Raw genomic sequence first — 962942 nt, 5'->3', positions numbered from 1 at the left:
AAAAAAAACAAGCTTATTTGCTCTTTTCTGACGATCGGCACTGCGTAACTGGGTGTGATCGACCCCATATTCTTTCTGGGTGGCAAGGTACCTACGCGTATTGGCCGAGAGAGATGTGGATGTGTATAGGTACCTCTCATAGGAAGGTAGGTATGCGCCCGGGCTCGATGGAGGGCCGATATTTCTGCACCCATATCCGCCTACAGCTGCGCCCGACACCTCTAGCTGGTGGCGTCCCGTATTTGATATGCACGAGCACAGGACGAAGACATGCTCTCTGCTCGTAGTTGGGCGACGAAGACGATAGATAAGTGATGTGCGGAAATTGCCGCCAGGTACCTACGCCGCTACCCCGGCGGCTGTCCTCCTATCCGCACCATCGGGTGCCAGCGAATCCTTCGGCGCCCCTCCATTGGTCGCGCGCGAGGAGCCCTCCGCTGCACGTCGACGGCTTGCCTCTCTCGCCCTCCAACAGTTCGACTTGGAACCGGGATGGGGGCAAGGCGGCCACCGACAACTCTGCAGCTGGGATACCCATCTACCTAAGTATATGTAGGCACATTAGGTGCGCGCCCCAATCCTTGGTGCCGAAGTCCTGCTCTGCCCTCCATCCTATAAGGGCTCGAAGCAGGCAAAGCACTCTACGGCGAGGGGGCGCCGTGGCGTCCGGAGTTTCTACGCGTATAGATTACCTGCGTATTCGAGAGACGTAGGTACGCGCATCCTCGCCAACTCCGTACGTCCAACGGTGACCGCCTTTCCCTCCCTTCCCCCTGGCTCCAAACGTAGCAATCGGGAGACCGAGATATCCAAAGTCGGGAAGCGCATCGTCATCCACCCTCGCCGCCCCCTAGACAACATGGCACCGGCACGGGCAGAGGTGGGCAAGTAGACAACCCGGCTAATGGCCTACCTAGCTGGCTGGCAACCAGTCGTCCGGAACGGTAAGCACGTGCAGGTCTATACCTACGTAGGTATCTGCCCGTGGTCTGTCACCGTCGCACATGAACCACCAGCTTTCCGCCGTTAGCGTAACCTAGTCCCCTCGAACTCCGGACTGTGTGTGGCAGTGCGGCGCGGCGCGGCGGCGGCTATCTACATGCATGGCCAACTTCGTCGACCTTGTCCTCCCCCCCCAAGGCGTTCGGTGAAGCGCACGCAGAACGGCGTGGGCCGTTTTATCCCTTCCCCTACGGGCCGCCTGCCTGCTGCACGTAGCCGGCTCAGCCAGGCAGCCAGGCGTGCCGCTGTTCGCGCCGTGCGGCCGTCCGAGACTAAACCCCCTTTCTCATCGCCGCCATCCAAGCTCGGGAATCTGTGCTGTCGTGTTAGGTATGCACATACGTCGCAATTCGCTGGCTAGCGCAGAGGGGAGTTGCGTATTACCGTCGGCATAACCGGAAAAACGTAAATGAGTACTTAAGAAACGAAACCGAAGGGTCCGGGCCTCGACCGATGGTATCCCGGACGTCAGGAGCGGCCGAGGCGTCGGGACCTGCGAGATACGGGCCGAGGCCGAAGTCGATTTTCGCTCCACCCCGGCCCGCTCCGCTCCTCGTAGCCGCGTCTGATCATGTCGCGTTTGAATTTCTCCCTCGAATTCGCGACGGCTCCTCAACCAAGACGTCGCCGAAAGGCACCCGGCGAGTAATGTAATGACTAGAAGTACGTCTCTGGGCGAATTCAGTACCATTTGCGCTGATATACCTAGGTAGGTAAGTATCCGGCTTGCTTTCGTATGCCTATCATACCTAGGTACCACGCTCGCTCTTGGCCATTGGTTGGAAAGATTGTGCAGTTGCGATTCATTGAATGCGCCGCTGGTTCTCCGGCCTAACCTAAAGGCTCGGCGTCCCTTATATTCAGCCCGCAAGAACCTTTCTGCCTTCCCACGGCGCCTGCAGGGAACCTCGGTCGTATTCTATCCCGTTCCGCATTCCAAGCCGGCGCGCGGACCAAGCTGACAGTCTCTCCTCTAACGAAAATCGGGGTTGGAACAACAGTTCACCTGGGACACTGCTCACAGTTTATATTTTTTTTGTATTCTTCCTTTATTTGTTGATGCTAGACGCAAGGCTGAAGCCGTGATCCTTGCCTAACCCAGATGCAGCCAATCATGAGAACCGTTCACACTACCAACTCCGGCCCAAACCCATCTTATATCGATGAAGGGTACAGCATGATACGAACAGAGGCGCCGAAAGACTTAGAGGGAAGGGGGTGAGCGAACTTTGCTCGGACGACGCCAGAATTGCCTGGAACGAGGGGTGCCTGTCAGCTAGCCATTCGACTCTGTCCTTGGGATGACCCTCAGGGCTGTCGCTGAAGTTGCGGGTGTAGAAACACTGTATGCGTACCGTGGGGTCGGGTGACCTTGCCCCAGATCACTCGGATTTTGGTTCCTCGGATCTCCTTCTGGCCCTTGTAGACATACGCGACCTTCTTGCCTAGGTAGAAGCTGTATCCACGCGGTTAGAATCTTGCGGGATCACAATCGGCATCCGAAAACACATACTTGGCAGCGTTGGTGTCGTCGACGCCCTCGATCTTGATTAGGCTTGTTCGGGGGTGGGTGTTGTGTCGGCTCCGCTGGTAGCTCAAGTGACGACCCCTAAAATGTAGACCTCTGGTTAGCCCCTGCTCCGTCCTCGAAAGCAGCCCGGCTGTTTAATCGTCTGCTCCCGTTGCTAGTGTCGGTAAAGGGGCGCGTAGGCATATCCCTTCGGAGCGATTTGGTGCATTATAACGACTGGCCGGGTTCGGATGTTCGTGGTTTGAGGGCTTGCTTACTTGACGTATACTAAAAACGGGAGGGTCAGTAAGAGCTTGGGAGAGGCCGCGAAAATACAGCTATGCCAAACAGTACGGGGTATGGAAGAGACCAGACGCGGACGATGATGCAGAACGCGAACACGGTGAAATTGGACTCACATCTGTGACCAGATTCGGAAGGCATCTTGACTATATGTTTCCAAGGTTCTCAGGAATGAGGAGGGGTGCTGGAAACCCGGAGTCGTCTTGTGATGAAGAAGGCCTTTGTGCACTGGGCAGGTTGTGTCGTCGATTGTTGGTGATGGGCCAAATCGAGGTGGATTCAGCTTGGTGATGAGGTTAGTTGAATGATGGAGGTGGATTGGTGTGAAGGTGCTAAGCGAGCCCTGCTGCTGGACCACAGAAAAAAACCTGGGATTTTTTTTTTTCCTTTCACATTGCGGTACAGTGGCGGATGCAAACCCAGCCACATGTGGCTTTCCATGGGTATATCGCTGAGTGGGGCAGCTTAAGGTACCTGGTGTACCCTACCTTGTACGTATAGAGTAAGCTTATCTATGAGCTCCTATCAGGCATTAGAATCCCCACCTCTTTATGTACCTACCTCCCAAGGGTTTTCTCGTCATGATTAGGCACTTACTCTGCAATGCTGGAAAGCTGGTTGAAAATGGATATCGCGGAGAAAGAATACCTACATGTGTCCGTCCAAAGCCCGTTCTCAATTGCCTGTCCTATAGATGCCTACCTAGAGGATGTCTAACATCCCCTTAAATAAGCATCATGTGTTGACAAGGTACCCTGTTAAAGTACCTTTCCGCTTGGCTTGCCCGATTGTTGAATCCGGAGCTGACTTAGATACCTGACTAACTCTTAGCTTTGTCTTCAGTGCGATCTCTATAGACCTTAGGTACTTTCCCACAAACCGGGCCGCAAGCAGAAACTATTACGTGCAGACAACAGGTAGGTAGGTATACAGAACATGAGAGAACAACGTAAGTATTTGATCTTTGTTGGGCACATATTGTCCGTGTTCCCTGTAGGTATAGGTAGGAAATTCTAACTCACAAGCTTCTCGTTAGTGTGCAGGCTACCAGCACGGAGTGGCTTCGAACCGGACTTTACTCATAATTATAAATCAACTTTCTTCGTCCACCTTATCTCTACCACAATCTTGGTAGGTAAGCCGGGTGGTGGTTAGATCCATGTGACGCCTAAATACCTCGCTCCCTGGTCGTGGGAAAATCACTCTCTTATTCCGATAACCGGGCGAGGAGTGTGTCGGTACGGTGCAGAGGCAGCGCTTGCAGTCGGCTTTTAGCTACCTCCGAACATGGAGCTATTTCCGTATGGCTACAGTGCCGCCGCAGCATTATGGAGATTGGTATGGTTACCTTGCAGCGGGCGTAAGCCGCTCCGGCCAAGTGCTGATGCCGCTCAGGAAACGACGCCAACACCAATGCCAGATATAACCTCGTAGCCTCATTTCCTGTTGCTTCACAGACAACTATGCCGCTGCCACTTGGCGGGGTAGTTTCGCCAGCCAGGACACGTAGGCACCTCAGAACCCCGAGACAAGCACCTACGGCATTAGCAAACGCAAACACGACGTGGACTTTGAGGCCCTTACAGTGTCAGTGAATGACCAGGTAAACTTGGCGCTGCGGCCATGTCGTGCGATGTACCTGTCTAATGACACTCCGATCCTTCTAGTCATTCTCATTACTAGTCTATCAATAATCCCTCAGGCATCATGAAAATTGGTGTAGTAGCGTGGCGAGGGACACATCCTCCTACGTAGCAGGCATACACCAACCAACGTTGTAACCGTACCTAGACTCCGTGACTTCACATCCTCGCCTCTGGCCGGTAATAAGAAAAAAAAAATTAAAAAGAGCCTGCAGAACAACATAGCGGTAAGAGTGAGGTTTCCCTGTGTTTTAAAGTGAGAATGTAGCCTGTTTACCTGACAATTTCTACGACCACCTGGGCGGGTAGGTAGGTAGGTAACCATGTGAACTGCAGGGCACGGGATTCCGTGAGAAGCGAGCGCGCGTTTGGCTTGGCTAAGCACCCCGCGGTCGGCACAACATGGAGGCAACTTGCCCGAGCTATACACTCTTAGGTACCTCTATAAGGCGGCTGTGAGGGGGACCCCTGAGTAAGCTGGGATCCCACCGAGGAATGCGTGGTAATCACGACAGGGTCGCTATGAAAACAGTCGGCCCCTCCATACCTAGTCGCATAGGTCACAGGGGGCCCTCAGGCACCGTAACGGCGTTACCCACTGGGACGAGTTCGGATTGAGCACACCACACGCTCGCTCTGCTTTCCTAGCTCCTTCGACGGACCACATACAAATCGGCGATAGATTGGCGGTCTCTTACCAAATTAGGTACTAATCAGTTCAACCCGGCCTGGCGCGAAACAGGCACTGTGGGCAGTTCCGGGAGCGCCCTTACGTGGATGACCGTAAGGAGGCACTGGGTATTTGAAGAGAATGCAGAAACAGGCTCTCCTCTTCCCACCACGCTGATGGAATCTGGCCTAGCACAGCTTGCTCCTCCTGGTAAGGGATCGTGAAGTTCAGCTTTGCCTCCGTGCGTTTGACGCAGTAAAGTAGAAGTGTGGATGAATTGGGCAAAGAAAACAGAGAAATAATCTAGTGTTCAACCTCAACAGCAGCCAAAACGGGCTATCGGCGCTGTGGTGAATAAAAGGCATAGGAATGGAGAGGGAGTATATCTGTGCTTGCCTACACGTACGTAGGTAAATATTAATTAATACTTAAGAACGTGTAGTAAACCTATCGCACTGCAGAGGAACACCAAGAAAAAACACGTCCCAAAGCCAACCCGACTTTACCTACCACCTCCTACGTCCAGCTCCAGCCTTCAATGGCAGCTCAGCCACTCCGCCGCATTCTGCATGGCGGGCTACGGAGGGTGTGCTCGACGGCAAGATGCATGTACCCAAGTACCTCCTGGTTAGGAGAGAATTTTCCCCCGCCAAACATCCCACCTTTCGCATCGCTAAGTATGACTCTTATCGACCCCTCTACGACCTCCGACTTCCAATAACCTCTGGTTTCCTTTTGGGTCTCTCGAGGGCGCCCTCTAGTCACACTTGCTTCTCTGTAGATATTTACGGCGGGGACTAACAGTAAACAAGCATACACGATGCCTACAGTCATTCACCTGAGGGCTGAGACGAAGCCTTTGGAGCGTCGTTCGCCGCGTATGTTACGTCGAAGGAAGAGAGAGCTGTGTGTCCCCGAGCTGCTAACGGTTCGGTATAGTATCACCGGAGTCGGCCAAGGCTCTCCTTCAGGCCGGGTATGTCGTCCGCGTCGAGCGGTCTTCTGACCGCATCTACAAAGATGCCGAGTTCGAGGCTGTCGGCGCAGAGCTAGTTCCTGGCGGGTCGTGGTTGAAGGCTCCGCAGCAGGACATCATCCTAGGCTTGAAGGAGCTTCCTGACGACGATATTCCCTTCCCCCACGCGTACATCCATTTCCAGCATGTTTTCAAAAAACAGCAAGGGTGGGCTGCGTCGCTCTCGCGCTTTTCGCGGGGTGGTGGCACCTTGTACGATCTCGAGTTCTTAACCGATCCAGACGGGCGCCGAGTGGCTGCGTTCGGCTACTGGGCCGGGTATGCTGGAACCGCCATCGCCCTCTTGTCCTGGGCTCATCAGTTCTCCAACCCAGGAACTCCACAGGGTCCAGTGCCGGTCTTCGACTCGGCGCCTGCTCTGACCGACTATGTTAAATCGGCGATCGAGGCTCCGGTGCGCGCCAACGGCGGCCAGCTCCCTCGCGTCATCGTCATCGGCGCCCTCGGCCGCTGCGGGAAAGGCGCAGTAGACTTCTGCACTGCTGCCGGCATCCCTGACGAATCTGTACTCAAATGGGATCTCGCCGAGACCGCTCGCGGTGGCCCATTCTCAGAGTGTGCCGAGTCTGACATACTTGTCAACTGCGTTTATCTCGGGCCGAAGAAAATTCCCCCCTTCGTCACCTTCGAATCTCTTTCCGTACCCGGGAGGCGGCTGCGCGTGATCTGCGACGTTAGTTGCGATCCCAACAGCGAAAACAACCCGATTCCCATATATTCCACTCACAGCTCATTCAACAATCCTACCACGTTTCCCTCGCAGAAGATTGACGCACCGGAACTCCGGATCATCGCCATTGATCATCTTCCGACCTTGGTAGCTCGCGAATCCAGCGATGAATATTCCCGCTTGCTTCTGCCGAGCTTGCTCACTCTGGACCGCCGAGAGAGCGAAGGTGTCTGGACGAGGGCAGAACAGACCTACAAGGAAAGGGTTGCGGAATTGCCCTAACCGTGTATCAAGTGCGGCGCAAGGGCGGACGTAATGGGCAGTTAGCAGGAGCCGTGGCCGTTCCACAACCTACCCGCCCGCGTTTCTACTGTTGATGGAGAACATCTGGCGGTCAACGATAACTGCTGCAGGCAGACCGTAATATTAGTGATGGCCGAATAGGGGGAGGGGGCCCAAGGCAATAGAGAAAAGTCAAGTGTGACGTGAAGACAAGACTGATGCATATTGGCCGATTTAAATACCGAAATTGCGCGCTGCTCTACCTGCCTAGCTGACATATCGGTGCGTAGTACGCCGCCCACAGACACGTGCGCCCCTTGCGCCTCGTTTAGGGGGGCGGATGAACCCCCTAGCTTCCACCGCTGCCCTAGCCGTGAAAACCTCCCACTAGCCGCACCAGTTCTGAGGTAGCCTAGGAGAAAGTAACCGCGGCAGTCTGTTGACCAGGTTAATGTTAAGGTAGTAAGGAGGTGTAAAGTCGAGGGAGCGGCCTTTGAGCCTCCTCTACGCGCGTTGCCTCGGCTTTCGCGTTGGCAGGGCGTGGAAATATCATCAAGCACGCGCGGCACATGCGCGAAATAAGAAGTAGGGTATACGTTGCTGACTGCAAGGATCGACGACAGGTTGGGATCTCCAATTTATACTACCTCTGGGAAATTGGTGTCGGGTTATAAAAGCAGCGTGGCCTAGGTACGTAGGTACCTATACTATAGATACCTAATCGACAGGTATGGTGATTCACTAGGGGGCACTTTACGTGTAGAGTAATACGGGAAGTGAGAAATGCATTTTCGGTAGGTATCTGGCCGAGGCACATGAGCTGGGCTGGAGAGGTACCTAAGGTAGCGAGTGCTACTGTACTAGTAATACCTACCACCTACCGACCTGTAGGCTGTACCTAAGGTAATAGAGTACCTAAAGTAGGTACCTAGGTAAGTCATATTGTAGGCTGGATGGAGTAGGTAACAGCTTCACTCACTGACTGTACGGATAACGCGTTACCGGCGTTACCGGCGATATCCCCACTACCCTCGATCTCCCCCCCCACTCCCCAGGTCCAGGTCTAGCACGCCCCCGGCCAATGGTAGCTCGCGGGCAAGGTACCTAGGGCATTTCGCCGTCGGCCTTTACGTTATTACCTCCTACCGCGACAGCAACTGTCACCGCAACTGCAACTGCCAGCCAGATCCTGCCCGCCCGTCCCGCCTGGTCAGACCCCCCCCAGGACGTCCAAATCCATCCACCATCCCTCCCGTCTCGCTCTCACACCCTCATCCCTCGGCCTCTCCCATATCCACCGCATCTCCCGAGTCTTGCTCTCCTCCATCGTCGACATCTTTCTTTCCTTTCTCTCTTCATCCCCCACCTAATCCTTCCTCCGCCAGTTCATCAGCAAGCTTGATACAATGGAGTCCATAAGGTGAGCTCCCGGATACCCCGCGCCCCGCCCCGCTATTGCTATCGCCCGTTGCTGCGAACCTCGCAGCTCGTCCTTCTTCGTTCGGCGTATTTTCCGATATGCATTCACCTACTTTGCCCTTTTGGGAGAGGCGCGGAGCTCCTCGGGGAAATTTGCCGCAGTGTCCTCTTTGGCCTTGGTGCGCGATGCTGACGAAACCCGCCCTGGCAGTTCCATGGAGCTGAAGGACAACACGGTCATCGTGGTCCTGGGAGCTTCGGGAGATCTTGCAAAGAAGAAGACAGTACGTGTTCACCGGTGCCACCTCGGAAGGTTTCGCAACTAACCATCGGCTCGCAGTTCCCCGCCCTCTTCGGCCTCGTGAGTTTCCCGTTGAATGCCGGTACGTTGAGCCGACCAAATTAACCTGCTTGGGCAGTACCGCAACCAATTCCTGCCGAAGGATGTCAAGATTGTTGGATATGCGCGAACGAAGATGGACCATGAGGAGTACCTCAAACGGGTCAAGTCCTACATCAAGACTCCTACCAAGGATATGGAGAAGCAGCTGGCAGAGTTCTGTGAGCACTGTAGCTACGTCTCTGGCCAATACGACCAAGACGAGTCGTTCCTCAACCTCAACGCGCATCTAGAGCAGCTAGAGGATGGCCGGAGAGAAACGCACCGTCTCTTCTACATGGCCCTGCCCCCTAGCGTCTTTACTATTGTCTCCCAGCGCCTCAAGAAATGCTGCTACCCACCCAAGGGCATCGCGCGTGTTATTGTAAGGATGCCTGTGATCGGCAACGTTGCGGATGTGGATACTGATCTTGGTTTCTTTTCCCGCAGGTCGAGAAACCGTTTGGCAAGGATCTGGCTAGCTCGCGCGAGCTTCAGAAATCGCTAGAACCCGACTGGAAGGAGGACGAGCTTTTCCGCATCGACCACTACCTTGGAAAGGAGATGGTGAAGAATATTCTTATCCTCCGATTCGGTAATGAGTTCTTCGGCGCTACCTGGAATCGACACCACATAGATAACGTCCAGATTACCTTTAAAGAGCCGTTTGGTACCGAGGGTCGGGGCGGATACTTCGACGAATTCGGAATTATTCGAGACGTCATGCAAAACCATCTGCTCCAAGTCTTGACCCTGTTGGCTATGGAGCGGCCGATCTCCTTCTCGGCGGAAGATATTCGTGACGAGAAGGTGCGAGTTTTGCGAGGTATCCCGGCTATCGAGCCGAAGAACGTTATCATCGGCCAGTACGGCAAGTCCCTCGATGGTAGCAAACCTTCCTACAAAGAGGATGACACCGTCCCGAAGGACTCGCGCTGCCCGACATTTTGCGCCCTAGTCGCATACATAAAAAATGAGCGGTGGGATGGCGTTCCTTTCATTATGAAGGCCGGCAAGGCCCTGAACGAGCAGAAGACGGAGATTCGAATCCAATTTAAGGACGTTACTAGTGGTATCTTCAAGGACATTCCCCGGAACGAGCTTGTCATGCGAATCCAGCCGAACGAGAGCGTGTACATCAAGATGAACTCCAAGTTGCCCGGATTGAGCATGCAGACAGTCGTGACTGAACTCGACCTAACCTACCGGCGACGATTCTCCGACCTGAAGATTCCGGAGGCGTACGAATCGCTGATCCTAGATGCGCTCAAGGGCGACCACTCCAACTTCGTTAGAGACGACGAGCTCGACGCCAGTTGGAGGATCTTCACGCCCCTGCTGCACTACCTTGACGACAACAAGGAGATCGTCCCGATGGAGTACCCGTACGGTGAGTGAAGGAAATTCCCTCGAGCCAGTCGCGATGGAATACGCGCTAATATAATTCTTGTAGGTTCTCGAGGGCCTGCCGTCCTGGACGACTTCACGTCGTCGTATGGGTACAAGTTCAGCGACGCCGCGGGCTACCAGTGGCCCATGACGTCAGCGGCACCCCCCAACAAGTTGTAAGTAGAAGTCGACGCAGTGTTTCGGCTATAGATGTCAGGCAGCCTTTGCAGATCTATCGTCATGGGTAACCACTGATTCCGCGGGGCGTAGTTAATTTTTTGATGCTACATCGACGGTCTCGGTCGCGTTAAAACTTCTTAGACTAAGTATCGACGAAGGCCCCGGGAGGACGTCGGGCTACTTCTATTAGGCAAATGGAATGGAAAACATGAGACGCGTTGGTTTTTCCTTTGTCTCTTTCATGCTCCTCGTTGCTGGCGGGACGAGGGTAAGGTGGTGCGTAGATCTATTGTCTCGAGTTCTGTGGTGCCGAGACGATAGAAAAGCAATAGGGATTTTTGCTTAACCAAACCCGATGGCGACGACATATTCCCGGCCTGAGGTGGTAGGGAGCTATGCCTATATACCTGCCTATACCTGCCTACCTTACAGATACCGTGGTCCGTTATGTAGTAGTAGTAGGTTGCGCCCGGAACACCTCGTCCGGCACTCCGTATCTCCACACGCATAGCTGTGCTTATATAGGTAGGTACCTACCTCGATATAGGTAACATATATGGTGGTTGCCTGGATTTGCGATGTGTATCGTGATCATGATAGGTATCGGTGTAGGGCACCAGCCAGCAGGTAGGCGGGCCAACGGTTAGGTGGCATAGCGGCAACCCGTCGGATTCTTGGCAGATCTACTGGCACTTACCCACGACGGTAGGAGGTAGCACGCTGCTATGATTACTCTGTTGCCTTGCCTACGTGTATATACCTTTGGCAGCTCACCTCCTCACCATGTCTAGCCTCATCTACGTAGGTAGATACCTTAGGCTGGTTAAATAGTCTCCTCAACTCATCCTACCAACCACGCAGGCATCGCTCAGCCCCCATTCTGCAAGCCCGGGGACTTCATCCCGAGGGAAGAGAGAGCCTAGATCTCTATACGGCGTATTCCGGTCGGTGCGATGCGGAAGGGTGGGGTGACTAGGTACTGGGAGGCGGCTGCGGTGAAGGCCGGTCGTAGGACTGGGCACAGGGCTGGCTCGAAGTGGTGACGATAGCTCACCAGTCCAGGATGAAATGAAATGAGAGGAATGCAGACTTAAATGAGTCATGTCGTGTATAATATAACGCGGTAGTTACATCGATTCGTGGTCGGGTCAACCGACACACCGATCTGGCCAGCCTTACGGGGCTAGAGATGGCTGCTAGGGACGATCTAACGACGAACGGGATGCTGCTCGCTCACGATAGTGCTGCCTCTATATTTACAAGTTATTATTTTGCCTACGTGATTTGCCTCGTGGGTGGGCGAATGGTAGGCTCGTCTTGTTTCGTTTTAATTTATTTTAAAAATCTCCAAAAATTACAGGGTTAAGTCAAATGCCGAGGACGGGAGGGAAGAGAAACAGGGAAGGATAAATAGAGCTACGTACATGGGATATATGTAGTACGTAGTATATTCTTAACGGAATCCTCTTCTCCGCCCGATGGGAGAAATAATGAATCGGCGTATTACATATTAACGATGGATGATTGTACGAGGGAGTACGATGCTGATGGCATCTCTCGGCAGGTTCTCTCCCCCCTGCGCCCCCATCCTGGCCTTGTCCACTAACATCCATCGCGACTAGGTTGCCTGGACCGGGTCCACGGCACCCGAGTCTTTCCCAGACCCCGAACGATGAGTCGGGTGTCTTCCCGTCCCTGTCGTATTCGAGAATTTGTATACGAGCGGCCGCTGATTGGCCCAGCTGCAGCTATCGGGCTGGCCCTGGTCGTGTATGCAATACATGCCTAGGTATAGTAGATCGTGGATCACACTCCACCAGTTGGCCGGCTCTGGTGTAGGCCAGCGTCTCTCCACACATAGGCCGTAAGCGGCAGCGCTGCTGTGCTCTGTGTTGCAAGGATGGATATTTGTGTAGGTATATGTGGGCAAAGTTGCACGCGTGGATACTACGTAGTAGCCACACACGAACACATGTACGAGCCGACATACGAGGCCCAGTAAGGAGGCGAGATGAGATCTACCCTCCTGTAGGATGGCGACCAACCCATTTACGGCTTCTATCATCGTCAGTTCACCGGTGTCGTGACTCGAACGCGTAGCAGCCTGCGTCCGACGAGCTGAAGAAGAGATAATCAGACAAAGAAAGAAGGCGGCCGAGCCAGGTAAGGCGAGAGGCAACTGGATACTTACCTATGCTATAGGCCTGATGTTGGCCTCGCTGGGCAACACGTTTCATCGCGTCTAGGGGTTGCATGCCAAGTATTGGCTCCCTTTCCATCTATAGTATATTCGTTATACAGACCTGCCTTTGTAGGTATTTAAACTCCTGAGCTCCCTCCCCGTCGAGGAACCGGGCCTGATCTCTATATGGCAGGCTATTCGCTATGGAGTCGGAATCGATAGAAAAGAAGGCGGCGCCCGCTTCAGCCGGTGCCGCCACCAGCGAGCGGCTACCTACGTCCGCTCCTGACGCGCCCACCGGCGGAGAGGAGGACCAGGCGCATCTCGACGCCAAACTGCGCCCGGAGAGGGAAGCAGCTTTTGGCGACTACCTCGTTAGTATATATCCTCGACTTTCATTAGGCCCTGCCATCTGGACTCGTCGCGGATGTCGGGAACGCGAAACTAAAAACAAATCTAGAGAATCTTTTCGTATGCCCAGAAATGGGATTTCGTCCTCCTAGTCGCTGCCGTACTGGCGTCGGGGGGATCTGGTGTCGTATGTCTAAATCCCTTGTACCTAGCCCTCGTGAGCGACGTAAAGAAACTGATAGTGCGTCTTGATTCTAGACTCTCCCGTTGATGAACGTAGTTTTCGGTAAGGGGCACCTATAAGGCGGCGGTTGGGTCGCTACCGTCGAAGGCTTATCCGTCCCAACAGGCGCACTGGTCGGCGACTTCAGTGGTTACTTTCTTCCCGTCCCGACTCAGACAGAAGCTCAGTTCAGGGCTTCTTTCAACAGGAATGCGTAAGCCCCGTGTCCATTGCTCTCGCGCCGGCAGCGTGCTGATGGTCCCGACCCAAGGCTGTACATCTTCATCCTCTTCCTTGGAAGATTCATCCTGACCTACATCAATAAGGTAGGTGTCCCCCCCCCCCCCCCCAAATCCTCCCGTCAGCCACTATCAGCACGCGTGGAGAGAAATAAGAATGCTGAAGTACAGTAGTTTTGCTATCGGTTGATCGGCATTCGAATGTCTGCCGCCATCAGACTCGACTACCTTCGCTGTCTTTTCGGCCAGACGATCCACGTCCTGGATTCGATGCCCCCCGGCGCCGCCGCGGGGACGATCACGGCAACGGCAAACACGTTACAGCTGGGAATCTCGGAGAAGCTTGGTGTCTTTGTCGAGTTTGTGGTTACCATCATCGCCGCCACCGTCATCGCTTTCGTCTACAGCTGGTCTCTGGCCCTTGTCACCTGTTCCGTCCTCCTCTTCACCGTTCTCACCGTGTCCATCATCATCCCGTTTTACGTCAAGGGTACGACCAGGGTGACCCGGGCCGAGGCCAAATCATCCTCGGTGGCTAGCGAAGCCTTCTCCGCCATTCGCATGGTAACCGCGTGCGGCGCCGAATCCCAAATTTCCAAACGATTCAACGTCTGGGTTGAGTCGGCCAGGAGACACGGCCAGAGGACATCGCCTCTGATCGCTCTCCAGTTCGGCCTGATCTTCTTCGCCTTCAACGGTGCATTTGGGCTGGCATTCTGGTTTGGGGCCAAGTCGTTCCTCGACGGCACTCTCAACGGCAATGTGGGCACTATCGTCGTCGTGCTTATGTCGGTCATGATGATGGTTATATCTCTCGAACGAATCTCGACACCGCTCATTGCAGTCGGCAAGGCGACGGTAGCTGCTTGCGAGTTCTTCACTGTTATCGACGCACCCCGACCAGAAACCGGCGAGCTCAAGGAGCCTGAAGTCTCGGCGACCAGCGACATTATATTCAAGGGTGTCGACTTTGCCTACCCTAGCCGACCGCATGTCAAGGTCTTGGATCAACTGGACCTTCGGATCGAGACGGGGAAAATCACTGCGATCGTTGGACCTTCGGGATCGGGTAAGAGCACGATAGTCGGCCTTGTCGAGCGGTGGTATACCCTTCATGATCAATACATAATCGCAAAGGCTATCGAAAAGGACGTCGCCAAGGAGAAAAACGCGAAGAAGAAGGGTAAGGGAAAGAAGAAAGATGGCGATTCGGACGACGAGAAACCAGTCCCTGACCTTGAAGAAACCGGGCCGCCTGTCGAGCTGAAAGGTTCTATATCCACGTGCGGGCACGAGCTGAACGAGATCGACTTGAATTGGTGGCGGTCTCAGATTGGGCTCGTGCAGCAGGAACCATTCCTGTTCAACGATACTGTTTACAATAATGTTGCGCACGGATTGGTGGGCTCAGCCTTCGAGAACGAGAGCGAAGAGCGGAAGAGGGAGCTTGTAAAAGAGGCTTGCAAGGAGGCCTTTGCGGACGAATTCATCGACCGTCTCCCCGACGGCTACGAAACCCTCGTCGGCGACAGCGGCACGAAACTCTCGGGCGGACAGCGACAGCGGCTCTGCATCGCCCGCGCCGTCATCAAGCGGCCGAAGATTCTGATCCTCGACGAGGCCACGTCGGCGATCGACGTGCGCGGCGAGCGTATCGTCCAGGCCGCACTCGACAAGGTATCGCAGGGACGGACCACCATCACCATTGCGCACCGGCTCTCGACAATCAAGAAGGCCGACACGATAGTAGTCCTGAAGAAGGGCCGGGTGGTCGAGCAGGGGACGCACGAATCCCTCCTGCGGGATGAGGCCGGCATCTACTATGGCCTTGTTCACGCCCAGCAGCTCTCGCTCGGCGAGTCTGGTGACGATGACTCCGACGGCCACGAGGAGGAGGATCTGGGCTCGGGCCTCGACCATAAGAAGAGCGCCGCGCTGTCCGACACCGCGAATCTGCCGCAGTCGGCCGGATGGGAGAACAAGGGCTTGTTCGGGAGCTTCGGGCGGCTGCTGCACGAGCAACGATCCCGCTTCCCGCTCTACGCGATCACGATAGCTTCCGCCATGGCTAGTGCTGGTACGTATCAATCTCTCCTGCTACCTCGTCTTGGGGACCGATTCGGGTATGTCATGAAGGAGAGCTAACCGGTCGCGACACGTCATCAGCCTCGACCCCTCTTCAAGCGTTCCTCTTCTCGAAGATCATCGTGGTCTTCTTGTTTGTGGACGACCCGCCCAGGTTCACGTCCGAGGCGAACTTCTGGTCCTTGATGTGGCTCGTCCTCGCCATCTGCACCGGCTTCGCGTACTTCGTCCTCGGCTTCGCGTCGAACCATCTCGCTCACGTAAGTGGTATTCCCTCGCCCGTCGCACTAAATGGGTGGACAGATAGAGAGTCCTAAGAAGTGCGACATGACTAACTCCACGATGCGCCCCAGTTCATCTCCGCGACGTACCGACAGCAGTACTTCGAGGGCATGCTGCACCAGCGGATCGCCTTCTTCGACAACGAGGAGAATTCGCCGGGCTCTCTGACGGCGCGCGTCGGCGGTGACCCCAAGCAGCTGGAGGAACTTCTCGGCATGAACATGGCCATGGCCTATAATGCGTGCGTATACACCCATCCGTCTATCCCTCCCTTGCCTTCTCTTAAGCCACGATGGGACTGTCCTTCGCCACACCCTCCCCTGCCCCGCCGACACTAACGAATATGTCTCGGATAGACTCTTCACGGTTATCGGCGCGCTTATAATCGCGTTCATATTTGGGTGGAAGCTTGCGCTCGTGGCGATGTGCGTGACGATGCCGTTGGGTTTGCTGGCGGGGTATCTGCGGCTGCAGTACGAGCTGGAGTTCGAGGCGATGAACGCGGCCGTGTTCGCCGAGTCGTCCAAGTTCGCGGCCGAGTCGATCTCCGCGTTCCGCACCGTCGCGTCGCTGACGCTCGAGGGCGCCATCGGCGCCCGCTACGCCGCCCTCCTCCAGGGCCACGTCGCCTCCGCGGGCCGCAAGGCCCGCCTCCGCACCCTCGTCTTTGCCTTCTCCGAGAGCATCGGCCTCGGCTGCCAGGCCCTCATCTTCTGGTATGGCGGCATCCTCCTCGCCACCCGCGAGTACGACGCGTATCGCTTCTTCCTCTGCTACATGGCGGGTAAGTTTCCCAGCGCTCTGTTGCTTTTGCCAGCCCCTTGCCGCTCAGGTTTCCTACCTACCAAGATTGGGGCCGGGGAGGGGGACGGGGCTCGTGTCGAAACCTCGGAATAACGGTGTTGCTAACTGGCATTTCCCGCGCGCATCTAGTCATCCAAGGCGCCGAGTCCGCGGGCCAGGGCTTCGCGTTCGGGCCCAACGCGGCGCAGGCGGCGGCGGCGGCGAACCGGATCCTGAGCATCCGGGAGTCGCGCGAGAAGGGGCGGCGGCAGGACGGAGCGGCGCCGGACCGGATCCCGGACACGGAGGGCGGGGTGCGGATCGAGCTGCGGGACGTGCACTTCCGGTACCCGACGCGCGACGTGCCGATCTTCCGGGGGCTCAGCCTGACAATCGAGAAGGGCCAGTTCGCGGCGCTGGTGGGGGCGTCGGGGTGCGGCAAGACGAGCATCGTGTCGCTGCTGGAGCGCTTCTATGACGTGCAGCGGGGCCAGATCCTGGCCAACGGGCGGGACATCGCGACGCTGGACGTGCGCGACTACCGGCGGCACCTGTCGCTGGTGGCGCAGGAGCCGAACCTGTTCTCGGGCACGCTGCGCGAGAACATCCTGCTCGGCGCCGCGGTCAGCGACGACGCGCTGCACGCCGCCTGCCGCGACGCCAGCATCCACGACTTCGTCGCGTCGCTGCCCGACGGCTACGACACCGAGGTCGGCAGCCGCGGCGTGTCGCTGTCCGGCGGCCAGAAGCAGCGCGTCGCCATCGCCCGCGCCCTCGTCCGCCGCCCCGACGTGCTCCTCCTCGACGAGGCCACCAGCAGCCTCGACTCCGAGAGCGAGCGCCTCGTCCAGCGCGCGTTCGAGCGCGCCGCCCGCGGCCGCACCATGGTCGTCGTCGCGCACCGCCTCGCCACCGTGCAGAACGCCGACGTCATCTTCGTCCTCGGCGAGGGCCGCGTGCTCGAGAAGGGCTCCCACGCCGAGCTGCTGCGCCGCAAGGGCGTGTACTGGAATATGGTGAGTTGGGCACCCTTCCCCACCCCCTTTTGTCGGACTTACGAGTCACCCGCTAATCACCTCACGTTGCCCTGCAGTGCCAGAGCCAGGCCCTCGACAGGTGAGAGAGAGCGTCGGCGTGTAGTAAGCACCTACTTGTCACGTACGGGGCACGGAGTGCCTATATACGAATCGAGGCTAGAAATAGAGGCTGGGAGAGCGGAGCCGGGAAACGGGAGACGGCTGTGCATAAACAATATAGGGATAGGACGTGGGTTAATTTGACGTGATTTCTTTCGGCGTTCTGGTGGAATACCCATCCAGCTCTGATTACTATTAGCCAGCTCTAGTCTTGATGTACCATAGAGACTCATCACTCTAAAAATACTAGAAGACCCCTACGAAATCCAGTGGCCAAATTTTGGAAGGAAAAAAAAAAACCCCTTCCGGTTGCAAAGTCCCATCGCGGTTTGTCCTGATTCGCCCAGTTCGCCCAGTTCGCCCTGTGCTGGATAGAATCCCGCCAGCACGGTTATGTGTCCATGCATCCATTCTCTAGGTCTAGGCCGGGGACAAGTGGTGACCACGTCCTGCCTCCCATTCTAGGTATTTTAAGAGACCATGTTCCTACTCCCTACTCATTCTATTAATTATCCCTTCGCGTAGCCGATGCGTTTGGCCTCAGACCACGCGGGGGCGGGCTCCCTCTCTGTCGACGTACGGGCCCAAACGGTCGAGGGCGGCCAAGGCGGAAACCCCGTCTGAAATAGAAATAGCATCCCGGGAGATTCGTTCCTTGCAGCGGTCTCGTCCTCAGCCGAGCCTGTTCCCGCTCGCGCGCTGGCCCCTCCCCAGCCCTCTCTCCACGAAGGCCGCTGTCCCTCTAGACGCCGCCGGCCACGCTCTCGGACTTGAGCAAGCGATGACGGCGTTTCCTGGCCTTCTTCTGGCGGCGGGGGCGGGCGGCGAGCGGGTTGCGGCACGGCTCCGGCGGGCCGGCGGCGGCGACCGCGAAGTTCTGCAGGACCTTCTGCTTCGCGTCCTCAGCGAGACGCGCGGCCTCGAGGGTCGCGGCGGCGGCACGGTTCGCGGCGGCGGCGACGAGGCGCGCGCGCGTGGCGACCGCGGCTGCCTTGTCCGCTGCCTGGCTCGCGGCCCTGGCCTCCCGTTCAGCCCGGTCCGCCGCCTCCCGGATCAGCCCCAGGTACTTGGAGGCCTGCTCCTCGGGCGGTAGGGTGCCCCAACGCCTGCTCACGCTGCGCAAGGGCGAGGGAGAAGGCGAGGACGAGGACGAGGACGAGAGGCTGCTGGAGTCGGCGTCACTACTAATAATGTACGGCTGGTACGGGATCCCGGCCCGAGACATGTTGGGACGAAAAGGAGACATGAGAAGAGGATTCTTGCTGATGTCTTCGAGGAAAGGGGAACGATAGATGCTAGCGTGGAGGGGAGGATACGCGATCGAGAGTGGCACCGCGAGTAGCTAAGCATCCAGGCTCACGTCGGTTGCGTCAATAAAACATTTGTTCGTGTTTGCAGGCAGCTTGGGTGAGCGGGGGAGAAATGGAAAGGTGCTTCCTTGCTGGTAGGGAAACGAAAAAAAAAAAGACAATGGGTTGCAGGTGGTAGGTGTGGACGGGGCAACGCGCTATGATACCTCTTATTCTGGTGCAGGTTGGCCTTAAGGCGGACGCTGACTGAAGCTGAGATTCTGGGTTGGAGTTGAGCTCCCTGTAGAAGTGTGCTTAGGTACCTTAAGGACCCCTGGCATTAATGGGACATGGTTGGTGGCGGTAGTGGGCGTTATAGGGGTCAAGTACCTGTCAAACAGAAGGGTAGGCCAGTCGCCTCAAAACAGGTAGCAATGCTGGCGATTTGAATTGAGGATCGGCATAATATTCATAGCTATTACCCACCTGTTTTGTCTAGCAACCAACCTAGTCCCCGTTAACCCTCTTACATACTAACCACGATGTCCCATGCTCAAGTTGAAGAGAAGAGGGACGAAATGTTGACATGCATACCCCTCTTCACAGAGCAGCGAATTACAAGCTAAATCGAGTTTCCTCTCGTAGGTATATCCTCGCCAGCCGGCATGGCTATGGTTCGTTGGCTTTACGTGAGCCTCCGCTGGCAGCTCTGGCGACCTGAACAGCAGCTTCTTTGCGCCCGACGTAGACTGCATCGACCAGCATGGCTATGTGAGCACAGTCATCCCGGAGAGTGTCTATGCGCTTGCTGATCTTCTCTTCGCAATCTATGCGCTTTTCCACCGCTGCCACCAGTCGCTCGAGCTGTTGCTTGTTGTGGTCGGATCTGAAAAATCCGATGTTAGGCCTGGCCGTCGCTGCGGCTGGAGACGACGGGAAAATCGAGTCGCCAACTTACACCTTCCGCATCTCTTCCTCGTGGTGCGCGTTTATCTTGTCTTTGAGAGCCGCCAGCGTGTTCGCGTAGTCCTCGCCGATGCTTTTTCGGACCTCAGTTCGCTTCCCCTTCCATTTTTCCTGTGCGAGCAACGAGAAGAGACGTCAGTCTGGCACGTAGAATGTGTCAAATTTTCACCTGTGAGCAGGGTAACATGAGTAGGTAACGGATGAGCATACGATGCTTGCCATAGCCTGTCCTATGCTGGCCCCTGGCTTACGGTCCGGGTCCGAGGCCAGCTCTATATCGGCTGCACTAATGGTGGCTGGATCGACGTCTGCTGGGGCGCGTTTGTTGCGGCGAGGCGGCATGACTAAACACGGTTGTCGGGATCCAGCAGTCGTAGGGTGAGACCACCGCACATCTAGCCCGAGACAAAGAACTGTTCTCTCGGGGTGATATATGGGTATAGATAGTACTCATATGCTTCGCGACGGGTTGCGACTACGCGATACCGGAGATCGAGCAGCAGGTTGCCTAGATAGCGGACTGGGGACGAGGATAGAGAGATTCCTGGCTTCAGTCCCTACTTGATGAGACATGGCTGCAAGTGTCTTAGGTACCTTGGCAATTTATACACATGGGCAATCGCGTCTCGATCGACACGTTGGTTTGCACAGGATCCAAGGTCGGGCTGCACTTGCCATGATAATATTCTCATAATTCCTGCCCGTTAACTTGAAGTAGAATGATCCTTCCTCAAGGTAGGTACCTAGATACCTAAGTACCTAAGGTACCTAACAGAGTGGAAGGCAAGGTTCTAACAAGGTTATTAGGTGGTGCTCCGGACTTTCGTTTGCCCGTGTCCCCAGGTTCTGCTTACTCATACTGATAGGTATCTGGCCTGCCCTTCTCAGGGCCCCAGTCTTATCAACCAACTGAAAAATACAAAAAATAAAAATAAAAAAGAACAAAAACGACACAGGACCCCCCACAGGGGTCAAGTCGAAATGCAACTTTTTTTCATGACTTTCTGGCCGTCGCGACACCGGCCGGCTCAATTACAATGGGTCTCGCAGGACGAAAGAAGTACGGCTACTCAATTCACAATACTGTAGTGAATCGTTGCTAACATGCCCTTTTTTACAGCCGCCGGAAGCTTGAGTACGATCCTAACAATCTGAGATGGAGTCGCGACGAGACCACCTTCGGGCACAAGATCATGCGAACCCAGGGCTGGGAACCGGGGAAGCTGCTAGGGGTACAGGATTCAGCGCATGCTCATCTGCACACAGCAGCAAGCTCTGCCCCCATCAAAGTCTTCGTGAAGGACGATACCTCGGGCCTAGGGGCAAAACCCCGTCAAAAACAGAGCGATGAGTGCACCGGCCTCGACAGTTTTAAGGATCTTATCGGGAGGCTGAACGGGAAGTCCGAGGAGACCATTCAGAAGGAGCAGCAAGTCCGATTGGATTTCAAGACGAGCTTGTTTGTAGAACGGAGATACGGGCCCATGCGATTTGTTAGCGGTGGACTTCTGGTCGGGGAGCAGATCAAGGAGCTGGCGATCACCGTTTCGAACCCGACAATCCCCCGAAAGACGAGTGAAGAGGAACCAGCCACCACGCCGGAGGGGGATACCGCCTTCTGCATAAAAAAAGAGAAGAGAGAAAAGAAATCGAAGAAGCGGAAGGCGGAGGAGGGTGGTCTTACCGACGAAGCCGATGTTACTCGCGAGAAGAGGAGGAAGAAGCGCTCCACAAGTGACGGCACTCCGGATGGCTTCTCTGGCGATTTGGGCGTGGAGAAGTCCAGTAAGAAGAAGTCTAAGAAGCTGAAGCAGGAAGAGGGAGAGGAAGAGGAAAAGGAGCTAGGCGATAATCTGGAGACAACGCGAAGAAGGAAGAAGTCCAGGGGCGAGTCAAAAGAGGGCCCCAAGCAAGATACCGAAGCCGGCGCCTCTATATTACTTGGAGATATGGAGGTCGAGGTCAAGAAAGCAAAGTCGAAGAAGGCGAAGAAGGAAAAGGGAAGGAAGGGGAAGGAAGAAAGACAAACGAGCGTGTCAGGCCTGTTAGCAGAAAACCTTGTATCAACCGAGTCGTCGACCCCCTCTCAGACTGGCACCCCCCAGGAAAGCGGCGTGGCAACACCAACACCAACCGGGACCGGCACATCAACCCCCCAATCGCTTTCTACGAGGCATTACGTCCGATCACGCAACATCGCGTCAAAACGGATGGCCATGGCCGACCTGCAGGCGTTGAACCAGGTGAGAACTATCCGAGGTCGGAAATCCTTGTAAGCTGCGCCGATGCTGATTCTGAACAGATCTTCATGGTGAAGTCAGTTGCCTAGAAATACGCAAATGGCTCTGTAACTTATACGAGTTTTGTGAAACGATGTCCTTTTGGTAGATCTTGGCCTGCTTAATCGCTTGATACCCGATAAATGAAACAATGCGGTTTGCACATGGATGGCCACATTCTTCGCATTTTCGCTTTCTTGGTATGTCGGCGTAACGACTTGGGGTTAAGAAGTAGGAGCCATGGCTGCTTTTTTATCATCGGTTAAACCCTCGCCTTATACCTAGGTAGTCTCACGTTCAGATGGCCGTCGGCCATCATGGGCACATTGCGGAAAGGAGGGATTAGTACGCAGCAAACATCAAGAGGGGGATCTGGGGAGAGCTACGATAGATAAAGCCATGACTCTGGACGGCAAAAAAAAAAAGGGATACTTAACGATAACTGCGAAAGGATGTGCCCGTGCTCCGTTGAGTCTGGGCGGCATCTAGGTATGGGAAATCGTTATTAGAATGGGCAAGGTTGAAATTGGAGGCTAGGCTATTTACAACTATTCCCAGCGACCTTACTCCCTGTGCCCCCTCCCCCTTCCAATTAATACGTGTAAGGGCAGTTCCCAGTCTTGTTTCGTTGTTTTGCCGTTTCTCATCCAGTGGCGTGTGTCTCCCCCTCCGGCCTCGCCATCTGGCTCAACCCCTGTATCTCGCGGAGCATGTCTGTCTCGGCGCCACACAGGAAAGGTACTTAGATGAGGCGTTAGGTGGTAATAAAGGCATCCGCTACACCCCTTGGAAGCCCTCCGAACTGCTGAACTCCTACATAAAAATTTTTTTAAATGCAGTGTGTAACCTCTTTTGTTTTAATAACGTATGTAACCTCGTTTTCTAATAAAGGACTGAAAGTGATGGGAAACTTCTAGGAGTAGACAAAACGGAACATTTACTCATACATGATATGTGCTAAATGAGGGTTCCTCCTAATGTGGCTATGCGACTCTGTAGCCTGGCCGGGTACCTATAAAATGCCACCGGTGAGAGTTTAGATGTCAGCATAGACTTCCTCATCACAACCTCAGCCGAAAATAAGAGTTGGTAGTAATTGCATTGACAACATATTAATGCCTGCGGCTCTGGCAGTCTCGAAAACGGGTCGGAATTCTCACGGCAGTGAAGCATGGAGGATGTGCCATCAACCCCGTTGCACCTGGCCGGTTCAGGCCCGCGTCAAGGTCAATCTTCACCGCCACAACCGCCTCCCCGAGGTGTACAAGATCACCCATCAGAGCGTGGCAATGTACAATTTGTGATGGAGCCCGAAGAACTTGACCCAGTATGTTTTCTTTCCCTCCACCCAACCTTGGCTGGAGCGTTTTCAGCTTAACATGAGTTAGTATGAGGATATACCATCTCCCCTCCAACTACCGGGTGCGCCAGTAGATAGCCGTCAGCATGAGGCGTATCGCCCCCTTCACCCTAGATATTCTGTACCCGGTCCCCGGTATCAAGATCCCGAGATAACAACACCTTCGTGGGAGCGGAGACCCTACCGGCGCTCTACCACAGACTCGTCTGAGTCAAATCGCAGCCAGCTCGGGGGTGGCCCAGGCCGGGTCCGGTTCACCGAACCGGAGCGCCGCCCAAAGCCCCCATATAGGGGTCCTACCGAGGATGACTGGCTGCCTTCTAGCTTAGAAGGTATGAGCGATAGACGCTATAGGTCTATACCGACCTCGTATCGGAGCCGATCCCGCTCAAGATCGAGGCCGGTGCATCGTCCGCAAATCATTCGGGGCCCATATGGCGGTGACCTCGACGACGACGTCGATGGCTACAGCGAGGACGGCTTCGACGAGCTAATAGGAGGAAGAGTGTTCCAATTTGTCCCTTCGAGAAATTCAGGAGCACTTTCCAACAAAGGTTATAGTGTCGATACCGATGCTTCTTCCGAGAAGCCCGATGATGGAATATCAAATGCGAACGATGGCCAAAGCATCTCCCGTGCTGGTAAAATCCTTCACGTCTTCGAGTCTCGGTATACTGGAGACGCAGTCCCAGATGGAATTCACACTACGGAGTTAACCGTGGTTCACGACCCTAAAAAGCAAAGGCAACCCCTTTTCAGGTGGATGTAAGAGTTACGACAATTCGAATTGATAATCAACCTTGCTATATTAATATCTACTAACGTGGCCCAAGGCACCTGGAACAGCCGATGATGAACCTGGAGGAGCTCTCGGTAGGTTAATTAATGGTTTCGCGTCTCTCTCTTCTTCTTCTTCAGAGGTCTCACCAAAGGAATCATAACAGGCCGAGGTCTCGCAAATCCCAGCTATCACCGACTCCGAAAGGAATGGCTTCGCACGGCTCCTCTCAGGTGTGAAAAAAAGCTGTGTCAAGTCCCGACCGACTTCTAAAGGGAGCAGCGCACGCCATATGGATCCACGCCAAATTTGCATGATGATCCCGCCTGACGGGCGGTCCAAAAATCAAGCTCCGAACTCATTTACGTGGCTGTGCATTCCATACTTCTCTCTAGAGAAGTACTCAGGGCTCCTCTCCGCAAGCACGGCTTCCTCCTTTCCGATCGAGACCCTACTGCAATCGGAATATTCTCGCACAACGCGAGAGCGCGAGATGCAGCAAGTAGTATGTCAGAATGGGGAAGCGCCCTCGGGCACATGCTTCCATATTGCACAGCTATGGTGTATCGTGCTGAACAATTGTAAGCATATATCTGGCGTCTGATATAAAAGTCGGCTTCAAACTTACCACTATTAAACTAGCCTTACTCATCACATGCGGTCGAATGTCAGCTTCAACATTACGGAGCGATCTCGTGCGTGTCGTCACGGTACCTCCCAAGGAGCCACAGGGAAGATGGAAAACGATATACGTGAAATATTCCGATGCCGTCCTGTGGGCATTTCCTCTAGAGGCTTGTTCAACCTGGTTTGTGAGTGAGCCTAATAACATTGACGGTAAATTGTTAATAACTTTAGGATTTCATCATGCATTTCCGTGAGTTTTGGCCGCGTCCAGTAAAGATATACCACCGTGATCACATCCTTGTTGCAAGCGATTGGCCACGTATCGCCAACCTGGTGAAAACTGTGAACAGTAAGGTTACGCTTGAGCTACGGTTATGGTGTGCTCCCTCACAACTCCATAAGTAATAACATCACTAATGTTGTGGCAAGCCCCTATCCACGTCCGCCAGCTGCTGGTATATTGCGGTCGCTTGAGCGAGACGCAGAGGTACCAGAAAACCAAAAGCCTAACGACAACGAACCTAGGACCCGGGACCCGGGACCCGGCTTCGTCCTCGACGACAGCTTTCACGTCTTCTCGTGGCTCGAAATGGCCCAAGCTGAATCCAATAATAGGAAATTAGACACTGAAGCTCTAGTAGCACATCTACGAGAAGCGGAGGAATTTTTACTGAGCTCAATACCGAAGAGAGATAGGAACGCGTACCGCACTTGCGACCCCTCTTCTCAGAGACTTGTCTACATGTGTTTGAGGGAGGAAGAACCGAGTTTTGATGACATGGAAGAAGAGACACGAGAAAAGAGCGAGTATGAGGGCAAGGTCGAGATATACAATGCAGCCGACATCATCCACTCTTTCTTCCTGCCACGATCATCGAGTAAACATATCCCGACTGTAGGGAAGTTCTGGGGCGCGATTCGGGGTTTAGTAGAGGTAAATAGGCATCTTACATGGGGCCTAACTACTCGGGATGACAGATGCTTATTTACAATGGGAACTGATAGGTATCGAATTCGGATGCCGATTATGCGGACGACATCCGCTCTCAGCGGTCGAGGCTGTCTCGCCGAGTTATTACTATGCGCCGTGATGTTTTTCTCCTTGGACAACACCTCAGATATATTGCGAGAGAAACGCAGTATTTTCAGGACATCATGTTGCATGCATCAGATGCAATCCGAAGTCGGGCTGAGATTCCTGACAGCCTCGTACGCGCATGGCTCCACCTAGTCATGGGTCTTGTCCAGGCGTCGCTCGCCGACGAGGCCTGGACCGAGAACCTAAACATCGCAGGAGCTCTAATACGAAGAGGAATGGATGATATAAGTAAGTTGAAATAATGTCTATCTTATTTGTACCCCGTTTGTTGGCTCTGAAAACCCCTAAGACGGATATTCGTTCTTAGGATTCTACTAATGCATATGTTGATAATAGTGAACGGGCTGTCTTCAGAGAATTTATTGTATAGCTCGGTTGTTCAACCAATGGATCTCGTATCCCTAGTTAGTTTCAGCTTGCTTCGAGACTCTACAGAGAGATATTCGAGCATTAACGACACATACTCTGACTATCTAAAAGGCTTAGTAAGTTCGCTAACCCTCTTCCCCTTCACTTAAACGGGAGGTTCTGAGAAGACAAAACTTAGGAGAACGAGATTACGGCGAACAACTCGGACCGTTCGCACCAGTTCCGCCTCGCGCTTTTTAAACAAGAAGTCGTAGTCATCCAGCGGGTAGTCTCAGCGCAGCTGGCTATGGTCGAGGGGATGAGTCTCCCGTCGAGATCCGGTTACCGCTATCAGACCTGGTGGGATAAGGAAATTCTAGAGAGGGAGATGGGAAAACCGAAAGTCGACGCTACGGTGACGCGGTCCTACGAAAGGCAAGGCGCTGTATACGTGGACGGGCGTAATGCGCACGAGAGCCATAACCTTCAGTACCGCAGGAGCGCCAGCGAGAATAAGGTCATTAGCTATGCTGCCAACCACAACGTGGCTCCGCTCTGGAATGTGGAATCGTTCTCTAGGTTATCCTCGACGGACCGCGGCGGCTTTCGCGAGCTCCTGAGCCGCGAATGTAGGGCCTTGTTGGAGCGTCGGGATTTCGAATTCAATGAACTCCAACGCAAGGCCTCGGGGCTCGAGGAAATGGTATGTTTCTTCTTCCCTTCGACAACCCCCCCCCCCCCTTGCATGATACGTGTGGCGAACGCCAAGCAGCTGGCTCGCTAGGTAATACCTGATGAGCGAGTTCTAGGGCTAACTCACTTTACCCCCCTTCGTGTCCAGAACGCCAACATGATCGAATTCAGGAAAGATCGGCAAGAGGCGGCCGTGTACGCCTTCACGATGGTGACCATCATATTTTTGCCACTCAGCACGATTAGCTCCATCTTCGGGATGAACTCGAGCGATCTGCGCGACATGGAGCTGGGCCAGTGGGCGTACTGGGCGGTTGCTCTGCCCACGACCGTCGCCGTGATCGTCACGGGTCTGTGGTGGATGGGGGAGCTACACAACATCGTGAGCTGGGTGGGTAGGCTGCTGCTATACCGCCAGCCGAGGAATTTTACGGGCGGTGGTTATTATGCGGAAGCGGGTGGGAGTGCGAACGAAAGAGCAGCGCCGCGCCGCGCCCGCCATCTATAGAGAGTGGCGACAGCACCGTCTACCTCCGAGACGACATAAATCTAAGGGCAGACCTTAGGCCGCCGCGGATAATACATTGCATGTCTCGACGAACTCGCTCATCCCCCCGCCCTCACTTGGCCTCTCTTTTTTTGTCGGATCAGACTCTGTACATCCTGGACCACCTCCCTAACCTGGATGAGAGATCCCAATCTGCGACATGCTGCGCCAGCCACGTCGCTCACCGGGCATCCTCGCCAGCGAACTATGCCACGGTAGCCTCACTGTACGTAACCACGGGCGGGTTATGTACGTAATTTAGCGTTTCGTGAGCTACCTCACGCTCCCCCCTCTCCTCTACGGTGGGTGGCGGACGGCGGCGGCAACTTGGGGTCGTTTCCGCCATTACACAGCGCCAGACACCTACATGGTACGGGAGATGTGTGCACGCGTCCTCCCTGCACGCCATGCAGATAATCCTACCCTGGTGGTGCGCGCCCTCGCATGCCGTGGCCCTGGCCCTATCGAATTGTGCCACTGGTCCTCCGTCCGCGACGCTGGACCCTTAATTCGTCAATGGTCGCCTGGCTTGATTAGCTCGGAAGCGGTCAAAGACCCCAAACGCCCGCGGCGCACGGTTGGGCAGACAGCCCACACTCCTTGGCAAGTTCCGGGCCTATGGTGCCTACAGCTCGAGCTCGGTTTGGGGGAGGGAGGTTCTCCGGCCATGATTTGTCCAACTCACTTGCATAACCATGTAACGAGCATTCAGGTAATCCCCCCTTCCTCTTTGTCCCTGTTCTCCGCCCTTCTCTCGTGCTGTCCTTGGCTGGGACGCAAATCAAGTTAGGGAAAAGGGAGGGGAGGGGGAGGGGGAGGGGGAGGGGGGGTTGTTGGGGCATCCTTCAGCCTTGAGAAGCTGTGGAACTTGCTGCCTACTTCCGGAGGGAGGGAGACCGTCCATATGCAGAAAGGGTCGGCGAATTGAGTTGTGAGCATCTGCGAGACCGATGTCCGTAAGGGGGTCTGGGGTTGGGACGGTGCTCCAAGGTCCCTAATACCACTGTGGACTCCCTCACACCCAACGCGACGTCATCGGATCTCGACTCTCGCGACCGAGAGAGTCTGAGATATTATCTCATTACCGACTGTCGTCATGTATCGACTTCTAATTACGGAAGGCATCTCGATGGCAGCGTTTCATTGATAGATTAAGCTGCGGTCGGACGGTCTTTCATGTGATGCCCCTCTCCCGATGCGCGATGTTCATAGGTTGATTATACAGAGATGCCGCTGAAAGTGCAGAGTCGAATGATGATATCGCTTCGGGCTCCAGGTGCCCCCCCAAATTCTAGCTCCACGCATCGGCGCAGTTTGTGGCGAGTTGCGGCTGGCCAGTATTAACACCGGGCTCTTATACCTCACCTCGGTGACGTAGCATGGCTATTCTTTGCCCAGCAACTATAATACAAGGCAAATACCCGAACAGGTGGGCTTATTGTCGTATTATACCAATAAAACCCATGTAGGGAGTATTTATCGTCTACCGACCTATAGAATGAGGTAAGTAGTGACGAGACGTTGTGAAATGACGTAATATCGTTACCGCACCGAAGGATCAGTGTTATACTGTTTTTGGCAGTCGTCTCTACCCCAAACTCCTGAGCAACTTTGTCTTGCACGCCTATCAGGTAGCAAAACATGGTATATGAATGATACTAGGATCAAAGTGAGATGAGTATACCCATCTGACGCCGCCGGATTCATTTGACTAGGGTGTAGTTACATCTTTGGCGGTGTTATAGTAACTCGGCGAGTATTAATGGGCCATGGGCGTCGAAGGAAAACTCGGGCTTATCTCTTCCTCAGCTAACCGGACGTGTCGTCGACCTGCCCCTTGGTCCGGGACAATTAGGACCGTACTGTGATTGATTGATTATGCCGTGATTTCCAACGAACCGTTTAGATCGTCTCCTTGAATAGTTGGTAAACGGGATGATCGCGTAAACCTTTCGCCGAATGATTGTTGGCCAACGTTCTTCCAAGTGTAATAATCCGCCAAGCCTAAGCTTCTCCTGTACGTCTTTGTCGCCTAAGCGTTTTCTTTCCTCGGCATTCCCTGGAGCTATACTTATGCCATCCAGATGGACATGGACATCTTTGAATTCGCAGTGTGGGTATACAGTATGCCTCAAGACCTTGGTGTCCTTCTCTCCTACAAGAGGTAGCGGGAGGGAAATTTCAGGTTTCTTAACATCGTGACCGGTAACGAGAAGCGCCCTAACCCCCAGGCTCATAACCCGTTGTAGTTGCTGCTGCGCAAGAGGTGAAAAAGTTATCGTATGGGGTCCAACCGGATCAACTACCGCGGGTGAGGTTATTCTCTTATATGCTGGCTATTCATAGGTGTATCTTTTGGTGAATAGGCCATGAGTAACGAAGGGTTCTGCTATTTTCTTGCGCTTATCCTGGCTGCGCAACGGCAATTTAACACCACAAAGCCCAATTCTATGCTTGAGTAACTGACTTCTTGCCGGACCTTGAGACATTAAGGAGTATTGTAGCCATCCACTTCTACAGTATTGCAGTGGCCCCCCTACCTTTATTGGCCAATGCGACACCCCACGAACATGATACAAGCAGCGCTTCACACCTTGTGTTTAAGCATCTGTCGGGTTACCTTACACCGGGAAGGGTGGAGATAAAATTAAACACCCGGAACCCGATCGGCAACTTGCTGGTTGACACGGGAGTAAGCAGCCTGGGTGTTTCAAGCTGCAACAATGCCCGACAAGCAACGCGCTTTAGCCAGCGAGACAACACCCAAGGGAGGGTAAAATCGACCGCGCCGACCCCGAAGGAGCGGCAAAATGGAGCGGCGAATGAGGAATTCTTCTTGATCATGCTTCGGCTTCCGGCTCTCCCTTACCCCTGGACAGCTCCTGATCACCCGTAGCCGGACACATTTAGGGGTCGGGGATGCCAGCCCCTATTAGCCCAACGCAAGCGCGGCGACGAATCCTCCTCTTTGGCGGCGGCTCGCTCTGGCCCATCGCTGTGGCCCCAACGGGTATGTCTTGCTGGCGCGAACGGCGGGTACGATGTAGAGCGGATACTCGCCGCCTGCCAGTTCTGACGGGGCGAGTCACCCGCCCGCTGTCCGTACTAAGCCGAGGGGGAAACTTTGAGGAGGCGTGCGTTGGCCGCTCCCCCTTCGAGAGCGCTGCAGAACCCACCCGCCTCACCACGGCGCTGCGTGCTATCAGGAGAGGAGGGGAGGCGCTCGGCCCAAGGGGGGGGGGGAACATACACGTAGGGTAGTCTTGCGTAGGTGGAGGCGAAGGCCGATGTAGGCAGGTAGGAGGTAAGTTATGTAGGCAGAAGGTGGGAATACATACAGACATACGCGTACCTATAGCTCGCCCCTCCTTTGGCAGATGCAAGCCCCCGCCCGCTTCCCCCTCTCGAAGTTCCCCTCTCGAAGCCCGAAATGGAGTCGGGTTGCGTGTTATTCACGGCAGCTAGGTCTTGTCGTCTCCCGATTCAGCCTCGATCCGCCCACGGGCCTAGGGAGGGGAGGGGGCCCCGAAGAAACCTACGGCACAGCATGGCATGGAAGAGAATGGCACAGGGCGCGGGGGCCGTCGTTCGGGGTATCTACATGCGTACGACCAGCGTGTGCGCGCAGGAGACAGCAACGACATCGTGTGTTTCTTTTTTTTTTTTCTCACGAGCCGGAGAACGTTGGGTAGGTGGGTAGGGAGGCAGACAGTGGCATCGGCTTGGATACCCACCTACCTCATGGTTGGGAGGGATCAGCGCTGCCGGGGAGTAAGCCGGTAGTATGTACCGATTGGGTGGTGTGCGTGCGCATATGTGTGTGGCGTAGGAGTTTGGAGTTAGCGCGAGCGACAGCTGTACGTAAATATGGAGGCTAATATCGAGAAGCGGTGGATTGGGCGTGTGTGTATGTGTCGGCGTTGTTGTTGTTGTCGTGGCTGCTGTATCCGTGATCCGCGACGGTGATGCTAGGTAGGTATATTGCTATACCCGGTGTACCCGTCGGCTGCATTCGCAGCACATACTTGCATACGCGTACGTGTATGTGCATACGTGTATGGGCATATCCGTGTATGCATGCACGCATGTACTAGGTATATTGTACACACCCACAGAGAAAGCCACTCCATCCCCTACTTCTGCAATAGGTAATAACAGGCGGGCATTTGTAGGCGGAACATACTACGGACGTGAATGCAAGGACACGAATGTACGTTCGCCCTGGCCGGCCTCTAGGGCTTATCGACGGAGGCAACGCGAGAACGGGCGCCGGCCTAGGTACGCCAGCAGAGCCCTACCGAAGAGCAGATGCGTACCGAAGCAGGTTGTGCGCAGGTGTGCAGGGCTTACCCGTGATACCGTCAGGGTGGTTGTGCGACACGAGCCAACTCGGCTTTATGACCACGGTCTCACAGCAGGCGGGAATATCTGATTGTGGCAAAGGGTGTGGGAACTCGGGTTGATCATGATGATGCTGTCACGGGTGTGGGCTGCTGGACTTGGGCTCGTGTTTACGGCTAGTGTTGTTGTTGTATGTAGCGCCGGTGTTTGGAAGGTAGGCATTGGCGTCGTATCGGGCCTTGTATTGGCGTGCCGAGGTGGTAGATGGGTGGTATAATGGGTGGAAGTGGGCGTTGCAGACACGACAAGTGCCGGAATGGCCTCGAATACTTAACACCGCGCCCCTTTCCCACCCCGTCAGCAGCCGGCTCCCCCAAGCTCTCTCTCTCTCCTCCTACCTACCTAGGTAACGAAGACGATTCTCTCGAAGCCCAGCTTGCCGGAAGTTCTAGAACCGCCCGTTCGACTGCGTGGTGGAACACAGCATTTGTCCCGGCCCCGCTCTCATCCACAGCGTCAGTTGTGTATTGCGTGTGGTGTCTGTCCTATCGACCACTACCTCGAGCGAATCCAGTCGGCGTCGTCTTCTCATGCCTATTGTCTGAATTGCTGTTGTTGTTGTCACTAGTATTTGGATATTAATTGTTTTTTCTTGATGTTTATTGTTATTATTCACCCCCCCCCCCCCCCCCAATAGTTAATAGGTAACGCAACACACACAATTACTATATATCCACCTGTCGAATCAAAAGGACCGGGACCGACCCCTCGCGTTGCTGCTGGCCTCTGACGCGCGCGCCTCAGCCACTGTTCCGCCTCTCTTCTCTTCCGAAATTCCCCATCGCCTACATCGACCCGTTCAGAATCCGGTTTATGCCAATCTCTCGCTCGCTCGCGTGAGTGACGTAAGAGCCGACGCCATCGCGGGTATCGTGACACCTCAAGCGTTCATAAAGCACCCATTCCCCGCAATGTGGTTTTACGCATCGACAGGTTAGCCTTTATCTTTTTCTTGAACTTCACGCTCAAGTTGTCACCACATTGATTAATTACTACCTACTATCCCCGGCACCGCCGCCACTACCACTACCACTACTACTGCCACCACCACAGCCAGAAATCACCATCACCATCACACCAACGACTGCCATAAGCTGACAACATGCCCTCTTACCACTTAGCGCCCCGCGAGAAGCGCTACCACAAATACAAAAAGGTCCTCTACCTCGAGCCGCCTACCAACGGCTGCAAGACCGTCCGCACGCGGATCACCACCATCGTGCCTCCTCCTGCCCCAGCTCCTGCGCCGTGCCCGTACCCGGAGGTGACACCAGCGCCGTGTCTCCCCGAGCCCGTCCCTCAGCCGCCGCCACCCCCTGTCATCGTCGAGCCGGTGCCTCCTCCGCCACCGCCGCCGCCGCCGGTCGTCGACTACCCGGAGCCGCGGCCGGAGCGGGAGCAGACGGAGATCGAGGTGATCGCCGTGGACGTGGACCCGGACCAGTCGTCGCCGTCACGGGGCTCCAGGTCGTCGGGCTCGTCCTCGAGCTCGTCCTCGTCCTCGTCGCGGAGCGACCGCCGCGGGCACGGGCACGGCCGCTCGCGCGAGCGCGAGCGCGAGGTCTACGTCGAGCGCGAGCGGCTCGTCCCCGTGCGCGTCCCGGTGCCCTACCACGTGCACCACGTCGAGCAGGCAGCGCCGCCGCCGCCCGCCCAGGACTCGTTCCGGTACATCGAGGCCCCGCGCCGCTACGAGGCGCCCCGCCGCCGGAGCACCCCCGACCACGAGATCGTCATCGAGGACCGCAGGCATCGCAAGTACATCCGCGACGGCTGAGCGCTGCCCGCGAGCCTACGCACCTCCTTAGCGGGGCGGGCGGCGCCTCCTGAACAATACAAACTTGCCTACCCGACACCCGCTTACGCTTCGTACCTTGTGTTTTCCCCAAAAATACCTTATTTATTTTTCATACTGCTCCTATCATTGGTGTTCCTTTCACGGGGCTGCATCGGCCTTTCGCTACGATGATTGCTATTACTATTACCTTCCTATTATTTTCCCCTTGCTGTCGCCGAGACTGATGACGCTGCCTACGTCTACGACTACGAATTTCCTACGTAACGATATAAACACGATAACGCCGGCCGATGATGTACTACCACGTACTGTAATGACATAATAAACAGGTCTAGGGGAGAGGGTGTGGTTAAGGGTCTCTTTTGATTATCATATGTAAAGGGAACTACCGGGTACTTACTACGCTGTCTGAGTTAAGACTGTCACGAGATGCATGGAGTCATGGGCGAAAGCGCACGGAGATCACGCGCATCATGACGGAGAGTGGCGAGTATATAGAATGTATTGTCACGGGCATGAAGTTAGGAAGCTGGAAGGGACTGGTATAGGTCGACGATAGGGACGTGGAGATGGAGAAGCGTCCGAGAGATAGGTACATAATAGCACCTCGGAGAGACTTCAATCTACTTCATACGTACCCACGCCGACTTTTTTGGTATTATTACCCGGTGCGAGATTTGCCTCCGGATTTGCGTGAATCCCATGATCGTCTCCACGATCGTCTCCTAATATGTCCTTTTCTGGTAATTTCAATACTATAGCTGCTGATAACTTGGAGCCGCATAGATGCTATTACACGCTGCAACTGCTCTGCCCTGCTCTTCGACGAAGAGAAGAATCTCTTTCTTTCTCTCCCTCTATCTCATTAACCACCTGACGTCATTCCGGCTGGGCAGCTTACCATTATCGTCGATGGCAAGTCTTGGTATACGCGCTAGTCAGCCTTGCCGGTAGGCAAGTATTGAACTTGAGCCTGACGGCGGTGATAGGATGAGACGGGCAGGCTAGGTATAGCTTCTGCTCCACTAGATGTCGTCATCTCCTGGCCTGGAGAGAGTCGGCTGTAAGGAGCGTGTGGCGGCGGGATCTGTCCTAGAGGGAGAACAGGATCACTACGACGCTAAGCACGCAAACGAGGCAGGCTGGCGCCCTCTGCCTCGCTAACCCATGTCCGTTTCTTCCGGCTTCATTTTACGACGCCCGCGGGGCTAGGGACGTTGCGCTAACGTTCCGGGAGGACACCTTGGATGGAGCGAGCCGGTTGTGGAAACACCGAGAACAAACGAGCGAGTGAATGGAGAACCACACCCTCCATCGCCCGTCTCGCCTCAAATCGCCAGAACAGGGGCCCGCGTTGTCCTTGCCTAGCTTGCTGCCCGACACAGGTCCCGCCGAGCCCCGTCTCGCCCTTCTCGGGCTACGCGTCAACGTCATAGTGCCATCTACCAAGTCCAGGTAACCGTCACTTCGGCACTACCGCATTCCCCGAAGCAGGACGAGCTGGCCGGGGGGGGGGGAGCGCAACGGTAGATTCGACAGCCTCGTCTGCGATCACGTCATCGGTGCCGTAGCCGTAAACTAGGGCTGCGATTACGAGCGGCTGGTCGGACCACGCGGACACGACAGATTCCCGCAAGGGGATAGCTTCGTTGACACGTGCGACCATGTATCGGTTGGATGCCTTTCGGAACAGCTCGCTTTCGCGGAAGCCGTTCCTAGCGGTGTCGCCGTAGGGCCTTAGCAGGGTCGTGGACATTGCGCAAGAGAAATAGTTGGCGAGAGGTTTTAAAGGGGGGAGTGCCGAATAAAGGAGCCGAGGGGCCTGCCCAGATACGCACCTCCACGTACCGAGGGGTGCCTTGGTACTAGTGCTAGTACCCTGGGTACCTATAGACAGGTGCCCAAGGTAGGTAGTAATACATACAGGTGCTGTTGACCCCCCTACCGATATCCTATCTTCTGGTAGTAATGATAAACCATCCCCTTGACATCCACAAGAAACCAACTCGACTCCATGTTTACGAATACCAAAACGTGTATCTAGATTTTAGTTGACTCAGCCCGACATCAACCGAACCAGCCCAACTTGGATCCAGTCATAACAAGCTAGTTACTAGCAACGTTTCTCCCTGATTCGAGAAAATCCCACAAAGACTCCCCGAGAACAACACGCCGATGACTCTAGAATGAAGCTGCGTCGAAAATCAGTAAATATTTACCTATAAACAGCCGGCCGTGGTTGTGCTGGTATAAGAGCTGCATAGCTTACCTCGGTGAATCCCCCTGGTTTCTCCGTAAAGATAAATACATAGCTACACCATAGACAGAAATTTCTTTTTACTATATATTATCGTTAATAAGGGCATCTAGATGTGACCGCTAGTACTAACACTCCACTTACAAAGAGGGACTTGCGTGAGCTCCAGCAAGATTGATGAGTGAGAACTAACCTAGGCACGTATACACTTGGACGGTTTCGTATCTAAGCAACATGCCTAAGCTATTATCTACGGAAATTGAAAAAGCCCAAAGTGAAGGAATAGTAATGCTTGTCTAATTTAAAACAACGCAAGCTCAAGGTCGTTTCAAGCGGAGCCTCGTGCGTTCCTTTTTTCGATATACTACATACCCTCCCCATCTTTCGATTATAGAGAGCCTGAGATAAGCTAAGTATCATTATGTAGTCAGCAGTACCGGAAGTGGCAAAAAATCATACTGTTGCAACCGGAAACCACGATCCCTACAGTCCGGACTATGAGGCAGCATCGATACGAGACAGTTACATTAAGAGGCCGCTCCGGTTGAAGACTTCCGGTTGGCCCTCTGATGCGAAGAATGTCTGTCTCTATAGTCAGAGTAGCGGGTTAGCTCACCGTGCAACTCGGTCACAACAAAGGTGGCTGTGCTGAGTGGTAATGTTATATAGGGATTTATTTGGAGACTAGTCGGCTCATTGTATGTTGCGCAAATGAACAGTGGTTGTAGTACAAGTTGAGTTTAGAACTAGCCAGAAGAGAAACGAGTAAATCCCCACTGGAATATCAGGTTTCGTCTATTATTATTAGACGCACTTCACATAATTGCCAATTTTTCCCCCTCTCTACGTTCTGATCGTAAGGTCATTGCCTTCTCCCACTTTCCTACGCTTTCGGCATGTTACTCTCCATGGCGGCGATATTGTGGGAGTGGCTGCAGTTATCCAATCCCGCCGGCACGCGGGATCTCTTCTTCTGCATAATATCCCGGACGGTGCTTGCTCTAAAGGCTGCCTTCTGCATCCCGTCGATCTTCATCGTCAACTTATCTTGCGGGCCGGCCAAGAAGCATTAGACACCTCGAATAGAACACTTGTCAGCTGTCCCGTACTCGCCCTAGCAGTGAAGTCCTTCTGGGTCAGTTCGTGTATTAAATAGGATTTTAGGCGGACGGAGCGAGGCTTGGATGTGTATGTGTATGACGAAATAAGGGTCGGCTGAGGGCTAACGGGCTAAATACGCTGTCATCGAGCCACAAGGTTAACCGTCCGCTTTCCAGACATAACACGCCAGATGGCAGCTATACGACAAGTAGCTTCAAGAGATTGAGTAAAATTGCTATAAAACTGCCAGGTCAATCATAAAAGTCTTGCCTCTATGGACTTCCTCGTAGGGTCTTCATACTACGGCTGTATCTCTTTCTCGATAGGATTATGAGACGCTGGCATACCTAAATCCCCAGTTAGATGGGCAATGCCGCTTTCCTAGGTACATTTTCCATAGAAATCTAACCCTCTGCAATTGGTCATCTAGAAGAATATCTATTTCCATTCATGGTGGAGAAGGGGGGCGACCGATTATTAATAATATCTCCCTAGAATGTGTCTCTATAGCGCTATGTGTCACGACGTTAGTGCGGACCCGCAAAGGCCGCATCTTTAATTCCAACGTCAACCGCAGTTGCGGGATCAGTTAACAGTCCCGGTCCAGATAGCCATCCAGAGACACGCGTCGTCTTAGTTGACAAGGAGGGGGAACACTGTCAACCGATGACCAGGGGGGCATCCCGTTCAACATTTAAGAGGAACGCATTTACTCACGTGTTACATTCCGTATCTCGACCCTTCGAATGTCAAATCCCGGTATGTCACCTCTCACGGACCTACCCGTCACCGCCTACCATTCCCCAGGGGGTTCCCCCCAGGTCCGATATCGTTGTCAACACTCTGTCAGCAGCAAGCCCCGGTTGATAATCGATAGCATCAATAGACTAGCCCTAGGTACCTATATTCCGCTGACCACTAATGCCTCCCAAATCCCCTCCCACCCAACGGCAAAGACAGCGCTTACGCAAGCATAGTTATTTACGCCGGGCGTACTGCGGAAACGACGCTTTATCATCTCGCATGCCTGACTTCGAATCCGACTCTGCAGCAAGTTCCAAAAACCAAACCAACGCCTACCCTAACGCTATCTAACCAAGCAGACCGCAAGGCGGCTCCGCCAGGGGACGCGCCAGACGCGTATGCGACTCGTCTATGCCAACTCTGCCCATTCCTACTCAGGGGAGAGCGAAATAACTGCTGAGGTGGCACAAGTTCGTGTCTTGGCGCCCCGTGCGATGGTTTGAAGGTAATCCCGTGATGGAATGCGTGGGCTTGCATTCTGAACCTGCCAGACGCCGAGAACTCCAGTGAAGGAGGGGAAGAGCGAATCTACACATTGACGCAAAACCCGTCCCTATGCAACCGGCCCGTTAACGATACCAATATCTCCTGTTCCCTCCCCCTCTGTCTTTGTTTTCTTTTTGCCCCTTTTCCGTGCGCCGTGCGGCTTCGTCTCCCTGGAGCCTCCTAGGAACGGCAAAAGCCACCAGTGCTTGTCGAGGAATGGGGGCGTGGCGAGGGAGGAAAGAAACTACAAAAGAGAGCCGCCGGTGTAAGTGTAGGATTACGACGCATAACGTAAATTTAGACCCTGGCCGGAATTTCTCACCCATTCCTTGCCCCCATTCTCCTCGACCACATTCCCAACCGCGGCCCTGCGCTCCCTTCGAAATCAACATCCTCACTCACTCCTTGGCGCCCGCGTCTGGGCTCATCTGCAGGAAGATCTGCCAGTTCTCGCTTCCGGGGTCCTCGTGGTGCTGGTCTTCGGCGCCGTCGCTCTTGAGCTGGTGCTGGTGCAGGACCTGCTGGGGCTGCGCCGCGCCCTGCGGGCTCGTCGCCGCCGCGGCGGGGTGTCCGACCGGCAGGGCGGCGAAGGGGGGGCCGCCGCCCTGCGCCTGGGCCGGGAACGGGAAGGGCGCGGGGCCGGCGAAGCGCTGGCGCTGGGGCAGGGGGCGCTGGGGCAGGTGCTGGTGCTGGTGCTGGTGCTGGTGCTGGTGGTGGCTCTCGGCGTCGGCGACGCGCGCGCCGAGGGCGGCGTTGCGCGCGCGCAGGTCGACGTAGGCGCGGCGCAGCTGCGCGTTCTCCGCGACGAGCTGGCGGCCGACGGCGCGGAGCTGGGAGCCGTGGGCGCGCAGCGCCCCGACGTCGGCCTCGGCCGCGTCCAGCCGGTCCTGCTTCGCCCGCCGGCTGCGCCGCGCCGACAGCCGGTTCAGGTGCCGGTTGCGCTCCCGCTTCTCCCGCGCCACCCCGTTGTTGTACTCCACCACCGCCGCCCGCTCCGCCTCCGTCATGTCCGCCATGATCGGCCGCGGCTTGAACGGCGGCCCGAACTCGGACCGAGGCGGCGCCGCCGCAGGCGAACACTTCGAGCTGCCGCCTACCGAGAAGGACCGCGCCTGGCGCTTCTGGTCGCAGTCCTCTCCGTCGTCGTCGGCATCGTCGTGGTCGGGGTTTCCCGCGTCCGATTGGTCGGTGCCCTTCTTCTTGTTGCCGGTATTGACGCCTGCCGCTGAAGGGCTCGACAGCTTCGGCGAGTGGCTGAATAGGTTCGCCGCGTACGCTATCGATCCTGGGTGCATCAGGCCGGGTATGTTAAACGGTTCGCGGAATGGGTTGTGGTCGGCCCCGCCCAACAGCGCCGGGTCCTGGAAGTTTAGCGGGACGGCCGCGACGTTCAAAGCTGAATGGATTGGTTAACAGCCAACGAGTCAGTCACTACGATTCCCGTCGGGATCTTAAAAGGGCTGTTTTATACACGCACGATGCTGTTGCTGGTGGCCGAAGCTGGTTGGTATTGAGAACGTGAATGCCTCCGGGCCGAGATCGCCTGTCCAGTCGCTATAATCGGGAAACAAGGGCTGGAATCCCGGAGATCCCGTCGTCGACATGGGCGCGATAGAACTTGGTGGAACAACCGTGGACGGCGTACGAATAATGTCGTTCTGGTCTCTAGCAGGCTGGCCGCGATGGGGGTTCGGAGGAGCCATGGCGATCGGCTGATACGAGCCCCGGTTGGCGGATTGGGACGGCTGAGGCACTCTGTGGTGTGTTAAAACTTCTCCAGCACAACATATCTTCGTTGAGGTATATTTACTGACTTTCCCTCCTTCTGGTAAACCTGGGTCATAGTAACGCGAGTGCTTATGATAGCTGGTTCGCCGTCTCTTATGTGTAAGCCGGTGCTCACGATGCTTGCTTGAAAGGCATGTCTAGTTTGGATCGTTTCGTGAGGCGAGCGGATGCTGTCGATGATGGGGAAAGGAGAAGAATGGGAGGCGCTCCAATCCGTTTATATGAATGAAGCGAAGTCTAGACGTTCCGATTAAAGGATCGTTTCTCTCCGAATTGCTGAATAGCACAGCGCGTGCGCAAACAGGCCAAGTCCAGAACACTAAAAAATCGGATATGACTCTAGCAGGTTACGAGGAGATTCAGCCACTGCTCGGACGAACAATATGGATCAGAGCGGGACAATATATTATCATCCTTCTAAAAGCGTCCCCTAAAACTGCCGAACCGCACCTAGAGTCAGATGTTCTTGACGAATATACAGCAAACATTTTAGGGCATAGCGCCGAGTAGCGGCGACTATTCTAAACTGAACGTGTTTGAGTCCCGTCGTTGCGAAGCGGGCATACATCACGCATGGAGGGGGCCTACCTTGCGATATGGTTAATATTGGTATCAAGATTCGTAGAATGGACACCTGTCTTCGAAGAGGCTTGTTTATCGAATCTAAAAATGTCGCTGTGTCCGAAGTAGCCGAATCTGGAGTCTTATCGGTGTCATGTGCCAAATCCAGGGTGTGTAGCCGCCCCGTTGACGAGATCTCATAATACTAGGAGGCTCTAGTCTTTGGGGGTTAGCTAAGGGACACAGGATCACGAGAGGTTCATATACATTCAATCCATTCCGTAGTCAGAGATCTTTGTAGCTTCTTTCCTCAGGTTCCACGGGTTGGGTAGGACATGGAGTCAGAGACACGAACTACTAAGTGCAATCGACTTGGTCATTCAAATGGCGAGTAGATATCGAGTCAATCCTTGACTAACGGTCCTTTGCCCTCTGGTTAATCCAAATCCCGTGACTTTCCTGGGATGATTGCTTAACAACTCCTTGACGGAGCTTGAGTTGATCACAGCAGTAGAAGTGATAGCATCATGCGTTATCATCACTTTGTAAGACACGCACAGGAGGGGTGGTACCTTATTTTTATGCAGTATTACTGAATTACCGCTCATATGATGCCTCTTATGACCATGACTTTGGATGGTTAGTGACAAGCTATCCAATTAATGTTACATGGTTGTAGGGCTCATGGTGTACGGGAAGCTTGCTCACTACCGGCTTATGTCCGTGTGACCACTGCTCCGTCTCTTCATCCCCGGGCCATCCCGTAAAACAGGTACCTGCGTAAACCTTCCGATTTCTCATTGTCCTCTCATTCACGTTCCCATAGCTTACCCACACTACGAGAGAGCATCGAAGTTTGGCGAAGGAAGAATAGAAGACATACTATCGCCCATAATACCCATTGATACTTTCTCCGAAATGACATTGGAAGACCCGGGCTAGCCGCTGTAGTGGATCTCTGACACCAATATACCTCATAATAACCCTGGACGGTAGTCCTTGTGTAAGCGGTCGACGCGCCTCTTCTCCACTGGCAGGCTTCCAACTTCCAATTTCGAACTCCGGCCGGATTAGGTGTAAGTAAGTTGAGAGCAAGACGAAGTTACGGCGTTGTGGGAATACCATACAGATATCTGTAGGCTGATATTTTCACATGCCTTTTCATGCTTTTACACACGATAAGGCTCGTTAGAATCTCCGCGATAAGAAGACTGTTAAGATGTATGGATTGCATCTAACTCATAACAAACTTAGTCGAGACTGCGGTATCAGAGTTGATGGGCGTTGAAAAGTGGTGGCCTCTCAGCCTCTTTTACTCTTCATCTTTAGATGTCTTTTTTTGGTTTACCGATCTCACGCACACATCGCATACATCCTGCAGGTAGTGTTACTATATTATGGTAAATCGAGGCTCACATGATTCATTCAGCTCACAATATTCGTCGTAGGTAAATACGTCCCGAAAAAAAAGAACGCCTGCTTGCATCTCTCTTCGTCCGCGTTGCCTCCTCTTAGGTGTAATTGCTGCCGTTGATAGACGCCACAGTCTCCTTCCTTAAGAGGCCTTCATTATTGGCAGGGGTGTATTTGAAGGAAATATCCGTCAAGTGCCACGGGCGACGAAACCTCCAAAACCGCGGAGAGAAACGCGGCATGGCTTGTGACTAGGTTTTATCTTTTTTGTCCCTGCTCTCGGTGAAGCGAGGAGGGGAGAATAATATAGGGGTGCGCTAATGACCTTTAAAATGTCGTGACGGCGATGGCGATAGACTGCGTCTCTGAATGCGAGATGGAGACGCTGATCTCTTTCACACCTGCCTTTTTCGCGGCATCTTGCGCGTCACCGTGAAGCTACGATCCGTCAGCAACCGTCCGAGGGGGGAGTCTCGGTAATGTGTAACTTACAGTAACGATAGGAGCGCCGTTCTCGTTAGGAAGAATCTCAATCTCCTTCAAGGCTGCGCCGGCGCCCTTACTTTGGACGCCAAGGCTCTTGAAGATGGCCTCTTTCGCGCTCCAGCGCCCGGCAAAGGAACTCTGCGGGCTGGGAGTCCTTTGGCAATATGCAATCTCCTTCTCCGTGAAATTACGTTCGATAAAGGTCGGATTGTCGATGTTGATGGCGGCTATGTCCTCGACGTCGACTCCAATCTTATTATTCTTGCCGGTCTGTAGACTTTGGGCTAAGCTTTCCACCATTTCCTTCGTGGATCTGGCCTTCTTCGCATGGGGCTCAGCAGCTTGGGCCGCGAAGTCGGCAGCGTAGGTTAGCGCGGCAGTCTTGTCCTCCGTTACTCTGGCATCCGGGTTCAACAGCACCGAAGAGAGCTGATCTTCAGAGTATGGCGCGTGGTCCTTCGCTCGGAAGATGGTATTGTTGATCATACCATTGTGCATGTAGCGGTAAGCCTTCTTCTGACGGGCAGTCACCTTGGTGCAATATGCGGCATATGTCTCCTTATCGAGCACAGCATACAGGTATCTAGGATGAACACCAACGACCTGGACGCCCTTTTGACCAAACCCGAAAGAGGTGACCGAGAAAGCCTTCACACCGTCGGTCTGGATGCTTCGGCTAGGGTATACGATTAGGTCGAACTTCTCCATATCTTGGTCAACGTTGTCGGCGTTGCGGTTACCGGGGACGAGACCACTGTTCAGGACTTGCAAGCAGCCGTTAAACATCCAAGCGCCGGCAGCGCCCTTAGGGTGGCCTGTGAGATATTTTTGGAAGATACCCATAAGAGCGTTGCCCTTCTTTCGGCCAAGGTGCCGTAGCTGCTGGCAGACGACCGAGGATTCATTCTTGTCGTTGGCCTTGGTGGAGGTGCCGTGGAAGGAAGCGACATCGAGGTCGTCGATTGTGAGGCCCCACGTCGCAAGGGAGCCCCGGAGGGGGGCGATGGAGTTGTCTTGCTTCCAGAAGTTGTTCCCGAGGCTTCGCAAGGCCTCCTTCTCCTGTCGTGCAGCCTCCTTCTCAATATGGATAGCACGAGCTTGGGTGTATTCCTCCTCGTTAAATTTGTGGCCTTGGGCTTGCATAGCTGCTGCCTCCTCGTATAGATATTCTAGTTCGGATTCTTTCCAATTGCGAATCTGTCTCTTCCGTAGCTCAATCTGTCGGCGGCGGTATTTGAGGTCAAGCAGAGGCGATGGGAATTTGCTGGGCGCCTCCCGAGCAGTAGTTAACAAGCCCTGGCCAGGTGCTGGTACCGATCGTCCGATCTTGTCACTAGCAGTAGTAGTGAGAGCGACAACGCCATAGATCGGCACACCCATATCGAGCGCTAGCCTAGCGGTCATGATGATCTGTATACCGCAACCCTGTGATTCCACGAATCCGCTTCTCGTCGTCGTCGTCGGGCGCGACATCTCTTGAGGTGTACGACCGTGGGCAAATTCATCTGCGCTGTTGCTCGTTGCCTTCATGTTGGCAAACTCGTACGAACCCTCCTCGCCGAAATCGTCGAAGCCGCCCACGAGGCATATGCGTGCCTTGCCTTCCATGATGGCCTCATAACCACTATCGATAGATTCTACGGCCGTGGCACAGGCCCCGACAGGAGTTTTGATAGGGCCAGAGGAGGACAACAAGAGCATGTTAACCCAGGCAGACATGGTATTGATGAAAGACTCCTGTAAAATGTCTTTCTGGATATCATGGTCCATCTTACGCTTGGTATACATCCCGTTTAGCGCATTCATACCACCCTGGCCAGAACCGATACAGTTGCCCACTTCGGATACGTGAACGTACTTGTAAAACTCGTACGGGTCGGTGATGCCGGAGGCCAGGAGAGCTTCGGCAACGGCAACGAGGACATAGAGCGTGACGCGATCGACTTGAGAAATGATGTCGTCGGGAACACCGTACTTCTTGGCATCCCAACCGGTGGGGATCTGTCCGGCGACGAGACGGTCGAACCGGAGGGCCTTGGGAATCCATAGAGTCGCACCTCTACGGAGGCGGATGGTGTACTCGCCGGTCTCTGGAATCTCGAAGATTTCGCATTTATCGCCGTGCTGTCTCTTGAACTCTTCGGCCGTCTCCTTCGATCCCTCAAAGGGCTCGAGATCTTCCTCGAGCTGAATCTCGTGCAACATCATCTTCTTGTTGGGGTCGTACCCGTCAAAGAGCTCCGGCTCGATGAGACGAATGCCCGAGTGTTCCAGGATATGCTTTTCATACCTATGCTTGATATCCTTATCCTCGACCGGCTCCTCGGTCTTAGCGTCGACCCAACCTGAGTAGGGTTGCCCTTTGAGAGGGCCATTGTGGTTCTTGATAAGCCCCATGATCCACGCCATCTCGACGCACCCTTCGATTGAGAACTCGCCGTACGCTTCCATCTCCCAACGCGTCCTCGAATTTCCCCAGGGTCCTATTTCGGCAAACCCGGTGACCACCACCACCTTCTCCAAATCAACCATGCCTTTAAGGCCGTCGTTAAGCGGTTCGACCTCTTTCTGCCAGTCTGGAAGAGGGGGGAAGTCAAATTTGATGTTGGCGCGCGGCTCAATGAGCTTCTTCCTGTATAGGGCTTCCGAGTTCTCGCCGTTGATTATCTTGTTCTCGATTGCGGTCTCTTTGGTGACAGCTCGGCGGACTTCGCTAGTCTCCATGATGTCCTTGCGCAATCGCGTCATGGTATCGTTCAGGTTGGGGATGAGCTGCAGACCGCCGTTCAGGTCGGCAAATACGGGCTCAGTCTGGCAGAGATCCACGATCGCAGGCGACATCAACCCAAGAAGGTTGAAAGCCATCTCTTGCTGAGAGAATGTGCGTACTCCAAATTGCTCGACACCTTCGGCGACAATGTTGTTGCCAGACATGAGACCAGTGCCGCGGGTCCAGCCGATGACGGCGCCACAGATGGTGAGATAGTTGGCCCAATCCTCGGAGTGCCAGCGGTTGAAAAGGGTCTCGAGGCCGAGCTTCGACTCCGAATAGAGGCCATCGCTACCGAATGTGCCGTGGTTGGGAGACAACGGCAACACAACTTGAGCAGGGCGAGTCTCGAAGCCGCGGCTCGACTTCTGTGCCTTGACATAGCCCAAAAGACGGACTAGATTTGTCAACATGATGCGGTGAGCGAGTTCAGACTTCGAATCAATGCCATCGATCTGCCGGCCAGTCTCAGAAATGGCCGCAAACGGCACAATATAGTCTAGATCCCACCCCAATCCACTCTTAGGGTCGTAGATGTAAGATACGAGGTCTTCCACGTCTTTCTTACTGCCTTGGTTGAAGGGGACGACGATAAGCTGGGACCCGCGGGCACCGTATCTTGCGTACATGGACTGATAATATTCGGTCACCTGCCGCGAGAATCGACTGGTGGTTACGATGACCCTGGCACCTCCGCTAATTAACCCTTGGAGAACTTCGGCACCGATAGAACCGGCGCCGGCACCGGTCATGAGCACATATTTGTCCTGGTAAGTGACACCAGACTTTGCGGCCTCTTCTAGGCAGTCTAGATAAATACCGGTGAGTCGTTTGCTGTACTCCCATCCGTGTAAGTTGTGACGTTTGAGATGCAAGAACGGGATGGTTTCCATCTTGCCCTTGTTGCTCTGGCCGTTGGCCTTCAAGGAAGGTTTCTTGGCGAAGCCATTCGCTTTCCCGCCGTCTTTGGGTACTATCTGGCTCTCATTCATGGCGAGGGAACGAAGTACGTTTCCGTAGAGGTTTTTAAATTCAAGCTTTGCGGTTTTAGACATCTTGTGTTGCTCCTTGATAAGCTTCACAAGGCGTCCGAGGTCGTTTTGTACCTTCGTCCTGTTGCCGTACTCGGATATCTTGCCGCCCTCCGCCATCTGCTGGACATAATGCTCAAGTTTTCGACAGCTCTGCCGCGGAACCTCTTGGTAATTCAGATTACCACGAACATCGATTGAAGTATGGGGCCCCGTCGGAATAGCCACATCCTTGTAGACTGGAGGAACGTTCAGGACATCTTTGCAATTCTCGATCAGCTGTTGACCCAGCTCCTTAGCGAGCTTATATGTCTCCCCGCGCTCCGTCGGGCAGTTGTCGATATGATACTGCATGAACTCGAGCAGCAGCGGATTCGATTTGCTCATAATGCGGATGCACTGGCTGACGATTTCTCGATCGACAGCTTGTAGTCGCCCGAAGATGACGTCGTAAAACATGCTAAGGGCATCTTGACGTGCCCAGTTCCACGAAGAGTCGTACGTGCGAGCTTTTAACGGGCTAAAAATCGGCTCAATTCCGGCCGCGTAGAAATCACCGTGCTCGGAGGTCCAAAGATCAAGCTGCGCCTGCAGCACTTGTTGAGACTCTTGTGATGTCTGGGCAGCTTTGTCGCCGGCTCGGAGGTCCATTTTCAGGTATCTCGCTAACAGCTCCAGCTGCTGCTTAAATAGAGCACGTTGGTCCTTCGTGAGGGCATCGATAGCGGCAGGGTCCATCATCATACCGCCAGACCCGCCGGCGGCCGGGCCGGCGGTGGTAGCGGTAGACAGGCTGATTCCGGCGTTGGAAGCGTACTTCCGCGTAACATCGTCTAGGTATGCCTTGGCGTCGTTCTCGGAGCCCAGGCGAGACGGAGGCTCCATAGTGAGGGCTAGTATGAGAGCCCCGTCCTGTCTCCCAGGGCCGAGGCCCCATCTGGTCTCCAGATACTTGCGTGCTGATGTCATGTTGAATCCGCCAGGCATTTTCGAGGAGATCAAACGCGCGATGAGCGACTGTGACTGCTTCCCGAGCTGGCCGTTAAATGTAGTTTGCATTAACGCCGAGAGCTCGTCGATGGGAGTATCCTCAGGCTTCTCGGGGGTTGAGCCAAACTCCTTCCCCAAATCACCGAGTATCTCGTTCTGAAGAGTAGATTTTCCTGTAAGTCTGTTAGCTTCCAAGGCACGACGTTTGCTGGACGACTTTTACTAGCCTCCGACGAGGTCCTTGATCGCCTTGCTTAGAGGGACTTCCAAGAACGGCTTCTTCAGCTTCTGCGCAATTAAGGCCCTGACAATCTCGAGCGCAGACACGGGAGCATCGTCGACGGCGGCAGCGGGGCCGGCACTAGGCGCGGGTGCGGAAGCAACAGCAGCGGGAGCAGCGGCTACTGCTGGTGCTGCCGACGAGCCTGACGGAGGTTCCGGAGCATTGGCGGTGGGTTCTGGCTCGTCCTCGGCGGGGTCTACGTCGTAGTAGATTTCTTTCGCATCCTTGTTATAGCATAAAATCTGCCGTTGAATCGATTTGGCAGCGTCAAAGGCTTCGTATTTAGATGCCAACGTCTTTTTTGCCATCCCACCCAGGGTATCTGCCGGGCCGACTTCGACAATGCGCTCGGCTGTTTTCTCGCCAAGAAAGACGTCTTGTGTTTCGATCCATCGTACCGGAGAGGCAAATTGGTACGCGAGAAGCTCGACGAGCAAGGTGTGGGCAAGTTCCTGCTCGACTTCGGGACGCATCTTGGCGGCAGTGTCGGGATAAGGGGGGAGGGAGGCAGGATGGACCGAGATTGAGGAGCGAGGCGTCGATAGAACCAACGGGTATCTCCAGCTTGTCTGTGCGGCGGGGGTTCTCGACTATGGAGAAGAAATGAGCGTAGTCGATCGTTCGTGATGCACTCTTCCTCTTCGTGTCAGTCGACCTTCAGCTTGACCTCACCAAGTAGAGACCAAAAGAAAAAGGGGAGGCGAGGACGTAGAACAGGTAGGTGGGAAATGGGCGTGTTACCGACAGCGTGTGCACCCAACCCAAGCTCGATTAGCAGCCGGTCCAGCGTTGAACTCGGCGGAGGGAAAGGGTCAAGAGTAGGCACGAAGGACTGCTACTGAGCCAGCAGAGAGTATTGAGGACTCGGTTCATTAAATCAAGCCTCCTAAAGGTTGTAGAGTCGCCGCTGTTGCTGTGAGGTTGACGACCACTTTCGACCCAAGGTTTTTGTCCTTTTTGGAACTTTTTCTTTCGGTTTTTTTTCCGTCGTCCTGGGGTTTTACGCTGCAAGAGCGGATCCGGACGAATCGCAGGCCAGGTAGATAGAAAGGGCCTCGAGAGGTAGGGTATGAGACACCGATCTGGTTAGACTGATGATGTATGCAATATAGGTCTGCAGGATGGAGGTGGTCTGTAAGGTCTGTCGGATTGATGTGGGTGGGAGTGCAGGGTGCAGGTAGGGGAGGGCAGCGGGATGGAACAGAGCCTTTCCCAAATGTTGAACTGGCCAGGCCTGCGAGTGGCGGGACTATGGAATTTTGGCGGGCGCAAGAGGGTGTAGCAGTTCCCGGGTTTCCGGACCAACGGCTTATGTAGGTACATGAGGTACCCAGGTGCCTCCTTAGGTACCTGACCTAGCCTAGGTGCCTCGTACGGTCCTAACAACAACAGTAATATGTACCTACCGCTGCCACAGGTAGCCGCTGTATTGGCATGGCATCGGCGCCCCCCCAAGATGGGTGCTTCTGCGCGCCTCGACCGATATGCGCGGCTGGTCGGATGGGGAGCTAAAGGCGCCCAGCTTATTTATTGCCCAAGCTTTAGGACCGACCGAAGGGTCCTGTGGTGCCGTCCTAGCTTGCTGTAGCTCGTGGGATAGGGTACATTAGGGAAATCATGTCCGTTAGAGAGAGGTACCTGGTACATGCACGGCTGTGCTGGGAGAGGTGTCCAGCAATTTTGAAATCCCTTGGGGGCGCTAACATATCGATCTGTGAGGACGTATCAAGGCCGACCAGGCTGCCACCCCCTTACGAACGTAGGTAGGTAGTTAGGGATACCCCTCCGGCAAGTGGTTCTACCAAGAGGTGCCTGCCTAGTAGTACTGCACGAGTTATGGCACCGGATATTGTGCAATATCTCATGTATCGTGATTTGCTCCGGAAAATCCAATCTTGTTTTTAAAGGTCCTTAACCACGTCTCTGACATCCTGACGTTGGCATCCTCCACCATAACCTTGGGTGCCGTAGGTAGTCTTCTACGAGGTGCTGTATCTGTCCTGATAGAGACTGCTGGCCGAAAATGCGCGGGTTAGGGGGTCGTCCACACTTAGTAACCTACCTACCTAGGTACCCTAAGGCAGCCCAGCGGATATTGTATTGTACGAGCCTGCCTCAGCTATACACATATACCCAACGTGCGTAGGGCCGCGAGACACCTTAGCGATAGGTATTGCATTGGATAGCACCTGCATCAGGCACACAGCGTCACCAAGAGCCTTTAATATTGTAACGGCGGGCGCCAATGGCAAGGTAGGTATACTCATACAATCCTGTTTCGTGATGCCCCAGTTCCCCCCCATACACCCCACCACCAGGTCTGGTCGGGATCGCTGACCCAGGTAGGTACCCGCTACCCTGTGGTTGCTACTGGCTGGCCTTGGCGGGAATTTACATGGGGTCCACGGGTCCCGTGGGGTGGCATTGCCGCAGCACAAGTACCGATACCTCCTAGGGTTGCAGAAGAGGTGGCTGACGAACTGAGCATGCACATTGTCTGTCGTGCTTTGTAGTATGCGGGCAGCACGCGTTGCATGCACGCATATCCATACCTACATCCAGACATTCGAAGATGACCGGCCGACAATAGACGGCTGTGAAAACGCAGCTATGCAGATCTGCACACCCGGTCTTCGTCCGATCGCAATACGATCATCTCGGCGAACGACATGCCTCGGTATATATGTACTCAGTAGGCATTTCCTATTGCATGACGCACTTGATAATGATGAGACCTGGCGACGGGTCACTGCGCAGACGGCTAGCTTACTACTATTGGTCACCCCGTCATCTCAATCTTCTACGTACATCGCCTGCCTCCACATTGCATCATCTCCCCGAGAGGGCGAGACCCATCGGCGACGACATCGACTGAGACATGGCACAAGGGGAACCCTATCCTCCTTTCGAGGCCGCCGAGCCGAGGCCGAATCCGTTAATATTTTCCCATCAGCTTCACTGCACAGCTCCTGTCTGTCCTTTGCCGCTCTTACTATGCAGCATTACTCGACCTGCGAACCAGCTGACGATGGCGACGAGGAAATAAGACACCAGTCCAGAAGCCTGCTTTGAGACACTCTTACTGGTCGGGGTCGCGAAGCTCATTTCCGCGAGACAACGAGAGCTACTGCCTCAGCCACACATATGCACGTAGACGCGAAGGAGACGCGTAGTTCATATAAGAGGTAATATCTAACGTACGTAGAGAGCAAGGCGACCTGAGACAGCTACTACACGGATACGAGCCGGAGGCCACACAGTAATGTATGCACGAGTTGGTAGGCGAGCACCAAATGCGCCCTAGTATGGCAAGTACCGGTACTTTTTCAGGCTTATCACAACATCGTCTCTACGGGCTTGAATTCTCGTGGATTCGTGGATTGGTGGGATGGAATGGTGAGGACCGGCGTGCGTATGCATTTACATTGATGATACACAGGTTGGCTAGAGGGAGCTGTCACCCCTCCTCCACGGTAGATGGGTGCAACACCTTAACGTGCCTAGCGTAAAACAACTCCCAACAAGATGTTGACTAATTTTTTTTTTCCTTCTTTCATTCCTTCGCACCCCCCCCCTTTTTTTTTTTTTGTTGGCGAGCGCCGTTGTGGCCGCAACATGGCAAGGTACCCAGGTACCGTGCAGTACGTAGGTACCTAACCTGATGCTTTGAGCGTGTGCGTTGGGTGGAACTCGCTCTCGAGTCCCGCCCCGACAGGGGGTAGGTGCACACAACGAGCCGTGAGTGGCAGCAGCAACTTCTTGCATGTCGGCGATGCCACCGGGAGGAAATTTGTCTAGAATTCAGACCCGCTCTGCCCAACCCAAAATCAGACCTACTCTCACCCTCCTCCATCGTGAAGCTGTGAAATAGAACGTCTTCTCGAGGGTCCTACACTCCTCTAAATCCGTCTCCCCGTACTGTCATTACCGCGGCAGAGGACTCCTCGGTCTTCGCCCGCCCAGCCCGTCTTGTTGTCTGCGAGGTTCCTCGTCCTGATCCTGAATTAGGATCCTCCCTGCCGCCCTCCTGCGAGCTCTCTCTCTCTCCTCGAGAAAAAAAGGCGTCCCGCATCCCCTCGAAGAAACTAGACAGCAAAACCGCTGCCTTGGCTACGAAATCGACATCTTCTGCTCTTCATTGAGTTTACGGAGGTAATCATAAGTAGGTGGGAACGATATCTACTTCCCACGGCGTGCTCGAATGCCTCTTCTCGTGGCTAATATATCGCGGGGGCCTCGCTGCTCTAGGTATACCTGTCCCTCACCCGCGCTCGTGGGGCGCGCCGAATTATGTACGGTACTGGCACCGCCGGCACAGGCCCCCAGACGGGGGTCTCGACTCCCCGATCTTCGTCATCCCTCCGACCTCTTACGCTCGGGCATGGATCCCTCGATGCCTCGTTTCTCGTCCCTACTGGCCTCCATTTTCATGCGTCGCAGCTCAGAGACCGATTCACCGCCGGCCTGCCAGCGCCGACGGACGAATTGGCCCTAGACGACGAGCCCTCCTCGGTGCCCGAGCTGGTCGCGAGATACATGGGGTTTGTCGCCAACGAGGTTGAGGAAGGGGAGGATGACGCTCAGGGTTCGTACGAAGAGGTCTTGAAGCTCGTTCTCAACGAGTTCGAGCGCATGTTCCTTCGCGGGAATGATGTCCACACTCTAGCAAAGAACCTACCCGGCATCCTCGCGAAACAAGTCAACGTTGTCCGGTGCTATTTTGCGGCTCGCTCGGTGGCGAACCGTGCCATCAGACCGCATGAATCCGCACTCTTGAGAGCGGCCGATGAGGGGAATGCTACACTATACAGCATATTTGGTGGCCAGGGAAACATCATTGAGTATTTCGACGAGCTCCGCGAGGTGTACCGGACCTATCCTTCGTTCGTCGGCGAGCTTGTCGTAGCGTCCGCGGATCTGCTTCACAACCTCGCCATGGACCCCCGAGCAGACAAGTTGTACGCCAAGGGGCTCGATGTGATGGAATGGTTGCGCTCACCAGACACCACTCCCGACCCCCAGTATCTCATATCTGCCCCCGTGAGCCTGCCTCTCATCGGATTGGTGCAGCTATGCCACTACCAAGTTCTCGGGAAGGGCCTTGGCGTCCATCCGGGTATACTACGAGAGCGCATACGCGGCGCGACTGGCCATTCCCAGGGCATCATCGTCGCAGCAGCTACCGCTGCCGCAGATTCGTGGGAGTCCTACGACAAGCTGGCAAAGGATGCCCTTACCATTCTCTTCTGGATCGGCGCCCGTAGTCAGCAAGTGTTCCCTAGGACATCCCTAACTCCCGTTATGCTGCAAGACTCGATCGATAATGGCGAAGGTGATCCGACACCCATGTTAAGCATTCGAGACTTGGCACAAAGCGAGGTCCAGAAACATGTAGATGCGACGAACCAATACCTCCCCGAAGATCGTCACATCGCCATATCCCTTGTCAACAGCCCTAGAAATATGGTTGTTACCGGGCCGCCCATTTCTCTGTATGGGCTGAACCTGCAGCTGCGAAAGGTTAAAGCGCCTACTGGCCTCGATCAGACTAGAATTCCTTACACGGAGCGTAAAGTACGATTTGTCAACCGCTTCTTGCCTATCACCGCGCCCTTCCACAGCCAATATCTTACCGACGCAACAACACTCATCGACGAGGACCTCAAGGATATCAACATTGACTCGTCGTCCCTGGGAGTGGCCGTGTACAACACTTGTACTGGCGCGGACCTCAGGGATGAAGTTACTGGCAATATCGTCCCCTCCTTGGTTCGCATGATCACCCGAGATCCCGTCAACTGGGAAAAGGCAACCATATTCCCGGGGGCGACCCACGTGCTAGATTTTGGACCCGGTGGCATATCGGGTCTTGGAATTTTGACGAGTCGCAACAAGGAGGGAACCGGTGTGCGTGTCATTCTAGCTGGAACCATCGACGGGGCAGTCCAGGAAGTAGGCTACAAGTCCGAGCTCTTCGACAGGGACGAGGAGCATGCAGTGGTGTACGCCAATGACTGGGTTAAAGAATACGGCCCGCGGCTAGTTAAGACGTCAAGCGGTCAAACCTATGTCGACACGAAGATGAGCAGATTACTTGGCGTACCGCCGATCATGGTTGCTGGTATGACACCATCTACCGTGGCGTGGGATTTTGTCGCCGCAACAATGAACGCCGGATATCACATCGAATTAGCTGGTGGCGGTTATTATAACGGCAAGACGTTAACCAATGCCTTATCCAAGATTGAGAAGGAAATCCCTGCTGGACGAGGAATTACCATTAACCTGATCTATGTCAACCCTAGGGCCATGGCGTGGCAGATTCCCCTTCTCGGCCGTCTTCGAGCCGAGGGCGTCCCTATTGAGGGCCTCACTATCGGCGCCGGCGTGCCCTCTATTGAGGTCGCTCAGGAATACATAGAGACCCTCGGCCTGAAGCACATTGCCTTCAAGCCAGGCTCTATAGAAGCAATTCAAGCTGTTATTAATATCGCCAAGGCGAACCCGACATTCCCCGTAATATTACAGTGGACTGGTGGTCGAGGAGGTGGCCACCACTCATTCGAGGACTTCCACCAACCGATCCTGCAAATGTATGCACGCATCCGACGGTCGGATAACATCATATTGGTTGCCGGTAGCGGTTTCGGCGGCGCCGAAGACACGTATCCGTACCTCACGGGCGAGTGGTCTAAGAAGTACGGCTATCCGCCTATGCCCTACGACGGCTGCCTGTTCGGCAGTCGCATGATGGTCGCCAAGGAAGCGCACACAAGCAGAGCTGCTAAACAGGCCATCGTAGACGCCGAGGGGCTCGGCGATGATCAATGGGAGAGGACATACAAGGGGCCGGCCGGTGGAGTTATCACCGTCCGATCGGAGATGGGTGAGCCCATCCACAAACTCGCAACGCGAGGCGTCCGCTTCTGGGCAGAAATGGACCAAAAAATATTCAGCTTGCCAAAGGAGAAACGCGTCGCCGAGCTCAAGAAAAACCGTGACTATATCATCACGAAGTTGAACGACGACTTCCAGAAAGTCTGGTTTGGTCGAAACAAAGCTGGGCAGACCGTCGACCTTGAGGATATGACTTACGGAGAGGTCATAAGGAGAATGGTTGATCTTCTCTACGTCAAACATGAGGCACGATGGATCGATCCGTCATTCGCGAGGCTAACGGGAGACCTCATTCACCGTGTCGAAGAACGCTTCACCTCCAGCGCCGGCCAGGCGTCCCATCTACAGAGTTATTCCGAGCTCAACGAGCCGTTTTCTACCGTGGAAAGAGTGCTTTCTCAGTATCCCGAGGCCGAGACCCAGATCATCAATGCACAGGACGTTCAGCACTTTCTGCTTCTCTGCCGGCGCCGCGGCCAGAAGCCAGTAACTTTTGTCCCGTCTCTGGACGAAAACTTCGAGTTCTTTTTCAAGAAAGATTCGCTATGGCAATCTGAGGATCTCGCAGCAGTCATCGGTCAAGACGTCGGCCGTACTTGTATTCTACAGGGCCCCACCGCAGTCAAATACTCAACCGTCCTTGACGAGCCCATTAAAGACATACTGGATGGCATACACAACACCCACATAGCCAACCTGACACGGGATGTCTATGCAGATAAACCTGAATCGATCCCGACCATTGAGTACTTTGGCGGCAAACTTATCGATACCGAGATGCCGTTGGATATCGATAGCCTCACGGTATCGTACGACCAACACAAGAACACATACCGCCTCTCGTCATCTCCCGGTGTCGCGCTTCCCTCCCTCGACAGTTGGCTGGCGCTTCTAGCGGGACCTAACCGCAATTGGCGCCACGCCTTGTTCACCTCGGAGGTCTTTGTGCAGGGCAATAAGTACCAGACAAACCCGATGAAGAGGATCTTCGCGCCTGTTCGTGGCCTGTTTGTCGAAATTCTGTATCCTAATGATCCAACCAAAACGTCGATCGTTGTTCGTGAACAGCCGCGACATAATCATTACGTCGACGTAATTGAGGTCAAGCTAGACGGCCAGAGCGAGATAGTCGTCAGTATGATCAAGGACACGTCGGCTCTGGGGAAGCCAGTATCGCTGCCACTCCGATTTACCTACCACCCTGAAGCAGGATACGCGCCAATCCACGAGGTAATGGAAGGTCGAAATGACCGGATCAAGGAATTCTACTGGCGGGCGTGGTTTGGGGAGGAGGAACTCGACCTCGATGCTCCTGTCACCAGCAAATTTGACGGGGGCCGGACTACTATCACCAAGGAAGACATAAACGATTTCGTGCACGCCGTCGGCAACACTGGCGAAGCGTTCGTCGATCGCCCTGGTAAGGTAACGTTTGCCCCAATGGACTTCGCTATCGTTGTCGGATGGAAAGCCATTACCAAACCCATATTCCCCCGGAAGATCGACGGCGACCTCCTGAAGCTCGTGCACCTCTCCAACGGCTTCCGAATGATGCCGGGCGCCGACCCCCTAAAGAAAGGAGACGAAGTTAAGACGACAGCTCAAATCAACGCCGTAATCAACCAGGATTCCGGCAAGATGGTTGAAGTTTGTGGCACGATCTACAGAGATGGCAAGGCCGTCATGGAGGTCACATCTCAGTTCTTATACCGTGGCGTCTACACTGACTACGAGAATACTTTCCAACGAAAACTGGAAACGCCGATGCAAATCCACCTTGAAACCTCGAAGGACGTAGCCGTGTTGAAGTCTAAGGACTGGATCCAATTCGACAGAAACGACATCGAACTACTTGGTCAGACGTTGACGTTCCGTCTGCAAAGTTTCTACAAGTTCAAGAACAAGACGGTCTTCAGCAGCGTCGAGACCCGCGGCCAAGTTCTTCTCGAGCTTCCCACCAAGGAGGTCATTCAAGTCGCGAGCGTCGACTACGAAGCTGGCTCGTCTCACGGCAACCCTGTTGTCGATTACCTCGAACGTCATGGTTCCTCTATCGAGCAGCCCATCAACTTCGAGAATCCCATCCCTCTTAGTGGAAAGACCCCCTTGCAGCTTAAGGCGCCGGCGTCGAACGAGACTTACGCGAAGGTATCCGGCGACTTCAATCCCATACACGTGTCTCGTGTTTTCTCCAGTTACGCCAACCTTCCTGGCACCATTACCCATGGCATGTACACCAGCGCCGCGGTGCGTAGCCTAGTAGAAACGTGGGCTGCCGAGAACAACATCGGCCGTGTCCGCAGCTACCACGCTTCCCTAGTCGGCATGGTTCTTCCCAACGACGACATTCAAGTCAAGCTTCAGCACGTCGGCATGGTTGGCGGCCGCAAAATCATCAAGGTCGAGGCCATCAATGAGGAGACTGAGGAAAATGTGCTCTTGGGAGAAGCTGAAGTCGAGCAGCCCGTCACAGCATATGTATTCACTGGTCAGGGTTCTCAAGAACAGGGCATGGGTATGGATCTGTACAATACCAGCCCTGTAGCCAAGGAGGTGTGGGACAGGGCAGATAAGTATCTCTTAGATACATATGGTAAGTTGGATCCGCCATTCCTCGTGATATCCACTAACGATTCGTCAGGTTTCTCCATCTTAAACATCGTGAAAAATAACCCGAAGGAGCTGACTATTCACTTCGGCGGCCCGCGCGGGAAAATCATCCGCGAGAACTATATGCAGATGAACTTCGAAACTGTCGCTGCAGACGGCACCATCAAGTCGGAACGCATTTTCAAGGAGATCGATGAGAAGACAACGATGTACACGTATCGATCGCCTACGGGCCTGCTTTCGGCAACACAGTTCACGCAGCCTTCCCTTACTCTCATGGAGAAGGCTAGTTTCGAGGATATGAACGCCAAGGGTCTTGTGCCGCGAGATAGTACCTTTGCTGGCCATTCTCTTGGCGAGTACTCTGCCTTGGCAGCCTTGGCAGATGTATTGCCTATCGAATCTCTGGTTTCGGTCGTTTTCTACCGCGGACTAACCATGCAAGTTGCAGTCGAACGAGACGTCCAAGGCCGTTCAAACTATTCGATGTGTGCCGTTAACCCTAGCCGAATTTCTAATACCTTTGGTGAAGGGGCCCTCCGTTTCGTCGTCAGTAACATTGCCGAAGAGACCGGTTGGCTTCTGGAGATTGTCAACTACAACATCGCTAATTTACAGTATGTTTGCGCTGGCGATCTGCGCGCACTGGACACGCTCACCGGTGTGACGAATTTCTTGAAGATCCAGAAGGTGGATATCAACCAGTTCCGCCAGGACCTGAGCATCGACGAGGTGAAGGCCCACCTTGTAGAGATCATCAAGAACTGTGCCCAGAAAACGTTGGAGAAACCCAAACCGCTCGAACTACAGAGGGGGTTTGCCACGATCCCTCTCAAAGGCATCGACGTGCCATTCCACTCCACCTTCTTGCGGTCAGGTGTAAAGCCTTTCAGAAACATCCTCCTGAAGAAGATCCACAAGACCTCGATCGATCCGGCCAAACTGGTCGGAAAGTATATTCCTAACGTGACTGCTCGGCCCTTCGAGCTCACGAAGGAGTACTTCCAGAACGTGTACGATCTGACGGGCTCTCCCAAGATCGCACAGATCCTACAAGATTGGGACAGCTACCAAGACGATAGTAACGGTGTCAATGGCATCAGCACGCCCCCCGTTCAGGTCAACGGCAGCTCATGAGTGCGCTCAGTCAACCGCCCAAGTGTCTAGATGGCGGGAGGTGCGTGTATTTAGCTCGAGATTTCGTCCCGTACTTTCCTAGGACCCTAATGCGCTATGTTGTTAATAACGGCGGAAGAGCGGCGGGGGGGAGCAGCGGTTGTCTTGGGGCATCTTTTTTGTACTTAAGTCTCGATATAAACCAAAGGCATACTCGATGGATCTGGCCCCCCCGAGCAGATAATGGACTTTCAAAACAAGGGTTTCTCGATTTTTTTCATCACTCGGGACTTCTATGCCGAATAATGATCAACGTAGAGAAAGATGTCACGTCAGGCACGGGGAGATTTAGGTGAAGCTGTGCCAACATATCGGGCATTCTACAACAAGTCTAAACCGAGGTGTGAGGTGTGAGCCCCCTCACCCCGTGCTCCGTATGTGCGTGTGTGTATGTGTATGTGTATGTGCACGTGTAGCGAAAGGCCTGCAAAGGCTCTTCGTCGAACAGTACCTACATATATGTACCTAAGGTACGTGAATAATCCCTCGTATCGGACGAGCCTGTCTGTGTACGTGTTGTGCGCGTAGCGCATGTGTATAGGTATGTATGGCGCGTATTGTATCCGGTGCCTCACGTGGGGGGGGGGGAGGGGAGGGGGGGACGGACACGAGGAGCAGTGGTATGTATCCTTCCCAGCACACGCCCCGTCTCACCTCACGACGGCGACCGCGAGTGCACCAGCCGTCCGCGCACCCAGACCTTGCGGACGTTGCGGTCGTCGCCGCCGAACACCCACTTGGCCACGCGGTCCTCCCACGTCTCCCAGCCGAAGACGTCGACATTTCCCTCGTCCGCCGCCCCCGCCCCCGCTCGGCCCCCGTCCTCCTCGCCGCCGCCGTCGGGCACCGCCGCGAGGCCGATCAGCTGCGCGTCCCACTCCTTGCCCGCCTCGAACCCGCCGACCCGGTCGCTCAGCCCGACCACCTCGGCGCCGCCCCGCGTCGCCAGGTGCAGCACCTCTTCGACGCTAAGCTTAGCCCTCGCACGCTCGTTATCGTCGGGCGGCTGGCGGTGGCTGTCCGGCGCTCTCTCGACTCCGGCGGCGGCGGCCGGCATGGCGAGGTGGTTCGACACGAGGACGGTCTGCCGCGCGGCCTCGAGCACGCTGGGGCTGTAGCCGCCGCTCATGTCGGTGCCGAGGCCGACGGCGATGCCCTTGTCCAGCAGCCAGCGCACGGGGGCCTCGCCGCTCGTCAGGGCCGTGTTGCTGCAGGGGCAGTGGGCGACGCCGGCGCGGCGGCGCGCGACGAGGTCGGCCTCGGCGTCGGTGAGGTGGACGGCGTGGGCGAGGATAGTGCGGCCGCCCTCGAGCAGGCCGTGGGCGTCGTACACCTCCGCGTAGGACGCGTGCCCGGGGAACAGGCGCGCCACGAGCGCGACCTCGTCCGCGTTCTCCGAGACGTGCGTCTGGACGGGCAGGCCGGTCTCGCGGCGGAGCGCGCCGAGCTCCGCAAGCGCGGCCGCGCTGCAGGCGGGCGCGAACCGCGGCGTCAGCACGGGGCTGACGAGCGCGAACCCCGGGTCGATGGTGCGGATGTGGTCGATGCTGGCGCGCGCGGCGGCGGCCGCCGCCGCCGGCGACGCGTCGAGGTAGTACTCCGGCCCGAGGCGGTCCATGCACACGCGGCCGACGAAGGCGCGCTGTCCCGCGGCGAGGCACAGGTCCGCGAGCAGGTTCGTCGCGGCCACGTCTATGGTCGCGAAGTAGGCGGCCGTCGTGGTCCCGTGGGCCAGCGTGCGCCGGACGCAGCGCGCGTACACCCGCCGCGCGCGAGGCAGCTCCGCCATCGAGGCCTCCATCGGGAAGGTGTAGGTGTTCAGCCAGTCGAGCAGCGTCGACTTGCCGAATATGCCTACGTTCGGGTACTGCGGCGCATGGAGGTGCGTGTCTAGTTGCCGGTTAGCAGGGTTGGCAAAGGGGGGAGGTGGCGGCCGAGGTATTAGGAGGACGAGGTCGCGGAGTCGGTCGATCTCGATTGCGTACCTACGAAGCCGGGGAAGAAGAACTGGCCGTCCTTTGCGGCGGTGACGAGCACGTCGCCAGGCGTCCAGCCTAGCGAGGGATACAGCTTATCCTCGGCTTTCTCCTGATCGCACGGAAGCTCGACGGCAACGATCTTGCCACCCTTGTCGACGCAGACCGCAGCATCGTGCAGGTATTGCAGCTCGCCGAGCCTGATACTGTGTATGAACAGGCCCAGGAACAGCTGGTTCTTCTGACTCGGCGAAGCAGCCATGGTGGGCCTGGTAGTCCCGCTGCGCCCCCTCGGTCCTCTTCAGACAAGCCCGGATGCAGAAGAGACGAGGTCTCTCATAAGGCCTCGAGTGTAGGTCTCCCGACTTCACCGCCGACCCCTCAGGTGCGGATTTGGTGAGACGTCACCAACGCGAGGCGAAAGCAAGCTGCTCGAGTCCAATGGCTTGGTCTCGCACCCTCCTGCTTCGGGCCCAGCTGCCACAAGGTTCCCGCACCCGACGGCGGTGCGAAGGAGGTGTTTCCACGCAGAGTTGCCGGCTACCGGGAGAGATGTCTGGGTAGTCGATGGGGACCACCGGCTTTGGTGGCGAGAGCGAGGTTAGTGGGAGATTGCAGGAAGAGGGGAGCGGGAGGAAGCGATATAGAGAGGGTAGATAGACGCGAGTTGCTGGGAGGTTGTATAGAGATACGGATACGTAGGAGGTATGTACGCATCTATGGGATACCTCAGGTACCTCTAGTTATAGAATAAATACACAGGACATACAATGAGGTACGATGCTAGAACTACTTTAGGTAGGTACCTCCTAGCAACGGCGGTGGAGTCCTACACCGTTTTGCATGCAGGTACCCACTAACCTGCGCAGTCTGCAGGTGACAGATAAGACAAACGGACGCTTTCCAAGGTACCTCGGGAGTTGTTACTTGAAGGTATCTGCTACGTAGCTGACCCGTATGTACCTACCCCTCTACCTACCGTAGGCTAGGGGGCCCAGATGCCCGTATCGGCCCCTATTTCCTTGCTGGAGAGACGTGAGGATACTGATATTCGTGCCTAAGTAGGTACCTACCTACCTAGGTGGGGACCGCTGGGCCGTGGCCAAGTCCGTACGTGGCGCTCAGGCGGGGAGGCGCCAGGATCCCACCGGCAGCGCGGTGATAAGGCCGTCGGACGGCAACCGGCCAGCGCCGGCGCCCGACGCAGAGGCGTCCCCCTCCAAGCTGGACGATGTATACCTACATATACATGGACTTGCCTGTGCGGCGGGAGGTACAGAGGTAGCACGTGCGCTGGCGGGGTACCTAGGGTTTCCCCCTCGGGGCATTCCAATCGGTGGTCTCCCCAGCCAGGCTACAGACCAGGGCCCTCAACCTCTCTGCTACATGCCACACTGCCTACTTCTCCAGCTTATATAATAGGTAGGTATACAAGATACTAGGCAGATAGCGCACGGGATATCACCGCCGTAGACTCTCCAACCGTGTAGACAGGCCAGTATAACGTAGGTATGCGTTCGCCAGCGAGGAAACAGTCGCATACAGGATGCTTGCCACGTCACCCGCCTGCTGTTTGCATCTCATACCACCGTAGCGAGACCATACCCTCTAGGTATAATACGCACGCCCTCTCACATGCCCTCCCAGCTACACTGGTCGACCCTGAGCGATTTCGACGCGTTGCTCCGTGCCATGCTTGTGGTGCGAGCGGCTCAGAATCCGTTGATTGCTTCTCGACATTTGCCACAACCAACATCGTACGCTTGTCAGAGTCGGACACCCCAGTTTCGACTTCGTTAAACGTACCTAGGTCTACTAATACCTGCTACCTACCTACGCATGCGTGTGGCAGCAGGAAGCTTGGTTACTCAGGAAGGCTGGAGAGCCACGAGATGCTCAACCCATAGGTAAAGGCACGACCGACGAAACATCAAAAGCCCTCTTCCCCCGCCCCGAATCCCTTCTAAACTAACAGCTAGGGGGCAATTCGCTTGCTTGTACGCTTCTGGCAACTACTACAGTCTTATATTCGGTTCCAGTCCACATGAAAGATGTGAAGAATCACTCAGTCCCTTGCTGCCACCAGAGTTACCGTCCCACGCGCAAGATCAAAAGCCTTACCTGGCACGTGTATTCTGTTTTTTTCCCCCCATTATTCTACTACGAGATCATACGGAGTATGCAAATAGAAGGGTGGCGTAGGTAAGTGACCGGATGCATGCACTCTGGGGATCAAGACCGACATTTATGCCCCCCTCCGTCTGAGGGAAGTTGCCGCGTAACCGAGCACATTGCTAATAGATACCTATGATTCCCTAGTCCATCTCTGCACCATTGAGCCCGGCGGCACGAAGACGAACTACAGGATCTCGTCTCTGAGATACATGTGTTATTATAGAGTTGCCCTCTTCCCGCGCAACTAGCCAGACAAGGCTTTATTATACGCATGATGAGAACAACGGATCGATAATAGGCCGGTAGTGAAATCATAAGGCTGACCGACTGGCTGCCCGGGCAGTCATTTACAAGGCTACGACCCGACGGGAACCTGATGTGATAAACTCTGCGTTTTGCTGCATCGCCAGCCGGTACCATCTCATGACCGCTCGCCAAAAGCCGCACAACCTCCGCCAAGACCGGGCGCTCGCACGCAGGTAGGCAATTGCACGCAATTCCGCGCTCACGAGACGTCCGGTCTCTCTCTGCCTCGGATCAGCCTTGGCCGGATACGAGATAAGCGTTCCGCATCACGCGTAGGTCCTGGCGCAATTGCAGAGCGAGGCTGGGAGCAATCTCGTCTCTCTCTCGGGCTATGACCGCGTCTGCTGGATGGGCGCCGAGAACAAAGGCAGAGGAAGCGTGCGTAGAAAGGGCAGGTCTCGCCATCTTCCTACGTGGGACCTGTTTTACCCTTGGTCCCGCTGGCCCTCCCGCGCTGAGCCCAAGCCTTCGTTAAGAGGGCTTGGAAACAACCTCTCGTGACAGCTGTCTTCAACCGCATCCCGTGGGCACCATTACGCTGGCAAGCAATTCTGCTAACGCCTACGCCTCGTAGCGGTGTGTGGGCCTTGGGTGGCTTGCGAAGTCGACGCCGCGTTTCCTCCGATTGGCCCTGGCTCGGGACGCGGCAATCCAACCGAGGGGTTGGGAATGGGGTCTAGGCTTCGAAGAGGAGGGGGGGCACGCGAGTGATGGTGGATATCAGAGACTAAGTAACACTTCACCACATGCGGCAACCGACCACAATTAAAAAAAAAACCCCCGAAACCCGACCTCGTCTGCCGTCAGCAGCCCGGCAGCTATAAGTTGCCGGGGATCGTCGTCTCAATCCTACGTGTAAGCCGCTGCTGGTCCTACCTACTACCACTACTACCGCCTCTCTTATATATCGAAACCGATCATTCTTTTATATCGAAATCGAGCAATAGAGAAATACAAGACAGAAGATAAGAAAGGGGTTTTTCCTTTTATTCCTTTTTTTTTGGTTCTGCCGCGGCTGTAGTCGAGGAGAAGAAACGGCCGAGGTAGAAAACCCTGGTCTGGTCTATGCGCCTTTGTAAACCGCTTCTCCTTCTCCCGTCCCTCGCCGGCACCGGATCCTGCGCGCCAGGCGCATCCCGTCTCCTGCGGACGCACACCTCTCCTCCGCCTTCCCCTCCCGCCCGCCGCGCCGCCGCGCTCGCCGCCATGTCGACCCCGCGGCGCCTGCACATCGCGAGCATGGGCTCGTCGTTCGCGGCGGGGCCCAGCATCGCGCCGGTCGAGAACGAGGCGGCGGGGCGGTCGGCCGCGAACTACGCGCACCTGGTGGCGCAGCGCATCGGGGCCGCGTCGGCTGCCGCCGCCGCCGCCGCCGCCGCCGTCGACGTGCAGCTGACCGACATCGCCGTCTCGGGCGCGACGCTGCCCAACCTGATGACCGAGCCGCAGGACCGCGGCGGCGGCCACGTGTTCCCGCCGCAGATGGAGTCGCTGCCGCCCGACGCCGACGTCGTGCTCGTGCTCGGCGGCGGCAACGACATCGGGTACATCGGGGGGCTGTTCGCCGACACGCTGGACGCGTCGTGGGTCGGCGCGCTGGTGCGGCGCTTCTGGGGCACCGGCGGCGCGCCGCTCGCCGACCCGCCCGCTACCCCCGCCGCCCGCGCCGCCCAGGACGACTGGCTCGCGGCGCGCTACGCCGACGTGCTCGACCGCGTGCGCGCGCGCGCGCCCCGCGCCCGCGTCCTCGTCGTCGAGTACCTCACCATGCTCGGCCCCGACGTCCGCCCCGGCGCCGACGTCCCCTTCGCCGCCGACCGCGTCGCCCACCACCGCGACGTCGCCGCCCGCCTCCTCGCCGCCACCGCCCGCGCCGTCGAGGGCCGCCAGGACTGGTGCCACCTCGTCCCCGCCGCCGCCGCCAGCGAGCCCCACGCCATCGGCTCCCCCCGCCCCTGGGTCTCCGCCTTCACCTGGCAGCTCTACCGCGCCGGCGGCGCCTACCACCCCCGCGCGGAGGGCATGGCCGCCGTCGCCGACCTCGTCTACCGCAAGCTCGTAGAGCTCGGCATCGTCGAGGACGACGGCAACGGCGACAGCGAGCTGTGAGCGTGGGGATAGATAGATGGAGATGAGAAGGCGGGAGGGATGCGGTTTCTGTTTTCTTGGGTTGTTGACTTGGAGTTATGGCGTCCCGCGGGTAGTTTTTGGTTCCCACCACCCTCGTTGTTAGTGACGACGGTGTTCTCCTGTTTTGGTGTTCTGTTTTGCATAGAAGCACACGTTTTCTTGGCCTTTGGCGCAGCGAGGACTCGCGCTCGTGAGGGAGGGAGAGACGGCGGGGAACGGTGAGAGACGACGAAATCGAACCCCAATGCTAAGCTTAGTTCGCGACCATGTACGTATAGTAAATACGCATTTACGTACCCCGACGAATAAATGACCAAAGCGAGTATTATATAAGTGATACACATATCATACACACTTCGGCGATGAATCGGCGGTTTGAAAAAGCAGACCAGCGCCGCAACGCAGTCATCGCCGTGCCCTTGACCCTTTCCTCTATGCGCCGCCACTTACTCAGACAGGGGAGTAAGAAACATCCTGAATTCATAAACGACGCCACCGAAACCCCTGTTCACAATAATCCTATTGCAGTTCCCTCACTGTACACGTAGACGTTGTCGTGCGCGCGCATGGTTACTACTTGACCGAACAAATCCGGGATCGGCCTTAGTGTGTAGAGCCGCTGGCCCTGAGGAGATCGTAAAGAGACTGATCATCGGAGCCGGCGCTGTACCCTTGGTTTGGGTATCCGGACACATTGGACCTGTGGCCGCTGTACGACGTGGCGTGGTTCGAGTTTGCCGTACCGCTGTAACCGCTGTTCCGGCTATTACTATAGTTGCTCTGGGTTCCGTTGGCATTGTTATTGGAAGGGTTGAAACCATACCAGTTTTGTTGGGCTTGCTGATTGGTAGTTTGCTGCTGTGTTGAGTAGGACCCGTAGGACTGGGCCGGGTGCTGACTGTAGGCAGTGCCCTGATGCGAGGTTCGCGCGTCGGCAGGGCTGGCCACGTAGCTGTGGGAGGCGGAAGAGGTAGTCGGTGGCATAGAGTAATGATTCGTGGTTTGCGGTTGGGCGTGTGGTTGAGAGCCTCGAGTCTGCGAAGTCGACCATTGGCCGGTGCTAGGGTTGTTATTGGTAGTGCCATATCCGGACGGTTTCAGGGCTTGCGTGAGGGGGTTAGCCGTACTAGTGCTCCGCGAGTAGTCATATGCTGGCACCGACGAGTAGGAGGCCGACGTTGTGGTGGCTGCATTCGGATAGGAGCCAGGTTCATACGCGATCCGAGTTGTAGCATGATCTGTGCTCGCATTGGAGTACTGATCGTGAGCAGGGTTGTTGTAACGGGCGTAAGGATCGTAGCTTGGAATCGAAGAGGACGGGGTGCCGTCATAGGACGTAGCGGCGGCGGTTTGGGGCGTCTGCGACGAGGGTCGCGGAGCAGATGCGACAGGGGTGCTCGTCTGCGATCTACGACCTTGTTGAGACATTGTCTGGGCCGTAGCTTGGTATGCTGATCCCATTACCGGTGACGGCTGGCCTTGAGGTTGAGTGGCAGCTTGCGACAGCGCGGCAGCTTGTGCGATACCATCGTGTGTTTTCAGGCTCGACTCTGTAGCAGACTTACGCGACTTTGACCACCTTGATGCGGGCGTCTGAGATAGGGTTGGCGACGCGGTGGCGGCGTGTCTTGCCGTAGGCGAACCGTTCCAATTGGGCGTGTTGGCTGGCGCGACTGATGACGCGGGCGTGTGCTTATTCTGACCGGTCGGGAGACTGCGGCGGCTAGAAGTTGAGTTGCTTTTCGTTTTCTGTGTGGTTGTTGCCGAGCTCGGTTGTGCGACGGCCAGCCCAGGGGAATGCTCTGGTGCAGTTGACGTCGAGGAGAACGTGGCGGCGGGAGAGGCTTCGGGTTGGGTTACGTAGGCTTGAGGTTGCGAGAACGTCAGCGCGGATGTTGCCATATGCTCGGACGATGGCTGCGGGTTCTGTGGGTATGTGAACACGGTGTTATTCGGGTGATAGTAGTCGGTCGCTGGAGATTGCGTCGCCGAAGGCTGGCTCTCGACGGACCCTGTCAGAATGTTGGGATCGGGGAGGAAATCTTCATGGCTATCAGGACTCGTGTGCGCCGGAGCAGCAGCATCGTCTGTCGGTTGTGGTGCTGGAGCTGAGACAGGGACTGTGCCTTGATTCTGGGCTTGGTAATCCCCCTCTCCAGCCGCTTCAGGCACGTCCGAGTCTTGATCGACCACCACTTCATCTGCTTTTTTCGACTTCCTCCGCGGCTTTGGGGGCAAGTATACGCATTGCACAGCGGCATCTATGCAGACCTTACAACTAGGGTGTTCCTTCGTACACTGTATGATAATATTAGCATGAGCATCGTGGCCGATAACCAGCGCACACGTATGCTTACCTGGACTTTCCTCTCCTTGCAAGTCTTGCAATTACCCCGCGTTTTCCTACTCTTCGGTGCCAGAGTGGAGGACGCTGTTCCAATCTCGCTATCCCGTTGCAAAGAAGCTGCCGCGCCATCACCGCCTAAGATTTGGCTCGGTGTCGCCTCGGATTTCTTCCTGGAACGCTTCTTCTTGGGTGTCTCGGTTGGTCCAGAGTTGGCCGTATGGCCTAGCCCATGGGCAGGATCACCGTCGGTAGGTTGTCCATCAGCAGACGGGGAATCCGAAGACCGCGTGTTACCTGGATGGACGATCCGTAGCCGTTCCGCGCCGTACTTAGCCAACATGTCAAGAGAAACGGTCTGCAGACTCGGGGCCTGATTCGCAAATATATTAAATTGCTCCACCGACAGTGTGGCCGGGTCAATACCCCTTCCGGTGAGTAGTCCGATCGCCGTCTGTCTGCGTCGTTCGGCTTCGGCCGGGGGTACGTTGAGCACCGACACATTCGGAGCGCCACTCGAATCCACATTCTCAGATGCGACCTCGTTTTGGACCGCCTGATCAACCGCGGCCGGCGCATCCCCCAGAGGTGCACCCCCAATGGACGCGTCTCCCGTAGGCGCTTCTCCTGTAGGCGCGCCTGCTCCTGCCTTGTCCTTCTTCCTCGAACGCTTCTTCTTGCTTCCTTCTTCACCCTCGGTCGGCGGTGGTCTCTTGGCCCTTGGCGTTCTCTGGCTAACACCATTGCTCGTGCTCACCGGCTCTGGAGGCGGAGACGGCACGAGGAGCTCAATCAGTTGGGCAACGGTCCTGTGCAGGGATGTGTGATTATATTTCACAACGATGCCTCGAGCCGCTTTCGAGAAGGCGATGGAGAGGGTTCCTCGGCAATCAAACGCGGGACGAGCTACAGAGTGGTCAGAGTCTTCTGTTGTAGCAGTATGGCAGAGTGCGATCGGGCTTACAGGTATTGGCCGGATCATCCAAACCGCCCGGGCCGCTGTAGCTACCGATGGCTGATTTATCCTTGCTTGGGTTTGCGCGATTCCAGGCCTGGAGGGAGTCCTTGCAGATGTACTTAAATGTCCACCCCTGCGAGTCGTTGGAAACCTGTCCAGCCACCCAAGAGCTGTTATCAACTGCGCCGATCGCGTCGACTATATGCTTGGCGACAGCTTGCTGGACCACAGGGTCACGGTTAGGCTGGTCGTGTACGGCGTCGAAGGAATTCACTTCTTGCGCAACGGGTTGATGTGGCTGCAGCGCGGGATCGACGACGCCATCAGCAGGGGGATTTGGGGCATCGTTAGCGAGATGGAATATAGTGTTATACGGAAACTCGAAGGCGGAGGAGGCATGTTCGGCGCGCGTCTCGGACGACTTGGATGCGAGAAGGCCGTGCAGTCTATCCTGGAGATCCTGGACTGAGTTGCATGCTAGGTTGCCCCTGTGCGAGTCCAGGAGGTCCATGAACCCATCCATCTCTGCGACCACTCGAGCGCGCTGTCGGCAGCTCTTCGTGTTGTCGACGTTATGCAGGGCGGCAGTCCCGGTCGCGTAATGCGGAGGGGTGCTGGTCCGGAGAGGAGGAGATGGAGGTGGATGGACGGAGATAGGAAACGCGTTGTAGAAAGATCAAGGAATAGTTCAGTCGGAAGCGCGGCTACTGGACTCAATGGAAAGAAAAACCCAAGCCTGGGGCTGCCTTTGCCCAGTTGGGAGGGGGGGAGAAACTGGTGTGGCTGGGGCCGGCTGCACGCGGTTGCGGGTCTCGCCTGTAGGTACCCTACCTAAGGTTGGGTACCTACCGGTACCTCCCTACCTCTCGGTACCTAGGGTGCCCTATCTACCTCCCAGGTACCTACACCGGGGTCACTTGCAACCGGGTACGTAGCAGGCAAGGGAAGCATTAGGTAGGTTAGGTACCTAGGTACCTACCTATCATCATTTCAATGCGATTTTCGAATCCTGCCAGGCTACTGTGCACCACCGAAAAGCGTGAAAATGTGAATACCGGCCCTGTGAATGACAGTTGATAGATTGCGATGCAACGTAGGTAAGTCTGTGTATGTAGTAGATACCTAGGTACCTACCTCCTCACGCATTCCCCGCGAATCGGACCTCGAGATCCCTTGCTGCCAGGCACTATACCTTAGGTACCTTAGGTACATTACGTGCATACCGTAAGCAAGCAGGCAACTCTTACTGGCTGTCTTTGATAGGCACCTAATGTCAATTACCAAGTGCCTAGGGTACCTTGGGTAGGGGCTACGACGTAGGTAGGTACAATACCGTAGAAGGCAACACCAGCACCGTGTAAAGTCTCCGTAACGCACTGGAGATATTCGTGGAAGCATCTCACAACTTAGGTCCTCGTTCCCCTCCCCCAGTCTCTCACACATTCTCTTCTATCCACTCGTCGAGCCTCTCGAGAAGCGCCTTTTTCAACCCCTTGGCATCGATCCCGCGTTCTTCAAGAATCGGTCTCAGTTCGGCTACCGTCAGCTTCGACAGGCTACCCGCGTTACTTCTCCTCTTTAGCTCGGCATTGCTCAATTTGGCACTGGATGACGGCCCCGTTGTTGGCACCACAATCCTCGACCTCTTTATCGGCGGTCTCGACTCCTCGTTTCCGCTGCTATCTTGCATTTCTCGTTTGATGACCTTCGTATCTCTGACCAAGCCCAAGACCTCGTCTGCCGCTTTTGACCACTCCTGGAGATACCCCCCGCATCGGTTATGGATGGCCTTGTATTTGGGCGTGGTCGCGTCGTGGGGTCGCGTAGGTACCTCTTCATCTAACGCTAGCGCTTGGAGAATCTTGTAATGCCACTGAAGCGCCGGGTTGGGATATTTGAATGGGTTGTACGTAGCGCCCGGCAGCTGCAGCTGTCCGACGATCTTGTTCATACGGTCCGTGAGTTCACCCGTCGTCCGGATCACGTTGCCCTTCTCCGGACCCTCGCGCACGTCGTCGGCGTACGGGATCGGGTAGAGCCACAAGCCGGCAGGTACGAAATCCGCACCGGACTTGTGGTCCGACTGGGCCTCGGAGGGGATGATGGCGACTAGGATGGGGTTGCCATTCGCCCGAGCGACGTGCCATGCGATGCCGATCTTCTTAGATCTCAGCAACTTCTGCCACAATGCCGCATACACGCGTGTGGATCCGACGTAGCCCTCTTCGCTCGGGAAGATGAAGGTGGATTTCTTGATAGACGCCCAAAACGCTAGGTGCGACCTATCCTTGAAACCGATGACCCTGATGACCGGTCCCCCAAACTGCTTGATCGACTTCCGCCCCTCTTCGCTGAAATATACGTATTCGCCGCCGAACTTGTAGGCTTTCTTCACCTCGCCCACCTGGACCGCTCGGGCACTGTCTTCGGCGACGTGAGCAGTCTCGCCCACGGCAATTTGTGCCCTCTCGTCATCCAACCAAATGTAACAACTGCGCGCAGGAGTTTGCTTCTGGATGACGTTGTACCCCTTGACCGAAATCTGGAATCCGGGACCCAGCTCGAACGACATGTTGCTAAAATATGCTCGCTTTGGCGTCTGCCTTGAGTTGATGTTGGAAATCAGCGAGTTGAGCAGCGTTAAGCCGTCGCCGGACTTAGATGTGGAGACCCTCCCCAGCTGTGCCTCCTCAACCGCCGGGTCTCGGTAGATGATATCCTATACACAAAGTCATTACTCGGTCTAGATAGACAGTCGGGTGCGGTCGGAATTTACGTCGTAGAATTTGCTGAAGTCAAAGGTTTTATCGCCGCGAGCAATCGCAAAGAGCTCGATGGTGACGCCCAGATCGTACAGGTCTTTCGCACGACACGCTGCGTTTTCTTTGAGCTGCTTATTATCGCTATGGGGGTCATCATTGTCGGTAATAATGAACAATCTTCGGGACCCGAAGTTCGGCGCCTTGGTAGTGAGCAAGATGTTTGCGAGGAAGAGCAAGTTAGACATCTGGACCTCCTCGCTAGATGGCACGAGCAATTCATCGGCGCCCTCGCCCTCTTCGACGAGGAGCTTCAAGTCCTTCACATCCTCGGCCGCAGGAATGTCGAGGTCGGTATAGACGTAGCAATGCGGATAGGGCGACTTCTGGTCGTCACGATACTTGGTCTTCTCGGTGCCGAAGAGGATGATTCCCATCATGTCCTTCGGGCTGGATATAATCCGCTGTTGCATCACTTGGTAGGCACACTTGAGAGCGGCATAGGCAGGGGGGTCCTTATCGGCCTTCCTATCATCCGACTCAGGAGGCAGCTGGAGCATGGACTTGCTGACATCAATAGCAAATATGACAGCATCCTTCTGGGCTTTGAAGTCCTGAGCGAGAGTCAGCTCGGGGAGAGGTCGCTAGAGAAGCGGATCAAAGTACCTGTTCGCCGATCTCATCCTCCTCCTCCTCTGCTTCCCTGCTGTCGTAGTAATCTCCCATCGCGGATTCTGGGCCTCCGTTCAGATCGCCTTGGAAGAAAAACAGGGCGACAAGCGGTGGTTTGAGAAAGCTGAGGGTGTGCCCATCAGACGGTTTGGCTTTTATCAGAAGGTGCCGGGTGTTTGTTGCGCTCTCGCATTTAGTAGTGGTTTGCGTTCGGCGCACCGTCACTGCTGCTAGGCAGCCCTACCGAACTACCTCTTTACTACGGTAGGCGTTTAGGCAGATATCGCGGTCGAGCGCGCAGCGCAAGGTCCAGCGGGTCCACTCGACTCCGACCAGCCTCACGGTCTCAGATGACTCTGGTAAGAGGTACCTAGGTACCTAAGGTACCCCACAACCAGGAGGTAGGTACGGTAGGTACCCACGAGAAGATACCTGTGGGTACTTCCATGCAGTACATTAGGTGCTGTAGGCATCGCACCTAGAGGAGATGTACCTTGCCCGCGACCTGTTGGAATCCATGTCTGCCTGTCTAATGGTACCTAGGTACCTACTTGATGCAGCTTCTGATCGACCTGCTAGTCAATTGAGTGCCCTTCATTGGTTCTCTCATATTTGTTGGGGTTAGGGAGCGCAGCTTCCAGAGATAGCGCGGATGTAGTAATCGGACCCGACACTCCGATAACTGAGTCGGATGGGAGAGAGCCTTGGCACGTGTAGCTATACCTGCCTACCTGCATTATATCGCCTCTAAATCGCAATGGACGGGCGCCGTTAGCAACCCCGTCCAGAAAACATCTCTCGGATTTTCTTCTTCATCTTCTTACCTCACCCACGCTTACTCTTTTTTAACATATTAGCACCCTACGATCAGGGGGGGGGCAATGGCGGCGCGGCACTCCGTCGTCCAACTCTCGCGCAGAGCAGCTGGGACTGCTGCCGCTAATCCTATATACCTCGGGGCCCGGCTATCGAAGAACAACGCAACGCAGAAAAGGCCTCTGGCCACTCTGGTGCCGCCAGTTACGCAGGATGCGACTGGATCGAAAGGCCCGACCGCCATGGTCTTCTTGAACATGGGCGGCCCCTCGACGGTGGATGAGGTTGGCGACTTTCTCAGCCGTCTCTTTGTAAGTGCTATGCGCTTTTCACCCATGCATGCTCTCCCCTAGTTCTGACGGACAAGTAGGCAGACAGCGATCTGATACCACTAGGTCGCCTGCAAAATTACCTCGGGCCCCTTATCTCGCACCGAAGAACGCCGAAGATCCAGAAACAATACGCCGAGATTGGGGGCGGCTCCCCCATTCGAAAATGGTCCGAGTATCAGAATAGAGAGATGTGCAAGATTCTGGACCGTATATCGCCCGAGACGGCGCCCCATAAGCCTTACGTCGCGTTCCGCTACGCCAATCCCCTGACGGAAGATACGTACAAGGAGATGCTCGCCGACGGCTTCGGCAACGGCAGAGGGGGAAGGGCAGTAGCATTCACGCAATACCCGCAATACTCCTGCTCCACGACGGGCAGCAGTCTAAACGAGCTGTGGAAGTGGCGGCAGCGATTAGAAGGAAAAGCCGGGCCTGGCGCCATCCAATGGAGCGTCATCGACAGGTGGCCGGTTCATCCGGGCCTAGTTAACGCATTTGCTAGCAACATCGAGAAGACCCTCGCCGAGTACCCGCAGGACCGACGCGGCCAGGTTGTCCTACTCTTCTCCGCTCACAGCCTGCCCATGTCGGTTGTAAACCGAGGTAAGAACCAGCTATCAAAATCCCAGGCGAGCTGTCAGACTCGGGAGCTAATACTATGGCAAGGGGACCCCTATCCGGCCGAAGTTGCCGCGACAGTATACGCTGTCATGCAACGGCTGAAATTCTGCAACCCGTATAGACTATGCTGGCAATCGCAGGTCGGGCCGCAGCCGTGGCTCGGGCCCCAAACCCAGATGTCTGTGGAGGAATACATCGCGAAGGGACAGAAAGACCTCATACTCATCCCCGTAGCATTTACCTCGGACCACATCGAGACGCTTTTCGAGCTTGACAAGGAGGTGATTGGGGAGTCGGGCCACGGAGACACAATCAAGCGGGTGGAGAGCCTCAACGGCAGCCCGATCTTTATAGATGGCCTTGCGGATATTGCCAAAGCCCACCTGGACAGCGGCATCGCATGCTCGTACCAGATGGGCCTGAGATGCCCCGGCTGCAAGAGCCAGCGGTGCGTCGAGTCGAAGAAATTCTTTATCGGACAGGAGAACGCGCTTGTGATGTAGGATGGGGGGGATTTTTTATTAGGCTTTCCTCTCCACTAGACTTAGGTTCTACAGCACGGGCCTGAGAGGTCGTCTACACGCACAGTGTATATATGGTTACGAGATTAAAAAAATGGACACGCGATTAGGGGGGGTAGGGGACTGGGAAGGAGTGTCGTACGGGAATTACATGTTTTGGTATTTAATATCTCTACCAACTTCACTCCTGTGATTGACGGGCTCGACCGTAAGCTTGCCGATCACATTTCGATGATCAACCTTGTCTACAATCTGTCCCTCATCCACACTCGATCGGCTCATACGACCGACTGGGATGGGCCTGGTGACAACCCAGGCGGGGCTTGCAGGTAGGTCTCGGAAGGCAGCTAGAAAGCAAGGAGAAAGCTTCCGGGCGCATGATGTTATACCGATCTAGAGACTAGGAAGTAATTTGCGTAGAGGGCCCATGACCTAGGATGGTTCTGCGGTCCCGAAGCCTTGGGCCGTGAATCGAGGCGCACAGCATGTACAAGATGCCAAGGGGCGGGCGTGTATATAAATGGCACGAGGGTAGATATCGAGGTGGCAGGCAAATGGCGTTGGGTGGAATGGAAGCCAGGTGAAGGTATCGAGGTTCGGAAGGCCGTCAACGCCGGCTACAGAATGTAGGTAGAACTTCTCCCGTCCTTCCCCGGTCCCATCCCACGCTGCCGGCCCAACCGTTCCTAAGTACCGGTGCCTATCCCCCACCTTCCACAGCAGGCCTGGATAGGGGGATGCGTCATGGGCGATGCGCTGGCGACGGCTGCGACAGTCCCAGCCTGTCTCTCATCGCAGCACAATTCCACCGTGTGGGAGTACTTGCTCGCAGGTCTGTCTCAGGGCGGTCCATCCGAGATGTCCGTATTCCTTGATCCTTGCCAAATGCCGAGGGGCTTTCCGTTCCTTTCCTTCCTCCCATTTTATTTTTTTCTTCTTTTTCAAAGGCTAATAGGAGGTTTCCGTCGCTTCATCCTCGCCCCGCCGTCCTTATCTTCTCGCATCGTGGCAAAGATCCGATACGCGCTGGAAGAAGTGGCGTGCGTGTGTGCGGACGGGGAATATCTACCTACCTAGGTAGTTATCCTACTTGCATCCTAGGTGCGTACCTAATACGAGCTTGCGTGCCGAGGGAAGACTTGAGACGCGCGACGGAAAATGGTAAGATTACCAATGACGGGCATCTAGGTACCTAGGCGAGGCCAGGCACGATGCCGACGCGGCCTGATTAGATCGCACCCCAGTCATCTTTACGTACACGCCCAACCTGGCCGGGTTCTACAGGTGCGTGGGTGGCAGAGGTAGGGGGTGCGCGCTCGTGTGAGTGTGTTGTGTGAGAGTATGGTGTGTTGTGTGAGCCTGGGGATGTTCCGGGTCGGATACAACTAAAGCTAGATGATCTCCAGTGACACATTGATTCCATCTAGAGAGCTGAGCAGGCGTTGACGTCTCCCTTCCAGGTCCCATACGTGATAATGCAGAAGATGACACAATGTATTGGACCCGTAGCTGTCGTGCTTCGGCGTCTACCTACCTCGGGCACATCTTAGGTGTCGAATCTACCTAGCATATCCTCCACTACCTACCTACATCCTATAGTAGACGCAGTAGACCACCGTACCCGGCACATCTGATTCCGGAATCGTGGATGGGAATACCTGTATGCACGCAGTTACCCGATGGAGCAAGTGGATGGACGGGCAGGATAAGATGGCATGGCATAGCATCTAGCATGGGTGCGACGCGACCGGATTCGACGATCAACCCCAGTACATCCATACTTCTCCCCTCACTTTTTCGTTCCCAATCACCCCCAGTCGGGCCAGCCAACAATTTGCCTGCTACGTTGCTAATTGCTTCATAGTCGCAGCATCTGGTTAGCACTGTCGGCAGCTCGCCCAATGTCGGGTCCGCCTGGGCAAAGTGAAGCACAATCCAACGCACCACAACTGCTACCGCCACTGCTACGGCATTATCACTTGCAACGCCTCGCCGGACGCTATCGGCCATTAAACACCCCCCGCCCTGCGCCAATGGCTCGTGTCTCAAGACTGCTATAAACATTGAGCTTCGGGTATGTAGCGAGCCCTCTTCTTTCCGCCCTACATTCGGTGTTTTTCCTCATCTTCGTCTTCGGCATCCCTTCTCTCCAAGTCACACCTAGGTATATTTTAACCCGCTGTAGGATTTTCTCGTCGGCCCGGGCGACGGAACCCACGCCGGAGCATCCGGTTGCCAATATCCACAACTTGTAAGCTACCGTGATATGCCTATATACCGCCACAAGCGCCGTCGCTCGAGAACTGACCAAAAAAAAAGGACTCGACTAAGCGCATCGGCGTGTTCCACCTGGGATTTATGCTCTGGCCCTCGCTTTCCTCTTGGAGAACGCGGGTGGCGGCATTAGCCGAAGCGTTGTAAGCAATTCTTAGATAAAACGCCGGGTGACTTCGCCGATTCGGCGCCGCGTCAGAATGGCGAGCAACACGCAGCCGTCCACCAAGAATGGTAGCCAGGTCACCGTCGTCGACGCCGGCAGCGACCGATGGGACGGCGCGACAGAGACCAGCCCGCTAGTCAGCGACAGGATCGCGAGACGTGCCGCCGCAGGTGACGGTGGGAGCGGCGAGATAAGACAAGATACCTGGTTAGGCTATGTGTATTTCGCCGACCTCTCCTGGTGGCGGAAGCCCTCCGTACGTTCTATGCCACCAAGTACCCAAATCAGCAACCTAATAGCTGACTCCTTACCACCACCAAGGTCTATTGGCTTCTCCCTCCGTATTGCCTATTCACGCTCGCGTTCGGCGGCATCATCGTGCCGAAGCTGAATTTGTAAGTGCTCATCCCAAGCCCGGCGCCTTCGCACGCGGAAGCTCGTCGCTTATTCGCTGACGCGGCCGTCCCTAGAATCCTCGACCTAGTATGTCGCAATTACTTCGCAGAGTGCCAGCTGCTCGATCCGAATTTCACTTTTGACCCGGTCATCATGGGCGCCGAGAACCGCCAATGCAACATCCCCCCTGTCCACAAGATCGTCGCCGCCTTCACCCTCATCATGAGCGCCCTCACCGGCGCCCTGAGCGCGCTCACGGCCCCGAGGCTAGGCGCGCTGTCCGATCGCTACGGCCGGAAGCGCCTGATGGTGATCTCGTCGTGCGGCGGCCTCGTCAGCGAGGTCATCACCATCCTGGCCGCCAAGTTCCCTGACACCGTCGACTACCGCTGGCTGATCCTCGGGTGCTTCTTCGACGGCGTCACGGGCTCGTTCACCGCCGGCACCGTCCTGGCCAACTCGTACACGAGCGACTGCACGCCTCCCTCGAAGCGCGGCGTGCACATCGCCTACCTCCACTCGTGCCTGTTCATCGGGCTCGCGTTCGGCCCCCTGCTGGCCGGCTACTTCGTCGAGTGGACCGGGACCCTGGTAACGCTGTTCTACGTCGTCCTCGGCTGCCACACCGTCGTCATCCTGTGGTTCCGGTTCGTGCTGCCCGAGTCGATGCCCGCGGGGCGCCAGGCGGCCGCGCGCGCGAAGCACCGCGCCCAGCGCGAGGCCGCCGGCTCGCTGCTCCTCGACGACGACCCGGCCGCGCGCTGGCTGCCGGCGCTGCTGCGCGCGAACCCGCTCGCGCCGCTCCGGATCCTCGTCCCGAGGGGGCGCGCGAACGGCGCGCTGCGGCGGAACCTGGTCGTGCTCGCGCTCATCGACACGCTGTTCCTGTCGGCCGCGATCGGCGCCGGCACCGTCGTCGTGCTGTACTCCGAGTACACGTTCGGCTGGGACACGGCCCAGGCGTCGCGCTTCGTTTCCGTCGTCAGCATGCTGCGAGTCGTCATCCTGCTCGTCCTGCTGCCCGCCGTCAACTACGTCGTGCGCGTGCGGCCGCAGCGCCGGCGCGAGCGGCTCGGCGGCTCCGCCGCCCCCGTCATCGTCGAGAAGAACGCCGGCTCCGACGCCCTCGACGTCTGGATGCTGCGCCTCGCGCTCGCCATGGACGCCGCCGGCACCGCCGGCTATGTCTTCGTGCGCCGCGAGGGCCTGTTCGTCGCCTGCGGCCTCGCCACCGCCTTCGGCGGCCTCGCCAGCGCCACCACCCAGAGCGCCCTCACCAAGCACGTCCCCGCCGAGCGCGTCGGCGCCCTGCTCGGCGCCATCGGCCTGCTGCACTCGCTCGGCCGCGTCGTCGCCCCGGCCCTCTTCAACGGCATCTACGCCGCCACCATCGAGTCCTTCCCGCAAGCCTTCTTCGTCGTCCTGGCCTCCCTCTTCGGCCTCGCCGTCCTCGGCAGCTTCTTCGTCAGGCCCCACGGTACGTGTCCCCCCCCGCCTTTTATAATAAATATGCGTCTTGCCGGATGATGGTGGCAGACAGGGCTAACTGGTTCCCCGTTTCTAGTCCACATCGGTGATGACGACGACGCCGGCGCCGGCTACGACCGGGTCCCCGCGCTGAGCACCCCCGACGACGACGAGACGGCGAGGGCCCGCGATATTTTAGCCGACGAGGAGATCCCCGGCGAGACGCTGCCGCGGCTCTGAGGCGGTGCCCCGTGGCAAAGACTGACGTCTGCGCGTAGGAAATACCTGCGACGCGGCCACGGTACCGTCGGCATACTGACGTCAGCGTCATTGCCTTGAAGGAGTTCGCTAATCGTTTTAGGACCTCGAGACATCGTATAAGCTTTGCATTTCAAGGGTGCGTCTATACCATCCTCTATCCGGCGGGAAGGAAATACGTATACGTGGATGCGCACCTGGGTGTATTTTACGGTTATTGTTCTGCACATAAGGAGATACGGTGTCTGAGCACTCGCGTCGACGCCAAGGGGGGAGAGCAAGTCAACCGGCGACATGGATTTTTTTGGTTACGACATAGATTACCTGCCTTTGTATTGGGGGAGCGGCACAAGCTACATGGCGGATATGTTCGATTAGGAGAGGGTTCGTATTTATGATTATAGAGAGGTGCTGGTGTTGGGTATAGAAATGGACGCGCGAGTGCCGGCACCTCTCTGCCTGTGACGATATATGAGACGTACCTACTGGTCGCACTGGACTTGGGAATAAGACAGGCAGACCTGAGGAGACATGAGCGGAGCGGTCGATTGGATATACGCTAGGGATACGGAGTGTTGTCTGGTCTGACGAGACACTCGTTCACGTGCGGAATTTATCTTCGCTTTCCTGTCTTCTTCTGTTCTCGTCGTCCATCACCTCATCATTGCATACACGTTTAAATCGGTCGATAATAATATGTAAACGTCCAAGATCACATTCCGTGGCAAGACCGAGGTGAGAACAAAACCCCCAGAAGCGGACATCCCTCCTCCCGGTTTTCCCCCATGCCGTCCATATCTGCCTCACTACCCCTAGACGTGACAAACTATCCGGGTACATTCCGTCCTTCGTCCTTCGTCCCACGCCCCCGTCCCTGCCTCTCTCACGTACGCCTGGCCTATCAGTAGACCTCCTTGACCCTCCAGCTGACGGCGAGGACGCGCACGCCGAGGAAGCAGCTCATGGCGATGGCGTACGAGAGGGCGGCGAAGAGGATGAGGGCGAGCCAGCCCTGGTCGCTGGCGGCCCCGCCGCCGATGCCGAGCAGGGCGCCGGCGATGGGCAGGCTGGTGAGGGTGCCGAAGCTGCCGACCATGAGCGTGGTGGAGTAGAAGCGGCCGTAGTCGCGCGAGTCGCACAGCTGGCCGACGCAGACGGGGTACAGGCCGAGGTTGCTGCCGCTGGCGAAGCCGAACGCGACGGCGAACGCGATCAGCATCGCGCGCGAGTCGCCCGCCGGCAGCCACAGGCACAGGATCGCCGCCACGCACAGGCCGTTCGTCAGCGTGATCACGTTGAACCGGCCGAGCCGGTCGGCGAGGAAGCCCGGCAGGAACCGCCCGAAGAAGGACCCGGCGTTGAGCAGCGCGAGCAGCGTGTACGCGTCCGTGGCCGCGCTGGCGCCCTCGCCGCCCTGCCCGTGGGCCACCGCGTACGATACGATGTACGTCAGCGGGGTGAAGATGCCCCACTCCATGAACCACACGCCGACGCAGCACAGCAAGAACTTGAGGTCGCGGAACAGCGACCAGTCGGGCAGCACCGTCACCGGCCGCGGGCTCGGCGGGAGCCGCGCGCGGACGAGCAGCGTGGCGATGGCCGAAAGCAGGAGCAGGACGAAGCCGACGGCCCGTGTGCTCCAGCCGAAGCCGAGGCGCGGCAGCGCCCACTGCAGGTAGACGGGCAGCACGATGCCGCCGATCGAGCCGGCAGTGGAGGCGATCCCCGTGGCGAGGCCCCGGCGGACGCGGAAGAAGTGCGCGATCACGCCGTAGGCTGGCACGTTGAGCAAGGCGCCGCCGAGGCCGCCAAGGATGGAGTAGGTAAGGAGGATTTGGTAGTACTCTGCGTTGCGTTGAGGTTTCGTCCACTGTTAGTAATTCACCCCAAGATACCATACAAAGGGACATTGGCTTTACAGATAGGTGAAGCTCTAACAAGGGGCGGTGCGACAGGGGAGGGGAAAGAAAGAAAAGAGCCCGAGAGGACAGGCAGGACACAACTCACCTTTGCACAATCCGAGCAGCAGCTGGCTCGCGACTACAAGCACGCCGCCAACCGTGACGAGGACGCGGGGCCCGTGGCGGTCGAAGATGGGGCCGACCTGGACGCCGGCGAAGAAGACGACGAACAGGTAGACGCTGAAAATCCAGCCGATGGCGGAGGGGTTGTAGCCGGCGAGCTGGTGCGTCGAGAAGTAGGATTCGAAGACGGCCGCGCTGTTGATCAGCCCGTACACCGACAGCATCGCGCAGAAGGAGCCCAGCACGACGAGCCAGGCTCGCAGGCCGCCCTCGGGGAAGTCGTCGTCGTCGTCGTCGTCGTCGTACTCATTGTCACCACCGCCGCCGCCGCCAGCGTTGGCATCGGCATCGGCATCGGCACGGGCGTGAACGCTGTCGCCGGCTACGACACTCTCCCTGGACGAGGTCGGCGCGGCTTCGGCTGCTGCCGTAGATTTGTCGGCGACGTGGTCGCCATGCTTCTCGTCTTCCTCCGCGGAGGGACACGAGACGGGCGCGCCCGGCTCGGGATGAGGCGGGTTGGCGCCGGCGGGATGGGGATTGGGAAGTTGACTCTTCTCGTCGTGTACCGACGGAGACGACGCTACGCCGACCGCCGGGACAGTTTGATTTATGAGGCAGCTGTCATCTGCATTGTGGAGCGCGAGGGTCATTAACGGCAAATGTGCCCTCTATTTAGAACTGCATATGAGTATCGTATCGGGACGACGGGATGAGAGAGATGAACGCCCTCCTCCTCTTCTCTTCTTCTCCCTTCTCGATTCTTCTCCTCTGCCACTCTCTCGGCCGTGCTATTGTACTACTACACACTGGGCAAGTAATACGTTGCGATGCTCGCTGCCATACGAGGAGAGAGATGGAGAAAGAAAAAAAAGTTGAGAGTTTTACGGGAGGGACTGAGAGGAGCCTAGTCGGCAATTTTAAATACCTATGAAATAATACCTGCCTACTTTTTCTCGTCTCGGGCTGTTTCCCTGCCGCTGGCTTTCACGACAAGCCCGGCTAACCGGGTTACCATATCATTACCTAACGGATTTCCCGGTTAGGCGTTAGAGGCAACGTCGGAGGATGCCGGCAACCTCCTGGAGGGTTCGCAGCTCACCGACAGAGCGGTACGGACCAGGTCAAGTCCGTAGGCGGTAGGTGGGCGGCGGGACGCCTGCGTATGGCGTGCGAGGCGCGTGGGGCGGGTATTTTTTACCTGGTAGCCGGCCCCTAACCACAGCACGGTGACGAGCCGTCATGCATCGCATCGGCCTGTACTCATATATATATATACCTTGGGCATTCAGCTAGGTAACCCACCTACCTAGGTAGTCAGTTGCGGCAAGGCGATCGAGCAACCAGCGATCAAGCGACGAGGCAAGCGACGAAGCAAGCGAGGAAGCAAGCAGCTGAGTCCCGTCTGGGAAGCAACAGGAATCCATCTACCGAACACCCCCGACACCCTTCGTCGGTGCCAAGACAGGCTACCTAGTATACTAGGCATGCTGGGATGCGCGTATAGACCCGGCAGCGAACCCTACATAGAGAAACCGATGATCCCCGGAATTACCTGGCAGGGGAATATGCACACCGCCGGTTATGCGCCTGATGAATATATATCCTCCGGGGCAGAGCGAAGTAGCGGTTCCTTTAGAGCTATCTACCCCACCGGGGGCACCGGGGTTGATCCGTAGATTCATGTTGTCGCATTTTCCTATAGTACGAGGCAGCAAATAGCATTTGTTATGTTGACCTAATAGCAACAAGTCAACAAACAATCCCCCCCAACCGACAGCCATATAACCCAATCACTGCGTTCTTGAACTGACAGCTTACCTGCAGCACGCCACCATGCACTCCCCGGATTGCCTCATTCGTTCTCGCAGCCTGATACCATTGGCCCCCGTGGTCTCTCTTAAGGTGTCGTGTTGAGTAGTCATTGCTGCTGTTTTGCCTGCCTGCCATGCGGATTGCCGTTCTGTACTTACAGGTGTGCGATCGAACCACCGCCGCGCAGTTTCGTCCTAGCAACAACCCTACCTCGGATACAGCGGCCTTGCCTTCGTCTGTGCCTGATGAGCATATCGAATTCCCTAAACCTACTCATCCGACAGTACGACGGAGCACGGCGCGGTGCCGGCGTCGGCTCATCGGAATTTAGCGTCTCGTCCTCCGACTGTGCGTTGTTGATCCATCCCCCCACGGACCCCCCGAAGATACCCGCCATCCGGCGTCGGTTGCTAACGGTCGTCGCCCTTTCGTGTTGGACGACAGAGGTGAAAGGAGGACCAGGATTGGGGGTGGGAAATGCAGATAGGCCTAGTCGCTGGCCCCATATAGGCTAAAGTTAGCTAATGAGATCAACTCTCTGTAATGAGACTGGGTGATAGAGCTATGGTGGCGTACGTCGTTCACTGGGGGTTGCCGCGGATATGCGTGCGAATGGAGGCCAACCTTGGACGAGACACAGCTGTTGGGCCTGGGAAAGACAGAAGGTTTTCTCACCGAGAACAGCACGTCGGGGATCTCGTGGCATCAAGCTTCTTCGTGACGTGTTGGCTGGCCATACAAGGTGTTCGAACAGAGCTTATAGCAGAGTTGACGGCCGTTTTTCTGCGTACGGTTTGGATATGGGACGTAGAGTTCTTTTGGGCGGCAGGCATGCGGTTTCGGCCCACGGCGTCACCATCAATAGGGGTTGCCGCCGACTTAGGGCGACACGGCCCGTGAGCACCTCCCGTACTCCCGCTTACTAGATTGACGTCATCGAGCTAGGTACCTTGGGTGCCTCCCCTCCCTCCCTCTGCGGGACGCAGGCGTGGAGTTAGGCCACGAAGAGGTACCCGTTAAGGCGTGCTGCTCAGCAAATTATACCTACCTGCGTACTTATGCAGGAGAATTACAGTAATTACGAGGTACCTCTCGAACCGGACAGCCTTGCCCCCTTTGCTATAGGCAGGTACTTATGGATGCTACCTAAGGTGCTTAAGGTACCTATAGGTACCTGGCCTCCCAACGATCTTTCAACCGCCACGTTCGTGAATGCGCGAGGAGATGGCGAGGTACCCCCACTTGCCGCCGAGCCCTCACTTGACGTCGAAGTAGGCACCTAATCTACTTTATTATACCTACCCACCTCGAGCAGAGTGCATACATCCCGTGTTCCTCATCGTAGGCGAGCGCGTGGACGACATCTTCCGGTGATGATACGAAGCCGTCGTTCCTCCACGATACCCTCTCTATCTGCTTCCGCCGCGGCTGCGAAGCGCGTCATGAGTTCCCAGCCGGCTGGGCGCGTCTACTTCGGGCCCTTCGAGGTCACGTCTCATGTGAGCCCGCGCGGCCGCCGGTCCAGTCCAGCCTTCTATATCGATAGCTAGGCTAATTCGAGGCTAGGTCTTCCTCAGGACCCCGCACTCCTTCGCCCTCGTTAACCTGAAGCCCTTGCTGCCGGGACACGTCCTCGTGTGTCCGCTGAAGCCGCACCTGCGGCTGACCGACCTGACCGCCCCCGAGCTGACGGACCTCTTCCAGGCCGTCCAGCGCGTCCAGCGCATGTTGGCGCGCTACTACTTCACCGCGCCTGGCCCCGCAAGCCCCGACACGTCGGAGCCCAACCCCCGCTTCCGAGCCCCGCGCCCTGGGAGCACCGACGCTGGCGCCTTCAACATCGCCATCCAGGACGGCGCCGACGCCGGCCAGACCGTCTCCCACGTCCACGTCCACATCATCCCCCGCATACGCGGCGCCACCGCCAAGGCCGCCGGTCCCGGCGACCAGATCTACGAGTCCATGGCTTCTGAGGAAGGGAACATCGGCGGCTCCCTGTAGGTTTTGTCCCCCCTCCCCCGACCCCTCCCCCTTCTCCTTTCGTCTTTTCTCGTCGTTTCCCCTTCCCCGTTCCCGAGGCAGGGGTTGGTGGTTTTTGGAGGCTAGGTGGGTGTGGCAGCATGTTAATTGCGACGTGCTGAGCGTTTAGGTGGGATCGTGAGTTCAAGAAGCTTCGGGAGCAGATCGGCGACCGACCCGTGCCTGGTGGCGGATTCCCTATGATCGAGGACGCCGAGCGACACCCCCGATCGGCGGAGGCGATGGAGACCGAGGCGAAGATGTTCCGGAGCGTCCTGGAGCAGATGGGGGAGGGTGACGAGTCGATATGACGACAGAAATAAGTAACAACGCCCTCGGTAAAGCGAAGATAGCCCCGGCTGACGGGGTCCGAGACACTAATATGTAAGACGTAAATTAATCTTCATTATATCATGGGAAACGATGGGTCTGCGTTATTATCGCCCGTGGGCAGATACTGTTGCGCCTGCGTCGACCTAGGACGCCGTGGACATGATAAGTACAATGTGCTCCCCCATCCCTTACTCTACAACCATGCGTCGGTTGATCACCCGCACCCACGCTATCGACGTAGGTGGGCAGTCGAGTCAACGTAAAAGACATCCTGCGCGGCCCTTACGCGCACGCCCGCCCCGATTCACAATCCTCTCAGGAGCTCGTCGAGCGTGATCGGCTTCCGGACCGCATTGTTCAAGCCCTCGTGGAACGTGACCCATACCTTGGCCCCGGCCTTTCCCTCGTCGGCGCGGGCGCTGCTCCCGGGCCTGCCGTTCCCGTCAGTCTCGCGGAGCGCCACGTTCGTCGGGATGATGCGCCCGAAGAAGTCCTTCTTGACCCCGCTGAGCGCCGGCAGCACCGGCAGCCCCTTCGCCGGCGTCGCGACCGCGTTCTTCTTGTCCCTGAGGGCGAGCGCCGCATCGTCGCCGGCGTGGAACCGCGCCTGCGCCGCCTGCCGCTCGCGCTGGAGCTTCGTCTTTTGCAGCTCCTGGTCGAGTACCTGGCGCACGGCGTACCGCGTCGGCGCCAGCGTCCCGTGGGCGACGGCCGCCAGGGTGTCGAACGTGGCGAGGATGTCGAGGTCGCTGCGCGATCGTTAGTTAGTTTCGCAGGCGCGAGCACGGCAGAGTGCCAACGGGAGAGGAGGAGAGAGAAGAAAAGAGAGACGGATCCTGGGGGAATAGTCATAGGCACAATACATGTGAGTTCGGGCGAAACTTACGGTTCCATGCGGTACACCCACTGCGACCCCCTGCTGAACGGGGACTCGCTCTCGATCTTGCCGCGCTGGAGCTCGATGCCGACCTCGGCGAGGATGTCGGCGGCGCGGCGCACCATAGCCTTCTCGGTGTCGCGACGAACGCTCGCTGTTCCCCACTGGTCCCCACTGCCTCCGACGACGACCGGCTTCACGTCCGGCGACACGAGGCGCACGAGGAATGGTAGGAACTCGGCCGAGATGTCCTCGGGGCTGCGCAGGGACCGCATCAGCGTCGGTGGCAGCTGCGCCTGCATCGCCTGCAGCACTGCTCGGTTCTCTTTCTCGGTCTCGCGCGCCAGGAAGTCCGCCCGCGGTCCCGAGAAGGGTAAAGGCGGCGCGGCGTCCTCGGCGTCACCGCCGCCCCATCTCCTGTCGTAGCCCGCGTTGGCGCGCCGGACGGGCGACGCGAACAGGTGGTGGCAGGCGAGCACGGGCAGGCAGAGATAGGGCGCCAGCTCCCACGCCTGGCTGCCGAACAGCCGCGCCGAGCACGCGTCGTGGAAGTGCATCCACTCGTACGCGCTGTCGGGCTTGGTGAGGAAGGAGTCGTCGTTGAACTCGTGATTCGGGTACTGGAGGAAGACCTCGGTCAGCACCCGGTCCGCGTCGCCGCTGGTCTCGATCATCTCCCGCAGCCGCTCCGTGCCGTATTTCTTCTGCTGCTCCGAGAACCCTAGTTGCGCCTGCGGCTGCTCGTTCCGGAAAATCGTAGTCGACGGCGCCGCGATGTGCAGGTTATCCTTCGGAAATCCGGCGCCGTCCTGGAAGACCCGCGTGACGATGTCCTTGACGTTGCCCCGTCCCACGCCCCTGGCGCCACCGCCGCCGTGCGACAGATCACGGACGACGTTCTTTTCAACCCATTGCCGGGTTAGACAGGGCGTGCCTCGAGGGGTTGCGGATCGGATGCGGCCGGCGACCCATTCGCCGACGACCATGACGCCTCGCAAGTCTCCCTCCGCCGTGCTCTCGGCGCCCTTCTTCGCGTCGATCCCGCTGCTCATACCCCACGCCGCTTCACACAGCTTCCGGGCCGCGTCCATTTCGCAGGGAATCCCTTCCTTCTCGAAAACGGTCTTGAGGCGGGTCACGACCGCGTCGATGGTGGGCTTACCGACGTGGATGATCTCGGCCAGGTTCGACTGGCGGAGTGGTCGCAGCGACGGGTGGTAAAGGTCGTTGCAGATTAAGATGAGCGGCCGCATCTGGCGGAAGTCGTCAGACTTCCGCTTACGCCGCCCGGCGCTTTGAGCCGCTGCCTCTTGCCCTGACGCGTTCTTTTCTCCGATCGTAATTAGGTCTACTAGCGCTTTGATAAAGCCGCCCTCTCCGGTTCCGCCAGAGCCGGTCACGACGCCGTCAACCTCATCTACGACCACGCACACCGGGCGTGCGACTTTCTGCCGATGTTCTCCCTGGGTCTTCTGGTGCTGCTGCACTGTCTTGACGTTCTCCGTGCCCAAGCTGGTACGGATCCGGTTGTGTACGACGTCTCGGCCCCGGTCGTCGCTGGCGTTGATCTCCATCACCTCGTAGCCGGCTTGCCTCGCGCAGACGTGCGCGAGCGTGGTCTTCCCCAACCCAGGCGGGCCGGCGAGCATTAATATCTTCCGGTGCGGCTTCTCCTCTTCGTTCGGGCCCGTGTGCCTTGCCATTGACCTGGACTTCGCCTGTCCTGGGAAGACGACCGGGTCCCATCTCTTCAGCCACCGCAACACCTGGCGATTTGTGAGGTCGTCGCCGACGAGGTCGACGAAATTCTTGGCTCGGTACTTCTCGGTCCACAGGAGCGTCTTCTTCGGCTTCTTCCCTACTTCTACGGAAGGCATCGGCTCGTCGGGCACAGGGTCGGGATTTTGGGGTGGATTGGCGAGCTCCTTGGAAGCACCCTGGATTAGTTGGTGGATGTCGATGCCGTAGTAGCTTTTCCTCGCCCGACCTTCCTTCGTCTTCGACCTGGCCGCAATCATCTGCTCGTAGGGGACATGGGTGGTCGCCTTCCGTTGTCTTATGTCAATGGTCTTGCCTGAACATGTCGTAATCTTTAAGTTGTTTGGCCCATGGCGACAAGGCAGCTTGTCGAATATTGACGCCGCGTTGCTGGAACTAAACAGAAAATCCAATGCAGATGACTGGGTTTCATTCCCTTCACCCGTACTCCGGGTGGCATCGTTAAGCAAGATCGAGCTTATCTTTTGTGGTGATGTCGGTCGGGCAGGTTCTACGGCGGCATGTTCCTCGGGGGTGCTGAGCATTCGCCTCTTGGCCGCAGGCTCTTCTACTACCTCCTCATCTTCAGAGTCGTCGTCGAGAAGAAAGCCAGATTTTGTACGAGGCCGGGGATTCGGATTGACGTGTGGCTTTGCGCGTTTTGCTGGTCCCGGCGGGGGAGAGGAGCTGGCTGGGTAGAGCACAGGGGACGAAGCGGACAGCATCGTGGCAGCGCCAATTGTGGTGTTCAAGGGGATACGGACTCTAAAACGCGAGAACACTTGATTTCTCGAGTGTAGTGTGCGATAAGTATGGCTCTTGGCGGAGAATTACATGACATCGCTCTGTGTAATAAGTGACAGATGCGAAGACGCGCCTGGATGAATGCGAAGCGCGTTTCGCGGGGCGGAGGAGGACCCATTTTAAATGAAGGGCTCTTAAGTGGTGGGTACCTAGGTACATGTGTATGCCCACCGTGGTGGAGGTACCGAGGTACATGAGTCAGGGTTTTCCCGGCATTTTCCCGGCTCCGACAGCTTAAGTAAGATTCCATCCAGCAACTTTCGCGCTCCATACCTTCTTATCTTTTTATCGCAGCTCTTGTTCGATTGTCTCCGAACAACAAGACAAAAAGTCCAGCGTCTTGGCAATTTGCTACTTCAGCGGATGCTACTGTCAACAATTTCCCACCGAAGCGCGTGACCGCAGACGCAGACGCAGCCAACATGCCCGTCGTAAAGGGAGGAGTGTGGACCAACATCGAGGATGAAATCCTCAAGGCTTCCGTCTCCAAGTATGGCCTGAACCAGTGGGCGCGTGTCTCGTCGCTGCTACCGCGAAAGACGCCGAAGCAATGCAAGGCGAGATGGAACGAATGGCTGGATCCGAGCATCAAGAAGATAGAATGGAGCAAGGAAGAGGACGAGAAGCTGCTGCACCTAGCCAAGTTGATGCCTACTCAGTGGCGAACGATAGCTCCCATCGTCGGTCGCACCGCGAATCAGTGCCTCGAACGCTACCAGAAGCTCCTCGACGAAGCCGAGCAGCGCGAAGCCGCGGGGCTCGGGTTGACCGGCCCTGAGGGAGGCGAGACCCAAGCGCCCACCGCCGACGATGTGCGAAGACTGCGCCCCGGCGAGGTCGACCCAGATCCCGAGAGCAAGCCGGCGAAGCCTGATACCATCGACCTCGATGAAGACGAGAAGGAAATGCTAAGCGAAGCGCGTGCTCGCTTGGCGAATACACAGGGAAAGAAGGCGAAGCGGAAAGCTCGAGAACGTCAGCAAGAGGAATCGCGCCGACTCGCTGCTCTCCAGAAACGTCGGGAGCTGAAAACTGCCGGTATTAATATTAAGGTGGTAACACGTAAGAAGGGACAGATGGATTACAATGCCGACATCCCCTTCGAAAAAGCACCCGCTCTGGGTTTCTACGATACTACCGAGGAACAGACGCGGAACGAAAAGCAACGAGCGGCGTTCGACCCTCGAAAACAACAACTTGCGAGCAAGCGTAAAGGAGAGCCTGATGACGATGCGGACAGGAAGAGGCGGAAGAATGACAAAGATGCGCCGTCAACCTCTATGCAGGCTGCCCTCAAGGCTGGCCAGATGCAGAGGATCCGGGAGGCAGAGCAAAGTAGCAAGAGGCGATCCCTTGTCCTCCCGGCTCCGCAAGTCAGCGATGGAGAACTCGAGGATATTGTGAAAATGGGAATGATGGGCGAGCGGGCGAACAGGCTTGCCCAGGCGAGCGAGAACGACGCCACCCGTGGCCTGGTAAACACATACTCAACCCTCAATGCGCAAACCCCAATTAGGACACCAATGGCTCCTCCCCAGGAAGATCGGGTTGCGAATGAGATTAGAAACATCCGGGCACTCACAGAAAACCAATCCGCCCTTCTTGGAGGCGAAAATGCCGACTTACAGGAAGGTACCGGGTCAACAGGTTTCGAAGGGGCAACTCCTCGTCAGAAAGTCATGTCAACCCCTAACCCCCTGGCCACGCCCCTGCGGAGTGGCATGAACGGGGCTGGCGCGACACCGCTACGACCGGGTCAGACGCCGCTACGGACGCCTCGAGACAGTTTCGCGCTCAACACGGGTGACAAGGAGATGTCTCTGGTGGGTGGGACGCCTAACGATGCGCGACTTCGGGAATTATCCATACGGCACCAGCTCAAGCAGAATCTGGCTTCCCTGCCGAAACCAAAAGAGACGGAATGGGAGCTCGAGATACCCGAGGACCAGCAGGAAAGCATGGTTACGAGCGAACTCGAAGAAGACGCAGAAGTGCGGGATAGGCGAGAGCGAGCGCTGAGAGAGGCTCAGGAGCAGCTAGAAAGAAAGAGGCGGACCCAGGTCATGCAGAAAGGGCTGCCCCGACCAGCGTCCGTTAATATCGAAGCCCTCGTGCGGCAAGCTTCTGAGATCTCGGACCCGATAGAGGCGCAAATTGCCAAGGAGGCGGCCTTGCTCATCGCCAACGACGCGGCCAGGTTTCCGGTTCCCGGAACCGCAGCTCGCGGCAAGCCTATCCAGCTGCAGCAGATCGACGACGCGTCGCTAGCCGAAGCGCGCCTGCAGATCCTCGTGGAAGCCAAGGACAAACCGACTCGAGAAGAAGCCCTGGCACTCTGGGAGCCAGAGGGCACCAGCTCGCTCCTGCTGGGCCTGGGCTGCTACGAGGACGAGGACGAGGACGAGAAGCTGGCCGCCATGAAGGCAGCGTTCGAGGTAAGTAACCAACCCACTCTCCCCCCCCTCCCCCCCCCTCCCCTTTCCCTCCCTCTTAGGCCTTGCAACCCATGCTCACAACCGCATTCAACAGGCCGTCCAAGCGTCGACCGCGGCCACGGTGGAGCAGTGCGCGAAGCTGGAGAAGAAGCTGGCGCTGCACCTGGGGGGCTACCAGCAGCGGGCGAAGGCGCTGCGGGCGAAGGCGGGCGAGGCGCACGAGGCGCTCGAGAAGGCGGCCTTCGCGCGCGGCGCGTTCGCGACGCTGGCCGCGTCCGAGGAGATCGCCGTCGCGAGCCGCCTCGCGGCCCTGCGCGACGAGGTCGGCCTCGTCACGCGCCGCGAGCGCGAGGCCCAGGAGGCCTACCGCCAGGCCCGCGACGAGCTCGACGCCCTGGCCGGCGGCGCCGACGGGTACCGCTGAGGTTGGAGGTGGCAGAGGCCGGAAAGGAGGGCGCGCCGATGCGGACAGAGATTGTACATGTACACTACCGGTGCTCTTTTTTTTTGTTTTAGAGAGAGATTAATTACGACTACTCCCCGCGCCCGCGTGTACTGCAAAAAAGATATACTTACTATTAGAGAACGAGGGAGAGGGGGAGGGCAGGGCAGGGGAGGGGAGGGAAACGGAATCAACCGAAGACAGCAGCAACCAACAAGTTTTTTTTCTTTTTCGCTGCTCCTACTATGAGATGCCAACCTAGCCTACCGCGCTGTGGTGTGGAGAAAAAAAAGTGTCACAAAGATAACAGGAAAAGCTACTCTGGGAAGAGGGGAGGGGAGAGGAGGAAGAGAGACGAACGGCCCGAGTAGAGCTCCATCTAAGATCCAAAAACAGCTGTCGGGTTGAGCAATGCGATACAACCCCCTCTAGCTAAATCATATATCATATTCCATACACCGTGATACTAGACGTAAAACCCTAAGCCATCGACTAACCATGTGCGCTCTCTGGGTTGCACCCCACGGCAGCACTTCTTACCCCATCCCTTTTTATTTTTATTTTTATTTTTTATAACCTACTCCCCTTTCCCCCCGTTGTTTCCCTACCGCTCCCCCCTCCTCTTTTCTCCTCCTGGCTCCCCTGCTCGCTCGCTCAGTCGGGCCGGCGGCTCACGTGCGGCTTCCGAGGCGGGGGAGGCGTATGGGGAGGACGAGGAGGACGTTGACGGCGGCGAAGGCGACGCAGCAGAGGAAGGTGAGGCGGATGGCGGCCTCGTAGCTGGCGACGACCTGGGCGCGGAGGGGGCTGGCGGGGGGCAGGGCGGCGACGGCCTCGACGCTCTGGCGGACGCGGGCGATGAGGCGGGCCTTGGCGGCCGGGTCGGGCGCGTCGACGACGAGGCGCTCGAGGTAGCGCAGCAGCGCGTTCTGCAGCACCAGGCTCGACCCGGACACGCCCAGCACCGACCCCAGCGCCCGCCACAGCACCAGCGTGCTCGTCACCACCGCCTGCTCCCGGTGCGCCGACACCGCCAGCACCGCCATGAACGTCCCCGGGAACTGGAACCCCTGCCCCACGCTCGCCGGCGCCAGGCACGCCAGGTACACCCACGTCGGCCCCGTCCCCCGCCGCAGCGCCCCCGCCAGCACCCCCGTCCCCACCAGGTACCCCGTCGCCCCCAGCGTCAGCGGCCACTTGAGCCGCCGCGTCCGCGAGATCAGGAACCCCGTCAGCGTCCCCGTCGCGCTCGCCGCCATCGTCGGCACCACCAGGTACAGGCCCGACTTCGTCGCGCTCGTCAGCAGCACGGCTTGGAAGAAGAGTGGCCTGTTTGTTGTCGTCACGTTAGAAACAGAGTAAGTACTGGGCTCCTAAGTCTTCTTGACTGCATGTGTGTTTGTATGTGGCCGGGGGGGAAGGGGGTGTAGTTGATTGGTTGTCACATGCTATTCTTTTCATTGATTTGTCTACTCCCGGCATTTCTAAACGGGAGTTTTCCCTGTCCCCGCAGATGGATAGACACTATAGGTGTGATGGATACCGAGAGGGGAAAAAAGGGGGGGTAGGGTCAGGGGAGGTACAGGGAAGAAGAATAGCGGACGACTTACGTATTGAAGAGAATAGCATTGAGCAGAAACGAGGCGATAAAGTTGGAGAAGATGAGGTTGGCCCGCGGCGCATTGTGCAGCAGGGCCAGGGGCATGATGGGCCGCTCGTGTCGCGACTCGACGTATAGGAACAGCGGGAAGCAGACGGCGAAAGTGACGAGAGCACCTATGACAAACGGATGCGACCCTGTGATGTGTGAACAGTTTAGTCTGCATGAACTCCCTAAACCGAACCTATAGGGAGAAGGGCGGAGGGGCCAGTAGTAGTCACTTACACGACAGCACATTTCCTCCCAGGTTCTGGAGCACGACTTCAGTTAGCAAGCATGTTTCTTCTGCCGTGTATAAGACAGTGTCCAACGCACCAAGCCTAGGATAAGGAACGCCGTCGACGTGGTCAGGAGCGCGGAGCCGCCGAAGTCGAAGCCCTTCATGGCCTGGACGAAACTTCGGTGCTTGTCGTGCTTGCCCAGGTCGCCCGGGATGCAAAGAGACGCGATGAAGAAACAGAGGATGAGCGGCGGCACCTGCACACCAAACTCCCAGCGCCAGCCGAGGGTGTCTGCCATCAGTCCGCCTAGGGCCGCGCCCGCTGCCGCGGCGAGCCCATAGACGATGTTGATGTAGCTCTGGTACGCACCTCGGCGTCTTTTTTGGTATTGGGATCTTTGTTAGCATCAAAAAGTCTTTTTGAAAAAAAAAAAAAAAAAAAGGAAAACGAGATCAGAGGGGAAGGAAGAGGGGGAGAGAGGGACAGAACATACTCAATGGGAACCAGGTCACTGACGATGATGTTCCCGAGCCCCATCGTCCCCCCTGCCCCGAGCCCGCAGGCGGCCCGAGCGAGGATGAAGGAGGTCATGCTGTTAGCGAGGGCGCACCAGAGCGTAGCGAGACTAAATATGACGATGGTGACGAGGTACGGCACTTTGCGGCCGAGAGTGTCGGACAGGCGGCCGACGATGGGCTGGAAGGCGGTGCTGGTCAACAGGAAGGCGGTCGAGAGCCAGGAGGCGCTGTTGGAACTGCGGAAGTAGGACGTGATGACCGGGTGGCTCGAAGCCATGATGGTGCCGTCGAAGCAGGCGATGAAGTGCGTGAGCATGATGCTGAGGAAGACGATCCAGAACTGTCGGTTGTCTGTCTCGATCAGGAATGACGGTACCTTGGCGCCGTTCTCGCCGTTGACCTCCAAATCGACGTCGACATCGACATCGATGGGGTGCTCCCCGTCGCTAGCGAGCGTCGACGAGGACGACGTGTCGGGATGTTGGCGCCCCTCCCGCGTTATGGGCCGCGGCGACACGGAAGCGATACTGCGTACGCCTAGCGACGGCTGCCGCATCGTGCTTCGCGACCGGCGACGACCCCTGAGCATGGCCGACTGAAATGACTCGGGCGCGAGGCCGGAGGCCCCGGAGGTGAAACTGCGCGCGACTAGCATGTCTGACTCGTTCGGGTCGAGGTCGGCGTCGCTCGAATACCCGTCATCATATTCGTCTCCGTCCCCGCGACGAATCGCGATAGGAGCCAAGCCATCATTCTCGCTACGCTGTCCGGCCTGGCGGGTGGCAGAGGGACCCCGCAGCAGCGCCGTCCACTCGGTCACGGACTCACCATCGTGACGCCGCACTTGGTCGCCGCCGCCGCCGAAACTCGCCATATACGGCGTATTATATATAATATATGCGAAGATGTGCTAGAGGGCCTCTTCGATATTTATATACACCCATCAGCAGCCGTAAAGGAGAGGATTCAGAATAAAGGGGAACGAGATCTCCCAGTTTTTATAGAGGCAAGGAGCAGATGCCTCCGGTGCGAGGAAGGAAGAAGAGGGTCGATTTCTCTCCCACCCTCCGTTTCTCTTTTTTTCTACCGCCGTGGGCCTGCTGGACAACCCATCATCTGGGTCCCGATGGGGATGAGCACGTCCCGCGTGTTACTGCATACATACACACACAGAATCTGTAGGGTTTCACCGCTACGAACGACGAGAGGATTGGACGGATCACAGCGAGATAGGAAGGGTAGGAAAAGGAGCAAAGGAAATGGTAATTACCCACTGCACGCTCGGCTGGGGTTGGAGAAGGCAAGGTTCTGGTTTCCTTTCTCGTCAGAGACTTGCTGGCTCGCATGTGTGTATATGTATGTCATGCTCGAACGTGCCGCGAGAGGAGGGGGCGAGGATAAATAAATGGTGGGCTGAGGGAAAACACAGACAGCGGCCCATAGCTTAGCTGGCGGGCGGGCGGGGAGCGGTCACGGAGGCGACGGATGGAGGAGCGATGGGAGCGAAATAGGAGGAGGGACGGCGTGCACGGAGATAACGACGGCAGCCAGCGACGGCAGCAAGCGACGGCAGTACCAGCGACGGCAGCGAGTAAGGACGTAGGTAGCGCACCGTAACGCTCTGGACTGCGCTGCGCTGCGCGATGCGCGTGTGGTGGCGTCGACGGCGTGCAGACAACCAACCCGCCAACCAGCTGACCTCTCGTTCCCTCGCACACATGCTGGCTCTCTCGCCCTTCTCCCCTCTCCCCTCTGCTGGGTGCTACCCACGATCGAGCCCGAGTTAGTTAGCACCACGTACGCGCTTGTGTCGGTCATACCTCGTTACCAGGTTGCTCCGTAGCTCTACACCTAGTACCCATCTTTGCCACGGCTGTGCTCGTCCTCGCGCTTGACTAGGTAGGGAGGGAGGCGAGGCCATAGGTCCCACTTCGTATCGGTAGAGCAGGGCCCAAGTTGCTGTGCGGACGCAATCTCGCTGTATGCGTAGACGTACGTTACTACGCTGTAGGAGGTGAAGGAGTCATGCGGGGAACCGCTAAGCGCCCGAGAAGAGGGAAAAGAAGGGGTCGGTTAGGCAGGTTTCGGTGTAAGCATTGCAAGGGTGCCTGCGCCCTGATGCCTAAGGTACTCTCTCCCCCGTCGACGGTCCGAAGAGGACCGCCGCATTCGGAACAGCTCGATGGGGTGGAGGTTGCTGGCGTTGGCGTGTGGGCGGGTCAGCGTACGAAGGTGTATAGTAGTAAGTAGGGGTATGTGGTGAGTGGGGAGGGAGGCGGAGACCTGTATAGGTAGGTAGGTAGGTAGGTAGGTATAGGTAGGGGTCGAGTGTGTAGGTACCCTACCTACCTATAGAGACCACCCCACCCGTCTCCGCCGCACACCGACGACGCAGGGGAGAGGGAACGGCCCCCGCACTAGCAACTGACAGGAAATCCGTCTTCTTCCCTGCGTATTCTCGGTGCATCGTGAGGATGACAGTAACAATAAACACAGCGGTCGATGGTTGCAGTCGCAGTAGCAGCACCCGCCAGCAGCCGAGGGTGGTTAGAGTGAGCAGAATGCGGATAACACCACTCGTTAGCGCTCGATGGGTGCTCGCTGCCCATGTGCGTGATCTCGATGTCAGGGAGGGGGATCGATTTCACTAGAGAAAATCTTCGTGATACATCGTATGACGGGTTATCGATGCTGAATTGCGTTACCCGATCCGACACGTTTTCCAGCCGGGCTGTGCTTGGGCGAGAACGCGAATTAATTTCTCTGCGCCGAGGCCAGCGGCTGTCAACCTCGAAGAGCCCTCCCGATTCCCGCAGCGACCCCAATCTACTCACACCCCCCCCAGTATCTTCTCTGCGCCCCCTCGGGTGCGTGCACGCATATTAATAAGCCAAGGTGTTGCTGCGAGTACAAAACAGGAAACGGCTTCAGCATTAGATATATAAGGGTCATGTTTCACCGCGCCAAACCTGCCCCTATCATCATAGAGCAGATGCAGGAGAGACCGCCACCATGTTCTCTCTCTCCTCTTCCTCTGCGTCCCTCTACCTATAATCCTGACATGGCCATATACATCCCGCTCTGAAACTCCGGAACCGCCCGTATCCTGTCTATTCCCTACTCTCCGCGGCGAAGGCTGCTCATCCCCCGACTGTCTAGACTCGCGTGATCACGTCTCTAGACTTGGCCTGCGAGGAACCGCACAGCACACCTGCGCCGGTGATGCCCCCGTCGTGGCACGGGCTCAGCACCACCCTCACGGGGGCGTCGTCGCCGAACTCGGCTCGGATTATCGCGTCGAGCAGGTTCTGGCAGTCGGCCAGGTAGTCCTGGAAGTGGACGATGCAACCGCCTGTATACCCAACGATCAAGTCCACCTTGGGCCGCCGTTCCGCCCCCTTAGCCGCGGCGCCGACGTCGGCCACCTCTGACGCCGGCACTCGGAAGGGGATGTCGCCGGCGCATGCGAGCAGCCCGACGGTGGCTGCCGCGATGATCCCGGCCGCCCTTACTTCGATGGCTTTGGCTATCCCATATAAAACCGCTGCCATATCCTCCGTCCACCGAAATGCCCCTCGCGCGGTCGACTGAGGAAACTCGGCCTCCAGCTTTTCTCGAAGTGACACCACGTTCGGGGGCCGGAAATGGCTGAGAAAGGTGGTGGTGAGGCCGAATCGTGTTAGGAGCTGCGGGGGTACAGAGTCCGCGGGTATATGTAAGTAGCGTTCGAGGTAGTCCAATAGCATCAACCGTCCTAGTTCGCCTAGATACCTGCCCGCCGTCATGTACTCGAGCGGCTGAAACCCGGGCGCCTCACCTTGGGCGTCGAGCTTGGCATCCCACTCGCTGATCAGGCCGAACTTGCGCAAGGCTGGTGCGGTCCCGTTAATGCTCCACTCGGTGTTGACGGCTATCTTCATGTCGTCGGTCGAGTCGTCGTCTAGAACCTTGACTTTTCCGGGTTGTTTATTTTTGTGGAGCGTACTTTTCCTCAGTGGTATCGTCGCGTTGCTACCGGTACCGCAGATCAGTCCCATCGCCGCTTTACGGCAGCTATCCTCCTTGGATTGGTATATAAACGATACCAATGTCGCAACGGCGTCGTTTAAGATGGCCGTGATTTTGATCGGGGGCAAGTCTGGACCCTTGGACCTCTCATACCCGTTGATTAAATGGGTTCCCAGATCGAGGCGCGACGTGATCGCGAAGCCCTTTCCCATCGCCATCAGGGTCGCGTCGGCTAAAGTCTCCTGCACCATGGGGAAGCTGAATGTAACCCCCATGGGAAGCTCGCGGTCTCGAGGGAGGCCGAATTCTTCGCAACCTTGCCGCACAACTTCGGCGATGCATTTTCCGATCCACTTGAAGAGCGAATCGGCGTTCTCAATTTTGAGAACATCTGAGATGGGCCACTCTCTCTCGAGAACTCGACGTAGGTTCGGTGGCGATTCCGGCTGAGAGAGCTCGCCGCCGCCACCGACCCCGTTGACAAGTACGGCATTCGCACCTTGCTCGTTCCCCAGGAGCTCGATAAAGCCGACCCTCAAGTTGGTACCACCGCTGTCGGGTGTTAGCTTCGAGCGACACTAGCGATAGTTTCTGTTTACTTAGGTGGGCGCGTACATGTCGATGGCTAGATACCTTTATATGCGTAAACGCAACCGTGACGAAGTTAGCTCTCCGGCGGCTTAAACAGGGGTAACGATCCCAACAAGGCAGAGTCGCTGACGAGGGTCGAATAAGCAGTAGCAGTAAGAAATTGGAAAAACCATACCGTCCCTTTTCCTTGCCTTCGGTCGGCCGTAATATTGATTCAGAGATTGGAGTTGGGAGGAACTGGTTCAAGGAGTGGGCAGACAGCTGCCGAAATGTCTCGTACAGCTCGCGGGACAACGCGTGCGCCTTGGCCGCGTCCATGTAAAGGGGTCGGAGGAATTCTTCGAGGTTGGACCCCATGGTCGCGTCTGCAGTATCCGGCCTGCCGACCAGTAGTTCAAGAGGGCTCACCGGGCGATGTCAGAGGCTTATTATGTCAGCAACGAAGTGCGGATCATGTCGACCCCGAGTGCTAGAATGCGTAAGATGGGGCAACGAGATAGGGGGAGAGGCGAGGTTCTCTATGAAGGCTGGGAAGTCCGGTCATAGGTATACCTAGGTTAGGCAAGATCCATGAAGGCGCAATTCTGACGGGAGCAGGCGAGGGTTCTGCCGCGTGGGTAGGTAGGTATAGTAGGCGTCTGCAAGAGATAGGTTAGGTACCTGTGTAAGAGGTGTATATGCTGGCGAGGTATGTGATAATCCAGATCTACAGGTGTGCGATCGGGTCAGGGCGAACTGCCGAATCTAGAAACGTTACAACGACAGGGATGCCGACATTGCTACTGCTGGGGTTTGCATGTACGCACGCGCGTGTGTGCGTGTGTGTGTGTGTGGTGTGTGTGTGTGTGCGTGTGCGTGTGTGCGCGCATGTGTATATAGCCTGGGCGTATTGTACCTACATCACATGCGGAAGCGTGTGCTTGCGTGAATGTCACGCTTCCCGGGCCTGTCGAGTCTAGATGCGTAGACGGGCAGGTTGACAGGATGGCAGGAAAGCCTTGTTCTGTCTATCAACGGCGAGAGGGTCGGGTGTGGGAGCGGAGCGGGAGTTGGGATGTAGACGGTAGCGAAGTGGTGGCATGTATGGGTAGGGTTGTTCCCGTCAGGTACGTGTGCAAGTATTAATACTTACCCGCTCGTCGACACCTCAGGTATCCGCGAGACAACCACACGTCGATGCGCGTCTCTATGCTGATATTTATAGACGGCTTAGGCCATCCCGCGTCGGCACGTCAGGCAATTGCCCTCGACTTATATACGGCTGGGTTCTCACTTATAACAACGTTGAACCACTCGTCCGCCCCGACTCGGATTCTCGACAATGTGGGCTCATGGTGCAATGCGTAATAGCAACCTGTTTCGATTCCGCGTCCAGTCAGCGTGCGTGCTCTTCCCTCTCTCCGCCGCGGAGGTTCTGCGTGCCAATGCCTTTCCCGGAGGTGCATATGTAAGGTAGGTATGCACCTCTACCTCTCTGACGTCGGCAGCCTGGACGCCCGTTTCCATGCTTGCAAGCCTAGCCAGGTCGTATCGTACGTGCCCCAGCCCCTGTAGCCCTACGTATGTACCTACCGACTTACCTACTTAGGTACCTCCTCCTAGCCCTGCACCGACCTGGGGGGGGCCGGCTTTACACACCTCGGCACCCCCAGACTGTACCCCCACTCCTCGCATTGTAGGTCTGGGGCGCCTGCGCGACGTCTCCTGGAGAGGGCCATAGGGAGGTTTCTACCTGGTTAACGCAGGCACTTTGGATAGCGCTCGACATAATTAGGTACAGGTAGGTAGATATATATATCCGTGCGGTTCGAATGATGGGGGGACTGGCTGTGCGAGGGCTCACCGACCTGCGGTACCTACGGAGGCAACCCTGGGACCACCAGGTACCTGATAGGAGGGAGGTAGGTATCGGCCTTGTGGTAATGGTAAGGCAGGGCGCATCCATCCATCCTCCTTCGTCCTCATGTTGTAGATACCACACACCTGCCAGCCGTCACGTCGATGTCTCTGAAGCCGGATTCGAAGGCAACTGGGACGCTAAAGGGCGGTGCACCTGATCTTCAAGTACCTGCTACGTACGTGTGTACATACCGAAGGTAGGTACCTCTTCTCAATCCAGGCGGCACCCCGGCGCCCAGCAGCAGCGCCTGGCCTGCCATCACGTATCAATGGATCAAATTGTCTGTCTCTCTCTCTTACGGTATAGCACCTGCGAGAGGGTGGAGAGCAAGGTGCGTTACCGTACGTAGGTAGTTAACGTAGCCGGACAGGGGATCGCTCTCTGTCGTATCGCGGTGGATATACTACGTAGCATGAATACATGTACACCGGGGTCGGGCACGTAGCGTCCAACATTCATGGCAGCGTATCTTTACCCATATATCCGACAGTATGTAGGTATTAGGGTTATGCTTGAAAAGTATGCGGCTATGTAAGTGGAAGTTGTTGCGTTTAGCCCATGCCAGATCCGCTTGGCGACCTCCTATGATTAGGTACGTGCCTACCTACATACAAACAACACCCTTCCCCCCCCCCTTCTCGGTATCCCATGTCGTGATCGCCTCTCCTTCTGTGTTTCATTTACACCACGCTCCTCGCTTTCCTCCGTCTTGCATCTTCTTCCAAGGCGACTTTAGTTTCTAGAATTCGCTACTTCTTCGTACATATTCTTGGTTATATATGTAGACTCGACATGCGTCAGTGAGCCAACTCGATCCCGACACCGAACAACCACCCTCGGAGCCCTAGGCCGATAAGGAGCTCGCGCGCGCAAACGACAACATGGCTGCTAAGATCAGCCTCCCGGCAGATGAAACACGCGCGCTGCGGACGCGTGCTCGGCGTCGATTTCGGCCGCTGCTTACGATCTCCCTCGTCGCCCTAGCTCTGTACGCGCTCTGTGCCGTCCTGCCCTTCTCACCATCCTATGGCCCATTCTTCGGCCGCGAGGGACAGCAATCGTCCCTATCCTCGGAGAACTCCGACGTGCTCGCCTCCCCCGCTGGCAAGCTCGTACCTCTCGAGGCCCATATCATGAGCAAGTGTCCCGACGCCAAGGACTGCCTCAAGGACCTTGTTCTCCCGACTATGATGCGCATCAGCGATAAGGTTAACTTCACGCTGTCGTACATCGGCAGGCCGACCGAGAACGACGGCATAGAGTGCCGGCACGGCCCGAACGAGTGCATGGGCAATATTATCGAGCTATGCGCCCACCACCTATACCCGGACCCCAAGATCTATCTCGGCTTCACCATGTGCCTGACGAGGGACTATAAGCTGATCCCGCAGCGGGAGCTGGTCGAGGATTGCGCGCTAGAACACGCCATCGATTTCGACAAGATAAACGAGTGCGCTACGAGGGACGACGGTGCCTTCGGTCTAGCCTTGCTGCGGGACAGCGTGAAACGAACCGAGGACGTATGTCCTACTATGCGATGCCCTTCACGAAGCTATTGGCTAAGCTAACTCGTCCTGCAGGCCGGGGTTACCAAGAGTTGCACAGTCCGACTTGACGAAAATATTTATTGCATTCGAGACGGCGGGGAGTGGGTGAACTGCCCTAGCGGACCCGCTGTCAACGACCTCGTCATTGCGATTGAGAAGCTATTTCGTAGTTCTTAAGGGTTCAAATACTTCAGTCCACAGGTCTGACGCTTCTCCCAGCGTATAACTTAGCGAAATTGAATCCATGCCAGTCTCATCGTCGCCCGACATGGACTGAAGCTGCTCAATGATGCTGTCTAAACCGATCGCTTTCCCGATCGATTGAGTTGCGGTCACTTCTAGCATGACGTGCACGACGTGGATGTGGAAATGATAGTAGGTCGGATGATAATGACAGAACAGCTTGAGCTGGTCTTTGTCGATCTGCGGATACGTCTCGACCGTAGCGTCTACCAGCTTGTCTCTCATGTGTCTAAGCCAGGGGATGTGCTTCTTCCTCAGGTCTCTCAGGCTCCATATGTCCCGCCGCTCGACTATTCCAAGCAGGTGTAGCGCTTCAATCGTCTTGCGGTCCCAGTGGAGGTTGGGAAGCATCAAGAAGCCCTCGTCGCCGTCCCGTCCTAGTGGTGTTCTGTAGATAACATCCTCCACCTCCTTCCTCCCCTCGATGATGTTGTAGACCCAGTTGAGACGACCCTCTTCCCGGTTCGCCTGCATGAATGGCCGGATGTTGTCGCGGTATATTTCAGGTGTCTCCACCACGAAGCGTAGCCCCTGCTTGCTGTGCTTCTTCACGTGTTTGTCCGTGCAGGGCCATATCATGGACATCTTAATGTCGGCAAACTTGTCGCCCTCGTTTTCGTGCGGAATCGGCCCGCCGGTGGCCAAGAACCAGGAGTATATGTCGTTGTTTCCAAGGTTCGTAACGCTCCGCAGGCTGGTCGGTAGGACGGAGAGATACCGTTCGGAATCGGGGAAGGGCGCACGCTCCAGTATCAAGAGTGCGGGTTCCGAGTCGACATGTCCGTACAGCGTAAGGCGTCGCCCTGCGTCGTCTTCACTCGCACGCTCCATCAGCTACCGTACGACCCCGACCTACCTCAAAGAAGACACTCGTTCCCTGCACAGTCAACTCCAGCAAGGCGGTTCTACATCGTATCGTACCTTGATTAAGCACACGTTCGAACTTGAACTTGGGGACTAGCGCCTCGGCGCGGCGCTTGCCTTCTTCAGTCGTCATAGCTCGAGGTCCGAGGCGAGGGAGGGGACGGTATTGAGGGGATTGCTTGCTTCGGAGAGATGCCTATTTGACGGTATTTGCTAAATTCCGGGAGACAAGGCTGGGAAAACGAAGAGGATGGAGGGAAATGTTTGGACGTCGGTGGTTTCCACTAGACACCGATAATCGGTACGAGAGCAACACCTTGATAACGCCCTTATCGGAGCTACCCCTCAGTCGGAGTAATACTCTCCCTGGGATGTTGTCCTCCTGCTCGACGTGTGGTAAAAATAACTCTTATAGGTATCTTATAGGCTCATCCAGACAAGTAGCTTTGGAGATGGTGTTCCTCGCGAAGTTTGGTTGGGATCGCGATAATGAGGATACTCAAGTTGTCATGCCAACAGCGAAAGCGAAATCTATAGGTCTTCTTCCCCTTCCGGTCTCGGTATGGATGCAACCTTGAGGGGGATACGTCTGAGATACAGCGTCTCGAAAGAAAACAATAACGTCACGTGCTTTTAACAATGGGAAAGCCGGCGGAAACACCATCTACCTATGTCCTGGAGGCCGCGTGAACCGCACTGTCGTGGCCTTGATTATCCCGAGATCCGGGATGAAACACGATAGGAGGAAGCGCAGAAGCAGAGTAGCAACTAGGAGAGGGAGGGTTATGTCAACTTGATAGGTACCTAGGTAGGTATATGGTAGCGTATACAGACGTACCTACAAATGTATGTAGTTCGCTGCCTATCTGAATGGACACCAGACGTCGCCGTCGTTGTTTACATTGTGGATCAAGCTAAGGTGCTTGTCGTCGCCGGTTCGCAACATCGTGGCACGTAGAACAGCATACTGTGGCGTACGTTAATATGCATTTACCTGGCTCACCTCGCTAACTTACCGTCTGGTCATCATCGCCGTCGCCCACACCACCTCACGACGTCCCTACGTGCAGGTCCGGGGAATGCCCACCATACCCATCAATTTAGGTTCTGACAGTTTCCGACCAGATACACGTAAGATGTAAGTCTATGCCGGGAACGATCAAGGGGGGCGGCTCGAGGACGGGCGCGGTAGTATATACGGACTCGAATCAAGTTATCTCGGCAACTACCACATTTATATACACCTGTACATACATCCCGCCCCCCGTATCGCCGCGCACCAACCCTTCCCCCTTAGAACTCCACGCTTCCGTACGGCCTTCGCCCTCGTGCAAATGGAAAGAAAGTATATATATATATAAGCAAGAGACCTCGACACGCTACTAAAAGAGAGGAAGGGATAAGCAAGCCCAAAACCCCTCGAAAGGGGGAAAAAACGCAAGGAGAATGGAAAAGGGGCTAACAAAGAGTACCGCCTTACTCGAAACAACTGTGTCGGGCACTCGCTGTGTGCCAGAGAGGGGGGGAGCTGATCCGCGCTCTCTCAAAACTCCCTTGTCGATCCTTGATAACAGTTCGACGGCACGACTACTCGAGTCTCAAAAAGAAAATGAAAACGCTGGTCCTTTTTTTCGTTCATCCCATTGCCGCCCAGAGGAAGGAAGGAAAACCGAAACAGGAAAAGTTGCGACAGAAGGCCGTCCCAAAGCCGCCTCATTAATTCCTTTTTGTACCGCTCCGAAATCAGAATCGCAGAAACGCCCGACGTTACCACCTCCCCCGGTGTCTACAGAACAGCCGAAATAATGATAATGGTAATGAGAATAAACGTCAAATTTGGTGGGGCATCTTTCGTCACAAGGCCAGCCCGGTGCCGTCGCCGGTCCACCGGTACAGCGCGAGGAGCTCTCGGCGGCGCTGATGCTGCTCGCCGATGTCTTCTGGCACCCGCCCGCGCACCTGTGCGAGAGCACTGCGCATAACCTTGCTGAAATTCCGCTGAGAAGCAAGTTAGCACGCGCGGTCCGGCACGTCAGTTTTTTCTGGGGGGGAGGGGGGAGGGGGCGGGGTTATCACTTGCTGACTTACCTGGTACTCGGTGTTGAGCGTAACCACGCACGCCTCGTGGGCGCGGATGATGGTCTCGCAGGCCCGGACGACGCTAGCCGAGGCCTCTAATTGTAGCTTGTCGGCGATGAGCAGGAGCAGGAAAGACCCCTGCAGCAGGTAGATCCCAAAGAAGAAGGGCATGAACTCGAGACCCGGGTCGTACTCGAGGATATTGCTGATAGCCTCCGCCGCCGACACGGCATGCCCGGTAGCGGTGATGAAGCCCTGGGACGAGATCCACAAGTCGTTGTCGTCGAGGAGGTTTATGGGATCCCATTTTCCCGTGAGGAGGATGTGCAGTACGTGCATGACGTGTGTGCCGTATGACATGACGATGCGGGTTTGGATATCGGACTCGGTCATGCGCGAAGAGCTCGTGTGCACTGATCGCCCCGACGGCGAGCCGATCTGATCTAGCTCGCTCGGCATTTCCAAGGTAGCAGATTGCTCATTCTTATCCTCCGAGCTAGCGTTGAAGTGCCGCTGTTCGAACTTCTTCAAGCTCTGCTCGTACGCCTCCAAGTGCCGAACGATTTCAGCTTGCTGGTCGTCCCATTCCCTAGCCGAGCGGAACCCGATGCCGAACCGCGGGTGATTGCGTGCGTGGTGAAGGTCAACGATCTCTCCCAGGACTGTCATAAGCGGCAAGAAGTAACCGAATATACTGTGGCCGGTGCATTCGAAGTGCGGACCGCGCACCCGCCTTCCGTCGGGTCCCGATTGCTCCGCTAAGGCTGGATCCGTCGTGTGGGAATTGAAATTCCCGTTCTGCCATTCGGTGTCGTCCATGGGTTGGAGAAGACCCTCGCATTCGATATCTAGCAAGAAGAGTGGCCGATTGTAGCAGAGCGCTAGATGACGGTCAACAATGTATGTGAGCCACCATATACGTCTCCGCTCTTCGCGTTCCTCTTCACTAGCGGCTCCAGGGGCTGTGTTGTGACCGAGCCCATCCTCGATTTCGCCTTCAGCATCAACATCGCTGGTATTATTTCCTTGCACCATCGAAGAGGCGCTCGGGGGAAGTTCTCGTCCGAGCTTTAACTCTCTCGCGAGCGACCATGCTGCGTTCCACCATCTGAGACTAGCACCTTTGTACTCGCTTGCAGAGACCACTGTAGCTAGATGGATATAGGTTACTACATCATCCAGCGTCCCGGCAGCACCAAATGCCCCTGATTCTCCCGTCATATTTTCCATATTCATCGAGCCAGGGAGGGCAACACCCAACCCGCCCAAGGCAACGCCGTCGATCACTGGGCTGGAAACAGGCGAGGCTTCCCCGGATGGCGTATGGATCAGCGGCTTTAGGAGGCTGACCGTAAGTTCGAGCAGCTTCTGACAGATTTTCCCTCGTGCGGACGGAACTCCGGTCAAGAAGGGAGCATCGCTTGTCTGCGCCGCCACCCATAATATACTCGCTAATAGAGCTGGCTGGCACTGGCGAGGCTTGCTCGGATGAAGGAATGATCGTTTCCGAAAGACGAAGCCGAGGACATAGGGCGACATGGGATGAGCATGAGCAGAAGACGAACTAGCAAAGTACAAATCAACCAGGTCACATGCGAGAGAAACCGGGATGATATTTCCTAAATGGGGTATCAGTGGGTTGAGGACCGGGTACCGCAATTGGTGGTGGTAGTTGTTTTGGGGAATATGCGACTGGAACTGTGGAGGCGGCGATGACATTGACATCCATCCCGGCGAGGTAGGCTCTCCACCCATTGGGTATGCGCTGAGAGGGCTGGTACCTATACGGAATGTCGTCTGGGGGTTGGCTGAGTAGTTGGTAGGACTTTGAGTCTGCAGTGCGTAAGGAATCTCTGGATAGTTTGAGGAGAGGTTTCCCTGGTTCGAGCCGTACGTGGCATGCGCCGTCCCACCCATCAGGTGGCCCATTCCTTGTCTATCATATGGATTCTGAACATTGCCATACCCATTGAGGTCTAGAGAGGGAGGACTGTCAAGTTGGTCCCTGTCCAAAGCTCCGGGGTGGCCGGCCAGGTGAGCCTGATGAGGGTTCAGGTCTGCCAAACTATCGAGGCTTCCTGTCCTTTGACTGCGCTGTATAGATTCCTCGCTGATTTCGTTAAGCGCTTTTTCGCTAGAGCTCGACTGTTGTTCTGGCTTGCCGGAGGATGCGTTTTCCACTTGCTGTTCCGCAGAGGGCTCGCTGTCGTCATTATGGTTCGGGGATTTCTGGCCGCCCTGGGCCGCCTGAGCCGCGGCCTGGGCCGCAGCCTGTTGAGCGAGGTCCTTCCGGGAGGCTTTACCTCGCTTCTTTCGTTCTCGAATATACTCACAACCCAAGCCAAATTCTGCATCTATTAGCCCGTCGCTTCTACCCTGGAGTAACTCAGTACAATCTACCAACCTATACAATGGGCGCAAGGGTGTTGACCATCACACTTGGTCCTAAGCTGGTTGCATTGATCGCAGGCCCTGCTTATTCTCCTCCTGATAGGACCAGCTGCGCCTGCGGCCCTCGTGCTTGGCCCTCCATAAGGGTGTTGTCGATGTTTCGGTTGCGGTGCTCGAGCTAGATGAGGGGCATGAACTCCTACATGCTGCTGGAGATGCTGAAGAGCATATTGCGACCCGTGGCCGAAAGTATCGAGGCCAGAGGCGTGGAGGTGGCCCCCGGGAATGTGAGCATTTGAGAGCAGTGTGTTAGACGGTAACGCGTGGTACGGCGAGAACCGTTGGAGTGGGTTAGACAACATGTTTGAGTAATCCGTGATGGCGAACTTCACTCGTGATGTCTAAAATCCGTCGACGATCTGGTATAGCCTTGAGGTGTCATGAACGATAGGCGACTTCGAACGAGTGCAGGTAGTTGGGTGAAGCATGAATGCGTCTAAACTGGAGGGAAGTTGGACTTGGACCGAGAAGAGCGAGACAGCTTAAGCTATATGCTTGTCGAGTAGCGGTTGTATTTCGCAGCTCTTGGCAGAGAGTAACCTTTCTTGACAGCGGCACTTGGACGGACCGAAAACCTTTCTACTGTGGGGATCTAGAGGCATGAGCATGATGCTATTATGTTCGACAGCATTAATAGACCCCAAAACAAGACAGAACAGATCGTCGCGGTACTATGGTGGTATGAGGACGGCACTGATTTGCAGGGCACGGGTACTAATGAAGCATGTGGCGGGGTTGGGTTGCGTACAGGGGTGTGAATACATACATAATTGAGCGTGGATATACGGGATATGAGAGCGTTCGACAACTCGAAACGAACTGGTAGACCGCCTACCGCTCTGCCCGAGTCCTTAACGACGCTGGTAGTCCACGTTAAGGGGCCGCTGGAGAGGGCGGAAGGACGGTGGACCAAAGGAAGCGTAGAAAAGGTCTGGTCTAACCAAGGTAACCTCTCTTTGGGCCTGGAGTACTCTCCTGGATGAGGGCAAATAAAGTCTGCGTCCTTGGCATGCAGAGGGGGAGAGGGTTCCTGCTTTCGACTGTGAACACGATTGGAGAATGGCCACTCCTTTTCATCGGAGCAATATATACAAGCGCAGGTAGATTGACGATGTAATATACAGCGGCGGAATAGGTTCAAGAGGATGGGGTAACGAGATGCGGATATGAGATGTGATTTTTTTTTTCCCTCGACGATTTTTGAGCCGTACCACACGTACCATCCCAGACTAGACAAGACCAGATGAGTCTTCCCTCGGCGCTTTCTGCTATACGACCCGCTTCCTTGAGTGAGAGGACAGGGGGTTTGGTTGGCTTGTACAGGATAGGTGCAGGGGTTAGAACCGACGTACAGACGACGGTACTTAACATACAGGTAGATTCGGTTGACGAGGTCGACGTAGGACCGAGTTGAGGTAGCGGGCTCGTGAGCAGGCTTGTGGAGGGTAGACTCGAGTTGGGGAGGCCAACACACAACACCTCTAGGACACACCCCAATTCAGAATGGCCCACCTCGGTGAAATCCTCGTGAAGAGTCTTTTGGGAGAAAGATGGGCGTAGCAGGGGTATAGCGGTAATATCACGGCGGCCAGCCAGCCAGCCCATCGCGCATATTGCACAGAGGGTCTAGTCGCGCCGTTTGTCATGACAGGTTTGGCGAGCAGCACATCCAGCAACATCACCTCCACGTAGCGAGGTGGATTCGTTGCGTTTACCGATGGGTTCCTCGCTTGCGAGCAGAGGTAAAGGCCGGCTCGTTCCCATTGCCCAAGCACGATTCACACTCGAGGATCGAGAGGCACTGGAGGAGGGACGTGGAGTGCGAGCAGCAACCCAGGATGTGGCATGACTGGACGAATGCTCTCCCCTGATACCCGGCAGGCCCAGTCACGGTTGGTCTTGGCGAACATGGAGGCCCGCAAAGTTCCCCAAGGTGGATAGAATGCAGTCTCGTTCGGCCAGCATGTCGCCGAGGCATCACTATCGATTTTCGGCGCGATTCTGTTAGCAATTGGGGAGGCAAATCCTCCAATGTGCCATCCACTTCCCGCATCCCTTTGCTCGTCTAAGGTTCCCTGGGTCGCCTAGCGGCCAGATATATTCCCACCTCCCCATCTGCCATAGCGCGACGTCTTCCTTCCCTCCAGTTCATTCCCAGGTCAAGCTAAATGCATTTGCCAGATGGTGCAGAACTTGTGCGTGCCTGGAAGACCGCTGGTGATGTTATCCCACGGATGTCTATGTCTGGGGCTGCAAATCCTGAGGACGCCCGCCCCCAACCCTCCCGGGCAGATCAGTGGTTCTGGCCCTGTCTTCCCCGCGATCTCTCTGATATTGAGGACGGGTGATCATACAGGGAATGATACGACGGGCTTTCGGTCTGCCACTGTCTCGTAGATTGGCCCACCACATTACGGCCCGCGATCAGTAGCCGGCACTATAACCAACAGGTAGTTGCCAGACTCGACCACCAGATTAAGGGTCTGGAGTGGCAGCCGTGTGCGTTCGATGCTTTAAACGATGCTTGCCTAGGGCGTTAGATGTTGTTGCTAACGACGATGTAGGGTTGCAACGGCGTTATGGCGCTTCATGTCCATCCTGGCTGGGGCGTGGTCGCTCGCTGGTGGGTGTTCCGAGAACTGCCACGAGCTCGGGATGAATGAGGAAGAAGGGCACGGACGTGGGCGGAGGGGGATGCGGTCTCAAGACCTGGGGTAATCAACCCACGGGGAGTACCTTAGGTACCTAGGTCCTTACCTAATGTACCTAATACAGTCCCCGGCGGGCCGTTACCGATTAGGTACTTCCCTATGTACCTTAGGTACCGCTCTGCAAGCGCCAACTTTTACCGAGAAACGACACAATAAATGAATATTGGCGTGGCGGACTATTCGTATATCGGCATCTTCACCACACTGGCGAGGCTTTCTCCCCAGATCACCACCCAGCGCTCGAAGGCCGTCGTCACCCCTAGGTATTCCCGCTACGTCCGTCTGCGACGACACCGACACACAGCCTGCCTACTACATTGCCTATGCCGCGAGGTCGCATCCAATCTTTGCCTAGGACAAGGTCGAGGATGCGAGTTGGCGCAGATTGGACCAAGGTCGTAGGACCAAGCTCTCTCCAGCTTCCCGCGCAAGGTCAGGTCCCGAGGGCCGTGAGTCTCCTCCCCGGCCGCGTCTAGAGGCCATCTATGACGCGAAAGCGGCTCGGTACGCGTAGGTGCCGTACTTTGTTACGCGATTGTGCAAATCAGGGTTCATGGTACCCCAGAACTAGGGGTCTCCCGCAACCGACTTTGACGACTTCACACCACTCTGCCGTACCCGCGGCCCACACGGCAAACTAGACACGGCAGACCGCCCAAGCCCCCAAATCGCGGCCCGTCGTCGTCCTGTCATGCGATGGCGGCTTTAGTTGCTCTTCAAGCGCCACTATAGACAGGTACACGAGCACCCAGGTAGTGCGGCCTCGTCGTGTGTGCACCATTCTTAGTCGACCTGTGTTAACGGCCGAGATAGGAACGAACCCGTGCCGAGGCCGGGTCTTATAACTAGACATCCAGCGAGACCTTCGAGAAACAAAACGCCCCCCTCTCATTTTCCCCAGAATCGGCGCCGTTGATTCTGGATCGGACTTGTTTCGCATAACAATCTATGTCTACATCAGACGACGAACTATCCGCCCCCCAGGAAATTCCCCCAGAAAGTTTCCCTGCGATTCATCGTCGTGAGAGCCATACTCTAGAGGGCTGCCAAGCCACCCTGCCGCGTGTAGACGGGGATGTCAGTCACTCACTACCTCTTGTAACGGTCCTTTTATAGGGCCAAGCTCGAGGCACATCTTATTAGGTCTCCTACAAGGCCAGTACCGGGAAGAGTGAGCAGTATGTGGGTAGCATGCTGTATACCTACCTTTATTTTCACTCTGACATCAAATCACTCAGTAGTCTCACTGGGTTGACGAGGTCCCCTATTTGCTGATGACTGCAGTCCCTGCCGCGTCCGGCATTTAGACATAGGCAGTAGGTGCTGGGTGGGATGTCGTCGTAGCGCACCGATGACCACACCCCCCTCCAAGCCCTGTCACCTATTAGGTGAATAAGCGCCACTGTCGGCGTATTCGGATAGGCGTATGGATAGGGAGGGATCTTGGGTGTGTGCTGATTCGGCACGCCCTGCGCGTAGACAGGCTCTCGCTTGTCCCGACGGCGCTGTCTACCACGCATCGTGTAGGACTTTACACGCGCACACGCAGACACTATATGCATATTTACTTGGTGCTTGTTGCTGCAGGACACATTTAAGGTATCATTCTCCGCATTTGGTATTTGACTGGGGCGTTTTTCGGGGTATACAGGCCGGTGCTAGATACCAACTCAGAGAAGACCAAACCTGACTCCCAGCGGCCACAGTATTCGATACGACTGATTTCCTGGCGCTGCTGCTACTCATCAATATCACCTACCTACCACAACGTGCTCTAGGTCGTATCGTCGAAGGTCGCCTTGATGAGAGCACTGATACCTAGAGGGGGTCGATGGACTCCTGGCTGTAGATTCGACCCGAATCTCGGCCCCTGTTCACCAAGGGTGGCCGGACCGAATTTCCCATTCGCGCAATAAAACTGCATGAAGCGGTCGCAAGAGCTTCCTATTGGCGGTTTTCGGTCGAGGCCCGGATGTCTCTGTGTTCGAATCCCGTTTTTATTCCACGAACCAATCGAAGCGGCGAATTCTCTGTAAAAACCATATGTAGAGAAGCGATGCTCCTACTTAACTCTGCCAGGAAGATGGTTTTGTAGAGCTCAGCATTCGACTTACTTGCCAGAGAGCCGGGGGACGAAGTGATGAAGTCGAGAGCCGGAAATACGACACGCCCAATAGCTTGGTCCATCCGGGCTGCACGATCGTCAGCGAAGTGAGAAGCCTCGTGAAGCTCTTCCGGAGAGGATGCCACTCATCAGCAGCACGGAAGACACGACAACGGCAGATACGCCTTACTATACCCCTAAAATTCCTAAACGGGTATGGAAGGATATGCGTCCCACGTATTCCTAGGACTCCGTCGCAGACAACATGTAGACGCAGCCCGCGGTTGGCGCAGCAGCAGCACACCTACTACCGCCAGTACCACGCGACGAAGGGTGATCGGTCGGCTATTCCCATAAGACTAAAACCCGCTCCGAATTCCCCCAGGACGTAACGAGCGCCTACGAGTACAACGAAACGAGGAAAAGGAAATAAAGAAGAAAAGCCACCAGAAAAGGTCACCGTGTTCAAAGTACCGTGTCGTCAGTCGTGTTTAAGCTGGACAGTCGAGCTAGCATCGAGGAGGATCGGAGTAGTGCCGGGGCTAAGGGGTAAAAATATCCGACTGGCTTACAGGGAATAGTATGGACAACACCGTAGTAGGAACCTCACTCGACATACCGCGACCACGAGTGGGAGCTCGAGAGGCTCTCCTGCAGCACCAATCTACAACCATGTGTTGCTCTGCAGCTCCAGCCATTTGGGCCGATTCCACTGGTCGGTGGCTGCGAACTTATTACGTTCGTACCCCCCCTAGCTGGGGAATGGTTGTGCGGATTCCGTGCCAAGATAGTCGGGGTACGATCCAATGGACGCCGCAATTTGCGGCCCTGGGACTCGAAGCGGAACGAGGACCGACTTTCCACTGGAGTCGAACGAGGACCTGGTAGCTCCCGCATACGGAATTCCGCTTGGGCTCCCAGCGGGCTCCTTTTTTTTTTTTTTTTCTCTTCCTTCTTTTTACTGAAGGAGGGGAAGTGATTTTTTGGTATTTCGAGTGCAACACAAGACGCGACCGGAGAGAACGAACACGACAGATAGCGTAATACATTCCCAGTAGCTATCGATGCCCTCTCGGTCAAGTCAGGCCTGGACTTCTTCATCGGGAGCGGCCCCTGGCCTACAGCATTCTAGTTATGGCCCCGATGCCGTCGGGTTATATTACTGGGCTTCCCATATCAGTAACAAATCCCCCTCCAAAGCTCCCCAGGTAGATTGTACTACGATATACGTGCCTTACAGAACGCCGCGAGTTCCTGGGCAATTTCAGGCACGTCTAATGGAAACCGGGGTGGTGAGACTGCGGAAGCCGTATCGACAAGATTAGATTACCTCGACGATTAAGGGCCGCCCTCTGTTATGTGACCGACACGCCGCAGTCTCAGATGTTGTTGCCTCCCTCAATGCCCTTGCGGCATCTCTCCCGTGACGATCAAGTCGGGGGAAAGGAACAAAATAGATTGATACCACGTGTCGGTCTCCTTTTTGGGGTTGGTTGGGGTGTGCGTCCATGCTGGCACGGACTGGTGCTGATGGACCGGACCGTCAGCGCTCAGGGGTCTCTATTCGCACGACTTCGTCCCAATAGGGACGGATTCGTCAAAGACGTCTCCCGAAGGCTTCGGTGGTTGCTCGCGCCCTCCCCCCTTCAGACCCAGCACCTCCAAATAACTGAAAGTCTATAGCCCAGGCTTTAAGTACTGAAACTACACAAGTAAAGGCTCGTGTAGGAAGTGATCTGCGGCCTCTGGGTGATCTAGGTTAATGGCAAGCACCCAATATGTATGATTGACGGCCGCATGTGCTGTCAACTCGGCGGTACCGCATCTAAAAGATGCAGCGGAAGAGCAGACTGGCGCATGGGAGCTCCATCAGAACTTGAGACACGCCCAGGATACGTAGATGGGACGGCATCTCGACGTACATGCTAGCTAGCACTCGTGCCTGCAGCCATGTACGGCGTTTGTTAGGCCACGTCCAAAGCCTCCCCAGATTGTACGAGTGCGACGTGGTGTGGTATGCTCGCAGACCCTCCACAGGGCTTCACGTTCCCGATGTTCCGTTCGGTATTTCGTAGGATGGGCGGGCTCAGAGGCACGCCAGCCCTTCGCAGAAGCCGATCTACAAACGGAATGTTACCCTAGGAATGGTTGGCCTGCTCCCAAATCGGACTGTCCCTCCGAGGTGATCCATGCTGGTGCCATTCGATAGGCAGCGATCCAGGGCGGAACATGCAAGAAAGAAGAAGCGATTTGCATTGCAATATACCAAATGCCGTAGGCGTACAGCGGCCTTCCCCAGATTGCAATCGAGCTCGACGAGAGATTGAGGCTATCCGGCCTATTAGTTGTACGAGAGCGCGGCCTTTGCCAATCCGGAGCGGTCCTCCACCCTTCGATCCGGGGTCGCCCTTTATAAGACGCCCCGACAACCGACCCCTTTCGAGAAAAGATTGCCGTTGGATGATTGCACCCTGGTGGCTGGCAGGATCTTGGCCGCCCTCATTTGGTGAAACTCGGAGCTTTCCAGGCCCCGAACCGTAGAAAAAAGAAGAGATGATGAAAATAAAGAGTTCTCTTCAACGTGTTTACCTGCCTAACCTAGGTACTCTAGACGAAATAAGCGCCCCCGCAGCTAGGGTCCCTTCCTCCATAACGTAATGCCCCGGATACAGACGATACCGTGATGCGTTCCCTCCCATTCCCTTCTCCAGAGGTTGAGCTTGGCGGTCATGTGGCGATGTGCTGAAGCGCGCGGTGGAGAACGGTGCGTGCCACATCCACCGCAACCGACCCGGCGGCGGCGTGCCTCCGCGTCTGAATCCTAGATCATCGGCAATCACTATCTCTCGACTATCGTGGCGACTCACCTGCCCCTCCCCCCTCCTTTCTTTTCTTTCCCTAAACACTCTCTTCTGGGTGCCCCGGTCAGTATCGACAGCGGTCTATCGCTTGCCGCTGTCATGCCCTCGATGGGGTGGCCTAGGTATTAGTCTCCACAAGCGTATTAAGCCAGTCAGTCGATTGATGGATGAGCCAGGGAAAGCCGAAGTAGTGAAACTTCTTCCGTCCCCTCCTCCTGTCCCAGTCTCCCCTCCCGGTTTTCTGCCTCCCTCCCAGGCTCTGACTCACGGAGTCCCCCCCCCCCCTAAAAAGAGCATTGGTAGATGCCATCATAAGATAGACGCGGCCCGGTCCAGACCTGTCGTGATAGTCGAGCATCGCGCCACCCGCTACCCCCAAGTCCGCGCCTACGTCTGTCGGTAACACGTAGGCAGACAGGCCATATCTTTCCCGCCTTCTGCCTACCCGCTCGGAAAATTCCAGGTTGGAGAAACCTAGTCCCTCTTTGTCATGTGGCCGTGTTCCTCCGTGAGTAGTACTAATACCGTACGACCGAGAGTAAATCTGACTACGCCAACTATCCCCTGAATCCGTCCGTCCGTCCGTCCGTCCCTCCCAGTATTCACATCCCCTCCCCATATATCAAGCCGTTCAAAGAAGCTTTCGTCTCCTTAGCCCTTGACCTCTTTCCGCATGTCGAGACCCACCGCGTTCCTTTGCTTAACCCCCGCCCCCCCCCCCGGGTGTTCATGGATTGCCGAAAATCCGGGGGTGGAGCTCGGTTGTATTGGGCGCTCTTATGCCGCTCCTGGGCGGTCTTGGACTTCTTGGTTGTCACGACTCTTTTTTTCCACCTTCATATGCGACTGAAGCAGATGCACTCGGACGCCGCCATCGCCTTGGCGCTAGAGCGATGGCCGTGGTTTGCAGAATCTCAGATGTTGACCTGTTGGTCAACACGAGGATGAAATGCAGGTGCTTCTATCAGTGTATCTATGCATTGGCTGTTCTTTATATAATATGTAAGACTTGGGTTAACTATCTTATTACGCTTCTTAAAGCTGTTATGATATGTAATCGCTGTACCTACATATTTTGGTTAGAGCACTGCTTGGCCTGTTTCACTAGCATAAAACTTCACGTCGCTGCCGTGAATTAAGGCTCATTAAAAATTACTTTTTCCTTTTCTGCTGCTATTTTACTTTTTGGTATCTATACTGACGGGAATCATTTCGAGCATGGCCTCTGTTTGATGGACACATTGGAGTCAATTGTTACGAACTATACGAAATGACTCGCTTTATGCAAAGCACCAATGGTCTGGCGTAGCGATAAACCTCGCACTTTCGTCCCGTATCGCAACTACAGGCCTCTTCCCTGATCTCGGTATCTGATCTGTCACTTAGCATACCACGGGAGTGGTCTATGAAGTCTGGGGTAGCCGTTACCACATGCAACGGCGGAAAACGTGGCTTTATGCCTGTGCTTCTTGTAGGTCGATGTTCTGATTTAGCCGCATCCTCACTCGTGGTAACTGCCCTGCACGGTTCCGCGACTCCGTGTCTGATCTACAACGCACGCAACAGGATACGAGTAGTAACTCCATAGCTCTTCTGAGAATCCGCGTATCCACCACTGAGGTTGTTCGGACGAAACGTGGACGATTATATAAAGCGGCAACTACGACGATCCACACTACATCGAGCCTAGCCATAACCTGGAGTTCTACGATGGTAAATAGGGGTCAGGGGTAACGGGTTCGAGAACCGAGTCGATTTCTAACTACTGCTGGAGACTGTGTCGGGATTGTGTAATACTTGGTTAGAAATCAGCTCGATACAAGCCCGGGGATAGCTGTTTCATAGGTATCCAAGGTGGTCATTCACTCTACTTGTGACGCTTAAATATTATAATGTACGAATGGAATCCAGGATTCATTCTATCATCAACCATCTTGGCCTACTCTGGGTACCGGGTAAAGAAGGTAGGACTTCGCAGAGAGTCATTCGAACTACGAGCATGGCTTTCTCGTCGATCGAAGGGGATGGTAGCTGACACAATATCGTGAAGTAAGCGTCAGTTATAGCTGTACTAGACGTGGTCAAACTGAGGCGCGGTGAGAATGATAATCGTTGGTGGTGAGTGAAGCAGTGTAGAAATGGGTAAAGGTGCTCCTCTCGACAATACCATAGTATCGTTCTTCTATAGTGTATCGTAATGGCCGAGCCAACTACTCGGCTTCATCTTCTCGGCTACTTCCACCAAAAAATAGGACGGGCAGCATCCCTACTCCACTCAATACACGCATATCAATGTCACGTATCACGTATGGCTCTAGCGAGTCCGTAAGGCTAACCATTTATGGGAGCAGAGAGGGAGGCATATCAGGCGTCCAGAAAATAATGTCTAATAAATCATGGTGATTTAGATGCTCAAACGAGGCCGGTAATACGCACCAGAGCCGTTATATACGCCGTATTTTCCCATGACTCTAATTCCTACGCATGCCAACCTTCCTTACCCTTAGTGTCCCTAGAGCTGACTGTAAATGGTCCTGCGCACAGTCGATAGCGCTGTCGAAGAAAAGAGCCTGTAGAGCGTAGAATGGGCGATTCGGTATACATAGAACATCGATCCGTTGGGGCTACTACTCCAAATGAGGTAGGTCCCATCCGTCCACGGAGGTGTTCAGGTTGCCCAGAGACTCGAAGTTAAAGTCCATGGGAGCAGGTAGAGGGCGTCCAGCATTGTTTGGCTGCGCGTTGGACGTGAATATGAACATAGATGGGTCGGATACGTTTATCCCGGAAGCACCGTTTCCCATATTCCACGCGTCAAAACTCGACTGCCAGTTGACGCCGTCTTTGAGGTACCAGTCTTGGCCGTCTACCGCATAGGTCGTCGGGTTAGACCCTCGGCTTCGCCCGACGTTATGTGGCGAGCGGTTAGGCCTCGTGGCGGGTGTCGAGGCGTAACTCCGGGGATAGTTGAGGATCGTTGGGGTTCTCTGAGGCTGCTGCCACTCGGGGGTAGTGAGCCCAGAGTCCGTGTCCAGTGGTATTGTATTGCTCATGATGGTTACGTTGTCGATTAACGATTGTGTGTCAGGCTGGAAATCGGAGGGGGATGGGGCGACGCTATCGATTATGCAAGAAGAAACGATTGACGCCGAAGCAGCCATCGAGGGCGCAGTGGGGGCAGTACTTTCAGTAGCGAGGGCAGCATTGCTGGGCTGTTCAGTGTTCGTATGCGGCGGTGTTGATGTGATATTGGTTAGGGGTGACGAGGATGCAGTTGTATGAGACCGGGGAGAGGGGACATCAGATGTCTTGAAAGTGCCCCATTTCTCATCCGTACGTCGTAGAACATGGGAAGCTTCGTCTGGAAGCTCGACGTTCCACTTGCGGGCGAGGACGCTGATGATGCTGAGGGTCCGCCGCCCACAGAGCCAATCTTCGGCGATCTCTTCAAGGTGTTTCACGCCGTGGATGATGTCCCGCCTCGCCGTTTTCTCGGGGAGGTTTAAGATATGTATGGTACATGCGGAATGTAGCATGTATACCGCAATATTGCAAATCTGGCGCAAGTTATACAACTTCTTATACAGACGCATCAGTTTAGAGATGGCGCCCGCGTTTGCGGTGCATATTCTCCGCGGAGACACATGAAGTGGTAAGGGCGACGTCGTGGGGGAGTATTTGAGGAAAGGCCGGAACAGATGGATGTATTGAAGATGGAAGAACATACTATAGCAGTTAGTCGGCCTATTAGTAACGGGTTATACATGAGAAGAAACGAGACAACGCACTGCACGAGGATGACATTGGGTAATTGTCCCTCCTTGGGCTCGAGCTCCTTGGGCAACTCTTTCCGCCAGTCCTCGAGGCGTCTGTGTAGTTCGCTAAGCTTCTTCAGCTCGACCGACTTGCCGCTTGACCGGCCTATGTGGTTTGGGTGGTAAAAGAACAGCAGGAGATCGCTGCTGATCTCACACAGCTTAGACAGCTGGAGGCCAACAGTGCGAGTCCGTGATGGCTGCCTCGCAGACTCGTCGAAGCCAGCGTCGGTGTACGGACACCAGGCCTCGGAATCCTCGTCTGGGAAGACGTCGTACTTGGGGACGCTATAGGAATTCTTCGGTATCTGCGGAAGTCGACCAAGGTAATTCGACCAGCACTTGTCGAACAGGAAGCAACCCCAGAACGTGACTCTGCGCGCGTCGATCTCTTGCTCATCCAGGTTCTCATTGTCGCTCCTGATGCCACCGATATCGAGGTTGAGCCCCAGGTCCTGCGCCATCCTGAAGCTCATCCCGCTATAAACCCATCCCTTGGCCTCCCGACCGCAGCCGGCCTCTCGAACGGACATCAGAGCCAAGGCCTGGACCGTCGCCAGTCGCGGCTTTTCGTACTCGTCGTTGTCGACGATCAGCCTCTTGGCTTCCGCGAAGAAGTGGTCGCCCTTGGTCCAGCTGTCTCCGACAGTGGCGTAGGCGCAAGGGGCGTCACTGAAATGACACCCCAGGGCAAGCATGGCGTTGACCAGCAACGGCGAGCAATACGCGGTCTTGTTGGGCCCGATGTTAGATCGCCCGCTGAGGAAATCTCGATAGAACAGCTTCCGGGACAGGGTCGTAAAGTAAGGGTAGTGCCAGTTGAAGTACATAGTGAGGAGATGCTTCACATCTTCCGCGCTTGTTGTTACTCCAGACCAACTGGTTACAGGGTCAGCATCGGCGGCGGAGGGACTTTGGGGCACAAATTCCGGATTGGGAGCACCGTGAATGTCCCAATGTATGAGGTGCGACGTGCCGCCGATGAAGCGCGTCGACCCGTTCTCGACGCGCAGTTCGCCCATCTTCCGAGCGAGATCCCTCTCGCCTTCGACGGGCATATCGGTGGTGTAGTCGCCGTCTACCTGGTCCCCATCCTCGGCCGCCTCGTCGGCGAAGTCTTGTTTGAGTATCGACTCCGCTACGGCGTCCAAGCTATCACACGTCCGTATCCGCCTGACGATATCGGGGACATCGTCCTCTTCCGCGTTGAGTATGGCTTCGATGAGGATTTGGAGGGTGGAGGTTCGCGCCTTCATGCTGTCGATCTTCTCTCGGTAGACGCCCTTTCGCCGATGGTCCGAATTGGGGTCGTAGACGCACTCGGTGCCGTAGACGCTCGCGCACGCAGCGCAACTCGGGAGGGCGCCGTCGCATTTCGATTTCCGCCGCCGGCAGGCTATACAGGCACTGGAGAAACCGTATCAGCCTCGGTCCTCTCTCCACCGGCAAACAGACAGAGAGACTGGCGGGGGAAGATTTGCACATACGTACTAACGCACCGACGCTTCTGAATGGAGGCGTCTCCGCCCCTCCTTTGTTTCTTCTTGACAGGGGGCAGAGGAGCGGCGCGATCTGATTTCTGGGACTGCAAGTCGGATAGATCGGACCCGTCCATAGCAATTTATCTGTTGCGGCGCCCGCCCAGGTGGCACAGGCTCTAGAATAGATGTGTATAGTGGAAAGGCGAGCGTAATAAAAACAAGCGAGAGGGCGGGACTTTTTAAGGCGCATGCAGGCTAAGGATTCGTGAACATGGATCTGACCTAAGAACAGCGATCCCCGGGAACTGCCGCGGAGTGGACCGACCCTACCGATCTCTAGGAATTTAGATCAGTCCAGGTAGACGCAGAATCGACCAATTGGCAGGTCGAAGGGCGTTGACGAGGGTGCTAAGTTACGTAGGGGCGTAGACACGCACGGATGGAGGCGTGTAGACGACGTAGATGGCGATATAAGTTGACGGTTGGCATGCTGTGGAGAGAGAGAGAGATGGAGGGAGAGAGGTCGCAAGCCGGTTCCCCCTTATTAGTGGCTCCATGAATCACGACGCCTCCTCTTGGTAAAAGCGACGTGATGGCGCACACATGGCAATGACCTAGCGCTCATTGGCCCGCCACAGGGCCGACGAGCTCGATAACATCCTGGGAATGGGTCCATGATCCCGTCGTGGGGCTCAAGCGAAAATCTGGGGCTTGCAGGCTCGAGATAAGCATCGTTCGCTGCGCCGTCAGGGGTCGGGGACTGCGCGCCAACTGCGTATGGCTCTGAGGCACTCTTATCTACTATATCCACTCACACCAGACGGCTACTTTCGAAGAACGAACCAACGCCCAGACGCTCTTATAAACGCCTACTTAGATGGGTCTGCATGCGCACGGATAGGCGTGCGCGGATTATAAGCCGCACGGGAAGAGAGAAGAGGGAGCAGAACCCGAAGGGACTCGAGGTTGGTTGCTCAACTGCTCTAGTCAGCTTACCGCAGAAGACGACAGAAGAGAGATGAGACGTCCTGGTGAAACCCGAAGCTGCTCCCGCCTATCACGCAACAACAACTCTCGAGACATGGAGGATGAGTGCATATACATACGCGGGATGAGAAACGATAGGTATACAAGGCAGATAGTTGAGAAATTGAAGCGCTGAGCTAGGAGTGTGTAATGCGGAATTGCCGGGCTCTTCTTCTACCAGTCCATAAATATCCCAAAACGGCCGTCCATCTAAGTATTCGAAAACACAACACGCCGTGAGTGTGGAACTTGCCAAACCGCCCCCTGAGGATGCCAAGTGTGAGAACCCGCGCTACTGATACAGAGACCTTACAAATTCATACACGATCATACAAATACGACGAGCCCGCCCTGGGGAAAAGAAGAGGGCCAAACTGCGAGGTAAAACAAACAGGGAAAAAAGATGCACGATCCACGTCCGCTCATGCTTGCGCCTGCATGCCAGACACAGGTGCATAAGCGCGCGCCACGATGCTTATCATCTCAGCTCGGGGCAGTTCCTCGAGATGTCGCAAGCGATCTTTTCCGCCAAGGCATCTGAACGAGCGGTCCCGTTAGCACAGATCTAAGGAAGCAATCGTGGCTTATGTGACGATACGAAAAAGAATTTTCCAAAAAAAAAGGAAAAGAAAAAAAAAAGCACTTACAGACCGTGGCCAACGGGTGGCCGGGCGGCAAGAACGGGAAGGCCGATGCGTCGACGACGCGCAGGCCCTCGACGCCGTACACGCGGGCGCGGGGGTCGACGACGGCCATGGGGTCGGTGGGCTTGCCCATGGCGCAGGTGCTGGCGCCGTGGAAGATGGTGTTGAAGTTCTTGCGGATGGCGTCCTCGATCTGGCGGTCGGTCGCGACGCGGGGGCCGGGGAAGGCCTCGTCGGCGGCGCCGGGGCGGCGGCCGACGGCGAGGCGGCGCATGGCGTCGGTCTGCCAGAACTCGCGGGCGCGCTTGAAGCCGGCGACGGCGACGTCGACGTCGGCGCGGTCGACGAGGAAGTTGGGGTTGATGGCGGGCGCGACGGCGGTGTCGCGCGAGGTGATGGCGACGGACCCGCGCGAGCGCGGCGCCCCCAGCACCACCGCCAGCGACGCGTAGTTGAACCCGTCGTGCGGGTCCGCGCCCCGCGAGTGGTTGCCCTCGCCCAGGTAGCTCCCCAGCGTCACGTACTCGACGTCGGGCCAGTCGGCCGGGTGCGCGTCGAGCGCGCGCACCGTCGCCGGCGCCATCCCCCGCCGCAGCCGCTCCGGCAGCTTCTCGAACCCGAGCATGTCCGTGTTCGGGTTCGTCAGCATCCCCGCCGCCCCGTTCACGAACAGCTCCGTCTGCGCCGCGTAGAACCCCGGGTCCAGCAGCGACGACGTCGTCAGCACGTTGACCCGGTGCGTCACCCCGAAGTAGATGTGGTCCTGCATGTTCTGCCCAACGCCGGGTCGGTCCGCGACGACGGGGATCTGCGAGAGTCATCGTTAGTACCCAGCGCCAGGTGGGAGATAAGTACTTCTCTTCGCGAACGAGCGTATATAGGTATAGATAGCTGCGTCGTGGAAGTACGCTTTGTACTTACTGTCGGAAGGTTAGCACAAACGGGTTACTTTCGTGTAGGCAGAGACTTCAGACCGAGCTGGGTGCAGTGCCTTCTGGGGAGGGGTATGAATGCGAACCTTTTAACCCCTTGAGTAGTTTTGCTGGGCCAACACCAGAAGCTTGCAGTAATTGTGGCGATCCGAAGACTCCGCTTGATACGATGACCTCCTTGCGTGCAGATAGCGTGTATTGCGTCCCCATAGTATCAACCCGAACGCCAGCAGCCTTTTTTCCTTTGAATAGAATTTGCTTGCCCTGAGTTAGGTGGTAGACGGTCAATTCAGGGTATTCGAGGCCCTTTTGAAGAAAGGACGTCTCCGAGGAGTCTCGCAGCATAGTATCGGCGTTGATCGTGAATATGTTGTAAGAGTGCCCCAGAAGCTCGCCGCTCTGGAACCCATCTCGCGGGTTAATACCGATTTGTTTAAGTCCTTGGCTCGCCCACGTAGCGAACGCATGCACGTAGTTGGCAAACGATAGAGAAAGGGGACCGTTTCGGTTGTTCTCGGCTAACACCTGGGCGTCGTACTGGAGTGTTACGTTGTCGAATTGTAGGCGGTTCCTGGGAGGAGTGAAGTTCCCGCTCTTCCGGTAATAAGGGAGGAACTTTTGGAACTCGTAGCTACTGTCGCCAACAGCATCCGCCCACATCTTGCTAGCCTGTTTATTGGGGCGTTGGTACACCATATAGTTGCGACCTGAACACCCGCCGAGCATCTTGCCTCTACCGTAGTGTATAGAGACACCGTAGGCACCCTATGTGACAACCCGAACAGTTAGATTCGTCACGGCTTGTGTGTGTGTTAGACAACTGCCACTTACAGCTTGAGGAGTTGTCACGTATCCCCAGTCGGCCAACGGCTGCCAGTCGTCGGGACTCTTGCCAACATACACATAGTCGGTAGCCGGCACCTGGCTGAGATTTCCGTTGCCGAGTTCGTAGAATGTGCCCGCTTCGACGACGGCGACACTGCCGGCCTTTTGCTCGACTAGCCGTGTGGCTATAGTGAGACCAGCGGTTCCGCCACCAACAACGACGTAGTCGTAGGTGGCGTCGTCTCCAGGAATGCCAAAGGATGATCCGGTAAGTCCTTGTGTATCGAATTTTATCGGGCCGCCGAGCGCCCAGCTCACGAAGAGAGCCGTAAGAAAGGCGGGTTTGAGCATGATGCCGACTCAAAGCTTCGCAAACGAGTGAAGATATTGGCTATGGGTACAAATGAAATGGGTAGCAAGGAAATAAACGGGAAAGCAGAAGAGTACAAATGAATGACTATTCTGTGATGACGGTGGTTCCCTGACTCTAGAATGATGATTAGAACGTCTGAAAGCCTCCTTTTATAATCTTTCTACTGAAGCTTAATAGGGGGCGATCACGATTCCATACATAATAGTCCGAAGTGGTAATCACACCCAACTACTATTGGGAAGCCTCCAACTCTTCGCCTCGTTTCGATAATGGGAGGGATCGTTAACTGAGGGAGACACGCCAGCTCTCTCGTCCTATGTTTCCTCAACTCGGCCTTGCCTTAGACTAGCAATAGCTTCCGTAAACGTAAGACTCTAGGGCCTCTGTTGACTCACCTGGCCCCTAGGTGGCTGTAAAAACCATAGCCGACCTGCTCGCACCCGCGGAGACGCAATCCCGCCGCGTCAACAAGGGGTGTGAAGGACGATGATGTGACTTCATAATTCTGAGAACGCGATGCCCTATCCGCTGCTGAACGTCGAGAGGATTGTCGTATAGACCGGGCCGTGTCTGACTTCTTCTCAGCTGGGGCTTAACGTCGTTTAGCTGAGGCTGTCGCGAATCATGCGCAGCGTTCAGCCCTATTTCGGAGGCTGAATATGGAGGGCACCAGACTTTTTGGCGTTGGCATGGCAGGATTCCTCGTCCATCACGCGAGGAGGCGAGACACGAAAAAATCAACTATGCTGCCCCCTAGGTCACGCATGTAATACACGCCGACGGTAGATCCCGTGGTACAGCAACTGGGCCATGTTCAAAGCCATCGTTGATGGCGCATTCCTGACAACGAAGATTACTAGGATGTATCTTGTAAAGTGCAAACGCAAGTCCTCGATAGCAGGTTGGGCTATGGAAGGAAGGATAATCGTGCCATGTTAAGTCTAGAGGCCAATAGTTGGTGGTGATGGCCTCCTACTATTCATAGAACTACTACCAGCCCTCAGGAACAGACTATTTATGCGGCGCGTGCTTTCTACGCCATGCGGGATGGGCATGGGGTAAGATAGGCGAGGTGTCAAATAGGAGAAGCAAGAACTCGGACTACCGCATTCAGTATAGATTTGAGCTATTTGACATATTATTGCGCCCCGAATCCTCCTTGGGATAACATGAGCGGCGTAGTTAACACCCTTTTCCTTGGAGCACGGCATCTAGGACTACTCGTCCGTCCCCGGGGCCGAATCTCAACTACTAATACTTCAACTACTAATACTTACCCTTGGTGGATCCCTCCCCGGCAGGCAGCGTGGCAGGGTCAGGGCTATATACACCCGGCAAGCTGGTAATACGGATAATTGCGAGCCGATAGGACGGGGACCGGCACTAGATTCCCGAATTCATGGTCCTCGAATCTAGACTCCCACTCTCCCTCTCTCTCTGGCCTTCATCTCGTCAGCGCACCCAATGGGAAGCCAGAGAGGTAGACGCGGGCTGGGCAAAAAGGGTAAGCATATCGAGACTCGACGTGCAGCTGCGCTTCTAGAAGCACTCCCATCCCTGACTGCCATGCGCCCAGCATTACCAATCCAGGGGTCCGGGAAAGGGGGGAGAGGGCGCCCAGCCGATCGCAAGCGAGGTAGGTTACCTCTGTTGCACGACGCATGCGGCGCTGGCGAACGACAGGCTTAACCCCATGGCGTTGCCGCCTTCATCTTACATGCGTCGGGTAGATTCTCGTAGTGACAATCGCGTGGGTTCTGCGTCGCGTGCCTTGCACACACAGGTCTCGAAACAGCCGTGAAAACCCGAGAGGAGACTAGGAATAACAATGGGGCATGTTCGTCCGTAACAAGGTTGACGTGGTGGAAGATATATATACAGGGCTTGAAATGCAATACATATACACATATATATACAGTTTATCCCTTTCCTTCTATATACCCAACCCTCCCTGTAGTGTCATCCGGCTCGTGATAGTAAAAATAAGTCGTACAAGAAACGGCGACCCGCCCGTTCCACCAGCGAGAGCACTCTATGCCTCGGATACGTATGACCTTAGACTCGTCCGCCTGGGACCTCTACGCCTTGGGCCTCTACGCCTTAGGCTTCTTGGTCTTGGGCTTCTTAGTCTTGGGCTTGGTGGGTTGGGGCTTAGCCGGCTTGGGGGCTGGCTTCGGCTTCGGCTTGGACTTGGCCGGGCTCTTGGTCTTAAACTCGCAGTTGTGCGGGTTGCCGAGACCCTCGCGGGTGGGCTTGCTGCCGATGCCGCAGAACTTGAGGTCCTTAGTGTAGTAGACGCGCAGGGGCCCGGGGCGGTTGCCCGCCTTCTTCGAGTTGAAGGCGTAGGGCTTGTTGGTTGAGAGCAGGGGAAGCTCCCAGACGTCCTTGGTGCAGCCCTTGGCGAACTTCATGACCTTGCCTTTGTTGTCGAACTCCTTAGGGTAGCCGCTGGCGCCGGTATTGGTCTTCGCATTGCGGAAGAAGCCGATGGCGCGGTCCTGGCTGACTTCGCCAAAGAGCTCGCCCTTGTTGGTGAGGCCACCACGGCAGATATAGGACTAGGCGTCGGCGCACGTTAGTACGGAGACCGGAAGGGGCGTCGCCGCCGAGGGGAGCCTCGGGCGGTTGAGGCGGCACCGTACCTGACCAGCGCGGGCTTCGAGGGAGAACTCCTCGTTAGGCACGGGGGTGGCGATGACGGCGGTAGCCGCCAGGAGGGTGAGGATGTTAGTAACGCCGACCATGGTGACTCAAGTTCTTGGGTTGAGAAGCGAGGGTATGCTGTCTAGCAGTATAAACGAAAGTAAGAAGTGACTATGCACTTGGATAAAGGAGTGTGAGGTCAAGAGGAAAGGACTGTAGATTGACTCGAAGGTCAAGTTGGTTTGTGAGTTGTGCTTGGTCGTTCTCCGGGTCTCATATGAAGGCGATCGGGATGGATAGATATATACCTGTCGCCGGGCCCTCGAAGCCCCTTCAAGGACCGACCGGTCGTTCCTAGGTTTTCCATCCTAGCAATGAGTACGGAGAGTAGCGATGTTTCGTCTCTGTATGGACTTGCAGTCAGCGTGGCCGTGTAGGCTACCCGAGATGGTCAATGAAGGGAATCTCCTATCCATCTATCGGCGACCGGAGACCCTGTTTCTACAAAGCCGTCACGAGAGAGACGGGGGTTCCGGCCGAGCAAAGAGAGTGCACATAGAACGTCGGGGCGGATACCTCTAGGCTCCAAGGGGTGGCGGGCGAGGTGAAGGATCCGATGATCTCGAGGCCTGAAACGGGCGTGCGGCCGCAAACCGACGCTAGCAGGATTCGAGGGCAAGAGAGAGGGCGAGAGATGGATTCCGTGCCACCACGCCGCCTGTGTCCTGGGCGTACCTATTTGCATCAGCTGTTAGTCCCTGAGGTGGGCGTAGGTGAGATCTATCGACAAGAGCACGCAAGCAGGCAGACATAAACTGACAATCAGTTATCAATACCTACCAACCTACCACCCCTTACCGACAAGGCCGTAAATTATCGTGCATCTCCCTCGTCATCTCGCCGTCCCTCCTTAGGTACATACCTACCTACCTGCGGGAGGTACCTCTTCTTAACATGTCCGCTGCCTGGAGCTACGATATCTGCGTCCCGAATCCATGAGAGACGTGTGAACTCGGAGTGAGCAGGGAGGTATGTCTAGGTAGGTAGGTACGCAGAGGTTTGCCGTGTCGAGGAAGAGGTACCTAACCAGACCTAGGTTACAGACCTGATAGCGCCAAGCAACAGGTAGATTAGGTCCCTCTTCCTACCTGTAGGCACCGAGGTTAGGCGCCTCCTTTTAACGTCTTGCAACGAATACGTTGGTAGGTATTTAGGCGCGTACCTTAGGTACTTAGGTAGGTAGTCGACTCCAAGTAGCCCCTCGAGATACCTACCTATGTACCTACCGTACCTTGGAATGAGGACTTCAGGTAGGTGAGTAATCCGAGGGGCAAAGGCCCAGGGGTTCGGTACTGAACCCTACCTGTAACTGGGAATTTAGGCAACGAAATTCGACGGTTCGCGTTCGTGGCACCGCCCGGGATGCGAAGCTCGAAATACAACGGGTAGGTATAAGCATAAGAGATACTCATAAGGCTCGTATGGTGGCGCGGTTTCGAAGTGGCACCCTGGGCTTTTAATAGACAACCCGCTCACCTTCGCCTCGTGTCTTCGGGGCAGGCCAGGAAATTGTGCGCCTCAGGTAGGTGGACGGCACGGCGAGCTGTTGTTTTGCCCATATTGAATAGCGTCCGCCAGCACCCAACTGGTCGGCGCACCACGTCATTGGCGCGGCCGGGAATGGAGGATATTTTTAGACGTTGGCCTCTTTCTTTACTCCCATGCATGCCGCCCATTAACCATTGCACTTCTGCTAGGTCTCCTTGATCGTGTGTGACATTGGATTCAACGGGAGATGAGAGCGAAAGGGAGACAGCAACTCTTTTCTTCTTCATCTCTTTCTCTTTTTTTCTCATCATCTTTTTGCCTGTGTTGCAACGATCTTCTCCCACATCCGCCCCAGGCCGAATCCCAATCCAGCCCACGAGAGCATTCGTCTTCGAAGTGGCCGACAGAGGGTCATCGCCTTTCTGCTTCTCTTGCTTACCGTATCCGCCCCGTAGTGCTAGGGAGCAGAGAGAAGAAAGGACGAGAGAATAGAATAGAACGCAGAACAGATTGATCAAACCATGCCGCACGTGCAACTCAAGATCGAAGACGAAGCCGCACCAGACTTCGCGCCTGGCGTGGTTGAGATTCTCAACTCAGCCTTCGCACCGGAGAATCCGACACCGGCCCGCGAAGCCGCCCAGGCCATCGACGCTCTCTGCATCGAGGATTATGAGAAGAACGGCACGGCAAGCTCGACCCTGTGGTGGTTCTGGGATCTCATTCACGACCTGGCTCGCCAGGTCCCCTACGACAGCCCCGAGCAGGACCGGCTAGCGGCGGTCATCCAGGCGCTGCACGACCTGCCGCCGAAGACGGTGAACCTGGGCGAGGACTGGGGCCTCGGCAGCCAGAACCCCGTCGAGATATGGACCAAATTCCCCATGTTCGGCAACACGCTCTACGACAAGCTCAACGGCGACAACGACTCGCGGGCGCCCGGGGAGGTGCAGAAGAAAGAGCGCCGCGTCAACATGCAGGCGTACGCGGCGAGGGTCGCGGGCCTGGGTCTCGTCCCCTTCGAAACGTATGCGATCTGGGCGCTCGTCGACGCTCTCGAGGGCACCATGACGCCGATCCGGGGCGCGCCGGATGAGGTGAACGAGGACCCCGCCGCGGTCGAGGACATCTCGTACAAGGTCAAGGCGGCCGCGATGTGGATCATCCACGGCGGGCACTTGTTGTACGGGCGCGACGAGGAGGTGACTGGCGCGACGGCCGGCCCGCTGTGGAGGCTCCCCAAGAAGGAAGCGAACAAGCTGCGCCGCAAGTTCAGAGGGACCGACGGACTATGCCCGCTGCGATGGCAGCTGTGGAAGGAGAGGTTCGCCGTCATCCGGGACACGGACGCGCTGGACGCGGTGACGCGAAAGCAGGCCGGCGATGCGTACGCGGCGATGGACAAGGTCGAGAAGAGCCAGGGGGCATGAAGCATGGACGCGAAGAGGAGGATGGTGCTTTTTAGCAATTGTTCTTCATTTAGATCTGGTAACGATAACGAGTAACAGGCCGAACCCGCTAATTCCGCCATCACGTACCTGTTGTGTATGTACGGGTGTTGGAGACGAGAGCCCTGGTCAGCTGCTCGATTTTTTGCACAGGTATCGCTTATAGGTACCTGGTGTAGGCGTATATGCGCTATCCCTAGTCCCGTCCGGTCGAGATACCGTAGGCAGGTAAACACGTAAAAGACAGGGGATGCGAGGGAACCCAGCACCGACCTAGGTGCTAGGTATGTACCTAGCAGTAGGCAGTAAGACACGTAGTGAGGTGCGTGGTGGGTTGCTGGGACCGGGGAACGATCCCGACAGGGAGCACATCCTCCAAAACTACCCAACCCCGCTGCCCTCATTCCTCCCGCAAAACATACCAGGGGATTGCTGCTGTCGGTTCTGCAATATCGCGGTATCTGGTAGGTGCGAAAATCCGGGGAAGATTAACGGGACAGTATTATGTGCCGGGGCCTAGCAGTAGCAGGTAGGGGACTTACACACGGTCGTCTTGGAGTTGGGCGGGAGGGTTGTCACTTGGGTACGAGTAACACATCTGCTCTCGTTCTGGTTTTAGCGAACAGATAACTTTTATTTGGATTCTTTTTACACTTGGTATCTGCAAACGAGCCGTTATCTGGGGGGACATTCGTCTAGTAACTGCGAGATCAAGGGAGCTTGTGCTCGTTGGCCGAGCTCGCCCAACACGAAAACAAAAATAGGTGGACACACGATAACACCCACATCCATACTCTACATCTCACCAACACACTTCACCCATACACTACCCCCGTACACCGACACACACAAACACACAAACCTCTACATCTCTCAACTCCTATCGCCATATCATGCCGTACTTATTTTCACAACTGTATGCAGTGTCTTCTTTTGTCGTAGGCCCCCTTAGATGGTAATGACGGCTCGGAAGCGAACGTTGCCGCTCAACATGGCATCTTTCGGAGAAACTCGAGTCAGCAGGGGGGGGATTCGTATGTAGAGACAGTGCGGACGTATGCTTACCGTAGGCTTCTTGGGCCTTGTCTAGAGGGAATTCCTGCACGACGGTCTCGATGTTGTGGCTGTTGGCAAAGGCGATGGCCTCGGCCGAGTCGCCCGAGTGACCGCCGGGCCAGCACTGGACCGAGACGCCGTACTTGAGCATGACGAAGGTGTCGACGGGGACCTCGCCGGGGACGCTGAGGATGAGCAGCTTGCCGAGGATGCCCGCGCCCTTGAGCAGCGGCGTGATGGCCTCGGCCGTCCGGGCCGTGCTCACGATGAGCGACGCGCCGCCCAGGTTCTTGAGCGCCTCGCCCGGGTCGCCCTTGGACGCGTCGATGTACTCGGCCGCTCCCAGCTCGCGCGCCGCCCTCTCCTTGTCCGCCCCGCGCGAGATTGCGATGACGTGGTAGCCCATCTGCCTCGCGTACTGGATCGCGAGATGGCCGAGCCCACCTAGGCCCTGCACCGCTACCGTCGCGCCCGGCTTGAGGCCCATGTTGCGTATCGAGTTGAACACGGTGACGCCGGCGCAGACGAGGGGCGCCGTCTTCGCCGCGTCAACGTTGGCGGGAATCGGGATGGCCGACTCGGACCGGATCAGACAGTACTCTGCGTCTGCGATGCGCGCCAGCCGAGTTAGTCTTCCGCGGATACGCGCGACGGGTTAGGTAGAGGAGTGGTTCACACAGGAAGCACGGTCACTTACAGCCGCCGTTCTTGTTCTCCCCGTTGATGATAGGCGCGTCGCACATCTGGAAATACCCTTGCTTGCAAGCCCTGCAGGTGCCGTCGTGGCCGCCATGCCAGCCGGAACCGATGCGGTCACCCTCTTTCCAGCCGGTCACGCCCTCGCCAACGGCGGCGACCTTTCCGATGATCTCGTGGCCAGGAACAAGAGGGAATCCTCCGCCCATCCCATTGTATTGAGCGTACACTGTAAAAGGCCGAGTTAGTAATAGATCTGCCGAAGGACATGTCCAGTGACCGCGTGCTGGCTCCTGCGTGATCCTAGGACTACATGGCGAACAAGGAGGAGCGAGAGGAATAGGAGGAGCGGGAGGAATAGGCAAACGGCTAACTCGTAAGCCGAACCCCGAGTCCGAATATACGAGACGGAAGGCCACGTACTATCGGAGTAGCACACGCCACAAGCGTCAACCTTCACGAGGATCTCCCCCTTGCTCGGAAGCTTTAATTCGGTCTGCTCGATGGTCAAAGGCTGACCCTGAGCCTTGAACACAGCCTGCTTGTAGGTCTTGGGGAGAGACATGTTGTCTGTCTTGATCTCGGGCTTGGTACTGCTAAGGTTGGTGCTGCCGTTGGTTGTGGGTGTTTTTGGGGATGGTGCTTCGGTCTTGGGAGAATTCGAAGAATGACTTAGGAGGCGCTTAAGCTTTCCCCTGAGTTTGGATTCTGGCATTGGCGACTTGCTGCGGGATAGGGTACAACAGGACGACTCTTATCAACGGAAGAACGGAAGAACAGAGGTGATATATATATATATATGTGTATGTATGTATGTGTGTATATACTATACAATATCAAGACATCTAGACAGGAGACAAAATCGGGAAGTTGTACAAGGGCGGAGCGGAGGAGTTTCGCGATGCCTACCATCATGGAGCATTGCTTTGCAATCTCGCATCCGGAGCTGCTTAGTGATTTGATTTGATTTTTCCAATTCTTTTCCTGTTACGAGCAAACACATGCAGGAAACGCGGAGCGCGGCATAGATGGAAGAAGCATTAACAAAGAGCTGAGTCCTAGAGTTGTACAACACTATCTGCAGTCATATTTGATCCAACATATCAGCCTACTGGCCTGGTCCAAGTAAGGGGGGGTAAGGGAGAGCGGGAGTTACCGAAACAGGCTGGAACATAACATCATGGTAAGGATCGCTCTCTTTGTGTCGCGCATACCGCATCCCCAAAGCAAGACATGGAGGAGAAGCAGGTGATCCAGCCGGAGCTCTGGAGTCTTAGTAATTGGTTCCCTGACCAATTCTCGTCACGGGAGATGCTTGATTGGTGCAGGGCAACTCCGGGGATACTGGGAGGGGAGGGGAATCCAAAGGAGTTTTCAGCTCCTCCTCCTCTCACCCCGGGCGGCCTGGCCCAGGATCGTATGGCGTGCAAAGTAGAAGGATTCAGCGGTTGCGGTCATAATAGGCGGAGTTGGTTAGCCGGCTGCTTCAAGGATATAATATGGAGGAAGCGGCCCCTCCCCGTCAGCAACAAGTACCGTCGCGATCTACAAGGGGCCCTCGTTGGATCACAATGCTGAATCAACCCGAAGGCAGACGCATTTGCCTGCACATAAGCGAAGGCCTGGGCCATGTACAAAATCCTAAGGAAAGCCGGGAACGCCCCACTGGAAGGTATTTCATGAGAGGGGGGTGGGTAGGACGTACGAATGGCGGGAGAGGAGATGGAGGTCGTATTGGCCCGGCCGAGTCGTCGAATGGTGGGCAGAGGACCTGGTGAGGCTGATCGGCAACCCAAGGGACGGAAAGAATTCTTTGTGTCTGGGGCGATTCGCTTATTAATTGTGCTTCTTACAGCCAAATTTCTGTCTCGTCACCGTAGAGAGAGAGCGCGCGCGATCGAGAGAGAGAAGGAAGAGAGACACGGAAGAGAGTGCGCGCGATAGAGAGAAGATATCCAATTCTAAACAACACGCACTCACACACACACACACCACTGACAGGCGCGCCACACACCCAAACGCGCGTACACACATACACACACACTTACACAGTCTCTCTCATTCTCTCTCAGAGCGAAGAGCGGCAGGAAGAACAAGATGTTTATCACTCTCAAAAACCCCAACCGCCCGAATGACACGGCGATGGAGCAGGTCGCCGCCAGGAATGCGAGCAGCGCATCGGTCCCATCTCGATCGATCCGCAAGGCGGCCTGTATTGCCTGTCAAGCTAAGAAGGTAGTCCTCTCCGCATCACCACATCTGCGAACGCCCGCGCATTAATAAGCGCCTCTATCTATCCCTCTTCTTCTTCCCTCCATCGCTTCCTCTTCCTGGATTCCCCTATCTATCTGCCCGTCTACCTACCTTGCTTGCCCGTCCCTCTCTCCCGCACGCGCTCATACCTTACCCGCACTCTCCTTTTACGGCATGACAGCCTCCGCTTGCAACCCTCCCCGTCGAGCCGACATATTCCTATCTCGGCCGAGCTGAGCAGTAGTATCTAATCATCCATTCTTCCCCAGCTTCGGTGCACTGGCCGCGGACGTTCATGCGACCGATGCAAGAGTAGGTTGATAGCATGCATCTTCCCAGACAGCCCGGCGAAACCCCGTGCCAGCGCAGCAGCAGCAGCAGCAGCACCGCCATCAGCGCAAGGGCCGCCCACACGAACCAATGGCGGCGGCGGTGAGACCCTCGAACCGAGCAACCATCCCCTGGAGACGGAGGATGAAGGGGGTAGGGATAGGTCACCGAGCTTCGCACAACTACACCAGACCGTCATGTCGGCTCTGGACGTGACGACGGAGGGCGGCTTTATGGCTGGGGACTTTACCGACTGTGCGTCACTATCGCTACTCCCTCCTGGCCCCTCGGGGTAACTTACCTCGCGAGCGTCACCCTAACGTCGTGATACAGTAAACAAGGGAATGGACTTTGACTTCGACCTCCTGAGCCAAGACCAAGGCAATACTCCCTCGCACGCCAGTGCCCTGATGTCGATATCCGCGAACGGCGCAGGAGTTGACACCAACCAGGACAGCGCGTCGCATTGTAAGTCTGCAACACTACCTGTATCTACTACTACCCTCGACAGGCATATCTATATATACGATCCCTCTTACCCTTCTCGCCCCTCTCCGCCTCTCCCCCCCCTCCCCCTTCTCAGCCCACCGCGATGCTCTACATCGGCGTATCTATCTATCTATATATCCCCACCTTCTAACGCGAGCACACGCAGTCCTCAGCATACAGAGCCAGGCGCTGATAACCCCGCCCCGGAGCGATCCGGGGCGGGACGTCGGCGACGACGCGGTCTCGCTGCACAACAACAACAACAACAACAGCGTCGGCCACCAGCACCGCGGCAGCGGCAGCGGCAGCTCCAGCTCGCCGCCGGCGTGCGCCTGCATCCACGAGACGGTGCGCGTGGTGCAGCAGCTGGACGACGACGAGTTCCACATCACGACGCTGTCGCTGGACCAGGTGCTGCAGCTGCAGAAGTGGCTGATCGCGCAGTGCTGCAAGCCGCTCGACTGCGGGGGCTGCGCGACGCAGCCGTCGGTGCACACGGTGCTGCTCATCATCTGCGACCGGCTGACGGAGATGTTCGAGTGCATCCACAAGCGCATCCGGCGGGTCAGCAGCAGCGGCGGCGCGGGCGCGGCCCCGGGCCTCGTCGCCTCGCCGCCGCCGCCGCCGCCGCGGCGCCCCCAGCCCCAGAGCCTGACGCCGCCGTCGGACGGCGACGACCCGCTGCTGCTGCTGCGGCCGGGGCGCGCGCGCTCGCGCTCCCAGCCGGCGGCCGACGCGCGCGCGCAGCTCTTCGACAGCTCGTCGGGCCGCGCCGCCGGCGCCGCGCTCTGCAACCCCGACCTCTTCTCCCTCGACTTCCGCAACCAGTACTCCGACGAGGAGCAGGTCCACATGATCCGCGTGCTGCTGCGCCTCCAGGTGCGCAACTTCCGCCAGCTCCTCGCCCGCGTCGACGGCGGCGGCGCCATCCGCCACGTCGCCGGCAGCCAGGCCCGCCGCTCCAAGCTCGGCGCCATGGCCGCCCGCCTCGAGGCCGCCGCCTCCGACATCGAGGACGCGCTGCAGGACGTGCTGAAGATGCTCATCGGTTCGTGAGCTTTTTTTTCTTTCTTTTTTTGCTGTTGTTGGCGCTGTCTGTTTATAGGTACGTGTATATGGCGACGACGAGGTTGGCGATGCGTGGTCGACATGTTGCTGTTACCCAAATGTTAACCACTTTCCTGTTTTTTTTTGTTATCACTCTCCGCGTAGGCAATGTTATTTTTATTTATCCCCGTTTCTATCGTTGTTGGCCTCGTCCTGGGCTTCATGTTTCCGTGCATCTGCGTACCGATTTTCCACCCACACTCTCTCTGTCTATAGCATTGTCGGGTCTTACAACCGTAGCCCCCCTCCAAAAATAAAATACAGCGGGATGCATCAAGGGAAATAGATAACCCATGCTACACACAGGTCGTATCCGTGTCGGCAGAAAGAAAATATACGAAGAGTTACACGCAGCGGATTTCTCTATGCATGTTATATGTATTTTCCTCTCTGGGCTCGTCCATCCTTCGCCCCCACCTGCGCCCCTTCATCCCTTCGGTCCCCTTGCATGTCGCACATGTATTATCTCACAAGGCCCCGCTCGCGATGTCCCTCTGGGCCTGCAGGGTCAGGTTGACGATCTCGATGACCATGTGGCGGCGCTCCTGGTCGAGGTAGACGTCCTGGGCGCCGTCGGGGTACCAGACGGTGGCGTAGATCTCGAAGCCGACGCCGGGCTGGCCGTAGTCGGGGCCGGGGACGGGGCGGAGGGAGATGTGCAGGATGCCGAAGGTGGTGCCGTCGCGCAGGACCTTGGCGCCGGCCTGCTGGACGGGGAACTCGGGGAGGTCGCGGAGGAAGGGGTACTTGGCGCGGTCGGGGGGGCCGAAGCTGGGGATCGAGAAGTTGGTCGTGACGCCGCCCCAGCCCTCGAGGATGCGCGACGACAGCCCGCCGTCGGCGTTCTGCACCGTCTCCTTCGAGTAGTGCTCCGGGTTCGCCGCCAGGTTCGCCGCGTCCGCCAGCGGCGACGCGTACCACCGCGCGAACCCGTCGAACGTCACGTTCGGCAGGAACACGACGCCCCGCGCGTCCGCCGACACCCACGCCTCCGACGAGTTGCTCACCACCTCGTGCCACACCCGGTCCGCCGCGTCCTCGTCCGGCGCGAGGAGCTCCTTCAGCGCGTCGACGCCGAGGTACTGTTTCAGCTGCAGCACGGCCTCGACGTTGTCGTCTGGCAGGGACGGGATAGGCCTGTATCCGAGCCGCTCCCGGAGGAGCGACAACGCCGTGATCGCGGCCGCGTGCTCGTACTCGGATTTTGTCTGCTCCAGCCTGGGGCCCAATAGGAAGTAGCTGTACCCGTCGATGGTTTCGTTCAGAGCTGCGGCCCCGAGGGCGAGCACAGACAGCGGGATGATTTGCTTCAACATGGTGACTGTGCAGGAGGAAGGGATATAGGTAGTGGCAGCGATCTCGATTGTCTATGTCTCTCGCTCTCTCTCGGTTCGCGAGGGGTGCGTCGCTGAATTTCTCCGAATTGGTGGCGAAAGGGGGTGAGGAGTGAAGATATTATTAGCACTGCGTTTCTAGGAAATCCCGCACCTTTTATACTACGGACGTGCGCACACGGGACTCGGTCGTACTGGCCACAATAAGACCAGCATACGATCTACCTACGGGATACGAGTAGAAGTGAAAACAATATAGAGCAAGCGCGGCCCCTGAGAGAGCCGGGTTGTCGACGCCATTTACCGGGAAGGGCGACGACGGGGTTCGCGAAAGGGTCTCGCACGGGGGCAGCATGAAAATCAATCTCCACCCAGCAAACATCACCGTATGTTGGCGAATCGGTTGTCGCCGTTGGCGGCCGCGAAGGATCTTTAGCACGGTGTTCTAGAGCCGATCCCAGCACGGTCCAATTTCAACATTCGAGCGCCCCTCGCCCTTGGCGCCGTCGTGACAACAATTAAGACAACAGCACCTAGGCATGTTGGAGCGAGCGAGCATATAGGCAGGTATATATTTTTAACGATTCCAGTTTCACTAACCCGATGGCTGACCGTTGCTGCTGCGTTTGCTCTTCTCCCTAGCCTCAACGCCCTCGCTCCCGCTCCCTCTTCTGGCCCTGCCGGCGACGGGGCCCAGGGTTCATAGTTCGGCAGGGTTCTTTTGCCATCGTGTATCGCCGGTCCGGATTGCGCGGCCTGCGTCCGTCCTCTCTGTTGAAGCCCAAGAACGACGAGGTAGGGGTTGACCAGGAACCAACCCCTTACGCGCCCCCCCCAACCCTCCTCCCATCTCGATCTCGCCCACGTGTTAATTCCTCGGCTTCAGCAGCACCTTGACGTTCGACTGGGGCGTGAACCAATGGCCGAGCACCTTCCATTCGTCGTCGCTGGCCAGCACGATGTCGAAGTTGCGGTACAGCTCGAACACGACTTTCCACATCTCCAGGATCGAGATGTTCTTGCCGATGCAGCTGCGCGGGCCGTGGCCGAACTAGACAGCGACGGATTCTCTCAGTTAGCTTTCTCCCTCCTTCGTGAACCCCCTTGACTTCTGCCCGGCCCCTTCTTTTTGATTTTATGCTGCCTTCTTCCCCCTTTTCCGTGCAATCGTGTAGGGGCTTGGATGCACTCACCGAGAATAGGTTGCGCCGCATCTCCTTGATCTTCTCCGGGTCGCCTTCGGTCCATCGCTCGGGACGGAAGGTGTGGGCGTCCTCGCCGAATACCTCCTTGTTGCGGTGCAAGACCCATCCGTTCACCCCCACGATCGTGTTCTCGGGGAGGTAGACGCCGTGCAGCGTGATGCCGTTCTTGGGGACGACGCGCTCGAGGATGAAGCCCGTGGCGGAATGCATGCGCATCGCTTCGTCGATCACGGCCGATCTTGCAAGGTTGCCCGAAAGGTTACTCGTTTGTCCCTGCATCCGCGCGCATGCAAGGGGAGAGAGAGAAAAGTTGACTTACAGGTACGGTAGCTTGATTGCTTCGGCGTACGTAATGGGATTCGAGGCGAGGCCTTCGCGCTCTGCGTGTTCAATCTCCTGCACCAGCTTCTTCTTGGTCTCCGGATACTTGCTCAGGTGGTACATAACCGAAGACAGAGAGACGGCCGTGGTGTCGGATCCAGCGATGCTGTAAGCGCGATAGGAGGTGGTCAGTCGGCGTCGGCTCTCTGGCTCTCCCCGTTCTCCTATCGCACAACAGGGAGGGGAAGAGGGGTAGGGGAGGAGGGGAGTAGGGGAGGGAGGGGAGGGAGGGGGGGGGGGGGGGGGACAGAGCCTATGCACATACACGTTTGTCGTCGTGATGGCGATGATCTCGCTCATAGTTAAGCTCTCCGGGTCATTCTTGTGCGTCTCGAGGAGCTGGCTGAGGATGTCCTTTCGATCCACGGGATTCCGTTGCCGCTCTTCCACCTGCTGCAGGGAGAACTGCAAGACTTGGTTCGTCTTCTCAATACCGGGGAAGAACTTGGCGAGAAGAGGATTCCCGAGAAGAAACTTGTGAAGTCGCGGTATCTGCCCAATCTGATGCGAGGTGTTAACAGGGTAAAGGGGGGCGGGGCGGATGTTGTCGTCGTTACCGTTGTTGCGGATAAAGGGGGAAGGGTGGGGGATGAGGACTACTAACCAGAGAGACGTAAACAAGGATGCCGCCGATGGCAGCGATGATGTTGTCGACATCTTTGCCGTTCTCCAGAAACCCCAGGTCTTTGGAGAAGTTGATCTCGCCGAGGACGTCGAAAGCGAAGTATTGCATCCACTCGACGGGGTTGATGCCCTGCTTGCCGTTCTGCGAAACCTCCCGGAGGCGCTCGAGTAGCAGGGAGATGCACTTATCAACAAACGGCTCCAGCCCAACGACGGTGTCCATGGCAAAGGCCCGCGTGGACCCGCGCTTGAGCCTCATATGGTATTCATTGCTCTCGGTGGTGAACAAGGTGGGCAAGAACTTGCCCTGGTAGATGGCCTCTGCAAGGGGGTAGAAGGCCGACTACAGAAAGGGTGAGCCGAGTTAGGCACCCGGCGCACGATCGATTAGTCAACCGGGTCCGTCTCTCTCTCTCTCTCGGTACGAGACATATACGGGCGTGCCGTACCTTGCGAAAGACGTTCTGTACGCCGTATATCAACTTCATGCTCTGGGGGTCTGCCACTGAGACATGGTTGGGCCCAATGCGGACAATCGGACCGTAATCTTCGTGAACCCGCACGTTTTCGCGATGCATGTTCTTGTTCCATACGGCGCGCAGCTTCCACAGGTTCGAGAAGCTCGCGAGGAACGGGCCGGGTATCTCCCGCAGTCCCTTGCGGTTCCGCGTCAGTACCAGGTTAACAAGTAGAATCGCGCCGCAAATCCCCCAAGGGTGAGACCGCACCCAGGCCAGACCGAGGGCGACGGCCGCACCAACGACGCTGCTGTTGGTTGCGTCGGCCATGATGGTCGCGGCTGTAGTTGGTTTCGGCGGCGCAGTGTTGTTGCTTTCGGCGGCGCAGTAGTGTTGGTAACGGGTTTTCTCAGACCTAATCGGATTCCGAGCAGGGCAGGCCGAGTATAGCGACTGTATTCTCTCACTATCTACGTTTATATCTATACCTATCTCTCTCATATTCTTACCCGAAGAGGTCCCCCAGCATCGACCTGGCAAGCCCGTCATGCGATACCTCTCTCCAGCTATGGAGGTGCCATCGCACATGAATCCTTTAGCAGCCTGCCCGCACCAGGCTAGCAGGACTCTGTAGAGAGCTATGTCCGGGTGGCCAAGGGTGTAGCCGGTACACCGCCCGTAATGCTGAGGTTGCAACTCGACCCAGTGGGACAGTTCCTCCGGGATACCGTAATCTTTCGCTCCCGGATGTCAGAAGATTTTCCGTTAGTAGATCGCGCCCCTACCGGACCTGGGATCGCGAGGTTAGGTTCCTGTTGCGGCGTAGGCGCTAGATAGATACCATCGGAAGTACCCGGCTACGCTGCCCTCGTGGCGCAAGTCTAGCACCATTGCCTCATATGGTTATGGGCTTACCTAGAGCCGTTGGATTTACGATGCCCTCTCAACTTACTACTGATAGTGTGTAACCGTAAGACGGCCTCCATAGACATCCTACAAGCAGACATTATATGAAACTTCAGCTTAAGGTTCCCATATAGGGAACGGAACACCAAAGTGGTCTTCGAGGAGGCACTGTGCCCGAAACCTGCCCTCCTTTCAGTCATCTCCACTGCTAAAATTCCCAGACGGGATTGTACCCTATTTGGAAGCCTGTGTGCCCTACCGGGAAAGAATGAGACTGATGACATTGTCTCAGTCCATTAGTCATTTTCCACTTCCGCATAGAGGTTGCCAGCGTCGACGACAACTGCAAAGAGGGAGAAGACTTCGAGGCACCCCAAGTGAGACAGACGGCGGGTTGGTAAGCAGAATTCGGGCACTTCCTAAAATGGAAGGTGGGGTTTCCGTATTAGGGATATTCCTCGGGGAACCGAAAAAGGGAAAAGAGACACAATGAACAACGCGTCTCTCCAACATGCCGCAATCGAATGTCTGTCTCGACCTCCTATTGCGGTAACCCTCGCCAGAAGATGACAATTCTCACCAGCAGACTTACTATCCAACCTAGTCCTAGCACACTCCGGGTACACGACTTAGACCATTCCTGTGTCTACGTAAGCGTAAGCCAGGGGCCCCCAGGCCGGGCCTACATGGCCACCGCCGCTACATCCACCTACTTACCTACGCGGCGATGCTGCAGATCGATCCTGCTCTGTAGATCGAATAACCCTATCCCCGCCTGAGGGTTCGTAGACTCGTGAAGAAGACGCGCATGGGCAGACAGGAAGGATTCCGAGAACTCGTAGCTGGGAAGCCGGCTTATGGGAGCACCGACGCGCTACAAAAAGTACTGGTCCACGCTTCTTAGTCGTTCGGTAGGTGTAGATGCCACCTCGTAGCCGTCCGTACGTTGTTCTTCTCGATTTTGGAACCGTCGCGCGCCCGTCATGGCCAAAGAACAGAACTGCCTGGTGCCGTACCTCGAGTTGGAGGATGCCCCTCCCGAGGTCGCGGCCGCCATCACGCACCTCCCCTATCGACGCAACATCTTCCATCTCCTGGGTCATTCCCATGGGTCCTTCCCGCGCCTGATGGGCGTCTACGCCTCCTTCTTCGACGGCAGCAGACGCATCCTGCCCCTTCTCGAGTGGCAGCTGGTCGTCCTCCGCATCTCCGCCGTCTTGGACGCCGAGTACGAATGGGATGTCAACGCGCCGGTCGCCCGGATCAACGGCATGCCCGAAGAGAAGCTGACGGCGCTCAAGCGCACGGCTGGCAAGGGACCGGCGGCTGTCGAGGCGGAGCCGCTGTTCTCGGCCCGCGACCGGGCCATCCTCGGGATCGTGGACGAGCAGCTCGCGACGTATAACAACACCGTGGAGACGGTCAACCAGGCCAAGGCCGTGCTCAGCGTGGAGGACATCGTCGAGGTTTACGTCGTGCTGGGGGTGTATGTGCTGATCGCGCGCATCACGAAAGGGCTACGGATTGACTTGGACGGCGAGATAGCGGGCTTGGACGGGCACCTCAAGGGGGTGGTTACTGGAAACTGACGCCGGCATGTCGGGTGTATCTCTTGGCTGTATAGGATTCATAATCTAACTCTATGCATCGGCCGACGATCCTAAACCTGCTAATTTCATGTGACACGAGAGGCCAGAGAAGGAAAGAAAATAAAACAGAGGAAAGGGATGACATAAAAAGAAGTATCATGGGAGAAACACATGTTATAGGATCTGCCATCATAATCACGGTCTAGCGTGTAGCCCGTCGGCCGGCGTTGGGACGGAGGGGTCGAGAGCGGGAAGACAGAGGATGAGAACCTCCCAACACGTCTCCGTCATCCCGTCGAGCGGAGGCGAGGAGCAGGAACAGGAGAGAAGGAAACCCCTTCATCGAACGTTAGTAATTGGCTCTTGGCCCCAAGGCGTTGGTATAGGCAATTGCATTCTCCGTTATACACAAAGGGAAGAAGAGAAGCGGGGAGAATCTACAGACGCAACCGGGTGGGACGGTGATATCTAATAAAACAAATAAAGTGGTGAAATAAGCAGCCCAGAACTGGCGGCTTTGTGAGACCCTGTCTTGCTCCCCCATCCGACCCAGAACGTATGTCCTTACCAATTTGCTGCATTTCCCTTTTCGGAATTAGCCAGGCACCTGGGATGGAACAGTAGGGATAAGTGCCGGTCAGTGCATTCTCCATTATTCATGGGCGAGTTTCTGATGCTGTGCCCGCCCGAGCCTACCCCTAGGGCATACAGAGAGCAGATAGCCCACACTGAATAACCCATCCCTGGCAAGACCAGATGGCAAACGGACGGGACGCCCGATTTCTAAGCGGTAATTGTCTAGCGTCTAGAGGCTATCTACGTGCCTCGATAGCAAGGGGTTTTGCAGCCGACCTACATGGGTTTCATAAGTATTGGGCCTCACTGCGTTTGACACTAGAGACTTCTCCCCCTACACGCCACACAGTAGTCGTCTATCAACGACTATTTCTTGAGCTATAGGAAGTGCCGCATCCTTTGCTTCCTTTTTTTCTTTCTTTTTTTCTCTTTCGTGTCTTCTTCCCATTATCCTAGTCGGCTGCCCAACCTAGCATCTCTGGTGCCTCGAGAGCCTCGAGCGACGCTGCGAACACACCAAAACAACACGCGCGCACGTCGTCCCCCCGAGAAACGGCAATGTCTTCAGCGACTTCGACCATAGAAAAGGCCGTAGAGGCGGGCGTCTCGGACCGGACGCCCACCGGCAGCGGCCTCTTCGATTCGAAAGCAGAAGCAGGCGTGCCCGCCGGCACCACCGTGGCCGAGACCGAGGCTGATCCGTCTCCGCGCAAAATCCACGGCATCATCGTAAGTCAGACTAGCGCTTCGCGACGGAAAAGATTACCCTCTGACAACGCCGATAGTGGGCTCTAGTCGTCATCTCGATCCTATCCAGTATCTTCCTCTACTCTCTCGACAACACCATCGTCGCCGATGTAACACCGGTTAGTTCCCCACGGGCGGCGACATGCCAACCCCGACTTGAGTAATGCTTACCCGTACGCTAGGCCGTCGTCAACACGTTCGCGGACAGCTTCAAGCTGCCGTGGCTCTCCGTCGGGTAAGTACACACGCGCCTAGTCTGCGTCCGCGCGCCCGCCACGTAAACGGCTCCCTGACAGTGCGATACGCTACTAGCTTCCAACTCGGCGGCACGGCCTTCGTGTTCCCCTTCGGCAAGCTCTACGGCCTGTATGACGCGAAATGGCTCTACATCCTCTCCTCGATCATCTTCAACGTCGGGTCCGCCGTGTGCGGCGCCGCCCCCAACATGGACGCCCTCATCGTCGGCCGAGTCCTCGCCGGCATGGGCGGCAACGGCATGTACCTGGGCGTCATGACCCTCCTCTCAGTCAATACGTCCGACCGTGAGCGGCCCGGATATCTAAGCTTCGTGTAGGCGTCTTCCTCCCCCCTCCCCTCTCCGTTCTGAGGCATCGACGTGTGCTGACGTGGTATCGCAGCGGTCTGGTTTGGGGTATCGGCACGGTCCTGGGCCCCGTCGTGGGCGGCGCCTTCGTCGAGAGCCCGGCTACGTGGCGTTGGGCATTCTACATCAACCTCTGCGTCGCGGGGCTCTTCGCGCCGGTCTACCTGTTCTGGATCCCGTCCTTCAAGCCCCGGCCCGAGACCAAGTTCCTGCCGCTGCTCCGAGAGTTCGACGTGGTCGGCGCCGTGCTCGTCGTCGCCCTCCTGATGACGCTCATCATGGGCATCAATTTCGGCGGGACCCTGTACGCGTGGAACAGCGGCTCGATCATCGCCCTCTTCGTCGTCTTCGCCGTCATCGCCATCTCGTTCGCGGTCCAGCAGACCTTCAGCATCTTCACCAGCGAGAAGAACCGCATGTTCCCCGTCCATTTCCTGCGCAACTGGAACGCCGTCCTCCTCTTTCTCTGCGCCGCAGCCATCAACACCGCCGGTTTCATCCCGATCTATTATATCCCCCTCTACTTCCAGCTGACCCGGGGCGACTCGGCCATCGAAGCGGCCGTCCGGCTGCTCCCGCTAATCATTATCCTCAGCGCAGCCATTCTCGCCAACGGGCATCTTATGTCCCGTCTTAGCTACTTCCAGCCCTGGTACATTATAGGGAGCGCATTGGCTTTGGTTGGTGGTGTCTTGCTATGTAAGCTATCACTTCTGCCGGAGTAGCGCCGTTTTTGTGTGGTATTAACGTTAAGAACAGCGCTCATCGAGGCCGACACGCCCCAAGCTCAGATTTACGGTTTTGAGGTATTGGTCGGGATCGGCTCGGGTTGTCTCATTCAGGCCGGTTATGCCGTTATCCAGGCCGTGGTTGATCCAGCCGACATGGCATACGCCATCAGCTACATGATGATGGGTACGTGGTCAGCTCTCGTGAAAATGTCTCGGCCTAGCCACTAACGAAGGTCCAGGGCAACTCAGTGGTATCGGAATCGGCTTGTCCATTTCCGGCGCCGTCTTCCTCAACGAGGCGATTCAAAACTTGCGCGCTCTGTTCCCCGACGCTCCGTACGAACAGATCCAGCTTGTCCTGGCCGGAACCAGCAGTGGCTACTTCAGCTCGCTCACCCCCGAACTTCAGGGACTGGCCACGAATATCATCGTCGTCGCGCTGCGAAAAGTCTTTATCCCGGTCTATGTGGGCGGAGCTCTCGCGTTGGTATTGTCTGTCTGCTTCACGGTACGTCCCTTGTCCGATTTCTGAATTAGATATATCCTGAACAACCCGCTGATTGAATTTGCCATGCTTAGCAACGGAAAATGTTCGGAGATATAGTCGCCATCGCTGCTTGAATGAATGTAAGATGCTACCACTTCGAAGGACGGTGCTAGTCGCATGGCGGGGGTGGCTTGATTGATTTCCCTCCCAGGATCCTGCATATCGAGCACGGAGTTAGGTGGTCTATTATCACTGCGCATACATGTGAGGATATCAATCAAAAGTCGTGCCGTATTTCGAAACTTCATGGTTACTTTTATTACAATTTAATTCCCTTGTGGCTTCTGCTCGTTCTGTCTTTCGTGTCACTGCGATCGCAGACTCGCGAGGAAAGCAGTGCTATTTTGGAGGAAACATCCCTATACAAATCTCCCACTTCTTTCTCTGGCCAGTGGCTCGGCTGGTCTAATCATCAGATGCTGAGCCGGCTGGAAAGTAACCGACAACTTATTTAAATGTATATAATATCACTCAGAATGGTTGCGAACCTCGTCGTGGTTACCGTGGAGATTCCCAGTGAGAATGTGCGGCTGGCGTGGATGGTAAGTCAAGTGGGCCGTGTGTTGAAGCCTCCCCGCACGTTGTAAGCAAGTAGGCATGGTCTGGTTCTGTAAAGAGTAGGTAGTTAGTTGTCTCCACGCCTCGGGGTAAGTCTCTCTAGCTCTCTAGTGGGGCCACAGGGGCTCAGTTCCAGCAGGAGTGTTGTGTGTCTTTATAGAATGATAACCAAATAGCGAGCGTGAACCCGAATCAGTTCACACGGCATACTAATTCAGAACGTATTATTATGTACCAGCTAACCGGCAATAATAAACATTCGTTGCGTACTGTAGGCGACATGCCTTTGAGTTATGTCTATCTTCATGTGTGCTTGGATTGAGGTTAAGGTAAAGAATAGCTCAGCCGAACGAACTTGCCAATAGCACGAAAATGTTGCGTATAATAGAGGAATACATGAAACTGTTACACGTAATGGAAGAATATATGTAGAAAAGGGTCGTTGAAATAGGGCAGGTGGTCCTATAGACCCTAATGAACCGTACACTCCGGTGTCTGTTGGACGGTGTCAAAACAAGATGCGGAACCCTTAACTTCTCAGGACTGTGATGTATGCCCATAGTATGATGCGACAGGGATCTACAGAAGCCACACTGTCTTCTTATATCCCGCTTGCTTGCTTTGCGCCATTTCGGTAGCTTGCCTTAAAGCCTCTTCGATTTCATCCTTCCCACGATCGTCCCAAGACACGGCACGGAGTTCGGGAGTTTTCAAGCTTCCATCAATAAAGAAACCAGCAATCTTTGCCACCAACCGTTCTACCTCGTCACCACCCATGCTTTTCAGGATCTCGGAGCTCCGGAACGGGACAAAGGATAACTGCTTATAGAACAGGTGCGTCGTATCGACCGTAATACTAGCCGCTGGCCCCGCTAACATGCCAACCAATGCATATTTTCCCCCGGGTGAGAGCGAGTGAGCTAGGTGCTGGCCGACCGTGCCAAACACAGAATCCAGAGCCAGCACCACCTTGCCTGGGAAGCGAGCGTTTCCCTCGGTTGCCAGCTCAGTCTCGGTCAGCACTAGAGCGGCGCCGAGATTCAGCAGTTTGGTCTTGACCGCGTCGATATCCTCGCGATCCCTGATGACGAGTATCACGTTGACACCCTTGCGAGTCGCCAACTGAACTAGGAATTGGGCTACGCAGCTCGTCCCTGCCGACACAATGACAGAATCTCCCCGTGATAAGGGTGCAACTTCTTCCAGCAGCAACCAAGAGACAAGCGCCCCTGAACGCAGCAACGCGGCGTCCAGGGGCCGTACGCCGCGAGGAAGTTTCATGAGCGTTGTGTCGGGTAAGACAGCATGGGTTCGCCATGTACCGATGCCTAGTTCCCGAGGGAGCACCAGATCTCCTTCCCCGAATTTAGACGACCTAGACTCCAACACAATCCCACAACCGTCAAAACCAGGCACCAGTTTGCCTTCGACGGCATAGCGGGGTTTCACTGGGTATTTCCCAGACAGGACTAGGTGGTCTACCCGGTTGACAGGAGCTGAGAGGAATCGGATAAGAACTTGGCCGTCTTCAGCAGGTAAGGACGGGATGTCGTGATCGACTAACTGTGCTGGAAGGTGGTGTGAGAAGGGGTCGTGTACGAAGCTTCGTGCCATGGCTTACGCGTCTTATCCGAGATCGCGTATGCGGCGTGCTGTGGGGGTGGCAGGTAGGTATTTGGAAGAATCGACGCTAGGAGGGACGACAACGGCAGCTTTAAGCACATATGGCGAGGCCAGTAAAGAATACGAGCAACCCTTACCCTTCCATGCACGTCTTATAAGCCACGGGTACGAAGTCTGCATGCAGGAAGGCCAAAACGGACATCGATTCTCCAGCCTCAATCAGTCCGGTAAACGGCGTGTATAAGCGGCATATGCACGGAGGGTCTAGAAGTGAGCGGGCTGCACAAATCTGATTACTAAAGCTACCCGAATGTGTCTACAGACAAGACTGAGGTATATAGCGGCTGGAATGACCTGCATGGAGGTGGTCAGTTCGGGGTGCGACTATTTGGGGGCGTCCCGAGAGTTGGGATCCTTCCATTTGATGTAGGTGATGCCATCGAAGACGGGCATAATGAGAACGTCGACGCGGGGATCCTTCACGATATTACTGTTGAAGATATCGAGGGCCTGGCCACACCCGGCCCAGTACGGCCGCACATGGTCGTTGAGCCACGGCGCGCAATCTAACCCCACAGACAGTCCGCGGGCGAAAACTGTCTAGTGTTAGCATTGCTTCGGCACGAACGTGACGAGAGCAGGGACCGGGATATTACCATTATCACAGAGAATAACACCATTGGGCGAGAGGAGCTTGCGGTCCAGGATTGTCTTGACGTAAGCCGCATAGCCATCCTTGTTCGCGTCGACGAAAATCAGATCGAATTCCCCCTCGAGAGTTTGCAGGCTACGCGGCGTAAGTGAGTGTCAATCCTAACCGAGTCTGAGAGGGTTATGCCCGAGGAAGGAAGGAAAACGGCTACTCACGACTGATCTGCAGGACCTTCTACCAACTTGATGCGGTCTTCAACCCCGTACTTCTTAAAGGCCTTTCGCGAAGCGGCAATCATCTTCGGGCTTAGCTCCAGGGTGACGATCTCGGCCTGAGTGTCCTTCGTCCCCTCATACCAGGCAAGGGCGCTATAGCCGCTGTAGCATCCGATCTCCAGAACTGATATTGGGGCGTGGCAGTTAGTCACCGAGCACGCTACGCGGACAGACATCTTCCTTACTTCGCTTGGGCTTGCGGTCCTTGGCCGTGAAGATCATCCAGGAGCCCTGAAGGCGGCTCGACATCTTGTCGGCGTCGGTGAAACTGGACTGCGTCTCCAACCAATGCTCCTTCAGGCCATCGGGAATGGCAGTGGAGCGGAGCTCGCAGTACTCGCTAACGCGGTCTGCGGTGTCCTCGCTGAACGGAAGTACGCTGCCGAGCATGATTATTATTGTCACAGATGAACCGGTTAAAACGATGGTGGCGTGAACTGTTCACGGACAACGATGATGATGATGGTGGTGATGGTGATGATGATGATTGATCGATCCTACACCAAGCCACGATACTTATACACAAGAATCAGACATTGACGGCCGGCGCACTTCTCGCGATGCTATAGGAAGTCGTAGATTCCATAGGCTTTCCCGAGAGTGTATAGCATGCAAATGCCGAACGAGTCCTTTGCTATGCAGGCTGCCCTGCCGAAATCTCCCGTTCTCGAATCCTGACGGCACGGTCCGCCACGGCCGGGAGAATAGGGCAATTCATTCGGTTTGCCAAAACAAGACAACTTTTATTCCCTTCGAGTTGTCTTCGCTAGGAAGATTCAGCTGCAATACAGGGCTCAGCCGATCCTGCAGGATTATAGGCCAGTTCTTCATCTAAATGACATGTTGGCCTGCCTTTGGGTTGGTGGCATGGATGCACAAAGCTGCAGGGCAGAATCCCCTCGTGATCCCTGAGATGACTGTGTTGCGTATTTTCACTGTCTAGAGCTTACAGACCCAGCCACGGGATTTCACCAATAGCGGAGAGCGCGTCTCACCGCTTTTTAATTCCCTGGTGTTGTGGTAAATATTATCTAGGCATAGTGTCAAGTTACACCAAGTTGAGGCGGCGGCACCGTCGCCGATCCTCCGCTGGGCCGGAAGGGGGCAGAGACCCTTTCGAGACCCAGACCCTCGTTTGCCCGCCCGTGGCATTTCCAGATATACAGGGGATGGCAGCCATGTTTCTCTTCTAACCGCGGAGCTGGGCTTTTCTCAACCCCCAAGGTCTTAAGAAAATTCTGCTAGTGGGATTCGGACCACGGTCACGCTACAAGTCATACGGGTGACGAAATTCATCCTCTACCTCACGTATGGATCAGAAGATCGTATAACCGTTGGCATAGCCGGTCGGCCAGTTAGTAATCATTAGAGCATCGAAACCTATGTTTAGAACACCGTCGTATATTGTTGCGTGGAATCAGAATCCCCCGAGTAGAGAATTTATTGCAATAGGATCGTTGGTTAGTAAAAGTGGTTTAGCTTTTACTATGTCTTTAAGCGCCCCCAAACTGGCAACCGAGGGAATTCGTCCGTCTGACACCAACAATTACTTCTTTTGGGCTTCTCTGAATGTTACGGAAATCGACTATGACTGTTGCTCGGTAATCCTCGTTACGGACTTTGAAGAGAGATCGCGGGCGGGCATACTTTGTTGGTGGATGAGAGTTTTTAGAGTGGTATATAGTCCGAACAGAACTTCAAAACAATTACGTACAATACATTGTACGTGGGGATCAACTATTGTCTGTGCAGATGCTGCGATAGCGAGCAAATCATCCTCGTCGTTTCCAGCGACCATCGTCACAGAAACTAGAAGAGACAATACCAAGCTTCGACTAAGTTTTATTTCCGTCTCTCACGATGCGCATCCAACCGTTATGGCAGGAGCCTTTCATAGCCGAACAGCACTCAACTAAATCTTTCAAAGACTCTGTGTCTATACACATCACCCAGAAGGAGATAACAACCGCCCTCCTATCTCTGGACGAGCCAGAAGTTGAATATGAGGCAGATTGTCCTCCGGTGCAGCAAGAGGCTTTCCGACGTGAGCCGGGGACGTTACAGCCTTGGATTATACGTCTAGACTTGCTGCCTGAAATAGCCAAGAGCCCCAGCAAACTCACCCGGGCATGGAATGCCCTTTGTATTCGTCACCATGTTCTCAGGACAGTCATCATCAAGGATGACTCTGGCGAACAAGTCAAGTTCAGACAGAGGGTCCTAAAGCACCCGAAGTATATCTCCCATGCTTCTGTCGAAGAGCTCGAGCTTCTCCGGGAGGAGAACGAGCCCGCGTGCTTGGTAGTTGAGTGGGTGGAGGAGGTACCGGTTGTCTATCTCTACCTCCCATATGCAATTACCGATCGGGCGTCTCTCGGCCACATATGGAAAGATTTCCTGAGCCTACTTACTGGCGTTACCCCTATACCAAGGCTATCCTGGTCTGAATACTGTGAGAATATCCGCGGACGCAGTGTAGTGAAGGCCAGGGAGTTCTGGTCCAATACGCTGGATGGGATACCAGCCCCCACGATCCATTCTGTCCCCCTCGAGCGCAGTAATACGATGCGTACGATCGAATTAGACAGTTCCGTGGCCATTAGCGGTCCGTCAATCAGAAGATTAGCCAAGGCTCTCGGTGTATCAACAAACGCCTTACTGTACACGGCATTCGGTATAACATTGGGTCGACACTCACAAGCCTCAAATGAAGTTGCTGTCTTCGCGGTAGAAGGTAGAAACAGAACGATTGAGAATCACGAAACTGTTGTCGGCTTTGTGGACCAGGAATATCCCCTGAGAGTGCGACTGGACTTGGGAAAAGCCACGGCCCAAGTAATTCAGGAGACGGAGCAATTCAACAATGTATCATCATCACATGCCTTTATCGGCTATGGGGAATTGAAGTCATCTTACGAAGCGGCGGGAAACGACTTCAAAGTCTGTATCTCCGAAAATGATTCTCTCCCCTATATGGATAACCGCTTCGCCATATCAATCGGCGTACATCTAGGCCGATCAATCTCGGTTGCAGCCCGTCACGATACTGCCATACCTTCGGGGAAGGTCAAGGTTCTCCTCGACCATTTCATGGCTGCGCTCATTAGTATTGTGAGCGATCCAACGATCCCTGTGGACAAGGTCAACATTATTTCTCCCGATGAGCGCTCCCTTATCCACGAGATGGGCAAGCCCCTAACCCGCCCCGTCTATGACAATGTCCACAAACTATTCGAACGCCAAGTCAAACTGACGCCGAATGAGCCAGCCGTGCAATTTGAAGGAGACAGGCCCTTATCATATGATGAACTGAACCGGCTAGCGAATCGCGTTGCACGACAGCTTCCCGTAGGCCGGGGATCGTTCGTGCCCGTATGTCTACAAAGATCTGTCAACCTCATCGTTTCTCTCGTCGCTATTCTCAAGACGGGAGCGGCCTACGTGACGTTGGATCCAGACACTCCTCACGAGAGAAACAAATTCATTGTTGAGGATGTCAGCGCAAGTGTCGTGATTGTGGACAAAACAACGGCTGGCCGCTTTTCTAACGAGGTTATCATCGAAGACATAATCGAAAAGTCACAATTCGTTGATGACGCCAACCTGTTCCGAGATTATGAACCCTCGGATCCAGTATACGTTATTTACACATCAGGGTCGACCGGAAAGCCCAAAGGTGTCCTTCATGTACGCTGAACCGACCGATGATTAAAAAACTTGTGCAGAGCGCTAACAGTAAACAGAGGCACTCTTCTGCCACGTCTGGGTTGGCTGCGTTTCCAACCTTGCCGGACCTCCGCCAGCTCCTGTTCCACAACCCGGTGTTCTCAGCTGCTCAGCGTTCGGTATGGTCGACTCTCAAGCAAGGTGGCTGTCTATGCTTAGCCAGCAAGGAGAACCTGACAGTCCACATCGGACGTACTATCAACCAAATGCAGATCAATGTTATCGACGTAACACCCTCGACCGCTCTACTCCTGACCCCTGGCACTGTCCCGTGCTTGCGAAGAATGACTGTGGCGGGCGAGCTGATCAACCCGGCATTAATACCCATGTGGGTGAACGAGCTCGAACTTCTTAACGCGTACGGCTTAAGCGAAAACACCCAGGTGAATTGGCGCCGAGAAATGGTGTTGGGCCAGAATCCGCAGAACATTGGCCGCCCGAGTGATACCACGACCTCGTTCGTGTTAAACCCGGGAACGACCGAGCTGAGCCCATTACTCATCCCGGGAGAGTTATGCCTCGGAGGAGACCAGCTTGCCGTCCACTACATTAACCGCCCGGAAAAGACGGCCGAGGCATTCATGGACAACCCGTTCGGCCCGGGTCGTCTTTATAGAACCGGGGACATGGTTATCGCTCACGAAGACGGGTCCATTGAGATGGTCGGCAGAATCGACTTCCAAGTCAAGATCAACGACCAGAGAGTCGAACCTGGAGACTCCAACACAATCATTCAGACTCACTCTAGCGTGCTGAATTCCAGCGTTGTTGCCGCATCTCTAGATGGGAAGAAGGCTCTCGTGGCTGTCATCATCACCAAGTCAAACGAGCTTGAGTGGTCCGATCTGAGGAATCAGCTCAAGGAACTCCTGAAGAAGCATATACCCAGTTACATGGTGCCGACATACTGGTTGCGGCAAGAGGGCCTTCCTCTGAACGTGAATGGAAAAGTAGACATCCCACGCCTAGTGAGGCATGTTCAGGACCTTGGGCGAGATTATCTCCTCAACTTCTCCACGGGCAGCTCCACCCACCAGTCCCTCCCGAACGGACAGTTAAACGGTCATTCAATCCCCAGCGAGACAGAATACCGCGGTAGTAAACTCCGGGATATACTGGCCGAAGTTCTCTCCCTTCCTCCCTCGCGCATTTCCTCCGATGACACATTTCAAGAGCTGGGGGGTTCGTCGTTAGATGCGATCCGGGTGTCTTCGAAAGCCCACGAGCACAATCTAGAAATCAGCGTCGCGGACATCCTCAAACTCTCGCTACGTGACCTTCTCAATCAGACGAAGCCTCGAGAGACGGCTCTCTCGGGACTGAGCACGGAGCCATTTTCATTGTTACCGCCAACCGCCAAACTTGACCGGACAGGAGTGGAAGACGCATACCCGACAACACCGTTGCAAGACACATTCCTGGCAAATACACTGCAGGGTAATACCACGTATATCTATCGCCGATACTATCGTGTCAAGGGCCACCACATTAACGTCGTCAAAAATGGCTTAGAGAATCTCTTAGAACAGCACCCAATTCTCCGGACCACTTTCGTGTTAAACAAGACGTCTTTCCTGCAGGTAGTTAAGAAGGACGTCCCGCTTTCTTGGGAGACTCTCGATATAACTGTGGAGGAGTTTTCCTCTGCTAAAAAACGGCCGATGGAACTTGGAGGCCCCTTTGTCCATTTCACCAGTCTCCGAGACGGAGTCCTTGCGGTTACCATGCATCACGCCTTGTTTGATTACTGGTCCAACAGCTTTTACCTCGACGACCTGGCGGCCGTACTCGCCGGCAAGTCGTTGCAGGAGAGGCCCAGCCACGCGCACTTCGTGCAACACTTGCTGCGACAGAACAAGGATGAGTTGCAAAGCTTCTGGAAGAGCAGGCTGGAAGGCTCTTACCCTTGTATATTGGGCCACATGACCGAGGATAACACACTGGTCTCTGCTGAACTCCATGAGGACGTCCAAACGTTCGCCTCCGCCAACAAAGTGTCTCTCGGATCTCTGATATACGCGGCGTGGGCGATCGTTCTCTCTCTTCACACAAACCAGAGCGATGTCGTCTTCGCCGCCACCTTCTCCGGAAGGGACACACCGGTTCCTGGGATTCTGAAGATGGCCGGCCCGACTATTACGACTGTGCCATTCCAGGCGCGAGTTGACCCGGACATTTCTTTGCTCGACTTAGCGCGCTCAATCCAGGGCGACATGTGGGAATGTGCACCGCATGCTCAACTCGGACTGCGAAACATTCTTAAGTCCTCGGGTCATAGCTCTGCGCCATTCGACACTATGGTCAACGTCCTGATTAAAGATAGCGAAGGTGGCGCTGCCAAGAGTATCGACATCCTGGAGCAATGTGCCCCTTTCGAGCCGAATCATGTAGAGTACACCATGCTCGAAGCAGAGCCCACTGAAGGAGTGTTGAAGCTGCGCCTCTTGGGATCTCTAACCCGGATAAAGGCGAACCTGTTACTCGGGAACGTGTTAGAAACCATCAAGGCCATTCTAGAGAAACCCTCTTCATTCGTAGGACAACTTTCTCCTACGTCCGCGGAAGAAGAAGTCTTTCTCAACTCCATATCCATCGAGCATCCCACTACGCCTAACCTATTTGCTTATTCTCTGACTGAGCACATGATCGCTAGATACCCAGAGAAGACAGCTCTCGAGGACATTTCGGGTGCGAAGCTGAGTTATAGAGACTTTGGGATTGCGACAAACCAATTGGCGCGCTATCTGGGGGCAAGGGGCGTCGGAAAGGGGGATATTATCCCGATATGTATGAGGAAGTCGATCAGCACCCTCGTCGCCGTATTCGGTATCCTCAAATCTGGTGCGGCATTCACCCCCTTGGATCCGCAGAATCCGAAGGATCGCAACGAATTTATCACCAAAGACGTCGGAGCAAAAGTGACCATCACCGACAGTATCCATTCGGGCGTCTTTGACGCCTTCTCTGGCGAAGTCATTAACTTCGATACTCTCGACACGAGCAGCCTAGACAACAGTAAGGTTGTCCTCCACAATCACTCCCCTCAAGACCTCGCTTATGTCATTTATACGAGCGGGTCGACCGGTCTGCCGAAGGGCGTCCAGGTATCGCACGGGGCCGTAGCAGCGTCAACGGAAGGCATGATCGAGGCGTGCAGAGTTGACCATCAATGGCACGTCCTCTGGTTCCTGAACTATGTATTCGATGCCTCCTATTTCGACGTGTTTACCGTGCTCAGTTCGGGCGGCACCATCTCTGTTGCCGACCAGGATACGCTGATTGCAGACCTGGCTTCGTGCGTCAACAGATTCGGCGTCACGCAAATGATGCTGACCCCGACCATCTCGAAGCTGATAGCTCCCGATGATGTCCCAACCCTGAAGACCCTTCTTGTCTGTGGTGAGCCGATCACGCCCGAGGTCGTGGAAACGTGGGCCACTCGGATGGACGTGTATAACGGATATGGTATGTGTCACTCCCTGAGTTCTTCCATTTTTAAGCGTGCCATTTAGAACAATACCCTGCTTACACACACGTGAACTATAGGTCCAACTGAGGCAACCATCCTCATGACTGTTTCAAAGGTTGTCCCCGGTGGCAATCTTAAAAGTGTGGGCTATCCGCTTAAAGCCGTCAAGGCCTCCATCCTCCATCCTAATGGGATGAAGCCTGTACCATACGGAGCTGTTGGCGAGCTCTGCGTCAGCGGTGCCCAAGTGGCCATCGGCTACTTAAACCGTCCAGAGATCACAGCAGCCGCCTTCCAAACCGCAGAGGATGGCTCCGTAGTGTACAGGACGGGCGATTACGCACGCTGGCTTCCGAATGGTGAGATCGAATGTCTGGGACGCAAAGATAACCAGGTCAAGATCAACGGCTTCCGCATCGAACTCGGCGAGATCGAAAACGCAGTGCTGTCGCATGCTGGAGACTTAATCCATAGCTGCGTCGTGGGTGTCGCGCAAGTCCAGCGCAAGAAGCAGATCGTGGTTTATTACGTGCCTCAAGACAATCAGCCGACGGAGGATATGAACGAGGGCGACTTATTGTACCCCGCGGCCGTGGTCGACCCGGCAGCTATACTCGAGCGCCTCACGTCGCTTGCTCATTACATGGCTCCCAAGGTATTCCTGCCATTCTTGAAGTTCCCGCTGCTTCCGTCAGGGAAAATCAACAGAAAGGTGCTGGGTGCATTGGCCGAGCAATTAAGCCCGAGCAGTCTCGCCCAATATTCTGGGATGGTGAATACACAGCCGGCAGATTATTCAGAAGTGCTCTCAGATACAGAGAAGATTCTCCGGGACGCATGGGCGGACCTCTTCGATGTCGTTCCCGAAAGCATTATCCCCTCTGACCTCTTCTACACGTACGGTGGTGACTCTATCGCGGCCATCAACCTCGTCAGCATGCTTAGACGTCAGAACTTTTCTCTTTCTGTGAACGACGCCGTCACGTACCCTACACTAAGGGAGCAAGCGACTCGGCTGAAGCCTATCAAGGCGGCCGCTACGCAAACCGTCGAGTTCGTGGTCCGCCCTTCGGTCCACCAGAGGCTGCGAGACGCCGGCGTCGCGCCCGAGGATGTAGAGGAAATTTACCAATGCGCTCCGGGACAGGTAGAGTTCCTCACCCAGGGCCACACAGAAAGCCAGTTCTGGCAGCTCATGACGGTGCGGCCACTACCGCACGGCTTCGACTTCGACAGGTGGGTGGGTCTCACAACGAAACTCACCGAGATCAACCAGATCCTGCGAGCCATGTACCTGAAGCAGGATGAGTCGGACCCGCTCAGCTGGGTTCAGGTTATCCTGAAGAAGCCGGTCCTCGATCTGGCCATCGTTGAGTGCGCGGACGAGAGCCAGAAGACGACGCTGGTCAAGCAGCACTGGGACCGCATGTTCGAGCTCGGCCGGCCCTTCGTCCGGTATCTGCTCCTCAAGCATCCGGACGGCAGCATGGACCTATGCACGAAGCTCGACCACGCCATGTACGACGGGACGCTGCTACGCATCTTCGACGACCAGTTCGCGGCGCTGCGCGACGGCCGGCCCGTGCCGAAGCCGACGCCGTTCAAGACCTTTGTCCAGTACACGCACCAGAACCGGGAGGAAGTGCTGTCGTTCTGGAGGGAGTACCTCGACGGCTGCAGCTTCACGTTCCCGACGCAGCTGTCGGAGCCGCGCGTCAGCAGCGTGGTGGGTGCGACGATCGACGTGCCGGTCAACGGGTTCGCGCAGCGGGCGGGCGTGACGGCGTCGATCGCATTCCAGACGGCGTACAGCGTGCTGCTATCGCGACTCAGCGGCGGCGGGGCCGATGTCGCGTACGACTACCTGCTGACAGGGCGCAACGTGGACCTCGACGAGCCGCAGCTGATCAACGGCACGTGCGCCAACTTCCTGCCGTTCCGGTCGCGGCACGAGCCCGGCGTCACGACGGTGGCGGCGCTGCTCCGCGACACGCAATCGCGCTTCTGGCAGATCACGGAGAACGGCGTTGCCGGGCTCGGCGACATCTACCACGCGCTCGGCGCGGACCGGCAGGCGCGCGCGGCCAAGACCCTCTTCCTCTTCCAGCCGTTCGAGCCGGCCGTCGGCAAGCAGGACACGATGCGCTGGATCGTCATGGCGATGAGCAAGGTCACCATGTTCGTCAACTACGCCATCATGCTCGAGGTCTTCAAGGACGTCTCGGGCGGCCACAGGCTCAAGATGGGATACGACGACCGCGTCTTCAGCAAGGAGCAGGCGGCCGAGGTCCTCGACCTCTACATCCGCATCGTCAAGACCATGGTGGCCGGCCAGGCGGAGAAGGTGAGCGAGCTCTTGTAAACAGGAGGGGATACAGCTGCGCTGCGAAACGCGGGTACATAGTGTCTAGATTCCCGGGGTGTCGGTCGGTGTTTTTGGTATGTTTCTCATCGTATATTTCATTGATTTTTTTTGTAGATGTGAGCCACACATGAACAAACACCTACCTACCTTACAGGTAAACACGTATAGGTACATATAAGGGGAGAGTATTCGATTTTTTCCTCGGCAGGGAGTCGTCGGCGCAGGCAGGTGAATATGATTTGATTACCTGGCAGCAGATCTATGGCAAGGATTTGTGACCATTTGCTGTTCTTTGGTTTCGGGACGGGTGATGTTGCTGCGGACTTGGCATGCTGTACTTCTTAGTCTTTTAACGACCTGTAGAGATAGCCGGGGCTTCTGTGTGGTATTGAACTCGGTGTCGAAAAAGGAATAAAAACGACCTCGCTCCCAGGCATCTGGTGTTGTTGTTTGTGGAAAAAAAAGTGTAGCGTTCTGAAATGCTGCCGTTCCATTACGCGCCCCTTATTTGAACCCACCCGCGTTGGTATATACCATTAGGTACCGAAGGTAACATGCCCGTCACCAGGGTATTATTTCGGCGTGATCCAACCCTAGGAGGTTCCCCCCTGGAATACCCACCTAGGTACCTCTGTATAGAGCCCAAATTGCCCTACCGAATAGTGGTGAAGTACCTACTAGGTTGATAAGTTGGACCCTGCCACATAGCTTGCCTACCTCCGCGATGCCGCCGTGTAGCAACATCAACACCTCAGCATCTCGTGACCGAGTACGCGTCCTATTTATCCTATTTACTACGTGCCGTGTGCTGTTCCGTTCGATCCCACGAGTTCCATCGAATTCAATTTCGTATACCCATCTATTATACCGGGGCAGTGCACCCATCCACATATAATACAGACCTTAACCAGGCGGGTATGCCTCGGCTGCCCTACCGAGGCTCATGCGCGAATCCGAATCCCGTCTCTTTTCTCGTTTCCCTTGCGGCGCTCCCGGACGACCGTCTCGTTCCTAGAACGCCCGCCGCACCCGTCTGGGCAGGCATGTTACCTCACGATAGGCAAGTAAGGGGAAGGGGTGCGTCGGGCTTCGGGCGTCGGCGTCCAACGCGCGTTTCTTGCCTCGGACGCGAGGATGGGCAGAGCGGGGGGCGACAGCTGGATGCAACCCGCTGTGCCTAGGCTGGCCACCGCGAGACCAGCCTGTAACCTGGCCTGGGGTATGCTCTTGCACCTGGTCGACATCCAATAGCGGCAGGCGGTGAAGAGCATTCTGCCATCATCCTGCGTCATCCTTCTTCAAGCTGTGTGTGCGCTGGGCCTGCTTTGCTCGGTGCCACAGCCTTTTTGCTCCTCTCTCAAGTGGCCTCGGCCAGCCCGGTTGGATCTTGTATCGTCAGTCTTTCTGCATCCTCGCCTATCACATGAACGCCAGGCGAGACATCCGTCACTGGGCCACGGCAAGGTTGTTGAGCGGCTATAAATTGACTGAGATACGTCCCGCACCCCTCGCCTACTCCCCAATTCATGCCAATTTTGTGTCGTTTGAGATACCCTCGTGCTGCCTCTTCCCGATTCTCCGCGCCCGCTCGGATCCCCGTGACGTTGCTATTGTATCGCAACCCCCTTAGCTGTGCTAGACGGACGTATTCTCGAATTTCTACCATGGCTCCGGCACTGCTCGGCGTGCAAGGCAGGAAGCACAAGGTCACCGTCATTGGTTCCGGCAATTGGTGGGTGGTCCAATCTCTGTCTCGTGACTTGGCGGGCTAATTGCAACGTAACCCAGGGGATCGACCATATCCAAGATCATTGCCGAGAATACCCTGGAACACCCCGACCTGTTCGAGCCCGATGTTCACATGTGGGTGTACGAGGAGGAGGTGACGTACGAGGGGCAGCCGCGAAAACTCACCTCCATCATCAACCAACACCACGAGAATGTCAAGTACCTCCCCAATATCAAGCTACCCACCAACATCATCGCGAACCCCTCACTTGAAGATGCCGTGCGCGACTCCTCCATCCTCATCTTCAACTTGCCCCACCAGTTCATCCACAGGATCTGCAGCCAGCTGAAGGGCAAGATCGTGCCCTTCGCCCGAGGAATTTCCTGCATCAAGGGCGTTAACGTCACCGATGAGGGCATCTCGCTGTTCTCGGAATGGATTGGCGAGGGCCTCGGCATCTACTGTGGCGCCTTGTCGGGCGCCAACATTGCGTCGGAGATCGCGGCCGAGAAGTGGTCTGAGACCACGATCGCCTACGACCCCCCGTTGATGGACAACTCGCGTAACCCGTCCCAGACCGCGACGCCCCGGTCCGCGACACCGAACCGCCAGTCGCCGCGAGCCACGGCGGCCGAGCTTAGCATCACGCCGCTAGCGAATCTGCCGCACCGAGACGTCCGAGGTCGCATTAGCAAGACCAAGCTGACGCCCGTGCCGCCCGAGTACCCGCCGCTCGACCATGAAACCTTCAAGGCGCTCTTCCACCGTCACTACTTCCACGTGCGCATGGTGTCAGACGTCGCGGGCGTCTCGCTCGGCGGCGCGCTGAAGAACATCGTCGCGCTCGCCGCCGGCTTCGTCGACGGGCGGGGCTGGGGCGACAATGCGAAGGCGGCCATCATGCGTGTCGGACTGCTCGAGATGGTCAAGTTCGGGCACGAATTCTTCGGCGAGACAATCTTGACGGGCACCTTCACCGAAGAGAGTGCCGGGGTGGCTGATCTCATCACGAGCTGCAGCGGCGGCCGTAACTTCCGCTGCGCTAAGAAGGCCATCGAGAAAGGTATTACGGTCCAAGAGGTCGAGCGCACCGAGCTCAATGGCCAGAAGCTCCAGGGTACCAGCACTGCCGCCGAGGTCAATTCCTTCCTCAAGCGCCGCGGCCTCGAACACGAGTACCCCCTCTTCACCGCCGTCCACGACATCCTCGAGGGTCGCAACACCGTTGACGAGATCCCTGATCTCGTCGCGAGGACCGAGTCCTAAGTGTCGACGTGCCAATAGAGACAAAAGAAAGTCTACGAAAGAACTCAAAGGGCCGTCTACACCATAAGATTTAATGGATCCGAAAGCCCGTATACGATGCAAGGGTTAACCGTGATAGCCGCCTGAGCGATTGACACGGAATTTCCACAGCCTAATCTAGGGGGCGGAAAGGGGGTGGGAGGACCAGAAGCGGTAAAGTAATAGGCTACGTAAACAGACAAAGTGAACATGATGTGATATCCTATGCCCGAAAAAGAGATACTCGTGAATTTACCTCCCTGCTGTTATCTGAATTCCCGCGTAAACATTGCTGCTCTCGTAGTGATTCCGTATAATTCTACCAATCGGCCAGCAGCGCGCTCTTCTCGCTGCCCCTCGCACTCCCAGCACCCACGATATCGCTCCGTCTCCAGGCCCTCGTCCCCCGCTGCCCCGCGCCGTCGCCGCCGCCGTCTTCGTCGTCTATCGTGTGCTCCCCGTCGCCAAATGACTGCTTGAAAAGCCGGTCGTACACGATCCACACGAGGTTGAGCAGGACGGTCTCGGCGGCGGCGAGCCAGCGGGGCACGGTGCCGGCGCCGTCGGCCAGCAGGGCGCCGAGCGCGAGCAGCAGGGCGACGGGCGGGGCGACGGCGAGCAGCAGCAGCCAGCGCCCGAGCCGCTGGCGGCGCGTCGTGGCGGCGTAGGCGGCCAGCCGCGCGAGGTGCGCCTGGTAGTCGTCGGGGAGGCAGTGCTCGCGGGCGCCGTCGCGGATGTGGCCGAGGTATCGCGGGCTAGGCTGCGCGTAGTCCGGGTCGGGGCGCCGGATGGGGAGCAGGAGCCGGGTCCACCAGCTGCGGCGAGAGGCGCCGCGGCCGTCGTCGTCGTCGTCGTCGGGTGGCGCGGGCAGACGCGGCGCGAGGAGCGTGTGCGCGACGAAGGGCGGCGCCGGCGGCTCCGGGATCGGCGGCTTCTCGGGAATGCGGAGCGCCGGCGGCAGCGCGATGCACGGCGTCAGCACGTCGAGGTACGCGGCCCCGCCGCCCTCCGTGCGCATGATGGTCGCGTAATCGGCCGCCGTGACCTCGTACACGACGCCGTACAGGCCCTTGTGCCACACCGGGGGCGCCGGCGGGAGCGCCGGGAGCAGTGTCGATGGGGGCTGTCTTCCGCCCTGGACCTCCCCCCCGTCTCCAGCCCAGCCGACGCCTGTGTGCGGGAGCGGCGGATGTACGTGCGGCAGGTTGCCGGGAAGAGAAGGGGGAGAGGGGCGAGCAGGGGGAGCGGGGGGGAGGGGCAGCTTCGGCGGGTCGCCCGGGATCGGGAGCGGCGGCTTGGGCAGCTTGCGCGGGACGACGTTGGCGAAGCACGGCTCCCAATACGGCAGGCCCGGCAGGTCGAAGGACAGGTCGAGGCCGGGCGCCGACACGTTGACCTGGCTGATGGGCCGGATGCCGCGGAAGCGGAGGAAGGTCGAGGACGACAGGTTTGAGCCGTACGCCAAGTACAGGACAGTGAGCTCGGAGTTGCTGTCGGGCGTGCCGACGGCCGCGCGCGCGAGCCGCTCGGGGGAGGTTCGTGGGACGTCTGAGAGAAAAGAGTTAGGGGCAGAGTGCGGCTGGGCGGAACCGTGATGGTTCCATCGACCGATGAAGCTGCGGGCGATGTGTCGAAGTAAATTGTGCGTTTGCTGGTACGGGTCGAGGCTCTCCGAGGCCGCGCGGCCCTCCTCGACGTCTTCTAGATTCATACTTAAGGCGTTTGTGCTTAATATTCGGACTGGGAGCGTTTAGGTAGATAGGTGAGGCGACGAGAGAAGGTTACCGATGGGGTTTCTTGCCCATCTTCCGAATATCTTCTGACACTCATCGACGGGTTTTTCGGTGTTGGCATAGATGACTTCACGTATCATCGAACCCGGAGTGATGAATATCTCGCCAAGCACCTCCTTCCCGCAGCTCCTGTCAGGTGCTTCCTCCACACTAGCCGGATCACGGAACTCAATTCGCCCCGGTTGCCGACATCTGTTAGTCAGCGTGTTATTCCTTGCATTGACTTCATATATATGGCTAGCATTATGACTTGTTCCGGACATCACCTTACCTTCACCACCTGTTCCTCCTATCCTTCATGAATTAATGAAGCACAACGGATGCGTACCCAGGGTACCCAGCCAAGATATCCTTGTTCGGTTCGTTATTACTGATGAGGTTATGAGTTTGATTTCACATACCAAGTCCGCACCGTCAGATCCATCGCGGACAATACATTTCTCCCGAGTCAGGTCGACATGGCCTGTATCCAAATCGGCGATCGCACGAGGCACGTCAGATGTCCGAAGCTCATATCCATTCTCCCTATCGTCCGAGATATACGGCTACGCCTAGAGTCTATCAAACAGAGAGAGATGGTTGGGTTGGGCTCATGAAATTAATAGTATATTACCCCTCTGAACCCGCAACCCAGAAACGACTCAGCATTTAGATTTCCCGCTCACAACATGATGATCCCCTTCTGTGCTGGACAGCGAGCCCATTTACGCAGGCGACGTCTGTGCTGGTGATTTACGAGCCATGGGGCAGTCGCCCAATAAGAGGCCGGGTGGTTGGGGCCAATGCCACGTCCACCAAACCGTGGTGCTCCTCCATACGGCTCTCCTCTCTCGAACGGACGCCTCGGTACGGTCCAATACTCACGAGGCATCGAACGAGGTGTTGAGGGCCTTGGTGGTGACATCCTACGCTGAAGGCCCATATCCAGGCTGCATATATACCTCACCAGTAAATCCGAGAATGAGCCCGGGTAGGATACCTCATTTTGGTAATACACGCACCCCCGTCCATCGCGTTGTGCGGCATCGTGGCGGTGCCCATGCCTAACAGACTAACCGTCTCAAGAGCATTGCCAGGGCATGCTAGTCGACAAGCCGACGTTGACGTCGTTGAAGGCGTAGTTTTCGTCGATCTGACAACTGCACGGCGCTGTACGTTGGTGTCAAGAATGCATGCAGCGGTGGCGGCCCGCGCCGAAATGCCACGCCAGCTCAACCCATACCGGAGGCACCGTGACCCCTTTTCACAAGGAATGCCTTTGATGCCTTGGCGTCCCAAGTAAAAGCCGGACGGCTCAACCCATGTGCAGAACACCCATATACTAACCATGTACGTCAGTAGCCAATTCTCGGAATAGCCTGCATACAACATCGCCAGTCACACACCAAAAGAGCACTTCGAGGTGATTACGCGGAGAGCCATTATAGATTCCCAGAACGGAATGTGGATTCTCCATTCCCCCCTCGTGATTTGCTCATGCCCAGCGAGAGCCTTCATGAGGCATTCATAACAGTGTAGACAGCAGGTGTTCCCAACCGGGGTCGCCTCGATCAACGTCAGACTGCCATCGAAATGCCTACAGCCAAGTGGGCCAATAAACCTCAACTTTGCCAAAGGATGGGCTCTAACCAAAGCCTCCCCGAGTGGGACGCCAGGCTCCAAACCATCTTTCAATACAGCCAGGCTATGTCCACCGGTTTTTCGTCATGCAGTTTCTCGTCTCCATTCGCGTCCTGGCCTGTGACATAGCTGCCCAATGCCCCTCAGAGGCATATTTCGCTTTTATGCAGCATGGGCTCCTAAAGGGGGTGCAGATTTTCGTACCGTCCCACGCGAAAAGGGGGGTCTTGGCAACAGCAACTCGGGTTCGCTCGTAGTCGGTGGTGTAGCCGGCATTGGCGACTGGGCAGTGTCCACTGGCATATCTCCAAGTAGCGCTACGACGTACGAATATACGGGATACCACCAACCCGTCACCTTTCACATTCACTTGGCCATTCTTTCGTTGAATCCCCTACTCCTCCTCTTGCATTTCGTATAGCCCCATCAGCCGCATCGCCGAGAAGGGCTCCACGATCCATAGCGAGGAATAGGCAGGGTGTTCCGGCGCCTCTGCATTGGCTACTTGGTGACTCCATATATCCCCTTTACCACGATGTATAGGTTTAGACAGGAATGCAAGTCACAGGGCATCGAATCAAATTGCGCTCGCAAAATCCGCAGACAGCAAAGACCATACCGTACCGTTCATTCGCATTTCCTGGACTCCCGCACCCTCATCACTTGGCACGTAACTTCGCAGGTACCCAGTTCGTTGTCTGCTCAAGCGACGGTCAATAGCTCCTTCGCTGCGAGGACGACTGGTGCAGCGTTAAAGCGGCTGGTGACGCCGATCAGCAACAACTCGGCTGCCCGTTATACAACTCTTTGAGGCTTCCACTAAGATGGGCTAAAATTGAAATCACGACAACAAGCATCGTGCGGTACGTATGTTGTGCTTAAAACACATCCCGTATTGCCGGCTTCCGTACTGCCGACTAGCCTGTTCCAATCCGCGGTTCGTGATCCTGGCGTTATATTGTGTTTATCGTGTGGTTCGGCTCAGCCAGCGGGGAGAGGAACGATACCATGGGGTCCTTCATCCGCTCGGCTTCCCGGCTAATCATCAGACGGGTGCCTCGAGAAGGTCGCATAGACGAAGAACAATTTCTAGGGCACGGGGCCGAGACGGCAGCTCCGGACCCGGCAACCACGGCACAGTCGGCACAGTCGACACAGGGAACACCAGCGGTGGAAGTGCCAGAGGCTGTCACACATGCACCACCCCTTCACAACTGGACCTACCGCGTTCCCGAAGATGATCCGTTAACGCTCTACCGCCTTATGGTGGGCATCAGCACGTCACCATACCTAGGCTACAGCGTAAAAAGCCCGGTGGGGACACGCCCAGCGGCCAATATCGGTATATACACGCGCGTCGTCTCGTCGGAGCAGAAAGCGAAGGACAGCTTCAAGGTCTACTCGGTAGTCATCAACGCGTGCTACTTCTTCCAGATCGTGGTAGCGGCGTCGCTGACGGCCATGGGCGCGGCGGGGGCCAACAACGGCGTGATCACGGCGTTCGGAGCCATCAACACCATAATCGCAGGCTTCCTGACCTTCCTCAAAGGGTCGGGGCTGCCGTCGCGGCTCAAGTACTACGGCGACGAGTGGAAGAAGATCCGCGAGTATATTGAGCAGCGGGAGCGCGACTTCTCACGCGCCGGCTGCTCGCTCGACGTTCACGAGGTCGTCGCCACCATCGACCGCATGTACAACAACACGAAGCGGGAGATCGAGATGAACACACCCGACAGCTACACCTCGGTCACGGGCAACGTGCGCACCCACCTCCACCGCCACCACCAACACGTGCACAAGGACGCAAGCCTAGACGACAGCGACGACGGGAACATCACCGACCGCGCTCCCGGCGCCGACGCCGCGCGGCTCGAGAGCGTGGCCGCGAAGCTGCGCGGCATCGACGAGCGCATCGCGGCCGGCTTCGCGCGCGAGATCGACGAGGAGATCCGCAGGATCGAGCACGCCATCGCGCGCGGCGTCGAGGACCGTGCCGCCCTCCTCGAGCGCGAAGCCCGCGAGCTCCGCGCCCAGGCCGCCGCCGGCTGTGCACGCGAGGAGGCGCCGCACACTGACGGCGTGCCGGCCGCCGACGGCGAGGAGGAGGCGCCGCGTAGTCGAGATCCGGGAGAAGAAATGCGACGGGCCCAGCCACAGGGGCAACAACGACATCAGCAGCAGTAGCAGTAGGCGCGAGGATAGATGCTACCGCGGCAGGGCGCTCCAAGGGGAGGGGAATAGGGTAGAAGCTCGAAGTCGGGCTCCGGGATCGCTTGGTGTGCGCGAGGTCACACGGCCGTCAGCGCTTGATTTATTGGGTTGTTTATTAGACATTGCGACGGATGCAGCGTTCAGAGATACCAGGGGGGGGAAGACTGGGGGGAAGGGGGGGGGGAGGGGTTCCCGGTTATGGGAAGACTCGGCCACACACATGCGGACGGACGAGAAATGGCATGTAACCTACCTACCTACCTACCTAGGTACCTACCTACTTGCATCTACACACACCACCGCCGCCACCACTGCATTTACACACGTGAACATACACATGCTGTGTAGTAGCAGTCGGCTCGTGGCGCCCGGGCAATGCACACGCGCCTCGCCTACCTGATCGGCCGTCTGGCTCGTCACAATAGGCCGAAAAGGGGGAGGGAGGGGAGGGGAGTGGAGGGTAGCATGCGTCCGCTGCATCCGTGAGAGGGCGCGTGGCACGGACCGCCACCGAGAAATATAGGTAGGTAATACCTAGGGGAGGGGGGGTCATGGTGGTGGTGGTGAGCTTGTTTGACCTTGGGTAACGCCGACCTGCCGTGCGAATTAACAGGTTCGAGCACATCGCGAGCCACGCATACCTCTGCTAGCACAGCTCCGAATCCCACGCGGCACCTACCTACCTACCTTACCTATAGAACAATGCCTGTCCTTGCAGGAACCGAGCGTGCTGCTCGACGGCCGAACGAACGAAGGATTCACTAGCAGCATCTCGGCGCAGCGTCCCAGCGTAAATAAACAATTAATACCGCAGTTGAGCTCTGCGAAACGCGCAAGACCGATCCGATCTCAACATCTACACGTAAAATCTGCGGGCTGGCGAGTCGCACAAGCTACCGCTTCTCAATACATAACATGCGCCGTTAGACCCCAGGGGTATCAGAGAGCGTTTGGGCCCTTCCTTCCCGCCGCGCCTTTGCCTTTCCGTGATCGTGAGACTCTCGTGTGTTTATACTCCGTTTTTTTTTTTCTTTTACCCTTCCCCCCTCACCCTTTCCTCGACACCTTATACTTGAAACCACGTTACCCCCTTGTATGCTGAGACATCTACTACCTCCCTCCGTGAATGAGACAACTATGCCGCGTGTACCAAGGTGTCGATGAGCGTCTGTGCGTCGGAGCGAAGCTTCCCTAGGATCGCCGTCTGCTTCGGCGAAGACCTTTCCGGAATGACTGATTGGGTCGTCTTTTTGGTGTACGCTGCGAAAACTATGCCTCGATTTGTCGACACGTCTGGCGTCACATTTCCGCCGGTTCGCTTCGTTGGCACCCGGTCGCCGTAGAACGAACAAGTCCACCCACGCGCTATCATCCCCGGCGACGCGAGGTCGTCACGATACTCTTGCCACCCTTGAAACCCGAGCATCTTTGCGTGGAATTCGGTGTGTATGCGGAACGGTGACCCGAATTCGTTGAGCCCGTAGGCAGCAAGCAAGCGACCTGCCATCCCCGATTTTGGATTGGCAACAATGGCGCACCGAGAAGCGGCGTAGTCCGCGTTCCAGCATTTGCCTTGACGGTCCTCCGGAGGCGAGCGAAGTGAGGGGTCGAAGCTTTCGCCCTTCATCTCGGGCCAGAGGCTGATGACGTAAATGAGGTCGAATTGGTACTTGTTGGCAATGTTCGCTGCCCATATCGCACCCAGTGCTCCCGATGCAAAAGTAGGCGAGTAACTCAAGGAGAGGAACTGAGAGTCCGTTGGTGTGCAGGGCGGAGTGAACTCTCCAGAAGTGGGGTTGATCGCAGTCGTCGGCACAATCGGCTTCACAGATTTATATCGAATAGACGCGACTCGGTCAACAGCCTTCGGCCAGTCCTTCGGAGGTGGCGTCGGAGGCTCGTCGGAATCTGTTTCGGGTTCAGTTGGCAGGCTTTCGGCCAGATCGTCGTCACGAAGCGCATAAAAGTCGCCAATCGTAGGCTCTGTGATACTGCCGCAGATTGCGCTGTGTTTTATGACGGTCGAAAAGGATGCTATACTGGCCGCCACTCGTATCGCTTGTGACTGGAAACTGTGTGCAGTTTCGTTGGGTGGAACTTCATCCGACGCAATGCCTGTTGTTGCGGGATCTTGTACTCTAACGCCCCAAGACTCCCGATAGGACAGCTTACGAGCTAGGCCTTCTACTGCAATTTGAGAAGCACAGTCGAGCGATGTGCGTGGTGTGATCTCGCCCAGGGGAGGCAGACCGTCGAGTGATATTGACCGGGCCAGCGAGCTGCGTGAATGCTCTTCCTCCCCATCTGATATCGGCGGTGAATCCGGGTGTGGTCCCGAGAGCGGAGACGGCGATTGATACCTGGGGGATAATGGCGGCCCCTGGCTCGGGTGATTTCTTGATTCCATGTGCGACCAGCTGGGAGACGTGAAAACGGCGTCCGTTTTCATAGCAGGCGATGAAGGGTCAGGTGAGGTAGAGGGCGATGTCGGTGATGCCATGACATCTCCCGGTAATATGGCACCGAGATCACTAGTGAGGGTGTCCAATCCGAGAGTATCCAGCAGTGATGAAACGCGCTTTGGAGACCAATCTAGAAAGTTCACTGCCTCCTGTCCACGAGTGAGGAATTCGTACGCCGACTCTTCTATAATACTTGCTCTCGAAGGGGCCCCGCCCGTGGGCCCCTCCGAGTGAATATTCTCAGGAAAATTGTATTTGGATAGTTGTATGGTGTCGAGAGAATCCCTGGCGCGATTGATGGACAATGATATCGGTCGCTTAGGACTACCCGGGTAAAATTGCTCGTTGACGACAGTGCTCGAGCCGGTCGAGGATCGCCTTTTTAGCGCCGCTTGCGATTCAGGTAAACTTTGAGAGCGTTCCTTTACGGCTTTGGTCCGTCGATTCGGCTCTTCACGAGGTCTCATGGGCGTTGACGTTGGCCGCATGAAGGGAGGTGACGGGAAATAGGCGCCATCTTTAGGCTGCGAGGATCGGGGTAAATCAGAAGCGTCTCGGCGTCCGGCCTCTCTTCCTTTTTCCTTCTTCCTAGGGCCACCGAAGAGCCTCTCTAACCTTTCTAACCCACCGACCATTTTTTTTTTCTTCTCTAACAAATCTCGAGATCTTAAGTAGGTCTCCTGGAAATTGTGTCAGTGATCTCCTCGTATCGCGAGGTTAGAGGTGAGGTCAAGTCAAAAAAAATTGCACACCTCAAAAAACTACAATGTCACAGACGACGGGTACACCCTTAGCAAGCTGGCAACGACAACAACGCGTACCAAGTCTTCTATCGAATAGCTGTGCTGAGAGAGATCAAGTTAGCAAGAGAATACTTGTCCGGGAATACAATTTGTGTAGGAGACAATACCGGCTTGAGACCTGCAGGACAACTCCAGCGAACGGACAATGTTCACGAGGAATCCGTGACAGGCACGAGGAGAAGATGGGATAGGTTTGGGCGTCACAAGACACAAGGGGTGGGCGATGCAGTGCGGATCATCTCCGGGTTGACCACATCGAAATTACACAATGGTCAGGCTCGATTCTCGGTGCTAGATGGCACAACAGGCAAATTAGCGCGCTGTCAAACAGACTCGAGATTGAAGGGAAGCAGGTGAAGATATCACAAACCCCTGTGGTGCTGCCAGAGTGTCTTCAGTATCGAGCACTCCTCCTCTTGACTGGCCTACACGGGGCCGGATGTACGAGAGAGGGGGATGTCTCAATTATAGGTCGGGGGGCTTGACACACAGCTCGACACCAATCTACACAGGGATGACGAGGGAAGATAATGGCGAACTCGGCCAACACGGACCGCGGTGGCGTCTGGGGCCGCCTAATGATCGTATAAGCCAGCCTCGATGCGGGAGCGGGTCGAATCGCAGAGCGAATCGAACACAGTGACTGGAGACAGTGCGTGGTCGAAGTAGATGGTATCCTCGGTCAGAGAGTACTGGACGCCGTAGCTGAACACGGGAAAATGGTGAAGGTGATGTGTATCTTGGTGGCTGGACAAGGGAATGGTTGGTATTCGGACTTGCAGTGTGTGTGTATTTGTCGGGTACCCGCAAGCAGGCGGATAGATGGGATGGAGGAGGCGGTAGATGGAGAGCGTGGGCGATGCTTGTTTTGGGGGTGGATACGCTTGGTGGCTCAGTGGGTGATGAACCGTAGAATCATGGCCAGCCCGACATGCGATGGACATGAATGCCGACTCCTGGAATTCCCCTTCATCTCAACCCTGTGACATGTGGTTGACCGGGAGGGTGGGCAAGCTTCGGCCACTTGTCTCCTCAGGTAGGCTTGGTATCGTTGGCCCGAACGTCTGGTAGAGCACGACCAAGTTAGGAATGCGGATTTGTTGGCAGGAGAGTCGTATTCGAGCTCTTTGCTACAGGCGTCGTCGAGGGCAGGGTGTGGGAGAAGGGAGGGACAGGGAGGCCGGTGAAGTACCTAGGTCGGTAAGGTAGGATGCACCTAATCGTGTAGACGGCTTAGGTACCCCAGGTACCGCGTACCTTAGGTGCCTGTGCCACTGCCAGGTACCTCCCTGCCCCCCCCCTCCCCCTCCCCCCCACGGGCACCCACGACAACCGTTCAACCTTGCTTGTCCCCTTACCTTGGGTACATACCTACCTCCGCCCTCCAGGCCATCCCAGTGTTGAGCCACCCGGTTCCCGCAACGCAGGCACGTAGCCACCTCGAGATCCATTCCCGGCGGCCGCTGCGCGCAGATAGCCGACACACCCATGGCCGGTATATCTTCCCGGCCCTGTTCTTTCTCCGAGCGGAAAGGTCTGAGAGGTCGTCGAGCCGGAGCCAGGGACATACAGGCCCTCAGCGAGTGTGAGGCGGGTAACTAGGAAGCTAGGTGCCGAGCTGTGGGAGGCATCTGAGGTTGGCTGTCGCAGAACGAACGACCTAGCTACGAGGAGGTAGCACGGAGCTGTCCGCTACCCGTTTGGACTAGTAGCCAATAGACCGAGGGCCTATATTTCGCGCGATGGCGACCCGTCCACCCGCCACGGCACCGTGACATTCTCTCGTCGTGAAAAGGAATGGTGGGTTGCGCAAGCCACGGAAGCCGCCCGAAGCAGAGGATAGGCCGACCCTGTCCCAATCGCGGAAACACTGGAAAGGGGAAATGAAGACACACGCCCGGCTGTGCCGTATGGCGAAAGCCACGCCACATTTCAAGCTGCCCTCTTTCCCTTCTCCTGTCGGTTGTGGGTCGGCCGAGGCGTCCTACGCCTGCGCCATAGCGACCATTGGAGGCGGATTGTGGGCGTCGGGGCCTGATTCTCTCACGTCTGAAACTAGAGGGAGAGGTTGTGCTAAGGGGGATTTCACTCGTGATGCGTGATAAGGGGTCAGGGCTGTTATCGGGCAAACGACGACGTTGGCTGTGGAGGCTGACATGGTGGACGCCGTCACCACAAGGTGCGAATAGCTGCCGGGGAGAAGACCTACCTAGGTAGGTACCTAGTTAAGCTCCGATCAGGGACCGGCTCTTCCCTCGGCCCCTGGGCTTAGCGGGCGGCCTGCCCTAAGATAGCTCGGTCTCAGCTACGGCCCTTCAGGCTTAACTCAATCTAGCGGGCTAACCTCCACTCGCTATTCACGGCAACGGACGCCAGTGCCAGGATCTCCCCTCCCTGCGTTGCGCGATGCCCAATGCTCCAAGCTTCGACTGGTGCGTAGCCTAATAGGGAGAAGTGCGGCCTCAAGAAGCTTCAGTCAACATCCCTTCTCTCGCTCCCTGGCAAATGCCTACCTCTATCTTGCTCTTTAGTACCTCCTACCTAAGGTGCCCGATGGCTCCTCATGCTTTCTGTGGCGAGCGTAGAGCTTCACATGCTAGGCAAGTCTCCGACCGAGATCGAGAACGAAATGGGCTCGTCGTCACCTCGGGCCTCCCGGCGCTATAAAGTAGGGGTTTACGTGGACATAGGTACATACGTGCGGCCGACCTTGCCTCGTTGCTCGCTCGACGCACCGCTCCAAGGGAGGCGAGCACGGCATCCAAGTCTCGACTGTTGTCTTAAACCAGAGCCTGCTTCTCCCCCATATCCACCTTCACTACCTCCTAGATACCCTTAGAGGTAGGTATTACCGGCGCTGTCTTTTATTTCTTTTTCGCTTTTCCTCCGCTCAGACCCCAAAAGCGCCAGACTTCGATTGGTCTCTGAACGAAACGCGCGCATTTAGTCAGACATGGCCCCGTACCAAGCCAGGCAAGACTTCGTGATGGTCCTACGCCCATTTTAAGATCCGCCGCCTGCCGCCCGCCGCCGCCGCCCGTCGCCCGTCCGTCGCGTACGTAGGCGGACAAGTCCTGTCTCCCAACTCCGCATCCACTGCGTCAACCACATAGCGGGTGCGGATGGCAAGGGTTCCCACAGATGCTGTTAGTGTACCCGCGCTATCATCTTTCCCTTCACCGTAACGTGCCGTGTCTAGTGCGACAAGCCGATATCGATGCCATATGTTCATAAATGCTATAGGAGCCAGACCCGGGTGCTTGAAATCACCCAACTGAATGGTCCGTTGCGACTATTCCTGCCTTCGCAAACTATCAGTTCGATTATCCGTCCTGCCCGCAACATCGAGAGTCAGAATCGGCCAGTAATATCATGGGCTCCCATCCCAACGTGAGTCCTGCATATGCAGGTCTCGCTTGTGCCCGCTTAGCGACTCTAGGTTCGCAATAGCTCGGGGCCCTGGGAACCGCATCACGAGAACCCATTGCTACTATTCCGGACTTTTGATCCAAGTGACGTGAGCAATGCAGTTAATCCGACGGCGCATCCTTCATTGTCTCCACTGATCATCCCTTTAGTTACAGTTGACATATCATACTACGCGCGAAACAAGTCGCAGTTAGGTGGCGTTGATTTCCGTCTGTCAAGAAGACGTCCAGATGCTTATCTATCCTAGCTATCCCGCGCAGCTAGGTTGCGTTGAGCGCGAGAACCGCCCTCGGCAGAGCGTCTTCCGCAGTGCTGGTGCCGATTAGATCAAGTTGGTGATCGGCCGTCGGCAAATGGTAAACTATCTCCTACTATTGATGGCATTTTATTTCGGCAACTCTTTTGGAAGTACAAGCTAAGAATTGCGAGTAGGATTTCGTGTTCAGGGAATGGCGTAGGACGTCGCTAACGTTGCAAACTATGCCCTTTCCCCTCTCCTCGTCCTCTTGCCCAGTTGAAGCAATTCTGTCTCCCGTGGCGTCTGCAGTGCAGCCTTCTGCTATGCATCTTCCAGATCGTATTCCGGTATTTTTGTGGCAATTCAGTGCCCGTACCGCAAGTCATGAGTGATGAGTCTTGTTGCATGGAAGCGAGAGAGGGTCGGCCCGGCAGGCACCGTGGCGTTACGCCCTTCGACTTCGAGGCTTCGACTTTCTATGCAGCGCCCCGTCGCATTCGCGCCGAGATCGTGTAGCTTAAATATCAGCCCACAGGCGCCATCCTCGCCTCGACCGGGATAGGGGCTACCTTATTCTCGGAACTGGGTTTCGGCCCCAGGCGGAGCTTTTCCAGCTGTTCCTGGGTTGATGTCTTGCAAGATACTGCTCGTTAGTTCCAGGACTTCGCTCGGATTCCTACAGGGGGGCAGGTCTTCCTGCGGCTTCGTCGATCCACTCGCTCAATTGTCCTTAATATCGACTTTGTGCAGGCGAGTCGGCATGTGCAGGAAGGTCTTCCGGCCGGGCTTGCGTTTTCTTCTTCCGCATTCCATGAAGGGGCATGGGAAACTGTTACTAGATAGGACGAGTAACCAAATTCTGCAGAAACGCCAACAGCAATTGGCATGCTACTATACAGTCGACCCTCAGGTTTTCAACCTTAGACGCCACCAGCCGATGTAGGTAGGTATTTGCGACAACGTCTCACACGCAGAGTAGTCATCCCACAGAGGTTTATCTGCACTGGACCCTTCTTAGTAGATATGCATATTACCTGTTATAGTCGTCCCTTTTGAGATCTAGATAGGCACCGTGATTCTTACGGGTGAGATGCAAAAGAGGTATTTGTCCGTGTTCGATCTGTGTTCGATGCTCCCGTGAATGCGCATTTTTCGAGATAATACCACATCCGCCTAATGTTCCTGATGTTTGTAACGATTCCCTCCCCTCACGGATGCGAACAAATTAATCACACCCTTATTATTGTCTCGATCGTGTGTATTTCCATTGTCCGTTGTCAGTCAGGCTCTACCTAGCGCACCCAATCCGCAGGACCCGTCAGTCGATAATCGCATTGTTGATTCTAAAGGTAGGCAATACAATCGTAATACGGGGGGATATTACTTTCCGTGATTGCGCGAGTAAGCGGGCCGAAGTTGGATCCTAGACACTATTAACGGCCCCGAAGCTGCCTTCTACAGCCTTGAGTGTGTCATCTCGGGGCTACGAATTTCACTAGCTGAGATGTATAGTAAGTATCATGACTATTATAGTAAGACTCTGACAGACATAACGGATTTGCAGAGACTGCCATTGCGGTAGACCCACGGGCGGAGGAAAAAAAAACGTAAGGGGAGGGAGATGACACCCATCTCGCACGCACGCACCGTTCGCTCTCAGGTTCTCCTATTAGATTGAGGAACGCGATATGGACTTCGTCCGTCAGGTCGCTGGCTTGCAGGCTCCTGCCCTTTTTCTTGAAGGCGAGCCGCGAGCATTCCTATCGTTTTAAGCAGCGCAGTCGTCGTCGTTAGCACGCCTCCCGCCTTATCTTATCCCACCAATGCCAGAGAATATCTCACCGGGCCAGGTTAGACTCACCCGAGTGATAGCGGCGCCCCCGAACACGGCAAGCCCTAATGTCTCCGCCTCCTGTAGGCCTCCCCCGTGGTCCCACAGGCCGTCGTGGTAGGCCTTGCGCCAGGCAAGGAAGGTCGCGATACTCCCCGTCAGGGTATCGCCCTGGCCGCCGCTGCGCTTGAGCCCCCCTGGCTGATCCACCGTCAGTGTCGTCTTGCCGTTGCTGATCAAGTCCTGCTCCCCTTTCTGAACGATCGTAACCCCTCCGAGCGCCCGCGCCAACTCTTCCACTTCGGCCGAGGAGTCCGCACCACTGCCAACGGCGGCGGAATCGTCGCCTCTTATGCCCTTCCATAGGCGCCCGAACTCGACGACGTTAGGTGTGAGAACGACCTCGTGCCAGCCCTTAACAAGCTCGGGAGTATTGGTGACCAGGGCCAGCGCGTCAGCATCCAGGACGACGGGCATCCGACGCTCGCGGGCGGCGGTCAGCACCTTCGCGCAGGTCTCCTGCATGAGCGGATCGCGGCCAAGCCCCGGCCCGATAACGAGGACGTGCAGACGCGGTAGCATGTCGATGATGCGGTTCGCTACATGCGCTAGATCCTCGGCATCGGGGGGATTACGGCCCGTCGGCGATTGTCGCATCAACGGGTGTACCATCAGGTTCGGGCTGTAGGTCTTGATTACGGCGGCGGCGTTGGGTGTACATATAACGTGGGACTATGTTTGACGCCAAGAGAAGAGAGAAGTTGTTAGCGGGCTGTTGTGAATGTCCCTCTTACTCTTTCATATCGACTCTCATCGCCACCAACGACGCGCCGGGGGAAAGGGGATGGAAGGCCGAACCATATCGCATCCTAGACGCGCGCTCGCCATTGCGGAGAAGTACGGTGCGCCCGTATAGTCTTCGCTACCGCCGATGACGGCGACGCGGCCTAATTGACCTGTGACGAGTGAGGGTGCACGCAGCTGGTTAGCTCGTAGCTTCAACTACGGTAGGTGTGCGCTGTTCCGGTCCTCGATCTTCCCTTTTTCTCTCCGGCTCCAGCTCAAATCCGATCCTGCTTCTCTTTCCCCTTTCTTTCTTACTACTCAAAGCATACCGAACACAGAGCGCTGGTGTGTAGACAGGCAGACGAACCCAGTGTTTACCAACCTTTGTGGAATTTTTCAAGCATCGGCGGCACTATCTGGCGCACCTTGGCTAGGATCTCGCGGGTGGTCGGCGACATATGGGCTTCGAGGGCTGCGGGGCCCATTCTCTTCTCTCTCTCCCTTTCTCTCTGTCTTCCTGTTCTCCTTCCTCTTTCCTTTGCCACCCCTTACTGTACGCTCTTCCCTCTTCGATCGCCCGAGGAGAGAGAGAATCAACGGCCTTAATCGGTCGGTCGGTCGGGTGGTTGGCGGAGATCTTTTTTCAGGTCGGCACCCCGCGGACAATTCGAGTTCGAGTCGGTAGGCGATCAATTGGAGACGCCAAAAGAATCAACGTTTGCCGTGTCTCGCATAAAGATCGATGGAGAAGGTTTTATCGTTGCGAGATATGGGGGATGAGTAGAAGGCGGGTTTTTCCAACATGGGTTCTAGTGATTTGAAGAAATTCGCGGTTTATCGGAGCTATGGGATGATGGGAGGGGCACCACCTGGAACTCGCCACCCTAGCCTACTCCTAGCATTGTGATGTCATCATCTAGCAGATCCACGGTGCCTCCCGAATAGCTTCTCTTAACCACCTGGGTATCCGTGCCGTTTTCCAATAGTTGGATGATTCTGTAGTCCAGCAATCCCACATGTTCCTTTTATCATGCCGAACCCAGTCAAGGCGGCAATAAATATTACTCGAAAAAGAAAAAAAACCAAGATCACGGCTAGTTTTCTGGACAACGGAACCGAGTGCTCTTGAGTTTTTGGCTCTATTTTTACAAGGGTCAATGGGAACAGAATGCTTTCGCTCCCAACCCGTTTCCTTACTTAGTTAAGCACCCTTTTAAGTGCACCCTCTCACCCTCTCTAACAAGATCCGCCATCACGGGCCCCTTAGGTATAGACAGTCCCCGTCTCCTCTCTGCGGTTTTAAGCTTTCTAGTCGCCTATTTAGGCAATAAAGCTCTTGGTGAAGGTCGTGATGACGTCTCGCAACCTTTGCTCGAGGTCCTTGCTGAGAGCGCCCTCCTTGTCGATCGTGGCTAGGAGGTCCGACTCGTTCGTCTTCAGGTGGGCGAGGAAGTCCGACTCCCATTGTAGAACCTTGGCGACGGGTACTTGGTCGAGGAAACCGTTGACGCCAGCAAAGATGAGCGGAACCATCTCGTTGACAGCCATGGGGGAGTATTGCTTCTGCTTCAGGAGCTCGGTCAACTGTAGAGATATCATGTCAGTCTAGGGCTACACTAATAAAAAAAGACCACTGAATACTTACACGTTCACCACGGTTAAGAGTCTGCTTGGTAGCGGCATCCAAATCGGAACCAAACTGAGCGAAGGCGGCGACTTCACGGTACTGGGCCAAGAAGAGCTTGAGCGAACCGGCAACTTGCTTCATGGCCTTGAGCTGAGCGGCGGAGCCGACACGGGACACGGACAGACCGACGTTGATGGCAGGTCGGACACCCTTGTAAAACAGTTCGGCCTCCAAGAAGATCTGGCCGTCGGTGATGGAGATGACGTTGGTGGGAATGTAAGCAGACACATCGCCGCCCTGGGTCTCGATGATGGGCAGTGCAGTCATGGAGCCGCCACCGTGCTTGTCGTTCATCTTGGCGGCACGCTCCAGCAGACGCGAGTGCAGGTAGAAGACGTCACCGGGGTAAGCCTCACGACCGGGGGGGCGGCGGAGCAGTAGAGACATTTGACGGTAGGCGACGGCCTGCTTGGACAGATCGTCATAGATAACGAGGGAATGCTTGCCGTTGTCACGGAACCACTCGCCAATCGAGGCGCCGGTGAAGGGGGCGATGTACTGCAGGGGTGCGGCCTCAGAAGCAGTGGCAGCGACCACGATGGAGTACTTCATGGCATCGTTCTCCTCAAGAGTCTTAACGAGCTGGGCAACAGTTGATCGCTTCTGGCCAACGGCAACATAGATGCAGTAAAGCTTCTTGGTCTCGTCGTTGGTGTTGTTCCATCGCTTCTGGTTCAGGATAGCATCGAGGGCGACGGCAGTCTTTCCAGTCTGGCGATCACCGATGATCAACTCACGCTGGCCACGGCCGATGGGAACCATGGCGTCGACGGACTTAAGACCGGTCTGGACGGGTTGGTTGACGGATCGTCGCGGCAAAATACCAGGAGCCTTGAGCTGCGCTCGGCGCTTCTCCTTAGTCTTGATGGGGCCCTTACCATCGATGGGGTTACCGAGAGCGTCGACAACGCGGCCGAGCAGCTCCGGGCCAACGGGGACATCGACCTGACGGCAGTTAGTAGTGTTGATCATCCAAGGGCACTATGGCAAAAGCAAACTCACAATTTCTCCGGTACGCTTGACGGTCTCGCCCTCCTTGACGAGACGGTCAGAACCAAAAAGCACAACACCAACCTGGCCAGCTTCCAAGTTCATGCACATCCCCTTCACACCAGAAGCGAACCTGTACATAAAAATCAATGGCGCGTCCCGTCCCGAGCATCCGAAAAATTGTGCACGTACTCGACAAGCTCCTCGGCCTGGACATTGGCCATACCGTGCACGCGGGCGATACCATCACTACGCGAACCGCGGGTTAGCAAACAGAAACCAATTGATCAAAAGTCGCATTCGCCTGAAGCAACAGCCGCAGCGATAGGGCGATCGAGCGACAACGAGAATGGAATTTTAGGCATAATGAAGATTGCATGCGTAGGACGGCAGATGGATTGCGGATAGGCTGGCAGCGGATTGAAAAATCTCTCGCTTTGACGGGGTCCACACACGTACCCGACGGAGAGGACACGGCCAGTCTCGGCCAGGCTGGATTCTTCGGATACGCCTCGGATTCGCTGCTCGAGGATGGAAGAGACCTCGGTGGGAGAAGCCTTCGCATCGGAGGCGTAGGCTCGGGCGTGGACGTTGAGGGCGGCGGGTGCGGCATTTCGCGCCTGGGAACATCCAGTCAGTTACGGGTTAACGGAGAGTCCCAAAATAGCCTGGGTATTTTGTGGTGTTGACAGTCCGGTAGGAGCTCCCGCAAGCTCGGCCAGCTCTGCAAGCTCTCCCGGCTACCCCGACCGAAATCGTACAAGAAACAGGCTCGGATCGAGGCTCGCGGGCGCTCCGGGGATGCATTGGAGCGGACGGCACGCATCCTCGGTTCGAAGTGGGATGGGTATCCGGACGGGTCAAGTGGTGGTAGGACCTACTGCAACGACTCTGCCCGAAGCAGAGATTGCGCTCACGGCGCGGGTGGACTGTCTGAGGGCGTTGCGGAACATATTAGAGAGGTCTGTCTAGTCCTCCGAACTAAATAGGAAGAAAGAGAGAGGTCAATTGCAATCAGATGCAGATTGCAATCGAGGGGAGGGGAGATTGCAGAGGGTGGGTTGTATTTTTTTTCTCTCGATTTTTGGTGGATGAGGCTTGCAAAACGGGGACAAGATGGAGGAGGCTTTTTCCTGGGAGGAGTGCGAAAGGGCTACACACAGTTGGGCGGGAGAGGAAAAGAACGCTGGCGCTAGACGAAGTACCTTGGCTGATGCTCTACTCACTGTTGTGTGCTCTCATGGGAAATCGTACCCGGCGATACCTGTCCGCGCTAGCCCACCAGATGTAGCCCGGCATCGAGGTACATGCAGAGGTGTTGACCCGAAAGGTCCCGACCGCGGGAATCGTGTGGTCCGTGCACAATCTTCTCCCCTCCCTCCGGCGGCCGTGGCCTTGCTTCGACTACGTACGTACCTAACTAGCGTAAGCAGTAGGTAGCAGTACATCGATGTATGCTCATAACTCCCAATCCACCACAGAACATCGACAACCTGCTTAGCTAACCCCCACGCTTGGCTTCAACGAGTTCATCCAAGTATCCCGTAAACTCTTCTCCACCAAAGGCAGGGCGAATCAATCAATGTGATTAACTAGGTACAACTACTCGTTTTATGTCTCGCCGGCCGTTTAAATCCGAAAACCTGAACGGATTTGCCTAGAGAACCCAATTTTGCGCATGGCCCTTTGGTAAATCCGCCCGAGCTGCCCAGGCAGGCTTTCCGACGTCGGCGTAACCCTAGCGGAGACGTTACGGACAGAAAACATAGACAGGGAGACATGTGTAAGTGTTGTTACACTTTCTTGCACTCGACAACCCCCATGGTCTGCCCCTCCACCTTGTGGACCTTAACCACATCAAGGCCAGCCCGACGGACCACCGTCGCGAACTGCTCCTCCGTCCGCTCGAGGGAGGACCAGGCGAGCATCGTGATGTCCATGGTCGCGACCCACCGATCGGGGGGGTCCGTCATGATCTGGTCGTTGATCAAGATCCGCGCCCGGGGCTCGTCCTCCGGGAGCGCGGCCGCCAGGATCTTCAGCATGCCGACGCAGTCGTCGTCGTCGTAGTCGTGGAGGCAACGCCTGATGAAGTAGATGAGAGCTCCTACACAGGCATTGTTAGCAGGTACACCTGTCTCAGGCCGCGCAACCGGGGCCTGAGATGCCCTCGATAGTAGGCAGGTTGGGAGGGGGGCGCTGCTTGCCCTTGACCGACTGCTCCGCGTGGAAGTCGCACGCGATCTTCTGCACGTCCCGCATCACCGGATCGTCCGCGTGCGCCTTTTCGATGCTCGCGATCATCTCGGGCCGGTCCTCGACCACGCACCGGGCCGGCGGAATGCCGGGGTACTTAACAAGGTTGGCGCGCAGCGCGTGTCCGTAACTGCCGCCGACATCGACAATGAGCGGGCGCTCGGCGGCGCCTGCTGCGTACTCCTCGACCCACGCGAAGTCGTAGACGCCTGTGTACGGCCACGCGAAGTCGATCATGCCCTGCATTGAGAGACCGAACTGTTCCAGGTGAGTTGGGCCCCGCTGTTCGAGGACCTCCCAGTGCGTGAGGCGGCCATCGACGCCGGCGGCGAAGGTTACGGGGGTGTAAGTCTTGCCCCGCGGCAGCCGTGGCTCGTACTTGTTAAAGAAGCCCGGTAGGCTCACGAGCGCCGGTTGAAGGGTATCGTAGGCCGTGAAGAACAAGGCGCCGTTGCAGTCGCCACTCCGGTACGCCAGTGATAGGCGCGAGTGCGCGACTCGTCCCGGCGCCGGCTGCCTGAGCCCACCGGTTGATACTAGCATGCGACCGAGCCGGGCTGTAGCCAAGCCGGTAAGCTGGGGTAGCTATAGGGAGGGCCATGTAGTTTGCGGGCTTACACACGAGTTCTTCCTGGACGCCCACTGAGGCTGCGAGTTCTCTCCACGATACATTCCCGTCTAAGGGGATCAAGTCAAAGATTTTCCACTCTATAAACATACGTATGCTTGCCCACTCGCTCATCTGTTCGAATTACGGTCAGACACTTGCGAGAGGAGCATATTTTGGGCACGAACGTACAGTAACCATCTGTTCAGCAGCCACTTCGTCAGGGTGAACCAACTCGGTGTACAACTTTCTCGCAACAGCCGTAGCCTTGCGCCTCGCTGAGAGATCATTGTTTTCGTCAGCATTGTTAAGTTCCTGGATCTTGGCCGAGAGCTCTTGGCAAAGCAGCTCTAAGTCGCCAACAGATGAAGTTTTCATTTCTTGGTAGGTATATTTTCGCTTTCCAATATAATTTGATCGCATCATTTATGATTTATGTGAGTCGGTGGACGTAAACCAAGACCTTGCTACTTTTGTAGACATGTCAGGAGTAATATCCACGCATCAGGTATCGTGGTATAGCAGGCCACAAAACGCGCAGGTCAACAGTTTCCTACACCATCGGTTAGCACCACACATAGACCAGGCGCACAACTCTGCTCGCGATGACATCACACACTACTTCGTTCCGTTATGACACTGGTCAGAATGCAATCATAACTGGTAAAGGGTGCGCGATCAGTTACCTGATCTGGCTTGAGTAATATTAAATCCAAGCAACCATTCCCACTCCGGCAATCCGAGCGGAATCTTAGGAAAGGTGAGAGAAGATCATAGTAAGGAAGGTATTGGGGCATTCTTAAGAACAGGACAGAGTGAGACATAGGCATTATCAGCCGGAGTCTGCGTGTATTCATTGGATATTACCTATCTAACGTTACGGCCGGGCTCATGTGGACATTGACCATAATATCGCAGAATCTTGCCCGCAGAGAGAGCACCGATATCCGAATCGGGTTTCGAGGATACAACCCCGCCAAGAGCGGTAGAAGGGAGGTGACGCCAACTGATCTTGATACAAGTTGGTGGTTTCTTACCGACGATATGATCGATTTGGTTTCTACTCTTCTCCCCCCTAAGGGATAACAGCCGCGTGCTCTATATAAATGATGCGTGGCTGAATCGTGCAAGAAAACGTAGGCGCTTACACTTCCTAGTCCGCTTTCTAGGCTTGTGTGTTAGGCGAAAACGTATTAGACGTCTTACCTCTCCCTCGTGGGTTATGGGGGCTTATTGTAGGTAAGGTAGCGTTCGTTACATGACAACCGTAGGTAGCATTACCTATGTATTTTGCTACGCAGCATATTAATTGAAGTTGCTGGGATATCAATTTCGCCTTTTACCCAGTTAAGCTTTGGGTGGGACATTCATTTTGTTCTCATCAAACGAGATTTTCCTGTTACCACTCTCTCAACTCGTTGCCTGGGCCTATGAAGACTGGGCTCACCCAAGCCTTCGAGTCCTTCGAAAGGGCCCGCACCTGGACCTCGTCGACGTCGATCCCGAGGCCAGGCCCGCGGAACAGGTCAATGTACCCATCCGTGACCTTCCACACCTCTGGGTTTGTCGTGTAGTTGGTCAGATCCTGCCCGCCAACGTTGTAGTGGATGCCGAGGCTCATCTCCTGGATGACGAAGTTGGGGCTCGCGGCGTCGACCTGGACGTTAGCGGCGAGGGCGATCGGGCCGAGAGGGCAGTGCGGTGCGAGCGCGACGTCGTACGTCTCGCAGGCCGACGCGATCCGGCGCATCTCCGAGATGCCCCCGACGTGGGCGATGTCCGGCTGAAGGATGTCGACGCACCCGCTTTCGAGGAACGGCCGCACGTCCCACCTGCTGTGCAGGCGCTCGCCGAGCGCGATCGGCACGTGCGTGCGGGCGGCGATGTCCTTGATGCCGCCGATGTTCTCGCTCAGCAGCGGCTCCTCGACGAACAGCGGGTCATACGGCTCCAGCTTGGCGACGAGCTGCTTGGCCATCGGCTTATGCACGCGCCCGTGAAAATCGACGCCGGCGTCGAGGCCCAGCGACTTCACGGCCTTGACGCGCTCGACGCATTCGTCGAGCTTGCGCGGGGTGTCGAGCCATCCGAGGTCTTCAGTGGCGTTCATCTTCACCGCATTGAATCCCTGGGCCTTTCGAGCATTCCTGTTCGCCGTGAGTATACCAATATGGCTACCTATACCTATGGCAAGGGCAGGGCGAGAATACTGACGCTTGCGCTACGACGTCGCTTGGTCGGTCACCCCCTATCCACGCATACACGCGCAGCTTATCCCGGACCTTTCCGCCGAGCAACTGATAAATTGGGACATTCAGTTTCCTAGCTGGCGGTATTATCAGTCTCATCGTCGGTCCGAACCTGTAGCCACGGTCTACACACCTTTCAGGTCCCATAATGCTATATCTATCCCGCTCAGCGCGCTCATCAGGACCGGCCCCCCTCGATAAAAGTTGCCTCGATATGACAACTGCCATATGTGCTCGATATCGCTATTCTCATAATTAGCAGGTATTATTACCAACGGGCACGAAATTAATCACGTATCCTTACTCAGCTTCGAACCCCAAGTATTTCTCCGCCCACGCATCCAGGCATCCCTCCACCGATTGCGTATGGCCCTCGAGCGATGCCTCGCCCCACCCTACGTTGCCGGTGTCGTCAGTGATCTTCACGAACAACCAACGCGGTGGCACGCGGAAGTACTCTATCTTTGCTATCTTGCCCATGGTTTGTTTTGTCGCCGGCCCGGCTCGCGCTTTTGTTCTTCAGAGCCGGGTCCATCGTAACCTAGTGCTAATATCGAGTCGTCGTCTTCCTTTTCTGGGCCGGGCCTTAGCCAACCTGGCTCGCGTCTACGAGGGACCGAAGAGGGGCGCCGCCGAAGGGGTTTATGAGGGGATTGCGGGGTTACCGGCCAATCGCTCGCCTGCCCATCCTGGATCGTCGCTGAATCCGTCGGAATTTGGTCTCATTGGTCGCTTTCTTCGGCATGATGTTGTGTCGGATTCGGGACTCCCTCACCCGCTTTGATGGTATCATCCCACGCTTATTACGTTTCTTCTCTCGGAATTCAAGAGGGAACGAGAATCGTCGTGATTGCCTACAGGACTTTGCACGGCACGCGAGGGCAGCTAGAGGAATGGCCAGATCGAATATACCTCCCTGTGTTAGGCATGTTTTCAGATGACTCGCCTTCCTCCGAATAGGTTTATTTTGTATGTGTTTTGAGCCCTCGTAAAATCCGTTCGTATATTCTATAAAATCCCGAGCGTGTTTTCCAGTCTAGGGAATACCGTTAATGTCGAGTATGCATGCCTCCAACTCAGTGACGAGACTTTATTGCTTTTGCGCCGACGCTTTCAATTTGCGCTGTGCTTCCACCCAATCCTGCACACTCTTGCGTAACTCCTCCTCCGTCTTCTCGCCGAATATGTTTACCCCCAATCTTGCCGGGAAGTTGTAACGGTGATTCTTGTCGAGGGAGTTAATCGCCGCAACGGCGTCGTCGGGGAGCACAAAGGCTATGAGGTGAATGATTAGCAATTGGACAGTCCGCTATAAGGGGCTCGGATTCTTGTCCCACTCTCAAAGTTCGCAACGACCCGCTCGGGGGTGACGCTCTTCGGCAGCACAACGAGGCCATTCTGCACGACCCAGTTGATGATAACTTGGGCGGGCTGCTTGCCTAGGCGGGAGGCAACTTCATGGACCTTGGGATCGTCAACGGCTCTACAGACGCCTTGTTAGCCATCTGGCTAAAACGAGACAATACTACTGCATGACGGAGCTTTGTACCTCGGTAGGTCGTAGATGTTGTTGCCCAAGGGGCTGTATGCTTCTACCACGATGTCCTAGCTCCTTTATTAGCAGCCGGTACGATAATCTGAGGGCCTATTACCACCCACATTATTCTTCATCCACTCGATGAAAGTGGGTTGCTGAAAGTAGGGATGAATCTCTATCTGGTTGACTGCCGGCTTGATGGTTGCCCTAGAAACGGGCCGTTAGCAGCGCACGACATCTGTCATCGGAAACGACTCGCTCACGTCTTCCATAACTCTTCGATCCTCTCCTGGGTGAAATTGCTGACTCCTATCGTCCGAACTTTGCCTTTTTTAACTAAGCCTTCCATGGCTCTCCAGGTGTTCTCGATCGGCACGTCGATTACGTGCACCTGCTCATTCTCCGGGTTGATCGGGAACCGCTCTCTCTCGTCCGCGCTCTTCTGGAACGAGACAGGCCAGTGGATCTGAGGAGATATATCAGGATATGATGTAGCAAAATAGCATCGTTGATAGATCCAGAGCAGTGTCTTACTAGGTACAGGTCAAGGTAATCTAATTGAAGATCCTTTAACGTGGTATCCACGGCAGCCTCTACATCTTCGGGCTTGTGATGCGTATTCCAGAGCTTGGATGTAACCTTGAGGTATTACAGCCATTAGGACGACAGCAGGTTCATCGAGTGAGGGGGGGTAGCACCCACGAATATTTCGGAACGGTCAACTCCGGATGCTTTGATACCCCTTCCCACTTCGTCCTCATTGTCGTAAATGGCGGCGGCGTCGATATGTCTGTAGCCTGCCTTGAGAGCGCTCTCGACGGCAAGGGCTACTTCATTGGGTTTCGATAGCTTATATATTAATATACCGGTTCAAGATTAGCCAGGGGCTGACCTCCATTCGTGCACGTTCGAGGCTATTCGTGTAGGGCTAGAACGGGAACATCAAGGCGTTTGCTTACCCATGTGCCCAAGCCAACAGCTGGGATTGAATAGCCCGTATTTAGTTTGTACGTCTTGCTCGCCATCTTATGGGATATCGAGGGCTATAGTCCTGTGTACGTCTACTAGGAGGCGTTGAGGTTAGCACAGACTATGCCTCGATGATATAGACTATTAGAGATTATTATAGGCCCTCTTCTACACGCTTCGGGTTGAATTACCGAGCTTGCGTCGGTGCTGGCGACGAATAACTCCACAAACCCCAAATGTCGGGGTATAATTGTCTGTATGACCCCCACGCCAGCTGATAGTCCCCTCCTTAGCGGCCCCGAGCTCGGCTGTCGTCCGAAGGCCCCTTAAACGGTGTTATTTCTCGACCACAAAGGAATCCGAGAAACCCTTATTTGTTCCTTTCTCATTGCCTTGCCCGTACCCGTTCGAGAAGGAGACATCCAGCACTCGAAAATCCTGTCACCATGGCCCTAATCCCTCCTCCTGGCGTCTACGTCCCGTCGCCGACCTTTTTCAAACCCATCGCTCCCGGAGCTCACCAGGCCGAGGTCGACGTCGAGACTCAGTCCGAGCACAGCGTATTCTTAGCGAAGAATGGAATCCACGGTCTTGTCTTGCTCGGTTCGACGGGAGAGGCCGTCCACCTTTCTCGCGCCGAGCGGATAGCTCTCCTCGGCGGGGTTCGTAAATCACTCGACGCTGCCGGTTTTCCCGACTACCCGATCATGGCCGGCGTCCTCGTCAACGCTGTAGATGAGGCTCTAGAATGGATCCAAGATTCGAAGGATGCCGGGTGCCAGTGGGGATTGGTCCTGGCGCCCGGGTACTTCGGCGGCGCCGCATCGCAGCAGGGTCTGATAGAGTGGTACACGACCGTTGCGGATAAGAGCCCGCTTCCTATCTTGATGTGAGTAGCATGCGAGCATTGAGCTCTCATATTGGCTACACACTGCGATTGACAATATTCGAGGCATCTCTTACATCGCCTTGCATCGATGGACTAAAACTAATATTGCACCAGTTACAACTACCCCGGAGTGACCAACGGTCTCACCGTGACACCGGAGACGTACGAGAAACTTGCGCAGCACCCAAATATCGTGGGCTGCAAGATGTAAGTCGGCCTACGCGCGGATGGAACTGGGGAGATCGGCTAATAGAAATAGGTCTCACGGTAACGTATCATACCACGTTCAGGTATCGACATCGCCCGTGATCGATCACGATACCTTCCGCGTCTATAGCGGCTTTGGCCAACAGCTCGGACCCATTGTCACGTTTAATGCTGCCGGCGTGATCGACGGGCTATCAGCGATCTTCCCTAAGACGGTAGTGCGCTTGTTTGAGCTATCTAGTAAACGGCCTATCGACGATGCAGCTGTTAAGGAGGCCAGGGTCCTCCAGTACCGAGTCAGTCGCGCAGAGGAATTCATTGGCCGCTGGGGTATCCTGGGAATCCGGGAAGCAATCTACCGTGTCGTCGGCCTGGGCAATCTCGAGGGTGGACGCGCACCCCTAAGAGGGAAGATCCCCGATGGTGCGTGGGAAGAGTGGACTGAGGTCATGACGGCTGTGGCAGAACCATGATCGATATACAGTTGATTCGAGGCTATCGCATGCATTTGTTAAAGAACAAGAAACAGCCCATGTATTTCATTTACGCATAGAATTGACAGCCCTACGAAGCTAGCATCTGACAAGGAGTCGCTTTTGTTATTGTCCTATCCGCATCTCTAGGATCGTTGTAATATTATCCCTGTGCAACTAGAGCGGGGACCTAAAATCACATCCTGAATATCGAAGCCGTCCCGGGTTAGAAAAGAAAGAAGAGATGAAACACATTCATTCCGGCATTCAAGTCGTCGTCTCGTTGTCTCGTCGTAAATCCAATCAGGCGACAAATTAGTGGACGTAGAAGTTCGATGCCGCCGGGTCATCTCGGCGGATTCTGTTATTCAATCTGATCAGCGCGATCTTCAGACACCAAGCGCAGATGATGACTCCCGCCGAGAAGCCGATCGACCCCGACATGGCCTTGACAAACTGGGGCGCGTCAGTGTCGGGCCACAGGTACGGCGTATAAACCGACGCCAAGTTGCCGAAGGTGTTGCACATCGCAATCGCGACAGCTTTCTTCTCGTCCGACTGGCCCAGAACACTGGAAGTCCAACCGAGGATGATATTGTGAACACCATGTGTAGCGCCTACAAGTAGCATAATTCCTACGTAGCGGGCGGCCGTGTTGAGCGTCGCCAAGCTGATGGCAAATCCAACGATGGCAACCGCTTTGGATAGAGTAATATGCCAAGTTCGCTCATTGAATCTTCCACTGGACCATGAGAGGATGATGGCAACAAAGGCCGCAAAGATGTAGGGCGGACAAGTGAGAACCAGAGCCGTGGTGGTGTCTAACCCGAGGCTCTTAACGACAGTCGGCAAGAAATTCTTGAAGCCGCTCGCACTGATATGAAGGTTGTCCATCAGACAGAATATCCACGTTCGATAGTCGACGACGGCCTCTTTCAACCCCTTCATCACGCTTGTTCCTCCCTCTCGTCTTCCGGTAGTATCCCTGGCAATACGATCGTGTGCAAGATGCCGTTCCTCGGGAGTAAGCCACTGAGTTTTCAGGGGTGCATCGGGCAAGAGGAAGAAGCCAGCGATTGCTACCACCATGGACAGCGCCCCCTGGATTATAAACATCCTGCCAAAGTACTTGGTTAGTATCACAAAATACTCTTCCGCGTGTAAGTCGTTGTTGGGATTTGCCCACCATTTCCAACCCGGGAGGCCCCGCGCACCCCCTAACCCCGAGAAAATGGGAGCGGATATCAATCCAGAGAATGCACTTGCAGCCAAATTTCCAGTATAGAAAATGGACATCCGTGTAGCGATCTCCTTTCGTGTGTAGAACAAGCTCAGCATGTACAACGCACCAGGATAGAACTAGTATTAATAAATAGTAAGCCTACGTCCAACCAAGCATTCGGGCTATCGGATCATCTCACCGGGGACTCAACAATACCCAAGATCAATCGGGCGATCAACATCGAAGTATAATCATGTACGAGAAAAGTGCACAGCGTCGTAATAGACCAAGCTGTCATGAACCCTGCAAAGACGAATGTCAGTTAGAGTCTAATATACTATAAGTTATTGATGCACGGGTGCTTATTCGGGTTATGTGACGCACCAGCCATGAAGAGCGACGGGCGTACGCGGTTGAGGAGCATGTTAGATGGAACCTGTCCCGTTAGATAGCCCACGAACAAAATAGACACGCAAGTGTTATATTCGTATCCCTTCATATTAAGGTCCCTGTCTAGGCCATCGAGTTTTCCGTTTATCATGGCATTTCGGTCCAGGAAGTTGAAGAAGTACATTAACCATAACGTGGGCTGTCGAAGGAGCAACCGTTAGTCAACGGACATAGATATATAGAAGGGAGAGAATTTCTATGAGATACTCACTAAGATGTACAGGTCCAGCTTTCTCACCAGTTTGATCTCAACTGGGTCGGTTTTCGCATGGGCTCCAAACTGGTCTACCTTTTCGTTGAGGAGAACGTCATCAGCGACTTGTTCGATGTGTTCGGGCTTTCCGCTCTTCTGGCGATCAAGGTCCAGGACGGCCGCCATTTTCTCACAGGTCAGAGCGACAAGAGAAGTCAACTATCCACACCAATGGGCGTGGGTGAAGAAGACAAATGATGCTTTTAAGAGCCGGCCCTCACGTATTTCAACGGCATCCGCTGTCTTAAGTAAACTACGAAACGGTTCACCCAGCTTGCATCTGAGTATGTCCATCGACTCACCTTGCGGGGACCCCGCAAAAGCCGAGTCTCGTGCCCCTACTATTAAGTCGCTACCGGGCAGAGAATCACAATCATCTTGGATCACGAGTCTTGAAGCAAAGGTTATCGAGTTGCTTCTAATGCTTCCTGCCGCCCGTCGCTTGACGTACCGGCCTAATGATCCCCGGACTCCACTTTCCCCTCTCCAACTTGCCCGCCCGTGTACGAACAATACATATTTTCCCACCAGCCTTTGGCTTGATAGAACGCCCTAGATCCCATCACATCATCCCTGTGATTCCAAATAAAGGCGATAAGGTCCTGCAGAACAAGGATCATAAACCCCAAGCCGAAGTGTGCTTTCGCTACCAGAATAGGAGTCGGTGGTGTGTGCTTCGGCGCGCCTCCCCGGTTCGAATAATAGGCCCTTCTCGGGAAACAGACGCGGGAATACACCGAAAATAACAGAGTCGTTTCATTGCGGAGAATTCCGTGGAGACATAATGGCCATTTATCTTAACGACCTGCTCAAGAGAGAGACATGAGCCCATAAACACAACTCTCTACGTTGTGCGTAACTAGCAGAGCCACGATGTCCCTTATTACAGCAACACCACAGGCGCCGCCTGGTATCGGTAGCCAAGAGTCTGCTCCCAAAACAGAGATCAACTCGGTTGACAGCATTGATGGCTTAATCGTCAACCGCGCCGTTGCCGCCCCATTCAAGCCCTTACTTGCATATCCCGGGACAGACGGCAAGTATGTCTACTACACCGCTAGAGAGTTGGACCTCTTCGTGGACCAAGTTGCAAAGTATTATGCGCAATCTGGCTTTGTCCCACAGGTATGTGATTCACCAACGGCCAAGCGAGCAATCCTCCCGCACCGGGACATATCACCCCTGACTAGAGAGACCCGTAGTCCGGCCGAGGCGAATCGGAAGTAGTAGCTCTTCTTGGCCCGTCGGACCTCGACTACATCATTACGATGCTAGCTCTGACCCGAATCGGGTTTTCCGTCCTCCTCCTCTCAATTCGATTGTCTATAGACGCCCACACGGCTCTCCTCGACCAGACGGGATGTCGCAGGATCATACCCGCCTCGAGCTTCGCAGAGACTGTTGGCGAAATTGCCGAAAGATATAGCATTACGCAGGTCCCCATGATAGACAGCTCCGTCTATAGCAAAACAGACACAGCAGGTGGTCGCTTTCAACGACCCGTTGAAATTGAAGATGAGTCGCAAAAAATTGCATTCATCGTCCATTCGTCCGGCTCTACCGGACTTCCGAAACCGATATATCATAACCACCGATGCTGTCTCACGAACTTCTCCGTCGGCAGCGGCATGAGAGCATTTGTCACATTGCCCCTGTACCACAATCACGGACTGGCGACGTTCTTTCGGGGCGTCACATACTCTGTTCCGACCGCATTCTTTAACGCAAATCTGCCGATGACACACGATCATCTCGTAGCCGCCATAGAGCAATTCGGCCCCCAGAGCCTCCACTGCGTCCCGTATGCGATCAAGCTTCTCGCAGAGAGCGAGCGCGGCATCGGCCTGATGAAGCGATGCAAGCTTGTCTCGTTCGGCGGAAGCGGGTGTCCCGACGAGCTCGGGGACAGGCTAGTCAAGGCTGGAGTCTACCTAGTCAGTCATTACGGCGCGTAAGTCAAGCAGAGACACTCAGAACGAACTAGAAAACCAAAGGCTTATCAATGGAAGTACCGAGATGGGGCAACTCATGATATCTTTCCGAAACGAAGACGACAAGGAGTGGAATTATTTGCGACCCCTCCCCAAGGTTGCACCATATCTCCGCTTCGTCCCTACGGGCGAGGGCCTATATGAGTGCGTCGTTCTCGACGGCCTGCCGACGAAAGTCTGCTCGAACTCGGACGAACCACCGAACTCGTTCCATACGAGAGACACGTTCATCCCTCACCCGACAATCCCCAACGCCTGGAAGTACATCGGCCGCTTGGACGACCGCGTCACGCTCGTCAACGGCGAGAAGGTCCTGCCGATTCCGTTCGAACACCGGCTCCGACAGAACGAGCTCGTCGAGGAGGCGCTCATCTTCGGCGTGGGGAAGGCGTTTCCCGGCCTGCTGATATTCCCGAGCGAGAGGGCCCGGGCCATGAGCCGCGGCGAGCTCCTGGACGCGCTCCAGCCTGCGCTCGCGGCGGGCAACGAGGCCGCGGAGAAATTCGGGCGGATCCCGCGGGACATGGTGGAGGTTCTGCCGTGCGGCACGGCGTACCCGCGCACGGATAAGGGCACAATCATCCGAGCAGCGGCGTACAAGGCCTTCGAGGCCATCATCGAGGCCGTCTACGTGCGGTTCGAGACGCACGACGACGCCCGCGACGGCGCCCGCAAGGCTCTCGATCACCCTGCGCTCGTTGCGTACCTGCTCGATATCTTCTCCCGCGAGATCGGCGTCAAGGGGCTGGCTGAGGATACCGACTTCTTCGAGCGCGGCACTGATAGCCTCATGGCCGTAGCGGCCCGGGCTAGGATCATGCGCGAGATCGATATCGGCGGCTCGACCTTGAGCAACAACGTCGTCTTTGAACATCCGTCCGTGAGGAAGCTCGCGTCTCATCTATATTCGCTGAGGACAGGAAAGGAGTTGGCTCAAGTTGACGAGATCTCGTTGATGTCCCGCTTAATCGCTAAATACTCGGGCTTCCCCCAGTTTGCTCCTAGTAATTCGAAGCCTGACGGCGAGGTCGTGGTACGTGGTTTAATACATTCCTCCAGCATACATTGGCGGTCACTGACAACAGTCACTTTTAGTTGCTCACCGGAGCAACCGGATCACTTGGGGCGCATATCCTATCACAGGTTGTATCGCTGCAGCATGTTAGAAAGGTATACTGCTTGGTCCGGTCGAGAACACCAGAGGAGGCCCAGTCCCGTGTCGTGTCAAGCCTCGAATCTCGAGGGGTTTTCGTCCCCACTATCCTGGATAAAGCTGTCTGTCTACCTAGCGATTTCAGTCAGGAGTCTCTCGGCCTCGATCCGTCAGCCTTAGAGGACATCCGGTCCACTTTGACGACTGTGATCCACAGCGCATGGATGGTAAACTTCAACGTCAGCCTTGGTAGCTTCGAGCGTTCGTGCATAGCTGGCGTGCACAACATAATCAGACTCTGCCTCCAAGTCCCTTTTGAGAAACCAGCCCGGTTCTTCTTCGTCTCCTCTATATCGGCTGCCGCGGGCACGCCTCTCCCAGCCACTATCCGTGAAGCTCACATAGAGGACGTACGCCATGCTCAGAATATGGGATATGCGAGGTCAAAATTGGTCACGGAGCATATTATCCGAGCAGCGACAAAGAGTACAGGCATACACGCAAGGGTCCTGCGGACCGGTCAGTTGATGGGAGACGCGCAGAATGGCCTTTGGAACCAGACCGAGGCAATCCCTCTCATGATTCAAAGTGCTACGACGATGGGGGTTCTTCCGACCCTAGACGAGGCAAGAATACTCCAAGTGATGAACTATCGTGTATCCGTTGGCTGATGAACTCCGTAGACTCCTTCCTGGCTACCAGTAGACAAGTGCGCTTCGGCGATCCTCGAGCTCTCTGGCCTTAGCATCACAGCGAGGGACGAGCTGTCCGAGAACTTCGATGAGGTCTACCACGTGCTGAACCCGACACTGTTCTCATGGAGCAGCGAGCTACTGCCCGCGCTGAGGGCCGCCGGGCTCAAGTTCGAGATCGTACCACAGCGCGAATGGGTCCGGCGGCTGCGCGAGGACGATCAGGGCCCCCAGAAGAATCCGACCGTCAAGCTGCTCGACTACTACGTGGAAAAGTACGACAACGACGCGGCGGGCCGGAGCGCCCTTGCGTTTGAGACGCAGACTACCGCCAAGTACTCTGAGACCATTAAACAGGGGTTCGATATCATCGGCAGCGGTATCTTGCAGAAGTGCTTGGATAATTGGCAACTGTCATGGGGCAAACAGTAGGCAAGTTGCCGTACAGCGGGCACCTGAGTCCGTCTTTCATACCTTTTATGATGTGCACCCAAGCGGCCGCAACTACGATGGGTATGTAAGCTTGAAATAGGAGAGTGCGAACTTTTCAAGAGGTATGAGAAGTCTTTGTGAACACGTGCAATTTAAATCAACCGGCTCTTACACCTCGTGCGTGCTCTTATAGTGAGCACTGAACTTGATATATCCATTGCCGAGAGCCATGACGGGCCACGATACTCTAGGGAAACCGACCAAGGCTTGAGGACCGCCCACGTCGATCCAGACATTGATGGACTCCTAGCTAGGCATCGTATCGAGATCTGCCTATTATTACGGTAGCTTTGGGGGTCTCGCGTGGCCCCATACAGGGCCCCCCAAATTTTCTGATATGTTTGTTTTGCAACATCAGCAAGACAGACGACACGAGATATTACAGCAAACCAAGACATCACAAACTGTGCCGTTTGTCGGGGAGCAGGGCATTGGCAGAGCCATATCACACCATCACAGCCTGCATTGCAACGCTCCCGGCCAATCTCGTTTCCGACCCATGCTTAACCTTGCCGCCTAACAGTGCTCCAATGTCCCGATATATATAGCTCTTGCCCGACCAACTCTACGTCCCATACGCATCTTCTCTATTATCTTGCAGGATCGAAATAGCAATGGCCTCAGTCGACTCATCGCGCGAGCTCGTGTGCGCAAATAACGCCGTGGACAACCCGGAATGCACCCGGGTCGGGAAGTTCTCGTGCACGTATTGCCTCTTAGTGCTAGTAAGCAGGCAGTTAATATGATCCAACTCTGCCAACTACGGCCACTTGCTGACGGTTAGCTCCTGGTTCGCCAATAGTACTGCGGTCCAGCCTGTCAGAAAAGTCATTGGAAGAGGCACAGAGCGGAGTGCCGCGATAACCCGCTATTGAAGGCAAACTGGAGGCCGCAATGGGAAGCGCAGAAGGATTATGTGCCAAGGTTCATAGGAGGAGAGCATGTCCAACCCTTTAACCACCGTATGAAGTTTCTGTGGGGAAACATGCCGGCGTTCGACTTGCTGAAGCTTGCGTCAAACGAAGGTGTTGAGTATAACAAGAAGCTGGATCTCCTATTCGCAGGTAAGCCTCGCATGCCATCGTATTTCAGCCTGCCTCCGATTCTATAAGCTCATCATTCTGTCTTGTAGCTTCTGGAGATATCCGAAATGTTGCTCTATCCGTGGTTTCCATCCCAGATAGTTTCAAAAGCCCTGTTCATATTTGCATGAACGATAGGGATATGGACGTCGTCGGTAGAAACGTCATCATGCTCCTCCTAGCACTGACGGAGGATGACGCCGCCGTGGCAGCTGACAATATCCTTCATCTGTGGTACTCGTCATTTATCACCCAGCCCCTCCACGACACGCTCAGGGGAAAGATCCTCCCGCTAGTACAAGCTGTCTGCGCAAAGATAAACAACCGGGATTCCGAAGCCCCGCTTGGAAAAACCTGGACTTTCGGCAGATTATCATTGCGGCTCGTATTGCTCAAGAAGAGCTGGTTCGAGCTGCGGGCAAGCCTAGAAGTCCCCGCTGGCCTCACGCTCGAGGGGGCGCAGAAGATTCGCCAGAGCGTCACGATCGCCCCCGAGAGGGTAGACTATAGAGAACGCGTTTACTTTGGCCTGTCACCTGGTCACCGCTCCGGGGCTCAGAAGTTCCGAGAGAGCGGAGTTCTGCTCTCATTCGGTGCGCCGCGAGATCTATACACGATACCTAACCCGTATGTATCCCCTTTTACTATTTACCATGTTTCGATATTTGTTTGACATCTACTGAGGGCCTCACATTGTGATCTAGGACCATTTTCCGAGATACGACGATTTGGCCGATGAAGGACGACGCTGATCCGATCAGCGGTTGGGATATAGCGGAGGTGATGAAAGTCCGATACGGCCCAGCAACTAACGATATCTACGGAAAGATATGTTCCTTCATTAGAGACGTTCTTCTCCGTTTCCATCAGCGGTTGAAGAATCTGGACCTCTCATTTGAACTATTTAACGTCGATGCCAGGGATCTATCTAACTATACAGGGTCACGCTTATTCGATCGTATAGAGGTGCGTTATATCAGCCCTACCGTCCTCTTTCTGGGTCAAGACTAACATTCCTTCCGATTGGCAGGTGTCGAATATATCCGACAAGGGTTACCTGGGGACAGCCCAAACCCTCTATTACATTGGGCGTCTCCTCAAGCATCCCTCGGAAAATCCCCACGCCACTCTCGTCACCCTCTTCCTCAACGCGGTGGACGAGATCTTCGACGATGACGAGAAGCGTAAGGTTCTCGTGTCGGAGATGCGCGAGGTGTGCAAGTACATTACACCGTCGACGCCGAGGGCGAAGTACGACGCCAATCTAATATTGTGCGACTTTGCATTGCCGCAAATCCGCGACGTCGACAAGTACTTCGACAGGTTTGTTCGCCAGAAATCTTTCGTTTTTGACCCTAACAAGTAGCACAGATACATGAAGACCAGTAATTTCGACTCCATTTGTCAACTTTCCGGCATGAGTTTCAAGAAGAAACACACTATCATTGATCCCTGGCCGTTGAGGTTGAAGAAGAAGCATTACCAGAAAGGCGCCAAGGAAGACTTTTTCAATCTCCTTGCGTCAACCCATTCAGGTTGCGAAAGGTATATGGAGTGGACGTTCAACGTGTAATTGCTTATACATTATGAAACCCATGCAGGATAAGGGCCGGGGGAGAGGACGGTGCACTCGTTCTTGATGCGTGAGTATGTAAAAAAGGAGTGAACCAACCTGGGTTACAACGTTTCCTTTCTAGCTAGAACTACCTATCACAAGGCCGAGTAAACCAAGCAGATACGTCCCGTCTAGCTGCTCGCTCTACCACCTCAGTAATTACACTGATGATTGTTCCAGAGCTAAGCCGAACGGCCCTGCTCGCGAAGAAGGCACCTTAAATAGCGCATTGTCCAAGTTCGTATGCTCTAAAGTTGTTTTGTGTATAACCAGGGGGCAGTATTGTCAAGCCATCTGGTTACGATACAGATCCGATCAGTATCTATCTAGTTGGCTCTCTAAGCAAGCCCACATCAGAATCCGGTATGGAGGGCCAACGAACAGATGAGCGTCACGTCTTAGACAAGGCTAGGCACGCCTGGATTCGAATAGTCTAGCTTATCAAAAGAAACGCCGTGATACTACATTGAGTATGTAGAAAATATATACCTTGATCGCTCATATACCGTGAGGGAGAACTACCCAACTAGTCTCGAAGGCGAAAGAAGGACCATGAGAGCTTGGCGTACGAGGACGGTAGCGAGGTCAACAGCCACCGCAGCCCGCACTCATCGAATGCCTATTATATCATGGAAGTAAGGCGATAGTACAGTGTACGCACGCATGTAGTCGACGCATATACGCCTCGTCGATCCCGCCATGCCCCTATCCCCCTATTCACCCCGCAGATCCTACCGAACCTTACAACCAACCCAGAAGACAAACAAAAAAAAGACACTTCCAGCGCGGCCTTCAATACCGCCAGTACCGCCTCTGCCGTCGTTGCGACCACAACATCGCGGCTGGCCGACAAAATCACGCGTTCTCGGGCTTCCGCGCGTAGACGACACGCTGCGGCAGGTAGGCGTGGATCGAGCGCGAGCGGAGCTCCTTGCGGTACGCCGCGAGGAATACCTGCATCTCCTCGAGCGAGCGGTTGAGCACCTTGTTCCACATGAACATGACGTAGCCTGCAGAGGCGGTGGGAAAAGAACAGCGCCCCCAAATCGTCAGCCCATCGTTTTGGACGTGAAGGAAGAGAAGGGGGTTGGAAGACGCAAAAAGCGGGGGACAGGGAGAGAGGCGTGGGAATATGAGAACGAATCACCTTCGAGGTCCTGCTCGAAAATGTACTGGGCCCACTGCCCAAGCTCCTTGAGCTTCGGATTCGCGGGCCAGGGGCCCATGGGGACCTGCGACGACAGTCAGATAAGATAGATCTACGACCAGGAGCCACAGCAGGTAGGGCCCCGACGAAGGCGGGTGGGCAACGTAGGTACTTTAAGGTCGCGGACGCTGATGTCGACGAAGCCGGCGTCCTGCATCCCTTTGCGCTGGAGGTCGTCGGTGATGACGTTGAAGGGGCAGCCGAGCTTGGCGCCGCCCTCGTTGAAGAGGTCGCGCCAGGCGTACATGGCGGAGTCGGCGGCGAGGGTGCCGTCGTCGGAGCGGTAGTCGGCCTCGACCTCGAAGCTCTCGACCCAGCCGCCCGGCTTGAGCGCGGCGTACGCCTGCCGGAAGAACCGCGGCCAGTCCGAGATGCCCCCGATCATGTACCGCGCGTGCACGAAGTCGAAGCTCCCCGCCGCGAACGTCCACGTCTGCTCCGCGTCGTCGATCTCGAACCGCACGTTCGGCGGGCACCACGACGGCTGGATCGGCGACAGGTCCGTCCCGATCACCTCGCAGTTCGGGTACGCGTCTCCCATGTCTCTATTCCCCCGTCGCCGTGGTGCACAGGCGCGCTCGTTAGCAGGCTGCTCTTGGTGGCCTTAGAAAAAAGGGGGAGGGGGGGAGAGGGAGAGCGAGAAACGGGCCTATATGATTATTACATTGGCCATAAGCCTAGTTTGGGAGCGGTTAGCGAACCGACACAAAGGTATATATCGTTACGGGCTTATCACCTGTTCCAGTGCCGATGTCGAGCACTTTCTAGGGAGCACCGTTAGTCTGCGGTTCTTTTCATCGTAGGGGCGGCTGAAAATTTCGGGTGTGGCATACTTGTATATCATCCTTCAGCGGCGAGAGAAAAAGCTTGCCGTTGAGGCAGAGAGTCAAGAAGTGGTGGCTGGCGCAAGAAGAAGAAAAGACGTTAGAGGATCCAAGAGAAAAAATGCACGAGCTCTTCAAGATGTACGCATCGCTCACTTCATGTCCATGGCCTCGTTCTGCCGCTCGTCGTTAGGCCCCCAGTACTTGTCTGTCCCAAGTCTACTGCTGTGATACGTGCGGCCGTTCAGCGTGCGGTACTGCATTATGCTCTCGGTCAAGGATGCCGTCGAGCTCGCGCTGAAGAAATACCCGGCCTTGCGTTAGATTTCCCAGTTCTAGCAAGCCAGGGAGAAGACGAGAGAAGTAACGGAATGAGTCGACTCGAGGTAGCTTGTCGTGGCTTCGAGTCTGTCAATGAAATGGCGGCAACCCGTACTTATCGCCGTCCCCAAGAGCAGAATCTACGTCGTCACCGTACCCGTCGCCTTCCTTCGTCGAACGGCCATCGTCAGTTACGTGGGGCAATTTAATACGTTACGGTGTTGCGTCCCTTTCTATCTCAATCTTCTCGTACTGGGACGCAGCACAGGTCGTGGACTCCTTACTTCGAGCGGCGCCGCCTCGATTGCGGCATCTATATCACCGGGACCAACCGCCGCGGAGGTAACATATTCTGCGGCTGAGGCGGTTGCTGGCGCTGTCAGCGTCCCCACAACTGGTTGGCCCGAGGTTTCGGGTGCTCCGGCGGCGGTGGTGGTACCTCGTTCTTCGTGGCTCGCCATGCTTAGGGGCTAGTCGGTGACGATGGGTGAGGACGTCAGACGATATTTCCGTAGGATGCTTTACGGCGAGCAGAATGAGGAGGCGAGGTGGAGGGAGAAGTCGGTCGAGAAGGCAATAGCTTCTAAGGTAGCATCGAGTGCTGGTTGTCAGTTAGCTGAACGAGGGATTCGGGTAGCCGGCCGACTCCACAATATTAGGAGAAGACCGGATCGAATTAATGCAACCGGCTAAGCCAGGTCTGGAATGGTATTTCTCTTTCATTTTATCATTTTTTTTGCCTCTGTTTGTTCTCCTCTTCAGTATCAGTTTACCTTGCAATGATCGTGAACCGTCGTACTAATAGTATGAAGAGTGAGACAGTCTGGGAGTTGCCGTGGTTTTATTGTACCGATATTTTTTTAACTCAGCCCTTAATGTCACTTAGGACTATGCAGAGCCGTGTACAAACAACTCCAACAAGCCTGTCCCGTAGTGACGGAGGTGATGACGACGACAATTACGATGACATCGGATTTTCTTGCTGGGGGGGAAAAAAATAAGCGAATTGAAATCTCGTTGTTAAATCGGAGACGGGTTGCTTATGCCTCTAGCGCACCCCTTAACGAATGATAATCAGGAGAATGGCACTCAGAACAAGCCTCGAACAAGTAGGCAGGCTATGAATCTTGTCCCATCCTTCCCCGGAATCCCTCTTCGCAAAAGGCCGTTAACCGAATCGTCACCAAACAAGAATCAAAATAGAGAGCTATCAAGCGGTCTAGTTAGATTGCACGCCGACCCTCTCGGCCTGATGGCCATAGCACGAAAACCTTCCCGGCTCGGTGTACTCAAGAGGGCTTTTTAAATCGCCGCTCGTGTCTGTTATAAGCATGTTAGCAGATAAATCCCATGTTCTGTTGTATGCTAGTTGTGTCGACATACAATACCAGCCGGAAGATGTCTTCGAGCCCCCTTTGCCGTCCCCGCAATCACAAGTGAACTGGTTCGGAACGTGGCTCTGGCCGCAGTCTGAGCAAGAGGCAGCGAACCATCCATCCTTCCTGCCGATGATGCGGCCTCCGTCGTTCGTGAAACAGCTACGCAAGCCAATTTGTCAGTATCACCTCTCGTGCTGCTGCTCAGGCAGGCTCGCGAACATCACTCGACTTACTGGTTGAGGTCAAGCTGGTAAGTATACGACGGGGTGCAGGGATCGCCTCCCGGGATGCACACGACGCCGTTCTTGTCGAAGTCCGCATTCAGGTTGAAAGTCTTATCCCCTTTCGTGAAGTAGTATGGGTATTGCTCGAAAGGAGAGCAGATAGCCAATGGCAGGAAGGCAAGTGCCACGACAGGGAAGAGCATGATTGCAGAAGTAGGGTGGTCGAATTCTGCGTTCTAATACCAGTTGCATTCTCGCCTCCATCACCGCCGTCGAGCAGCAGGGCGAGTGTATTTGTATTCGAGGCCATAGACTTGAGAATTCGTCAGCATCGACCGAGAGTTCCTTGGGTAGAAAGTGTTAACCAACGTTGGCCCTTATTCTAAGGGCGAAAAGCGACAGAACGCAAGTCATGTTTGCTGGGTAAGATTAGATGGCTGAATAGGGCAGTATCACTCTATGAGGCAATAAATTAAGGAGTCAGTATATTTCTAGCCCTTGCTCCCTTGGAGACGAGGGTACGGCCGTGTGTTGGTGCAGGTTGTCTACGTGTTAGTGGTGAAGGCTGAAGTATCTAACCGCGACGGAAACTGACAGATCAGGTATGAAAATGTGTAGTAACATACACTCAATTCCGGTTGTCTCCTTCAACTCGACCAACTGCATACAGAGGTAACCATCATTAATCGCATAATATTAATTGGAAGCAATATGCCACCGGGAGAGCCCCGTTCCTAGTCTATACATTTCTACTGTTATCGAACTCGGCATCAGAGCTAGGTTTACCGTCTAGGATAACCGCGGAATGCTAAGATGGTGGCAATTATGGCGACTGTCATATTGCTCCCCCGTGCTATTACCCCTTAGTAACCAGTGATAGACCTGCATCCAAGCTGGTCCGGCGTACCCGAGAGACTGTCATAGGCGCCGGTAGACAGGGGCAATCTTGATCTACCGGTTCCCTTCGTATAGTATGGAGAGGGAGAGTCAAGGCAACCGGGGACATGAATAGATTGTAAGCGGGGTTCCCAATCGAAGCCGATGAGCCATGTATGAACAAGGGTGCAACAGCCTCGGAGTTCAATATTGACAAACCTGCATAGCCTTGTTGCTCTGTCGCTCACGTTGCTTGAGGGGGGTTGGGAGCACCTCGTAGCAAAATTTGTTCGACTCGTCCCAAGTAATCAGTCGTTCCGCCAACAGAACATATGAGACATCCAGTCTCGACTTACACTAATACTGTCTAGCATCGTATACAACCTAGGAATGCACCGGAAGCCATCCCTGGGAAGAGTTTCGGCACAAGTGGCTTCATAGATAGCTTGCCGCCAGAAAGCAGAGACTCTAGGGATCATAGACTCTCTCTTCAAACCCAGAAGTCCGGCGGTCTGACTTTGCAGTTAGCCACTAGGTATTATAACCTTGAGACTGTCGTATCTTATGTTGGTATCAGGATCACTCTTCGGAAACTTTCTGGAAGGCGACTGGAAATGTCAGCCTAGGAATTGCTAAATGCCGCTTCTCGTTGCCCTGTTGATTCTCCGTTCTTCCCTCGGAACCCGGGACAGTAAGGAAGAGGTACGCGCCTATAGGCAGTTAGCATCCTACATTTCTCTTACGAGCTCGCCCTTCCACCTTTCGTCGTCCGTTCTCTTGTTAGAAGTCCTATGGCGGTTGGCTGAGTAGCTCCGCGATCGACGCGGTCCCATAGATGGGCAAGAGTGGGAAGGACGCCATGTGAGAGCACCTTGGCCTAGTTCAGGCGTCGCCAGTGGAGGGGTATTTTTGGGGGGGTTGGGGCTAGAGTCGATTCGAAAACCGGACTGACGAGCATCCTATTACTCTACGCCCAGAGATTCCACTGCCCTACGATCCGTATGCCCTGTGACGATGGAGATAGCCTTGCGTGCCTACTGGGCTTAGATATGCTAAAGGAGTGTAATAGTTATACGTCACCGGCATGACCTCCATACATGTATACATATGTATACGCGCGAAATAAGGGAGAGAATGGGTTCTAAGCCCGGAAATCCGATCCCGTCGTGGTAGGTCGCTACGCTTAATAAGTCACATCGACGCCAAACCTTTCAGATTGACAACAGTACCTTCCATAATGACGTGGCTAGAACGCTTCTCATCTGATAGTTTCGTAGGTGTTGTCCCTAGCATATATATCCCGCAAGAGGGCTCTGCGTGGTCGTCAATCTCTTCCTGCCCGTCCGTCAACCTGCCTTTCCCTTCAGGCATCAGCCTGGGCGACCAGCCTCCCGACCACGAGGTACTTGCTCTCAAACCTCTCCTCCCAGCCCTGGAGATTGTCCATCTCTTCGTGGCCGAGGCCGTCGAGCTTGTCGAGGGGCCCGTCGAGGTCCTTTGTGAGCATCTCCTCGTCGAAGCTCTGGCAGGCGAGGCCGCGGGAGGCATCGCGGCCAGCGAAGTTCTCGTAGGGCCCTCCGGGGCCGTAGAAGTTGCGACCGCTCGTCACGTCAAAGACGCGGCCCCGCACGGCCAGGTACACGGGCATCCCGTTGAGCCCATTGTACGGGAGTAGCGTGCGCGGCGTGAAGGTGCGGAAGACGATGGCGGGTGGCTCGCGCGGCAACGAGGCCGGGGGTGTCGGCTTGTACAGGAGGTACGTCGTGTATAGTGTGATGACGAGCAGGATCGCATTGAGCGGCGTAGCGAGGCCGACGCTGGTAGTTGGCGAGGTAGCAGTTCATTAGCCGGACGTTCCGAGGCCACGAGGATGGATAGGGGATACGCCCATTGGTAGCGGAGGCGGGTAGGGGGAACTCACTAGACTGTGGGAGCCTTTGCGGCCTCTTGGGCCACACGCTGGTTGACGTACTCCATACCTACCTGCTGCTGTCTTGTATCTTCGACTCGCCTATCCGCTAGTGTTTTAGATAATCTGCAGCGGGGTATACTCGGGAGGGTGAGTAGGAGGGTGATGGCCTGGGAGCGAGGGGGGAAGATGGGATAGAGTGTTACCTTGTCTTTTAGCCAACCTGGGCGAGAGAGCAACGGAGAGAGGTTTGGTCAGCATGGCGGGGTGTAACTATTGCGTGAGGCGGGCGAGTTGTTGGGATGGGAGGTACTTTTGTGCATACTTCCGCCTGAGCAGTCCAGGTGGCCCCCGCGCGTTGGCACCTGCGAGCCAGTCCGGACAAGTTATCCAACCATTTTAGCTGTGGGTTTTCCTGTCCTCCTTCGCAAGACTAACTGAGATTCAATCTGCAACGGCACTCTCACCCTTGGTCTTGATGCAAACGCAACTTGCTCTCCGAAATCGTGCGATATCCCCGGGTCCCTCTCGAGGCATACCTACAATGTGTACGCCTCGTCCTATCTTAGCAGGATTTTCAATTATGTCTCACAGCAGCTACCACAGTGCTCTGAGACGCTTAGGAGGGATCTGGACAGGAGGGATGTGCAGGCCGCAGATCCCGCATCCCACGTCGAAGGATGTGCCCCATTTGCGAGTCTGACATGGTGTGGGAGAAGCATGTTGCCGGCAGGTATGCGTACATACGAGTAGGGACATGGTGGGCAACTACTCATAAAATCTGGCTGTGTTCCGTTTAGGAACCTCTCTAACTCGGTATCTACACGAGTAGACGGGCAGTTGAGGTAAATATATCGTATGCGCGCAGCCGACGGATCCGCATAAGCCGGTAATCCCACCCACGGGTAGGAGGCAGGTTAGGTACTCAATATACACTTTGTTGGATTACCATCGCAACCACAACGCTTGGTTCGGTAGTGGGAGGCAGGGAGGGTGGTCAGCCTTGTCGATGTTTAAAGTAGATGCCCACATCCATCATGTATGCATGATACACACATCCTCTACGTGGCTGCAGCCGTGCCCAGCAGGATCCGGGTTGTTTCTCTCTGACCTGTTGACGTAAGTAACGCGGGCAGAGGGTAAACAGGGCAGGGTTGAGAGGGCGGTGCGGTATGTTCCATTGCGTCACAGCACGACGCAACGCAACACAACGCAACGTAAACTACCTCCCTTCGTCCCGGGACGCTGACAGCATGGCCAGGTTAATCCCCTTCAATACTGCATATCCGTAACCTACCGACGAAACCGAGCCGAGCCTCTGGCTGAAACTCTCCCGTCGACGTCCATAGGGCCGAGGTGCCAAATAGAGGAATATGAACACTAGGTAGTTACGCAAGATGATCGAAGAAAAAGACCACAGGGCGTGCTCATATACTCCGCTACAAGTGTCACCAACACTTGCGTGGTAGGTACATAATCATTACCTATAGCGGAGGTAGTTGTAGTCGGAAGGGCAGATGGCACCCTCTCAAAAACCACTCTCGAGACGAAAACATCGACCACCTCTCGTCCGCAAATCCACCTAACCCAGAATACTACCCCCGTACATCGCGAATACGTCGTGACGTCTACAAGACCATCCAGACGAGAACCAGCATCAAAGTCGTCGGCGCGCATCCCTCCATCAAGAGACGGAAACAGAAGAGGTACCAACGGAACAAAAGCAAGCACGTGCCTTACCCTCTCCACTTCGCTCTCTTTCTCTCCCCCCCCAGGCCTTCTCCCCAGTCCGACACTTCCTCACCGACAGTTTACGCTTCAAAAGTCCTGTCCAGGCTGGGATCATGGATCAGTAAGATGAGAGATTCTGGTATTCCTTTGACTCCAATCCCCACGTGTCGCGTTGCACCCCCGTTCCGTGCGGCTCAGCCCTCGACCAATTGCCTCGCAACATCGAAACCGCCTGCCAGCGTCGCCTCCCCGTCCTCTTCTCTCCTGTAGCCTGGCGATCTCTCGGGGACAAAACACATAGCCAAGCTGAGGGCCCGGCACACTTCTCACCCTCTTCGCTCCCCGTCCATTCCTTTGCTGCCTCGTTCTTTTTTTGGCCAGCGCTCTGTCTCGTCGGCAGAGTCTTATGTTCTCGTGCTCCTTCTTGCCCATTCCTCCCCCTGTCCTGCCTTTCCGAAATTCCCTGTTTCGCGTAGGCCAATCACTCGCGTGCCGGTTATCGATACCCTTCATCTTCCCGACTCTCTGTGCAGTTCGCCCGAACACAACACGCGAGATACCCTTCTATCATGTTTTGAAGAGGGCACGAGGACTGGCACACTCCCCCCTCCCTCCCTCTCCCTCCCCCTCCCCCTAATATCATGTTGCGACGGATAATACGGCCCGCGCGACGGCTGCCGGTCTGGCTCCTGCTCTCCGTCGCCTCCCCCTTTATCCTCGAAGCCGTTCTGCACGCGTGGCGGTACGCGGTGCCCCGACCCGCCAGCGAACTCGACACTCCCTTCTTCACCACGTGCCAAGAGCCCGACGTCGCTGCGAAGCGCGAGAATGCCGCCCTGGTTATGCTTGCGCGAAACCACGAGCTCACAAAAGCCAACAAGACCATCACCTCCATCGAGAAGCATTTCAACAAGTGGTTCAACTACCCCATCATCTTTCTAAACGACGATCCCTGGGATCCGAGGTTCATCGAGGTCCTCAACGAGACGTCTCGAGGACTCGCCACCTTCGAGGTCATACCGAAGCAGCAATGGACCTTTCCCGAAGGCGTCGACGTGGCGGCGGCGAAGGAGAATATCAGAGACCAGGGCCAGAGAGGGATCCCCCATGCCGGGGAGGAGGGATACCATCACATGTGCCGTTTTTATTCGGGGTAGGTTGACCGGGTTGTGCCGTCGCGGCTCAGAAGGCAGCGGCAGCTTTAGCGGCCGCCGCACCTCGTGGACAGATCAGACTAACATACGTGACAGCAAATTCTACCAGCTCGACGTCCTGAAAAAATACAAGTGGTACTGGCGGTTAGAACCTGACGTAGATTTTACCTGCGCCATCACATACGACCCCTTTGTGCAGATGGCGCGGCACAAGAAGGTGTACGGGTTTACGATCGCGCTATGGGAGGTGGGAAAGTCGTGTCCCGGCCTGTTCCGCTCCGTCTCCGACTGGAAGGAGATGATGGGCATACCCTCGACAAACCTATGGAAGGCTACGATCTCGGCCTCGTGGGTGCCGTTCCCCTTCCGACGATTTCTCAGCTGGCTACCTCACCGCGACGCCTACGGCGACGAATGGAGCCTATGCCACTATTGGAGCAACTTCGAGATTGCCGATATGGATTTCTTCCGGACCAGAGCGTACCAGGACTTGTTCGATTACCTAGACAAGAAGGGCGGTTTCTACTTTGAACGGGTAAGCCTTGGCGTCGTAAAACGATGTTCCTATCCGAGTCAGCAGCTAACGAACATTCTTATAGTGGGGTGACGCAGCGGTGCACTCGCTCGCTGTGGCGATGCTTCTGGACCCCCGGAAGGTCCACCATTTCGAGGACTTCGGATACCGACACGCCCTCCTATACCAATGTCCAGCCAACGCGCCAGGGGGCCAGCTCCCCGATTCCCCGTTGCTGGGAAGCGGTGCTTGGGCGCCGGAGATGGATCACGGAGTCGGATGCCGCTGCGAATGTGACGGTCGGACGACGTTGAATTTCCCGCCCTACTGCTTGAATAAGCTCAAGCAGCCTACCACCGTGAAGCGGCCGTGGTTCTCTTGGCTCTAGCGCCATGTTTGAACGGCCGCCGATCGGCTACACGGCGGTCAGCGCTCTCTGGCCGTCTTCCGCGTATTATCGCCTCTACTGCCTACGGCGCGCGACGCCGGCGTTGGGTAGCTGGAGCCACGAGTTGAGCCAGAACCTCAAACCCAAATTAGGGAAATAGAAGAGCATAACAGCATCGGCGCCGCCTCGCGGGGCGTTTGCGTCTTGTTTCATGCCGACGGCGTACACGTACCATGTACATACATACATATATATATAATACCCACCACCACCGTCATCGTCGTCATCGTCACCACACCTTGTCTTCATATTCAATCACATCGGGAAAAGGCGGGGGGCGGGGGCATTGGATACCCACGGGATGGCGACTTCATAGACCAGGCGAAATCAACAAGTCCGAATTATACATTTAGAGAGAGGACCAGTCCTAGCTGGTGTCTATGCGGTGCGTCGACGCGCGCAGCGCTTACACCGGGACCGTATACTACTACACACGTCTATATACCTAATCATACCCCTTTTTCGAGGAATGGGAATAGGAAACTCGATGAGTGATCATATGTCTGGTAGCCAATACCCCCGAGACGGACACGTGCAATTCTAGAATCCTACGTAAGGAAAGACCCCAATGGGATGATACAGAATCAATTCCCCCACATGCACCCGGAGACGCATGGACAGACAGGAGCTTGCATGATAGACAAGCCCGCCATCTACCCAGCGCTATCCCTGAGCCTTCTTCATGCGGCGGCCCCTAGGTGATAATGTCTATAACCGTCGCTACGTGACGCGTCCCTCTATACATAACAATAAGCCCCCCTGCCTCTCTCGGTTTGTCTTCCTCGCGCTGTTCCCCGTACGTATCCGTACGTATGTACATACACGTGTGTACGATATAAGTATATAACCGTGTTGCGCTCACGTGCGCTCAAACGCACACAATATACGCGCGCACAGCAATAGGTGTGGAGTCTAGGGGAGGAAAGGAAAGGAATGGATGTGGAAAGGAAGGGAAGAAGTGAGCATGAGAAGAAGAAATACCCGTAATGCGAATCAACGACATCGGACTATGTTGCCGAGATCGTGTTGCTGTTTTGTTTTGTGTCCGTGAATGCGCCCGAGTCTATCGCATTTATGATCCCCCCCACCCTTTTGATCCTCCATCCCCCGTTGTCGTGATTCTATCTGAGCCCATGCCCTTGCCCTTAGGCTACACACCGAGAAAAAAAACCCCCGGTTGGCTACCTGCCAATTCTCTCTTTCATATGCCTCCTAACTCCTGCTATCTTCAGTGGAGGACGTGGAGGACGGGAGGGGACGGGGCGGATGTGGAGGACGGGGGGGGAAAGGGGGGACGAGGAGGACTCTAGGAGGTAGGCACCCCCTGCCTCCTGCCTCCTAAGCGTCGTCATGATACCCCGGGGCCGGGGCATTATAATTACTATTATGATTACTGTAGTTGTCGTACTGGAAGTCGGGTAGCATGATGTCGCCGCCGGCACCCCCAGCCTCGAGCGCGCCCGTTCCTCCCCCGCCAGCGCCCGGAGACGTGCTGCGGATCCACTCGGTCTCGACGCGGAAGAAGATCCAGACCCAGCGGCGGAATACCTCGAGGACCTGGATCACGAAGATGGACCCTTCCCAGTCTGCCAAGCGCCCGAGGTGCGGGCTCAACTTCAGGCTCCACGTGCACCGCAGCGCCAGGTCCATCGCGATCACGACGTAGTATAGCCCCGCCGGCCCGACGTGTAGGCGCCGGCGTAGACCAAACGGCTTCTCTGCCCCAGCCATCGCTCGGGCCGGGCCTTCGCGCGCCGCCGCAGCGACGTCCTCGAATAGCATCAGGTCCCAGTCCTTGGCCACATCCCAGTAGAAGCTGTAGAGAGAATTGACGAGGCAAGCAACCACCCAGGCGCGGTAGTAGCCGCTGGCAACTACGGGCGGCGACAGGGATGGGTCGGCGGTGGCGGCGCTCCGCTGCTGTAGCGCGCTGAAGATGACGACGGGGAAGGCGGTCGCGTACTTGAGCGCGTTGGCGAGGTGCTGGCCGCCCCAGCCGGAGGAAGAGGGCGACGCGTCGCCGGAGCGGCCGCGACGCACGCGGACGTACTCGATGAGGCACTGGCGGAAGCGGATGAGGTAGGGCAGGGCGAGGACGCAGGGTACGGCGAGGGAGCCGCCGCAGGCGCGGTCGGGGCGGGCGGAGGCGGAGCGGCCGTCGGGGCGGAAGAACATGCAGAGCGCGACGAAGAAGTCGGCGAGGACCTTGGCGTAGCTCGTGAGCACGTCGGCGAGGAGGATGTCGCCGAACTTGCCGTCCTTGGTCTCCGCGAGGCCGCCGACGGCGATGCGGCGGAGCATCGAGCGGAGGCGCGACCGCCCCGAGTGCGAGAAGCGGCGGAGGAAGAAGGGCGCGAGGAAGAGCAGCACGGGCAGCGCGAGCAGGTACGCGATCGGCAGCCAGCCCCAAGCAAGCACGCGCCCCGAGTCGCCGTGCGTGAAGGCCCAGAAGACGAGCAGGGAGAAGGCGAACAGGGCCGAGAGGGCGGTGGCGAGGCGGTAGGTTGACAGGTGGTGCGACGGATGGTGCGCCGAGGGCCGGCCGGGGTACCGAATCAGCGCGGGCACGTCGATGCCGATGAAGTCGAGGTAGTGAAGGTTGACGCCCCAGGCCCAGACGGCTGTTGCAGAAGTAGAAGTTGGTCAGAATTTCAAACTCCATATATACATACACGGTCACCGATATGGGCGAAGGATAGACTACATACCTAGCACGACGATGAGGGCGACGCGGTACGGCAGAGGAAAAGCCAAGCTGAGGGAGTCGAGCTCCGGCTCAACAGCTGGGTCACCGTCCATGGTCTAGTAGGGGGCCCGGGATAGGCATCGAGAACTCCGTCTTGACGAGTGAAGCCGACGAGCGGCGGAATCTTGGTTGCGAATTGGGTTGTGGGTGGGCAGCCGGGAATGGCATGTGTAACTACTCTTTCATCGAGCGACAGACGGAGTGGGATAGAAGGAGGGAGCTGGATGGTGCGCGTTGCAAATTGTTGCAGGTGCAAGTTATGGTGAGGATTGTCGGGATAGAACAATTCACGAGTTGGAACAGGGGTTGCGTACATGCCAGATTATACGTGATACGCAGCACCGCATAGACAGATACTACACTCTATGCCATACAAGTGCAATATCGCAGCCAAGGATATTATTCCACTGAATCGCGTAGTGGACTAACAGATTTTGTGTATTTGGCACACCAACGACGTCACCCCGGTCACGGACACTGCAGAGGGAACAATACTGTAACCACCAGCTGGCACCACCCCCTGGGCAGCCGACATCCCCTGGCCCTCATTGGCAGGCCGGCAGAGCTGGGGTGGGGCGCATTCATCTAACCGCTAATGGCAACTGCCAGCCCGGTCGCCGAGGTCCAAGCTAGAAATGGGCGGGAACTTCTGACCCTCGTATATTTTGGTCCTTGCTCTCGTCTTCAACAACCGAGATCACGACTCCGGTACTCCATCGCGCGTGAGTTCTGCATACGATTCTGTCTCGGCAATCAAATATCCAGAAACGAAACAATAAATCTCGATACTATGGACATGTAAAGCCAGCCGAGTTCTGGCGTGCCATTCCGGCTTCGAGCAACACGACCAACCACCGACCTAGCTAACTGCCCACGCCTTAACCTACCCGTCTGCCGATCCGTCTGCTTCGCCTCGACCGCAACCATGGCGTCGTCCGACAGTCCCGCGCCCCTCCCCTCCCCCGTTGCCTCCTCCTCCCTCGCTCCATCCGCCTCGGACGCGCCGTCAACCGCCCCGACATCCTCGCCGTACCCGTACGCCTTCGCGCCGGACGTGATCCGCGCGCACCAGAAGGACGCCTATTTCCAGGGGCTCCTGACGAGCCAGCTGTCGGACCTGCACCGGCGGCTGCTCGGGGCGCGGTCGGCGCACGCCTGGGCCGCCGAGTCGCGCAGCCTCGCCGACCTGCTGTACCTGTGCCTGACGACGCTGCCGGGGAACCGCACGCTCGGCGAGGAGTACTGCGACCTGGTGCAGGTGGAGGCGCACCGCGCGCCGCGCCGCGGCCGCGACGACCGCGACGGCGACGGCCCGGCCGGCGTCGCCACCCCGCTGCCCTCGCTCCGCCGCCGCGCCGCCTACATCGCCGGCAGCATCCTCGTGCCCTACGGGCTCGCGCGCCTCCTGCCCCGCATCCGGGCCCGCATACGCGCGCGCCTGCAGCGGAACCTGGGGCTCTCGCCGGCGGGCCAGGCCGAGCCCGACGACGGGGACGCCGACGCGGCGGCGTCGCCGACGTCGTCGTCGTCCACGCTCAAGTGCCAGCCCTCGTGGCGCGTCGCCCGCGCGTCGACCTCGACCTGGTCGTACCGCGTGCAGTCGTACCTGCTGGCGAACCTGGCCTCGCTCACGTCCGAGGCGCACGTGCACGCGGCCGGGCTCGCGCTCTTCTACTTCACCGGCTCCTACTACGAGCTCGCGAAGCGGCTCACCGGCCTGCGCTACGTCTTCGCCAGCCGGCCCGACGCCGCCGCCGCCGACGCCGCCCACCCGGCCGCCGACCGCGCCGGCTACGAGCTGCTCGGCCTCCTGCTCGTCGTCCAGATGGCCGTCCAGGGCTACCTCCACGTGCGCTCGACGCTCGCCTCCTTCTCCTCCTCCTCCCTGTCCGTCCCGCCCTCGCCCACCGCCGCCGGCCGCAGCCGCGCCGGCAGCGTCGTCCAGCTCCCGCTCGACGACGCCTCCAACACCCTCCTCCTCGCTCCCTCCTCCGCCCCCGGCTCCGCCTCGGCCCGCCTCAGCCTGCCCCAGCTCACCCACACCCCGCCCTTGCCGCCGCCCCCCATGGGCTCGGGCGGCGCCGGCCGCAGCCGCGCGCGCTACGACCTCGCCGACGCCGAGGCGCTGCGCTGGATCCACGGCGCCCAGCAGCGCCGCTGCACCCTCTGCCTCGAGGACCTCCGCGACCCCGCGGCCACCCCCTGCGGCCACGTCTTCTGCTGGACCTGCATCGCCGACTGGGTCCGCGAGAAGCCCGAATGCCCCCTATGTCGTCGAGGCGCCCTCGTCCAACACGTCCTCCCGCTACGGGCCGTGCGGTAGAGTGGCGCCCCGACTGCTGTCTCATGACGAGGAGTAGATGTGGGGAGAGGAGAGGATGTCGCTTGGGACGCTGACTGGGTCGTAGGATGCTGTTTTGGTATGCTGCTATTGATATAGGAGGATGGCAGAAGTTGCGGATGAGATTAGTGTGCTACTATCCATACATCATTAGAAAGCTCGTGGAAGGGAAGGCGTGAAAGGAGTCACGACTTCCTATAAGATAGTCGGATATTGTAGAACTGTGTATGTACCTAACGAAGATAGAATGACATATAGCATCACGGCGTTGGGCGGGGGGGGGGGGGGGTTGATGAGGATTTCACCGAAGTAATTCATCTTGTTCCAGCTAAATTATCTAGATCCCATCATCCTAGATACAATTCATGTTCCGTCAGCCAAGGAAACATATTAGCAAGGAAGCCCATTACCCGCCCTCGAGCCCCCCATATCCCCCCAACCTTTCCTAAGCATACAGATAAACAAGACATAGCGTTCGGGAATGATACACATCTAAAAAGCGTACACAAGGCGGGTTAGCTAGACGAGTGCGGTAAGTGCGTGAGCGCGTAACCGACACGGCCGACAACAGAAACCCCAACCATATCCGACCAGCCGAAAAGACAAGACACTATTGGAAACACTTCGCTGCTCTATGAAGCTCCAAGTCCAGCTCAGAAGCAGCAAAATATTAGGGGGGAAACAAAAGAGAGAGAGATGAGGTAGTGAACGGAAGAAAAGTCAAAGTGTGTCCCGCCTCACGCCCCTACCACCAACAGATCAGATATCCATGTTTCTTTTTTACCTGTCTTTCTGTCCGTCCCTTCCCGCGTCCCACGCCTGAGGTATCATGTTCCCGAATGCAACCCGTTATCACGAACGCCATCCCTTTTACTACACTTGATTGGCTCCAGGACTTGATCCCATTCCAACGGCTCGAGACGCTTCGATGCTTTCCTTCGATGTGTTTGTGTGTTTCTTTTTTTGTTTTTTTTTTTTCGTGTGCCTCGGGTATTAGGCGTCGGCGTCCACATCGATAGAGAATAAGACGATCTCTCCCCGGTCGTTACGACGCATCCGCAGTGATCGCCATAACTCCTTCTCCTCCGTTACCTTACCCAAGCTAGTACCGGAAGAGGATCGCTCCCGATGGTATTTCTTCAGAGCCTTGTTGACACTGCAACCGCGTTCACTCTCCGGTCCTTTGTTGCAGAGACTCAGGAAGAGATCGGACCGAGGCCGGTAAAGGATCATCTGGCCGGATTCTCCATCCTTCTCGTCGCCGGATTTCGCTCGATACTCTATCAGTTTTGGTGCCTTCTCGGAGCTGGACCGATGGTGATGCCGGCTCTTCTTTTCTTTCTTCTCCTTATCCGACGAATGCCTTCGCTTCTTGGAGACCTTGGACTTCGATGCGCCCGACAGGAAAGCCTTTAGGCCGCCGCTCAGGGAAGTGTCTGATTCCCTAGGCTTCGGTGCTTTGGTATGTTTTGTCTTCTTAATGGGGCTCACGGGCGAGTTCTCTCGAGCGTCGCCTCCCGAATAATCAGGGGACGGAGGGAACTGAGGCGGGCGCATGAGACGGTTGAGGCCACCGGTCAAGCCCGAATGCAGGACAGCCGGCGCATCAGTCATCACTTGATCTCCGGGTGTCGCCTCAATGTTTAGCGTTCCGGGTGTCGAGATGTGTAGTCGCTTACGCTTCTTATCCTTCTTTACTTGGCGATCGGTATCGTCGGTACTTCTTCGCTGACTTTTGGGGGCCGGTGTCTTGAATCCGGCAGCGGGAAGAGGAGCGGGATCGTGGGCCATGGCCCCATTGTCCACCATATACCCAGTCGGGTCCACGTAATCGTCACCAGCATCCTCATCCTGGTCGAATCGAATAAGCCGCCGACCGCCACTAGGTGGCGGCACCGGACTGAAGTACTGTTGCACGTCGACGGTAGATGCGGCCGGTGTCTGATCCACCAAGAAGTCGAAAACATTGACATTCACATCGTCGACAGCGGGCGGAGGAGTGGGCGCTTCCGGTGGCAGATGAGCGGCCTCCTGGTCGTGGTCGTCCGAGTCATGAATCTGATACTTGTAGGCCTCGTACTCCTCGGTTACGTCCTCGACGTATGCGTTGCGTGCCATGGTGTTCGATCTAGCCGGCGGCTCAGGGTTGTTTGGTTTCTTCCTCTTCGGATTATAGAGCGAACCCTGGTATTTTTGCTCTTCTGTTATGCAGCTCTAAGTCGCGGGTGTTGTTAGATCAACGGACTTGACTTGCCACGGCGGTCAGATGGGGGTTTTTTTTGGCGACCTACAGTATGCGCGCGGTACTCTGTTCCGGGGAAGTGGACCATACAATCAATGCAGGTGAAGGTAGCGCCGCGACAACGATTTCTGTGTGGGTCAAGTTTCTTCTTGGTTAAAACATCATCGCATATCTGTGGGTGGAAAGCGGTAGAAGGTTAGATGGCCATAGTCCGATGCAAGAAGAAGGGGACCGTCGATTAAGAAATGCAAGAAGAGAGCGCGGGCGAAGGTCATTGGGTTTCAGGGGGCGTGTGTTTTATCTGGTTGGAGGGGCAGAGGGGTGAAGAGAGATCAGGAGACGAGAATTGGGGAGCATCGGGATCCAATAGCATCAATGGTATGGGAGGGGAGGGCAGATATGAACAGGGGTTCGGTCGTTGGGTGTGAAGGATGGTGGATGGTCAATGCCAAGCAGAGGTGTGTGGATTGTGGGTGGTGACCAGAGGATGGCGCAAGGAATCTGAAGGGGTAGCGCAACGCGAAGCGTCGTGTGTTGCGCCGAGTCGAGATACGACTTGCGGAAGGGAGGGTTGGGGTCGAGAGGGCGTGACGACGGGCAGCCCTGGCCGCGACGCCAGGCACATCGGAATGGACATCTCTTTTTATTTTTTAATTATAGAGGAAATTGGAACATCGCGTACCTCACACGAGAAGGAGACCATTGTCTCTGACTGGTCTAAATCGCGATGCGCTGTCGGATAGCAGGGGATGCCGATTGGCGTAACTGCACGATTACTTGCGTATCTGCCGCTATGAGTGGTCGAGTGCTATTATTGTTGATATTTGTTTTCCTTGTGTTTTTGATCTTTGGCTCGATCTTGATAGACTCCTTCGCCTCTGGGGGGTTGCAGATAGCAGTGTGTTCGCGTAAGCAGGCAGAGTCGGGATACGAATAGGATCAACAAGAGCCGATGGGAGCAAAGAGGGGGGGCGGACGGCCGGGAGTTTCTGTAGAATTGCCTAGATAAGAACGAGACAGTACCACGCAGTGCACCGTTGTATATGGTCGTATATGGTGTGGTAGGAGTAAGTAATAATAGATCGATGGGGATAGAGACGCCCTTGATTGGTGCGGCGGTATCACTATTAGCGTCTGGAATGACAGCCAGGCTCCCCGAGAGGATTTTGTCTTCGAGAGATGAACACAAAATGCGCAGTGATGGCTGTTATTGTTGTCGTAGAAACGCCCGTATGTCCTGACGCAGGTCGCCTCGTGCAGCAATGCGACTGTTGTGCAACTCGGCCACGGTCACGGTCTAGGGAGCACAGAGAGAGAGAGGGAAGCAGGTGAGCTAGGTGGTAATGGTATCGTAACGATGGATGCGTGTGTGCGTGTGTGCGTGCGTGTGCGTGTACGTATGCGGGATATGCGGTTTGTGCACGTCCGGAGAGGGTGAGGAATAAGCACCTAGTTCAAAACCCCGTCCGCCGGGGTGGCTGAGTATGGAGAGACAAGAGCAGGTCTGCTGGTTGCTCGCTGCCCCGAGTCAAGTCGAGGATGGAGAGGCCCCAAGATTCTTCAGTTTTTATTATTAGATGTGCTGGTTTCAGGAACCCGCAGAGGAGGGGGGGGTCGATAGTCGATCACACCTGGGGTAATTCGACCGTCGGCTGCGCAGGATGCCGTCAAGCTATGGGTATCCCAGCGATAGCGGGTCGGAAGGGAAGAGTCGAGGGGAGGGGCTGAGCTGAGCTGAGATGAATTGGGTCTGCCGAGGAGGAGACAAGGCACGGCCGAGTCTTTTAAGGACAGAATTGACGAGGTGGATATGGAAGAGTGACAGACCAGACAGAGTCGAGGACGGCCGACGACGGTCAGAACGAGCGCGAGTGGGAGGCTGAGAGCGGCGGAGGAGAGTGAGATGTTGAGTTGTCCAGCAGGATGAGTCAGTGCGTGATCTCGTTGCAAACGGACCGCTGAATGAGTGGTGGTGGATAGACGCCCGTGATGCTCGTCGTGCTTGAATTTTTTTTTCTTTCCTGTTATTCCATTTGAAAATAAGCGAAGCTGGATTTAAACGAGTAAGGCGCGCGCAATGTGCGACTATGCACCTGCCTTGCTGGTTGTTTTTCTTTTTCTTGCTTACTCTCTCTCTCCCTCTCTTTTTTTTCCGTCTCGGCTGGACCAGACCAATAGTGGAGGGGCAGGCTGACCTTGCTCTGGCTGCGAGGTTCGGCTTGCCCCCAACTATACCCCCAATTATGCGCGCGCGTTCAGGGCTTTACTATAGGTGTGGGGTTTCCACGCGTACCTGACGTGCCTAACTTACTACCCAAGGTACCTAGCCCGGGCCCAGGCAGCGAACCCTGCGTTATGCGCCAACAACATCGTGAGGCATTACGCATGTGGCTGATACTCATAGGCGTCAACAGCCAGTCGCCAAAAAAAGAAAAGAAATACCTGAGCAGGAGCAGCAGAAGCAGCAATAATCAAATATGTCGTCCTGGCGGATACCCGTGCAATAAAGCAGAGAACCGGTAGTAGCCTCCATATCAGTTCTAGATCCCTGCCGTACCATCATGACGCGATTTGACAAGGAGAGGAGAAAAGTCGAGTAGACTAAGCACCTGAAAGTATAGTATTCCACCGGGGAAGACAGGCCGGTATCTCTCGGACCGACAAGAACGGGCATAGCGTTGTCGTCTATTTGGCTCTCCCAACCGGGCTCAGCCACCCGGCTAGCGACTTCATCAACCTGACATGTCTAGGTTTATATAGCTGTAGAGATACCCGAAACACCCCGGCACAGAAAACTACCAGGTACCTACCTCATACGTGTTAGGGTGGCGGAAGCTACCTAAATCAACGAAACCTTTCGCTATCGGAGGTATTTAGGTACAACAGAAGGACTCAAGTATGGCCTAAGGGGGTTCAGGTACCTCTTCTTAGCCTGCCCCTCAGCTCTATGACGAGACCGCCACACGACCCAGACCGGTAAGAACAACACACGATAAACGTCGGGTACGAATGTATGTGTGCATCCATCCATCTACCTGTAGGTAGTTACCTATATGCGTAAGTACCTCCCGTGCATGCATACAGGCAGACAACCAGGTTATTAGGCGGGCAGGAATGAGGCAAGAGGCGCCCGTAGGCAGGAGATAGAAGTACCTAACATTGGGAGGTTACCTAGGTGGGTACATCCGCTAGGAGAGGTAGCTATTAGAAGGCACCTAGGTACCTTCTAAGGTAGAAGGGATGTCTACAACGGGGGGAAGGAAAAGGAAAGGGGGTGGTCAAGTCTCGGAGAGGGGCAACTGGACCTCGCGTGGGCGACTGCGGTTTCTGCCAGATCCAATCCGGGTGCGATTCGAGCTTCATCCAACCGCGATCCCAAATCCGACGCACAATCTCGTCCAGTCTCTTGCCGTCGCAAACCCTCGGCCTACCACCGCCTATATCTGTAGCCATCGTATCGTCCGCCAGCGCCCACCACAGCCTACCACCGCTATCCACCAAGACCGCCCAGAATCCACCACATCTCATAGGTGGGTAAGTCTACCCGAATCCGCCCACGGCTGGATCGCCAGGGCTGCGCAGTGTAGCGCGGTACGTAACGGTGCGTGTGTGCAGATTCCGCCTCACGGAAATAGGTGCATCCATATTTGCACACGCACCAATGCCTGTACGTGCGCGTGCGTATGTGTTAGCTACGTGTGTGTAGGCAGGCAGGTGAGAAATCCTACGACAGCTCTTCTATACCTACACATACACCATCCGACCACCGCCTATATACGCTTACATCTGTGGTGTGCTGGATGCTAGAGTCGAGACGACAGCGGAAGCGGAAGAAGAGAGAGACGGACGACCGCCTGAGAAGTACGTCTACCAATGGACGGCCTGAAGCTGCTCTCCACCCTCCTGGACGCCCATGCACGTCTCCTGACCAGCTACCAAAACAGACGAGAACTACGTGCGAATTCGAATGGAACTACCTAAACCGGTCACCTACTAGTCTCGTACTATCCTCCCTCGTCCGTACTCCTTCTCCTATCCCCCCAACTGTTTCATGTTCGTGTATGGATCTGACAGCATAACCAGTACCAATATATCCATACCCATACCCTTACCTTGTTGAGGTTGATCCCGAAGAACCCTTAGCAACACTCCGCTAGTCCACGCCCATACATATCTATCCTTTTTGCTCGCTTCCTTCCCTTCCTTTACCGAGGAGAGGGAAAAAAAAGTAATAAATAATAATCGAGACGGCAGAATTGCTCTTCTAGGCCATGTCTCCTCCCGGAGCATCATTGCCACAACCAAGCTACCTGGAGCAAACCGTCTCGCTCCTCAGCACCGTGGCCGCTTATATGCGCTTGCCTGCTCTGGCCTCCACGGTATGCCTTCGCGCTCATCCTCCTTCGGTTCTTCAGCCTCATCTGCCAGCTCGATCTTCGCTCGCGCATGTCGACACACACAAATCGCCATCTCCAAACGCTGCCGGGCCGCAGCCGAGCTAACAAATGCTACCCAGGGTGTTGCCGCCGTCTTGACCACCCTGCTCTACTTCAAGCAGAAGTGAGTGCCCAGCGCCACCCCCCCTTTACACACCTCCCCGGCCCCCATTTGAGCCATCGTCCGTTGCAACAGCTAACCACCACAACCCTCACCCCACTTTGCAGAGCCCTGATCTACCCGTCGCACATGCCCCCAAATTCTCGGACAGACGTGCCTCGACCTTCGCAATACGGCATCAAGGACTTCGAAGAGCTGGTCATACCCACCGACGATGGCGAGAAACTGTCGGCCTTCTATATTCGAGCGCCGAAACGCGGCCTCCACTCTAACTGTACCATTCTGATGTTCCACGGCAATGCCGGCAACATTGGGCACCGACTGCCGATCGCGCGTATGCTGCTCAACTACATCGGCTGCAATGTCTTCATGCTCGAGTATCGAGGCTATGGCTTGTCGACGGGCGAGCCCGACGAGAAGGGGATCACGCTTGACGCTCAGACTGCCCTGACGTACCTACGAGAGCGAGCCGAAACGAGAGACCATAAGCTTATCGTCTATGGGCAAAGCTTGGGAGGCGCCGTCAGCATCAAGTTGGTCTCTAAAAACCAGAACGCGGGGGACATCGTCGGCCTGGTCCTCGAGAACACCTTTCTCTCCATGCGATCATTAATTCCTTCGGTCATACCCCCAGCCAAGTACTTGACTATGCTGTGCCATCAAGTCTGGTCGAGCGAGACCACGCTGCCATCCATCACCGAGGTTCCCATCCTGTTCTTAAGCGGTCTCCAAGACGAGATAGTCCCGTAAGCAAACCCCACCATATCCACCACCCATCCATCCCCTCTCGAGAGACCGCGCATGTGATGATTTTAAACAACCATCCACAAAACATGAGCTCGGATTCGAGCGCGGATTTACACTGTTCCCTGATATCACGCGGCCTCTGGGGCTTGGCATGTCTTACCCGTGCACGTTCGGCCAACGTGTAAGCTAACTCGATCTTGTCTCAGACCCTCCCACATGCGAAGGCTGTTCGAATTAGCCACTACACCTACCAAGATATGGAAGCCTCTCCCCGGTGGCGATCACAATTCCAGTGTACTAGAAGAAGGATACTTCGAAGCCATATCGGATTTTGTGTCCGACGTTGCCGGAGACGAGAAACGATGAGGTTAGGAACTGCCGAAGGGTCGGCGCCACGCTCGCAACCCTCTGCCCAGGACAATACCGTCATCGCCACATCACAAGCTCCCTTAATCCTACGAGATACCCCCCATCCCCTCGCGCCGCGTTGCGTAAAGGGTTCTACTATAGACCATTAGTTAGTATAATGACGAGTGTACATATAATGAACTATTGGCTTTCTGCTGACTGTGAAACGTACCTATATTTCTGTGAGGGAAGTTAAATCATTTGTCCCCTGTCGCGCTCTAGAACCGGTTCTCCACCTCCTCTCGATCCCAGGGAGGTGGTAACGTGTTTCTAAGGTCGTGTCAATGGTGAAACTGGCGGCTAAATGCATCGGGCACGAGCGAGTTCAGGCAAGTCCTTAATCAACGAGAAGTCACCTCCGTCAGTGTGTTGGGCTCTAACGTTTATCACGGAGCTCTATTCGGACTCACACTTGTCGGGCGTTCTATTCCCTCCCACCGGAGCTCCGCTTCCGAAAAGGGTTCGTAAGTAAACTGTCACGGCAAAGGCCATCATAAGATTGGTCAAGCCAGACCAACGCGAGTGAACTTCCTTCGGAGCCCAAGTCCGATTTCCTTCCTCGGCAGTATACGCACTAACCGGCGGGTAGCTTTCGACACTAACCGCCCCGCCCCCATGCGAGTAGCCGAAATGTGATGCTTATGAGGCCAATTGCTACTGATGCGCGACAAGTTGTGAATGCTGTTGGGGCTTCGAGGGCACACCGACCCGCCCGAGTAGAGTCGTGTGGCATGGCTATGCCCCATCGCAATGTGGCCGTGCAACCCATTGCCTACGGACAAAGGCGTAGCATATTCATCACCAGTTATCCGCAAATAATTATGGCTAAGACAGTTTCCATGAGGGTGATAGCGAGATCCCGTATGTCAGCTACCAAGATTACACTGGAATGCAGTGGCCTACAATCTTCAGGCCATATCGGGTCGCCTAGAACTCCTCTACGCCGAACTTCGTTGCCATCGTCACCCCTAGCTAGCAGGAAGAGGCCCAGAACGAGCACCTTGGAAGCTCCTATATAGACAACCGCCCAACCCTGTCCCCGGACCCTCGGGTAGAACATAACAGTGTTAGTATTAGCAACTTGCGATTCTCCTCACAACGTGAAAGTGTGAGCCCTTTATAGTTCGAAATCGATCACCGTGGCGAAGACCCAAGTTACATACTTATCCGATCGTAGCAAATTAAGAAAGATAAGGAAGCTAGGCAGCGACTGTTCGAGCACATTATGCCGGCTCAGAGGGTTAAAGGCTTAGGGTTTTAAGAGATGGGGCATTTCAAGCATTGGCATTCTGCGTTGGATAAACTTGAGGCCTGCTGACATATATGACTACTGCCAGCAAGTCAGCAATCTCTTACGATTTCTTTGCCTGCCCCGTCATGTACGCCAAGCATAGCAAAAACGGCGGTATGTTCAGACCACCCACTCAGAATGTGATACCGATCAACATTAATGACTATAGTGACTATGACTGTGGATGACTACGGTCCACCGTGAAGCTCAAGTCGTGCAAGCCGTGCGAGAAGCCCGACAAGAGGAACAGTATCGTAACTACAGTGCAGTATCTGAAAGAATCGTGAACCAAGCAATCCGGCGTTTGATCTTCTGACGCCGGAGCTTGCGTTGGCGAGCCGGCTCTTGAGTAGCATCAGACGGTAGAGCGTCGAGCCTAGAACGCAGTTTTCGAGCGGAGAGTCATAAAGTTCGTCTGAGAGGGATGGTTCGGCGATTTTGACAAGTGAAATACAACCAGTCCGACATTGGTGATCAGGAAGCCAAGAGAAATTCCGTGGCCAAGACAGCACGATCTATCGTCAATGGCCACCAAGCAGTGAACCCACCTTCGAGGTAAGAACTCAGACAGCTTCTTAACAACCAACCGGAATATGGTGCCCATGGCTCGTTAGAGATCGAATGCATACGGCGCATCACGTTCGGTTCGGCCGTGAGAACCGCCCAGAGTAAATCCGAGTTTCCTTATGTACCCAGCAAAATCCTGGTGCTGACAGGGACCGGGAACTGGCCAACTAGCATTTGGTTAAGGAACAACCTGGACCGTCTCCATCCAGCCAGCCGTCCTATTCCTATAGGAGGATCTTGGCTCGTCTGATTTATCACGTACGGCACTGGGTTGGCCGAGTTAGCTGGACCGACCTACTGCGTAGTACGAATATCTAGCTCAAGAGTTAAGTGCCTATTATATTAATATCAGACTCGTCTACCCGCCACTAAGCTGAGTCTACAATGGAAACGCCCAACGTCCGATCGGTGCTCTAAGAAATCGACTGCCTCTCTCTTTGATCAACCACGTGAGCAATTGAGACAATCACATCTTGCTCCTAAAAGGCATATCCTTGAGAGGTTGGGTCAACTCCACTTGATATTCCGAAACTACCGGCACCGCCATCTTTAGCAAACTAAGTATTCCTCCCCCCCCCGGGCCGGAGCCCGCAATGACCTCTCTTTTGAGAGCCAACTTGGGTCCTTGACTAACGATAACAATAGGGGGGGCAGAAAAGAAGGAGATGACTTTCCAGCCCTTAGACGAGATTATTAGAAGCCCGGCCTTCCCAACGGCTATTTGGCAGCTAGAGCCGCACCAGAGCGGACTCCTGCCCGTCGCCGCCGGCCGGGGCGGGCCGCTCAACATCAGCTGGGAGGTGCACGGCGACGGGCCAGTCAAGCTTGTCGTAAGCTCCGTCCCCCTTTCGTTTCCTTCCCCCGGGACCCCATACATATAGATATATATCCCCTTCGTTCCTTTCTTACCCTAGCCTTATTATACCTACTTCAAGCCCTACCCCGTAGCTAACAACCGTCCTCTCCCCTACCCCCCCTCCCTTTCCTTCCCGGGGCCGGGGAAGGAAGGAGAGGGTGTGGGAGGGGAGACCACCGCTCAGGGCGCGCACAGCTCATCGGCGGCATCGGTCTGACGAAGACGGACTGGCAGTCGCAAACGCTGTACTTCGGGCACGAGCGCGGGCGGCGGTATTCGGTGCTCGTGTTCGACAACCGCGGCGCCGGCGCGTCGGGGAAGCCGCTCCTGCGCTATAGCACCTCCGAGATGGCGCGCGACCTGCTCGAGCTGCTCGACCACCTCGGCTGGACGGCGCCGCGGCAGGTCCACGTGTCGGGAGGTAGCCGTGCGTCCTCCTCTCTGTATCTCTGTCTCCTCTCCTCGTCGATGTGCACTTCCCTTTCTCCCTACTGCCCCCTCCTCCTCCTCCCTCCTCGTTCCCCTCGCACCTTATCCCGGCCCCTCCCCTCTTTTAAAAAAAAAAAAAGAAAAAAATCCGAACAGTACCGACGATGACAACGCGCTGACCGAACCGCGCCGCCCGGACGGGACTAGTGGGCGGGATGATCGCGCAAGAGCTCGCGGTGCTGGCGCCGGACCGCATCGCGAGCCTGAACCTGCACAGCACGGCGGCGCGGCTGGAGAACGCAGCGGGCAGCTCGCTGGCGGAGGTGGCGGACCGGCTGGGGGCGCTGCTGCCGCGGCCGGCGGAGGCGGCGATCCGGGCGACGGCGCGGGGGTGCTTCCCGGAGGCGTGGCTGGCGGCGGCGGACGGGGAGGAGCTGCCGCGGCGCGGGACGCCGCGGTGCGCGGTAGCAGCAGCAGGCGGGTACGGCGGCGGCGACGGCGCGGGCGAGCTCCGGTTCGGCAGCAACTACGCGCGGTTCGCGGCGCGCGAGGCGCAGATCCCGCGCGACCGCGGCGGGCTCGCGCTGCAGGCGGTGGCCGGCGCGTTCCACTGCAAGACGCCGGCGCAGCTGCGCGCGCTCGCCGACCGCGTAGGCCGCGCCCGCATCGCCGTGCTGCACGGCGCCGCCGACCGCATGATCCCCGTCGCCCACGGCCGCCGCCTCGCCGCGCTACTGCGCCCCGCCGCCGCCGTGTTCGAGGACGGCCTCGGCCACGCCCCCATCCACCAGCGCCCCCGCTGGTTCAACGAGTTCCTCGAGGCGCGCTGCGAGGCTGCTGAGAAGCTGAGCGGGCGGTGATGAGGGGATAAGGGGGGCAGGGGATGGGGGGAGAGGGGGAGGAGGCGATAGAGAGATAGAGAGAGCTTTACGTCGGGTTGGGAGAGACTTGGGCCTGTGTGAGAACATCGCATTTCTTTATTCATGGCGCGGGTTAAGGGGGACACGTGGTGCTGGTTTCGAGATGGCATCGGACGTGCTTTGTAGTATTACGAACTCGACACCACTCTGGATGGCGAAAAGCGCATCGCCCCGAACGTACGGAATATATATACATAGACATGCCGGGGGTCTCGACCGCAGCCAAATGAAGAATACTCATACAAGGGAACATCGAGATCCCGAATAGACGCAACGGGCCATGCCATGACCCGGGGTGGGATTTCCGACCAGCCCTTTTTCTCTAATGCCGCCCAAGAGCATCGGGATGCGAGGCTGAAAATGACGGCCCCCTTCTTGAACCAGTCGCTTCTTCCCAGACGTATTGTGAATGGTAACATCGCTATGTGCAAATGGGTATCTGTCTATAACGCCTGCGCCGGCCGACGCTGTATGAACCGCACCACGCGCCCGTTTCCGACCGCCTCGCTCGCGCATCACGGGTACACCCTGCCGGCGAGGGCGAACTTGGACGGGTCCGCGGCGTCGATGGTGTACTCCCAGATCTGGTCGTCGGCGATGCCGTAGAAGACGGTGTCCGCCGTGGTCGCGATGGCGGAGAAGTTGGTCGGCTTGCCGCCGGCGAACTCGATGTCCGCCACGGCGTCGTACGTCTCGCCGTCGTACCGGGTCGCCCGCAGCCCGCCGTCGGCCCCCAGCGCCAGGAACAGGTTGTCGTTCCAGTCGCCCAGCTTCGTCGCCGCGAACTGCCGCGTCTGCAGCGGGTCGAGGCCGCCCATGATCGTACCGTCTGCCCCCCCCAATCCACAAGGTTAGCGCGCGATGAAACACGACTCGCGACGCGAATGCGCGCCCGAGATGAAGAAGGCGTCTCTGCCCGCCCACTCACCGTCTCCTTCCCATTCCCAGTTGCCCTTGAACGACGACCGGCCCATCGAGTCGGGGCGCCGCTGGGTCGCGAGGATGACGCCGTCCGGGCTGCCCCGGTCGGAGGTCGCGATGAGGGCCATGCTGGCGCCGGCGGAGGCGGCGCTGGCGCTGACGATGGGCTTCGTCTCGCGCGTCCACTGGCTGCCGTTGGCGAAGCCGATGGCGCCGTCGGGGCCCTGGTACGCGAGGACGTAGAAGCCGTTGCAGCTCGGCTTCCAGCAGCGCTGCCAGACGGCCGCGAGCTGCGAGCCGTCCCACGTCGGCAGCTCGTGGTCGCCGTACGTCCAGTAGTCCGCCTGCGCCTTCGGCGCCTTCGACGACAGCCGGCTGATGCTGCTGCTGCTGCTGCTGCTGCCCGTGCCGTTGCCCCCCCGCTCCAGGAACCACACGTGCACCTCGTGCAGCCTCCGCGGCTCCTGCTCGTCCCGGTTCACCGACGTGCTCGCCAGCGACGTCCCCGGGATCGGGTCGATCGCCCCCCACGTCGACGACCGCATCAGCTGGCTCAGGTTCCGAGTCACCCACGACGTGTTCTGCGAGTCCCAGTGCCGCACGATGATGCTGTTGTACGGGTCCTGGAAGAACACGTTCCGGTGCGTGAAGCCCTCCATGTCCGTCCAGTTCGAGGCCGCGAGCTGCGAGCTGCTCAGGATGTTGACGTTCGCGTTCTCGGTCGGCGGCGCCCCTCCCGAGTCCTCCGTTTCCCCTGGGCCTTCCGTGCCAGCTGAGCCCTCTACGCTCCCTGCGCTCTGTCCGATCTCTGCTGGCGACGCTGGGGACTGTTCGGTTTTCCTGTTTGCTAACCCGCCAGCGACGCCTCCGGCGACGGCGCCGATGACGGCCAAGACTACGACGGTTAGGATGATGTAGAAGTGGCGTCTTCGCAGCCCACATATCCTGGTATCTGCTGGGCTGTCGTTATAGGCGCTTTCCCGTTCCACGCGATCCGGTTCCACGCGGTCCGCCTCCATGCGATCCGCCTCCATGCGATCCGCCTCCACGATATCCGCCTCTATGCGATACGCCTCTATGCCACATGGTATCGCCTTGGGAATATAATAGTTATGAATTGTCTGGAGATATTTTTCGCCATGATCCACCACTTCCTTGTGGGACTCTATATCGCGAACCTCGAGTGTGCTGTATGGCTCGTCGTCGTACGAAGCGCGTTCCGAAGCGCGTCCCGAAGCCATTGATACATGGCAATCCGGGTCAGGATTTCAAGTGGGAAAGAAGGTGAGAGACCTTGCTCCCTAGAAACGAAGCCATGCTCGCATACTTAGTCTGGGCTGGTTTGGTATTTAAAAGGAGTCGCCACTTAGCGGCACGGTTCCTCTTCTTCTCGCCCCCATCACAGCAAGTGGATCATGATGCCCCTGTCCTCTACTACGAATATGCATAAGGCGCGACGAGATGGGCCGGGGGGGGCTCCCTCTCGGCGATGGTTACCACGGGCTCTCATTGAGCGGCAGAGTGGGCTAGCTCATATGTAGCCCGAAATATCGTTATCGCCACTCATTGTATAGGCAATATTCAGCCAGCAGTAATATGAATACATAGGTAATCGTAGGAAAATATAGGTAAGATTATCTCTCTCTCTGTCTCTCTCTGGCTTCTTTAATGTTGTCTGGCTACTAACAGGGCTGGGTAATGGTCGGCTGGGACTCGACCTATACATAGCATTTCTCTGTGTTACGTGCCGTTTTGTACGCCGATCCTTCAGGAACAGGGAAAAAAAACCAGCAGGTGTTTTCTTGGCTCGAAGTCCTACCTATTCGAGCTTCTCCGTCCGGGATAAGGGCGCTGCGACCAAGCTTCTTCTCTTGGCAGACCCCATAACGGATCCATAGGGAGCGCGGTATCGTAGTAATATGGGGACTAGTCTTTCGCGTTCACGAGTTGTTTTACAATAGTTAATAGGAGTGCGGGTAGCAGATACACCAAGGACAGGGTATAGCTTCCTGCTTCTAAGCTTGACCTCTGTCTTTCCCCCATCGAGCTTGTCGACGGGACTGTGTCCTACTTAGGTAAGACAAGAGCGGACACTAAATCCGATATCCAGACTTATCATACGAGCAAGGTATATACCTGTATCCATACCTATGTATGTGATCCAGTTGACGCTGTAGAGTGGTGAAGAGAGTTATTAGTCCGCCTAACACGGTAAGTATAGCTGCCGGACTGGATTAGAGGCTCGAGTGACTGCATATACATACCCGTGGTAGGTGTCGCACATCTGTAGTTTCCAGCAGAGTTTTCCTCTCCATTTTCAATAGGCCGATCATATAAGGAAAATAGGTTCGGATCAGTGCGTTCGTTTCGAGTAGGGTTACTGTCAATACATGCAAGTAAAAATTCGCATGGCCATCCATTCTGGAACCGAGCCTCTTTACAGCAGAAGGGATGGATGTCCGCCACGATATACATCCGGCTCAGGCTCCCACATCAGAACTAGGTTTTGGGGATAAGATCAGAGTATAAACGTACTCTTGATGCTTCTTGATATACCTACATCGTACTCAGCGCCCACGGTAGCCTTTGCTGTACAGGGACAGAATGAATCCGCCCCTTATGACAATAAATGAACGACGTGGTGTTTGGGCGATTCAAAATAAGAGCAGAGGCCTTACAGCGCGTTGTCAAGTCTCGGAGGAAAGAAGAAAAGAGGAATTAGACGCCTACCGATATGCTGGTGCTAGCTAGTGCTAGTGCTGCTTAGAGTCGCGATTCCGTCAAGCCGTTTGTTTCTTTCTCTCCTTTTAACCTCTCCGCTAGCCGGTAAACCCCATTCAGGGTTGTCTGTGATTTATGTCCGTGCCGTGGGCTCCCCCCCCCCCTTTTTTGGCGTTTGTAGGGATGTATGGGGATATGTACATATTTGACAGTTCAGTGCGTCCCCTCGATCCTACGTAGGTGCCATCTCTCGCCTGGGCATCTGACCGGCCCGTCATACCATACCGTCCTATCTGTCCAGTTTCCGAACCCAGCCTCGAGCCCCCCCTCTCCTTATGCAGAAAGGATCGCTCGCTCACTTTCGTTTCCGTTCAGCGGCGTCTATCTTCTCCTCGAGGTTCTGAACGTGCGTGCTCAGCCGCTGGCAAGCCGTCTGTAGTGCCTGTAGTTTTGCAAGCCGCACACAGACGAAGTCAGCCACGCTGATAGAACATCTTCAGGTTTTCTCTCGTCTCGTCGGAAGGAAAGGGGACGGGGGGCGAATAGGGAGGCAGGATTCTTTACTAGGGAACAAGAAGCATCGTTGTAGCAAAGAGCAGAGGGACAGCCGCCTCCTCCTCCCCGGAACCCTCTCACAAATCGTATCAAGGGGGGACGAGACGCGGAAATCAATCAGATGCAGAAACGCACATAGATGTCCTCCGTGAGCAACTCGTTCGACGCCTTGTACTCTCTCCTGTCGATTAGGAAAAAAAAAAAGACTTTGTCAGCCAGCATTCTCACTCTCTTCTCGCCTCCATATGGCGCGTAGCGCACCGCGCGCAGAATCCTGCCGACGCGGAGGCTAGTCGGGTGGCCATGCTTAGGAGACAAGGACTAGATCGCAAGACTCACAGCACATAACTGTACACTCCGGCGCCCGCGGCCGTCGCGCCGAGCAGGAACCCGAAGAGCCTATGGAGGTCGCCCACAGCTCCCGTTAGCCCATGTATCTTTCCACGTTTGCCGTTGGCCCTTCCCCCTTTTCTCTTTCCAATACTTGGCAGGTCTGTCTCCATTCGTATGCACATCTCTTGCTGCCGCCCCTCGCTGCATCAACCGCTATTTCCCGCGTTCGCCCGCAGACATACGTAAAGGAAGGGGGGCATCTCACCCGCCGCGGAATGCGCCGATAGGCTTGCGGGCGGGTAGCGGCGCCGCAGTATCGGCGAGCGCGCGCGCCGTCGCGTGGAGGGCGCGGGGGGCCCCCGCGTGGCGGAGGAGAGGAAGGATATTTCGAGGGCCGGTCGTGAGGATGCGGGATGCCATCGTAACCTTTATTCGTCGCCTGTTCGTGGGTTCGTCTGTCTTCTTCTTTTGTCTGGCAGGTGGGGCAATCTCGGATTGCGGCTCGCGTCGTGCCTCGCACGTTCGGGTAGGTAGTATTTTTCACGACGTAGGTATCTCGGATGCCATAAAAGGAGAGGTCTCGGATAGGAGGTAGAAAGACGGCCGTGGCGGAACAGGAGAGAGATTCCCCGCTGAGGGAGAGGTAGGTAGGTAGGCAGGTAGGTTGGATTTGTTTGGATTTGTTTGGCTGGGGCTCAACTGAAGCACCTCTAACCTTCCATCAGGTACCTTGATGCTCGAGTTGCAGAGGCGGCGATATATCCAGGTACGTTACCTGACGGTGGATATAACCTTAGGGTACTACGGCCATCTCTTCCCACCACAATCATACCACTCAGGAACGACGCGGTTATTCTTCGGCTACACTTCCACTCTGCTCTCGCACCTCTCATCTCGTACCGTACAGATGCATGCGATCCACAATCCAGGTACGGGACCGAGTTGCATGCCAGTAAACAGCCGTATTTCCTGGCCTGGGAATCCTCGTCGTCAAGGTCATGTACATTTATTCAGTACCGTCTTCACGTTGGCTACAGGCATTCTATCCGCCGCTGGCAAATTTACCTCAATTGGTACCCGAGTTTGTAGTATAAGATCAAGTCAAGCAGTACGTAAATACATACTATATACCTACATACCTCTCAGCCACGTGACCGTCACCGTTATCCGTTACCTCGGCGGGACGAACTACACGTAAAGTAGGTACCGAAACAGAGCGTCGTGTGACGGGGTGCGTACGCCTGCATTCACAATAAAAAAATCATTTCACAAGGACATCGACAGAGGAATTGCGCAGACGTTTATCAAACAAGCAAAGCGAAAATTCGTGAATCTCATGCTGAACTACCTAGGCCAGCATTTATCCTAATCCCAGAGCGACCCAGTGCGATGGCTGATTCGGTGGTCCGGTCCACATGTTGAGAGAGTAACTGTACAGAGAGGTTTGGTTGACTTCGTTTTTCTTATTTTGCCTTCACGCGGCTCATAGCTCGTCGTGCGTCTCCTCGGCAGCCTCGCTGCTGCTGGATTCCGTGGCAGCGGGGGCCACAGGAGTCTCTTCTTCCTTCTTCTCCTCAACGCTGGCCTTGTACTTGCCATTCTCCTTGATGAACTTGATCAGGTCCTGGACCGATCGGGAGCCGCTGTAGGTAGCCGGCTCGCCCTTGGCGCCGGCAGGGTAGAGTTTGATGGTGGGGAAGCCTGAGATGTCATCGGGGACGTCGTTGGCAGTGGCATCAACCTTAGCAATGACAACCTTGTCCTTCCACTCGCTCTTGCTGTATAGCGAGGCTAGGTCTTCGTACTTAGGGGCCAGAGCCTTGCAGTGACCACACCACGGGGCGTAGAACTCGATCAGCACGTCCTTGGAGTCATCCAGGACGATATCTTCGTAGGTCTTGCCAACGACAACCGTCACCGGTCCCTCCTGGGCTTCGGGGATAGGCTCAGACTTGAGGCTGGGCTCGATCTTGCCGGCAACGAAGTCCTCTACGAAGGTGCTGATGGCGTCGTGCGTGATCTCCTTCTCCTGGTCATACGGGAATTTCTGGTTCTTGACCGTCTCCTGGATGGCAAAGGCTGGGAACTTGTCGGTCTTCAGGTTCAGGTTGCCAGCGTGGGCACCGAACGACTTGGCGTCAATGGTGGCAAAGTTGATCTTGCCACGGTACTTCTCAGCAACGGGCTTCAGGGCATCGCCGAGCTCCTTGCGCTCCTCGGCACTTTCAGCGAAAATGTACGCCAAGGGGATGCCGGCGGACATGTAGTCGGAGTAAGTATCGGGGCCAACCTCGCCGATCAAAGGAGTCGAGGCGACCTTGGTGAACTTCTCGATGGCCTCCTCCTCGAACTTCTCGGCGAAGGTGGCCTTGCCCTCGTCAAATTGCTTGTAGAGGACGATGGCCGGCGCAGTAACGCCCTCAGACTCGGCCAATGCTGCATCGTTGGTCGCGCCAAAGAGGTAAGAGTCTCGAAGCTTCTCGGCAATCTTGGTATAGGTTTCATTAGAGGCTTTGTCAGAGGCCTCGATGTAAGCCACGAGGACGACCTTGTCAGCAGTCTTGAAGTCCCCGATGGTCTCCGAGGTTAGGATCGACACTGCAGGTAAGGATTGTTTGATCATGTACGAGGTAATACTGTCAGGATCCATTAGCAACAAGAAGATAGCTAGGGCCCACCCACAACGGGTTGCTTACGCGGCTGCCTTCCTTTGGCCAGAGTAGGGGGTGATATTGTCCGGGCCACGGAAGATCTTCAACGTCGGGTAGCCCTCGACGCCGTATGATTGGCAGAGCTCAGACTCCTCTGTGCAATCGACCTTTGCCAACTTGATCGACTTCTCCTTCAGCGTAGTTGCCGCCTCCTCATACTCTGGGGCGAGAGCTTTGCAGTGACCACACCACGGAGCAAAGACTGTGGGCAACGAGATCAGCATCAATCAGCTCTTACACGGGGTTTGTGTGGTTGGCCGGTTGGTATCGGCCACGAGAAGGAGAACGTACACTCTGCTAGGACGAGGTCATTGCTCTTGATGAAGTCACCGAATGTGTCCTTAGTCAACTGGGTGACGTCGGAAGGGGCATCTGCTGCAGACGCAACAGTGGCGGCTGCGAACAGGCCGAAGGCAACTTTCCGAGCCGAGTACATGATGAAGCGACCACTGTGTAGACTGCTCGAAGAGAAAGACGGTTAGCTACCTCAGACACGGGAGGTTGTTGGCGGAACAGCATATGTAGAACGGCCAACGTGGAGATGGAACGGCGAGGGGGAGAGCAATAGACATATGCGATGTTAAAGGTGACGGACGCAATACAAAAGGTTGGTGTGGTTGACGAAATTCATGGACATACCTCTGCTATGGCACTGGCTGGCTGGGTGGAATGGGAGCAATGGATTAGGAGGAAAGTAGACGAGTGAGCGAAGGCGAAACCACAGATGAGGATGTTTTGTAGCCTTCCTATATGGTATATGTGTCCCCTCGAGTATTGGATTGGAGAAGATTGACAAGATGGGATCAAAGGCTGAATGGTTCCGAATATCTGGCCTTAGTAGGTAAGTACAGGTTGACTAATCCGCCTCCCACCTGTACAACCTGGTGATGTAGGTACTTGGCATTTAGCATATATAGACAACCCACCGGAGGTACCTACATCTCGATGCGAGGGCAACCTTCCTCCCTTTCCACCCTACCTAGGTACCAAAAGCCAGGCAGGTACCTACCTACCTAGGTACCTCCCTTAGGTGCATGGTACCTGAAGTAGCCTGCTTATGAAGGTACTTAACCTAAGGTACCTACCTGTAACGAAGCGGTAGAGAGAGGTACCTCTAGGCACCTACAACGGAACCGCCAGTTGCCCGCCTCTCCTCCCCTTGTAACCCGCTCATGTGGGAGGAGGTCTCAGCACGTAAATTGCCCAGCGCTGACATCCAGCTAGATGGGTAAGTACCTATGTACAGATCGGTGGGAGTCCGAAGGGGGGCGGGTACCTTTCAATGGCATGTATCTTTCAATGGCATCCTCCCCCCTCCAAATCCCAATTTAGCTCAGGCGGAAGAGAGAGGGGCGGGGAAAAGCTCCACCGCTCTATCTTAGGCAGGTTTACAAATGGCAAGGTGTTCTCTTTTTTTTTTTTTCTCGTGACCCCTCGCTCTCCCCTCCCTGCCACAGCCTACGGGTAGGTATTGTAATAGGTACATAATAATAGCAGGTTTAACCCCTCCAACCCCCTCTCTTCCGCCGCCAAGCACGGCCAAGCGCAGATGCACCGCCACCACCACCGACTAAACTATTCAATGCAGGTTCCGCATTCCAAATGCATCACACCAGGGCCAGTTCATAACACGCAGGTACATTGCCCACATAGGTAACGTTGGTATACCAGAGGCACGGAAGTGTTTCCAGGGACCCGCACAACAATCTACCGCTTGGATACACGCCTCGACAAGTGCGGTGTTGTGTTGCGTTATCGCTAGGTACTCACACCATACCTACGTGCTGCCTCTTCTCTCCCCATCCCTGCTCTCCCCGGGTGCGGAAAACTCGCACTGCATTGATATTGACGTCTCACACTCCCAGTGGTCTCGTCGTAAGCCAATATACATCTGCCAATCTAGATTTACCTACTCCATGGTTGTGCCGCCAAATTCTTGGCCGGGTACCGCCTCAATGACCACAGTTTCTTTCTGCGTCCTACCGCTAAACATCCAACAGTGTTTATACGCTACCTTGGTAATATACCTATCCACGTACACGCACCACATACCCGGCAATGGATGCTATCGGTGTCTATGCCAATATGATCGGGCAGGTATGTGAAAGTTCCCAAATGGCGGCTTTCTCACCTTCCTCCCCCAGACGACAGGAACGTGTCACATAGGTACCTATTGCGCAACTGATGCTAGCACTACTCTCCCCGTCAAGCTCCCCGGACGTGTTCCGGCATCGGTGAGCATCTTGTAGCACCTACGTAGGAGGTCCGCTGCCCAGTTGCAGGTCCCTAGATGCAGCGGATTGGTTGGTCGATGAACCAGTTAACTGCGCAATAAATCGCGGCAAATCGTACCGTCAACCTGAATCCTTGTCAGGGGGCAATGAGGCTCAAATAGACCCCTGCCAAGCCTACATCGCAGGACAGGAAGCAATATACGCAGTTTCTCCATTTTGCGACTTTTGCAATACCTACGAATCATACCTCTGGGTCTGCATATTTTAGCACGTAGAAAAACGCAACAACCATGGGAATCTAGCGTTATCGAATGCTCGCATTTGCAAATGGCATTACGTGCTGTGTCGACCCTGGCATCGCGTAACGGGATAAGAGCGGTACTCTTACTATCTAGGGTAGATTTACGATTGTTAGGCGGCAAATCGTCCTACAATGCCGTCTCGTTGGTTAGCACGTGGTCCAATCCAGTAAAGAATATCGGCATGCAAAGTGCGCCCTGGTAGGTATAAAAGGTCGTCCCAGGCATCTCTTGTTTTCTGGACGGCTAGGGACATCTTGACGTATGAACATGCTAAGGCGACTGCTTTCGGAGCTGGAGGCCCGTCGTTCGATTCAGCCTATCTCAAATCGTATAGTCGGGAACTCACTCCGGCCACAAGAACCACCAACTACAAGGACGACCGTGAGGTGGAAACTTGGGGAGGCGGAGGAAGCTAGAAATATATCACATGATTACACGTAGAGTCTAATATTCTGTTATCCAGTCTATACCAGCAGGACTCACAAGGAAATTTCACTCGCATCTAAACTTGGAGTGGTTGGAAGCAATCGAGTTGTTGGCATCGGTCTCAAGACGGCAACCGAGGACACCCTCCAAGGCATCTGTGTTATCGCATGAAACACGATACCGGGAGCAACTTTGTGTAACAGATCCTTCACATCATGCCCGGCGCGTGGAGAGGCCCACGCTTCCGAGAGCCAACACGGTCACTGTCCAGTTTATAGGTATGAGATGCATAGGTGCCCGAGAGAGGCACCTGAGGTAACATTAGGAGGTATTCGGTGGCCAGGTACCTAATCTAGTATACATCTACTATGCTCAGACGGGCCTTCCCTCTGTCGGAGAGTCGCACCAGACGCTCTCACAGGGGCAATTTCCGTTTCCGCCGTATGAGCGATGATGTATCAGGTCACCACCTCGGTGCTGTAGATATCCCCATCCCGTGGGAGCGTCTGTCCCTCGCTTTTTCCCCTCGTCAAGCCCGCCTATCCTGGGCTCATGGCCACCAGCGCCTCGCCTGTCCTGCTCCAGCCTTCGTCCGGTAGCACGACCTTACACACATCGTTTCCATCTCATAATACCACCGCCGTGTATGACTAACCCGCCATCTACCTGTTTCATTCCCTACGACAGAATTTAAAGCCTGGCCCGTCCGACGACCTGTCAGGCCGTCGGTCTCTCTCGTCCTGCTGGGCCTACCATACCGATTTGATGTCGGCCGAGGGCCAGTCAGTTAGATAGCCGCTTCTTCCCAACTCACGCGCCAAATAATACGTTTTCACTATATCATAGTTTCGTGTCGGGTGTGTTAAACCCCTGCGCCGCCGTCTCGCTTGCATCGTGTCCGCGGCCACGCCGATCCCCGATGGACTACACTCGGCCCCCTGGGTACCGTCCTTACGGTAGGCCCCCTCGCCATCATTATTTCGATGGGCGGCCGAGCCGTGACCTGTCCCCGGTACGCCCGTTCCACAAGCCTCTCCGGAATTCGAACCAGAACTCTATCCTGCTCCCTTCGCCTGGTGCTCTAGAGAGCATGCTGAAAACCACGACAGAGACGGGTGACATCGGACCTTTTACTATTAAGCCTATTCCTCCGTTACCAGACCGAATCAATTCGTTGTCAGAAATTGGCCGGTCACAGTCGCCCCTACGCCCATCCGCCCACAAGGTTCGGCGTCAAAACTATACCGGGAGGCTGTCTTTCCGCGGGAGCTCCGCTTCTGACATTGTGTCTGTGTCCGAGTCGAAGGGCTGTAAATCAACCGTAAGCACACTGTCCCCAGCGTCTACGGAAGGCCTCAGACAGCGATCGTATTCTGCGAATGCAGGGAGGCTCGGATACCCCTACAGCGCTAAACCGAGGCTCGCCTGCCTACAAAGACCCGGAGGGTCTTCCACATTGCAAGAAAACATAAATGGCCGGCGAGTTTCAAGTTACCAGGAGAGAGGGACTAGTAAGATTCAATACGTGAGTAATATTATGGACCCGCGTATGCTGTTCCTTTTACCTCTCGCTAAAGGAGTCTAGAGAGTGGCGCGTAACCTTTCTCACGTCCAGATAACGCAGAGGTCCCCTCCATTCGGCCCCCCGGGAATCTCGAGCCTAGTTCCGGCCGTGAATAAATACCGGCAGAGGCCACATAACTGTAGTGCTAATTCAAATAGACAGTCGGAAACTACTCCATATTACTACGACTATACTGAAGAATTCGAAGCCAAGGAAGGTCACGCTACAACCCCGGCTCAGCCATTGGCTCCGATTCCTACTCACTCCCAGCGCCCGCAGGTACTATTATATGAGCCTGGCGATCGCCTGGCCGATGCTCATAGTGAACGAGACTCGTCCTGTTTCGAACCCGTAATCGGGGTAGGTGGTGGTATAGAGATGGACCGAATCTCGCCAGAAAGCACGAAACCGTTTACCGGTCTTTCGAACAATCAGGAGAGCACTCCATTTCGCCAGTACACTAGCGCCAGCTGCCCCCCAAAAGGAGACAGTGGGCTTAGCATCTCGGGGACATCCAGAAAGCTTGCGCAACAGAATGATATCGATCTTCTACCGTCTCAAACGTGTAGAGACCCCATGGACACACACAAGCCAAGACACATCAACAGATCCTTGCCGAAGGCAAAGGCGTGCACAGTCCGGAGTCAGGCACACCATGGGACCGTTCCCACTCGGGCGGAGCGAGGAAGTACGTCGGAAAACTACGAGTTGGATAGGATGTCCACCTCGACGCGATTGACCCGTCCCGGCAATGTAACTGTTCTAGAAGTGCGCCAAGCTGAAGAGGCCGCTGTGACTAGCCCGAGTTACCTACGCTACGGTAGCGACGACAAGACTCTACATACCAAGAACGGAGAAACCATATCCGATAAGCGCAGCGTATCTACTATGGCAACTTCGGCAAACCGAACAACAAGGACCTGGAAAATATCGAGACTCCAGAATGCAGGAATATGCCCGCCGGTCCCTGAAATAAACAATACAATAGGGGTACAGACAAGTATTGACGCAGACTCCTCAATCACTCTCTCAATCTGTTCTACGGTAACCATTGTCGAGCCAAAGCCGATTTCTCCTGCATGCCAATTCAAGCTGAAGAATAGCATCCCTCGACTTATGAAGGCGCTGCAACCTCTCCAGGGGGATCCAGAATACATCCAGCCACCGACGCCAGGTATACCAGACATGATGAACGACGAAGACGACGTTGATCATATTTATAATTCACCCCAGGCCCTTCCTAGCCTTACACATAAACGTCACAAGAATATAGACGTCGAAGACTCGACTGCAGGCCTTCGTAGCGACCAGACTTCGACAGTACGGAGGGGTATCCTGAAATTGAAGTTAAAGCTGGGGGCAAAGATACCTAACGGCACGGGGGGAACGTCGCCTTCGGGCGTCGAGGTTCGCGACTTGAATAATGACAAGCCGTTGGCACCCAAAGTCCCGAGTCGGGAATATAAAACACGTCCCGAAAAGCGCAACCAAATGAGGCTGACACTGGGGCATTCCAGGAGGTCCACTACTGACACTCCTCCACGAAGTCCAAGCCCTGTCGCAAACATTGGAAATTGCCAGCCAAAAGATTTGACTCGATTCCCGTCTGGAATAAGTCCGCCCGTTCGTCGCGCGAGGAGGAAATCTCCATACTTAATAGGCGTTAACGGTTCTTCTACAAGTTGCGCATCCAACACAGCTACGCCCAACCAGGAGGCTTTTCACACAGGCGACCAGAGGCCGCCTGGTAATAAAGACACCCCGGGGACTCATCTAGGTAACAATACAAGACAGCCTCGCAGTTTGAAGAAAGGCCTCTCAAAATTCCGTTGCTTACTATTGCGATCACCAAATTCAGCGCTAGTTGCTTCGTATGGTAAAGGGGTAACCAAACCGGCTCAAGATGCTGGTTTTCCTATCGATCACTTCGCCACCGACGATGGGCGCCAAACTCCAGGAGAAAATGACGGAGATAAGACTAGCAAACGGCGCGTTGGGACTAAACTTACGGAATGGGCTCGAGGCGCAAGAATGGTGGTGAGAGGGTGTTCAAGAAGGAATCAGGAATACTGCGTTGAAGAAGCCAGAGTATCGCATCTCATCTGAGCATCCGACCAGAGGCGGACTTCTAGCGTGTCATCTTCGCCAAATTCTACCGGCGGCAAGCTCTGAGAGATATTCCTGGCGGAGCCAAATTTTAGAGCAAAATCTGTATCTAGGGACCTGCTCTGACGTTTCGATGGAGGCTCGCCCTGTTGCCTTGGCATATTAACTTGAAAGTAGGCTCTCTCTGGGTCGGGGTAACAAAGCTGGGACTGGTAGACAGCACATCAAATAACGTTGCCGCTTGAGAATCATGATGGGAGCAGCTCCAAGTGCCGAGGAAGCTTGGTTGCAGAACTCCATAGAACCTCCTCCTGGGAGATCGATACCACAGGGCAGCGGGCAAGCGGCAGCATTCCGCGCTCAGGAACAAAACCCCCCTTTTCAATATACGTACTTAGTAATAGGTAATGAATTGTATGATTCCGCTATAAGTATTGGTACAGGTGTCCTGTAAGTTTGGAAATAAGCTATTAAAACAGCATGTGACTCGAGTCTGGTATTGGCGGAAGGCTTGTGAAATTGATTTCAGATGCCACCGTACTGGTGTTTCGTCCACGTAACCCCTCGGCCGCTTCATCCATCCACGACAATGAGCACCACCGGTAGGCTAAACACAGTACTCGGAATGAGGAGGGGTCTCACCGTAAGCTCTGGCGGCTCGTATGTATGTATTGGTATCAAGTAAACCTACCGGGGCCCGAGTCTTCCGGCACCGGGACAGGAAGCGAAGTTAATTTCTTTTTACCTCGGGGAAGAGGGGTTTGTTCGATTCCGCCGCGTTCTCGAAGAAACACGAACGGAACTCTTTTTCTCCGAGCTAATAACTAGAAACTTGGGCTCCATTCCCATATGAGTAACCGGGTCTGCTTTCGCTCCCATTCTTCTTCCCTTTCCCTCGCTATCCCGTACCGGTATTCGAGCCCTACTGTGATCGCAATCGTTCTCACTGTCCACCTGCCGCACCAGAAGAAGCAGCAGTACACTACCGTGACCGGAGTGAAATTAAAATCCAACATTCGACACTACAGTAGGGAAGCAGAGCCAAAGGCCCTCCGTGAGAAATAGCATACCTCACAGAACGCCGGATCTCTTCCCCACTTCCTCTCTTTCACAGAACGGTAGATCCGTTTTCTAGGGCCCTCATCTAAAGCCCCCGACACTGTCATTCACAGACGACCATCATAACCTTTCGGCTTTCGAAAGACTCATCATTCTCACGTCCATTGTTTTGCGTGTCGTCACTAGCCACCGGCGAGGACACCCGGGGGACACCCAAGACACTTGTGTTCGGCATCCAAATGAACTTCCTAAACAACATCGCTCAGCCTTTAGTGGAGAAGGAGGCTGAGGCTATCGTATCTCAAGGGCAGACACGAAGGACCAAAGTCCTATACCATCGCCTAAGCTTGATCCGGCCGTGGAAGTGAGCGCAGGGAGGGCAACTATCGCCCTCGACGCGCAGAGACAGCGGAGAGATCACTGCAAACGACCTGTACGCCGAAAACCCGCTCGCTCCGGGGTTTAGCACTAACACATCGCAGAGCGGCGTACCAGAGCCCGGGCACAGCCATATACACGGAGACAAAGAACAGAGACCACCAACATGGCGGCGAGACGCAACCGCTGCAGCCAGTTCAGCCAGAGCGCCGGATGCGGAGATTCAGCATGCCGCTTTTCGACTTCCCGGGACGTTGGGGGACGGCGCGAGGAGCGCGCGTCGAGGGGAACGGGGCGGTTCGCAAGGGCGAGCCAGGAGGACGACGCGGGGGGTTGGCGGGGCCGAGGGCATGGGGCACGGCGCCGCGGCGGTCCGAGGCACATAGAGCCGTTCAGCATAGAAGCACTGTGCAGGATAGAGACCGGCGAGGACCCCGACACCCAAGAGGGGCCCAAGCAGTCGGGCTCGTGGCGCCGGCTGTGGAAGCGGGCCCGAGACGCGGCCAGGCGCCTGCTCAGCTGCGACCGAGACGCGGCCCACGACTCGACCGCCCCGCGCCCCAAAGCGGCCTAAGCGGTGCATTGGACGCCGGGAGGTAGGGGGAAGTGCCCCGTGCCCGTGCTCGCGGGGCCGCATGTGGAGGAATATGAACCCAAAGGAAAGAATCTCGGAGAATACGGCGAGGATATTTACGATTGTGTGGGGTTTTTGGGAGTGCCCGCGTGCGAAATCGCCCGATGGGCACATCGCCGGCGTGGGCTGGGATCAGCCGGCGATCTTTGCGGGGGAGACACAACTGGACGATTAGCGAAGGAAGAGCTGCTAGGGATGGAGTGCACCATGATATAGAGATGCTGAATATTGACTCCGTGGTCCTGTTGCTGCCACCACGCTTGACATACACCAATGCAGATGCCCGTATGTGATTTGCTTGCAGGAGGGCTGGGAAACATCAGGTTTCTTCGGCTTGGGTGAGATGCGTAGACTTGAAAATTGGGTTATGATTATGCTGTGTAATTTGGTAGAGGCATGTCATCGCTCAAAACACGCCTCCGCCTATAATAAAGAGCCGTTCCTCTTCCCGTTTGGCCCACTGAATGATCTTGTTTGCCCCTTGCGTGATAAAGGCCCGGGAGGCGTTGGGCCCGGCGACACAGTAGAACTCGAAGATGGGTGTGATCCACGCGAGCGAGGTTGTGTCCTCACCAACGCAGTGAAGGACCTTCACGTGGCTATGCTTCGCGTGGATAGTCGCGTGTAGATGGTGGTAGAGCGACATGAGCCTCCGACGCGCCACGAGACTGCTGAACGTCGGTTCCCAAGATGGCATGCAAAACTGGACATTCGCTCTGGACTTGAACAGAAAATGGCTGACGTGAGACCGGGGTGCGATCTCGCTCATGGTTGCGCGTCCGTGTTGCGCGGCTGACTTGATGAGGTCTAGATGTCCCTTCTTCTTCAGCTCGGCTACGACGTGGTCCCGCATTTGTTGTAGGTCGAAGAAGCTCTCCTTATCCGGACTTATCAAAATTATGGCGATCTCTTCGCCGCCGGTGCTCGGGCCCCTCTCCGGCACGACCTCATCCGGCTGCCCGTCCAAGAAGCTGACATACATGTACAGATAACCTCTATTATTGAAGGCCGGCAAGCACAGGGGGACCCAGTTCTCGCCACCGCCGGCCTTGATGCCTCCGGATTCGAAAAGCATGTTGAAAATAAGCTGTAGGTCGCTGGGGTGGAGGGAATGGCGACGCGGCCTAATCACGCTGACGAGCTTCCCACCAGCCACTATGAGGCCGTAGAGTAACTTTTCACACCTGGTCCTCAAGAACGCATTCGTGATGGCATGCCGATGAGACTTCCTGATTTTAAGGCACTCCAGCGCTCCTAGAAGCGCGGACGGAGACCCTCTCGTAAAGCTATCGGCTAGAGACGAAAGAAGCGTCTCCGTCCCTTGCAGGGGTTTGCGGAGATCGGTGGACGGCCGATTCGCGAAGATGCTGGTCAAAGTTGGGAGCGTTAAGGTGGAGAGGATTTGCATATAGAGCGCGTCAAGTTGAGCCCTCAGTTGGGCATCACTCTCCCCAAGCCGACTGATGGCCACAAAATAGAGCGGGCCCTCCGTTACGATGACGAAGCGTGTGTTCCCAGCAGTGAAGCCGAACAGGGGGTTCTTGGCGCCCTCGTAGAATGATATGATGGTCTGCACGACGCCCATGGAAGAATTGATCAAGCCCAGGTCTCCATGTCGACTGTAGATGGGCTTGCCCGCGGAGGAGAGAATCATGAAATGCTTCAGCTTGGACTTCCAAAGTCTTACTCTATCCTCGTCGCTCCAGTTCTTCTCCGACTCGTCCGGTATATCCTCGAACTCGGCCGCGAAATCAGCCAGAGCCGAAGCCTCATCGGCCCTGATGGTCTCGAACGGCAGCACTTGGGCCGACTGTGAGCGCAAGAGCGCCCAAGCAGCGCTTCTCTTACCCATGTCCCCGACAAGCAGGCTCTCCAGGTCTCCGGGCGGCCGCAGAGTGGGTGCGAAGCTCATGACGCTCATGGACTCGTCGAAATCATTCCCGGTGGGGTTGAAGCCCAGGCTGGGCGGTGTAGAGGAGGACGGCTCGATGTCGGCAACGCGATCAGCGCTGGTAGTGGAAAAGGTGCCGCGAGAGCCGTCGGGAAAGGAAAGTGTCTGTATGCTCATGGAAGAAAGCGCAGTCGTCGGTTTCGATTGCAGATGAGGGGCTCTTTCAGCGCTGGAGGTCGAGGAGGGTCTCGGGGGCAAAGGAGGAGGTCGTTCATCGGCTTGGGTAGAGGCGGCCGCGGCAGCTGATGGGTCAGGCTCTCCCGTGCCCATCTTCGCTCGGACTCGACAGCAGTCGGTCGTATCATCCTTCTCATAGGGTATCTACTGCTGTGAAGCGGCGCCTGCCATGTGGCGCACAGCATTCGCGATTTGCGACGAGGTGCAGGCGTGTAAGCCGTTTAGTCGTTGTGATCAGACAGAGTTGTTGACGGATGGAGGTGCTGTACCTCTCCTATGAGAATTCGAAGTTGCCCCGCCACATAGGTACATAGGTACCTGTAACATCCTGCAAGGACCGCGGCCAATGATAGACCAGCCGTCTTCGCAGTGGCGTTTTAGGCACGGTTATTAGCATCGTCAGGTACCCGTGAGGGAGGAATTACCTAATCTCTCTGGAAGCAGGGTCTCATTCTACACGTAATGTACCTATACAGTAGGTACCTACCTACCTGCAACGTGCTACGTAACCCATACACACCACCCACAAAGCACACTCCGGATCGCTATATATCGATAAGTTATACATAGCTCTCGCGCGCTCTCGCTCCACCATCGAGATCCACGAACCTCACAATTACATGCGCCTCGGCAAAGCGATGCGCCCCCCAACTCTTCCGACCTTCAAAGCGACCCGATGGTCCTTCGGCCAGTGCCTCCTTAGCATTACCTACCCTCCCACACCATGACTCTCGAGCCGGGGCCTCGTCGTTCCACCTCTCCAGAGAGCTCTGGCCGGAATACGCCTACGATCCAGAGACAATGGAGGAATCAACTAAGCGCAGGTATACATCCGCATCCACATATACGTATACATATACGCATACGCATATACGCGCCCGCCAGGTTCGGAGCTGTAGTTCCCTGCTGACACGATAGTGCCGTAGAGGATTCTCCGGGCAAAGACAAGCACTACCGCAAATATGCGTCGGGCGTCGAGCGAGCTCTATCGCTATTCGATACAGCGTTGGAAGAATGGGCAGATTACATATCGTTCCTCAGTAGGCTCTTGAAGGTGGGAATCACATCCAACCATATACTCGAAGCGATCCGCCTTCCCGCTCTCCCCTGTTTACTAAGAAATTCCTACTTCATAGGCATTGCAAGCACGCCAGTCGAACACGACCACCATCCCCTCCAAAGCCCTCGTCGCAAAGCGCCTTTCCCAATGTCTCAACCCTTCACTACCGTCTGGCGTCCACCAGAAAGCGCTCGAGGTTTACAATCATGTGTTTTCTATAATAGGAAGAGATGGACTATCCAGAGATCTCCCTCTATATCTCCCCGGTCTGGCCTCGACGCTGTCGTTCGCATCCCTGACCGTGAGAGCCCCGTTCCTCGGTCTCCTCGAAAGCCATGTTCTGCGTGTAGATCCTGTGGTGCTGCGGCCAGCGATGAAGAGCATCATCTTGGCCCTCCTTCCCGGGCTGGAGGAAGAATCGAGCGAGGAATTCGACCGGACATTGAGCATCCTAGAAAAATTCAAAGCTGCCATCCGACAACCAGGTTGCAGAGAACTCACAGCAACGGATTCGGCCGGCGATGACTTCTTTTGGCAATGCTTTTTCTTGGCTACAATCACCAGCCAGAGCCGGCGATCTGGCGCTCTCGCCTATCTCGTTCGCAGACTGCCGAAACTGGGGCACGATCTCACAGAGGAGGAACATCCGAATAAAGCTCGAGACGCCGAGGCCGAAACTCTCTCGTCCGAGCTTGCGGATATTGTCACTCGCCCTGAGCCAGGCCTACTCTTGAGATGTTTTGCTTCCGGGCTAGGCGATGAACAACTTCTTATACAGCGTGGCTTTCTAGATCTGTTAGTCTCGCACCTGCCGCTGCACTCCAGGGTATTGCAGAAAAAAATCAAGAGCGACGATATGGAGCTTCTCCTTCGCGCTGCGGCCGGCGTGGTCACCCGGAGGGAAATGAGTCTGAATCGGCGACTATGGACATGGTTCCTGGGCCCCGACCCCCCCGGTCAAGAGCAGGAGAACGGCCTAGAGTCGCCCTCTTCGCTATCTGAAAACCATGGGTTTTCCAAGACGAGTTATTTTGAGGAGTACGGCCTGCAATCTCTCACCCAAGCATTACTATCAATGATCAATTCTGCGCCTAGCAGCAATCCTACGGAAAGGGCTCGCCCGTATCGAATATGCCTGTCTCTCATGGATAGGTGGGAGGTAGGCGGCCTCGTGGTGCCCGAGATCTTTCTTCCGGTTATTGCTAGCGTTAAACGCTTCAAGGCCAAGGCTTCGAGCAAAGCCGAATTCGGCGAAGTGTTACGCAGTGCGAGCGTCTTCTTCGATGGCGTCGAGAGCGGTCTCATATACGGCGAGATGATGGAGCTTGTGGCCCAGGCTGTCAACCCCGGGAAGGCGACAAATACGGAGCGCATTGAAAAGCTAGAGCTCGTTCAGTTCATCATGGCTCACTTCAACATACGGGAAGAGGAAATGATCTCTACCCACGCCCCTCTGGCCGTTCTATACATTTTAGCGACGCTCGAGAACCTCAAAGAGCGCAAAGACCGGTCCAGGTCCACCAGCCAGAGCGGAGATGCTGGTATTTCATTCCGATCGTTTGAAATTGCCCAGAATCTGCTGGAGCTTGTCCCGCAACGTGCATTCCCGGCCCAAGCCGGAGAGCGAGACCTAGTTGGGCCCGTAGAAGACTCGGCAGCAGTGACCATGTCTAACAGCGAGTTACTAAAGAAGATCAAGCACTTTTACCTAACAGACCAAGGGAATCTTGACGTCACGCCGACGCCCTTTTCCGCGCGAACCGTCGGGCTTCTTCTAGTCGAAAAAGCGTGCAGCCTAACTTGCAATGCCCTCGCAACGGCCGACCAGGGGGCAGCAATGTCTGTTCGGGGCCGAGTCCTCGCGCTCCTCCTGTCGAAAATCCCTCTCGAATATTCTCTAGACACTGGAAGATTGCTCACCGCGATGCGCACGCGGCTGTCAGCGTCTGATATCGCTTTCCTCTCTTTCAAATCCATTATTTCCCTGTCAACGCAGCTTTACAATGCCGAACGGATACCGGAAGCCTATCTCTCGGACTTAGTAGAGCCAGTAGTGACCCATGTGTGGAATTTCCTGTCTCCGTCGGAACCCAAATACCATGTTGAGGCGGTGAGATGTCTCTGGCAGTTCCAGACGGCCCTCACAACCTCGAACCGCGATATCGAAGCCGTGATCGCCGCTCTAATGTTGAAGGATAGCACGACAGGTACGTTTGCCATTCGGTCAGCCGACCCGGGTCGTAGCTTTACAATCCTCTGGTCCCACACATTGCAGGACAATGCCTCACACTCTGACCGAAGAGGTCCCAAGACGCCCATAAGCGAGTCGAGGTCGAAAACCCGGCTATCGGGGATGGATTACTATGAAGTTATGCTCACCAGACCCCTATTTCTAATGCTTGACTCTCTGCTCGACGAGCGAACTCAGCTCTTTATGATGGTTAAAAACTGGCTGAACACCACGGTCGGAATCGATAAGTAGGTTCGACCCTCGTAAAACCAGCACCAGATGTCGTGGCTCTAAGATGTGAATTCTCTCTAGGCTTTTTCTGATCTTTGTAACAAAGATATCTCAACTGCAGTTCCTCGGTTCCTTTCCCCAGACGACTAACGCTGTCTCATCGAACCAATCCGTCGAGTTCTCCGCAGAAGACGACCTTGACCTCGCGTTATACTATCTTCGTACCCTGTCCAATGTATTTCGGTGGGCACCAGATGCATTCTGGGGGGTTTTGGCAACAAGGACAATCGAGGAACCAGGTCAAGTTTTGATAAACATCGGTGAGTCTTGGTATTCCCACATCTGGATTCCAACCCGTCTGCTAATCATTCTCAGCCGGCACTGAGGGCCCCTTCTCCCTACAGGAATTCTTCCTGCGCGTCTGCATGCGGTGCATTGCTGGGAACCAATTTCCAAGCGACAGCAAATTGCAGCTCCGAGCCACTCAGCTCCATCGCTGCGCCTTAAGTTTCCTTCATCAGATCCTACTCAATCCGTACGCGGAGGGGTTGTCGCGTCTAAAACTAGAAGACACCTTGGTCGACAGACTTGCCCAATCTCTTGATGGACCGGACCCGTATGTTCAAGTCTTACTTCTAGATGTCGTGTTCGCCTCACTGCGGCTGCGGAATACGTCACTCCCGGAACTGCCATCATCGCCGATCGGAGAGAAGCGGTCGCTAAACCACCCGTCCGGGACCGCGAGGCTGTCTGCTGGTTCGGTAGACCGCGCCCCGGACGCCGCGACGCCTCCAACGCTGCTCAAATGTATCCAAGCCGGCCTCAGCTCCCACAGTAGCCGGCCCGTACTGGACAGTTGGGTGGGCTTCCTTGCGGAGTGTCTGCCCCTGTATTCGGATTCCATTTTCCAAATTCTCATACCTCTGGTAGAAACCCTCTGCAGCCAAATTGCCGCCGCGTTCGGCAACCTCCAGACCACGTTCAAGGATAACGGAAAGCCGTCAGAGAAACTAAACGCCCCAGAGTCCACATTGATATCGTTGCTCAATGCCCTCGAGCAAGTTCTTGCCAAGGCGCATGACCAATTGATCATTACAGAGGCGAAGGCTCAGGTGACTAAGAGCCCCGAGCAGCCTCAGGGATTCTTCGGGAACATGGTGTCGGGAGTATTCAATTCGGACACCCCGCAATCTCGGAGCGCGACCGCAAACGACCGGCTAACTGTCCTACTCGCCTTCCAAGACGCGGTCCGCATGTGCTTCAAGATCTGGTCCTGGGGACAGGGTGGCGAAGCTAATAGTCAGGATGCCGATTCGGTTTCCTCGTTCAACTACACGTCGCTGCGTATGAGAAATCGTGCTAGGCGCCTGTTGGAGCACGTATTTGCCGCCGAAGCTCTCGAGTGTTTAGAAACGGTGGTCGACATATGGAGAGCCTCTCTTGCCGACCCGGATACGACGAAGCGCTCCGAAATATTCAATTTATTACCCGCCCTAGACGGTTCCCGGCCAAAGCACACCATCCCTGCCATCTTCAATGCCATATATAGTCGTACTAACCCTGGCGCACTAGACCCGTCTAGAAAGTCGACATTAACTATCTCGTTGCAGGACACCGACCTAGTGACTTTCCTAGTAGATTATGCCCGTTCCCTCGAGGATGATGCCATGGATGAGATTTGGCAAGATTGCATGACCTTCCTCAAAGACCTGTTGGGCAACCCCTTCCCGCACAGGCAAACGCTCCCGAGTCTCCTGGAATTCGCGGCGATTCTAGGCGAGAAGGTGGACAATACCAATTTCGGGGAGCAGAAGAGGATGCGTAGGGAGCTCGGGGTATGTATTCCGTGATTCCTGCCTGCCTCACCAATCGCTAATTCTCGGTCAGGATCTCTTTCTGCGTCTGCTCACTGCGCTCTTCACCACTCGGCCGGCGTCCTTCACGGATACGTACTCGTCGCAATCTGAGAAACCCAAATCACTGGGCAACCTCTCGTCGGCGGATAGAGCGGACGATGTCGTCGGTATTCTTGCAAACATGGCCCCTGATCTGCCCAAAATCCTCGTCGAGTCAGATCGCGTCCTAGCCGCTGCAGGGGCGATTTCGGCCAACGTCATCGGACCAGCAATCCGCTCGAAAGCCTTCCCCGAGACTTTCTCAATAAGTATGGTGACTCTCCTTCAGGAGTTAACAAGGCTTCCCAACAACCAGAAGACTTGGAAGAAGGATATCGGGGATGTCTTCAACGACTCGAGGTTCTTTAGCTCTCCTGTTGCTTTAGTGGAGAGCCACTGGTTACCTTTGTTAAAACTTTGGACGATTACGGACAAGGACCGAATGCAGGAGATCCTAAGCAGATTGACGCCGCCTACGACAGCTGGCATCGTATTTGGAGTCGGCGCCACCTCGGCAAGGCTGGAAGCAGACCGCAAAACACAGCTCAACCTCCGCCGCGTCGCGGTGCTAGTTCTCGCGTGCGACTCGGACACTTTCGTCACAGATCTCCCACCTATCCTAGAGCGCATCGTCGAGCTCTTGGCAGCGACCTCTACCTCGTCGCCGTCATCGACCACTCGCGGGGACATATATATGGTCATCCGCGCCCTAATTCTCCGCACATCGGCCATCCACCTCGCACCCCTGTGGCCGACCGTGGACGCGGAACTTCACGCGGCCATATCTTCCGTCGCCGCGCCAGACGATAGCCCCGCTGTAGATACCTTTAACAACACATCCATCCTCCAAGCCTGCAAGCTCCTAGACGTGCTAATCGCGGCAGCGCCGGACGACTTCCAGCTGCATCAGTGGCTCTTCGTGACGGACACCATCGACGCCATCTACCGATCGTCGAGCTACCAACCGATCGCTCTCGTCGACGAGCTGTCCGAGGAGCTCGGGAACGCCAGGCTCGTGTCGGACTCGGGGGCTCTCCAGACCGAGTCAGCAGCGTCCGCATCGGCGCTGGCGGCCGCCAGCGGGTCGTCGTCGCCGTCGTCGGCGGCGGCGGCGGCGCCTTCGTCGGACGCACCACCGCAGCGAAAACCCCTCCTCGGCGGCCCGGGCGGGATCGACGACGAGCTCGCGGCCGACCGCCGGGACGAGCTCGTGCGCAAAGTCCTGCGGCCCTTCTTCGGGCAGCTGAGCATCCACGCGTTCGAGTCGACGTACGCGATGGGCGCGCTCGACGCCGAGACGTGCGTCGCGGACCTGCTGAGGGACCTGTTCGACGAGCGCACCATCGTCAAGGCGCTGTAGCGGGGGGAGTAAGAGGGAGAAGGAAGAGAGAGAGAGAGAAAAAAGGGGTGGGGGAGGGGAGGGGAGGAGAGGGGGGCGATGAGAAGATAAGAAAAGGTAACGGAACGTGACGGAACGTAGACGAGGTTTTTCGCGACGGAGAAAGATAGGTCGGATGGGCGAGTACACAAGGAAGCAGGCTGGCTGGCAACCCCGGCCCGGAGACTGGGCGGGGAGGTACGAGGATAGAGCTAGCGCAGCACGGGCACGCGTGCTGACGTTCCCAGCGGGCAAATGCCGTCCGCTTGCCAAAATATAAGATGAATCCCTAGACGACGAAGCCGTCTTGTGCGTGTGTGTGATGCGGTGACGATCGGAACTCGAGGCTGGTTACGAAGGCGGTAGGGGGAGCAGACTGCTGCTCTCCGGACATACCTACCACAAACACGGCGAAACCTCGAGCGGCGAACAGGAAAGTAGGTACATATACACACATATATATACGCGTGCGGGCCCGGCGGCCTCTACCAGCCGCCGTAAGCCTCGCAGTGCTACCTCTCCGAGGCTACGCCGGTATCTTAGGGGGGCCCATCTGTCTCTACTCTACAGGTATGAACCTCCCTAGTACGTGCAGCAGCAGCCTACTGCGCCTCTCGACGCGCGCGGCGGTTCACCACCCCCCGGCGGCAGCGACGGCGGCGCCGGCGCTCTTGGGCGGCGGCCTGGGCCGGCCGAGCACGCGCAGCACGGCGTCCTCGAAGGCGGAGCGGGCGACGGCGGCGCCGAAGTGGGGGCACGTGACGCGGGGCGCGAGCTGCGCGCGCAGCGCGTCCATGCGCGCCGCGTCCGCCACCGCCGCGCCGCCGTACCGCCGCGCCACCTCGAACCACGCCTGCACCGGCGCCAGCTCCTCCTCGCCCTCCCCCCCCTCTTCCTCCGGGTCCCACACGTCCTCCATCTCTGCGTCGTCGTCGTCGTCGTCGTCGAGATCGTCGCCCGCTAGCGAGGCCGAGGCTGGCGCGCCCTGCTGCCCGTCGCTCAGGGTGTGCGCGTGTCCGAGAGGATGGCGGGGGTAGGGGTGGGGGTTGGGGTTGTCCCAGGTTTGGCTCCTGCCCCTCAGCTGCTGCTGGTGGTGCTGGTGCTGGTGGGCCTTGCTGCTGCCCCGGCGCCGCGGGTTCAGCGCCGACGCGAGCCCGTACAGGTTCGCGAGCGTGAGGCCCGGGTCGCCGGCGGGCGTCTGCCAGGAGGCGAGCACGTTTTCGCTGCCGTCGGCGTTGAGGAGCGTGTGGCCGCCGCCCGTTCGTAGCCCTTGCTTGGCCGTGTCTATGCGCGCGAACGCGGCCGGGGGCGCGCTCTGCAGCGCGATCGCGCTCGCCATGAGCGCGTGCCCGTGGGCCGGCGCCGACGCGTCGTAGTCCTGATATGCGAAGTACGAGGGCCCGAAGTGTTCCCAGCAGACGTGCTCGAGCCTGGGGATCCTATTAGTGCGGAGGCGTAGGGGGGGGCAAGCTTGCGTGTATGTGCGAATTGGGTATGCGGAGAGCGCTGGGGAAAGAGGGGGGAGAAAGGAGGTAAGAGGATAGGTAGATAGGGGAAACTGGAAGCCGCAGAAAATTGAATAGAAACTAGACTCGTACCCTAGAATGAAATTGATAGCATGGTCGACCTGCGCCTCTGACAGAGACGTTACCTCGCCTAGATCCACGCCTACATCGAACCCGGCCCCACTCCAGGACGGTGGTAACGACGACGGCGCCGGTGACGGGCCCCGCGCCGCCGCCCCCACGTGTGCGGGCGTCCTCGTCACCTTGAACGACGGCGTGACCATGCCCGGGGATACGCTGAGTCGGACGGTGTAACCTGGCGCGTGTTGAGGCGAGGCTATAGGCGCGTCCGCCGTCGGGAAACTGAAGGTTCCGCTGGCAAAAGCGCTTGTCGTCGCAGCAGCCGCGGTAGCCGCAGTGCTGGCAGAAGCAGTCGGGATGGGAGGCAGGGGCATCGACGGGGGGGGAAGTGCCGAGGGGAGGTAGGAGGATGAGGAAGGCGAAGCGCCGGCGAGCCGCGCGGTCGCGAGGCGGCGACGGATGGCGTCGTTCTCGGCCTTGAGCGCGAGGGTGTCGCGCTCGGCAACGTCGATCAGGTCGCGCAGCCTGACGACGTCCATCTCGAGCTGCTTCGTGTAGTTGGCCTTGCGCTGGCGGTGCTGGGCTTGGGCCTTGCGGACCTGGGCCCGGCGCGCCTGGACCCGGGCCTGCGCGCTGCTGCTGTTGTTGCCGCTGCTGCTGTTGCCACCGCCTGCGCTGAGGTCCGCCTCCTCGTCTTCCTCGACCGCCTCTTCGCTCTCAGCCGACTTCTGCCGGTTGCGACGGTGTCTCCGGCCGTCCTTGCTCCCAAGGCCTAGACACACGACCCAAGTATTAGTTTTTTCGCGGTTGTCTGGAGGGGAGAGAGCGGAGGGAAGAAGTGCGAAGAAAGACGCCAGTAGTTAGCTGGATAGTCAGGCGATAGGGCAGCGCACGGGGAAAAAGACGCGAGGAGGGAAGGGGAAGCGCAAGCGTATCGCGGCACGAGCGAAATGGCTGAGCTCGCGGTTGGGACTGGGCTCGACGGGACGAGCGATCATGCCCGTTCTAATGGCCGATGCCGACGGTGTCGCTAGCCACGTCCCGCGCGGGGCGCAAGGATGAGGCGTCCACAACCAACTTGTGCTCGTTTCACGTCGCCCATCTGAGCTCAATGATTCCTCATGATGCAATTTCTCGTTGCCTAACCGATACCACGGTGGCCGCTTGGCACGCCGCCCTTCAGCCCTACCCTACCCTACCACTGCGACGAGCGACTCCAGGGCGCCAGCTTCAGCCGAGGAAAGGCGAAGCGCACGGCAGGCGGGTGTCTCAATCGGGGAAGAGGTGGTGCTCCCGGTCTTGGGCATGACAGGTAGCCATCGGCATCGCATCACATACCTAGGTGTCCCTGATTGCTCGACACAAATGTGATTCGCCGCGTGGCCGCCTCCTTGGTGCGCTTCCAATAGTCGGTAAAGGAGGGCCGCGAGCTTCCGCTTCCGGCGTTGGGGTCGTCTGCAGCAGCCGAGGTGCCATTCGCCGGCTCGCCCTCCAATGAAGAGTCGGCCATGCTTGTTTTAAGTGTTCCGGTGCGAGCAACGGGCGGGCCGGGTAGGCGGGTTAAGCCAGCTAGCAGTCGGTTGGTATGCGAGCACGCCTCGAAAGAGTTGGCGACATGGTAACGACAGATGTAACGACAGATAGGCAATATTTTTTACCCGGGGTAGGGATGCGAGTTATACGATGGGGCGGTACGCTAAGGTAGCAGTGGATGAGCGAAGGAAACGGGGGGGCAGACAACAGCCCCCCGGGCCCAGGGCTTATCGACTCCTTCGTCGATGCTGGCGCAGACGCTGGGTGCCGTGCGGCTGTGAGCGAGTCAGAAGCAGAAGACGACGAGCGCGCGGTGATCCGCCGGTGCTGCAGCAGCATCGACAATTTGAAATCGCGCCGCCCCATTTTAGCGCATACCTCCTTATAGAGATTAGGAAGAGTTACCTAGGGTAAGTTAGTTACCCTCGACAAAACTTACTGCCCGCAAGTCCCTACACTAGGCACCCCCATATAATGGGTACCTCCGCCCTCTCGAAGCCGCATGTCCCCCATGTGACAATCCCTCTCGAGTTACCCACTTAACGTGGGTAGGTACCTGAGCGGAGAGAAGAGGCTGGGGACAAGAGGCCGGAGAGAGATACAGACTCGCCTACACAGCTCAATACAAGGGGCAGGGCGCCGGCGTGAGATCCCCGGTGATTATTGCGTTGGTTCTGCAAAAAGTCTTCATTCAGCAGATAAACACCTACGCCATGCCAGAATCCCCCCCCAAAACACAGCTATCCCCCCCTTCCCTTCTTCTTGCTTTTGTGCCAACCACCAAAACCTCGACGCCAGTTCCATGCAGGGATGAAGAAAGGGAGAAAAGCAAATACGTCTTCGTCCGGCTGCTCATTCATCTTCTCCGTTCTCGCTGTCCGTGGCCGTGCCCTCTTCGACATCCGCCTCCTCGTCATCTTGATCGTCTCCGCCGCTGTCCGAGTCCTGCTCGTCCTGGTTGAGGCCCGGTATCGGCCGCCACACGAGGTAGTCCTCTTCCACCCACCGCTTGCTCAGGGGGAGCTGGTACGGGTCGAATGGGAAGAAGGACCCGAGCCGCTGCCAGCTCTCGTCGTTCATGTCGAACGACAGGTCCCGCAGCGCCCCTCCGCTCGAGTACGTCCCGGCCGAGAACTGAGACAGCCGGAGGCGCTTATTCGACTCTATGAGCGGGTACACGTACATGAACCGGAACCGGTGCGCCAGCCTCGCGAACTGGTCGACGATGACGGGAGAGCACACCTTGAGTGGGTTCAGTTTCGAATAGATGTTGCGTCTCATGATGTCCTTGATTTCCGGTTCCCACTCGATCTCCTGATCCAAATACGACGCGAGGTCGTCCTCGTCAACCTCGTCCGGCACCGAGCTGATGAGGTCCTGCCACCGAAAGCAGAAGATGTACATCAGCGCCTGCATCAGCGCGTAAAACGGCGCGTATCTGCACACGTCCGGGCCGCGGCACGATGTCTCGTACAGGGACCGCATTCGGTCCAGGTGATACCCGAGCACCTCGAAAATCTTGATGACGATGTGGCCAGGCACGTGGGCTCCGCGGGCGACGAAACTCGCGAGGTAGGCGGAGGCCGCTTGCTGTAGAATCAGAGGGCGGTGCGACTCGAAAGCGATGTTGATGCAGGTACCGCAGAACGCGTCCATGAGCCGCTCAGATTTTTGGCCAAAGTGGAATATGAGGAACTGCGTGTGTCGCGACTTGATCGTGGGCAAGATGAAGTCTGAAAATTCCGATAGCAGGTCTCGGAATGCCTCGAGAGCCTCGTCCGACTGTGGGTCGGCGAATGTGGGTGTGTAGAGCTCGAAAAGGGTATCTAGAATCGAATCCATCTTCTCAATATTATCCCTGGCTAGTTTGACGCGCGTGTTCTCTTCCTCCGAGTCGCCGCTATGCACCGATTCCGTGTCGCTTTCAGACAGGTCCTCTTCATCATCGTCACCATTAGCACGAGAAGACTTCAAGGAAATCGCAACCATTGCAGTGAGTCTATCGTCCATGTCGTCGAGGTCCATCTGCATTTCCACGTCTATCTTGACCAGCCGGCTGATGATCAGATCCATTATGTCGGTCGCCAGATCGGGACAATAACTTCGTAACCTCAAGAGGTTGTCGACATAGGCCAGGTGCATCCGCTTGGACTCGTCGTGGAAAGGATATTTGGTGCCGATAAGGTGTTCGAGGACGGATTTAGCCGCAGGAAATAATTGTAATATGTATCGCAATGCAACGTGCAACCTCTCCTGCACCACTTCCCGGCTGACGTCCGGATAGCTAGGCACGGCCCAGTCGGATGGGCGAGAGTCGACGAATCTTTCAGTGATGGACGACAGAACCTGCGTGAGGCGGGCACCTTGCGCGCTGACGAGAGCGGCGAGAAACTGAACGTAAATCTTGGCGAAACTTTCGTCTCGGCCGAGCCACCGGCACTGGAGGACGCTCTTGACAAGGCCGTCGCATGACCTTCCGAGACGAGGTGAAAAGGTACCGAGCGACATCAAGGAGATCTTAAGTTCTTGGCATTGCTTCGTCGGGAGGGCAGGATCCGCGTCCTCGTCCTCGTCGTCCTCGTATGACGGTTCCTTCCCAGATAGCGTCTCTTTCAACATGTCATAATCCTCATCGTCGCCGCGGTCGTGGCGGTCCAAGGCTCTCCTAATCTCGCGCTTGATCTCCTCGACGGATCGCGTGCCGACCTCGTGAATCTCGGTGATGTTTAGATCGAACTCAACCCTCTGGCGCTTGCGCGGGCTCTGCGGGGTGCCCATATTGCCGTCGAGGTCGAGGCCAGCATCTTGACTGGATCTTGCGGTGCCGACCAAAGCCGACGATGACGACGACTTGAGGATGGGTCTGAGTGGTGTGGAGGCCTTCGCCGCGGCCCGAGAGAGTTGCGGGGTGGAGCTTGTAACTGGGGACATCGGTGTGTCGTCAGATGTCGGCAAGCGCAGATGTCTACAAGTCCGCCGTATTCCGTATCCAGGTGGAGGTTAACTTAATTAAACAATGCCGCCGCATGCTGTGATGAGCGTTGCGGTGAAGAGTCTACGAGCTACGATGACAGCCGGGCGCGAAGGAGGGACGAGGATCGAGCGGATGGAGAGGCAGAGAAGAAAAATCACAACGTGCAAAAATTCGCAACGCATCCCAATGAATGATGTCCCACGTCCCCCCTTAAAACAACAGGGGTCTCCCCACAATCCGAAAAGGCTGGCCCCAGCAACCACTCATATTACCTAATAGCCCTCGCTACGTACTTGCGTCATAGACCCGTTCTATTAATAAGCTCCCACGACCTCACCTCACCTTGCCTCACCTCACCTCACCTAATCTCACCTGGCCTAACCTAACCCAACCTGACCCAACCCAACCCCGATGCTGCAGGAGGTCATGTGCGTGACGTACCCGACCAGGAGGTGGATTAGATAAGGTCAGGTACGTCACCTATATTACCTACCCGAGGTCCTTGGGAGGCGCCTTAGCTTCGTCACATCAGGTACCTCCCACCTCGCACTCGTGATAGTTCACTTCATTTTTAAACGTGCCAGAGACACCTAAGGTATTTATCAGCAATTCCATCGCCGTACAGGTACCTACCTTGGTGGGCTTCCAAGAGGTCCCGCTCTAAGAGGTACCTACATCTACAAAAGACAGAGAGAAGACACATTCAACTCTACCTCAGCTCGGAGCTCGAAGGGATGTAGGTGGTGTAGGCACGATTCTTGGACTCGATGAGATGGTGCTGTATAATGTGTGTGCTAGACTGCTCTAGGCATTGGACTGGTCGCCGATGCTGATGAAGAGAGAACATAACTGCCGAACTGTATATAAAATTTAATAAAAAAAAACTCAACGCGTCGTCTCGGGACTGAATAAAGGGATGAACGCCTCGGGGAATCTATCAAAGGCAAAAGTGCAGAACCAATTCCCTTTTCTCAATGTTCTTAAATGTCCTCCATCGCCATCCGTCTCGGGTCTGTCATATACAGGCGCGGGCAGGGGAAAACTCAAATCAAAACAATAACCCGTGTTCATCCCTGGCCCGAAAAAGGTTTCCGTCTTTGGTCCGCCCCGCTCACTGCTTGCGTCCTCGTAATCCCAATACTTATACATACTTGAATGTAGTATGAAACACCGCATAATATCGCCACTAGCCCCCCCCCCCCCCTCTTGCGCCAGCCAGGCTGCTGTCAGTTCGGCTCTGCCATCGCGCCTACGGCCGGCGGGTGGGACACTCTCAGTAGGTCTCGCCGGCGGCGCCGTTGTGGCTGGGCTGAGAGTAAATGTAACCTTCACCTGGTTCGCTGATGCCGCCGGCCCCGTCGCCTGCTTGGAAGCCCGAGGTTCCCACGGCACCCGATCCGCCAGGCGCGCCAGCTCCGTACCCCTGGCTATTGGGTCGGTTCTGCTGGTTTTCACCCCGGTTCGACTGGGACTGCTGTGACTAGTTAGCACGGCCCGTGTGCGAGACGAGGACCCGGCCGGCCAGAGAGCAGACGATATACGGGTCTAGGGGGGAGCAAGCAAGAGGTGGGGGGAGGGGGGGTTGTGACGAGAGAGTTATGCGAATACGCAAAAAGATTAAAAATTAATAAAAGATAAATAAAACCCGTACTTCTCGGTACTTGGACAAGTAGATCTTGAGGGCTTCGGCGTAGTTCTCGAACCCCAGGGACGTCATCGCGAACAGGATGTCCTCGCCATTAACAGTCTTCCTCTTCTCTTGGTGGCATTTCTCCGACGCTGTGCACGGTGTCAGCCTTCGCCTATCCTCGGGGAACCGGAGGATCAGCAGCTGGCGGAATTACCGGCTGGGGAGGGGGGATCGTCTCTCACCTTCGCTCGTGATAAAGGAGATGAACTCGCTCACGCATTCCTGCATGCACTCCTTGGCCTCCTTTGCGATCTTCGCATTCTCGGGCAAGGCCGTCTTCATGATCCGGGCAACTGGAGCAAAGTTCCGTATGTTAGCATCATAGAGATCAAACTTGTCAGCCTTGGAGGCGCGAGGCGCTCCCGGCGACCGGGACGACGAATCGTGGGACATGGGCGCCTTCGGCCGATGCGCGGCTGACTCGAGCTAGGAGGGCATCAAGCACCAATTGACGGACGCGCGGCGCGCTCAGCAGCAGCAGCAGCAGCAGCAGCAGCAGCAGCAGCAGCAGCAGCAGCTCCGCCGAGCCGATGCCCTCTCTCTCTCGCTCTGGCTCCGGCTCTGGCTCTCGCTCTCTCTCGCTGTCTCTCTCGACCGATCGAAGCTTGCGGCGCAGGACCCAGAAGCGGACTTGGGGCGCACCAAATCAGAGACAAGAGCCTGGAGAGGGTCTCTACTCACCATTGGCTATGGGCAACCACCGGTCCTGCTCTTTTACCTCGAATTCATAGGCGAGGCCAGAGGCGTGTGGGTCCTGAGGGTCGTTCATTTGTGCTTCATCGTCGGGTGACTGTACACCTGGCTCGACGTCCTTTGGAGGGGATTGGGGGGAATCCGACATATTTGGCTACCTGCAGCGGGTGGTAGCTTCTTGTAAAATTTTCTTGGACTGCCAGCTCGCACAGCTGGTTACAAGGTAGAGAGATGATGTGTCCCTGCCTCTGACACGTTGCAAGTGGTAGGGCTTGCAAGTGAGCGCGGCTTAGCTGCAGACGGATGCGTCAATCCTGCCCTATCGCGCGGGTCCCGGAATTACGACCTGGAGCTATTTACTACGCGCGGGTCGAGCGTCCCGTCGGTAAGCCCTGTCGAGACGGCCGGGCTATGACGGAATCTGCAGCGGTGGCAGCGATAGCGTGTGAGCGAGCGAGAGAGCGTGTGCGTGTGTGTGCGTGTGTGAGTGTGAGTGTGCGAGTGTGCGAGGATGTGTGTGTGTATGCGTGTGCGTGGGCGTGTGTGCGTGTGTGCGTGCGTGGGCGTGGGCGTGTCCTGGGATGGGATGGGATGGGATGGGATGGGATGACACGGGATAGGATAGGACGGGATGCGTATGCAGCGAGCCCTGGGTTCTGGGTAGAGTGCAGAGCAACCGTAGCGGGGTGCACAGTAGTAGCAGCGCGCGTAGTGTTGCGTGTGTGCGCGAAGTTGTAGTTCGGCTGGGTTGTTGGTGTTGACCGTGTTATTGGGTGGTGTATGCTATTCCCGAATATGGCGGACGGTACAAGGCGGACGTGACTTGGGTGTGGAGGGAGACGAGTGGACGGATGGGAGGTGGGAGGATTGGGACAGGATGGGAACAGCGAGAGTGGATTCCGCGATCTGGGTAGACATGTACAGAGGTACCCCTGCCTGGGTACCTACAGGCAGGTACCTACCTGGTACTTCAGGTACCTCTCACTGATCTGTCCCGGGTCCAGAGTACGAGGGTACGTACGGCTGACGCTGGATGTCGGTCGAGGCTAAGAGCGGGCATTTTTCTACGGGGGCCCTCGCTTGACTTTCTCTTTCTCTTTCTCCTTTTTATTTATTTATCTTTTCAATTTTAAATTTGTAATATTTAAATAATTTTATAAATTCAAGGTATCTTATTAGTTAGCTTTCTATTAACTCATAACTGCCGTAATACTTGTTTATTTACTTATCATAATATATATTTTTTTATACTTATTATAACGTTTACCTTTTTACCTATTAGATAACCTGTTTATTTACCTATAAAAGAACTATATAAAAGCTTGTTATTTCGCAGTTCTAGAACCTAGACCTCCTCATAATTAATCAGAAGTTTAAGTTTAGTTTTTAATACTTTATATACCTTTAAATAACTAATTATAAAGCAACAGAAGTGAGCTTTACTAAAACGCATAACCTTTTAAAAAATTAACTGTTTTTTATAAGTCCTTTTCTATTTTTTTTTCCGTTAAAAATTTTTTTTTCAACGAAGAATGTGAAGAGGCTGTAAATCCTGAACGCCATCAAGGATTGTGTTATCAGGGATGGCAGGGGGAGAACCGCTGCCTCCTCCTCGATTCCTCTCCTCTGTCTCTATGTACCTTCTAGTAAGAGGTAATCGGCAACCCCCCCGTCTCGTCCTCGTCCCCTCTAGCGCACCGGACGGCGGCTACGCTGCCAGTCTACAGCGAGATCGCCTTGCTGCAGTGTGATTTAAGCCATGTAGGTACCTGTACGAGACCGGATGGGATAAGATGAGACGCCGGTACTGTATAGCATTCCCACAGGGAGGTAGCATCGGTACGTGGGGAGCGGGAGGATGGCATCTCCTCCCCGTCCGCAATTCGGGATACCTGAGATATGTGCCCAGCCGGCGACGGCAATGGACAACTGCAGCCGCCCTATCGACTCTGCTACTTGTTGCTTGTTCGAGGGTCTGTCGTGTGGATGGCCCGTACGAGGGAGGGCGTGTGCCTAGCGACCAGCACCGGGTTACACCGGCGGATTCGACTGCACCGGCAGCGCTGTTGTCTCGATGTGGCTGAACCGATGGGGGAGTTGGCGACTCGGAGAGCTCGACTTGCCATCGACGAACAACAATTCAGACACCGACTGGGGGCCGTTTTCTGGAAAAATCCAGCTCGATGCACGAAAGTGGGTATCGTCTGGCTGGCTGCATAACGTGTTATCAGCACGGCATGCAAATTTGATGGCATTCACATCACGAGCCTCTTAGGCCGAGTCCCTGCGGTGCCCGGGCCTGCTATAACCAGCCAAGCTATACTGCCATTCTTGCCATGACCGCGCCGCTTCCCAGATCTTCGGCCCGTTGGAGAAGTCGATACGTAGCTACCTCCCACCCAACGTCTGCAGGAGGTAGATGAAGGATGAAGAGTACGCGTTTGGTCTTTTCCCGGTACCTATCCGAGGGTTGCTGCAATAGTAGGTATTTACCTGCCAGGAGTGAGGTTAACTCCCGCGCTGTCTCGAGTATGTGGCGAGTTGAAATACGCACCAACAAAGCATCCACGGTTGAGCTGGTACGCAGCATCGATTCGACAACTTGCCACGGAAAATCTGTAAAATTTGCTCTAGGTACCTTCTTCTCTTCCCGGGTCGAGACAGCGGAAGGCCTACTACAGGGGACAAGAATAAGCACACGTCTCGGTATGCAGGGTCTCTGCAACCCAAGTCAGGCGGCCACCCAGAAATAGGCAGAGCCGATGAATCGACATGCTGGCTAGATGACATGTAAGTATCTGGTTAGGGAGGCATGGATGGAGGTAGTGCGGTAGGGCAGTAGGGCGACAGGCAACCCATGCAGAGTGACGGGCAGACTGGGAAGACGGGAGAGAAGCAGAGACAGGCCAGGTAGGGAGAGAGGCGGCCAACTGCCCCTTCATCGAGCCTGCAGTCCCGACTTGCCGCCTACCTCGCAGTCACGTGAGGGGTAACGGGCAAATCGCCTACGTAAATGAAGACCGGTCAGGATAGCATGGCAGAATATTGGCTGTTTAATAATAGATTGAAATTTGGGTTATTTCCTGCGTTAATGAGAGCTGGCTGGGCATGGATCTATGCCTGTCGATTCGAGGTAACCATATTGGTGGCAGCAACCTCCACGAGCAACCGGCCCCCTTTACGACATTACCTGCGTAACAACCTCCATCCCCGACGTCCTTAGGCGCCGGGCCTGTTTAGGTCGACTCGGTACGGGGGAAAGGCAGCACGCAGGGTGTCTCCCTCTCTAATACACACCCTACCTGCAACCGTAGACACCCTGGCTCTACATACCTTCTAACCTACCCACCTACGTACGCACGTCACTCCTTCTCGAGGCCGTTATTAAATGAACATCCGCGGATAATCTTAAAATTGGGAGTTGGGTTAGGTGAAATAGGCGTCGCGATATACAAGTGCTGTTAGTTATTCGTATTCCCGCGCTTCCGGACCCCCTTGCCCGCGAGTTAGGCCCCGAAATGCCAAAATGGAGGTCCAGTCATCTATAACAGTGAAGAGAACAGGATAGACGCCCCTCGCCCCTCTTAGATTCACATACGGGGATCGCTACCGCCCGCCAGATTGCTAGAGTCATGCCCCGTTGGTATCTAATTACACGGTCATCTTCTGCTCTCTTGTATCGTGGCCGTGAAAGCGGAGAGTGATACGACGTTGGGTATGAGTACACTCTTCTTGTAAGGCATTGGTCCGTCTAGAGAGGTGGGCTACGATAACGCCAGCTGGTCGAACCCGCTCCCCAAGCACGACAAAGCATCCTGCGGCGCCTCCTTTCACCGGTATGTTATAAAACTACACACCGACTAGGCTGAACTGCGTGCCCGAGCCAAGTGCCCAAAGACGGGGATTCCGCAGTTACTGCCACTCGCTCGTGTCCTCGTCCGTTCGGCCCCAACACCCTCGGCAACCACCACATCTTCATCACTGCCCAAGCCTTCCCACCGCCGTGGTCGGCACGGCAGGCACCCGTGGAAGTATGCTCACCTACCACAGAAGAACGACTCTGGATGGAGGGGGACGGAGTGGAAGGGGGTTGACAGATAATCTGACAAGTCTTGGATAAGATAACCGGCTAGCGTCTGTGTCTACCCGTAAGGAACAGGGAGAGCAGCCTAGTCAATGGTTCCCGCTGTAGGAAAACTACGGCGTACGTTTGGGTGACGACCAAGGCATATACGACAGCCTAGGTGATGACTGGTCCCCAGACCTCGCACTAGGTTCGTATTAACATGCTAGATCGGCCAATTGTGGAATTCAGTTGGCGGTTGCGGCCGTGATTGGAACTCGGGTCTAGAATTCTACTCAAAGGGCTCTTCTCCCTTCACCCCCCTCCCTCCCGTGGGTGGAGAAGAAATCGAAAGATTTCCAGTGACTCTCGCCCCTATATCGCTGCCATCCTTCCTCCTATCCTAGTCAGCTGTCGAGCCGAGCTCTTTATTTTTGCTTGGCTGGCCAATCCTTCAATGTCTGGCGTGACATATGACTTTACGACCGCGGCCGCAACCCGTACACCTGAGGCCTCTCGTACCAAACTCGCATTGAGACCTGCCGGCATGCATGTTGTATGCGGCCCAACTATGTCCCACGAACCTACGTACATGGATCATGATACATTCAGACCCCGTGGGTGCCCAATCGTCGGAAGCATACCGGAAGCTTTAGCCGTCACATCTGCTACTCTCGATGATATCTCGCCCCTTGCCTCTCCAAAGCTCACTCTAGGAGGCACTAGTATGAGAGTTACCACTACCGTGGGAAAGCAATCCATTGGCGATCTACACGTACCTCAACTGTTAGCTCTAAAGCTTGCCATACTGTCCGGCTCAGAACGGGAGAGAGAGGGGGGGGATACTTCCCCTCCCTACGTGATCCCAGATCAATGCTCCTGCGGACACTTTTGGGCAGAAGTGCAGCCGCGGAGGCCTACAAGTACTGGTAGGAAGCCCCCAAGACCGGTCGCTTCAAGATCTACCCCCTTTCGCTTTACTAGGCCGCCCAGGAATCCTGTACACACCATACTAACGCATCATGGAGCCTGCTGCAGACGGCGAGGAGCCGGCCTAGATTTGTGACTGGGATCGCAATACATAGTCTATCCTCACTCCCCTCCATGAACCGATGATATGCATGCCCCGGTTGTATGAATGGCAGTCTACTTATCAGTTGAGCAGGTCGGCCGATGCTCCTGTTTCAGGCAGGCTGATCGCTGTCATCAAAGACACGTTGTCACTCAACCCCGAACATCGCCGGCTGCTCCATGAAGGTCGTCATGTGGCAGGTGGAGCTAGAAACGCGCGCTCGAGACCCCGCCCTCCCTTCGGAACAACTGCCGACAAACGAAGTTGACGGTCGCTCACGATCCTTTCTCCATTTTGGGCTGTTTAGCACGGTGCGAGGAGGCGATGCCAACAGAAAGATTTTCTTTTCATCAAAGAGCGCCTCACGGGCACATAGACAACGTAAGCCGCCCTACTCGATCGGATCACCGACAGCCAGTCAGACCAGCCACTCGCTTCCGCGGGTCGTCCTCGAATGAGTACCGCCGGCAGGTCGTGGACTCTGACGACCTCGATGAAAGTCTGCCGTTGGGCACTGAGACGCCCTTGACGACGCTGGGCTCCACTGCCTGCAGCTGCGATTTTGTACAACGCATCAATAGCATCATCCCCCCCCTTTCCCTTTCTCTCTTGATATTGTTCTGCCTTGCCAGCAGCAGGAGGCGAGGGCCATATGGTACCATCTCGTCATCTTGATGCCGTGCAACAAAGTGATTTCGGTCTGATCTCGATCGTGTGTCTCTAAACAAGAATCACGACGTCCAAACGCAAATTCCCGCAGACAAGCCGTACTCGGATACCTTCTAACACGAAAATCATCAAACGGGCTACCTTGAGATATCTGTTCTTCGAGAGCATCGAGGGCCCTTGCCCGCTGTGCTGTAAATATAACGAAAATCCCAGGATCCACATCCCTTTGGGCTTCGGGCGTTCGAGTTGCGTCATGACTGAACCACCTGAATATTGTTCTTCTTCTGCATGGGCGATAGTATGTAAGTTGCCCATTTTTGTGATCGGAGATGGGTGGGGTAAGTAAAGGGGAGAGGGGTTGTGAGGTTCGAATTTCTCTCTCGGCAACCACAACCTACCTTCCACTTTTCTAGATCGTCTTGTTTCATTTTATACTGCTTGACCAGGTCGTCGAGGACTTTTTTCAAGCCCTCGGCGTTCGTCCGCAAAGCAGGAATCACGTCCTGGACGGTCCGCTCCACCAACACGCCGTTGACCATGCGGAAGCACTTGCGGTCCCCTGGGAGTGGTTCCAGGGTGTCGAGGACAAGCCTAGCATGACGAACTTGTCAGTGCATGGGCGGTGAGGGTTACAAAGCGAAGCGGTGAGGTTTGAGAGCAGATCTAGCCTATCCGCTAGAGAAGAAAGCCCCAGCACGGCTGAGGTACTCGGGGTGGGATGTCCGTTGCAGGGGTAATGTAAGGAGCACGAGACGATGCGACGGGAGAGGGTTGACGGACTTGTGCTCTTCAGCTTCTTGCTCGACATCGCCGATTTTCTGCGCCAGCTGCTGGAGCGTATTCTTGTAGTTCGAATACGTCGTCTGCAGCTCTAGGCCGGACATACCCAGACGGCCAGGTCAGTTGACGCTCTCCTTAGTGCCAAGGGGTGGTGGCGGGGGATCATCTCGATCGAGGACTCGCTCACCTTGTTGTTTCTTGGCCGATACGGTCTTAGACGCCATGGCGAGGGCGGGGGAGCGGGACGGCTAAGGAGGCAGGAGGTGAGATAGGACGAGGCCTTCAATCGAGACGGCCCAAAATTTGTGCGGCTTCGATGAGATGGACGTTGACTGGCGGTTTTCTGAAAAGCGACCAGATGTCAAGTCGGGGGCAGTAGGAAACTGGCGAATCCACCTACTACGTAGTGTGAATTCATTTAGTGGGGCCTCGCAGGGAGGCGGGAGCAACAAGGTGGTCCATGCGTCAGAAGTACCTCCCTCGCATAAATTGCCGGGGAAACTAGGACGAGGAACCTTTCGGCTGGGCTCGTCCCAAGTCGCCGCCGAGAGTGGGCCTGGGTCTTGTACATGTCGATTTTCCATGCGATAGGCGAAAAAGATCGTCAGTTCATCTTCCGCACCCGGTTGAACGCGGACTCGTTACCCATTGCTCGGATAGCGAACGCAGTTTCGTTTCGGCAACGTTCAATATGCATCCGCACTTACATACCAAGGACAACATCGGTACACATTCTCCCATTGCACGCCCGCCTACCTGCCCGTTTATCCCGCGTCCCTCGTATGCTAACGGATGCGATGGTTTGTAGCCTGCGAGGAGGTCATGACCGCCCTCGAAGAATGCCACGCCAGGGGTTTTCTTTGGAAGTCGCTGGGCATGTGCAGCGACGCCAAAAACCAAGTTACGCTATGCCTACGAGCGGAGCGACTGAAGCGCATTGCGCTGAACCGAGAGGCCGCCAAGGCCAAGCGCGAAAAGATCAAGAAGACTTGGGCGGATATTGACGAGAACTCGTGAGCAGGCCAAGGCATCTGCCGTTGGCCGGCGGCGGCGGCCTTCCTACCTATCTCCGATCTCTGGTAGTATAACGGCAAGGACCCGAGGAGCGCACGATATCGCATGGTATGGCGTTTCGAGAAGCATCAAAGTCTTCGGGGGGTTCGGGTTGGTCTGCAATGACGAGTACTTTCCAGAGCACACAGTCTGGTAACATTGACTTCATATTTCTATTCCTCTCCGACCACAACCCTGAGCTCAGCGTTACGAGACTTGCTCTGATCAGCGGCGGTGAGCCGCCAAGGAGTTTTGAGAGAAGTTTGCGACACCCATCCAAGCGATCTCGCCTACCACAAATAGGTCCCAAGTCGTCTTCATCTACGCCCTCCAGCCGGCTGGTCCCCCGCCGTCCTACGCCGAAAAACTCTTCCTGAACGCGTTGCCGAATGTGATCAGACCGAAGATGGAAACCAGGCTCAGTATGGTAGGAACCGGCTTTCCGCTGCGGAGGGCACGGGGGATCGACGCGCCGCCGAGCACGACTGAGGCGAGAAGGGCAAACTCTATGCCGTAGGGTTGGCGCGATTGCAGGCGGTATCCCCCGAGGCCGTCTGGCAAGCATCAGAATTAGCGCATAGACGGCACAAGACGCGAGCTGGGTAATAGTCTGCTGCAAGAAAGCCGTTACTTACATAGGACACCAACTGTCAACCCGGCCGCGATGGACGGCACCGAACCCGTCCTGACGTAGCCTATGGTCCCGCCGCTGGCGGTCAGGGCACCGAGGACATACGCGATTATTTCCAGAGACTGGGCGAAAGGGGGAGGTTAGCTGCGGATGCTATGACCGAACGCGCTGAGCGGATGACCTACCATTCTTTCTTGCTTTGGGAGGGGGCCAATTGGCTTTCTTTTATAAGACGTCGAGGGCTGCTGGCACTAGATTGAATCAAATCTCTATGGGCTTTCTCCGAGGTGATGTAGAGCGACAGGTGCAATAATTGAGAAGATGCCAGCCGCATGTCCTAGATATGTAGACGAATTCGGAGCACCGGTGGTCTCAAGCCGCGAGAAGGCCGAGGTGGGGCCTCAGGCAGTCCATGGCGATGACGCTAGACGTCTGTGCGGTGCAACCTCTTGGAAGCTGATTTGGTAAGCGCCTGGCTTTCGTTGCTGGAGTTGCTACGCGAATTTGTAATGTGGCTGAGGTACCATTTTCACGCCACAGAGGTACTCCAAAGTTCCTCCGTAGCTCTGTAGCTCCCGTCTGTAGCGTACCCCAGATGCTGTGAGCCTTCTGATTGGCCACGGCGTCGCAGCGATTAATTGGGCTTTTTGAAGCTTTCGTGTCCCTTTTTGCATACGCAATTCAGAGGGGAGAGAGAGAGAGAGCTCCCCAAACCTGCAACAACCCACCAGTCATTCTCGCGACGACTCCAGACCCAACCACCAGCAGCCCTCATCTTCTCCAATTCGCTGGCTGTGGCGCCAGACTATATATTGTGACGATGCCGCCCAAGAAGCCTGCTTCTGCCGCCGCCACTGCTTCTGCTTCTGCAGCTAGCACGACTGCTTCAACACCTACGTCTGCAGCAGCTCCTACTGCACCTCCTACCACCGGCAGTTCAGGGAAGGAGAAGTGGCTCTACACCGACCTTTACAACACTTACAGAGACAATACACCGCAGCGCACAAAGCTCGTTGACTTATTCATGATCTTCCTCGTTATTGTGGGCGCCTTGCAGTTTGTGTACTGCTTTGTCGGAGGCAATTATGTAGGTGGACCTGCCCGCTGACCCCAGGGGGTGAAGGACTGCCGCCCCAGATGGAATGCGCCATAAGCACCTGCTAACCTTTGTTCCTTCGGTCGATATCTACAGCCGTTCAATGCTTTCCTCTCAGGCTTCTCAGCTACCGTCGGCCAATTCGTCCTCACTGGTGTGTACCATATCTCATGTCCACCTCCGCTTTCCGTCCACTCTATCCACTACCTGTATGCGTGCGCAAGCGAGTATGGCGGAAGAGAGCCGGGCGTACCGCCAGGCAAATTACAGATCGCTGACTGTGGAGGGGAATAGCATCCCTGCGCGTCCAGACTGCCGAATCGAATAAGGACCAATTCCCATCTGTGTCACCAGAGAGGTAACGTCCCTACGCACCCTGCGAGGCCATGCCATATACAACGACACGACAAGACAGAACGGGCTGACAGATATCCATAGAGCTTTTGCCGATTATGTCGTCGGCAGCTTGATCCTGCACTTCTTCTGCGTCAACTTCATAAACTAGGCGAGCAAGGGGTATGTGGAGGGATCGAGATTTCCTAGGAGGAGAGGCAAAAGGCGCCCAGTCTGTGTATTTAGGAAGAAAAAAGGAATTCACGGCAAAATAGAGCCGGTACAAGGTAGCAAAAAGGCGTTCTCAGCCCCGGTGGTATATTGACGTAAAATCTATGCCCTCTCCAATGTGATGAACTCCAACTAGTCTACTTCGTCCTCTTCGTCGTCGTCGTCGTCATCCTCCTCATCGCTGACAGCTTTCTGCTCCTGAGCCTTCGGGGGGGGCGGCCCTGATGGTGGTGCCTTCGGAGGACCGCCGGTAGCCTTAGGGGGAGGCGGCGGTGGCGTCTTGGCAGTGGTTATATTCCCGTCTAGCTCCCTGCTCTTCTTCTCCTCTTCCGCCAAGTAATCGTCCATGAGCCTGTTAGGGGTGTGGCCGTGCCTATCTTTCTTCCTGCTGCGCGCCGGCGCGCCGGTCGGTGGAGGGGGGGTGTTGACCATCTGCGCGGGGACAAGGAACGGGGACCCGGATCGAGCGGCGCTGCTAGCCGCCTCAGCGGGGACGAACATGTGGGAAGGGTCGCTGGGGGATTGGGGAGCGACAGTGGTGAAGTGATCGGGTGAGGCGCCGAGGGCGTCCCCACCGTCGAACATGGTCTCGCCGGGGGCGTGGACGGGCTCGCTGAGGGGCGGGGGAAGGCGGTGGAGGGCGCCGTAGCCGAGGACGCAGCCGAGGGCCCCCTCGCCGCCCCAGTCGCGGCTGGGGACGATCTCGACCTCGCGGGTGACGTCGTACTCGTGGTTGTAGACCCAGAGCTTGAGGGGGCGGCCGATGTAGTCGTCGACGAGCTCGCCAAGGCCGGCCTCGCCGTGCAGCGTGCCGTCCGGGGTGCCCAGTATGTAGTCGCTGTACGGCAGCAGCCCCGCGCGGTCCGCCGGCGAGTTCGCCGCCACGTCCAGCACATGCCACACGTTCGACGCGACGCCCAGCGTCGTCCACTGCAGCGATAGCCCCAGCGACCGTGTGTCCGCCGGCACCGCCACGCGTATCAGCCGCGTTCGCTGGCCCTGTGAGGAGAGCGGATCAGGTTAGGGCCTCTTCTCTCTCCCTCTTCTCCCCCTCCCCCTCCCCTCTCTTTTGCACACCCCTCGGAGAAAGGGCGCCTCCAGATTAAGAAGCCGCAGGTTGGGCAGGGTCAGGTAAAGCAAGGCGGTACGACGTACCTTTGCGCTCCAAATTCCTAGGGCGACGCTCCCGCCGGCGCAATTGCGCACCTCCTGTGCGAAGAGTCGCGGGTCTGGGTTGTCCTAGCGATCACCAAATTCGTATCAGCTCTTCGCTCCCTTGTCCCGCTGGTCTCGCTTGCCCTGCCTCCGTGCGGGGATAGCTGATCGTACAATGACGCGCCCATTGATGCCGACGACGAAGTCGAACCAGGGCTCGACGCCGAGCTCGAGGTTCGTATTGCGCAGGACCTGAAAGCCGTGTCCGGGGCCGTCCCGCTGCTGCGGCCGTGCGTCGCCGTCGAGGCGGGACAGGTAGCGGTTCAGAGCGTTGAACATTATCTACCTCTCTGTCGCTCGGTCGGGGGGGGAGGCATGCAGGTAGTCTAATGCAAGGAGTAGGTTCTTTAGTTGTCAGCTCAAGATCGTGGACGCCTACGTGGAGGGGAAAGCTTGCGATGGCCTCCGGCGTCACCTAGCGTTTATGTACATATCCACGGGTATCGAGGTACAGGTACCTCCTATACTTCGTTGGGAGGTACCTCTACCTTTAGGTAGCCCAATCTACAGTACATACATCCCTCTTTCTATACGCGTTAATTCGCCCAACTTCGCGCTAATCACGTCCTATAGTCCAAGCTTTCACAAGGTGCCTCAGAGGTGGCCCACAAGCTTAAAGTACGTACCGTGGACATGGGTGCAGAAATCATGTTTACCTAAGAGAGGCTAGGTACCTAAGTATCTAAGGTGGGATTAGGGGATTGACAGCGACCTGCTCTTCCCTGCCATTCAAGAAATCTCCCTCGAAGCCTCCGAGTCTCAACTACCTATCCACACACCTACAGTCGGGCATATGCCGCGGAGCCGTTCGTCTCTATTCAACTTTGTTCTTCAATCCGACGCTCCGTCTTACTAGATACTGATCTGCCTCTGCTGTTGGCTCATGGAGCCGTTGGATTGATCAATCCTTCGCCTCTGCTAAGTCCAAATTTCCGGCCATGCACGTCGATTTCGTCCTCTGAAGATTGAAGATGAAACAGGCGAAGAAGCTCCCTCTGACCAGCCAATGTCACCACTGGACTCGCCTGGCTGAGGTGCCATGGGATCTGCAGAAGTGAGTCGCGCTAGCATTCCCATTGCTACTCAATGTTCGATCTTGCTCATCCTATTCTCTCTAGGTACTGGCAACAGAGATATACCATATTCCCCTATTACAACGATGGCATCTACATGACCGAAGCCGCATGGTATGGTGTCACACCCGAGCCAGTTGCCACGTAAGTTCCTCTTCCCAGCATCCTTCGAGCCACCGTTGCCATTCCCCGCTAGGGCTAACTTTCCCCCAGCCGGATTGCACACGACCTGGCTTCTGTCGTTAGTCCGTCTAAGGCTACTGTCGTCGATCTATTCGGTGGTGTGGGAGCGAACGCCATAAGCCTAGCGTTGGCGACATGTGAAGATGGTGAAACTCCTCGATGGAGTAAGGTGATTGCCATCGAGTTAGACGCGCCTACGCTTGCCTGTGCGCAACATAATGCTTCACTATACGGTGTGGCCGAGGACATCGTATGGGTTCTAGGTGATAGCTTCAAATATCTACAGCTTCTACTCAACGATCCGGACAAACTCGGTCCCGAGTTGCGGGTCGATACAGCATCCACTGTCCTGTTTGCATCACCACCCTGGGGCGGTCCCGGATACAAGACTGACGAGATATTTGATCTGAACACCATGGAGCCCTACAATTTGACCCAATTGCACAGAGCCTACAGAGCTATGGATCACGCGCTTTACCTGCCGCGTACCAGCGACCTGAGGCAAATCGCCAAGCTTGCACCAGCCGGGACGAAGATCGAAGTCGTGCAATATTGCGTCGAGGGCGCGAGCAAAGCGATGGTTGCGTATATTCCTGCCGCCAAAGACGAAGATGATAACCAGGACACGTAGCCCATGCCAGCGCTATAAGGCTGGATTTCCCCGTCAATTGGGTGCGCTTAATTCGACTGGGCAATCAGGTCTACATAACGAGACACAGACCTCACGGGAGTTCTGCGAATAGCGGATCACAAAAGCCTGTCAAGTCCATATTGCCAAAGCCGTGAAGAGAGATTCATACGGAACTGGGCGGCGTTTGCCTTGGGCCAGTGCTTTGTTCGTCGGCTGAGGGAGAACAATAACCCTCTATCCTATACGGACTCGTCCTCTCCTTCGCAAGATCCGGATCGCTACCACTGCCTAACTTTTTTTCTATTCCGTTCCGTAGGAATATCACGGGATGCGCAATCATCAATCCGATGGCGGCCTCCGCGACAAGGAAGCCGTCGAAACCTGCGAAGAGCGCCTGGTTCTTTGCATTCCAGCTCTTCAGCCCAGAAGCCAGTATTAACGTCTGATAGATAGCCCTTGCAAATAAGCACATGACAGAAATCAGGAGCATCGTGACGAAAAACTTGAACCTATGCGCCATAGGTACGAATCCATGCACCGAATGGAATGTCGTGTGCCCGAACTTGGCTTGAGCCACGGCAGCTCGAAACAATACAATGCCAAAAAGGGCTATAAAGCTGATCAAGGAGAGGGCTTGCAATGCGAGGCCGCCGGCGATAATGGGGTTGCCGATCAGGGCCCTAGGCCCGAGACCAGTGTGCGCGGAAATATCCGAGAAGGAGACGACGATACCACCAGCTTGGATGATGAACCCCACCGCGTCGATCCAGATCAGACGAGGATAGTGTTTAGTGTCTATGGGCGAATGTTCGACACCCAGGATGGCAATAGTTTCGGGGACGGTGAGGTAGACGCTTTCGGATCTGTCAGCACCTTGCTCAAGAAGGGGAATGGGAAATCGGGACTTCAAATAGGAGATAACATCACACTAACCCTACTGAGACAAAGGCCGGGGCAACAATTATAAATGAGGTTGAGGTCGCGTATAAAAAAACATTCCACGGATCAGACACGCTCGCTAACCGGACGCCGTATCCTGCGATTTCGAAGAGGCAAGCTATCGAAACGGATGTGCTGAAACGTAACCATCTCCTCGTTTGAAGCGTGTAGGACAGGCAGGCGATCAAGGCCCCAATGTGGATGATGAGGAATAGAGCGCTCGCCGCCGAGCTTGGTGGATAACCGTAGGGCGACGCTGCCACCGGGCACGTATCCCAGTCGCACGAAGCAATCGACTTCATCGTAGGCGATATTAGTCCGATGGTTAGCCCCTATAATGGCAGCGATGATACCGGTGATATTCGGGTAAACGACGAAAGACATGAAAAAGCGAGGCGTCTCGTGCAGATCGAGTAGACGAGGAGCTCGATCATATATCCTCCTTACCAGTACCGTTCGTCCCGATACCAACTACGTCGGGCGATGTATCCATCTTGTTGCCAGGCCGATTCGCCGATGCAGCGTTGGAACGATATCTTGATCATGCAAAACCTCCGAAACCCAACGTCACAGGGCGGCTCCCCGAGTGGGAAAGGTCGAAATGTGCCCGTCTATCCGAAACAGCCCCCCTTATCGAGCCCCAGACCGTGATCCCACCTACATACTGCAACGCGGTCGAACGAGCGGGAACTAGACCTGCGAGTCATGTTCGCGGCGCCGCTGCGACCTGTCAACCCCCCTACCCCTGTCGCCCACGAGGCGGCTGCGCACGCCGCTGAAAACGGCACCCGTGAGAATTAGATTGGCTCGCCTACATAGCGGTGCCTTTATCTTACAAATATCATCCTCACATAGACTTGCTTTCTAAACTTAGAGTCCATCGTGCGATAGGTCTGCGCAATAAGTGATCGGCTAGACTCGCCCAGGAGCAGGATATCCGAGGACACTACCGAAAGCTCGATCTAGTCAAGCACTTACATATCTTCTTGACCTTCTTGGGTTGGGTCTGGCGGCGGCCATCTTGAAGAAGAAGCTTGGCGACCCTCACCAACCCCCAACTTCGCGTCTACTTGGGGGCACGCGCTTAACATCTGCAAGTGTCGGAGGGTTCCATCGCAGCTGGTCGCAGGAACATAAGACCATGGTTGGTATGTTCTCTCGCCTCGCCCTAACCAATTTCGGCGCCGCCTCGCATGCTCCAGTGAGGCGTTTCGTCAAGTGGTTAATTGGTGTCTGGTATGTGGACGTAAGAGTGGCCGAGAAAGCAGAGAGAAAGCGGAGGAAGAAGAGAGAGCCACCGCCCAAAGGATCGTCTCAGATTGCTACCGCGTACACTCCCCTGCTTCAATAAGGCTCTAACTTGCGACCGCACCCGATCGACTCCAGGGTTTCCTTGGGTGCAAGCCCGATGGAGTCGACTTGTTAACAGTCTCTCCGGATCTTCCGATACTGAGGCTAGTCTGTGTAAGTTCTATACCTATATCCACGAGCGACAAGCCCATCATCTATAAACATGGTCTCTCGAGTGGTGTTGTTGACTAGAATACTTTTTAGCCAAAGCGAATTTACTCAACTACAAGGAGGACGCATTGAAGTCGAGGTTAAACTACCTACCAACTAAGCACTAAGGGAGGCAAAAGAGAATAATAAAGGGCCAGATGATGTTGTACAAGGCCATGCCTACGAATCTGACGGAACACAGAGACTTTGGAATCGTCAGCAGGAGTCAGATGTAAGTGAATGTGTGCAGTCGCATAGCCTACATGGGCAACTCGACTGAAAGCCACTCCGGCACAGTCCTACAACCTAAATCTAGCAGTCTCTTCACCCCTTGCCCACCAAGTTCGACGCTTCATACCCGCCAAGCACATTTATCTCATAAAATGGTGCACATGTTAGTAGGAAGGCAAGTTGGTCAGACGCCACACACCTACCAACCCTTTCCAATATACCGAGACCGTTATTGGGAGATGGTTATCACGTCCACGAATCTCATCTGAGGCGCCCAAAAAAGTTAGCTGAAAGGCACGTAATGCGAGGCATCGTATGACGAAAGGGGCCGCGCCTCCGGTGGAGACGCATTTTGCAACCCACTTCATACCCCATGGACGAAGATCTTAGATTGTCTAGCCCAGTAAGTTGGCCGCGATGAAGTGTGTTGTCTGTATGGATTTCCGGGCTCCGGCACGCTGGGTGGGGCAAGAGGCTACGAGGCGATACTCCCGCTCTCAGACGCTGGACGCCGAGGAGGTAGGCGAGGTATCATGATACGTCCCCATGGGCTCGCCGCAACGACACGGTCGCCAACTACGCAAAGCCCTCGATTTTGCTTCAGAGATCCATAACGTATGATTGTTGTAATGACGGGAGTCCCGCCTGGCTAAACTTGCTGCCCCCAATCAACCTCACCCAATCCTCTCCGCCGCCCCCTTTCTCCCGCGGTCAGGCATATCCCCAAATCGCCCGTCAGCCCTGGGGGCCGCAACGGCACTTTTTTTTTTTTTCACTCGGGCCCCGTGACCTCATATCGTGAACCGTGACTGGTCCGTATTGCGTACGTATCCGGCGCAGTCATCCTTGGCTGATAGCGCTCCGCGGACCTGCGTTCCGGAAGCGGCCCGAGACGACGTAACCAAAAACTGAGGCCGCCGTACCGGTCGCATTCAGATACTAACCTAGGCGCCCTCCGAGTAAGACGAGAGGCTGAGTTTCTCGGGGCATGTGCCTCTTCGTAACCAGTAGAGTCTCCAGGTGCTATTTCTTTCGTCTACACTACGTCCCTGGAGCGAATACAATACCGTTGAGTGACAGGCGTGGTACTCGGCAGTCCCCCCTTTCCCGATTCTACCTGGACGTAGACGGCGTAGCAACATCCAAGAGTCTGCCCATCCATCTACCCCTATGTTAATCCTTTCCGAGTACGACTTCTCAAAGCACTGCACGAAGTAACCGGAGTCCTCTACACACGAGATTGGTACACGTTACGCAAACGCGGTCTTCTTTTCCTGCACAGAAACACTCGTAGAAGGTACTGCTGTCGTGGCATTAATCTATTCATGCCTCGCAGCTGGGCGAGAGTTCGTCATTCATTGCATCCCTTCTTTCTCCCTCGAGAACAGCCACCCGGCCAACCGGGCTCAGCTAGGTCAGCTGACATCGTAGCATGTTTCCGGCGCTTGTTGTGCGGTCCGCGTTGGTTCTCCCCCCTCTGTCCGGGACACCAGTATTATTTGTTCGCCCGTCTCCACGGGGGGCCATCACCCCCCCTCGCTTTCTTCCTCCTCGTTTCGAGATGCCTCGAGCCGAGGCACCATTACCAATACTACTACTAACATTATGTAGGACGTAAGGAATACAAACTATCTCATATTCAGGTATTTTTAACTTTTTTTCTTCTTTTTTTTGTGTCTGTGGGGGGTTCCAGCGATCGGAGCAGCAGCTGAATGTGGCGAGTGGTCGACCGGAGAAGCACCTGGGTGACGGGCGGCTCTCGCCCTCTGTCCTTGTCGGCCTCGGTCCTAGACGCCAGGCGGCGAGAAGCCGGCGCCCTGCGGCCAGTTGCCGAGGTTGGCGGGGTCGCCGCCGATGCGGACGTAGGTGCCGACGGCGGGGATGCCGTCCTGCACCACGAACATCTGGTACCAGCCGGGCGGGCAGATGTAGACGCTCGGGGGCGCGACGACGACGCACGCGGTGCCGGCGCACGACACCTCGGGGAACAGCGTGCGCGCGCCCATCGAGTTCCCGTGCGTGCTCGACACGGAGCCGAGCAGCGACACCTCGATCTTGGCCCCCGCCGGCGGCGCGCCGCCGAGCTGGAAGGTCACGCTGTCGCCGTACGCCCAGTCCTTGTCCGCGATCGTGAACGAGGGCCGCGGCTTGTCGCTGTACAGGTACGGCGGCGTGAAGACCTCGACCCGGATCTCCTGCGGGTGCTTGCCGTCCTGCGGGTCCGAGCCGGTGATGAGGACACGGCCGTCGAGCAGCGTGATCGCCTCGCTATGGTACAGGCGCGCGACGGTGGTGTTGGCCATGACGGACATGCGCGAGCCCACCGGCTTGAACGGGTCGTAGAGGACCGCGTTGTAGTTGGGATCGTCGGCGAGGCCGAACCCGGCAATGCCCTGGTGGGCGCCGTTCGCGATGAGGTAGGTGCCGTCCGGCAGAGGCGACATGCAGCTCATCACGCGCTTCGAAGGCAAGCGCTCCAGCGTCCACGTCGGGTTTTCGGCGTCGGGGTATATCGAAACGCAGTTGTCGAGGGCGGAGTGGCCGATCGTGGAGCCGCCGCAGAGGAGTACGCCGAGAGGGTCGGTATAAGGGGCTATCTGGGGCAAGAGGACGGAGGCTCCCTCGAGGGGATAGGTCCGGCCACCGAGGTCATCGTTGACGGCACCGGGCATGTTGGGTAGAATCTTCGTTGTGTCGAACGTGACCTCGTCTAGGATCCTGGCCTCATTCCAGTACGCGATGAAAATCCCTCCTCCGGGCAGGACCGCCATGAACGGGTATAGGTTGTTCGGGTCCGTACGCTCGAGCCAGTCCATATAGAGGGCGGGGCCCGCGTAAGGGAGGATCTCGAGGGTGGGTTCGGGTCTATCGTTCGACCCGATCTCACCACCCACGACCAGGATCGACCCGTTCGTCATGACCATGGCCGTCGGGTACCATCTGCCCTTCTGAAGCTTGAGCACATTGACGTTCTCCTCCCAGTCGTTGGTCCCTTTGACGCCGTCCGATCCGTCGGGCGCATATAGGCGAACACCGTACGTCGAGTCGAGAGACCACCCACCTACGGTGAGTTGTCGACCCGCCTTGTCCGGGAGGATGACGCCCGCGGAGCAGAAGATGTCTGTCTTTACATTCATGGTCCTCCAGGCGGCATCGAAGTCATCTAGTCGGCTAAGGTCAAGTTCGTACGCGCCCGTGCTATTTGCTAGGCCTGTCCCCCACTTCTCCAAGAAGGTGACCTTGCCGGTAATCGACTGCATGGTCATCAAGGGGGTGACGACGCCGCCTACCAAGTTGGAGTACGTGCCAGCAGCATTGCCTTGAGGATAGTGGAACACGTAGAGAGGCTGTTCCCCAGTCCAATAATACACCGACAGTCTGGCACCGCCGCCGCATATCGAACCGGGATCGCCAGCACATACGACGTTGCATTCGCTCTCTGGCCTCTGGGTAGCGCCAGAGGCATCGACATCCAGCGGGTCTCCACAGTAGCATTCGTTACCGTATTCCAGACCGCCGGCGGCGTAGCCGAAAGACGCGCACTTGTCTAAGCATATCTCAGGGGTCATGGTACCGGGGAAGGAAAGTGCCCAGAACAAAGTCCGCTTCTCGTTGACGTTGTCTTCATAGCATCCCTGATACGTCCAGGTACCGCCGACTTCTTCTTTTGGAGTAGCCGGCTGGAAGGCCGTTGGTGTGCCCTTCGAATAAATCGACAAGTATCCGGGGCCGCCGCACATGGTCGCACTATCGCCTCCGCAGGGGGTCGAGCATCCAGACTCGTCTTCGGACCGCTTTCCGCCATTGTAAATCGCATTGCTGCAGAAGCACTCCGTATAGTACTCGGCGCCCGAGATGATGTATCCATTATCGGCACAAACGTGAGCGCACTTCTGGCGTGTCAGCTCCGGATCATTCGGAGGTTGATACCCTTGCATGATCCGGCCGTTAGGTCCATCCTGCCAACAGCCTTTATCAGTCCAGCCCTCGGGGAATTCGGTAGCCGCAGGTTCGCCCGGGTTGGTGCCCGTTGGTTCGGTGCCGGGGCTGCTGGAAGTGCTCGTGACGACAGTTCCGTTCTTGATATAAACGGACAGGCGGTTGCCGCTCCCGCAATACTCTGCCGGATTGCCAGCGCAGAGCATGTTACAATCGCTGTCGGGGGCCTTGGTGGAACCGCGTTCGAACTTGTTGCCGCAATAGCACTCGCGAGCATACTCGACGCCGAAGTATGCTGTCCCTTTTTCACTACAGAAGGCCTGGCAGCTGTCTAGTGTCATCGTATCGTCGGCGTAGGTGAACAAGCTGAGAGCACGGATGCCGGTCGCCTCTGTTTGGCAGCCATACCAGTTGTAGTTGCCTACGACCAAGGGCTGAACGGGCGCAGCAGGGTCGACGTCTCTACCGGTGATACGTGAGCCGAGGGGAGGAGTCGTCTTTGAATGCCCCGAGCCTTGAACGACGGAGGGGGTGACAATAGTCGTGAGGCTCGCGATAGTAGACATTACACCGGCAGGGCTAACACTCGCAGAGGTGGGATACCCCATATTGAAGCTATACACATTCAGCTGGCTGCGGCCGCCGCATGTCTCTGAGCTGTCGGCCTGTGGCGTTCGCAGTTAGTTTATATAGTATATAATTGTTCGCGGGAAATTCCAAGGTACAAGAGGAGCAGAGTCGAGGAGGTGTTGAAGTTGGTAGGAGGGGATTTAGATAGAGACCAAGAAACCGAGCGGCTGAGTGAACTTGAAGACGCGAGAGGCAGGGCAGAGACAGGACAGAGAAGAGTGCTGGCCCGTAGACCCAGACCTAGGATGGGAAGCCAGACCCTTGACAATGTCGAAGTGAAAAGGGGGGAAAGAATGGATAACGAAAATAACACTTACTTTACAAGGCACATTGCAACTACCATTGCCATCGGTTCGTTTGGCGCTGTTCGCAAGAGCGTTGTCGCAGTCTACCACGGATCAGCCACTCTATCCTGCATTCCCTACACGAGAGAAGCATCATGAGAGTTGGGGGGGGAGGGGTCCACCAACAGCATTCGCCCCCATTCTTGGTACCGGCCAGGATATATCCGGCTGCCCGGCATGCGGCCGTGCAGGCTTTCGTGTTCATCCGCGAGCTGGGAACCGGCGCGCTGATCTTCAAGGCCTGGCCATCGCCCCTATCGCTACGAGTCTTGTTAGTCCCGAGGCGCAATTCCGTGCCGGTAAAGCCTGGGAGACTGGTCGCTACGCCTAAAGCGAAGGACGCGAACTCACGTGTAGCAGCCAATATGTGTCCATTTTCCGATGCCGCCAGTTGGCCGAGGCCGACTACGGTACAAGTTAGAGAACAATAATACCCGGTCTGGACCTGAGCATCCCGTCGAGTGCCCGACTTCCGTAGCGCCGGCGAGAAGTTCTTTGACGCAGTCTAATTGTTGTTGATAAGCACAAGACGTAACACACCGACCCAAACAGGGGGTAGGAAAACTCACAGCACTCGTTGAGGGATCCTACTGCCGCGTGGACAAGCCCCTTCCCATCACAGAAAATGGTGCATTCCCGTGGCGTACCGAGGCCGAGAACGGTCGTATTTATGCTGATCGCATGGCTGACATCGCTGGGGGTCCCTTAGCAACGCTGTCCATACTCTGGGGCGGGTGATGTGCAACCTACGCGTAACAACCCCTATACTCCCACGGATCGTTGAGTTGATCGGCAGCCGGGACTATCACCACCTGAGCTGGAGGAGAAGGGTTGGCCGAAGTGAGGAATAGGAGAGAGGAAAAAACGGGAAAAGCCTGAGTAGCCCGCATAGTGAAAAGCCACCCAAGGCAGCCCTGCGCTCTATGCTAGAAACTCGGGAGAGACCTTTAGAAAAAGAAGGAAAAAAAGGTTGGCGATCAGGAACGCGTAAACCTCCTCGCTATCCGAAGACAGACACGACGGGATATATAGCCCTACTCTTAATACATAACGCTAGCGCGCATCCTTTATTACGGTGACAGAGGCGGCTGGACCTCATTGCAACCCACATCGCGATGCAGCAGCAGCAAGGGTCCATCCAATCAAACCGGACAACAGTGCCAATAGCCGCAACGTTCATTTGATGAGCAGCAGTATCATTGACGAAGATAACGATATTCTTTTCCGCAGGGAAAAAAAGCATTCGGGGTTCGGCACCAAAGAGATGAACGTGCAGAGTTGCTCAGCAGCTAAGAGATTACCTGTCAGATAACCCTACTGATAATGCCTGGGCTTCTCTGAGAGAAACTCTTGTTTTCGCTTTTTCTTCTTGCTTCTCACCCTTCTCGCTCTCTCTGCCCATTTCGTGTCCTGTTCCGCTCGTCTTGACCTCAGCCTGCCAATAACGGGTACCAAAACCAGAAAGTGACATTCACCTGAGCTAGTCGACCACTTGGGAGGTTGCGAAGTCGACGGACAAGATGCACCGCCCAGGGACTTACATCCATTGAACTCTCGGAGACCAGCCGATAGTGGGTCGGCTGGTCGATACGAGTCCAGGGGCAAGGATAATAGAGGTGTGGAACTAAGCATGACAGCAAGGGTGGCTAGAATGGTTCCCGGTCCCCCCCCTTCAAAAAATAGAAGAGCTGATATAGCTTCAAAAAAAGTGTGAAATGGTCCCATCCATTATCGACAGTAAGCCCGCTGCCGCTCCCGATGGACAAAGCTCTACACGTAGTCACGGTCGGCAACCTCGGAGGGGGGGGGGGGGGGGGGGGGCATCTGATGATGCGGGGTGGTATAGAGTGTCGGGGTGGCGTTTATCATGGGAGACGAGATGGTCAAATGCGCGGGTTGTCTGTCGACAAGAGCCGGGCAAACGGCACTCTGAGGTAAGGAGAGAAAGAATGTGGCTTTTGGTGGCCTGACTCGTCCCAGTTCTAGTCTCCAATAGATAGAGGAAGCCGAGAGCTGAGAGCTAAGAGCTGAGACGTAGGAAAGTCACCTGGGCAATGCCTCGCGATAATCCACTACTAGTGCGGTAGGTACGTGCATCAACTACGCGCATCAACACGCTTAAAGGGGACTGCTGTTATAAGTCCTGCCTTTCTATCGTGCCGAAAGGGGAACAGACGGGTTGGGCGTAACTCATTAGGTTCAAGCGTCGCTCGCTACTGGGCATAAGACTTCGGTATGGGACACAATTCCATACGAGGTTGACTGCATGCGTGTTGGTCGAGCCAATCGTCTGAAATACACCCTCCACTACACGAGATGGTCTCCTCCGCTGCTATATTTGACCTCGCATGGCCAACGCATGCATGGCATGCTAGGCGCCGAGATGCGTGAATGATCACCGAGGTTAGTCGTTTTTCCTGAAAGTGCCCGAGCGTGCGAGAGAGAGAGAGTGAGAGCGAGAGAGAGAGATGGGGGTGGTCCGAGAGGCGGTAAGGTTAATGGGAATGGAGGCAGGGGGGGGCGATTCGGAAAGACAAGAGAAGGGTGTGCCACCGTCCCGGGAGGCAGCCTGATGTTCTACTCATAAAGTTGCCGGCACCATGGGAGGATCATCACCGCTCGCGGACGGACTCCCCCCTTTTCAGAATCTGGGCCTGACGATCTCATGTTGTCTATCGTCCGGTTGCCCTGCAACCCTTGCAACAGGATCTGGCTTTCGCAGGAGGCATCTAGGAAAATGGGTAGATTTGGCTCTACAGTGGATGAGTTTTCTGGCTCGGCTGGGAATCGGGTAGGGTTGGATCGGATGGGGCCGAGATTGAAGCTCGCGTGCATCTTATTACTGCGCATCTTATTACTACAACTACCCGCCCACCCATGCCCTAAGGATCGAGGTGCATCTCGTATCTTGCTGCCTCAGGATAGGGAACGGTGTGAGGCAGGGCAACGTGGCGTCGGCGACAGGTGAAAACGGGCAAATCTGTGAGATGGGTGACAGCAGCAGTGGTGAGCCACTATAGGCATTTCTTTTCCGAACCTATTGCAGATCAACAATCCATTCCGGAAAACCCCAGCGCCTCTTGGACCACGTGATTACTGCTCGAAGCCCTGTGCAAGGCGATGCAGGCTCGCTCACTGCATATAAGGCAGGCGAAGCGAGCGGCAATGACATGCTATGATTCATAAATGCGGGAATGGCATCGTTGCAGCGCATCGTGGTGGCTGACGGGCTCGACCTTCTGGATCGAATTAAATAGGCCCGAAGAGTGCCAGGAGACCTCTCCCGGCCGGAGGATGGACGCGATGGCTTCCCGACGACGAAGGGGCGAGAGAAGGCGAGGATGGAACAACAACACAATGATGATAGAGCACGTTGGACGGATGCTATCGAGGTGATGTTATGTGATGCTGATGTGTGCGATAACGAAGGAGATAAGGGAGGGAGAAGACGCTGCACCTAAAGCCCAACGCGTCTTGTGGCCACCTATACAATTGAAGAGATTGTTGGTATAAACCAGTGAAGAATGCAGGTACCAGGTGACCAAAGCAAGGAGAGGTACCAGGTGCCTAAGGTACTTACCATTACGTAGGAGGGACCTAAGGTACCTCCTCTACCTCCTAGTAGGTTAGGAGGTAGTCAGAACCAGCCCACACCGGGTTAGTTTATAGCGGCTTCTGTCCGCTCCCGTCCGTGCACTCCCGCCTCCGTGGCTAAGGCAAAGCCCGCTGCTAGTAGCCAGAGCCAGGTACTGCCTCTAGGTAAGTAGATTCAGTAAGTACCCTCCCCTCTGAGGTACGCCTCAGACACGTACCTCTAACTTCAAGACTCGCATTTGGCATACATATACGTGCAGGTCGGCTGCTTACCTCTGTTGGGACCCCTTACATAATCCAGGGTCTCAACCCCAGAACTTAGGTACCTTGCCTACGGGTATAGGTACCTAACACAACCGAAGCTATGAGGTAGGAAGGTACCTAAGCTACCTGTAGATATGTACATAGGTACGTAGACAGGTAGGTACCTGATTTACCTAGCGTAAAGCGGATAGCATTCCCCGTGGCTCGGCACGTCTTATCAGTCATCTTTTTTCAACCTTGACTCATAGCCTCGCGCCTCTCCAACCCGGCAAGTCATTTACCACCATAGAGCCGCCGCCGACGATCTTGGTACTTGAATCCGTCCAAGCCGGTTGTCGAAACTCGCCATAGGCATATACAAACTTGAGAAAGGTTGTCTTTGCTGGGCTTGTTGATTCTGCTACACACAAAATCGCACGAGGTTGCTGGCGACCCCAGTTGTTCCGATCGTACCCGCCAACTAGGTACCTATCATTTCTTATATTTTTCTGAAGCCGCTGTATTTCAAAAAGCGCATCGCGACAGCAACCTTGACTTGGATTCGTCGCTACGTTGTCGAGTATCTCGGACAGGGTAGCTATGGAAGGTGTACAGACCCCGGCACTCCAGCCAACTGCTGCGACGAGACCTCCTCGGGGTCGTCAGCCTCGGGGAAGCCGATCTTCTAGGGCCCGAGGGGGACGCCATCATCACAACCAGCAGCATGCTCCTAACGGAACCCAAGTCGTCACCACCCCGAATTCTGCGGCACCGGATTCCTCTCCTGCTGCCGGAGGGCCTTTGGATCCGAATAGTCGGGGTGGGAGGGGAAGGCGAGGTGTCAGAGGCTCAAGGAGGGGAGGGGATGGCAATAGTCGCAGAGCTGCACTGGCTAGGCCACGGACTTTTGGCGGTCATCTTACCGGTAACACTCGGGCTGAGAATCCCGAGTCTGCAAGCTCGGCGGGCTTGGATATTGATGCCCCCGAATTTATCCCGGGCCAGCCGCCGCCCGAACGTAGCGAAAACGCCTCTAGGAGACGACAAGTCTCGAGCAAGACTACGCGAGAAGCCCTGAAATCCACTGCCGAGGATCTCCCAACGAGGATCCACGAAGACATCAGCAGTGGGCAGTATGAATGCGTGATATGCACTAACGAAGTCTTGCGGAGCTCAAAAGTCTGGTCTTGCTCTATATGTTGGACCGTCACCCACATGAGCTGCGTCAAGAAGTGGTTCTCTAATCGGACAATGAATCCCGACCAGCAGCAGTTCAACTGGAGGTGCCCGGGATGCAATTCCACCATGATGGATGAACCCAATACCTACCACTGCTGGTGTGGCAAGGAGATTAACCCCAAGTCAATTCCCGGCCTTAGCCCTCACGGATGTGGACAAACTTGTTCCAATCCTAGAGGGACCTGTCCACATCCGTGCCCCCTCGAGTGTCATGCTGGCCCTTGTCCCCCATGCACGCTTATGGGGCCGTCTCAATCCTGCTTTTGCGGCAAGCATACATCTACCAAGCGTTGCGGGGAGACCGATTACGCTCACGGCTGGAGTTGTCATGAGGTGTGCGGAGACCTGCTACCTTGTGGGGAGCACGAATGCCATCAGGAGTGCCACTCCGGCCTCTGTGGGAGCTGCGAGGTCCTAGTCTTCTCTCGCTGCTACTGCGGTAGAGAATCCAAAAGCATCCCTTGCGACCGGCGTGGTGATAAGCTGGAGTCGTATAATTATGCTCAGATTCGTGCGGTAGAGGGCGAGCCGGAGAGCGACGACCTACCCGAATCTTGGTTCTGGGGTTCCTTCGGCTGCGAGACTGTTTGCGGCAGGCCATTTGACTGCCAAAAACATCTCTGTAGGAGAGGATGCCATCCTCAAGACGAAAGTCCAGCTCGTTGTCCATTTTCTCCTGACCTGGTCACCCACTGTCCATGCGGCAAGACGCCGTTAGTGGAAGTCAGCGACCGGCCCAGAACGAGTTGTGAAGATCCGATCCCCAACTGCAAGAAGCTGTGCAACAAGCAGTTTTTGTGCGGGCATTTCTGCCAGGAGACCTGCCACACAGGGCCTTGCAAGACGTGTCTTCAAAAGATGGAAATCACCTGCAGATGCGGCCGGACGAAAGGCTTCTCAGTGTGCCACCAGGGAGTCATCAGTGCCCCTCAATGCATGAGGATCTGCCGTGCACAGCTCAACTGCGGGAGACACGAACATGGCGAGCATTGCTGCCCTGGAGAGAAGAAAGCGGCGGAGCGGGTGGCAGCAAAACGAAAGAATAGAAACGCCATCCTCGCAAACGACGAGGTCGAAGCCGAACACATCTGTACCCGCACCTGTGGGCGGGAACTAAAATGCGGGAGGCATCAGTGCCAGCAATTGTGCCACCGAGGTCCCTGCTCTTCTTGTCCTGAAGCCATCTTCGAAGAGATTAGCTGCAACTGTGGTCGAACCGTGCTCCAACCTCCCCAACCATGTGGCACCAAAGCTCCGGCGTGCCATTTCGACTGTATAAGGCGGCGATCGTGCGGACATCCCCAGGTATCTCACAGTTGTCACCCCGATGATGATTTGTGCCCAAAGTGCCCGTTTCTCGTCGAGAAGCCATGCATTTGCGGAAAGAAAAGGCTCAAGAACCAGCCGTGTTGGTTTGAAGAGCCACGATGCGGCTTGCCCTGCGATAAAAAGCTCAAATGCGGCACCCACACGTGCAAGAAGACGTGCCACCGGCCGGGCGAGTGTGAAGACGCCGACATGGCAGGGTCTCGATGCAAGCAACCTTGTGGGAAGATGCGCAACTGTGGCCATCTAGACACCGAACCGTGCCATTCCCCATCGCCTTGCAAGGAGGATAAGCCTTGTACAGCAAAGACCTTCGTCACCTGTGATTGCCAACGCAAGAAACAGGAAGTTCGGTGTATGGCGACGAAAGCCAATCCCTCACCTCGCCGGGAATTGCTCAACTGCGACGACGAGTGCCTCCGCTTGCAGCGGAATCGTCTCCTAGCAGATGCGCTCAACATCGACCCTTCAACCCATACGGATGACCACGTGCCATATTCGGACACGACGCTGAGGTTTTTTAAGGAGAGTCCCCAATTCGCGCAAACATATGAGCGCGAGTACCGCGTTTTTGCCGGAGACCCAACGCAAAAATCTCTTAGATTCAAGCCGATGAAGTCGTCGCAACGAGCGTTCCTCCACTCGCTGGCCGAAGATTTCGGATTCGACAGCGAGAGCGCGGACCCAGAGCCTCATCGCCACGTTTGCCTCTTTAAGACCCCCCGGTTCGTATCAGCGCCGATGAAGACGCTCGCCCAGTGCGCAAAGATCAGAGCATCTGCCGCTGCAAGCCTCCTGGCGCAGCCGTCGGCATTAGATGGCAGGAACACATCGACGGAGCATCCGTACAACGCTCTTCTTTTGTTTGGTCCGCGCTTTGGACTGACGGTCGAGGAGTTAGATGCTGCTCTACAACGAGAGTATGCCGCGTACCCGGATGTAAAATTCCACACGAGTTTCCTACCTTCCGACGAAGTCGTCATCAAGGGCGGCGGCGTGTGGACGCCACAGATTCTCGAGTCTTCCTTGTCGTCGCTCAAACCTACTTTGTCGCAAGTAGTGCGGCGTCAAGAGCTCGCCAGCGGCGTCTCTCTGTGTCACGTAGACGATTCGCTAAATGTATTGCGGCGGGAGCGGGACGCGGGAGGACAGAGGGAACAGGGATGGAGTGCTGTCGTGAGCCGCTCTACTGGCCGATCAAAACCAGCTGCCGCCACAGCTGCGCCGACGGTGCCGATAAGCAGAAATTTCGTCGCCCTTAAAAAGGAGCCGAAGAAGAAAGCCGAGGAGCAGCCTGTAGAGGAAGACTGGGAAATAGCAGCGGAGAAGCTGGATGAAGAGACAGCTACGACACCCGTGGCCTAAGAGGGCGCCGCATTTAGAGTAATATGTCACTCGGTCTGTAACTAGAGAAGAAAGCACATAAGGAGAGATCATAGACTAGATCTAGAAAGGCCCAGGGTCTAGCAGCATTGTGGCTCTTGACAATAATAAGGAATGGCCTTCAGCATGACGTCCGTATCTGATAACCATTATGCATGTCTGGTGATAAAGGGGCAGCGCCTAAAAACCGCTGTGATCCACCCACTCTATACCCCTTCATAGGGTAATTATAATGTAGATACCGTTTTAAATATTCTTAATGATTATGCTTCTTGGTCATAAGGGCATCTCAAACAGACTGTTTCGTCTTCCAATATTCGGGATCGAGCAGATCGTGACTCGCCTCTTGCACTCTGCGGTCAGTCATTCCGAGTTCCACAAGCACAGGGTCAAGGAGTTGTGCCACCTTTTGAAGCCCTTCGAGCACAGTGTTTCCGTTGTGCAGTGGCTCGGTCGCCTTCCTCAGCACCGAAAGGCTTTCGATCTCGTAGTACCGTGCTACCTTGATTTTTTCGTATCGTGTTCGGTTCACAGCCGTCTCGTTCTTCTCCTACCCCCGATCTCAGAGACAGAGGTAGCGGTTCCTGGTGTTACTGCTTCTCAGTTCACTTACCAAGTACGCCGCCTCGTCTATAAGGGGAATTTCATCACCGAGCCGTATAATGGCCTGTCGAGAATACTAGCTGGATCAAATATCGCGGCCAGCTCTCCCGGATTCATTGCCTCCGGGACCATCACATCGCAAAAGTTTCGGCGCGGGCTCGTCAAATACGCCTTATGAGCGGCCCAAATAGTGAGAGGATTTTATAAATCTTGTTCGCTCGTCCCTCCTGTCGTGGTCTGCTGGTGATGCGGAGGGCGGCCTGAGGGCCGAGAGCCTGTCATGTGTGAAAGGGAGAAAAGGGTGCCTTCGGCGAGAGTGACCAAAGAAGTGTCAAGGCGAGGGGAATGTCGCCGTGCGCCGGGCCTCGTCAGCCACGAACACAAGTCGCACGGGATGCCTGGTCTAGAAAGCGAGTAAAAATGGTGTATTTATCAGGCTTTCTATATAGGTAGGTGTTCGTAGAACTCGTTTTTTTGCCGTCCGTGTGCATCAGTGCGTATATATCATGGATGAATCAATAGGCCTCTCAACCCGTTAGGATTCCTCTCTATCTAGGCACCCTTGGCATCGATAGTAATAGATCCAGTTCTATTGGGGTTCAGGAGTTCAGGGACCCTTTTCAGGGACGTGGCGACGGCTATAGGCACTAATTAAACCCTAACCTACCTCTCTTATGTGACGCTGAGGCGCGAGACGAACTCACGCTTCACGAGAGCTTGGAAACAAGACTAAGCCGGGCGGCGAGGCTAGCGAACAGGGAAAGGGGAAAACACGCCCTTACGATCGAAACAGGAAAGGCGAGACAAACTGGGAGCTGCGCTCACTTGGGGAATACAGACAGAAACGAGGTGTTGCGGGATAGCCTCGGCAGCAGTAATAGTAAGGTTAATCGACTCCGGTAAGGACCGCCTACTAAGGGTATATTCCTCCCGGTTCCAGTTCGCTAACCTTGCTACCTAACTTAATCCTTTTTCTCAACTCTCGTAGAACGTGTGTTGCTCTCGCGCCTCAGCTTCATATTGGGAAGGTAGATCAAGATTTAATTAGTACGAGCCACGCTGTGTCGCCTCGGGAAAAAAAAAACCCTTGAATTTCTTAACTCCTGAGCTCCTGTAAGCCAACCGCCGTAACCATCACTTGCTACACAAGCATCCCCGCGTAGAACCTACTCGCCTCCACCAGGCCCTGAAACCATACCGGCCTCGCCATCACTATCTCCAGGCACAACCCATACCCCCTTTTCCTCGTCACCCCCTCCTGTTTGCCCGGCTACGTAGTAATGCAGGATCAGCCTTGACAGCCTCTCCATTTGCCTAGGCACCGATAGCCTCAGCAGGCGGTCCCCACGGGCGTTAATTACCACCACTACTACGTCTAATTCTATTGGAGAATGTGCCAGAAAATATGTACCCATATTGGAATTACTACATTACCTATCCGGTAGTTCCGGGCACGAACACAGTGGTTTTAGGCGCTCCCGATAAAGGGGTAGAAAAGGAGGTTTCAGGTAGGCATGGAATTTGTTACGTAATCCAAGCCACAGTTACCCTGGTCCAAGTTGTGGCTTGTGTGTCTCTCCAAAACCGCTTCTCTGTCATAGCTGCGGCAACTGGGATGTTCCTACTTACATCCTCCAAAATCCTCCCCCAGCTACCAACGATGAACAACTTCGGGGTGATAGAGCTCGCGAGCACGAAGACGACGAACGCTCCGGGCTGGGCCTATGTGCCAGACACAGGGACGGGGCTGGGGCCTGCGGCAGCGTCGGCGTCGCTGCCGCCGGGGAACCGCAAGCGGGCGGCGCGCAGCGCGGCGGGCGGCGGCGGCGGGGGGGCCAACCTGAGCGCGCTGTGCGCCGACGCGGACGCGCGGCAGGAGGCGAAGCTGCGGCGCGAGATCGAGGCGCTCGACCGCGACAACTACCACCGCGACGTGGCCATCGCGGTCCCCGCGCCCGCGTCGCGGGGCGCCAGGAAGCACACCCCCAACGTCCGCAAGATCCTCCAGTCCCAGAAGACGTTCGCGAACCACCTCGACGACTACGGCGCCCTGCTCGCCCACGCCGACACCACCAGCACCGCGGGCGCCCCTTCCGCAGCTGCTGCCGCCGTCGCCGCCGCCGGTGGAGGAGGAGGAGGAGGAGGAGGAGGAGGCACACCGGCCGCCGCCGCCGCCGGCTCCCGCCGAGCGACCGTAGCCGCGGCGCCCGCGCCCGCAGAGAAGCCGCAGCACAAGCGCCGGAAGTCGCAGGCGGCGCCGTCCCGCCGCGCCTCCGCGTCCGGGCGCAAGGCGACGACGCCTGTCAAGCTCGAGGAGGACGTGCCGATGACGGACGCGGACGCGGGTACCGCGGCCGAAGCCGGCGGCGACGCCGCCGCCGCCGGCGCGCCGGCGCGCAGCTCCATACTGACTCCCTACGCGCGGCCGCACGGCGGGGACGGCGACGACGAAGAGGAGGCGGCTCGGCGGCGGCGGCGGGAGGCGGAGGAGAGCGCGGACCCGCTGCTGGCGTCGCGCGTGCCGCCGCGGCCGTCGGACGCGGAGCTGCGGGCGCTGCTGGCGGCGCCGCCGCTGAGCTACGGCGAGGCGCGCGGCCGGTGGGACGACGAGCGCGACGGCGCCGCCATCGGCGGCCGGCGCTACCCGCCCCGCGTCTTCTGCGAGGTCTGCGGCTACTGGGGCCGCGTGCGGTGCATGAAGTGCGGGGCGCGCGCCTGCGCGCTCGACTGCCTCGAGACGCACCGCGAGGAGTGCGTCGCGCGGTACGGCCTGTGAGAGGAGGAGGGTGTCCCTAGGGAATGCGGGTAGCGCTTCTAGTTGCGGAGGAGGGGAGTCTGAAAGGGAATTCTAGGAGTCGAGGTAGCGAGGCAACAGCGTTCTCTCGGGAGGGGTAGGGGGCGGGAAAAGGACAGGCGTGGGGTTCTCCGCGCACGCATGTGAGACAGGGTTGCCAGACGTTCACGCGAGGAGGAGGACATGGGAGATTGCTACGGCAGCCGTCATCGTCGCTGTGATTCGGCGGAGGCTAAGAGAGAAATATCATAGATACCCAATTTGCCGCGAACACAAAACAGGAACAACATCCACAGACTGATTATCAATCGCAGCATCAGAAGTGCCTACGAGTATACGCGTTTGCTTACCCAAACTTCACCGGCAACACGAAGAACGGCAATATCTACCCGCTAGCTGGCCAGTTGACTACGTTTCGATCTTCGGCTCCCTGAGCCAGCTAGCAAGGCAATCCACGGCAGCACCGCCAACGATGGCGTCAGGCAAGAAGATGTGGGTGGTTAGAATTGTGCCTTCAAGACAGAGAGAGAACCACTGTGAAAAATAAAAATACAAAACGCCCCGGGGATCCTCGTCCCGTTATCCTGCGAGGATTCCTCCCTCCTCGTCCACTTGCCGTATCTACCCTGCTGCCTGTCTAACCGAACGCCGTCGCAATTTCCCGTTGCCCCTTTCCTGTCCCCCCCCCTGGAGAGCTAGCTCCGCTTGGTTCCGAGGCGGCCGGTGGGGAGGCATTGCTTTGGCGCTATCCTGCCGGGTTTAGCGATCTTAGGTACATATCGTACATATGTGCGGACTTTCTCGCCGGAGCCCGGTTCGCCGGGCGGCATGTTGCGCGGGTTGGTTGATCGGGCGGTTGGCTGGCCAGGAGGTCGAACGGTAGTGAGTAGAAGTAGGAAGAAGAGGATTGCGATCAGAAAAAAAAAATAGGTAGTCAGTCCACGTCTCGAGTTGGGTTCGCCCCTATATCCTGCCCCGCCCTCGTTCCCAGGTCTTCAACCTCTTGACTTCACACATCATCCGGCCTCTTCCTCCCTCCCTCTCCCGCCTCCTTCTCTCCTCCCCAACCCCTCCGCTCTCTTCTGCCCCGCCCGAAACCCCCCCCCCCCCCTTTTACCGCAGCTCGGAGCCGGCGGACGGCAGGTCGAGTGTGAAGGCGACGTCGCCGGACGTCGCGCCGCCGCGGCACGTGGCGCGCATGCTGCCGGTCGGGCACACCCCCCGCGCCGCCCGCACGCACTGCTCCCACCGCAGCTTCGACACGTTAATCGTGGCGCCCGGCGCGGTCGCCCGCAGCGTGAACTGCGCGCTGCCCGACCGCCCGACCGTCGTCTCCGGCGCGCCCGCGCACTTCGTCGCGGAACCCCCGATCCCCCCGCAGATGGCCAGCTCCGCCGCGTTCTGGTCGTGGAACACGATCCGTCTAGAGCGGGAGAGCGGGTTAGCTTGGGTCTCGGCGTGGTAGGAAAAGGGGCGTGCGGTGTAATCCGTCTTTTTTTATGTATATTTACTGCTTGGCTCACTAGGGGGACCTAGGAGAGGCAGGGGGGAACTTACGCGTTGCGGTCGAGGCATTCGACATCAAACGCCGCTGATGGGCTCACGGCCATCGACTTTCGCATCGCCAGGACCTCGAGATGTTCATTCTCCACCGAGTAGTGTGGCCAGACCGGTGTGGCAAGCGTGAGGCTCGCGCCGGCGATGAGGAAGGTGTTGAGAGCCGTCGAGAAGAGCATGTCGGTGGTTTTTTTTCTCTCCCCTAGTTTCTTCTGTTCTTTGCTTTTTGAGGAGTTCGAGAGTAGAGATAGCGGTCGGACAAGCAACGTGGCAGAATCAAGAAGGAAAACCTGGTTGAACGAAAAGAAGCGTAGGACTCGAGTCTACCGAGGTCGCCGTCGAGGGTAGGAAGATGAAAGAAAACAGGACAGCAGTTTAGTTTGAAGTCTGATCTGGCAGACTTTTGAAATGAACGGTGCCCTGCACTTCCAGCCGAAAGAGAAGAAGACGAAAAAAGCGATCGACGATACGCAACACGGTCGATTCTTGGGTAGACCAGCCAGAGAAGCGAAGGTCGAAGGGACGGGACGGGAACCAGGAACCGGCCGGTACTATTAAAAGGGATAGATAGGGCGGCAGGGAGCGACGGAAATAGCGTCCATCGGCTACAGTGTACGTGACATGTGCACACAAAAATGTATCGACCGACCAGGCCAGACGAGCCTTACCATACGGCCATTCTACAACATATTGCAAGGCACAAACCACGCCGTCGACGCCGTCGACGCTACACCACAAAGGCGACCTTTGCTACCCGGTCCCAAGCTCGGCAACCCCTGTCCTGGGATATGCACGCGGAGAACCCTGGCCCCAGCGGCCAAGGCCGAATCGCTGGTTTCTCGATCAATCTGCGACGAGCAATCCCTGAAAATGGAGTCGTCCGAGGTGCACTAGGTACGTAGTACACAAGCAAGTTAGGACGATACCTAACAGCTTGGCTGTTTTCCGGTTACGTAGTGAGACTCGATACCGCTATGTATATACCTGCGCTTCATCGAGGCACGCACGCCATAAACTACCTACCATGCTCGAGAAACAAGTTCGAGAGAGAACAGACTGCGGGCTCTAGACGGACGTGCGCACGTCCGTAGGCTGTGCTACTGCCCGTGGGCCATGCGTCCTAAACTGCGCCGACGGCATCGCTCGCATCGCGAGGCATCATGCGATAAGTTGCGTAAGCTCGACCTTCATTCATTCACATACCGCCCACTCGCTCACCCCGGGCCAGTACGGAGGATAAGAGGGCGGGAGATCTGATTTCCTCTGTGGCCACATCCGGGCAAGCGTCGTAGATCACAGAAGACTTCCTCGTGTCGGTCTTATTGATGGGGGAAGATGCGCATCGCGCAGGATGTACTTAGTCCGGCGATCAAGATGGGAGGACAGGGTTGCGAATGCGAAACCGCGTCGCCAGGTTTAGCGAAAGAGGAGGAGGGGGGGGGGGGTGCGGCCAAGTCAGAGACGTCGGCGTCGAGCCATGTCTGGTGCTTCAATGTTTTTGAAACACGCAATGCCCGATGGGGCCTTCGAGACCGCCGTCTTGCCCCATTCAGCTTCACCGCCGGGATCTCACTAGACCGGGTTTCCGTTAGACAATTAGCCAATCGATCCCACCACCATCGTCATGACACCGATCGAAATCCGCAATTGCTAGAAGAGATCTGTAATTAGAAAGGGGATATTATGAGAAGGACTGGACATCGGATGAGACCAAGATGTGTTACACACCTTCTCACTCGTTACCTCATACCACACGGCATATCAAACGGCGAAGAGGTAGGTAGTCGTCCTACGAAGCATTACGCCGTACAAGCCCCATCTCAGAAGCAAGATCTTACATTTGCGGATCTCTTCGCTGGCCACAAACTCCGCAGATTCTCACGTCCCCAGCATTCAAATACAGACTACCTCGACAAGTAACGGCGGTGCACTTCCAGGAATCTGGCACCTTGGCCCGATTCAGAACGTGAGAGCAAACACCACAAATGGTTGCGTCGCATCCGCTATCGAAGGAGCACAGAGGGCAGATGCCCGCAGATGCTCCGGCACCCGTGCGACCGCCAACGGGAGCGGTGATGTCAGTGGCCTTGCCTGACGGTGATTTCTTGCTCTCGCAAGGCCAGTTTTCAATGCTGTATCGGTTCTCCGGACGTGTATTTGGGGGTTTGCCAGCCATCGGTGGCGTTGAGCTGCGAGCCTCGAGTTTCACGCAGGGCATTGACGACTGGAGGAGCTCGCGTCGCTCATTCCGAGCGTCGTCGCCTTGGGGATTCTCGTCCTCGCATACTCTTACGAGCCTGTTGCCCTTGGTATCCATGAGTCGTTGGCCGTTGATGTCTATCACGATATCCTCTTCGTCATCATCGTCGTCATCGCTGGCAATGTCCGATTCGCCGTCGTCTGATTCCTTTTTATGGATACCTTGGGACTGCTTTTCTTCAGCTTCCTTTTGCTTGTCAAATCTGGCTAGAGCAGCGGCTGCTCTGAGCTCTCGTCCACGCTTGCTTCCGGCCACTCGGGGCTTCGCCTGGGTCTTCTTCCCCTTTTCTAGCTCCGTCTTCACGTCCTCGTCATCACCAAGGGTTACTCCGTTGGCGCCGAATTTCTTGAGGATTCGACGTTCCTTTCTCTCGCGGTAAGACAGCTGTTTCTTTGGCTTGCGTTTCCTCGGCCCTGACTTGTAAGCCCCTCCACATGGTGCTTCTGGAAGTAGCTCGATCGATTGCAGCGTATTTTTCTCGTACTCTCCGGACCCTAGCAGAGCGCCTCTTCCCCACAAGCCTTCGCCGGTAAAGCCGCGAGACCAGAGAGTCCTCATCTGGTCGGCGTACCGGTTTCGTACGGCCCAAAAGGCCCGCGAGTGGTTCATCTGCTTGCAATGGGCGAGCCTGGTAGAACATGAGCATCGGTGTTGTCATACGGACATCCTTGTGTAAAAGAACGTACTCGTGCATCATGACCATCTGGACGTAATCAAAGGGCAGCCATTTCCCGGAGAGCGACTTCAACACCAGTTGAATGACCTCGCCCGCATTGAAGTTTCGGCCGACGAATTCCCTGTTCGGCTCATACTGCTCTAGGGATGTGACAAAGAGGTGGTGCTCCCTCATGACGGGCACTGGCAGAAGTCAGTGCCGAATTTCGCCAGTGGCGCCCAGGCAGTACATAGACATAGACCTCAGCTTGATACCTACAGCATTGGGCGGCGATCCGCTGTAGGAAGTCCTGCGCGATCGTCTCATCAGGCCCTTTCAGAGGCTTTATGAATGCAATGTGGCCATTCGGCTGCGATTTTCTCGCGTTTAATCTTTCGAAGCCAGAAGGCATCGCGATATATGACAGACTGTTGCTGGGTGAAGGGGTTGGCGTCGATGACTTGGATGAGGTTGGTAGGCAACAATCTGATGAGAGGAGGGGGGAAATAGGTACCTAGGTAGGTGGTAGGTATGAAAGTTACCTACCTCTATGCTCTAGGTACCTGGTAAGTACATTTGTGCTGGCGCATATACGGCGAAGTCACAGGTACCTAAGGTACCTACGTGTATTCTTTTTGACACCTGAGGCACTCACCCATGGTCGGACAACGTACCCGGGTACCTACAGCTAGGCAATGTCTCCTTCTAGAGCCTCGATATCCAAGTTCAGTTCTCCATCATACCTGGCCCCTTGTTTTCTCAGGCTCAAGACCTCGAGCTTACGGCGAATCTGCATCTGTGCATGGCAAAGCTGTCGACCAAGATAGGCGAGTAACGAGGGACGATGCGATGTCCTGAGCGCCCACTGCTATCAACGCCTTCGCCCAGTGCCGCCAGCCCCTAAATCGCCCTTGTCTGCCAACGAGACAACCTCACCAATGCCGGCAGCCTCCTGCTCATCCTCCAACGCCATGATCTCTTCGCGACAATCCCACCACTTCTCTTCGCTAAGATCGAATGCCTTCGTCTTGATCTCCTTGATTGTCAAGCTTTCGGGCTGGATGCCCTTCCATCGCAGGCTCGTCATGAGGATTTCTTGCCACTCGTTGGAGGTTCTCACAAAGAAATCCCGTCGGGATTCAAAGGGCTGCGAGGTGTCAGCCTTGCGTCGCGAAACAAGCACTTTTCTAGGAATGAAGAGGCTTACCCTAGGATGCGGTAATCCATCGTCGACCGTTGTCGCTGCGGTCTCAGCTTCAGACTGATCTGAATCCATAGTGGACACAGAATCGGCCACTGAAACCTCGTCTGCTTGCTTCTTTCTGCGTTTGCTTGGCGATAGAAGGGCTCCAGGGTCCTCATCCGCCATTTCAATATCGTCTTCCTCACCTTCCTCATCTTCCTCGTCCTCGTCCTCGTCATCTTCGTCTTCTTCGTCGTCGTCTTCGGAGCCCTGTGCATAGAACGGTAAGTTGTGTAATAAAACCCCCTACAAGGAAAGGAAAAAAAAAAGGAATGTCACTTCCGGTGGTAGGACAGGAAGAGAGGATTTCTTACCACCCAAGTATCGTCCTCCCTGCTGAAAATCTGCTTGCATCCGTCCATCTTCCCCAGGTCGATAGCGTATAAATCGTCATAAGTATATTCGCGATCTTTCGCCTCGAAGGTGCCGCCGTAAATGTACAAGATATCATCCTGTACGGCCATCTGGGCGTTAAATCGAGGGTGTGGAAGCTCCATCGAAACCGGCATCTCTCGCACCGGCCTTTCCGGCTCCTCCGGCTCTTTATTGGCCTTGAATTCGATCTCCATGCTATCTGCATCCTCGATAGATGACCCGGCCTGTAGCGCAGCGAGCTGTTTTAACAGCTCCTCCTCGTTCGCTTGGGCTCTTCCACGCCGTCCAACTCTCTGCTCCGCCGGGGGAAGTTTCTTCTGGGTTCTTGGCTTGCGAAGTGCTAACGGGAAGAACCTATTCCTTTCTATGTTCCATGCAAAGAGCTGGTTGAAAAATTCGCTCTCCATGCCCTCTTCTGTCTGCTCGACATCGTGGACGCCGCCAAAGAGAATACCGCGGCCTTTGTGATAGGCCATAGTTGCGCCGGCGCGGGAGGGATGCGGCGTGTTTGCCGGCTTCTTGCGTTTCTCCCACCTCACATTCGGGGGTGTGTTCGGGGGAGAGTCAGTGGGAGGCTGGGTAATGCGCAGAAAGAAGCAGTCTTCGTGCACCATGGCCTTCACGATGTTCCTCTGCCCCTGCGAGGCACCCTTGGCCGACTTGTTTGCGGAAACGGTCGCCTTCACCTTGGAATAGCCGCCGAACAAAACGGCACCTTGCTCGTGGGGGAGAAGGGTAAAGGATGACCTGGCGTCCGGTTTCAACTGTGCTGGAGGAAGCACCGGAGTGTGCCAGAAGAAATTCTATACGCGGCGGATGAGTACAACGACGGGTCAGGTTAATGCTGTAGCAAGGATGCTCAGTGCCTGCCTACCTGAGTATCGTAAAGCCAGAGATCGTTGAGATATTTGGTCTGATTGGAAGTATCCTGAAAGCCTTAAGACGTAGGTATGCGGAATTAGTCTCTGGATATCAGTACGGCCCACTGCTTCGATGGGCGACGTACCGCCGAAAAGGATAATGTAGTTCTTATAGTACGTCATGCGGTGACCGCTCCTGGCTGGAGGGCTTTTCCCCTTAGTTTCTAGACGGGTCCACTCCCTGGTAGCAGGCTCGAGCCTCCAGAAGTCATTATAGTGGTAGAAAGTACCCTGCTTGGGGCTTTGAGAAATGCACGATCAGCACGAATATCTGCTCCGCGCGCCGGGACAGGGACCCGGCGCATGCCAGGAAATGTTTTGCTCGTTACGAACCTGCTGAACTCGCCACCGAACAAGAAGACAGAGTCTTTCTGGTTTCCCCCTCTACACCAGGCGTGGCCAGACCGGGGGAGAGGGGCATTCGGCGAGGTGACGCAATGCCATTCATCCCTATCGGTATAGTAGATATTGAGATCATTGTAGAAATTGGCAAGGGCACCGTTCCAAGTCTCGCCGCCGAACAACAGAAGCTGGTTGCTATTTGACGGCGAGGCTAGGAAGACGGAAGACGAGCGAGGCTTTGGAGGCTCTTCTAAGACGGTCTCGGTGATCTTGACGAACTCCTCCTGGGCCTTCTTGTACTCGGCGAGGACAGCATCTAGATCGACGTCCTCGGCGTCGCTACCGTCGAGTTTGGAGGCTCTAGCTTTTTCTTTCTTTTGGGCCTTCTTCTCCTGCTTCTGCTTCTTCTCGGCGAGCTTCTGCTTCTTGGATTCGGACTTGGACCCTTTCTTGTCCTTGGCCATTGCTCGGTGCCTTCCTTTGGGTACGCGGCCACGATAGGCCTTCCAGCAACCCCCCTTAAGCCAGATGCTTACTTACCTACCTAGGTATGCAATGCAGAACGTCGAACGTGGTTGAACTGCTTCGACTTTGCGTAGGCGGATAGGCAAAAATATCTGGGTAGGTAGGTTACTAAGTGGAAGGTCATTCAATGCACAGAAATTGCTGCAACCCCTCCGCCCCTCCGCCCCTCCGACCTGCTCATAGGTACCTACGTACCTACGTACCTACCTACCTAGGTAGGCTAGATATCAACCCCTCGGGCACTTACCTAGTAGGAGACGAAGCTGACTCCAAATCAAGCTTTATTTAATCAGATGCTCTCTGCTCAGGAGGTACCTACCTGCATTTAGGTACTTAGGAGGTAGGCAGGTAAGGTTGTTGCCGCCGTCTAGTCGATGTGCCTCGTCTACTACATATTGATATAACGGCCAATGGGCTTGCCCGTTTTTATTTATTTGAAAAAAACAACAGCAGAAGCCTTCTTGCGTGTTGTGAGACCATCTACTCATGCCTAGGTACCTACCCAGGTACCTGCAACCCCGACCCCGGCCAACTTGCTTACACGCGCGTACCACGCTGCTATACCTACCTTTACGGACCGATAATTTCTATCTTCTGGAGACTAGAATACACACCTTACATTACTACCTCTTTTCTCAATTAGGCTACCGATTCTCGCGATGCCCACCTCCCCCCCCCCGTCTTCGCAGGGTCTTCGGACACTACCCCTTCTCGTCATTCTCTCCGTCTGAATACCTTTATATATTTTTTAAAACCCCATATCCCTCTTGGTGCCGACCATACGTATCTCCTTTCACGTGCGTGCCGACATGCTCCGATGCGACCCCTCCACACATGCACCACCCGCAAGGAGCTAAGCGGTGACATAATACTGGGCACAACATAGATGCCTCGACGCTACAGCGCGGTGCGGCGAACGGATAGCAGAAAAAAAAATTAATACCTCCCCAAAGCCAACCTTAGCAGTTTATTCCCTACCTTCCGTCCACCCGCCTCCCTACCGCAATGTTCTAGCCGTCTGCCATACCGGGTTTCGTCGCTCCCACTTGACGGCTGCCGAGTCCTAGCCGCTTCTCGCAGTTCCAAGTTGGCCGGCATCCCTTCGCCATCGTTTGCGGACCCTGCTCTCTCGCTTTCGAGCCTTGACGCCGAGTACCATGGCCGCTACCGGCGTAGAGACCGCCGCGACGAAACCCTCCCAGATCCCTACCTCAAGCAGACCGGCCGCATTGGAGGCTGTCGAGGACATCGTTTACGGTTCCGTAGGTCGACGTGCGACAATTCCCTCTCGCCATGCTCTAATGATACCAGATCGCAGGCATCGTCGGCAAATATATCGAATATCCCTTCGACACCGTCAAGGTCCGGCTGCAGTCCCAGCCTGATCATCTTCCTCTCCGCTACACCGGCCCGCTCGATTGCTTCCGCCAGTCCATCCGGGCCGACGGCTTCCTAGGATTGTATCGTGGAATCAGCGCTCCGCTTTTCGGAGCGGCCGCTGAGACGAGCAGCCTGTTCTTCTTCGAGCGCATCGGCCGCAGCGTCTTGTACACGTCGGGGTACTATTCGCGTGATAGAGTGCTCCCCCTCCCGGCCCTCTGGTTCACCGGCGCATTTTCCGGCGCCTTCACGTCCTTCGTCCTGACCCCGATCGAGCTCGTCAAGTGTAAGATCCAAGTACCCACTACGAACAGCCCGGATGGCATCGCACGTAAGGCGCCGAGCGTCACGTCGGTCATCCGAGACGTGTATAAGCACGAGGGCGTAAAGGGCTTTTGGCACGGGCAGATGGGTACCTTCCTCCGGGAATCCGGCGGCTGCGGCGCCTGGTTTGGCTCCAAAGAGACCGTGACCAAGATGTTCTACCTCTGGAACGAGCGGTCGGCTACAACACAAGCAGAAAAGGACTTCTTGGCCACCGAAGCCTTGCCGCTATGGCAGCAGGCAGTGGCGGGAGCCACCGCCGGCATGTCGTATAATTTCCTATTCTTCCCAGCCGATACCGTCAAGTCACGCATGCAGACTTCGCCAGTCGGCGGCTCTGCCCCGCCCAAAACCTTTTGGCAGGAGGGCAAAGCGCTGTGGAATCAGCATGGGCTTCGTGGATTGTATCGCGGGTGCGGAATCACGGTGTTGCGGTCGGCGCCTAGCTCGGCCTTCATCTTCATCGTCTTTGACAGCTTGAAGCGCTATTTTCCTCTGTAAGTCGACATTACTAGACACCGAACGGGTTATCTGCATAGAGGTGCAATCTAGAGGAGTTTGGGTGTTGCGATGCGACTCGTTCACGTAAAGACTAGATACAATAGGTAGATGGAATAAAGAGGAGCATGCGGTATTTGCCCCATGCTGAAGTACAGGGTGGGTGAACAGGTATGAGTTGCAGAATCTACTGGCCCCCCCCCTCCAATGACTTAGATGTCATCGTTCCGGGCTATAGCGACTCAACCTTTGCCCCTTTTCACCCATCTCTCGTAGTGGTGACCCCGGGGTAGGCGGCCCGTCGCATCCGAGCCTTCTCCCATTTTCGCCCTTCCCCCCCTCTACGGCGTCCTCTTCTCCAGCGCGGCGTCCGAGATGTCCCAGCCGTTTAGATGGCCGACGCCGGCGTTGAGGTAGGCGGCGAAGCCGAGCCAGGCGAGGTAGGGGAGCTGGCACCAGGCGGCGACGTCGTCGACGGCGAAGTAGAGGCGGGCGAGATAGCCGTTGAGGCCGAGGAGGGCGGCGAGATCGGCGAGGGCGAGGGCGGGGCGACGGAGCCCGAAGAAGAGCGGCATCCACAGCAGGTTGAGGCCTAGCTGGGTCGCGTACAGGGCGCGCAGCAGGTCAGGGGTGACAGATGGTGCGGGAGAGCGGGAAGAGGCGGCGACCACGGCCCGGTGCGCCGCGTACCCCATCAGCCCGTATAGCACCGTCCACGCGGGGCCGAAAACGCGCGCCGGCGGCCGCAGCGGCGGCTGCCGGATCTGGAGGTGGGTGCGCTCCGTATCTTTGGCTGTGCCGCGGGGGGCGGGGTGTACCCGGCGTTAGCGGGTGCAGGGAGAGGGAGGGAAAGGAAAGGAAAAGTACTCACGTTGGGAGCCGAACCCTACGGTGGTGCCCAGCGCGATGGGGAGCAGGATCGAGGCGGCCGGGTTGGCGAAGACGTCGTAGGGCAAGCTGGCGAGACGGGGGGTGTAGGTGGTCATGTTCGGCAAGAGAGGTACCTATTTATACGTAGATGTCCGCAAAAAAGACAAAACACGATGTTGATGAGGAAGCTCTGGGTTTAATAAGAGTAGGGATGTTGTATGTAGGTTATGTGTTCCTGGTCGAGCTGTGAATAATGCTTGCTGCGGTGAGCTCGAATTTCTGTTGGTTGCGTGCCCGCGGAAGAGAATGCGGGAAGTCGGGGCCGAGGCATTAAAGTGGTGACGTAAGGGGCCGTCAACTCCGGCGCAATTGATCAAACCACTGCATATACGGGTTAGCTATGGCAGTGTTCCCTACGGAATCCGCCTATGTTAGTAACAGCGAGTAAGGTCGACCTTGGTGAGGTTATACCTAGGCGTTGTTTTAGGTAGTTATTAGGTAACACTTGCTTCACTTCCCAGCTGATTCATTCCCTTTAGCAGCTGTCAGTCGACTTCGTCACGCGTATGTCACACGGTTAACGTCTAATAGCACTTTAACCGTACCTTGCTTCGGTATAGGGCTGAGAGTGAGTTGGAGGCCATGGCGCATTATGTCGGGTTATTAGAACAGAGATCTACCTAACCCTCGGCCGGATATTCATTCGACAACACCTACCGACCTATAGACACAGATCTATTGAGCCCCTCGTACCCCCCCAGAGGAGCCAAGAAAACAGTCCAACAGAAAGTAACCGAAAGCCCGGTCCGCGATAACGGCATTCATTAGCACTTGAGGTGTGAGAAGTCCCGAGTCGCGAGGCCGTGCAATGTTTAACCATCCCAGGCAACCAACTAGGTACTAACCTTAGCCTCGCGAGTGAGAGCTTACACGAATTGGACGGGTTCCGCAAAGGATAGCTACGTGCCTGGGTCCTGGTGTGCCAACATTATGTGCGGCCTTATACGCACCCACTTCATTAATAGGTGGGTGGTAACTAGAAGCCCTAATTCGTGTTCCTTTACCCGCGAGAGGAGACGGGTACCTAGTGGTAAGTACCTTCTTGCCGATATATGCTGACTAAGCTCACCGTCGCGCATAGCGTCGAAGATGTTTATGTACATAGGTACGTGCCTACTGCTCAGTGGACCCGGGTCGGTCCTTTCAGCCACACGGGGAGCGGCGGCGGCTCGTATCGGCCAGTTTGCCAGTCGCTGCTCCATCCGTCGACAGACAGGAAATCCGTGCTGCAGAGGCGCGGTTGGCAACTGTCGTTCTCCTCCTACTTCTCCCGAACAAACATCACCAGTCATCCATCTCGGGACCTCGCGCCCTCTAGGAAAACTTGTGCTGTCGACATTATCCGCACCTCTACAGTTCGTCCATCCTTTTTTCTGACCACTTCCCTTTTTTCGATCAATGCAATGGCCTCTCCAACGTCCGTTGTTGTCCCTCCCCCTTCTTCCTCCTCACGAACGCCCCCTAAGATTTCCTCCTCGCTCCGAAGCTCGTCACCAGTCTCGTGCTCTCTCTCTCTCTCTCTCTTCCTCGCTTTTCCCGCCTCCCTCTCTCCATCTCTCTCTATACCAGCACACGAACCACAGCACGGAGCCCCCTAGACAAACTTGTTACTTTCCCCCTTGTTGCCATCTTTCGGTTTGCTTGTTGCAGGACTTACGCTTCTGCCCATGCTCAGCTTCTCAATTTGGCTTGCCGATCCCACCCTGCCTCTCTCCGCCGTTCTTGATCACCCGCCTTCTATTCTATTCTCATTGCTCCTCTCCCCCCAACGTTGTCAAAATGGTTTCTCTAACAACAATCGCGTCGTCAAACAATAGGCATCAGGTTTATCCGCAAGCAGTCGGCCTTAGCTGAATCCTGCAACAGCCACGCCTCGCCACCGAAGCCAAGCCATTTCTACATATATACGTTTCAACGACTGCATCCCTTTAAGAATAGAACAGTGGTTTCCCTTTCCGAAGCGTCGCCCTAGCAAGATTGGCACACCGGAATAACTAAATGCCAAATTCTGCGGCCTAAACCCCCAATATGGACTCGTACTCATACCGCGACGCTCCTGCGCGCTCCCCCCTCGATCGTGGCTGGGGCAGTCGTGATGACCGAGTCAAAGAAGAGCCTCGCGACAATTTTTACCGCGGGCGTTCTCCTGGTGCGTTTTCCGACACCCATTTCAGAAATCCGGCCCAATTGGGTGCTAGAGCGGCCTGTTTAGTCACCTCCTACGCTTTGTTGTTCTGTGCTTACCACTGAGGGTTGTGGCGTCGATTAGCACGTATCACCTCGGAACGCGAACTAACTATGACAGGCCATGACCGCAGCCGACGAAATCGATCGCGATCTCCCCCGCCCGTGGACCGATACGAACCCAGGGCGCGTGGTAGAGACGAGTACGCAGGAACTCGTGATCGGGATGAACGGCGGCGCATCAATTCCCCCCCTGCCAATATTGATCGCTACGTCCCTGGCCAAGGGGGCAACCAACCTCCCCAACCAACCATAAACCCTCTAGCAGATCCCGCCAAGTTGTCTTTCCAGGTCGGATTCTCATACTTTGGAGAGTGGTGGAGAGCGAATGAGAAGATCAAGGAGGAGAAGGAGCGGGCTCGCACAGGCCGGAGGCGTGAACCCGAGCGGCCTCGAGGTCGCGAGACTCAAGAAGATCGGGATAAGGAAAAGGCCAAGATCCAGGCTGCCTATGACTCCTACAAAGAGGAGTTGCAGGCCAAGATGGCTCGAACGTTCGTCTCTGAGCACAAGAAGGAGCAGTGGTTCCGCGAGCGATACGTCCCCGATGCCCGCGACGCTCTACGCAGACAAATCAACGAGTTCCGCCGCAGCGCGTACAGTCAATGGGAGCAAGACATCGAATCCGGCACATTTGATGAATTTTCTCTTGAGGGAATACCAAAGAGTGAGAGCAATGGGGCAGGGGGGGTTGTCGAAAAGGAAGAAGGGGAGGCAACCGCGGCGAATGAGGTGCTAGGAGTCGGCGACCTCGTCCCTACGACTGGCAGCGATCTCCGAGATGAAAGCCTATACCAGCCTACCCTCCTAATTAAGACCATCGCCCCCCACGTCAGCCGCCACAACTTGGAGTCTTTCTGCAAAGAGCACCTCGGCGAGGAGGAAGGCGGCTTCAAATGGTTGTCACTTAGTGACCCAAATCCTAGCAAGAGGTACCATCGCATGGGATGGGTTATGCTACACCCTTCCTCTGAGACGGCAGCGCCGGTCGAGCGCGCGGACCCGAAAGATGAAGATGGGGATGTGGAAGTCAAGTCGCCTGTGCCCGTCTCCACAGCCGAGAAGGCCCTCGAGGCTATCAACGGCAAGACTGTGAAAGACGAAGTCCGTGGCGACTTTGTATGCCATGTGGGCGTCCACAACCCTCCGAGCAACCCTCGCAAGAAGGCGCTGTGGGATCTGTTTTCTGCCCCGGAAAGAATTGAGAAAGATCTTAGCCTCGCTCAACGGCTCGTCAATAAATTTGAGGAAGATTTCGGCTCCGATTTCAACGCCACTCTCAAAATCGAGGAGAGGGTGGAGAACTTGCGAAGCGCTGGAGGTCTTCAGGCGGCCGGTCCTGCGCCGACGACGAAGAAGGTCAAAAAAGACCGCAATCTCGACTTCGATGACGCTATGGACGAGGGAGAGGAAGGCGAGATGGGTGAATCAGACGAGGAGGGTGCTGTGGATGACGAAGTGGACGACGAGGATCTACTGGTGAAGAAGAAGCAACTAGACCTGATGATCGAGTACCTCCGCCGAGTTTTCAATTTCTGTTTCTTCTGCGTCTTCGAGAGCGACTCGATTCACGAATTGACCAGGAAGTGTCCCGGCGGTCACCTTCGCCGACCCAGAAGCACTCTGTCATCGGCTGCTAAGAATGTAGCTCGTGCTAGTGCGAGCGGGGAGCCCTTCCCTTCTAAGAAGCCGAAGGAGGCAAAGGACGAGGAGGAAGGCGAGGCGCCGGAGCCCGACCGGAAATTCCGCAACACATTCTCGAGGTCGGAGCAGCAGCTCGAGCGAGCGTATAAATGGGTGAAGACATTCGAAGACAAGATTATGCAGATTCTAGAGCCAGAGTCGGTTGATATCCGAAAGCTCGGTGGTAAGCCGACGGAAGATGCACTGAACGACGAGCTTTCCAAGTTTGTCAAGCAGGAGGACGAGCACAAGTGGAGATGCAAGGTTCCCGAGTGCACCAAGCTTTTCAAAGAGGAGCACTTCTGGAAGAAGCACGTCGAGAAACGCCATACCGAGTGGCTGGACGCGATGAAACAAGAGGTAATCCCCCCGCTTCGTCTGGGGACGGGTCCCGTGCGCTTGGTTCACTGAACTGACCGAATCTAGTTTGATCTCATCAATGCCTATGTGCTTGATCCAGCACATATCGCGCCGTCCAGGACCGACGCCAACAGCAATGGCCATTTCCCGCCCGCTAACGGACAAACACAGCAAGGCACTCCACGAGGGTTCAATCTACAGAACTTTGCTACGATGAGCAACATGGTCCCGCCATTTGCCGGCTTCCCCGGTCTCCCCATGCCGCCGCTCTTCGCGGGTAATCACGGTGTGCAGGCCGCCAGTTGGGGCGCCGGCGGCGAAGAGCGTGGCCCCGGGCCCATCCGACGCAACGCCCCCAGCTCGGGGAGATTTCAGAGCCGGGCCGGCCCATACGATCGACGTCAACAGCAGGGACGCTGGGGCCAGGACAGTCCGGGCATGGGTCGTGGACGGGGTGGTGCCGGCCGATGGGGTGACGGCGCGGGCGGAGCGGCAGTCGGCCCCCGTGAGGCAGTTCAGGGCCGCAGCCTGAAAAGTTACGAAGACCTCGACCACGTTGCAGGCGGAGGCGGTGGCGAACTCAACTACTAGCTACAATACTCTTCGCGATTCTGACATGGGCAGAAAAAAAAACAAACCTCTTTTTTTCTCTTCTTTTTTCTTTCCTCCGGTGGGCAAATCCGTCAAGAATAAGGCAATGCCAAAACACACCAACAATCCATACACCGGATAGATATCTGAGCCGCTGGCCCATCGGTGTGGGTTGATCGGTCAAACCGTCCGTCTCGGTTCCTTTGCCTCTGGCTAGCTAGCTCGGTGCTGGAAATGGATGATAATATTTCAAGGCAGAGCAAAGCGACTTTGCTCATGCTCTAGACGTCCGGAACCACCAAACTAACTGGCCCAAACCTTTTCCATCGACCTACCCCCTGCCTAATCTGGGCAATGTAATAGGAGCTTCTTCGAACTATAAAATGGAGAAAAAAAAAGATAAAGGGGGGAAATCCAAGTCATAAGCAGCAGGGAGGGGAGGAACGGAAGGGAAATGTCCAGGTTGCTTGGTGTGTCTATGTGTGTGCGTTGCTAGTTGTATGTAATGTACAGTATCTAACCTACCAATTTACCTATCGGCCTGTCAACCACCACCTTACCTCCCAGGCTTTTTTAGCCAGCACCGGAAACCCTTTTTTCGTTCTCCCTTTGCATTCTCGGCGGCAGACGCGAGCTCGGTACGCTTCGCTTAATACCTCTTCGCGACCAATACTCTTCCCCCCCCCGCATCCTAGCCTCGGCAATGCCGCCGCACCGGCGCGCACGTGCTGCCGTGCTTCCTGTCTCGACGCGGCGCCGCAGCAACCGGTCGTCGGCTAACGCGATCCGAGCAGAACAGAGCGCGGCGACGATGGCGGCGGCGGCGGTGGCTCGCTTACCGGACCGGCTGCGCGGGAGCGGCGGTTTTGAGGGGGGGGAGGGGGGTTTGTTGGAACAATTGATCTTCCATTCTCTTCTCCTCCCCTCTCCCTCCCCCCCGTAGACTTGCGAGAGGACGGGCCGCGGGGCTGGTGGCGAAGGACACTCCTAGTTCCCCGGCGTCCACCAGCTAGCTGCCCGAGACCTCCTGCGCACGAGCGAGTCTCCTGCGCATCGGAGCGACAACGCGCACTTCCAGCGACTTCCCAACCGCGGGGTGGGGGGGGGGGGGGGGGGGAGAGGCTGCCGCAAGGAGAGGAATGCGTGTAGATGGGGGGGCGCGTTGCATCGGCAGAGGAAAGGGCGGAGGGGGGCAAGGGTTGAGCGGGCGTGCGTGCGTCGAGATGGAGGCGCTTGTTGGTCTGGGGCGAAGGGCTGGGCAAGGCGGCGGAGGCGAGACGAGACGAGCGATGGGCGTCCCGGGCGCTGGCAGATCAGCGTGAGGGCGAGGGCGAGGGCGAGGGCGAGGGAAGCGAGAGAGAGAGTTACGGTTGTGTGTTCGGCGCATTCCTCCCCCATTCCTATACCCACGCATCGCGCCGCTCCTGTTTCTTCGCCAGCTTATGTGGTCACCTGTTCACTTACCTACTTGCTCTCGCTCCCTCTCTCCCTCTCTCATTCATATCACTAGCCAGCGCAGAACCAACTGCCTACCCCCTTTCCCTCCCCTCCCCCCCTTTTTTTTTTTCACCCCATCGGTCGGCGATGGGGTCGGTGTCTCTGGTTGGTGCCCGGCATAATGGTTCAACAGCCAAGGGGTGGGGAGTACGTAGAGAAGCCGGCGGCAACCGCACAGAGCACACAGGTATTGTAGGTATGTGTGCGGGTTGCGCATACGCGCGTGTGTGTCCGTGTGCAGGTCCGTAAAGTCGGTGAATAGGCCGGTATGCCTAATGCTATTAATACCTACATGTCTTCCTGCCGGCCTGTAGGCATGCCTATTATCTGCGAATAGGGGATACCGAGAAGAAAAAAATCCCAGAGTAGATTGCCTGTATGTATCATGCGTGCCGTGCATATATAGGTATATATGTGTTTGGCATATACCTACAGCTATGCGCGTCTATACGTACAGTAATCAACAAGTGAACCCCCCTTCTGCACCTGTCTATCCAGCTTAACCCTCCCCCCCCCCCAACTAAGTATTCTTACCTATACCCCCTTTCCTACCTGCTTCCCACTTCGGCGATGGCGATGGGCTATTTCGGGGATTTACACACCACCTCTCTGTCTCTGTCTCTCTCTGTACAGGTATGTTATATGTGTGTAAGTGTGTTGTATGTATGTATGTATGACTGCATAGGTAGCTGAATGAAGCAACGGATAGTGTATGGGTGTGTGGGTGTGGGTGTGTGACGACCCCGTGGGGGGGAAGAAAGGAGTGGTATGTGGAGGGATCGGCTGGACCCAGCGTCACGGCCAGAAACCAGAATTGGAGGGGTTTTTTTTACGCCCGCGCTATTAACGCGACAACAACCGGCTGGCGGTGAAGAGGAAAACGTCGTAGCGGCGTATATGGGTGTCGGCGACTTACCTTCTTGGCAACGCTTTCCGCTTGCCATGCAGGGCGTGGCGTGCCCGATCGTCGGCAGGGTAAGAAGTCCAGAGGCGAGAAGCATCCGGACCGAGTATGCAGAAGAGCGATCTCCTGCCCCCTGGTCCGGATGCGGAGACTGATATTCTGTTTATTCACCTGCATCGCTTTGCATGTGTTATAGGGATAAATGTCATAGGTCCCGGGATGGGTCGCCGAGGGGGTGTGTGTGCCGGACTGAGTTCGCGTCACGTACAAGACAGCGCGGTGCAACACCTACTCCGGGGCATCGCCCCTTTTCGTACATCCCGAAACCAATGTAGAGGCAGTCAACACACCTACGTTGACCTCGTCAGTGAAAGAAAAGGGGACCGTATGGGTTCGGTATCCTCCATAGACAGCTGGGGAGGTGCTTACTATCCAATCCCCCGCTTTCTATTCGCATGATGCATTCGGATCGGCCTCCATTGGTTGCGCTTCCTAGAGCCGGCGTTGTACGGCGAACACACAAGGGGAGAGATGAATGTTCATAGATAGGAGAGATTTTATAAACATACTTGATCGGCGACCCAGGCCTGTCCCTTCCCAACATGTGTGTATATGTTCCTAAACCATACCCGCCTGGTCTATACTCACGCTTCGCCCCTAAGTTTGGGCGTTTCGCGTGCTCATCGGCAGTCCCGGCTAGAATTCGAGCCACCGTCATCCTTCCTCCCCGAGATTGGGTATTCGCTCGTCAAGGGATCTACGATAGGCTTTCACTGACATGATATTGCCTTGGTTTCGGCCCTACTTTCTGGGAATGTAGTAAGGATGTCGATTGCCTTCACCCCCTGCCTCCGTTTCTCCGTTTCTCCATGGTCGATCTAACTCCTTTTGTCCCTTCAGCTTTAGTGAATAATGAGTAAAGAGCGAATTCGCCAGACAGCCATTACTGCTGTTACGCACGCAGGGGTGAGACTTTCTCGTACAGCTCCGGTCACCCCATAATTGCCGCGACACCCACGCCTCCGGCAAACATGGCAGCAACCGTGACAAAGCTCGAGACGGACAGAAGTGATATCCCACTAATCCCGTGACCTGACGTGCAGCCGCCGGCCATCCTCGATCCAACTGCTAGGAGTATGCCGCCAAGCACAGCTCTGACGGGTCCGATGGTTATCCCGACTGCCGTTTGCGCGGCTGGCGATACTAGGGAGATAGCTAGCGCGCCAACTGTCATGCCGGCCGTAAGGGCAACGGAATTGTACGACTTGGGTTTCGGTGCTCGTCCCATCGCCCACCAGAAAGAGTCGCCGACCTCATCGAAGGAGGAGGAAGTGCCAAGGAGGGACTTCCGTGTCACGATGGACAACAGCTGAGCGCCGGCTATGAGGACGCCGCCCGTCACCGACCCAACCAAGCCAGAAGACCCCGGAGAAAATAGGTATACTATAGACGCCACGAGTCCGGCAAATAGGGTTTCGACAGCAACGAGGGCAGTTAGTTGGCTCGTCCCTAGCCACTCGTCAAGGGCCAGGGGGTGGTTCTCGGCGTCTGCTCCCTCTGTGGCTGCCTTTTTCCGTCTATGAATAATCGGCCGCAGGAAACCTGTCCAGAACACGCCTCCAAGCATCGCGCCACCTAGCGTGTAGAGACCGGAACGAACGCCAGCTCCGATCTGCGCGTACACGGTCCCCGGGCAAGCACCGGAAACGGTCATGCCTGCTCCTAAGATACATCCGCCTATTATATTGCCATCAAGCGGCCCGAAGAGGTTGATGGTAGAGAAGCCGCGGGGGCTTAATATGACGTAGCCTAACCGTCGGAATACGTTAACGACGAGACTATTGGCAAAGTTAACTGCGCCGCCTTCCCCGCGGGACCACGCTGAAGAGGGGCTATGGCGCCCCGTTAGGAGATGCAGATTCACTTACGTGCTAGTGCCTGAAGCCGTTAGGAACGTTGTGACCATGTGCCAGTTGTGAAAGGTCATCTGTTCGACGATGACATCGGGTAGGTAGATCGCCGCCGCGGACAGGGCAGAGCCAAAAGCGACTCCAGTCACAAAGGGTCTAAACATAGTTTCGGATATCAGTCTGAGATGCAAGATATCGATGATAGCGTTAATGGGCAAGTGTAGTGGAAAGTCGGCTAAGGATGGCGGAGGGACATCGACACAGATTTGAAAGCTCGGCGGCAGCGAGGTATTATACTTTAGTCATCCTGGATGTTCGAGTCGGCGATTCGCATCATGAGTTTATCCACATCAGCCTCTTCGCCCATCTCCATTCGGGCACCGTGTTGTAGAGATGGCCCCGCAAACCGGCCCATGGCTAGAGACCATGGCCGTGGGAAGCCAGTAGACTTGGTCCGGATCCATGTATTTTCGGCTCGTCAAGTCCCGCAGCGATCCCAACGGGTCGCCGACGCTAGTGTAGCGGGCATCTCTACCATGCCATGGCACGCTAGGTAGGTTTGATCTCCTTCGCTTCCTTCACGTTGTGACTGGGTAGGCATCTGTGCTCGACGTCCTTAGTGATAGTGCCATGCCCCTTTTCGGAGCGAGGAGGACTACGCTATGCCGTAAGGGGCCAGGAGGTGGTTGCACGCGGGGAGGTTCGAAATCACCCATGTGGCACGCCCTACAGACGCCCCAAACATCTTGGGCCATGTTTCGAGAAGGTTATGAAACATGGAATTTGGGACGTCAAGAACTCGGGAGATTTCCTCGAGGCTAACGAGTAGACGGCGATCATTAATGGTTATGGGCCTCGGGGATCTTGCATGGGGCCGCTGCCCGTGCGCCTCGCCGACGTTGTTTCGAGGCGGTCTCGTGGCTTGTTCGGCCTGACGGACGGTCGACCAGGCCCACCGACTACCCACGTTTTCCACGCGTCAATGCATCTTCAAATCTGTCGATGGAAAATGCCGAAAACTCCGTATGTTCCGCGAGCCAATTTGACTAATAATAGAGTATCGACTTGTCGCCATCGCGCGGACGATACAACAACAACAACACGTCCACTATCCATTGGCTTGAGACGGCTCGTCGATCCTATGACAAAGCCTACACGTGCTGCCGCTGCTACGCTTGTCGATGGAGGAAGTTAAGATCGACAGCGGAGCTTGCTCACCATGATTTCGAGCGCGCAAAGGCGAGCCGGCTGGCCAGCGGCAGACGCCATCGTGTCGACGATCTCTATGTTCCAGGCAATGCCATCTTCCACCTCACGAGCATGGCTACGTCGGAAAACGCACCAGGCCCTTCGAATATCGAGAGGATCATGACATGTTGCATGAAATGGTCGGGCCACCTCAAGGGCAAATTCCCCCCCCCCCCCCCCCCTTCGCGCCGGTAGAGCAGTGGATGCCCGAGAGAAGAGATCAAAGGATCACAGTTGCGCCGCCCGTACCAGGGTCGACTGCATTGACCTCCTACCTTAACCCCAGGTGGTTCGCCCCCTCCACCCTTTATGCTCTATCGAGGCGTGAGACTTGGATGTACGCAAAGACGTTACCCGTCTATATACACCAACCTACGGGGAGCCCGTACTCTTGTCAGATGTGGATGGGTGGTGGACGTCGTAATCGGGCCTATAAGAGAAGAGGTGAGGGGGAGCAAGCCAATGGGGGTTACGGTGGTTGTCGACGGATGCTGCATTCGTCTAGATTAATTGCCTGCAATGCTTGGGTGTTTGGAACTATCGACAACGCGCTTAAGTAGGTATAACTAGTTAGTCGTCGAGAGGAGAGCATCGTGAGGACCACACAAGTTGTATACCAAGTCGTGGTCGCATCTAGGAATAGCGTAGGTAGGCCATGTATTCATTCCGTCATCGCTGTTGCTCTGCTCGCTCCCCTTTCGTAGTTTCCTTCTCGTCCTTTGCCGGCTCGCTCTTTCTTTCCCTGGCCCCACCCTTCCTGTCCTTTCCCTCCCCCACCTGCCTCCTAAACTTGCCCTAACAGAAGCCACATTGCATCGTCGCCCTTTCCAAGAATAGCCTGCTGTTGCGTCATTCTGTGTATTCTGCGTGTGGACGCGGAGAGGAACTTGGCTTGGATGCATACCTGCATAGCACACGTCTTCTGGTGTACCTAGGTACCTAGGTACGTACCTATAGTAATGCTTACCTTTAGTTGCATATTTCGGCAAGTTGGAACCTCCAAGACGACGGTGCGTACAGGTACCTTGGTACCTAGCTACCATCTTGCAGCCTCCTAAGGTTAGGGACCTAACCTTACCTACCTACCTAGGTACCTAGAGACTAGGAGCTCATAATACCATAAAGACTTACCTGGTACCTAAGGTTAGGCACCTAGGTAAGGCACCGTAGTGCTGTATTTCGGTACGGCAATAGGTACTGCGCAGGTACCGACCTGCGCCGCGACCAGTAGCAGCAAGCTCTGCTCATTAAGGCAAATACCGAGGTCTCTCAGCGCCGATTGCCTTGGCTACCCTGGCCCGAGCGCCGCGGGGTCACAATTGCCCCAGAACCCCTCAACAGCGCGACGACGGACCTCTCAGCTCGCGGCGCGCCGCCGTAGATTACAAATAGGGCCTTGTCCGAGAAGTGCCGGAGGCTGCCTTTGACGCTGTCCCGTATATCAGACGCCTAGTTCTGCGCCGAGTTGTGCGGGCCTGCGAGACGATCTGTTTTATTTATGTATTATTATTTTTTTTTTTTTTCGCCATCGCCTGCCGTCTTCCCCACCGTCTTCCCCCCGCCCTTGTCCCGAGTAAGAAGCGAGACAGGTAGCTGTTGTGATAATACTTAAAACATAATAACCTGAGCGACGTTTTCGATCCCGGCCTCTATTTTATCACATACACAACTGCGCCAGTACGCGCAGGACTCGTGCCCACCATGCCGCGCACTCTGACCATCAAGAAGGTCGATGGCAAGCCTGGCCAGGTGTACTACCCGTGAGCTTCCCACCCATCCCGCTCCCACCCTACCCCCACCGGCCTAAAGAGGATAAGAAGCGAAAAAAACAAATCCCACTCCTTGCGTCCCACGTGCAGACAGCTTACCTTCGCACGGCTTCTCCGCAGCCTCCAGCTCAACGAGGTGCCCCGTCCCGTGCCGGGGCCTAAGGAGGTCCTCGTGCGGCTGCACGCCGCGGCTCTGAACCACCGGGACCTCTTCATCCGGCAGCAGCTGTACCCGGGGATCTCGTTCGAGCAGCCGCTGCTCGCCGACGGCGTCGGCACCGTCGTCGAGGCCGGCGCCGACGTCGACCCGGCCGTCGCCCGGTCCCTGCTGCGCGCCCGCGTCCTGCTGACCCCGAGCCGCGGCTGGGCCGCCGACCCGCGCGGGCCCGAGGACCCCAACCCCGCCAGCTTCAGCGTCGTCGGCGGCTCCGCCCTCCTGCCCCCCGGCTCCGGCACCGCCCAGGACTACGCCCTCCTCGACCCCGCCGAGCTCGAGCCCGCCCCGCCCCACCTCACCGCCGCCGAGGCCGCCGCCCTCCCCCTCGTCGGCCTCACCGCCTGGCGCGCCCTCGTCACCAAGGGCCTCGGCGCCCCCGACGCCGACGCTGCTGCCGCCGCCGCCGACGGCATCAACGTCCTCGTCACCGGCATCGGAGGCGGCGTCGCCCTCTCCGCCCTCCAGTTCGCCGTCGCCTTGGGCGCCCGCGTCTTCGTCACCTCGGGCGACCCCGCGAAGCTCGAGCGCGCCCGCCGCGAGCTCGGCGCCGCCGGCGGCGTGTCCTACCGCGACGCCGCCTGGGATAAGCAGTTGGCCGCGCAGCTGCCCGCGTCCCGCCCCTACCTCGACCTCGTCATCGACGGCGCCGGAGGGGACGTCGTGTCGCGCGCCGTGCGACTGCTGCGCCCCGGCGGCGTCATCTCCGTCTACGGCATGACCGTCGCCCCCAAGATGGACTGGACCATGCAGGCTGTCCTCCGCAACGTCGACCTCCGCGGCAGCACCATGGGCTCCCGCGCCGAGTTCCGGGCCATGGTCGACTTCGTCCGCCGCCACACCATCCACCCTATCGTCAGCCGCGTTGTCCGCGGCCTCGATGACATCGCCGCCATCGACGGCCTCTTCGAAGACATCCGCGCCGGCAGGCAGTTCGGCAAGCTCGTCATTGAGATCTCGCCCGAGGGCGAGGACAGCGCCAAGTTGTGATGACGAGGGAGACCGCAGACAATGATGTGCGTGCTTCATCCATTCACCTAGGGGGTTTGCGTAACCTATAGTAGCATCACGTAGGAAGGCTTGTTTCGGGGCTGTGAGGGCATAAGAGACGTACATCCTTGCCACCCTAGTTCATTAGATAGAAATCACGACATTTCGTCGTGTAGAACAGGCACAGAACAATATAACCCGTCGTCGTACTGTTCTGAATTATGGGTGATTTTTGCCTCCCCGTTCCGTCTGCGCCCATATCAAGTATCCGGTAGCTTGATATTAGGGTGATTCTTCGAGACAGCTCTCTCGTAATAATACAGTATCACGACATTCTCCAGCCTTCAGCCACCCGAGGCCCCAGGATGCTGCTACCTTCTCGACAGGATCGCGAAGCAGCGTTGACTTCATGTCCGGGGTCAAGGCCCTGCTAGAAAACCCCCTCCCTGATCCGAAGATGACCCTTTTCTCCCTGGCTCCCCCCTTTCCTGCCATCTGGGCTCTATTCCTGTCGAGTACAACTCGAAACAAACGAAGATCCCATTCGCCAAACGCCACCCTCCTTCCCTACCATCGCGAATGTGCCGGAACCAAATCATGCTAGAGCGCAATTGGTGCTGAGAAGAAAAACCGTAAACTGTAAAGGCCGTTTATGCCTCGTCGTTAGCTCGGCTATGGACCTGTCCATTCCCAGCCTTTAAGCTTGGAGAAATGCTAATGGCGATCTTTTTCGAGCCACCCCCAAGGTCCCGAGTGCCGGAAAGACTCCTCTTCTTACGAAGGACCCCCGGTACGCTCGGGGTGTTGGAGGTGGCGGGAGTACTATTTCGGCGTTTGTGTTGGATCATCTTGGTTAGGTCGTCTTCCTCATCTTCCTCTCGCCGTCGTTTCTCGGACAGACGCTCCGGTGGAGGCGCGACGTCGGCGGTGCCTTGGTCTTGTTTCCTCTGCCCCTCATCCTGCCTGTCCTCGTCGGCCGAGAGAGCCCCGGATTCGACGTCTTCGTCCCCTTCCTCGTCGGAGGCATAATCGACCAATTGTCTGGCGTGGGCCAACTCGCCATTGGCGGATGTTGGTCGATTTCCGGGTTTCGCGTGCAATTCCTCTTCTTCGTCGGAAGTGTTCCAGTATTCTTCTTCGGCTTGGTCTATGGCAATGTGTTCCATTAGCCCTCCAGTTTTCGGGTTTATGATGTTGGCTCGTCTCTTCTGCTCATCTTCCGTACCCGCGAAGTAGTCCAGATTGGCACTGAAACCCTCAGTTTGGTCGTATCGGATGATTAGGGTTCTAAATAGTTCCAAGTAAGCCAGGCTCTGCACCTTGCCACGGTAATTTTCGACTACATGCTTGACTAGATCTTTGATATTTTCCTTCCGAATAAACTCGAAGAATTCCAGGCACGAGGAGCTGAGTAAATTATCCCTGGGCATGGTCTCGATGAGGACATCGAGGATAGGTCCGACGACTTTTTTCTCTACCACCTGTTTAACGTAGAATTCGTCCTGAAGACCAATTAGCTGTCGCAGGAATCGAATAGCGACTGGACTACTGTTAGCATACGGAACTAGGAGGCTCCCTCGGCCGTGAACAAACTCACCGAGTTTCAGGAACTTCTCCGGACAGCTAAGGAGCTGGCTGATGCGCAAAACGATGTCGTTGTTCAGGACGAAGAACTTGCTGCGGTGTTGATGCTGCCGAATGAAAAAGCAGAGTATTTCGATCAAATACGTGAACATGGAGGCCTGCTGGACGGAGAACTCCATGCTCTCGCGGCCTTCGAGGTTGATAAGGGGTTGGAACAGCTTGATAGCCGAGCTCTCGTAGAATACGTTGAGGAAGTTGTCTTGTTGCGGATCCGCGTTCGGCGGTATCCTCGAGGCGGCTCTAGCTGCGTATTCGCCATTGGCTTTCGCGAACGCCTCTGGTTGCATCGGCGGGCCCTGATCTAGTAATACCTTTAGCGCATCTGATATCTGCGATTTTACTCCCAGGTCGACCTCGACTAGGAGCAGATCGATGAGCGAGTCCGTCAGCGGCGGCTGCTTCTCGTGAAGCTGGCGGTATATCATGGAACGAATCATCTGCGGATCGTGGTCGATCATGGAAACCAGAATATCGGTGGCCCCGACCCTGACTGCAACATCGTGATGCCGTAAGCCAAAGTTAATGACCTGAAGGAGACCATGAGCGAGGAAGTTGTTGTATAGGGTCTGTCGAGCAGGTGGTTGAAGGTTCTTAGCGATTGCGCAGCACTGCTGGATAAAGAGAACCGCCTCCTTCTTGCGCCTGGGCTCGGGCTGCGAAGACTTGAATATGTTGAACAACTCGGCCAAGAACGTCAAATTAGATTGTAGATGTTGCACGATATCGACCTGGTTGAAGAAAATGAGAGAGTTCAGGACGGAGAACGTATTGTCGTCCAAGATCCGTGCGAGCACCACGTCTTTCAGATACTGGAGCCGATAAGTCTGGTGGATTTTCCTGAGGATTAGGCGGTCCTCGATCCGAACGACTTCCTTGAAGCGACCCTCGCCCTCCAGCCAGTGACGATGGTTGGCCTTATGACTCGGGAAATCCGGGTCATATTCCAGGGCGCCGACGACACCAATCACACATTCGTCCGACACGGCGTGTTCTATGATGCTGGTGTCATTGAGCAGGATGATAATCTTCATGATGTTGCAAAGGCGATGTAGGTCATTGAGGCTTTCGAGGTCCTCGGCGTCGGTAACCAAGGGGATTAGCTTGCCGATATAGTCCTCAGCCAGGACGTACTTGGTGAGAGCATCACGTCCGTTAGCCGATCCGCTCATATCACGCATTTGCGACTCGATCTCGGCGAGGTTGGCCATCGAAGCTTGTGGGAGGGAAATCGGATTCGACAAGTCCATGGCAAGATCGTCGGACAAGCTGTCATCTGCTCAGAACTAGATTAGAAGACCGCGACTCAAACGACCACAGGGAAAGTCGCACCTGGTGGGTTGACAGAATGGTATTGTTGTTGCACGCCATTGATAAATTTCCTACGACACAGTTAGCTACTATTTCTCTAGCAAGCCACCCCGGAAGATGGTCGGGTCGCGGCCAGGCAAGGCATATTTGTATACCAAATCATGGCGCATCCTTCGGCTTCTTGAAAACTAAGCGCCATATCCACACCTGTGCCCGGTTCGGTCCAGACAATTAAAGTCTCTGTAAGTGATACCGGTTAGCAATCGGCGGCCCCAATCAGTCGACATCAAAGAGGCCCTCCCCCCCCTCCCCCTTCCCGCCGGGGACATACCTTGTTGCTTAGTGAAACCATCCTCCTTGCAGATTCTAGTCTCCAGTAGCACGCGTTCAGGTTGATCTTCGGACTCGACGAATACGCGCGGGTCTTGCTGTTGGCCATCGTCGGACTGCAAGTGACGGAGTACACGTTAATAATTGAAGGTAAACATGGCGAGCAAATGCGACACCGGGGTACGAGCTACGGGAGCGGCAGCGCGTCACAGGAGAGCGCTTACGATACTAAAGGCGGCAGTACAGAAACCGGTGCCGCGGTCAAACCAGTCGTTGTTACGGAGCTCATACACCTTGACCCGTTTCTTGTCCGTCGACGGATGAGGCACGGGCTGTGCCGCCATCGTCAACGGTTGGCCTGAGTTCGACTCGACAACCAGGCGGTTGTAGTGCAGGAGGTCGGGCGCGAGATCGAGGTGCTGTTGGAGGGATAATTCGGTGTCGCCTTGGCTGAGGATGGTAAGCGCAGCCACGGTTTCTCGATATCGGCGCGCTAATTGACGGGCGCGCACGCGACAACGGGTGCAGATGTGTAGATAGATGTTGGTGTGCGTGAGCGTGAGCGGAGAGAGGGGGGCGGGAGACGAGGATTGCCGAGATTATTTTTTTTTTTCCGGGTTGGAAAAGGGCACGAGCGGGCCAAGACAGAGAGATAAAGAATGATAGAAGACGGGATGTCGCTACAGGACGATGGATCGCGACAGACGGACCTGGAAGAGACAAGATGGGGCTATTGTGTGGCTCGTGGTGTGGATGACGAGCGGTAACCCAGGTAATGTGTTGTAGTAGGTAAGTAGATGGGTGGAGGGACGGATGGATTTGGGATGAATGAGGCGACTCAGGTAAAAAGGTCAGTCGAGAAGGTCGGGCTAGACAAGGCAGCCAGGTCAGGCTTGTCCCTCCGTGCGACAGGGTCCGGGGGGGGGGGGTCGTACCTCTTGGTGGTGCGTCTGATTACGGGTTGGGTCCACGGCCACCTTTGGGTGACGTATGTATATATATATGGAGAGAGAAGTCGAGGGCTGATATCCAGTTATAAGACATAGGTATATTAAGAGCCTGCACTGTAAATATGCCCGTAGGCTTGCCTGATGTACCCTGCCTGTAGCGGGAGTTAGGGTACCCCCATAGGCACCTGTCACAGGTCAACTTCGCCGTTAGACCGCGAAAGGGTATTAACCTTACGTTCATACAACACGCCTGGTATAGGGCCGTCCTCCGAAGGTGAACTCGTTCAATTCCTGGAGGCAGGGTTCGTGGCATAGAACAGGTAGGACGTTAGGCGGTATTGCGACACGGCGACGACGCGATAAAAAGAAAGCCGCGATATGTGTATGCATGGGTATATATGTAAAGTGCCCTGAGACCTAACTCTCAACGCTAACGGTTGTACTCATAAACACCCAAATAGCAGTAAAGCTTACATGCAAGGTGATGTGATACTGCAACCCCCGATCTATATACCGTATGTACACCCACCCGCCATTGCCTCCGTTCGTCGACAAGTGAACTGTATAGGTACCTACCGAAATTCTAAGTGGGAAAAGAATCGCCGTTTTATAGGCTCCTTCACGGATGTATCTGTGTAGGAGGCCGGTACCTCCTATAGGTGTAGAACTCGGTACGTGAAAATGTGCCTATTTTTAAGATGGTTGGGTTAGGTACCTTTACCTAGACGCTGCCGTCACCCGGCTCGCGCGTTTTTTTTCTTGAAAAAATCACTGGACATGGGGAGGACCTTGGCATAGGTATACCACTTAGACCATAATTATCTTCTACCGAGCATCATATGTGCAGCTTACAGCCTACAGGAGGTACCTTGCGTTGGTAATTCAGGGGCAGGTACAGACACATCCTAGAAGGTACTATCCATGTATCCGATGCCCACCTGTACCTACCTCCTAGCTTAGGTACTTAGAGGTAGGTAGGCACCTCCTAAGGCGCCTCTCGGGGTGGGTGTATATAATGCCGACCTACCTAGATAGGTAGGTAGGTAGGTAGGTTCTCTATATACGCGTAGGTACGCGTAGGCACCTGAGGCCGTCGCGAATTCTCTCGGCCACTCTTTATTTATATCTACGTAGGCCTCTTGGGGCCGGCAGTGCGTTTCGGGTTGCTACCCAGGTTATCGACAACGAACGTTGTTTTGCCTATGAGATACCTATGCCAAGAGCTATACACACGCTGGAAGAAATACGTTGTCCACTTGGCCGCGACGGTATGCCAGACTCTGGAGGAAGCGACATAGGTAATGAATAGGCAGGTAGCTCTTCGACAGGTGGCCTATAGGAGGTTTTCAGGCAGGCGGGCAATTGGATAGGTAGGTACGTATTTGATTTGGATGTACCTATAGGTATTACAAACTCCACATTTGCATCTTATCGGATCGTCTACAAGCCTATCGCCAACCTTCCTCCTCTCAACCCGTTGTGCAGGAGGCCATACCAGGTAGGAAGTTTAGGCCTCTACACTTTCCCGTGGCGGCTCTGAATCCGGCCAATAGTCCCGTGATGTAAATGGCTTACATATAATGTTTTGATGCCATGGTGCTCTATCCAGACACCACACCCCAGAGACACACTGGGTCCTTACTATCGGGATCTGCGACTCTTCAGTATGGGTCAAGAGGGGCAACTAGCAGGTATATCTCTTTCCAACAAGTTAAGCCACCAAAGCTCCAACACTTTATACTTGCCCGGTATCGCATAGCAATTGCTTTCGTTCTGGTGACACTTGCATATAACTTGGAAGCATACTCCTTGATGCCCACATACATGTCTCCATAGTTTGCGTCAAGCCCCAACAAATGAGCCTATCCCCTCGACTCCAGACGCGACCGGTGATATACGAAATAGGAGAGATCGACTACTGGTAGTTCGCCGAGTGTGTGTGTCGAGAATAAGACAAGAGACTGCCGGCTCCCGGTAGGCTCAATACTTGACTAGGTATATAGGTAATGTCAATATCAATACATACGCATGTCGAATGCTCAACTGCAAGGTACCGTGACCTGACAGGCAGTCAGGCAGGGATTGACCAAATGGATCTACATATAGGCGTATGCATTGAGAGGCACATATATCACATCATGCATCAATCCATGTAGGCATGCACATATGCACATACATATGTTGCTGATAGCACTGACTGGAAGCTGCCCTGGCTCGGATCCGCAACCCAAAAACCTGCCCTGCTTTCAAGCGGCCTACTCTACTTGTTAGATAAGCAGCGTCTGTGTGCGTAGGTAAGGTATTCAACGCGTGTGCAATTGTGCATAGACGGGTTATCATGTTGGGTGTGTTATGGGGATCCTCGGTCCAGAGTTCCGAGCTCTCCTCCTATGAGCGGAGATACCTAGCTAGCTATGTAGGATTGCCCCCCACGGGCGTCAATTACCACTGCTGCTACTACTACCTAGGTATGTGGGAAATATGGGGTTTCATTATAGCGTCTCCTACCCGGCCAACTCATGACGCCGCTTTTACCTACACTCATGACGAGGTGGAAGAATCGAACCATATCTTTAAATGATCATATCCAATGCAATATTCCACGTATAGACAACGAGGAGAAATGGAAAAACAATACTAGGCTGGTATTCTCTAGTTGAACATCGACCCAACCACCAACCCGATGGTGAAATTGCACATCTACTAACAACAGACGGAATGAGCCAAATAAACACAACGTCGTTTACATATCATCAAGAAGCAACCACCACGTAGGCGATTCTAAGGCGGGTGAGGTGTAAACAAGAGAGAAAAAAAATATGGCTTTTATGTAAGGGAGGAGAGCCTATTCATGGTTTAAATATCCTTCACTTGCTCTGTAATAACTCTACCTAGATTTAAGATCAGCTATAGCTGCCAGTATGTATTACGTCCGAAAGGCGCCTAGACTAAAGCTTTATTCTTCCAGTCTCTGGCTGTGGAGCTTGCGGGATAGCCAGAACAAGAGAAGAAGAAATGGATGTCCCCTTCAACAAACCTGCAAATCATGGAAACATAATATCCGTCGGCTAGAGTGCTTCACGCGATCTTGCCAGTGTGGATGATAGCTACCTAAGTCAGAGCTGCCTAGATCTGTCAAGGAACGTATGGTCGTCGACCTTCAGCAAACTGTAGTATTGCCTTGGCCGCGGAATCATGGACAACTAGGGCGGCTGAGGAAGGGGGGTTATGACAAAACCTAGGTTAGGAGGCGGGGGTGAGCCAGATAGCCTCTCCTTCGCCACGGAAAACGATGGGAAAGAGAGTCCGAGTCCGATCGGCCAGTGATTTCCGGTGCGTATTCGACTTATGGGTACGACAACCTCGTCCCCAGAGATACCTACCACTACGTCACGGGAGAATCGAAGCACGTTGGAAGAATGGCAGAAGTCCAGTGACCAAGTCATGTCATAGACGGCAGCGCACCAATCCAGGTCCAAATACGAACAAAAGCTCATTCGGAAATGGTAGGTATTTTAGAGCTTCGTTAGATTTGGCACGACGCTCTGGAGGTGAAAGGGCGCCATTTCCTCCATCGCTCTTATCCGACAAATGCCAATCGTCTAAGTCATTACCGATATTACCTGGAAGTTGGTTGTTAAGCTAAGCAAGTTGTCATCGAACTCATGCTGCATAGTGCAAGGAAATAGCAAACCGCAAGTCGTGTGCAGAAAGCAGTTATTGCAGATCCCTATACCACGATCGCGGCCGCAGCTAAAGGCGGCGTGGCGTGGTTCAGGTCCGCATCGGGCAACCTGATAATCTCGTTAGGCATATAGGTACATTCATACATATGCAGCTTACAGGAGGTACCTCTTGGCCTACCTTGCATATCATTACCTACCTATGTATACGTAGGTACCTACACCTACCTATAATACCTGTTGTTAAGCACCTAGGAGGCAGGCGGGCCGGTGCCTACGGTATTTCGATAGTACATAAATATTGCAGTTGTTATCTTTCAATAGCATTCCAGTAGGCGCTAGCCTATAATACCTGCCCACCTCTCGTGGCCACGAGAACACTTCCCCTCCTCTCTACACTCCGCACTGGAGGGATGGCTCCAGTGCCAGCTGCCTAGATAGGTACGGACATGGGTATGGCACGCTCATCAGCTTCTCGATCGACCTCGAGTATCTTCACTTCTTTTTGGTTGCCGCTTCCGGATCGCCATCGTGAGATCTCCAGGACCCCCGGAACTCGCGGGACCCAGCCTCACTGTGCGCCATGATCTCCATGCCCCCCCCCATGGCGGCTAGAGCCCGGCACCATCCAGTCTTCGACCGTCAACGGTAACAAATCCAGACATGGGTCTGCCCCGATGTGCCAGCGTAGCACCGTGACCTTTTCAAACCCGTGCGCCTGGATTGCTATCGCGGTGGAGGGGACCAAGCCCACTACAAGAGCTGAACCGCCTGCAGCAGCTAAGTCTTTTGTTCTAGTGTGCGATCCAACGAGCCAACGGGTCGACGGCGCTACTACCTTGCATTGCATGGGACGGGGGGGGGAAGGGAACGTCGAGAATGGTGGTCAAGGACCCGGCTGGAATACGAGAGTCTGGGATCGCCCCCATACAGATGCCTACATATATGCCTACATATATGCCTATGTATGGGACACCTTTTGCGAATCCCATCGTACGGGACCACCCCCGCCAAGTCCTCTTTTTTCCTTCGGACGTCGAACCGGCAAGCTTGTTTTTTCTTGTCAGGGGAGGCTGGCGGTAGGTATTTAATATTGAACGCCCATCTACCTATGTATGTGTATGTGTTTACGCTTGTGTTTCGTCTACGTGGTAACATCGAGTATCGATGCAACCTTGCACGATAAGCACACCAGTCTTGCTTTGTCGGGGTTGCAATCATCAGTCTCTTCATCGCCTTCCTTCACGCACTCTGTCTCTTCTCCCTGTCTTTCGAGCTGCCATCGATTCCGACTAACTTGACCAGGAACCACTACACTCAAGTCTCATTATTCCCGTAGCTCTCGAGATTCTCGGTTCCAAACGAGCATGCTAGCAATCGCCGCCACGTCCTGTGCCAATGTAAGCGGCATTCCAGCATCCCCCATTAGCCTCAGTGCTAGGTCTGAGTCTGTTCGCGCGATACAATAGTTCTTGCCTCTCAAGCGGTTTCCGCATCCCTCTATCTTAAGCCTCCGAGGATTGCAAGGACGGTACCTCCCTCGAGCCCGTATCTGTTAAGCACTGCAGTTCTCGCCTGTCCTTGCTCTGCAGCTCATCGTGCATTTCCCCAGCTCTCGCTTCCTGTGTCTTGGTTGCGGCCAGCCAAGGGTCAAGCCTGTCTCTTTCCTTGGATCATATCTACCGGGAACTTACCGGGAACAAATCTCAAACATAATAATCCCCATTCTATGCTTCAGCCCCCGCTACGAAACAAACCGACCCTTCTAACATCTGGATTACTATTACGAAATAAATCCGGATCGAGTTTGTCTCGCTGTCTCGGACGACGGCCGCTGCTTATATTATTGTCGCCTCCCCCTTGAGCATTTCGCTGTCTAATCGAGTCCCGCCTGTCCCCCTGGAGTCCCCCTTGACTAGCCTTGATCTGGAGCATTGAGCCAGTTGGTGTCTGCCCTCCGACCCCGAATCGTCACATCTGTCTCAGCTCTGCGATAAGCGCCATGTCGGTGTTTTCGTTGATAAGGCGAGCTCGGGCGCAAGCGAAGGAGCATAGTGCGAAGCAAGCTGAAAAGGAGAAGGAAGAGACCGTCAAGTTACCCTACAAGCATGTGGTCACCCACGCTGCCGCCGACGCCCTAGCAACGGCGCCTGCAAGCTGGAAGGACGTTGACAGAGCTAGGATCTTGGAGCAGACTAAACGGAGGACTGCTTTGGCGGCGAGCGACCCCAGCATGTCCGGGCTGCCTCGGGTTGGGAGCTCATCATCCTACAATCCATACGCGGCCGTCTACGCAACCCCTGTTGTCCCACTGCCAAAGAATTACAGCTATAGCAGCGTACCTGCATCCTGGCGCGAGCCGGGCACTTCTCGAGACGGCCCGGACTATATTAGCCATCCACCGAGTGCGAAAGGAAAGGAGCGGGCGTCGGCACCACCCTCGGGATTTTCGAGACTGGCCTCGGAGGTATCGCCTGCGCAGGCCAACGCCGTCCCTCGCAAAGGTAGAAAACCTGTGCCGGCGCGCCTACATTCCCACTAACCTGCTACGCAGTTGTGTCTCCCAACGGGAGCTCGGGAACTTCTAGCGGATCCGACGAAGAGCTAGAAATCAGGAATACGGGCTCGAATCACCGTCCCCAAAGTCCCGACGATCGTTGCAGCCCCTCACGGAGAAGTAATTCTAGTGAGAAATCTCATCACCTACATCCGTCTAGTCCACGCAGGGGGGACTTCCCTACGAAGCCTGATCGACACTACCCACCCCAAACTCATAGCAAATACTTTTCGGCACCCCGTCCCCTAGACCGCCGCATACTCGATCTCGGCACTTTCATTCCGGCTGCCGGCTCGATAACCCCCTCCTCATCCTCTACCTCTGGGGCGATCTCTTCCACGTCGTCCACTGCGTCGATCGGTATCGCTATCGGGACACCCGGGGCGTCTTATTCTCCCCCCTACCGGCCCAGTTCGAGTCCCGCAGAAAACTACGCGGCCCTGGGCCGGATGAATAGCAAGGAAACAACCTGGAGCGCTGCTCCGACGCAAGCGCAGCCCTTTGAGCCCCAACGAAGGCTCTCGCTGGCGAGCGTATACACGGCTTCCACCGATACGCGCGTATCGCTAAATGGGCAGAGCGTGCTGCCGGCGGGCGCGCCGGCACCTAGGAGGAGGCGCAGGTTGTCCAAGACTAGGCCGCCAGACAGCAACGGCAGTGTCAGGATGTCGTCGGAGACAGTGCGTCCGACCGGACTGAGAGTAGACGGTATCAGCGCGGCCGCGACTACGGACCTCTCGCAAGCGAACTACGCGACTCAGCAGCAGGGACAGAAGGGGATCGTGGCTGCTCCGAACGGCGACGCGGGCTGGAAGAAAATGAGAAGGTTTAGTAAGAGTTCGGACAGCGAGACGGCTCGGGGAGTGCGGTGGCCGTTTTGGATCGGCAGTAAAACGTCGGCTAGATAGGTGAGATAGCTAGATTCCACGATCGACCAGCGGCAGCTCACTGCGGTGCTGGGATGGGTTGCTTTGTCCTTTGCTCCTGCGGTCGCATAGAGTCGCACGAATCCGGAGAGGTAAGCGGGTGGCGTTCCGGCGTTCGCTTGGCGATTATGCGCAGGTTGATGTTTTGCTCTCTGGGTGGTAGTAACATTCGATGCGCACACATGCGAAGCGACCCAAATATGTATGTATCTTACCCGAATAGCGACACATACCTATACATAGTCCCCCATCGGTATCACGATCCACGAATCGGTCGTTGGATAGCCGGCACGGGCAGGAGGTTACCTGGCCGGCCACAGCTCGCGTTCCCACCTGGCCTACTCCGTATATTGTAAAGCCGCATGGAGTAAGGGGATCTACTACCTCCTACATAACGTAACTACACCTGAGTCGCTCGAGGCACCAAAGGTACCTACCTACCGAACGTAAGCCAAGCTGCTGTATTGACCAGAACCCCAATCACCGATTTTCACAGGTATGTAGTAGGTACCTGATGCGCCTAGGGCACCCAGAGGCAGGTAGGTAGGTACCTACCTACCTAATGAGAAACCGGAAAAGGGGTAGACGACGTGGGGCACGATGTGGATCTCCCGGACAGAGGCGGAGGGCTGGCAGGATCGTGGTGGACGGTCAGTGGTCTTTTCGAACGCAAACAACTAGTTCGTCGCCGGCCTACGCTTTTTCTTCCTCTGGTCCTTTTGACACGGCTTCTATTCGCTGCCGAAGGGGCTTGCCTGCCTGCAAGTGTTGTTGTCGCGGACCCCGCCCCTGTCTTCCTCTCGCCAACCGGCGGCGCGTCCGAAGCGGAACCCCGAATACAATCCAGTGCTGACAGCACGTCTAGTCGGTGGTGCTGCTTAGCGCGCGCCTACCTACGCATCTATTGGCCAACGGAGCGGAGCGTAGGAACGAGCTGTCTCTCTCCCGACTTAGTGTCTAGGCGCCGCCGCCACACGATCTCCTCCCGCTCCGGCGGCGTCAGAGTCGTTGGTTCGACGCCATTCGGCGTGGTCAGACGTCCGGCAGCGCCCCCAGACCCGTGTGCTCTCTGCTACACAAGCCTCGTCTGGATTACTTGAGGGGCGCGACCTTCGACCGCTGTGCGGGCGAGTGCTGCGACGATATCGGTAACGGCTTGTGCTGAGAGAGGTAGCTGTCCGCTCCCCTGATTTAGGGAAATACCAGCGGCGCTCTAAGAGGCGCGGCCGCCGTGTTCTCAGGGCGGCAAGGCGAACGTGGGCTAAGGAACGACGGTCGGGGCTATAGGGGGCGTGATGCTGCAGCACCGGCACCCGCGTGACCTGGGAACGGCTCTCCGCGTACACACCAACGCCTGCCTGTTTCTGGGATGGATAGGGGGTAGGTAGGTGTTCGGCAGCGCGTGCCCCTTTTCCCTCGAAGTATGCAGTAGTCGGTAGTACTCGGCGTATTAAAGCAGCAGATATACCTACCTACCTCTTACTACATAGGTAGGTAGGTATCTGTCGACCGGCTTCGCCCCCCTAGAGGTGAACCCCGTCTATCGCTCCCTGTTCCTTCATATATACATTTTTGAGAGGAGCTTTAACGGGCATGGGTGTGCCGTACACGTACCACGCACCTCAGAAGAGGGCCGTCGCCAACCAAACTAACTAACTAACCACCTTTCATGTTGTTATCTTGAAATTTGCTTCTCTCTCCGTCCCTGTGTTACGGGGAAATCGATTGTATTGGGTCGCGATAGAGCCGGAGGCGTTCGCATAGACGCGAATGTGGCCTTCTCGTGAGAGACGACCTGGTATACCGACGCCGGTATAGAGGCATCGTCCTGTCGGACTTTGCTCTCATTGGGTAGGTAGAAGCGCCTCTGAAAGCGAAGTCTTGCCCCCTTAGGACCGCGGCTTTCGATTCGCAGCGCTCGTCTGTCTCTGGCGGTCGACCACGGTGCTGGAACTGCATACGATAGACAAGGGGTGACGTGCATATGCGGACGCGTACATACCTACATATGTACGTACGGTGTCTCGCACCGACCGATTGGAGACTATGCCGGCGAGGCTTTTTTTTTTTAATTGATACAGTTATTGGCATGGGAGGACGAGGTCCGGGATTACTCACTGCATGCAGCCATGACCCTTCGGCACGGACATAGAGGATGGGTTGCATGGCTGATACGTAGGTATAGAGGACGATCCGGTGGACTTGGACGGACATACCAGGTTGGGGTGTATGCCCCGTATACGCATCATGTGCCTACGTACCCCCACGCATGTTATAATATTGGATGTCTACTAATTTGCTCTTATACCTACGACTGCCGGCAGATGCTATTCACCTAGCTGAGGGCACGGTTGACCAGCCTCGGCAACCGTTTCTTAGATGCTTCCTCTCATACTGCCGCCCCTCTCCTTCTCCCAACTCTAACCTGTTTTGAACACATTTTTCCACCTTATAGGACGGGCACTTATTCTACTTGCAGCTGATAAGCCTTTGCGGATCGTCTCGGGTCCGTTATATCAGCCATGGAAGCTGTCTGGCAACGTTTCTAGCACGTAATTCGCAGAAAAGGGGGCGCGGGGGATACCTAAGTGTTCGGCTCGGGCTGATGATGAGTTGGCTTTACGTCGTAGAGCCGACGTTTCCGTAAGGTTATCCGGCGGCATCAGCCGCATATGCACGCCATCTCTGTCAGGGTAGAGAGGCATGTGTTTGGGCAGTTTCGGCTCCTCGCATATAACCTCTGGGAGCTCACGCGGCTGGGAGGTTGCATCTACATACCTACATACATGGCAGGCATATACGCACATGCCTACATGCACACGCATATCCACACGCACATACACACGCGGCAAAGGGGGGCGACGCGTTGGCCGTAGCCGGACTTTCCTATCTGGGATTCCTCGGAGGCCTGGGGGGGCGACGTCGAGAATCTCACTTGCCCCCCTCCCTCTCCCTGCGCGCGGTGGCTCGCGCTATGGATAGGTACGAGTATTACACCTCGCGATCCTTTCCACGGTAGGTAAGCTTACACTCGGACTTTGCATCTCGTACGATACGACTGACTCACTGCGACCATTACCTTATGTGTATACCTCCGTTAGCTGACTACCTAAGGTGCGTGATCTATCTCCCTGACCTACTTGGACCCTGGAGGGGTGTCTAGCTATGCGGGAAGCCAATGGCCGTAGGTATCGATTTCGGGGGTCGAAGAAAGGGGGGGCGTTCAATGACAGCCCCTATCCCCGCCTGACAGATGCATCGTCGGCCAAGACAACGGCAATTGCGCATCCATGCGCCTCTATAGTTGTCGTAGCCATTACTTAAACACCTAAATAGGTACGAGCGGAACTGCACGGCGGCGTCGCATCGTAACACGATTAATACTTGAAGTTGGGATGCCTCTTCGAACGTGATGCATTAGGCAAGCATTAGACGGGTTGCCGGCATTCGTAATCCGTTGTCATCGTAATCGACGCATAAACCGAGATATACGTAGCAAGTGGGTAGAGACACAAAGTATCACTAGAATCAGAGGCCGGCGCCTGCATCTCAATATTGCAACACCCCTTGAGGGTCTCGTCGGCAAGTTCCCGCCATCCCCGTGTTGACCCAGGGATGCTCCAGGGATAGAAAAATCGCATTGCGACATGCGCCTGCGAATAGGATGCCTAACGAATGCAAAAATACGTGACGTCACGGCAGGTTGACAGATAGCTCAAGCAAATAGAATATAGTGGCTAGTAATAGATGAAGGGGACATGCTACGAGGTACCCCCTAGCGTAGTGGACAGCTACCTACCTCTTTATAAGGTACCTAGGTATAGAAGCCGCAGAAAGCCGGTGAATGACCCACCTAAGCAGTATTTACCCACCTAAATACCTAGGTAGGTAAGTTAGGCAAAGCAGGCATCAGACGCAGAGGGCGCAGACCTTAAGTAGGTACTTGCCTAGGGCAAGTGTCCACGTAAGATGACCCAAAGAGGAAAGAAGTGAAGTCGCTAGAAGCGCCGCAATTGGCTAACCCCTAGGGACGTTCGCACTACCCAAGGTGACTAAGCCGTGGTACTTGCCCACTACCTGGTACCTATGTACTTACCCAGTCAAGCCTACCTAGCGCTAAATGCGGCCTATACAATCCCTATCCCTGCCGGCGTAGCAACCCGGAGGAAGCTTCAGGACGGCGCTGGGGTTGAAGACGATGGATAACTTGAATTTGGTCTGGGCCTCATTGGTCGCCGGAGTTGCTACTCTCTGGTTGACGCGGATGTCGACTGTGCTGGACGGACGGACGCGCGGTCCCCCTACTATATAGCGGTAACAGAAACAAGGTATATATCCGACAACCTCTACCCAAAGTATTATTAATAACGTACGGACAACAAGATTGATATGTCCCTAAAGCGTAAAGCAACTGTGGCTGATTCGCTCTCTCAGTTACCCGCTCTTCGGGTCAGGCTCGCGGAGTACGCCTGCACAGCGTGCCGATCACCAGAGGAGGAGAACGACGATACAATCTGGAAGTAAGATCTCGTGTAGTCCTTGTTCGGCTTCCTAACCTATCCTGTGGTGAACTTTAGTATCAACGATACCCTCAGTGGAGGATTACCCTACCGAAGCGGACTGAAAAAGAGAGAATAATGAGAACAAGTCGCCATTGACCTCGATCTTTCCGAATTCTCAGCCTTTGGCCAAGCGTTTCGCAAGGTTAAAAGATCACAAGTTGGGTCCCATGTTGGCACATGGAGGCATTCCACGAGGAAAGGTCTATGTAATAATAATTTCTCGAGGCAGACTGGATTACACGCGAAAGGCGTCTTCCTGACCTGGGAACTGGGTAGGCATAATAGACATGTACCCTTTCCTACCTGTACCTAGGTACCTAGGCTTGAAGCAGCGAAGACTTGCTTTGCTACAGGTCTGTGCCCCTGGGCTGGGCGGGCGTCCTCGGCCACAGATGCAAGGTACTACTAACCTAATACAAGTGAACAGCGGCTGCACGACCGGGCCGTGACCTGTACGCGTGGGGCGGCTAGGGTAGGTACCTACAAGGCAAGGTACCTACCTTAGGTAACATATTATACCTATACTTATATGCATATATGCATACGCTATGCATCTCCAGGTTGCCTACTCAGTAAGAAGGTGTATGCAAGGTGGAGATGATGACACATGGGAGCAAACGATCCGCAGGAAACAGCCTCGCAAGAGGAAACCGTCGCCGTGGTTGTTACACGTCGCCTTGTTGCATGCAAACATGGAAGGGACGAAGACAATACCTTGATCTGTCCTTTCCTTCCTTCCCTCCTTTACACCTTGTGGCTGTATCGGACTTTGTAGTTTGGGACAACGGGGAAAGGGAAAGGGCAAACCTGGCTGGTACCTACTTTCAACTTGCGCCTGCGCATATTCGTTTCCTGCCGTACATCTCGCGCTCGCATCGACAACCACGTCCACGTCCACGTCCACCTTCACCTTCACCTTCGCCCTCACCTCCACCTCCACATTCATACCTACCTATATCCGCATTCTGCGTTTGGCCTTCTTCTCCAATCCTTCGACGTTGCGACGCTCCCCAATGTGAACCTCTACTTCCTTCGCCCTCCTCCTCCTTTCCCTCTGCCCTCGACGCGCGTCCTCTGATGGCAGCCATGGCCGAAACCGTGGCATCGCTCATCAAGATGGTAGAGGAGGCACCCCTTCACATCCTATTAATAGCGGCTGTAGCACTGGCCGTACTCGCCTTCTATGGTGTATGGATTCTATTTGCTCGCCAGCTTCTGGCAACGAGTGGCTCAGCTAATCTATACGCAGCTCTATGCCGTCCTACATCTCGTCGCCCCGAAGCCACGCCCCGTCCTACCCTCCGAAAAGACTTATCTCACCACCACGCCTACCGGCGTTGCTACGCGACAGCTCCCGTGCTGGCACGACCAATGGCTAGCCGAACGCCACGAGAGCGAGAACGAGGCCCGAACCAAGCACGACGATCCTGCGGGCGCAGACATCGCCGATGCCGGCTTCATCGAGCCTGCCGAGGTGCGCATGAGCGTCGTGTTCCCGGCCTACAACGAAGAAGATCGTATCCTGCCGACCCTGAAGGAGGCGGTTGAGTACCTCGACGCAACGTTTGGCCGCGAAACCCGCCTGCGCCCGAACGCACCCCATAAGCGACCCCCCCCTTCCCCGCGTAGGCATGTTAAGAATGCGCCCCGCGAGGATCTGTCCGGATACGAGATCATCATCGTGAATGACGGAAGCAAGGACAAAACGGTTGATGTGGCACTGAGTTTCGCGCGGGAGCACGGCCTGCACGATATCCTCCGTGTCGTCACCCTCGAGAAAAACCGGGGCAAGGGGGGCGGTGTCACCCACGGCCTTCGCCATGTGCGCGGCGAGTACGCCTTGTTCGCCGACGCGGACGGAGCCTCGAGGTTCAGCGACCTGGAGAAGCTGATCGAAGGCTGTGAGGAGGTAGCCGATGGCGCGCACCGGGGCGTCGCGATCGGCAGCCGGGGCCACCTGGTGGGTAGCGAGGCGGTGGTGCGGCGGTCGGCGCTTCGCAACTTCCTCATGCGCTCATTCCACCTAGTGTTGATGATCCTGACGCCGCCGGCGACATCGCGTATCCGCGACACGCAATGCGGCTTCAAGCTATTCTCGCGCGCGACGCTGCCTCATATTGTACCGTACATGCACGCTGAGGGATGGATCTTTGACATCGAGATGCTGATGCTGGCCGAGTCGGCGCCTGCCGTGCCGGTACTCGGCCACGACGGCACCGTCATCGGCAGCAGTCCCGGCATTAAGGTTGCCGAGGTGCCTATCGACTGGCACGAAGTCGGTGGCAGCAAGCTCAACGTCATTCAAGACAGCATCAAGATGGCTATCGGTCTCGCTGTGCTACGTGCTAGCTGGATGATGGGCGTGTACCGCCGGCGACTAACCTAAAGGTTAAGGAAGAAGAGCAAACGGAAGAAGGGAGAGAAGAAGAAGAAGAAGAAGACGAAAAAGACATATAGAGGAGGGAACGGGGAACGGAGAATAAGGATAGGGCCGCGCCGGCTCAAGCTGGCTTGCCGAACGCAATAGCCTACCTACAGGCGTAGTCTCGGCTCGTCTTGCCCTGCTTTGCCGCTTGGATTCGTTGGGTACGGAATATGAACCGGTACCTTGCGATTTGTGTACATGCAGCAGCTGGGAAGCGTGGGTGGGAATCATCGCGTAGGCCTTCAGAAACCCGATGCCTTGTAGATTTATAATGTACATGACCATACGCACGATAGATCTCCGGATCCCCACGGAAACGGGACGTACCGAACAAGAAGAAACAAGAAGAAACTGACCCAGTGGGACGTGACGGCGTGACACCTAGTAGAGGACAATGTGATGTACAATGGGATTCGCTTTCGCTGTGAGAGCCCGAACAGACTGTCTGGAGAGATCGCGCGGGGACCGCGTCCGCACGCGGACGCGAAAGTGCTTTACAGCGTTCATCATATAGTAGGGGCATCCATTTCCGAGCCACACTTTCTTTCCCTCTCCCCCTCTCCCCCTCTCCCCCTCTCCTTTTCCCTCGTCTCTCGTCCCGGCTTGTTCATCTCAACTACTTCGGTGCCGCCATAGCCGCGGCGCTTATAGCATACCCGCTTTACGCGGGCGGAGGGGGCGCTCCGCGGGCGTGCGTCGCGAGGTTGGCTCGGGAGAGAGAGGAGGAGTTGCGGTTACGCACGTGTATAGGTATACGGACATATATATATGTGTGTGTGTGTGTGTGTCACGTAGGGGTGAGTCCTTATATGTCTATATACAAGTTGTAGAATGTAGGCGCCTACGTTTTGCGCGACAACATATACGTATTTATGGTATCACAAACGAGATCGCGTCCATTCCTCTCCTTCGGCGGTCCTTAATCATTACAATTGGGTACGTTATATAGTATATGTACGCGTGATAGGTATGTAATGCAGACGTCGACGCAGTGCTCCCGTAGATCTCTATTCACCTTAGGAGACAAGCCAACATATTCACTGTGAAACGGCAACATCCCCCTGAATCCAGTTGATACAAGCAAGCAGTCAATTAGCATTAGTCGTTAACTCCTAGATATCTTAATATAAGTCAGGCGCGGGTTCAGCTTTCTAAGGATTCGCATATTAGTAGATTGAATGATTACTCGGTATCGTAGGATCGCGGGAGGCGAGCCAGCCAAAACGCACACCCCTCGCGCCGCCGCCGCCGCCGACATTCGTATGAGCAAGCAATAATCGTCGAGATCGTCCTGCCAGCCCGCACGTCCCCAAGGCTCCCTCCCCTCCTCCCCTCCTAGCCGCTATCTCTGCATCGCCTCGCTGCTCCTCCAATAGACAGGCTCGAGCCACGTCGTCGCCGTGTAAGACACGCAGCGAGAAAACAGTCAGGTGGGCAAGCAGGGTGGGGGTTGAGCGGACCAGAGACAGTGGAAAGACATGGCTGTTTTCTGCTCTGGCATCTAGTCCTATTACACCGCTCTCGCAAACCAAACGTTTGCTGACTTCTCTCCCTTCCCCCAACATTATACGCCGTACACGCCCGGGTATACGTGGTTAGATAGGAGAAAGAGAGAGAGAGAGAGAGAGAGGGAGGGAGAAGGAGAGGGAGAGGGGGTCCGCTACACGAGCAGCTCGCGGTACATGACGGGGAGGAAGACGTGGCTCGCGGTCCAGAGGATCCAGAAGGCGTTCCACAGCAGCAGGGGCAGCTTCCAGAGGCCGACGGCGCGCCAGTCGAGCCAGATGGCGAGGAAGGCGACCGAGAAGAAGTGGTAGGCGAGCACGAGCGGGTCGGGGATGAGCCCGCCCAGCATGCCCATCGGCTGCTGCACGACGCCGCGCTCGAAGTACGCGAAGCAGCCGCGCTGCAGCTTCGCCAGCTCCGGGCTCTGCGCCGCGAACAGGCTGTAGAGCGCCATGGCGAGCACGTTGATGATGGACGTGAGCCGCTTGCGCCGCCAATGGAACGTGGCCATCGCCCGCGCCACCGCCGCCGTGTCCGCCAGGTGCGGGACCCGCTCCGGCGCCAGCAGCTCGCGCAGCAGCACCACGTCGTTGAGCGCGACCGTCATGCCGCCGCCCGTCAGCGGGTGCCGCATGTTCATCGCGTCGCCGACGATGATGAGCCCCGGCACCGCCTGCTTCGACGGCGGCAGCCAGCTGTTGGGCATGCTCTGCGGGATCTTGCTGTCGCGCTCGAGCGCGGCGCGGAACGACGGCCGCACCGACGCCGGCAGCGCCGGCAGCACCACCTTGGCCATGTAGCCGCGCACGCCGCCGTTCGCCGTCGACGCCTCCGGCAGCTTCTCGGGCACGTCGACGAGCGCCCGCGTCTCGCGCGTGCCGATCTGGTACAGCAGGACCGGGCTCGGCGCCCCGATGATGACGTGCCCGTGGTGCGGGCTCGGCAGCTCGCAGTCGAGGAGCTCGAGGGCGTAGAACTTGCTCCGCACCACCGGCGCCTGCTTGATGTACTGCTTCCGGAACCGCGAGGCGTACCCGTCCGCGACGATGGTGAGCTGCCCGAAGAAGCAGTCCGGCTTCTTCTCGCCCGTGGAGGCGTCGGTCGTGCGCGTCTCCACGCCCAGGATCTCGGGGTTGTGCTCGCCCTTGACCGTGTTTATGACCTCGGTCTCGAACACGCTGATGTTGGGGTGCTTGAGGCAGGCCTGCCGCAGCTTCGTGATGAAACGGCCGTGGTGGAAACTCCGGCCTTCGGGTCTGGGGAGCTCCGCCTTCTGCTGGTCAGAGCTCTTTACCGGTTCTATCTCTTTCCCATCTGGCCCTAGGAGGCCGGGTATCCTCGGGTATGGCATCCGGACGTTCTGGCCGTGGAAGAAGACGTTGAACCCGTTACACGGCACGGAGTCGATATCTTCGATGCAGTGTCCGAGACCGAGCTTCCTCAGCGAGTTGACGCCGCCGGGCTGCATCAGTTCACCGACGATACGGTTCGGCTCCTTCATCCACCTCTCCAACAGTATCACACTCCTCCCCTGCTCGGCCATGGCGTACGCGACGGCGCACCCGAAGACGCCGGCACCTACGACCACGACATCGGCCTCGTGGTACGTAGTCCGCCGCTCGGCGAGCTCGTTGACTGTCACTGTAGTTGCGCTCATAGGAAACGTTGGGACGGGTTCAGGTGCGGGGTTCGCAGGGGCCGGTCAACAAAGAAGTTGGAAGGTTGAAGGGGGGGAGATTGTAGTGTAAGGTAGGCAGGGCCTGAGCTCGGTTGTCTTCGTCGTCGTCTACGATATTGTTGTTGTGAGTGGGCAGCAACGAGTTGGCTGTATAGTGGTGGTAGTGGCGGAGGAGGAGGAGGAGGAGGAGGAGGAGGAGGAGGAGGAGGAGGGATGGATAGCTCGGCCGCCTAAGGAGTTGGATGATTTGGTTGGCAGCCTCGTGTAGACACGTTTCGACGAGCCGCGAGGAGGATATAAAAGGAGGAGCACCCAGGTAATTAGCAGCGAGGGGAGGATGGCGGGCGCCGGCACGAGGCGGGAGGGAAACAGAATCAATGTATCGAGGAATAGGAAACCAACAGTTGTTCTTTTTTTTTTCTTTCCTGTCTCAGCTCATGATGGTTCGACGCATCGTCCCACGGCAGCGGTGTTCATTCCGTGCCCCTAATCAAGCCTGTCAGGGTTCGTTGTCCAGAGCCGACCCAGAGATTCGAGATTCTGGCCTCTGTTTTTCTTCGTGTTTTCCCAGCTAGATCTAGCTGGTAGGCACATGCTTGCCAAGGCTCAACCCCCAATTTATGGCTTATGGGATGCCCCTGGCCATGTGACCCGATCCGGACATTACACAATGACGAACGTATCCATATACCGACGGCGGGAGGTACCTTGACACATGGAAGAGTATGTATCTATACATCCAGGCACAATGCATACACCAAGTACCATTCAGGTGTGTATACGATACATATAGAGATCCGATGTACCTACGGTAGCTACCTGGCACCTTGCCTACCTAGGTACCTAGATACCCAAGGTACCTAAGGTTGCCTGCCCTCCCCACAAGGAACCGCGTACGGGTCCTGGCCAATCGTCGGATAGCTAATAAATGGATGGAACGACAGCTGCCACCACCTGCAGATCGGCGGTGGGCCGGTCAAATCACGCACTCCTGTCAGGCGATTCCAGATGTCGCATGTAATGTGCGAGATTGAATAGGAGACAACCATAGAATAGGGGATGTCGAAGCCCTTGAGGCATTCGAACATTCGTGGTCTCCCATGCCTTCGAGTATATATCGAATAAAAAACCCTGTAAGCTTTTTTATTTAATTTCTCCAAGAGTCCCAATGGATACCATGCCATGCCATGCCATAAGTACCACATATTTTCGTGATCATGAACCCCCTCTTCGCCCAAGATCGAGCCTAATTCTCCAACGTTGTCGTCATGCCGTTGCCCCCCACATCCTCGAGTGCGTTATGCATGATCTGGAGGACCTCGCAGGAGATCACCCTCCCGTTCGTCTCGTTCTCCGCCCGTCGCGCCGTCACTATCTTAACACCGTCCTCGAGCGTTTTCTGCAGAGTGCGACCCAACCTACCCCGTAGCTTCTGAACCGTCCGCCTCGCTGCCTTCAGATACACCAGCACTGTCCTATCTACCGAATATTCCGTCATAAGTAGATCCCTGATCAATTCGCTCATCCCTCCCGTGTCGAGCGTGTACGCGTAGGCCGTGAGCAGCACCCGGATGCTCTGCCTCGAGAAACATAGATTCTCGTGACCGCCTTTGTCCTTCGCGAGCTTGCACAGCGCAATCGCCCTTTCGTGCGAGTCCAGCTTGATGCATATCGCAGCCATGTGGGTGATAACCGTTGGGTCGATGGTGATGTTCAGTTCCTCAAATCGAGTGATCAGATTTTGCATGTGGAGGAACATATCATCCGTCCTGGCCTGAAAATAGTCGAGGTGATATCTGATATATGTCGATACCGCCGCAGTAACGTCATCACCTCGTTCGTGCGCGACTAGGATGAGCCCCATCGCAGAGCTGGATCCCGTATTAGAGGTCTGTAACGCCGCTGCTACAGCCAGGCGAAGACAGTGAGCGCAGGGCGGCATACCGAACCTCAGTGCACGTTTATAGATGGAGAGTGCCGACAATGGCCTTTTTCTATGCAGCTCTTGGTTCATAGCCTCGTATACGTCTCGTTCGTTTGTCGTCCTTCCCGTGTACGCCAGCTTGTTGACCATGATACTTCGCGGGTAGTGCCATCGGCTGGTCTTCGATGTGCTGAGGCATTTACCAGCCGTCAAGGCTGCCTGACTCATTATCCTCTGCGTCACGTCGTCGGTGGTCTTGGGATCCATCTGTTGCATCTGCAAGTAGAGCGCCTGTAACTCTTCAAAGGTGAATCTCCATTTGGTCCTGCAGTTGCGAAGGACCGCATTGCAGAAGCTTGGATCGAAGGTAAATCCTGTGTCACTACAGTATTTTAACCACGAAATGAAGCCCGGCACATCGTGACAGTCGCCATATTTGTTTGCCACTATCGTAACGACATAGCGGTGCATTCGCACTTCTAGGTCATCGATATATCTCGCCACAAACGCTCGTACCTTAGCGGCCGGATGGCTGGAGGCAAATATTTTGAGGATCATAACAAAAGCTTGGTCGTATTCCTTTTCTTGCCCTGCTCTCAGTGTCTGCATCTCGACGAAGGCACTGAACACGCCTCGCCAATCTTCAGCCTTAGCCTTGATCAAGGCCAAAAACCCTCTCAAGCGGACGTCTGTTACCATGTGGGGATACTTCTGGATAAGCGTCTCGTAGTAGAACTTAGCCTTATCTTTGTCTCCGGCCTCGATGGCAATGTCAACCATCGTACGGTACACGTTCTCTGGGTAGTTAATTCGGGAGAGGAGACCGAGGGACGAAACTTCTTCGAAGAGTGCTTCGGACGTCGAGAAGTCTTGGTAGCGACGGTAATGGGCCTGTAGTAGTCTCCTGATCCACCACGTCCACAGAAAACCGTTGTCTGGGCAGTTCATGGACCCAAAAGCACGAAGTACTAAGTTGGCTTTTAGACCTTTCATCTTCTCTACGGAGTAGACAACACAATCCACCGTTTCGGTATACGCTGGTTCTCTGGGGCTCGTTTTTGAAAAATTGAGAAGGAAGAACTTGATTACGTCCTTATAATCGTTAAACCGGTAAAGCTCTCGTATAGCCCATCCCGAAAATTCCGCCGTATCACGGCTGATAAGGCCGAAAACTCTCCAGTAAATATTTTGAACGGTGCGCACGTCTTTCAACAGCAGGTTTTGAATGAACAGCTCTCTTCCTACGGTGTATACCTCCCACGTGAGTAATCGAGGCCTATCCTTGAAAGGCAACAGAAACAACCGCGATGCCGCACCAATAGCCTGCGGGGAGCACTGCCCCGCCTCATCCGTCTGGCGCAAGTGAAATTGTATTATAGGTATGGGCTCGTGGGCGTAAAACTGACTCTCCTCGAGAGGGCCGGCGCTGGCGGTGGCTATGAGTATCTTGTTTGCGTCCACCCATCTGCCGCTCCTCTGACACTCCCTCGAAAGTCGAGCCGATATTGCGACCCATTCTTCCTTGTTGCCCTGGGCAGGGTTGTATGTGTGACATTCTTCAAAGAACTTGGCAATGGCTCGATCGAGGCTTTCTTCGCTCTTGCTCGATAGAATCCCAGAGATTTCCTTAGCCAGTTCGTCGAGGTCGGCTTTGTGCTGCACCGGGGTGGATAACCTGTCTGAATACCAGCCCCCGTCCGATTGCGCAGCGGGGAAACTAAAATCTGCACCGCCAAACTTGAACGGGGATTGAAGACTGTCTAAGGCAGGTAGAGGTGGTGGTTGTGTTTTTTGGGTAACAACCGCCGGCGGCCGTGAGGTTTCGAGCCCATTACCCAGCTCCGAGGGGGCTATAGGCCATTCATGCGGAGCTGCGTGCCCGGCGGAATCTTGCGATGGAGGCAATCGGGATTCGTGATGCCCGCTGTGCGCCTTAGGCTTATCCTCAGCTTCACGCCATTGTATCGCGCCTCTATTCTCGGCAGTTGCCTCCCCAGGAAGCCAGGCGGACTCGGTCGCTCTATGATACCGCTTCGCCGATTTGAGTTTTTCGTTGTTCCCGATAGCCGTCCTCAAGGTAGAGATTCGCCGTATCTGGTCTTCCAGTATCACGCCGATGGCGCACGAGGTGCCGAAGGCGATACCGCGGAGGGCATTAATTGCGATTTTCGACGGGACTGGTAATGCGGGCGGCATAGTTCCGAGGCGCGTCTGGCCATGTCGGAAGGCGTAAATTGAACCTCCCGGGCGCTGTGGTTCAACTCCTCCCGACAGGCGACGCGAAGATGAGTGAGGCGAAGCTGCAAATTCGGTCATACGGATGATACGACCATGTTGAACTGGCGTCGCATTACTGTAATGGCTTAGCTAATAGGTACCTAGCAGCAATCCCTGGTGGGGTAAAGTTCCTCGAGACATCTCGCTTAGCTGAATTCTAACCTACGTAGGAGGTAGGTAACTTAGTCTGTATGCAACTATTAGATGTGCGATTACACAGGTATACCGGTATGTATGTTATTGCTTGCGGTAGAGGTAGGTATTGTAGATGGAAGCATTAGGCGCCGACGCACGATCTGTGTAGCATATCTCGAGGTCGGTTCCCAGAACCGACAACGCGTCCCGAGCTACCCCCGAGGTAGGTATCTTCGACAGGCTTTGGCACATAGCTCAACTAGGTGGGGTTTTTCTATCCTATAAATATCTTTACTATACTTCGTACATGCCTCTATCCTATGTTTTCTTCTTTCTTTTCCGGGGTATACCCCCTCCCGCCTAAACGCCGTGCAATGTTGCCTACTTATTACACTGTCCGATGCCTGGCGGAGCGGGCTCGGGCGTTGTGATTAAGTTCGTCTTTAAAGAGGTCTAAACGTGCATTTCAGGTCTTTCCACCGGGAACCACACCTGCAGTTGTCGCAAGAAGGTCTGGTATAAGAAAAACATGCAACCGCTCTGGATGCTAGTCCAGGCGAACCGCGGTGCAACTCCTCTAAACCAACCCCCGATTCCCTCCGTTCTATATATGGACCTCAAGCCTTTGAGTATCGAATCCTCATCTAGCGCGATAGCGCCTGGGTGTGGTGTGTGTGTCGAAGGCGATGATGTTGATATAGGGCGTTTTTGTAGTATTGGTGAAGGTGGAGGCTGCTTCGGCGTCTTGTCTTTCAGTCCCAAGGCAGGCTCCGTCGCCAAACGGCTCTTTGGGTTGCTCCTGGTAGGGGCAGCATCGATCTGGGTCTGCAGCCGCGTCTTGACTACGTCAAGGGGGCAGGTCAGTACACCGGCTAGCCCTCCACCGGCGGCGCCAGTGAGAAGCTCTAGTCGGGTCCCGATATCTTGACTCTTCTTATATTGGCGGGCCCAGCTCTGGAATGTTTCGTAAAACATGAACTGCAATGCCGAAAAGGGTACGTCTCGGTATAGAGTTGCCTTGTATCCGGAAAATAGCTCGGAGAACCCCTCAGTCTTGATGATAGTTCTCACGGCATCGAAGGTTCCACGATAGTTATACCCCGAGTTGAAATGGGGGTTGTTGAAGCGCCCCTGGAGTTGGAGACGAGTCTTTAGCACTTCGGATGGCACGTACACTATAGAAGCGGCAAAGTCGCCGATAATACCTACTAGGATTTAGCACAGGGGTAGAAACCGATATACCAACGATCGCCCCAATACGTACCGGCCGTTAGATAGGAAATATGAGGCTCGATGCCGTAGTCAAGCATTTGCCGCTTACTCCATTCATAGGACCCAAAGAAGAAAACCGTGCCGGGAAAGGAGCCCATCATGGCCGGGAGCCACCCTCCGTATAAACCACGTCGAATTCCTTCCTGCCGCCATATCGTGTAGTAAGACGAGCCTAAGGATGTGTACTTGGGCGGCATGTGCGGGTCGCCTTGCTGTCGGGTTTTGACGGTGTCGAGGGAGTGCATCAACATATCACCAGTAGTCCCACCAAGCCCTCCGGCGAGCATAGTCTAGAGACGACTCAGTCAGTTCTCACGAGCTTGCGGTTCCGTGCCTCAGTCCGACACTCACATGAATGTAGGGCGCGCGTGCGTCCAGCTCGCCATGTTCGACGGTCATTTTACGACCACGCGACTGCGTTGTAGAACCAACAGTTGACTCGAGAAGTTTGGGGTCCGACGTCCATCGTTATTCCCAGCGGCAGCAGTATCGGGTCCTTCGGAGACCAGCGGGTAGGGTAGAGGTGCGCGTCCCGTTCGCGAGTGGTCGCCAACAAGATTGGCGAAGTATCCGGCTTGATATAGCGCGGAGGAGGCGATCGCGCTCGAAAGCGACCACCCACTGCGTGCTGGCTCTAGAAGAGGGAGGAAGAGAGGTTGGCGGGAAATTTTCGACTTTCATATCTACATTGCATTAAATCCTATCGGTCGTATCGGCCTACGCGAGTTTACACCCCGCGCATCGGATTTGATCTTTTTTTCGATCTTGGTGCCGGTGGATCTGTGCACCCTGTCTCTTATCAGCTTTATCAAAGATGTATCGATAGCCTGTTCTGCCTAGTCGCATATCAGCTATTACCTAGTACGGAGTACGGAGTCGCATAAGCTACATGAGGGTGGAGTGCCCCATTTTTAGTGTATAAGCACACGCCTCAAGAAGGGGGTGCTTGCCCATTTTTAATGCAAATCACTATTACAGACATAGAATTCTGCATATGTAATTATAAGGGTTATTCTATTCCCTTTCTAACGTGTTTACTCATAAGGTAAGTGGTTGAAGGCAGCCCCACTACAGCTAGGTATTCCGCACCTAGCTATTCCAATACCAAGCATGAAATACCCAACCCGGGACATGGCATGTGTATGCTTGCATTAGGTACGTAGTAGTATAATACATCTCACTTGGGTAGGGATCTATTGGCGTCGAATTTCTAGTTCCTGATGTTTCCGGCATATTCCCACCAACGTACCCTACCAAACCTGTGTAGCGGCCAGAGGACATGGGTGACCTTCCCGATGATGAGATTCGTCGAGATCGGTCCGTAGTCGTTGCTGTCTCGGCTTAGGCGTTCACCACCGTCGCCCTCGACCCAGACGTGCCCACGGGGCACTCGGACGGTAGGATATGGATATGGATTTCTCGTCTTTATGATGTCGCCTTCGAGTCCGACAATCCTCTTGACGGTCACCAGCTCTGGATCGTATGGGTTCCTGTGAGTGTGGACGCCCGGTATTAGCCGAGAGCGGGCGTGATTGCAGGGAAGGGGTCGCGACGAGAAGGCTTCGCGGCATACCAGAAGGTGACAATCATGCCTCGCCGTAAGTCATATTGCGCATTGAGCTTGTAGTTAACCACTACGTCCTTCCGTGTTGTCTGGTCCTTCTCCGCGTTCAGGAACGGATACATCGAGGGGCCATTAATCCACGCGAGCTCGCCGACGTAGTGGTTAAACATGGCGACCACGGGAATCCATGTCGCGAATGCGAAGAGTTGGAAGCCGAATCTACCGAAGCGCTGCCGCTCACGCTTGACCTGCCCCCATATCGACCTAAACGACATTTAGCATGGGAGTCGAGAAACCGACCTTGAATGATAGCTCTCTATTGGAGACAACGACAGCGATGATGACGATGGAGATCGGTGATACTCGAGAGAGACCTCATATCAAGAGGTTAGGTATGCTAGGATGTAAGTAGCGTTTAAAATAACACGCTAAGTACACGACCTACCTGAAGAGGTATATACCTCTACCCTATCCATGTTCTGGTGCACAATTTCTTAATTGAATACAAGCTCTCATGTGGTACCTATCGTGATATCGGATAAACAGATAATACGGAATAGTCACCACATACCGGCCAAACCACGAATGGCCTCTTTTGCGTAGGTACGTTTAGTACCCATAACCTAGGACGCAGACTCTCCCTCAGTTTCTTGTTTTAACAAAACTTTTTAAAAAACAAACAAAAGACCAAGCCCCCCCCCTTTCCGCTTCTCAGAAACCGTTTCTAGCTCCGGTGAATATCATTCAGATTATATTCCCTGTAAAATGCATACACGGAAACTAGCGATCCGTTCTGAAAATGCTCTATCCGCATGCTAGGTGCTTTTATGTCCCGTGAATACCAAGACCCCTGGGCACCCTTAACCCGGCCTAGTACCCCTTTTAATAGAACTAACTGAAAAGTTCGGGACGTTCGAGACTCATGAACCGCAGCCTAGACAGTCTCGGGGATATTGTCGTCGCTCTCACTAACGCTCTCGTCTCCGCTAACCTCCGCATTCTCACGTTCGCGCTTCTCCATCAGTGCCTGCAGCTCGGCGTCGTCCGAGTCCGTGACCGCCTTCGGTTCCATCTTGACGACGAGCTGACCGCCAGCGCCCGTGATATTATTGCGGATATCGACAATTGCCTCCTCCAGTCGCTGTATGCCGACGCTCTTGTCCAAACACGTGCTGGTTAGCACGTAGAGAGGCGGAGACACGAGCCTCACTTTAACTTGATTGTCCGCGGTATTTCGCGCCTCAGCTGTTCTTAAGGCTGCCTTCACGGCATCGATTCCGTCATATTCGAAGCAGGTAACCTCGATATCAGCACGTACTTTCGTAGGCTGGGGTGTCAGCCGCTTTCCGATGTAGGACTTGAGCTCCTCTGCCACGGGATCGCTCGGGAATTCGATGCCGCTCCACACATCAGGGTTCCTGCGGCCGGTAGGTTAGCAGCATGGACGCTCTGAAACGGGACAGGGGCGCTCACGTTATGGAAAGTTTGAATGCGTCGATCGAGTGGCCGAATTTCTTGTTCAGGGGCCAGGCTATGCTCTCGTACAGAGTCTCGATGGGCGTCAGGGTCTTCTCAGCAACATGGCGCATGATCGAATGGACCATCTTGCTCTTGTTGTAACGCTCCTCGCACTTAACAATATCCTCCGGCGAAACTCGTCGCTTTGAAAGGTCGATATACCCTGTAAGGATAATCAGCAAACCAGCTCACGCGCCAAGACATAACCCTGGTCGCTAGACGCACCCTTCTCCTTATCGACTCTAAGAACGACGACGACCTCATTGCGGCCGACCCGGATTAGCTTTTGGATACTTCGAATACGCCGTCGCGAGAGTTCGGATAGCAGGATCATGCCGTCGATGTTGTCGTATTCGAGGAGCTTGACGTAAGCACCCATATCGGCGATCTAGAATAGGTTAGGCAAACTCGATGTCGCGTGGTGGCGGGTGACAAACCTGCTTCACATTGACCATGACGAAGCTATCGATCTCCGGGTACTTTTCCTCGTAAAAGCGACAGTTTGTCAGCGACATGTCGGGCGAGAGTCTCGTGGACGTAGGGGGATTCGGGGCAAGTGGTGTAGGAGTAGCCGATTTCTGGCCCAAGGTCGCGCTCAGGCGAAAGGGAAGTGCTCTTGCAGGTCGTGAGAGGTTTTCGCCGAATTGATCTGTAGAATCGGTTCTTTCTCTCCTCGCTGTGATGTGAAAAGGGTCCTGGAGGGGCGTCCTAGAGCGGCACGCGTTTTGGCTTGGCGAGTTGAACAGATCGACTTATCGCTTCCTTGCCTAACTGTGTAGGAAGGAGTCACAAATTTGCTAATGATTCGAAATCTTTATGAACCTGAACGTGGGGTGTGGCGCCCGATATTTTTTGGAGGGGTTACTCGCTGAGCCCGCTCACCACCCCGCAAGCCACACCCGACTCCCACCTTCAGCCTCAGGCAAGTAAGCACCGGCGCCGGCTTACCTATCCATCAGACCTCCCCGCCATAGTTACGAGCCTGGACAAGGTGTGGCTGGTGACCACGGAAGAAATCTGGCACCGGTGACCGATTTTATCACCTTATCGGGTCAGCAAATAGTTTTCCATGCCTCCCGGCAAGTCCCACGTGGCTGGGAACGCCGCCTGCTTTTTGAGTTGACGGTGGTCCGTTCCACCAAAAAAGCACACGCCGCGGTGCCCTCCTTTCCTTGCTCATGACATTAGAATTTGTACGTCCAGCTGTTTCCAAGCAGCCCAAATGTCGCTGGTGCCGCGAGTTTACCGGAAGTCCCTTTCCAGCAGCACCAGCCCGCCGGCCAAAAGAGACAGAGCGTGGCATCTCCACGGCACCGGAAGATGATAGCTCGAAACATCATGGTACCCCTCCGCCCTTAAATTCGCCTTACGAGACCGATTTCTCGACACTATGAACCCGGTCAACGCGTCGAGTGCCGAGACGACCCTCTCCCAGGTCGCCTCGGCATTCGCAGATGCCTCTTCCGCCGCGCTCGCTTCTGCTGTCACACGGGTAGACGACGTCGCACGTGTTCAGGGCTCTTCCTCGTGGCTGGGCCTCGTTGCCAGATTGGTGCTCTACCTGCTTCACATCCTGTCGACAATCATATACTGGAGTCTGAAGCTCACGACGATCTCTGTGCCGACGCTGCTCTTTACGCTATTCTCCACGAGCTTAACCGTGACGATGAACGCGACAACTTTGTAATAGCTCCTTCTCTCCTCCCTCCGCGCCATCGCTGTACTGACGTTGGACCCAGGGCATTGATATTGCTTGTCATGTTCTCTGCGGTAACTTGGGTTGTCAGATACCGATATTTAAACATGTATTCTCGCCTGCCTCCAGAGCCGCAACGCAAGGAGCCGGAGTTGGACCTCTTTCCGGAGAGCCACGAGGAAGGCGCCAAGCCTGGTCTGAGTAATTATCTAGACGAATTTCTCAGTGCCATCAAGATCTTCGGGTATCTCGAGCGACCTGTGTTTCATGAACTGACCAGGAGCATGCAGACCCGGAAGCTAATCGCCGGCGAGACCCTGAACCTGGAGGAAGAGAAGGGATTCTGCCTGGTTGTGGACGGACTCGTTGAGATTTTCGTCAAGTCTTCTCACCCCAGCCAGACGTCGCGACTTGACATACCCCACCACACCTCGCTGCAGTCTTTTTCCGACGATGACGAGCACTCTGCCCCCGGCCAGCAACGCTATCAGTTGTTGACCGAGGTTCGAAACGGCAACCCCATGTCGTCGTTGTTCTCAATCATGTCCTTGTTCACAGAAGACGTGAAGCTTATGCTGCCATCTGAGGACATCACCAGGCCCGGCCGCTCAAGCCACCAACGTCTTGCCTCCGGCGCCAGCATTCCGCACCCAGAGGACATACCGCCCTTTTTGGCCGAAGCGACAGACCTAAGCAAATCCCATGAGCCCTCGAGCGCGAGTCGCTCCCCCACCGGCAATCAGGCCACATTACCAAGGATTTCCCCCCTTTCGTTGGATGATTCGCTACAGTCCCGGGCTACTCGTCGTCCAACCGTGAAAAGGACAGCGACGTCGGTCCATCCTGATATCATTGCGAGGGCAACGGTCGACACGACCATTGCGATAATACCTGCGAGCGCTTTTCGGCGGTTGATCAGGGTTTATCCCAGAGCCACTGCCCACATTGTGCACGTAATCTTGTCGAGATTTCAACGCGTTACTCTCGCCACGGCATACAACTACCTCGGCCTTACTAGCGAGGTCCTTCACACGGAAAAGAACATGATTAACTATACAACTTGCCAGCTGCCGAACCTCCTCCGAGGGGATGCTCTGGAACGTTTGAAGGAGAAGTTTAAGCAGGAGAGAGAGAGGGCCGGTGAAGAGGACAGTGGCAAAGGGATCGCTTTACACAACGCATCGGTGACTCGTCAGCGTCGCCGGTCTTCGACGAGCCTCCGTAAAGAAGCAGCGCTGCAAGCGATGAGCCGCTCGCGACCCCAGTCTGTAGTCGCATCTACGATTGTGCCCCCGCAAGAGCGTGTTTCGATACACACACCCAGCCCCGGCGACCTCCTCGCTAACGTCCAGATAACCCGTAGTGGAGGCCCAAGGCCATCGGGCACTCTAGAGATTCCGATCGCGCAACCGTGGAATCCACCGGACACATTCCACACAGGAGATACGAGCCCTCTGGCGCAGCGCACCTTCGACCCGTTCTCAACCCAGAAGCGAGCCCGCCTATCAATTGACCCTCGCGAATCCGTAGATGAGGACAACTTTTTCAGGGTATCTATTTTGGAGTGCGTCTTCAAAGCTTTAGGTATGGGTACTGGTGGATCATCATCGAGAGGCCCAGAATCGATCGAGGGCTCCCCAAGACTCGTCTCATACGACCAAAGAAGGCAAAAGGCCGTGTTCAGCAGCAACGCATTTGGCTATATAGATCCCTTTGATAGTGCCGCCGATTGGGACGCCGAATCGATGACTTCTGGCGGCGTTTCAATGACTGCCACCCCGAACATCCAGTTTCTCGCCGCGGAAATGAAACATGACGTTGAGATTGTCTTCTTTCCTCAAGGATCGGTGTTGGTCGAGCAAGGGGAGCGAAGCCCGGGCCTTTATTACGTCGTCGACGGGTTCCTCGACATCTGCGTCCCGTCGGATGACCCGGGGAGCGACATCCTTAGCTCAGCCAGTAGAACCTCTGCGACGGCTATGCATCTAGCCGAGTCTCAAGAAGCTGCTCGGCGGTCGTCATATTATTCGCCTGCGCAGGAGGCCAACACCAACACGAATATGCCCGAGGCGAAACGGTACGCCAGATCCAGCCGTCGCCGCGTAGGGCTGGTGAAGCCAGGCGGCCTCGCAGGTTATATTGGTACAGTCTCATCGTACAGGTCCTTTATCGACGTGGTCGCCAAGACGGATGTCTACGTCGGGTTCATCCCGCGAGCAACTCTAGAGAAGATAGTAGAACGGTATCCAATCGTGCTTCTCACGATGGCAAAGAGGCTGACCAGCCTGCTTCCGAGACTAATACTTCACATCGACTTCGCTCTCGAGTGGGTCCAGGTCAATGCCGGGCAAGTCCTATTCAATAAGAACGAGGAAAGCGAAGCTATCTATCTCGTCCTCAACGGAAGGCTACGGTTGGTAGAAGACCGCAAGGGCGGCGGAATGAATGTTCGTGCAGAGTATGGCCAGGGCGACAGTGTTGGTGAACTGGAGGTTATGACCGAATCAGCTCGCTCTGGCACCCTGCATGCCATCCGTGCTACGGAACTTGTCAAGTTCCCGCGCACCCTGTTCAACAGTCTGGCTCAAGAGCACCCCAACATCACCATAAAGATCTCCAAGATCATCGCATCCCGGATGCGGTTGCTAGTCGACGATCCGTCCAGCCTCGCAGGGAAGGATGCGGCTTCTGGCACATCCATAAACAAGGTTTCGTCCACCCTCAACATACGAACGGTTGCCATCCTCCCGGTAAGGTCCGGCATCCCCGTGGTTGAGTTTGGGAACCGCTTGATGAATGCTCTGGCCCAAGTTGGCACGCCAAACGGCGCCACATCCCTGAACCAGGCCGCAATCCTCAGCCATCTCGGAAAACATGCTTTCAACAAGATGGGGATATTGAAATTATCACACTATCTTGCCGACCTAGAGGAGAAGTATGGGTTGGTTGTCTACGTTGCCGGTGAGTAAATCTCTCTGGTTCCTATCCGTCCCCTTTGCTATGATGAGAAAATCAGCCCAGAGCGCCGTCTATGAAGGCATTCAATCTCTAATTTTTTCCTGATTCCAATCCATTCTCTCGTGTTGGCTTTCCGAGACCTCCCCACCCGTGTTAGATTCTAACTCGTCGGGCAGACACAAGCGTGACGTCTCCTTGGACCCAGACGTGCATCACGCAGGCAGATTGTATTCTTCTGGTGGGCCTAGCCGAAGGATCTCCTGAGATTGGCGAGTACGAGCGATTCATGCTGGGTATGAAATCGACTGCCCGCAAAACGTTAGTTCTCCTTCATGCCGATCGGTACTCGCCCCCCGGACTCACGAGAGCATGGTTGAGAAATCGGGTCTGGATCAACGGGGGCCATTATCATTTGCAGATGGCCTTCGAGACAAATACCGTCGCTCCCCACCCACCCCCGAGGAAGAACGGCCCGACTTTGAAGGAACGTGTACAGATCCTCCAGGCCGAGATACAGAGATATACGGTGCAGAAGATACGTCAAAGGCCTTACTACTCACCCGACGCCCCGTACAAGGGAGACTTTCAGAGGCTCGCGAGAAGACTCTGCGGCAAATCGATCGGTCTTGTGCTGGGAGGGGGCGGCGCCCGAGGCCTAGCCCAAGTCGGCATTATCAGGGCCATGGAAGAGGCCGGCATACCGATCGACATCGTCGGCGGCACGTCTATCGGTTCGTTCATCGGAGCGCTATACGCACGACACACGGACGTGGTGCCCATGTTCGGCTTGGCGAAGAAGTTTGCCGGGAGGATGGGTAGCATGTGGCGTTTTGCTCTCGATCTCACGTATCCGTCGGCGTCGTATACCACCGGCCACGAATTCAACCGCGGGATCTTTAAGACTTTTGGCAAGCACCAGATTGAAGATTTCTGGCTGGAATATTACTGCAATACGACGAATATCAGCAAGAGCAGGCCCGAAATCCACACCAGCGGCTATGCTTGGCGATACGTCCGGGCGTCGATGTCGTTAGCTGGCCTGCTCCCGCCGCTGTGTGACGAAGGCAGCATGTTGTTAGATGGCGGGTACATCGACAACCTCACGGTGTCACATATGAAGTCGCTCGGGGCGGATGTGATCTTCGCTATCGACGTGGGGGCATTGGACGACGACACACCCCAAAGCTACGGGGATTCCCTCTCGGGCGTATGGGCGTTCTTCAACCGATGGAATCCGTTTTCGAGCACCCCCAACCCGCCAACGCTGGCAGAGATCCAAGCTCGCTTGGCCTACGTATCCAGCGTCGATGCTCTAGAGCGTGCCAAGACAATGCCGGGATGTATATACATGCGGCCGCCGATCGACGACTACGGCACTCTAGACTTTGGAAAGTTTGATGAGATCTACGCGCTCGGGTACAAGTTTGGTACAGAATTTCTTGCCCGGCTGAAGGAGGATGGAGTGCTGCCGCTGGTGGAGGAAACCGAGGCCAAGAAAGCACTACGGCGGACGATGGCGCCTCGACGTGCGAGCATTTAAGTACGTCCCAGGAGTGCTCGATACCCACTTCGTTAGTACATAGAACCTCGTCCGAGTGCGACGAGCGACGCATATGGTAATAATCAATCGGCGCGATCCCACGAAGCCGAGTCCATAGCGATAATAGCGGAAGCGCCTAATTAAAAGTATATCGTAAGGCCATCCGTACTGCTGTGAAAGCTGCCGGATGGGTTCTAGGTGAACGTGTACGGGGATTGTTGCTGTTGCCTTTGCCGTCCTTTCAGTGTCCGTTTGCTTTACCCCTATTGTTTTCGTTCCAATTCTAGCAAGGCGCGGGGTTTGCTGAAAGACTAAGAAGACGTCAAGGGGAACGGTGGAGTGAAGAATAGAGAATAAAGAGAGGAGACGCAGCGGATAGAATGGGACAGAGAAAGAAGAAGAAAACGAGCTTGTTTTAACTCTTGAAAGACCATTTATCAGCACAGGTTTTCGTCCGCCCACCCATGTGTCTTTTTAGCTCTAGGCCATCTTGTTAGGGTTTTTTGCCGGATTCGTCCTCGGGAAGTGTGCTGCTCATCGGCCTGGAACAACACTGCTGCTAGGGTACGGGTTCGACCACGAGAAAGCTTGTCAAACCTATCAAACCCATCTAGAACTTTCTCGCCTGACGGGACACAGATGATGCGTAAGTAGTACGCAGGACTGCTCCGCACAACGTTGGGTGGCTATCTCTTCTATAGCACTGCGGTTGGCCATTGTCGTGTCCTGACGAAGCCACGACGTATCCTTTGTACGCTCCCCATACGAGACCCAACATAGGATAGCGTTGTGGAGCAGAAGACGTTTCTTGCTATCACTCGACTCATTCGAAGTGCTGGCTAGGTACTTAACCAGGGGCCGAACGGGACTTCTACAGGCGCAAGCCGGCTGCAGCACAAACAGACCGGTCCATCGGAAGATCTCACCGGAGAACATCGAGTCACGGGCGAGAGAAGACACCTCCTAGCATCAAAAACACACCCAATTGCTCACTACAGGCCATGGCGGACAGGAGCTCGGGACTGTCGGCGAATTTCTCGTCGGGCTGTCGCTTGCCAGACTCTGAGGTCTCGGGAGCGAAGCCGGGCGGCAAATACAGCCCAAACACAGAAACACCGAAGTAAGGGGGACAGGACAACAGCGCGGCAGCACGTAGGACCATGCCACGCGGCTGGTGACTTGGTGCGTGTAAAGGGGGGGCAAGAGGAGGTCTTCGCGACGGAAGACCGGTTAGATAGGCGCACCCGAGCTGACCGAGTACCTGAGGTAGCTTGACGGCCCGAACGATAAGCCTTCTTCAGGATTGTGACAGAGGGCCTTACGCGTATGGTACCCTTTCATATACCTCACGACCACGACCACGACCACGACCACGACCACGACCACGTGCCTGATCGCCTAGCGCAGGTGGTACCTGCCTTGCATACCTACGCACGTCGGGCATTATGCTCCGAGATATGACGACACGACGGCGTGACGACGTGACAGCCAGCAGGGCGCGGAGATGGCAGCGACGGCCGAGACAGCGAGGGGAGCGGCGCCCCTGCCATCGCAGCTCCAGCACGCATAGAACTCGGGAGCTTAAGACGTATGACGGCAGCCTGCTAGGCTCGACTAGGCATAGCCCGCCGACACGAAAACGCCCCGGTTGTTCCAGACGTCCGGCGTTGACGTCATGGCACCTTCCGCCCAGATCTCCCCGACACCAGCCAGCCATCCTCCGCCATGACATCAAACCGAGGCGCCCCTTAGCGCCGTCGCGCAGCGCCTAGCTCAGAGACGACGCCCCGCGGCGTCCCTCCCCTCACCGCGAGAACCCGTCTCGGCCGCTGCCGTGGCCCTTCACTGCAGGGTGGGCCCCCCTTGCACCTGTGCGACGACGGCTTCGTCGGCCTCGCCAGCTGCCTAGGGAATCGGGCACAGGCGACAGTAGTTTGCCCCCCTCCCCCGGAGATCGTCGATGCGTGGTCCGCAGAGCAGCCACAGCGCTGTACGACCTCTCTCTCTCTCTCTCCATTTATACCTACCTACCTACCTACCGCGGTGCCCGCTCCCCTGCGCAGCACCTCGCCCATATCCTCCCAAAAGCGCGCTCGACTACACCAACTCCAACTCCTACTTCTCCCGACGCACGCACGCACGCACGCACGCCCGCAGAGAGACAGAGAGATAGAGAGATAGAGAGAGAGAGAGAGAGAGAGAGAGAGCGAAAAAACCCAGCAACAATGGGCAAACTCGCGCCAGCGGACCCGCGCACGTACCGTGAGTCCACCCACACACCCACACACTCTCTCTCTACCGCATCGGGCCCTCCCCCTCCGCTAACCTGCCCTCCCGCCCCAGTGCCCTCGCGCGCGCACCCGCAGCACCGCTCCGCGCGCAAGGAGCTCGAGCGGCGGCAGCCGGGCTTCGACTGGACGCCGCCGCTGGTGCTCGGGCTGATCGGGGTCGGGCTGGCCTGGGACATCGAGAAGCAGGTGCGGCGGGCCGAGGAGCGGCACGCGCGCGAGGAGGAGCAAGAGCGCGAGCGCGAGCGCGAGCGCGATGGTGGCGGCCGCAACAACAGCCGCCGCCGCCGCCGCCGCCACAGCACGAGTGCCGGCCGGCAGCAGCAGCAGCAGCAGCAGCGGCGCGAGGGCGCCGCGTCGCTGTCGGCCCTGCGCGCTGCCGAGGAGGGCAGCGCGGACCCCGCCGCCGAGTCTGCGCCGTGGCGCCGGAGGAGCCGCCGCCGCCACGCGTCCGCCGCCGGGGACCGGGGTGACGGGTGCGCCTGCGACGCCGCGCGCAGGTGCCCCCGGCATGCGGGCGCGTCGCCGCACGCGAGCGGGGCCGACGGCAGGGGACGGGAGTACGGCGGGTCTGGGCGCGGAGAGGGGTGGGAATACGGCGGGTCTGGGCACGGAGAGGGGTGGGAATACGGCGGGCCTGGGCACGGAGAGGGGAGGGCGAGGAGCAGAGGGCGAGAGCGGCGGGGTTCGCCGTAGGGACGGGCGAGCGGCCGGGGGATACGTTTGCCAGGACTAGAGAGAGGTCTGGCGATTTGGAGAGGGCGTTGCTACTCGCCCGACTTGACTTACCTGCGCGCATTGTCAGAAAATGTGGACATGTCGCGGGCACCAAACGCCGGGGCCGGGGGGGACTAGAGGCATATATGGAGTAATGGGGATATAGAGGGGGGGGGTCGTAACGCATACGTCGTACCGCAGTTTACTTTATTTTGCTCTCCATCTGAGGCTATGCTTGTCTGGTTTCAACTGTATCTAGGCATACACTCCCGATATGCTGTAGTCCTCTCCTCTCCTCTAGGTATATGGGTGAGCTAGCCTTTATCGTCACGTCCTTCCTTTCCGCACCCCGTCGCGCGGCCCCCTCCTGCCTACTTCGCCTCCGCCTTCGCCTCGGCGAGCACCTTCTCGGCGATCTCGACAAAGACCTCAAAGTGCTTGTCGACGTGGCGCGCCTGGACGAAGGGCGTTGCGGGGTTGTGCCGGATGGCGAAGACGCCGTCGCTGAGCACCGTGCTCGACAGGAAGATGCGACCGTCGGCGAGGATGGCGTCGTAGACCCTTTTGGTCAGGACGTTGCGGCGCGCCTCCACCTCCGCCTCCTCCTCCGCCTCCGCCTCTCCCTCCTCCTCCCCGTCCGGCGCTCCGCTCGGCGGCGGCAGGACCGCGCTTCGCGCGACGCGCACCAGCGTGAGCGCGAAGCGGGGGCCCGTCACGATCTCGAAGAGGTCGGCGCGCTCGTGGGCCTGGGCGGCGAACGTCTCCGCCAGCGTGACGTGCCGGCGGATGTGGGCGCGGAGGCCGGCGACGCCGTAGGAGCGCAGCACGAACCAGACCTTGAGGGCGCGGAAGCGGCGCCCGAAGGGGATCTGCCAGTCGCGGTAGTCGGTGACGAGGCCCGAGTCGGTCGGCGCGTTGCTGAGGATAGCCAGCGGCGACGTCGACAGCGCCGCGATCAGCGGCCGCCGGTCCCGCACGAACAGCGCGCTGCAGTCGAAGTTCACGAGCAGCCACTTGTGCAGGTTCACGTTGAAGCTGTCGAACCGCGACAGCACCCGCGAGTCGTCCGGGAGCCGGTGCTCCGGGCAGACCAGCGCCGACCCCGCGTACGCTGCGTCGATGTGGACCCAGACCTCGCCGCCGCTACCGCCGACGGGGAACTCGGGCGACGGCCCGAGCTCTTCGAGGACCTCCGCGATCCCGTCCATGTCGTCGATGGCGCAGGTGTCGGTGGTGCCGAGGGTGGCGGTGAGGTAGAAGGGCTCAAGGCCGCGGGCGCGGAGAGCGAGCACGACGTCGCGCACGGCGGCGCCGGTCATGCGATAGCCGTCCTCGGGGTACACAGGGACCGTACGGAAGCGGACGCCGGCGATCTGGGCGGCCTTGCGGGTGGCGGTGTGGGCGGCGGCGCTGGCGAGGGCGACGAGTCGAGTGCGGCGGAGGGCGATAGCATCCTCGCGGGCGTCGGGGTCGGTGAGGTGAGCGGTGGCGTCGCGCAGGTACCTGTCGCGGGCGGCGACGAGGACGGTGGCGACGGCCTCGGAGGCGGTGCCGTGGATGACGCCGCCACCGCCGGTCGGTCCGGTGGACAGGAAGCAGGGCGGCAGGGCGAGCGCACGGGCGAGCCAGTCGAGCACGATAGTCTCGAGCTCTGTCACTGCCGGGGAGCAGATCCAGTTGAAGGCCGCGCCGGTCAGCGCGGCCGAGTACATCTCGCCGAGCATAGCCGGGAAGCTGCTCGACGACGGGAACCAGGCGAGGAAGTTGGGCGACTGCCTGCACGCCTCCGCGCCGCACGAGGGCCCGGGCGGCTTCTCGTCAGTCACCCGAGCGCGCACTCTCTCTCTCTCTCTCTTCGCCATCCCAGCGACGAAAAGGGGCAGGAACAGAAGGGGAGAAGCGGGGAAGAGAAACAGGAGAGGAGAGTTGGGACGCAGACCAGTGGGTGATACCCGGGAGGATCTTGGCCTCGAGGTCTTTCTGGATGTCGGCCCAGGACTCGCCGTCCTGGGGGGCCTCCTCCGGCAGCAGCTTCCTCAGGTAGCCGGGCTCGACGGTGGAGGCGACGCGGCGCTCCTCGATGGTGTCATAGTACTTGACGACTGCCAACGGCGTCGTTAGTCTCCGCCGAGCCTCTCTTCAGGGTGCGGACAGCTGCTCACTCTCATCGACGGCGGACACGGCCGCGTCCCGGAACTGCTTGGAATCCATGCCGGGCGAAGGGGGGGTTAGGTGAGGAGGTGAGGAGTGCAGAAGATGAGGAGTGAAGAAGAAGGCGAAGTAAAATTTTCACCTGTCCTGGAAGAGTGCCAACGACGAGTAGGTTTCGCGTTTCCGACGGGGATACGGATCTGGATATCTCCGCCGCGGTGGTGTCCGGGGGAGAGGAGGTTGTTTTATATCCAGCTCTTTATACACCTGCGGAACTCACGAAGGGAACATCAGCCCGCGGCCAGGTACTTCTAGGTACCTACCCAGGTATATCGTGTGCGGGAGATGGGAAATGGGACCACCCGTCACCAGTTGTATTTTAGCGCGGGGCTATTACTCAGTACCTGCATAGGTACCTATACCTAAACCTCAGGTACCTACGCTGCGAATGCCTACCTCCAATCTACCTACCTACCTATCCTTCTGACTGAGGGCATGTATCTTTGGTACCTGGGGTCATCCGCGAAAGGTACCTAATGCGCCTAATGCCGTGTGTCAAAAATTCCCATCCTCGGAGGGCGCACTAACCTACCGAGGTTCGTAGAATTGTCGAAATAGGAGGTACATGTCACGCACGTTAGGTTTGTGCTAACGGTGACATGTATGTAGGTACTTGACGTGTACCTATTCTTGCCTCCTGTTGATTTTCAGCTACTCCTCCCCTCCCTTCCCCTCCCCTCCCTTTCCTTCTCTTCCCCTCCCCCCCCCCTTTTTTTTTTCCCCACGTACCTTAAATGAAAGTAGAAGCAAACATCTGCTCGGAGGGAATTTGGTCTTCTTTTGACCGCGTCGGAGCCGAGAGGCGCGCTCCCGTTCTCGGCCTCTCTCACGATATACCTAGGTAGAAGTAAATAATACGTGCAGATAGGTGCCTAAGCATCGCGAACGGTGGATCTAGTTCTCTTCGCGTGTCTCGAGGACGGATGTAGAGCTCCTACTCCCGACTATTCGACGCGCCAACCCAACTAACCACCGATTTCGCGGGGCCACAACCGGGAAAGCGCCTAGAATTGCACGCCCTACGACGGGACATATCAAGACACTAGTAAAATTCGAACCTGTCAACGGCTTCGTGGTGTAGTTGGTTATCACGTCAGTCTAACACACTGAAGGTCTCCAGTTCGAGCCTGGACGAAGTCAGGATGTTCTTTTTGGGGGATCATCCTCACAGAAAATGCCCATGCTTTCTCTCTTCGTTTGCATTTTTACCTCTATCTGCTCGACCATTCGAAATGACCATGTTCCTGGTGAGTTGCATGCCCGCGTTCTCACCACTCGAGCTTAGGGGAAACCGCCTCTTAAGAACCCTGCCTCCTTTTACCCCTTTTCGTGTCCACCCGCAGCCCGAAATGCTACAATGCAGCGCGCTATGCAGCGCGCTATGCACCGCGAGAGAATTGAATAGACATAACGCTACCCCAGCTTCCGTTTGCAGATATCCTCCTTCGTCGTACAGATGCACTTTTCACAGTTCTTCTCACCTCGCATACCCATCGGTTAGAATCCCTTCTTTCCTGTGAGGGATCCATCTATATACCAAGGCACAGCAAATGAGGCTTAGTAGGTAGCTGTACCTAGGTATGTGGCTAATCGAGCGCACGATGGCAGTCATGGCTTCTTCACGCTTGGGCACCTGTCCTGAACATATCCCTCCAGTTTTTGTAGTGGTCTAGCATGTCCTGGGTGACAAGCCTCGGCGTCTTCTGGATCGCGGCGAGCAGCACGTCCATGGCGGGGGGCAGGTCGCCGCTCTCGTCCGCGTCGGCGTCCCAGTAGGCCTTGTCGCAGATGCGCGCCAGCTCGGCGCCCGAGTAGCCCTCAGTCGCCGCCACGAGCCCCGGCACGTCCATCTCCTCGGCTGGGAACCTCAGCTCCCGCGCCTTAGCCGCAATAATAGCCTCGCGCGCCTCGCCGTCCGGCAGTGGCACGTAGATCAGTTCGTCGAACCGTCCTGGCCGCCGCAGCGCCGCGTCCAGCAGCTCCGGCTTGTTCGTTGCTGCCAGCACGAACACCTCGCCTATCTCCTCGAACCCGTCCATCTCCGTGAGCAGCGTCGTCAGCGCCTGGACCCCTCCGCCGCCGCCCCCCCTGTCGCCCTGGCTCGACCGCGACCCCGCGATGGCGTCCAACTCGTCGAAGAAGATGATGCTGGGGCTCGCCTCGCGGGCCCGCTTGAATAGGTTGCGTATCGATCGTTCCGTCTCGCCAACGTACATGTTCAGGAGTTCCCCGCCCTTGACGGAGAAGAAGTTGAAGGTCGATTCGGCCGCCATGGCCTGCGCCGTCATGGTCTTCGAGCAGCCAGGTGGGCCGTAGAGCAACACGCCCTTGGGCGGCTTCGACATCCTTGCGCGAGTACCCTAAGGACGTGGTGGCAGCGTCAGTGAAAACATCTTTCAGCTGTACGGAGGCGAGACATGGGGTTGTTACCTTCGGGAATCGGAGAACCTTGCGGAGGGCGTCCTTGACTTCTCTGTAACCGCCGATGTCCCCCCAGTGCACAGTGGGCGGTTTCAGGTTGATATCGTGCATAGCGCTCGGCCGTACTTTCGAGAGTGCTAGTGCGATGTCATCCCATTCGAGTGGTCCCGTATTCGGAGGGCCGCGACCCCGTCTCCTCCATGCCTTCGTAGCCTCGAAGAGGACTTTGCGCAGATCCGCACCTGTGTATGCGTGGGTGCGTTCGGCGAGGCCGTTTGCATACTGACTGTACCGGTCTTCGGCGAAGAGTGGCCGGTGGAAATCGATGATTTGCCTGCGGGCCTCTGCATTCGGGACGGGAAGGGTGATATGCTCCTCGAACCGTCCGGGGCGTTGGAGCTCGTGAGGTATGTCGTTTAGGATATCGAGGCAGGTAGCGATCACGACAACGAGGGGTCTTCTGTTTTGCTGGCGTGCCCTATCCGTTAATGCATCTAGTCCTTCGCCGATAGCCTCGACCATGGCATGGCGACTCGATTGGTCCCGCCCTATCAGCTTCGTTATATCGTCGATCAGAATAATGGTTGCGTCCCGCTGCTCGAGAGCAGTCTTGAAATGTGCCTGAACAACGGAAGGCTTGTCGTTGTAGTTTAGCCGCACAACCCTGCCCCAGTTCGTCGCAGCGATGCGATCTAGTAACATCGATTTCCCTGTCCCGTGTCTCCCTTGGATTACGATTCCGCAGGAAAAGGGGGGAATCGTGAACCCATCAAAGTCGACGTCAAAGTCTTGAAAGAAGTTGGTAAGTTCCTGCGTTGGAGTAAGGGCCCCCGGGAGCGGCTCTATTTGCAGTGTCCCCCCAGCCCCTCGATTCACGTCGTCACTAGCCAGCTCAACTACTGTGGAACCGGGGGTATATCCAGCAACTGTGTCAGTTCTACCATTCACAGATGTAACCACAAAAGAGCGTTTTATGCCATTCAGCAGAATATCTTCATACGCTATTCCCGGCAGGATGTATTCAGCTATCTCTGTTCAGGGTGTTAGAAAGAGTCATCCGTAACCATATCTTCTGACACGGCACGAAACAAGGCTCGCTAGAGAAGGTGGTAAGTAACAGTAACTTACCCAGACGACTTTCGAGGTGATATTGCCATCTTGTCTGCTCGGAGACCGGCAACGGGGAGGCATCGGCGGTCACGTCCTCCATGGTTACGGTACCGGCCGCAGGAACGGGGCCGCTTCCGGGAGTAACCCGAGCGATCTGACCGAGCTCTAGGCCAGCAGTCTTCTGAAAGACCCGGCTAACGGAAAGAATATTGCTGGCAACATTCTTGTCCGGAGCAGGCCAGGCTACAGCCTCCAGGCGAATGCCCGGCTCAGCCTCGACGAGGCAGATATGGGCGGTAGTGAATCCACCTTGGACGAAGGCGGTTGGGTGGATGAAGACCTTGGCAGCGTTTTTGTGGTTTGGGGTCTTCTGGCTCGCGACATCCTGCGGCTGGAGGCGGATCTTGAAATCGTCCCTGGCCATCGCCGTTCGGATACCGATGTCGGTATCAGGGGTAAGTGGTAATCTAGATTGGTATTTTCAAGCAAGGGCCCCTCCTTGATGCCACTACGAAGTCGGCAGAAACTTTAGCTGTAGAAGAGCAGGCAAATCATCCATCTTTAAGAGATCGTCTCGTCTCCTTTCCTCTATCCTTTTCTCATCCTTTCTCTCCCACTCCGAATGCAAAAAATAAAGACGGGCAAAGGGAGAGTGAAATGGGTACGCATACGAGGGTTGTGCAAGTTGGTAGAGGCAGTGATATGAGGTGCACCCAAGACTTGACAAGCTGTAGGACGGCGGATAATGCATTGATACCTACATAGGATACTTACATATTACATATAAACATGTACCTAAATGTCGGGTAGCTAGGTACCCCTACGAGCATTACAGTGCGCGATGAATGTAGGATTTGCAGGCTTATAGTTAGCGTTGAATGCCCTGTAAAGGATCCCCCAGCGGTGCTGTGCCCAGTGGGGTCAAAGCTACCTTAGGTACCTAATGGGATAACTTGGCCGTACGAATTAGCACGAGAGGATACGGTATCGGGTACTTTAGGCTTAGATACCTAACCTCAGTTATGTGCCTAAGAGGTATTCCATCCCACCGAAATCCTCTTTTCCAGCACAGCTTCTCTTCTCCTCCCCTCCACCGTCAAGTATGCGATGCGCTGGTCATCCTGTCTCGCTACCCCATGCCCGTAAGACTGCTCAAGCGGCCACCTGTACGATCGGTAGCTGCAGCATGGCGTCTCCCCTTCATGCCTGCGGCTGTAGCACTGCTGCACGGTAGCCCCAGGATGCGACTAGATGACAGTTTTGACGATCCCCCCCCCTCACCATCATCGCGACCAAGCAGGGGCAAAGACAACGGCTCCTTCGAAGATGCCTACCCTGGCCGCAATCACGATCGCGATAGCACACGGCAACCCGTTTCGACGAGCAGAAACCGGCGCGGTTCTCTCCTCGAAAAGCTGTTTCCCGACGAGGTCAAACAGTCGCGGCAACATTCCGACAGCGCGTCTAGAGGCACGTGGGCCTCTATCTTCGACGACCTGCCCACTCCTCATCCGTCGTTCCTGAAGGCCGAAGTAAACAGCGTCAATGCCAACGCCAACGCCACCGACCGCGCTTCCTCTTCCGACGTGCCCCTCCGCGCGCAGAGCATGCTCGTCCTCTCGGGCGCGAGCCCCTCGCTCCTGGCGAGCGACTTCCTGCGCCTCGGGCGGCACGGCGCCCACGTCGAGGGCTGGGTCGGCGGCATCCAGCGCGTCATCCCGGCGCTGGACCCCGATACACTGCGGCCGCTCGGCTATTACTTCGTGCTGTTCGACAGCCCGGATGCTGCGCTCGCCTACCGCTCCGACGTCGAGCGGCTCTGGCGCCTCGGCAAGGAGCATCTTCCCGGGGCGCACCACGGGAGGAATGCCGCGGTTTACGCGGGCGTCCCCTTGCCTACTCTCGCCCCCGTGCCGTCCTTCGGCCCCATACGACGGGTCGCCACCAGCGGACCGATGGATGATTTCGAGAGGGACGTGGCGGCGACGCTACGCTCCTTCACGCTCATCTCACCGTCGCAGAGCTACCACCTTCAGACGTCGTCGCGCCTCACGCGCGAGCAGCTGTTAGACCTCGATATCGGCGGCGGCGACTCCCCCTACTCCTCTTTCCACGATCGTCTCGCTGCCCGCGCCGGCTCCCCACACTTAGTCCTCATCCATGTCGAAGGTGGCCGCATCTCCGTCAACACTCTGCATAGCGTCATCGAGGCCGACGGCGCTGAACGTGGGCTCCCCTGGCGCATCCTCGGCCACGACCGCGACGACATAGTCATTCTCCCCTTCGGCAAAACCATGGTCAAAACACCCGACAGGGTAAAAGCCGATGCAGAAGCCCTAGCTAGAATCGAGGCAGAAGCCGCGGCCAGAGCTAAGGCCGAAGCTGAAGCGCAGACCGAAGCTGAAGCGCAGACCGGAGCTAAAGCGCGGACCGGATCTGAGGCGCAGACCGGAGCTGAGGTGCAGACCGGAGCTGAGGCGCAGACCGGAGCTGAAGTAGGAACCGAGGCGGGAGCCAGGGGCCAAGACAGCAGCGCGGCGGGCAGCAGCGACAGCGGCCAGGAGAGCGGCCCCAGCGAGTTCGAGCAGAGCCTCATCGAACAGGCGAACCGGCTCACGGGGACGCGGCCAGCGAGCTCGGGCAGCAGCAAGGACGAGTGGCAGCCGGAGGTGGAGGATCTCACGGCGGCGGCGGCGGCGGCGGCGGAGGAGTGGTCTGCGTGGGAGCGGGGGTCGGCGGAGGACCGGGAATACCGGCGGTACCCGCGGTTCATCGTGCCGTTCGCGGACGGCGCCGAGGCGCAGCGCTTCGTCCGGTGCTGGCACCGGCGGCAGTTCCGCACGAAGACGGCCACCCGCGAGGGCGACAAGGACATCTCGTGGGAAGAGACGCGGACGCTGAACACGACGGTGCTGTGGTGATCGGGACGAGAGGCAAAAAAAAGGGTAGGGGGGTCGTAGGAGACGATAGAACTAACTGGGCCAGCCCGCTCACTCGCTTGCTGCTTCGCGAGACGTGTGAGGACGCGAGGACGGAGCGGTGGCCCCGTACATGTATATATGTACCTATAGCAATATTAAGTCAGCTCTTCCTCGACTCCCACCTCTCGCCTCTCTACGCCTGTGTTGACTCCTAGGGTGTGTCGTTGCACGCGGCACTAACCTGGGGGGCGACGCGCCGTGATCTCCCCGACCCTTCCACCGCCCCCCTTTCCGCTGACCTTTAACTAGAGAGAACAGGGAAGGGGGGTGCCCTCCCTCCCCCTTACACCAAGTAGACAACATTATCAAAGCGTAGGAAAGAAAACGCCCCATCGCAGGTCACGATACGACGGAGAACACCGATTCTAACCAGCACAGGAACGGAAACACGGCCGCGGGTGGGGGAAAATAATGTATTAGGCCAATGTCAACATAACTCCGCCGATATACCGCACTATGTCCTCCCGCCCTTTACCTCCTCTTCCTCTAGTCCCCCCTCACTCTTTCCCTCGGCCACATTCTTCTTCCAAAAGCGCAGTATGGTGGTGTGTTGTATGTGTAGCGTCGTGTATGCGTGCGTGCGTGCGTGCGTGAGAAACAAGTCTATCATTGCGAAGTGGGCAGTAGGTGGGTAGGTAGGTAAGTCGAGCAAGCAAAAGCAGCCTTGGTTTTTTTTTTTCCCTCCCGGCTTGCTTTTCCCCATCCCCCTCTCTCCTCCGCTTCCTTCTGGGGTCACTTGTCTTCGTCGTCATCCCGTGTCGTCTTCGTCGTCCTTCTTCGTCTACGAAACAGCGAACTAGCCGGCCGAACATCCCGGCCAAGGTTTGTTTACAGTGCATTAACTCTCGTTTCGAGACCCCTTCAGGATGGAAAAGGCGGTGGCCTTTTTCGCGGTTCTTCCTCTCCAATGGAAGGCATGTCCTCTCGGTCTGATCTACAGTTAAATCTCGCTCTGCCAACAAAAAAAAGAAAAAAGTTGCCAGCTTTCTGTTCAGCTCTGCGTCTGGCTCTCCTCTCGCTCCCTCTCTCCTTCTTTCTCTAGGCTAGGCTGGCCCTAGTCCCTCGGCATCTCCAAGAATACTTTCCCCAAGTTCAGCAGCATTTGCCCGCTCCGGCGTTGTCTCCCTGTGCGACAACGACGCCAGTTTGCGCGGCCGGCTCCGCCTTGGACGTGTCGATGATACGCTTCTTGATGTCGGAGGCTAAGCTATAGAAGGCCTTGTCGATGTTGATGTTGCTCTTGGCGGATACCTCGAGGAAAGGTATGCCGAGTTCCTTAGCCAGCGTCTCACCTTGCTCCGTTGACACGACACGCTTATCTTCCCAGTCGCACTTGTTGCCGATGAGTATCTTGTTAACGCCTTCGGTAGCGTGCTGTTCTACATTTGCGAACCAAGTTTTGATGTCTAGAAACGCAGGTGTTAGCATGAGGATGTCAGGGAGATTTGGCATAGAAATAACTAGGTCTTCTGAGTCTGTCGGCGGGTATGGTGGTTGTTTTCCTCCAGGCCTGCGTCGAGTTTGACATCCCGTGTGATCAAGGGGAATAAACGAGGGGCCGCCTTACTCTCGAATGACCTCTGGTCGGTGACGTCGTAAACCAGGAGGATGCCCATCGCACCGCGATAATAAGCCGTTGTGATGGTCCGGAATCGCTCCTGGCCAGCAGTATCCCAAATCTGCAACTTCACGCGCTTCCCATCTAGCTCGATCGTGCGGATCTTGAAGTCGATGCCGATGGTTGTGATGAAGGACGGCGTGAAGGAGTCTTCACTGAATCGCAACAAGCAGCATGATTTGCCGACGCCCGAATCGCCGATTAGGAGAAGTTTAATCTGCGTAATTGAATGCGTCGTTAGCCTATGTCGGGATGGCGGAGGGTGGGTATATAGGGCAGTATGGGAGGCGCGGCTCGAGTGGGCAGGGTGAGCGAGACTCCCGGTGAGCGAGACCCCCCGTAGCTCCCGGATCCCTAGCGACAGTCCAGAGGCAGCCCAGAGGGAGGGAAATGACGACAAGAGCGACGGGTAGACCTACTAAGAAGTCGTAGTTTCGGTTGCCCGACATTTTGGTGGACTCGCTCGTCGGAGACGGCAGAGAGGACAGGAGAGGCTCGCTCGATCGACTTCGTCAGTTGGAGCTGTGACGTAGATTCCGGTTCGGGTTACGAGAAGAGGTTCTTCGCAGGGCAGGGAAGAGACGCCTGGCGTGTGGTCGACGGAGGGAGTTGGTAGTAGCGGTGGTGGTTGGCAGGTGAGTGGTGATAACGGCGATAAGTGGTGGACCGTCCACGCTTGGCACCGTAATGAATTTATCTAACTCGGTTCGTGCTAGCAAGATGCTGCGGAAGCTGGATTGTTTTGGGCAGCGAGAGAGAGGGGGGATGAGGGGACGGTCGTCGGATAGAGGTGCTAACAGTTGTCGCTGCGTATGGAGGCAGGTTGGCGGACAGAAGTTGGTTGTTATTCAAATGAGATGTTGCCAGCAAACAGAACGACGGTGTGCACCTGGCTGCAAGGCTTTTAGGTACATCCACACCCACCATACTTGCGATATGTAATCGGCGGAGATAAATGAGACAAAGGAGTTATTGGTCCAAACGAGGCAGCCTCGCACCCTCCCATGCTTATCTAGGTAAAGCTTACTTCGAAGGCGATGTACTATTATGGGGCATATATATACCTGTAGGCTGTACGTAGGAAGTAGATAGGTAGGTACCTACCTAGGTAAGTAATTCGTATATACCTAATACATATACCTACCTTTATATATGCCTCTATATGAGAATATAGAGTACCTTAGGTACCTGGGCAGGTTAGGTACGGGGTGAGTACGGAGTAGCGAGTAAGGTGAGAGGTATATTTCCGTAAAGCGGACATGGGCCGGTAATACCAATGCCCACCGGTTACGCAACAACACCTTTAAATAGGTTAGGTTCCTCTCTGAGCCACGTCCGTTGAACTACTTAATGTTACCAGACCGGTTGGAATACAACACAACCTAACCTACACTAAGCTCAGCGAAGCTAAGTGGTTTATAGCAGCTACAGGCAGGTCCGGTACCTATAGCACCCGCAGTCTAGGTACCTACACCTGCCGAGGTATGTACGTACCCAAGGCACACAATGTTTGCGCGACCCTGACTCAACCCCAACCCTGCCTCCCTCGGTATTGTACCCGGGGTAGCAAGCCGATAGAGCTACGAGCTTCCGAGATGTTTACTCGAGACAACCATCTATCGTGGCTACGAGCATCGCTTGCCCTTAATAAGGGATGATTCGGAAGGGCTGCATAATGGTGCTACCGATTCCCTGCACTGAACTGTACCTCGATACGTTTCGTCTACAGAATACCTCTCATATGCATTGATGCTTCTCCAGTCCAAGTCCCCTAGTATATGCATGCAAGCAAGCTCCTTACTACCTCAGCCACTTAGAATAGGCCCAGCGTATCCTAGCCAGCGCGCGCAGCTGCGACATGATGCCCTTGAGGTTAGCGAGGTCATCCAAGTCATCCAGGAAGTCCTTCTCGATGTCTGCCGGGAGGAGACTATGCACCAGCTGGCGCAGCACGTGCACCTCGCTTATGAGAAGGCCGTGGTCCTTGTACGGGAGCACGTTGTTCGGCGAGGGCGTTGCGTCGGAGAGGATCCGGTCGATATTGCGGAGAACCCGCACGCATCTGCCCGCCTTTCGGCTCTCGCGGAACCCCTTTCTCCCCCCGAACACCCCGCGCAAGTACTGCACTGCCCCGACGGACACCAGGATACCTGGCGTCAGGCCTACAAAGCCGAAGACGAGCTCCTGACTCTTCAGCAGAGAATCAATCCCGCTCATCGCCACCTCCACATCCACCTTCGTCTTCTGCACCTGGATCAGCAACGTTCGAACCAGATCGCCTCGGACGGTGCCCATGAGGGGCGTACGCAGGTCCTTCTCGTACGCGCGGAGGATCGGCGTCACATCTCCCTCCCGAACCTTGGCCCTGATCTCGGCGACTTGCGCTTCCGAGATCGCCGATGCCCCGGTTGCGGCACCCGACTTGTCGAGAGCAAAGTCGACGACCATACGCTCCAAACTCTCCCTATCCGCCTTGAGGCTATCCCGGCTCATGATGGCTATCTCGCTATTGGAATCGTGGCGGATGGTCCCGACAATTTTTCGGACAGGGTCGATCACCCAATTGAACCAGAAATCGCGTACGGTCGCACCGAGATCTCTAATCCAATGTACGATCTCCTGCTTCTTATTGACGAGTATCCGAAGAACAGTAGTCGACGAGAGGAGAAGAGATATACTGGGGAGCCAGTATCTTACGAGCCTCGACGGTCGCCCATTGTCCGCCACCAGCTCTTTCGTGTCCTGTAGGTGCGCCGGCAAATGGTATTCTAGCAGATCCTGAAGCCTTCTAGCCACCATAAGCGGTCGGTTTACCTCGTCTTCTTCGGCCTGGGTCGACAGCTCGGGGTCCTCTTGGACGCCTGCGAAGACTCTATCTTCAAAGTCAGAAACCCTGAGGTTGGGGGCCAACACATCTTTGAGCACCATGTCCATCAGGATAGCACTGCGCTCGACTACGCTTTTCCACTCCTGCTTTGCCGAGAGGATCGTGTCGGCCTTACCGTCATCGCTCCCGTTCGCGCCAAAGACCAGCCCTTCGACGATTAAGACGCCAAGGGCGCTCGAGGTCATCTCCTTCAGCTTCTTCAGCTTTGCTTGCTTCTGGCGGGCTTCGGACCGGCAGAGGGCGACCGGAGACATAACGGTCCGTTGTAGGTTGGTTAGTGACTTCTCGCGGATGCTCTCCCTTACGATTTCGTAGAACCGCTTCCATTGTTGAGCGAGACCGGCCTGAAGAGACTGCGTGTCCGGCCCAGCCTCGGAACCAGTGGCTGACGCGCCGCCACTAGCATATAACTGAAATCTGGCCTTGCTATCCTCGTAAATCTCTCTCGACCAAGCCCATAGCCGGACCGGTGAGGTTTGCACCATGTAAAGGCTGGTGTAGGTGGGGGAAGAAAGCACATCGTCCCAATACCAGATATGGTCGCTTAGCGGGATGATCTGGTCGAGCAAGGCATGCAAGATTATGCCATAGGTCTGGAGGGTTGCTTTGCCGACCAGAATCCACTCAAGCTCTGCTTCGTACTGATTTGGCAGCGCCTCCTCGAAATTTGCCGGTAACAACCTGGATTGAGACAGAAGAGATAGGATCTGCTGAGGGAGAAGGACAGCGTTGGGGCCCGAAGGTGCCGACAAAGCCTTGACGGTCCTCAGCAATTCCTTCGCCCGAGGACTATCCAAGTCTATAGAGGCACGGGTGGCGGCGGAGTCTGTCAGATAGCTTAGGGGGATGCGGTCTAGCTGCGCGTCCAGCTGCCGTACTTGACTAGAGAACGTCTAAGCCGCATTGCCAGCGTTGGTAAAACATCCACACAGGACTTACTCGGCCACGACAGACATTATTGCCTTTTGATTAGCCCAGGCCTGCGATTCACTGCTCCGCAGTGATTATATGGGTCGATAACACTCGGGATCACTACCGCACGTAACTATTTCTCTAATAAGGTCAGGTCATGGCGAGTAACATGAACCTAGCAGATCATCTGCGTTTACCGAAAGGAAACGTCCGGGACGAGGACCGGGATGTGAAATGAGCTAAGGGAGCCAATAACAGCAGGGACGAATTATATGACCGGGCTAGAGCGATGCTGAAGAGGTCGAATCTGCTCGACAGATCTTGCACAGGCAAACTCCGGCGAGGCGATGCAAGCTTACGGCGCGACGACGGTGAATAAACACCTCCAGAAGTCGAATGTTGGTCAGTCGATGGCGAGGACTTTCTGGAGACTGCGTTGGCGAGTGAGGTCATCACCAAGGTGTGGGGATGAAGAAAAAAAATGATCGAAGCTCCATCCCTATCCACAACTACAGAAAGCTTGGGATAGGCTGGCGCGAATGAGGCTAGGCAGATGCAAATGAGGCTAGGTAAAGATCGCAACTGCAGGAGCCCTAGGTATAAAGGTACATTAGGTACCTACCTACCTGTAGCGAAACTACCCGCTTAGGTAGGTAGGTACCCCCCAGGCATGATGAAAATTGGGATGAGACCCGCACTTGGCTTGTGGCGTAAATGTAGGTGGTTGCCTAAGGCCACTACACAAATATCATAGCTTCGGTAGGTACCTACCTATAGTAAGGCGCGGATCCGCCAACTCACGCAAGCATAGAAGTACTCTCGTGCCGCATATACCTAGGTGGGTAAGAGGTAGATGGTAGGCAGGATTCAGGGGGTGGCACCGGTATTGACTGCCTGAGCCGTCCCTTGGTTGGGGTTAGGTAAGAGCATCAAGGTCGGCTGGGCCAGGTCAGGTGACACGAGACAGGAGGCGACGAATGAAAGCAAAAGCCAAAGCTTCCAGGGGCCGATTATCTGATAAGCGTTTGGCGGCCGGGCAGCGCCAGGCCTTTTCAGGACAGAATACGACAATGCAGTTGCCCCACACAACCTCTATATACGCTGTACCCAAGTACCCATGCAGAAAATGGGCGGAAAACGGAAACCCACTAACCCTTTCGCAAATACGAATACGAAAGCCACGCACCTGCACCTGCGGGTTCCGTGAGGACAAATTGAAAGCAGTTCGCGTCACCCCTGCCCGGACTTGCCTGTCTCGTCGTCATCTCCACGCCCACTGCAGGTACCTGTCTAACCTGCCCGAGGTACCCCCATTCTGAAGCAGGTATGCAGGTACGCGGGTCTGCCTCCCGCTGGTAGCTGCTGGCTAGGTTTCTATCCGTACCCAGCCCGTTAGTTTCCCCAGCGAGGTACCTGTCTCTGTCAGTAGGGAACCTGCAGCGTCTAAGACAGGTGCGTTCACTGGGTAGATCGGGAGCGGGAAGAGCAACTTCCAGGTGGGATCATGGTGGCAGCATTGGCGTGAATTGGTGGTGCGGTTGGACGGACTGGGGTACCCCTAAAACCAACCAACGTCTAATCTCCTGTGTCTTTCTCCTTATCGCTTCCACCGCCCTTCTTTTATTTGATCTGGAACAAATACTGATCAATTTCTTCCTCTTTTTTTCTTCCCTCGCCCTAGATTCCGCTGTCGGTACAGCTCCTCTCAACCCTCTCCCCTCGTCGGCCTGTCTACTCTACCGAGCAACAGATAACGGGAATCCCGGGGAAAGAATCAAAGAACCCCCCCCCGCCGCCATCTACTCCGACACTGCCGCCAACCACCATGGCCACTATGTACGTCCCTCGGGTGCCGCCTTGACGCACGCTCCGTCGCGATCCGATTCAACATTACTGATTGTGCCCCGTCACAGGAATGCCACCCTCGCCGGGGCTTTCAGCCATCCCGATTCCTATCTCAGCGTCTTCGAGGAAGTTTCCAAGTACAACGTCCAACTCAATGTCCTCGAGCGGCTGTGGGCTGTCAGTTACTTCCCGCTCCGATTCTTGGCGTGTCCAGACGCGATCGACTCGGTGGCTAACATTAGCGCTTCTAGGCCTGGTACCTATGGATGCAGAATGACACGCTGGCGACCGGCATCATGAGCTTCGTCATGCACGAAGTCGTCTACTTCGGTCGATGCATCCCTTACATGGTCCTCGACTGCATCCCCTACTTTAACAAGTACAAGATCCAAAATGTGCGTAGGATGGAGAGCGCTGCGGGGTGACCTCCGAGCAAGGGAGTTGGTGCTAACTATCGGCTTAGCAAAAAATCCCCACCTGGAAAGAGCAGTGGGAATGTGCTGCCTTGGTGTTCCTGAGCCACGTCACTGTCGAGCTGCCCCAGATTTGGCTCTTCCATCCCATCGCGACCTACTTCGGCATGGAGTTCAGCGTTCCCTTCCCCAAGGTCCAGACCATGGCCCTGCAAATCGCCGTCTTCTTCGTCATGGAAGATGCGTGGCATTACTGGCTCCACCGTGCCCTACACTACGGCCCTCTCTACAAGATGATCCACAAGCTCCACCACACCTACTCGGCTCCCTTTGGCCTCGCTGCCGAGTACGCGTCGCCGATAGAAACTATGCTTCTGGCCCTAGGGACGATTGGAGGCCCCATCCTCTGGGTCACCGTCACTGGCGACCTCCACCTATTCACCATGTACGTGTGGATTGTCGGCCGTCTCTTTCAGGCTATCGATTCCCACAGTGGATACGACTTCCCGTGGAGCTTGCGACATTTCTTCCCCTTCTGGGCCGGCGCAGCTCACCACGACATTCACCACGAGAAGTTCATCGGCAACTACGCATCGAGCTTTACCTGGTGGGACTGGATGCTCGATACTGAGTCCGGGCCTGAGGCTGCTAAGCGTCGCCGCGAGCGGAAGCTGAAGAACCTCAAGGCCAAGAAGGCCGAGTAGAAATTCCGGTTACTTCGGGTTGGAAACACCAACTAGGGCCTACATTGGGCGGGCGGGTTGAATAACATCTCGCCGGTCCTGGCCATTTGCTCCTAGTTATCAGGAATGCTGGTCACTGAGTAAGGAGAAATTTGGCCGTCGTCTGATCGCGCGGATGCGCATCTAGAGTGACGTGGGGGCAATTTGTTGCGCTGATCGTGGCGGTCATTGGTGCCATAGACGGTTGGGTAGGCCAGCTCGTACACACCATATAATGTTGACGAAGAGAAGAAAACAAATACCTATCATAGACTAATAGCAAGCTCTGCATCCGTCACTGGAGCCCGAGTAATTCCACGAATAGCATTCATGATCACGTTTTTCCGCAGTCTTATTTTGAGAATTCGTGGTTCCCGCCCGCGTAATATGCAAGGACACGTTGAGTTTACGACAGGTGCCCGAGGTCCGGCCCCATGCTGATGATTGTCCGTGCAGGCACTACCACAACACGTGAGCCATACTCGTCACGACGTCGGTCTCCACAGCTAGAACAATCGCGAGGGCTCTGGATGGTGGGCGGGTGGATAGGAAGACAAGGGCAGGGTAAGGAGGAGGGGGCCAGGGCGAGGCGGCCGGGCCGCGCAGAGGGAACGGCGCGAGGCCCCGCGGCCCCGTCTACGACGGGGACTACGTGAAGAAGATGAGGGAGAGGATCAGGTTTGGTTGGGCAAGGGGGGGGCGGGAAGGGGGGTGTTGCCCGTCCGCGTCCACGCCGTCTTCTCGTCCGCCCACGGCCGGGCCCGTCGCCGCCCCGCACCGGCGTCTCGAGCCCGGGAGCCCGGGGCGCGCGGGCGCGGACCGCCCCGCTGCTTGCTCGCGCGCGGCGCCGAATTCGATGATTTAACGTCTACCTAGGTATGTAACTCAAGGCGCCCGCGGATCTACGTGCGATTGTAAAGGGGGTTTTATTTTCTTTTTTATTTCTCTGCTTTCCTGCGGCCGCCGGGTGCGGCGCTTGCGCGGGGTAGGGGCAGGAGCAGAGCTTGGAGAGAACCCGGCGCGATAGATCGGTCGATCGATCGATCCTCGTCGCCGTCGTCTCGTGTAGCTCGCGGGGGGAGGAGAATGCATGCCCGTCCGATAGTACGCCTACCGCGGGGGAAAGGGGGAGGAGGTGCTAGCCGGGGTCTTTCGCGAGAAATCACTTATAGAGTAATAGGTACCTAAACCTTCCTAGACCTCATTCGCGGACGCAGGTATAACATCTACTTATCCTTTGAGAGGGGAAATCTCCTGGCTATGGAGCCAGTCAGTCTACCTACCCTACCTAGGTAGCCAGTCGGCTGGCGTGTATCCATCAGCCGGGAGGCTCAGACCTCCGCGGCGTACGTACGTGCACGCCTCAGCCATTCGCGTTTCCCGCCTCACTTCCTCCTCGGCACGCAGCACTCCCCACCGGCGGCGGCGGCAGCGCGGTCGGTAGCCTGCTGCAGCGACGCGCCGGCCTCGTCCGCGGGGCCGGCGACCTCGCCAAAGTCCGCGGCGAGCCCGTCGCAAGCCGCCGCCAGCGCGACGTCCAGGGCCGACAGCCCCCGCGGCTCGTGCGTCGTCCACCGGATGTGCGCCACGTTGTAGACCTAGAGATACGGGCAGACGCGGCGCGCAGCAGCAGCAGCCCGAGTTATCAGCGGCTATGACGGCGGCGACGGCGGCGGCGGCCAAGGAAAGGGAGGTTTTGCGGTGAGTGCGGTGGGGCGGTGGCTGCGCACGCAGGTAGCGGGTCGGGGAGGACGGAGGGGACGGGGCTCGGAGATACGAGATGTGTACGTAAGGTCGAGCGAGTAAGCAAGGCGAGAGAAGGAATAAGAGGTTAGGAGAGAACGCTGAGAAGGCCTGGGGAGGGTAACGTGTAACTCGACAGTCGCTTAACAGGTCTCAAGTAACAGAGAGGGAGAATCCCGGTGACTCCTTGCGGGTTGAAGGGCATCAGAATAAGAACCCCTGTTCTCTCTTTGCTCCCTCCGTCACGGAACAGTTCTGTGTAACGATAGTAGCAGTTCATGATCAAGCCTAGCTCATCATGGCTCTGCCACACACTCTTTTATTCGAGAACAGTACGACTGCGCACGTGTGCGTGATCCAGTGGAGGGGGGCTAGCCTTTTATTGCGGATGGAAGGACGGAAAAGGGGGTAAAAGGGATGGGAGGGCCTTACGTTAGACCACTCTGGGTGGTGGTTTTTCAGTTTACACTGCAGCGAAACCGCGGTCATGAAGTCCTGTCAAGGCAGAATCGGGATTAGCCAAACATCCTTCCCCGTCGTCGTCGTCACTATCATTGTCATCATCGTCGTCGGCATGTTCCGAGGAAGAGAGCTGAAGGATGACAATCCCAAACTAGGTTGTCGAGATACGCGTTTCGGGATGGCTATATTTGATCAGATGCGGCTCGGGAGTATTCTCCCGAGCCGGGGCTGGCACCCATTCTACGTGACCGGACGTATCAGATCTTCCCGTGTCTCTATGATAGCCGGCATGACGTGTGGGGACGGTGTGTGAGCAGACCGGGCGAATGGGAGGTTGTGAGCCGTCAGCAGTAGCGGCATCGTTCCCTTCCCCGTGACCAGCGCCAGCGACTCGTGGTTGGCCGCGTCGCTAGTCTTTCTAGATCGTGATCCGAGAATCAGATCACCGTGGGGCGAAGCACGCCTTCGAGAAGCTCAGTCCAGCAGTAGGGCGAACAATAGAAGGGTGTCCCGTTATCATCGGCGCACCCCCCCTCGTCCCCGTTTTCCTTGCCCTCGGCGGCGGTGGATTAGGCTGAGCCAGTACTCGAATGTAAATCTAGCTAGAGATCCAACCTCGGGGTCGGTGTAGTCACACTACCGAGAAGATCGTTCGGACTGTGCGCATCAGCTCTTCTCCCTATGTTGCTGTTTTTTTCTGCACCGCGTTCCCTCGTGTGACCTAGACTAAGCAGGCAGAATAGGGGGAGGCGACCCAAGCGCGCGGACCCGATAGGAGGTGGGCGGTCGGGGGCAGCATCGGCCGAGTCGAGTAAAAGGACGTCCGTCGTCCACACCCGGAAGCAAGTATGTAGAGGAACGAGACGAAGACGTGCACCTGGCACGAGGGAGGGCGCCCCGAAGCTCGGGCGGTTGACGCCGATCACGATGACAACGATGATGACGGCGGCGAGCGGGATGACGACGGAAACTCACCCACGTCTTCGCGAACGTCTTGAACCTGAAGCTCCTCTCGAGGCCCTCGCCGCCGGGGGTCAGCACCCAGCGCCCGCCGCGCCCGGCTGACGCCAGCAGGGGCTCCAGGGCGCGCCTCAGGGCCGGCTCGTCGGCGTTAGCCGAGAACCGGACCTGGGGCGCCGTCGACGGCGTCGGCGCCATCGCGGGCGCTGCCGAGGAGGCCAGCGTCCGGCGTCCTGGTGTCTGACGCGAGGGAGCCTTCCTCGACGCCCAGAACGCGGCCGCTCTCCGTGTCGCTGCTGTTGCTGTTGCTTCGGCGGCGGACGCGGCGGCGACAGCAGCGGTAGTGGCGCGGCGGACCACTCGAGTGTGCATGGGGGATGGGATGAGATGTGATGGGACGTTGATGGTGCGGTGCGGCTACTCTTGGATCGCACGAGATTAATAGACCGCCGTATACCTATATAGGTGTGACATGTAGAAGGTATCACGGCGCTTGCATACGGAAGCAGATTGCGAGCTACCCTTGCTAGCTGCTCTCGCGGGTTTGGTTGCGATTCGCAGGAGGGATGGCGAAATAGGTATATGTTGGCTGTGAGCTGTTCTCGGCATCAATTCGGTCAGTCGATCGCGCGCGTACCGAGTACCCAGATGCCGTCACATTATGTCGTTGCGAGCTGCGGCGTGCAACTATGACATGGTTACCCCGGGTTACGATATATGTGTGACGAAAGATGTATTACCTGCCCGCCTACATACCTACTCATACGAGCGTATCGATGCCGAATCACCATCTTCAAAGCCTCACCCCTCCTCCCTTGCCTATCGATTCCGCCCTCCCGGCAAAAGAGAAATAGGTAGGTATATATACTTAGGCTAGGCAATTGACGGGAACTCTTGCTGGGACCCCATTCTCCCGACAGAGGAAAGCAGGCTAGGATGGGATGGGATTATATCTGGCGCTATGACGACGGCGCGCCGTTTGGGCCGTGGCCATCTTACGTTTGAAACTGAACGGCCACACAGGGCAGCATCGTGTGATCCCATGAGGCGAAGGTCGCCTTGTTATGCCCCCATTCGGATCGAGCAATCTTCTGCGACCTTGGAAGCCCACATCCCGTATTCCGTATCTGTACCGTTGTTCGGTCGCGCCAGCCGAGAGCGGTGGCGCCGCACGTAGGCAGGCATATGCTGCCTGCTTCTCCTGACCGCTTGAGCTGTTCGCACGATAGACAAGATACACATAACCTACGATGACCCTCCTCCAACAACCAGCTGAAGGGACCGAGAGACAGGTTAGTTGTTGGCTAAGATACTCCACCTATCTATCCTCAGCTAACCTACACGTACTGTGCCGTAACCACCCCCTCTCTCTCCCCTTCCCTTCCCTTCCTCCCCCTCCTCTCCACTTGCTCAGTTGCGGAGCGAGTTGACATGAGCCTCCCACGTGGGCGTCTTCTGTCATCCCGCCGCAGGCGTATCATTCCCGAAGACGAAATGCATATATACCGCCGCGCGCGCCCACCGAGCCTCTTCGGCGAGGTCTAGCTCATCCCCGCACGTAACGCGCCATCGCTATAAAAAACATCGGGGTCGGAAGAAAAAACTATGTGTAGAAGCTAAAAGGAAATTAAACCCCCGATTGAGGGCTTTTTGTATTTTTATTTTTATTTTTTTAATACACCGAACCCAGACCGAATATAGCTCCATCGCCTAAGTGCCTAACCTACCTAACTTATTGCCTGCGTCCCACACGCTTGGTTGCGCGCTCGGACCCAGAAGGATTGCATTGTTGTTACCTCGGGCATTTGGGGCGTCTTGCGGGTCTGGCGGAGGGATGAAAGAGAATAACCCTCCGAGTAGGCCCCCCCCCCCCCCCCGTCCACGCCAGGGCTTCCCTTTTTTTTTCTTTTTTTTTTCCTTTTGGAAAAAAGGGGAAAAAAGAAGGACCTCACAGTCAGGTTCTCAAACTCCGAAATTTCAGCCTCTCAACTTAGAGCTTGTTTTCGTCCCTCTCGGAGTTTCAGCAAGGTGTCACAGTAATCACATACCTATGGTGACGCGGCTGACCTATAATTCCTGGTCTGGTTACTTACATCCCCCGCCCCTCTCCCTCTTTCTCTTTCTCTCTCTCCCCGGGGTTTTCTCAAACGAGGATTCCGAAGTGGCCTGCGCTGTAAGCCAGGGAGAATACGTGGGAAGCCGTCCCGACCACGTTCGCTTCACGGCTGGGACCGCTTGTAAGCCGGTGTGGACATTCGCCCGTATGCCCCGTAATTTGTAAGCGCCCGGGAGCTGGTCGGTGATGAGCAGATCGGTTTTCGCATGGGTTGATGCCCGAATCGCCGTGTGTTGACGATCGATTCCTGCTCGGCGAGGCTGGGACCAGGCTGCTTTCGACGCCAGAAAGTGCCCGAGACGGCCAGATGGCAGATGGGGGTAGATAGGTAGGTAGATAACAGATCTGTATGGCCTGTTCCGCCTCGACGGTTCTGTCTATCCCCGCCCGGGAATACCGATATCGCTTAAGTTACCCGTTTGCACGGCTTGCAGGCTTGGCTACGCGCAACTTGGTAGCTTCCAGATTTGCTTCAGCGCCGGCGAATCCTCCAAACCGTCGGGTCCTACAGACGGGCTCGTAAGTAGAGCAGCTGCTCGTACGGGCAAAGGAGGAGGTGTAGGTGCGCGTGTATGCGCGATGGTGGCCCTCTCCGAAAATCGAAGTTCAGTTCTGGCTTCGGCGCGGCGGAGTGGAAAGGCCGTGGAAGTCCGCGGAAGGAATTGAGCGGGCGGACTCGAATGGGAAGCTGGATTGCGGCAACACGCCGGTACCTAGGGCTTAAGGTTAATGGGACCTGGAGGATACTACGTATATGCCACATGCCCTCCTCAGGGACCGCTAAGGCAGTTTGGGGGCGAGATGTGCCGCTCTCGATGCAACCTGCGATAACATGCCTACATTTAGGCACGTCCATATTCATATCGTATGCGGGATATGAGGTAACTACGTATATGAGAGTACATTTACATTGTGATAGGTGTATCTACAAGTAGAGGTAGGCATGTAGGAGGTACCTAGGTAGGCACTTGTAGAAGTCCATTGCAGGTACCTACCTACCTACGTCTAGGTACACAGGCAGTCAGGGGTTCCCTACCTACCAAGGTCCGCGTAGCAGATGCTTAGGGCGAGTTGCCTAGAGTCCCTAATCTACCTGCTCTCGAACGAGAGGAGAACGAGATAGCAACAGCCTCGGGATCTATTCTGGTGCCTAAACTAGGTAGTAAGTTTTCCCGGGCGAACTGCTAAATTCGATGTCCGACAGCTAGGCACCTAAGCAACCTACTTCCTGGCTGCCTCTGCCTAGGTACCTGACCTGGTAAGAGAAAGGCCGGCAGGCAGGCAGAACTTGATGCTACCAAACCCAACTGACCTAAACGAAGTTACCTCTTTTTATACCTACTAGGCGGGCTGCTTGCTACCTTTATTACTACGCGGAAGGCTAGATTACCTAGGTACCTACCTAATGTGCCTGCTATGTACTCATACTTTCGAAGGTAGGATGGGATCCGCCCGGAATCCCATACGCTCATACATGCTGTTTTATCATAAGCCTATATAGACGTTATGCCTAGGAGGGCGTCAACCTAGGTTAGGGAGGCAGTTGTGTATAGGCATATGTATATAGATATCTGGGTGGACAGATAGATAGATAAATTCCACCCAAAGTATAACACATGCGTACACATAAGGCGATGCATATGGTAAAGAAGGCTCAATGTGAGATACCTACGTCGGGAGGTATCATCATGAATGTTGGGGTAGGTACCGAACTTGGGAAGTATACCAGGTGGTATGTATTACCTACTAAGATATACAATTGCGGTTGACGTTGCGAATATAGGTCCCATCTAACCTCCTATCGTATGCGCTATCGAAGCGCCCTCGTAACGCCCCGGTAAGCCTCCTACATACTGCAACCTGTATTTTCACGGCGGGACGGATTACCCCTATTATATGGCACGTAGGTAGCCATCCACCAAGCTCACCCCCTAGCATGGATGTGTGAAGATCACACACGCACACGCATGTATACCTACATACACTCGCATCCATCCATACCTACACTTACGCGTATACGTCAGGCAGGATAATGCAGTGTCAGCATGGGCGCATCCATACGACACTGGCTCTCCTCCGCTCCGCATCCCCTATCGGGGCCCCTCTTATGGCCGGACGCGACGTAGGTATTCCACGGCCTGTTGATTAGTCAGCCCATCCGAGATGCGAGGGTGGGGCACGGCATTGTCCATGTTATTATGTAGGCGGGAGGAGAGGAGACGGGAAGGCTGTCGCTTTGATAGCTACCTAACCTAATCAACCCAAAGCACCCGAGTTCCACAAGCGACAACAATAACAGGTGTCGAAAAGCATGGCCCTATATCCCTCTAGGACGATGGCTGAGCTGAACTTCAGCTGTCCACTTTCGATTCCTCATGTCGAAGCAACCAATCCAGGAGAGAGAGGGGGAGGGGGGGGGGGGTTATGTTCGAGCTCTCTCTATCTCGGCCTACGGCCTAATTAGCTCGGCATCGCTTATAATATTGCTGCTAAGTATAGACATTAGCCCGCGAGTGCTAGCCGATTAGATTCGACGACCTCCGTGAGCACACAGATCACTGCCGTCGAGTCGCACAAGAGCATCCACGGCCCGAGGGAGAGCAGGCCTTTGCATGGAAACGTAGCGCGTTATTGGCCAACCATACGAGCCCCGCGAGGGTTACTCATCCTATGCTAATCGGATGGTCGGTCTCCATCGCTGTGCAGGGTCAACTTTGGTCCAATTTCGTCCCTCATGATGGCATGACGTGAGTCTGAGGAGATGAGACTCGAGTTTGGCATCTGCTATCTCCGACCCAATACTATACAGGCACACGCCTAGGGATAGGCATGTAGTTGACACAGCATGTCGCATGCAGAGGAGACAGATTTGGGTTGCGTCTTGGCCCGAGGGCGCGTACCGTGGAGGTCCGTTCCCTATCTCGACAGTAGGGTACGGCCTGCAGGCTGACGACGGAGAGAGCGAGAGACAGAACCCGTAGCTCTCCAGGAGGCTCTGCATGGGCAAAAAGTTCAACCTGATTTCAGGCATCAATACCTGCCTGGGTATGTAGGTAGGGCCAACGCTGTAGGGGCAACTCTGTGATCGAATCCGCAGGCGCATTCCGACGCTGGGCACCCCTGTAGGATCGTATGGGAGGATGCAGGTTGGTTACCTTGTCATGTCAAAGTATCCGAAGGAAGTGCGCATTTCGGACGACACAAGAGAGTTGGCGAGAAAGGGAACCCCCTTCTCTCGGTCAGGCCTGATAGCGCTCGGGGGATGATCAGGTAGGTAGCATGGGCATGTGTCGATACCGTCTCCGCATCCTCCCTCGCTTTCCGTCTTTCGGTCCCCTTCCCCTTCTGTCTTTCTTACCCACGGATGCTGGGGTTGGGGAGAGCCGATAGCTTGTTGGAGATATTTATGGGGACGAACCAGACGGGAAGGGTGAAGATAGATGCAGGTCGCAGAGGAGTTACGGCTCCTCAGTCATGATCTGGAAAGGACGGAGGTGCGGGTGGAGGATAGATCGACAGGATTACTAAAGAAACGACGCGATTAGCTGGTATGTTTCTTCGAGAGCGGCCCAACCTGTAGACGCCATCATGTGTCCTTAGGCGAACAGAGTAAGCTGTCGGCGACGTGCAATAAAACCGACCAGAGAGAAGGCAGCAGGGTTCGGAAAACTGCCCAAAGCGCCAAGGACGAGGAAGACCAGCTGCCGACGACGATTGAGGAATGCCAAGGCTGCTAGGGAGGCGCGGAATATATTACGGTGCGCCCAGCGAATCTCGATTTCTTCCTGGATGGTTGGATTGGGCGGAGCGGCGCGAGATCTAACATTGGGTTTCTACTCGTACTCAGTAGGTAGAGATATCAGGTAGGCAGGGTGTTGGACCGGTGCCTGAGGCAGGCTAGGTAGGAGGTAGGTTATGTGGGTAGGTTTACCTAGGGGGGTTCTACTACGGAGTAGGAACGCAATAATACGGATTGTGTTAGGTTATGATGCACTCCCCTATTACCTACCTTCTATACGTTCACGCCCATCAAATGTCCCTATCTACCTACGTGAGGCTCTGGACTTGGATATTTACGGCTTTAGGCACCCTGCCAAGGACCTACCTAAGGTACCTAAGGGACGCAATACATCGATATACTACCTCCTCCTATAGTGCAACCATCCCGATACCGTATAAGAAGCACAGGTGCAGTGAGCAAGGTAACCTCGCCCTCCATTAGGTTATGTGCATAGTGCCTTGGGTACGCAGACCACCACCACCACATAACCTCCTACCTACCTACAACCTGCCTTTTATTAAGTCAAGGTGCTTGCCCCGCACCAGCATGACTGGCCCACGCGGTTCTACCTACATTTGTACATGTCCGACGGGGCTTGCGGCAATAAGAGAATTGCCTGTTGGCCTTATCTCATGTACCTCGCTTCCGCAACTCCGTGCCTACACGAGGTCAGAAAGATGTTATTGCCATAGTTAGAGGTAGGTAGGTAGGTAGGTAGCCGCCGCGCGGACCTCTGATTGCTGCATAGGTGAGTACCTATGAAACAATAACAGGCACCTACGCAGCCGAGATACGTGCCAGTCCCTATAGTAGGTGACCGGAAATTCCAAGTGCCCTCTCCTCGGGTGTGCTTCCGGGGTACGTATAGATCTTTATTCTTCGGAGCTGTTCCGCTCGGACGTGCTCGATGTGTTTTGTTTATGAGAGCCTCCCTAGTCCATACTAGCCGCAGTTGGCCATTCTACCTACAACATATGCACACTACACGTATACGGAGTACAGTACGTACATATTACCGTATGGTAATGATACGGCAAGGTCAGCTAACAGGTACTACGTAGTATCAGCTTGGTAGAGCAACCCACTAAGCTAGGTAAGAGGACCCTGTCTTCTTCAACTAACCAAGTCCCGCTGGCTCATTGTCCAATCAGCTGCGTATCGCATAGAACCCTGCACACACATCCTGCATCTCGGTACTACAGGTAGGGTACCGTGGTGGGCGGGGTGGGTCATTAGTCATAAGACCGGGCACAATCTCTGCTGAGTCCATATGAGTATGCGGCAGCCTGTCATATTACGTAAGTGAACAGGGATATCCGGCTGCGGACATTTTTGCTCTGGGGCAAAAACGCAACCGGAGTCCCAACCTGTGGTTATTTTGCAACTGCTAGGTGTGTCTGCTTGATCCTGCGCGCTTCTAGCTATCGTGCACCTCCTATCCTACAGAATAGCACCTAACCTAACCTACCGTAGGTATCTAACACACCTACATTTGGTGCTTGATTAGGTACGCACCAGTAGTTATTACCGCTGGAGAAGAACCCGGGTGCCCTGCTACGTAGAGTCTCCCACATGGTAGGTAACTCGGGGAGCCGCGGAGCCGAAGATCTCTTAAGCCCGACACCGATTCCGACCGAAAACAGCTCAAATAAGACATGCTGTTGTCATCTTGCATAAATTTGCCCATTATGTACAGACCTCCAGAGGCTTGCGCTAGGAAAGCAGCGTATACGTGTAGATACAGCTGGTCGGGATGGGATGTGCTACGTAATAGAGTCGGGATCTCCAGAGCTATGCTAGTTTCAGGCAGACGGGTCCGACCTGCTGACATAACGAGGGTTTAACTCCCTGCGGTTGGTACAGACTTGCGTAGTATTCCCTCCCGATGCAGTACCTGCCATATCAAGGCAGGCCAGTACCCAAAAGTGCATGTGACTGAGATTAACGTGTGCACCTGCCGGCTGAGTACGGAGGCAAAAGCGGAGAAGGATTGCCTAGAGAGGAAGGGCCAGGCCGACTTCTATACAATAAGGCGGAAGGCAACGGAGAGGGACGACAACTGCGAGGCGGGGAAGGTAAGTGGTTAGGCACCTAAATGCACTTAATTACGTATGCGTATACCTATAACATCACCGCCTCGTAGCACCCCGGCCACCCATCGGTGTATCTGACGAAGATGGCTTGAGGGAACATTGGGAAGAAAAAGGGTAGTTTGCTTCGGCCGACGCCTCGGATTCCGAAGGCTTCCAGATAAGAAGATAAAGAAAAGGGAAGAGGTTGAGCATTCTAGGTCATGTACTGTACACTGGTACGTGCTACGTTGTTTGCGAGTTTCCCGTACATTGATTGCTACCTACCTACCTACCTAGATACCTATATCCTCTTAGGCACCTAACGTCCCGATATGCCTATGTGCACAAGGTGTGGCACCTGAGGAATCAGGCATCAGGAAAGGAGCCCTGTGATTGGTGGAATTGAAGAAAAACACGCAACAGCTAACTGTTCGTAAAACGCTGTATTTAAGCCCTTTTAGCAGTTTAGTTTTTACACCTTCAATTGATCAACTAGGTTTACCTTTCAACTCGTCTTGCGTGCCTTAAGATTAAGGCAGCGAGGCCACGAAAGGAACCGCCACCAAAACGCACAAAGGTAGGAAGATATTTATTGGGGATATGTCGGAGGAGGCAAGTACTATGTATGAAGCCGGGGGGAGGGAGGGGGTGGAAGGGAGGCTAGGTGGTACACGAGACAGGTTTTATGTAGGCCGAGCCTTTTTTTGCCTGTTGTAACCGTCTATCTGTTTTAGGTATCAATTTGCAACGGGCTCGATGTAGTGTGGCTCCAATGACTTACTCCTGTTGTGATTATTATTAGTCAGGTTACACAAATGACAAACCAACCCTGATTACGGAGAAGCAGGCGAAGAGAGGCCTTTTACACACCAACCACTCTCAGCAGGTAGCACCGCGTCTACCCTCCAACTTACTCACATCAGCCAAAAGTTCTCCCGCCGGCATCTCGACACCAACGGTGCCCCTGGTTACGCAAATGCCTCCCTCTTACTGATTAGGTAATCACCGGGCTGGCGATATTACTTGATCAGCAACGGAAGGTACTATCAAGAACATATTCCCGCTTGAGGATAGTTAGGTACCGAAAGGAAAGGCTAGGTAGGTTAGGTGCTAGCTCGAGGCTACCTTATATAATAGGCGAGTGTACATACGTTATGCGGTGCCTACCTGTCTTAGATGCGAATATACCTAGGTGCCTGCGTACCTACCTGTAGGCTAGGTAGGTAGGTAGGTACCTAAGGTAGGTAGGTATGTATATGAGTACATTTACACAATGCACTTTACGTAGGTACCCGAGGTACCCAGCTACCCGACGCAGGCAGGCCAGGTCCCTCCTACGGTTTGGTACCTGATGTAATGTTCCACGTCGCATGCATTTAGGCCTAGGTAGTAGGTACTACGTGACCACATCAGGTACATGCCTAGAGCACCTACCCGTAGGTAAATACCTCCTACCTACCTACCTCATATTCGTAGGTGCAAGTGCTCGCGTATTATGTTGCAGGTACAACCGGCCTCTTGCTCGGGTGGAAAACCCGGTACGTACCGGCGGCACATTTAAGGCAACTTCTAATGCATGGGGTCCTCGACTGCGTGCTGACAAACCAACCCAGACTTTACCCAGTCTGTCCGATATGTTTTTTCCCCCCCACCCTCCTCGGACGCTTCGGTCATCTCTCACACCTTCAGGCCTGTCCAGCAGACTCTTGGTGGCCCAACTCCCTTTCGGCCTTTCTTGTCGCAAGCAGCAGCCAGTTTTCGACCCGGGTCCTGGACGGGCACTGTGTGGCACTAAGAGGTGTTCGGATTATTCACCAGCCACGGGATACATAGAGCCGATCCATTGTTGACCTACCCTATTCAACCCTTTCCCTTTCGCGCGAGGAATTCCAGGTTTTTATTCTTTCCCCCCTACGACTGCTATCTCATCGTGAAACCGCAAATTCGGCTCGACGACGCTGAATAATCCATTACCCTATTCGAGTCACGTGGAAGCGCCGGCGTCATTGGCTGCGACTCGTCCCTTCGATTCAGCCGGTGGCAGACGAGAGAGCCCGTACAAATTATCATACGAATCGCAATCAGGCAATCCGAGGTTTCGTATTGGTCTGCGATTCCCGCTCGCGGTCACGTCTCCGTCTCCGTCTCGCTCTCTCTCGCCAGGGATTACTCATTGCCTCAGTGAATAATATCGAGAAGGGGACTTCGACTTCGCTGACTGACCGCCGAGCCTGTCTTCTTAGGTCATCAACCGCATACAGGAGCCACACCGTCCGGTGCATCTAGATCTGCGGAGCACCAGCGGCGGATAAACACAGATACCACATACCTCGATTGCGTCGAGATATACGACATTCGCAAAAGACGCCAGCTCATCCATGGAGTACGCTGCAGCCGCTGCCACGGCCGTTCGCGAGGTTAGACTACGCAGACAACTTTCCCCCCCCCTTCTCTGTTTATCGCGCTTCTTCTCCTGCTCCCTCCCCTCCCTCCTCTCTCCTTCTTCCTCTCTGTGGGTGTGCGTGTCTCTCTTGCCCGAGCCGCGTCGTTTATTCCCTGTTCGCTCGAACCTAGGGGTGTGCGATTATACATATATCATCAGGAACAGCGTACAGCTGGTACACTTTCTACGTCTACACACATTCACACACACACACACACACTCTCTCTCTCTCTCTCACACGCATTATACGCACGCACACGCGCGCGCAGGCATATACACACCCCCATACATCATACCTGGACGCATACTAGATTTGGTGGTTTGCGTCGACTCTTTCCTCGAAATTACTTTCCCACCCCCCCTGCATCGACAAACGCCGTCCTTGCTCCGAGCGGAGCCCGTCCCTCGCGCGCGCCTTTTACCCCCCTCTTGCGTGCCTCTGGGTAAATAGTGCGTTTTGGACGGATCAATCCGTTTCGGACTCTGTCCCTGGCTAGCTAATCTCCTCTCGCCAATCTTTCTCTTCACCACAAGTGTTCCTCTTGGTATCCCGATGCTGACTCAGACATACGATGCAGAACCACGCTGGCTCTAATGGTGAGTTGCTTCTCTCCTCTCTGTCTCCCGTCTCCCCGCCTCCCTTCCTCTCTCTCTCTTCCCCTGGTTCCCGCTTGTTAGCAACACGACCGCATGCCCTGTACGGCATTACGGCACTCTGCGCGCTTCCTGCTCCCTCTCGCACTCCGCATGCCTTCTACATACGACGTACTAAACATACATGCATCCGCTACATACGAAGCTACCTCAGGGTATCCTCGAACCGCCATTACTGAATAACACCCCTCCCCCCCGGGAATCCTCCTATTGCCACCCCTCCGCTGTGACGCCGCATGTCTGCACAAGGCCCACCCCCCTCGACACCCCCCCCCCCCTTCAAGCTGTTACGGCCCTGGCTATCTAGTCGCTTTGCTTGAGGTCACCTTTGGCTTGAACATGTAATCAGACATACCTCATATGCTAGCTTTGTGCCGCTATTTTTTCCTTGTCGGTTCTGGGGTCGCGTTGCAAGGCCAATCTAAGATCCGTCTGCTTGCTTTTCCCATCCCATCTTCCATTCGAAATACCCGCCTACGCCCCCAGCAGACTTGCTTTCCTGCATACATATTCGGTCTGCGGTCCGCCTCATTTACTTAATCGTCTCGATTTTGATACCTTTTTCGGTCTCCTCGCTCACCCTCTGCCTTGTCTATTTCCCTTGGGACATATCTCACCCATATTAACACGCTCTCTGCGTCTCGCCTGCTAACTCGACAATCCTAATTTTAGACGAGGCAGAATCGCGCGCCCAGCTTGGACAAGGGGCAGCGGAGTATTTGAACCAGGCAGGGTCTGTGTCGGCTCCGTCTCCGATACCCGTCGTCGCCGCAACTCACACTGCGCTGAAGCCCATCCAGCCGTCACCTCAACCGCATGGACTCGGCAGTTCCGGCGTAACATCTCAGTCGCATATCCACCCACAGCTGAGATCGGCTTCTACTGGTGTCTCGGCACCAGATATGATGCAGAGAGGAGTCTCTCCCCCATCCGACGAAGCCGGACCTGTTTCCGGATCTCCCGTGACCGGCATGGCGGCGCAAGGTCTGCTAGGGCATGAGCCTGACGACTCCGTAACCGACGGACGGAAGGCAAAGCGGGAGTTGTCCCAATCAAAACGAGCCGCCCAGAACAGAGCCGCGCAGGTGAGTGACGGCGCCTCTTTTTCTCTTTTCTTTTCCCCCGGCCTCTAGATTTGGGTGTTGAGGTGGCTCGCATATCAGGACATAGATCCCTGCGCTGGCTTAATAGCTATCGACGTCGGCTTTATTACGTACACTAACACGCACTTGTAGCGCGCATTTCGGCAGAGGAAGGAACACTATATCAAAAAGCTCGAGCAGCAAGTGCGCGACTATGGCGAGATGGAAAACAGCTTCAAAGCGATCCAAAATGACAACTATGCGCTTCGCGAATATGTGATACAGTTGCAGTCGCGCCTCCTCGACTTGCAGGTCGAATTACCCCAGCCGCCACCTAATGTCAACATTACACCGCCCGCTGCGGCCGCTCCTGGCGCTCGTGCGACGCTTGCCAGCGCCGTTCCCGAATCTGGTCCCAGCAATGCCAGTGCTGGCACCCTCGCGGACGTTGCTGCTGCTGTCGCCGGATTGAGAGCTAGGGAGTCTTCGGCCGACGGAATCTATCCGAAGCCGACCTTCAAACCGGAGCCTAACGAGGATTCCCAAACAGCGGAGGAAATTCGTAGACAACTCCAACAAGAAGGCATACCGACTCCTTCCTCATTGCGAGCCTAGGAGGGGCACCCAACGTCTGGGGCGTGCCCCGACGACTTGTCCAGGTACCCCGGGAAGCGCGCTGATTCGGAAAGCGAGAATTCTCAAAAAGTCCCCCGCCAATCTGCATAGGGAGACGGGAGGATAGGATATCCGGTGCGCATCGCTCAGAAAGCCCCGATCTTGACAAGAGGATGCAGGCGAGGTCCACGGAAGAGACGAACCCAAAAAATCGGAGGTTTGGACCTATCTGTAATTTCATTCCTGTCACACGGCGGCGTTGTGGACTCGCATTGTTTCAAGAAAGGGGGGAGGGAGAGGTAGGGAGTCTGGCGTTTGAGGGCGTCATGCTTCACCTTATTTTAACCATACCGCAACGGTTGTGGATGATGCATGTTTTTGCAATAGCTATAAATGGAGGCCATTGCGTCTCTGGAAGAGCCGTCGGCCGCGTAAATTACTGGTCGACGGGTCACGTCTTCTCAGGTGGAATACAGACAGCATCGGTATATTCCCAAGTCCTATTATGGACCTACGGATCGTCCTTACGACCAAGGACCGGATGGGGGCGCGGGCTAAGGGGACAGACAGGGCGTAGGGAAGGGTCGGACATATAAACTATGGCCGATAAGACGAGGATTCGGAAAACAAGCATGTGGTGGGTTTCAGACTTGAGGAAAGAGAACGTAGGGATGGAAGAGCCTCTAATCAAGCACGGTACCGCTGTCTATTTAAACCAAGGGTGTGTAGACCAGCTCAACGCGCTGATATCTCGTCGTCGATAGCAAATAATACTGATTCTTCTCCCCGAACTACCTACATTTATGACAGCATCGGCGCGGTCGCCGTGGTCAAGGACTGATTGTTTTGTCGCTGCTGCTAATCGGTCCGGGCCGCGACGCATACACACATTACATACCGCACACCATGCGTTTTCTCGGCGCGCGTTCCGCCACTTCCTCCTTCCTCCAGAGTACTACGCCGACGAACAACCCTCCGCGAAGTCTACCTAGGTCCTACCGACCGGCGTGCGCCACCCCTCGCCCCCGGTTTCGACGCTGGAGCTAAGGGGGGCCAACCCAGCCGAGCTGAGCGGCTCCTCTCACCACCAGCCAGCCTTACGTATCTAGCTCATCCTCTCGTTGCTCCTCTCTCTCAGGCGAAGGGGAAAGGAACCTCACGGTAGACAACCCCCTATCCTGCGAGCACGTGCTGTGGGATTCATCTGTGTATCTATGGTTGTTATCTGCTTCCTCTGGGGGGGGTACATGCACACGATTCTACGTAGACGCCAGGAGAGAAGGAGAGGGAGAAGGGGTAGAGGTCGCATGCTAGATCCCCCCTACACCGACACGTATCCCAGACTCCTCCCCGTCTCGCCCCGTCTGCTCCCCCGTTATCTCGTCCTACGTCGAGTCGGGAGAGACTTGTGGTTGCGAGTGTGGGTGAAGCAAGTGCCATACACCGTCTCATCCCGTATTGTACCGCGTTGGGTAATGCTATTTTGTTGATGTTTCTTCCTCGCTTTGTCCTGCGGCTTCTGCCATTACGCTCCCTTCTCCCTTCGTCTCCCTTTCCTTCCTCCGTTCTTCTCCCTTCGCCCGCGTGGGTTCCGTCTACGAAATCCGTGTCGCATACGCCGCCCTCGCTGACTCATTCCCTCGTTTTCACGCACCTGATGCTCCTTCTCCACGTGGTTGGACCGGCCAAACGAGACAAGAAGCACGAAAGGGGGATCCCTGTCGACAGCTTACCGTCGTAAAAATAAAACGGAGCCATCTGATGCGTGTTGGCGGCCCAGTTCGACGGTGGGCAAAGTACGGCAGACATGCCCGAGTAAACCAACCCCCCGCCTCCCTTTTTTTTTGATCTTTTCATTTCCCCCCCTTTCTGGCGCATTCCGGCTCCGTGGGTGAGTAACCCATCCATGCACATATGTCTGAGCACCGAGCCGGAGCCGAACGCGTGTAGAAAATAACAGAAGTGGGGAAAGGCGAGGAGAAAAAAGCACGAGGTAGCTAAATAAGCTATTGCTTATGCGGTATGAGGAGGGATGGGGCTGGCTGAAGGGAACAGACACGAATCGCGTATATGTAGGTCCCCCAACGGAACTTCTGGGAAATCAGGCGTAAGAATTTCCCATGTCATGCTCCTATGAAACAAAACGTCAGCAGAGATAATATTGTGTTTCGGTGGCTACCCCTGCAAGGATGCCCGCTGTTTATAACAAGGAGTGAGATCCCTAAAGGCGCAACTTGTGGCCGGAAGATTGTGGGTCTCCTCACATGCCATCATCAAGGCGGAGTCGTAAGGCACCTCGTCATGATATATAGCGAGCTTGTGGCCAGCAGCAGAAATCATCACAGACCACGGGACCCGTGTAGGATGCGCAGGCGATGAGGACCTCGCCGAGATGGAAAGGACGAAAGGGCATAGCGAAACCGGTTTGACATACCTTCAAGTAATCGTGGCCCTTCTCCTCGTACTCCGCCTTCGTCACAGTAGCTGCCTTCCAACTTGAGGACCCGACCCATTCAGCAGCGCCTTTCCAGGCGTCGAGTAGCCGATCCCCGGCTCGACGGACCTTCAGCGGCGCGTCCATGGGGAGCAATGGCGCCAAGCCCTGGCGGAGACGGTTGTCGAAATTCTCAAAGAGCGTGTTACCACCGGTCAGGAATATGTCCTTTAGGAAGTCATCGCGGTTGAGGCCGGAAATACCCGCGAGTCGCTGCGTTAGTATGTCGCCAGTGATCTCGACTAGGCCGGCTTGATCCAAACCTGCGATAGAGGGTTGGAATACAACCTCAGGAACGCGGATGCGTTCGACATTGAGATGGATCTGGTGGATCTGCGCCTGTGAAGACGGATCGAAGGGCCGTGGCCCGCGCAGGAACGCGTGTAGAAGGCTTTTGTTCCAGTCATTCTGCGCCTCCCACGTATGTTCGTGAGTGAATGCATCGTCGTACCGCAACAGGTCTTCCTCGAGTGCCTTGAGGGTTCCTTCGAGATCCTCCTCGCCGTCTTCGTCGTCGCTACCACCCTCTCCCACAGCGATCTGTCTGTAAACGCCCCAGTCGTCGTCGTTAGCGCCAAAATTATCGTCATCTCCGCCACGGCGGCGTTTTCCTCGAGGGTTATCCGAAGCGAGATTCGCGATCGACTTCATTCGAATCTGGGAAGCTAGGGACTTGCGGTTCCCGAGGTCGGCTTTGAGACGGTCGCGCTCCTTCATCTTCTGAAGCGTCAGGCTGCGTGCCACACGTTTCTCCTCAAGCCAACCCTCTAGATCATTGTCGCGCCGCTCTCGGTCTAACCGCTCTTCTTCAGCAACGCGAGCCTTCTCGGCTTCCTTCTCGGCCTTCGCGCGCGCTCGCGCTTCGTGATTTGATTTGAGCAGGCGCTGGTGGCGCTTCGTCTTAAGGCCGGCTTCGTCGAGTTGGTCATCGGGGACTTCGAGGAGACTGAAGTCTGGGGCTTCCTGCTCCTCCTCGGGATCACCTCCCACATCCTTTGTGCGAGCGCGCCGGATCGACTTATCTAGCTCTTTAATCTTCCGCTCTAGATGCGCCTCGTCCTTCAAGTCGTCTCCGTCGAGAAGGCGTTTAGTGTCCTTCTTGTTCGCATCGGTAATTTTTTCCTGAAGTTTCTTGTAGTACTCCAATTCTTGTTCCTTCCGCATTAGCTTCTCCAGGCGCATCTTAGCTGCTTGTTCCTGTAAACGACGGCCGCTCTCCTTTTTCCTTTCTACGATACGGGCGAGTTCTTCCTCGCTCTTCTGCACTATGACCTCTTCGGTGAAGGGATACTGGATAACGATGTCCCGGTCTTCCAACCCGGTCCAATCCAGGTATGATCGTAGTTCTTCGTCGTATGACTCGGAGATGTAGCAGTAGTCGCGGATCATGTACTCGGCTTGAGTAGCAGTGAGCTTTCCGGGGAATGACGGGTATTTGAGACGAAGGAGTTTAAGGAGGTATTCAGCAGCATGCCATCCTCCCCAGTTCAATCGGATGGCCTGGGAGAGTACAGCCTTCGCATTGAAAACGGGTATGACATGAGTGGCACTGTACGAAGAAGACACAACCAGCCCGGTCTGTCCTTTATTGTATCGGTAGGAAAACAGAGAATCAATGCCCGTGGCGATGGAGGGGGCTTGGTAGCACTCAAAGATGATCTCATTCATAGCTGTGCCGAATGTCAGTTGTGCTTGTGACTGGTGTGTGAGAAGGGTAGGGTACAGGCTGAGAGTACGCACATTTCCTTGAATAGGGCAGGTTTGCGACAGCCTCTGTCATAACAATAGGCATGTCAATAGAGCCGTCGGCGTTGTTCATGCCTAGCTTTAGAAAGGTCCAATCCAGCACATGCTCTTCCACGTCCCAATTACTAACGATGCCTGTCCCAGCTTCGAAGGCGTTTCGAATGTGCCCTCTCGCAGTTGTGTCGGCATAGCAGTCGAACCCGGCGAAAGAGTACGTCTTGCCTAACTTTCTGTCCCTGTATTTGGCCATGATGGGAGGAATGACCAATCGCGGGCTTGGCTCGAATGACCAACCGGCTCGGACAGCAGACGAGCCTGGAATAGAGATGCAAGTTAGCAAGGCAACACAAGGCAAGTCCGGAGTATGGAGGAGACGACGCACCATTGTCAATGACGATAGCGACAGTGCCATCCGGTCGGGCCAGAGCCTGCTCGCGGCCATCTGGCTGGGGGGCAATGTACTGGTCGAACTTGGTGTCCTTTACATTGTAGATGCGGGCGGGCGGGTAGGCCTTCTCCTGGCGCACAGGGAGGGCTGGAGATTGGAGGGCGGAGGGCGCCATAGTAGGAGAGACGATGGGGGTATGATCTGGCTGTCCTAGCTACGGGCGTTGAAGGCGGTGCATGGTTGGGTTGGAGAAGCCTGCTGTGAAAATGGATGGTGTTGCGGTTCAGGTTCAAGTTCGCTGCTGTAAATCGGTGGTGTTGTCTCTCCCCTCTTTTCCGGATCGAGTTCTGGGATGAGAGGGAGGAGGTCCGTCGCGAGGTAGTTGTTGGTGGAATGGTTGGAACGGCCGGCTCCATAACCGGCACCTTTTTAAAGATGCAAGGCTGACGTCGTACCGGCCTCCATCATTTGGGGCGGTCGGTGCGATGATCTGCCTAGAGATATCAATTAAAGCCTAAAGGTAGAGGTGATCTTGCGCCTCGCCTTGACGGGTGCCATGGGCACTTGTGATAGGATCAAGAATCTGCCTTCCGAAGGTATGTCTTTACCCGTACTTACTTCATGCACATAGGTACTATGTATCATTCTAACGGGGTATCATAGTTACCTTATATACCCACCAGGTACCTACCCAGGTACCTGGTAGATTACAGGTTACTACTATGTACATTCCACCTCTCGATTCTCATGTACGAACTCCTACGAGATACCTACCTCCTTAGGACGTAGGTCGACATAGGGGTGCCTATTATGCATAGGTACTCATTTATCCAAGGTATATATATATCATCACGTTCAAATGTTGTTTCTGTTAGGACATGATCAAGATTACCTATTAACCTCTTCCTCCCCAGCAAATAGGTAGGCACCTTCGTGAATACCACGACGGGCCAGCTTGGTGTGGTTGCGATTTTGTGCTCTACATACCGGATTCTCTCTCTGCCAACTCCAAAACACCTACCAAGACTTTCACAAAACAGGGTTTGGGCCGGCTCATGAGGGATCCTTGAGGTTGTCCGTGGCTATTAGATATGTTAGAACAGGCACTGCCCCGTGAGGAGGCTAGACATCTGGTAAGAGGGCACCTACCTTCCAGGTGAAAGAGGACGTTAGATTGGTAGTTCTTAAACATCTGTGCCACGAGCTCAATGTTCATGTTCTGGATGTTGATCTCCTGGAGGCTCTTGTTCATGACGACAATGGCCTCGTTGAGTTTCTCCTACGTAGCTCGCATTAGTATTCAATGAGGGGGGAGGGAGAGGAAGTGAGCTCCATCACTTACAACGTTGGTTATGATACGCGACAGCAAGAGATTCTGCTGATGTTCGTGCGGGCTTTCCTACAAGGGGTCTATTAGCTTATCGGAATATTCTTGTGAGTGACGTCTAGAAATGAAATGAAATTGAATACCTACCATTTTGTCCTGATCTGGCCTCTCTCTATGTTGCGCGCAGGTGTAGGAGAGGGAGGATGGGTTTAGGGGCTTGCTGTGTTGTTGATGCTCAAGGCATTGAATTAAATAAAGCAATGTCGACAGTGTTGTCTGAAGTACTTAACGTACCTAGGTAGTTGTTAATTACATTATGCACTTATACATTATATGTAAACGCAGAGAGATGTACCTAAGGTACATATACCCATGCATATGCCAATATACCATTTATTGAAGCTATTTTGTAGTTACGGGGAAATCCCCCCACAGCTGGAGATTGGCATACGTCGAGACCCACGGGCCTCACATACCTATCGTGTTACCCAGGCGTTACTGACATACAGCCAGCCATCTCCTGCAAACTAATCTTCTTCTTCAACCAACATTCCACCGACAACCTACCTTCCTTTATCTTTCCAACGTCATCTGGGGTGGCATTTGTCTAGATTTTCCATCGTGTGCTGACCCCCAAGAAGAAACGTCTTGCTGGGGAGACAATGGCAGCACCAACTGAGGCCCAGAAGGCTCACCAGGACCTCATCGATCAGCTTGACATTCATTCCATTCACAAGAGCTTTCGAAACCCTCACTGGCGACCTAACCAGCGCCGCAACAAGAACATCAAGACCATACTCGGCGATGCCTCGAGAAAGGAAGCCTCCATCGTAGCCACGCCGCAAGATAACAGTGGCACAGCTACTCCGGTTGTCGCAGAGGGCGATGGCCTCTCCACCAGTGGCTCCTCCACACCTACCCAGCAGCCCGCTGGCATCACGGGTTCCAATAACCTTCAGCCGAACCTCGCCCAAGCCTCGCGCAGCCTATCCAAGCTCGTGCTAGAGAAGAGCCTGCGCCCAAACGGCGCCGCCGGCACCACGTCGGTCTCGGCCGCGGCTCCCAGTGCGACATACACCAACATCGAGTCGGCGCCATCCCTGGCACACACGAAGCGCTACTGCGATATCACCGGCCTGCCGGCCCCATACCTCGATCCCAAGAGCCGACTTCGATATCACGACAGGGAGATGTTCGGCTTCATTCGCACCCTGCCGCAGAGCGCTACGGAGCAGTATCTAGAAGCCCGAGGCGCACACACAGTCCTGAAATGAAGTGGAACGGAAGAGGCACAAGGTGTCCTGGGATATGCAAGATGGACCACCCAGGTTCCAGACTCCTTTTGAGGCTCAACAGCATATACTATCACGGTGTGGGAATCTTCGCAATCGCTAGTTGTTCTGTACATATGTACCGGATTTGGGCCTGGCACCACTCTGGAAGCATTCAAGTTATGGTAGCTAGGCTGGCTTTGCCGCGGGATAGCCTCAGATGGAACGATGGAACGATGGAACGATGTCACGCAGCGTAGGCAGTGGATGTCCGGCCAACAAAGTCAAGCCTATCCTATGCATCCATCACCTCTCGGTGATCGATGGCAGGTTACGCTCCGGCTTAATCGTGATCGGGTATGGAATTGCTCTCCGCCTGTAACCGACGAGTACCGGGGATGAATGGGGAAGAATCATCCTCAGTGGCCCTTGCTTTTATAGGAGCTAGGGACGTCGCGGCAGGGTTCGTCACGGCCACGGTCCGGCAACCAATTTGTGTCGAGGTTGTCTCGTGATTTGCTGTCGTGGGAGCAGCGAGGAGGATAGGGTATTTGCTTAGATATACCTGATAGACTTGGGCCTTCTTCCCAGACATTCATTCGTCATCTTCTCCGTGGCACATACTCGCTGTACAGATTGGCAGGCATAGAGAGCTAAAAGAGCTTGAACTGCCGTTATTCTAGACCGGCTAGCTCTCTCTACCTGAGGAATAGGGAAAGACAGGGCGTAAGAAAAGCGCCAGTCATGATCGAAGGATCAAGAATGCTGAGTCTCGGTAGAGGTCATGCGAGAAATTATCGTTGCAAGATTGACTTGGACTCTTAGATCTTTCCGTAGGGAGGGAGGTTGGGGAGAAGGGGGGGGGGGGGGTGTTTGCAGCAAGCCAAAACCTCTTGTGTACGGGAAGTGGTGAGAGGACGGGAGCCATAAACAGGAAGCCGAAAGAAAATGGATACAAGTTCTTATTTTTTGGAATTTTTTTATTACTACATTGCCATTCCACCAGCAGCAGCTGTCCCCCAGGTGTCAATAGCAGGGTTCTAGCTGACTCCGGTGCATTGTTGTGTAGCATAGTACAGATTATCCGTCCAATGTACCTAATCCCCCCTAGGCTACGGTACTTAAGGTGCTCCGTAAGCCTTAGTTTACACCGGTATAGGGCCCGCCACCCGCTGGCCGGCCTGCAGCTCCAGGGCCGAATAGCAAGGAGAAAGCTAACTGAAGCTAGCTGGAAGCTAAGTAAGAGAACACGTTGCCCAGTGTCGCCCAGCCCTGCAAGTACCCGCCCCGGCTGCGAAGACCGACATCCACCCATAACCGTGCCGGCTGTTCCTTTGCAACATAATCCACAACCCACTTTCATCCTGGACACCTTCTCGTCCCCGACTCAGACCTGACATATTCTCTCCTTCTCTATTCCTTTCTCTTCTTACCTCTTCCCGTGGCAACTTGCGGGTAGTTAGCGGCTCGGACGTCGGACCAGGGGCTTACCAAGACGGGAAAAGAAGAAGAAGACATGTGGCATCTTTGAAGCGCAGTGATATTTCTTCGCATTCGCAAAGCCCGCCCCTCCACCGTCCCTCTCGAGGCGCCGACTGGCACAGCTTTCCTTGGCACCATCCTATAAACTTGATTGGCCTTGCCGCCGTCAACTGCCATGGAGAACGCCTTTGCGAAGCCCATCGATGAGATTCTGGCCAACTTCAAGGTAGACCCGAGGGCCGGCCTCACAGACGACCAAGCTGCCGAGTTGCGCACCAAGCACGGAAAGAACTGTATGTTGCGCCGCGTGACGTCGCAAGACGGTCAGCCCGAGATAGGTGCTAATTTGTGTAGCTATCCCAGAAGAACCGCCTACTCCCTTGTGGGAACTCATTCTAGAGCAATTCAAGGATCAACTCGTCCTGATATTGCTCGCATCTGCTGCGCTTTCCTTCGTCCTCGCTCTCTTCGAAGAGGGCGAAAATGGCTGGAGCGCATTCGTCGACCCTGTGGTTGTAAGCTCACCTCTCCTCTTTCCGGCAGCGCCGTATATGCGACCCTCGATAAATTAACCTCACCGACTGCCAGATCCTCACTATTCTCATCCTCAATGCCGTCGTTGGGGTGTCCCAAGAGAGCAGCGCCGAGAAGGCGATCGCTGCGCTCCAAGAATACTCCGCAAATATCGCCAGCGTGATCAGGAACAACGGACATGTCTCGCGGGTCAAGGCTGAAGAGTTGGTCCCTGGCGACATCATTTCCGTGGCCGTCGGCGACAGGATACCTGCTGATTGCCGAATCGTCTCTATCGAAAGCAACAGCTTCGCTGTCGACCAGGCTATCTTGACCGGGGAGAGCGAGAGCGTCGGCAAGGACAACACATCTATAGTGAAAGATGAGAAGGCAGTGCTCCAGGATCAGACCAACATGTTGTTCTCCGGCACTACAGTCGTTACTGGCCGTGCCAAGGCGGTCGTTGTCCTGACTGGAACTAATACTGCCATCGGCGACATCCATGAGAGTATCGCCGCTCAGATTTCCGAACCGACACCTTTGAAACATAAGCTGAATGACTTCGGAGACTCCCTGGCGAAGGTCATCACAGTTATTTGTATTCTTGTATGGCTGATCAACATTCCAAACTTTACCGACCCAAGCCACGGACACTGGACCAAGGGCGCCATCTACTATCTGAAGATTGCCGTCTCGCTCGGTGTCGCTGCGATCCCCGAAGGTCTGGCCGTTGTCATCACGACGTGCCTGGCTCTAGGAACCCGCAAGATGGCTGCGAAGAACGCCGTCGTCCGAAGCCTACCGTCTGTCGAGACCCTAGGGAGCTGTAGCGTCATATGCTCCGATAAGACTGGTACGCTCACGACAAATCAGATGAGTGTGAGCAAGGTCGTCTACCTAAGCGAGGATGGTACCGATCTAGAGGAGCTCGACGTCGAGGGCACTACGTTTTCCCCTAGGGGAGATGTCTCATTCAAGGGCAAAGTTGTGAAGGATATCGCTCAAAGCTCAAGCACGATTCGCCAGATAAACGAGGTGTCCGCGCTTTGCAACGATGCTCGACTTGTATATGATGGTCGGTCTGGTGCCTATTCCAACGTAGGAGAACCTACCGAGGGAGCGCTGAGGGTCTTGGCTGAAAAGATTGGACCCTGCGCGCCGGTGAACTCGAAGCCTGAGGACTGCGTGCACTATGCTAGCGCCTGGTATGAATCCAAATTCCCTCGCCTCGCTACATACGAGTTCTCTCGAGACCGCAAAAGCATGTCGGTGCTTGTTCAAGCGGATAAGGAGAAGAAGCTTCTGGTTAAAGGTGCACCCGAATCTATTATCGAGCGCTGCACGCATACTCTTGTTGGTGCAAACGGCAAACGTGTCCTCATCAACGATCAGCTCCGAGAACTTCTCCTGAAAGAAGTGGTGGAATACGGCAATCGTGGGCTGCGGGTCATCGCTCTCGCCAGCCGGGATGACGTGGGGTCTAATCCTCTGATCCAAACCTCTAGAACCACGGCTCAGTACGCTCAGCTGGAGGAGAACCTCACCTTACTCGGACTCGTCGGCATGCTGGATCCCCCTCGACCGGAAGTCGCCGGCGCTATCAAGAAGTGTGTTGATGCCGGCATCAGGGTTATCGTGATCACCGGCGATAACCGCAATACCGCGGAAAGCATCTGCCGCCACATCGGAGTCTTTGGAGAATACGAGGATCTTCGAGGCAAGAGCTTCACGGGACGGGAATTTGAGAATCTGAGCCCGAGCGAGCAGCTTGAGGCGGCGAAAAAGGCCTCTCTCTTCTCCCGTGTCGAGCCAAGTCACAAGTCGAAACTAGTCGACCTCCTCCAGTCTCTCGGAGAGGTCGTGGCCATGACCGGCGATGGTGTCAACGACGCCCCAGCCCTCAAGAAGGCAGACATCGGTGTTGCGATGGGCTCCGGCACTGACGTGTCCAAGCTGGCCGCCGACATGGTTCTCGCCGATGACAATTTCGCCACCATCGAAGTAGCCATCGAGGAGGGTCGATCCATCTATAACAATACGCAGCAATTCATCCGCTACCTAATCTCTTCAAACATCGGAGAGGTGGTCTCCATCTTCCTCACTGCTGCCCTTGGCATGCCTGAGGCCCTCATTCCAGTCCAATTGTTATGGGTCAACCTTGTCACCGATGGCCTGCCCGCGACGGCCTTGTCCTTCAACCCACCCGACCACGATATCATGCGAAGACAGCCCCGGAAGCGAGACGAGGCGCTCATCGGGGGATGGCTTTTCTTCCGGTACATGGTTATTGGCACTTACGTCGGCCTCGCCACGGTAGCCGGGTATGCTTGGTGGTTCATGTACAACCCCGACGGTCCCCATATCAGCTTCTACCAGCTCTCGCACTTCCATGGATGCTCCGCCGATTTCGCGCACATCGGGTGCGAGATGTTCGCCAATGACATGTCGAAATCAGCGTCGACGGTGTCGCTGTCGATTCTCGTCGTCATCGAGATGCTCAACGCAATGAACGCACTGTCATCCAGCGAGTCCCTCCTGACGCTGCCGCTCTGGGAGAACATGATGCTGGTTGGCGCCATCGGCCTGTCGATGGCGCTCCACTTCGCGCTCCTCTACACTCCTTTCCTCCAGGACCTGTTCTCTATCCTACCCCTCGACTGGACCGAGTGGAAGGCGGTGCTCACCATCAGCGCGCCCGTTATGTAAGTAGAGAGAGACTTCCCACCTCCCCTTATTGCTACGCCGCGCCTCTCCTCCTACCCGTCCTCTCTCTTTTCCCCTTCACACTGTGACACCCAGTACTAACATCATCGTCGCAGACTCATCGACGAAGTGCTCAAAGCTGTCGAGAGGCAGTTCTTCGTCGCGAAGACGACGAGCGACGCCACCAACGCCGACGCCGCCACGAGGGCCAAGAAGGAGACGTAGCCGCGCGCACGCATGTTGCATTTGTCCCTGGGACCTGTACAGGAATAAGACCGGGAGCACGCTAGACAAATAGAGAGAGCTAGACTTCCCTGAATGGGAAACCTATACGTAACAGCATTGCAATTTATAAAGAGCAAAAAAAAGAAAAACTCCCTGTCTGCGATTCTGCTGCTTCAGGATACGGCATGATTTGCGTGTCTCTTGGTATAGGTATAAGAAATACGTAGCGAACGAAGGAACAATGAAATTTGTTTTTTACCAAAACAGATGAGGATTCCAAACACAAACTATCGTAGTTATATGCATATGTGCTGATGGGAACTCTACCCACTTACAGAAGTCGACGAGACGACTATTACATACCTTTACGAGATACCCATTTCACGTTGAAATTGGCCCTGTTCTTTGCATATTTTTCTGTTCCTTTTCTTTTTTTTCTTCCTTGGAAGGATACTGTTTAGATAGCTGTACGACACACACCTCGGTCCATCACCCGCCGCCCTTGCTGCCCGAGCACATCTGGAAAAGTAGGATAGGATAAGGGGGGCTTCGTCTCGCGTATAGGCTTGCCTCTGTAATTCCCCTTGCCACGCTGCGTCCAGTCGGTCTGGAGAGGGGAGGAGGCGGCGGCGATGGCACGCATGTGTGCGTGTATGTGTATATAGGTGGGTAGGCATGTTGGCGGTATGGCCGGGACTACCCTGCACAGCGCGGGACAACCCGCCGAACAACAATATTCGCCCGTATATGAAAAACCCTCCCCGTTCCCTACCACCACCCCTCCCCAGGGCACTCTCCTCTTCCTCCGCAGAGCGGGGTTTTAATATCTGAATAACTATTTGTTGTTGGCGGGTTGTTCCCCTTCCGCCGCATGTCGGATTTTTCTTTTCGAATTAGTCTTGCCGACCCTTCAGCAACCTCTTGGTGACCTTGCCCTTCTCGATGATATACACGTGCGCGCCCCAGCCGGAGAGGGCGTCGCGGTCGACGGCGCTCAGCAGGGCCTGCGAGATGGTCTCGAAGAGGTCTTCGGGCGCCTACGGTTTCAATGTTGCATTAGAACGAGGGGGGAGCTAGAAAACTTATTGCATCCGTGATGCCTTGGAAGAGGGGGGTGGGGGGGGAGACGAAAAGCAGAACATTGACTCACGAGATCGGGCTCCCAGAGGCTCTCGCACATGCCGAAGAGCTGCTCTGAGGCAGTGCCGCTGACGATAAAGTCCTTGGCGAAGTCGATGCAGCCGATAGAGTCGAAGCCGCAGATGAAGGGTTGGCCGGACTTGGGGTCGAGGCCGGCGACGACGGGGCTGACGAAGTAGGGGCCGAAGCGGCGCTCGTAGAGCGAGGAGGAGACGAGGTTGGCGAAGGTGGTGGGGGCGATGCCGCGCTCCTCACGCAGGCGGTACATGTTGACTTTGTAGCGGAACAGGTCGGCGACGGTGGAGACGTCGGTGGCCAGCCCGGTGAGGCCGAGGAAGACGTCGCCGTACTGGAAGATCTTGGGAAAGTTGTTCGACACGGTCAGAGCCTGCATGCCCAGCCGCAGGTCGCACGCGATAGCGACGCAGTCCTTGCCCACCATGGCGACGCAGGCGCCGCCGTCTGAGCGCTCGCGAAGAGGGGTCGTGTTAGCCTACAGCCACCACCGCGATTTCTCGGCTTTTTTCTTTCCTTCTTGTGTTGGAGAGGGAGGGGGAGGAAGATTCCGCACTTATAGAGAAGGGTGAGGACTATATCATATCATTGTCATGGTTAGCCAGGTCATCTCTCTCTTAACCGGTTCGGAGCTCTAAGGTGGGTTGTCCGGGAGGGTTTGGGTTCAGCTTACCATGGCTTTGAAAGATGGTGACGAAGCTTTAGCCGAGCGGCTGAGTGTCTAGGCTCTGTCCGGAGAGTCGATAGGGCCGCTGCTATCGTCGTCGATGTGGTGGTGGCTGGTGGTTGTTGAAGCAATAGCAGACGGGCGGTTGAAGGTGGAATAGGCAAGTAGATAGGTAGGCATGTTAGCTCTTAGCTCTCCCCTTCCTAGTGTGTAACATAAGGCCAGGCAAGGCAAACGTCGTCTGGCGCGGCACCACCTCGTTGTCACCAGCGATAAGATAAGCCCGTACCTAGATACCTACCCACTAGGTCACATTAGTTGTTTAAGTAGCTTAGGTGCCTAGCCTACATAATCCCCCACATTATGCATATACCCGGTTATTGTACACAGCCCGGATGCCTCTTCTTGACAGGTGCGTAACCTACCTACGTCTAGGTAGACATGACCCCCTCATCAGCGGCTACGCGGCTTCGAATCGGGATAACTAGCTCTAACCTCCGTCTTTCTTCCCTAAGACTTCCATCCGCGGTTAGGGGGCGCAGTGCATAGAGGTAGGTATGTATATATCTTCCTCTAGGTAGACACTCCTTCTTCTTCTTCTTTCCTACAGTTTACCACATAAAAAATACTAGTACTCATCGCTTGCCATCAACATCCTACACACCCCTCCACTTTCCCATCCACTACCTACCTATAGCAACGACGACAACGAACACGACGACGATTACGACAACGATAATCACCCCCCTTTTCGACATATATATACCCACTGATCCACCGGGCAGCTTCAAGGGGGGTTCCACTCAGGGAATACATCCTGTTCCTCACATTTCATCCGTCTACGCGCTACCGACATTCATTACGCACCACCCTACCTCTCAGCCTCGATCCACATTCGATCCGTCTACACGGGCCCTGCGACGCATGGCGACCAACGTCAAGGTCGTGGGAACCGACCTCCGGCAGGTCACCATCAAGGTCAACCCCGGAACCTACCTCACCGACGTTCTAGAGCAGGCCTGCGAGAAATTCAAGGTCCCTTCCAGCAAGTACCTATTAAAACACAAGCAGAAGCACCTGGACCTGTCGCAGACATGGCGTACCTCTGGTTTGGTGCAGGGAGCCAAGCTCGAGCTCGTCGTCCGCTCTAACACCGCGACCGCTATCAACGTCGCCCTACAATTCCCATCTCCCGAGTCGAATCTATTCCCACCATCTGGCCGCGCCGCCCAGAAGCTACCGAGTGACTTCACCATATGGCAGATACTACGCCAGTTCGAGAGCGGCAAATCAGGCGATGGGAAGTCCCTAAACATCACCGCGCGGGGCGTGGCACAAATGACTAAAGGTGCCCCCGCCGGTAGCGGGCAGCTGTACTACGAAACCCCCGTGTTGGTGATCGAAAGTAGAACGCTTTCGACCTTTGCCGACTTCCAAAAGACCCTGTCTCAGCTGGGATACAACTCGGGAGGCGTGTTGATGCGTCTCTCTTTTCAAAGGACCGACAAGACTCTAGTGGATGCCATGGAGGAGATGGGCCGGTTCTTCAAGGCAGAAGAGGAGACTCAAGTCGAAAAGCCGCAGGAGCCTGATCCCCAACGCACGGTGGGTGGCGACGCGGGTACCTTGATTGATGTTCCGCCCCCGAGCAATACAGACACCGCCCTGCCCAGAGCCACCACACCCAGTCACCCGGAGACAGATCTATTAGGCGCTATCCAAAACGACGATACCGGCGACCGTACCACATCGCAAGCTCCATTAGTAGACGAAATGGCCGTCGACGAGCTGGCGCTGTCCGACCATCGGCCCGTCACCATCTTCTCTGCACCTGCCTCCAACACACCGGCGGCAGCCTTACGAGAAGACTCAGACGAGGAGTTCGCGCCGCGTATCGAGCACGCGCAGGCGCACCAGAGGCTGCTGAAGACGGCGGGCGAGAACAGGCGGCTCCCGTCGGACCGGGAGCTCGAGGAGAAGGCGGCGGCGGAGGCGGCCAGGGTGGCGGCCATCAAGTCGATCCGGATCCGAGTGCGCTTCCCCGACAACTTCTCGGCCGAGTGGACGTTCGGGCCCGAGGACACGGGCGCGACGCTGCACGCCGAGGTGCGGAAGATCATGGCCCACGAGGACGCGCGCTTCCGGCTCGTGCTGCCGCCCGGGCCGAGGGCCATCGCCGACGACGCGCGGACGACGCTCATCCGCGGCTACCGCCTCAGCGCCAACACGCTCGTCAACTTCACGTGGGACGAGGGCGTGCCCGCCGACGTCCGCCACCTCCCCTTCCTCAAGAGCGACGCCGCCGGCCAGGCCCGCGACGTGGTCGTGCCCGAGGTGCCGGAGGCCCCCGCCGCCGCCGCCGCGGACGGGGAGGCGGAAGGCAAGGGCAGAGCCTCGTCCCTCTTGGCGGCGCTGAAGCCCGGCTCGGCCTCGGACTCCGGCGACGGACCCGCGTTCAAGAAGCCGAAGTGGCTGAAGGGCTTCGGGAAGAAGTAGGCTGGGACGGTGGAGGGATGCGCGGTAGGGTCAGGTTACGATACCTTTCCACAGAAACTGGCGAATTGATGAACATGTAGATGGCCGTCCGTTCTATATACACAGCTACGAGACGCATGCATCTGTACGGAGTTGCGGCGAATGGGTCCACACGCACACGGATTTTGATTGTGAGGGTAGAGTAGTAGTTAAGACTTGTCTGAATAGGTAATCAGATAACCAAGAGATATCAGACGGCATGGGCATGCATCGTATAGGATTCGTTTTATTTCTCCTCTGCTCGACCGCGTGTGATTGCCAATAGCTTCTCCCAGGTAAAGAGCTGGCTTGCAAGGCTAACTGATCTGACCGAACCGACCCCTCCGTGCAAGAAGGGGGAAAAGAAATCCATGCCGCAATACGAGACGCCAGACCATGCCAGACCTCATATTTGCTTCTCTCCTTTTTCCATTTTACTCATTTACCCATCCTCGATCAACGCCCGTGATTCGCCGTTGCCATGGTTTGTGTTTATCACTCTTTCAGAAGAGGGAAAGCCACGGCCGTCAAATTTAGTGACCAGCCCGACGAGCCTCGGCGATGACGCGCTGGAGCTCGTCAACCTTTCTCTTGGCGCGGCCGAAGGTGCCGAGCTGGAGGAAGTCGCTCGTTAGTTTTTTTTTTTTTTTTTGAATCCTTAGGCGAGGGCGGCACGGGGGTCAAGACATACCCGCTTCTTGGCCAGCTTGCGGGCTCGCTTATCCTTGCTGTTGCGCAGCAATTCGATAACGCGGCGCTCGTAGGGGGCGAGGCTGTAATTTGTAGTAAAGAGGGCGAACGTTAGCGATGGTACGACCCTCAGAAATCCCCAAAGACGTTTCCCCTTCTGGTTCTGCTCTCGCTCTGGCTGCCGTCCCGTGTCTTTTCCCACGCTACCCATTGGGAGAGGAGGGGGGTTGTACAAGAAAGGGAAAGGGAAAGGAAAAAAGGAGAGAGAGATGACTTACCCAGCGACCTCCTTGACGATGTCACGGACGAAAGCGGTGCGCTTGCTCAGATGGCCCTTGGTCCGGGAGACGCGGGGCTTGACGGCGCGGGGGGTGGTTTTCTAGACAAGTTCCCGGAAGAGAGAACCCCCAAGAGTCAGCCCAACTGATTGTCCATCTTCTGCGGTATTGCAATGTGTTTTTCGGATCAGGAAAAGGGATTGCAAGAGCAGAGATCCTCCACGAGGTGAGACGGGGGCGCGCAGGAGGGGATGGAGACACTCTGTCTCGTCGCTCTCTTTTTTTTTTCATTTCGGCGGATGGAAAGGTAGGCAGGCAGGTAATGTTGGCATCAATCTTCTTACATGGCCGCGGTTGATACCGATGGTGAGCCCGGTGCGGGCAGGCGCTTCCTTGGCCATCGCGGGCGGTATCTTTTATTCTTGGAGTTTTCTTCTTGTTCGTGGCCGCTATGGCGTTTGTCGATAGGTGAGTGAAAAGTCGTCGTCGCGGGTTGTAGAGGGAAAAGACGAGAAGGGTAGCGGGAGGGAAGTTCGAAATTTCCTAGTTTGAGGTTGAGATTTTGCAATTGGACGGTTGGGTTTGTGGTGTGGGGCGTGCCAAGGCGAAATTACGAGCATTAAGCGAGTAGCTGACATCTTGTACGATTGGCCAGCCTTGTACGGGTCCGCTTCATAAGCTAGGAGGGCCAGGCTATCCGTGATTGGAGAGTCGCCATGTGGCAGAGACACTTGGGTACTACCAATGTGCCTGAATTCGTTGGTTCATGTTAGTGAAGTACCAGGTAGGTAGATGTGAATCGAGATCTAACCTTACCTCTCGACTTACCTCCTCCTATACATAGGTAGGTACGCGGACACATAACGCGTCATCGCATTTTGATGAGAGATAGGTACCTAAGCTCTAGGAGGTAATTACCTAATGCCCTACGTGCAGCCGGATAGACGGGGATCTTCTCGAAAGCCTCACCTTGCCGTGCTACCGCACTTCCCGATTCGGCGGTCGACTTGCAGCTGATTACCACCCAAAGTAGCCGCGTCTTTCTCCGTCAACGTCGAGTCAGCCAGTACCTAATGCACCTACGTGCGCACCGAGCTCTGGCGTGAGACCTCTGGTCGATAGTTTCATATGTATCTAGATGTGAATACACGCATCTTCCCTCCCGTCTCTCTTCTCGCTCCTTGTGCGCTTTCTAATCTTATTGCAGGTGCCATTTCCCCGAAATAAAAGCGAGAAAATATGGCATCAATTCCCGTACTTGGTCCCCGTACCATCGCTACCGCGGGGGTAGCAGTGCTCTTTTATCCTGCGTACGAAGGCGGATAGGTATATGGGGTACGTGGCTATGAAAACGCGAAATGTGGATCGTTATTTTGCCCATCGGAATGTCGCTTGTTACCGGGGTCGGCGATATGACGCAGCCCCCGTCGTGTCACAGCTCGGACGGCCCCTGCCCACTGCCAGCGCACGTTACGTAGGTGACGCTGCCGGGTGGCGCCCAAACAACAATATGGAGGAGGTCAGGCATGTTGGAAGGCAGGCGCGACACCTTCATCTCAGGTGCCACCGGATCTGTTATCTCGCTCGGCATCATGTACCTTCCTGTCCCTATAGGTACCTGCCTCGCGCCTCGCGTACGGGGTCTCAGCAAGGCAAAGAGTACCTGTATGGTAGGTAGGTAGGTAGGTACCTAAGGTAGACAGGTAGGTACTTTCTCGCTGTTGCTTTGCTTGCCTGCGTCCTCACTCCCACGCACCTTCTTGTCACTTACCTACCTACCTCCTCCCTCCTACCTCCTACCTACCTACCTACATTGGGTAGGTATGTAGTTATGTAGGTCACGTAGGCAGGTTATTAGGTAGGTTATCTAGGTATGCCTAGGTATGTAGGGAAGGCATGAGCAAGGCATGAGGCTACCTGCCTATGCGTAGCGAGCAAGCCACTATTTTCATCCACCTCCTCTTCCTCTTTCCTCCCCCCCGCCTCCCACCTCCGTGTCCCAAAGTCATTCACTGCATTTCCTTCACTTCTTGATTTCCCACCCCCTCCCCAACTCCTCTCCTCTCTTTCCTTTCCGCTGGTAGGTCTCCGGGCTTGACGCCGTCCGACCTGTTATCAGCCAGTCAAACCCAGTCAGCCAGTCACTTACTTACTCGTTCGCTTTCGTCACTCGGTCGTTCACTGGTTCTTTCTCCTCCGCTCTCTGTTTTCCTGCTCTGGGAATAACGACCTCGATAGACATGCTGCCTGCCTCGGTCTGCAGTACGACCTGCATTCGTTAGATTGAATCGATTATGCTGGCCTGGGTCGGTCAACTCTGCGTCTCTTCGTTCCGTCCCAGCACTGCATCGTTTCCTCGTCTTCGTCCGCGCTCTTGTCATTGGTAATTATGTTTTGATGTTGGTTTTGGCCACTGCTCTGGGGGGTGATATTTGCATCTTCTTCTCTCTTGGTCCGCATGCTTTGGCCGTCGTTTATCTTCGCCATGTCTCTTACCCTTCTCGAAACGGGTGCTCCCCAAACCCTGTCGCAGAGCACCTCTATGCGCCTTGCCAGCAAGGCGGGCTGGGTCAACACCCTCAAGTGGAATCGAACCGACACGAACCTCGGCATAAACTTGGACGACATCGATCCCTTTTCTCACGACGGCCGAGATGCCTGGGAGACTCTGAGTAACATAGCAGCACTTGGCTGGACCCTCGGCGATAATGACGAGAAGCCAACCCGTTCAACAGCGCCCCCAAAGTTCTCTTTGCATGGCGATGACGCTCGCCCTGAGCACCCGGCCACGCCTTCCCCGCGAGTAAGACCGTTCCACAAGTGGATGAAGAACCTACATAGGCGAGCGCACCGTCCAAGGACCCGACACGGTCATAGCCGGGCCGAACCGTTTCCCGAATTCCCCGAAGTTTCCTTCGCAGACGATGTCCTGTCGCCAGATTGCCATCGAAAATCGTCTTCGGGCTCTTCCTTCGGATTCGTTGCGGCAGTGAGGAGTGCAAGTGTGAGTCTCGCGAGCGCCAGCGTGATGACACGATCGAGGAGGCATACTGCTCGGTCGTCACGTCGAGGCAAGACAGACTCTAGCAGTAGAGGCTCTACATGCGCCCCGCGAGAGTCCGAAGATAGCACGTGCCTCGAGCGGATATCAACAAACGATACCGGAGTCACGGAGCGGTTGTTGCAGAGGCGCCATATCCTCGAGGAGCTTATTAACACGGAAGAAGGTTATATCGGGGATGTTAAATTCCTCATGAATGTACGACCCCTAGACGCTTGAGATCCACCAAAGCTGATTTCGTATTAGGTTTATGTCACCATCTTAGCTTCTTTACCGTCGTCACACCTGGGCCTTCGATCCTCCATCAATCGCAATCTAACGGATATTGTTGAATTGCACGAGGAGATTCTTGGAGATCTTCACCGAGCGGTACCAAACTCCGAGTATACACAACCCGAGTGTATCCCGAAGATTTCCAATCCGCCGTCGGCTAAAGAGCATCACCATTGGCATAGCCTAGACTCCGTCCCAGAGGGTAAAGGAGGCGCTCCCTTGTCTTTACGGGACATTCCTAGTGTGATTGCCGAGCCAAATGTTGCAGCTGAGGTAGCTCACGTTTTTGGTAAAAGGGTATGTAGGCCTTAACACGACTCGTTCGTCCAATGTCGCACCTCGATCCGCATATATCAACCGCCGGGGGTTCCGGTTCTAACGTTTAAGCAGATAAATCGGTTCTTCATTTACGAGGAATACGGCGCAAAATACGAGATGATGATCAAAGACGTCGCATCTACACATCGGACACTTCCTCAGTGGGAGACGTACCAGAAGGGGCTGGAAGCTTTAGGCGCCTCTCTAAGTTCTGCGAATCACCATCTAGAAAATTCCAAGAAGTCGTTGACGATCGGTGATCTGCTGGTCAAAGTGGGTAATGGCAAGGATCCCTATACCGAACCTCGCTGACAGCAAGCAGCCTATCCAGAGAATCTGCCGATACCCCCTTCTATTCGCCGAGCTTCTCAAATACACTCCCGTGTGTGATTGCCCCAACTCACATATGGAGATAGAGAATGTCCTTATTCGGCTACGCGAGGCCACTGCTGAGATCAACCGTGCCACGGATGACCCAGGAATGAAAATATCGATGGAGCAGACCTGGCTGCTGCAAGATAGGCTCATGTTCCCGAACAAGGTTGGTTTTTCCTAGGCCTATGCCAGTTACCGCCTCTAACTAGTCAGCAGAAGTTGGACGCGGCTTCGAAGAGCACCATACGCTCGTTTGGGCAAGTTCGCCTGTGCGGTGCCCTGCATGTGTGCTGGCAGACCAAAGACAGCGTGAATGGCGCATACATGGTTATACTCCTTTATAAAGACTGTCTGTGCCTTGCTAAGGCTAATCGAGCGGACCATGTGTACACCATCCAGGCTTGTTTGAGTCTTGATGACATCAATATCGAAGAAGTTGACAATGGTCGAGGTAGGCCTCCAACCCCCCCCTCGCATCTCTCGACATGCTAACGAGGACAAGGCCTCCAATGCCACACTGCTCCGTTTTCCTGGAAGCTTGTATTTGAAAGCGACCATCAACTCTACGAGTTCGTCATGACAGCCTGCTCCCAGAAGGAGGAGCTGGAATGGCGCACTCGGCTTGCGCGGCACCATTCGACCAAACCACCCGAATTCTTGAAACCTACATTCTACAGCGCCGTATTCCTCGATATGAGGAGTCTCGGAACGATTTTCGGAAAGCCAGGTACGCGCAATACGTGTAACGATATATGGCCGAGTAAGACAGTTGACCACTTTAGGTACCGTTGCCCGCCGTCTTTCCATTCAAAGAGCAACCACTGTCGGACCTAGGTCGCCACTATGTCAAGTCATCCTGAAGAACACTAGTGTAGTGAAGGATACGTCCGCGGAGGCCTCGGGCTCGCAAATCAATCGTTCGCAATCGTTCATGACAACCAACGCCCGCATCCCGGTGTTGGCCCCATCCCGAGGAGACAGAGCTCGTCTTGAGGCCTTGCTGGCGGACGTGTGGAGCCGCAAGGTGCTGCCATTTCCCGGGATGACGACTCGCTCAAGAAGCGAGCATCTTGTCCGCAGTTCGGCGTCTACGGTAATGCGCAAGCTTAGCGTTGCGAGCATCGCCAACTCTTTTACGAAGCGCCCAACCAGCGCTACGGGCGCAGTGAAGCCGAGCGAGGACGAATATCCGCACGTCGACAGTTTTGTCGATGGCCTTGTCCAACTTAATTGCAATGAGTCAAGTTCCGAACTAGTTGGGGCAGGCACAGCCGAAGGGGATGCCAAGAAGAGACTCCCGGTTATTCGAGACGAGATCGAGCATAGCCTTAGCCCGACCAATTCTTCCCTAGCCGGTTCCTGCGCCGATTCCGGGACGGTGAAGAGGTCGGACTCTTCGAGGTTGGAGTTGAAATGGCTGGGCGAAGAACACGGGTTCAATACACCGGGCCTGCACACGTCCTTGTCCAACAGCATTCGTCGAAGCCGGCGGAGACTGTCGGCGGGATCATCCCCATCTTCGAACACAGATGACGAGAACGTGGGCCAGCGACGCGGAACGAAGCATCATTCGCAGGAAAAATCGGCGAGTGTCGGGGCCGCACGCAAATGGCGCCGGGTCGGTGCCATCCGTAAGGCCTCGATGGCATCTAGCATTCGTAGTCTGTTTAGACAAGAGAGGACGGTCTCGGCATTAAACAGCAAGTAGAGTATAGCAAGGACCACGGTTGGAAGGTCAGGCGTGTATGGCTCAGGGCCACGGCATGGTTGGGTCCCGCCCCTCTTGTTTTGTTACGACAATACCAGGACGGCACGGTGTCCGCTGCCAGGCGTTGGTTTTGTTTATGGTTCGGTTGGCTTGTAAGACTTGGGCAAGCACGATTATACCCTCGATGCAATGTCCTTAGCTTTTGAAAGAAAGAACAATAACACTTGAGACTTTTATGTTACTCGATGCGAGGAGCGGGAGAAGTTGACGAAATTAACGACGAGGTTCAGATAGAGCCCAAGGCCCATAGGCGATGTCGATGTAGGTATGTACATATAGATGCAGATGCACGGCAAGGGTGATGGTGGTGACGTCTTAGCAGCGCTTAAGTGTATGGAAGGAGGTAGGCAAGGGCCTCAGGTAAAGTACCTAAGATATCTTGGGTAACTTAGCTACCATACCTACCTCTCATACTACGGGGAGGGTACCTAGATGTACCCCGTGACGGAGGTCGGAAGTTGGCTGGTGATCGTTGCGTGTTGAGCTCGGGCAGTGACGTAAGACAGCAGGCGGGGCAGTCGGGATAAGCAAGACAGGCGGCGCAGGCGACGCAGGAACGAGCAGAGAGAGGTTCGCTGAGGGGCAGATTCCGTTTGGACATCGATGATGACGTAGGTGCGTAGCTCGACGTATGAGTATGGCAAAGTGGGTGCGGCATGATGATCGAATCGAGGAGAGGCGAGTTACCTAGATAAAGGTAGCTTACCTGCCCGTCCCCTCAGGACTTCCTTGCCTCTTCTCTGTCTTACAACCCGCAATCCATCCGGCTCTCCATCTCCAACAATTGAACTGCCCGTGCCATCAGCGAATCTGTCGACCGCTATCAAACCTCCCAACACACGTCGACAACTTGCCTACCTAAATCTTGTCCATTCCTCTCACTTCCGCCAGCGAAAAGCGAACGACTAGCTGCTTCGCCCGCTGAAACTCGCCCGCCGGCCGACCCGATCCGCAAGACGCTAGATCAACCCGCCCTTGAGCGTGCAACTGCCCAAGATGACCAAGGGAGAGGCTTCTCAGGTCAAGGTCCACTACAAGGGCAGCGACGAGGACTTCATCCTCTTCATCGACGACCTCGACACCTACAAGAAGTGGAAGGGGGACAAGAGCACCCCCATGGCTCACTTCATCTCCGCCTTCAAGATCTTCGTAACTCACAAGTAAGCCCTGACTCGGCACGTGCCCTCCTTCCTCGAATCATTGCTTGCCCGATCATCATGCCACTACGCCACCCCCTCCGTGTCCAATGGGGGCGTAGACGGGACGAGCGGCCGGCAGCAGAGCATTGGCCTTGAAATGTTGCGACTCTACAACGCTCGGCCCCCAAATACGGGCCGCGCCGGGAGCCGTCGGGGGGGGGCACTCTCAATGCCTGGTGCATGTTGGTCCGACGCCAGCCGAATCGCTAACGCCGTGTTTTTCCTAGGCAAGGGGCTCAAGGCCAGATGAACGGTGCCTCCAAGTCGACGCTCGAGAACGAATTTGGCACTTCCAACGAAGAAGAGGTCATCCAGAAGATACTGGAGAGTGGCAGCATCCAGGAGACGGAGGTAGGTCGCCTCGCGCACAAGCCATCAAGGAAAGTCGAGCAGATGCTGACGTACGCTTGGCAACAAGTTCCCTGGGCGCCAAGGACCTAAAAACGACGCCCAGCAGGGCTCCATCATCACCGGCCAAGTCTCCAGATAGACGCGCCAGCATCCTCGCCGGCCGCGCTCGAGGCAGCTCGCTGCTTTGGACTCGTTCGCGCCGGGCGGCGTATCGCACGAGGGCAAGGGGGTGGGTAGTGCCATGGGCAAATTCGGACGTCGCGGGGTCGAGAACTGAAATTAGCACAGGAAGCATCAGCAAGGAGTTGCTCTGCTAACTTTGCTCGTGGAGGAGTGCCGTCCCGGGGTGGACGGGCGCGCTATGCATGTTCTCTAGGGGATCCCATAAACGGGTTCACTGGGTTGATAGGTAGGAGGTACTAGTTTCAACCGAATGCTTGCCCGAGCCGTATTGCCTTTGCAGTATAGGTGAACGCATGCGTGAAATCGTCGCCGCCGTCGCGGTTCAGATGAGGCGAAGCTGACCTCGTCCCGTTTTTTTTTTTGTTTCTGGCCGTTTCGAAACGTAGTTTCGAAAAAAAGGGGAGTTTTGTTTTAGCCCGCTATATACGGGCATTCATCCTACCGCCCGCGTCGCCTGAAACGGGGCCCTTCTTCTCTTCCCTCTCTCTCTCACTCTCTCTCCCCTGTGCTTCAGAGAAATTAAATATTCCACCAGCGCAAAACCCTCGCCATCCTCGACTCCGCCTCTTCTACGGGGTTGAACCCCCCTCCCCCGTCCCGTTCCCCTTCACGCTCAGCTGTTTAATTAATTAATTTTTTTGTTTTGTTTGGTTTGGTTTCGTTTTACGAACGCTCGCTCGCTCGCTATGTGCGACGGGCGCCGGAGGAAGGAAGGAAGAAAGGAAGGCTTGCTTCCTAGGAAGACAGGCAGCGCTCGTGGGTTTTGATTAATTGATCGATCGATCGATTGATGATCTAGTCTACGTCGCTAGAAACGTTCCCCGGAGCGGAGGGCTCAGCCGGATTAGGGCGGGTCTGGTTTGGCTTGGTAGGATTGGACAGAGGGAGGGAGGGAGGGAGGGAGGGAGGGGGGTGGGTGGATGAATTGATTGGTGATTGCATCGTTGATCAGATTTGGTTGATAGACTTATTAGACTTGGTTGACTTGATTGAGGGGGGGGCCGGACGGACCAAGTAAGTATTGGTTGCGCGGGGATGCAGATTATCGCACTGCGGCTAGACAAAGTCTGAGGAGCGGTTGGTTAGAGGAGAGAGACGCATCAATCATACGCAGACAAGACAGAGCGTAGAGACGGAGAGCGATATGGCCTGGCTGGTTTCGAGAGAGGAGCAATAGTACAGCGAGTCAACATATGGAGATGGAGAAATAGTTTCGAAAAAAACGCATCGGTATTATTAGCCTATCCTAGCTAGCCAGCTGCCACCACCGCACGACGCAATACACGATGCACCGTACAGGCACACACACGCGAGACCTCCTTCCGGAGGGTTTCCTACCCGGGGTTTGGCTGCGAGGGCCGCGGGATGAGGTGAGATAGAGATGAAGTGAGACGGTTGGGATGTGTGTAAATGCGAGGAGGACAAATGGATATTTTTCCCTTCCTCGAGGACCACATAGGGTAAAAAGGTAGGTAGGTAGGTAGGTGATGCGTGTGCGTGTTAATCAGTACATGGTATATGTGCGCGCGCGCGCGGGCGCTTCCTCTTGCTAGCCCAGCGATCCCCGCATACACGGTTCGATGCGTGCACGGGGTATTCTCTCCTTCTCCCTCTCCCTCTCCCCGGTATACCTTATCGTTGGTAAAAATGCGAAAGGGGGTAATAATAATAAAAATGCAGGTTTGTCAACGCCGACGTCGCGAATTCCTATGTCGTACACAGTGCAGTGACCCGGCCGATATAGGGGGGAATTGGCCAGGAGTGCCCCAGACTACCCTCTCCTCTCCTCTCCTTTTTTTCTTCTCTTTTCGGACTGTTTCTTTTTCTTTCCTTCGTTAGACTGTGCGCCTAGTTCGTTTATGTGCCGATACACTGGGGTGCATATGTTCATTCCTCAGAAGGGCGAGAAAATTGAGCTGTTAATGTACGTGAGTCCCCGTCCTCTTCTCCCCTCCCTCGCCCCACCGTCGGTAATGGAGATGGGGATCAGGGCCAGCGCCGATTATCCGACCGTCGAGGCGAATGGGTATAAGGAAGGAAGAGGGACGTGGAGGCCAGAGCCGACATGTACAAATGACCCGGGATGCATTTGCTCCATCAGGACTGTAGGCGGTTGTCGCTGCGCCTACGCCTTGGAGCCACCAGGGCGACCTCGTTGCGGCAGGGTCCACGGCTTCTCGCATATGATCTAGGATGAATTAGCCCCATGCAACTACCACTATCACGTAGAGAAGGTGTTCAGACATACCTCGCCTTCGCTGTACGCCCAGAAATAGACAGCCATCCCTACCACGTAGTATATGGCGGAGTTGGTGCCTTGGTACAGCAGGACGGAGGCCAGGGAGGCGAGCGGGAACGAAGCGAGACGGGCCTCGATGCTGCGGTGGAGTGACGTTCCGGCGACCAAGCCCAGCGGCCACTCCCACGCGAGTATGAATATCCCCATGACCAGGTTGATGATTTGCAGCGCCGGCACCGGCTTGACGGCCGGGTCCAGCGTCTTGGTCATGAAGTCGAAGAATATCTTGGGCCAGAAGAAGGCTTCCACGGCAGCACAAACTTGGTCTGGGAAGCCGGTTAGCATCTACCACGTCCTCCGAGACTCGCCGCGGCGGAGAGGAGATCACGTACAGGCTGCGGCGGTGAGCGAGATGAGTCTGGCCCAGTGGTTCTTGATGAGTCTCCCCATTTTGACGGATATTCCTTTCTGCTCAATCGAGGTCCTAAAACTCTTGCGTCCTTTTCTCTTTCTTCTTCCTGATACCCCAAACGATCCAAGCGCTCCTAGTCCAGAGAGAATCCCGAAAAAAAAAAACCACGTCCGGTCGAAGAAAACGAAGGTAAACTGGCGGAAGTCGACACACTCGGTGAATTAACAAACAAGCAGCGGGGAAGCGAAGGCAATGAATTGCTAGGTAGCCGGACCTGCGTAACGAATGAAACAAAGAGTCGAATTAGACGAAAAAAGAAGGTTAATTGTGAACGTCGAGTGCACTGCGCTACGGAAGAAAAGAAGAGGAGGAAGAAGATGTAGACGCAAGGCCGGCGGGACCCTACGAGGCTATATTGAAGTTTGGGTGGCCTTGGCTCGTATCCCCTGTCGGGAGCTGTGCTCCCGTCGAAGGAGGGTGTGTCAGAAACGATGTGGTGCTGGGGTGGATCAGGTGTTGCTAGGCTGGCGGAGTCGAATCTTCGTCGGAGATCCACGTTCTCGAGATCTTGTCTATGACCACCGCTGGCATCCGTCCAGCATCGCTATCATCCACAACGCTTGTTTTCCTTTTCCCCCTTGCTAAGGAGGATTCGACTTTGTGCTGGTATTCCGCAACCTTATTTGTGTGTGGGGCGTTGGCCGGATGAGGTTATATGAGACAGGAAGGGCGAAGCAGCGCGAAAGTGGTCTCTGAGGGATTCCTGAGCGGTGCGCTGGGGAGGTACCAATGTCATAGCTCGTCCAAATCGTCTAGTGGTGGGGTGTTAAGGGGCGCTCTAGCTCGTCGCATGAGGGCCGAAGATCATACAGGGCGATGATACTGGGGAGGAGGTGTTCCGAGTTTCTTCCTCTATGAAAGGGACAGCCCCGGGTTTTTCTTGCACCACGAGGCGGCATGCAGAGGGTTTAAGAAAGCGACCAGCTGGTGGGTCGGCAAGGAAACACAGCGAGTCTCACCAGCCGGCGGCCGAGACCGCCATCGCGAAAAATCAACGCTTGCAGGGCCAAGATCTAGATAGAGAGACGCAGTGTGGCCGGCTCTTCGCAGCGAGCCACGGGCTACGCAGCGCGAGAGCGGCTACGCCCTGCCTCATGATGTGCAGGACGGACGTATATAGCCCAAAGAAGCCTAGAGCATGAGAGATATCGACCACAGCGACACCCGTCACAGTCGGGATCAGGGTGGGTACAGCGTGTGAAGGTACCGTCGATTGGGCAAAGAGACCCCCAAGTATCTTGGCCCGGGTGCGCGGGCGGCAACAAAGCAAGCTGGAGCGGCGAGCATTGGGTGTATGCGATAATCGCGGCCGTCGAGATGGTCGTCGACGAGAGCCAGTGTCGTGCGAGACCTACTGAGTACGTGATGGGGCTTTTCCCCTCGGCGGCTATGAATCTCGGTGCAGCCAATAGGAGGGCCATCCCGAGCGTATCTTCTGCATGACAACATGACCGACCCCAAAGCCCCCGGCCGTCGACCACCCCAGCAACAGGGATGAGGGAGGGATAATCTGCCAAGAGTTGCAGTACACCCCCTCTCCTCCCCCCTTTCGCGTCCTCCCATCCGTATTGCCATTTACGACAGCTCCCTCTCATTCTCCTCTCTCCTCTCCCCAGGTACCTTCGCATAGCGGCAGGCGGATGCTGGGTGTGGCTCGGAAGAGGCAATTTGGCCGGCCATCACATGCCGGGGCAATACTAGCAATTGGCTATATCCCAGTTTTGCCAGCGGGAAGCCTGGCAATTTGGGGCCCAATTTGATTCATTCGATCATTCAGCACACAGACGCTTCTTGCTGAACCAGCCGCCTAACTTGCGTAGTGTAGGCCAGCTTCTCGCATCGTCTCCTCTCTCTCCGTCTGAAAAAAAGAAAAGGAAAAATACAGGTCAGCAGCGTCCGAGTGACCCAAGCAAACAAAGGACCTCTTGAGACAGGACCTAGCACGACCAGGCCGCCCAGCTTCGTAGCCGTGGTCCCAAACGCTGGAAAGTTTCGCAGGGTGCAATGCTGAGGCAGACGGGGTTTAGAGAACAGCGTACGGCCCAGCAAGGGGTGTGGCCATCATCCGAGCGGCTAGGCCCAATGGAGCCAAAGCCACCTGGATATAATATGCAGGGCCGACCCCGGGAGCCGCCAGGATCTGCCAGGGCTCGGGGCTTCCCAGGCGACTGTCGGCGGAGGGGCGGCGAGCTGGGGCTGGAGATGCGAGACGCGACCCAACCGCACGTGGTATAGACACCCTGGGACGATATGCGAAGGGCGTCTTCAAATATCGGCACAGTCGCCGCGAAGGAAGCTCTTTATTCTCGCCCTTGGATTTGTTTCTAGGTCGAGGGCGACGGCTGATCGAACGATTGTCTGCGCCTACCTAGCAGGATCCGAGGTCATCCGTGAGGGTGGACGTTTGTCTATCCTCTGTTTCCCATGGGGCCATGAGGGAGCGGGATCTCGTACAGGTAGGTAATAAGTGGCAGGTGCTAACAGTAAGCCAAGTAGGTCGCGGCGGGATATGGGATGAGAAGCGAGCTGGTCCCTCCCCCCCCACGTCCAGCAATAGCACGATCAACTGGAGTCGATTCTTTTCTCAGTTGGGAAGGCCGACGACGGGAGCGAGTAGGTAGTAGCAGCGAGGTCCGGTACGGCGATGTGAAGTGAAGTGAACCGCAGCGCAGTGCATACCCGAGCACAACATGCGCAGTGAGAGCCAGCAATCTTGATCACCGCACATTAGCGGCTTGGTAGCTGTCGTTCCCCCTCGGGGAAGATTGGTTATCTGGGCCGGGATTCGCGGTCTGTGGTCAGGCACTAAAGAAAGAATGCTTCGGCGGTGCACGCATGTATGTAGGCACGCCCCGTATGTCGGTAGCCGGCCAACGAGGCTGGTGGTTGGGCGGCGTCATTCCCGCGATGGATAGCATCAGCCGATGATGCTGTGGAGAGGATGGCGGGCCCGTTAGAAGGTTGGGGCATCTAAGGCACCTGTAGTGCTGTTTTTTTAGCCCCCCATCTCCCCCAAAGTTCGCTCTGATAAATAACCGGCGACGTCTATTTGTAGGCACCTAGCTTACTCTGTCAACCCTAACTGCAGGTATGTATGTACCTACATTGGATTACTGACCTTCTCTCCCCTCGCCATTGCCTACTAGCTTATGTACCTACCTGCCTGCCCACTATTGGAAGTTTAGTGCCGTGGAGTAGTACGTGTAGGTACCTAAGATCGCAGCACCTAGGTACTTATACCGTTCCTGTCCCGTACCTTGCGGTGAGGTCAATAGGTAAAGGTACGCATACATCGGGGGGCGGGGCGCACCACGGTTGGGTTGGCTCTATTAGTGTTCATGCGGTGTGCCGCCGACGCAATTCTCGCGTCGCTTCTCGTCGGGCGGCTGCTCGCCCGCTGCCATTGGCTCCGTATTGCTCGGAAAGCCACACGGCCGGGGACGAGCGCTGTGGCTCGTTCGACCCAGCCCCCGCGCGGCCAACCAGAGGCTTTCTCTTCGCCAACGCCCTGCACCTAAGCACAGCAAGGCCCGGCCTCCCGCCCCCCTGGCCGTCGAACCCCATCGTCCGCGTTAAAGGCTGCGATCTCAGTCTCGCCAAACCTGCAAGTCGACAGGTGACCCGTCAGCTCAGCTTCCTGTCCTCCACGTTGTGGCCGTCCCCGACCGCGCGGGCGTCGGGTTCGCTCGCACCAACACCCGTCTAATTATGGGCCGTGGAATTCCCCAGCTCGAACCCTACGCACCCTCTCCAGCGATATAATACCTACCTACGTAGCATCGACTTCTCTTCCACCCCCTCCCGGCATACCACCCAACATGCAAATCATGACGAGCGTCCCGCTTGCCGGGCACGAGAACATCCGCTGCAGAAAGTTCTACGGGTAGACATGGGATACCTATAATTAGTAGGAATGCTAATACCTACATAAGTGTGGCTGTGGGCGGTGCAATAGGTTATCCTTCCTCAATGATCCCCATTACCTGCTATACGTATAAACGGAAAGTGGCAAGAAGATACGCACTTATCTATGTATATGCGAACCCACGGCATCTCTCCTAGATGACGGTAACTATTTTGGTCACCGCTTGTCGTCTACTTACCTATCTGCCTCCTATTACGCGCCGCTACATCGTGCCATACATGCCCACGTCCTCAGCGGCCTCTCCACACCCCTCGCCGGGCTTTTTTTTCTGTTGACGACATCCAAGCCTGGTTGTGGGGTTAGCTGTTCTGGGAATTGATCATGCTAGTGTACGACTAATAAGCGCCTCTCTAATCGACGTTCGTCGCTGTGGCCGTTCATCATCCCGACCCAATGACAGGCCTAGGCCAGTAGTGACATTGGCAGAACCGATACGACAGTATGTAGGTAGGTATTTTTAACTGACATCCATACTACGATCGTGGTTCTCATCATCCCACCTAGTTATGATACCTGAGTGAATTAACGAGTGGATCAGTATGTAAATGCTAGTGTCAAGCCTCCGGCTCTCATACCGAGCTGAGAAACGAATCCCCCGCCGCTTCGTCTACCGCGAATAAGCTTAATGGAATGTCTGCGGAGCTTAACCAGATATGGCACTGCTAAATATGAGCGGCTAGCGAGCCAGCCTATCTAGTCCAGGTCGCGCCACAGGATGACTGAAGCGTGACCGCCAGGCCATGTCGCCGACGGGCCAGGAGAGATCCGTGCTCAGACACCCCGTTACTCAACCAAATACTCCTTCTCCCAGAAAGAGATGGCGCGCTCGGAGCCGCCTCCCAGAAACTCGGCCATCCTCGCCTGCCCGGCTGGTGTCGATACCGTATCTAGCAAATGCCTCAGGTCGGACGTGATGTCGGTCAGGACATGGACCTCATGTTCGGACAAGGGCGGCTTATCAGAGCAGTACGGGAGCAAAGATCGAACCGGATTGGCCATCTCCCGGGAGCCGCTGCTGGTGCTCATCTGACGGCAAAAGGCGCCCAGGCTTGCTGGCACAGCTGAGATCGAGTCGACGGGGATAATGGGCATTTCCAACTCGCCGACGAGCCTTCCCCGGTTAGTCTAATTATACCAGAGCAGCGAACGAAGCGAGCCGGAATCTCTCGCTCACTCTAACTGAAGCTTCATGAGCCCAGACACGGGGCTCTCTTGCTCTGCGGTGCCCGGCTTTAACAGGAACACGATTACGCTGTCCTGTCCCCCGTTGAGGTGACGCAGCCGCTCGATTCGGCTTCGGGATTCGTCTGTGCCGATATCAGCCGGCGATAGTAGGATGGCGCGTAGAATCCTCCGGCGTGACCCAGCGGTGCCCGGCAGAGGGACGGCGACATCGTGAGTGCCGAGGCTGACCTCTGGCTTCCAGCTTAGCTCTAGGGGAAACGTGGGGAGAGGTGTGGCTGGATATTGCGGCTACTACACCTTTCCATCTCGGCCCCGTGCTACCGGCGTTGGCTCGCAGAAGCGCCGGCGCAAGTGAGGCCCAATCGGGACGCTTGCGCAAGCCGCAGCAGATCAGAGGAGCTACCACTGGCGGCTCTCTGCTCGCCGTCGACGAGCCCGCCATGGGGTCGCACGAAAATCGCCGCAGAATTGGGGTCCCGGCAGTGCCTGCTGTACGACGTGGGGTGAAATAGAATCGATAGCCAGGACTGCGAGGCTCGCCGTTACGAAGGCGTTATAAGGGGGGCTGGAACAGCCTCGGTGAGACGAGAGAGTGTTCGAAAAGCGTTGGAAACGAGCGTAGCGGCGTGGGTTGGCTGGACGCGGTTGCGTGCGGAGCAGACGGCAAGAAGACGAAGGCGAGTTTCAGAGCCAGACGGCGTCGAATACAGGTACCCAATCGCTAGCGCAATAGGCGCTTGCATTCTCTTCGACGCAGCTTCCCGGCGGCAAGGCAGTGACGGTTTATTGCCTCAGGCACCCAACCTCAGGTATCCCCCCCTCGAGTTAGGGGATTGTTGAGGGAACCCCCCCCCCCCCCCCCCCCAGTGCGTCTACCGTTTGTCTATCTCGGGGCGCGCGAGGATCGGCTTCGTGGCTTTCACGGCTTCCCCTGGCCGGCGCCCGCCTGTTGGAGAAGGAGATAGCATCGCTACTGACTAACATCCTAGGTGCCTAACAATGGGCTGCTCTCTTCACTCGAAAGGTGTCGGATGCCTAGGGGAGCTGGCCTTCAGGACTAGGACGCGTCTACACGTACGCGCATCTCGACAGAGAATTCTTAACGAACAATACGCCCCGGAGCATAGCCTACATACCTAGGTGCTGCCCGACCGCCTCACGGGCCCGGGAAGGAGTATACAACCATCTATTGTCCCCAAATTGGGACCCAAGACTCTGCAAGGTATCCCAACAGGCTCCCGCCTGCCACACGGCTATGTATGTTGGTGACAGTGTATCTCGCAGGCTAGAATGTTCCTCTCTCGGTCGGCATTTTCTTGCACCTGTAAGGTAAGCCGAGCAGAAGGAGGCGACGAGGCTCACCTTTTTGGGGGGCTATTTTTATTTGATTCGGTGAAGTGCTACCTAGGCTGCTTTTCCCATGTCTAAAATCTACCTATGTGCATATGTACAACGAGTACAACCCGGGAGGGGTTGTCCCCACCTGTATATATCCGTGAACGGCTACCTCTGTCATATCCGGATTTGGTGCATCGCCGAGCTTCTTTGGACTCGAGATCCCCGAAACCTGTCCTTCGTGGGCGCGTCCTTGCTCGTCGTGGTGCGAGGGTACGAGACGGCGTCGCTGGTTACGGGGTCGGTTCCGAAGGTAAGAGGGACTTGTGGGTCTTTGGGTCCTTAACCCTCCTTAAAGCTTCTTCGATCAGCAGCACTCGGCTCTGCTGGCGCTTCTCGGCCTCCTCGAGCTCTTTCTCTCTCTTGTCGAGCTCTTCGAAGCGCGCATTGAGCTCGTTGATCTTCTCGAGGTTGGCATCGGGCTTCTGAGACGACCTGTGGTACTCGTATAGGATCAAGACGGCGGCTACGAGCAGGATGAAAGCGTCGCCAACCACATCTGCGAACAAGTCGACCGCCTTCGCTTCCGGGAGGGGTCTGAATTTCCGCCGCCAAACGCTCCTCGCAGGGGCGCCAACTGCGGAGTGGTCGTGGTGTTTCGCGCCATGCTTAGCCCGCATTTCGTTATCCCTTTCCGTCTGCTCTTTTGTCTTGACCGTGGGCGCTTCGGCCTTCTCCTTGGCCCTGATCTCTGCCTCAACATCCCGGAGGAGTGCTACCGAGAGACGCATGTTCAACTGGTGGATGGACTGGCCATACCTGGCGGCGAGCTTGCGGAAGTGCGGGTGGTCATGGGCCTCCTGCTTGATCCGATTCTAATCGCGTCGTCAGCAGATTGTTAGGCACGCCGCGTCTCGCGCGTAGATGTTGACCGTACAGCACCGTATTTCGAGACGTGCCTAAGGAACAAGGAGGCTAATTTGAACAGTGGTAGTGCCACCATCTTGTCGCTTTGCTTCCCCCGCAGTCGGGCTCCGCTTCGGGGCGATGGAGACGTTGTGGAAGACCGGGATGCGGGACAAGCGGCAGGGATTCCCGTTGGCAAACACACTCGGCCAAAGCTCTAGAATATAGCAGACATGTCTACTGAGCTATACGCGTTCATCTACTCAGTATACGGCTCTGGCAAATGGTCTGCCCCCTATTTTCTGGAGGGGTAGATAGGTAGCGAGCGAATAACTACCTAGGTAAGTAAGGTAGGTAAGGCTTCGGTCGGGCGAGACGCCTGTCTCGCTTTCTGTCTGGGCTGACGTGTATTTTTCCGGCTTGCCAGGGGTTCCTACTACCTAATTCTAGTCGACCCGAGGACTCTAATAAGTGCATATCAGGCGGGGATAGGACAGTACACGTAAGTGTGGATCCCAGGGCACCCCAAAAGGAGCCCTGTGAGATTGGTTTATTCGTAACTGTATTTAAAGCTGTTCAATCGCCGTTTCGGCACCTAGATTTACACCTATTTAATCAAGAAGTTAGGTTTCAACGTTTTGTGGGCCTTAATAAGGTAGCGAAGCCACGAGAGTGAGCCCTTAATAACGCACACAAGGGCATGAATGTGTACTTGCGTTAAGCTGTGCGATTATGAATAGGAAGTAGGTTCCGGTATCTTAGGTACGTGTAGGAACCCGATGTATCCCTATAGTGCAAGGTCGCCCCTTAGGTACATCAGTAGCCGTATCAACACTACACTGTGGCCGTCGATGCTTCAACCGCGGTGCCCCAAGGACCTATCCTCCAGCCATCACGGCGGCTAGTCGTACCCCGAGAAGGGCGGGCGAAGAGACTTAGGCTGGGATACACCGCCCGTAGGGCCATCGGGGAACCGGCCATTGATATTGTCGGCAACATGTTTCGCCCCGTTAGGTAGGTATCTATCTATCTATATAACTTCGCTATAGGTACTCATATACGTACCTAGGTAGGTGTTGATTGACACCAATTGTGACCGGACCTAACCGGGTACCTAGGTACCTATGTGGGTGGTGAGTTATCAGCTTGGTGCGTGCCAAGCCCAGAACGGTTAGTGCTTCTGTCGATGGGGACCTCTGGTCGCTCCTGCCCGTTGCCTCCCCAACCGTCACCGGGGTTTCCCGCTGTAAACAAACGGGGCTATTTTCTGGCGTGGACCCTACCACCACTCCGTCAACCAACATTTTCCACCCGACCAGGCTGTCCTCTCTCTCTATCTATCCACTCGAGTTCTCACCGTCACCGATGGAGCTGTAATTCCGTTTAATGCAAGCACTCTCCCTCCACTCTCTCTCTTCTCGCTTTCTCAAAACACAGAATTGCTGCGCAGTATCGCGCCTGACGAGCTACGTCCCTGCTACAACTCCTCTATCTTTCCCCCTTTTTTGCTTGTTTTCATCTGGCTTCATATGAGGTCCATGTCCTACGAGACATATCTGTGAGTTGCCCTGGCTGTTCTCCTCTCTGGGTGTGCATGTGTCTATATACGTGCCCGTGCTCGCCGCCGGCCTGCTCGTCCCTTACGCCTCTTCCGCCGCCGCCGCCGTCCTAGCGAAGTGCCACCCCGAGAGGTCCAATTGAACCTTGGTCAAGAGTCGTACATGCTGAGATGGGGTGTGGATGAGCTTGGACAGATCCCACCATTTCCCTAGCACGTAGCAGACGCATTTTTTTTTAAATAAAATATTCATCACGGCCGTGGACTTGGAGTGGGCAGCTGTTCATCGGTTGGATTTAGGAAGTTGGCTAATCGGTTACCACTAGGGACGCGAGTATCGTCGATACTACCAGATAGATCCCCTGAGCTACTGCTGTGCGTGTTATAGCTTATCTTAACAGTCGGTCTCCGTACCATCCCCCATGGCGGACCGAATTGCGGCGATGAAGCAGGCCGTTGACTCGGACGCCCTGACCCCGAGGGATGCGAACGCACAACTGCCCCAGCGCGTAGCACACTCTACGAAGGCCAAACCGGCTCCCGCTGCCAAACCAACCCAGAAGGAAAAGGAGGCACCTCCTCAGCCCCCCGCCGCTGTCCACGAGCCTCCGAGCTTTGACCGCAAGGATGGCGCCACGTATCAGGTCGGCAAGATGCTGGGGAAGGGCGGGTTCGCTGTTTGCTACGAGGGGTATCTTAACAAGAAGAAGTACGCCTTGAAGATTGTCAGGAGCAAGATGCCGCCTAAGATGGAACAGAAGGTTGGTTTCGGCGATGAAAGCGCCCCCAGCCGGTCCATGCTGACACGCAACACAGTTCCAAACCGAACTCCAAATCCATTCGAAGATGAAGCAACAAAACATCGTGCAGTTCCTCAGAGCCTTCTCCTTCGAGGGATGCACCTACCTCGTCCTCGAGCTGTGTCCCAATGGCTCGTTGATGGACATGGTGAAGAGAAGGAAGGGATTAACCGAGCCAGAAGTACGGTTTTATTCGGTGCAGATCGCCGGAGCCATCAAATATATGCATGCCAAGGGCATCATCCACCGTGACCTGAAGATGGGCAATATCTTCCTGGACCGGGATATGAACGCCAAGATTGGCGATTTCGGGCTGGCCGCGCTGCTGGTCACGGGCAGAGACATGCAGACGATTCGCCGAACAACCTTGTGCGGTACGCCGAATTACATCGCCCCCGAAATCTTGGAAAAGGGGAAGAAGGGCCACGATCATATGGTGGATATCTGGAGCTTAGGCATTATAATGTGAGGATATTGCCGCATCTCGTTTGGTCGCGGAGAACTAACAGGCGATACTAGGTTTGCCATGCTCACCTCCAAACCCCCGTTCCAATCTTCCACGACGGACGAGATTTATCGTCGTGCTAAAAACCGAGATTACGAATGGCCCAAGCCCGAATCGTCCAAATACATCTCCGAGGAGGCAAAAGAGATCGTTGCCACCATGCTAGAAGAAGCACACCTACGACCGGATCCCGATGCGATCGTTCAACACGACTTCTTTCTCTCGGGATATGTCCCCACGGTAGCAGAGATAACAACAAAGCTGCGCGACTGCCCACCCGATAGTAGCCAGTTCTACGCTGTAGACCAGACGCCGAGGATGCTTGCTCAGAACCTGCGCAATCTGAAGGAGCTGTGCAGGGCCTGCGAGGTCGGGGCGTGGAGCAGCACGCAGATGGTGCATAAAAGCACCTGGAGAGAGGTCGCCCTGGAGGAAAAGGCTGGCTTGACCCCGATCATTCCGCTTGCCGAAGGCATCGTATATAGACCCTACGATGATGTTAGCAGGGAGATGAATCTCGTCCGGGTGCCACCACGACAACCTCCACAGCCGACTTCGAGGATAGAGAATGAGGACACGAAAACGCAAGTTCCGCCGATAGGTTTGTTGCGAGCTCCCCCTCAAAGCTTTGCGGCACAGCAGCGAGCACAAGGCAGACCAATGAGGCCAGCCGCGACAACTCGACCCACTACTCAAGAAGACATATCCGCCGCACCTAGCGCCAGCGGCATTGTGCGCTCCCGTTCGAGGCGAGAACTCCCCCAGAGCTCTACCAATAGCAGCCGTAATGTCTCGCTGAAGACGGATGCGTTATCCTCGGCTGCTTCGAGCCGCCGGATCAAGGCGTCGGAAGCGCCAGCATCCGCGACGACACAAGAGGTTCGGAAGACGGTTCCCCAGAAGGCACAGGATGAGCGAGCTTCCGTGCCTGTTATGGCGGATGCGCCGACCGGCAGCCTGTTTGGGCCTTCCGAACGCAAGATGATGGTGCCGGGGACGGAGCCGGACTCGGTGCTAGACCGACTTCGCCGCCTGCAGAGCGAGCTCGAGCGGGCTCTCAACTCGCGATCGATGGCCATCGAGAGCAAGACACCAGCTCCACCTTCGCCGCACATTGTGGTCAAGTGGGTCGACTACTCGAACAAGTTCGGGCTAGGCTACATCTTGAACGACGGGAGTGTGGGTTGCGTGTTCAAGAGCATCCCGGGCAGCGCCAAGGGAGGCAAGACCGTGACGCTGCCGCCGAGCTGCATCCTAGTCCGGGAAGCGGAGCAACACTGCGCGCGGCGGCAGGACCCCGGATACGCCGACCGCCACCAGATCATCCCGATGGACCAGGCCGTGCAGTTTTACGAGAACGACGGCGAGGCCGGGCTGTCGACCGTGTCGGTGGCCCCGTCGCAGTTCAAGATCTCGGTGGGCCCAGATGGCGCGCCGAGCAAGATCCCGGTGGGGCGCGACATCTTCGACTTTCGCAAGCGCGAGCACCTCATTCTGTGGAAGAAGTTCGCCAACTACATGATGGCGTACGGGCGGGACCAAGACACGACGGACGATACGGGCCGCGTCCAGACACCCGCATCGTCGGCGTCGTCGGCGTCGTCGTCGTCGTCATCGTCATCAAAGCCGCCCGCCATGCCACCGTGCGACGTGGTGACGTTCTACCAGCGTATCGGGGACGTCGGGTGCTGGGTGTTCGCTGACGGGCACCTGCAGTTCAACTTCCCGGATCACACCAAGATCGTGCTGGACGCGACGGGCACGTGGTGCCACTTCTGGCACCTGCCACAGGAGGCGGCGGCGCGGCTGTCGGCGCGGGGTGAGCTGGACGAGGACGCGCTTGACGAACGGGCGGTGCTGTCGTACCCGGTGCAGACGCTACTCAACTTTGCGGGACGGCGGGCAGCAGCGGCTGGGAAGTCGGAGGCGGCCGTGCGGCCGTCGCGGCGGCGGCCCGAGATCAATCCGATGCAGCAGGGGATCCCGGCGGCCAACGACTTCCGACGCAAGGTGGAGTTCGTGCGGGAGGTGGTGGCGGAGTGGGTGGCCAACGGCGGGCTGGGCAACTGTCGGATGGAGCGGGAGCACCGGCGGCGGTGGATGGGCGCGCGCGAGACCGCGCGCAGCGGCCCGAGCAAGCACGTCTGGGTCACGATCGGCGCGCGCTGGGGCGACAAGCGGTTCTCCGCCGTCGTCGACCCCAAGAAGCCCGGGGAGCTCGGCGCCGAGGTGGAGGCGAAGGCGGCTGCGGCTTAGAAGGGCTACTTGAATCGCGGAGAGGGGGGAAGAAGAAAAGGGGGAAGGAATTGGGGAGAGGGTGGAGAATTCACCTCTTCACTCCTTCTCTTCTCATCACTTCTCTCTCTCTCTCCTGTGCCATGAATTACGACCGAAGGGGCGCTGGGGAGCGAGGAAAGTTAAAGGCGGCCAAGGGGAGGGTGGGGGCTTGGTGTAAGGGCGTTTGCGCGCGTGCGCGTGTTCCATGCTCATTCTTGTAATCATCCTTTTTTTTGGGTTGCTGTTGTCTCTGTTCCCGGAGGGAGTCAGCGCAGTGGAAGTGGCCGGGGGGAGGGGCCGGACCAGTCAGCCCGGGTCCCAGCCCCCTCTCCCACTAACATCTCGAAGGGCAGGGCAAATGGCAGGGTCGTATAGCATGGCGTAGCGCGTTCACGGCAGGCAGGCAGGCATCATAATATATACGTTACATACGCACCGCGTCGAGGCCGATCTTCTAGAATGAATGGCGCCGAGGAATTGCATTGGTAGATCGGGCCTGCGCTGCGACGGAGGCAGCGGCGATGGCGCCCCGTGTCCCGTCTTTTCGCGCCGCCGCAGGCTCCGTCTCAACTCGGTGCGCGCCGCCTCGCAGGTTGCAGCAGCCGCACGGATCCGTCCGGCTTTGGCGCGTGCCGGCCGGCGACCGCTCCGATCCGGTCCGGCGGCCGAGCGCATAATACGCGTCTCGGTGCCGGGGCCGCTGGCGCGGGGCGCGGCTGGCGTGCTCGCTTTCCGCGCCCCGCCTCCTATAGCCAGCCAGTTCGTCGCCTACGCCCCTTGACAGCGAGGGGACCCGACTGCCTACCTACTTAGGTGGCTGGGGTCCCCCGTCGACCACCCAGCTCGGCGGGACAAGGCGCGCGGGGCGCTTGTGTGGCGTGGCTCGGGGCTCCGATAAAACCCCGCGGGGGAGTTCCGACTGCCGTACGCGTTAGCAGCGACGGCGCAAGTCCCCCCCCCCCCCTAAGCCTCCCCCGGAATGCGAACTGTTGTACTAGCTGGCGTCAATGGGCTTTTGGTGTTTTTTTCTTTCTTTTCTCCAAGGCGGCCGGGCAGGGCGGGGTAAAGTCAGGTATGTCTACTTTACAGGTAGGTATCCACAAAGTAACATGCTTCTATAAAACTGTCTATAGCTGTCTCGCTCGCTCTGGAAAATAAATCCTAGCTGAGAAGGCCGGCTTGTCGAGATGGCGTTGCTCGTCGGGTTGGGTGCTGTCACACCCGCCTACGTGTGTGTAGTATGTATCTGGGACCGAGACGTAGAGAGAGAGCTACTAGTGACGGGTGAGAGAGTGAGAGAGAGATGCCATTGGTTCTATTTCGCGTCCTATGCGCCAGACCGGGAATCGAGCAACCTAGTTGGTCCCACTATGAAAACAAAGCAACGCTCTCCTTAAAACAACGCTCTGCTTAAATCTACTACACTCGTACCACACGCGCAACCCGTATGGCCGTGTCCACCGTATCTGTGCGTATGGCGTGGATCAATGTGTGTGTATTTATTAATTAATCCCCTTCTTTTTCTCTTCCCATCTCTTCCTGATCTTCCTGACCTGGCCCCACCCCTTGCCTTCTTGATATATACAATGGCAGTGGGTGGGTGGGTGAGAGCCATTCCCCAGGTACAGAGGATTGTTGGTGATGCCGGCGTTGACGGTGGCGACGTGGTTGGGGCGAGGGAACGAAACCCTCTGGCGTCAACAGAAGGAAATGGAAAACACCCGTATGAGTACGCTGCTTGTATGTATGTTGTCGGAAGTTTCCCGCTGACTTCCTTCTCTCTCCCTCCCTCCTCTTATCAATTGCTTTCCAAGCACATCTACTAGATGCTCGGCACTTTCTCCTAACGTCCTCCCCTCGCTGAGACGCATAAACAACTCCCGGTCCAGTCGTCTCCTATTAACAGCCCATCTAAACAAATAGGAGAGGGAAAGGGTGATTATGATGATCATGATGACGAACGCCCCATGTGATAAGAACGAAGGGTATAGGAGAGAGAGACATGTTGGAATATCCATGTGTACGCCGGCTCTAGTCTTCCTCAATACCCCCCCTTCTCTGTTTCGTATAAAATGTGATGGTTCGGGGCTGTGCAGAATAATATGCTTGGGTCACAGTTAACCGTGACCCTAAAAATGAGGTGGGGAGGGGGTGGGGGGATTTCTTTTTCGAGTCTATGGGAAAGAAAGGTTCCAGTTCTTCTCTCCTCCGACAGCATCAATATTTGCTACCTGAGTAATTCCCTGTATTGCCTCGAGCTCGCTGCCTCGATCCGATAGGGGGAGCTTCGTAAGGGACTCGGCAGTGGATACTCTAAAACGACATATCGTTGAGTGAGTAACTCTGAGCCGCGTCCACAATGAGCGTGCCTCGTTGCTGGAAGCCGAGCCTGCCCCTTCCGCATATTTGGGGAGTCTCGTCGCCTAGGACACATATTACATTACGACGCAATCCTTGTCGTCCTTAGCTTGATTCTTCCTCATTTTCGAGTTTCGTGGGGGGGCGACGTCCATAGGAGTGCCCCCGCTTGCGGCGGCTCGGATAGCAGCCAGTCTCTGCTTTGCCCGCTCGTCGCCGGCATCGGCTGCCTTAACGTACCACACATTGGCTTCCAGTATGTCGCGGCGGCAGCCTATTCCCATTTCCGTGAAATAACCCACAGCATACTGAGCCTTTACGAACCCTGTTTCGTCGCGTGCTGATTAGCCAAGACGCGTATTAAAAAAAAAAAAAAGCCATGGCAGGGAACCAGGAGAGGCGTACCAAGGTCCGCAGACCGACGTGCCCACTCATAGGCTTCCTCCTCGTCCTTCTCTAGGATCGGATCGGCTCCCACCATGTACCAAGCACACAATCCCATCATGGCTGCGGCATGACCGCGTTCTGCCGCACCAGTATAGAAATGGACGCTCAAGGCCGGATCTCGCGGGCAGTTTAGCTTGCCGTGCTCATAAGCATCTCCCATGCGAAAGCTCGCCTCGGCATGTCCGAGCTCGGCTGCCTGGGTAAACAGCTCGGCCGCATAGCTCTCGTCCTTGAAGATATCGGCGCCGTAGCCGGTTTCGTACAGCACGCCAAGGTGATACGGGGCGGCATTATACATGGCGTCTGCTGACTCGGTGGCGCGCTTCAGCCATTTCACACCCTCCCTATACCGGTTTTCTCCGAGGTCTCCGGAGAGACAGGCCTTCCCGAGCCTTGTCATGGCGCCGGGATGATTCTTGGATGCCGCCGTTCTGAGAAACTGTACGGCCTTGGCCGGGTCTTTTCTACAACCCCACCCGAATTCGTAGCATAGCCCGGCGCGATAACCAGACTCAGCGTGACCATGCTTCGCAGCCAACACGAAGAGGGGAAAAGCGGCATTGTAGTCCTCCTTGCCCTTGTTGAACAGGCCTGAAGCGAAACCGTCGGCTAGGTAGTACTGCGCAAAGGGATAACCCGCGCTGGCTAGCCTCGTTAATATGCTTTTAGCTTCTCGGATTAACTCAGCTGGAGAAGACTCCGACCCGTCCTGCTGCTGCGGATTTGCCTTCGGACCACCTTTTCTCCGAGACAGCTGGTCCGAATTCAAACCTTGCTCCTGCGCCGTCGAAATCAAGAAGACGGCAAACGAATACTGAATGGAAAAGTCGTTTGTCTTCTTGACGTTTTGCCGGTACATCTCCAGCGTTTTCGCCGCGCTCAACAGGGAGGCATTGGACCCGACGTTATTCCGCAGGTAGGAATTATCGAATGTGATGGGAGCCGGGGCCTGCTGAGGATAGGGAACGTTGAGTAGCTCTGCGTAGGACACCGGTCGGGTCTCGGGAGACTTGCGGGACTGCGCTGAAGAGGTACGCGGAAGACCGGCACCGAAGCCGGGCGAGCGCCCACGCGCCCCCAATTCAGAATACCCCGAGTATGCCGATTGAGGCCGAGGAAGCGAGCTCCTTCTCACGTACGAATTCGGAGTGAGATGGCGGTTTATGGCTGTGCCAGCCTCCCCCAGGTCGGATTTCGACGAGTCTCTGGATGACGAGTCTAGAGGGAGGCTGGAGACTCGCGGGAGGAACGGCTGGTGATGGTATTGTAATTGCGGCACCGAGTGATCCGCGAAGGAATCCTCAGCGGTATCCTCGAGCTTGCTCTCGTACACATCGCCGAATCCCCCGGATACCGAGCTTGCGCTCGTCTCGATGGACGCCTCCGTTGATGCTTGGTTCTGTGTGCTCGCAGTCGTATCTGATTCACGGCTATGCCGGTTCGGGTCATCGCTACGAGAGCTCCCCGTAAGGCTTTGGTCGTCCATCTCTAGGGTGGCCGAATTTCTCATGTGTGCTAGTTCCGGGGCCGTCGGCACGGGAGCAGGGTCCAGGACCTTTTCTTGAGCGGACCTATGAGGGAGATCGCTAGAGAATCTGGGAGACAGCAGCCGACCAGGACCGGGTTGGTCCGGGAACGGGGGCTGTTTAGGCGTCAAAGTCCTGGTCTGGTCGAAGGCATTGTTGCGAGGAGAGTGAGGGTGTAACGCCTGGGGATAATCCCGTTCACGACCGTCGGTATACGCCGACGACGCGGGTATGTGACCGCCCTCTATGCTCGCGTTTGACGGCCGTGCCCAATTGTCGGGGTGGAAATTGACCCTCACGGGGGAGACAGGCGACGCCCGTATTGTGGCCGACTCGGTCGTATCGGAAGTCGGCACGTCGGTCGTGGCAGAGCTGCCCTGGGAGTCGCTGCGATCATGCTGGCCCAGCGGCAGGGTTGGCACCGGTTTCCGGTGGATAGATCGGGGAGGAGATGCGGCCGTTGGCTGAGGCGGAGTCGGAGCGTTCGTGGCCGCAGCCATTGCTCAAGAGAGAGGGGAGAAGCGTGACAGAGAGAGATAGAGGACGACCGCCGACAGCGCAGAGTCAATTCTGAGGCGGGAGGTTCCGAGGAGGGCAGAACGAGCGTATATAGTATATCGGAGGCCACCCGTCTCCTTCCCAGCACTGTGAAGTAAAAGTCCGTCCTATCACGACGGCAACACCATCACAACCCCCCTAGGAGTAGATGCTATGCTAGCTCGACCTTGTCCGACGTATACAACTCTAAAAGGAGGCTCGATGCAGGCAATCGGCGGCCACGGGGGTGATGCCGGCTGTGAGACGAGGAACAGGGCTTCCGAGGTTCAGCAAGGACGGCAACCGAGTAATTGCAACGCCATGTATGGTATGTACGGGTATGTATGTGCGACGGCAGGGTATCTCAGACGACGAAGCCTAACGATGGACAGAAACTCAAGCCAAGAAAACGAGAGAGATGGGGAGAAGAGTGAGACTCGTGATTATGAGGCCTGCGACAGAGGGGAGGTGGTAAGCAGTGCCGGTGATGTCGATGTGGTACTTCCTGGCTGTCCGCAGGAAAAAAGTAACAGTAGACCAGGAAGAGAGGGGGGGGTCCGAGAGAGGGTGGGAGGGATGGAGGCGCTGGGCGACAGCAAGTTTGTCAGAACGGAACGAGTGATCTAAATTTGATGGGACGGTTCGGAAGTGGAGAGTTTACATATGAGTAGGGGGGGACGGGAGTATTAGAGAGAAGGGGGGGGTGGGCACGGCGGGTGCTTTAGCGCGCCTTGTACCTAAGCTAGTACCTACCTAGGTCGTTCTATCTGACTGATTAGGTGCCTACCACGCCTACAGTAGGTACTAATAAGATGCCTAGGCTAGGTGCCGTGAGCAGGAGGTAGGCAGGTAGGTACCTAAGGCATACGAGCGTGCTGTAGTATGGGAGGGCAGAGGCAGCTCTAGGTACCCAGCCTGTGAGGTGGATGGGAGGCTGCCTATAGACTCACCTAAGGGTACCTATAGTACCTACGCACCGAGGGCAGGTACCTGTGTAGGCTTTCGAGGTACTCCTGCTAGTCCCTCAGCTTGCAAAGCTCTCTTCTATACCGTCTGTCTCTCTTCCCGCTGCCGGAACGGATTTCCCACCGTGAGCGTAGCCATGCTAGCCGCGAATTCGCAACAATAACGGGGAATTGCCTCACTCGACGCTCGACGAACACCCTACTAGCACACCCCGGCCACCCGCATGCATGTAACCTGCGCAGCCTTCCCCCTTGGGATCGACAGTAGGAAGAATACCAGGGAGGCACCTATGCATCTATTCCTCCACCGTCGATTCGTAATTACCGCTACATCTACCTGTATCGCGAACATCGGTACCTAGGAGCTATACAAATAGGTAGGTGTGTTAGGTACGTAACCACTTCCAATTAGTCTGTACAATTCAAGCGCCCTGCGTGCCAGGTAGAATTCCGGGTGTGCCTTAGCTGTATCGTAGTACGCCTTGTGCCCTACAACGGATTTCTAGCGTCTCCCTTAGGCGCCCCTGGGCACCGGACGGCAGGGTCCTCGACGTCAACCCCAGCCTGCCAGCGAACTTACCTAACCTAATAGGTGCACACTCGCTCGATAAGGTTAGATGTGTAATGTGTGAATGGAAATGGGATATTTGTTTCATGAGGTAAGCATCTCCAACGACAATTGACATATCTATGTGTGAGGTACCCATCCTATGAGCATGTTAGGCAAAGGCAAAGGGGGGGAAGATGATGGATGTCAATCCAGTATTTTGGATCCCTAGCCCAGGGTACATGGCCTAATAAGTCGCGGTACGAGGTTGTCTGGCATTACTTGCATGGACCCCTGCTTAGGACCCTCCCATCCTCAACTACCTGCCATAGATAATGACGAGTGCCAGGCCTCGCCAGTGTCCACAAGGCCATGACAGACAAACGGAGAAAGTAAGAAAGAAAAAAAAAGCCCTCTCGTAATGCCGCTTCGGCTGACAACACGTGAGAACAATACGAAGCACAAGGGGAGCATAAAGGGAGAGCAACGGAGACAAGTCGACCCGAGGCGGCCCCCCTCTCGATGAGTGAGCCCTGCATGCAGCCTACTGCGGATGGTTTTCTGCGTGACTATATAGACTAGCTTCATCTCCAGGCCGGGACTTGCCTGCCTGCCTATTATTAGCTTGGATATCCTTCGTCTTCGTGTTTCCAGAGCACGATGGCGGCAACACCATTATCGCCGCTCATAGGGCCAGCAGGCTGCCGTCAGCAGGCGTCGCTGGGAGCATGGCCTATAGTAAAGCTAGCGGGATGAACGGCGTTGACCAAGTTTCCAGCTAGCGAGCTCCTGAGACTGCGAGCGCTGGGAGCGCTGGTAAGCCTACTCAGCCTAATTCGATAGTGCTTCAGGACCGCACCAGAACAACAGCCGGTCCCGGGCTGCCAACCTCAAATCGCATGGTGTCGTCTTTCTTCGACGCTTGGCAAGGTCAAACCCTCATCGAGCCTTCTTGTTTCATTTCCTTTTTCAGCTTTGGGGGACGCCACTAAGAGGAAATCCGCCCAAATGACGGCCGTGACGGCAGGGAAGCCTTCCAGCTCTTCCGCCGGGGCTTTCGGCGACACAATCCAGCCGGTGATCAATGCCCCCCCTCTCCCTGTCTACGGCGGTGGCTCGTTTTGCGAAACAAGTTGATGGCTGGGTGAAGCTGCAGCCCACGTGTGGCACCGGTTGGTGGGTTGCATAAGCCGACGCCCGCATTGGATGGGGGAGCATTACGCGGCACGGTCGGTAAAGATCCATCACGTGAAACTCATCACTTTCCTCTTTCGCTCCCCGCGTCGGCGCGCCTCTCCTGTCGGTCGCCGGTCCTGCTGACAGAGTGTCGATGGGGCGGGTATGTATAGTGCATACGGGTACGTAGGTAGGTAGCAGTAGGCGCATACATCCATATGCGGCCTGTCTTCCTGATCTGCGGCTCTTGCTCGGATAGATTGCCTTCCCGGTACGAGATGCATTATGACTGGCGAAGACGGCGACCGCGCGTTTAACTCCTTTTTATTTTCCCATCTTTTTTTCCTTGCCTCTCCCTTCTCTTCTTGGTCCTGGATCAGGGCGATCCTCTCTCACCGCCCGGGTGGATCCAGATCGCCGTGTTTCATCTCCATCGAAAAGTCGCGATCACGTAAATGGCGAGATGAGGCGGGGCTGGAAGTCTGGGGAGTGGAATTGGACGGACGGACGCTGGAACGAACCCAACGTCGGTTCTCAATCCCACCACGACCGCATATAACATATATGTTTGAGTGGAGGTTTATATATATATATATATATATAGATAGATAGAGATAAGGATGCAATCGACACGACACAGACTTGATGTGCCCGTATCCTCTCCGCCTAGCAGACGCACCGACGCAGACCCAGCCGGACTGTGCTATGATACAAATGTGAGCAGTGCTGGCTCGTTCGTTCGGTACCTGTTACTGAAGGTATTCTCGTATTCGAAACTAGACTAGTGAGGTTGAGTTGAGAGAACGTTATAGCTGGGATAAGAGGTCTATAGGCATATATTATTGGTGTGCAACGGTAGACTCGAGAACATACGACTTAACTTGATGCGCCTCTCGTGCTTGCTTCCACAGGCCGAGGCCAAAATGATCGCTATATACCTTTATTTAGACGTGCCTATGCGTACAGAGTACCTACCTTAGGAGGTTAGGTAGTTACCTCTGCTTAGTGTATTGCAAATTTGCAATTCGGTATTTGTATTCAATCACAGGCAGAGGTACTTACACGCCCCACCAAGATTTATAGACGTAGAGGTATCTACTTAAGGTACCTAGTGTAGCGCATCTTCACTAAAGGGCGCCTATAAATGCAGTGGTTTCGATCGCGATTATTTATTCATTGATGGCAGTGTACGTGTTATATTTGGACTTCATCGTGTTTTGTATTTTTACCCATCTCCATCTACGTATAGAGTATGTACTACGTAGTAGACGCATACTCATACACACGTTGGATCTCTCTGTCAAGGTTACATGCGCCTATGTCGAATTCGAACTCGTATTTTGACCCCATTTAACGGGCCACTCAGGCGCCATCCTCGAGTCCTCTCTGTAACCATGCACAACATGGTGGTGGGCGCGCTGGCCGGGTGAACGGCCAACACGAGACAGCCTCTAGGCGCCAGCGTATTGCCATAGGTACGTGCCGGCTATGTAGCTGTGGATGCGAGCGAGGCGGTATGGGTACTTTGGTCGCAAGTATACTACACGTATAGGAATGAATGTCTTGGGTGATGTAAGCTAGCCCTGGATGTGTGCTATGACAGTAACTCTTTCCTGTCTCGCACTGTCCCAAGCACGCCTCGCCCACCCTTTCTCCGAATCCTCATGGTGGCCACAACCTCCAGATTTGCTCCTTGCTCGCTGCCATCCTCCCCCCCCCTTTCAGCTACCGAATAACCGCATACTCAGCTACGACCGTCTCGATTTGCTTCTTGTCCATCTGGAGCTGGCAGGAAGAGATGCCTCCCTCCCTGGGCCCCTCCCTAGGTCCCTCCCCAGGCTGGGACTTGGGTTCCTGGGTCACTCTCGTTTTGTTCCCTGTAACTGCCCGCCCGTCTGGTCAATCTATATTATTTTCTCTTAATCCGCGACGACAATTGCTTTTTGTCACGCATTGATCGCTTTCCGAAGCTCTGACACCCTGGCTGGATTGGGAGGGGTCTCGATTACTTAAAGGCCCCCTCCTCCGTGTGGCGCTGGTTACCCATTGAGACCGGACCATCCCTCGGGCGTCTCCCGAACCTGGGTGTACAAACGTATGACATACCAGTACATCGGTAGGTACCTCCGCTCATACCATTAGGTGCCTGGCGATGCGGTATCGAACACACGATTTCTATGTACATGTAATGTACATATGTATTGTATGTGTGTATCTACGTACATCTATACAGACGCCTGCCCGTCCAACCCAAGAAAGGCACCCGGCGCGCACCATCGACAACGGCGACAGTGACAGCGGACGGTGTTTATGTTGTGGATGCGAAGCTGACTGGGCAATAAATATCCCATACATGCGAGCACACACACACACGCGCATATACACACATCTCTAATTGTAAATGCGACAGTTTGCGATGGGAGGGCAGTCTCTTCATACTTTTACCTCCCCGTTCGCTTCGTCCCGTCTCGCCCTACCTGATCCGTCCCCCCCCCCTCTCTTCTCTCCCCTTTTGGGTGCTTTCGCTAGTTTAATTTGCATATTTTGTACCGCGTTTAGGCACCTCCCTAGCCTGACGTGCTCTAACCCCAACCTCGCTGGTGGTATCGCCGACGGGCCTCTCAGCGCCCTCCAAGATAGGTACCGAAGGCTAGGCACGGCTAGGTGCCTCTCCTGCCATCATTCCAACTATAATTACCATTGCTGGATCTGCAACTAGAGAGAGAGCCCTGGGCTTGTCTCCTGCAGGTATTTCCAAGGCCTGTCTGAGCAGGGGTGTTCCTCCTTTCCTCTCCCTGCTGCTCGCCGACCTGGCCAGCTTCCAAGTCTCCATTTGTCCACCACCACCCACCACCACCTCACCACCGCTACCACCACAACAACAAACTAGTGAGTCCACCCGCTCATCTCATGCACCGCGCCTTGTTGCTGCTCCGACCTCCCATGGGAAATCCGTCATTTGTGGTTCCCGTTTTCGAGCACCAGCCTCTCTCTTCCTTCCTCGCGCCATGCCTCGCATCTAATTCTTGCATGCCTTTTATGCCTTTTCCTACCAGGCCCAGCTGCCAGTGATCTCCGTCTCCGCGATCCATCCCCCTTGCTCGGACCAACTCCGTCAAGGCGAAGGGTAATACATACCATACCTACATACGTACATACATACTTGCGATCTGCTAGGCATTCGTTTACGTCCATCAGCGCCATTTTCACCCATACACGCATCCGCGCCTATACTTGACCCCGCGGATCCCGCCGTATATACAATACAGTCGCTCTGCACCTGTTCTAGTGTCCTCACTGATTCGGCCGCTCACCTGCAACCATGTCGCTCCCCGAGCGGCCGGGCATGGTGAGTCCCCAGTATGACCGCCGGACTGCTTACCGGCAGTCTTCTTCGACGTCGAGACGCCACCGTCCGAGCGACATCGAGACCGGTGGTTTTTATCCAGCCTCTGGAGGGGGGATGTCCTCACATCAACGTGCGCCGTCTGGAAATTCTTTCGCTGAGACGATCCGCAATCCTAATGGAACCACAGAGAAATCGCCTCTTTCCCCCACCGGCCTGGAAGAACCCTCCGCGGGCATGCCCTCGCGCAAGAGAAGCCTCATACGGCCTGAGAGAAACAGAATCGATAAGGACCACCCAAACTATCACTACCGAAAGCATGCCGCGAATATGGATACCCTCCCGTCCTCTACCGGCAACGACCCGATTTTTGAAGATATTGAGGGGAGGACTGACCTGTCTGCGGACCGGACCGTTGATGGCGCTTCCGACACCTCGCCCCCTCGAAGGCAAGGCAGCGGGGATAGCGAGAAAAACAAATCCAAGTCTGCCAAACGCAGGCGGCGTTCGTCGGGTGCCAAATTATCGAAATCGACCAGGGAAGCTAAGCGCCGAGCGCCGAAGGAGACGATTAGTCCTCCGAGCATCTGGAACGTGTACTGCGCCATCATCACGTTCTGGTGTCCCGATTTCATCCTGAGCTGCTGTGGCTTTCGTGCGAAGGAGCAGAGGAGAGCCTGGAGGGAAAAGATGGGTCTCATCAGCATCATCCTCTACATCATGGCCTTCGTCGGGTTCTTGACCTTCGGCTTCCAGCAGACTGTCTGCGCCGCCGCCGGCGTCCGTCTCCATGCAAACGAGGTGTCCAACGGTTACATGATTTTTCACGGAATTGCTTACGATCTGACTAGATCCGGCCACCCCCCGGCTGATGGTATCCCGCTCCACGAGGACGGGTCGTTTTCCAACGTTTTATACGACTTGCCTACCAAATACGGCGGCATGGATGGCAGCTTTCTTTTCCAAAATGTCAATGGCAGATGCAAAGGGATTATCACGCTTGCGGACGGGTCGCCCGTCCCTCACGACGAAAGCGATCGAGATGAGCTTGCCTGGTATTTCCCCTGTACAGCGTTCAACCACGACGGCTCGTCGACGCCGAACTTTACGAGCCCGTTCTACACTGGTTACGCATGTCATACTTCCCAAGTCGCCCGAGACACGTTCTATCTCAGGCTCCGCGGCACTGGCGACGTATTTTACACTTGGGACGACATTAAGAACAGCTCGCGCAATCTGGTCGTATATTCTGGGACTGTTCTTGATCTAGACTTGCTGAACTGGTTCAACGAAGACGAGGTTAACATTCCGGATCGTTTCAAGGAGCTGAGAAACAAGAACTCTGCCGTTAACCGGGCCATCCATGGCCGCGATATCACTCGGGCTTTCCAGAAGCCTGCGGATAAGCGGATCGCAGAATGCCTCGAGGAAACCATCAAAGTCGGAACTGTGGATACGGACACCGTCGGATGTATCGCGTCTCAAGTGGTACTTTACGTGTCTCTGATATTGATTCTCTCGGTCGTGCTAGTCAGGTTCGGTCTGGCTCTGATATTCCAATGGTTCATCAGCCGCAAATACGCAGCTATCAAGACGTCGCAAACGGCAGACAAAAAGAAGCGAAACCAGCAGATCGAGGACTGGAGCGAGGATATCTACCGAGCTCCCCCGCGAATGTTCGGCGATGTTAACAGCAGCGTCGGGAGTTCTGATCGCACTAGCAAGCGTACTAGCACTTTCCTGCCCACAACGTCTCGCTTCTCGGCAGTCTATGGCGCTGATAGAAATGTCCGACGGCCACAGCCAACGACCATGGCCAGCCAGGCATCCACAGGACCTCTTCTCCACCCCAACTCGATATACAAACAGGGCAATGACAGCAGGTCGAGCATGCTCCGTTCCGATCCGTATGGAAGCTCGGCTAGCCCGACTGACGGATACGGCCCCTCTGGGTTCATTCACGAAGCCGTGGTCCCTCAGCCCCCTTCCGACTATCAACCATTCGGGTTCCCCTTGATTCATTCCATATGCCTCGTCACAGCCTATTCAGAGGGAGAGATGGGTCTCCGAACCACGCTCGATTCCATCGCCATGACTGATTATCCCAACAGCCACAAGGTCATCCTCGTCATCTGTGACGGTATCATCAAGGGCAAGGGCGAAGCCATGGCGACTCCCGACATCGTGCTAGGCATGATGAAAGATCATACTCTATCTCCGGAGGACGTTCAGGGTTTCTCGTATGTCGCCGTGGCCAGCGGTTCGAAGCGGCACAACATGGCTAAGGTGTATGCTGGATTCTACGACTATGGTGCTAAGTCCCCTATCCCGATAGACAAGCAGCAGAGGGTCCCTATGATGCTAGTGGTCAAGTGTGGCACGCCGGACGAGGCTGCCAAGGCTAAGCCGGGCAACCGAGGCAAGCGTGACAGTCAGATTATCCTGATGTCCTTCCTCCAGAAGGTCATGTTCGATGAGCGCATGACGGAGCTCGAATTCGAGATGTTCAACGGCCTCTGGAAGGTAACCGGTATATCTCCCGACTACTACGAAGCTGTTCTCATGGTCGACGCCGATACCAAGGTCTTCCCAGACAGCTTGACGCACATGCTGTGCGCTATGGTTCGCGACCCTGACATCATGGGACTTTGCGGCGAGACGAAGATCGCCAATAAGAGGCAGAGTTGGGTCTCGGCCATCCAGGTTTTCGAGTACTTCATCTCGCATCATCTGTCCAAGTCTTTCGAGTCGGTCTTCGGAGGCGTAACCTGCCTCCCCGGCTGTTTCTGCATGTACCGGATCAAGGCTCCCAAGGGCGCACAAAACTACTGGGTTCCCATCCTAGCCAACCCAGACGTTGTTGAGCACTACTCGGAGAATGTCGTCGACACGCTGCACAAGAAGAACCTCTTGCTCCTCGGCGAGGATCGATATCTGACTACGCTTATGCTCCGAACCTTCCCCAAGCGAAAGCAGGTCTTCGTCCCCCAGGCGGTTTGCAAGACCACGGTCCCCGACGAGTTTATGGTCCTACTTTCTCAGAGACGACGGTGGATTAATTCCACAATCCACAACCTGATGGAGCTTGTTTTGGTCAAGGATCTCTGCGGTACCTTTTGTTTCAGCATGCAGTTTGTTGTCTTTATCGAGCTGATCGGAACTCTGGTGCTTCCTGCGGCCATCGCGTTCACCTTCTATGTTGGTATGTTCATCTAACCCCCCGCCGAATTTCTTACGCCTACGCTAACACGAGTCGCAGTCATATCTTCCATCGTGGGCCCGGAACCACAAATTATTCCGCTTATCCTGTTGGCTCTGATCCTGGGTCTGCCGGCTGTCCTAATCATTGTCACGGCTCACTCATGGTCCTACGTCGTGTGGATGTTGATCTATCTCCTGTCGCTCCCGGTCTGGAATTTCGTCCTCCCAACCTACGCGTTTTGGAAGTTTGACGATTTCTCCTGGGGTGACACTCGGAAGACGGCGGGCGAGAAGACGAAGAAGGCCGGTATCGAATACGAGGGCGAATTCGACAGCAGCAAGATCACCATGAAGCGCTGGGCGGAGTTCGAGCGAGAGCGCCGGATCAAGGACAGCTACTGGGCATCGAAGGAGAGTGTCGCTGGGAGCAATTGGCCCGGTACTGGCCCGAACAGCGCACCGTATCATCCCTACGATGATCAGTATTATTCCGATGCATAGGACGGATGGAGGACAAGATGAGTGCTGGAAAGGGAGCGGAAAAGTGCTCCGGAGCGAGAGAGGATGGGGGCCGGAAGAATAATAGACAGGAGGGAAAGCGGGGTGACGAGCTCACTCACTTACACTATGAGGAATCGACGCTGTTGACAAGTTATGGGTCGGTGGATGGCGGCTATCATCGTCATCGCCGGTCGTCGCCGGCAGCTTTGTTTTCCGACACAGCTCGACTAATTCAGTTCGGGACCGCCAGCCACGTGTGTCTGGCGAGGGGCGCGAGAAACCTACCTGATCACGCCTTAATCTTGCCCGTCCCCTACCTCAAGGGAGTATTTGGCGTTTACCCAATGGTTTGCAAACGACAGACAAATCTGTACATACAAATCCATAGCTCTCTCCCAGACACGCCGTCTCGCAGAGAAAGGGGGTTTGTCGGTCCCGTTCGCGACCTGAAAATTAATTAACTCGGCGAAATTAGCTACATGTTTACACTGCTACGTATCTCGGTCTACATGCACAGATTTATATACTAGGTGTGAGATGGCGTCTCATGTGACGACGACAACGGTTCGCCCGTCCCCTACCCTACCTCACTGCCCCCTCCCCGGCCCGGCCCTACCCTGCTTCTCGCTTCTTCGTCTAGACTCTCTTCTTTATCGTCTTCGATCCTGCTGTTCTGGCCGTGTGACTTATGTACGTGCAGCACAGCGGTGGCGGCGGCCTCGGCCTATCCCCTTTTTCTCTCCTCTGCAGATTACACCACAGTGCGCCAGCCGCTTCCCCCTCCCCTCCCCTTTTTTTAGAATTATTTATTTCCCTTCTCATGCACACGGACATATGTGTGTATGTGTGTGTGCGCATGTGCACGTAAACACGGTGAGACGTTTTGGCACTGTCTACGTGCGTGCGTGTGCTACCGGCGTGCAGAAGAGAAATACCTGGGACGAGTCTGGGCACGTAATGCGATAATGTGTGGTATGCACGCATGTACGTATGAGGCATGTACGTCGGAGGGAGCAACAAGGTTGGTGAGCGAGGATGTGCGCGCACGCAGCAGCAGCAGCAGTCAGCGTAACGCGCGTTGGTTCGCACCGCTTCCGCGCCAACGCAATCCAACAACGACGACAGCAGCCCGCGGACGGCCCGGACTCGACCCCCCTCGATCTCGCAGGTCTCAGCCGTGGGCGGCTAGGGGGCCAGGGGATCGGCAGCGGGTGGCCGAGCGCCATTGCAGGTATTACCTATGGCGAGGGCGGGCGGGAGGAGTATGCAGGCGTGTTCATGAGTAGATCGTCCTGGACTCGGAGCCGAGGTTCTGCGGTGTTTCTACTCCGCGCAGCTCTATATTTATAAACAACCGCGGATTGGTGGCTACTTGTCTTCCTCAACTTCGTTTATCAGAATACTCGCCCGCGCCTCCGACTACCTATAGAGGGCGGGGACAGAAACATTGCCGTTGATCCTTCAAAAAGCAAAAAGACCGAAAAAGAAACAAGTGAGCCGCCAATCCATCACATTTTCTCCGTGCTGATAATTATCTAACGCCCAGAGAAATATGACACATGTGCACACACACACACACACACACACACACACACACATATATATATATAATATATATATATGTATATTATTATATACTTACTATGTGTCTACGCCTGATGTTCCCAGGGTGCTCCGGTGTGAAAGGCAGGGAACCCCAAAATGGCATCTGCTCTCGCAGGTATTCCCTCGGGTTGTCGGCACAATAGTACTGTCCTTCCAAGCCCCCGGGATCTTTCCCGACTCCGAAACAGATCCCGAGCAAGCCTCGTAATCAGCCATGTCCTAGGGTCGCAGGTTGGGCCCTGCCGTGCGACGGGGAGAAATGCTTGTCGCGATATGCCGATTAGCTGGGCAGAGAGCCACCCACCCTACCAGCCAACGAACACATCACAGGGCGTATTCCGGCGAGGGTTCTGTCCACGTCCCAACCTCGACACCAACGCCAGCCCGCAATGCAATTGAGCGCTCGCGCATGCGCGATGGGTTGGCTTTATCAGGAAAACAGACTCCGTACGCCGCATTACGGAGCAATGCATCATCGACCGGGAAGGTAGGCACTGCGCTCCTCCCGTGAAGCGAAATCATGACCTGTCATCCGCGTAAGAATGGAGACGCCGGTTCCGCGGGAGCGACATACTGCGTATTCGTCAGATTTCGAGGCCGTCATCATGAGCGATGGTTAGTTGATCTGACGCCTCGAGAAGCTGTCATATGAGCACTACACGTCTCGTCATAATTGGGGAGAAGGCGGCCGGGACCCGACAAGCCAAGCTGGCCCGAGACTCGATACTCGAACAGGGGGCCAGCGTCGATTCTACCGAGACCAAAATAACCAACCAATGCTGCTGCACTACATACAGCTGCGGCCACCCGCTTCAAGTATGACGAAGACGCGGTAGTGGGACGAGAAGAAGAAGAAGGAGAAGAGCGCCGTCTAGTAAGCAGACGAGTCCCGTGATCCCGGTTTCCGCAGCCGCCGCAGTAGTTCAGCGGCATCGATGGCCAGAGTGTTTCCGACTCTCTCGATCGAGCGGTCTAAACAGACGTTTAGGCAAGAGTACAGATGCTGCTAAGTGCCCTGCGCCTCGCGACAGTCTTGTTGACAGGTTGTATGATCACCGCACATCAGTAGCAGTCCACAAGCTCGCTCTTCTCGGAGAGCCGACTGGTCGAAAACTACTGTAGACATGCTGTTGGTTGCACACGCTGGAACCGCGGGTGCGGGGCCTGCCGGGCCGTGACCCTCGAGGTGGTTTTTTTTTTCTCTTCTTTTCTTTTGTCGCCTCCCCCCAGCGCCGCACCCCTGGTAACCCTCAGGTTGCTCAAGAAGATTCCTTGCCGGTCTTCCTTCGGCCCTCCCGTCTCGGGTCGAGGAGCGTAGTAGCCGAGTGTAGCGGTGAGGTCTCCGAGAAGGGAAGAGGGAAGATAAAAAAAAAAATGTGGGATACAGCGGGACCCTGTATACAGATATATTCTGGTGTGCTTGGTGCGCTGGTGTGCGCACGTCGGCGAGGGGAATTCTCGATGCGGTGCCAAAGTGCGCAGCGTTCTGGCCCATCAATCAGGACGAGGCCTGTCTCACATGGTAAGACACCTGACTGACTCTTTCACGACCGCAACAGGACTGATTTGTCACGGACAAGCCGCGGTTAGGAGAGACATGGGTATAATGGGAAGAAGAAGACTGGTCTTGTACTCGGCAAATGATTTACGGGATGGCTCGTCAGGATCAGAAAGTGACACATCACAGTCGAAATTTGAGAGGGCAGACAGCCAAGATTGCCCACCCCGCCAACTCCGGTCTGCATTGACAGGCAGGACAACCCATCTCGGTCTGACGGGGAGGGAAAGGGAAGTGTGATAGATGCGTGTATGTAGGTATGCAAGTGTGTGTGTGTGCCAGCGTGGGAGTGCGTCTTCCGAGTCAGCGGTGTTCGTACGCTGCTATCGTCATGACTATCACGTATATCGTCGGGGCAGGGGGGGGGGAAGGGGGGAATTTGGAGAGCGTCGGAATTCCTAAAGAGGTGGGACACTTACATTCAGAGGTAAGGCCTGTGGAGAGACGGGGGAATTGTGTTGGTGAGGGTGTGCACGAAGAGGATGCAGTGCAGTACACAGGTACATGCATATGTACCTGCTTTGGAGGTGGCGAGGAGAGGGAGAGAGAGCCTGGAGTTCGCTACCACAAATCCCGCCGCGCTACCAAATGGGGCCTTTCCCTATTGGGCACCAGAAAGTACCAAGCAGTTCATATAAATTTGGACCCAACATGCGAGGAGATACGGTAGAATTGTATACCTACCCACCTAGGTACCTACCAGCCTAACCTGCCTGCCTCCTGTACTTGTGCGTATAATAATACCCTCCAAACTGAGCCTCGATCTCTATAGATCCCCGAGTCTCACGCATGCCCCGAAGCCTCTGAGGAGGCAAGCGATGTATACACCTAATGTTGCTGCTATATAAGAGCTACGTATGTCTCCTTCTATACAGGTACGTAGGTAAGCCTAGGAGGAGGTACCTTAGGTGGTATTGGCGCATCAGCACCAAAAAATGGCGCGTCAGAGGGCACAGCTTCCACCATCCAACCCTGGCTTGAGAGGTAGGTACCTAACTCACCTCCTAGGGCGGACCAATACTTGATTGTGGCGCAGCGAGGGCGGTCCTTGCCTGCAGGCGGGCGTTGACGATTGGCCCGTTCACTTACGTACCTTAGGTCCAGGTAGCTAGCTTCTGGATGTACAGATATAGGTACCTAAGGTAGGTTACGTCGCAGTGTATGTACCTACCTTAGGTTGGCACTCAGGAGGCAGGTACGTAGGTACGTAGGTATATAAATAATACATGCACAGAACATCCATCACACCGAGCACACATGCATACGCACACACAGATAGGTACACCTCCAATGTACGATGTATGTATGTATGTATGTAGGGTTCTGTTATCGTACTCAGACACCACCTACCTAGGTGCCTTGGAGCATAGGAGAGAGGCGGCTTCGTCGGGCTACGGATAACTCGAGCCTGGCTTTACGATCAGCTCTGTACAGCATTGCTGAGTTGACAGTGCCAAATTGATAGTGGCTACGTGTGTGCAGCCAGGCACCTTGTTGGGATGGGGTAAATTATGTGATTTCCGATGTGATGTACGTATGAGCCGTATGAACGAATGTACGTCGGCGGACGAGGCGAGGTGGTATTAGCGGGTTGTGTTGGTACCATTTCCCGCTTTCCGTCTCTCGCCTCTTCCTCCCTGTCTCCGTCCCTGTCCCGCTCAAGTCTTAAACCACCCCCCTCTCTCTCCCCTCTCTTCCCCCCCCCCCCCTCCACCCCCCGTTTCGCTCCACCCCCATTCAATCATCATCGTCAGCCCGCCCCAATTCTTATCTCACCTTACCTCCCTTTACCCTTGTCTATATCGATCGATACTTGTCTGTGCTTTGCAACCTCCCCTATTATTACGGTAACATCTTCAACCGCTATTCCTCTTCATCCGCTGACATCCAACGCCATTCTCACTCCCGTCGTCATTGTCACCGTCGCCGACCGCCAGACAGACAGATAGACGAGACCAGTTTCGCGAAGATACGTATCTCTTGCAGGGAGCCGGGATATCCTACCACGTCCCTGTCGAATCATCATCACTTACTACTGCCTGCCTCTGGCGTCCCTCCTCTGCCGCATCGCAACCCACGCCACACACACACTACCCTTGGCCAGCCGGTCACGATAGGACGCAAACCAGCGATCTGCTGTCTCTCGGTATATCTTGGCGCTTCTTTGACGACCGGCCAACCACGAACCCGTCCCCCTCCTCCAACCGTGTGTGAATATATATATATATATACCTGTATACATACACGCATATTGCATACATACCTATCCTATAAACACATATAAACACATATACACACATCTGCCTCGCCACCACCCGTTCCTTCTAGTATCTTGAGCGTCATCCCAGGAACCACAGGGCCAATAGGAATGGGCCGCATCGCCAGAGAGAAAAGGCGCTGAATATCAGGTAGTGAATCCCCAACCTAGACAATCTTTAGGCTCTCTTGTCTCTGTCTCCGTCTGCCTGCCCGTCTCGCTCCCGCTCACCCACCCCCCGCCCCCCTCGCCCCCTCTCCGTGTGCGTCTTTCTTCCTCCTTCTCTCTAAAAAGAAAAGGGACCCAAAAGGAGGTAGATGGGGGAAGAGAAGAGGGAGAGCAGGTGACTTGCCAGCTTCCTCCAACAACCCTTTAATGATGCGCCCTACCAATTCCCCACCCACCTCTTCTTCACCCTTTCTCACTCCAGACCGTCCTCAACAACCTGCCTCTCCCCCGTCTCACCCTGCCGAATCCTCCACTTCTGACCTCGACAGTCTTTTGAACGATCACCAGTGGCCGCTGCAACCTCCTCTGCTCCATACCGCGCATGTCGACACTCACCACGAGAACCAACCTCCGCACCGGGATGACGACCGGCATCATCGTGCTGATCAACCCGACGACGACGAAGAAGAAGACGAAGACAGCGACGAAGACGACGGAGACGACGGCGTGTTAGGTTTTGATGACTTTGACCTGGAAGAAGACGGTGTTTTCCTGAATAGCGGTAATTCTAATACGATGGACACCCAACACGGCCACCTCTCCCTCCCTACCCTTGAGGCCCTGTTTGCCACGGCATCGGAACATCCTCCCCTTCAAACTTCGGTTCTGTCCTCGTCTCTTGCCACCGCCGAACATGCTCCGCTCGAACCGCAAGCCAACCCGGCAGCTGCTCAAGTCCCAGAACCCCAACCCTTCCCAGATATGCAGGATACCGATGACGAACTTGATCTCGCGACCACTGGTCTCCATCCCATGGCTCTGAGCAATGCTAATCCCATGTCGCTCGGACCCGAAAACCCACACGTCATGCAATTCATCCAGCTCTGGGAATGGCAAAGCCATACAGATCACCAGCTCCGGGCGAGCGGCCCCGTCCCGCATCTTCAAGGAATTCGTCGCTTTGCGAAGGGCGGCCCACGACGGGTTAATTACAGGCAGCTGAGAGGCGACTATTTCGACTTTCAGGGCATCAATTGGAGGGACCTCGGAGTCACGAGGGGCGCCGCTCGGTTTCGCCGTATGGCATCCTTCCATAACTACGTCAACCGGCCAAATTCCGACTCGTGGCGGAGTCCAATGTGCGATAGGATGCTACCCCCGGAGGAAAACTATTTCCGATTTCAGAGTATGGATATCCGAAAAGACGTGCGGCTGCTACATTTCCAACTACGGAACATACTTGGCGTCGCATCACGCACGAGAGTATTCTACCCTAGCTTCAACTCGATCAAGGAACTTGACCCGACCAAGGAGCCCAACGAGGCAAGAGACGGCAACCCTCCAAGAGAGCGCAATGAAGGGAAGATAGCGATGCAGTTCGACAGCCAGACCGCCGCCCACACGTCGACCCTGAGCGCCACCGAGAACATACTGATAGCCGGTGGGTTCTACGGAACGTATCGATACCGCCACCTCGACTCCGCCGGCGGGCAGGATTTTCACGAGGGTCGACTCACAAATCACATCAGCGGCATCACAAACCACGTGCAAATTCACTCGTCCCGGCACTCGTCGACGCCGTTGGCGGCGTTTGCCTCCAACGACAAGGGTTTCCGTGTCGTGGATCTGTCGCTAAACAAGATCATTTCGGAGAACATGTACGAATTCGCGATGAATTGTTCCGCGCTTAGCCCGGACCAGAGACTTCGCGTCATAGTAGGGGACCGAGAGAGTGTCCTCATAACCGACGCCGCGTCCGGGGAGATCCTCCAGACCCTCGACGGCCATAGAGACTTTGGGTTCGCCTGCGACTGGGCGCCGGATGGCTGGACCGTGGCCACCGGAAACCAGGACAGGAGTGTTCGGATATGGGACGCCCGCAAGTGGAAGAACAGCAGAGGCGAGAGCACCTCGATTGCTGTGATCCGGACCGAGATGGCTGGCGCGCGGAGCTTGCGCTTTTCTCCCCTCGGATCCGGGAAGAGGATCCTGGTTGCTGCGGAGGAGGCTGATTACATTAATCTGATCGACGCCCAAACGTTTGCGACCCGGCAGACGGTCGACATATTTGGTGAGCTCGGTGGGGTCTCGTTCGCCAATGGAGGCCGCGACCTCATCGCTTTGTCGTGTGACCTTTGGCGGGGAGGTGTCATGCGTTTGGAGCGATGCGACGCCGGCGCGGAAGACACGTTCAGCTACGCACGCAGAAAGGCGGCACAGCCCGGAGGTTGGTGGCGGACCCCCGGCTACGATTGGATGCAAAGCCCGGAGCAGGTTGTGGCGGCACCCAAGTCGCAGGAGACACTGACGCAGAAGAGGAGGCAGGCTGCCATGTCAGAGAACTGGACCTTCTGACGCGACCGTATGCATAGGACTGAGAATGAGCAGAAAAAAATATCGGCGGAAAGGCGTTTGGGACACGTGAGCATTTAAACGGACAGCAAGCGAGGGTGCCGGTTTATAGCTTACTCTCTTCGTCGTCCGACTAGGTTCTCCTTTTCTTTCTCTTTCGACTTGACGAATTTGGTTTTCTTCTTCGTCCCCGTTCTTTACGGCCATGTGGAGGGCATCGCTTACGTAAACCACATGTCGAGAGGCACATTCTCTTGACGCGAGAGGAGATGTGGGCCGGCCATCTGGAAACTTGACAAGGCGGTGGTAGATATAGCCGGAATATCGCTGATGTATACGCCCGGAAGAGGGACGAGGACAGTGAGGCTTGTATTGTTACCTGCGGGTCCTTTTGACACTGCCCTATGCCAGGTTCTTGGCCGGAGTCGGGAGGCCGAGGAGCCGCTCTCGGGAGCGGATTGCTTATAGCAGTACCCGTCGTCTTCCGCCTCTTCATTTGACATGGTGCGCGTCGAACGAACTGGAAGAGGAAGGATATTCCTCTCTTTTATGTGTTCCCTCCTCGTCTCTCGCCGCCTCGTATGCAGATAGGTTGGGCGGCTTAGCTCTCGAGATCTTACGGCGGCCGAAGAAGAAGGGGACAAATGCATGCACGCATACAGAGACAGGCATAATTATACACGAATAAGGTCCCAACACGGGTTCCTCCTTCTACATCGATATGCGCGAGGTGGGCAGGCTGGCTTAGTTTAGCTGCTATGATCATTTACGAAACTACCAACAGTCTTGAAGCAGTGAACTATAGGTTAAAGATATTGAGAGTAGGAGGGTAAGACGGTTAGTTGGGGGGGGGGTTAAAGGGAACGAGCGAACGTATATAGGCTTCCGCGCATAGAAACCGTGAAGTATTTCAGTAGAGAGAAAAAGTTGTGCTTACAGGATAGTAGGCAGTAGCTTTAATACCTATGAACAAGAACTAAAGAGAGAGGGAGGGGAGAGGCACACATGTGTGATATATATATATATATATATATACATAACCCCCCTTCAACCATACATCCACGGAAAAGGGGCGCAGCACTTGCGGGTATGGGTGCGAGACGTCGACGCAGGCGAGAGCAGTAGTTAGGGAAGCGATCCACACACATACGTGTGTGTATATACCTTCTAGCCGTCGGGCTATAGAACTGCCAGTTACCAAGACGACCGGATATCTGGCCAGCTTAGCTTGCTAGGTAGGTGCCAGGGCGGGAGGGAAAGGGGGCAGGGGGGACGTAAACGGGAAGGGGGGGAGATTCGGATGCGAGGAACCGGCAGGCAGGCAGATAGACTAGTTAGCTGGGTACTCTAAGCGGCCTATGTATGTAAATAGAGATATATATCTATAGGCAGACAGGTAGACAGGCAGGTTGCGATTTGTCTCGGAAGCGCCGTTTGCCCCCCCCTCTCCTACGTATATATATCTACGTAGTATATCGATGCTCGCCTGTTCGTATGCGAGGCCTCCGGCTATAATAAAGCTTGTGTCTTCTGCGGACAGCCAGTTTGTGGTTGCTTACCCGCTCCAAGCATCATCGTATACACACTTCACTCGCGTCTTCCTGGTTACGTTTCGTTATCAGTCGTGAAAAATGGCATGTGACATGTATATAGTAGATCTCGGGTTGAAGGTATCTATCTATATTTCTGATCTATCAGAAATTCCCCCCTCACCCCCCTCTCCACTCCACCCCCAACCTCTCCTCGAGAGTCTCTAGACCATCGAGATTAATCCTATTGAGTCCGTCCGTTGTTGAAGTGTCGAGGAATGACCATCCTAGACAAGCTTGGCCCCCCTCCCTCTACCCTTCTCCTCTACGCCACTCAATGACAAGGCAAATAAGAGAATCTAGCTCGTTCTCGTCCTATGCTCTCTCTCACCTCTTTATCCGTTGTGAGGCTCCCCGTTGCCTTTCTCCCTTTCTCCCCTCTCTCCTTTACGCGGGTATATACTCGTGGGGTGAGGACACTCACTTTGAGTATCCCTGCGACCCCCAGCCTCGCCTCTAGAGGGTTCGCCTGCCTACGCCGGCACGGTGTCCCTCCAGTACTTCGTGAGCACGAACGGCATCTTGGTGACGACGGCCTTGCGCGCGCGGCCGCGCACTACCACCGCCAGCTCCGTACCTGCCTTGAAAAAGGTGTCGCGGACGTATCCCATGGCGATGTTCGCGCGGAGCGTGGGACTCGGGCACCCGCTCGTCACGGCGCCGAGCACCTCGGCGCCTGCGTCGGCGCTCGCCACGATGGGTGCCCCCTCACGCGCCGGCGCGCCTTCGACGAGGAGCCCGACGCGTCGCCGCGTGACGCCCGTCCCGCCCTTGCTCTTGGGCGTCAGCTGCGGGAGGATCTTGTCCGCGCCGTGGAACCCCGCCGCTGCGCCGGTCCGCCGGTCCCGCCCGATGATCCAGCTGAGCCCGGCCTCGACCGGCGTCGTCGTGTCGTCGAGGTCGTGCCCGTACAGGCACATACCCGCCTCGAGGCGCAGGCTGTCGCGCGCACCAAGCCCCGCGAGCCGCAGCCGCTGCGGCCCCGCCGCGGCGAACAGCGCCTCCGTCAAAGCCACCGTGTCCGGCCCCGCGACCGAGAGCTCGAACCCGTCCTCGCCTGTGTACCCGCCGCGGCTGGCGAGCACGTCCGCTATCACGCGGCCGTCGGCCGCCCGCACCTGCACCGTGCGCGATTGCCCGAAGTACAGCTCCCGCAGGTTGACGGCGGGGTCAGCGGCGAGGACATCGGAGAGGATCCGCTCGGCGAGCGGGCCCTGCAGGGCGACGAGGCCGCGGCCCTCGAGGACCTCGTGGGTCACTTCGGGGTGGCCGTGGGCGCGCCACTGCGAGAGCTGCTGGGAGAAGTACGCGAGGTCCTTCTCGCGGCAGGCCGCGTTGGTTACGACGTAGAACTTATCCGGCCCCAGCCGCGTGATGATGGTGTCGTCGACGATGCCGCCGGTGTCGGGCCACAGGAGCGCGCTCAGCGTGCTGTGGTGCGCGGCCAGCGCCTCCAGTCCCGCCGGGGTGACGAGCTGCAAGAAGTCGGTCGCACCGGGCCCGCTGAAGTGGTGCTGCACCATGTGCCCGACGTCAAACAGAGATGCGTATCTCCGCGTGAAGTGGTGCTCGGCTACGACGCTCTGGCCCGCGTACTGCACCGGCATGTGGTAGCCGCCGAATGGTACCATCTTGGCGCCGTGGGCGATGTGGTAGTCGTACAGAGCCGTCTTCTGCAAGGGGGGTGCTGCCTCCGAGCTCCCCGGGCTGGACGCATAACCCCAACTGCCCCGGACGGCGAGAACTGGGCCCCTGGAGAGCGCACATTGTCGAGGATGGGGCTGTGGGGTTGCTAATATTCTCGAGGAGCGGGCGGTGGTGGTGCGAGAGGACGATGATAATGCGCGGGAAATTACGGGAGGCGGCTGCGTGGTGCGGTGGAGCGCTGGCACGCCCTGGCTGGCTCTGGCGAGGAGTCTCGAGGCCTTCATGTTGAGTCGATTGGCAGCTCGAAGGCAACGGGTGTTTTCGCTGGCCCGGAGCTGGAGGTCCAACTCGGAAAAGGCTCAGTCGGTGAGGGTCGAAGGAATGCTCGGTGTCGATATCCGATCATACCTGTTGAATGAAGAGCTTCCTGACTTATAGGCGTGTCGGCTCTTCGTCGCCGATCCCGGCTTCGGGTGGGGACATGGGCGACTTCTATTAGTCCGAGCCTCTCATAGCGAGGGAATCCGCCATGGGAGGTACCCGGCTTACTGCGCCAGTACTTGCCCGGCTTACAGGTACCTAACCGCCGCCTGAGCATTCAGATGGAGCATATTGCGGATATGCCCCCAAATCAGGCGATAGCATATGCGTGTAGACGCATGTAACCGTGTACCGCGGCGCTTTAATGTCGCATCAGCCGTAGCGCCGCAACCAGGAGACGTGTACCCAGGTACCCACCCACCACCCGTACCCAGGTACCTACAGGCAATCAACCGCCACCCATTGCCACCGCAAATACTGCTCGTATAGCAGCAACACCGGGAGAGATAGAGGGAGAGGACATTATATTAAACCGCGCGCATACCAAACACTCCACCAAGAGAGACTTCTTCTAACTACGGAAACCTTGTAGAAAATCCCATACGCAGTGAAATCGTCATTCTATTAGAGAGGAAGAGACGTAAGAGGGTTTTGGAACGGAAAATAGACCCGGTACAAGGCACCACTAGCCCCCTAAACGTGACATGGCCATACGCATCAAGTTCTCGTCTACGTCCCTGGAATATCAATTCGTTCATACAGATTCCACCCCGCGACGCCGCTCCCCTCCCGGGCTTCCAAAACCAAACTTGCTGCTTCACCGTGTGGCATCGCCACAGCCGAAGAGAGCGCGCGTGAGAGGGTGCCGAGAAGAGCGCGCGACTTTTTGGGGCCCACGTCGATTGCCCCGGAGAGTATGACTTTGCGAGTTACAACCGACCGGCCCCAGAGCATTGAAGGAGATGAAAGACGGAGCGTCGGAATGGGTGGGAATAATAATATTGTGCTTCCTTTTTACTGGTGTCCCGCCTTTCGGAGGGTGGCGGCGAGCCACTCCAGGCCCTCATACAGACCATCCCCAGAAGTAGCGCAGGTTGATTGAATGTACTGCACAAGCCAGGTCAGCCACAAGAAGCAGGGGGATACCGAGGCTACCAAGTAACGCGGAGAAGGGAGGGGGACATACCCAGGCGCGCTGTCTCAGGCTGTGAAGACCAAGCTTATCGGTGATCTCGGCGGCATTCATGGCATTCTGTCCTCGTCGTTAGCGTGCTGGCAAAGCCGAGGCTGAGCATGCCGAAGGGGTACGTACGGGGAGATCCTGCTTGTTGGCGAAAACCAGCAAGATGGCGTCTCGGAGCTCATCTTCATTCAACATGCGCTGCAACTCCTCCCGAGCCTCTACGATACGGTCTCGGTCGTTGCTATCGACGACGAAAATAATGCCCTGCGTGTTCTGAAAGTAATGTCGCCACAGGGGACGGATCTTGTCCTGCCCACCGACATCCCACACAGTGAATTGGATGTTCTTATATTCGACAGTCTCCACGTTGAAACCTGGGAGGCGCGACACGTGTCAGCGAGGGAGGGAAAACAAAGGCAGCCAGTACCCTCGGAGCGTAGTCACGAGCGCGAGAGCAGGAATGGCAGAGAGGGATGCATACCGATGGTGGGGATGGTCGTGACAATCTCGCCGAGCTTCAGCTTGTAGAGGATGGTGGTCTTTCCGGCAGCGTCCAAACCGACCATCAGGATTCTCATCTCCTTCTTCCCCCAGAGCTTGTCGAACAACTTCGAGAACGTGAGACCCATGATGGCGACCGCGACGAGGACGTGTCAACGAATAAGTATTATGATAGAGAGCTCGGGGAGCAAAGGGGTATTGTGCGTATATCCGGCGAATCTGACTAGAAGTGGGAAGCCGGGCAAGGTCAGTAAATACTTGGTAGACGGATGGATGGCAAGGCGGAAATGATGTGATGGCCTGACGACGATTGATGGGCAGTCGGGATTTATGGGGCTTGGATAGGTCGAGAGGACAGATCGATCGGATTGAGATGGCGCAAGTGACCGAGGAAATCGGCGCCTTTGGCTCGTCGTCTATCCAGGCTGCCGCGATGAGAGGCCGACGATGGATGGGGTGGGCCAAGGTTATGATTGTGATGTATTACGAAGGAGGGAGGCAAAGCAGGCCGTCCATAGGCTGGGGGGCATGCACCGAGAGGTGGTTGGTAATGTAGACGGGAGGGTAGACTGTGCAGGTAGACAGGCAGATGGTGTCAAGGCAGGGACAGGCAGACATAGTCGTGCCCGTTAGTCCTGTGGACGAGTCATCCGCGGACCGGAAGCCAGTGCGCCATTGATGGAGGTGGTTAGGCTGGGACCAGAGAAGGAGGCATCGTGGTCTCTTTGTCGGAATGATGATGAGGTGCAGCGGGACGCAGGGCGAACGGACGGACAGAGAGAGAGAGAGAGAGAGAGAGAGGATAACAAGAAGACGGATAGACGGATGGGATACGGACGGATGTAGATAGACACGCAGGTCGGATGGGCAGGCGGAGGTGGACTTACGAATTGACGACGGTGAGACCTGCTCGACGGAAGAGTGAGAGATCTCGCGGCGATGCAGGTTGAGCTATCAAAAGGGGGTTTTTGGATGCGGTGGATTGTGGTTGGGGACCGGTGAAGAGTGATAAAGCAGTAGAAAAGTAGTAGGCAGGTGGTCAGGGTAAGTGGCAGTAGAAAGTGGTCCCAGCCTAGGTAGACAGGATTGTGTGTTTTTTTTCTCAGCCAAGTTAGGTAAAAATGCAATGTGGCTGGAGACCTCTCTCTCTCTCTCTCTCTCTCTCTAAGCATGTACGGTGCACGGAGTCCCCGGGTACCTCCAGTTGCGTGTTTGTATTTTTTACGATAAGGGGAGGCAAGGCCAAAGGCAGAGAGCACGTGCCCAGACCATGGCGTACTCATATTATGTACCGTGTAGTACACACGCACACACCTCTATGTGGCAGCATACCCACAGGGGTACAGGCAAGTATATGGAGCGCCCATCCCAAGTGTGGACCTGTACGTATCTGCCTAGGTACCTGTACCTACATGTAGGTACCTATGTACATGGGGGACCGAACCTTGCAGTGGTAGGTACATAGGTACCTCTAGGTCGGGAAGGTTAAGTAAGGCAGAGCCAAACCTCTTGCGCAGCCTGCCTAGGGTAGCTTATGATGACCTCCCAGGTTCCATTAGAATCCAGTTGGTAGTATAATACTTGCGCATAGGTAGGTAGGTACCGACCTACCGACCTGTATGGGCTCCTTAGCAAAGGTGGCAAGTTAGGTAAGGTACCTAGAGGTAGGCAGGTAGGCAGTATGGCTAAGCCATGGAAAGGATGCATGTGTCCACATGTACCTCACCTACCTGTCCCTACACGGGCAAGTAAGCATAGGGTACATGTGAGTATACATACTTACCTACCTACCTACACTATAATGATAGCATCCCTTATACCTGCGAGATACCCCGTCGTGAAACAAAACCCACACCTCTCCACTGTGATAAGGAAAGGGGCATAGCAAGTATCTCCTAAGTACAAGGAAACATATATGTAGGTCTCCCCTGCCTGTCCAACCGGAAGTTGAGAGCTTCAAATACCTGCTGGAGGTAGGCACCTAAGTACATAGTATCGTTATGAGTGTACTTATGTACTCAACTTAGGGCGCCTTACGTGTAGATTAGAATATAACCTCCCAGTTACCTGCTAATGAAGGTCCTTAGGAGGTACCTGACATCTGAAGATATCTACCTAGGTACCTACCGCCAGGGAAGTGCGCTAATCCTGTTCCGGCACAGTGGATCCTTGTCACTTAGCTCTCCTTTCCTTGGCTTGGCATGGAATCCGCGAATCGCCAAAGTGTCCAACTCAAGCCAACAAAGCCTCAATTAATTCGGACCCAAAAAAGAGAGGACAGAGACGCCGAAGAGCTCGCCAGTGCTCGTGCCCATCTCACCACCACGCGCCCGGGAATCAAACCGCCAAACCCGCCAGCTTACCTGTCCTCAGTTGAAACTCGATCGCGCCGAGCCTCCCCTTACGCTACGGCCAGAACCAGCCAGATGCTGCTGCTGCCTTCGACCACCGCCCTGCTGCTGGCGGCGGCCGCCTACCTGCCCGCCGCCCTGGGCCACAACATCCAACTGCCCGCCCACGGCCGCGAGTGCTTCCACGAGGAGCTGCACAAGGACGATGTCATGACCATCACGTTCCAGGTCGGCGACCGGGAATTCGGCGGCGCGGGCAACCTCGACGTTGATTTTTGGGTATGGATGAACCCCGCGGCGGCGACCACTTACACACCCGCCTACCCACCTACACCTATATAACCTATATACGCACATGGTGTATATATGCAGTAACATATGAACGACGCCCGCGGGCTACCCGGCTGCTGTCCTACTCTTGCTAACCAACGGGCTCCCCCTCCCGGTCCCGCGCCACTCCACAGATCACGAACCCCCTCGGCCAGCACGAGACCTTCCAGAAGGCCACCTCCAACGGCGACTTCTCCTTCACCGCGCGCCACGACGGCAAGTACGTCTACTGCTTCGGGAACGAGCATTGGGGCTCCAACAGCAAGGAGGTCTCGTTCAACGTGCATGGTATAGTATACGTGTCCGAAACGGAGGCCCCCCAGGACCCTCTCGAGAAAGAGAGTACGTTTCTTCTCCCCCCCCCCCTCCCTCGGCCCGTCTTTCCCTTTGTCCGATCCCCGGGTGGCCGGGTGGGGGGGCTTTCTTCCTCCGCGAAGCGCGCGCAACGCTAACCGGGGCACTTCCCGTCGCGCGCGCAGTCCGGCAGCTCTCGGAGCTCGTCAGCCAGGCCCGCGACGAGCAGTCGTACATCGTCGTCCGCGAGCGCACCCACCGCAACACCGCCGAGAGCACCAACAGCCGCGTCAAGTGGTGGAACCTGTTCGTCATCGGCGTCGTCATCGGCGAGTCCATCTTCCAGGTCTGGTGGCTCCGCCGCTTCTTCGAGGTCAAGCGCGTGGTATGATGAGGAGAGGCGGGAGCGGGAGCACACACAATACAAAGGGAGGAAGAGACGGAGGGAGACGAGGGTTCGGAAGCCCCGGACGGGCTCCGGACGGTTCGTTCCTGTTTCCAACGGTTTTGGGTTACGTCTGGCGTATCATGCGGGCGGGTAAGGCAGGCAAGGAGATGTGCGATAACGATTCCCGCCCCTTCCCTCTCCCTCTCCCTCTATTTTAGGGGGAAAAAGGGGAGGGAGGGAGATATCCATACACGGGGTATCCGGAGAGCGAGTGAAGCATCCTGTACATTTGAGACGACGAAAACGACAACGAGGAAAGAGAAAAACACAATTTTGCATGCCTGCGAAGCGGCAGCCCCCTACGTAATTGTGTCGCCCGGGCGCGGCGCCGTAGCAGCAGTAGTACGCTATATCCGGCGAGGATAGCCCGAGCGGACTACCTAGAGAAGTAAACTGGCCAGGACGCGGCGCCACAGGCTCCCTACAGGCCTTGGCGGCGCCCAATCCAGGCGGTGTCCCGCGGTAGGGGAATATTACAGCAGTACCTACCCACCTACTATTCTACGTAACCCAGGCGCGAAAGCCGGCGAAGATGATGCTACCACCAGTGCCCAGGGACTACAAGTGATAGGTACCTACAGGTAGCTCAGCGGGATGCGTATGTATCGCTGTCATAAGTTAGGTGCGCATTTATTCTATCGCATCACATCATAACAGCTGACAGTGGGAGCCCAAGGGACCGACATGGTCATCTGATGATACATCGCCACTCCCGGCCTGAAGACAACATTCGCCATCGAGGCCGGAGGCTGAGGCGTCCATCTTAGCCTACAACGCTTTAAACGGTGCTGGTTTATGCTACGACGACTGATCAAGAGTAAGCAGTAATATCCCCATAGACAACTTGCCTCTGGCGCGTTAAGATCCCTAGGGGCACGTGTATCACGTTCGGAAGGCCGCGCGGCAATTTGGGAAGATACAATCAACATGCCTCACTTTTTATCTAGCTAGCTACCTACGTGAATTAGTTCCCAACTGCAGATATATACTTCGTCATAGCATCCATCCGCTCGCTAGTGAGCTTGAGCGACACTCTAAGCAATTCCTGTGCAACGTCGCTCTCTTCCTTCTGCAGCGTATCCCAGTCTTCGACGCCCATGACCCAGGTGACACAGTCCTTTACCGCGACCACGGTCGCGGTACGATTCGTCTCTGAGAAGAATGGGAGCTCACCGCACGTCGTACCCTGAACGATGGGTTCGGATAGTCGGCCCTGAGGCGTCTCGTAGTCTGCTCGAAGCTCGCCTCTTTCCAAGATATAGAAGCCGTTAGCTAATTCCCCGCGGTGGTAGAGTATGGTTCCCGAGGCGTATTCCTTGCGGGTGAAATACGGCGTCGCTCGGAACCAGAAATCCTCGTTCTTATCGCTCACGTCGTGGAAGACCTGGAGCATGAGTCGCAACGGTTCGCTGATGTTTTGCCACCTTGTCGACCGCCTCATCTCTTGCTGGTCGAGCACATTGCTCGCTGCTCGGTGTAGATGGTTCCTCCTTGGAGACTGTGCCAAATATTCGAAAGGTTGTGTTGTTTGGCGATGATTAGGAACCTCGAGGCTCCTTGAGAGCGCGGGCCGAGAAATTTTCAAGGCTTCTTGACGAGCGTAGAATGTCTTTAGCTGCTCGTTCTCGCAGCTCTCCAGTGCTGAATTGAGGTCAGGCATAAACATGACATTGGGCCCGTCGGCCCCTAATCCAACTGCCCTCAGGTCTCGCCCAATTTTGCTTTCTGCGTCCTTCCCACTGATAAGAAGATGGATGCCCTTTCCGTCTAGCAGCCTGTTGATGGTTTTAAACCCCTCGGCTGCCGAATAGTCTATACCGGCGACATGCCATAAATCGACGATTAGGTATTTAATCGGGTGCTCCTCGAAAATTTCATCAGATACCAGGCTACGTATCTTCTCCTCGACACCCACGATGGTTCCGAAGAAGAGAAAACCGGAAAGTTTGATCACGTAGGTCTGGCTACCGACGTCCCGCAAATAGTGGTGCTGCGACGGGTTTCGTCTTACCATCGAACCGACCTGGTCTCCTGTGTAGGTCGTCCGGATGGCTGAGACTTGGGACGCATGGAAAATGACCGAAACGAACGCAAGAATCATGCCGACAAAAATGCCGACGACAAAGTCATAGATACCCATAGTAAGTACTATGACCAAGATCTATACAGGATTAGTCGCAAGTTCTAGAAGCACGACGATGTTAGGTATAGCTTACCGTCAAATATTCGAGTATTTTTAGTTTCTTTCTCGGAGCAATAAGAGCATCCAAGAGCAATTCAAACCCAAGGACGAAGATCAGAGTGCCAACAACCATGACTGGGATGTAGCCTATAATCACCGGTCCAATGGTCATGACACCGAAGGTAAGACCTGCCAAAAGGAATCCAGCTAAGCGGCTATCGCCGCCCGACCTCATGAAGAACAACGTATTGGCGAAGACCAGATAATTCTGGATGCTGCCCGCAAGCCCAGATAGGAAATTAGAATAGCCGTGCAACTTGAGTTCGTGGTCCAAGTCGAGATTGTCTTCTCCGTTGATTTGTGCCAATGCGGGGACATTGATGGGGACGTGTAATATGCTGAAGAAGGTTAAGGCAAACATAGCCCCGGTTGTTTCTAAAATGGCATCCCAATGGACTAGGTTGAATTCTGCAGACATGAGTGAGCAAGAAAGATTAGGCAGCTTGAGGGCCAACCCAGAGACTTACTGTAGAGAGTCCAGAAGTACCAATAAGGCTCTCCAGCGTCGGGCGCCTCGAAGATCCATCCCGCCCGCCTCAGAGTCTCCATGTTTAGACCCTCGATTGTGCAGGCAAAAATGTAGAAGATGATCGGCACACATAAGATGTAAATAGGTAGGAAATACTTCGAGGTGATCTTCTTCTTCAGACCAAAAAGGACGGCGGCGAGGGCCAGGGGAATCAGCCAAAGAGGTAGGGTGTCCGGCTGGACTAGTCTTCGGCCAGTGTTGAGATCGTAGTCGAAGTTTTCGAGGCGTGCCGAGACCTCAAGGCCCGTCGCGACGAGGAACCAGCCCACGCCGCCGATACACCCAATCAGGATATGGCGAGGAATGAAACCGACAAGATAGCCCAGCCTGAACCTCCCCATCAGGTAGAATACGACGCCAGTCAACATGGAACTAATAGCAAAAGACGTTATAGTCGTAGCAATGACAGCATCGGGCTGGTCCTCTCCTATTAACGAGGTAATGGTGGCTGCCATGTTGTGGAAGAAGGGGACGACTTCGATCTAGAAACGTGAGCGGGTATTCGTTCAAACCCAGGTCTTGCAACGTACTAGTTCAGATCCGATACCGCCCCGAAATATACTGCCAAAGGAGAAGGTGAGTTGCGAGATAATCGTGCTGACATAGAATATTGAGATTCCGGCTGGACCAAGGCTTGAGAAGACGGGATTCGATAGTGGGAAGAGGATCATTCCTGGTGCCCCAGTCAGCACTGTGACGCCACGAGACGAAGATGTACGAGATAGACTTACCGTAGGATAGCGCATCGAGTATGTTAAGTAGAAGGCCGACGATCACGGCAGGCAAACAACTGACCGGCTCTCTGATAGCCCTCCGCCAAATAACCTTCCTATCCCAGGCCTTAGGATTGACCACGTTCCTAGCGGTACGAAAACCGCTGCGGATACGGTCCCTGAGTAGCATCGATGATGATCTTGGTGCAGACATTTTCGGTTTTTGGGCCTCGGCATCGCCAACCTCCGAAACATCTGATTCCCATATAGGAGAGTTTTGCCTTAATAGCGGGGACGTTTCCGATGCCTCGTCACCCAGTATCGACTGCGATGTACCTATTGGTGGTGAGTGATACCTGTCGCCGAGGGTTTCGCCGTCCGGAGCCGTCTCCCGGAGAGGCTGTGGCGTTGAGCCTTGAAACATGCTGGTGAGCGCCGAAGGGCCTGAGTCAGAGGCGGTTTTGGTGCCCAATGCCGTTCTTAAGGGTCCGGACGGCTCGCCTGCTGCATAAGAGGACAATATTTGAAAATCGCCGGCGGACGACGTCTTATCCTGGGGGGTTGGCTGTTCACGGCCGGGGTAGGACGACCCAGATGATATTCGGTTGAGGAATGACGTGCTCCGCTTATCCTTCTTGTCTGATAGAACATAGGAGGCAAGCTCGGCGGTGTCCTCGCGGACGCTTCGGGCGAAGCTGGCACTATCTATGGGGGCTTGAGAGTAAGGTCAGCGAAGGAAGAATGCGTACCCAGGCGGTTAGACACTGCTTACCCAGGTGGTCTATCACGGGTCCAGGTATGAAGGACCTGGTGGGCTCTCTGTATATAACGGGGTAACTCAGGGGAGAGGAGAGCGGTTGCGAATTGTCCGGCGTGGACCCCAGAGATCGGGCCGGGTTGGACAGTTGGTCAGGGACATCTGCCAGATCGGGCCGGGAAGCGACGGAGGACGATCTTCGCCTCCACGAATAGAAGTTAAAAGATGAGGCAGACATCTTGCGAGATCGCTTGCTTTGCTCGCTCTCGAGATCGGGTATATGCGCAAGGTGACAGTCCGTCGAAGCACGCAAGTATGCAGTGAAAAGACCACATTCGGGAATATGTAGGCTGCTGGAGTAGGGACCGAATGGCCTTGCACAACAAGCACCTCCTAGAGGTAGGTTGAAGCTCTTCGGCGGGGCCGGGAGGATAGTCCAGGTGTGTCTATGGCCTTCTCGGACAACAAGGCATCTCTAGACTGAGGAAGGGTGAGTCAAGACCGGGAGAGAGGAGGAAGAGAGAAGAGAGAAGAGAGGGCCGAAACACGGCTGCGAAGATTAAATTGGTAGTATTGAAGGATAAGAGAAAGAGAGTACCGTGCTAGCTCACGGTATTTAGTCAAAGATAAACTTGGGCAGGGTGGACTGGCGAGCTAAATTATGTCGCGAAGATTCCGCGATGGCGCTAGCTATAAGAGGTACCTTACCGGTTTACTTGAGGAGGCAACCTGCCGAGGGTCCTGTGTAAACCCGCCGGACACACACGTCGGCGCCTGTTAACGGACCTCCCTAGGTACCTAAGGAGGCAGATATACCACCTGCCTCGAGCTTAGACAAGCAGGTACCCGTGTGCCGGTTGCTGGCTTGAATCGCGACCTGACATTGCCTGTAGGTAGGAGGTAGGCAGGTTGGTACGTTTACCTAACCTGAGGTGGCCCGCCAGGGGATGCGGGAAGCCATCTCCGATTTCAGAAAGGCCCCCCAAGATCATTGGTGGCGAACTCGACGCAGCTCGGGGGGGGCAGATAATTGTTATTGGACAAGAGGGACTATACCTACCTGGGGTAAGGTGCACGCACCCCCCTATCCAGGCTTCGAAATACCTATGTATACACGATATTAGGTAATTCCTGAGCAGTCACAATCGTGTATGCCGTATTAGGTAATTCCTGAGCAGTCATAATCGTGTATGCCGTAACTGCAGTATCATGCAACCTCATACACGCCCGGTTACGCCGCGAAAACTTCTGGACCCTTATAGGCTGCCTACCTAACCCACCTAAGGGCTACCTTCTAGGTCAGGTACCTACCTATGTAGGTAGGTAATTACCTGTTAATGTAGGTAGGTATTGCACCCACTTCCCTCCTACCCCATCATAGTTTATGCCCACGGCACCAACTGTTGTGACGGCATACGGAAATACCTACACCGATGCGCAGTTGCGCAAGTCTTTCCTTTTCTCTCTTTCTTTTTTTTCAACCTTCGCAGCGATCAACCCGCTTAAGGAGAATATGACGCGAGCCGTATTCTTCTTGATTGGAGGTTAGTTGGCTACCTCAGGGGCCTGTGCTCCGCAACAACACCCCGCGTGTACACCTTACCGATTCCTTACGTCCTCGTCCCTCACTAGGATAGTCATTTCTATGCAGCTCCCTACCTCCCCTGCCTCCCTACCTCCTCACCACAGCCTTAACTGCATACATTAGACTCCTCGACGTGGCAATGGGACATCTCGTCAACCAAGGCTTGGGCAGTTACGGATCGAGTGGCATCGCTTTTTTGCTCTCCGTCCGTGCTGTTAGGATCTTGGGATCGAACGGTTTACCTGCTGTCCCTCCATCCCCAAATCCCCCCTTACGTACCACTCATTATAAATGCCAATAACCAAACAGTCACCCGACCGCAGCATCTATACACCTTACCCCTCGACAGGTCGTATCTCGCTTCGAAAGCAGCGTGCTGCCTCCGCGATGGATCGACGGACACGCTGCTGCGGCATGGGCTTTTTGGGGGTCGTTGGCGAGGCCGGTTCTTTCACCACCATACCAGCAACGGCTCCACAAACCTCCGCCTTCCTGCCCTCGGTCTGTAGCAGATTGAAGAGAACCTATGCTCGAGTTCTCGTGCTTTCCTACTTCCCATCGCAAAAACCCTTTGGACAACGGAACCGTCGTAGGTGCAACGGGCCGGGCCCAAAGGCTGCCCATAGGATATACCACCTGGAAAAGCCTCATCAGATCTGAGGTTGAGAGATCCCCAGGAGCCTCCAACCCTTCCCCACATCAGATCCCACCACCACCACCCCCGCCAGTATTCGATGGCCGTCTCGATGGTGACCCTATCCGGTCCCTGTATTTGCCCGGGCCCAACCGCCGCTGCATCCTGCATCACCGGTCTGGATATACTTGTTTGGACATGTGTATGCTTACATACGCGGTCGCCACGGCTGTATCCCGCGGTCGTGTGACTGAACTATCCTGGGACGCTTTACGAGTTTCACCTGTTACCTCGGACGGTTTATATTAATCGATCCCGTCCCGCCATGCTAACCCCACCCCCCCTCGCTATAATGACGGCTCGTTGGTTTTGGCTGGCGCATAGGTCCCGGCGGCATATACATATTTGGTGCCATCGAATGCCCGGTCCAGCAAAATTTGCATGCTGGACGAGCTTGCGGGTGGCAGGCTGGGCGCTTCGTCGTCCCACCGACATTTGGTCGTCATCTGTTGCGAGTCTTGCGAACGGTATGTCGTTAGGGTTGCTCATTTGCTTTGCCATCACGCAACCGGGACATGAGCGAATGGGAGCTGTCTGTGTTGGTCCACTGATGGCACGGAAGCTCCCAAGGGATGTCTTGTACGACTAGGAAATACCAACGGCATGTAGTGCCTCTTGTCCGGCCCCATCTTGGGCAGCAGCTAAATCGGAGGTAGGTATCCCTACCAAAGGGGGGTTTAAAGCAGGTAGATATATCTCCAAATAGCCCGTTCAACCGAGCTTTTGGAGGTAACCTTGGGCTATCAACCGCTCGACGTCGCCTTGTCTTACATAGAACTGACTGTTTTTGGTGAGTGTAATGGAGCTGCACCGACGCATGAGCAGATATTCCCTCACATCGATAATCGGAGGAGCAATCTTACCCGTATTCTGTCTGAATCTCTCCGGCATCTTTCAGCACCCGTACGTCGATAAACAGGTCTCGGGGGGGGTCGAGACTACCTGTCAGGTCGACGTCTGTCCATTGGCCTTTGTAGGCGGCCAAGAGATCGCTATATTGACGCACGTAGTCCTCTTCTTGCGGGCTCAAGCTACTGGTGCCGCCGTTGCTGATTCCGGCGCCGGATGAATTGCCGGGTCCTGCTAGGCCATCCTTGATCTGCTGGCCAGCCAGGTCAACTACGTCGTAGCCCTTCCAGACAAGTTCCTCTAGCCTGTCCGTCCGTGTTCTATGGTAGGCGAGCAGACAGCGCTTGTTCCTCCGCATTGATAGGTGGTTCACAAGTAGCGTACATGCCGTGGCCGGTTCCGAGCTCGGGTCGAATGACCCTTGGAACGGCTCCAACACGTCTGCGACATCCTTATCTAGATCGCGGACTTCTCGTGTAACGGCACGAACGATCTCGGTTTGGTACGGAGGCAAATGCGCTAGGTTTTGGGTCCTCTTGGCATGTTGGACCTGACATGTCAATTAGTTGTCGCCCACACGAACAGAACGACCATCGCCGCGGCCCTCACAAGTTTATTTCCTAGATCGCCGTACATTGTCGGCTAGGTATGCCCCACGTGTCGAGATGTGGAATCGAGGGTTCAATGGGGGTGCGTATGTGACGGGGCGATCGGCAACGCAGGACTCAATGGTAGAACCTGACGGGGTTTGGAAGACGCGGACAGCTAGCTGTGAGGGAGACGCGCTTCAACATGGCTTTCCAAGAAGCACTTCTTAGCGACGTGGTGGGTTAGGTGAAGAAGCCGAGGGGCTTAGGTAATCGCATCCGATTTACCTATAGTAGGTACGACATGCATGGATCAAGGATGCAGCTGTACATAGGTACACGAGGCAGGAACGTATCAGAGGCACGACCAGCAACTGGCGGGGTAGGTGAATTATGAACCTGCCTGCCTTGCCCTACATAGGTACCTCTCGTACCCAGGTACCTAGGTACCTATGCTGCAACCGCATAAATGCATACCTAGATCTGTCAACGTAGATGCATATAATTACATCTGTGGATCCCTAGGGCACCTGAGAGGAACCCTGTGATTGGTTGATTCGCAACTGTATTTAAAGCTATTTAATCGCCGTTTTGGCACGTAGATTTACTCCTTTCAATCAACAGGTTAGGTTCAGCTTTCAACACGTCTTGTATGCCTTACAATTGAGGTAGCGAGGCCCTGAAAGTGAACTGCCAACACGCACACATCATTACATATGATGTATAGGCATATGGTATGGTCTAGTGAACATACGGGGTTAGGGGGAAGCGGTAACCCGTAGGTAGTTCTCCTTTATACTCTGGCCCACGATACAATGATAAGGATAGCTAGGGTGAGAGCTACCTACCTTAGGTAAGCAACCCGCGCCGGTGTCTTACTCAGGTAGGTACCTACCCGGGCAGGTAGCCTACTAATACCTCCTACCCAGGTACCTGCCTACGGTCAAGAGGAGGGAGGGCACTTGCCCAAGGCTCTAGCATGGCGGGGTGGAAATCGTAACCCCGCTATAGACCCGAAATTCTTTTTATCTTGTACCCTAATGGCGCAACTCCTGGGCTGACCTCTGTACTAACTGCTTGTCTCCTTCATCGCATCTCTCGTTGAGCACTCGAGACAAGGTGATACCGCGAGTTGCCTCAGTTCCAGGCAGTCCGACTATTCTTCACGCCAACCGCGAGTTGTGCCATCGATCTGATCCGTCCGTCCGTCCGTAGTGTGTCCCTTCAACGACTCGCCGATTTACCTGTTAATTCCCTGTGCCGGCCGCGTTCTGCATAACCAATCCCTAAGCATCATCATGACGGCGGCCCAGAGAATCGCAATCCTTTCCGTCTTCGACAAGACTGGCTTGTTGGACTTGGCTAAGGGCCTTGTAAAACAGAATGTGCGCATTCTGGCTTCCGGCGGCACCGCCAGGATGATTCGCGAGTCCGGGTTTCCAGTCGAGTAAGAGCCTCCCGCCATTGGCGACCCGGTGCTCGGGTCCTGACCTCTCGTAGGGATATTTCGGCTATCACGAAGGCACCCGAGATGCTTTCCGGCCGCGTCAAGACTCTGCACCCAGCCGTCCACGCTGGCATACTAGCCCGCAACCTAGCCGCCGACGAGAAAGATCTCGCCGAGCAGAGCATTGATAAAGTTGACTATGTCATTTGCAACCTGTACCCGTTCAAAGACACCATCTCCAAACCCAATGTTACCGTCCCAGAAGCCGTGGAGGAGATTGACATAGGAGGCGTGACGCTCATCCGGGCAGCTGCCAAGAACCACGCGCGCGTCACTATATTGAGTGACCCGAATGATTATGCCGAATTCTTGCAGGAACTCGAGACTGGCGAGATCAAGGAGGCAAGCCGTAATAGATATGCCCTCAAGGCCTTCGAGCACACGGCCGACTATGATGCCCACATCTCTAGGTTCTTTCGTGCGCGATACGCCGGCGACGGTCAGCAATACCTGCCTCTCCGATACGGCGCCAATCCCCACCAGAAGCCCGCCGCCGCATACACAACCTCCGTGAACCTACCCTTCAAGGTCCTGTGCGGCGCGCCTGGTTACATCAACCTGCTGGATGCCTTGAACAGCTGGCCACTGGTTAAGGAATTGAAGGCGGCGCTCAGAAAACCCGCCGCCGCCAGCTTTAAACATGTTTCCCCTGCTGGTGCTGCCATTGGCGTCCCCCTCAGTGCCGAAGAACGCAAAGTCTACTTTGTCGACGATATCCCGGGAATTGAAACTTCTGGACTGGCCCAAGCCTACGCGCGTGCTCGGGGAGCCGACCGCATGAGTAGCTTCGGAGACATCATCGCTCTCAGTGACGTTGTGGACGTCCCTACTGCCAGCATAATCTCGAAGGAGGTCTCCGACGGTGTTATCGCGCCCGGATACGAGGATGCCGCGCTGGAGATACTCAAGAAGAAGAAGGGAGGGAAGTACCTGGTGCTTCAGATCGATCCCGAATACCTGCCCGACCCTACTGAAGTTAGAACTGTATACGGCGTCACTCTACGTCAGCATCGCAACGACATCGTAATCACTCCCGCTTCGTTCTCGCAGACGATCACGCCGAAGGACTTCGTGCTTCCGGAGTCCGCCGCCAGGGACTTGACCGTCGCTACGATCGCGCTGAAGTACACGCAGAGCAACTCGGTGTGCTATGCCAAGGACGGGCAAGTCATCGGGCTCGGAGCCGGCCAGCAGTCGCGCATCCACTGCACCCGTCTCGCGGGCGACAAGGCCGACAACTGGTGGTTGCGCTTCCACCCCCGCGTCCTGGGCATCAAGTGGAAGAAGGGCACCAAACGCCCCGACAAGAGCAACGCCATCGACCTGCTGGTGAGCGGCGAGCTTCCAAAGTCGGGTCCCGAACGCGAGGCGTTCGAGTCTGTCTTCGACGAGGTGCCTGCGGTGTTCACGGACGAGGAACGCGACGAGTGGCTCAGCAAGCTAGGCGACGTTGCCGTCTCCAGCGATGCCTTTGTACGTTTTGTCTCCCTCCACTCCTCCCCTTACCCTTTTATCTTTCCCTTTTCTCCCTGGACTTCTTATCCCCACCCTCCTACCCAAGAGAAGAAATAATATGGGCTCAACTAACCAGCGCCTCCGCAGTTCCCCTTCGTCGACAACATCTACCGCGCGCACCGGTCGGGTGCCAAGTACATCACCGCCCCGGGCGGCAGCCAGAACGACTCGGCCGTCCACGAGACGGCGGAGAAGCTCGGCATCATCTTTGTCGAGCAGAATATCAGACTTTTCCACCACTAGCACGCAGACGAGAGAAAAGCAAAAGGGAAAGAGTGGAGGAAATAAAGGAGACGAGGGAAGAAGAGGAATGGGGATGTGTCGTGGTAGGTACTGCTTATACGAACGCTCGGGCAACCTGTGGGGCGGGAAGAAAATATAGCCGGGTTAGATAAAAAGGAAAGAAATGACGAAGCTATACGAGAAATGAGAAAAAAGGAATTATTGAGGGAAAAATCGTGAATTAGGAACACAGATAGGCAGCGTGATAAGAGATCATAGTGGGTGTGCCAGTACAAGAAGCTAGTTCCGGGAAAAGTCGAATATTATTGCGAGGACCTCGAATCTCCTCGCTAGTAAATCGGTGTGGATATAGCCCCATGGCTGACTACGTCGGTGGATAGGGGGGTGGTTCTCTTAACCATCCCGGTGCTAGGAACTCCGAAGCCTGAAAAGGGGTTGAGGCATACCACGAGGGCTTCATCCTCTCACTATACTTTGATTTGTTTGCCGTAGCCCTAGCGACCTCTATGAAATTTTGTCCCTCTGAAGATATACTTTCCCGACATCGTGCCAATCCGTCCTACCTCGTCACCGTCATGATTTCATCAGTCATGCCCCGCTGGCTCAGAGTCGTTGATTCGATCATGCGTTAGACGTCGACATAAGTGCGAATTCCACCTAGAAATAGATGGTTTACAGCTTCTGCATGGCGGCCTGTAGATTGTTTCCGATTAGCGTCTGACGTTTCGGATCTGCGTCGTGTTGACTTGACACTTACGACATCCGATGACTGGACATATTCCTCGAATCCCTCGATTTCTTCCTGCAGGTCGGTGATGGAGATCTTCTCGTCCTCGACGACTAGGATGATCTGTAGCTTCTTGATACCGAAACCGACAGCCTCCAGCTTAGAAGCACCCCATACTAGACCGTCCTTTTCGATCCCACGGACCGCCGCCTCGAGCGCAACCATGTCGGTCTCGTCATCTATTATGGGCCAGTTAGTTATTTGCTATTATGGTTTCCATTTAACGCTGCGTGCAGTCGTACCCCAGGGCTTGACGTCCAAAGTGACAACCGACTTGGCGGCAACCTTCGGCTTTGCCTCTTTCTTCGCCCTATAAGCAGCCAAACGTTCTTCGCGAACGCGGACGGCCTCTGCATCTTCTTCCTCGTCGTCGCTGCCGAACAAGTCGACGTCATCCTCCTCCGCGGCGGGCTCCTCTGGGGCCTTTGCGGGATTCAGGGTGGCTTCGGTAACTTCGGGCCCGTATGTAGTGTAGGGCTTAGCCGCATCGCCCGGAAGGGTTGCGAATTCGTCCTCGAACGAGGCGATGTGCTTGTACCATCGCGCGGCATGGGGGTACTTCTCGGAGTCGGGTGCGGACTGGATGGCCTTGAAGCAGACGACGTCGGCTTGGGACGGGGCGTAGCTTTTTATGAGTCAGCCGCGAGTTTTTCATATGCATGTAGGTTAGGGCACCAAAGGGTGAAGGGAGGAGGGACGTGATTTAGTTATACGTAAGTTCGGTAAAGGGAGAGTCAGAGATGCACTAAGTGCCATTGTATATGTCCTCATTTGACAGGTCTTGAGTCTGCTCAGAAACACGGACCAATGTTTCTCATCATGCTGAAGGGGAGAGGGGTTGGGCTCGCGAGGCGCTCTCTTACTGTTGCTAGAAAACCAGGGGGCGCGCTGGCGAGGGGGGATTGTTTAATTTCTCGCGAGTCACACTCGCGGGAGAATAACGGAGGCTTGGAATAACAGGGTAGGATAAAAAGTGATGCCTTACCCGGTGATGTATGATCGGGTGATGACCCAGCTGTTGAGGACTGCACCGTCGTTAGTCACGGCCGCAGTCAAAGATCGCAGAACCGCCCAGTGGTGGAACGGATCACGATGGATCCCGCACCGCACTTGGCAACGTGGAGGCACCGAGATTATTTGCGTGGATCGAGAAGTAGCAACGTACCAGCCAGGCCAGCGTCGGAGAGCAGATCGGTGAAACCCATATTGGATCGACCTCAAGATTGTAGAGAGCAGGGAGGCAAAGAGAGAGAAAGGGGAAAGATAGAAAGGAAACAGGACCAGGTGAGGGAGAAGGGGAGAAGAAGGAGGGGTATATCTTTGGTAGCGGAAGAGGGACAGGAAAGCTCGTGAAGAAAATGAGAAGTTGGTAAAAGAAGGTGGGGTTAATTACGGCGGGATGTATTTTTTCGAAATTTTTCGAAGAGGACGTAGACGGGTGGAGTCAGGAAGGGAAAGGGTGGTCAACTCCACTGCAGGGAGCAACCTAGATAGGTACAACATTAGGTACACGTAGGTAGAGAAGACGTGAGCAAATCATCCGGCCAGGTGTCTCTCAGCTGTAGGACAGCTGATGCCGACCGCCCGCATACATGTATGTGTACCTACCTACCTACCTAGGTACCTAACTAGTGGAAGGTGCGTAGGAGGTACTTAGGTAGGTACTTTACGCATATATGCTGGGTCGTATGCTTACATGCATTTAATATTACTCTAGGCATTTACCGGGTCCTAGTATAGATTTTGCCCTTCCACTTCCTACTCTTATCGATTAGGTAGATGATAGCCGCTAAATCCAGCTTTCCCGCTAATTCGTCAATGCCGATATAGGTACGAGAGGAGGAGCTTCGATGACGGTGGCTCGATACTTCGAGAAAAGCCCAGAGTCGCCGACGACCAACAAGTTGGCCACCATCTCGTGATATCCACCTCCCTTCGGGCCTCGATAATTTCTCTCCTCCTTCCTTCTTCATACCCACACTTTACTCTCTCTCTCTCTCCAGGCAACCATCCTAATATCCACCTACCTTACCTACATCCTACCCTGGTGAAGGCTCTCTTAGCTATTCGTGTTACTTGGGTATAATTTTGACCCTCTATTCCCCTCTTCTTCTGTTACTCTCCGCTGCTCGTTTGTTCTATTCCACCACTCTCCTTTACGGTTCTCTTCTACTGCCGATTTGCCCGCCTTCACGCACTCGTCATGTTGGCGAAAAGACAACTCCTTACCACTTCGCGGCGAGTCGCTGCCGCCTCGTCTAAAAGTCTCTCTCGACTCAACACAACTCCTTCGCAGTTGTCTAGAGCCGCTCTCGTTCACACAGCTAAGGGCCTCTCTTCCGTCACCTTACCCACGCCTCCGCGCCGAACTTATGCAAATGGCCGGCCTCATCCACCAGGGGGCACTCATCAGATGAACATGGGCGGCGAACCTCAAAAGCCTGCCTTAGAGGAATTCGGAACTGACCTTACCGAGCGAGCCAAGGAGGGGAAGTTGGACCCCGTCATCGGTAGGGATGCCGAGATCCAACGCACCATTCAAGTACTGTCGCGACGGACGAAGAACAATCCAGTCCTGATCGGAAATGCGGGAACGGGTAAGACAGCTATTATCGAAGGATTGGCGCTGCGCATAGTGCGGGGCGATGTTCCGGAGAGCATCAAGAACAAGAGGGTCATATCTCTCGACCTCGGATCGCTTATTGCCGGTGCCAAGTTTCGGGGCGACTTTGAAGAACGTTTAAAGAGGGTCTTGAACGAGGTTCAAGGATCGAATGGAGAGGTTATATTGTTCATCGATGAGCTTCATACCCTCCTTGGTCTCGGAAAGGCCGAAGGCTCCATCGATGCCTCTAATCTGCTCAAGCCGGCCCTGTCTAGGGGTGAATTGCAATGCTGTGGCGCTACCACGCTTGCCGAGTACCGTCTGATCGAGAAAGACGTAGCGCTAGCCAGGCGCTTCCAGTCAATCCTCGTCAACGAGCCGACTGTCGAAGACACCATTAGTATACTTCGCGGTATCAAGGACAAGTACGAGGTACACCACGGCGTTCGGATCACAGACGGCGCTCTCGTAGCCGCTGCCACGTATTCTAATCGTTATATCACCGACCGCTTCCTTCCCGACAAAGCCATAGACCTGATGGACGAAGCAGCAAGTTCGTTACGATTGCAGCAGGAGAGCAAGCCCGACGATATCATGCGGCTCGACCAGAAGATAATGACAATCCAAATCGAGCTAGAAAGTCTTCGGAAAGAGAAGGACATAGCGAGCCGTGAACGCCGCGAAAAGCTCGAGGAAGACTTGAAGAAGCTTCAGGAAGAAGAGAAGGGCCTGAACCAAAGATGGGAAAAGGAGCGCGCAGAGATCGATGCGCTGAAAAAGGTCCAAGGGGAATTAGACAAGGCCCGCATCGAATTGGATCAAGCACAGAGGACCGGGAACTTCGCCCGGGCTTCTGAGCTACGCTTCGGCATCATCCCTAATTTGGAACGGAAACTCCCCAGTGAAGCGGAACCGGGAGCGCAAGGCCCTGACACCTTGATCCACGACTCGGTAACGGCCGACGACATAGCGAACGTTGTCTCGAGGGTTACCGGAATACCCGTCTCCAAATTGACCTCTGGGCATATCGAAAAGCTAATAAATATGGAAGAGATGCTCCGGCAGTCGGTTCGCGGACAGGATGAAGCCCTCAAGGCCGTTGCGGATGCCGTGCGCATGCAGCGGGCCGGCCTAAGCGGGGACAACCGCCCGCTAGCATCCTTCTTCTTCCTCGGCCCTACCGGTGTTGGCAAGACCGAGCTGTGCAAGAAGCTCGCCGGCTTCTTGTTCTCTACCGAATCCGCTGTCGTCCGATTCGACATGAGCGAGTTTCAGGAGAAGCACACGATATCGCGACTCATCGGTGCCCCCTCTGGCTATGTTGGGTACGACGACGCCGGTCAACTCACGGAGGCGGTGCGGAGGAAACCGTACGCGGTTCTTCTGTTTGACGAATTTGAAAAGGCGCATCGCGACATCTCGGCGCTACTCCTCCAAGTCCTCGACGAGGGTTACCTAACGGACGCGCAAGGGCACAAGGTGGACTTCCGAAACACGATCATTGTGCTCACGTCTAACCTCGGCGCTAACATCCTCGTGGGCGCCGACCGGTTGCACCCGTACACCGAGACACCCACCGGGGAGGTCAGCCAGGAGGTGCGGACGGCCGTGCTTGATGTCGTGGCCAACAGCTACCCGCCCGAGTTCCTCAACCGTATCGACTCCTTCATCATCTTCAAGCGGCTGACGCACGAGGCGCTGCGCGACATCGTCGATATACGCCTGAGGGAGCTTCAGGAGCGCCTCGACGACCGCCGCATCACGCTCGAGGTTAGCGACGAGGTGCGTCACTGGCTCGCCGAGCGCGGGTACGACCCCAAGTTCGGCGCGCGGCCCCTCAACAGGCTCATCACCACCGAGATCAGCAACGGCCTCGCCGACAAGATCATTCGCGGCGAGCTCAAGACCGGCGAGCGGGCTAGCGTCCGCATCAAGGGAGATAATTTGGGCCTGGAAGTCTATCCTATCGCGGCCACGACAGAAAATCAGCAGCAGCAGCAGCAAGATGCCGCGTCGGCGTCGTCGTAGCAGCAACCATGACCCACCACCTTCGTTTCCCGTTCCCCTCGATGCTAGTTCTATCGCGGCGTCCCGCATGTCTGAGACGGGGGCGAGAAAAAGAAAGCCCGAAAAGCATTCGGTCGGCGTTATGGTTGTGAGGGTAGGTAAAGGTAAAACTTTGCGTGTAAATAAATAAAAAAACACTTGTATTTGTAATGTACATCTCGGTCTGTATTCGGCCTCTCGCCTCAATGCAAATGCACATATACTATTTGCACATGTATATACATAAATATACCTATGCTTGCTGCACATTACGCATCTTATTGCCATCCGCGTTGACGATCCGCCGGAAGACTCGAGTGTTCGTTTCCCTGCCCCTCATGCTACCGAGCCGCGCAGGCCGGCTTGATGCATTTATGAAGAGTACTACATACCGACGGATCAGACAGCTCAAAAACGGCATCCTAGATAGTATATATTCTCTCTCTTTTTTTTTTTTTAAATTAAATATGGTACAACTAGTTTTACCAGGCCATCGCCGGTGTCCCCCCCCCCAAGCTATAGCTTGCTTGCCTGTTATACCTATATATATATATCTGTCGTGTGACCTGTCCCTTCTTCTTTTCTTCCTCCCCCTTGGTTGCTTTGCGTGGTGGCCAAGCTGAATGACCGTCCCTGTCGCCTCCCCCCCTTATTCCCGACTTCTCGCGGCCCCGACAATATGCTTCTGTACAGTAGATGATGACATAGATATATATATACCGAGGAGATCGAAAGCAAGAGACGTCGATCCTCGTCCATCCGGAATACAAAAGAAAAAAAAAAGGAGCTACAAAGGAACTTTCCCAGCGGAGAGCTGCTGAATTAGAGTAAGGAACGACTTTTGGTATCCCCACCGACACCCCCGTTCCCGGCCCGTCTCTCGTCGTCCCCACACTCGCCTCTTCTCTTCTCTGCGCGGATAGACACGATCACATCGCGGTCCCGGGCAGCCTCGTCTCGACGTCCAAGTCGGCGTCGGCGTCGACAGCGTCGGCGGGCGGAGCCGCCGCGGCGGACGACGAGGCGCCGCGCTGCGACGAGCGCAGCAGCGCCGACCGCAGGTCCACGACGGCGCCGCCGAACACGGACGGCTGCGCCTGCTCGTGGAGGCCGAGGTACCCGGCGCTGCCGAACACGCTGCGCTGCGAGTGCAGCGCCCGGCGCGGGCTCGGGCTCGGGCTCGGCTCGCGCGGCGGCCGCTGCCAGGGGACGTGCTTCTCGCGCGGGTCCCGAGGCGTGGTCGCCTCTGCGGGGCTGCCGTCGTCGTCGCCGCCGCCGCCGCTTTTGCTGGGGGAGCCGCTGTTGACGGGCGTGGCGTAGTCGTAGTTGGACGAGGAGTAGCTCACCTCCGACGTCGTGGTCGCCGTCGGCGAGCTCGAGAAGTCGAAGTCCGGCTTCGTCTGCGCGAACGAAGACGTGCTGGCGGTCGGCCCGCCGCTCGCGCGCCGCGGCGTCGAGGCCGCTGGCTCGGCGGTTCTGTTGTTGTCGTTCGCCGGGGTTCCGTCGGCTGCGCCGGCCGCAAACGGGTCTTCCTTCTCCGCGGACGGCGTCGATGGGGACGCGGCGCCCGGCGCTTGTATGCTGATCGAGGGGATGTGGGCGTCGCCGTTCGGCGCGCCTGGAGCGGTCGAAGTTTCTTCTGTCGGGTCGGCGGTTGTGGGGTTGGCGCCCTCGCTTTCCTGGTCCCCGTTCACGCCCTGTTCTTGCGCGGAATGGGTGGCGCGGAGAGGCGACAGGGGGCGGGTTCTAGGGGATTGTCGCAGTATAGGCGACGGCTGGGCCTGGTTCCTGGGCGGGTCCTGATGCGTCCCGCTTCCGATACCGTCGGGGTATTTGTGGCCCTCGTCGTCGCTGTCGAACACGGCCGCATCCTTGGAGTAGTCTACGCTGGCGCGGATGTGGTGGATCTTGGGAGTGATCACTGTGGAGAGTCTAGGATCAGCGACTTTTGCTCCTTGTGAAACCAGGTCCGAAATCCCAAATGCCTCCTTTTGACGAATCGCCTCGGGATATACTCACGTAAGCTACTATTTGGGGACTCGTCTCCGCTAAACTCCAGACTGGGCGTCGACGAGGCGATGGAGGGCTCGTAGACTGGCGTCAATCCCGACTCTCCTGATTCCGCGTTCCTTACGTGGGGTACCTCCTTCTCCTCAACGCCTATCGTGCTTCCATTCGGGGTTCTTGGGCCCGATGTCAGCGCTGGGGCTGCCTGCGGTACGCCCTTGCCCGTCGGCAAGGGAGATGTGATAGCCTTCTGCTCTGAAATTTTTCCCTCCTCGCCCCCCTGGGCGTCCGAGGTGGCGGCGTCTTCTACATAGCCTTCCAGCCCTGGTACTAGTGGGAACACACGGGCGCCCGTCTTCGAGTAGATGACGGTTGGCGATTTCGGAGCAGGTTCGTGGGTGGTGCTGGAGGTTTCGGGGCTGTCATTTCCAGTACGTGTGGGAGCCAGCGCTGTGCTTCCTGACCTTCCCTCTCTCTCCGCGATGCTCCTCGAGCTGGAGGACGCGGCGCCACTCCGAGGCTCTGATGCTGGGCGAGAAAATTCGTCGGGGGTGTCTGCAACGTCTAGTGGGACCGGCGCAGCAATCCCGAGCCCGTTCGCAGGGATGGCGATATCCGCCGTGTGAGTAGAACGGGCCTTCTCTGAACCGCCAGACTCTTTAACACTCGCGGCTTCATTATTTTCCTTTTCTTCTTCAATCGTACAAGTATCTTTGCATATCATCTCGATATCCCGCTCGATACGCTGCCGCAGTCGGTCCAGAACGTAAGCCTTAGGCCTTTGTGCGGGCTTCTGTAGAGGCTTCGCTTTCTTATTTCCGGCTGGCTCCAAGGGCTCTCGCGATACGAATGTTTTGTCGAGGATGAAGTGGCCGCGTTTGTGAGCCGTCATCCGGACTGACGTGGCGTTGCCTCGCAAGGTATCCGCCACGCCCGCTTGAACACGATCCAATATCGCTTGAGCACCTCTTCGAGAATGTGTGTTTGATGCGCCCAAGACGAAGAGGAGAGGCTCATCTAGCGACCAGCCGTGGCCGCGAAGCTCTGTAATCCTAAACTCGATGTCGTTCATCTGATTGATCGTGTCATCCGTGCTGTCTCTAACTGTGCCGAAAGCAACCTCCACCTGGTTAACGAAGGCAAGGCAATCCTCGATCTTGGAATGGAAAGAAAGACTGCTGTTACAACGGATGGACCGTTCCAAGTTAGGGAACTGGGGCCCGATGTTGTTCACGACGGAGAATCGCAATTCCAAACTATCGCTGTCGTGGTGCCGGCAATCTTTGCACCCGTCCACCTTCATACATTGATTGTGAAGAGCGTTGAACTCGTCTCTTTCCGTTTTCAAGACGCTTTCCAGGGCGTACGACGCCTCAAAGAACAAATTCTCCGCCTCTACCGAATTGAGGGGCGCCGTCTGACGGCTGCTAATCTCAACCGACGTTTGCCATTCGGATGGCGTCCGGCGGTGGCATCGACTCGTAAACGAAAAGTTGATCGTGTATCCCGGTATAGACTCGAAGGACTGCGTCTTCTCCAGGAAATAGGAGCGCGGCACGCACGCCATGGGTTGGACCCGGCCCGCGCGATGAGGGAACTTCTCGAGCTCTTGCCGCGGGTCGTCTCGTACAGGGCCGTCTGTGAAGACAAACCCTTCGTCGTGGTGCTTTAAAAAAAGCCCTATCACCTGGTGAGCCGATATGATGACCTCTTTTGCGGCTTCGGCTGATAGGGTTTGCTTCTGATACGATTTGAACGTCCTGGATGCCCAGACGTCACACCAGCCTTGAATGATATTGATCTGGATCTCAAATCTCAACGGCTTATCTGATCCACTCGCTGCTGCGTATTCCATGGCGGTCGAGTCCTTCCGAGTAATCAACTCGTAGCAGCAGTGATCTATGCGTCTCAGCAGACCCTGACATAGCGCCTCAGTGGCTCGGAGCGAGGGCGATGCCTCATAGTTGCGACTATAGGCGTAGCTAAGCGGCTCGTCGAATGTGATAGTGAGCTGGACGGCAAGGTCTGACTCGGTTAGAGAGCGGCGCGGGACCAGCTCCGGCTCGGAGGTCGGCTCGGTGACTTGGGATACTTCAAGAACTTGGGATACCTCGACTGGGGATCCCGGGGATTCCTCTAGGAGTTGACGGGTCGCGGAAAGTTCGGATATCTCGGGGTCTTGAGGCACCTCTAGGAGTTGGGGAGCCGCAGAGATCTCGGAGACACCGGGGATTTGAGGCATCTCGGCTGCCTCAGGGAGTGTCGGCTCAGGGGCCTGAGTGACGGGCACGGCAGATACTTCAGGCGCCGGAAGCACTGTAGGCAATGCAGGGACCTCAGGCACCTCAGGCACCTCAGGCACCTCGGGGACGCTGAGAACACTGGGCGCTTGGGTAACGGAAACGACGTCGGACATGGAACCTTCGCTCTTCTTCCCTTCGTGACGGCGGGTGGTGAGCCTCTTCATGTCGTTGACGAGGCTCTTGAACCTGACGGGGAGGACCCCCGACTTGGCCCGGCGTCTCGACACGTCTGGCCCCATTTTCTAAAGATGTTTGTCGACAAAGCAACGAGCCAGCAGCCGACGAAACATGTCGCCTAGAGCGAGTGTGTCAGAGGGAGAAGAAAGGGGGAGGAGAGGAGTTAGATCATGATGCACGCAGGACACAGAACATGAAATAGATATCAAGCGCGCCGCCTAAGGAGCCGTGTACCCGAATCAGTTAGGGCTGACAATCTACCGTAAGGTGTAAAAAAAAACATGCCACAGCATTGCCATCCGCATTCCGAGATTGACCGGCCTACCGGCTGCGCCGTGTTGGTCCATACGATGGATCTACGCATCGTCTGATTGGGGCTTCCCCCATATATGACTCCCGCTCGCTTTGCCTCTTCGTGCCTTACGCCCGTTCTTAGATCGAAACTTAGCCCGTCGCATCGTACTTAGCACGGCCATTAAGCTGGAGGCACCGGTCTGCCTACACGCTCGCGGTGCAACCCACGGAGTCGGGAAACGCGCGCGAGAGGAGGGAAACAAAAGGGGCACGTCGGTCCAATTAGACGAGCCTGGGGCGGCGTCTACCGCCGGTTGGGTATCCATGTGACCCTGGTTTGAGGACAAGGGCCGGAGGGAGAACAACGCAGTGGCATGATCCTCATTCGTCCGATCAGTGCTGACGTCCGATCCCAATGACGACTTGCCTGGTGTTCACTTATCTCTTAGCCGACGTAGCCCGGCCGTGGCGTCTGCGTTCGTGTCATCAAAACCCGACCCCCGCTCGTTTTATGTGCGTCGTGGTTGGGGGGAGGGGGGGGGGGCGTCGTTCCGGAGGCGCCCCAGAGCGTACACATGGCTCATCGTCATTTAATAACGATCCTCTCGACCAATGGCACGCCCGTCAGTTATTGATGCGCAAATAGGCTTGGGATCGGGCCGCAGGCTGGTAACCAGAAGACCCGCGAGTACATGCAAGTAACCCATCCGTCCGAGCACGCGTTTGCCTACCATCGTCGGCCTCTTCTCCCCCTCTCCTCTCGGTAGATGCCGGGTAGGCCCACCTCATGATGGCCCACTTAGGTAGGTACCAAGACCTCGGGAAGAAGTCTCCTGGGCTTGCGGTAGGATTCCGCGCGCTTGTTGATACCCGCTGTAACTGGAGACCCTTCGGGTTGCTTCGAGCTGAGTGAGACTGGCCCAAGGCGGCAGCGAGGGCGTTCATTGGAACCAGGCAATCGTGAAAGCATCCCTAGTGCATGAGGGGTGCTTGTGCATATGTGTGTATTAGGTAGGTATGTGTAGAGCCTGATCCGAGCTGTCACTTAACGCTCTTACTCACTCGTTACCCAGGTAGTTCCCCGCTGCTGTCGTGCTGTCGTGCTGTCATGTTGTCTCACAGGAACTAAATAGGTATGTGTTATCATTTTAACTTGTATCCCCCCCTCTCGCCCCCCTGGTCCACGACCAGGCAGGGCGATGAGCTCGCTTGCTTTGCCCCACGTAATACTCCACGATTACCTCTTTTGTGCTGGCGATGGGACACATGTTCTCCTTCGCGGCCACTACCGCCTTACACTCCCGCGCTACTGCGGAGGGCCTAAGCCCTCTTCAAGTAGCCCTGCACGCACGCCTCCGTTTGTACGGAGAGCGCTCGAGACCAGCTGCAAATACGTAGACAGACAGAGAGAAAGAAAACAGAGAGGGGAGAAGGAGGGAGAGGATAGCTGAATCCCAGGGTATGATGCTAGTGCTCCCTGCTTCTAGGAAAGACGCGTCGATTCTCGCAATATGATCTTTCAACTAACAACTCTCTTCTTAAGGCGCGTTACCCTCTACTATTTCGCTAACCAGGGAGCTGCTGATAAGCAGCTAGGCACCGTGACAACGCAACGTCGACTCGTCCTCAATTCCATCCTCCTCCAACAAGTGATCAACAGGTACCGCGTACTAAGATCGACGAGCTAGGTAGTAATACCTCGAGGCAGCCACACCGATCATGGCAGGACCGAAGAGGAAGGCGAAGAAGGGCGTCAAGTCTAGCGTCCAGGAGAAGGTCGTATCGGACTGGGCCCGCTACTTTGGACCGGGCGATCTTCCCGATTGGCAACGCTTGATGGCGGATCTGGGCTTCGAGGAGCAGTTCGCCAGTAAGACCCAGTGTCGAAAGGTAGGTATAAGAAGGACCCGGGCGATAACACGTTGCGTTACTAGCGCTAGCTAACCTCATCTCCACTTCGCAAGGCTCTCAAGGGCGTCTGGGTCAACATCGTCGATTTCCTCGACAATGTCGAGGCGGGTTGCGCGCCCCACCGCTTTCCAAATAGCACCCAGCTCGCTAAGTATACGAGAAATAGCGGGAAGATTTACCCTAAACGTCACATACAGGAGAAGAGTCCGCTTCGAAGCCTACTTGCCCACATTTTCTAACGTGGGGCGGGAAGGACGGGTAAGGCATCCCCGTCAGTCTCGGAATATTGTCAGGCACCCCTGATTGGGAATATTGTATGCTATGTAAAGGGTGTATGTGCGTGCGTGTCTGTGTGGGTAGGCAGCATCTATTTGCGGAAGATTCCCGTAATTCCCGAAATATCTAGTGTCGGATCTCCCATAGTCTAATTGTGCCCGAGTCGTTGCCAATAGCCAGCAAGTCGCTCTTCCTCCCGAATGCTACCTCTGAGATTCTACCGAGCGGCGTCTGCTCTGTCGGCCAGTTCCTGTAGACTGTGCAGCTTGGCAGGTGTGCGAGTTTCAAGGCGTCCTTTTTATGCTTGCTGCCGAACGCCAGCAGTTGTCCGTCGGGGCTGAAGGTCAGCACCGTCACCGCCGTCGTGAGCTGCATGAGTCTCCGGATAGGCGTCGGTCGCTCTTCGATCTTTATTTCGTCGTCTTCTGAGGGTAAGATTAAGGCGTTCCGGTCATATATGTTAGCCACGCCGCTACTCGACCCGATCGCTACCCAGCGATCGTTTCCGAGAAGGACAGGACCATCGAGACCACCGAGCGCTATCACCGTTCCGCTGTTGGAACCCTCATCGTTCCATATCGCTAGAAAGCGCCTCGTCTCCATGTTCCATTCGCCGACCTGACCATTCTGGCCTAGGATGGTAAGACCGCGCCCGTTACTCCACCAGCAGAAATCTGCGATCCCGCCTCTGCTGTCCAGTCTTGCAGCAGCGATCCATTGCATGGTGTCGGCGCTCAAGATATTGATGATGCCGCCGCCTTTTCTTGTCGAAGCAACTAGGCCTAGGTATTTTCCGCAGGGGCTGAGTTTGAAATGTTCCCATGTCTTCTGTTCCAGCTGATGGCCTTGTATCCTGTGAGTTTTTTGTACAGTTCCCGTCGCTAGGTCCCAGGAGTGGATGTATCGCCGCCGCCCAGCAAAAAAAATCATGTCGCCGACAGGGCGTAAGAATTCGGCTCTCTGGATAGGCACCTGCTTGACCTGGACGGAAGTCAAGAGGGGGTTCGGCCTCGGATGAGCTGTCGGGTCTATGTGATGCAAGTACAGTACCGAGGACACGCTGGTAGATAGGAGGACGGGGTATTTGGGATGGAAGGCGAGAGACGTAACGGCAGCCTTGTGTGTATCGGGGATGTCTCGTGATCTTTGAATATCGATGACTTCCGGGCGAAGCTTTTTTGTCTTTCCTGTCTTGCGACTTTGCAATCTCTTGGCATCCCGAAGAAGAGCGTCCAATGGCAACGCAGACACTTCGATATGGTCGTCGTCACTTGCCTCTTCACTAGATACCTCCGAGTCGCTCGTCGTCGCAGAGGACCGCCGTCGACGCTTCGCGGGGCGCTCGTCGGCCTCTCGTGCCCACCCGGGGTAAGGATTTAGCCGCAGGTATTCCTGCCGTAGCCGCCTCGTATACTCAGCGCCGTTTACGACATCGTCTGCCTCGCTGACCCGCAGCCTCCGTAGCTGGCTGAGACTGGCTAGCGACACAGTCAAACGCTCGTCGTCGCTATCTTCCCATGCGGGCTTGTCCTTCTCCGCGATTTCCCGACTCTTCGCGGCGGACACCACGGCAGATTCCTCGTATCCCTTGGATGCAGCGCCTTGGAGGTCGAAGGCAAAGAGATCCGCATCGTCCACAGCTTCTAAATCGGACTCGGGTTCGTCTTCTCCTCCCTCGCGATCGGTCCGAGGGGCGAGGCCGGCGCCGCCAGCCTTCGATTCGTCGCGAAATAGATTGTGACGGAAACTTGCGGCATCGCCGAGCACAAATCGTTCGAGTTCCTCCTCATCCGAGTCCTTGTCGATTGTTTGCGCTTGGTAAGTGTGCGACGCTCCTTCGTCGCTGGCGAACTCGAGTTCGTCCTGTGCGGACGAGGACACGGAGTCATTGTCACCCTCCGGCCGGTTCGGAGGCATCGCACGATTTGCTTATCGAAACAAAGCTGAGGGTAGAAATTCGATTGCTAGCAGAAACCCGGCTGGGATGAGTTTGGGTAGGTAGATTAAGTCTTCTAAATCGTAGTTTGTATGGTGGTGGCTCCCGTTTTTTTACTCTTTTTTTCTCTCTTCCCAACCTGTCCCACCCTCCAATCAGAGCCCCCTGTTCTCATTCGAGTGCAAGGTACCTGCGGGCGCGACGAGTGACGTCGACCTGTGGCGCTGTAGCGGAAACCGAGCTCCACAATAACCCTGTAACGGCCTAGCCAAAGTGGCTAGGCCTACATACTTACTCTCATCTTTCCCTCAACTGTCCAACTCATGATGGACCAACAGCTGTCAAAGGTAATTGAGAGCAATCCTATCGGGCCTGGGCTTTATGCTTTCCTCTCCTCGTTCGGCTCGATCTGCGAACGCACAAGCATGCCTGGCGATCCTGCCGCCCTAGAACGACTTGGTCGGGAAGATGAGCCGAGTTGCGCAGCCTCGTGGTTTTCACTCAATATGGTTATCGGATTTCCTGTAGTTAGATCTCCAGGATCTCGCCGTCATCCTTCTATCGGCATTGATGACACTTCCAGCTGCTCTTCATCTCAGGGCAGCTAGCGGGGAATCGCTCTAAGTCGGAATCACTAGACTTGGTGCATCCATCACGTCTGACAACTTCGACCCCGATCATGTTCGGCCCCTTCTAAGCTTGGCTCTTCCCGATAACCCCGACCGTTCTTCCATCTGGGATCAAGTCTACAGTGCCGTCGCCGAATCCACCCCACCTCCTTTCCGGACAGCATCTTCTATCCAACCAACCCCCTGGCTGCGTAACACCAGTAGCTTCGCGAACCCATTGGAACACCGCAAATTCGTTGATGCCCTACTGAAACAGGAGCTTGGCCTCATGTATGTCGGGCACCCTAACTTTGCGTATTTTGCTGGCGTGTCCGACCTAGCCGCAGCATCTGAGGCATATTTTCAGCAGTGTGTAGGGGGGTGCCAGCCCGCTCTTCAGCAACGGCTGGGTGGGTTGGCCGGAGGCGGCGGAACAAAACGACGTCCTCTGTTGGTTTGCGGGCTTTTGTGAAGGGTTGACGGCTTTTGCAGAGGCTCGTAAGCCTAACCCAGGACACCCACGGATGGTATTGGCACAATCTGATACGCCGATTGGCGGCTCCGTAGGAAAACGCAAAATGGATATCGGGTTTGTGAGCGTTGGGGAAGATTCGAGATACCGCTGGTCCCAGATCCTTGTGCCAGGAGAGCTAAAGAGTAACCCACCTGCCGATACGCCCTCAGAAGCATAGCTTGATCTCGGGACCTACGCGAGAGAAGTACTCGCTGCACAGGATACCCGTCGCTTTGTTCTAGGATTTACCATCTATGGATCTCTCATGAGAGTATGGGCCTTTGGAAGGCTTGGTGGTATCGCTTCTGAGCAATTTAATATTAACCAGGATGGATTTCGGGTTGTTTTCACGATCCTCGGCTTTCTATGGATGGGTGAAGACGAACTCGGGTTTGATCAAACCCTATTCACGACAAACGAAGAACGCTTTTTTATAATCGAACGGAGCGGTTTCACGGAGAAGATCATTATTGATAAAATGATGCAGCGGGGGCGGTGTATAGCCGGCCGGGCGACCACCTGTTGGAAGGCTCATTCCGAAGAACATCCAGAAATACCGCTGACCGTCAAAGATTCACGGCAATACGTTGAGCGCCATGAGGAAGGCGAGCTCTTACGTGAAGTGACCGAAAAAGGCGTTGTTAATGTGGCTCGGTATTATTATCACGAGACAGTTCAGATTCGCGGGATTGATGATGATGTCCGGGACAATGTTCGAAGGGGGTTAGATGTTACGACAGCCACGAACTACCGGCCAGGACGTCCAATACGGCCAAACGACGCGGTGGTGAATTCGTCCCGGAAAGGTCATAGTGGCAGTAAGAAGCGGTCATCTAGCCAAACTGATTCCCTTTTACCCCCGAGCAAGCGATCCTTTTCAGTATCCCCAATGAAGATCATCCGTCCACTGCCGAACCGGGTTCATCGGCGTATTATCCCCCGAGATTATGGCCAGCCTATTTATAAAGCGAGCTCTACGTCCTCGTTGCTCGCCGCTCTACGCGGTAGAGGGCTGTCTCAAAGGCCACGAGTCTTCATATAAGGCAGGCATACTTCATAGGGACGTATCAATCAACAATCTGATAATAAATGAAGACAGTTTAACCCGTCCTGGCCTTCGCTTCTGATCGACCTCGACCTCGCTATAAAGGAGCAGCGAGACGGCGCCTCAGGAGCGAAGGGAAAGACCGCCTCGAGGGCTCCCATGTCAATCGGAGCACTACCAGGCAAGCAGCACTCGTTCATGCACGACCTGGAGTCGTTCTTCTGGGTACTTTTCTGGCTATGTATCCATTACGATGCAAACGGTCGACATATCGGACCGACAGGGTTCAATGGTTGGGATTACGAAAGCGATGCCGGATTAGCGGAGAAGAAGAAAGGAGTGATTGTCGACGAGGGAGTTTCTCGTGAAGGCGGAAAAAAATTTCTGGCCATACTACTGACCATCAATTTCGTGTGTCGATAGACTGCGGAGGGATGTGTTTCCTAATGGTAAGAGGTGGAAGAGGTTAGAGTCAGGGCTCTATCCATCGATGATGAAGACCCTTCGCCAGGCACGGAAGGACCCAGAGGCTTCAGAAGATGGGTAACAAGATGGCGGGGCTACTCACAATTGACCGAGCTGTGCGTGTAATCACAGCCTCCGTAGCAGACCGGGTTGTCACCGCGCATTCCGGTGTCCGGTGGCTTGAAAGCATGGAATTCGCATCAGCTCCTTTCAAACACGTGCCGTCTCCGCGAACCCCATCGTGGGCAATCAGGAGTAGGAGCTATCCCCAAGAGAAGACGATCGCTACGGGGCCTCGAGGGATTCTGGAACGAGAGCGTGCCGATCAGAAGACTTGGACGGAAGAACCCTATTGCCCATACTATCTGGCGCAAACGGTGAAGCTAACACCTCCACGAACCACTAGACAATCGATACACTTCCGAGCGCACATCTCGTCGACATTCGCCTCCACTACGGTGGCTGGTAACAATGGACGAGTCCAGCAATTGACAGCGGTACGTTCTGTTACGAGGCTGGACTCGGTGGATGCACCTGATCAATGTAAGTCCTACCCGGGTCGATTTGAATCTTGACATGCTTCCCGCCAGCACGTTGGGTACACACCGCCTAGGTACACGCTAGAAGCAGGTACATCCCCCCTGAACCTCCTCATCTTATACAGGCACCCTTCGTCCAAAGAGGTCCTAGGAGGTAACAGTATATATGTGTATGTATTATATCTGGGCGTATAAATATAAATACTCTCACATGAATTCACAAGAAGATCGGCAGTCGCCGTAATTCTTCATACGCACCCGGTTTTTCCCCCCACGCCTCTCTATTCAAGCCAGCCTTGCCTCCTCGGTGCCTAGAGGGGACTTGGACTGCGTGAACACACCAGTGTCACCAGGAATGCGAGGAAGCAGCGGCAGCTAGTTCGTCCCTGAGTATGCCCAGATCATCGCTCACGGACTGGGGGCTGCGGAGCGTCAGGACCGCCGCCTTCTGAGCGATGTCGACCAGGTCTTCCACCCGGCCGCCCTGAGCCAGGCCAGCGACTAACACGCCGAGGAAGGTGTCGCCGACGCCGTTTACCGACACCACGTCGTCGACCTGCTCCGCCGCGGGGAACATGCGCATGTAGACGCCCCCGATGTCGGAGCTGCCGCTAGGGCACCTCGAGAGGATGAATCTGTCGTGGGCCGCGCTCGCGAGGCGAGGGTGGTCCCTCGCCAGCGCCATCGTCAGCAGGGAGCCGCCGCTGCCCACCTTGGTGACGATCGTCGGTATGTACGGGAGGAGCTGCACGGCCTGCTGCGGGATGCCGGCGTCCGTCATGCTGGCCGACGTCAGCTGGACGAAGCGGTCCCGCGCGCCCCGCATGCCGAGCGCGTCGATGACCTCCCACCACCGCGAGTCGTCGAGGTACTCGTGCCGCTGCGCCGCCGCGTGCATGGCCGCCAGTTCGTAGTGGTTCGGCGTCGCCAGGTCGACGCTGGAGTGCGGGAACACGCCCAGGCGCTCCACGTCCTTCTCCGTGCAGAACAGGCGCGACGACTTCTCCTTGGACACCGGCTCGAAGACCACCCGGGCCTGGTTTCGCTTCCCGGCTTGTATCCAGGCCCGGATGTCGCGATCCGTCCAATTGGCGTCAACCACGAGCCACTTGGGCCTCGACCCTCTTACCGTAGACCTCCAGTGCTGCGGGAAAGAGTGAGCTGTGAATATCCCCATATCCGCCATGGCGAGGACTAGGTTCTTGTTAGCATCGTTGACTGCCACGTATTGGGCGGTCCGGTTGGCCGGGTACTGTTGGCGGCTCAGCTGATGAATGCACGACGTGTCCATCCCGCTGGCACGTAAGGATGATAATATTGTCGAACCAGCCCTGCTTTGATTAGCAGCCGCCACAATGAGGATCGATGCGATTTTGGTAACTGACAGGTCATCGCCAATTAGGCTGCAGAGTCTCACTTTGGACCCCTGCATGATCTTGTGGGCAGCGAGCGCTACGTTGTGGCCGACGCCCCCGACGGATTGGCCGATATGCGCTGGGTTCGATGTGTGAAGATGAGGAGTCGGATGTTCTAGGGAGTCTTCGCCAGCGTAGTCACAGCTCAAGTCTACGGCCACAGAACCAGCGACGAGGATATCAGCCTGAGAAGCAGCCTTCGATTGTCAGCCAAGCTCCAGAGCTTCGCAGTCGCAGAGGTCAAGCAAAATGTATTCGGTCTTCCCCACCTACGGATGCTCTCTCTTACTTGGGACTTCCCAGAGTGCATGGAGTCTACACGTATATTTACCCATACCTTTGCCTCGCTTGGGTTATCCTCTGTCGATGCACTCCGGCTCCTTGAAAATTCGCTCTGCTGTTCCACCCTGGGCCCTATAAGTTGGACTTCTCTGTAATCAAAGCCAGGAGAAGCTCGAAGCTTACGAATTATTGTAAGATACGGAACCCCCCGCGGTGAGCTGCGAAAGCGCGACAGCTATTTTAGTGGCCCGTTCAACATTTGCTTGCACGAGGGCTTTGTTCGCCGGCACACTGCGCCCATCAGTGAGTTGTCTAATTCTCTTGAGAATAAAAGGCGTATTGTCGCTGCCGCGGGCACCCTGCTCGGTTGATTCCCGGACTGCCTGTTCAATAACGCCATCCATCTCACTCCTCGAGATGGAATATTCCTCGGGTATCGGGTTAGCGAAGAGAATTCCCGACTCAATACCCAATCTCTCCTGGGCCAAGATCATGGCGGCTGCTTGTTCCTCGTCTTGCACGACAGAAGGACTTTTTATGCCGCTGTCCCGCGCCCAAAAGGCTGGGAAGTCCACGGCACCCGTTCGACCGTCGACGAAGGTCGATACGAGCACACCCTGAGTCTCCAGGTACTCCAAGGTTCTAGGGATATCAAGGAATCCTTTGCAACCGCTGCAGATAACAGCCATCCTAGTTCGCCCAAGTTCGGTGAGATCGGCAGATATGTCGAGTGAATCGTGCCCACCCCGGTGGACACCACCGAGACCGCCGCTGCCAAAGACCCGAATTCCAGCAAGCCTGGCCAGAACCATGGTGCCCGCAACCGTAGTGCCTCCGTGGATTTTCTTGCCCGCCATCCCCTACACAAATTCGCACTCAGAAAGGGGAACGCGGGGGGGCAAACATGAACTCGGGAGGCATATAGGTACAAGGGTTCAAGCATACCATGCCAACAATATAGGCAAGATCTCGCCTAGAGGCTTTCTTCGGCGAACCCTCGACCATGCGTGCCACCTCCTCTGGCAGGAGGCCGACCGTGGGCACGCCTCCGAGAATGCCAACGACGGCAGGGACACCACCATTGCGCCGGACGATCCCCTCTAGGTCCAGATCATTGCCTAGAGCGCCGTGAGTATAAATGGTGGTTTCGAGCGCCACAACAGGTTTGTTGGTAGCCAGAGCGTCAGTAACCTCTTCGGATATTCTCAGTATATCCTTTAAAGCCGAGACGTTTCCCAGGGCTGAGATGCATCCCGTTCTCTGGGAAGTCGAAAAACGCCGTCGACCAGCACGTGCAAGCAAAGCTTGTCGGCCGTAATGGCGACAATAGTTTCGAGCCGAGAGCCACGGCCTGTGTAGAGACATCATTGTGGCGGGTTGCCAGATGCTTATGAGTACCCCTAGACAGACGACGGCAACTACTCGCAAATCAGTGCTGACGACGTGCGCTAGATAGGGAGGGAGGGTAGAGATCGGTGTAGGTTATTTATCTACTTTCTTGTTAAGGGGGAGGCTTACACAATGTTCCTATATGGAGAGGCAGGTCTATGGCGCTTCCTACATGAAATCTGGGTAGGTATGTAAGCACGTAGTACACGTTACCTTCGCGCCTGTCAGCGGGTTGAAGTCTCACGCAAGTCGACGAAGTCGTAAATTCGTGGCTGTTGTCAAATGTAGGCACGTACCTAGTAAAGATCAGCACGTCGTGTCGGGGTTAGAAGAAAAGCAGTAGAGGCGAGAGCCACGAGCAATGAAAACGCGGACAGGGTTACCTGAGATAGGTAGGTACCTAGGTACCTGAGGCGGGAGACGAGTACTTGTGGACAACGCTAGCATCGAGCTAAGGTACCTAGGTACCTGGCCTCCTACAAGCCAAGGGCTCTTTACTCATATATCGTAGGTAGTAGAAGCACCTTAACTCTCGCTTATAGTACTGAGTAATGCATATAACTTATGCTATGAGGACCTGTACGTAGCTACCTGTTAATCAGACCTATTGACTGATAAAAGTGCCCCCGGGATTTGCGGTCCGTGCGCCCTCGACGTTGCAATCTTAAACCTGAAACCGCGGGGGGCTCCCCTCGTGAGCTTCATCGTCCTTCTAAAACCACCCCCGTCTTCGCAACCCGAGAACCTGGGAATCGTAGTATAGCCAGAATGGCTAATCAGCACGTTTATAGCGCTGTTTAAACGCACCAGCGTCCTCTCTTTTCTCGCGCGATGGCGAGAAACACCACGCATACATAAGCGTACGATCCGAGCAGGGGTCCGATAAGGGAGAAACTCCCTCTCGCCGTCGGGAAGATATGCGAGAAATCCTCGAGGCAGGTAACCCGGTATGTTCGACATGATCATGCATGCTAGGCAGGATGATCGAGGGCCCGGCACGTCCTGTGCCGTGGGACCCCCAAGTTCTCGAAGTCGGCCAGGGGTGCCGTGCTAGTCATAATTCACCCAGATTACTATTACCGCGTAGTACATAGACATACCTACCTAATAACCACTCGAATCGCCCTTCGGCTACCGCATCTCATCTCGCTATCATTCTTTTCGATAGTATCTGAATAATTTCCTTCCTACTCACCTACCGATTGCTTATAGAGCACCCACTGTGTGGCAACCCTATAAGTTGAATCGGTGTATAGTCTTCCTTCCGCACCTGGCGATGTGGTAATCCCCCTTACCCTCTCGCCTATCTCCTTCATAGTCCCTTCGTAGTCTGTCTCAGCGCGTCTCTCAGCCAGACGCAACCCAACAGACCCAGATGGTGTCTTCAACTTACGTCACCGTCCTTTTCTCAGCACTCGCGCCCTGCATATCGGCTCTCGAATTTACGATCGCGGGCGGCCAGATATTCACACCTGGCTTCGCTGTCCTCAATGCGCCACAGCCAGGCACGCCTCTCGGGGGAGGTATGTCTCTCCCATGCCCAGGGGTGAGGTGAACAGGGCCTAATGCATCAGATATTCAGACACCATCGAGGTGGCCCTCGATGTAACTGCCAACGGCAGATTAAGTCTTCCCCCGTACGACGACGGCAGTCCTAGTCGTATCCACAACATCACCATCTTCCTCTACAGCTACGACACGGGGAGGAATTTCACCATAACGAACGGGACGGCGTCGGAGAACGATGTAAGCCTCGGAGACATCATGCAGTCTGAGCCGGGGAGCACCGTCAAGCATGTAAAATGGAACTGGCCGACCTGTCTCGTCGGCGACGGAAGGCCGACAACTGCAGACAGCGACCGAGGGGCGTACAACGTCAGTATCTCCAGCGCGGCCACTCATCTGTCTATGTAGTCGAGGTTGGTCGACTTCACTCACACTCGCGCAGATTTCCATCCGCCAGAACTTCCGCTTGAACGGGGAGGACCATTACACCATCTTCGACGTCCCGATCTCGGTGACGAACCGGATCGACTTCACCGGCAACAACCCGCCTTGCGACGCCGTCGACAACCCTCTGCTGGCGCCGGAAGAGATCGACGCCCAAGCTGCGAACAGCGTCGGCGTCCTCTTCGCGCCGGGCGATTCGACGATCATCCAACAGTCTGGCTTGGGCAGCGCTGGCAGCCAGGACGGGATCGGACCGCTCAAGCCGGAGGCCGGCCCGGGTGACGGCCTGGGAAGTGCTGCTAGCTCAGTCGAATGGAGTCTTGCGGCATACTGGACCTCGTTGATCGCCATCGCTTCGTTATTTGCCTTCTAACTTTGCACCCATATATCCATATATACCCGTAAGGACTTACAGAATTCGTATAACACCTACAGCAATATATTAGGTACTTCTTGTTATCCATCTGATAGAATACCGTTATTTTCTGCCGTAACTTCTCTCACTCGTATGATTCTGCTTCCATATCCCCGTTAAACACATGCACTACCTATTGTATGCATATATCTCTAGGAAACTGTTTAATCGTATACCTAAGCCCCCATCCCGCACTATACTACATACCTAGAATAGGGAGTATGCAAGGCGGCGAGTCAGTTGAGATGAAGAGACCTTGAACCAATCGTTGACCCACCCCTTGTCCGACATTACATGTACCCATGTATCCCTCCACCTGGGAATGGGGAGAGAGCCCCGTCCGAATGCGACTACATATATGACAGGAGCATGTCTCACACGCCCCAGAGGCCTTCGATTTCGTGGCCGTAATGGGTCATGTGCCTGTTACCTACCCGCGTGAAGCGAGTATCCCGACACTGCCCGACGCTTCGAGTACATAACGAAGCCGATTTGGGGGTGCTACGCGGGCAAGTTACGCAGGTATCCGTGCCTACGTGTGACGCGTGCACCCGTCTTTCTCTCTTCCCACCCCTCTTTTATCCTGTCGTCTAGAGCTTGGACTTGTCCTTGCGACCGGTCTTGACAAACTTGGAGAACTCGCCCTTGAGGAGGTAGTCGGGGTAGCGCATGTCGGCGTCGAGGCCGACGCCCATGCCGCGGTGGCGCCAGTCGGCGCCGTCGACGATGAGGACCTCGCCGTTGACGTAGTTGCCTGCGTCGCTGAAGAGGTAGACGGTAGCGTCGGCGATGTCGCGGACGGTGCCGAGCCGGCCGAGCGGGATCCCGGCCCCGGCCGTCTTCGCGTCCACCTTGCTGCTCGCGAGCCGCATCAGGCCCTCGGTCGCCTCGATCCCGCCCGGCGCCACCACGTTCGACGTCACGCCGTACGGCCCGTACTCCACCGCCACCGACGCCATGATCGAGTCCACTGACGCTTTTGCCGCCATCACGTGCGCCTGCATCGGCATCGCCGTGTAGTGGAAGGTCGCCGACACGAACAGGATCCTGCCGCCCGTGAGCCCGTCCTTGCTGCCCTTGTTCCGGGCGGCGGACTCGACGAGGTACGGGATCGTGGCCTTCACCGTGTTGTAGGTCCCCAGCACGTCGATCTCCATGACCGTCTTGAAGCCGTTGGACGTCAGGCCGGAAATCGGCGCCACGAAGTTACCGGCAGCCCCGGCTCTGAGGGGTGCGGGGTTTAGCTCGGCCAAACAGCTTGACGCGAGGACCGGTCTACTTACATGACAAAATCGATCGCGCCGAGCTCTCTGGCACATCTCTCGGCGGCTTTCACCAGGTTCTCGGGCTGTCGCGGCAGCGTCAGCGTCCATACTCTGAAGAGGGTCGGGGGTCGGAGTTAGCCTCTCGGGGCCGCACGTACATCCCTAACATCACATCCGCCGATGCCGATGACCTTGGCACCGGGTCGGGCAGTAGCGAGATCTTTCGCGACGGCCTCGGTCTTCTCCTGGCTGCGGCCGATGATGCAGGCGTTTGCGCCGAGGTGGACGAGAGCCCTCGTCTGGGCGCTGCAGATGGTGCCGGCGCCGCCGGTTACGAAGACAACACGACCATCTGCGCGTCAGCGAGTTGTTAGCAGAGCGACTAGGCGCTTCGCGCGAAATCGAACGGGGGTCGAACCGAATATGCCCTGCTTCCACACGTTGCTGACATACTCGGAGGGCGGGATGGGCATGGCGATGACGTTGCGCTGGGGCGGCTTGCAGGTCGAAGTGAAGAACGAAGCGTATTTCCCAGGGCGAAGATGCAATGATACGCTAATGCGTAGGTCAGACTACTTGCGCAGCTCGCGGGCGGTGCTGTTGATGCTACTAGCGCTGTCGAGCTCTGTGGACGTGCCAGATGTAAGCGCTCGATGCCTCTCAGTCCCACGACACACACCCGCCGTCTTATAAGAATGAATGGAGAGACGACATTTGGCCTGGCAATCGGCCAGAGACAATGAGAGAAGAAGCCTCGGCTCGCGACCAGGGGGGAGGCAAGGGGCGGTAGGAGGTAGGTACACTCAGCCGGACGTCGGTAAGAACGGTACCTAGATACGTACTCATGCGAAGCGGAGGGATTTCAGAGACCCACGGCAAACTCCAGGTTCGACGCCGCGAGCCAATCATGTGCAGCGAGGCCGCCCCGTATCCCCTTTTCGGCGTAGGATCCGCCGATCCGCCCGCCGCCAGCCCCGGGTCGAGTTGTGGCGGAGAGCTTGGGCCAATTACGCAGAGCGGAAATGCCATTTGCAACAAACTCCGGACGAGGTTAGGTAACCTCTTGGGTCACTACCTTACCTCAGGTAGGTACCTAAGGTAGGAGGTACCTTAGGTACCTCACGCTGGAGGCCATGTACCCACCTACCTAAGGGTAGATGGAACGGGTAGGGCTTACGTTAGGTACCTGTACGAGGTAGATTAGGTGCCCGGTACCGTCCCCAAGATTAGGTACCTGCCTCTAACCTAAGCTCAGTCCTTTCGGTGCGTTTCCCCCGCCTCTTCTCGCCCCTCCCCTTCCGTCCATCCATCGTCCGTCATCCAACCCATCCAACCCATCCCCATCCGGGCCAAAAACCTCACTCACCACTCATCACCTCGTCGTCCTTCTGTCCCTTACGTGCATCACTTTGGCTCTCTTCCCTCCGCCGCTGCATCTGCTCGAGCTCGACTGTGACGTGCCGGTAGAAAACAGAAACGTCAATCTCCCTCTCCCATTCACTCATCGAACTCGGTGGCAACTTTGGCCCTGTGGCCTCCTCCTCCTCCTCCTCCTTCGACGCCCGAACCCGACCCATCATCATCGGTATATAACAATACTGGGTACGCCCGGCATACCATTGGGCACTTTGCCAAGCGTATGTGGAGCGTGCATCCCAGATTGGCCTGTCCTCGCCTCAGATACGCAGCCCGCTCAGTGTCCCACCTGCATCCCATCCGCCACCTCGATTTCGCCTTCGGGTCGACTTGATACCAACTCCATCACCACCTCGTGCCGCCTGCTTCCTTACCAGACCTGACAGCATCGCCCACACTCCGCATCGTATTGTCCGCCTCTGATCCCCGGTCTTCTTCCGCAGGCCATGGCATCGCGAAAGGTGTCTGTCCTCAAGTTTGTAGGGACCGTATCCCTCGGTCTACTGACGGTACGTTGCTCCCCGGGCTGTCGGCCTCCCGCATTTCCCCCTCCAGCAATTCCCCGCGCCTAAATACCCACGATAAGGGCAACCGCCTCAATAACCAACCACGCACGCATCGAGGACGCCTCTGCTGCCTATCCGTCAATTCCGACGCCGTGCATCTATGGGTTTGTTCATTCTTACTAACTTGCACGATACAGGGCACTTCCTACACACTCTCTACCCTCACGATCCCCTCCTTACTCGAGCTGCCTTCCGCCGCTACCGCAGCCAAGGCATTCCGATCCCTCGCGTCGACAGCATCGACCCACCTCAATATCCTCACCACCTTTTCCAGTTCTGCCTTCCTCCTCGCCTTCGTGCTGTCCCCTCGGGGCTATAGACACCCCTACCTCATCTACACCTCCCTCTTCTGCTTCGGGACCCGCCTGGCCGACTATGTGACCCCGTCCATCTTCAGCGTTCCCGTCTCCAGGTCCGCCGCGGCAAAGCGACGTGCCGCCGCCAAGGACCGCAAGGAGCGGCGCGCTGCGAAGCGTATGGAGGCTAGCTACGAGGTCCTCAGCGATGCCCACAGCGACGAGGGCAACGGCAGCGCCAGCGGCGAGGAGCTCGAGGAAGACGTCAACGGCGAGGACGTCCGCGGCGAGGTCGAGTACTTCGTCCGGAACCAGGTGGTGCAGACGGTGCTGGCCGGCGTCGGGTTCATGATGGCGGTCGTCGGCATCTGGGGCGACGGCGCCGCCGTCAACGTCTCGGAATTCGTCGTCGAATTCTAAGCTGACGGGCTTGCAGGGGAAGCGGCGGGAGAAGGGGCAGAAGCCTGGCGTGTACAAGGAGCCAGACAGATATAGTTTCGATCACTCATTACTCCGGGGTTGTCGTCATCCCGCATGTTCGGGTGGGAGGGGGAAAGCCGTCGGAAGGTCTAGAAACACCCCCCCCCCCCTCCCCCCTCCTGGGCCTTCCCAGAGGCTTGTTAGAATTGGTGCTGTAGTATTTTTTTCGACGCGCTCTCACCTCATTCTTAAGCAGTTTCGCGTAGACTTCCATAGCAAAAAGAAACAACGAGGGAAATAAAAGGGGAAAGTTTGAATCGTTCCACCCGCGACGCAGGCGGTATTCGTAGTGCCCAATGTCCACGTCTACATCTACATGACTAAACGTTTAGACAACGTGTTGCGCATCACTTATTTCCGACACATAAAGAGACCCCGTATAGATACATATATCTCGTGCGAGGCCGTCCCCATCACGCCTCCCCTTCCTCGGGCAAGAGGGGACGATGATGCCGATGGCTGACGCGCCGGCCGGCGGGCAAACAAGGAGGCGTTAGCGAGCGCCGTGCCATAGGAGCGGCTGAGAGAGAGAGCGTGTGTGTGATGCGGGCCAGATAACACGGTAGCGGAGTGACGCGGGCGGTGCCCGGGCATGACGGGAATAACGACATGTAGCAAGCGGAGCATGTGACCAGCAACTTTCCTCTCTATGCATCCCCTTCCTTTCTCTTGCCACCTCTCTCTCGGCTTCTGCGGGCATCGCTGATCAGTGGGGGGGGGGGGGAGAACCACCTGCGTTGAAAAAAAGAGAGAGAGAAAAGCAAAAGAGGGGAGAAAGAACTCGGGGAGCTCATAGCCTTGAAGACAGCTTCTGGGGATGAGAAGGGAGCTGTGTGTGTGTGGTACATATATCAAAATGCTAAACTACGATAAAGGAGGTAGTATCGAATTTACACCGTTTACTTAAGCATACCCATACATAGCGGTAGACAAGTCCTCTACCACTTAGCTCTAGATACGCAGGACAGGTAAATATATATATATATACATATATATACAGGGAGGTCACTTCTCCGTTAACGGATGTGCTCGACAACATCTGGGGGGCCTAATCTGGGCAGCTAGACCTCAACCCTGAGGCGCCCATATTTCATGGGCAAGACACCTCGCCCTACGTCAAGTAACGCTGCGGCTGCGGCTGCGGTATCCGGATGACAGCAGACGACATGTGTTGTTGGTAGACCAATGGAGGGTGTTGCTAGTTTAGACGGAGCCTCGCCGCGAGAGGCATGAGGCCGACCTCAGTCGTCCTCAGAGGAGAGCACGCGGGCTAGACTCAACAAGCGTCAACCGCTATACTAGTGAGAGCCCGTGAAGGGTCCCGTAGGAAGCACCCTGCCGAGCTTTGCTAGCATATTCCACAGCCAGTAGATCCCCGGCAGCAGCAGAGTGTCATTCTCGGGAGATTCTAGGCGAACAATTGTCCAAACCGACCGCTGGATGCCTTACCCTCCCAGGTTGGACACGACGAAATCTATCACCTCTGGATGCCTTCCATCTGAGGAAAAGATGAATAGGGGACCTTCTCCCAAATCACGAAGATACCGGCATTTCAGATGTAATAGACCGACTAGTTTTCCGAATATCAGGTTAACGTTGCTGCCTTAACCCATTCCGACGATCTCCATGAGCAGCCGCCTTAACAACACCTTCTTTTCAAGCCTCTGCCAACTTTTTGTGTGAACCCGGCTCAACGTTTCCATCAGATTCCTGGCACTCAGGTAATTATTGGTGTTGCTTCCCGAGAACACCACCCAAGCAGATCTCCAATCTGGCCGCGCGCGGCGTCTTATGAGGCATGTCAGCTATATATATAATAGTGTCAGGATAGGATTGCTCGCTGGTTATGATCGCTGCGGCTTCTGACGAGACCTAAGGGAAACAACGCCCTGCCCCGCCGTTCTCCAAGCCGTTCATCAAGCGCCATTAGACGCTCGCCCCAGCACTCCGTGGTCGGGGCAACTCGAAGCCCCACGAATGCCACGCATTCTTGGTTCGGCACCGCTCCGATACAAAAATTAGCCCCATAGGGTTTCACCAACGCCTAGGAGGCGGAGATGAGGCGGAAGGTTAGTAGCAGTGAGGGCGGTTCAATGGTCTCCGGGGCAGATACAGGCGTATTCAATCAGGTTCCTGTTGTCGTCCATCTCGGCCACATACTAAGTAGCGGTTGCCGAATTAGAGGATGGCGTCCAGGGCGCGCCGGTCGCCCACGATATCCTGGGTTAGATATTGCGACGTGTAGCATCTTTGCGTTATGAGTCGTTGCGGTGCTTTGCATCCGGTATGGCTCCTGCGGCCGCCAACCCATACCGGCGTGCACAGGGACAGGATGTCCATCCGACAGGATAGACAGCCACCGGCGGCTGTTACCGCACGGGAGGTCTGGACGAAGTCACCAGATAAGAGAAGAGGAGAGCAAAGCTTCACCTCTCTTCCGGTTCGCAGGTGGCCATACGAGGTCGGAATACCTTTAGTGCAATGAAGACCTCCACACCTGCTGACCTGCAATGCAAGGTCCAGTCTATGATCTAGGGAAAGTGCCAATAGGTAGGTATGTGCCCATGTCGGATATCCGTGGGTGGATGGCTCTCAGGGGGTCATCCGCGGAACGCTTTCTTGTAAGTATTGCCCGTCCGTACCGGCTAAAATGATAGACGATGACCAATACCTAGATGCTTCATCCCATACCGGGACGAAGGAAAGGGTCCGATGAAGTCAGCGGCGAGGAGCTGTACCGTGATAAGCAGAGAGAAAGCTAGCGACTTTGCCGGACCTTAAGCTCTCCCGCAGCCTCAAATACTGGAAGAAGGCCGAACGCTAAAGCGTAGGTAGGTAGGTTGGTAGGTGGACACAGCCAGCACCCACGACAGGGTTCGACAGGGTTGCCATCTTCGTCCCCCTTTAGGTCGTAATGGCAACCGGTCGGGCGAAGAATCGCAGCCAGGGCGCGCTCGAGCCGCCGATGATTCCGTAGGCTGGCTGTTCTGGGTGTTGGGGGTGGGATTTCGCTTGATGTAAAGGTTGTGTAAGAAGAACGGAGGAATCTGGTTTGCGTTCAAGTATCAGATTAGGCATATCCTTGCGACCAAGACATGATTAGACCGTTCTGCATGCTTATGCCACGTTATTATACCACTTTACAGTTGGTTTGATGTGCCTATAGGGCAGACGCCTCCTCCAAGGTTGGCTTGTAGCGAATCAGGAGGCACGCACACTGAAGATAGGAACACGTCTACCTACATATACCCAGTAGACGCAATGCTGAACTCTTTATATACGCATGCATACATAGGTATACACATAGAGGTGTATGCTGTGTACCCAGTAGGCACCCCATACACATACCACAATACTGCCCTGAACCGTGTTTGGCGGCGGCAAGCGAAGAATTCAACCTCGGAAGCCGATGCGTGGCCGCGAGAGGCGGCCGTGTAAACATGAGAAAAGTAACTAAGCAGCGTCGTGTAGCAGAAGGGGCCGGCGGCGTGTTCGTTGGTGGGGGCGGGTTGTTGTCGTTTATGGCCGGGCGCTTTTGGTGTTGCTTTCGTATCCTCATATAGTAGGTACTTTCGTGCATAGAGGGTGTGATTCGCGGCGAGCAAGAAGACGGCGATGCGGATTTCCTCACGACATTATTTGGCAGCTTGCTTATACCTAAATTGCTTGGTCATGTGGATTGATTGGTTACAGGAGAGCGGCAGGCAGCGTACAACCTAAACGTACAACGCACATCGTAACATGGCTGCTGAGAGGACGTCTACTTGAGAAAGGGGGATAGATAACGGGACGAGCACTTAGGACGGTCGATGAAAGGGCACGTGATAGCGAGGTGGACGACGAGAAGATTAGACCATCTATGGCGTTTCTCGTTCCGATGGTACTACCAAGACTACGTAATGTGATGCTTGCCAACCTATGTATAATTCCTATGCTCCGCGTAAAATGCAACGCAACAGGGTATCAAGCAGCCTTTGCAGAACGCCTAACTGCCCATCCTGACCGGAACAAGAAAACAGAAAACAAACACGCAGGTGAGCCCGGTTGGAGCTGACCTCCATGCCTCATTTCGCCATGTCCTACAGCAGGAACACACTCTTTCCTGTCCCAGAGGGTCTGTCGACCTTCCATCAATCTTCCCATATCGTTTCCAGGTCGAGATCGCCGCGCCGCTCCGCGCCGCAAACACTCCAACGCTTGCGCTTGTCCCTCGACACAATACCCAGAGTCCTTCCGCGGATGGGCGCGTCCAAACCGCTGCGACCCTTGGACTCCCCCGAATCCGCGCCGTCGACGGCATCGGCCGCGGCCTTCAGCTGGGCGATCCTCTCGGCCTCCAAAGCCTCTTCCTCAGCGTCGGGAGAATCTGGGATGGTCTCAAGGCTGGAGATGCTAGGGCTGCGAGATCTCATCGAGGTCGGCGTCGATGGGATGGACGACGGCAGATAGTAGGAAGGAAAAGTGGAACTAGCTGATATGCCCTCGAACCGGTATGAAGGCGAGGTAGCTGTAGCCGGTGGAGTTCCGGGCACGGAAGAAGCAGCGCTTGACGTCGGGTACCCTGTAATTCGGAAAGGAGAAGAGGTCCGTCGATGGGTCTGGTTGTTGAAAGCCCCTATAACGGGGCTGGGGGGGCTTCCGAGCTCACCAGGTCCATCCAAAACCGAACTTCGCACCGGCGAGGTTGGAGGGTACGCGTCATCAGTTAGCTTTCGCGGCACTCGGTTCCGGCTGGGAGAGCCCGAAGGGCTGGCCGGGCTAACCGGACGAAGTAGCGGCGCGTAAATTATACGGCCTGAACCATCGACACCTGGCATGGACCGTGTACGACCGATGTTCGGTGGTGCGAGACTGGCGACCGACTTAGATCGAGTGTGGGCACCCGACAGGGGCGACGTAGTCCGAGGACGATACGGGAGAGGTGGGAGAGACGGCGCGGTGGTCCAGGACGGCGAACTCGGCATAGGAGGCTCGGTCGATCGGCGTAGGGCGGAGGGTTTACGGTCGAAGTCCAGGTCGCTGGTACCGATCGCGGGTGGTTGTTGCAGACGCAACCTAGGCAGAGGCGAGGACCGAAATTCCTCCATCCTCTCGGTCTCGGGAACGGGCTCCATTTCCGACGTGGTGTGACAGCGTAGGCGAGTCTACCTCGGCTTCGCTTTCATTGGCGTCTCGGCGTATCAACGGAAGCGGCACGGGGGACGGTCGAGAGGCGAGTGTGCAGAAAATGATACTCTGATAGGATGTCCGATTGCCCACTCTGAGGTACGACGGCAGAATGCAGGTCTCGGATGCGAGGAGGGCAGAAGGGCAGAAGGGCGAGACGACCCGAAGCTCTGCCTGTCCGAGGAGAGAGAGGAGAGGAATAAGGAGAGAGACAGAGAGAAGCGAGAGGAGAGTTGATGTGAGGCGAGGTTGTGACCGCAAGTTCGGACTGCGGTGGAACGGGGACAGGGTAGCGGAAAGCGTGAAATTGATGTTATGCGGGTCGTATGTCGTACCTACTGCCGAGTGTGTTCTGAAGCGTCCGAGCCCTCACAGTCGCCGGGGTTTGGTCGGTGGGTGAGACGTGTGCGCGCGTGTAGATATACACACATACATACACGACAATGTAGGTCCTACGTAGTACTATGTGTACTATGTATGCATGGATGGGCAATAATGGAGAGGGTCAACAGATGGGAAACCGGTGGGCGGACGAGGCGGTTGGAGAGCGCGGTGCTCGTGGTCATCCGCTAGCGGGCGAGCCCCTTAGTGAAGATATCGTGGGCGACACCTGGCAGTACGATACGTGGTTGGCAGGGTCCAATCCTGGGGGGGCCGGCTGGCTTGGGGGGGGGGGGCGGTAGGGGATTGCGGAGGCGCGAACAGCCAAACGAATGAAGACGCCGATCGGTACCTGGAGAGAGGGAGAGAGAGGCCCTAAATAGCGAGGAAGTGGAGGGTCCCGGCGTGGGAAGTTTTCCCTGGGTTTCCTGGCTGGAGACCCTACTCTGAACGGAGAGGGGATTTGCGGATGGGAGGGACGGGGTGGGTTGAGGACGACGAGAAATGATCGAGGACGACTGGTGGAGAGCTACCTAACCTGATGGATGTATGCACGTACGCATGTCACTACGTGTGCGAGCATGTATGTAGGTGAGAGAGCATGTAGGTACATATATGCACGTATGTGTGGTGCTACGTCCCCCGTGGGCTGTGGGAGGCTGCCCTCGGTAGAGGTGTGCACACCTTTCTGGGTGTAGATAGGTACCTAGGTATCTAAGGTACCTCTGTGTAGGTACACACCTGGGTACATGCCTACCTGGGCCCGTGGTACCGATGCGGTAGAGCGGCAGCGGCGGTGGTACGTGGGTAGCAGGTAACTGGCATGCATTAGGCACATGCGGTAGTTGGCTCCGTTGGATCAAACGTTGGATGGAACCTCGATTGGGGGGGGGAGGGGAACAAGGGGGATCATCTGCATTGGACGCGACCGGATTAGCTCCTACAGGCCCTGAAGCCTACCTGAGAAGATAAGCGTGCTCATCCAGGCGAATGCAATCCAACCATTGCCTGAGCGATGCTAAGCAAGGCACCTCTGCCTCTGCCGTCTCCGACACGCCGCCTCCTCATGCAAGACACTAAATTTACATGCCTACGTCAAAAGGGCATGTCAGGCACGGGCGTATCCTATAGGCGTGCTTAGGGCCTATTTACAGGGAGACAGGTACCTCAGCCAGGTTGAGGTAAGGGGGCACCTAAGCGACCTCGGGACTTGGGCACCGCATCGCATCACTCAATCACGTGTCGTCGATGGCGGGCTCTTGGCGGGCTTCTGGCCGGCTCTTGGCGACGCTGCGACACCCTATCGTTCTAGCAGCCAATGCCCATTCCTGGCAACGATTTCGCGTCGAGGTTAGGTAATGCGCATTCGCTTCCATGCGAACATTAGTGGAGTTCATGCACGGCTAATAAATCGGACTTTAAAGGGGGCGGGCTGGCTGGTGATGTCTTTTAAGGCATTAATATATTGTACTGCATACCCACCGCCGTACGCGCACCTCTTAATTGCATGCCTGGGTTGACAAGTGCCCGCATTCGGAGAAGGGCGGGGCGGGTGTAATGTTGCAGGTATATACTGTGTATATGTAGTAGGTGTGTAGTTGGCCCCCACGTCCGGCCACAGATTACTTAAGTACCTTAGGTACTCAGTAAATGTTGACGATCCACTCTAAGACACCACCTATCCTTCAGTTCAAAGTACCTCACCACACAAAGTCGGCATCGGAGGTACATGGTAGCAAATATCTGCTAAAATTAGGCTGTGCATAGGTACCTAGTACCGATCTTCCTAGGGACCTCACCTAGCGACCTCACCTAGCGACCTAGGTACTTCCTGAGAGACACACTGTTGACACCCGGTTGGCAGTCAATTTCGTCCCGCGTCCATGTACTATGGCACCCGTCCCAAGCGTGGAGGTACCTACATCCATAGCCTATCTACAGATACATTATAGGCACCTGAGGCATTGGTAATTTAACACCGTCTTTTTTTTTTCAACCAACGACCGTCAGCCCGACCCGGTCCATCACGATCGCTTCGTCAACCTCGTTATCCTTCCAATCTGGCAATCCTGTTCCTCTTCATAGACGACCTTGTCGGCCCCCTGCTGGCGAGCCGGTGCCAGGACGACCTCGCGCGAATCCGACCTTGACTCCCTCAATGGCCCGTGCTAATTCTTGATATTTTTTCTAAACTTAACTCCCGCCCGACGTCTTGCTCTGCACGCCGCCAACCTTCCTGGCGGTCCTGGTCCGGTAGATCCCATCTATCCACGATGGCGCGCCCTCTAGGGCCAGTCCGTCTGCGGAGGACAAACTACGTCACCCTATTCATCGGCGCCGTGCTATGCGTCTTCATCATTTACTTCCTCACTGCCTCGAGCTCGCAACCCAGTAGTGCAAGCCGGATCCCTACTCCTACCCGTAAGCCTACCTCGAAGTCGAGTCTCATCGCCGACCGCCCGCCCGTGCGACGCTTCAACCTCAACAACGTTACCATTACCGCCGACCCCATCGGGAACCGCGAGGCCGTCCTGATTCTCACGCCCATGGCCCGGTTCTACCAGGAATACTGGGACAATCTGCTGAAGCTACAATATCCCCACGACCTCATCACCCTCGGCTTCATCTTGCCGAAGAATAAGGAGGGAAATGCGGCGACGACCGCGCTGCAGGCCCAGATCACCAAGACGCAAAAGGGGTCCGTGAAGGACCGATTCCGAAGCGTCGTCATCGAGCGGCAGGACTTCGACCCTCCCCTGACATCGCAGGACGAGGGCGAGCGGCATAAGATGCAGAATCAGAAGGCCAGACGCGCGTCGATGTCCAGGGCACGGAACTCGCTACTCTTCACAACGCTCGGGGCTGACACCTCGTGGGTATTGTGGCTCGACTCCGACATTATCGAGACGCCGCCTACCCTGATTCAGGATCTTGCGGCCCACGACAAGCCCATTATCGCGCCGAACTGCTACCAGAGGTATACCGACCCCGAGACGGGAAAGCCGGCAGAGCGGCCGTACGACTTCAACAACTGGCAAGACAGCCCGACCGCGCAGGAGATCGCCGCGAAGATGGACCCCGATGATATTCTCCTCGAGGGCTACTCCGAGATGGCGACCTACCGGGCGCTGATGGCATACATGGTGGAGCAGGTGGAGCAGGTTCACCTCGAAGTGCCGTTGGACGGCGTCGGTGGCACCGCGTTATTAGTCAAGGCGGACGTCCACCGGGACGGTGCCATGTTCCCGCCCTTCCCCTTCTACCATCTAATCGAGACGGAGGGATTCGCGAGGATGGCGAAGAGGCTAGGCTGGCAAGCTACCGGGCTACCCAACTATAAGGTCTGTCGCCGCGTCACCGGACTGACACCGCTTCTCGGCGCGCTCAGGGGGGAGGTGGGCTAACATTGGGAATATAGGTCTACCATTATAACGAGTAGAGCGACGGAAACGGGGGCCAACACGCGACTCGACGCTTTCCATCGTTGTCCTAACGAGATATTGTAATCTGCTACGAGTATCGGACTATTATTGCATTCCAGGGACGAAGAGTTCGACCATTCCCTCCTCCCCCCCCCCTACAAACATACCGTATCATTTTCTACGAGCTAAGCAGCACGCACGCATCACGCCGAGACGCCTGCGGCCGACGTAAACTAGGGCGGGAGAAACGAAGAGGAGCCGAGACCTATGAGAATATAAGAAGTTCCAGTAGATATTATATTCATTGCCAACATCACGGGACGGGGCACGGGTCCTTTTTAAGGACGCGGCGCCGGGCCCGGGCTGGTGCCATTGGGGAAATGGAGGAGCGGAGGGGGTGTGTTCCTGCGACGGCAATATATACAAGGCGTTAGGCTGAACCAGCAACTCTCGGCATGCTGGATGGAAATTCACGGGGCTGAATCAACGGAGAAGGAGAAAGTATTTTTTTGGTCTACCCTTCCCGCCGTTCGTCTTCCCGAAAAATAAAGAGATCAAGAAGATGCGAGCTCGCAAACAAAAGCTCGCCTTATGTGGTCCGTCCTTTCCACGGCTAGGTCCCATTTACTTGCCCTATTTGATACGTGATATATGCTAGATACGTGATATATGCTATTTTGTCACCACGAGGTTTCAGCCCCGACTGGTCATCTATTAACCCCGCCGCTGGTTTCGTAGAATGCTATATATATGTGTGTGTGTGTGTCCGTGGAATCCGTCCGTCTGTACGGGTGCACATAGGTATTCAGACAGCCCCTTCTCCTCACCACATATGGACATAATACAGCCTATACACACCTCCCGTGCTCTTTCCCTCTTTCCCTTTGCTTCCTCTTCCTCCCCCCCCCCCCCCCCCCCTCTCTCTGTGCGTGTCTGTCTCCCCTGCTACCTACCCTCGTAGCGGCCGCCCTCGTCGCGGACCCAGAACTCGACGAGGCGGCGGGCGCCGAGGGCGTCGCCGCCGCGGAGGAGGGCGGCGACGTCGACGTTGAGGGGGCTGTCGGTCTCGGGGCAGGCGAGCAGCATGCGCACGGCGCGGACGCACTCGAGCACGCTGTAGGCCGGCGTCCACGCGTCCTTGAGCAGGTCGAGGCAGATCTCGCCGCCGCGCAGCGCCACGTTCGCGTGCACCACCGGCGTCCGGAACGCGATCCGTGGCGGCTGCAGCGGGTACGTCACCGGGATCGCGATGTCCAGGAGCCACCGGCCCTCTGCTCCCGCGCGTCGTCAGCGGGTTCCCCCGGGGAAGTGGTGTGTGCGTGTTGGGAAAGGGAGAGGCGGCGGGAAGGGGGGGGGGGGGGTGGGAATCAAGGGATGAGGGGGAGAGGGGGGGAAAGAGACGAACCGTCGTAGCCGAAGCCCACGCCCCGTCCGTTGATGACGGCCTCCCAGTGCAGCAGCTCGCCCTCGCTGACGGGCCCGAGCCGCTCGATGCCGGTCTCGGTCTCGCGCTCCTTCTCCCAGATTTTGAGCTCATGGAACAGGCGCTTCGCGGCGTTACGCGCGGACGACGCCGGCAGCGCGGAGGATCGGCTCGACATCCCAGATCGCGTGGGGGGGGGGGAGGGGGGCAGGTAGAGAGATTAGGTACGTAGGTTGGGACGTCGGCGTGTAGCCAGGCAAGCTCCTTTGCTGATCTCGCTTGGCCGCGGGTTATGGACGACACGGTGATAGCAGTCTATTAATACCAGCAGTAATGAAACGGGCGCAGGAGAGGAAGAAGAAAAGGAAACAAAAATAAAAATAAAAGCGACGGAGAAGGCAGAGAATGGAGAAAGAATGGTGGCAAGGTGCTGCTTCTTCAGCTCAGCTCCCTGGCCAGCTGCACTCGGGAGGTCCGAGGCGAGGTCGATCGAGTCGTGATAGGCTGGCTGCACAGAAGCAAGCGATTTGCTGGAAGCGAACAACCGACGCCTCGTTTCCGTTGGCTCGTTTGTGGGTTCGCGATGGGAGAGGACGGAAATCTGGCACGGTTGGTTGCCTCGGGGAATACCCGTGCAGAGACCAGCTGGATCGTTATATACCTAGGTATGTACCTACCTGGTATTTATAGGTAAGCCAAGATCATTGTAGTTGTCAGCCCGAGTCGTTGCTATGTTAGGTACATCTGAAAGCACCTTAGGTACCTGCCTCCTAAGGTACCTGTATCTAACATATACGAGCCGAGGCTCACGATAAATGCAATTCGATTAAACGAGATAGTATGGGTACGGGTATATGGGATGGGATCTAGTGGCCACGGCAACCTAACCGAGACAAATCATCACGTCTCGAGGCGCTCACGTACAGGACCTAATAAGACACCAAACTCGGCCCACAGCCGGGCCAAGCCGGGAACCGCGTGAAACAATCACCGTGTATCTGTATACATACATACCTCATATAAGCACATGCCTGCATCCAACGGGGACGCGTGGGTGGGATGTCGCCCCGTTGCTTTTTACTCTAACGCACGCCTCCCAGGAGACAGGACGGGACAGGACAGGACGAGGCGAAGGAGCAGAGTCTTCTATGGAGCAATAGTATTGTATGTTCGCTATTATTGTGTACACCTGAATGCCTTAAGTGGTTTCACCGTAATGAGCAAGCAACCTAGTCACACGTCATATAGCATCTGGTTTAACAGGTCGAGCTCCCTCGAACCCCTTCAGATCCCCTCCACCGTCATCCCCGTCATCCTCCTGCATCTTATGTTCAGAAATATCAGTGCCACCAACTCTTCGCCGATGAGAACTCTGCTGAGCAGCCTAGATGGCCGTCCACTTTCTTCCGTGCCCCCCCTAAGTTGGAAAAAAAAAAAGAGGTAAGAGTCTTGAAAAACGAGCCGTGGTCATGAAGTGGCTTGGAGCGCCGTCATGCTTTCGTAAAGAGAGAAAAGAAAGAGGTGGAGAGAATAAAGGAAAGGAGAGTGTGTGAGAGTGAGAGAGACTAAAACGTAATTGTGAGATGCGACAATCCCGTCATTTCGGGTTGTCCTAGTAGGCGCACGAGTAGGATGGGTGTGCTGTGCGAGCAATATCGTGATTTTGCACCTCAAGCACTTTGAGAGCAATCCTCTGATATGGGGTTGGTGTGTGTAGTGGGAATTGCGTCAAAACACGTAAAAATTCATCCAATCCGTCAACAATGGGCTAGGTTGGCAGCTGAATTGTGGCTGGCTGGCTTTCTGCTAGCCTGGTCGGGAAGTTGGTGTGCCTCCGATGCAGATACCGAGTGACGAGACGCCTAGGCGACCCCTTAAGACTCTGTCGGCTCCTTCGTCTTCCAAAACTGCATCATCCGGCTAAGGCGCTTAGATTTGCTAGGCTTAGTCTTCTTCTCCGGCTCGCTCTCGCAGGAAACCTCCATGCTGAGCTTACTTCGCTCGCCGTGGGCGCTGCTAATCAGCCTGCTAAGACTAGCCAGGCTCGATCTCCGACGGCCGAACGCAGAGGTGAATGAGGCAGGCCGTTGCTCGTGGAAGGGCATGTTCCTAGGCCGGACACTCGGCATAAACGTACTCTCCCTCGTCATGGTCGAGTTGCTACTCGTCAGAGAAGGGACGTCAACAGATACCCGCACCAATTCGGGCCCCGGCTCGCCCATTAATAGGGAGTGGTAATTGTTCTCATCGGCTATAGAAGATGGCGTAGTTGAGATTCGATGCGCATCGTATGACATGGGAGAACGGGGCGACGGAAAAGACGACGAATAACTCAGAGAGTATGGGGTACTGGGCACCGCAGAGGCCGCGGAAGTTGTCGCGGCATTTGCATCGATTGGGTCGGGTTCGTAGCCGCTTGGTATCCTACGGGGCGACGGCGCCGAGTCAGAAGCCTCGGAGAAGCTCGGAATCCTGCCATCGCGTTTGGGCGTGCCGTAGTTAGGTTCTTCTAGGATAACCTCTTCGTGGAGGCCACTAGCAGGATTTTCGGTCCTCATCCTAGATCCCGGTCGTTGCATGTCCAGACTTGAGCCACTGCCTTTTCGCTTGGCCGACGACATGTTTGATTGGCAATCGCTGTCATCATCCTTACTGGGCTCCGACTCTCTCGTTGGCGTCGAGGCGGCGCCATCATCAGAATTAGATGCCGAATCAACCTCGACAGAGGAATCATCTCGAGTGTCAGCGGTGGATTCTTCCGATGGAGCCGTCGCGCTCTGGTCAAGTTCGTCGTCCTCTTCGTCCTCCTCAAACACATCCGCCATAGTCGAGGAGCTGCCGAATCGGTGGATGCCGAATCGAGCGGCTTCGAAGGGAGGCATTTCTGGAGCACTCTCAGCACGGCGATGGTAGTGCATGCCAGGACCGCTGAAGCCCCTCATACCAGCGGCGCTGTGAAGCTGGCGCTTCGGGGTGGCGCCGGCTCTCTGCGCCTCGTCCCATTGAGGGTCACGGGAGGAAGGGGTGTTGAAAGGGCCGAGGGCGGCATCGAGATCGATCATGGGATAGTGGATATCTTCGTCGTAAATCCGGCTGGGTGTTGAGGGGGCCGAATCAGATGGAACAGGTGCGGTTACCAGAACCATTGGCGTAGTAGGTGGTCCCGAGATATCTAATGGACCTTGTTCTACCTCGTCGACCGGAAGTCCTTGTCGCATAGGAGGGGTTTGAGAACGGCGACGCACGGGTTTAGATTTCTGAGAACGCGACTTGGATTTCCGCGTCAGGATAGAGCCAGCCCATGACTTGACCTTCTTCTGCTTCTTTTTTCTCCCGGAAGACTTCTTGCTGTCGGTGCGAGACATCCCACCATTCATCTTTGGCCCGTCTTCTTGATCCGCGAATGCGTTTTCTAGGCTCAGCGCTTCCTCACTATCCCTAGGCGGACAAGAACCGACCGGCTTTGCTTTCGTAGGCGAGCCAGCACTTGCGAAAGGGTCTAGGCCGAAGAACGACCATTTCCTTGGCGTTTTTGCCGGGCTCGTGTTTATGGGGGATCCGGAACGGCTTTGAGGAAGGCCTATTAGCAGTGGGATAGAATTTCTTCGACGTGAGGATTCGGAATTTCCATCTAAGACCTGGAGGCTTAGGGTTCGTTCCAACACGGCACCTGCGGTGCTGGGACGCGACTCATTCTGTGCGCGCGGGACGGGGGATCCAACCCGGCTGGATGGGTCGCGGTCTGCAGGTGCCGGATTTGATGACATAACGGACGAAATACTCCCCGAGACTTTGTGGCCAGGTCGAACCGTCGTCGTACTCGACGTATCAGTTGAGATCAACGACAACGGGCGAGGGATGAACTCGAGGGTGTCGGAAAATCCGACTCGCGTCCGCACCGCCGACTTCGGTGACGGGCTGGATTCCACTGTGGCTGAGAACAGCACCTCCTGGGGGTCCTCCATGGGACTTGGCTCGGACGGGGTAGTTTCAACATTCGAGTCTGGAAATGTACGGAACTTGTCGTCGAATTCAACCGGGCTTGTGGGCGCGCTGCTGCCCCTCATCGCGGCTGGACTGGTCGGCTTTAATATCATCGTCAGATCGTGACTAGATATAGCCCCAGAGCGACGGTGGGCATGCCCTCGCCTGGGGTGGATGTCCGCAGGTGACAATTTGGGTGAGGCAAACCCGCTATCTGATCGGGTCGGACTCGAAGTCATTACCGTAATCGGCTCCCCACTCTTGGGCTTACCGCCAACAAACTCGCTCCCACCCCGTCGATGCCCATTGCGAATTGGCGACAGGCCCGGTGATTGGGGAGAGAGCGGTGGGCTAAGCAAGGAATTGTCGGGTCGAAGGGTCGCCCCCGGGTTGAACGAGAAATCCGGGAGCACCGAGGGCTTAGAATGTCGACGCGCAGTACCCGGACCAAAGCCGGCGGCTGGGTTAAAACTGAAATCCGGGAGAGCGGGCGACCGCGAGGGAGAGTTGCTCAACCCATCCCCAAAGGCCGGGGTTCGCCCAGGCAATTCTATAGCAGACTGGGGACGTCGACCAGCCACCCTGGAAGAGGAGAAAGCGATCGAAGACGAAGACGGGCGACCTGGGAACACGAAGGGGGGATTCGGTGGCGGGAAATTCGCTCGTGAAGAGGGCTGCGAGCTAGAAACAGTTGGCTGAGTAGTAGCGTCGTCATCCCCCTCAAACGTCGGAACTAGAACCTGAGCTGGCGAGACCTCATCCACTCCTCTCACCGCGATAGTCGCAGTCGGGCAACTAACAGCAAATGCGGCAGCCATCTTCCTTCGAGCCGCTCCGCGGCAGAGACCGGTCGACAAACTAGATACCACGAAATTTCATAGAGCGCCGTCCGAGTATCGCACCGGTCGGAAGGCGTCGGGGGCGCGAAAATTACTCGAACATTACAATCCGGTAATGCGCAAGGGCTATGTGGTGAGACGCTTGAGAAGAAGCGAGCAAGTCAGCTGCCGAAAGATGACGACGACTGAGGAAATGACGTTTGGACCACAGGGCCGCACAGGAGGAGCACACGACAAAGTCGTACCTAGTAAGCAGATGTCAGGCGAGACGATGGGTGGGTTTTTTTTTTATGGTCGGGAAGGTCGTCGAAGCGATAGGTATACGGACGATTCGGATCCTTATAGAGAGGCGGGTGCGAGAGGACCAAAAATAAGGCAGAGGCAGGTAGTTGAATCGAAAAAGAAGTTAGTTAAAGGAGCGGACGGTCAAGACCAGAGCAAATCATAAGGGAAGAAAAAAAAAAGAGAGATTTGCTACTGGAATTGAGCCAACACTTTGGGGGGGGGGGGGGGGGGCTGTTGAGGGGATTGAGGTGAAAGAGAGGTGAAGGAGGAGATTGAGGAGGTGACGGTTGGAGGAGGCAGACGAAGCCAGGGCGATGGGAAAGGCGAGAAGAAGGCCACTTCTGGGCCGTGCGGGAAACGGTAGGTTGGCGCTGTGTGCTCTGGCTGGGCAGGCTTTGTTATGGGTTTGTTACCTGTTGTACGTAATAAGTAATAAGGATCTTACCTAGCTTTAGCTGGCCTTGGCTGGACGCAACCAGGAGGGAAGAGGAGGATCATGTAGGTACCTCATACAGGCAGGTAGGAGATATGCACCTAATGTATGTATGAGCATGTAGGTAGGTAGGTATTATGTACACACCTGCACCACATGAGGTCGGCAGCGGACACAGGGGTTGGAGGCATGCCTTGGGTACATGTACATATAGGCGTGGCCTTTCCGATAACGTCCCCCAAGCAGCTAAAATGGGCGAGTAAGTACATGCATTAGGCGTGGTACGTAGGGTTTGGTGGTGGCGGGTTGCCCTGCTTACCGCTACCTTATCTGTATCCTACCTAAGGCTACAAAGGCTACCTGCCCTAAAGACGGTCGAACGGCCATTCTAAGTCGTGGTGGATGGTCCCGTAAGGAGGTGAAATCGTAGACCTAAGCCCTATGCTACCTACCTACGTGTGTACCTTACCTTCCTTCACAGTACACGTAGTACATACACCACACTATTCATACCTACGTCGCAGCAATACCCAGGTGCAGCAAAGCCAGTCTTGCATGTTCCCTCCAGCCGTATAGAAGGCCGAAGACCCAGCAGAAGAAGGCAATGTCCTGGCCTCCGTATCCGGGAGAACCTTGCCCATCGCTACTCGCGTCCTAGACACGGTAGACGTATGTGTGCGGTAAATGTGGCAGACAGTAGGGTTAAACCCGGGGCTCTATCCGGCTCTAGCAACGTAGATAGAGCTACCTACCTACGGTCCACTACGGCCCATCGCATTAGGTATTGGAGCGCCATCTAAGGCGAGTACTGACTCAATCCCGTCTCCGTAGGAACCGGCAAACTCAGGCTGCTAACCAACCAGCCGAGCCAAGCTGTATTGGTTTGAGCGGCCCGAGTCAAGGAGTTTGGCAGTGAGTAGAGGGAGAGGGAGAGGGAAAGGAAGAGGAACCCGGCCGTCGAACGATGGAAAGACAATAACCACACACACACACTTACTTACGACTCGTACGTGCGTCCACACACACCACGTAGGAAAAAAAAATAGACATACGTGCATACCGTGTCGGGAGGGACTGGAGCAGCGTGTATGTGCATACCTACCTCCTATCTACACTCGTAACACTAACACTACATATGATACGCACGGGGGTGATATGCAGCACACGATCTGCGGTCACACCGAAAGGCCAGTCTTCCTTTTTCTCCCTCCGGGGACCCTGCAGAAACATCGAGCCCGCGGACTGTGTCGGAATACGGTAGACTCTAGACCTACCTACCGCTATTTATTTATATATAGGTATTTACGGATACCTCCAGGCAGGGGGTATATAAGTACCTCATATACCTACGTGGGAGGCAGGTATGCATATTAAGTATGTGGTCGGTAACAGCAGACCGTGACGAGGCGTCGGGAAGTCAGAGGATGGAACGATATATGCGCGTACTTACCTACCTGGCTGCCTACCTACCTACCTAGACCTACAGACGTAGCCATACATACATACGTAGGCAGGTCGACGCACGCGCTGCGTATAGGATGTTGGACATGTGTCAACTACCCAGGTTAACGTACGTGACTTGCCCCAAAAGCGTAGAGGCTTTCGTTTCGTTTCTATGCACGTTGCGCATGCAGACTTTGAATGTTCGAAACCTCCTATTCCGAGTGGCGGATAGCCTCATGACCACGACTGCCTGCGGCCGTCGCGACGTGAGGCTCGTGCAAGGTATGACGACGACACCCCCGTGAAGCTTGGGCAGAGGGGAAACGCTACGATTGGGACCGTTCTAATCGTGAATCGGTGGTCGGGATACTATACGGTACCTCATGGAGGCCGGTGATGTTGATAAACAACCCTATAAGATGCGGATGCCGATTCGTGATTGCGATGCGCATACCGCCTATTCTACTTGTGCTCAGAGGCAAGCACAGTATATACCTACCGTGTAGTGCAGTCACAAGGTTGACAGGTTTCCTTCTCTTCCTCCTCCTCCCATCCTCCTGCTCCCTGGGTGAGTAACAGCCAGAGTAACAGCCAGAGGCGGTGTTTGATATGTATCCTTAGTGGCTGAATTATTCTCCGCGACCCCCGTTCATCGGATCGTTCAATCAGACGGGTGGAAACGAAACATCCTTGAGGGTCAAGAGGGACGTTTCGTCCTCAGTGGCGGGCGGTTGCTGGTAAATCCCCTGACGAGCATCTTCCGTAGGAACAGAAGATTGGATGGGACGTGTATGTATGCACTTCAATACCCTGGAAATTACCTAGTATGCACCTACGTGTACACGCATACATACCCGTTGCTTATGCTCCAACTGTAGGTATGTACAGCAGGTACCTACATATACATAACATCCATATTACGCCCCGGGAAGAGGTTCGGAGTCGATCCACGCAGGGCTCCTATAATACCAGGCATCCCACATCAGGTACGATTGTTGGTGATCGTTAATCTTGTCTGCGAAACATTTCATCAAATCAACATCGCCGAACCGTCAACGGAACGAAGCGCTAAGAGCATATGTATGCATCGCTGCTACATTGCGCCGTAATACATGCCGTGGTATACATATACGTGTGGCGCCAGCGATTACGACGAGACAAGAACGACCTAACGACGCAGCGGGACACACGGGGGCCTGTACGGCGAAGAGCATCGCATCGCCTCCCACGCAGATCTCGCAAGGTCGGGTAACATAGTGCCTTCTAGCGTAGAAGCAATGCGTCTGGTCTTGGCCGAAGCCACACATAACACGCACATATATCACATACGTCGTAGCATATTACACGTACATGCCTCGCGCCGCTGCAGCCCGCAAGCCCGTCAGCAGCCGTCGCATCTGCTTTCGTCGCCCCCCAGCCAACCAACCCGGGTTCGGTGTGCTCAGATAACTGTGCATGAGGCTGTGGATACGCTGCCGGATAAAGAGTAGTCGATCTCGCCGCCAGGCCGCAGGACCTTCTGCCTACCTACCTCCTACTAACCTAGGTACCTACTATAGCGGTTCTTCTATCTATTATATCTTTTCCTGCCTACGTTATTTCGTGATTGGCGCTTCGTCTCCATCGAGAGACGGGCAGGCCATCGGAACGGGCTGAAAGAGTCCTCCATTTCCATTTCCAGGTTGCTTTATTCGTGTGTTTACTTGTTCCTTTCTTTGTTCCTAAAATGAATCTTCTTCTCTCCCATCCTCTCCCTTCCCCCCACCATTCTTTTCCAACAACGTAGCTGTGTAACCAGAGAAGGGCCAGTGCCGTCCTAACGGGTACAGGCGAAGTCCCGTTACCCCAGCGTGTACCGAAACAAAGCTGAAAGCGATCAGTGGTCGGTCAGCCGGCAAAAAATTCTTCAGTCGTCATCTCCGAGGCTGTCTAAGAATATCACGGGCAAGCGGGCGAGCAATTAAACCCGCGCCTCAAGCCGGGTTCAGGGCGGGCTACCAAATTGGGTGCCACCTGGCAATCGGTTTGAGTTAGGTGCGAAAATGAGGTGCGAAAGCGACCAAACAGGGTGACGATAGCAGGTACGATATAGCCGACTTGCTATACTATAGGAGAGCAGTACCTACTGCTACTATTGTCACCAAATACCACTCTCCATAAAGTCGCAATACCACACACACACACACACACTCTCTCTCTCTCTCTCTCTCTCTCTTCATAGTATGTACGTACTTATGGTGCCAGCCGTCGCCGATCCAGGTTACCTCTCCTCGCTCCCCCACGATTACCATTCTGAATACGGGACGCGGAGCGCTGTCTAGCGAGGGATAGCCTGGACGTAGGATCCTTGGCTCGGGTGGGTTTTCGGTCCCTTCGGGGTCAAGTGATAACTGACGGACAGGGCCTGCCTGATTTAATGAATCCTTTTGCGGAGAGATCCTTGCCCTGTTAATATCGAGGACATGAGGGCCAAACCTACACGTACGTACTCTACACATATCGCATTACTTAGTTCCGCCCCCCTTCATTATCTACCTTTTAGCGATAATTTCAGGATCGTGTTTAGAGTGTTGGTATGTGTGTAATGTATGTGTTCGTTTATATTCGCACCCACATCTACGTACTGGTATGATGTATTAGTCTACGACCAAGATGGTGGCCTCGTTTCCATTACAAATCTACACTCGGTGTTCCGAATTATCCAGGGATGTGCCGAAGCGCATGCTATGCTAGCTCATCGTGTTCGGTGCGTGTGAAGCGCAGAACGTCTTCCACGCGCTTGAAGCTGCTACATAACATCTCAGGGTGATGAGGATGCATGCATACCTACCTAGGTAGGTACCTACCTCGCATATGTGGGTGTGCACATAGACGAGATGGCCGGATTCCCATTTATGTATAGGGGGCAGCTGGAGCTAGGTACGTGATTTGAATTTGAACACAGAGGCATATTATAATGTGGTTGTGTGTGTGTAGGTAAATAGGTACCTCTTGTGGCCATCTAAGGAACGGGTGAACAGTTGATTGAATTGCAGTTATCTACGTGGCCTTTTGTAGCCGTTTTACGTGCCTTTTATATCCCGATTAGCCCTCGCTAAGGCAGGGCTTACCCTATGGCTATACGTAACCGATTACGTACTTACGCGCCTATACGCCTTCTTAGCTTAAGTAAGGTTATCGTTAGGCTTTTAAATAGCGTAAGGCCTTAATTCCGTGGTATTTTCCTCCTTCGTCGCTTTATTTATATATTTATTTCGTTTAAGGCTATTACGGGTTCTTTAGATATAGTAACTTAATAAACCTCTAGTATTTCTTCGCCTTTAAGGACTTCGTAAGTTTATTAGCCGCGTTTTTAGCTAATGGTACGTATTTTAGTTTAACGTATCCTTCTTTTATTTCTTATCTTACGTAGTAATAGTTCTTTCGGATATACCGCTTTTATTTATTTATCGCGGTTTCTTTCGCCTACGTATTTGCCGTCGTATTATCGCATCGTAAGGTAATAAAACCTACGGGTATTACGCTTAATTCCGTAAGGAAATTACGTATCTACGCGGTATTTACTACCGCCGTCGATAAGGCTATATATTTAGCCTCTCCCGAGCTTCGCGCGACTACCGACTAAAGCTTCGATATCTATATAATCGAAGCTCCCGCTATAAAGAATACGTAATTACTCGTTAACTTAACTATGGAGATATTTCTTACGTAATTTAAGTTTACGTAGCCGTAGAGACTTATTTCGTTATACTTTCTATAAGGGTAATTTTCGTTTAGTTACCGATACCGGATCTCTCGGCTTATCGTTTCCTTAAGATATCGTATTACGCGTTTAATTTCCGTTTAATACTCTTATAAAGGGTTATTTATAAAACGCGCCTAGGTCGAGGCTACGTAATTAATATTAGGCCTCGTAATATATACCGAAAAGTTTGCTTTTCCTATTAACGAGGTATACTCTTAAACCTCTCGTAGGTCGGTTTTATCGTTAGCTTTTTTTAGTACGACCGCGTCCCGATTCTTCGGGTTATACGGTAACGGATATAGCTTCGTATCGCCGTAATTAAACTCCTTTAGAGCCTTTTCCGTATATTATTATTAATCGAGCCGGACGTCTCCCGTAGGAGACGATCGTTTTATCCGGACCCCGAGAAATTAATTAACGTTTCCTAGGTTAATTACTTTAACCTTCTCTTTAATTATATTCGCGAGTTTATAAAGTCGTTCCTCTTTAGGTTCGAATAATAGGAAATCGTTTACATACGAGGCGATTACGTTTCCTATTCCGGGTCTTATATAAATAGCGTCGTTTAAGATTAATAAAACGTAGCCGTATTTCTTTAAGATATTTTTTATACGTTATTATTACGCGGCTTTAGCTTATTTTAAGCTATATAACGAATTAATTAACTCGATAATCTTCGATTCGTCGTAATTATAGGTTTATTTCTCTTTTTTATAGGCCTCGAAATACTCCTTTAATATAAGGAACTACTTTATAAAGATCCTTTCGTTTAACTTCCCGTTAAGGTAAGCGGTAATAAAGTCGATCTAAAGGATATACTATTAATAAATAACGGCTAACGTTATTAGTATTTTCTACGATATTACCCTCGCCGTTATCGCCTTAGTTTCGTTATAATCGATGCCTTTTCTCTATATAAATCCTCGGGCGTAAATCCGTACCTTTAACTTATCGAGATTTCCGTTAGATAGAAACTTCTTCTTTAAGACTTATTTAACGTCGATAAGATAGCCGTTAATTACCTCGCTCGGTTATATAAACTTAAACGTATTACGTTTTAGGTTCTCTTAGATCTCCTTAAAAACGGCTTAGGTCTAAAGATTACGCTTTAATTCTTTTATTACTTCCTTAAAGAGCGGTTCGTTCTCGTTTATCTTAAATAAGCCCGCCGTTACTAATATTATTTACTTATAGCTTTACTCTTACGGTATAATAATAAGCGTATTAATATAATATAGTTTCTCTCGGGGCGCGATTTTAAGCGTATTTTATTCGCCTTTAGATACTCTTTTTAACTCGCCTTCTTACGAGCCGCCTAGCGCTAAGACGGAGCGTACCTTATTTAACTTAGGTAGTACCTCTAGTATATAAATCTAAGGTAGTTTCTTTTTCGGGCGCCCTTTCCGGGGGCGTATCCTGCCCTTATCTTCGTTTATAACGTTCTCGTCGACGATATTATTATCCTTATTACGAACGTTAATCGCCGCGATCTTCTTCCGATGCCGTAGCCGTTTTTAAACGTACTTAAGTAGGGACCTAACGACGTTCCTTAGGTCTAGGGCCCTTTCGGAATCTCTTAATTTTTCGTAAAAAATAACGTAAGGCGTCTTTAAAAAACGATCTCTTTCTACGAGTTAAATTAGGTAGTTATACTTCCCTTCGTAACCTATGAAAACGGCGCGGGCTTTACGTGGTTTTATTTTCTCGGAAATTACCCGATAACTTTTATCGATATAAGTTACGTAACGGCTACCGACGATACGTAGATACGCGTTATTAGGTTTATAGTTCTTTCTTAGCTTTATGCCGTTTATAAATCTCTCGTATAACGTAAGCTCCTTTACGGACGAAACGTTAGTCTTATTAATCGTATACGTCGTTATTACGAGGACGTAGTCCTAGAAGTAAGTAGGGATCTTTATTTAAACGTAAATTACTTTAGTATCGTCCTATAGGAAGCGTATGCTCCTTTCCGCTACGCCGTTTTAATACTAGTTATTTAGCGTAGAGGTATTTAGCGTAATGCCTTTTTCGTTATAAAACTACTCGATAGCGCTTATGCCGAACTTTCGGCCGCCGTTAAGGCGTAATATTGAATAGGAGTAGCGTGGGTACGCTGACGGAGGCACGAAACGGCTACCCAACTGCCAACAACTGGCCCAGTGCCGATCAACCAAGATCACAGCTGTAAACAGCTGTAATCGGTTGATCGGCCAGCTGAAAACGGCAGCTGGGAAAGGAGAGACTGGAAAAGGCAAAAGGAGGATGGTGGCTAGAAAGGCATGGTAAGAAACGAGTGAATGGCTGTAGGTCCTGATATCTATAGGTCTAAGTCTAACTGATGAAAATATGAGTACGCGACCCATATAAATACACATCGAAAAGGCTACGTGGCCTAGATCCACCGTACTACTATAATATTCTTATTCGTCGCCGGTTCTTATCCGGGGCGCTCGGTAATACCTCGAGTAATTAATAAACTCGGATAAGGTAAGTTATTAATACTTATTAAGCCTTTTCCTTGGACTTATGTTAGGTAAACTTTCTATTTCGGTTATTATCGTTTACGATTAATATGAAATAACGGTAGTTCTCGATCGATAGAAGCTATAACTTTCCGAGGTCGTATTAAGTAATTTCCCTAAGAGTTTAGGTACGCTCCTAAGGATCCTTCGAGGGTATCCTAGTAATCTTTACCCGATTATACGCGTAATAAGGTACCGTCTTTATAAGTACTAGGTCTAGGTCGATCCCTATCGACCTTTTAATAGTTTATATAAGTCTTTCCGTACTAGGGTAATAAAAGCGGCGATACTATAATATTAGTTGCTTTATGGTATTATCGTTTAGTTATATTAGTATCGCTTATAATATCTCGCTAAACTTACCGAGTTAATACCCTAGCGCGCCTTCTTAATACCGTTTAAAGGGAAGGAGTTTCGGCTCCTCTTTTTTATATTTTTATAATAGGAAACCTCGTTTCTTAGGGTTTAGGGTTATTAGGACGGTCCCGTTAAGGTTTATAATATTATTCTTATTTAGCTAGCCTCCGTTACGATAAAATAACTCTCCTAAGAAGATCTTAATTAAAAAGAAGCTAATAAATAACGTATAATTTAATTACGTTTGGTTATATTTTCCGTCGTCGCCGGTAAGGTAATAAGTAGCCTTACTTATTTTCGTAACGTTTATAAGGCTTTCTTCCGTATTAATAACGTAACCCGGTAGTAACGTTACTATCGTTTTCGGGTCTAGATCTCTTAAATCGTTTATAACGTAAACGTTAACTCTTATATCGAAAAGTAGGTAATCCTTATAAGCGTTAGCCCTTGTTCCGTAGTTAATTCTTAAAGGCTTTACGGGCCGTTCGCCCTTTAGCGGGTTAGCTATAATTAGGTTATTACCGGGATTAATAGGGATAGGCTTTTATTTAGGGTCCTTCTTACGGCGTAGTTCGTTATAGGCGCTTATTAGCTTAGAGAACTTTACCGTATTTATTTTCGTTCGATATACCCCGCTTCCGTTATCGTAATAACCGAATTAAGGTAGCGTATACGGTACGTACGTAGTATATTACGTCGACGGTTATTTCGAACCGCCCCTTAATCCGCCGGAGGCGCTATCGCCGTTATTATTACCGCCGTCGTTACCCTTACCCTTTCGTTCCTTTAGCGGTTTCGGGTAGTTCTTAGCCTTATACCTATATTCCTTATAGTTAAAGTAAAGGGGCTTTCCTTATTAGTTTTACGAGGGCTTCTTTTTCTTATCCTTTTCCTTACCTTAAGCGTTATTAACCTAGTTATTATTACCGTTATTACTCTTATTATCCTTATATTTATTAATCTTATTACGGAACTTTCCGCGGAAGTTATTAAGTACGTTTAATAGGTTTATAGGTCTTATTTTAATTATAATATTTACGATCTTAACCTAATTAGCTACCTTATTTTATATATAGCTAAGGAATATCGTAATTTATTACTCTTTATCGATTATAAGGCCGGTATTTATATATTAACGAACGGCTAGTTATTATTTAAACGTAAACTTTACCGGGTTTTTATCGTTATATTTTATTTTAATAAATTACTTTTATAGCTCCTATTAACGAGCCTTTCCTATGGAGGCATAGGTTTAATCGAATATCTTTAATATCCTCGTATTTAAGCGTACGCCCGCTACTAATTATAAGAGTTAACCCCGGTAAGTTCCGGCGATTACTCTCGCTAAGGATATCTCGTTTTATTCGTCGAGTTTTATTCCTTTTTTATACCTTACTTTCTTTATAAAAAGTATAAGTATATCCCGATATAAGCTTTAGTTCGAAATTCCTTTAAGATAAGCGTTCTTATCAGGGTTAAAAACGAACTTCTTCTAATTAATCCTACCGTCCTTCCTAAACGCGGTATCCTTACTCCTACTTCTTATCCTCTGGTTACGTCGTATATCGTAATCGGAGTTATTATCGGAAGAGCTTCTTAATAAGTTACTTAGGCTACGGCCCCGGCGGCGGTAGCTCTTACGCCGGGTTAAGCGCGAGGTACGATAATAGCGGCTATTCTCGCGGCTCTTACGGTAGTCCTTACCGTAGACTCGTTAAGTTTTTATAGCCGACTTATTTAATTTCCTCGGAATCTTTAGGTCTTTAATATAAGGTTTATTCTTACCTTCGTTAGCGTCGGTAAAGTCGCCTTTTTTTATTAAATCGGCGACGTCTTATTAGGATTAGCGATAGCTTCTTTACCGTTATTCGCTTATTATTTCTAGCTTAGCTATTATTTCCCTAAGGAAATACTTTACGGTATTTATACGTTAGTTAATATGCTCGGTCGTCTTACGTAAGTCCTCCTATAACTTCTTACGTATCTTCTTACGGAGGTCTTTTAACGCGATATCTTACGTAGTTTCTTATTCGGTTCCTTCCTCGGCCGCCTTATCTTATGATCTCGTGGTTATCCTCGTAGCTATCCTTACGATTTAATCGTTTAACTTATCGATAACCTCTTTCTACCGTTAATCGTAGTTATACGGTTACCTTAAGCCGTTTATTTATCGGAGCTTTCGTTACTTAATTATTTCCGTAGCGTAAGTAATTAGATAATAATAAAATAACGTAGTAATAAGCTTACGAAACGTATAAGGTATTATTATATAGCTATCTAAGGAACGGGTAAATAATTAATTAAATTATAGTTATCTACGTAGCCTTTTATAGCCGTTTTACGTACCTTTTATATCCCGATTAGCCCTCGCTAGGGCAGGGCTTACCCTATAGCTATACGTAACCGATTGCGTGCTTGCGCGCCTATACCTCTACATATAGCGGAGGTAGATAGGTACCTACATGGAAATATCCGACTCGCGTCCCAAGCAGAGAAATGAAGCCAATTAGACAAGGAGATTGACCGATGGCTTGTTCAATGGAGATGGATCGCGCTGGGGCCATAAGTTGTCTGATTATGGCAGGGATTGTTCCCTGGCAACAAATAGTAAGGCGCTTATACCTGACACCTACCTAAATCCGCGAAGGCCTAGCTGCAGGTACCTTTTTGAAGGCGAACCTCCCCTCCCCCTCCCCCCCCCGGACCTGGCGAACAGAGCAGAAGAACGGCCTACGGACTAGCCCGGAACTTGATCTATTACTGGAAGTGGCCCCGGCGCCCGCCCAGCCTTACGGTGGAACCCACCGTACTACACGGTACTAGGCAGAGCGTGGCTGAGAGAGGTGGAAAATTATTAATCCCAACCGGCGTCCGATGCATGGAGGGGCGTTGGGGATCCCGTTCCACTGGATACGCCGAATTTTTCATTCGCAATTTGAAATCGCAGGCTGACGACTTGTTCTTCGGCGCATCGCGCGCACGCATTTCTCCACGACAGCGCACCGGGAGAACCGCTACACGCCTTCGAGGCTCGCCGCCCAGACCAAACGTCATGTCTTCTGAAACAGCCGCCGCTGAGAACAAGCCTGACCCCCAGGGCATGCGAAAGAATGGTAAGGGGTCGCCACCGTCGTCCGCTACCGGCCGATTCGGAGCTGATGTGGGTGATCTAAAGGCAAGCAATGGCACCCGCTACGGAAAGCATTTCGCCCAGGGTCCGGCTTGACGTCGTACGAGCAGCGATCCAAACAGCGCGTCGCGACAGCTGCGATGAAGGCCAAGGAGAAGGAGATGAAAGAGGAGAAAGAGGCCGAAAGACAGGTATAGCGAACACCGTCAGAGGGAGGCCCGCAGTCCCCAACCCCGAACTAATTCTTTGGCGCATTAGCAACGAGTACAGGCTATCAAGGAGAAGCGCGCGGCGAAGGAGGAGAAGGAGCGATACGCGAAACTGGCCGAGAAGATGCATAAGAAGCGACTCGAGCGCCTGAAGCGGAAGGAGAAGCGCAACAAGCTCCTGAATTCTTGAGCTGTTAACGAAACGCCCTCACGACACGACAAGACATACCCCCAGCTACTACTGCCTCCCTAGATATGGTGCCTTCGAAGAAGGGGGGGAGGAGAGTATCAAGGTCGAGGCCATACGGTCGGCGAGGGGTAGCTAGTCCCTCAGCAACAAAACCAGCTCGAGGGGCTTTAGGATTCTACCCTCCCCGTGGTCCATTTTGGGAGGCTTTACGGGGTAGGGATATGGCTATTCGGGGTCCATAGGAGACGATATCCAGCCCGTGGGGTTCTCCGGCCCCTCCTGAATTTCAGCACGAACATGGCCATGGTAGCAGCCGTGCCGGTTGACAGGATGGTAATAGTTACATCTAGAGGCCCGCAGAGACGAGCGAGTAGACATTGAAAGGAGGGAGTGAGTGATCCCGACTATGCGCCAACGATTTTTGATGGCGACCATTGCAAACTAGAATTCAACACGGTCGGAGACCGGATCAGCCCCAGTCTGCCATGCGTGCACATTCGAGTTCTATCGCCATGCAGGGACGCTGCTCGTGATGGGAAGGGGGGCTCGGAGTCCTCTATACCTGCTACCTTACTTCGTCTGTGTAGAAGACGCACAACCCTACCATTACCTACCTAAGGTGCTTAAGGCTACCTACAATATAGGTGCCCATCATGCGCGGGCATCTATTTCTTTCTGCGATAGAGCGTAGTGACCGGCTGAATGGAGACACGCTATACGTGGCACATCAGGAGGCGTAGCCCCAATGTGTGACATGTGAAAAAAACGGAAGTTCCCGTAGTGGGGATACGTCAGTGTGCACACTCCACACACCAACTTCCGCTCCCTTCCCTCTCTGGGCGTCGGCCCTCCCTAAAAGTCCAGCTCTCACCGATCCAATAGAAGAAACTTCTCTCTCCCAATTCTCCCGACCTCGCGCTCTCGATTGGGCGTTTGGGTGTAAGAGGCGTAGGTTACGAGGTACCAGCAGTACACCTCTATTGCCTCTTCTACCCCAAAGGCGCCCGCCGTTTAAGAGGCTCCCCCCCCCCCTTTCTGAGACATACGTCGGCGTGTCCGGCTACTGCAGGCAGCATGTCCAGGAATCCAGATTTCGAGCTCCTTAGACCTGTGGCTACATCTCCGCCGCGCCCCCGTCACCAGGTGCGACGATCGATAACCGACCTCTCCTCGCCAATCAAGCTGCCCCGATATCACCACTTGCATCATCTACGAAAAGACCGCGACCATGGCGACCGCGCCTCCTCGCCCGCCGGCTCGGCTCTCCGCCTCTCTCGGGCCTCTCTCGACCTGCCGCGACCCGAAGCTTCGACCTCGCACCTGAACAGCGAACCCAGCCCCAGAACCAGCATGTTGGCCCCGCCCCCCGAAGACGCTGCACGTGGCCTCGTCATTCCTCCTACCCCTCAGCCGCTGACGAGCGAGGAGGCGCTGCTGCTACGCGAGCGACAGGAGGGAGCGGAATCCATAACAGCGTCCGTTCCGCCGCAGCGGACAAGAGCCGCATGGTGTTCGCCGCAGCTAACCGTTGGAACAGATGTCTACGGAGGTCACTCGTGGAGCTCAGCTCCTCTTCGAACGCGGCCATGACGCGCCTCGACGATACGTATTACGCTGTCCTCGAGAAGCTCGGCGTGCTCCAGAGCACACTGATGGACCTCAAAAAGCTTGCGGGGGTGTCGCAGGGGTTGAACGATAGCCTCCGAGAAGAATCCCGAGGATTGATTAGCGAGCTGGAGCAACAGGCCAGCGCCTTTGGCCAGTTCGACGATCAGCAGACGCGCATCAAAGAGCTCCAGGGGCGCATACACGCCGGCCGCGAGAAGGTTGACGCCCTCAGCAAACGGGTGCACGTGGTGCGGGAACGGATCGAAGGCTGGGAGAGGGCAGACAAGGAGTGGCAGGAGAGGACTCGGAGGCGTCTGAAGGCTACCTGGATCGCCATATCCATCATGTTCTTCTCGGTCATGATCCTCCTCATCGGAGCCCAGTACGCCCCTTCGTCTGAGGATGCACCCGCGCTTATAGACATGGCCCCGACCCATCACCTCGGAAGGCTCGACGACAACGAAATAGCAGGAAATCAGAGCGAGCGCGTCGCTGCCGCAATCGCCAGGGGCGAGGCGGGGACGGCCACCGGGAGAGGTGGCGACAAACCCGTCGACAACAATGTGCTCCGAGTTCTCGACGAACTGTAACAGGGGAGAACCGCGGCCTCGCAAGGATGACGCAAGGCGCCAGTTGGGTAGCAGTACATAGAGAGAAACTACGTAGGTAATACCCGTGGTAGCCAGGCTTGGTGCAGCCGGCGCAGCTCGAACTACGTAATATCGGGAGCGCACATACAATCTGCAGTTAGACGATAGAGAGAATCCATGTTCTCGGTCAGGGCTGTGAGTAGTATCTCGACCCTGCCTACCAGATGCTCTGGCGACTGTGAGATTGGCTGCCGTCAAGCTATCGTCACTGCTGGGGTTTTGTCTCGTCCACGCATAGCGTCGTCAACATCACAGGTGGTCGTCGGGTCTTGCCAGCCAGCTCCGCCATCAGAAGCCGAGTTTCCGGTGGCGTACGGACGCGCGTCTCTGCGCCTCCCGGTTTGTCCTGGGCCGACGACAATTGGGGGGGGACCCAGCCGGAAAATCGGAATGGGCGCAGAGGCGGGGAAGAGCTCCAGGGTAGCTGGACTGGTACCAGGACCTCGAAAGCCGCCGGCCGCTGCTTGCCGCTTGCTGCTTGCTGCTGACTCTCTCGAGCCGTGTTAGCCGCGTGAGACGGAAAACTTGGCGCTCAGCCCAGCAGATCCCAGGCTAAGTTTGTTCGACGAGCTGGCTGCGGAGCTAGCGCGTGACGTTCGTCGGCTCCAATCAGTTCCTATGCCGCGAACGCATTCGCCTATTAGCACCGGGTGGGCTTAGCAGGTTCACCCTCGTCGACCCCCGGCCCTTGGTTTCGCTCGCTCGGCCTGCACGTCTGTCACATACCTACCTACCTATCTCTCTGTACAATAACAGGCATGAATAGATAGATAATATATCTATGTATATCTATATATATAGGCGTATATACATATACCCAATAGACGTGCCCATGTCAGGTACCTACCTACCTACCTACTTACTTACCTAGAGGTAAGTCTCTCACGCCGTGCACATACAATAGATACAACACGTCGACTACAGGCAAACCGCATGCAGTCAGGGTACCTCTCCTAACCTAGGGATTTAATAAAAACAGTGCCTGGCGCCAGGACCCTGCTCGCTAGGTACCTGGGTAGGGGGTGGTCGCTCTCTCGATAACCCCAGGGTATTACCGGAGACAACGTGCTGATTGGGTGGTCGGGGCTCGTCGACGTCATCCCTCAGCCACCTGAGTGGACAGCGTTGCGACGAGGCGCCGTCTTTGCCGATCGCTAGGTACCTAAGGTATATCGCCTGCTTGCCTACGACGTATTACCTACGTAGGTAGAAGGGGGGTAATGTCGGCTTGGCAAACGGTACGTAGGGATCTATGGGTATAATCTGGCCGTGGAGACAGTATATGAGTAATAAGCACTAGGGCGTATGTATGTTCTACTTGCGTAGCTATATTGCCAACTCTCCCCAGAGTCTATTGCGCCTCTACTTATATGATGTTGTAAGTATATAGGTAGGTATAGCGCACACATTTCGGTAGAGAGGCAGATCAAACTGGACGGACCCGGACCCATTAGGCATGTAGGTGCCGTTGACCGGAAGATGCTATGTACCTATGCACTACCTACCTGTAGGTAGCGGGCAGGTAAGTGGTAGGTTAGGTAGGTACCTTAGGTAGGTACCTACCTAAACCAACTGGGGAGGGGACCTTTAAGGTTAAACGCTGACCTTGCAGCTGGAGGCAGCACGCCGTACCTGACCAAGAGGCGTAGGAGGTTGGCAAGTAGGCGAAGTACCTACACCTCTTACGAATCCCATGTCTTTTGCCAGCGGCCGGCATAGGAGAAAGGTACATAGGTACTGCCTCCTGCATAGGGTGAATAAGAGCGGGAGGTACCTAAGGTGGGTAGGTCGACAGGTACCTAAGACAATCTTAAGCATCCCTCCCTCCTTCTCCCTCGACTTCTACTTCTCTTTATCCTTTCTCATTTCTTCTCCTCTTGTGAAATTCTGTCTTCTTTGGCTCAACCTGCCCTTTGCCTCTGCCGTACGAGGTTGTGGACCTGCTTTGTCTGTGCCCGCTTTAGTTACCTAGAGGTTGGGCGAACAACCGCCGACCAGTTCTTGGGAATCCCCCCCCGCCATAATCCCCAATTCGCGCCCGGCGTAGCTAGTGGTAGCTGAGCAGAATCTCGAAGCTGCCCGCGAACGAGTGCGAGAGTACCGACCCCGCCGTCCTCTATTTTCCAACGTCAGGAGGGAGACAAGGACCTGGCCGGCTATACGACTGAGGGTGGGCTACGAGACGCCCAGGCCGCGCCAGAGATGCCTACTGCCGAGTCCACCCAGGGTGGTTCGCGCAATCCAAGCATCGGGTCTAGCAGCGGACCTCCAGACCAGGCACTGACCGGGAAGCAGGAACATTGTTCGTCATATCCCTCTCAGAGCCCCTCCCTAACACCCTTAGACTAACGACGTCGTCCCTCAGACCTCAAACGAGAGCTCATAGCCGAGCAAGTCAACTGGGAAATCTCCGAACTGAATTCGCCCACTGCTCTTCGGAGATTCGGCGCGCCCTTCAAGTCGGAGTTTGGAGAGGTCTCTCCGTATGATTCCGAACTGCCTATCCTCCGATACATATTCGTTCACCATGTCCGAGAGTTTCCGTTCCTGGACAGGGCGAGGGAGAAGGAGTTCTGGCAAGACAAGCTACAAGTCGTAAGTGATCCCAATCCCAGGCCGCGCCCCGCGTTTCTGCTGACGCCGCGCCCTCAAGTTTCTCGAGTCGTTTGCCGGCAAGAACATTTCGTCTTCCGAGGACAGGTTAGAGGAGACGAAGCGCCGAAAGCTAGCTATGAAATGCCGAAAGCTCGTCGAGTTGATGATGGTGTCGGGTGTTCCTACCGCGTCTGGGTTCGAAGAGCGGATACGATTTGCCGAGATGGAAATTGTCGATAGAGACGCCATCGACACGGGCATGTTGAATACCATGCCTGAGGGGAATTACGTTAACGGGTGGGACGTCAACGTAGCTGCCGTGCGTATTACATCGGTCAAGAGGAATATTAGACGTCACAAACATGCGGTGCGTAGCTCCGTAGAATCATCTTCTACCGGTCTGGCGATGTGCTGACCTATTCCAGGAGTTCTTATTACGGATCAAGAGAAAGGGCGAGCTTGAGTTTTTCGTAGCCAGGCGATACGGCGATTTCGCCCGGTTACAAAGGCAACTGAGAACGGAACTTCCAGGCAAAGTCCTCCCTCCGCTGCCGAAGAAGAACAAGTCGGACAGCTCCGCGGCTGGCTTGTTGCCGCGTACGACCGACGGCGGCGACGACTCGGAAGTATCGTCCATCTCGTCTATGTCGTCCATCGCTCCATCGCCTCGGGTCAACGGGTTCGCGGAGTCGATGAAGACCCTAACGGTCCGAGATCATCGTCGAAATAAGTCGACAGCTTCCAGTCGGGCGTCGCCGCGCCCGTCCGTGAACCTCCCCACGAGCCCGGTCCCAAGCCCCAAACCTGAGGTGAGTTGCCTGTCCCTGAATAATTCGACCTGGCTTTGTTACTTGGAAATTCGAGAGCTGATGTTTCTAGAACACAATTCTCGCGCGGGAGAACCAGCGCATATCCCTGAGGGCATACCTACGCTTTCTGTTGCATAACCCTCAAATTGCGCAGACCAAGTCACTGCAACAGTTCTTGACGCACGATCCGATTACGCCAACGGATGAAGACGTCGACGATATCCTCCGGCGCAGGGCTATTGACCGGAAACGCGTGGAGGAGCAGAAACAATTTTACGAGATAGCCAGGAGAAGAGCCGCGGAATTAGATGTGTACATGGAGCAATTTCGGCGAGACGTTGTCGAGCGGAACGGGTTGACGATGCTCTTCCAAGAGATTAGGGATAAGGAAACCATCCAGGATCTCAGCCTCCAGTACCAGAAGTTCGCCGAGTGGCTCCGTATCGAAGTGGCCGCCACCATCTATCACCTCTTCCTCGCCGAGGACAACTCGCCGGAGTTATTCGCGCAACTGAAGCGAATCCACTCCCTGATCCCCTACACAATCCTGAAGAACGTGATCCGGATTGCGAATCCGGCTGCGGTCATGTCTGGAGTACTCGATCTCTTCCTAGCGCAACCTTTTGGGGCTCGCTCCCTCATGCAGCGCATCTTCTCCTTGACTCTGCACGACGGAATCAGAAGCTTTCAGCGGTCGATAGATGCCCTATCAGTTAAGATCGACGATGACGTGTTCGTACAGAAGCTCAAGCAATTTGTTGATGCCGAGGAGCACGTCAAGATTGCGATCCGACAAGAGGCGGAGTCCGAAGGCGACATCCTCATCGCTATTCTGCGCTCAGAGCTCCTCACTCCAGAGCTCACCTCGGAGCAAGTGGAAAAGTTGTTCAACGCTTATATCGCTTTCAACAATGCGGTGGAGCATACTGAGGAAGAGTTCAAGCAGGGTGTCCAACTGTTCTCATATCTAAAGCAGTTGATGAAATTACAGACTCGGCAGCGTGACAAGGAAATGATGCTCAGGCTGATCGAGGAGCCCGTTACGCTACAGCTCCTCCGCGATCTTTTCACCATATTCTACGAACCCCTCGTTAGAGTGTACAAGTCGGCAAACGTGTATAACAGCATCACGGACTTTGCTGTTTTTATCGATGACATGATCCAGGTATGTAGGGTGCGAGAGGGTGGGACGAGTGACGACTCAGGAATTGCTAACGCCGTGGCAGGTCGTTGAGAGATGCAGGGAGCAGGATGTGTCGGCAGATCCGAATCAGACGGTGCAGGCGTTCATCGACCTCTGCCAACGTCACGAGCACAACTTCTACAAGTTCGTCCACGAGGTGCACACGCACGACGACGGCCTCTTCACGCAGCTCATGGGGTGGATCGAGGACATCCTCGAGTTCTTACGAAAAGGGCCAGAGGGCGGGGCGCTCGACATCAACGCCCTCTTCGAGGGAGGCGTTATAAGCGGCAACATAAATAAGGATAAAGCGATCGACGAGATCAACCAGCTTATCTCTTGGCAAGAGGCGCGCAAGAAGTGGCATCACGACAAAACTCGGCAGAAGATGGCGGCGGAGGGCACGGCCGACATGGATATCGGGGCACCCGGCCTGGCAAGCTTCCGCGCTAGCGACTTCGGTCTCAACGATGTGGACCTGGAAGAGATGAGCTACGACGACGAATCTGACGACGAGGCGGAAGCGGAGGAAGAGGACGAGCTAGATCCTTTGGAGGCGGAGAGGCGGAGGCGGGCCAAGAGACAGGATCACCTCAGGCGCAATGCCGGGGAGCCGAAGAAACCGACGGTCAGCGAGGTGCACCACTTGAAACACAATTTCGGCGTGATGCTGCGGGAGGTGTTGGCGCCGTAGCGGGGTAAGGTATAGGGACGACCGGTCTCCCGGCGTAAACGGGGAAGACGACGATAGAGGTTAGGGGGTTCTGGTACGGGTTGCAACTGGGCGTGACTGGTTTGGTTTGCATTGATGGGCAGACGGGTTACGAAGGGAAAAGGAGTCGAAGCGTCCACGAGCATCTGTTATATACCTATATAGTCGGGTTCGGGTACGAGTTGCGGTACGGCATAATAGGGTAGGTATATGGCAATATGGCGGGAACGGATGATTTCAATCAATCGAATAGGTATAGGGCAGTCCTGTATAGGCGGCCTACCTACCTACCTCTCTAGGTACCTCGGCCCAAACAAGGGAGCATTCTCGAAGGAGCTGCTCGAGCTCCCGGTCTGCCCCTGAGACGCATTCAAGATGGCAGGGTGGTATGTGTGCGTGCATGGACGACGTGAGCAGCAGCAGCATGCGGTGAAGTTGGACGAGAGACAGGCGAGACGTCCGTCTCAGACGTATTATCTGGTAGATTCGGGCTACTTTCATGCGTAACCGAGTGAAATCCCCCGACCCCTCGATCCCCCCCCCCGCCTAGACCCGGGTAAGGTCTAGCTGGGTTGCGTCGGCGAAGGTCAGTGAAGAGGAGGTACCTATGAGCAGGCGTGTGAGAGCTACCTGGTAGGAGCTAGGTAGAGAGGTAGGTGAATTAGGGAGGTAAGGTAGGTAGGTAGGTAGGTAGGTAGGTAGGTATTTAGCACGTGACGATGCCATGGCCTTACCCGGCCTGCCGTGAGGAGGACCAGCAGGTAGATTGGTAGGTAGATTGGCCGGGGGGGTACTTGGGTGGCTCCAATGCATTCCTGGCGGCAAAGGCCGTCCGGCTATTTTCCCTCGGTAATCAGATTTGATGCCATTGGACCAGCTCTCGACTCTCGTCTTAGAGGAAGCTGCGGTACAACTTCGCCGGCATCATCACCTTTTTTTAATGTGCTTTTCCCACTCTTCTCCAACTCGCCGGGACAAGAGAAGATCCCCCTCCCTCGCTGGCACAACCATTCCCCCCTCCGCCCTGCTCTGCTATAGCTTCTGATCTGCAATGGCTTCGTCAATGGCGATGAGGAGGTTGGCCTTTGGGTCTTCCGTTAGTCCTTTCCTTACCCCTCCTCCGCTTCTCTCTCTCTCTCTCTCTCCCTCTCTGCCCCAGCCCGCCTCGCCCTCTCTGCTCCGCGCCTGGGCTGGGTCTGCACGAGGCGTGGATGATGCTGACGGCGTGCTCGCCGCTTGACAGTTCTCTCGGGTAGCACGATGCCAGGCTCGAGCATTCTCCTCCACGCGCCCCGTCTGTACGTATTTTCCCCTCCTCTAACCCCTCCGGCTGCGAGTGTCTAATTGGATTCCCCTGCGCACAGCTCGAATCATCGCAAATACCCCGTTGCGGGCCAAGGAAGCACCCGTACATGTTAGCAGCAAATATCCCGTAATAGTACGTCGCACGCGCCACCCTGCCCGCACCGCGACCGAGCGAGCGAGCCCTGGTGAGAAATGACGCAATTGACCCGGGCGTAGGACCACGAATACGATGCCGTCGTCGTCGGCGCGGGCGGCTCCGGGCTGCGGGCGGCGTTCGGCCTGGCCGAGGCCGGCTTCAACACGGCCTGCATATCGAAACTCTTCCCCACCCGAAGCCACACCGTCGCCGCGCAGGGCGGCATCAATGCCGCGCTAGGCAACATGCACGAGGACGACTGGAGGTGGCATATGTACGATACCGTGAAGGGCTCGGATTGGCTGGGTGATCAGGATGCTATCCACTACATGACGAGAGAGGCCCCGGCGTCCATCATCGAGCTAGAGAACTACGGCTGCCCGTTCTCGCGGACGGAGGACGGACGAATGCAAGTCTGCGACCGCACCGAAGCCCCTGCCACCGCTGCTAACCCTCGCTCGCTAGATACCAGCGCGCTTTCGGCGGCCAGTCGCAGAAGTACGGGAAGGGCGGCCAGGCGTACCGCTGCTGCGCCGCTGCTGACCGGACCGGCCACGCTCTGCTGCACACTCTCTACGGTCAATCTCTCCGGCACAGTACCAACTATTTCATCGAGTTCTTCGCCCTAGATTTAATCATGGAAGGCGGGGAATGCCGCGGCGTCCTAGCCTACAACCAGGAAGACGGCACGCTCCACAGGTTCCTGGCGAAAAATACCGTCCTGGCCACTGGTGGCTACGGCCGAGCCTATTTCAGCTGCACGTCGGCGCACACCTGCACCGGTGACGGCATGGCCATGGTCGCCCGCGCCGGACTCCCCAACCAAGACCTCGAATTCGTACAATTCCACCCCACGGGTATTTATGGAGCCGGCTGCTTGATTACTGAGGGCTCCCGAGGCGAGGGCGGCTACCTCCTGAACTCCGAGGGTGAGCGGTTCATGGAGCGGTACGCACCTACGGCGAAGGACTTGGCTAGTCGTGACGTCGTCTCGCGATCCATGACCCTGGAGATCCGCGAGGGCCGAGGCGTCGGTCCCGAGAAGGACCACATCTACCTCCAGCTGAGCCACCTCCCCGCCGAGATCCTCGCCGAGCGTCTACCCGGCATCTCTGAGACTGCTGCCATCTTTTCGGGCGTGGATGTGCGCAAGCAGCCGATCCCGGTCCTGCCGACTGTCCACTACAACATGGGCGGCATCCCCACCAGATACACGGGCGAGGTCCTCACCATCGATAACAAAGGAAACGACAAGGTTGTCCCCGGTCTTTTCGCCTGCGGCGAGGCTGCCTGCGTCTCCGTCCACGGCGCCAACCGACTCGGCGCCAACTCCCTGCTCGATCTAGTCGTCTTTGGCCGCGCCGTTTCCCACACCATCCGCGACAACTTCACCCCCGGCGCCAAGCAGAAACCCGTTAGCGCCGACGCCGGTGCGGGATCGATCGAGCTCCTCGACCAGATTCGCAACTCGGATGGACCCAAGAGCACGGCTGAGATCCGACTGGCGATGCAGAAGGCGATGCAGACGGACGTCAGCGTTTTCCGCACGCAGGAGAGCTTAGACCAAGGCGTGAAGAGGGTCACAGAGATCGACAAGACCTACTCCCAGGTCGGAATCAAGGACCGCAGCATGATTTGGAACTCGGATCTGGTGGAGACCTTGGAATTGCGAAATCTGCTCACTTGCGCGTAAGTGTTACCCCACCCTCATCCCGTCGCCCGAACGATTCGGCAGCATAGCTGACACAGCTTGACTAGCACCCAAACCGCCACGGCCGCCGCCAACAGGAAGGAGTCGCGCGGTGCCCACGCGCGCGAAGACTACCCCGACCGAGACGACGTGAACTGGATGAAGCATACGCTTACCTTCCAAAAGAAGCCCCACGGGCCGATAGATATAGCATATAGACGCGTCATCGGCACAACGTTAGATGAGAACGAGTGCAAGGCCGTCCCGCCGTTCAAGCGGACGTACTAGAAGACCAGACAAGTACGCGGCTGGGGGGCGGACAGACACAAGTACATATAGTATAGTAAAAAGCCAGGCTAGGTACGGGGTATGGAAAGCGGAAGTACCGGCGGATTCTGGCACACCGGTGAGGGGAGAGAGGGTGGAATAAGGAGAGGACATGTACGTAGGAGGGTGGTGGATATCCACCCAGGGTTGAGGTTATGTACCTTATGCATGGTTATATGGATAAAGGTGTGTACAGAGGGAATGCAATTTTATTATTACCGTTCGAGCGAGAACACGCCATCGTTCGGTCACGGCTTGCTCGTCCCCTTTCCCGCCAAGTGGGAGAAGAGGGGGTGGTTCGCTCCAACGTGGTCTCTCTCTGACCCTGAGAGGATGTAGAGATGCACACTTGCAGTGCCCAAGCCCGTGGCAGATGCCGGTGATGCACATACTGCTGTATGCAGAAGCCGGCGGTTCCAGCAATAGGAGCCACTTACACCCAACGCGATGACAAGTTTCAACCAGGGTTGCGGTGATGCGCATTATCACCCACGAGGTGTATTATAATAGATAATATACCGTAGTAAGCGTTCTGACCGGCGATCTGAGGGAGGATGCCGCGACAGGACCGATGCTTGGCGCGTGTAAAACACGCGACGGGAAGAAAAGAAGGAAGAAAGAAGAAGAGAGAAGAAACAGGAGCAGATGGGGGAGCATGGATTCCGCTGTCGGCTATCAGCTTGGCGGCGTCGACGACAGGTAGGAAGGTAGGTAGGTATGTGGTGCGCCGTCGACGTCAGGCGAGGAGGTTTAAGGTAGGTAGTTGTGTATTTATGCAGGTATGTACATATGGGCAGACATGCATTACACGGGTAGACATATATGTACATGATAGGGTACCTAACAATGGCGCGAGTGGCGCGGAGACGGGCGGGCGGACGGATGGCGGAAGGGTACCAAAGGGCATGGCGCGCGCCCCGCCGCGTACGAGTACGGGTGCCCAGCCACCTGCCTCGGCCTACTAGTAGGTTAGGTAGGTATCTAGGTAGGTAGGTAGGTACCTAAGGTAGTAGAGGTAGGTACTAACCTAATGTATGCTATAAGTACCTAGATACGTACCTAGGTGGGTATACATATAGGAGGAAGGTAGAGATAGGCGGTAGGTGTACCTAGCTAGTGGATACTGACCTGAAGTAGGTAGGTACCTCTGTCCCGAAGCAAGTTGCTCGTCGGCCCCGCTAGGTACGTACCTGAAGCACATGCAATGCTTCCAATGCGATTGTTTCGCGCCCGCGTCCCCCTACCACCTACAACCTGGACATACTGATATTACCTCCCCTATGTACCACGTGGTATACGCGTGCGAACGATGGATCTGATCGCCTCCTCGGCAGCCCCTTTCCTCTATAGCAGGGCATCGTATCTAAGGAGAGAGGTAACCCTGGCTATACCTACACACAGCGGGTTTATCGGGAGCAAGTCGAGGAAGTAATCTTGCCAGGTCGTTAGCACGGACGGCGCAAGCTGTCACCGGCGCGCGCGCGGCCTACGCTTTCCTCGAGGGGGAGAAGCCGAGTCCGCTCTCTGCCCACTAGAGGCGACCCAGCTCGGCCACGAAGGAAGCTCCCCGACCGGGGACCTCCAGCTATTGACAATGGGCCTCCTTACCAGGTAGGTGGAAGTGTAGGCACGTGTTAGCAGAGCCAGGCGAGAGAGAGGGAGACGGGGGGGAGAGACGCAAATCGATCTGGTTCTATCGAAACCACAAACACGCCGCGACATGGACCCCGGTACCTAACACTTAACTGCTCCCGGTCTAGCCGCGGTGGGGAGGGGCTCGAGGACCTTGGAGGGAGGAGGGGAGGGGAGGACGGAGGCTCGCATTTGCTGCCTCCCACGCGTTCGGCGAAGGGCGGCGATCGAGAGTCATCCCGATGAGACGATCGAATTCAACTGTCCGACCGGACCGAGCTCGTTGGGATGTCCCGCCAGCGACGCATAACAATGGATGCACGCGCACGCACATAGGTACATGCATCCGCCGGTGTGCAGATCCCGACTTTACTCGGCCCAGTAATTCCCAACGGCGTGGTACACAGACGAGTAGCCCGTCCTCTACGTAATGATCTTGTCGCCAGGTAGGCGTGTACGCCTATAGGTTGGTTACATACCGAGGTAGCGTAGGCCGTGCCATGCTCATAACCTATGCGCCTCGACCCAGACCGCTCGAGGAGAGTCTCCCCAGCCCGGACCAGGCCTCCCGGCGCAACACGATGATGTCCCCGTCTGCCCAGCCCTCTGGCGCCTGCCCCCGCGCGCGCGCGCAACCTTTACTCCCTCCTCGGCGTCGTGAAGAGCAATCGACCGCGAAACGCCGTTGGCCGCTATCCGTAACCAGCCCCAGAAGGGAAGGGAGAGGTGGGGGAAGGCGAAGGCACGAAGCAACCCTATCCGTCGGGGGCGCGCGCGTGACAACCAACAGGCCATCGTCGCTCCTCCGAACCCGCCCGCCTCTCGAAAGATACCGCCGGAGCTACCTTGCCGAGACCAGAGGAGACGGAAAGAGAAAGCGAGGACAAGGGGACCGGGGGGGAGGGGGGAGGGGGGACAAGGGACGTCGAGAGATGGAGATAGAGAAGGGAGACGATCGTCATCGATTTGCGCGTATTTGTGGTTTACTAGGCGTAGAACGTGGTATTATATAGCTTCCCAAGCTTAGTAGAGGTTATATAGGATGTACATATTGGGAGGCGATGGAAGCTGAGACGGGTAGGCATGTGTTGCGTGGTCGTGTGGATAGGTGGGATGGGACGATCGTCCAGGGGAGAGTCCCGGCGGAGTCGCAAACTCGGTACCAATGAGACGCTGTTGCTCGCATATGTATAAGCATGTACAGGCCCACGATACTACTCCCGAGGTCGTTTAGACGACAACGGCTGGGTCTCCGCAAGATACCCTGCCAGCCTACCTAGGTAGCCAGCCTACATATGTACATACCTACACACGATAATACCCACGCGGCTTCACCAGCAGCAAAGCAGCATGCGGACAATAGGTACGTGCATGGGGTGCGTACCTCGCCCTCGGGTCGCTATAAAGAGGGCGGTGGCTGCTCCCCCTGCTTGCTCGAGTAAGTCGAGTCAAGTCAGTCACTCTCGGGCTAAGACAGAGAGAGGGAAATAAAAGCCGGGCTAGTATCAGAAAAAAAGCAATAGTTGCCATCTCGCTTTTTCCAAAACCCTCCTCCCCTCCCTATTCTCGCTTACTACCAAACGTACGACGGGCCCTATTATCTTCCTCACGCGCGCGAAGTTCCTGGGGATACACAGCATAGACAGTTACTACGACCCTCTCCTAGGTATATCGCGTCTATAAGAGGACGCCTATCCTCACCGTTCCCCTACTCTCGCGACTTTTTCCCTCTACCATTCTCCGCCCTCCATCCCTCGCGCTCTACCATCCAAGAGGAAGAAAAATAAAACACACCACATAGCCGTATCGGGGGGGGAATCGCTCCGGGGCCTAGACCAGCCGAGGCAGCAATAGCACAGGCGTGAGGCGAGCCTCGTGAGTTCCTTCTGGGAGAATCGAGGGAGAGAGAGAGGGGACGACAAGATGGTCCGCATCTCGCTGGCGGCGGCGGTGCTCGGGACGGCGGCGACGGCCGCCGCGGAGCTGTTCATGAACCTGACGTCGATAACGGGCCGGGACCAGGTCTCGGTGTTCGAGTGCTGGCAGCTGGACACGCCGTTCGCGTCCGCGGGCACGCCCGGCATCCAGGGCTCCCAGGTCCTCGACCTGGGCGCCGTCGACAACGCCACCTACACCGTCGTGCCGCCGCGCTTCGGCGGCTCGTTTCACAACGCGCCCTACAAACAGTAAGTCGTTCTCTCTCTCTCTCTCTCCTCCTCCCCTCAAGTCTTTGCAGGCGCTGGGCCTAACCAAGTACTGCAGATTCGTCTGGTTCATCAGCGGCGTCACGCACGGTAGGTCTTACATCTCATTGATTGCTCTTCTCTCCCCTTCCTTCCTCTCCTTTCTCGGTCCACGATCCCCTCTCCTCGCCAAGATTTGGTCCGGCGAGCTAAACAGGGGGGGGGGGGGGAGGTGGAGGCTAACTAACACTTGCAACTAACATACCCGCACAGTGACCGTGCCCGACAGCACCGACGAGGTGATCTTGTACGGCGGGCGATACGGCCTCATCTTCGCAGACGACACCGCGGACATCTCGGAGCGGGGCCACCTGACGACGTTCTCGAGCAGCGACGCGGTGGTCGCCTTCTCAGTGCCGGTCAAGGATGGCGTCACCCCGCCGCACACCGTCCTGCACGACGGGCCGTGCACGCTTGAGGAGTCGCTGGGGATCTAAAGCGAAGAGAGAGAGAGAGAGAGAGAGAGAGAGAGAGAGAGGTGAAGGAAAAGGGGAAGGGAGAAGGGGCGGGGATCGAGGGTTGTGGGCGGTTCGAGGAAATGCATGATTCGCGGATTCACGAGGTCTGAATGTGTATAAGATTATGTATACATTGGGCAATTCCTGGTGCCGCAGAGAGAAGCAATAACTTTTACTATTCTAAAGTTTAATCCTCTATACGTGCTAAAAGGTAAAAATATTAAATAGTATGCTAAGAAACAAAAGGGTAAGTATATATTCTCGATCTTTTAAACTTCTATACTATATTGCTTTATACCAAGCTTTATTTATATTTTATATAAAGAGTATAGAAGTTTCCTCTAAAATATATTTCTAACTTTTATAGGAAAGTATATTATATTAAATTTTCATATAATTAAACACTATTTAGAAACTTACTTTAAAGTAATTTGATATATTGTAGCCGTTATAATATTAGTAATAGTAATAGTAATAGTAATAGTAGTAATAATATTAGTATAATAAACATAGTAGTAGTGTTAATACGCTATAGTAATATAATATTTTTACCTTTTATTACGTAGACATATATACGTACCTACGCAGTCTTGCATGGACAATTATAGAATAGTGCCGGCGTAGTTTTCCGAGAACAGAGCTAGGTAACCTAGTATAACCCACGGAATATATAACCGGCGGTTAGTTTTAATGCAACAAACCATAGTAGGTTAGCAGGTGGGTATGTGTTTATGCCACATAGCACCCTGTCTCACCCCTAATTCGCATAGCCTATTCTAAACCTGCAGATCATATTTACGTAGCGGGGATGCGTGTGTAATCGGGTACCAAGGTCTGCCTACACGACTCCTGATTCCTCGGGTGGCTAGGTATATAGCGAGATAATACGGCTGTCAGCTAAGGCATCGCGTAGCCTCGAATCTGGTATGTGGCAGTCGTTAGGCACGTGCAGCGAGGGGGTTTGAGGGCATCACGGGGCTCTCTCGTACATACCTCTGCGCGGTTAAGACGGGGATGGCATGGCGTAGTATTGACTGACCGTCTAAGAAGGAAGTCTACGAAAGAGTGCGGAGCGACTCGGTATATATGACTACTCAACCAAATGAGATAAGCTAGGTTGCTCTCCACTTGGTATGCCTACGTGACAAAGGGGAAAACCGAATCCGTACCCAACTGCCGCAAACTCCCTACCCGGCGGACGAACCCCTCATTCTCTCATCCGCCCTTATCTCGGGAGTATCAGCGGCCTAACCAGCGTGACGTGATTCGTTGGACGACCTGGCGCGGCCCGGATACAGGCCGGGACCCTCCCTTCCCCTCCTCAACTCTACTGGAACTGATCCGCTACGGCATTCCGGCGACTTGCCTTCGACGTAGATAAGAGCAAAGGAAACCCATTCCTCCGTCGGGATCACCGTACCACGTCTGAGGCGAAGCTTCAATTACCTACGCCACACGAAATCCTTAAGAGGGGGAAAGGCCCAAACCTCGGAGGCACGACACGCACACCCACACACAGACATTGAGAAGGAGGGAGAGAGTACGGAACACGGGCGAAGCAGCAATCCCCGAAGCCGCCTCGCAATGTCATCATCCGCTACCGTGGCGCTCATCACGGCGGGCAGCGCCGGGCTTGGAGCCGCGGCGGCGCGGGCCTTCGCTAAGAGCGGGTACCGGGTCGCCGTGAACTATGCGAACAACGACGCGCGAGCGCTCGCCCTCGTCGCCGAGCTGCCGGCGCTATCGCCCCTACCCCTCGGCGATGAGGGAGGTGAGGGTGGCGGGAAGAACTTCGTCGCCATTAAGGCGGACCTCGGCAGCCGCGACGAGATAGGCCGTCTCGTGCGCGACGCCGTCGCGCGGTTCGGCCGGCTCGACGTCGTCTTCTCGAATGGCGGCTGGACTCAGTTGTAAGTGCTCTCCCGCGGAGGGGGGATTTCCTTAGAGAGAAGAGGGGCGCGCGGAGGGTTTGGAGGGGTCACTGGACGGCGCCATGCGTGGCCACCAACACTATGACGCATCTAGCTAGGCACGTTCCGCGGGTAGTGGTAGAAGTTGTGGAAGGGGGCTGCCACCGCTAACCAACGTGCGCATCTTAATATCTTGCCCACAGCCGCGGACTATCCAGCATCGACAAGAACGCGTACGAAGACGAGTGGGACAAGAGCTTCAACATCAACGTCAAGTCGCACCTATGGCTCATGCAGGTCGCAAAGCCACACCTCGACGCGACCGAGGGTGCCTTCATCAGCACGGCTTCGGTCGCCGGCGTGAAGCCCGGCGGGAGCTCGCTGGTAAGTTGGCGAGACCAACCAAGCAACCTAGCAACCTCCCGATATTATTCCCACTATGCTAGGGTTCTGAGCCGGTGGGCAGATGACGACGATCGGCATTACTAACAAACCCCCCCAAAAAACAGGCATACTCCGTCACCAAGGCAGCGCAGCTGCACCTCATGAGAGCGCTCGCGGGCATGGCGGCGCCCAAGGTCAGGGTCAACAGCGTGTCCCCGGGGCTGCTCCTCACGGTGAGATCCGCCCTTCCCCCCCCTTAAGTCGTGCTCATCTGACGGCCGCTCAGGACTGGGCCGACATGTTCCCCGACGAGCTGAAGGAGGCGACGCGGCAGCGGTCGAAGCTGCAGCGCCTGGCCACAGTCGAGGACGTCGCCGAGCAGGTGCTGACGCTGGCGCGGAGCCGGAGCACGACGGGCATCAACGTCGTGATCGATGGGGGGATCATGTTGTGAGCTTCGGCCCACTTCAGGGGAAGGGGGTGGTGGCGAGTTCGCGGCACGGGCTCACGGAGGCAGGGCAGGGTATGCATGCGTCGAGGTGTAGGAGCATGTAGGTACTTATGCACATCTGCATAGCCGTACCGATCCCGCACGCATGGGCGGCTCAAAGGGCAGTGGAAGAAGAGGGTAGGTTCGTGGAGAGGAGAGATGCTTGTTACTACCATATGCCTCTACCATATGCCATCACAATCCATAGACATGCATGCGGGAGAAACCCGAGTTATTCGAGGCACTGCTTCGCCACGGTTGACGAGCTTCCAGAAGGATGCGATCCCCCTGTTCCGGGTCCGTGGCCGAGCGAGCATTGCGATTATGAAACCCACGTGTCGAGCCAGAGGTTTCCACCGAGTCGGGTCCCAAGGGTATACGGGGTAGGCTATCTGGTCGGATCCCGGCACCGCGGGAGGGGTAACAGGAGGAGGGTTGTAAATCCGTAGCAGGCAAGGTATGCATGCCTGTATGTGAGTATGCATGTGCGTTAGGCGGCGGAGGAGAGGAGAGGAGTGAAGCTACTCATATATGAGTACCTAGTAGGCATATCTCAAAGGGGGCAAAATGCCCGGGTCCCATCGTCCCGACAGACACGAGACATACCTACCGTATTTTCTTGGCAAAGCCGGCCCGTGAGACCATCCCTGGTTCTGTCCTGCTGAGGTACACACCAGACGGAAATAATACAGCTGCTACATGTACCTACGTACCTCTGTATCATCACTATGCGCCTTATCAACGGGAAGGTACATACCTAACTATACATAGGTACAGATAAGCGCAGGTAGGTTTACCTCTTCGTAATATATACCTAGCAGTGCGCCACGTGTTAGCAGCCAAGGGCGGTCGAAGAGCCCATCTACTCCGTCTAACAGGTACGACAAGCAACCCTCCGACCCTCACAAGTTGCAAGTTGTGGTGGGCATTCTGGGCTTGTGTGTCGATTTCGCGCCACTTACCCTTACATCCCGCCCACGACTCCAACAGCTCCAACGGCGCGTACGTAGTACCTCGCGAGCCGTGTCTGACAGCTCAGACATACGGCTTCCGCCATACCGTAGTACCTCAGTTTTGTGCTTACCTTTTCTTACCGTCTTGTTGCTGAACATCAGATTTCCCGAGGTTGAATCGTTGCCTGACACCGAAAACATCGGGTCGTTGGCCGAGCGTTTCGACTAGCTCTTCCCCCTGGTCCCGAGTGCCGGAGCCCCAGCAGATTAGAGAGGAGTGCCCAGGCGATATTGGGGTAACCTACATACGCTCGGCAGGCTCCCTACACTTGCACGAGCCGGGGATGGAGACCGTCTCCAGGTGCTTCGGCGGCCCGGCCGAGTCGCGATCGACCGCCGTCGTCGCCACTACTGTCGTGACTACCGTCGCCCTGCTCTCGCTGGCCCGGCTCGCCCTCTGGCCGAAGAAGCAAGCTGTCATCCTCGGGCCGCTCAGGACTAGCATCCCTAGGCTCTCCAAGGCCGAGATCGACGAGGTCCCGTACCCACCGGGCGCCTTCCCGGGTGCCAGAGACGTGTCTACGCCTGTAAGCCAGCCAGCCAGCCGAGCAGCCAGCCCCGCTGCGTGCTGCTGTATAGTGTGAACGAGCCGAGAAATCCCAGACCTAACGGCGTGGCTCTCTAGTACGGCGATATTCGCGTCTACGAATTCGGGCCCGAAGATGGTCGTAAAGTCCTGTTTATCCACGGGATCAGCACTTCGTGCATGACTCTGAAGGACATTGCCATGCCACTTTTCGAGAAGGGTTGCCGAATCATGCTTTTCGTACGTGCCAGCGCCCCTTCGCAGAATGCTACTCGTAGCCACGTAGCTTATCATACCTCCACTTTTGACTGACCCTCTCCTTATAGGACCTGTTCGGTCGGGGCTTCAGCGATGCCCCGGGGGATTTGCCCTACGACACCCGGTTGTTCGTCTCCCAGATCCTGCTCGTCCTCGCATCCTCGCCGCTAGCGTGGACCGGCGACAATGCCATCAGTATCGTCGGCTACTCGCTCGGCGGCGGCATAGCCGCCAACTTCGCAGCTACTTTCCCCCACATGGTTGAGTCTCTAGTCCTGCTCGCCCCGTCCGGGATTATCCGCCCGGAGAACTTCGGCCGCGCGAGCCGGCTCATCTTCGCGTCGGGCATCATACCCGAGCGCATCCTCGCCTGGCTCACTAAGCGCCGCCTACGGCAGCCTCTCGCCACGGCCGTGTCGAAGAAGCCCAGGGCTCCCGCCGACAACGCGCCCCAGAGCGGAACAGGCAAGGAGGACTACGCCGACGTCGCTATCCAGGAGGCCGTCGACCCGGCCGACGAGAAGCCCCCGACGCCCTTTGAGCAGCGGGTGCTCGGCTATGTGCACTGGGCGCTCGACTTTCACGACGGCTTCGTTCCGGCCTTCATGTCGACGATCCGGTACGCGCCGCTCCTCGAACAGCACCACTACTGGCGCCAGCTAGCCAGGCGGAAGCCGGGCACGACGGCCGTGCTGCTGGGTCGGGACGATACCCTGATACAGCTGGACGACTACGTCGAGGACGCGCTTCCGCTCCTCGGCGGCAAGGACAACGTGTACTGGCAGGTCGTCCCGGGCTCACACAACTTTCCCTTCACGCACGGGCCCGACGCGCTGAAGCACATATACAAGTTATGGGGCATAGAGCAATAGCAGGCGGACATGACGAGCATGTCTATCGCCATCCAACTGGTTACAGAACAGGTAGGCATCCAATTCTTGCTAGCACGGTCGGTTCCACAACCGTCTTGCTTGCTTCTGGACGGCCATAGTAATAGACCATTGTGAAGAAGCAGCATCGCCATCATCCATTACAAATTATAGCCATACGTAGGTAGATATAAGCGCCGCATTCTGTCTTTTTCATTGTTTTCTCAGGCCCTCAACCCTTTCTCCTTCATCGTCAGCACTCTCCAAAGTTAATCCATCCCATTTCGTCACTGCTACCTCTCCTATCTCCTCTCCCTCCCTCCTTCTCTGCCCCCGATGCTCTCCTTTCTTTCTTCCCCCCCCTCTCTCCCCCTCTCAAGTGTCGATGGCGTCGCGTCCGTTCAGCAGCACGATACAAGTCGACACGGTGACGGCGTCGTCTAGCTCGTCGCTGTCGAACACAAGGATAGCGTCGTCGTCGGACCCGCGGCCGGCGGCGGTGACGCGGGCGACCTCGACGCGCTGCTGGTTGAGGCACTTGTAGAGGACGCCGTTGCGCCCGCGCGTCAGGTCCCAGAAGTAGGGGATGCTGTGGCGGACGAAGGCCTCGTGCCTGGCGTCGGCGCCGTCTTTGCTGCTGTCGCCGCGGCCGGCGGCGGAGGTGGAGGCGAAGGAGGAGGGCGACACGGGGCAGATCTCGACCTCGTGGCGGCAGTGGGGGCTGTCGCGCGGGAAGCGGACGGACGACGAGTCGAAGGAGACGAAGGTCATGTTGAGGTCGGCGACCTTGGCGCCGGAGCGGCCGCGCGTCAGCGTCTTGAGCGTGCGCATCATGTTGCCCGACGACGCGATCTGGTACAGGGGCTCGGCGTCGCGGCGGACGAGGTGGTCGGCGGCGCGCTCGGCCTCGTCGAGGAACGCCGAGCTCAGGTCGCCGCCGGCGGTCAGGGGCGCGGCGCCGACGGAGCCGGTCAGCTCGAGGATCTGGGCCGTCGTCTTGAAGTGGATGCAGCCCTTGAGGAAGAGGACGCGGGTCGGCTGGAAGCGGCGGGTGGTGTTGATGGGGAAGTCGTCGGGGTGGAAGGGGTGAGGCATGGTTGGTCGGGTTGCGCTGCTTTTTTTTTCAAATATACCTTTTCTCTTTTCCTACGCTTTCTTTTGGTACGGGCAGGAATAGGTAGAACCAGATCTAGTAACGAGAGAGATTCAATAAACGGCTTTCACACTAAGCATAGAAAAAGAGGGCGGGAACAAGACGTTCCTGGGTGGGTTCGTTCGCTCGATGCTCTTGACGTAGGTAGGCACGGCTTATTTGGGGATTTTCATTTTCATTTGACAAGGCGAGGAGTGCAACTTGGATATTACTACACTTGCTCTCCCTTGCGCTCCCTCCCTCCCCTTCTTCCTTCCTCTATACGCTCCACGACCTCTGGCAGAAGCCACCGTGATAACCGATCCCCGGTGACACAAGGGGGGGGGGGGGGCTCCGGGCGCGTGAGCGTGACGTCATCGTGGCATCCCGATCTGACACCCCCTCCTCTTCCAATCCCCCCAGCACGGCAGCACCCCGCCGGCGATATGAGGGCCCTGGGGTTTCGCGAGGGGGGCTTGCTCTGGGTTTCCCGGTTTTGCGGGAGGGTGAGGGGGACGCCGTTGGCGTCACCGGACGGCGCGGATCTCGATTCGGGCGGGCTGCGCGGGGCACTTAATTTTGGTGGTGGTGGTGGTGGCGGTGGTAGTAGTGGTGGTGGTGCACTCGCGCTTCGCATACCTACCTCTTACCTACCTATGTGTGCGCACACGGTACGTAGGTAGAGATCGACCGACTGCCCGCCACCCGCACGTATGTAGGTAGTACAGCGTCGTCACTGCGCCGGTGAGGCGCCTCGTGGCGCGCGCGCCATGCGGGCCGCTGGGAGAGACGGTAGTTCGTCGGGGGGGGGGGGGGTGTGGTGTAATTTGTAGAGATCATGTCGCAAGGAGAGCCGTCGGTATATATATATATATATCTATATCATGCGGGGAGGGGGGTGTAGGTAAGTAAGTATGTAATAGGCTTCTAACACTCGAAGGTAATCAGGGTCCTCTACGTTCCCCTCCCCCGCCAGGTACACCTGCAAAGTTGGCGAACCCCTCTCTTTCTCCGCGATAGGCACGCGAATCCGCCGAGCTACCGCGGCAACTTGCGCGCGATGCCTACTGCGCCAGGAGAAGCAATTGGCACCGGGCCGGTACGAGGGATATGGACGTGTCGATGGCTGTCAATTGCATGCCTATACCTACTAGACCCCGGCGCGGCGGGGTTTACGCAGCTGAGGCAGTAGAGGTGGGAAAGGGGGCAGATTCGATGGCAAGTCGCCTCCATCGCGACCAGCCGTTGTTTTCATCGTGGACGCTGACCGAGCTCAAGTTGTTCGCCGTCGTTCGTGCCAGTCCTGTCGGTGCTGGCTACCTAGTATTGTTCGGGGCCAACTGCCACCGCAGAAAGAGGGCATCGTGGCTGCCCGTGGGAGAAATTCGAGCGAGGTTTCGACGAAAGCGCCAGCGGAGGGGAGCTATCGCGACGCCTATGGCTATGTTTATGGGAGATAGGTGCATACTCTAGGTGTCTGGCGTCTTATACCTAGGAGGTAGGCACTAACCCCGCCTAAAATACCCCCAAGACACCTACCTTAGGTACCTAACGTACATGGCACCAGGTAATACCTAGTATAACATAACGGATGCACGCTGGAAGCCAAGGCCTCAATCACGTACCTATGAGTGCATCCGGGAAGCGAGCGAAGCCGTCGATAAGCCGATGTTGCCGGGCACCCTACGTCATCGTCCTATCCTGTCTCCGTATCCAGGTATCCACACAACCGCTGACTAAGACAGCTCGCACGCGCCCCCTTCCCCTTCCCGCCTTCCTCTCCCAACCCCAGGGCACACTTGTCCCCAGTTTACTTCCCCTAAGCAGCCCACCACCCGGCGGTAAGTTGTCCGGACGGGTCCCTCGCCCCCCCCCCCCCCCAGCTTTCTTTCCTTCCGACACCGCCTCTCCCGACACGCGCGAGCGAGAGAGAAAGAAGAGCTACGCCTAGAGGGGGAACAAACGAAAGAACGGGAGCGAACGAGACAGAGAGAGAGAGAGAGATGCCTCCCCCGCGGTCCGACCGCCAGCAGAGCGCGCGTTCGGCCGCCGCGGTGGCGGCGACGTGTGCCGAGTTCGGGCTGACGGCCGCCGAGTTCGCGGAGCTGCACCGGCGCAGCGTGGCGGCCAAGGCGGCGGCGTACTGCCCGTACAGCCAGTTCCGCGTCGGGGCGGCGCTGCTCTCGGCCGACGCCGACGCCGACGCCCCCGTCTACTTCGCCGGCGCCAACGTCGAGAACGCCTCGTACCCCGTCGGCACCTGCGCCGAGCGCGTCGCCCTCGGCACCGCCGTCACCCAGGGCCACCGCCGGTTCCGCGCCGTCGCCGTCGCCACCGACATCGCGCCCCCCGCGAGCCCCTGCGGCATGTGTCGGCAGTTGTGAGTTCTCTCGGTTCCGGTTTCGCCTACCACGTCTTTTACCCGTGTTTTTTTTTTCTTTCTTTTTCTCTGTCCTTTTCTCTTTCTTCTTGCTCGTCCTGGCCAGATGGAGATCTAACCGAGTCGCCCCCGTCCCGCCCGAAAGCATACGCGAGTTCTCCGAACCTAGCATCCCGATCATCATGTTCGACAAGGACGACGATTACACGGTGTTCCGGCTCGAGGAGGTAAGTGGACCTAGGTGCAGGTGGGCGTGGAGATGCCGGAGAGAGAGAGAGAGAGAGAGAGAGATCGAAAGACTCTATACCGTCGCCGTGCAGAGATTGTGCTAACGAGCGGGGGTTGCGACGTTCGACTAGTTGCTACCCTTGTCGTTTGGCCCCGACGCCCTCCCGCCGCCTAGGCCACGTCAGTAAAGCTTAACCTACGGATTTATCTTATTTTTCTCTTGGCCTCGAAGCTCGCATGCTGAGATCTACTTGCGATCCGAGGTCATTTCGTCGGAAGATGCGTTTGTAAACATGTGTGCCCGTCCGACGTGCGTGTCTAGAGAAGTCAGAATGTCGACGCTTGTCTCGTCTTGCTGGGGATGCTTATCTTCTTATTTTCTCTGTCTTTCACCACTTCATGGGCAGCTGTTGCATCGGATGTGGGGAGTGTGTGGAGGAAGAGCGGAGAGTCATATGTGATTGAAAATAGACACCACCGTCTTCCCAAGCCGACGCAATGATGTTTCCCGGGTGCTCGTGTACTACACCACCACCACTACGTCCCGGAACCTGGTCCTCGTAACCTCGCCTGCTCTCGAACCGGGCATGCAAGCAACCCTCGCTTACGGGTTTTACTTACCTGACCTGGGTCTCCGAGATGGACAGCTCAGCCAAATGAAGCTGGCTTCTTAACGAGAGCCGGCGCGATGGACTGACTACCTTACCGACTCGAGCAGTCGATGCCTAGAGGGCTAGATCGAGAGAACCAGGTCGGTGTAGCGTCTCTCCGGTTACGTTTCCGTCTGCTCATAGCTTCTTGCTGGACGCGGCACCTATGCCCGTATCTGTCCTCGACCGCGCGGCTTGGCAGGCCTCGCACGAGACAACCTGCTTCGCTGCCTACCTCCGGCACCCAGTTCGCTGGAATGAGACCCGTTCTCCACACGACACCACCCCCCCAGAATCCGTTGGAGCCGACCGGGGATGACCCCACACTCGTGGCCCTGCACGATCTCAGTCGTCAGAAGCGCGCAAATCATGGTCCAGCTGGGAAGTCGGTCCGACGAACGCCTAGCTGCTCTCCCCTGCTCTCCCCCGGCCTTCATTGGCGCTTGGTCTAAACCGGCAACTTCCGCCGCGCTCACGGGAGGGACGAGCCCTGCCGGAGGATTGGGGTTGCGTAGCGACGCGGTGATTGGTATCTGGGATCACCGTAACATCAGGGGAGACGAGATGCGGAGAATGGGGGAGAGAGGGACAGAGAAACGGGGAGAGGCCTGCTGCGAAGGAGCCGTTGCAGGATCTTGGAGACGGGTCGACAACGTAACATCAACTCCAATCGTTCGAGCTCTCGACCGTGAATTTCCGCACCTATAGAAGCCCGTCGCTCGTGATTCTCTGCCCTCTGATTGTACGGGTCTAACTAGCACCATCGTGAGTATGTCCTCCCTCCCCGCCATCTAAATCGGCGGTGATCTGATGGGGTTCGAATCCCCCTGTATTACGGCGTTAAATCGCCAAATGGGTTCAAGATTGGCGTCGTAGCTGGCCATGCACGCAGTCAGCACCACGAGTATACAGCTTAGGACCCATCGAGGCGCCATCGAACGCATGCATGCGTGCTTGATTATATGAAGGGTTGCATTCCCTCCCCTTTCATACCTGCCCACCTGCTTTGCACACCGAGCCCGTCAACTCTGCTCCCCGAATTATTCCACACACCATTGCCCTTTGGCCCTCCAGGCCGCATATACGCGTCCACGTCGAGAGTCGCATCCTCCCTCCATCGAGGAAAGCCATCAAACATGGCGAGACTTCCCAAGATTAGTGAGTGGCCATTGCCTAAGCTCCTGCTCCTGCTACTCTCGCGCGCGCAACGCTTACCCGTCTCCCTAGCGAATACCTACTTCATGGCCATCGTGGCCACGGTGGGAGGTATGCTCTTCGGCTTCGATATCTCGTCTATGTCCGCCATCGTCATCACCGACCAGTACATCGACTACTTCAACAACCCCTCGGGCCTCATCCAGGGCGCCATCGGGTCTTCTCTCGCTGCTGGGTCTGTGATTGGCAGTCTGATGGCCGGCCCCATCTCCGACAAGTACGGCCGTCGCGACAGGTATGTGTTGAAGCCCTCTGCGTTTTGTCATAGCAATCGTCGCCCGGAACGCTGAGCTGACACGAGCGGGGTGGGCGAGCGTAGTATCATGTTTGCGTGTTTCTGGTGGCTGGCCGGGACCGCGGTCCAGGTCGCGACCAACGGCTACGGCTCGCTGATCGCCGGTCGCGTCCTGAACGGTGTCTGCGTCGGCATCACGTCCTCCCAGGTTCCCGTCTACCTTGCAGAGATCGCTAAACGAGTAGGTTGAGCTCTACACGCACGCCCGAGCCACGTACAACGTTGGGCACTAACTCGCAGCAGGATATTCGAGGTCGAATCATCATTATCCAGCAGCTCGCCATCGAATGGGGTATCCTGATCATGTACTTTATCGGTTATGGAGTAAGTAACACTCCACAATCACATTGCGCGCTCGTGTCCGCGCTTAGCGATAGAGAGAAAAAAAAAAGGAGGGAGGGGGGGGGGGGGGGGGGAATAAAAGGGGTTAGTGCGCGTGGATGACTGCTAATACGTATTCTACAGTGCTCCAAAATCCCGGGTACCGCGTCTTTCCGTACCGCATGGGGAACTCAGTTCATCCCATGCGTCCTGCTCATGATCGGCCTTCCCTTCCTCCCTCGGTCTCCGCGATGGCTTGCCAAGGTTGGGCGTTCGGAGGAAGCAATCCAGACCCTAGCGGATATCCAGGCGGGAGGGAACAGGGATGACCCGCTCGTCATCGCCGAGTGGGAGGAGATTTCCACCGTCCTGGCCGCGGAGCGCGAGTCGATCAAGGGATGGAGGAAGTTCGTTGTTAACGGCATGTGGAAGCGCACTTTGGCCGGGATGAGCGTGCAGGCGTGGCAAGTAAGTCTTCCCAGGATGCCGTAATTCCCTGCACCGTATACAAATAGTTGTAACGAGACTGACATGTGGGCAGCAAATGAGCGGTGCCAACGTCATCGTATACTACATCGGATACGTTTTTCTGATGGCCGATCTCGAAGGCGACATCAACCTGATTTCGTCTGGCGTCCAGTATGCCCTATTCATCATGTAAGTATCTAACCAGTCTACGCCAGGGGTGGGGCAAGACATAGTGTATCTGTAAAAGAAAGTGCTAATAGTTGACACCAAGCTTCACCACGATCATGTTCTTCTTCATCGACAACACGGGGCGCCGGACGCTGCTCGTGTATGGCGCGATCGGGATGGCAGTCTGCCACTTCGTCGTCGGCGGCCTCCTCGGCACGTACAGCGTCGACGTGCCCGAAGGCGTGGGCAACAACGCCAACGTCGTCATCAAGGTGACGGGCTCGCCGGCGCACGGCGTGATCGCGTTTAGCTACCTGCTCATCATCGTGTACGCGCTGACGCTCGCGCCCGTGGCGTGGATCTACGCGGCCGAGGTGTGGTCGCTCGGCACGCGCGCGACGGGTATGTCTTTGGCGGCCGTGGCCAACTGGGTGTTCAACTTCGCGCTCGGCCTCTTCACGCCGCCCGCCTTCCTCAACATCAAGTACAAGGTCTTCATCATCTTTGGCGTCCTCTGCATCGGCGCCGCCATCCAAGCTTGGCTGACGTACCCCGAGACCTGCGGCAAGACGATCGAGGAGATCGAGCCGCTCTTCGCCAAGGGAGCCCCCGCCGCCTGGAAGACGCGCAAGGGCGGCTCCCGCCTCGAGGCCGAGATCGAGGCTGTGCTCAACCGCAAGGCCCGCGGCGAGGACGTCCACGCCGACGCCCACCACAGCGAAGATCTCGAGAAGGCGCCCGCCACGAGCGAGGCGGCGTAGGCCCGGATACTTTCTGTCACGGCACTAATAATTAAGAAGGTTTCCACCTTCTGTAAAGGGACAGGGAGCGAGAGGGAGGGGCGGCAGACACGGAGTTAGTGGAAGTTGATACCCCTTTTTCCGATAACTTGAATTTGAGGGCGGAGAGCGGAGGGTTTCGGAGACATATAACGTCAGAGATTCTACGCAGAGAGCGGCACATGATAGTAATCTACTCCAACGCTGATCCCTCCGAGATACGAAGATATCTCTCGCGACGGACCGAGCTAACCAGGCTCTTCCCATCGTGTAGATGTCAGCTAGGGCACGTCGGTGGGGATTTCTACATACCTTGTCAACCGTATAAGTCGCCCTATAACTACATATGATCTGCTTACGAACGTGTTGTTACTAGCCACGCGTGTGTCCCGCGTGTGGTGTCTCAGCGGTATGAGTGTATAAATTACCCATAATGAACCCTTTAGCGATGTTTCTCGATGTGAAAAGAAGTCTCTCTTCCTTGATCAGTTGTACGGTCCCAGAGAAGCCCACACACCTACTATCACAAGGGAGCCGTGACGGCGGACTCCAGGCGGAGCGGCTGTGCTGGCGACGTGACAGACTGTCCGAAGGCTCGAGGGAAAGAGGGTGTCGAGGAGATGCAGCTACCCTTATGTAGGGAGAGTTATAGAGTTGTGGGTGTGACAGATGTTACGCAGGCACTTACTTTACTCCTTCGCCCCTTACATAAGTACCTGCTACACGATGTAGGTACATGGGTACCTAGGTATATGAGTATGGTAAGGCAGGTATGTGCCTAACCGGGCCGTTATTCAAGTGCTAGCACATACCTCCATAGTAGATAGGTAGGTACCTGCCCTTACCTAAGGTCGGGGGGTTTGGTAAGGTAGGAGGTACGTAAGGTAGGATAGGGCAGGCTAACAGGTACCTGCCCGTTGCAAGTATATTAATGTAATTATATACATTTTGGCAGGAGGCACCAGCGTGTTAGCCTAGAGGTTGGGCAGGTAATACCTACCGTACCTAGGTAGAACTACGTTTAGGCATGTACAAAAGGCCTCTGCATCCAACGCACATGTCTACCGAATGTACCTGTATATACCCATACGTGTACATAGCACACAACGCGTACCTAGGTACCTACCTACCTTATAAATACTTAGACAGCACCTGCCTCTATGCAGGGTATATGCATATAGAGTTAGACTCTGCAGGTGCACGCGCAGGAAATGAGGTCAACCGACGGGAAGGCACAGCAACTTACACATGCGCGTACCCAGGTACACCCGAACAGGGTCCAACCCCCACATTGGGTTCCCCTTTCCATTTCCAATTGGGAGGAACGCGGTAAGCAGCTGGAGAAACCTCGACACACCCACATACCTTGCCCTCTTGCGCCGACGCAGATGCCCGTTCACCCATCCACCCATCCTACCGCTTCTCCATCGCATCGCTCATCTCTTCTCTTCGCTCCCACGCCGTCGTCCATCCCGATCGCTGATCGGCCCGTAGGTTCGCTGGCGATTGCAGCTGCACTGGCCCCCTTCGGATTATGCATCGATTCGACGCCGTGGTGTTCCGCTGAGACCGTCCCTGCTCGCTCGCTGGTTACGTCGCGTTGGCTCAAGCTGATATATTCCTTGGGCGATTAGCTTCTACGGCGGCTGATCTCCCTTGCCGCGATCCCTCCGCAGTCCCTTTCGCTATCCCTCCCGATCCTAACTCGCGCGCTCCCAACCCACAACCATGGACCAGGCCGACATACCGGCGCTGCTGTCGCGGCTGGCTAGCGACGAGGACGCCGCGCGCAAGATGGCCGTTTTCAAACTGCAATCCTCCATCAACGACCCCTCCTTCGCCGACGTCTTCATCTCCTCCGGCGGTCTCATCATACTCCGGCGCTTGATCATGAGCACCGGCGGTAATACGCTCGCATACTCGCTGCAGAGCCTGAGTCGGTTACTCGAGGTAGACATGGGCTGGGATATCTTCGAAGGTCCGACGGCGGGCGACCTCGTCGAGCGCGTCGTCGAGCTCATCGTCACTAACCCCCTCGTCAATATTCTCCGCGGTGCCATGTCCATTCTCGTCGGGCTCGTTAGCCATTCGCAGTCTACCACGGGCCCGTCCCCCGCGCGTCCGTCCGTGACCTTTGGGTTCCGCGCGCTGAAACCCGCCGTGGCCGTCTACCCGCAGTTTTTCGACCTCGTCATCCAGCAGTTGCATTCGGCAGATCACGCCCTCTGTGCCAACGCCCTCATGCTCATCAACGCTCTCATTAGAGATGCCGTGTCTAGCGAACAAACCGAGAACAGCAGGATGAGTGGCACGGGGGAAGAATGGCCCAAGTTCATCCGGAAGCTGCAGGATCTAGGTCTGATCAAGGCGGTATACAACCTCATGCAGGGTTCGGCGCTGCAAGACCTGGCCCACCCTCTTTTGGAGTTTCAGTCCCTGACCAAGGTCCTGCTTCAGAAGTGGCGCGCGGTGCAGGTCGACGTCGAACGCCCGGAGCACAGAAGGGCACTAAAGGGACTCCACCTCGCAAGCGCGCCAAATCGGGACCACGTGAATGGAGTCGGCAGGATCGAAGAGCTCCAGGAATATGGCAAGAAGGGAAGCCGAAGACACAACCCTGAGAAGTGGAGAAGGCTGGGCTTTGAGACCGAGAGCCCGGCAGGCGAGTTTCAGAGCATAGGCTTTTTAGGCCTGATGGACCTCGCTGACTACGTGCGAAAGAACGAGGACGGGTTCCAGAAGTTGCTCCTGGAGCAGTCCACCCGACCGCTGCATGAACGCTGTCCCGTCGCTCGGGCCAGTCTAGCGGTGACCCTCATCTTGTACGAGCATTTCGACTGCGACAGGTCCGAGATAGAAGATCTGAGGGGATATCAGCTATCGGACGGGAAGCACCAGGACAAGCTCTTTCGCCCGCTACTTCTCCAGTGGTCTAGGGTGCACTCTTGCGGTCTCAATGCATTTTTCAAGCTGTGGAAGTCCACGGGCGCGGAGCAAGATGATTTCGAAAAGGTGGCTGAGCTTGTTCGCATCCTCGTCGACCAGGTGGTAGGGCAGGCCGGACGATCGAAGGATATCCTGGAGGTTGAGGAAGATCTGATGGAGTACGACTTCGGAAGGCTGCGTGAGCTTCAGATGGAGCTCCTGGAGCTCTCATTCGACGACCAATGGGGTCAGTATCTCTACAAGGTGCGGGAAGGCCTCAACCAAGAAGCCCTCACGTTTATCAAGGAGCAACGTATCCGATGCCTGCTGCAAGGTGCTTGGTTTTCGAAGCCGCCACCGCGCAAGGATAGCCAAGGGACGGCACTCCAAAGCCGTCGTGCGGCCAATGGGACGCTCTGGCGATACGCCAAGCTATCGCACAACCGCCGCCATCTACACTATGCCGATTTCGCCTTGCGGACCGCCCAGGAGCCGAATTTGGAGGCCCTCGGGGAGATGTTAGACCTGCAGCAGGTCAGCTCCGTCGCGTCGAACGTGTTCGCCTCATCCAACGAGGCCGGTGGCGAAACGAGCAATAACACCAAGATCACGATTTACGGCCTCGCGGACCCGGACGACACGCAGAAAAACGGCGACGCGGCCGACGCAAAAGAGCAGCCGCTACTCACCCTACATCCTCTAACTCACAGTCTAGCGTCGGAGTGGCTCGACGGCCTGCTGATGCTGCTCAACCAGGCACCGATAACGGCAGAAACCAACAAGCTCATAAAGCTGATCGGAGACTACGGGTTGAAGATCAGGCTCCTCAACGTCCGGATGGAGGCAACCTACGCCGGGCCGCCGGAAGATGCCGGTGTGGTGCCGAGCAGGGAAGGGCTCGACGACGACTACTGGTACGACATCTGATACGGCGTCTTTGTACGATTGTACGAGCAGGCGAGGGCGTGTGGGGAAAGGGAGAAGAAGTGGGTTGTACGCATTATCTGGCACGGTGGCGGTCGGAACGGAGACGGGGCGAGCCGACATGTTCTTTGTACAACATGCGTTACGGGGGCGCGGGCTGAAGTGGCATCTATTGCATCGGTCCCCAAGTTGTATGGCACGGGAAGGGGGCTGCTAGTGGGGGGGGGGAGGCATGGGAGTTGTCCGCGTTTTCCGAAGATAGGATACCATGTTGTGTTTGTTTTATGCATTGGAAATATACCCACGACGAAACGGAGACGATGCTGGGAGAACCAGAGGGAGAGAGTGAGCAGTGGACGAGAGAGAGAACGAGAAAGAATATTATGTCTGCAACCAACTGCCCAACATCAGCATTACTACCATCTCTATGCTGTGAACTTGGCGCTTTACCACCTGCGGCTCCCGGACCGTAGAGGCTCGCTTTAGTGCCTACACACCTCGCTGGCTGCCTCTGTCTTTCCGCCGGAACCATCCACTCGGTTTTATCGTCGGGACGCCCACTGGCAGGGATAAGGAACGCCCTAGTTTATCGTCCTTATATTAAGTATTTTAACCAGCTTTAGTGGGAGATATCTGCTCGTCAGGTGTGGCAGCTGAGCGGCTGATTCTCAGTCTTACCCGATGACGCTAACTTCGTGTATTCCTTCCGTATGCCTCTTGGGTGTTTTGCTCGCGGGTTTATGTGAGTACCTACAAAGGGAGAGTCCCATTACTACATCGGGACCTCCACCTTACGATAAGGTATCTAGGTAGGTAGGTAATTAATACTAGCACGCAACCACCCGTATACTACGAGAGCGGAGGTAGAAGTAATATAGAAGTAATATGTAGCAATACCGCGTGGTGTGGATCCCTCAGGCATCCAGAATGGAGGCCTGTGATTGATTAGATTGACGAAAAACGCACAACTGTCAATTAACCCTAAAACGCTGTATTGAAGCTGTTTCCAGTAGCTAGGTAGTTATTTCCTCAATTGAACAATAACAGGTTCGGCTTTCAACACGTCTTGTATGCCTTACAATTAAGGCAGCGAGGCCCCGAAAGTGAACCGCCAACACGCACAAGTATGCCTTGGGCATTTTTGGCCTTTAGCTCCACTTCAGCCCCGGGTCCAGCCCCAGCCCCCCACAAGTACCTTGAGCACATTCCATGTACATGTGCACTACCTATAGGTACTTAAGGTAGTGCCTTCATATAACTCTACGCGTTGATGCAGCCTGCATAGGTACCCGTGGCTTCTAGCGCCCGTCAGTGCCCGCAAGAAGTACATCTATGGGTACATAAATCAAACCAGTTTTCCAGGAGGAATGAGGGTACTTCTCTATGTACCTCTTAGGGGATGGGCTTCTTCCTGAGTACCTACCTCTCCTATAATAACGACGGGCAGCCCCGCTCTCCAATCTGATGTCGTATGGGACGAGACAACTTGAAGGCTGACGATACATACACGTCCTCGAGACCAGCAGAGCAGCACCAGCAATCTCCCAGCCTACGACGCAAGCTTACTAGCCTGAGACGACGACGAGGTCGCGACCTCTTCGATACCTCTACCTTTATTTCCCTCCCTTGCGCCGACAGCTACGTGCAGGCATACCCCCTATCCAGATTGCCTCGGACGCCAGGGCCGGGATCAGGCACCTTTAGGTTGGGAAGCTCTCCGGTGGCGCGCCATGCCGCCAGCGGATGCTCCCGCCACGCCGTCCGGCAAAGTTCCGCTCAACGGGTGCTTCCTAAACGGCGTCTGGCACTGTAAGTAAGCACCGACCCGGAGCGCCTTAGCCCCGACCCATCTCCGTCCGCGCCGCGACCGGCCTGCCGCTAACCCGACCTTCCCGCGCGAACCCCCAGGTAATTGCATCCCCCGCCTGCCCGCCGTGTCGCTGCAGGCCAAGAAGGAGTCGGCCAACAAGGGCCGGTCGTTCTACACCTGCCAGAAGGACCGCAACAAGAAGAACAAGTGCGGCTTCTTCCTCTGGGCCGAGGACGCCCGCCGGCGCGAGATGGGCTCGCTCATGAGCAACTCGCGCACCGAGACCAACGGCCCCGGGCACAAGCGCCAGCGCCAGCGCACGCTCCACGAGAGCATAACCCCGAGCAAGGAGAAGCGCCCGTGGTACGAGAAGACCCCCGTCACCAGCATCGCCGACTTGAGCCGCGCCCTCTCCGCTACCGCCGCGAGCCCCGCCGCGGGGGCGGAGACGACGTCCCTCAAAAGGAAGCGCGACGATTTCGACGACGACAACGACGACTACGGCAACTTCTCGTCGGGCGAAGAGGAGTTCCTCGCAACGCTCGCCGACAGCTCCAGCAAGCCCCCTACTGTAGCCGCGTCTTTGGTCTCGGGAGGAGGCGAGCCGCGCGGCGCGTTCGCGACGCCTGCGGCCGCCCGGACGCACGTCGTCGCCTCGGACGGGATGCCGACGCCGCTGACGAAGAAGCCGGTGCGTCGCGTGCTGTTCGTGGACGAGGCGGCGGCGGCAGGGGCAGCGAAGCTGCCGAAGCCTGCGGGGGACTCGTTCTCGTCGGCCGCCTCCTCGCCCCCGGCGCCGGCCACCACCACGCCGACGCCGAAAAGTGGCCTCACGCACGACATCCTGGCGCTGCTCGCAGGCGGCGCCGGGCCCCCCGCGGACGCGCGGACGCTGCGGGCGGTGCTCGAGCGGCACGAGGCGCGGGCGCGCGGGCTCGAGCGCGGGCGCGACGCGGCGCGTGAAGCAGCGCGGCAGGCCGAGGCTACGGCCGCCGAGCTGCGCGCCCAGGTCGCCGACCTCGAGAACCGCCGGCAGCTCGACGCCGAGGCCCGGCGCCGCATGCGGTCCGGGCTCATGAAGGTGTATCAGGACAGCTGAGCTGCCGCGGAGGGCAGGGCAGGGAAAGTATGCGAACGATGCCCACCGCTGTTTATCCAAGTGTGTCTTAAGTCCGCGGTGGAGGGGTAGGCATCCGGCCCAGATGCGGCGGGCACGTACGACCGAACTCGGAATACACTGGCCAGAGGGTGCCCGACCTTGTGTATATGTCGGTCCTCGTTCCCGCCGACATCGTCGCCCCGCTCGTACAGGGAGGATGAGCTCTCGCGGCAGGGATAGTATATAGTACTTAAATGTCTGAATAATATATGAGGTTACTCCAGTGCCCTCCGGGGCTTCTCTGCCCCTTTGAACGCATTATCGTTTCCTCTACCCTCCGTTCCTTCGGACTCGCAAACCACCCCGGCCCGATCGGGGCCTGCCCTCCCGTGGGCCTTACTAAGTCCTCGCCATTAGATAAGGCGACTGGCCGTGCGACATGTGTATATACTATGTTCTATTAATAGCTGTCGTTCTATGGGTTTTTTTTTAAACCGAGCAAGGGTGGTCGGGGGAGGGGGAAGAAAGCCTTATTTGAAGGTAAATAACAGAGTTCGGCGTCTATTAGGGTCGTGGTCCCGGCTGTAAACGGAGAGGTACAGACTGGCCGGGCCACCTAAAATTGTGTATGAAGAGAGTGGCTTTTTGGGACCACGTGTACAACTCGCGCTACGGTCGTTCGTAGCCCTATGTATTCCGCCGTCATCTGAAAAGCAACGAACGCATTTGGTTCACTAGACGGAGGGCTTGTGTCCAGCCAAATATACCCCTTCGCTGGAATCCTGTGGCAAATGGTATCAGTCTCGTTTGGCTCCGTGGATACTCGCTAGGTTGTTACGAAACTTTGAGTTAAGCCGTGGTATTCATAACGTTCGGCTCCTGGTTCAAGGTGGACAGTTGCACATTATTGTCATGTCGTGTTGTACTTAATCGTGCCCTGTCAGTCTCTATAATTGGCCGAACCGCGAAAGTGGTCATCGTTGAGAGGGGAGCCCGTCCGATATCTTAGTCAAAAGGTATCCGGCGTAGCGTCTCTCCGCCATTCTTCCTCGTCGCCTGCGCAGCTGCGATAGCACTAGGCACTTTAATACCACAGCAGTCACCCCAACTATTAAGGTTATGTAAGTGCTTTACACCGTTGTGCTCAACAACTATCGTTCCATCTCCGAGCTCGTCTTCGTCGTTTGACGCGCCTATCTCGGCCTCGGTGCTCATTCCCTCTACCGCAGGGACGAGCGAACCGAACAGAAAATGTTGCATGACCGGCAACTTTCGGAGAACCTCCGCGACAAACATTTTCCGCATACCGCCCTCCACCTTGCTCCAACTCTTGGCCGAAGAGATATCATCCAGCATAGGACTGTGCCATCGCAGGCCCCTGACCGTCTTTGTGCTGTTGACGAAACTCACTTGTCCGAGATACATATAGTCGTCGCCAAATTCTTCGAGCGTCAGTTCCTGGTGTATCGCCAGGGGTGTGATGAAGGGGTGGTGGAGGAGTTGGCTGGCGCCAAACAGGAAGGGGAGGAACTGGTAGTCGTCCAGACCCCAAACACCATGCGAGCCAGCTGGCTCAAGGTAGTACGTCGACTGGATCGCTCTCATGAGCTCCAGATAGCGGAGGAAGACTTTTAAGACTAACGACTTGAAATCGGCCCTGGCCACGATCCGTAGCTGATATAAGCATAGCAGCCATACGATGAAATTCAGTTCGTGGCCGGAGCCGTAGTCTATCCGGGTACGATTGCCGAACGACTGGTTGAGATAGGTTTCCACCTCGGAGATCGTATCCTGGGATGATATACCAAGCTTCTGGTGCCAAGCATGACTGGCGGTTTTGACCTTGTCGAGAAAGGTGCGGAAAGTCTTGTTGCCAAACCTCGATCCTTCCGCGTCGTCCGGGGGGGTGGCCTGGACCAGAGCCTCCGCCTCGTCGAGGATGCTCAGAATCGACTTGATGACGGGGCTGCAATCGTCATCCTTCACAGCAGAGACCGGGGTGTCCACTACAGCATCCGAGAGGCCAAAGACGAACGCTGTGATGAGGTTGTACGTAGGGGAGGAGAGGAAGAGCTGGTGGTCACGAGCGGAAAGGATTCGCCGAGTAGGAACCTGGAACGTCTGAGATGATGTATCTGGTGGCGGCGGTAGGGAGGGCGTGTCTGGAAGTGGGATAGGGTTCGAAGGCACCGGCCGCCGCCGGCGTGGTTCCAGCCTGGGTATCTTATCCTTGAGGTTGGGTATCGTCGACGGAAGGTGTTGCGTGGCCATGGTCTGTCAGTCCTGGGTGACGATGATGGCGATGTCTACGGAGGTCGTAGTGTAAAATATGTATGGAAGGATTGCGAGTAGGAAGTTCAAAGGCATACCATGAGTGCCAAAATGGGTTGATCACCGATTAGTAAGGTTGGGTGGACGTGTACCTGCCTCCATCGTATCGCCACTAGAATTGCATAGATACCTACCTAGGTAGGTACATTGAATAATAGCATCACACAAAGTGCTTGCCTGTACAAGGTACAAGAAGGAGGGGGTTGAAATACCTGGGTACCTCCTCCTCCTAGAGGTAAGTATGTAGGTACATGCTTGAATGCATACAGGCACATTAGGTAGCAGGCACATTTCAGTTTATTCTTAGGTACCTTGCATACCTCCTCTTAGGTACCTAGGTACCTACGGATAGGTTCTATGGTACCTGTCTGTAGGCACGCACGATACGTACCATTAGGTAGGTACCTCCTAGGGTACCTCTAGGTAGAGGTAGGTAGCGCATACCTTAGGTAGGTACACAGGTAGGTAGGCTATGTCCAGCAGCCCAGTAAGCAGTTGGTGGCTCCAGAAAAAAAAAAGTTCAAGCATCACCTCACCTCCACGCCTACACCAAATCCGTAACTAAGGCGGGCTATCGTGAACTCGGTCGAGATGGCTGCTGGAACTGCGCCCGAAGCCTCGCTATCCCACCTCCCCAATGCAGACGGATCTGCTACATTCGCCTATGCTGGCTATACTGTGGTCGGGGCAGTGAATGGGCCCATCGAGGTGCAAAGACGAGACGAGCTCCCGGAGGAGGCGGTCGTCGACGTGATCGTACGACCAGCTGCAGGGGTTGGAGGTTCGACTTCCTTCGAGTAATTTACTGAAGCTTATTTAAACATCGCTGAACGTCCTTTTTTTTATTCTCTAGGTACAAGAGAGCGGCACCTGGAGTCCCTGGTGCAGTCGACCCTGCGCCAGATCATCCTCGTCAACAACTTCCCGCGCACTCTGATCCAGGTCATCCTGCAAGTCACCACGGCTCCGGAGAACGAATATGTGAACACCAAGGTCGTCCAGGCCAGTTCGGTACGTCGCATACTTCCCGGGAACGCAACACGTTGGCGATGGGGAGGATGCTGACTGCGTAATGCTTTAGAATCTGCCTATTCTACCTGCTCTGCTGCAGACGGCCGTACTGTCCCTGCTCTCCGCCGCCGTCCCGCTGACGGCGACGCTGACGTCGACCTCCTTGGCCATCCTCGCCGACGGCGGATCGAGGAACATCGTCGTCGACCCTTCGCCACGAGAGATCGAGACCTCGCAATCGTTCCACGTCTTCTCCTTCACCTCGCACGACGAGTTAGTACTTGCCCAAAGCGAGGGAATCTTCACCATGAAGGAGTGGGACGATGGGTATACCCTCGCCCATCGTCAATGCTGCCCGACGGGCAACGTCGACGACGGCGATACTTTGATGGACGATGACGGCCCGGCCGGCGCGGACTTGAAGCATTTCACCCGATCGGTTCTTGAGGAAAAGATAGCCTCAGATTTGTATTGGAAGTGATCAAAACTCGCCTCAACCTCCTTTTCGATTGTGGAGCCTTATTCTCCTGTGTTGACCTTTGTACCACGGGGCGCGCCCTGCGAATATGACTGGCTGGATTTGCATGGCGGGGGCGCCAGACCGCTGGTCTGTGTCGCTCGGTTACGCCTCGCGCCCCCAAAGGGAATGCATTGATGCGAGGAAGATGTTCAGGATCTCCTGCCAGATGTGGTGGATCAACCGGCTGGGTTGTCGGTCCTTGTCTGTGTACTACTGTGGCAGATGTTGATCCAATGGAGTTTTTTGGCAGTCGGGTGGATAAGCGCTGTTCCTCCTAGTCAGCTCTGGATCAGGTATGGACACTGTGCCAACGCTTGCCGAGGGCTTGACTGGTCGAGCTAGGTTTATTAACGACTCCTACAGGGCTACCTACGCCTAGGAACCGCGCCGATAAAATAAGGGCGTCGTTTCATCCTCCCGCTCGCTCACCACTATATACATCCCCGAGTCCGAGTGCAGTAGCAACGAAAAAGACACAGGCAAAAAAAAAAAAAACATGGCGTTCTTTCAGCAGCGGCAGCAACAACAGTGTCGAGTGTTTTGCAAGTAGTCGCGTGTGTAGCTGGTAGCGATGGTTCGTCGGCCAGGACTGTTGCCAAGTGCCGACTCGCGCCGAAGAGACAAAAGGGACAAGCTCGCTAGCCTTTGGGGGGGTATTCTGTGATCCAACGGGGACTGTGCTCCGGGAGAACGGGCGGCTAATGATCACTTCGGGATGTGTGATCTCCGCCAGGGAGGGCGTTTTGCTCGGCGGAGCGCCAGACGCAGGATTCGTTCTCAAGTGAGGCCCCAAAACAACTCGGTATTATGCGGTGCAGATCAAGGAGGCTCAAAGATCCCCGCGGGCCATCCCAGCGATTGACCAGTTGGACGAGGAGGCGATACGAGATAGCGACAAGCTCCTGCAAGAAGCTTCTGCGGGCCCTGCGTTGCGGGCTGGAAAGATGAGACGAGTCTAGAACCCCCTGACGCGTCGTTTCGCTTACCTCCCCCTCCCCTGTCTGAGGATTGCGACGTGAGACCTGACGCGAAGACGCATCGCGGAATCCGTTGAGGAAAACAGGAGAAGCCCAGTATGCGGTGGGTCAAACCGGCGGCCACGTATTGTCTCCTTTTTAGTTGCTCCTGTTCATGATTCCCGAAAGACCTGCATCGTGGGCAGCCTCCCGCTTCGACATTGGCTAGTGTTTTTAGACAGAAGGAAGAGTCGCGGCGCACAGCTTACTCTTATCTCTCGCGCCCTCACTACCACCTACCTACCAAACCGCGTACGAAGCCATCCATGGCCGATTTTTACATAGGTAGCCAGGCTATGAGCGCTTCGTGCGTGCATCCTCCCTCTTCCTTCCTGCTGCACCCCTCCCCTCCTCCACCCCTTTCATCCTGCCTCTTTTTTTTCTTTCCAAATTTATCCGTGGCTTTTTTTTTTTCTTCTCTCGCCTCTGTTTGAGCCGAGTTCCCGTCGCTGCACGAGCACGCCTTCATGTACCCGCGTACCCATGTACGTTGCTAAATGTCTGTACCTGGGTACGTACTTGGCGACCCCACCTGGCCTGTCCGGGACCCTTACCAGGCCCCACCTAGCTGCTACTCCGCAGTCCATGCGCGGAGTCCCGAGCCTGTTGGAGCAACCTCTCGACCAACCTCAGCATCCCCACCTGACGGTCCTCCATCTCCATTGCCTTATCCGCCCCGAGCACAGCTATGATCTAATCGTCCTAATAAGGATGCCAGATTTGGCACGAAATAAGAGAGAGAGAGCTTCTCCGGTGTCCTGTCTCTGAATCCTTCAGTCACCTAGACCCAAGCCTCTTTTCTCCTTTTCGTTCCTTTCCCTTCAAGCTGTTCGTGTGGTAGAGCTCTGGAAGTTCTTGCAAACTGACCTCCCGCAGTCTTTGCATCTAGGACTTATTCCTGAGCCTGGCAGCTTCGTCTCCCTAATCAACCATCCATCTAACCCTCGTTCCCCACTCCTTCGTTATATATATAATTTCCTTCGTCGTAGAGTCGAACTAGAGTTCCTCTGTCGTTACTTATAATAGGCTTGCTGCACATAGACCTCCGCACTCATCTCGTCTTTCGTCTCCATCCAGTCGTTGCGTTCGTCGGACCTCCATTAACCCAGACGCTCACGGCCTTCTCCCTGTCCGACATATCTCCTGCCGGCCGTCCCAGCTATACACATCGACCTCGGCCTTGTGGCTGCCGCCGTTTAATACCATACCTAGTTCAATTCGTCGAATCGAGCGGGATCTCGCAGCATTCGGACCTTGTCCTCGACGACACAAAAGGTAGCCAAGACGCCGCACCCACGAGTTGCCACCAATTCCGTCTCCCGGGGGATTACCGCTGCGACGGCATCACAAGTCACGTACCGTCACTCGACATCGCAGGGTTAGCGCTCCGTTTGGGAATAGTCTTGTAAGTGTTCTCGATCGTGATTTGCCCAAGCGGGGGCAGCGCTTATAACAGTCCTGCTCGAACCTGTTATCGAGTGCATGCTGGGCTGCGCGCGTGTGGGGGGCTCCAGGCCGGCCGGTACGGGCCCCCCTCGCGCTCGTATGCGCGTCTCGTGCTGTCTCGCTGTTGCTGGGCAGAATGAAGGTTGCGACGGGGAAGACGGCGAGCTGACCAGAGACCACATTCTAGCCCGCAGTGCCGAGTCGTCCGCCTTCTCTCCGCATCCTCGGGCTCATTAGTCAGACCAAAGCCACAGCTGTCGAATCACGAAGCGGCCGGCCCCTCCTAAGCCGTCCTAATCTGAATCCCAGCGCAATCCTGCGTGGGTTCGGAAATAGCACGCACGCACAGCGCAGCGCAACCCACCTCCACCCCGAGATTCAAGAGGTGTGTGCAGCGGCTTCGGCTTTTCCTGTTGGACCGTACCGAGTAGGTCGCGCACGTATTCTCGCTCTCTCGCTCTCTCGTCTGTACTTGGGTACCACGCACAAGGAGCCTGTGGAGCTATGGCTTATTTAGGCATGATGACCTCGCCCAGCACCGGGATGGGGGTTCATCCCACATTGAGCAAGCCCGGTACCAGCAGCGCTGCGCAGGATTCTAGTGCGGTCGAAGTAGCTGCTGCAGCTGACAGCGACGGGGGCGTCGGGATCGGTGTCGGGTCCGCTACCACCAAGGCATCTCCCAGCATTCCAGGCCCCCTGCGACAGTCCATATCCACCTCCTCTCCCACAAACTCCGACGCCCCAGCGTCTCTTCCCTCCCACTCTCGCCCGCCGCTGCACAATGCAGATTGCGACGACGCCAATGCGGAGCCCGTCGCTCTCACCTTAAAGCCCTCAGACGCTCTCTCCCAGGCTCAATTGCGTGGCCACCGTAAGAACGCACCCTCGGTGGAATCTGTCCCTCGCCAGACCATCATGAAAGCGCTCGCCTCGGTCGCACGCAGCAACAAACCCGAAGCGCTCTCTCTGAACGGCATGTTATCGGCACACAGCATGGCTGACAAGCGCCCTACCTCGTCGCAGCAGCTCTCCGACGCTCTATCGGAGCTCGCTGCCCGCAACCTGACCCCAACCACCGCCTTCCCTTCACTGCAATCGCCCTGCTTCTACCACAACCGCTTCGACGACGCCGTCGACATCGAGAAGGTGCTCGAGGAAATCAAGAGCGACGAGTGGATGTCGCACTCGAGGCTCGTGCAGACCGCCACCGGCGTGCGCGAGGTGTCGAAGCAGCTGCAGCGCCGGCCCATCCGCCGCGCCGTGCGTAGCGTCATGATTGTCACTAAGGCCCGCGACAATGAGCTCGTCTACCTGACTCGGGAATTGACCATGTGGCTGCTCCGCACCCCTCGCTACGGCTCGGACATTGGAGTCACCGTCTACGTCGACGCGAAGCTGCGCAACTCGAAGCGCTTCGGTGCTTCCAGCATCGTCGACGAGGATCCTCGCTTCGAGTCCATGCTCCGCTACTGGTCTCCCGACCTCTGCTGGAGCCACCCCGAGAGGTTTGATCTAGTCTTGACCCTCGGCGGGGACGGGACCGTGCTGTTTACGTCCTGGCTCTTCCAGAGGATTGTCCCGCCCGTCCTGTCTTTCAGCTTGGGCAGTCTGGGTTTCCTAACGAGCTTCGAGTTCGAGAAGTACAAGCAGCATCTCAACAGGATCATGGGCGACGAGGGCATGCGTGTCAATCTTCGCATGCGATTCACGTGCACCGTCTACCGTGACGGCGCCAAAGGCCAAGATATGGAAGAGGGCGAACAGTTCGAGGTCCTCAACGAGCTCGTGATCGACCGCGGCCCGTCTCCCTACGTGTCTAACCTGGAGCTCTACGGCGATAACGAGCTGTTGACAGTTGTCCAGGCGGACGGTTGCATCTTCTCCACTCCCACCGGTTCGTGCCCCTCTCCATTGCTTGCCTGATTGGCGTAACAGGGCTAACTTATCGGATAGGATCGACGGCTTACTCGCTTTCCGCGGGCGGGTCCTTAGTCAGCCCCGACCTGCCTGCTATTCTTCTTACCCCAATCTGCCCGCACACCTTGTCCTTCCGGCCGATGGTGCTTAGCGATACGATGCTTCTTCGTGTTTCCATCCCGCGCAACTCGCGTGCTACGGCCTACTGCGCCTTCGACGGAAAGGGCCGAGTAGAACTGAAGCAAGGTGACTGCGTAACCATCACGGCGTCCCAGTACCCATTCCCTACTGTCATGCGCACCGGAACCGAATGGTTCGACAGCGTGTCGCGCACACTCCAGTGGAACACGCGAGCCGCGACCCAAAAGGGCTTTGACAGCAAGTCGTCGGCCCAGGGTGGCTCCAGCGAGGAAGACGAACCAGAATGGGACATCGACACGGACTCGGCATACTACGCGAGCGAAGACGGCAGCAATAGCGCGAGTCCTTTACGAAGACAGATGAGCCTCTTGGGCATGTAGAGCATAGACTTAGAGGGTGATGGGACCAAGTTAGATGGCGGGATGATCGCCCAATCCAGCCAAATTTTTTTTCTGCATATACCTATATAGCGAGGAAGACGTTCGGGTGGTCTCGATACGCCTCTCGGGAGTTCATGGGCGCTTGACAGAGGGAATGGGAAGTCGGGGGACGCATGAAGTCAGCAGGTCCCATTAGAGAAGTGGCTATTTGGTTTATTATTTCTTGGGACACGATTTTACCTTGTCGGGGAACAGCATTTACGTTAGGAGAGCAGGTGATTACACATCGGTTTCTTCGCCAGTCGCAATGATGGCAGACTAGGCTAGCCAGCCAGCCCCCTCACGAATAAGAATCATGAGGCACACATACACGTTCAAACTCGAGCGATCTCGTAGGAGTGCGAAGGAGCGCAGGTCAATTCGCTAGCCGTATCCTCTCGATCTGTCCAAGGGAACTCGCGTATCGTATAGAAGCCGTAGGAATCGTGCCAGGCTGGCACGGACGGAACCGTAGCTTTGGCTACAAATCAGCTTCGAGACTAGGCAGGGCGTATCTCATGACGTTTATTTGCATGGATCGGTAACGCGCCTCCCAACTCCCATTGGGCAACGTGGACGGTACGTGGGAGACCGGCGATACCATCATCACGCTTTGCCCCCAGCTAGGTTCTCACGCAATCCTACCCCTCTCCCTAGTTACCTAGGTATATATGAATGAACTCTCTGCTTATGGCCTCCAGCTTCTTTACTCGGTGGGGGCACGCCTAATCGTAGGTAGATAGACAGACATAGGTAGGTAGACCTGGATATACCTACCTGGCTATGCTAGTCAAAAATACCTACTATAACGTAGGTAGATTCGGGAGGTAGACACGCGAGCGGGTAGCATGCGTATGCACGTAGCGATGCGCTGGCTAGAGTGCTGTGGCGCCGGAGTGCCGGAGTGACTCCTCGTCGAATCCGGCTTTTCGGGTTCGCAGCGAAGGGAAGAGAAGAAGAAAGATGACGGTGGCAAGCGCACAATTACAAATTCGGCACTTCGTCCCTCGACTCCCCTTGCTTCTCCCGGTCCCTCCTTAGTCCTGCGAGGTGATGAGACGTGGCTTGCAGGAGGCCAGAGGAGGCCTTTCCCTCCTCCCACGCTGCGGCTTTCGATCACCGCGTCGCTTCTGGGCTAACCAAATACACGTACCTACCCACCGACCGCATGGATGCGGCGATTTCCTGGTCCTCTCTGGGCCGAGGTGTGGACCGCGCGTGCCGACGGTGCGATGCGGCGGTCGAGCAGGGCGGCGCCCTCAATGTCTCGGTGTGGTGAAGGGACATAGGCGAGGCGTGGAGCGAGAGCGAGAGAATGGAGGGGACGATCCGGGACGTCGGCCAGTCTCTTCTTGCCTACATATCCTCCCCTAATAGGGAGGCGCCTCCACCTATGTCTTCTTCTATCATCGACGCACGAGATACGCCCTCTTCTCACGCCAATACCAAACCACCAAGAGCCCATCTGCGTTTGCACGCCCTATGCCGGGGGCTAGCTTCGCGAACGAACTCTCAAATGGTAAGGCACGGTATAGGCGGTATTGCAGTACTACGGGGGTTGCTCCGGACCGGCAAAGGCGCTCGGCGGACGAACGTTCTCGACGAAGGCTGCGCAACCGAGTGTATTATGGTTGCGGCTGGCTACCTTAGGAAGACTCCATAGCTAGGTAGGTACCCAGTAAATACGAGCCAATAAGCGCTACAACGCCTTATCCTAGAAGCATCAGAGAGTGGAAGATAAGGAGTCTACAGATCAGCCCAACTAGTCCCCTGAACCTCACCCCAAAGCGGGTCGCGGCTTCCTAAAGATTCTATTGGCTCTTTCCTACGACCTTACTCCACTAGTTGGTTGGGGTAAGATCCTTTTGATTACTTAAGCCTCTACCACCGCCACCACCAAGTCAACTGCACCACCAAGTCAACTAGCACCACCAAGTCAACTACACCACTAAACCACCACCACCAAACCACCACCACAACCACCACCACCACCACCACCGATTAGTTAACTATTACCCGAATGCTTCTAGGGCAACTTTTAATCGCGAAAAAGAATAAATCAAGTGCACGTTCGTACGGTAGTTAGAAAGGAGAATTTAATAACCCTTGTACGAAACAGGGATAAAGTTTGGTTGACAGGGAAAAAGCTCGGCAAAATCGCCTAATCCGGTTAGAGGTTGGGGTGAGGTACAGGGGACTAGTTGGGCTGATCTGAGACCTCTGCCGGCGGAAGAGACACCTAAGGTAAGTACCTAGGTACCTAAGGTAGGTGGTTGTGGTAAGGAAGTTAGGGGGGGGACAGGGGGGGGTTGAGGTTAGGTGCCCTAGGTGCTCACATAAGCAGTGCCCTCGCCGTACTTTACTATGCGCACCTACGTTCTTGGTTCATAACAATCGGCGTCTCCCTCCTATGTACCTACCGAACGAATCCAGGTTGGAGGGGATTAAACCATTAAAGTGCGTACATTAATAGGCACTTTCGTTGGCGCTTGAGGTACCGACCTAGAGGTAAGCCACCTAAGGTACGAAAATATGTCGAACATGGCATAGACGCATACCTAATGTGCTAGCCCCTTATGCAGTATTTGAGACGGGTGGGATAAAAACGCGTCCCCACGACATACCTAGCAGCTTGTAGAAGACAGAGGAAAACTCGAAGGGCCACCTGCATGCTATGTTGATAATTTCGCTACATCTAGCTATGCGGCTGTCCTCATGCCCTTATAGGATTGGCGTGTCTTACGGGCGGACGGGAGATTGCTGTCTGCATTGGCGCTGCGACTTTGTTGATTCTGGGGGTCTTCGATTTATGTCTGTAGGCAGGCACATGCCTATGTAGGTACCTAATGTACCTAGGTCTCTCCTAACTTAACCCCTGCGTCATGCACCTCGTCGGTACGAGGTAGATGAGCGTAGGCACCTGACCTACTTTTAACGTGCCGAAGGGGATTTAGAAATTAGGTGCTACTAGAAATACCTGGTTCCGCGTCTATGAGAGGTACCTAAGGTAGGTCTTGTTCCAAATAAAGATTCCGCTGACCTTAGGTGCAAATCCGGGAGAGGGCTTGTCTCTCCGTGAGATTACTACGGGACATGCTTGAGCCGAAATGGGCCCTGCCGTGGCATAGCTACCTATAGGTAGGCATGGGACCGCACACACATACCTATAATATATGTATACATAAAGCTGCCCACTGCTTGTTTTTTTTTTCTGGCGAGCACGTCGTTGCGGCGTGTACCTCGCACAACAACAGGAAGACAGAACTATGCAATAGGGCGGTCCCGCAGAGATCTTTCGTTCTCGGTTCCCACGCATCGCGTAGGCCTCAGGTACTATAGTACACATAGAGATGGGAGAAGAGGAGAAGGGTTGGGAAGTCGGTGGTAGGAAAATAGTAGGTTGACTTACTACCTAACCTGCCTATTAGCGATTTTGAAGTAAATTCCTTGGCAGGAAACGAGGAGGAAACTGCCTAATTACAGGCTTAAGGAGTCTACAGGTGCAGCGTTACACGAACCCTAATCGATGAAATAGATCTATATTAGGTACCTGATATATTTCGCTGCATGCCGCGTACTTGAGACAATTTCGGTACCGCATGCTGGCTCTGCTTTGCCGAGAGATTACATGTACACATATATATCTAAGTACATGCGTCAGGTATGCCTCGGGCACTTTAGGTACCGTAGGTAGTATGTACCTACAGGTAGGTAGGTAGAGGTAGGTAGGTAGGAACGTAGGTAGGGAAGTTCTGGCTACCTGCCGCGGGTTGTTGCGGTATGCAATTTGGCGATTTACCGCAGTGTTGCTGCTTCGAAGTAATGACGATGGGCAACGGCGCGAGTAGCCATAGCGAGGGCCCCGGCAACTCTATTCATATCATGTCGGCCTGCTGCGTCGACAGCATTCTTTGCCGTGTTTTGATCGCGGGCTGAAGAATTTTATCGACTTCGACCCCCGTCCACCGGGAGATGTCACGCCCTGAGTAAATAAGTTACCCTTTTCGGTCGGGCAGGTACGCGATGGGGGCTGTGATTGGCCAATGGCGCATGTGGCCCGAGCTCCACTGCGTCGCCCTCGTCGAGACGCGGTCGTGATTGATTACAAGGAAGCCTCGACACGCCTCCCCACGGCAGAGGTCCCACCTTCCTACGTTGTGCCGCTCCCACTACAACTCCTCCTCCCGCACCCATTCGCCTCCCTCTTCTCTCCCTCTCTCCTCTTAACCCTGCCTCTCAACCATCATCACCACCACACGTCTACTCCCCCCTAACCAACCACCCGTCCCGTTCTCGACGTCACAACGAGAATCACACGCGTATTCCACCGGGGGCTTGTCTTTCGTTTCTCTCTCCGTCCTCTCATACTACCCTCGCCTGGTCTACACACGTCCGTGTATGATGCAGATCTAGAATAGAATTGCACGATTGGTTTTTCTATGTCACCACCCCCCGCCGCTTCCGTCCTCGCCATGGCGGCTACCAACGAGACTTGCGATTCTCGACTGTCCGTCAGCTCCCAGGGCAGCAATCCCGACGCCTCTGCCCTATCCTTCGAATCCTCCTTCCGCCTAGAATCCGGCTACCCAACCTACGATACTGCCACGGAGAAGCACCCCAAGGGCAAGCGGAAGCGAACCACGTGCGTACCTATCCAGAGGCGGGGGGCACTTCGATGACCTGTGTGCTAAGTGTTGCTTGCTATCGCGTAGGACCCAAGATAAAGCTATTCTCGAAGCCGCGTACAACGCCAACGCCAAACCCGACAAGGCGGCGCGTCTCGATATCGTGAGTCGCGTCTCGCTTAACGAGAAAGAGGTCCAGGTTAGTGAAGTGGCCGTTGGTGGCAGAGGCGCGCTGCGAATCCAGCTAGGGGGGTTACGTGTTTCTGAACTGGTTCTGACCCGTCGCTTTTGTATAGATCTGGTTTCAGAATCGCCGTCAGAATGATCGACGAAAATCGCGCCCACTGACCCCGCAGGAGATAGCAGCGCTCCGATACGGCGGCAATGTGCAAATCTTGTCAGCTGAATCAACGTCCACGTCCATTGTCGCGCCCAATTCGCCTGAGCAACTGGGTATCGCATGCGTTGGGGATGAGAGAGGTCCTGATGCTGAAAATTTGCTCGCGGGCCCGCATGATATCCCACCTCAACGTTCTCTTCAGTCTTCCCCGAGACCTGGTGATGTGGAGCACGGTGTTGCTGAAAAGGTAGCGAAGCCGGACGCCGGACGCCCTGAGGTGGGCACACCGCCGTCGCGAAAATCCGAGCCCGAGGGCCGCATGTTCTCTCAGACCTCCCCGGCCCCAGCCACCTATTTGGCCAACAGACGGAGCCTGGCGAGCTCCTTCTCCACCCCCTCTACTTTAGGACAACGCGGGGATGACTCTCTCAGGTTTGTCATGTCCCCCCCTGGTGTAGGCATGGGTGTTAATCTTCTCAATAGGGTGGAATCATTTTCGTCATCTCTTAGCTCGACCAGGAGTTCTCCTGCCTCTATCCTACCGCCGCTCTCGTCCTCGTCTTCCAAGATTCGGCTGTCGCTCTCCTTGGAAGGAAAAGCTGAACTGGTGTCTGCTCAACCCTCCCCTCCGCGTCCAACCCGCTCGCAGCTGCCGGCCGATACGGATACCTTGCCGCCGGTCCGCATCAGCCGGACTCTTCACAGAAGCCGGAGCGCTCTGTCCGGAGTCACGCTTCCACCAATCTCTACTCTTACCGCCCACCTGCCTCCCCAACTGAGCCGCGGTCGGTCACGGGATGTCCATGCCTGGGAATCCTGCTGCGAGGCTGATACCCGCGATGAGCTAACAAAACAGGCAGAGAATGAGTCCTCGGGTTCCGCCCTCGCTGCCATTAGCCTTTTGCGTTCGAGTAGCAGCTCGGCAAGCCTCAGCAACCTAATTCATGGCCAGAGTTCCACGAATGTTCTGCAGTCTAACCCCGGCAAGCGTAATGCGCCTTCCAACAAGTCTTCGCAGCGTGGAGTGACGAAGAAACCCAAGCTGGCTCGGGCGAGCAGCAGCGTCGCTCGCATGCAAAATCTGCCGCCCGTGTCGCTTTTGGACAAGCGCGCCGGCGAAGGCCCGGTGGAAGGACTGGGTGCTGAAAAGAAGCCGGCGAAAGGGGGCATCTCCATTATCCCGAGCCCACTAGGCGGTGACTCGGATAAGGAGAACTGGAGCCCGGATGAGGAGGGCAACACTCACCGCCGACGGCCGCTACCTTCCCCCAAAATGCCACCGCAGGTTCTGGAGGGCAAGAGCAATCCCCGCCGCATCGGTCGCATTTTCGGAGAACAGGGTGGCTTGGGCAAACGACCGCTTTTCGGAACTCGAGCGAACACGGCGCCGGTGCCACGGCAGATGCGAGATCTGATGATATTCGAGGATAAGGAAACCATTAAGAGCGGGAAAAGCGACGAGGAAGTCGAGCGTTTTATGCGAGGCGAGGTCAGCCCTAGCAAGCGCGGCGATATGGACTGTGTTGCCGGGCTGTTGTCTCTAAGCCAGGGGAATTGGCGCTAAGAAGCCATAGGCACAGCGCAATCCGTGATTCTAGTTCCCTCTTCGAGGAGGAATTTGTGCCCGGACTCCTTCCCGTCATCGGAGAAGCAGGGCGAATCGTAATACGGAGCTACTTGGGACTCCACTGCCGAGATTAAAGTGCTAGTTCCCCTGGCGGTGTATCGTGTTAATATGACGCGACGACGTTTTTCTTTACTGGTTCGAGTTTCATATCCGGTAGAGACTTGGGCATGTATGCTCCTCGAGGGGTTGGCTTTGACCCGGGTCGGCGTTTTAGGGTAATGAGGGAAAAGGGAATGGGCCGGGGCGACGGCGGCGGGGCGGAAAGGCGGGAGAGACGGATGGAAAAGGGTGTGTGCGCTCTCGCGCGCGCGCGCACACACACACACACACACACACACACACACACGCATAACCCCTAGTCTTACGAACTTGACGGCCAGCCAAGATGTTGAAGCAAGAAAAGAGGAAAAAAAAAACAAAAACCAACCTAGTTCCTCCATTGCTCGAGGCGGTTGGTGATACATAACCTGTTGGAGCTATTCGCCGGACACGTTCCGGGAAAAGGAGTCGGCGGGCAGAGGGTTTTTTTTATATTTAATTTTGTATTTCGGTTCCCTTTGTTTGTACCATCTCTTCACCTTTGCTTGTTGTCGGGTAGGAAACTCGGGCTGTTGGGCTTGGCCGAGCCCCTCTCCCCTTTCGATAGCTCCCGTAGCTTGCTTAGCTGAACGTTTTTTCACACCCGCGTTCCCTTTTGCGTATGTGCGACCAGGACGGGGGACGATTTGGGAGTTATAGTTTCTATGTGAGGAAAGATGGTCAGATGCCAGGTCGAACTACGCGCTACGACTTTGACCGGCAAAAGCTAGCTAGTAGCACCAGCCCTTCCTCCCTTTCTCCCGGCGCAACGCAGTATCGCCGACTATTAGGTGATCGGTGTCCCTAAAGAGAGACAACACTCTATCGTGGTCCCTATCCAACAGGGTATATATGTATGTGTATATATATATATATATATACGTGGGGTGGTGTAGACAGCAGCGGGCGGAGGGTGGCGGACGGCCATTGGGTCAAAGGCACTTGCACTCTCTTCTTCCGGGGGTTCCTCAGATCATGGTGGTATCTCTCTCTCTCTGTTTTTCTCTCTCGTCTCGTAATATACAACAGCACCACGAATGGCTCCGCGCGCGATCTAACGAGGCGGGTAGCCCCCTCCCTCTGGGGAGCGAGATCGGCGGTAGCAGCGCTCCGTTGCCCGACACGTGCCGCCCCCGTCCGTCCGTCTGTCCGTTCGTTTCCCGACTCCTATTTCCCGACTCCTATTTCCCGTCTGAGGTCCGTACACACAAAGTAAGCAGCAGTGCGACAGCAGCAGCAGCAGTAAGTACTCTTAAGACTTTTCTCTCCCCCTTTTCTCCCTATAGCTAGTAGGTATATCGACCCCCTCCCACCGCCCCATCTATTCCCCTTCCGGGGTAAGGGGAGAAGGCAAAAAAAATTTTTTTTTTTTCACAAGCCCGAGAGGACGCTCTGGACGCCGGCAGTCTTGGCGTCGTCGCGGCTCTGGACGAAGGCCTTGAAGTCGGCCTTGACGAGGCGCCTGGTGGAGCCGGCGGCGCCGGCGGCGAGGTTGCGGGAGCGCTCGCGGAGGGCCTCGGGCCCGATGATGAAGAGGTAGCCGATCTCGGTGAGCATCTCGACGGCGAGGCCGACGTCGCGCGACAGCGGCCACTCCTTGAGCGCGCCCACGTACCCAGCGATGTCCTTCGTCACCATGAGCCCGCCCGTCGCGTTCACCTTGAACTTCTTGAAGTGGTCGAAGAGCAGCCGCTGGATCGCCAGCGCCAGCTCGCTGCTGAACACCTCCAGATTCGCCCCGTCCACCGCCTGCGCCAGCAGCTTCGTGCACCGCGACAGGAACACGCAGATCGACGTGCACGTCGGCGTCTGCAGCGACTCCATCATGTCGAACTCGTCCTTGGGCAGGAAGTCGAGCTTCTTCTGCTGCGCCAGCGACTTGGTCACCCAGTTGATGATCACGTCCACCGTGCTCTTCATTATGCTGCCCGCCTTCTTCTCGATGTTCTCGATCCCGGTCTTGGCCTGCGCCTCCATGCTCCTCCGCACCGTCGTGTTGGACTCGGCGAGACGGATCAGCACGATGTTTATGAAGCGGGACATGATGTTGATAATCGTCACCGCCGGCCGTAGGTAGGGTAGGTAGCTGAGGTCCGGTTCCGTCTTCACGTTTTCTTGCGACGTCGCCTTCTCGAGCGCGGCTTCCAACGCCGTCTCCACGTAGACCTGGCCCATATTCGTCATCAGGAGATTTAGGAGGATAGCGACGTCCTTGGGGGTCTCATTTTGGCTCCCTAGTTCCAGTGTGCGCCTGACGCTCTCGGCGAGCCACTTCATCATCCGCTTGGCGTTGGCGGTGCTCAGGACGCCGTCTTCTTCAGAGACTTCGATCTCGTTCTTGTTCTTGTCGGTTTCCTGGACGCGGGCGACCCTCAGCATCATAGCTTTCTGAGTCGGTGTGAGGTCAGACGACTCCAGCCGCTCTAGATATGCGTCCTTAGCGGATGCCATGAGCTGGTTAGTCTGCTGGGCTAGCGATGCCATGAAACCAGTAGGCGCCTTCTTCCTTCTAGAGTGATACATGTTATACTTGAAGAGCAGCGAATTAAACAATTCCTCTAGGCTCTTCTTCTCACGATCGATGTAAGAGTTGCTCATCATATACGGGACGAACAATTCTTCCATCTGCTGGTCTAATGTCTGAGATATTTGGGGAGAGCAGGGTTCTGGATGTTCCGTAAGCCCATGGGACTTGAGATCCTCTACGAGAGCACCAATGTAGCTTCTCGACGAATGTAGGGACCGGAGAAAGGCCAGTGACGATATGGTGTTGGCCTTCTCGAGGACCATCTCTAACCGTTGCTGTATCGACTGCTGGAACACTCTCTGTATAAACTTGATCAGGACAGTCTCGTAATATGGAAAGGCCCTCTTGATGATGAAGGACTCCTCCTGCATGACAATTTTGACCTCGTCGATGAGAGATTGGAGACTCGGTTCGACGCCGGGCGGGTCTGAGTCCGGGTCGGCTAGCTGATCCCAGGTCTCTCCGTCTGTCGTCACCTCGTCAGTGATAAGCTGGTCCCTATCGATGAAGAATTGATGCTGGTTCACAAAGACAGCGATCACGCTGGCGCCTCCGTTGAAGTCGTGTAGGACCTTGGCGCACTCCCTCATGTCTTCAAAGTTTTGTTTCCGGTAGCTGTTGTTAAACTGCTTCAGCAGGTCTTGTTCCAGCGTCTCGCAAAACTTTTCTAGTATTTCGCGCGTGTTGTGTCTCCTGCCGATGTCGCTGTCGCCGTTCGCGACACTGTTGCGGTGGAAGCCATTTGTCTGCCCCCAAGAGATGGGATCTAGCCTCTGGCTGATGCGCATCAGCTGGTGGGCGATTATGGCGCATTTCACTTTGTTCTCCGATCCGCCTTGGCGTCGGATATCTTGCAACGAGGTGAGCTCGCCGGTTTCGCTGACTTGGAGCCAGCACTGTATGAGAAAATTGGCATCCAGGGCCCGCCTGCGTTTCCTATCCAGCTCTTCCAACTTCTCTCCAATCTGCACAGCGATATTGCCTCCTGCTTCACGGCTACCTCGGTCGTTCCCGTTGGGGTTGTTCAGGGTAAGGTCTAGAGCCTCGAATTGGTTGATGGACTGGTCCAGCTTGCGGCCAAGGGTATCGAGGGTCTGGTCATGCTGGGCTTCGGCTCGGCGGACTTGCGAAAGCAGGTCTGACTCCTTAGCTTGAAGTTCCTCGGACAGGTTACCGAGGCCTTGCAGCGCATCTACATAGAAGACATGGGGGGTTAGCACGGAACGGACTTGCACCGGTACCGGGGGCGACCGCTCGGGCATACTTTCGAAGGTGCGGATTAGAGGTTTGGGATCGAAGGCTTGTTGGGTGGGCCCGGAGCGACGGTTAAGGGATATAGCATTCTCGGCGAGGCTGTCGACGAAGTCGCGCACGATGAAGTCCTTATTAGAGAAGTCTTCGATGGTGAAGCTGGGCCCCTTGGGGAACAGAGCTCGCGATCCGGAGCTGACCCGCTCCATTGGGTCAAGACACGATGGAGCGTTGATGTCGGTATTGCGGCATAGGGAGCTGTGGCGTGGGACAGCAGCGGCGTCATGCACGAGGGAGGGAGGGCAATGAAGCGTTGTCGGTATGTATGTGGTTGCGATGGAGTTGGCGGTGGGATGTGACGGGAGGGGATTGAAAGGGTCGGGTCGAGTGAAGCCATGACGGTGGTGGTCAAGGGGACAGAGATGGATGGGGAATACCTGGATAGCGTGGTGGTCAGGAAGTATAGCCCGTGTACCGACTCCATATTCCTTGTGACCTTCGCGGCTGAGTTACCCAGTTTCTATACGTGCCAGCTACCTTCGCGGCTATGTACCTGCCCACCTACCTCTATCCTACTGGGCATGGGGCATACATTAGAACGTACCCGTCGTGCCTGAGGAGGTCCCGCCTTACCTCATAGAAGAAGGTTACGTTAGGTCAGGATCCGGACACTTGCGTGTAACATGTAGGTAACAGGCTGCTACACTTCGGCACACGGACCCCTCGTCATTAGCCCATTATGTAACTACCTACCTAGGTAATAATACTAGGTACCTACGGTACATATGCTATGCCCAACGTCACACGCGTTAGGTACTTACGGAGTATTAGTGCTAACGGTGCTGCACCGCCGCCTCGTACTTCCATAGTACACGTCTCGCACGTGGCTGAGCAGGAACCGAGTTACGTCGGATGGCGACACCCTGCTGCTACTTATACCCAAGTGCTTGCCGGAGCTGGCCTGCCTCGGCGGTTACAGGATCTCGCTAGGCCAATCTTCCAATATCGTAACGCCACTAACACACGCGCACACATACACATACCTACGCACACGCATACACATACTCATACACACCGTTCATACCTAGGCCGTGTTGCGCGGAAGAGCGTAAGAGCATACGAAGCTCGCTGGGTAATGCCGCCAACAAGTATATCTTGAGACCCTGCAGCTCCCCCCCCCCCCACAACTCTCTCTCCCTCTCTCGTGCCTACGTGTCTTCTTCTCCCAGGTTGCCCCTACCATTACCCACCACTATGTCTTTTTCCGCCAAGGACACCGAGGCGTATCGAGACGACGAAAAGGTCGGACACAAAAACCTCAGCGTAAGAGAGCGCGAGAAGCTTGTCGAGGTATGTCGCAGGACCCGGCTATACGCGCCGATCCCTCGGGGCTTTTCCCCTTCCGGCTTTAAGTCTATTGCTGTTGCATCCGTCATTGACTTAGCATGTGCCACCCTCGCAGGCCTATCTGCCCGCTGCGCCTATTAAGCGACGGAAGAGCCGTAGCCGTAAGAAGGAGTCCGAGGAGTCGTACTTCGGTGTGAGGAAATTCCTCAAGTCGCAGCTGTATCTGGTGCTGTACATCCTCGTCCACGCCGTCTTCTCCGTCTACATCCGCATCCGCGGGGTCTACCACGCCGTACACCTGCGAGTCTACTCCATCCTCAAGTACCACCACACCACCCCGGACTATGTTCGCCGAGACGTCAGCACCCTCAAGCGGCTGCCGAAACACCTCAGCGTCATACTAACCCTCGAGGACGGCGGCAGGGCCGGAGATGCCCTGGAGAAATTGATCCGCGAAGCCTCCGAGGTAGCGGCCTGGTGCGCCTCGGCCGGCATTCCCCGGTTGTCCATATACGAGAGGACAGGTAAGTGAAGGAGCCCCCATTTTCCTTACACATGCATATACACGTGCGCGCATATCTATATATCTATATCTATATCCATACACACACACACACACACACACACACATATATATATATATATATATATATATGTATACCGGTCATCGGAAGAATGGGAGGAGAGGAGAAGAGAGAAACAAACTAATCTTATCATTCTGTTGTCGTTGCTCTCGCCAGGCATCTTAAAACGCTTTATGCCCCAGACACACCGCGCGTTGGGGCACAAGCTGAAAGCCTGGTTCGGAAAGCACCAAACCCCGCCTCTCTCGCTCTCCACCCGCGGGGCGTCCGCCATCCGCTCGCCGAATTGGGAGCTCTCGCTGCAGAGCCAGCTGCCCCTGGAAGTCGTGCTCATCTCCCAGGACGACGGCCGGGAGGCGATGGTGGACCTCACCCGGGTTCTCGTGCAGATGGTGCAGAAGGAGAAGATATCGACCGGCGACATCACCGTCGACGTGCTCGACAGCGAGCTGTCCGAGGCTGTCATGCCCGAGCCCGACCTGCTCATCTCCTTCAAGCCGTACGTCGACCTGCAGGGATATCCGCCCTGGCCGATCCGGCTGACCGAGATATACTGCGCCCCCGACAACGACGGCGTCGGCTACCAAGTGTTTCTCCGGGGCCTGCGCAAATATACCGAGGCCACCTTCAAGCTAGGCAAATAGACGGGGCGGGTTTGGCCGGGTCATGTACAATAAATAGAGCGACGTCTCATCGTAGCTTTCGCCGGGTTTGTTTCTTTGTTTCTACAAGCAGGAAGAGGGCCGGATCTTACCAGATACCAAAGCGTTGCCCGTAATAGACCACCGCCGCTGTTTCTCTCCCACCGCGACTTCGTTCTCCTCCCCGTCCTCTCCTTTCCCCTCTCTCCACTGCGCCGCGCCGAGACGGCTATTCGGTTACCACGGCCGTTGATAAAGGTGCTAGCTTGTTGACCTGCTCGGTTTCAGGGGTCGCTGGCGTTCCGTCGTCCCACGTCGCAGCCTTTACACGCCAGCCTTGCTGCGGCGGTGGCACACCGTCAGGATCCGAGAGGATGACGCATTGCCCCGTTGCACGGAGGTACCGCGGCCAGCCCTATGAATTTAGCGCGGCCCGACCCCGGTCGGCATGCAGCTTTTTTTTTTTCCCTCTACGTACCTATCAAAGTGATATATACTTACTCCAAGTACCCTCTTCTTCCTGCGAAAAAAATAAATAATAATAAACAAATAAATACATAAAAAGCCTTCCCGCGCAATTCTGGAGTGCGGTTGTAGATGCAGACGTTACGTATCCTCGCACCGAAGCATCACCACTTGCGCGCAGCCGCGCGAGCGATCGCTCCCACTCTCGCGCCAGGGAGCGCACGTCTCCATACGATGGCGGTACGCCGGAATCCCCTTTTGCCTGCCTCTCAGCCGGTGCCGGAATCAGGATGCTGAGCTAACCTCTTTCGCCGTCACCGCGCCGAAGGGCATCTCTACTACTGGCAGCGCCGCCGCCGCCGCCGACGCCGCCGCCGCTGCTACTGCGGCTGCGGCGGCCGGAGACGACGACACGAGCATGGGTCTGTTCCGGCCGCCCGCGATCCCCCCGGCCGCCGTCGGCGTCTTGGACCGGTCGCTCTTTTCCAAGACCGTCGGCCTGGCCGCCGCCGCCGTCGCCGACAAGAAGAAGATCGCGGCCTGGCGCCAGAAGCTGGCACGGGAGCAGACCCTCCTGTCCGTCGACAGGATTTCCAGCGTCGTGCCCCATCCCGACCCGGCTCTCGCCTCGCAGGGCACCAAGTGCCTGCTCCTGGACCCCAAGGTCAAGGCCCAAGGTAAGGCTGAGAGCACATCGACGATGCGCCCGCCCGCCCGCCCAGACCCGCGGTTGGCTAACCATGTCGCGTGTAGTGCCCGAGACGTGGACCCCCGCCCTCCGCGACGGCGTGACCAGCGAGGAAATCGGCATAGTGCCGTACGACTTACTCCTAGCCTACGACTACTGGTCCTACGGTAATCACCACCACCTTCCCAAACACACGATGCTATGCCCGTTTCTGGAAATGTGCCCCGCTGACCCGCCGTTGTGTGCGGCAGACGATGTGATGAGAAGCGTGCTCCCGCCCGACGTGCGGGAGGAGAACGACGGCATCCCGGGCGGCTTCAACCACGCCGGGCACGTCGCGCACATGAACCTGCGGGAGACCTTCCTGCCCTACCGGAGGCTGCTAGCCGAGGTGCTCCTGGACAAGAACCCGTCGTTCCGGACGGTCATCAACAAGGTCGCCCACGTGGGGACCGAGTCCGAGTTCCGCACCTTCGCGTACGAGGTCCTCGCCGGGCCCGACGACCTGAACGTCGTGGTGCGCGAGAACGGCTGCACCTTCCGGTTCAACTACGCCAAGGTGTACTGGAACAGCAAGCTGGAGAACGAGCATCGGCGGCTGGTCGACCTTTTCCAGCCCGGCGAGGCCGTGTGCGACGTGATGACCGGCATCGGCCCCTTCGCGGTGCCGGCGGGGAAGAAAGGCGTGTTCGTCTGGGCGAACGACTACAACCCGGAGAGCTACCGCTACCTCGGCGAGAACATCCAGCGGAACAAGGTAGGCAGATGGCATGGGGGGGCAGTGCGCATTTGGCATGGTCACGTTGGGCTGACAGGGCGCTCTCAGGTTGGGCAGTACGTGCGGCCGTTCAACAGAGACGGCCGGACGTTCATAACCGAAGCAGCCGACCTAGTGTACGCAGCGTCGACGAACGGGGAGTGCGCCGTCGTAGAGGTGAAGACCAGAAGAGAGTCGTGGCACCAGCATCCGGGCTCGAAAACCACGCAGGCGGCGGCGGCGGCGGCGACGGCGCCCCCTGAACCCAAGCGCACCCCTATCCCGCCGACGATCTCCCACTTCGTCATGAACCTCCCCGCCTCGGCCATCACTTTTCTGCCGCACTTCCGCGGCTTGTACGCCGAGCGGCAGCGGCTCTTCGCCCCGCACACGGGCACGAAACTGCCCCTGATCCACGTCCACTGCTTCGCGGCCAAGGCAGAGGACGACACGTCCGTCGTAGACATCTGCGACCGCATCTCGGCAGAGCTCGGCGTCGAGATGAAGCCGGGCGACGCCGAAAGCCCCCGCGAGGTGTCCGTCCTAGAGGTCAGGGCCGTGGCTCCCAACAAATGCATGTTTTGCGCGTCCTTCAGGTTGCCCGGCGAGGTAGCCTTCGCCGCCCGCTCGTGACGGGGCCCCAGCTCGAGCCCACCCCCCGGCAGCTTCGTCTCGGTCGACGACCAGATGGGGCCTGTCTAAAGTGGCCACTTCCCGGGCGCCGGAGAGCCTGCTGGGCAAGAATACGCGCGCGGGCTCTCTTGCCGTTCCTCGAGACAAGAAGAAGAAAAAAGCATGTGAAGATGGCCGCGGGAGCGTCGCAGTCGAGGGCGGAGGGGACTGGGAAAACCCATGTGATTCAGCCTGCCGGCGGAAGCGATCGCGGTGGTGGATCGCCCGCATGCCATACTCTGCACATACCTACCTACCCACCTCCCTGCGTACTACCTACCTGTGTACACCTGCCTGTACATGGGCATATTTGCTCGCGGGCCCCGACGCGCGAGCGACGATCGCGGCGACGCCGTGGATCGTCTCCCGCGCATCGAGCATCAACCCACCTGGCGCTGGATATTGCCTACGTATGGCCCACATCGCGTGCGACGCACTCGCGACCGTGACGCTCGACGGCGTGCGCTGCCTCGGAGGCAGGGGGGGCGAGGAGGGGGGGGGGGAGGGAAACGCGCCAGCCAGCGACGGGGCTCGCTCGACATACCCAATCTGCTCGGTCTACGCACCCCCCCCCGGTCGAATATGCCTCCCTGGGAGCGGGCCGTCCTACCATGCAGCCGCGGTACAGACGGGGGGGGGAGGGAAGGGTGGATAGGAAGGGAGGGAGGGATGGTGCGATAGCCGAAGAAAAAAATTGGCTCTGCAGATAAGCCCGCATGGGAACTCGTCGAGGTTTGTCTCTTTGCCTTGCCTTCTCTCTTTGTCTGTGACGGATTGACGGGCCCCATCAGCCAACCACCCGGCGTCGTTTGCGGAAGCTGGCTGGGCGCTTAATACCTGGCTCTCGCCGACGTTGCCGACAGACGGACGGGCAGCCAGCCAGACAGCCAGATAGCCAGCCAGATAGCCAGCCAGCTAGACAGCCAGCCAGACAGATAGACAGGCCGCTCTCGCTACGGAGTCGTAGTTGGCCCCTCCCCTAGCAAAAGATAAGAAATGGGAAATATCTCAACGTGACCCGCAGCGCCGCACTTTTGTGACCCTCTTTTTCGCGTCGATCCCGGGCCGTGCCCTACCTACTTCAGCAGCCCCAGACCTACATGCCTTACCTACCTACCTCCCTAGGTACCTACTCGTAACGCCTCTCTCGTCAACCGAGCGTTCGCGATACAGAGACTGGATGACGAGACGCAATGGCGTGGATGATGGGGATCGGAACCCACACCTACCCAGCCCACCTATCTCGTCCGTCTTACCGCCGCCCGCCCGCCCGGCTACATGGCTCCCCTTACATGCGTAGGCAGGTATGTAGGCACACCGATAGCTATAGGCACATCCGAACAGAGCCCTTCTTCTTGCCTCTCGATAAACGCGCCGGGCTTGCGGCGGGTCCCTATGAATAGACAGTCTGGCAAGGTGGGCAGGCAGGCAGATTGATAGATACCAGACCGGAGGCCACCCTCTCCCTCCCCTAATACGCATGTAGGTAGGTGTATGTGCCCGGGTAAGCCCGCCGGTGAGCCTTGTCGGCCTCGTCCTTCCCATTCTTCCCGCGCCCCGCCAGCGAAAGGGCCGCGGGCTCGCCTGTATGCGTAGGTACCTAAGATAGGCAGACATGTGTATGTAGGTACATACGAGTAGGCAGAGGTGCCGGCCGGGTGGTCCCAGCTCCCAACCTCGTTCCCCCCTCCTACTCCCTTCGCCTCCCCCTCCTCCTCTCCCCCCCCGTCATCGCACAAGGGTGTCGCCTCTCGCTTCGGGGGTGGAGGGAAGGGAGACAGATAAGAGGATGCTATGCCCGGCTCGAACGTGCAGGCAAGAGTGGGGAACAGGGAACGAACATACAAGACCGGACCGCATGCCTGCGCGCGGACGCCTCTGCGTAGATATGTACATACCTAGGGATACGCCTACATGCATACATAGGCGTATAGATAGATGGATGGCCCACCTCATGATCTACGTAGACGCTAGTCTCATATCACGGTCCCATTCGAGATGGAGGAGGCGGCGGCGGCGGCTGAGAAGGAGGGAAATCGAGGCAGAGCGAGTTAGTTTCTGTGAGGCGAGACCGGCGTGCGACTTCGTGGCCGCAGCCTTTGCGGGCCTCGCTGGCGTTCGCTGCTGAACCTACGGTAGTAAGCAACTCATAATATCTATTGTTTTTTCTATCCACCTCCCCCTCTTTTACTCCTGGTTTCGATTTGTTTTCTGTCTCTTACCTGGAGTGTGGGGCCGGGGAGTCAATAAAAGGCTCCGTCACAAGCCTCCGAGGAGACACAACTCATACGACTCGTGCGCTCGCATACAGCTACAGCGTGGTGGGACGCGTAGGTGCGAGGTTATGGGGCGGCTACGGGTGCAGACAGCGATGTCATGACGGCACGCCGACGTCGCGGGAGTAGACCGAACGCGTCGGGCTCTTATTAGGCAGGTAGATAATGTAGATGATCAGTCAGGTAGTATGTATACCCGTGTGCGTGCGTGCGTGCGTGAGTGAGTGTGTGTGTGTGTCGTGGTTTAAACCTCTAGGTGAGGCAACCTGAGCAAGACTCGTCACAGCACGCCCACCCTGTTTCTGCCCCCCAAAATTTTACCTAGACGGTTTCCTGTCTCCGCTGTGTGGGCGGTGGGTAGGCATATCGCGCCGGTTTGCAAGCTAGGTTACACGTCTACGTATGAGTAGACGTTTAATGTTTTCGTTTAGGGAGCCAGTGGCGCTCGATGCGGAGGATATACACGCATGCATACGTAAGACAACGCTACGCGAGACCCGTTGATTTCTTTCGACTTGGACCTCGAGGCGAAGGAGATGACGAGCGCTAAGGAAACTGGCGGGGGGTGGGCGAAACGGGCATGTTACTAGTAGCTGTTCGTCGAGTAGGAGACAATAGATAGAGAAGAGGCCTAGCTCGTCATCATCCAAACGGCCATAGTCCGGGACGGCTCGAAATTTGGTCCCCAGTCGGTCGACCAGTTTGAGATTTGAGACCCAGGAAGGAGTCGATGCCTGCCTGCCAGGTACTTACTTATATTTGAGGGTGTATGGCGAATAAACCCCCTCCTTGGGTCTCAGGGATCGAGAGATCCATCGGAGACACCAGGTAAGCAGATAGATGGCTGCCGCCGAAGCTTGCTCATACGTAGGTATGCATGTTGTGCGAGCGTTATATCGATGCGTGATGGTTATCTGAACGAATGGTGGCCAGCGGGAGTCATCCTGACCCGATGAGAATTACACATGGTGGTCCTGCCGTAGATACGAGCACATATAAGTATTCTGCAAGGCCGTGTGCTATTAGTCGACTCGAAAGGGTTCCCAGATACCTACTCACACGTAGGTGTGCGTATACGCTTTCCTTTGTTACAGGCCACTCCGGATACCATGAGTCCATGAAGTGTAGTAATTCGGCAGGATGATCGAGATCATCGGCGAGCAGTATTCGTATGAGGAGAAGTCGACGTCCCTTTCAAACCCGTCCTAACCACTTACACGACATTTGTCCAGTAGGTAACGACTCGATAGGCGGAATAGGTAGGTAGAGAGGATCGAAGATCGGGTTCTTGATCTATGTGTCTGCGTGTCCTCCTTCATCCCCCTCCCTCCTCTTTTCCACACATGCTTCTTCTTTCAGTCCCGACTACGAAAGGGATGTCGTTATCGACATTCTACCCAACTCGGTATGGGAGGACTGGGGAACTGGTCAGGCTCGGAACGCCACAGCGCAGGCCAGCGCTGTTGAGGCCCGCATGGCAACAGTGCGTGCCAAGAAGACCCGCGGGGACGGATTGGCTTGTCCTTGTCGACCTTCGATAAGTGGTCGCTGATTTTTAATTGCACACCTTGGTCAAAGTACATGTTGTGCTCGGTTTCGGGGAGGGGAGAGGGGAAGCAAACGGTAGCCTCTCCCTGTCACAACGCCCCCCCTGCTGATTCTGTGCAGATTCGGTATGCTAGATACCTAGGTAGTTCGTCGGCCTGCAAGCCACGTCCCGTATAGTATCAGACAAAATAAAACAGAAGGCTGAGAGAGTGAGCGATGTGGGGTATCTGATTATGGAGAGAGACCAATCGACAACCAGGATCTGGATCTGGATCGCCGCCACTTGCAGGCTGAGAAGTGGCATAAGGCTACTGGGGTCGGGGCGGCAGAATTCGGCCGACAAGATAACTGCGTACGGCCGGCGATGGTCTGAGATGCTTATCGACCCGGCTTGCGCAGGATGACCACATTGCTACATCGAGCCCTAATAATGCCGTAACCGAGACAAGGCTTACTGTGTGAGGAGATAGGGGCTATGCCGATCTCAAGATACGGGTCTCGTGCTAGCCTCGGGCAGATCTTGGGTCGTCGGAGGAGAGTGGAATGGTGTAGGTAGGTAAGAATGAGGCATGCCGGATACCTCTAGGCAAAATGGAAAAGGGACCCGAAGCACCTAGCATCGACAAAGCGCCCCTCATTCGCGGCAGGCAACGTCATACAAAAGGCCGAACCGCCGCCGCACGCCACCCGTGGGGGCGACGATTCGGGACGTTCGTTAGGTACTTGCAGCAGGGCGCTACATCCCTCGCTGGAAGTACATACTGGGGCAGGTACAGCGTGTGCGGGAGTAGACGTAGCGCCCGCTGCAGGCCGGATGGCCCCTATTGTATATACCTAGGAAGGGGGGGTTGACGCACCTAGTCCCACGATATCAACGCGTGGGAGGCAGGTTCTGCACCAAGGAGACAGGAACCTCCCACACGTAGGTAGACGTCTTATGCAATACTGCGATACCTACCTAACCTAACCTACCTAGGTACCTACATGAAGCACCCCCTTATATGTCTCTCGCACCTACCCAAGGAGGCAGGTAGAAGTCGCAGAGAAGGCATCGGCCGTAATCGGCCTGTGTCTGCTACATACAGATGAGCTAAGTAGCGAAGACTACCAAGTAGCGCTGTTAGGAATCGAACCTATCCTTCGTTAAGTAACCTACTGATCTCATACCTCCTAGACCTCGATCGACGGTACTAGGCACATCGCACCCTTGCCTACCGTGTAGACGTCAGCCTTAGGTTGCATCAAAACACTAGGTCACCTCTTATGCCTCTGACGTTGCGTTATATTAGGATGATGGGTCTCGCCTGCGCCCAGGTCAACGATTGTCTTTTGTCCATAGGTAGGTCGTATGGACAGCAGTCCCTCGGGACCTGATATCTCAGCCGTCTCGAGGGGACGCCGATCCTTGGAGCCATCGGTGACCGTTGCTCTGGCTGTGGCCGTGTCTAGGCTCCTGAAGGTGTCGGGGGCCGCCAATGCGAAGAGGCGAACCAGTAGGTAGACAAACGAGACACTCGCCCGCCGGCGCATAGGACATGGCGGAGGCGTCTCGACGGCCACTCTAAAGCGCGAGACCGACCCAGACAGAGGAAACCGGGGCAGTCCGGACTCACTCGCCATATGACTTCGCTTCCCGAAGCAGGGCACCCCCTCCGTAGAGCTTGCCTGAGACCCCCAGCTCCGCGAGGGGCGGTAGGGGAGGAGGCCTTGAGTGATGTTCAGATTTCGGGCGCAGCGAACAGAGCGGCAAGGACCAGAGGCCCGCTCTTAGATGGTCGTGACGATGAGGACGACACGTCCACGGCGAAGAGAGGTAGTAGAAGAATGGCCGGCGTTATTCCGTTATTCCGGGCAGCTAGGCGGCAGCAAGGGTAAAGGGCCAAAGGCCGGGAAGGTAGGGCCTAAGTAAGGAGGAACATCTAATCCTTGGTGATAACAATACCGCTTAATTCTGCGAATCCCCCCCCCCCTGGCAGTCGAGGATTGAGGCTGCTCTCTTTTTTCGTCCTTACGGTGGCCGTTCCCCAGATTCCGACTCTACCAGTATTTATTTACGTGGTTGCTAGGTATTAGCTTCAGAACTGGTTGCTATGAATAATGTAGTTGCTCATCGCCTAGTCTGGCGGGCTGCTTGTCCTGGAGCCATGCGGAGCCATGCGGAGACCGATCGTAGATGGCTTCGGCCTGGGAAGGTTGCCAATCCCGGGGGCTTACCAGACCCATTGTGAAAGAAAAAAAAAAGGAAGGCAGGCCGAGCAGGTGGTCCACAATGTTCTTTTGGGGTTCGTTCATTTTTTTCGGCTTTGCTCGTTAGTTTTGTTACTAAGCTCAGGAGTAAGAGTTCCAGCAGGGATTCTGAAAAGAAAAGAAAAAAAAATAGAAATAAACTGAAACGAGGGCGGACGTAAATAGATAGATATACCTACGTGTGGATCTGGGCAGAGGAAAACGCACCGAGTGCACCCTTATGCGCACACGTTGCTCGAGTAGCAGACAGCAATATGCACTATACATTATTATTAGCTAGTAGGCAGTCCGCTCCGGCCTCTCGACTGACTGGATCGCTTCTTGCGCTACAGCCGCCGTTCGCCAGTACGCACAGGGCGGTACCCATTAGGTAACGTCGGCGGAACAGGGAAGGCTTTTCCAGACCATCTGGGGAAGAGGGCTTATGCGCCCATCAGAGTGCTAAAGTTGCTGATCATCTCTCCGTCTCGTGCGATTCCCGAAATCCAGCCACGTCAGTGGTCAGTGTCGAGGCTAGACAGATAGCTGCGTTGGATAACATGGAGATATCGTTTCCGTACCGCGCCGACTGATAAAGGGGACAGGCGGCTGGACGACCGGCGGGAGTGCTAAAGGCACCCAGGGTACCTAGGGGGGGGGGGGTAGTATGTTTCCAACCGATGCACCTAAACCTAGCTAGCTCGAGGTGTAGGTAATGGGTGTTTTTGATGTTTTTGGTCAGTCCCGCGCAGGGCAGACTCGACACGAAACGGGCAGGTCTGGCCAGATAGGCCGATACGAGAATTCTTTCTTCCCCTCCTCGAGCCTCCGCCGGATTGTGCCAGGAGGGAGGGAGGAGACTCGGAAAAGAAATCAAGGATGTTTTGGCAACGGCACGGTTTAGAGTCTAGCCCGAGTTCCATTTCTTTGAAATCCTTTTCCTCGTCCCTGTCTGTCTGTCTGTTATGTCTTACCGCACCGTAGAGTGAGACACTCTAGATCCGGGTCCCACGCTGCCAAAGAGAACCCGCCCTTCCGCCGGCTCTGATTCGGTGGGAATTTTCCCTTTTTTTTTTCTTCATCTCTCTGTCCCTTGTCTGTCATTTTAGCACGTACGGCGAATTTTTGCGACTAATAAGACGGATAAGCGAGTCTGACCGCCCACCCACGAGGAAGCTGAAGAAGACCTTCCCCCGCCCCTCGCCCGATGCATATATGTACCTATGTAGAAACAATCCGTGGTGCCAACTACGCTGCAGTGCAGCGCGGCGTATGCATCGTACTGAGTAGAGACTTTGCATGCGTCGCCCCAAGGATCCTGCATGCTAAGGAGCCACTTTGGCCACCTTAGCTACGGTACATCGCCCACCTCGCCGGCATGCCATAACACCGTATAAGAGTTTTGCTTCGTCCAGACAAGCATCAATATGGACACACCATCTGCCCCGTTAGGTACCTTAGTAGGTACATGGAATGCGGACCCCGTGAGGTCGCGCATCAGGGAAACCCTGACTTATGCTGCATCCACATGATGCACACATACCAGGTATGTGCCTACCAGGTACATACATACATACATACATACCTACATGCATGCGGGCAGAGGTATCCACCGGAATGTACACCTATACATGCATACATAGGCACGCCTTCGAGAGATGAAATTGCCAGCGCTTAATAGGCGGCACATATAACATACCCGGGTGAGACGTCTCGGGAAACATTTCTATGACATCGCGTCGAGGTGGGAGGCACGTAGGCCATGTATCAAACCTCACCTACCGGTCCAACCCATCGTAAAATCCGGGGTGCTCTTGAAGATTATTACCTAAAAAGTATATGTACCTAAGGTATGAGTTGCAACAGGTGCGTGGGTACGTAGGGGGGGGAGTAGATAGGTACCTGCCTACTGCTGTGCGTATCCCGCGTACGATGAAGTATGAGGTACTTGGACGGAGGGTATCTGTGCTACTGTGATGGACCTGTGCAGATTGGAACCTTACTGACCTCTCTTGCCAGCACCCAATGACATTGATGATTACATACACGCACCCAACCCACCTCCCTAGTTAGGGGGTGCCGAAGGTCTGCTATTGCTATCAGCTTCGTCGTGGGAAAGCACCGTTGGGAGGGGAGAGGAGAGGAGAGGGGGGAAGGGGAAGGGCAAGGGGGGGAAGACGTCCATCGCCCGTCCCGTCTACTTATCTACCTGTGTGGCTATGTGCATACTCATACATGCCGCGCTCAGGTATGTACTTATCCGTCGCTCCGCCCATTCATTCCCCCCGTCCCCATCTTCTATTTCCACCTTTGTAGTCAATATTCGTCTACCCTACATCATAGGCCCTACACGAAAACCCCTCTTATAGGAAGGGCGCGGCAAGAAAAGGGAATAAGGCTCGAGAAGCCTACCCCATACAGACCCCCTCCTCCCCTCCTCCCATACTAGGTATGTAGTCTGTCCAGGTCTTCCAGGTCGAGTCATCCATGCGACTTATCCTCAGCGTCACTTCGTGACTGGCTGGCCCTGCCGACTGTCCACCCCTCAGATCCTCCCTCATCCATCCTTGCACCCTTCCGATCTCCCGGAATTCCACCTTCTTGGACTTGGGGCTAGTCCAGGATCACTTCTTCAGCGTTTCGTCGCGGATTATTTTCCACCCAGTACCATGACCCGTCGTCAACCCGGCCTCTCCTCCATCTCTGCCAGACAACCCTCCGCCTCCCACACGCAATATCTGAGCTCGAAGCTACCGACGGCCACCTTCTACATATGAAATTTCCCTGACCTTTTCCGTCCCAAGTCAGCGAGTCCGCGGCCGAGCAATCACGCTATCCCCCCGGTTCTCAACACGTCGCCAGGAGCAGGAGGTGAGGAGGTATACCTGCCAGCATTGGCCCGGAGAGGCAGCATTCTCAGGCAGCCGTCCCTTGCCCCTCGATCGGACGGGAACGTCCACGGACGATACTGATCCATTGGCGTGCCGAGTTGAGCAACACTGCCCGGGCGTCGAATCGTCGGCAAGACGATGATCCTATCCCTATGAACGCTATCTCTGGAGCCGTCGTCTTTCCTTGAGCTGCAAACGTCATAGTACCGCACATACCAAGAGAGAGGAGCAGAACACTTCAAGATGGCCGTGGCTCTCTCTTCGGAAGACCTTGATTTCTTCTCGTCGTCGCCGCTGAGAAGGTCTCATTCCCAGTCGAAATTCATGCCGAAGTCCACTCAAGGCTTTCACGCCTCGGCTTCGACATCCAGAATAAGCGAATCGTTTCACGATGCCTATCACGAGGCGTATACCCGCCAACCTGCTCGTATAGTTCCCACTTCGAGCCCGTCCTCGGCGCCGTCTTCTCCTCGCGCGCTTCAGCCCGAGTCGGCGGATCAGTCGTACTCGTCGACGCCGGCAACCAATTTATCGTTAGACGAACCGTGCGAGGACATTCGCGTACCGTCCGATGATAATTTTTACGTGCCAGACTATTACCACAATCCGTACTTTGGGCCTCTCGAAGACCTAGAGCCTCCTCCGAGTCCCCGGACGGGTGACTCGTATACTGTATCGCCGACTGACCACGATACCTCGGCAACTACGTCGCGTCCAGGGTCCCCGAATGCTCTAGAGCGCGCCGAAGACGATACGGCGGTTGCTCATCACCCGACTCAGCATGTCGACTACTTGTCGCATAATTGGAGAGAGGAGGACATCTGGTCGTCGTGGCGCTATATAGTGTCTAAGAGGAGTGAGTATAGCAACGGCCCACGACTTGAGAATGCCTCGTGGCGAACATGGATGAAGTCCAAGTACAAGTTGCAAACGGTATCCCCAGAGACCCTCAATTGGTACGTGCTTTACGCTGGATTTCCGTCTCCTCGAGTCGTAAATAAACTGACCGATTCGCAGGCTCAAGGATTGCGACGTTACTTGGTTATACGGGCCTCTACAGACCCGCCACGGGGAACTGTTAGGCAACGAAGCCGAGCAGGAGGGCAGCCCAACGCTCTCGAGATGCGGCTCGTTCGTCAAGAAACCTATTCTCAAGAAGAGGAGCATGTCGGAGATTATGCTCCAGAGGTCACTCTCTACGTCGTCCCTACTTAAGCAGGCTACAGCTGCGGTTCAGGCCCAGCAGAAAGATGGCGCTCGTATCGGTCGTCCCGCGTTACGTCGTGCCACCACCGACTTCGTCACTTTCCCCTTTTCATCCCGGAGAAGTCGTGGCAATACCATTCTACCTTCTGAATCCACATCGGGCATCGTGTCGCCTTCGTCAGAGCGAAAACACATCCATTTCGACGAGCAGGTCCAGCAGTGCATCGCGGTTGAAATCAAAGGGGACGACGAAGATGAAGACGAAGCGGACCATAGCTTCTGGGGATACGGGGATGATAGCGACTCTGACGACGGCGCTATCATGATGAAGAGAACCAAAACATCGAAGCAGCCCGTCGTTCCACGCCGTAGGTCTCCGGTTAACACACCTACCGAGAGTAAGACCATTGCGATGCTCCCCTCCACAACATTGAAATACAGAGAAGACTCCCCCGCGCCAGACACCGCGATGAAGCATAGTACTGGCAGTCTAAGGGGTTCACTTTTATCATCTTCCTCCTCGCGGGAGACGCTCAGACCTTCTAAAGCGTCGGACTCTTTTTTAGGGGGCGACGCCGAGGATGATGATTTGGACGAGGAGACCAACGCAACCCCGATATCCAGCCCGATTGATTCCATATCGTTCTTCAAGCAGACGAATCCTCAACGCCCGACGTCTGCGAACAGTCCTACCCAAGAGCCGGCTGGCATGCGCCGAACGGAGAGCGGTATGCTTATGCCATACGAAGACGGCGACGTCCAACAAAATAACGGAATCATTAGTCGCGTAATTGATACAGTCAATACAGCCCGCGACATTGCCCATGTCATTTGGAATGTTGGTTGGAGACGTTGAAGGCTGTTTCACCGCCTCAAAAACATGCTTGTCAAGTACACGGCAGCAATGAACCAATGCAAACACGATTATTTGGGGAGATACATAATGTGGATGATCTGCGGTGCGGGCATGTGCCCCCCCAGCCCGTCCCACCCGGGCCCAGCTTGGTGGGATTTCAACCTGCCAACACATCGTTCCGGCGTTATCGTTGAGAATTCGACAGTTTCGAGCGTCTAGCAGAGCAACAACTCATGCGTTAATGTCTTGCCTTGACTAAGAACTACCATTATCATACCGAGGGATTCGAGCCAGGTGGAACTAGAGCACGGAATGGGATCTCCACGGAACTGGATCACGTCACCTACGAGTGTGGTCTCGAACATCGATTTTAACGGGGCGTTATACGGAATAGGCCGTCGGTAGTCCGAAGGCGGTGGGAGGTTCTATATATAGAAAAGGGAAAAGCAATGTTAGGAAAACGCATCGTGAGGACCCCATTAACCCAGAGAAGGAGGACAACTAGTAAGAGGCTCTGCTTATCTGAGGGGCGGCGTAGTCTTGATTTTATTTCGCGGCGTTGTGTGCGTTTTTACGATGCTTCCGCATGCCTGGAAGCAGGTACTATACCGAACCGAAGGATAGCTTACAACAGGTAGGGTAGTTTATTCCATCAACCGGGGTTTACCGCGCTGCTCATGATCTTTGGTATTCTCTCTTGTTCTTTGCCCGCCCTGCTATCCACCGAGTTCCGCGCGGATCCTACCTAGCCACCTACCTACCTACCCAGCTTACCCACGAAACAACTCATACGTAGAAAACCAAGAAAAAGGGGGACGGGGACCCAAAGGGGGGGCATATCACGATAATCCATGAGTGCTCCCCCCCCCCCCTTCCTCCCTCCCTCTATACGAGCGACCGCGGCCCTAACGAGCGAGATAAGAAGAAGACCGGGACGAGTCGAGTGGGAACAAACAGCGGCTCCCCGTCGCGTCGCTCGCTCGCTCGAAAATACCTACCCGACCGGGAGACTAAGCCGCCTCTTCGCTCCCAGCCTTCGCCCCACCGACGCCGCCGTCTCCGTCGCCGCATAGGTCTGCATATAGTTCGCGGCCTAGTGGGCAGATACGCAGACGGACAGATAGACAGACCCAGACGGGTTGTGTCGAAAGATAGGGCAGATTGGGTTAGACCGGGCGCGAGCACGGACGCGGCGGAGAGCGCACCACAGCTACACAGCGGAGAGCCACTACCTACCTTACCTACCTACGTACAGGCTAGCTACGCAGCGGCGAGCCGCCACCACCACCACCACCACCAACAGCTACGCAGTGCGTCGCGGGCGGGCGGTGGTCGGTCGGGTCTAGACTCCTTCGCCGACCTTGAACCGGACGCGTTCGCAGCCTCATGCCGCATCCCGCAGCAGCAGCGGCGAAACGCGAGGAAGAGGGGGGGGAGGGAGAGAGGGAGGGACGGGGGGAGAGGGCATACCTAGGTATGTAGGTAGGACATCCCACACCCCCTTCGTCCCCCCTCCCTCCCCCCCGCCGACGTAGGTAACAAGCGCGGCCAACCAGGTGCGCCCCGGGGCTCCCGGGGGCTCGCGCGCGAGTGGCCCTGCAACTGGGAATGCGACGGCGCACGCCTACGTGCGCGCGTATACCGGATAGGTTACCTACATAGGTACGTGCACCAGTAAGCAGCAGAGTCAGCTCAGTCCGCCATTCCCCTTTCCCGTAATGGCGATGGCGGCGGCGGCTTTGAGACATGAGAGCCCTCCCCGCCCAAGTCGCGCGCCGCGGCGAAACGAAACCGGCGCGAGGAGGGAGAATGCGTGGGGGGAGGAAAGGGGAAGGGGGGCAGCGGCGCGGGGGACTCCTGGCTACGCTATGCGGTCCGTCATTTTACTCTGGGGTGGACTAGATAGTGGGATATGAGGGTAGGTAGGGACGAAGAGACGGAGAAGGAGGAGAAGGAGAAATAGAGAGAAGACTCTGTATCTCCCCGGCACCGTCTCCGCATAGCTACAGCGTGTCTATGTACATTAGAATCTTGTCTTGTCTGTTTGTAGTGACAGTATGTTACATCCTTCATCATACACATTCCCGACTATGGTTTACCGCGCTAAACTTCTAGCATCTTCTCCCCAGCGCCCTTGGGGGTTGCTGGGAAGATATCCACCTCCATCTTCTTGATAACCCTAATGGCTTCTACGATAATCTGAGTCCCGTGCACATTGACATTCTTTATCTTAACCTCGTACACGTCACCGATCCGCGCGTGTGCCATCTTCAAGATATCGTTCAGTGTTTCGGAGCGCAAGGTGGCCGGCCGCTCGAACCAGTTGAGTCGCCCGAGGATCGAACGCCGGCCATTGACGTGTGTGACGTGAAATTGGAATGTCTTGGGGATTTTAGCCTCTTTGAATTCCCATGCCCGGGCAAGAGCCTGCAAAATCCACTGATCTTTGCCGTCACCGTTCATGAGAGCGCGTGCCTGCTTCTCACGTACCCGGATCAAAGGTAGCATACGATCGAGTTGCGCCCGGGTAAATGGCAGGAAGGTGTCGTCCTTGTTTCCGACAAGGCTCGTGCCACGGCGGTTTTCTTCGATAAGGGCGGCCTCGACCTGCCAGTGTACAAGCAGGTCTGAAAATCGACGTAGCGGTGAAGTAGCTTTAGTGTACATGGAGACGCCCATAGTGACATGTGGCCCGGGGGTGGTGCTTAACTCATCATTACCTATGAGAGACCACATCTGACGCCAGATATTATCATCTGGCCGCGCCCCTGCATTTAGAAGAGGGTTGAATACGTCGCGTATGTATTGCTGAACGGCAGCAATATTCTGAGCGGCGTGAGGCTGCGTGCGGTACGGGATTGGTATTCCACGTTCGTGACACCACTCGGCGGCGACCTCGCCTGCCAATCGCATGATGTTTCCGACTAAATCTGTACCGGAGTCGGATGTGTACGAGAGGTGGATAGAGGGATGGCTAATACCAAACCCGAAATGGTCCTCTTCTCTCCTCTTGATCTCGTCGTCGAAGTAAACCTGAGCTTGGGGTTGCGGTGGGTAGTAAGGCGTGGCCCCCCTACTCAGCCTTAAAGCATGAAGGGCGTTTCCGAGTTCCGAAAGCAATGCAAGTTCCTTCTTTTGATCACTGCTCAGATTGTCATGTCGCATCATCGGCCTTTCTGCTGGTTGAGCCTCAGGAATACGACCGAGAGTTAGCTCCGGCCCTCGATAAGTAGGCAGTGCTCGGGTCTCTCCTATCGCGGTAGCGACATCCTCGCTTGTGATGTATACGACATCCTTCAAAATCCCAGGGGTGATCTTCCGGTCCAGAACCACACCATCCTTGTCCACCAATGCGCTAAAAGTCAGGCAGCGCCGATTCGGGGCCAGGGAAAATTTGTCCTGACCAAAGGTGTCGGGTAGCATCCGCTCAAAGTGGCCAGGCAAGTATATCGTCTGGGGGATCAGCTCGGCATAGCCCGCAATCACGGTTTCGGGCAGGACAGAGGAAGCCGGGTCGGCTACGTGAACGTGAATCCAAAACTGATGAGGGTCAGATGTTCGCTCAAGCGATACCCCATCATCGATATCCGTCGTAGTTTCGGCGTCAATGCAGTAGGCGGTGATACCGTCCCAGACTTTCCTCATGGGCGACAATATGTCTTCCCGCAAATGTTCATCTAAATTACCGTCGTAAGGTCGGATATAGCCTCCTCCCCTCTGGATCTCAACGTCTGGAAAGCGTATGCTATAACGCGCCGGGATTTCCCAGGGGGGTATCCAACCAATTTCTTGCAAGAAGGTCCAGCCGGTGGATGCCGTGAGATTTTCTGCCTCCTCGTACCTTTTGACGAGTCGTAATAGGGTAGAGCCGAAGCACTGGAGCCGCGAGTAGCTTGGAAATTTCCGATACCCAGCCCACAGCTCGATGAATTTCAATACCTCCAAATCTGTACCCGACCATTGATGAGACTCCGCTGGTGGCATCGAATTCGGCCGAATGGGCGATCCAATAATGCCGGCATTTGTCCACCGCCGCGATTGTCGACTCTGGTCGATCCTCATACGAGCACGGTAGACAAATTCATCCAGAGGAGATGGCTCCTCCTGTGCACCCTTTCGGGAATATGGTTTTCTTGTTAGATGCGCTCTGATCATTTTTTCCACGTTCTTTATTATGCGAACTTCGGACAACGGGCTGATCTCGAAGAGATATGAGCTCTTGTGACCAGTGTGTCTAAGTGGTCTAAAAAAAACCTCGTCTTGTAGTAGAGCTCTATGCACCGCATATAGGGCATGTGGATCAAATTTTCCTTCCCTCTGGTAAGACGCTGGAAGCAATATTTCGGCAATTTCGTGCAGGGTAAGATAACGGTGCTTTACCGGGTCGCCGATGAAGCTGCTAGATACGTCCAAGGTAGCGGCGTTTGCCTGGTACACATACTGGGCTTCTTGGTCAAAAGCAACCATCTTACGCAGTAGACGGGATCCAGCCGTCCTCGACGGATTGTGGCCGAGGTCGTGTAGGGTATTAATGGCCGCTAGAGGCGCTGAGGAAGACGGCAATTCCTTGATGACGGGCTCGAGCTCGGCCGGTTCGATGAATCTTCGGACAACAAAAAGCGACCTGACACCTAGGCCGGTGAACCATTTCCCAGTGCTTGTGTAGAAATGGGCATAGCTATTCAAGCGACCAAGATATATCGCCAGCATCGGTCGCCTCGAGCCTTCGGAGCTGTACGCGAATTAATTTCGGCACGACACGACAAGAGCTGGTGGACATACCTCAACTCCACCATATCGCCCGGTCCTAGATTGGCGCTGTCGGAACGTAGGTCGCTGAGTTCATCGCCGTCAAACAGCGGTGGCGTGATTTCAAACTGCCCCATGGATAGGTTCTGGGGGCGAGTGAAGCTGTTGGACACCTCGCCCATGTCGGCGAAATCAGAAATGATGAGTTTCGCCTCATCCTGGTTCTCCTCATCCCATATCCGCAGGCGCTCTCGGATATTGAGCTTCTCCTTGCGGTTTTGCGCATGTTGCTTCTGGTTTGAATTGGCACCCCTCGCTACGCGATCGCGCACAGTCGCTAGCGCCTGCGATGAGAATATATATGTTAGAATGAGCAGGCCTAAGACGGGACCGAGAGGCATTCGCAAAGCAGCATTTATCACATACCCGTATTTGGAGGGGTTGTGTTGCTCTCGGCAGAAGCCTCGCACCCGACCCCGAAACGACGGGGTCCGGTGCGACGCTCCGAGAAGCGCATCTCCAACATATATAGGACCGGTTCGGCACTCGCCACATTATTGCCGGCGCGTTAGAGGATGGGATGGGTGGTGAGATGACGGGTAGAGGGAGGAAAGGAAGGGTGAGGGGGAGGATCGACGCTGTGGGAAGAAGAACGTGAAGCTGATAAGACCGATAAGGTAGATATGAAAAGTATTGTCAACGGCTAGGAGATACCTGAGATTAGGTAGGGGTACATAAGGACCTACCTTAGGTACCTGCCTACCTCTATCTACCTGCCGGGATACCTCTAGTAGAGGGGAAGAAAAAAAAAACTTCAGTCTCCCTTCCCGATTGTGTTGTGGCAAATTTTCGATTTTCGCAGGTCGCGTCTAGCAGAAACTTGAGAGTGGGTCCTTCTCTCCTCTTTTCCCCTTCCACTTCCAGTAGTTATGTAAGCCTCTTCTCCCCCCTACCAGCTGAGTGGCTCGAAATGCGACCGCTGTCGGTCCGTCAATTCATGCCACCAGAATGAATAGAGAGGGAGGGGGAGCAGGGAAGACAGGAAAGGGGGCGATGTGTGATGTTATTCGCTATAATGGTATTTCTTCTTTTTCTCCATGGTCTTCTAGAAGAGCATAGCAATAATACGAGCGGGACTAAGACTGAAAAGGGGACAATGGAAATAAAACACAACATCTGTGACGTAATCTAGAGGCTGCTCCTACGATCACGTTGACCGAGTTGCCTACGAGAGTGTTGCATCCGAATAGTTAGCAAAGCAGCGGCTTTCGAGACGGTCGATCCTCTCCTGTCTCCCTCCCGCTTTCGACTAATACATCAACGAGGCATGAAAGAACTTCTAAAAGCAGTCATCGTGACCACGATGAGCGCAAAATATGCCACGCCCTGAAAGACTTACTGTCATCTTTGTTCTCCGGCTGGGGGTTTCTACCCATCTTCTCGCCCGTCTCTTCCTATCGAGCCTATTCCACCACCTCTAGCACACTTCTTGTTGCAAGTGCCTACTCCTACGGATTGGACTACACAGGAACACATGAATATGCTCTCCAAGATCGCCGCAACTATCGCGCTGGCCGGCTGCGCCTTCGCCCAGATGTCTAGCATGGACAACATGTCGAGCAGCGCCTCGCTGCCGACCGGCTCCTCCGGCGCCGTCGCCAGCGCCTTGACGTCGACTCTGGGCAGCAGTGTGGTGACATCTGCTCTGGAAGCGACGACCGCGCCGGCATCGACTTCGGCTTTGGCTTCCGGCCCCAGCGAAATGACCTCGATGTCGATGGGATCGATGTCCCACTCCGGGTCGATGTCCCACTCCGGATCGATGTCCCACTCCGGATCGATGACCATGCCGATGAGTACCAGCGGAGTTGTGTCAAGTGCCGCAGGCACCGGGCAAACCGCGGTGCCCGCAGCTGCCTCCACCCCAGGCATTTCGGTTAGTTACCAGCCCCCATATGAATCCTAACGCCCGATGACTGATATGTGGTTTAGCTCGGGTTGATCGTCGTTTCTGCTGTGCTTGCAGCTCTGGTCCAACTCTGAGAAGACCCCACCGGGAACCGGGAGTAATAACAACACACTATTATCGACGAGCTTTTCCTTATGTCTATGGACTGGACTCGGGTCGCGCGGCTAGGAAATCAAATGCAGAATGTTAGCTAAGAGGGTAAAAAATAGAGGATTGGGATTTCGGCCTACTCGTCAGACACGAGCCCATCGTGAACTTAACTTGACCTATGTGGATAACTCTGGAAGGATGACGGACGTGACACTAGCAATGGCTGCTGCCCCAAATGACCGGGCACTTATATATCACGTGACCGCATTGGCTGTAGTAGAGAGATAGGTACCTAGACAACCTACCCCCTACCTACCTACCTACCTAAGTAATGAAATTCAGGCAATACCTAGGTACTCTTTTCTTTTGGATAGTGAATGAAGCAATAGCGGATATCCAGCCATCATAAGCCTCTGTAGCGTAACGCTGGCTGATGCCAACTCCATTACGAAGCTCACGGCGAATTCCTTCCGGAAGGAGAGAAGGGACGGGAAGGATGAGAGAGGGAGGTGGAATGATGAACGGAAGTCGGGTTGGGAATGGCATCGTGCAAGGGACGACGAGATGGGCATTCGACCTGCCCGAAACAATGTGTCATTGAAAGCTTGAATAACGGAGATGTGGAGGATTTGGTGAGGATTATTAGCATGATCTCTGCCGTATCGGTGAGAGCTGGTCAACCAGTTAGCAACAGGAAATCCAGGCTTGTTAGAGAACCACGGAGCTGACAACAGTCTAGCGCCTGGTGGTTTTGCTCTTGGGATCGTGAAAGGGTTTAGTGTCGGCTACGTAGCAGCTCGGACTGCCCAATAGCGATGCGGCATCCACCTGCGCGTATACCAAGTTCTCGTCGTTTCGGGGCCTGAAAGCTAGCTCGTCGTTGGGCAAGGCCATGGCCGAACCCGGGTTCTAATAGTCGTCAGTAGCCATACCACGTAGTACATGCGTATTATGCCGTCGGCTCCCACCACTCTTCGTATTGGACTCAGTTCAATCTTGCCCACATCCACAGCTGAACTATCGCTACATTAAGGGGCGTCCCCAGGCGCGTAGCCCAAGCAACTACCCACGCCTGGGAAGGGGTTGCTAATAAGGCGGGCGGGACGGCGTCGTACATGCCTATTTCCGCATGTATGGATATTCATATGTACAGATACCCACACAAGAACACAGGATACCTACCGGCAGGCTCGTGACAATCTAACTCGGTGCTAGAGGCCATCATGTGCCCTGTTCTCTAAGCCAGCGCATCGTGCGCCGATGGAGGACACTCCGCTACTGGACGTGCTATGGTCGTTATCAGCAAACGTTCTAGAAAACCGGAGGGTAGTCAGCCTAGTGTGTCTCCCGTCGGGCTCAGCTGAAGGTCCGGCTATATGTGACTCGCATCCGCGGTGGTACGGGTGCAGTTGTGAGGAGCCGAACAGAGATACACGACTCGATGATCGATCAACGAGGGCATAACTGGCTAGCATCCGAGATCGTGTAGCGACTGTCGGCACATAACATGCCCAGTTCCGCAACAGTACCTGCTTGCCTCGTTCCTACCTAGCCCTAGTGTGCTCGATGTGGCCGGGGATGGTCAACAAGGAAGCTCTAATAACAGCGGTCATTATGTACTCCTTCGGGGTTGAAGTGACAGGGGACCTGAGCAAGGTACCCGATGGGTAGGCACATAGGGAGAAAAAACCAAAAGGTATGGCCCAAGCAACCAGGTCGTGGCTGGCTGGGGGGGGATAGTAGGAAGGGCCAAAAAGGAAAAGAAAAAGAGCAATTAAAAAGGGGTGGAAGAAGGGGGAGGGAAGAGACCTCTCACCGTCTTCTACATGCCTCCTTTGACGCGCTGGGAAGGCCGTAATAAGGGAAGATAAGAGAGATGCATTGGAGAGAATGGAGAGTACCCGGGGGGAGGTACTTCGTATACTATACGACAAAACAAGGTTGGACGTGCATGGGCTTACTGCAGGCCTAGCACCGAATAGGTCTAGTCAGGGCCGACAGGCAATTTCGCTTGACAGTCGGGCAATTTCCCTGGGCGACAGAGGCAAGACCGCCAGTCCCGACTGGGAGGGGAGATATGGGTCGGCTGGCTCGAGGAAGGCTACTCGATCGTGCCCACGCAGGTACCCCCTACGTAAGATTAGGTACCTACCTTAGGCAAGCATGCGCAGCAAGCGCGCTACGTCAGTACCGTTCGGTTAGGTACTTTCTACTTGCTTACAGGTAGGTACCTGAGATACCCGTCTGGGTAGGTACCTGCCTCCTAGGTAAGATTTGCTTAAGGCAAGAGGTACCTACGTACGTACGTGTCCATTTGTCTACTCATAGGTAGGCGCTCTTTAGTTCTCAAGGAGGTGTAGGTACCTAAGAAAATGCATGGCACGGAAGGTCTGCCCTACATGCGGCGTGGTGATTGGAGGCGGGCCGTGAACATCTTCTCGATCGAGGTAAGCGCCCTCCCCCCCCCCCTAATTTTACCCCCTTTTTATCCTCAGCAGTATTATTATTATTATTATTATTGCGATTACTATTTTCTTCTTCTCCGCACGAGACACAACGCGCTCGACGCGCCTCTTCCCAACCCGGAGCGATGGGCCGCCACGTTCGACTGAGCCTAGTCACCCTCATATTTGACCTTGGACAGAGAGAGGGATGTCACTGTTGATTGATTATTGTTGTTGTTGTTGTTGTCACTCGCCTCCGCGGTGTTGGCATCGGTAGTCGATCGACCAGCGAGACGCCACGGCCGCCCGTCCCCTCTCCTCCTATCCCATGCCATCCCGAGCGTGGAGGATTCCGCGAAGAGCCAACTCGTCTGTGCAAATCGGCCGGGGACTGGGCGTTCGCCCTTCCCCTGTCGCATCTCAGAGGAACCCATCTACAGACAATACATGCCAGCATACCTGCATACAGCCTACAGGATGGGTACCTGTACACGGGGATGTATGTGTGTACACACATCCCTACATAGGAACGCCTACGACAGGATAACCCGAAATGGGTGAGCAGGGGGGAGCCCAGGCCCCGTGGAGTCCGAATAGTGGCCGGGGGAGAAAAAATGAACCAGCTGGGTAAAATTGGTGTTGGCTCAAGCCGAGAAGCCAATTGGTGTCTTATTAATAAAACAACCGAGTCGGCCGCTCCCACGAATGCCCTCCTTTTCCTTCCTTTCTTTCCCTCCTTACGAAACGACGCTCTTAATGTCGATGCCGTTGGTGTGAAAGCATCTTCCCTCCGAGCTTTCGTCCTTGTTTTCTGCATATCCCACCCACCGCTTCACTCATTTAGCGGGCATTCGTTTTCCTGACGACATCACGAAAATCAAAATAGCCGTCCGTATTTTGAATTCGCAGCTACCGGCAGTCCATTCGAGCTCGATTCTAGGGAGTTAATTCTAAAGAGACGGGAATCATGAAGGCCACCCTTGCTGTGGCTGCGGCTGCCGCCCTTGCTGGCGGCGTCAACGCCGGCAGCGTCCACCACAGGCACGCACACAATGCCGTGCGCGTCGCCCTCGAGAAGAAGGACTACAACAACGAGACCTGCGGCTGCACCACCATCTACAAGACCTTCTATGGTGAACCTACTCGTACGTGAAGATGTCCTCCGCGCCTGCTAGTGTTGGGTCCTAACGGTATATACAGTCTTATTCCCTCCTGTTCCGGCCACCACGGCAGCGCCTCCGCCTCCGCCAGTGACCACCGCCACGGAGACTGCTGTCGTGGTCCCGACCCCGATCGCTCAGACTTGCTCGACGACGGGTGTGTACACGTTCCCGCCTCACACCGTCACCTTGACCGAGTCTACCACCGTCTTGGTCCCCTCAACTACTGCTGTTCCCAGCGGTAGCCACGTAATCGGCGGTGTCACGACTATTGTTACGACTGCCACCACCATCACCTGCCCGTACGCTACGGTCTCGACGAGCGAGGGTGTGGTCACCAGCGTCGTCGCGACAACTACTTACGTCTGCCCGTCCGCTGGCACTTACACCATCGCTCCCACCACGACTTCGGTTGACAAGTCTACCGTCTTGACCGTACCAGTTGTCACCGAGTACCCCCCTGGCACCTACACCCAACCCGAGGTCGTGACGACTGTCACCGAGACCAACACCGTCATCTTCTGCCCCTTTGACATCCCCACCCCTACCGCCAAGACCACCCCACACGTCCTCACGTACCCGGCGGAGACTCCCAAGACCACGGCAGTGATTGTCCCAACCGCTCCGTCTTACCCCGATGCTCCGTCTTCTCTGAAAGCCCCGAATACCCCGGCCGTTCCGACCTCCCCTACTTCTCCCTCCAAGCCGAAGGCCACCGGTTCCCTGGGTGGCGAGCCTGGTAAGCCATGGGGTATCTCCTACACTCCCTACGGGACCGGCGAGGATGGTGGGTGTAAGACCCGGGAGGAGGTTGACAAGGACATTGCCGCTATTGCCAGCGCTGGTGTCAAGACTGTCCGCGTCTACTCGACCGATTGCGACACCCTCCCGAATGTCGGTGATGCTGTTCGCAAGTACGGCCTGCGTATCATCCTCGGCGTCTTCATTGACGCGCCTGGTTGCACTGCCCGCAACCCCAGCGTCGCTGAGCAGATTGGCGCCATCAAGAGCTGGGCCCAGTGGGATATTGTCGATCTCATCTCCATCGGAAACGAGGCTGTGTTCCACGGATACTGCGAGCCCTCGCAGCTTGCTGGTCTCATCAACCAATGCAAGGGTGAATTCAGCGGCTACACCGGAAGGTACACCACTGCTGAGACGATCAACATCTGGCAGCAGCCCAATTTCTCCTCGGCCGTCTGCGGTGTCGTCGACGTTGCTGGTGCCAATGCTCACGCCTACTTCAACACCGAGACCGACGCGTCGCAGGCCGGCCAGTTCGTCAAGGGCCAGCTCGACCTCGTCAGCTCCATCTGCGGCAATGGCAACGTCCCCGGTATTATTCTCGAGACCGGCTGGCCGTCGGCCGGCAATGCGATGGGTCTGGCCGTCCCCGGTGAGAGCCAGCAACGGATTGCCGTCTCCAGCATCGTGAAGGAGTGCGGTGATCGGGCCGTCATGTTCAGCTTGACCAATGACAAGTGGAAGGATCCCAACACGGCCTGCGCCTGTGAGCAGAACTTCGGCCTGGCCAAGGTCCTGGGCATCAACATCTAAAAAAAATAGTAGTGCAACTACCTTGCCTCCCCCCCCCCTCAATGTACACACGCGCGCTCGTGAATTATAAAGAGCGCCAAACTTTTGTATATTGCCACGTCTTAATTCAACAGTTGCCCTCGTGTATGTGTGCGCGTGTCCGTTGTGGATGAACATGAAGGCGTGGCTGAGCGCGGGGGGTTGTTGCTGTTGGTAGAGGGTTGGATGTTGGTGTGTTGCATGCTCCGTAGTTCCCTTTGTGTCCCAAACAGCGTTGTCATATATTTTATTGTACTAGCGACCAGAGAAGGAAGCGCAAGCATGGGAGGCGGAATTGATGTACACGTGTCTGAGGCTCGTACCGAGCGGATACACCTTCGTGCCGGGTGAGAAGCGGGAAGAGGGAGTAAATTTTAAGAGGTGTCCGTGCCGGTAGTACTTAGTTCATAATGCGGTAATCTATTTGTGTCTTTCGCGTCTCGTTGCTTGCCACTCCCCACCCGTCGTCGTCTGTGGCGCCGTCGCTTCGCGGCCTGGGCTCTCTGTCCTGCGTGTGATCGTCCCGCCCTGTGCCGATCCTAGAATTGTCCTTCAGCCTTTCGACGGATGTAGATTCTCGCTTCGCCCCGCGTTGTTCTCCGTGCGTTCTGCCGTATGCAACGTCTAGTGACCGTCCGCGCGCGCGCGTGTGCGTGAACCCGCGTTCCACACCACCGCCGCACACGTGGCCCCTGCTACAACGGGGGGTCTCGCAGGGTTGCTTGCCTCACGCCCCTCCCCACTCTTCCCCCTTCAGCCTCCGAGGAGCGGCAGGGGGCAGGGCGGCGGAAGGCTGTTTGGGCGCTCGGTGGAGGGTGGCACAGAGGAGGAGGCATTGCGGGGGAGGCTGAACGCCTGGAGATGCTGCGTGGTGGCGGCGGTGGCACAGAGAGAAATCATATGTTCTCATCCCGCTGTCGTGGCCCGTACTCGGCCCCGACGGCAGGTTGGTTCTACAGGCCGCTCATTATAGTCCCGGATACCCCGTCGCAATAGACGTCACTTCTACCCACACGCGCCGTCGTGGGGGCTTCCGCTCCGCGTCAGGGAGGGCTGCCTGCGTCCCACCCGATCGCGGCCCCAACGAGGCAATGTCCCGTCCCTCGGCGGCGAAGCCTGGGTCCGCGTGGTCTAGAGGACGCCAGGACATACCTGCGCACTTACGCGCTCTCCCTCGACTTCCGGCCCTTCGTCGGAGAGCACAATCGACAGGCCCACCCGCCATTAGACCCATGAGCCGGGAAGACGCGGCCGAGGATCGCTCCTGGGCGAAGCAGTTGGGGGTAATACGATACCTGACATCTGGGTCTTGTCGTTCTGGCCCCTGTTTCTAGCCATAGCCATGCTCTAGCGGTAGACATGGGCAACTTATCCAAGGTGTGTTCGTATCGTCTTCGACTTGTGGTACAGCTTGTATGTAGTCTTATACAGCCTGCTCTGTGTCCCCGAATCAGAACAGGGCAGTGATGATTGGAGACTTCCGGGCTGGACTTGCTTCCAGGTCAGCGGCTAGGATTATTATTTTCTTCGTTCCTAAGACCTCCCGGCAGTCTATGTCCAACAGTAGCGTAATCCCCGCGATATTCTACGGCGCGTTTCGAAATGTTGAGAAAACAGGGGGGGTTTCGAGATTGGTTACACTGGATTCATGGAATATCATTGACTAACCCGCCATAGTATAACCCTACCCTCCGAGTAGGTCGCCCGTTCGTTATAATTAGTCGTGCCCGTTCGTCTCTATATACATGTATACAATATGCCAATATCGTGTTTCCAGATGACGCGCAAGCACTCGCTCCGCATTCCTTCGTTCATCCTGCTTGTTCCAAAAGACCCAGCGGCAAAAAAAAAGACCGGCCATGGCAGGTTCCTGAAAACGCCCCCGTGAACGAAGTGCTAGAGCCCGTACGTATGGCAGGAGTAGCCCGCCCTCTGAGAGAAAAAAAAAAGCCTCCCCCTATCTCGTTCAGGCCCCCGGGTCCGATTCAGGGATCTGGGCCTCCTCCGGGTCGGCCTCGACGGGCAACTCGACGCCTTTGACTGGGTGAAGCAGCATCGGCGGCAGGCACATCCTGCCCTCGCCACCGCGCATCTCGTTGACGTTCGTGCCGTTCTTGCTCTCGTCTACGACCTCTTCGAACTCCTCGCCGCCGTCGTTGTTCACCTTGAGGCCGAGCCATCTCCGGTACAGGTTCGGCGCGAAGCCCGAGTTGTAGAACCACGTGAGTCCCACGAGGTTGTGCTCGCGCTGGCCGAACACCGACGTGCGCGAGCCGCCGCTGGCCCCGTTCCTGCCATTGTTGAGCGTGTGCGCGAAGACCTCCGTAGGCCACTCGCGATCCACGTACAAGGGGTGCGGCGCGAAGACGGCCTTATACCCGTGTTGCAGCGCGACCGTGCCCGGCCACATCTCCGGAAAGGCGTGGTGCTTCAGGAAAGCGGTCTCTCGGTGCATCTTCATGAGCAGGCGGCGAGACATGCGTGAGGCTGTGATGATCTGGGCTCGGCGAGGCGGCATTTCGTTGCCTTCGGACGTGTTGTAACCCGTGATGTCGTCGGCGAGACCCCAGGTGGTGCCTTCAGGGTCGAACATGGGATTGAAAGTAATGTAGTCGGCCTCCTCGCCGACTCCCCAGACGTATTTATCCTTTTCGTAAGTTGTCTCGGGTACTGGGTCGTCGTCCGGCTCGAACCAATCTTTGGGGTCCTTGGGTCTCTCGGGGCCCCAGATAGGCTTACCGCCACGGCTGGCGTGCGGGTGTTTTTCGGCCCCGGGAATGCCGTCCCAGATGTTGTCGGCGCCGGTGGTGCCCATCTCGCTCTGCACCCGGGTCATCTGCTTAAAGTCTTCCCACGTGCCGTGTACTGAGGGTAGGTAGAACCGAGCGTTTCGCTCCCAGAGCCCTTTTCTCGGCTGCTCCTTGGCCCAGGCCTCTAATTTGGTGAATAGATCGTAGTAATGGCCGATGTAGCGGATATCCATCTCCCACTGCCAGTAGTACTCGTACTCCGGGTGCAGGTAGGCAAAGTGCTGCATAGCCATCTGCAAGCCACGATAAACACCGTGTACGGGAAGGTCTGGACCTCGGGCGAAAAGGTCGAAAATGCCCTGGTACAGCGACAACATTTGAGTCTCGGTCCAGAATGTGACGAGACCGCGAAACTCTTGCGGGATGGTTTCCTCGATACGCCGCTGATACGTCGCCGCGTCGGCCCAGATGGGGTGCGCAGCGTCATTCTTGACCTGAACGAGCAGGTGGACATCGTACCGGCCACCCGATGCTAGGACCAATTCGCTAATTAGGGAGCGGACATTCATGACATCCTCCTCCCTCCAGAGGTACTCGTCCCAACATCGGATGACAACGGCGGTCCTCGGTAGTAACTTCGCCACAGATTCTGTCTTTGGCGGCACACCTTTATCTCCGCTCGGTGCATGGGGAGAGGGTTTGGACGGCTCGGGTACGTCCGCCCGCGCGTGGAGGTCCGCGATGGGAGTTCCTTCGCTGATGTAGAATCCGTGGGGGGAAGGGACCCTAGGGGCCACAGCCTGGTAGCGGGCGGCATTATCCTGGTAGCATCGTCTCTGGGTTTCCGCCCAGTCCATCCCTTTCCAGTCGACCTGAGGGACCTTGTCCCAGGTCGACTCGAAGCCTTCTTTATCGCCGTGTTCCCCGGTGCCCAGGCCGCCGGACCTGGCAGAGTAGCCGAACCCGTACGGCCCGTACCGGCCGTAGCGTTCAAAGCAGATGTCCTCGGGCAGCCCCAATAGCTCGTAGGAGCCGAGTACAGGTTCTGGGAAACCGTTGGGGCGCCCTTCATAGTAGCGAATCGGGGGCACGCGCACCTTCTTGGCCTTGTCGAGAAAACACTCGTTAAATTTCTCGGGGGCGGTCTGGAAGACGCTCTGAGGGTAACGGATGTACTCTTTGCTCGCGGGAATGCCCCGTGACTGAACCTGGGGAGTCCGGTTGGTGTTGTTGACGTAGGATAGCAGGTCCACGGGCGGCTCCCCTTTTGAGCGCGGATATTCGGGTATGCTCTGGGAGAAAGGGGCTAAATTCCTGATGCCACCATAATACCTCGACAGGAAGCGATAGGACTCCCAGACGTGGGGGGCGGCGGGGGGCCTGTCGACCTTGCCCTCCATGATCATTTTATTTTCGTTGTGGCTAGCCCGGACGAGGGTGAGAATCAGCAGGACCATGAAGGATATGAGACCGAAGCACAGGTAGCGGACGACCTTGTTGGGCAGCCGGTAGGCGAAGGGCCGACGCGGGCCACGGGGGACGGCGAAGTTCCTCTTAGGCATGATGGGAGCAGCAGAAATATTTGTCACCCTGGAGTTGGCAGTGCCGGGAGAGGAGGAGGAGGCGACGGAGTAGTCATCGTCGTCGGAGTCGTCATAGGAGTCGTTCGAGTCTCGTTCCTTGCTCGGGGCGTTGAGGTTCTCGTAGACGGGGAGCTTGGGTTGTCGACTACGACCGAGGTGCAAGGGGTTCCAGGGAAATGTTACCATCTTGGGCGGGCCGCGCAAGGGCAACTGGTGGTGCTGGTGCTGGTGCTGGTGTGGTTGTTGTTAGCAATGCTGGCAACATTGACGATGTCACGTATCGGGGACCACGAACTCATGCACTAGCTTGTCCCGATTGCTGGCTCGACTCGGTTATGCCCGTCTTCACAGGGATAGAGGTGGCTACACCAGGAAGCGATCGGACAGGTTCGTGGTTCGTGGTGGGTGGCGAGAATGCGAGTCATGCGAGTCAGGATCGGGCCGCAGGAGGAAAAAAAAAAAAAAGAACCAGAGACGGGCTATGCGGGAGTGATGGAGGCACAATTGAGATGCAAGCAAGTTGTAGGCGTATTTCTAGATGCGTGTTTAGGTGATTGTGTATGGTGGGAGAGGGGAGGCTGAGATTCGGGGCAGGTCTTCTAGGTGCCACTTGAATACAAGCACCTTCTCATAGGTAAGTAATACCCACCCAGGCACATGGTGATATATCATACAATACGTGCCTACTTAGCGACAGGCTGGCCTGGCAACCGGGTGGGGAAGATAGGTATGCATTGTAGACGGATGTACCCTTAAGTACCTATTAGGTGCAAGGCCATCCTGCCCGTTTAGCGTGTCCCGCCTATGGGCTAGGTACCTAAGGCACCTAACTTAGGTACCGCCAGCACCAAAGGCGACTCTGCTCATTTGAACAACCCCCTCCTAAAAATACTGACCCGCTCCGAGCTTCCAGTTCGTTCGCCTTTCCGTCCTCTCGACCCTTCATCACGCGTTTCCCGGAAGATGACGTGGTCTTCCGGCCACTGCCAACCTGGCACCGCCAGCTCTATACAGGCTAGAGAGAGCGCGAGGAGGAACGTGAGACCCCTGCGATTGGAGCCGTCCGCCGAAGACCCAGTCGCGGAAGAGCGTTGCAACCAGATGGAAGCACGTTTCCATTAATACCGATTTATGCTGGTGTCCTGTTGCGCCAGTCTGTGCCAGGTCAACGCCGTCACATGATACATGGTTGATCCCGTCTTCCTCCTCTGGCGCTCTCTCTCCTCCAGCTCCAGACTGTACATGACCGTGCTTTGCCAAACCGCTTATTACCACCGAGTATAAATAATCCCGGGTTGCTGCTCACGTGTCTGGCCTCTCGCTCCGTCCCTGCCCTATCCCCTCCCTCTCCCATGCTTTCGCTCCCAAGAAGCGTCGCCCCTGTCCTCCAACCTAGTCACGTGCCCACTTGCACGGTCTGGCCTAGTCCTCCCTAGCTACCTACCCTTCTCCTCCGGCACCATGGCTGGGACGTTCACGCGGACGAGTACGCCGCCGCGGGTGTTTCCTGTCGATGTCTGCAACAGCCTCAGCCCCGATCCTGTTCCCATGCATACCACTGTGGCTATTCGACAGGACCCCCTCTCGGTGACCTTGGATGGCTCCGCCATCTTTGCTGTATCCGCCCTGCTCATCGTCGGCACCTACCTGATGCAGCCGCCCTCGGTAGCCTTGACCATTGGCTTGATCACTGGCCTGCTCTTCATCCAGAATGACTACCAGAACTACTTGAAACTCGGCCCCGGCGGTACCCCGGCAACCTTCTCGGGCTACGTCCGTATCAGCTGGCTCAAGCTCTGGGCCTGCCGGGATCCCTTCCACCCCCTCCCCGCCGACCCCGACGTCCAGCCCACCGCAGGCATCCTCCACAGGAAGCCCCTCCCGTGCCGCGGCGGCCTCCGCCCCGACGTCGTCGGGATCGCACCCCAGCGACAGGTCAACCAGCCCGGGTCTCGGGAGTGCTACCTCGCACTGCGGCGCACCCTCGAGCTTCACGGCGAGCGCAACACGAGCGAGGTCGGCGTCGGCACCTCCTGCTTCGAGAAGCACGGCCTCAGCCTCTTCGCCCGCTACCCCTTCAACAAGACTTGCCAGGGCGAGATCTGCCACGTGCACGACTCCGACTACTCTATGCACCTGAGCCTGCACCCGGACGACGTCAAGGAGGTCATCGAGAAGGGCTGGGGGCAGCGCCACCCCTTGACCAGCCAGTGCCTGCTCACAATGCCCGTCCCCAAGCAGTTCACCATGGTTTACGCTCCGCGCACCTTCGAGGAGCTGAGAGTCGTGTGCCAGATTATCGAGGCGGCCGGCTGGTGGGTGAGGGCGAAGGAGATGAAGCTGGACATGATAAACATCCCAAACATGCCAGACACGGTATAAGTCCTGCTTAGAGCCCTAGCACGTTGAAAACAGAAGAAAAAGATTGCAACTACACACTATATGCTAGGGGTAGTTTTGGGAGGAGGTGGGATCCTGGCCTCTAGTGTTATCGTAGTTCTGATGGTCGTCGTCAAGAACAGAACTAGACTTAGAAAATCCGCAATCGGCCTAGCTAGCCTTGCCAGCCATTCCCCCTAAGCCAAAAAAAACAAAACACCAAAGGACAACGGGACGGAAAACGGAACGGGAAAATGAAACGGAACAAAGACAAAAACAGGATAACTAGAATCTTGTCGCGTAGGAGAGCGAGCCAGCCTCAAGCGGCCCCGGGGGTGGAGCCGCACCTCCGGGGCAGGGATCGAACCGAACAGGGAACAATACACCACCTACTAAGTAGCCCAGGCGTACACGGAGCTGAGCTGCGGACACACTCATTCCTCCTCCTCTTCTTCTCCTAGTTAGTTAGCTTCTATTAGGTAGCACTGACCATCTAGACCACCTTACCAACTACGTTTAGCCAACCCATCCGGCTCCCAGGCAGCCCATAAACCGCCCTTGGTGACAAGAGCAAAATGTAGCTCCGAGACATGGCATAGTTGTATTAATTATCATTTCGTAGATTGACAATGTTGTCTGTAAAGCGACGCCGTGATAATACTCGGGGGAGGGGGCAATGCCTAGTCGGGGACTGTGCTAGTAGAATACACCCGCTCTCTCTCTTTCTAGCCTTTGTCCTCGCCAGCAGCAGCAGGCTGCCGAGCACCTCAGCAAGCCTCACCACCAACAAATTCGTCTCGGTTAGTGTAAATCCCATATCCCCTACGTCTCCCTCTCAGCCCCCCCTTCCAAATTGAGGTTCTTCAACCTGCTGCATGTGCCGCACAGGGGGACGACACCACGACATCTCCCTCAAGATGCCCCCGTCCCAGCAGCGGGAGAACGTGAACGTGATCGCATGTCTTCTCTCGACGAGAAGGGTAAGGGCAGAGCAGAGACGTTGCCGCCGTCGCGCGGCCCCTCCCTCTCCCTGATACTCGTACACCCCCCCTAAAAAGGAAAACTCTCCGCGCGCGCGATGGACGTAATACACGGGCTAGCTTTAGAAAAGGACGTAGAGCCCTCGCCTCCTCTCCCCTCATCTTTCCTCCTCGCTCTCGCGCAATCTGCCTCCGAACGCCTAGCCGCGGCGGCGCCGGGCTCGCTCAGCCCTCGCTGTCGCCGCGGGGCTTCGCGTCTCGGCCGTCGCCGCCGCTGTCTTCGTCGTCGTCGTCGTCCTCCTCCCCCAGCTGCGGCTTGCCGGCGCCGCCGGGGCCCGACTTGCGGAAGCGCTCGCGGCCGGTGGCCACGGCGGCGCGGACGGTGCGGCCGTCGAAGGCGCGGCCGTCCATGCGGGCGACGCAGGCCGCCGCCGCCGCCGGCTCGCGGAACCGCACGCTCGCCACGCCCTCGGGCTCGAGGTCGAACAGCACCACGTTCGTCACCGCCCCCAGCTTCGCGCACTCGTCCCGGATGTCCTCCTTGATCTCCAGCATCGCCGCCGGGTCCTCCTCCAGCTCCTGCAGCGTGAACATGTGCCGCAGGATCACCACCCGGTCCTGCCCCCGCTGTGCCCCCCCGGCCGCCGCCGCCGCCGCCGCCTCGCCTGCTGCGCCGTACGGGTCGTCGTCGTCCCAGTCCGCCAGCTTCGCGTCCAGCTTCTGCGTCCGCTTGATGATCTTCTGCTTGTCCTGCTCACGGGCGCGGTCCCGCGGCTTCGTGATGGGGTTGTGGCCGTTCCCGTTTTCGTTGCTGCCGCCGCCGCCGCCGCCTTCCTCGTCGTGGTGGTTGGCGCCCTCGCGCTCGTAGTTGGTCTTCTTGTAGCTCGCGTCGGCGGCCTGGACGCGCATGCGGCCGCTGGCGAGCCCCGAGGGCGAGAAGCGGAAGTCGGTGTCGTCGAGCAGCATGATGGCCATCTCGACGCTCTGCGGCTTGAAGAAGACTACCAGCGCGTCGCCCTTGAAGCTGCCCTTGTCGTCCGTGTACAGCTTGATGCGCGGCCGCCCGCTGTCGATCTCCTCCGCGATGACGCCGCACTTGCGCGAGAACACCTCGTGCACTTCGTCCACCGTCACGTCCAGCGGCAGCCCCGTGACGTAGATGGCCGTGTTCTGGCGCGGTGCCGCCGGCGCCTTCTGCCTCTTCTGCGGCCGCTGCGGCGGCGCCTGCTCTCGTCCGGAATTGCCGCCCGGGTATCCCGCCCCCGATCCGCCGCCCTGGCCCTTCTTGCGCTTCTTGTTCGGTAGGTGGCCGCCCACGTCATCCGGGTCGGTGCCGATGCCGTAGGCCGATTGCTGCTGCGCGAGCAGCTCCTCGTCGATGACGGGGATCCATCGCCGGAGCTGGGCGTCCCACTCGAATTCGCTCCCGTCGTCCTGTACAGCTATGTGCTTGTTGTCGAGCTTGGAGAAGGAGATGCGATCATCGAGGTCGAATTCTCGGGGATTGGTCGGGAAGGAAAGGCCAGGTGGCGGCTGTGAATCCGCCATAGTACCCGGGTATTCGCTGGAAAAATTTTGGGCAATTTGCGTACGGATGCCCTTGCGTCCCGGGACCAATATCGCCAAGTAAGCAGCGTAAAGTAAGCAGCGGCTGGTAGAGGTTATGGCGTGCGTGTTCGGCGACGGGTGGTAGGTGGCAGGCTGTGACGGCTGACTTGACGGGCGGCCGGAGCTGCAATTCGAAGCGGAAGAAGGCGTCCAGCTCCCACGTGAAGTACCTCCTCCGTCTCAGCTTGTCGCGACGCAGGTACCTACTTGTTTATGGCACATGGAAATACCTTAGGTACCTGGTGCATCAACAGCAACGTCACAGCAGCGGAATCTTGGCAAGAGTTATGCCGACTACATCGGGCCATGGAATAATACATCGAATATTCCCACGTGGCCCGATGGGGACTAGACGGGTTTCCCGGCGCTCGAGGTCGAGCTAACCGCATCCAGCCCGGGCATAACATTAGGTCATCGTACCTAACGTACATGCATAGCCAATATACACGTAGGTAACATACTGCAGGTAGCACGGCTGGAACACGCAAGCCTGTATGGCAATACTGCAAACCAACAGGACAGGACTCGACATCACCTCGATAAGGGGAGTTTCCGAGGTCGGTCGCAGGGACACGGGAGTCATGGGCGTACGTGTATACACGTACATACGGCGCACTTCGGCCGAATCAATAATCAGGCCGAGCCACCGCCATCCGGGTCTGTCTGATTCTTGGAACCCTGACGCAAATCACTACAATACAACACCACCTATAACCTGTGCAAGCCACCGCGCGGCCTGCGTAGTCTACGTAAATACGGGTGTGCTCTTGCACCTCGACCCTTTTTGACCCATACACCTGAACGCCGGATGTGGAATGCCGTCGACTTTATAGCAGTAGTACAAGATGGTAAAACCGGCCGCAAATAACCCGCCTCCCACCGCCCTAGCGCGTGACCAGGGAGGGACAGCGGGCCGCTCATTTCTTCGCCCCCTTCTTCTTGGAGCCCCTCGGTGTGGATGCAGGCGTGCCCGAGTCGACCAGCACTCCGTCGTCGTCGCTAGTGTTCTTCGTAGAGTCCTTGGTGGACGATTCCTCGTCGAGTTCCCGCATGAAGTCCTTCTGGATGGCCGCGCGCCGCTTCTCCCACCACTCCTTATCCGTGGCAGCTCGCTGCTCGATCTCGTCGAGCCGGCCGCGCAGCATCGTGTTGGCGGCAATCTCGTTGGCGGATTGGAAGATGATCTGTCCCCAGCCGGGAGCGAGTGCATTCGCCTAGGTACACAGCTCTCTTAGTACGTGGGGCCGCCTTTGTTTACTCGGGGGCGGCCATGCTCACCTCTGAGACCACGTCTCGAAGCTCCTCCTCGATCTCCTTCTCGGCTCTTAGGAATCGCTGGTTCAGATCGTCGCCCACGCTGCCCCTCTGCAGCAGTGTGTTCAGTGCTTGCTTCGACGTGCGGATCTGGATGATGCGGTGGATGTCCTCGACGGCCCTCCGCAGCAGGGCCGCCCGGATGACGCTATCGGGGACTTTGGGTGCCTTCTCTTGGCCAGCTTCGGGTTCCATGTGAAGTAGTGTCAGATAAATATTTCGTTGGAGATGCGTCGGAAACCATGGCTCGAGGTTGGCGTTTTGCGCTGCAGAGCTGTCAGTGGTTGTCCCAGGGTCTCCCAGGAGATGGCGGGACAGGGGGACCGTACAAGCCTTTCGCTTTCTGTAGATGGTGGAAAAGGTGTAGAGCGAGCCACCGAGAACGGTGATGTACGCAAATGGGAGCGCGAGGCTCAGCCAGTCTACGTCGAACATCTTGGGAAACAGAGGCTCGCAGACAGAGTAGAGAAATCGGCGACGGGGAGGCGAGGGGAGAATATGGCGATAAAAGAGTATGTACCGAGTAGGGTAGGCAGATGGGAATTGTGATGTGCCGCCCTTTTTTAGAACTCGAGGATCTTGACACAGTGACACTTTTTCGCCCTCGGTCGGGTCAGTTCAGGGTAGAGGTAGGTCAGGAGGTAGGTACCTAACGCACCTAATGTACATAGATTAGGTACACTAGGTGAGATACCCGCAGGTACTTAATGTACCTAAGTACCTAGGTGCCTTAGGTACCTGTAGCTTGGGGCTTCGCTCCCGGCGCGCCACCGGCACTAGGCCATCCGCGGCTGTGTAGGTATATGCAACTCACTCCATTATACTAATTATACACGGTACCTAAGCACAGAAAACCTGCAGACCACTAAGCGGACCGCATGCTAAGTCAAGTTACGTAACCTAGGCGCGTTCCCGACTCCTCTCACCGCCTTTGCCTGGTTGGGGAAGTAGCTATTTTTATTTTTTCTGCCATGGCCAGCAGAATCGATTCCGCCTTCGACCATCGTGAGAGGTAGGTATTAAGACCGAGTCTACGGACGGGTTGTTCATTACATGCCTCCAAACCGCCCACCAGACTCACCATGTCGGCCCCGAAGCCTGAGTTCCTGAAATTCACAGGCCATAAATCATTTACGCAGCGTCTAGTGCTCGCGACCCTGACTGGTCGTCCTCTACACATATCCAAGATCCGTTCCAATTCCCCCACCAACCCTGGGCTCGCCCCTCATGAAGTCTCGTTTCTTCGCCTCCTCGAATCCGTCACCAACGGCAGCTCCATGCAAATATCCTACACCGGCACGGCCATCACATACCACCCTGGCCTGATAACAGGAGCCGTGCCGGGATTTGGCGCCTCCGACGATGTCCTCGAGCACCAACTCCCCGCGACCTGCTCCCGGGGCGTCACCTACTTCCTCCTGCCGCTCTGCCTCCTGGCGCCTTTCGCGAAATCCCACATGAATGTCCGCTTTTCGGGGCCGGGCGTCATCACGTCCGCCACTGAGACCGGCGACCTGTCGGTCGACTCCTTCCGCACCGCTATCCTGCCGCTGTACAACCTCTTCGGCATCCCCGCCGCGCGCATAGAGCTGAGGGTGCTTCAGCGATCGTGCGTCGGCCCGCACGGCGCCGGCGGCGCCGGCATCGTCGAGCTCAGATTTGCGAGCCAGGTGCGGCTACCCAAGACCTTGCACCTGAACCGACACCCGGGCAGGATAAAGAGGATACGGGGCGTCGCGTACGCGACGGGCGTGTCGGCGTCGAACAATGCGCGCATGATACACTCGGCGCGCGAGGTCCTCAACCCGTTCGTGTCGGATATCCACGTCGCGGCGCAATACGACCAGGCGCCCTTGGTCCCCGATGCCGCGGACAAGCCTGGGAGCAAAAAACGGATGGGCATTGGCTTCGGGCTCAGCCTGGTCGCAGAGTCAAGCGCGGTGGGCGTGCTCTTCTCGGCAGACGTCGTAACGCCCCCAAAGGGAGGCGTCGTGCCCGAAGATATCGGGAAGCGATGTGCATACCAGCTTTTGGAAGCCATAAGCCTGGGAGGTTGCGTCAGCACAGCAGCGACGGGGACAGTCCTAACCTTGATGGCGATGGGTTCCGAGGATGTTGGGCGTTTACGGCTCGGGAGAGATGTCATGGGCACGGAGGAAGTGATAGGACTGGCGCGGGATCTTAGAAAGTTCGGGGCTAGCAGCTGGGGACTGCGCGACGTCGAAGACGACGATACAGGCGACATCATCGTCTCGGTAAAAGGGACTGGGGTCGGGAACGTAGGTAGAAAGATTGCATAGTAATGATATCCATTCAAACCGTACAGCAGCCTGTCTCCTAGCTATCCTGCGGCTACCTAGGTTGTGCGGCAGCTAATCTCGCTCTCCTCTGCGCCGCCAAGGCCGCGAGCGTCGCGTTGTAACCAACATTTTGTATAGCATAAGCAGCTGTGCTTTCCGGCGTGTTCGTCCGAGTATTCCAAGCCGTCCGAAGCGTTTGCCGGATGTGAAAGCTGGCCAGCAGAGCGTTCCCCGATCTCAACGTATCAGCTAGGCCCTCGAGATCGCGTGCGGGGCCCGCTGGTTGTCCCAGTAGCCCTGCTCTCTCCGTATCGGGTAGGTCGCCATTATCATGTGTGCGGCCCAGCGGCTGCATTTCGATATCCCCCGTCCCGTCCGTTACGGGCGCATCGCGTAAAACCCCACGCTCTTCTGCGTCGTAATCCTGGGTGGTCGCCGCTGCCACCGTGGTATCTTCAGCACCATCGATCTGCCTCACCGGATTTACTACCTTGCGTATCCTATCCCTCTCCATGTTCACGGCCAACATGAGGCTCTGTAACCCGAATACCACGAGGTCTAACAGAACAAGCGTCAACTTGGACGAAGGCGCCTTCTGCCCGATAAAGTCGAAGAGTATACCGCCGTGGAGGTAGCCCCGGGAGGCCTCGCCGGCGTGGGGTAATGAGGTCAGTAGGTGCAGCAGTACACAGATAAGGTTCGGGCCGACGATCGCGGAAACGTGGTAGTTGGGGATGATCAGGATGGTATCGTCGGCCTTGGGGCTTATAAACAGCGATTGGGCGATCCAGCGGATCACCAACCGGAAGAAGGAACAACTGTACCGGTTAGCGATATAATAACCGACGCGTGTTCCCAACGGCGGACCAACTGCGGACGAGGGACGCAGGTTCTGGCATACTCCATGTAATATAACGCACATAGCTCGGCATAGACCAGAGAATCCAAGCTTATACTGAGGTGTACGACGAATTGCAGCTTCTTGGTAAGGCCCTCCTTCGCCGCCGGCGAGAGAGAAGGGTTCTGAGCGGCGGTAGTGCTGCCATCGTGGTCTTGGTCAGGCGCAGGGCCAGGGGACGGTGCAGGGCCGTCGGCGTCCTCCTCTCGACGGTCGTGAGATGCGCGATGAGGGTCGGCCGGCGAGGTCGGGGTGGGAACATTGTTCATAGCTCCACCTCAGTCGACGGGGGGGAAGCCACCGGATGCGTGGGCGTCTTTACATGCTGTGAGACGGTCATACAGGTTTCAGAGATGTCGTCCACCGTGCGGTCGCCTTGTAGCAGGTAGGATGGGCCGACAAGGTAAGAAAGGTCGCGTACAGCTTGCGGCGTTGGATTTCTCATGCGACGAGGGGAGAAGGGATTGCGGAGCTGATGATGTTAAGCCAGGCGAGGGCGCTGCACTACCGTATGCATGCCTGATTGATACGGCGGAAGATACGGTGTGCCGCGTTGCTTTGCTGACCAATTAATGCCATCCATAATTGTACATGAACCGAAGCGTACTACGTAGGTAGGTACCTACCTAACCTGCCCTTGACGATGCCTGCCCACAGGCTGGTAGGTAGCTGGGATGTACCCTAGAGGAGGTAGGCAGGTACCTGTTATAGTACCTGCCCTTGTACTACACATGGGTACTGCTGGCAACTCGCGGTAGGAAGTCAAAATAAAACCAGAGCTCCCCCCCAGCTTCCGTTGACAACTTTAAGAAGCATTGACCTTAAACCTGAGCAATATACCGGGAATGTTCTATGCAAGCTTAACGCATACCCTAAGCCTTGACCTACCTACCTTAGGTACTTACCTCCTATATAGCAGTGCAGTTACAATACATAGGCACATAATCAATGTACTAGAACCTGAGAAACGACCTTCCAGTTAGATTAGGTACCTAGGCATCTAACGTTGTAATTGAAAATTCTATCTAGGTGGGTAGATCCGTGTGTTAAGTTAGGTAGTTTAAGTAGCGAGGTAAGTTAGTTGTTCCTTCATTGGCGGCCGATCCATGCCATCATCCCATCTCACCTTGGATGCTAAACCAATGATTGCCGGCATTGCAGCCTAGTTGGTCATGGTAGTATGGCTACCTATAGGCCTAGCCTTGGAGGTTGTGTGCTTGGGTGACGAGAATATGTATACCTTCATTTGTTTATGACGCGAAAGAGGTACCTAGTAGGGGCGGTTAATAGCGGGGTAGCTGGGACAAATCCAAGTCTGCTGGTGGTTTAGACGGAAGATAACTTATGCATACCTTTCTTCGTCTATCACTACTATAAGTGCCTAGCATACCTACCTAGACGTATATATAGCTTGCGCATGGCGCCTGGACACTGTATAGTACATACCTAGGTGCCGGCCTGAGGCGTGTATTGCCGTGTTCTGAAACGACCCGAAAGAAGACGATTCCCTGGCGCCTCTGTATTTCTCTTTTCAGGTCCTCACCTACCTACCTACATCGTCCAGCTCCATCAGATCGGGTCTGCCAAGACGTGCCCCACCTGCTCCCCTCCTCCGGATATCGCAGGCCAGCTTGTTAGCGGAACCCTGGCTGATTTTTTTATTCCTTATCGGTCTTATCAGCCCTACAGCTGTGAGTCGCATGTGCTTAAATTTGTCCCCCTAGATACCGGTCCGGACCTGGCTAAAACCTGTCCATCGTCAACTCTGCACACGTCTATACCATCCGTTACTCGCCAGCGTCCGAGACACCTCGCGGAGGAACCCAATTGACTGCAGTTGGGAGCTGGGCGCCCCAAATCTCGGTCTTGAAAGGCCTCTGTCCCTCCCTTATCTCCCCAGTACGCCCGCTCCCGAGCTTGTCATGGCCTTCTCCGCCCGGCTTGTCGGTCGAGCGCCTGTTCTCCTGCGACAATTTCGACGATTGCCCATCACGCGAAGGCAGCTCACTACCGCGAGCCTGCGATCTCCCTCTCAGCTCCTCGCCTCTTCTAGCAAGTTCGGATTTGCCTACGAGAGACGCTTCTCCACCACCAGCGCTCGCTCCGCTGCCGGTGTAGCTGCCGCTCAAGAGGCGCCGAACCCGAAAGCGTACCTGGAGAGCGGCGTCATCCGGCCCATAGATGTGGTGAATGTCAAGAAGGTGTTGGTTATCGGCAGTGGTGGCCTGGCAATTGGACAGGCTGGAGAGTTTGACTACTCAGGTTAGTACCTCGAAGCCGCCCTCACAAGCCTAGATAGAGAGAGGCCAGGGGTGACTCATAATCGGTCAGAACCCAAGTGAGACTAATTCTCAGAATACCTTAGGTTCGCAAGCGCTCAAAGCCCTCAAGGAGGCTGGCGTAGCTTCTGTGCTCATAAATCCGAACATTGCCACCATCCAGACCAACCATGTCCTCGCCGACGAAGTGTACTACCTCCCCGTCACCCCGGAGTATGTGACCTACGTTATCGAGAGGGAACGCCCTGACGGCATTTTCCTGTCCTTCGGCGGGCAGACGGCGCTGAACCTAGGCGTGCAGATGCAGCGCATGGGCATATTAGAGAGATATGGCGTCAAGGTCCTCGGCACCAGCGTACACACCCTGGAGCTGAGCGAGGATAGAGATCTGTTTGCCAAGGCGCTCAACGAGATCGATATTCCTATCGCCAAATCGATTGCCGTCGGCACCGTCGATGATGCTCTGGATGCGGCCTCGAAAGTCGGATATCCTATCATCGTTCGCGCCGCCTACGCGTTAGGCGGTCTCGGTTCCGGCTTCGCCAACAACGAGGAGGAGCTGCGCAACATGGCCGCTCGGTCTCTGACTCTCTCGCCGCAAATCTTGGTCGAGAAATCGTTGAAAGGCTGGAAAGAAGTCGAGTATGAAGTAGTTCGTGACGCTAATAACAACTGCATCACCGTCTGTAACATGGAGAATTTTGATCCTTTGGGAACGCATACGGGCGACTCCATCGTCGTCGCGCCTAGCCAAACTCTTAGCGATGAAGAATACCACATGCTCCGGTCTGCCGCCATCAAAATTGTTCGGCACCTAGGGGTCGTCGGCGAGTGCAACGTCCAGTACGCTCTTCAGCCGGACGGCCTCGACTACAGGGTAATCGAGGTCAATGCTCGTCTTTCCCGTTCGTCAGCTCTAGCCTCGAAAGCCACCGGATACCCCTTAGCCTACACTGCAGCGAAGATAGGACTTGGACACAGCCTGCCTGAGCTGCCAAACGCCGTCACAAAAACAACGACAGCCAACTTCGAACCGTCGCTCGACTATATCGTGACGAAGATACCTCGCTGGGATCTGTCCAAATTTCAGCACGTCAAGCGCGACATCGGCAGTGCTATGAAATCCGTTGGAGAGGTGATGGCTATCGGTCGCACCTTCGAAGAATCATTTCAGAAAGCCATTCGCCAAGTTGACCCCAAGTTCCTCGGCTTCCAAGGTGATAAATTCGACGATCTCGATTATGAACTCTCGCATCCAACCGACCGTCGATGGCTCGCGGTCGGCCAGGCCATGCTTCACGAAGGCTACTCGGTTGAGAAGATTCACGAGCTGAGTAGAATCGACAAGTGGTTCTTGTACAAGCTTCAGAACATTGTGGACTGCATCAAGGAAATGGAGGCCGTTGGCAGTTTAGGTGGTCTGAAGCGGGATCTCGTTCTCAAGGCCAAGAAGATGGGGTTCTCCGACAAGCAGATCGCAAATGCCGTGAAAAGTAACGAGGACGCCGTTCGCGCTCACCGCTCGAGCATGGGCATTCGGCCTTGGGTGAAGAAGATCGACACCTTGGCTGCCGAGTTCCCGGCTGATACGAACTACCTGTATACCACGTACAACGCCAGTTCCCACGACGTTACGTTCGAGGATAAGGGCACCATCATTCTCGGCAGCGGCGTGTATAGAATTGGCAGTTCGGTCGAATTCGACTGGTGTGCTGTGAGCGCCACCCTTGCTTTAAGGAACATAGGCGAGAAGACCGTCATGATAAACTACAACCCCGAGACCTACTCGACCGATTTCGATACGGCGGATAAGCTCTACTTCGAAGAACTTAGCTACGAGAGAGTTATGGATATCTATGAACTCGAAAACGCATCTGGTGTCGTTGTCTCCGTTGGCGGTCAACTCCCGCAAAATATTGCCCTGCGTCTCCAAGAGACGGGCAAGGCGAATGTTTTGGGGACAGACCCCAAGAATATCGACAAGGCCGAAGATCGGCAGAAGTTTTCGGAGATCTTGGACAGCATTGGAGTCGACCAGCCTGCTTGGAAGGAATTAACCTCTGTAGCCGAAGCGGAGAAATTTGCCCAACAGGTCGGCTACCCCGTTCTAGTTCGTCCGAGTTACGTTCTCTCGGGTGCCGCTATGACTGTCATACGAAGCCAAGAAGATCTTAAAGACAAGCTGGAGGCCGCCAGCGACGTCTCTCCGGACCATCCCGTGGTAATCACCAAGTTCATCGAAGGCGCGCAGGAGGTTGATATCGACGGCGTCGCCCACCAAGGAAACTTGATCCTCCACGCTGTGAGCGAACACGTCGAGCAGGCCGGCGTCCACTCTGGCGACGCTACGTTAGTCCTCCCTCCCGTGAGCTTGGACGACCGGACCATGGCGCGACTGAAGGAAATCGCCCAGAAGGTGGCGAAGGCGTGGAATATCACGGGCCCGTTCAATATGCAGGTCATCAAGGCCGAGGACCCCGAAGGCGGAGAGCCGGCTCTCAAAGTCATCGAATGCAATCTCCGAGCGTCTCGGTCTTTCCCCTTCGTCAGCAAAGTCCTCGGCACCAACTTCATCGACGTCGCGACCAAGGCCCTCGTCGGCAAGGATGTGCCCAAGCCCACCGATCCCATGGCGGTGAAGCGGGACTACCTCGCGACCAAGGTGCCCCAATTCTCGTGGACCCGTCTCGCGGGCGCGGACCCGTTCCTGGGCGTGGAGATGGCCAGCACGGGAGAGATGGCGTGTTTCGGCAAGGACCTGGTCGAGGCCTACTGGACGTCGCTGCAGTCGGCCATGAACTTTCGCGTGCCGGAGCCGGGCGAGGGCATCCTGTTCGGCGGGGAGACGAGCAAGCCGTGGCTCACACAGGTGGCCGACTACCTCGCGCCGCTGGGCTACCGGTTCTACGCCGCGGAGGAGGACGTGAAGCGGTTCCTCGAGGCGACCACGCGGGACAAGACGGCGGTCGAGGTGATCGCGTTCCCCCGCGAGGACAAGCGCGCGCTGCGCGAGGTCTTCCAGAAGCACGACATCCGCGGCGTCTTCAACCTGGCCCTGGCCCGGGCCAAGACCGTCACCGACGTCGACTACGTGATGCGCCGCAACGCCGTCGACTTTGGCGTCCCGCTCTTCATGGAGCCCCAGGTAAGCAAGAGCCCTGCCCGCCGTCGTACCTAATATGCCTTATACAATGTGCTAACCTTGCCTTCTCCCCCCCCCTTCCTCTCTCTCTAGACAGCAATACTGTTCGCCCAGTGCATGAGCGAGAAGCTGCCGCGAAAAGAAGGCGTCCCGCCCGAGGTCCGCCGGTGGTCCGAGTTCCTCGGTGGCAAGCCGTTGTAGACTAGATACCCCCGAGATACGAAACCAAAAAGAGAAGCAAAAAAAAAAACCAATTAAAAAGTAGGGAGGAGGGAGTGGAATATGGAATAGGGGTTCGTTCAGGTCAGGGGAGGTGGCGGAGTTTTAGGGATTCGGGAAAAGTTTTCGCGTGCTGGCACTATATAGCTCCTTTTCTTCTTTTCCGACTTCCCCCTTTCGTATTTGTTTACTCAGGGCCATCTGCCCAATCCATCCGTCCCGTCCGCCCGCCTCGCCATCACCAACCTAACCAAGCACAACCCCCCCGCAACCCTTTTTCTCCTCCGCGCAAGCGTTCCGCCAGAGTAGAGGAAGTCGAAATGAAAATACCAGATATAAAAATACATCAAACAATGTGCCCTCTCTTTCGTTTAGGTGAAGTGCCAAGCAGTAGGAAGGGAGACCGCGCTCTCGTCCCATCGCGCAGGATGAAGCTCGCGGCGTCGGCTTCGGCCGGCCACCAAGGGACGCAAAAAACGGATTGGCAGACAGGCGAGCAGGGAGGGCGGGGGTAAGAAAGTTCATTCCCGCGGCGACTAGAGTCTGTCCCCTGCACTCGTTTCCCCCCTCGGGGTCCCGCGCGGCAAGGCGACGTGGGCGACACGAGTCGGCCGGCTAGCATACATAGGTCACCCCCCCCCCCGATGCGCTATCGGTACGTTGGTCGCGCGTCGAGGGTAGGCCGCGTCGCTCTGGGAGGTAGGAGGGACAGCCCAAAGGTTAAGGGGCGAGAAACGGGAGCGAAAGATGCGAGTTAACTAGTTCGAACTATTTGCCCGCTCTGCCGTGCACTGAAGCTAGGCAGCACATCGTTCCCACGTAGCCCGCCAGACTACCTAAGCTACTCGTCGTGCTACGCGTTGACAAACCTATAAATTCGTCGGCGACTATCACGCGCGTACTAAGTGCGACAGGGGCCCCAGAAATCATGTCAGATGCTTTTTGACTTCATATCCTCCCTTCATCAACACTGCCTCTTCAGCTGGTGATATGACGCGAGACCCCGTACGCGGGGGCGTTTGTGGTATAGAAACTTCGCCCGCATTTCCCTCTCCTCCCCCGCTTTGTCCTAGAGATCTCTCTTCTCTAAGATGGAACTGGACTCCATGAGGTCAAAAACCTATCTAGCTATGCCTCTCAGCCCCTATTAAAACGCATCACCGTCCTCCAGAGCCCCGCTCTGTCAGGCTAGTAGCCCATCACCGAACGATAACGAACGCCTTCGCCGGCGTCCGAACCACCTCCCCCGCACCCCCAATGCCGGCCACGAAACCATTACACCTCCTCGAACTTGGCGCGATCGAAGACTGGTCGGTTCGGGTTTCGTTCGGTCAGCCTAACGGCAGCAAGACGCTTAGTAAGCGGTTCAGTGGATCTTGTGCGGGCGAGGCCGGCAGCAGCGGCGGCGGAAGGGAATGATGCGGGAGACGCTTCCCCGCCCGCCCGCTCCTCGTCATCACTTGTAGGACGAGGACGCTTCTTGGGGAGTTTCTCACCAGTCTCTTGTAGAATGGCCTCCAGAGTTTTCCAACCGGGTGTGGAAAACAGCTGGTACGTGTCGGCAAGGTCATGTGTTGTTGCCGCCCGGCAGAGAAGAGCCTCTTCCTCCTAGTTTATTTGTTACTTTATCGGATCGTAGGCAGACTGTCTCTTTCGAAGAAACAAGGGAGAAAGAGGGCGGGCGGGATAACGGCAGGGTCCGACTTGTCAGAACTCACTTTTGATAGAATATCCATCCCATGGATAAAGATGAGGAAGTGGAAGTCGGAGAGCGAGCCAAGCTTATTACCACTTCTGGTATCCACGGCTTTGGCTGCCTGTTTGAGCTGCTGAACTTCCCCCATCGCTTCGCGATTCTCGATGGGGAAGTTGGACGTGTTAAAGAAGGGGGTGGGCTGTGCGGGGAAACCGTGGGTTAAAGTGACGAATAGATATTCTACAGGGAAGGCCGGTTTGGCGTTCTCCTGTACGTTTGCGCCGTATTCGTTTATTTTTCGGTAGAAGACTTCAGGTATGTACCGCGTCCGGCTCGCCGTGCCGTCGTCCTCCTCTTCTTCGCGCACGAGCATGACGTTGGGGTCGGCCGATGGCTCGATCAGGTCTGCTCGCACCATTTCCACGGCGTCGTTGGAAACTTGGTAAGATGAGATGGCTATCTGGCCCGTCTCATCGCCTGTTATAACGCATGTGACAAAGTTAGAGCCAAACCGACCGGTATCGCTCCACTTTGTCGGCTTGGGGTGTTGGGCCTGTAACCGTGCCGCGAAGGCGATCTCTAAGGAGGATAGGTAATACGAATCCGCGTGACGCTTGCAGATGACCTTCCCGTCTCCAGTACCGGCATCGAGCAGGTCGGTGAAGATGACGCCGACCTGCTCGAGCCCGCAGAGCCTTGCGACGCCATTCACGTCCGCCTCGTTCTCAAAGGGATTTAGCGACACCCCGTCGACCTCGTCTACTTGCGGAGGCTCGTATATGGCTTCGACAATGGCCTTAACTCCGAGAGGCACCTCGGAGTACTCCGTGTAGCGGCCATACAGGTAGCCTATACGTTGCGAACCGGTCCGCCGCCAAGCGTCGATAAAGGTATTGACCAGCTCAAAGGAGGCAAACTCGACGTGATCAACCATGCGGAACGTCTGGGGCTGGAGGGTGATGGCGCTCGGTTGACACTTGGAGCAGATGCCTTCCGGCCATTGCGGGTGTCCCGAAGGGCAGTCTCTCTGCACTCGGAAGTAAGGCTCTTTGAGCGGGGGGATGTAGGAACTACCCAACTCGGGCTTGTTGGTTGCCGAGTTGATCTTCCTGAGGTAGGAGTGGAAGGATAGGTACTTGATCTTCTTTTCGGCCAGGTATTGCGGGTTGAAAGGGTCGAGAGGCATGCAATAGTCGCACATGCCCTTGGGTCCGTGCTTACACATGCGATCTTGTCCCCGAGGGATCTTACCGTCCTGCTTGTCTAATCGATCGTCAAGCGCCGACTGCTTGACCACTTCCCACGGATTTCTGATGACCTGAGAAGGGGATGTCAGCGGCAGAGGGTCGACGGGTAGATCCTCGGTGGGCAGGATGGGTTTCCCATTCAGTCGGTTCGTCGAGGCCGATATGTTAGTGGTCGTCGGGGGGGCGCCATTCGCGTGGCCATTCGCCCCGCTGCTCTGATGTTGGTAAGTAATGAAGATCAAGTCTCCGTGGCTGCGTTGCGTATGTCAGCAGAGCTGGAATGGCAAGTCGGGGGAGGGATGAGGAAGCGTCGGCGTACTTTAACCCGATCTGCGACAGCTTGAACTTGGCGATGTCTCTCAGTCTCTTCGAGTCTTTAGCTTGGGGGTCTGGGGACATGGTTATGCTGTTCGGATCTACGGTTGGTGGCAGATGGGTTACGAGCTTGTACAGCGGAGAGTTAGAGAGGGCTGGCATGTCGAGCTGGTGGGATGCGATGGGAAGCGCATACCTGGCGGCCTAGCTCGGCGAAAGTATCCGTCTTCTCCATGTTGACCCGGATCATCCCATCCGGGCCGCGTAATCGTAACAGCATGATGGCGTTCTCAGGCCGGAGCCGGGCCAGCTGGGAAAGGCGTTAGGATGGAGAGGAGCTCAACACAAGGTGATGGCGCCGGCTGCTCATAGGCGGCGGTCTAGAACTGAGTTGTCGGGCGATGCTGAGAAGGGTCTAGAACTAGGTCAACGAATAGAGGGAAGAGGCGGGGGAGCGGAGGGGGATGAGTATGGGGGAGGGAGAGGGGGAGAGAGGTCACGGTCTGAGACTGAAGGGTAAGTGAGGTTCGAGAATGAAGTGGAGGGGCGAGGGAGACGAGCGGGATGCAGGCGAAGCTTCCACTTACGAAGTTACCACGGTCAGGCACTGACGGCTGATGACGCGCGCCAACAGGTAACTACCTAATCATTACCTAGGTCACAGCAGGTTTCGTCAGATTACTCATATGTTACCTCATATGTAGCCCGTCGGCATGGGTACTAGGCAGATACCTGCCTGCGCGGTAGGTACGCGGTAGGTATGAGCTAGATGGAGTATAGAACGTGCTTTTTTTTCTCAAACCTCCTATCTAAGGCACCCTTACTAAGCGATACTCTTTTAGCTCTTAAGGGCTACTTATATAATGCTTATTACATAATAAGGAGGGCTCCTACTTAGCTAGTAGGGGGGGGTAAAGGTAACCGCCCCCGGTTACGTCTTTAAAGCCTTCCAAAAGATTATAGTAATAAATAGTAAAATAGGTTTTAGTAATAGCTTATCTCTTCGTCCTTCTTAACCTCCTCTAGTACGGTAACTAAAGGTCTTTTAGTAACCTTAAATAACCCTCCCGTAGCTTAAATAATTTTAACTAATTCGTATAATAATAATAAGGTCCTAATGGCTTATTATTTAATAATAGTAACTAATATATTAAACGTTTAACGGGTAACCCTACGATAAAAGGGCTAGTTTATTTCTCGCGTAACTTAAGTGATTTTCCGTCCTAATAAAGCATAACGAGGTCCCCTTTTCCGATAGATCTATTAGCTTCCTTAAGGGCTTCCTCTTTCTTCTTCCTAGTTTATTTTAATAGCTTCCAAACGTTCTCCTTATAGTATTATATCCTAGCCATATAGCTTACGATTAAATCGGCGTATATTTATTCGCTAGGGAGCTTAAAAGAGCCGCTAGCTAGAGTAGATCTTAGTTTAGCTAAATGGGATAGCGGGTACTTAGCTTCGAAGGTACTAATAGGCAGATTCCTATATAGTATCTCGAACGGTAAATATCCCAGAGATTTAACGTAACGCGCGTTAATTTTAGTTATTATTTCGGGTATAGAGCTAGCCTAGTCTAGTAGTTCTTATTCTTAGTAAGGTAGTAGGTTTATTATCTTCTTTAAGACCTATTATAGGATCTTATTAAATACTTTAATTAACCCGATTAATCGGTAGGAGCCTAAAGGGGCGTTAACGACTAGTATCTCCTTTAATACCAGATATTATAACATCCGTTATAAGGTAAAGGCGGATCTAGGGTCTAAGTAAAAGGCTAAGGGTCTTATTCCTAAGTTAATAAGTTATATATTAAAGCCTACGAGTACGTTATTTACTAAGGTACTAATAGTAGGCATTACTTAGCCGTATCTACTAAATTAATAAACGATTACTAGGATATACCGGTACCCTAAATATAATAATAAAAAGGAACCGATAAAGTTAGACGAAAGGATCTATAACGAGGCATAAACCGTTATAAGGAAAGGGGGACCTAATGGTTTAGTTAGTTTATAATACGCGTAAAGAAGGCATCCATTTATATACGCGGATACGTTACTAGCTATCTTTAGTTAGAAAACTAAACGGAAGAGGCGCTTTAGGGTAATCGACTTAAAGAAATACCCGGCTTCGTTATAAGCTTTAACGAAGGCGTCCATAACTTCGTCTGGTAGTAAATACTTATTCCATATCCTACGATAATAATGCTATAACTACGTTCCCCCGATCCTATATTCCTTAGCTTTATTAAGTAAGGATCGTACCTTAAGCCGATTATAAATATCTAATCTAGTTCTTCCGGTAATAAGGAATTCGACTACTTCTCTATATCATTTAGAATTTAATTATTTATTATATTCGGAAGAAGATCCTCCTACGAAGAGCTCCGAGGCTCTAATAATAAGGTCGGCGAAGAGATATAGAAACGCTACATTTAAATAAGCGAACTCTTGAAATATAACGTCCCCCTAGTTAAGTATTTAGGCTTTAAAAGGCGGGAGTAAGTAATCGTCGGCTTTATCGTTAGTATTAGCTAGTTATAGTTTATAGATATACCTAGGTCCTATTATTCGTAGTTTAAGGACGTACTCGGGTCCTATTATTCGTAGTTTAAGGACGTACTCGGGTCCTAGATATAGTTTAAGGACGTACTTAAGTCCTTTTATAACGGGTAACGACGATAACGAAACTAAAGCTATAATTATAATTACGGTTACGTTTACGTCTACCTTAATAAAGGAAGGCAAAAGATCCCGCCCTCGGAATCCCAATAATAGATCTACTAGATTAAGTAATTAAGCTAATAGTTACTTATATCCGCCTACGTTATTCTTCTAGGTCCATAGCCCGTTATTTTAATCTTAATTACCTAGGGTCTTTAGGTATTCGACGTTTTCATAAGTATTACCCGGGAATATAATACGAAAGAAGGCGTTAGCGGCTTTATTTCTTACTCCTAATATATATTTAATCTATATATAAAGTAATTTAAATTCGAAGGCCTAGCGAACGTAAATGCTTTTAATAATAAATAAAAATAAGAACTAGGTTAAAGGCTTATAATTAATAAAGAGGATAAATCGGTCTCTTGCCTGAAATATATAGCTATACCGACGATAGAATTTAACTATTATATAAAGCTCTCTTTTATAGGTACCGTAATTACGTTAAGGTTTCGAAAATATAAAGCTATCGTATAAGATAGGGATATTAATCCCGTTTTACCGCTAGAGAATGATATAACCCGCTACGAATTACGAAGCGTTAGTATATAGGGATACGGGTAGATCAAAAGCGTAGCTATAGGTATTAACTACGGCTAATACTAGTAATTTAGCTAGTTTAAAGGATAAGGATTTAGCTATGCTCTATTTTTACTCGGTATCCTTATTAAGTAGCCGTATTAAAGGGCGATAGATCTCTAAGTAATTCTTTATCTACTTACGGTAAGGACCTACGGCTCCTAGGAAAGACCTTACTTCTAATTAATTAATTAGGACGGGCTAGTTACGAAAACGAAAGGCTCAATCTTCTCGTATACGTAAACGACCGCCGATATAATACATAACTCCTATGGCTAGAATCTTAGTAAAACCTATATAAATCTTCGTAAAGGATAAGCGTAGTTTTACCTACCGTATCCGGGGTAAAAGGTAGTAAATTAACTATTACTACTATTCCTCGGCGTTAGTATAAGTACCGAAGATATCGTTCATATAAAATACGCCTTTAGGAATCTTATCTAGCGAAGATAAGAATAAAAGAGATAGCTCGGCTTAAGGCTTAGGAATAGCGCCGAGAACTACGTATATAAGCTCCGTTATTAAGAATATTACCGTCTATATTCCTTAGGATATCCTAATAGGTTAAAGCTATGGAAAGCTAGGAATAATAAACGCGAAAACGTACCTATCTTTAAAGTAGATTTTAACGTATTAATATCCGTATTTTAAGTTTAGTTTATAATAAGATCCGATACCTAGATACGAGAGATAGTTATATATATCTATTAATAAGGTAACGTTTATTCCTAGTACCTCTTCTTCGACCTAACTATAATTAAATGTTAGACGTAGCTCGGCCTAGGGATTAAGATCCGGTAAATCTCTATTCTTAGGCACTAATACGGGTTAAGCTACCTAGTTTAAAAGGCGCCCGTTAGTAACCTTAGTTAATTTAAACTATCCTACCTCGACTTCCTCTTAAATAAGACGGTTTAACTAATATTTCTAGGGAGGGATCTAACTCTTCCTTCTAGACTTATTCTAAGGAGGCGTACTAGGGCGTAATCTAACTCTATATTAATAAAGGTCGGTTATTAATATATCTAAAACCGATATAGTTACTAATTTACGGTAAGTATATAATCCGTAGGCTATCTTTAGCTTTAGCTTATAGGAAATAAGAGGGCCTAACTTTACTCCTACTTTATTAAGCTAATAAAAAGCCTTCTACTCGGGTAATTCGTTATTAATAACCAATAGAAGTCGCTTAACTCGCTTAATAATTAGGAATGGATAGGCGGAACTAATATAGGATACTAAATTATCTTTAATTACGGCGCCTTTAATTAAGTAATAAACTATTAAATTATCTCTAAACGCGGTTAATTTAATTAGCTATTATAGGCCCGATGCTAAATCATCTTTCAACGTAGTTATTTTAATTAGCTAGCGTAAACCTAATACTAAATTATCTCCGAATACGTCGGCTCTAATTAATCAGATACCCGTCGGGTAGAATTCGTTAATTACTAAGGGGAATAAGTCTTTTAGTAATAATATAGATACGAAATAAGCCATCTAACGAAAGGCTAGGCGTTTCTCCGACGTTACTATAATTCGTAGAGCGTGGAAGTTTAACCAGTCAACGCTAGGAAAGGAGGATCGATAAGGCAAGTTCAAAAGCTCCTAAGGAGTATTTAATATATAAGCTTTAAAGGAGGTAAGGGTCCGATCCGCTCGTAGTTTAAGGACATGCTCGGGTCCTATTATTCGTAGTTTAGGGACGTACTCGGGTCTAAGCCGGTGATTTAATTTCCCGTTTCGTCGTTATTTAAGTCGCTTTTATTAGAAGAATTATTATTACTATTATCGTCGTTTATTATCGGCGACTTATAAGTAATAAGTACCCGTAAATGCTCTACGGGATTAATAACTAGTCCGGCAGCCCTAAGGGCTATCTTATAAATAATAAAAGGTTATAAGAGGGAACCCTAAAGAGATACTACCTTTTTACTAGCTACTTTATCGCCGATAGTAAGGGAGCTAGCCCTAATGTCGAACTTAACTATAACGTCTTATAACCAAGGGATACTAAGTAATAAAAGGATATCGTTATTCGTAGATTCGGGTCGTATAATAACCCATACCGATCTCTAAATACCTTATATCCCGACGTTAAATAGAACGAATTCGGTTACCTCTAAACGACGACCGTTTAAGGTTAATAAAAATAAACGCCTAGCGCCTAAATAACATAAGAATCTTCGTTTAATACGGAGCTAATCTATTAGCTTACCGGATATAAGATTAATGTTACTTCCTTAGTTAGCTTGAGTAGTATTTTCGGGTAAGGTATAAAACATAAGTAATTCTCTGTCTTATTTAAAACGAAGAATAGCGTTTATATAAAAGGATCTAACCGGTTTTAATAGGAATAAGTTAATTAGAACCGGGGCGGCTCTTAAAGCTAGGGTAGCGCCGTTTATATCTATCTAAATATTATTTAGATAAGTATTATAAGGGACGATATCTAATACCTGGGGTATAGCGTTTCGGGACTTAAACGGGTATTTAGGTATATTACTTATCTTAACGGGTTCATCCTCCTTCTTTACTACTGGTTCGGCGATTAGTTTAGCGAAATATACTAACTTTCCTTTCTTTAGAGGTAGAGGATTAAGAAGGATATAAAGGCGAGGCTAAAACGATAGTCTAAAGGCTACGATCTTACGTACGGCTCTAGCTTCGGCCTTTACGTTCTTACGAATAGAGAAGTACCTAAACTACCGGGCATATTCGGGTAATACCTAAAATAGGTCCATTAAGCTTAACTTTACTTCGATTTAACGAGCTAGTATATTAAAGTCAAAGGAAGGATCCCTTTCCTTTCTATAAATAATTTAAAGGCCCTTGCGAGGCTTCTTCTTCTTCTTGCCCTCGTCTTCTCTTATAACGGTACCGTTATACCTATGCTTACCTAAGAAGGAGGCGAGCTCTAGCACCTCTATAGCTAGGTTATCTTAAATATCGACGCTAGTAGTCTTTAACTCTACTATACCTATTAACTTAACTATAAGAAGTAATAACTAGGTATTTAAAAAGGTAGTACCTAGCGAGATAATATCCGAAGTAACTAAGGTAATCGTCGAATATATCTCTTCGGCTACCTATCTATACTTAACCGCGTTTTAATTTAATATCTCCTACTCCTAAGATTACTTATAAAAGAATTATACCGATTTTACGTCGAGATTCCTACCTATTTCAGCTACCTATTTCGGGGTTAGGTAAGTTAACGATTTAAGAATAAACTATTCCTAGTAAGCTAATTACTACCCCCGGGGAGCCTTATAAGGCTATACGTAATTAAGGCTTCCGTACTTAAAGTATACTTTTTCTTTCCGTTATAAGACTCGTAAATCGTTAACGATCGGATACTTCGACGTCCTTTTATTAGGGACTACTCGGGATATATTTCCAGAGCCGTTACCGGATCCCTAATTAATACCGTTACTATACGACCATTATCCTTACCAAGGCTACTATTATTAACCATTAAAGGTTTAAGGTAAAGCTATTAAAGCTCCCGGGACCTATTAAGGCTATTATATTAGGCCTTAATTCGGATAATAAGGCTAATATAGTAAATAAGCTAGGATCTAGGAAATAAGGTAGGGTATGGTTTACTATACCCGTACGTATAAAGGCGGAGCCGCTAGGGGCTAAGGTAACGTCGTAGTAGTAACCTTAGGAGCTAATACCTAGTTAAAATACTCGTTAGTGATAGTTTACTTAACTAATAAGCCTATCTTTTCCATAATAAAGCGTTCGATTAGGTTCTCCCGCTCCTTTAGCTATTATTCCTTAAATTATTCTTTCTTAAGGTCTACGACCTTCTAATAACCTTATATTATGCTATATGCCTCTTAAAGGGCTCTAAATACGTAAGTAGCTTTCTCGAGGGCTTCCCTTTTTAAATCCGGATCCCTTAAACCGTTTACGAAGCGTATAATTACCGACTTAAGTATATAGGTTTCGAGAATGGTTAGGTTATCGGTACCGTTTAGGCGTAGAACTTAGGGGAAATCTCTCGATCCCGTACGTCTTAATAGCTCCTATGCCTTAATATAGTAAGAGGCGAGGGATTCTTCTAAGCCTTAAGAGATATTAACGATTTCGTTTCGTAGGTCCGATTAATTAGCCGTTTTAAATGGAAATCTTTCCCTTAAGAGCTATTAAACCATAAGTAAATCGTTTTAAGTAGCTATTCCTTACCTAGCGAGGTCGAGAGCTCGCCGGATACGAGAATTACGATCTAGAAAGGCTACTACCTCTCCTTTATATAAAGTATCTATGGCTTAAAGCTTATTAAAAGCTAATAAAACTAAGTAGCTAGCTAATTTAAAGGCCTACGTAAGTAGTATAAGCCATCTAGACGCGGCCTTACTACCGTTAAAACGACTATATATAGTTAAGTCGGGTAGGACTTACGGAGGAATCGGTTCCTAAGGGTCGGCCATTACTACGGATACTAATAAAGCTACGGAGAATAGCGAAGAGAACGACGAACTCGACAAACGAGGAAGTAGTAATACGTTCTCCTTTAAGGGAAACGAAGATAACGAAGTAGATAGCGATAAAGGGAATTATTCTAACTATAATGAATCTATTATTAGATTTAATTATTCCTAATTCGAAGGTCCTAATACCTTTATTTTTAACGTTAACTAAAACTAAGGGAATATTCCACGGGGAACCTTACCTAGGTTCTTAAGGTCCTATAAAAGGTCGTTTAATTCGGGGCTTCCGGAATTTAGTAAAAACCTAATTACCCTCGCTAGGTAGGGGTACCCTATGGTAAGGAAAGAATCGGCTAAAGCTTTAAGAAGCTTTAGGTTTCGGTTATAAATAGTAGCGATATATAGCTTATCGGGTATAAGAAAAAGGGAACTACCTTCTCCTTCCTTCGGTATGTTACGCCGGTAAATGATATCGGTAACGAAGGGATTAGCGTACCCTAAAATAAGGCCCGAAAACGAACTAAGAATACCTCTTTTTAATAAAAAACGACGAACTAGAATATTATCTTTCGGTAGATAATAACGAAATAAGGATACTCTTATACGAGCGGAACGAGCTTTCTAAGACCTTCTATACGAAGAGGTTAAAACGGGATAAAAATAACGAGAAAATAACTAAGCGTACCCGTAGTCTAAATGCCTCTTTAATACCTGGGTTCGATTACTAGCTAGATAGAGTATAGAACGTACTTTTTTTTCTCAAACCTCCTATCTAAGGCACCCTTACTAAGCGACACTCTTTTAACTCTCAAGGGCTACTTACATAATGCTTATTACATAATAAGGAGGGCTCCTACTTAGCTATATGTAAGCCTGCTGTAGGAAAGGGCAGGTACTTTGCAGGTACCTACCCACCGGGCGGGTGTCAATAGCAGGGGTGGGAGTGTGAAGCTGTTTACAGGAGGTCCTTCCGAGGCTGCTCAGAGGCGGGTACATGTAGGTACCTAGGTACTGCAGGCAGGCACCTATCCTACTATGTGCCCACCGAAGGTACTTCTAGGTGCCTCGAAGCATAGGTACCTACCTACCTAGGTAGGTAGGTACCCACACGCAACCGAGTACCGGTTGATGTTCGCGTAAAAATACCGCGTCAAATGAACGAGGCAGACGCAGAAGGCCGCCGCACAAGGCCCCCCCCCCCCCCTACACCTCCGGCACACTACTCATACGGACTCGTACGGCTTGCGTGGAAGAATATAGAGTATATTGTTGGCATAAGAGAGGCAGCTATCGAGGCTACTCAACCCTACGGCAGCGCAATGCTATTTTTGATATTGCAAGATTCCTAACGAGAATCAATCCATCGGTCGGTCCTTCGCAACCCTCCCGCCCTTCTCTTCTCCTTATAAAAGGGAAACGAAAACCGGTCCCGATGGCTTCCCGTCCTTCATCTCGATTAGGATACCAAACAAGCAAGTCGCAGCAGCTCTGCGTCGAACTGGGCCTCGTTTTTTTTCTTTTGCAGTCCAATCCCCCCCCCTCCCTGCCTCCCCCCAACCTCTATCCCCCTCTCTCTCTCCCTTGCCAAAAGGCCCCTCCTGACCAAAACATCAACGACTCCGGTATCGCGCAGGAGCTGATCGGAATGAAGTACTGCTTAATTGTACATAGAATGGACACATTACGGGGTCCAGGTCCTCAGATGTCGTACGCATCCTCACTTTGGAGTAGTGGAATGTCGCGTCACAGCCGCACCCGACGAGATGAAGCCCATCTTATACCCCAAACGCCCATAGTTGCTGCCCTCATTCTTCGGGCACCTAAAAAAAAAAAACCGCCTTGGGTCTCGTCCAATCTGGAAACCTGTCACTTCATGCCGTAGACTCGACCTCCGCGGTCACCTTATCGGTAGGAGCCTTCGTACTCTGCCGCCCTTGTTAGCAACCCGACATTTTCGCGACTTGCTAGACCGTCCTCCAAACGTACCTCCGCCGCGTCTGGCTTGTCTTCGCTGGCCGAATCTTCTTTAGCTTCGGATTCCTTTGCCTCCTTATCCGCAACGTCATTCTTCGAGTCGGCCTTATCTGGCTCCGCCTTTACACCGTTGGTCGTCTCCTTCCCGTCCTTCGCAACACCGGCCGGTGCTCCGTTCACGCCGTTGGCAGACGTAGGTGCAGAAGCGGCCCCGTCGGTAGCGAGGATCTTGTTCCACTTGTCTAATAGAGTCTGCGATCGCGGCTTGAATTGAAATTCCCCCTCTTTGGGAATCGTCTCCAGCTTCAATATGGCCTTCAAGACCTTGTTGATCTTGGTTACGCGGATGACGCTGACTTCTAGATCGGGGAATGTTTCGAGTTTCGCAAGGAACTCGGACATCGATTTCATTTCTTCCTCCTTAGGCTCTTGGTCTCGGAGAAGTAGACCCTTTTGCAGGCGGTGGCGCAGGAAAAGTATTTCCTTCTGTAGACTAATGAGCAAAGAGCCGATCCTCTCACTGCGACAAGGATTTTATTATTATTATTGAATGGGGATCTCACCTCCTTGCGTACGTGTCGCTCCTCGGGGCTAAGTTCTGGTTCCTTTGGCTCCTTCTCCTTGTTGTCCGCTTTCTCCTTGCTACTCCTCCCGGACTTCGCCTTGATCTTGACAGGCTTGGGCGAAGCATCCTTGGTGGGTGATTTCACACCGTTCGCTCCCTTAGACGACGGCAGGTTTGTCAACTTGATCTTAGGTTTCTTGACAGACTCGGAGCGTTGGGGGGCCTGTGTTGGAAGTTAGTAGATGGTCATAGTTTCGTGAAGGAGATGAGACAGATATAAGTTCCCGTACGCTGTTATCATCCGCCTTGCGTTTCTTGGATTTCGACTTCCTCTCCGCCGGCTGCTCTACGTCATCACCGTCGTCCACATCGGCCATATCGATGTCGTCGTCTTCGTCCGCTGTGACGGTTTCAGCAGCCTTGCTTGATTTCTTGGGTGTCTTGTTGGCCTTGGCCTTCTTGGCCGCATCAGCCTCAGCCTGCGCGAGCCGCTGCTCTTCGAACTCCTGCAACACGGTCTTGTAGTATTCCAACGAGTTCTGTTCCGCGGCCAGAAGATGCGCATTCTGCAGATCTTTGCGCATCTTAGTCGTGACGAGGCTGGCAACCGTTGTCGGGTCGAGTTCGCTCAAGTCGGTATTGGTGGTCCACGAACTGGTAACGTGGTAAGCGTCTCTAGCTATCAGGTCACACACAAGGGGGTCGATTCGACTTACAATTCATTGGTGTGAAGATACATGACGGGGAATGTTCGGTCGGCGATTCTCTTTCCGCCGTCGGCGAAATCCTCGCGGTACGTTCCATCGGGTCGTGCTGCAGTGACGGGTCGTGTGCCCAGCATACTTTGAGGCAACATGCCTTCTTCTGCGATGATAACGGGCCACGGTGGGAACCCCTTGAGCTTGGCGAAATAATGATCGCCCGGCTTCGCGTCGACGTGCAGAATCTTGACTCGGGATGCCTTCTTGTTCAGCTTCTTTGCCTTGCTGTCGCCGGCAGACTTGCGACGCGCTCTAGACTTATCTCCGGAGGTCGGTAACTCCGTTTCATTTGCGGTACCTTCAGCAGCGTCCTCGGCGGCTTGTGTAGTTGCTTCCTCTTCGACGCTCGCAGGCTCCACAGCCTTCTTAGACTCGTTATCGGCACCAGCGGTAGAAAGGTTGGTCTCGTCAGCTGGTTTATTCGCCATCTCGACGTCAGGCTCGGTGGGCTTAGTGTCGGACGAAACGGCCTTCTCGGTGGAAGTTGATTCTTCTTAGGGGAGACGTCGTGTCAGCAGGCGACCCAAGCTAAGATACGAGAGGAAAACGTGTGTATATATATGTATAGGCCGGGGAAAGTGGGCGAATCGGGTGAAGCGCGCTGGAGAAGGGGTGGACACGGTGCATTTGCGCAGGTGACGGGTCAAGAGGCGGCGGTGAAGCGTGGAGCGGTTGGCAAGGTGTCGGTGGCAGGATGCCGTCATAGAGTACAACTTACCCGTTGGCTCCGTAGGCTCATCTAAGTCATCCCCTTTGAGCTCTGCAGCCTCTGTGGTAGAGTCGGAATCAATTGACTTCGCCCCGGGGCCGGACGCGACAGGCTTCAAGACGACTCCCTCCTCAGCAGCAGCAGCAGCAGCAGCAGTTGTGGTGGCGGCAGCTTCGGAAGGCTGCGCGGCGGCAGATTGCGCAGGTGTCTCGTCAGACATCCTGATAATAGCAAAGTCGTGACAAGAGCTTGATGGATTTGTTGCCTCGTATTCGTGGTCTCGATGCCGGCGGCGGATGTTGTTTGCCGAACAGAGAGACGAAAAGAGGCAAGAAGAAAAGAGAAGGGGGAAGGATAACGCGAATACCTGAGGAAAAAAATAATAAAAATAAGGTGGTGGGTATGTTATTGACCAGGCGAAGGATGGTAGAGAAAAACGCGTCCAGTCCAAGTTGGTCAAAAACTCGAGCAGGCAACGGGACTGTCCGGAGCCAGGACCAGGTGTTACTAGCAATGGACGGTGGCAATTGAAAAGGCGCGATTCGATAGGGAACGGGTTGGCGATGCGTTGCTGTTTGGGTGGTGGTGTTCCTGTTGGGGGGTGAAGGGGGTGGCAGGGCGATTATGAGAGGGGATGCGACAGGAAAATGAAGGACGAGCAAACGCAGAATGGAAGAGTAATGGAAGTTGAAAGAGTACGGACGAGTGAAAATCCCTAGGATCGAGATGAGAAGCGCCTGTGCTCACAAGGACGATGAAGGCTTGGTAGCTTCTACAATAGCTCTATCACGTGACTTGGTTTGGAGAGGGTCGGCGCTGTTTTCTTGCTGTGCTGGTGTTGGTGGTGGTGCCTTGCAAATGGCGTGCCCCGTCGTTGCAGTGGATTTAGGTCGAGACTCTTTTCTTCTCTCCAGTTATTGCCTTGTTTTGCCTTGTCTTCTCCTGTTATTCTCGGTTTCAACTCTCACTCTCGCTCTTCTCACGTATCTTCCCCCCTCTCTTTTGGGGAAAAAAAAAGAATCCTTGTTATTTTGACACTCTTTTGGTGGAGGTAAGAGGTGGGTAGGTATATCAAGTGGTTAACCCGGGGTACCTAGGCACTACAAGCAGGCACGAGGTATGGAATCCGTGATGGATGTAGATGCGATGTACCTATTCCAGGTGAGTAGGCGGCGCTGAGTCTCCTATGTGTACGTGCTCGTGACAGACCCGCCTCAATTATACATAGGCAGCTCTAAGTATTAGGTAGGTATACCTACTACGAGCTTGCGCTATGCTTTAAAATGGACAAGCTGAGGCGAGCTTAGGTAGGGTAGGTATGGGATCAAGGTACCGGGCGAGGCGGCAGGCAGGTTACGTACCTAAGGCCGGTTCTGTTCTGTAGCCAGGTTCGGTAACCAGGCAGGGATGAGGTAATCGCCTCCTGATTTGTGGCCACCTAACGGGGCCCGTTTAGGACGAGGCTTGGTGTCGTAGAGGATGACGGGCAGGATGCATCCACACGCAGGCGATTTCTCGCGTGGTCACGGTGGATCGGGAGAAGAGAGGTGCGTGGGCGAGTAGGAGCAGGCGGGTAGGCGGTCGAGAAATGGCTATGTTGAAGAGAGGGGGGGGGTTGAAGGGGAATATCAAGAGAGAGGCGAAAACAAGAAAGAGGAGGGGGTGGTGCCGGCGAGGGTGGTGGTGAGAGCGAGGAGGTGGCAGACAACAAACAACAACAACAATAACAACAATAATAATCGTGCCTTGGATGCCTGCCTTACCTATATATCTGATGGCAGCTATGTGGTGTCAAGTACCGGGCTGGCTGGCGGGCTGGCTGGCGGAAGAGCGGGCGGGCTATGTAATGCGACTGGTATTTTGTTCTGCTCGATATTCATTGTTGCCTGTACGTATTTACATCTAGGTGCATATTACTCAGCCTGGAGGTTGGCTGGGAGTTTGCGTGGGTCGTGGATATGGGGTGTGTAGCCCGTGTGTGTAGCTCCGGTAGGGTAGAGGAGGTAAGGCGGGCAAGGTAGGCCAACAGGTGGCTAATGAGAAAAAATGTGACGGGGTCGGTACGGCGGGCTAGGTAGGCAAAAATGCCCGCCCTTCTCTCCGGTCTTGGTCTTGGTCCTGGGCTCTGGGTCTTCCTGGCCTTGGTACAGATACATCCATCCCCTTCCCATACAACCATCCCATTAACTCCGTAGGGCATCGCTGGACCGCGCTGCGTGGGTCTGACGCACGCCTATCAGTCGTGCTCAGCCAGGAGGCACGGCAATGTAGCGGACGCCAGCCCACCCTGGGAAACGAGAACCCCCTAGCCCCCCGTCGCCGAGCGCCTCCCTCGCAGCAACGGCAACGGCACCGACACACATCGGCATATCTACACGCAGGCATCCCATGCCACGTCCAACACACGCGTGTGTGCACGCATCGACGAGGATCATCACGGCTGGCACCGGCGGTACGGGACGGGCCCGCGGCATAGAGGCGGAACTAGCGATCAATCTTTTTTTTTAAACCTGTCCCCTTTCCCTGCGTGGTTCGTCACGCGGCTTCTATTGCGTTCCGGATGGCCTCTCGCTATATGTACAGTAAGCTGTTCGTACACCAACCCGGCGTCTTCCCACCTGAAGGAGCCCCATAGGACCCGACGCCTTTGGGCACCTCATCACTCGTCTTCCTCGTCTTCCTCCTCGTCGTCGTCCACATCCATACCCTCCGCTACTGTGACGGAGAAGGTCGGCTCCTGGTCCACGCCGACGTAGCTGTCACTCATTAAGAAGAGCTTCAGGTCGTGCTTTCCGGCCGTCGGGACCGTGTACTCCAGCTTGACCTTGAGCTGCCGCCCGATGGTGACCCTCTTGATTGCGAGCAGGGTCTTCGTGCTCTCCTCCCCGACCACCAGCCACCAATTCTCCACTTTCTTGGTGGGGTAGAATGGAGCATGAACCGTCGTATCGATTTCCCCTTCTTCCTCGTCCACCTCACGCTCGATCTGGACGCTTATGTACGCTGGTTCTCCCGCCCGGATGTTATCCTGGTCGAGGAGCTCGAATTCGAGAGAGATATCTGGGTACTTGTTGTTCGTGAATGCCGCCGCCTGGGCGAGCTGGCTCTGGGATAGGCCCAGACGCTTGACGAGCTTGCCGTAATTGGGATTCTCCTCGGGGTTCATGGCTTCCATGAAATCAAAGATATCGTTGATCCTGGGGCACAAACAGTTAGTTACCCTACCACCGGGACCGTAATGCATGGGTACGTACGCGAACTCGTTAGCCGCCTTCACGACTTCGGGCGTGAAATGGGGGATTTGCTTCAAGGGACTGTCGCGGTCCCACATGGCCTGGACAACCATCTGCGACATTTCCATGGCGTTCATGGCGTTGAGATGTCCATCGGAGGAAAGAACATCGACCAATGCGCTCAGGAGACTCAACGCCTTCGACACGACTAGTTCTTGATCTTTAGCCAGGTCGATAGGGAGCTGCATCCGGGAGAAGTGTGCTTGTAGCAGTACGAACGCTTTAAAGTGCGGTGAGTCGTACGCTGGGTCGGTCATTTTAACCGGAACCCTGTCGTAGATGCGACGGAGAAGATTGTCTTCGTGGCGTCGGATCTGTATCGCTTCAAATTCTGTCGCCGACGTTACGATCTCCAGTATTCCCTTGAGCTTTGTCTTCGCGCTCAAGGACAGGAGGAAAGTCTGCATTGTGATGTACGAGATGTTGTAGTAGGCCGCGATCATGGCTGCGTTTTGGGGAGCAACTGAGCCGTCGTCTTCGTCAAAGTCGATAATCTTTGATTCTGTTAGCTCTTTGAGAGTTGTCTCGACGAGGTCCGATAGATAGCTGCTTAGGCCGTCGTGCGTCGGACTTGTCAGGCTGTAGTAGCTAGGGTTGGCTAGGAGTCGGCGGTAAAAGTACGTAAAGGTCGTCCAGTTAATTGCATCGTCCGCGGACTCGATCATCTTGGTGCTGACTTCGGTGACGAAGGCGTCGTGCACGAAATTGTGGAGATGCGACTCGACCGGCAGAGCTTCGTTCAAGAACTTCTTGAAGTATTCTCTCTTGACGGCCGGGACCATCAAAACCCCTCGGCTTCGGCCTTCCTTCGATGGACGCAGTGATTTTCCAAACATCTGGAGCACTTCGCTCAACTGGTAGTCGACGTAACGGTGTTCACGGCCCTCAAAATACTGAGTCCCCATCACCACTACTAAGTGTGCCGTACAATCGAGCTCCCAGCATACGTCGCGAGATGCAACCAGGACCTGTATGGCACCCTGGTTGTACAGGTGGAGAACAATGCGCTTGTCGCTCTGGCTGAGGGCCTCGTGGTAGTAGCCGATGCCATGTGAAAGTGCCTCAGCCAAAGCTTCCTCGTGGATACGTTCTAGAAGCGGTCGAAGTTGGTCGACGTCTGCATGCAGGAAGCGATCTTCGTCGTCGTCCGCTAGGCAAGCTGCGAGAATATCGCGAGCACTTGACCTCGTTTGTTTCCTGCTCGGGACGAAGATGAGAGCCGGCTGATCGGGAGACAGTTCAGTGATTGCCAGGTACGCCGGCTTGGCCATCGCAAGCATAAGCGACGGGAAATGAGGGATAGAGAAAGATTGGATGCGAAGCTCTAGGGGTACAGGGCGAACGTGTGGACTGAAGTTGTATATGTCCTTCTTTTTGGCGTCGATCCATCCGCCAATATCCCGGGCATTCGCAAGCGAGACGCTTAATCCGATAATCCTCATCGCTAGACTAGCGGTGGTACGAATGTAATGCATCCGCGATACGATTATCTCGTATATGTACCCGAGCGGGCCGCCGAGCAGATGGAGCTCGTCGGCGATGAACAACTCAACGGTAAGGATGTTCTTGCGCCTCTGCCATTGTCGGGAGAGGACGTCCCATTGCGTCGGCGTGGCCAAAATAAGATCACCTTTCTCGAGCAACTTGAGGTCTGTCGCCGTTTCTCCGGTGAGCTTAACTATCTCTTTGCCGCCGCGGAGATGGCCAAGCCGCTTCTTCCAGTCTTGGTATTTGGTGTCAACGAGCTCTTGGAACGGCGCGATATAGACGGCGCGGCCGATTTCTGGTTTCGACCAAAGGCGCAAGAGTGCAAACTCGGCACAGACAGTCTTCCCGCTGCCGGTTGGGGCACCAATCAAGACGTTGTCATCCGTAGTGTAGAGGGAATTGAAGGTCTGGGTCTGGATCTTGTTGAAGTAGTTCCAAGATTCGTACAGATTTGAATAATCCTTAGCCTTGAGGGCGGCAACCGGAAGAGGCTGGAGATCAAGAAGCTGAGTATGGGGTGGGAACTTCTCGGGGAGGATAAGCTTCTGAAACGAGACAGCCAGCTTTGTCTCCGAGTGCATCCATCTGTCGGAAATGACGGAAATGAAGTAATTGGGAGGCATTGGTTCCGTGATGGGAACGGTGAAGTCTACAACATGCTCGTTGGATTCCGAGATTGCGTAGTCCTTGCGCAAAAGGAACTGGTCGTGGAACAGAATGTCCTCACCGTCGCAATCTTCAACGATGATCCAGAAACCCTCCGCCAGCCCGTGAACTTCGTCGTCCCATTGGAAATTGGGCGTGATGGACAATTCCACCCGAAGCATAGAGCGTGTCATCGGCTGAGCCTGAGCCTGGATTTCGACCCTAGGGAACTTAGCTACTAGGTCGCACACTGTGCGGCCTGCTTTCGGAAGCCCAAGCAACTCCCCCATCCGGGGAGGGTCCAGGTCGAAATAGCTGTTCCATGGGACATCTATCCTTTCGGCCTTGGATACGACATCTCGCGAGCAACGGGGGAACTGCCGTAGCGGTGTCATGGTCGGCCACATCCGCTTCTCTGCCATCTTGCACAAGTCTAACGCTGTCTTGGCGACGTGAGCCCATCCTTTCTGGAGGGTAATCTCGAAGATGGCCCGGAGAATACGGCCTGCGGATTGCGTAACGTATACCATGTCAGCCATGAGGGCCAGGCCTTCGAGCTTAAGGCGGGAAATGTAAGCCTGCAAGAGGACGTTGATTTTGGCATGCGGCTCCTCGACGCTCTCCTTCACGGGGATTGGCACCCGGCCGAGAAGCTTTGCGAGCTCCAATTTCTCATCTTGACGAACGGGAATGTACTTGAACTCGGCGCTGAGGGCGAAAACGCGGAAGAGTTCGATCGTCGTGATCGAAGGCTGGATGAGCCTGTTGTAAGTGTCCATCGATCCATACGTAATATAATAATGAGATGCTATTCTTCCGAGTTCGGTTGCCTTGACCTTTCCGGTTTTTTCGTCATAGGTGATCAAGTTAGATTTCTTCAGCACACTTGCTGCCGAGTGTATAAGATCAACCCGTTTTTGTTCTAACGCTTCATCGTCCTCGTAGTCGGCTCCGACGCTATACAGACCGGGTGACCTTAGCATCCGGACGAATAGATACGTGTAACCAAGCCATTCTACCCCTTCATCGCGACTTCGAACATTACCAAGGACAATCTCAGCGTTCAAGTTGTCCACGAGTTTGCTAGCAAATTGACTCTCGATCGGCAATTGCTGGTTGAGAAGCGATAGGTAATACTTCATCTCGTTTTGAGATGTGATTATGATACCTTCACCATATGTATCATACTGAGGTCGCCCGGCGCGACCCAACATCTGCAGGACATCTTGCGGGCTCAATTCTACCCAGCTACCTTTCTCTGGAGAGTAAACCTGAGTACCCTTGATGATGACAGTATGTGCTGGTAAGTTAACGCCCCAGGCGAGAGTGGCCGTACAGACGAGGACCTGGATCAAACCAGCAGCGAAGAGTCCCTCGACCTCATCTCGGTCAACACGGTTCATACCAGCATGGTGGATACCGAATCCATAGGGAAGAAGATCCTTCAGATCCGCGTCCGATATATCGTTGACGATTTCGTTGAGAGCTTCCCTAGAACCCGAGTCGTGCTTCAAAATTTGGTTGATGGTCTCCAGCTCCAGAGCTTTATCTCGAATATACCTCGCCGTCTTTGCAGTTTCTTTTCGGGAGTGCACGAAGATGAGCATCTGGTTCCGGTTGGTGCCCACATGCTCGATGACCTTGTTGTAAGTTATGTCATTCATGGTCTTCAGTTGTTTGATAGCCTTCTTGTCGGTAACACCGATGAATTCTTGCCTGAGAGGACACGGCCGGTAAGACCCGTCAAAATGGAAAAGCCCCTTAGCAGGGTCCACGCGGAGGAAGCTCGCTACATCCTTATAGTTGGGCAGTGTGGCGGACAACCCGATGAGCCTCACGGGGTCTCCAGTCTGCTCCGTCTTCCTTATCGTCCTGCTGACGATGCTTTCGATGACGGGGCCTCGCTCGTCATGCAGAAGGTGAATCTCATCGATGATTATCAATCGCACGAGGTTTGTGTAGGTCAGATCCGTGGCCTTTCGCGTAATGACGTCCCATTTTTCAGGGGTTGTGACAATTATCTGCGTCTCGGAAATCTGTTGCTTGGTAAGCTGCCTGTCGCCGGTCAATTCGGACACCGTGATGCCGTACGGCTTTAGGCGGCCACCGAAATTCCCAACTTGCTCTTGGACGAGAGCCTTCAGAGGAGCGATGTAGACGATCTTGAAAGCATCCAAGTCGATATCCCCCGTCTGCGGATCTCTGTGCTTCCCGAGCTCCCTCAAGATAGTCAGCATAGCCACGTTCGTCTTTCCACTGCCAGTGGGGGCGCAGATGAGCATGTTCCCGTCATCTTCGAACGCTGATGGGTAGCACTTGGACTGAATTTTATTGAGAGATTTAGCCGAGCTGAAAGGCGTGCGCGCCCATTCGGGCATGTCGGTAATGGGGATATTGCTATCGTCCGCCTGGCTGCGCTTCTTGGGTGGGGGCACGTGGATTTCCTCGTAGCCCTTGAAGGTTCGCTTCGTCGAGCCGTCGGGGAGTATAACTCTCGGGTTCGTCATAAGATGATTGCCTTGGTCGAAAACGAGGTTTTCGAGATTGATGTACTTTCGTGGCTGCAAGCCGCCGACCAGTTGGCCATCCGCCCGCTCGGCCTTTGGCGCCGCCGTATTGAAGGAGGCCGGCACGTCGATGTCCATCTTAATCTCCATCTTCTTGGAGCCTTCGGCGCTCTTTTTGCCCCGGAGCTCGTCCAAGATCCATTTAACACCTTCGGAGGCCATCTCCCGTTCGACAACACCCCTCTCTTCGTCGCCCTCGGCTTTCGCTAGCCGCGTAAGCCACACGATCTTCTCCCGGTTCTCGATGAGCTTCTGGACGACTTCGTGATGTTCATAGTCAAAAAGCTCCATCAGCTCGTTTTCGACCTCCCTGAGTTGCTTCTCGTCCCCGCCAGCTTCGTCCGGTTCGCCGGAGAGGATATGCAACGCTTGGGTGGTTTTCTCGTGCCGGATGTGGTCATCGGTATATATGTTACCGATCTCTCTCTGCAGCCAGTAGGCGTCTATTTGACGCGCAGGGATGTAGTTGCTCTTCTTGGACCTCTCCGTACCCTTGCCGTCGGGCAGCCCCGAGTCGATAAGCATATCATCGCCGTCAGCTAAGCCGGCCTCCTCCTGATCTCGATCTTCCCCTGCGCCACCGGCCGTGGCCTGCTCCTCCTGGCCAGGCAGATCTTGTTCGTCATCGTCGGGGGCCGCCTCGTCATCGGAGGATTCGTCTCGTACTTCATTAACCATAGCCGCCTCTTCGTTTTCGTCCTCGTCATCAAAAACAACGGCAACACCCTGGCGTTCGTCGAGTTCTTCGTCACCTTCGGCCGCTCCGGCTCCGGCATCCATCTCCTCGTCATCATTTTGGGTATCATAATCTGTGATTTTCTTGCCTAGGTTGACCAGCTCGTTGAACTGCTTAGGGTTCAGCGTCGCGCCTAACAGGTCGTCAATCTCCTTCTTCTTATCGAAATCTTTCATGTCCTCGTCCTTAAGATATTCCAAAACGGCGTCGGCGGCGCTCAAGACAATCTCGTAGGACACATCGCCTAGGCTATTAGCAACGATATTTAATATCAGGTCATAGGTGGCACGGGTGGCCGGGATGCGCGGCCGATATCTAAGACCTTCGACTAGCAGGTCTGTCTGCCCCAGAATGCCGGTGGCGCGCCTCTGTGACGGGTCCCCTCTCCGTTTCCGTTGTTCACGGGCCAGGATATCTTGACCCTCTTGCACATCTCCCCTTTCGACGTCGGGTAAGCCGGTGGGCTTCTTCGGCTTGGGCACCTGGTCGCGCGCAACACGGGAGCCCATGTCAGCGATCCTCAAACGGCCGGCGAGAGACTCGGGGTCGCCGGTGGCCTCGTCGGTTCGTCGCGTGACAAATCGCCGGTCCGCCTGGAGGACCAGGTTGGACATGGCCGAGTACTTATACTGCGACACATCTCGATAGTGGTCGGCCATCTTGACAAGAATTGAGGCTCGATAGTGTGGTTGTGGTGGGTGGTATCAGGTGGCGGCGAGACGAGGACGACTTATCGGCGAGTCCAATTTTGATCGACTGGACACGGACGCCGTACTCTGTCTACAGGTGCAGCATCGAAAAGACTAGAGGCAGAACAAAAGACTCGAATGTATTTTCGGCAGTTCCGCTGGGGTAGGTGGTCAACAGCGACGCGTCTTCGGCCGACGGCTCAGAGGACAAAGGTAATGGCGGTGGTCGAAGTAGAGGGGTGGTTGTGGTGGTTGTTGTGATGTTGCAGCAAGCCAAATGCAATAGAGTACTGCGCCAACCTTGTAAAGAATTTCCCTAGGTTACGAAGGCAAGCGGCAGGTGTTACCTGTAACGGCACATTGGGTCACCTCGTAATGCGTTACGGTAAGGTATCGATTGTACCCAAGCCAACAGTGCTTTATGGCAGTACCTAAAGGTACCCGCGGGCAATGCAGGCCTCCACCCAGGTGTCCCTAACCCAATACATAGGCAGGTGATCATGCCTAAGGCACTGTATTCAATTCTGCGCCTCACGTAACTGTGCATACTCCGTATACCCGCAGTGCAATGCATCCGTATAAACCGACCTGACAAGTCGTGCCGACAGAGATGTAAACAACCGGTCGATCTATTTTCTGCTACGTAGGCACCTTTGTAAATATCGAGCCCCGTGTCCCGGCACACACACCTACCTCTTCCATGTCGCTTACCCCGAAAGTGTGGGCAGCTCTATAAACTAGACCACATCGACAACTTCAAGCGAGATCCATCTACCGTTGTCCCGGCTCCCCCCGGCCCTCTCTCCCTATGGATGCTGCCGACCAGGCTCTCTGCGACCGGGCTCGCGACGTTCTTCGCCACCGGATCCGCCCCCGCGACGAGGTCGTCGCCGTGCGGCAGCACCTCGCCAGGGAGCTGGCCCGGAGCCTGGGGGCGGAGCAGCTCCGGAGCCCGCTGTCGCTCGTCGACCCGGACGCCGCCGTCGCCCCGTCCGCCGCGCTGCCGGGCGTCTACCGAGAGTACACCGAGGCGGCGAGGAGGAACCTCGAGATCCGGGCCGAGTTCGCGGCGCTCCGGGGCGAGCACGACGCGAGCATCGCGTCGCTTCCCGCGCCGCCCGGGCCGGACGACGCCGACGCGCGGCTCCTCGCGCTGCAGCTCGAGGTCGGCGCGCTGGAGCAGGAGCGCGAGAGGCTCGAGGTGGTCGACAGGTACCTGGGGGAGCTGGACCGGCTGCCCGCGGCCGCGCCCGACTTCCTGGACCCGGACGTCATGTTCGCCGGCTGCGCGCCGCTGCCGGAGCTGCCCAAGGACGTCGTCGCCGGCTTCGCCGAGGACCGCGACGCGCCGGACCGCGAGGTCCGGGAGCTCCTGTCGCGCCTCCAGAAGGCCGTCCTGCGCAACAAGCTACTCGCGCAGCGCGAGAAGCAGAACTTCGAGAAGCTGAAGGCCCAGAGCCCGCTCGACCCCAGCAGCCTCCCCCCGGCGGCCCAGCTGCACGCGCTCAACGCCGTCAAGGACAGCCTGATCGGCTGGATCGAGACCATGTTGGCCCAGGCCGGCGGCGACGAGGACGACGCGCCGGGCGCCGGGTCCCCCACCAAGCTGCCGGCGCCGAAGGAGAAGGAAGATTTAGACCGAGAAGCGCGCGCGGCCGAGATCCAGCAGGAGTACGCGCACCACGTCGACCTCCGCAAGGAAATTTTCGCCCTGGTGGCGCAGCTGAAGCAGCTCAAAGCCGCCGAGCCACCCCCGAAGCCGGAGCCAGTGCTTCGTGGGGGCCCCGTGCCCAGCAGCCACAAGGACGCCGAGGCCTACCTGCTGACGCCGTACCTCGAGAAGCTGCAGGCGATCTCGCGCGAGCAGAAGGGCCTCATCCAGGAGAAGTCCTACATCAACTCGTTGCTGGCGAGGCAGCAGCACGAGTTCAACCAGATGATCGACCACCTGGCGGAGGAGAGCCACCTACTACAGACATACCCGACCAGGAAGAACCCCGCCTCCTCCCACCCCGACGACGCCGAGGGCAGCGGCCGCAGCAAGCTGCAACCGAGCTTCGGCGAGGCCACGAAGGGGGCGGGCGCGGCGGGCGCGACCTCGATCCGGAAGTCTAACACGACGCGGCAGATCGAGCCGTGGATCGCGGCGGCGAACTCGGCGCAGATCGCGACGCTCGAGGCGGTGTTCGAGAAGGTGGAGGAGGGGCAGGCGGCGGTGGAGGACGCGATGCAGGCGCTGGACGAGGTGCGGCGGCTGCTCAACGTCGACGGCGGCGACGGCGGCGGGGAGCAGGACGAAGGGCGCGAGGGCGAAGCCGGCGCGGCCGCCCCGGCCGAGCGCGACATCTGGCTCGCGGACGAGGACGGCGGGCCCGCGGCCGGCCGCGAGCGGAGCACCCGCCGCAGCAAGAAGGGCAAGGCCCGCGGCCAGCCCGGCGAGAGCATCTACGCCCAGTTGGACGGCAACCTCGGCCTCATCAACGAGTAGGCCCCAGGGCGTTGCCTCCGGACGACGTATCGGACAGGGCGGAACTCACTTTCTAGGTTCTCTTCCGCTTCTCCCGTTGGCACAACTACCTAGTATATCTACCTACCAGCCTAAATGCATGGGACGCAGTGCTCAGGCAGACATGCTCTTAGAGACCTTACTACTACCCCGACACCCATCAATACATATGGCCACCTTTTATACCTCGCCGTCCCTCATGTGTATGTAGTAGCATATCCGCGGTTGGCGGTTTCTTTTATTCGACCCGACGCCGTACGCTATGTCAACCATCCAATTACACACAAGGCAGCTTTCGCCCACGCGGAGGTCTATATCTACTTCTCCGCGGAAAACATTGCACATTTGCCGAGTTCTTCGTTTCTCTTGTCGTCCTCCTTCCGTAGTCCGTGCGCGCTCAGCCCTTGCCGGCCAGTATGTTGGATATCCGCAGGGCGAGGTCGAGGATCGACAGGTGCTCGTCGGCGCCGTCGACCAGGCGCTTGTCGACTTCGGAGAAGACGAGGGTGATCTTGTTCTTCGCCGCGTCGGGGACCATCTCGTCGTGCACTACGGCTTGGTATAACTGCGAAGCAGAAGAAGAAGCATGTGTTAGTTAAGTCTTTCCGCAACGGCCGTGCCGCTGGGCGAGCAGGCGCCGAGGGAAACCCACCTGAGAGAGGACTTGCCCGGCGCTCCATCCGTCGGCGACCATGTTCTCCACGACCTTGGCGACGGCCTGGTACGTCGCGCCCGCCGACCGCGGCTGCATGGCTTTCCGCAGCGCCTCGATGGTCCAGTCCGGTATGACGCCGGCGATCTCCTCGATGATCTTGACCGTGACGGGCTTGGGGTCGCCGTCCACGTCCATCGCGTCCGTGTCCGCGTCCGCGTCCCCGCCCTCCCTCTCGGCGGCGCCCACGAGCCTCGCGCCGCTCTGCAGGAAGGTGATCGCCTTGCGCAGATCGCCCTCGCTGCACCGGATGAGCGCGTCGACGGCGCCGTCCTCGAGGACGACGCCTTCCTTGCTGGCGATCTCCTCCAACCTCCTCTTCGCGTTGCCTTGGTCCAGGCTCTTGAACCTGAACTTGCTGCATCGGCTGGCCAGCGGGTCGATGATCCGCGTGACGTAGTTGCAGATGAGGCAGAACCGCGTGATCTTGCTGTACGTTTCCATCGTCCGCCGGAGCGCGCTCTGGGCATCCTGCGTCATGCTGTCGGCCTCGTCGAGGATGATGATCTTGAAGGGCGGGCACGGGTACCGGGATCGATATCCGGCAGGCGGGTTCGTCAGCTGCATGCGCGCGAAGTCCTTGACCTTTTCTCGCACGATAGAGATGCCGCGCTCGTCGGAGGCGTTGAGTTCGAGCACACGTGATTTTATCATCTCCGGCCCGTATAGCTCCTTGGCGAGGGCGAGAATCGTTGAGGTCTTGCCCGTCCCCGGCGGTCCGTAGAATAGCATGTGAGGTAGCTAGATAGTATTAATTCCGCATGTCCTTAATATTAACCACTACAGAAACGGCTCACGTTGGAGGCTTGAAGAGTCCGTTGGAGGACGTTTACTGTGTGATCCTGGGCGGTGACATCGCTAAGGGTTTTGGGTCGACTTGGGAAACGAATTAGCCTTCATACCTCCTTTCTCCTCTACCAGGGGGTGCGAGTATGAATATGCCCTATGGAAAACATCACGTACTATTTTTCCACCCACGGTTGCTTTCGAGCGCTTTGCTTCGATTCTTCTATTTTTGCTGCGGCCGTCCCGTTTGCCGCAGCCTCCTTGCGCGCCTTGAGGTCAAAGAAGTTGGCCATATCTGGGTTTGGGTCGAATTCAGAACGGACTCTTTGGTATGGCCCAATTGTGCAGATTCGACGGCGAGAGTTTCCAGAACGATGTCGTGGTTGGCGTGTGACACAGGACCTCGGCCTTTTGGTTTTTCGCGAGCGAACGGCATAGGAGAGCTAGATTTGTTATCGACGCGTTGACGACGCGTTCTCCGCATTCTGCCGTCAATTAAACTTTACAGGAGGCAGGCGGTGTGTAGCTTACATAAAAAGTGTGGTGTGTCCACATATGTACCTAGGTACCTCTTCAAGCCATCCATCATTAGGAAGTACCGAAGTACCCCTCGACGTCCCTCAAATTCAATCAACCCCTTATTGCACGACTGGTCGTTCGCCTCAGATCCCCCCCCGGTGGTCTTGATAAATGCCTCCTATCTTGAACGCTGACGAGTGTGAAGGCATACGGAAGAATAAAAGGGGCTCGTTTTCGTTATTTTGATATATATTTCTATCCACTGGCCGACCTCATATCGTAAGTATCTAGCCTATGCTCTACCTACTACCTAACACACTAACCTACACATGTAATCCGCACCTACAACATACACCTTAACCCTTTATATATATATCACACTTCGAGACTTCCTCCCACAGCCGGCACCATCTCACACAGACAGACATGCTGGCCAGATATTAGAAACAGAGAACACAGGAGACGTTTCGCTACATCATTTCCCCTGCTTATACCCCATACACCAACTGTTGGAGCCTGTCCTCGATGACCTCGTGTCCTACGTACGTCTCCCAGACTTGATGCGGCGCCTGGTCGACGACGTCCCAGCTCATCAAGTTGCGCGTGAGACGGCTGACATGCCTCTGCTTGTCCTCCCAGCCGCTGTTGCGCCGGATCTCGACGCCGGAGCTGATCAAAACCAGAGGGGTATCTGGATTTTGAATGGCTCTGTTGTCGTCCACTTCGCGCCTTGATAGCGTAGTAGCCACCAGATTTTCTTGCAACTTTGCGGCCGCGTATTGGCCGGCCTGATAGGCACTTTTCCCCCACACACGATCTTCCCTCGTCCTACCGCGGAAAAGGGCCTCTCCGATGCGGTCAACGCCGAGTGGGGAGAGCACACCCTGTACCCAGAGCCAAAACCCTTTACCTGGTGCTCCTATGGCACCAAAATCCTCCTCGTGGGAGGGATCGATGAGAAGAAGCCCCTTTATATCTTTCTCGTGTCGGGCGGAGAAGATTCGAGAGTAGATAGAACCCGTGTCGGCTCCAGCAAGGACTGGGTAATGCGTGAGCAGGTATCTCTAACCTAGGTTCTACGATGACAGCCTTACTCCAAGGGCCGTCCTCGCCGGCTTTGGCCAGCGCTTCACTCGCGGCTTCGACGGCCATTCCGGCAGAGAGAGGCGATGGCGCAGCATCGCTCTTCCGAGAATCAGTAAGGGCAGTTTCACATCAACTAGGTCCCTCTTACCCAAGCAAATCCAGGACGGTCGACGAAGCAGTACCGGCTGATAGAGCCATTGTTAACCGCGCCGGCGGCGAGCTGCTGCAAACCATCCTCCACGGGACCTTCCCCTTCCAGTAGCACCGCAGGCAATATCGCTCCCTCTGGGTCGGCCCTACTTCCGTGACAGTAAACGTGTAGCTCGTATCTGTCTCCATCGACCCAAAACATTTGGCCAGGCGGTGCTGGTCGGGAATCAAGCGCGCGAAGGACCAGATTACAAGATATCAGGAGACAGGCGAGGGTAGGTAGGACCATTTGTGAGGCGTACTTGAGACTGTCGACCCTCTCTTGTACGGTGCCGTGGGTGTCAGCTCGGCCAGTCAACCGTTCTTCCTCCTTGAATTTCCCCCATTCCACTAGGTGGTTGGTGTGAACGGTCCAGGCAGTCATTAAAAGCACCCCTAGTCCGGACCCGTTAGCCCTCGGCGAATTTCCCATCCCCGAGGTCCCTAGCCGGCTTACATAAAATACTAAATATCCCCACCCAGCCCTCTTCGTGGCGTGTTCTTTCTGCCGATAGCAATATCACCGCCTCTGCCAATAGCAAACCCCAGATGTTGTACGGTGAGACCTAGGCATGTTCGTGAGCGCCGTACGCAGAAGCTGTTTCCGGGGGGCTCCTTGCCGTTAGGCTGTTAAGGTCCGAGCCGTTTGCGCTGTCGACTCGGGTCAGCAGCAAGTGAGTATGCTCGTCTGGCCCACCTTCTCGTTCCTGGCCCGTCAAGTGCGGTGCGCCTTCGCTGGCGCCGTTTCTCTGCTCTCCCTGTGGCCTCGTCATATCGGCGACTCAGACCGTGCCGTGTATCTCTGCTCTGGCGATCAACGGCTGTGTTGGTCACAACTGGGGAGAATGTGGGAACGTCAGGCGACGACAACGAAATGTGCACAAGGCTATAACGAAGACAGGGTGGGAGTTGATACGGCTCTTGCCTTGTCAAGTCTCTGGTACACTGACGTCACGACTGAGCTCTATACCTAGGTAGGTAGCTAGGGAGCAGCTGCCGACTGCACTGGGACGGACTGGTTTCCAGGTAGCTGCCTCTCTGTTACCAGCAGGTTACCCACGTAACACACCTCGCCGGTCGATATACAGAGCCTCCTCAGGTTCATCTGTTACGGGTACCTGCCCAGGTACCTGTCCACCCTACCTCCAGGTTACCTCTAGCAAGTTCTCGTCGACAGCCCGCGACTCCTCGTATCCAGAGCTTCTTCAGATAGCCGCTTTATCGCTCGCTCGCGCCTCGGCTTTGGCCCGGATCGACGATGCAGCAAGCCAGCTATTCTGGCCGGGGGATCCCGGGAGTAGCGCGAGCGCACGGACGATGCCCTCCCCGGTCTCTTCGCCCACCGGGATTCGCCTTCTTATTGGCTGGATACCTACGGGCCAGCTACTTAGGTACATATAGCGCGCGGCTCTCCCCACAATGCTGACTCCGTTCGTGCTTGGGTCATTACCTAACGCCGCGAACCAGAACAGCGCACCGCCTAAGTCTGTATGTAGGCACGTATGTATGCATGCGTGGGACGACGCAACCCCCCCAACCCGGCCTTCTTTGTTCGTCGCTCACAGCATTACCCACCCCATAGTCGACGACGTCGCGCGTCGAGACCCGTTCTGCCTACCCGCCGCGTAGCCAACACCTCCCTCCTCTAGAGCATAGCGACGCTGTAGCCGCCGCCCCTGACCCGCCGGCGACCGCTACGAGCGACACACAGCGGCGTCGCGCCACCCTCGGTGTACGGACGGAGCTTTGTCCGCCACCCTACCCTAACGCCGCGCGCCCGCCGCGTGCGACGCCGCCGATACCCTACGACCGCGAGGCCGGACGGCAGTACGGCATGCCGTCCCTCACCCTTAACACGGGGCAGGCGGCGGCCGGGTCGTCCTCCCACGGGCCTCCCGCGCCCCAGCCCTCCTCGATCCCCTCCTCAGCCACGAACCCGCCTGCGCCCGCCCCAGCCGCGCGAGCGCCCGCGCCTACGCCTCCGCAGCCGTCGGCCCAGACGCCGTCGCGCCCGTCGTCGCCTGCGCGGCCGTCCTACAGCCCCATCACCCCGCCGCTGAACCCGGTATCCTCGCTTCCGGCGGGGGCGGGGGCGCCGCGCCCGACCTACACGCACGCGGCCGGCCGCGCCGAGCACGCCGCCGCCGCCGCCCCGCCGCCGCCGGCCCCCCTCGACTTCGCCGCGAACCCCGACGTGCTCGCCCTCAAGTCCGCCATCTCCATCCTGCAGCTGCAGCGCCGCAAGGCCGAGAGCGACATGGCCGCGCTCCAGCGCGTCAAGGCCGCCGCCCTCGCCCGCCCCGACGCCTTCGTCCGGGACCTGGTCGCCGGCCGCGTCCGCGCCGAAGGCGACCGCCTGTTCCCCGCCCCCGCTGCCCGTCCTGGCGATGGCGGCGGCGACGGCGACGGCGATTCTGACTCCAGCTCCAGCTCCAGCTCCAGCTCCGGCGCAGCCTCGACCCGCTCGCGACCCGCCCCTTCGGGCCTGGATCCCGTCGCCGGGGGCCCGGAGACGAGCGGCGCCGCGAGGAAGCGGAAGCCGGAGAAGCCGAAGGGCAAGGGCAAGGAGCGAACCAAGCGGCGGAGCCCCGCCGACTCGGAGCCGGCCCCGCCCTGGGCCACGCTGCCCAAGCCGCAGAACGTCGTGCGCTGCCCGCCCATCAACTGGTCGCAGTACGCCGTCGTCGGCGAGTCCCTCGACCGGCTGCACGCCGAGCAGCTGTCGAGCCCCTCGCAGGGCGGCCCCGCCGTCCTCACCCCCGACGGCCAGTACGACTTCAGCGCCGGCGCCGGCAACGTGGGCGTCCGTGGGGGCAGGCAGGAGAAGCTCATCGGCATCGCCGCCCCCTACCTCCCGGGCAGGGACAAGCTCGATAAGAAGCCCAAAGCCTCGAGACGCTGAGCCGGAGAAGAGAGGGAGAGGTTGGACGTACGTACATGCGTAGCTTGCATAAATTAGCGCGCGACTACCTACGTACTTACATACGTAACTCGCATAAATGAACACATTCCCACGTACGTACGCGCACATTTGTATATCACCTAATTTATCGTCATTCTTATCATGACACTTATGCTTCCACAACCCTCACGCAACGCACTGTAGCGCGTTATTCCACGCAATGTCGTTGCAACAGACGGATACGTAACACATCAGCAACTTGTATGTAGCGTCAAAATCCCTTAACGAGGCCCCCGACTGACCGAAAATCCCGAAGTCGTGATATAGCCCATGGGAACAAAGGTATCAATCCCAGTCTAGAAGCCAGCGAACTTGACAGCGCCCCAAAATGTATGCCGGGAGATGCCATCATCCGACTACACGTGTCCCCGCCTTCTCAGAAACGTGACGAGAATGCGGACTCTGAAGTCTCCTCGAATATCAAGTACTACCTACCATTACCGAAGGACACGATTGCCATCTAACACCCAGAACCCCTCGCGGAAGAGCATTCAAAAGTCGTCGGGGACCGTTCAGGTTGGTCGGGAGCCCGGGCCATCGATTGCGCCATGTTAGATCTCCTCCATACTTCGCTGCACAGATCGACGTAGCTGTCTGTTGTACACCTTCCGCTGGTCCGCGTTGCCCCAGTATAGCCTGTGAGCTTCGGGGTGAACTAGCGTTCTCGGGTCGTAAGGAGGCTGCTCCTCTTCTAGTGCCTCAATGATGGCATCAATGTGCTGCCTAACATCTTCTCGACGGCTAGGATTCGGAAAGTAGCACGGCGTGCCGTCTGCTGCGATTCGGTGATGGAATATCGGCGTTAGGAACTTGACTCTCGGCTGCTCTTCAGGGAAACGGGGGCTGAAGTTCAGCTGAATGCGAAACATGCCCCCGTCCAGGTTCGTCATGGGTCTGCCAAAGTGAGTGAAGCTCCACACGAAGGGGTTTCCATCCACCAGCTCAATATTGTGGGGGACCTCGCTGCGCTTGAAGGATTCCTTGATCTGCTCAAATTGCCGCGCGAGGTTGACGGCTACTGTTGCATCCTTCGTCCTGGCCGAGCCTCCTTCTACCGCCCACCGATCCGACTCCGCATCTATCGCTTTCTTGATTCGACGTATTCTCTGCTCGAGTTCCGTGTAGTTAAATTTCCCTTCCATCGAGTTTGATGCGCCTTCGAATGGCATGCGCACAAAGGCTTGGTCATCTTTAACTTCTTCTTTCGCTTTTTTGATAGACTCCAAGTACGTATCGTAGTACCAGAGGAAACGACGCTTGCAAAGGTCCTTGAACGGCTCCCAGGGAATACTAGCATCATCAACCTCGACGTCATCATCTATGTCGAGGTCGTAATCTCGTTGCTCTGGCGATTGCTGCGATATGGCGCTTGTGTTGTTAATCCCTAAGTATTCCTCTAGCCGCTGGATGACGGAGATGCGCAGTGACTCATGGCGGATCTGTATCCAACATCCCCAGTTAGAACACCCTTGCCGGGGTCAAATCTTGCGGATATACATTACCTTTGCAACATAATCCTTCTGGTTCTTTTTGTCTTGCAACTCATTCGCATCCTCAAACCCGGGCTCGTTCTCGTACGGGTTCGACGACATGAGGCTTTGTATCGAGAGAAGAATTGATTCCAAACCCTGAGCAGCAGACCACTCCTCTCCTCGCTCTCCCCTCCATGTTCTAAGTACCGGTTAGACTCGACAACGAATACGCGATCGGAAGAGGGGGGTGGGGGGGATAGGAGGCCATACCCCAGGATGGACCTGATGCAGTAGTCAGCAGAGCCTACAAAGTAATTCGAGGTGGTGATTATATTGCTTACAAGCACACCTTTCCTGAGGAATAGATGTTGGGATTGAATCGGCAACGTCCGCTGTTCGTGGTTATTCCGGTGACGCTGGGAGACTTGCGGGGATAGTCTGTTAAGAGATGTAGCATGTTAGCTAAGTGAACACCTCGATTTGTCCTCGCAGCTAACCTTTGTTAAACTTGACAGAGAACTGGAGAGCGGAGTTAGCACACAAGGTTACGTATATACAAGATATCGTGGGGATTCTAGCGGGAACTGACCTCGAAGAAGCCAAACTCATATGGGGTCTCGTGAGGGCCGATAATCAAGGCTCTGACATTTCGGACATCGCGATCACGAAAGGCTACAGCGAGAGCTAAGAGAGGGGGAGCGGAGGGGGGAGAGGAAGAGGAGAAGTTAGCAATGAGCATAGAGAGGGAGGGAGGTGAGCGGGTCAGTATCTAGCATACAAAGGTCTGAACTCTTCTGAAGCTCGCCGATTTCCTGTTGGGGACGGAAAGCCCATCAGCCTCGTTGCCCCTCCTGGACGGCAGAAAACGGCGATGTACCTTGGTGATGCGGATGATTGACTGGTCCGCCATGGCTTCTACCAGCTACTCATAGAGCAGCGCGCACACGCGTGGGCAAGGGATGCCGAGTGGTTGGAGCGGGTGGTCAGAAATGGACGGCTTCGTAACAACGCAGGACAGGACAGGACAGGACAGGACAGGACGGGACGGGACGGGTTGGGAGGGGACGAGAACTGAAGAGTGATTGGGGAGGTCAAGCGTTGAGGGTTTCCGGCTCGTCTGGTAAGAAAGGGTATTTTTTGCGTTGCACCCGAGGCGAAGGAGCTGTTGGTTATTATCGGACGCAGACAGAGTCGGGGGAATGCAGAGACGGAGAGACGGAGAGGAGGTAAGAGTGAAGATGTCAAGTCAGGTTCGCAGGCCACATGCCGGTGAGAAGGCAGAAGGCAGAGGGTAGAGAGAGAGCGGATGTTAGGGATTACTTAGTGGGGTACGTTAGCCTTATCCTCGTCACGTAAAGCGCTTTGCAGTAGGAGGCGAGGACAGGTAGGTGCACAGGGGGCAGGGCAGGTGGGAGGGAGGCAACTGCGTGTAGGTAGGTAACCTCCTTACGCTGACAAGGCTTATATGGCCAGCCTGACAGGCATCTGGCACCTAGGGGAGAGCAGTGTAGCACTTTGCTGCGGTAGCCCTGGCGGTGCATGCGGGCAGGTGGGGGGGGGACTCTCTCGAAGGTACTGCGCGTAGGTAGGTACGTATAGTTAACTACAAGGCCGGCATGGCGGGGCTCGCAGTTCCCGTTCCCTCCGCACCTGAGATACCCAAGGTAAAGTGGGTTGGCTGGCAGGTATATGTCGTTGTTACTACCTTAGGTACATCTATCCCCGAGATGAACTGCACGGGCCAGCGAGAGGGAGGGTAGGTTACCCAAGGTACCTCTGATTACTCGAGGCAGCTATCGGGTACTTGTACGTGGTACGAGGCAAACGTAACCTCTAGGAGGTACCTTAGGTACCTAGATACATATTAAAAAATTTTAATCTTTTCCTCCCTCCTCCCTCCACTCCATGTGGCATCGGACCAGTGAGCACGGGGGAATGGGATGCGGATCCATCTTTTTCCATATAGGAGCCCCCCCTGAGCTGAGTTCCTGAAAGTACAACCTGCGCAGGCCTCCAGCAGGTTGTGTGTGCATGTACCTCTACCTTTGCTACCAGGATATGTCGGTAACAACCTGGTTTCCTCGAGCCCGGCTTCCCTTGAAGCTCTCACCAGCCAGCTCCTCTACCTATAGCATTTCCTAGCTGGCCATCCCCGAGCGGTGAAGACACGGTTTCTTCCCAATCCAGTGCCCTTTACCTCGTCGGCACCACCGCCATCATCGCCACCACCGAACATGCCCGGAGACATAGCGCAGCCCCTTCTGGGCAAGGTCCTCGTCGTCGGCGGCTGCGGCTTTCTCGGCCACCACGTCGTGGACCTGCTCCTGCGCGACTGGAGGTCCACCGTGTCCGTCGTCGACCTCAGGTGCCAGCGCAACCGTCGACCGGATTCCGACGGCGTCACGTACGTGGAAGCCGACATCACCGATGTCGATGGTCTGACTAAGATCTTTGGGAAGCTCAAGCCCGACGTCGTCATCCACACGGCCTCGCCGCCCGCCCAAGGCACCGGCGACGTCGCCAACGACCTGTTCCGGAAGGTCAACGTCGACGGCACCCGCGCCGTCGTCGCGGCCTGCCAGCAGAACGGGGTCAAGGCCTTGGTGTACACGAGTTCTGCCAGCATACTGAGCGACAACAAGAGCGACCTGATCAACGCGAACGAGGAGTACCCCGTCATCCGGGGCAAGATGCAGTCCGAGTACTATTCCGAGACCAAGGTGCGCCCTCTAGTTTCCCCTGACGCGCCTTGCTCGCACCGCGCCTTGCTGATGTGCTTCCCAAGGCCGACGCCGAGAGTATCGTGCTCGCCGCGAACCGAGCCGACGGTACCGACCTACTGACCGCGTCCATCCGACCCTCGGGCATCTTTGGGGAGGGCGACATGCAGCTAGTCTACCATACCATCAATATCTATCGCGGCGGGAAGGATATGGTGCAAGTCGGACCGAACGAGAACTTGTTCGACTTCACCTATGTCCAGAACGTCGCGCACGCGCACCTCCTAGCGGCCCGGGCCCTGCTCGTAACGCATACGGCGTCCACCGAACCCCTCGATTACGAGAAGGTCGACGGCGAAGCCTTCCTCATCACCAACGACAGCCCCGTCTACTTCTGGGATCTGATGCGGGCTATATGGCGCGAGGCCGGGTCGCAGAGGGGGACCAGCCACGTCTGGGCCATGAGCCGGGACGTCGGCCTCCTGTTGGGGCTTCTGAGCGAAGTCGCCTTCGGCATCATGCGGAAGACGCCGACCTTCAACCGTCAACGCATCGTGTATAGCTGCATGACAAGGTATTACGATATCTCAAAAGCGAAGAGGCGTCTCGGCTACCGGCCTCTGGTGAGCTTGAGCGAGGGCGTCAAGAGGACGGTGAGGTGGTCGCTGGAGCAGGAGAATAACGCGCCTCCTACGAAGTCGTGACGCACCTCACGTCGCGTGTGCTTACCTCGCACGAAATGCACATATCGAACCGTGTCACTGGGAAGTTTCGTGTTCTACGCCATTATGAGAAGGGGGGGTCGAAATATACAGGATCGGCATCGTGGTAATTCCCGACTCCATGGGAGGGTCTGTTTTAATAGCAAACATTGTAGGCAGCCAGCCGCTGGCAAGTAATAATATATAATTTACCGGTCAAACTATAGATGAATACGACACGGATTTGGGCATGTAGTGCAGGATTACCCCAGGATAGCGAGGCAGAAAATAAATCAAGATTATACGGCTGCATTCAGATCCGTCGGCAGAAGAGAATTGACTTGCAAATGCCAATCCTTTTTTCTTTTCTGCTCCCCAACGCGTCGGTGCTTTATTGACCTTGGGTTGGACTTTGCCCTATGTAATTTCGGCCCCCTCGTCCCCACCCACCTCCTCGCCGTCAGTTTTATCCATCGATTAGCGGACACTCCTCACAAAAGAAAAGCCGAAGGCGTATTATTAGCCTGGTCTGGTTGGATGCTGGAATCAAGCCCCCGACTGAGGACGCTCGACTCGAGCTCGGCCCCTTCACCCTCTGAGGAACCTCCCTTCTTCTCCTACACCTCCGGGGACAGTCAAGCTTAATCTTCCCGTCCCAACGTGAGTTGAAATGCCGAGCGAACCAAGAAGGCGAAAGACACCTCTCCACTACTCCAAACTCTGCTTTTAAGCCACTTACGAGTGAATACAATAGTCCGCGGAGCAAAGATGCGACGAGACCGCCTCGTTAGGTGAACTCGGTTCGGTGGTAAGGCGAAATAAACAGGGGTCAATCGAAAGACGTAAAGTATCCTTAAGGGAAATGAAATATTCGCAACGCCGGCCGAAATGCTGTTTTTTTATCTCTACACCCGATTCATGCTATGTCCTGGGGAAATTCGAGGCTTGTAAATATGAACGGAATCCCTTCCCCTCCCGCTCTGAGGGGTTCGCGGCACGGATATTGCGAGGTATGTACTCGGGGCCCTATTAACTTAACCGGTGCTGGTTGTGACAGGATTGTTCTGCCTGCCCCAAGCCGAGTTTCGCCACTCCCGCCGCTGGCCATTCTCGGGTGTTTGCTCAGGCTGATCCTCCGTCCGCTCCGGCGGGTTTGGGTTAGGTGGTTGCCCACCGTCAGGATTCCGCCATTTTGTCGGTGGCGTGCCCCCGCCTGGCGTTGCTGTGAACGGAATCGTCGGCTCTTGCATCGGGCGTGCACTGCTCTCCTGCGGCCAGGCGGCAGGGTCGGTGGCGACCCTGGTAGCTAAGGGCCTCTTGTTCTCGTGCTGCTTGACGAACTCAGTTTGGTCGTACTGTCTGGGGAGGCCATTGACGGCACGGCTTTCGATCCGTTTCAGGATCTCCTTAGTTGTAATATCCCCGTTACTATTGAATAAAGATGAGTCGCCGAGGATATCCATGAGCTCGACAGGGACCTGGCATAACGTATTAGCTTCGGTGCGGTGCGGAGAGGCGTTTGCCTTTCTACTTACCATGCACATTTCCTCGTTGAATTGTATCAACTCTTCGACGCAAGACACCGCGACCATGGGCTCGTCCGAGAAGCTCGGACTCTTGTTGTTTGTATAGAGTATGTTCGGAGCAATTACACGGGCAAGATTGTGTACATCCATCCTCGATCCGGTATCCTCGTCAATTTGGTGGAAGGTCGCCACCCACTTCAAGAAGTTGAACAAGACCTCGAGAGTGTCTCGATGGGTCTGTGGGAGGAGACAGCAAGCTAAGTGGAGGCAGTGCCGTCTCTTGTCGGTGTCATTGATCTTAGTCGCCGCTATCCAGACCGCGTAAAGCTTCTGCGCCATCAAAGGATCTGGTAATTCACGAAGGTACCGCTTCAGGAGTGCCGCAAGCTGATGCGGAGTTTCGTCGTTCCACTTGATAGCATCACAGCCATCTCTGTCCGCAGCAGCAACCTGCTCGGTAAGCTTCTTGATGTTTCCGTTCTTCCGGAAAACACCTTCGACGGAGAGGTCCTTATTCTTCAGCGCGGTGATAGTGTCCTCAATGATGGCGGGTATACGCAGAGCACCAGGTCCAACACCGTCCGTGGAGTCGGCGCCGTCTCGATCTACAATCACTTCGAGTGGAACTCCGAATATTCCTTTCTTTTTCGCGCCCTTGCGGGGGTCATTTTTGCCGAAGGCCTTGCCGAACTTATTCCAGAAAGTTGGGGCTTTTCTGGCCTCGATGAGGCTCAAAAGCTCCTCCAGAGTGAACTCCGGTTCGAGCATAGGTTGCATAGTAAGAACTGCGACATGTCGCACGATAAAGTACTCGAGGCCGGAGAGTTCGGAGAAAAACTTCCTCCCGTCCCTCTGAAGGGATCGATCCCCAAGTAGCTTCTGATCGGCATCCCGTCCCGTCGAAAGGCTCCTCTCGTTACTAGAACCGTAGGCGGCGTCCGCACCAGCAGACTGGAACAAATCTTGACGCGAGGCCCTGTAAGAGCGAGGCTGCTGTTCTCGGGCCTGTTCCGCAGCAACGATCCGCGGAATATCGTCCAGGGTCAGCGCATCCTGGTGTCCGAAGTACTGCTCGGTTGTGCCGCCGCCGCCTGGTTCTCGATCCTCTTCGATTTGCATCGCCTTGCTTTGCAAAGACGTGTCGGCACCAGCAGATCCTGGTCGGACGCTACGTCCCTCGGGCCCATCCATAATTCTCGACGTCCGAGCCTTCCTCAGACTAGACGACAGATGCTTGTCGAGGCGCGTACTCCTGAGTCTTCGCACATCATTGAGGGTATTCTCATAAGATGACTCTCTTTGATGCCGCTCTCTCTCGCCGCCATAAGGTTTGGAACGAGAGCTAGACCTATGTATGGCGGAGCCCCCGTCCTGAGAAGCCGCGGATTCGTGGCCACCGACGCTTTGGCCGTCTCCAGAGGGCGGAAGAGCGCCGCTAGTGCGAAGAATCTCTAGCAGCCTAGCCAAAGCAACCTTCAACAGGAATACATACTGTTGCAGCTTCGTGATCCGCTCCAGAGTTTCGCCCCATTCTCCTCCAATCTGGGTCTCGCAGTCCGTGCAGTAAATCTTGAAGTCCCTGTGCAGACGAGCCTTATCTAGATTCTTGTTTAATTCGGCGCCGCATCGTACACATGAGACACATGCCAGATGCCATCTCTTATCCCCGCTCAAGGCGCATTCATCCTCGATCGGCTTCCGGCACAAGGTGCATTGGTCTGAGTCGTTGGCGGAAAGCTTCGACATGCCTAGCGTGTTTTGCAGGGACTCCTCGTCGCTCTTGACCGACTCGAGAACGCTGAGATCTTCGAGAAACTGGTACAACGCCTCGGGGGAATGGTGCTCCTTTTCAACTTTGAGCGTCCCCTGGAGGCAGATCCTGATGAGGAGCTTCAGGTAATGCGCTAGACCCGTCACCAAGGTAAGTAGTTCTTGGGTCACACCCAGTTTCCGCACGCCCGTGTCTTGCGTCTTGGATAATAGGGAAAAGAAAGACACGATCTTCTTGCAGAGGAGTTTCGCCTCCCGCGCATAAGACAAATCTACAAATCTCGCTCGTCAGCATATAGATCGAACCAGGAGTGCGAAGCCTCGTACCATTCATCTCGAGTCGCTTCATGGTCTGGTCCAGCCTGTCCGCGCCGTGGAACAGGATATCGACGTGGATGATGAATTTTTTGGCGACGAAAACTCCGTCCATGTAGGCCCCGTTGCTGACGTGAAGGAGCATATCTGAGATACATGCCGCCGAAGACTCCTCGAATGTCGACAAGACGCTCCAGATCCGATAAACCTTGTTCTCCATGTCTTCTTCTTCTTGCCGGACCCGTTCGCGACTCTCCTCGTCAGCCTGTTCCGGACGAGGTTCGTTCGATTCTTGGGGAGGCGTCAGACGGACGTTCCAGAACTTGTGAATCATGTAACACTCGGGATGCCAGTGTTGATTTTGTCCGTTGCGAAATATCTCGACGAATTGCTTGAGGATGGCGGTTTGGCAGCCGTTGCACCGTTGGGCAAATTGTGTCGAGTAGTGATAATGACAGTACACATTCCCATCGTGTTCGTAGTAGCTGTCCTGGGCCCCGAAAACCGTCGAGCAAAGCGAGCAAGTAAAGTGGTCAACGTGGTACTTCCGGTCGAGGGCTGTGATATAAGACCCGCGCAAAGCACCGCCGCATTGGTGACATAGAAGACCGAGGCGTCGGAAGTAATCTGTCTCGCAGAGCGGATATTGGCCGCCCGTTTCCTCGTCGTCTGCAGGGAAGAACTTGGAGGCCACGATCTGACCGCAATCCTAGATGTCGCAACCTACGTCAGATATTGGACACAAGCGCTGCTAGACGTAGCAAGACTTACACGACACCTGAAGCAGTCGAGGTGGTATGTCCCATCCAGGGCTCGCACGAATTGCCCCGTCAGAGGCTCGCCACACTTGGCGCATATACGGAGCTGTCCACTGGCGGTCCTCCCAGGGGCTCGCCCCCGGGATCGATTACGCTCAACACTCGGCCGCGGGTCGCTGTGGGCGGGCGACGCAGAAGGTCGGCTGGGAGGTGGAAAAGCCCCATTAGGATAGGATGGGCTCGGCGTCATATTAGCTCGATCGCGGTCGAGCTGGTAGCTATTCTCGTTGGGCAGCAGTGGTGGGCGTCCTTGAGCTCGGTCACCAGGCAGACCGCCTCCGTGGTCGGGGCCCATCATGGTGACCAAAATAGGGCCCTATCTCGACCCGGCAGGAGTTGGATGGGCAGTACTCGTTGGCCAAGTAGGACGTATGAATATGAATTGATTGTTGGGGGGACAGAGTGGAGCAGCAATTATACGGTCGGCGTTGCGAGAGCGTGATTCACCGTCAGGCATTGGCAGGAGATGACAGACCTGGTTGTTGCTCCAACAGCATGTGGGACTGGGATTGACGCAGGAACGAGCGAAGAATTTGGGCTTGTGTAGGAAGTGCAGTTCAGCGGCCTAGAGGTCAAGGGGAAACCAGAGTCGAGCGATGAACGAGGGTGGTGATGGCGTGTACTACAGCTAGCATTTAGTATGTGCAAGTGTGGTGTCGGATATTTTTCAACGATGGGACGATGCGGGACGATGCGGGACGGTGGAAAGAGGGCGAATAGTTGGCTGGTTGGCCGCGTTGGAGAAGTCTACAGCGGGCAGAGCTGGACTGATTGATTGCGAGACTGGTGGCTGCTGGACTGGACGGACTCGATTGACTGACTGGGCTGGCTGACTGGTCGGTGGGAGGATCTGACAATGACGACGGCCGGCTTTTTCTATTACTCTCAGGGGGCTGTCTATTAGATGGTTGCGTACGGCGATGGTGTCGCTAGGTGTCTGAGTGCTTGTTAGAGCCCAGACTCAAAGGCATCGAGAGCGTCAATAATACCGAAACGTGCGCTCAGAAGGATAATGATCGTGGGAGACGAGATAGCACGGCATGTGGTGCGTATACAGCAGTAATTAACGTTTTAGTTCCAGTGAGGAAGAAGGGGGCGAGAGAATTGGGGGGGGGGGGGGATGGAAGGATGCTTGTTGCCGACGAAGTGTAACCCTCAGGGAAGCCAAGCTGGGGTGGAAGCGCAGCGCGAACGGGGAGCTGTGGTAAGTAGAAGGGGGGGGGGGGGATATGTATTGTATGCAGTGTATGTATGTAGGTGAATATGTACTAGTGGAGGACCGACGATGAACCAGGGGAAGGCGGGAATTGGATGTGATGCAGGACAAAGGGATCAGCATAGGTATCTCTCCGTCTCCTGTCCTCTTCTGTCCCTACTCTAGTCCTCTTTTACCCTCGCGTGTCCTCTCTGTTTTTCTCCCCCTCTTTCTTCTTTCCTCTGCCTCTCCTACTCGTTTACTTCCTCCCGCCTCTGCCTTATGCGTTGGTGGGCACGATGGCAGGGTGCAGGTAGGATAGATGCAGCTAGGTCAGGTAGACCAGCTAGTATAAGGGCCCAATCCCTTGTATGTCATTAGTGAGTAGGGGGTAGAGATACGCAGGCATTGGGCGAGGTGTAGGTATGGTATATAATCTTCGAGGGCGGACCGAGTCCGAGGGGGTTCAACAACTTGCAGTCCTGCGGGGCCTGGTTGATGTGCTTCTCAAAAGAGATGGTGGGCAGCCGACAAGTAACAATCGGCAGCCAACAACCATCAGCAACCCCAGCAGCAACAGCCAGTCGGGAGTCGAACGCGAATGAGGGAGCGTCGTGTCGTCTTCTTCCTCCCCGTAATGCTCTTCCCGCGCTCAGGCGTTAGGATCGGCGGACGGGACGACGGACGGACAGACGACGGGCAGACAGATGGACAGACGGACAGACGGACAGACAGGCGGATGGACTAGAGGGCACGGAGAAGCAACACAGAGAGGCGAAGGCAGGCAAGGTGATTGAGAGGGAGGGAGGGATGGAGGTTCTGCTCGGGGCGGGACAATCCAGCCAGGCCAGGAGACGGGGAATAATACACTACTAAATGTATACCTGGGATGGGATATGAGGTAGTACCTCCCCTCTCCGGCTTGTGGACAATAAATGGATCGGCTGCAATCTCAATATATCAAGCAGTTGCGGGTGCCAAGCTCATTGAGCCCACATGGTGATACTGGATGCGATCATCGTGTAGGTACCTCAGGTACCCAGCACTGTCCTCTGGCTCTGCATGCGCCTGCAGCACCTTGGAAGGTACCTGCTACGTACCTATTAGTAGTGCTGTCTGGTGGGGTCTCTGGGTGCGGGCGTTGGCCAATTCGTAATCTAGCACCGTCACGTGAGTCGGGTCCGGTATCCCACATCATAGGTAGGTACCTACCAACCTACCTACCTACCTCCTAGGTACCTACCTACAGGCAGGTAGGTATTTACCTATCTACGGTAGGTACGCGCACTCATACTTACACATATTATATGCCTGCATAATACAGTTACTGCCCTCTGCCTCTAACCCATGTGATGTTGGCGCCAAGCACCGACCGGAGTTCCATGCTACGACGAAAAGGTATTAAATCGTCAACACAACGGACATTGCTAAATTAAACCGCAGAGGCACCCGGCCTCGTACTTCACCAACATGTTATTTCCTCCCTCACGGATATACACATACCCTTTCCAGTATCTACGCACATATGCATCTGACATGTAGGCAGGCAGTATATAATGTCCGAGGTCCTGCTAGGCCTGCTACCATCCACCATACACCGGGTGAATCAGGTATCAGACATACTGCTAAGTACCTAATACGCACACAGTTATAAAAAAAGGGGGGGGGGAGTCATTTTTGTTGGGTACCAGATATAGAGCAGTAACTGTTACGTTAGGTATCTACCTTAGGTACCTAACTTAGGCTCACGCATACCTGCCTGTACCTACCTCGGAGGGAAAGGTAGGTAGCTAGCAGGGAGTTAGGTAGGTAGATACCTATTCTTTAATGTTACTGCCGTATTTTATGCCTTAACTGCAGGTATGTGTACGTGTAATCCGTCCTATACTACAGATTCGGGTTGGCTTGTAAATAAAGTCGTCTGCATGTAGGTCAACCTTTCCTACACAGAGTGATACAAGGCACAGGCGGATTTCAGTAAGTCGGGTACCTGGCACAGCCGAAGCAAGGGGCAGATACAGCGGTACCTTGGGTACGTAGTAGACAGGTACTTACCTAGGTAGGTACCTACCTCCTATCTAACCTCCTATGATTTGTTCATGCACGGATCCATAGTATAATAAGTACCTACGTCTTGCCAACTGACTGACTTGGGTTCTCTCACCAACAACAATGACAGCTCTCAAGGCTCAACGTCGCCCCGCCAAGTAAGCTAGATCACTAGATGCCCTCCAAGCCCCCTCTCTCTTCTCTCTTTCTCCCTGATACCGCGTCGCAATAGCGTTCCTGTTTCAACACCACGTCCCTTCAAACATACCGCACACCCACTACCACCCTAGACACCTGACCCGTGTACATAACCCACAGAACATAGGCTTTCCATCTAGCACTAGCATCCATCCTTAACCCACCCCGAGGCATCCACCCCGTTGAAATGGTCTCGGGGATATGATCGTGATAGATGGACCAACAGCCAGAGGTGGAAATCTTAGTCCATATTGAAGCGCCAAGCAGGGCAGCTGACGATGTTTGGTACCGGTCCCTCGCCACATCATACCGAGACTTCGAGTCGACGGCCCGGCTTGATCTGGATCAACTCAGTATCAGCGACCTACAGAACCGCCCCATAGGCCAACCAAGTCTGCACACCCAGAGTCAGGGGAGCACTTTTTCCAGCCAGCAGCTAACCGGACCCCTGGGTTCGCTAACATCACCGCAGGCTTCGTTCCGGAGTGCCATTGACAATGCAGGCTCACCCCGCGTCCCCACTGGTCGCATCCCTGGAGCCGATTCCGTCGGTGTTGGGAGCGCCCCGATGCCGACAATGACACAGTCGTCGTGGCAAACGCCCTCGAGTCTAGTAGAGGACTCGTGCCTGGGAAATAGAATCAATTTGGCTGTTTTGTCCACGCCTACCAGAGTTCTGGAGCACTACCTCCAATCCTTCGGCTCGCCCTCCGAGTCTTCCAAGGGCCCTTCCCAACCCGAGGCCCATCGTCCTGCTCCGGGCAACCCTACCGAGAATCCCAACCATCGTAACCCGATACGCAGACCCACTCCGGCAGTCGTCGGCACACCGCCGCTGTCAGTCGTGCCGTGCACGCCGCAGCGCGATCCCTCCCCCGAACTAGGCAGGCCGGTTGAGACAGACCTTGCGGGGGAGCCACCAGGGGAGTCCGCACCGGAACCCCTGCAGATCCCCCAATCTCAGGGTGAAGTAACGAGTGATAATGTCGTCGAAGAAACTATATTAGTAGATTCGTCGGACCCAGCCTCCGCCGCCGCCGAGGCCAGCTCGGAGCCGCCCCCGGCCGGACAGCAGGAGCCCGGTCCGGCGGCGGCCACGAGCCCGCGGGCCCTGAGCAGGGCGGCGAGCGACGCCGGGTCGAGGGTGTCCTTCCACCAGCAGTCCGCCATCACCGTCAGCTTCCTGAGCGCCCACGGGTACACGTACGACAGCCTCGAGCTCCACGCGCCGCCGCCGCCGACGTCGGCCGCGGAGCTGGGCGCGGACAGCTTCGTCACGCCGGCGCTGGCGAAACTGGCGAGGGACCTGGACGTCGCGAGGCGGTACCGGCCCGCCCGCCAGTGCAGGGCGCTGCGCCCGTTCGAGCGCGGCCACTGGCGCCTCGACTGCTCCGCCTGGGAGCCCCAGCTCAAGCGCGATGCCTGGGCCTACCTCGCCAACTACGTCGCCGCCGGCACCGCCGGGTGGGGCGTCTGGTGCGCGCGGGACCCCGCGTTCAGCTCGCTCCGGGTCTACTGCTGGGGCGCCGTGGCGGCCCACATCTACCTGCTGCTCTACCTGGCGAGCCAGCGCAGGATCCTGCTCACCGGTGGCACGTGGGTGGATGGGGAAGGAGTGGCTGTCGTCATCACGGAGGCCAGGGCCTAGCGGCACTAGAAGGAGGTGTTACGTGCGAGCTCGGCAGGTATATCGACATTGGAGAGTGGGGTATTATTACTTCGATGAACGCCGCGCCGCGTGCAGTCGATACGTGATCGACACGACCATCTCGAAGAAGAACCAGCGTTTGTTGGTTACCAGCCCCTGCGTTGTAGGCTCTGCACCTGGCCTCCAACCTCGGCGGACCTGGTCGGCAAGGAAATGTGACTAAGCATTGCACGACAGGGGAACTACAAGTACAAGAGATAATCAAGCGTTCAAGCCTCACTGGGGTTTCATAACAGGTCATCCATAACTAGGGGGGTGTAATGAAATATTGAGACTGCCCGGCCTATTTCTCAACCGAATCCATGACCCGCGCATCTGCGAGCCACATTATCGACCCCCGAGCAAGTAGTGATCCTTGACAGACTTGAACAGAAAGCTACGGGCGACACAATCACGATGCTGTGTCCGCCCGCTTCACAGAGAGATTCAGAACCGATTTGACCTCTTTCTCATATCGGTCCAAATCTTTCTTTGCAGGATCCTCGTAAACCTGAAAACCAATTAGCTTTGCAATAGCGGTCATCGAGGTTCTCGCCTTTGCTTACCCGACGATCCTCGGCAGAAAGGTTCTTCCACTCCTGGCCGATGAGCTTGGCGCTCTCAGTGATGGGCTTGTTGGCATAATCTCCACTTGCCCATCTGGCCTTGGTGAAGAGGACGAAGCTCGAGGCTGGCCTCTTGGGCTGCCGGTCATCGTGAATGAGCTTCGCGAAGCCCTTAGGGATGTCATACTTCCTCTTCAACCGCTTACGAGCCTTGTTGGCATCGTGAATCTGTGCGGGAGTGAAGGAATTGACCCATTTCTTGTATGCTGCTCGGTTGGCAGCTTTGTTCTGCTCAACTATAGCTTGGAGTCGCTAAAATGTGTCAATATATCTGGCATAATAGAATCAACACGATATCGAGGCACTCACCTGAGTTTCCGAGTCTGGAAGTTGCTTAAAGGCGGCTGAGAGTTCCCCCATCTTGGCTCGAAGGTCGGTCGCAGTTTCGGGCTTGCCCTTGGTCTGCTCGGTAACGAACTGGCTCCATCCACTCTCGGCGGCAATCTTCGGTTCGCTGGTGAGAGCTGCCTCCTTGAGTGTCTTTCTCTCCAGAACCGCCTTCTGCTCATCGGTCAATGCCTTTCGCCTGCGAGGCTTAGCCTTGGTAGCTTTAGCTCTGCCTTTAGCTCTGCCTCGGGTTGATTTCGCTGTCTTGCGTGTCTTGCGAGCTGCGGTCTTCTTCCTTGCGCCCTTAACCGTTGCCTTCTTGGTGCCTGTCGCCTTCTTCTTGGTGGCCGTCGCCTTCTTCTTGGCGGCCGTTGTCTTCTTGGCCGTAGCGGCCTTTGCCTTGGCCTTGGGAGCTGCTTTGGTCCGCGTGGTGGCGGCGGCGAAGCCTCGAACGAGGACTCCGTCACCCAATGGTGAGATACCGAGCTTCTTCTGAGCTAGAGCACCAGAGGCCACCACACGACGGAATGTCGTAGCAGACGCCGTCGCGGCCAGGCGTCCGATGGCGGTGCGTCCAATAGAAAACAGCATGATGGGCAATTGGCAATTGACGAAACGTTCGGATTGAATTGAAAGGGACGAGAAGCCCTATTGCAACTCGTCGATGCGGCTGTGATGGGAATTGGGAGGAGGGGTGGATCTCGAGAAAATCGAGGAGGTTTTTTTTTGGGGGTGGGTAAAATGAAGGTATGTGCCCATGTTTATGCCACACGCGACATTATGCACCTTCCCCTCCAAGGCTGATATGGTGCCGTCTGTTTGAATGAAAATTAGAGCAAGGTACTTAAGGGTACCTATCTGTTGCCCTGGTTTGTGTTATGCATAACTGGACTAAAAGTTAGCACGCAAACGGTCATGGCGACGTGACCTTGGGCCATTAGGTTATGAAGATACGCAGGTACCTACTACACGGGGGGATGGGGGTCTGTCGACAGTATGTCAGAGACCGTTTCTAGCTTTAGAAATAGTTACTATTTATTAAAAGTATATTTATGATTATATTAAAGTAAATTAACCTTAAGCTATAATATAGTTACTATATAGATAATATATTTATATAAAAATTCATCTCAAAGATTTATTTGTAATTAAAGATAATACTAAAATTCAAATAATATTAAATTTTAATTTAATTAAGGATAAATAATTAATATATACTTCATTAGAATAATTATATTATAATATTTACATTAAATTATAGTAAAATCTATATAATAATCTTTATTATATTAGTATTATACTTTATAAAGAGTTTATTAGTATTATATTATATAAAGCTTATATTAATATTAAGTTAGTATTACTACGTAGACATACTGTCGATAACCCCTCCCCCTCCTACTGTGGTGGGTGCATAATGCCTATGGTACCTGCCTCCTAGGTAGGTAGGTACCTCCTGCCAACCTAGAGGTACCTACAGTAGGTACCTACAAATACAGATTAAAACGAGAAAGCGCTGTTGTGGCCGCCGGGGATTTGGCTGTCTGCCGTCGATAGGGGCTGAGCGGCTTGCCTGGTTCCCATTTTCAACTCCTCGAATTCTGCGAGGGCCTGAATCCAAAAGAGCCAACAAGCTGAAATGGAGCCCTTCGCACCCGCTGCCGTCCTCTCTCGGGGCTTGGCTCTCGTCGTCACGCCACCGTCTCCCGTCTCGTTTCCTTCCACCAAACATGACTCTCGTCCGCGGAGACGGAGGAAGTAGCAAAGCCGCGCCCAACCGCTCTTCATGGATACGGGACACACCGTGCCGATTTCGTCCAGCGCTTCGCCGAGCAAGAGACCAGAGACCGGAAAGCGAAGAGGAATCAGCCGCAGCCTCTCAGGACAGAGCAGCGTGCGGCGCTCCGTGCCCAAGTGACACGCAAACGCTTCTTTAAGCCCCCTCGCGCGAAGGCTACCAAGCGTAATACGACTGGTATCCTACGGAAATGGAAGAGGTAGTCAAGTTCTTGGATTCTCTCCACCCCCCCCTTCCTATCACAGATTCTGCTGACAGAATTTGCAAAAGGTATTGCGACTTCAGCAAGCTGGGGGCCTGGGACGACGCGATCAAGAAAGCAGATATGAGCACGACAACAGATTTTGTCGACTCCATATATGACGACCACAATACCACGTCGGAGGGCACGTCCTGGGAATATTTTCGCCAGTACTAGCGGGTTGTTACATCTTTCTTGCATCCACCGGAGCACGACCTGCGGAGATTGTCGACAACGAGCCGGGCAAGCCCAAAGACGGAACCTGGGACGAGCTCTATGGCCAAAAAGCTATCAGGCAGGATGATGAAAACGGCGACGACAAGGCACCAGACGAACACTCCAGACTGCTCGAGGACCTGCTCTGTCAAGAGACGGCCTCAAGGGCGCCCCAAGGCGCTCGGTTACGAGGGAAGAACGTTCTGACTATGGCAGTGAAGTTTATCCATCACAAGGGAGCCGATAACAAACCGAAGCCGTAAGTGGTCTTGTAGTCTTGTCTGATAGTTGCGAATGGATTTTTAACAACTGGGACGTTTTAAGAACTAGCTGGGACGATTTTCTTCTTTACAATGACCCGGAGGGTGGCTCTCTGTCCTATCACCATTGTCATCAGCCAGCCGCTGCGAGACAATGCGTTCGATGCGCGGAGCCTAACCTACGCGGCACGGGTCTTTCAGACCAAGAACCTCGGACCGATCAAGTGTACCCCTATCCGGTGGAAGGAATCCGTACTTATGATCCCACTCTTCCGCCGATTCGACGACGCCGTCCTCTCCCGTGACCTACCCTTACAATACCACAAACTCGGAGACGATATGGCCCAGCAGTCGCTCGACGCTGGAGAAGAAGCGGCTATTGGGCCTGAGACTTTCCATAGGATGGCCGCCAACGCTGTAAGTGGTAGGTTGAAGCCGAGTTCGTAAGAGTGACCTCACCCTGATGCTAACGGAAGAGTCTGCCTATAGGTAACGCACTGGATACCGTCCGCGACTAGGCGATGCGCCATAATCTAAAGTGGGCCACACTCAACGCGGCATGCATTAACGAGATGATCCAATTCCACGTCCAAAACGTCGTCTTGGACAAGCCAACTGAAGATGGTCTGATCAAGTTCTGGTCGCACATGAGCTTGGTGAGCGACCCCCGCACATCTAGCGACATGGCGCCCGACGAGGTCTAGCAGGAAATGCTACCCGATCCGGAAATCGAGGATCTGGGGCGTCGGCGGGCAGAGCTCAAGGGCGGTCAGTCCCGAATCCAAGGCCACGACAACGAAAGAGAGATCCGAGACCTCGGCCGGCAGATTAGGAATAAAGAGGAGCAGTGCAAGAAGAACGTAAAGACTGGATATCGCAAGTACTACTTCCAAAGCCACCTGACTTGGGACATCGAGAGACAGTTCAGCGGGGAGGCAGAAGAGGCAGAGACCGAGGTAGAATACGTCGCGCCAGCCATTGAGCTCCACATCCCGGAACGCGCCGAGCTGGCCGAGATCCTCGTCAACCAACCGGACTGCCTAGACGACGAGGGGCTCCTCCGGTTGCGCATCCGGTCCGCCGAGCTTATGACCGCCCTGAGCTATAAGCGGGAGGCGGCGAAACGGCGAACATAACGCTTCGAGATATATGATTGCCTTGTCCTTTTCTTCAAAGCCATGGGCCCGAAACAGCCCAAACAGTCTTGCGACTTCGATTGAACGCCGATCCTCTTCCGAGATATTCCCGATCTCCCCGTAGAAAATCTCCCAGAAACGCTCTCGGAGGTTAAGATGGCTGGGATGGAAGTGCCAATCAGTTAGAGTCTGGACGCCGAGTATAGTTTCAATGCCGCTGAGAGAAACGCCAAATGGGGCAATTATAGCATCAGCCCAATCAACGATACCCGTAATACGGCCTGTGGTCTCATCCACATGGATGTTGTTCTCTAAGAGGTCATCGTGTTGGAAAGCCATGGGATAGTCGGGCCGGAAGAGAAGTGGAAGCCCCTGTCGGACTTCGTCCAACCTGGTTTGCAACTGTTCAGGCAGGCCCTGGGAAACTTGGTCGAGGATCCCATAATACTCGTCGAGTAAGCCGGGAGGCCGTTCAATGGCGGGCCTATTGTTCCACGCCGAAGCAAAGAACCTAGAGTCTTTTGTCAACGAGAATCTCAATAAGGATATGTGTCAACAGACAGACCTTGCAAAGTCATCTGTAGTTCGATACAGACGCTGTTCCATCCCAACATCAAGGGCGAGAAACTGACGGCGGACTCGGCAAAACGCAAGCCCGGGGACAAGATCCCATACGTAGACGTGGACGTCCCCTAGCATCGTGCTATGGGGCTTGCAGTAGGGGACGAAAGCGCCATATGATTGTCTTGCAAGCTCGATGAGCTCCATGTCCAACTTTCTAGACCGAAATTGGACCACCTTAGACGCCTGATTGTGGTCGGCTGCCGCCACAGTATAGCTGCTCCCACCTTGTATGGGCGTGGGGGAGACGGGACAGCTCAAAATGTCGGCGGCAAGGCGATCGCAGCCGTCGATTGTGGCAGGTCTATGCCGTTCGAAAAACTGAGATATCTGGAAGGCAGACAAATTGTCATAACTACCCGCATCTGCAGCATACTTAGAGATATCCATAATGAGGGAGTCGTGATTGTTTGGTGTTTCAGCTTTGGTGTTCCTAAACATGCTCTCCGTAGTGGGTTATCTCGTCTGCCGCTTACGTAGCCAACAGCTCATGATCCATCTCGTGGAGTTACGAACACGTCAATCTTGAGCGGCTCCCACTATGCGAAGCCCGGATCGAGTAACTCGAATTCACGGCCGAGCGCGAGATCTGGGGTGACTATATCTGCCTGAACTATACATGGGGAGACCACGCGGGGAAGAAAGCAACACCACGGCCGTGAGCAAGCGCCTGGGGACGACTCCGCGAGACCTGCGATCGATCCTCGGGGGAGGAGAGCTATGTATACCTATGCTGCAGCTAGAGCCTTGCAGCGCGGCGCACGACGCGGACGAAAAGCGGCGGGAGCGCGCGGTCAATGGAAAGGGGCCGCTAAATCCGGCGGGTCCGACGGCGCATTCTCGTTTACCATAAAAATTATAAAAACATTAAAACATTAAAACATTAAAACATTAAAACATTAAAACATTAAAACATTAAAACATTAAAACATTAAAACATTAAAACATTAAAACATTAAAACATTAAAACATTAAAACATTAAAACATTAAAACATTAAAACATTAAAACATTAAAATATTAAAACATTAAAACATTAAAACATTTAAAGGAATAATATAGTAATTCTTATTATAACTTCGTTAGCCTTCTTGTAATCTTATTTATAGTATTGATATCTTAACACTATTGTAGACATACTGTAGATAGATAGACCCTCTTAGTGTCAAGTTCCTATAACTACCTAAGGTTTCAAGCACCTCTCTTCAGCCACAGCAGGTACAGGGGCAAGGAGGATAGAGCCTATAGTACCTTAAAGTGGAGAGGTACTCATGTTGGCCTCCTGCAGGAGGTGAGCAGGGAGGTACTTAGGTAGGTAGTAAGAACTTTAGTAGAACTTCAGGCGGTGGGTATGTACCTCTTGCGGCCTCAGGCAAGCCTTGCACATACCTTCCAGTGTACGTATATGAGTAATATTGTCCTTTTTACAGACCTATTATCTGGAGCCCTCCGGTCGGAACAACTCTGCTCTGACTAAACTTCCACCTTGGACCGACGTAGGTGTAAATACTCAACGCCATCCACTTCTACTAGTGCCTACCTATGTACCTACGCATTTTGCCCACCTACCTACCTGTCCTCTTGCTCACTCTTTACCCCCGAGTTGGGGAGTTTCTTCGGCAGCCCAATCAATCCGCCGGCGTCATTTGAGACGCGGCTATCGTCTGAGCTTCTGTCTCATCGACGATCTTCCCACAGAGCCTGGTCGTCTGACTGAAGCTTCCTCTTCGAGTCCTCTGGTAGCTCTCACCATTACAGTGCGACCGAGCCGTACTATCTTACTGCAAAAGAAAAGAAGAAAATGGCTCGGCTCAGAGACTCACGCTCACCAACTCCTGCAGGAAGCCAGCAATCCTCAAGAAGACAACGCAGAGATGAGAATAGAAGGGACCGAGACCGGCATCGGGACCGGGACCGTCGAGACTTTGGCCGAGACCCACGACGCCGGAGTCGTTCTCGGAGCCCACTCGATGTAAGACGACCAATATCTGGCATCATCCCACCGCCTAACAATCCGACTCCACAGCGCCGGAACCGCGACCGCGATCGTGACAGGGACCATGACTTCCGCCGACGTGACCGTTCCACAGACCGTCGAGACGACGACTATTATCGAGGCGGGAGAGACCGTAGGCGGTCGCGTGATCGCATTCTAGACAGGGAAAGGGACCGATCTCCCGATCCTCGTCGGCGGAGAAGCCGTGACCGTGATAGTGACAGGGATCACCGAAGCAGGCGAGACGAGTCCCGTGATCGAGGCAGAGGACGGCGCGAAGGTACTGCTGACTCCAATCCACGCAGTAGGCGAGGCGATAGTCGCGACCGTGCCCCGGCGCCCAGCGATTCCAGCAAACCCAAGGCTGCCGACGTATGTTGCATTGACCCCTCTGTAGCATCGTTTCGGAACCAGGTTAACGCGCGTTTATAGGCCGACTTGCCCAAGTTTTCGTCTGCCCAGTCCGAGTCCGACAAGAAGGCCGAGCGGCTCGCGAAGTTAGCAGCATGGAAGAAGAAACAGGAGGAGAAAGAACGGCAAAAGGAGCCAACTCCAGGCGGAACTCGGAAACTACTGGCTGAAATGGACCAAAAGGCTAACGCTACGCCTTCTTTGGCTCCGTCTACGGACGCCTTGCCCGTGTCGACACCCCCAGCCGATCAGCAAATTCTGTCACCGGTTGCCCCGTACGCTGGAAAATTCGACCCCAAGGCTATCGCAAAGAAGTCCGCTCCCAAGGCCCATTCCCCTGGCGCAGCCCCTAAACTGGGCGTGATTGCGGGTCAGCCGTCCGCAAATGTCGCTCCGACAGCAAAAGCTCCAAGCGGTAAGTCCCCGTGTCCTCGCGTCTCCGTCTATTCAAACTACTAATACGGACACTCAAGTCTCCGCCCTACCACAAAGCAGAGCTAAAGCAAGCGGTTTCGGCTTCCACAAGCAGAACGCGGAAGCCGACAAAGTCTCACAAAAGCGCAAGCTGATGCTTGACGAAGATGAGACGTCGGATAGGAAACTCGCTAAGCTGCCCTCCTTACCCCTCGGCGACGTTGACGATACGCCCTACGATAATCAGGATGAGGAGGACGATGACGATACAGCTCATTTTGCCGGGGACGAAGAGGAAGAGGCTGCCGCCGCTCGAGCAGCCCAGGAAAGACGCGAAGAACGTATCGCGCAGGGGAACGCTCAACAGGAAGCCGAAATGCAGGTCGACCAAGGCGAGGAAGGGCCAGTTCCGGAAATAGACGACGCCACGCGGGAGGCGCAACCTAGCGAGGCACAACCCAGCGAGGAGATGGAAATTGATGAGGAGGATGTTGACCCCCTGGACGCTTTCATGAACGACCTCGAGATCAAGCCCGTCGTGATGAAACCCGCCAGGACCGGCGTGAGCCAAAAGAACGCGCAGGAACCCGAGGCATACTTTAGCGACGACGAGTACGATTATCGCAGGGAGAATGTGGACCCTGATTCATTCTTGGCCCTTGCGGCAAAGGCGCGCAAGAAGAAGGATATACCGTCGGTCGACTACAGCAAACTCGATCTAGAACCCATCCGGAAGAATTTCTGGGTCGAACCAGCCGAATTATCGGAGATGACTGATGCCGAATTGGTAGACCTGCGTATTGAATTGGACGGTATCAAGGTGTCCGGGAAGGATGTACCGAAGCCGGTCCAGAAGTGGTCGCAATGCGCACTGTCCCGGAAAACTCTGGATATCATCAGCGGGTTGGGGTACGAAAAGCCTACGCCGATTCAGATGCAAGCGTTTCCTGCCATCATGTCCGGCCGAGACGTTATCGGCGTCGCGAAGACTGGCTCGGGAAAAACGCTGGCGTTTCTCTTACCCATGTTTCGGCACATAAAAGATCAACGGCCCCTCAAGGAGAACGAAGGCCCCATCAGCCTGATTATGACCCCGACACGTGAGTTGGCTACCCAGATACACCGAGACTGCAAACCATTCTTGAAGTCTATGAATCTTCGTGCGGTTTGCGCATACGGTGGTGCGCCCATCAAGGACCACATCGCCGAGTTGAAGCGGGGAGCGGAGATTGTAGTTTGCACGCCGGGCCGCATGATCGATTTGCTGGCAGCTAATCAAGGCCGCGTCACCAATTTGAAGAGGGTTACGTACGTCGTCCTCGACGAGGCGGACCGGATGTTCGATATGGGCTTCGAGCCGCAAGTGATGAAAATCTTCGCGAATATGCGACCAGACCGCCAGACAATCCTCTTCTCGGCCACGATGCCTCGTATCATGGACGCCTTGGCCAAGAAAGTTCTGAACAGCGCTGTAGAGATTACCGTAGGGGGGAGGAGTGTGGTTGCTCCCGAGATCACTCAGGTTGTCGAGATCCGCGAGGAAAGCAGCAAGTTTGTTCGCTTGCTCGAGCTTCTAGGCGAGCTCTACGACAAGGATGAGGACGCTCGAACTCTAGTGTTCGTAGAACGCCAAGAGAAGGCCGATGATTTGTTGAAAGAATTGATGCGAAAAGGCTACCCTTGCATGTCGATTCACGGTGGGAAAGACCAGATCGATCGAGACTCGACCATTGAAGATTTCAAGCACGGTATTGTTCCAATCCTCATCGCAACTTCGGTGGCGGCCCGCGGTCTCGATGTCAAGCAGCTGAAGCTAGTGGTCAACTACGATGCGCCGAATCACCTCGAGGATTACGTACATCGTGCTGGTCGCACGGGACGTGCTGGAAACAAGGGAACGGCAGTCACGTTCGTAACCGGAGATCAGGAGAACTGTGCCCCGGGAATCGCGAAGGCCTTAGAGCAGAGCGGTCAGCCGGTCCCGTCACAGTTGGACGAAATGCGCAAAGCCTTTAGGGACAAGGTGAAGTCGGGCAAGGCCAAGGACCAATCGGGCTTTGGTGGCAAAGGGTTGGAACGCCTCGACCAAGAGAGGGAAGCGGCCCGTCTGCGAGAACGAAAAAGTCATAGGACAGAAGGAGAGGAGGACGAGGAGAAGAAGGATGAGAAATCTGGAGAAGAAAAGAAAGGCGACAAAGCCCTATCGGCCATCCAGACGGCAGCTTCAGGCATCATGTCTCGCGACGCTGCTCCGAAAGTTGATCCTGAACCAAAATACACCATCCACAAGAGAGAAGACCCGGCGCCATCCTCGAACGGCAACAACCCACTGGACAAGGTGTCGTCTGCTATCAATGCCATCAATGCTCGTCTGGGTCGTGCCGGCCAGTTGCGGCCAGGCCAGCCCATCGACAACAAAGGGCCGGACGCCGGCGCGTTCCACGCGACGCTCGAGATCAACGACTTCCCGCAGAAAGCTCGTTGGGCCGTTACGAATCGCACCAATGTCGCCAAGATTCTGGACGCCACCGGGACCTCCATCACCAACAAGGGCACCTTTTACCCGGCCGGGAAGGAGGTGCCGGCCGGCGGCGAGCCCAAACTCTACGTGCTGGTGGAGGGAGACACGGAGCTTATGGTGGCAAACGCTATGGCCGAGCTTACACGCCTGCTTAAGGAGGGCACTCTGGCCGCAGCGGACGCCGACAGTAGAGCACCTATAGGTGGCAGGTACACTGTCACGTAATGGTACAGGGGAGAGCATATGGGAGGGCAAATATAAGTCGGGGTCAGCCGGGACAGGGTGAGCTAGTACCTCGGTTCTAGCAACGGGTACCGGAGACGGGCTGAGATGTGACACTAGATAAGAAATATACAGATGAGCGCAGACGTCCATGACGAGAGGCTATGTGTGCCGAAAGAAATGAAGACGGGGGGCGACCATGGCTCAGGAGCCCAAACTAGAATGCAATGCAAAAATATCTGCCAATCGTCGACGCGCTCCTGCTTCTCTCCTCGTCCTCGTCCCCCGCCCCTATCCTGCCGCGCCGGTCGCGACTAATTGTGGTTCCTCGCCTCGGCCGCCTCGTCGGCGTCTCGGCGGCGCGTCTCGTCGCGGCTGAGCTCGTTGAGGGTCTCGTTGCGCGTCTGCTTCTTCTGCGCCGCCAGCTGGGTGCCGAGCTTGCCGACGGGCTTCGACATCGAGGCCTGGGCTCGTCTCTGTCGCGCGTGGTGGTCAGGACGGACGCGGTGCTTGCTCGCCTGCGCCCAACGAGATATAAAATGCGCGTATATGTAGGTATAGGCATGCATATATATATACACATATATATTATACATACATATATATTATACATACATATATATTATACATATACCTCTACATGTTTTGAGTGGGGGAGAAGGGCGGGGGAGTTCGTACCTCTGCCGCTTCCGCGGCTCGCCTCCTAGCCTCGTCGGCGTTGGCGCCGCCACCCTGCGGCGGCGCGGGGTTGGGGCGGGACGAGGGCGCTCTGGTGCCGCCGAGGGTCCGGGGCGGGCCGCCGACGACCCTCGCAGGGACGGCGGCGCGCTCGGGCTGCGGCGGCGTGGCCCCGAGGACGCGCCCGGGCTGGGCGAAGTGGTCGCTGTCCGCCTTGCCGCAGATGTTGCCCATCTTCCGTCGCTCTGGCCGCTGCGCGCTCCTGCGGTGGTCTCGGCTAAGCGGCACTTCTGCGCCTACGGGTGACGGGGAGGGGTGTCGGTTCGAGGGGGTTTTTTTTTTTCAAAATTTTTTTTTCACCTTTGGTATTTTGGCGGTGTCGTTTTCGGCGATGCCGCGGACTAGATCGAGCGGCTCGGTGGAGGTCAAGGCTGTGTGGCTGCGCAGTATCACCGCCGGGGGGGGGGGGGGGGGGGGAGGCAGCCGAGATGAGAGAGCAAGGCTACGCGTGAGGAGAGAAGAGAAGAGTGAACCGGCGCATACGTGTCCTTTTACTTGCGATATTGTCGTAGGTTCACGTGAGAATTATTCCGTGTACTAAGTTCCCCCTAGAGGCCGGGGCGTGCTCAGAGAAATATTATGGACGCCTACGAAGGCGAGAAGATGCTAGAGGATATAAGCCAAGTGATAGGCCGGCGATGAGGCTCAAGACGGACAATGCGTAGCGTCTAGGTAATACCTACTCATAAGCGGAGAAAGCGAGCGCTGGCTGGGCGGAGGGGAACTGACAGGTCCGGTGCTGTACCCAGGTACATACCTGCCCTGGTTTCTGGTCGAGCTAGGTATTGCCTACCTAGGTGCCTTCGTAGGTCCCTATCTAGGTAGGTATCTACCTAAGATTGGGAGGTACCTAATGTTAGGAAGTACCTATCTACCTACCCAGGTACCCCAGGGACAGGAAGGCAGGTCGGGCTGTGTGAGCTTCAGACAGACCCTGAAAGGGAAAATGGTAGAGGTACAGTACATGGGCTGTACGGGCTGGTCAGGAGACAGCTTGCATAGGATGGGTGTATCTGTTTTTTACGCGAGCCCGTCCCAGCCTGCCTACAAGGAGAGAGGGTATCCTTCGCATCTGAAATCTGCCATTACTTAAACCTGTAATATACTGCATATTGGTATGGGTGTTATGGATGGAGAGGGGAGGGGAGCACGGGCTGATGTGAGAGGCGGGCACCTGTACTGTGTACACACTATGTGACATCGACGCCGTGCTGCGCTCGCTACGTTACCCAGGTACCTAAGGTCCCTACCCAAGTCACTAACGAGTACCGCCCGTGCCCGCCGGGACCCGCAGCATGAAGCGAGAACCTTGATGGCCACAAATAACACCGCCGACTCGCGACTTGACAATTGTGTGTGCTCTGGCTTTTTTTTTTTTTTCCTTGGACGTCCGCAGGAGCTGGGAAGCCCCAAACCCCCCACACAGGCCTTTCTAACAAATCCGCGGCCATTCATTGGCGAGCAGCGACGTCAGGGTCAAGGGAATGCGCACATCCGCTTCTTACGCCTAGGCAGCATGCTGTCACCAGGCACGGGGGGCATTTCGGGGGGAGCAATCGGCCAAGGGCTGCCTCTGCTTGCTGGCGCCGCCACCACCACGGCTATCGATCGTCGCGGCGCGAACACCTGGCCTGTCTGCTTTCCTTCCGGGCAAGGGAGCGAGAGGGCGGAGAGTTGAAAGGAAAAAAAAAGTAAAATAAATTTTGGGGAAAAAAAACGAAAAAGAGAAGAGGGGAAAAAAAGACAGAGAGTCAAAGGAGAGAGGAAGCAGGAGGAAGTCGGGGCCAGGGAGGCGACTGCGGTGCCGTTCGCCGTGGGCAGCTCCGCAGTTCGCAGGCGCGGTCCACTCGGTGTGGGCTGCATGCGAGCCAGGAAGGCGCGAAGGAAGCCCAGAGAGCAGAGCAGAGCAGGCCAGAGCAGGAACGAGGGAGAGCCGGAGGAAACAGCAAGTTGCCTACCTGCCCGCTGTTATTATAGGTGGGAGACGGGGCAGGCAACGGCCGAGCTGCCTCAGTCGGTCGTTGCTGTCTCTGGTTGCAAAGCTAGGCTTGCTGCTGCAGCAAAGTACTGTACATCAACTGCGACGGCCGACCATCAAGGTTCTCAACCGCACCTCTGGATTCCCGCCCTCTCTGCCCACACCACACACCCCCTTCCTATATCACACACAGCCCCCCCTTTTCCCACAAACCAGACGAAGCCTTAGCCGGAGCCTCAAAAATCCCAGCCTTTCGCCTGGCTGTCGCTCGACTATTCCCCCCCCCCTCCGACCCCTCTTGCCCCGTTCGCTGGCCGGTATTTATTCGCTGCCGACAGCTCGAGTTTCCTCTCCGGTCTCGATCGCGGATCAGCCTCGACCAATCCTGTCCGGGACTCCCTCGCTCCAGGTCATGTTGAGGCGGGATCACGATGCCCGTTTACCCCGGGATGGACGAGTCCGTCGATCCGAATGACTCCAACCCCGGCCTGCCCTCTCTCGTCTCGTCGCCCGCCGAGGCTCACGACTTCGAGAACCACTTCCCCTACCCTCCGCCCTTCTCGGATACGATAGAGCCCTCGTATCTGCAACTCTACCACACCTCCCATGACGATTCCTGCATCGACAAATGCCTAGTGACCTACAGCCCCCAGGGAGTGCACCGGAGCGCCTACGCGCCGCTGTTGCCCCTGAGAGCACGGTATCCCCAGTCCTCGTTGGCCTATCCCCATCACCTCGTAGAAAGCAATGCCTTCCAACCATCAAACCCCGAGATGGGGCCGCAGTTCCCCCCTTCGTACCCGGACCTCTTCTCGGACGTGAACCTCAACCGGTACGGCTTAAACAACGACCTCCGGCCGAGCCACCACGCCTCTAGCAGCGAATCCCACATAGGGAACCACTTCAATGTTGCCGACCTGGGCGGCCCTTTGCGGCGCGCCGTTCCTGACGATTGTGTGTCGGTCAACTGCAGCAAATTCTCGTGCTCGAGCGACTGCTGCTCCACCCAGGTCTGCCAAGACGAGTCGTGCTCCGGGGATGGCACGCCCTGCGACGACTTGGATTGCTTCGACCAGGTTTCGCAGCCTCTCGGTCACCTCTGGCCCATGGACCACAACTGGCACAGCGACATGCAGCCGGACATAAGCTCGATGCTGCACAACCAGCCTTGCAACCATACCAACACGGAGCATGACGTTGCCATCACGTTACGAGACCTGAGCGCGCCGGACGCTCCCACCATCCCGCAACAGCAGCACGGTTTTCCGCAACTTGGGTGCCAGCTCGTTGACACGCTTGGCCCCTCGGCGGATACGACTCAGATGCTCCCCCCACCCGGACGGGCTCATTCGAGCCTGTCGCGCGCTCACGAGACCGTCTCGACGTCGAATCATCTAGGCACCTTCTCAGAGACGCTGACCAAGGCGGGCAAGCATGTGTGCCAGTGGATTACCGGCGATGCCGCGTCGGGGACGGAGGGGGTCTGTGGGCACGTCTGCAGCGACAGTTCCTCTCTCCAAGAACACCTCTGCGGCCAGCACATAGCCCTCCTCTCGAGCAAGACCAAATACCTCTGCCTGTGGAAGGGCTGCCCGCGACGTCACGATCAAGCATTCGCTTCCCGGAACAAGCTTCGGCGTCACATCGCGACCCATACTGCCTGTGAGTTAGATCAAATGATGTCTCGCTAGGGTATGCTGCTAACAGCGACCGAAGACAAACCACATAAATGCGACATATGCAGCGAGGGCTTCTCGGCGCAGCAGGCCCTCGACCAGCACGTCAGGACCCACACGGGGGAAAAACCGTACCAGTGCGACGTGGAGGGTTGCGACAAATCGTTTAAGCAGAAGAGTGCTCTGAGTACGTATAGGACCGTCGAACGCGTACTACGAAGACGGAGGACTAACCCGGGGTAGCGATGCACAAGCGCACGCATACGGGCGAGAAGCCGCTCAAATGCGAGATATGCGGCAAATGCTTTTGCGAGTCGTCCAACCTGTCGAAACACCGCAAGACTCACAACCCCGATTTCAAATTCAAGTGTGACGAGCCGGGCTGTACTGCCCAGTTTATCCGCATCGACCAGTTACGAAGGCACCAAGTGAGGCACGAAAGACACAGGAAAAAGCAGAAGGCCCGGAAGACACAGGGGCCGAGCGCTGTATCGCCTGATTCCCTGGGGACGCCCGGAGCGTCCGTCTTGCTGGACGACGTGGACGAGGAGTGAGATAGAGGCCCGCGTCTCGATATATATATCTGGACAACCAATACCACATTGCCTCGCCTCTTGTGTTTTTTTTTTCCCGGTCTTCAATCCTATGCTTGGTCCGCCTTTTGAAATATTTAAGACGGGCGGCGAATCGGGAGCTGAGGCTAGCGGACTTAGTACCTACCCGAGGAGGAGGTCGAAGGAGTTCCGGGGGGGAGTGGCCGAGGGGCGAGGGGCGTCGAACCACGCTAGAACGATCCTAGTATAGATGCGTGATCGTATGGAAAGAGAAAAAAAAGGGAGCGAGATAAGTGCACAAGGGAATGGCGGATACACGACCCGAGAGCTTTACGAGCCAACGACGCAGAAGTGCTGCAGATACCGATTTACACCTAGGTGTAGCCACCACCGAAAAAAATACCTGTATATACCTAACGTTTAAGCCAATACGCGCTAGCCAACCTGTCGGTCCCAATCTAGTCTAGATACCAATTCTAGTAGTATATAGGCATATGTTACCCATTTACACGCTACGTTACTTACGCATTCATTAGGAACTGCGTGGCTCGCATCTGGTCAATTCCGATCGGTCCTCGTCCTCAAAGCCGTGCCGGGGCAAGATGCGAGCAACGCTCTTCGTATACTCCGACGACATATCACGTGCGCAGTATAGGAAGGCGGAGCTTGGGGGATTTGTTCAACGCCCGAAGGCAAAGTCTTTGTTTGCATTCGGCAGCGACATTGACTGCAAAAGTGTAACCTCGTAAACACCTATGAACCGAGAAAGCCGTGTGATGCCATGCAAATATCAGGATATTCCTCCTTTTAGTTTGTTTGTTGTGGGGGGGGGAAGGGCAGGCCGTGCCGAAGCGTCTACGCTTTCCCTTGCCCCCCTCGTTACGTTACCATAGCCGGAAACCAAAAACACCCTCTATTCAGCCTGCGCGCGTGTGGGGAGGAGCCCCGATAGTTAGCCAAGAACCGGGCACTCCGTTCGCGGGGAGGGGTGCAAGGGGAGGGAGCGGAAGGGGAAATTTCGGGGTGGATCGAGGAGCCGGCTCTCGGCGTACCTTGACGGCGTACTTCCGCTGCGGGAAATGCGTGGCCCGCTTGCGCGTCTTGTCGAGCGTTTTCGACTTCTCGCCGGGCGACAGGCGGCGGCGGATGGCGCGGGTCTGCTTCGGTCGGAGGTCCAGCGGCAGGTACTTCTTGTTCTTGTAAAATAGACGCAGCTGCGACCGCTGCTTGAGGTTGATGACGGTAAGGACGCGGGCGATAGACTTGCGGAGGTCGTGGCTAGGGGGTTATATATGCGTCAGTTTTTTGGGGGGGTTCTTCTTCTTCTTCTTGCTTTCTTTCCCGTCTCTTCGCGCTTCTGCTTCGAAAGGAAAAAAAATCGCCCATCGCGAAATTCTCCGCGCGTATCCACGATAGCAACTACCCACCCGCGCGCGAAAAGCAGAACATAGAAGCGGGAGGGACTCGGGTAGGGCGAAGAGGGGGCGTCGCGATGGAGGGAGCGGCGGTCCGACGTACATCTTGTTGAGCTTGCCGCTGGAGGAGATGATCTTCTGGATGCGAAGCTGGCCGAGTTCGGTCTTGAGCTCGCCCAGCGTCTTCAGCAGGTCATCCTTGTTCTTGTTCCAGAGCTGCCCGGTCTTGACCTTGGAAGTCGACTACACCACACAACACACCCGGAACGAAATTAGCGCTGTCGGTTCGCCCGCGAGAGTCTGCGGCCGCAGACGGCCAATTCAGTCGGTCGGAGAAAAACATACCATCGTGAAATGGGTGTTGGGTGGCGGCGACGAGTAAGTAGGGCGGGCGAGGAAGGGTCTCCGGTAAGGGTGCTTGCTTGAGGTTGTCGTGAAATTTCCGCGGGCCGTTTTCGACAGGCTGCTAAAAAGAATTGATTTCCTCGCTGTAGGGTTGTGGGCGGAAATATGCGGTCATGTGATTGATCGATCGTTTAGCTTATGTAATACATACCTTAAGGTAGTCGGGGTACTTAAGTACTTATGTACCTAAGGTATCTGCGTCAAGAGGGGCCCTCGTCTCACGTAACCCTCCAGTTTGAAGAGAACGTTGAAGTACCTGCGTACCGATTCCTTCCAAAGACAATTACCCTGGACTTCTTTCTCGTATTTCCATACTAACCAACTTGCAACCATCATCGTCACATCGTGCCGACTCGACCGACCAGCAGTCTCGCATTCCCACAACGCAATCGATACTTCTCCCGATCAAGACGCCCGCCATTCGGCCACCCACCATCGCTTTTTTCTGTTGAATGGGGTGATACCCGTGACGACTCCGGATTTCGCGAGCCTCTCGACGTTACGAACCACTTACATGGGACGTCCCTATTAGACGAGAGTCGACGCGCAACCTCCCATCGCGAACCGCCCCCCCCCTAGGCGTGATCAGTGGCTGCCGCACTCCGACTTTACGCTTGCACTTCAGCCTCTAAATTCGAGCATGGCGGCGTCGACGGGAAACCAAGGTTGGGCTCAGTTGCGGCAGCAGGCTCGAAGCCTAGAGTCTCAGGTACTATGGGCATCCCATTATGCGTAAAGGACGGGGGAAGAGCAGGCGTACTGATCTCCATGGGCGGCAGACGGAAACGCTATTCCACACGTACTCGCAATTCTCCACCGTTTCGAACATCCCGGCAAAGCCCACTAAGGAGGAGCAAGAAACGGAGGCCAAGCTCGAGGAAGTACTAGACAAGGTTAGATCTTGCCCGTCCTCACCACCGGCCGTTTTACGGCGATTCTCTGGGCTAACCGCGGCCTGCAGCGGGACAGCGTGGTCAGCCAGCTGGGGCGGCTGCTGGACTCGGAGGCGAGCCTGACGTCGTCGGCGCTGAAGCAGAACAACCTGGCGCTGCTGCGGGAGAAGCTGGCGGAGCACCGGCGCGACCTCGCGCGGCTGCGGTCCGGGCTGCGGGAGGCGCGCGACCGCGCGAACCTGCTGTCCAACGTCCGCGACGACATCCAGACGTACCGCGCCAACAACCCCGAGGCCGCCGAGGCCGACTACATGCTCGAGGAGCGCGGCCGCATCGACAACAGCCACAACATGGTCGACAGCGTCCTCAGCCAGGCCTACGCCACCAACGAGAGCTTCGCCGTCCAGCGCGAGACCCTCGCCAACATCAACCGGCGCATCACCCTGGCCGCCAGCCAGGTCCCCGGCCTCAACAGCCTCATCGGCAAGATCTCGACGCGCAAGCGGCGGGACGGCTTCATCATGGGGGGCTTCATCGCGTTCTGCTTCGTCGTCTTTTGGTTCTTCCTGTGAGCGGCGGCGGAACGTCGATTTGTTTCCTTTGTCGCCACTTTTCGTCTCTCTCTCTCTCTTTTCCTTTTACCTGGCAACCTGGGCGTTATGGCACATGGTGGTGAGGATATATCTCGGCTTCTCTACGTCGCATCATTAAGGCCTGCGAGGCGTTCCGGTGGGATTTTCGAAAGGGAGGGGGGGCAGCGACCTAATCGTATATTGTACAATATGAGTGGAAGAGCCGGGGGGGGGGGGGGGGGAGGGCTCAAATAATCACTACACCCCGATTGGACGATATGCTCCCTTTCGCCATGGGGACGAATCGAAAAAAAAACATCTATTCCTAAAGATGACGATGATCTCTTGTCTATTTTGAAACACGGCTTAATGTAGGGTCGCCAGCTCTTGTGCAAGCACAATTGAATCGCCTCAATTCGGCGATACTAGACAGGCTCCGGGCGACATTCCTCATCTCAGGGTGTGCACCCGATCTACGTACTCGGACTATCGGCAGCTTCTTTCACAGAAATGCGGGTATCGTCTTCCACCTCGAGTCATAAAATAGTGATGATACATGTGCGTGGCGGCGACATCGCGGCGCCTTCATCCCGACGCCTTCTTCAGGCTCTCCTCCTCTTCGAGCAGGTGGAGGACGGCGTTGGCGAGGCCGCGGCGCTCGTGGTCCTCGCTGGGGCCGCTGCCGGCCCAGCGGATCCTGCAGTCGGCGTCGAGGAGGTAGACGTAGCCGACGCTGCGGTTGAGGAGGCCGAGGCGCTCGCGGATGTCGTCGGTGACGCCGCGGGCGACGAGGAAGTAGCGGTCGCGGTCGGGCTCGCCGACGCGGCGGCGGGCGGCGCCGGCGAAGAGGCGGACGAGCGCGCGCTTGAGCGCGTTCTCCTCGACGTTGACCCAGGCGCGGCGGGCGCGGCCGCCGCCGCGCTCCAGCGCCCGCTCCAGCTCCGGGTTGCTCTCCGCCGCCGCGAAGCTGCCCGCCTGCCGCTCCGCCCACGCGCCGCTGAACACGCTGACCACCGACACCCGCCCCCGCAGCGCCGGCGTCGTGTCGCGCGGGCCCCGGTCGCCCGCGAGCGGCGTCGCCCCCCGCAGGTTCGGGAAGAAGAGCGACAGCTCCCGCTTGAACGGCCGCGGCGGCGCGATGAACGTCTTGCCCTTGTGGAAGCTCAGGTTGCCCCAGTCGCGGAAGTACGGGCGCAGCAGCTTCTTCTTCCTGTTGGGCGCCCGCGCATCCGTTAGCCTCTGCCTGCTCGTAACTAGCTCCGCGGAGCATCGGGGACGCAAGCCCGACCGGGGGGGCGTGGGTGCATCATACAGTTCCTCGCGCTTCTCGAGGTGCTTCTCGTAGTTGACGAAGTCGTCGCGACGCTGCTTGAGCGTCCGGAGATCGACTCCCGTGTTCTCACCCGGCCGCGGGGGGTTCGGCATGCCTATCGGACGAAGCAGCGGCTTGGGCGTGAAGGACTCGACCCGCTCTCCGTCCGCCCTCGGCACATCCGCCAGCGGGGAGGGGGGTATCGTCTTGGGGGGCGGCGTGGTCGGGCTCTTCCCCGGCGGCGGCGGGCTTGTGGCGGCGGTCTTCGCCGCCGCTTGCGCCGCCGGCGACGGGCGCTGCTCGGCTTGGAGGCGGTAGGATGAACTAAAAGCCCTCGACTGGCACCGCAGACAGGAGAATCTAGGCCGACACGCAAACGACATGGTTCGAGAGGGAGAGGACGCGGCAAGCTAATAAATAACCAGAAGAACCATCGTCTGTCGCAGATAGCTAGAATGCTATGTGCCGAATAGTTTTGGGCGGGTGCGGCTGCGCTGCCGTGACCTTTTTGCGTCGCAGGTTCTGACGTCGCAGAGACGAGGGGGAAAAAAAAAGTCACGACGCTGCGATGGCTTCCGGCAGCTGCAGGAACGCGGCGTCGATGGAACCTGGCTAGCCCATGTCACGTACCTGAGGTTGGTACCTTACTGGTACCTAGACGTACACATGGGTATAGCGGACGCAGCGTCTGGCACTCACGGTACTTAGGTGTATAGAGAGAGAGGTAGGTACCTTGGGTATCTACCATGTACCTGCCCGTCATGACATCGGCAAACCCGCCGGATTGGATCCCCGACTGTAGTGGGGCATGAGGGGAAGGTGAGAGGTACCTTAGGTACCTAATACAAGCACCAATGTACCTATTGTACCTACCTAGATAGGTAGGTGCCTAAGACAACGCTCCCTCCTCTCGACGGCCATCGCCGGCTTCCCCAGATTCCGGGTACCAGCGGCCTAATGTGGGGGAACATCCTCAAGTCGTCAGCGCGGTTGACCTAGGCAGTCGAGTTCAACCAGATCCGCCCCCTAAAGTCCCAGCTCCTCTTCTCCCGCGAGCTGAGGTATTCCTGCTTCTGTCCTCTCCTCTTCTCTCTGCCTAGGTAGCAATTGACGAATCTATCCGGTGTGTGAAGGTGCATACCTAGGTACCTATATATTCTGACCTCGACGCCCGCTGATCCGCCGCCTACTTCGTCCGAACATAGGTGCCAATGTTTCTCCAGCGAACCGCCCGTGTGGTCCGGCGGTCATCGCAGCCCCAAGGTCTAGCACGCATCGCCCAGCCCCGGGCTCCCCTATATCGCCGGGCTTTCCATGCCACCGGAACCCTGCAAGTGGTGAAGCCCGTCCTACTTGCTGACATAGGAGAAGGTGAGCATCGATCGCCCCACGTTTGGTGTGCCCGTTGCGTTGTGTGCGTTGGGTGTCCGACTAACACGCGATGTAGGCATTGTAGAGTGCGAGGTCATACAATGGTTCGTTGAGCCCAATGCCCGAGTCGAGGAGTTCTCGCGGCTGTGCGAGGTCCAGAGCGACAAGGCCTCGGTGGAGATTACGAGTCGGTTTTCCGGCGTTGTCAAGAAGCTGTATTATGAGGCCGGCGAGATGGCCAAAGTAGGCCGGCCATTTGTAGATATCGACATACAAGGGGGCGCCAGTGACAAGGATTTCGAGGCTCTGACGCTCCCCGAGCTGACGGTAGACGGCACCACGTAACCCTCAAACGGAATCAACGAGTTAACGTATACAATAGCGAGACCCTATCACGGAACCTGCCGCATCTTCCGAGAACGAAGAGCCGATACCCCAACCGCAGCCGAAGAGCAAGTACGCGTCCTTGGCTACCCCAGCAGTCCGACATCTCTCCAAGGAATTAAAAGTGGACATAACGCAGATCGACGGGACGGGGAAGGGTGGCAGAGTCCTGAAGGAAGATATCTACAGATTTGTCCAAAGCAGAGATGCACCCAGCCCGCCTGTCGACCAGCCGGTGGCGGACCCCCTGTCCGCCAAACTACCAGCAGACACGGAAAGGCAGGTCGAGACCACCGTCCGACTGACGAATACCCAACACCAAATGTTCAAGGCTATGACCCGATCCCTTAGCATACCACATTTCCTTTACGCCGACGAAGTCGACTTCTCTGCACTCCTCGAGCTGCGGCGGCGGCTCAACAAGATTTTTTCGCGATCGGCCAAGGAAGGAGATGTATCCAAGTTGACCTTCCTACCTTTTGTCATTAAAGCTGTATCCCTAGCGCTGTATCAGTATCCCATACTGAACGCACGTGTCGATGTAGACGTCAATACCTCGAAGCCGACGCTCGTCCATCGTAGCCAACACAATATCGGCGTCGCTATGGACACGCCCTCGGGGTTGCTCGTGCCCGTGATCAAGAACGTGGGAGCGAAGAAGCTGGGAGAGATCGCGGTAGAGCTGGTACGTCTGCAGTCGCAGGCCGCGGCCGGGAAGCTGTCGCCTCAGGATTTGGCCGGCGGGACGATCACCGTGTCCAACATAGGTAACATTGGCGGGACCTACCTGTCGCCAGTCATCGTCGAGAAGGAGGTGGCGATCCTGGGTATCGGTCGTGTGCGGGCGGTTCCCGCCTTCGACGGGCAGGACAAGGTCGTCAAGAAGTACATGTGCAACTTCAGCTGGAGCGCAGATCACCGAGTCGTAGACGGCGCTACCATGGCGCGTGCCGCAGACGTCGTCCGGAAAATCGTAGAGGAGCCAGACGTGTTGGTCGTGCACCACCTGCGATAGCCCCTTTGGTGCCCAAGATGCTCGTCACATGCTCTCAGTCGAGGAGGCCCGGCGGCGAGTCCGAGTGGGAGAGCCACCTACGTAACCCGGCTCTGCTGAAGGCGCGCGGAGGATTCGGCGGATGATATGATTTGGACACAATGATCTGTCGCCTACAGTGCCATTGTAACATACCCTCAAGACCCCATGGGCAACCTTTTTTGGTGGCATAGAATAGAATACCATAATCCCGATAGCTGCGCTCGAAGAAGATACCTATCAGTTCCTGGGGGTTCCCCTCCCCAAACGGCCCCCTGTCGACAGCCTCGTCCCTTTTGGCCTCTGATCGTCGCACCGTTCCCGGTAAAGTAAGAGCACGCAGTCGTCGTCATATTTACTCATGCATCCAGAAAGTGGCGGGCTTTGGCTAAACTCGGCATTTACTTACACACATCGGGTGCGGCAAGGGAATGACGCATACAGGCTCGTGTACACGCCACCTCGCGCCGTCCCATGCCCCTACTATCCTACCCTACACACAACGTCGTCATGCCCCTAGCCCACGCCACACCATGTCGTGGCATGTTATGTGATGCTAGGACCCTCGACGTATGTGCGTCCTGCGGTGGAGGGAGAGGGGGCGGGTGCCTCGGGGAGGAACAAAGGAGGGAGCGGGAGGACTGGGGGGGGAGGGGGGGGGGGGGGAGACGGGAGGAGGAGGAAAAGACGAAAGGAAAGAGAAGGGGGAAAAAAACCCTCCCTTGGCCTGGCCGGGCCTGGTCTGGTCTGGTCTGGTCTCTTGAGATTCAGGACTCGTGGAAATGGAGGAGGGAGGGAGGAGAATGAGGACGAGAGTGAGAAACAATCCCCGTCCCCCGTCCCCTCCCCTACCGTCCGTGGGTGCGTGAGCGATGAATCATGCGAGGAAGAAACCAGAAACAGCCACGTACCTCCCAACGACGTGTGGTAGGTGATGCATAAGGCTGGATGTGGTAAAATCCCACCTACGGGTAAGCAGAAAACCCATATACATGGGCAGCTTCCCTGACCCGATCGGACGACCTGGCCCATCCGTGATTTTTCTTTTCCTTCATGCCTGAAATGCATCGCCGTTGTATGTATGTACGTAGGTAAGTCTGGAGGATAGGTAAGGTAGGTAGGCAGGTAGGTATGCATAGAGACGAAGAGAGGAGAGGGAGAAAGGGAGAAAGGCCGACGGGCTGACCTATGTTACCCATCCTGGCCGAGACCTTGATTACTGTCACCCCCTTTCCCTCCCTCCCTCCCCTCCCTGGCCGCCCGTCCCGTCCCGCCCTATCCTTTCTTTCCCACGTAGCATGGGCTCCCTCAACCGACCTCCAGGTAGATAGGCAAGTATTTCCTCGCTTACCACCAGCAGGGCACGCATGTGGAGGTGATGGACGACGCACCTAACCCATGCGTACTCGAGGTAATACGCAAGTAGCATGGAACCAGACGGGGTTACCCTGGGTAGTGGTGGTGGTAATGGTGGTAGTACAGAGGTGGCACGGTAGGTAGGTGAGAGTCCAGGGTGCGCTCTGTCTACCTACTTCAGATGTGTGTCGTGTTCCCCTCTATCCCAGCCCGTCGGCGACATTGTGGAATCTTCCTCCCTCTTCGAGTCATATCTGCTGCGGCTCCCGCCGTCTCCCTGCCGTCTCTGTCGTCGCCGCCGCTGCTGGGTCCGGCGGGTCTCGGGTGCTGCAGAGTGTGAGAAAGATGGGTAATCCATCTCGCCTGCTCGGTCCACCTTACCTACCTGGCTTGCGTACATACATGCTGTACGTCGTCCCGCAGTGGGACCCGGACGGGGAACAGCCTAGGCTGCGTGCCTCTACCAGGAAGAGGTGCCCCAGACCTGGACCGGGACTACGTATAGGTATGCACGTACATGCGTAGGGATAGGTCGGGGCGGCCCAGGCCAAGCGTTGTGAGAATCCCCTTCCCTCCCTACTACTCAGATATGTGGCGTAGAGAAGGACGGGGACTTCTAAAAAGAGTAGCGCAACACCGTATAAAAACGTGCCGATCATTTGGGTCCTCGCTGGAGAATGCGAGGAGGCGTGACGGTGATGGCAGCTTTGTTGATGGCCCCTAGACCACTACCCTTCAGGGAGGCCTCTTGGCGCTGGAATTTGATAGGATGTTCAACACCGCTTGACTGAGGTTGCCCGTCTCGATCTTCAACCCCGGGTATAGCTCGACCTTACTTGCAGATCCTCCTGCCCCCCCTTACAGCTTACAGGCCTCGATGAACTGTCTAATTGCTCTATCACCCAATAACGTAAATGTCTGAAACCTCTGCGTGGTAGCTTACGCTGCTTATACTCGAAAGGCGATTCGATCGTCCCAATGCCTCTCTCTTATTGCGCCAAAGTGAATAACGGAACCATTACTCCTAAGCAATCGCGTGGGTGAAAAAAAAAAAAGCACGACGTTAATCCTGAAGCCGAGGGTGCCCTCGCCTTTTCGCTCTCCTGTCCTTTGCTTTCGATTCGTATTATGTCGGCCCTCGCCGGATCATGCCATGTTACAACCACAGCATGCGAAACTAGCTTCATGGAGCTTCGTCGATCTTCGCAAGGACTCTTTCAAGAGCATCTCTCAAAACACTTTCCGCTGATCCGCTCACATCGATGCTGATCACGTCCGTCTCCTCCTCGGTTGGTGGCTCCAGAATGGAGAACTGGCTATGAACCATGTCGGGCCCCATATAGTGGCCCTGTCTCAACCCAACGCGCTCGAGGAGAACCGCTTCTGGAGCATGAAGATAGATGAAATGGCAAATGACGTCGTGCAGATAGTAAGGAGCCACCCTTATGACATCCCGATATTTGCGCTTGAGAGCCGAGCATGTAAGCACGACTCCTTGGGCACCAAATGCGAATCGTCGGAGAGATTCCTCGCGTAGGGCCGTGAGCCAGTCCCATCGATCAGCATCCGTCAACGGTATTCCATTGCCCATCTTTTCAATATTTGCCTTTGGGTGGTACTGAAGCGTTGTCAGTAAGCGATCTTACGGCCTCCGGGGCGAGATAAAAAAAGAACGAAAAACGGAGACCTCAGTCGTACCTCGTCGCCCTCGATATAAGGCAGATTGAGAGCTGTTGCCAGGTGCTTAGCGACAGTTGTCTTGCCGCAGCCAGCTGGGCCCGTCACTAGCCAAATATGATGGTGCCTGGGCACGGACTGGCCATTGGCTCTTGGGATAGTATTACTTGACGCTCCTGGCATAATACTCGTACCGGCTGGGTTCGAATCGGCGGCCACGGCATTGATTGCGGCGGCCGTGCTAGCTGGGGACGGATGCGTTCCGTTGACTGGAACGGGGCTGTCGTAAGATAACATTTGTGAAGTAGATATTCCTTTCCCTCTACTTTTGCCACAAGGACAAGGGAATGTTAAGTAAAGGTAATTCGGAGATGGAAGCCGCCGATTGGGCGGAAGTAGTCTATTCGCTTCTTTAGTGCAGGTCGAGATCAGGATGCCGGTGAATACAGAGCCGAGCCTGCACGGACGTTGAATTATATGATACTAGCGGGCGACGAAACTCCCCAACGGGATTCTTTTTGGGGAGGGTGAAGTACTGGGATTTCGAATCGAGGAGATCCGGGGTTCTTAAAACGGAGTCATGTGGTAGACCAAGCCGCTGGGGCAGATGGTCATGGATCCCGCCCAGGGGCAGCCGGCGCAGCGTTGACTTTATAAGTGGGCGTCAGCACCTTTTCGTAGCACGCTCCGGCCCTCACATCTGGGAGGTCCGGATGGATGACGAAGTACCTATGCAAAGGAAAAGAAAAAGAAAAAAAAAGAAGGAGGAGAAAAGGGCAACCCAACGAGAACGAGAACCTCTAATAGTACCTGAGACCACCCACCAAACCCCCCCTCCCCCTTCTCCCTCCTCGAGACGGGTCCAGGATGCCTGGGCCAGACGCTAAAAGAAGCTCGAGAGAACATCGAAGAAGGCAATTCCTAGCGGGAACGGTCCAATCAGGACGGCCGCGTCCCGGTCTTCCCTGGGACTCCAGACTCGCTCGACGTCAGGGAGGAGGGGTGCGGGCAAAGGCCAAGAGTACCTACTTGGGCCTTGTCGACTGAAGGTCACTCGTAAGTATTTCGTATTTCTCCATCGGAAAAAGGCCAAATGAAAGACAAGGAAATGATAATAATAAGAGTAGTAATAAAAGCAACAGGAGTACGCCCACATCCTGCGAGACTAGAGTGGGGGGAGCCCATCGTCAGCGCGAGAGCCGATGAATAGGGCCGAGTTGGCGTAGGCGAGAGAGTCGCGAGAGACTGAAGGGCACAGAACAAATCAATAGATACACTACAATAAAATAGAAGCGGCGGGCGGCGACATCTACTAAACCGAGCAGCCTCGCGTGCCGTCCCAGGCCGACGTCACGAATTGTCCATGGGCGCAATTTGCGTCGTGTACATCTCGATGCTTTCTTTGTTGTCTCATGCGACGGCTTCGAGGCAACCCAACCCAACCCAAGGTGCGGAGGAGCAGGATGGCTAGGGCTGATAGACAAGCAGGGCCGAGGCGAGAGGCACGACAATCTAGAGGAGAGAAATGCTACTGGGATGCTGGCGAGGAGGAGGACGACGAAGGGAGAGACGGGGGACCGGGCGGGCAGAGCGTAACTAGGAGCGGAAAACCGACGATGGGAAGCCAACGGCACGGTAGCGCTGCCAACAGCGGTGCAGGCAAGTTCAAGTTGGATCCGGGGAGCTGACGAAAACAAGAGTATAAGATTGCGGGCCCGTCGAGTTGCCATCGTCGAGAATGGGTGTTCAAGAATAGGCTGAACTGGGAGGTTGGCAGGGGATGGGAATGGACCCGGCCAATCGCCGAATAGACGGAACAATGCCCTGTGGTGTGGTGGGATGGACGGGTAGGAGCCAAGGAGGTAGGTGTGTACCTCCCTCAAGTACCTGCCTCCTCTACAGCAGGCGTTACTGTATCCCACTTACAGCCAGCACCTTCCCACCTCCCGCCTGTCTAGGTACCTGCCGTCCTAACCTAGGTAGGGAGGCCCCTCCTATGGTTGACGGCCACGGGAAGGAGGCAGGTGCATGCACGGGGTATCGAGCAGCCTAGGGCGCCTTAGCGGAATACGTTGAAGTCGGTATCTACCTACCTAGGTACCTAGAGGTAGGTACCTCCAGGTACCTACCTGCCTCTAGTGTACACGTAGGTACCTACCTACAACCACGGATGGCACACCTGACGAACCTGCCATGTCCCTGCCCGGGGGAGGCGTCCATTTTCATGGCCTCTGGCCCGTGGGAAACTTATAGTTACACTCATACACGGGCCTGTTGGAGGTAGAATTGGAGGACCGGTCTATGATGTTGGTTAAGTACCTACCTCCTAATGTTATGCGCTCTCTCAAGAGGTACCGTAGGTGCGGACGGGGCTTCATTCCTCTAGCGTGGCGCCTCCTGGTATGAGGGTATCCAAGTACCTTGTTTTTTTTTTGTCAGCGGGGTTTAGGGAAAGGACCCGGGCTGCGTGACTGACGGTATATTGACCCCCGCGTTCCACCACTAAGATGTCCCCCTTTTTTTCCCTAGGCGTCTTTTCTCTCTCCCTCTCTCTCTCCTCCGTGCCTTTTCTGTTCACACCCCCCATCTACCTCCTCACGATCTCCTGTCATTCATCATTGTTTCGGCCCGTCCTATTTCTTTGCTTTTCTATCATGCGCCGAGCCCGGTTTCGTGTAAGCCCTCAACGGCACGTATACGTTGGGAACCTCCGTGCATACCTGTGTATTACTGTACGCATGCGAGTCGCCGGCGTCGTTGACGTCGCCGGCTGCAAGCCTTGTACCGAGAAACCGAGAAATCGATCGAGAATACCCAGGATCTCGGTGGAAAAGCCCTCGAGTGCGTAGCGTGGGGGTGCGAGGTACGTACCGGTCACCGATGCACATTAGGCTGATGGGAATTTCGGTCGAGCGAAGAAGCATCGAAGCCTGAGCTAACCCAGCGACCCACCCATTCATCCTAGCTCGGAAATGGAAATTTGTGGAGGAAAACGTGGTCGGGACGGGGGAACGCAGGGTGTGGGTCACAAGTTGATCTCGCCCTCCCTCCTCTCTCTCCTGATGATGTACTTGGCACAGATACCTGCCTACACATCACATATACGTACACATGTACGTACATGCACGCGCACATCTCCCTACATGGCACCCACAAGGCGGGCGAGTATGCGCTTCTGTGGTGGTTTCGCTGGCTCTGTAGCAGATATGGGGATGTCGAGAGAGTATCGCGACCGGCTGCGGTGTGGACCGCGGCGATCCTGGGCCGTGATGACGGCAACCTCAAATGCCTCAAATGTCACCCTGCGAGGCTACCGACCCCGGCGGGTGGTGTGCTTCTCGGGAAGGACTCTCCATCGTCGTTGAAGTTAGTGACAGACTGGCCCCGGTGACGACGGCTCCGTCGGGATTCGATTCTCAACCCCCATTCAGGCGTATATCGGCCAGGACTTCGAGTGCCACCGCATTAGACCGGATGGTTGACACCATTCTATATAGCAACCAATGGCTTCCGTCCAAGAAGAAGCGAACGGGCAACGGTGAGGATCATCTCCTTTCGCAATATATTGCCCAGCCGTCCGGAGGGTTGTAGGTGTCGGCCTCAGGGCCAACTACTGCCCCTTCGTCCCTTGGTGTCACTTCAGGCCGATGCACACGGTGGATCTGCCGTAGACGGCCTGGTGACCGGTCAGTCCTACACGCATGGACTTGTCATATTGTCGCTTCTGGACGAAGCTGGGCTATGCGTACATACAGATTGGGGATTCTACGTGCGTGTATATGCTCCCTACATGCATACGGTAAGCACGTTGTATTACTCGTGCATACCTGTCTGATGCACATACCGCGACGGCCTTCTCACACCTTAGGTAGGTAGGTAGCTTATCCTACCTGTCTCTTGCACCGGCATTGGCAATCTGGCAACACGCGGGCTAAGCTCCTGGGTCGCTATGTCGACAACCAGCGATTCCTCCCCCGTCGAGGCTTGGCTGCAGGCGTCGACAGGCAGACAAGGGAGAGGGGGAAATACACCGTGACGGCGACAAAGAGAAGGAAAACAGAAGAAAACCCGATTGCGATGACGATGGTGTCGGTGTTGGTGGGGCCCGGGGAAGACGGAGAGGACGGTAGGGGCTGGCTTGGCCCTCACCGCTCAGGGAGGCTTCTTGCCAATCACACGATACCATACACCGCTGTCGTCGGGTTCTCGCGTCGGTTACCAAGGTGAAAACGACTGGGAATGCCAAGGCCGGAACCTGCACCTTTCTTGAATAGCTTTCTGCAGCCTGCAGGTGACAGACCAGACATGCCGGAGCCATGTCGACCGCCTGACTTCACCAATCCTACTCTGCCTCTCGACGGGCACGTAGCAGGAGGTCGAGGTTGCTGTCCCGCCGCCGCCAAACTCGTACCACCCTTTACCGTGCTCTGGTCGCGGAGATAGCAGTAAGCCAGAACGGGCATAGAGTCCGGGACGGGGAGGGACCTTTGCCTCTTGGGGCTGTTTCTGGGAATAGCAACGGTGGGAGGAGGAGAGGCGGGCCAGCAAGCCAGCCAGCCAGGTGGTGAATGGTACGGAACCAGGACCAATCCGAGGCGCAATTATGCAGGCAAGGTCATGAGGCCCGGTTTGTCCATCGAGGAGAGGGCCCTTTACCAACGCAGCACGGCCAAGCTTTTGCGCTGCCTGCGGATCGAGCAGCTGGGCACTTCTCCAGCCTCCCGTCGTTTCTGGTTCGGGCTAACGCTGTGCTACAACTCGCTACAATGTGTTACTGCGCCTTACACTACACGCACCGACGGGACACGTACCCGCCAACGTACCGCGGTACTCCGCAGCTACACGACCGGGCGTGTGCTTTTGCGTGCGTTTCCCGATGTAGATGCTGCGTACTTTGGGTCGGTCGGGTACTTGCACAGGCGCGCTGCCTTACAGGTACGTAGGCCTCCGATCATGTAGGAGGTAGGTAACATCAATCCAAGGCACGAGCCGAGCTGTTCGGTTCGGTCTTCCGAGCCTCGTTCGTATTATGGCTATCGCCGGTGGCACACGTGATGGGTGATAGGAACGCCAGCAAGGCACCCAATGCGGGTGCCATAGGCAACGCGCCCGGTCCTATTGCACAAATCCCTCGATGGGAACCGAGACCACTCTGTGTTTCTGCCGAGGCGCCTCTACCGAATATTAATTCGCGTGTTTGCCATTGAGAGGCAGGTATATTTAGAAGTTCGGGGACCTGTCGAGCTCTTCTCGGTTGTCCGCCGTTTCCCACGTATGGCGATATGACGTACCTACTGTCTGAGCGCAGTGGGACGAGACTCGCGCTCCTCCAGGGGGTCAAAGCATCAAATGCGCCGATAATGGCCGGATTCGGGGGGGGGCAGTTCGCAGCTACATCATTACCTAGTTAGTCTCGCCCCTTTTCGCGGTTCTTCCGTTTTTCTCTTTGTTCTCAAAGGTAGGTCCCTACTATACATATACGTGTAGGACATGTCTCAGAGCCACCTGCCCACATCTGTATATACCTATAAATAGCGACCGATATCTGGGTCTGCGTTGCCGGGATTCTCGTGCAATATCTCGCTGATCCGATCGACAGACCCTGGGTCGGCGAGTCGCTCCGTACTGCTACCGTAGTATGGGTGTTAGGCAGAGGTATGTATGAGTATATGCGCATGCTTATACACGTAAACAGGCGTCTCGCTCGGTAAGGGCGCTCTTCCATTCGACCCTGAGGCGAAGGCCCTACATACATATAATGCATCGCACGCAGTCACGCCGGCCGGAACGTCCATGTTGTGGGTGACAAATACAAATACACATCTACATAACCAAATATGATCCCCACACGGCCGCCTCCCAAGTGCCTAGGCAACGTCTCGGACAGGCGTTGCTGTGGCTAGGGCATCGTGCGTTTTAGCCCCAGGTTTATGACGCCCAGCCCAGAACGTCGAGACAGATTGTGGCGCATGGCTACCAGCAAAGAGAGGTGCGGGGGCGCCTTGCAGACCGGAGCCGACTCGGACCCCATAGCCGGGCGCTCGTCCAATGAAGGCGCGCGGGTCCATGAAGACAACCGGGCCTGCCACCTGCAAAACCCTCTCTTCACCACACACGAGGCAATCACTTATGTAAGGAGACAAATCGGCAGCTCCGCGACGGAAACGCTAGACATCCCAGCAGATTGAGGAGGCGCTGCATCCGGGGAGACGGTAATTGGGGCGCCCTTCTGAGGTCGACTCGCGAAGCTGTCAAGAGGACACATAGTCGCCTCCTCGCCTTCCCATGATCCCGCGCCATCCGCTGTCTCGACGTGTCTCTTCGATACTCAGGACATCGACCTTGCTGCCTCTTCCTAGACCTCTTCCCCTACTTCCCGCCCCTCGCAATTCGCCCAACCTGGTGCTCGCGCCAGCTCTGCCTCGCCGAATCCCCGCCCGATCCTTCGTCTCCACCATGGATGCCCAAGAGCTCAAGCAGTATCTGGCTGACGCGCCCCCCAGTGTCGTGAGGCTCGAGATCGAGAAGCATTTCGATGCTTTGACCGACCGCCAGAAGCGATACGCCCACTTCATTAGCAGGTACCTGCCGCTCCCCCGGGGATCCCGCACCGAAGCACGATCCGCGTGCCAAGACTAACAGCCTTCCCCTAGAGCGTCGTTCGGAGGCAGTAGGATCGTGGCTAGGCAGATCTCGCCCGAATCGGAGCCTATAGTCAGTCCGCTGTTGTCTCGCTTCGCGCCCCGATGCTTACCTAGACGCAGCTCGATTTCATACTGGCACTTCACAAGAGCAGCGGTGGCGACTGGAAGGCGCTGCAGGCCAAGGCCGCCATTTCGGACCAGGACTTGGATCACTTTCTGCAGTATGCCGCGCAGTTCCTGGGGAACAACGGCAATTACAAGAGCTTTGGTGACGCTAAGTTCATCCCGCGCTGCCCCGAGTCCGCCTTTGCTGCGCTCGCAGCGACGTCCCCAGACGCCCAGAAATTCTACGACGCCACTACCGGCGCTATCTTTTCCACGGATAAGCCTGCTCTCATGCATCTCGGCTATCCAGAGCAGGGCCATATGACTACTTACTATCCGGGATCGCCGGACATCACCAAAGCCGAGATCGACGCTGTCTCGGCGTGGATGGAGAAGAAGGGACTGCTCCCCGAGAACACTCGTCTAGCCAGGACCAAGGATGGCTCGTTCGAAATTTGGATCGCGTCGGCAGATCGGACGCTTCCCGGCGAAGGCGGCGACATTGGGAACGAGACCGAGTTCAAAATCGAGGATGGCACGTTGGCGGGGAAGACCATCACCCTTGTATATGGCGATTACTCCAAGGAGATGGCCCTCATTGCGGCCAGCATCAGAGGCGCGGCAGAGAATTCCGCTAACGAGAACCAGAAGAAGATGCACGATGCCTACGCCAAATCTTTCCAGAGCGGTTCGCTGCTGGCCTTCAAAGATTCTCAGAGATTCTGGATTCGAGACAAGGGCCCGATGGTCGAGTCTAACATCGGCTTCATCGAAACGTACCGCGACCCCGCTGGCATCCGTGGCGAATGGGAAGGTTTTGCTTCTATGGTCAATCTGGAGCGTACGCGAGCCTTCGGGGCCCTTGTGGACGCTGCGCCCTCTCTGATACCGCTTCTGCCGTGGAGTAAGGACTTCGAGAAGGACAAATTCTTGTCCCCGGATTTCACGTCTCTCGAGGTCCTAACATTTTCTGGCTCGGGTATACCAGCTGGGATCAATATCCCTAATTACGACGACATCAGACAGACCGAGGGTTTCAAGAACGTATCCCTCGGCAATGTGCTGAGCGCGAAGGCACCCGACGAGAAGATTCCGTTTATCGCCGACAAGGATCTGGGTATATATCAACGCTACCGTGACGGCTCTTTCGAAGTGCAAGTTGGGCTCCACGAGCTTACGGGTCATGGCTGTGGCAAGCTATTACAAGAGACGTCCCCGGGAGTGTTCAATTTCGATAGGGAAAACCCCCCCATCTCTCCCTTGACCGAAAAGCCCGTTGCCACATGGTATAAGCCTGGCCAAACCTGGGGGTCCGTTTTCGGCAGCTGGGCAGGTTCTTACGAGGAGTGTCGAGCGGAGCTCGTCGCGATGTATCTGAGCTGCGAATTCCCCGTCTTGCAAATCTTCGGATTCGGCGACGGCTCAGTTAACATAGATGGTGAAGCGGGAGATGTGCTCTACGCCTCCTATCTCTCTATGGCCCGGGCCGGTCTCACGTCGCTAGAAATGTGGGATCCCAAGAGCCAAAAATGGGGCCAGCCTCACTCGCAAGCCCGGTTCTCCATCCTCCAGTGCTTCCTAGCTGCTGGGGACGACTTCTGCAAACTGGAATACAACGGCGACGACTTGACCGACCTGAAGATAAGCCTAGACCGCTCGAAGATCCTGACGGCGGGCCGGAAAGCGGTGGGCGACTACCTCCAGAAGCTGCACATCTACAAGGCCACCGCTGACGTCGAGGCCGGCGTAAAGTTCTACGGCGACATGACGCACGTGGACCCGGAGTTCTGGGGCAAGAAGGTGAGGGACGAGGTCCTGCGGAACAAGCAGCCGCGGAAGGTGTTCGTCCAGGCCAACACGTACCTCGACGAGGCGACGGGAACAGTCACGCTGAAGCACTACGACGCGACGCTCGAGGGCATGATCCAGAGCTGGGCGGAGCGGCAGATCTGAGGCTAAATCCGTAGCCGTAAGGTGCGGTAAAAGCGTGAGCTACCCGGGGGGGGGGGGAGCTATCTGTAGTATCAACGAGCAGTGGCCGCTGAAACGGCTCCCTCTGTCTTGTGAACGAATACCGGGCCCCCGTTGGCAGCTCCAATAACGTAAATAAAATAGGGGCCGACCAAGCCAATCGCAACTCTGGCGTGGAACAGCGAGCTGATGATACCTATGTGGCTGGAGGAGCCTCGGGTTCTCAATACAATTGATCGGCTCCCCGCATCCTTCGTTGTCATTGTGTAGATGACTTCGCATGTACTGGGCATATATCCTGGTGCGTTGTAACTAACGGTTCGTAGATCACGACGCATTCGGATCTCCCCCTCCCCGGATTCAAGCACTTAGGAGACGTAGGACCTAGCCGAGGCAAAAAAAAAAACCCCCATGCGATTTGTCTTGATAGTCTTTATTGACTAGAACCTCGATTACAGACGCCAGAATCAATGTGACCGATGCCTCAACGTCCAGATGCAATTGGCAAAGCCAGCCCAGCTCCGCGATCCGCCGTCCGCAAAGTCATTTCGTGTGATTTTTTCCCTATAAAGTAACAAATCCCCCAAGAAGCCCCGCGGTACCTATCTACCACTTCATCTCGTGGGGCTTGTCGCCCTTTCGGAGGCTGAAGGAGCTGGCGAGGTAGCTGGCGAGGAGGTCTACCTTCTTGATGTTGGCGATCAGGGGCTTGTCGATGGTCTTCTGGTCCGCCGCTCGGCTGGTGCTGATCTCCTTCTTCTGTAGCATCCCACGTTAGCCCGCGCTCAAGCAGAACCCTCGCCGTCCCCTCATCTCGCACGGCATCCGTCGCGCTTGAGCATACCTGTGCCTTGTCGCCCTGCTTGAAGAAGGCGTCCTCGCTAGCCTTCTCCTTGGCCTTGTCCCGGGCGAAGTACTGGACCTGCGCGACCTCGTCGACCTTGCTCTGCTCTAGACCGTCGAGGTCAATCTTGTAGGAGGTGGCGATGACGTATCGCGAGTTGACCCTCCGGATGGGCACGCCGTTGATCTTGAAGGGGCCGGTGACGAGGAGGACGCCCTGGTCAAGGGTCTTGAGGAGGATCACGCGCTTGCCGCGGAAGCGCCCGGCGAGTAGGATGAGCACCGTGCCGGGCTGCAGGGACTTGCGCGGCGTCCAGGGACGGATCGCCTTGCGGACCTGCGAGAGGGGACACAACATCGTCAGCAAACGCGCGCCGAAGGAAGGTAGGTGGGCAGATGGGAAAATGCGAATGGGGTCAATCCGTGAGCTCGCGGGTATGGCTGGGTGCTCGCCGTCCCTCTGCATGTCTGCGTGCAAGAATTGGAGGGCTAGATATGCAAATATCACTACGCCTCCGTGTCTGAGATGGTTTCTGCCTTGCCACGGCCACGACCTTTTCCCGCTCTTCCTGTAGCCAAAACACCCATAAAACCACCAGCTCAAGCGGCGAGACCCCGCCAAAGTCTCCGGAATTTGGAATTCTTCTTGTTGCAACTCACACTCTTCGGCTTGGGCTCATCGTCGACAGGGTACCATTTCTGGGCCCTCTGGGAGGGATGAGGGACCTCCCGGGTCGACTTTCCGAACGTCTTCTGTGTGCTCGGCTGCGACATGACGAGGGCTGTCGACTGGGGGGGGGGGGGGCGTTGTCGCTGGGTGTGTGGTGGTGAAAGGGAGTTGGCAGGTTTCCTCGTTGGTTTGGTGATGCGAAGTCAGAAATTCCACTTTGCGCAAAAAGATCAATTGCGGTTGTGGGCTTAGGCGAAGCCCTGGGTGCCACTGGAAATCCGGCGGAGCCTTCTAATTTTGTGGGCCGTGACTGTGGCTTGTTCCGCCACATTATGTGTACTTACCTAGATGGCAATCTGAGGTTTGCTGCTTATATAAGCAGAAATGTTCATCTTGGGACCCTCGAGTATCGATAGGAATTGTGCTATGTAACCTGGAGGTACCTTGGGTACGGTACCTTAAGGAACTTAATGTACTGGTCCCACTTCCTGTCCTCCTATAGAGGTGGTGGGGAGACGCGTACCTGCCTTGCCTACCTAGGTACCTCCTTGCTAAAAGTACCTGCGGGTAAGTACCTATCCTTAGGTAATCTGGGGAGGACTCCGAGCTTCAGAGTGTTCTCATCGTAACGAAGCTCTGGCAGCCTTGCATTTCCAATCCGGCTTGACAACCGATCTATACGAACGTCGCCCTCTCTCGCCCTTGTCTGTGACGTTATTTTCGTCGCAAGGTCGCCTGCAACAGTCCCCGCCCTCTTCCTCCTTCTTCTTGTTAGGACATCGTCAGCCAGCCATGTCGATAACACCTATCATAACGTTTAAGGCGGGCATATGCGAAGTTGATGTGCGTCGTCCCCTTCTCCCTTTCCCTCCCCCCCCCCTTCTCTCTGCTCTTCCATGTGCCTCTAATAGCCGTCCATTTGAGTTGTAGACAAAATGATGCTGACAGCAATACTAGACCTCCTCGCGGCCCTACAAAGTGAAGGCGTCGCCCCGACCAGGCTACATCTACCTCTTCACCGAGGATGGTAGGCACTTGACCACCGCTTCGGGGATGCCGCTGTTGCTATCGTTGCTAATCGTCTCTAGAGTTACTTCATTTCTGCTGGCGTGAGCGAAGCGTCCCCCTCGACCAGCCCGAGTTAGACCTTGTTATGATCCCGACAGACGGCCAATTTGTTCCCTACGATGCCAACAACCAACCTCACGTATCCGCCAAGACGAACGGACGTCTCTTCGTGCTCAAGTTCCTCTCCTCTTCCCAGCGACACCTGTTCTGGTTACAGTCGAAGCCTCAAGGTCGGAACGGCGACCCCACTTGGTTCAGCCCTCGCGACCGGAAAATCGGCGACATCGTGCACAGGCTGCTCCAGGGCGAAGAGGTCGACGTCGCACACGAGCTAGCTGCGATCAACAACACCGACAACGATGACCGACGTGGAGGCGATGACGACGAGCCTATGGAGGATGTCGAAGGTCATGGCAACCCCGACGAGCCCCACGAGGGCGATGGAGGTGCTGGTCCGGGCGCTACCGGTGGCGATGTGCGGCAAGAAGGAGAGAGCGCGAGAGAGGGCGGTGCCGACGGCGCCAGAGCGTAGGTTATCCCATACTCTTTTGTAACGTTTTTCTGGAAGAGGACTGGACATGAGAATATCACATGCATTCTATGCGCAAATACTAGACGCAATGTCTATAGCCTTTTCAGCCCATCGGGCTGTCATGTACCGTTAGACGCCCTCGAATGAGAGATGTATTGTTTCTCTGCCAAAACACCTCGGCGCGGTCTCGGAGCTGGGGTTGTGCGCTAACATGAGGATAGTGCCGCCTCGGGCCCCCCCGATGCTGCAGCTGCAGTCAGGAATTTTCTCGATTCATTGAGAGGAAATGCCGGGACCAGCCAGGGCGAAGGGAATTTTTATCCACTCCTTTCAGACCTCCTCACACCCCCTATCACCGTACCCGTGGCCCGAGAAGCAACAGAAGAGCAGATCGACGAATTGCTCAGCTTCTTGCCCCCCTCAATCCTCGTTTTTTCGCAACAGGTGGACCAGGAGGAGGATACCGCAGAACCCACCGCCGCGGCAGTGCAGGCTGCGAAGGAAGCGATGAGTCTCGGCCAGAAGAAAGCGCTGTTGGAGAAGGTTCTCCGGAGCCCGCTGTTCCACCAGAGCCTGACAAGCCTGTCCATGGCGATTCGGGACGGCGGTTTGCCCAGCATCGCGGACGCGCTGTCCATCAAGGTCGAGAACGGAGGTTACATAAGAGGCAGCCAGGTGCCTCTCGGCGGCGGGGATGCCGTGGAGGCCTTCGTGGAAGGAGTCAAGAAAAGTGTTCAGAAAAAGTAGATGCGCTAGAATCCATTGCTAAGTCCATCAATTGGAAGTCCATAGATAGACTCAAAAGGCACACACACATATATATGTGCCTATATAAATGACACATTCGAACGTGGGCGCCCCGAAGCACGCGTTCTTTGGAATACTCTATCTTCGCGTGATGACGAGGGTGGCTGGGGAGCGGTAGTAGATGATGCTTCAATGTCCTCTGCATCCGCGGTTCTCTTACCCGCGAAGTGTCTCGCCTTTTCAACGCTGCTGGAGCGAGCCGTTTCGCCATTGTGTCCCTGGTCGTCGACCTAGCTGGAAGTTCCTAGAACACGAATTAAGCCTCAATCTAAAAGGAAACACTATCGTTACACCACAACTTGGGATTATGGCCGGCGCCGAACACACGCGGCCACGGCAGTTGATTCGAGAAGGGGGTTACAGACTAGATCGGCAATAAAGGGAGACACGTCTAAGCCCCGAAGCCTGTTCTACTCTACGCGCCTAGTCACATCCAGCCGAGAAGGAAGAGCCATCGGGGTGAAATATACATGTTCAAGGTAAAATATTAGTCTAAGGAGTGTCTAGAATCGAACGAAAGATGGATGCCCCCCGCAACGCCCCGTGCCGCTAAGTGTTCAGAACCGCAATATACCTACGCGGTTTTCCACGCTCTCCCGCTCTCTAGACCACCAAGCCCGTCGGGGACGGCTGCAGCTAGCCGCGGAACCAGGGGTGCTTGCCGCGCCAGATGCGCTCCTCCTCGGCGAGGCGGGCGGCGCGGGCCTCCTCGAGGATGTCGTCCTCGGAGAGGAGGGCGGGGGCGGCGCTGTCGGCGGGAGCGGCGGCGGTGGGGGAAGAAGGGAGGAGGACGAGGGGGGACTCGCAGCCGCGCAGGCCGATGAAGCGGCCGAGGCGGCGCCGCTTCTCCTCGAGCGGCGCGTCCGACGCCCAGCGCACCGGGCACGGGTAGTGGCGCGTCCACGGGCACGGCGTGCGCTGGTGGTAGAAGTGCGCCAGCGCCTCCAGCTGCGAGTCCGTCAGCAGCCAGAAGTGCAGCAGCGTCCCCGGGAACGCCGGGTGCACCTCCCCCGTCGTCAGCTGCACCAGCGGCGCCAGCGGCAGCGCCATCTGCCGCAGCTTCTCCCGGAACGCCACGTCCTGCGCCGCCCGCCGCGGGCCGAGCGCCCTCGCCGCCGCCGCTTCCTGCTGCGCGCCCTGGTCGTGCGTCGGGTTCTGCATCGCGGTGCTTGTGCCGTGGGCTTTGGTAGGTGGGGTCGAGAAGTCGAAGGGGGTGTCTATTCTGATCTTTTTTCGGGTAGACTTTTTTTGTTTGGGCCCTCTCTCTGGCGCCGAGGAGGTTGTTTAGGTTTGAAGGAGGAGAGCTTGAGCTGACTGGTTCTTATTTTAATCCTTTTGGGGGGCTAGATTTCAGGGTTCTTTGGGACGGTGAAGTGCGGTAGTCGACGGAAAATACCGCGGGACGAACTAACTAATTTGTGTAGAATGAGCGACGAGTAATGAGATGATGCAAAGGAGAATATGTGGCAATATAGGACTCGTACGGAACTTCTCGCCCTTGGAAGTCTTCTTGTTTTGTAGTCGGCCTTCGACGATGGAGTCTAGCCGCCAGCAGCTTGGGTGGAATGGCAGAATTATATGACGGGACGGTAGCAGAGAAATAAGCGCTTAGATATGTATATATATGTGTATATAACCAACCACGCTGCTGTGGGACTGAAGGCGTGAGAGATGGCTTATAGATTCGAGGGCGGCCACCGTTTCTTCTTGTAGGTATGAGGCTCGTCGCGGTATCCTTTGTCATGTGCTCGATGTGTCTGACCGTCGTGAACCGGCCTGCTGGCTCTTTCTTTCAGCGCTGTTATGGGTTGGGCGAGTCTTTGTTGAGACCTTCGAGGCTTCTTTTTATCTAGACCCTTTCCAAAGACGTAGTAGATTAGCGTACAAGCCAGTGGGTTCTCAAGTGGGTTTTGGACACAAAAACACCATTGTTTTCTTGCCGACGAGAATCATCCTTGTGCCAACGAGTCCCCTTGAATACACCTAATCAAACCAAACCAACCTCCTTACTACCACCAAGGTGACTCCTCTAATGGCCCTTGTGTCTTTATAGCCCCTTCCAAGCAAGTTTTGCGATGTGGTCTGCCTTTTTTCTGGTCTGTTTGACAAAGCCCATGGCTCTCATCTCGGCCATTGCGCGATAGAACAACGCAAGGGCAGCCCGCTCGTCCAATCCTCCCCCCTTTTCTTCGCCGACAATCGCATAGTACGCCGACCAAAGATCGGCAACGTTGATAAGAGAGCCAGTCTCGAGATAAAGCTGATATAGGACGGATATTGTTGGTAGAGATGGGGCAATGTGGTCCTCCGTCTCCTCGCAACAGGAACAATTGAGATAATCATGCGGACGCGACAATGCGCGCTCCACAACCCCCCTGGGCCGAGGAACAAATACATCTCGGGAGGGTGTTTTCGAGTCGAAGAGCCAGAGTTCGTTAAAGCATATGTCCTTTGCACCATCGCAGCCAAATGCCGCTTTGAAGTGCTCAGAAAGCTCGTCTACCAAGTCGGTGTAGGCCTTATCCTCTTTAGTTAGCGTCGCCGTGTCCTGGCTGAGCTGGACCTTCTGAGCAACGACGGTGGTTCTCAGTACTTTGGTTTGTCCGCTATATTTGCTACGGAGAATATTGCCTTGTTCTTCGGCAGCGGCTTGCAACCGTTTGATACTAGCCAGCATGCTGGAGAATAGCACAAACGACTCCTCGGTTTCACTAGCCCATGGACTCAGGCCAAGACTAGAGTCGCCGTTTTCCATAGCATCTAGCGCTTGGGCCAGAAACGTCACTGTATCGGCGGGTTGCATTCGCTTTATGGACCCCGCAAACTCGGCGATTTGATCAGAGTCAAGTCCGCAAGAGAGGGTATCCAAATAGAGCCCAGTGAAGTCGGTAGATAGCACCTTGCCAGCAGTCAGGATTTTGAGAGTACGCAGGAGGTGTAATAACCATTGACGCGAGTCTCGAAGCCGACCTTGCAGAAGCGTTTTGAGGTACTGGTTCTCTTCCAGGACCAGTCTTGCCTGTTCTACCTGACCCCGATCGATGGCGTTTTCCACATATTGACGAAAAGATGGCAGGCACCGCACGGCTTCGAAATGTTCTTGCCGAAGTATCTCGTCGCCTGCGTCGTTAGATAAGAAGACAGTCAATGGGTTCGCATAGAAGTGACACATGTAGGCATACTAGGAATATTAGCTGGTGAGCCCCTCTTTCAGGCGTGGGTACGGCTCACTTTTAAGTAGCTCACGAACACGGGGATGCTTGACATCTGGTCCCGCTGACGATCTAATAAGCTGCAAAGCAGGGAAGAACCCAATCGCAAGGGCGCTTCTACATGCGCGGCAGCCATCGTGAAAATCTTGTCAACGATTGATGTCGATTGCTCGACGTCAAACTGCTGGCCGTAGAGAGATTGGCAAGTAGACTTCAGAAGCCGGGCCTGAAATAGCTCTAGTGATGTGGCTATGCCAAATATCAGGGCGAAGGGGATTCGGTTGAGCCACGAGCTGCCGACAGAGTGAGTCGCAAGATATGAATGTACCTGCCAAGAAAACTGACCTGAATAATGAGATTAAATCCGACAGGAGGCCACTGTCAAATGCTTCGCTGTCCTGAAAAACGACAACGACGCGCCAACACGGGTTGGATTTGAGATGGACGTGGAGGGCCTCCAGATCGTAGCCTAGGTATTTGCGCCCCTACATTGTCGGTGAATAAAGAACACGGAGTCGATTCGGCAGTTCAACTTACCTCTTTGCCTGTGACCAATTCCAGGTCATTCTCATCGTCCGTGTCTCTCGCCGTAACATCTCGTATGATCTTTCTTAGTACGGCTTTCAGATTGGACGCGTCGCCGGATCTCAGCCGTACCACCCTCGAGTCTATATTATCCTCGAGAGTCTTCGACAGCTGCTCAAAGAGGAGGTCTTGCGAGGCCAAGTTCGGACCGGTGACGATGAAGGCAGATGTGAGCTTGCCTGTGGAGGCAGGCTCTGGGTTGGCCTGCAAGAAGTCTGCAACTTCCTGCCGAGTGGACATGTTGGCCTTTCGGAGGACTTCCTGTATCCGCTTGTCGATCTGTGACCACGATCTCTCGAATAGCTGCTGGCGAAGGCGCACAGAGCGCTCACCTTCGCAGCCGCCGAGAAGAGGTTGGAAGGTCGGACTCTGATCTGCCCGTGAAGCGTGGGACTTGTCTGTCCTCTTGGACACCTTCCTCCGCTTCGCCGGCCGGCTTGCGCCATCGACGCCGTCTAACGGATCGAAGACATAAGCAGCCTAGGGGCGGTCGTCAGCGGTCTTCGGCTATCGCCTTGGAGATGAGCGTTACTACCTGGTGCTGCTTCTCCTCGTACGTCTCCTTGAGCAATTCATCGACGGCCATAGTCAGATGCGGTGGCACTAGTATCTTATTATTGGCCCGATCTCAACCTCTGATCGCAGAGTCGCCGCCGTGATCGGAAGAGTGAGACGACAGGTCCGGGTCCGGGTCCAGGTCCATGTCGCGTGCAGACCGCGTTCTTAACAGGCTGTGACGCAGGTCCCCGAAAAGAGGTGGTCAGGGCTCTTAGTGGGACGCGGTATGGGTGTGAAGCTGCCTGGGTACCTACCTACCTACCTAGGTAGCAGGTACCCAGGTAGGTACCTCTACACCTGATATAGACCTGAGGTACCTCCTATGTGTACCTACTTACCTAGGTAAGGTACCCCCAGGTTCCAAATGACATTGCCCCTCGCATCGCCTTATCGCCCATCTAATCCCATCTAATCGGCTTCTGCGATCCTTTTTTTTTTTCTTCAATCGAGGGCTCGCGCGATCTATCGATAATGCTACCGGTCCAGACGACACCCATACGCGGAGCAGTTGGGACCTTAGAGCTCACCAGAATGCGATACTCCGACCAACTTCTACGATAATGCCACCAAGGACATCCCATGGCCACAGCTTCATCTGCAGATCATGCCTAGTTGCTTTACAGAAACGAAAGCCCTCGGCACAATGGCTCACCCGCCACCCCTCCTCGCGGACTATTTCCTCGGCGCGCCGATCCGGTTTCTCTCCCGAGAAAGAAGCAGAGCGCCAGAGAACCCTAGAATTGTTAGGCCTGTCGAAAGAGCGCCGGGGCGACAAATTTTCCGTGAAATATTTCGAGAAGAAGACGGATGGAAAGATGCGCCCTCTGCGGGACGTGGATGAATTCAATCGGTCGGTAATGGATCTTGACGCCGAAACCGAAGCTCGTCTTCAACAGCTGGAGGAACAGCTGGAGCAAGCGACCCGTTTCACCAAAATCGTTGAAAGCATTTACGGGAAGCGAGGCGCTGAGGAGTTGGTAAAACGAGCCGCCGAATCCGACCCAGATAACCATCCTTCTGTCCTGCTGCCCGAGCACGGCTGGCCGCGGGCAAAAGGTACTCAATGCATCACCCATCTCAATAACATGATACGTACCGTGGGAAGGAAAACCGGCGGCGGTGCTTTACGCCGAGGGCGGATCAACGCGTTATGGAAATATTACTCGCTGGCACGCGATGCCCTGAGGGGAAGACCGGATGCTGTTTATAGGGAATTTTGGGATTTTCTCTGGAGGCATCTCGCCGTCGATCACGACAACAACCCAAATCGGATGTATCATGTCCATATCCTGGCCCAGGACATGCGGAAGGTTGGAGTGGCCCTACACGACGACCAGCAACTACTTGCCATCGAGGCAGACTTCGTCTCTGGCTTCAGGAAGGAAGCAGTTGCCGCTCATAAGAGATTTGTTCTTACGCTTGGAACCAATCCGGAGACCTTTGCAGAATTCTGGGAGCTTGGCCTCCGCATGTACTGCTTAATGGACGACGTTGACCGAGCGGAACAGGTAGTTAAGACTATCGTTGAGTCACCCTACGAAAAAGACCCTCGATTTTTGTTTCCTCTCATTCGGATGTATGCCAGTAAACCCGAAACAGTAGAGAAAGGGTACAAAGTCTATCAACAACTACGGTCGGATCTAGGCGACTCGATTACCATCGACGACTACGATACAATCATATTGTACTTTCTAAAGGCGAACGAGACGGAATTCGCGCTTTTTATCTTTGTTGATATGATGGTCTCCGAGACCGTCGACCTGAGAGGCGTTCACAAACTGCCTCCGAGCGTGGGAAACCCCTTTTTCTTCGGCAAATGGCTAAGGCGGTTAATATCGGACGGTAATCTGCAGGGCGCCCACAACGTCTTACTTCTCAGCATGTCTAAAGGTGTTCTGCCTCAAGCCATCCACGTGAATGGCTTGATCGGCGCATGGCTGAGGTCGGGGACAGCTGACAACATACAAAAAGCCGAGGATGTCGCTTGGGCCATGATTAACGCGCGCATGCAATTCCTGGGCATTAGAAAAGACATGAAAAATCTAGCCGCATTTATCAGGTTGCGGCCAACCAACGAGGTCTGGCCGAGGGCCAACCTGGAGACTTTCTCGTTGCTTGCCGAGAACTACAAAGATCGCGGATTACACGCCAAGATGGAGAGGCTGTGGATAGCTTTCCGAGACGCCGAAATCCCCCCCAACTCGTTCATGCTGAACCAGTTGCTCTCTTCTTACCTCCAGAGCGGACAGGGTAAACACATTGGAACGCTCTCCCGTGACTTGACCAACCACTACCGAGTGGAACCCGACCCGTGGACTTTCACGGTTCTCTGGCAGGCTTTGGCGGTAAATCGCCTCGTCGAGATATCTCCACAGGAGCTTCCCGCGGAGACGGCCCAGGCCCGGTCGTTATTCGCGGAGATGGTTAGGTCTGCCCATATTTTCGAGAATGGCATTGACCTCTATTTATCAAGAAGCATTCTGCACTCCTTCCGCAAATTGGAAGACACAACTGGGTTGCTTTTGGCATACCGAGCACTACGACATATATTCAAATTCATACCTTCAGACCTTGTTGTCATGGAGTTGCAGGTGGGGTCTATGGATTTGCTGCGGACGGCAAAGGGTAGAAGAGGCCTCCGATTAATGCATGCCGGGCAGCAGGTCGAAAGCAGTCTTAGGCAGAGGCACCAGGAACTTATCGCTTCGGGACAGCTTAAGGCAGGGGAGGAGTTACCCCTGGATGCGAGGACGGAAGAATTAGGAAACATCCTCGAACGCTTCCTCGAAAATCAAATCACGGTTCCCGATGGTGGAGACATACAAGCCTTACTAAGAGAAACCGCCATGGAAATGGGATTTGGTGGCGATGAGCCGGAGACCAAGACCAGCACACCCGGTACCTGAGGCTGCAGAGAAAGATGTTTGTAGGATCGTGTTTCGTTTGTAGCATCTAGCGGAAGCAAGTTGCTAACTAGGTGTCTCTCCCCCGCCGCTCATGCTGGCTGCTGGTCGTCCCGTTCGTACCAACTGGCAAATACTGCCAATCCTTCCGGGTTTGTGATTAGGTGCCGAGGTTCCTTCGAACCCTTAGTGTCGAAGCTGATGGACCGCACATAATATCCGACAATTGCCCCCCCTCGGATTCATGGGCAGTCAGAGATGGTACTCACCATAGGCTCAAATGAAAATGCGCTTAAGAGGAGTTCACCTATCGCCCGAGATGGATCATGGGTCGAGGCTGCGACCTAGTTAACTAGGACCAGTGTCTACCTAGGTATGTGCTATCCATATATATAGCACGGACCTACTACTATCTAGGTGGGTATGTGGGAGGTAGATAAATCTTGGGTAGGCTTATCTCGTGGAGATGGCGAGATCTAGTTGAGGCGGGAGGTTCTTTGACGTACCTACCTAGAAGTGCGAGTGGATGGATATCGTAGATGATAAAAAGAAGGGGTTACAGATAAAATACCCGCCTACTATCTATGCCTATGGTAACGAAGCTCAATCCAAACCAGACTCGCAAAAATATGCTTCTTGCTCAAAATGGCCGACTTCTTGAACCGCCTCAACGATCAGACACCTCGAAAGGGGTTGCATGGTCGTTATTTAGAGGGGAGGGGAAGGGGTACGTACCTAGTACAAGCAAACCCTAAGGCGGGTCGAACACACATTTGGGCACGGGACAGAAAAACTCCTACGCAAGATGAAATAAATTAATCAGCCGAGATTTATCCAGCAGCTAACCTCCACTTATTCGGTCTCGTTTGCGAACTCCAGAACCGACTTACCCAGTCTCCATTCCCTACACAACATCGGCTTTAAAAATCCTAACTTCAGAAATAAGAAGACATGGGAGCCAGCAGGCAAAAGAAGGCAGAATACGTAAGTCGCCCGTGACCTCACACGAACGGTCTAGCGGGGACCAGTTGCTGATAGGGAATACCTCCGCGAACAGTTCCCCAAGCTGAAAGGCTTGCTCGAGGAATACCGATCCGTATTCCTCGTCACCGTCGACAATGTCAGCTCGCAGCAGATGCATGAGATCCGACAATCTCTCCGCGGGGATGCCGTCGTCCTGATGGGCAAGAACACCATGGTACGCAGAAGCTAATGCGCATATTCCGGTGCCTTCTGGGGAAAGTCGGCCGCTCATCATGTTATTTTTTTTGTTCCCCTCTAGGTTCGCCGCGCCCTCAGGACCTTCATCGCCGATACGCCCGAGTATGAGCGACTCCTTCCCCACGTCAAGGGGAACATAGGCTTCGTCTTTACCAACGGCGACCTGAAGGTCATCCGTGACAAGATTCTCGCCAACAAGGTCGCCGCCCCTGCCCGTGCTGGCGCGGTTGCTCCAGCCGACGTCTGGGTTCCTGCCGGCAACACCGGCATGGAACCCGGCAAGACCTCCTTCTTCCAGGCTCTCGGTGTTCCCACCAAGATCGCCCGTGGTACCATCGAAATCACGACCGATCTGAAGCTCGTCGAGTCCGGCAGCAAGGTCGGCCCTTCTGAGGCCACCCTGCTCAACATGCTCAACATTTCTCCCTTCACCTATGGCCTGGGTGTGGCGCAAGTGTACGACCAGGGCAATACCTTCCCGCCCAACGTCCTCGACATCGGCGAGGACCAGCTTCTCAAGGCATTCACTAGTGCCGTCGCCACCATTACCGCCCTGTCCCTCGCTCTGAACTTCCCCACCCTTCCCTCGATCATCCACTCCCTATTGAACGGCTACAAGAAGGTTCTGGCTGTCGCGGTCGAGACGGATTACAGCTGGCCTGAGATCGAGCAACTGAAGGACCGCATTGCCAATCCTGACGCCTATGCCGCTGCCGCCCCAGCCGCTGCCGCCGCCGCCGACACGGGAGCCGGTGCCGCCCCCGCGGAGGAGGAGGCGAAGAAGGACGAGGAGGAAGAAGAATCTGGTGACGAGGGCTTCGGTGGTCTCTTGTATGCTCGCTTCCTTCCCTTTGCCTTCGAACCCCCCCGCGAAAGGTTGAGCATCGCTAACATGCTGTTCACAGTGACTAAATTTCGTAGCATGATCACGGTGTTGTCGGACTGGCATGAAACAGGGCTACGGTTAGGTTTACGAGATCTAGACATGCGGGAAAACCGGAATTCACGTTTCACAGGTCTTTTTTTTTTGCCGGTCGATTCAGGCAGGTTGCAAAAGAATACCAGGGAGTTGAGAGTTCTCTCGATTGTGATATGTTAGTTAAACCCGTCGATCCCTCGAGCAAACCTTCTTAAATGGTGAGTTAGATTCCTTTCTTCCACAGCTTGATCAACACAAGTGTTCGATGATTATACATGAAACATACAGAGCTTTTTAACCCTGATCTTTTTGATTTGATGAACCATTTTCAACACCCTATGAGACACTCTTTTTCGACGAGCAATTCAATCGGTACGCCCCGCGCACAGAATCGCATGCTAACTAAATGGCCTGGTTTAGGTAGTGATTTTCGTACAGACGGAGCGAAGCAAGGAGACCATAACAATTCCTCAAGACCTAACAGCCTATCGCGCGAAGGTGGCAAGCTGCTGCTGCTGCTGCTTCGCATATGGGTATCATTCGAGATCGTAGGCATAGAGTCGTATCGCCACCCGAACACCGGTGGCCGCCTTTTAAATAGCGCCGCCATCCCTGCCACGCTTCTCCAAAACCTCCTGCGCAACCGCGATAGCCGCTTCGGGTAGGTTGGCTAGGCGCGCGACCCTGAGGGCGTGACTGTTTCGGTTGACCCCCTTCCGTAGCCTGTGGACGTAGATGAAGCCCTTGCCGTTGCTCGTCTCCTCGATGTCGGTGCAGTACATCTCGACAGGCCTGCCCCCCTGGGTATCGCCGGCGTCCGCGAGGCCGCGCTCTACGGCTAGGTCCGCGAGGCCGTGGAAGTGGGTGGCGAAGAGGGTGCGGCAGCGGTTGACGGTGACGAGGTAGTGGAGGGCGGCGAAGGCGACGGCAGTGCCGTCGCTGGGGGTGGTGCCGCGGCCGACCTCGTCCATGATGACCAAGGAGCGCGGCGTGGCAGCACGCAGGATGGCAGCCGTCTCGAGCATCTCGACCATGAAGGTGCTCTGGTCGGCGTAGAGGTTGTCGGCAGAGCCGACCCGCGAGAAGACGGCGTCGGCGAGCGGCAGGGCGGCGTGGTCCGCTGGCACGTAGCAGCCCACCTGCGCGAGGATGGCGATGAGCGCGTTCTGCCGAAGGTAGGTGCTCTTCCCAGCCATGTTGGGGCCCGTTATGAGGTGGAGACGTCCGCGGGACTGGACGTTCTTGGGATTGGCGTCGTCGGTGGTTGCGACGCCGCCAAAGACACAGTCGTTCTTGGTGAAGCTGCGGCCCTGCTGGCGCAGCCCGCTCTCGACAGTGGGGTGGCGGCCGCCGATGATGACGTGCGACGCGGTGCCGGCGGCGTCGTCGCTGAGGACGGGGCGGACGAGGTCCTGCTTGGAGGCGAGGCGGGCGAAGGAGGCGGCCAGGACGTCGAGCTCGTCGAGGACGGCGGCGTTGTGGCGGAGCTTGACGAGGTTGGAGACGACGAGCGCGCGCAGCTCGGCGAAGATGCGCTGCTCCTCGGCCTGGATCTCGAAGCGGGTCTGGTGGATGCGCTGGCCGAGCTCGGTCCACTCGGGGACGTGGAAGGCTCGGGTGCTACGGCTCGAGCCGACTAGGGTTGGACTCGACGACGATTGGTCTCTGGCGAGGTCGGCTGTGATTTTGCGCACGTCCTTGACCCCTTTGATGTGACAGATGTGGCCCACGTTGGGCGCCCACCGCAGGGTGAGGCTGGCGGCGCCGAAACGCTCGCGAAGGGTGTCGGCGAGAGCGGACTTTTCGTCTAAGAGGGAGGATAGTTTGTTGTGGAGTTTGTGGAGAGTTCGGTTAGCCTTGGGCTGCATGACGAACGTCACGCTCTCGTCGGCAGCGGGAAAAAGGTAATCCCTGAGCGAAGCAGGCTTTTTTCTTTTCGCAGCGGTAGTAGCCGCGCCCGTCCCTTTAGGCAATGCGGACGCGTCCTCCTGAGTGCCTTCGGCGGCAACTATGTTGCCGGCGAGCTTCAGGAGCTGGTTTGCTTTGTCGTCCTCCTTGCGCTGCTGCTGAACTAGGCCCTCTTCGTCAATGGAGGTTCTAATGCGGTCGGCTAAGCTGATCGGGTCCTCGAGCTTGATGCGCGAGAGGAGCGACGCGAAGCACGAGGTCCCGCCCTCGCCCTGCGCGTTGTGCTCCCCTTTTGGTGGCGGGCGGGCCTGTCCCTGCGAGTTTTCCAAGAGCGTGACGATATCTTTTGTGGCTTGGATAGTGTTGGCGAGAGCAATGAGATCGTCCTCGTCTCCGCGACCGATCGCAAACTTCTGCACCAGGCGCTGCGAGTCGTGGCTCCGTCTCAGTAGTATCACAATCTCATCGCGAAGATCCGGGTGCTGGACAAAGTACTCTACCAGATCCTGGCGGGCGACAATGGTTTCCAACGACGTCGAGGGCGCGCAGAGCCAAGTATTCAGCAGCCGGGCGCCACCTTTAGTAACCGTCTCCCGGATGGCGTGCAGAAGGCTACCTCGAAATGTACCGTCGCGGATGGTTTGTTTAATCTCGAGCGACCGCATAGTGCTCTTATCAATCATCATGACCGACATGTTGTCGTATCGCAGCGGCGGCTGCAGTTTCATACTCATATTCTGTAGACGGCCCCTAACGTACTGGAGCAGCAGACTCCCGGCATACACCTCGTTCGCAGTGAAGGTCTGGGCGATCTGGGCCGGGATTTCCGACTCTAACATCAGACTCCATTCCGATAGCGGTAGGTGTTCGCCTTGAGGCGCGAATGTAATGAGGTGCTTATCCTCAGCGAGGACAGAAAATAATTGGTGGTCTCTGTGCGACTCGAGGACCTCGTCGACGACCACCTCTTTCGGACCAACGCGAGAGAGGATAGAGCTCAACGACGTGACGGTCGTCGATTCTGTGTAGAATTGCCCCGTCGAGATGTCTACCCACGCTAAGCCGATAGGGGTATCGCTGACTTGTAACGCCGCGAGAGGACCCGACTCGATGCTAACATTGTCGTTGACGGTGGCCCCATCGGATTTTGCCGAGTCCGAGGCGTCATCTCCTTCATGCGAAAGGTGCACGTGGATTGCCATAATGTAGTTGTTGGCATATGGATCCATGAAGTTTTCGTCGATGAGCGTCCCCGGCGTGATGACGCGGGTGACCTTGCGGTCGTGCATCAAGCCGCCCGACTTGACCTTGTCGCCCGGGTCGTTGGGGAACTCCTCAGCTATGGCAACGTAGCAGTTCAAGTCGAGGACTAGGGCCTTGAGAAACCGGTCCAGCTGAAAGAAAGGGAAGCCAGCCTGCCTAAACGTCAGAACGAATATCCACCGAGAAACGCAATAGCTATATCTGTATGTATGTATGTATATGTATATACGGCGTCCAGAATCGCCACAACGAGGCTGGGTGGGTGGAGCCACGGACGCACCATAGGTATTGGGCCGGCATTGGTCTTCTTCTGCGCGACCTTGAGGTTCAGCAACGGCGCGTACTCCTCGGCCTGGGCGAGGTAGAGCTCGTAGAAGCCGCCGACGCGGGTGAGCAGCACGCAATTCTCGAACTTGCGCATGTTCCGGTAGGCCTGGAGGACGACGGTGGGGTACGGGGGCTCGTCGGCCCCGTCCGGCCCCTTGCCCGGCTCCGGGGGGAGGGGCCCCGCGTACTCCTGAGGGAGGTCGTCGAGGCTCACCGTCGTCGACTTGGTCTTCTTGCGTCGTACCTTGGGGGTCCCCGCGTACTCCGGAGGGACGTCGTCGGGGCTCACCGTCGACTTGGTCTTCTTGCGTCGTACCTTGGGAGTCCCCGCGTACTCCCGAGGGAGGTCGTCGAGGCTCACCGTCGACTTGGTCTTCTTGCCTCGCACCTGGAGGGTCCCAGCGGCGCCCGACTCGGCGAGGCGCGGCGGCAGCGGCGGCAGCGGCGGCAGGGAGGAGAGACGCGGCACCCGCCAGCGCGCGCGCGAGTGCTGCGCTCGGCAACCTCCCCCTGTCGTCGCCGTCACGTGGCGGCCGCCAGCGCGGCTGGCTAGCAGCGAAGGCAGCCGGCGGCACGTTGGGCCGTTCATCCGGCGAATGCTTGGGAAGAAGGGCAGAGGGAATTCGACATGCGTGCGCGTCGGTAACCGGCCTAGGGTTGTGGGTAGCCGTTGTCGTGTGGTTGGAGTTTGCAGGATTGAGTTGGAAGAAGAGAAGGAGGACGACGACGGATTGGTTTATAGTGGGGGGAGGGGAGGGGAGCCGGGAACTCCTCCTGACAACGGAGCAGGCTGGGACCCGAACCAAGCAGGCATCTGCTACCAACACGACAAGACGCTGGGCAAGTCAATGCAGGCCACGAGCTTGACGGCTGCCTATTACCAGATGCCTAACAGCAATACCCAACTACGCAACTAATACCTGCCTTCAATGCGCCGAATGCTATGATGCTCGTCAGATGCTCTAACGTGACAAAGGCTAGTTTATTAGCGGCCTACAATGACGCCGCTTGGCCGCTTGTACGCCTTAGAACTTACGATATCTCTGTGGAAAAAAAGAAAACAAAACTCCCCGTTTCAACTCCTAAGCGCCGTAGTTCCTTTTCCAGAAGACGTAACGTAGCATTGGCCAGGGCTGGGCTAAAACCTCTCCTTCATCCTCGTAGCCACCGTCCGCAGGTTGTTGTATACCTTACCGGGAGGCTTCCCCAATATCAGGCTCACGATGGATTCGCGCGCTATGTGAATGTTTTTGAACCCTGCGGTCCGCTAGTTAGCGACACCGATATCGCTCTCGATAGCGATAGCGCGGCAGGCGAGACGCCAAACTCACCTCCGAGAATGTGGATCTTAGAATCAGCTAGCACGACCCGAGTGCGCGAGGCGTTCTCGATAGCGAACTTGGTCTTGCCGTCCTTTCCGGCGATACGGCCGATGGCGCGGGCGAGGTGGTCGCCGGTCAGAGTCTTGACGTCCTTGACCTCGAAGGTCTCTATGTAAAGGTCGTCGAGGCGGAGCAGGGCGATGGCATCGTCGACGTCGAAGCCGAGAGAGAAGGCGCGCACGAAGTCCTCTCCCTTCTGGATGGCGCCGCTGTCCGTCGTGTGTTTCGACGTGCGGAGCTCCACGCGGCGCTGCTTGACGTTCATGCGCACTTGCAACTTGAGGTGTTCAACCAGCGGCGGGTAGATCTTGGGCCACGCGCTCTTCAGGGGCGCGAATCTGTGGGGCGGGATGGGAATCTTGCGCGTTTGAATGTGCATCGCCGGATCCTGTGCGCGGGAAGGGCCAGTTAGCTTGGAAGATACGAATGGGGGCAGAGGCTCCGACGTACGGTATTCTGTACGGGTGCAAAATGCGGCTTGTTCTCCTCGTCAATCTCCATCCCGTGCTCTCCCGCTGCGCTCGCCGGCTGGAGCGCATTCGCCCCCTCCGGGAGTTCATTCATGCCTTCCAGCGCAAATTCCTCCTCTCGGGCGACCTCGGCGACCTCGGCGACCGGGACATCAGAGGAGGAGGCAACGGGGCCGGCGGATTTGCGGAGGGATGTCGGGGCAGACATGGTTCATGTAAGATATCCCTTCTTCACGGCTTGTGTTATGTGGTTTCGATCGGATTGACGCTGAACCTAAACGCAACGAGCATGAGGGTCGGATCTAATGGAGGCCAAGCTGGTGCTACAACCTCTTTCGTCTTTATGAATGCCTAGATCTCGGCGATGGGCGGTGATCACTGTTGGTTTTCTGGTGGAGTTGAAATGATTCTGGGTTGAAAAAAAAAACCCCCCATCCAGGGTTTGGTGGGCGGAAATACGTTATCGATAATGTACCTACCTATGCCTTGGTAAGTACCTAGGTAGATATATTAAGCACATAACCTGGGCCTATAATTAAACAGTAGGTACGTGGGGGGGCTTGCCGTTTTCGGCAGACAAGGCCCACCGATATTTACATATATACATAGGTCCCTATATACCTATACGTATATACGTTTTAGTAGCGGTTCCTTTCGTAGCCTCGCTACCTTAATCTTAAGGTACGTAAGACGAGTTAAAAGGTAAACCTAGTTAATTAATTAAAGGTATAAAAACTAAACTACTAAAAGGACTTAAATATAGCGTTTTACGAATAGTTAGCTATTACGTGTTTTTCTTTAATTCTATTAATTATAGGGCTCCTTTTTTAATGCCTAATTCCTTAGGTATTATACTATTCCTCTTCTTACGAAAGGATCGTCCTTAGTCCTTAACGGGCGCGTTTTACGATAATTTTTAGTATTAAGCCTTATTAATATTATTTTTACGTAATCCTAAGCTAATCTTTTAACCGCTAACGATCTTATTTTAGTAGGCGTTTATTAGTATACTATAAACTACGTACGGGATATTTATCGTTAACGTACGCCGGAAATAGGTTAGTCCCGTTATATTTATTCGGTATTTCGATACCTCCGGGACTCCTTATCCTATACGTATTACCGACGTAGTAGCTTATAATCGCTTACGGGCCGTCGTAATAAGGCTCGTATTTACCTAACCTTTAGCGAATTCTTAATACCTAATTTCCCGGAGCGTAAGTCCTAATGAGTTCTTTCTTTTCCTATAAGTAGGCTCGTATTTAATCTCGCGATACCTTTAGGTTATTATAATAACTTCGAGCTATCGGCGCTTCGTATTACTTCGCTAGTTATTATACGAACTATAGCTCCTCTTCCTTCGTCGCTTCGCGAACGTATTCGGCGAATTCTACTTATTATTACTCTTATAGAAGCTACGTACCGAACATAAGGAAGAAACTACTATAGCCGCTTAGCTTTAGCGTTTTATTATATATCGTAAGGGCTCGACGTAAGAAATTAAATAGGCTTCGTATTATTAGGTTCGCTTAATATTTTCGTAGTATTATGCGTTTAACGTTACCGTTAACCTTTTCGACCTTACCGTTACCTCTAAGGCGTAACGGTATAATAAGTTTTACGACGGAATTATATTAACGATATTATTAAATAGCTTCGTCGTTCGTAAACGCTACGCTATTATTACTTATTTATTCGCGAGGATATCCGAAGGTTTCGCCGATACGAATTAATAGCGGGATATAGTTTTTAAACGCGATTAACGATACGACTTCGCTTTCGACTTATCCGGTAGCGTATTCGACGGTAATAAGTAACGTCGATTAACTAATAAACGTATAATTAATCGCTTATTTCGTAAGCGGCGTAAGCGGTAGGATAATTTATAGGTCCGGTAACGTTAAATTTAGTTTTTTTATAAGTTAATAGGTCGGGTATTTCATAATAATTTACTATACCGCGAGCGTAATCTCGAAATGCTAATATAGCCTTAAAGTCTTCCTAAGGATAACTTTTATTATAGTATGCCTTTAATCGTAATATACGCCTCGTAACTTTATTAATAATTTATCGTATTCGATAACGCTTTAAAGACCTATCGCTTCGTTAGTTATTCCGGTAGCGTATAGCGGCTCTCCTTAAGCTTTAATATATTAATTAACCTTATGTAGTTTCCCTTAATATATTACGAAGTATTTCTTAATCTAATCCTCGTTAAAAGCGCTCGGCGGCGGCTACCGAAGCTAAAGGTATTTATAAATCGCTTAAATATCGAAACGCATAAGTTCGTAAGAATACTTAATAACTTTTCCGAGTATTACCTCTTCCGTAAACGGTAATATTCCGTTTATTAATATCTCCGAGTTATTAAGTAGCTTTAATAAATAATCGGTTAAAACGTTAGCTTTTCTAACTTTATAAACGATCTTAACGCTATAATGCTTAATAATATCTAGAAAACGTATGATTCGGGTAAGTTATTTAGCTTTAGTATTAATAATCTTTAATAACTTATAATCCGTAATTATCGTAACGTTTCTTTCTTTTACTTAATAACGCTAGTATTAAAACGCTAGTAGGATATATAAAAGTTCTTATTCTTAAGCGAAGTAGCGAAACTACGTTTCCGTAAGCTTCCGCGAAAAGTACGCTATTAAATAAAGTACTTATTAATCGCCGTAGAAATAAGGTTATTATAATACCGCGCCGATATCCTTTTAACTAGAATTAATATCGATAATAAATAAGCGCTTCTAATCGTAATCTTTTATTACGGGCGCCGTTATAATCTTATCGTAGATTAACTTCTATACTACCATAGCCTCGTCGTTTAGCTTTACGGGAGCGTTTTTAGGTCCTTTTATTACGTCCGTAAGGAATAAGGAATACCTAGCGAAGTTCTTAATAAGGTACCGAAGGTAGCTTATTACGTAAATAAAAGCTTTAATTTCCGTAGTCGTTATTAGCTAGGGTCGATCTTTAATAGTAGCGACCTTCGCTAAATTAACTTAAATATTATCCTTAGAGATAAGGAAGCCTAGAAATACGCCTTTCCTAACGAATAACTATAATTTTCTAGAGTTCATTATTATACCGTATAAGGCGAGCCGGGCGAATAATAATCTTACTCTTTCGTCGAGTTATTCTAAGGTATCGCCTTAAATAACTACGTCGTTTAAGAGGCTAGCTACGAACTTTTAAAGTAGCTCGAAAATCTCTTTTATAAAGGCTTAAAAGATAACTAAAGCGTTAATTAACCCTATAAGTATTATAATTTATTCGTAAATACCGAAAGATATTACGAAAGCTATTTTCTCGTAATACTTATCGGCGATACGAATATATTAAAAGCCGTTAAGTAAGTCGATAAACGTATACTATCGATAGCTTATTACTTTATAAACTTAATTTATAGCGTTAGTAAGGAGGAGTAGAGCGTACGCGATACTGGAGACCCGGATAGGTTCGCTCGAAAGTACATTCTATCGAAGACTATAGTACGTACGATGGTCTAAGATAGATGAAACTAGTGTCGCTATATTAATCGAGAGGTAAGGAATCTAATGTAGTTATCGTATCTTAGTTATATCCCTTGGTCGTAGAGATATAGTAGTCGCTAGCCCGAAGGCATAAGAGGTAAGGGAAGAAAAGAGGTAAAACGTAAAAGTTACTTATTCGGCTATAACGGTACGACGAAGTAACTTAAGCGCTTATAACTAAAATAGATATATTAATCGGAGAACGACGAATCTAATAATAAAAATAAATCTTTAATTAAGATAAAAATAGTAAAGATAATAATCTAGTTAGGTAATAATTTAGATAATAAGTATAGTATGTCCCGTACTTACGGATACTATGGTTACTTTATATAGGTATAAGGCTTATCGTAACGTATTACGTAATATATTAAGAGGGTATATTTTACCGTATTACTATAGCCTTCTTAGTTTAATTATACCGTAAGGAATAATTAAATTAAAAAGGGTAGTACGGTATATCCCGATTAATATCTCTCCTTAAAAAACTACCGCGAAACTTTATTCTACCGGCTATTATTTAATTACTACCGTCGTACCTTTAGCTTCTCGTTTAATATTATAAGGAGGTCCCTTTATTACTTTACGGCTAACTTAGCCCGGTTTATCTTCGCCGATCTAACCCGATCGGCGTTTTCCTTCTTTATTTCGGCTACCTTCTTCTTAGTTTCGTTTTAGCCTTCTTAGTTAAGGAGATAATAAGGGAGCGAGCGCGTTTTAAGGGTTAATTAGGTATCTTTCCTTTACTTATACGGTATAGAGGTTTCCCCCGATTAAAAAGCCTTAATCCTTTTTAGTCCGGAGGAAGGAAAGGAACGGGTTATAACCTTAACGAGGTTATTATAATAAAGGTTTACGTCTGTTAATATAAGGAAGTAAGGGGAATTAGGTACTAAGGTTATAAAGGAACGACGAACTTCGGCTTATGCGATAAACCGAACGGAGGATTTACGGCTAAGGGGCTCGCCGATCGGCGTACTTTAAGCGGATATTATAACGTTAATAAGGTTAATTCGCTTTTAATAATTTACGGCTTACCGAAGACGCTTAACGATACCTACCCCTCCCTTTAAAACTCGAACGTTATAAAACTATTCCACTACTTCGGCGTATTTTTTTATAATATTAAGGGAATCGAGCCCCTTATTTTCTTAGGCTTAACGGGCGACCTCGATCGGTCGTTTAAAGATAAAATACGATAAAATACCGCTTTAAAACCCGTAGCTAAAGCTATTTTATTAGTTTATTAGCGCGACGTAATAAGTAAACTAAAGGGTTATATTAAGCTCGAGATTACCGTTTTCCTATGCTCGCCGTAGCTAACCGAGCGCGTACGCCGCCCGATCGAGGGCGCCGTCTTTAATTATATTAAAGCTAAATAATTTCCGGGGTTTAAAGAGGTATAATATTACGGCGAAGTAGGCTTAGGAGAACTTTAAGGGATCGGTAATAGTTCGTTCGGGGTTTATTAAATCCGTATAAATCGTAAAGATTAAAATAAAGGTAAGGTTATCGAAGAGGTATTAGCGGGTTAGGAAGTTAAACGATCCTACCGATCGGTAGCTTATCGTTTAGTACGGGTTTATTTCGAAGGCCGTCTTTCGGCTTTTAAGGTCGTAGCTAGTTATAATATAGAAGGCGCGGATATTTTCGTTAGTAAGGTAGTCGTAACGGGCGAGGTATACGAAAGAGTTAGCTAGGGTTACTTTCGTTTATTCCTATAGCTATTAGTTTATAGTTCGGGGTTAATTAATAGATAGTCGAAGGGCCTAGGCTATATCGGATCCTAGCTCGATCGGACCCTTCCCCGAATCGTAATTATTTAGAGTACTAAGTTAATATTCCTTTATATTACTCTAGTTATTTTTATTACCGTAAATCTCCCGTAGGAGTTTAATTAAGTCGGTTAGATCGGCGCGACGTACGTCTTTATAAACGGAGGGAAAGGAGAAGGAGAGGGGGATTCCGGCGGAGCGAGGGGAAGATATCGTAAAAATAAATAAAAGAATTAGGAAAAAGAAAAGAAAAGATAATAAGTTAAAGGTAAAAATAAGAATTTAAATTAATAATAAAAAAGGTAGGCTAGAGATTAATAGGAATATAATAATTATAAAGGGGGGGTTTTCGGAATAAGATACTTAAAGAGGAAAAAGAAAGGGAGGAAGGGAGACGTATTAACGATATGGTTAGATATATCTTTACGGCTAACGCTTTAGGAAAGCGCGTTCCCTCGCGTACGTATAAAGCTATAATAGGAGACGCGTTAGCTTATAGCTTCTTATTATATACTCTTAGTAAAGTAATAAGTACGTACGTTTATAGACTCGTAATTAAACGTAGGCTAGGGTAAGTATTATCGAGACTCTCCTAAGTACGGTACTTACGACCTAGGTAACGTATTCGACTCTCTCGTTTTCGTCCGACCTTTCCTTTTATTTTTCGTTATTCTACGGTTCCGATTTACTTCCTTTTTTCCATTCCCTAGGTCCTTTATCTTCGTTTTAGTTCGTTTTTCGATTTTTCTTAATTCTATATTTATAATTTCGTCGTTCTTATTTCTCTTTTTCTTATATATATATATATAATAAACCCTATCATTTAAAAGTAATTTCTTAAACTAAACCGGGCGACCGCTTTTAAGCTACTTAAGTAATTAAAGGCTACGGGAATTACCGACGAGGAAATTACCGGGGCGTTTAAAAAGGCTAAAAAGAATAAGAAGAAGGCCGTAACGTATTAATAGGTTAAGTCGATACCGCTACCGGTAAACCTAATAAATAAATAGCCCGACGAATCCTTCCGCCGCCTACCTTCTACCGAAGAGTTCCGGGACGTTAATCGGCTAATTCTTAAGCCCTAATAGGTACCGTACGTCCCGTACTCCCGCCCGCTAAACTAAAGCCCGAAAGTAATTATCGGCCGGTAGCTCCGGGGTATCGAAGGGATTTAAGTAATAAACTAATAACGCTAGGTATATAGTTCTTAATATTAATAAGATTTATTAATCGAGGGTTATATTAACTAATAATAAGATAATTCGTAACGTTCGGTTTTATTTTCTAGGTAGGCCGGCGGCCGGCCGGTATATCGTATAAAAGATTATAAGTAAGGATTTTTAAGAGGTTACTTACTTTTAAAGCTATGTTATATCCTTCGTTCGTTACGTTTAATTCTTTCGCCGCCGGACGTTATTTATAAAGATTAATAATAAGAGGTTAGTTAGCGAATATTTCCGTCGACTAACGACGGACCTTCGTTACGTCGCTAGCTTATTCGTTTAATAATATAAGGTACTTAACGAGGTACCCTATTAATATTACGAGCGCCGGCTCGCTTCTTCCGATACCGCTAAGTACGCGGGTATATAACCCTTCTTTTCCTACCGATCCTTAGCTTCCGATTATATCTTTAGGTACTTTTACGGTATTTACCTCTTTTTTATTAACGGAATGCGTTATGAATTCCGGGACGAGCGGTTTATCTACTTACGGGTAAGGATAGATCGTAACCTCTTTCTAGTAAAGGATTTAAGCTAGGCCTTATATCCGCTTATAATACGGGTATCGGAGGAGGAGTTATTATTTATAATAGACTCGAAAATCGCTACTTTCCGGGGGTCGGGAAGTAAATAAGTTTTTAGTTTTCTTAGTAACTAATAAATAAAAAATAGGATAAGAAGGTAGAGAGGAAAAAAGAGGTATTAATCGGCGGATATACGTTACTTCTAGCTTATTTTTAAACGCGTATTTCTTTTCTTTCCTTTTTCTTTTACTTTTATTAATATAAATTACTTTCCTTACTTTCCCTTTAAATATTAAAATATACCTATATTAAAATGTAATAATTACGTAATACTAGGATATTAATATTCCGGATTCCTAACGATAAACGTAAAGGATAATTTATTTAAGTATAGGAACGCGTTAATCGGCGTTAATAATCTATAGAAATATACTTTTTTTTAAGGTAAAAGATAGGGGAGGACGTATTTATTAGTGTTATAATTTAAGGTATTAATTTCGTATATAAGCTATCGGTTTAATAACTATATAGGGATAACTTCTTTCCTCCTTTATTTAGGAGAGCGATTATATGTTAAGCTTCTAGGCTTTATTACTCTTCGATCGGTATAAGTAGGTTATTTTAAGGCATTATAGCCTTATCGTATTATAATAGGAGGGTTATTTATTAAATCGGGTCGATCTTTTTAGTCCGGGTTTATCGTTAGGTATAACTTCGTATCCTTTAAGCTTCTTATTTAGTATTTCTACTATAATTCGTACCTTATCGTTCGGGGCTAACTATTCTTTTTTTTCGTCGTCGATTACCGAGGGTATAAGCTCTAGGCCTTCTTTAGCTTAGGGATCGTTAGTAGTCGTCGATTCTTAGTTCTTATATTTAGTCGGTAGTAGGCGTATGGTTTATTCGTTTTCCTTCGGGTTTTTTAGCTCTTAAAACCCGTTAATATTTTAAATGAATTTCCGTAATTTATAACCTAAAACCGGATATAATAGCGTAATTCTATCCGGTTCTTTAAGCTTATAACGACTATAGCTTAAATCTTCGGCGATTAGGTACGGTTTCTTCTAGTAGTACTTTAGTTTTATAGCTGTCGACTTATTTATATATCGTAGCGTATCGTATAATAGTACGAGGTCGTCGGTTTTTAGGGGCTCTTTTCGTATTCGGTAAGCGTTTTTTTCGTTCTAATACCGGGTAGCTTCCTTATATTTAGTCGCTAGAACCTTAGCTACGGTTAATATATCTTCCTAGCGTCTTTCGATTAATCGTACGCGTATAGTTAATAGCGATTCTCGGTCCGGGATATTCTTTTAGTTTATAATACGTTAGGTTAGGATAACGGTTTCTATCGGGATAATAGCCTTGCGTTTATATATTAGTTCGTATGGCGATATTTCGTATAAGCGCGTCGAGGTTTTATTTGCTTATATAATTATCCTTAATAGGTTCGTTTACTCCCGATCGCTATCGTTTATACCTTTTATAAGGCCTTTGCGAATTATTTTATACCTAACCTCGATTATATCCTAGGATTACGGGAAATAAGTAGTGCCGATTTTAACTTTAATACCGACTAGCTTTATTACTTTACGGACCTTCTTTTTATTTTCGGAATTATTATTATACTTAATTACTAAAGGTACGCCGTACTATAAGAATATTTATTCCTAAAGGAACTTAACGATCGTTTTAGAATTTATCTTTTTAATAGCTTAGGCTTCGAGGAAACCGGATAATTCGTTTCGTATTTCGATTATAGCGATAAATCCGTTATTTATTAATATATATTATACGTTTATTATTTAGTAGGTAAGAACGTTAATTAGCTTGTTATATAAGGCGGGGTCGATTTTCCGGGTATTATTTCCTTTTTAGTATTTGGAATACGATTTAACCTTTCGGGCGACGTATTCGAATATGTCGCGCTAGTAGTATAGTTTAGCTATCCGATCGTAGGTCGAAGTACGTTTTCTATAGCCGAAATCCTCGTGGTAATTCTTAACTATAGCTTTACGTAGTTTTTCCTAATCGATAATTCGTCGTATGCCCTTATACTTTTCGGGCTTCTTCTATAGGATATCTTCCGAAACGACGTATTTAAGCGCTTCCTTCTTAAACCGGGTTTACCGCTTCTAGTATCCTATTAATCGGTCGTTTTTTAATCGGTTAAGTAGTTAAAATCGCGTAAGAAACGTTACTATTTCTTACGACTTTATCGATTATTCTTCCGGCGGTTATAACGGTAGGGCTTTATCGTTAGATTATTCGACGACGTTAAGTAATACGACTATATTCGCGTATATTATATTAAGCTATATATTAATGAAGTCCTTTATATCGCCTTCTTATTAATCGTCGTCGTTATCGCTTAGGCCGTTAGGTTTACGTAAAAGACCGTCCGTAGCGGAGTATCTCTTACCGGATATATATTAAATATCGAAGCTAAATATCTTAATATAGGCTATTTACTTAATAAGGATAGCGTTCGGGAGACTAGAGAATCCGTCGTTAAGCTAAGCGATTAATACTTTAGCGTTAGTTTTAAGTACGAAGTAAATGCCGTAAAGGTAGTTTCGAAGCCTTCGTAGGGACTTAACGACTCCTAAATACTTTCGTTTCGTAGCGTCGTAGTTTAATTCCGTTTCTCTTTAGATCCTTAACTTATATTTCGAGGGTCTAAAGTTACCTTTATCGTTATCTTAACCTAGTACGTAGCTTTAACCGTTTCTTAATACGTCGACTTTTACTCGGATTAATTATTCGATAGTATAGTTTAAAATAATTAATACCGGTACGTTAATAAAAGTAGTTTTAAGCGAATCTATAGCATATTATTAATCGATACCTTAGATAAAGTATATTTCCTTACGTATTAATACTAGGAGGGGTTTAGCGACTATAGCGTAGTAGTCGATCTATATTCTAAAGAAAACCGTAATACCGATAAAAGATCTTACTTCGTTTATATTTTTATATAACTTTTACTTTAAGATCTTAACTATTTTTATTTCCGAGGGCTTCTTATCGTTTATACCGTATAAATATCCGACGATTACCGTACTACCTTTATACTAAGTAGATTTAACGGCGTTAGTAATAATATCGGTTAATTCGAAGTTTAGGAGAACGGCGTCGATATTCTCTAAGTACTTTAGGATAAAGCGTCGTATTCCCGGAAAAACCTCCTGGTTATCGTATCTCGATACCGGCCCTTTAATACCGACGTCGTCGAAGAAGGGCTCGTACTTAGTAGGGACTAAATCGTAAAGAATTCGTATAACGGCTCGGAAAAAAGCGGTAACTAAGTTCGTCGCGCCCTATAGTAGAATCGTTATACGTAAAAGGCTAATAAGAGTAGCGAACGTAATTAAGTTACGGTTCGTTTCCGTTAGCGTTACTTAGTCGTACCTAAAGAAAAAGTCGACGACTATAAGGATTAAATATATAACGAATTCTTAGGCAAAGAAGTCTCTATCTCGGGATAGGAAGGCGTCGCGAATAATCTAGGCGTTAAGTTTTATCGTAGAGTTAATAAGTTATAAATTACTATCTTTTTTTTCGACTACGAATTACGTATTTCGATAAGGACCGTAACTCTTTTCTAGGATTCCGTTCTTTAGTCGTATACGTAAGACTTCGATTATTCGTTCCTTAAGGGATATTAGGATAAGGATATCCTTAGCTTATTAGGCGTTATATAGTACCGTCTTAATCTTATAATCGGGATAAACCTTAGGTCGAATTTTTCTGATTTTAGAGAAATCCTAGGCTAGGGTTATTTCTTTTCGGTATAAGATCTTAATTAATACGTCTTTCTTTTAATCGGTTAATTCCGTATTTAATAAACCTACTTTAATAGCGTTAAGTCTTTTCGTTATTAATCTAATACCTCGGGGGTTATTAGCGAATCTTAGTATAATATTCTTATAGGGTTTATCGCGCTATGATACCTCTAGCGGTTCGTATTTCGACTTAACTTTCCTTATTACCTAATCCTTTTAATCGAGTATTCCTAGCGGTATTTAACCGTTTAACGGTGCGTTATCTACGGGCTAAACTTTACGCGACTTAGGCTTATATATAGTATTAATTAAAAACGTACGTTTAGCTTAGAGAGCTAATTTCGAAATAAGGGTTAGGTCTCGCTTATATTATTTCGATTCTTACGTCGTATATCGAATTACCTTCGTAACGGCTTTATTAAAGACGTAGAGGAATTCTTCGTCGCTTAATCTAGCGATCGTTTTATTTCCCTTATTTAAACTAAGTTCGAGGGCCGATAAGTCCTTAGTTTCGGAGATAGGTATTACCTTTATATCGTTATTATAAAGGCGGGCATAATTAATTTTAGCTTAAAGGCTAACGTCGGTTTCTAGGTACTCGGTTAGGAACGCGTTTTTAGGCTTATATACGTTATTAAAGCGGCTTAAGGTATTAATAGCATTTAGTTTTCTTAATCGGCGAATATAAGGCTTAGTAGCGTATCGCTTCTTAAGTTAATAGCGAGAGGGATTATTATCCGGGCCGAGTTAAAGTTAACGGTTCCTATAAAGGTACTTCCGTCGAATTTAAGTTTTATACGGGACTAGAAAATGAAGTTTATATTAAGTAATAAAGGGTAACTAACGAACCTATCTTTAACGACGTAAATCGGTAAGCGAAGGTAATAATCGGTAAGTTAAATAAAATCGTCGATTATTCCTATATATAAGGTTTCTATAGAGGATCTAAAACCTCGCTATATCGCCTTAATACCGGTTATAAGGAGACGCTATTTCTTTACATAGCTTTTTACGATTATATTAAACTACGTCCTTATATCGATTACCGTAGATACGAGAGCTTCGTTTCCGTTAGGTCCTACGTTAACTATTAGCTTAGGAAAAGGCCGGATATAGTTTTTAATATCCTTCGCGATAATAAAATTTACCGTTATTTTATTCGAAGGGTTAGTAAACGGGGCGGTAGTTTACGGTACGCTAGGTATCTTAACGCTTTCTTCCCGATCCTTTTATACCTATTCCTTTATAATCTTAATAACCTTAGGCTAACCTTCGTTAATCTTTATAGCGCGCGTCGTAAGGTACTTAATTACTTATTCCGAAAACCCGGGTATAAACTTAATTAGGTCGTCCTACGAAACCTCGAAGCGTTTCCTATTATTCTTATTAATTTTATCTAGCTAAAATTTTTTTAGTAATTCGTTAATAATCTTCGCCTTCCTAGCTAGGTCGTTCGTATTCGAAGTAGCGTTCTTACCGGCTTTAGTCGGTTTACGCTTAAGCTATAACGATAGGACTTCTATATCCTCTTAATCGGGTACTTTTCTTTCGATATATTCGCCGTTAGGGCCTTTAGTTTACTTAATTACGTTAACTTCGACTAGGTCCGTTTTAATAATATCCTTATAATAATAAATATCCTCGTCGTCGATAAAACCCTTAGTCTAATTATAACCTAAGATCCCCGTTTCGTATAATTCGTAGCTATATTTACGTTCGATTATTTAAATAACGTTAATTTCCGATATAGCTCTTGGTATTTCTTCTTACTTTAATACTACTTCTTCGTTTTTAGAATATCGTAGGTTAAGGGATATAAGCTTTAGCTTTCCGGCTAGGTAATAATATACTATCCTACGTACTTACTTTAGAGATTCCTTACTTTAATATACGTAAAATAAAATATAATAAGCGATCGGTTCTTCTTTACGCTTAGCTTAGGTAATAATCGATCCTAGGACTAGCGTTAACTTTAGCTTATCCGGGTTTCCGTTTTCGAAGTAATATAATCGTTTATTATTCCTATAGTAGAACCGATTCTAGGTTATATCTATTAATAGCGGGTAGCGGCTATAGTTATAAAGCCGATCGAAAGTACTATAAAACTAGTATTCGAATTCCTTATAGTTATTCGTTTAAGTTAATAAAATCCTACTACGTATGCCTCGGTAGTTTAGTATGGTATTACGTCTAAAGCTTATTAGGGTTCTTCCGTTAATTTATAGGTTATAAAGACTTAGGTTCCGAACCGCGTTTACTAGGAACGGGTTTTCCTATTAATATTATTAATCGGCGCTATACGTATTCCTAAGGCTATAAGAACTATTATCCTAACGGTAGTTCTACGAAGTTATCTTTATTTCTAGAGCGTTAAGTCGGTCGTAGAAGGCCTATATACTAGCTTCTTAACTAGTACTTAGGTAACCGTAAGAGGGTTTAGGTTACGAGGAAGGCGGTAGTAGAGGTATCTAAAGGCTAGGAGTCGTTAATCGTTAAATTATTTATATTATAGGCTTCTCGGGTTCTTCGAAAGTTACCGTTTTTTACTATCGTCGTTCTTCGGCTTAGGTTCTATCGATAATTTATACTACTATACGACGTTCTACCTACTTATAAAGCTAGGTATAAAAAGTCCGGTAGTCGATATTTCCGATCTTATTATAATCGTAGTTTTCCGTCTTATAAAACTTTATAATTAGGAATATCCGAAGTTTATCGGTTAGGTATCTTACTTTTTAAGGAAGCTTTCCGTTATCGTTTACGAGCTTAAAAAGACGTTTATAGTTTATAAAATACGTAAAGATCGCTTTAGGATCGTTAATTACGTTGCCTTATTTTAGCTATACGAGTTTACGTTTAACGTTAGCTTAGCCTAGTTTATCGGTAATCTTAAAACGGTACTTTAAGGCTATAACGATAACTCTTTAGATCGTTTAATCCTTCGTAACGTCGTTAATACGCTCCTTAATAATCTTAGTCGTAATTTATTCGCCGATTTCCTTAATCTTATCGTCGTCGCTTATACGGTAGCGGTTAAATAATCGATCTATCCTTTTTAGTTATTAGGTTACGTTATATTCGTTAAACTTAAGCCTAAAGTAATCGGTAGGGTTAGGGAACCTAATGGCTAGTATTACGATAATCGGAGTAACTACCGGTATATTTTAGTTACTAGAGGCCCCGTTATTATTATTTTAAGATAATATTATAAGGATTAGCGGGATAAGTATAGAGCCGCGGGTAAGGGGTAGTTAAGTAAGAGTTTTATCGTCGTCCTTCTCTTCTTCGGGCGAATATAGAAGCGGAGAGCTAGTATCGATTCTTAAGGTCTTTATTAGTAGTTTAGTTTTTATTACTTCGGGTCCTAACGGCGATTTATTCCGTTTCCTAGCTACGGATTCCGTTTAATTTATCGGTACGAGGTATAAAGTAAAAAGGGGAATAATAAGGGTCTTATTATCTAATATAAGGGTAAAGGTATAATAATTATTATTTATATTTTAATACTTTTCCTTTAGTATAAGTATATTACTATTTATTATATTATCCCGATCGATAGGATCCGGGTATTATACGAGCTTTTCTAGTCGGCTAACGCCTAATTAAAGTACGATACGTATTCCCTAGATTAATAGTTTAATTATTATAAATAAGTCGACGATAATTCCTTTTATTAAGGTCTAGAACTCCTAACGTATAACCTTCGTTAAGGTAATACGTATAGGGGATAGATCCCGAGTAAAGGATCGCGTTAAATACGATACCGGTTATAGTTATAAGCCGGTTTCGATCTAACGAAAGCTATTTAATAATATTAGCGGCATTACCGCTAGGCGCCGTTTTACGCTTATGTTAATACTTCTCGTTATACTAGTTATTAATTAGTAATATAAGACCAGCCTATATATAGGTATACCTATTAGCTCGACTTTAGTTCCGTTTCCTTAATCCTTTATATCTACGTAGTCCTATTAATATTAATTCCTAGTTTTCTTTAAAACTATCGGTTATTAGTAGTTATTAATTTATTAATCCTATTTATATTATTAATATAAATATCTATATTATATCGTATACTATATCGTTAAATCGCTACGCCTAGGTATCCTAAAATACCTTTAATATAATAAGTTATTAATATTTATATATTTAATCTATATCGATTAATAGATTTAAAGGAAAAAAGAAGCTATCGTAAGGTCGGTTAAGGTATAATTATTATTAGCCTTTATCCGCCCTTAGTATTAGTAAGGGAGTAGCGGGTCGTATAGGTTATCGTAATTTATATTAAGGCGTTCGTACGTCCTTTATATAGTAGGTAGATAATTATAAAGGGGCTGCTTTAATCGCTATAAGCTTTATTTACTCGCACGAGATATACTATATTATTAGCGGTTCGAGGGAGCGGTTAATATCGAGGGCTAAGTATTATCCCTAGTAGCGGTAGTATTACGACGATAGTTTCCTAGGCTTACGGGTTTCTTCGTATAGTAGATAAATAACTATACGAGGGATATCCTAATCGGTATAAACGCGGTTTAGTCGTCGTATTATATCGTAATATCGATAACTTATTAGCGTTATAAGTATTAAGGGCTAAGCGTTATTTTAATAATTACGGTATCGTTATAAAAGTTCCTAGGTTTATACGTACCTTTCTATAATAGATAAATAACTATAAGGCGGGATACTTTATTTAACGTAAAACGTAGGCTGCTTCGCGGGTTAAATGGCGGCGCCGACGGCGATCGGTATCCTTTAAATCCTAGTAGCGTAATAGAAACTCCGTAGACTAAAGGTTAAGGGGTCGAAAAAGTTATAAGGTAGTCGCTATTAAGGAGGAGTAAAGCGTACGCGATATTAAAGACCCGGATAGGTTCGTTCGAAAGTATATTCTATCGAAGACTATAGTACGTACGATGGTCTAAGATAAATAAAACTAGTATCGCTATATTAATCGAGAGGTAAGGAATCTAATGTAGTTATCGTATCTTAACTATGCCCCTTAGTCGTAGAGATATAGTAATCGCTAGCCCGAAGGCATAAGAGGTAAGGGAAAAAAAGGAATAAAACGTAAAAGTTATTTATTCGGCCATAGCGGTACGACGAAGTAACTTAAGCGCCTATAACTAAGATAGATATATTAATCGGAGAACGACGAATCTAATGGTAAAAACGAATCTTTAATTAAGGTAAAAATAATAAAGATAGTAATCTAGCTAGGTAATAATCTGGATAATAAGCATGGCATGTTCCGTACTTACGGGTACTATGGTTACTCTATATAGGCATAAGGCCTATCGTAACGTATTACGTAATATATTAAGAGGGTATATCTTACCGTACTACTATATTAGGTAAAGGGTAAGCGTACTTTTTAATGCGTTTATTTAATTTACGATAGTTATAATAAAAGCGTTAAATAACGTTTTAGTCGGTTTTCTTTAATATTACCATTTAGTTAGGAGCCTTCTTAAGCGTAAGTAATAATAGAAATACCTACGAGCTCTTGTTCTTACGTATAATCGTACCCTCGTACTTCTTAACGAAATCTCGTAAGGCCTGTTCCTATAATAAGCTATATCTTTTTAGCGGTAGTTTTACGGAAGCGTAATCGCTAGTATTAATATAATACCGTATCTTTGCGCCGATATCCGTTCGTTTCTTATCGGGATTAAATAAGCCTAGGAAGTTCTTAGCGTAACGTTTTAGGTATTCGTTAACGATAGGATTAGAGACTAGGATATTCTTATGTTATTTAATACCGGATATAGGCTCGTTCGACGTAAAGGCTAGGTCTCCGACGATATAAGTAACTAATAAATTAATAAGTTAAAGTATCGGATAATTATCATATCGATTTAAGGTAATTAATTTATTCCCTATAGTATTATATTTATAGTTAATACCTTACTTATAAAATATATCCTTACCGATCGTAAGGTCTTTTAGGAAGGTACCGTTAGGTACTGTAGTGATGCGGTGGATCTAGGCTACGTAGCCTTTTCGATGTATATTTATATGGGTCGCGTACTTATATTTTCATTAGTTAGACTTAGACCTGTAGATATTACGACCTATAGCTATTCATTCGTTTCTTGCCATGCCTTTTTAGCCTTCCTCGTTTTTGCCTTTCTAGTCCCCTTTCCTAGCTGCCGTTTTTAGCTGGCCGATTAACCGATTATAGCTGTTTATAGCTGTAATCTTGGTTGATCGGTACTGGGCCAGTTATTAGTAGTTAGGTAGCCGTTTCGTGCCTCTGTTAGCGTGCCTACGCTGCTTCTGTTTAGTGGCGACTACCTAGTAGCTCGTCCTTACCTTAGCCTTAGGAGCGACCTTTTAATCGACCGTTTTGCAGTTAATAGGTTTAGGATACGACGATTAAGAGATTTCCTGTTTTTTAATTAATTAGGAGCTATTTTCGTGGCTCCAGAGCCGTTTTCGTAGCTTTTGGATTAAGCCTTTTTAGGCTATAGCCTGAATTTTCAGGTGGCTGGATTAATAGGGAGGGTAGATAACTATGGCGACCATTAATAACCACGCCCTCCTATTAGCTTTTGATTAGCTTACCTAAAAGCTCGTTTTCCGATTAGTAGGAACCCTTATCCTCGTTTCTTAGTTATTTCTTTTGAAGGAGCTGTGTCCGTTTTTACCTGGTTTTGCTTCCGTCGTTTTTTACTAGTGCTTAGATAGTAGTTTTTCGCCCTTAATTGATCTAATTAAGTTACCGCTACTACTCCTTTTTATAACCTCGCACGAGCTTAAAGGTATCCGTTTTTTACCGATTAGTTTATTTTAATTGCAAGAGGCTTGCCGATAGCTCCGATCGCCCTTGTTTTATCCCTTTTAGCTAGTTACGGTACCTGGGGAGGTCTCTCCTTGCCTTCCTAACCGATAGGTGCTACGATGCCCTTAATTACTATACGAAGATACCGATAGATCTTATACTTACGAACCTGATCGGGGAACCTACCGATTAGCGCGATAGACCTATAAACGATACCGCGATATACGAATTAAATAGGATATTAAATAAGAAAGCCTAGAAATAGCTATAGGAAAGAAACGAGTTATAGGTTAATGCCCGGAGACCCCTCTTATCGCCCTTACCGATATATAGTTGGTAGGAAGAGCCTAGAGAGCCCCTAGAACTACGTATAGGGGAGGGATCGAGGGTTAAGGGAAGCCCGGTAGATACTGCCGGACGAATATAGGAACGGTTATACGAATAATAGCTAGAAACGAGTCAGGAACGGGTATGAATAGGATATATTAGTTAGTTTATAGGATTAGGATTAGTTGAAAGGATCGGTAAAGCTAGTTATGGACGAGAAGGACGGGATTACGTTGCATCGTATGGGATTGTTTCTTTCGTTTCTTACGGGAGCTACGCTTGTTTTACCTACCCGTTATAGTTCCTGTTTTCCGATTGATCCCTGTTGTTTCTTAGTGGCCCTGATGGACCTGGCTCGCTCCTAGTTGATTAGGGTTGATTAGGAATAGGTTGATTAGGTTAGTTTATAGGTTATAGCTCCGCTAGTCTAGTTCTTATTATTAGATCTTTCCTATTTCCTGTTAATCGTTAATTAAACTGGCTAGCTCCTAGTTAGTAGCGATTGAATAGGTTCGGGATTGATTAGGTTTAGGTTTAGGATCAGGCACGGTTGCAGTTACCTACCCCACTACCTACTTATTGCTATTACAATCGCTCCTAGTTAAAGACCTGTTTCTTCCTAACTTATCCTATTAGCCTTTGATTAAACTAGCTAGCTTTTAATTAATTAGGGTTAATCGGGATTAGGTTGATTAAGTTATTTAGGATTAATAGGGAACGGGAGCTACCGTACCTGTTACTATTAGGAGTTTAATTACTCTTTGCGGATTAATTGAACTAGGGAGGCTATAGTAGTGCGGTGGATCTAGGCTACGTAGCCTTTTCGATATATATTTATATGAGTCGCGTACTTATATTTTCATTAGTTAGACTTAGACCTGTAGATATTACGACCTATAGCTATTCACTCGTTTCTTGCCATGCCTTTCTAGCCATCCTCCTCGATTGCCCTTTTCCAGTTCCCTTTCCCAGCTGCCGTTTTCAGCTGGCCGATCAACCGATTACAGCTGTTTACAGCTGTGATCTTGGTTGATCGGCACTGGGCCAGTTGTTGGCAGTTGGGCAGTCCTTGTTTCGTGCCTCCGTCAGCGTGCCCACGCTGCTCCTGTTCAGTACGATTCCGGCGGATAACGTAAAAGGATTAAACTATCCGTCGGGTATTTTAAATCGAGCCGTTACGATGGTATTATATATTATCGTAGGTCCTATACCGTTAATACCTCGTATAACGGATCGTCGTTTCGACGCGTATAACTTTAGGTTTATTATAACTACCTTTAAGATATAATAGGTAATATAGCCGTAATCGAAGAATATTATAATCGTTTAACCCGTTATCGTTTTAATATGAAATAAGTTATAAGGTTTTCTAGCGCTTTTTCGTAGCGGTTTATCTTTATATAGTAGTAATCTATCGCCGGCGTTTACTTCGACTTAGTAAACGCGGCTATCCTAAGCCCTAAGGTTTTCGAAGATATCCTTTAGCTATTCCTCGACTTCTAAGTTATCGAGGATATCTTTAGGATTACGGTCGTCCTCGTTATCTTCGTCGGGCTCGTAATCGGCGGCGACGTAACTTCGCTTTTCTTTACCCTTGCCTTTACCTTTATTCTTTTATTTATTATATATATTATTAATCTTTTTAACGAAATTACTACGTCCGGTAATTACTACGTCGTATAAAGTACCTTTAAACGTAACCTTTTTACCTTTAATTAGTTACTAGCGTAGGAATTTTAATAGTTACTTATAGTCGTAAGCCTAGTATCCTTTCTTTCCGTAGTTAAAATATTCGCTTTCGGATACTTTAATTATAAAACCGTTTTCTTCGTTAGCTACGTAGACCTTACGATCGTTAGTTTTCGGATCGGAGATCTAAGATACCTTAATTACCTTTAGAAAGGTATCTCGGGCATTTAGCTACCGAATCTAAGCTATATTTAGTTTCGACGACGTAACTACCGATATATTTAGCTAATAAAACGAAGCCGAGCCGCTATATAGTTATATTATAATTACTAGCGTACCGTAAACTTTAGCTTTAATCGCTTTACGCGTAAGAGATCTTACGTAACGAAGTATACGTTCGATAATATCGTACGTATTCTATATAGAAAGGCCGTCTTTTATAACTATCTAGATATTAAGTAGGTAATTACGGATTAGATCGAGGACTATCTCGCGGATTTATATTATTTATTATTCCTAATAAGGTAATTTATAAAATGCCTTACGTAAGCGGCGTACGAAGTTAATAATACTTTCGTTTTAGAAAGGTAATAACGTCGTAAGCGACGTTATTAAGCTATAAAGTACGTAGTTATTTACGAGTACTTAAAGGATACCTTTTACGAAGGTTACTTACGAAGGTAAGTAATTTCGAGCGAAGATAACGACTTATTAAAAGTCGCTTATTAATTCGATCCTTATTCGTTACGTTTAGTAATTATATAGGACTTATACGCCTTAAAAACGGTTTTAAATATCGTTTAATTTCTAAAGGATTATATTATCGGCTTATATTAATCGATAGCTTAAGGATATTACGACTTTATTCTTACTATTCGATAAATAAAGATATATTACTTCGTTAGAGAGGATTACTCCCGGCTATAAGGCCTTAATTCTTACCTCCTACCGCGTAAACGCTACGCCTAGCGCCGTATATCCGTAAAAATTAATTCTTCCCGACGTATATCGTAGGTTAGGTCTGGCTTTTTATACGGGTAGAAACGGTATCGGATACGTAGCTACCGCTATTAGCGGCGGCCTAACCGGCGGAACGGCATAGGGAGTCGCTAAAGGTACGGCGGGATAAGTAGTAGGAGGTATTATGGAAGGGGTAGCAAGAGGTACTATAGGAGAAGCGATAGGAAGGGTTATAAAAGGAACCATACCTATTATTAAAAATAAGGCTTAAATAAGAGCTAAGCCCTAAGGACTATACTATAGAATAGCCTTAAACCTAAGCTATTTAAGTTATTATCGCCTCGTATTTCTTAAGATCTTACCTATCGGCGGTAAAGTAAATTAAGTAGCCCTAATTCGTATAAGAAAGCTTAAAGTAACCCGTTTAAGTAATTAGCTTATGGATTAATTAATCTTACGATTCTTACGCTTCGTAATATATTTTATTATTATTTATAGTTATTATTACATAGGTTCGAGGCGTTTATCGAAACGTTATTTAAAGCTCCGCTCGAGGCTAGCTCGAAGCTCCTTTATACGGAAGGTCGTTTCTATACGGAGATTACGAGCTAAAAGCTCTATACGTTTATAAGTACCGTTCATTATTCTGCCGTAAGTAACTCGATTACCTATAAGGGCTTTTAGGTCGGTAATAAGCTCGGCGCTCGTCTCTCCGGGCGGAAAGGACTCTAGGATAAGCGGTAAGGATATCGTAAAGTATTAGGAACGGCTCGTAAAGCCGTAGAAAGATTAAGAATAACTTTAATTACTATTAATCGATTAATAGCTATACTACTAGCGTTCTACTTATAATAAATAGCTATTTATACGTTTTAGTAGCGGTTCCTTTCGTAGCCTTACTACCTTAATCTTAAGGTACGTAAAACGAATTAAAAGGTAAACCTAGTTAATTAATTAAAGGTATAAAAACTAAACTACTAAAAGGGCTTAAATATAGCGTTTTACGAATAGTTAGCTGTTACGTATTTTTCTTTAATTCTATTAATTACAGGGCTCCTTTCTTAATGCCTGATTCCTCAGGTGCCACACGTATACATAGACTAGAAGAGAACCTGGGTGCGCTATACAAAAGTCAGCTGCGGCAACCCCGATATTACCGACAGGTAGGCCAGGCCGTCCGACATGCCATAGTAACGCTCAGCGTTAGGCCCTATGTCAACTCAGTAGCACCTAAAATTGATCCACCTGGAGGGCTCCAGTGGCACTAAGAGTGCTTCAGATTGCTCGCTTAGGTACCCCCCCCCTCACAGACCAAGATGCTGCGCTTCAACACGTATATAGCGTCTCGGCGGAGCAGTTGGGTGAAGAGGGTAAAATTGCACTGATGGTGCTTTACACTCTGCATATTTGCATAGCTACCGTGTAGAACGATGTTCCTCGGTTAATTTGTTGGTTATGTGTTGATTCGAGTTAGGTAGCTGTCGTTATATCGTTGGCGGGTACCTGACGTAGTCTAAGCGCAATGCCCTTACCAGGCGTATAGGGGCATTGACGTAGTGTCTTAACTCCCGCTCTCTTTCAGACATATCCATTTTCAGTACCCGACGTCGATATGCATCAACTGATGCCTACCCCTCTTTACGTATCGAAGTACCCGGTAGGTGGGGAGGAGGTGGGCAGGTACCTACCTACCTAGGTACCTAGATATCTTCTATCTGCATGGGCTAACGGATACCAGGATCGGTACCTGTCGGGTACCCGGTGCCCCGTTTCAACCGAACCCCTCCTCCCGCGAACGCCAACCGCAGAACGGATCCCACGCTAGGTACGAGGCATGTACACATATATGAGTACCTATTGCATACTTGCGGGGCCTTGTCACTGGTCCCATCACGCAGATCGCATATGTAGGCAAGTACCTCTTCGTACTACTCGTGCCAATGACGACCTTTTTTTTTCTGCGTCTTTCTCTCTATCCACTTCCTCCCGGGCCGGAACTAGGGCAAACTCTGGGAATCACATCCATTAGGTACGGCTTAGGCTCTGCTTCGTGCCCGCTCTTCTACCCATGCCCTCCACCTGCATGCGTCCCCCGATTCTCGTTGTCCGCCGTTAGAAGAGTGGAACGATGCCCCTCGTTAGATCTCCTCCTCCTACCTATTAGGCGAAGGATTCCGACGGTTCAACGCTGCCGCGCCGTTGCGGTCTTCATTCTCTCCCGCTTCTTCTCCAGCTTGGCGCTCGGTTCGGTTCACAAGCTCGCGGGGAACGGCATCACCATGAGCTTCCGCCATGTATTCCGCAGCTAGGCCTAGGATCGTAGGCCAGGGACGCTCTGCGTGGCGATCCCTCTACGAGTTGATCGATGCTTGCAGTTCCCGAATATCGCCAAAGCAGAATCCGGTGAGCCGCCTTGGCCCGCACCAGACTACATCTTACTCCTCTGCATCGTGGTCGTCGCGGTCATCGTGGTCGCTCCCATGGGCACCAAAGACCTACGGAAACAACGTTTACCGCAGCTTCACTTCCAGCGGGCTCCTACTTGTCGGATTCGCATCACCCTCGTCTACTACCTCGGCCGTCACGGCGACATGTTCCGCGGCTGCGGACTCCGCTATCCTGGGGAGCGCCGCCCAACCAGCAACTGTCGGCAAGCTAGCAAGACAGGCGTGGACAAGGGCTGTGCACACTGGTCGGGTTCGAGCGCCCAGGGTTCATCGAAGAGCGAACACTTCGAAGTCGAAAGAGAACAAGGAAGTTCTAGCGGCCTCTCAGCAGAAGAATGCGCTCCCGCCTCAGCCTACCGCTCGGCCGGAGCCCAATTTGGAGGCACCCGAGCCGGAGCCAACAACACCGGCACCCGTGTCTAACTACTTTCATTTACCGGCCATGCCACACCTACCTCATCGCCCGACGAAGGAAGAATTTCTAGCTGCTACAAACGGTTTCTGGCAGCGTCTAAAGGTTCGGTTCAAGTGGTTTTCTATAAGAAGCATGAGGCCGTGGAATATAGATGAATGGGGCGCTTTCGTGTCTTGGGTTCTATTCGGTCATCTTGTTTGGATTCTCGTTGGCACCACGACCTTTTTCTCGCTCGTCATCCTCTCTATAAACACCGTTTTCGCGCAAGGTAAAGGGGCCTGCACACCCTTCCTCGATGAGAGTTGTCGTATAGCTAACGTTAAATACAGAAACTCTTGCGAAATGGGTTGGCGATTACCTTACCGAGTCCGCCGGGTTGACTATTATCTTCGAGTCGGCCATTGTTCCTAGGTGGAAGGATGGTGTCATCTCCTTCAGGAACGTTTTCGTGTCCCGGAGGCCCGGCCAGGTCAAGTCTTCCGTCAGCAAAGGATCTTCCTCGAATGCCGCGGCTGTCGCCGCTGCAGAGAGGGGGACTGATAAAGAAGTTCACGCCATTGAAGTGGACGACGGCAACTACACTCAATTCGATGCCACTCTCAACACCGTAAACGTCACGCTCTCCTTCGTGAAGTGGTGGGGCGGCAAGGGACTGCTGAAGGACGTGGAAATCAAAGGCGTCCGAGGGGTTGTCGATAGGACTTCGGTGAGGTGGTCCAAGGAGAAAGTCGATCCGTTATCATATCGTCGCGAGCATACCCCCGGCGACTTCGAGATCGACTCCTTCAAGCTAGAGGACTTGCTCGTCACAATCCACCAGCCAAACGGGTTTCGCCCATTCACGGTGAGTATATACTCGTGTGAGCTTCCTCAGTTGAGGAAGCAGTTTTTATTCTACGACTTCTTATCCGCAAACCATATGTCTGGGTCGTATGACGGATCGCTCTTTACGATACATCCTCGCCAGATTCACGGGGTTCCTGCCGGCCGCGAACACATGAGCATAGACCCACTCGGGGAACCGGATGCTTGGAAGAAACATAGTCGCATTCGAATAGACGGACTCAGAATAGACCACCTCAACCGCGGAGTCGAAGGTCCCTTTGGTTGGATCTACGAAGGCAATGTCGATATTGTAGCAGACATGAGGTTTCCCGTCGACGATAACGAGGGCATCACGAAGGTCGTGTCGGAATTCTATGACAGGCTCGAGGAGGCTGTCACGTCAAACCGCTACCTGCGCATTCTCGACACCCCTCGCCGAGACGAGGAGGTCATATTCAACGCCCCGAATTATCTGCAGTCCGTAGACGACTTAGACGGCATAGACAACGTAGACACCGCGGCAACTCCTTCAGTGACTTCTCTCGACGAAACCCCAACCCCGTCACCGCCGACGGCGAAAGAAGAACGGCCTCGCTACCTAGTCATGGACCTGCGGATCCACCTTAACGACGTCAAAGCCACGGTTCCTGTCTTTACGTCGAATCTCTCGTACGTGAACCAGGCGCTCGTGCGACCCATCGTGGCCTACATCAACGCGAAGCGCACTTATATACCTATCAGCTGCCGCATCATCAAGCGGGCTTCCGACTTCGACGGGTCCTGGACGATCTACGACTGCGGGCTGATGGACGATATGTCGGCCGAGGTGTACGCGGCGTTCGCGCACGACGTCGAGGACCAGCAGAGCCGGGCTCGTCGCCTCAAGAAGGTGGGCTTCTGGACCCTCAGCTTGGCTATCCACGCCCTGTTCATGGGCATGGCCGGCAACGTCATCTAACGCCTCCCCCCCCCCCCCCCCCCCCTTCCTTGTTGTACGCGCGTCGAGAAACACGAGATGAGGTCCGACGCACTCAACTCCCTCCCCCCCTCCACTCGACCTCTGTAAATACCTACACACGACCCTAAACTGAAATAAACCCGAAAACCTTCACTTTACGACGGGGATGATGCCGGCGCGCGCTGCTTTTGCATAGAGGAGAGTTTTTTTAATAAAAAAAAGAAGAGAAGTTGATACATTTCACGGACACACGGGATGGGGAACGGGGCACTTGATGGGGATTACCACGAACAAACATATTCTTATGTAGGCTAGGGGACTGGAGTTTTTTCTTTTTGGTGGTGGTGGTGGTGGTGGTGTCCGGTGTCTTGTCTATCTATCGTGATTACCATTATTATTATTATTATTATTGCCTGTTGGCATATGAGACCAACGGATAACCACGGGCGGTCTCCCTTTGCTACGGAAGAAATACCCCCCCGACCCTTCTTCCTCCCATTTACGCCATCTTATCACTATCGACTTGGCTAGGACTAGGCGTGGCAGGTCGGACGGGTCTTGTTTTCGAGGGGGTTTAATAAATAAATAATTAAACAAGCAGAGGAGACAGAGCTGGATGGAAAGAGACAAAGCGGACTATATTTATGGAATACGCGCTTCCTACTGCTATTGCCATGCCTCCGTAACTACACACGATAGCGTCAAATGATGAGGGAGTGAAGTCGGTAGCCAGCGAGCACGTCTGCCACTGGGAAGCACGGAGATGCAGCGTCGGCGGTATGGAGGATCAATTTCTTCTCGTCAAAACTGCGACGTGTCCCGGCCAACTATTAGTTAGGTTTACATACAATCCCCGCGAGCTGGCGCTTATACCTAACTAGCTAGCTACCGTTCTTCTGGAGCGTCCCCGGGCACGACTTGGCTCCCGTCTTTCCCCTCCTTCTTCCCCCCCTTCTCCCTCTCCGCCTCCGCTGGCCTAAGAGCGCGGCGCGGGACGCAGGGTCTCTTGAGCCCCTGCCTCCCTTCCCCCCCCCCCTCCCCCTCTCTCAACCGTGTCTTGACGCAGCAGCTCCGAGTTTTCATCGCGGCTTCTTCGGCTTTGGCGTGCCTCGTCGCCGGTCTCATTGTAAAACCCGTAGCTTATGGGTGGCAGGGGGGAAAGTGAGGAGGGGGCAGGAAACCGAGGGGATGACATTGGCCTACTACTACTACTACTTCTACTGACGACGGTGTGATGTGCCGATGTCGATGCCGTGCATTGGGGGGAGGGTATAAGGTGTGGGACATGGGCGATAGCTCCGTACAAACCGCAACCAGGAAGAACCTTTTTTTTTCTTTGCCATGGAGAGGGCCTGTCGTAAAGACATTTACGACACGATGCCACAAGGGCTCTGGAGGAACAATCTGTTGGAAGCTCCTCACATAAAATCGTCACTGCAGAGGGTGTTAATGCACGGATGAAGGCGCAAAGGTAGTCTACCGAGATACGACTCACTCTCCAAACTCTTCCTCGTAGGTAGCCACGTCGGCCGTGTTAGCCCGGTTTGTCACCAGCTGCGTCTTAGTCTTCTGTGCCTTCGTCTTCTTGCCGCCCTTATCGGAGGCCTTCTCCTCCTTCATCTTCTCGTTGCCCAGGGCCGTGAGCGTGCTGGAGATCTTCTTGATCTGGTCGCTGGGCAGGTCTTTGGCGAGTTGCTTGGCGAATTCCTGCAGGAACAACGAATAATGTGCCTTCTTGTGATTGGCGCCGATGATGGGGACCAGCGTATTGCGCAGGTTCTCGAACTGGGTCTTGGTCTGAGGGTTGAAGAGAGGCAGGGTGGCGAGGTTGACGGTCTTGGTCGGGTCGCGCGAGTCGACAGCCACGGCAGAGCCGGCAGTGGTAGCTTTACGACCGACATTCAGGCTGATGCCGGCATCACCAAACAGGTCCTCGGCGTGCTTCATATCGGACTCCTTCTCGGTTTGTCTCAGACGTTCACGACGCTGTGATTCCGACTCCTCTTCTTCGGACTCCTCATCCTCGGCTTCGCGGCGAGCCCGCTCGGCCTGGTGTTCTGCGATGCGCTGGGTCTTGCTCTTCTTTTTGGCGGCGGCTTCGGCTTCGGCCTTGGCCTTTGCTTCGGCAGCCTTCTTTGCCTTTTCGCGCTCGACCTCGGAGTCCTCGGCAGCGTCCCACGAGTCTAGTACCTAGAAGCGACATCGTCAATACGGTAGAAAGGGAGATAGGACTTTGGCAAGGGATGGGTTACATCTCCTTCATCATCCTCCTCGTCATCGAATTTGTTGCGACGGATAGCGCCAACTGGCTGGGGAGAAGAGGAGTCGTCGCTGGATCCCTCTTCCTCGTCGTCTGTGTGGGCCAAAAACGGCCAGTCAGCTAAGGCTGTCAAAAGCGGTTTATATGTACGTTGTAAAGGGGCCGCGCGGGAAAGTCGCGTTGACAGTAATCGGAGCGGCTCGTGCGTGGAGGCCTATTAAGCACCATTTCTGCTCGGTTCTCGGGTTCCAACTTGCCTCACCCGCGTCTGATGCGGCAATGAGGACTCCTGAGAGGCGCGCTTCCGCCCAACCGGGTATATAGTGACTCACCCCACTGCTTTGGAGGCATTTTGAATCAGGTCGAGGTCGGTAGTGGTTGTCGTCAAAGGATTCGGATTCGGGTCAATGCGGAACAGTGGTGGGTGATAGGTATGGAGAGCAGAGCTATTCGGGGCGCTGCTGGATTGCGAGGAGCTTGTTGCTGGAGGAGGACGGTAATATCGAAGTGGAAAAGGGAGTGCCTATAGGAGGCATCAGGAGGAAGAACGAGATCAAGGGGTAGACGTTGGTAAAGATTCGACAAGGTTGGGCACGAAAAGAGAAGGAAAAAAAGGAGAGCGCTATTTCTCAGGCTGCCCCTCAAAAAAGTATCGTTGTGTGATGTTGTGCGCCACAGGACGGTGTGGGGGGTGGGGGCAGCCGAAGGGGACTGGAGGCATGCCTAAGGCAGGTAGGTACCTACTTGACCGAAATGCTGGTGTGCCTATAGGAGGTAGGTACTTCTTCTAATGTTTTTATTTATGCCGTACCTACGAGTTCCCCCATACATTAAGATAGGCAAAGGGGAATTTCTAAGAGGGCGGTAGAACGCGGGGTCAGCGGGGCATTCAGGTTCTGTTCTTTTCCAAGGTACCTGGGTATGTACCTCCTACGCGGTAAGATGGCGAGCCACCTTAGGTACCTCCTATCTTCCGGTCACCTGCGTGCCTATATTTACGCCACCACCTGGTCATAAGGATACCGCTGTGCAGAGCTACCCGTGCCCCTAGATAGGTAGGTAGATAGGTAGGTATGTACCTAAGGGGGAAATACTCGAGACGATCCATGGCAGACACATCAGCAAGTCTCCTAGTAGGTAGGTACTTAGTGTACGGAATCAGGGGTTGGAGGTTGGGTACCTCTCGCTGAGACGAGAGGGCCTGCGAGAGACGGCATGCTGAGTGACGTCGCTACGGTCCTAAAATAGACCAGGCCCCCTACGTATTCCCATACCTACCTTTACCTACCGCTTGGGGCCAACATCGGTTCACGTGACGGAACTAGTTAGGATCCTCCGGTATGCTGTCTTATATCGTGTCCGACTCGAGCGGTTTCTGTTGTATTTTTCAAGCCTGTGTGGAATATTATTCACTTGAACGTTGGTAGGTACCTATGTATGTCTACTCGTAGGTACTAATGTCGCTCTGGGATCTCCTTTCTGGGCGAAATCGTGATGTAGTCACGTAGACGCAGACAACGCAGAGCTAAATTATCTTTGGTAGTGGGCGGTCCTTGCGTTTAGTAAGATTGCCCATGGTTAGGCTAAGGGCACCCCTCTTCTCATATCACCCTGCGTACTCGGATAATCAAGGTAGGTTATGTGGAATCCGAGGACTAAGGTTCCCTGTCTGCTACAGGTAGGTAGCTCATGCGTCGTCAGCTAGTAAGAGGTAGGTAATATAGAATTCCAACTTCCCAACACTCGTCAACCCGCCCGATCGCGAAGAGGGGGGGCATGCAAATCGAGAAGCAGATAAAAAGCAAAGCAGCCTACATATCCCGAGCATGCTAGCTGAAGAGGAGCCTCGCTTCAATCCCTCCCCGGGGAGCACAGGTCCTGGTATCCCGCTGCATTGCGGCGGCATCTCGCCGATCGGCGCCCAGGACATATCTCGGTCACATGTGTCGTCCAGTGCGGCTGGGAGAGAAGCTCGTCGTATTTCCCTAGGCAGGGAATACCTAAACTACACCTACATGCGCCAGTACGGTGTAAGACAAGTTAGGTGATGAGTCACCCTCGTCCGCGGAGGCGTTTTAGAGGCGGCCAAGGCCGGTGCGGGTTGTGGACGACGGGGGGGGGGGGGGGCATAATGGAAATCAGAGTGGCCCGCAAAGTCCGAGTCCCGATTGTTTTAATGGGTGCGCGCGCTATTTACTGCGAGGGCGACGGTACCGACGGCCTGCCCCCTCTGCGACGAGACGACCTGCCCGGGCGGTGGGGAAAGACGAACCTCCCGCGGCCAAGACGAGAAAAGCTGTCCGGCAGCAAGAGACAGATTCGTGGAGTCCTACGACTCTAAACTCTGCCGTGTTTTCTGCTTAAGGACGCCTTTGCGTTTGGACTGAAGTGGTCGCGCGCCACGGTCGTTGGCGCATGAAGATACTTACTTGCTCAAAGCGAGAACCCGATACAGAGGTTTGCCAGTTTTATTTTTTTTTGTTTTAATAGATGCGCCCCACTCGAAAATGTCCCGGAGCAAAGACGCCCCCCACCTTTTTCTCATCTTGCTCCTTTGCGCCTCTCCCAAACTCCTGCAATTCCCGACTTTTCACGTCCACCTGACTCTCGACTTGGCGGAGACCCAAAGAGCGTTCCTGGCTAAGGAGAATCGCGCCCGCTGCTATTGGCCCTGCCATCCCCTCCCCCTTTTACCACGTCGCTCCCGTGCCCGGGCTCGACGCTGTCGGGTCATGAGTAAGGAGCCGCTGTCGCACCGCGCACTGCGTACACGCTGCGTACCTACACTACCAATCTACCTCCTAGATAACTACCTACCCAATACACCACGCGCTCCGTAGGCTACGGCGCTACACGTTACACGGCAAACAAAGGAGGGCCACGAGGAGTTAGGGCCTGCCCCAAGCCGCTGCCCGTCTCTTCTTCGGCGTCTGTGGTCGGCCTCCATTCACCGTCCTAGCCATGCCGGGCACTCTTCGTAGCCATCCTGGATCCTCTTCCGCCCGCTTGGCCCGTAACACTGTGCCTCGAACCTAGTCACAAAGGTTCGGGTCAGACTTTGCTAAGCTATTTGTCCCATAGGGGGGGGGTGGCCAAGACGGTCACTCCTCCAACGGTAAGCGTGTAAGCCGGGGGCCACATATAAGAGTGTTACTTTTCTTGAGGCAAACTTTCTACTCCTCCGCCCAAGAGAAAATCCAGACAGCCTTCCCCTCCGTCACTTCACCTAGGGGTCCAGATCAGAATCTCACGCCTTATTTACCCAACCCGTACGCTGTAGCCAGCACAGGTAGTCGGCCACTAGGCGTGTCAGTGTCCGCGTGATCCTCATGTTGCCAACCGCAGCTCAAGCCAACGTTTGCGCCACAAGACAGGCCGCCTACCTGTCCAGAGCAGCGACCGCCTTGTTTCGGTCGTCTACGCTCGGCTATCCGACGGCCGTTCGTGTCGGCCTGGTCGTGTCCGTCCAGCATAAGGGGGCCTCGCGAGCCTTCTCCACGACCCCGGTGGCCACTTTCAGGGACTTTTTCCCTTCCAAGGAGACAGAGCACATTCGCACGACGCCGGCAGCATGGCCGCATCATGGCTACACCGAACAGGTCAGTAGTAGAGCAGATTCTCTCCCAAATCTGAGCCCAGCAGGTTCTCGTGTCCCTCTTTCTCCCCCCCCGCCCACATGTTGCCACGCAGACATCACCGTTCTTCGATGGCCCGTCCAAGCTTGCGAGCAGTAACTAATGGACCGTGTTGGCATAAAGGAAATGCTTCAGGTCGTGCCGGCCCACCGCCCGGTGAAGACCTGGGGCGATTGGGTTGCCTGGAAAGCCATACGCACATGTAGATGGGGAATGGATTTCTTCACTGGCATGAAGAAAGACCAAAAGGTTGACAAGGCCAACCCGACAACTGCCGTCGAGACGATCCAGCCGCTGACCGAGGCTCAATGGCTACTACGTTTCCTATTCCTCGAGTCCATCGCCGGCGTCCCTGGCATGGTCGCCGGGATGCTGAGACATCTGCACAGCATCCGACGGCTGAAGAGAGACAACGGTTGGATCGAGACACTCCTCGAGGAAAGCTATAACGAGCGGATGCACCTCTTGACCTTCATCAAGATGTGCGAGCCGGGCTGGTTCATGAAGTTCATGCTCCTCGCCGCCCAAGGGGTTTACTTCAACGCCCTCTTCGTAACCTACTTGATATCTCCTAAAATCACCCACCGCTTTGGTTAGTAATCCCGACAACGCTGGACCAGCTTCGGCCCGTAGACTAACCTTCTCTATGTGTTCAGTGGGTTACCTCGAGGAAGAGGCCGTGCACACGTACACGCTAGCCATCAAGCAGATCGAAGAAGGACACCTGCCGAAGTGGTCGGACCCGAAGTTCGTGGTCCCCGACATCGCCGTCCAGTACTGGCACATGCCCGAGGGTAAGCGGACGATGAAGGACCTCATCCTCTACATTCGCGCCGACGAAGCCTGCCACCGCGGTGTCAACCACACCCTAAGCAATCTCAACCAGAAAGAAGACCCCAACCCCTTCGTCAGCGAATACAAGGACGGCCAGCAGCCGCCAAGGCCCGCCCTCAAAGCGCAGGGCTACGAGCGGGAAGAGGTCATGTAGATCGGAGAGTAGCAACGCTTGCACGCTCTCTCCCGTCTCTTGCCCATTCCGCCGAGACACAGGGCGTGTGCACTGGGAGGAAGCCTCTTGTGGTTGTTCTTGTTTTTTTTCCCCTAGGGTGTCACATGTTCGGGTCCACGTAAACGACGACGGGGCGACGCCGCAGATATTGTATTTTGCGCTGGGGTGGGGCGTTTGGTTGGTCGGCTATTGCGCTGCGAGACAGGATCTCTGGGGGCCAGCATCGGATTGACTTTTTAGGTAAAGACTAAGGTGTTTTAGACGATGAGCCCCGGACTGGCATAACTGACTAAAAGAGAAGGGGGGGGGAGAGAGGAAGGCAAAGACGGAATACCCATAATAGAAGGGCGTTGGCGGGGGGAGCCGAGAGGGGCTACGGCATTACTTGCTCAGGTCTGAATCCCAACTCCTACATAGATTTCAAAAGATCTCTACTTTTCTGCGCAAGCTCGAGGATCTATGTCGGTCGTCTTTGGCCGTATTGCGGAAGTGAGAGAACGGGATCTTACTGGGCGAAACCCGCCGCGAGGCGTTTCTAATTCGCCGACGGCGGTAACGACGAGCCTAATAATAAACCGGGATGTATTTGAGAAGGGGGGGGCTCACTCATCAGCACCAGAACCGATCCGGCCCTAGACTGGATGCCGTTCGTGGAGACGCCTCCCCCGCTGGCTGGCTTGCGCGGAGGGCAGACGCGTACATATTGATGGCGACTAAATACGGTCATTCTGATGTTGCGTTGATAGGGCGGAGGGCGTTGCTATTTATATCCCTTCTTTGTGCGCCGCGCCGCCTCAAGGTAGATCCAGTGAGACAGCGGGCGGCAGCGTAGAAGAAAGACGGTGGTGGACCGGCTGTTACCCGTGAGCGAAGGGAGAGTTGCAAATGCTGCCACTGAGTGATAAACCGAACTTCGTATTCTGGCTTAGCATCTTTCTTACCTGAGCTAAGTCGGTCGGGTAGCTGCTGGTGAGCGTGTGTGCTCGTTGCATTGGCTTGACTGATTGACTGAGGCAAACTCCATGCCGTGTCTTCCCTAATCCTTCACGTGTCTAAGGCCACAGGCTCGAGACGGGTCTGTCACCCTGTCCTCTTCATTCTGCTCTCTCTATGTGAGTGGGATGCGAATCGCTAACACGAGGGAGAGCCCGGATAGGGAGATGATTTTCGACTAACTCGCGTGTTGTCTTTCTTTTTCTAGGTGCGTCGTGGGCATTGTCGTACAAGCAAGCCATACCTACTATTTCCATATACCTATACGGGAGCTTTCTTTAGAACACCGCCCACCTCCCTGAGTATATACGTACGCATCTTCTGTCGTAGCAGAGACCTTGCCCTGCGCAGTACACTACGTGGTAGACATTGCCCCCCATTCCCCGCGAGGTTGTATGCACGTACCTACATATATTTGCATGCCTTTGGGGTGTTGTTAGATAGCGTAGATACGGGAACGGGACGGCAACGCCACAACGCATTCCATGGGTTGGCTATAGTTGGTGGGTTGGGTGGGCGTCTGCGCGTCCATGTCGAAACACTTCCATGAAACGATGAAACGGACACGAGCCAATTAGGCCGACCGGAGGCAACAATAGCAGGCGGGGGGCACCTCGCAGGCCAGGGAATCGTACGGTATGCATTTGCGGAGGGGTGGGCTGTACTAGAAGCGCTTCTAAAAGGTGTTCTGGAAAGATAACCGACCGGGAGGGGCGGACCGGGGGAGAGAGTGACGATACGGCTCTTGCGAGGTCACAGCCACGATCCCGGCACGTAAGGATGGGCCTGGAAGAATGAGGCAGGTGGGAAGAGTTTCGGTGACGGGATGGAAGTAGGGCTGAAGGGGGGGGACCAAGACAGGATGAAAAGCGCAGCCTGAGTCACCTCTGCATCTCGTTAGATCACCAGCCAACCAGACAAGGAGCCTGTCACTCAACCAGTCGGCCAGATGGCCGGCCAGCCAGCAAGGCACATACTATACTGCATGTATGTAGGATGCGGTTTTCGCTCAGGAAGCCAGCAAGTCGGCTCAAGGCTAAACCGGTCGATCCAGCTACGCAGCCAAGAGATGAATGCATAGTACGTGCCGCGGCCGACGATACGACAGGATCGAGCTGGGGGGAAGAGGGGGGAGGTGAGGTTCTGGAAGACGACGGCGAATGGGACGGATCGATATCCAAAGTCTGCTCCTCCTCCTGCGTCGAGATGCGACGAGAGAAAATCCTCGACGGTCACTCGTTCACCGCCTCGAGGGGAGGAAATTATCGGAAACAATAGCGAGGTTGCCTACCGTCGGGTTGACTGCCACGAGCAGCATTGGGAGCGGGAGGAGGAGAGAGGACAAGGGAGGAGGAGAAAGAAAGCGAGGGTGTGGCAATGCATGCTTGGGAGTGGGCATGAATTAGGCCCACCTCATCTTGTTTCGATCGAATGTCGAATATACCTGCGCTCTCCCTCCCGCGATCCAATCGCTGCCTAACATCCTGATCCTAGATGGAGATAGAAGCCGCGCGCGTAATACGATAATAGAACGGTACTTAACAGTACCTCGAGTGCTTTATATAGACTCTATGGTGTGTGTACCTCTCGTATTTACCTACCTACCTAACCTCCTTAGGTACTTCCTGCCTGTACTTTGAGTATCCGGTTATGTACGTCCGCGCCAGGTGCTATGTACAGATATGTATATTGGGCATTACGGGACTTGGCTTAATTTCTTCCTTGAACATTTCCAAGGTTCCAGGTACCTAAGTTGACCTGTCTCACCGAGTCCTGGAAACGCCCACACCACCCTACATAAGCTAGGTACCTACCTATAGGGCCTACTTATAGGCTAGGTAGGTTAACATAGTACGGGTAGGTACCTGTATGTAGGCATATATGTATTGTATATTAGGTAGGTAGGTACCTAGCTAGCAAGACCCTGACGAAGCCAGAGCCAACCTCGCAGGTACAACACCTGTGTTGGTGCTGGATACCTCCAAAGGTGGATTAAGTACCTACCTACCTAGGTACCTAGGCACCTAAGGCCGGTGTACGTTGAGAGGTAGCGCGTACTTGATAAGGCGTTCGAGGATACGCGATCTAGACTTCGAGCGCATCTGTTGGGCGATAAATGGCCTCATGGCTACCCTTTTCAGGAAGTGGGCCAGCCCTAAAGCCCAGGAGAAGTCGGGATAACTTGGGACGGACGGAACCTGGTAGGTCTGGGAGGGCCCAGACGGCCCAATCACGCTACCTAATAACAACGACGCCATGAGTCGGGGGTTGCCTAACTTCCATGCAAGGTATACTCAGTAGGTAAGCGTGTTCTATATGTGCGTGTGTATAGGTCGAGAGGTACCTAGGTATATACCTAGGTATCTTGTGCGCTTAGGGCACACTCTCGCAGTCCTAAGTACCCCTCTGCCTTTTACGCGTAGGTATGTGCCTTGTCTCCTAACATACTTCCTCTATACCTTATAGGTTAGATGCCTAGGTAAGTAACTAAGTGCTTACAGCTTTTCGATTTCCTTTCCCCCATTTCCGTTTCCTAGACAATTCTGAGAATCGCCGCATTCCTCCCGACGTAAAGCATGCCTCTCCCTTAAATATATACAGGTACCCAGGAGGTATATATCGTATGCGTACCTAACTATAGGTAAATACCTGTACTGTACATAACGTTAGGTAGGTGTAGGGACTCTGGTTAGAGGTTAGATAGGCACCTAACCCAGGGCCAGGGAGGTGGGTGCGTAGGTATGAGTAAGTAGGCAGGTATCTACTTACATACATAGGTACATACCAATATGGACATGTGAAGCAGGTACACACCCACCTGCCTGTAAATAACCCGCCTACATGTGCCTACAGGCATGTCTTAAGTACCTACCTGTTAGGACCTTACGAGGTAGTGCAAAACATGGTGGGGCGCCAGGGCGGGGTGATCGAGGGTTGTCCCAACATGAGCCTGTCCGTCCATCGCAAGTTTCTTTACCAGTCTCCCCTGAGTCCTTCACCTGCCATCGCCCTCTCGAGGTCCTACGCATGGTGTCTGCTCAACCCGCCGTCGACGTAGAGAGCCGAACTTCCTCCCCAAGAGCAAACTGCTTGATCGAGTGCAATTAAACCCACCCCACCTGTCATTCCTCTAGTTTCAGGGCGGTCCATCACCCCCGGCGTCGCATCACAAAGGAAGCGAATTGGAGAGAGGGAGAGGGAGAAAAAGCCTCTCTCGCACGCAGGCCGGCTGTCGCATTCCTCCGCAACGAGTAGCGACGACGACCACTCGAGCGGTTTTGTTCGAACCCGGTCCGGTCCGACAAATCAACCGTTCGTCTGTGTATGCATTCTTTTCGGAGAGTCGAAACGAGGGCGAGGCATACATACATCCCTTCGTGCTATACCTGCTATATACGCAGAGCGGGCGACGCAACTCCAGTAGTGGGGAACAACCGAATCAATCGCCCTCCGTCCCCAGGCAACCTGACTGCTTAATGGTTATCATTCGCGTCAATACCGGTCATTCACCTTACCACTTTACACTGCCTCGTAAGCCATCCCGCTGAGCGGCCCGCAATCTGCGCGACACCACGTTCTCGAGAACGCCGGCTTCCGAGCGTCTTCGCCAGCCTGACATCTTCTCCCGAATCGCCAAGTTCTCACTGTCGCAGATCCCGCCCGCGAAACGTGCTGTACATCCCTTTCCCAGAGCCAACCGGATCAACTACTAGGCCGTCACCCGGAATCTGGAGCCTGCCGGTCTTCCCTGTTTTAGTTTGCCTCCCCCTCGTTGCCTCTGTCTCCGCGGACCCGTCCGTACTCCAACAGAGCTGTTCGTCCGGCCACCCGTCTAAATCTAAATCTAAATCTAGAACCTCTAGACAATTTCCCTACTCCATTCTTGGGCCAAGACTCCCCCCTTGCCGACGGCCAGGTTTGGGTAGAGTAGAACGATAACGACCGAGTACCACCATATTTGGCTTGGTCGCGTTGGGTACGGGGAAAAGCAGTATCCTGGAACGGGTCAGACTCGCCTAACGAGCACAGCCCCTAAAAAGCGTCTCCGGGGCTGCGCCACCCGTCAGGCAGATTCCGAGATCAGTCAACCTCGCCAACTTGGGATTTCTAAAGACAGAAACAACGTACGCGCTATGGATCAACAAGCTGTCCAACCCGCGGGTCCGGCTCGCGGCCGCTCACCATCCGCTGGTCATCAGCAACCTCATATAAGAAATAGTCATTCTCCTTCGCCTCAACCATATCGATCCCCGGAGCCATCGATCGGTCTCGGCATTGGTATCAACGCCGCATCAGCAGCACCAGCAGCTAGCCCCCAATTCACCTCCCCCGACTTCAACACCTACGATAATAACAGCGGCAACGCCCCATTCTTGAGCCCGTCGCAATCGCAGCCCTTCGATCAGCAGGCTGTCGTCGACCAGGCCTCATTCAACCCGAATCAGGACTTCGCCCAAGCCCTCTCGTCGCAGCCTCAAGCCTCGTTCACCCAGGACCTCCTCGGTATCGACTTCGGCGGCGGAAGCGACTTCTCGCTCTTTCCACCGTCCGCCCCTGGGGACCAGTTCAACACGGCGCCCTTGTTTGGCGATCTTTCGCAACCCGAAGCGCAAGTTCTGAATCCCAACGATCTCACCAACATGACATCCCCGCAGACACACCACTCTCCCACTCCGCCCCATCTCCTAAAGCCTGATCCCGGCTCCGCCCACCAGTCGCCATCCTTTAACCAGCATCAATTCTCCTCTCCGCCGGGCCGCCACTCTAGACATACCTCACTCGGCCCGGAAGCGGCCCTGTTGCCGGGACAATTTGACTGGAGCCAGGCACCTCAATTCCAAGGCCACCGCAGGACGCCGTCTGAGTACTCTGATGTATCTTCGGCCGCTGCGTCCCCAAATTTGACAGGCCGCGACAGTTTCGAGCACACGGAGCATGGCCATTCTCCCATGCAACGGCCCACGGATGGGTTCTACGACGGGGTTGTTGACTTGGGCAATTTTAGTATATCGGATCACAACCAGAACAGCCGTAGTCCGTCACACAGTCCGGCCATATCCCCTAGACTGCTCCCTCAGCAGTTGTCTGACGGTGGACAGCCGAGCCAGGGCGTATTGTTAAATGCTGGATACCCAAACGCTCCTACGATGAGCTACCCTATGCAGACCTCGGAGCAATTTCCGACTCTATCCCAAGAGGCGCCGATAGATCCAACTATCGCGCAATCGATGGCCCCCCCTTCGATCAACATCGACTTTGCCCCCAACTCGAGGCAGAATACCTTTGAATTGCCGAAGCCGCCCATGGACGCGCAGTCCTTGACGCCACCCGATAGAGGTGAGATTGATCTCGACATCGCGAGCTTCTGCATCACTGACAAGTTTCTAGGCCGCCCCCGATCCCGTCCGCGAGCGGTCACGGATCCGTTCAACAGCGGAGGGGCCGTCCTCTCGCGACCGAATACCCCTGGAAGTCTATCGCCACACCTCGGCGACGACCTAGCTAACCGTAGCCGTTCCGGATCCGAGTCGTCTTCGCGATCACTGTCGCCTAATGACAGGTCCGGCAGTGCAAATGCCGTTTCGAGGAGACGTCAGTCTATGTCGGCAGTCCCCAACAATGTGATTGCGCTTCGGCTAGCAGACCCGGAGTACCAAGCTGCGCAGGACAACGGCACCACCAAGAGGGTCCAGAAGCATCCTGCCACATTCCAGTGTACCCTCTGCCCTAAGCGCTTTACCCGAGCGTATAACCTAAGATCCCATTTGCGTACACATACCGACGAGCGGCCTTTCGTATGCACCGTCTGTGGGAAGGCATTTGCGAGGCAGCACGACAGGAAACGTCACGAAGGCCTTCACTCGGGCGAAAAGAAGTTCGTCTGCAGGGGCGACCTAAAGGCGGGCGGCCAGTGGGGCTGCGGTAGACGGTTTGCCCGAGCGGATGCACTGGGACGCCATTTCCGATCTGAGGCAGGCCGCATATGCATCAAGCCCTTGCTGGATGAAGAAATGATCGAGAGACAGAGGATGTGGCAGGAGCAGCGGATACAAAACATGGCTCAAAACATGGCTCAACAGCAAGCAGCCATGGATCCCACCGTCTATCCGGGGATGGATGCTGGCGGCTACGCCTTACCTGCGGCTTTACTGGCGCAGTACCCGGCGCTGGCGCAGATGAACTGGGGACAAAACGACCTCGGCAATGTCGAAGACGAAATCAGCGGCCGCCCCGGTTTCGACAACTCCGACTACGACGATGGCGAGGAGACAGGCTACGTCAGCGGTCCAGGGACGGGCTTTGGCGAAGGCGGCATGCAGCAGAATTTTGGCGAGCACATCGGTTACTCCAGCGATTACGGCGGCCGGTAGTTACGCCCCGGGTTTGGAAGACTAACTGATACTGTATACATCGGAGTGGACCGGCCACTTCCTCACGGTGGTAAGGGACTAATACATCGTGTTAGGCGATGCTTAGCGGTTTGACTTTTTCCCATCTATTGCTGCCTCTTTTTCGTTCTGTGCCGAGGCGACTACCCCTTTTTAGATAGCATGATAGATACCAAATCGGAGTTCTATGTCTTTTCTGCGTCGGCTTTGCGAATTGGTGGATCGGATCGGGTCGGATCGGTTCACCCTTGCGCGGGCGAATCGGGACTCTTGATGACCTTTACTAGACGGCTGGGCTATTAAGGATTTTGCAGACTCTCAAGTCGGTTGGACTACAAGATATATGCTATTTTACCGCAAATATTATTTCCTGGCCCATGTAGCCAAGCCGCCAACCGTGCCTGGTTCTAGTCGCATGTATGTAACAGACGGCATTGTTGATTATCAATCAATCTGGCTTTGAAATACAGATATAACTAGTGAGGGTGGGGATTATCATCATGAGACAACTTCCTCTCACAACAGCGTAGTATGGCATATATTACTTATTACATTACACGCCAGCAGGGTCGTTAGTTATTACTAATAGACCATCTACTTGCGCCCTGGAACCTGCGCGGCATATTGAGTAGTGTGGATTTGCTACGTAATAGTACCTATGCTCCAGTAACGATGTTATCGAGAACTCGGCGCTGGGGGGCCCCGGAAGCAAGACGGATATAAATATCTAGGAACCCGCCAACCTGGCGTGCAGCCGTACCGATGCACGCAGTACAACTGGACGAGTCGGCTGCCTATCCAAATTGATTGTACTTCCCATCTACCACATCCACCTAAGCCGAGAAAAAAAGCAACCATGGTTAAGGCAGTCGTGCGGGGAGAGGGAGGCAAGGCGGAGATCCAGGAAGTGCCTAAGCCTCGACTGCGTGAGGGTCACGTCCTCGTGAAGGTCAAGGCGATTGGCGTCAACCCTGCCGACTGGAAAACGATTGAATATGGCCTAGCGGGCACTGGCGCAAGGATAGGACTGGACTACGTCGGGATCGTGGAAGAGGTCGGCGAAGGCGTCGCGAAGCCCTTCAAGAAGGGCGATCGTATAGCAGGCTGGGTCCACGGGGGGTAAGTTGGTTACTGAAGACTTATGAAGACTTATATAGCGCCGCTCTTGCCGGTTGCTAACGCTTCGAGCGTGATACCTCCAGGAATCGACACAACCACGACTTCGGCTCGTTCGGTGATTACCTCACTGCTAAAGCCGCGCTTCAATTCAAGGTTCCCGACAGCATTAGCGACGAAGAGGCCGCTACTTTTGGTGTTTCTGTAACAACACTGGTACGTTGCTTAAGCCAGACCTGGGGCCCAGGTCGACGACAGACATACCAGCTAACATCGCACAAGGGCCAAGGTCTCTACAAGATCCTTGGGTTGCCGTTCCCGAGCGAGCCGACCAAGACGCCGTATCCTATCCTCATCTACGGCGGTAGTACCGCCACCGGGCTCTACGGCATCCAATACGCCAAGGCATCGGGGCTAACGGTGATAGCGACGGCGTCCCCTCACAACTTCGACTACGTCAAGTCGCTAGGGGCTGACGCCGTGTTCGACTACAAGTCGCCGACGTGCGGGGCGGATATCAAGGCGTTCACGAACAACAAGCTCAAGCTGGCCTGGGACTGCACCGGGAAGGGCGTGGAGGTGTGCGCGGCGGCGCTGAGCGACGCCGAGGAAAGCAAGTATGCGACCATCATATCCGTCGACAAGGACCTCCTCAGGCAGCTCAACCCCAAGGTCGACGGCCCGTACTTTCACCTCGCCTACGATGCGTTTGGCGACGGGTACCCGTGGTGGGACGGCGATGTGCCCCCGAAGCCGGACGAGTTGGAGTTCGGGACCCGATTCTTGAGCCTGACGCCGCAGCTATTGGCGGACGGCACGATCAGGCCCATCCGCACGTTCGTAAACCGAGGGGGAAGCGGCCTAGAGGGCGTGCTTAAGGGCTTGGACGAGTTGCGGGCTGGCCGGGTGAGCGCGGGCAAGCTGGTTTACACGCTGTGAAAAGGGAAGGGAGAGCACGTCCGTTTAGCCTTATCGCCGCGCGCATCTACCTAGATGATCGGAGGATGGGGCACAAAAGTGATTATTACATCAGCGAATGCTTCCGCCAATTTACACTGATTGCGTAAGTATAAACCTCTTTAAAATACGATTCTATCCGAAGTAAAGCAGATGATTGATATATCTACGTTAAAGCGCTCTGCGCTTCTCTAAGTATGTTTTTATACCAAAGAGCTAGAACTTTACTAAATATTAAGTGATGAAAAAGAAGTAAGTAGAAACTAATACTTAATTAGACTACAAATTAGAATTAGCAATTAACGTTTCATTAAACTACGCGAAACTAACCTTTTATTAAACTGTATATAAATAAATAAAAACTGTAAAAATATACAAACGTAAATAAGAAAAGAATATAATTAATTAAAATATATTTTATATAGTTAAGAATATAGTAATTTAATGAAATATTAAAATTTTTTATAATTATTAATATATATATAATATTATTAATTCATATATATTAGTAAATAAAATATATTAAATACTTTATACTTATACAATTTCTATATTTAAATCATGTATTAATAAAAATTTAAATTTTCTTTGTAAATTATTATTTTATAATTATTAATATTAATATTTTCTTTTTAATTATTTATAGTATAAAACGTAAATATCTATATTCTAGAACTTATAGTATGTCGAGATATAAAAACCAATTTCGTACGTAACAGTATTCTTTTCTACATATATACCTAGTCTTATTTACCGCCCGGTTTTACGATCTACCCCCGCGCGCGTCGGCCGTTCCGTACGTACTATCTAGTTTCCTTCACTGCGCTCGCGTTGTTTATCGCTGTTCGGAAACCTTCGTTCGGCGCAAGGCGACGTTAATAAAACGAGATGCCAAAAAAACCCTTTCAATGCGTGCCTCGGAATTGCGAGTCCTGTCGTAAGAACCATGTAAAGGCAAGTTATCTACGAAGCGGCCCCTTACCTGATGCGCAACGTCCGAAACCGCGAAGGCTTGCTTACCCCTAAGATCGGCAGTGTATTTACCGCCAAAACAGCGACGCCTGCGACCGGTGCGTAGCCAGAGGCCAACACTGCGAACCACCCCTGACGGGTGTTTCTGCGGCGGCTGCCGATTTACGTAGAGAAACGACTCGTTTTAAGTGCGATCAATGCCGGACGGGCCACTTAACTGTGAGTATCTCTCGTCGCCCTGATCACCAAGGTGCTCCCGCTAATCGCGATTAGTGTCACCCAAAAGGACGGACTTGGCCCGATAAGTGCCTGCGGTGCGCGGCGAAAGGTCTTGCCTGCTCGCCCCCGCATACGAAGAAGGAGTTTGATGAATCTCCCGCCGGGAAGCACCGCGTCCGCCGCCGCCGGCATCCTATCCAGCCCAGGACAAAGAACCAGTTCCAGCATACGGAGGGTCTCTTGATGCCCATCACCTCCGACCTCCAGCCATCCGATAGCTCATCTGACTCGGACGCCTCTATTCCCGCCGTGATCCCCCCGAAGCGCGAGCCGGTGGACGGGGGAGGCCCGAAGTCTAGCGAGATCGAGAGGCTGAGTCATATGCTCCAGGAGATGGACGACGAGTTTCAAGAAGTGCTCAGAGCCGAGAAAGAGAAGCACCGGGACGAGGTCAAGCAGTTGAAGGACAAGTACGAGGAGGAGCTAGCCCAGCAACGCGAGAAGTACGAGTCGAGAATCGACGATCTTATCAAAATCATGAAGAAGATAGGTTGACGCGATTGTGTCGGTCCTACGGATCGCTTCCGATTACCTATCCCCCGGGGGGGAAAAGGTCCCACGTCGATATCCAGCCCGCTATGTAGGAATAGTGAAACGCTTATCGTATTCCTTTTACTTGCTCTTAAGACTGAGTATCACGAGGGCTTTTTACGCGCCAGGTAACGAATCCCTACGCCGAGTGGCACTATCGTCGGCATATCAAGTTCGGACGATGCCTCTAGACTCGGTGGATATAGGCACTCGCGCTACAATCGCCTGGTCTTCCGGAAACTATATCTGTCAACACCGGCAGCTTGCTCGAGAACCCGGACCACCTTACCAGACTTGCCACCCCTCATGCCACGAATATTTTATGAAGGTGGTCGGATTGAGTCTGACGGGCATCACAAGACATGCAAAATCAGGGGCTGGTAGCATAGGTAAAGCCATGCGTCCCTTTTACTGACGGCATGTACACCTTTGTGCTGAGCTCACCAGTTATTAGGCGTGAATCTCATGTAGAATGGCAAGGTGTACTCCTGAGTATACGCATTCGACTTCGTTATTCGTAGATGCTTTCTTCCTAGTCTTTTCTCGTTGCATAGCATCAAATATTGCGTTGCCATACCTTATTGATAGGCCGGTATCGAATCTTGCCGAAATGATGTCGGCTTTCAGAGCATTACCCATAAGAAGATCCAAGGCACTCGTTCCACACCTAAACCTCGGGGTTGGTACCCGTTTAGGCTGGTTATATAAGAGCGGCTTTTAAAAGGCATATCGATATCAGCTGGATAGTAGGCAGCCACAGGTATCGGAGTTTATGTTTCTTCCCTTGGCTATTCTTAACCGTACGACCTTTATATCATACACCTTCTCTTGCCATTATTTGGCGCATGTTATGTCTCCAGACCAACGTTCGCTTCCCGCGGGAGCGCCTCTTGAAGCCTCGCATTGACGTGAACTTAACAACAGTAGGTATAGTACATATTTCAGTAATTTTCTCCGTCTCTATATCATGTATCATGCGCGGTATCTCACTGGTTACCCTTTACAGCACTGAGGATAGCATCCGTTTCGTAACCTCAGCATTCCGAGGAATGAACCGCACCGTCCTAGCCTTGGGTCCCGCGATGGGGTTCTCCCTCGTCAGGAGGCCCTCTATGGGATCTGCGACGATCGGGTCCATCGTCTCCTCTGCCGGCAGGATTTGGAAGTGGGCAACGAGGTGAAGGAAGACGGCGTACAGCGCCTTGGTCGCGACGTGGCTCGCCACGCACATGCGTCCGCCGATGCCGAAGGCGTACTGGTGCCGGTTCGCCGTCTGGTCGCCGTCCATCCAGCGCTCCGGCGCGAACGCGTTGGGGTCCGAGAACACGGCGGGATCTGGAGGAGTGGGCGGGGCCGCGTCAGCGAGAGAAGGCCCGCGCATGGCTACGAGTCGGGGACGAGGAGAGACGAGAAAAAGGAATGCATGCCCCACTCACCTCGCGCGCACGCCCATGCATTGAGGAATAGCAGCGTGTTGGGCGGGATGGTTGCGCCTTTCCAATGAACCTCGGAATACGTGGCCTTGGGCAGTGCCAACCGCTGGACGACGAAGTAACGGCCGACTTCCTTGGTGAAAGCCTCTACGTATTCGACCCTGGAGTGCGAGGCGTGGGGGGATCCGAGCAGGTCGGGATCGGTAGCCTGGATGGCCTGGTATGCTTTCTCCTGGATGTCCTGGCGGTGAGCTAGCAAGAGGATGGCCCACATCAGCGAACGCTTGGTGGTGTCGGCGCCGGCGAGCATGCTGAGGCCGATGCTGAGCAGCTCGCCCTCGGTGAGGCCCTTGCTCTCGGGGTCCTTGAGGACGTTGCCCTGGATGCAAGGGCGGTCGACGCCGTCGGCGATGTCCCGCCGCAGCTTCTCCTGCAAGACGTTGTGGTACGCGTACCGCCGCTTCCCCACGTCGGCCATGTGGGAGCCGCCGCGCCGCCCAACCCAGCCGGCGATCGTGTTCAGGGGCCGGAGCAGGGGGATGTAGTTGGAGAAGTTGCTCGTCGGGTTCCGGAACTTGGAGATCTCGTCCTCGATGTAGAGGATCTCGGAGATCACCAGGTCCCGGTGTAGGTCCTTGACATCCTCGACGCTGCGCGCACACATCGCACGTTGTCAGCCTCCCCGCGTTTCGGCAAGGCAGCCGGAGCTGCAGCGGCAGGAGGAGCAGCGCTACTCACCGAGTACCGTAGGCCAGCGTTAAGCTGAGGTTCAGGGCAAATTTGCGCGTCAGGTCGAGCACGTCAACAGAGGCCTTGCCTCCCTTGCAGCTAGACAGGATGTCCAGAATGAAGGCCCGAGATTCGAGGTCTAGAATCTGTCGGGCCGAAGTTAGGGAACCGAGCACGGATCGCACAAGAACACGCACGTACCGGGTAATAACTCTCCGTGCTGGTCTTGTTGAGAGCCGTGGCGGCGACCTTGCGCCGCCGCTTGCAGCTCTCGTCCCACGGGCTGGTCCCTATGCTCATTACGGGGCGGCCCTGCTGCACCTGCTTGTGAAGCACGTAGAAGACGGGTCGCGAGTTCGTCGCCTCGCGCTGACTGATGAAGAGGGTGCGGGCCGCTGCGGCGGTGTTCACGATGACGGCCGGAACGTTTCCGAGCTGTACCTGGAACACGTCGCCGTAGCGTTGGGCCCACTAGTCACAGGAATCAGTCCACATTTCCCTGCCGGAGTGGGAGTGCCCGGGAGCTGAAGGAGCTTCCGGTGCGGCGAGTTTATGGGATCGTGGAAAAGAAAGTCGACGAAACCATGTTGGAGCTTCCCGCGTAGGCTGTAGGAGCAGGAGGGGCGCGTCACGACTAGGAACTAACTACCTACGTACAATTCTATACTCGTCCGAGGTCGCGGTGCCGCGCAGCGACGGAAGACTCCCCACCAGCGGGTAGCCCCATGGTCCCGGCAGCTTTGGGATCCGAGCTCGTAATCGGACTACCTCATTGAGCAGGACGTAGATGGCTAAGAAGGCTGTCGGGGTGAAGAATAGCAGTTTGGCTAGCAAGCTGAGGAACGCGAGGTCGAAGGCCGGAAGGTCCTCCAATGACGCAGGGAGGACAGCCATCTCCTTGCGGGAGGAGATAGCCCGATTATGATTGCAGACGACGAAGACGGGGGAGAGTGAGACGGAGAGGCGGGGAGTGAGGAATTAAGGCATGCATACATTCACATGGGGTATATATGTAGGTGTACTCACACGTGGTATATGCAGGCGCTATCATGCTGCCTGTCTACCATGCCTACATATGTACGTAGAGAAGAATACCAGGCCGTCTGATACATGACTCCGGTGAGGGGGGTGGATGGGTGAAGACGGGCCTGAGGCGCCTCAGAAGATCATCTAACGCAGCGTCGCCTCCCCAGCCGGATTCGGTTCACGCAATCCCCCCTCATGAATGAGACAACTGGGCGATGGACGCCTGGGGAGGGGGGAAGCCAATCGCTGACGGGGGATTGTAATGAGGTCGTGTTGCCGGCAGGAGATGCGTAGCCTGGCGCGCATCTCGACTCGCCTATGTTAGCGCACTGCGCCGCGATTCTGGTTAAACCGCTTCTGTCTGCTCTAACCCTAGACCCTGGATGACTCGGCGAGGGATCGGCCGCGGGGGCTTTACCCTACGTCTAAGTAACGCGAGGAAGCCCGAAAGCCCGAACGCTTGGGTGTCGGATACGACCTTGCCGGTTCTTCGGGTCCCCGTAGCCGATGATGTGGTTGCTTGTTCGCTTACCGCCGCTCCCGCTGTACAGCATAGGTGCCTACGGCATCAGTGCTAGAAGTAGTATCGCGCTACTGCTACTGCCAGAAGGCAGGCTACTACAGGTAGGAATCTAGCTGTCTTCGATAGGTACGGCCTCGAATTGCGTGATGCGGTGGATCGTTGACGACCTCACCGCAGATATCCGCCCCGACCAAGACGGAGACGCTGCAGAGCCAAGACATCTGTTGCGTAGGTAGAACTACGGACATGACTCAGGTTTTTTGCCCCCTAGAAGACAGCCTGTCGGGTAGCTAGACACGCGAGAGAGTCTCTGCCCGCGAATAGCCTCACACGTCCTTCTCGGCCTTGACTGCGGCCCTGTGCTTCCCGGACTTGTCGACGTTGAACTGGTCGGGCTGGCCCCAGTCCTCCCTAGCCGCCCTCTTGCGGGTCTCCCGATACATGTAGGGCGAGTTCTTGTAGCCCTTGTGCCACTGCCGCCCCTCCCACTCCTCCTCGACGGGCTTGCCACCCTCGGCCTGGATCTCGCGGGCCCGGCCCTGGATAGACTCCCACACCCGGAGTAGGTTGTCGCCTGCCAAGAGCCTGATCTGGTCGTCCGTAGCCCCCCTGGCCATCAGAAGCTCGATTAAGTCGGGATACTTCGACACGTCCTGAAAGTGCAGCGCGCAGGTTTCGTTAGTTAGGGGTAGGCGGCGCGGGCGAGGAATAATAAAGAGAGATTTACCTCGAGGCCGCTCGGCGTGAACGGGGTTCCGCTGAAGTCGGACCCGAGGCCCACATGGTCCCAGCCGACTACCGAAGCCAAGTGCCAGATGTGATCGACGACATCGTGAATGGTCGCGGCGCTCGGGTCCTGCATATTTAAGAAGCGGTTTACGAACACGGCCATCACGATGCCGCCGTTCTGGCGGAGGCCCCGGAGCACGTCGTCCGGCACGTTCCGCAGATGCGCGGTTACGGCGTAGGCGCCGGAGTGGGAGAAGATTACGGGGGCGCGGGTAACCGACAGGACGTCCCGCATGGTCTGGTGCGAGACGTGCGAGAGGTCGATCATCATGCCGAGGCGGTTCATCTCGCGGACGTAGGCGGCGCCTAGCGGCGTAAGGCCGCGGTCGGGGTAGCCGCGCGCTACGGTCGAGGCCGACGTAGCCCAGGCGTTGTCGCAGTTATGCGTCGTCGTGATGTAGCGCACGCCTAGCTCGTACGCCTGGCGCACGGCGGCTAGCGAGCCGCCCAGCTGGTGCCCGCCCTCGATGCCTAGCATGCTGGCGATGCGGCCGCTCCGGAAGGCGGCGCGCGCGCACGCCGCCGTCCCGCAGTACGCGAAGACGTCCGGCGACTCGGCGATAAATCGCTTCGCCACGTCGATCTGCTCCAGCGTATCGCGCACGATCCACTAACAGCGACGCGGGCCCCGCCTTAGCATTCATGCGCCCCCCTCCGGAACGCTTTAGGTAGACGGATATTGGGGGGGGGGGGGCTTACAGACGGATCCTCGAAGTGCTTCTGGGCCGCGTCGCACTTGACATGTACGCTCCAGAACTGGCCGCCCATCATGCCTTTCCTCATGCGGCCGATGTCCGTGTGGCCGAGCAGGCGCTGACCCGGGTCATATCTGCCGTCGTAGATGCGGTTGTGCAGCTCGACGCGGAGCAGCCACGGGAAGTCGTTGTGGCCGTCTATGAGCGGCGTAGTTGCTAGGACGCGCTTCGTGCGTAGAGCGTAGTCGGTAGGTTCGATGGGTGCCTCCGCCGGCTGGAACCAGCTTCCCAGCGACGCGAAAGGGGCGATCAGAACAGCGAACCCGACCGCGACCAAGGCGTGTCGCCAGCGCCGCAACCAGCCAGGCGGCGAGGCCTCGGGGTGGACGACGAGGGCGCCTTCGTTCGGAGCCTCCGCCTCCTCCCCCGCTGGTCGGCCTGCCGGCGGTGTCCGCAGAGGAACATCTCGCGTCGGGTCGGTCTCGGCGCTGGCTGTCACGTCAGCCATGGCTTCGATAGATACCTATTGTTCGGAAACCCTCGCACGGGACACGCACTGGATCAAGGCCCTGAAGTAGCAGAGAGGGGGATCAACATCGCAATGGCCGCCAAAATCTCGTCGTGTCTTCTCGGCCTAGCTTTAGTTTCGAGGTCTGCGATGTCGGGGGGCCTATCGGGAATCCATGCCCGAACGGCATGGAGTTCTGGCCCCGCAGCCGATGCTAGTCTGTCGTCGTAGTTCGGAGTCGCTTCGTCCGGCTGGTCGAGTATTTCGTCTTGGCCGCGCACGCCGCCATCGTGGCCATAGACACTGATCTTTCGCTAGCTCGTAGCACGCAACTCGACAGTCCATTTTCTCCTCTCGACTGCTCGTCTAGTCGTTCGTCCAAGTGCTCCCCCACACCGCCCAGGTGACTGACGCCATGCTATCCCTGCATCGCCTCACGAGCGACTTCGACAGTTGTGCGGGGGACTAGGCTTGGCTTCGGCTTAGGGGGGAGGCCGTCCATGGGAAAAACCGGGCCCCTATCGAGGAGGTCGTGTTCCCATCATGTTGGTTCTGCGGTTTTCTTACCTCGAGAAAAACCCGTGCCTGACGGATGAGGCACGGGTCTTATATACTTCACTTCTTCGGGAGGACGCCTCCGAACCGGCCATCGGGTAAGCCCGGATCGAGCTGCAGCTCGAGACTAAGTCCGCCAACATACGACTTGTGTGCCTTGGCAGCAGAAGCTCACTCCTACCTAGACCCTTGGACTCTCGGCCCTTTGCCCTCTGATTTCCTCGCGAATCGCTATATTACTGTACAGCTCGATGTAGGGAAGATACGATAGTTAGCTATCACGCAATTCAGACAGCACGAACTGCGGGCAGGGAGTCTCGAGGCGGCATTGCATCGAAGGTGGGCATTCCAACGTCTGCTTGATATCTTCGAGATATTAGATAAGAAACGAGCATATACCTATATATAGATAAAGGTAGCTATATGAGCATCGTGTTCGTTACTCCTAACACGTAGGCTTGCTTCCACGCTATCTGATGCCCGTCGTAATATTTACAGGTGACGTTGCTGTATCATACTACACCCTTGGTTCTTTATCATGGCGGGAAGCGACAGAGAGGAGAAGCGGTCCGGATCTACGTTCGTGGACGACGTCGGGTCTCTCGAGAACGATAGAGCGGCCGAGAGGAAGCTTGTGAGGAAGACGGACTTGCTGATGATGCCGGGTTTGGGTGAGAACTGTCCTGATTCCCTCTTCGGTTGCTGTTCTCTTGTGTGATCTAACCCTGACCACCGAAGCCCTCGCCTATTTCACCCATACGCTCGACCGGGCCAACCTTGGGAATGCGAAGACGGACGGTATCGAGAAGGACCTGGGACTTGTTGGCAACCAATTCTCGCTCCTTCTCGTCCTGTTCTACGTCCCCTATGCTCTCTTCAACATTCCTTGGTCGATTCTGGCAAAGAAGTACAACTCTGCCCGGGTGATCCCCCTTGCGATCCTAGGCTGGGGGGCTTGCACGATGGGCGCCGCCGCGTCTAAGACATTTGCGGATATCATGGCGACGAGGATCGTAATGGGTGCCGTTGAAGCAGCCTGGTACGTAGCCAGCACGTTGTCCCCAGCTGGTCTACTGGACGCTAACTGACCGATTGTCTAGTACGTCCCAAAGACAACCATCGTGCCCTTATGCTACCTGCGTGCCCTCGTGTCGTTGGTGTTGACGAAATTCAGATAAACCCTGCGAGGTTTACTACCTGTCTTTGTTCTATACCCGGAAGGAGATGGCATTCCGTGTCTCCTGGATTGGCCAAATGGGGTTCATCGCCGTGAGTAGTAATAGATATTCTTTTGCTTCACGTGGCTGACATGGTAAATAGGGAGCTGTCTCTGGTTTGATCTCCTGGAGCGTCTTTCAGTGGGAGGGAAACCTGAAGGTAGGGCATCTATGATGCTATGTTATAATTACCCCCCTACCCTGGCCATGTGAGATAAGATGGGACTAACGTGTGCGGAATTCAAGGGTTGGCAATACCTCTTTCTCATCGAAGGCTCGATAACGATTTTTGTCGCAGCCTACCTCTACATTTTTGCTCCCCGGAGTCCCGAAAAGTCGCGGTGGTACACGGAGGAGGAGGTTAGGCTCGCCAAGGCCCGCCTCGAGCAGGATTCCCAGGACCAGGACAAGAAGTTCCGTTGGGGGGATGCTAGGAACCAACTCAGGCAATGGCAGACATGGGTCTACGCATTCATGGCCCTGATGTACGGTGTTGGTGTCGCTAGCAGCTCGAACTTCCTCCCGGTAGGTCCCAAGGGTTGCTGTTGAGGGTGTTTAATACTGACGACCCTCGGTGATATTAGACGATGATTAAAAGGCTCACGAACGAAGCTACCACCGCCAATTTATACACTGTCGGGCCGAATCTGGTGGCGTCCGTTTTCCAAGTGACGATATGCTGGCTCTCGGACCGTTACCAACAACGGGCGACGTATGCTTGCGGCTCTACAGTCATCTCCCTGGTCGCTTGGATTCTCCTGGGCACTCTCGACTTGGTCCACCAGCCTCGCGTCGGCTACTTCCTGACGTACCTGATCACTATCGCTACCTTCATCCCGAGCAATATCGTGCCCGCGTGGCTCGCGTCCAACACTCCCACCACCACCGGTCGTGCCGTGTCGCTCGGCCTGAATTATATGGGCATGAATTTAGCCGGCGTGATTTCCTCGATGATCTACCGGGCCGAGGATGCGCCCGTTTACCGGCCGGCGCTGATTACCGTCGGCTGCACGCAGGGCGTCTTCATCATTACGGCCTTGGTGATGCGTCAGTACTACGCCCGTTTCAACAAGAAGCTTGACTCAGGCGAGGTTGCGCACGCGCCAGGAATGGAGAGCCGCCCTGAGTATCGATACGCCGTTTAGAATACGGCAAGATCCCTGAACGAAACTAGGGACCGAGGGAAAGAGGGCCCTAAGCTTATTTCAAGAAACCAAAGCCTAGTTGGAAATGTTACTACAGCCAAGTCAATATTAATAACTTCTCCAGTAGTGCACAGAAATAATAAGCGTGGAAACTGCTGTATGGTATTGAAGCGTGTATCATTAACTAGTAGGGTATTGATGAAAGTAATAAGTAATAGGATCACATAATGAATACGAAGGGGGGAAATCAGGACTCGATATGTCCAACCCTGGATAGCCATGTGTGCGTATGTATGAGTAACTTACACTCATTCCCTACCTCGTATCAGCTGTCATAGCAAGCAACTTCGGTTCCATACGTGGACTTCCATAAACAATCCACAACCTTCGAAGGGTTTGAAAATCAAGGTGAAATTATGAGATGATATCCATTTTAGTACCCACCATCGGAGATCTCTGCGTGATGTTATGAGTGGTAATGTAAAAAATCCGCCTTGTTACTTTAGAGTGCCCGACTGACGAGAAGTGAGGCCCTTGTGTACGTGTTCACTGTCTACCAGCGACAGCCTGTCCCAACCTACTGTGTCAAGGTTAAATCTTCAGTCTCACTTTGCGGTAACTGGTTTCATGTGAATATTGAGCGACGGCTTATCCCATAGGCTGTATGCCACCTGATCTTCCATCCAGCGGAAGCTATCCTCGCTGAGCTTCATGTCGAAGTTGAAGACGATCTTGGCCAGGATGAGGCGCATCTCAGCGTAGGCCAAACTAAGATGTGAAGTCAGAATACGTAGTGTTCGAGGTAGGTCGGGCGAAGTGCGTGCGGGACTTACTTGCGGCCGATGCAGTTTCGCGGCCCGAGGCTAAATGGCTGCATCGCGTCGAGCCGGTCGTTCTTGAACGCCGGATCGCCCATAAATCGTTCCGGCGAGAAGGAGAAAGGATCTTTCCAGAAACGTTCGTCGTGACTGACGGCGTACTGCCAGACTGCTACGATGGTCTGATGGAGAGTTTTGCTGTTAATACCCCCCGATAAGAGAGAGGAGACCATTTCGTAGAGAACTTACATCTTGCGGTACGAGCTTGCCTAGGATGTGCGCGCCGCCCTTTGGCGTTACTCGGGGCAAGCCGACGGGAACGGGAGGGTAGTGGCGAAGAGTCTCGTTTAGACAGGCTAACATATACGTCAACTTGCTGACCGACGTGAGAGTGATCTCTTCTTCCTTCCTGAACACGGAGCGGACTTCGTTGGCGAGTCTCTCGAGCTTGTCCGGGTGGGCTGTAAGTAAATAGATGGCGCCGCTGAGCAGCGTTGCGGTTGTCTCGCTCCCAGCAATGATAAGTACGTTCGAGTTTGCAGCCACCTGGGTAAAATCCAACATGTTCTCGTCCTTTTTCTTAATGAGACCCTCGATGAAATCTGGTCTCTCAAAGTCGAGTTCCATTCTCTGCTTCAGCTTCTCACGGACTAAGGACTGGTGGTCCGTCACAGCCGTCAAACCCATGCGTAGAACCCTCCGGATCAGGGGTCGGAGTCCCGCGTTCGCCAAGCCGTTCAAGACGCCCATTTGCCGTACCGAGAGGGCGATGATCTTCACCCAGGGATGGTAGTCGGACTTTTCGAGGCAGCCGAACGAGGAGCCGAAGCCCAGGTCTCCTATCACGTCGAAGGTCGTCCAGTTCAGCCATTCGCGCATGTTGAGAGCGGCCGCACCGTCGTCGCACCGTTCTTTGAGGCGCTCAATTAGTAAGTCCACATAGGACCCGATGATGGGTTCCTGGGCCTGCATCGACCGCTCGGAGAAACCGTGCGCTAGTTGGCGACGCAAGAAAGCGTGCTCCTCTCTCTTTGCGTTAATGATGCTCCTGGGGACGTTATCGATCACGCGGTAGAAGCCATCGTACTTGGGCAGATCCGGGGCGCCGCCGACACGATGACCGTAGATGTCCTTCCATGCCTACAGATGGTTATCAATGTCTCAACGCAAGTCGGGGGGGGAAGAGGCAGGTAGGTATAATCACCTGAGGGTCGCTGAAGGCAAGCTCATTGGGGCCGATCCGCACGACTGGCCCATACTGGGCATGCAAGTCTCTCATATAAAATATCAACTCGCCCCGCATCAGTCGGTACGCTTTCGGAATACGTGAGATCCGGTAGAGGAGCGGGCCCGGGTAGGATCGAAGAGGGTGTAGGAAGAGATAGTAGAATGCGCTGCCGACAAAGTAGACGGTTGCCTTCATACGCGCCATCAGTCGAGCCGCTCTTGTCGAGAGGGTTGAAGTCTCTCTGCTAGGGGAGCTAGCTTACCAGGGCGCAGCCTATCAAGGCCAAGTTGAGCGGGCTGCCCGTGTATAGCGGAGCCATATTGAAGTTGTAGGATGGGGTTGTTGTACGATGCGCTGCCATGCCCGGATAATATCAGGTTTACTTTTCAAAGCAACTGGCTTCCGTCGCAGCTTATATACGGTTGTCGATGGTTTTTATTCGTCCCCCACCCTCGCGCCTTCGTGGCCAGCCTGGGGTGGCGCTTCTCCGGCCACGAGAGTGCAACAAGGCAACCAGTGGATGAGCGGAGGGTCGGGCAGACTACAGCCGCGGACGATGGGGGATCAGTGCGTACATGATATTTACCGAGTCTGCGAGGATTCGGTTGCGCTCGTCCATGCATGTCATCGTCCGCGATACGGGTTCGAGACGTCATGGCGGGGAGGCAGAGCGTGGGAGAGATCCACGACACGTCCGACCATCCGAGACCGTTGCGACGCTGGCAGCAAGCTGAGGCCACCCCAAGGCCGCGTGGCCGTTTTTATCCCAGGCGGATTCGGAGAGGCGATCTCCCATGCACAAAATCGCCAGGTGATGCGTGGGTGTAGGGGCTTCGAGGCCAACACGGGGTTCGGGACATATCGATGAATGCCGTCGAGGGCCGAGCCGCCCTACGGATCTACGAAGCGGGACTATTAGTCTCGGCAATTAGAATGCCCCTTTTGTAAGCTGCTGAAGAACTAGGCTTGCTAACCCATCGGTGCTTAGGCCAGACCCTTCGAGACTGCTTCGCGAGGGAATAGCGGTCTGATTAAAAACTTCCGAGGATTCCGGCATCCATAACAGTGCCGGGTCCGGGCCCCGGATGCCACGCCGGCATCTTCCCGCCCCTAATCCCTAATCCCTAGTCATTCCCGCCGCAGGCCCCCTACGCAGTACGTCACGGAACGGGGCTTAGGAGACCAGCCATGTGAAGGAGAAGGAAATCGGGGATGGCGAGGTCACGATTCTGACAGAGTGGTGGGTCGCCGGACTTGAGCAATATTATCCCGATGCAATTGGGGATGGAGAGCGTCGTAAACAAGAAAGATCAACACCTACACATACCTAAATCAAGAGAGAAAAGAGGTCTTGCCGTGCAGCGACGAAACCGCGAGCCTCTGTGGTAGAAGGCATAAATAGCACCGTCGCGTCTCTTCCCTATACGAGCATTGAGCATCGTCGCAAACTTGCACCGGCATCTCGGAAACGCGGTTTTGCATCGTCGGCGGTTCAAGAATCCTGCTGTTTTGATTCTGAGTGCATTGCCTACCACCCCCCTGGCGGGGTCTATTTATACCGGGTGCTGCATCTCCCTCGCGGTCGTAGGTAATATCCGGCACTTTACTGTATTGACGAAGACTCCCCTGGCGCGACTGTGCCAAAGCCTATAGGATATTCTATGAGTATATAAGGATATTCTACATATACGACGGTGTGATATTGCCCGGATACGTCGGTGGGCTCTCACCAATGAATAATGCTCGCCCTCTCCTCTCGGCCCCTTCGCACGCCCACATATCCAGCTACCTACGTGTTGTTTTGGCGGTGGGAGTCGACGGTGCACGCACATCCCTAATACCGGTACACGTGCGTGCATAAATACCTCATAGACATGCTAGTATCCATGGCCATATTTTCTGCTTTTCAATACTTCCGTGTGTTTCCTCATCTGGGAACTACCTACATACTCAGGGGGACATAGTCATACGCGTTCGCTACACACAATCATCCCATCTCGCGGGCTCCGCGCGACGAGGCCTAGACTTGAGATGGGTCTGGTTACCCTGTGCCGTGCCGCCCCTAGAGCCCCCTCCCACCCCCTCCCCAGCACATATTAGCCAACCGGAGCGTGGGTTATGCCCACCTTGGGCCTCCGTCCCAGCGCACTTCAGGTACCTAACCCACCACCCAAGCACCTGAAATAGTAGCAATGCCACAACCGATGAGGAGCCGGCACTTCTTACGCGTACACAATTCCACGCAGTGCACTAGAGGTTCCGCGACAAGCTGTCCTATCAGTCTCACCATTCCGCCATTGTCTGTCCATTACAGATTAACCCACGTGCCTAACGTAGGCGTGTTCGATTTGGCATCTGGTATGAAGAGACCGCTAATATCGCAGCCGTAGTGGGAGCTTTCTCACTTGTCAACATTTGGTAGACCTTCACGGCGCTAATCACTTGGTTGTGCTTTGCTCCCACGCTTGAGTACTGATGTAGGTTACTTGGAGTCTAATCGATGCGTTCCGAGCTGGCCATAGTGTATTATACTCCTGCTGTCGCTTGCCACGTACACTACGTTCTTCCGCTGTCTCTCGAGCCACGAAACCGCATCTGACAAATGAGACGGTAATTGTGTGTCTAGACTGGCGTAGATTTCAGCTATGATTACGCGGTACTACGGTTGCACTTTCGTCTTCAGTCGATCATACGAGAAAACTGGCTATTCTCTCAACATCAACTCATACCTGAGGCATGGGTGGGCTAGATAAGTGGTAATGGTAGTGTAGTTACCGCCGCACGGTTCAAGGAGCCATTCAGAGTTCAGAGTGTGGGGGCTACCAAGAATCTCGAATCAAGGTAAGTCCCTGTTAATAATACTTGAAGTGAGGCTGCGATTGAGTCCGAGTTGAGGGCATCGGAGATTCCACCATTGCGATATCCGTACATGGGGCCCAGGTCGGGAGCAGAGTTCTCTATTGGAGGTGCCTAGTTGCTGGAGAGATTCCCTGGATTCTCCTAGGTAACTGTTACGTGGGCCTACGCCGCTGGTGGCTCTTTAGCCAAGAGCTACTCCTACCTAGCTTGTCTTTTCTTTCTTCTAGTTAGCGAGTCAGCCGCCATCCCCCCCCGGTAAACCGACAATCGACGCATTGCTCAGAACTAGCCACGTGACAATATCGACCGCCGGCCAGAGAAAGCGCCAGGGAAGTAGGCAATTGAATACTCTGACCACAAAAAGAAACACTCACTCCCGGGAACTACCGTTCAACTAGTGGAAGATCTGCAGTACCAAGCAGAAACACGAGAGAGGCTAACGATTGAGTGGCTAGGAGATAAGAGAGGTAAGCAAGGCGAAGACCAATTGTACCTATTTTACACAGAGTAGTTTGAGTACTGGGTGGAGAGGAGAGGGGGTTGTATCTAATGAGACAACTGAGTAGAATCTGGGCGGAGGGGAGCTGATAAATCCAGCTTCGCAGTATACCGAAAAAGAAAGAAAAAGGAAAGGAAAATGGATAAGAAGAAAAAAAAGAAACAATGTGAAAGCCTGCTGGTCAATAAGAGAGCGAATCAACACCCATCGCCTCTATTCGCTCTTCCGCCCCCCCCCACCGCGGAACCTTGGCACAGTGAGCGGCATGACGTTGCTGCTTTTTAGCACGCGTTTCTTCCTCTTCCAGAAAAGAAGCATGTGCTGATATTACCAGCACCCAGGCTACGGAAGCGGGGTGTCATGCGTCCGGAGCAATATGCTACCGGGTTTACAGCCGCTGTCAGGACTGTATTGATAAAAAGACATGGGGTTCGACCCAGGGATGTCAGGGACGCAGCTATATTCCGAAGGTGTTCCTGTATGCCGTCCGCCACGTCGAGGGTATCTTGACCATAGGATCTCTCAGTCGAGCGTCGAAGATACGACGGTAGGATTTGCAAGCGGTATACCGTAAACAGGGTAGTAAGCCGGGATTCGGGGAACAGGTGCCGGGGTCTTGGTGGAGGGGAATACCGCCCGCTTATAGGCAGGTATCTAAGATATATGGGTGGGTAGCTCTCTACACGTACGTGTAATGGCATCCGGCGGATATACCTTATATATACCTAAGGTGCGTACCTACATACCTATCTATAAGAGACCTACTTGGGTCGCAGACGGGTCGGTGTAAAGAGGCGAGGATGCATGTCGGTATACACGCACGCATTCATGCTTCACGTGGCTAAAAGCGGCCATCCCTGCTCAAGCATCTCGTCTCGGAACGCCATACCAGGCATGCGTTTGTCAGTAAATCGCGCTCGCTGTGTTCCTCCATCTACCTACATACCCGTAGCATTCGATGCCTCCGCCCCGCCAACCGCGACAGAGCCAGCGAGTTATCTCCCCGTATTATAGGTATACTGCATACAGGCATCTTCCACGTACATATGCAATGAGGCCCTCTAGTTAAACAATTCGTCAACGCCCCGGCACTTGTCGAGGATCCCGTCGCGTCGGGCCTCATTCTTCACCCCCTATCTTCCTATAACAACAGCTGATTGTCATGCTGCCGAATGCAAGCTCCCCATGTAGTATCACAACCCCCCAACGACATCATCGAACGTGCCAGTCTCCCAATCCAGCCAACCGTTCGAGTTTGGGCAGGATAACGTCAGACCCGCGAGACTTCTCGACTCACCACGCCCGATGGCTGCATCGGGTTTAACTTCCTCGACGACGCCTTTGAGCCGCCCATCGTGACTTGGACTTGCATATATTATTGAGTTGCGTGCCGCTCGGCCATCCTTGACGCCCATTCAACGCCATCCATGCACGATGATTGCCGCACAGCTCTATGCCTGATCCCCGGACCCCAGCATCATAGCTTCTCACCGGCTCTGGGAGGCGCTGTACCGGGGTTGGAATATCGACCACGTTCGGCCTATTGGGTCGACGAGGGGGAGGGTGTACGGGGAGGGTGCATGTGCGCTGAAAATATTGGTCCTAGCAACCCTCGTCTCGGGGCATATCCGAGCCTATTGGACCTCCTTTTCCTCAGCATGTGCTTGACCCTCCCGGAATATAAATCATCATGCCCGAGTCGGTGACCTTCCAGCGCCGTCTAGCCGTGCGGAGGATGACTGACACGACGAATTTTCGAGTAAAGCGTACGTGGCTGGGTGCGTTGATGATCCTGTTGGTAGAGCATCGAAATACTCGCTAAGGAGAAGGATATACTCGCCTATCCCTAGTCTTCAATAACGCGATCGCTCCTCGATTGAAATCCCTCGTCATCAGACTCCAAGATGGGAAATCATCTTTCTCATACCACCCAGCTCTACCAATCATGGGACCTATTGCAGACCCGCAAGCGGGCTGGTGAATACGTGCTGACTGGCGACCAACTCCACGCTGTGGAAGTTGTCGCCACCGCATTGTAAGTTTATACGCCTAGCTTGATACCTTCGTTCAACGGCTAATGAAGAAGATGTTTAGTCACGGAGGTGTACCGAAAATCTCGCGAGACCCTGCAATCTTAAAAGGTCTTCAGGACAGCGTGGATGTCCTGTACGAACACCTTGCCAAAGGGCACCCTATTTATGGTGTGTGCTTCTCGGGTCTCTGTTAAGAATGCGAGATACTAACTGGCGGGAGGCGTCAACGCGGGCCCCGGAGCGGGTGCGCGCAACTCAACTACCGATGCCGTAGCCCTGCAGTCCTCTCTAATGCAAATGACGCAAACTGGCATTCTCTCACGCTCCCCCGATGGCTCGATGACCGGTCATTCCATGCCATCCCCATGGGTTCGAGGAGCGATAGTGGCCAGATGCAATTCCATCCTGCGCGGCCACTCTGCCATCACGTTGCCTGTCGTGGAGGCCATGCTGGCCTTGCTCCAGCACAACATCAATCCTGTAGTCCCCTTGCGCGGCTCTGTCTCGAGCTCGGGTGATCTCATGCCGTTCTCTTACATTGCAGGCACCATAGAGGGAAACCCGGACATTCTTGTTGAGAGAAATGGAAGGGTCCTCCCGGCACCCCAAGCGCTGAAAGAGGCTGGGCTGCAACCGATAAAGCTGGGTCCTAAAGAAGGACTCGGCCTGGTGAATGGGACAGCGATGTCTGTTGCAGTCAGCGCCATAGTAATTACCCAGGCACATCTCTTGGCCTTACTTACGCAAGTGCTTACCGCGATGGCTGTCGAGGTGAGTTTCGGCAAGACGACGACCCGCCTCGAAAAGGGATATGGGGCTAATAGACTACGAAACGCAGGCACTGCACGGTAGCCGTGAAAGTTTTAACCAATTCACAGCTCAAGCACGCCCACACTTGAGTCAAGCCGAAGTGACTGCCAACATCAACTACTTCCTAGAAGAATCCCGCCTCGTCCGCGACGATCCCCGGGCCAAGAATTGCCCTGCCGGATATCTAATACAGGATCGCTACTCCATACGAAGCGCGCCGCAATGGATCGGCCCGCAGCTTGATGATCTGAATCTAGCAGACCAGCAAATCAACACCGAGCTCAACTCAACATGCGATAACCCACTCATCGATGTCTCGACGCGAAGTATCCACTACGGCTGCAACTTCCAGGCATCCTGCCTGACATCCGCCATGGAGAAGGTTCGGTTATCCCTACAGATGTTCGGCAGGCTTCTCTTCTCGCAGTTATCCGAGATGATCGATCCAAACTTGAGCCAAGGCTTGCCAGCTAACCTGACCGCGGACGATCCAAGCACATCCTTTACCATGAAGGGGGTCGAGGTCAACATGGCCGCCTATATGGCTGAGTTGTCGTACTATGCCAGTCCCATGAGCCCGTTCGTGCAGGCAGCTGAGATGCACAACCAGTCGGTGAACTCGATGGCATTAGCGTCCGCTCGCATGAGTATGCACGCTACCGAAATTTTGACTCTAATGACGGCGACACATCTGTACGCCGTGTGCCAGGCGCTGGACCTTAGGGCGTTGCATATGGAATTCTTGAGGAACGTCACAGAAGCGATCGCATCAGTCACGAAGAAGCTATTCTCGAGCACCGTAAAGCCCCAAGAGCTCCAAGCTCTTCTCATGGCGCTCGAGTCACATATGTTCCCGGCATGGTCCGCCACAGGCAGCAAGGATCCCGTCGACCGCTGCGCCGCGCTGGCGAGCACGGCCTTGCCCATCGTCATCAATCACGTGAGGGGTCTTGTTACGGATGTGGCCCAGTGGAAGGATGAGGCCACTAGAGCGGCCTTCGCCACGTGGCGGAGGACGTTTGACGCCTTTTGCGCCGAGCCGCACACGCCTAAGGTCCTGGGCAAGGGGGCTCGGGTTCTGTACCAATTCGTCCGTGGGGAGCTCGGCGTGCCGTTCCACCAGGGCTTCATCGAGCACCCCACGATCCGGTGCGAGAAGCTGCACGGCCGGCCGAAGAAGACGATAGGCAGCTGGATCTCCCTCATCCACGACGCCATCGAGAACGGCTCCTTGTACCACCCGCTGATGACTCTGATCGGGAAGGGTTTGAAGGAACCGCTGAACGACAGCCCACCCCCGCACAAGAAGGGGTAAACGTCACGCAAATCGACACACAAACGGCAAGGTCTAAAGCGGAGTTACGTATGGAAATAAATATTCGGGATGGCAGAAGGGCAACGGTCGCCTCCCCCCCGTGCCGGCGCTTCCAGCGATGATCTTTTCTTTAGGCATTCTCATCGTCGACATGAGGTTTTAATTCAGAACGGAGAAAGGGGGAACTCGGTAGTCTTTTCGGGTTTCCAGCAGCGAGGACTCGTTGGTGTCCGGGTGTCTGAAGATGCAGACCAACGAATTGTATTTCTAAATGGTTTCGGGTAACTATTCCCCCTATTGCGATGAACACTCGACTTGTAGCGATGGTAAGTAAGATACGGAAGGGCAAAAATCAAAGAGAAGGGCGGTACAATAGCATACTTTAGTGTAATTAATTGTAGCGATCTAGGGAGGATTTTTGTTCGCGCTATGATCCCTCAACTGGAAAGAAGGAAAGTGGATGTTTATCGACCTTCCGATATAATCAGCCCCCTTAAGTACTAGAACCAAACCGACGAGTCACCAATGCTGAGTAAGACGTATCTTGCGCACAACGGTCGCCTATACTCCAGATCTGAGAGTCCATTTTATAAACACAAGGGTTACGGGGGCATGTCGTTGGACATCTCCATGGTGAGAGTCCTACTAGGGGTAGCGTATAATTTAGAGGGTATCAGGCTTTCAGCACCACAGTCTTACGTAGCTACAATTACACCCAGGTTCGTGTAGCACTACGAACACCCGCAGCACAGCGGTGTTCTTCTAGCTGGTTTTCCTTTCTCTCCATAAAGGTTAGTAACGAGCAGGAATACGTATTTGAGTTTACTTTTCATTTTATAGATTATTATAAAACCCTCTAGGACTGGTAAGGCTTGTTAGGGCCTTGGCGTTCCCGCAGCGAAATATGTTGCCTGGAACCTCCGTATGTATATCTACAACTAGGAATTGTAAACGTTGACACTTTGTCACGTAAGAGAGCCACCTATGCCTAGCTCTCTACTTCTTCACTGGTTACTCGCTTACCTAACATAGCTCCCAGCTCCCTATCGTGTATATATAGGTAGCTCGCATCTTCTTTGTCCATTTCCTTCCTAGTTAGCAAGTCAGTCAATTCAACCTCTTCATCCCATCTTCCCTTGCTCCCACAGAAGAACAACCTCAGTCCTTACGTAGCTCTCCCGATCTACGTAATACACTTTTAATTGATAAAATAGAATGTTATCATTTCCATCCTCTTCTGCGAACGGTACGACAACTCAGAGTTAGACGGAAGACTCAATCCGGATCTGCCAGAAATCGAAAGTTTAAGACGTCTATTTTCCAGCCAAACACCTCAATGTAGTAACCCTCAAACTCCGCATGTGTCGTTAAACCATTACTGTACTTCAGCAGATTTCTTTTCTCCTCAGACGAACTAAGCCCTATTAACCTCGCTCTCATTCATGAGCACACCCGAGGCATGTTCCCGCATGCCAATTGTTGGTCCCGAACTGGCTATTATAATATTGTCCTTGGATATCCGGGGCGCATCGTTGAGAGGTATCTCATCCTCTTCTCCGCAGTAAGCCGGCTCTCCTCCGCTGAACGGGGGTCGTCTATCTCCCCTCGAGAAGCTCTTGTCTCCGGGGCCGGAGTGGCCTCTGGTGCGAACCCTCTTGATGGAGTCCCAGGTGCCCCACGATAAGAGAGTGCGGGCGTTTCTGTGGACGCTGCGAAAGAGAATGACGGACGCAGGGAGGTCGGCGATGAGTTCTGCCAAATTCCTCTCTACGATCGAGGAGAGGTGTACTTTGGACAGAGCCCAGCTGGTATCCGGATCGTGTAGGTCGCGGGCAAATGTAACGCGGATAATTGATGAGGTGAAGACTCTATAGCAGGTGCGGATTCCGTAAGTGACAAGTAAACGGGAGGGCAAGGGGCACACACAATAAGCCTGACCCGGTTAATCCGATCAGAATATACTTCTTGCCGCGACTTATCTGCAGTCTTCCAAACAAGTATATCGGCGATAGGGCGTAGAACAGATCAATCACGCTGTTAATAGCTAAATCCCCAGGTATCAGCCCATCCACGACGGCCCCCCTAATGATATACAGAGAATCAAGGGGCTGACCAGTAAACGCGATTATAATCGTGACCAGGGTATCGTCGCAGAAGACTTCTCCAGCTATGTCGGGTTCCCAGAGCTTCCGCAGCGGCCTCGCTTGAAGACCCCAGAAGGTTCCCTCGCAGATGCTCCCTATTGTGCTCACGCTGATAAGCCCGTAGAGGGCCCACTCAATTCGCCGGTGGACGTCGCGGATGAGGGCTAGGATGAAAAAGCAGATGGAGAGCTTCACGGCCCAGAGAGAAATGATGACGCAGATGGTAGTGTAATGGCCCAGCCGTCGGAGAGTGAGCACTTGGTCTCTAGTGAGAAATTGCAGATGGCGTCCGAACCCCTCGTACACCGACTGGATGTCGAAGACGTTGGCAGTCAGGTTGAAGGCCTGGGGTTGTAATTATTAGTGCGTCCGTCGGACAACCGAGCCCCTCCCCGAACACCGACTAACCAGGGTTATAATAATAAAATAGTCGGCTGCCCGGAGATCCATTTTATTCAGGAGCTTCGCCGCAATCCGCGAGGTTGTAGACAGCAGGACGAGGACGGTAAACACTATAGAGAGGATAAACACCTTCCGTCCCCTCTCTTCGTCAACCAGATCGGGATCAAACGGGATGAATCCATTGGAAATGTCGGTTTGCGTCATGCGGAACTGCTACGAGAAAGAATAAAGAGTGCTTCCAAGGTAAAGCCCCCTGTCTTTCCGACGTAATAGCCGCTAGATATTGGCGTGTTAATGAGAGGGATCGTGCCAGGGGGGGTGGCAATTGGTGGATGGATGACGGCTAATAGCATCGGAATCCCCTCATGGTATAATGGGTGTGAAGAGGAGCGGTTAGAATGACCGTTATACTAATGATAGGCATATGAGCCCTTGTGACCCTCTATCTGTGCCGAGAATCGAAACGAAGCGGAAATGAAACCGATCTGGACGTAACGGTGATAGGGAGTCGGCTGGGTTTAGACACGAAATGGTGTAAGCTCAGTCGATGAACCACATGTGAAAGAATAGAGAGACCCATATATGCTTTATAGAGGAAGACTTTTCTTTTTGGATCGTCAATATTCTCTTGTGTGGCTCCAACCTATCTAGATGGAGGGGCATTGGAGCGCTTGGTGTTGACTTGACGCAACCCCGCCCACCCTTTTCTGTAGGTCGAATATTGACGGATCAATGCAGCCCTGTTTCCACTGGACAGTTATTTAAGAAACCAAAGGCCCCGAGTAGAGGCTCATTATGTAGCTCTATCTGCCCTCCGTTATTAAAGTGCTCCAGCTCAGTTCAGCTACTCGCCGCTTCCCGACGACATAGGTACCTACTGTGAAGACGATGGAGAACTGGGCGGCTCCCTCTCTCAATCCTCTCCATCTAGAGACCTTGGTCGGCCTCGATGCTACCCAGCCAGGCTCACTGCCGATGCAACCCAACGGCAAAGGTGACAGAGAGTTTTATTGGGTTCATATAGTACGATCGAGCGGGTGATGAGAATGTCGACGCGCATCCCGCTGCAGACGGGTACCTATGGGTGGCAGACATTAGAGTAGCTTCCCCGGTCAGCCGGCAAAGGATGAGAATGCGCTCTCACCTCACCCTCATTCTGGTTGGTATTACGGGCGACATAGCCTGTGCTCCTTGTTCACTCGAAGGAGTACCCGTCCTACCTACGACGTATGCACGTATGCCGATCTATACCTACACGATCAAAAGCCGCAGATCGCGTAAAACTACATACTTGTTATCTAGTCAAAAAGCCCCCGCAGGCACTCTGGCCGTATTAGTTTCCTAGAGGAAAAGGGCGTGATGTTTTCACGAGGACACGGCTCCGTAGGGTCAGTTGAGGCAGTAGCCATTTCACCACCACTCTGCTGCTTAAAAAACACTCATAATGTCAGGTACTCACATTTTCACTCCATAGTAGCATATATTAGTATGTTCATGCCACTTGGAACTGCCATGGAACTGTCTAGACCGTCGACGAACAGAAGGGGGAGGATAGTAGGCACCTATAAAGAGACGACCGGAAGAAATCCGATAGGTCCATAACCTAGCTAGGTACCCCCTAAAGATGCTAGCCAATATGCGACGGTTGTAAGCCGAGATGGTCGTCTCCAGCTCCGCCCTAGGGTCCAAAGAACGATTGCCTCGGCTCTCCGACTGTAAATTGAGCGAATCGACCACCATTCTAACCTGAACAGCTCTTGAATCTGTGTTCGGGACCTCGCCCGCCTCCCCCTCGAGTATCCGATACGACAGGAGAGATCTCGCCCTATTCTGAATTACCCCCACACCTGAAGGTACCCAGACATAAGCTTACGCGGGACACTCGAAACAAATCATGACTTATTTCTTCAACTGGCCCGTGTGTTTATTAGGTACTAAGCGGACTAACATAGGCGACGCGAAGATATACCTAGCGAGACGTCCTGACCCTTCCGTATGCGTCACGTGAAAGCGTAGACGCCCACGCCCCTGTTTCAATGCGTGCGCTTATACCTACGCCGCGGGCCTCCGGAGCGACACCACTACATCTTAGCCGCTCCGCGCCTCGGGGGCTGCGGGTTCTCTCGCTCCCACTTCTCCCTGAGGGCCTTGGCGCGCTCCGACCGCTGGACGAGCCCGTGGTACAGGGCGGGGAAGCCGCCGCCGAGGGTGCGGATGTCGACGGGCCGGCCCGTCCGGACGTCGACGTACGTGACTGTGCAGCGGCCCTGGGCGACGACGGCCTGCTGCTTGAGCGAGAAGAGCACGCTCTCGCCGACGCACCGCGTCGGCTCGACGCTGTCCTCGCGGTAGGCGGAGATCAGCTACCGAGGGAGAGGGGGGGTTCCGTCCCTTGCCGTCAGCCGGGTCGCGAGCGCAAGAAAGGGGGGGGTGGGGGGATGAGGCCGGCGATACCAACCGCGTCGGGATACCGCACCTGCCGCCGCAGCGCCAGCTCCTGCTTCCCCAAGACGGGGATGACGGTCCGGGCTTTCATCATCCCGTCGAATTCCTCCTCGGCGAGGAACTCGTCGTAGCTCTCGATGCTGCGCCAGATGCACGACCCCAGGAAGTGCGCGTACTGCGAGTACATGACGTGGTTGTAAGGGTCCTGGTGCTCGGCCCAGTGGACCCCGTGCTCCACCATAGTGCTGGGCTCGAACCCCATCGCCTCGAGGACCGAGAGCGCGCGGCCCCGGAGCGCCGCGTACGGGTCGGTATCGGGGTGGGGGCTCGGGGCGCCAGTACGCGAGTACGGTGAATGGTACGACGATTCGGCTAGGCGAGACGATCTCGGGGTGGAGCTATTACGTTTGGCCGGATCTCCCGTCATGGTCGCGGACAAGGGACGAGTTGTCGGGTTGCTGGTGCGAGCAGATTGACTTATAGGCTTAGTGGGCTGTCTTCTTAAGCACAAGGCGAAGAAACACAACGGCGGGGACCCCGTAATTCTGGCGGGCCTTCTAAGATAGAGAGATGAAGATGAAAAGCAGCATAAGAAGAAGGAAAGGATGCGTTTGCTGCATGTAAGTCAGCTGGAACCTGGGAGGTTATTCAGGCAGGCATTGGTTCGCTTTAAATACCTACCTGGCCTACTAATAAGTCGCGCAGCCAGTCTGGGATCACCAATTATCAGTCGTCGTCGTCATCATCCGTAATCCCTTCCTTTCTCCGCCCACTCCGAAAGCTATAGCCAAGGCAGTGGCAAGCGATGTTTGCTTTTGGGAGGGCAAGGGTGTCACTTGGGTCATGATGGTGGGCTGCACAAGAGTCTGTTCTAGAACGAAAGGGGGTCAGAGACGGCGGCTCAATTCCCCGAGAAGCTATTCACACCTATCTAGAGGACCTGCATGGGGGAGCATCCATGAGCGCTGTCTGTCCTACAAGAATAGAATAGAATAGACCGGCAGGCCATTGACGACTTTAGTACTGGTTGTTGCCTTCTCAGTGGAAGACTTAATTTGTTGCTGTAGACATTTAGGTGGTAAGGAGGACTTCTGACTGCTTTGCTTATATCGCCTTTTGCCACTATGTCTCAAGCTAGTGTCTTCCGCACGTTACCAGGTTAAGATAGTACGGATTTTTTTACGTGGACGGATATCTGTTATGATGTAAAGGACATAATATCCAAGCGGCTTGTCCGATTACTCCGTACCTGGATAAGCATATAACAGTCCTTGTGTTCTGACCAATGCTGATGACAGTAGACCGATCTGGAACGGCGGTTAAGAAGCACAAGGCGAGCCACAACGCTCAGAAAGAAAACCGCCGGAACAGACATTTGACTACGATAAACTGAGTGGTTATGGTGCATCTTGGGCGCCCGAATGACTACTGGTGTAGACCAATTATTCCCTTCAGCTTTTCTGCTCATAGCGGACGGGAGCTCGGAATGGGGCCCGGCCAAACTCTAGATTGGTTGGGAAACGGGAAGATCCGTAAGACAACTAGGTGATGCAAACAACCCTTACGAAGTCTCAGAGGACCTCAAAAATGGCAACGGGGTCGGTGAACTGGGACGAAGCAAGATCTGGGGTAGCCTCAAGGCTACAAAAGCCGCTGCAGATGTAGTTTGCTCGGGCTTGCGCCGGCTTATGTGAGCCTTGGGAGAAACTGTCTGGTTCGAGCGACAGCCTTGGGAAAACATGACAGTCTCTTCACTGTCTCCCCAAATCTACGCTCCGGGAAGGTGAAGCATTAGGGATTGAGCCAGAGTGGACTAAAAGGTAAAAACGGCATTCGGCTCGAGGAGTTTCCCCGAGCTGTAGGAGCAAAACAAGATGGTACTGGCGCAGTCTAATATTGTTCAACTAACTCTTAAGTCGGACTAACTGTAGGTTAGGCCTTATCTCCGTCCCAACTGTAGGGTGGGAAGAGCAGGGCGAATATTAATACCGCATTATACGCGATTGACTTGAGACTATTACGTATTACATACCTCGGGTGATAGGTCTAAAGTACTATAGTGAGAACCTCGGCAAGGCTCTGCCCGTGGATTGGATTGGACACGTCTTTGTTTTTAGTTGCGCGTGCCTCTCGTCTCTTTGCGCTCCCCGGCCTACAGCCCGTATTTTCAACTGCGCTTATCCCTCCGTATGGGCACTGTTTCGACCTCGATCCGGACCATATGCAGGATAGCTTTGACTGCGGCGAGCGTCGGTGTCAGCGTTAGCGAGCCCCGCTCAGAGCGAGTAACTTTAGGTTCTATTGATATCAATCTAGGTTTGTCACTTCGCTAAATACCTGCTGAGCCGAGCTGCTTTCAGGCGGATTCCTCCCTCCCTCCCTCATTGGTAATTTATCAAGCTATAATATCGATAATATGCACTTTCTTCCTCGCCCTCCACTTTGTCGGACCTTGCGGTCGGTCCCTCCTCGTGGCCGGGCCGTCGCAAGACGTTCGGCAGCCTTTCGCAGGGCTCCAGCTATTTCCTCCGAATGCTATCCGCTCTTCCTCTCCTAGGGCATTTGTATTGACCTCGATGCTGGCACTGGGTAATGCTTAGCAGGTCGCCGCTGCGATCTCCGACCGGAGATGAGTTTGATTCTCTCGTACCGGGGTTGGCCATATTGGATTGTTAGTATGGGATAGTAACAGCTGATGTACTTACAGCATTCATGACACTTGGCCATGACCGTGTGACTATTTCATTTCACAGAGAATAATGCATGCAACTTTAAGCTCTCCCCTAGCTGACACCACTACAACTAACGTCGTCTCTGAAAGACATGGACGAGAGAAGAAGTGGAACCGATTTGTGGATGTCATCATAACCTAACTAGCTTTGTTCTTCGTTATCTATCTTGATCCCTCAACCTACTTACGCGGACCACGGTGATTACCCCTGACTCACCCCCGGCAGCAACGACGTCAAGGGTCGAGAAGCAATCTGTGGGACTCGGAGGCAGTCCTGCATGTTGTAATTGCAGACTGCGGAAAGGGTAGAATCTGTTCTCCTACACAGCTGAGGTTGGTGACAGCACCGCACGGCTTATAAGTCAACCGCTCTTAACTATGTAGCAATATTGTGCCCTATCTATGCATCTTACAGTCCACCCCTTGTCCCGTTTTTAAAATGTAGGCAGCTATCCGGGCTCCTTATACATAGGGTAATAGCGTACTCGGCTAGCACATTCCATGTTACGGTTCCGATGCCCATATCTGACGGCTTAATAGCCGGGGGCAACTTAGAAATCTCCCTTCCTTGTCTTCCTCGGCAAAAACCTGCCCTTATAGGTACCTTAGGCTAGGTAGTTCAGGGATGGGGGGTCTGTATCTGCTGGGGGTCTTGATGTGACGGTAACTATCATCAATTGCTGAAGGTCCTCTAGAGGTCTCCCTCTCCCTTTCTACGATATTTGTAGCCCGGGTAGAGGGTCGGTGGGTCTACGAAGTGAACGAAGACGACTTGGGTAGATTAGCAACTGGGGCAGAACTTGTCCTGGTTGTGTTCCTTTCTCTCCACCGTATGGGGACTCGACCACGTCGTTAATTTCTATCCTCGGTTCTACTAATTCCGTCACGTGTCGGCTCTTTGGCGCGTAACATACTACGTAGGATAAGTAGGGCCTCCCATTGGGGCACTCTCCACGGATTGTTGGCTTGCGACATCTCTGCTTGTTGAAACACTAAAGCTACCGAGTTGGGTTAGGGGGGTTTTTTTTTGCGGCGTGTGCGTTTTGGCAGAGGCCGATCTCGCCAGGGCATTCGTGTCTTCTGAACGACTAGCTCCCTCTGGTTGGTGATGGGAACCCACCCATCTTCGAGGACGGATAGAGGGGTATTGCGTGTTATCGATGACGTGGGATTAGCCAATGCCGGGATGATGTAGTAACTGACCGGAGATGACGGTCATATAGATGGCGCGTAAGATATAGGAGTGTCCGGCTCCCGCAACTGGGAGCACTCATAGGTGTATGATGTTGATGGAGGAGAGACCCCTTTTCTGGAGAAGCATCGCATCGGCCAGGCCCACAATTTATCCGTCTTATACCATACCTTACGTAGGCACATAGTATATGCACCGGCCGGTATTAGGTGGGTGCTTATGTATATGCTAATAATGTTCTTATGCACAATTGCCGGGTAGTGAAGGCTAAAGCGCCCAGACTAGAACCCCTGTCGCCAGCCCCGCCCGGATACGGACCTGAGATTGGCTGTCGACGTGAGCCAAGGCTATACCTACCTTTAACCTTGAGGGTACATGGCAGGGGTACATGATCGGGTACGTGATAGGGAGGTACTTGGCCGGGTACATGGCCAGAACCAGGGCTCACCTCTTGTATGCACACACCTGAGCGCCTCAGGGCAGGTACCTGACCCAAGGATCCCAAGGTACCTACAGTGCAGGACCTGCGATTGGCACGCCCGCTTCCAGCCCATCTGGATGAAACCGATGCGAAACCACAGGCAAAGCACGGTAATTCTGCCAGAACAAAACCGCTGGGTCTTGCATGCTTGCTTCACATTCCGCATTCCGCATTTCTAATTACGGACCACAGCCGTCCTCGGGTCTTGTTGCGAAGAGAGTGCTCTGCGGAGCGGCCGGCGTCATAATCGAACCATTTGGCTCGACCCAGCAACGGCTTTCCCCGCCCATTCCGAAGACTTGTCCCGGCACCGAGGACACACGACGCCTTGTGTCTGACAGCGCAGGTCTTCCGTTCCCCCCCTCCCCTCCTTATCTGCGCCCGAGTGACCCAGGGGACAGACGTGGTGTGGACATACTGATGCCGCCGGGCCTTGCTGAGATCTGGATCTCCTTAGAGATACATACCTACCTGGGCAGCCACGCATCCGGCCTGTCCAATCCAGTGGGGGATCTACGTCTGAAACTTGGCATCTTCTTGGAACGGCTGGGGTAAAAGAAGCCATCGTCGACGTAGGAGAGGTGAATATGCGTATCCTTAAGCCTGATAGTACTAGCCTCAACCGGCCTCGCGTGGTACATCTCGGTCGCGAGAGCCTACCTATATATACTCTGCTTGCGTAAGGAGGTTGTCCCGACGGCGGCGTTCCTCGAGTACGGCCGATAAGGTCACGACTGTACCTTCATCCCTCGTTGGCTATGTTGCGCTGCGGTCAGCGACTCGCGCTCCCGCTGCGCTTCGTCAAGTAAGCGCTCCTCACGTCGATTACCTAGGTGGCATTGCGTGGCATGGCGAGACACCAATCAGGCAGACTAATGCGTCGTCCATGTCCTGGGTCGTGGCGCGCGTGAGGCTTGCAGGCGGGGAAAGGTGCCAGGCAGCCCACCAGTGCGGGAGTTGAGAGGTGCCAGGACCGAAAAGAGGAAGTGTGGCTGCCCGTCGTCCCACGCCGATAGGTTACCGAGCTGAGGTGTCGCTGCGGCTGCGGCTGCGCGGCATCTAAGGTAAGACGCATGCCGCTAGATCAAGATGCCTCGATTTCACGGATGGAGACATGTTGGACGTTATTGTGTGCGTCAGGCGATATGCGGACGAGAAAGGCTCCAATTCTAGATCGTCGCATCATGCTATCCAGTACCACGCCCTGTGGCGACGGATGCGATGTACGGCTGCTGTAATGCCTGTCATATCACACCGCCAACGCATACTCGACGAAGCATCCTCGCAGTTCCCGCTCGTGATTGGGTTACCCACGTCCGAGAGGGTGTCGAGGCAAAAGCCCAGAACTGCTAGGCCCGAGATATGAGTAATGAGTAACTAGACATATCTTGGGTAGGGAGGCCCTGGGAGAGGCGAATAGGAATACTCAGCACGTTTGACGCTCTGCTGTGACGGGGTCTCTACCTGATTATGTTGATAAGACACCGGGTAGGTAGGTTATCCTACTACGTATTCATAGAGAGAGAAATGGTGGGATTCTCTGGACGATCTCGCCCCCTAAAAAGGGGGTGCTGTGGCATACCTGCATACCTACCTGTCTACCTACCTACTTATGCAGGTAGGTGCCTACACAATAGGTAGGCTGCTACCTCTTATGGCTTCGAGAAGAGAAGGGCGTGTTCCAGACGGAGCGAAGAACGAGAAAAACAAAACCAAAGTATGCACGCATTCCTGTGGTTCCCGTCTCTATGAGCACATACCTAAGCCTAACCTTAGGTTACGTACCTCCCACCTGCGAGGTGTACTTATGTGGTACCCATATGGTAGAGGCGAATGACTGATATATACCTGCCTGTGTGGACCTTTGGTGGGGTCTTCCATCAGGGGGTTACCCAACGTCGTGCCGTGGTACTAAGCTAGGTAGCAATTCGTTCGTTCCTGCAGAAATCACCCGTCTTTTCTTTTCTTTTCTTTTTCTTTGCAACCTCCTGCGTAATACTCATATGTGATCAACGCCCACTTGCAGGCCACCTGCCTAATTGCTAGTCGTTAATATCGCTGTAGGAGGAAGAGGCAATCTGGACATCTCTCCGCTCGCGGCCAACCCGTCTACCTATACTCTCCTCCCACACTTACTACCCACTGCGCCTATCCACGCATAACGGTATGCATTCTGGGAAGGGCAGAGATGTGCATGCTTCGGGCCAAAGTGGCCGTGACGGTCCGTTTCATGCTGCGAAGAGGAAAACAAGAAACAACGCGCCCGATTTGGAAGCTGCTGGGCTCGCGCTCAAAAACCTGGGGAAGCTGGGATGGGCCTAACGTGGGCACTCTGATTCTGAGGCGTTACCAGCGACGAGGCGGTCTGATGGGAATGCCAGGGTTTGCGCAGGGACCCCGGCTTGAGGTTTTAATTAAATACCTACATACGTAAATACGTGCGTCCTTCCATATAGCACGTTGGAATCCGGGGTCGGAGACCGCATCCTGCCGAGATTGATGGGAGATGGGCAGGACGAGGCCAATGGGCGATCACAGCCAGGGCGACCATATCACATTTGACCCTAGCGGCTACCTACCTACCTAACCCAGTACCTAAGCTACTGCGAATCTACTCCAGGTAGTGCATACCTAAAGCAGGTGTGTAGGTATGTACTCTGTGTCGGCATTATGAGTAGGCATTCGTTACGTACCTGCGTATTTCGTCCCTAAGGGGCACCTACCTGGGTACCTACCTATTCAGGTATGTTAAACCCTTATCTATACCTACATACGACCGGCCAAGAATTCATTCCCTCGGATGCCTGTCGCGCTTAGATGCTTAACCTCATACTATATATGTACATAGGCGCTTACTTACCTACATCCTATCAACATTACATCACATCACACAACAGCCTTTAGTCGCCCTCTGGGCAAGTGGGTGGAGGTAGGTAGGTACACCTACTATAATATGTTAGAAACACCTACCTTAGGTACTTTAGGTACCTACCGAGATACCTACCTTGGCACTTGTATGCTTGTCCTACGTTAGGAGGCGCCCGTAATGGGTCCGTGGTTACCTAGGTACCGAGGTACCTAATGCTTGTGGGAGGGAGGTAGGCATGCTAGAGTAGAATCCAGGAACCGCTTGGAGCCTGCGGGCCTATCGTAACAATCTCGCTTGCCGCCATTGGTCGACTTCGGGCCATCCTAGCACATTATGCTACTACGTACGCATCCAGTAAGGTTCCCAGATCCGCAGAGAAGGCGGGTTCACCTCATGTGATGTGTCGAGGTCTGTACTAATGTAGTGCCTAACCTTACAGACGTAGCGGGTCGTACATCCTGACATATTCTCCAAGCCCTTCATATCAGTGGGGGGAAGCCGTCCATCCTCTATTGTGAGTAGGCTTGTCTTCCTGCCTACTTAGGTCAACAAAGGCATCCTCCAGATGCAGTACATACCACGCCATACCTCCCTACCGCCTCCTGCCTACCTAGCCTATACCTATACTTGCATCGCAGCGCCCCTAACCTTCCGTACACACCGCACAGCACGATGGGTACCTCTCATGTACCTACCTATATCTCAGTTTCTCTTATTGTGAGCAAGGCTCAAGAGGAAAATGCGACCTTACACTCAACCCCTTCCAGTATGTATGTAGCTCCTAGGCTCGGCCCCTAACAAACCCCCTCCGCCCCCGGGCAGGGTGGTCTTGTTCTCTCCTTTCGCATTGTCTGTCTGTCTGTCTGTCTTAGGTACCTAACCCATCTACATACATACCTACCTACTTACCGACCTACCTTACCTAGCCGTACTCGCCTTGTTCCTCTTAGGTTCTTGATTTTATTTCTCCTCTCCCTTCCACCCCCCTTTCTGGTTCCCTGGCATGAATACGTGGTTCGGATGCTGGGAGAAGTCGTTCGTCCGTGTCTTTTTTGGAGAAGTGCGCTGCGTCTCGCAGACAGGCTCCCTTGCCGCAAGTGTCCGCCCGCGCTTAGCTGTCTCAATATTCGCCCTCGAACCTGGTCCGTTTATATGCGGCGTCAATCAGGGTCATCCGGGCGTCTCGAATGAGAAGCTCTGACCTTGGACGGATTCCCGACGCCGATTGGCCTCTGCCTGCCCCCTTGAACTACTCGCGCCCTCTCTCTAATCAACCCTTTCTTCGCATTGTGGACCATGTCGCATCTCACCCTCCAGCGGAGCGAGAGCCCAGCAGATTCCTACCTGCAAGAGGACAGCCCGACCATAGGTCGAGTCATCGTGAACTATCCTCCTCCTCCTGCCGATTCTATCCCACCGCCGTCGCCGTCCACAGCCGCCGGCACCAAGTAAGCCCCCGGTTCGCTTCTTCGTAATAATACCGCCATACCTTGCATCTATCTCCCTTTATTTGTATGGCGCTGTCTGGTGGTATCGCGTTGGGGGCTGGTTAAGTAACCACACTGTCGAGCCGTCTTTGTTACCTCGATGCACGCTATGGAACGTCGAGTGGAGCAGCATTTTCCCGTTTTTATTTTACCAGTTTTTATTTGGACTTGTCAAGTCTGTTTTATTTTATTTTTATCTTATTCTTGCTCTCTCTCTCTCTCTCCCCTCCCCCAACTCCCTAGTCTCTCTGTTGCGGAACTTCTGGGCCTGGTTGAGGAAGAAGAAAAAAAAAACAAGACGTGCCTTGCCGCTTGGTGTGCACTTCTCGACTCCCAATGCTGACTTAGAATCCCCCACTTGTTTCTTAGACCTCACAAGCCTCCAGCTCCCAGCCCTCTACAAACGAGCACGGCTCTCTCTCCGCCTTCCAGTGCGAGCCCATCTCGTGCGATATTTCCCGAGTCCGTACACTCGTCATTCCCGGCCACTTCGGCCAACCGACCCCCTTCGCAGGAACCGTTGGGATACTCTCCTTCCCTTGGCGATAAGGCGAAGGATTCCGGCTTTCTGGGGGTTATTAACCACGCAGGGGGGTTTTCTCCAGTTTCGCCCGTGTCTTCCAACTTTGGGTTCGTATTAATTCTTCCTTTCTCTGGAACTCAACACTCCTTCGTGTCTGTCTTTGCAGCCTGTATTCTGCGTACCCCTAACCTGATTTGCTCTTCACTCTAGGACGAAGCTCGTGTCCCTTCCGAATGACATTCGTGGTGTTTCCAACCTGACCGCGACCTCTAAGCCTCTCGTGGGCTCTGTTGCCACGAATCTTCCCACGATGGCGAGCGGCATAGCATCCAACTTCGGCGCCTCTTCTGGCGCCCCGAGGACGTCGTCCATCGATTCCGCGATATCCGCAATCTCGTCGCGAACCCACTCGCACCAGGGCTCGCAAGATGCCCCGTCCGGAACCGTGGATGTTGCCAATCTAATCAGGGCAGCAGGCAGTCCTGAAGCCGTCATACAATACCTCTTGAAGGAGAAGCAGTCTCAATCACAGCAGAACGCGCAGTTGTGGAGACTGGTTGACAAGCAGAGAGCCATGATCCTCGGCCTGAACAAGGATCTGGAGCGGGCCTTGAAGGATAAAGAGAAGTATAGGAAAAAATTGAAGGAGGTGATGGCTGCTCACGACGAGCGCCGGAGGCTTGATGCTGTCCAGTTAAACCCACCGAAAATTCCGCGGGTTAACGTGAATGCACCAAGAGAGCAGGAGACCGAGACGCCAGCGTCGCCGTCGAATCTAGATTCGGACAGCATGAAGCATTCTCCTATTGATGTTTCGCTAGCGCCTTACCCGATCACGCCCCCAGCCGACCAGGGCAACAGTGGATTGCCGTCGGTCGTTGGCGAACTCCTGGATCCTTCACATGCCATGCCAAAGGCATCTGAGCACGCGCTAGATCACTTTGATCGTGAAGAGGAGGATCGTGTAGCCGAGGAAGCCAAGATGGCGTCGGAAACACCTAGGGAACTCCCCATCAATTTTTCGCTGCCCCCTTCTCGAAGTCATCCGAGTGAACCCCCGCGAATGCCGCCTCCGAAGCCTCCGACGGCCCACCCTCCGGTAGGGTCAGTCACCGAAGCAACGCAGCAAGTTGATCACAGCAAATCTCAATTCTCACCGCCATCGGCGCCGCCCCCGCGTAAACCCCCACCTGCGCCTCTACAATTGAATAAGGAGTCAAAAGTCCTTGCTTCGATTTCGCCGGAAGATGATAATGACTCCGACTCGGACTATGATTCTCTATTAGAAGTCGACGAGCTGCCCCTACCAGAAAAACGGGGCCGAAGGCGCACCAGGGAGGAGGATGATAAGGAACGCGAGATCCTCGCGTTAAAGGAGGCCGAAGCCCGAAGCCTGTCTAAGAAGAGTAAGAAAGGTAGTCAGAAGGGAACGCCTGTCTCTGCGGCGTCGGAACCTGCGAAGAATGGCGGCCCGCCAACGCTTCGCACTCCTGGCACTCAGCCGGCGTTGGGGTCTGATAAGATTTCAGCGTCTCTCGCCGAGGTCATGGATGACATCGATCCTCGGGAAATCATACTCCCTCCCCCTCCCAAGTTGATGAGTCCTGGCTTACCCGCAAGTCCGAGACCGATGCCATCTAGGACATTAATGCCTTCACCCCTCGGATCCCCTCGCATCGCTGGGGCGGGACCCATGCCCCTCTCTCCGCGAGCTCCCCGACAGCCGATTCCCCTACCTCCGAACACTCCCGCGGCTAACCATCCATCCACCCAGCTTAACTCCACAGCACTCGGCGACAGTCCCGCTGAGAGAACAGAGGTCTATAGAGGTTTCGTCACTGACGAATACCCCGACTTATTATTGCCCCCGAATGCCCTGCTTTCCGTTGAGGTCAGAGTTGCCTCGTCTCGCATGAAGCCGTCGAGAGCCAGTCTTCTATCCCTGACACAACTGGAGGAGGATCCCGTATTCACACTAGCTATCATCTCACGAACGGAAGGTGTCGAGCTATGGAGAGTGGAGAAAGACAGCACGTCCCTCGCCAAGCTCGATCAGAGGATGAAGCAATGCGCGTCTTTCACTGCCAAGACTCCCGACAGGTCTCTATTTAGCGGACACTCCCCAGCCAAGTTGGATGCCCGTCGTATTGTCTTGGACCGATACCTCGACGAACTTCTCAATACACCTCTTGACACCCAAGTCGCCCTAGAATTATGCAGATACCTGTCAACGAATGCTCTCCCACCCAACGACGACGAGGCGCCGACTGCGAACGAACCAAGCAGCGCAACTAGTATCCTCAAGAAGGGTCCTGGAGGCAGACCATTCAAGAACGGCTACTTGACGAAGCGAGGCAAAAACTTCGGCGGGTGGAAGGCTCGGTTCTTTGTTCTTGACGGACCTCAACTTAAGTATTACGAAGCACCTGGCGGTGCTCATCTGGGGACTATCAAACTTCAGAGCGCTCAGATCGGCAAACAATCCCAGACCAACGATGGATCTCCTGCTACTGGTCCCAACGGCGATGAGTTGGATAATCAATATCGACATGCATTCCTCGTTCTCGAGCCGAAGAAAAAGGATTCTAGCAGCCACGTGAAGCACGTGCTATGCGCTGAAAGCGACCTAGAGCGTGATCAGTGGGTTGATGCTTTGCTCCGTTGGATCGACTATCGCGATGGTAACGAAGAGGAGTCGCAGCCGTCCGCCGCCCATGACCGACATCACGCGGGAGGCACCACGAATTCTAATGGTGCCAACTCCAAGAAGAAGCCACACGGACAAGGGAAGCACGCAGGGCAACGGAGCAGTAGTCAGGATGGTCTGATCGGAGTGAGCTACGATTCAGCGAAGCAGGGTCACACGCCGGAGGGCGCCCCGAGACATCGCAAACCCGCAACTCCGGAGCCTCAGGATAGGACGAATGGCCCTGCTTACACCATATCTGCCCCCAAAGATCCTCAGCCCATACCTGATTCATCGTCTTGGGGTAGTAAGGCGAGTCTGGCCCCACCCGGCCCTACACCCGAGGAAAAGAAGCAAAGAAAGCGCAGTTTCTTCGGGTTTGGCCCGAGAACCCGGTCATCGACCGACGACCAGGACCCACTATACGGTTCTTCTAATGGAGGTGTCACTAACTCAGTTCAACTTGAGCAACGCGGCCCGATTCGGCAGGTGTTCGGCGCGCCGCTCGCCGAGGCTGTGCGATTCAACGGTCCGCTTGATGCTAATGTCCCCCTTCCGGCAGTGGTATACCGCTGCATTCAGTATCTTGATGCTAAGAACGCCATCCGCGAGGAGGGCATCTTCCGACTCAGCGGGTCTAACGTAGTGATCAAGCAACTGCGCGAGCGCTTTAATAACGAGAGTGACGTTAACCTGCTCACTGATAACACGTATTACGACATCCATGCCGTTGCCTCCCTGCTGAAACTATACCTCCGCGAGCTTCCTACCACCATCCTCACACGGGACCTGCACATGAAGTTTGTCGAGGTGACCGAAATGCAAAATCAAGGGGAGAAGATACCGTCCCTGGCCGAGCTCGTTCGCCAACTCCCGCTAGCCAACGAAACATTACTAAAGTATCTCATCGCGTTCCTGATCAAGATCATCAATCACGCAGATGCGAACAAGATGACTGTGCGGAACGTTGGCATCGTTTTCTCGCCCACACTAAACATTCCGGCTCCTGTATTTGCTTTACTGCTACAAAATTATGAGGGCATCTTCGGAATCGATCCCGAAGAGTACGAGCTTCCTTCTCCCATATCCGACACAGATTCGCGGACACTGTCGGACCCCCAACCGCCCCGACCGTCGACGGCAGGGGCTTCGGACTCGCCGCATAGACAAAGACTCATGGAACAGGTGCATCAACGGTCCACTCCCACCCCACCTCCTGCTATTACGGGCGGGGGGTTGCGGCCGACGGCAACACCACCGCCTCGCCAGTCCTACGAGCCTCATTACCTAGCCCAGCCGGGATCCCAAGCGTCGTTGCGCCCAGCCTACGAGGGTAGCTTTGCCACGCCGCCCGGCCACGAGGCTAGCATGAGACCGCCGACCTATGATCGCCCGCATTACGGATCCTCGTACGAACAGGATTACGCAGAAGGTTCTCTAGCCGCGTATGACCAGTCGTACAAATCCAAGAGGAGAGAGAGCTCGATGTTTATGGGAAACGTGATGATGAACCAGCAAGGTTCCAAGAGTCGTCTCCGAGAGGAAACTAGAATGTGACCTCATCCCATCCCAGCGCTGGATGCGAGCTTGACGGAATGTTTGCGCGGTATGAATTCTTCTGCATATGAGGCGCGATGTATTATTTATTTTACATGGTCGGCACATATACCGATGTATATTCGTCTACTTTTTTCATCTTTGCTTTTTATGTCTGGCGCATATACCACCGTTGGAGGCTTTTTGCTCGGGAGTGAGGTTTTCTCACATCCTACGGGGACAGTGTTGGATTTTGGACTTGTTTAGCAACTCGAGAGGTGGTACCTGCTCTTTTTGCTCGGGGGGTTTCAGTGGTCTCGGTGGAGCATCGCCATGTTGGTACAGTCGACAGGATTATAATAGCCCGTCTCATTGTCCTTCGAGACATGATCGTTTTGGGGCGTAATATGCTTCTACACCGAGAGGCGGGAATTTGGGAGCGACGAAGCTAGCGATCTATCTACTTGCTATGGGTAGCTCACCGCTGGCTTCTAGTGGCGGGGTTGCAGCTGCAGTGGCTGGGTGCATGCTATTCATTATGGATTCGCTGGGGTGAATCGTGTTGGGTGATGATGGTAAAGGATCTCAGATATCCGCGGAATAGAGGAAGAACCCCCAGCCTGGCTTGACATGGGAAGGATTGATGAACTGAGGAAAACCCGTGCACGGTCAGACTGTTTGAAGACTACATGATAAAAAAAAGTCTAAGCAGCCTGTCGTCGTTGATCAATACAAGGAAAGAAAAACAGCCTCTATCGCCTGGAACGTGAGACTAACAAATGTGCAGCGGATGTTTAAAGCGTCGATAGGCCTAGCTATGTGTTGTTCGGTTCTCCAAAGCTTCGCCACCCAGGCAGAAGAAGCGTCATGACAATGTGCGACCAGGTAGCGCTCAGGTGCGGGGAACGGCTCGGTCGGCACCCTCTGCGATCGTCGATGTCCTTGCAGGGTCCAGAGATTAGGATACTGGTTAGAACCGCTTTGCAGGTGGCGACCTTGGGCAGCCTGGCGAGCCTTTGCCGTGAGACTGGCTCGGCGTGATGTCAAATCCAGAGAGCTCGCATATCCCAGCCTAGAAATGCGCTCTGGTGGACGTGTGAGACGCGAGCGAGAGGGAAAGATTGCCTCGAAAGGCGGCTGTGGAGCGACGTGGCTTGAGGGGTAGGCGTCCTCGTTGGCCGGGTTGAATCCTGAAGAACGCTCCCCACGCATCGTGTGGCTTGTCTATCCCATCTGTATCACTGGTAGACGGGATGGGGTACTGTTGGTGCTGCATTGCGTAGAACAGCTCCTAGTGGCGGATACGACTCGACGAAGAAATTGTCCTACATGAGCCAGCCACGTCGATGCGGGAACTCGTTTTTCTCTCCCTTTGCTTCTATACCACCCCCTTATCGATGGCCAACGACGGTTACGGCAAATGCGATGTGCCTCCAAGCCCCCGCGCCGCTGTCCAGAGTACCCGATAGAAATACCTATACGTTAGGTACTTGTTCGAAGAAATCCCTCCCAACCCTTCTTCCTCCTGCCAATTCCAATCGGTTGGCAACGAGCATTGATAATGGCCTTCGACACCACGGCCAAGTTCGACGACTGCGCAAACGGCACCTTTCAATGGTCGCTAGCAATGTTCTCGTCGACTTTCAGCGAGGTGGCCATTCTCGACTCTGAATTCTGGGGATTCCTGCGGGATATTGACGCGGCAGGATCCTACGGAACAAGTCCACAAGCCGCTCGGGACCAGCGCCAGCAGAGTCCCCGCGGCGTGGACATTGTGCGTTCTTCCTCGCTCTCATGTCCATAGCCCAAACGCCCGGCGTTTCTCTGGGGATTTATTCTCACCGTCGCGATCTTCCTCGGCAGGGTCAACCTTCAGGCCCCCCCCCCCCTCTCTCCCCCTCCCTCTCTCTCCCCCTCAAAATGTTAACCGAGCTCAGCTAAGCGCCGAGTACGCCACCGAGGATTGCGGCACGGGGCCGGGATTAGTAACTTCAGAGCTCGATTATCACCATTATGCGGGTGCGCAGCCGACGAGCGGGCTAAACGAGCGCCATCCGCAGTTCGTCGGGCCTCTCGTCGCCAACGGAGACCCAGGTGCTAACGTCGGGGATCCGATCTCTCTCGCCGGCGACGGGCTCATGCCAATGACGATTCCAGCGACAAGCAGAGCGCTGCTCGCGCCCGCGACAACGACGGCGGGGGTCGCCAAGAAGCACGAGCGCAGCCGCGAGCGCAACCGCGCGGCGGCGCACAAGTGCCGGCAGAAGGCGCGGCAGAGCGCGACCAAGCTGCAGGCGCGCGAGCGAGCGCTGGGCCTCGAGAACCGGGCGCTGCGCGCGCGCGCCGGCAGCTTGCGCGACGACGTGCTGCGCCTCAAGAGCGAGATCCTGAACCACGGCACTTGCAGCAGCGACCTCATCCAGGCCTACATCGTGCGGGCGGCGGGCGCCGTGCGCTAAGTGGGCGTTCCCGCCTCCCTCCCCTCAAGGTTAACCAAAAAAACGAGAGCGGAAAAGAAGGATGCGAGTTAGGGTATGAAGGAGTCGGCGCTTATTCTTATACGGAGGGCGGTCCACGGGCCAAACGTGTCTTTCTTTACGTGGCTTCGCTCATCACGATCGATCACGGTCCTGCGCTCGGGACATAGTCAAGGCAATAAAGGAAGGAGGGGGAGGGGAGGGGAAGGGGGGGTAGAAATCGACCTATCCTTAATGCCTCCCCGTTCCCGTCGACGTTCTATCTCAGCCCTCTTCGCAGAACCGCGGTTCAAGGAAGGTTTCTGCGGGAGATAACTAGTAGGAACACGAGCAATGACCGGCACACGGTGCTTGTTGGCGCGTTATTCCGGGTCGTCTTGGGAGAACAGTTCATCTTGGGAGAGGAACGAGACACCCCCAATATGCCTTTATAACTACAATCTTTAATTTTCAGCGGCGCTCGGCTCTGCCATCGGAAAATTGAGTACCTAGCCCACTGACAGAGACGGGGTTTCGCCGTGACTGAGGGACGGGCGGAGCCTTATTCGCACGATAGACGGAAATCGTGGCGATGTTATTCACAGTCGGGGTAAGTGTATCGCATGTCTATTATGTCCACCGCTCTTTGACGTGTCTGCGCGCTTTGTGGAATAACGTCTTCGCGACAAGGTATAAGATGTCTAGAAAAGAAGGCGGCTGGAGAGCTAAGAAATTGATCAGGCATAAGCCACGGGAACGAGAGAACAGAAGCTTACGGGCTCTAGATATTTTATATACACCTGCTTCTCAGTTCGATCTCTCATCTCCGTGCCTCTCCGTCCCCTTCCTCCCCCCGCTACGCTTCGGGGCCGGTCGGGAGCAATCGATCGGACCTACAAGGGGTGAAGCTAGACACGGAAATCCTCTTTTACCGATGATGTATATTCGGGGGAACGCGGGTTGGTGAGCGAGAGGGTCACGTACGCGCAGGCCGTCGACCGCGAGAATCGGGACGATAACCTGATTTCATCCCAACGTCATCACATTCCCCTCACACACGTCCCCCTGAACCGCCTCCCCTCGGTACTTTCCATCGCTCACGGAGATATATCGATGACGGCGTCGTATTGCCCGGGAAGGATGAGGGGGAAGACGCGGGTGTTAGGGTGGTGCCGCGCAGAAAGCAAGAGAAGTTATGGGGCGTTCGCTCCTCCTCGGCCTTAGCATTGCGCCCCCCATTGCGTGGTCGCGGCGGGTGCCGTCATCTAACCCGTCGTAGCTGGCGCGGCGGAGGCCTGTGTTCGGCTACGTAGCCAAAAGGGGATGAGACGCAGGTTGGCGAAGGCGTTTACGTTCTTGCGTAACGCTAGGCGGTCATCGGGGACGGCCGAGACCACACGCGTTATGACCTAGGATGCGACGTCTTTGTGTTTTCGATGAGCACATGGCTCGAGGAGCCCGCTACTGGATATCTCCAGGGGTTCTGGCGGCGAGAGGTGCGAGATTGACTCGATGGTGCTTTACCCAGCCCCGCTGCAGATCATCGGGAAACCTGCTGATCTATTATTCTCTTGATACCGCATAGGTACATAACCAATGCTAGCCGTGCCCGATCGACCCCCTATGCTAGGATGGCGAGCCCTTTGCCTTCTTGAGTGTTGCGTAAGGCTCGAGGATGTAATAGACGGCCCAAACAGAGCTCGTTTTGTACTAATGGGAAATATACCTGGACGCCTAGACCGAATCCCGACTTGGGAGAGGCGAGCTTATATCACAGCTTCCTATGCGTCACGGAGCCTTATTTCTACTTGGCGATCGGAGCAGAGCTGGGACTCGCCCCCGCAGTGTGCTATACTTTCACCTACCTATTGTAATAAAGACGTTCTTGGCAGTACCGCACCGCATAGCCCTCTACGAGGACCGCCAGAATCGGAATAGGGGCGACATGGGAAGTGAAGAGTCTCGTAACTTATCGGTACTATGTATACTAGTATTAGGACCTGTGGAATAGCACCGCCAGACACGCGAAGCTAACGGCAAGACCGTCGAGGCTTTGGAGCGCCGCGCCGAATGGGAGAGCCTGGTATGTCACGCGCCTCTCCCCTTTCCAACCCGTCACTGATGCGCCGAAGAGTGCCAGCCATCTCACATACACTCTGTCGACGTGTCCGGATATCGACCCGGAGCACATAATACCTACTAGAGCCGGTCGAAGCGCCCTCGGGAACTTGCCGCGAGAGGCAACGTGGCAGAGGCGGGTCTCGTTGGCAGACGGGATTCCGCCCCGTACGTCGGTTTCCCGCACGGCATCCGAGAACAGCACATCTAGGTCCACTCACGGAAAGGTGAGGGCAGAGGCGGAAACAGTCATAGGGGAAAGAGGCGCGACTGCGACGTGGGTGAGAGGGTTGGCTAGGGCAGAGCGCATGCGGTTGCTGGGGGGGCAAGGAGGCTCTCACTCTCCGGACGGCACCTGGACTCGTAAGCCGACGGTCGTGTCACCCCGCGCGTTGCTCGGGGATAATAGCCAACTATCCGGCCGGCCGCGAGGCAAGACTTTCATAACCGCAGTAGCAATAGCCCCGTCGGCATCTTTCGGCGCGCCGTTTCCCCAACGCCAGCGAGCTCTTCCTCGCGGAGGGCGAGTTGGCGTCCGCCGCGTGGCCGACACGTCTTGTCCAAGAAAGCGCGCAGAGGAGAGAAGGGGGGGGGCGGACGAGGATATTTGCTTTTGAACATGAGGTTCTGTTGAGCAGTGTTGTTACCTACGTATGGTATTTGATGAGTTGCGTTATTATTACCTACCGACCGAGTCTCGGCTTAAGCCGGCTGGCTATTCGCCAAACGGGGGGAGGGAGGGTATTATTCCGGGGATAAGGACCGGTGCATGCATAGGAAGGTAGATTATAGGTATTACTACATGTACCTATCGAGGCTCATCGGCTCGCTCGGTTCTCTGGCTCGCGGTGTTTTAGGTAGGAAGCAGACGAGGAAAAAAAAAAGGCGAAGGGCGGAGCCGCAGTGACATTGGTTCGCGGCGGCATGCTTGGCGTAGGTATTTCTCGCAGCGTGCCGTGATCTGATACTTTTCTGGCTTCTCGTAGCTGCTGCCAGCAAATCTGTTTATTAACCTGCCTACTTACCTACCTCCTCCCGGCGTCCATTTTCCGAGGCTCTCCGATAAATAACTGTTTCCTCTCGTAAGAAGCATCTATATCCGCCGCGCTCCTCGCCGTTTTTCGAGATCGCATCGCATCCTCGCCCGCCATCGCCCATCGTGCGCTTCCCGGATCCGACTACCTAGCATCTAGCATACTAGCAGAGCCTGGCATAGCGGGCATAGCGGGCATACCTACCCCCCCCACGGCCGCCGCGCATGGCACGCCTCGCCGCTCTCTTGGCCGGCCTCCTCGGGACGCGGCCGGAGCTGTCCCGCCTCGCGGTGCTCGCCGCGGCCGCGGCGGCGCTGCACCTGCTGATTGGCTGGGCCTCCCACGCGCCGCCGGACGGCGCGAAGCTCCGCGGCCGGCGGCGCCGACGGCCCTTCACGCCCTCGCCCTCGCCCGCGCCGCGCGCGACGGTCTCGGAACACCACGACGGAGCCGCCGTGGACCTGCCCTACCCGCCCGACGCGCTGCCCGCCGCGCGGGACGTGGCGACGCCGTACGGGTCGATCCGCGTCTACGAGTGGGGGCCCCAGACCGGGGAGAAGGTCTTGCTCGTCCACGGCATCAGCACGCCGGCGGTGGCCCTCGGGGACCTCGCCCACGAACTGGCCCGGAGAGGGTATCGGGTCATGGTATTCGGTATGTGAATGCGAGTTTCACTAGTGTTTCTTGTCTTGAGCAATGCCCTCCTCCTGCCCTGCAGGCTTTGCTTTTTAGCCCCTGAAAGGGGTGGACTCGGGAGAAACAGAACGACGGCGTAAAGTAAGAGAGACGAGAGATTATCTATCTGGTGGTAGCCCTTCGCCCTAACCGTCCCCACTACTACGCAGACCTCTTCGGTCGTGGGTACTCTGATGCGCCCGACGATCTTCCCTACGACTCGCGGCTATATGCGACGCAGATCCTCCTCGTCCTCGCATCGTCTAACCTACCGTGGACGACGCCGGCGGGAGTGGGAGCAGCGTCGTCCGGCGGGTTCCATCTGGTGGGATACTCCCTCGGCGGCGCCCTCTGCGTCGCTTTCGCGCGCTATTTCCCACACTTATTGCGCTCGCTCGCCCTCGTGGCCAGCGCCGGCCTCATCCGGTCGCATCACGTCGGTTGGCAAAGCCGGTTTCTGTACAACATGGGCCTGCTGCCAGAGTTCCTGGTCCGGCGGCTCGTACGTAGGAGGATTCGGCCTAGCGTTACCACTACCATGACTACGACTACTAGTAGTACCGCTGCCGTTGAGAAGCAGGAAGAGGGAGGAAGAAAACTTCCCCGCTTGGGGCAAGGCGCGGCAGATGATGTGGATATTGTGTCGGCTGAGGTTAAGAAGCCAGGCTTTCTACCAATTAAGGATGGCGACGTTAACGGGGGTGACGACTTCAATGCCGCGGCCATCTCCAGATCCCGGCCCGGCGTCACGGTGGCCTCGATCGTGCGGTGGCAAGTCGATCACCACGCCGGGTTCATCGGGGCCTTCGTGAGCACGATACGCAACGCGCCTATCTATGCCCCGCAGGAGGACTGGGGCTTCCTGGCTACCGTACTCGCCAGGGCCAGGAGGCGAGCGCGAGAAGCGGAGAGCGAGGAGGGGATCGCGGGGATCGAATCCCCGCTCTTGTTGTCGGGGCTCCGGGCCGGAAAGGTCCTAATGGTCCTTGGCGAGGATGACCCTGTCATCGTCAAGGACGAGGTAGAAGAAGACGTCCGGAAAGTTCTAGGATCCGAGGGGGTCGAATTCGCGGTTCTTCCGGGCGGCCACGAAATACCTATCACGTCAAGCCACGGCGTCGCGGAAGCTCTCGAAGGCTTCTGGCGTCGATAGACGGAGGGACGCATCTTACATACACAGATAACAAATGCGACTGTACTTAGTAGCGATAACCGTAAGGATGGCGAATACATAGTTGCTCGAATACGACCACGTATTCGGGCAAGAAATGAATCGTCACGAAACTAGCTCAGGCTCCCGCCGCCCTTGCTGGACTAACGATGCAACTAAGACTACCTGCTCCAAGACGAAGCATTGACAGCACATAGCCCTCACCCTCCCCCCCCTCTTGCTATTCCCGGGGATCGAAGGCGGAAGTGGCTAGCGATTGGGGAGGACCCCATGCCATACGCGTCCCAAGCCCGCCGGCGTAATTGCACGGGCCTCGACTAGGGAGACCTCCAGTAAGATCTATAAGGGGCGGGCAGGCGAGTCATGTCTCATAAGCGACATCTGCAGGTAGGTAGACATAATCCAAGTAACAACAATTCGCATATGGCCTCCGCTGCGCACCGGTCGGGTGCTTCTCTGTTATCTTGTGCACGGACAGCCACGGCGTGTCGCCGCCTCGCCCGAGCGTCGCGTAGGTATGTGCATACCTGCCTACAACCTTAGGCCGCGCGCGGACTCGGGCATCTCCGGCTGGAGGTTACTATGTTCGGCCGGTTCTTAGGGACGGAATCCTCCTCACGCAGGCTCCTATGTGCTGCCACGTCGGTACTTCTAGCCAACGGTGACCGCGTACGAAGGGGATGGGGATGGGGAGCCCGCCGGGAACTTGGCTATCTTGCCATAAGCGCACGACAACGCGACGACGAGAGTGCCCTTTCCCTCGCGCCGCAAGCCCGACCCACTCTCCCTCCCCATCCGCAGAAGTGCCAAGGCTATCGACAGCACAGCGAGGGGGATTTAACCGTCGTCTATTTGGGTGTATACATATATAGTGCAGTAAGCTGCATGCCGGAGGGAGGCCAGTGCTCGAACGTGGCTAGAGGTAGGTAGGTGTAGGTGATGTATTCATCGAGGCGTACATTTGCTGGAAGGTTCCTGGGGAGGAGGGAGGAGGCCATGGCCGAGGGCCGTCAGCGCCGGCTCTCGAGGTGCGCACTACCTACCTGTAGTAACGTACTGCACCCCAACCCCAGCGATTGAGGTGTGCAGGCAAACGAGGTGGCGGGCGGCCATATGTATGTGTGTACCAGTGACGGTATGATATTCGGTGGTGGTGGTGCGCGTGCAGGGCGCTACTACGTTGCGCGTTGTAATGCGTAGCCGTCCCCTCCGGAACAGAATCTGGGGTTGAGCTATCGGAGGCCGCTCGCTGCCTGTATAGCTGGGCCTATCAGGTGCAGGCCATCACGCCCAAATCGAGACCGCGTCGACACCGATGCGACCCCAACCGCCGTGCCGCATCATAATGACTTGAAGATAAGAGATCGGCGTCGCGTCCTCGTCCCCGTCCCTGTCCCCATCCCCCTCTTTCGCACGATCAGCCATAACCCGACACCGTCGCACTTTGTAGCAGACTCGCCACACCTAACACCTACGCTATTTAGGTATGTAGGTACTGTGCATAGGCGAGAGGAGCAAGATAGACGTGCTCGCGGGGGGTGGGTTGGTTTCTTTGACGGATGCGGACTGTGGGAGACGGTAGGGATGGCAGGAGGAAAAGAGGAGGGGCCGGCGGCGGGGTGGCCTTTCAGGGATCGAACGTTTGTACTATAGATCAGATGATAGGACGCGAGTTGGACAACGAATTGCACATGCAATTGGCTCAGAAGGGATGACATGACATCCCGACGTGTGCCTACACACACCTGGAAGAGGAGGCACGGCGCAGGCGTTGCGGGTCAGCGGACACGGTGGAACGCCTCCTCCTTGTCGATTGTCGATGGTAGCGAATGGGTTAGCAGTCGCCGACATCAGTGGGCGACGGGAAGATGTCCTCTCCATCGCCCGTCTCTCCCTTACTTGGGTCCATACGTGTGTGCACGTATACCTACGTGTACGCATATAAATGTGCGTATGGAGGTGTGGATGGATGCAGGTAGGTATAGCTTAGGTATGTACTTGCGAGACAGAGCATCGGAGAGGGAGAGAAGAGAGAACTCGCCGTGGTATGAAGGCAGCGTGTGGAGAGCGGTTGGGACGGGACTTAATTGAGGACAGCGTAGAGATTGTCTCCAAGTCGGCGAATTACGAGTACATCAGTAGCCTCGTATCAGATAATAAAGCAGCTTCGATGGTCCCTTTTCACCCCGCAATTCCTCCTCGTTCCAGATTGCCGTTCCAGATTGCAGGTGACGTAATATCTAGGTATGCCTTAGGGTAGGCAGGTACATGCCTACCTGCCTTCCTCACTCCCTCGCTCCTCGTGTACCTATGAGTACCTCTCCTACCCTTGGCCACGCCAACTCGCCTCCCAGGGGTACTGAGCTGGAATTGGCCAGCGGGCTAGCGAGCTGCCGCCGCTTCTTCCGCCTCTCCTTCCTCGCCTCCAGAGTCAGCAGCGTTAATCCGAGGATCCCTGCGCAACTGACGGAAATCGACCTAGCCGTAATGTAACAAGGCTAATATAAAATACAAGTATAACTTACTAAAATGAAAAAGAAAACTAAAGCACCTTACATTATTATAAGTTAAATATAATAAAAATATAATATTTATTTATTTATTTTAATAATATTTTAACTTCTTAAAGTTTATACTTTTGTTAAATTTATTTATTTTCCTTTTAATTTAAATTTTTATTTAAATTCTTTTGATACTTATAAGTTTATTTTTCTTCATTTATTAAAGATTTTAATTTAAATTTTATCTAGTTATAAAATAAATATTTACCATTCTTAGGTTGCTATATATGAAAAGCCTAGGAATAAGGTGGTTAATTGTACATTCATAGTCTTAAGGAGAGTTGTCTAATATATACCAACATGCATGATAACTCGTGCTAGTCGATGTTGAATTGAAGGAGTTATTCATTCGCGAAACTCTCAGGTATAACTTATGACAGTACAGTCTATCGCTAATATTAAGCCCCTCGAGCCAGCACAAAATAGTCCCAATAGTTATAAAGACTTAAGCCATCAGAATCGCAGGCGTCTAACTTGGAACTCACGCCATCAACATCGAGACATTGAGGCAAATACCTCTCGTCCCACTCTGCTCCAACCTCAGAAGTCCATCGCGCTTTGCAATATTCCCAGTACCAAGGATACCATCCGGATTGTTCCCAGTCGATAATGGCAGCAACGTGAAGAAGCTGTCCCGCGTCTTTCGATAAAATGATGTTGCTGGGGTGAAGATCGCTGTGCGTAAAGACAATGGGGCCATTATCCGGGAACTTGATTCGAAAAGGGTGTGGTTTCTTGCCTTCCCAATTAAACTTATTCGGCCCTATCGCAGTTGTATACCAGTCATGGAATATCGGCAGAGACAGAAAAGGTCCAGCAGTCTCCGGGGCGCCTTCGAAGATCCGGTCTGGTAGAGGCCCGCTTTCAATGCTTCCTGCAAATAAGATATTAGGCGAAAGCGAGAGGAAGAAAGTAGTGGCACTAGAGGAGTTAGGTTATACCTAAGAAAGCTTTATCCTGTCTCAGTCCACGCCATTCCTCGACCATGCGTCGTAGCTGACTGCAAATAGTAGTTCGCTCCTTGTCATTCATAGTTGGCCAGAGTTTTTCTAGTGTGTCCCCTTCGATGAACTCAATGTAGATGAATGTCTGACGGGAATCCGTTCGCCAACCGTACACCTCGGGAATACGCACGCGACCCAGCAGATTCTGCCGAATAAAACGTAAACATTTTGCTTCTGCAACCCGAACTCCGCCTCCATATTTCACCAGCAGCCCAAGTGATGGGAATATTACTGGCGAGGGATGGTCAAAGTTCTGGGGCTGCTGTGCTGCACGGGCGGCAGCTCTGACCTCGTCGGGTGTTGGCAGGCGGCGTACCGGGGAGCCAGGCCTCGTGAAAAATCCCGAGTCCTGAAAATCTACGTTTTCAATGGTCTTCTCTGCGGTGTCTCCAGACTGCTGGGCATTCTGTAACAATCGCGAGTCATCCTCAGACATTTTAGTGAGGTAGAATGTGAGTACCGTCGATAACAGTTTCGCGCGCAAATATCGCTTTGTACCTAGGTAAGCTAATCTACCCCTCCACAGAGTACCCCTCAGACTACCTTAATTAAGCATTTCTTTTTCAACTACTATATTAATAATGAAAGGTATTGTTACGTAAAACGTAGACGCCTACTTTCACGCTTTGCGGTATGTAGGCTTATATAGGCTGGTTCAACTGCTCCGTGACAGGTATTTATACTATGAAAATTAATTAAACTTATTAATCATAATATTATAACAGTTATATAATTTTTAGTTTTGTTGCTTAGCTTTTTACTATATAACTCTTTTTATATATTTAAAGTGTTTTATTAATACTAATTTCGTTCTTATATATTTACTGTAGTGTGGTAGAACTAGGCTTTTGTAAGATTTTAGATACGTATTTAAAATATTATAGTGGCATGGTAAAACTAGGCTACGTAGCCTTTTCGATAAGTATTTGTATATATCTCATACTTGGATTCTCATCGCTTAATCTTCATCTGGTAGACATTTTATAGATATCGTAGTTTACAGTAATTTACTCATTCTTTAATATACCTTCTGTCGCTACCTACTTCTAGTCTTTTCTTTTCCCAGCTGCCTTTTCGGCTAGCTGATTAACTGATTATAGCTACTTATAGCTATAATCTTGTCTAATCGGCACTGGGCTAGTTGTTGGCAGTTGGGTAGCCTCTTGTTCTTTCGGGTCTCCCTCACAGCGTGCCCCCGCTGTTCCTCTTCAATATTAAAGAAATAAATCTATACGAGGGGGTAAAAGGAGGAAGGTGCACCCTTCAGCGTCTAGAACCTTCGACGGGCCGTAGGGGATCCTTACGATAAGCCTTAGCTGCCGCCAGGCCCTTATAAAAGTCTCAACGGTACGCCAGCAGTCTGAAGTAAAGTAGCTCGTCTACCAGGAGAGCACTCGGGAACCAGAAGAAACACTCAGCTAAGACGTGCCTGGATCCTGGGCGTTTTCAACTAACGGCCGGAGCCGCCGATTCCGGGGGAGGAAGATATTGCAAGAAGTAAGTAAGCACTAGCCCCTAGAAAGGGCAGGGACCCAAACCCAGCCTATATAGTAGAGCTCATAGAGCCGCGTCAGCGCTCAGATTACTATTTCCTACATCAAGCTTTCCCCTCTGTTCAAGGCTCTTCCACATAGTGATCGTGATACGCGATATACACGATATGGTGGCACCTCTCCGTTTCGAACGGAGGCCACCTGTCCTGGTGCCAACGAGGGTTCTACTACTAAGCACAGCCCGCTACTGCGCCTGCTCTCCCAAGCTCATCTCTTTGCCACCTCTCTGTTCGTCTTTCTGCTCATCCCTTGCTTATGCGAGCTGATTCCGTCCGGCTCGCTAAAAGCCATGTCTCGAACTATCTACCTACTCGTCTTCAACCAACGTCCCTTCAAGGCTCACTGGTGCCTCTGGATTCCCGGTGAGGACAACCCGAATGTCGGCAAACGCATTCACGTTGAGGGAAGCGTCTCCGAGGGATTCCGGACCACGATTACGCACAACTATGACATATCCCGTACTAGCAGGCGCTATCAACTCATCGCTCTTGGCCAAGTCAGCAGCCGCCATATTGTTGATCCAAACGCCAGTCTTGGACAGTACGACAGGGCCGAAAATGACACCCCCACGGACAAAGTCGAGTCAGTCGCCAGCGCCATTCCTGCTCCTGGACCTAGCCTCGTCTCGGCATCGAGCTCTGTAAGTTATCAAACCGTATAGCCCTCGAGAATCGTCTAGAGATCTAATAGCGCTCTCAGCAACGCCACGGCAGAATCCAGCTCAATGATTGTCAGACTTGGCTGACGCAGGTGATAAGCGCTCTTGTCAATGAAGGCATCCTTAACGACGAGGCCATTAATATCATCCAGAGTGCACCTGAGCATTAGTCGGGTACGGCTGCAGTGCGGCATTCGCGTTGACATAGTGGCTTGCTGGCGTTGAATGGGTGTGTTTATGAGAGCGCTGGAGACATCTCAACTTATTCCAATGTTACGATCGTAGACATCACGAAGAGGAACGGCGTCGGGAAGGGCTTATTCGGAAAGACTACAGCTGCCAACAGCTATCTAGGTGCCGATCGACAGGAATATTAGTTGCGATGGTAGTACGGTAATTGTATCTAGTGACCGGCTAGCTGTAAATAGCAGCTAGGAGAAACAAGAAACAAGAATTAAGAAGGCGAAGGCGTAGACGGCGAAATCAACGATTAAAAACATATAATGTAGTGGTGCGGTAGGACTAGGCTACGTAGCCTTTTAAGTGAAGATTCATATGAGTCTCGCACCTAGATTTTCATCGATTAGACTTAGTCCTGTAGACATTACAATCTATAATTTATTCGTTTCTTGATATGTCTTCGACTATCATCTAGTAGCTTTTCTTTTCTTGTTCCTTTCCCAGCTGCCGTTTTCAGCTAGCTGATCAACTAATCAGCTGTTTACAGCTGTGATCTAGTTCAATCGGCACTAGGCCGGCTGTTGGCAGTTGGGTAGCCGTTTCTGTGCCTCTATCACAGCGTGCCTACGCTGCTCCTGTTCAGTACTTAAGTATCGAATAGTATAAGTAATAAAACATATTAACTTGTAATTAAACTAGCATGCTGTGGATCCTAAGACATCTCAGTTATCTTTTTAACTTAACTTTGTTACTTAATTAAACAATGATTATTTACTTATTATATAATATTAAAAAAAAATAAAAAAAAATTATAAAATTATAAAAATAAAAATAAAAAAATTCCAAAAAAATATAAAAATATAGAAATAATTTTCATATTAATATAAATATAAGAATATATAATAAAAAATAAAGTAAATATTTATATAGATAATAATTAAATTTTAATTTATAATTAGTATTAAAATAATTTCTTTTAAAAATTATTATAATTTAAGTTTTTTTTTAAGTTTTTTTTAATTAAGTTTCAAGTTTTTATATTAAGTTTAAGTTAAGTTCGAAATTGTTTAAGTTAAGTTAAGTTCGGGCTGAACTTAAAAACTTTTTTTTGCAACCCTGGGTACAGGTACCTCCCCCTACTACAACCTAACTTCGTACGCATTACAGGCTACAGCATTCCTACCTCAAGCGTTGGTCGAGGCATCGTACATATGTAGATATCAGCGCCCATCTGTCCCATCCCATCCCACTTCTTCATCTCAGCCCTCTCTCCATCAATCGATCCCACCATCCCCGTCCCCCCCGTAAGGTTTCTCTTCCCCTACATATGTCGAGCCCACCCATTCAACATCCTCGCCGATAGCATATCATCCCTAATCCTTTACCCCGGTTCGCCTTCGTATTTCCGTACCCAGTCCTGCGTCCCCCGGGCTCCAATTGCTCCCGGCCCTCTCCAGTCCAACCAGCGCCGCCCTGGACAATATCCAAAGCAGTATTCGGTTCGGCCAAGTCGACGCTTGAAATCGCCGCTGGCGGTCTGGATTACCCCGCTCGAGTCTTGCGAGCACTGATCGTCGTCGGCGTGTTCCCGAGTCAGCCAAGCTCGATACGGCGCCTCCAAATACTACGCAGGGTGGAAACCATTGTTGAGCTGGCTGTCGTGACGCGCTACCGTTGGAGCTGGCCTGCGCCCGTCTCTGGTCATGTCAAAGGAAAGATAGACGCCTGATCGCCTGTCTATTGTCGTATCCGAGTCGTCCCTCCTCCTCAAAAGGACGATATCATTCGTGCTGGTACCCACAAAGAAACTACACATCTCGTCTCAGGGCCCCCTCCACCCAAGCACTGCCGCCCGTCTTCCTGCTGCTTTCCGCCCCAGGCCCGGGATCAGGTCTCGATCGTATACCATCATCAGTCCACGCAGTTGGCCTCTTGTTTCACCCTCCGCTAGCACTTTAGCACCACATCATACCACCGCTGCGGCTGGGCATGCACTGTCCGCGGCCCATCGTGCGATCCTGCTAGGTACATAAAGACACGCCAGTCCCCCGGAGTTTTCTTGCCTCTACTACCCATACTGAAACCTGCTGCTGAAAACGTTGAAATTACCACTACCATCATGATGTCGGGCGACAATCCCAACAACGGGGCACCTAATGACCGCCGCGGCTCCGTCACCACTGCCGCTTTTTCTAACCTCTTTCACCGAAGCAACTCGATCTCCACTAGCAACAACCGCGAATCGGCCACCTCTGCTGCTGCACGGGAACAGCGCCGCCGGCTCTCTGTTACCACGTTAGGCCTGTCCGGTGCATCTCCCAACTCGGCAACGGCCCCGTTTGGCATTCGGAGGGGCAGCATCTCCACCAACAATTCGGACTCCATCGACGAGAGTGCTGTCGATGACGAAGAAGCTGCCAAAACAGGCACCTCGCCCTTTGCTCGCCGCATGAGTTTCGGCGCCCAGGCTATGCGCAACCTGCGCACTGGCAGCCCCGGATCGTCTGGTATGCCTCCCCAGCATTCTAGATTCCCTTCCGTGACTTCGCATCCCCAGCGTATCGGTGTTCCGTCTTGGTCGGACGCCGCCAGACGGGCGAGCACCTCTCAGGCAAGCAACACACTACCTTACAGAGCACCTTCTGACTCTTTTTCTGCTCGGGCAGACAATGGCTATAACTGGTCTGAGCAGCTTAGGTCTCGCGCCGAAAGCAGCGTCTCAGGCCATCGCCCAACTTTCGGAGCCAGCGCCTACGGTTCCCCGCCTCGCCAGAGCGGCTACCACGACCGAGCCAAGTCCGTTTCCGACATGCCTGCCCCTCCCCAGCAGGCTGCTGCTGTGAAGCCTAAGCCCCCCGAGAGGCCCAAGCCAGATCACATGCAAGAGCGCATCCTCAAGGGGGATTTCTACATGGATTGAGCCCCGTCTCGGTGTCTCTGCAGGCATCACACTCAAAAATGAACCGAGACACACAACCATGTCTGACGGCGCGGCGTAACTACTGCGGCCAGGACTCGTATCTCACCGGTTGCGCGCGACCGGAAGAATCAGACAGGCACCACCCCCCGGCTATCTTCGTGTTATTCCCTTTGCTCGCTCTTGACAGCATATGCAAGCTCAAGGTCTCGTCAAATTTAACGGCGTCGCGATTGGGTGGCTAAAAATACTTGCCGTTCTCGCGGGATTGGCCGGGAGCAATCAACCCCCTTCGCGTCTGGGGGTGACAACGCGATACTAAGACGATTTTCTGGAACCGGTGATAACTGCCTAACTCCTAACAATGGATGTCTTTCTCCGTAGTGCCCGTTTTCCCCGAGGCTCGGTTAATAATGTCTTTCGCACCTTCTCATGGACGGAGCATGGAACATCACGGAAATTCAATGGAGTTAATGGGGGGGGGTACTACTCGATTGCTTCGGCTGAGCTGCATTTCTATGGTTGCGGCGTCAGGCTGGGACGGGGGGGGCTGGACTGGGAATTTTTTTCCTTCTTCTGGCCCGTATCGGACAATGGCTAGCCCAACATCTATTCCACAAGATAATGAATGCAATTAAGCTCGGAAGACAGGGGATATACGATGACACGATGTGACCGCGTGGATGCTGCCGTTGTGAGAGGAAGACTGGGGACATAAGCACCCGCGGAATCTAGCCAGAACCACATGTTGTTTGTGAGAAGTAGTGATAAGAATGACAAAGTTCCCACTCGTCGGAAACTACGGCTGGAGATACTTTCTTCGCAGATCGGTACGCCCTCGAGTGAACGCCCCCAAACTAACCGTGATCGTCAAGCAATTATGATTCCGGAACCTTTTGAGCCTTTCCCTTCCCTCTCCGCACCCGTAGTAAACACACCGGCATCGAATAAAACTGTACATATATATATGGCTGGGCCACCAGCCGCGACGGCAAGATCAAATCAGCAAGTAAGCGACGATATTGGCAGACTCACACACGCCCCGTGATAGTAACCGGCACCATACCACGCCGACTCCCGCGCTGCACAGCGCGCCCGCCCGCCCGTCCGCCCCGTTCTCTCTTCCTCTCCCCTACCCGGGTCCGAAATCCGATTCCCGCTTGCTCGCGGGAAGCATCGCATCCGTAGCGCCGTTCGCCGTGACCCCCATCCATCCGTCCGTCCGTCCGTCCATCCCATCCGCCCATCCGCAAGGCGGGGGGGAAGGGGGGAGGGAAAAGCCGAGCTTGCCCCTGTGCCCCGCAACAACGTGTCGGAGGGGGACGCCACTTTGTCGATAGGGGAAACGCTACCTGGCCTAGGTAGCGCTAGGTAGCTACCCGTATGACTCGTCTGCGCTACCTATACCCCGAGCCTATGCCTATTCAACTCATCGTACAAGGGACCGCGATAGTTAGCTGGGAAGAAAAATAAAAAAAGAGAATGACAGAGAGAGAGAGGCCTGGCGCGGGCTAGCCGGCCGCGCGTCCCTGCTTGGGCGAAGGGGGCGGGTATTCACGACAACGACAACGACAACAATTGGGATATTGGGGCGGGGTATTTCCATGAAATGGCAAAGAATGATGCCTGCCTCCGACGACGGGACGTTCAGAACTGGAAGAACCCCCTCGCCCCGCCCTGCGGCGGATGGGCAGAGCGCGGCTGGGGTAGGGGCTGGGGCTGGGGTTGCGGCGGCGGCGGCGGCGGCGGCACCGAGGCGTACTCGTCGGGTATGGGCCCGAGCATCTCGTTCTGCATGATGTAGCGCATCGTGTCCTCGAGGCTGGCCGGGTCGCCCGGGCTGCCGCCGCCGAACCCCGTCAGCGTCAGGCCCATAGCCTGCTCGAACCCGTCCCCGAGGCTCGAGTACTCGAAGTCGCCCACGCCCAGCGGCGCTCCCATCATCCACGGCATGAGCGTCTGACCCGTCATGCCCGCTATCCTCGGCATCCCTGCCCCCGCCGCCGCCGCCGCCGCCGACTCGGGCGTGGCTCCGGCGCAGGCTGTCGCCGGGTCGTACAGGAAGGGTTGCGGGGGTTGGGGTACCGTCCGAAGCCAGGCCTGGTTGCTGCTATAGGACTGCACGTGCGGGTCTGTCCCCGGCCGTGAGATTGGGTTCTGACCATTGCTATGTGACGGACCATTTCCAGTCGCTATTTCGGAAAGCAGCTGTAGCGGGGTGTTGGTTGGACCCGAGTTCGACTGCTGCTGGTGCTGTTGATGCTGGTGTTGTTGCTGTTGTCGTAAGTTGTCATCATTGTGATTCTCCTTCGAGACGGCTGCCTCACTAGTGCCTTGAGGCTCCACGGATTGCTCCGGTGGTTCGTCCTGCTGAGGCTTCCCCTGTTGGCCTTGCTTATAGAACCAACTGCGAAGCATGGCTAGGACGAGCAGAAATTTGCTTGCTGGGCGTGATTTATCAGATGCGGCGACCTCGCGAAACTTTTCGAGAAGCTTTTCGAGATACTCCGCGACTTTCATGTTATCCTTATTGATGACCTTACCAAGCTCCGAGTTCGAATTACTGGCGCTGAAGTACATCTTGATGAGTACAACCACGGCATAAGCGACCCGGACGAAGGTGAAAATCGGGATACAGCGGATACTCTGGACGTTCATGGATAGAAACGTCTCGAAGATACCGTCGATCGCAGTGAGGCAAGACGACAGGGCGCTGATGTGTGACGGTGTGAGCGTCTCCTCCAAACCCGGTATGGGTTCCCGAAGAGAGTCAGCATTGCAGGGGGGGCGGCACTCTTCCGGGCTCTTATCTACATATAAGGCGATCTCGTGCATGTATAAGTTCAATACATGGAAACTAAGCAGGAGAAACGCTGTCTCCCAGTTAGACAATGCTACGCGCTGTGACGGATTGAGCACTCACGTTTCTTATCAGCCTTGGAAATAGATTCGCTATACTTGGAAAGGTCGCGCTCGAACCCTCGCAGGGCATACTGCACTTTCTGTTCGGTGATGTTGATGAAGACGGTCGGGTCATCCATAGAGAACTGGATGCCAACCTCTTCGGCGAGCCGATGGGTCCAGACCAGGTGGCAGAGATACTTATCAGTGGGTGCAGCTTGCGGGGAAGACTCCAGGATATCCATGCACTCCGTCATAAAAGCCTGCCACCGAATTAGGTTCGGACGATGCAGAGCCATGGCTACGTTGGACGCCAAGAAATACACTGCAAGCCATGTTCGCCGCGACTCGATCGTCGTAGGGTCGGGAAGGGGGAGCTTCCGGAACGGATGGTCGCGCCAGGTGTACGGTATAAGCCGAGACTTTGGGTTGTTCTTCCTCCTGCCGAGACCGATGTCGATCGACATGACGGCCGCCAAATGCACAAATTGGTAGAACTTGAGCTCTTCGAAGTGCTCCGGCGGATAGTACCAAATTACGCTGACCAGCAAGGCCTGGACCAACTCTAACGACTTCCCGCCCGAGACGATGACGCGATCGCCGAATATCTGCATGAGCTCCTTTACGAGTTGGCGCTGGAGCTTTGGCATTTCGGAGGAAGCGGCTGCCATGATGGACAGGAAGAGGATTGGCTTGGTCTTTCGAATTTCGGCAGCCGTCGTGCCTTCATGGAAGACGACGGCGGGTAGATGCGGTACCATGTCCCCCGTGTACCGGGCGAAGAGGGCGGCAGCTTCGTTCATGGTTATTATCCCGCGGTCGACTATGTCGGGTTGCTGGTCGGGCCCGGTGGCGGATTTAGCAGGTGCCGGCGAGACGCTGGCCGCTTCAGGGGAGCTGCCGATGGATTCGGTAAGCTTGCGCTTCTGGCCGGCCATGGGGACCGGCGCCGCGAAGGGACGCTTGTCGTGTTCGGGAGGATACTGAGGTGGGTGGTCTCGCGACGGCGGGGCCCCCCAATCTCTGGCGGCACCAGCATAATAAGGGGTGCTGTAACCATTGCGGTCCTCTGGCGGGGCTTGCTGAGTGCTGGGCGTCCCCCTCGTCGCCTGCAGGCTTGCGGTCAGGGCGTCTATCTTCTTCTCCAGCTCGGCGACACGGCTGTCCGTCTTCTTCTGCCTCTTACGCGTGGGCTGCGTCACAAGACAGTTCCGTCCCGCCTTCGCGCATCGCTTGCACGGACCGTCGGGGTTCGCTGCATCGGGCTCGCACTTCACTTTCAATCCGCGGCAGGCCTCGCAGGCCCGCGGCCGCTTGGGGTCATTGGGATCTTGGGGGGTGGCGCCAGACGCGCCAGGTGTGTCGCCCGTGGTCGGACGTGGGTGGTTGGTGGGAGTCTGGGGGGTAAAGCCGGCGGCAGAAGACACCGGCGAAGGCCCGGCTGCTGACGTCGTCGCTGTCGATGTTGCCGTCGTTGCCGCTGCGATTTCTGCCGCTGCGACGGCTGCGGATTGGGCTTGGAGCTGGCGCTGGCGCTGGAGCGGTGATTCGGGAAGCTCAACCGGGATGGATAGCGGCGGTAATGCTGAGGCGGGGAGGGTAGCGACGGCGACACGTTGCTGGGATGGGTTTGGCGTCGGCCCGTTGACGACAATTGAGTCGTTGGCAGCGTCGCGGAGGCGTGGGTCGAGCGACGAAGGATCCATTCTCAAAATAAATACAGGCCTTGGGGATAAGGGAAAAAAAAATTAAACTAATCAGGCAAAGACGACCGCCTAATGCTAGAGGGCTGACGCTGTCGCTATAGCAGTGGCCGACTCTGCGGTTTGAACGGTTGTAACGGTCTACATAAAACCCGGCGGCCGATGGTATGAAGGGCTTGGACCAGAATCCAACGCATGGCTGGAGGGAAGAGCATGGGGCAGGCCGTTACGTAGGTACCTTGCCGGCTCTAGCTGCTTCGGGCATTGGCGCCCACGGACTTCGACTTTCCCCAATCACACCCCGACAATTCCCCGGCCCTCGAACTCCCCGTCTGCCGCCTATCCTCCCTACCTGCACGCCAACCCTCCATACCTGCACGCCAACCTTTGCCTAATGCCCGTGCCCGTGCCCATGCTTTGATGCTTATGCCTATATTCAGGTACCTATCATATGCTACATATCGCTACCAGGTAAGTACCTACCTAACCTCAGCACCAACATCTTCATGCTTCATGCTTATCCTCCGCATCTACCCACCTCTTCCCTACCTCAACCTGGAATACCTACCACTGCCCGTATTCGGCCAACGGACGAGCACACTCTCACTGCCAGGCCAAGACCGACCTAGGTTGTCTGACAGAGAACAGAGATGGGACGCAACTCAAGAGATATTCGCACCAGGCATCATGCGCTTCCAAACCAGACCTGATTGGCGGCGAGCTTATCCCCCTCCCCCACCCCCCTTACGACATCAACTTGTCATCTTCCGACGGTTGACGAAGGAAACGGCAATTTCAAGGCGACGATGCATGTCTTTCCGAGTGGCTGGACTAAGCAGGCCCTCCCTCCCACATGCCGTGCCAGGATAGCAGGTGGCCGAAAGCTTTGCACGCCGGCATATGAGTATGCGTCGTTATCCCTTGTATGTGTGGCATACCGCGGACCTGGTCCCAGAACCATAACGCATGCTGGCCGCCAGGAGAGGGGGATAGGCTGCCGCCACCTATTTACGCTAACCCTAATGTAGCATCCCTCCTCTACCTGTACCGAAACTTGCCCAAAAGCAAGCTGCAGTACCCTAGATTGGGAACCAGATACTACTAAGTAGGTGGTAGTATGATCGGGTAGACAAGGGAGAGAGACGCGGCTCCCGGGATGTCACGCCACGATCGGCCTCCAGATTCTTGGTCCTGGCCGAACTCGGCAAGATCGTCTATTAACGTATACCGGTCGCGAGATTCGATATGACGAAGGCGCACGAACCGTATGCGCGGGACGGAATGCTTGGGGTGATTTCCGCACGGGTTTATCTTAGCTCGACGTGCTTGACGTGGCTAGAATCGGGGTCCTGAAGGCAGCCGCGGCAGAAGAAGACGAGTTCGACGATGGCGACAATCCAGGTGACGGCACCAAACCCGGCAGAGGCCCCCAGAGCAGACCCCAACGTTTTCCAGGAACCCCCGTTAGCCCATTTCTCGTCGGTGTTGTCAAGCGAGAGGGCATACGACGCCCACGATGCGCTCCAGGCCCAGCCTATCAGCCAGAAGAGGACGCTAAGGGTGTACAAGACCAGAACACCGAGGCGATGGTAGAATCTAGGCGCTATGACTTCGAGGATGATGGGAATGCCGTGAGCAACCCACGTGAAAACGACCTATCAAGTTGGTAAGAGGAGAACACAACTGCATAAATGCCGACGGGGGGTTGATCATACGAGGAAGAGCAGGTAGCCAGGGACACCGGAGGAATGGCCACTCGGCGCCTCTCCGTTCACGGATATCGCGTAAGCAGCCAAACCTAGGATGACGATGGAGATAAGGATAAGAACTCCCCGCATATACGGTATGAACTTCGGGTACGGAGGGACTCCGCGAGCAGCAAACGCCGATACCGCCATTAGACAGAAGGGTAGAAGGAGTCTCTAGACCGCGGGTTACGTGAGAGAATATACGGCTCGATACTTACCTCTGTTACTGCCCTATATATGATCGCGGCTTTGTCACACCAGCGATTCGCTCCCTTCCGCAACCGAAAGGTCCTCTTTTCGCCCTCACCGCAAAGCTTCATTGTTCTCGGTTCGTGTCTTCTTTCTTCAGAACTGAGCAGGCCAGCTGCAGGCTGTCGCATGATTTATATTTGCGACGACAGCCCACGGAGTTGGAGCTTAGGTGCCTACTACAGTATGTAGCATGCGGTTATATTATCCGTAATATGGGATGAACCTCTCTTAGGGGTTAGTCCCGGTAGAGCCGCCTCGAGCTTGATATTATGCAGCTACATCCGGTTTTAAGTATCACCGGGCATTGAATAGAGGTACATTATCTACAGGTACCTACCACCTATACCTCAGGCACGTAGGTTAGTACCTGGGTGCACTGCTGGAACCCCGGAATGACTGTCCTTTGAGTTATTGGTCGTGTTTCCAGTGTTTGGAAGGACGAGTTACCTAGCCAAGTTGCCTAACAGATTATGACACGTACATAGACTATGGCCAATACCTTTGGGTAGGGTTAACTGCCCTGGTGCTCCAACCTTCATCGCCTCCCGTCTCGCCACTTGACACGTAGGGGATATATGCTCAGCAACACAATGGAGCAAGACGAGGTCCCCATCGACACCGTCGGTTCGCGGCTGGACGAGTATGCGCGCGCGAACGGCTTGACCGTCGACTCTCAAGTCGATATATTCCCCTTGCTCGCCCGATTCAGAGAAAGGAGCCTGCATCTGCTATTCCCCCCTAGTGATGTGGGCGAGTCGGCTGATAGCATCCCTATTCCCTCATTACCAATACCTCCTCTAACCCCTGGAACTGAGCAGCTTAGCATACCTAAGGATTCGCTCGAGCTACTGCGAAGCGCCGCCTCCGTCGAGGCGATCGACACCGAGAAATTGAGTCAGGCTTCCTTTGCAAGCTTCGCCGGGTTGAAATTGGAAACCCCGTTGCTTCGTAACGATCCTGAGTACGACTGTAGAGAACTAGCGAGATCCGTCCGGGAAAGGAGGCGGGTCGACATAGACGTTACGAAAATTCCGTCCGAGCCTCTCAACCCACAATTAGACCAGGCTCTTACGTTCCCGGACACGGCGTTCCAATATAGGGAGGGGTTGGAAAGGGAAACCCGCGGGGAAATGTTGGACGTCCCCAGACAAGCTTTGCTCCATCTCTCCCGCGCAATGAAAGATACATGGTGTGATGATAATCTACAAGAATTTTTCGATGAGATCGACGTACCATGTCGGAAGGTAAGTCATAGATTTCGTACGTCTCTTAGTACCGCATGTGCTGATAGACCACGGGAAGCATCGTCAAGATTTAGCTATCACGCCTCCACTCAGCCCCATTGACCGAGATGAGGGGTACTTTGTTCCTGATGACGACACCTGTGAAGTCCCCGTGTCATCGGATGTTAGTACCTTGCTCGATACTGACTTGGATAGAGTCGAAGCCGATATATTTCGGCAAGATGCTTGTGACGTCGCCATTCCGTCTCCTCTACGCCTCACAACCACTGCCAGATCCCCCTCCGAGGAAGTTCCACTGCTTGCGCCACAATATCGGAGCCTACGTTCGCTGAAACTGGAAGGGAAACTAACCCCAGTGGACTCCTTCTGCGCTTCCGAGCTGGCAATAGATACGCCGCGGTTCATTCAGGGAGTGGATATTGACCAGGTCCTAGCTACAGATCAGTCGGACCCTTCGAACACCGAAGGAGAAGACCGCGGCGATGCTATCTTCAGTGACGAGACCCTGGGGGTATTTCACGAGAGAGCTACCGATGTGAAAAGAAGGGTTGAGCAGGAATATCTACAAACTGCAGATGCGACCGCCCGCGTAGAGGTCCCGGCTCTGGATTACTCGATACCAAAGCCCGACTGGCAAAACATATCGCTAGATCCGGCATCGCAGTTGGCTTGGATAAAAGAGACTTGTAAGACTTTTGCTGTCGCACCCTGGCCAAAAGATTCCCAGGCCGAAAACCGGCTTCGCTGGGCTCCGTTTGCATACAAGATGAGCCGTTTCTCGGCGAGAGAGTTTATCGACGACGCTGGGACCATTGAAGAATTGCTGGGACCTGTAAACCTCGATAAGGTACCGACGAGCGCGGATTATGTATGGAAATATCCAGGTCTAGCGATCCTCCGGGACCCCGAAGAGGGAGAGGACGAACTAGACCCTCCTCCTACTGACCAAGAAAACAGCAGAAGTCTGGACTCACTGCTTAGGAAAAGGCGTGCTGAGCTTAGTAACCCAGACCCTGGGCCTGATAGGAGCCGTGGTTCGGCATCGCCGATTGAACTTGTCAAAGTCACTGAAAATACAGCACCGACAATTCTGGCATCGTCCAGTAGTCAAGCGCCTAGTCTTCTTCTTGGATGCAGTGACCCCTTCGCGACGTCGACTTTGCTATCAAACTATGTCGAATTCCACCCTTCGAAGAGGCGAAGGAAAATGAAAAGGCCCCCCTCCGCAAAATCTAAAGCAGCGGCCGACCAGATGAGTTCTATAAGGGCTAGTATTGAATCCCAGGCGCCCCCGACTCCAGGAATCAATCTGGAGAAGAGGGCACCGGCTCCAGCCCCTATCCCGGAACTAGAGCGGACACCCCCGCCGACGAAAATAGTCAAAGCGTTAACGCTAGAGCGCGGAATATTCTCGCGTCTAGAAAAGCTGTATCCGAATGCTCGGATTATTGAGCGGGACTTCGACAGATGGAATACCCTGGCTTGGGGTCGGAACTCGGTGGTGCGCTCACCACTGGTATCGCCGCTCGCCGCTGAGGCGGATATAATCGCCTCGCCGACTACGGGGATCATGGTGACTACACTGCTCAAGGCTATACAGAAGCCGGTTCCGTGCGATAACGGAAATAAGGGCAAAGCCGGTCTCGCGGCGATCCGTGAGCGCGTTCGCAGCGTCGCGCTCCGGTACGAGCGCCTCATTATCCTCGTTTCCGAAGCAAACCGCATTGACGAGGCGGCGCGTAATCTGACAGCCTCCGAGTGCGCCGGCTACACCGACTTTGTCGGCTTCGTCACCGGGCTGGACACGGGCGCGCAGGTATATTACGTTGGGGGCGGTAACGAGACGCTAGCGAGTTGGCTGGTTGCAATCCTGATGCGGCACGCACCGGAGGCGGCCACGGTAGAGGACACGCTAATTCAAGGAGAGACGCTGTGGGAGTTATTCCTGAGGCGTGCGGGACTGAATGCATTCGCCGCGCAGGCTATATTAGGGCGGCTAAGACCCCCCGACGACGTCCCGGAAGAGGACCACGAGGCTGGCAGGTACGGGCTGTCAGCATTCGTGAGGATGACATCGGAGGAGAGGGTGCGAGAGTTTCGTGACCTTATGGGCGGAGAGAGAGTGTTGCAGCGAGTTAACAAGGTCTTGGAGACAAAATGGAGTAATTGAAGGTGTGTGCTGCCCGCTTAGAAAATATCGGGGTTCGGTACATGGCCATTATCTCTCCTCGAAACCTGCACATCGAAGAGTAATAGACGGCAAGGACAAGGTAGAAATGATTGAATGGATGCGTATTATTCCAGCAATGGCCTCGTTACCTACCTATTCAGCGCTTCCAGTATTTTCCCGGGGACTCGCCGTCTCCTCGTCGTTGCTCCCTATACCCCATATCTTCAAGCTACTTTCCTTATTCCGCCTGCGCATCCAGGCTGTCTCCTCCCTCGAGGTCCGGCTTTCATCACCGGCGCTGGCGCTACTGCCGTCGGTCTGAGACCGGCCCTCGCTTTCGCTTCCATCCTCGCTATCGGGAAACTCCCACGACCCAGAACAGGTAGCAACAACCGAGCCGCTCTGGTGCACGCAGGTGCTGCCCACGGTGGATCTGCGGTGTGCGGCCCACTGCCAGCTCGGGGGGTGCGCGCCCTCGCGGTTGCCGACGCCCTCCCACACTTTAACGGCGCCGCGGGTCGTGCCGGACCACACCTCGAAGCCGGCCCCGTCCTGCCCGGCAAACACGTCGCCGTTGATGCGCTGGTTCCCCAGGGCCTCGCGGTCCGACAGCCACCCGAGCAGCCTGCCGGCGACGCGCACGTCGTAGACAAGCACGCCGGTCGACTTGCGCTCCCCGACCAGGAGGTACCGGCCGCAGGGGCTCCAGAGGGTCTGCGTGACGCCGTCGCCGCCGACGCCGGCGGCCTCGACGGGCGCGGGCGCGACGCTCCAGGTGGCGACGCAGGCGCCGGCGCGCGGGAGGTCGTAGAGCCCGACCCAGCGCGTCCAGGTGCCGGCGGCGACGAGGCCGTCGGGGGCGGGGCAGGCAGCGAGGGCGGAGACGGTGCCGCGCATGCCGACGCCGCCGCCCTTGGCGAGGTGGCGCTCGGAGGGGATGGTCTTGACGCGCAGGAGGGGCTCGGTGCCGGCGCCGGCGCGGCCGACGTCAAACCAGGCCAGCAGGTTGCGGGCACCAGCGACGAAGTGGGTGCCGGGCGCGGGCCAGGCGAGGGAGGTGGCGGCCAGGAAGGTCTCGGAGCGCTCCTTGACGAAGGGGTAGGAGGCGGCCGGGGAGGGCGACGAAGAAGAAGAGGAGGCGTCGGCGGAGGAGAGGTAGAAGAGCTGGATCGGGTGGTCGTAGCTCGACACGAGGAGCTGCTGCGTCCAGGGCTCGGCGAGCCGGAAGTAGGGCGCGCCGGCCAGGACGTTGCTCGGCTCCGGAAGCTGGATGGTGGCCTGCGGGACGAGCGCGAGCGGGCGGCGGGCGGCGGGCGAGAGCAGGTCCGCCGGCACGACGAAGCCGGAGACGAGGTTGGAGGAGGAGGACGTCAGGATGGTGGTGCCGTCGGCGGTCCACTGGGCCGTCTCAAAGTACCCCCTCAGACCGCCGTCGCCATCGTCGGCTCTCCTGTCGGGACGCGGCGAGGACGTCGCGTCCTCTGCTCCCTCCGGCGGCGACTGCCGCGCGACGGTCGTGTCCCCCGTCGAGGCGAGCAGCTCTACCTTCTGGCCCGAGAGGGGCATCATCGTCGTCTCTGGGCGATGCGTCGTCCGGCAGTTCCGGTGTCCCAGGTTCTCATTTCCGACTGGGGCGTCAGCGGGTTGGGCGCCTCAGGGCAACGGATGGGGCTGGTCCATATACGTAGACGTCATCCACCCATCCACGTGCACCCGTGGGTAGTTGGATGCGTTTTCGTGTCGATACGTGACTGCGATGTCCAGGGTTCGCCGTGTTGATCTGATGCGCATGTGGCCGTACCTGAGGTGGCTGTTGAAACGTGCGCTTCGCTACGTAGCGCGATCCGGGGCTTGGTATGTGGGTACGTGTTCCTCCACCTTTGGGGCAGGGGAGCAAAAGGAGGTTGTACCCTGGTAAGCACCTGGGCACCTAACTGAATCTGTAATGGAGCAAGCTACAGGCCAGGCACCGGTACCTGCCTCCTGCGCGTACGTACGTGGCGTTGGGAGGTACCGGCCACATCGACGGAGTACGGGTCCTCTGATTGGTGCATGGGATAACCTATATTCTACGGAATGTACCTACCTACCTAGGTACCTAATCTACCTAAGGACCTAGGTACCCGACAACTGCTGTGGCACTACACGTACTTAACGTAACAGTACCTGCTTCCAGGGCCAGGGATTGGCGGGTTGCTGCAGCTGCCGCGTGGGCTGCCGCTGGGGTCTTGCCATACCCGAAGTACTAGGTACCTAAATACCTGTGCTCCAAGCAACCCGGCATGTGCGTATGGTCGTTGTCGCAGTACACACCTGGAAACTGAGATTTGGCAGCGCACCATGGTACCAGATACTGCAACCCTCGTCCCCTTGGCTCTGGTCATCCCGTGGCATCCTGAAGGTTCCCATTTGACCCTGGCCGCGTCCCGGTCTGGCGTGCCCAAGACTAGGTGAGGCTTGCGCACCTCCTCAACCGTCGCCTTTTACCACAACCTCACCCTGACCGACCTTACTTACCGCCATGCATCTTCCGTAGTGCGTGGCCGAGCTCTCCTATATCTTGACGCGCCACGAACGCTCTTCGTCTTTTATGTCCCATCCGAACTGCATCCCTCAATCCCCTTTCCGGGATCATCGTTCTCGTCTGCCTGGCCGCAACCCCAGGTTGGTCCGTACTGGCGTCATTCCAGCTCGCTCGTAGCGAAGCTCCCGGAGACAAAGCTTCGCACGCCCGACGTCCCCCCTTCGACATCCCTTGACCATCTCGAGTTTGGCGGCCTGGCATACTAGCCTGCAGTCGCTCACCATGGATAGCCTCTTCATCGCCGACCGTTGCGATGCGCTCCGCGAGGGTAGCTTCACGAATTTCTTCATTTCCATGTCAGTACTCGGCGTTCCCTCGACCCTTCTTGCTACCGCCACCTCTACGATGCTAACTGATCTGCGTGCCCGCCCAGTCTCATCATCATCGGCATCATGTTCTCCTACGTCACCCAACACTATCGCATCATTTCTCGCGGCTCCTCGGAAGGCATCTCTCCGTACTTCGTCCTCCTCGGTGTCACGTCCGCGAACGCCCAATTTGGCAACATCCTTACGCTACCCCAGTCCCGGGCCGATGTCTCGTGCTGCAAAGAAGTCAGTCCGTTCGAGTGTGTCGCGGGCCTGCTGGGAATTGCCCAGATCGGCACGCAGTGGATTTGTTTCGCCGTCATGTTCGCGACCCCTCCCTCCGAGATACACGTGCTGGCATAGCGCTAACCTGGCATAGCCTGGCTCTGTTCCTAATCTTTTTCCGACAAGATGATGCCGACGTGCCGGAAGAAGAGCTCGAGCTCGATCCCGACCAACCCACGTGGAGAACCGCCGTTATCGTCGCCGCGTTATGCCTAATCCACGGGCTCTTGGTCGTGATTATATCAGCTGCGTTTGCCCTTTGGGCTCCCTCGTACCTGGGCGCCTGGGCAAATGTGCTCGGGATTATGGCCGCCCTGCTCGCCGCCATCCAATACATACCCCAGATCTGGACTACGTACCACCTCAAGCATGCCGGCAGCCTGAGCATCCTGATGATGTGCATACAGACGCCGGGTGGGCTCCTCTTCGCTGGCAGTCTCGCGGCACGCCTCGGCTGGGCGGGCTGGAGCTCTTGGGGAGTCTATGTCACGTCTGCCATAATGCAGGGTAGCTTGTTGGCCATGGCTATCTCGTACGAATGGGCGTCACAGAAGGAGCGCGACGAGTTTAGCCGCCAACCCCATACCCCACAACGACCAGCGTACAACCGACGCACTACTCCCAGGGTTCTACCGTCACCCGGGCCGTATTCAGCTCATCTACAGGCCTATGCCGACACCCAGGAAGAAATCGAACGTGCCCTCGACCGCGAAAGCGTTCAAGGGGTGGGCGAGAACCAGCCGCTCCTAGCCCCTGGGGGGATCGGTAGTTCCGGAACTCGTTGATGCTACCCCCGCACGGTTCTCGGGGAACCGATGCATATTCTACGTTCGTTTTGCAGCTGCGTATATCCGCACAGCTTGGGTGTATTTACACCCGATTCCTTCGCAGGTTGGCGATAGGGCCCAAATACATAGCAGGATGAATGGGTTGTAAGTTCCAATAGACAGGCGAGGGTTTGTGTATTTGTGGCAGGGCTATGGAACCGGCCATTGGGACCAAAATTGGAAAATAGCTACTTCGTTGGGTGCACATAGGATATGATATACCCAATATATACTACACGCTTAGGGATCAGGCATAGCTTCCGTACGTTCTTCCCCTTGCTCAGTCGTAGAAAGGGATACGAATAATGCCATCAGCAGAAGACAACTGTGTCCGGGGATGGACTTGACGTATCACGTAAGCGTTGGCACGGCTTGTTTCCTGCCGTAGACCTGGGGCCGGGGGCTGTTGGGCGCCGAATGTCGCAAGGCATGCCGCCAGTGTTATGCATGGGCGGGCGGATCTGAAATGCTCGACGGGGTCGACCATCCGCCGCTCACGCGTCCTCTCTCTTCCGACATGTCTCCAAACAATAGGGTCGCCCACCGGCCTACACCTACCTGCCCGTCATGCACCCGAAGGACAAGTGACATTCGCTCTCGCACTGGATATCGGTCGGTCGGGTGCAGGTCTGCCGGGGTGTGCCGTGAGCTTGTTTTTTGAGGTTCGTCGAATAGGGACACGCTGCACTGTCTGAGGGTGTTTTTTTTCTTTCCCTCGTCTTCGTTTGCGACCGTATTATATTCCTGTGTGGTTGTTGGCGGCCGGGACCAGGCGGCGTGCACTTCGTGGCGCACGGCGTTATGGGGTATTAGATCAAGAGCGAGGCGACTGTGAACGTGGAGAGGGCGATCGGTCACCCCCGGAAAGAAAAGGGGCAGCGATCGATAAGCTACCGGAGTTATGGCACGCATCCCGGAATTATGCGTCCCCGCATTCTGCTCTGATTACGTACGTACTTGTTGGGTGCAGGTATAAAATAAGCAAGCCTAACCTAGCAGCCCTAACACTAATTAATTCTCTAGGCCGACATCGCCGACATCTCTGGTTCTTTGTCATCCCCCCTAGCACCACCCCCACCAGCTTGTACATCCCTATTTATATACACCTCTAGTGTACTTAAGTTAGCTTTCAGCGAGAAGAAGCGATGAAGGTTCTAAAGAGCTCGGCTGTCGTTTTGTACTGCCTCTCGGACGGCGCTCAGGGGTTCCCGGCCTTGCCAGCCCTACAATTGTCCGACTTGTTGGCGAGCACCGGATCGGCCCTCGACAACGCCGCTAAGGGCGCGAGCCGCATGCTGTCCCAGGCCGGCAAGGATGTCAAGGCGACCTTCGAGCAGGCCGATCTTGGCGACGGCTCGCGCCCCCCGGACGGAGGAGCCTGGGGTCCGGAAAACCCGCTCCCGGACGTCTTGGCGAATCCTCGCGCCCACTTGAGCGTTGCGCTAGCCGACGCAGGCGGAGCGATCGATAGCGCGCTCCAAGGGGCTAGCGCGTGGGCCGACAAAGCTAACGAAAATATGCGTGAAGATCCCGGCCGCACGATCCTCCACGCCGCCGGAGACGCGGCAAAGGTGGCTGTGATTGTCGCCCCGGGTATGTTTTGGGGCCCGGTATTCAGGGCTCTCGGGTTCGGGGTCACCGGGGTTGCCGCTGGTATGTTGTTGATGCCTCATATCTACGCGTACAGTCTACTAACTAACGATGCCAAGGAACCGCTGCGGCGCGCGCTCAGGTGGGGTTCGGCGGGTTTATCCCGGCGAAGTCTGCCTTCTCCTACTTTCAGAGCGCCGCCACGGGAGGATACGGGGCAGCGGTCATGGATCAGGTGGTTCGAGCGACGGTGGTGACCGTCGAGATTGTCAGCAGATTGGGCAAACGCGCCTTGGCCGGTGAGAAAGAGAAAGATGAGGACAAGATCGAGGAGGACAAGATCTAGAAAGGCGGCACATGTGGATAGAAATCGGGGAAGAGTGGAAGAGCACGTCGAAGAGGCCACGGGGACGAAACTCACGTACAGACAGCGAGAAGAAGATCAATGCAAACAGAAACTCCATGTGTAAGCGGCTATGTGAAAGAAGAATGCTGCAGCAGCAAAGAATATCTAGGATCAGGCGAGGCCCAAGAATGTTACAGAAATATTAAAAAACAGTGTCGAAGTCTAGAATGTGCGCCACCGCCGCCACCAACACGCCAGAAACCTCGCCTACTGCGCCGTCCCGAGGGCTGCCGCAGGAACACCAAACCCATAACTCCCCAAATTAAACCATTTAGAACAGCGTCTCAGACCGCTCACGCGACGGTGCACAACAGGGCCTGACCCAGTACCGGCAGCGCGCAGCACGCCGCGGTCAGGCCCGTCGCCGCGCAGGTGCTCCGGAACTCCTCGATGGACTCGATGTCGAGGCCGGCTGGGGGGGGCACAGGGTCAGCGCACGAGTTGCGGCAGATCAGATAAAGGGGGGGGGACTACTTACGGCTCCCGCAGGTCAAGCCGAGGATGCCGGCGACGTCGACCTGGCAGCACTGGGGGGTGCCGGCGCCGATGGGGCACGCGCCGTGGAGCTTGCTGCTCTTGGTGGTCTCGGCGGGCTCCTCGGTGGTGGTGGTCGTCGTGGGGTCCGTGGCCGGTGTGGCGGTGGTGGTCGAGGCCGCGTGCTTGGGCTTCGTGGTCGTGTACTTGGGCGCCGACGTCGTCGCGGGGTACTTGGTCTTCAGCGTCGTGGCCGGGTACTTGGCCTTCGTCGTGGTCGTGTACGCCTTGGCCACGGTGGTAGTCGGGTAGCTGGGCTTGGTCGTGGTCGTGTAGACCTTGGGCGTGCTGGTTGTGTACGCCACGTGCGTGGTGGGGGAGGTGGTGGTGGTGGTAGGATCGTGCTTGTCCTTGTGCTTGTGGTCGTGCTTGTCGTGCTTCTCGTCGTGCTTCTCGTCGTGCTTGTTCGGGCTGGCTACCGGGCTGGCTACGGCCAGCGCGGCCAGGACGATGGGAAGGAGGGTCTTGAGCTGCATGGTGGTGGATTTAAGGAGTGGGGGTGTAGAAGACTTGGGGGAGGTGATGGTGTTGGACTGAGCTGGGAATTAAGATTACGATGGTGATGAGGAGGAGAAGGAGGAGGGTGTTGTTCCCGATGCTGTTCTGGTTAGTAGCGATGGGCTGGTGGATGGAATCTGGGAATTGAGGAAGGACGTCAACCAAGCTTTTATAAGCCATCGCGAGCTCGCGAGCTCGCGAGTTCACGATTCCATGTCCAAGATTCATTTTGCCATCTGACTACGCGATGGTGTTGTGGCCATTCCGTGGATGTAGGTAGGTCTCGGTCTTCAATAGTACGCGCTAAGCTACGACAACATATAAGACATCAACCGTGATTCAGCCTCGTTGTTGTTGTTTGTTGCTGTTCCTCGCCCACATAATCCACCCACCTACGGCTAGGGCCGTAAGACACATGGAGAGCCCCAAACGGTATCAAAGAATATGGAGTAATATCGCTCATCATAGCAGCCAACTATCAGGCATGTCCGCTTGGTGGATGTGGCTACTAGGTAAGAGTAGAATTGATACCAAATATCCGTTGCATACCTTCTCTTTTTTCCCAACTATGCCGCCATATTAATAGGCTAGACATATTCTTCTTCGCAAGCCGTCATGGCAGGAAACCATGAGTTTCCTAAGCGGCGCATAAGTACACAGACGGCTCAACCAGCAGCGTTTAAGAGGTAGCAAGAAACTAGAGCCAAAAAGAAAGCTCGAACCAGTTCCCGGGAGATTAGGCCTGTGATGTGCTTTGCTACGAGTCAGCCAATAAGTCTGAGTATCGACGTCCGCCCGCGTACCGAGCCATTTACCGCCGCGTTTTCTGTCTCACGGCTATTTGGTTAGTACTACCAACGGCGACGTTGATGTGCAGCGTAATAGGGGTCGAGGCCGAGCGCCGGCGACCCGGGATCAACTATCCATTAATTCGGGGAAAAGAATCAGCAAAAGAGAGAATTCGATAGGTTGACTTTCGGGTGGGGGACAATGGCCGTGAATACGAGCTGACTGGCACTCGAGCTCTAAGACAGCTTTGACAATGATCGACAGGGGACGCCAGCGAATTCTAGCGAGCCGCCTCGTAATCCTGCATGTTCGACATTCATTTGCCCATGCCTCTCGCCTTCGCCCAGGACATCCGCTGGGAACGAATCGGGGAGTTAAAAAAAAAAAACAAGTCGAATTGCCAGAAGCACTGGCGCTGATCTTAGGTACTAATTCGTGTCAGACATCAGATATTAGCTAATAGATTATGCGGCGCGGCCTTCTGCGCGTCCATGAGTAGCGAGTTGCTCGCTGGACTTTAGAGGCTTGCGGAGGCTTCACATAGCTGGCCGGAGAGATTCCATGTCTTACTCTACATTCGTAGTTCCCACGTTCGACGCGTCGTTGTAGCTGTGCCAGTGAGCGGACTGCCGGGGTTTGAATATCCTTCGTTCTCTCATGGGCGACCGTCAAGGCGCGTTCTGGGGTTCGAGGAGTCCAGAAGGGGCGTAGCTCGAGCCGAGAACCTTCGAGTCCAGTGTTGCCCCCTCATTCCGCTTTGATCTCGCCCTCTAACTAACCGTTGCTGGATTCGCTGTTTTGTCACCTCCAGGTGGAACGGGAAGCGCATTGCCGCCCTGACGAGGACGATCTGGAGTGAGATTATGAGGTACGGGGGAGGTGGAGTAGATAAATAGCTATATATTATGTCTTTATGAGATCCAGTCCAATCTTAGCCCTAACAATGATGGACGTCGACACGGCTTTAATGAGCTAGCTATTACATAGTAAAGATAGCCACGATGTCACCCCAGGCAATCACATGCTCCTCCTACTCTGTAGTTCAGGCCCAGGGCGTCGGTCAAGGTCGTAGGTATCGATGATATTGTTTCGGGATCCTTCTGTAGTTTGCCCCGTGTTAACGTGTGCCTAGACTTCGAGCTTATACTATTGATGGCTGCTAGCTTCTTAAGAGCTAACGAAAGACGCGAAAAATCAAACCGAACAGGCAGTCTGTCTCGGCGCATTGGAAACCGTCTCTCTCCGCGCCCCAAACAAACAAACAGAAGGGTAGCTAAAGGGTTACCCTCGGCTGGGATAGAAAGCTCATGGGTGCTGTCCCCTCCTCCGCTACATCAACATCTAATCCCTCCCCCTTGGTTGACTTTATCTCCAGCTCTGTTTGCGGTACGAGCTGCCGCCGTCTTCCGATCAAGCCCCTATTAATTCCACTCGACTCTCACCTCAATCTTGCCATACTGTCCCTTAATGTGCCCCACTCCTGACTGCAAGATCAGAGGTTCTAGAGCGGCATCGCCGTTCGCGATCTCGTCGTCGGGGCTAATCGGGTCGTGGTCGTAAAGCAGCGCCTTGATCCGGAGGGAGCCGGACATGGGCACGGCCAACGCGGTCCGCAACAGGGGAATGTTCTGGCCTTGGCCCACCTCGACGTACTCGGACTTCGCCTTCCGAAACAGCTCGATCTCGCCGTAGCCGTTGTCGGCGGTGATGGTGCCGTAGACGTCGGCGGGGTCCTCCCCGTCCCCGTCGACCAGGACGATTGTCACTAGGGCTTGCGCGGCGTTGCTCAGCACGACATAGCTTAGCGTCGCCGACCCGTACTCGGTGCTAGCCTTGTGGGTTATGGCCTGGTCGTACTGGTTCTTCGGATCGTAAACATTAAAAAATATGCTGCCAGCAGCGATTTCGTGGTCCGAAAGCCACGTGTTCCTATTCCACAAGGCCACATCGATGGTGAAATTATCCGCTGCTGAGATGACTTCGCGCGGGCCAGTGAGTAAAGCATGACCACGCAAAGGGACATGTTCGGTATTGTCTCTGTCTCGATTGTATAGATGCTGGGTGCTTGGGCCATCGGCTGCTTTGATAGTGCCGTAGAGGATTGCCGGGTCTTCCCCGTCGCTCTCGTTGATGCACACCCAGAAGACTTCGACCAGAGCTCGGCCCTGAGGGTAGTTGAACCAAGGAGCGCCGATGGCGCGAGTGGCGCGTGAGGGTCCTGGAAGACTACGATGCACCAACATGGCGAGCACGCCGGCCGCGGCCCCGACGTTGTGCAATTGCAAGTCGTTGTCTACCCGGTACCGAAAGGACTGAGCCGATCCACTCTGTTCGGCGTGCAGCAAAGCCTCCGATAGCCCTCCCCAGGCGTTCTCCAGGCTGGAAAATGTGGTCGGCGGCTGCGCGCTGGCCTGCCAATTCGTTGCGAGATGATGGTTGATATATTGAAACCTCATACTCTCCGATATCATCTGTATGACAACCATCAACTGCCGGGCCCTGGCCTGGTCGCTTATACCCGCCGTCGAGAGCCCATGCACAGCGTTGACGAGCGCCTGCTGGCCCAGCGGAATCGCCTCCCTTCTCTGGCCCGCCACGCCCTCCAAGCGGGTGTAGCTGCCGTCGTACCGCAGCGCGGTGGCCCCGGGGATGTACAGCGGGCCGTTGTGCTGGAACTCGAACCACGTCGTGCCCTGCTGGTAGCCATCCAGGTACAGGTTGTCCCTCCGGATCCGTAGCGTCACCGACCGCCCCCCCGCGGTCAGGACGACGTCGAACCACGCATTGGGCGTAGATGGTTGAGGAGAAAGAACTGGGAGATAATAGCAGACATCCCCAGAGGCCACCCTGTCGCGCAAGCCCTGGATGAACTGCGTATAATCTGCGCCATCGCTATTCTCCACATCGAACACTACGACGAAGTCCGCCATAGTTCTGAGGGTGCGGGTGCGGAGGAGGACGAAGGAAGAATGGCAATTATCGTTTGATAGGCTTGATTGTGTCTTCCGTTGGGCCAACCGAGAGGGAATCGCAAGTCACCCAAGTTGGTATTATTATTTATGTGTGTATATATATATTAGAACTCACAGCATCTCTCGAGTCAGCGGTTCGATTCAGCTCTCCACAAGAGTAATTACCTTGCGCTGAACCACAAGCAGCTCGCCAGTTCCGGAAATTGAGCGTCGACCGTCAGCATGCTCAGCCTGGAAAGGAACGCTAAACTTGACAGCGGTGACCGACTCCATGGTCGTCAAGGTATGAATATTACAGCTCGCCAACTAGCCACTTACACGCGGACTGTCCGTCTGGTTGGCGTGACGGCCGTCGTGCCTGCACCGCAATCTCACCTATCGTCAGGCCTCGCTCAGCTCGACCTCGTCGGCGCGTGTCTGAGGCGGCCGCAGCCGAAAGAGGTGCGTGCTCGGGTGGCTTCTGGCAGTAACGGGGTCGAAGGTTGGTCGCTCGACACACCCGGATCGGGTGATATGAACCGAGCTAGTGCACTTGGCTCCGTCTGCCAACTAATACCATATGCCGTGGCCTACAACAATACAACGTCGCGGTTCCTCCTGTACCAGTATACGTTTCCTTCCGGTTCTATGGACCGATTCGCCGACCTGTTACGGTCACTCTTTGGGATTTGCTTATGAGCGTAGTCGATAAAGATGCCGGTCCTCTTGTGAATGGGACTGCCACTTGAGCCCTCGCCCAGAGCGGTAATAAGATACAGATAGACAGATGTAATATGCTTTAATTATCCATATACGGGTGTATATTATATATTTTAATAGTATCTGGTGATACGACCCGTTCACCAATCTATGTGACCATCTAGGCAATCACATTCTGCAAATTCTCATCACTTTGCCAGCGGCCAGCTGAAATGCATGCGGCCTCCTGCATGCGACGGCAATACGAGTAAGGCTCAGCTCAGGGGGGCGCATGAAAAACAGAACTGCTTATGCGGCCGGCCCAAGTCGGCGTAGGCGTAGGGTACGGGCAACTGTAAACTGCCGCATGCCACCGTAGCCAGCAGTCGAAATAAGAGACGGCATCGCAGTAACTGCCGTGAAAACCTGCTGCGGCTAACGCGAGGCGGAACCTCGAGTCCCGGCGGACCTCACGGCCGCGAACAGTTACCTCTTTCGCCGTCGCCTTTAGTTGCTTCTAGCGACGAACACCACACGTGAGCCAGTCCCGGCGGCCCCGCCATCGACGCACACACACGGCGTCAACCCAGACGGGTCAACATGCGCCTGTCTGCGGAGTGCGGGGGGTTTGCAGTTGCTGCTGCGCGTCGCCGCGGAGGTATGGCGCCGAAACCCGGCGGAAATAGAACTGAAACATTGGCGCAGGGGGAGGGCGTGAGGAGGAGGAGGGTGCAGAGGGACCTAGTTGGGCAAAGCGCGGCCTCGCGGTCTCTATGCTAGTGACGTGCCCTACTCGGATAGGAGGCGAAACGGGGGGCTGCCGTGTGCCCGGAGGGCGTGGCCTGGGGTCGGAGGAGGTAGCGGCGGAACCGGCTTTAGAGAGGATTTCCCTCGTCGGCCCCCCTCGTATCTGGTGTTCCGCTCGTCCCGCAAGCATAGATAGGGGTCCCCCGAATTGGAGGACCGAGGCTTCTTATGTAATGGTCTAGGACTAATAGTAGGTACATCTCCTTGTGGTCAACGACCTCGACTCTCCAAGCCGGCTTACGTCCAGTATGTGTTCGCGCAAAGAGGAGGGAACTCGGCGCCTCTTGGTCTTCCTTCCCTTGTAAAAGCCGCACGGCTAGTTGCGGTGTCCATGCTCCGGCTCGAACATCGCCCGCGTCTTCCGCCGAGTCCCGACTGGGTAGGGCGGATATCGTAAGCAAAGAACGCCGGATCTACTTTACGCCACCTGCCATGTCAGAATCTCGACGCTGTATATTACATGGGATCATTATACTAGTGTTTCCGCTGTGACATGGCCGTTTGCCGCCGGTTGCCCGGCGCGATTTCCCGGCTACCCCTGACCGGTCCCTGGCCACCAGCCCTACCGAGCAGGATCAGACCCGGAACGCCGGGACGCCTGAAAGAATGGCAGAAGAGCAGCAGAGTAGCTTAAGACGGGAGCCGTATGTAGGCTCCCAGAGCACTAATGCGGGCAGTGAGAGACCAACGAAAAACTCCGGGATAATACGAAAAGGAGAGGTAGAATAAACTGCACAGGTTCCTCGACAGGCTTACGCGGAACGCAGTCTGGCGATAGCCAAGGTAGAGAGACGATCATAGTGGTTTTAATCACGAATGTAGTGATTAGTATTATTAGGCCCTCGCGGAACGGTGGTCCCCCGACCCAGAGTTCATACGTCTATATGCAACTAATATCATACCTATGGGAGATCTTTAAGATAAATAATAACCACGCTAACATCGAAGAAGAGTAAAAAGAGGTAAAATGTCCCATGCAGCAACCAACAATCTCGCTATGTGTTCCTGAAGTAGACGATGAGCTGCTACATAGGTAGGTATTAAGTGAAATCAGTGCTATCCAATGCACATGCTTCGAAATTACCGTACATCCGCCTCTGCCCTCGCGTCGCCCCCCTGCGTAGCTGGCTGCTCTCGCACTAGCGCCCCATCGCCTTCGCCGTCGTTCGCCTCGCTCTGCCTCCCCTGCTCGAGGGCCCTCTCCGCCTTGAGCTGCTTCCCGGCGTTGCCTTGCTTCTTGCCCCGGACGCGGAGCTTGCCGAAGGCCTCGCGCGTCAGCTCCTGGCGGAACAGGCGCTCGACCACGTCCTTCTTGCGCGTGCGCCGGCTGCCGATGCCGATCAGAACCCCCGCCGTGATGTTGACCGCAATAGAGCAGCTCAGGATCGTCGCCGTTATGGCCATAGGCCGCGTGTGGTAATCGATCCCCCACGTCGTCGCGCCCAGCGCGATTTGTAGACACGAGTGTAGGTCGAGCAGGGCGACGATCGCTACAAGCAGGTTCAGCGGGAATGCGTAGTGAGTTTTCGTTTCGTGCGGCTTGTAAAAGGTGTGGGATCTGGCGAATTTCGTCTGGTGATGCACGAGCCGCGCCTCTTGATCAGCCATGAGAACGGAGACTTCTTCATGGGCAGCCTCGGGTTCCAGGATCGTCGGCAGGTCGTTCTTGTCTCGCAAGCCTCCCATGTGCCTTTTCCTGCGCAGCTTCCACGTTAGACGATGGTAGTGTGCTATGAAGGCCATGTGGTAGGTGTCGATAGCGCGGAAAGGCGCGAGGCCATCGCCAACGACGGCGAACAGGGCTACGAGGACATTGTCGATGACGTTAATGGCGTAGAGCTGCTCCTTGCCAACGTATATCCAACCGATAAGAAACAGGACCCATGCCAGACCAAAGAGGGTGATAAGCGTCGCGTACAGCGTCACTAGGAAGCCGAGCGGCTTCCTGACATACTTGCCGAAGGCCCTCATCTTACGCTTGAACTTGGACCGTCGCGAGTGCAGCATATGCCGCACGTAGTCGTTCAGCTCGGCCTTCTCCCCGTCACTCCACCCCTCGAGGAACACGCCGTCGGGGAGCACGGCATGCTTGAAGGTGAACTCATCGCCTTCTCCTTCCTCGTCTCGGGGGGCTGTGGGATCACGGTTGTTAGATAGCTGATAGGTTGGACGTCGGTTGATCAATTTGCCTAGAGACGGGACAAAAAGCGAGTTCTGAATGTTGGTCACGTTGTTCAACGTCGACACTTCGGGATCTAGCCGGAGCAAAAGGTCAGCCACGGTCTTGCGGTCACAACTTTTCCCAGCGGCACTTGACAAGGCGCTCACCGATTACGTCAAGAAAGTCAGCGAGGCCCGGACCTAGTGCGGTACGACGGTTAGGGGCATGGAAATAGGCGGTGCTGTTAGTGGCCCCGGGCTCTTCGACGGGTCTTTCCACCGCGTAGAACGGGACGTGAGACTCGCCAGACATTCCCCCGGGACACCTCACAGCGACGTGTCGGGAGAAGAGTGGAGAGAGTCAGGCCGGCCCCGTGCAGATTGCCGGCGCGTCATATGCCTAATACAAGGTTGGGATGCAAGATACCCCGGGTGCCTGACTAGCGGTCTAACATAACTCTACCCACCGGCCTGTCGATGGCGTCTCCTTTGATGCTGCTGTTAGATGCGGACTCGAGGGCTGGCGGTGCGTCAGGCGGGTGGGCGGATGAAATAAAACTGTACGTCGGATCAGTCGCAACCGTGACATCATAGGCGAGGTCGCCGCACATCGGACGTGGACGAGCGAGGAACCACTGCTGGTCGGGGGACCGTAGCCTATAGTATAACCTAGATGAGGGGCAGCGCGCACCCTACCACGGAACCTAGACACATAACCTCATCGAGTCGACGTACATCGACACCAACTTACACCTCATCAATCGACCAGACCGTCTCGGCGATGCCAGCCATGCAGAGGGAAGAGGTAGCGGGGCAGAGTCCCCGAGGAACGATTTCAATTTTCTCGATTCCCAACTTTACAATGCGGAAATATTCCAGAGATGTCAACATGCTGAAATCGATTTGCTGCAACCACAACCCCCGACAGATGAAAAGATCGCCGCCCTACGCCCCGCCGTACGAGGAAATAGGTAGTAGTTATTTTGGCGATAAAGGGTACGCATCCAAAGGCGACAAGAGGCAAGTGTCGTCTTGGTCATCCATCTCGCCGTGTTAGGTACGTGTTGCCGTGCGTTCGGGAGAGCAAGATGCTAGCGTCCGACGCGGCACAGATCTCGTCGAGATACCCGTCTATGGCGTCCGGTCCTCTCGGCCATCCAACCAGCTGGTGCAGTTTACGCAGCGGGTCGCCTGGGCCGGTTAGCGTCGCGCGCTCGCGAACCACGACCGCTGGCATCGGGACGGAGCCGGGCACTAACCTTCTCGCTGACACTTCTCTTGCAATACCTGCACTTGACGGTATGCTTGATGATGGGATCACGTGACAGATACTGGTACAGGTGGGCCAAGCCGTACAGCGCGACGCCCATGCCGAGGAAGCTGACGACCTTGTTGAGAAAGACGCTAGGCAGAGTCGGGTCAGCAGGGTAAACAGATGAACGAGTCGGCGGTGAGCGGGCGACGTGCCGTACCCGTACGCTAGCACGATGGCACCATCGTCCTGAGCCTGCTCTAGCGTGTTGTAGCCGTTCAACTCATCGTACTTGGGTCCCGGCCGCAGCACGGCGAACTTCTCGACCAAGTTCTTCCGCAGCGGGAGGACGATGGACAGCGGCGGGAGCAGGATGTCGCTGACGAGCGAGGTGGTAACCGATGTGAAGGCGGTCGCTAGACTACGAAGGAGGGCCAGCCGAAAAGCGAAAACAAGAGTTAGTAGTTCGATTTCCCGAGTCCTAGGTATGTTAACGGTTTCACCGACATCAGGCCGAATGCGATTTCGAGGATGTTGCCCGAGAAGGCGAAGTCGATGAAACCGGAGAAGATGCGGTGCACCCGCTTCTCGCCCTCGCGCAGCAAGGTGCGTCGCTCGCCGTCGTCTGCCTCTGCGTCTGAGCTGTCGGTCAGCGGGAAGGATGACATGGTCCGGACTGTTCGAAAAGGGCGCTGAGGCAATCGGTCGCTGCTACGCAGGGTGCACCCCAGGAGGCGGACGGGTCGAGGCTAGCCGGACGGGAGGGGAGGCAGAAGGTGACAATAGCTACCACGAGGAAGCCGGTAAGGTGGTATGAATGGCACGCGAGAGGCGTCGGAGCTGGACGGCACAGCGTAATATGTAGGTGCTGTAATTCTCGTGCCACCAGTCCAGTCCGGTCCAGGGTGGCCCGCCGAGACGGATAACGGACCTGTTGCAAAGAGGATTCAGCTGGTGCTGGGCAGTGCAGTCTGCGGGGTAAGTTATAGGTAGGTAAGGTACCTACGTAGGTAAGTAGGCACCTATGTTAGCACCCGAGGTAGCAGGTCAGACAGCCCACGCATGACTACCTACCTACCTACAAAAGCAGCAACTATCAACAGCCGAGATCTGCATACATGGGGCGAAGCGGGAGGACCGGTGACGTGGACCTCGAGATTGAGATTGGGGCATTTCTCTCTTGCTATTCTTCATTGGCCTCGAGGCGTCTGACTTCCCTCTCCTCTGGGGAAGAATTCGTCTTGGTCTTGGGATCGGCGGGCTGGCTGACCCTAACCAACGGTGAGGAGTTGGCGGCATTTGTTCGCAGCGGCAGTGTAATAAGCGCAGTTCCCGCCCGTACAGCACGCCTCGTATCGACTCCCAAGCCTCGACTAAGCTGGATCTGGCAGGGAACGAACTGGGACAACTCGGATCGCCCACATGCTAACGTAGCAGGTAAGTGGGTAGGTAGGTAGGTACCTAGATCTACCTAAGGTAGTTGTACATCGTTGGCGCAGCTGGACCGCGGCACAGTCTCGCTCCCGCGCTCGAGGTCGCCGTCCGGTCGACTCGGGCTTCGCTATTACTACGACTAACGGCCAAGTGGCTAGATCCTAGATCCCACAGACAACCGCGCCGTTAGTGGCGCCATAGAGGGAGGGGGGGGACACCGGCATCCAGATCATCCTATTCCTACTTTGGGTGAGCGAATGTTTTAGGTGCTTATTAGGTATTACTTTCTCCGTCCCCGCGGCAGATATTCCCCGGCTGGCGAGCGTTCCCGACGTCGAGGCTCGCACTGGTGCTGGCAACCCGTCTGATTCCGTAGCTCCACCCCAGCGCTGCGGTTCGTGAATCTGCCCCGAAAATGACCCCCCTGAAGAGGGGTTTCCAACCCACACCTACCTGCACCCACGCTCTTGAGGTTGCATCAGCCGCCCGCACACCCGCACACCGTCCTTCACGGATAACCTGTTCGCGGGTGATGCTTATGCCAGAAATCGAGGCAGGCAGACTTGCGGCGTTGGGGGGGGAGGGGGGGAATCGATAGGCTTCTGCCGATCGACCCGGCACTCGCTGCAATGTCGGTAGGATCTCGAGTCGTCCAGCCAGCATACCTATCACGCCGGTTTATTTTTAGATTTAGGCACCTCTCTTTCTCTGTCTCAGCAGCATCGAGGGCGCGAGAACAAGACGACTAGGCCCGGATGCGGGAGAAACGCCAGGCACATGGCTCCCCCGTTTGTCGCATTTCCCACCCAGGCAAGTTCCTGGGGGAGAGACCAGGGACACGCCGCAGCGACATGGATGTAGGTACATACGTCTGTATGTGGACTCGCACCTATGCATAGGTATACCTGCAAGGTACCTTTGCTACCTAGCTTAAAGCAATTAAGCATGCCGCTGGGCGCCCTCGAGTAGGCATGCGTGCGTAGGATGGATTTTGGCTTGCTGAACGGCGAATGTCGGTTGTATGGCGAGTGGAGGAGGGCCTTCTTAGGTAGGTAGGTAGGTAGGTAGGTAGGTAGGTAAGTAGGTAGATTGGATAGGTAGGTAGATAGGTGGGTGTCTGCCTATTAACCTCGTTGTCGTGGTCCCAAGTACACATCGAGGCCGGGCATCTCCACCTACCTCGCACGCCTCCAAACGCACACGTTATGACGCGGTGCTACATGTTCGCATCCGTACGGAACGCCCAGGTAGCACTGCGGCAAAGGGGGAGCCAACTGGTCGCCGATCCATTATCTCACGAGCGAGATCGATCGATTGATTACCTAGGTAAAACGCATCCCGTCCGTATCTCTGGCAGAAGAAGTTTGCTCTCTCCCCGTGTTCGCCGGGTCTCTCGCGCAATTTAAAATCCGTCGTTGCTACCCTTATCTGGTCGTGGATTTATTTGATCCTTTATACCAACCCTCACCCCTTTCGCTATCCCCCCCCCAAATTAAGCCAGGCAAGCTACGTGAACCACCAGCTAATCCTACCCGAATATTCCCCCCCCCCAGAACCGCCATGGCTACCGCCCAGGAAATCGTCGCCGCCCTCAATCTCGCTCCCCATCCGGAGAAGGGCTACTACGTCGAGACCTTCCGCGACCCCCAGACGTCCGACGGCCGCTCGAACAGCACCTGCATCTACTATCTCCTGGAGGGCGAGTCCGGCCTCTCGCACTGGCACCGCGTCCTCAACGCTGTCGAGGTCTGGCACTACTACGCCGGCGCCCCTCTGCGCCTCTCGCTGTCCCGGGACGACGGCAAGCCCGTGCGAGACGTGGTGCTGGGCAACGATATCTTGGCCGGACAGCGACCGCAGGTCGTGGTCGAACGGGGAGAATGGCAGCACGCCCAGAGCCTGGGGTCGTGGACCCTGGTAGGCTGTTCGGTGGCGCCCGCCTTCAATTTTGAGAGCTTTGAGATGGCTAAGGAGGGGTGGGAGCCAAGGACGGACGGCGGCGCCTAATAAATTGAGCCCGCCGGGATCACGAGGACTTCTGACGACGCCATTGGTCTAGCCCTGCCACAGCATGGGTCGGTCCGAAGGAGCTGATGGATTTCGCAGCAGGCCCTCATGCAGTAAGAATCCTACGGCCTGTAGCCCCCGCGTATCCTCGAAGCAACCTAGCAAGACGGCTCGTTATCGGTCGAGGGCTTGTCGGGCGGCACACGTACTACGTAGTACATATGGAGAAGGAGGGCGAGGGAAGATGACGGGGGTGTGGTCATGTATGTATTTTGCTGTTCGCCTCCAATGATACGCCAAGATGAAGCACGGCAATGCGAGGCCATGCGAGGCATTCGTGTGACCTCTCGATGAAGGTTCCTGTCCCGGTTTCGCGAAAAGAAACACCATTAAAAAAAAAAGACCACAGACATCGCGACAATTCAGATGATAAGACCAGACAAGAACAGAAAAGGAAAAAAGGACGCACGCAATAGTTTCCATCAGCCGTCTCTAATGCGGCCTCGTCCGATTGGGTCAGGTAAACATCATTTGGTGGGACGCCGCTCAATCATACGTCTGTCGATGTCACCCTCGAATCACGTAAATGCCCTCGAGAAGCCTCTTCATCCACAGTTTTAACACACACCCACACACGCTCACACACACACGCTCTCCCCCCCTTTCTCTCCACTTCTCACTTCCTCCCCTCCCCGCCGGGGCTTCCTCACCCCACGCGCCTCGACCGGATAGCTGGAGAGAGCGGCGATCATGAGCGAGCTCAGCAACATCCGGGAGGACCTCCCGACGTCCATGACCATGGCCGCCTTCGCGGGCATCTCGTGGTACGTCGGGATCGAGATCAACATCTCGCTCTTCATGCTGTTCAAGCGCTGGAGCGGCCTGTACTTCTGGTCGTGCGCGCTGGGCTCCTGGGGCGTGATCCTGCAGCCGCTGTTCATCGTGCTCGCGGACTTCGGCATCTGGTCGAATCTCAGTGCGTCGATAAGCATGATCTACCTGACCTGGCTCATCATGGTGGTACCGCAGAGCTGGGTCCTGTACTCGCGCCTACACCTCATCATGCACGGAGAGAAGATGTTGAGGTGGATTATGGTGGTCTTGATATTTAATTCGATCGTCTTCTCCGTGCCCACTATTGTCATCGGGACACTGGCTGTGAGTTTCTTCCCTGCCCTGCCTCCTCCTCTGCCCCTGGGCGGTCCCCTCCCTCCACCCCGTCGAAATCGAAGCTCCGACAGGGCTGACCATGGTCGCACGAGGGCAAATCGTAGCAAGCCACCACCATAAACCCGAGCTTACCTCACGTCAATTTGATCTGGGACCGCGTCCAACTCGTCGTCTTCTTCGCCCAAGAGCTGAGCCTCAGTCTTCTGTATATCTACCAGACCCGCAAATACCTGCGCGACTCCTCGGTGCTCTTCAAGTTCTCCGTCTTCGCGTCCCCCGCGTCCACGGACGCGACGTCGGAGGAGGAAAGGGTCCTCTGCCACCTCATCTACGCGAACATACTTATCATCGCATTAGAGTAAGACACGCTTACCCACCCACCCCGGCCCCCACCCCAACCTGTCTCTCGGGTCGACGCTACACGCGTAGACGAGAACCTGGGGACCAGGCTCTCCCCAACGTAAGCCGGAACCGATCAGAGCCATGCTAAAATCCTCCTTTTCCCCGTCTAGCATCAGCCTCCTGGTCATCGCCCTGCTGGGCGTCCAATACGCCAACCTATTCTACATCCAGGGGGCGTTCAAGCCGTGCGTGTACGGCATCAAGCTGAAGATCGAGTTCGTGATCCTGAACAGCCTCATCAAGAGCCTGCGCGCGCACGGCAGCGGCACCTACGGCCAGTCCTGGTCGCAGCAGCGCCAGTGGCGGCGCATGGGCCACACCGAGAGCAGCGGGAACGAAACCGGGCCCCAGCCAAGCGGCGGCACCGGAGTCCACCTAGACCGCATGCGAAGGGGGTCAGACCAGACGAGATTCGACCCAGATCGGTGGTATTGAGGTTTTTTTTTTCTTTTGTGGACGGATACCCAGTACGAAAAAAAAGGGGGAAGGGAAAAGCGTATTTTTTTTTGTATGAGTAAGTGAAGAGCCTCTTTAGGCAGGGCAAGCAATCGGGCGAGTCTAAGCCGGCGTTTCGCGACAAGCCGGCGGGGATTGATTTTCGATTTTCAAAGGGGCCGGGCTGGTCCACTTACACGGTTGTAACAGTAGGGTCGGCAACAGCATCCTGCCCCCAAGAAAGGGGACACCGAAGGAGGGGGGGCGTCGCGTGAAGGGCGCGAGCAGGTACATATATAGGCGCATATCACCACTACGCGCACGCGTTCTTAGTACACACGCGCAGTGCAGGACATTCTGGGACATATGTACCTAACATAATATAACCCCAAGCTCTGTGGCGCGACTCGGTGCCGGCGCGGCAGACCGAGCAGAGCCGCAGGAGAACCTGCGCACCGCGGACCGGTGAGCTAGCAGCTCGGCTGGCATGCGCTCAGGATCTCTGCATATAAACCGAGCCGGCAATATTAGAAAGGATACCCTCCCTCTCTCCCCTTCCACACCAGGAAAGAAAACCAGTAAAACCTGCCCCTAATATACCGCGATGCGTCGTCCGCGCACTCTAACACCGCACCCCGCCACCGAGCGACGCACCCGCCCCCGGGGGTTGGGGGGGGGGGGCGCGGGAGGAATGCAGGTAGGTAGGTAAGCAGGCAGGCAGACACCCGCAGCGTTCCGCTTTAATGCCCCGCTGTCACCCGACCACGAGGGGATACCGTCCGCATTTCTCTCCGTCTCTATCCAGCGCCGCCCCCACCCTTTCACACCCCTCTCCCTCCTCAGCGCCAGCGCCAGCGCTGGGGAACGTGCGCCGCGGCGGCTGCCCACGGGGGCCCGGGGATGCGGTCGGGTGCGTGCTGTAGTGTAGTGGTCTGGTTGTAGTGGACTAGTGAGACGGGGCGGGTTAGCTTCTTCTTCTTCTTCTTCTTCTTGCGTGCAGGGGAAAAGGGGGCAGGGATTGACGGGGGTCGCATACTGAGCGTCGTGCAGTTCGTCGTGCAGTACCAGGCGCCCTCGCACGCCGTCAGGACGCGGACGCTGTAATACCACCGCGTGAGCCGGAGCTCGCGCGCCAGACCGTCGGCGGCGTCGGGCCCGATCCGGACGTCTCCCCACCCCCCGAACGCGCCGTCGCCGGCGGAGGCGGACGTCGGCGTGAGCGCTAATAAGTCTCGCTCAAAACTCGGCATGTCGATCCGCGGCTGCGCTAGCCGGCGCGGGACCTGGAAACGCGGGCCTGGGCCCGGGGGGAGACGCACCGCGAGCAGGTGGTAGCTCTCCGCCGACCGCTGCCGCGGCCCAGGGCCGGCGAGTAGCGCTACCATCGCCAGCACGAACACGACCCCGAATAGGAAGAGCGGGAAGAGCGCGGCGGTGAGCGGTTCGTGGTCGTATTTTGGGATAGACATGGTTCTTAAGTGGTCTAGAAGGGGGTTCTACAAGTGTGTTATTATTACCCGAAGAGTGATCCGTCAAGGGAAAGAGGAATAGGTTCGGCAGTAGAGTAGGGATGTTAGCGACGGGGAAAAGGGGGGTTAAGGGTATAAGTAGTGTTATTCTTTATATAGGATGTATAAAGAGAATCGAGAACCTGGGAAGCAGGTAGAAAAATAAGACAAGAAAGCTAAGGGTAAGTGTGGAGGATCTAGCCAGATAATAGCCTCTGAGAATGCGCTGCGTCGGTGCCGGTGCGAGCCAGTACACGGTAGTCATCCATAGAAAGGGGGGATATTAGACGTTCGACATCTCGAGGTATCTAGTTAGAAATGGTGCTGAAAGGTCGGCTTCAATTTGTCCGCCCGAATCTCGTTGCGGTGCTCCCTCACCGAATCAATGAATGGGTAGATGGATGAATGAGCGAGTGCCTCTAGGCCATGGCCAGCACCGTCAGTCTTTCTCTCTCCCCCCCCCCTCTGCCGCCGGCTGGGTGAGGGGCACACAGTAGAGAGATCAAGGCATTGAGCAAGACAAGGCAGAATCATCATAATCATGATACTAACAATAGTCATAATAATCGTAGTAATACCTACATACCCAAGGTACCGCCGGGTGGCCACGTACTCGCATAGGGCCGCATCGAAGCGGGCTGGGCAGCGTCACAGTCGATGGTTTTGCCTGCTTTGGTCCAGGTCGTCGGCGGTGATTGGTTGTCGGCTGGGGTTGCGTCATGAGGGTGTCCCGTTGCGTCCCGTCGCGGCAAAACTGGCTCATCTTCGCCTCGCGTGGACTAGTCCACCCTGGGCCGCATCGCCCGGCCCCCAGAACGCGGAGCCGCTATTCCTAGTCTGTGCTGGGCGTCGCCGGGGAAAGGAAAGGAAACCTCTTCGCAACCACGCCTAGGCTGCGCGTTGACATCTCCCGTCACGGCTCCCGGCTAGGCTCGAAGCGCGCGGGTTAGCTGGCCGTCCTCGAAACAACAGAACCACCTCGATACGGAGAGGAATATACCACGATGATCAGCTATCCCGTTGCGATCGCTTTCTATTCGTTGCCTGCCCGCCTTCTATGGTGTCAAGTCTATCTATCGAACACATCTACCTGCCTTCGATGTGTCATGCGATGCCCCGGAGCCGCTGGCTCGCGATAACGGCCTTGGCGCTCTCCGAGAGAGTATCCTTCTCGACCGAAATCCAGCGCCCTCGCCCGGACCGCTGTGCTATGATGTGCTTCTCTACCGCCGTGGCCGACTCGGCCCAGTCAGCGAACCGGGTGACTTGGCCGATCGTTGAATCATCCGCGATGGCGTAGCCGGAGCACAGCCTCAGCGTCATGATCTTGCCCCAGTCACCCGCCCAGTCGACAAAATCGACCATGAACGTTCCGTCCGATTCCTTCATCAGCGCCGGGAACCAGTCCCCGCACCCTGTCAAGTCGAGGTACTCCAGACTGTAGAGGGATTTGCTCAGACGCTTTAGCACCAGGATGGCTTCCGACCACTCGCCGTCCAGGTCGTGACTGTAGGGTCCGGTGGCGGCATACTGGATGAGTCTACCGGTTGCCACCGACGAGGTAACCTTCACAAACTTGGCATTTGGTGTCAGGGACGGTTCGGGCCAGCCGGAGAGGTTGAGATGCGTCAGGGTCGGCAGCTTCGTAGCCAGCGAGAGGAGCTGTTTCCAAGAAGCGAGGGGTCCTACCCCGGGATCGACAGCCAGAGAGAGCTGCGACAAGTTGGGAAGGAGTTTGACGGGTCCTGACGTAGGCGCCGGCACATCCCACGAGTCTTGAAGATCGGGTTCGGCCGCTTCCCTGGGAATACCCAGTAATTCGTTAAGCTCCTTCAGTGTCAGAGATTTCCCCACCGCACCCGCCAGGTCCAGGCAGAGCAAATCCCCGTTTAGCTCGACCAAGTCGGGCTTCTCGATCTCGTATTGGGCCAGATCCTCCTCAGCAGGACCGGCAAGGATCAGCCGGAGATCTTTGATGGTAATGCCTGGCCCATGGAGCTCCAAAACGTAGCTCAGCAGCGTGGTTCTAAGTCGGCTGGGTAAAGTGTACAGATAGAACTTGTTCCATCGTCGTTGCTGGTCCCAGTCTAGCGCAATCTGCCGGAGAACCTGATCGACAAAGCTGCCCGCATCTGGCGCGTAGGTTCCTGGCAATGGCCATATCTGAATGCGCCCTAGGACACTTGCCTTCAGCTCAGGAGGGGCATGTCGGGATTGTGCGAGCGACACCCAGCTCCGCGGTGGTGGGGGCCCCGGAGGTGCTCGTCGGCCATTGATCTCCCGGCGCTGAAGTCTTCGGGGTGGGGGTGCAGGGGTCTCGGGAATCTGGAGGATCTGGCGGATCAGCGGTGGGACGGTGGGAGTGGCCGCGGTATAGCCGGTTGAGGTGCCACTTTGCGTCAGACTGCTTCGGCGTAGGTCGGCGAGGATTTGGTTGACGGAACGCTCGTGATGTTCTGCGCACCCGCTGTTAATTCCACGCCCCGACGCCGCTCATGCCCACGCGGACCTCGACAGGGTTAACTCACCAGGCGTTGCCCGCGATGAAGAGGAGCTGAGGATAGGTGGAGCGACTGACGGCGGCTTCGAGTATTTGCTCTGATGTCTTTTCTTCGGCATAACAGTGGAGGTACGCGGCGACGAATCTCGACTGCTTGCGAAGAAGAGAAATCGCAGAAAGGGAGGAGGGCGTCGTCAGCGGCATGCCTTGGAGCGAGAGACAGAGAACGTGGGCAGGTTGCGGAAGGGGTCGGAGATGACTAGATTTTATGTCTTCGTCTATTCCTGTATCTACCTATTTATGGGATGAGGAGGGATGATTCACCAGGATGGCGTGCGCAAGGTACCATCCCTGACCCTCGCCCCTTGCCTCTATCACTTGACTCCACACGTGTATGTGATTACGTAATGTTTATATATGGCACATTTCACGTGACTACTAGTACATTCGATGGATTTCATCGATTTCGTGAGGAGACCCACGCCCCTAGCACGGATAGACGCCCTCAACGTATCTGCGCTCCTTTCGTCATCCCGCTCCTCCCTTCTTCACCTTCGGGTACGAACTGTGGAAGCTAATATCCTAGCTTGCGAAGCCACCGACCTTTGCTGATCAGAGAAGGATCGGCTCATTATCGCCCCGCCAGGACGTTCAAAGTCCCGCCGTCGACCGCGATGATCTCTCCGTTGACGTATTGATTCTTGGCCAGGTACAGCACGGTCATCCCCATCTCTTCTTCGCGCCCGGCCCTCATGAGCGGGACGTGTCCCGTATCTTGGATCTTTTCCGGCGGCACGTAGCTCTTTTGCCTTTCGTCGCTGCTCTTTGCTGTCACTGTTGCACACGGGGGTTAGTAGATGGCTTCTATCCGTCTTGGAGGACCCATTCTGTTTCCGCAGCCACAGGCTGAGGTTGTCTGGCTGTATGCCTAAGGCAAGAAGCATAGCTTACTCTCACTAGGGAAATACCCAGGCGCAATCGAATTAACCCTGATACTCGCTTTGAGGAACTCGCTGCTCATGAGCTTCGTCAGTTGGACTGTTGCGCCCTTGGCCGTGTTGTAGCTGAAGTGGCCCTGGGAGCGGCGCATGATGCCGGACATAGAAGATATGGTGATCACGGAGCTGGAGTACGGTTCTAGCGGGCCTCTCGGTCGTATACCTGCTTGCAGTAAGGGTAGGAAGGCCACCGTTGTGAAGTAGACGGCCGTTACGTTGGTATCGAAGTTGGCGCGCCAGTCGGCCAGGTCCTCGTTTTCCCACAATCGCGTTTTCAGATCGGTAGCCTCTGCGACGTCAGGCTCCGCTTTGGGGCCCGCGATCCCCGCGTTGCACACCAGGAGGTGGATAAAGCGCTCCCGGCGCCCGATTTCGGTCGCTAGCCGCTCGAGGTCATTTTTGTCGGTCACGTCACAAGGCCCAACCGGAATAATCCGTCCGCCGCTAGCGTTCCCCGGCTGGTGGCTTCTGGCCGCGTTCTCAAGAACTTCGGTCCGCCGCCCGGTAATGTATACCTTGGCGCCATTGGCGGAGAGTGCCTGTGCCGCCATCAACCCGATCCCGGTGCCGCCACCTGTGATTACGGCGACGAAATCTCGCACCGAGAAGAGCTTCGATACATCAAACTGGTGCGTCTCTGCCATGTTGCTGAATAGTGGTCGAACTTTTCTTCGGGCGCCGACCGGCAGAATATGGGTAGAATATCGGCGGAATCAAGACAGAATTGGTCGTGGCCAAGACATGACGATCACCTACGTGCTGGGGGAAGAAGGCGGGTGATAAGGGGACTTGGTCCCTGGAACTTCATCACTTGACGTCATAACCACCCGTAACGGTGAGGTCACGACTACGTAGGCTATCGCGGGCTCTCGCAGGCAGGCACGCAACACATCTCGACGCGGAGTTGGCATAAAGGAGGTGCACAACGGGCGTCATGTGCTTCCGCCTGCGTGGAGCAGAGGCGTTCTTAAGTAAGCGGCATCTGTACGCCGATAATGGGAGGTACCTAGGTATCTATTGAGACGATGCGCGTGGAGGCTGTCCTCCGGTACGCAGGTGCACGTACGCGTTTATCCCAATAACATGATATCGATTTCCGATACAGCTCTTAATATACATGCGTCCGTGCGATTACCCGTACAAAGGTATATATATATATAATTTACATACCTACAGTTTCGATACCATCTTGGCGCCCTCGTTCAGCAGCGCCGACGCGTCGTTGATGAATTCGTCTACCACCGCCTTGGCGCTCTTCTGCTCATTCACCAGCGCAGCGCACTTGCCCATCAATTGGGGCGTGTACTGATCCATCAGATCGTCCGCATCTGTGTCGCTGTCTGAGTTGCTCGACGCCTGCTCTAGGTCGTGCTCGAAGGGGAGAATGCCCTTGGCGGTCAGCTCCTTGATCTCGGCCTGGCGGTTGTTCTCCCAGTTCTCGATGTACGGGTTCTTCCGCACCCGTAGGGGCCTCCCGGTGAAGATGAGCGTCCGGATGGTGTCGTCGAACCCAGCCGTCCTCACCGCCTCCTTGTGCGCCTCCGGAGCGCCGGCTTCGTCGACCAGGATGAATCGAGTGCCAACCCACACGGCGCTGGCGCCCATCATCAGCGACGCAGCTAGCATCTGGCCGTTGTGGATACCGCCGGCGGCGATGACCTGCACCTGCTTGCCCGATAGCGGGCTCTTCTTCCCCTTGCAGATCTGCACGCACGCGGGGATCAAGACGGTGGTCGGGACGTCTCCAGTGTGGCCACCTCCCTCGCCGCCCTGGGCACAGATGATGTCGCAGCCTATGTCGAGCGCCTTCTGGACGTGCTTAGGGTGTCCCACCATGTTCATGTAATAGACGCCATGCTTGTGTAATTTGTCGACGACAGACTTCGGGGGTACGCCGACGGCGGAGACAAAGAGCTTGGCGCCCGATTCGATGATGATGTCGACCAGCTGATCCAGCTTGCCTTTGGTGTAGTCGTAGCTAAATTCCGGCGAGAAACGTTAGCATATGGTCCACTGCGCGTAGTCCTACGGGATCAGGGACGCGGGCGTACTTGGTCTTCCGGGCGCTGCCACCGACCTGGGGAAGCAGCAAGTCGATGCCGAACGGCGCGTTCTTGTCGTGCAGATACGATTTGAGCTCGTCAATCTGCTCCTTTAACATTGCCGGGCTGTAGGACATGCCTCCGACAACACCGAGACCACCGGCGTTTGTGACAGCGGCGGCCAACTTGGGGCCAGCCGCCACGTTCATGCCGGCTAGGAGGATAGGATGGTTGATCTTGAAAAGATCGGTGATGGGGGTTCGGATCTTCTCTACGCGTCGACTCTGGTCAGCGAGCACACTTTCGCCAACGACCGGAGCCGGCTAGACTCGGGGCTAATAACCTACGAGGAGAGGCCATCTTGACGGTCTGACGATGAATGTTTTTTTGTCGGCGATGATTGTTGGCGCTGGTAATGGGTGCGAGGGCGGTCTCGAGGAAGGTCTTTACTACAATGGCAACTCCCCAGGGGGCAATACAAAAATGGGAGAAGAGAGATAGAGCGTATTTTTATAGGGTATAAGGAGGCGACAAGGTCTATTTCAAGGAGACAGGACCGGCGAGAAGATTAGTCGAATGCCGGCAAAGGAGGCGGCAAGGGGATATTCTGGTTGCTGGTATTGGAAAAGTACGGAGGGAACACCTATGGGCCTTGGTGGAAACTGGGGATCGGGAGGTTGGCCTGCAATGGGAGACCCCAAAAGCTGGGGAACCGAGGCATCTTTGGGGGCAGGGATCACGGGCTAGACCGTTCCTGGATTAGGCTCCGTGGCGGTGGGGTCAGGCCGAGTGAATGAATTCCTGGCGGTTGCGGGCCATGGATCAGCCGAGGTTCACAAGCTTGGGGTTCTCCCGCTCTGCCGCCGACGCTGCGGACTTACTATCGAAGCCCGGGCGCATCGTAAGAGGAGGCAGAAGGCTTCTGGATATGTACGTGTACGTCAGGAGGAGGCGCCGATATTGGGTGCCTCCTAGTAAGGCTGCGTATGTGGCGTACGCAGGTTACCTAGGATAGAGGTATCCAGGTACATCTAGTAGATTAGGTAAGTACGTATGGGTACACGGCTGCAATGGATTATTCGATTACTCGACTCATTGCACGACGCCTATATTAGGTACCTAGGTAGGTACCGTCCACGTTCAATATACAAACCTATCGACACCGACGCCCGTGTTTCCGGACGGTCCGCCCTACTACGCCGTACGCCCACTGGTCTCACTGCAGAGCACCGCGTACCTAGGTACCTGTCTCAGGTGTCCACCGATGGTACATCTGTCCGTAACATCCCAAGGTACCTCTAGAGTCGATAGGCCGAGCCGCCTATTATACAATAATACACAGGTTGGCGTGTTCAGCGAATGGATGCGCCATGTCCCGTCCGTGTGTACCTAATACCCGATAGCACACGGCTCGAGAAGTAGCAGCACCAAGTGCCGCGCGAAGATTTGCGGTGCCGGCATCGGCAGATACATGGGTGCCTAAACCTAGGTACCTACACCTATCGCCGAGCCGAGTCTGACTCAGCCAGCGAACAGCACCTGCCACACTTAAGCTGACTGCACCAATTGCCACGCCGCGCGTACCTACCTATGTACATCCCTCAATCGTGCCTACCTACCCAAGGTAGGTATAGGAACCTGACGTAAACACATCACTCACATGGAAGGAGGCGGCCCCTTAGGTAGGTACCTCTGGCATGTACATGTCAATGGCCCAGGGGCAGCGCTCGGTGGATCGCTTCTCGAAATTTTCACGTCACTTCGAGTCGGGTGCTATACGCCTGATACAGCAGCAAGCGACTCGCCCAGAAGCTTGTCTGCTCTTCATCGGGCCTTGATGAGCCTTTCTCCGTCGGCCTATCGAGCATGGAGTCTTCTTCTTCCACTCCGACGTGCACCGGCTCTTCCATCGTGTAATTCCACCCTTCGCTTGAGTAATCCCCTCCGTGTCCCGGCCTCTTCTTCCGGTTCCCCCTGCCGGCATTACTCCCTTCTTAGCCAAGGTGGTCGAGCGATGGACCGTCACTTCTCGGGTAGCTCATCCCGGGATGCCGGATCGTCTGGGTGCGGCGGGAGCGGCAGGAAACGTCGCCGTAGTGGGGTGCTTGCCTACATCGCTCTCGGCAGCAATGTCGGCGATCGCATATCCATGATCGAGCAAGCGTGTCGAGAGATGGACGCGAGGGGGATCAAGGTGAAGAGGACCAGCAGCCTCTGGGAAACCAAGCCCATGTACGTACTAGATCAGAATAGCTTCGTGAATGGAGCCTGCGAGGTGCGTCTCGGAACCCCCCTTTCAGACTTCTCAGCTGAGCCCTCTGCTAGGTGGAAACGGGCCTAGAGCCGCGGGAGTTGTTAGACGAATTGCAGAGTATAGAGAAATCTATGGGAAGGAAAAAGCTCGTAGACAAAGGCCCCCGCAACATCGACTTGGACATCCTGCTTTATGGGGACCTCGAGATCGACGACGAGAGGCTCATAATCCCTCACATCGGTATTCCAGAGCGCGAGTTCGTCCTGCGTCCTCTCGCCGAACTCGTACCACACAAGCTCCTAAGCTGGCAGAAGCCCGGGAAGCTCATCCAGGATTATCTCAACGAACTGCCCCTCACCGACGAGCCACTTTCAACTCTAACCCCGATCTCGAGATCGGTGGGCCCCTTGAACGGCCTCAAGGCCACCCGTAAAACACATGTCATGGCTATTCTGAACATAACGCCCGACTCCTTTTCCGATGGGGGCATCCATACGCCCGACTCGCTAAGAGACACTATCGCAGCATTTATTCGAGGCGGGGCCACGATGCTGGATATCGGCGGCCAGTCGACGGCCCCGGGCAAGATCGAGATCACCCCCGAGGAAGAGATAAGTCGCGTGCTGCCCGTCATCGAGACCGTCCGGAGCATTCCCGAAGCGCGCCACGTCGCCATCAGCATCGACACGTACCGCGCGTCGGTCGCCGAAGCCGCCGTCCGCGCCGGCGCTGACATGATCAACGACGTGTCAGCGGGGCTCATGGACCCGGCCATGCTGCCGACGATGGCCCGCCTAGGCAAGACGGTCTGCCTGATGCACATGCGGGGCACCCCGGGCACGATGAGCAGGCTGAACGAGTACCCGGACGGGCTCGTCCCGACGATCGCGCGCGAGCTGCTCGCCCGCGTCGCCGCCGCCGAGGCCGCCGGCGTCCGCCGCTGGCGCATCGTCCTCGATCCCGGGCTCGGCTTCGCCAAGCTCGGCGAGCAGAACCTGCAGGTGCTGCGCCACTTCGACGAGCTGCGGGCCTGGCCCGGCCTGCGCGGCCTGCCCTGGCTCGTCGGCTCCAGCCGCAAGAGCTTCATCGGCAAGGTCACCGGCGTGCCCAAGCCCATGGACCGCGTCTTCGGCACCGCCGCCACCGTCGCCGCCGCCGTCCAGGGCGGCGCCGACATCGTCCGCGTCCACGACGTCGTCGAGATGGGGCAGGTGGTGAAGATGGCCGACGCCATCTGGCGATACTAGAAACGTAACATATCACTCCTCGGTCTCGTAACCGACTCATATATAAACACGTGCGGGCAAATTATTACTATTTTATTCATCATGAGATGACTATTCCCTCGGAGCGTGACTAGTGCTAGAGAAAACCCCCCTCTACTCGTCTTCTTCTTCTTCCGACGTGTCGGCGAACCAGGACGTCCCCGCCCTTGGGTCGGGACGCGCGGCCGCGCCGTCGCAGTAGTTCTCGGGGAGACCGGCGGGGCCGTCGAGGATCCGGCCCTCGCCCTTCGCGCGGCGGACCGCGCCGCGCCGCGCCTCGCCCTTGGCCGCCCACTTGCGCAGCAGGGCCACGGCCTTGGCCTGGCGCGCCAGGCCCGGCTCGCTGGCGCGCACGATGTCCCACAGCAGGAGGAACCAGGCGCGGTTCTCGAGGCGCACGAAAGCCGCGCGGATCTCCGCCACCCGCGCCGCGACGTACGCGTCGTCGCCCGCCGCGCATCGCGCCGCCGCCGCCGCCGGCCCGTGCAGGATCACGCACGTCGCCAGCTCCGCCTCGGCCGCGCCCCGCGCGTGCGCCGCCACCTGGCGCGCGATCGCCCGCCCCGCGTCCGTGTGCCGCCGGCCGGCGTGGTTGGCCGCGTCCGCCCAGAAGTGGTGGTTGCGCAGCGAGGAGGCGCGGCGCGGCGCCGGGCGTCCCGGCACCGGCTTCCGCGGGATCCGGCGCCCGCCGCCCCGCCAGGCCGACGCGCTGCGCTGGGGCGCCGCCGCCGCCGCCGCCACCGCCCGAGATCGCCGCAGGTCCTGCGCCGACGCGCAGCGCCGGACCGCCGCGTCTTGGCCGCACGACGCCTCGTCGCGCGGAGTCTCGGGAGTCTGTGGGTCGCCGTTAGCCGACGCGCTGCCCCTCAACGATGCCGAGCGCCCCCCGCCGTCCGACGCCCGGAGCGGCGGGGGTTGCCGGAAACGCTACGGTTCGTGGGTCACGCACCTTGTGTCCGGACGGGCCTCCCGGCACGTCGCGAGGGGCCGTCTCGGGAAGGCCGACTGGCTCGGTAGCGGGCTCCGCGCCGTCCTCGCCGGCTCCGCGGCGCTCCCCTGTCTCAATACGGAGCGTGGGGGCCGCGTGGAGGGCCGGGGTCGACTGAGACATCGGGAGGGGCGGGGGGTGCTCGGCGCTGAGCGCCTGCAGTCTCGCCAGCGCGTTGCGCACGATCAGGTTGTCGCGCTCGACGTACGCGGCCACGGGGTCGCCGTGGGGCGGCGCCGGCAGCAGCTTGTGGATGTTGCCCACGGTCGCCGACTTGACGATGCCGGCGCGGGCCGGCTGCGAGGCGAGCAGCAGCTTCGCCGACCCCGGCGGCACGACGCGCCCGCGCCCGAGGACCTTGACCACGGCCCGGCAGCCCGAGACGTCGCTCAAGGGGGAAACGCGGTCGGCCGAGGGGTCGAAGTCTTCGATCGGGCTCGGGGGCTCGTCGTCGGGGCCAGTCTTGCTGAGGTAGTCGGCAGCACGCTCGGCCTCCCGAGCAGCGGGCCAGACGTCCCCATCGGATGGTCCAGCGCTGCTCGCAGGAGACAGCTTCTCGTCGAGAAGGCGGGCATAGTTGCCGGTGAGAGGGTGGGGGTTCAGCTCGTGGGTATAATACGACGCGCGATCGCTGAGGGAGGGCCACTCCCTATCAGCAGCAGGTCCGGCGTCTCCGGCGTCGTCGGCAGGGAGGAGGAGGTGTTCGGAGGAGAGCATCGCCTGGCACGCACGAGAGGCGACTCCCCTGGCACGGTACGGCGGGGTGGCGGGGGGTACGGACGGAAAGGGGGTGACGGGGGGCGCCGGTGGCGGCAGGGGCGCAACGCGGGCGGCTTGGTGCCCGGGGGACGCCGGCCAGATGGGCGACGCGGCACGGTCGACCGTCGCTACGCGCCCGCAGCATCGGATGCTGCAGGCCACGCGGCACGAACAGCCGCCGAGGGAAACACCTTCCTCGCGACGCGGTGCGAACCCGCCCCCCGCGTCCCCGCGGCCGTCGCCGGCTCGCTTGGAGACGCAGTTGCCCATGATGCGGCGCGGGGCCGACGCAGCTCGGTCGTGGGAGGAAGGGTTCGGAAGGATGGCGTGGTAATAATCGCCAAGAAGCAGTCGGAGAGGTCAGAGTCGAGCTTGAGCCCGGGGGGCCCGCGAGAGCTGGGGCTGGGGCGCGGGAAGGGCTAGATGAAAGAGTGAGTGTGCCGCCGGTCGAATCAACGGCATTGTTCAGTCTCGACGCCTCTGTTCGCGAGGAATCGGCAGACTCGTAGTCTGTCTCCTGCCGCGGCGCGGGGGTTGCAGCAGGTGAATGCTTTGTCACGGCGGACTCGGCGGATAGAGAACTTGGGCGCTGTGCGGCTTGATAAAGGGGGGTTTGTGTAGTGTTCGTTCGGACAACCTCTCTCTCTCTCTCTCTGCCTCGGAGCCGGATCAAGAGAGGCAGCGAGTAGTATCTAGAACGGCAGAAGAAGAATCTGCTTAAGCCTGGAAGCGCTCGGCTTGATCGATCGGTCCGTACAGTAGAAAATTGTGCATGTTTGCGAGCGCAGCGTTATCTAGCACGTCCCCCCTCGGCGTTAGAAGCTACTGCGTGTGAATGTTGCCACGGACGACGGTTCATTGGGTGGCAGCGCTTCTTCGTCCTGGTTGCCTCGACGATCCGCCAGGAACCCCCCCCCCCCGTACCCTCCCCCAGCTTGGACAACAGGAGGCCAGGCAAAAACGCTCTCTCTCTCTCTCTCTCTCTCTCTCTCTTTGCTGAGCCGGCGCTAGAACGGCGCGGGGTTGGGGGGACGCAGACGTCAGGGGAAAAATGCAAGATGGGCAAAGGCGGACTCGGAGATAGGGCTGCGCGCGGGTCCCCGACTCCCGTCGCGCTTCCAGACGTCTGTCCGTCTGTCTGTCGAGAAGACAGACAGAACAAGAGCCCCCCCCTCCACCCCCGTCTCGGCGATATCGCAGAGGTAAGTAAGCGCCTCCGCTCTAACGGCTCGCGATACTTCGCATCGCTCGCCCGGAGGCCTGGAAATCCCCGCCCGGAGGCCTGAGCATCCTCCACCCGCCCCCGCCCGCCTCGCACGTCACGCATACGCAGCACGTAATACCTACCAATACCCCTCATCGCAGTACTCAGGAGCCGGCGTGGGCTGTAACAGCTAAGCTCGTTGGACTAAGGGACTCAGCGCGACTGCGTCCCGATCCTAACTAACTACTTAGTATTATCCCAGAGCACCTGCTGCCCCGGCCAGGCGCGCCCCGCGAGCCGAGGGACGACGTGCCGGCGAGGAGATAGGTAGGTAGGTAGGTAGGTAGGTAGGTAGGTAGGTAGGTGGATAGATACACAGACCGACACGCCGCGATCCCGCCCCGTACGTATACCGCCCGGCCCAGACGCAGCCTCTATCTCTCGGGGGGCCGCCGTCCCGCCGCACATCCTGCCTGGCGGGATGGGGACAGCGCAGCACCCACTATCAGGCCGCCCAGCCGCCAGAGAAGCCGGGCGCCGGGGATGCCGCGAAACTCAGGTCTCTAGCCGGACCCCCCTCCGGGGGCGTTCAGGTTGGACCCGGGAGGCGTCTGGGCCGCGCGTGGCGCGCGCTGGGCGGAGCGCCAGGTAGATCCTAGCGCAGCATCTCGCTTGCATCCCAAGCCCTAGGATCCACGGGCGAGAGACTGGCGTCGGGGACGCGCGGCTGGAAAAAAGCGGGATTGTCCGCATCGTCGCACGTGCGCGGGGGACGAGAACGTCACTCTTAGCACGAAAGAACGCCCGTAGTTAACCCAAGACTGGGATCGGCATGTTCGCGCAAGAGGGAGGGGAGGGGGGGCTGGGAGAGCGCGATAACTGAGCGTGTGGCTGCCTACTACCTACCCCTTTTTTCGAGAGGGAGAGCTCGTAATTGCGGCTACAAGTCATTACTAGCGAGCCCCCTATGCTGGGGTTAGGTTGCCAGCGGCTTCGCTTCGTAGCCCGTTCACATACGGTGAATGTATCCATCCACCTGCGAATATCACTCTGCGTACCAACCGCAGAATGGTCCGACATGGCCAGTTGTGGAGCCAGAGAGCACTCCCTCACACCGCGTCCCGAGAAAGGAGGCAAAACTAACGTACCACCTCAATAATAGCGCCGCGGACAGTTATCGCCGGCGATCAATTCTCAGCTCGCGGGTCTTAAGGAAAGGCCTAGCCTGCTGGTCGGGTCTGCTCCCCGCTTCAGCGCGTCCCAGAACCCAATCTGCTCCCCAGCATCGCGCTGCAGGTGGGGAGAGCAGGGAATGGAGGCCGCCCCCCCGAGGATCTGGAGATGTGGAAACCTCCCTAGCTGGGTAGAGCCCGACGACACTTGCTCGCCGAATGGGCTCCCCGTCCGGCTGTCCCCTACGTCCACAGATCTGATATGCCGTGCATCCCGGGTAAGTAGCGATGTATACTCGACAACCAGATGGCAGAAATACCCCTACCCTAGGTAACATGACACGACATATGTGCGCAAGCAGGCAGGGAGGCAGGGAGGCAGGTAGGCGAGCAGGCATGCCGCCAGCAGGGAGGGGGACAGGACCAGGCGGCCTCCCGCCTGCATGGCTATAAGGAGAGATGCGGCATCCCACGCCGGTAGTGCCCCGTGTGTGGCATCGACGACGTCGACGAACGACCCACGATACGACCTCAGGAGAGCCACAATTTCTTCGCTAAGCTCCCCCACGGAACCTCGTACGCGACGTACGTTCGGGTGGGGGGAGGAGGCGTTGATGTGGCCTGACAAACCGTTCTTCCTCAGCTGGAACGCTGAAAATCGCAACCGAACTTATTTCGCTACCTCTTCGCTCACGCGAACGGTTCGGCAAACCTGTTGGTTGGGACGGGGGGGGAGGGGTACTCTACACGGGTGCATGAGAGCGTCCAGCCGGGAACATAAGCGGCCCTGGCACCCTCCAGCGCCGACCTGGGCAATATATATGCGTGCGTGCGTGCGTGCGTGCGTGTGTGTGTGTGTGTGTTAGAAGCAGGAAACAAGAAACAGGGAGTATAGAACGCGTCGGATATTACTCTCTTTCTCTCTCTTCTCCCCACTACTGTTTCTACCGTAACCTCACTTACCTCCACTCTGCCGCCGTAGGCCTCGCCTAGTGGTAGCGGTAGCGGTATCGCGGTTTCGCGGTTCGCTAGTTATCACCCTCAGCCCGGGGAACTGTGCCGAACCGCAAGGCAGACATGAGAGGGCGCTCGATGGGTGTCGTTCGGCGGCCAGGCTCTGCGTTGCGTTTTACGTCAGCCGAATGTAGTGGAGGGGTAGGCGTGCGTGCGTGCGTGCGTGCGACGGAAGGGAGGTATCGAGAGGGCCAGTGGTGGCTCGAGGCCAGATGCGGTAGAATAAGGGGATGGACATGGAGATGTTGAGATGTTGAGATGGGCAAGCAGGTAAGCGAGAGCCCGACGGGACGATGTAGTATAGAGGTAGGTAGATGGAAGTCAGGTCGGGTCCCGTCCGGTTGGGGAGGGAGAAGGATGGGATGAGCGACCCGTTGCCGCCTAGAAAATAAGGCGTGATTCTTCTGCCTTCGCGCGCCTACGGCAGCCACAGCTGACAAACCCTTTTAAGATCATCAACCCCTTTTCTTGCACGACGAGAACCGCACGGCTCTGTTTCATGCTCCCTATCCGCGATCCCGGTAATGCAATAATATCCGCGGCGCAGCCCTCTCCCCCGCGAGCCCCCCAGTAGTGCAAATTCCGTGTGTGTGTGTGTGGTGTGTGTTTCTGTCTGTCTCTGTCTGTCTCCTGTCTCTGTCTGTTTCTTGTCTCTCTCTCTCTCTCTTGTCTCTATGCTACCCTCGCATCCCTTACGTCCCTCACTGCCCGCAGGTTTCTGTCTGTCTGTCTGTCTGTCCCACGTAAGGCTCGAGGATGACATGCATCTCCAGTCCGACGTAAGCAGCGCGCAATGCGTAGATGAGTCATGCATGTCCGTCTTCATCCACCTCGCCAATCCCCTTTTGCCCCCCCTCCCCCCCCCCCTTTACCACCCTCCTCCTCATCCTGCTCCCCACTTCCCCATTCGTCTCGCGTCCCGCTTCTCAACTTGCCGTGCAACGGAAGAGCTACGAAACTAGACAGGGTTTGTATAACCCTGCGCTTGCTCGGCTCTTCACCGCACAACTGTCGGAGGGCCCCTCTTAGGGCGCGAGGCCCGCCGCAACCCTCTCTGGTTACACGGGCGTCTAACTGGTTACGCACCCTCGCCGACCAGGCCTTCTCGTACCATGTCAGCGTCTACGTCGGCGAGGCAGGCTGGCTTAGAGCAGCGTGACGGTGTGGAGGAGTGACGGCGGACGGGCGAGTTTCTCGACTCTCTGGCCAGTGAGAGACAACGGTGTGGGTTGCACCAGGCGGAACACAACTAACACTGCCCCCTTTGTCGTCGTATGTACATATAGGGAGAGCGCGGATGAGCTTACGACGGTCGCAACGGCAGATCCTGCTACCGTCTGCACGATAATACATACTATCGCGTCTTCGAATTTGCCGTTGCACCTTTGACATTTGCTGTCCCATTCCGTCCAGATCGGCAATATGCTCAACAGAGCGGCGAGCGTTGAGGGATTTGCCAGCCTTCTCCCCCCCTCCCCCCCTTCCTTCTCTCTCCCCTTCCTTGCCTCTTCTTTCATCCCCTCCCCTCCCTCCCCGTCTTTGCGGCGCCGTGACTATTCGGTTATCGAAGAAGGAGAGGGATTTAGCATGGGTCGGCCCATCCTTCTCACCCGGGGTTCACAACTCTTTTTCCCCCACTCCTCTTATCTCGTACAGCGCAAAAGTTCCCGCGTTACCAGAAGCGCGGCATAAAGGGTTCTTGTCGCTTAACCGGGTGGTACAGGAGCGTAGGAGAAAAGTGGTCTGTTTATCATGTAGGCTGATGGCGCGGTTTTGTGCGACGGGCATGGGCCCAAAGCGATTTGTCATCTCATTTATCGTACAGACGCAAACACAGTGCAAATTCCCGCCTAGCCGTGGCCAGCTTTTGTTGCTCGGATCGCGACCCGACCCTACGCTCTCGTGGGCTCTTGGCATATCCGGGACCAGTCGGTGAGGTATCACAGTCTGACTCAGCCACGCTGAAGCAGACACAGACCCCAGCCGCGATGCTGTGGACTGCTGTGTGCGCGCCGGTAGCACGAAGATTTGCGTAGGGCTGAGCAGTCGTGTAACAGAAGGCAATCTCACGCATGGGAAGCATAAACATCAAACGTCCATCGGTAAAAAAGAAAATACAGCCACTACATACACGAGGTGGGCGAGACGGTTTGTTCCCTTCTATACCGTTTGCGGCCGCCCCGTCACGCCGTGGCGGGTGGTAGGCAGGTATATCGGGGGCGCGATAATATCACCGGCGGAGTAATAATAAAAAAAGAAAAGAAAAAAAAAACTTTCACGGCACGGGAGGATGCCAGCCGGGGTAAGTGACATCGCGTGGCTTGCTGGGAGAGAAGCTCTTTGCGAATGGCAAGACAATCCGAGTGCGTTGTCGATAGGCTACGGGCACGCCACGACCAAATCAAGCTATACAGCCGACAGCTATAGGACCGCGCGAAGGCCTGGCCCCCAAAGCCCGGGTTGGCCGACCCGTCCCCTATCTGCCTTCGACCGCCGGCTTGATTTAGACGAAACAAGTCGAGCGCATATCAAAGCTAGGGAGGAAAGAATGCCGCAATCTGTTCATCCGCCTAAAGCTATCGCGCGGTTAGGCGGGTTGGCCTGTCCGAAATCTGATTGCCTACCTTGGGTCGGCGGGGTTGCCCGATATGCAGATGTGTTTTAGCTACGGACAGGTACATCCTCTGAGATCACTCTCCCACAGTTCGAAAGATAAAGCTCGGAAAGGAAGGGGCAGAGAGGGATGAGGTTGTAGGCAAGTATGGGGAGGGGGGGGGGGGGTGAGAAAGGGTGGAGGAGGGGGGGTGGGGGGGGCGAAAGCGAGAGGAGCGGGAGAGGGGGGTGGAAGATCTCTATTCATGTTTGACCTCGTCAGTTAGCCGGAACGCGCAGGAACCAATTCAATGAGATATATATGTCATTTGGGAACCGTCTCGGCGGTGGCAAAGCGGGCAGAAGCGGCCGCGCAGCGAGGAATAGGTGGCATAGGATCACTACTCCGAAGTGTTTCGACTGCGCGGTGCCCGTCAGATATAGTAAGCTTCTCCCGATGAGAAGGTAGGTAGGTGTGTGCGCTACGCCAAGCGGGGAGATGCAGGGCAGACATCGTCGTGTTGACGGGTTGTCTATCTAGAGAGCATAGAGAGATCCGCTCGCTACTGGAGATTCTTCGTCGCAGGATTCGGAATTGGACGCGGTGGAGACCCATAGGGCTATACTGGATGAATCGGCAGCGAGGGAAACACGTAGGTATCCTTTGGACAAGGAGGCGCTTCGATTGGCGGTGGCCCAGCCCTCGCTGCGGCGCGGGTTTGGCTTATTTCGCCATCCTTCCAATGTCCGCCCTTCCCCCCTGAGTCTGCGAGAGGAGCGCATACGCGGCCCCCAACCGCTCTCGATGAACTGTTGGTTGGCAACGTGCGCCAAGAGGATATCTCAACCCCATCAGGTCGTGACGGGTCTGTCACTCATGCATTGGTAGGCTCCAGATCCGCGACGGCGGGTCCTGCTGGTGCGAAAAATTTTCCTCGGTCCTTCGAGAGGACGTGCGAGTTGCCGGCGATCCAGACCCCTCATCGCGATACGTACATAGCAGATGATGGGCTGTGTATCCGTATGTATGTACGCAGGCGAACGGAGATGGCATGCCAATTAGGCTCGGAAATCAAGGCGAGGCGCCAGAATTCCCACTCGCCGCCCGATCCTCTCCCCGTTTGCGCTTTGATCTTCCCGGCGACGATCCGTGAAAGCTCCACAAAAGCTTATTTGGACCGCGCATCCAAAGGAAGCGATACACATCGTAGTCTGTAGGGGAGTAGGGGCGTACACAGGTCCGGAAGTCCAAAGCGGGCGGGTCCGGCGAGGGTGGTGGCTCCTTTGCGACGCGTATCGAGCGCCACTCGGTAAGCCTCCAAGATGACGGGGGGATGGGGGGCGAGGGTCGGGAGGGGAGAGGGGTGTGAATTACCTAGGTACTGCTTACGTCGCCCGGCACTCTCGGTCGCATTCTCTGCAAATAGGCCAGGGCATGTCTTCGAACGCGACGAACTCGAAGCGGTCCACGACGGCGAGATGAGATTCGGTTGGTCGTCGAAGAAACGCGCGATGAGATTTCAGGGGCTAGCTGGCTGGCTTGGCTGGAGGTGCACGTAGGATGAATGGCTGGCAGCAAGCTCTACCCGTAGTAATCCAGATTTGACCGGCGAGGCGGAATCTAGGGCAGATTAGTGTAGTGGGAATTGCATACGCCACGCCCAAGGCCGCAAGGTCCGGAACGGCAAAACCTGCCTGGGACCCGACTCTCTCCCACGACGTCGCTTACCCACACGGACCCATCTCCATAGGCGTGCGCGCAGATCGGGCGCGAGGTAGGGAGATCGCCGCAGGTATAGGCGGGCAGGTATAGGCAGGTATGGACAGGCAGGCAGGCAGGTAGGTAGGTAAATGCGAGTTGTCGATACGGAGAGGCATGCGTGAGAGAGGCGGAGGCGGAGGCAGAGGGAGAGCGGGAAGAGTGTGGAGAATGGAGGCGATTCAAGCAGAACAGAGACAAAACAGAAACGCCTGCAGGACGAGCGAGTGGAGGGAGAGGTGGCCCTCCCCTCTGCCAGCCCAGTCGGCGTAGGATAGGTACGCCACGCCTGGGCAATGGCTGAGCACCTGCACGTCTGAGGATCGCACGGTACGAAGCCGGGGAGGAGACGAAGGGAGAGCGAGAGAAAGAAGGGCGAAGAGGAAACAGAAAAAACAACCACCGGGCATGTTGCTGCGGGCTCGGACCCGAAGTAGGCTGAGGAGGAGGAGGGGTGGGATGGATTCGATGCTGCGCGGACTTATCGCGCGTAGGAGTAGCCCATCTCCTAAGGTACCTACCTACTTACCTACCTCCAAGGTGCTGCGTGGACGGACGCACGTAGGTACGTGTATACGTGTATCGTGTATCGTGTATACGTCGTCCATGTAGATGAAACGCCGCGTTTCTACCGTAATCTACGTGTACACGGACAAGTCCACATAGGTATGTGCGCCTCTCCGTTTGCCGTGTGGATCTCACTTCTCTCTCTCTATGTCTCTGTCTGTCTGTCTTGTCTCTTCTTCTTCTTCTTAACTTGTGTCGTGTTGCGGACTAGCCTTCGACCCAGCCGGGTTCTGGGCCATAATCTCTCTCTCTCTCTCTCTCTCTCTCTCTATTGCAAACCGTCTAGTCTCAAAGGGCGTAGGGACAGGCGGGGCCGAAGACAACGCCCTAACGTTACAAGTTAAATGTGTGGCCCTCTTTATCGGTTACGCCCTACGTACGCTCCCCCTCCAGGCCCTGGGGTACTTGAGGCTAGAGAGGTACCTCCACATACCTAAGGGAGGTCTATGAGTAGAGGCAGGAGGTAGGTACCGAGGTACCTGAAGTAGGTAATTTCGGGGATTCGGGACGACATGTTGGTGCGTGCTGGTGCTGGCGCATTCTCGCTGCGGAACGTCTCTAAGGGAGAAGCCCCCCCTCCTGCGCGTGCGCCAACCTTCAGGTGCTCTCTCTGCCTTACGGTCCCCCTCCTCCTCCCCCCTGCCATCGTTCTCTGGCCAGGGTATGGTATCTAGAAGCTGGGATGGCGACGGTACTTGCTGAAATGCCTGGGCACATTAGGTAGGTAGTTTAGGTACCTGCGCGGCTTGGCTCAGGCACCTCGCCCCTAAGCACGCTGCGCACACCCCCTTATAGCAATCCATATGTACTCCGTACCACATGCCTCCCGCGACGCAGATCTGCACATGCATCCCAGAAGTAGGTATATCGAGGCATATATATAGGAGTCCCTTTGATCAACATGTACCCGCCTCGGACGTATCTCCGCATGTACATAACCTACCTCCTGTACTTGGGCACGCTAGCGAGGTGGGTCCGCAACTAGGTACCTACGCCTACACGTATAAGCGGCGCATCGTAAGTGGATGCTTTCCTCCCTCCCTTTGCTGGGTACCTTAGGTAGTCTTCCACTTATGTCGATACCCTGCATTCGGTCACTACCTACTAAAGTCGTCCGTTGAGGGTGAGAGGGGCAAGTAGACTCGAGCAGTAACTATATATATATATATATATATACACCTATGTATGTATACTATAAGTACCTAGATTATCCACCTAGGTAGGTTGGTAGGTTGGTAGGTACCTCTTTTCGTAGATGCTAGATACCTGCCTACCTCTATATATTCCCAACTAGGTACATCCTTAAACACGAGGTACTTGGGTGAGTACCTAATATAATATAACCTGTCTATACGCCTATCTACCTACCTACCTACCCACTGGTTACCTACCTGCCTCTACATGCTACGGGAGGGTAGTACGTAGTATAAGCCGGGTTTGTGGGGTTCCGCCCACCCCATCAGAAAATCCAAAATCTAAAAGGATAACAATAAAAATAATAATAAGAAAACCTAGGTATGGGATGAGCGGGCCCCATCTGCGAGTTCCCACCCGCCTGTCGAAATCGCGTTGGTACCAAGGATCTGCTTGATCGTACCTGTGGGTACCAGGAACCCCAGACCGGTTCCCCTTGTCGCGCTGCCCTGGCACCACCTGAACCCCCCGGTTGGAGGCTGCCGAGGCTCCAAGCAGCCTGCCCGGCCTGCACCGGCCTACATATCGTAGTGTCATGCTTTTAGTGCAACCTAGCTCCCGTTGTGGGGCGTTTTGAGGCTTGCGAGTCCAATTTGAACGACCTCCCAATGCCTCATCTCCCTGAGCGAGTTGTCATCGTCGCGAGACAGAAAAGGAAAAAAAAAAAAAACCTAACAGAGAAGACGGAAAACAAAAAGCCCTCTCTCGCCCTCACATAACCCCCGACGCCGTGCCAAGGCCTCTTCACCGTTGCCATACCCTGTACACCTCGCCCCCATTGGTGCAAGGTTCCACCCTCGGGCCTCCTTTGTTGCCAGCCTAGACTGTCATCCGTCCATTCGTCACCTCACCACCCCGGCTAGACCGTCTCTCTCTGCTCGATAGCTTGTCTCTCTTCATTCTTCACCCCCTTCTATTGGCCATCGTCCCGCCGTCGTGCTACGCAGCAAGAAATGAGAAGAGCGGGAACGACAGCGCATCCGGGATAACTTCACTAGCTCGCTCTATCGGGAGGTCATGAGATTCATTCTCGCGCTGTATGGCCCAAGAAAATAGAAAGAAAGCTTCGATTAATATTTCCATCAGAGAAGCAGAAAAAGAGGTAAACGTAAAAAAATAAAAACAAAGCTACGTGAAGCCGAATTCACGGCCACAGCCGCCGTCTTAGAGAAACGGGTAGCTTAGTCCCGGATCCCATGCCCGATTTTCTTCAAAGGCACCGTCATCTCACGAGGCCCGCCATCCCTCCCCCCAAAAAAAACACGAAGATTCCACTCCAAGCGTCTCCGAACTAGGTAGAAACTAGGGAAGGCGAGTCGCAGCAACCTGGTCTCGCCAGGAGGACACTCGGGCAAGCAAGCGAAAGCGGCTGCCGAAGCGGAAAAGACTGAATCGGGAACCCTTATAGACCCATCTTTCCCAACGCCGCCCATGATATTTTTGCCGTAGTCTTCGTCAAGTTTCAAGGAGATGATGAATGAAAGTCGCGCGTCCTTCATTTCTTGAACCGTCTCAAAAACACCGTAAAGCATCGCACCAGGGTATCCTTTCCGTTATCCCGCCAGATAAAACCCGTGTTTTTGTAGTATATCCCGACTATACCACTGCGGTAGCAGTTCAATCTTCTTATAATTCTCGCACCCGCTTACAATTCCATGCGAACTCATCGTTGTCCGGTCCATCCTTCTTTGTTTCATCCCTTACGCCGCCCAGCCTCGCCTCCGACCCGGAGATCAAAAAGCAGTAGACGAACCAAAAAAAAAAAACGGTCCCTCTTTTTTTTCTTGAAAAAAAAAAAAAGAATTTCTGATGGCCACGTCTGGCGCGGTGAGATTCGTGGTAGTTAGCTCCAAGCTAATACCGAGCGAATGCGCCATTTTCGTGGATCAGTGTGCGACCAGCTTGCACGTGTACTCTATACCGAACCCCCTATCCGTCTCATCCCGATTGGGGAAGTAGAGTCGGCATCGTCATAGCTGGGTAGTAACCCGCTGAGGTAGGCTTTCCCTCAAATCGGCTGCAGTTTCGAGAGTAATACGAATTGGGGGGGTAGAATATGCTGGGTAGGGTGCTTTCGTATTCGGGCTTGACCTTTGATGCCGCCGGATCGGCCGTGGCAGGAGCCGAAGGCATCATGGTGTCCTGCTCCCCCCGGTGCGAAAACATCTCGACACCTTGCCGGGAATCCGCGCCTTCGTAGATGGTGGCGGGGTAGTACTGGTATTCTTTCGCGCTATCGATGGCCTTTGCCTCATCCGCGGGTATGATCGGTTCTATCGGCAACTCGTGATGGCGAGTCGTCCCGTAATGCCCGGATCGCGGGTCGTATCCTCCGCCGCTACCATACGCGCCCGATAGCAGCGAAGATCCACCGGGATTGTATTCTGTCCCGAGCACCTGAGAGCCGGGATAGCCGCCCATTCCACTCGAACCCCCAGGTCCGCTGCTCGTACTGCCGCGTCTCTCGGTTTGGTAGTGCCCAGGGGAACGACCGCGGACAATCATCTTGGCGGATTTCCGTTGCGCGATCTTCATAAATTGATCGGGCGCCTGGTTGCCTACGTCGGCGTATAGTTCGACGACGAGGTGGTAGTATTGCTGAGCGGCCCTCCGCTTGCCGTTATTCGCCGTCGCCTGCTTGAACTGGATCCGTTCAAAGGTATGCTCGCTAGGGTACGACCCTTGCGCGCTCTGCCCGTAGCCGCCTTCGAACATGGGCCTCGAGCTTGCGGCTATGTTGTGGTGCTCCTGATACAGCAGCGGATGAGCCGGCTGTTGCGGCTGCTTCGGCGTTAGTCTTACTTTTTCGGGTCTCTGAACGGGACCCTTGTCTCTCTTCGGCGTGTGCTGTACCAGTTCGATGGTGTGGGAATCGCTGTCTGAGACGACGGCAGAGATGCTCATCGCAAAGCCAAACACCTGATACGAAGTACTGGACCCATTAGGAACGTACTGCATAGACGTGTTGTGGTAAAATGGCGATAAGCTGTAGGAGCAGATGCAAGAGAAGTAGTTCCGCCTGTAACATGTCCAGTCCCCCTCGGACATGAAGAAACCTTTGTCAATGGTGCCCTGGATGTCGATTTTGATGGGGGTCCCGCCGTCGGCGTACGCGAGCTGGCCGTTCGTGGTCATCGGCATGAGCGGGGGAATGTGCGAACCCCCAGACTTGCCGTACTGGCCGGCATCCATCCTGACTGGACTGGTGAAACCGATGCTGGGGCTAGGAGTTGGCGACAGCGGATGGCGTCGCAGGGGTGCCGCGAAAGACGGCGACCTCGTGTGCTCCGTTGCTCTAGGGAAAGACGGCCTGGCTCCCGAGTAGAGATCTCTTACGTTGTAGGCTGGATTTGGTAATGCAGCGGAGCGGTTGGCATGTGCCATGCCCGTAGACGAAGTGCTATTACCACGGTGGTAAGCGAGGCGAAAGTTACCACGGCCGGCGTACGGGGAGGCATGTGCTATCGCACACTGGAACGGGTCGAATCGAGGGTGCCACTTACTTGGAGCTCAGGCGCGGTGGCCTGACGTCGATGCTGGAATATATCTGTGACGCTGGGGAGTAGAAGGATCCAGTATCCGGGGAGTACCCAGTGGTTGTGGTGTTGAGCAGGGGCGCAGAAAATCCGCTGAGCACAGAAGACGGCTGGGGAGGGGTTTCTATCGTCAGGGAGGAGATATTGGAATCTTGGTTGTATCTGGAAGAGCATCAGCACGAGGTTTTGGCAAATAGAAGCTCTTGTGCAAGACTCCAGATTAAGCTAGCGAAAATGCTGTATCGCGGTTCCATATGAGACAATGCCCAAGCATCCCAGTGCGACCAAGGGGTGGTACCGACAACGTTCGCGTACCACAGGAGGAGCGGATACAGGATCGGGACAAACCACGCCACATAACAGCGAGCAGCGGAAGGGTCACAGGTCTTTTGTGTAGCTGCAACATCCACCCCATGCACCTCGTCTCTGCGCCTATGACGAGAGAGATTTACAGGCGGTGGCAGTAGCTGCAGATTGCGAGGTAGGTATCTGGGGCGGAGGGGAACGGGGGGGGGGAGGGAGGGGGGGCTGCTACCAGGGCGATCCAAGCAGCCTGACCGGTACAACACCCATACCCTCTCATGCGCCCAAGCCACGACTACTGAAGAATGGCGTGGAGGCCGAAGGGGAGGGGTGAGGAGAGAGGGGAGGAGGAAGGGATTAAACCAGAAGAGGAAGAGGGAGAGGCAGAAGAAGAAGAAGAAGAAGAAGAGGAGGAGGAGGAGGAGGAAGAAAAGGAGCAGGAAGGGGGAGGGGAGGGGGGGGGGGGAGACGACGGGGTGTTGATTTGGCCCGACATGTCCACGCCCGAGGGGTTCGCAGAGGGACAACTCACCTCATATCACCTGTTGCCGGGATGTCCAGATAATCCAGCCCGGGGCAGGAGGGCGACGAAGGCTCAAAGTCCTGCTGGAACGATAGGAATAGTCAGTAAGGGTAGGCTGTGCTAGTGGGATGTTTGGCACGGAAGTGATGAGTCTAGTCCCGAGGCGTGGCCCGTTGGGCATGAGCTGCAATCATTACCGGGCTTTGGGCATTGCCGGCGGGAAAGGGAGAGAGAGGTCGAGAGTTTGGTGAGCAGATCCTGAAGAAGAGTTGGTGAGAGTGTTAGCAGACGGGATTGATCAGTCAGGAATTTCCGTTAACATCGAAGCACAGTTGGGATTTTTTGGACTTGGAGGGCTCGGATGCAGAGAAAAAAAAAAGATACATGTAGCCTCCGGCCGCATGTATTAGTGGTTATGTAGGTACAAGGGCAGCCCCGTCCGTGGTAAGGCAAGTTGGTATGTAGCATGCAGTGGGTAGCATGTAGCTAAGGTAGTAGGTAGATTGCCTGGGCAGCGCAGGTAGCGGGCACAGGACAGGAGCGAGAGATGGGAAGGGAGGGAGAGGGAGGATGTGGATGCGGGCGTAGGTGTGGGTGTCGCATGCGCGCTCGCGCGTATGTGTGTATCTATGCGTGCGTGCGTACATGTGTATGCGTGTCTGTATGTATATCTCATGTGTATGTGAGTGTTGTCTGCGTATGTACGTGTGGGACAGATATATTTATTTAGATATATAGATATATAAATATATATATAAATATATATAAATAAATATACGCATGTAGGTAGGCATGTATGTATGTATGTATGTATGTATGTATGTATGTGCGTGCGTAGTGTGCGCGTGTGGTTGTATGTGTGGGTGTGTGGGTGGTGGATGATGGGGATGGGATGGGATGGTGTGGGTGACTGGAGGAGTGTGAGCGAGCGAGCGAGCGAGTGAGTGAGTGAGTGAGTGAGTGAGTAGAGCTTAGTGTAATAGGGTCGGTCGGTCGGTGGGCGACTTGCGCCAGTGCGCGAGTGGAGTGGCGTGGGCGGATGAATGTATGTATAAAGTGCGAGTTGCGGGAGAGCAGCTGTAAAGTAGCGAGTGCGTAGCTATACCTAGATAGGCACCCGCCTACCCTATGGCAGGTCGCGATAGCGATGGCGGAGCGGCAACGGCAGCGCCAGCACCAAGCACCAAGCAGCCAGCACCGGCACCAGCACCAGCAGCAGGTGGTGCGCTTCCGTAGGGGAGGGCAGCCAGTGGGAGAAGAAGGCAGATGAATGGCACGGTGTTTGCTCCGGCTTGCCCTCCAGGCCAGCGAGGGGGAGGTACTTTGTCGTTCCGTGCCGTGCGGTACACTGTGGTACGGCAGGACATGGCGCGAGATACATCGGCGTGCTGACGGGGAGCGCAGCAGGCATATTATACCTCCTACCAGCCGATGTACATGCCGTAGGTACCTACACCCCCGGGAAGCCACCTAGCGTGTGGCGGGCAGGGAAGTGGGTTGTCGGGATGCACAGGGACTAAAGAGGGCTTGGAGCGGGTCAGGCAGGTAGGGAAGTTTAAGCATGTAGGTTAGGTAGGAGGTAGGCAGCAGGGGAGGAGAGGGGGGGAGGCAGAGGTACCCCCTTCGTCGCGAGGTACCGCGCTAGGAGGTCCGGGGCGTTCTGGTGTTGTACAAAGCAGCCCAAGAAACCCGGGGACGACTTGATTAGACCATTTTCATCCGATGTGACAAGCTTTCACGATACCGGGGGGCGACCAACGCACCAACCGACCGCTAGGCAGGCAGGCAGCCAGCCAGCCAGATGGGACAAGTTAGAGCTTAGAGCTTTAGAGAGCCGACGCACAACTAACTCTGCCCCAGCCGCGCTTCTCTCTTCCCTTCGCTGGCTTGCACGTTCATATTTATAGGGTCAGTACCTCGTCCCTTGTCTGGGGCCGTCTTTCTTTCCGGCCAGTCCCTCTCTCCATCGAGGGTGTCGCGGTAGAAGCAATCGCCAACCGGAAGTCGGGGAATTTCAGTGGGGGAAAACGGAAGGAAAGCGAAATGGGTTGTACTGGCACTCGAGGGTGAAGGCATATATGCATGTAGGTATGTGTGTGTCTGTGTCTGTGTGTCTGTGTGTGTGCGGACCGGGCAAGGCATGTGTGCGCATGTGTGGATGTGCGCGGTCTGTATCTGTATTTTCGCATGTATTTATATGGGTATGCGTAGGTATATGCGTGTATGTATATGTGTGGGTGTGGATGTGTGGATGTAGGCGTAGGCGACGGCGCAGGCGCAGGCGTGAGTGTGTATAGTCATGTATGAACACACTGCTTGGATGCATAGAAGTCGGGGAGGGGAACACGCACATACCCACACGCACGCACGCACGCACGCACGCACACACCGAGACAGAGAGACGGACGGCGATATAACACGCCTCAGAATCGAAGAAGAGTAGTAAAACTGACCTTGGTTGGCTGGCTTGCTCCCCAGAGCTCTGCCTCGAGCAGAGCCTGCCAGAGTCGCCTCGGATCTCTCTCGCGTTCCCGGCTCCCTCAGCACCAGCGATGCGTGGCCAACGTCACGCAATTGGCTTCCGATTAATTAAAGGCGCCCCCTCGTGCAGACCGGTTCGGCGACAGCGGGCTTTCTCGACGCTCGTCGTTTTGTTTATTTCGGCCGGAGTTGCGATAACGAGAGGGATGGGGATGGGGACGGGGAGAAACGTGGGTGGGAAAATGGCAAGGATGTATATGTAGGTAACGGTATTTAAAGTACCTTGGAATTGAGTGGTTGATTCATTCGCGGGGCCTCTCGCTCAGGAGAGGCGTGCTTCATTCGGCCGAAGAGTGGCGGTTGTTGGCGAGCGCAGAGGAAGCAAATCGTTCGAGACGGCGCGCGGATTACTGCGGATTAACACTGCGTGATAGCAGCTCGAACAGCTGCGCCCGTATTACGGTTGTCAGCTCGGTATTCCTCGTTTCCAAACCACGTAAAGCACGGTGCCGCCGGTGCTCCCGACCGTTTCCAGTAGGTAAGTCCCCCCCCCCCCCCCCCCCCTGCCTAGCTCTGAACGCCTCACTTGAGGCTGCGGGGAGCGTCGTGAGAGAAGATTAGGTATACAAGTACCCTGTACCTGAGTACCCTGGCCCGACTCAGTGGAAAACGAGGTTTCTATGCCTTTTTCCCTTCCCTCTTTTTCGTTCTGCTCCTTAGTCTTCCCGTCCTCTCCTGCTCGGCAGTGTAGTTTCCGGCCGTCGTTAGATCTCGACTTCCGCTCGTTCCCCCTTTTAATCCTCTCTTCTTTTCCCCGCGGATCGTCAGTCGAACTGCCTGGCCCCCTTTCCGGCCTCGACCGGCCGGTGCGAGTGGCAGGTATCCAGGCGGGATGGTGGTACTGGTGGTAGTGGTCAAGGAAAAGGAAGGGAGGCTTTCTCGAGAGGTAGCGCAGGGTTGGCTTGCGCTTGCAGCCAAGAGGCGTCATGGATGTACACACACCGGCCTTCAGATACCAGTCCACTGTAACCATGGGCGCCAGGCGAGTGTGCTTTTTTTTTTCAAATACACCGGCATGTAGCGATGATTTTATTTCTGTCTTCTTTCTGATTATTTTATATATATAATAATAAAGGAGGTCTTACCGCGATATCAACCTAGGAAGTTCACAAATCAATGTCAGCTCCCGGGTCTAGCGAAGAGTGGCAAGCAGAGACGGGTGGAAAGGAGCAGTAGCATCTTCGTCGTAGAGGCTAGCTAGGGCGTGAGCAAACCCCCGTGCATTATTATCCGGCAAAAGCAGCCAATGCAGGGGACGAATCAACCCGAGCCGAGTCGAGTTGAGTCTAGCTGGTCTGTATTCGCTCGAGCAAAGTCGACCGTGAGCCAACTCCATAGTCGGGAATGAAATTGGCTAGCTAGTCGAGCTGAATCGGCTGGGAGCTGTCCTTGAAGCCGGTGGAGTCGACATCTTCCGTCGCGTGCGCCGCCTGGCTTCCGTTCCTCCACTCGATGCTTTTTGGCGGATGATCGGGTTGGCCCGGCGCGGTCTTCGATCGCGATCTCGTACGTGGCGTCTGCAGCATATCCCGAGCAGAGCATAGAAAAGAAAAGAGAGAAAGAGACAGAGATGAAACAAAAAAAAAGACAAAAAAAACACTAGGTACCTACTCGTCCTATCGGAAAGGGGTGCTAACATGCGAATACCTCTATTCTAAACAAATCGAAGCGGAGCCCTGAGAATGTGTGTCAGCGTTGCCTTCTTTGCTGCAGACTTTCGGCGCAATATGATTGATCAACACAGTGGAGGCTAAGAGACCCTGCACACCACTTGCCTACCGCCATCTTGGGTCGGCTTGGATGGCGCAACGCGCATCAATATAGCACGGCGCGCCGAATAAGGAGTTGGATGGGCCCGTATAAATTCCATCCCATACGCCGAAGGGGAGGGAGGGAAGGGGGCGTGGTGGGAATCAGCCTCCACAGACGTCAACAACTTAGCGTACCTTGTTCTCCTTTCCGCACTGTTTCTCGTCCGGTGAGAGAGATTCGGGTTCTTGTACTGTCGCTTAGTCGGAGTAAGATTCGCACAGTTGCTTCGGGGCACCGCGGTGGAGATGGGCGCAGGCTCCTGTCTCTCTGGATGGCAAATTCGGGTCTGGGTGGGGAGGATGATCCGGATCGTATGAGACTCTCGAATAAGGACCGAGCTGGATTTGAGATATAAATACAGGCGGATCGAGATAGGAGCGAATCTATACACCTTTGCCAACAAGCTTAGGAACCTGACGCGGTGGCTTCGGATCGTACGAGAGCATAGATGGCGTAAACCTGACAAGGTATGTGAGAAGAGAGGGAGCGTAGTGCCACAAGGTGATGCATACGGATGAAGCTAGCCTCTTCAAGTTCGCATCGAGAGGCCCGTATATCGGTATGACCGCGGTATTTGAGGGCTTCGAGAACAAGATGGGAGAGCTTGGGGGAGAATTAGTAGATAGACAGTGGGTGTCGTCTATCCCGGCCTGGGGCCGCGGCGATATGGGTGGCAGCGGTAGTGCAAGCTGAGACAGCGGCTTCAATTTAGGATCATCTGTAGATTGTGTGGAGAGCTCGAGGCGCATCCGGCCTTTTTTATTGTTAGCGGCTAGTGTGTCGCTCTTTTTAGAGAGATTTACGAGATGGCCGGCAGGCTGTGCGGGTTGATATGTAGGCATGGGCCGCCGGATAAGGGAAGCTGGGTGTAGCCCTATGTGTCTATCCAAAGTGATCCAACAGGTAAACGTCCACGGTACGGGCAGCACAGGCTACGCCTGACATCAGTGTTGGCGTCGAGGTGGAGTGAGTCAAGCGAGGTCAAGTGAAGAAGATTCTGCCGAATCAGACACAAGGCGCCTGGGCAACTCTAGCTCCGTCTCTCCTCCATGACAATCAAGGCAAGAAGCCGCTCGAGTTGCAGGGCCCATGCTTCAAATTGTTTTAGTTCCTCTAGCCTCAGAGCCAAACAGGTCCTGGGGTGTGGCCGCAGACGCCTACGCTGCTCGGTACTGTAATTAGTTGTTCCTGAAATTATGAAGACTGGGCTCTCTCCTCAGGGAGCAAGCCGGGTACCACGTAGACCTTCTCCGCCCCAGAGTCTTTCTTCTTACCTTAGGTAGGTAGGTAGGTAGCATACCGGCTCGGAAGATGACATTTGCCTCTCCTGCTAGGCTCTACTGCCATCGAGCACTCCCGAGAAACGTCCTCCCCTCTCCTCCTCTCCCCCAAGCGGCCGGGCAGAGGGGGGGGGCCAGGGAAGTGAAGATCGCAGAGACGCCCCAGGTTTAGGAGTTGGCTGTTGAGGAAGCCCGTTCTTCATGCATCATTTCTGCAGCTACCCTACCGTCCGTGCCTCTACGAGACGCCACAAACACCCTCTGGTAATTGGGGAGGGATCTGCTTGGCCGAGTTGCGGTCCAGTCTTCGGGAGACTGCATGGCCTGCCTACAGCCGGCTGGTCAACTTGGAAGTCAGCCCTCGCCACTTTCGATTAGAAGGATCTCCCCATCGCGTGTCGATGCTGCGGTCCTTGTCTAGGCTCTCTCGTGTGCCTAGAGGATTGGGGGCATCTCGTGCATATATGCCTGTGTTATTGCCATTAATACTTACGATTCGCGGCCTGCACACAAATGTCTGGACAATAGCCAACCAAAGCGCTCCTAGAAGAGAAAATAGCGACGGCCATCCGTAGAACTTGTGTCTAGGTGGGCGCCGGACTCTTCCTATCCAAGGCCAGCAGTATCACGTCGGCCTGCCATGGCCGAACGAAGCAACCAGCAATATTGGCGCGGGATCATGTTGGATCTGCATGCGTAGCCTACCACAGCTATGGGTGCCTTGCCGGTTTAGCTCGACCCTGACCACGGGTCTGGACGCGATAGAGGCTCCCTGAGGAATCTTTCGGCACCAACCGACCGATAGCGGCAAGGTTTCGCCCCTGGCTTCACAAGCCTACCGGGTTGAATCCGCAAGGTACGGACGTAGCAGTAGATCATCTGAAGCCACGATCTCCAATGTTTCAGGCATCTCAAGTCTTGCTACTTGCTAATGAGTCGACATGTGAGATATTAGTTTCCCGCAAACTAGATTGGACGAGTTGCCCCTCTCGTGTCAGACCCGGCCTAAGGTGAGTTCTAGGTCCTGGCGGAGGGGCCAGGGCCAGGGACGCTCCTGGCCTTCGCCATCTGCCTTGGACGATCTCAAGAGGCGTAGCATCGACGTATGTGTATGTCCCAACAGCGATGGCGGAGTACTTGGAGAGGTGCCCGTCGGAACGACGAGGTGAAATAAGTGGACGGGTTACTGGAATCCAGTTCGTTGTCGCTTCTGCATATCGAAGAGTCTCCAGCCAATAGTTTCCTCTCATTACCCGAGGCTTTGAGGCTGGATCGGGAACGAGGATTGTTGGCCGATTTGCCGGGGGGGGGGGGGGGGGGACTGGGGGCTATAGGCGCATAGGTAATAATATGTCATTGAATATGGGAAACGAGAATAAACACGCACGGCTACTTCATATTCCCTCCCACGCAGAATCATGAGCCTATGTCTTGCCAGCTTCGAATCTTTTTTGCACGAGGCATCGCCGGTTTGAGGAAATGGATGCACGAGTCCAGTCGACTTCCCATCCCCCACATACCAGGCCGCTCGAGAGTGTAACCACACGAATTGTTCTGGGCCACGGTCTCAGTCACACATTCCTAACGCTGCTGTAGTTGTGTAGGCCGTTCTTGGTGCCCGAAAATCGAACTACGCAGACACTGCTTCCAGATCACCGGGACTCCCGTGGCGTAGGATTCGTCGACGAAAAACTGGTCGCGTGGTATTATACGGCTCGAACTTGGCCCCGGGCCTCGCCAGCCTCGGGTGGAGGCTGCTGGGTTGCGTCTCGTTGGAGGCGGACGCCGACCCGGCAGATCTATGCCATGACAGACGTCCTCAATCGACGTCTGGGTCTAGAAAGTCGCGTAGAGGCTCGATGAATAGCAGGATCGGGCCGAGGTTTCTACTATCAGTATACTCAACTAATATCCAGAGTATAGAGGTGAAAATCTATGTCTTGTCAATGCACATCATGATCTACATGACGCGGCAGTACCACGTTGGGCACGCTCATATATAATGATCAGTAACGCCATGGCACGCCCTGCCCAAATGATATTGTCCTTGTGCGAAGGAGTGAGGAGGTTGCGCAAGCCGAAGTGCCGCCAACGAAGCGATTCTAGATCTGGTGCGAGGTGACTAGTCACTGCTGGCTCTGGTCCGTTGCGTCTCAGGCAGACTTTTCCCTCTCTATATTTCCCACGGGTGTATTTACGTAGATTATTAGGTGGATAGGAGGTAGATAGGAGGTAGGCAGGTAGTGTCATACGGGGATGGAACCCTGCGCTAATAAATCAGGCTATAAGGGTTAGGAGGATAATATTAAGCATTAAGGCCGTTACCTCGGCGACCTACTAAGGAAAGTCTTAAATAAGCTTCGGATAGCTTCGGTATTAAGGTATAAAGGTATAAAGGTATAACGGTACTTCCGGGTTATATTAGAACGAGAAGGGAACGTAAAACTTAAAAGAAGATAAGGACCTAAGAAACCTCCTATAGAATTATTAATTAAATTAAACCTATTTTAAATATATCCTCTTGTTATAAATAATTCTATATTACTTTTACCCTTATAACTTTATTATAAGTTAGTAATAAGAAAAGCCTACGCCTAAGCCGGCGTCGTATGCTAAAGCCGCTATCCCGGTACCATTACTACCGGATTAACCTCGACCCTTTACTAAAGAACTAAAGCCGTAGGCTTTCCTATTCCCGCGATTAATCGCTTCGGAGGCGGCGCCGATCTTTATAGCGAAGGTAGCTTAAATAATAGCTACGATTAATAAACTAAAGGCCGCTATAACGGAATTAAAAGTAAAGAACGCCGAACGAATTACTTTAGCGCCTTAGCCGGAGCTAACCCCCGAATTAATTAATAAATCCCTCGTCGTATACTAACCCTAGGAATACGAGGTAGTTATAACGGATGCTCCGGAAATCGCGAACTTAGGAGTAATTATACGTAATTCCCCGTAATAAATCGTAGATTTATATAAGTAAATAAAATAAGTATATTAAAGCTTAGTAATATTAATTAATTAAGTCGACGTAAAATACCGATAGAATACGATCCTAAAGAAGTAATACGAATAATTACGATAGCTTTATTAAACCGCTACGGTAATATAAGCTACCGATATCCGAACTACGAAGATATAGATTTACGAGTTCTAGAAATAGGTCGTAGAATAAAGTACTTACTTCGCTTAAAACGTATAGGAAACCGTAACTAAGTTTACCCGGTAGGATAAGATACGAACGGCTATAATAAATTAACTTCGAAACGCCGCGCTATAAAACTAACGAGCCTTAACCTAGCTACGCGAGAAATATAATAAATTAATAATAAACGTTAGCTCCTAGGTTACGTAAAAGGATAGATAGATTAACGAAATCCTTAGTAAGGAATACCTTACCTCCGAGGCTATGAAAGAAAAAACCTAGCTAATTAAAGATAATCTTAAGGCTTATGCGGTTAATTTAATTAAAGAATATTAATAACGACGACTAAGTAATAAGTTAACGGATATTAAATTTATTATCGTAAGAGCTAGCTAGAGGATTAGAACGCCTATTCCCGCGTTAGGCGCCCGTATTACGATAGCGTTTACCGGAAGATATATTAGTAACGAGGTTAAAATAAGGGAAATTATTTCCGACGGCGTATTCTAAGACGCCGCGGTTAAACGTACCGCCGCGCGCGTAAGAGCCCGTTTCTAGAACGCCGCGGTAGGCGCCTTTATATTAAAAGGAACCGGGTAAGGACTACCGTAATTATTACGGACCCCGCGGAATGCCTTAGGAGATCTCGGGGATTCCGACGACTTAGATAACTTAGAATCCGGGAATCCGTAAAGACCGCGGCGCTCGCCCGGCGCCCCTAAAGAACCGTAAGAGCCTTTCGATCCGGCCGAGAAACGTATAATTAAAGCTTAAACTAAAGCTATAAATAATCGACGGAATATTACGGTAACGATTAATTTAATATATCTTATTAAGTTTACGGCTTATAACGGTAAGGACTTAGTTAAGTTCTAACTATAATAAATTAAGGTTAAATCCTACCTCGAAACCTATAAAGAAAGCTTTAACCGGAACGTTTAAAAAATTAACTAAATAGGATCGATACTTACCGAAAAGGCCTAACTCTAGCATTAATAACGGCTAGCCTAGGTAGAAAGGTTAATAATCGTCGATACTTAGGCGGGATATTCTTAGGTACTCTAAAAACGATTTAAAGACCCCGCCGAACGATATCGTAACTCTAAGAAGATATAGGAATTAAAGTATTAAGGAAATATTTCTTAGTACCTTACCGAACTTATAAACCTTAACGATATCGTTTAATAATCCGGAACTATCTTCTAGAATTATATCGCCCGTACCTTACCCGACGAAATAATTAAACTAGTTTATTTACGACTAAGTAACATCCCCGAAAGCGATAAAGCCTTCCTTAAAATAATTAAGGAAGCCGGCTAAATCTACGAAAATATAATAACTAACCTAGGGATTTCGGGAAAAGGAGGGTTCGCTTCGTAAAAGGAGCATACGAAAGCGGACTAATAATAACGATAACCCGTAAAAGAAACTCGCTTCCGCTTAGGCTAACCGGTAAACGAACGCAAGGGAAAGGATAATAAGAAACCCGTACCGGCTAAGGACTTACGATAGGTAGGTAATAAGGAAGCTTTAGCTAAGATTAACTAAGCCGCTATCGATTAACGAAAGAAGGATAAGAAGGCCTACTAAAAATACGGAAGGAATAATTACTAAATTCTAGCCTACTTCGCGAAAAAGGACTTAAAAGGACGGGACTTACCGGCGCTACCTAAGAAAGTTTTATCGGGAAAAAGAAGAAGGAAGAAACCCGAGCTACTACTTAATAAAAGGGCTAAGATCGATACTATTATACGTTAGGAGGAAACTCTTTCCCGTATTATAAAGCTATCCGACTCCGATAAAGAACGGGATTTTTAAATGCCCCCCCGTAAGCGTTAACGGAAGAAAGGAGCGATAAAGATAACGTAAAAATTACGGCTACTAAACGGCCCGGAACGCTAGAAGTAACGGAAGCGGTATTAATAACGAAAAAACCATAAGTCCCTTAGCGTAATTTAAATAAACTAGGGTTAAGTAAACGACTTATTTATACGATATAAATAAAATATTAGAAAAAGGAATATCCCTTACGAATTCTTTTAAATACCGGTAATAAGGTACCCTTAATTAATACCGCTAAAGTCGAATAATTACGCCTTCCTATTAACTAACGCTCCAAAGCTAGAACCCTAATAAGATTCGACGGCTCGGAAATCTCGTTAGAAGGACTCTAATATACGAATAAAATAAAGCTCCGTAACTACGAATATATTTACCGTATCGCTTAGGAAGTTAGTAAATTAAACGAAGAGGTCGATACTATCCTACCCTAATAATAAATAAAGGAATACCCCCCTTAAGGATTATTTATAAACGGACGGCTATACTTTAACTCGTTACGGTACTAGAGTTATTACTTACGGCTAGCTCGCGTAAGGATAATACGAGAAATAAAGGCTCTAGTATAAGTACCGGAATAATTTCGCGACTTCGTTCCTATTATAACTAAGGAAGCCGGATAACGGTTCCTTAATCGGTAACCGTAAGACTACGTTATTAAGCTCCGACCGGGAACTACCCTCCCGTAGGAACCTTTATATGCTATAAACGAACGATAATTAAACGCCTTAAAACCTTAGTTCGACGAAATAATAGCCATAGGAAAAATCCGAAAATCTAAGGCCCCCTACGACGTATCTATAATATTTATAAAAAAAAAGGACCCGGGCGCCTTAAGACCGGTAGCGAACTACCGGGAGCTAAATAAAATTATAATATCCGTCCGATATCCGATCCCGTTAATTAACGAACTATAGAACCTATTCTAAACGGCGCGGTAGTTTATTAAGATTAATCTAAAATCAAGGTTCCATATAGTACGGATTAAGGAGGGCGATAAATGGAAAACCGCCTTTAAAACGCGCTACGGGCTATACGAGTATATAGTTATACCTATGGGATTAATTAACGCCCCCGTTACCTTTTAAGCTATAATAAACCATATCTTCCGCGACCTCTTAAACGCCGGGGTTATCGCTTACCTAGATAATATCCTAATCTATACTAATACGCTAAAGAAATATAATAAACTAATTAAAGAAGTCTTAAAACGGCTTATAAAAAACCATTTAACGGTAGCCCTAAAGAAATATACCTAGCGAATATAAGAAGTTAAATTCTTAGGATATAATATAAGCCCTAGGGGTATTACTATATCTAAAGATAAAGTAGAAGTTATCCTTAATTAGCGTACCTTAGCTATACTTAAAGACTTATAAAGCTTTATTAGGTTCGCTAACTTTTACCGTAAATTCATACGTAATTTCTCGGGCATAGCTAAACTAATTACTAGCGTTAATAAAGGAAACCGTAAGCTATGGAAATAAGAAATCGAGATAAAGAAGGCCTTCTAGGAATTAAAAGAAACCTTTACGAAGGCCCCGGTACTTATATATTTCGACCCTAACCGAGTCCCGATTATCGAAGCCGACGCCTTAGATTTCGTTATTTCCGCGGTCCTCTTATAAAAGGATAATAAAGGGAGACTAAAACTAATAGCCTTTTTCTTACGACGATTTACTTTAACGGAAATAAATTATAAGATATATAATAAGGAACTATTAATAATCGTCGACGTATTCGAGAAGTAGCGATACTATTTCGAAGGTACTTAGTATTAAATAAAAGTATACTCCGATTATTAGAACCTAACGTACTTTATTACGATAAAAGTACTAAATCGACGTTAAGTCCGCTAAGCTTAATAGCTCTCCTCGTATTACTTTATAATATATTATCGCTTAAAGAAGTAAAATAAAAAGGCCGATATTTTATTTAAACTATTATAATATCGCCTTAAAAAAAGGGGAGCTAAAGACTAGCCGATAACGACGGTTCTATAGGAAAAGTATTTTTTAAAAAATCCAGGCTCGCTTACGGTAATACTCTCTAGCGTACGATTAAGTAATATCCTAATACCTACTTAAACCCTAAAGTTCGTTAAATAGATTAAAACGGTAGCTATATAAAACCCGGAGTATTAGGCCTAGCTAGTTAAACTACTCGGCAAGGAAATAAAGCTCTAGGAAGGTCTTTTCTATCGGCGAAACCGTTTTTAAATACCTAAGGACCTATAACAAGAAGTAATTAAATCGGAATACGATATTAAAGTAGCGAGGCATATAAGTATAAATAAAACCATAGAACTTATCGCTCGTAACTTTTAATAACCTAATCTAAAAGTAATAATTAGGGAATTCGTTAAAGGGTACCGCGAGTACTAGTAAAATAAGGCATCCCGATATACCCCGTTCGGATTACTATAGCTTATGGAACTATATTATCGACTATAGTAAACGATCGCGATAGACTTTATTACGGACTTATTAATATTTAACGGCTACGATTTTATTTAAGTTATTATAGACCCCTTTATTAAGATAACGTACTTTATCCTACTAAAAAAGGACGGTAAAAAAGCCGAAGACCTAATACCTATCTTTATACGTAGTTATTAGCGGTTATATAGGATCCCCTTAGATATTATCTCCGACCGAGACTCGCGATTTACCTCTTATATATAAAAAGGCGTCTTAAAGTTCCTCGGCGTTAAGCCTAGAATAAGTACCGCCTTCTACCTTTAAACGGATAAATAAATAAAGAAACTTAACTAAATCCTAAAAGCATACCTACGCGCCTTCGTAAATTACGAAATAAGCGACTAGGAAAGCTTACTACTTATTACCGAATTTACTTATAATAATACCGCTTTAATAGCTATTAATATATTACCCTTTTACGCTAACTATAAGTAATACCTAGTAATATATAACCCCCCTTTAGGTACCCTTAAGAATTTAAGAAGTAACCTCTATACTTATTAAATAATTCGGATATATAACGAGGCTAAGTAACATTTAAAAAAAGTACGGTAGCGGATAAAAGGATAAATAAATAAGTACCGAAAAAAGGAACCCCTTTTAAAGGTCGGATAACTCGTTATATTAAATATCCGTAATATTAAAACTAAACGCCTTATAAAGAAAATAAATAAAAAGATATTCGGTCCCTTTAAGGTTTAAAAGGTCGTCTCCCCTACCGCCGTAATTCTAATACTCCCGAAAGGCTAGCGTATTTATAATACCTTTTACGTATTCCTTATCGAATCCTACCGCGCTAGTAATTAGGAATTACCTAACCTTAACTAGGTCCTACGGAAAGTAGCCCCGATCGAGGTAGAAAACTACGAGGTAAATAAGGTACTAAATTCCGTAAGGACCGAAGAAGTTATTAGGTACTTAATAAAGTAATAAGGTTAGCCGGCTAAGCGCTATTAAACTTAGGAACCGTAGGAGTACTTTACTACCGAAGGAACGAAAGGAGCCGTTAAGTTATTCTACCTATAAAACCTTAATAAACCTACTAACTATCGGGCCTAGGTATTACGCTTAGGAACGAGCTCTTCCGAAAAAAGGAGATAATATTATACGGGAATGGAACCTTACGCTAATAAATTAAGCTATAAGGGTTAGGAGAATAATATTAGGCATTAAAGCCGTTACCTCGGCGACCTACTAAGGAAAGTCCTAAATAAGCTTCGAATAGCTTCGGCATTAAGGTATAAAGGTATAAAGGTATAACGGTACTTCCGGGTTATATTAGGACGAAAAGGGAACGTAGAACTTAGAAGAAAACAAGGACCTAAGAGACCTCCTATAGAATTATTAGTTAAATTAAACCTATTCTAAGCATATCCCCTTATTATAGGTAGATATTCTGTAGTATAGAGGGGACGGAGGCCATTTCCACAATCTCACCGTTGTATCTGTATGTATATTGCGAGTAACAACCTACCTTAGGTTACAGGGGAGCCTGCGCGCACCTCCTCGCCGAGTGTGCCGGGATCTCTCTCTCAGGAAGACCATCATCAGAAAACCGAAAGCACCTTATCCGGCTCAAAGGCCTCCGAGATCTCGAACGGAGCTGGAGTTGGGATGATCGGCAGATTGGCTGCCCACCACCCTGAGGGAAACTAGCTGATGACGACGGTATATACAGTAGACACATACATCGGGTAGAGAGGGTATGTGTGCATATACTGAGAAGAGCTCCAGGAAACAGGGGGAACACCGGGTAACAGGCAACAAAACAAGCGAGGTGGACAAGTCTACGCAAATACGTAGGTACGGAATTGTCTGGAGCATCGAGGGCGAGAGAAGCAAGAAAGAAGAGAAGAAGGAGGATTGGGAGATAGATAGCACAACGGATAGTCAGTATTGAGCGTCATAGGCGCGGGACGGGATGAGATTTTCTCTAGTGCTTAGCAGAGTCGGCGGTGTCGAAAAGCCTCTCGGGCCAAGACTTGACCTACGCAAGAGAAAAGCCTCTAGTCCCCAACATAGAAGGGAAGAAACGAAAAGAAAAAGCAAACATAAGCCCTCGTCGTGGCCACTGAAACCCGCAGGTACCCTGTGAGTAAGTCAAGTCGATAATCGGACAGGTTCGACACGTGTTTTTGGAGAGGAGAGGGGAGAGAGGATGGGAGGGGGGGGGGGGTTAAGGAAAGGAAAAGAAAGGGTAGAGAAGAGAAGAGGAAGGGAAAAAGTAAACACCTTACGGAACAGGTATGTAGATGGGTGTGTAGATAGATACATATATACACTAGGTACATACACATCTTAGGCACATATACACACATATTACTCATAACAACGTAACTCTACACGTACCTAAGGCAGAACAAATGAAGAAGCCAGAGAGAAAGAGAGAGATGTGTGTACGTATAATATGCATGTGTACGTATATACCTATTTACCTACGTAGGAGGTAGGTATATCCCAACGGATCCAGTAATATGATATATATATATATATAGGTAGGTATATGTGTGTGTGTGTGTGTGTGTGTGTGTGTGTGTGTGTGTGTGTGTGTGTGCATATAGAGAGGTCCAGCGGGCTTCCACGCGTTCCCGCTCGCACTGTCTGTCCCGTTTGCTACGACCGGTGTAGAACGCCCCTGTTCGTCTGCACGGCCCATAGGTCTGCAGACGGTTTGGCCAGAGGTTTGCAAGGGGAAATTTAGCAGGGTGGGAGAGATATCACGCAGGGCAGGCCCTCGGGCCAACCAGAGGCCAGAGGGCGAGTGAGGGTCCCTGTAGTGCCAGGAATATCCCGGCCAGACAGGGACACTGATGATGAGCAGCCCCACTCGCCCCAAAAGGGCGCATGGCATCTACCATACTACGTAGCTCCTAGGTACAGAGGTGTGTACGTGCGCATGTACATGTAGTATACCGAGCAGTATACTTCTGCCGATACCTAACGGAGCAGGCATGTGCCTAATTGTCGCCATGTATATCTCCTGGCAGCGAGGATGTATCCAGATACCTACTAGGGGCAGGCACCTTACCTCCTCAGAGGTACCGTCTGCATGCATAGTACCCACCTGCTTTGTGTATGTATGTATGTATGTATGTGTAGGGTATGCATTTCCTTTCTAGAAACACGGTAATACAAGGTAACTACCTCCTCCCAGGTCGGTACCTGTCTGTAGGTACCTCGATACCTGCGTGACGGGGAGAAATCTGCAGGTTTGGGCGAGGGCGCAGGGTATACAGTACATCGCTGAGAGGAGGCGAGGCTACCTGGTTTAGAAGTAGTCGCAACACTTGCTTAAGCCCGTGAAAGGCAACTACTACTAACTAACTAGAACTCGCCTACCGAGTTGAGACGCACTCCATCATCGAAGGCACCCCTCGACTTGCCCCCTCTAGTGCCAGAAGGTGCCGTATGCGAACGCCCGTACGTAGTAGTGGGAGCACTTGAACCGGGGTCTAGCAACGGAAGCCGAGCAGCAGAAGGGGCACGTAAGGAGAATAGCAGTAGCATCATCTCGTAGTATCATCTCGGATGCCGCCGAGTTCTCTACAACGCCCCCAGCCAACGCGAGCACACATGGTGGGCATCGGGTGAGGATGGCCTTTTCCGACAGACGCTCGAGGCTAGGCGATAGCTATGCCTGGAGTTCGGCGCTGGGCGTAGCCAACAGCCATGTGTGCGAATGAGGGTAAGACGGCAACTCGTCGGGCTCCTCGTCGGATTGTGCGTGGCCGGCTCCAACCCATCGAGCGCGTGGCTCGCGAGGGCAGTTCCAGCCAGCTGTCCACGCATGTACGGTCGAGATCCGGCTAAGAGTCCTCCTCCTTTCCGATCTAGGAACTGCTGAATACAAGATCGATGCGTAGATTTATTACTCGGTCGGTATATAGAGACCGGCGTCGAGGGCCCCCCCCCCTTCCCCCAGGACTATGGGCACTGTGCGAAACCTGTGTTTCGTATCTCGCCGTCCACGCCACGGTTGAGAAACTCATACATATGCTGCGACATGTCTGGCAATGCCCGTCGCCTCTCCCCGACTCTCCGCTCTTCGTCGTAGGGGCAAATTGTTAAATAGAGACCGCACCGTCGCCGACCCAGGTAAGCGAATAGAACCCGTCCACCGTCGACTACAGAGAGCACCACTAATACTCTAGCTAAGTTCTAAGATCGTTACTCGACCCCAAAATACCGACTAGCGCCATCTCCTACAAATCACCTCCCCGGATCTAATACGCAGCCACCTACTCACACGATAACGTCAAGGAACCCGGGGGTGCTGCTATGCGTGCCCTCCTTTTCTCCTTACAGCGTCTCGGTCTTTACCTCGCGCAATCTAAATCGGCGTGGTTGGGAGCGTAGATATGCGGCAGCCTAAGTGGCTACGGGCGTGAATTGGTTGTTCCTCGCCTGTGGCGTGATGTTGATGCTGTTTGCTGGCGTTTTACCCAGCGGGTCCCGGCCAAGTCGATGGCAAAGCGGCCAGGGGCATTCGGCTTCGACCCCAGCAGCGAGTGACGACCACTCTGCGGAAAGTAATTTCAAGCTAGGTGGGATATCCAGGCGTCGTGGCTATTCCCCTTCAGGTTCGCAGTGTGAGTAATACTTCATCACACCTGGCCGTATCCTCAAGGATCTGCAGGAGATCTCAAAAGGGGCGAGGAGGGAGGGGGGGACTCGACACACGCTTGCCATGCAGCCACCCACCGTTGCAATCACGTTTTGGTCGAATAGGCTGTAGGCTTTCTCCCCCTTCATATACCACCCTCAGAGCTGCTGCTGCTGCTGCTGCTTTTTGGCTGCGCGCTTGTGCTCGCGTCGTAGACCCTCCGATACGCCTACAGAGCTTCCTGTCCTTCCTGTATGGCGCAGGCTTAGAAGATCACGCATGCGAGGCTTCGGCACACCGGAATACCTACAATACGCGATGGAAGCGTCGCCAGCAGCATCGATCGCCTCTCCTCGCAGGCCCCGAGCCAGTTAGGCGTCAGGCTTAGCCACCCGTTAATATCTGCGCTGCACTGTAGCAAGGCTTAGATCGTCGGATCCCAGCCTTCAGCGTTGGTGTGCCAGACGTGGGACAAAGCTGTACGTACAGCGACATTGGTATCGACCCTTGTGACATTCCAGCGTCATTTGATACGGAGCAAACCACTCGCCCAATCATCGAGACAGGGCCGAGGTACGAATATCAAGAAATTGACCGAAGCAGCTTGACAGAAGTGGCGTGTCTGTAATGCATGCTGTTGTACAAGAGGGGGCCTTACCCGAAGTCCTTCCCACCACCTGGCTGCCCATCAAGAGAATAGTTGGGCAGCCTAGAGTCTTAGCAAGTCAGGATCCCGAACCAATTATGTCCCAAAGACCCCGTGTCATGAGCGTCCCCGGGGAACTGTCAGCGGGTTGGCGCCTTGCTCGGCCTTGGATCGACCGCCAGGATTGCAAAGTCTTGAGGCCATTCCTCCTTCACATCGCCCACGTATCTCGGCTCTCTCGGTTGGAGAAGGCCATCTCGCTCCCTCCTCCCACACGGTTTCGGAACGTCGGGGCAGTTAATGTGTCCCGCTGGCTGGCAGTATTATCCATCCCGAGCTGAGACGGCCGGTATACGCGATATGCTTCAAAACGCCAGCCTCTCCTCCCCCTTTGCATCTGCCGGTCATCGGATCCGCGAAGACCCAACTTTCGACAGGAAGCAGAGCTTTGGCTCCCCCAACTGATATTCCACGTTGCCTAAACCCTTTAGTTGCACCAATACTAGCATGTAATCCCTTTTTGGATTTCCGTATTCGTTCGCTTCGAATTTCCCAATAGGGACTGTTTCTCTGAAATCGTTTGTCAAACGTGCTTCTCCTCTCCTGCGCGTCTTCGCTTTCCACCCCGACTTTCCCCTTTTTATGGCTGTGCATGTTAGCTGCCTGGGGTTTTCTTAGAGGGAGCTAGAGAGGCAGCTGGTGTTTTACTGTGCCGATATTGTCCTACAAAGATGAGCTTGGCCTCAGGCAGATGACGCGCATATACGTGGCCGACCCAGAGCCCAGCCCTTGGTAAACCCAGGTCGCGATATGTGGGCTTGAGCTGAGGGATCCCGGTATACAAGAAGTAGAGTATTCAAATGCCGAATGGGAAATCAAAGTGGGAGATGAATCCCGGTTCCTGTAACGTGGCACGAGATCCTCCATATCGCTGCTGGTCCACCCCATTCAAGCTCCGGCAGACCTAAGCACCACAGCGCGGAGTGTGTGTGTGTTGAGATCATCCCAGTGTTGATGCTACGAGATCGCCATGAAGCGTGCTGAGGCTCTGCTAAGCCCGTCGACAATAACATTCTCACCGAGCCGGCGCTCTCAGGACACCTGGCCCCGCAACATTTTTTCTAGTGTTCATTTAGGTACGCCCAACGACAGACGCACCTTTCCGATGGCTCAATGCTGTTTACTCAGGGAGGCCGCCCCCGATAGGCGGCGATACCCCGGTGCCTAAGCCCAGCATGATGGTCTGTTGGGCCTTCTCTCAGGCCTTGCTTGCCGGTGCCCCTTCAGACCCCCCCGTCAGGCCTTCCTCTGACACGCGTCCCCTCGAGCCGTATGGGCTCGTAAATTGCTCATATCGTGAGATTGCAAAAGCGCATCTCCCGCCTGAAATCTGGAGGAGAATGAATATCGAGTCTACTGTCGGCCATAGTGTCCCGCTTACGACCGTATTGATCAAAGGCCGAGATAAAATAAACGTTGTCGGACTCCTTAAATAGATATCCCCCCCTTCTCTCCGGTGCCGTTAGCTGCGAAACGTCACCCAGGTAAATAGCAAATAGGCATGGCTGATTTTATTTGGACGATTGCCATTTGACAGTAGAGACATGTCAGAAATTTCCGCCTACAATATCTTAATTCAAGGATCTGTCTTCTAACCTCAGATATTTACGAACCGTAACGGCCAAGAACTACCTTATATGTGGCTATTCAAACATCCTTAGATGTTTACCACAATCATGTATTATATCTTCTTGGGGAGCGTTATGTGAAGAGAAGGCAATAACCTGGAGATCATTTTTATGAAGTTATATCTATTTACGTCCCCCCTAATACCAGCCGTGACCCCAATTGACGTAGATCGCTGTACAACGTCTTCCACCAAAATACGAAGAACTGTTTTACTAGAGCGACACTGCCGCCAAATGTCACATACCATACGGGTGCAAGGTCTACTGTCTTGGCTTGGATTCAAATTTCAATTAAGATTGTTGTGCTATTCCCTCCCTCGGAGCCTTGCGCATCTTGTCAGGAGCCGATTAGTATGGTTACATAGGGGTTTATCCCTCACCTCAGTATTACCCAGAAAATCCACCCCAGCGGCTTTTTGCCCCTCCGGGCTCATTTCCAGTCGATCTTCAGGTAGCGAGCATAGCTAACTCTTTTAAGAATCGCATCCTCAATACTCAATAATATCCCGAAGCCACCGAGGCCGTATTAACTCTAGGCCTCACGCCAACCACGTCGATATCTCTAAATCTACAGAGGCGAGCCGCGGCAGAGAGAAAGCCGCATGCGACACAGATTCGCGAGAACCACCTCATTTAACCCTACGTTTACGGGGTAGCTCGTTCTCGACAGACCAGACTACACATTGGCCAGGCTGATTGTCCCCTCCGCCGCCTTTACGATCCTCGAGTAATATTGGCAACAACGGCACACTTATACGAAGGCTCATCGGGGCTGTTCAGGCAACGTACCGCCGATGAGAATCACTTCCTCGAGAAATATGTGAGTCGTACCCTGTTCTTGACTTCCCAGTCATACGTGCCCCTTGGAATCACATTCCGGTGCGGGTTCGTATTATGGAACCTAACGTCTACCTTAACCATTAAGCCCCGCAACATTCATCGAGTCGGAAAAGGACACAACACCTCTTTAATTAATGCTCAAAAGTACATCTTCCCTAGTTCTGATCTTGCTACTATTAAAGACGGTTCATCCGAGCCGGAATGCGAAACAAGAGCTGTTGTGGGAAACTCGAGAGGAAAGACTACAACACATATTGATCTTTTCGGTGCTCGGAATTCCCCCCCTCCTGTTCTTTGAGAGCGGCGCCAGCTACTAAAACTCAACTTCCCTGCGAAAGGATACCCAAGATTCGATAAGACGTTACGTGAATATGTTCCTCTCGAGTCGGACACGCCGGACGCTGAGCATGAATCAATAAATCGGTTATGAAAGTGATGCTTGTTGCGAGCTTAGGCACATACCAACAAGATAATACATAAACATTCGTGGTACGGGTATATGGTTTCGAGATGCTCATAAGAAGCTTACCGAGCTGACGGCTAAAGCTGTATGAAGGTCCTTGTCTTCCACTCTCCACAGATTACAATGATCAAGGTTATGCTACACTAGCAGGTAGCAAGTAACAAACGCCTCCGTCCCTCGTCCCCCAGTAGCCACTTGGTCAGATGTAGTGGTGGTGAAGCTCACACATATTAATTCTTGCCAACACTCTTCTAGGTAGCATGGTACAAGCAAGGCCGTAAGAGACCATACTCACTATTCATGCTTCCAGATAGGCTGCTAACTCGACTACCGTAGGAGCGGTTAATTCTGAACCCACCCTACCGCTAACTTCCCCCACGAAGACTACTACCGCCAGAAGACACCAATATAATACAACGAGACAGCAGTCCACTAACTGAGCTATCGCACGCAGGAGAGAGTACGAGGTCTGAATGTTTTGACGTCCTACTATAGCTCCGTCGTCACCTCTAGACTCCAGGATACTTGGTACTCTAGCAACTAAGAGCTTAGCTGGGTAGTGTCGCTATGGTCGATTGCTCGTTGGTGACAGTGCTCCCCGATTTACTAGGTAGTAATAGACCCCCCATCATCTCTACTACCTGCATATAAATGTCCATAGTGCTTGTGAGTAACATAAAGAAATAGTAGTGTAATGTATACCGACACAGCAATGTAAAACCACAACCGACGTGTTCACCCAAGGATCCAGAGAATGGAAAGCTGTATGTCGCCACAGCCTTGCATACAGATGTGGTTTCCCACTGTTTAGGATAAGATCAGAGTGGAAGGGCTTGGATTCATGGGGGGTATGCAGAGAAGCAGCCAGCACAGTAACCGTCTATCAAAGGACAGCTAGGCTCGGTGTCCAAGGCTCCCTGTAGTCGCCATCGTATTCTTCCACCAACACAGTAATATTTGTGGGTCGTCTGATCCGAGGATAGCATGGGGTCTATTTACACACCTGGCCGGTCCGCGTGTTGAGGCATTTTAACCCAGTGACAGTGCTTGCACCACAACACCCTATGGAGTGATTTTAATCTTCACTCTTCGGCCACTATACCAAGCAGCGACGCACCCCGGTTAGCGAGTTCATACCCGGCGTGTGTCGCTATTAACATATTATCTAGGTCGACGCATTATTTGAGACATATCGATGATCAACCTCCAGTGTCCTCCAATCATAAGTAGCTCTCGGAGGACATAGTTAACAATATACCAGAAATATAGTCTATCCAAGTTCCTGTTGCTTAGCCTAGGGTTAATTTCTAACTACCTATCCTTGTATCGCGGTGACCAGCAGTGATTCACGATTCGCCCCTAAGACTCGCAGATAATTTTTTTATGCGGACCCCTGTGCCAACAAGGCAACTAGAAGCAGCGGATCAATAGTTGTTTTCTTACTGAAGAGATGAATTTCTCCTGGTTGACACATTAAGGCCGCAACTCCGTCCCTCTGTACTCATCTCGAAGAACCTCTCCCAATCGTTACTCTGCTCGGCATCACCTAGCTATTCCCTCTAGGTATGTATAAATATATCCCCGTTCGTATAACCCGATTTTCAGGCCTTAATATTATATCCGCTTATCACAATACTTACCACTGGCGGGTACTGCGAAGGTCATAGCATCTCAAGATGGTACCCACATAACCCTGGACAGGTAGTTATAAGCGCATCGCCATTCTGGCATTCTAAGCTCGCTATTAATACCACGCAAACGCCCAGATTGTGCTCGAACTCAACCACAGGCCGCGCCGGTTTACGACCACACCAGGGATAATACTCTATTACTTGCACATACATACAGATATCAAGATGTGTTCGGTCACTACCTTAGCTGCGATACGAAGCTAGAAAAGGCATGCTACTATAAATAGCGATAAGAGGAGGTAGCTGGTAACTGGCGATTATTATCCTTGAAAGGCTAGTCAAGCATGACGGCCGCAATGTCTCCTAAGCAGACCCACTGACTCCCGGCGCCAGCCTCTTCCGCCTGTCATCTGGACAGCCAGACAATAGTATTATTTCCTTCCGCTTTAGTTGAGGCACGCCAAGTTCACGTTCCCGCGTAGATCATGGCATGATTCTCTAACCCCATCGCCATTTCATGGCTGGTCATAAGGCGATATGTCGGGAAACGGTTAAAATCAGTGAGAAATTGGGGGCAAGTCTCGACGAGAAAGCCATGCTCTAGGCCACGTAAACCCTGTAGCATCAACGGCACTGGGCAGTTCTGTGCCCCCTAGGAACGGCCTATCGAGGCCTAGATCAAGAGAACATGTCGCGGCCTGACTCCTCGCACTTCTCCCGGCTCAGACTACGGCTCAGTTTGTCCACAGCTTACGGCCGAGCAAACAGCAAGCGAATTGGGTCTGGTGAGTTGGGATCAGGCACAGAAGCCTAGAGCTTCGCTAGCCGGCGGGTAATCGAGCTCAATGTCCTGGAAGGACCGATATATCATCACAATTGAAACGGTTTGAAACGAATGGGTACTACCGCGTCGCAGCCTCGGAGAGGGGAGGCTTGAGAAGCCCGGTAGAAGTCAGATCGGTTCTCAAGTACCACGACGCCATCGGGCATGACGAAACGAAACGAAATCGCTGTGCTACACCACCACCTCTGGGCGAATCCCGGGGATCCGCCGTCTGGGATGGTTATTTTGTTGGCAGCGTTTCTACCCGCCGCTGAGAGGTTCGAAGTCCACGTTCCCATACGCCCAGGGCCTAAGTCGTCATCGACGCCCAAAGCTCATGCCAAGGGCACCCATTGGGACGGCAAACATGGTGAGGAGGCTTGATTGCTGAGTGGAACCCTTTTCCATTAGCAAGCCCCCCCCCCCCCCCCCCCCCCGGTCTAGATACCTCACCGGGAGCATGACTAGGTGGCACAGTGTACTTTTGCTCGAATATCCAGACCCGGTAACCCTTTAGTAGCCACCTCGGGTTCTGGGGGAAATCCCGACTCGCCCACCCCGCTTCAAAGCGGCCCAACCAGATTACGCGGGAGCGAAGACCGGGAAGAGGCACGTTTGGGATTTGGGCTTCGCCGTGCATTAGTTTTCGACCCGGGCCCTGAAGGTCTAGTTTCGGCCAGGAGCAGACGCGCTGCATACGTCCGCGGGATTCCAGGCGGCGTCGTGATGTAGACAGACTCGTCCCCCAGCCGCTCGGCTAGATAGATAGATGATGCCCAGTCCGGTAGCATTTCGAATAATAGCGTTAGGGAAGAAATCTGTTTTAGGGTCACGCCCCATCTGCATCCCTCGGACAGGGGCGGCAAGTTGTCGGTAGAATATGTTAGGTGCGTATATCGATACATCCAGAGGATACACGAAGACCTGTTCTCCCTCACTCGGATCCTTTCTAAGACGCCAGGAATCCCGCAGAGAGTTGCTAATAGCGAGACCCCGGGTAGGGGAATAATAAACACCCATCCCCAACGAAGGGGTACATACGATACGTAATGTGTTGATTCCATCTAGCTATATGGAGAAGGAGGAACGGTGAGGAGGATGCAGAGTCGATTCCGAGATAAAACCAGCGACGCGTAGTCCCATCACCCCCGGTTTGTAAAAAGAACCTTACACGTCACCAATTAAACCGGAACTCGCTCCGCTGACAATGAATGGTGTCTCCGTAAGGCCGGTCTCTTAGTTCTTGTGACACAGTGTTTTATAATTCGAGGTTTTCACTGGGCCAGGGATTCTGCGTCCAACGCCACCGCTGATCGTCTACAGGTCTGTGAAAAAGTTCAGCTCTGCAAATTCACCGACTTGTAGATCTTCCGAGAGCTGTGGGGGGGAGGGGGGTGGGTTTGATATCCAGCCGCGATCTCTTCTAAAGCTCGCGCCTTGACGACGCACCCCCCTAGGGTTTCCCAAGACGAGAGCCTAAGAACTGCTGTGATACTCAGGTTCTCGGGTCCAGTTGCTGCTAGATAGTTTCCGCCTTCTCTAGGGACAGCCGGCAATACCTCTGGTACGGGAGCGCGCGGCCATGCGTGGCAGGTATATAGACAGGTTACCCCCCCGGTTACTCGTCACTCGGGTCAGCTCCTTGGCGCTTTACATAACTCATCAACACGTAGGCCATACCGTTCAGCGCGCGGAACGTAATGGGGCCGGGGTTCAAAAAGAGTTTAAAACTGAGGGCCCAATATAGCCCATCAATATGAGAGGACATGGTTATGATAAGGAAACTATAGGACGATGTGCCAACATACCTGTCACCAAGTATCCCGATAAAATATAGATAACGAAACCTTCTATAGCTCTCTACGCGGTAATTAGTTTCTAGAGAGGCCTGAGAATGGATACCTACAGATCCGAGTAATATGCTTGTCCCATGCCTCTGCCATGTATAAATTCTAACAAAAGCGTTACTATACATTGCTTATACCGCGTCTTCAACGTTCCATTCTTTCTTCATCTACCTGTAGTAATTGTTGTAGTGGTTTACGTAGGCGTATTATAAGGGGGCATATCAGATATTCTGATGGAGACTCATGAGACGGAAAGGGTACAGCGTTGCCAAAGGTCTGGTTAATTTTAGTATGCCGCCTTCAAGATCTGAATGTAGAGTTGTGATTAGCAAATAACGCAATAGTCAAGGCCTCGAGTACTCTAGGAGAGATATGTACACGTTTAAAAAGAAATCTGCGGTTCTAACTTATTTTCGTTAGTCATTTCAAGGTCTCCTCTCGTGGTAGAGCTTCAACGATCCTTCAGGTTCAAGTACGGTGTTGCTTTATAGAAGATTCTCCAAGAGAGTCACAGTCAACAACATTTGACTATAGCAGATACAACTTCAATTTATTAACATTAGGGTTTGGCAGTAGTTGTTTAGGGCGTTGTATGGGTCATTTAGTAGCCTAGTACGATTCGCGAAGACAGCTGGCATTACGAGAGTAAGGGCATTGTCTGTAACATATCATACCGAAGACCTTAGCCGTAGCTATCGAGGGAATTGGTGTTTAGATAGTTATCAACATCAAGTCAACCATAGGCTGGAGGAGGCAATGTATTATACTAGAGGACCTTCTGGTTGAATAAAGTGGATTAAAAACTAGGCACTCTAGCTAGCATGCTAGGTTAGGGCAATACCCAGATTATAGTGACAACCTAGTAGTTGCTCAACCTCACATGTTGCACTAATTCGTAAAAGCAGTTCATGTAAATTCTCGAGATACACCACATGAGATGAGAGCTCAGTATTCAGATGTATCACCCAGCTGCTGATTGACAGGGAAAGCCCTGATTATATGCCACGTAGGACTGTAGGTTCCTGTACTGGTCGTAGACAGTAGTCACTTGAATATCTTCCACGGCTAAGTTCTGTTACGAGGGGATATACTGATTGTCGCTTGCCTATGATCAACAAAGAACATATATTATAGAGTTACGCTTATAAATAAGGCACAACTCAGTAACCAAGCTATTCTCTCTTTAATACGAGTCACCTTAGTTAACCTCCGTTCATTCCTATCATTGTTGTTTCTGTTCCCTTCCCCATCCTTCTTCCATTTTTTCCCTGAGAAAGGGTGAAAGCCCTGATGTCCTGCGTTACTACAGGCAGTTTCTTTTGGCTGCCCTAGATGGACCGATTTCTCCGTTTTAGCTCAATATTTATATATACCCAGCAAGCAGAAGACTACAGACTATGCCTAGATGGCCGAGTAAGGGCCTATATATATTCTGAGGATATTATCTGCGCTTAGTATGGGTGGTATATATCTATTGTTGCTAGTCATTCTTCTTGTGGTAACGATCACGAAGAATTAGGTGTCAAGCTCACACACTTATATAACAAGTAAGAAACCTTACGAAGGCGAGTTCTGCTGCACCGTTACAATATATATGCAATACTTGCAAAATAGTAGGTGAAGTCTACCGAGTTAAACACTGAAGATTGATGAGAAGAATGCTTTCGTAGCCAAGATTTGTATACACTTCTGCGGACTGTAGCAATTTAACCGAATAGCGCACGAGTCCCTCGTTATTATACATAGGCTTCGAACGTAGCCGAACCTACACCTACTTCCCATCAAGGCTCTTAGTATGAGAATAACCACGGGTAGTCTGCACCTCACCTACACGGCGCTGTATAGGGGGCTACATATCGGCACATTTATCAAGTTATCAAGTGGGTACTTTGAGTGTTTGATCAATTCCAGTTAACTCCAAAGAGTTTGAATTTCTTGGCCTCCTTAGGAGTAGAATTGGCATTTTCGAGGTAGATTCTCGGATGGTCCTTGATGTCGACGGAAAAGTACTTGTATTCAAATTCGTCGTGGCCAGAGTTTTTGACTAGATGCACATTGACTACGCCCTTGTTCAGCGGCCCTTCGACCTAAAGCAGCATTAGAGGCATCGCGATGTCCATATACCAAATTCGCACCTACATAGAAGTGCATCCTCAGATGCTGGGTCCCCCGAGGGTCGGTTTCCAGTGTCGATCTGGTGTTGTTAGCGGAAGCCGAGGGCGGTTGGCTGAGTAGTCATACGCAATCGGGCGGGCACGGCGCCACTTGTTGAAGGTCTCCTCGCCATATGCTGAGATCTTACTGCTCTGGCCCAGGAGTGCGACGCAGTCCGGGTGCTTCTTGATGCGATCAACGGCGCGGTTGAAGTAGGCGGTCTTGCTCTCGGGAGAGAAGACGTCTTGGAAGAGGAAGTAGCCGACGCCCCCCTACCCAGCCGACGAAGGAACGCCACTTCAGCACACAGCTACAAGGTGACGAAGAAGGGGAAGGGGGAAGCCGTACCGTCAAGACCAAGCCCACCGCGACAAGACCGAAATTGAAGGTCTGCTGGGTGGCACGCGACGCCTTCTCGACGACGGAAAGCTCGCTCCACGGTACATGGCCATTGTCATTGAACGGGGTGACGGCCTTCCGCCGCGAGGCGCTCGGGCCGGTCCCTAGGCTGTGATGGGTGGCATAGCCCTGGCGGGCAACGAGAACGGGCTGCAGTCGCGGAGCGAGAGCGATAGGGCTAAACGGCCGGAGTACCAGCTTCATCACGGCGGCACCAAGCCCATTGGGACCGAGAATGCGTCAGTGGCAGACCGAGGACGACAAGGCAGTGTACTTCGAAAGAGACGGCGAGAGTGCGAACGGGGTTCTGGTAAGCCCTCTACCGAAGTTGAGAAATGTTCAGATAAAATAGGTCGGTATGTAGGCAATGCGAACGGAAGTCGTCCGCTGAAGCTTTCGCATGTTGCAATGGTTGAATTGAACTTATCCGTTTAGGTGAACAGCTAATGTAGTAGGTACTTTTTCAGCTGTGCAGACGACATAGCGGATGCTATATTTAGAAGAGGTAACAGGTACGTCCTGGGGGCGGCAGTTGAGGCACCTTAAGTAAGGTATGCATGTATACCTGTTAGATATGCAGGTATAGGGGGAATTCGGAAAGCTGGGGCCGCCACTGATGGGATTGTGTACATGGCGCTTAGGTGAGTAGGTACCTGAAGGTACATAACGCAGTCTAGCCTGACCTGGCGGAAACGCAGCGGGATGCGTATATGTACATGCTGCATCGTCGGCGGCGAGGGGGACCCCCGGCACTAAATACCGTACTAGGTACCTGAGCGCGACCTCTGCCACGTAGTACACCCCATGTATACCTCCATGTATAGATATAGCAGCGTAACCAATCCGGGATTAGGCTGGATCGTCGGGCGAGTAATGTGGCCCAGCGCCAGGCCAGAGTGGGCCGCGATGGACTCCCGGCGTGGGCCCCCTTTTGCCCTTTGTGGACCAGATAATGCCATTTTTGCATTTTGGCCAAATCGCCTGTCACCGAAACCTCCTACCAACCTGCTCCCTGAATTCCCGGCTTCCTCGTCGACCGGCTTTCTGCTCCAGCCTTCTGCTCCGGCACCCTAACCATTCTCTCCCTCGCCGACTGCCTCTCGCTCTCCCGCACACGTCGACTCCCTCTTGTCGCTTCTTCCTGTTCAGCCGCTCCTGCATCGGACCGCGCCAGCAACATGAGTGCGCTTGCGACCAAGCAGCAATCGCAGAAGATCTTCGAGAAGTTGAAGACCAAGACTGCGAATAGGGTGCGTGGTGGTCGGCCATCTGCATTTGCGACCTACCGTTACCGCTCCAGTGCCTGCTAACGCCGTGTGCGCCCGAGTAGATATGCTTCGACTGCGGCCAGAATAACCCTACGTGGACCTCGGTGCCTTTTGGCATCTACCTATGTCTCGACTGTTCCTCGAATCACCGAAATCTCGGTGTACACATCTCCTTTGTCCGCTCCACCAACCTTGACCGTACGCCGCCTCAGCCTGCCTACCCCCCTCTAAAGCCACGCTTCCCGTTATTATATCCCTACTAACGGCACGCGTAGAGTGGCAATGGGATCAGCTCCGCGTCATGAAAGTCGGTGGCAATGAGTCCGCCACCAAGTTCTTTCGCGCGAACGGGGGCAGTGCCGCGCTGGCCAGCAAGGACCCCAAGACCAAATACCAGTCGAGCGCCGCGACCAAGTACAAAGAGGAACTCAAGAAGCGAGCTGCCAGAGACGCCCTCGAGTGAGCACATTTCCCCGTTCGCATCCGTACTGCGACCTTACTTATTTCGGCTAGGTACCCGGATGAGGTTGTTGTCACGGATGTAGCTGGCGATAATACCGAAGCGTCCGGAACCCCTTCGAGCGAACCTAACGATGATTTCTTCTCTTCGTGGGATAAGCCATCGATCAAGAGGCCGACGCCTCCCATCTCACGAACCGGCACGCCACCTGTCGTCGGTCGAACTGCCTCTCCGTTTCTGAACGCCGGCGCCAACGGCAAGGAGATCTCGAGATCTTCGTCGCCTCTGTCCAAGACTGCGGCCGAGGCGAAACCGGCTGCTAGCCGCATCACCACCTCGGCAGCGCTACGTAAGACCAACCCGTCGGGGCCTCGTAAGGCCAATGTCCTCGGCGCAAAGAAGGCTACCAAACTTGGCGTGAAGAAGGTTACTGGGGATGTCATCGACTTCGACGAGGCTGAGAAGAAGGCTAAGGAGGAAGCTGAAAGGATCGAGAAGCTGGGTTACGATCCCGAGGCTGAGGAGGCAGAGTCTAAGCAGGCTGCTTCATCCAAGGCCGAGGCTACCAACGTCGTTTCTCCAACCCCCGTGAACCCGCGCGGGTACGGATCCGGGCACGTTCGTGAAAAGTCTGCCGCCGAAATCGAACGGCTGGGTATGGGTCTCGGAAGATTAGGGTTTGGGCAAGTTGGCGGCGGCAAAGCTGCCGCTAGCGCCGCGCCCAAAAAGAATGCTGGTGGTTTTGGGTCGGTCGGCCCAGTTAAGGCAACCTCTGACGGTATGAATGCCCGGAACCTGTTTTAGGTATAGTTCGACTAACACGTCTGGCAGAGGATGAGGAGCGTTACGCGCGAAACAAGTTTGGCAACCAGAAGGGAATCTCGTCGGACGAGTTCTTCGGGAAGGGCTCATTCGACCCCAATGCCCAAGCTGAGGCGAAGACGCGTCTTCAAGGATTCGAGGGCGCCACCGCCATCTCGTCCAACGCCTACTTCGGCCGGCCCGAGGACGAGGAGGCCGCGGACGACTACGGCGACCTCGAGTCCGCGGCCAAAGACTTCATCCGAAAGTTCGGAATCACCGCCGGCGACGACCTCGACAATCTGACCAGCGTGCTAGGCGAGGGCGCCAGTAGGCTCCAAGGCGCCATCCGAAGCTACCTCAACGGTTAGGCCAGTAGAGCATTCGCTGTGTAAGTAAAGACCACGGCATTCCCGGGTGAGTTGCGGCCGCCTTAGCTTGAGGAAGGGGACGGACAGCGGGGGACGGGTCCGGGCCGGGTTTCTCTACATCACTAAGCGTAATTTTCGAATGCCGTGACCAAGTTAGCCTACGATATAACGTGCGGAGGCAGGAGGGCAGACAGCGACGGCGGGCCCGGGACGTACGAGAGAGGTAGAGGGAAATGGATGATGACGAACACATACGCTGGCTCTAACTAACTATCCGCGTTTTGGTTTGGGGGGGAGGCGTAATAGATGTAGCAAAATGGCATAGTATGCGTATTAATGAAACCGATTTTCACTCGATACACGTAGGTCGCCCCCCTCCCCTCCCCCTTTTCCTCTCCTTTTTTTTTCCCCGGTGCGTGGGGAGGGCTTGGCTTCGCAAACCCATCGGGGGGCACGCGTCCCCGCCGCTTTTCCTTGCGCGTATCCTGCGGGCAGGGGAACTCGACCAGTCCGCCCGCGTTGTTTTCGTTGCCGCGGCGCCGCCTCGCGCTGGTTGTGCCCGCGCAGCGCGGACACCGGCACGCGACCCCCCACCACCCCCCCCCTGCGAGATCGCGGGCGCGGCGCGGCTCGGCGGAGCAGGTCTTTCCCACGCCCTCTTCCTTCCTTCCTTCCATCCGTCCGTCCGTCCGTCCGCCCGTTCAGCCGGCCGTCCGGACCGCCGAGCGGACACATCTAGGCGGGGCGTCTGAGGAAAGTAGACGCCCACGCGGGACGTGTCGACTCGTGGCAAGCCGCGCGCGTGCGCCGTCCACTTACCGCGAGTCGACACGTCGCCGGCTTCGCGGCGGCGCGTGCGCCCTCGGCACTAGCTTGCTACGCCACGGCGGCTGTATCGCACGCCGATCGCTCTATGCGGTATGCCTCGCCCCCACCCCCCCCCCTTTCCCCCCAAGAAAAGGTCGAAAACGCACTGCTTGGCTTGTTTGTCTATTCTGCTCTACGCCAAAAGCCGTGGTGGCCACCCAAACGACTCCTCCGGCGCCAAAACCCGGGCCCGGGACCCCGACGGGCCCGGCTCCTCTTCTATTATTGTCTGCGCCACGTGTGCTTGTTCCGCCCCCGCCCCCGCCTACTACCGCCCCGCGCTTCTTGCTCTTCTACGCCAACTCACGTCTGGGTCTCGTCTCGTCTTTGTCTACCTCGCCCCAAGATGATTCTATAGATGGCAACAACAACAGCAAGCCCCCCTCCAGTCCTCCGCCTGCTCCTCTAATTGAACGCCAAGCGAGTCTTGAACTCTTCGAACCTCTCGTCCACGCTGACCCCGTTCCACATCTCCCTGCCCTTCTCGTCTCTCGCCAGAGTCGGCGTGCCGACTTGCTCGATGGCAAAGCTGGCCGCGATGGTGCCCCAGGCTGCCGCCTCCTCCAGGCCCTTGCCCCTTGCCAGCGCAACGCCTAGACCCCCTAGGAATGTGTTCCCACCCCCGGTTGGGTCGACGACCTTGGCGGCGTCTGTGTGGTAGGCGGGAACCCAGCGCTCGACGCCCGGATCGACCTCAATCTCCTCCCTAGCTACCATGCCCTCGGGGTCTTGGAGCAGACCGGCGAATAGCGCCTCCATATCGGTGTCCGGTTGCAGGCCGCCGTGTAGAAAAGCTGATGGCTTCTTGCGTCGCGCGCTCGGGTGCACTTTTCGCTTGCGCCCGCCGTTGCGCGCCAGATAGCACCCCTTTTCGCCCGCCCGTACGACGATGGAGAACGACTGCAGGGGCATGGAACCAAGGAGTTGTTCGCATGCGCGCTCGATTGCTTTCGTGCTGATCTCGCCGGTGTCTGGATCCAAACCGGAGTCTCCCATGAACCCTGCTAGTTCGGAATGGTTGGGGCTGATGACGTCGATGATGGGGAGCACGTTGGTACAGTTTAACAGTTCGTCGGGAGTGCATAGGTCCGGCACAGGCTCCCAGATGAAGATGGGCCTAGGTAGATGGGTGCCGTCGGGATTCAGGAGCCCGCTCCGCCGAGCTTTAATTTCGGTTACGAGCTCTCTACATCGCGTAGGCGAGCAGATGAGATGGAACGACCGCGAGGTTAACAGTGTCGGTGATAGGTCCTCGGCGGTGAGCCGCTTCTTGGGAGTGGTATAGCGGAAGGCGCGGTTCTGGTGCTCGTCGTAGCCGTTCCAGCCACGCGTTGTGAGCCGTTCGGGCGTGAGGCGGAGTAGCACCGAGGTCTCCCACGTGGAGACGAGCTCCTCGATGGCGGGCGGAAAGTCCGAGCCCTTGTCGACGATCCACCCCACGGTGGTCGAGAGCGGCGGGGGGGAGAATAACCGGGCGCCAAGAGCGGAGTAGGCGCCGGCGCCGCCTAAGATATCCCTTACTGGCGGTTTTGGCGGCATGTAGTCAATGTCATCTTAAGGTCCTCCGTGTTAGTCAAAGGCCACCATCTGGTGCTAGCAATTTTGGTTGGATCTCTCGAGCTCTAAGGCGCGTTGGTCAAACAGGCATCTGTTGGTTAGGGTATTTGGATGAATCATAAACGTTCAGGGACACCCAGGACTTCCAAATCAAACGTGGTGAGACTGTTAGTGCCAGGTTCAGATCAATAATTGTGTATGGGAAGCCAGCTGGGCCAAGACGTTGTCATCCGACAAAGGCCCCGGACCCGACAGAGCACTACAATGACATGGCTTGACATTCACAATTACGAGGGGGGGAGGAACGACAGGGAGGGGTCGTGAATGAACCAACGGGGACCCGAGGCTGAAAGCAGACGTCGGCGAGAGGGTGAGGTGTCAAGGGGGTAGCAAGAAAAGAAAGAGAGGAAGAGAGAACGCAGGCAGAGAGAGCAAGATAGCTAGGGACAAAGAAGGGGGGGAGGGGGGAAGAGGGGGGAAGGGGAAGGAGAGAGGGAGGAGAAAGAGAGGAGGAGAAGGAAGGGCGGTTATCAACCATACCAATGATAAACATGCCCAAGGTGACGAAGTCGATCTCAGCGGTGGCATCGTCGGCGGTTTTGCTTTTGGCACGCTGTGCATCCATAGTCTCGCGATCTCACAGCCTCTCTCCTCTGCAGACTGTGGTGAAGAGTAAGCTGGTCGTTGCGGGTAGGTTGGGTAGAGTATCATATCATGTCGTAGCACGTATGTCGGCACAATGGGTGTGGAAGGTCCGGGAGGTTGTGCGTTGGAACTTGGAGCCAGACCGCCCTTCGGGAAAAAAGCATCGAGGAGTAGAATTATGCGATCGCGGCAGCGGTGGTCTTTTGAGGCTGCCAGCCTGAGATAAGTCGCGTCGGAGCTAACCGTGGAAGGCTACATGGTATGACGGATAATGTTGAATAGCAGCTGATTGGTTTCCGGGGCAGACTGTTACGTGCTACGCTGTAACCCGCAGCCTCACTTCGGCACCTGGCCGCACCGAACGAGACGAGAGCGATACCTACCGGGTACTTCTCCAACTTACCGAAAGGCAGGGCAACGCGGTTGCTGCCTACCTGTTACTTATGAGTAGGTTAGGCACCTAGGTACCACGTACCTATCTGGCACCATATTAGGTACTATAGGTAGGTTAGATTAGGTAGGCGTCCCCGTAGCTAACCTACAGGAGGTACCTAGGTAGGGACCTACCGTAGGTCCCTACCTAATATGCGTACCTCTACACATACCCATCGCTGGTTAGGCACCCAGGGGCGCATTCGAACGTATGTTGCAGCAGTTCTCGGCAGCCCTTCCAAACCCAAGATAAGGTACCGTTACCCTATAGGGGGTTACGCTACGGGAGTTGGAAGCTGCTGGGAACCAATCGGCGTTGCACCCACGGGCGATCGAGTTGGCACCATTTGGGACGGCCTTGGGGCGTGCCAGGCACCTGAGGATGCGTTGTGCCCAGGTAGGTACTTAATGTACTTGCCAACCTCCTGCATCCCCGTGTTCCGTGTTCCGCGTTCCGTGTGGCTGTACTCCACGTGATCCCCTTAGGTAAGAAGGCGTTATCCGAAAGGCCAATGCGGAAATGCAAAGTACCTACACACTGATTATAGGGCAGGGAGCTTTTAGCAATAATGTACCTCCCACCCTACCTCATATTAGCCTCAAATATCTCCCCTTAGGAGATAGGTAGGTAAGGTAGACATGTATACTGCCTGCCTAACCTGCTAACCTCCTATCGGAAATGCATGCGCCTAACGGGTTCGTCCATGTATCTTCCCCTCCAATCTTCCTAGGTCGGGTACAGGAGGCTTGGCGCCAGTCTGAAATTCCACTCTGCCCACCGTCACCACCATACACGCCCGCATCATCGTCAACGTTGTTGATCACACCGAGCCTCATCCCGATTCCAGTCTCCTTGCCCACCTCCGAGGTATTCGAAGACACCCGCCGTTGTATCTATCACAATCGCTACTTAGTCCTCCGTTTCAAACCCAGTTGCTGCCTATATTTGGCACATCCTCTCTTCTCCCTGCTTGCGTCCCGAAGAACCCATAATTGAACGGGGCCACCCATATAGAAGCAGCTCGGCCGGGTACTCTTCTGGCAGCAATCATTTCAGACACGAACCCAATCACATATTTGCAACTTCCAACATGGCGCAGAACAACATACATAACCTAGTTACCTTGATAAAGCGGTGGGTGAACTCGGAACTCGGAACTCGCCCGGTCCCTGCCCCTAGCCATTGATTGTCTGGCAAGCATAACCCCCAGAATGGAGCGGTCTAACGCGAAGCCAGGCTCGAGACTGCGACCACCCGCCTAGAGGACATCGCCTCGTCGACAATAGAGCTGCCCCGAGCCGTCCCCGCCCTGTCCACTACGATCCCGACACCCTCTAGCCCGACGCCGCACCACCACCTCCCTGCTCCACCGCCCCCAGCGCCGAAACATGCACCCCAAGAGCCCTTGCCCGAGTCTATCGAAGAGTTTGATGCCTTCATTCACCACGCGGTCGACAAATATGTCAAGGCGAGCAACAAGCTGGGCGGTTTGATCGCAGAACAGGCCTCCAAGGTGCTCGAAGGCTTTCGACAGCAGCGCCGGTTCCTTCTCATATCCACCCAGGCCAAGAAGCCTGACATTAGTGGGTCCGAGATGGTTGTCTACCAAGAGCTCCTGAAGCCCATCAACGAGGCCCTCATAGCGGTTGGCAACATCAAGGAATCCAACCGCGGCGTTCCCGTCTTCTCCCACTTGAGTGCTGTAGCCGATGGCATCATGGTCCTGGCTTGGGTAACCGTAGACAACAAGCCGTACACACACGTCGGAGAGTCTCTGGGGTCTGCGCAGTTCTTTGGAAACCGGGTGCTCCAGGAGTACAAGGACAAGTATATACCCATTAGTTACCCGTCCTGGACAACCCCGCCGATGCTAATCCCAAGTGTAGGGAGCCGGATCAGGTTGAGTGGGTACAGGCATTTTACCAAGTATTCCGTGACCTCACCGTATACGTCAAACAGTACTTCCCCGGCGGCATCCCCTGGAATCCGCATGGACAGTCGGCCTCCGAGGTCGCCAAGACGCTCGAATCCGCTGCGGGTCCCTCTGTTGGTGCGCCACCGCCCCCTCCGCCATCCGCTGCCGGCGGCGCTCCACCGCCGCCACCTCCGCCAGGTCCGCCTCCTGTCCTTCAGATCAAGGAACAAGCCGCGTCGTCCAAAGCCGATGGCGGCTTTGGCGCCGTGTTTAATGAACTGAACAAGGGCGAGAGCGTGACACAGAGCCTGCGCAAGGTCGACAGGTCGGAGATGACACACAAAAACCCGGCGTTAAGGGCCGGGTCCACCGTTTCCGATTCTTCTGCCCGAGGGAAGAGCCCTGCGCCCGGCAAGAAGCCCAAGCCCGAGAGTATGAGGGTTAAGAAGCCCCCGAAGAAGGAGCTTGATGGCAACAAGTGGACGATCGTAAGTACAAGCAGCCGTCTCGCATTCGTTTTCTCGGCGAGGACCCAGCAGGCTAACGATGAACCCGGGTAGGAAAACTTCGAAAAGCACGCCGAGCCGATTGAAATCGAGGCCGAGATGACACACTCCATCCTGATAAGCCGGTGCAACCAGACGACCATCATCGTTAAGGGCAAGGCCAACGCGGTAACGGTCGAGAATACGCAGCGCCTGTCGCTCGTGGTCGACTCGCTCGTGTCTACGGTCGACGTGGTCAAGTCGAGCAATTTCGCGCTACAAGTCCTCGGCAACCTACCGACCGTACTGCTCGACCAGCTCGACGGCGCGCAAATCTACCTCAGCCCCGAGAGCGTCTCGACACGCATCTTTTCGAGCAAGTCCGCCGGCATCAACGTCAACGTCATCGCCCGCTCTGCCGACGACGACGACGAGGGCGACTACAAGGAGATACCGCTCCCGGGCCAGATATGCTCCTACTACGACGTGGAGAAGGGAACCATGGTAAACGAGATTGTGGAGCACGCTGGTTAAGAGAGGCGGAAGTACGTATAAACACGTACGCGCGCGCGCACATACGACCTGTCTCTGCCGTCCATCCGAGTAGTGTATAGTATGTATGGCCGCGTACGTACGTAGATTTAGTCGTAAGAAGAAGAACGAGAGGTAGAGGTAGATTGCCGGGGTGGGTGGGGAGGTGTCGAAGAGGAAGAAAGAAGAAGAAAGAAAAAACCACGACACCACTACCGAGCGAGGCAGTCCATATCCCCCCCCCCCCCCCCCCTCCCCTCCCCTCCCCTCTCTCTGCCACCGCAGGAGCTTTCCCCTCCATGTAAATACGTCGTCCCGTTTCTCGCGGACGGCCCCCGCCGCTGTAGATACCGCCGCGCCCGTCCCTGTGGACGTACAGGAGAAAAGGGAAAAAGAAACACAATAAAAGTCTACGTGCGGAAAGAGATAAAGCGCAGTGTCGTGCAGCGCAGCGTAGGAAGACCGGGGAGGCCCTGCGGAGACGGGCGCAGTGCGGACGGCCCTGTAGAGATCTGAGGTGGGCACGGTTCACTTGCCGCAGGCCGCCGAGGGGAGCCGAGTTGCCTGCCCGTGCGTGCTGCCTTCGGGAGCGGCGGCGGAGGGGCTCCGGCGGTCTGGATGCGTAAGGTAGGTGGGTAGGTAGGGTATATGCTCGAGGAGCGAGGAGGCTAGTGTGCGTACATGCATACGCCGTACCGGCCCGAACAACCGGAGCGCGTGGGTTCATCTCTCTATATAGATGCATACGGCCGGAGAGCTGAAAGCTGCCTGCGTCTAACTGTCTCTAGTTGATGATGATGACGACGACGCGGTAGACAGGCGGGGCGCACGCCGCGCGCCGTCCCCCCCCCTCCTCTCCCCACGCCCCCGAATCGACGATTTATACATATATACACATACATACGTACATGCGCGTCCCGTCCGCCAACACCGGATCCGATGCGTTCCCTCTCCCGCCGTCTAAACCTAGAATTCTACAAGGGGCAAGCGGGGTGAGTGCGCGCACTGCTACTGCTGCCCCCCAACCTTCGCTCCATGCTCCTTTCTCGAGAGGTATCCCCTGGCCTGGAAGACTCGGCCCCTTCGCGGCAACGTCTCGGGGTCGCCGCGCGGATGAGGGCGCGCGATTCCTCCCTTCTCGCCTCTTTATCTTTTTGGGGGAGGGTTGCGCACGCGCACGCTCTATAGCTTCGCCTTGGGCGGCTCTAGGGTGGGCAGGAGCAGGTCGCGCAGGTCGTTGGCGGCCTCGTTGAGGTAGTAGCTCATCTTCTTGCTGTCGAGGTGCTTGGACACGATGTTGAAGTTGAGGCTGCGTCGCGGGTCGGGTTAGCTTGCTCTAGTTTCGTGGGTAGATAGGAAGGGGGACGGAAACGTGTGAGACGCGAGAAGGGAAGGAAGAGAGAGAGAGAGAGAGAGAGAGAGAGAGAGAGAGAGAGAGAGAGAGAGAGAGACAACGAACCTGTTCTCGTTGATCATGTAGGCGATGCCGAACCCGCCGTCTATTACCTGGCTCCAGCCGTAGCCGTTGAAGAACTCGGAGCTCAGCTGGCTCGTGGACAGGTACCAGGAGCTGCTGTAGCCAAAGGCCGGGTCGGTGTAGATGTCGGGTACATCCTCGCCGGGCTCGAGCAGCTTCCTGAGGCCGAAGAGGTGGCGGTCGACGCCCTTGCCGTCGGAGGCGGCGCTGATGTACTCGATGTGCGCGTCGACCGCCTTGCGGAAGAGGGCCGTGCGGTCGGCGTCCGACGCGTCCGGGTCCGCCATCGCCGCGCAGAACGCGACGCTCTCGTCCGACACCGTGCGGCACGTCTCGGTGCGCCCCAGCTGGAAGCGCCGTGTCGCCGCCGACTCGTACGTCGGCCGGTTCTTGCCGTACATCTTGTGGTAGGCCAGCTGGATGACGAGCTGGACGTAGGCGTCGGGCGAGCACCGGAACTTCTTGATCAGGCCCTTGCCGTACGCCTGGTAGGCCTGGACGGCAAGCTCGTGCCGGCCGATGACGGCGTTGAAGTGAGTGATCGCACGATCGATCTCGCTCTTCACCGCCCTGCTGAGCACGAACTCGATCGGGGTGGGTTCGGGGAGGTCGGACCGCACGGACGGGTTGCTGAAGTCGAGCTTATTTCCGAAGATAACGTCGTTGACGTAGTCGTTGAGCCGGTGCGTTGGCGTGCCGTCCATCATGCTGTGCTCGCCCAGGAAGCCCGACGTGCCGTTCTCGTTTACGATGAACTGCAGCGGCTTGTCGTACCACCGGTTCTTGCCGTCGCCGTGCCAGTACGCGTGTGCTCGCTCCTCGAGGGTCACGGGCGAGGCCTCATCGAGACACACGACGAAGGATGCCGACTCGATGGCCTCGATCGCGGCCTGGTTCTTGGGCGAGGCCCCCAGAAGCACCTTGCGCGCGTTCGCCCAGACGTCACGGTTCTCGGAGGTCAGGGCACCGATAGGCGGGCCGCGCTGGGCTAGCTCGTAGACACGCGCGAACTGCGCTTCGAGCTCGCTCGTGTTAAGTTGCTTGCCGTCGACCTCGTGGAGGACTTTGAAGAATCGGTTCTTCCGGATAACGAGGATGTGTTTGTGTAGCTTGTAGTCGTACTTGACGGGATAGTCGGCGGGCTTGGCCGGCACCCGGCAGGTGTTGAACATCCACTTGTAGCTGTCCATGCAGATAGGCAGCTTCTTCATGTACTCGGGCTCGAGCGAGCCGCCATCGACCTGCTTCTTGAATTCGAGGGTGGCGGTCGACAAGGCGGCAGCGCGCTTGGCGGGATCCCGGCGGCGGCGGTCGTCTCGGTGCGAGTAGAAGTAGCTGACATAGGGGACAACGGGGTCGCGGTAGGCCAGGTAGGCCGTGTCGTTCCACCACTCGTAGAGCCAGTTCTTGACGTCCGGGGCTTCCCGCTTCGCAATCAACTTCTCCTGGAGCTTGCGGCCGACGCCGCCCGGTTTTATGAACTCGTCTACGGCCTTCTTACTCGCAGCGTAATCGGCCGGCTCTAGTAGAGGGTGCAGGCTCTTTATGTAGCGCGTGGCGGTCTCCTCGAGAGTGGGAACGGGCAATCGGGGGAGCGACTCTTGGAACCGGAGCATGGCGCCCTTGGATTTATCCTCCACATACCCTGCGAAGCGCCATCGTCAGCTACGGCAGCCAGGGCCACGACACGCAGGCCTGGGCGGGATTGTTTGCCGAGGCCATGAGAAACTCACCTGCGGGGAGGGAGCTGTTGCTCCGTCTCGGTGCGGGCGCCATCAGTGCACTCTACAAGACGCGGGTGTTAATTTCGCGAAAAATAAAAATAAAAAAGGAGAAGGAAAGAAACCGAAAAAAGACCCGATGCTGCGGGAGTGTAGACTCGCCTTTGCGATCTGAGGAGCTTGTCGCACGGGAATTCTGAGAGCGGTCGCGGGTGCCCGACTCCTTGCTAATGATGCCAACATCACAAGAGCTTACAGTTGCTGTTTCGGGGTCTGGCGGAGTCGGGGCTTTAAAGGGAGGGAGAGGTGAAGACACGAGGACGGGGGTTCGAGATTCGACGGCAATGGGTAAGAAGACGACGACGGGGATAATATGCCGCGGTATGGAACGGTAAGTCGCTTTTTTTATTGATGGTGGGGCCTCGGCTGATGATGTATATGGGTATGGGTGTAAGGCTGGTGTACTTGGACGCACCCCGGTAGAGCGGCCAACTTGCAGGTCGCGGGGCGTATCGTCAGTCTCGGTACCCAACCCAGGGGGATGCCACAAGTACCACCATGACTTCCATGTCACCGGGTTTGATTCCCTATAATAATAAAAAAACACACAGTAAAAAGACGCCATAAGCACATACCCAATGCCTTGCATCACACAGAGCAATCACATACAGCTTGTACAGCAATAGTGTTGGTCTGCATCTTCCAGCTTGACTCAATTTGACTGACAGCATGCATCAAATGTCGGCTCTGATACTGTACTCATCAGATCAACTATCGCCACCAACTTAAACCCATAATCAATTCATGGAGCGATTGTCCTAGGTAGGCAAGTACGAAGGCCGCGACTGGTGAGGCAAGTTCCGTCTGGAGCAACCAAACTAGTTCACCGCACTTGCAAGAGAAAACTTCTTTACAGTGGGTTGTCCGGGAAAGCCCACGGGGTATAGTGAGGCTTGACCTTCCTGCTTGCCAATGTAGTTCCTCCCCTCGATGAAATCCTACCATGTCTAGAGAAACGCTCCGAGACAAGTCACACCTGCCAAAGATACGCACGCATAGGCCCTGCTATATTAGACTGCGAAGGCTGTGCCCAGCGTTGCCTGATGCCTCCGCCGTCTTCACCCTGACTCGACTTGATGTGAACACGATCGGAACCAGCCCTCTTTGCCGGAAGCCCAACTTGCCCGCGTTCTGTCTGCCAATACTCTTAGCTGTCGGTCTGCCTTCGGGTGACTGGGTATCCTTCGATCTGTTCTGTTCGTGTGAGCCGACTCACCGCTCCCGTTGTGGCCTACCTCCGGGTGGACAACCTCGTTGGTTCGTTCTCCTGCCTGTCTCGACTCGCCTCACCTGTCGGACTACCTTCGGGTGTCCAGTTCACCAAGTTCTTATCTTCTCTTGTCTTGTCTGTTGGACTACCTTCGGGTGTCTAATTTGTCAAGTTCTTGTATTATCTTGTCTGTCGGTCTACCTGCGGGTGCCCAGCTACCCTCCTCCGATCGGTTTTGTTTGCGCGAGCCGCTGCTCCAACTCTTACTGACCATCTTTCGCTCATCAGGGCGCCACTCCAAGTAACTTTCCCATCTGAGGATTAATACTCTGTCGGCCCACCTAGGTAGTGTGGACATCAATTAGGTTGGTTTCCTCGCATCAAACTTTGTGACTCACAATGCGTGGAACTCGAGCTGATTAGCATATTGTCACGTAGCAGTTGAACCAGCCCTTATATGCCTACATACCGCAAAGCGTATTGTAGGCGTCTACGTTTTACGCGACACATATAAATAGTCACAATATCCTGTCAGACTTCCCCTCCAAGAACTCCTCCTCCTCCAACCCCGTCCGCCTGCGCCTCTCGCCGTGCCGCAAGTCCCTCACCCTTCCGCCAACGATTTAGGTCAAGCAACTGGCGATCCAATTTGCGTACTCCGGTGCGCCAGGTCCGACCTTCGACGCAGTTGCACGGCCATCTACGAAGCAAAAGCCTCCCCGCTCGCACCCACCAAAGAGATAGATTCGCAATGGCCGAACCAGTCGTTCATTCTCGCCCTCTCCCCCCCAGCACTGAAGAGTGAGAAGGCTACTACTACTACCTATGGCTTACGTAGCCATCCCAAGTTGGTAGCTCGCACCAGCATAGATCCATGGAGCTTTCAAGAAGACAATTGGCCGATCCATAAAGTGCTCCGCCCTGTTGGAGACCATGCCATCGTCAACCCATCGAATGAGAACGGGCCCCTGCGTCGAAAGATATTAGAGGCTCTTGAAGGGGTTAACTGGACTGCAGTTGACATTCTCCGAATTGGCTATGAACGAGCCAATGAACGTACTGGAGAACAATTCGATAATCCAGTCACTTTGTTGATCTCTGTGAAAGCAGATTCAACACCATTTGAAAAAGGGTATGACACTGTGGCCGCATGCCGAGAAATCCTTAACCGGCATGGAATCTTCGATATCCACGTCGAGATGAAGGAGTCTGAGGTCTCCCAGGGCGCATCTGCCCCTCCTGCGGCGCCGGCGCTACAATTTTCTTCCCGGCCCCTTATCCGCCCGGTGGAGACGAGTGCGCTCATCTCAGAGTTCCTCGGTCTATCAATAGCACCATCCAATGTGCCAACTCATGAAGGCACCAAGTGCCTTTACCTGCGGCACCGAGGGGGATTATATACGGTGCACCATTAGTGCGTACCCGACAACCCGATTTTCGCGAATTAAAAATCGACCGAAACGTAAAAGTGGGACCACCTTATTAAGCTACTATAAAAGTTATCAACTTGAATTATATATTGTAAAACTAATTAAAGAGATATAATTAAACGGATTCTATATTTTAATAAACGAACGATTTATTTATAAGGCGCAGGCATACTACTTCGACTGCTGAGCGTGTCTACAATTAGCCGACCCAAAACCTTGGCCCTAGGTGTGTAAAATGGTTCAGTGAGAACACCAAAGTGCCCATTACTCAATGCAATTCAAATCAGCCTCCTTCAAGCAAAGCCCCACTATCATTCCACTCACGGTCCTATTTTCTCAGGTTTTACAACCCTCATTCATTCCACCATGAGAGCTGTGGTTTGCGAGGGTGTTCCCTTCCAAATGGCCGTCCAGGATATACCAAAGCCTGTCATTATAGATCCAACGGATGCAATCGTCCGAATCACTACGTCCGCTATATGCGGTTCAGACTTGCATATCATGGATTCTCTGGCGGCGTCCCCCCGTGGACCATGGGTCATGAGGCTGTTGGCTTCATCTCAGAGGTTGGGAGTGCTATGTCGTCACTTGCAGTTGGGGACTACGTTGTCATCTCCGATTCTGAGTCTGACGGTAAACTCGAGCTGAGACCCGAGATGCCAACCTACTTCGGATTTGGCCTCCCTGATATGCTGAGTGGGCTTCAAGGTGAGTGATTGACTACTCGCGCCCTTGCAACCGGACTCTAGACAGAAATACTAAACTTTAATAGCTGAGTATGCAAGAGTCCGTTTCGCCGACCAGAGTTTAATCCCGACTTCCCTCACCCAAGCGACAACAAACCGTAAGCTAGAGCACCGGACATTAAGGGTTAGCACCTCAAGAGGTACCTAGAGGTAACGTAGGAACAGGTAACCCCGCGAGGTACCTACGATAGCAGCGAGAGGCACCCGGATCTCCAGGTATAGTAGGGACCTACAGGTGCCCAAGTAGTCCGGTTACGCAGGCACACGCGGTACCTGGAGGTAGGTAGGTAAGTTAGGTTACCGCTTCACGAGCCACCGCTTCGCGGACCACCTTTTTATAAATATGCTTATAAATAAACGATTTTTACCCGTAAAAAGGCGGGTAAATTTTTTTTAGGTTAATTGGTTAATGGTTTAATTAGTTTTATATAAATTTGGGATTTTTTCCCTTATCTTGATAGGTTTTTATATAATCTTTTAACGAAGGTGCCAAAAAAGTTCGTAAATACCGTTTTAAACCCGATTTTTTACGACAATAAAGTGGGGCTATTACGTAATCCTTAATAGTATAGTTAGAGGAATGGCCATTATTATTTAATCTTTTTTTCATTTAGTAATACGATTTTTATTTAATTTATTATTTTAAATAATATATTAAATTTCTTTATTTTTTTAGCGTTATTTTACGCGATTTTATATAGGAAATTTGGACAGTGAAGGTTGGCCCGATTTCCCATATAAAATGATCTCAAATAACTGCAAAAAAATGATAAGTTTTTAGGTGTTTTTTTAAGATAACAAATTAAATAGAAATCGTATTAATAAATAAAAAGAAGATTAAATAATAATAGCCATTTCTCTAATTATACTATTAAGGATTACGTAATAACCCCACTTTATTGCCGTAAAAAATCGGGTTTAAAACGGTATTTACGAACTTTTTCGGTACCTTCGTTAAAAGATTATATAAAAACCTATTAAGATAAGGGAAAAAATCCCAAATTTATATAAAACTAATTAAATCATTAACCAATTAACCTAAAAAAAATTTACCCGCCTTTTTACGGGTAAAAATCGTTTATTTATAAGCATATTTGTAAAAAGGTGGTCCGCGAAGCGGTGGCTCGTGAAGCGGTGACCTAGCTTACCTAGCTAAGGGGCTCCGTCGTAATCCCAAAAGCCACCGAGATGAGGCGCGTTCTCTCTCTGCCTCTTCCTCGCCGGCCATGCCCACTCCCTAAATGAGGGGCAAAGGCTAGCCGCGCTGGCCTGGGGCACTTGTCAGCCCGGAGGCCATTGCCAAACTAGCCCCCCCAACTAGCGGCTAGTTAGCCGTTGGCCCGTAGGTGGTTCGGGCTAGAACCGTCGCACGCTTTCCGACGGGAGATGCGGGATCGATGTCGGCAATAGGAGCTGGGAGAATAGGATAAGATGGATGATGACAGTTAGCCGTAACGTGGTAGGTCTGTCTGAAGAGAGGTACCAAGTGCCCCATCTGCTTACAGGTACCTACGAGTACACACACAACCTTGCGGATCTACCTCCTCCTACCTGGGCGTGTTTGGCGCGGGGACGCCACGGGGCGGAGGTGTACCTTGGGTACCTTACCTGCTTGGACACGGCGCTATGGCTTCATTGTCTCGGCTCCCGGATCTCCGGTGCCGAGGTAAACTATGGGACCCTAGGCAATCCCATCTGGACCCGGACCCTCCCTCTTCTTCCCCCACGTTTTATCCCTTTGCCCACGCACGTACTTTGTAGGGATGTAGGTACAACACATGCAGGCCAGGTCCCTACATATGGAGAGATACATACGTAGAGATATTCGATATACCTACCTAGGTATGTATGTACACCAGCTTCCTTCCGTCTGGGGCGGCGCATGACCAGTGAAAGGGGGGCCGTCCCTCTCGTCCCTATGAGTAGGTCCAAGTTGACCACCTCTGCTTTCACATGTCACCCCCGGACCATCTCGGTTACGTACTCCGTCGCAGTGTGCGATTTCGCCTTGGCGATCTCCTGCTCATTACATCATCATCATCATCATCATCATCATCGTTGCTACGACGCCGACATTCTCGGTCCAGAGGTCAACGTAGTAGGTATGGTAGGTATAATGTAGGTACTCGTAGCAATAATCAGATAGCTTCTAGAAGCGCAGATACCGCCCAGAGACGCTACCGCCTAGAGACCCTCGCTCGCTCTATCGGACTTTCATGCCTAACCAGCGCGCTACAGACCACCAGATGCCAATCGCCCCGCTGCTCGACCGCGCTTATCGCATTGCAGGCGCCACACTGGCATTTATTCTCAGATTGATTTCTTTTATTCATTTGTCGCCGTGCCCGTCGTAAACAACTCGCACCGCCCGATCAGCTAGCTCCTTACCCCTTACCCCAATGGATGCCCGCAGGTGCGAGAGGGAATGTCCACGGCAATCCAACCCCAACGCCGTGGCAAAGCGTCGTAGCACACATGAGTATACCCGGCAAAGATGAGGTCTGAATTGCGGCCTCAACAACCACACCAACAAGCCGAATAAAGCAAATTAGCTTCGCACCCGCGCAGCTGTCGGGGTCCTCGAGACCCGTGTGCGACGTGCTACGTAGTACCGTTGAGATATCATGTTAGGAAAGATGCCGCTACTATAAGGCCGTAGCGAGGCGCTCCTCATCGACGCGTGGAAGACCCGGGACTGGCGACCGATCGGGGGAGCGCGTGTGTCTCACCCGCCCTGGCCTGGGCCTCCGCTGCAACTCCCGGTCTTATTAACATTCTCTGCCTTGCTGCCGCGTCTCGACATAGGCATTCCACGCAGCCGTGATGGAGAGAAAGTATTCTACGTCGAAGCCATGCATGCTTTAAAATGCCCATAGGCTGGCCGTCGGGCTTTGCCCGTAGGTTCGCCGTATTCTTTCTCCTGAACGCTTACCATCCGGTCGCTATCGGCACCAGTCGCTCCTTAACGGTAGGCTCTTCGCTTCTTTTTCATTTTTTTGCTGCCCACTAGATCTCCCCGTCGCTCCTTCGACCCGCCCAGTTTTTTTTTCCTCTTTCGTTCTCCCTCGTCTCTCTGCCTCGTCGATCCGATGGCATATTCGATCACCGCGCACTATGCCGGCCAGCGGCTGCTAGATAGCTTCAACTTCTTCACCGGAGTCGACCCCAATCACGGCTTTGCGAAGTTAGTATTAGATCCGAGATAACGCTTATACCGTAAGAGAATACCCCCGCCTCTAACGGGGGAATAGCTACCAGAGTAAGGAAGACGCCCTAGCCCAGGGACTCGTGTCTATCAACACGGACTACAATGCCGTCAAGCTGGGCGTCGATGCGAGTAATACGTACTTGACTAGCGATAAGGGGCGACCGAGTATCCGACTTACTAGCAATGACACCTTCACCCATGGGCTTTTCATTGCAGACTTCGCCCATATGCCAGCATCGACGTGCGGCACATGGCCCGCTTGTATGTTGCTGCACCGCATAACATCTTTAGAGAACCGGGCCTAACTCGCCTCAGTCTGGGCATTCAATAACCAGGACGGCACCACGTGGCCGGAAGGGGGGGAGCTGGAGATTATCGAGGGCGCAAACAACGCTCACAGAAACTTGTTTTCTGCTCACACGTGAGAATCCCTCAATTCGTCAGACAGCGCGACGAAGCCTTGCTAAGTCTAGTAGTGCCGCTGGGTGCCATGCGCCAGTGGACGGGTTCTCGGGCGAACAGATCCGCAGTGACTGCTCACCAGATGTAGGTGGAGCAGCAGCATGTCCTCCTTCTCCCTATGAGACGCCGCGTTGACAACGAGGCCCTTAGACATACAATATCGGGTGCAATTACGCCCCCCCGACCTCGGACACGGCGTCGTACGGCGACGCCTTCAACGCGGAGGGCGGCGGCGTGTACGCCCTCGAGTGGGACGCTACCGCCTTGAAGCTGTGGCACTTCCCACGCTCGACGATCCCGGACAACATCGTGTACGCGCCCGCCGTCGGCCCGGACCCGTCGACCTGGGGGCCGCCGCAGGCCGTGTTCGGCGGCCCCGGCTGCGACCCCGACACCTACTTCTTCAATCTGAGTCTCGTACTCAGCATCGTGAGCCAGGAAACCCTGCCCCCCCCCCGGCCTTCCCTCTCCCCCGTGCGGTAGGACCGCCGGCCAGCCACTGACGCGCGATACCAGAACTTCTGTGGCGATTACGCAGGCGCGCTCTGGCGCCGAACCGACCAGTGCGCCCAGCTGGCACCGACGTGCGAGGACTTTGTCGCGGGGAGTCCGGCGAACTTTGCGGACACGTGAGTTACCGCCCCCACCAAACCCCCCTGGTCCGAACTGACCCCCAGCCTGCGCAGGTATTGGGACGTCGGCTACATCGATGTGTACCAGAAGGCCGCGGCGGCAGCCGCCGCCGTTGTCCCGCGGGATGTGGCGCCGACGCAAACGCGAACCATCACTATTGCACGCGTCCCGGCGCCGACGCACCATGACCTCGCGCCCCCCGGCGCCCCCGCCATGGGCTACGCGGTCGCGGTCGCGTCCCCATCTGTTTCCGCCTCCACCGCCCCGGCCCAAGGCGCCGCGCCCGTCACCGCGCTCACCCTGCAAACCGTCGTCCCCATCGGGGCCCCGCCCCCGCCGGCTAACAGCGCCGCGGCGCCGTGGCCGCGCCCGAGCGAGCCAAGCGCGGGTGGCGTTGAGAGCGCCCCGACACCCCTCGCCGCGGGCGCTCCGCGCGGCGGGGAGGGTCGCACGGTGGCGTGGCTGGGCTGCGGGTTGGCGCTGTGGTTCGGAGTGTTCGGGGTGATGGCGGTGGTGTGAGGCGCGTTGGGCTTCCCGTTCTACCCGTGTCTGCTATATTTCCTGTATCCGCCTCCCTTCGCCGGCCTGGATGTCCTATACAATCCCCTTCTTGTTTTCTCTACTGGGTGGCGTTCTCCCTCTCTTCTCATTTCGTTCTAGCTTCTTTGTATAATACCTTTCTCGCCAGATGGAATCTAGTGTTAGTCGTTTCAGGGCTCGGAGTTATAGGGGAAAAGGGGGGGCCGATTTCCGCAGAGAACAGGGGTTATTAGTCAGGAGAGAAGGGGTGACGAAGGACGATGATTACGACGGCGCAGCAGATGAAGGTGGATGTGTGGGGATGAACTTCGAGACTTCTATTGCCGTATTCAATGATCGCTTTCGATGAGCTGTCAAGCACGGTTCTAAGATCCTATTATTGCGCTGGTATGGCGACTGCTGGCAGCACTATCCCCGGCAATCCGGCACCCTCGGCATCCGTATCCGAGTCACCGTCGCACGCCAGTTGGATCTGGGCTTTGGGGGAGAGTCCACTGGCGAGCCTCGATAGGATCAAAAGGCGTTGAAAGGCAATCAAATTTCCGCGAGACCGCTGTTTTCTGCGTCCTAGTCCCGTAGTTGTAGGGTTGTAGGCGCCCCCTTTGCTCCTGTCCCATGCCCCTTTACGCAGATATGGGGATATGCGTTAACTGCGAAGCGTTTTATCTCATATCTCTATCGTGAAGGGGGGCTTCTTGAGCAATCTCCCCGATGTGCCGTCTTGCATGGCAGCATTGATCATGACGCTCCCGTCGGCCGCCCCGCCCAGCATGAACCAGTGCCAGAGGACGCTCACGACGCCGTACTGCAGGACCCTCCACGCATCCAGCCAGCCAGCGTGCGGGAGCATGTCGTAGAGAGGCCCTCGTTTCTGGCGGGACATGACCTTCTCGTATGCCTTCTGGCAGTCGTCCCAGAACACAGGCTGCATGCCCCGGCCGCAATGCACGTGGCCGAAGACGTGCACCTTCGGCTTCCTGCGCCATACCTCGCGCAACAGGTGTGGGCAGCCGATGGATAAGTCGAGGTGGTGTTGCTACGGTTGCAATGTGTTTAGCCACTACTAACTATACTATACTACCTCAACGTGTCGAGGGCGATGTTCCTTACCGGTGGTGTGTGCGTTATCAGGATCTCGGTATCCATGGGTATGGTGCCGTCCCATGGGTTCTGCTGGTCCGTATACTGGAATCTATGCGGCATCAGTTGGGAGGGTAGCTCAGAAGGGGCTTTAGACGTGTTGGTTCTCGAGACATACGCGTTTTCCGGGCCTCCGCACCAAGGAATATCCGGGGCGCCGTAAAGATTCAGCTTGCGGCCGCCCTTGAAGGCGAGGGTGACGGACTCACGCTCGAGGTAACGTAAGCTCTTCATATCGACGGAACGATGGGCGAGCGTGTCGGCCTCGTCCCGGGCGTTGACGTCGAACCAGCTGTCGTGGTTACCACAGACCACGACCTTGTGCTGGTGCGGCAGCGAGGCGAGCCAATCCACCTGCTTTTGGATAGAGACAGCGGTGCCGTCGTTGACCATGTCTCCGCAGTGGATGAGCAGATCGCCGTCGGGTACGCGATCAACTATAGACTCGTGCGTGTCGGAGAGGAAGACGATCTTGATGGGCGGTCGGCTGCCGTTCCGCGGCGGCTTTACAGGATTGCCGCGCAGCCATAGTATCACGCGGTATAGATGGAAGACGAACGCCTGGAGGGGCGAGTCTAGAAGCCAGTCCAGCACCGTCGGACGCTCCCACTTGACGCGACGGCGCAGGCCGAGCTTGACGAGCAGTCCCATGGTACGACGAGGGGTGGTATGGGTAGGTGTGATGGTACGTCGCCTCGTCCTTGCTCCGGTTCTTCCCCTTGTTGCTTGCGATGACGTAGTAAGAATGGCGAGGCCTCAGGCTCCCCGGGTCTTGGCAAGACAGCCGTCGAGGAAAGGAAAGGACAGCAGGTTGCAGGCCAGTATCCTCAGCTGCAGATCTGTAGCACTTTTTTCTGTTTTATGGAACGAATAGCTCGGCGAGGAGGGCGGCTGGCGACATGGCGAGTCTCACGGCCGGGCTCAGTCTCTTAATACAGGCAGCTCGGGTGAAGTTGGAAGAAGGATAGATAGAGCCAAGTCGACCACCGCGTAATGCGACGTCGAGTAGGGTCTGGCGGGGCTCGGCGGGGCACCATCCAGGTGGTGCCGAGTGTCGGTGCCAAGTGTGCCATTAGTGGCCCACGTTTCGCCGGTGTACCTGCTCAATGGACGGAATGGACGGTGTTTTGCCATGGTAGGGCCGTATTTACAGCGCATTTCAGGGGCGTGTTCAGGCCTTAGGCGCCTGTGAGATACCTACGTACGTATACGTGTCACCAAAGAAAGAATGCAGCAATGCGATATTTCCCGTTAGCTACCTACCACACGTATATGCATAGGGCCGCGCGTCGGCCATTGGACGAGGCGCCTCTAGCCAGTGGACCCGAGTTCAGCTGGCCCCACGCTGGCTGGCCGGCTGGCCGGCTGGCGGGTTAGCGTGGGATGACGTTCTCGACCTGATTTCGATCTTCCATCGTCCCAGCTTTCCCTGATATTGCCCTATGTATTTGCCCTACATACCTAATCCATGCCGTCTCGAGGCCACGATATATCTACCACCGCGCCCAACTTATTCTCCATGGCACCTCGCTATTTCCTCTCTATCTCCTTTGTCTCATAAGGACTACACACTTTTTTCTTCTTTTTTTTTTCCCTTCGGCCTTAACCCTCCCGTCTTCTATTCGTTCTACCTACCCCGTATTCGTTTCCGACTTCGGGGACTGCTGGCACGTCGACTACGGTATTCTCCCTTAGCTGGTCACGCAGAACTTCTCGGCCGCAGTATTTCTTAGTAGCCATATTTTAACCCACTCTCTTTCACGGGATTCCGGAGCTCACCATTGCCATGACGAGTCTCCGGTCTCTGTACACCTCCGATGGCGACGGCCCAGAGTTCGGGACCAACATGAACGTCGACTATGTGATCCATTACAGGATCCCCAAGGACGGGGCTGAGGCCGAAGCTGGGTTTATTCAGCTCGTCGAGGCCCTATCCAGAGCTGGACTCGCCACCGAGGTCCGGAGCGGCGACGATTCCTCGTTACTGGTTTTCGTCAAAGTAGCCTCTGAGAAGCTGCTCGCCAGCCACATCTATCGTGAGCGGGTCCAGGATTGGCTGTACGGCGTGCGGATTATCGCCCCTGATAAGACCGTGGCCGTAGAGTTCAGCTCCCGGCCGGTTAGCGAGGCTGAACGACTGCGTACCGTCTATCTTCTCATAACGAAGCCCAAGAACGAGGGGGGTGCGGGCATCACTCCCAAGATCGGCCAGTGGAAAGATATTGTATCCATCTTTCCACTTCACAATCATGCTTTCAACCGCCAATGGATCAAGCAGTGGAGCTCCAAGTATTTGCTAAACGATAAGGACCTCGACCAGATTCGTGACAAATTCGGCGAGAGCGTCGCCTTTTATTTCGCCTTTCTGCAGTCGTACTTTGCCTTTCTCATTTTCCCTGCCGCCTTCGGATTCGCCGCTTGGCTTCTCCTCAGCCGCTATTCGACGTTCTACACCCTTTTAAACTCGCTGTGGTCCGTGATCTTCTTCGAATGGTGGAAGAAGAAGGAGGTTGATCTGGCAGTCCAATGGGGTGTCCGTGGTGTGTCGCGCATCCAACGACCCCGAACACAATTCAGATGGGACCGTGAGGCCGCGGATCCCGTGACTGGCGAAACCGTGAAGGTCTACTCTCCGGTCAAGAGGTTGAAAATTCAGCTATTGCAGGTCCCATTCGCCCTCGTCTGTCTAACAATACTCGGTGCTCTCTACGTCTTCTGCTTCTCGATCGAAATATTCCTCTCCGAAGTCTACGATGGACCGTTCAAATCATACCTGGTTTGTGGGCTCATCCGGAGTTGTGTGGTGAGCGTACTAACAGGACTTCTATCCAGACATTCACACCAACAGTCATCCTCAGCGGAGCACTGCCAGCGCTATCTGCTATCCTTAGCAGTTTCGCGGAGCATCTCACAGAGAAGGAAAATTTCGAGACAGTCGATTGTACGTACCTACAGTTCTTCCCCGTATTTTCCCTTCATTTTTCACTAACACGTTCCTAGCTCATCATGCATCTCTTGTCCAGAAATTATTCGTTATCAACTTCGTCACTTCCTATACCCCTTTATTCCTAACCGCATTCGTGTATATGCCTTTTGGAAACCTTCTAGTTCCATACCTGAATATTTTTAACATTACTAGCGAGCAGTCTTCTGGCGAAGACTCGGTGGTTGCCGAAAGCTTCACTATCAACCCAGATCGTCTAAAGAAACAGGTCATCTATTTCACAGTCACAGCGCAGATTGTCAACTTGGGTGTCGAGGTCGTCATGCCGTACGTGAAACGCAAGGTATTCAAGGAGGTCGAGAAGGCTCAGTCGAAGAAGACGGCAACTTCAGACGTCCCAGAGGAGCATGCTTTCCTTGAACGGGTCCGGGACGAGGCAAAACTCGATGTCTACGACGTTACTGGAGACTACAGAGAAATGGTCATTCAATTCGGTTACCTGTCGCTCTTCTCGGCCATCTGGCCGCTTACGCCGTGCTCATTCCTGATCAACAACTGGATCGAGCTTCGATCGGATGCTATGAAAATCGCTGTCACCAGCCAGAGACCCATCCCTTGGCGCGCCGACTCGATTGGCCCTTGGCTAAACGCACTGGGATTTCTGTCCTGGGTCGGAAGCCTGGTAAGCTCCGCTATCGTGTACCTCTTCAGTGGTGAGGCCGAGGGACCCGGTGGCGATCCGTCGGGCATCGTTGGCTGGGGTCTTCTATTGAGCATCCTGCTTGCGGAGCACGCGTACCTGGCAGCGCAATTTGTGGTCCGGCACGTGTTGAGCCAGATCGACAGCCCGGGCCTGCAAAAGGAGCGGGCCGAGCGCTTCGCCATGAGGAAGCAGACTCTGGAGGAGAGCATAGGAGACGCATTAACAGAGAAGCCTCTCTCCCTCCCTCTACAAACCGCGGAGAAGATCACTCGCGAGTCCCTGGAGGAAGACGCCCGCCGGATATCCATCCATGGTGGAGGAACTCCCGAACAAATGTAAGAGAACCGTTGCACTGTGCAGTTACTTGCCGTACCCGCTAACTCGTCCACGCAGGTTCTGGTTGAGACAGCAGGGCGTGGATGAGACTATCCGGATCGGCCGGCAATTCATCACGGAGGCGAAGGCAGCGAAGCGCTAAGTACCAGAGCCGCTATTATCTACAGCAGCACTCCGGGAGCCAGTTGGAATCAAGTGAAGTTTATTTAGTGTTGGTAGATATAACCAACAGTAGTTTTCAAGCAGATATATTAGTTAATTACATTTTTTTGCTTTGTTATGTAACGGCCGACATCGTCTGTATTTCTCAATGTCCGCATCCAAATGTCTATCTGCTTAATTGGGTTGCTACCCTCAGTATCCCGCTTCCAGCCTATCTCAAATCTCCTGCGGATAGATCCGCGTCGCGAGGTTTAGGTCGCCATCTACAGCTTAGACGACGTGGACACAATCCAAAAGGTCTCCTAGCATCACATCTGCATGCGCGGGAGTAAGGAGCTCGCAGCACCCTTCTCATCACGACGTTGTCTGAAGCGAAATCTATCCAATTTTTTATAAACCCCAGTGTCCAAGTAAGTAGCCATGCCCAAGCAACCGACGCTGACAAAGGGAAAAAGCGTATAGTAGTAAGTAGTAGTATGTCCAGTAAGCAAACCCCGGGACGGCGCTCTCCCTTCCCTCCCCCCTTACCGTCCCCCCCTTTTTCATAGAGAACAAGCTGAGCATGCACCAAATCTTCTCCTCCCCTCTCTCGCCGAGTCTCTCATATATATATCTATATATTTAACATCTCCGACCTAGGCACTATCCCTCCGGACCCCATAACGACGAGGCACTCTCGTCGGTGATATCCCTTCCGGGGGCGCGCGCTCTAGCAGCGCCTCCAGACGTAGCCCCAGGTCTCGGAGGGGGCGGTGTCGGGGTCCTTGCCGAAGTAGCCGTGCTGGGAGGCGGCGGCCTGCTGCAGGGCGACGCGGAAGTTGACGTTGAGCAGGCCGACGTAGCCCGACGACGTGGTGCACCGCGACCACGCGACCTGGGCCGCCGGCACCGTCCCGCGCGCCGTCACGTCCTCGCTGAGCCGCGAGCTGCCCTCGTTCTTGAGCGTGCCGCGGAGCGTCGACTGCGCGGGGGCCCGTGTTAGTAAGACGATGCGTCGGAGGTAGAGAGAGAGAAGGGGGGGCAGGAGGGGTAGGAGGGGTGAGGTGTAGGCAATAGTAGTAGCAAAAAGAGACAGAAAAAAAAAAAGTCAAAACGTACCGTCTTGTCGGCGTCCTCGCTCCAGAAGCTCGTGACGTACCAGTCGAGGGAGGCGCCGGGGTCGAGGACGAGGTGGCCGCGGACGGCGACGTCGCGGACGGCGGCCTGCCAGCCGGCAGTGCCGGTGCCGGCGAGCTGCAGCTGCAGGTGGGCCTGGCAGTGGACCGAGGCGGCGTCGGCGGCGCCGGGCACCTGCGCCTCGAACGCGTTGAGCCGCAGCGACGGCGCGTCGTCGCCGCCGCTGCGCTCCACGCCCGGGCTCGCCGACGGGCACCCCTTGCCCGAGTACGTGATCGACACCACGCGCGGCGCTGCCGCCGGCGCGTCCTCCGCCGGGCTCTCGGCCGGCACCGGCGACGCCGCCGCCAGGTTGGCGGCGAGGAGGGGCGCGAGCAGCGACGTGGTCCGCATGATGTGTGTGTGTGTGTGTGTGGGTGGTGGTGGTGTAGGCGCAGCTGTAAGTCTTCGCAGAGGAAGGAGGTTCTCGCGCAGAGTCGGAGAGGCCGGGCGGGATGTCTTAAGACGGGCGGCCGCAGAGGGCAGAGGCAGGGATAGGATAGTAGGGCGGATGTGGAATACTCTGTATATAAGTATGTAGAGTATCGCAGAGCAGCGTTGGCGGCGAGGAGAGAATCTGACTACGAAGTCGCGTGGAGGACTCTGCTGGAGAAACAACAACAGCCAGCACCGTTCGAGACGCGGACACCGGGCCCTTTATAGACGACGAGCAACCGCTCGTGCGACTCGCGCAACACACACACACACACACCCCATTCGCGCTGACGGGTCTATTCTCTCGCCTCGCCAACCCAGACGCCTCCCAGTCCTAGCACCACCACCACCAAGCAGCCAGCCAGGCCCTCGGCGTGAGGCGTGGCAAATTTCCGAGGGCCTGCAGAGCGAAGCGACCAAAAAGAGATGGACCTTCTGGGCCCCGCGTCCCTTCCGGGGGGTGCCTCGGGCCCAACCGGGCCTTCTCAAGATTGGCCTCTCTGTGGTTAGACACGCGCGGCGGAGGACGGCAGCGAGCGCGCCGTCGTCGTCACCGGCTGAAAAAGAAAAAAAGGGGGATGTTTGGCGAGGATGGCGCACGCGCTCGGTCGCTCGCCACGTACCGTGGCCTGCTAGCTTTCCGGGTCTCTAGGAAGCGTGATGAATGTGGCGGCCGAGGGAGGAAGGGAAGAGGAACACCGGGGGAGGGGAGGGGAGAGGAACAGCCAGCGATTGGGGAGCGAGCAAAGCCCATAGCAGCTGGGCTGGGCGGCCATTTTAGCCATATTAACCAGAGCTACCCATCTCGCCCCGGGAAAAGGAAGGTCTCGGAGCGGCCCCAGCTGGAGGGGGGGTTGGTTAAGGGAGGTTTAGTTGGAAGGGGGAAAATAAGAACGCCATCGACGACAAATCACCCAGATATAGTTAAAGGCGAAAATCTGCCTGTCGCCGGGTAGCAGCAGCACGATATATATCCAGCACCCCGGGTGATGCTAAAATAAGCAGCGGCGATGGGCAACTGGGGAAGCGAGGCGGCGGCGACGCGAAGCCTAGAATGTCTCCGTCCCATCCAGACTGGCGCTTTTCATTTGCGCTACGCGAGATTGGCATCCTTCCGCACAATTTCCAGTCCCAAGTCGCTCCGGGTTGCCGTAACGAACGAGCCTGCGACCTCCGGATCTAGTGGCGAACTGTCCCCAGCGCCAATCTTGATGCGAGCGTCCGAGAGAGAAGCCTCAGAGGGCAACAGTCGATTCTCTCTCTCTTTCTCCCTCTACCGGAGTCTGGATCTCCCCCAATGTGCTATTTATGGAATGCTTCATATTAACTGCGAGTGGCGGAGGGAGCAAATATCGACGGCTAGATGGGTCGATCATCAGATAGAAACGCATTCTGAATTACTTGCATCACCGCATCCCGGTAACTGTCGCAGGACCCTACAACTAAATTTGACAGCCTTCTCGTGGTGAGGCGACCGGGATGCGAGATGGCCAATACTTGCTCCCGGCAATTCCCATCGACAGCTCCCGTATTTGTGGTGCGACTATTCGGTCTGGGGAGAGATATCGATGATGGTCCGTAGTAGCCGGCCAGCGCCGAAAAGTCTAGAATGGACCTGCCAAATGGCACGCTCTTGGACCCTGAAACTCCCAGTCTCTCTTCAAGATCCTACCCTGAACGCCAGTGCCTGACTCGATGCAGATGCCGATGAAACCCCTTCGATTACCTCCATGCCCGACCCTCCCCTACACCATAATACGTCGGAGGCCCTCGGTGCCGCCGAGAACCCGGCGTCCTGTAACGGCGCACCTGCCCTTCCCGCTTTCCCACTTGCCTGTCCGGTCGACCATGAACTCCTCTTGCTTCGGGTGTGTGCCTTCGAGCCACTTGTGTATGCAGGCGTAGCAGTACACGATGCCCGTTTGGCAGGCCGTCGCCGTGGTGATTTGTTCCTCGCAGATGGGGCACAGCTCCGAGTCTTTCGGCGCGGGCACCGTCAGGATGGGGAGCAGCGACGGCGTGGCGATGGGCGCATCCTCCGCGAGGGGGATTTCGGTATCTGGCGCCTCGTCCTTGTCCTGGCCGTCGGCCCGGCTCTTCCTCTGGGACATCTTAACGCCCAGAGCGGTCAGGCCGGACACGATAGGCGGTGGCAGCTCGAGATTCTCGGTCGCCTTCCTCGACAGTTGCTTCGCGAAATCCGACGCGTACCACCACTCGAGGAACTTGAGCGCGAAGATGCTTGTCGGTAGCAGGACCGACAGGCTGCCAAGCAGCTTCGGCCCCAGGGTTCTCGGGTCGAAGAGACTTCTAGAGGAAGGCGGATGTCCCGGTCTCGGCTTTGCCAGGGCCTCAATAGCCTGGAAGTCGGCAGCGTTCATCCTACGTATTCGCGTGCCGATGAGCCACATGAAGGGGTTGTGATACTTGGTGTTGTCGAACAGGTACGCCAGGCTGAAGGCGATGATGCTGAAGTAATAAGCGGCGTGCACGCTCGGGTAGACGTTCCGGATGAACCACTTGTAGTAGTGCGAGAAGCGCTGCTTGAGGGTGGGGTTCGCGGGCATGCGCGTATAGTTGGCGCCGAGAAGGGCGCGCGGGGCCTCGATCTCGTAGCTCTCGTCGAGTTTCCGCTTCAGGTAGGGCACGGCGACCATGACCGCCAAGTTTTTCCACACGTCGGTTTCGCTGAGCTTGAGGGTCTCCCGCACTAGCGCTGGGGCTTTCGCGGCCGCACGTGGGATCTCGGCATGCAGGGCCTTCTCTCGCTTCAGGCCGTAGAAGTGCTCGGTGAAGCTGCCGCCGCGCGTACGTAGGTAGTGGCGCTCGACAACGAGCATGGCCAGCGCGTAGAGCTCATCGAATGAATTGACGACGCGTAGCAAATAGCGCGGGTAGCGATGGGTAGCTACGGTGAGGAGATATCGCAGCGTCGGAGGGAGAAGCGAGTTGAGCTGCTGTTCGGAGAGGAGCTCAAACAGCGAGGGCTTCTGGTCGTCGAATGTGCCCCGGAGGGCGGTAACGAATTCCATCGCAGCTGCTAGATGGGCCTGGATGATGATCTATTTATCTCCCTCTCCCTCTCCCTCTCCCTCTCTCTGTATCTTTCGTTGTATTTCCTGTTGTTTTTATCTTCGGGAGTGGAACATGTCGGTTAAGAGAGAGAGAGATCAAACGGGAACGTCGGGTGGGAGGGGATCGCGGTGCGGTGTGTCCGGGAGAGTCGAATGTAAGGCAATGTATGTCGTGCCCGGTGGATATGAACGTGGGTAGATACAAGTCAGTCTTTGTGGATAGTCCTTGATGGACGTATATGTATTATACACGTATGGACACGGTATGGGCACGGGTACGGATACCGAGATGGCGAGGGAGATGGGATGAAAGAGTTGCTAGCTGGTTCCGTGCCGAGGTTGGCGAGGTTGACGTAGGTACTTACCTACAACGGGAAAGGAAAATAAAGACGAAGCCCGGGCCAACTGCCCCTGGCGCGTTCCCGCACCCCACAAGTCACCCTGGCCGAGACTGTCGATGCAGGAATTATACCTAGCTGATATACCGCGTAGGGTACAGCCATAACTTATGCATATGTATGCGTATAGTATGTCATGTAATGGAATGTACCTACCTATGCGTTCCGCCGCGCGCGGCACCAACATGCTCGATTTAACGATATTCAACCCCGTCCACAGCACACATTTATTCGTTAGAAGCACACATGTCTACAGAAACAATATCTCGGAATTGTATATCGTCTACCGAGGCCCCTAATTGTAGATAGAACTCGTCGTGAAGCCGCCATAAATACAGCATAAATAAAAATGGGAACGAGAAGACGAGATAAGGGTTGCGAAGAAGCCCCGTCGAACAGTCTCAATAAAAGCAGGTACCTATGGTTTTCGCCTGATCCGATCCGCTTCCCCGAGCGAGATCAAAAGACCAACTGCGAGAGATAGCGGGCAGCTAATCCTCCGTCCATGTTACCCACGAGATTCCCGTGATCTCCAGCTCCAGCCCCGGCTCGTCGTCGTCACCTTCGTCGTCGTCCGACTGCTCAGGGTCGTACTCGTCTGGGGCTTCGTCGAAATGGCCCTGGATGAGCGGCAGGAAGTCATGTGTCAGCGCGCGGTAGCTGGTCGACTCCGTCACTTTGTCCGAGACCTTCCAGAATGCCGTCGGGCCCACCGGGCCGCGCGGGTCGTAATCCCTGCAGAGCCGTCCCAGCATTAGCTCAGCACCACGCATGTGTGGCAGAAGGTCGCAGGATCGCTCCTCCACTCTTATGGGATCGGACTTACTTGTCAAACCAGTTCCCCAGGACACCCTTAGCGCTCCGGACGCCGCCAACCTGCACGTTTTCGCTCCGCCACCGCTCGACACCGCTGAAGACTGAGAAGGTGGTCCAGCGGACCTCGCCTTCGGGTGTCAGTCGCACCGAGCCTGCTCTCTCGCCGAGTCCACGTGACCGCGTGAATCTGTGGTCAGCAGGACATCCTTGTCAGCGTGGGCAACGGACGCACCTTTCATACCTCTCAAGTCCGAGTTCGCGTTCTCGTCGAAGCTGTTGTCGAGGGACCGCGAAATTCCCTCGAAGAACACCACCGGCAGCGCCTGCCCGTCCTCCGGCCCCGGGGGTTCGATCTTGGTCACCCGGAGCTTCATCAGGATCAGCCGCGTGGCCTCGCCGACGTCGATGGCCGGCCGCGGGATGTGCCGTGGCGGCGGGTTCTCTGCCGAGTTGAAGTTGTAGGCGAAGAAGTCGGTATAGTCCAGGAAGCAGACGACGCGTAGCCACATCCCCGTCACGCCGTACGGGTCCTGCAGGTCGAGCGGCCCGGGCTCGTGGGACGTCGGGATGGGGATGGGCTTATAGCTGTGCGGCCACGTGCCCGCGAAGGGCATCTCCCAGAAGTTCCTGCATACCGGGAACTTGGTCAGGCCGAGCTTGCGGAGGTTGGACCCGATCACGACCATGATCGCCTCCACCTTCTCCCAGTCCACGCGACCCGTATCATCGTCCATAAACGGCCCCCACATCGTGTTTTCGGTGTACTGCCGGATGTCGTAGACCTTGGAGCAGGCGAAGGGACTCATCCTGCTGCGCCGGGTCCGGTGGGACTCAGAATGCGCGTATAACACGGGCACCCCATAGAGGCAGTGTAGATGCGCACTCTTCTGGTGGTCCTCTCGCCGCGCTGCCTCGACCTGATTGTCAATGCTGCACTCGCCGCGAGCGCGTTCGTAGATGAAAGACCGACGTAGGAAGGCCGATTGGTTAGTCTCTTGCTTGAAGATGGCACTTAGGAGGTCCGCATTGAGGGAGGACGGATGGGTCGTCGACTTGACCCGGTCGGTGTCGGTGGCCGCATTCCGAAGGAGGGCCGTGACGGTGTCGTAGACGAACGGAAGATCGTTCTTCTGTACCAGCTAGGGTTAGGAGAGTGAGGGATTTTTCGAGGGGCAACAATGCGGGTGAGACAAGCGTAAGCAGAATGCGCGAACACGTAGGTAAAAACGAATAAGCAAGGTATAGGCCATCCCCTAGGCTAGAAATCGAGATGTGATCGCACCTTATCTTCGACATTCTCCCGGCGGCATATGATTTGGAGGCGGACGGCATTCTTAAGATCCTGCTCCCAATTCACGGCAGACCTGTCCGTTGGGTTGTCGAAGTTGTTCAGATAGACGGCCCGGAACAGCGAGGTGTTGCCCGCGACGGTGTGGTAAAAGCTCTTGCAAATGCGGGGGATCCAGGCCAAGTCGGGCGGGTCGACGAAGCCCAAGACATGTTGCAGGATCTCGGGGGGGAGCTCGGTCAGGAGGACCATCTCGCCAGCAGACGGGAGCGGAGAGGGAGTCCTCTCTCGCACACTCGCTCTCGTCTATCGCCGTGCCTCTGCGACCCCCCGGGAGTGTCGCTGAGGGGTTTGCAAAGGTGGTGTGCGTACGTGAGTTGGAGTGCAGAAGAAGGTCAAGGGTGAGCGCTGCGTCTGCCGGGATGAGGTGAACGTAGCTCGGCGGGCGGGTTTATTAGAAAGGGAAGGGAGGGGAGGGGAGGAGAATGTAAGCTACCGGATCGAAGTCACACGGATGGCTGGCCCTACGTGCTGTCGGGATTATTTAAGTAGGAAAAAATCCGGGAGCAAGCTCGGAGTTAATATGGGAGCGATCACGCCCTCTTCCCGGACGTGTCATCCCTTTCTACCATGTAGGATGAGGTATGGATTGATGGACGAACATTGCGATAACGCATGAACCTGTCCCGCATGGCGCGATTCCGAATTCCCTGCGCAGGACGGTGGGCTAGGCACCTACACTAAGAGGTACCTACCCACCTACCTTAGGTACCGTAGGTAGGGAGGTACCTGACACCCACCACTAAACCTGCCTGCCACTACGTTGGATTAGTAATACACAGGTACTTACCTCCTCAAAGAGGTAGGGTAGGAGGTACCTTTTCCCAACCTCTATAAATGTACCTATGCATGTAACCATCTTTAGAGGTAGCTAAAGAACGAAGACTACCAAGTAGCGCTGGTAGGAATCGAACCTATCCTTCGTTAAGTAACCTACTGATCTGGTACCTATATATAAACCTGCCTTTCTACCTACCTCCTCTGTCCCTATACCGATTCCTGCCCTTGGGTACCTCAGATATAGAGGTGCTATGTAGGTAGGTATGTTAACATCGCTTACTCATACGTGGGTAGCCTACCAAAAACCTCTCCCGCTATTCGCCAACCTGGACATAGGGCACCGGGGCCGCCCCAAACCACTTCCCGCCTCTGCTGTCGGCGCGAGACTACACGCCGATGGAGTTAGACCCAGTGCCCGGCACGTCTTCCGCCCTACGCCAACACCGCGTAGTATATACCTCTCTCTCTCTCTCTCTATATATATATATATATACCCCTGCCCTCCAACATCTCATTCGCGACCTCGCCTGCGAGGGCGCCAAGCGGCGACGACAACGGCGCCCACCACCCGCTTACAGGCTTGCCGCGGGAAATCCCCCCCGCTCCCGACTGCGGGGAGGGCGCGGGGGCCGGATTACAAATCAACACCCTTCGCCCGGCGGAATCGCCCAACTCGACTCCCGATGTAGTTCGTCCTATCCCGTCTTCTCAACTCCCGCTCCACGGTAGAGGCATCCCGAAAACATCGCCAACGAAAACACTACCGGTAAGTAGCACAACGAACTGCGACCCTACAGGACACGCCAGTATTTGCTTGTTCTTGATTCATCGTATATATATATGTATATGTATGTGTATATACGTATCGAAAGAGTAACGAACCTCACACGGGGTATGTATATATGTGCGTGTGTGAGGGAGAGAGAGTATGCCGCACCAATACGTCGTAGTGGGTATATAGCTAGATCACAGTTTTTAAGCTACAACAACAATCAGCCCGCCAACACAAATCTCCCTCCCCTCCCCCCTCCTAGGTACACATCTCTGGTAGGCGGTAGGTAGGGCATATATATATAGAGATAGATATGTGTGTATATGTGTGTGTGTGTGGTCCCCGCAGCAAACCGAAAAGAAGAAAAAAAAAAGAAAGGAGAAGGATTTTTTTAATATGTCACCTTGCTCTTCCATGATCCGTTACCCTTTCCTTCGTGCATCGATGGTTCTCAGATCGTCGTGAGTTATTGCGTTTCCTATTCATGACAATCCCGTCGTGTTGTGCGATGGCGGGGAACCCTGTCAACCAACGCTCGCACCGCTGTTGAGCACTATACAATTGCTCAGCAACGTCGCACCTTCGTGGAGCAGCTCCCACCGTGTCGATTCGAACGAGTCTTTTAGGACGACGAGCAGGGCGCTGTTGTTGTTAACCCCCCTCATGCCCTTGAGGTCTTCTGGCGATCCCACCGAGCCAACTCTTAGCAGATACTCCCGCATCTGGCTCATCTTCTCCTGCGGCGTGGTGGGGATGGGGACTCCGGGGCACGGTCCCTCCAGCGCGAAGCCGTAGCACCATACCACTAACGCGGCAAAATACAGCACCCACGGCCGATTCAGCAGCACGTCGTCTCTGGCCAGATATGTGACCACGGCCGACTGGTGATGGCTGTACCCGTCCGACCGCGGGGCCGAATTCGGGGGAAGTAGCACGGAGCACAGAAATTTCGCGGCGTAAAAGGTGGCATCGCGAGCCTTCGCCGAAGGCGCCCAGAGGTCTTTCATCCTTCGCTGCGCGCTGGTCAGGTCCTGGGTGCCGATCGCCCTGCCGAGCAGCCGTTTCGCGCGAGCGAAGATTTGACAGTCGACGATATCCACGTGCATCGCCATGTGCGCCAGGTGGTGCAGCACGGTCCGACTTTCGAAAACCACGTTAGCCTCGCTCCGCTTCTCGTAGCTGTACGGGTCGACCACCGTGTCGGCGCGCTGCAACGACTTGTCGAAGTCGGTCTTCCACGAGTCGAACGCTTTGGTAAGCGTCGACCGCCACTTGTCGCGACCGCCGAGAGCCTGCTGCACACCCCCACCAAGCGAGCTTACTTGGAGATCGCGTTGGTTCATGTGCCAGCTGACACTTAACAGCCCCGCCATGAGGATTTGGCGACCAAAGGGGTTCGTCTGAACCTCCTGTCCCGCCAGCGTCCGCTTCAGCCCTTCGAGAAACGAGATGGGTTTGACTCCGTTGGATATGAGATTGGCTTCGATCCTCCCCACTTCGGCGCCGCTGGTGGCCTTCCAGAGTCGGTCATCGCACGGCAGGGGCAGGCGCATCTCGTGCGCTACCATCACCGTCGAATGGCCGAACATTGTAGCGTGGATAGAGTCGATGAGGAATGCGGCGAATGCAGCGCGCCGAGTGGTCTCGTTCGTGATCCAGTGGTTCCACCACTCGTCTGGCGTATGCGCAAGCCCCGACGTAGAGGAATGCCGGGAACCGCTCGCGCCTTGCTTCTCGTCACGCGGATTAGGCGGCGAGTCGAGGGCGGACTTCCCAATCAGCGACCTCCCTCTCCGCATGAGCGTGATCGTTGTCGCATGGTGGATGTGGGCTCGCTCGTGAAGCTCCCTCGTCGAGTACATCTTCTCGTAAAGCTCTAATAGTATCAGGGTCTGGAAGATCCAGAGTTTCGCGGGCGGTCGGAAATTCACGTCCATGAATACCTCCCATCGCAAATGCCATGCGAAGAAGTTGGAGAGCTGGGACCCTGCCCTGATGACCTTCGGCCCGTGGGTCCGGTCTAAGCAGGCGGCGCCGATCGCCATGACGGCTATCAGTAACAGATTCGGCGTCCGATCCGGGGAGAAGGTCGGTTTATGGAGAATGGGGATCTGGTCGCTAAAGTGGACCCAGTAGGATCCTATGTACTGTTGCATCATCTTGCGGCTTAGCATGTGATTTTCGTCGCTTCTATCCCCATCCAGGATGCTCTCTCTTTGGCGCTCGACCGGCGCATGGTCGTTCTCGTGAAACCGTTCCTTAACGAAGTCGAAGATCTCCTGGCTCTTCTCTTCCGACAGCAGAGACTCGGGAAGGTTGGGATCGAGAAGGTTTGTCACGGCCATGACCTGCTGCGGCTGATTAGAGGGCGGGAAATAGCCCAGAGACGCACTGTCCGTCCCGTAATACGGCATGCTATATTGATGCTCTGCGTAACTATATTTGCCACCCGTTAGCTTGAAATGGACGCCTTCGGTGGATGTTGTCGACACGTACTTGGCATACTGGTTTTGCGGCATCATGTGGCCCAGTTGAGGTGAACCGTCAGGCCCGTTTGTGTTGAAGAGATACGCGAAGAAATCCTCCGGAATCGCGACGTACGGAGACTTACTCAGAACGCCATCGCTGCCGAATACCGGGATCGTAGTTTGAGTTGTCATCTGGTCGAGCAGCATCATTTCGCCGTTCAACTGGGCTTGCGCGTGTTCGTTATAGTCGCTAGAGGCCGTGTGCGGATAGCCTTGCCCGGAATCCCTCGGGATGCTAGCAGCTGTCGTGGTCGGGAAATCAGATGGCGGCAAGGTGAAAGGCGTCAAGTTCTGCTGGGTGACGTAGGGCATCGCCGTGGCTGACTGGGGCGTACTCGTAAGGGGGTTGTGGTAACTGCCGTGTTGCGTGGATACTGGCGATATGACGCCGTAAGGGCCGCTGACGTTGGTTTGGACAGTCGGCCGCGGAGGACCCGTAGGGGAGTGGTGCGGATGCCGGGTGCCGTGAGGACCGGGATAGCCGGGTTCGTGGTGTACATAGCCGTCCACTCCGTTTGAAGGTCCAGTATGGGGAAACCCCGTCGGAGGCGTGCTGGCTACCGGCGTGTACGGGGTGGCCATAGGGTCTTTTGGTGACTGATATTCAAAGTGAGCTCCGCGTCCTTGAGTATAACCTGGCCCGAGCCTGTCGGAGTCGGGGGAGACGGCAGCAGGCGTAGGGTACGGAGCTCTTACGTTGTCGACGGGAGAAGTCTGGCTGATGAGGGAGTCTTTTCGGTTCAGCGCAGACCCCTTCGCAGTATGGCGATCCTTATGACGGTTGCACAGGTCGAGTCGGACGAACTGGCGCTTGCAATCCTGAAAGTCGCATCGGTAGATTTGTTTCGGAGAGTGGTTCAGCTGGTGCCGGTATCTATGTTGACGAGACAACAAGAAAGCCAGGTTAGTATAGCCAAGTCGAATCAAGCAGGGAGGAGGTTGGAAGCTCACAGATGCTCGGCCCTCGAGTAACTCTTGCCACACCCCTCGGTCGGGCACTCGAACTTCTTGTCCAAGCCTTTGCGACTCCGCCTCCGCTTTCTCACCGGCCCGTCTGAGTTGGACGAATTGTCGTTCTTGGTGTCACCTTCGCCGGCCGGGTCACTGTCATTTCCATCCATCATATCCTTGTCTAGGGAGCGGCTCCGGCGACGGCCACGCTGTGGGTCCTCCTCCTGCTTCACATTACGCGGCGGCGTCGGTTCCTGCGCCATAGTGGCGATTGAGGCTGATCGCACGAGAAGTACGGATGGGCTGGCGTCTCTGGTCGGGGCGGGGAGGACAGAAGTCATGTTCCGTTAAAGCGTCATGATATTGCGGGAGTCGTGCCGCCTCGGTTTCCAGACCTCCTCTCTCCCTCTTTCTCTCTCTCTCTCTCTCCCTCGCGCGCGCGCGGCGAGTGATCGCCCCTCTCGTGGGAAGGCTTTCTCGTAACACCTCAGACGGGATAGTAATTGGTCGGCGATCCTGGGTCGCTCTCGACCCAAATAAACAGATTCGACTCGGTGAGTCGGCTGAAGGCGTCGGTTCGGTGCTACGCTCCGAGGGTGTTTCTACGTACGCGTACCACAACGTCGCCGTCGGAGGGGGTGTTTCTAACGCCCGCAGAGCGCGTGGCGAGTGGCGATGGGATAATTGCGAGCGAGGCAAGTTCGCGAAAAAAAGGTCGGTTATAGCAGTGTCTACGAGGACGACGGGGACAGCGGCGACTTAGCGGTATCTAGTTCGAGGGTCCTCGATACCAACGACCTCGCCTGAACGCGGGAAGAAGAGGGCAAGGGTTCACCACATTACGGATAGAACCAGGGCGATGTGGTGCGGGTGCGGGTGGGCGCGCGCGCGCTATGTGGGCGGAAAGCGATCGCAAGGTCTGGAGTCAGTGACGGTCACCACTTGATAAGCGGAGAGATGGTGAGCTGATCGGAACGGATGCGAAGAGAGGGCACGCGATAAGTTGAGCTAAGGAACAAGCCTAGGCCAGGGGGGGGGGGAGAGGAAGACGAAGAGTTAGATCCAGTCTTGGATGGAGGCTGGAGGACGGGTTAGAACAAGTACGAATTTGCAAATGCCGCCCATTGCGGCAAATTGGCCATGGAACGGAAAATGCCTGCGTTTTTTCACAGAGGAATCCTCCAGCGATCCTGTTCCGCTGTACACATCGACGTACACGCATCCGATATATACATGGTCATATATGGCCTACCTATGCGCATAGCCAGAGTTGGGAAGAGGACGGCGTGCGCAAGGGAGGTTTGCAGGTACAATACAAGCGAGGTACCAGAATGCTCGTCTGCGTCTGTCTGCCCGTGCAGAAAGGACGTCCAGGGATCTATCCCCGTCCGTGCTGCCTCCTCCGCCCGCACGTAGGTAGGTACCTATACATTCCGATTATGTATACCGGTACACGCACATCCCATCTCATCGCTATCCCGTCCCACCTATCTAGGATATACATGCCAACCCATAGTGCCAGCCACGAAAGAAAAAAAAATACCTAACCTACCTACGTCTACGCTTCCTATGCATGCGGACATACATATCACACACGTACACACGCACATATAGGTATACATACGCACGCACACCATACGCATACATTCAGGTAGGTTCAAGTGTCTTAGCACCTACGGACCTGTATGCTCACATGGAAACCCTTCCCTCCGTCGTATAGGCATGTCCGTACATCGAAACCTTGCACCGATACATAACCTAGAGGTGTAGGTGCCTATGCCCTGTCTGTGCCGGGTTCCAATGGTTGTCTGTGTGAATTAAATACGAGCTTAGGTTAGGTACCTCCACCTCTTATTATAGGTACATGCATCTGGGTAAGTGGCCCGCAGGATGGAGGAGACTGGAGGACCTCAGAGAGGAAAAGAAGCGGCCAGGCCAGGCAGAAGTACCTTGGATACTCCCTATATGTGTGCACCTAAGGTAACTCACAGATGCCCATAGGTACCTCATATATGTAGGTACATGCATATTTGCCCCAGGTTGGAGGTTGTTCCCGGGGAATGGAAGTTAGACAAGTTCAATCAGCAGCAAGCAACACGGCTGGGCGGGGTTGAAGAGTAATCCGCAGAGGGGCGTACATAACATTGGTAACATCGAACGCCAAAACGCCACCCCAGTTGGGTAAGGGAAAGTGGCAGTAGGGGTGCTACCCAAGCTAGGCACTGCCAGTGCCCTCCCACCGACCTGCCCAGAGGTGCCTATCTTGGGTAGGATACTATGTGCGGCCGGCCGAGGTGCCACGCGCACATACCTGAATGAGGAGAGGAGAGGGAAAATAGAGAGAAAAAAAAGAGAGAGAGAGAGAGAGAGAAAGAGAGAGGGAGGGAGACCAAAAGAGCGACTGGGAGAGGAACGCCCGGCGGAGAGCTGCGAGAGGGACGGGATCGGATGGGAGATGCCAAATGGGGTGCGGGGGGGAGACTGGAAACGGGACGACCAATTAGCTGGTACCATAGCACGGAGCACCGCTATGCAACGCGTGGGATTGGCCGGGAATTAAGTAGGACGGACGAGTTGGGAACTGAGCGACGCCTTGCTGTCAGTCTGTCGTAAGGCGCCCGACGGCGTGAGAATACTGATATCAACCTACCTCATCGTAACACGGATACCACTGCTGATACTTTTGATCGCGCTGTGCAGGCTATATTTCGTGAAATTTATCTACGTGCTGTGGGCAGGTATTGGGTATAGGTACTCCACCTCCCGACCACCTCATACTCGTGAGACGCGGGCTTTTATAGGTACGAGTACGAAAAAATCGGGAGGGGAGGTAGGGTGGGGAGTGCGCCCGCTACTACTGGGGCGGGAGAGCGGTCGCGAGCGCGTGGGCCGAGGCAGCGTCGCCTTTGTATGTGCATTAGGTAGGTACTCGACGTCTTAGGTTGCCTGCCTAGGCTAACCAAGTCTCGCAGCTGGCTCCCTACGTCCATACCCTAACGTTCCATCGCGGACGAGGAAGCGGAAATATTTTGGAGCTGCATGGCGATGCGAGGGCAGGATATATCTGACTGGGGAGGGAAAAGGAGGGGGGTGGTGGGGTATTATTTTGTGGCCCCGTCCGCGAAAGAGACGACTAGGGGGTGAAGGGGAGGGGGGGGGGGGTTTGAAGAAAAATCTGTGGCGCGTGAAAAACGAAGAAAAAAGAAAGAAAAACACAGGCCGGCGGCGGCAAGACAAGGGCGACGCGGCACCAGAACTTGGCCCGAGATCGCGTGGAAGTCACGCGCGAAACCGTCGAGAACCCGTCGAGAGTGGTGAGGCAACGTGCGAAGGCCACGAGCGAAGGCCACGAGCGAAGGCCACGAGCGAAGCCGACGTACGTTGGACTTGAAGCATACCAATGGCAGATCGACGACGGGACGACGTCGTCGCAACCTCGAGGTTAGCCGTGGCTTATCGAGCGCACATCCAACGGCAGGTAGCGCACACGCTTACCTGTACATATACCTGCATGCGCGTGCATCACATTTTGTGTGTGTGTGAATGTCAGTATATATGAGTGTGTGTGGTTGGGTGTGGATGGGGTGCGTGGAATGGGAGCGCTGGTGGGGAGCGGGTGGTGCGTGGGCGACGAAGCGATGCCCGAGGCGGTTTTGCGTGTGGTCTGCGCGCGCTTTTCTCTTCGACCCCAGCTAACAAGACCTGTGTTGTTAACCTACAGTAGCCCGGCGTTGACACCACCTACCCTCTCCGTATGTCACGTCCAATCTTGATAGATTAATTATGTAGGCGGAAGTCAGTCACATCGACGGGCGTGTGTTTATAGGTAGACAGCAAATCAATAAGACCTTGCAATAAGTAATACCTGTATGCAGCCAGCGAGACGGTCACTTCCCCAAGCCTACTCCGAGACGCCCCGAGCACGCGCGGACGGATCTGCAACTGGGCGGGTAAAGTCGACTGGGGAAAGGAAGCATCGAGGTGGTAGATGAGATCGGCGAGGTGAGGGATCGAGTCAGGCGGCTGAAATGGGGAGTCCCTACGATGGAGGGCCGGAATGCTTGAGACGGGTTGAGAACCCAGGGAACAGGATGGGGATGTGGGAGAGGGGTGGGGGTTCCTCCATGATCGAATGGGAATGGACGTACCTCTACGTCCCAGTCCCCTCCCGATGCCCACATAACACCCGTCCCTCCTCATACACTTAGAGCTAGTAGGATACGGAGTCGACGCTGGGTATAGCACGGCACATATGACGCTTGAGGTCTTGTTCTCAAGCACGCACGGATGACGAGGTATAGTAGCGGGTGAAAAAGTCAAGCAGCTAGCCTCGGACCCAACTAGCTCCCTACGTATGTCTACGCCGTGCAAAGCGAGGAAAGCAACCCCACCCGCATACACGGCGACGCATAGACGGTTATATGTATCAGTTCTACTTAGACCTCGTATCTTGGCACCCCATTCCGCCCGGGCGAGAGGGCAGAGGTACCTCCTGGGGAGCCTACCTATTGCTAAGCTACCATGTACACACATAAGGCGCACATTATCCAGGCAATCAAGTTGTCCGCCTCGAGCCCCGTACGGAAATAAATATCCACGCGTTTTGCAAGAGAGGGACCGTCCGCAGGCTGACTGCCTCGGCGACTAGCGAGAGAGGTAAGACGGCCCTTCGACTCCGTCCCGGGTTGGGGGGGTTGTACGGCAAGCTAAAAATGGCCAGCGACAGTTCCGACGTCGAGAAAGGGCTCGCCAACCTAAACGCACCCATCTCTGGTACGTGCCTGACGAGCCCAGTTCCCAGTTCCCGTCAATCCCGTGGGAGGGCTTATGAGTAGTACCCTGCAAGTCACGTCACCTCTATTAGCGATGTTGTATTCCTGTTGTCGCCCCGACGCAAACCACGCCTTCGCCCAGACGGCTCTCTTCTTGTCCCTCGGCTCTCAGCTACTTGACGCACGACGTGCACGTATATAGCCCTGGATAGAGTTTGATATAAGAGTAGCGACTACTAACCGTCCCGTGATTTTGGGGGTGGTTTTCCTTCTCATGTGCGTACAGGTGTATGTATGTGATATGTGTGTTGGAACGGTGATCCAGTTGCGTGGGCTCCGTCCGGAAGACGAAACCAGAGCGTCAACGTCGATGGTTACCTGCAAAGTCCAAACCTATGAAAGGGACAGGGTAAATGCGCTCTGATCCCTTGCCGGGCCATGCTACAGGCACGGGTTGGAGTATGTACGCAGTACATGTTCTACCTACCGCGCACATGTATAATAACATCAGCAGCTGTCGGCATGTACCCAGGTACCCAGCGTACCCTGACGCGGGCGGGCATGTACCTATTAAGGAAGTCCCTCCTGTTTCTGAACGCGTACTAATCGTGGCTGCTCATTTTCCCGGGTACGAACCCCGCACCTCGCGACTACCTAGGAGGTCGCCCCCCCCCCACCGGCGTCTCTTAGGCTGTGGTGTACGTACCACGTTAGGAGGCACCTTGCTACGTGGAGGCATAAACCAAGAATAGAGGGACGAGCTGAAGGGACTAGAGATACATTAGGTACTTAACTTGGTATTTATATACAGTGATGCAAGGTACAATCTTAGTCTCCTCAGGGAGAACCACCTACGTTCGTCCTCACCCCCACGCAGTCTTCCCGACGAACTTCAGCCAAGGTGGCAGGGCTCAGGGTCGGTGTCGAAGAGAGCGAGACGCAGCTGGTATTGGACAGACTTGCATGGCCAATTCGGCGTATGAGTACGTAAGAGCTCGCCTTCTCGGACGACTCCGAAGAGGCGCCCGCCACCGCCTCAGGTGGTACCCAGGTGGTACCTTCGTGAGCATACAAAACGCATGGGTATCCCGTGCCTTTGGAGGTACTTACCTAACCGAAGGCAGCTTAGGCTAGCGGCCTATGACGATGCGCATACAGGGTGTCTAGGTACCTAGGTACACACCGACGCTCCCCAGTTCCCACGCTAAGGAGGAGTTCCACGGGCTGTGGAGACTGGGGTCAGGCCCATTGATTGGCTGATTAACTAAGGCTTGGCGATTTTAGACTACACGCCTGCATATGTGCATACGTGCATACTTACCTAAGTCATCATAGTCATTGCGGGCAGCGGGCGTGGGGCATGGGGCATGTATCGAAGTTATTGCCCGGAGCCCACCGGACAACGTTGTCTTGCCCACCACCACCACCAACTGCTCACACAAGGATAGCTTCGATACCGTTTTCACGTCTGTATGCATGGCATCTCACCAAAGCCCCCAAGGCGAGACGTACACGTGCGACAGGAAACGTCCAAACTACATGATAGTAAAATTACGACAGCCCGGCGAGCTTACTGTACCTACTTCCTAAACGGTTACCGTACAGCCAGACGCGACGTGTCCGAGCGGATCGCATAGCAGGTGATGGATCACCGCCGCCGTAATACCTGCTGTGATCGCCGTCCCCCTTAGCTACATCAATCGAGGCCCTCCTTCAGCTGGCCGGCACTAACACAGCCTAGGCGGTCCGCCGAGGCCGCCAGACCAGCAGCTGACTTCTGCAGAGATGCCTTTGGTCGCTTGCCACCGCGTGTAGTCCGCCCCCCGCTCCCTTCCCTTCCCCATCCCTCTCCATCCTTAGCTCTAGACCGGAAAGCCCGCAAAAGCCCCTATGATGAAGGGCCATTGTTGTCATTAACTAGGTAGGCTTACCGACGCCTTGGTACGCCCATGGTCCAAGTCGATAGTAGGAAAGTTTGCGCGCGCGCGCGTGTGTGTGTGGATGGTCGTAGACTCAGCCGGGTGGTGTGAAATCCTAGGTTTTTCTGGAAAGAGAACCCGTGGTTGGTTCCTCGGGGGATCTCAGGCGACCAACACCTCGTATGGGTGTGGGCATATATCTTACCTTCCAGGTCGCCTAAACATCGACGACTTTTCCGGCGTCGCAGATCTCGAGAAAAGACGAACACATCTGGCCGGCACGGTGGTAACCTGGAGCAGGTATTTTCTCGCCCGATCTCCCCAATCTAGAAACATCTAGGAACGCGAGAATGAAACAGGAAGATGCAAAAAAGAAAGAAAAATTTTCGTTAGATGCAGAGCCCAGTTGCCAAGCCGGTTTAAAGTCCGCGGGTACATACATTCTGTGTGGATGGGTAGATCGACGATCATGGAGGAAAGCCAGCGCCGATGCGGCACTGCACGCAGCTACATGCAATACGGGGGAGCGCAGTGTCTGCGATGGTGCATCTACACCAACCACCGCCCAACCCGAGAGCAGGCCTGCAGGTGACCCCACTGCTCTGGCTGGGGACAGTGAGAATGTCCAGGTGCGCTTACGGGTGGGTGTGTCGCAACGAGGCCTCTGAGAAAGCTTCTGGAAGCCGACGAAGAGAGGCAAGCGAGTTGCGGAGGCGCCGGGCAAGGTGGCCCACCTAGCTGGGATATCCCTTTCTCAACACCGAAATAGCACAATTGGGTAGGGTATTCTCCCCCATCCTCAATCTTCCCCCCAGGCTTAGCTCAGCCTGTCCGGTCCACGCGACGCTCCCATGATCCATCGGGTCCATTACTCAGGACAGCCACGCTAAGCAGCTGATCAAGCGACGGCTAGTCGACAGCACCCCGGGGATGACGAAGGCGAAGAAATGGGGGGGCAGCCAAACAAAAAGGAGGCAAGTTTTCAGCCACACCCAAGTCTGCATGGAACCCATCTGCAGGTGGACGGAAGCGGACGGTCGAGAGAGGAAGCAAGTCGCACGGTGGAAAACTGGAGTGCATGATAGGCAGCTCAGCACACCAATCCAGCGAAAATCGTAACCGAAGGTGGGTAGGTCCGAGAGGCGAAAGAAAGTGAGCGCCGTCACGGGGACAGCAGGCCGAGAGGGAGAGCCAGCGAATCTCGGCACGAAGTCGTCGCGCAACTCGGGACGAGGTGTACTCCCGGAGAGGTTTTATCCACGCGCGGCTGGCCGTGAGGATGTTTCGTTTCTGCCCGTCGGTAGTTTTGTTCACCTAGAGTTGCAACGCCAGGGACTGCGAGCGGCTGGCAGTTATCACCTACCATACTCGGTTGCGCGCGCCATTGGAGGACAGCGTTTCAATGAGGTCGGGGGGGGGGGGGATGATGACCGCCTGCAGTTCTATCGCATACATACGCCCCCCTTCCCGAGCGAAGACAAATAAAGGGCGCTCACAAGCTGCGCAGAGGCGCTACTCAGTCCCACGTCCCCGGCTGCGTCGAAATGTGTCTTAGGAGCTGATTTACTAGCAGACTCGAGAACGAGGTTCACGATCAGCATCTTACCCTCGATAACTTGCAAGCGTCTCCTCCGTCCGGAATACCTACGAATCTATCAGCGGGCTCGGTCAATGAAAGCTTCCCGGTGCCACATCCATCTGCGGTAACCAGGTCGACCCTCTCTCCCCCGTCATACATACCCTGCATTCGGCTCCCAACAAGAAAAGAAGGGTGGCCGCAAGGTCGTTTTTCTAACGCCAGCATTGCCGCTCCTCCCCCCCCTTCTTCCCTTCCCAAGGTCGCCTCGCAGTGCTTGGTTGCCTGGTGTTTCGGGAGTTCCCAACGGACGTCCTTGTGGGCATGGTATTACAGACGGCCCGGCTCCTTGCTCGGCAGGGCAGCGACTACCACGCCAAATCAAATCATGGATCTCCCATCGCCGTGGGTATGCGGTGAGACGAAGCAACCCTTCGACCCATTGCCTACGTCCATTGCCGTGGCCAGACGCCACGGTAGCATTCTTGGACTGCTTCCTAACTAATCGGGAATTCCTGCGGCATCGCCATCTTTTTTATTCCTTTCGGCTTTCTAGAAAAAGATTAGAATTGTCGTGCTGACGATAGAACCCCCGGTTGTGACATTCAATCCTAGCTGCGGCTTGCCCATTTGCCTGCCTCTGAAGCTCAGGTCAGGCCGGAACACTGCGCTCGCGACGACTACCGGACATGCTGCGGGTGATCCATTCCACTTTGTGTCTACGAGGGGAAGATTCGTGCAAGGTGAAAGGTGCGGCCCCTGCCAAAAACACTCTATAGGCAGCTTGAAATAGTCCCGAAGTCCAGGCGCCCGCGTCTACCAGATGTTCTCGACCATCGGCTAGATAGAAGGGGGGACTGTAATACGTGGGACGTAGCTCCGGGGAGAATTCGAATGCCGTAAGGGTCTCTGCTCTTAGGAAACGCCTTTTGCACCAAGAAGTCGACTATTTGGTCTTTGTTCATCTCGATCTGGGCCGGAGGTATCGACGTATGCCGCTGGACTTTCAACCTATCTATCAAAGTAGCAGGAGTAGCAAGATGTTACGTACGAGATCAGCCCTTATATGTCAACATACTATGAGTCGTAGAATGTAGGCGCCTACTATGTTTTACGCGACACAAGATTTATAGACCGGACAGGTTCCGACACTATGCTCACCTCGCAACATCATCGTGAACACCTTTGGGGGAAAAAAGGCTTCAAAGCGGCTCCCAGTAGCCTGCGTAATCTAGTAATAGCCGCCTCTTGGCTCTGCCAGGTTCCTCCCCGTAGTGTATTCCTCTCACCAATGTCGTATGCGGCCGTTCCTCGTCCCTAGACTCGGGAGCTTATAGTATCAGGACCGCCAGCAAGGGGCATCTGAATAGATGAGGGGGGCACCACTTACTTAATTTGGCCCGGGTTTCGTATGAACTTCTCTCCCCCACGCCCACCCCTTCCTATCCGACAAGAAAGCAGGGAAAAGGAGAAAGGCAACCGGCGCGAGGCGATGCTTTTCGCGCCCTCGGTCGGTCCTGGAAGTGCAAATAGCGCAAGAGATGCGCCTCAGCTACTACCACCGAGCTACCAAGCGCCGGCAGGACAGTCCTCTGTCTCTCTAGATAGACCCGCTCTCCGGCCAGCCCCACGAGGGCCGACGACCGTCTAAGGCCGGGGGGGGGGGGGGGGGAGGTTGTGTCTTACAAACTATCCCCCCTGACTGACTGACAATGACAGGGCGGACTGCCCTCGCGCGGTCAGCTTCCGCCGCCCTCCCGCCCACCATAGATAGCCGGGCTCCTCAGCCGCGCGAGCGGGGGCGACGCCCCTGAACCGTGTCCGAGACGACCGCCGGCGCGGGGCGGGGGCAGACCGCAGGCAGCGCCTGTCTCTGCCCGGGCGAGGTCCTCCGGCCTCTCGCCCACGCCGGCCGTGGACGCCTTCCGCCGCGACGACCCCGGGCCGAGGCACGCGGCGCTGGGAGCGCGAGGTCGGCGCACCCGCGGCGGCGGAGGGGAAACGCCCGGCGGAGGGGACTGCCGCGGGCGAGGCCTGCGCGGTCGGATCCGCGCATCCCAGCGCACGCCGCCCCACGCCCCCCCGCGCGCCGAGAAGCCCGGCGCCGCCCCCCCCCCCCTCCTCCCCCTCTCCACTTACTCGGCCCGCGCAGGGCGAACGGCGTCGGCCACGCCCCAGGGCCTGCTGCCCGGTCCGTCCAACCTATGCCGGATGCTCCCCCCGCCCCTTTGCCGGATATCCCCTGCCCCCCCCCCCCTTTCCCCTTTATCCACCTCAGTCGCCTCCTCCGCTACGCGCCCGGTCTCCAGCCCCCGAGAGACGCCGCCTGTCGCTCCCGCGCCCGCGTCCGGCACGCGCGCGCTTACACCGTCAGGGGGGGGGGCGACAGAACTCCCCTTCCCCAACCCCTGGCAGCTGACACCAATAACGGTGTTGGTTTTGCCGCTTTCTCGCCCATCGCTTCCCTCTCCTCCTCTCTCACACCAACACCAGCAGAGCGCACACGCCCATGCCCGCGACGACCCAGAGCAGGAGCCCTAGCTTTTCCTGCGCGACAGGCCGTTGTTGGTGTCGTCTAGGGGGAAAGCGTGGGGAGGGAGGCTAGAGAGAGAGAGAGAGAGAGAGAGAGAGAGAGAGAGCAGTAGGCTGGCGAGCCGGCGAGCCGGGAGCGACGAAGAATCGTCGCGTACCGGGAAACCTCGACTTCCTTGCGGTCTCGGGGTCACGTAGGAATATAGTAGTGTGTACATATATAAATATAAACCGTGGGTAACCGTCGAGCTCTTGGTGGATGCTCGAAACATACATAGCTAGTATGCGATCAAGGTCATACTAGTCGAGGTAAGTCTCACTGAGCCCCCTTTTGGGCAAATGGGACGGATCTACTTACTTGTATTCCTCCTTCCCATGTTAGGAAATCTCTGAACGACGTCCTAGGGGTTGGTTAAGATACCAGACGAATTGGGGCTCGCTATGGTAGAGCATATTGCTAGCACTTAAGACATCGGCAGACACCGGCAATTTCCGTATGCTAATGCTTCTCGTGGTTGGTTTTTTAAATACTCTATGTATCCAGCGTCTATTGGACCTTGTGAGAGAGGATGGCCTTCGAGCCGGAATCCTCTGCGAATAGCATCGGACTGTTTTGTTACCGTAATCCCCCCTAAAGCCGCCCGTCGGCTCTTGCCCGGGGCAGAGAGTAACCCAGCTTTCTCAATCTCTTATTCCCTTGCACAAGAAAAAGGAGACGATAGTCAACCGGTCCGCGTTTTACCCCTATCTTACGCTTTATATTACCCCCACGCAGCTTGGTGGCAGTTCTGGGACCCCGCCCACAGCCGAATGTAAGCCCTCGTGTATTCTTATGTATTCTCGACTCGCGCTCCTGGTTGATGACGAAATGCCTGCCCCTTTCTTTCCCCCTGAAGTTCCTGATCGGAGTCCACGCCATAACCCAGTCTCGAAACGCCGGGGCATGATCCAAGTTTAGTGTTGATGCACATTACCTTGGTTATTGTTATGCTATTATCGGTGTGACGTACTCGCCGTCAGGCGTTCGTCTCCTTTGCATACCGGGTTTCTACTGGCCGTTAAACTGGTCATCGATTCCAGCCATGTTAGGCTCGACATTGTGGTAATCAAGAATCTCCGAGTACCTGTTGCCTCTAGCGTGTTAGTCGTCGCTAACCTTGTATGTGCGCATCCGACTGAGAGATAACCAGCCGAAGGGCCCGACGAATCAACTCACATCATGATCTTCCACGTCTCGACTGGCAAGTCGGCGTCGTTGAAACTCCAGTCAAACTTCTCGTCGGCGACAGGTTCGTCGGTAGGATCGTGGTAAGGGGCAAGGTACTCGTGCGCTAGCGCGTCCGCTGCGGTTACTCGCTTCTTAGGGTCGAACACGAGCATGCGCTCGAGAAGGTCAACAGCTGCCAATAGTCAGTTTTAGTTCTTAGGAACTTGGGACACGCCCTTTTCTTGTCACACTAACCCGCGGGTTCGGCGTTTTTGAACTTGTTCTTGAGCGGCTGCCGGTCCCGTTTCGGTAAAGATTTCACGAATCTCAGCGTCTAGCGAAATCTCAAGTCAGCCGGCGTTCTAGAACAGCGCAAGACGTCAACTCACGTTCTCGCTGGCGATGGTGTTGATGACGTCGTCGGGGGGAGTGCCTAGGAGCTCGGTGATGATCGAGAACTGGTTGACATGGTCTTTTCCGGGGAAGAGCGGCTTCCCTTCCAGCATCTCGGCGAAGATGCAGCCGGCGCTCCATATGTCGACCTCTACGTCATACTTCTGCCAGGTAAGCATGATTTCGGGCGCGCGGTAATATCTGGTCGAGACGTATCCAGTCATCTGGGGATCCTGGATTCGAGCAAGACCGAAATCGCAGATTTTCAAATCGCAGTTCTCGTTAACCAAGATGTTACTAGGTTTGAGATCCCGATGAACGACGCCAGCAGAGTGGACATATTTAAGCCCTCGCTAGCAGTCGGAATCCGTCAGTGTCTCCTTTTCCTTGCCACCAGGTTAAGTGTCGCGGAGCACGCACCATGATCTGATAGAGGAAGTATTGGATAAACTGCTTCTCTAGCGGCCTCGACGTGAGCAGTCGGTGCAGGTCGGTACCGAGGAGCTCCGTGACAAAATAGCTAGGTGTTAAGGGTCAGCATATCGAGGCAGAGACTTCCTCTTTCGGAATGTTGTCACGCATACATGTCTTCGAGGGGAGAGATGAAGATGTCGCTGAGAGAGATGACCTGAGGAGCAGAAATAAGTATCGTTTCGTCACGGCGGTTCTCTGGCAAGCGGATACGCCCCGACTCACATTCTCGTGCTTGAGATGCTTCAACAGTTTCAGTTCTCGATACGTGCGCTTAGCTAAGACGGGTGTGCTGAAGGGCTTCATGATCTTCTTCACGGCCACGTTCTGATTGGTGAGCTGATCCTTCGCAGAGCTGTGCAGCGGCGATTTATGTCGTCAGCCGTTTACCTGGGGTCGAAGGTGCCTCATAATGGATAGGCCGGCAAGAAACATACCAAACCAAACCAAAAGCACCCATGCCGACGGGTTGCAAGTCCGAGTACCTGTTAGGTCGTGCGTTAATCTCGGCGATTGACTGGACAAAGTAATATTGCAAAGAGCGCAAGTTACCTGGAGGTTATCTCGAAAGTCGTCCCGAAGATCTGGGCCCTCACGAATTCGGCCATGACGAATGCTTAACGGGTTGCCGTTATTTTTCTCTAGCTCTTACTCTCTCTCTTTTCCTCTGGGGGAGGGGAGCGGGGTGTATCAGGTTTGAACAGTACAGAGCTCAGGGAGAGAAAACGAGAGACAAGAATTGGTTGTTGGATTGCGGCCCAGCGTCAGCTATCAAATGAGGCGGGGGGGAACAAAACGAGGGGCAGAGGAGGCGGAGCGGCGATAGATAAAACCTTGTGTAAGCTCGATAGCTCGATACGGTGTCGTGTAGTGCTTGCGTCGTGTTGCGCCGTAATGGTACGGGACGGTGTCGAGAGAGATTGAATTCGAAGTCTGGTACCGGAGGAGGCGAAGCAGGGTAGGGTTCTGGAGGCGAGGCAAGGGAGGTTAAATAGGAGGGCAGCCGGCACAGCCCTGGGCGGGTGAGGGTGTAGGTAGTGGGCGTGGCCGCGGCAAGTAGGCAGGTATGCAGACGCCGTGTCGTCTTCTATCTGTTCGATGTCTCTCTTTCTCTCGCCTCTTCCTCCTTTCCCCGGCGTCCAACCCGAACAAACCAGGGCAATGTCGCAAATACGTGCGTCAAGCTGGCTTGTCGGTAGGGTCAGGCGGATGAGCGCCGTCGGAAATGCGGTTCGCGGGGGTGACGGGGGGATGATGGGGAGACGGCAGGGCGACAACGGGTCAGAAGAAGGGAGGCTGGCGGGACGGCGACGAGAGTGAGTCGAGGGATGGGAAGACGGGAGTGGGAGAGGCACGGAGAGCACAGATTGGGCTGCTGCGTCGGCTTTTGTGTGTTGTGGATAATCGACGGCTCAAGCTGCTGTTTCGCAGATTTCGATTCGCACACCGGTCAGAGGTAGATAGGTAGTTAGGTAAGGCCCTTTACAAGGGACGAACGGGGGTCTGTAGGCTGGGTCAGTCGCCAGGTACATATAGTAGGTACATCTAAGACCTAAGGTATCGTCTGCTAGAGGTACGTACATGCACGGCTAACTCCATCGACCTCCATCCTCGTCACCCGTCGGCCGGCTGTCCCCTCCAAACTCCCGGTGGCGATCGCGATCGAGGGACTCCATGTAATTAAAAGGCGTACATCGGTACCTCGTCGACGCGCTAACCTGCCCTAATCCCCCCAAGCTGTGGAACCATCCGTAGGTACCTCCTCTCCTTAGGCGGTCATGTCGTGCCGCCGCACACATCTAGCATCGCCACAACGTAAGACTACCTGTATGTGCATGCCTCATACCAGCGAGAGGCAGTCCCGGAGGCATGCTATATCCTGCTGCCGACCTGCCTTCCTCCCCAAGTACCTAGGCACTTAAGGTATGCACATCGGCCAGCAGGTTAGGTTACGTGTAAGTAGGGTATACGACCGGTAGTATAGGAGGCCGTAGGTACTGCCTGCAGCAGCTTATGGAGTCCAGGTGATTCATCATGTGCCGGGGGCGCCTCTGGCGTCTGAGAGATGCAGCTATCGACATCTGGTTGCTTCCGTAGAATCTTCACCTATCGGCGTCCCTTCTGCTGCCTTGGGAGATGCCTTAGGTTCCATCCTAGGGTATACGCTGGGAGGTAGGTACATATTCTAATACTTTACGTGTCTGCGATGTGCCTACCTACCTTAGGTACCTATAGGTGCCTCTTAGGTTACGGAGTCGCATAGCTATAACTGGGAAAAAACTCCACTTTTCGGTCGAACGCCTTAGTTTTATCGTCTATACATACGCCCCTAATGGGAGGAGGTATGTATGTTTGATGCAAGTCCCCGATAGCTTAATATTATATTCGTAATAACTAGTATATGTACGAATAAAGTTATAGTACCGCTTTACGAGCTATCCTTTCGCGAGCCTTTATATAGGTTTATATATAAACGATTTATCCTCGTAAAAAACCGGGGAAAAAATCAGAAAAATTAGAAATTTACTTACGTAATTAATTAATTTAATTAAAGTAATATATAAATTTTTCGAATTTTCTACTTACTAATATAAGAAGTTATTGAATAGGAGT

At 55.1% G+C, this 962942-nt stretch overlaps 264 protein-coding genes and 1 non-coding gene across 265 annotated transcripts; 123 read left to right on the top strand and 142 right to left on the bottom strand.

Moving 5' to 3' along the window:
• Nucleotides 1-2157: 2157 nt before the first annotated feature.
• Nucleotides 2158-2956, bottom strand: GGS23DRAFT_593770 (60S ribosomal protein L33; the record flags this gene model as incomplete). The annotated part of the gene is made up of 5 exons (XM_051518071.1): nucleotides 2158-2255; nucleotides 2358-2458; nucleotides 2516-2611; nucleotides 2791-2800; nucleotides 2932-2956. The coding sequence occupies 5 exons, from the start codon at nucleotides 2954-2956 to the stop codon at nucleotides 2158-2160; spliced, it is 330 nt and encodes a 109-aa protein (XP_051375750.1).
• Nucleotides 2957-5948: 2992 nt separating this feature from the next.
• GGS23DRAFT_615750 (alanine dehydrogenase) lies at nucleotides 5949-7577 on the top strand (the record flags this gene model as incomplete). The annotated part of the gene is made up of 2 exons (XM_051520735.1): nucleotides 5949-6006; nucleotides 6068-7577. 2 exons carry the CDS (start codon nucleotides 5949-5951, stop codon nucleotides 7114-7116), a joined length of 1107 nt encoding a protein of 368 aa, XP_051375749.1. The 3' UTR covers nucleotides 7117-7577.
• A 627-nt stretch (nucleotides 7578-8204) lies between these two features.
• GGS23DRAFT_553251 (glucose-6-phosphate 1-dehydrogenase) lies at nucleotides 8205-11061 on the top strand. The gene is made up of 5 exons (XM_051515464.1): nucleotides 8205-8819; nucleotides 8876-8896; nucleotides 8955-9299; nucleotides 9365-10304; nucleotides 10368-11061. The coding sequence occupies exons 1-5, from the start codon at nucleotides 8751-8753 to the stop codon at nucleotides 10481-10483; spliced, it is 1491 nt and encodes a 496-aa protein (XP_051375748.1). The 5' UTR covers nucleotides 8205-8750; the 3' UTR covers nucleotides 10484-11061.
• Nucleotides 11062-12868: 1807 nt separating this feature from the next.
• On the top strand, nucleotides 12869-17748 carry GGS23DRAFT_593767 (P-loop containing nucleoside triphosphate hydrolase protein; the record flags this gene model as incomplete). Its single annotated transcript, XM_051518070.1, has 11 exons — nucleotides 12869-13039; nucleotides 13126-13203; nucleotides 13275-13302; nucleotides 13366-13453; nucleotides 13511-13565; nucleotides 13653-15555; nucleotides 15645-15823; nucleotides 15917-16086; nucleotides 16202-16629; nucleotides 16779-17644; nucleotides 17722-17748. 11 exons carry the CDS (start codon nucleotides 12869-12871, stop codon nucleotides 17746-17748), a joined length of 3993 nt encoding a protein of 1330 aa, XP_051375747.1.
• Nucleotides 17749-18251: 503 nt separating this feature from the next.
• Nucleotides 18252-18989, top strand: GGS23DRAFT_615722 (uncharacterized protein; the record flags this gene model as incomplete). The annotated part of the gene is made up of 1 exon (XM_051520734.1): nucleotides 18252-18989. A coding segment is annotated over one exon (606 nt), but the record flags the coding sequence as incomplete, so codon positions are not given.
• Nucleotides 18990-19389: 400 nt separating this feature from the next.
• Nucleotides 19390-20717, bottom strand: GGS23DRAFT_301543 (uncharacterized protein). Its single transcript, XM_051512728.1, has 4 exons — nucleotides 20614-20717; nucleotides 20230-20539; nucleotides 20012-20130; nucleotides 19390-19939 (listed from the first exon to the last, which is right to left on the bottom strand). Exons 2-4 carry the CDS (start codon nucleotides 20359-20361, stop codon nucleotides 19723-19725), a joined length of 468 nt encoding a protein of 155 aa, XP_051375745.1. The 5' UTR covers nucleotides 20362-20539; nucleotides 20614-20717; the 3' UTR covers nucleotides 19390-19722.
• Nucleotides 20718-21056: 339 nt separating this feature from the next.
• Nucleotides 21057-22348, top strand: GGS23DRAFT_593764 (uncharacterized protein; the record flags this gene model as incomplete). Its single annotated transcript, XM_051518069.1, has 3 exons — nucleotides 21057-21079; nucleotides 21140-22262; nucleotides 22322-22348. The coding sequence occupies 3 exons, from the start codon at nucleotides 21057-21059 to the stop codon at nucleotides 22346-22348; spliced, it is 1173 nt and encodes a 390-aa protein (XP_051375744.1).
• Nucleotides 22349-23120: 772 nt separating this feature from the next.
• Nucleotides 23121-27914, top strand: GGS23DRAFT_301604 (uncharacterized protein). Its single transcript, XM_051512729.1, has 11 exons — nucleotides 23121-23625; nucleotides 23687-24423; nucleotides 24492-24531; nucleotides 24603-25017; nucleotides 25079-25248; nucleotides 25295-25440; nucleotides 25493-25997; nucleotides 26069-26390; nucleotides 26499-26647; nucleotides 26710-27213; nucleotides 27352-27914. Exons 1-11 carry the CDS (start codon nucleotides 23470-23472, stop codon nucleotides 27709-27711), a joined length of 3504 nt encoding a protein of 1167 aa, XP_051375743.1. The 5' UTR covers nucleotides 23121-23469; the 3' UTR covers nucleotides 27712-27914.
• A 4299-nt stretch (nucleotides 27915-32213) lies between these two features.
• On the top strand, nucleotides 32214-32964 carry GGS23DRAFT_301519 (uncharacterized protein). The gene has a single exon (XM_051512727.1). The coding sequence runs from the start codon at nucleotides 32356-32358 to the stop codon at nucleotides 32731-32733; it is 378 nt and encodes a 125-aa protein (XP_051375742.1). The 5' UTR covers nucleotides 32214-32355; the 3' UTR covers nucleotides 32734-32964.
• Nucleotides 32965-33085: 121 nt separating this feature from the next.
• GGS23DRAFT_553215 (uncharacterized protein) lies at nucleotides 33086-34590 on the top strand. Its single transcript, XM_051515463.1, has one exon. The coding sequence runs from the start codon at nucleotides 33254-33256 to the stop codon at nucleotides 33926-33928; it is 675 nt and encodes a 224-aa protein (XP_051375741.1). The 5' UTR covers nucleotides 33086-33253; the 3' UTR covers nucleotides 33929-34590.
• Nucleotides 34591-38259: 3669 nt separating this feature from the next.
• On the bottom strand, nucleotides 38260-40300 carry GGS23DRAFT_615716 (uncharacterized protein; the record flags this gene model as incomplete). Its single annotated transcript, XM_051520733.1, has 2 exons — nucleotides 38260-39993; nucleotides 40075-40300. 2 exons carry the CDS (start codon nucleotides 40298-40300, stop codon nucleotides 38996-38998), a joined length of 1224 nt encoding a protein of 407 aa, XP_051375740.1. The 3' UTR covers nucleotides 38260-38995.
• A 2078-nt stretch (nucleotides 40301-42378) lies between these two features.
• On the bottom strand, nucleotides 42379-48591 carry GGS23DRAFT_301417 (uncharacterized protein). Its single transcript, XM_051512726.1, has 3 exons — nucleotides 47864-48591; nucleotides 42852-47809; nucleotides 42379-42797 (listed from the first exon to the last, which is right to left on the bottom strand). Exons 1-3 carry the CDS (start codon nucleotides 48390-48392, stop codon nucleotides 42687-42689), a joined length of 5598 nt encoding a protein of 1865 aa, XP_051375739.1. The 5' UTR covers nucleotides 48393-48591; the 3' UTR covers nucleotides 42379-42686.
• A 3618-nt stretch (nucleotides 48592-52209) lies between these two features.
• Nucleotides 52210-59024, top strand: GGS23DRAFT_615709 (beta subunit of fatty acid synthase; the record flags this gene model as incomplete). The annotated part of the gene is made up of 2 exons (XM_051520732.1): nucleotides 52210-57409; nucleotides 57458-59024. The coding sequence occupies 2 exons, from the start codon at nucleotides 52210-52212 to the stop codon at nucleotides 58561-58563; spliced, it is 6306 nt and encodes a 2101-aa protein (XP_051375738.1). The 3' UTR covers nucleotides 58564-59024.
• GGS23DRAFT_301331 (guanine deaminase) lies at nucleotides 58911-60979 on the bottom strand. Its single transcript, XM_051512725.1, has 2 exons — nucleotides 60588-60979; nucleotides 58911-60492 (listed from the first exon to the last, which is right to left on the bottom strand). Exons 1-2 carry the CDS (start codon nucleotides 60838-60840, stop codon nucleotides 59258-59260), a joined length of 1488 nt encoding a protein of 495 aa, XP_051375737.1. The 5' UTR covers nucleotides 60841-60979; the 3' UTR covers nucleotides 58911-59257.
• A 3286-nt stretch (nucleotides 60980-64265) lies between these two features.
• GGS23DRAFT_615703 (SGNH hydrolase) lies at nucleotides 64266-65662 on the top strand (the record flags this gene model as incomplete). Its single annotated transcript, XM_051520731.1, has 1 exon — nucleotides 64266-65662. The coding sequence occupies one exon, from the start codon at nucleotides 64266-64268 to the stop codon at nucleotides 65166-65168; it is 903 nt and encodes a 300-aa protein (XP_051375736.1). The 3' UTR covers nucleotides 65169-65662.
• On the bottom strand, nucleotides 65628-69110 carry GGS23DRAFT_301261 (uncharacterized protein). Its single transcript, XM_051512724.1, has 4 exons — nucleotides 68498-69110; nucleotides 67547-68439; nucleotides 66317-67487; nucleotides 65628-66249 (listed from the first exon to the last, which is right to left on the bottom strand). Exons 1-4 carry the CDS (start codon nucleotides 69012-69014, stop codon nucleotides 65723-65725), a joined length of 3108 nt encoding a protein of 1035 aa, XP_051375735.1. The 5' UTR covers nucleotides 69015-69110; the 3' UTR covers nucleotides 65628-65722.
• A 387-nt stretch (nucleotides 69111-69497) lies between these two features.
• Nucleotides 69498-72259, bottom strand: GGS23DRAFT_553195 (ku70 protein). Its single transcript, XM_051515462.1, has 4 exons — nucleotides 71917-72259; nucleotides 71268-71864; nucleotides 69808-71210; nucleotides 69498-69745 (listed from the first exon to the last, which is right to left on the bottom strand). The coding sequence occupies exons 1-3, from the start codon at nucleotides 71974-71976 to the stop codon at nucleotides 69927-69929; spliced, it is 1941 nt and encodes a 646-aa protein (XP_051375734.1). The 5' UTR covers nucleotides 71977-72259; the 3' UTR covers nucleotides 69498-69745; nucleotides 69808-69926.
• Nucleotides 72260-72493: 234 nt separating this feature from the next.
• On the top strand, nucleotides 72494-74575 carry GGS23DRAFT_301215 (ferrochelatase-domain-containing protein). Its single transcript, XM_051512723.1, has 2 exons — nucleotides 72494-73049; nucleotides 73109-74575. The coding sequence occupies exons 1-2, from the start codon at nucleotides 72804-72806 to the stop codon at nucleotides 74192-74194; spliced, it is 1332 nt and encodes a 443-aa protein (XP_051375733.1). The 5' UTR covers nucleotides 72494-72803; the 3' UTR covers nucleotides 74195-74575.
• A 2111-nt stretch (nucleotides 74576-76686) lies between these two features.
• GGS23DRAFT_615697 (MFS general substrate transporter) lies at nucleotides 76687-79127 on the top strand (the record flags this gene model as incomplete). Its single annotated transcript, XM_051520730.1, has 4 exons — nucleotides 76687-76908; nucleotides 76974-77047; nucleotides 77123-78525; nucleotides 78613-79127. 4 exons carry the CDS (start codon nucleotides 76687-76689, stop codon nucleotides 78753-78755), a joined length of 1842 nt encoding a protein of 613 aa, XP_051375732.1. The 3' UTR covers nucleotides 78756-79127.
• A 244-nt stretch (nucleotides 79128-79371) lies between these two features.
• Nucleotides 79372-81751, bottom strand: GGS23DRAFT_301206 (MFS general substrate transporter). The gene is made up of 2 exons (XM_051512722.1): nucleotides 80781-81751; nucleotides 79372-80618 (listed from the first exon to the last, which is right to left on the bottom strand). Exons 1-2 carry the CDS (start codon nucleotides 81448-81450, stop codon nucleotides 79675-79677), a joined length of 1614 nt encoding a protein of 537 aa, XP_051375731.1. The 5' UTR covers nucleotides 81451-81751; the 3' UTR covers nucleotides 79372-79674.
• Nucleotides 81752-83761: 2010 nt separating this feature from the next.
• On the top strand, nucleotides 83762-85031 carry GGS23DRAFT_553182 (HIT-like protein). The gene is made up of 3 exons (XM_051515461.1): nucleotides 83762-84111; nucleotides 84179-84609; nucleotides 84762-85031. The coding sequence occupies exons 1-3, from the start codon at nucleotides 83986-83988 to the stop codon at nucleotides 84940-84942; spliced, it is 738 nt and encodes a 245-aa protein (XP_051375730.1). The 5' UTR covers nucleotides 83762-83985; the 3' UTR covers nucleotides 84943-85031.
• Nucleotides 85032-88557, bottom strand: GGS23DRAFT_553181 (uncharacterized protein). Its single transcript, XM_051515460.1, has 2 exons — nucleotides 85851-88557; nucleotides 85032-85713 (listed from the first exon to the last, which is right to left on the bottom strand). The coding sequence occupies exons 1-2, from the start codon at nucleotides 88322-88324 to the stop codon at nucleotides 85269-85271; spliced, it is 2919 nt and encodes a 972-aa protein (XP_051375729.1). The 5' UTR covers nucleotides 88325-88557; the 3' UTR covers nucleotides 85032-85268.
• Nucleotides 88558-88692: 135 nt separating this feature from the next.
• Nucleotides 88693-91452, top strand: GGS23DRAFT_553179 (pre-mRNA splicing factor component-domain-containing protein). Its single transcript, XM_051515459.1, has 2 exons — nucleotides 88693-90838; nucleotides 90933-91452. The coding sequence occupies exons 1-2, from the start codon at nucleotides 88826-88828 to the stop codon at nucleotides 91260-91262; spliced, it is 2343 nt and encodes a 780-aa protein (XP_051375728.1). The 5' UTR covers nucleotides 88693-88825; the 3' UTR covers nucleotides 91263-91452.
• A 499-nt stretch (nucleotides 91453-91951) lies between these two features.
• On the bottom strand, nucleotides 91952-94553 carry GGS23DRAFT_593747 (major facilitator superfamily domain-containing protein; the record flags this gene model as incomplete). The annotated part of the gene is made up of 5 exons (XM_051518068.1): nucleotides 91952-92609; nucleotides 92891-93077; nucleotides 93166-93190; nucleotides 93256-93538; nucleotides 93655-94553. 5 exons carry the CDS (start codon nucleotides 94551-94553, stop codon nucleotides 91952-91954), a joined length of 2052 nt encoding a protein of 683 aa, XP_051375727.1.
• A 1963-nt stretch (nucleotides 94554-96516) lies between these two features.
• Nucleotides 96517-99239, bottom strand: GGS23DRAFT_301003 (hexokinase-7). The gene is made up of 5 exons (XM_051512721.1): nucleotides 99178-99239; nucleotides 98831-98916; nucleotides 98454-98702; nucleotides 98303-98320; nucleotides 96517-98239 (listed from the first exon to the last, which is right to left on the bottom strand). Exons 3-5 carry the CDS (start codon nucleotides 98633-98635, stop codon nucleotides 96835-96837), a joined length of 1605 nt encoding a protein of 534 aa, XP_051375726.1. The 5' UTR covers nucleotides 98636-98702; nucleotides 98831-98916; nucleotides 99178-99239; the 3' UTR covers nucleotides 96517-96834.
• Nucleotides 99240-101059: 1820 nt separating this feature from the next.
• GGS23DRAFT_593745 (uncharacterized protein) lies at nucleotides 101060-101793 on the top strand (the record flags this gene model as incomplete). Its single annotated transcript, XM_051518067.1, has 2 exons — nucleotides 101060-101702; nucleotides 101759-101793. 2 exons carry the CDS (start codon nucleotides 101060-101062, stop codon nucleotides 101791-101793), a joined length of 678 nt encoding a protein of 225 aa, XP_051375725.1.
• Nucleotides 101794-101815: 22 nt separating this feature from the next.
• Nucleotides 101816-103148, bottom strand: GGS23DRAFT_300624 (scavenger mRNA decapping enzyme). Its single transcript, XM_051512719.1, has 2 exons — nucleotides 102890-103148; nucleotides 101816-102780 (listed from the first exon to the last, which is right to left on the bottom strand). The coding sequence occupies exons 1-2, from the start codon at nucleotides 102963-102965 to the stop codon at nucleotides 101885-101887; spliced, it is 972 nt and encodes a 323-aa protein (XP_051375724.1). The 5' UTR covers nucleotides 102966-103148; the 3' UTR covers nucleotides 101816-101884.
• Nucleotides 103149-104662: 1514 nt separating this feature from the next.
• On the bottom strand, nucleotides 104663-108081 carry GGS23DRAFT_300621 (transcriptional activator xlnR). The gene is made up of 3 exons (XM_051512718.1): nucleotides 107316-108081; nucleotides 104921-107259; nucleotides 104663-104830 (listed from the first exon to the last, which is right to left on the bottom strand). Exons 1-3 carry the CDS (start codon nucleotides 107662-107664, stop codon nucleotides 104687-104689), a joined length of 2832 nt encoding a protein of 943 aa, XP_051375723.1. The 5' UTR covers nucleotides 107665-108081; the 3' UTR covers nucleotides 104663-104686.
• A 9283-nt stretch (nucleotides 108082-117364) lies between these two features.
• Nucleotides 117365-120859, bottom strand: GGS23DRAFT_553131 (fungal-specific transcription factor domain-containing protein). Its single transcript, XM_051515458.1, has 3 exons — nucleotides 120341-120859; nucleotides 118827-120260; nucleotides 117365-118764 (listed from the first exon to the last, which is right to left on the bottom strand). Exons 1-3 carry the CDS (start codon nucleotides 120466-120468, stop codon nucleotides 117666-117668), a joined length of 2661 nt encoding a protein of 886 aa, XP_051375722.1. The 5' UTR covers nucleotides 120469-120859; the 3' UTR covers nucleotides 117365-117665.
• Nucleotides 120860-121183: 324 nt separating this feature from the next.
• On the bottom strand, nucleotides 121184-124112 carry GGS23DRAFT_615682 (putative glucose-methanol-choline oxidoreductase; the record flags this gene model as incomplete). Its single annotated transcript, XM_051520729.1, has 5 exons — nucleotides 121184-121897; nucleotides 122008-122812; nucleotides 122860-122861; nucleotides 123023-123701; nucleotides 123768-124112. The coding sequence occupies 5 exons, from the start codon at nucleotides 124110-124112 to the stop codon at nucleotides 121839-121841; spliced, it is 1890 nt and encodes a 629-aa protein (XP_051375721.1). The 3' UTR covers nucleotides 121184-121838.
• A 1945-nt stretch (nucleotides 124113-126057) lies between these two features.
• On the bottom strand, nucleotides 126058-127267 carry GGS23DRAFT_553125 (uncharacterized protein). Its single transcript, XM_051515457.1, has 2 exons — nucleotides 126777-127267; nucleotides 126058-126692 (listed from the first exon to the last, which is right to left on the bottom strand). The coding sequence occupies exons 1-2, from the start codon at nucleotides 126876-126878 to the stop codon at nucleotides 126228-126230; spliced, it is 567 nt and encodes a 188-aa protein (XP_051375720.1). The 5' UTR covers nucleotides 126879-127267; the 3' UTR covers nucleotides 126058-126227.
• Nucleotides 127268-128420: 1153 nt separating this feature from the next.
• Nucleotides 128421-129954, top strand: GGS23DRAFT_553122 (uncharacterized protein). Its single transcript, XM_051515456.1, has one exon. The coding sequence runs from the start codon at nucleotides 128847-128849 to the stop codon at nucleotides 129753-129755; it is 909 nt and encodes a 302-aa protein (XP_051375719.1). The 5' UTR covers nucleotides 128421-128846; the 3' UTR covers nucleotides 129756-129954.
• A 432-nt stretch (nucleotides 129955-130386) lies between these two features.
• GGS23DRAFT_553120 (dehydrogenase) lies at nucleotides 130387-132379 on the bottom strand. Its single transcript, XM_051515455.1, has 4 exons — nucleotides 131949-132379; nucleotides 131527-131754; nucleotides 130839-131435; nucleotides 130387-130771 (listed from the first exon to the last, which is right to left on the bottom strand). The coding sequence occupies exons 1-4, from the start codon at nucleotides 132238-132240 to the stop codon at nucleotides 130722-130724; spliced, it is 1167 nt and encodes a 388-aa protein (XP_051375718.1). The 5' UTR covers nucleotides 132241-132379; the 3' UTR covers nucleotides 130387-130721.
• Nucleotides 132380-133349: 970 nt separating this feature from the next.
• Nucleotides 133350-135873, top strand: GGS23DRAFT_615675 (uncharacterized protein). The gene is made up of 4 exons (XM_051520728.1): nucleotides 133350-133760; nucleotides 134048-134363; nucleotides 134442-134576; nucleotides 134764-135873. Exons 1-4 carry the CDS (start codon nucleotides 133623-133625, stop codon nucleotides 135651-135653), a joined length of 1479 nt encoding a protein of 492 aa, XP_051375717.1. The 5' UTR covers nucleotides 133350-133622; the 3' UTR covers nucleotides 135654-135873.
• Nucleotides 135874-136171: 298 nt separating this feature from the next.
• GGS23DRAFT_593735 (uncharacterized protein) lies at nucleotides 136172-137020 on the bottom strand (the record flags this gene model as incomplete). The annotated part of the gene is made up of 1 exon (XM_051518066.1): nucleotides 136172-137020. The coding sequence occupies one exon, from the start codon at nucleotides 137018-137020 to the stop codon at nucleotides 136172-136174; it is 849 nt and encodes a 282-aa protein (XP_051375716.1).
• A 490-nt stretch (nucleotides 137021-137510) lies between these two features.
• Nucleotides 137511-140232, bottom strand: GGS23DRAFT_553108 (cytochrome P450). Its single transcript, XM_051515454.1, has 7 exons — nucleotides 139698-140232; nucleotides 139229-139591; nucleotides 138890-139125; nucleotides 138563-138730; nucleotides 138232-138481; nucleotides 137662-138089; nucleotides 137511-137605 (listed from the first exon to the last, which is right to left on the bottom strand). The coding sequence occupies exons 1-6, from the start codon at nucleotides 140205-140207 to the stop codon at nucleotides 137907-137909; spliced, it is 1710 nt and encodes a 569-aa protein (XP_051375715.1). The 5' UTR covers nucleotides 140208-140232; the 3' UTR covers nucleotides 137511-137605; nucleotides 137662-137906.
• A 902-nt stretch (nucleotides 140233-141134) lies between these two features.
• On the top strand, nucleotides 141135-142349 carry GGS23DRAFT_553106 (AhpD-like protein). Its single transcript, XM_051515453.1, has 2 exons — nucleotides 141135-141268; nucleotides 141349-142349. The coding sequence occupies exon 2, from the start codon at nucleotides 141596-141598 to the stop codon at nucleotides 142199-142201; it is 606 nt and encodes a 201-aa protein (XP_051375714.1). The 5' UTR covers nucleotides 141135-141268; nucleotides 141349-141595; the 3' UTR covers nucleotides 142202-142349.
• A 565-nt stretch (nucleotides 142350-142914) lies between these two features.
• GGS23DRAFT_553099 (major facilitator superfamily domain-containing protein) lies at nucleotides 142915-145881 on the top strand. Its single transcript, XM_051515452.1, has 8 exons — nucleotides 142915-143506; nucleotides 143563-143643; nucleotides 143707-143759; nucleotides 143837-144094; nucleotides 144163-144827; nucleotides 144888-145043; nucleotides 145099-145367; nucleotides 145439-145881. Exons 1-8 carry the CDS (start codon nucleotides 143336-143338, stop codon nucleotides 145478-145480), a joined length of 1695 nt encoding a protein of 564 aa, XP_051375713.1. The 5' UTR covers nucleotides 142915-143335; the 3' UTR covers nucleotides 145481-145881.
• A 227-nt stretch (nucleotides 145882-146108) lies between these two features.
• GGS23DRAFT_553096 (uncharacterized protein) lies at nucleotides 146109-147758 on the bottom strand. The gene has a single exon (XM_051515451.1). The coding sequence runs from the start codon at nucleotides 147576-147578 to the stop codon at nucleotides 146544-146546; it is 1035 nt and encodes a 344-aa protein (XP_051375712.1). The 5' UTR covers nucleotides 147579-147758; the 3' UTR covers nucleotides 146109-146543.
• Nucleotides 147759-147761: 3 nt separating this feature from the next.
• On the bottom strand, nucleotides 147762-149542 carry GGS23DRAFT_553092 (putative SAM-dependent O-methyltransferase). Its single transcript, XM_051515450.1, has 4 exons — nucleotides 148700-149542; nucleotides 148455-148638; nucleotides 148244-148374; nucleotides 147762-148183 (listed from the first exon to the last, which is right to left on the bottom strand). Exons 1-4 carry the CDS (start codon nucleotides 148902-148904, stop codon nucleotides 147972-147974), a joined length of 732 nt encoding a protein of 243 aa, XP_051375711.1. The 5' UTR covers nucleotides 148905-149542; the 3' UTR covers nucleotides 147762-147971.
• A 3346-nt stretch (nucleotides 149543-152888) lies between these two features.
• Nucleotides 152889-158527, top strand: GGS23DRAFT_553089 (uncharacterized protein). Its single transcript, XM_051515449.1, has 2 exons — nucleotides 152889-155705; nucleotides 155787-158527. The coding sequence occupies exons 1-2, from the start codon at nucleotides 152900-152902 to the stop codon at nucleotides 158069-158071; spliced, it is 5091 nt and encodes a 1696-aa protein (XP_051375710.1). The 5' UTR covers nucleotides 152889-152899; the 3' UTR covers nucleotides 158072-158527.
• Nucleotides 158528-159738: 1211 nt separating this feature from the next.
• GGS23DRAFT_593728 (glycerol-3-phosphate dehydrogenase [NAD+]) lies at nucleotides 159739-161069 on the top strand (the record flags this gene model as incomplete). The annotated part of the gene is made up of 2 exons (XM_051518065.1): nucleotides 159739-159806; nucleotides 159863-161069. The coding sequence occupies 2 exons, from the start codon at nucleotides 159739-159741 to the stop codon at nucleotides 161067-161069; spliced, it is 1275 nt and encodes a 424-aa protein (XP_051375709.1).
• Nucleotides 161070-161237: 168 nt separating this feature from the next.
• On the bottom strand, nucleotides 161238-163120 carry GGS23DRAFT_615660 (uncharacterized protein). Its single transcript, XM_051520727.1, has one exon. It carries the CDS (start codon nucleotides 162796-162798, stop codon nucleotides 161407-161409), a length of 1392 nt encoding a protein of 463 aa, XP_051375708.1. The 5' UTR covers nucleotides 162799-163120; the 3' UTR covers nucleotides 161238-161406.
• A 2388-nt stretch (nucleotides 163121-165508) lies between these two features.
• On the top strand, nucleotides 165509-166684 carry GGS23DRAFT_593726 (uncharacterized protein; the record flags this gene model as incomplete). The annotated part of the gene is made up of 1 exon (XM_051518064.1): nucleotides 165509-166684. One exon carries the CDS (start codon nucleotides 165509-165511, stop codon nucleotides 166682-166684), a length of 1176 nt encoding a protein of 391 aa, XP_051375707.1.
• A 612-nt stretch (nucleotides 166685-167296) lies between these two features.
• GGS23DRAFT_553074 (uncharacterized protein) lies at nucleotides 167297-169947 on the bottom strand. Its single transcript, XM_051515448.1, has one exon. The coding sequence runs from the start codon at nucleotides 169806-169808 to the stop codon at nucleotides 167847-167849; it is 1962 nt and encodes a 653-aa protein (XP_051375706.1). The 5' UTR covers nucleotides 169809-169947; the 3' UTR covers nucleotides 167297-167846.
• Nucleotides 169948-174862: 4915 nt separating this feature from the next.
• Nucleotides 174863-177128, bottom strand: GGS23DRAFT_300002 (H-hydrate dehydratase). The gene is made up of 5 exons (XM_051512717.1): nucleotides 176643-177128; nucleotides 176333-176430; nucleotides 175505-176206; nucleotides 175291-175403; nucleotides 174863-175142 (listed from the first exon to the last, which is right to left on the bottom strand). The coding sequence occupies exons 1-5, from the start codon at nucleotides 176743-176745 to the stop codon at nucleotides 175139-175141; spliced, it is 1020 nt and encodes a 339-aa protein (XP_051375705.1). The 5' UTR covers nucleotides 176746-177128; the 3' UTR covers nucleotides 174863-175138.
• Nucleotides 177070-180163, bottom strand: GGS23DRAFT_299893 (P-loop containing nucleoside triphosphate hydrolase protein). Its single transcript, XM_051512716.1, has 6 exons — nucleotides 179819-180163; nucleotides 179397-179557; nucleotides 179130-179186; nucleotides 178950-179070; nucleotides 177906-178892; nucleotides 177070-177844 (listed from the first exon to the last, which is right to left on the bottom strand). Exons 1-6 carry the CDS (start codon nucleotides 179888-179890, stop codon nucleotides 177581-177583), a joined length of 1662 nt encoding a protein of 553 aa, XP_051375704.1. The 5' UTR covers nucleotides 179891-180163; the 3' UTR covers nucleotides 177070-177580.
• Nucleotides 180164-180437: 274 nt separating this feature from the next.
• GGS23DRAFT_553048 (S-adenosyl-L-methionine-dependent methyltransferase) lies at nucleotides 180438-182537 on the bottom strand. The gene is made up of 4 exons (XM_051515447.1): nucleotides 181993-182537; nucleotides 181812-181935; nucleotides 181145-181750; nucleotides 180438-181044 (listed from the first exon to the last, which is right to left on the bottom strand). The coding sequence occupies exons 1-4, from the start codon at nucleotides 182224-182226 to the stop codon at nucleotides 180731-180733; spliced, it is 1278 nt and encodes a 425-aa protein (XP_051375703.1). The 5' UTR covers nucleotides 182227-182537; the 3' UTR covers nucleotides 180438-180730.
• Nucleotides 182538-182813: 276 nt separating this feature from the next.
• GGS23DRAFT_553044 (enolase C-terminal domain-like protein) lies at nucleotides 182814-184662 on the bottom strand. Its single transcript, XM_051515446.1, has 4 exons — nucleotides 184354-184662; nucleotides 184183-184292; nucleotides 184015-184126; nucleotides 182814-183947 (listed from the first exon to the last, which is right to left on the bottom strand). The coding sequence occupies exons 1-4, from the start codon at nucleotides 184527-184529 to the stop codon at nucleotides 183200-183202; spliced, it is 1146 nt and encodes a 381-aa protein (XP_051375702.1). The 5' UTR covers nucleotides 184530-184662; the 3' UTR covers nucleotides 182814-183199.
• Nucleotides 184663-184893: 231 nt separating this feature from the next.
• GGS23DRAFT_299827 (Aldo/keto reductase) lies at nucleotides 184894-186761 on the bottom strand. Its single transcript, XM_051512715.1, has 8 exons — nucleotides 186546-186761; nucleotides 186289-186435; nucleotides 186121-186225; nucleotides 185850-186052; nucleotides 185709-185793; nucleotides 185599-185654; nucleotides 185387-185532; nucleotides 184894-185324 (listed from the first exon to the last, which is right to left on the bottom strand). The coding sequence occupies exons 1-8, from the start codon at nucleotides 186609-186611 to the stop codon at nucleotides 185140-185142; spliced, it is 993 nt and encodes a 330-aa protein (XP_051375701.1). The 5' UTR covers nucleotides 186612-186761; the 3' UTR covers nucleotides 184894-185139.
• Nucleotides 186762-186853: 92 nt separating this feature from the next.
• Nucleotides 186854-188159, top strand: GGS23DRAFT_553038 (dihydrodipicolinate synthetase family protein). The gene is made up of 3 exons (XM_051515445.1): nucleotides 186854-187444; nucleotides 187559-187651; nucleotides 187704-188159. Exons 1-3 carry the CDS (start codon nucleotides 187002-187004, stop codon nucleotides 188122-188124), a joined length of 957 nt encoding a protein of 318 aa, XP_051375700.1. The 5' UTR covers nucleotides 186854-187001; the 3' UTR covers nucleotides 188125-188159.
• On the bottom strand, nucleotides 188160-190452 carry GGS23DRAFT_553036 (putative MFS transporter). Its single transcript, XM_051515444.1, has 5 exons — nucleotides 190008-190452; nucleotides 189731-189935; nucleotides 189546-189649; nucleotides 189311-189483; nucleotides 188160-189241 (listed from the first exon to the last, which is right to left on the bottom strand). Exons 1-5 carry the CDS (start codon nucleotides 190173-190175, stop codon nucleotides 188440-188442), a joined length of 1452 nt encoding a protein of 483 aa, XP_051375699.1. The 5' UTR covers nucleotides 190176-190452; the 3' UTR covers nucleotides 188160-188439.
• A 411-nt stretch (nucleotides 190453-190863) lies between these two features.
• On the top strand, nucleotides 190864-194353 carry GGS23DRAFT_299638 (L-aminoadipate-semialdehyde dehydrogenase). The gene is made up of 5 exons (XM_051512713.1): nucleotides 190864-191174; nucleotides 191252-192000; nucleotides 192059-193073; nucleotides 193136-193819; nucleotides 193877-194353. The coding sequence occupies exons 1-5, from the start codon at nucleotides 190923-190925 to the stop codon at nucleotides 194315-194317; spliced, it is 3141 nt and encodes a 1046-aa protein (XP_051375698.1). The 5' UTR covers nucleotides 190864-190922; the 3' UTR covers nucleotides 194318-194353.
• A 337-nt stretch (nucleotides 194354-194690) lies between these two features.
• Nucleotides 194691-197133, top strand: GGS23DRAFT_299667 (uncharacterized protein). Its single transcript, XM_051512714.1, has 6 exons — nucleotides 194691-195102; nucleotides 195180-195441; nucleotides 195510-196086; nucleotides 196164-196425; nucleotides 196490-196782; nucleotides 196831-197133. Exons 1-6 carry the CDS (start codon nucleotides 194992-194994, stop codon nucleotides 197030-197032), a joined length of 1707 nt encoding a protein of 568 aa, XP_051375697.1. The 5' UTR covers nucleotides 194691-194991; the 3' UTR covers nucleotides 197033-197133.
• A 562-nt stretch (nucleotides 197134-197695) lies between these two features.
• On the bottom strand, nucleotides 197696-200412 carry GGS23DRAFT_299485 (S-adenosyl-L-methionine-dependent methyltransferase). The gene is made up of 11 exons (XM_051512712.1): nucleotides 200200-200412; nucleotides 199866-200009; nucleotides 199711-199796; nucleotides 199542-199594; nucleotides 199262-199402; nucleotides 199115-199181; nucleotides 199018-199045; nucleotides 198946-198958; nucleotides 198394-198826; nucleotides 198222-198306; nucleotides 197696-198084 (listed from the first exon to the last, which is right to left on the bottom strand). The coding sequence occupies exons 2-11, from the start codon at nucleotides 199885-199887 to the stop codon at nucleotides 197930-197932; spliced, it is 1083 nt and encodes a 360-aa protein (XP_051375696.1). The 5' UTR covers nucleotides 199888-200009; nucleotides 200200-200412; the 3' UTR covers nucleotides 197696-197929.
• A 1-nt stretch (nucleotide 200413) lies between these two features.
• On the bottom strand, nucleotides 200414-201294 carry GGS23DRAFT_615632 (uncharacterized protein). Its single transcript, XM_051520726.1, has 3 exons — nucleotides 201039-201294; nucleotides 200810-200964; nucleotides 200414-200746 (listed from the first exon to the last, which is right to left on the bottom strand). Exons 1-3 carry the CDS (start codon nucleotides 201230-201232, stop codon nucleotides 200646-200648), a joined length of 450 nt encoding a protein of 149 aa, XP_051375695.1. The 5' UTR covers nucleotides 201233-201294; the 3' UTR covers nucleotides 200414-200645.
• Nucleotides 201295-202991: 1697 nt separating this feature from the next.
• On the bottom strand, nucleotides 202992-203920 carry GGS23DRAFT_299321 (cytochrome b5). Its single transcript, XM_051512710.1, has 2 exons — nucleotides 203827-203920; nucleotides 202992-203722 (listed from the first exon to the last, which is right to left on the bottom strand). Exons 1-2 carry the CDS (start codon nucleotides 203880-203882, stop codon nucleotides 203269-203271), a joined length of 510 nt encoding a protein of 169 aa, XP_051375694.1. The 5' UTR covers nucleotides 203883-203920; the 3' UTR covers nucleotides 202992-203268.
• Nucleotides 203921-205839: 1919 nt separating this feature from the next.
• Nucleotides 205840-207639, top strand: GGS23DRAFT_299410 (glycosyltransferase family 15 protein). The gene is made up of 3 exons (XM_051512711.1): nucleotides 205840-206698; nucleotides 206796-207234; nucleotides 207299-207639. The coding sequence occupies exons 1-3, from the start codon at nucleotides 206187-206189 to the stop codon at nucleotides 207599-207601; spliced, it is 1254 nt and encodes a 417-aa protein (XP_051375693.1). The 5' UTR covers nucleotides 205840-206186; the 3' UTR covers nucleotides 207602-207639.
• Nucleotides 207640-208753: 1114 nt separating this feature from the next.
• Nucleotides 208754-210825, bottom strand: GGS23DRAFT_299245 (EXS-domain-containing protein). The gene is made up of 2 exons (XM_051512709.1): nucleotides 210370-210825; nucleotides 208754-210282 (listed from the first exon to the last, which is right to left on the bottom strand). The coding sequence occupies exons 1-2, from the start codon at nucleotides 210458-210460 to the stop codon at nucleotides 209000-209002; spliced, it is 1374 nt and encodes a 457-aa protein (XP_051375692.1). The 5' UTR covers nucleotides 210461-210825; the 3' UTR covers nucleotides 208754-208999.
• A 224-nt stretch (nucleotides 210826-211049) lies between these two features.
• On the top strand, nucleotides 211050-213020 carry GGS23DRAFT_615628 (Pex12 amino terminal region-domain-containing protein). Its single transcript, XM_051520725.1, has one exon. It carries the CDS (start codon nucleotides 211333-211335, stop codon nucleotides 212728-212730), a length of 1398 nt encoding a protein of 465 aa, XP_051375691.1. The 5' UTR covers nucleotides 211050-211332; the 3' UTR covers nucleotides 212731-213020.
• Nucleotides 213021-213047: 27 nt separating this feature from the next.
• On the bottom strand, nucleotides 213048-216377 carry GGS23DRAFT_552990 (uncharacterized protein). Its single transcript, XM_051515443.1, has 3 exons — nucleotides 215673-216377; nucleotides 215040-215162; nucleotides 213048-214962 (listed from the first exon to the last, which is right to left on the bottom strand). Exons 1-3 carry the CDS (start codon nucleotides 215691-215693, stop codon nucleotides 213742-213744), a joined length of 1365 nt encoding a protein of 454 aa, XP_051375690.1. The 5' UTR covers nucleotides 215694-216377; the 3' UTR covers nucleotides 213048-213741.
• Nucleotides 216378-218983: 2606 nt separating this feature from the next.
• Nucleotides 218984-220803, top strand: GGS23DRAFT_552982 (alpha/beta-hydrolase). Its single transcript, XM_051515442.1, has 4 exons — nucleotides 218984-219369; nucleotides 219507-219550; nucleotides 219655-220293; nucleotides 220501-220803. Exons 1-4 carry the CDS (start codon nucleotides 219262-219264, stop codon nucleotides 220658-220660), a joined length of 951 nt encoding a protein of 316 aa, XP_051375689.1. The 5' UTR covers nucleotides 218984-219261; the 3' UTR covers nucleotides 220661-220803.
• A 2422-nt stretch (nucleotides 220804-223225) lies between these two features.
• On the top strand, nucleotides 223226-225246 carry GGS23DRAFT_615608 (alpha/beta-hydrolase; the record flags this gene model as incomplete). The annotated part of the gene is made up of 3 exons (XM_051520724.1): nucleotides 223226-223390; nucleotides 223612-223843; nucleotides 224053-225246. The coding sequence occupies 3 exons, from the start codon at nucleotides 223226-223228 to the stop codon at nucleotides 224703-224705; spliced, it is 1050 nt and encodes a 349-aa protein (XP_051375688.1). The 3' UTR covers nucleotides 224706-225246.
• GGS23DRAFT_298947 (uncharacterized protein) lies at nucleotides 225078-227072 on the bottom strand. The gene is made up of 2 exons (XM_051512708.1): nucleotides 225694-227072; nucleotides 225078-225594 (listed from the first exon to the last, which is right to left on the bottom strand). The coding sequence occupies exons 1-2, from the start codon at nucleotides 226925-226927 to the stop codon at nucleotides 225281-225283; spliced, it is 1548 nt and encodes a 515-aa protein (XP_051375687.1). The 5' UTR covers nucleotides 226928-227072; the 3' UTR covers nucleotides 225078-225280.
• Nucleotides 227073-228337: 1265 nt separating this feature from the next.
• GGS23DRAFT_552946 (uncharacterized protein) lies at nucleotides 228338-230141 on the bottom strand. Its single transcript, XM_051515441.1, has 4 exons — nucleotides 229561-230141; nucleotides 229302-229361; nucleotides 229098-229143; nucleotides 228338-228849 (listed from the first exon to the last, which is right to left on the bottom strand). Exons 1-4 carry the CDS (start codon nucleotides 229713-229715, stop codon nucleotides 228763-228765), a joined length of 348 nt encoding a protein of 115 aa, XP_051375686.1. The 5' UTR covers nucleotides 229716-230141; the 3' UTR covers nucleotides 228338-228762.
• A 203-nt stretch (nucleotides 230142-230344) lies between these two features.
• GGS23DRAFT_552936 (protein disulfide isomerase) lies at nucleotides 230345-232810 on the bottom strand. Its single transcript, XM_051515440.1, has 4 exons — nucleotides 232646-232810; nucleotides 232298-232464; nucleotides 231992-232208; nucleotides 230345-231931 (listed from the first exon to the last, which is right to left on the bottom strand). The coding sequence occupies exons 2-4, from the start codon at nucleotides 232440-232442 to the stop codon at nucleotides 230779-230781; spliced, it is 1515 nt and encodes a 504-aa protein (XP_051375685.1). The 5' UTR covers nucleotides 232443-232464; nucleotides 232646-232810; the 3' UTR covers nucleotides 230345-230778.
• Nucleotides 232811-239487: 6677 nt separating this feature from the next.
• GGS23DRAFT_593704 (uncharacterized protein) lies at nucleotides 239488-240649 on the top strand (the record flags this gene model as incomplete). The annotated part of the gene is made up of 4 exons (XM_051518063.1): nucleotides 239488-239692; nucleotides 239884-240061; nucleotides 240180-240328; nucleotides 240462-240649. 4 exons carry the CDS (start codon nucleotides 239488-239490, stop codon nucleotides 240647-240649), a joined length of 720 nt encoding a protein of 239 aa, XP_051375684.1.
• Nucleotides 240650-240969: 320 nt separating this feature from the next.
• GGS23DRAFT_298778 (vacuolar fusion protein MON1) lies at nucleotides 240970-243104 on the bottom strand. The gene has a single exon (XM_051512707.1). The coding sequence runs from the start codon at nucleotides 242928-242930 to the stop codon at nucleotides 241116-241118; it is 1815 nt and encodes a 604-aa protein (XP_051375683.1). The 5' UTR covers nucleotides 242931-243104; the 3' UTR covers nucleotides 240970-241115.
• A 248-nt stretch (nucleotides 243105-243352) lies between these two features.
• On the top strand, nucleotides 243353-249675 carry GGS23DRAFT_552932 (putative regulator of reproduction dopa). Its single transcript, XM_051515439.1, has 6 exons — nucleotides 243353-243661; nucleotides 243764-243891; nucleotides 243974-246375; nucleotides 246440-246678; nucleotides 246734-248193; nucleotides 248246-249675. Exons 1-6 carry the CDS (start codon nucleotides 243562-243564, stop codon nucleotides 249611-249613), a joined length of 5697 nt encoding a protein of 1898 aa, XP_051375682.1. The 5' UTR covers nucleotides 243353-243561; the 3' UTR covers nucleotides 249614-249675.
• GGS23DRAFT_298634 (uncharacterized protein) lies at nucleotides 249660-252827 on the bottom strand. Its single transcript, XM_051512706.1, has 3 exons — nucleotides 252556-252827; nucleotides 251230-251989; nucleotides 249660-251061 (listed from the first exon to the last, which is right to left on the bottom strand). The coding sequence occupies exons 1-3, from the start codon at nucleotides 252725-252727 to the stop codon at nucleotides 250263-250265; spliced, it is 1731 nt and encodes a 576-aa protein (XP_051375681.1). The 5' UTR covers nucleotides 252728-252827; the 3' UTR covers nucleotides 249660-250262.
• Nucleotides 252828-253602: 775 nt separating this feature from the next.
• GGS23DRAFT_603135 (RNA polymerase I-specific transcription initiation factor RRN3) lies at nucleotides 253603-256026 on the bottom strand (the record flags this gene model as incomplete). The annotated part of the gene is made up of 2 exons (XM_051519436.1): nucleotides 253603-255671; nucleotides 256011-256026. The coding sequence occupies 2 exons, from the start codon at nucleotides 256024-256026 to the stop codon at nucleotides 253603-253605; spliced, it is 2085 nt and encodes a 694-aa protein (XP_051375680.1).
• Nucleotides 256027-256997: 971 nt separating this feature from the next.
• On the bottom strand, nucleotides 256998-258255 carry GGS23DRAFT_593699 (histone-fold-containing protein; the record flags this gene model as incomplete). Its single annotated transcript, XM_051518062.1, has 5 exons — nucleotides 256998-257198; nucleotides 257376-257503; nucleotides 257597-257813; nucleotides 257872-258044; nucleotides 258096-258255. The coding sequence occupies 5 exons, from the start codon at nucleotides 258253-258255 to the stop codon at nucleotides 256998-257000; spliced, it is 879 nt and encodes a 292-aa protein (XP_051375679.1).
• Nucleotides 258256-262543: 4288 nt separating this feature from the next.
• GGS23DRAFT_552914 (uncharacterized protein) lies at nucleotides 262544-263891 on the top strand. The gene has a single exon (XM_051515438.1). It carries the CDS (start codon nucleotides 262628-262630, stop codon nucleotides 263234-263236), a length of 609 nt encoding a protein of 202 aa, XP_051375678.1. The 5' UTR covers nucleotides 262544-262627; the 3' UTR covers nucleotides 263237-263891.
• A 148-nt stretch (nucleotides 263892-264039) lies between these two features.
• GGS23DRAFT_298409 (Prefoldin beta-like protein) lies at nucleotides 264040-265148 on the bottom strand. The gene is made up of 4 exons (XM_051512705.1): nucleotides 264879-265148; nucleotides 264692-264782; nucleotides 264310-264502; nucleotides 264040-264195 (listed from the first exon to the last, which is right to left on the bottom strand). Exons 1-4 carry the CDS (start codon nucleotides 264913-264915, stop codon nucleotides 264163-264165), a joined length of 354 nt encoding a protein of 117 aa, XP_051375677.1. The 5' UTR covers nucleotides 264916-265148; the 3' UTR covers nucleotides 264040-264162.
• Nucleotides 265149-265382: 234 nt separating this feature from the next.
• On the top strand, nucleotides 265383-265708 carry GGS23DRAFT_593697 (cytochrome c oxidase biogenesis protein Cmc1-like protein; the record flags this gene model as incomplete). Its single annotated transcript, XM_051518061.1, has 2 exons — nucleotides 265383-265416; nucleotides 265500-265708. 2 exons carry the CDS (start codon nucleotides 265383-265385, stop codon nucleotides 265706-265708), a joined length of 243 nt encoding a protein of 80 aa, XP_051375676.1.
• Nucleotides 265394-266783, bottom strand: GGS23DRAFT_552910 (TMEM14-domain-containing protein). The gene is made up of 3 exons (XM_051515437.1): nucleotides 266561-266783; nucleotides 266380-266497; nucleotides 265394-266298 (listed from the first exon to the last, which is right to left on the bottom strand). The coding sequence occupies exons 1-3, from the start codon at nucleotides 266561-266563 to the stop codon at nucleotides 266099-266101; spliced, it is 321 nt and encodes a 106-aa protein (XP_051375675.1). The 5' UTR covers nucleotides 266564-266783; the 3' UTR covers nucleotides 265394-266098.
• A 244-nt stretch (nucleotides 266784-267027) lies between these two features.
• On the top strand, nucleotides 267028-268157 carry GGS23DRAFT_298324 (defender against death DAD protein). Its single transcript, XM_051512704.1, has 4 exons — nucleotides 267028-267462; nucleotides 267568-267625; nucleotides 267766-267829; nucleotides 267910-268157. The coding sequence occupies exons 1-4, from the start codon at nucleotides 267196-267198 to the stop codon at nucleotides 267974-267976; spliced, it is 456 nt and encodes a 151-aa protein (XP_051375674.1). The 5' UTR covers nucleotides 267028-267195; the 3' UTR covers nucleotides 267977-268157.
• Nucleotides 268115-269728, bottom strand: GGS23DRAFT_552903 (GRASP55/65 PDZ-like domain-containing protein). Its single transcript, XM_051515436.1, has 3 exons — nucleotides 269365-269728; nucleotides 269191-269274; nucleotides 268115-269034 (listed from the first exon to the last, which is right to left on the bottom strand). The coding sequence occupies exons 1-3, from the start codon at nucleotides 269527-269529 to the stop codon at nucleotides 268168-268170; spliced, it is 1116 nt and encodes a 371-aa protein (XP_051375673.1). The 5' UTR covers nucleotides 269530-269728; the 3' UTR covers nucleotides 268115-268167.
• Nucleotides 269729-269935: 207 nt separating this feature from the next.
• On the top strand, nucleotides 269936-271393 carry GGS23DRAFT_298293 (RNA cap guanine-N2 methyltransferase-domain-containing protein). Its single transcript, XM_051512702.1, has 3 exons — nucleotides 269936-270304; nucleotides 270369-270467; nucleotides 270537-271393. The coding sequence occupies exons 1-3, from the start codon at nucleotides 270222-270224 to the stop codon at nucleotides 271135-271137; spliced, it is 783 nt and encodes a 260-aa protein (XP_051375672.1). The 5' UTR covers nucleotides 269936-270221; the 3' UTR covers nucleotides 271138-271393.
• Nucleotides 271219-272468, bottom strand: GGS23DRAFT_298300 (RTA1 like protein-domain-containing protein). Its single transcript, XM_051512703.1, has 2 exons — nucleotides 272071-272468; nucleotides 271219-271991 (listed from the first exon to the last, which is right to left on the bottom strand). Exons 1-2 carry the CDS (start codon nucleotides 272376-272378, stop codon nucleotides 271301-271303), a joined length of 999 nt encoding a protein of 332 aa, XP_051375671.1. The 5' UTR covers nucleotides 272379-272468; the 3' UTR covers nucleotides 271219-271300.
• Nucleotides 272469-275501: 3033 nt separating this feature from the next.
• On the bottom strand, nucleotides 275502-279822 carry GGS23DRAFT_298250 (putative glyoxal oxidase). The gene is made up of 6 exons (XM_051512701.1): nucleotides 279471-279822; nucleotides 279290-279414; nucleotides 279072-279225; nucleotides 278847-278980; nucleotides 278694-278764; nucleotides 275502-278411 (listed from the first exon to the last, which is right to left on the bottom strand). Exons 1-6 carry the CDS (start codon nucleotides 279608-279610, stop codon nucleotides 275595-275597), a joined length of 3441 nt encoding a protein of 1146 aa, XP_051375670.1. The 5' UTR covers nucleotides 279611-279822; the 3' UTR covers nucleotides 275502-275594.
• A 2992-nt stretch (nucleotides 279823-282814) lies between these two features.
• GGS23DRAFT_552891 (uncharacterized protein) lies at nucleotides 282815-286635 on the top strand. The gene has a single exon (XM_051515435.1). It carries the CDS (start codon nucleotides 283158-283160, stop codon nucleotides 286485-286487), a length of 3330 nt encoding a protein of 1109 aa, XP_051375669.1. The 5' UTR covers nucleotides 282815-283157; the 3' UTR covers nucleotides 286488-286635.
• Nucleotides 286636-288768: 2133 nt separating this feature from the next.
• On the top strand, nucleotides 288769-289884 carry GGS23DRAFT_593688 (uncharacterized protein; the record flags this gene model as incomplete). Its single annotated transcript, XM_051518060.1, has 1 exon — nucleotides 288769-289884. One exon carries the CDS (start codon nucleotides 288769-288771, stop codon nucleotides 289882-289884), a length of 1116 nt encoding a protein of 371 aa, XP_051375668.1.
• A 1131-nt stretch (nucleotides 289885-291015) lies between these two features.
• Nucleotides 291016-291859, bottom strand: GGS23DRAFT_615592 (uncharacterized protein; the record flags this gene model as incomplete). Its single annotated transcript, XM_051520723.1, has 2 exons — nucleotides 291460-291859; nucleotides 291016-291325 (listed from the first exon to the last, which is right to left on the bottom strand). Exons 1-2 carry the CDS (start codon nucleotides 291636-291638, stop codon nucleotides 291016-291018), a joined length of 489 nt encoding a protein of 162 aa, XP_051375667.1. The 5' UTR covers nucleotides 291639-291859.
• Nucleotides 291860-293293: 1434 nt separating this feature from the next.
• Nucleotides 293294-294786, bottom strand: GGS23DRAFT_593686 (WLM-domain-containing protein; the record flags this gene model as incomplete). Its single annotated transcript, XM_051518059.1, has 3 exons — nucleotides 293294-294347; nucleotides 294406-294577; nucleotides 294654-294786. 3 exons carry the CDS (start codon nucleotides 294784-294786, stop codon nucleotides 293294-293296), a joined length of 1359 nt encoding a protein of 452 aa, XP_051375666.1.
• Nucleotides 294787-294847: 61 nt separating this feature from the next.
• On the bottom strand, nucleotides 294848-298109 carry GGS23DRAFT_552879 (galactose oxidase). Its single transcript, XM_051515434.1, has 7 exons — nucleotides 298027-298109; nucleotides 297246-297887; nucleotides 296999-297153; nucleotides 296867-296928; nucleotides 295932-296795; nucleotides 295582-295827; nucleotides 294848-295521 (listed from the first exon to the last, which is right to left on the bottom strand). Exons 2-7 carry the CDS (start codon nucleotides 297716-297718, stop codon nucleotides 295246-295248), a joined length of 2076 nt encoding a protein of 691 aa, XP_051375665.1. The 5' UTR covers nucleotides 297719-297887; nucleotides 298027-298109; the 3' UTR covers nucleotides 294848-295245.
• A 681-nt stretch (nucleotides 298110-298790) lies between these two features.
• Nucleotides 298791-300301, top strand: GGS23DRAFT_297707 (mitochondrial carrier). The gene is made up of 2 exons (XM_051512699.1): nucleotides 298791-299041; nucleotides 299091-300301. Exons 1-2 carry the CDS (start codon nucleotides 298937-298939, stop codon nucleotides 299982-299984), a joined length of 999 nt encoding a protein of 332 aa, XP_051375664.1. The 5' UTR covers nucleotides 298791-298936; the 3' UTR covers nucleotides 299985-300301.
• On the bottom strand, nucleotides 300154-301240 carry GGS23DRAFT_298029 (TspO/MBR-related protein). The gene is made up of 2 exons (XM_051512700.1): nucleotides 300853-301240; nucleotides 300154-300774 (listed from the first exon to the last, which is right to left on the bottom strand). Exons 1-2 carry the CDS (start codon nucleotides 300965-300967, stop codon nucleotides 300323-300325), a joined length of 567 nt encoding a protein of 188 aa, XP_051375663.1. The 5' UTR covers nucleotides 300968-301240; the 3' UTR covers nucleotides 300154-300322.
• A 751-nt stretch (nucleotides 301241-301991) lies between these two features.
• On the top strand, nucleotides 301992-303151 carry GGS23DRAFT_552874 (uncharacterized protein; the record flags this gene model as incomplete). The annotated part of the gene is made up of 1 exon (XM_051515433.1): nucleotides 301992-303151. A coding segment is annotated over exon 1 (452 nt), but the record flags the coding sequence as incomplete, so codon positions are not given.
• GGS23DRAFT_615572 (uncharacterized protein) lies at nucleotides 302940-306259 on the top strand (the record flags this gene model as incomplete). The annotated part of the gene is made up of 3 exons (XM_051520722.1): nucleotides 302940-303060; nucleotides 303217-305198; nucleotides 305265-306259. The coding sequence occupies 3 exons, from the start codon at nucleotides 302940-302942 to the stop codon at nucleotides 305787-305789; spliced, it is 2628 nt and encodes an 875-aa protein (XP_051375661.1). The 3' UTR covers nucleotides 305790-306259.
• A 2450-nt stretch (nucleotides 306260-308709) lies between these two features.
• GGS23DRAFT_552847 (uncharacterized protein) lies at nucleotides 308710-310420 on the bottom strand. The gene is made up of 2 exons (XM_051515432.1): nucleotides 310119-310420; nucleotides 308710-310028 (listed from the first exon to the last, which is right to left on the bottom strand). The coding sequence occupies exons 1-2, from the start codon at nucleotides 310262-310264 to the stop codon at nucleotides 309182-309184; spliced, it is 993 nt and encodes a 330-aa protein (XP_051375660.1). The 5' UTR covers nucleotides 310265-310420; the 3' UTR covers nucleotides 308710-309181.
• A 2299-nt stretch (nucleotides 310421-312719) lies between these two features.
• Nucleotides 312720-314531, top strand: GGS23DRAFT_552844 (oxidoreductase). The gene is made up of 2 exons (XM_051515431.1): nucleotides 312720-313108; nucleotides 313238-314531. Exons 1-2 carry the CDS (start codon nucleotides 313050-313052, stop codon nucleotides 314319-314321), a joined length of 1143 nt encoding a protein of 380 aa, XP_051375659.1. The 5' UTR covers nucleotides 312720-313049; the 3' UTR covers nucleotides 314322-314531.
• A 417-nt stretch (nucleotides 314532-314948) lies between these two features.
• GGS23DRAFT_297529 (DUF625-domain-containing protein) lies at nucleotides 314949-318310 on the bottom strand. Its single transcript, XM_051512698.1, has 6 exons — nucleotides 317828-318310; nucleotides 317605-317719; nucleotides 317429-317513; nucleotides 317295-317344; nucleotides 315919-317238; nucleotides 314949-315861 (listed from the first exon to the last, which is right to left on the bottom strand). Exons 1-6 carry the CDS (start codon nucleotides 317945-317947, stop codon nucleotides 314972-314974), a joined length of 2580 nt encoding a protein of 859 aa, XP_051375658.1. The 5' UTR covers nucleotides 317948-318310; the 3' UTR covers nucleotides 314949-314971.
• A 5928-nt stretch (nucleotides 318311-324238) lies between these two features.
• On the top strand, nucleotides 324239-325701 carry GGS23DRAFT_593678 (uncharacterized protein; the record flags this gene model as incomplete). The annotated part of the gene is made up of 3 exons (XM_051518058.1): nucleotides 324239-324740; nucleotides 324791-324922; nucleotides 325043-325701. 3 exons carry the CDS (start codon nucleotides 324239-324241, stop codon nucleotides 325699-325701), a joined length of 1293 nt encoding a protein of 430 aa, XP_051375657.1.
• A 5645-nt stretch (nucleotides 325702-331346) lies between these two features.
• GGS23DRAFT_297430 (glycosyltransferase family 2 protein) lies at nucleotides 331347-332738 on the top strand. The gene has a single exon (XM_051512697.1). It carries the CDS (start codon nucleotides 331465-331467, stop codon nucleotides 332665-332667), a length of 1203 nt encoding a protein of 400 aa, XP_051375656.1. The 5' UTR covers nucleotides 331347-331464; the 3' UTR covers nucleotides 332668-332738.
• Nucleotides 332739-334085: 1347 nt separating this feature from the next.
• Nucleotides 334086-336116, bottom strand: GGS23DRAFT_297414 (SE-domain-containing protein). The gene has a single exon (XM_051512696.1). It carries the CDS (start codon nucleotides 335867-335869, stop codon nucleotides 334367-334369), a length of 1503 nt encoding a protein of 500 aa, XP_051375655.1. The 5' UTR covers nucleotides 335870-336116; the 3' UTR covers nucleotides 334086-334366.
• Nucleotides 336117-337136: 1020 nt separating this feature from the next.
• GGS23DRAFT_603125 (uncharacterized protein) lies at nucleotides 337137-340010 on the bottom strand (the record flags this gene model as incomplete). The annotated part of the gene is made up of 1 exon (XM_051519435.1): nucleotides 337137-340010. The coding sequence occupies one exon, from the start codon at nucleotides 340008-340010 to the stop codon at nucleotides 337137-337139; it is 2874 nt and encodes a 957-aa protein (XP_051375654.1).
• A 154-nt stretch (nucleotides 340011-340164) lies between these two features.
• On the top strand, nucleotides 340165-340595 carry GGS23DRAFT_297386 (uncharacterized protein). Its single transcript, XM_051512695.1, has one exon. It carries the CDS (start codon nucleotides 340296-340298, stop codon nucleotides 340509-340511), a length of 216 nt encoding a protein of 71 aa, XP_051375653.1. The 5' UTR covers nucleotides 340165-340295; the 3' UTR covers nucleotides 340512-340595.
• Nucleotides 340405-342039, bottom strand: GGS23DRAFT_297335 (mitochondrial carrier). Its single transcript, XM_051512694.1, has 3 exons — nucleotides 341850-342039; nucleotides 341491-341788; nucleotides 340405-341431 (listed from the first exon to the last, which is right to left on the bottom strand). The coding sequence occupies exons 1-3, from the start codon at nucleotides 341895-341897 to the stop codon at nucleotides 340680-340682; spliced, it is 1098 nt and encodes a 365-aa protein (XP_051375652.1). The 5' UTR covers nucleotides 341898-342039; the 3' UTR covers nucleotides 340405-340679.
• Nucleotides 342040-342483: 444 nt separating this feature from the next.
• On the bottom strand, nucleotides 342484-343539 carry GGS23DRAFT_297284 (LexA/Signal peptidase). Its single transcript, XM_051512692.1, has 2 exons — nucleotides 343072-343539; nucleotides 342484-342988 (listed from the first exon to the last, which is right to left on the bottom strand). Exons 1-2 carry the CDS (start codon nucleotides 343335-343337, stop codon nucleotides 342709-342711), a joined length of 546 nt encoding a protein of 181 aa, XP_051375651.1. The 5' UTR covers nucleotides 343338-343539; the 3' UTR covers nucleotides 342484-342708.
• Nucleotide 343540: 1 nt separating this feature from the next.
• On the bottom strand, nucleotides 343541-345571 carry GGS23DRAFT_297293 (translation initiation factor 2, alpha subunit). The gene is made up of 4 exons (XM_051512693.1): nucleotides 345018-345571; nucleotides 344806-344968; nucleotides 344536-344743; nucleotides 343541-344480 (listed from the first exon to the last, which is right to left on the bottom strand). Exons 1-4 carry the CDS (start codon nucleotides 345093-345095, stop codon nucleotides 343997-343999), a joined length of 933 nt encoding a protein of 310 aa, XP_051375650.1. The 5' UTR covers nucleotides 345096-345571; the 3' UTR covers nucleotides 343541-343996.
• A 295-nt stretch (nucleotides 345572-345866) lies between these two features.
• Nucleotides 345867-351074, top strand: GGS23DRAFT_297230 (lysophospholipase NTE1). Its single transcript, XM_051512691.1, has 3 exons — nucleotides 345867-346263; nucleotides 346320-349237; nucleotides 349411-351074. Exons 1-3 carry the CDS (start codon nucleotides 345971-345973, stop codon nucleotides 350772-350774), a joined length of 4575 nt encoding a protein of 1524 aa, XP_051375649.1. The 5' UTR covers nucleotides 345867-345970; the 3' UTR covers nucleotides 350775-351074.
• A 1925-nt stretch (nucleotides 351075-352999) lies between these two features.
• On the top strand, nucleotides 353000-353758 carry GGS23DRAFT_593670 (uncharacterized protein; the record flags this gene model as incomplete). The annotated part of the gene is made up of 2 exons (XM_051518057.1): nucleotides 353000-353036; nucleotides 353118-353758. 2 exons carry the CDS (start codon nucleotides 353000-353002, stop codon nucleotides 353756-353758), a joined length of 678 nt encoding a protein of 225 aa, XP_051375648.1.
• Nucleotides 353619-356319, bottom strand: GGS23DRAFT_552806 (pyridoxal phosphate-dependent transferase). Its single transcript, XM_051515430.1, has 4 exons — nucleotides 355942-356319; nucleotides 355719-355881; nucleotides 353969-355555; nucleotides 353619-353851 (listed from the first exon to the last, which is right to left on the bottom strand). Exons 1-3 carry the CDS (start codon nucleotides 355988-355990, stop codon nucleotides 354151-354153), a joined length of 1617 nt encoding a protein of 538 aa, XP_051375647.1. The 5' UTR covers nucleotides 355991-356319; the 3' UTR covers nucleotides 353619-353851; nucleotides 353969-354150.
• Nucleotides 356320-357056: 737 nt separating this feature from the next.
• On the top strand, nucleotides 357057-357130 carry GGS23DRAFT_t19. The gene has a single exon. It is a non-coding gene; the product is annotated as a tRNA-Val (tRNA).
• On the bottom strand, nucleotides 357064-360272 carry GGS23DRAFT_552800 (AAA-domain-containing protein). The gene is made up of 3 exons (XM_051515429.1): nucleotides 359540-360272; nucleotides 358421-359442; nucleotides 357064-358350 (listed from the first exon to the last, which is right to left on the bottom strand). Exons 1-3 carry the CDS (start codon nucleotides 359943-359945, stop codon nucleotides 357610-357612), a joined length of 2169 nt encoding a protein of 722 aa, XP_051375646.1. The 5' UTR covers nucleotides 359946-360272; the 3' UTR covers nucleotides 357064-357609.
• Nucleotides 360273-360324: 52 nt separating this feature from the next.
• GGS23DRAFT_297132 (uncharacterized protein) lies at nucleotides 360325-362606 on the top strand. Its single transcript, XM_051512689.1, has one exon. It carries the CDS (start codon nucleotides 360544-360546, stop codon nucleotides 362440-362442), a length of 1899 nt encoding a protein of 632 aa, XP_051375645.1. The 5' UTR covers nucleotides 360325-360543; the 3' UTR covers nucleotides 362443-362606.
• An 861-nt stretch (nucleotides 362607-363467) lies between these two features.
• Nucleotides 363468-364688, bottom strand: GGS23DRAFT_297138 (ras family-domain-containing protein). Its single transcript, XM_051512690.1, has 3 exons — nucleotides 364540-364688; nucleotides 364070-364337; nucleotides 363468-363908 (listed from the first exon to the last, which is right to left on the bottom strand). Exons 1-3 carry the CDS (start codon nucleotides 364567-364569, stop codon nucleotides 363595-363597), a joined length of 612 nt encoding a protein of 203 aa, XP_051375644.1. The 5' UTR covers nucleotides 364570-364688; the 3' UTR covers nucleotides 363468-363594.
• A 723-nt stretch (nucleotides 364689-365411) lies between these two features.
• GGS23DRAFT_552793 (ATP synthase regulation protein NCA2) lies at nucleotides 365412-368580 on the bottom strand. Its single transcript, XM_051515428.1, has 2 exons — nucleotides 367947-368580; nucleotides 365412-367889 (listed from the first exon to the last, which is right to left on the bottom strand). Exons 1-2 carry the CDS (start codon nucleotides 367961-367963, stop codon nucleotides 365921-365923), a joined length of 1986 nt encoding a protein of 661 aa, XP_051375643.1. The 5' UTR covers nucleotides 367964-368580; the 3' UTR covers nucleotides 365412-365920.
• An 894-nt stretch (nucleotides 368581-369474) lies between these two features.
• GGS23DRAFT_552790 (C-4 sterol methyl oxidase) lies at nucleotides 369475-371250 on the top strand. The gene is made up of 4 exons (XM_051515427.1): nucleotides 369475-369755; nucleotides 369833-369941; nucleotides 370016-370159; nucleotides 370228-371250. The coding sequence occupies exons 1-4, from the start codon at nucleotides 369745-369747 to the stop codon at nucleotides 370879-370881; spliced, it is 918 nt and encodes a 305-aa protein (XP_051375642.1). The 5' UTR covers nucleotides 369475-369744; the 3' UTR covers nucleotides 370882-371250.
• Nucleotides 371251-372137: 887 nt separating this feature from the next.
• GGS23DRAFT_297064 (transcriptional coactivator/pterin dehydratase) lies at nucleotides 372138-374696 on the bottom strand. Its single transcript, XM_051512688.1, has 3 exons — nucleotides 374080-374696; nucleotides 373075-373137; nucleotides 372138-372497 (listed from the first exon to the last, which is right to left on the bottom strand). The coding sequence occupies exons 1-3, from the start codon at nucleotides 374434-374436 to the stop codon at nucleotides 372285-372287; spliced, it is 633 nt and encodes a 210-aa protein (XP_051375641.1). The 5' UTR covers nucleotides 374437-374696; the 3' UTR covers nucleotides 372138-372284.
• Nucleotides 374697-384139: 9443 nt separating this feature from the next.
• GGS23DRAFT_296971 (uncharacterized protein) lies at nucleotides 384140-385310 on the top strand. The gene is made up of 2 exons (XM_051512687.1): nucleotides 384140-385073; nucleotides 385276-385310. The coding sequence occupies exon 1, from the start codon at nucleotides 384412-384414 to the stop codon at nucleotides 384925-384927; it is 516 nt and encodes a 171-aa protein (XP_051375640.1). The 5' UTR covers nucleotides 384140-384411; the 3' UTR covers nucleotides 384928-385073; nucleotides 385276-385310.
• A 396-nt stretch (nucleotides 385311-385706) lies between these two features.
• On the top strand, nucleotides 385707-386914 carry GGS23DRAFT_296667 (uncharacterized protein). Its single transcript, XM_051512685.1, has 3 exons — nucleotides 385707-385863; nucleotides 385922-386215; nucleotides 386366-386914. Exons 2-3 carry the CDS (start codon nucleotides 386033-386035, stop codon nucleotides 386825-386827), a joined length of 645 nt encoding a protein of 214 aa, XP_051375639.1. The 5' UTR covers nucleotides 385707-385863; nucleotides 385922-386032; the 3' UTR covers nucleotides 386828-386914.
• A 1953-nt stretch (nucleotides 386915-388867) lies between these two features.
• GGS23DRAFT_296848 (putative chromatin remodeling complex subunit) lies at nucleotides 388868-391796 on the bottom strand. The gene is made up of 4 exons (XM_051512686.1): nucleotides 391450-391796; nucleotides 391062-391382; nucleotides 389092-390991; nucleotides 388868-388958 (listed from the first exon to the last, which is right to left on the bottom strand). Exons 1-3 carry the CDS (start codon nucleotides 391628-391630, stop codon nucleotides 389127-389129), a joined length of 2367 nt encoding a protein of 788 aa, XP_051375638.1. The 5' UTR covers nucleotides 391631-391796; the 3' UTR covers nucleotides 388868-388958; nucleotides 389092-389126.
• Nucleotides 391797-392022: 226 nt separating this feature from the next.
• On the bottom strand, nucleotides 392023-393050 carry GGS23DRAFT_552767 (DASH complex subunit Dad4). The gene is made up of 5 exons (XM_051515426.1): nucleotides 392930-393050; nucleotides 392798-392854; nucleotides 392605-392734; nucleotides 392119-392537; nucleotides 392023-392051 (listed from the first exon to the last, which is right to left on the bottom strand). The coding sequence occupies exons 1-4, from the start codon at nucleotides 392930-392932 to the stop codon at nucleotides 392509-392511; spliced, it is 219 nt and encodes a 72-aa protein (XP_051375637.1). The 5' UTR covers nucleotides 392933-393050; the 3' UTR covers nucleotides 392023-392051; nucleotides 392119-392508.
• Nucleotides 393051-393207: 157 nt separating this feature from the next.
• On the top strand, nucleotides 393208-394226 carry GGS23DRAFT_296557 (uncharacterized protein). Its single transcript, XM_051512684.1, has one exon. The coding sequence runs from the start codon at nucleotides 393445-393447 to the stop codon at nucleotides 394054-394056; it is 612 nt and encodes a 203-aa protein (XP_051375636.1). The 5' UTR covers nucleotides 393208-393444; the 3' UTR covers nucleotides 394057-394226.
• Nucleotides 394227-395366: 1140 nt separating this feature from the next.
• Nucleotides 395367-398890, top strand: GGS23DRAFT_552764 (calcium-transporting ATPase sarcoplasmic/endoplasmic reticulum type). Its single transcript, XM_051515425.1, has 3 exons — nucleotides 395367-395828; nucleotides 395890-396050; nucleotides 396124-398890. Exons 1-3 carry the CDS (start codon nucleotides 395711-395713, stop codon nucleotides 398752-398754), a joined length of 2910 nt encoding a protein of 969 aa, XP_051375635.1. The 5' UTR covers nucleotides 395367-395710; the 3' UTR covers nucleotides 398755-398890.
• Nucleotides 398891-399761: 871 nt separating this feature from the next.
• GGS23DRAFT_296501 (nucleophile aminohydrolase) lies at nucleotides 399762-400656 on the bottom strand. Its single transcript, XM_051512683.1, has 2 exons — nucleotides 400127-400656; nucleotides 399762-400013 (listed from the first exon to the last, which is right to left on the bottom strand). The coding sequence occupies exons 1-2, from the start codon at nucleotides 400556-400558 to the stop codon at nucleotides 399870-399872; spliced, it is 576 nt and encodes a 191-aa protein (XP_051375634.1). The 5' UTR covers nucleotides 400559-400656; the 3' UTR covers nucleotides 399762-399869.
• A 552-nt stretch (nucleotides 400657-401208) lies between these two features.
• GGS23DRAFT_552760 (putative UBX domain protein) lies at nucleotides 401209-403444 on the top strand. Its single transcript, XM_051515424.1, has one exon. It carries the CDS (start codon nucleotides 401723-401725, stop codon nucleotides 403292-403294), a length of 1572 nt encoding a protein of 523 aa, XP_051375633.1. The 5' UTR covers nucleotides 401209-401722; the 3' UTR covers nucleotides 403295-403444.
• GGS23DRAFT_552753 (ribosomal protein L36e) lies at nucleotides 403445-404821 on the bottom strand. Its single transcript, XM_051515423.1, has 4 exons — nucleotides 404625-404821; nucleotides 404281-404381; nucleotides 404004-404085; nucleotides 403445-403926 (listed from the first exon to the last, which is right to left on the bottom strand). The coding sequence occupies exons 1-4, from the start codon at nucleotides 404679-404681 to the stop codon at nucleotides 403846-403848; spliced, it is 321 nt and encodes a 106-aa protein (XP_051375632.1). The 5' UTR covers nucleotides 404682-404821; the 3' UTR covers nucleotides 403445-403845.
• Nucleotides 404822-406765: 1944 nt separating this feature from the next.
• On the top strand, nucleotides 406766-410739 carry GGS23DRAFT_615540 (Dbl homology domain-containing protein; the record flags this gene model as incomplete). Its single annotated transcript, XM_051520721.1, has 7 exons — nucleotides 406766-407539; nucleotides 407588-407911; nucleotides 408005-408205; nucleotides 408255-408473; nucleotides 408521-408758; nucleotides 408810-409034; nucleotides 409090-410739. The coding sequence occupies 7 exons, from the start codon at nucleotides 406766-406768 to the stop codon at nucleotides 410013-410015; spliced, it is 2907 nt and encodes a 968-aa protein (XP_051375631.1). The 3' UTR covers nucleotides 410016-410739.
• Nucleotides 410740-411071: 332 nt separating this feature from the next.
• GGS23DRAFT_593653 (shwachman-Bodian-diamond syndrome protein) lies at nucleotides 411072-411764 on the top strand (the record flags this gene model as incomplete). Its single annotated transcript, XM_051518056.1, has 3 exons — nucleotides 411072-411235; nucleotides 411502-411625; nucleotides 411693-411764. The coding sequence occupies 3 exons, from the start codon at nucleotides 411072-411074 to the stop codon at nucleotides 411762-411764; spliced, it is 360 nt and encodes a 119-aa protein (XP_051375630.1).
• A 2026-nt stretch (nucleotides 411765-413790) lies between these two features.
• Nucleotides 413791-414620, bottom strand: GGS23DRAFT_296179 (uncharacterized protein). Its single transcript, XM_051512681.1, has 3 exons — nucleotides 414440-414620; nucleotides 414057-414373; nucleotides 413791-413996 (listed from the first exon to the last, which is right to left on the bottom strand). Exons 1-3 carry the CDS (start codon nucleotides 414495-414497, stop codon nucleotides 413934-413936), a joined length of 438 nt encoding a protein of 145 aa, XP_051375629.1. The 5' UTR covers nucleotides 414498-414620; the 3' UTR covers nucleotides 413791-413933.
• A 4607-nt stretch (nucleotides 414621-419227) lies between these two features.
• GGS23DRAFT_593651 (uncharacterized protein) lies at nucleotides 419228-420071 on the bottom strand (the record flags this gene model as incomplete). The annotated part of the gene is made up of 3 exons (XM_051518055.1): nucleotides 419228-419555; nucleotides 419619-419877; nucleotides 419951-420071. 3 exons carry the CDS (start codon nucleotides 420069-420071, stop codon nucleotides 419228-419230), a joined length of 708 nt encoding a protein of 235 aa, XP_051375628.1.
• Nucleotides 420072-421109: 1038 nt separating this feature from the next.
• On the bottom strand, nucleotides 421110-422335 carry GGS23DRAFT_295847 (optic atrophy 3-like protein). The gene is made up of 2 exons (XM_051512680.1): nucleotides 421902-422335; nucleotides 421110-421839 (listed from the first exon to the last, which is right to left on the bottom strand). Exons 1-2 carry the CDS (start codon nucleotides 421965-421967, stop codon nucleotides 421258-421260), a joined length of 648 nt encoding a protein of 215 aa, XP_051375627.1. The 5' UTR covers nucleotides 421968-422335; the 3' UTR covers nucleotides 421110-421257.
• Nucleotides 422336-423170: 835 nt separating this feature from the next.
• GGS23DRAFT_552728 (kinase-like protein) lies at nucleotides 423171-427027 on the top strand. Its single transcript, XM_051515422.1, has 4 exons — nucleotides 423171-423428; nucleotides 423755-424189; nucleotides 424245-424693; nucleotides 424748-427027. Exons 2-4 carry the CDS (start codon nucleotides 423851-423853, stop codon nucleotides 426987-426989), a joined length of 3030 nt encoding a protein of 1009 aa, XP_051375626.1. The 5' UTR covers nucleotides 423171-423428; nucleotides 423755-423850; the 3' UTR covers nucleotides 426990-427027.
• A 2309-nt stretch (nucleotides 427028-429336) lies between these two features.
• GGS23DRAFT_295712 (HCP-like protein) lies at nucleotides 429337-431946 on the bottom strand. The gene is made up of 2 exons (XM_051512679.1): nucleotides 429774-431946; nucleotides 429337-429693 (listed from the first exon to the last, which is right to left on the bottom strand). The coding sequence occupies exons 1-2, from the start codon at nucleotides 431839-431841 to the stop codon at nucleotides 429446-429448; spliced, it is 2316 nt and encodes a 771-aa protein (XP_051375625.1). The 5' UTR covers nucleotides 431842-431946; the 3' UTR covers nucleotides 429337-429445.
• Nucleotides 431947-436066: 4120 nt separating this feature from the next.
• Nucleotides 436067-436728, top strand: GGS23DRAFT_295426 (uncharacterized protein). The gene has a single exon (XM_051512678.1). The coding sequence runs from the start codon at nucleotides 436154-436156 to the stop codon at nucleotides 436487-436489; it is 336 nt and encodes a 111-aa protein (XP_051375624.1). The 5' UTR covers nucleotides 436067-436153; the 3' UTR covers nucleotides 436490-436728.
• Nucleotides 436729-437888: 1160 nt separating this feature from the next.
• On the top strand, nucleotides 437889-442266 carry GGS23DRAFT_615528 (glycosyltransferase family 2 protein; the record flags this gene model as incomplete). Its single annotated transcript, XM_051520720.1, has 2 exons — nucleotides 437889-441114; nucleotides 441172-442266. 2 exons carry the CDS (start codon nucleotides 437889-437891, stop codon nucleotides 441612-441614), a joined length of 3669 nt encoding a protein of 1222 aa, XP_051375623.1. The 3' UTR covers nucleotides 441615-442266.
• A 5698-nt stretch (nucleotides 442267-447964) lies between these two features.
• GGS23DRAFT_603110 (YVTN repeat-like/Quino protein amine dehydrogenase) lies at nucleotides 447965-449557 on the top strand (the record flags this gene model as incomplete). The annotated part of the gene is made up of 1 exon (XM_051519434.1): nucleotides 447965-449557. One exon carries the CDS (start codon nucleotides 447965-447967, stop codon nucleotides 449555-449557), a length of 1593 nt encoding a protein of 530 aa, XP_051375622.1.
• Nucleotides 449558-451192: 1635 nt separating this feature from the next.
• GGS23DRAFT_552696 (uncharacterized protein) lies at nucleotides 451193-453301 on the bottom strand. The gene has a single exon (XM_051515421.1). It carries the CDS (start codon nucleotides 453072-453074, stop codon nucleotides 451617-451619), a length of 1458 nt encoding a protein of 485 aa, XP_051375621.1. The 5' UTR covers nucleotides 453075-453301; the 3' UTR covers nucleotides 451193-451616.
• An 824-nt stretch (nucleotides 453302-454125) lies between these two features.
• GGS23DRAFT_593644 (ADP-ribosylation factor family-domain-containing protein) lies at nucleotides 454126-454923 on the bottom strand (the record flags this gene model as incomplete). The annotated part of the gene is made up of 4 exons (XM_051518054.1): nucleotides 454126-454218; nucleotides 454298-454363; nucleotides 454424-454668; nucleotides 454776-454923. 4 exons carry the CDS (start codon nucleotides 454921-454923, stop codon nucleotides 454126-454128), a joined length of 552 nt encoding a protein of 183 aa, XP_051375620.1.
• Nucleotides 454924-455255: 332 nt separating this feature from the next.
• Nucleotides 455256-456054, bottom strand: GGS23DRAFT_295277 (uncharacterized protein). Its single transcript, XM_051512677.1, has one exon. The coding sequence runs from the start codon at nucleotides 455965-455967 to the stop codon at nucleotides 455425-455427; it is 543 nt and encodes a 180-aa protein (XP_051375619.1). The 5' UTR covers nucleotides 455968-456054; the 3' UTR covers nucleotides 455256-455424.
• Nucleotides 456055-456766: 712 nt separating this feature from the next.
• GGS23DRAFT_552692 (emp24/gp25L/p24 family/GOLD-domain-containing protein) lies at nucleotides 456767-458514 on the top strand. The gene is made up of 3 exons (XM_051515420.1): nucleotides 456767-457425; nucleotides 457611-457818; nucleotides 457956-458514. The coding sequence occupies exons 1-3, from the start codon at nucleotides 456997-456999 to the stop codon at nucleotides 458159-458161; spliced, it is 843 nt and encodes a 280-aa protein (XP_051375618.1). The 5' UTR covers nucleotides 456767-456996; the 3' UTR covers nucleotides 458162-458514.
• Nucleotides 458515-463440, bottom strand: GGS23DRAFT_552689 (sulfate transporter family protein). The gene is made up of 6 exons (XM_051515418.1): nucleotides 462475-463440; nucleotides 461721-462416; nucleotides 461520-461662; nucleotides 460928-461471; nucleotides 460435-460868; nucleotides 458515-460379 (listed from the first exon to the last, which is right to left on the bottom strand). Exons 1-6 carry the CDS (start codon nucleotides 462695-462697, stop codon nucleotides 459183-459185), a joined length of 3237 nt encoding a protein of 1078 aa, XP_051375617.1. The 5' UTR covers nucleotides 462698-463440; the 3' UTR covers nucleotides 458515-459182.
• Nucleotides 463441-465316: 1876 nt separating this feature from the next.
• GGS23DRAFT_295123 (GINS complex, Psf1 component) lies at nucleotides 465317-466415 on the bottom strand. The gene is made up of 3 exons (XM_051512676.1): nucleotides 466197-466415; nucleotides 465602-466137; nucleotides 465317-465543 (listed from the first exon to the last, which is right to left on the bottom strand). The coding sequence occupies exons 1-3, from the start codon at nucleotides 466221-466223 to the stop codon at nucleotides 465450-465452; spliced, it is 657 nt and encodes a 218-aa protein (XP_051375616.1). The 5' UTR covers nucleotides 466224-466415; the 3' UTR covers nucleotides 465317-465449.
• Nucleotides 466416-466802: 387 nt separating this feature from the next.
• GGS23DRAFT_552682 (AICARFT/IMPCHase bienzyme) lies at nucleotides 466803-469863 on the top strand. Its single transcript, XM_051515417.1, has 4 exons — nucleotides 466803-467027; nucleotides 467104-467621; nucleotides 467675-469154; nucleotides 469284-469863. The coding sequence occupies exons 2-4, from the start codon at nucleotides 467473-467475 to the stop codon at nucleotides 469437-469439; spliced, it is 1785 nt and encodes a 594-aa protein (XP_051375615.1). The 5' UTR covers nucleotides 466803-467027; nucleotides 467104-467472; the 3' UTR covers nucleotides 469440-469863.
• Nucleotides 469864-471675, bottom strand: GGS23DRAFT_552680 (uncharacterized protein). Its single transcript, XM_051515416.1, has 5 exons — nucleotides 471392-471675; nucleotides 471212-471251; nucleotides 470469-470851; nucleotides 470197-470405; nucleotides 469864-470132 (listed from the first exon to the last, which is right to left on the bottom strand). The coding sequence occupies exons 1-5, from the start codon at nucleotides 471429-471431 to the stop codon at nucleotides 470112-470114; spliced, it is 693 nt and encodes a 230-aa protein (XP_051375614.1). The 5' UTR covers nucleotides 471432-471675; the 3' UTR covers nucleotides 469864-470111.
• A 275-nt stretch (nucleotides 471676-471950) lies between these two features.
• Nucleotides 471951-475226, top strand: GGS23DRAFT_552679 (P-loop containing nucleoside triphosphate hydrolase protein). The gene has a single exon (XM_051515415.1). The coding sequence runs from the start codon at nucleotides 472430-472432 to the stop codon at nucleotides 474857-474859; it is 2430 nt and encodes an 809-aa protein (XP_051375613.1). The 5' UTR covers nucleotides 471951-472429; the 3' UTR covers nucleotides 474860-475226.
• A 66-nt stretch (nucleotides 475227-475292) lies between these two features.
• On the bottom strand, nucleotides 475293-479426 carry GGS23DRAFT_615516 (uncharacterized protein; the record flags this gene model as incomplete). Its single annotated transcript, XM_051520719.1, has 7 exons — nucleotides 475293-476798; nucleotides 476897-477190; nucleotides 477230-477556; nucleotides 477590-477595; nucleotides 477629-477956; nucleotides 477990-478958; nucleotides 479247-479426. 7 exons carry the CDS (start codon nucleotides 479424-479426, stop codon nucleotides 475807-475809), a joined length of 3096 nt encoding a protein of 1031 aa, XP_051375612.1. The 3' UTR covers nucleotides 475293-475806.
• Nucleotides 479427-480733: 1307 nt separating this feature from the next.
• Nucleotides 480734-481890, top strand: GGS23DRAFT_295013 (uncharacterized protein). The gene is made up of 4 exons (XM_051512675.1): nucleotides 480734-480791; nucleotides 481061-481117; nucleotides 481251-481548; nucleotides 481623-481890. The coding sequence occupies exons 3-4, from the start codon at nucleotides 481378-481380 to the stop codon at nucleotides 481806-481808; spliced, it is 357 nt and encodes a 118-aa protein (XP_051375611.1). The 5' UTR covers nucleotides 480734-480791; nucleotides 481061-481117; nucleotides 481251-481377; the 3' UTR covers nucleotides 481809-481890.
• Nucleotides 481891-481971: 81 nt separating this feature from the next.
• On the bottom strand, nucleotides 481972-490017 carry GGS23DRAFT_603100 (Indigoidine synthase A like protein-domain-containing protein; the record flags this gene model as incomplete). Its single annotated transcript, XM_051519433.1, has 7 exons — nucleotides 481972-483773; nucleotide 484035; nucleotides 485322-485462; nucleotides 487365-488283; nucleotides 488338-488564; nucleotides 488850-489509; nucleotides 489595-490017. 7 exons carry the CDS (start codon nucleotides 490015-490017, stop codon nucleotides 481972-481974), a joined length of 4173 nt encoding a protein of 1390 aa, XP_051375610.1.
• Nucleotides 490018-491108: 1091 nt separating this feature from the next.
• GGS23DRAFT_294293 (uncharacterized protein) lies at nucleotides 491109-492677 on the top strand. Its single transcript, XM_051512673.1, has 3 exons — nucleotides 491109-491561; nucleotides 491621-491913; nucleotides 491987-492677. The coding sequence occupies exons 1-3, from the start codon at nucleotides 491414-491416 to the stop codon at nucleotides 492359-492361; spliced, it is 816 nt and encodes a 271-aa protein (XP_051375609.1). The 5' UTR covers nucleotides 491109-491413; the 3' UTR covers nucleotides 492362-492677.
• Nucleotides 492453-494461, bottom strand: GGS23DRAFT_552644 (sporulation protein-like protein). The gene is made up of 4 exons (XM_051515414.1): nucleotides 494087-494461; nucleotides 493827-494020; nucleotides 493687-493751; nucleotides 492453-493627 (listed from the first exon to the last, which is right to left on the bottom strand). The coding sequence occupies exons 1-4, from the start codon at nucleotides 494139-494141 to the stop codon at nucleotides 492994-492996; spliced, it is 948 nt and encodes a 315-aa protein (XP_051375608.1). The 5' UTR covers nucleotides 494142-494461; the 3' UTR covers nucleotides 492453-492993.
• Nucleotides 494462-494985: 524 nt separating this feature from the next.
• Nucleotides 494986-496410, top strand: GGS23DRAFT_294335 (uncharacterized protein). Its single transcript, XM_051512674.1, has 3 exons — nucleotides 494986-495270; nucleotides 495528-495593; nucleotides 495788-496410. The coding sequence occupies exons 2-3, from the start codon at nucleotides 495531-495533 to the stop codon at nucleotides 496364-496366; spliced, it is 642 nt and encodes a 213-aa protein (XP_051375607.1). The 5' UTR covers nucleotides 494986-495270; nucleotides 495528-495530; the 3' UTR covers nucleotides 496367-496410.
• A 4108-nt stretch (nucleotides 496411-500518) lies between these two features.
• Nucleotides 500519-501847, bottom strand: GGS23DRAFT_294223 (uncharacterized protein). The gene has a single exon (XM_051512672.1). The coding sequence runs from the start codon at nucleotides 501538-501540 to the stop codon at nucleotides 500557-500559; it is 984 nt and encodes a 327-aa protein (XP_051375606.1). The 5' UTR covers nucleotides 501541-501847; the 3' UTR covers nucleotides 500519-500556.
• Nucleotides 501848-503657: 1810 nt separating this feature from the next.
• Nucleotides 503658-505588, top strand: GGS23DRAFT_552636 (glycosyltransferase family 62 protein). Its single transcript, XM_051515413.1, has 2 exons — nucleotides 503658-505314; nucleotides 505392-505588. Exons 1-2 carry the CDS (start codon nucleotides 504247-504249, stop codon nucleotides 505410-505412), a joined length of 1089 nt encoding a protein of 362 aa, XP_051375605.1. The 5' UTR covers nucleotides 503658-504246; the 3' UTR covers nucleotides 505413-505588.
• A 720-nt stretch (nucleotides 505589-506308) lies between these two features.
• GGS23DRAFT_294200 (ubiquitin-conjugating enzyme/RWD-like protein) lies at nucleotides 506309-507109 on the bottom strand. The gene is made up of 2 exons (XM_051512671.1): nucleotides 506801-507109; nucleotides 506309-506666 (listed from the first exon to the last, which is right to left on the bottom strand). Exons 1-2 carry the CDS (start codon nucleotides 506994-506996, stop codon nucleotides 506341-506343), a joined length of 522 nt encoding a protein of 173 aa, XP_051375604.1. The 5' UTR covers nucleotides 506997-507109; the 3' UTR covers nucleotides 506309-506340.
• Nucleotides 507110-508682: 1573 nt separating this feature from the next.
• GGS23DRAFT_294148 (uncharacterized protein) lies at nucleotides 508683-511887 on the bottom strand. The gene is made up of 2 exons (XM_051512670.1): nucleotide 511887; nucleotides 508683-511782 (listed from the first exon to the last, which is right to left on the bottom strand). Exon 2 carries the CDS (start codon nucleotides 511618-511620, stop codon nucleotides 508693-508695), a length of 2928 nt encoding a protein of 975 aa, XP_051375603.1. The 5' UTR covers nucleotides 511621-511782; nucleotide 511887; the 3' UTR covers nucleotides 508683-508692.
• Nucleotides 511888-523481: 11594 nt separating this feature from the next.
• GGS23DRAFT_593625 (uncharacterized protein) lies at nucleotides 523482-523958 on the top strand (the record flags this gene model as incomplete). The annotated part of the gene is made up of 3 exons (XM_051518053.1): nucleotides 523482-523542; nucleotides 523605-523750; nucleotides 523818-523958. The coding sequence occupies 3 exons, from the start codon at nucleotides 523482-523484 to the stop codon at nucleotides 523956-523958; spliced, it is 348 nt and encodes a 115-aa protein (XP_051375602.1).
• Nucleotides 523959-525032: 1074 nt separating this feature from the next.
• Nucleotides 525033-526156, top strand: GGS23DRAFT_593624 (uncharacterized protein; the record flags this gene model as incomplete). Its single annotated transcript, XM_051518052.1, has 2 exons — nucleotides 525033-525433; nucleotides 525496-526156. 2 exons carry the CDS (start codon nucleotides 525033-525035, stop codon nucleotides 526154-526156), a joined length of 1062 nt encoding a protein of 353 aa, XP_051375601.1.
• A 2262-nt stretch (nucleotides 526157-528418) lies between these two features.
• On the top strand, nucleotides 528419-534934 carry GGS23DRAFT_603096 (succinate flavoprotein subunit; the record flags this gene model as incomplete). Its single annotated transcript, XM_051519432.1, has 11 exons — nucleotides 528419-528518; nucleotides 528582-528811; nucleotides 528870-529178; nucleotides 529237-529620; nucleotides 529691-530785; nucleotides 530847-531482; nucleotides 531513-531531; nucleotides 532880-532953; nucleotides 533037-533369; nucleotides 533429-534645; nucleotides 534715-534934. The coding sequence occupies 11 exons, from the start codon at nucleotides 528419-528421 to the stop codon at nucleotides 534932-534934; spliced, it is 4617 nt and encodes a 1538-aa protein (XP_051375600.1).
• Nucleotides 534935-537796: 2862 nt separating this feature from the next.
• GGS23DRAFT_552590 (uncharacterized protein) lies at nucleotides 537797-539289 on the top strand. The gene is made up of 3 exons (XM_051515412.1): nucleotides 537797-538791; nucleotides 538868-538899; nucleotides 539062-539289. The coding sequence occupies exons 1-3, from the start codon at nucleotides 538529-538531 to the stop codon at nucleotides 539283-539285; spliced, it is 519 nt and encodes a 172-aa protein (XP_051375599.1). The 5' UTR covers nucleotides 537797-538528; the 3' UTR covers nucleotides 539286-539289.
• A 1038-nt stretch (nucleotides 539290-540327) lies between these two features.
• GGS23DRAFT_552575 (NAD(P)-binding protein) lies at nucleotides 540328-542748 on the top strand. The gene is made up of 4 exons (XM_051515411.1): nucleotides 540328-541216; nucleotides 541420-541600; nucleotides 541726-541833; nucleotides 541887-542748. The coding sequence occupies exons 1-4, from the start codon at nucleotides 540891-540893 to the stop codon at nucleotides 542052-542054; spliced, it is 783 nt and encodes a 260-aa protein (XP_051375598.1). The 5' UTR covers nucleotides 540328-540890; the 3' UTR covers nucleotides 542055-542748.
• A 145-nt stretch (nucleotides 542749-542893) lies between these two features.
• Nucleotides 542894-544945, top strand: GGS23DRAFT_293578 (alpha/beta-hydrolase). The gene is made up of 3 exons (XM_051512668.1): nucleotides 542894-543630; nucleotides 543729-543869; nucleotides 543956-544945. The coding sequence occupies exons 1-3, from the start codon at nucleotides 543388-543390 to the stop codon at nucleotides 544757-544759; spliced, it is 1188 nt and encodes a 395-aa protein (XP_051375597.1). The 5' UTR covers nucleotides 542894-543387; the 3' UTR covers nucleotides 544760-544945.
• GGS23DRAFT_293569 (uncharacterized protein) lies at nucleotides 544946-545986 on the bottom strand. The gene has a single exon (XM_051512667.1). It carries the CDS (start codon nucleotides 545849-545851, stop codon nucleotides 545132-545134), a length of 720 nt encoding a protein of 239 aa, XP_051375596.1. The 5' UTR covers nucleotides 545852-545986; the 3' UTR covers nucleotides 544946-545131.
• A 1905-nt stretch (nucleotides 545987-547891) lies between these two features.
• Nucleotides 547892-548684, top strand: GGS23DRAFT_593617 (cytidine deaminase-like protein; the record flags this gene model as incomplete). Its single annotated transcript, XM_051518051.1, has 3 exons — nucleotides 547892-548268; nucleotides 548375-548495; nucleotides 548628-548684. 3 exons carry the CDS (start codon nucleotides 547892-547894, stop codon nucleotides 548682-548684), a joined length of 555 nt encoding a protein of 184 aa, XP_051375595.1.
• A 1598-nt stretch (nucleotides 548685-550282) lies between these two features.
• Nucleotides 550283-552374, top strand: GGS23DRAFT_603093 (general substrate transporter; the record flags this gene model as incomplete). The annotated part of the gene is made up of 7 exons (XM_051519431.1): nucleotides 550283-550304; nucleotides 550374-550596; nucleotides 550681-550837; nucleotides 550900-550980; nucleotides 551122-551445; nucleotides 551519-551634; nucleotides 551717-552374. 7 exons carry the CDS (start codon nucleotides 550283-550285, stop codon nucleotides 552372-552374), a joined length of 1581 nt encoding a protein of 526 aa, XP_051375594.1.
• Nucleotides 552375-553923: 1549 nt separating this feature from the next.
• GGS23DRAFT_293522 (ELMO/CED-12 family-domain-containing protein) lies at nucleotides 553924-556327 on the top strand. Its single transcript, XM_051512666.1, has one exon. It carries the CDS (start codon nucleotides 554121-554123, stop codon nucleotides 556242-556244), a length of 2124 nt encoding a protein of 707 aa, XP_051375593.1. The 5' UTR covers nucleotides 553924-554120; the 3' UTR covers nucleotides 556245-556327.
• Nucleotides 556328-557458: 1131 nt separating this feature from the next.
• On the top strand, nucleotides 557459-559437 carry GGS23DRAFT_552540 (uncharacterized protein). The gene is made up of 3 exons (XM_051515410.1): nucleotides 557459-558050; nucleotides 558150-558897; nucleotides 559104-559437. The coding sequence occupies exons 1-3, from the start codon at nucleotides 557972-557974 to the stop codon at nucleotides 559219-559221; spliced, it is 945 nt and encodes a 314-aa protein (XP_051375592.1). The 5' UTR covers nucleotides 557459-557971; the 3' UTR covers nucleotides 559222-559437.
• GGS23DRAFT_552539 (Phosphotyrosyl phosphatase activator) lies at nucleotides 559438-561762 on the bottom strand. The gene has a single exon (XM_051515409.1). It carries the CDS (start codon nucleotides 561419-561421, stop codon nucleotides 560156-560158), a length of 1266 nt encoding a protein of 421 aa, XP_051375591.1. The 5' UTR covers nucleotides 561422-561762; the 3' UTR covers nucleotides 559438-560155.
• A 310-nt stretch (nucleotides 561763-562072) lies between these two features.
• On the top strand, nucleotides 562073-562973 carry GGS23DRAFT_593612 (uncharacterized protein; the record flags this gene model as incomplete). The annotated part of the gene is made up of 3 exons (XM_051518050.1): nucleotides 562073-562237; nucleotides 562370-562492; nucleotides 562563-562973. 3 exons carry the CDS (start codon nucleotides 562073-562075, stop codon nucleotides 562971-562973), a joined length of 699 nt encoding a protein of 232 aa, XP_051375590.1.
• Nucleotides 562974-566017: 3044 nt separating this feature from the next.
• Nucleotides 566018-567915, top strand: GGS23DRAFT_603090 (ATP-NAD kinase; the record flags this gene model as incomplete). Its single annotated transcript, XM_051519430.1, has 2 exons — nucleotides 566018-567371; nucleotides 567431-567915. 2 exons carry the CDS (start codon nucleotides 566018-566020, stop codon nucleotides 567913-567915), a joined length of 1839 nt encoding a protein of 612 aa, XP_051375589.1.
• Nucleotides 567916-572311: 4396 nt separating this feature from the next.
• On the top strand, nucleotides 572312-574598 carry GGS23DRAFT_293345 (uncharacterized protein). Its single transcript, XM_051512664.1, has 4 exons — nucleotides 572312-572596; nucleotides 572667-572778; nucleotides 572876-573351; nucleotides 573403-574598. Exons 1-4 carry the CDS (start codon nucleotides 572394-572396, stop codon nucleotides 574481-574483), a joined length of 1872 nt encoding a protein of 623 aa, XP_051375588.1. The 5' UTR covers nucleotides 572312-572393; the 3' UTR covers nucleotides 574484-574598.
• A 1356-nt stretch (nucleotides 574599-575954) lies between these two features.
• Nucleotides 575955-578704, bottom strand: GGS23DRAFT_293351 (exocyst complex component Sec10). The gene is made up of 2 exons (XM_051512665.1): nucleotides 578416-578704; nucleotides 575955-578343 (listed from the first exon to the last, which is right to left on the bottom strand). The coding sequence occupies exons 1-2, from the start codon at nucleotides 578609-578611 to the stop codon at nucleotides 575996-575998; spliced, it is 2544 nt and encodes an 847-aa protein (XP_051375587.1). The 5' UTR covers nucleotides 578612-578704; the 3' UTR covers nucleotides 575955-575995.
• A 952-nt stretch (nucleotides 578705-579656) lies between these two features.
• GGS23DRAFT_603087 (Met-10+ like-protein-domain-containing protein) lies at nucleotides 579657-583517 on the top strand (the record flags this gene model as incomplete). The annotated part of the gene is made up of 7 exons (XM_051519429.1): nucleotides 579657-579752; nucleotides 579901-580273; nucleotides 580490-580922; nucleotides 581788-582116; nucleotides 582193-582294; nucleotides 582379-582884; nucleotides 582954-583517. 7 exons carry the CDS (start codon nucleotides 579657-579659, stop codon nucleotides 583515-583517), a joined length of 2403 nt encoding a protein of 800 aa, XP_051375586.1.
• A 9223-nt stretch (nucleotides 583518-592740) lies between these two features.
• Nucleotides 592741-594559, top strand: GGS23DRAFT_603086 (uncharacterized protein; the record flags this gene model as incomplete). The annotated part of the gene is made up of 2 exons (XM_051519428.1): nucleotides 592741-593453; nucleotides 593515-594559. 2 exons carry the CDS (start codon nucleotides 592741-592743, stop codon nucleotides 594557-594559), a joined length of 1758 nt encoding a protein of 585 aa, XP_051375585.1.
• Nucleotides 594560-594820: 261 nt separating this feature from the next.
• GGS23DRAFT_293156 (uncharacterized protein) lies at nucleotides 594821-596155 on the top strand. Its single transcript, XM_051512663.1, has 2 exons — nucleotides 594821-595193; nucleotides 595356-596155. The coding sequence occupies exons 1-2, from the start codon at nucleotides 595146-595148 to the stop codon at nucleotides 596031-596033; spliced, it is 726 nt and encodes a 241-aa protein (XP_051375584.1). The 5' UTR covers nucleotides 594821-595145; the 3' UTR covers nucleotides 596034-596155.
• Nucleotides 596156-596385: 230 nt separating this feature from the next.
• GGS23DRAFT_293010 (RNB-domain-containing protein) lies at nucleotides 596386-600189 on the bottom strand. Its single transcript, XM_051512662.1, has 3 exons — nucleotides 599735-600189; nucleotides 599342-599652; nucleotides 596386-599291 (listed from the first exon to the last, which is right to left on the bottom strand). The coding sequence occupies exons 1-3, from the start codon at nucleotides 599861-599863 to the stop codon at nucleotides 596663-596665; spliced, it is 3069 nt and encodes a 1022-aa protein (XP_051375583.1). The 5' UTR covers nucleotides 599864-600189; the 3' UTR covers nucleotides 596386-596662.
• A 4323-nt stretch (nucleotides 600190-604512) lies between these two features.
• On the top strand, nucleotides 604513-606630 carry GGS23DRAFT_292930 (glycoside hydrolase family 17 protein). The gene is made up of 2 exons (XM_051512660.1): nucleotides 604513-604956; nucleotides 605012-606630. Exons 1-2 carry the CDS (start codon nucleotides 604779-604781, stop codon nucleotides 606526-606528), a joined length of 1695 nt encoding a protein of 564 aa, XP_051375582.1. The 5' UTR covers nucleotides 604513-604778; the 3' UTR covers nucleotides 606529-606630.
• A 1370-nt stretch (nucleotides 606631-608000) lies between these two features.
• GGS23DRAFT_292945 (uncharacterized protein) lies at nucleotides 608001-611277 on the bottom strand. The gene is made up of 2 exons (XM_051512661.1): nucleotides 611175-611277; nucleotides 608001-611110 (listed from the first exon to the last, which is right to left on the bottom strand). The coding sequence occupies exon 2, from the start codon at nucleotides 611063-611065 to the stop codon at nucleotides 608513-608515; it is 2553 nt and encodes an 850-aa protein (XP_051375581.1). The 5' UTR covers nucleotides 611066-611110; nucleotides 611175-611277; the 3' UTR covers nucleotides 608001-608512.
• A 432-nt stretch (nucleotides 611278-611709) lies between these two features.
• Nucleotides 611710-613833, top strand: GGS23DRAFT_552484 (uncharacterized protein). Its single transcript, XM_051515408.1, has one exon. The coding sequence runs from the start codon at nucleotides 612341-612343 to the stop codon at nucleotides 613259-613261; it is 921 nt and encodes a 306-aa protein (XP_051375580.1). The 5' UTR covers nucleotides 611710-612340; the 3' UTR covers nucleotides 613262-613833.
• Nucleotides 613834-614463: 630 nt separating this feature from the next.
• Nucleotides 614464-615786, bottom strand: GGS23DRAFT_603081 (uncharacterized protein; the record flags this gene model as incomplete). Its single annotated transcript, XM_051519427.1, has 1 exon — nucleotides 614464-615786. The coding sequence occupies one exon, from the start codon at nucleotides 615784-615786 to the stop codon at nucleotides 614464-614466; it is 1323 nt and encodes a 440-aa protein (XP_051375579.1).
• Nucleotides 615787-616297: 511 nt separating this feature from the next.
• On the bottom strand, nucleotides 616298-617773 carry GGS23DRAFT_552479 (Sec62/63 complex, subunit Sec66). Its single transcript, XM_051515407.1, has 3 exons — nucleotides 617490-617773; nucleotides 617125-617426; nucleotides 616298-617060 (listed from the first exon to the last, which is right to left on the bottom strand). Exons 1-3 carry the CDS (start codon nucleotides 617593-617595, stop codon nucleotides 616764-616766), a joined length of 705 nt encoding a protein of 234 aa, XP_051375578.1. The 5' UTR covers nucleotides 617596-617773; the 3' UTR covers nucleotides 616298-616763.
• Nucleotides 617774-618097: 324 nt separating this feature from the next.
• On the top strand, nucleotides 618098-619486 carry GGS23DRAFT_292860 (18S rRNA biogenesis protein). Its single transcript, XM_051512659.1, has one exon. It carries the CDS (start codon nucleotides 618243-618245, stop codon nucleotides 619458-619460), a length of 1218 nt encoding a protein of 405 aa, XP_051375577.1. The 5' UTR covers nucleotides 618098-618242; the 3' UTR covers nucleotides 619461-619486.
• Nucleotides 619487-619512: 26 nt separating this feature from the next.
• On the bottom strand, nucleotides 619513-620627 carry GGS23DRAFT_593598 (DUF1746-domain-containing protein; the record flags this gene model as incomplete). The annotated part of the gene is made up of 2 exons (XM_051518049.1): nucleotides 619513-620278; nucleotides 620362-620627. 2 exons carry the CDS (start codon nucleotides 620625-620627, stop codon nucleotides 619513-619515), a joined length of 1032 nt encoding a protein of 343 aa, XP_051375576.1.
• A 1543-nt stretch (nucleotides 620628-622170) lies between these two features.
• GGS23DRAFT_292770 (putative carbamoyl-phosphate synthase arginine-specific large chain) lies at nucleotides 622171-626112 on the top strand. The gene is made up of 3 exons (XM_051512658.1): nucleotides 622171-622620; nucleotides 622724-625782; nucleotides 625873-626112. The coding sequence occupies exons 1-3, from the start codon at nucleotides 622281-622283 to the stop codon at nucleotides 625978-625980; spliced, it is 3507 nt and encodes a 1168-aa protein (XP_051375575.1). The 5' UTR covers nucleotides 622171-622280; the 3' UTR covers nucleotides 625981-626112.
• Nucleotides 626113-626747: 635 nt separating this feature from the next.
• On the bottom strand, nucleotides 626748-629842 carry GGS23DRAFT_552471 (NPL4 family-domain-containing protein). Its single transcript, XM_051515406.1, has 4 exons — nucleotides 629453-629842; nucleotides 629261-629385; nucleotides 627717-629193; nucleotides 626748-627606 (listed from the first exon to the last, which is right to left on the bottom strand). Exons 1-4 carry the CDS (start codon nucleotides 629534-629536, stop codon nucleotides 627274-627276), a joined length of 2019 nt encoding a protein of 672 aa, XP_051375574.1. The 5' UTR covers nucleotides 629537-629842; the 3' UTR covers nucleotides 626748-627273.
• Nucleotides 629843-638559: 8717 nt separating this feature from the next.
• GGS23DRAFT_292585 (uncharacterized protein) lies at nucleotides 638560-641479 on the bottom strand. The gene is made up of 6 exons (XM_051512657.1): nucleotides 641016-641479; nucleotides 640253-640790; nucleotides 639809-640190; nucleotides 639535-639759; nucleotides 638984-639457; nucleotides 638560-638922 (listed from the first exon to the last, which is right to left on the bottom strand). Exons 1-6 carry the CDS (start codon nucleotides 641224-641226, stop codon nucleotides 638869-638871), a joined length of 1884 nt encoding a protein of 627 aa, XP_051375573.1. The 5' UTR covers nucleotides 641227-641479; the 3' UTR covers nucleotides 638560-638868.
• A 1956-nt stretch (nucleotides 641480-643435) lies between these two features.
• On the bottom strand, nucleotides 643436-650691 carry GGS23DRAFT_292556 (Sec63-domain-containing protein). Its single transcript, XM_051512656.1, has 2 exons — nucleotides 644261-650691; nucleotides 643436-644203 (listed from the first exon to the last, which is right to left on the bottom strand). The coding sequence occupies exons 1-2, from the start codon at nucleotides 650392-650394 to the stop codon at nucleotides 643666-643668; spliced, it is 6672 nt and encodes a 2223-aa protein (XP_051375572.1). The 5' UTR covers nucleotides 650395-650691; the 3' UTR covers nucleotides 643436-643665.
• Nucleotides 650692-650799: 108 nt separating this feature from the next.
• GGS23DRAFT_603071 (uncharacterized protein) lies at nucleotides 650800-652912 on the top strand (the record flags this gene model as incomplete). Its single annotated transcript, XM_051519426.1, has 2 exons — nucleotides 650800-650814; nucleotides 651251-652912. 2 exons carry the CDS (start codon nucleotides 650800-650802, stop codon nucleotides 652910-652912), a joined length of 1677 nt encoding a protein of 558 aa, XP_051375571.1.
• On the bottom strand, nucleotides 652764-655064 carry GGS23DRAFT_552452 (putative replication factor protein). Its single transcript, XM_051515405.1, has 4 exons — nucleotides 654606-655064; nucleotides 654440-654518; nucleotides 653583-654383; nucleotides 652764-653495 (listed from the first exon to the last, which is right to left on the bottom strand). Exons 1-4 carry the CDS (start codon nucleotides 654719-654721, stop codon nucleotides 653328-653330), a joined length of 1164 nt encoding a protein of 387 aa, XP_051375570.1. The 5' UTR covers nucleotides 654722-655064; the 3' UTR covers nucleotides 652764-653327.
• On the bottom strand, nucleotides 655065-656785 carry GGS23DRAFT_292496 (uncharacterized protein). Its single transcript, XM_051512655.1, has 4 exons — nucleotides 656680-656785; nucleotides 656182-656618; nucleotides 656042-656132; nucleotides 655065-655986 (listed from the first exon to the last, which is right to left on the bottom strand). The coding sequence occupies exons 2-4, from the start codon at nucleotides 656605-656607 to the stop codon at nucleotides 655436-655438; spliced, it is 1068 nt and encodes a 355-aa protein (XP_051375569.1). The 5' UTR covers nucleotides 656608-656618; nucleotides 656680-656785; the 3' UTR covers nucleotides 655065-655435.
• Nucleotides 656596-657487, top strand: GGS23DRAFT_552444 (uncharacterized protein). The gene is made up of 3 exons (XM_051515404.1): nucleotides 656596-656618; nucleotides 656680-656788; nucleotides 656843-657487. Exon 3 carries the CDS (start codon nucleotides 656903-656905, stop codon nucleotides 657194-657196), a length of 294 nt encoding a protein of 97 aa, XP_051375568.1. The 5' UTR covers nucleotides 656596-656618; nucleotides 656680-656788; nucleotides 656843-656902; the 3' UTR covers nucleotides 657197-657487.
• Nucleotides 657488-657641: 154 nt separating this feature from the next.
• GGS23DRAFT_615488 (uncharacterized protein) lies at nucleotides 657642-659494 on the top strand (the record flags this gene model as incomplete). The annotated part of the gene is made up of 2 exons (XM_051520718.1): nucleotides 657642-657710; nucleotides 657805-659494. 2 exons carry the CDS (start codon nucleotides 657642-657644, stop codon nucleotides 659122-659124), a joined length of 1389 nt encoding a protein of 462 aa, XP_051375567.1. The 3' UTR covers nucleotides 659125-659494.
• A 241-nt stretch (nucleotides 659495-659735) lies between these two features.
• On the bottom strand, nucleotides 659736-661566 carry GGS23DRAFT_593589 (UBC-like protein; the record flags this gene model as incomplete). Its single annotated transcript, XM_051518048.1, has 8 exons — nucleotides 659736-660623; nucleotides 660687-660855; nucleotides 660927-660938; nucleotides 660998-661094; nucleotides 661154-661175; nucleotides 661246-661340; nucleotides 661435-661468; nucleotides 661534-661566. 8 exons carry the CDS (start codon nucleotides 661564-661566, stop codon nucleotides 659736-659738), a joined length of 1350 nt encoding a protein of 449 aa, XP_051375566.1.
• A 1004-nt stretch (nucleotides 661567-662570) lies between these two features.
• Nucleotides 662571-664305, top strand: GGS23DRAFT_552437 (3-beta hydroxysteroid dehydrogenase/isomerase family-domain-containing protein). The gene is made up of 2 exons (XM_051515403.1): nucleotides 662571-663376; nucleotides 663442-664305. Exons 1-2 carry the CDS (start codon nucleotides 662891-662893, stop codon nucleotides 664078-664080), a joined length of 1125 nt encoding a protein of 374 aa, XP_051375565.1. The 5' UTR covers nucleotides 662571-662890; the 3' UTR covers nucleotides 664081-664305.
• Nucleotides 664306-664793: 488 nt separating this feature from the next.
• GGS23DRAFT_292363 (RhoGAP-domain-containing protein) lies at nucleotides 664794-669160 on the bottom strand. The gene is made up of 4 exons (XM_051512654.1): nucleotides 668460-669160; nucleotides 667701-668397; nucleotides 665613-667645; nucleotides 664794-665555 (listed from the first exon to the last, which is right to left on the bottom strand). Exons 1-4 carry the CDS (start codon nucleotides 668802-668804, stop codon nucleotides 665112-665114), a joined length of 3519 nt encoding a protein of 1172 aa, XP_051375564.1. The 5' UTR covers nucleotides 668805-669160; the 3' UTR covers nucleotides 664794-665111.
• A 2657-nt stretch (nucleotides 669161-671817) lies between these two features.
• GGS23DRAFT_292325 (uncharacterized protein) lies at nucleotides 671818-674019 on the top strand. The gene has a single exon (XM_051512653.1). It carries the CDS (start codon nucleotides 672163-672165, stop codon nucleotides 673594-673596), a length of 1434 nt encoding a protein of 477 aa, XP_051375563.1. The 5' UTR covers nucleotides 671818-672162; the 3' UTR covers nucleotides 673597-674019.
• Nucleotides 674020-674047: 28 nt separating this feature from the next.
• Nucleotides 674048-675179, bottom strand: GGS23DRAFT_593585 (uncharacterized protein; the record flags this gene model as incomplete). The annotated part of the gene is made up of 3 exons (XM_051518047.1): nucleotides 674048-674146; nucleotides 674202-674513; nucleotides 674571-675179. The coding sequence occupies 3 exons, from the start codon at nucleotides 675177-675179 to the stop codon at nucleotides 674048-674050; spliced, it is 1020 nt and encodes a 339-aa protein (XP_051375562.1).
• A 2796-nt stretch (nucleotides 675180-677975) lies between these two features.
• Nucleotides 677976-679390, bottom strand: GGS23DRAFT_292270 (uncharacterized protein). The gene is made up of 2 exons (XM_051512652.1): nucleotides 678805-679390; nucleotides 677976-678750 (listed from the first exon to the last, which is right to left on the bottom strand). The coding sequence occupies exons 1-2, from the start codon at nucleotides 679299-679301 to the stop codon at nucleotides 678144-678146; spliced, it is 1104 nt and encodes a 367-aa protein (XP_051375561.1). The 5' UTR covers nucleotides 679302-679390; the 3' UTR covers nucleotides 677976-678143.
• An 852-nt stretch (nucleotides 679391-680242) lies between these two features.
• Nucleotides 680243-685054, top strand: GGS23DRAFT_552403 (P-loop containing nucleoside triphosphate hydrolase protein). Its single transcript, XM_051515402.1, has 4 exons — nucleotides 680243-680831; nucleotides 680886-681227; nucleotides 681288-681681; nucleotides 681740-685054. Exons 1-4 carry the CDS (start codon nucleotides 680661-680663, stop codon nucleotides 684424-684426), a joined length of 3594 nt encoding a protein of 1197 aa, XP_051375560.1. The 5' UTR covers nucleotides 680243-680660; the 3' UTR covers nucleotides 684427-685054.
• On the bottom strand, nucleotides 684539-685568 carry GGS23DRAFT_292135 (uncharacterized protein). The gene is made up of 2 exons (XM_051512650.1): nucleotides 685102-685568; nucleotides 684539-684899 (listed from the first exon to the last, which is right to left on the bottom strand). The coding sequence occupies exons 1-2, from the start codon at nucleotides 685333-685335 to the stop codon at nucleotides 684738-684740; spliced, it is 396 nt and encodes a 131-aa protein (XP_051375559.1). The 5' UTR covers nucleotides 685336-685568; the 3' UTR covers nucleotides 684539-684737.
• Nucleotides 685569-687297: 1729 nt separating this feature from the next.
• GGS23DRAFT_292146 (uncharacterized protein) lies at nucleotides 687298-689494 on the top strand. The gene is made up of 3 exons (XM_051512651.1): nucleotides 687298-688801; nucleotides 688856-689002; nucleotides 689059-689494. The coding sequence occupies exons 1-3, from the start codon at nucleotides 687571-687573 to the stop codon at nucleotides 689367-689369; spliced, it is 1689 nt and encodes a 562-aa protein (XP_051375558.1). The 5' UTR covers nucleotides 687298-687570; the 3' UTR covers nucleotides 689370-689494.
• Nucleotides 689495-690043: 549 nt separating this feature from the next.
• GGS23DRAFT_552390 (60S ribosomal protein L35) lies at nucleotides 690044-691304 on the bottom strand. Its single transcript, XM_051515401.1, has 4 exons — nucleotides 691130-691304; nucleotides 690888-691027; nucleotides 690422-690647; nucleotides 690044-690291 (listed from the first exon to the last, which is right to left on the bottom strand). The coding sequence occupies exons 1-4, from the start codon at nucleotides 691130-691132 to the stop codon at nucleotides 690283-690285; spliced, it is 378 nt and encodes a 125-aa protein (XP_051375557.1). The 5' UTR covers nucleotides 691133-691304; the 3' UTR covers nucleotides 690044-690282.
• A 124-nt stretch (nucleotides 691305-691428) lies between these two features.
• Nucleotides 691429-692882, top strand: GGS23DRAFT_552385 (V-snare-domain-containing protein). The gene is made up of 3 exons (XM_051515400.1): nucleotides 691429-691898; nucleotides 691969-692082; nucleotides 692151-692882. The coding sequence occupies exons 1-3, from the start codon at nucleotides 691830-691832 to the stop codon at nucleotides 692652-692654; spliced, it is 687 nt and encodes a 228-aa protein (XP_051375556.1). The 5' UTR covers nucleotides 691429-691829; the 3' UTR covers nucleotides 692655-692882.
• A 12-nt stretch (nucleotides 692883-692894) lies between these two features.
• On the bottom strand, nucleotides 692895-694518 carry GGS23DRAFT_552384 (ATP10 protein-domain-containing protein). Its single transcript, XM_051515399.1, has 2 exons — nucleotides 693967-694518; nucleotides 692895-693864 (listed from the first exon to the last, which is right to left on the bottom strand). The coding sequence occupies exons 1-2, from the start codon at nucleotides 694347-694349 to the stop codon at nucleotides 693240-693242; spliced, it is 1008 nt and encodes a 335-aa protein (XP_051375555.1). The 5' UTR covers nucleotides 694350-694518; the 3' UTR covers nucleotides 692895-693239.
• A 352-nt stretch (nucleotides 694519-694870) lies between these two features.
• Nucleotides 694871-697394, top strand: GGS23DRAFT_552378 (2-oxoacid dehydrogenases acyltransferase-domain-containing protein). The gene is made up of 4 exons (XM_051515398.1): nucleotides 694871-695099; nucleotides 695172-695337; nucleotides 695414-695664; nucleotides 695720-697394. The coding sequence occupies exons 2-4, from the start codon at nucleotides 695178-695180 to the stop codon at nucleotides 696734-696736; spliced, it is 1428 nt and encodes a 475-aa protein (XP_051375554.1). The 5' UTR covers nucleotides 694871-695099; nucleotides 695172-695177; the 3' UTR covers nucleotides 696737-697394.
• A 26-nt stretch (nucleotides 697395-697420) lies between these two features.
• On the bottom strand, nucleotides 697421-697978 carry GGS23DRAFT_552377 (uncharacterized protein). The gene has a single exon (XM_051515397.1). The coding sequence runs from the start codon at nucleotides 697951-697953 to the stop codon at nucleotides 697720-697722; it is 234 nt and encodes a 77-aa protein (XP_051375553.1). The 5' UTR covers nucleotides 697954-697978; the 3' UTR covers nucleotides 697421-697719.
• A 237-nt stretch (nucleotides 697979-698215) lies between these two features.
• GGS23DRAFT_291932 (uncharacterized protein) lies at nucleotides 698216-699031 on the bottom strand. The gene is made up of 2 exons (XM_051512649.1): nucleotides 698496-699031; nucleotides 698216-698437 (listed from the first exon to the last, which is right to left on the bottom strand). Exons 1-2 carry the CDS (start codon nucleotides 698767-698769, stop codon nucleotides 698283-698285), a joined length of 429 nt encoding a protein of 142 aa, XP_051375552.1. The 5' UTR covers nucleotides 698770-699031; the 3' UTR covers nucleotides 698216-698282.
• On the bottom strand, nucleotides 699032-700601 carry GGS23DRAFT_291914 (carbohydrate kinase). The gene is made up of 2 exons (XM_051512648.1): nucleotides 699809-700601; nucleotides 699032-699728 (listed from the first exon to the last, which is right to left on the bottom strand). Exons 1-2 carry the CDS (start codon nucleotides 700082-700084, stop codon nucleotides 699294-699296), a joined length of 711 nt encoding a protein of 236 aa, XP_051375551.1. The 5' UTR covers nucleotides 700085-700601; the 3' UTR covers nucleotides 699032-699293.
• Nucleotide 700602: 1 nt separating this feature from the next.
• On the bottom strand, nucleotides 700603-701616 carry GGS23DRAFT_291799 (uncharacterized protein). Its single transcript, XM_051512647.1, has 3 exons — nucleotides 701068-701616; nucleotides 700942-700952; nucleotides 700603-700830 (listed from the first exon to the last, which is right to left on the bottom strand). The coding sequence occupies exons 1-3, from the start codon at nucleotides 701515-701517 to the stop codon at nucleotides 700671-700673; spliced, it is 621 nt and encodes a 206-aa protein (XP_051375550.1). The 5' UTR covers nucleotides 701518-701616; the 3' UTR covers nucleotides 700603-700670.
• Nucleotides 701617-706243: 4627 nt separating this feature from the next.
• Nucleotides 706244-708524, top strand: GGS23DRAFT_615472 (putative dipeptidylpeptidase III; the record flags this gene model as incomplete). The annotated part of the gene is made up of 3 exons (XM_051520717.1): nucleotides 706244-706368; nucleotides 706441-706501; nucleotides 706552-708524. 3 exons carry the CDS (start codon nucleotides 706244-706246, stop codon nucleotides 708487-708489), a joined length of 2124 nt encoding a protein of 707 aa, XP_051375549.1. The 3' UTR covers nucleotides 708490-708524.
• A 589-nt stretch (nucleotides 708525-709113) lies between these two features.
• Nucleotides 709114-709708, bottom strand: GGS23DRAFT_603055 (ribosomal protein L6e-domain-containing protein; the record flags this gene model as incomplete). Its single annotated transcript, XM_051519425.1, has 2 exons — nucleotides 709114-709266; nucleotides 709352-709708. The coding sequence occupies 2 exons, from the start codon at nucleotides 709706-709708 to the stop codon at nucleotides 709114-709116; spliced, it is 510 nt and encodes a 169-aa protein (XP_051375548.1).
• Nucleotides 709709-710599: 891 nt separating this feature from the next.
• Nucleotides 710600-712563, top strand: GGS23DRAFT_552346 (proteasome complex subunit Rpn13 ubiquitin receptor-domain-containing protein). Its single transcript, XM_051515396.1, has 4 exons — nucleotides 710600-710863; nucleotides 710978-711047; nucleotides 711109-711616; nucleotides 711842-712563. The coding sequence occupies exons 1-4, from the start codon at nucleotides 710813-710815 to the stop codon at nucleotides 712365-712367; spliced, it is 1155 nt and encodes a 384-aa protein (XP_051375547.1). The 5' UTR covers nucleotides 710600-710812; the 3' UTR covers nucleotides 712368-712563.
• Nucleotides 712564-712885: 322 nt separating this feature from the next.
• On the bottom strand, nucleotides 712886-713524 carry GGS23DRAFT_552344 (uncharacterized protein). The gene has a single exon (XM_051515395.1). The coding sequence runs from the start codon at nucleotides 713475-713477 to the stop codon at nucleotides 713064-713066; it is 414 nt and encodes a 137-aa protein (XP_051375546.1). The 5' UTR covers nucleotides 713478-713524; the 3' UTR covers nucleotides 712886-713063.
• Nucleotides 713525-714474: 950 nt separating this feature from the next.
• Nucleotides 714475-716810, bottom strand: GGS23DRAFT_603054 (origin recognition complex subunit 3 N-terminus-domain-containing protein; the record flags this gene model as incomplete). The annotated part of the gene is made up of 5 exons (XM_051519424.1): nucleotides 714475-715608; nucleotides 715659-715932; nucleotides 715985-716124; nucleotides 716177-716704; nucleotides 716760-716810. The coding sequence occupies 5 exons, from the start codon at nucleotides 716808-716810 to the stop codon at nucleotides 714475-714477; spliced, it is 2127 nt and encodes a 708-aa protein (XP_051375545.1).
• A 338-nt stretch (nucleotides 716811-717148) lies between these two features.
• On the top strand, nucleotides 717149-720374 carry GGS23DRAFT_291425 (uncharacterized protein). The gene has a single exon (XM_051512644.1). It carries the CDS (start codon nucleotides 717343-717345, stop codon nucleotides 719686-719688), a length of 2346 nt encoding a protein of 781 aa, XP_051375544.1. The 5' UTR covers nucleotides 717149-717342; the 3' UTR covers nucleotides 719689-720374.
• Nucleotide 720375: 1 nt separating this feature from the next.
• GGS23DRAFT_291426 (60S acidic ribosomal protein P0) lies at nucleotides 720376-722076 on the top strand. Its single transcript, XM_051512645.1, has 4 exons — nucleotides 720376-720669; nucleotides 720743-720883; nucleotides 720968-721737; nucleotides 721812-722076. The coding sequence occupies exons 1-4, from the start codon at nucleotides 720637-720639 to the stop codon at nucleotides 721816-721818; spliced, it is 951 nt and encodes a 316-aa protein (XP_051375543.1). The 5' UTR covers nucleotides 720376-720636; the 3' UTR covers nucleotides 721819-722076.
• A 117-nt stretch (nucleotides 722077-722193) lies between these two features.
• On the bottom strand, nucleotides 722194-726235 carry GGS23DRAFT_291456 (muts domain V-domain-containing protein). Its single transcript, XM_051512646.1, has 2 exons — nucleotides 725277-726235; nucleotides 722194-725148 (listed from the first exon to the last, which is right to left on the bottom strand). The coding sequence occupies exons 1-2, from the start codon at nucleotides 725910-725912 to the stop codon at nucleotides 722419-722421; spliced, it is 3366 nt and encodes a 1121-aa protein (XP_051375542.1). The 5' UTR covers nucleotides 725913-726235; the 3' UTR covers nucleotides 722194-722418.
• On the bottom strand, nucleotides 725798-727620 carry GGS23DRAFT_552326 (eukaryotic type KH-domain (KH-domain type I)). Its single transcript, XM_051515394.1, has 4 exons — nucleotides 727506-727620; nucleotides 727156-727449; nucleotides 726655-727093; nucleotides 725798-726580 (listed from the first exon to the last, which is right to left on the bottom strand). Exons 2-4 carry the CDS (start codon nucleotides 727381-727383, stop codon nucleotides 726462-726464), a joined length of 786 nt encoding a protein of 261 aa, XP_051375541.1. The 5' UTR covers nucleotides 727384-727449; nucleotides 727506-727620; the 3' UTR covers nucleotides 725798-726461.
• Nucleotides 727621-749683: 22063 nt separating this feature from the next.
• Nucleotides 749684-752839, top strand: GGS23DRAFT_552322 (mitochondrial distribution and morphology proteins-domain-containing protein). The gene is made up of 2 exons (XM_051515393.1): nucleotides 749684-750911; nucleotides 750973-752839. The coding sequence occupies exons 1-2, from the start codon at nucleotides 750074-750076 to the stop codon at nucleotides 752424-752426; spliced, it is 2292 nt and encodes a 763-aa protein (XP_051375540.1). The 5' UTR covers nucleotides 749684-750073; the 3' UTR covers nucleotides 752427-752839.
• An 858-nt stretch (nucleotides 752840-753697) lies between these two features.
• Nucleotides 753698-755037, bottom strand: GGS23DRAFT_615466 (translation initiation factor eIF3 subunit; the record flags this gene model as incomplete). Its single annotated transcript, XM_051520716.1, has 4 exons — nucleotides 753698-753860; nucleotides 753922-754616; nucleotides 754679-754779; nucleotides 755019-755037. The coding sequence occupies 4 exons, from the start codon at nucleotides 755035-755037 to the stop codon at nucleotides 753845-753847; spliced, it is 831 nt and encodes a 276-aa protein (XP_051375539.1). The 3' UTR covers nucleotides 753698-753844.
• A 2734-nt stretch (nucleotides 755038-757771) lies between these two features.
• Nucleotides 757772-759610, top strand: GGS23DRAFT_291209 (alternative oxidase). Its single transcript, XM_051512643.1, has 3 exons — nucleotides 757772-758285; nucleotides 758445-758913; nucleotides 758978-759610. The coding sequence occupies exons 1-3, from the start codon at nucleotides 758016-758018 to the stop codon at nucleotides 759307-759309; spliced, it is 1071 nt and encodes a 356-aa protein (XP_051375538.1). The 5' UTR covers nucleotides 757772-758015; the 3' UTR covers nucleotides 759310-759610.
• A 4465-nt stretch (nucleotides 759611-764075) lies between these two features.
• On the top strand, nucleotides 764076-767268 carry GGS23DRAFT_291122 (uncharacterized protein). The gene is made up of 2 exons (XM_051512642.1): nucleotides 764076-765660; nucleotides 765712-767268. Exons 1-2 carry the CDS (start codon nucleotides 764457-764459, stop codon nucleotides 766692-766694), a joined length of 2187 nt encoding a protein of 728 aa, XP_051375537.1. The 5' UTR covers nucleotides 764076-764456; the 3' UTR covers nucleotides 766695-767268.
• GGS23DRAFT_552298 (putative alcohol dehydrogenase) lies at nucleotides 767231-769156 on the top strand. Its single transcript, XM_051515392.1, has 4 exons — nucleotides 767231-767831; nucleotides 767915-768044; nucleotides 768111-768891; nucleotides 768963-769156. The coding sequence occupies exons 1-3, from the start codon at nucleotides 767569-767571 to the stop codon at nucleotides 768765-768767; spliced, it is 1050 nt and encodes a 349-aa protein (XP_051375536.1). The 5' UTR covers nucleotides 767231-767568; the 3' UTR covers nucleotides 768768-768891; nucleotides 768963-769156.
• Nucleotides 769157-769516: 360 nt separating this feature from the next.
• On the top strand, nucleotides 769517-770753 carry GGS23DRAFT_291025 (uncharacterized protein). The gene is made up of 3 exons (XM_051512641.1): nucleotides 769517-769739; nucleotides 769821-769976; nucleotides 770031-770753. Exons 1-3 carry the CDS (start codon nucleotides 769674-769676, stop codon nucleotides 770529-770531), a joined length of 723 nt encoding a protein of 240 aa, XP_051375535.1. The 5' UTR covers nucleotides 769517-769673; the 3' UTR covers nucleotides 770532-770753.
• A 674-nt stretch (nucleotides 770754-771427) lies between these two features.
• On the bottom strand, nucleotides 771428-774147 carry GGS23DRAFT_290977 (cytochrome P450). Its single transcript, XM_051512640.1, has 5 exons — nucleotides 773387-774147; nucleotides 772931-773200; nucleotides 772739-772875; nucleotides 772004-772650; nucleotides 771428-771902 (listed from the first exon to the last, which is right to left on the bottom strand). Exons 1-5 carry the CDS (start codon nucleotides 773621-773623, stop codon nucleotides 771568-771570), a joined length of 1626 nt encoding a protein of 541 aa, XP_051375534.1. The 5' UTR covers nucleotides 773624-774147; the 3' UTR covers nucleotides 771428-771567.
• A 412-nt stretch (nucleotides 774148-774559) lies between these two features.
• GGS23DRAFT_615458 (membrane dipeptidase-domain-containing protein) lies at nucleotides 774560-776386 on the bottom strand. Its single transcript, XM_051520715.1, has 3 exons — nucleotides 775767-776386; nucleotides 775006-775677; nucleotides 774560-774931 (listed from the first exon to the last, which is right to left on the bottom strand). The coding sequence occupies exons 1-3, from the start codon at nucleotides 776268-776270 to the stop codon at nucleotides 774605-774607; spliced, it is 1503 nt and encodes a 500-aa protein (XP_051375533.1). The 5' UTR covers nucleotides 776271-776386; the 3' UTR covers nucleotides 774560-774604.
• A 977-nt stretch (nucleotides 776387-777363) lies between these two features.
• On the top strand, nucleotides 777364-779187 carry GGS23DRAFT_603042 (MFS general substrate transporter; the record flags this gene model as incomplete). Its single annotated transcript, XM_051519423.1, has 6 exons — nucleotides 777364-777496; nucleotides 777564-777868; nucleotides 778014-778094; nucleotides 778146-778202; nucleotides 778289-778567; nucleotides 778627-779187. 6 exons carry the CDS (start codon nucleotides 777364-777366, stop codon nucleotides 779185-779187), a joined length of 1416 nt encoding a protein of 471 aa, XP_051375532.1.
• A 443-nt stretch (nucleotides 779188-779630) lies between these two features.
• GGS23DRAFT_290885 (cytochrome P450 ClCP1) lies at nucleotides 779631-781739 on the bottom strand. Its single transcript, XM_051512639.1, has 5 exons — nucleotides 781496-781739; nucleotides 781210-781422; nucleotides 780255-781145; nucleotides 780021-780187; nucleotides 779631-779955 (listed from the first exon to the last, which is right to left on the bottom strand). The coding sequence occupies exons 1-5, from the start codon at nucleotides 781592-781594 to the stop codon at nucleotides 779793-779795; spliced, it is 1533 nt and encodes a 510-aa protein (XP_051375531.1). The 5' UTR covers nucleotides 781595-781739; the 3' UTR covers nucleotides 779631-779792.
• A 4756-nt stretch (nucleotides 781740-786495) lies between these two features.
• Nucleotides 786496-788749, top strand: GGS23DRAFT_593554 (phenylalanine ammonia-lyase; the record flags this gene model as incomplete). Its single annotated transcript, XM_051518046.1, has 4 exons — nucleotides 786496-786626; nucleotides 786686-786792; nucleotides 786845-787395; nucleotides 787463-788749. The coding sequence occupies 4 exons, from the start codon at nucleotides 786496-786498 to the stop codon at nucleotides 788747-788749; spliced, it is 2076 nt and encodes a 691-aa protein (XP_051375530.1).
• A 1414-nt stretch (nucleotides 788750-790163) lies between these two features.
• On the bottom strand, nucleotides 790164-791499 carry GGS23DRAFT_603039 (uncharacterized protein; the record flags this gene model as incomplete). Its single annotated transcript, XM_051519422.1, has 4 exons — nucleotides 790164-790617; nucleotides 790676-790793; nucleotides 790863-791238; nucleotides 791302-791499. The coding sequence occupies 4 exons, from the start codon at nucleotides 791497-791499 to the stop codon at nucleotides 790164-790166; spliced, it is 1146 nt and encodes a 381-aa protein (XP_051375529.1).
• Nucleotides 791500-793376: 1877 nt separating this feature from the next.
• On the bottom strand, nucleotides 793377-794167 carry GGS23DRAFT_593552 (uncharacterized protein; the record flags this gene model as incomplete). The annotated part of the gene is made up of 2 exons (XM_051518045.1): nucleotides 793377-793658; nucleotides 793754-794167. 2 exons carry the CDS (start codon nucleotides 794165-794167, stop codon nucleotides 793377-793379), a joined length of 696 nt encoding a protein of 231 aa, XP_051375528.1.
• A 7855-nt stretch (nucleotides 794168-802022) lies between these two features.
• Nucleotides 802023-807619, top strand: GGS23DRAFT_290546 (RhoGAP-domain-containing protein). The gene is made up of 3 exons (XM_051512637.1): nucleotides 802023-802461; nucleotides 802870-803130; nucleotides 803234-807619. Exons 1-3 carry the CDS (start codon nucleotides 802310-802312, stop codon nucleotides 807264-807266), a joined length of 4446 nt encoding a protein of 1481 aa, XP_051375527.1. The 5' UTR covers nucleotides 802023-802309; the 3' UTR covers nucleotides 807267-807619.
• Nucleotides 807620-808632: 1013 nt separating this feature from the next.
• GGS23DRAFT_290604 (uncharacterized protein) lies at nucleotides 808633-810011 on the top strand. The gene is made up of 2 exons (XM_051512638.1): nucleotides 808633-809019; nucleotides 809183-810011. Exons 1-2 carry the CDS (start codon nucleotides 808807-808809, stop codon nucleotides 809702-809704), a joined length of 735 nt encoding a protein of 244 aa, XP_051375526.1. The 5' UTR covers nucleotides 808633-808806; the 3' UTR covers nucleotides 809705-810011.
• Nucleotides 810012-813285: 3274 nt separating this feature from the next.
• Nucleotides 813286-814782, top strand: GGS23DRAFT_552174 (Alpha/Beta hydrolase protein). Its single transcript, XM_051515391.1, has 2 exons — nucleotides 813286-813507; nucleotides 813699-814782. The coding sequence occupies exons 1-2, from the start codon at nucleotides 813498-813500 to the stop codon at nucleotides 814679-814681; spliced, it is 993 nt and encodes a 330-aa protein (XP_051375525.1). The 5' UTR covers nucleotides 813286-813497; the 3' UTR covers nucleotides 814682-814782.
• A 2685-nt stretch (nucleotides 814783-817467) lies between these two features.
• Nucleotides 817468-818781, bottom strand: GGS23DRAFT_552170 (kinase-like domain-containing protein). The gene is made up of 2 exons (XM_051515390.1): nucleotides 818202-818781; nucleotides 817468-818134 (listed from the first exon to the last, which is right to left on the bottom strand). The coding sequence occupies exons 1-2, from the start codon at nucleotides 818698-818700 to the stop codon at nucleotides 817659-817661; spliced, it is 975 nt and encodes a 324-aa protein (XP_051375524.1). The 5' UTR covers nucleotides 818701-818781; the 3' UTR covers nucleotides 817468-817658.
• Nucleotides 818782-820106: 1325 nt separating this feature from the next.
• GGS23DRAFT_593547 (uncharacterized protein) lies at nucleotides 820107-820645 on the top strand (the record flags this gene model as incomplete). Its single annotated transcript, XM_051518044.1, has 2 exons — nucleotides 820107-820457; nucleotides 820517-820645. The coding sequence occupies 2 exons, from the start codon at nucleotides 820107-820109 to the stop codon at nucleotides 820643-820645; spliced, it is 480 nt and encodes a 159-aa protein (XP_051375523.1).
• Nucleotides 820646-822777: 2132 nt separating this feature from the next.
• On the top strand, nucleotides 822778-823575 carry GGS23DRAFT_603034 (uncharacterized protein; the record flags this gene model as incomplete). The annotated part of the gene is made up of 1 exon (XM_051519421.1): nucleotides 822778-823575. The coding sequence occupies one exon, from the start codon at nucleotides 822778-822780 to the stop codon at nucleotides 823573-823575; it is 798 nt and encodes a 265-aa protein (XP_051375522.1).
• A 1344-nt stretch (nucleotides 823576-824919) lies between these two features.
• On the bottom strand, nucleotides 824920-828333 carry GGS23DRAFT_290086 (uncharacterized protein). Its single transcript, XM_051512635.1, has 2 exons — nucleotides 826496-828333; nucleotides 824920-826445 (listed from the first exon to the last, which is right to left on the bottom strand). Exons 1-2 carry the CDS (start codon nucleotides 828177-828179, stop codon nucleotides 825220-825222), a joined length of 2910 nt encoding a protein of 969 aa, XP_051375521.1. The 5' UTR covers nucleotides 828180-828333; the 3' UTR covers nucleotides 824920-825219.
• A 931-nt stretch (nucleotides 828334-829264) lies between these two features.
• GGS23DRAFT_290241 (uncharacterized protein) lies at nucleotides 829265-830412 on the bottom strand. The gene is made up of 2 exons (XM_051512636.1): nucleotides 829892-830412; nucleotides 829265-829831 (listed from the first exon to the last, which is right to left on the bottom strand). Exons 1-2 carry the CDS (start codon nucleotides 830072-830074, stop codon nucleotides 829484-829486), a joined length of 531 nt encoding a protein of 176 aa, XP_051375520.1. The 5' UTR covers nucleotides 830075-830412; the 3' UTR covers nucleotides 829265-829483.
• A 354-nt stretch (nucleotides 830413-830766) lies between these two features.
• GGS23DRAFT_593543 (uncharacterized protein) lies at nucleotides 830767-833590 on the top strand (the record flags this gene model as incomplete). Its single annotated transcript, XM_051518043.1, has 2 exons — nucleotides 830767-831420; nucleotides 831479-833590. 2 exons carry the CDS (start codon nucleotides 830767-830769, stop codon nucleotides 833588-833590), a joined length of 2766 nt encoding a protein of 921 aa, XP_051375519.1.
• GGS23DRAFT_290065 (uncharacterized protein) lies at nucleotides 833301-835252 on the bottom strand. Its single transcript, XM_051512634.1, has 2 exons — nucleotides 833744-835252; nucleotides 833301-833456 (listed from the first exon to the last, which is right to left on the bottom strand). The coding sequence occupies exon 1, from the start codon at nucleotides 835157-835159 to the stop codon at nucleotides 833744-833746; it is 1416 nt and encodes a 471-aa protein (XP_051375518.1). The 5' UTR covers nucleotides 835160-835252; the 3' UTR covers nucleotides 833301-833456.
• A 968-nt stretch (nucleotides 835253-836220) lies between these two features.
• GGS23DRAFT_289996 (uncharacterized protein) lies at nucleotides 836221-837595 on the top strand. The gene is made up of 3 exons (XM_051512632.1): nucleotides 836221-836470; nucleotides 836548-836805; nucleotides 836862-837595. Exons 1-3 carry the CDS (start codon nucleotides 836397-836399, stop codon nucleotides 837550-837552), a joined length of 1023 nt encoding a protein of 340 aa, XP_051375517.1. The 5' UTR covers nucleotides 836221-836396; the 3' UTR covers nucleotides 837553-837595.
• An 882-nt stretch (nucleotides 837596-838477) lies between these two features.
• On the top strand, nucleotides 838478-839664 carry GGS23DRAFT_289985 (uncharacterized protein). The gene is made up of 3 exons (XM_051512631.1): nucleotides 838478-838543; nucleotides 838618-839247; nucleotides 839304-839664. Exons 2-3 carry the CDS (start codon nucleotides 838740-838742, stop codon nucleotides 839528-839530), a joined length of 735 nt encoding a protein of 244 aa, XP_051375516.1. The 5' UTR covers nucleotides 838478-838543; nucleotides 838618-838739; the 3' UTR covers nucleotides 839531-839664.
• A 101-nt stretch (nucleotides 839665-839765) lies between these two features.
• GGS23DRAFT_290002 (fungal hydrophobin-domain-containing protein) lies at nucleotides 839766-840778 on the bottom strand. Its single transcript, XM_051512633.1, has 2 exons — nucleotides 840069-840778; nucleotides 839766-840002 (listed from the first exon to the last, which is right to left on the bottom strand). The coding sequence occupies exons 1-2, from the start codon at nucleotides 840598-840600 to the stop codon at nucleotides 839884-839886; spliced, it is 651 nt and encodes a 216-aa protein (XP_051375515.1). The 5' UTR covers nucleotides 840601-840778; the 3' UTR covers nucleotides 839766-839883.
• Nucleotides 840779-842266: 1488 nt separating this feature from the next.
• GGS23DRAFT_552131 (ribosome-inactivating protein) lies at nucleotides 842267-844498 on the bottom strand. Its single transcript, XM_051515389.1, has one exon. The coding sequence runs from the start codon at nucleotides 844339-844341 to the stop codon at nucleotides 842833-842835; it is 1509 nt and encodes a 502-aa protein (XP_051375514.1). The 5' UTR covers nucleotides 844342-844498; the 3' UTR covers nucleotides 842267-842832.
• Nucleotides 844499-846886: 2388 nt separating this feature from the next.
• GGS23DRAFT_289722 (uncharacterized protein) lies at nucleotides 846887-848521 on the bottom strand. Its single transcript, XM_051512627.1, has 2 exons — nucleotides 848197-848521; nucleotides 846887-848123 (listed from the first exon to the last, which is right to left on the bottom strand). The coding sequence occupies exons 1-2, from the start codon at nucleotides 848339-848341 to the stop codon at nucleotides 846949-846951; spliced, it is 1320 nt and encodes a 439-aa protein (XP_051375513.1). The 5' UTR covers nucleotides 848342-848521; the 3' UTR covers nucleotides 846887-846948.
• Nucleotides 848522-849122: 601 nt separating this feature from the next.
• Nucleotides 849123-850137, bottom strand: GGS23DRAFT_289927 (gated mechanosensitive channel). Its single transcript, XM_051512630.1, has 4 exons — nucleotides 849788-850137; nucleotides 849501-849701; nucleotides 849288-849432; nucleotides 849123-849219 (listed from the first exon to the last, which is right to left on the bottom strand). The coding sequence occupies exons 1-4, from the start codon at nucleotides 849946-849948 to the stop codon at nucleotides 849160-849162; spliced, it is 567 nt and encodes a 188-aa protein (XP_051375512.1). The 5' UTR covers nucleotides 849949-850137; the 3' UTR covers nucleotides 849123-849159.
• A 1689-nt stretch (nucleotides 850138-851826) lies between these two features.
• GGS23DRAFT_289694 (cupin family protein) lies at nucleotides 851827-852934 on the top strand. The gene has a single exon (XM_051512626.1). The coding sequence runs from the start codon at nucleotides 852275-852277 to the stop codon at nucleotides 852719-852721; it is 447 nt and encodes a 148-aa protein (XP_051375511.1). The 5' UTR covers nucleotides 851827-852274; the 3' UTR covers nucleotides 852722-852934.
• Nucleotides 852809-853338, bottom strand: GGS23DRAFT_289819 (uncharacterized protein). Its single transcript, XM_051512628.1, has one exon. The coding sequence runs from the start codon at nucleotides 853202-853204 to the stop codon at nucleotides 852896-852898; it is 309 nt and encodes a 102-aa protein (XP_051375510.1). The 5' UTR covers nucleotides 853205-853338; the 3' UTR covers nucleotides 852809-852895.
• GGS23DRAFT_289820 (uncharacterized protein) lies at nucleotides 853339-854790 on the top strand. Its single transcript, XM_051512629.1, has 3 exons — nucleotides 853339-853879; nucleotides 853996-854249; nucleotides 854404-854790. The coding sequence occupies exons 1-3, from the start codon at nucleotides 853472-853474 to the stop codon at nucleotides 854726-854728; spliced, it is 987 nt and encodes a 328-aa protein (XP_051375509.1). The 5' UTR covers nucleotides 853339-853471; the 3' UTR covers nucleotides 854729-854790.
• A 777-nt stretch (nucleotides 854791-855567) lies between these two features.
• On the bottom strand, nucleotides 855568-856487 carry GGS23DRAFT_615378 (uncharacterized protein; the record flags this gene model as incomplete). Its single annotated transcript, XM_051520714.1, has 2 exons — nucleotides 855765-856487; nucleotides 855568-855674 (listed from the first exon to the last, which is right to left on the bottom strand). Exons 1-2 carry the CDS (start codon nucleotides 856195-856197, stop codon nucleotides 855568-855570), a joined length of 540 nt encoding a protein of 179 aa, XP_051375508.1. The 5' UTR covers nucleotides 856198-856487.
• A 747-nt stretch (nucleotides 856488-857234) lies between these two features.
• GGS23DRAFT_289530 (uncharacterized protein) lies at nucleotides 857235-859114 on the bottom strand. Its single transcript, XM_051512624.1, has 2 exons — nucleotides 858765-859114; nucleotides 857235-858692 (listed from the first exon to the last, which is right to left on the bottom strand). The coding sequence occupies exons 1-2, from the start codon at nucleotides 858853-858855 to the stop codon at nucleotides 857341-857343; spliced, it is 1443 nt and encodes a 480-aa protein (XP_051375507.1). The 5' UTR covers nucleotides 858856-859114; the 3' UTR covers nucleotides 857235-857340.
• A 243-nt stretch (nucleotides 859115-859357) lies between these two features.
• GGS23DRAFT_289528 (NAD(P)-binding protein) lies at nucleotides 859358-860641 on the bottom strand. The gene is made up of 2 exons (XM_051512623.1): nucleotides 859688-860641; nucleotides 859358-859570 (listed from the first exon to the last, which is right to left on the bottom strand). Exons 1-2 carry the CDS (start codon nucleotides 860376-860378, stop codon nucleotides 859368-859370), a joined length of 894 nt encoding a protein of 297 aa, XP_051375506.1. The 5' UTR covers nucleotides 860379-860641; the 3' UTR covers nucleotides 859358-859367.
• Nucleotides 860642-862244, bottom strand: GGS23DRAFT_289544 (NPD-domain-containing protein). The gene is made up of 3 exons (XM_051512625.1): nucleotides 862124-862244; nucleotides 861786-862047; nucleotides 860642-861712 (listed from the first exon to the last, which is right to left on the bottom strand). The coding sequence occupies exons 1-3, from the start codon at nucleotides 862134-862136 to the stop codon at nucleotides 860905-860907; spliced, it is 1083 nt and encodes a 360-aa protein (XP_051375505.1). The 5' UTR covers nucleotides 862137-862244; the 3' UTR covers nucleotides 860642-860904.
• A 1141-nt stretch (nucleotides 862245-863385) lies between these two features.
• GGS23DRAFT_552110 (Dihydropteroate synthase) lies at nucleotides 863386-865535 on the top strand. Its single transcript, XM_051515388.1, has 2 exons — nucleotides 863386-864051; nucleotides 864102-865535. The coding sequence occupies exons 1-2, from the start codon at nucleotides 863437-863439 to the stop codon at nucleotides 865275-865277; spliced, it is 1791 nt and encodes a 596-aa protein (XP_051375504.1). The 5' UTR covers nucleotides 863386-863436; the 3' UTR covers nucleotides 865278-865535.
• Nucleotides 865536-866082: 547 nt separating this feature from the next.
• GGS23DRAFT_552109 (uncharacterized protein) lies at nucleotides 866083-867064 on the bottom strand. Its single transcript, XM_051515387.1, has one exon. The coding sequence runs from the start codon at nucleotides 866998-867000 to the stop codon at nucleotides 866143-866145; it is 858 nt and encodes a 285-aa protein (XP_051375503.1). The 5' UTR covers nucleotides 867001-867064; the 3' UTR covers nucleotides 866083-866142.
• Nucleotides 867065-878279: 11215 nt separating this feature from the next.
• On the bottom strand, nucleotides 878280-881091 carry GGS23DRAFT_289387 (p53-like transcription factor). Its single transcript, XM_051512622.1, has 3 exons — nucleotides 880916-881091; nucleotides 880048-880242; nucleotides 878280-879944 (listed from the first exon to the last, which is right to left on the bottom strand). The coding sequence occupies exons 1-3, from the start codon at nucleotides 880918-880920 to the stop codon at nucleotides 878483-878485; spliced, it is 1662 nt and encodes a 553-aa protein (XP_051375502.1). The 5' UTR covers nucleotides 880921-881091; the 3' UTR covers nucleotides 878280-878482.
• Nucleotides 881092-895377: 14286 nt separating this feature from the next.
• Nucleotides 895378-896172, bottom strand: GGS23DRAFT_552091 (uncharacterized protein). The gene has a single exon (XM_051515386.1). It carries the CDS (start codon nucleotides 895825-895827, stop codon nucleotides 895579-895581), a length of 249 nt encoding a protein of 82 aa, XP_051375501.1. The 5' UTR covers nucleotides 895828-896172; the 3' UTR covers nucleotides 895378-895578.
• An 11870-nt stretch (nucleotides 896173-908042) lies between these two features.
• GGS23DRAFT_552085 (import inner membrane translocase subunit tim-21, mitochondrial) lies at nucleotides 908043-909521 on the bottom strand. Its single transcript, XM_051515385.1, has 4 exons — nucleotides 909047-909521; nucleotides 908786-908970; nucleotides 908684-908738; nucleotides 908043-908631 (listed from the first exon to the last, which is right to left on the bottom strand). Exons 1-4 carry the CDS (start codon nucleotides 909299-909301, stop codon nucleotides 908446-908448), a joined length of 681 nt encoding a protein of 226 aa, XP_051375500.1. The 5' UTR covers nucleotides 909302-909521; the 3' UTR covers nucleotides 908043-908445.
• Nucleotides 909522-910083: 562 nt separating this feature from the next.
• GGS23DRAFT_552081 (uncharacterized protein) lies at nucleotides 910084-912438 on the top strand. Its single transcript, XM_051515384.1, has 5 exons — nucleotides 910084-910347; nucleotides 910428-910563; nucleotides 910641-910824; nucleotides 910879-911603; nucleotides 911657-912438. Exons 1-5 carry the CDS (start codon nucleotides 910276-910278, stop codon nucleotides 911995-911997), a joined length of 1458 nt encoding a protein of 485 aa, XP_051375499.1. The 5' UTR covers nucleotides 910084-910275; the 3' UTR covers nucleotides 911998-912438.
• A 518-nt stretch (nucleotides 912439-912956) lies between these two features.
• On the bottom strand, nucleotides 912957-915565 carry GGS23DRAFT_552079 (Ribokinase-like protein). Its single transcript, XM_051515383.1, has 2 exons — nucleotides 914962-915565; nucleotides 912957-914417 (listed from the first exon to the last, which is right to left on the bottom strand). Exons 1-2 carry the CDS (start codon nucleotides 915044-915046, stop codon nucleotides 913270-913272), a joined length of 1233 nt encoding a protein of 410 aa, XP_051375498.1. The 5' UTR covers nucleotides 915047-915565; the 3' UTR covers nucleotides 912957-913269.
• Nucleotides 915566-915994: 429 nt separating this feature from the next.
• On the top strand, nucleotides 915995-918668 carry GGS23DRAFT_552075 (adenylate cyclase associated N terminal-domain-containing protein). The gene is made up of 4 exons (XM_051515382.1): nucleotides 915995-916633; nucleotides 916736-917326; nucleotides 917386-917902; nucleotides 917975-918668. Exons 1-4 carry the CDS (start codon nucleotides 916590-916592, stop codon nucleotides 918431-918433), a joined length of 1611 nt encoding a protein of 536 aa, XP_051375497.1. The 5' UTR covers nucleotides 915995-916589; the 3' UTR covers nucleotides 918434-918668.
• A 725-nt stretch (nucleotides 918669-919393) lies between these two features.
• Nucleotides 919394-921800, bottom strand: GGS23DRAFT_289195 (carnitine acetyl transferase). The gene is made up of 3 exons (XM_051512621.1): nucleotides 921641-921800; nucleotides 919890-921552; nucleotides 919394-919739 (listed from the first exon to the last, which is right to left on the bottom strand). Exons 1-3 carry the CDS (start codon nucleotides 921681-921683, stop codon nucleotides 919613-919615), a joined length of 1833 nt encoding a protein of 610 aa, XP_051375496.1. The 5' UTR covers nucleotides 921684-921800; the 3' UTR covers nucleotides 919394-919612.
• A 2765-nt stretch (nucleotides 921801-924565) lies between these two features.
• GGS23DRAFT_552069 (uncharacterized protein) lies at nucleotides 924566-925470 on the top strand. Its single transcript, XM_051515381.1, has 2 exons — nucleotides 924566-925036; nucleotides 925101-925470. The coding sequence occupies exons 1-2, from the start codon at nucleotides 924808-924810 to the stop codon at nucleotides 925220-925222; spliced, it is 351 nt and encodes a 116-aa protein (XP_051375495.1). The 5' UTR covers nucleotides 924566-924807; the 3' UTR covers nucleotides 925223-925470.
• A 2693-nt stretch (nucleotides 925471-928163) lies between these two features.
• On the top strand, nucleotides 928164-930428 carry GGS23DRAFT_603013 (concanavalin A-like lectin/glucanase domain-containing protein; the record flags this gene model as incomplete). Its single annotated transcript, XM_051519420.1, has 8 exons — nucleotides 928164-928258; nucleotides 928326-928543; nucleotides 928598-928703; nucleotides 928759-928828; nucleotides 928895-929173; nucleotides 929261-929373; nucleotides 929431-929542; nucleotides 930324-930428. 8 exons carry the CDS (start codon nucleotides 928164-928166, stop codon nucleotides 930426-930428), a joined length of 1098 nt encoding a protein of 365 aa, XP_051375494.1.
• Nucleotides 930317-931708, bottom strand: GGS23DRAFT_615360 (Metallo-dependent phosphatase; the record flags this gene model as incomplete). Its single annotated transcript, XM_051520713.1, has 3 exons — nucleotides 930317-930953; nucleotides 931028-931109; nucleotides 931176-931708. 3 exons carry the CDS (start codon nucleotides 931706-931708, stop codon nucleotides 930585-930587), a joined length of 984 nt encoding a protein of 327 aa, XP_051375493.1. The 3' UTR covers nucleotides 930317-930584.
• A 723-nt stretch (nucleotides 931709-932431) lies between these two features.
• Nucleotides 932432-935378, top strand: GGS23DRAFT_552047 (DUF590-domain-containing protein). The gene is made up of 4 exons (XM_051515380.1): nucleotides 932432-933833; nucleotides 933890-933998; nucleotides 934058-935039; nucleotides 935098-935378. Exons 1-4 carry the CDS (start codon nucleotides 932844-932846, stop codon nucleotides 935180-935182), a joined length of 2166 nt encoding a protein of 721 aa, XP_051375492.1. The 5' UTR covers nucleotides 932432-932843; the 3' UTR covers nucleotides 935183-935378.
• Nucleotides 935379-935725: 347 nt separating this feature from the next.
• On the bottom strand, nucleotides 935726-937099 carry GGS23DRAFT_615358 (uncharacterized protein). The gene is made up of 2 exons (XM_051520712.1): nucleotides 936301-937099; nucleotides 935726-936163 (listed from the first exon to the last, which is right to left on the bottom strand). Exons 1-2 carry the CDS (start codon nucleotides 936709-936711, stop codon nucleotides 935912-935914), a joined length of 663 nt encoding a protein of 220 aa, XP_051375491.1. The 5' UTR covers nucleotides 936712-937099; the 3' UTR covers nucleotides 935726-935911.
• Nucleotides 937100-938399: 1300 nt separating this feature from the next.
• On the bottom strand, nucleotides 938400-939964 carry GGS23DRAFT_288879 (Pex12 amino terminal region-domain-containing protein). The gene has a single exon (XM_051512620.1). It carries the CDS (start codon nucleotides 939822-939824, stop codon nucleotides 938538-938540), a length of 1287 nt encoding a protein of 428 aa, XP_051375490.1. The 5' UTR covers nucleotides 939825-939964; the 3' UTR covers nucleotides 938400-938537.
• Nucleotides 939965-940405: 441 nt separating this feature from the next.
• On the bottom strand, nucleotides 940406-943063 carry GGS23DRAFT_552043 (uncharacterized protein). The gene is made up of 4 exons (XM_051515379.1): nucleotides 942363-943063; nucleotides 941322-942210; nucleotides 941091-941232; nucleotides 940406-940999 (listed from the first exon to the last, which is right to left on the bottom strand). Exons 1-4 carry the CDS (start codon nucleotides 942618-942620, stop codon nucleotides 940756-940758), a joined length of 1533 nt encoding a protein of 510 aa, XP_051375489.1. The 5' UTR covers nucleotides 942621-943063; the 3' UTR covers nucleotides 940406-940755.
• Nucleotides 943064-944200: 1137 nt separating this feature from the next.
• Nucleotides 944201-948140, bottom strand: GGS23DRAFT_288786 (fungal-specific transcription factor domain-containing protein). The gene is made up of 3 exons (XM_051512619.1): nucleotides 947460-948140; nucleotides 946477-947382; nucleotides 944201-946416 (listed from the first exon to the last, which is right to left on the bottom strand). Exons 1-3 carry the CDS (start codon nucleotides 947798-947800, stop codon nucleotides 944505-944507), a joined length of 3159 nt encoding a protein of 1052 aa, XP_051375488.1. The 5' UTR covers nucleotides 947801-948140; the 3' UTR covers nucleotides 944201-944504.
• Nucleotides 948141-959306: 11166 nt separating this feature from the next.
• GGS23DRAFT_603006 (mitogen-activated protein kinase HOG1) lies at nucleotides 959307-960937 on the bottom strand (the record flags this gene model as incomplete). The annotated part of the gene is made up of 9 exons (XM_051519419.1): nucleotides 959307-959382; nucleotides 959475-959658; nucleotides 959721-959799; nucleotides 959855-960211; nucleotides 960279-960378; nucleotides 960443-960486; nucleotides 960555-960684; nucleotides 960767-960814; nucleotides 960882-960937. The coding sequence occupies 9 exons, from the start codon at nucleotides 960935-960937 to the stop codon at nucleotides 959307-959309; spliced, it is 1074 nt and encodes a 357-aa protein (XP_051375487.1).
• Between the last annotated feature and the right edge of the window lie 2005 nt (nucleotides 960938-962942).

This window comes from Durotheca rogersii (genome assembly GCF_024521655.1).
Source record: "Durotheca rogersii strain YMJ 92031201 chromosome Unknown GGS23scaffold_3, whole genome shotgun sequence".
NCBI lineage: Eukaryota > Fungi > Ascomycota > Sordariomycetes > Xylariales > Xylariaceae > Durotheca > Durotheca rogersii.
This window is presented reverse-complemented; position numbering and strand designations above follow the sequence as displayed.

Bases quoted from the DNA above. Each gene is read 5' to 3' on its own strand.
- GGS23DRAFT_553251 (XM_051515464.1), top strand. From the start codon at position 8,751: ATGGAGCTGAAGGACAACACGGTCATCGTGGTCCTGGGAGCTTCGGGA. The intron at 8,820-8,875 runs GTACGTGTTCAC...ATCGGCTCGCAG, and splicing joins ATCTTGCAAAGAAGAAGACA to TTCCCCGCCCTCTTCGGCCT. The intron at 10,305-10,367 runs GTGAGTGAAGGA...TAATTCTTGTAG, and splicing joins CCCGATGGAGTACCCGTACG to GTTCTCGAGGGCCTGCCGTC.
- GGS23DRAFT_301543 (XM_051512728.1), bottom strand. From the start codon at position 20,361: ATGCCGCCTCGCCGCAACAAACGCGCCCCAGCAGACGTCGATCCAGCC. The intron at 20,131-20,229 runs GTATGCTCATCC...TTGCTCGCACAG, and splicing joins GACAGGCTATGGCAAGCATC to GAAAAATGGAAGGGGAAGCG. The intron at 19,940-20,011 runs GTAAGTTGGCGA...CGGATTTTTCAG, and splicing joins GAGGAAGAGATGCGGAAGGT to ATCCGACCACAACAAGCAAC.
- GGS23DRAFT_301604 (XM_051512729.1), top strand. From the start codon at position 23,470: ATGGAGGATGTGCCATCAACCCCGTTGCACCTGGCCGGTTCAGGCCCG. The intron at 24,424-24,491 runs GTAAGAGTTACG...ACGTGGCCCAAG, and splicing joins CAACCCCTTTTCAGGTGGAT to GCACCTGGAACAGCCGATGA. The intron at 24,532-24,602 runs GTAGGTTAATTA...GAATCATAACAG, and splicing joins TGAACCTGGAGGAGCTCTCG to GCCGAGGTCTCGCAAATCCC.
- GGS23DRAFT_301519 (XM_051512727.1), top strand. From the start codon at position 32,356: ATGGGTGGTATAATGGGTGGAAGTGGGCGTTGCAGACACGACAAGTGC.
- GGS23DRAFT_553215 (XM_051515463.1), top strand. From the start codon at position 33,254: ATGCCCTCTTACCACTTAGCGCCCCGCGAGAAGCGCTACCACAAATAC.
- GGS23DRAFT_301417 (XM_051512726.1), bottom strand. From the start codon at position 48,392: ATGCGTCCCGAAGTCGAGCAGGAACTTGCCCACACCTTGCTCGTCGAG. The intron at 47,810-47,863 runs GCTAGTAAAAGT...ACAGACTTACAG, and splicing joins GATCAAGGACCTCGTCGGAG to GAAAATCTACTCTTCAGAAC. The intron at 42,798-42,851 runs GTAAGTTACACA...GACGGATCGTAG, and splicing joins ACGGCGCTCCTATCGTTACT to CTTCACGGTGACGCGCAAGA.
- GGS23DRAFT_301331 (XM_051512725.1), bottom strand. From the start codon at position 60,840: ATGGCTGCTTCGCCGAGTCAGAAGAACCAGCTGTTCCTGGGCCTGTTC. The intron at 60,493-60,587 runs GTACGCAATCGA...ACCGGCAACTAG, and splicing joins CTTCTTCCCCGGCTTCGTAG to ACACGCACCTCCATGCGCCG.
- GGS23DRAFT_301261 (XM_051512724.1), bottom strand. From the start codon at position 69,014: ATGGATGGGTTCATGGACCTCCTGGACTCGCACAGGGGCAACCTAGCA. The intron at 67,488-67,546 runs GTAAGCATACGT...ATTATCATACAG, and splicing joins GCAAGGAGAGGAAAGTCCAG to TGTACGAAGGAACACCCTAG. The intron at 66,250-66,316 runs GTACGGCTAACC...TAACAACCCTAG, and splicing joins TGACTACTCGCGGAGCACTA to CACCGGCCAATGGTCGACTT.
- GGS23DRAFT_553195 (XM_051515462.1), bottom strand. From the start codon at position 71,976: ATGGGAGATTACTACGACAGCAGGGAAGCAGAGGAGGAGGAGGATGAG. The intron at 71,865-71,916 runs GTACTTTGATCC...ACTCTCGCTCAG, and splicing joins AGGATGAGATCGGCGAACAG to GACTTCAAAGCCCAGAAGGA. The intron at 71,211-71,267 runs GTAAATTCCGAC...CTTTGTGTATAG, and splicing joins ACTTCAGCAAATTCTACGAC to GATATCATCTACCGAGACCC.
- GGS23DRAFT_301215 (XM_051512723.1), top strand. From the start codon at position 72,804: ATGGCGGCGCGGCACTCCGTCGTCCAACTCTCGCGCAGAGCAGCTGGG. The intron at 73,050-73,108 runs GTAAGTGCTATG...ACGGACAAGTAG, and splicing joins ACTTTCTCAGCCGTCTCTTT to GCAGACAGCGATCTGATACC.
- GGS23DRAFT_301206 (XM_051512722.1), bottom strand. From the start codon at position 81,450: ATGACCCTCGCGCTCCACAATGCAGATGACAGCTGCCTCATAAATCAA. The intron at 80,619-80,780 runs GTGAGTTGTGTC...AACGCAACGCAG, and splicing joins GCTGCTCGGATTGTGCAAAG to AGTACTACCAAATCCTCCTT.
- GGS23DRAFT_553182 (XM_051515461.1), top strand. From the start codon at position 83,986: ATGATACGAAGCCGTCGTTCCTCCACGATACCCTCTCTATCTGCTTCC. The intron at 84,112-84,178 runs GTGAGCCCGCGC...ATTCGAGGCTAG, and splicing joins CCTTCGAGGTCACGTCTCAT to GTCTTCCTCAGGACCCCGCA. The intron at 84,610-84,761 runs GTAGGTTTTGTC...CTGAGCGTTTAG, and splicing joins GGGAACATCGGCGGCTCCCT to GTGGGATCGTGAGTTCAAGA.
- GGS23DRAFT_553181 (XM_051515460.1), bottom strand. From the start codon at position 88,324: ATGCTGTCCGCTTCGTCCCCTGTGCTCTACCCAGCCAGCTCCTCTCCC. The intron at 85,714-85,850 runs GTAAGTTTCGCC...ACGATCGCGCAG, and splicing joins TGGGTGTACCGCATGGAACC to CGACCTCGACATCCTCGCCA.
- GGS23DRAFT_553179 (XM_051515459.1), top strand. From the start codon at position 88,826: ATGCCCGTCGTAAAGGGAGGAGTGTGGACCAACATCGAGGATGAAATC. The intron at 90,839-90,932 runs GTAAGTAACCAA...CGCATTCAACAG, and splicing joins CCATGAAGGCAGCGTTCGAG to GCCGTCCAAGCGTCGACCGC.
- GGS23DRAFT_301003 (XM_051512721.1), bottom strand. From the start codon at position 98,635: ATGGGGTCCAACCTCGAAGAATTCCTCCGACCCCTTTACATGGACGCG.
- GGS23DRAFT_300624 (XM_051512719.1), bottom strand. From the start codon at position 102,965: ATGACGACTGAAGAAGGCAAGCGCCGCGCCGAGGCGCTAGTCCCCAAG. The intron at 102,781-102,889 runs GTACGATACGAT...GTGCGAGTGAAG, and splicing joins CGAACGTGTGCTTAATCAAG to ACGACGCAGGGCGACGCCTT.
- GGS23DRAFT_300621 (XM_051512718.1), bottom strand. From the start codon at position 107,664: ATGTTGTCTAACCCACTCCAACGGTTCTCGCCGTACCACGCGTTACCG. The intron at 107,260-107,315 runs GTTGGTAGATTG...TAATAGATGCAG, and splicing joins CCCTTGCGCCCATTGTATAG to AATTTGGCTTGGGTTGTGAG. The intron at 104,831-104,920 runs GTAAGTCAGCAA...CTTGCTTCTCAG, and splicing joins CGCTCAACACCGAGTACCAG to CGGAATTTCAGCAAGGTTAT.
- GGS23DRAFT_553131 (XM_051515458.1), bottom strand. From the start codon at position 120,468: ATGGACGGGTCCGATCTATCCGACTTGCAGTCCCAGAAATCAGATCGC. The intron at 120,261-120,340 runs GTATGTGCAAAT...CGGTTTCTCCAG, and splicing joins AAGCGTCGGTGCGTTAGTAC to TGCCTGTATAGCCTGCCGGC. The intron at 118,765-118,826 runs GTGCGTTGTCTC...TAACTGCTATAG, and splicing joins CCCAATGTCATCCTCGTGCA to TATGTTCTTCCATCTTCAAT.
- GGS23DRAFT_553125 (XM_051515457.1), bottom strand. From the start codon at position 126,878: ATGGTCGGCGTTACTAACATCCTCACCCTCCTGGCGGCTACCGCCGTC. The intron at 126,693-126,776 runs GTACGGTGCCGC...GCCGACGCCTAG, and splicing joins TCGAAGCCCGCGCTGGTCAG to TCCTATATCTGCCGTGGTGG.
- GGS23DRAFT_553122 (XM_051515456.1), top strand. From the start codon at position 128,847: ATGCCGCACGTGCAACTCAAGATCGAAGACGAAGCCGCACCAGACTTC.
- GGS23DRAFT_553120 (XM_051515455.1), bottom strand. From the start codon at position 132,240: ATGCCAGAATCCAAACTCAGGGGAAAGCTTAAGCGCCTCCTAAGTCAT. The intron at 131,436-131,526 runs GTAAGTGACCGT...CGCGCATCGCAG, and splicing joins GGAGAACAAGAACGGCGGCT to ACGCAGAGTACTGTCTGATC. The intron at 130,772-130,838 runs GTAAGCATACGT...TTTCTCCGAAAG, and splicing joins CAAGGCCCAAGAAGCCTACG to ATGCCATGTTGAGCGGCAAC.
- GGS23DRAFT_615675 (XM_051520728.1), top strand. From the start codon at position 133,623: ATGTTTATCACTCTCAAAAACCCCAACCGCCCGAATGACACGGCGATG. The intron at 133,761-134,047 runs GTAGTCCTCTCC...ATTCTTCCCCAG, and splicing joins TTGCCTGTCAAGCTAAGAAG to CTTCGGTGCACTGGCCGCGG. The intron at 134,577-134,763 runs GTAAGTCTGCAA...GAGCACACGCAG, and splicing joins CCAGGACAGCGCGTCGCATT to TCCTCAGCATACAGAGCCAG.
- GGS23DRAFT_553108 (XM_051515454.1), bottom strand. From the start codon at position 140,207: ATGAGAGAGATAGGTATAGATATAAACGTAGATAGTGAGAGAATACAG. The intron at 139,126-139,228 runs GTTAGTAGTCCT...ACCTCGCATCAG, and splicing joins TCCTTGTTTACGTCTCTCTG to ATTGGGCAGATACCGCGACT. The intron at 138,090-138,231 runs GTGAGTGCATCC...GTCGCTGTCTAG, and splicing joins TGCGGCGCAACCTATTCTCG to TTCGGCCACGGCCCGCGCAG.
- GGS23DRAFT_553106 (XM_051515453.1), top strand. From the start codon at position 141,596: ATGGCCAAAGAACAGAACTGCCTGGTGCCGTACCTCGAGTTGGAGGAT.
- GGS23DRAFT_553099 (XM_051515452.1), top strand. From the start codon at position 143,336: ATGTCTTCAGCGACTTCGACCATAGAAAAGGCCGTAGAGGCGGGCGTC. The intron at 143,644-143,706 runs GTTAGTTCCCCA...CCCGTACGCTAG, and splicing joins TCGTCGCCGATGTAACACCG to GCCGTCGTCAACACGTTCGC. The intron at 145,368-145,438 runs GTACGTCCCTTG...TGCCATGCTTAG, and splicing joins TATTGTCTGTCTGCTTCACG to CAACGGAAAATGTTCGGAGA.
- GGS23DRAFT_553096 (XM_051515451.1), bottom strand. From the start codon at position 147,578: ATGGCACGAAGCTTCGTACACGACCCCTTCTCACACCACCTTCCAGCA.
- GGS23DRAFT_553092 (XM_051515450.1), bottom strand. From the start codon at position 148,904: ATGCTCGGCAGCGTACTTCCGTTCAGCGAGGACACCGCAGACCGCGTT. The intron at 148,639-148,699 runs GTAAGGAAGATG...CCCCAATATCAG, and splicing joins GGACCGCAAGCCCAAGCGAA to TTCTGGAGATCGGATGCTAC. The intron at 148,375-148,454 runs GTGAGTAGCCGT...TACGCCGCGTAG, and splicing joins GAAGGTCCTGCAGATCAGTC to CCTGCAAACTCTCGAGGGGG.
- GGS23DRAFT_553089 (XM_051515449.1), top strand. From the start codon at position 152,900: ATGGTCGGCAGAATCGACTTCCAAGTCAAGATCAACGACCAGAGAGTC. The intron at 155,706-155,786 runs GTATGTGTCACT...CGTGAACTATAG, and splicing joins GGACGTGTATAACGGATATG to GTCCAACTGAGGCAACCATC.
- GGS23DRAFT_615660 (XM_051520727.1), bottom strand. From the start codon at position 162,798: ATGAATCTAGAAGACGTCGAGGAGGGCCGCGCGGCCTCGGAGAGCCTC.
- GGS23DRAFT_553074 (XM_051515448.1), bottom strand. From the start codon at position 169,808: ATGGTCGGTGGGTTAGAAAGGTTAGAGAGGCTCTTCGGTGGCCCTAGG.
- GGS23DRAFT_300002 (XM_051512717.1), bottom strand. From the start codon at position 176,745: ATGGGCCCCGCAGCCCTCGAAGCCCATATGTCGCCGACCACCCGCGAG. The intron at 176,431-176,642 runs GTTGGTAAACAC...CACTCGTCACAG, and splicing joins GCTTGAAAAATTCCACAAAG to GTCAATTAGGCCGCGTCGCC. The intron at 176,207-176,332 runs GTTCGGCCTTCC...CGTCAAACATAG, and splicing joins CGCGTCTAGGATGCGATATG to TCCCACGTTATATGTACACC.
- GGS23DRAFT_299893 (XM_051512716.1), bottom strand. From the start codon at position 179,890: ATGTTCCGCAACGCCCTCAGACAGTCCACCCGCGCCGTGAGCGCAATC. The intron at 179,558-179,818 runs GTAGGTCCTACC...GGATGTTCCCAG, and splicing joins CTTCGGGCAGAGTCGTTGCA to GCGCGAAATGCCGCACCCGC. The intron at 179,071-179,129 runs GTACGTGCACAA...TTTTATGTACAG, and splicing joins CAGGCCGAGGAGCTTGTCGA to GTTCGCTTCTGGTGTGAAGG.
- GGS23DRAFT_553048 (XM_051515447.1), bottom strand. From the start codon at position 182,226: ATGATGCGATCAAATTATATTGGAAAGCGAAAATATACCTACCAAGAA. The intron at 181,936-181,992 runs GTACGTTCGTGC...TAATTCGAACAG, and splicing joins CTGCTGAACAGATGGTTACT to ATGAGCGAGTGGGCAAGCAT. The intron at 181,045-181,144 runs GCAAGCAGCGCC...ATGCCTGTGTAG, and splicing joins CGCGGAGCAGTCGGTCAAGG to GAGCTCTCATCTACTTCATC.
- GGS23DRAFT_553044 (XM_051515446.1), bottom strand. From the start codon at position 184,529: ATGGGCAAGATAGCAAAGATAGAGTACTTCCGCGTGCCACCGCGTTGG. The intron at 184,293-184,353 runs GTAAGGATACGT...TTATGAGAATAG, and splicing joins TACTTGGGGTTCGAAGCTGA to CGATATCGAGCACATATGGC. The intron at 183,948-184,014 runs GTCAGTATTCTC...CACGGCGAACAG, and splicing joins AGCGACGTCGTAGCGCAAGC to GAATGCTCGAAAGGCCCAGG.
- GGS23DRAFT_299827 (XM_051512715.1), bottom strand. From the start codon at position 186,611: ATGGCGAGCAAGACGTACAAACTAAATACGGGCTATTCAATCCCAGCT. The intron at 186,436-186,545 runs GTAAGCAAACGC...TTAATATATAAG, and splicing joins CTGTTGGCTTGGGCACATGG to CTATCGAAACCCAATGAAGT. The intron at 185,325-185,386 runs GTGGGACAAGAA...TTCACCTCATAG, and splicing joins GGTCGTTGCGAACTTTGAGA to CCTTTGTGCTCCCCGACGAC.
- GGS23DRAFT_553038 (XM_051515445.1), top strand. From the start codon at position 187,002: ATGGCCCTAATCCCTCCTCCTGGCGTCTACGTCCCGTCGCCGACCTTT. The intron at 187,445-187,558 runs GTGAGTAGCATG...ATATTGCACCAG, and splicing joins AGCCCGCTTCCTATCTTGAT to TTACAACTACCCCGGAGTGA. The intron at 187,652-187,703 runs GTAAGTCGGCCT...TAATAGAAATAG, and splicing joins AATATCGTGGGCTGCAAGAT to GTCTCACGGTAACGTATCAT.
- GGS23DRAFT_553036 (XM_051515444.1), bottom strand. From the start codon at position 190,175: ATGGCGGCCGTCCTGGACCTTGATCGCCAGAAGAGCGGAAAGCCCGAA. The intron at 189,936-190,007 runs GTGAGTATCTCA...CTCCTTCGACAG, and splicing joins AGCTGGACCTGTACATCTTA to CCCACGTTATGGTTAATGTA. The intron at 189,242-189,310 runs GTGGGCAAATCC...GTACTTTGGCAG, and splicing joins GGCCTCCCGGGTTGGAAATG to GATGTTTATAATCCAGGGGG.
- GGS23DRAFT_299638 (XM_051512713.1), top strand. From the start codon at position 190,923: ATGTCCCTTATTACAGCAACACCACAGGCGCCGCCTGGTATCGGTAGC. The intron at 191,175-191,251 runs GTATGTGATTCA...AGAGACCCGTAG, and splicing joins AATCTGGCTTTGTCCCACAG to TCCGGCCGAGGCGAATCGGA. The intron at 192,001-192,058 runs GTAAGTCAAGCA...TATCAATGGAAG, and splicing joins CTAGTCAGTCATTACGGCGC to TACCGAGATGGGGCAACTCA.
- GGS23DRAFT_299667 (XM_051512714.1), top strand. From the start codon at position 194,992: ATGGCCTCAGTCGACTCATCGCGCGAGCTCGTGTGCGCAAATAACGCC. The intron at 196,087-196,163 runs GTATGTATCCCC...ATTGTGATCTAG, and splicing joins CTATACACGATACCTAACCC to GACCATTTTCCGAGATACGA. The intron at 196,426-196,489 runs GTGCGTTATATC...TCCGATTGGCAG, and splicing joins GCTTATTCGATCGTATAGAG to GTGTCGAATATATCCGACAA.
- GGS23DRAFT_299485 (XM_051512712.1), bottom strand. From the start codon at position 199,887: ATGGCGAGCCACGAAGAACGAG. The intron at 199,403-199,541 runs GTACGGGTTGCC...GTATTTCTTCAG, and splicing joins GCTCTTGGGGACGGCGATAA to CGCGAGCTCGACGGCATCCT. The intron at 198,085-198,221 runs GTGATTCGTTCT...CCGCCTCTGCAG, and splicing joins TTTCGAGCAGGACCTCGAAG to GCTACGTCATGTTCATGTGG.
- GGS23DRAFT_615632 (XM_051520726.1), bottom strand. From the start codon at position 201,232: ATGCTCTTCCCTGTCGTGGCACTTGCCTTCCTGCCATTGGCTATCTGC. The intron at 200,965-201,038 runs GTAAGTCGAGTG...TGGCTTGCGTAG, and splicing joins TACCAGCTTGACCTCAACCA to CTGTTTCACGAACGACGGAG. The intron at 200,747-200,809 runs GTATGTCGACAC...TGCTTATAACAG, and splicing joins GACATCTTCCGGCTGGTATT to ACACGAGCGGCGATTTAAAA.
- GGS23DRAFT_299321 (XM_051512710.1), bottom strand. From the start codon at position 203,882: ATGGAGTACGTCAACCAGCGTGTGGCCCAAGAGGCCGCAAAGGCTCCC. The intron at 203,723-203,826 runs GTGAGTTCCCCC...GCCAACTACCAG, and splicing joins GCAAAGGCTCCCACAGTCTA to CGTCGGCCTCGCTACGCCGC.
- GGS23DRAFT_299410 (XM_051512711.1), top strand. From the start codon at position 206,187: ATGTTGCGACGGATAATACGGCCCGCGCGACGGCTGCCGGTCTGGCTC. The intron at 206,699-206,795 runs GTAGGTTGACCG...CATACGTGACAG, and splicing joins ATGTGCCGTTTTTATTCGGG to CAAATTCTACCAGCTCGACG. The intron at 207,235-207,298 runs GTAAGCCTTGGC...ACATTCTTATAG, and splicing joins GCGGTTTCTACTTTGAACGG to TGGGGTGACGCAGCGGTGCA.
- GGS23DRAFT_299245 (XM_051512709.1), bottom strand. From the start codon at position 210,460: ATGGACGGTGACCCAGCTGTTGAGCCGGAGCTCGACTCCCTCAGCTTG. The intron at 210,283-210,369 runs GTATGTAGTCTA...CTTCTGCAACAG, and splicing joins CGCCCTCATCGTCGTGCTAG to CCGTCTGGGCCTGGGGCGTC.
- GGS23DRAFT_615628 (XM_051520725.1), top strand. From the start codon at position 211,333: ATGGCGTCGTCCGACAGTCCCGCGCCCCTCCCCTCCCCCGTTGCCTCC.
- GGS23DRAFT_552990 (XM_051515443.1), bottom strand. From the start codon at position 215,693: ATGGTCTCCTTCTCGTGTGAG. The intron at 215,163-215,672 runs GTACGCGATGTT...TTCCACCCACAG, and splicing joins TGGTCTCCTTCTCGTGTGAG to ATATGCGATGATGTTTTAAC. The intron at 214,963-215,039 runs GTAGGTCGCCAA...CCCGCGACTTAG, and splicing joins CAGAGTACCGCGCGCATACT to AGCTGCATAACAGAAGAGCA.
- GGS23DRAFT_552982 (XM_051515442.1), top strand. From the start codon at position 219,262: ATGTCTCCTCCCGGAGCATCATTGCCACAACCAAGCTACCTGGAGCAA. The intron at 219,551-219,654 runs GTGAGTGCCCAG...CCCACTTTGCAG, and splicing joins CTGCTCTACTTCAAGCAGAA to AGCCCTGATCTACCCGTCGC. The intron at 220,294-220,500 runs GTAAGCAAACCC...ATCTTGTCTCAG, and splicing joins CTCCAAGACGAGATAGTCCC to ACCCTCCCACATGCGAAGGC.
- GGS23DRAFT_298947 (XM_051512708.1), bottom strand. From the start codon at position 226,927: ATGGCTTCGGGACGCGCTTCGGAACGCGCTTCGTACGACGACGAGCCA. The intron at 225,595-225,693 runs GTGAGTGGGCGG...TGGGGGGGGCAG, and splicing joins CTGGGAATGGGAAGGAGACG to ACGGTACGATCATGGGCGGC.
- GGS23DRAFT_552946 (XM_051515441.1), bottom strand. From the start codon at position 229,715: ATGGCATCCCGCATCCTCACGACCGGCCCTCGAAATATCCTTCCTCTC. The intron at 229,362-229,560 runs GTGAGATGCCCC...CGACCTCCATAG, and splicing joins ATCGGCGCATTCCGCGGCGG to GCTCTTCGGGTTCCTGCTCG. The intron at 228,850-229,097 runs GTGCGTTTCTGC...GCAAAACTACAG, and splicing joins TGCTCACGGAGGACATCTAT to GCACTACAGACGGCTTGCCA.
- GGS23DRAFT_552936 (XM_051515440.1), bottom strand. From the start codon at position 232,442: ATGTACTCGGCTCGGAAAGTTGCCTTCGGCCTGTTCGCAGCCGCCACT. The intron at 232,209-232,297 runs GTACGTTCTCCT...CGTTGCCCACAG, and splicing joins TGACCTCGTCCTAGCAGAGT to TCTTTGCTCCGTGGTGTGGT. The intron at 231,932-231,991 runs GTAAGCAACCCG...GGATCCTGACAG, and splicing joins GGCCAAAGGAAGGCAGCCGC to TATTACCTCGTACATGATCA.
- GGS23DRAFT_298778 (XM_051512707.1), bottom strand. From the start codon at position 242,930: ATGGGCACGGGAGAGCCTGACCCATCAGCTGCCGCGGCCGCCTCTACC.
- GGS23DRAFT_552932 (XM_051515439.1), top strand. From the start codon at position 243,562: ATGACTCTCGAGCCGGGGCCTCGTCGTTCCACCTCTCCAGAGAGCTCT. The intron at 243,662-243,763 runs GTATACATCCGC...ATAGTGCCGTAG, and splicing joins GAGGAATCAACTAAGCGCAG to AGGATTCTCCGGGCAAAGAC. The intron at 246,376-246,439 runs GTAGGTTCGACC...AATTCTCTCTAG, and splicing joins ACCACGGTCGGAATCGATAA to GCTTTTTCTGATCTTTGTAA.
- GGS23DRAFT_298634 (XM_051512706.1), bottom strand. From the start codon at position 252,727: ATGGCCGACTCTTCATTGGAGGGCGAGCCGGCGAATGGCACCTCGGCT. The intron at 251,990-252,555 runs GTATGTGATGCG...TCGTGTGTCTAG, and splicing joins GAGCAATCAGGGACACCTAG to GCCTTGGGAGCAAGGACGGC. The intron at 251,062-251,229 runs GTACGAGTCTAG...TAGGATCCCCAG, and splicing joins GCTATCAATTTCATTCTAGG to GCTCGAGCACGTCTGCTGGG.
- GGS23DRAFT_552914 (XM_051515438.1), top strand. From the start codon at position 262,628: ATGTCTGGCGTGACATATGACTTTACGACCGCGGCCGCAACCCGTACA.
- GGS23DRAFT_298409 (XM_051512705.1), bottom strand. From the start codon at position 264,915: ATGGCGTCTAAGACCGTATCGGCCAAGAAACAACAAG. The intron at 264,783-264,878 runs GTGAGCGAGTCC...TGTCCGGCCTAG, and splicing joins ATCGGCCAAGAAACAACAAG to AGCTGCAGACGACGTATTCG. The intron at 264,196-264,309 runs GTAGGTTGTGGT...TCGCCCATGCAG, and splicing joins ACGATCTAGAAAAGTGGAAG to AAGAAGAACAATATTCAGGT.
- GGS23DRAFT_552910 (XM_051515437.1), bottom strand. The intron at 266,299-266,379 runs GTAAGTAACGGC...GATGCTTGCCAG, and splicing joins GTTGACAGTTGGTGTCCTAT to ACGGCCTCGGGGGATACCGC.
- GGS23DRAFT_298324 (XM_051512704.1), top strand. From the start codon at position 267,196: ATGCCGCCCAAGAAGCCTGCTTCTGCCGCCGCCACTGCTTCTGCTTCT. The intron at 267,463-267,567 runs GTAGGTGGACCT...CGATATCTACAG, and splicing joins GCTTTGTCGGAGGCAATTAT to CCGTTCAATGCTTTCCTCTC. The intron at 267,830-267,909 runs GTAACGTCCCTA...AGATATCCATAG, and splicing joins CCATCTGTGTCACCAGAGAG to AGCTTTTGCCGATTATGTCG.
- GGS23DRAFT_552903 (XM_051515436.1), bottom strand. From the start codon at position 269,529: ATGTTCAACGCTCTGAACCGCTACCTGTCCCGCCTCGACGGCGACGCA. The intron at 269,275-269,364 runs GTACGATCAGCT...GGTGATCGCTAG, and splicing joins GCATCAATGGGCGCGTCATT to GACAACCCAGACCCGCGACT. The intron at 269,035-269,190 runs GTACGTCGTACC...CTCTCCTCACAG, and splicing joins TAGGAATTTGGAGCGCAAAG to GGCCAGCGAACGCGGCTGAT.
- GGS23DRAFT_298293 (XM_051512702.1), top strand. From the start codon at position 270,222: ATGAAACAGGCGAAGAAGCTCCCTCTGACCAGCCAATGTCACCACTGG. The intron at 270,305-270,368 runs GTGAGTCGCGCT...TATTCTCTCTAG, and splicing joins GTGCCATGGGATCTGCAGAA to GTACTGGCAACAGAGATATA. The intron at 270,468-270,536 runs GTAAGTTCCTCT...ACTTTCCCCCAG, and splicing joins ACACCCGAGCCAGTTGCCAC to CCGGATTGCACACGACCTGG.
- GGS23DRAFT_298300 (XM_051512703.1), bottom strand. From the start codon at position 272,378: ATGAAGTCGATTGCTTCGTGCGACTGGGATACGTGCCCGGTGGCAGCG. The intron at 271,992-272,070 runs GTTAGTGTGATG...CAGATCCGAAAG, and splicing joins CCGGCCTTTGTCTCAGTAGG to CGTCTACCTCACCGTCCCCG.
- GGS23DRAFT_298250 (XM_051512701.1), bottom strand. From the start codon at position 279,610: ATGCGGGCTACTCAGGCTTTTCCCGTTTTTTCCTCTCTCCTATTCCTC. The intron at 279,415-279,470 runs GTAGGTTGCACA...AGGGACCCCCAG, and splicing joins GAGTATAGGGGTTGTTACGC to CGATGTCAGCCATGCGATCA. The intron at 279,226-279,289 runs GTGAGTTTTCCT...AACAACAATTAG, and splicing joins AGGATCCCTCAACGAGTGCT to ACTGCGTCAAAGAACTTCTC.
- GGS23DRAFT_552891 (XM_051515435.1), top strand. From the start codon at position 283,158: ATGGAAGGTGTACAGACCCCGGCACTCCAGCCAACTGCTGCGACGAGA.
- GGS23DRAFT_552879 (XM_051515434.1), bottom strand. From the start codon at position 297,718: ATGGCCAAGGACAAGAAAGGGTCCAAGTCCGAATCCAAGAAGCAGAAG. The intron at 296,929-296,998 runs GTACGTCGCCCA...CTACGTCTTAAG, and splicing joins CTACATTATCCTTTTCGGCG to GCTTTCAGGATACTTCCAAT. The intron at 295,522-295,581 runs GTAAGCCTCTTC...GACACCTCGCAG, and splicing joins ATGGATTACCGCATCCTAGG to CCCTTTGAATCCCGACGGGA.
- GGS23DRAFT_297707 (XM_051512699.1), top strand. From the start codon at position 298,937: ATGGCCGCTACCGGCGTAGAGACCGCCGCGACGAAACCCTCCCAGATC. The intron at 299,042-299,090 runs GTAGGTCGACGT...TAATGATACCAG, and splicing joins AGGACATCGTTTACGGTTCC to ATCGCAGGCATCGTCGGCAA.
- GGS23DRAFT_298029 (XM_051512700.1), bottom strand. From the start codon at position 300,967: ATGACCACCTACACCCCCCGTCTCGCCAGCTTGCCCTACGACGTCTTC. The intron at 300,775-300,852 runs GTGAGTACTTTT...CCCGCGGCACAG, and splicing joins CGTAGGGTTCGGCTCCCAAC to CCAAAGATACGGAGCGCACC.
- GGS23DRAFT_552847 (XM_051515432.1), bottom strand. From the start codon at position 310,264: ATGTTTAGACCCTTTGTGACTGGAGTCGCTTTTGGCTCTGCCCTGTCC. The intron at 310,029-310,118 runs GTAAGTGAATCT...CTTTGCCAATAG, and splicing joins ACGGCTTCAGGCACTAGCAC to TCTCGTCGTTAACGTATTCC.
- GGS23DRAFT_552844 (XM_051515431.1), top strand. From the start codon at position 313,050: ATGCCGCGCACTCTGACCATCAAGAAGGTCGATGGCAAGCCTGGCCAG. The intron at 313,109-313,237 runs GTGAGCTTCCCA...GCTTCTCCGCAG, and splicing joins CCTGGCCAGGTGTACTACCC to CCTCCAGCTCAACGAGGTGC.
- GGS23DRAFT_297529 (XM_051512698.1), bottom strand. From the start codon at position 317,947: ATGGCGGCACAGCCCGTGCCTCATCCGTCGACGGACAAGAAACGGGTC. The intron at 317,345-317,428 runs GTATACAAATAT...ACTGTGTCGTAG, and splicing joins GAAGGATGCGCCATGATTTG to GAAATTTATCAATGGCGTGC. The intron at 317,239-317,294 runs GTGCGACTTTCC...AGTTCTGAGCAG, and splicing joins CCATTCTGTCAACCCACCAG to ATGACAGCTTGTCCGACGAT.
- GGS23DRAFT_297430 (XM_051512697.1), top strand. From the start codon at position 331,465: ATGGTGTATGGATTCTATTTGCTCGCCAGCTTCTGGCAACGAGTGGCT.
- GGS23DRAFT_297414 (XM_051512696.1), bottom strand. From the start codon at position 335,869: ATGAGCGCAACTACAGTGACAGTCAACGAGCTCGCCGAGCGGCGGACT.
- GGS23DRAFT_297386 (XM_051512695.1), top strand. From the start codon at position 340,296: ATGTGCGATTACACAGGTATACCGGTATGTATGTTATTGCTTGCGGTA.
- GGS23DRAFT_297335 (XM_051512694.1), bottom strand. From the start codon at position 341,897: ATGACCGTCGAACATGGCGAGCTGGACGCACGCGCGCCCTACATTCAT. The intron at 341,789-341,849 runs GTGAGTGTCGGA...AGTCGTCTCTAG, and splicing joins CACGCGCGCCCTACATTCAT to ACTATGCTCGCCGGAGGGCT. The intron at 341,432-341,490 runs GTACGTATTGGG...AAATCCTAGTAG, and splicing joins TATTTCCTATCTAACGGCCG to GTATTATCGGCGACTTTGCC.
- GGS23DRAFT_297284 (XM_051512692.1), bottom strand. From the start codon at position 343,337: ATGTCGTTTAGGTCGATATGGGGGCAGGTCAAGCGTGAGCGGCAGCGC. The intron at 342,989-343,071 runs GTATGCCGCGAA...CCACACTCACAG, and splicing joins GGCATGATTGTCACCTTCTG to GAACCCATACGATCCAGAGC.
- GGS23DRAFT_297293 (XM_051512693.1), bottom strand. From the start codon at position 345,095: ATGTCGCTGACAAACTGTCGCTTTTACGAGGAAAAGTACCCGGAGATC. The intron at 344,969-345,017 runs GTTTGTCACCCG...AACCTATTCTAG, and splicing joins TCATGGTCAATGTGAAGCAG to ATCGCCGATATGGGTGCTTA. The intron at 344,481-344,535 runs GTGAGCGCCCCT...TACCGGCCGCAG, and splicing joins GCATTCAAACTTTCCATAAC to GAACCCTGATGTGTGGAGCG.
- GGS23DRAFT_297230 (XM_051512691.1), top strand. From the start codon at position 345,971: ATGAACCCGGTCAACGCGTCGAGTGCCGAGACGACCCTCTCCCAGGTC. The intron at 346,264-346,319 runs GTAATAGCTCCT...CGTTGGACCCAG, and splicing joins ACGATGAACGCGACAACTTT to GGCATTGATATTGCTTGTCA. The intron at 349,238-349,410 runs GTGAGTAAATCT...CTCGTCGGGCAG, and splicing joins GTTGGTTGTCTACGTTGCCG to ACACAAGCGTGACGTCTCCT.
- GGS23DRAFT_552806 (XM_051515430.1), bottom strand. From the start codon at position 355,990: ATGGATTCCAAGCAGTTCCGGGACGCGGCCGTGTCCGCCGTCGATGAG. The intron at 355,882-355,941 runs GTGAGCAGCTGT...CGCCGTTGGCAG, and splicing joins CGTGTCCGCCGTCGATGAGA to TCGTCAAGTACTATGACACC. The intron at 355,556-355,718 runs GTCTGCGTCCCA...GGAGGCGTGCAG, and splicing joins CTCCCGGGTATCACCCACTG to GCAGTCGCCCAACTTCCTCG.
- GGS23DRAFT_552800 (XM_051515429.1), bottom strand. From the start codon at position 359,945: ATGGCCAGGGACGATTTCAAGATCCGCCTCCAGCCGCAGGATGTCGCG. The intron at 359,443-359,539 runs GTAAGTTACTGT...CACCCTGAACAG, and splicing joins TCACCTCGAAAGTCGTCTGG to AGATAGCTGAATACATCCTG. The intron at 358,351-358,420 runs GTAACAACCCCA...CCACGTCCTTAG, and splicing joins AGGTTCTCCGATTCCCGAAG to GGTACTCGCGCAAGGATGTC.
- GGS23DRAFT_297132 (XM_051512689.1), top strand. From the start codon at position 360,544: ATGTGCCTAAGAGGTATTCCATCCCACCGAAATCCTCTTTTCCAGCAC.
- GGS23DRAFT_297138 (XM_051512690.1), bottom strand. From the start codon at position 364,569: ATGTCGGGCAACCGAAACTACGACTTCTTA. The intron at 364,338-364,539 runs GTAGGTCTACCC...TCAATTACGCAG, and splicing joins ACCGAAACTACGACTTCTTA to ATTAAACTTCTCCTAATCGG. The intron at 363,909-364,069 runs GTAAGGCGGCCC...CTGCGTTTCTAG, and splicing joins CGACCAGAGGTCATTCGAGA to ACATCAAAACTTGGTTCGCA.
- GGS23DRAFT_552790 (XM_051515427.1), top strand. The intron at 369,942-370,015 runs GTCAGTTACTTC...TAGCGCTTCTAG, and splicing joins TCCTCGAGCGGCTGTGGGCT to GCCTGGTACCTATGGATGCA. The intron at 370,160-370,227 runs GTGCGTAGGATG...CTATCGGCTTAG, and splicing joins ACAAGTACAAGATCCAAAAT to CAAAAAATCCCCACCTGGAA.
- GGS23DRAFT_297064 (XM_051512688.1), bottom strand. From the start codon at position 374,436: ATGCACACTCGAGTGGTCCGCCGCGCCACTACCGCTGCTGTCGCCGCC. The intron at 373,138-374,079 runs GTGAGTTTCCGT...CTGCCTTGACAG, and splicing joins AGACGTTCGCGAAGACGTGG to GACTTCATGACCGCGGTTTC. The intron at 372,498-373,074 runs GTAAGGCCCTCC...CCGTATCTCTAG, and splicing joins ACCACCCAGAGTGGTCTAAC to GTCTACAACGTGGCGCACAT.
- GGS23DRAFT_296971 (XM_051512687.1), top strand. From the start codon at position 384,412: ATGGAGTACGCTGCAGCCGCTGCCACGGCCGTTCGCGAGGTTAGACTA.
- GGS23DRAFT_296667 (XM_051512685.1), top strand. From the start codon at position 386,033: ATGATGCAGAGAGGAGTCTCTCCCCCATCCGACGAAGCCGGACCTGTT. The intron at 386,216-386,365 runs GTGAGTGACGGC...ACGCACTTGTAG, and splicing joins CCCAGAACAGAGCCGCGCAG to CGCGCATTTCGGCAGAGGAA.
- GGS23DRAFT_296848 (XM_051512686.1), bottom strand. From the start codon at position 391,630: ATGGCGCCCTCCGCCCTCCAATCTCCAGCCCTCCCTGTGCGCCAGGAG. The intron at 391,383-391,449 runs GTGCGTCGTCTC...TCTCTATTCCAG, and splicing joins CGCTATCGTCATTGACAATG to GCTCGTCTGCTGTCCGAGCC. The intron at 390,992-391,061 runs GTGCGTACTCTC...CATTCGGCACAG, and splicing joins CCTGCCCTATTCAAGGAAAT to CTATGAATGAGATCATCTTT.
- GGS23DRAFT_552767 (XM_051515426.1), bottom strand. The intron at 392,735-392,797 runs GTAAGTGATGGA...CGAGCTACGTAG, and splicing joins CGCGTATCATAACCAACGTT to GAGAAACTCAACGAGGCCAT. The intron at 392,538-392,604 runs GTAGGTGCCCTC...CATATCTAATAG, and splicing joins CGTCCTCTTTCACCTGGAAG to CCACGGACAACCTCAAGGAT.
- GGS23DRAFT_296557 (XM_051512684.1), top strand. From the start codon at position 393,445: ATGGCAGCACCAACTGAGGCCCAGAAGGCTCACCAGGACCTCATCGAT.
- GGS23DRAFT_552764 (XM_051515425.1), top strand. From the start codon at position 395,711: ATGGAGAACGCCTTTGCGAAGCCCATCGATGAGATTCTGGCCAACTTC. The intron at 395,829-395,889 runs GTATGTTGCGCC...TAATTTGTGTAG, and splicing joins CACCAAGCACGGAAAGAACT to CTATCCCAGAAGAACCGCCT. The intron at 396,051-396,123 runs GTAAGCTCACCT...ACCGACTGCCAG, and splicing joins CATTCGTCGACCCTGTGGTT to ATCCTCACTATTCTCATCCT.
- GGS23DRAFT_296501 (XM_051512683.1), bottom strand. From the start codon at position 400,558: ATGGTGGGCAAGGACTGCGTCGCTATCGCGTGCGACCTGCGGCTGGGC. The intron at 400,014-400,126 runs GTGAGTCAATGT...TTGAAACCGTAG, and splicing joins GCCTCTGGGAGCCCGATCTC to GCGCCCGAAGACCTCTTCGA.
- GGS23DRAFT_552760 (XM_051515424.1), top strand. From the start codon at position 401,723: ATGGCGACCAACGTCAAGGTCGTGGGAACCGACCTCCGGCAGGTCACC.
- GGS23DRAFT_552753 (XM_051515423.1), bottom strand. From the start codon at position 404,681: ATGGCCAAGGAAGCGCCTGCCCGCACCGGGCTCACCATCGGTATCAAC. The intron at 404,086-404,280 runs GTAAGTCATCTC...TACAAATTACAG, and splicing joins ATCGTCAAGGAGGTCGCTGG to CCTCGCCCCCTACGAGCGCC. The intron at 403,927-404,003 runs GTATGTCTTGAC...GACTTCCTCCAG, and splicing joins GCAAGCTGGCCAAGAAGCGG to CTCGGCACCTTCGGCCGCGC.
- GGS23DRAFT_296179 (XM_051512681.1), bottom strand. From the start codon at position 414,497: ATGGGGAGACTCATCAAGAACCACTGGGCCAGACTCATCTCGCTCACC. The intron at 414,374-414,439 runs GTACGTGATCTC...CCGGCTTCCCAG, and splicing joins CTCGCTCACCGCCGCAGCCT to ACCAAGTTTGTGCTGCCGTG. The intron at 413,997-414,056 runs GTATGTCTGAAC...AATTCATCCTAG, and splicing joins GGGCGTACAGCGAAGGCGAG to ATCATATGCGAGAAGCCGTG.
- GGS23DRAFT_295847 (XM_051512680.1), bottom strand. From the start codon at position 421,967: ATGGTGGCACTACCACTGTTCAAATTAGCCTCCTTGTTCCTTAGGCAC. The intron at 421,840-421,901 runs GTACGGTCAACA...CGACGCGATTAG, and splicing joins ACGTCTCGAAATACGGTGCT to AATCGGATCAAGCAGGAGGC.
- GGS23DRAFT_552728 (XM_051515422.1), top strand. From the start codon at position 423,851: ATGGCGGACCGAATTGCGGCGATGAAGCAGGCCGTTGACTCGGACGCC. The intron at 424,190-424,244 runs GTTGGTTTCGGC...CACGCAACACAG, and splicing joins CGCCTAAGATGGAACAGAAG to TTCCAAACCGAACTCCAAAT. The intron at 424,694-424,747 runs GTGAGGATATTG...AGGCGATACTAG, and splicing joins TGGAGCTTAGGCATTATAAT to GTTTGCCATGCTCACCTCCA.
- GGS23DRAFT_295712 (XM_051512679.1), bottom strand. From the start codon at position 431,841: ATGGCTGCGGCCACGAACGCTCCGACTCCGCCTCAGCCAACGGCCGCA. The intron at 429,694-429,773 runs GTACGCCTCTCC...GCGACGAAACAG, and splicing joins ACGTCGGTCTGCGGACCTTG to GGTTCGTAAAGGCTCAGTAT.
- GGS23DRAFT_295426 (XM_051512678.1), top strand. From the start codon at position 436,154: ATGTGTGCTATGACAGTAACTCTTTCCTGTCTCGCACTGTCCCAAGCA.
- GGS23DRAFT_552696 (XM_051515421.1), bottom strand. From the start codon at position 453,074: ATGAAGGCCTCGAGACTCCTCGCCAGAGCCAGCCAGGGCGTGCCAGCG.
- GGS23DRAFT_295277 (XM_051512677.1), bottom strand. From the start codon at position 455,967: ATGCTTAGAGAGAGAGAGAGAGAGAGAGAGAGGTCTCCAGCCACATTG.
- GGS23DRAFT_552692 (XM_051515420.1), top strand. From the start codon at position 456,997: ATGGAATCCGCGAATCGCCAAAGTGTCCAACTCAAGCCAACAAAGCCT. The intron at 457,426-457,610 runs GTATGGATGAAC...GCCACTCCACAG, and splicing joins ACCTCGACGTTGATTTTTGG to ATCACGAACCCCCTCGGCCA. The intron at 457,819-457,955 runs GTACGTTTCTTC...TCGCGCGCGCAG, and splicing joins GGACCCTCTCGAGAAAGAGA to TCCGGCAGCTCTCGGAGCTC.
- GGS23DRAFT_552689 (XM_051515418.1), bottom strand. From the start codon at position 462,697: ATGTCTGCCTCATCTTTTAACTTCTATTCGTGGAGGCGAAGATCGTCC. The intron at 461,663-461,720 runs GTAAGTCTATCT...CTGGGGCACCAG, and splicing joins ACTCGATGCGCTATCCTACG to GAATGATCCTCTTCCCACTA. The intron at 460,380-460,434 runs GTAAGCTATACC...AATCCTGTATAG, and splicing joins AAATACTCGAATATTTGACG to ATCTTGGTCATAGTACTTAC.
- GGS23DRAFT_295123 (XM_051512676.1), bottom strand. From the start codon at position 466,223: ATGTACGGCGATCTAGGAAATAAACTT. The intron at 466,138-466,196 runs GTGAGGGCCGCG...TTGACATGTCAG, and splicing joins GCGATCTAGGAAATAAACTT to GTCCAACATGCCAAGAGGAC. The intron at 465,544-465,601 runs GTAAGATTGCTC...GCGTCGGTGCAG, and splicing joins GAGATTCAGACAGAATACGG to CTCCATTACACTCACCAAAA.
- GGS23DRAFT_552682 (XM_051515417.1), top strand. From the start codon at position 467,473: ATGACGGCGGCCCAGAGAATCGCAATCCTTTCCGTCTTCGACAAGACT. The intron at 467,622-467,674 runs GTAAGAGCCTCC...GACCTCTCGTAG, and splicing joins GAGTCCGGGTTTCCAGTCGA to GGATATTTCGGCTATCACGA. The intron at 469,155-469,283 runs GTACGTTTTGTC...GCGCCTCCGCAG, and splicing joins CCGTCTCCAGCGATGCCTTT to TTCCCCTTCGTCGACAACAT.
- GGS23DRAFT_552680 (XM_051515416.1), bottom strand. From the start codon at position 471,431: ATGGGTTTCACCGATCTGCTCTCCGACGCTGGCCTGGCTG. The intron at 470,852-471,211 runs GTAAGGCATCAC...ACTCATAAAAAG, and splicing joins ACCCGATCATACATCACCGG to CTACGCCCCGTCCCAAGCCG. The intron at 470,406-470,468 runs GTACGACTGCAC...GGCCCATAATAG, and splicing joins TTTGGACGTCAAGCCCTGGG to ATGACGAGACCGACATGGTT.
- GGS23DRAFT_552679 (XM_051515415.1), top strand. From the start codon at position 472,430: ATGTTGGCGAAAAGACAACTCCTTACCACTTCGCGGCGAGTCGCTGCC.
- GGS23DRAFT_295013 (XM_051512675.1), top strand. From the start codon at position 481,378: ATGGCAGGACCGAAGAGGAAGGCGAAGAAGGGCGTCAAGTCTAGCGTC. The intron at 481,549-481,622 runs GTAGGTATAAGA...CCACTTCGCAAG, and splicing joins GTAAGACCCAGTGTCGAAAG to GCTCTCAAGGGCGTCTGGGT.
- GGS23DRAFT_294293 (XM_051512673.1), top strand. From the start codon at position 491,414: ATGGTGTCTTCAACTTACGTCACCGTCCTTTTCTCAGCACTCGCGCCC. The intron at 491,562-491,620 runs GTATGTCTCTCC...TCAGATATTCAG, and splicing joins AGGCACGCCTCTCGGGGGAG to ACACCATCGAGGTGGCCCTC. The intron at 491,914-491,986 runs GTCAGTATCTCC...ACACTCGCGCAG, and splicing joins GCGACCGAGGGGCGTACAAC to ATTTCCATCCGCCAGAACTT.
- GGS23DRAFT_552644 (XM_051515414.1), bottom strand. From the start codon at position 494,141: ATGCCCATCCCGCCCTCCGAGTATGTCAGCAACGTGTGGAAGCAGGGC. The intron at 494,021-494,086 runs GTTCGACCCCCG...GCTGACGCGCAG, and splicing joins GTGGAAGCAGGGCATATTCG to ATGGTCGTGTTGTCTTCGTA. The intron at 493,628-493,686 runs GTAAGTAGACCG...CGCACCCCTCAG, and splicing joins GGCGCGATCGATTTTGTCAT to AGCCGGGGCTGCCGGTAACT.
- GGS23DRAFT_294335 (XM_051512674.1), top strand. From the start codon at position 495,531: ATGGCATCGCGAAAGGTGTCTGTCCTCAAGTTTGTAGGGACCGTATCC. The intron at 495,594-495,787 runs GTACGTTGCTCC...TGCACGATACAG, and splicing joins TATCCCTCGGTCTACTGACG to GGCACTTCCTACACACTCTC.
- GGS23DRAFT_294223 (XM_051512672.1), bottom strand. From the start codon at position 501,540: ATGGAGCCCGTTCCCGAGACCGAGAGGATGGAGGAATTTCGGTCCTCG.
- GGS23DRAFT_552636 (XM_051515413.1), top strand. From the start codon at position 504,247: ATGGCGCGCCCTCTAGGGCCAGTCCGTCTGCGGAGGACAAACTACGTC. The intron at 505,315-505,391 runs GTCTGTCGCCGC...TTGGGAATATAG, and splicing joins CCGGGCTACCCAACTATAAG to GTCTACCATTATAACGAGTA.
- GGS23DRAFT_294200 (XM_051512671.1), bottom strand. From the start codon at position 506,996: ATGTCGAGCCGATCCTCCGCGCTGCCGGCGTCGTCCGCGCGTAACGCC. The intron at 506,667-506,800 runs GTTCGTCTCTTT...GCGCGGGAGCAG, and splicing joins CGTGGGCTTCGGCTACGACG to AGGGCCGGTGGCTCCTGGAC.
- GGS23DRAFT_294148 (XM_051512670.1), bottom strand. From the start codon at position 511,620: ATGGCTGCCGCATTTGCTGTTAGTTGCCCGACTGCGACTATCGCGGTG.
- GGS23DRAFT_552590 (XM_051515412.1), top strand. From the start codon at position 538,529: ATGGTCCGCATCTCGCTGGCGGCGGCGGTGCTCGGGACGGCGGCGACG. The intron at 538,792-538,867 runs GTAAGTCGTTCT...CAAGTACTGCAG, and splicing joins CACAACGCGCCCTACAAACA to ATTCGTCTGGTTCATCAGCG. The intron at 538,900-539,061 runs GTAGGTCTTACA...ATACCCGCACAG, and splicing joins CATCAGCGGCGTCACGCACG to TGACCGTGCCCGACAGCACC.
- GGS23DRAFT_552575 (XM_051515411.1), top strand. From the start codon at position 540,891: ATGTCATCATCCGCTACCGTGGCGCTCATCACGGCGGGCAGCGCCGGG. The intron at 541,217-541,419 runs GTAAGTGCTCTC...TCTTGCCCACAG, and splicing joins AATGGCGGCTGGACTCAGTT to CCGCGGACTATCCAGCATCG. The intron at 541,834-541,886 runs GTGAGATCCGCC...ACGGCCGCTCAG, and splicing joins CCCCGGGGCTGCTCCTCACG to GACTGGGCCGACATGTTCCC.
- GGS23DRAFT_293578 (XM_051512668.1), top strand. From the start codon at position 543,388: ATGGAGACCGTCTCCAGGTGCTTCGGCGGCCCGGCCGAGTCGCGATCG. The intron at 543,631-543,728 runs GTAAGCCAGCCA...GTGGCTCTCTAG, and splicing joins CCAGAGACGTGTCTACGCCT to TACGGCGATATTCGCGTCTA. The intron at 543,870-543,955 runs GTACGTGCCAGC...CTCTCCTTATAG, and splicing joins GTTGCCGAATCATGCTTTTC to GACCTGTTCGGTCGGGGCTT.
- GGS23DRAFT_293569 (XM_051512667.1), bottom strand. From the start codon at position 545,851: ATGCCTCACCCCTTCCACCCCGACGACTTCCCCATCAACACCACCCGC.
- GGS23DRAFT_293522 (XM_051512666.1), top strand. From the start codon at position 554,121: ATGGACCAGGCCGACATACCGGCGCTGCTGTCGCGGCTGGCTAGCGAC.
- GGS23DRAFT_552540 (XM_051515410.1), top strand. From the start codon at position 557,972: ATGCCGCCAGCGGATGCTCCCGCCACGCCGTCCGGCAAAGTTCCGCTC. The intron at 558,051-558,149 runs GTAAGTAAGCAC...GCGAACCCCCAG, and splicing joins CCTAAACGGCGTCTGGCACT to GTAATTGCATCCCCCGCCTG. The intron at 558,898-559,103 runs GGCGCTGCTCGC...ACGCCGAGGCCC, and splicing joins GGCCTCACGCACGACATCCT to GGCGCCGCATGCGGTCCGGG.
- GGS23DRAFT_552539 (XM_051515409.1), bottom strand. From the start codon at position 561,421: ATGGCCACGCAACACCTTCCGTCGACGATACCCAACCTCAAGGATAAG.
- GGS23DRAFT_293345 (XM_051512664.1), top strand. From the start codon at position 572,394: ATGTCACCACCCCCCGCCGCTTCCGTCCTCGCCATGGCGGCTACCAAC. The intron at 572,597-572,666 runs GTGCGTACCTAT...GCTATCGCGTAG, and splicing joins GGCAAGCGGAAGCGAACCAC to GACCCAAGATAAAGCTATTC. The intron at 572,779-572,875 runs GTTAGTGAAGTG...GCTTTTGTATAG, and splicing joins TTAACGAGAAAGAGGTCCAG to ATCTGGTTTCAGAATCGCCG.
- GGS23DRAFT_293351 (XM_051512665.1), bottom strand. From the start codon at position 578,611: ATGGAGCGGGTCAGCTCCGGATCGCGAGCTCTGTTCCCCAAGGGGCCC. The intron at 578,344-578,415 runs GTATGCCCGAGC...TCTTCTATGTAG, and splicing joins TCTAATCCGCACCTTCGAAA to ATGCGCTGCAAGGCCTCGGT.
- GGS23DRAFT_293156 (XM_051512663.1), top strand. From the start codon at position 595,146: ATGCCTGGAAGCAGGTACTATACCGAACCGAAGGATAGCTTACAACAG. The intron at 595,194-595,355 runs GTAGGGTAGTTT...ACTCATACGTAG, and splicing joins CGAAGGATAGCTTACAACAG to AAAACCAAGAAAAAGGGGGA.
- GGS23DRAFT_293010 (XM_051512662.1), bottom strand. From the start codon at position 599,863: ATGTGGCGAGTGCCGAACCGGTCCTATATATGTTGGAGATGCGCTTCT. The intron at 599,653-599,734 runs GTATGTGATAAA...TTCTCATCGCAG, and splicing joins CACAACCCCTCCAAATACGG to GCGCTAGCGACTGTGCGCGA. The intron at 599,292-599,341 runs GTATGTCCACCA...ATTCGCGTACAG, and splicing joins GGCGATATGGTGGAGTTGAG to CTCCGAAGGCTCGAGGCGAC.
- GGS23DRAFT_292930 (XM_051512660.1), top strand. From the start codon at position 604,779: ATGAAGGCCACCCTTGCTGTGGCTGCGGCTGCCGCCCTTGCTGGCGGC. The intron at 604,957-605,011 runs GTACGTGAAGAT...CGGTATATACAG, and splicing joins CTTCTATGGTGAACCTACTC to TCTTATTCCCTCCTGTTCCG.
- GGS23DRAFT_292945 (XM_051512661.1), bottom strand. From the start codon at position 611,065: ATGGTAACATTTCCCTGGAACCCCTTGCACCTCGGTCGTAGTCGACAA.
- GGS23DRAFT_552484 (XM_051515408.1), top strand. From the start codon at position 612,341: ATGGCTGGGACGTTCACGCGGACGAGTACGCCGCCGCGGGTGTTTCCT.
- GGS23DRAFT_552479 (XM_051515407.1), bottom strand. From the start codon at position 617,595: ATGTTCGACGTAGACTGGCTGAGCCTCGCGCTCCCATTTGCGTACATC. The intron at 617,427-617,489 runs GTACGGTCCCCC...ACAGCTCTGCAG, and splicing joins CTACAGAAAGCGAAAGGCTT to CGCAAAACGCCAACCTCGAG. The intron at 617,061-617,124 runs GTGAGCATGGCC...CTGTGTACCTAG, and splicing joins TTCGAGACGTGGTCTCAGAG to GCGAATGCACTCGCTCCCGG.
- GGS23DRAFT_292860 (XM_051512659.1), top strand. From the start codon at position 618,243: ATGTCGGCCCCGAAGCCTGAGTTCCTGAAATTCACAGGCCATAAATCA.
- GGS23DRAFT_292770 (XM_051512658.1), top strand. From the start codon at position 622,281: ATGGCCTTCTCCGCCCGGCTTGTCGGTCGAGCGCCTGTTCTCCTGCGA. The intron at 622,621-622,723 runs GTTAGTACCTCG...AGAATACCTTAG, and splicing joins TGGAGAGTTTGACTACTCAG to GTTCGCAAGCGCTCAAAGCC. The intron at 625,783-625,872 runs GTAAGCAAGAGC...CTCTCTCTCTAG, and splicing joins CGCTCTTCATGGAGCCCCAG to ACAGCAATACTGTTCGCCCA.
- GGS23DRAFT_552471 (XM_051515406.1), bottom strand. From the start codon at position 629,536: ATGCTGTTACGATTACGCGGCCCGGATGGGATGATCCGGGTCAACATG. The intron at 629,386-629,452 runs GTATGCGCTTCC...CCGCTGTACAAG, and splicing joins TCGCCGAGCTAGGCCGCCAG to CTCGTAACCCATCTGCCACC. The intron at 627,607-627,716 runs GTGAGTTCTGAC...CAAATAAACTAG, and splicing joins GGATGGATATTCTATCAAAA to GAGGAAGAGGCTCTTCTCTG.
- GGS23DRAFT_292585 (XM_051512657.1), bottom strand. From the start codon at position 641,226: ATGTCTGACGAGACACCTGCGCAATCTGCCGCCGCGCAGCCTTCCGAA. The intron at 640,791-641,015 runs GTAAGTTGTACT...GTCTCCCCTAAG, and splicing joins TGAGCCTACGGAGCCAACGG to AAGAATCAACTTCCACCGAG. The intron at 638,923-638,983 runs GTACGTTTGGAG...CAAGGGCGGCAG, and splicing joins ACAAGCCAGACGCGGCGGAG to AGTACGAAGGCTCCTACCGA.
- GGS23DRAFT_292556 (XM_051512656.1), bottom strand. From the start codon at position 650,394: ATGGCCGACCACTATCGAGATGTGTCGCAGTATAAGTACTCGGCCATG. The intron at 644,204-644,260 runs GTACGTACCCAT...TTTGTGCCCCAG, and splicing joins AAGGCGGCTAACGAGTTCGC to GATCAACGATATCTTTGATT.
- GGS23DRAFT_552452 (XM_051515405.1), bottom strand. From the start codon at position 654,721: ATGGCCAACTTCTTTGACCTCAAGGCGCGCAAGGAGGCTGCGGCAAAC. The intron at 654,384-654,439 runs GTGAGCCGTTTC...AATACTATCTAG, and splicing joins GGACTCTTCAAGCCTCCAAC to CTACCTCACATGCTATTCTA. The intron at 653,496-653,582 runs GTGGGTTTCCCT...TCTGCTTCGCAG, and splicing joins CCGGGCAAGTCCTCTCTCAG to TTATACCAAGCCGTAGTGCA.
- GGS23DRAFT_292496 (XM_051512655.1), bottom strand. From the start codon at position 656,607: ATGACTGCCTGGACCGTTCACACCAACCACCTAGTGGAATGGGGGAAA. The intron at 656,133-656,181 runs GTAAGAGGGACC...GATTCTCGGAAG, and splicing joins ACCGTCCTGGATTTGCTTGG to AGCGATGCTGCGCCATCGCC. The intron at 655,987-656,041 runs GTAAGGCTGTCA...CGCATTACCCAG, and splicing joins CGGCGAGGACGGCCCTTGGA to TCCTTGCTGGAGCCGACACG.
- GGS23DRAFT_552444 (XM_051515404.1), top strand. From the start codon at position 656,903: ATGCTCGTCTGGCCCACCTTCTCGTTCCTGGCCCGTCAAGTGCGGTGC.
- GGS23DRAFT_552437 (XM_051515403.1), top strand. From the start codon at position 662,891: ATGCCCGGAGACATAGCGCAGCCCCTTCTGGGCAAGGTCCTCGTCGTC. The intron at 663,377-663,441 runs GTGCGCCCTCTA...GTGCTTCCCAAG, and splicing joins AGTACTATTCCGAGACCAAG to GCCGACGCCGAGAGTATCGT.
- GGS23DRAFT_292363 (XM_051512654.1), bottom strand. From the start codon at position 668,804: ATGATGGGCCCCGACCACGGAGGCGGTCTGCCTGGTGACCGAGCTCAA. The intron at 668,398-668,459 runs GTAAGTCTTGCT...TGCGACATCTAG, and splicing joins TCGACTGCTTCAGGTGTCGT to GATTGCGGTCAGATCGTGGC. The intron at 667,646-667,700 runs GTACGAGGCTTC...CGAGATTTGTAG, and splicing joins GAAGCGACTCGAGATGAATG to ATTTGTCTTATGCGCGGGAG.
- GGS23DRAFT_292325 (XM_051512653.1), top strand. From the start codon at position 672,163: ATGGACCAACAGCCAGAGGTGGAAATCTTAGTCCATATTGAAGCGCCA.
- GGS23DRAFT_292270 (XM_051512652.1), bottom strand. From the start codon at position 679,301: ATGTTTAGGAACACCAAAGCTGAAACACCAAACAATCACGACTCCCTC. The intron at 678,751-678,804 runs GTCTGTCTGTTG...AAAAGACTCTAG, and splicing joins ACTACAGATGACTTTGCAAG to GTTCTTTGCTTCGGCGTGGA.
- GGS23DRAFT_552403 (XM_051515402.1), top strand. From the start codon at position 680,661: ATGGCTCGGCTCAGAGACTCACGCTCACCAACTCCTGCAGGAAGCCAG. The intron at 681,228-681,287 runs GTATGTTGCATT...GCGCGTTTATAG, and splicing joins GCAAACCCAAGGCTGCCGAC to GCCGACTTGCCCAAGTTTTC. The intron at 681,682-681,739 runs GTAAGTCCCCGT...CGGACACTCAAG, and splicing joins GACAGCAAAAGCTCCAAGCG to TCTCCGCCCTACCACAAAGC.
- GGS23DRAFT_292135 (XM_051512650.1), bottom strand. From the start codon at position 685,335: ATGGGCAACATCTGCGGCAAGGCGGACAGCGACCACTTCGCCCAGCCC. The intron at 684,900-685,101 runs GTACGAACTCCC...CACGCGCGACAG, and splicing joins GAGCCGCGGAAGCGGCAGAG to AGACGAGCCCAGGCCTCGAT.
- GGS23DRAFT_292146 (XM_051512651.1), top strand. From the start codon at position 687,571: ATGCCCGTTTACCCCGGGATGGACGAGTCCGTCGATCCGAATGACTCC. The intron at 688,802-688,855 runs GTGAGTTAGATC...CAGCGACCGAAG, and splicing joins CATCGCGACCCATACTGCCT to ACAAACCACATAAATGCGAC. The intron at 689,003-689,058 runs GTACGTATAGGA...AACCCGGGGTAG, and splicing joins TAAGCAGAAGAGTGCTCTGA to CGATGCACAAGCGCACGCAT.
- GGS23DRAFT_552390 (XM_051515401.1), bottom strand. The intron at 690,648-690,887 runs GTACGTCGGACC...ATAACCCCCTAG, and splicing joins AGCGGCAAGCTCAACAAGAT to CCACGACCTCCGCAAGTCTA.
- GGS23DRAFT_552385 (XM_051515400.1), top strand. From the start codon at position 691,830: ATGGCGGCGTCGACGGGAAACCAAGGTTGGGCTCAGTTGCGGCAGCAG. The intron at 691,899-691,968 runs GTACTATGGGCA...CATGGGCGGCAG, and splicing joins CTCGAAGCCTAGAGTCTCAG to ACGGAAACGCTATTCCACAC. The intron at 692,083-692,150 runs GTTAGATCTTGC...CGCGGCCTGCAG, and splicing joins TCGAGGAAGTACTAGACAAG to CGGGACAGCGTGGTCAGCCA.
- GGS23DRAFT_552384 (XM_051515399.1), bottom strand. From the start codon at position 694,349: ATGTCGTTTGCGTGTCGGCCTAGATTCTCCTGTCTGCGGTGCCAGTCG. The intron at 693,865-693,966 runs GTATGATGCACC...GGCGCCCAACAG, and splicing joins CTCGAGAAGCGCGAGGAACT to GAAGAAGAAGCTGCTGCGCC.
- GGS23DRAFT_552378 (XM_051515398.1), top strand. From the start codon at position 695,178: ATGTTTCTCCAGCGAACCGCCCGTGTGGTCCGGCGGTCATCGCAGCCC. The intron at 695,338-695,413 runs GTGAGCATCGAT...CACGCGATGTAG, and splicing joins ACTTGCTGACATAGGAGAAG to GCATTGTAGAGTGCGAGGTC. The intron at 695,665-695,719 runs GTAGACGGCACC...CGTATACAATAG, and splicing joins TGACGCTCCCCGAGCTGACG to CGAGACCCTATCACGGAACC.
- GGS23DRAFT_552377 (XM_051515397.1), bottom strand. From the start codon at position 697,953: ATGGGTAACATAGGTCAGCCCGTCGGCCTTTCTCCCTTTCTCCCTCTC.
- GGS23DRAFT_291932 (XM_051512649.1), bottom strand. From the start codon at position 698,769: ATGATCGGCACGTTTTTATACGGTGTTGCGCTACTCTTTTTAGAAGTC. The intron at 698,438-698,495 runs GTAGGTAAGGTG...CACACTCTGCAG, and splicing joins CATGTATGTACGCAAGCCAG to CACCCGAGACCCGCCGGACC.
- GGS23DRAFT_291914 (XM_051512648.1), bottom strand. From the start codon at position 700,084: ATGTTATCTTACGACAGCCCCGTTCCAGTCAACGGAACGCATCCGTCC. The intron at 699,729-699,808 runs GTACGACTGAGG...ACAACGCTTCAG, and splicing joins CTTATATCGAGGGCGACGAG to TACCACCCAAAGGCAAATAT.
- GGS23DRAFT_291799 (XM_051512647.1), bottom strand. From the start codon at position 701,517: ATGGCAACTCGACGGGCCCGCAATCTTATACTCTTGTTTTCGTCAGCT.
- GGS23DRAFT_552346 (XM_051515396.1), top strand. From the start codon at position 710,813: ATGTCGATAACACCTATCATAACGTTTAAGGCGGGCATATGCGAAGTT. The intron at 710,864-710,977 runs GTGCGTCGTCCC...CAGCAATACTAG, and splicing joins CGGGCATATGCGAAGTTGAT to ACCTCCTCGCGGCCCTACAA. The intron at 711,048-711,108 runs GTAGGCACTTGA...AATCGTCTCTAG, and splicing joins CTACCTCTTCACCGAGGATG to AGTTACTTCATTTCTGCTGG.
- GGS23DRAFT_552344 (XM_051515395.1), bottom strand. From the start codon at position 713,477: ATGGCGCTGCCGCTGGCGCCGCTGGTGCAGCTGACGACGGGGGAGGTG.
- GGS23DRAFT_291425 (XM_051512644.1), top strand. From the start codon at position 717,343: ATGCCACCAAGGACATCCCATGGCCACAGCTTCATCTGCAGATCATGC.
- GGS23DRAFT_291426 (XM_051512645.1), top strand. From the start codon at position 720,637: ATGGGAGCCAGCAGGCAAAAGAAGGCAGAATAC. The intron at 720,670-720,742 runs GTAAGTCGCCCG...CTCCGCGAACAG, and splicing joins GGCAAAAGAAGGCAGAATAC to TTCCCCAAGCTGAAAGGCTT. The intron at 720,884-720,967 runs GTACGCAGAAGC...GTTCCCCTCTAG, and splicing joins TGATGGGCAAGAACACCATG to GTTCGCCGCGCCCTCAGGAC.
- GGS23DRAFT_291456 (XM_051512646.1), bottom strand. From the start codon at position 725,912: ATGAACGGCCCAACGTGCCGCCGGCTGCCTTCGCTGCTAGCCAGCCGC. The intron at 725,149-725,276 runs GTGCGTCCGTGG...ACGTTTAGGCAG, and splicing joins ATGCCGGCCCAATACCTATG to GCTGGCTTCCCTTTCTTTCA.
- GGS23DRAFT_552326 (XM_051515394.1), bottom strand. From the start codon at position 727,383: ATGTCTGCCCCGACATCCCTCCGCAAATCCGCCGGCCCCGTTGCCTCC. The intron at 727,094-727,155 runs GTACGTCGGAGC...TCCCGCGCACAG, and splicing joins TTGCACCCGTACAGAATACC to GATCCGGCGATGCACATTCA. The intron at 726,581-726,654 runs GTGAGTTTGGCG...AGCGGACCGCAG, and splicing joins TAAGATCCACATTCTCGGAG to GGTTCAAAAACATTCACATA.
- GGS23DRAFT_552322 (XM_051515393.1), top strand. From the start codon at position 750,074: ATGTATTCCGCAGCTAGGCCTAGGATCGTAGGCCAGGGACGCTCTGCG. The intron at 750,912-750,972 runs GTAAAGGGGCCT...CGTTAAATACAG, and splicing joins AAACACCGTTTTCGCGCAAG to AAACTCTTGCGAAATGGGTT.
- GGS23DRAFT_291209 (XM_051512643.1), top strand. From the start codon at position 758,016: ATGTTGCCAACCGCAGCTCAAGCCAACGTTTGCGCCACAAGACAGGCC. The intron at 758,286-758,444 runs GTCAGTAGTAGA...GTTGGCATAAAG, and splicing joins ATCATGGCTACACCGAACAG to GAAATGCTTCAGGTCGTGCC. The intron at 758,914-758,977 runs GTTAGTAATCCC...CTATGTGTTCAG, and splicing joins TAAAATCACCCACCGCTTTG to TGGGTTACCTCGAGGAAGAG.
- GGS23DRAFT_291122 (XM_051512642.1), top strand. From the start codon at position 764,457: ATGGATCAACAAGCTGTCCAACCCGCGGGTCCGGCTCGCGGCCGCTCA. The intron at 765,661-765,711 runs GTGAGATTGATC...ACAAGTTTCTAG, and splicing joins CTTGACGCCACCCGATAGAG to GCCGCCCCCGATCCCGTCCG.
- GGS23DRAFT_552298 (XM_051515392.1), top strand. From the start codon at position 767,569: ATGGTTAAGGCAGTCGTGCGGGGAGAGGGAGGCAAGGCGGAGATCCAG. The intron at 767,832-767,914 runs GTAAGTTGGTTA...TGATACCTCCAG, and splicing joins GCAGGCTGGGTCCACGGGGG to GAATCGACACAACCACGACT. The intron at 768,045-768,110 runs GTACGTTGCTTA...ACATCGCACAAG, and splicing joins GTGTTTCTGTAACAACACTG to GGCCAAGGTCTCTACAAGAT.
- GGS23DRAFT_291025 (XM_051512641.1), top strand. From the start codon at position 769,674: ATGCCAAAAAAACCCTTTCAATGCGTGCCTCGGAATTGCGAGTCCTGT. The intron at 769,740-769,820 runs GCAAGTTATCTA...TAAGATCGGCAG, and splicing joins GTCGTAAGAACCATGTAAAG to TGTATTTACCGCCAAAACAG. The intron at 769,977-770,030 runs GTGAGTATCTCT...AATCGCGATTAG, and splicing joins GCCGGACGGGCCACTTAACT to TGTCACCCAAAAGGACGGAC.
- GGS23DRAFT_290977 (XM_051512640.1), bottom strand. From the start codon at position 773,623: ATGGCTGTCCTCCCTGCGTCATTGGAGGACCTTCCGGCCTTCGACCTC. The intron at 772,876-772,930 runs GTACGTGCGTGT...TCGGCCCGACAG, and splicing joins GCACGGAGAGTTATTACCCG to ATTCTAGACCTCGAATCTCG. The intron at 771,903-772,003 runs GTGAGTGGGGCA...CCACTCCTCCAG, and splicing joins TGCATGGGCGTGCGCGCGAG to ATCCCGCCGTGTTCTCGGAC.
- GGS23DRAFT_615458 (XM_051520715.1), bottom strand. From the start codon at position 776,270: ATGGCTGACGTGACAGCCAGCGCCGAGACCGACCCGACGCGAGATGTT. The intron at 775,678-775,766 runs GTAAGCCCCCCC...CGTCGCTGTTAG, and splicing joins AGCACTTCGAGGATCCGTCT to TGGATCGTGCGCGATACGCT. The intron at 774,932-775,005 runs GTAAATCTCTCT...CTGCACTTTCAG, and splicing joins TCACGCCGAGCGGCCTCGAG to GACGTGTCGAAGTATCCCGA.
- GGS23DRAFT_290885 (XM_051512639.1), bottom strand. From the start codon at position 781,594: ATGGCAGCGCATCGTACAACAACCCCATCCTACAACTTCAATATGGCT. The intron at 780,188-780,254 runs GTAAGTTCTCTA...ACTCTCCATCAG, and splicing joins GCAAGCTCGTACCGCAAGAT to ACCATCGTAGCAGTCTGGCA. The intron at 779,956-780,020 runs GTAAGTCCCGCA...TTCACATCTTAG, and splicing joins CGAAACTGCATCGGCCGCAA to TTTGGCCTACGCTGAGATGC.
- GGS23DRAFT_290546 (XM_051512637.1), top strand. From the start codon at position 802,310: ATGTCGCATCTCACCCTCCAGCGGAGCGAGAGCCCAGCAGATTCCTAC. The intron at 802,462-802,869 runs GTAAGCCCCCGG...CTTGTTTCTTAG, and splicing joins TCCACAGCCGCCGGCACCAA to ACCTCACAAGCCTCCAGCTC. The intron at 803,131-803,233 runs GTTCGTATTAAT...TCTTCACTCTAG, and splicing joins CCCGTGTCTTCCAACTTTGG to GACGAAGCTCGTGTCCCTTC.
- GGS23DRAFT_290604 (XM_051512638.1), top strand. From the start codon at position 808,807: ATGGCCTTCGACACCACGGCCAAGTTCGACGACTGCGCAAACGGCACC. The intron at 809,020-809,182 runs GTGCGTTCTTCC...AACCGAGCTCAG, and splicing joins GTCCCCGCGGCGTGGACATT to CTAAGCGCCGAGTACGCCAC.
- GGS23DRAFT_552170 (XM_051515390.1), bottom strand. From the start codon at position 818,700: ATGTCTGAGGATGACTCGCGATTGTTACAGAATGCCCAGCAGTCTGGA. The intron at 818,135-818,201 runs GTATAACCTAAC...TCTTATTTGCAG, and splicing joins ACAGGATAAAGCTTTCTTAG to GAAGCATTGAAAGCGGGCCT.
- GGS23DRAFT_290086 (XM_051512635.1), bottom strand. From the start codon at position 828,179: ATGGATCCTTCGTCGCTCGACCCACGCCTCCGCGACGCTGCCAACGAC. The intron at 826,446-826,495 runs GTGAGTGCTCAA...ACTGGGAGACAG, and splicing joins TTCCAAGGCTGATAAGAAAC to CGTTTCTCCTGCTTAGTTTC.
- GGS23DRAFT_290241 (XM_051512636.1), bottom strand. From the start codon at position 830,074: ATGGCGGTATCGGCGTTTGCTGCTCGCGGAGTCCCTCCGTACCCGAAG. The intron at 829,832-829,891 runs GTATGATCAACC...CCAACTTGATAG, and splicing joins CTGGCTACCTGCTCTTCCTC to GTCGTTTTCACGTGGGTTGC.
- GGS23DRAFT_290065 (XM_051512634.1), bottom strand. From the start codon at position 835,159: ATGATGCCCCTCTCGGGCCAGAAGGTAGAGCTGCTCGCCTCGACGGGG.
- GGS23DRAFT_289996 (XM_051512632.1), top strand. From the start codon at position 836,397: ATGGATAGCCTCTTCATCGCCGACCGTTGCGATGCGCTCCGCGAGGGT. The intron at 836,471-836,547 runs GTCAGTACTCGG...GTGCCCGCCCAG, and splicing joins ACGAATTTCTTCATTTCCAT to TCTCATCATCATCGGCATCA. The intron at 836,806-836,861 runs GTTCGCGACCCC...AACCTGGCATAG, and splicing joins TGGATTTGTTTCGCCGTCAT to CCTGGCTCTGTTCCTAATCT.
- GGS23DRAFT_289985 (XM_051512631.1), top strand. From the start codon at position 838,740: ATGAAGGTTCTAAAGAGCTCGGCTGTCGTTTTGTACTGCCTCTCGGAC. The intron at 839,248-839,303 runs GTATGTTGTTGA...AACGATGCCAAG, and splicing joins GGTCACCGGGGTTGCCGCTG to GAACCGCTGCGGCGCGCGCT.
- GGS23DRAFT_290002 (XM_051512633.1), bottom strand. From the start codon at position 840,600: ATGCAGCTCAAGACCCTCCTTCCCATCGTCCTGGCCGCGCTGGCCGTA. The intron at 840,003-840,068 runs GTAAGTAGTCCC...TGCCCCCCCCAG, and splicing joins CGGCTTGACCTGCGGGAGCC to CCGGCCTCGACATCGAGTCC.
- GGS23DRAFT_552131 (XM_051515389.1), bottom strand. From the start codon at position 844,341: ATGGCGGACTTCGTCGTAGTGTTCGATGTGGAGAATAGCGATGGCGCA.
- GGS23DRAFT_289722 (XM_051512627.1), bottom strand. From the start codon at position 848,341: ATGTCTGGCGAGTCTCACGTCCCGTTCTACGCGGTGGAAAGACCCGTC. The intron at 848,124-848,196 runs GTGAGCGCCTTG...TGCTCCGGCTAG, and splicing joins TGACTTTCTTGACGTAATCG to ATCCCGAAGTGTCGACGTTG.
- GGS23DRAFT_289927 (XM_051512630.1), bottom strand. From the start codon at position 849,948: ATGTCATCCTTCCCGCTGACCGACAGCTCAGACGCAGAGGCAGACGAC. The intron at 849,433-849,500 runs GTACGGCACGTC...GACTCTGCCTAG, and splicing joins GCCATCGTGCTAGCGTACGG to CGTCTTTCTCAACAAGGTCG. The intron at 849,220-849,287 runs GTTAGTGCCCGG...TAACCGGCCCAG, and splicing joins AGAGAAGTGTCAGCGAGAAG to GCGACCCGCTGCGTAAACTG.
- GGS23DRAFT_289694 (XM_051512626.1), top strand. From the start codon at position 852,275: ATGGCTACCGCCCAGGAAATCGTCGCCGCCCTCAATCTCGCTCCCCAT.
- GGS23DRAFT_289819 (XM_051512628.1), bottom strand. From the start codon at position 853,204: ATGGAAACTATTGCGTGCGTCCTTTTTTCCTTTTCTGTTCTTGTCTGG.
- GGS23DRAFT_289820 (XM_051512629.1), top strand. From the start codon at position 853,472: ATGAGCGAGCTCAGCAACATCCGGGAGGACCTCCCGACGTCCATGACC. The intron at 853,880-853,995 runs GTGAGTTTCTTC...GGCAAATCGTAG, and splicing joins TTGTCATCGGGACACTGGCT to CAAGCCACCACCATAAACCC. The intron at 854,250-854,403 runs GTAAGACACGCT...TTCCCCGTCTAG, and splicing joins ATACTTATCATCGCATTAGA to CATCAGCCTCCTGGTCATCG.
- GGS23DRAFT_289530 (XM_051512624.1), bottom strand. From the start codon at position 858,855: ATGCCGAAGAAAAGACATCAGAGCAAATACTCGAAGCCGCCGTCAGTC. The intron at 858,693-858,764 runs GTGAGTTAACCC...GCGGGTGCGCAG, and splicing joins TTCATCGCGGGCAACGCCTG to AACATCACGAGCGTTCCGTC.
- GGS23DRAFT_289528 (XM_051512623.1), bottom strand. From the start codon at position 860,378: ATGGCAGAGACGCACCAGTTTGATGTATCGAAGCTCTTCTCGGTGCGA. The intron at 859,571-859,687 runs GTAAGCTATGCT...CGTGTGCAACAG, and splicing joins TGGGTATTTCCCTAGTGAGA to TGACAGCAAAGAGCAGCGAC.
- GGS23DRAFT_289544 (XM_051512625.1), bottom strand. The intron at 861,713-861,785 runs GTACGCCCGCGT...GCCGGAATTTAG, and splicing joins GGCAGCGCCCGGAAGACCAA to CTACGACTACACCAAAGGCA.
- GGS23DRAFT_552110 (XM_051515388.1), top strand. From the start codon at position 863,437: ATGGAAGGAGGCGGCCCCTTAGGTAGGTACCTCTGGCATGTACATGTC. The intron at 864,052-864,101 runs GTGCGTCTCGGA...GCCCTCTGCTAG, and splicing joins TCGTGAATGGAGCCTGCGAG to GTGGAAACGGGCCTAGAGCC.
- GGS23DRAFT_552109 (XM_051515387.1), bottom strand. From the start codon at position 867,000: ATGCTCTCCTCCGAACACCTCCTCCTCCCTGCCGACGACGCCGGAGAC.
- GGS23DRAFT_289387 (XM_051512622.1), bottom strand. The intron at 879,945-880,047 runs GTAAGTGGCACC...CCGTGGTAATAG, and splicing joins CCACCGCGCCTGAGCTCCAA to CACTTCGTCTACGGGCATGG.
- GGS23DRAFT_552091 (XM_051515386.1), bottom strand. From the start codon at position 895,827: ATGCTCCAGACAATTCCGTACCTACGTATTTGCGTAGACTTGTCCACC.
- GGS23DRAFT_552085 (XM_051515385.1), bottom strand. From the start codon at position 909,301: ATGAAGCTGGTACTCCGGCCGTTTAGCCCTATCGCTCTCGCTCCGCGA. The intron at 908,971-909,046 runs GTACGGCTTCCC...TCGGCTGGGTAG, and splicing joins CGGTGGGCTTGGTCTTGACG to GGGGGCGTCGGCTACTTCCT. The intron at 908,632-908,683 runs GTAGGTGCGAAT...ATGCTGCTTTAG, and splicing joins ATCTGAGGATGCACTTCTAT to GTCGAAGGGCCGCTGAACAA.
- GGS23DRAFT_552081 (XM_051515384.1), top strand. From the start codon at position 910,276: ATGAGTGCGCTTGCGACCAAGCAGCAATCGCAGAAGATCTTCGAGAAG. The intron at 910,825-910,878 runs GTGAGCACATTT...TATTTCGGCTAG, and splicing joins GCTGCCAGAGACGCCCTCGA to GTACCCGGATGAGGTTGTTG. The intron at 911,604-911,656 runs GTATGAATGCCC...CACGTCTGGCAG, and splicing joins AGTTAAGGCAACCTCTGACG to AGGATGAGGAGCGTTACGCG.
- GGS23DRAFT_552079 (XM_051515383.1), bottom strand. From the start codon at position 915,046: ATGGATGCACAGCGTGCCAAAAGCAAAACCGCCGACGATGCCACCGCT. The intron at 914,418-914,961 runs GTATGGTTGATA...GAGGACCTTAAG, and splicing joins CTTGGGCATGTTTATCATTG to ATGACATTGACTACATGCCG.
- GGS23DRAFT_552075 (XM_051515382.1), top strand. From the start codon at position 916,590: ATGGCGCAGAACAACATACATAACCTAGTTACCTTGATAAAGCG. The intron at 916,634-916,735 runs GTGGGTGAACTC...ACGCGAAGCCAG, and splicing joins CTAGTTACCTTGATAAAGCG to GCTCGAGACTGCGACCACCC. The intron at 917,327-917,385 runs GTATATACCCAT...TCCCAAGTGTAG, and splicing joins CTCCAGGAGTACAAGGACAA to GGAGCCGGATCAGGTTGAGT.
- GGS23DRAFT_289195 (XM_051512621.1), bottom strand. From the start codon at position 921,683: ATGGCGCCCGCACCGAGACGGAGCAACAGCTCCCTCCCCGCAG. The intron at 921,553-921,640 runs GTGAGTTTCTCA...GGCGCTTCGCAG, and splicing joins CAACAGCTCCCTCCCCGCAG to GGTATGTGGAGGATAAATCC. The intron at 919,740-919,889 runs GTTCGTTGTCTC...CCCGCGACGCAG, and splicing joins TACATGATCAACGAGAACAG to CCTCAACTTCAACATCGTGT.
- GGS23DRAFT_552069 (XM_051515381.1), top strand. From the start codon at position 924,808: ATGCGGTTCAGACTTGCATATCATGGATTCTCTGGCGGCGTCCCCCCG. The intron at 925,037-925,100 runs GTGAGTGATTGA...AAACTTTAATAG, and splicing joins TATGCTGAGTGGGCTTCAAG to CTGAGTATGCAAGAGTCCGT.
- GGS23DRAFT_552047 (XM_051515380.1), top strand. From the start codon at position 932,844: ATGACGAGTCTCCGGTCTCTGTACACCTCCGATGGCGACGGCCCAGAG. The intron at 933,834-933,889 runs GTTTGTGGGCTC...ACTTCTATCCAG, and splicing joins GACCGTTCAAATCATACCTG to ACATTCACACCAACAGTCAT. The intron at 935,040-935,097 runs GTAAGAGAACCG...TCGTCCACGCAG, and splicing joins GGAGGAACTCCCGAACAAAT to GTTCTGGTTGAGACAGCAGG.
- GGS23DRAFT_615358 (XM_051520712.1), bottom strand. From the start codon at position 936,711: ATGCGGACCACGTCGCTGCTCGCGCCCCTCCTCGCCGCCAACCTGGCG. The intron at 936,164-936,300 runs GTACGTTTTGAC...GCCCCCGCGCAG, and splicing joins GCGAGGACGCCGACAAGACG to TCGACGCTCCGCGGCACGCT.
- GGS23DRAFT_288879 (XM_051512620.1), bottom strand. From the start codon at position 939,824: ATGGAATTCGTTACCGCCCTCCGGGGCACATTCGACGACCAGAAGCCC.
- GGS23DRAFT_552043 (XM_051515379.1), bottom strand. From the start codon at position 942,620: ATGGTCCTCCTGACCGAGCTCCCCCCCGAGATCCTGCAACATGTCTTG. The intron at 942,211-942,362 runs GTGCGATCACAT...TAGCTGGTACAG, and splicing joins GGGAGAATGTCGAAGATAAG to AAGAACGATCTTCCGTTCGT. The intron at 941,233-941,321 runs GTATGAAAGGTG...GCGAGAGAGCAG, and splicing joins CGCGAACTCGGACTTGAGAG to GCTCGGTGCGACTGACACCC.
- GGS23DRAFT_288786 (XM_051512619.1), bottom strand. From the start codon at position 947,800: ATGACTTCTGTCCTCCCCGCCCCGACCAGAGACGCCAGCCCATCCGTA. The intron at 947,383-947,459 runs GTGAGCTTCCAA...TCGTCAACATAG, and splicing joins TACTCGAGGGCCGAGCATCT to ATACCGGCACCAGCTGAACC. The intron at 946,417-946,476 runs GTACGTGTCGAC...TGGCAAATATAG, and splicing joins CCGCAAAACCAGTATGCCAA to TTACGCAGAGCATCAATATA.